Here is a 1,153,433-nt window from a genome sequence, read left to right as displayed (position 1 = left end):
TACCTATTTATTTAACATTGGCAACTAATTTTGGGTTTAGTAACCAATGCTTAGGTGGGTTACACCTTCACCCCTCTCCATCGACTTTGTTTGTGCATGCACATAAAAATGTCAAAGCAAAATAAGATTTAGGTGCATAGACAATTGACTCTTAACCTAATGTTACATCTAAAAGGCGAGGCTCGAATTAACAATGTTTGGTCTCCTCATTGCCAATGCACAGGCTGCAGAGGGCAGCATGGTGGTACTCCTCACATCTGGTGTAGAGTAGAGTTACAGGCATAAAAAAAAGATCAGTCAGAGACTTTGAAATGAGGAGACAGCACTCAAAAAATCCTCCATAGAAATGCATGGGGTTAGTTTGTAACGCCAATAAGGCTGTTGTCTACACATATCCCACCCCTTCCTCGCCAAAATGTCGACATGTGTATACATTGAGCCAATCATGTGGTGTGATGTGACTACATTGAGCCAATTATGTGCTGTGTTGTGCAGACATCGTGCCAATCATGTGTTGTGAACTCGCCACTGGAGCACACTGGTGTCGTGAAGCCTTGTGCACGCGTATTTCTGCCAAATAGGATGCCCGATGAGTACCCAAAAAGCGTTGCAATATGACTGCCGAGTGGAGGGACTTGCCTAAAAGGACTTTGGAGCAGTCAAACTCAGCTAGCTAGACACAATTGTTCTTGTATAGCTGTCTTTGCACACTTTTTCATTTCGCTTGATATTTTATTAAACTGTGAGTGTGTGAACAGAAAGTATTAAGACATTCTTACCTTTTTTTTCTTTTCCAGGGACCGAACTGAAGAGGGATCGATCCACCATTTTGGAGACAACCGGAGGCAACATTGATAACCCTGACTCAGTTGCGACAGCAGAACCAGCATCTCTACGGCTTAAGGACAACTTCAGCTTGATAGAAAACTTGCAACACTTTAATTGACATATGAACTGATGTTGGATTGGCACCACTTAGCCTACTTGCTGATCGAATAATTTGGTGAATACAATAATAATTGAATTATAATTAAGCTGGTGTTGTAATGTAGAATTATTTTCTCATGCTATGATTTCATACAACATTTGGGTTCTATGGAATTATTTGTTTTCTTATTGGACAGGAGACAGCTATTCCCAAAAGTGGGAATATCCCAGGTCAATAGAATAATCTGGTGTTTTAAGGTTAATTAGTCGGCGGCAGAATTAATGTATTGAATCAACACAGCATTTGTGATCGCAGGGTTGTTACCTTCGCCACTCGGCCTCAGAACCTCGAGGTTACAGCCAAACAAAACACCTGTGATTATATCATTACCCAACACTCCTACTCACACAATTTCAAATTGCTTAACCTCTTTTCAACCTTGGTAACTGAATACTAAAATTAAACTCAGGTTGATTGTTAGTTATCAGTCTTATCCTGTGGGTCATGTGCACTGCTGTTATTTTCTTATAACTTAAATTTGGACTATAAAGCATAGTTTGGATTGGATTCTGATTAGCAGTCAGTGGTTTAGCTACTCTCCACCTCAGCCTCTCCAAGGTCTTTATGCTCTCTCCTGGTTGACAATGCCTAACCTGCAACGTGGTTTGTTTGTACACATCACTTGAATTCATGAAACACATGAATTTTACTTCAAATGTTGATAGAAAGAATTGTCAGTGTGATTTATTAATGTGTTCCCTACATGCATTTAAAATAAACGATTCATCAATTCAGTATCTGAATATATTTGATTGCTATTTTTCAACTGGGTCAGAGTTTGTGGAAATTAGAAAATTGTAGTTCTGGATGGTCAACATTAATCTCAGTTTAGCATTATTTTTGTGGGGATGAGTCATCAGGTAGTAAATAAACAGTACAAACCAGTGGTCCATTTTTCTGGCTGGAAGATAGTTTGACTAAAGTTTAAAAAAAAAATAATATCTCTGATTATTATTGCATTTGATATAACCTCAGCTAACAATTGGTGTTGGGAAACGGCAACATTGCTAAATGACCATAGGGCCACGTTATGGCCACGTTGCTCAAGTCACCAAATGGCAACGTTACCAAATGACCATAGCGCCACGTTGCGGCCACGTTATTTAGACCACTAAATGGCAACGTTGCCAAATGACCATAGGGCCACGTTATGGCCACGTTGCTCAAGTCACCAAATGGCAACGTTACCAAATGACCAAAGCGCCACGTTGCGGCCACGTTATTTACACCACCAAATGGCAACGTTACCAAATTACCATAGGGCCACGTTAAGGCCACGTTGCTCAAGTCACCAAATGGCAACGTTACCAAATGACCATAGGGCCACGTTATGGCCACGTTATTTACACCACCAAACGGCAACATTACCAAATGACCTTAGCGCCACGTTGTGGCAACGTTGCTCAAGTCACCAAATGGCCACTTCATAGTGGCAACGTTGTGGCCACGTTGCAGGAAGGTTGCCAGAATGTTAGTTGGCCGTGACCAACTGGCAACTTATAGGCAACGTGGCTGTTTAGTTGTGTGTTAGCTGGGTGACAAGCTGAAAATAATGAGCGTAGGCTTATGTCATCCCGCAAATAGAGTCCGCCTGCGAGTCTGCTGCAGCCACAGTCATATTCAACCAGTATCAGGAGATAACGTTCTACTATTATATTTTGCGCGGATTTTTTCTCCTCTGTTGTTCTCGCGTGGTGTTTGCGAATATGTATCAAAACAAAACAAGCGCTTAATTTTGGGTTAAACTGCATTGTAACGCGCGTTACTGAAGTTTGTACCGAGTAAATATTACCCGATTTTTTTTTGTAATGCCTTACATTACCGCGTTACCGCAAACAGCAATATATTACAGTAATTACATTACTTTTGTAACGCATTACTCCCAACACTGCTCAGCAGCATACAACTATAACTATGCATTTAATTTAACGTTATTGCTATCTCCTTAGGGCCGTTTGCACAAAGCACCTTAAGTTTTGTCCCTTTAGTATCAACCACGGAGATCGTTTGCTAATTTGTGCTTGCTTTTCTGAGGATGCAGATGTTGGTCAATACGGGACTGTCCAAAAAATAGCAAGCTGTGTGCACATATTGTTGATAAAATCAGATAGTGAATGACGCATTACAAATCTGAGTAGCTAGGCCTATAACTAACTAATTAATTTTACGATGTTAGCTATAGTTATTAATGCACCTACTGTAGGCCTATCAATAGCTAATGTTAGCAATGAATAACTCAACTGGTAGGCTATACGTTCAACGGACATAGTTGTAACTAGCTTGCTAAAGTTATGCCGTAGTCTGCAACCCAAGCTTATGATCTTATCTTACCTTAATAATTTTCGGTGACATTTATCCATTCATCAGTAAAGCCATATATAGACATGAATTGAACAATACTAGCTAGTTAGATATTATCCTGACTGTCATCAGGGCACCAAAATAAACATTTTTTTTTTTTTACGTTTTGCCTGGCGAACCGAACCTCGTGTGGTTATATAGGCTGCTAAGGTCGTTTGTGCAACGGAATTTCTTATAAGATAAGAAAATGAGAAAACCTTAAATACTTGAGGGAAAATGATAAGGAAACCGAAGTAGAATACTTAAATGTGTTTGTGCAGCCGATTTTATTTTAAGGGGGCCTTAAATCAGATTTTAAGGGAACCTGAACAAGGTGTTTTGTGCAACCGGCCAGTCTCTCATGTTATAACTATGTCTGAATATCCACCACGTCTGTTTTTGAATTAACTTAGCCTACCTGTTGAAATGTATTAGGCCTAGGCTACGGCCGACGGCAGGTTCCCCAAGCAATTTACCTCACGTAGCATTTTCATCATTCGCCTTTGATTTCGACTGGCACTTCACTTCGTTCAAACTACGGGGTAGAGTGGACGCAGCATGGCTAGAGACACGTATGACTCATTGCATATTAATGAGACTTCCCATAACCGTATGAATATGAATGAGAAGTCCCGTAGCATCCCGCAAGACGAAAATCATTCATTCAAGCCATTTACTCTGTTTTCTTGATCGCTCTGCCCTGGTCAAATGACATGGAAGGGTTTGTTTACTAGTAGTGCCAATGGAGAATGCTTCAGCTTTTGCCACCCAGAAGAATGTATATTGGTATTGTGACGTCATGGTAAATTCTCGTATACAATTCTATATCACACACTCACCATTCTCTTAGAAGAGCTCGCTCTTCTTTAGGTCCATGCTCCAATGCATCCATATGTTCAGGTGGTCTTCATCTTGTAATGTAGCGTATGATACCCATACAATATGGTGTGTTTACTATAGCAAGTTAAATGGACCGGCTGCTGGGAGAGGTTTGTTTAGATGACTTGTTATACAACTATTATTACAATGATTATCAATTAAATGTTTCTGGAATGTATTAGTTGGGCTAAATGTTAGTCTAAACGGTTCTCATTTCAACTTAGCCTGCTCTTGCAATTGAGAGGACCTACTTGCTATCTGCTGCATATCTATACATCAGGGGTCTCAAACTATCGGCCCGCGACCTAATGTCAAAATAATAATGTAATTCGGCCCTTGAGGGTATTTTTTTTAATTGCGACAAACAACAACATTGATTAAAATAGACGATAGATCCAAGTACAGTGACAAATCCGATTCTCATCCACTGCTAGACATCCAGAGCTCCGATTCAAGCCTAAATTCGCTGTACAAAGTTTTCAGGAAATACTTATTACACGCGAGAAAGACAAGACGTGCATTTGTTTGTAATGACGCCGAAGCGATGCAGGTCATAGTTTTGCATAAATTGAAGCAGAAATAGGCCTACACCAAATGTTGAAAAAACGTTCACGTTTGATAAAGTCTTGGGTAGGCTATGTTATTCACCTATTCATTCTGATTCTGAAGGAGAATATCTGCATTTTGGAGATTTATGATCGATCGTCTATTGACGGTGGTAGTCACGGTGCGTAAGTGATGGAGGTGCGTCTTTGCGTGTAGCCTATACGACGGTGTCCAGGCATAGGCTACCATGCTTATTTCGACCCTCTGCCCAATATACCTGGAGTTGGCAGTGGTAATCATGATGATAGTGTCCGTAATGGACGTGATACAGACAGCAGGGGTAGTAAAAATAGGCTCTGAAGAACTACAAAGTCACCCACGATAGGAACTGATTTGACCAGGCTACTTTATTGTAGGCCTATAATAGCGGTTTGTGGTTATACTAATAGTTTACTATTGTTGGTTTACATCTTAGGCCTACTGTTTTCCTGTTAATTAGTTATGTGGATACCTAATATGACAAACAAGAAAGTAAACCTGCTCAAATATGTGCAACATCCAGTATACTGAAAGGTGTATAATTTGAGGTGCTTGCCATCCAGTGGCAAATTAGATGGGTAAATTTTCCTCCTTCATAAACTTTTGTTTATACTCAAAGATTTTTACATTTACAGTAGGACTTTATCTCTGACCACTTTCAAGCCTTTTGAAATTTTGATGTCAAAATCCAATGGTGTTGTTTTCTTAACCCTGCCACCTAAAGTTTGTTTAAACTAGATGTACCGCAGAGCGGTACAAAATATGACCGCCGCCCAGTCCAGCACATTTTTTCCACAAAAAGAAATCACGCTGAAAGGCCTATATGATTCTAACTGTCTCACTAAATTGCATTATCCACACTCAATTCTCACTGGTATCTGCTAGACAACAAGTACCAAAACATGATTAGTTCATAGATTTCACATGTAAAATTCATTTTATACAACCCCACCTCCATCTTGCCTGTTCATAATTATGAGAAATTCTTGATTGTTTGTGTTATGTTTATGTTATGTGTGTGGGTGTGTGTGTGTGTGTGTGTGTGTGTGTGTGTGTGTGTGTGTGTGTGTGCGTGCCTGCGTATGTGCCTGTGCATGGAAGCGTACATATGTCTACTGTGTGAGTATGTGTCATACGCAGTGCCGGCCCAAGCCTTTTGGGGGCCCTAAGCAGAATTTGATTTGGGGGCCCCCTCCCACAACGCAGTCACCTGTGCTTGGCGATAATTGACAACTTCACACTATAATGTCATATTATAAATTAATTCAGTGAGGTTATGTATTAATACAGCGACTGATTATGAACTACTGTCCCCCTGGACACAGATGCATAAGGACCCTCTCCCCCTACCCTGTTTGTGCAAATGTGGGTACAAACGGGTGTGTGTGTGTGTGTGTGTGTGTGTGGGGGGGGGGGGTTAGATGTGATTTCCTGTATTCTGGTGCATTTTTGGGATGGTCAGCTGGAGAAGGGCAGTACCTAAATTTGTTCAGATTCATAGCCTTTTGCTTTTTGACTTATTGGTAGTGAATTCACACAACTACTTGGGGTTCAGGGTCCCTTGACCTCTTGGGCTCGGTAGGCTCATTCAGTAATCCATCCTTGCTCACATGCCAAAAATGTTTTGGGGCTCCAATCTAGACTTCTGGCCCCATGTGCTTGGTAAACCAATGTATTAATATAGTTGTTATTTACACCAACCCTGTCACCTTTTAATCTTAGAGGGTACTAAAATCACAGATTTATTTGAAACATTCATATTTAAAGTGAAGCACTAAGGGTGGTTTACTGAAGTTGAATTGACAAATAACAAAATACAACAGCATTTGTATTTGTTGTAAACAAGTACATCAGTTTAATGACTTGTTTTTCAACAGATTTGCTGAACAAATCCGCAAATGTGCATTAAATGAGCATTTTTCAACTACAAAATAAAAACAAAATAGACAAACATTAATAATCAAAAATAAAATGTCCCAAAAAATAGATAATTATTCCTACTTCGTTCCTGGTTTATAGGCATCTGCAACTCTGCAGTGGACGAACCTGCAATGATTAAATAAATACATAAATAAAAAAATAAAAAAATGATGTTAAATGTGTCGTGTCATATTAACAGGCTATGTAACCATTTGCCATCAAGAAAACCTCACCTTCTGGTAGGTAGAGTTAGGTAGAGGTAGAGATGTGCTCCAAAGGACTTCAACAGTGTCTCTGAAAAAAAAAAAATATTGCATAAGTGCATAGTTGATCGAGCAGAATGAGTTTATTTTGCTATCATTACTTACACTCAAATAACAAGCAATTCCACATGTAACAATTCATATTCTATTGGCAAATGAGGCATAATCAAAAGAGTATACTTAATTGCAGTATGGTGAACGCTTAACATGGTGATCTACTGCAGCCTAAATATTAGGGTAGCACCGCTACATCACTTGCCACTATCTTAATCAAATGTAAGTTTATTTTCATCACAGAAGTCTCCCCACCCAACATGGTATATTTTCTCAAACAGTATCATCTCTCTCCAAAGATCTTAGAGCAGAGCGCACTGCTGTTCCATCTTTGCCTATGAAGCTGGAACGTTACCGATGCCCAGAGTCGCGCTAGTCAGTGGGTTGGGTTGGGACTGGGAGCCTGGGCTTAGTCTGTTGTTGCTATCAGACTTACCACTATGTCACATATTATAGAGCAGTAATAAACTATCAACACTTTCAGGTACGAAATCAGAAACAATCCCTCTGTGGTAAATTTGCCTTCAGCTACGTTTTCATGTAGCTACTGTAGTGCTAATGTCCACTTCAGTCAGCTAGCTAACTTTAATTTACGACATAATAAGCCCACCTAGAGCAAGGGTACATGCTTGATTGAACATCCAAAACAATCCCAATATCCTTGACATCTGAAATACATCTAGATAAATATATATTAATGGGAGACATTTCTCTGTTGATGGCGGAGATTTAGCTCTGGTGATGGCTTATATTAGATCATGACAGCTAGCTAGCTACCTCAAGCACAAAACATACTGTAAATAATCATGCAAAACATACCTGTATCTTGCTCGTTTTTCTCCTCCTCTGTCATTTTCTTCGTTCTGTTTTCGGCACCAGAGAGATACGTCCTTTTTTGTGACTTGTCTTAACATTACCGTCTCTTCCGATTGTTGAACTTGATGCAGTGTCTGCACGAATTGTATATGCACCCGAGGTGTCTACTTTATGCGCGTGACTCAAAGACTGGCAGACACAGTAGCAGTAGGCAGGCATATTGATCATGAAATCATAATTTTCTTGATTTGAATGATAATTGTTTCATTTATTCATTCATTGATGTCACTTGTTTACGTTATTTATTATGTAAAAAAAAAAAAAAAAACTCGATTGGGGGCCCCCTGGTGGCCAGGAGGCCCCAAGCAGCCGCTTAGTTCGCTTATGCCTCGGGCCGGCCCTGGTCATACGTATGATTACTGTGAATGTGTGTGTGTGTGTGTATCTGTTTGTGCACATGTGTGCACATGAACTGGGTTAACATGACCCCTGGAGGCAAATATACGGAAAAAATGGTCATCCTAGGCCCTACAGTTCTCAAGATATTCACAGAGAACTGTGTCTGGCCTACCCTCCTTTCGGGGGGTCCAGTCCAGCGGGGGGGCTACAGATCAAAACGAAAAATGACAGTTCCATGCTATCCATGTGGGGGTACATGCCCACCAAGTTTTGTGTACCCCGGTCTTTCAGTGTCCCGGGAATCCTTGTTGGTGTACGTCACTAAATGTACACATAAATTGTTTTATTGTAAGGCCCCCCATGAACGAAAGTACACAAAACTTGGCATGCATTCGGAGGGTGTCATAATGATCCTACAATTTCAATTTCGTGCAGTTTTGACCATGTCAGCCAGAGATATTGTGATGAAAACACCTAATTTTTTGCTTTTTAATTTTTAACTAGGTGGCGCTATACATGAAATAAGTGGTAATGGGATGGGTTGACATGGCCCCTTGAGATCAACATACAAAAAAAAGGTGGACCTCCTAGGCCCTACGGTTCTCGAGATATTCACAGAAAACTGTCTCCGGCCACCTACAGGCCAGTTGGTGTATAGTAACATAAATTAATTTATTGTGTGGCCCCCCATGAACGGAATTCCACGAAACTTGGCGTGCATTCAGAGGGTGTCATAATGATCCTACACTTCCAATTTCGTGCAGTTTTGACTATGTTAGGTCACAGATACCTGCGATTACAACACCTCATTTTTACTTTTTTGTGTTTAACTAGGTGGCGCTATACATGAAATGAGTGGTTATGGAATGGGTTGACATGGCCCCTTGAGATCAACATACAAAAAAAAAATGGTCCTCCTAAACCTTACGGTTCTCGAGATATTCACAGAAAACTGTGTCTGCCCTACCCTCCTTTTGGGGGGTGCAGTCCAGCGGGGGGGCTACAGATCAAAACGAAAAACGATGGTTCCATGCTATCCATATGGGGTTACATGCCCACCAAGTTTCGTCTACCCCGGTCTTTCAGTGTCCCGGGAATCATTGACAGAAATTTGGACATGCGAAAAAGAAAAAAAAAAAAAAAAAAAAAAAATCTGACTAAACCTATATGACCGCCGCTTCGCTGCGCGGCGGTCATAATAAGTTATGAGAGGAAAATATTTTTATCTGGTGTGAAACACACACATACCTGTTTTTATGCTTTTTGTTTGTTTTTATCATTTGTATTAATATTTATTTTATCATTATTTTATCTATAAGCTAAGGTTGCTAGCACAGGTGTCTAAAAAGATTTAAAAAAAAGTTTTGTGTACTATTAGAAATAGCCATTCTTTTTTTGGACGTGGCCCTCCAATCAGATGACGTTGGCAGAAGTGGCCCCCCAGCTCATTTGAGACCCCTGCTTTACATAGTATAACAATTGTATTTGTGTTGACGTTGTTCATTAAGCATGACCATAGACCAACATTACATATGCAAACTTAAACTTGAATAGGCTTTACCAACCTTACCCCAAATTTTAAGATTTTGATATGGTCTGTTGTTAAATTGCATTTAGATACAACACAACAGACAAACTGAATCTTCCGGTCGTTGTGTTCCTTAAACGTCTGTATATAAATTCATGTAATCACAACAAATACTAAGAACATACTAAGGCTGATGCTTAGAGTCCACATCAAGGCCTAAGCATTTGTTAGCAAAGCCGTTACTACTCTATCACAAGTCATACATGTTTCTGATATGTTGCTGATTGGATTATAAACAGCCACAGCAATGAAGAGGAATGGTTGAAGGACGAAGGAAATTGTATTTTTATTATTATTCTTATTTAATTATTTATATAATTGTGTTAAATGTTCCAAATCACTTTGAGCTGCATTCCGTGTATGGAAGGTGCTATACAAATAAAACTAATCATTATTATTATTATTATATGTTATTGTACGTTGGGCATACGTTGTATGGGTCAGCCAAACACAGCCAACTCCACCAACGTTGGCCCAACGTTGGGCATACGTTGCATAGGTCAGCCAAACACAGCCAACTCCACCAACGTTGGCCCAACGTTGGGCATACGTTGCATAGGTCAGCCAAACACAGCCAACTCCACCAACGTTGGCCCAACGTTGGGCATACGTTGCATAGGTCAGCCCAACCTAGCCAACCAAATTTAACGTTGGGCCAACGTCAGAATGCCAACTAGTATCATTCATTTCTTGTGTGGCTAGCTATAGGGAGGAGATGTATGTTGCTAATTGGGATTTATGTTGTTTAGGTAATGCCATGGTCATTTGATATGAGATGCTTGCACTCGTAACTTCGTCACGTGTAACTTTAGGACTGCTATTTTTTTTACTAACAGTAATTCACGAAGCACTTTAGCCCTAAAAGTAGCACCTACGTCTGTGACAGCTTAAAAGAAGTGGCAAGGACTCCTAACGCGATGTTTTGAAATGCGTCTACTATTGTCTACAGGAGCTTCCAATCGCGAGGGAACTTGCATTGTAGGCATAACTAAGGGATGCAATAACACCACCAACAACCAAAACTAGCCTACTCATTGTCAACATGTACATATAATGTAACGTTTCATGTGAATCAAATTAAAATGTTTTCTTTGCAAACGTAGGCATAGGCGTATGGTGACAGATTAATTTAATAATGCTGCTGTGTGAATCGCGGTAATCACGGTGAATGAAGTGGCCACTTCTTAATGGGACCCACTGTATGGAAGTGGGCTAAGTAAAATAGAGATGTTTTCAATAAGATAAGGTTAATCAGAATTCTACGATATGCCCGCTTGACAACGGCTTGACAACAGCAGAGAGATAGAACTGGCCTTTGGCCATAGCAACCATCCATTTAGAACAACTGGCCTTCATAGCAACCAAAGATCTGAGCTGTGTTGCAATGTGAGGCAAAGTATAGAAAGGTGATGAAACATACAGAGACAGGTCAAGAAATATAGTGCAGTGTAGACAGTAGTATACAGTTGATTTACAGAACGTGGTTTAGAGTAATATGAATTAAATATAAATATGTACAGTGTATTAGCAGTTATCTCATACAATAAGTAGAATAATGTAGGCTATGTAGATGTAGCAGTAACATTATAATAGTAGAAATAATAATATAGATATATGCAGTGTATTAACAGAATATAATAAAACAGAATAAATATGGATATTCAATATGACAAATATATAACAGATATGTACATAACATACAGCTATGTGCCGTGTGGAAACAGTGTCATTGTAGTGCAGAAACAACATTATAAGAGTAGTAAGAATAAGTTAATGTGCAGGATGAATAGTATAAAGATCAGTAGAATAACTGTATTGTAATTACAGTAGGCCTATGTATATTTGTAAATAAATAGAAAACTATGGGTGAGAGGGATAAATTAATTTTATTTAATCGTAAAAGTAAATTGCATTCAATTAAATTGCCATTAAAAATCTTTCCAGTAGGCTTTAATGTCACACAAAAAGTACAACCAAAGCTGAGCTTGATCAACTAGAACGTCTAAAGAACCAGAACTTGAGTGTAGTTTTTTGCTGGGTCCCAGGCCATGTTGGTCTGAGGGGAAATGAGAAAGCGGACAGTGCTGCTAAGCAAGCCCTCAATGAAGAAGTCACAGAATGTCAAATCCCTGCCCCAGACCTTAAACCTATACTGAAGCAAGGAATGTGAATTTTGGCACATTTTCATGATCCACTGGGTCGTTATGGGCCACTCAAAATACGGTGTTGTAAAATTACTCCTATTGTGGCTATTAGAGACATGCGTTCATGAGTATCCAGCTACATTCAATGAGTTAAGTAAAATACATTCACACACAAAAAAAAACCCATCACTAATGTTGTGGACATTCCTTTATTCTGAGATACATCAATAGGCTCTCAAAACAATCCCAAACAGACATAAGGTCTTTATAGAGCAAATCCATATAGATTATTTGTCAAATAAACCAGTAAAACAGAATTAGGGGATGGAATATATAACATTCAAACTCATAGCTCATATTTCTAAAATAAATCAGTGAAAAAGTATCCTGACAAACAAGCAGCATTTTAATGCCTTAGTCATATTTCATAATTTCTAATTTTTCTAGATAGCCCAGTTTGAGAGGTGCAAGACGCGTGACATTATTTATTTTTGCAGCCAATCACTGCTGTTGTTTTATTTTATTGATTTGATTTTAGTCATAGAAGCTAAATTCGAAGGCAGGCCACAGAGGTAAAAGCCAACGAACCGCATTCACCCCGCAAGGCAATAGTTGAATAGAGCTTTTGAGGTATTGCCACTGCTCCAACACTAAAAGGCACTGTTAGAATGCTTGGATCAAGCCAGGTTCAGCATAGCGTATGTCACTGTCTGCTCACGTTGGTGACCGGACCAGGGCAAGCACACTTTCGCAGTTCCCGCCGGAAATGCAGTCTAGTTATTAAGTGTGCTTGCAAAGCAGCACACTTATTGTTCTTCTTAAGTTTTCTTATTAAGTGTGCTTGCAAAGCAGCACACTTATTGTTCTTCTTAAGTTTTCTTATTAAGTGTGCTTGCAAAGCAGCACACTTATTAAGTGTGCTTGCAAAGCAGCACACTTATTGTTCTTCTTAAGTTTTATTAGGGGTCCGAGCAGCGTAGCTGCAGGAACCCTATTGTTTCTGTACCGTTCATTTTTTGGCCAAAATTCTGTAAAAGTCATACTGCAGCCTAAACCGTAACTCCAAAACTCTTGAAATTTTCAGGTATGGTTACCAGTACCCCCCTCTACCCATAACCCAACATTTGGGGTACTGCACCCAAAGGTGGCGCTATTGAAAAAAAAAGTTAATTATGCTTATTTCTCCTTACCAGATTCACCTAGACTCAAAATTATTTCAGAATATTAATCTCTAAACTCAGATGCATCTTTTTGGCCCTGGTCTTATGGTCTACAAATGTTTACTTTTTCCACAATTTCATGGAAAAGCCAAACATTATAAAAAGTTTCACACTCTTCAAAAATAATCGAATCTTCACCAAAATTCTCACAGACAATGTTTAGACCAAGCCTCACAAAAGTTATCGCTCAGAATTTTGATATTTTGTTCCATTTCAGAGATATAGGCCAATAAAGTTAGACCACTTAGGCCTTTTTTCCCAGATCACCTATATTCCTATAAACCGTAAGTCCTAGAAACTTGACATTTTCAAGTATTGTTACCAGTACCCCCCACTACCCATAACCCAAATTTGGGGTACTGCACCCAAAGGTGGCGCTCTTGTCAAAAACGCTTATTTCTCCTTACCAGATTCACCTAGACTCAAAATTCTTTCATCATATTAATCTCTACATTCAGATGCATCTTTTTCACCCTGGTCTTATGCTCTAAAAATGTTTACTTTTGCCACAATTTCAGAGAAAAGCCAAACATCATAAAAAGTTTCACAGGCTTCAAAAATTATCAAAATTCTCACAGACAATGTTTAGACAAAGCCTCACAAAAGTTATCAAAAGAATTTGGATACGTTGTTCCATTTCAGAGATATAGGCCAATAAAGTTCGACCACTCAGCCCATTTCTCCTATATCACCTATATTCCTATATGAGTAATTTTTTTTTCTTGGATAACAACCATACAACCATCATAATTCTATTGTCAAATGTATGCTAGGAATTTTCTTGATGTTGTGTGTTTGCCAACACACATTTTCACCATTTGAATGTGACTGCTCAATGTGTATGATTGTCAGTGGCTGAGTGGGATAATGCCTAGTGCTGGTGTTTGTTAGGTTGAGAGTTCGAATCCTGCTAGAGCTTTAGGCTCAAGATGCACATGCTATTGGTTATTGAAGATTCACACTATTGAACAGCACTTGAATGACATCAGACAATTAACATTCACACTCATTAGTTGCCAAGAATCAGAATGCCGACACACTCTATGACATATAGGGGAACTTCTTTGTTTACTATTTTTCCTTCATCATTAAGTCTATCATATTTATATTTCATCCATTACTGTTCTTCTCTATACATGTCTAATTGCCCCAGAATATCCAAAAGTTTTCAGGTGTATTTTTTCAGGAAAGCCCTTCATTTTATTGTCAGATATATACTTGGAGTTTTTCTTGTGTGTTTACCAACACACATTTTCACCATGTGAATGTGACTACCCAATATGTAGGATTGTCAGTGGCTCAGTGGGATAATGCCTAGTGCTGGTGTTTGTTAGGTTGAGGGTTCGAATCCCCGGTAGTGCTTTAGGCTCTAGCTCGAATACTATTGGTTATTGAAGATTCACACCATTGAACAGCACCTGAATGACATCAGGCAATCAACATTCACACTCATCAGTTGCCAAGAATCAGAATGCCGAGACACTCTATGACATTCAGGGGAACTTCTTTGTTTACTATTTTTCCTTCATCATTAAGTCTATCATATTTATATTTAATCTATTAGTGTTCATCTCTATAAATGTCTAATCACCCCTCCATGCTTGGAGTTTTTCTTGTGTGTTTACCAATACACATTTTCACCATGTGAATGTGACTGGCCAACATGTAGGATTGACAGTGGCTCAGTGGGATAATGCCTTGTACTGGTGATCCTTAGGTTGAGAGTTCAAATCCCACTTGAAGCATTAGTGGGTTGTGGATGTTAGCATACTACAATAGAATGCTGTTGGGTTGTGGAGGATAACACACTATAACATTACAGCTACTTGTCAATATGGACTTGTAGTGCAAGGCAAGTATTACTGTATAATTATAAGCTGTAGCCTATAATTATTTGTTATTCTTATAATATTTGTCATTTCTTATACATATTTAGTCGGCTCTTCCACTTGACAGAACAACTCTATATCGGTTAAGGATGTCACGCATGAAACAATGCTGCAGAAACATGAAAATACGACTTTGAGTTTAGTAGGCTATAATTTTCAGTTCCTGTTTATCTATTGCACAATGGGTAATAATTTAAAGGAATCATGTTGCAGTCTTGTAAATAGTGACCCTGCAAGATCCCTAGTCATTGCAAAATCATAGTCTGTGACTTAAAACTCTACTACTTGTCTTTAGATGTGAGAGGGTCTGAGACTGTAGTCTTTCAAAAATCTTTTCCAAATCTTTGCAAATCTTTCCAAAGTTTACCCGCTGGGAAACCCTGTAGCTCCGGAGCAGGGGCTCAGACCAGGATAAATTGTTTGCTCGCCCTCAGTTCGCTCTTTTGTTCATCTCAACCCAGCACTCCAGTGTGTCCTGCTCTGTGTGCGTCTTTAAGTTAACGTAAGTCATCACTTTAATCACCCTCACTATGACTTTTGTGATGTTTATCAGTTTGTAGAGTAGCTCTGCCATCATGTGTAAAGTTAAGGTCTTTGTTTGTTGGTTTGGTGTGTTGGAGTCCCATGTGAGAGATGATTAGGTGATGTTGGTTGACTTGGGATGTCAAGTATTGTTTAGTTGTACCTTATATAGCCATATGATTTCAGTTTATTGTTCAAATGTCAATTGGTTTGTTTGTGAGTTGGGATCTGTACTGATTTACCCCATTTCACTGATTACTCCATTTTCTGTTTGTTTCCTCTTTGATGCAGCACACATACAAGTAAAGAACAAAAGAACAGATGAATTGAAACTCAAATAAAGTTAACTTGTGTTGCACCGAAACCTGCCATCTCTGTGTCATCACTCCATACCATTGAGCCTTCTGAGTCACACCATTGAACAGCACCTGAATGACATCAGGCAATTAACATTCACACTCATTACACACTGCTAGTGTTTGTTAGGTTGAGAGTTCGAATCCTGCTAGAGCTTGAAGCTCAAGATGCACATGCTATTGGTTATTGAAGATTGACACCATTGAACAGCACCTGAATGACATCAGGCAATTAACATTCACACTCATTAGTTGCCAAGAATCAGAATGCCGACACACTCTATGACATATAGGGGAACTTCTTTGTTTACTATTTTTCCTTCATCATTAAGTCTATCATATTTATATTTCATCCATTACTGTTCTTCTCTATAAATGTCTAATTGCCCCAGAATATCCAAAAGTTTTCAGGTATACTCTTTCAGGAAAGCCCTTCATTTTATTGTCAAATGTATACTTGGAGTTTTTCTTGTGTGTTTACCAACACACATTTTCACCATGTGAATGTGACTGCCTAATATGTCGGATTGTTAGTGGCTCAGAGGGATAATGCCTAGTGCTGGTGTTTGTTAGGTTGAGAGTTCGAATCCTGCTAGAGCTTTAGGCTCAAGATGCACATGCTATTGGTTATTGAAGAGTCACACCATTGAACAGCACCTGAATGACATCAGGCAATCAACATTCACACTCATTAGTTGCCAAGAATCAGAATGCCGACACACTCGAAGACATATAGGGGAACTTCTTTGTTTACTATTTTTCCTTCATCATTAAGTCTATCATATTTATATTTCATCCATTACTGTTCTTCTCTACAAATGTCTAATTGTCCCAGAATTTCCAAATGTTTTCAGGTGTTCTCTTTCAGGAAAGCCCTTCATTTTATTGTCAAATGTATACTTTTTTTTCTTTTCTTTTCTTTTTCTTGTGTGTTTACCAATACACATTTTCACCATGTGAATGTGACTGGCAAAGATGTAGGATTGACAGTGGCTTAGTGGGATAATGCCTTGTACTGGTCATCCTTATGTTGAGTGTTCAAATCCCACCTGAAGCATTAGTGTTAAAATACTGTTGGGTTATGGAGGTTAGCATACTAGAATAGAATGCTGTTGGGTTGTGGAGGTTAGCACACTATAACATTACAGCATTACAGCTACTTGTCAATATGGACTTGTAGTGCAAGGCAAGTATAACTGTATAATTATACGCTGTTTATCTTATTGACTCCGACACAGAACCCACCACCACAAATACAATTCAATTCAGTGGGAAACACTGCCTTCCATTATCAAACCCTTCATCTTATCCACAACAAATAAATAGTCCTGTAGAATCAAGTATTGTTAGAATACTGTTGGGTTGTGGAGGTTAGCACACTATAATGTTACAGCACAGGGTAATCCTAATTTTATGCATCAAATTTATTCCAATCCAACTCAAAAGTTTTGAACGACACAAAGTGAAGGTTTTATCCAGATCAAAACCAAGAATAGATTATGTGATCTAATCCAATTTCAGGATCCTTGTTTCCCTTTGAACAACCCATTTTCAAGATTTGATCCAATCCGATAGCTGAAATCCGGTAACTGAAATCCGATAACCGAAATCCGATCACGTTTCTTTTGAACAATTGTGCCCAAACAATCAAAGCATATGTAAAACTAAAAAGCTATGCCATCATGTTCGTTTTGCTCGGACCCCGTAAATCACCGCTTGCGGTTATATTTATTATTAAGTGTGCTTGCAAAGCAGCACACTTATTGTTCTTCTTAAGTTTTCTTCTTCTTATTATTATTATTAATATTATTATTATTCCCGTCTCCCTTAAATTTTTTCTCCCTGTGCCTAGGCCCTTTGAGACAGAGACACCGTTCCAACTCTAAAACGTCCGGGCAGTACCGGTGTAACTTGCTCGAGAAGATGACGTCAAGTGGGCGTGTCGTTCGTCCGCCATATTGGATTGAATAGAAAGCGAAACTAAATTTTCACAGGTCACAAATTTGGTCCGAACACCACGAAACTTGACGTACATCATCATTGGACCAAGCCTCACAAAAGTTACTAGAAGGATTTTTGATTTTCGAAAGCGTTTGCCCGTCACAGCCAAACGAAATCGGCGGCGAAGCTCCGAAACAGGAAGTCGTCCATATCACAGGAACACTGTCACATATCGATACCAAATTTTGTATATGAACTGGGGACTCCAGTGTGAGGGTGCATAAGCTAAAAAAAAAAAAGAAATATTCCAAAAGTTTCCATCATTTGGCAAACCACCCACAGGTATTTGGTAACTCTCCCCATTCACCTTTACACCATTCACCTTCTATCACAACGCCTTCCGAGTATGCTCAATCAATGCCTCTGGGTATCCACAATGTCTCCGGGCAACCTTGCCCAACCATGAAATTCTTGCTCTGCCATGGGATAGTATGGACTTACGAACTGAAATAGCAAGGAGAACGGTAGCTATATATAGCTTACATAATAGAGTTGTTTTCACATTGACGGTATTCAAATTAAATTTTTCATTATTGTTACATATCATGATGGGAGAGTATTATTAAAAATGTTACAAGTATGCAAATGCATATGTTTACGGGCATTTAGGTTTTACTGTGTTGTTTTGTTGTAAAGACATGCAAGGCATTCTGGGCCATGTAATAGACAAACAGTGGTCGGCAGCGTTAACTTGATTTCCATACGTATTAATATGAATAGGTGTTTCTGTAAACCTAGGGACAATAAACAGCTATCTCTGTTACAAAAACGAGCTGGTAATCGCTCATTGAAGAGGGAACTATGATAAAAATAATTTTTTCCTCAAAGCATGGATTTGACGACAGTACAAGCAGGAAATACCTTGAAAAGACTCTCCGTTTATTTGATGTTGCCATAGCAACGCAGCCTTCAGAGCAAAGATTCTAGAAGAGCTTCAGGGAGACACGTTTTGAGTTCGTGGCCATTGGCTAAGTACCTAAAATATCGGTTTCCATGTGTATGTGCTGGATGGCGTGCTTCCTTTATGAAAGAAAGTGTTTTATAGAGTTACAGACATAATGAGTCATGTTGTAGTGGTCAACATAAATGTGCCCCTTCTGTTATTAGAATGCTAAGCGGAGATTTAAAATCATTCATTTCTTGTGTGGCTAGAAGCTAGCTAGCTATGTCAGGGAGGAGATGTTGCTGTAACGTTAACGTTATGAGATGTATGTTGCTTGATATGCTTGTACTCGTAACTTCGTCACTTGTAACTTTAGGACTCCTATTTTTTTTTACTAAGAGTAATTCAGGAAGCATTTTAGCCCTAAGTAGCGCCTGAGTCTGTGACAGCTTAAGCGAGGACTAATAAGACCGATTCACAAACAATGTTTTGTGGTGGCATTTCACGTCGCGATGTTTTGAAATGCGTCTAACAATCACGAGGGAACAATTTTGCATTGTAGGCATTATAACTAAGGGATGCAGTAACACCACCAACAACAACCAAAACTAGCCTACTCATTGTTTACATGTACATTAAATGTAACGTTTCATTGTGAATCAAATTAAAAGATTCTCCTCTTTGCAAACGTTGGCATAGGCATATGGTGACAGATTAATTTAATAATGCTGCTGTATGAATCACGGTAAGCACGAATGAAGTGGCCACTTCTTAATGGGACTCACTGTATGGAAGTAGGCTAAGTAAAATAGAGATGTTTAAAATAAGATAAAGTTAGGATATGCCCGCTTGACAACGGCAGAGATAACTGTGGCCTTTGGCCATAGCAACCATCCATTTAGAACGACTGGCCTTCATAGCAACCAAGGATCTTAGCTGTGATTCATGTAGCTACAGTATGCATGCAATGTGATGCAAAGTATAGAAAGGTGATGAAATATACAGAGACAGGTCAAGAAATATAGTGCAATGTAGACAGTAGTATACAGTTGATTTACAGAAGGTGGTTTAGAGTAATATGAATTAAATATAAATATGTGCAGTGTATTAGCAGTTATCTCATACAATAAGTAGAATAATGCATGTAGATGTAGCAGTAACAGTATAATAGTAGAAATAATAATATAGATATAGGCAGTGTATTAACAGAATATAATAAAACAGAATAATTATGGATATTCAATTTGACAAATATATAACAGAAATGTACATAACATACAGCTATGCGCAGTGTGGAAACAGTGTCATTTTAGTGCAGAAACAACAACTTAAGAGTAGTAAGAATAAGTCTATGTGCAGGATGAATAGTATGAAGATCAGTAGAATAACTATGTATAAATGTAATTACAGTAGGCCTATGTACATTTGTAAATAAATAGAAAACTATGGGTGAGAGGGATAAATTAATTTTATTTAATCGTAAAAGTAAATTGCATTCAATTAAATTGCAATTAAAAATCTTTCCAGTAGGCTTTAATGTAACGCAAAAAGTACAACCAAAGCTGAGCTTGATCAACTACAACGTCTAAAGAACCAGAACTTCAGTGTAGTTTTTTGCTGGGTCCCAGGCCATGTTGGTCTGAGGGGAAATGAGAAAGCGGACAGTGCTGCTAAGCAAGTTCATCTCAATGAAGAAGTCACAGATGTCAAATCCGTGCCCCAGACCTTAAACCTATACTGAACTCTTACATCACAGATAAGTGGCAATCTGAATGGGATTAATGTACCAACATCAAGCAAGGAATGGGAATTTTGGCACATTAGAGACATGCGTTCATGAGTATTCAGCTACATTTAATGAGTTAAGTAAAATACATTCACACACAAAAAAAAAACATCACTAATGTTGTGGACATTACTTTATTCTGAGATACATCAATAGGCTCAGAAAAACAATCCTAAACAGACATAAGGTCTTTATAGAGCAAATCCATATAGATTATTTGTCAAATAAACCAGTAAAACAGAATTAGGGGATGGAATATATAACATTCACACTCATAGCTCATATTTTTAAAATAAATCAGTGAAAAAGTATCCTGACAAACAAGCAGCATTTGAATTCCTTAGTCATATTTCATCATTTCAATTCTTCTAGGTTACCTGATAGCCCAGTTTGAGAGGTGCAAGACACGTGACATTATTTATTTTTGCAGCCAATCACTGCTGTTGTTTTATTTTATTGATTTGATCTTAGTCATAGAAGCTAAATTCAAAGGCAGGCCACAGGTAAAATCCAACGAGCCGCATTCACCCCGCAAGTCAATAGTTGAATAGCCCTCTCCTAGAGCTTTTGCGGTATTGCCACTGCTCCAACACTGAAAGGCACTGTTAGAATGCTTGGATCAAGCCAGGTTCAGCATAGCGTATGCCACTGTCTGCTCATGTTGGTGACCGGACCAGGGCAAGCACACTTTCGCAGTTCCCGCCGGAAATGCAGTCTAGTTATTATTCCCGTCTCCCTAATTTTTTTCCAGCTCCTGTGCCTAGGCCCTTTGAGACAGAGACACCGTTCCAACTTTAAAACGTCCGGGCAGTACCGGTGTAACTTGCTCGAGAAGATGACGTCAAGTGGGCGTGTCGTTCGTCCGCCATATTGGATTGAATAGAAAGCGAAACTAAATTTTCACAGGTCACAAATTTGGTCCGAACGCCACGAAACTTGACGTACATTATCATTGGACCAAGCCTCACAAAAGTTACTAGAAGGATTTTTGATTTTCGAAAGCGTTTGCCCGTCACAGCCAAATGAAATTGGCGGCGAAGCTCCGAAACAGGAAGTCGTCCATATCTCAGGAACACTGTCACATATCGATACCAAATTTTGTATATGAACTGGGGACTCCAGTGTGAGGGTGCATAAGCTAAAAAAAAAAAAGAAATATTCCAAAAGTTTCCATCATTTGGCATACCACCCACAGGTATTTGGTAAATCTCACCATTCACCTTTGCACCATTCACCTTCTATCACAATGCCTTCCAAATATGCTCAATGTCTCTGAGTAGCCACAATGTCTCCGGGCAACCTTGCCCAATCATGAAATCCTTGCTCTGCCATGGGATAGTATGGACTTACGAACTGAAATAGCAAGGAGAACAGTAGCTATATATAGCCTACATAATAGAGTTGTTTTCACATTGACGGTATTCAAATTAAAATTTTCCTTATTGTTAAATATCATGATGGGAGAGTATTACTAAAAATGTTACAAGTATGCAAATTCATATGTTTACGGGAAATTAGGTTTTACTGGGTTGTTTTGTTGTAAAGACATGCAAGGCATTCTGGGCCATGTAATAGACAAACAGTGGTCGGCAGCGTTAACTTGATTTCCATACGTATTAATATGAATAGGTGTTTCTGTAAACCTAGGGACAATAAACAGCCATCTCTGTTACAAAAACGACCAGGTAATCGCTCACTGAAGAGGAAACTATGATAAAAACATTGTTTTCCTCAAAGCATGGATTTGACGACAGTACAAACCGGACATGTCACGTTAATGTTAAATAGGCTACATCTGCACTAGGTGGCAACGTTGTATTACATTTCACATACATACGGTGACATCATTAGAATTATGTGAGCTTCACAAGTAAGGAAGGTGCAAATATTATGTAATTTATAATGGGAAATTATTGGAAATGTTATCTCTTGTTTATTCTAATTGCAAACCACACACATCCATTCGTAATCACACGTACACATTGAATACTGAAAGACCAGGGCTCCAGAGTGCGACCAATTTGGTCGCATATGCGACCTAATTTTTCAAAAGTGCGACTAAAAAGGTCGCACCGGTGCGCCTTATTCCAGAGAGGAAAAAGTGTCCGCATTGAAACTCTACCTTTGGTTCAATAACAGACACATATTTGGCCAATATCGTGGTTTAAACAAATCACAGATAATGAAGGGCGGGACCTCCCCTCTGATTGGCCGTGGCCCAGTGCCTGTGAGTAAATTTGAAAATGCGTGTGCTGCAGAGAGAGAGAGAGAGAGAGAGAGAGAGAGCGCGCGAGGGAGGTCAGAGACCTGTCATATAAACAGAGTGGATGTAGTTGCATTACAGTGTGGTCACATAGGCCGAGATAAATGTCCCCTCTCCCCACTGCCTTTCAGCGGCTAGCAGCAGCAAACCGATCAGACGAGCCCGAGATGATGATCAAGTTTATCGTTGCCTACCGATAGGCCTAGTGAAACTTCCCTTCACCAAGTTCAGTCCGAAATAATTATTCACCAGAAAAATAGTTTGAACGTAGGCTAAACCCGACGTACAGGAATGCCACTTGCGCCAAATTTTTGCAGTCATTGCAGATGAAAAGACGTCTTAAAATTGCGAACAATGCATACAACGACAGAGATACAGATATCGCCGAAAAGGAGTGCGTCATTGACCGCAGTTACATGCAGGGAGTAACCCGGTTTTCAACAGCAATATTCGTTTTGCGCGTGAGTTGTGTAAACTCATTCTGATGGCATCAATCAATTTAATCCGGTATTTGGCGCAAACCGAATATCGCTGCTACATTTAAAGCCCGAATATTCCCTGCATGTATACAGTGGTCATTGTGTACGGTGAATTGAATGGACACATTTAGATTGAGCATGGCAAGTCATTGCAGTAGCCTATAATAATAGGCCTACCATTTCGTTACTGCATTAACCATGTTATTATTGAAAATTTTAAAATACTAAAATTAAAAAGTAAATTGCATTGTGGGGCTGTCAAATGATTATTGCAATCATCATTGCAAAATCACATAAAAATCCCCCAGGCTACTTGGAACATCTCTTTAAATTGTGCTCAAATACATTTCTATGGAAGATGCTAGCATGGCGAGCTGGTTTAGCCAAGGCCTAAAGATCATGAAGGATAGTATGTAAAACATTGAGCCATGAGATGTACAGTTTGAAGCCCTTAAAAGACGTGCACTGTTAATTTACTCACTGTTATTTTTATTTAATACATCTTGAGATGTTTTAAGTTTAAATTTCAGCTCAGTGAAGCACTTAAAGCACCAACACTTCATTAAGTTACTTTTCTTGTAGAATTGTAAATCATAAGTCATAGGACAACCTATATAGGACAGTAATTAAGGGAAAAAAAGTGAACCTGCTGCGGTGTTAAATGCGATGTGGTTGAAAATTTGGGTGCACCTAACTTTTGTGCTGGTGCACCTAAGAAAAAAAGTTAGGCGCACCAGTGCAACCAGTGCAAAAAGTTAGTCTGGAGCCCTGAAGACTCTAATTTCGTTTATTTGATGTTGCCCCTAGCAACCCTGGTGGGTGCAGCCACAGTAGTCCAGTTTCAGAGTGACGAGTTCGTGGCCAAACAAGTGCCCAAAATATCGGTTTCCATGTGTAGAACTGTGCTGGATGGTGTGCGTCCTTTATGAAAGTAAGTGTTTTATAGAGTTACAGACATCAGTCATGTTGTAGTGGTCAACATAAATGTGCCCCTTCTGTTATTAGAATGCTAAGCGGAGAAGCATGCTAAGCAGAGATTAACTATCATTCCTTTCTTGTGTGGCTAGATAGGGAGGAGATGTATGTTGCTAATTGGGATTTATGTTGCTTAGCGTAATGCCATGTTCATTTGATATCAGATGCTTGTACTCGTAACTTCGTCACTCGTAACTTTAGGACTCCTATTTTTTTTTTACTAAGAGTAATTCAGGAAGCATTTTAGCCCTAAAAGTAGCGCCTGAGTCTGTGACAGCTTAAGCGAGGACTCCTAATAAGACCGATTCACAAACAATATTTTGTGGTGGCATTTCACGTCGCGATGTTTTGAAATGCGTCTAACAATCACGAGGGAACAATTTTGCATTGTAGGCATAACTAAGGGATGCAATAACACCACCAACAACAACCAAAACTAGCCTACTCATTGTTTACATGTACATTAAATGTAACGTTTCATTGTGAATCAACTTAAAAGATTATCCTCTTTGCAAACGTTGGCATAGGCATATGGTGACAGATTCATTTAATAATGTTGCTGCGTGAATCACGGTAAACGCGAATGAAGTGGCCACTTCTTAATAGGAGTCACTGTATGGAAGTAGGCTAAGTAAAATAGAGATGTTTAAAATAAGATAAAGTTAGGATATGCCCGCTTGACAACGGCAGAGATAACTGGCCTTTGGCCATAGCAACCATCCATTTAGAAAGACTGGCCTTCATAGCAACCAAGGATCTTAGCTGTGATTCATGTAGCTACAGTATGCATACAATGTGATGCAAAGTATAGAAAGGTGATAAAATATACAGAGACAGGTCAAGAAATATAGTGCAATGTAGACAGTAGTATACAGTTGATTTACAGAAGGTGGTTTAGAGTAATATGAATTAAATATAAATATGTGCTGTGTAGGGATCGACCGATATATCGGCCGGCCGATATATCGGGCCGATATTTACGTTTTTTACGTGTATCGGCATCGGCCGATAAGCGGCTGCGTTCGCCGATAGTTTTCCCCCCGCATTATTTACATACAGGCGTCCACAGGCAGCTCTGTGTTGCTGGAGAAGCTGCAATTCACGTGCAGACTGCCCCTCCCCCACAAGTGCTGAAAGCCTGCTCTTCAAGACAACAGTAAAATGTAAACTTTCAAAGCATCTTTTAACTGTTTGACTTAGCTAAATATTGCCATACACTTTGAAGGTGGAAGCAAGTTTGTGGGTCCAAATGGAAAACACGAATGATAGATAGATAGGTACTTTATTTAATGCTTAATGCCTCATTTATAGAACTGCTTGCCATTGTATTTAGGGAGCTGCAAATAGCTAAGTTGTAGGCTAGGCTAGCGGTAGCTGTTACAAACACTGGTCATTAAGTAATGCCAACGTTGTTTCGTGGTATTTGTGGGAGTTTTATTCAGCGACCACCTGGCTGAGTTTTGGACGCGTGTGGTGTGTGTGTGTGTGTGTGTCTCCCTCCCTGAATGCCTCTTCTATAAAACTGCTTGCCATTGTATTTAGGGAGCTGTAAATAGCTAAGTTGTAGGCTATCCGTATGGTAGCGGTAGCTGTTACGAACACTGGTCAATCATATGATTAAGTTGTTCCGTGATATTTGTGGTAGTTTTATTCAGCGACCACCTGGCTGAGTTTTGGACGCGTGTGGTGTGTGCGTCTCCCTTCGAGCTGGGCGGAGTTGCCATCACAGTGATAAAAGCTTTAAGACGTGTTATATGTAGTTAACTATTAATTCGTGTTAACGTTTACCATGTACCAGACATACCGTGTATGCCTTACTTGTTTAGAGCCGTTTGCTAACGTTATCATTATCAATCCAGTTCAATAGTTGTTCGTCAGCTACCAAACAGACGTTTGTGTGTGCATCTGTGAGACACACGCATCACAGCAATATGAGAGTGCTGCGCTACCGGAAGAAGAGATTTTAAAACTTTGAGAGATATGTTTTATACCTTTTGACGTTGATGCCGTTTAGAACAGAAACATCTGACACCACGTTATTTTCTTCGGCTGATTTATGTTCTGTGATTGACAAATCTTGCAGCTTTTTTTTGAAAAATATAGACATAGAAAAAATGAAACCATGCAGTCTTAAATTACAAATCAAGCACTTTATTTCAATAGCTTTTCAGGCTTATTGTTTTCTTAAAGTATTTAAATGTGTTGACAAAGGACATTTTGTGATGACCTGAATTATGTCTTATAGTCAGCAAGCAATGCATCATCAAGGCTGTAAGATGTTGATGAAAGCATTTTGCACAGTTAACCATATCCAGTGCACCAATCCATAAGTTCAATAAATGTTCCTTTTTTAAATTGAGACTTATAACATTGGTTATCATAATTTGTGTAATTATGTGTCATTTTTATGATGTAAATTGAGGGAGCAAAATAAAAGCAGTATCGGCTCAAGAAAATCGGCAGCCTGTATCGGTCATCGGCTAAGGCTGAGGGAAAAAAATCGGTATCGGTATCGGCACTAAAAAATCCATATCGGTCGAACCCTAGTGCTGTGTATTAGCAGTTATCTCAAACAATAAGTAGAATAATGTATGTAGTAGTAACATTATAATAGTAGAAATAATAATATAGATATATGCAGTGTATTAACAGAATATAATAAAACAGAATAAATATGGATATTCAATATGACAAATATATAACAGATATGTACATAACATACAGCTATGTGCAGTGTGGAAACACTGTCATTGTAGTGCAGAAACAACATTATAAGAGTAGTAAGAATAAGTCTATGTGCAGGATGAATAGTATAAAGATCAGTAGAATAACTATGTATAAATGTAATTACAGTAGGCCTATGTACATTTGTAAATAAATAGAAAACTATGGGTGAGAGGGATACATTAATTTTATTTAATCGTAAAAGTAAATTGCATTCAATTAAATTGCAATTAAAAATCTTTCCAGTAGGCTTTAATGTCACGCAAAAAGTACAACCAAAGCTGAGCTTGATCAACTAGAACGTCTAAAGAACCAGAACTTGAGTGTAGTTTTTTGCTGGGTCCCAGGCCATGTTGGTCTGAGGGGAAATGAGAAAGCGGACAGTGCTGCTAAGCAAGCCCTCAATGAAGAAGTCACAGAATGTCAAATCCCTGCCCCAGACCTTAAAACCAATACTGAACTCTTACATCTCAGATAAGTGGCAATCTGAATGGGATTAATGTATCAACAACAAGCAAGGAATGTGAATTTTGGCACATTTTCATGATCCACTGGGTCGTTATGGGCCACACAAAATACGGTGTTGCTGAAATTACTCCTATTTTGGCTATTAGAGACATGCGTTCATGAGTATCCAGCTACATTCAATGAGTTAAGTAAAATACATTCACACACAAAAAAAAACCCATCACTAATGTTGTGGACATTTCTTTATTCTGAGATACATCAATAGGCTCTCAAAACAATCCCAAACAGACATAAGGTCTTTTATAGAGCAAATCCATATAGATTATTTGTCAAATATACCAGTAAAACAGAATTAGGGGATGGAATATATAACATTCACACTCATAGCTCATATTTCTAAAATAAATCTGTGAAAAAGTATCCTGACAAACAAGCAGCATTTTAATGCCTTAGTCATATTTCATAATTTCAAATTTTTCTCTAGGTTACCTGATAGCCCAGTTTGAGAGGTGCAAGACGCGTGACATTTATTTTTGCAGCCAATCACTGCTGTTGTTTTATTTTATTGATTTGATTTTAGTCATAGAAGCTAAATTCGAAGGCAGGCCACAGGTAAAAGCCAACGAACCGCATTCAAGGCAATAGTTGAATAGAGCTTTTGAGGTATTGCCACTGCTCCAACACTGAAAGGCACTGTTAGAATGCTTGGATCAAGCCAGGTTCAGCATAGCGTATGTCACTGTCTGCTCACGTTGGTGACCGGACCAGGGCAAGCACACTTTCGCAGTTCCCGCCGGAAATGCAGTCTAGTTACTATTATTCCCGTCTCCCTAATTTTTTGTCAGCTCTAGCGCCTAGGCCCTTTGAGACAGAGACACCGTTCCAACTTTAAAACGTCCGGTCAGTACCGGTGTAAGTTGGTCGCGAAGATGACGTCAGGTGGGCGTGTCGTTCGTCCGCCACATTGGATTGAACAGAAAGCGAAACTAAATTTTCACAGGTCACAAATTTGGTCCGAACGCCACAAAACTTGACGTACATTATCCTTGGACCAAGCCTCACAAAAGTTACCGGAAGGATTTTTGATTTTCGAAAGCGTTTGCCCGTCACAGCCAAACAAAATCGGCGGCGAAGCTCCGAAACAGGAAGTCGTCCATATCTCAGGAACACTGTCACATATCGATACCAAATTTTGTATATGAACTGGGGACTCCAATGTGAGGGTGCATAAGCTAAAAAAAAAAGAAATATTCCAAAAGATTCCATCATTTTGCAAACCACCCACAGGTATTTGGTAACTCTCACCATTAGTGCTGCCACTAACACTTTTTAAAATCAAGTGTTTGTTATTTTGTTGTGTACGTTTTATTTTGAACTCAACTAAAGGGAAAACGTAAAATATATATCACCCTACTTTTGTTAGAAGCTGTTCAAAAACATTATGTATTAAAAAAAAAACACCCATTTAAAATGCTACCTTCAGATCTACAGTAATGTCAGACCTTTGATAGACTTTATTTGTATGCCAGTGTTGCCATCGACATAGACAACTTCTTTGACCTGAGTCCCGGTCATGGCATACTTTGGGGTCATATGGCCCACCTACATGAACCCACCCCCCATCAAATTATCATTATATCACATCACAATTATTATTGTTATGCTATATTGTTATACATGCACTTCAAAGCAGCCAGTGTTTAAAGTGCTAACATTGTTCACAAAAAGTTTGAAAACATGCACATCAGAGGCCTGCTTTACTAATGTAAAATATAATTAGAATAGTTCCATTGCTTTTGCATGGTTGCATGATAAATACTTCTCAAAACAACAGCAATTATATGGGTGTCATCGTTTTGGGATGTTTCCCTCATGCAAGCATCATATACTGGTAGGCAAATGGAAAGAATATTTACATATTTAATTATGCCACAAGCTTTTGGCCATGTTATTCAAATTTGACTATACAATACTCTAGATAGTGTATTATAGTCTGTGCTCTGTTTTTATGGAAGTTGCATAAATCCACATTGTTCTATTAAATGTAGTTTCATAATTAAATAGCTTTCCAATAGGTTGAATTGGAGATTTGCTACCAACGTTATCAAGTGGTTTCAGTTTCTCTCGCGCATTGAATGAACGCTCATACCATTTAATTGTATGCCTCTATGTTTGATGACACCAAATTAGCAAGTAATTCATACTGATTGCAGAAAAGTTTGTTTTCTTTTTCTGTCGGTCCGCGGTTCCTTGATCAATTGCGCAGCAAATTATCAGACGAAGCCCCGGGAATAATTTCACTCCGCGGCTCCGGACCAGCAATGTCCGCGCGGCCCATAGTTTGAGAAACGCTGGACTTTGAAAGGCGACAGGAGTTGAGGACTTTGCAAATGAGCCTAACATCAGCATGTTCAAAACAAGTAGGCTACAGGCACTTTGCGCGTCTTACCACATAGGTTACTTACTTCACTTTATCAGTTGTCTTGAACGCTAAAAAAATATGCGTCGTGACTTATTGACCATGGGAAATGACGCGCACCTTGATTGTTGATATCACGGGAGGCGGCATGTTCGGTTTAACGTTTTTTTGTATGAATGAATTACAGTAATGACACGCCGTTGCGTTGTCAACGTGAGACACTTTACTTCATTTATTTCAATTTCCACAATAGGCTACTATATTAGTCAGACTTTGGACTAGCGTAACCTACTAGCTTAGCTCCCCCCACTTAGCTCTGCCTAATAATTAATTGCGCTGAAAGCAGGCAGGCACGCAGCTTTGCTGCTGGCGTTAACACTTGCGTGCATAGTGGGGTTTAGAACATGCCAAAGTCTTAGTAGCCTGTTTAACATCCAAAGACAGTCATTGTACTTTTCAAGAGTTAATAACATAGAGGTAATATAATAGAGTATATATAATATTACAGCCGTGTGAGACCAAAAATAAATAGGCGGTCAATAGTAAAACGACTCTTCGACTAAAAAAATTGCCGTCGACTAATTTTCATGGTCGATTAGGTCGACTAAGTCGACTAATCGCGGCAGCACTACTCACCATTCACCTTCTATCACAATGCCTTCCAAGTATGCTCAATGCCTCTGGGCAGCCACTATGTCTCCGGGCAACCTTGCCCACTCATGAAATCCTTGCTCTGCCATGGGATAGTATGGACTTACGAACTGAAATAGCAAGGAGAACAGTAGCTATATATAGCTTACATAATAGAGTTGTTTTCACATTGACGGTATTCAAATTACATTTTTCCTTATTGTTAAATATCATGATGGGAGAGTATTATTAAAAATGTTACAAGTATGCAAATTCATATGTTTACAGGAAATTAGGTTTTACTGGGTTGTTTTGTTGTAAAGACATGCAAGGCATTCTGGGCCATGTAATAGACAGTGTTTTAGACATGTAATAAACAGTGGTCGGCAGTGTTAACTTGATTTCCTTACGTATTAATATGAATAGGTGTTTCTGTAAACCTAGGGACAATAAACAGCCATCTCTGTTACAAAAACGACCAGGTAATCGCTCACTGAAGAGGAAACTATGATAAAAACATTGTTTTCCTCAAAGCATGGATTTGACGACAGTACAAGCCGGACATGTCACGTTAATGTTAAATACATCCAAACGCTAGGTGGCAACGTTGTATTACATTTCACATACATACGGTGACATCATTAGAATTATGTGAGCTTGCAAATATTATGTAATTTATAATGGGAAATTATTGGAAATGTTATTTCTTGTTTATTCTAATTGCAAACCACACACATCCATTCGTAATCACACGTACACATTTAATACTGAAAGACCCTAATTTCGTTTATTTGATGTTGCCCCTAGCAACCCTGGTGGGTGCAGCCTACAGTAGTCCAGTTTCAGAGTGACGAGTTCGTGGCCAAACAAGTGCCCAAAATATCGGTTTCCATGTGTAGAACTGTGCTGGATGGTGTGCGTCCTTTATGAAAGTAAGTGTTTTATAGAGTTACAGACATGAGTCATGTTATAGTGGTCAACATAAATGTGCCCCTTCTGTTATTAGAATGCTAAGCGGAGAAGCATGCTAAGCAGAGATTAAGTATCATTAATTTCTTGTGTGGCTAGCTATAGGGAGGAGATGTACAGTGGGTCCCCGTTAAAAATTGACACTTCATTCACGATCATGGTGAATGGTGAAATGTAAGTACAACTGCAGCCGCTTGGGGGCAGCATAGTCCGCTGTAGCGTTTCACGGTCGAACCAGACGGCACATTCGATAGCAAGGGCTGTGATTGGCCGAGTTTTCAGTGCGTTTCTCTGTGTTTTTAGCAGCCCCTGCAACATGCTAGTCCACTGTAGCCTAAGCCTTTTACATAATGTTTAACATTGTTTTGGATTCAGTGGCAAGATTTCTTGATTGTACAGTGTCTGTCTCTCAGTAATGTTTTAAAATGAGAGCTTCGTCAGCTGGCAGTATAGGCTACTTTGTTGAATTTGTTGATACTTTGTTACCAGAACATAAAAATGCTGCCCAGAAACCTTGTGAATAGTTCTGACACTAACGAGGTTGAAATATAGCCTTTGCCTACAGCATCTCCTTAACAGTAATGTTAACAAAATGACAGCATTCATATGACAAAGGAAAACGAATCCGGTCACTCAAGACTGTGCCGCAGCCGTGGGGCAGAAGACGCTTGGTGGCCGTCCACAACGTTATAAACTTAACCTAAATAGTCGGCTGCTGTAAGCTACAATCGGATTTTATTGTATACCCCTGTTGTCTCAATGATAATAACATCTCATTTCAGACTATATTTCAAAGTGTGCCGTTCATTTGCATTAATAACATAACATCGTATTTTGTCATTTTTGGCGAAGACATGCATTCCGTTAGGGATATTGAACATTGGTGCAGTTGTCAGTTGGCAGTTATTCTTTTGCTCTTTTGCATTGCTCTATGCTGTTCTATGGTGCTTTCTGCCTCTTGGTTGCGCATGCATGTTTTCGTGACGTTTCATAGAAATCCATGTATAATGAGCGCATAAAACGACTTGTTTTGGGACATTAATCTAGGCTACGTTAAGCTTTAAGGATTGTATGGCCTTAATTTATTTATATAGGCCTATTTAGGCTAGGCTACTTGCGCAAACCCTGGATAGACTTTTATTGCCACACAACAATATTGGTGGTATTTGTTACATTAGCTTCAAAAGGCACTGCTTGTGAAATAAGGGGGTGGGGGAGGGGAGCTTGCAGCCAAGTGTCGGAAAAATGCATAGCCTACAACACAGAACCCGCTTCTCGCATTAGTCACTGACAGTAGACACTCTTCCAGCCTAATGACTTAAACACATTTTGAATGATTTACAGTATGCCTAGACACATTAGCGCTCCATGTGTAGAAACTGTGCAGAATACAATGTGTGAATGATGCTCAATGATTTGCCAATAGCCTATAATAGTCTTCTGCTAGGTTGCATGTAGCCTAGGCTATAGCCTACAGTTTTACCGTAGGCTACATGTTTTCAGCCTTTATTGGTTAAATGACCATTTCTATTACGAAAATATTTCTTAACTTCAAAAACTCAGTGTCTAAAACTCGGTGTCATTCAGACTCAACCCTCTTGACGTTTGGTGATTAATTGACAGCTGTTTTGGGACACGTTAAACTTTCTTTATAATGAGCGCATAAAACGACTTGTTGTTTTGGGACATTAAGCTACGTTAAGCTTTTTCACGTTAAGGATTGTATGTCCTTAATTTATTTATATATTTAGGCTACTTGCGCAAACCCTGGATACTTTTATTGCCACACAACAATATTGGTGGTATTTGTTACATTAGCTTCTAAAGGCACCGCTTCAGAAAGCTGCACTGCTTGTGAAAGAAGGGGGTGGGGGAGGGGAGAAAGCTCGAGTAGCCGAGAGAGACGCCGAGAATGATCGGTTGAAAGCGTGAACTGAAGGACTGCATCAATAAGATCAGCGAATTCCTCCGCACAACACGCAGATCTTCCCAGGGATTCAACGTGCTTTTAATTTAGACTGTAGAATGTTGAATGTAGACTGTTCATTATTTCAATAAATACGTTTTCTCCGAAGCACTTTCCCGACTTCGTCTTTCTATAGGCTAAGCATATCATGAAGATAGAGTAGAAAACTGGATTTAACTAAACAAATGTAACTAAGTAAACTGATTGTTTACTCTACAGTAGGCTATGTTCCCCCTCTCAGGCTGTACAGTAGGCCTATTGAAAGTAGACTAATGAGCTTAGACACATTAGCGCTTCCAGCCTAATGACTTTCACACATGAATGATTTACAGTTGACACATTAGCGCTCCACGCAGTGGCGTAAATATAGTTGGTGCAGCAAGTGCAGTCGCACCAGGGCCTGTGACCTCCGTCGCTACCCCCGCAATGCAATTGCTGGAAAATTCTATACCGGTCCTTTCTGACTACCTGCATGCCTTTGACCAGGCCAAGGCTACAGCGCAGACACTCGCAAATAAATGGGGGTTCAGAGTACATTTGAAAATGTTAGAGCACGGAGAGTGAAGCGTCACTTTGACGAACTATCGGAAGATGAACGCTTAAACAAAGGCGAACACTTTAACAGGGGGAATTAATTGGGCATGAATCATTGTGCTGAACGGTATTTGTCAATGAGCTGAAACACACACGACATTCAAACTATTGATAAGATGTACTGGTCTGTATCTATAGGCTAACATTGGACAAATAAATGACACTGACTCGCCAAATCCTGACTCAGGAAAAAAAAAACATTTTCTTGCTTTGCCGCAAACTCAGCAATGAAATCATAGGCCAGTTTGCAGGTAGCCTAACGTCTTTTTCATAGAAGGGAGAGCCTAGTCTCTCCTGTGACATGGAGGTGCGCAAATAGTTTTTAATAGCCTGTTCAACTTCGAAAAGCTTCGTTCACCCGATGCCAGTCACTGATCGCAATTTCAAAGTTCGGAAAGCTTCATCTTTTTAAGTTTTAAGTGCAGTGGCCCCTATCTGCCCCCTTTGGAATTATATCTCGAGCCTATTATAAGGTCCAGTGCGTTATGTCCTGGGATTCGGATGTGCTCAAAAAGAAAAGAAAAAACACTTTTTTATAGATGGTTATGAGGAGCAATATGAGAGAGAAATTTGATGATCATTGATCGTTGTTTTGGGACGTTAAGCCTTTTCCATAGGCGTCAGTGAAGGAGATTGAAGAATGACAATTTTTTTAAACGAAAATATTTCTTAACTACAAAAACTCAGTGTCTAAAAACTCAGTGTCATTCAGACTCAACCCTCTTGTTGTTTTATTATCTTTTTCGTTGTCGTTTGAACGTTGGCAAGCAGGCATGTTGCGGTTGCAATTTAAGTGAAATTTCTACAGTAGGCCTACAACATGCTGTTAGGCTGGGCTACTGTCAATGTACTTGTACAGGTAAATGTTCAACAATTGCTGGTGTACAGGTTATATAATCAATTAGCTAAATCATTTGTCCAGCTGTTTAAACATTTTTTTCGTGCTACATTCAAACGCAAAAGGTGCTTTGATATATTTTTCGTTTGAACGTCGGCAACCAGGCATGCTTTGGTTGCAATGAATGAGGATAATTGCTTTTTTTTGCATTATTTTGAATATGACTCTCTCCAGTCTCAACAGCACATACTTTTTCCACACGCTAAGTTCTAACACACATATCCCCTCTCGCTTTCTCTCTCTCCATCCCTGCACACGGTGCTTTCTTAAAGGAGCTGCACCATTTTACAACAATTGCAGCTAATTCTAATTCTAAATTCAAATTTAATATTAGAATGTTTTGTCAAGTGTAAGCTTAAACTACCGTGATCAATTTAAGTTCCCCTGCCCCCGCTGCGTCATGGAAGCAGTAAGTCAGTCGCATCAAAAATAGTAGTGGCACCCAAGTGACACCTTGTGGTTGTTTGTGTCAACTGCAGTTTGTGCCATTTCTGCCGAGAAAATGGGGATCGTGATTCCTGAAGGAACCCGTCCAAACTTAACAGGGACCCACTGTATATTGCTAATTGGGATTTATGTTGTTTAGCGTAATTTCTTGGTCATTTATGATATGCTTGCACTCGTAACTTCGTCACTTGTAACTTTAGGACTGCTATTTTTTTTACTAACAGTAATTCACGAAGCACTTTAGCCCTAAAAGTAGCACCTAAGTCTGTGACAGCTTAAAAGAAGTGGCGAGGACTCCTAACGCGATGTTTTGAAATGCATCTATATTGTCTACAGGAGCTAACAATCGCGAGGGAACTTGCATTGTAGGCATAACTAAGGGATGCAATAACACCACCAACAACCAAAACTAGCCTACTCATTGTCAACATGTACATTAAATGTAACATTTCATGTGAATCAAATTAAAATGTTTTCTTTGCAAACGTAGGCATATGGTGACAGATTAATTTAATAATGCTGCTGTGTGAATCACGGTAAACACGAATGAAGTGGCCACTTCTTAATGGGACCCACTGTATGGAAGTGGGCAGCCTGATTTACAGACGGTGGTTTTGAGTAATATTTAGTATTCCTTTATTCTGAGATACATCTGAGATAGGCTACATCAATAGGCTCTCAAAACAACCCCAGGCTCACAAAACAATCCCAAACAGACATAAGGTCTTTATAGAGCAAATCCATATAGATTATTTGTCAAATAAACCAGTAAAACATAATTTGTCGGATGGAATATATAACATTCACACTCATAGCTCATATTTTTTTAAATAAATCAGTGAAAAAGTATCCTGACAAACAAGCAGCTTTTTAATGCCTTGGCCATATTTCATAATTTCAATTCCTCTGTAGGTTACCTGATAGCCCAGTTTGAGAGGCGCAAGACGCGTGACATTTATTTTTGCAGCCAATCACTGCTGTTGTTTTATTTTATTGATTTGATTTTAGTCATAGAAGCTAAATTCGAAGGCAGGCCACAGGTAAAAGCCAACGAACCGCATTCAAGGCAATAGTTGAATAGAGCTTTTGAGGTATTGCCACTGCTCCAACACTGAAAGGCACTGTTAGAATGCTTGGATCAAGCCAGGTTCAGCATAGCGTATGTCACTGTCTGCTCACGTTGGTGACCGGACCAGGGCAAGCACACTTTCGCAGTTCCCACCGGAAATGCAGTCTAGTTATAACACAACTTTTACTGACTTTTAATGTGGACCCTCTTTTGCCCAGCTTACCTGCAGCAGTTAACTTCTCTTCTGCTGCAGGACACCCACAATGTAACTACTGTACAGAATAATTACAAAATAAAAGTCTTGACCCATTTATGCAGGATGTAACATTAATTATATGGAGTACTTTTAACACTAATGGCTAGTTTGATTTGCATTGAGAGATGATCTTATGGAAAGTACCCCAACTATATATAGTCTAAATCATGCCTCTCCCGACAGTGTGATCTACTAGACTACTTGTGCTGACTACTTGCCTTAATAAAGTTCATGTTCACAGTATAGCTTAATGCGAAATTCATTGGAATTAATGCAAATTATTTTATTTTGACTTCTGCTGACATTGACACCCACGGATGTGTAAAGAGATATTGCTTTCGTGAACAAAATATAGGCCTAAGCGCCTATAAGTAAAAAAAAGCCATAAACCTTTTCCCTACAGTAAAGTCTCCTAAAAGTCTCCTAAAACATGTATTGTATTAAAATGCACACCGTTGAACATCAAAACACTAATAATAAATAATGCCCCACGCATTATTAGCCATTTGATTATTTGTTTCAGTACAAATATTAATGCTTCGCAGTTCACACCTTATGGTGTGCTGTATATGATGAGCCCAAACACATGGCAAAACATTGGATATGGTTATTAAATTATTTTAATACAGAACTTTGTCAGTCTGTTATTTTACATAGGTACACTTGCCAAATGTCAAACTTATCGCTGTCTGCTAACTTTGACTTCCTTCTCCAGATTGATGTGACGTCGCCATCATTTCAACGATAGCCAATAAAATGATCGGTATCGTTTTGTGTTGACCTTTTATGGGATATTGTGGGACGACAATGGGAGGAGTATGGCGCTCGTGCACCCACACACATTCACCGCATGTGGGCATTTATAAGCAGTCACCTGCATAAAGTTGTGCGCTGCGCGGTTTTATAAATCAGAATAACTTATGTACCGGTATATATATAATCTACGTACGTAATAGCGTACGTAGATTCTGAGTTTTGGGCGTACGCAATGTTTCAGGGAGGAATCTATGCATAGTTTTATAAATGAGGCCCTAGGTCTTGTGAAGCTTTGTGCAAAAGTAGATCAATATAGAATGAAAAATGAGTACTTTAGACTAGATCAATATATACTAAGGTATGCTCATGCGTTTTGTAAAATGCCCTGGAAACTCCCCATAGGACTTTTGGTTACCCAAAATACATACTGACAATAAAAGCCTTACTGTGTAGAAACCTCTTGGTGTATAATCTTGGTCTCAAATGAAAGGTAACACTAAGGTTTCTTGTAGACTATTTGGATTGTATGTCAGGTGTTCTGATAGAATGACTACACAAACTAGAAAAGCATTTCCTGAAGGAAATACAGTGCATGAAAATGCAAAAAATATGATGTAAAATATCATATAGAGTAAAAACAAACTATATTAGTTGCTAGGTAGATGAGGTTTAATATAGTTGGAATGACTTATCAGTTAAATAGGTGGATAGTTTATATAGTTAAATGATTTGCTTGGTAGATAAGGTTTAATATAGTTGGAATGATTGAACGGTTAAATAGGTGGATAATTTAAATGGTTAAATTATTTAGATAGATAATTGACGATAACTGACAGTTGGAATGGCTCTAACGTTTTCTAGCAGTTATGCTAACTATGTTATCAAAGATAATAATGTTAACCAAGTTACTTAACTTAGTGAACTTAGCTAATGTTTTCATTTTTAGTAGTTATGCTAACTAGCATGTTAGCAATGCTAACATGCTAACTATGTTAACCATGTGACTTAGCTAACCTAGCTAATCATTTTTAGCAGTTTTGCTAAAAATGTTAACTAGCATGCTAACATGCTAGCATGCTAACTATGCTAACCATGTTACTTTAAACTATCCACCTATTTAACTGCTCAGTCATTCCAACTATATTAAACCTCATCTACCTAGTTCAGTCATTCCAACTATATTAAACATCATCTACCTAGCAAATAATTTAAACTTTTTAAACCATCCACCTATTTAACTGTTCAGTCATTCCAACTATATTAAACCTCATCTACATAACAACCAATATAGTTTGTTTTTACTCTGTATGATATTTTACATCATAGTTTTTGCATTTTCATGCACTGTATTTCCTTCAGGAAATGCTTTTCTAGTTATTACAGTGCATGAAAATGCACTGTACTGTTCTTTCTAGGTTTCTTATTAGAGTGCATGAAAATGCACTCTACTGTTATCCGATTTATTAGAGTGCATGAAAATGCACTCTATTGTTATCCGAATTATTAGAGTGCATGAAAATGCACTACTGTTATCCGATTTATTACAGTGCATGAAAATGCACTGTTCTGTTCTTCCTAGGCATTTTTAGAGTGCATGAAAATGCACTCTACTGTTCTTCCTAGGCTTCTTCTTCTTATTATTATAGTGCATGAAAATGCACTATATTGTTCTTCCAAGTCTTCTTATTACAGTGCATGAAAATGCACTGTACTGTTCTTCCTAGGCTTCTTCTTCTTCTTCTTCTTCTTCTTCTTATTACAGTGCATGAAAATGCACTGTACTGTTCTTCCTAGGCTTCTTCTTCTTCTTCTTCTTCTTATTAGAGTGCATGAAAATGCACTCTACTGTTCTTCCTAGGCTTCTTCTTCTTATTAGAGTGCATGAAAATGCACTCTACTGTTCTTCCTAGGCTTCTTCTTCTTCTTCTTCTTCTTATTACAGTGCATGAAAATGCACTGTACTGTTCTTCCTAGGCTTCTTCTTCTTCTTCTTCTTCTTATTATTCTTATTATTTTTCTTCTTCTAACGCAGTTAATGCAGCTTCAACCGTTTAACGTAGAAACTTCATTCAAACTGCGTTGCGTAGGTCTTACTTATGACATGTGGGCTTTGTATTTTTCATCTTTGTAACTTTTATACTTTTTAAACTATTAATTAAAAACTGCTCAAAATTTCCCCATAGACTTAACATGGGCTGATGACATCACAATGGACTAATTAACTTGATTTGCACCTGGTATCATCTTCCAGCTGCTCATCTAGTCCCCATCAAAGAATCAGTTCAACTGATTGCACCTGTATCAACTGCTTTCTACTGAACTAGACCAACTCTCTCTGTCTCTCCATTCTACAAGGATATAAGACACATTTCCTCCAACTTTCTATCCATTCATCCTGTTCAAACCATTCACTCATCCACCCATTAAACTATCCATCAACATCCATTAAACAATCTGCCTATCAACATCCATTCAACTTTCTGTCTATCAACATCCATTACACTATCTACATTTAACTTTTAAACTATATACTCTGTCTCAGGCTTTAAGCATACAATATGGCTCTATTAAGACTGCCGTTAAGCAATTAGAATCCTATGGCAGGTGTTCGGGCCAGCTGCATCAACTGCCAGTCTCAGGCTTTAAGCATACAAACTGGCCCTATTAAGACTACACATCCTGTCCAACTGCTTCCTCTGCCAAAAACTGTTTCAAAATAAAAGTCCTCACTACAATATTTCACTGTTAAACAATTTAACCCTTTAAACTACTGAACTTTTTAACTGTTCAGCCATTGTAACTGATACTTGTCATCAACTATGACTCCTACCCACTGTAGCTAGTTAGCTAAGTAACTTGGTTAGCATAGTTAGCATGCTAGCATGTTAGCATGCTAGTTAGCATTTTTTGCAAAACTGCTAAAAATGATTAGATAAGTTAGCTAAGTCACATGGTTAGCATAGTTAACATGCTAGCATGTTAGCATGCTAGTTAGCATTTTTTGCAAAACTGTTAAAAATGATTAGCTAAGTTAGCTAAGTCACATAGTTAGCATAGTTAGCATGCTAGCATGTTAGCATGCTAGTTAGCATTTTTTGCAAAACTACTAAAAATGATTAGCTAAGTTAGCTAAGTCACATGGTTAGCATAGTTAGCATGCTAGCATGTTAGCATGCTAGTTAGCATTTTTTGCAAAACTACTAAAAATGATTAGCTAAGTTAGCTAAGTCACATGGTTAGCATAGTTAGCATGCTAGCATGTTAGCATGCTAGTTAGCATTTTTTGCAAAACTCCTAAAAATGATTAGCTAAGTTAGCTAAGTCACATAGTTAGCATGCTAGCATGTTAGCATGCTAGTTAGCATTTTTTGCAAAACTACTAAAAATGATTAGCTAGGTAAGCTAAGTCTCATGGTTAACATTGTTAGCATTTTAACATTATTAGCATGCTATTTTTGCATTTTCATGCACTGTATTTCCTTCAGGAAATGCTTTTCTAGTTATTATTCTTCTTCTTCTAACGCAGTTAATGCAGCTTCAACCGTTTAACGTAGAAACTTCATTCAAACTGCGTTGCGTAGGTCTTACTTATGACATGTGGGCTTTGTATTTTTCATCTTTGTAACTTTTATACTTTTTAAACTATTAATTAAAAACTGCTCAAAATTTCCCCATAGACTTAACATGGGCTGATGACATCACAATGGACTAATTAACTTGATTTGCACCTGGTATCATCTTCCAGCTGCTCATCTAGGCCCCATCAAAGAATCAGTTCAACTGATTGCACCTGTATCAACTGCTTTCTACTGAACTAGACCAACTCTCTCTGTCTCTCCATTCTACAAGGATATAAGACACATTTCCTCCAACTTTCTATCCATTCATCCTGTTCAAACCATTCACTCATCCACCCATTAAACTATCCATCAACATCCATTAAACAATCTGCCTATCAACATCCATTCAACTTTTTGTCTATCAACATCCATTACACTATCTACATTTAACTTTTAAACTATATACTCTGTCTCAGGCTTTAAGCATACAATATGGCTCTATTAAGACTGCCGTTAAGCAATTAGAATCCTATGGCAGGTGTTCGGGCCAGCTGCATCAACTGCCAGTCTCAGGCTTTAAGCATACAAACTGGCCCTATTAAGACTACACATCCTGTTCAACTGCTTCCTCTGCCAAAAACTGTTTCAAAATAAAAGTCCTCACTACAATATTTCACTGTTAAACAATTTAACCCTTTAAACTACTGAACTTTTCAACTGTTCAGCCATTGTAACTGTTACTTGTCATCAACTATGACTCCTACCCACTGTAGCTAGTTAGCTAAGTTAGCTAAGTAACATGGTTAACATAGTTAGCATGCTAGCATGTTAGCATGTTAGTTAGCATTTTTAACAAAACTGCTAAAAACGATTAGCTGAGTTAGCTAAGTAATATGGTTAGCATAATTAGCATGCTAGCATGTTAGCATGCTAGTTAGCATAGTTAGCATAACTATTAAAAATGATTAGCTAAGTTAGCTAAGTAACATGGTTAACATAGTTAGCATGCTAGCATGTAGAACATGCTAGTTAGCATTTTTAGCAAAACTGCTAAAAATGATTAGCTAAGTTAACTATGCTAACAATGTTACTTAGTTAGCATGCTAGCATGTTAGCATGCTAGTTAACATAACTACTAAATATGAAAACATTAGCTAAGTTAACAACTAAGTTAAGTAACTTGGTTAACATTATTATCTTTGATAACATAGTTAGCATAACTGCTAGCAAACATTAGAGCCATTCCAACTGTCAGTTATCGTCAATTATCTACCTAAATAATTTAACCATTTAAATTATCCATCTATTTAACCGTTCAATCATTCCAAGTATATTAAACCTTATCTACCAAGCAAATCATTTAACTATATAAACTATCCACCTATTTAACTGTTCAGTCATTCCAACTATATTAAACCTCATCTACCTAGCAACCAATATAGTTTGTTATTACTCTGTATGATATTTTACATCATATTTTTTGCATTTTCATGCACTGTATTTCCTTCAGGAAATGCTTTTCTAGTTCTTATTATTTTTCTTCTTCTAACGCAGTTAATGCAGCTTCAACCGTTTAACGTAGAAACTTCATTCAAACTGCGTTGCGTAGGTCTTACTTATGACATGTGGGCTTTGTATTTTTCATCTTTGTAACTTTTATACTTTTTAAACTATTAATTAAAAACTACTCAAAATTTCCCCATAGACTTAACATGGGCTGATGACATCACAATGGACTAATTAACTTGATTTGCACCTGGTATCATCTTCCAGCTGCTCATCTAGTCCCCATCAAAGAATCAGTTCAACTGATTGCACCTGTATCAACTGCTTTCTACTGAACTAGACCAACTCTCTCTGTCTCTCCATTCTACAAGGATATAAGACACATTTCCTCCAACTTTCTATCCATTCATCCTGTTCAAACCATTCACTCATCCACCCATTAAACTATCCATCAACATCCATTAAACAATCTGCCTATCAACATCCATTCAACTTTCTGTCTATCAACATCCATTACACTATCTACATTTAACTTTTAAACTATATACTCTGTCTCAGGCTTTAAGCATACAATATGGCTCTATTAAGACTGCCGTTAAGCAATTAGAATCCTATGGCAGGTGTTCGGGCCAGCTGCATCAACTGCCAGTCTCAGGCTTTAAGCATACAAACTGGCCCTATTAAGACTACACATCCTGTCCAACTGCTTCCTCTGCCAAAAACTGTTTCAAAATAAAAGTCCTCACTACAATATTTCACTGTTAAACAATTTAACCCTTTAAACTACTGAACTTTTTAACTGTTCAGCCATTGTAACTGATACTTGTCATCAACTATGACTCCTACCCACTGTAGCTAGTTAGCTAAGTAACTTGGTTAGCATAGTTAGCATGCTAGCATGTTAGCATGCTAGTTAGCATTTTTAGCAAAACTGCTAAAAACGATTAGCTAAGTTAGCTAAGTCACATGGTTAGCATAGTTAACATGCTAACATGTTAGCATGCTAGTTAGCATTTTTTATAAAACTGCTAAAAATGATTAGCTAAGTTAGCTAAGTCACATGGTTAGCATAGTTAGCATGCTAACATGTTAACATGCTAGTTAGCATTTTTTACAAAACTGCTAAAAATGGTTAGCTAAGTCACATGGTTAACATAGTTAGCATGCTAGCATGTTAGCATGCTAGTTAGCATTTTTAGCATAATTGCTAAAAATGATTAGTGAAGTTAGCTAAGTCACATAGTTAACAAATTAGCATGTTAGCATGCTAGTTAGCATAGTTAACATAACTAATAAAAATTATTAGCTAGGTTAGCTAAGTCATATGGTTAACATAGTTAACATTTTAACATTGTTAACATGCTACTTAGCATAGTAACTTGGTTAACATTATTATCTTTGTTCACATAGTTAGCATAACTACTAGCAAACATTGGAGCCATTCCAACTGTTAGTTATCGTCAACTATCTGCCTAAATAATTTAACCATTTCAATTATCAACCTATTTAACTGTTCAGTCATTCCAACTATATTAAACCTTATCTACCAAGCAAATAATTTAACCATATGAACGCATCATATTTTTGCATTTTCATGCACTGTATTTCCTTCAGGAAATGCTTTTCTAGTTCTTCTTCTAACGCAGTTAATGCAGCTTCAACCGTTTAACGTAGAAACTTAATTCAAACTTTGTCACGTAGATCTTACTTAGGACACCCGGGCAATGTATTTTTCAACTTTGTAACTTTTATACTTTTTAAACTATTAATTAAAAACTACTCAAAATTTCCCCATTGACTTAACATTAGGCCTTTATGACATCATAGCAATTAGAATCCTATGGCAGGTGTTCAGGCCACCTGGACCAACTGCCAGTCTCAGGCTTTAAGCATACAATATTTCACTGTTAAACAATTTAACCCTTTAAACTACTGAACTTTTTAACTGTTCAGCCATTGTAACTATTACTTGTCATCAACTATGACTCCTACCCACTGTAGCTAGTTAGCATGGTTAGCATAGTTAGCATTGCTAACATTGTTAGCATTTTTAACAAAACTACTAAAAACGATTAGCTAAGTTAGCTAAGTAACACGGTTAGCATAGTTAGCATGCTAGCATGTTAACATGCTAGTTAGCATTTTTAGCAAAACTACTAAAAATGATTAGCTAAGTTAGCTAAGTAACATGGTTAACATGCTAGCATGCTAGTTAACATTTTTAGCATACCTACTAAAAATGATTAGCTAGATTAGCTAAGTCACATGGTTAACATAGTTAACATAACTACTAAAAACATTAGCTAAGTTAACTAAGTTTAGTAACTTGGTTAACATTATTATCTTTGATAACATAGTTAGCATAACTACTAGTAAACATTAGAGCCATTCTAACTGTCAGTTATCGTCAATTAACCATTTAAATTATCCACCTATTTAACCGTTCACTTATTCCAACTACATTAAACCTTATCTACCAAGCAAATCATTGAACTATATAAACTATCCACCTATTTAACTGTTCAGTCATTCCAACTATATTAAACCTCATCTACCTAGCAACCAATATAGTTTGTTTTTACGCTGTATGATATTTTACATCATATTTTTTACATTTTCATGCACTGTATTTCCTTCAGGAAATGCTTTTCTAGTTCTTCTTATTCTTCTTCTAACGCAGTTAATGTAGATTCAACCGTTTAACGTAGAAACTTCATTCAAACATTGTCACGTAGGTCTTTATTAGGACATGGGTGCTTTGTATGTTTCATCTTTGTAACTTTTATACTTTTTAAACTATTAATTAAAAACCATTAAAATGTCCCTATTGACTTAACATTAGGCCTTTATGACATCATAGCAATTAGAATCCTATGGCAGGTGATCGGGCCTGCTGCATCAACTGCCAGTCTCAGGCTTTAAGCATACAAACTGGCCCTATTAAGACTACACATCCTGTACAACTGCTTCCTCTGCCAAAAACTGTTTCAAAATAAAATATTTCACTGTTAAACAATTTAACCCTTTAAACTACTGAACTTTTCAACTGTTCAGCCATTGTAACTGTTACTTGTCATCAACTATGACTCCTACCCACTGTAGCTAGTTAGCTAAGTTAGCTAAGTAACATGGTTAGCATAGTTAGCATGCTAGCATGTTAGTTAGCATTTTTAACAAAACTACTAAAAATGATTAGCTAAGTTAGCTAAGTAACATGGTTAGCATAGTTAGCATGCTAACATGTTAGTTAGCATAACTGTTAAAAATGATTAGCTAAGTTAGCTAAGTAACATGGTTAGCATAGTTAGCATGCTAGCATGTTAACATGCTAGTTAGCATTTTTAGCAAAACTATTAAAAATGATTTGCTAAGTTAGCTAAGTAACATGGTTAGCATAGTTAGCATGCTAATTAGCATTTTTAGCAAAACTGCTAAAAATGATTAGCTAAGTTAGCTAAATAATATGGTTAGCATAGTTAGCATGCTAACATGTTAACATGCTAGTTAGCATAAATGTTAAAAATGATTAGCTAAGTTAGCTAAGTAACATGGTTAACATAGTTAACATGCTAGTTAGCATTTTTAACAAAACTGCTAAAATGATTAGCTAAGTAACATGGTTAGCATAGTTAACATGCTAGTTAGCATAACTACTAAATATGAAAACATTAGCTAAGTTAAAGTAATTAACATGGGCATAATACTAGATTTTTTTTTTCACAGCCTATATCCTTGATCTATTGGCCAAGGAAGATTTCTGTGAACAATATGAATTCATTTACATGGTATAATGACATCCGCCCAATGAAAGTGCCCAAAATCGCCATTTTGGCAACCATTTTGTTTATGCTAATTCGATGGTCATAAACTCAAAATTCAGCTTGGGAACAGGGCTAGTTGGATTCAGCACACCTTAATTATGTTAAAAAGTCCTGTTCCCAACTTTTACTAAAAAATGCCTCTAGGAAGCACATATCTCAACTAGAAAAGCATTTCCTGAAGGAAATATAGTGCATGAAAATGCAAAAATATGATGAGTTCATATGGTTAAATTTTTTGCTTGATAGATAAGGTTTAATATAGTTGGAATGACTGAACAGTTAAATAGGTTGATAATTGAAATGGTTAAATTATTTAGGTAGATAATTGACGATAACTGACAGTTGGAATGGCTCTAATGTTTGCTAGCAGTTATGCTAACTATGTTATCAAAGATAATAATGTTAACCAAGTATTCTATTTATATTTATAAATGTACACACTTTATTACACTTAAACATAGCGATATTCTACTGATATTTCTACGGTTGTTCGTGATTAGTTCAAAGGAACTCCAATGATTTTAAACTCCAAACATGTGTCCACCCACCACGAAGAAGATGTTTACCAATGAAGTCAGGCCACACTCTTTGCCAAAGAGGACCGTAAACATAGTCAAGAGTATAATAAGGTGATAATAATGCTAATTAGCATAATAATAGTTTTTTTTTTGCATTTTTATATTTTTCATAGCCTTTACTTTTTATTTATTGCCCACAGGAGATTTCTGAGATGCACAGATGTGAACAATATTCATTTATTTTACATGGTATAATGATGCCCGTCTGAAGAAAGTGCCCAAAATCGCCATTTTGTTTATGCTAATTAGATGGTCAAAAACTCAAAATTCTGCTTGGGAACAGGGCTAGTTGGATTCAGCACATGTTAATTATGATAAAAAGTCCTGTTCCCAACTTTTACTAAGAAATGCCTCTAGACCCATATACAAGGACTTTTTCTTGAAATAGCACTTGTCTAGCACTGTAATAAGAAGCCTAGGAAGAACAGTACAGTGCATTTTCATGCACTGTAAATATGGAATCATTACACAAAGGTCTCTATTCTTGCATTTACTTTGTTGGTTCAATGGTTGTGTATAAGATAGACTTTATACTGTACATCTGCACAACTAATATTGGATAGAACAACATGAATATTCAATTTCTATGGATTCTTGTGAATATTTCAGTACCCAATATGTTGCATCTACTTATTGTACTGCAGCTACACTGCAGCCAGAGGTCAGGGTAGCACCAAAAGCGGAGGAGGGCATTTTTGATTAAATTTAATTAAGACATAGTATGATTAATCTGACAATGTAAAGCACTATACAGCACTTAAATTTGCCCTGATAATTACACTTGTGTTTATATTTTGAAAATGTAACTTTTTCTGCAACACCATTAATCAGTCCTGTAAAATATTTCCTGTGATAACGGTAATGTTTCTGTGAGATGCTCTTTACAAAAATGTCTAGGGATAATAGATCAGTATTATTTGTAAGGAGCATCTAGTAAAATAAATATTTAACATGATTGATCAATGCTTTCCTATTTTGCAACATGTATATGGTCCAAAACAGAATCTTACTTGCCAAAATAACATTATTGCAAATGTTCAATCCATGTCAAAAACTAAACACGTTTCAAAAGAAAAAAAAATCATTAACTACCTAACTTTTTATAATATAATTCTTAACCATCATTTCAGTGAAACAGCCTGTGATTTGTTTTCTCTAAAAACCCGATGGAACACACCTTTACTGGTAATGGCAGGCCCCAGTCATTTAAATAAAGCAGGTCCTAACAAAGCATATGGGAAAAAGCAAATAATAAACGTAATTTTGTTGGGAAATGTACCGCTGATTCTTTGGCAGAGTAAAAACTTAAATTGTATTCTACCAAGCTTATAGAAATCAGACTCCGTTTGAAAATCAATTGGTATAAACTGCTATGAGGACAAGAATGAAATTGCAATACTAAAGCCTAAATTAAATTGCAATACTTGCATAACATGTATAATATGCTAAAAATCACACTAAGATCCATCCATTTTCTTTTATTAAAAACCCCAATAATAAAGTAATCACTAGTGGTCACACAATACAAGAATAAAACAGCGAAGGGTATTTGACTTAAGACTAACATTGACATCAGAGAATCTATGCACCAACCAACCAATGTAGTTTTATAGAATATTTATTATTTCAGTAGACTGAAAAAACAATTGGGGCAATTAATCAGCATTTTATTTAAACACAGCCAATAGTAAAACAAATGCTTTTCCACATATGATGCCTTCAACCTTCCTCAAACTGTGATAAAATCAATACTGCAATGTCACTTGATTTTATCTTAAAACTTTTCTCTTTCTTTTTTTAAGGGCGGAGGCACATTTGCACATGCATAATAATATGCACACAAGAGTACACAAATGAAAGGTAAAAAGAATAGGACAACATGACAGACAAATAAAAAAGAACTACAAAATGGCTTCACAGTACAGAATGACACAGAAGAAACACTTAACAGATACAGTCCTGCTAAAAGTCAATTTACTCAGACATCAGCTGGTGCAATATTTTAAAACTGAAGGAGAAAAGCTATACATTTGCCTCCCTAACCTTGTGGGGTGGAAGAGATGAAAACAGACTATTTACATTTCTTTTTAACTGGTTAAGTTTCAACAATGCAGTCGGCATACATGACATTTAAAAATGAACCACAAGTCATGGAGAGCATGTATCAGCGTGTGTCTGTGTGCATCTTTGCATGTGGCAAAAGCATACAACGAATAAGACTGCAAAATACAGCTGAAGCAGATGCATGGCTCCATTAAGTCCAAAGTCCACAGAAACATGAATGTGTCCCTCCCTCTGTCAGACCCACTTGCTGTAGCTGCTCTTGGACCTCATCTGCGTTCTCTCCGGGGGTTTTTCCGTCTGACCTGGAATAACAAAGATGGGGGCTGCTGTCAGTCTCCTTTAGGTAAACATGAGATTTGAAAAAAACATCAGTCTACAACTCAGTAGTTTTACTTTAGGGGAGCTGTGCTGGTTCTCCTCCTCTTGCTCCTCCTCCTCCACATTCTCCTGTGACGTCTCCATGTCCTCGTCTGATTCGTTATCTTGGCTTACTGTACCTCTGGAGCGACCCCCACTGTCAATCAGCGAATCAAACATTTACAAAACACAAAAAGTAAATTCATTCAAAAAAGGAAGGATAGCTCAAGGGTAGGGATGTAACGATTGCGAATCGGCTAAAAATCGATGCAAATGTATGACTATTACAACCGCATTGCGATGCCATTTTAAAACGGAATAGGGCGTAATCTGCTTTTGATTTCACTTGTTTGACATCAGACATCAGTAGGCTACGCCTACAGTTGTTAGTTGGTTGTTGTGAAAAGGCAGCCTCTCCTTTCCACCAACACGCCTGACACCTCCTGCAACATTTGAACTGAAGATTCTCCTCCAGTTCCATTCCCAGAGTTCCCACAGAAATCCGAATTGTATCTGATCAGATTTCCAGCTAAGCATTTTAGCCTTCCCTTCAGTGGTTGGAGACAGTGGTTCTCAAACTGTGGCATAGCACACACTGGTGTTCTTGGGTAAAAGCTCGGTAATGTCCCTAGTATGAGAAAATGAAATTTCATGACTTCAAAAACTTTCAATTAATTAATGCAATGGTTTCTCTAGGCCTGGAAAATGGGATTTTACAATTCCATGACTTTTCCAGGTTTTCCATGACTATGGGAACCCAGCATTTTGTTAATCCATAGGCTACATTTTGCACCCATACACAAACATTACAATAATAGCTTTCACTTCCTGATTGGTGGTCCAGCAACAGTTTGTTCCCCAAGGAACATGAGCCCAATGGAATTGGGTGCTTTATTCCCTGATTGGGACAGGGGAAAGTGAAAGATTGGTATGAGGAGTTATTGTCACCATAGTGAAACTATTGGTCATACTGCAGTGCTATTATTATTAGTATTATTATATATAATTATGTTTATATAATAACATAATTATCATTAATGGTGACATGTATACTAATTGACGTTTCAATGTATGTTTGTGATAGATGGGTGATGCAATTGTGTGCCGACCAATTGTAGATAGAAATTTACCCCATCATATTACATATTTAGATAATTGGTGTTGACCTACACAGGTAGCACAACCAACATGTTGCAGCATGTCATAGTTTGTCTGCAGGTAATTCTGTTAATTTAAAATGAATCGTACCGAATCGTGAAATGAGTATCGTTACATCCCTACTCAAGGGTATGGGTCAAGGGGAGTTTCTCTAGACATACACAGGTTTCCTGGAAGCTTGTTGGTTTTTGGGCGGCCGTCCTCGTCTCTTCTGAGGAGTAGACTCGACCGACTCTTCTGTGGTGTCAGAAGCTTCAGCTCTAAGACAAACATCAAAGGGTGAGCTCATGCAAAGTGACCTCTAATGCAGATGGTTGAGTATGGAGTATTACTTACACAGAACATTTACCCACAAACATTGCATCACCACATAGGGCTTACACCATGTGTTAATTCAACCGTCTCATTGAGAAGATTACCAATACCATCCTCTACCAGACCTGATTATTTTACATTATACAGTGTTAACCAACAAAACAAACAAATCTCTTGTGGATTATTTTAAATCTTGTGAATTATTTTAATAGTTGATCATGGAAAACACTCATTGGTCAATTCAGTGTCAAATCAGACTGAATCTAAGACTATGGTTGTCAAACCGTCTCAGATTTAGGGAGTCACGAATATGAATTTTTGAACAGTTGATTTAATTATAGAATATTCAATAGCTAATGCAATTATCGCTTGTCTCCAAAAATAATAAATAAATAAATAAATGTTCCAACAGAAGAATGCATTGTAGGGCTTTGACTCCGAACTTCGTTATTCAAATATAATTCGATTATTTTAAAAATTAAAGATATTCGAACAAATTTTAGGGATCTCTTAATATTCGAACCTGTAGCCTATGGAGATAATTTTTTGTAAATGTATTTGGTTGTAAACGTTGTTTTCAATTCAGATTCCGAGGTTTTTTCCACGCCTGGTGAAGTAAAATCGCGAGCTCATTAGCAAGGCTATTAGTGGTCATCTGGGCTCCTTCTGTAGGTGACGTTAGCATCCTGGCTGGTTCGCGCTTAGTGAGCTTCCACATAGACACTTTTACTTTAAACTTAACCTTCCTCTGATTTTAATCACCTCAGTTATCAATCAAAGCAAACAGGGAAAATAAATGGCAACACAATCATGAAAAACACTCAAATAAATAAATGTGCAGATAAGTCTGAATGAAAAGCAGCACTGGTTGAAGCCTGGAAATATCGTAAACAAAGTAACGTTAGCTTAATTTGCTAGTTTATCATAGTCTACTCGTTAGACTGTTCAGTTTCCCCACGTGTGTTTAAGTTTCAAATGAATACTTTTTCTGCTTGGGACAGGCCCGTTTGAGTCTTGGAAAATACTTTTCCATTTGCATCGGGATTGAGATGATTAGAACTTAGCAGTCAATTTGAATGCAACAGTTTTGAACAAATTCGTGCAGCGTGCTAATGATGCTAGCCGGATTTAATAGCAATTTAGCCAGTCTTGCACGATTAATGTTTGGATTACATGTGCATGCTGAGGAGGGATGCGCCGAGAGAGAGAGAGAGAGAGAGAGTGCACGGGGCAAGGATAGTCTGTGTTGAGGTAGGCCTACTTCTATCGCCTACTCTGGTAGAGTTTGACATAATACAATGCAAGATATATTTAGCCTATTTATTTATGGACAACGTAAGGCAGGAGGTGTGTGTTGCTTTTAATTATGAATGTTCTATCGAACGTATTTTTAATGATATTGATTACATGTCTATTGCGATACATATCGCTATCGTTTTATCGCCCAGCCCTATGCTCAATAATAACAATTTTAACACACGCATAAATACTCAGCCTTTCGTGCACGTAGTCTATTGACATTGACTGATACACTGCCCTCTGGTGGACAGAACATATAAAACTTAAGTTTGATACCAATATTGGTCTTACTGAAGACATTTAATGGTTAAAATATTTTTAATACATATTTTTCAAATATATTCAAATTTTAATATTAATAAACAAACGAACTTCGAATATCAGGGTTTCCCACAGAACTTTGCAGTCAAGGCGGCCGCCTTGGCAAAACAAGCCTGCCGCCTTAACTACGTCGTCAAAAAAAAGAAAACGTGTTACTTTGTCCTGTTTTCTCCCTTTCATTCCAAACCGTGACCAACGCCAATCTCCCTTCTCCGCAGAACGCTTTAAAAAATAAGAAACGTGTCATGAATCGAAAAATAATCAGATTTTATAATATACATATTTGATATGCCTGCAAATCAGAGCTAGTGAGCGGAGCTGAGCGGTGCAAATATCTCACTTCTCGTTTTCAAGAATCAGTCAAATCGCGAACAGCCACAGCTCTGTTTAATTGTCAGGTGTGATGAAATGCGTTCATATTTCACTTTTTATGTCATAAACGTTGCAGGCCTATGGAAAGGTTTAGTGGTAGGGTTGTCCAATGATCAAGTTGTTGCTTCAATTTGTGTTTTAATTGATGCAACGCACCGATGCTGGGTTCATCCGTTTGGCGCAAGTTTAAAATATTTAGCCGACTGCGTGATTTGTCATTTTCGTTCTTTTGGCAATTAATCCCGACTGATCCCTTTAGTTAACGTTGCCAAGCTTGTTTGTTGTTGCAGTATCAGTGTTGGAGTCTTTTAAAATAAATGTTCTGAGTGAAATATATTGCCGTTGCTCTTAGTTCTTTGGTACTGGGGAGCTAAATTGACCTGAAGCGAATTTGGCTGGAGAAGCGGCCGAGTAAACAGCCACCTGCTCTCAGCACAGTGTCGACTTGCGCGTCTAATCGGACGCGCAAGACTGACAATAGACGGGCCTAGGCCCGTCCAGGCCCACCCGTGCCTACGCGTATGCTTTCTAAATTATTTAGCTAACTCCATCCCCATCAACGAACTTAGGCTATATGGCCAATATCTTTGAAATTTAACGGTCTTGGTTTTATTAGTTGGCATGCCTCAGACTTGTTGTGTGAGCGGTATGGGAGTGGAACAGAGCGGCCACTCCGGCCTCTAAATTAAAAAGCGCTCCGCGCTCAAATTCCATCCATATTACACAAAACTATAAAATGATCTAAACTTCATTCACTCTCGGTGTATAGATACAGCCTGCATGAAGATAAGCATTAATAGTCCAATAGTAAAACAGTGCAATTACCAAAGGGCCCTTGAAATTATCTTTTTAAAGCCAAGGAGGATGGCTTGTAACAATGCTAGTTGTCAGCTCTGCCATTAGTAGTGACTGATCACATTTGCACATTGTTGTTGTTTTGCACTTCTTTTGCACTTGTTCTATAGTTTGTAATAGTCTTTGTTAAAATTGCACAAATTACACAAATATTTTGAAATATTTGTATACTGTTGTATAGTTTGTTTGGTGTTGTTACTTTGTTCTCTGTTAACTGTTATTTTGAGAAGCTGGTTATTAATTTATAATGTAGTGTTTAATAAATAATTGTTAAATATACAGAGTCTGTAGTGTATCGCACAAACAAGACGCCAACACCCACCACCCACACCGACGGCAACCGATACAAGAACCCCCCCCCCCCGCTCGGATGGCAACCGATACCAGACCCCCCCCCCCCCCGGGACCTACAACCTACCACCTTGACTAACACATTTCCTGCGGGAAACTCTTAATGGAGGAAAAGGCAAAGCCCTAATGCATTGTCTCTTGCGACTGTTCAAAGTGCGTGGCATAGGCTACAGGATGATACAGAATCAACCGAGTAAAGTTACTTTGTCATTATTAGCATTTGTAATTATATGAAACATTAAACATTTGGCCCACTGGCCAATTTTCAAAACCCAATGTGGCCCTTGAGCCAAAAAGTTAACCCATCCCTGCTGTAGTGTGTGGCGCAACAGTTCCATGGGGTAATCTCTTCTACCACCTCAAAACAAAACATGTCACTGAACACCAGCATTGCCAAGCTTTTTCTTTGTTAAAGTCTCTGCAGCTAGTGTACTTGAATTTGAGTTATCTGCAACATTGTGTCATGTACCCTGGCACTACAGACATTAATGACACATTGTTGAGTTAAATTAAACATTATTAAACTGAGAAATTTTACAAATACAGAAATGAATACTGATTTCTGTGTTAGAAGATTTCTGTGCAAAACCAAAGTCCTTATAGACCAGGGGTGGGCAACTAATTTCCCCAAGGGGCCACATGACAAACTGGGACTGTTGAGGAGGGCCGGACCCAAAATACCGAACTCAAGTCTGAACTCAATTCTGTTCAATTCTATTCTGTTCTTGTATAACATTAAGTAAATCATATGGTTTTGTTTACTAGTCGTAAGAACAGATGAAAATGTGAGGGAGACAAAGGAAAAACAGCAATATTTAGTCTATGTCCAGTATTTAATCCTCATTCTCGAAAATTACACTTTTTTCATTACATTTTTTTCAGTTTTCAAAGACTGATATAAAAAAGTACTACAATATCTATATAATTAGGCTAGGTCATGAAAATGTGAAGGAGTCAGTACAACCGATAGGCCTGTGAAACCATTGCATCAACACAACAATATTTCATCATTACCATCATTAAATTAACTCTATGCAGAATTAGACTACGAAAATGTTATTTAGTTAATCAACATGCACAAAGAAAACTATTTTAAAAATGTAGGCTATGTTTTTGCTTTAACTTTATGCACATAACTGTGATTGGTCAACTCGCTCTGTGTGTTGAGCCGGCTGCTTCAAGCAACCTGTGGGTAGTAGCATCATACTAGTTCGCTAACATAAGCTTTGCAAATAAACTCAGCACATCAGTGAGAGTGTTTACGTCGTATGCATCCACGCACAAATGTATGGGCGTACAAATAGCAGTCGCTTTCAAAATAAAAACAACGATATTGATTTGCATGCATTATCTCTATGCTAGGCTCTTGACTATTGTTCTTTCACGGACCTTACGCGGGCCGGTCAGGGAAAGCCCACGGGCCGGATGTGGCCCGCGGGCCGTATGTTGCCCATGTATGTTATAGACCCTTTCAACAATAAAAACAAAAACAATGCTTGAACGTTCTATTTGGGTCCCAATCTACTTCCTCTGCATTAAGATAACATATGGAATGTTAAAAAGGAAGTCTTGTGTGGCCAACTATTATGCTGATAATGGAACTCTCTTGAAAGGGTCTTAGGCAAGACCCCCCCACTTGGCAGCCATCTTGGTAATGCATTTCAGTTATTTTGGGAAGCTATTTTCCTATTCAAATGACCTAATATTGACAAAGTACATCAGGCGAAATCTGTGTTTAAATAATAGTGTCTGCTAAATAAGTAAATGTAAATATAAAAAAGACAAAATTGTGGTTGGTTACTTACATTTAAGGAAGGGGCGGGATGTGTGCAGACAACTGCTGATATAGCTGACATATGTAAGTCACTTTGGTCAAGAAGTGTCTGCTAAATGTAATGTAATGTAAACTGCCATATTTGTGTTATGCACCAACCCCAAACATTTCTATGGTGGATTCTTTGAGTGCTGTCTCTCCTCATAAGAAAGTTTTTGTTTAAACAGAACCCCGTTTTAGAAGTGACATGATTACAGAACAAGTGTGTTTTAGTGACCAACCTTGTTACGGTTCGGCGGCCTCCTCTGCCTCGTCCTACTTTAGGCTTCACCTCCATGTTCTCACTGCCTGCGTCTTCATCCTCCTCCTCCTCCTCTTCCTGCTCCTCCTCTGCTTCCTCCTCAGGGGGTGGGGCAGATTTCTTGCGCCCCTTCCGATTCTTGGTGGGAGCCTCCTCTTTGGGGATGGTGGATTTGGGTGGCCGTCCCCTGCGCCCTCTCTTGGGTGGGCTGTTCTGCTCATCCTCCATCTCCATGGTAGTGTCGGCAAGGCTGCTGTCCTCTGCCCAGGCCTCATCTGGTTCCTCACTGACAGTAGGGGCCTTCTTACGGCCTCGCTTAGGCTTGGAATCTTGAACTTTGTCGTCTGGAGTGGTGGCAATCCCACGCTTACGCCCTCTGGGTTTTTCACTTTCAGCCAGACTCTTCATGGTAATGTCCTCATTCTCACTGTGATCTACATCTGTGGTGTCCAATCTGGCAACATTTTACATGGCAAGATCATTGTTAGTTTATCTCATTTTTCACTTACAAAAATGTGTACACCATTCATCATGATGATTATAAAAGAATGACGACATTTGTGCATCATGATGACTGTAAAAAACATCTTTCACTAGAATTACAAGAGGTCCTGTCGTGTAGGATAATTTGTCCATTGAGTCTTACTTAGCATTAAACTAGACATACCACAAAGCTGTAGGTAATAAATTACTCAGGATACCATCAGAGCTCCTCAAAGCAGATCAAATGGTCATCTGTAAGTTCTGAATTATGTTCAGGATCATTCTTAATTGGCTGCCATCAATTATTTTGTTGTGGCAATGCTATGAACACATCCGTAAGTCACATCACTCAGTAGCACAAGCAGGTAGGATAAAACAACTGAAGTGGCCTCATACATTTTTTTAAATACGTACCAAAAAAAAAAAAACTATAAAATATGGTCCAGATAATATGGTAGTCTATGAATAGACCGTTTGTTTTTTATTTTATTGTTTACCATCTCATCCAGTAGCAGGTGCTCTAAACGTATTGTAGCGTAGGCCCATGACCAAATCCAACCAATAATGGCCAATATCCACCCTGTTTCGAAAATGGAAGGTAAAACGCACAGAACTCTGGAGATACTCTGGAAATATTTTGGATTCTACACCGTAGATGGTAAAGTAACTGTTAAAGATAGGGTAGTTTGCCGACTTTGCAAAAAACAGTTTACTTAGTTAACTTCAACATCCAATCTTTGTGCTCACCTGTCGAGTTAACATCCAAATGAGTTGAAAATGTATTAAATATGGTTATGTAAATGCAAGTTCTACACACTTTCAGTCACAAAAAATGGCCTGCACTATGCCTAAAATACGCGTGCATAGTCCATTGTTTGTCTCCTAAATATTCTTCACCCATTATCCAGACATGCATGAAAACATTTATAGTTAAGAACAAAATTATTTATACCCCTAGCAAATATTGATGCAATGTTGATTTTCTCTTGACCAATATGTTTGTTCTGACTGAAAATGACACTGCCACATGCCAAAAGGTTGTAAGACAATGTGGTAAAAACATGGAATCAAAAAAATTATCATTTTTATATTTTTTAACATTTTTATGAAAAATGGCATGTCCAAAATTATTCATACCCTTTTTTACAGGGGGGGGGCGGGACGACAGAGTGACTACTGCGTAGCATGCAAGAATACCCCTAAGAAAAGTTTGAGAACCTGTGGCCTAAAACAATATGATTGCATGCAGGTTGCATATTAGATCTGAAGTGAGATGGGTCGCGATGGTCTGTCATTTTTAAAAAGTGGGTCCCCAGAAAAAAGTTTGGGAAACACTGGTCTAGCCAGTTACATTAGTTGAGTTTCCCAAGAGAAAGTCTAAAGCTGAAGTACCTTTCAAACCTATGCTGTAAATCTAAGCAGACCAAGAGGACATATCAGCTATTATCTTTGATGTTTAAAGGAGATTTTTCGGTGTGATTTTGACCTAAAGTGTTTTGAAACATGATACCGAGTGTGAACGTATGTCTCATAGCCCATCTCGGCTTGTCCCCTGCACTCCGAAATCTGGCGCTAGTTAGCCGATGCTACCAACAATGGTGGTGCCTCGGCATCGGCATAGCCATGCAAATAAATCACTGTTTTACACCATTTACGAGGCTCAATGTATCTCTACACTTCATTGGTAGACTTCCGAGGGCCCTGACATTTAAAACGAGACATTGAGAACTTTGAAAAAGCACTGGTACTTTACTTACAAGACTATTTATACAGGCAGTATCTTCTCGAAGTTTAGCGTTTGCAAAAAAGATTCCAAAAATAATTCCGTGGAAATGCATGGATGCCAGTTGCTGCTACTGGAAGAAACTGTAATCCATGCATTTCCACAGAATTATTTTTGGAATCTGATCCCTTATCATACCTGTTCATTCTTACTTGTCGCTCGACTTATCGTGACTAAATTCAAGATGGCTGCAAACGCTAAACTTCGTGAAGATACTGTCTGTATAAATCGTCTTGTAAGTAAACTACCAGTGCTTTTTCAAAGTTCTCAATGTCTCGTTTTAAATGTCAGGGCCCTCGGAAGTCTACCAATGAAGTGTGGAGGTACATTGAGCCTCATAAATGGTGTAAAACAGTGATTTATTTGCATGGCTATGCCGATGCCGAGGCACCACCATTGACCGCCTTGTTGGTAGCATCGGCTAACTAGCGCCAGATTTCGGAGTGCAGGGGACAAGCCGAGATGGGCTATGAGACATACGTTCACACTCGGTATCATGTTTCAAAACACTTCTGTGTTTTGAAACTTCAGCCGTCAAAATCACACCGGAATTCTCCTTTAAGAGCTAACATTAAAGGTTACAGAATAGAAACAAATGCGTTAGCTTATGGCTAATATATATGAGAAATTCCATAGAGATGCTGACTGTTAGCATATTCAATAAAAGATACTTTATTGATCCCCTAGGGTAGGGCTATTGAATTAGTTTGTAATGGGGGCCAGTTCATGAAAAGCATCACAACTGAGGGGCCGGAGAAATGCGGCTTGAAATATGAGTAATCACATTACAGCTGTAGATACAATGAAGTACAACAGCAGCAATATGGGTGTTCAAATGTTGTATTTTGTACATGCATAACAACATCTTTAACTGGTATAATATACACTGCTCAAAATAAATAAGGGAACACTTTTTCATAGGAGTATAGCATCAAGTCTATCAAACTGGTAAGCTATTGGTCTGGCCAGTTACGTAACAGAGGAGGTTGTGAATCAGTTTCACCTGCTTTGGGGCCAATCTCAATTCTCTATTTTACCCCTTCCCCCTTAGTTTTGCACGTGCACGTGAGACGAAGGGCTATCTCAATTCTCATTTCGATCGAGGGGTAGGGATAAGGGCAAGGGGTAGATACCCCTTAAAACCAAGCAAGATCGGGAGCTTACTTGAAACCGAGGGGTAAGAGAAATACCCAACATACCCCGCTCACACCGGAAAAACAAGCACACCGATAGATTCATTGACATGAAATGTTGGCAATAAGGATTATAAAATTAAAATGGTAACTGTTTTATGTTACATTCAATCTTGTGACCATTGAAGGTCCTGTTCTTCATGAGGAAGTTTTCAAAAATCGCTGATCTGTGAATGTTAACAGCACATCATTATTTGCGGGATTGTCTCACATTTTACATATTTCCATGTCTGATATACCCCGCAAATTGGCAGCATACCATGTCAGAAATGTAAAGTCCAACAGCAGCTAAATTCGCTGAACTTTTTTACCGCTCGTCTGATATGAATGCTGCATAGGCCTACTGCTGCCGACTCCTCGCATAGGCCAAGGCTATTACAGCTATCGATTGCTTCTGATGTCAAGTAACGACCATTTGGATATTATTGTAAAATATCGAAGGCGTTGTGGGATGTTTACATAGCGAACTACATGTTTATTTTGTCCGCCATCCCTGTTTCATTCACCTGGACGAGGAGATAGGCTACGAACGAACATAGGCACGTTCTGCTGTTGTTGAAATGAATAAACCGGTTTTATTCCGAGCTGAAAATGCAATAGCCTATTTAACAGAAGACAGGTAGCTAGTGACAAAATAGCTTTCAGTGTGGTACAATCTCTGTAAATTACGTTAATTCAAGTGTTTAAATCATCCCACTCTCCCTTATGGTTGGCTAGTGGTATCTCATTTCCAAGGGGAATATTTTTCACCCCTATGTCTTGCCACTCGGTTTCGAGGGACAAGGGCTAGGGGTAAGATGAAGGGATAGGGGAAGGGGTAAAACAGAGAATTGAGATTGGCCCTTGGTGTCATCAAAGTTAACAACAGGTGCACTAGAGGGGCAATGATGAAACGACCCCCAAAACAGGAATGGTTTTACAGGTGGTGGCAACTGATAATTTTTCCATCTTTATCCTTCTTGAGTGATTTTTCACAAGTTTTGCATTTGGGTAGGGTCAGTGTCACTACTGGTAGCATAAGCCAGTACCTGGAGCCTACAAAGGTTGCACAGGTAGTCCAACTCCTCCAGAATGGCACACCAATACGTTCCATTGCCAAGACTTCTGTGTCTCCCAGCGCAGTCTCAAAAGGAGATTCCTGGAGACAGGCAGTTGCTCTAAGAGAGCTGGGCAGTGTGGTAGAAGATCCTGTACCCAGCAGCAGGACCATAATCTGCTCCTTTGTGCAAGGAGGAACAGTAGGAGCCCTGCCAAAGCCCTACAAAATGACCTCCAGAAGGCCGTTGGTGTGAATATCTCTGACCACACTGTCAGAAACAGACTTCATGAGGGTGGCCTGAGGGCCCGATGGCCTCTAGAGGGACCTGTGCTCACTGCCCAGCACTGTGGATAGGGCTGCACGATTATGGCCAAAATGATAATCATGATTATTTTGATCAATATTGAGATCACGATTATTTATCACTAGGGGTGGGCGATATGGACAAAAAATAATATCTCGATATGTTTTGTGATTTTGACGATAACGATAATTAGTCGATATCCTTTAAAAATTGTTTTTGTTAAAGTCTGAGTTACTTTACAGCTCATTATTTATGAATAGCATCATTACAATAATAACCAATAACCTAACCTGTGACTTTTTTACCAAAACCAACGCATTGTCACTCTGACACATTTCCAATTCTGCCCCCACTTGTGTGTGTGACAATGACATGGTCTAGCCAGCTACATTAGAGAAGATGAACAGGGCTGACAGTTTCCCAAGAGAAAGTCTGAAGCTGAAGTTCCTTTCAAACCTTTACATAGGATTCACTGTAGCCTAAAACTAAGAGCAGACCAACAGAGTAGCCTACATCTCAGCTATTTCCTTCTATGTTTTGTTTTAGAGCAATCACGTAGGCTAGCATTCCAAGTTACAGAATATAAACTAATGCGTTAGCTTATGGCTGATGTACATGAGAAATCCCATAGAGATGCTAACGGTTAGCATAATCGGTAAACGTAGATATTTAGAGCGAACTTCAGTCCATTTACAAAAGAGTTACATGAGAATAGTTATTTGTTTACAACTGACTATTAAAATACTCAAAGGCTAATGTTTTCTCTCCATATAATACCGTGTAGGAAAAAACGTGACTGGCTCATCAATGCTACTTGAACAGAAGTAGCGCATAAAATCCAAAGTAGGCTACTCTCGCTGCACAAAATAAACATTAGGCTGCGTGGGATGTTGTGACCCACTAGTGATCACGTGACACTTGCTCTGCTGCACTTCTCCCGCATAGCCTACCTCCTGGGAATGTATGAGTCTTCAGTGTGTGATTTCGAGTGTTTTTTCCCCATAAGTAATTTAAATACTCGATAATGTAAATTTGCACATCGTTAAAACAACAATCACAATATTATCGCAGACGATATATATCGCCCACCCCTATTTATCACGATTATTAATTAATTTTAGTGACAAAAATATTTTTTCCCTAAACATATTGGATTGGCTATCTGGCTCATCCAAATTCTTCCCTTCACATTTACTCCCCTAAATTACTGCAAATATAGACTTGACTGCGACTTTCAAACTTCCAAACAAATTTTTTGTGCATGCTACTTTGTTAATATTTGGGGAAACGTTAACGGCCCACCGGGAATCCTCCCAACGCTCCCCATTAGCCAGTTAAGCTCAGTTAAGCTAAGCTTCCTGAGTTTAATCGCTTAGTCCAGGGGTTTCCAAACTTTTTGACTCAAGGACCACATTGGGTTTTGAAAATTGGCCGGCGGGCCACACACCAATAATAATAATAATAATAATAATAATAATAACATTTTGTATTATTTAAATGACAACTTAATTTCTTAAGAAATACTGTTAATTTGATGCTGTTTAATTAATTTATAAATGGTGCACTGTCACTTTAAGACTCTTTGCTATGGCTAGTGCTGTGCCCTCTTACAGTTTATAATGGTCAGTAGTGGGAACTACTGTTGCCATCGCACTCTCTCCCTCTCGTGCACTCAAATACGTTCCCAAATGGAGTAGCATAACATAGATAGTATCTCCATAGCAGCAGATCTAACTATCTCGATGTAACAAGCTGTTTTTAATTTTACATTGTAAACGTTGTCTAAGAAGAGTGTAAAGCAGTTTGCAGTAGCCTAAAGTTGACCACAACGTCGTCTATCGCTGGAAAGAAATAGCGAGCAGCCTATGATAAACTAATAAATGCTCGGCGGGCCGGATTAAAGTGCGTGGCAGGCCGCAGTTTGGACACCCTTGGTTTAGTCATTCGTTGATATGTAAACCACTGACGTGTAGGCTACATTTTCAATATTGTTCACTAGTTTTGCGTAGGCTGTCTTGAAACGCATATGCATTGTAGGTTACATGTAGCTTATAAAATACATGAATAAATTCACGGATCCCGTCGTTAGCTCAACTCTTATTATAGGCTATATCGGAGGAAGCAAACAAGGACTAAAAGTTAACGTGATAAAAAAGGCATGTGTGGTTTACGTCATGTGATGTGTTTCACGGTATGAGTTGAGAGCCCTGCTTTGCTTATGTTTTTGGTTAACTTCACTTGCCTGAAATACGAAATATTTTTGAACAACGGATGATCCGTTTCGGGGGACAAGCTCTTGGCCTTCTGCTGCGCCACACATAACACACATTTGATTTTTGATCCTCGTTTTTTTGTATAATCTAACTAGCCTACTAATAGTTAACATAATGCTATTAGTCCACAGTGCATCCAAACTGAGCAATGCATCAGGCTGAGCAGTGCAGGGAACAGCTGTCATTGGTAGGCTGCATGCAGGCACATGGTCAGACAAGTTTAAGGAGCGCTTGATTTGTTTTGTAGCGGAGCGTTCTATGGGTTGCCAGGTAGGTTCTATGGATAGAGCACGCATTTTTAATATCGCTCGATCACGCAAATTTGATCGTGGGAAGCCAAAATCGTAATCGTGATTAAAATTCGATTAATTGTGCAGCCCTAACTGTGGACCTCAATTGCCATTTGCCATAGAATACAAAATTAGCAGGTCCGCCATTGGCACCCTGTGCTTTTCACAGATGAGAGCAGGTTCACCCTGAGCACGTGACAGACGTGAAAGGGTCTGGACATGTTGGGGAGAACGTTATGCTGCCTGCAACATCATTCAGCATGACCGATTTGGTGGTGGGTCAGTGATGGGCTGGGGAGGCATACCCTTGGAGGGACGCACAGATCTCTATGGGCAAGACAATGGCACCCTCACTGCTCTTAGATATCGGGATAAATCTTCAGACACATTGTCTGACCCTGTACTGGTGCAGAGGCCCCTGGGTTCCCCCTGGTGCACAACAATGGCCTGCCACATGTGGCGAGAGTGTGCAGGCAGTTCCGGGAGGATGAAAGAATTGATACCATTCACTGTCCCCCACACTCCCCTGACTTAAATCCAGTAGAACTAGAGATGCACCGATATGGAATTTTAGGGCCGATAACGATAACCGATATTTATTGGTTTGTTGTGGCCGATACCGATACAATACCCGATAATATTACTCTTGAAAAAAAATTGTGAAAAGTGATTTGGGGAAAGCATTTAATAAGCATAATTTTATTGCAGTAATTTTACCTACCACCAAATGATGGACAGAACTCATAATAGTCCTCAATAGTACAGCAGTCAACAACATAAGAGTAGCCTAGCCCTACAGTATGTGTGGCTCCTTTAAGTGAACCTGACGTCAGTGAATTGCGAGTGAGTGGCTAGAGAGTTTGAATCATTTTCATTTAGGACTAAACGCTCATAAACGGCTCAGCTTGGAATAAGCTACAGTATAGCGACCAAATCAGAGTTTGTGAGGGAAACTTAGGTTTAGTTTCAACTGCGGGTAACTGAATAAAGCTGCAACTCCTCTTATGTCCGTCTACTCTGTGTGGAACAATTGCCATGGCAATGTATGATCAAAAAAGGGGTGTGGCAGGTGATGCCATTTTAAAGAAAATGCTCAAGGGTGCCGGAGTGCTCAAGGGTGCCCTTACCTATCAATTTATGCAAAAAAATTACATTAGTACCTTATGTTACACTTATGCCCAAATTCCACAAAGTTCTACCTGACTAATGGAATTAAATCTGTGATAAGATAACAGTAATGGAATCTGTGCTTTGCACAGTAACTGCTAGGTCCAAGATTTCCAGTGAGTACAAACAGGATTCAAACACTGTTCAGGTGAATTAAATGTGTAATCAGTCGCATATGTAGCTCTTCTGACGTATAGGCCTACTTGTTACATTTGACGTTCCCACCATTTAAATGAGATGACCGTAACCTCTAGATCAGTGGTCCCCAAACGTTTTCTTCCGAGGGCCAGCTTACTATGCCTGGCTCTAAGAGAGGGCCAGAGACTTGGAGTATATCAGTAACCATAAATAGCTTAGTGCTGTGAACAACAGCAGTCTACCTTAGTCGAATATTCCATTACATTTAATCTATAGGCTATTGCAATTTAATACCATTGTTAGCTGTGTTTATATTGCCATCATGCCATATCAGTGTAAAACGTAACTCAAATTAAATAATACTAATAAAAAGACTTTTGCATTCCCAAAAGTATATTTTATTAAAAATGGGTGAAGTCTGAAAAAATGTAAAGTTCTCAAACTATGAGAATTTTATGAAGCGCTGAAGTGGTCTGAAATGACCACCATTCTAACTTTCACTCACCTGAACTTGTGACCTCTTTGTAGGCCTATGAACATTTGAACGAGTGAATACAAAATAGAAATAATTATCCCAGAAAGTTCCAGAAATATGACTTGAATAGAAGTTAGTTAGTTATTAACAATTAATTGATAAACTTTTACAATACTTTGAGCACTGATGCAGTCAGCATAGGCCTCTTACATCGTTTGCAGGTAGGCCTACATTTCATTCCGTTTTTGATGGCAAACGCGAAACAGCGCCAAAATAACCACCAGTGGACAAAAAGAGTATGGGGGAAATTGCGGAGGTTATAGTTTGACGATGTCGTACTCCCGTGAGGGCCGGTTGCTATATACCACGGGGGGGCCACGTTTTGGGGGGCCACCCAAAATGAGGTGGCGGGCCGTATCCGGCCCGTGGGCCTTAGTTTGGGGACCACTGCTCTAGATTTTTTTTAGCACTGGGGGCAGTCCAGTCATAATAGCGTGGGGGTCCAGGGGTGTCTCCCCCGGGATTTTTTTTCTTTTCTGGTTGCTAATCACACTATTTTAACATGTTTTGAGAGGGACAGGGCCATCTTTTTTCTGACGCACGTCACGTTACCCCATGCATTATACCAAATGTCACTGCTTGAATAAATGAAAAACATAGCCTACTGAACATGGGCATAGTTCACGATGACAATGAAAACGTTTAGCCTACTTGAAAGGCAAAAGTTTTTACTCCATATAATACCGTGTAGGAAAAAACGTGTTTTACTCATCAATGCCACTTGAACTAAGTAGGCTAGATGCACAAAATAAACATTAGGCTACATCAGGCGTGTGTCTGATCAGGGGCCAGTTTCACAAAAATAGACTTTGACTAAAGCTTACACAGTGTTCCAAATTATTATACAAATTGGATTTAAGTGTCATAAACATTTATTTTTTTTGTTTTTCAATTAAACTCATGGAAAGTATTGTGTCTCAGGGCTCTATGGATCATTGAAATCAATCTCAGACACCTGTGATAATTAGTTTGCCAGGTGAGCCCAATCAAAGGAAAACTGCTTAAGAAGGATGTTCCACATTATTAAGCATGCAACAGGTTTCAAGCAATATGGGAAAGAAAAAGGATCTCTCTGCTGCTGAAAAGCGTGAAATTGTGCACTACCTTGGACAAGGTATGAAAACATTGGATGTTTCCCAAAAACGTATACAAATTCATAGGATTAAGAGAGCAACTGCTAAAATGCCATTGCAAAGCAGCAAACAGGTATTTGAAGCCGCTGGAGCCTTTGGAGTCCCGCAAACCTCAAGGTGTAGGATCCTCAAGAAGTTTGCGTAAACCTACTATTCGGCCACCCCTAAACAATGCTCACAAGCAGAAACGGTTGCAGTGGGCTCAGGAATACATGAAGACTTAGGGTCCAGCCCAATACCTCCCCAACCTCTAGATTTTTGTCCTAACCCTTGTTTTTGCGCGTGCACGTGTAGGGTGTCCCATTACTTTAGGGAGCATGGGGAAGTGCTATTTTCCCCATAAAATCAACCCTCAAAATATACCCAGGACCGATGCAGGTTTAAAACGAAGTCGGAGATGAAATTACCCAGGATACCGTGCAAGCTCAGCAAGCCGGCCAAATTTTTCATATATTTTCGCAAATAAGCATATTCAAATTTCGAAATATGTTGGAATATGTTACAGGGTTCCTACACATTTTCCATTTCAAAATTTCATACTTTTTCCATACTCAAATTTTCAAACTTCTCGGTAGATTTTTCTGACCATATTCTAGACATTGTCAACGGAGCGTTCTATTAGCATTTGAAGAGCTGTATAATAATGTTTATTATTAACTTGTTAGCCCTCAGAAAACACTGCATTGTTGGATACTTTTCGTTGGGGAAGAGCTGTGTTGGAAGGTGCACTCACATTTTTAGTTCTTTGTAGATACAGCATAGCCTACATGTTGGAGACTAGCACACTGCTGGCAGAGGCCTCACCGTAAACAGTATTATTTGTTTGCAATAACAGTTTATCAGATAATGCAGTATCCATGTCTTGGTAACTTTTACAAAATCAAAAAAGTCTACCAGTTTTTTAGCCGAAAATAGCAAAGCTACGCAAACATACCAGTGCACAATGGTATAGGGCACGTGCATTTGGTTTTAGTACCAGAGTCCCCTTGTGGGAGAGATTTTTTTCTGAGGACCCCCATTCAATTGTATCTTGATGAGGACTGACAGTTAAGCTACACAATACTTAGTTCCTACTCAATAGGAATGGTTCGTTATGACCTGAGTGAAGTGATTAGTACTATAGATGCAATAGTCTGGAAACACAAATATTTCTCCATACCCTTGTTTCTTTTTTCCATACTTATCCAGACCTGAAAATTACTAAAGTCAAATTCCATACTTTTCTAGGTTTTCCATACTGCGTAGGAACCCTGATGTTAGTTCGATACACATTCAATGGACTGTTGAGTTTTGAACACTAATGTTAGAAAATATCTCACGAAGCTATCTGACTATGTTCATGATATCTGCTGAGTGCTTTGAGAGAGTCTGCTCATCAAATAACATGAACACGAATATCTTTGCTGATTAACCAGACGTAGATAAACCAGCACAGCCCACACAACAATGACCGCTGGAACCGGCATGTTCCTGAATGAAAATAGTAGCAGGCTACTACAGGTAGACACGTCGGCGCTGCGTGTGACGTAGGTGAGCACGTCCGTACGCTAATTTGCATATAGTGGTGTCCCAATTCATTGGGAAAGATCTTAACCCCCACTTCCCTTGTCGAGGGGACTTTAATGTTGAGGGAAATCAAAACCAAGTGGAAGTTTTAAGGGGGGAGAAATGGGACGGGCCCTAATTTTTAAACAGTTTTGTTTACGGGATGAGTGCTGTGCAACCCTAGATGGTCCAGATGGATGGACTAATGGATGGTTGGTGAATGAACACCTTGTCCCAAAAAGGCTGAGATGTCAGCAAGGAGGTGGCTGAGTCATGTTTTGGGCCGGAATCATGGGGAGAGCGCTGGTAGACCCCTTTAGGTTCCCTGAAGGGGACCCTTTTTTTTTAAACCCGGGCGCCTAAAGGGTTAAGGCACCTTCATCCAACCACCTCTCCAGAAGGATATGTGTACTTTAAAGAGCTTGCATATTTTACTGAGGAGACGGACAGATATCTTCCATCATAAAGGGAACTCAACTGATATACCATGTTTGAACAGATGAACATAGCATGTCTGTGACTTACCTTCCTTTCCCTCGCCCTGGGGAGCTGGGGTTAGAGTTACTGCTGGCATTGCTGTTGGTCTCCATACGAGAGAGTTTGGTCTGGAGCTTCCCAGTGGCTGAGAGGGGTTTGTTGACAGCTCCAAGGACATTTGCAGCTTTGGGCTGTGAAGATGAGTAACAGAGTCAAAGAATATTATGAATCATTTGTTAGTTTTCAACATACAAAACAAAAACATAACAACCTTAGGAACATACCTTTCCAGGGGTGAAAAATGACTTCATTTCAGGCGGGAGATAATTCTTTGTGTTGCTAAAGTTCTGCAAAACAAAACAAAGCACAGAAAGAAAATGTTGACATCTTCCAGGATTAGAATGTATTAGAATAATCTAAGAGTCTTCAAGTTGATTCTGAGTCTTCAAGTTGCTACCTTGTCAGGCTGTGTGAAGTAGCGTGCTGGGAGGACAGGATCTTTAGGTGACTCCAGGCTGTACGTGGTACTTTTGGAAATGACAATGTTCATGGCCACATCACATACGGTATAGAGTTTCTGGGGAGGAATGGTTAAATTCCTATTATCATTATGGGTTTTTAAACATAATTGTTTATTTGCATCGTAACGTAACATGCATTTGGACTCTTTATTCATGCTGAGGTCTGAGAGTGCCACACCCAGGGATTAAAGTGAAAAAAAATCGTTTGACTGAACTTTTTTCAGGCCATAAGTGATACGTTGTTCATATCTACCTATAGAGATAGCACCCCTTTTGCGGTCGCGACCTATTGGTTTTTAATGTACAAAAAGATGCAAACAGCAAAGTAAAGGGAGTATTCGCCTTATTCACACGGCGGCCATTGTTTAAACCAAAACGAGGCTACAGGGTACACTTACTATATAATTAATGCCACCTACAGGTGAATGCATAGAACATAACAATCCTATGGTTTGTGTACCCTGTAGCCTCGTTTTAGCCGCCAATGGCCGCCATGTGAATAAGGCGAATTGAGTGTTCTTGATTGAGATTGAGTTTTCCTGATGAACAAAAATATATTTTAGTACCATCCCTGACCATTGCTGATTAGCCATTGCTGTTCTTTTCTTCTGCAGCAATATTGTAGAAAGGCTTTAACACACTTATTTAATTACTTCAGGCCAAAAGTGTTTAAAGGGGAGATTTTTTTCTTGTTAATATGCAATTCAACACCAAGTAAAATCTATAAAATCAAGTTTGCAAGACTTCCCATTTCCTCATCAAAGTAACGAATCAGAACATTCTAGATATTGTTCATATTTCCATTTGTTGCCTCATCCGCATTTAATGAAAACATGGTAATTTTGAGTTTTACAGACAACTCAGTTTTCCAATGAGCAGTCTCTCAGTCTGTGTGTGCTCATGCAGGAGGTCTGTGCATTTGATAACGACAATCTGGAGACGGTGCTTTTGTCTTCAGCAACAGATTGTATAAGGTTGACAAGAGGTTGCGATATGGTGAGGGACAGGTCGTGTTGCGCTATGAAAGAACATGCGTAGCCTACTTTCTAAACGTAAAAACGGTCAGCCATAGATAAACGTAGCCTACCTCTGTCGTGGTGGCTAGTTGCACCAGGTAGGGAAGATGTCCTGAAGTGCACGAACGTTAACCTTATGGCGGTCTTCTGATTGGTGGCGTGCTAAAACGTTTTCCTATTCTATCCATAAACAATTGTCTTGCAGCGAACCGCGCAAAAGCAAACCCCTGGCACTTTAATTTCTTTACACCATGGCTTGTTAGTTCTCCCCCGTTTCCAACAGCTGCCCATCTCCATTTATTTTTTAACTTTTGACACCTGCCTTGCCTTCCTTAAGCAACAACGCATCCATGACAGCTAGTGGCCTTGCCAAATAGACGCACACAAATCATGACGCTAATATGCGAGGTTCTGGTAGGCCTACTGGTTATGGTTTTGTGCTATAAATAAATAATATTTTATAGCAAAGTTTTAAGTTGACTATTTTAATTGTATGGTTATTTTTTGTCAACATACACTCACAACCTACTGTCGTTAAAAGTGAGGCCTAAGCAAAATAGGCTACAAGGCTGTCTGTGCGTCACAAACAGACTGACCCCCTTACTCAACAGTTCGCGATGATTACAGTGATATTATTATTTTTTTTATGCTAACACGCTCAGTCAAAACCTTCCGTCGCAAATTGTGAAAAACATTGTTGTACATGTCATAACAGACGGGATAATAAATTGCATAGGCTACGGTTTATATTGCGTCGCTTTACACATAATGTTAGTTGCATTGATTAAAAACTGTAACAATAATAGTAGCCTACATCGGGTGGCATAGCAGGCTATCTGTTCAAGTCATAGGTGACCCCCAAAATGAATGACCTCCCCTGACAAGAGTTCGCGATAGTAAGAAATTGTCTACATTGATGCACGGAAAGAACACAGCCTACGCTTCTTCTCCGAATTCGCACAGAGCTCACAATATCATATCCAAAAAAGTTAAACGGATTGGCCAACCTCATCAGCTTTCTCTAATGTGTCACCATAACCAACTTTTAGACCGTTATAGTCCTCCATACGTGTTCTTTTTTTTTTAAGCAAACGCCCGAGACAAGTGTGTAGCTACAACATAAACAAAGCGAAACTCATGGCTGACGTAGGCTATCTTCTTGAGCGGTCACTGATTGAGACACAGAAAGTTCTCAAGAACACTATTAGGTCTTTACCATCACACACATTAATTCATCGGACCTAATATTTGTAGTTGCCTTAAAAAAGGAAAAGCAAAGGTGATAGCCCCCCCCCCCCCTCCAATTTTTTTCTCATCGGATCTGCATCGATCTCAAATATGACATTTCTAAAATCAAATTGACGGAAATCCGTCCTACGACGGAGAACTTTAATCCTTGCACACCTCATTAATCTTGGCATCGTCTGGCGCCTGGCCATCTTTTGTCTGTTTGATATTCTCCACCATTTTCCTAATGAATGCATGGCTGTTGTTCTCATTTTTTGCCATGAGAATTTCCAAGACAAACCATAAAGCCCTGTGAAAGAGCAGACAAGTGAGAAGGAGAGAAAAGAGTGTGAAAGAGGCAGAAACAGAGAGAAGGAAACAAGAATTTATTTTCACAGCTGTAGCAGATGTGTGATGTGAACTTTCAGGCTGGCAACCAACAGCAGACACTCACTCTTTAATATCTTTGAGCTGCTCGATGTCCTGCACTTTCACATAGTCTGGGTCATGCACCAGCAGGTGGATGGCATATGGTACTACATACTCCGGCAGGAGAGAGATGAGCTTCTCTGTGGAAACAGTAAAAACATGAACCTCCACCTCCTCTTTGTTGAAAGGCAAGAAACAAGACTGAAACCAGGGAGTAAGAATTAATGTTAGCTCTCTCACATCTTCTTTCACATGCTCTATCTATTTCACATGCATTCTCTGTAGGCTAATTTCGCAAGCATTAATATCCAAATACTGCATAAGGTTAACTGTCCACTTATTACCTTTCTAGCTTCACGGTATCATCCAAGTGGTCAGGATTTAACGAGTTAGCTTCAGCCAGTTACCATCATGGTTAGCCGCCATCATCTTCAAAAATGGCGTCCGGCGTGCTCAATTCCAACCCAATTTTCACAAACAAGCCAATTAGCTGCCATATTTCAGGTGGACACGAGTATTTTGTCTATGTGGATTGGCAGTTTCCAATCTGGGAGGATCATTCAATCCACATGGATGACATAATTCGTGGCCACGTGTCAGGTGGTACCTGAGTTGTTTGTGAAAATGTGGCTGAAATGTGGCTGCCACATGTGGCTGCCACAGACGCAGTATTGAGGATATTTTGGGCTGAAGTAGCTAGCCTAGCATTGGCCATTGAAATAGACCTCTGAAGCTTGCCATATAATACATATCCAGTTCCAGATTCTTGCCATTTTTCCTATGGGAAAATAACATTGGGTTGCAAGGATGAAGAAGTCTGAAATACAGAGGTTTTGCCCCACATACTTTTGTCGTCTGCCTTCGAGAGGCTCTGTGAACTTGGGTACATTAAGATGGTGAAGTTTGATTTTTTCTACTCTGGAGCTAACTTGCAATGGTAGTTAGCTTCTATTAGCACCCGGATCTCCTTATATGGGCAATGATGGCAGCTTTGGGGTCTTTTTGTAGGCGAACTTCAGAGGTCTGTAAATTGAAGCAGTACTTTCACTCTCTCCAGGTCTATATAATACCTCTATGATCTTATCTAAATAAGGAGCAAATGGCGAAAATGAAACTTAAAAGTCCTGTATCAGCTGACTCAATAATGAACAAACAGGCCTGTCTTACCTCACTATATTAGTTCTAGAATATCTGTGCACAAGTAAATATGTCTCACCACTGACTGCAGCATGCTGCTTTAGGTACTCCCTCCGCAGATTGATGTTTTTCACCAAGCACTGGCGTGCATGAGCCCGCCGCTCCTTCACTGGGTCTTTGGCACACAGGGCAAACACTGCCAGGTACTCAAGAGGAAGCCGCAGTCGACACAGGCCTTTATGAAGCTTCTGAGCAAATGCTTGGCGAACCTGGTAGCATTCATCCTACCAAGGAAAGCACAGAAGCAAATCAGCACAAAAACAAATGTGAAAGACAAAACACCTAGACAAAACACCAACTCAGGAGCTGAGCTTTCCAGAAAGCCATAGGCTTGCATGTGAGCCAACATCAGCGACTATTAACCACCTGCATCCATGCTCATGAGATGGGGAAGTAGGGCTGCACGATTATGACCAAAATGATAATCACGATTATTTTGATCAATATTGAGATCACGATTATTTATCACGATTATTAATTAATTTTAGTGACAAAAATATTTTTTTCCCTAAACATATTGGACTTGCTAATCTGGCTCACCCAAATTCTTCCCCTCACATTTACTCCCCTAAATTACTGCAAATATAGATTTGACTGTGACTTCCAAACTTCCAAACAAATGTTTTGTGCGTGCTACTTTGTTAATATTTGGGAAAACGCCCACCGGGAATCCTCCCAACGCTCCCCATTAGCCACTTAAGCTCTGTTTCGTGTTCATGAGTTTACTGTAATCGTTAGTCCAGGGGTGTCCAAACCTTTTGACTGAAGGGCCACATTGGGTTTTAAAAATTGGCCAGCGGGCCACACACAAATAATAATAATAATAATAATAATATTTTGTATTATTTAAATGACAAAATAATTTTGTTGTAGAAAATTAATTTCTTAAGAAATACTGTTAATTTGATGCAGTTTAATTAATTTATAAATGGTGCACTGTCACTTTAAGACTCTTTGCCAGCTCCACTCAAATATAGCCTATGGCTAGTGCTGTGCCTATGGCTGTGCCCTCTCAGTTTATAAATGGTCAGTAATGGGAACTACTGTTGCCATCGCCCGCTCTCCCACGCTCAAATGCGTCCCCAATTAAATGGACTAGCATAACGTAGTTAGATCTGCTGCAATGGAGGTTCTATGTATCTCGATGTGACAAGCTGTTTTGACATTGACATTGTAAACGTTCTCTAAGAAAAGTGTAAAGCAGTTTGCAGTAGCCTAAAGTTAACCACAACGTCGTCTATCGCTGGAAAAAAATAGCGAGCGGCCTATGATAAACTAATAAATGCTCGGCGGGCCGGATTAAAGTGCATGGCTGGCCGCAGTTTGGACACCCCTGGTTTAGTCATTCGTTGATATGTAACACTGACTAGGCTACATTTTCATTATTGTTCACTCGTTTTGAGTAGGCTGTGTCTTGAAACGCATATGCATTGTAGGTTGCACATGTAGCTTATAAAATACATGAATAAAATTCACAGATCCCGTCGTTAGCTCAACTCTACAGTATAGGCTATCAGAGGAAGCAAACAAGGACTAAAAGTTAACGTGATAAAAAAGGCATGTGTGGTTTACGTCATGTGATGTGTTTCACGGTATGAGTTGAGAGCCCTGCTTTGCTTATATTTTTGGTTAACTTAACTTGCCTGAAATCCGAAATATTTTCGAACAATGGATGATCCGCTTCGAGGGACAAGCTCTTGGCCTTCTGCTGTGCCACACATTTGATTTTTGATCGTCGTTTATTGTATAGTCTAACTAGCCTACTAATAGTTAACATAATGTCACTAGTCCACAGTGCATCAGGCTGAGCAGTGCAGGGAACAGCTGTCATTGGTAGGCTGCATGCAGGCACATGGTCAGACAGGTTTAAGGAGCGCTTGATTTGTTTTGTAGCGGAGCGTTCTATGGGTTGCCAGGTTGGTTCTATGGGTAGAGCACGCATTTGAAATATCGTTCGATCACGCAAATTTGATCGTGGGAAGCCAAAATCGTGATCGTGATTAAAATTCGATTAATTGTGCAGCCCTATGGGGAAGGGTGAGTAAGGAGCATTACATTTATGACGAGCGCGCAGAGCTGGTACTGCTCCAGGGTGATGATCTCATGGTAGCATGGCTCCTGGGCCAGGCGCAGTAGTGCACAACCTGCAGCTAGTCGCATGCGAGACATGTCAGGCTTCCTGTAGAAGGGCAATGTGCAGACACACACACAGTTTATTCAGCAAAATGGTTTCAGTATTTAACACAGACTGATGAGCACAAAGAACATGTATCCAAAGACTGATTTGACATTCACCCCATCTTGCCCTGTTCAGTGAGGTCACCATCGCTGTTGAGGATGGCTGTGAGCATTCTCAAAGTGGAGGTGCCAGACTTGCTCTGATTGTTCTTTACCCCCAGCAGCCAGCGCACCATCAGTTTAATGCCCTGGATCTGGAGAGAGAGATTTTATTTGTTTGTTTAATTTAAGGCCATTTCAGCAGCTAAGGTGAATAACATTGTATGTAAGAGAAGTTTTTATTTTTTATTTTGTTTATTTATGCTAGCAAGAAATTCTAAAACATTCAGAAGGTAGGACCTTACTAAAACATTATCCACAGACATTTGGACAGAGAGAGAAAGAGGGAAGGGAGACCAAGAGGCAAGGGAAGAGAGAGATTACTTTTTATGCTGAATGGCTGTTCATTCAATTCTGAGCAAGCTGTGAGAAGGATGTTTGTAGGTCCTACCTTAGCCAGTGTTTCAGGAGAAACCTCATCATCTGGCACCCATAGTTTGGTTGTTTTCTTGCCAGGAATCTGTTTAACACATTTAACACAACATAAATTTAATCAAACTATTGAAAGTCAATAGGCCTCTTTCAGGGTTCCCACTGTAAGTCAGATGTAAAATTCCCTGACGCAAAACCTGAATTTCCATAAGCTACTATAGAATGAATTGTACAATATGCCAACCAAAGATTTCAGAGTAGCTGCATAGCTTTCAAGAATCTTTTTTAGAGTGGGAGATGAATAAAAGGGCATTGGATAAGCAAAGTTGGACTAACCACAACCACTCATGCAAGCAGTAATGCTAATTACCAGATATATATCAGTTCTGCGTCGACATATATTTGCGTATTTTGGCAAGTACATTTTAAACCGCTTTAACAAAATTCCCTGATATTCCACCACTTTGTCCCACAAATGATGCAATTCCCTGAATCTCCATGTCTGGAATAGACTATATCAAATTTCCAAGATATTCCAGAAATTCCATGACCCATGGGAACCCTGCTCTTTGAAAGTAATGGACAGCAATGGATAGCCACAAAACTGCATATTTGTGACAAAACCAGGTATTTTCTGACAAAAGTAGGCTCCATGACTTACCCGGTCATTCATTAGCAGGTCCTTGACAATGAAATTAGCTACCAAGGACTTGAGTGGCCCAGCAAACTGCTCTGGCGCCAACATAGCCAGGTGGCCCAGCGTGGTAAGAGGTGTAATGAGCTGTTCAAAGTTTTCTGTGTCCACACTTTTGTGTAGAGGCTGCAACAAGAACACATGCCAGTAGAAAACGGTCAACAGCAGTTTCTATGTGCTCATTCAAAGGCCATCAAACCCACTTTTAGTCTTCCAAGGCTTAAAGCAAAGAACATTTCTGAGCCTCAAAGTTCTCAAACATTTTTGAAGATGTCATAGTCCTACAGGCATATTGACTATTTTCAAATCTTCATCAGCCCAGCCCATGCCTGAATTCAGGCACAGTGCCTGAACACTGTAAGCCCTGGTTTTCTAACTTAAATTCAACAGCTGACATCCACTGAATTACATCTACACACATCAATTTGTATGCAAGGCACATGAAATGTCTCCAGAAATAAAGCAAAACTGGTGCAAAATGTGTGTCCTGGTAATTCTTGCAAAGGTAATTTGAATCCTCAACTGATATTGTTCCTATTCAATAGGACAACCACTAGGCTGTCAAAATGTGTCTCATTAGTCTCAGTCTCCGAGCAAATGACACAAGCAGACATTGTTTAACACAGTTTGTAAGAAACACCTCATTCACAAAATTGGCTGTTTGCATTTTCATTAATAATCAATTTAATGATATACCTGCATCCTAACTTGGTGAGTACATCATAATGGATGGGGCCAAGCCCATACTCCCTATCCAACACACCACCTCACCAGAAATCAGACTTCTGACGATAGTGAGTTATTTACCAGCTATAAGACATTGCCAGAATCAATGTTTTGTCTAAATCAAAGGCTCCCCAAAAACAGGTCATAGTGCCAGTTAAGATTTTTAGGATCGACCCACCCCCATTTCATACCGCAATGCGAACGTACATAACACTGAATGAACACAGGCAACAGGGGGCCGTATTTTAAATCACATATCATACACCATCGTCTTAAAGAGCAAATGTCAGGTGAACACAATTTTTTCCATTAACGTTAACTAATGTGTAGATAAATCAGATGTGTACACATTTTAAAATGATTGAAGAAGAAGAAGAAGAAGAAGAAGAAGAAGAAGAAGAAGAAGAAACGACTTCAGCACTTTTGTAAACTTTATACTTTTTGAGATATTAATAAAAATCAAGCTTATTTTTCCCCATAGACTTTGCATTAGCACTATGACATCACAATGGATTAATTAACTTGATTAGCACCTGTATCAACTTCCAGCTGCTCACTACTAGGACCCATCAAAGGGCCAGTTAAACTGATTGCACCTGTATCAACTGCTTTCTGCTTAACTAGGCCAACTCTCTCTGTGTCTCTCCATTCTACAAGGCACATTCCATCCAACTTTCTATTCACTCATCCACCCATTAAACTATCCATCAACATCCATTAAACAATCTGCCTATCAACATCCATTCAACTTTCTGTCTATCAACATCCATTACACTATCTACATTCAACTTTTAAACTATATAGTCTGTCTCAGGCTTTAAGCATACAATCTGGCTCTCTTAAGACCACTATTTCCTCTGCCCACAACTGTTTCAAAATAAATGTCCTCACTACAATAATTCACTATTAAATAATTTAACTATTTAAAACGACTCAACTATGACTCCTGCCAACTGTTTTCAAATAAAAGTTTGTTTGGCATTTTATGTTAATATACATTATGTTTATACTTTCATGCACTGGTAATTTCGTCGAAATTACATTTTCTAGTTTTTTTTTGTTAACCTGACATTTGCCCTAAATCGAATTGTGCCAGCACATTATAACCCAAATGTTCAAAGATTTCTATTCATATTCAACTTCTATACCTTTGTTGATGAAAACCCACCTCAAAGATCTGTGCAAAATGTGTGTCTCTGTTGGAAAACATAGCGTGGATGCAGTGGATGGCGTACTTGGCCTGGCGAGGAGGGCCTTTCTTGGCTTTATGCTGCAGTACAGGCAGCAGGACCCTAGATGACAGAGGATAAATTTAAAGCCTCTTTCACAGATATTACTCAACCGGCCTGTGCTTCACCCCTCTGTATTAATTGTGGACAGACTTGCTGCTGGGAGTGCAGACTCACGATTTGATATGTGGGAAGCTTTCCTCCAGCTTGCCACCGGTGTTCTTGAAGATCTGCAGAGCAGCCTCCGCTACCTTTTCATCGTCCATCTTCAAGCAGCCCAGCAAGGACTCAAATGTTTCCGCCGAGTGGAAGGACACAGGGTGAGTGAAGGACAGGACCTAAGGATAGAGCAGAAATACTACATTCACTCCACCCATATATAATCTACACACACTTATTCTGCTACAGTCTCAGAAATGAATACCGATAGTTTGGCCAGATACTACACGGCTCCATGAAGATGCATTGCCTGTAACGTTAACCTACGTTGTTCGGTAGCTTCACCCTTTTCGTCACGGTCACTATTTTCCACATCACTTTCAACTGCACAAAAGTCAGAGTTAGAGTAAAATCCATAAAAGTATGATTCAGACTCACAGCTATTTAAGAAGAAATTCCGCTCTTCACAGCTTCTAAATCGTGCCGCCACCTTACTATTACTAACGTGTGTATGGTGTTTGTTTAATACTTTTTTCCGGTGGCTTCAAACGTCACCACTTCGCTAAAACCCAGCGAAAATGTATTATTTAATCCTATTGGTTGGACTAATATGGGTTGTGGTCGGCTCCACCTATCACAGCCTCTGTTACATTTGAAAAACCGGAACCTGTTCTAATGGTTGTCAAATCACGTCTTTATGGTAATGCCGGAGGTGTCAAAACTCGTCATTATGGGTACAGGGGGTGTCGTCAAAAGTCGTCTTTATGAGGAAATGAGTTAAAGCAGCCGATAACTATGTTAAAATGAATTAAAAGAAAAGCAAATATGCTTGTTTGTTGCTGTTGTGTTGTTGTTTGTCCACTAAATGGCACATTGGAACTTTGCCAAGCCTCTCACTGCAACATGTACTTGAATAGGCTTGGTTCCTAGACTACGAATCTCAGCTAGCTGCTACACTGTTTAACGGAGTCTGATCTGTCCGTCTATGTAGGGTTTAGGGATCATTGACAAATAATAGGGAATATTCAGCATTGTTTAAGTCTAAACAAATCCTGAGAACATTCATGTCACACGCCTGGTGCAGTAATAGTCTAGTACTATGCTAATAACTAGTATCAGGTGGGTAGGTGGGTGGGTGGGTGTGGGTGTGGGTGGACCTTCTAACTCCAAAGTCTGGAGTAGTAGTCAGTAGAACTCTGTAGAGTACTGGTATCAGGAGAAAAAGAGGGTTAGAGTGATCTATCAAAAATGTTTTTAAACAGATGGTTGTTGTACCTTCAAAAGCTCCAGGCCTGCACGGATGGCCTGTTCAGTTGGCACTCCCTCATCCTCATCATCTGCTGTGCCTTCTATGGATTTATTCACCTGTTTGATAAGGGCACTGCAACACAGAAAGTGGGATTACAAACCCAGCATAGCAGAAAAACCTACAGTGACGGACTGAAGCTTAGGAAACGCTACCTGATGGATTCTGTGTCAATATGAACGGGGGCAATCCTTTCCAATAGGAATTTCACCATCTCTAGGAAAGGATTGCTTGGCTGTTTTGGGCTTCCTAGTTTCTTAGTGATGTCTCTCTGTGGGAAGAGAGAACATAACCATACAATGTAGTGTGAAGTTAGATGTAAAAACACAGTAAAACATCAAACTGACATTTGGGCTTTGGGGGGAAACTAACTAACTCCTTCTGTTAGATGGGGAAGCTACATATGAATTCTAAGCTACGACTGATTACACAATTCCCTCACTTTTTACAGACTTCAGATTTCATATTACACAGCAAAAGTATAGCAAGGCAGAAAGGTAGTCCAGTCAGTGGTCTGTAAAGGCCCTGACACACCTACCCGAAGGCCGACCGTGTCAGAAAAGGCTGTCAGACTGATCAGTCGGCCCTCGGGACGGTCCAAAAAGTGTGTCGGAACACACCGAAACGACTACCGACTTGAGCGTTGTTTCTGCGCTTGCGCGAAACGTAATAAATGTCCATAACAGCAGGTGCCACTAATCTGTATTGCTTCCTAGCAGGTAAAACGTGTTCAAACGGCTATAGCCTACATTTAGTAACAATTGGCGAGGTAGAAATGATACTACATGTCTACATGCAATTCTATCTGCCATTGATAATCTGTTGAGATCCAGTGAAACTGCCGTCATGGAGACAGTACGTCACACTTTGGTACTTTGGTATTTGAACTTTGCCAGTCATTTTGATTATGGTGTTTTCGTAATCATTGGAAGTCATAATTGACAATTCATCTGTTAATTTGATTAACTGCACAGCCCACAACTCCTCACGCCAAGTAACAACAATCCTATCAATGTGACATTATGTCATTAACACCCGCCATCCCAGAAAAAGTGGAAAGGAAAAGATGATAGGACAGAAAATAGTAATCCTGAGGAGTTAAATTGGTTTTCATACCACGCAACCCTCTGCCTGTTTGCAGGAGCAGGCTGGGCTGACCAGGGTCTCCAGCTGCTTCCTGATCTTCTCATCCTCCTCCAGAACCTGGGCCAATTTCTTCACAAAGTCCTGGGCTTTTCCTGGATCTGGTAGATTCCCTGTTGAAGAGAGAATAAAGAAAGCAAATCTACAATGCAGCCAGACTTCAGATAAGAAATCCAGAGCAACTGAGTAGTGAAAAGAATTGAATACATACTGGTGATAACCATAACCTTCGAGAACACTGCTTTGTTGTAGGACTCCGACTGAAACACAAAGAAAACCCATCATAACTTAAACGTAATTCATTATTTTCTAGGGCCCAATGATTTCCACATGGCAGAAAACATGGATGGAATTGAAAGATAGTAAAAATTGAAACCTTGGTAATTTAAGGGAAAATACAACAGAAAAAAACCCCTGAATTTTGTAAACAAAACATATCATATGGTTCTAATTTTCTGAAATTAGTGTATCAACTAATGTTTCAACATTTTTAATTATAGTACTTACTTTTGGCTGCTTCACAAGATCCAGGAGATCCTTCACATGGTGTCTTAGCATGTTTTGACATTTCCACATCTCATTCAGAGCTCTTGACAAATGAAACCCCCCCAAATATGTTACATCACATTGTTTCTCTCCACCTTGTAATCAGAAGAATGGCATGTTTGTGTGTATATGTGTCTATGAACTTACTTGACTGCATTCTGGTCCAATGTAGCATACAAGTAATAGAGACACTTCATCCTCTCAGTCGTCTCTAGGTTGTGAGGGACCATGTACTGAGCAAAGATGCGCTCAACAAGCAGCCTGTGAATGGAGGAGAGGTTTCAGGAGAATCCTAAGCACTGTCTCAATACAATACTTGGAGGACAGGTATTGATGGGATAGATTGCAACTTCAGAGGAAAATGGTATAATATTGTTCAATCTGTTCAGTTCCATTGCAGTGCACTCTGCTAATGACATGTTTCCACTGTTTTCTACACAAAAAAAGATGTGAAGTGCTGGTGAAAGTCTTCATAATAATGAAAACAAAATAATTGAATGTCGGTTTGTAGACTGCAGTCGCAGTCGGTTTGACACAAACATCTTTATCAACATTATTAACTATTAATTTTGCTATTTAGTATTGTACAATTAAAATATACAAAAACAAATAATTTCAATTGATTGCATTATGATAACTCACCGGTCATCTATGCTATTCTGGTAGTATATGTGAAGCAGCTTGTCCTTGATCCAGGAGATCTGCTTGGCAGCTTCCTTTCCTCCTTCACCCTGCAGGGAGTACTTCTTGTAGATCTGAGCCAGACCCATCATTGCCTCTTTACGAACCCTCCACTGGAAGAAATTAAACAAACAGTTATTATGGCCAAGTTGCAGTCACATTTAATTTGGTGTCCTTCAGAGAATGGACCCTTAGACCCTGCATTCTCTCATAGGTGTGAACACACGATAAACTTCTACTCGTCACAAATGTAACACATTTTAAAATTAAGAGCCAAGGTGCATCACAGTTGCACTGGTAGGCTAATGGAGAAAATTAGGGATCGACCGATATGGATTTTTTAGTGCCGATACCGATTTTTTCCCATCAGCCTAAGCCGATGACCGATACAGGCCGCCAATTTTCGAGCCGATATTTGGAGCCGATACTGTTTTTTTTTTGCTCCCTCAATTTACATCATACAAATGACACATAATCACACAAATGATGATAACAAATGTTGTAAGTCTCAATTTAAAAAAGGAACATTAAACTTATGGATGGGTGCACTGAATATGGTTAACTGTGCAAAATGCTTTCATCAACATCTTACAACACAGCCTTGACGATGCATTGCTTGCTGACATATTATAAGACATAATTCAGGTCATCACAAAATGTCCTTTGTCAACACATTTAAATAATTTAAGAAAACAATAAGCCTGAAAATTAGCTATTGAAATAAAGTGCTTGATTTGTAATTTAAGATTGCATGGTTTAAATTTTTCTATGTCTATATTTTTCTAAAAAAAGCTGCCAGATGTGTCAACCACAGAACATAAATCAGCAGAGGAAAATAACGTGGTGTCAAATGTTTCTGTTCTTAACAGCATCAACGTCAAAAGGTATAAAAACATATCTCTCAGTTTTAAAATCTCTCCTTCAGGTAGCCAGGTAGCGCAGCACTCCTGTGATGCGTGTGTCCCACTGAGTGAGACAGACCAGACGCACAAACAAACTTCTGTTTGGTACTGTAGCTGACAAACCACCATTGAACTTGATTGATAATGATAACGTTAGCAAACGGCTCTAAGCAAGTAAGGCATACACGGTATGTCTGGTACATGATAAACGTTAACACGAATTAATATTCAACTACATATAACACGTCTCATTATTAAAGCTCTGATATCACTGCGATAGCAACTCCGCCCGCTCGAAGGGAGAGGGGGAGGGAGACGCACACACCACACGCGTCCAAAACTCAGCCAGGTGGTCGCTGAATAAAACTCCCACAAATATCTCGGAACAACGTCGGCATTACTTAATCATATGATTGACCAGTGTTCGCAACAGCTACCGCTACCCCATGCATACGGCTATTGCTATTTGCAGCTCCCTTGCCCCATGCTATTTACAGCTCCCCAAATACAATGGCAAGCAGTTTTATAGAAGAGGGGCATTCAGGGAGGGAGACACACACACACACACCACACACGCCCAACACTCAGCCAGGTGGTCGCCTAATAAAACTCCCACAAATACCATGGAACAACGTTGGCATTACTTAATCATATGATCAGTGTTTGTAACTGCTAGCTACCGCATGCATATGGATAGCCTAGCCTACAACTTAGCTATTTGCTCCTCTACCTAAATACAATGGCAAGCAGTTTTATAAACGAGGCATTAAGCATTAAATAAAGTAGGCTACGTATCATTCCACCTTCAAAGTGTATGGCAATATTTCAGCTAAGTCAAACAGTTAAAAGATGCTTTGAACGTTTAAAGTTTACTGTTGTCTTGAAGAGCAGGCTTTCAGCTCTCTGCTCGTGGGGGAGGGGCAGTCTGCACGTGAATTGCAGCATCTCCAGCAACACAGAGCTGCCTGTGGACGCCTGTATGTAAATAATGCGGGGGGAAAACTATCGACGAAGGCAGCCGCTTATCGGCCGATGCGATACATGTAAAAAACGATATATCGGTCGATCCCTAGAGAAAATATCTACTTGCTTTTAATCCCATTTCATTTGAATGTTTGAATGTCAGAAACACTAAAGGCCTGCCAATTTCTGTGTATGGTAAACAGAGGAGCAGATGAGCATAAATCATTAATCTGGGGGGTATTTCAGAAAGTATTTTTAACAAACTCCCAGCCTAACCCTGATCATCAAATTGATTTACCCTGAGTTCTACCCTGAGTTTTGTGGATTTCTAACTTAGTTACTGTCAGTATAGTCAGAAAATTTATGGAATTACAGTTGAAAGAGAAACATATACAGTCATTTCCTGTGTATACAACACAAAACAGTGTTTTAAATGCAAATAAAAAAAAAACACAACACACCCGAGTATTGACCCCAGTGCCCAATAGTCCAAATGAATCAGAATCAGATGGAGCTTTCATCATAAAGAAGAATAAAGAGAAGAAATACATTCTCGTGTATAGCCTGACCCCGTGAATTAACCTCATAGCTGAATACATTTTGCAAAATCAATGTATAAAACATTGGTTAATAGTCAGGAACGTACGGTAGTGCTGTTAATAAATTACTCAATAAAACAGTGTTTATGCTCCACATATACACAAACAATCAAGTTAGCCTCCGTCATTCAACCAATGCTAATGCAATGTCACACTAACTCAAGATTGCCGTATAGGCCTCAGATATCCACAAGTTAGCAATTTAATACATACCCTTTTATCCAGGGTTCTCTCCCTCACAAAGTTCAAGAGATGGTCATTGACCAAAGCCAGATCCTTTTTGGCAGCAGTTACGATGGATACAATGACATCATGCCGTATAGCCTCCTCGGGGTCATGGGATCTCACCTTCAGGTACTCTAGGATTCAGATGTAGCAACATGTAGAGATGCTCTATGAAGCCAAGGCTAAGGGTATGGTTTCATACTTCTATGTATGAACAGATGCTTTGTCCAATATAGACATACCTGTGAGATCCTTTGCGAGGTCAGGGTGGTTCATAAGGCAGTGACTGGCAAACTTCACACACTCTAAGCGAATGGGAACATGAATGTCATTAAACCTGCAAAATCAAGGAGAAGGCCACGGTCACAATCCACCAATGACATGGGCAAACTTACATTGTACATTCCACAAATAGGACTCACAAAACACATTCCTAGATAAGCAGAGAAGGATTTCTCATGGTAACCATACCTTCCAAGGTAGCACTGCCAAAGGGGTTTGTTTTGTGTGGCTAGCTCAGAGTCTTTTGCCCCAAACATCTTTGCCAAAAGCTTCACAACTTGAAGACGTTCATCATTATCATTACTCTAAAAGAAAAAAACAGATTCATATGTGTGTGTATATATATATATATATATATATATATATATATATATATATATATATGTATGTATGTATGTATGTATGTATATACATGTATGTATATACATACACAAGATATACACACACACATACACGTTAGGCATCCAACAACCAATCAACTTGTCCAAAGTAGGCTATAACAATAGTCACCAATGAATGCATGAGTGCATGATTACTTGGTTACATCATTATGTATAATAGACTAAAGGACTCATGCCATAATTTATTCTTTATATTTGACATTTTAATTCTATTGGTTCCACTAATACTTCCACTAGTCTAACATACCTAGTCCATTTAGACCAAATCCTAGAGAATTTCTCTTTCTAGATTCTAAGAGAGAAACTTGACAGCACAATAGCTTTACAAACACGAACAGAAAACAGCATTAAGGCATTTGTTGAGAAGAAGGAGGTTTTGGATGTTCTCTCTACAGGATTCACAGTAAGCTATTTTGTTGCTCTTATTGGTTAGGTCTATCCAATTGTGTGCAGAGACATTTTCCCTCTTTTTTCAGCTGAAACACACCCCATAATCACATTCCAATCTTGCAGTACTAGACTCAAATTATAGCAGATTTGAGTTCTGCCTACACCAGGCTACAATTTTCCCATACATTTATATAATAGATTATCTATTGTAGGAGATTCTTGTTTTAACCACCTTCTTGAGAAGCAGTTCTTTACTTACCATACCATAACTATCAGTATCAATTGCCTATCATTGTGGTCAAATCAAACCTTGTCAAATTAAATATTCCTGTAGTATAGGTTGTCAGACCTGAAAGGGATGCTCATCCCAAAGACAACTCCCCCCCCCCCCCCCCCCCCCCCCCAAAAAAAAAGAAAAAACCTCCTCGGATCTGCACTATTCACACAAGTCCCCCAAACTGACGTGAAAAAAGCGAGAGGTGCCGAAAATTGCGCTGTTTGCATCTCTGACCTGCTTGCTTTGTTTATTTTAATGTCCATTAACTTTGTTGTATTCTTCATGCAGCAGCAGCATCTTAAGCTGATCTAGTCCACCAAGACCAAGCACACCACCACAGCTGTACCCATATCAATACAAATCTCAGACTTATTCTGAGAGTTTTCTGCCTGAAATAATATAACTATGCTGTGGTTGAGTGAAAGATCACCTTAAGTTTGAACTCCAACTGAGGCAGGACGGACAGAAGGAGGTGGCTGTCAATGTTGTACAGCTCCAGGATCAGGTCAAAGACATGCTCCGACAGATCACTCACTGATGTCTTTCCCAGCATCAGGACCTGATTAAAAAACTGTGGGGAGAAAAACACCATGAAGACCAAAAATTGGTTTTAATATCCCAAAAGCTATGAATTTCCATATCATAGCTGAAACAGCAGCTGTGACAATACAATAGATAGCCAAAAAGCTAAAGGCCCAATCATGCAAAAAATGAATGACAATAAAATACCTGGATGAAATGTGAAACCACCTTAATAATAGTGAAAAAATATTGTGTGAAATAATAGTGAAAAAACTTTTTCCTTTCCCTCAAGACAGTATCGGTGCATGGCCCCAATGCTCACTGTACTCCCATACTTATTACAGGGTATCTGCACATTTTCCAAGTGCAAATTTAAAGACTTTTAAGACCTTTTCAAGACATCTAAAGGCAAAAATTAAGACTATACCACGGCAAAAAGATATATACGACAACTTAAAACTGTTTTATGCAATTTTTCTACTAATTTTAACCCCCAACCCATTTTGGATGTCTACAGAAGTTACCAAATATATTTTGGCGAAAGAAAAATAATTGTGTGTAAATTACCTTCACAGCTATAAATGCACAATTTTAGGGTCTGGGCTGCTTGCTTTTGAAGCTGGCTGTACATATTTGGTTGTGCTTACTGTCTGAGGCTGACTGTTCTTCACCTGTGTCTGTAGTAGCCTAGGCTACTTGCCAAAGACATGTGCACTGGACTGGATTCCCTTCAATATTTCTTTCAAAGTTAGACTAAGCTATTTAAATATTTTAATAGGCCTACTTTATATAATTTACTATGTGCATCTATTGTCCCATATGCAGCACAGCAAAGTTAATCCACTACTTTACATTTTGCATGTATCTAAACCAACCAAAGCTTGACTAAAACATTATAAAACCATTCACTTGTTTTAAATAATTAAGAGACAGGTCCTCCTCGCATGATCCTGCTAAAAACTGCTGGTTTAATCTCAAGCACGCATGTATTATGAAAGCACGTTTTTTTATGTAGCCAGTCGCCAACATTCCAAAAATATGTGGTTATATTTCACAACTTTTGCGAAGCTGCTGACAGATATTACAGGTATTATAACTTTTCTTCCCTATAGGCTAGGCCAGCAACACATGCTGGAAAGATGCAAACAGATCAACTTAACATGTACAGTATTTCCTCCTGATTGCGAAAACGTTTGTTTTCTTTTTCTGTCAGTCCGTGGTTCCTTCATAAATTGCGCAGCAAATTATCAGACGAGAAGCACTGCGCATAATTTGACCAGCAGTCTTCGCGTCCATAGTTTGTGAAACGATGCTGCGTCCGAGCAAAAATTCTAGATGCCGAGCGCAACTCCAAAAAGGAGGACAAATGAGTGTCTGGCTTGAGGCTGAGCCGGACGTCGGACAGGGCTTTTAAAATCCGGCCTAAATTCGAACGTATGGCCAACCTATAGCTAACTGGCTTACCAACTCTTTCTCCCGCTCATTCCACCCATAGACAGTAAAAGAAATTCTACCGCTCACGTAGGCTACCTGCGTATCTCTCAGGCCTCGGCTACACCACGAAAACGTCAGGCATATTTGTACAAACTGTATTATTACCGTTTTCACACCTTTCCACACTCGTGAAAAACATCTTCACTCTGCAACCATTACACTTCCTCCCGTATCTTTATAGTCACTTATGCAATTGCATTTTAAATACACGAAACCGGATGGAGACATTTCGCTTGCTCTCTTGCTGGCAGTCCCATACGCAAATTTAATACATCCCTTTCGAAAATTCAAGACATCCCAGACAATTTAGGACTTTTTTAGGCCTTAAAAAACGAAAATTGTATTTAAGACTTTTTAAGGATCCGCAGGAACCCTGTTATTACTCTATTTATCATTTATCTAATTGACACTAATAAGTTGTGACAGGGAAAAGACTGCTACCTGGACAGAATTAACAACTCACATTGGTGATGTAGGGCTCTATTGCCTGAGCAGTCCTCTTCAGCAAAGCCTTGGCCAGATCATAGGCTTGCTTGTTCAGATTCTGTGTGGAAAATGATATTGGGGGTATGTAATAAAATGTTTTCCCTGAACACTATTGTGTGACATGCTGCTGAATGCTGTGTTTCTCACCTTGTGCGCAGGCACCAGGTTAACCAACACCGTGTCCAGCAATTCCTGTGAAACAGAGTCCCCCTCACAGATGATGGAGCTCATTAGGTCCACCATATGCATGTGTACCTTCTGGTTATGGCCATTGCTGGTGAAACAACATAAATAGCAGCCAACAATATCAACAACAAATTTGCACCTGCTGTAATGATTACTTCCAAAAGGCACAACAATGAATTGTATTGTTCAGTGAGTTATATGAGTTCAGTATATAAATACTGAATCAGGTAGGTTACACAGAGTTTGCTTTCTTTTTTCACATAAAACATCCCGTCACTAGCTAGATCAGAGACTTTCTAATGAGGAGACACAGAATCCTCCATTGAAATGCATGGGGCTAGTTTGTAACGCCAATATGGCCGTGGTCTACGCATATCCCACCCCTTCCGCGCACATGTGAATACATTGAGACAATCATATGGTGTGTTGTGAAGACATCATGCCAATCATGTGTTGTGAACTCGCTGCTGGAGCAAGATTGGTGTCTGCCGAACAGGATGCCCGATGAGTGCCCAAAAAGCGTTGCAATATGGCCGCCGAGTGGAGGGACTTGCCTAAAAGGACTTTGGCTAGATGCTTTAGAATTTAACATGGTTTAAACTCCTAGGTTGCAGCAGAAGTGACATTTCCGTCACTGTGAAAGGAAACTAGCCTATTTGGAATATTCTGTAAGTCTAGTCTACTGTTCCTTTTATGAGAACACAGTCGACTGATCGAACTTTCTTTAGGCTATTGAATGCTTTAAATGTGAATACTATATGCTTAATTCACTATTAACTAGATTAGCTTGGTTCTACGTGCAGTTGTAGAGCTTTCCTATCGTTTCAATAAACGACACACATACTTGTGTGGTTAAAGTAAGGAATTGTTTTGGGTCATTCCACGTCAGTTCAACCAGGGCCCACGCACTTAGGTCTCAAAAAATTCTGAAAAAATTACCAGGTGTACCTATGTTACCCAGGAGACACACTGTAAAATTAGTCTTATGTAAGATCAATACTTTCCAAGATACAGCCAGTTTTACAGGGGGAGGGGGGTGTCGATTTTGTTCGGCCTCTTTTTTTTGTCAAAGTTCACAAGCCCACAGCGCAAGAACTAAACCATGTAGGAGGCTCAAATTTAGCATGCTGGTACATAAATAGGAATAGTATGTAGCAAAATCGTCACGTTTGGTCTGGATAATCCTGCATGGTCATAGCTGTCCCTCAAAGTTGATACAAATTTTATTGGAGTCTTTGGCTGGGCTCTGTTTAAGCCTTCAGAAGACATATTTGTACTCAACATAGGCTCTTGATTTATTTTCCTTACTGAGATTTACTATTACTAGAAACACTCTCACAAAAAGCAATGAACAGAAAACAAATCCCTTCAGGGTCTGAACAGCAGACTTCACAAGTCTGAAAAATCATTTTGGTTATCATTTTCAGAGCACCCAAACACCTTGTGGGAATATACAAAGATGTTTTAAATATGTTTCTCTTTATTCTCCATGATCCCTTCTTTTTGAAAACACCAATTTGACTTGTCTTATGCAAATCTTTCTTTTTTATTTTCCACCCTGAACATGGGCAAAATGCCCCATTGACATCAATAAGTTTTGTATAGAGTCACCACACTGCCACCTGTGGTTGTATAGAGTAACCTGTGGTTTTAAAAATATTTAAAAAATCTTTGTATATTCCCACAAGGTGTTTAGGTGCTCTGAAAATGAGAACCAAAATGATTTTTTAGACTTGTAAGGTCTGCTGTTCAGACCCTGAAGGAATTTATTTTCTGTTCATTGTTTTTTGTGAGAGTGTTTCTAGTTATCTCAGTAAGTAAAATAAATCAAGAGCCTATGTTGAGTACAAATATGTCTTCTGAAGGCTTAAACAGAGCCCAGCCAAAGACTCCAAAAAAATTTGTATCAACTTTGAGGGACAGCTATGACCATGCAGGATTATCCAGACCAAACGTGACCTATTTATGTACCAGCATGCTAAATTTGAGCCTCCTACATGGTTTAGTTCTTGCGCTGTGGGCTTGTGAACTTTGACAAAAAAAAGAGCACGAACAAAATCGACACCCCCTCCCCCTATAAAACTGGCTGTATCTTGGAAAGTATTGATCTTACATAAGAGTAATTTTACAGTGTGTCTCCTGGGTAACATAGGTACACCTGGTAATTTTTTCAGAATTTTCTGAGACCTAAGTGCGTGGGCCCTGGTTGAATTGACGTGGAATGACCCATGTGTGTAAATTCTTTAGGAGGGTAAACACACACAAAGCTCCAGGATCTGACATCCCAGGCCGTGTTCTCAAGGCTTGTGTATTAGAACTGGCAGAAGTCTTCATGCACATCTTTAACCTCTCCCTGCTCTTGTCTGTTGTCCCCACATGTTTCAAGAGGACCGCCATCATTCCAGTCACCAAGAAACTCTGCTTGGAATTTCTCTAGGAATACTGAAGGTAGGGGTGAGATACCACTCTGTTTCGTTTGGTCCTTGGTTAAAATATAATGGAAGCAGCCATCAGTATGCTGAACGGTCACTTCATTCATTCATAATGTGTTCAGCGGACACCTCCTCAATGTTTGTTTGCACTTAACACTTTATTCCATTTTTATTCTATTTGCTTTTTTTTCTTTTTATCTTTCTAATACTCACCCACTTTTCAGTCTTGTTTATTTGAAATGAATATACCTTCTCTTAATTCTACTATTTAATTGGGCTCTTGAGCACAATCATTTTCATTACGGATAAATGTCTATTTATGAGTACATAACAATCAGTGTTGTAGTCAAGTCACTATGCCTCGAGTCCGAGTCCAGGTTCGAGTCCTCAGTGTTCAAGTCCGAGTCGAGTCCACTACTCATCCGAGTCAAGTCCGAGTCGAGTCACTATTGATCCACGTCGAGTCCGAGTCGAGTCCCTATTGATCAAGTCGAGTCCAAGTCCAGCACTAAAGTAAGCATAGCCTACATGTCGTTCCATTTTTTTCCATTGCAGATGAAATCCTTAAAAGCAAAACGGACAATCTTCTGTCTCCAAGCAGGGGTGCCATCACTTGTGTGAAAGTAGTATTGCCAAATTTCCTGCCAAACCCAATGTGTTGTATTTATTATATCGGAGAGAATACCATACCATAGCTATACCATAGCCTATAGGCCTACTCATAATAAATGAGCAATCCAAATCCCAATCACACAGGCCATTAAGTCACATTATGATGTTACTGACTGCTGACAATTGTATAGGCAGTGTTGTAGAAGTTCATACTTCACAAGAGCTAGATGAACGTTGGAGTAGGCCTATTTTGAAAGAGGTAGTGTGGATCATAAAAGGGCATTTTTTTAAATTCTGGCTGTTAAATAGCCTACACAATTTTAGCGCAGTTTGGGAGGGACAGAAACAGAGCAGGGCCCGTCTTGGTAGCTTCTTTCTGACTCCCGTGACGTGAACACTGGCTACAGGCAACTGCATAATTATGTTATCACTTCACTGACACTATGGAGACATATTTCACGTCAACAATAGAGATGAAAACTAGCTTTAGGTTAACGAAAATGTAGATCATCTGCCTAATTAATTTATTTGTGCAACAGGCCACGTTCATTTCAGCGAGATGAGTGAAATAAATGTTTTTTAAGCTGCCATCGCCATACTATTTGCTACGATATTCACCTGTTAGAAATAGAACACGTTGCTATTTCCTTTTTTTTTGTGCAGTGGATTAGGCTATCAAATCGCTTGTTTGAACAGTAACAGTAGTCCATTTCATTCGTGGTTTTAAATATAGTTGTTTCTGGCCTACCCACGAGAGGTTCAGTTTGTCAGTTTCACTTGCGCAGACATGTAGGCCTACATTGACACTACATGGACACTCTACTAGGCAATTTAATGTTATGCTTCTATAAGAAGTATGCTTCTATAAGATAATAGCCTGCTGCAAATTAACAGATAGAAGCACGGCAGGGCACGCCCCGAATGAAAATGAATGAATGGAACCTCGCTTCTCGCGTCAGTCAGGGAAAACACTGTTCACCAAGTCACGATGATCCGCTATCCAGCAGCAGTGTGTGTTGTTTAGCCTAGGCTGAGTGTAATCTTAGGTAATGTTATGTCATGTATGAGAACTAATATTGCCTGGCAATAGCCTACTACATTGAAATAGCGGCGGCCATATCTCCAGGCATTTTGGTGTTAAAGTTAACGTTAGTTTGCTTTGCATGTAAACATGATGTGATTTGCGATGTAGCCTACCACACAAAGCAGTAGCCTAACATTCCCTTGAACTAAAATTAGTATTACGAATAATTTAGATATTAAAATCATATAGCAAATTATAGCCTAATGACATACTACAATTATAGCCTTATGATATATTACAAAAAAAACTAGAGTCCTCGACGAGTCATCGCGAGTGCACGAGTCCGAGTCCAAGTTCGAGTCATCAGCGCTCAAGTCCAAGTCAAGTCACGAGTCTCTAAATTTAGCTAATGACTCGGACTCGAGTTCGAGTCTCGGACTCGAGTACTACAACACTGATAACAATACAACTTGTTGATCTTTATAGACAGAAACGCACATATGTGTTATTAGGTTACTTTACTTTTTCTCAGATTAAGCTATGTGATGCACAGAAATGTTTTCATTTGAGGTTATTTGGAATACAATTCTCCCTTTGCCTGCATGTTCAAAATAAAACTTTTTTTGCTTACCATGAATTTTAATGACACTCTCAAGGTTACAGCACGAGTCTACGTTCAAGCCTTTCCCAATTGCTAAACAATGTTCTCAATGTGACTCAGTTTACCCCTATGGCCTAAGACGCCATATGCATAACTGAAATGTGTAAAATGGGACTTTGGAGAATACCCGTACAGCCCTTGAATTGAATGTTTATGTTTATGTCATAACATGTGGAATGCCAACACTATAAATAATTGAATCCACTCACTTGATGACTTGAAAGAGTGTCCTGTAAAGCTGTGTGAAGATTTCATTACTGTCCTCCAATTCAAAGCAGATGTTGTAAGATTTCACCCAAGCAATATTCTGCAGAGAGGAATACAGGTAAATGCCCAGCACTACAAAAGCTGCACGTTCACAAAAAAAAAAAAAAAACACCAACCTCAAGAAGGTAAAAATATCGATTGAACTGGGCACTTTTGGTATCCTCCAGTCCTTTGAGTTGCCTTGTGATGAACATGAAAATATCCTGAAATGCACATAAAAAAAATGAATTTTTTGACGTTTTTATTAATTATAAGACAAAATAAAATACAGTTGTGGAAACTACAATTGCAACGGAAAATCCTTTAAACCTTTAGTTTATCAGGTGATGTGTATGGTGCCTCTGGAGCATAGATGCGAAAAATGTCCGCCAAACAACATGCTACAAGTAGCCGCACATCCTTGTCTGGATGTTTGAGAAAAAAGTCTGAGGCTAGGTGCAGGGCTAGATTGAGATACAGCTCCTTTTCTTCTTCTGAATCCTGATCCATGTCCATGAAGGTTTTTACCACCATCTACAAAACATTAGTGTCAATAAACATTCACAAACAAATACTTATCTTCACAACAGTGGCACGAGCCTGAATGAGAGACCAAGAGATCTGAAATAATATGGTTTAAAAGAAGCCCTAGGTCAAGTTAACCAACAATTGAGAAGGAGATATGGTGGCTATTTAAAATCATATAGTGATTAACGCGACGGCGATAGCAGAAAGACCATCTTAAAAATGCATAGTCATTATCAAAATCTGTGGTGCTAAAATCGGGTGTTTCCAACAGATTGATAGGAGATGGTGTAAATATGTGACTGAAAAACGTAATCACGGAATGCCCATCACTAGAGCCATCATAGAGCTGAATGCTTTGGAGATCGCTAAAGAAAACTTAAACACAATTCAAAACTAGACTTAATGATGCGGTGCAATGGACTGTCATTGCGTCAGCGCTTGCCCTCAAACTTCAAGGAGAAACTACTGTCTTTTCAGCAGTAAGTGAACAACTTAAGGAAAACTCACTCACACCCCCTGGATCAGATGGGAAATGCTGATCAAATGCCAGTGTTTTTTTTGACACGCCAACATCTATCAGTGTTAAAACTGCTTGTTTGAGTACAGTTAGACGTATAGCCTATTAGGGTTAATGCATGGTTAATGCAGTTATTGAGGATATGGTTCTTTTCTTTCATAATCGGTAGAACTACCACAGTCTATGTTTTGCACTTTTATGGCATTATAAAAATACCTAGTTATTCATTAACGTATTACAAGTTAAATTTGATAAATGCATTCGAAAGACATATCATAATTTCATTTAAATAATGTTAAATGGCCTATAAATTAATTCATCCAATGTGTCATCACCAGCAGAAAAAAAAAACTATATAAAAAATATATTTTACTTTATTTCAAAAATTAGTCCTGAAAACTCTTATATTCTGGCCAATACGGCAATATAGAAATTACATTTTTAACCAATGGAGTTACAAATAATCAGGTTAGTGTCTGCCTGCATAAAAACTGTTTATGTAATTCTCTGTGACTCAAACCTATGACATTCAGATTGACAGTATCTTGCATTACCATTTGAGGTACAGGTAAATTATTTTACTTTTACTGGTAAAATAAAATGAATTGCCTTTAGTTAGTGCCAACTGGACAGTTCCATGTAAGGCTCACTAGTGATAACAAAAGTGCCATTTGTTGTGTAAACTGACCAAATCTAGTACTTCCACCAACCTTAAGCCTCCGAACCATCTCCTCCTTTGAGATTTTATCCGAGATCTCCTTTACCCCTGGTGGGTAGGTGATCTTGCCATCTGTGGCTCGATTCTTGGAGTGAGCCATACTCTCCGTTCAGCGCTGACTGTAGAGTACATATCACAGTTAAAATATGTCAATTTGCTCTTGAAAAACACTTACACAGGAAAACAGTAGCACCACTTACAGATGAACTCATGTTTCTAAATAAAGGAGAACCGGACACAAATGGGAAAAGCATTCATTATTAGTTAGGCTATGTCTATCTAAAATGTCAAACACCGTTACAGTGTCACTCCCTTAGGGCATGTAGCATCAAACAAAGCATCACAGCAATTTTTCAATGTTAATATTAAACCTGGGAAACAAGCCTGTTCTGCCATTTGCTGGAGATTTCAGGTTCAACAAAAAGTGCAAGAGAGAAAGACAGCATAATTACGTTACCCTCTCCTTAAAGTTAAATGTTAGCTAACGTAACCAAAAGAATAGCTAAGTTATTTTATTTTTTTCTTGCATTGACCATAGCACGCAGCACAGTGTTGGATGACATGTTCAAGATTGTATTGATTATCACCTTCAATATGCAAAAGTAAATTATCAATGGTAACCACTTATTAACAAGTGATCACTTAAATTATGTACAAACATAAACGTTGCTGTTGCACAGCTTGCTGCACATAGCCCGTCGTAGATAACGTTAACGTTAGCTGTTGCTCTGCATTGACAGCAGTCTATGGATGACAAAGTTAACGTTAACTTACTTATATTAAACAGCGAAAAACTTTATCTTTAACACTAACATTAATTGTTGCCTTGATGCATGTTTTGGTAGCTGCAGATAGCTGGCTACGCCACAGCTTGCTAACGCAGTCTTCCAGCGAGCTTCTAACTAACGACATGTTGGTAACGATAACGTTAGGCGAGCTTACCGTGCACCCAACGTTTTCTAGCTTAATGAGCCCTTGCAAGCAGTAATGTAAGCGGGAAAGGTCAAATTTGACCCAACGTCAATGTAACGTTAACGAACAACAAACTATATGTAAAAGGACCAATGCTATTCACGATGCTCATACAACATACTGGAGCTATGGGCTAGTTCTAACGTTATTGTGAAACGAATGGCAGTAGAACTGTACCAGCATCAATAACGTTAGCAGTCTAGCTATGTCTTAGCGCTACCGAAATTGTGAAAACTGTCTTTGATGGACTGCATACTGTTATAGAAACAACATTTAACTGAATTAACTTGCATAGCTTGTCAAACATTATATACAACGTCAGTGTTACCTATGTCTTGGTAACACCACGCATTTGTTTTCTACCAAGCTGATGGGTTTCGGGGTAACACAACAGATTCCGCGGGGAAAGCAACAAACATTAGCAGCTAACTTCACGTACCCACATGCTAGGTAGCGATATAGTGAAGTGTAAGTTGGCGTTCCAAAATGCAAAAGGACGTGTACGGAGATCTAACAAAATAACACCAATATCGTCTTTCCGTTAGAAAACACCATATTTGATGGCCATAACACTGGCTTGCTAAAAGCCATTCTGGGAAAATAATAAACAGGGATAAATGACGCTAGCCAGCTAGGTAATGTTAACATATTATGCTAGCTCAATGTTGGCTAGCTAGAACGCAACGGCAAATTAACGTTACCCTCATCAAACAGCGACACATGGCCAAATTATCACGTATTATAACAAGCAAATATGATTAACATTGTGATACGATATTTAATAATCTCGACCATTTCATTCCAAATCTACGATACCTTACTTGATGAGATGTAACCAATATTCTGTTCTACCACATATGATCCTCCTTTCGGCTTCAAAATGGCGCCAATTTGGCCCTAGCAGCACCAGCAAGCAAAATTTGCTAAAATAATGAAAGTGGTACAATGGTGACTCCTGTAGGACAGGTTGTTCCCCGTTCGCCTTTACCGCACCGGTGCTAATGAGGGCACAGTAATGTCTGCATTCACACTCTGAACAAACAAAACTTGAAAATAAACTATTTATTCAATGTATTTCATTATGGTGGCAAAATCTTACAAATTACAAAGTAAAAAATAAAGATTCACTGAATGACGATCATTCCCTGAGTTGTAGCCAAATGTTCACAGCCAATTTGGCATCTAGAATTATTATTATTAGTGATAAACTCCAAAGTTCATCTACTGAAAACAGTCATACTGCCTCTTCCTTCTCTGTTGTTTAAAAGCATGTTCAGTGTACTGACGAAGAGGTTCCTGAGAGTTTAGCACAATATCCACAGTCATGGGCCGTTCAAATCGTTCCAGTATCTTTTCTATTTTATGTTTTGGGACACCATGCTTGTTCCTCCTAAAATAAATAACAAATATATACAGCATAAATTTCAATTGATCAGTTGTAAACATTGGGCCAGTTTCCTGTAACATGGATTAACTCTAGTCCTAAAAGCATTCAATGAAGATTCTCATAAAAAAAAAATAGTCTAGGACTAATTTCAATCCATGTCTGTGGAAACTGTTCCATTATGTTTAAGATAAGAAAGGTATAGCTTACCTCTCTAATTCAGACGGCTCATATTTCCAACTAGTGTTAGGCTCACAGAAACACACAATATATCCTCTCTCTACAGCCTGTATGAATGAAAGGGGGGAAAATATGTGCAAGATATTTAAAAGGTAATTTACATAGTGTATTAATGAACGAAAAACAGCTACTAGACCATTAACAAATTGATTTGCTTTTGCAATGAAGAAAACCATAACCTATCCTGCAAATGTACAGCTAGGAGAACAGCTCTAAGCGTACAGTAAGTTATTCATGAGCAGACTTCTAGATCATATTCACCATTTGCACGTATGGCTTCATTTCCCAGGCTTGCATGTTTGTATTATCAATAATAATTGGTGAGCAGTAATCACGTAATGCCTCTCGAGCTGAAGGATGAAGACAGGTGAGAAATGTGAAATATCTTGAAATTTTCACATTATAACAAAATACAGTATAACATACCCAAACATTTTTCTATAAAACAAAAAAAGTTCCATTTGAAACAGATAAATGACAGGAAGCAATACTTCGACTTTGGTTCCAATGATGTGCATCTCCCAGTAGGCGTGCGTCATAAACATAACGGTCTTCTTGAAGAAAGTAGTCATCAGTACTTAGGATCAGTCCGTTGGGACAAGACGACAATAGGTCCCTAGAGATATTCAGATGCACTTTTCAATTAGTCAATCTTTGACTTACTGTGTCATTCTTTACCATAAACTTTATTACAACAAATTATTTAATGTCAAATTCAAAATACATAAAGTGTAACATAATTCACTAGAAAGGTGCTCAGAGAGAGACCTCTTGATGGGGATCCGTGCCAAACTATCCATGGGCCATGCCCTACCCCCCTACATAACTGTTTGTGTAACCTGCCACATAAGACAAATCAAACTGAAAAAAATAACCTCTTTGATGAAGACAATAATAAGTGCCAGATCTGGATAACCAGTGCTCTAAATGGGATGCACCTGAGCCTGTTTCTCATCAGGAATTACTTGCTAATTTGATGTCATCAAACATAGCTTGGCAAAAAATTAGGTAGTACTAGTATGAGTGTTCATTCAGTTTGTGTGTGTGTGTGTGCATCTGCGCAAGAGAAACTGAGTCGCCTTATTATTATTCTTCCTATTTAATAAGCCTGATCTCTAAATCAGACGTATGCCTGTCTGCTCAGTTGTTTACCATACACAACAGCAGATGATGTGTTTTCTGACATTCAAATCCAATTTTATAAAACAACATGTAAGCTATATAATTTCTCCATTTGTCTACGAGTGTGATGCCTGCATGAGGTAAACTTCATGCTGAAGTCCATACCCATCTAATTGCTGCTGTTTTGTCTTTCTCATGCAAGCATAATGCAACCATGTGGGTAGGGCCTATGACATGAGCGGGCCTCAGGTCAAAGAACTTTGAGAAGTTTGGCTTTTATAGACAAACCACCTTCCAGCTTTCTCTGAGAATGAGGCACAGACTGGACATGAAATTCATCATTGTTCATCAGTGTTCACTGTTCATCTGAGAATTATGTCATCATACAGTGATAAATAATAGCTAAAATTAAATGTATGATATATGTTTGATATTAACAACTGTTTGTTTTATTTTTATTTTATGGGAACACAATTTGGTTAAACTTTACATTTATTCATTTGGCAGACGCGTTTATCCTAAACTACTTACAGCAATACAATAACATTTAAGCTACATAACTACAGCAATAGAATAACATTTCAACTGTTAACATTTAAGCTACAGAGCTACAGCTATACAATAACATTTAAGCTACAATGCAGAGGAGACTATAGCTAGGAACAGATCTGTAATCGTGATTTACTAAATATTTGTAAGTGAATATTTGATCTATTTCACAAAGACTACAAAACAAAGACTAGATCTATCTAGTGCAATTTCAGAATTTTTTTCTTTCTTCTGAAAGACCCATTTTCATGATTTGATCCAATCCCATATCTGAAATCTGAACTGGGCCCTGCAGGTCAAAGACGGAATTTCAGTTGTTAGGCGGGTCAATATATGAAAAAAAAAAACACCTAACCTCAAAAAAATTGATACAAAAGGTTTTCAACTGATTATGATACCTTTATATGTACTTAATAACATATTAAAAATCTAGTAAAATCTGACCCCAGTAAAGGGGTCATTTTCAAGATGGCGTCCAAGATGGCCACCAGAAGCTGATTTGAGATATCTGAAGCATTAATTAGCCTAGGAAAGTGTTTTTCGTGTTTAATCAGATTTAGAGGTCACTGATTCATATACGTCAGACTAAAGTATCAGTTCATCATTTTCAAAGACTTGTCATTTTCAAGATGGCATCCAAGATGGCCACCAGAAGCTAATTTTGGCTATAAGCATTATTCAGCCTAGGAAAGTGTTTGTCGTGTTTAATCAGATTTAGCGGTCACTGAATCATATATGTCACACTAAAGTATCAGATCATCATTTTCAAAGACTTAGAAATTTCAAGATGGATTCCAAGATGGCCACCAGAGGCTAATTTTGGCTATATCTGAAGCATTATTCAGCCTAGGAAAGTGTTTTTCATGTTTTATCAGATTAAGAGGTCACTGATGACTCTTAATCTCCACATTTTTTTGTGTTCTTATAGTAGGACCTGAGGATGCATGATGTTTTCTCTCTGTGTCACCATGCCTTCAAAACATTTCCCTTCTGTGAAACACATGTCATTCCCGTACCACTCCCTCAGTTTAGCTTTCAGGTACTGATTACCGAATGGAATGGAATCAACCTCAATCAAATACTCTTTCATGTTAGATCCAAGTACAGAGACAGTCAACTGTTCTTAATTGTGTTAATTTCTGCAAGACACTCCGCTGTTCGTGTAGAAGATATGAGTTACCTTGCACTGCTGCCTGTGGAACGTGTCAAAATGAACAATGTGACAATCCACACAAGTTCCTTTCAGAGGAGTCAGAGGATGATAAATAATGACATAATAATTATTTCTGATCTACTTATGCATATAGTTTAAGATTCAGTTTAATTAGCTCCCCCCTAATGATGGATGCCAACAATTATTGATCTACACAAATATACAATGCATGCCTATACAGTACATGGGTCATGGTTTATTAAAGTCATAAAACAGCCACTTACTCGCAAACATTAATCAACAAAATAACATTTCCATCTTCCTCCACACCAAGCATAATACATACTCTATTCTGTATAGGCAAATATAGTGTAAAGCCGATACATTTTGGCATATACAGTCCAGGGAAAACCAATGAAACACCCTAAAATATATATTTTCTGAAAGCATATAATCTAGATAAGATATAGCACCATTTAAAACATGTCCCATCTTCCTCCATGCCATGAACAATGCATTGCCCTCTATTCTGTATAGGTGAATCTAGTGTAAAGGGGATACATTTTAGCCTATATTGTCCTGGCAAAACAGATTAAACACCCAAAACCATATATTTTCTAAAAGCATATAACCTCTAGATGAGATATAACACCAGTTAAGACATGTCTTATCTTCCTCCATGCCATGGAGATGGTTAATAATCCTGTATTGCATTTGCTCTGTATTAAAACGCATTGATTTTAATTTATGGCTGAAAAAGGTAGAGCATTGAAACATTTTAAATTTTAACATTTAAAATCCTATTCTTGTTTAATTTGACCATCATTTGATATCAATTTCACCCCTGTAGGCTGAATAGTAATTGAGATATAGCCATTCTAACCTGTTGACAGCCATTTTGGCGGCCATTTTGAAAATGACCCCTTTCCCAAGGTCAGATTTTACTAGATTTTTAGTATGTTATTTAGCATGTCCAACAGTACCAGTATCCATAAAAAAGCCTTTTGTATCAATTTTTTTGACGTTGAACCCTATATTGACCCGCCTATGTACACATGAAAATAAGTTAAATATCTTGTTCTAATGGTTGGGGATTTCCCACCGTGGTCAATCAACAACCTGCCATCCAGCTGCAACACGCTCCACAGGCTGTTCTCAGAATTTGTAAAGGCAATACTTCGCAATGCACATTTTTGATTAATGGTAGAACAGTAGAAATAAAACCTAATAGAGTTATGTGGGCAGAGTTTGGTAGAGTTCACACACCATATGGTCAGGAGTACAGATTAATTTAAAGTCTTCTGAGACCAGTTGTTCAAAAAACTTCTGAATGATCCAGATTTGGAAATTCCATGTTTTGTTATCCAGGATCATGTAATCAAAACTATTACTTACAGTTAAGAACAAAATTATTCATATCCTGACAAATATTGATTTAATGTTGATTTTCTCTTGACAAATATGTTTGTTCTGACTGAAAATGACACTGACACTGTCTTTTTTAAACATTGTTATGAAAAATGGCGTGTCCAAAATTATTCATAACCTTTTTAAACAATCACTGGAAACATCTTTATTTGCCATCACAGCTCTCAAAATGGTTCATATAATACCTACCAAGCCTCTTCATGTTTCCACAATGATTCTAGACTGCACCTTTTTAGCAACAATCTGGGTTTTTTAGGCAGAAATAATTATTTGCCATCACTTTGGCCTTGTGCTCACTGTTTTGATGGATTGAGGTCTAAAACGTTGATATTGTTCTGGCAGTATGTTTTGGATCATTGTTTAATGGTCAAATGCTGCCTATTGGGGCAGTTCTCCCTGCACACTTCCTGATCTGTTCCTCCAGAATCTTAACGTAGCCTCTTGTTTTAGTGTTACTGTTTACTTAAAGAAATCATCACTACAACTCGATTTACACAGAGGTTTGACTTGAAAGCTGTGATATTTGGCCAGAAAGGAGTCATACTCCATGAAAGTTGAAAGAGATAAAAAAATATGTTCTAGTAAATGCGCATTGGTGAAATCATATATTGCGCAGTGTAATCACAGTAATTACAGTTAGAAAATTGCATTGGATCATTTTGCAATATTATCACAAATGCAATTTATCATTCAGCCCTAGCACCTATAGGTTAACTCTGTAGTTTAAAAGCTTCAATGTTAAAACACTTCAATGTTAATAGCTTAAATGTTATTGCAGTAGTCATAGCTCTGTAACTAAAATGTTAAAATATTAAAGTATGACAGCTTGGATGGGAAACACATACCTTTGCGATACAACATAGTTATTACAACTACAAACTAGGCTACCTGTACTGTAGTTACTAACCCTAACTCTAAAGAAGTGAGACAGCAGTTGAATTTGGGTGGAATTTATAACTACAGAGATATGTCAATTAAATATAATTTGTTTTACAGTCTGGTAAAGTAAAATAACACTAATAGGACAGTATATAGAATTTTAGGTTTCTGTCTGGACATTAAAGTACTAGGCCTATAACTTGTGCAGCATTGCACTGTCTCACACTACAAGCTAAGATAGGGATACTGATTGATAGAGGTTTTGGGCTACTATGTTATGTTTCCAAGCTGATATATTAACATTAAAACCTGTTTTTCTTTATTTTCTTTTACACTGAACAATTAACAGCGGGTTAACATCTAGGGGTGCACTGATCCTATATTCGCATACCAATTACCACCATTCAAACTCTGTGTGAACTGTGTGAAGTTTATCGCGGGGTAAACGAGGGACCGCAGCATTATGGTTAAATAGTTTGGCAGGGGTGTTTTAATGTATATCACTAATATGGGATTTTTATCTGCACAAAACTGGTTGTGGTGGCATGATGGTGTTTTAAGCCCCCAACGTCGTCTTCCAGGCAGCGCTGCATGGAAGGCACTAGGGTTAGGGTAGGTTAGGTGCCTTGAAGTCGATGGTCACAGCGCTGCCTTGAAGTCGACGGTGGGGGCTTAAAACACCATTGATCGTTTTGGTGGGAGAAAGTTGTATTTTGTGTGTTTTATGTTTGCTTGTTACATTTATTATTTAGTAACAACTGTGAACTTCAGTTTCAATGATGTTCCAAGTTGCTGCTGGTGCACAATTGTTTATTTTTGAATACTAATAGTAATAATAATAATAATAATAATAGTAATAATACATTACATTTACAGCGGGGAAAATAAGTATTGAACACGTCAACATTTTTTTCAGTAAGTATACTTCCGGTGAGGCTATTTGCATGAAATTTTCACCAGACATTAGTATTAACTTAGGTAATCCACACATATTAAAAAATCCAAACATTAATGTCCATAAGTAGAGTTATGAGTAAAAAAGTGGAATGACAGGAAAAAAGTATTGAACACGCCTACTGAAATTTCTTAAATGCTGTGTGGAAAACCCTTTATTTGTAATAAGAGCTTCAAGGCATTTCCTCTATGACAAAACTACAGTAATCAGTTGAAGTATTCAGGTGTGATTTTGGCCCATTCTTTTAAACAGATAGTCTTTTAATATTGAAGATTCCAGGGGTCCCTCTTGTAAATCCTGATTTTTAGTTAACTTCCAAAACTGTTCAATTGGATTTAAGTCAGGGCCTTGATTTTCTTTCTCTGAAACCAATTGAGAGTTTCCTTTGCTGAATGTGTTGGATCACTGTCCTGCTGGAGGGTCTAGCCATGTCTCATCCTCATTGTCCTGGTGGATGGCAAGATTCTCCCTGAACAAAATGACTCCATTCATCATTCCTTCAACTGTATGAAATCTGCCAGTACCATGAGATGAAAAACAGCCCCGCACCGTGATGCCTCCACCTCCAAACTTCACTGTTGGTATGGTATTTTTACGGTGATGCACAGTGCCATTTCTCCTCCAAATATGGTGTGTAGTATGACATTCAAAGAGTTAAATTTTGCTCTCACCTGACCAGAATACATTTTCTCAGTATTTCATAGGCTTGTCCAAATGTTGTGTAGCAAACTTTCAATGAGCTTCGACATGTTTTTCTTCGGTAATAGAGTCAAGCGGGGTGAGCGTGTATAGAGGCCATGGCGGTGGAGTGCATTACCTATGATTTTCTCTGTAACAATTGAACCTGCTGCCTCCAAGTCTTTCTGGAGCTTTCTCCGAGTGGTCCTTGGCTCTTAGGCTACACTTCTGACTATCCTTCTGACTTCCTGGTCAGAAATCTTGTGAGCAGATCCTGTGCATGGCCGATTAATGATGCAGTGATGTTCCTTCCACTTGCAGATAATGGCTCCAATACTGCTTACTGGATGATTCTGAAGTTTTGAAATGCATCTGTAACCAGTTCCATTGATATGTTTTGCAACAATAATGTTGCAAAGGTCTTGGAAGAGCTCTTTGCTTTTACCCATCATGAAATGTTTCTTGTGTGACAACTTGGTAACGAAAAACCTTTTTATAGCTCATCAATATGTACTAACCCAGCTTATATTCATTTGCACAGATAGGAGGGATAATTACTCTATAACTACGTATAGATTCCAGCTCGTTCCTTGCCATTCCTTGCCTTTGTGTACTGCTTTTTCTTAGCGTGTTAAATACTTTTTCCCTGTGCCATTCCACTTTTCTACTCATAACTCTACTTAGGGACATTAATGTTTGGATTTTTTAATATGTGTGGATTACCTTAGTTAATACTAATGTCTGTAGAAAATTTCATGCGAATAGCCTCACTGGAAGTATACTTACTGAAAAAAATGTTGATGTGTTCAATACTTATTTTCCCCGCTGTATATCTAAGTGTTATTTTGTTAGTCCAGGTTCAAGAATGAGAATAAATTCTCTGACTAAGGCACTCAAACTTAAAATGTCTTTATTAATTTGACAAGTCCTACATGGACATATTAAAAACAAGGCCCACACGTAGCGGCATGAGTGCCTTCTTCAGGGCAGTAACACAAAAGAACAGAGTAGTGTATTTGTTAAGGATGTGGGTAAGGACAGGTGCAGACAACTAGACAATTAGTGCTGAGCTTCTCCCCACTGCTGAGCCCGCCTCTCACACAGCTCTCAGCAGTAGAGAGCTGTCAATCAAAATAGCAAAACAAACTTTGTGCCGCCTCTCACACGGGTCCCTGCATAAGATGGTAAACATTCACAAAATCAAGAAAACATACATATTTTACTTGTTGTGAGACTACACAATCTACATACATACATAGAGTAGCCTATAAATAGATCCTATATTTTCTTACAAGACCATGAAAAGCTAAAAACAGTTACAAAAACGGTGCATAATCTATTACGGTGCATAACGGTGCATAATCTATTTCCTCATTCAAGCCTGGAAATTCCATTGCTTTTAGTTTCTATTTATAGGCTACTCTATGTATGTATCAGATAATTTATTCTCATTCTTGAACCTGGATGTACAATACCTTGGACTAAAGAGCACCCAAACCCAAGAAACCAACAAACTATCTGTTATTTTGTTAGATTTTGTTCTAGGAAAGTAATGTTTAGTTAGGGAAAGTCTTTTAGTCTTTTCCACATGACGGTTTATTAATTTAACTATCGGATCGGTATCGGGTATCCACCGATACACAAAGCCCAGGCCTCGATATCGAGACTGAAAAAGTCGGATCAGTGCATCCCTAGTAACATGTGCCCTTTTTGGTTGACTGAAGACAAGACGGGCTGCAGTATTCTGGATGGTAATTACATAGCCAAGTGTAAGTACAGTTGGATTCTTCTAACAACACAGTTGTCTTTTCCTAAGTCCATGGAGAAAGTGGTCTTCAAGCAAGTATGTGACTGTGACTGAAGCATTGAGAGTAGCTAAGTCCTCTGCTCAGTCATCAGTATTAATTCTACTAGATTTATCTGCAGCCTTTGACTGTTAACCATGACATTCTCCTTTCTATACTATCTGAACTGGGAATTTCTGGAAAAGCTCTTGACTGGTTTGAATCTTACCTTAAAGGGCGTTCTTTCAACTTGTCTTGGCAAGGCAGGTATCTAAGTCTCATGACCTCACCACAGGTGTGCCTCAGGGATCTGTATTAGGACCCTTGCTTTTCTCCATTTACACCACTTCCTTAGGTGAGACCATTCGCTCCCATGGATTTGACTATCACTGTTATGCAGACGACACTCAGCTGTACCTGTCTTTCCCACCTGATGACTCTAGCGTTTCCCATCGGATTTCTGCATGCCTTAAGGATATTTCAGCCTGGATGAAAGATCGGCACCTTCAGCTTAATCTCTCAAAAACTGAGTTTTTGGTGTTTCCAGCTAAAACAGCTATTCCCCAACAGATTAACATCCAGCTTGACTCAAATTCACTGACCCCAACTAGATCGGCACGTAACTTGGGCATTGTAATTGATGACCAACTGATGACCAGCTTCTATTGCAAAATCATGTCGGTTTATGCTTTACAACAGGGATTCCCAAACTGTGGTACGCGTACCCCCAGTGGTACGCGAGCTGCCACTAGGGGGTACGCGAGATGAAAAGGGCAATGGCAGAAAGGAGTTAAAAATGATTAATTAATTAATACTATAATTAATTCATAAATAATACATAATTTCGAATCAGGTTATAATGATATGGAAACGTGAAATTAAAGGAAATAATTTGTAAACTCTATAATAGGGTATGTTTTCATTAAAAAATAAGCTACACACAATAGGCTACACGTGATTTCCTGCGGGCAGCCAGAATATCTGGCGCGTTAGTTTCGTTGAAGTATAGGCTAGGTAGAAGGCTGTGTAAACATGGAAAACTGGCTAAAAACAGGGACACTGTCCAAAAGGCCTAATTAAAGTGATCGAAGTGGAGAAGCGAGAGAAACAGAGCAGGACACAGGTAACGATGGAATGGGATGGGGGGCAGACTAATGAAGGTGGAGATGGAGCGCAGGGGGATAAAAGAAAGAACGAGACAGAAAAGACTGCGCGAAGAAAACGAAAGTATGATGAGGCATATAGCCCTAGGCTTCACGTGGATTGGGAGACAGACTGCCCAAAGCCACAGTGCGTGGTCTGCAGTGAGATGCTACCTAACCATTCTAATGTGGTTCTCCACACTGTTTTTTTTAACGTGAGAGCTCATAGACCAGTTGCACATTTTGATTATGTTATCATGTAGGGCGGCTAATTAAACAACAATGCCTGGAATGCGTCAATAGAATGAGTTACTTTTTTATGTGTTGGATGGTGGGGGTACGCGAGCCGAGTCAGGATGTAGAAGGTGGTCCGCGGGGAAAAAAGTTTGGGAATCGCTGCTTTACAACATTAGGAAGATCAGACCTTATCTGACACAAGATTCCACACAACTTCTTGTTCAAACCATGGTCATCTCCAAGCTGGACTATTGTAATTCACTATTAGCTGGCTTACCCGCTTGTGTAATAAGATCATTACAGCTGATTCAGAATGCTGGAGCATGTGTAATGTGCATGTAAATCTCTCACTTTGGCCTATAGGACACTGACTGGATCTGCTCCTAGTTATTTTAATTCAATAATCAAGGCGTACATCCCCAACCGCCCACTGCGGTCTTCTGATGAGCGTCTGTTATGTCGACCAGTCATAAACACTAGGTCTAATTCAAGACTCTTTTCCTCAGTGGTTCCATGTTGGTGGAATGAGTTGCCCAGTGCTCTCCGTTCCTGTGGTAGTTTTGGGTAATTTAAGAGGGGTCTAAAGACATTCCTGTTCAACATGCACTTAGTTCTTTAAGCGCTTCTTATGCGTTATGGTTTGTATAATGTTTTTTATTTCCATTAGGCTGTTGATTAATTTGGCATTATTGTTCATTATTGATATTCTCCTTAATATAGTCTTACCATGTCATTGTTTTTTTTATTATTGATTGAATGGACATTATTGTTTATTATTGCTTTTTCCCTCATTTTCATTGCTTATTTTATAAGGCTATTGATTGAATTGATATTGTTGTTTATTATTGCTACTCTCCTTATTATAGTTTGACCAACATTCTAATCTGTTCCCTGTTAAATTTTAAATATTATGTTGTTTTTGTATTTGTGTGTCGCTTTGGACAAAGGCGTCTGCAAAATCCCATAACCATAACCATATAAATTCATCTTCATATATTTCCTTGACCTCATGTGATCAAGGTCAAGTAGATAGAAAAGGACGATAGGACAAATAATCCAAATGCAACCAGATTCTCATTCTTGGTGAACTTTGCAATTGACACGCCTAATGGAAAATCTAATCTTTATAATTATTTGCGGTGAATACCATTGACACCCAATTTCCTTTTCATTAAAATAATGACTGACAAAATATATTAGAGTCAACATTGCAGCAAATAAAGTCAGAGCGGAAGGTTTCCTGCACATTTGTGTCATCATCCATCTAGCATAAAATAATTTGCTGCAGATGTCACATATCAGAACCAGGTATTCCTTACATATAACATAACACATTCTAGCTTAAGGGTACACATTTTGTGTACGCATTTTTTCGTCATGGGAGATTCCATCCAATGAGTTTGATGCTTTTGTCACTCGGTGAGTTGCAGTTTTGAAAAATAACTTTAAGGGTTGTTTTAAGGACATGTTTGTGCATGCCTGTAGCCAGCCACTCTGAAGCAGTCAAAGGCGATTCTAAACGAGTCAAAAAGTCGAGACAGGACCCATCGTCAACATTTCTGTGTCCACCACTCTAGTTCATCCAAAACAAACCAGAAAAGGGACTCAAAGTACTAACATGATTTTGGTTTGATATTGACAGTTCAGTGGGAGATCATTAGGCCTGTAAATAAAATATTTAAATATACCATAATATACATTTATGATATTTTGTCCACCTGAATCTACCATTCTGCAGGGATCAGTATAATCCTGCTTTTTTGGATTAAATGTATCCCAATCCTACAAAAATGTTTTGTAACAAATCCACAAACTGAAGATTTGTCACTTTTAAAATGAACTAGAAGCTGAAACCATGAGCAATGAATTGTTATTGACTTTGCTTTCAATGTTGCTTTGTATTTAAATATGTTATGCTGCCCCTTTATGAAACACACAAGTTGTAGGCTGGGAGGGGGGTTGGTCTGATAGACGGACCAATGAAGAGAGACTGACAAGATTTTGAATGAAAGAGCGCCGCAGGTAGAAAAGACAGGTGGGAGTAAATGGGGACAGGTTACCTGGGAAGAAGCTGTTACTTTTTTCCAATCATATTTTTTGGGATTACTATTTTTTGGTGGACAACGTGGACTGTTTTTGGAGCGCAATCAAAACCGCAATCGTCTTTTTCACTTTATGGATTAAACGCGTCGGACTGGGCATTTTCCTGAATATCGTAAACTTCTCAAACAAGGCTGCGGTGAGGCAAAGACTTTCTTTTTTCTTTATTTCTGAAGCAGGCGGAAGCCGCACATGGACTGAGATTGTAAGAGACTGATTATTTGTCCTCGTTGAACTGGGGCCTATTGCACAAAACTAGGATAAGGGATTAAGCCGGGATATCTTGGTTATCCTGGCTCAATTTATCCGTGATCCAGTTGCACAAAAGCGGGATAGGGGGCAGCAGGATATGTTATGGTATAAGTTACCATGGCGATTTATTCTTTGGAGCTAGCCTGCTCCAGACCAGGCTAAGTTCCAGGATCTATTTAATCTCATCCCTTATCTCAGTCAGCAGTCACCACAAACGGAAACCAATAATTATTCCACTGCCCACTACACATTGTTATCACATATACCTAGACCCATTGTCATTATTTAAACGTTTGTGATCATTAATTAACTTTTACATACTCGCCGCGGAACTAGTTGCAATATTCTCCTAAACAGAGGTGTTGCTGTTTGTTGCTGTTGTGAAAAGGCTATCGCTACCTACTTCACACCGTAGAAGAAGCAATGAAGCCGCTAGTTGCCATGGTGAATCAGTGAATCTGTGATCGGTGGCGGGGTCTATTTGAGGGAGCCGTGAGCGCGCACTATCCAGGATAGGTTTCACCTGGCTTGATGAATCCGTGTCTGCTCATCCTGGCTTGGTCTTTGTGCAACCAATTAAGCCTGGGGGATATTCCATCAACCTCGCTAATAAAGGCGGCGCTTAACAGAAATAGCCTTGCTTGAACTAGCGTAGACTTCCACTTGGGGCTGAAGCCGTTCCATTAACTCAAGTTAGCGGCATCTTGGTCTCGTTTATTCAAGCGAGGTTAAAGTCAGCTTCATCTCTGCTCGTGCACGAGGTAGAACAGTAGACCAAAACAGTAGATTGACGAAAAGAGGATATATGTCGTAAAATGAAGACAATACTAGACGATTTCTGTTCGATTTGGCAAGCGCCATCTACAGGATTTTCATCGAAAGTCATCAAATTTAACATCGAGAGAAAAAAATAGATTGCCTACAGAAATGGGAGAATAATGAAAGCATACATTTAAAACAACAATGCTAATGGTTTTGAAATCAATTGCAAGTTTGATTGGCTTCACTCTTGAACACATGGGTCTACAGTCTATGCTTGAACAAAACGAGTGCATGAATAAATAGTATAAACTCAAAAACAACTTATGGATATGCATATAGATATTCAAAACTATCTATAACCTAGCTTACGTTCTTAGATTAAAAGAGTTCATTCACTCCAAATTATTGTCTAGGTATAGGTGGTCATAAAATAAATTAGTATCAACATAATAGGCTATTGTCTCCCATAAGTCCCAAAGTGTTTTGAAATAAAATTATCTGAAATGCAATGGCTTTCAATTTAAATGCCTAATATTTAATCTGTGTAGCACACAGTTGATTTGACATTCATGAACAATCGTAGACACATGAAGCAGTTTTAATTATTAGCTGCCTAGGCTACAGAATAATTATCCTTTGGCTTGCATCAGATATAATAGGCTATAGCCCACTGGCAAAGCTGTCACTGAATAGCCTACCAAATGTTCATGACCCTTTATCAGCAGTAGACATATGTTTTTCATCAAAGATTATAACTAAAAATGCCATTATCAAGGTGATAAACAATGTAGCCTTAATACTTCGTATGGGAAGCGAACCTGCGAACACGCAAGAATGTAAATCCTATCCTATGCCGTCTCGCTGCACGTTACACCACCACCGAAAGTAAATGACGCAGAGTAGCACGATTCCTAGAACCACACGCATGTGAAGTTAAAACATTTTTAATCATATAATCTTCATACATTCTTTGGAGCTAGTGAATGTGTAAATCCATGCTTGGTGCACTGTCGGAAAAAAACATTTCTATAGGCCTACTTCTATTTTTGAAGTAGTATGCTACAGGTGACGAGAGCACAGGTTGACGGAACCATCTTTTTGGACTAGTTTTCCGACTGATTGGTTTTTTTTGCAACACAGCTTAATTTAGCTTGAAAGTTAACCTGCTACGGAGCAGGTTAGTTCTGTGGCATAAATTCCCATGGTTACCAAGCTGGGATTCACGTTAACCTCATTAATGGAACGGAATTCTCACTAAAATTAGCGAGACTTATCGAAATAAGCCAGGTTTGGCCTTTAGCGAGGTTGATGGAATACCCCCCTGTACGCTCTTGTTTTGGATTCATTGAGCGCAGCTCAGTAACTTATCCCGGATGTCTTAATTCTGCTTTTGTGCAACGGACCCCTGTTGTGAAATTGTGTAAATTGTTTGTTGTGATTGTTTGTCGGGGTGCAGGGACCAAGCCGGCTGTGGGAGGGGAGGGTGGTTTAAAAGCTGTTTTTGACTGAAAGGGGGAGATTATTTGTTAAATGTTTATGGTGTTAATACACAGTGAACGAACATATTGAGTTTTTGTTTTTGTATTCATTCAATCATTGATCAAGAAGTGCTGGGTGTTTGTGCGCCGCCGTGCGCAACATATGTTGATAAAGGAACCACGAATCCGATTGAGCGTTATGTAATAAAACCTTATCATAAAGGACGAGGGGAACATTACAGTTTGACTACCACAGATCAGTCCAATCCTACATTAAGGATAAAACGGTATGAAATTTGAACCTCACGGTTATAGTGACCAAAATGATCACAAGATTCGGTATTATTGCAATATTTTTAAAAGTGTGTTCAATATGTTCAGAAAGCACTGATACGCATACACAAGCTGAATTTTCAAACTTTCAAAAAGTTTAACAGTGTTTACTATGTTACAAAAATATGGACAAAACCTTAGCAAAAGTTAACCGGGGATGCTGGAACTCATTTTCACCTGGGGGTGCTCATAGTGGTTACTGACTAGATGTGATCGCTTTATGGTGCATTTTAAGGTGGCCTATTGCTAACTACTGGAGAAGGACATATTTTCATTCACATTCAAAGGCCTACATCCTGACTGTCGAAACAAACTTTGTGGCTACATGATACAGGGCACGTTTTCCGCCTTTTAAAAGCAGGTGTAGCCTAATCTGAATCTCAGTTAAATCCATCAATTAGACATCAGAATCAATAGGGTACCAGTTTTGTTTCATTGTACCAGGCCTACTGTACCGTATGTCAAAAGCAGGCTCGGATGAAGGTGGGAAGGATTAAACACACAGTTTCCACACCGTGGTAATCAACCGTGATAATTATGATATTTGAAATGAAAACGGTAATTGTTATCGTTAACATTTTTATCGCGGTTTACCATTATACTGGTAATCGTTACATCCCTACATGTGATTAAAGCTTTTTCGAATACTCACCTGGCCAGTGTGGATTTCCCAGATCCTGGAGCTCCCCTCATCAATATTAACTTCAAAGAGCCTGGATCAATTGTTCGACCAGGATGGGTGTGAGCCTGTTGATAAAACTTAAATTCTTCTGAATTTGTCTGTAAAAAAGAGCTTGACTGTTTATAGGGTTGGGAGCAATCCGGTTTACTGCTGTGGGGTTCATTACAACCAAAGTCATTTGGAATGAACTTGTAATGGTCTTGATGATAAGCGGTGTGGTTGATACAGTCACCCTGATATGTATGACCTGATTTCAGTGGCATATTTCCCCACTGAAAAGTTTCTTGGTTTGAACCCCAGATGTTGTCCCTTGATCCATCTCCAAGAGGATATGGTGGTATTCTTGGTGGTGGTGGTGGTAAGAGTGGTGAGGGAAATTGATACAGGGGTCTCTGAGACCTTGTTTCTATTCCAAAACCGAGGAATGGGCTATTAGACCCTTGCAAGGCAGGTGGGTATGAAACATCCCAACACTGATAGTAAGGCGGCAAGTGTCTGAAGTTTTGTGTAAGATTTTGAGGCAACTGGCCTGAATGAGGTCCAAGGTGCCTCGGCTGGCTGGGGTCAGACTGGATTTCATGTTGTGGAACAGGGTATTGCTTTTTTTTTGCAAGGGTGCTTCTGTCTGCATTACAGTCATCAGGTTTGTCTACATCTTTTGGTTCAATCTGTTCAAGCTCTTTGTAGAAATGATCCAGTTCATCATCAATATTCGTTTTTGGTTTAATAATCCCTTGATGACAAAGAGGGCCAATGAAGGAGGTGCTGGTAAAGCCAACACCTTTAAGGAGTAGGCCTATCTCTTTGTTAGGGATGGGTTGTCCATTTCTATCGGTTGTGCCATCACTGGCAGCGCTGACAGGCAGTTGAGTCGGAATATCGGCCACCTCACTTTCAGATAGCCTAACTGGGGGAGTCTGGCTGTTCGGAAAACCACGCAACTCATCGATGTTTACATTAAAGATCCGCTCAGTCACATTTAAACAAGAGCTCAGGTTTCCAGCTACATCTAAAGACTTACGCTTTTTCGCGGACGTTTTATCTACATCGCCACCATAGGGCGGTTCAGTATACTGATTAATATTATCATTTGACATTTGAAGTGAAAGTGATACAAAACCATTAGTGGCAGCTCTGCGTTTTGTACGGCCGGTTGAGAACACGTTCAGCTTGCCAGTCCTGCCGCCAACGGTCTCAATTTTAAGTCAGAAATCATGTCGCACTCGTCTGATGAAGTTATTCTATGATATGTATTTCACTAACACAAACTATGCTAAAAACACACGGGTGACAAACAGTCTGCAACACTTGTGCGGCAAGGAAAATGTCTGGACAAGGATATGTCTGGCTTGCCAAGCGGAAGCGTAGCAATGTCCGTGTCCGGTTCATCCGAAATCTATCCATGATGTCGCCAAAATAAAAGTAGGCTACTAAAGGAAAGTGAAAACTTGCGCCTCTAGTGGTTTCGTTCTTATCAGAGAGTATGTAAAATCATAGGTAATGAAGCCATATCAGCAAGCAAAAATATGATATGGTTATGTAACTTAGCAGGCACTTTTGTCCAAAGCAACTAACAAAATAAAAAAAACACAAAAGTTAAAAATGAACAGTAACAGGAGAGGTGGGAGAAAGTCATTGTTTGGCAGGTCACAAGTAAGTCTCAAGTCTTAACGTTGAAGTCTGAATCAAGTCCAAAGTCAAGACAGATATGTCTCAAGCAAGTGCAAGTCTTACCAAGGCCAATTTGAGTCCAAGTGCTTATTTTTTTTCGAGCCCTAAACAAGTCACTGTAGTATTATTCAACCGCATAGGTCATCGATTTAGCTGGGAGGACCAGCAGTTAAGTTGAGAGGTTTAGCTCAAGGTGGTATGCCTTCATCCATGTAGATAATGTCTTAGAGGCAATCCGAGATCCGTGCAGAGACCAAGGAGTCATCAGGTGGAGATGACGGATAGAGTTAAGTGTTGTCTGCATAGCAGTGGTATGAGAAGCCGTGCGAACGGATAATCAGACCCAGAGAGGTGGTGTAGATAGTAAAGAGAAAGGGCCCCAGCACCACCGAGCCCTGGAGGAGCCCTGTGGTGAGATAGTGAGGTACAGACAACTCTGTCTAAACCATGATCTGTTCAACGAGCACTCTGTGAGTTAGGATTCAAACCAGAGCAGAGCCAATTGAAAAGAGAGCAGAGCCCATGTTTGAGAGTATAGATAAAAGGATGCAGTGGGATGTTTGAGGATGGCCCCTTCCTGTTCCCCCATACTGTGCACCAGTGCACAAAGCAAGATCCATAAAGACATGGATGGCAGAGTTTGGCGTGGTCACAATTTAAGGGCTTATAAATCAAAATATTCTTTCAAGAGGGCATGCCTGGACCCGCCTAGCATTTCTGGGGGCACAAAATTATTTTCTTTCATTCGGCCCAATATTTCTAGCGGTGCTCCTGCCCTGAACAAAGTCTTATTTTGTGAGAACAGCTGGGTTTATCGGTTAGACTACCACTGTGATTTAACATCGTTCCCAAATCCTAGTACAACACACATCCTCTACATCTACACATCCAATACACAGCACATTGTCTCATGAGGAAGCTTCTCCAACACACATATTGCACACTGCCCTCTCCCCACATACACAGCACACTATCCCATCCCCCCTGTCATCCCCCCAACACACACACCAAGACCCCTGGCAGTTTGGTTAGCCCCTTGAGCCGTGGATCTGCCCAAGGTTTCTTCCTTGGTAAGGGAGTTTTTCCTTGCCCCTGTTGCTCTTGGGTGCTCCTTGTTGGTGCCCCCCGCCCAATCCCAATCCTCCCCCACCTTTCTTATACAGGCCTTGCCACTTAATTTACTAAACCCCTTCTACTGCACTTTTTACCTCCCCCCCATAAATGCACAAATAGGCTGACACCAGACATAATTTCACTGCATTTCTTACTTCCAGTAACTATGCATGTGACAAACTTCCTTGTATCCTTGTAAATTATGACGATATATGCTAAAATATAAAATGAATCAAAGGATCTTTTTTGAGTGACAGTTCTACCCCATATAAGTAAATAATGACAATCATTTATGCCAGTGTTTCTCAAACTTTTTTTCTGGGGACCCACTTTTTAAAAATGATAGACTATCGCGACCCAACTCGTGACTGTGGTAGTTAAAGCAACACCAAAGAGTTTTTTATACCTTAAAATAATGTTTCCAAAATCGTTTCAGTCGTTCATCAACTTGTAACAGGGTGAACGGCACTTCTGCATTTGCTTCGCGGCCCTCTATCGGCTATAACCGCACTATATAAGTTTCCCAGATCGGGTAGCGGATCTGTAGTTCAATGGAATGAGACATAAGAAACTACAAATTTGACTTGCATCTGATGTCGCAATACATCGTAGGCTACTTTTTTTTATAAATCGTGCAACATATTCTACCTTGTCTGTGGACATCGTTATTTGCAAAGCCGGTGCTGGATAAACAAATAGCATGCGTGCGACAGAGGGAAAGTTATTTGGTGTTGCTTTAACAAACTAGATCAGTGATTCTCAAACTTTTTTTTTCATTCCCCACTTTGATCAAGGGGGCATTCTCGAGCCCCACCTATCCCTCATCACTCTAAGAAAGTGGTAGGTCAAGCTTAAAATTGTCAAATTTATTGAAATAATGACAAGTTCTAAATATATCCTCTTCAACAGAGTTAAAATCAGCTGGTGCTGCAGATATAATAATAAATAAATACATAACACACATATTTCTGTTTTCCAGCAACATATTAGGAAGCATAGGCCATTTTACAGCATTGTACAATATACTCAATAAAATACCAACATGCTGCATTAAATGGATCTATAATCCAGTCATACTGAGCACTGCTGGTTGGGAAATATTTTTGAAACTTTGCAGGGATGTGATGTAGGCCTACTGTTTAATTCATGGGATCACAAGAGTGCCTCCCAATCAGACGTTTCAGCGATTTCGCTCAGAAATCTCAAAAGCATATGCTATACTGTCGCGATCGAGGCGCCTGTGCCATACTCAAGTTTTTTTGGTGAATGCAGTAATCTTATTTGCTAGGTGAGGTAGGTGTTTGTCTTTGCCTTGTAACTGGACATTTAACTCAAATGTATCGCTAAGATAGGCCTATATCAAATATATCGCCAGAGGCGTATCAAGCTTTTTAAAAGTGTGGGGGTTGTGGGATAGGGAAGTGAAACAATCCGGCCAAATTATAAATAACTCCCTACAGGGACGTTGTAAGTATTTTCTGAGAGGGGTGCGGACAATATTGGCATGTATCCGGGAGTTTCTCCCCCGAAACTTTTTTGAAATTCTGATTGCTAAATAAATACACCATTTTAATGCAGTTTGGCAGGGACAAAACAAGCAGCGCCCCTCATATGTGTGGCTCATGTGACATGTAGGCCTACATGATCTACCTGCTATCACTTCACTATTTGACACTACCCTACATGGAGACATATCTCATGTTATAAATGAAGAAATCATTTCAGAAATTATGTTTTGTGCATATGGTTAGCAGGCTACAATAAATTGCCTAACAGCCAACAGCCTAATTTCGAGGTATCACTGGACTATTAATATAATACCTATGTATAAATGTAAAGGACACAAAATAATGACAGAACTGTAAGCTCAAATTCAAAAACGTTTTAAGTCTACCCAAACATATGCAAAGGGAATATAAATAAATTGTGTTGCATATAGCCAGCTTAATTAATGTCAGTTTAAAGATTATGATTAGCAGTTTCTATGCTGTTTTCAATAATAGTTACAGGAAGCCACGTTGTTGATTAAAAGAGTGTTGTAGCCCACGTTACCTTTCACTTGCTGCAGGGACGCACACTTTGCATGAGCGCTCATTCGCGTTCTTTGAGTTCTACATGCTGGAAATCCTAGTTCTCAGATGTAGAACTCAAATGTGTCTTGACGCCGCTGTTTGTAAAATCTAAATAAGATGTTCTAAATGGAACGCGATCGTATTTAAGACATTGAGATCTGTAGTACATGTAGAACGACACACATTGACAGTGAAATGCCGCCGACGTTTGTAAGATCAATAAGATCAAATAAGATGTTCTAAATGGAACGCGATGTAAGCTGTTCAGATCTTTTCCAAGCGTCTTGGAGACGTATATGTGCTGGCCTGGATGTCTATATAGTTGACGACGCCAAATTAATAAGAAGGCTATTTCTGATTTGGGAAACTTTTAGCCAATCTTCCTGCAAATTATCAGACGTGAAGCACCAGGCATAACTTCATTTCGCGGCTACGTGGACCAGTAAGCTAATTGTTGAGGAGGCCCATAGTTTGAGAAAAGCTGCAGATCATAGACAGAGAATAATGAGAACAGTAGCCAAGGCCCTTGGTGCGCGCACCCCCGCTTTCACTTTGACTCGTGCATTTCTACATTGTGACAAAAACTGTCAGAGAGACAGTGAATTTTGGTTTACTAATAATGTGGTAACAATTATCATTTCAATTATACCTCATATCTGATCACTGCAGACTTTATAATGCAGACTCAAGCAGCCTTGAAAGACGCACACTTTGAATTTGATCAGAGCGGCTCGGGTTATTCACTGACGCCAACTTGATGTGATTGACTGGATGACCGTTCAATCAAATCAACAGACTTATTTGTGTCTCTCTGTGTGTGCGTTATCAGAGCCCACCCTTATTAGACATACGGTTCCAACTCTTTACGTGAGCGTTTATTTCCATATTTTACTTTCGTTTTAATCTGACAAAAAGTGTGGGGGATAGAATCGTGTTCCAGGAAAAGTGTGTACGTTATAACACCCACATCCCCCACGCTTGCTACGCGCCTGTATATCGCTAAGATAGGCCAGCTTCGTCAAGAAATGTTCATTAGTGAACGTGCTTGCAGATTCAAACATGCGCCCTTCTTCCAAGAAGAGGCGACTCGGAGCTCAAACACGCGCGACAGCACTTTACCTCGGGAAAGCCACCTTGCCTCGCTGTGAAACAGTACAGCCTTTTGTTCAGCTACCATCTCTTCGCAAAGTGCGGAGAATAGACGCGCTTTTAAGGGCCGGGTTTTGATGAAATTCACCACTCTCACAACGTTCAAAATCTCATGTAGGTCGGGACTAACTAAGCTGCCTTGACACAAGCGCTTCCCTGTGAATAACACAGTGCGTCCATTGCGCATCGGGTGCTACCTGGGCCCAGATAAAAAATAAAAAAAAACTCCTGTTTTTCACGTCAGTTCGCGCCCCACCTGGCATGTCTCCGCGACCCAGTAGTGGGTCGCGACCCACAGTTTGAGAAACGCTGATTTATGCTAAGCTTGAGTTAGGAAAATGGTGACATCTGTGATGTCAGAGAACTGTTATGATTGGCAGTCATACACGGAACACAAGACAGCCGTGCAACACATCTCTCTGTGAAGGTGTTGAAGTAATGGATATATGAACAAAAGTACACATACATTTAAATAACTTCTGAGGGGCTCAGTTTGCATCATGGCCAATATCAACCAACCAGTAGGATGATGAGATGCAGTTGCAGACCACTCAAAACCAGTCAAAAACCACTCGATACAGTGCTATGCTATATATTTGAAACCTTTTTGATCAAAGGATATTTCTACCAATGGCCATGAAACTTAATCTATAACAGATTGATGTAACTATCTTTTTGTTTTCCTTTACTTATTTTTACTTTTTTTTGCCTGTACATAGTGGACAGTGCCTTTGTGTCACTCAAACTTCCATTCAGGATCAATCATTAACTTAACTTTAAAAATGTGGTAGACAGGGAACATGATGAAGACAAAATTATGAGTCACATTCCTCAGTCTATTCAATTAGGGTTTATTTACAGAAGTTACATTAGGCCTGTCCAATGCTACTGTCCTTGCGTCAAGTCATGCATTCAAATGGAAATTCTGTTTGGTTTATTTAACCAATCAATCCAGCAAATTCTGAGTGTTTATCAAGGCTAACTCCTCATCCTTCACCCATTCGTCTTCTGATCGAGGAAAGTTAGGCACTTGTGGTGATAGAATAGAGGTGTTGCTCTTAGTACACAGTATATCAGACCTCCGAGGAGGATTGAACGTTTTCTTCACATGAGGTGATATTGCAGCAACCAGGGGGCTAAGAGAAGGGGGAGAGGGGATACGCGATAGGTACTCAAAACCCCTTCGTCTCTTCAGGCTTTTTGGGTGGTTTCCCTCTGAGGTCCCGGTTGCCAGAGTCCCCTTGCCCACAGGGGTAATGGGCAGTTGTGGCAGCTGTGATGAATGAATGAATGAATGAATGAATAAATAAGTGAATCTGGCATGATGTAGTGAATGTAATCATATAATGGCATCAGCTCACGGTCCTCTCACCTTATTCCATGCATTCTGACATGGATCAGATGTCAAACTTGAACATGACTGGGTCAATAAGCTTTGCATGGGGATTAAGTTAGACAGTTTCTCCTCTGCACTCTTAAAAAATTGGTCTAGGTTCTAAATGACACAAAACAGAACATCCCAGGTTAAGGAAATAGTAGTTAGTGTAATAATATAGTAGGGAAATAAACCAGCCAAGACATTTTGTAATGCAGGTGCTTTCCTCTATTAGAAAAACTTGCATAAAAGAATAATACCTGCACTAGACTTTTTAGCTGTCTCGTTCGCTCCTGGGTATGAGGCTCTGAAGAGCTTGTTCTGAACGCTGTAAAGTCACCTGCATACAAGGCTGGAATGGGTGCTGAGGCCTGACGGATGAGGGCGTTGCTCACAATTAAAAGGGTCTGGGGCTTCACAAGCTCCTCCACAGCCAGCTGCCTCAGAGTATTGGAGCAGCGGACAGACACAAAGTCCACCCTCTCATCAACTAGGTACAACACTGGAGAGAGACCTGCAATCATAAGCAAATGAAAGAGCATACCATCTTTAAAAATAGTCTCTACAAAATTCCATTTATTGTATACTAAAATTACATTTATTATCCTTGTATTATTCTTCTGAGCTTCACTCTGGCTACAATAATTAAGAGTTTTCCAGCCAGTTGCTGTGCTACAGCAGAACCAGAATTGGGTGTACAAAACAGCTAGAAACAAGCCAGAAACAAACAAATCAATATCTCAAGAGTCAAATTTAAATTATAAAGAGAATGAGGGTACCATTTTTGACACTGATGTAGATGACATATCCTACAACATCCACCTCCCCATAGGTAGAGTAGAATAAATGTCTCTGAAGAGAGTTGAAGCTTGGGCACTGACGTGGCTCAAATACTTCTTGTAACAGCTCCGGCACAACCTTAAGTACAAATACAAACAAAATCAATTCAAGATTGCCTGTATATTTTACCTAGCCTGTTCAAATCATGTATTATTTTCATACAGTAGTCATTGTAGCAGTAATGGTAGAAGCAGCAGCAGTAGTAATAGAAGCAGTAACCTTCATATGCTCAAAATGTGTTTTCTTGGTGGCAGTGAGTGAGATAGCAGCGCTGCTGGCCTTCCTCTTGTCCTCTGATGTGGACAAGTGATAGGCTCGGTATCTACCCCCCTCCTTCAACAGTGAGACCAACTCCATCGAAGGGCGCCAGATGTTAAGCAGGAAAACTGTAAATCAAGAATCAAAGACTTAAGTGTTCACTGTGGTTATATTTCCTTCCTTATTACAGCTTTGATGGATGAATAAATAATTCATGTGATCTATCCGGCTCTAGTGCCGAGAAATCTCAGTGTTTCCAGAAGTGCTTTACAGCTTACCCCAACCTCCTGCCTTACTACATTTTCCAAAAGAAAAGGGAAAAAAAAAGATAATTTCATAGCTCTTATTGTAGAGCTATGTGCACTAGCAGACTGTCCTTGCCCCGCTCTCTCTCAGGCTCTGTTTGTAACAGAGACTGAAAAACTTCTGCCTTTTAAGATTTAAGATAGGTAAAAAAGGTAAGGTAAAAAACTGCTGCCTTTTAAAGGTGCTTTAAGTGATACCACGCATTTTTTAGGCTAAAACATTTTATGACACTTACTGCAAACATTACCTAACCAACCGCTAGCTGTCTGTGTCCTGAATACACTGTAAAAAGACGCGATCTCTGTGGACAGCCCAGGCTCCAAGAACGGCAACAAAAACCACCTGGGCAAACCTAGCCCATGAAAACATAACAAACTGTTCCAGCAAATCACAGACGAGATGCGCGTTTAGGAGAGTTTCAATTGCACAGGAGCAGCACGGGAGGGAGGGGGAGGAAGTAGCGAGCTAGCTCTCTTTTGTTTGAAAGTCAACAGAAGTGACGTTGCCCAGCATCGCTTAGAGCAGTGTTTTTCAACCAGTGTGCCATGAGAGATAATCAGGTGTGCCGCAGAAAATTACCCAAATGTCACTCACTGGTCCAGAAAAACAACTGTTGCATCAAAGAATTGATTGTATGATTGCACTATTTGTGGTATGCAGGCATTGTACAACGGGGGCCCCATATCCAGTATTAACAGAATCATCACATATCCAGTTCATAACAACAATTAAATTAGATATAGTCACCTACAAATGAAACAGAGGGCACTTGTTTTATTGAGCAGGTCTTGCATAGAAGCCATAATAAGCTTAATAAGCTGTGTATTATTTGAAATTTTAGGCTATGGTATGTTTATTTTTTCTTCACACAGGATGTTAGTGTGCCGTGGGACATTTTAAGTATCAAAAGTGTGCCGTGGCACAAAAAAGGTTGAAAAACACTGGCTTAGAGCACCTTTAAGATTTATGATATCTCACTTGGGAGCGAGGCACCAAGTGCGGTTCGAAACCATAAAAACTAAGTTTTGCTAACCCTTTCTACGACATCTTAGAATTACCCAAATAACGACCGTTTTTGAAGGCTGCATCGATGCATACTCCATGCTCCCTACTACCCATAATCCTTTGCAGTCTGAAACCACTGTGAAAAGTAAACAAAGATGGAGGATGACACTGTTGCATTCAAGTTGACTCTGACTACGTTGTGATAAGAACTTAGCAATTGCGGAGATCAAACATGCTGTAACTTTACAGCTCCTTGTCAATATCAACTACTCATGCAGGGCTTACTATATATAGGCTATATATTTTTTTTTTACTTTCTTTTTACATAACAACCCCTCAGACATTCACCACCTTTACTAGCAAATGTCCTGCTGGAAACACTGTAAATTAGATCTATTCAACAAAATATTCCAAACAAAAACAACCCTAGTCTCTCCTGTAGATTTAAAAGATGTAGATTTATGGTCTGATTTCAAACACTCAATGCCTGGGTTTGTTCCCCGAGATGCATCCACATCAGCGGCAGAAAGAACATAGCGGTAATATACTTTTAACAAGACACCAAAGCACACAACTGTGTATTGTGTGGGTACACATTTGATACAGTACTTGAGCCTTTACTGCTGCTGCTCTGCTGGCGGTTGGCGTCGCAGACTGCAAGTTTCCACACTGGGGTGACATCCCTACTGGCGCAACTGGCACTCCCCTGCTCTGCCTCCTGCAAAGCCCGTCGGAAACGGTCCTGCAGCTGCGCCTGCCTCCTCTCCTCCAATGAGCGTCTGAAGCTGCAAAGACTGGCCAACTGCTCCTCACGCAGGTCAGCCTAACATCACCACAACAATAATGTTAACACTGTTAGACTGCATTCTCTAAATATGACAAAATTTTACCTGATTGAGGAGATCAATGGCTTCAACACAAAGGTGAACATATGGTACAGCAAAGTAGACTGGCTTTGGGCGCTCCAGGAGTGCATGGTGACAGACAGAGGTTTTGACCATTGTGGTATGACGCAACAGGTAGACGATCACATGGAGAATGCTTATCATACATCACCACTGTGCTGAGTAAATGTAATTATTTTTTACACTGACTGTCCAATGTATTTTTATACATAACATTTTCACTTGTAACTTATATCACTTTTAAATTATTTCCAAAATTTCAATATAAAAGGTACACAGCATAGCATTGTCCAAAAGGGTTGATCATGTTTAACATGAACAAAATGTACTTAAAACAAAAACTACAGATTTATCCAAACACATTACTAAGTGTAAAATAAAATTAAAAGTTAAGTAATGTTTAACTTGTGTTTCCTCATGGCAGTTTACAACCCAAATTCAGAAAAAGTGGGACACACGTAAAATGTGAATAAAAAAGAATGCTATGATTTACAAATCATGTCAGCCCTATACTTAATAGTCAAGAATTTTGATACTTTTTTTAAAAATTTGATTTAATTTGGGGGCCCCCACCACCTAGACGCCATCAGTAATATGTGTGCTCATTCGCACCCTAGACTCTGTGCGACCCTCCACACACACACAGAAAATAATGGCTTATTAGTTGGGTCATCTATAGCAGTTCTGTGACCGTGGAGAGCGAAGGTTCGTTTCTCACTAGATTTGTCATCTATAAAGGTTAAAGAAAAAAAATTAGCCGGGGTGCCCCTTACAAAAATGTGGGGAAATTTTGTGAGAGCCCTATATCCAAAATGGCTGCCGTAAGCCAAGCTGGATATTAACTTTTGAATGGTTTTGCCCACAGTGCTGCATAACACATGGTTTCTGAGACTATTTGGGTCAAGAAATTCATAAATGATGTAAATTTATTGATTTGACCTACTTCTGACCTTCAAATTCAAGATGGCCGCCAATTTTTGGCTCTTTAAATGTTGATGTTTCAAAATCGTCATAGAGTTGTAATATTAGGCTCAAATGGAAGCTCTGCTCAAACCGAGTTCAGTTATGGGCAGCAAAATTACAACATACACATAGGTCATCAGATGTCTGTCATTTCTTTTATTATTTATTTATTATGATTTATTTATTGAATTAACTAAAAACACTCTCCATCTGAATCTGTTGAATCTCCACACTGACTCCTCTCATAATCACTGCTACTCTCATCTGAGCTTTCATGAGGTGTGAGCTGCTGGGGCAAGGGGGTGTGACGCACTGGTCGACACTTTCCGTTCACTAGATCCCAGCCGTGACCAATGGGAGGAGGATGCTCTTGCAGGTTGTAATGGAGCTGGAAATGTAAGGTAGTTTGTCCTTTTCATATGAAGATTCAAAGAGTCATCATCAGATGGGACATGGATTGTACACTTATTCAGCAGGCCAGAGTTTCCAAATGGCCCAAACTGAAGAATAAGAGTACAATCCGTCTCCCACCTGATGATGACTCTGAGTCACACCTCATGACTGCTCAGATGAGAGTAGCAGTGATGATAAGAGGAGTCTCTCCGAGAGTGAGGTAGATTCCTGACAGGTAGCCGTCCAACCACATGCTCATTGGACCCCTACCTATGAGCCTACTTCAGTCCATCAGCCCGACTATCACACCAGCTATCACACGTGATCAATGCTTCGCTAACCTCTGGCACGTTTCCAACAGCATTCAAAACGGCCCGGGTAACACTGTTACTTAAGAAAACTTCTCTCAACCCTGCTCAAGTTGAGAACTACCGTCCTGCTTTACTCCTACCTTTCCTATCCAAAGGTATCGAACGAGTAGTCTCCAAACAGGTCTCTGAATTCCTCTCACAGAACAACCTTCTGGATCTAAATCAATCTGGGTTCAAGAGGGGCCACTCAACCGAAACGGCTCTGCTGTCTGTAATAGAAGCATTAAAGGAAGCCAAGGCGACCGCTCGGTCATCAGAACTCATTCTGCTTGACTTAACGGCTGCCTTTGACACTGTTAATCACTGCATCCTTTCTATACTCTCTAACATGGAAATCTCCAGTTCTGCTCTGTCCTGGTTTGAAACCTACCTCACAGAATGCTTGTTTAACGTATCATGGCTTGGACAGCTGTCCGCACCTCACTATCTCACCACAGTGGTCCCCCAGGGCTCAGTGATGGGCCCTCTTCTCTTTGCTATCTACACCACCTCTTTGGGACAGATTATCCGTTCGCATGGCTTCTCATACCACTGCTATGCAGATGACACACAGCTTTATCTGTTCTTTCCACCTGATGACCCCTTGGTCTCGGCACGGACCTCGGATTGCCTCCCAGACATATCTACATGGATGAAGGCACACCACCTCCAGCTAAACCTCTCAAAAACCAAACTGCTGGTCCTCCCAGCTAAACCTACTGCTCCCACCTACTCAAATGCCCTCATACAGGCATATGCTACCCCCCGACCGTTGCGCTCTTCAGACAAACATCGTCTAGCTCTGCCACCGGTACGCTCAGGTCAATCCAAACTTTTCATCTGTTGTTCCTCGTTGGTAGAACGCACTACCAGTTCCTACTAGAGCAGAGATATCCCTCTCCATCTTCCAAAAACTCCTGAAGACCCAGCTCTTCAGAGAATATCTCCTCTCGTAGCACTACTTACAACTAGCTAATTCTAGCACTTACCACCTGACTTGACTGTATAAAAACAGCACTCACTGGTGCACTTTTCCCTATTGTACTCTACCTTTTTGAATTGTTTTAAATTGTTCTAGAATTGTTGAGAGAATTGTTTTAAAAGCGTTAAACTGTTTCCCAGGTAGTAAGTCGCTTTGGCTAAAAATGCGTCAGCCAAATGTAATATAATGTAGATATCCAGCATGATGTTTTTTCCCCATTGAGATCTGATGTTATTTATTTTTTAAAGTGTATAATTTTTTGAGCAGTGTATAGTAAGAGTTAAGGTTTGCTCAGAAAGAGAAGGTAGAATAAGAATTTATTGATGATGTAGGTAGTTACTTCAATTAACCAAGATATAGAATAATTGGCTTATTTTCTTACACATAGTGGCCATATTGGAATCTTACCAGATTATACTTGATGCCTCGTGTATTATTGAGGTTGTCATGTTATAAAATGACTGTTCAAACTTAAATAGTTTTTGAATGATATTTCTATCATGAATAACAATAGAGATGGTCTATATTTTGGTATCCGCCATATTGGATTTCAAAATGGCCAACATCAAGTTTGTTTGGAAATCATGTCAATAGCTTCCTTGACCCTAAAACTTGAGTGTTAGAACTTAAGACTTTTTTATCTGGTTTAATTTTGAAGTTGCATCAACAATTCTATTAAGAATGGTAGCCATATTTTAATTCAAGATGGCGGCCACTAGGGGGCGCTATGTGTTGGGGTCCATTTCCATTTTTGATCACTAGGGCTAGTAGTATAACTGTGCCAAATTTCATGCTTTCTGCAAAAACTGAACGATTCCGGTGCTTAGCCGCTGTACTAAATAGGTTTCCAAGTGGTCTGCTTCCCCCGAAAAAGGGGCGGGGACGTAACACATTCAAAGATTATGTCTGTGTAATAATCTCTCTCAATATCTCTGTTCCCTGATTGGTTGGTGGCTCTCGGTAGATTTTCTACATAAGAAATCCAAAGAAATCTCATCTGTGCCAGCTTCAGTACTTAATTGAAACAAAATTGACGTCTTGAAAAGCACCATGAATTGCTGAAGAATTTAGGCATTGGTGAACTCAGAGGAAACAATCAATTCTTCAGAAATATTTGTCTGCACAATTGTAAACTTTACATTTCATCTTAACCCTCAAAAAAATTCTCATTTGTCAAATATGCCTGCTCAGTTATAAAGTTTCAGCAATTTGTTTTTTTCAAAGGTTTTTTCAGGTAATTAGCATAGGCATAATAGATTTTTTTCCCTTTTTTTTCCACAGCCTGTGCCCTTGATTTATTGACCAAGGGAGATTTCTGAGAAGCACACATGTGACCAATATGAATTTATTTACATGGTATAATGCGATCCGCCCAAAGAAAGTGCCCAAAATCGTCATTTTGGCAACCATTTTGTTTATGCTAATTAGATGGTCAAAAACACAAAATTCAGCTTGGGAACAGGGCTAGTTGGATTCAGCACACCTTAATTATGATAAAAACTCCTGTTCCCAACTTTTACTAAGAGATGCCTCTAGGATGCACATATCTCAAAAATAGCACTTGTCTACGATGCTTGCAATTGAGCTCTGGTGCATCCTACTTCTATCAATGGTCTTTGAGATGCTTTTACAACTTAATTGGAGTCCACCTGTGCCTAAATGAATTCACTGGACATTATTAGGGGAGGCACACATATATAAGGTCTCACAGTTGATGGTGTAAGTCAGAGTGAAAACCAAGCTGCCAAGTCGAGAGAATTGTCTGTAGACCCGCAAGACAGGTTTGTATGAAGACACAGATATGGGGAAAGATGCAAGCTTTCCCCAACATTTCTGCAGCATTGAAAGTGCCCAAGACCACTGTAGCCTCAATCATTCGCAAATGGAAAAGTTTGGAACAACCAACAGTCGAAGACGAAGGGCCTTGGTCAGACAGGTAACCACGGACCCAATGGTCACTATGAATGAGCTCCAGAGTTCCTTTGAGAAGATGAGAGAAGCGTAGGAAAGAAGGACAACAATCAGTGCAGCTCAGTGACTGGTTTCTTCCACATGTCGTTGGGAATTGTGGCCAAATAGTTCAGTCTTTGTTTCATCAGACCAGACTTTTCATGGTCTGAGAGTCGTTCAGGTGCTTTTTGGCAAACTCCCGGCAGAAAATGACTTCCATCTGGCCATTTTACTTTCTTATCTTTTTTTTTTTTTTATAAATGTACAAAACACTCCAAACACCTGCTTTTTGTGGAGGATTGTGTGTAGATTGATGAGAAAAAAATATTGAATCCATTTTAAGATAAGTCTGAAACATAACAATGTGGAAAACTTCAAAGGGTCTGAAAACTTTCTGGTTGCACTGTATCTGTAATGTCATTACATTGGTGGTGTGTAGGTGCTATTCGCCTTATTAACCCGCGGCCAAAACGAGGCTACAGGGTACACTTGCCATTGCTCTGTTTGCAAACTGCCAAAAAACACTCACTGAAAAAGAAGAACAGGCAAGAAGAACCCTTCTTTTTCGGTGAGCTATTTTTTTTTGGCAGTTTGCAAACGGAGTGCATTACTGCCATATTCTGGACCGAGGTGTAATGGCAATTGTACCCTGTAGCCTCATTCTGGCCGCGGGGTGAATAAGGTGAATTCAGCGACAAGACCGTAAATAAAGAAGGGGTAAGCGCCAGTGTTGTGCGAAAGTTCATGAACTCGTTCATATTTTGGGCGAACGTGAACTGAACATACTGTATTACTGCCTGATGAACGTTACTGTGAACACGTTCATTCTGGTGTCTGTGAACGGCACGCTCTCTCAGTTTAACTTTCTTCAATAGGGTGCCAGATTTCTATGGAGCCTTCCAGGCGAAAACCCGGCACACCGTAAAAACACCGCAAACCGTAAACACTGTAAACAGGCCTTAATAGGTAGCGGAAAAAACACCCGATCTGGTAAGGCCAGCCACCAGTGTCGCACCACCGCATGAGTCATCAAAACAAAAGCATCATGTAGGCCAGCATTTCTCTATGGGCCGCAGTCCACAACGTGGACACTGCTGGTCTGCGGAGTGAAATTATTCCCGGGGCTTCATCTGATAATTTGCTGCGCAATTGATCAAGGAGCGGCGGACCGACAGAAAAAGAAAACAAATGTTTCTGCAATCAGTAGGAAATACTTGCTAATTTGGTGTCATCAAACATAGAGGCGAGCGTCTGTTGTGTCGACCAGTCATGAAAACTGGGTCTAATTCCAGACTCTTTTCTTCAGTGGTTCCATGTTGGTGGAATGAATTGCCCAGTGCTCTCCGTTCCTGTGGTAATTTTGGGTCGTTTAAGAGGGGTCTAAAGACATTCCTATTCAACATATACTTAGTTGTTTAAGCGCTTATGTGTTATAGTTTGTATAATGTTGTTTTATTTCAATTGGGCTGTTAATTAATTTGACATTATTGTTTATTATTGATATTCTCCTTAATGTAGTCTTAGCATGTCATTGTTTTTATATTATTGATTGAATGGAAATTATTGTTTTATTATTGCCTTTCCCCTTTTTTTCCATTGCTTTTTATTAGGCTATTGATTGAATTGATATTGTTGTGTATTATAACTATTCTCCTTATTATATTTGACCTACATTCTAATCTGTTCCCTGTTCAATTTTAAATATTATTATGTTGTTTTTATTGTGTAATGTGTCGCTTTGGACAAAGGCGTCTGCTAAATCCATAACCATAACCATAACCATAGAGGCATACAATTAAGCTCCGCTTCAACCTATTGGAAGGCTATTTAATTATGAAATGACATTTAATAGAATGTGGATTTATGCAACTTCCTTAAAAACAGAGCACAGACTATATAAAACACAGTCTAGCATTAAGTATTAAAGTCAAATTTGAATATAACGTGGCCAAAAGCTATTAATTAGTCTAAATTACTAAGATCTCCAGATCAGTGATTTAGGCCTATCTGATCCATTTACAATTCACAAAAGCTGGTATTGGGTTTCCTGAATCCTTACATTCAGGCATTCAAATGAAATGTAATTATATAGTATATTCTTTCTGCCTCCCAGTGTATGATGCTTGTCAAGGGAAACATCCCAAAACAATGGTACCCATATAATTGCTGACATTGTTTTGAGAAGTATTTCTCATGCAAGCATCATGCAACCATGCAAAAACAATGAAACTAAAGTAATTAAATGTCTCAGGTCAAAGAAGTTTGAGAAAGGCAGAATTGTAGGCGACAAAGCAGCAAGGAGGCGTCGTATGATCATTTAAATGAGTTTCATGAGAAGGTCGGTGAGGTTGGGGGAAATCTTATATTTCTGTGCAAACTTTGCCCGCCGGCTTTGAAAAAGAAAATCCGCACTTCAGTCACATCCACAACAAACCTGAAACGGCACATTGAACTGAAGCATGATGTATCACTGTCATACTCTAGACCAGTGGTTCTCAACCTATTTGGGGCTAAGGCAAATCAAACATTAAAACAAAGTTCAGTCTATCACACACATTATTATAGACTATAACAGCCAGATGTTCATTCTCATATGCCACATTTCTTCACTACTCAGGTTGATCACTAGAAAATTCCGGATTCCCATTCCTATTCTAGAATGGCTCAAATCCCTCTGGTCACCGTGCTCTTGTCATTCTCAAGAACAACTGATGCTGTACTGGCTCCTGTACGGCATACTAATAATTTGTGGCCTAAAACCATGTGTTCTAGTTTCACTGTCCAACCCCTGTATGTCCGCCGGTCTGTCTGTGACTGACCTGTAGGTACGTTGGGTCAGACTCCATGGCCTCATGAAGTTCCTCCCCATCTTGTAAAGTTTCCATCTCTCGACGACTAAGTGTCTGTTTCTGTACCCTCCTATTTTTCCTTTCTGCGAGACAAAAGAAAAAGGTTCAGTCAAGCTATGCTGAGAATATATAAGATGATTGACATATTTAGGTATGCAAAATACTTTGCTCCTCCTCCTTCTCCAGCTGAGTCTGAATGCGGCTGAAGAGTGACTCCATGGCCTTCTGCTTCTGTTCCTCATGACTCCTGGCTTCCCTTTCCTCAGCACGCTCACTGCGGAAGATGAACACCCCTCCAGCTGTTTTCTCCATCCACTGTTGGGGCGGAAGTCTCACACATCAAATACCAACAGTCTCACACACTGAATTCCTTTAGGGTGCCATGTGTCATGAGGTGACTCGTCCTACCTGCATGGGGTAGCTCCTGAGCACCAGTAAATTCACACAGCCCACCACACCTCCATTACTGAACAAGGTGTCTAGCTGGAGCTGGAAAGGGCGTGGGTCACAGTGGTATCCCAGCCTGGTATCCCACCGTGCTGGTCTGGTGCTGTTAGCTGAAATCTACAGTCACCCAGGAGCAAGAGTCAACAGTCAGTAAATGAGGGAGAGGGAGCTAATGTTTTAGCTAACTTAGGCGGATAGGCATAAGGCTGTTAGCAAGAATCAAGTTCACTCCATGCAAAACTCAGTGACCGAGACCATGTTATCTATCTATTTTGTCCAACCTCTGTAAATCATCCCTGAATCGTATTGGGTCTAGGGCTGTTAATGAATAATCGATGATCTATTATTTGTCATTAAAGGAACATGCCAACATTTTGGAAAATGAGCTTATTCACCATCTCCCCTAGCCTAGAATCTAGACGCACCCTAATGTAATTTGCAGCCAGGGTTGTCTAGCAACTCTCCGTTGGCTTGCGAGCTGGAAAAATGAAACTTCTATCAGGCCAATTACATTGTGTATAGAGTCGGCAAAACTCATGAGTCCCATGCTTTTTCCCACCAGCAGAGCTAGTTAGCTAGTTGATCAAACTTTTGCCAACATATAAATGAGAAAATGTTGGTGTTTTTATCTCACTATTTGGGTGCTATAGGCTAGTTGGAACTGCCCACCTCAATAAACTATGCTAAGCTATGCTAACGGTGGGTGCTTCAGGCATGCACAGACAAGAAGTGTATGCATCGTCTTATCTAACTATGGGGGGAGACTGTGAATAAGCCAATTTCCCAAAATGTTGGAGAGTTCCTTTAAGAAATTAGTCGACTGATTTTGAAAGTAAATGAATATCCGTGAAGGTCTCGCGCATTTTTGAAACAGCACAAATTTTGTGTGCAGAAGTGGAGAGTTACCTTGAAGATAGCCTGTCTCCCCTGGATACAAATTCCACAGATTGGTGGAAAATCAACATAACAAAATTCCCGATGTTTGCTAAATTGGCACGGCGCTATCTATAAGTGTAGGCTATATGTGTAGGCCTACCCACAAACTGCGTCCCATCTGAGCTAGTATTTTCAGCAGCCAGATTGCCAGTAAACAGATTGCCACACGCCTCACCCCAGAACATGTAGATATGTTATTTTTTCTGAGTGAGAACATATAGACTAATGACAGGTGTCCAGCTCCAGCCCTTTTTTTTTTAGCCTTCATGTGTCATGTCATGTTGCATAGCCAACCACTTGCTAATAAAGAAATTGCCATGATTATCCAATAGTTTAAAAATTTGAATGAGACATGGCATTAGTTTTTACATTTTTCCCAACGTTTGTTTTCATTTAGATGTCCAGCCTAAAGTACCCTATATTCAAAAGTACCTTATATTGATATTATTGATATTATTTTTGCTTTGGTTTCCTACAAGTGTCCTGCCTATTTCTTTTTCAAGCCTTTATGTTGCCGCAGCGATCATATATACATTTAAAAGTTGAATGTAAAATGGCCTTTTTCAATAGTCATTTATTGAGGAAGGTATCAGGTCAGCTGTGTGTGTGTTATCGTAATGCGGGTTGTGATGGGGGCAGACGGGTGACGTCCGAGTTTAGTGAATAATTGATTATAGTTCATTAACATTAGTAAAAGTCTATTGAGAAAATTCCTGTAAATTTGCAACCAAGGCAGCGATGCACATCTCTCGCAAAACTCTGAACAGTAAAACATGTGAGGAACCTCTCAGTCTTACCCCTTGCATTTCTCAGACACCCATTTCACAATTTGTCGTGGAGAACTATGATCATGTGACTGTGACGGATGTGGCCAATCCGATCTGTTAATGATGCTCTCTCACCTTCAACATCAAAGATTTAGGAGCCTCCAGAGGAGGGCAGGCATCCTGAGAGCCCACCAGCTCAGCTCCATGAGTCACCAGCTTGTCTCCCACACTCAAGCGCCCTCTCTGCAGCAAAGTAGCAAGGGGAGGGTCTAGTGCAGCCCTGATCATGTACCAGCCATCAGTTAGCCAGATGGTGGATATTGGTCCTTCAGTTTTGCCGGTTGTTCCAGAGGTCTCCACATCACATACACACAAGACCAATGTCTTGGCTGGGGAGTCATCTCTCTCCATGATCTTCCTCAGGGCTGATCTCTGGCTCCTGTCAACCTCCACATCATACCTGATTAACCAAGTACAGTCAGCAGACCATATCTGAGCCAGGTTCTCTATGTGTAGAAACAGGAGGGAGCTGTACCTGTACTTTAGTTGCAGTAGCACCTGCTCTGGGGTAAGGCAAAGGCCTCCCAGCTCCTGGGGAAAGGCCCTCTCCATGGAAGCCCTCTTCCACACTATCCAGCGGTAGTGGTTATACACCCATTCCTCGCTGATCAGCTGCGGGTCCACACCAGGAGTATCACACAGTGCTCTGGTTAGGAAGGAATTTCACAAAAATAACATACCTGCGCACATTCTGCCACTGGCTTAAGCACCTTTTCAGCTAAGCGCTACCGAGGGCTGTATTAAGAATGTTACAAATTAACATTGCAGTATCAAATTTGGTGCTTAACCCTCTATTGCATGCTATATGAAATAATGGATTAAAAAAATATTTGCCCACACTTATTTACAAAATGAAGCACAATAAGCAATTAAAAAATATTTTGAAAAAATATTTTTGGAACAGATACATTTCAGTATATACATTTCAGTATGTTACTTTGGAGCAACAACATGCAACAGCGGTAATAAATAGTATGAAAGTATTCATTATCTATTTATTTTGACTTAGTTTTGTATCTGCCATGATGGTTTTTACTCTGTTCAGCATCTTTTTTTATTATACTAATACCTTTTGTATATCTGTATCCATGCTTCTTGTTTTAAGCACCGTTGTCACTGTCATGTCACTTTCTCTATTGTTGTCCTACTGTAAGTGTTGTCTGTGTGTGTGGAAGCAGCCTACTCACTCTACTGCAAACCAAATCTACCCTCGGGTATAAATAAAGTTACCTTACCTTTATATATTAGTATATATTACTTTATTCAAACTCAAAGGGAAATAATGGTGCAACAGCATCCATTAACTAGAAATGCCTTTCCAAGGAATTGCCAGTGCATGAAAATGCAAAATGTAAGATGTTGAATAGCATATGTAGTTAAAACAGACAATGCAAAGATAGTTACTATGGTGTAAGTAGGGTAATTGAGATGGGCGCATTTCTGCTGAATAGGATGCCCGATGAGTGCCCAAAAAGCGTTGCAATATGGCCGCCGAGTGGAGGGACTTGCCTAAAAGGACTTTGTTGCAGCGCAGTTGGTGCGAAACACATTTGCAAATCCGTGTTTCATAATCTGAGAACATGCACAACATTCGTGCATTTGTAAACCCAAATGTGAACTAATGCATCCGAAGTTGTGCATCTGTGAAAAAATTTCTCATTAATAAAATTCTACAGATCGCTTTGATTTTCTTGCACGACTACAAGTCAATTGATACAAGTGCTCGAATCTGCTTCTACAAGTGATGATACTTTTGCTCCTGGCTAGGTGACATTATAATAGGAGCAAAAAGATTTGTATGTGTGCACGTCGAGCGAATCGATCGAGAAAACAAGGCGGCCGGATCTGGATCCTGGATCGCGCTCAGACTACCATTGCCTGCTCATAAAGTAAGTAACCTCAGCATGTTTCCTTATCAATGAAGGACACACGATTTATAGTTTGTAGTGTGCACATGCAAAATCTGCAGTTAAATGTGCTCGCCACTTTTGCACCCAATATACCTTCATAGTTGCAAGGTTAACTGAGATGGTTGCAAGGTTAACTGAGATGGTTGCTAGGGTGTTGCTTGGGTAGATATGGTGGTTGCTTTGGTAAATAAGTGGTTGCTAGAGTAATCATGTTGGTTGACAATATCAAAGTGGTTGCTAGGTTGTTACTGGGGTACTTGAGATGGTTGCTAGAGAATTGCTAGGGTAGATATGGTGGTTGCAATAATAAAGTGGTTACTATAATGATGGTTGCTAGGGTAATCATGTTGGTTACTATGGTGGTTGCTAGGTTGACATAGTGGTGGTAGTTGGTAGATTGTTGCTAGGTTAATTGAGATGGTTGCTAAGGTAGATATGGTGGTTGCTATGCAAAATAAGTAGTTGCTATGCAGGATGATTGGGTAATCATGGTGGTTGCTATGTTGACATAATGTGATAGTTATTAGGTTGTTGCTAGGGTAATTGAGATCATGCTAAGGTGTTGCTAGGGTAGATATGGTGGTTGATATGCTAAATAAGTGGTTGCTAGGGTCATGTTGGTTGCTATGGCGGTTGCTAGGTTGATATGACCGGAGTAATCGTGTAAATCGTTTGTTTTTATGTAATGTTCGTAATTGGGGGCCAAGCAGCGAAGCTGCGAGGCAACCCATAGTGATTCTACCTTTTCTTATTATTATTATTACACACTCTTTCTGCTGCCATTGAAGTCTATGGCAGCCCATAGAACCGTACAGTAAAAAGTTGTGAAATTTGGCACATTGATTCGGGACAGTATAAAAATTAATTTGAGCAAGTTTTATGCCTGAACCACAGACAGTCTAGCGCCGCCAATGGGTCAAAGTTGACATTGCATCCATGCAATTAACTTTTGAACCATATGCCCGATTTCGAATATCGCAATATCTTTGGAAGTCTTGGATGAGGCCGCAACTCAACGCACCCCATGACATCAATTTCCGCCATGTTGGATCTTCCGCCATATTGTATTTAATCAAAAACACTTAAAAGGCATCAAAGGTCACAAAGTTTCTCCGATTTTCACGAAACTTGACGCAGACGATCTTCAGACCATGACTCATAAATGCATTGCTTTTAGGAGCCATATTCAAAACCCGTCGCCCGTCACGACCAATCAAGTTTGGCCGTGAAGCCGCCAAACAGGAAGTGAAGTGATATTTCAGCAAGGCTTTCGCGTATCAAAACCAAACTAGGTATATGGGCTCAGGACCCAATCAGGAGGACGCTCAAGAAATGTGGTAAATTTTGACCACTATGTGGCGCTATAATCATAGGAAGTGGGCTCATATTTCAGCAATGCTTTCACGTATCGAAACCAAACTTGGCTCATTGACTCGGGACCACATCCTGAGGACGTACAATAATTTTAGCGACGTTTGACCACTAGGGGTGCTATAATTTGCAACACTTTCTCGTATCGACACCAAACTTGGTACCGGGACTCGGGACTACATCTTGAATAAGGACAATAAATTTAGTGACCTTTGACCACTAGGGGCGCTATAACTAGCAAAACTTTCTCGTATCGACACCAAACTTGGTACATGGACTCGGGAACACATCCTGAAGACGCACAATATATTTAGTGAGCTTTGACCATTAGGGGTGCTATAATTATCAACACTTTCTTGTATCGACACCAAACTTGACATGTGGACTCGTGACTACATCCTAATGGGGTGCGTTGAGTTCGGCCTCATCCAAGTCTTCCAAAGATGTCACGATATTCAAAATCGGGCATACAGTTCAAAAGTTAATTGCATGGATGCAATGTCAACTTTGACCCATTGGTGGCGCTAGACTGTCTGTGGTTCAGGCATAAAACTTGCTCAAATTAATTTTTATACTGTCCCGAATCAATGTGTCAAATTTCACAACTTTTTACTGTACGGTTCTATGGGCTGCCATAGACTCCAATGACAGCGGAAAGATGTGTAATAATAAATATAGCTGCAAGCAGCAATGAGGGGGCCAAGCAGTTGAGCAGGAGTTGTCATGGCAACCCAATGTTGCTACATTATACACACACCCAATTAACCCCCCGTCCCACACGCACACATATACACAGATAAACTTCCTTGCCCACACACCCCAATAGCTCCCCACACATACGCACACCTAAAACATCACCAAAAATATTATGATGGGAGAGTATTATTACAAATGTTACAAGTATGCAAATGCATATGTTTACGGGCATTTAGGTTTTACTGTGTTGTTTTGTTGTAAAGACATGCAAGGCATTCTGGGCCATGTAATGAACAGTGGTCGACAGTGGACGTTCCATACATATTAATATGAATAGGTGTTTCTGTAAACCTAGGGACAATAAACAGCTATCTCTGTTACAAAAACGAGCTGGTAATCGCTCATTGAAGAGGGAACTATGATAAAAAGATTGTTTTCCTCAAAGCATGGAGTTCACGACAGAACGAGCAAGAAAATGTCACGTTAATGTTAATTACATCTGAACGCTAGGTGGCAACCTTGTATTACATTTCACATCTACATAGGGTGAGATCATTAGAATTATGTGAGCATCACAAGTAAGGAAGGTGCAAATATTATGTAATTTATAATGGGAAATTATTGGAAATGTTATTTCTTGTTTATTCTAATTGCAAACCACACACATCCATTCGTAATCACGTACACATTTAATACTGAAACACTCTCATTTCGTTTATTTGATGTTGCCTAGCAACTGCAGCCAGAGAACGTCTAAGCCTAGCCTAGTTCATTTTCAGAAGGGATGAGTTTGTGGCCAAACAAGTGCCCAAAATATCGGTTTCCATGTGTATGTGCTGGATGGCGTGCGTCCTTTATGAAAGTACGTTTTTTTTTAGAGTTACAGACATAATGAGTCATGTTGTAGTGGTCAACATAAATGTGCCCCTTTTGTTATTAGAATGTTAAGCGGAGATTTAGCTTGTTAAGCAGAGATTTAGTAGCATTAGTTTCTTGTGTGGCTAGCTATGTAACTTAATTCATGGGTTTCATCAGGTCCCTTTCCACAGGTGTATAAAATCAAGCACCTTGATTATCAATGCAGACTGCATGGTGCTTGATTAATACACCTGTGGAAAGGGACCTGATGAAACCCATCAATAGGGAGGAGATGTAGGCTATGTTGCTACAGTGTTTCCCATACATTGACTTATTTGTGGCGGCCCACCACAATATCAACATTGACCACCACACAATGATTTTCCTGGTTGTACTAAAATGTGCTTAAATCTGGTTAGAATCATAACCGCACTGCACTAATTTGTTAAAAACTGTTACATTCGAGTTTATTCTGCACACCTACCACCACAAATAGAATTCAATTCTGTGGGAAACACTGTGCTATGTATGGGAATTATGTTGCTTAGCGTAATGCCATGGTCATTTGATATGAGAGGCTTGCACTTCGTCACTAGTAACTTTAGGACTCCTATTTTTTTTTTTTACTAAGAGTAATTCACAAAGCATTAGCCCTAAAAGTAGCATCTACGTCGGTGACAAGCTTAAAAGAAGTCGCGAGGACTCCTAACTCACTATTCCTATTCAGACCTATTCAGAAACAGTTTTTTTTGTGTCATTTCATGTTAGGCTAAGTGACAAATGGTCAGAAAGAGCTTTAGTTTTTTAGATACCCCTACCGGAGGTAGAACTAAACCCAACAATGTTTTTCCTCATCTCTAAGGTCTCCCATATATGAAATGGATTCTTAGCTAAAAATATTTTACTGCTAAGATTGTTAAATTAACAGATATTGTTATACACCCCAAAACCAAAAAAGAACTAAAAATATAGCCTGTCCGTATTGGAGTTAAGGCATATAAATTAGTGCAGATCAATCACACAAGCTCTGAGAGCTTTGAAACTTGGCATGTTTATAGTCAGGAAGTTGCTCTACCTACTAGAAGACTGGATGTGAATATCTTGATGTATGGAATGAATAGAGACATGTAAACATACACCTAAAATAAGCGGACATGCAAAAAATGAATATCTATGCAGAATGTTTTCATTTACTTTGTAGATGCTTTACCAGGGATTATCATAGCAACACATATGGCTTATGGGAAAGATGGGGTTGTACTGAATCCAACAATACCAAATATGTAAATATAGTATGACGAATCAGGGTGTTCTGTCACTCAATGTATGAGGTGTCCAAAATGAAAGAAAACAGAACACTGGCAAAATACAGTCTCCAAGTCCAAATCACATTATCAGTGGTGAGGAGAATGTTGACATTCATTGTTACTGCAAAGTAAGTTACATAAGGTAAGTGCTGCTTTATATTTACATTTAATAATGATACATTTCATATGTCCCAGTATTAAACAATTCATATGAAACACAGATCCAATTGAATCAGGTTAACATTGGAATGGAACACCTTTATTAAAATATTTATATTCACTTGAATTTTGTTTTGGTCAAGTCATTACTGAATAATGGAAAATAATATTGTTAGCTTTTGTCTGTCCAGACCAGCAGTGGACAGTAGAGCATACACTGCTTACTTCACCCCTAAGTAGCTAAACAGTTAGTTGTAGAAATTACTTTCCCTAGCTAAGAAAGTACTTAGGGCCAATCTAAATTCTCTGTTTTACCCCTTCCCCTATCCCTTCATCTTACCCCTAGCCCTTGTCCCTCGAAACCGAGTGGCAAGACATAGGGGTGAAGAATATTCCCCTTGGAAATGAGATACCACTAGCCAACCATAAGGGAGAGCTAAATGATTGAAACACTTGAATTAACGTAATTTACAGAGATCGTACCACACTGAAAGCTAATATTTTGTCACTAGCAACCTGTCTTCTGTCAAATAGGCTATCATTGCATTTTCAGCTCGGAATAAAACCGTTCAGGAATTATTTCAACAACAGCAGAACGTGTTCGTTCGCAGCCTACCTTCTGGTCCGGGTGAATGAAACAGGGATGGGGGACAAAATAAACATGCAGTTTGCTATGTAAACATCCCACAACTCCTTCGATATTTAACAATAATATCCAAATGGTCGTTACTTGACATCAGAAGCAATCGCTACCTGTAATAGCCTATGCGAGGAGTCGGCAGCAGTAGGCCTATGCAGCATTCATATCAGACGAGCGGTAAAAAAGTTCAGCGAATTTAGCTGCTGTTGGACTTTTCTGACATGGTATGCTGCCAATTCGCGGGGTAGACATGGAAATATGTAAAATACGAGACATTCGCGCAAATAATGATGTGCTGTTAACGTTCACAAAACAGCGATTTTTGAAAACTTCCTCGTGAAGAACAGGACCTTCAATATATGGTCACAAGATTGAATGCAACATAAATCAATTACCATTTTAATTTTATAATCCTTATTAATGCCAACACTTCATGACAATGAATCTCTCGTGTGCTTATTTTTCAGGTGTGAGCGTTGTATGTTGGGTATTTCTCTTACCCCTCGGTTTCAAGTAAGCTCCCGATCTTACTTGGTTTTAAGGGGTATCTAGCCCTTATCCCTACTAGGGATGTAACGATTACCGGTATAATGATAAACCGTGATAAAAATGTTGACGATAACAATTACCGTTTTCTTTTGAAATATCATAATTATCACGGTTGATTATCACGGTGTTGAAACCGTGTGTTTAATCCTTCCCAGCTTCATCCGAGCCTGCTTTTGACATACAGTAGGCCTGGTACAATGAAGCAAAATTGGTACCCTACTGATTCTGTTGTGTAGCCTAATTGATGGTTTTAACTGCGAATTGGATTAGGCTACACCTGATTTTAAAAGGCGGAACATTTTCACCGCAAAACTTGCACTCTAACATTTGCACTCTGCGTCTTTTTATGTTCGCGTGCACATTAAATCCATTCCACTCACGTTATCAGAAGAACACAGTAGCCTAAAGTTTTATTTCGAACACTTACTTTGGTCTCACTCAGGGTAGGAATTTCACGGCGGCCACGTTTTTGCCCCTTGTGTTGGCCGTGATGTCCCTTTGAAAATCAGAGGTTTACAGGCCACGGTGCCCTTGGTGCCCTTCTTTCAATATTCTGCTTTGCATCCTACTAATAGCGAATTTTATTTAGCCTATGGCCTGTCAAAATAATCTTAGCATTCACAGCGCAAATTAATTTATTTTACGCAGTGGAGAAAGTGACAGCGCAAGAAAGAAAGTGCGTCTAAATTCACCTATTCTTCTCAGTTGAACTACTCGCGAAGTAGCCTACTCATCACACAGACATCACATGAAAGAGCTTTTTCTCAGCTTTTAAACGATGTTAGCCGCGAATTGCTGTGGTGAACGGTTCGCGAGAAACGTAAATAATATAATTAAATTTAATCATAAATTCTACTGAAGGTTTTCGTCCATCTCCCTACCCATTCCTCTCGGTGCAATACTTCACGAACCTTTCGTTTAACACATGACAAACCATATATCAGAATAAACAGCAGACCTTACCGAACATAAAGGTGTAAAGCAGTCCCCTGTACAGTTAGCCGTTCCAGAGTAATCCACTTTTGAATTTGCAGTACATTTCGACATGCATGGATGTCTCCAAATTTGGGCTTTAAGTTTTACAATGTGTTTAAATTGTTCCACATGATTTCATAATGGGCCAAATACAAAATAAATGTTACGAATATCGCCTATATATCGGTAAATCAGAGGACAGCTGACTAAGAGTTTGTGAAAGTAGATCACAAAATGCTAAGCATGCATCTAGGCTATTTGAGTTTCTTAAAGCTGAACTGTGCTTAAATTGTTCAATACATGATTTCATAACAGGCCAAATATAAAATAAATGTTAAATATAGCCTAGATATCTGTAAATATTAGATGTTCAGATGATTTGCAGTTCTATATAAAACTATTTCAGCTTGTGTAGGCCTATCAGTGCTTTCTGAACATATTGAACACACTTTTAAAAATACCGTGATAATACCGAAAACCGTGATAATTTTGGTCACTATAACCGTGAGGTTAAATTTTCATACCGTTACATCCCTAATCCCTACCCCTCGATCGAAATAAGAATTGAGATAGCCCTTCGTCTCACGTGCACGCGCAAAATGAAGGGGAAGAGGTAAAATAGAGAATTGAGATTGGCTCTTAGCCCTCTGACCAATGTTTCATGTGTAATTCAACTTGATTTGCATTTCGATGAAAATTCTGAAATGTATATAATTTTTCTTTTGAATTATGGAGAATGTCTTACAGGCATTGGATCCAAAGCTTTGTATCATTTGTGGGAAACATTTTGAAAAGGGCAAGAAAAAAGATCCCCATGTCCAAAACCCCACAGTAGAAGGCCTCCAACGCATACTTACCCTTGCTCAGCAGAGAGAGAGATTGTGATGTCCATAAAACTCTGGCTCCATATACAGATGATATTTCCTCCAAAATCAAAGTTGCATATCATGTAGAGTGAACTACTGCAGTAAGACAAAAATCAGTGAGCAGCAGCAAGTTGCAAATGTTGAGAGTGAGAGCACATCTGCACCAATAAGGCCGAGTATCAAATACTGAGAGTTTCAAATACTGAGAGATTGTTTCATTTGTGGGAAGGCTAGATCAGAACCTCTGACAGCCATTTCGACTGGTACAGGGGCAATGTAAATTATAGGCCAAGTATACTTGCGTATACAAGGAATTTGGTCTCTGCATTTATCCCATCCGTGAATTAGTGAACACACAGTGAACACAATTAGGTGAAGCACACACTAACCCGGAGCAGTGAGCTGCCTTATTACAGTGGCGCTCGGGGAGCAGTGAGGGGTTAGGTGCCTTGCTCAAGGGCACCATGGATGTGGGCATGGGAGAGCAGTGCTCAACCACTTCCCCCGCCTTTTTTTCCTTCTGGGTCGGGGATCGAAACGGTAACTCTTCGGTTACAAGCCCAAACCCCTAACCAGTAGGCCACGGCTGTCCCCAGTACCAGAGACAAGGTCCTTCGAGCAGCTTCTGAAAGGCTTGATGAAGATGTACATTCAAATTCTTTCATGCACAGATCTCTTTGCATATGATGCCAAATACCATAAAATGTGCCTTGCACACTACATCTCTAAACGAAATATAACAGCAGCCATAGAAAAGAATCAAAAAAGCAGACCAATGTCTATAACAAAGCGTTTATTAAGCTCACTGAAGAAAGAAAAAAAAAAAAAAAAAAAAAGCTCACTGAAGACATTGATAAAACAGTATTGTCCAAAGATATAAAAGTGAGATCTCAATTCTTTGACTGATAGCTATGACAACATACTAATGACCATTGCTGAGCAAGAAGGTGTGTCTATAGTTCAACACAAGAAATATAGATCCTGGAAACTAAAGGAAAAGCTGATACTGCATTACAAAGACAGGCTTGCATTTGTTCCACGTCCAAGACAGTCAGATCTGATCTGCTCAGATAGTATGACCATATTGTGCAGGGAAGCTGCTAAACTCACAGAAATAACAGTAGACTGAGACTACGCTTCCACAGACAAGTCAGAGTCTTTCCGAAATCCAAATATTACACAGGGCTGCAGACATATTGAGGAAAAGCATGGATCAGGTAGAGCATGACAGTGAGTAATATGTCAGCAGTGACTGTCTATTATGTTTCCAATGCAGCAAGTATGTACCCAACATCCTGTATGACTTTGTGAACTGGTGTGTTGATTAACATGCCCACAGAAATGACCAAACATGTGGTGATGACCCAGCTTCAAAGGAGAATCTGTGTGTTAATTTGTCATGAACTCACTGAACAGAGCTGTCACATCCATACGCCAATCACACTGGGACTTCCCATTTTGATACATCATGAGTTTGGTAGTAAGACAGTCATCAATGAGCTCAGTGCAATGGGACACTGTTTCCTATACAGAAGTTAGGCACTTCTCACATCTGTTGCAGCAGACCAGATATCAAGGACAGAGAGTGGTGTCTACATCCCAACTGGCCCCACTGGAGTTGCTGAACATGGAATTTGTGATGCAGCCATCAGCAACTTTGACCAAAATGAAGACACCCTGGATGTGAAGCGTAAAAGAATGGACAAAATGTACCTGTAAAGTTTATCTCCATCCATTCATATCAATCGTGTTTAAGGTGGTGAGGGACCTCTGAACCTGAGGGAACCTGTGCTAGGCATTTATCTGGTGTGGAGACTTGGCCTCTTCGGAACACAACAGACGTCAAAGCATGAGTTGTACACTTCCCATCCAAGGTGTCTTCATTTTGGTAAAAGTTGTCGATGGCTGCATCAACAATTCCATGTTCAGCAACTCCAGTGGGGCCAGTTGGGATGTAGACACCACTGTCCTTGATCTATATTTCTTGTGTTGACACACCTTCTTGCTCAGCAATGGTATTTAGTATGTTCTCACAGCTATCAGTCAAGGAGTTGAGTCCTCACTTTCATACCTTTGGACAATACTGTTTTATCAATGTCTTCAGTGAGCTTAATAAAGGCTTTGTTATAGACATTGGTCTGCTTTTTTCATTCTTTTCTATGGCTTCTGCTATATTTCATTTAGAGATGTAGCGTGCAAGGCATTTTATGGTATTTGGTATCATGCAAAAAGATCTGGGCAGGAAAGAATTCGAAGATGTATATCTACAAGCCTTTCAGAAGCTGCCCGAAGGACCTTGTCTCTGGTACTTGCGACTGTTCCAGTTGAAATTGCTGTTAGAGGTTCTGGTTTAGAGCTGGCCTTTCCACAAATGAAACAATCTCTCCGCATTTGAAATTATGTTGCATCAGCCCTACTCAGCCTTCTTGGTGCAGATGTGCTTGCTGCTGCTCACTGATTTTTGTCTTACTGCAGTAGTTCGCTATACATGATATGAAACTTTGATTTTGGAGAAAATATCATCTGTATATGGAGCCAGAGTTTTATGGACATCACAATCTCTCTCTCTGCTGAGCAAGGGTAAGTATGCGTTGGAGGCCTTCTACTGTGGGGTTTTGGACATAAGGATCTTTTTTTCTCGCCCTTTTCAAAATGTTTCCCACACGCTTTGGATTTAATGTCTGTAAGACATTCTCAGTAGGCCTTTTCACACTGCCAAAATCGCCGCGATTTTATGTACCAGAATCGCGGAACGACTGTCCCCTTCACATAGACCGAGGCGGAACGGCGGGACAAAGTGTCTCGCCAAATTTACTACCAAGCCCCCTAGACATTTTTCCGAGTTTTTTCGTTCCGGCACCAGTGTGAATGGGTCATAAGCAACAACAAAGCAACTTCACTTGCATTTGTAGGGTACTACAAATGCAAGCTAACCAAAGTGCAGTCGGTTCTCCCACCATGGTTTTGGAAATCACACACCTGCTGCATCTGAAGGCCCACGCATAATAAGGCCTACCACTATCACTCTACACGCCCCCTATTGCACGTCACATTTTAATTTGCTAGCTGATCCTGCAAATTTTCACCTCATTTTCAGACACACGTTGCGGCAAAAAGACGTCTCCTCTTCCCGCAAATTTAGCGTAATCTCTGTGTGAAAAGGCCTTATAATTCAAGAGACTAGTGAAAAGGAAACATTTCAGAATTTTCATTGAAAGGCAAATCAAGTTGAATTACACATGCAACATTAGTCAGAGGTAGGGGTGGGCGATATATATCGTCTGCGATAATATCGTGATTGTTATTTTAACAATGTGCAAATTTACATTATCAAGTATTTAAATTACTTATGGGGAAAAAACACTCAAAATCACGCATTGAAACCCCATACATTCACTAAATCCAGGAGGTGTATGCAAGAGAAGCCCCGTTGCAGCAGAGCAAGTGTCACATGATCGCTAGTGGGTCCACGTTGTCACACGCAGGCCTAATGTTTATTTTGTGTAGCGAGATCCAGACGTAGCCTACTTGGGATTTTGTGCAGCTACTTCTGTTCACGTAGCATTAATGAGACAGTCACATTTTTTCCTACATGGTATTATATGGAGAGAAAACATTTGCCTTTGAGTATTTTAATAGTCAGTTGTAAACAAAGAACTCTTCTCATGTAACCCTTTTGTAAATGGACTGAAGTTCGCTCTAAATATCTACGTGTATCGATTATGCTAACCGTTAGCATCTCTATGGGATTTCTCATATACATTAGCCTACATAAGCTAACGCATTAGTTTCTATTCTGTAACTTGGAATGCTAGCCTACATGATTTCTCTTAAACATAACATCGAAGGAAATAACTAAATATACTCTGTTGGTCTGCTTAGTTTTACAGTGAATCCTAAGTAAAGGTTTTTGAAAGGAACTTCAGCTTCAGACTTTCTCTTGGGAAACTGTTAGGCCTAGTCATCTTCTTTAATGTAGCTGGCTAGACCATGTCATTGCCACACACACAAGTGGGCAAAATTGGAAATGTGTCATAGAGTTATAATGCATTGGTTAATTTGGTTAAAAAGTCACAGGATAGGTTATTGGTTATTATTGTATTGATGCTATTCATAAATAATGAGCTGTAAAGTAATTCAGACTTCTAACATTTTTTTTTAAAGGATATCGACTAATTATCGTTATCGTCAAAATCACAAAAAATATCGAGATTATTTTTTGTCCATATCGCCCACCCCTAGTCAGAGGGCTAAGTACTTTCTTAGCTAGGGAAAGTAGTTTCTACAACTAACTGTTTAGCTACTTAGGGGTGAAGTAAGCAGTGTAGGCTCTACTGTCCACTGCTGGTCTGGACAGACAAAAGCTACCAATATTATTTTCCATTATTCAGTAATGACTTGACCAAAACAAAATTCAAGTGAATGTATATTTTAATAAAGGTGTTCCATTCCAGTGTTAACCTGATTTAATTGGATCTGTGTTTCATATGAAATGTATCATTATTGAATGTAAATATAGATCAGCACTTGCCTTGCAGTAACAATGAATTTATCAACATTCTTCTCACCACTGATAATGTGATTTGGACTTGAGACTGTACTTTGCTAGTGTTCTGTTTTCTTTCATTTTAGACACCTCATACATTGAGTGACAGAACACCCTAACTTGTCATACTATATTTACATATTTGGTATTGTTGGATTCAGTACAACCCCACCTTTCCCATAAGCCATCATATGTGTTTCTATGATAATCCCTGGTAAAGCAGCGACAAAGTAAATAAAAACATTCTGCATAGATATTCATGTCCATGTTCATGTCATGTTGCATGTCTGCTTATTTTAGTTGTATGTTTACATGTCTCTATTCATTCCATACATCAAGATATTCCCATCTAGTCTTTTCTAGTAGGTAAAGCAACTTCCTGACTATAAACATGCCAAGTTTCAAAGCTCTCAGAGCCTGTGTGATTGATCTGCACTAGTTTATATGCCTTAACTCCCATACGGACAGGCTATATTTTAGTCGGTTAGTAGGTTTTGGGGTGTATAACAATATCTGTTAATTTAACAATCTTAGCAGTAAAATATTTTTAGCTAAGAATCCATTTCATATATGGGAGACCTTAGAGATAAGGAAAAACATTGGTGCGTTTAGTTCTACCTCCGGTAGGGGTATCTCAAAAATGTGGGGCCATTGTCACTAGCCTATGTCACGATGTTTTGAAATGCGTCTACAGGAGCTTCCAATAGCGAGGGAACAATTTTGCATTGCATAACTAAGAGATGCAGTAACACCACCAACAACAAGCAAAACTAACCTATTGTCAACGTCTACATTAAATGTAACGTTTCATTGTGAATCAAATTAAAATGTTCTCCTCTTTGCAAACGTAGGCATAGGCATATGGTGACAGATTAATTAGAGTGCATGAAAATGCACTCTATTGTTATCCGATTTATTACAGTGCATGAAAATGCACTGTACTGTTCTTCCTAGGCAACTTCTTCTTATTATTATTATTATTCCGCTTACCACTTTTTCTAGATGCAATTTCTCTTGAACAGTTTAACTTAGAAACTTCATTCAAACTTTGTAACGTAGGTCTTCAAACGGATCGGGTTGCTATATCTTTTCAACTTTGAAACTTTTATACTTTTTAAACTATTAAAGAAAAACGTTTTAAAAATCCCCATAGACTTAACATTGCCGATTATGACATCATAATACGGCCATTAAGCAATTAGAATCCTATGGCAGGTGTTCAGGCCACCTGGATCTCAACTGCCAGTCTCAGGCTTTAAGCATACAAACTGGCCCTATTAAGACTACACATCCTGTTCAACTGCTTCCTCTGCCAAAAACTGTTTCAAAATAAAAGTCCTCACTACAATATTTCACTGTTAAACAATTTAACCCTTTAAACTACTGAACTTTTTAACTGTTTAGCCATTGTAACTGTTACTTGTCATCAACTATGACTCCTACCCACTGTAGCTAGTTAGCATGGTTAGCATGCTAGCAAGTTAGCATGCTAGCATGTTAGCATGCTAGTTAGCATTTTTGGCAAAATTACTAAAAATGATTAGCTAAGTTAGGTAAGTCACATGGTTAACATAGTTAGCATGCTAGCATGTTAGCATGCTAGTTAGCATTTTTAGCAAAACTGCTAAAAATAATTAGCTAAGTCACATGGTTAACATAGTTAGCATGCTAGCAAGTTAGCATGCTAGTTAACATTTTTAACACAATTATTAAAAATGATTAGCTAAGTTAGCTAAGTCACATGGTTAGCGTAGTTAGCATGCTAACATGTTAACATGTTAGTTAGCATTTTTAGCAAAACTGCTAAAAATGATTAGCTAAGTAATATGGTTAGCATAGTTAGCATGCTAACATGTTAGCATGCTAGTTAGCATTTTTAGCAAAACTGCTAAAAATGATTAGCTAGGTTAACTAAGTAATATGGTTAGCGTAGTTAGCATGTTAGCATAGCTAACATGCTAGTTAGCATTTTTAGCAAAACTGTTAAAATGATTAGCTAGGTTAGCTAAGTAACATGGTTAGCATAGTTAGCATGCTAGTTAGCATAGTTAGCATAACTGCTAGAATTATTAGCTAAGTTAACTAAGTAACATGGTTAACATAGTTAGCATGCTAACATTGTTAGCATGTTTAGTAAAACTGCTAGAAAATGTTAGTTAAGTTAGCTAAGTAACATGGTTAGCATGCTAGCACTGCTATAAAACATTAGCTAAGTAGCATGGTTAACAGAATTAAAAATCTTAGCATAACTGCTAGCAAACATTAGAGCCGTTCAAACTTTCAGTTATCGTCAAATATCTACCTATGCACAGCCATTAAACTATTTGAATATCAACATTCATTAAACTGCTAGAAAACGTTAGCTAAGTAGCATGGTTAGCATTGCTAGCACTGCTATAAAACATTAGCTAAGTAGCATGGTTAGCATAGTTACAAATCTTAGCATAACTGCTAGCGAACATTAGAGCCATTCCAACTTTCAGTTATCGTCAAATATCTACCTATGCACAGCCATTAAACTATTTGAATATCAACATTCATTCAACTTCCAGTCTGTCAACAACTTTTAAACTATTTACCTTCAACTTTTAAACGGTCTACTTTTAAACTATCATTAAACTATCTATTAAACTAGCTGTCTATCAACAACTTTTAAACTATCTACTGTCTATCAACAACTTTTAAACTATATACATTCAACTTTTAAACAGTCTACTTTTAAACTATCAACTTTTATTAAGCTATGCAACCACCATGTCTATCCTAGCATCACCGTAGTAACCATCTCTTTATTATCTGTTTTAACTATACATGATATTTTACATCACAACTTTAGCATTTTCATGCACTGGTAATTCCTTGGAATTGCATTTCTAGTTCTTATTCTTAAACGCTTTTTGTGCGTTTAATACAGCTTCAACCGTTTAACTTAGAAACTTCATTCAAACTGCGTTGCGTAGGTCTTACTTATGTGACTTCAGCTATGTATTTTGTAACTTTTATACTTTTTAAACTATTAATTAAAAACTACTAAAATTTCCCCATTGACTTAACATTAGATTATGACATCACAATAGAGCAATTAGAATCCTATGCCAGGTGTTCAGGCCACCTGGATCACCATATATGGCTCTGGCCAGGCCACCTGGATCAACTGAGTTTCTCAGGCTTTATGACATCATAGCAATTAGAATATTGTGCCAGGTGGCCAGGCCACTTAGATCAACTGTCAGTTTCTCAAGCTTTAAGCATACAGGCTCATTCTATGCTATAAGCCTGAGAAACTGTTCAGTCATTCCAACTATATTAAACCTCATCTATCTAGCAAATAGTTTAACCTTTTAAACTATCCACCTATTTAACTGTTCAGTCATTCCAACTATATTAAACCTCATCTACCTAGCAAATAGTTTAACCTTTTAAGCTATCCACCTATTTAACTGTTCAGTCATTCCAACTATATTAAAACTCATCTACCTAGTTCAGTCATTCCAACTATATTAAACATCATCTACCTAGCAAATAATTTAACCTTTTAAACCATCCACCTATTTAACTGTTCAGTCATTCCAACTATATTAAACCTCATCTACCTAGTTCAGTCATTCCAACTATATTAAACATCATCTACCTAGCAAATAATTTAACCTTTTAAACCATCCACCTATTTAACTGTTCAGTCATTCCAACTATATTAAACCTCGTCTACCTAGTTCAGTCATTCCAACTATATTAAAACTCATCTACCTAGCAAATAATTTAACCATTTAAACTATCCACCTATTTAACTGTTCAGTCATTCAAACTATATTAAACCTCATCTACCTAGCAAATAATTTAACCTTTTAAACTATCCACCTATTTAACTGTTCAGTCATTCCAACTATATTAAACCTCATCTACCTAGTTCAGTCATTCCAACTACATTAAACCTCATCTACCTAGTAAATAATTTAACCTTTTAATCCATCCACCTATTTAACTGTTCAGTCATTCCAACTATATTAAACCTCATCTATCTAGCAAATAATTTAACCTTTTAAAACCTCATCTACCTCATAACTGCTAAAATGATTAGCTAAGTTAGCTAAGTCACATGGTTAGCATAGTTAGCATGTTAGCATTGTTAACATTTTTTCCAAAACTGCTAGAAAACATGAGCTAAGTTAACTAAGTAACTTGGTCAAAATAATTAGCTTTGTTAGCATAACTGCTAGCAAACATTAGAGCCATTCCAACTGTCAGTTATCGTCAACTATCTACCTATATAGAGCCCTTAAACTATTGGTCTAAACGTCTAACGTATACGTCTAAACTATCAACTTTTTATCAAGCTATGCTATGTCTGTCCTAGTTTCATTTTCATGCACTCGTAATTCCCTGGAATTAAATTCTCTAGTTTAATAATGTTGCTGCGTGAATCACGGTAAGTGCGTGGCCACTTCTTAATGGGACCCACTGTATGGAAGAAGTCTAAGTAAAATAGAGATGTTTCAAATAAGATAAGGTTAATCAGAATTCTAGGATATTCCCGCTTGAAAATGGCAGAGATAGAACTGAACTTTGGCCATAGCAACCATCCATTTAGAACGACTGGCCTTCATAGCAACCAAAGATCTTAGCTGTGATGCATGTATGTTATGTGATACAATGTATAGAAAGGGGATGCAATAGACACAGGTCAAGAAATATAGTGCAGTGTAGACAGTAGTATAAGGTTACAGTTGATTTACAGAAGGTGGTTTAGAGTAATATGAAGTATTCCTTTATTCTGATATACATCTGAGATACATAGGCTCTCAAAACAATCCCAAACAGACATAAGGTCTTTTTAGAGCAAATCCATATAGATTATGTCAAATAAACCAGTAAAACATAATTAGGGGATGGAATATATAACATTCACAGCTCATATTTTTAAAAAATAAATCAGTGAAAAAGTATCCTGACAAACAAGCAGCATTTTAATGCCTTGGTCATATTTCATAATTTCAATTCTTCTGTAGGTTACCTGATAGCCCAGTTTGAGAGGCGCTAGACGCGTGACATTATTTATTTTTGCAGCCAATCACTGCTGTCGATTTATTTTATTGATTTGATCTTAGTCATAGAAGCTAAATTCGAAGGCAGGCCACAGGTAAAATCCAATGAACTGCATTCACCCCGCAAGCCAATAGTTGAATAGCCCTCTCCTAGAGCTTTTGAGATATTGCCACTGCTCCAACACTGAAAGGCACTGTTAGAATGCTTGGATCAAGCCAGGTTCAGTTGTGATATTTATTCAACATTATTGTAACTGATTAATTAATTGTAATTGTAATGAATTAATTCCTTCATTCATTAATTCCTCCCTTCATTCATTGAGACTGCTAATTAAAGGAGAATTCCGGTGTGATATTGACCTTGTCAATCAGATTCCAAAAATAATTCAGTGGAAATGCATGGATACAGTTGCTTCCAGTAGCAGCAAAAATTCCTTAAGGTACTGTCTGTATAAATCGTCTTGTAAATAAACTACCAGTGCTTTTTCAATGTTCTCTATGTCTCGTTTTAAATGTCAAGGCCTTCGGAAGTCTACCAATGAAGTATGGAGCTACTTTGAGCCTCGTAAATGGTGTAAAACAGTGATTTATTTGCATGGCTAGGCCGATGCCCGAGGCACCACAATGAAACACTGTGTTGGTAGCATTGGCTAACTAGCACCAGATTTCTGAGTGCAGGGGACAAGCCGAGGTGAGCTATGAAACATACGTTCACACTCGGTATCATGTTTCAACACACTTTAGGTCAAAATCACACCGGAATTATCCTTTAAGTAATTGCCTGCACCTGGCATTTCACCCATGTTGCCTCAACCTGGGACTATGCAAAACCAGTGCATGTTACTTGTTCATATAACGGCTGTGTGCCGAAACGTTGGTTAAATAAATATACGAAAAAAGAGATCAGAATGTGCCGCTACCCTATATTCTTCGATTAATTAAAGGAACTAGAAATGTAATTCCAAGGAATTACCAGTGAAAATGCTAATATTGTGATGTACAGTGGGCAGTGCTTCGACTTGGCCAGCTTCACTCGCGGTCCGCGCGTGGGATCACGCGGTGTCACGCGACTTTAATTTGTATTTTCCCAGTGAGACGCTGCAACAACCCAAACAACCGGTAGATGGCTCAAGTGAGTAGGGTGTCTCGTAAAAAGAAATGGAGCCTGGAAAACCCTACACAGACTTCACTACAGACTTTAGCAGACTGGTTTAGAAATAATTTAATAGCCAGAAATATGCCTGCCCTGCCCTAATAAAGAAATATTTGGTTAACTGCGAGTGAATCCCGTTTGCAGCTGTAGAAGAAACGCAGGACAAATTAAACATTCTGGTTTTCTCCGAGTGCAACAATGATAGACAGACATCATTTGGACAAAATATAGAGCATATTAACCTCCGTTGCTCAGCCAAATGCCTTCCTGTTACGTCCTGTTATCACTGAGTTACAGGCGATAAACGATTTTTGATGGTCACAAGTTTACTTCATTAGCGGTTTATTTTTTTGATTATTAAAGTGTTTCATTTAAAGGTTTGACTTCGTGCTTATTCAGAGCATTTAGTGCTCTTCCCAATCCCAGACGTTCACATTGCATGTTTGTTTGTAATGGATGCAACCGCGAGATACGCTTGTCATAGGCGCCGATACGTGGGTGCTCCGTCTCTCGGGCACCCACTGAAAACATCGAGCACCCACGTGTGCCAGCTTACAGTCCCGGCTAAATTTATATTAATTTAAAATCAAACATCGCAGTTTATGTTAAATTCAGCATCTCTCATAATGTGATTGGATATGTTGCTGTCAATTCCCTATACTAACCACCAATGAGAACGTCTCTCGTATGAAAATTCCTGACACTTCCCATCTGAAGAATTAACGCAAGGCTTTGTCGGGTCTTCAGCCCAGAATGTTTAAAATGTATATAGCCCTGAATATCATTTTAAAAGTAATAAGTAAGTCTGACAAAGCTTATTGTTTTGTGACACAGCTAAACACTGGTACCTCATAGAACGTCTATAACATAGCCTAGGTGGTCGCAACTCACAAAAGTAAAGCAGATAGAAAGAACTCACGCAAATCTAGCCTACAACACGCAGACAGCTTCATGCGCAGGGGAGAGAGCGTGCGCGCGTGCACAGGTGCTTTATGATTTTTGGCTTCTGATGGTATCTTGCTAATTCACTGAACTGCATTAGGTGACACAAATGGCATTGCCTTTATCTTATAACTCCTTGTCTGAGCGACTACCAGGCCTATGGTTTTTAAAAGTCAGATGTTCCCTGACAAATACATTCAAAAAATTAAGAATGTTTATTGACTTGAAAAATACACTATTTTTTGCAAACTCCCTTCATTCAACCCTTGAAGACATCGCGGTCTGGTGCAATGTTGCGCGGGTTTGGTCACAAGCGGCCCGCGGTCGCCCGATATTTTAATCAACCCGACCGCAACTCGCGAATATTAATTAGGACAAAATTATACCCGACCCGCGAATTTACAAAATGTGTGCTTTTGGTTATAGCCTGCATGCAGTGTGACAGTAGGCCATTTCTGTAAAACAAACTAATTTATTTGCGAAACTTTATGCAGTAGAACTACACGCAGTAGGCATGCAGGACATAATGTTTGCGCAGGAGAGAGTCTGAGAATAAGAGCGCAGGCACGCACGCAACCACCAAGGATTAGAACACTAGGATAAGATTTGAAGGCCATGGACATACATCTTTCTTTCGAAAACAGAAATGGTGAGGCAAGGTATAGGCAAGACTGAGATACATTGCTGGTCAAAACGTTAGCGTAAGAACTGGTTTATAATGCTGAATGAAGCACAAAGCACATTTACTAAAGCACATCCACTGTTTAAAGTCACAAACACAACGAACTAAGGTAACTTTTATGCATGCGCGAACCTATACATACCGGTAGATTTATTCCTGCAGGCTGCCCGTTTTGGCTGTCATACTTAAATGGCTTCGCAAGAAGTAGGCCTACATAGACCATAACTTGTACTACTGTTCTTTAAGAACTTTTCCCAATATTTCCCATAGCCTATATCGCTTTTCCTGAAGGGGTGTCTTTATTATTTTAACTCGCGTCTTCAGCTTCTTTACTGTTGACTTTACTGTATTGATGCTTTACTGTATTGATCTAATTTCGGGCAGACCGCGCAACACTGTGCGCTATGTAGATCGTTTCTCATTTCTCAAAATGTAGGTCTACTAGGCCCACAATAACGTCATCACCTACATCTTTTATTTTTAGTTGATCAACCACAAAGAGCATAGGCCTACTGTGCACAGTGCACTGACGACTGTAGCAGCCCAAGGTAACCAGTTGTTGTAGATGAGAGGCAACGCCTGGGTGTTGCCTACATTATTAATTAATGGTAGCCTACAATAGTTAATTGATTCGCGTAACATATTAGTTGGCTCAAAGAGTAGGGAATCAGGATGGAGAGAGTCACGCGTGTGTTGCTTTTGCGGGATCGAATCCAGTTTAATGCTAGTTTTCAAAACATATATTTTTTTACATGTCTTTTGTCCGAGTGGCTGTAATGTAGCCGAGCACTCATGGCGTATGAAAAGCGACTTCAAACCGCCTAAAACAACTTGTTTGTGAATGTCTGACAACTGCTGCAGCGCATGCACGCACAAGGAAACCAGTAGGTGGAGAAACCAGAAGGCACACAACACCGGAACGATTTTAAGGCTATTTCGCATAGGCTACTCAATGGTGCTATTTCACACGCATTATAGCGACCCCCACTCACCGGGGTTAGGTGGAAGGTGTTAATAGGCGATTGGCGTAGCCTACAGTGGACTAGGGCTGTCAAAATTGCTCAAAAATGACGTTCGAATATCCCCTCTAAAATAAACACATGTATTCGAATATATTGGAATATCTAGGCTATATTATTTGCGCATTATGTCAGTGACGCGCATCATGTCATCTGTTTTTAACTTTTTGTATGGTTATTGCTTGACAGGGGGGGATCCCAAGCAGCTTTCAGCCATAAGGCATTTCCTAATTCACCCGACACTGATATTCAAAATGTTGAAACTATTTCGGCATAGCATAAGCAGTTTAATTAAATGTAATGTTAGTTGTAAACAAACGGGCTATTTGGTGAGCCTTGGCCTTACAGATAGGCCTATTAACTGACCGCCAGATTCACGTTGGCTGGGGGGCAGGGGGGGCCCAAGGGTCTATGATATGTTAATTCGGCCCTGCCCCCAACGAACGCAACTTTCCACCTCTGAGACAGCTTAAAAGAAGTCTAGAGGACTCCTAACTCACTGACCTACTTACTGTAGGCTGCGCAAACCACAGGCCTTTTTTTGGGCAAGCCTGCATTCGAGGCAGGCCTTCTGTTTTTATATAATTTTATATAAATCCTGCGCTAACAGTAATCCTCCTACCCCCGCTACCACAGCTGTGGATAGTGTGGCATGCTCACGCTTTATGTTTCCTTCTTGCAAACTAGGCCTATAGCCCAACCATTTACAGTACGTCTTCAAAAAATAACAACTTGCCAGATATGCCTTCATATCTTTGGGCTTCATTCAGCATTTTGTTCTTCCACTGGAAATGACTCTTCTAAATTTGGCACTTCACTGTATACAGTACATTCTATAGAGCTTAATTTCTATCATTTCAGGCGGGCTCGGGCTTGCACGGTAGGCTAAATGAGCGGTCAGGTGATGCGTTTCGGTTAGCTGCGAGAAAGATGCAGAAATGGATGCTTAGGAGGTGAAACAGAGGCTGGCCTCTTGTGACAGGCGTTTTAGTTGCACCGGCAAAGAAAGCAAAGTCTGAGGTGTGGAAAAGTTTTGATCATGTGCATAATGAGAATAATGAGCCAGTGGTTATGTAAAATCCAAAGGATGCAACATTCTGTAGAACGGCAGGGAATTCGTCGCTGATAAGGCATGTTGATCAAAGCTGTCAGTGCCCATCAGGATCAAATCGTTTGTTAGGCTACAGCAACAAAATCAAACCCTGCAAAGGTGAAACAAATGATTACGGAGAAGAAGTGTGTCAGCTTTCGCTGTAAAGACATTAGGCCTTTTAATATCGTAAATGGCGAGGGGTTTGAAAAGCTGGAGCAAGAACTATTTAATGTCGGGGCTGCGTATGGGAGGGTTCCCGCAAACTTCAGAATGCTGAGAGGACTTGCTATTTTATTTCTTTGTTCCAACTTCCAAGTGGCCTAGGCTACGTTAGTCATGAATAAATGATGTCAAATGTTACTCATTCTTGACAAAAGGCAAAAGAGCTGCGTGCGTGCGGACATTTGAATAATGTCGGGCTGTAAACGGGTTCGGGCTTTTAAAAAGCTGTCAGTCTCGGGCTCGGTCAGGGCTCGGGCTGATTTCTGTGGGGGTCGGGTCTTGTCGGGCCTAAATTTAAAGGCCGATTATAGCTCTACTTCACTGAGCAACAGTGGGTGGAGACCTTTAGATTCACAAGTCAGGGTTTGAAGAATTATGACGAATGATAGACCTGGCTGTTGCCCCGAGTACTCGTTGTCGGATGCCTATCCCAACAAACAAGCCATCGCATCTATCTATCCATAAATTGCAGGAATGTCTGTCTGTCTGTCTGCGTGTCGTTGGTCCGTTCGATTTCAAACTTGGCAGGTGTCTTGCTACTGGCATGAGTAGTGTCTTGCTACTGGCATGAGTAAGTGCAGTGCATAGTTTGACATTGTTTGGATAAGAAAAGCTAAATATATCGTTATATATCGGTAAAAGAAACGTTGGCTTTCTCCGCTCTACCATAGCCACCCTCTCACACAGAACTGCGCGCAGGACCAGAGAGAGGATAAGCGGAGATTTGGCAGCACCAAATCACGGTTAAAATGCAAGATATTTGATTATCATCTCTGATCTCAACAATAAAGACTTCCTGTATGTTTACTTGCATAAAATGATTACGCGGATTTTGCAACAACAGGCCAACAAACACGAGTAGTTCTATTCAAAATTACATGAAAAGTATGTGCAATAAACTGATGCTTTGAATAGCCCAGGCTACATTGGACTTTGAATAAACAAACTACATTTCCGACTGCAAGGTCCCAAATTGAAACAAGCCATGGGCTAATGGTCCCGAATTTAACGTTTCAGAAGACGTGCCACACAGCTAGACAACAAGTGGCAGACAGAGAAACGTCACTTATGCTACCAAACACTGCTTTTGAGTCACATCGTTGCAAATGTCAAACGATCAAAAAATGGCTTGTCTTCACTATCAGGAAAGTTATGCAATAAGCTAGGCCTATAGCCTTAACTCAAAACATTTGTTATTCCATTCCGATCTGTAGAAATCACATGCAGTCATGCCTAAATTCTTCTTAGGCTACTGCACATTAATTATAGGCTAATATATTATGATATTCAGTATACATTATTGAATGCTTAGCTGGAATGATGTTTTTCCCTATCATCCTATTGTTAAAGCAGGCATACCTGCGGGCATGTATCGGGCTACAGGTTTTCTACAGGAATGGCATGTTTAAACGGGCACTGCACTAGTTGTATAAACTTGCGATGTGTGCCAATCGAGTTGTTGGCGAAAACTTTAGCGTCAGCAAAACAGCTGTGCACCGATGCGTGTATTCAGTTTTATTCCACGGAAACAAGCAAGAGAACACACCAAGTTGCCTAATGTTATAGGGAAGAGCCAGAGATTGCTGAGATTCTCTGAAGGTTACGTCACACGATGCGAATAAACCGTTTCCATCAACTTTATTCGCATTATACCTTATGCGCATCGAGAGTTAATCCACCCCCCTCTAGCGAATCAAATATAGATGCGCATTAGGATTTTTGATGCGCATTTCACGCGTTTCCAACCGGGATCTCTTATTCGAATAGATTAAATGCGCATTAGGAAGTTGGATGGAAACACGCTAATAGTTGTCTAAGCCTCTATAGCGTAGCCTGTTAAAAACGTCGCAGAAGCCTACCCAAGGCTACAGATTAATTCTGAACAGTTATTTCTCTACTGGCTCAATTATCACACCACTGTTTTGATTTGCGTAGTTGCGAGGTAATGTTTAATTATGCATGATTTATTTTGTTATTGAATTCGTAGGCTGGGATTACTCTCGGCAAGTCTCCTGCTTTTTCAGAAGGGGGGCGGCAGGCAGAGCGATGTACAGTGGCAGAGCGACGCACAGTGGCTGAAAGTGGTACTAAAGCTTCACGCAGCTTCACGGCCTCGTAATGCGCGAATGAAGTGGTCATTTGAAAGCGATGCCCACTGTAAAATATAACGTAGTTAAAACAGATAATACAGAGGGGAGTTGTTGTAAATTATTATAGCAGTGGGCAGGTACTTTCTATAACAGTCCTTATACCACTGCTTGGTTGAATTTCCCATTGTTATGCGTTCTTTAGAACGTGCAATAACCATAGGTTATTTGCACACATATGAAGTAGCCGAGTGTTTTGGGCGCATCACACTTGTATATTAATTCACGGAACTCGTGAATTTTAAATGAACCGTCACGTTACATCAGAACTATCAAATAGCGATCTGACAGACGCGGTTCAGGAGCGACTTGACAAGAGGAATACGAGATTTGAAGCCCATGTCCAGGATCCGTCTGTGTGTGGTGACTCTCGATGCAGTAACTCCAGCCTCAGTCCACTCCTTGTGAAGCTTCTCCACACTTTTGAATGGGCTTTTCCAGACAATCCTCTCCAGGCTGCGATCATCCCTGCTGCTTGTGCACCTTTTTCTTCCACACTTTTCCCTTCCACTTAACTTTCTATTAATGTGCTTTGATACAGCTCTTTGAGAACATCCAACTTCTTTTGCAAATATCTTTTGAGGCTTTCCCTCCTTGTGGAGGGTGTCAATGATGATTTTCTGCACAACTGTCAGGTCAGCAGTCTTCCTCATTATTGTAAATTCTACTGGACCAGACTGAGAGACCATTTAAAGGCTCAGGAACCCTTTGCAGGTGTTTTGGATGAATTAGCTGATTAATGTGACACTTTGAGCCTACAATATTTGAAGCTGTAAGCCATAATCATCAAAATCATAACAAATAAAGTAGTTTGCGTTACTGACATAAATGAACTTTTACACAATATTCTAATTTTTCGAGTTTCACCTGTATAGTCTGCTCCGTCCCTTCTTGTATATAGCCTCGGTGTTGCACTTCCAGTCCAGTTTGGAATCAAGGGGTACACCCAGGAATTTGTAGCTTGATGTAGCCCCATGATGGAAACTGTGTTTGTCTTGGCCTTCTCAAAGTCCACTACCATCTCCTTTGTGGTTGTCTAGACTATACATGTATCAAATACTATGAAGATCTGACATTTCGAACCTATTAGAGACTTCATGGAAAATCAATAAATCACTTAACCCATGTGAAAATTAAACATCTAATGTAGCACATACTTTGACCGATCTGAAAAATCTGCACTGATTTGTGTTGTTCTCAGCTAGAACTTTAAGTGCTGACTGGTGTTAGCGAATTGTTCAAATTCCACTGTGGACATCGCTGGGTTAAAAGGTGGTATGCAGATGGGGATGTTTTATGAAATACTGATACCACACTGACAGCATTTCTCAGTCCTACCTGTAAAATTGCTCTTTTCCCAGCATTCCTCTGTGGTCTGGGATGAGCCAGCCTCCATCAGCCAGCTGAACTCCACCAGCTTGACTGAGTGCCTCCCACTTGAAGAAGTGCTTCCATGGAAACTTGAAATACTTTGCACTACCACTACTGACCTGGCACACCTCAGAGGGCACTCCATACATATACAACTGATGGAAGAAAATGCCAGAAGTCACCAGAAAGTAAATATACATACCAGATGCACAGAGCTCATGTACAGCAATAATGCTCTTAAAGTAGAATCCAAATCTGACTCATACCCTTTCCTCTGAGTGCTGTCTTGGACACTTGTATCCCACAGCGGCTCGGAGTGAGACTCTGGCTACGCCAGATGTCTTTGCAAGGAAGAGGCTTCCTGGAAGAGGTCTGACTGTCTGCCGTTTCTTTCTGATCCTCATGTCCTGCATCTCTCTAGCAAGTTGTATACAATGTAAGGCTTCCTCTAAAGGGGGGAAAACATAAAACAGCATTCATAAAGTCTCTCTCTGTTCCAATTCTACATACACAGTTCCAACAGAAACCTACTTATCTAGTCTGGGGACCACACAAATCTGAGGGCACATGGATTTGCTCTGGCAGATCCTGTCTGGCCACTCTCCCATTGGTAGTGGTTTCCAAAATCACAACCACTTACTCAGCTTGGTGTGGGCATCACACACAGATGAGGACAGAGGAGAAAGACAGTTGACACCACATTTGAGCACAACAATAAAACGACACAGACAAGTATTTTCTTTGTAACTAAGTAAATAACTGCATTTAAACCATACATTTACAAGAAAGATGTGTTCGCTGTACTTCTGAAAGGATTTGGTAAGAGTATAATGTACCAACTTAAGCTTAATTTCACTGCTGGTTATGCCCCCACAAAAACTGACAGGGTCCAGACCAATTCTAAATTGAGAATTGGCTTGGTGTCAGACAGGATGCCATTTATCACTTAGGTATACAGTAGAATAGAAGTTTGAGTTTAGATTCAGCATGACTAAGGTTACCTGAGGGGCTAGGTGATTTATAACCTTCTGTGTGTACATCTGTGTTTGGTGCCTCATGATTAAGGCCATGCTCAACCTTGTGATTGAGATCATCCCGATCTCTGCAAGGAAGAATCCTGCCGTGACTTAAGTCTGAAAGGGCAGAGCAGTCCTGAATGCAAGCCTCAGCATGCGGGCAAATCTTTTTCATCACAGGAACAAAACCATTGCATTTTTCATGCATCTCAGTATGGTCTTCAGATCCAGCAACAGAGTCAAAGGGACGTTTGCAGTCATTTACTTTCGTTTTGAACGGTGGCACAAAACCCCTCGGTGTTCTATGGGCCAGAGACCTCTCCCCTTTCTGATGTTCAGGATTTGTTTGTTTAATAAAAGGGGGCACAAACACTGGCAACTTTTCCTGCTGTTTGGCATAGGACAGAGGAGTAGTCAACTCTGGCTCTTCATTTATCCTCTTTGGTGTCATAGTAGTCCTAAGCCAAACCAGATGACAATATGTTAAGGGAAAAGTTAAGTTTCAAGTATTTGGCAGACAATTTTCTTAAAGGCAAATAGAAAACATTTGAGAAAAAATACTAACAGTAGGCATAGATAACAACTTTCAAATAAATCCTACCTATGTGGTTGAGTAATATTTGGCTTTAGTGACACGTTGCATGTTACTGTCCGATCATTCAAAACACCTGGAAAAAGTTATATGTAATTATGGATGAAGCTAGAGAAACAAGAAGCCCTACAATAACAACCAATTACTAAATAATGCATTATACCATTTGGGGAGCTTTTCAAAGGCACAAGGGGTCTCTTTGACTTGTTAAACTCTGTTAGAAGGCGTCTTTTCAGAGGTGGCTGATCTGAAGGAGGGGCATGATAAAAAAATAATAAAAAAATGAAGCAATCATGACCATGCAATTTCTTTTTTACTAACACTGTGTCCTAACTGCATGCGATGCGAGTAAGTGTTAGCGACATCAGTTCAATTCCAATGTTCTCAATTGAAATGTGATACATTGTTTTGCAGCGTGATGCAGTGCATCGTTCAAACAAAACAGAGCCTGCTACTCCCTCCCCCTTCCTCCCGTGCAATTGAAACTCTCCTAAACGTGCATATCGTCGGTGATTGGCTGGAACATTTTTATAATGTTTTTATGGTCTAGGTTTGACCAAGTTGTTTTTGGAGCCCGGACTGTCCACAAAAGCATTTACAGTGTAGTGTACAGTGTATTCAGGTCACAGGCAGCTAGTGGACGGCAAGGTGATGTTTGCAGTATGTGACAAAACATGTTTTAGTTTAGAAAGCGCATAACATCGCTTAGAGCAGCGGTTCCCAAACTTTTTTCCCCGCGGACGACCTTCTACATCTTGACTCGGCTCGCGTACCCCCACCATCCAACACATAACAAAGTAACTCATTCTATTGACGCATTCCAGGCATCGTTGTTTAATTAGCCGCCCTACATGATAACATAATCAAAATGTGCAACTGGTCTATGAGCTCTCACACTAAAAAAAAAAAAACAGTGTGGAGAACCACATTAGATTGGTTAGATAGCATCTCACTGCAGACCACGCACTGTGGCTTTGGGCAGTCTGTCTCCCAATCCACGTGAAGCCTAGGGCTATATGCCTCATCATACTTTCGTTTTCTTCGCGCAGTCTTTTCTGTCTCATTCTTTCTTTTATCCCCCTGCGCTCCATCTCCACCTTCATTAGTCTGCCCAGACATCCCATTCCATCGTTACCTGTGTCCTGCTCTGTTTCTCTCGCTTCTCCTCTTCGATCGCTTTAATTAGGCCTTTTGGACAGTGTCCCTGTTTTTAGCCAGTTTTCCATGTTTACACAGCCTTTTACCTAGCCTATACTTCAACGAAACTAACGCGCCAGATATTCTGGCTGCCCGCAGGAAATCACGTGTAGCCTATTGTGTGTAGCTTATTTTGTAAGTTTACAAATGATTTCCTTTAATTTCACGTTTCCATATCATTATAACCTGATTCGAAATTATGTATTATTTATGAATTAATTAGAGTATTAATTAATTAATCATTTTTAACTCCTTTCTGCCATTGCCCTTTTCATCTCGCGTACCCCCTAGTGGCAGCTCGCGTACCACAGTTTGGGAATCCCTGGCTTAGAGCACCTTAATGGATTTAGTGTGGATAAAGACTACACAAGTCAGATTCTCGCATGCGGTTAGGACACGTTTGCCGTATGTCATGTCAAATGTTGTCTGTTATGGAGAACTTGAAACAGCTTTGATAGTAAAATTCAATTACAATGATCTTTACATTTTTAAATCTTCAAAAACGTTTCGTACCTTTGGAATCATCATATTCCCAATCCCGTTTTCCACTCCATCTTTTTTCCACATGTGGATTTACTGGACTTGCACCTGATGTCCCATGGAGAGTATCATGAAGATCTTCATCCTCCAGTAAGGCCTTGGTGCAAGCGTCAGCTTCCTGTTCAAAGTATCTTTGCTGGGTAGTGGTGCAATTACTCAGACCATCAGACTGAAAGCTCAACCCAGAGGAGTGCCTTTTAGGTGGTCTTGACAAATAGGAAATGTTGCACTGGTTCCTCTCAGAGTCTGGGGGTACTGCAGGCTTCAGGTGTTTTTCTGGTGCAATGTCAAAATTCCTTTTAGGTAGCGTTTCAACACCACATTTCTCCAACTGCTTATATGCCTCCTTCAAAGCTTTCTTTGATACAGCAACATCTTTACCACTTGCTGTGCTAAATCCAAAAGATATGGTTGAATGTTCTCCACATTTTGTGCCTTCATTTTGGGTCTCTGGTGTGATGTTAGGACTACTCAAAATATTGTTTGCCTCGGGATCAGTATGATAGGAATTCTTTGTGTTTTTTCCACAACTGACAGCAGGAACATGACCACAATCATCAAATATAGCATGAACAGATTTAAGTGTCTTGGCAGACATGGACACAGATTTACCACTTGTTTTGTAAATATTCACACATCTGTCCTGCAGATCCTTTTGTTCATCATGCTGCAATGCAACACCTATTAAGGGCTTCGAATCTTCTGGTCTTAGGCTTTCATCAAACAGGTGCCTGGCATGTTCGACAGCAATACTGGATACGGACACAAGTTTGCCACTTGCAGTGCTGAACCCACAATGGGTGACTCCTGGATTATGGATTGAATGTTCACTTATACTAATGTCCCCACTTGTTACTAGAGCAGATCCAGTTATCATGTCCTCAGAGGTATTACCAAGGAGACTGCCAGCATCTTTATCCAGTCCATTTTTGGGAGCATGTTTAATTTTGATACAGTTTATTTTTGATAATGAATCGCAATCAGTTAATATCGCTTTCACAGCTTGAACTGACTCTGCTGAAACATATATTCCTTTACCACTTGCTGTGCTGAAACCCAAACAATCTTGCTCACTGTTTCTTTGCACTGGTGGAGGTTCTACTGTAGAACCATTAACCTGTTCTAAGCCTTGTGGCTGTACACATTCATTTAAAAGTTTTTGTGCTTTCTGAAGTGCAGTACTAGACACAGATATACGTTTCCCATTTGCTGTACTAAATCCAAAGCTTTTTCCGGAATCACTGTGACCTGTGTCTGTTTCGTGTTCCCTTTTTTCTGACACATCACTATCCATCAACAAATCCACATCCTCCCCAATAGGTTTTCCAGAAATTAAGACTTCAGGATTTTTGGTAACTGGCAGCGTTTTCATTGAAGAGTTTGTAAAATCATTTACAGAGCCTTTTGTCTCACTCAAAATACTCCTTGCTTTTAACAACACTTTTTCAGACACAAGCACAGATTTCCCCCTTGCAGTTCTGAAACCAGAGTCTCTTTTGACTGGATTACAACCCATCAAATTGGACTTCAATTGAGTGCCTTGCATTGTTTCTATGTAGGTTGAATTCACTGCACATCCAACACGGTCTGTTAAAGTCGATGCATCCTGGTGGGCTTTTGTAGAAACACATGCAACTTTCTGACTTACTGTCCTGTATCCTTTCCTAGACTTTATATCAACAACTTGAGTTACTGAATTTGCATTCTGTTGATTAGATTCACACTCATATGACTGATGTACCTTATCCAGATGATTCCTGACATTTGGTAATGCCTCTACAGATACACAATCCATCTTGTTGCCTTCTGTGCTGGGTCCACATGACTGTCCACCAATACCAGCTTTGAGTGTAATCCCTGTAATGGTTGTTTTCAGACTGTGAGGGGCACACACTGTAGACTCTTCTTGTGCTGTCAGAGCACCACTTAACATTTTTCCATGTTTATGTATTGTGGCATTTACATCATCACCAAGTTCCTCCTCAAATTCTTTGTGGTCACAATCAATACAGTGACTCAAAAGTCCCTTCGCCTGAAGGAGTGCAGTTTCAGACACAAGCACCTTCCTGCCTCCCACGGTTCTGAATCCACAGAGGTTTTCCCCTGAGCAAGAAATGGCTGAATTGAGTGCTACACTGGAGTTCATCTTCAATATAGTTTTACCAAAAATACTTTCATCCCCAGACATACTAGTTCTACTGAGGGCAGCTTTGGGTTCTTCCTTAATGCAAGAATCATTGTCAAAACTACAGTTGTCCAATGACTTACTCCTAGAGGTGTCTATGAACTCTGGATTCCTGACCATGGATTTTTGATTGTTTATCATTCCGGCACAGCTGTTCTGACTTCTACCTAAATCATTGCCCTGCACATTTACTACATTTTCCACTGAAGTGTTTAAATCAGTCTTAAAGTCTGACTGTGATATTTTACCTACTGAGATATTTTCAACATTGATATGTAAAACATTGTTTAATTTAACACCATCTCTTTGCACTGACTTATGATGTTCTATGTCATTGCTAAAACTATCATCGAAGTTGATGCCTGTCAGAATATCTGGGTCCCACTCTCTCTCCCCTGCCTGCGGAGCAGATTCCTGGGGTTTGCTACAGTTCACCTTGGCTGGTTTGACTTGTGTGAACTCACACTGGCTGTTTGCATCCTCTAGCAGGCTGCAGAGCTCAGACACGTCTGCTTTTTGTGATGCCGTTAAGGCTGAGCAAGCATCAGCTGAACTGAGAGGAAGTACCAGCAGAGGTGATATGCTATTCACATCAAAGTCTGACTCGAGGACCTGTGGTTTTCCACTAACCTCTTTTAACTGGACTCCAATGAGGTTATCTATTGAGGATTCATCTTCTAATTCCTTGAACATTTTCTTGGCTTTCCAGAGACTCGATGAAGAAACATTTATTCTTCTATCTGTGGCAGTTTTGAAACCACACACATCCAAAGGGTAATGAGGAGTACTGCTCTTCTGAGTTGCTATTCTTCTGTCGGGTGGGAGTCTAGTGTTCTTCTGCCCTGGGCAGAGCACATGGTTACTCTTTCTACAATCCTGAGTGCCTTCAGTGTTGTCTGACCCGTCTCTGTTGTGTAGGGCAGTAGAGTCTGTGAGATCAGTTCCAGCAAATGCATCCAGTAAGTCTTTTGCCACATTTACAGCTTCCTGTGAAATACATATAGTCTTACCATTGGCCGTTTTGAAACCAGAAAAAGCTTGGCTTTGAGACGCTGTGAAACACCTGGATGCTTCATATCCTGTAGTGGAATGACCATCACTGGAGGTTGTGTTGTTGTTGTGGTTGTTACTTATATCAAGCTGTGACAGAAAGGCATTCTGTCCAGTGATGGAAGAGCCATTTTGCTCATCAAATGTGTCAGTCTGGCGTTCACCAAGTGGCTGAGCTCCAGCATCCATGTTCATCACTGGAGCAGGATTGGGGGAGCTTTGGCCCTGCACTACTTCCTCATGCTTCACAAATGATGTGCTTGGGCAGACCTCTTGACTAAAATCTACTGCAAATGCCTTGCACAGCTGCGACATGTCAACATCTTTTTCAAAATTTGTAGAGTTACAAACTTGGCTTCTGCTTCTGTGTGTATTTGGTGTTTGCTGTTGTGTTGGCACAGTTTGATACTGATGAAGAGGTTTGTTAAACCGCTGCCTGACATCTTGACTTGAGTTTCCTGCAGGGTAAATAAACTTCTTGGGTTTCCTACATGAGGGAGGTGCACATGAGACAGGTGCACATGAGGCATCCAGTGTGGAAACAAACACTTGAGGTGCATTCAGCTGCATGTCTGACAGGGATTCCTGCCCATCTATAACCTGCAATAAAGATGTCTGCAGATTATGCTGAGAGGCATCATCATGCTTTTGATGCTGCATATGCTGTGGAGTTTGCTGGTCAGTAGATGAATCACCTGCGCGAACCTGCTCTATATTTGAACCTGAAATCTCAGACAAGCTTAATGGAGTCCACTGCGTAATTTCATAGTCTCTCTTCTTCAGGGGATAGCTGATCTCTCCTGGCTTGGCGAGATCACTGAAAGGAAAGTCTGGCTTTGTACCTCCAGCCAGCTTTCTGTGAGCCACTGTAGCGTCTAGAGCCTGAGGATCTTCTTGTAATGCAGAGGTTAACCTCCTCTCCACCTGATCTCTGGTCCTCACTTTTTGCAGGGATGACTTCCTGCTCGTGAAGAGGAAGGAAAGGACATCTTCAGTGCCATCAAGAACACTTTCCACCGTTGTTCGCAGTTCTCCATCATCTATGCCATCCGGAACCCTCTGTTTCCACCAACAGCTGACATAATTATCTTCCTCTGGAGAGCAGTCAATCTTCTTTTCTACAAACAGATAATGAGTTATACAGGAAATTTGCAGCTACACCTATGTACCTACACATTTACAATTTAGCAAATTACCAACTAGTTAAAAACGGTGTGGGGTGGGAGGTGGGGGATTAGTCAACCCCTTAACACTAAGTTAGTCACCTTTAGCCTCCTCAATGAATGGCCTGCCCGCTTCTGATGTTTCCAAGATATCATCTTTGAAGACGGGAGGAAAAAGCTGCCGCACAAACTAGAAGAGAAAAAAAGATTAATCCTCACATCTATCGAGTACTTAAAAACGGCTTGCATTTTTTTTGGTTACAACTAGTGTCATGTGTGGCGCAAAATGTGGACCTGTCGGGCCGTGTGTGCTTTACAAGTCTACAGTTCTATGCAAAGTGTCTATCATAATGCTATCCTGTACTGCATTTTGTCTTTAAACCGAATGATTAAAGGATTTCATATTGAGGCATATAGTGTAACTTATGTAATGCAAACTTACTTAAATAAGAAACAGAAACCAATTTTATAAGAATTAGACCTGAATTCATGATGTATCCTGTGTGTAGATTGAATCTAATGTATGTATGTAATTATATCTTGTTTTATATATTTTTTGTATTCATTGTATCCAGCACTCCGTAAAATGTCTTGGACTTGACTCCATTGTATCTGGAATACTGCAAACGGGAATAATCACTTAAAGTTAACCAAATATTTCTTTATTAGGGCAGGGCAGGCATATTTCTCTTTTAAACGCATACAAGTTCAACTAAATTAAAGAAAATGACCCATAGACAGGACCATAGGCCTATGTAAAACTGAACTGAAAAAAAAAATTGCCTAAACACTCTGCTGCAATATCAGCAGTCCAAATAGTCTTGATCAGATTTCCCGGGAATCCCGTCCCGACACCCTAACATGTGCCTGACTCTTTTCATACTTCTCTTTACTCTTTCGTTTCGCCTCATCCAATCCTCATCGTACCACCTGCAAGCGACGTCCGCGGAAACTCTGGGTTCAGGAGAAGCCAAGGATCCTCGCAAGATCGTACAGCGTGACATGAACTTATTATTTTCTATCCCTTATTTTCCTTAAACTCCTTTTCCAATGTTGTTTTACTACTTAGGTCAATTTAGGTTAGCTTATTGTGCCTCCTAGCCTGGCGGGCCATCCTATATCCAAAGATTGTTAAGGCGGAGCAAGATATTTCATCAGGAGCCACTTCCGCCTTCACAATCCCCCTTTATGCAGAGCAGAGGCAGCGACTGCTCCATTGAAGTCTATGGGCATAGCTCAGAATTTCACCACATATGCTAAGGTCTTGGTTCTATAGAGTTAGGAATGTGAATTTCGGGCACGTTTTCATGATCCTCAAACCCTTATGAACATTTCAGGTACATTTTTAGCATTTTTGAGCATTCCAGTCTGGAGAAAATCGACTTTATATCAGGTGTGCACCAGTTATTTATGCCACTGCTGTTGGCCGGTTGCAACGTACGCTCATCAATACGTCATCGACACGCCTCTTTATGCAGACAGGATTCGATCCCCATTTCGCGCCCATAGACATGAACTACGACGAAGTATCTTGCTCCGCCTTAACAATCTTTGCTATATCATTGAAATGTATAGGGAGGGAAAGTAATCTCATCGCCATCTAGTGGTTGCGTTCCTAGAGTTTAGCGGAGTGGATGAGATTTTTTTTATAGAAAAAATATATCTCGGTGCACATTGGGATCTTAATTTAATGCCTTCCATTTGTTAGGCACTGGGGTCACCTCTATTGCTTCAAGTGGCCATACCTTATTTTTAGGATCAGTTGAATTGTTTTGAGTTTTTGTCGTATATGGTGATGATGAACTACAGTTACATGTGACGTCACAGGTTTGGGCGCTTAATAACTGGCTTAACATATTTTTGTAATAACGGAACGTGATGTAAACCGCGTGGTGATAACCTTTATGTCTGGATAACTGGTGTTGTGCTTCTACTTACATGAAGAGCTGGCAGTAAGTGTTAAGTGTCAATGCTAACCAGGCTAATAAACAAACCATGCTACCGTGAGTAACGTCGAAGGGTAAAGTCACGTGACTTCTTTTGTAGTTCGTTTATGAAACAAAAGGAGCAATTTCGATTTTTTAAAATAAGGCAAAATAGGGTCTGACATTTTCACAGTTAGAAGATTATTACTGTATAGACACTGAAAAATATTTTTGGTGGATAACATCGCTGATTTGGCTTCACAATATTTAAAAAAAAAAAGGTCTATGGGACTTAACATTGGAGCTGCTCTTCGATAGGAACGCAACCACTTGGGGCGCTGGTTTTCACTTTCCCTCCCTATAGTCTGGAATCGAACCATTCACCTCGCTTAATCCAAGGGGCGGGCAGAGAATTGTCTTTCAAACTGCCTAGGCATGCAATAGGCCAGCGCTACGACCATATCCGTATCCGGTCGGCAAAACGGCAAATACATCGTTCTTCGAAAGGAATGACTTAAGTGCATTGTGTTGCTCAACTTTCAAAGAAAAGCACAAGTCCAACTCCTCCAAAGTTGACGCCAACGCCGATTCAAACAACCGCTCTTCGTTCGCCATAGCCACCTTCCTTGTTGTTCACCGTCGCAGGACTGTAGATATCCTGTTAAGCCCGCCTTAAGACTCTCTAACAAAATAGAGCGCTGTGATTGGATGACGTCCACGCGTCAGCCAATAGAAATCCCTATGGTTTGATACTAGACGTACAGGCTGAGCAAATTAATTTGCCGCAGCTAGGTTGCGTCTAGATTTCTAGGCTATGTGCCTCCTCCTTTTATTCCGAAATCAATATTATCCTATATAAACTTTTCACTATATACAATAACCATATGATCTGGTGTTCTGATTCCCATTAATATGGGACAAGGGTTTTTCTATGATTAAAATCTAGTGTTTGGTTGTGGTGATTCTGCAGATCATCAAAATGAAACCAATGATTGTGCCAACTTTTAAAACCCGTGTCCTCAGACAATCTGAGATCAAACATCTCTGAGCCTAAGCTACCTGTTGAGACCTACAGTGCCACTTGAGACTGAGCTGCTAGTGGTTGGCTCCAAATCAGCTCGTGCTAAGATCCTTTCACCCTTTGTGTAGATGGCAGCACCATCCCTTGCTCCAACCAGGTCAAGAGCCTTGGGGCCAGATGTACGTACATTTGCGAACGTAGCGTTATCAGAGTCATGGACAAACCGCTGTCAGACCCAAGTTTAACGTCGTATTTATCAATCTTTCAATCCATAGTGTAAACTGCGCCTTTCTCTGCCTTTCTCCGCCCATAAACGCCATTTACGAATGTCCACAACTGAACGGCAGAGCCTACATACAACGCAGTTAAATGAAGTTAACTGATGACAACATTAAAAAGAATCAAACGTTTAGCGATCATGAAATAATACCATACATGATAAGATGTCAACAAGCAGGGAGATAATGAAGTTCAGTAGTTCTACTCAAACTACTTGTGCACGTAAGCTATGGAAAATTGGTCAAATCTAGCAAGTAGGAAAGTTTAAGTCAGTGGTCCCTAAACTACGGCCCGCCACCTCATTTTGGGTGGCCCCCCAAAACATGTCCGTGGTATATAGCATCTGGCCCGCACGGGAGTACGACATCGTCAAACTAAAACCTCCGTAATTTCCCCCATTCATTCTCTATGGCGAGTCTTAACAGTGCACATGGCAAGGAAAGGCAAGGCAGATTTATTTATATAGCACATTTTCGTACCAGGGCAATTCAAAGTGCTTCACACGCAAAAATAAAAAATGGGAAAGTGCATTTATACTCTAAAAATGTACATAAAAAAAAAATTGTACAAAAATAGAGTTTTAAATGTATATTGTAATACTCTTTTTGTCCACTGGTTGTTTTGGCGCTGTTTCTGCTACTATACAGTACCTGCAATCAATATAAGAGGCCTATGCTGACTGCATCAGTGCTCAAAGTATTCTAAAAGTTTATCAATTAGGTTAATAACTGACTAACTTCTATTCAAGTCATATTTCTGGGACTTTCTGGGATAATTATTTCTATTTTTATTCACTCGTTCAAAAGAGTTCAAAGTTCTCATCAGGTGAGTGAAAGTAAGAAAGGTGGTCATTTCAGATGTTTTTGCCAGCACTTCATAAAACTCTCATAGTTTGAGAACTTGAAATTATTTTTAGGATACTGTATTGCTTGTTCACAACTTGAGCTCAGAGTTCAGAGTTCACACATTTTTGAATAAAATACTTTTGGGACTCCCTGCTAATACTTTTGGGAATGCTAAAGTCTTTTTATTAATATTATTTTATTTGAGCAACATTTTACACTGATATGGCATGATGGCAACATAAACACAGCTAGCAATAGTATTAAATTGCAGTAGCCTACTGTATGATTAAATGTAATGGAATATTCAACTAAGGTAGACTGCTGTTGTTCACAGCACTAAGCTATTTATGGTTACTGATATACTTCGAGTCTCTGGCCCTCTCTTAGAGCAAGGCATAGTGAGCTGGCCCTCGGAAGAAAACGTTTGAGGACCACTGGTTTAAGTGAATGACGTGAAAGTGAAAGTAAGACATTCGAAAGGCCAACGACAGTAAAGGTTGCTTTTGATGGAACAAATACTTACAAAACTGGTGCTCTAAATAGCGATTCTGTTGTCTTTGAAAGGTTCTCTTATTGACGCATTGAACTGCAATTTGGATTAACACCTGCTTTTACAAGGTGGAAGTATTTAGGCGCAGAATAGACTTGCGCTTTCAGGAGCAGTCTTTGTACATACCGCGGAATACATAATTAGGCGCTCTTTACGCTTCCCCTCCCATCTTTTTACGCTAAACTCCCACTTTCCCCTGGACCCTCCCATGAATGCATATGCATGACACGAAAAAGGCAATTAGCCATTTTCAGCTCCCGCGACAGGCAGTTTGCGCATTTACATCATTGCGGCCTGTTTGTACATACCTCGCAATGATTTTACACGCATATTGCGAAACAAATAAGCCTGAAGTGAGGCCCTTGGAGTCATACTGGACAATACACTTTCATTTAGTGCACACATAAACATATGTCTCGAAGTGCCTTTTTCCTCTAAGGTACATTGCATGGCTTCGCCCAGAGTGTAGAAGTCCTTGTAAATACGTATGTGACATCCCGCCTTGACTACTGTAATTCCATCTTGTCTGGAATCCCTAATAAGCTACTCCATCGGCTCCAACTGATTCAGAAGTCTGCAGCAAGGACTATAATAGGCTCCAAATCCACTAGCCATGTAACACCATTGCTTATGCAACTGCACTGGCTTCCAGTTGCCTACAGAATATGTTTCAAAGTCCTGCTCCTGGGCATACAAGGCCCTACACAATTATACCCCCACCTACCTCACTGATCTCCTGGAAGTTTATACCCCTGCCCGCTCACTGAGATTTTCCTCAGCAGGCCTACTGCATGTCCCTAGTGTGAACCTCAGCACCCTGGGAGAGTGGGCTTTCAGCTACATCGCCCCCCAGCTGTGGAATACACTGCCAGACTAAACTGCGACTCAATTACCGACTTTAAAAACAGACTTAAAATCTCTTTAAGATGGCTTATGGAATGGACTGACTGACTTTTACTTTTTATTTTTCATGTTATGAGATGACTATAATTTTAACAACCTTTTTGTTTGTGAAGTGATCTTGGGTGTCATGAAAGGCGCTTTAAAGGAACCTTATGTAAGACTGTGGCCAAAACTGGTACTGCAATCACTTTCAAAATACTGTAGAGCGGTGTATCCCCCTCCACCTCCTCCCTGACTGGCAGAGCTGGCAACCCGGATGCCGAAACACTACTGACTTCGTGATTAGTAGATAGGTGGAGGGTGGCGCATCAGGCCAAAACACAACATGACATCCAACATCAGTTGAGGGCTGCAACTTCACTTTTTAAATGACAATATCCTGGCCTTACTACTGTTGTCAGTGAAGTATTTGAAATGAACATGATTTCTTAATGTCTAGTGACATATCAGGGCCATTTTATGATTCATTGAAATACATTTCTTACATACGGTTCCTTTAAATAAAATGTATTATTATTAGTAGTATTATTATTATTATGAAAAAGTATGTGAACCCATGCTAAAGTTGACTAAAAAGAGCAATAAAAAAAAAAAACATCTTTTGGAAATTTATCTTAACTCATTGGAGTGCCAAAAACGTAATATTACATTTTTCCTTCCCATGCATTGAGTGCCAAAAACTTAATATTAAGTTTTTAGCTTTTTTTTTTAATTACTAAACTAGACACTCTAACACACCTTATATGTGATTTTGGGAACTCTGTGATGAATGGAAATGAAATATATGACGGTCGAAAACTCATGAAAACGCACAATCTGGACATTTTATCTGGACATTTAATCTTAAAACTCTGCTTTTGATGGTTGCCGCTTTGGGTTGAATCAGTGACACATGCACGTCAGGTCAAAACCAGGCCATTTTCGTGGGTTTCGTGGGTAGGTGGCAGTCTCGCCAGGTCTCGCTAGGTCACTTCCCGGAAACTTTACAGGCAACACTTCATATTTCATCAAAGACGCTACATCTCCATTTCTAGAAATAAAACAGGGATTTTGATGAAAACTAGCCACTGTTTAGCTTGGGATTTCTTAGGAACAGAGGCATGTAGAAATAAACGGTTTGTACCCACTGAGAGCTTAAAGTCTCACCTTTCAAACAAGCCATAGTATGTGTCCATAGCTATAACATAGAATATGCTGTGGCTCTACAAAAATCGTCAACAATGATCAAGATTGCTGGCACTATGGGCCAAAGCTTCCGAAAACAGCGCGGCATTCAATGAGTTAATGCCTTAAAGAAGCCCTATGCAGGTCTGGTTATTCCTTCGCTGTTTCTGGGTTTTCGCCTGATTTGGGCTCGCATTATTCACGACATAGCTCCCCCTGCAGCTTCGGTAGCAAGTGACTGCTACACTAAACCCCCACTAGCTAGCATCAATAAACCAAGATAAACACATAGGGCATAAAATTCCTGTTGGTTGTCCTGTTGGTTGTCAGTTGAGGCCAGGCTTGGAATTTCACCATTCTGGGGGCAAGGCCACTTGGCCTTCAGTTGGGCATATTTGGTGGGGGGCACAAAGGCCACATGTCAGGGCACCAAGGCCAAAGTTAACTATACAGTAGTAGGCTATAAAAATGATCAAAAAATGATCAAAGTTGCCTATTCACTGCAGTAGACCTGCATCACTGTATGAAACATTACAAAAACATGAAACATGACATATTACATGTAACTGTAAATCATCTGATCATCTAATAAAAACAGATATCTAGGCTATATATAAAATGTATTTTATATTTGGCCTGCTATGAAATCATGTATTGAACAATTTAAATGTAGCACAGCTCAGCTTTAAGAAACTCAAATAGCCTAGATGCATGCTTAGCATTTTGTGATCGATCATTAAGGCTACTTTCACAAACTCTTAGTCAGCTGTCCTCTGATTTACCAATATCTAGGCGATATTTGTAACATTTATTTTGTATTTGGCCCGTTATGAAATCATGTGGAACAATTTAAACACATTGTAAAACTTAAAGCCCAAATTTGGAGACATCCATGCATGTCGAAATTTACTGCAAATTCAAAACTGGATTACTCTGGAACGGCTAACTGTACAGGGGACTGCTTTACACCTTTGTGTTCGGTAAGGTCTGCTGTTTATTCTGATATGTGGTTTGTCATGTGTTAAAAGAAGGGTTCGTGAAGTATTCCACCGAGATAAATGGGTAGGGAGATCATGGACGCAAAACCTTCAGTAGAATGTATGATTAAATTGAATTATATTATTTACTTTTCTCGCGAACCGTTTAACACAGCAATTATCGGCTAACATCGTTTAAAAGCTGAGAAAAAGCTCTTTCATGTGATACTTGTGATGTCTGTGTGATGAATAGCTACTTCGCGAGTAGTTCAACTGAGAAGAATGGGTGAATTTGGACGCACTTTCTTGCGCTGTCACTTTCTCCACTGCGTAAAAGACTAAATTAATTTGCGCTGTGAATGCTAAGATTATTTTGACAGGCCACAGGCTAAATAAAAATCGCTATTAGTAGGACAAAGCAGAATATTGAAAGAAGGGGGCACCAAGGCCACCGTGGCCTGTAAACCTATGATTTTCAAAGGGGCTTCACGGCCAACGCAAGGGGCTACGACGGCCATGGCCGTCGTGGCCGCCGTGAAATTCCTACCCTGGTTGAGGCCATGGGTCGGTAGGGAATTTTTTTTTTTTTTTTTTTTTTTTTCAGTGGCAGTAAGGGATAGGTAGAAAATCAATCCCACCAGGATTTCGCGAGGTTTTTTGAGACTGTTGCGACCTAAAATGCCTGGATGGAAGTTGCGGTGATTTTAGCTGTTTCTTGTGGAGAAATTGCGGGAGGAAGTGAAAATTGCAAAAATAGTTTAAATTTAGGGCAATTAAGGTTAGTAAGACCAAAATCACACTGATAATCTTGATGCTTATTAAAAAGGATAATCAAAGGTAAACAGTAAGGATTACAGAAAATCAAAGTAGGCCTACTTTATTTGTGAAAATGCTTTGACTGAGGTCATTCACAAAGCATTATAGTAGAACTGTCCAAAAAAGACAGTCACCTAAAGAGATGGCATCATGTCATATGTTTCAATACATTCATATATTTTGTAATTCATATTAAGTTCATATCTTTTTAATAATTCATAGTCTGTGGCCTGCATAATTACTAATAGCCAAGTAAGTATCTAGTAATTTCATTTTGATTTAAACTATTTGACTACACTTCTGTTTAATGTCATTACATTGGTGGTGTACGTCTAATTGACTGCCTGCCCCTTTAAGGACGTGAGAGTAGCCTAAGTACATTTCTGAGTGGATTGGAAGGCTTGCATCTCACTGTGTTCGGCTACGAGTGTAAATCACTTTTTGCATAGTGCATTACGATATGTGGATGCAATTGGGAATGTCTTCTATGTCATTAGTTAAAATAAATGTTAAAAAAACAACTCGAATGAAATTATTATTGGATCATAGAAGAGGTAAATGTCTTGCAATTTTATTAATTTCTATGATTTTGGTAGCACTACTCAAACTAAGCCCACAAGCTAGCAAACATGACATAAGCTAAAAGGACATATCCAGGTAAACATTTGCCAATGGGTTGCATAGCCTACTCAAAAATCAGTAAACCAAGTAGGCCTTAATTAACTTACTTTCATAGCCTAGGTAGGTTAGCAACACCAGGTTGATAGATGCAAGTAAGCAGATCATTAACGTTAGCCTTCTATTTATTGTCATCAAAACTGTAGAGGAACGAACACGTTAGGGCAGTCTTTGGTGTCATATGCAAAAGGTGCAGAAGTAAGTGTGCCATCTGGCTCAATATTCTGCGCGAGGGACTGTTGTGGTAGGTGAAATTTCACGGTGAAACTACGATGATTGGTCAAATTTGCGAAAAAGTTGCGGTGTTTGGACAAAATTGCGAGTGCCTTGATAAGTGACGAAAACAATCGTCTTAGTGAACAGCTGTGCACAGGCTACTTTGTAAAAGAGAGAATACGCTCATCCCTATACATAACGCAAGGGGTAATTAATGTAATTATAGTTCGCCTTTTATTTGTGGATTTATTTAATATATTTAGTGTTATTTCTTCCCCAAGCTCATAAAATAAATTTGGGTCGCACATAAATTGACAGGGTCGGTCGGAAACCGGAACCCAAGAATTTTTTTTTTTATGCCTAGGGCTCACAATAAAATGGTCGAGCAAACACAGTCACACAGTCTTCTTAGAAACTACAATCTGACTACATTTTCGAGTATTTCCGCCGAGTTACATCCGGATGTGTTCGGACAGTGACCAGAAAGTTGCATATTCGAGAAGCACTAGGGGGAGACGAAGCACCCACCAAACGACCCAAAAAGTGTTGTAGAACCATCAGAACGACTCTCAACCTGCATAATTAAGGTCATTTTTGCTAAAATTGTTGCATAGGGCCTCTTTAATTAAAAAAAGAGGAAAATCCAACCTTTAAACCTTCATCTCTCGTTGCAAATCAAACCAGCTATTAGGCTAACTGAAATAAAACCCATGCCAATCTCTAGGTATGGTGATGGGTATGTGATGATGTGGGGCAAGAATACTTTTCAAGAAAGTAATGGCCAGAAATGGCCTCCAAGATTAGGCATTTTTAAGAGTGTAAAAATTTTACAAAATGAAAGGTGACAAAATGTATGAAAACAGGTCTTAGTTTTGGGACGTAAATATTAGGTAAACAAACTGAGCAAAATTTTAGACATTGCAGCAATCATTTTCCTGGATTTTGTCTGATTTGACACGGAATGACCCAAAGAGTTCACTAAAAAGTTTAATGACTTCCTGTCCTTACTCTCCTCATTTAATATCACACGTGTCCACAGTCCTCCTACTCACAAGGCTGGTAAAGATCTTGATTTAATTCTGGTACGTAACTGTAATACAGACAACGTTTTGGTTAATTCATTACATGTATCGGATCATCACTTTATCAGATTCTCTGTGCGTCTCCTGGATAACCCAGCAGCTCCTCCTCCGATAATTTCGTTCCGGCGTAATCTCAGAAGCCTCTCAAGCGACCATTTTGCAACATTAGTAACATCTGCTTTACCTACTCCTAGCTCATTCTTGGCACTTGAGGTTAATGACGCTACAGAGACTCTCTGCTCTACACTGGCATCTTGTCTGAATGCAGCATGTCCTCTTTCCTCAAGACCTACTCGTTCTAAACCTCGCCATCCATGGCTGACGAACAGTATAGTCTCAGTATGAAAGGAACTTAGAGCTGCTGAGAGGAAATGGCGTAAATCCAGAGATGGAAATGATCTTAGTAACTACCTGTCTTTGCGGTCATCCTTTTCATCCACTGTTACACTTGCAAAAAAGGCATTCTATCAAAGCAAGATTGAGAGCGCCACTGACAGTAGAAAACTTTTTTCTACTTTCAAATCTCTTCTCAATCCTCCACCACCACCATCAACTACTTCACTGTCAGCAAATGACTTTGCAACATTTTTCACTGAAAAAGTTGCTAAAATAAGTGCTCAGTTTGATGCTCCTATAAGGAGGGCTTTGCCTTGTGTTAGTATGACCGCATCATTTGACTCTTTCTCTCCTCTTGATGAGGAAGCAGTCTCTCAATTGCTTCAGCGATGTCGTCCAACAACATGCCCATTAGATCCTGTCCCGTCCACTCTTCTACAGTCTCTCACCCGCTGTTCTACCAGCAGTCACACATGTATTTAATGCTTCACTCAGTTCTGGAATAGTTCCTTATTCTTTTAAACAGGCTAGGGTTACACCTCTGCTAAAGAAAAGTACACTTAATCCAACTGAGGTGAAGAACTACAGACCTGTCTCCCTTCTTCCTTTCCTGTCAAAGGTTTTGGAGAAAGTGGTCTTCAAGCAAGTTTGTGACTTTCTTCATCAGAATAATCTACTAGACCCTATGCAGTCTGGTTTCAAGAGTGGCCATTCTACTGAAACTGCTCTTCTGTCTGTGACAAGCATTGAGAGTAGCTAAGTCCTCTGCTCAGTCATCAGTATTAATTCTACTAGATTTATCTGCAGCCTTTGATACTGTTAACCATGACATTCTCCTATCTATACTATCTGAACTGGGAATTTCTGGAAAAGCTCTTGACTGGTTTGAATCTTACCTTAAAGGGCGTTCTTTCAACGTGTCTTGGCAGGGACAGGTATCTAAGTCTCATGACCTCACATCAGGTGTGCCTCAGGGATCAGTATTAGGACCCTTGCTTTTCTCTATTTACACCACTTCCTTAGGTGATACCATTCGCTCCCATGGATTTGACTATCACTGTTATGCAGACGACACTCAACTTTACCTGTCTTTCCCACCTGATGACTCTAGTGTTTCCCACCGGATTTCTGCATGCCTTAAGGATATTTCAGCCTGGATGAAAGATCGGCACCTTCAGCTTAATCTCTCAAAAACAGAGTTTTTGGTGTTTCCAGCTAAAACAGCTATTCCCCAACAGATTAACATCCAGCTTGACTCAACTTCACTGACCCCAACTAGATCGGCACGAAACTTGGGCGTTGTAATTGATGACCGACTTAACTTCTCTGAGCATATAGCTTCTATTGCAAAATCATGTCGGTTTATGCTTTACAACATTAGGAAGATCAGACCTTATCTGACACAAGATTCCACACAACTTCTTGTTCAGACCATGGTCATCTCTAAGCTGGACTATTGTAATTCACTATTAGCTGACTTACCCGCTTGTGTAACAAGATCATTACAGCTGATTCAAAATGCTGGAGCATGCCTGGTCTTCAATCAGCCAAAGAGGACACATGTAACTCCTCTCTTAGTTACTCTCCATTGGCTCCCTATAGTAGCCAGAATTAAATTTAAATCTCTCACTTTGGCCTATAGGACACTAACTAGATCTGCTCCTAGTTATTTTAATTCAATAATCAAGCCTTACATCCCCAACCGCCCACTGCGGTCTTCTGGTGAGTGTATGTTGTGTCGACCAGTCATGAAAACTGGGTCTAATTCCAGACTCTTTTCTTCAGTGGTTCCATGTTGGTGGAATGAACTGCCCAGTGCTCTCCGTTCCTGTGGTAGTTTTGGGTCGTTTAAGAGGGGTCTAAAGACATTCCTATTCAACATATACTTAGTTGTTTAAGCGCTTATGTGTTATGGTTTATATAATGTTGTTTTATTTTAATTGGGCTGTTAATTAATTTGACATTATTGTTTATTATTGATATTCTCCTTAATGTAGTCTTAGCATGTCATTGTTTTTATATTATTGATTGAATTGACATTATTGTTTTATTATTGCCTTTCCCCTTTTTTACATTGCTTTTAAGTGCTTTTTTATTAGGCTATTGATTGAATTGATATTATTGTGTACTACAACTATTCTCCTTACTATATTTGACCTACATTTTAATCTGTTCCCTGTTCAATTTTAAATATTACTATGTTGTTTTGTATTTATGTGTCGCTTTGGACAAAGGCGTCTGCTAAATCCATAACCATAACCATAACCTGTTGGCCACACCCCCTTACAAATGTCTCAATTAAGAATTGGTCTGGTGTTTGTAAGGCTAGTTTCATGCAGCTTATAGATAAACTCATGTAATAGACATTAGGTATATTACACGCCAAAGTATTGCTGGTCACTAGTGAAGACAGACTAGGGGCTGCACAATTATTGCAATCGCAATATGAACCAGCGTAATTACCAATTCGCAAAAGCTACAAATAATCGTACACAGTTCATTTTGTCACATTTCTGACTTTTATATTAATTTCATCCTCCTTGACTATGCCACTTCAGGTTGGTGGGTGTGTGTAGTGTGTGAGGGGCACAGAAATTCTGATTGGTGAGCTTCATAGTCGGTCGGGGATGCTGTGCTTTTTGTGCATCAGGCGTGCTCACCATTCAGGGGTGGCACAAATTAAACAGATATTTTGAATATTGAACGGAATCAATTCATTGACATTCAAAAATCATATCGCAAATCACGATCACAATATCCGTCTGAAAAATTGCAATTATAAGATATTACTAAGATATTTTCCCCAAATCATGTAACCCTAAGACAGACAGTGAATTATCAACACTATTAAACCGTAGTGCACCACTCATAAATCACCAATTAAATTTTAGGATACTTACAACTATCCTTTCTGCAGAAGTCTTGACAGCTGAGCTTGGTTCTTGTCTCTTAGCTGCACCAAAGTGAAGAAGAGATGAGAAATGCAGCAAATATAAATAAATATATTAATAAAACTTAAAAATTGTTTATACACTCTTACATAAAATGAGGGTTGGTGTCAGAGATGATGGGGTGTTAAAAGAACTGCTCCAGGACAGGTCGGGATTGATCTGGGCACCAAGGCTTTCTGAAATTCGCTGTGCAACTTCAGACTTAAATACAAAACACAAAAACAGGGCTGTTGGTATTTCAAGAGAGCAATGCAACATGATATATAGTATTATACATGGGAAAACAGATGTCTTCTTTACCGAAAATCTTTTAGGCGTTTCCACTTGTTCTGCAACATACAAAATAGGATCAAAACCAAACTACAAAATGTTGTATTTTGTATATTTGACAAAAGTAAACACAGCTCTGCACACCTCACTAACTGAAGGAAGACATCAAAGCTTACCATGGACTATTTTTAGTTCAGTACTTCTTTGGTGATTGAAAGGCCCACTACATGACAAGCAGAGAAACAGAAATGATCTTTGAATTTTGAAGAATGTTACAATGATTTCTTTAGTGATCCATTCACATACATACCTCTCTTTTTCTGATCCAAATGGGCACAGGCTAGACTCCTTCAATAACAAGACCTGTGCAGATGCAGGTGTTCCTGATATAACACAGAAGATAAAAGTTGTTGATCAAAGTTGAATTGTTGGTTGAAGTTGTCCATAAACAACCAAACAAAGTGTTTACAGCTAGGGCTGCACGATATCCAGAAAGTTTGGTCTTTGGCTTTGGATTTGATATCATATAGATTTCATTACGCTAAAAATAAAAATCTTCACATCTGAGCCCCTTCGTTTTTCTTCTATGTTCTACCCTTCTACTCGTAGACCTGATACTGACTGATATTATGATTACCCATAACTGTCAAATACTTTTCTTTTAGAAGATAGCGGACTATCAGTAATCTGTGGAAGCCACAGGGCTATAAAAAGACAAATTCAATCATTTTGAGCGGCCGTGAAAATGTATTAGTTACCTTTCGTCAAGAATTCTGGAGAAGCTAGTGGTGGCTTGTGGAGGAGCTTGGGTGTAGATGTCTGACTAGCCAAAAACATTTCTGCTTTAATCCCTGGAGGTTTAAAGGCGATGTCATGGCTTGATGGTCCAGTTGCCATGGATTCTCCCACATCTGTTTCATCCTTTCTTGATGCTTTCACAGTCAATTCCTCAAACCAATTAGGGGCCAGGGGCCCCAAATCTGACATTAAAATAAGAATCACTTTAAGCAAGAAACGGCAATAACTGTGTTATCTTAATAATTGCACAGAGCAGACAAGATCTTACCTATTTTGGTGTTCCATATACATGCTTCAAACATGCTTATGGCCTGCTTTTGACTGCAGGTCAATGTCTCTATTATAACAATTGATCTGTGGAATATAAGGTTAGATGTCTGTCAAAACATTGTTTTTCAGTTAACATCAACAATGCTGTATTTATTTCCAATATCTCCAGACTTCAACCAGTTCTGCTGACAGCTGAAGCAGCAAGAGACAGAAAGAGGTAAAGCTGTTGGAAAGGAGGAGGACAGCAACTAACATGTTGTTGGAGAGTGTAAGAGAGAGGTGTGTGTGAGTGAGTGAGTGAGTGAGTGTGTGTCTGTGTACGTGTGAGAGATGTGTGTGTGTACGTGTGAGAGATGTGTGCGTGTGTGTGTGTGAGAGAGAGAGAGGTGTGTGTGAGTGAGTGAGTGAGTTGTGTGTGTACATGTGAGCGAGATGTGTGTGTGTGTGTACGTGTGAGAGAGATGTGTGTGAGTGAGTGAGTGAGTGAGTGAGTGAGTCCTGTCTGACTTTCTGATTCTTTTACCCTTTCTTCTCTTAACACTCACATATGGAAGGCTTACAGACTTCAGCTGATGCTGGCTATGCAAGAGTCTATCAAACCTGATTTAACAGAGATCTTTGCACTTTGTGCTCTGAAATTCCTTTCAAATGGCTGTAGTCTAGAGCAGCTGGCTGAGCAGGCTAAGCACACTAATAAGCATGAATTGATGTGTATTTGACAATTTTGAGCATTTAAGGGCATGCTTTCTTGCTAAAGAGATCACTCATTGCCCTAATAATTGTTTTATAATGTTATATTGTGTATGTGCACCACTTTGGCACACTACCTTGTAGAATACATCTGCTTTTTATCTATGCTACAATACCAGAAATGTAAGGTTTATGGACAAAACACTAAATTTGACCTTTTCTGAATTTGACCTTTGATTAGGGTCACTAAAACTTTCAAGAAAAAATGGAGACATGTTTTGTTTTTACTCTTAAGAACCCCTAGAACCAATATATAATATTCTCTAAAAATTAACAAGCGAAACCCACAAGCCCCCAAATTAGACGCATAGGCTCCCCTACTAGGGTGACTCAGGAAGGGTTATCATTATCATACCAAATTGTTATACAGGCATGGATCTTTTCAAAAATGATAACCTTTGCCACCTTGAGTGGTATCGACATCTGGTCTGACTAATAGATTTCCATTCAATGCGTGTACATGTAGCAAATTCAAAGTTCCCGGATGTGCCGGTTGAGCTTATGAGATAGATGATAGCTTAGCTGCTACACTCAGACATACACTCAAAACACCCTTTGGCGATATCATAACAATGTGACAGATATTCTGGTTGGCCACCCTCTAAAATGTAAAACAAGTTTTTACTGACCGACATAGTCTATTAAATTGGCTGTGCTGACCTAGCATGTTACCACACGTCTGTCATCCATGCATGCCAACAACTGGTGTTTGTATTTATTTTTACACGTTGACGTTACAACTTTTCTTTCCCATTCACGCACGCGGTCGTCCCCAGTCCTCCATTTCCAGCCTTCGATTTCTTACACAAATGCGATGTAACGTAACGTAGAATAAGTTGACTTGTTAAACTGACTGTTCGATTTGCTGTTGCCAGCAGCTGGGTGGCTGGCTAGCAAAACCAACAGCGGAGCTACTAATGTACTGTCGGCTCAAGTTATAGTCAAACACTTATTCTTACCTCAATCACTTTTCCAACAATCGGCCTACTTGTCGTTTTTGGGACACCAGTCAGTTCAGTGCCTCAACCAACAATTCAAATTAGTCTACTCCACCGACAAGAGTCCACACACTCACTAATTAATAAAGTCTCTGGACTAGTCTGGTAGCCTAATTCAACAAAACCCGCCAATGTATGGTCTGGAGGGAGAGGGAGTGTCTGGAGGGCTGGTCTGATGACGTCAGAGTGGAGTAGCATTCGAGACAACTCGGAACACAAATATAATAGCAGCAATGCAACATTTTGGATGCAGGCAGAATAACTCCCCCCCCCCCCACGGACTATCCTGATTTACTGAGCCGGGGAAAGGCCATGTGAGCGGCCTATTTTCTGGATGTTTTGACTTGCGAGCATGTTTTCCGTGGTCGTGACAGCCTGACAGGCATGCGTACTCAAAAGGGACTAAATCTAAATCAGTATAGTCCAGGGATTCCCAAACTGTGGTACGCGTACCCATACGCGTAGATTACGGTGGGGACGGGTGGGATATGTCCCCACCACTATTTATAATTTGATAGATTACGGTGGGGACGGGTGGGATATGTCCCCACCACTATTTATAATTTGAATTTTGTCCCCACCACTTCTAAAAAAGTGCAAACCAATTGCGACCGAAAAAATCCCCACATATGAAATCATCGAGTCTAAACCATGCGATAGGCGCGCACAACGACATCCTCACAGCATGCAAACCTGCCTGGATATGTGTGGATCGAGTGTTGCGTGGTTAAGGTTTTTTAACATCCGCACCCACCCGACCCTCCAGTCATGTAATGCCTGCTAGAGTTGACTGTAGCTCGGAATGCAATCGGTTGCCATAGGCTAGTAGGCTATCCTAAAATCCAGCGATAAAACAAAGCATGAACTCGAGGGTCGGTCTGGCCTATATATGTATATTGTAATGTTTACAGATAGGCTATCTAGGCGATATTTGTAACATTTATTTTGTATTTGGCCTGCTATAAAATCATGTAGGCCTATTGAACAATTTAAACACATTGTGAACCCCAAAGTTGGAGACATGCATATAGACATTGCTGCAAATGTAAAACCGGATTACTCTGGAATGGCTAACTGTACAGGGGAGTGCTTTAAACTTTAATTAAAACTTTAAACTTTAATTACACCTTTGTGTTCGGTAAGGTCTTGGGTTCGGAAAGTTCGCGAAGCCAAGATGAATGGGTAGGGAGACGGGCGCAGGAAATATGATTAAATTAAGCTACTTTTCTCGCGAACCGTTTACCACAACAACTAACCACCAACATCGTTTAAAAGCTGAGCAAAAGCTCTTTCGTGTGATACATGTGATGTCTGTGATGAATAGGCTATTTCGCAAGTAGTTCAGCAAATTTGGGTGGGACAGAAATACCTTTACAGAGCAGCATATCAGGGCTGGCCATATCGGCTCTGATGTAGCCTACATTGATTTAAATGCATTATCGCTTTACTACCCAACACGCTAACAAGAAAGAAAAGAAAAAAGAAACCAACGAGCTTATGTCACGATTTCCGATATGCCTAGTCCTAGAGAAAAGACAGCTATTGGTAACCTAACAAGTAGTTAGTTGTCCCAAAGTTGTCCCAAACTTTGAGACGACCCATACTCGCATTAACTGAATCTTATCAACCCGAACTGCGATGTTCCAAACAGAGTGACAGGATGCAATGTCTAATAATCTCACTGCCTATGGCATAACTGATACAGTGCGCCTAGGCCTACTGTTAAACACCTGAAAAATATTAAGCTGCTGTTTTCTTTGACGAGCACTAGGCCTACTTTTGAATGATTTATGACTGAATGGAACGTTGCGTTTTTATGCGCCCGAACTGCTTATCACGTCGTGTGACAAAGTTTACACCAATCATCATCTTCTAATGCAGTGTTTCTCAAACTTTTTCAGACCAAGAACCACTTAATCAATAAAAAAAGCTTCACGGACCACCTAGCTAAAAATAAATAAATAAATTAGACCTACTTCAATAGTAAATTACACAATAGGCCTACTCACTGAACCACTTTGATTGTATTATTGTGTCAGAGAATTCATATGATTTAAACTGCCATGGCTTACATAGGCAGTGTTGCAGAAATGTTTGGATTTACATACAAGTTGGTTCAATATTGCAAACAACTCATCTATATTATATTTTACCACGTCTGCTCGCGGACCACTTGGGCTAGCTTGCGGACCACCAGTGGTCCCCGGACCACACTTTGAGAAACACTGTTCTAATGTATCCTTATGTTGAGATGTCCATTCTCTTTGCCCTAGGTTATAATTTGTGCGTGAAACATGTTTCAATTAAGACAGTACACAAGCTATTTTTATTGTTGTATTGAATGATTTCATGAATGAATTGTACGCACATAGGCTACAGGATTACGGCTGGCGGCGCCACTGACCAAGGCCACAGTAGCCTGTGAAACTCTGATTTTCAAAGGGGAATCACGGCCAACGCAGGGGGCAACTCTTCGCTTCAATTTCCCTTCCAAATTACTTTTTATTGTCTGAAGACATATATCGCAAGAATCTAATATTCTAAGCAACAGCAAAGCAAATGCAACCAAAGTGCAGTCGGTTTCACCTCGTTTTCAGACACACGTTGCGGCAAAAAGACTTCTCATTTTTTTTTTTTTTGTCGGGTCGGGTCAGGTTCGGGTAGTTAATCAGTGCATATTGAGGGTCGAGTGGGTGCGGATGTTAAAAAACCTTAACCGGCGCAACACTACTGTTGAGCATATTGTAATGCAGCGTTGAATGGATGAATAGCTTACATAAGGGTACCCTGCACTTTTCAAACCACACTCAAGCTTATGGTTATTGTCCCCACCACTATTAAAAACAAACTGACGCCCTTGCGCGTACCCCCGGTGGTTTCTTTTACTGTCTATGGCTGCTTCTAGGGCATACATGGGCAACATACGGCCCGCGGGCCACATCCGGCCCGTGGGCTTTCCCTGACCGGCCCGCGTAAGGTCCGTGAAAGAACAATAGTCAAGAGCCTAGCATAGAGATAATGCATGCAAATCAATATCGTTGTTTTTATTTTGAAAGCGACTGCTATTTGTACGCCCATACATTTGTGCGTGGATGCATACGACGTAAACACTCTCACTGATGTGCTGGTGAATAGAATGCTTCTGCGTCGACACAATGCAGTTGCCTTTACGTCGGCGTAAAGCTTTCAAAGTTTTGTGTCTCTTATGTCTGCGTCGCTCACCACCGCAAAGGTTGTTAGAACGAACTCCTACTGCTGCTCGTTGGCGATACGAAGTGTTCATTTCAAAACGTTACTGGCAGATAGACAGTTTACAATCGGATAACCCCGTAATTGTAACCAAAATATGTCTGAGTTTATTTGCAAAGCTTATGTTAGCGAACTAGTATGATGCTACTACCCACAGGTTGCTTGAAGCAGCCGGCTCAACACACAGAGCGAGTTGACCAATCACAGTTATGTGCATAAAGTTAAAGCAAAAACATAGCCTACATTTTTAAAATAGTTTTCTTTGTGCATGTTGATTAACTAATGACAGCCTACTATTGTCTGCTCCACATTTTCGTAGTCTAATTCTGCATAGAGTTAATTTAATGATGGTAATGATTTAATGATGAAATATTGCTGAGTGTTGATGAAATGGTGTCACAGGCCTATCGGTTGTACTGACTCCTTCACATTTTCATGACCTATCCTAATTATATAGATATTGTAGTACTTTTTTAGATCAGTCTTTGAAAACTGAAAAAAATGTAATGAAAAAAATGTAATTTTCGAGAATGAGGATTAAATACTGGACATAGACTAAATATTGCTGTTTTTCCTTTGTCTCCCTCACATTTTCATCTGTTCTTACGACTAGTAAACAAAACCATATGATTTACTTAATGTTATACAAGAACAGAATAGAATTGAACAGAATTGAGTTCAGACTTGAGTTCGGTATTTTGGGTCCGGCCCTCCTCAACAGTCCCAGTTTGTCATGTGGCCCCTTGGGGAAATTAGTTGCCCACCCCTGTTCTAGGGGGTACGCGAGATGAAAAGGGCTATTAGTCAGGGGGCCTATGTGGTTTCTGTGGGATTGAAATGTTAATTTTTGGAGAGTGGTTGGACTGTCTTTAGAGGTCATTGAACATGGAGAAAAAGTATGTCTCCATTTTATTTAACCTGTTTTAACCCTATTTTTGTGAAATTGTATATTTCACTATAATTAACACCATAAATTTCGCCTAAATCACTGGCTATGTTGAATAAAGTTCACAAAAAAGTTATTTTCTTATTTTCAACAGTATGATTGTATGTCAGTATTATGATTGTATGTCAAACAATTAGAGATAAGATCAATAACCAATCAGTTTCACCAAATACACATACTCCATTGCTGAAAGATAGCAAAATCACAGATTCACAGATGAGACCTCAAACAACATTTTATTCATTTACATATACACAACATATTAGATCTCACTTCCACTCCACAATTTCCTCATCAAAATCTACAACTAGTCTACTAAACCCTATTTGTACTCACCTTCTTAAGACTGGTCTCCCCTTCCTGGATAATGTTTTGCTCTAGATTATAAATAATTCTATCAGGGCATGTACCATAGTCGTTTAAGACATCTGTTATTAAGCCCTCCCTCAAAAAACCTAGCCTTGTATCGATACTGGTCCTCCTGGACCTCAGCGCTGCCTTTGACACCATAGACTATGACATACTACTTAGGCTTGAAAATTTGATAGGCATCAAAGACTCAGCACTCGCTTGGTTTAGATCATGCCTTCCTAACCGTCAACAATTTGTACAGGTCCATAATAAACCATCTACCCAGATTATGGTAAAATATGGAGTGCCTCAAGGCTCAGTACTGGGGCCCCTGTTGTTTAGTAGATGATACATAACTATACCTCTCTATAAAACCTGATGAATTAACCCCGTTAGCCAAACTTGACACATGTATAAGAGATATAAAGACATGGATGACGAATAATTTCCTGCTTTTGAACTCAGATAAAACAGAAGTCATGGTTTTAGGTTTTAAAAAGATGAGGGATATCCTATCCACATCACAGGCTTCATATAGTGATCTTCCACTGACCTCATCCACAAGTGTTAAAAACCTGGGATTTATAATTGACCAGGACCTAGCACTAAGTAATCACATAAAACAGATCACCAAAACTTAATTTTACCATTTAAGGAACATTTCAAAGATAAGGAAGTCCTTATCCTTACCAGATGCCGAGAAATTAATGTTTTGTCATCTCAAGGATAGACTATTGCAATGTTATTGCAATGCTATTATGCTGGCTGTAATAATACCTGTCTAAAGAGCTTACAGCTTATTTAAAAGGCAGCTGCTCACACACAAAAAAAATATGAACATATTTCCCCCATCCTAGCATCTTTACACTGGCTACCTGTTAAAAGTCACTGACTTCAAAATATTACTTATAGTTCTTGGTTGGTTGCCTGCATTGATAGAGGACACCTCATGAAGACAGTCTTTTGTCTGCTTCTGACAGAAGAAGCACTTATCTATGCTGGCAGCAGCTGCTGCTGAACAAGTGTTAGATGGACTTGATGCAGTTGCAGGTGTTGCTGCAGGTTCAGAAGATGGTCTACCACGTCTTTTCTGAAGACACTGAGTCCTGCCTGCTTCACATGATTTCTAGTAGCGAATCTTAGCATGCTGCAGATGCTCACTGTTACAGGTGGATTTGTAGCAGTTCCTGTGCCAAACTGCTTTGTTCTGTTGTAAAATAACTGCACTGTAACAATGTAATCGTTGGCTGATCTGTGATCCCCATCTCCATACTCTCTCATGGACAAAAACAAGAAATTTGGCATATGTCTCTAGTGATGGGTCATTCACCAGTCCACACATATCTGCCACTGGATACATAGCCCAAAATCTGTTTCTTTTAGAATATGTGTGCCATCACCTGACAAACAGAAAGACACACCTCAGAATATAACCTAACTAGACTGTGCCACCATGAACTATGAAAATGTGCTTGCTCAAATGTAGAAGGCTAGAAGGTCACTAATATCACCAACCATGAAGAACAGAGCACTATGTGCTTCAGGTTATTCGATATTCTAAATTCTATCACTGCCAGCTATCATCAGCCAACTGTCACTGGTAGTCAGGGATGGATTACTGCACGGGCCTACCGGGCCCAAGCCCAGGGGCCCAAGGAGTCAGGGGGCCCAAGCCATTGCATGGAATCATTGCCTCAATATCAACACATCATTTCAACACATAGGCTATGAATCTGATTGAATAAAAGTATTGGCCATCCCCAAAATGCACCAGAATACAGGAAATCACATCAAATAAATGTAAAAAAATGTCCCCCGCAACAATTAGACCCTTAATACATCTGGGCCCAGGGGCCTGAAAGTTCATAATCCGTCCATGCTGGTAGTGTCTCTCTTTCTCTTTCTCTCTCTTACACACACACACACACACACACACACCTGTCTGTCTATCTGATCCTTTACCCTTTTTTTTCTTCACACTTACATAGGCTACGGAAGGCCTTACAGACTTCAGCTGGTACTATGTAAAAGTCTATTAAACTTGATTTAACAGAGATCTCTGCACTTTGTGCTCTGAATGGGTGTAGACAAGAACTGACAGAGCAGGCTAGGCCTACACTCAAGCACACTAATAGGCATGAATTGATAGTATTGATATTGAAGTATTCTTTTTTTAAGCAGACAATTTCTAGAATTTTAGGCACAATTTCTTGTTAAATAGATCAATCATCAGCCTAAAAATGTTTTATAATGTTGTATTGTTTATGTGGCCCACTTTTGCACACTACCTTGTAGAATATCTTTGCTTTTTGGCACCAAACCCTATGCTATAATACCAGCAATGTGAGGTTTATGGACAAAACACCAAATTTGATGTTTTCTGAATTTGACCTTTGATTTGGGTCCTTCAAAACCATCAAAAAAAATGGAGACATGTTTTTTTTTACTCTCAAGAACCCCTAGAACAAAGATATAACACTCTCCAAAAATTAACATGCGAATCCCACAGGCCCCCAAATTAGACACATAGGCCCCCCTACTATATGGCGGACAGGTGTAAAATTAAAAATTTAAATCTTTTGTAATTAATTCATGAATAAATACATAATTTCGAATCAGGTCATAATGATATGGAAACATGAAATTAAAGGATATCATTTATAAACTCTGTATGTGTTCATCAAAAAAAGGGCAGCTTATTAAAAAGTGGGTCCCCAGAAAAAAAGTTTGAGAAACACTGTTAAATCTAGCCGAGTCTGCATGGCTTCAGTCCCAAGCTTGTCATTGTCTTTGCACTTGGCATGTCATTGTTGATTCTTACTGTACAAGAGGGAGGTGATCTTTGGTTGAGCTGTCGGAAGAATGGGATTAATTTTAATGGAACAAAGAGATATCAAACTATACTGGGCTGTAGACCCAAAGGGACATTTTTGGATTATTGACGAGTCAGACCAAAGGGGCTTCGGAGCAACGCGCAGTCCCCCCTGCAGCGTGCCAGCGAACGGAAAAACGAACAAAACAAACCAATTAAATATCAACTTAAAAAGGCATGTAGTTGTAGCGCGTTTCTTCTGTGAGAGGTGCAGCTCGTGTAGCCTACGTTGCTGTCCTCAATTTAGTGCTGAAGCGGACAATGCGAAGTTACCTAGAATGTTAACTTTGAACTCGTTATATTCAGTAAAAAAGCACAAGTAAAACCATTGTAGGCCTATGTTATAAAAAATGTTCTTCATCTATTCTTTTACTCCGCTATACTCAACGTGGAAGTTAGGAAAATCGCCCTTCTGGCTTGTGTCAATATTGCACCGTGCGCGTATGTGTGGTCTACCTGGTGTGCTACGGCAATTACCCACACAGCAGTAGACTCCTAGGCGGATCCGCCTTCAAGTCGCCAAACCCGTGTGACTGTCGCATTCGTTTTGGTGCCGCACAGAGGATCAGCTCCGCCTCCAGGCGGCCCCGTAAATTCTACTGTCAAACAGCGGATCCTGAGTGGACCCATGTCGGATCCGCGGGCGCGGACGCGCCTTTACTGTAACGGTTGAACATGACTGTACACCAAGAGCCAAGAAGAGTCATACTAGTGGATATTTTCTTTGCTGGGACACGGTTGCGCTGAACCCTCTCGAGTAAGTGATATTTATTAATATATTGCGACATTCACAATAGCTAAACATTGGCCTTTGTGGTTTTATAATCATCATGTTTATTGATTGTAATGACATTGTTTGATATTAGGACTAACGTTAACGTTAGTGCAACCAGAGACATTTGTCATTTTGTGCAACAGGCTAAGTTAACGTTATTGTTAGCTGTGATGCTCATATGAGTCTGTAGCCTATCTGATTTAAAATGGGATAGCAATTTCGGCAGAATATGTTATGGTAGTGTGATTTAAAAAACACACATTGTTATTTAACATTAGTCTGGTCTTGTCTGTTTTAATGTGTCGCTGTTGTCCATATAGTGCTACTATGTTAGCGGCATATAGCTGCTAGCTAGCATGCTGCTAGGTGCAATTGCATAAGTTATTGCTAATGTCTATTAGTGCTATACATATATTGAAATCACGTTTGCGATGCAAACCTTGATTAAGGTGATACTGGCACTGGTATTTCAGTCAATGAAGTCAGTGAAGCACTCGTCTGCTATGATAGCTACCTACAACTTTAGCATGTTGACTCACTGATAATGGTTTAGCCCAGCGTTTCTCAAACTGTGGGTCGCGGAGGCATGCCATGCGAACTGACGTGAAAAACAGGAGTTTTTTTATTTTTTATTTTATCTGTAGCCTGGGCCCAGGTAGCACCCGATGCGCAATGGACGCACTGTGTTATTCATAGGGAAGCGCTCGTGTCAAGGCAGCTTAAGCAGAGACTTTCTAATATGGAGACACAGCACTCAGAAAATACTCCAAAGAAATGCATGGGGCTAGTTTGTCACACCAATATGGCCGTTGTCTACACATATCCCACCCCTTCCTCGGCAAAATGTCGACATGTGAATACATTGAGCCAATCATGTGCTATGTTGTGAATACATTGAGCCAATCATGTCGCCGCTGGAGCAAGATTGGTGTCGTGAAGCCTTGCGCACGGGCAGTTCGACCCAAAGACTGTGCCCGATGAGTGCCCATAAAACGTTGGTATATGGCCGCCGAGTGGAGGGACTTGCCTAAAAGGACTTTGGCTTAAGTTAGTCCCGACCTACATGAGATTTTGAACGTTGTTGTGAGAGTGGTGAATTTCATCAAAACCCGGCCCTTAAAAGCGCGTCTATTCTCCGCACTTTGCGAAGAGATGGTAGCTAACCAAAAGGCTGTACTGTTTCACAGCGAGGCAAGGTGGCTTTCCCGAGGTAAAGTGCTGTCGCGTGTGTTTGAGCTCCGAGTCGCCTCTTCTTGGAGGAAGAGCGCATGTTTGAATCTGCAAGCACGTTCACTAATGAACATTTCTTGACGAAGCTGGCCTATCTTAGCGATATATTTGATATATCTTAGCGATACATTTGAGTTAAATGTCCAGTTACAAGGCAAAGACAAGCACCTACCTCACCTAGCAAATAATTAATTCACCAAAAAAACTTCTGAGCGAAATCGCTGAAACGTCTGATTGGGAGGCACTCTTGTGATCCCATGTATTAAACAGTAGGCCTACACATCACATCCCTGCAAAGTTTATTTAAAAAATATTTCCCAACCAGCAGTGCTCAGTATGACTGGATTATGGATCCATTTAATGCAGCATGTTGGTATTTCATTGAATATATTTGAATATATTTTACAATGCTGTAAAATGGCCTATACTTCCTAATATGTGTGTTATGTATTTATTTATTATTATATCTGCAGCACCAGCTGATTTTAACTCTGTTGAAGAGGATATATTTAGAACTTGTCATTATTTCAATAAATTTGACAATTTTAAGCTTGACCTACCACTTTCTTAGAGCGATGAGGGACAGGTGGGGCTCGAGAATGCCCCCTTGATCAAAGTGGGGAATGAAAGAAAAAGTTTAAGAACAACTGATCTAGTTTGTTAACTACCACAGTCACGAGTTGGGTCGCGATAGTCTGTCATTTTTAAAAAGTGGGTCCCCAGAAAAAAAGTTTGAGAAACACTGGTTTAGCCCTAGCCTCTAGCTAGCTGTGCATTAACGTTTGCATTTTGCCAAGTTTGGTCTCATACGTAACTTTAGTGTCTATCTGCCATCTTTGTAATGAAAGCCTCGGCATTTTAATCACTGTTTAAGTCGGTTCAGACAATCTGGCATCTGTTTGTGATTTATTATGCTAACGTAACTTAACTGTATGGAACTTGGTCCCCATCTTCTATTTTGTTTGTTCTGCAGCATCAACTTTTATCGGCTGGATTCTAGCATCTAACGTTACGGATGCCTCTGTTGGGTTTGCTTGATCAAGTAAGATACTTTGTGGGTTGTTAAAATGTAATGTGAACACATTCCCGTAGCATTCCAAAATAGACCAGAGATAGTTGTACTATATGCATATTTGGAAATTTTGGGATTGCAATAACCATAATGATATCGTTATGTAACAGCCATCGTTTCGGGGACTCGGGATGACAGTGAAGAGCCAGAAAATGGTGACTTTGCATCTCTGAGGTACCTTCCAACTCGCCTGGTATATCAGTTGAAGCCTCAAGCCCAAGCCAATTGCACTGGCAAAGTAAGTAATAATCTCTTAACATTGAAATAACTAAATCATAATATTAATATTAGAGATATGGTTAACATTCTTAGTGCTAAAGACATTCCCCTCTCTTTGTATCTATTCCTCCAGCTCCACCATCTCGCCGAGTGCCAGGCAGCCGAGTCACTACCCCTCAACCTGGAGAAAACTGTTAAGGTAAAGACTGATCTCTGAAATAATATTGAATACAGTGGCCCCATCTATATTAACACAGCAGTAGTCACTCCATTTCAGATCAACAGATTGCATCTGCATTACCATCTCAGATTTTCTGCATACTTTATCAAGTTCATTCATTATTATCAGATTGTATTGAAACACATTGATTTCAATGTCAATCCATTCATGGAGTTGATATAGATAGTGCATACCAAAATATTGAAACATACAAATTCATGTCCAGAGATTTGTTTTTGTTTGCCATTGTTTGGCCCTGTAGCTCTCAGCCTACCATGGTTAACAGATCACAACCATTTATCTCCCTTAGCACCTCATCATGGGGCAGGATAGGAACACTCTTCACCACCTCAACTCCCTGCACCTGCATTTAACATACGGAGAGTTACTCAAGGTAGGGACTGATCTCTGAAATATTAGTAAATAGAAAGGCCCCATGTGTATTATCAGTCATGGTTAACAGATAACTACCATTTAATACAATTTTTTTCCCCCTCTCGCACACCGCCCACCTCACTATGGGCCAGGAACGGCAGTCCCTCTCCAACTCCCTCCACCCCCACACCAGCCCTCAACGTGCAGTGAACAGAGGAGCTTTGTAAGTCATGTTTCTTTTTAAATTTAATCTCCTTAATACCTATCTCATATATTGTATTGTGTAAGCATACTTGGCTTTGGATGCTACATACCATAAACATAAACATATCTGTCTGTTTGATTACAGGTGCTGTGAGGAAAAACATGGTGACACGGTCTGCCACGGACACTGAGGTCACCAAACACGCAATCAGGTGTTTCAATCGGCGGTGGATCGGGCAACGAGGAGATGTGTTCCGCCTCCATCCACACAAATGGAGTAATAGGAGAAATAAGCATTAAACAATCTTTTTATTGAACTTCTTGTCATTCACCAGCTATTCATTTTCTGATATTTTAGCTGTGCATAGCGCAGTATTTCATTGAAGTTGTAGCCTATTAGATAAAATATTTCATGTCTGCACTGACCTAGGCCTATAAAGCACTAAATTAGGTTTTGACCACAAAATGAATGTAAAGTAGCCTAGGCAATGTAGGCTACTTAACAAAAACTTTCCATAAATGTCCATTTTATATTTCCATCGAGTAGTGATCACATTTGTACAGTAAATTGATGTCTTGACTTAAACCGTTTATTGACAGTATTGTTAAGTTAAAAATACGAGGCAATGCAGATTAATCGTAGGCTTATATTGCTGTAGTAGCCTAGGCTAGGCCTAGTGATAGTTTTACTTTTATCCTATAGTTGCCTAGTTTTATCCTACAGCCAGAACAGCAGGAATTTTGAAAATGAGATAAACGGGTCCAAAACGGACCCGGGCCAGATGAGCCTTTGAGTCCGTTGTGGGTCCGCGGCGGATGTATGTATCAATTTGCGGATCCCAAACGGACCCGCCGCGGAGGTAAGGTTTTAATCGCGGATGCGGAGTGGATGCAGTGCGGAGCCACGGCGGGTCCGCGATCCGCCTTCGTAGCGGATCCGTTCCTGAGAGCATCTGGACTCCGATATGGGTCCGTTCCGGAAGCCGTCATAACTCCTTTTGAGTCCTTTTGCTGTGTGGGGAAGTACTTATCCAAGAGATCGCGAATAAAATGCATTTATCTCAAAACAAGGTTAGTGCCCCACGAACTCTTGGTGTCTATAGGAGCATATACAATCGCTTAGTACAACCGTAGCTGGTTTTAAGTCTACCACGTGCAGTTAAGTTTTTATGGCTTACACCGCAATTGTCAATGGAGAAATTGCATTGACTTTTTACATCTGGCATCGGCTGTGGGCGGGACTGTGCAGCTCTATAGATTTAGGTGGCGTGTAGGGTGGTGTAGACTGCCACTAAAACACTGTGAAATAGACTTGTTATGTTGTTGTCCCAGGCATGTGGTTTTACCAACCGGAACGGGTGGGAGGTTGTGCTTAGTAGGCCGTCGAATGTAAACACACAGTGCAGGGGCATGGGACGAAGAGACCCCAGAAGAGTTTCACAGTTTTCTGGGATTGATCATTGACATGGGACTTCACTTCCCTCCCTAATATCCATTGCTACTGGGGAACCAAGTCTCTGAAGGGATCAGGGAGCGCTGACCAAATGAGAAATACATATTGTGTAGGCTTTTTCTCCATTGACATTGCTGTTTCAGTAGTTTCTTATTATTTCAAGTTTGGCAATGCAGAATCTGGTGTTGAACCTAGGTTTGGTAGCTACAGCCAGAAAGACTTTGGCGAAAATCAGCTGGCAGGCATTTCCGTCAAAATTTCAGCCTCGCCTTCAGCTGCTCCAACTACTACTCTGTCGTCTTTTCATCAAGTACATATTCCTGTACAGCAGGATGTTGGCTTTGTTATAAAAACAATACATAATAACACTAAAGTAGCTTGTATGGCCTGGAGTTTAGCGGTAGGTGACTGCTTTTTTGGTAAACAAAATTGCTGTCAGATTTGGCATTCTACAGAAGGGGATGCGTTTCGTTATGAGTCATAGGTCTTCTGTCCCAGTAAACAAAATAAAGTCCTGGCGACGTCCCCTAAAGGTCCCCTGGCGAACGTCACCTCCTCGACATTGTGTAGGGTTCCCTTTACGTCCCGCGGACCTCTTTTCGGGAGGTCTAAAAGACTTCCACGAGACTTTGAGAGGACGTCCTGTTATGGTCACCGCGACGTTATGCGCGCGACGTTTATATTTCCGCGATGGTAAAAAAAAAAAAAAAAACATGAAGCGCGATTTAGTACGGTAGGCTATTACATCCTGTAAGTCTCAGCGTTGCTGGGAGAGAGGTAGACGGAACATGAACACGCATTAATGACTTGTTCTACAACTACACAATCAACTTTACTCACCTCATATTTTCACGCATGTATGAAATCACGTCCTCCGAATGCATTACAATAATGATGAGTAGACTTGGATATTTATACCGGGCTAGGATGTCCTGCTTTGACATCTACGGTGTCATTTTCTTAATAAACTAATACGACGTTTTAATGGGCATATCCCGTAGCATATTGCTCAAAACATCATCAGAGTAGGTCAAGTAGATAAATTGTTCAAACCATATTGTTTCAAAATATTAAAAACGAATAATAGCCAAAAATACTAAATGAATCGCAATGCATGCTGGGAAGCAAAACTCAACATGAAATAAGTACATGGAACATAGAATGCATTGACGTTATATCCACTCGTTTTCTTGGACCTGTGAGGGACAAAGAGGGACAGCCTATAAATGTAAGCCTATCTTCCTGGAACATTGCAGATAAAGCTATGAATGCTCTTTGTAGCCAACTTTAAGATGAAATAAATAGATTCCAGATGTTTCTATTCTATATCATTGTTTTATTAATAAACAGTAAGGCTCTGGTGAGGCAGAGAGCTTCTGCTCCCCGTCAGAAATCTCATCGGATACGTGCACTCTTTGCTGTTTCCACAAGGAGCTGCTGTAACATCGGGGACAGCTATGCGTGACACTTTGAAACGCGAGCATGCGTCAAATAAATTACAATGACATTTAAACAAGTCATGAAGAAGCAGTAGCCTATCCTTAATTCTTCTGCAATGTAGCATTACATCTAGATCGTTTTGCTTTACAAATTAAGTAGTCACTTCTGTTGCTAGACAACCCTAAACAAATGCTACGTGGTCTGTTTTTAACATTTCTCTAGTTTTATTGCATCGTATTCAGCTCCAAAAGTCGGTTCAGTCCCAATTTGGCCGTGTGTGTGTTTCTGAAAATAAAACAGATAATAAGTAGGCTACGTGACTACGTTAAATAAACCACTGTCTATTTAGAGCATGTTACATGAATCACGTAATGACAGTTATCTGAAGAAATGCGCATTGTAGGCTAAGCTAGAAGCTAAGAACAGCGACTTTGCTAACGTTACACCAAGCATCACATCAGCTAACATGAATTTGATAAAATCCCTTCCCTAGTTTGTAACGTTATACATTAACGTTAAACTCAAAATGTATGTGCTACATACATTTTGTATGTGCTACATACATTTTGAGTTTAACGTTAACAACCCTTTCCCAGTTTATGAAGTTGTGCATCTATGAGCAAAGTAGACATAGGCTACTTTGCTCATAGACGCACAACTTCATAAACTGTATGATATGTTGCCTTAGACTACGGTAGGCTAATGCAGCTACTGCTAGAGAGACTAGATAGATACTTTAGTCATCCCGACGTGTAACGTGAAGTCGTGCATGGATGTGATGTCTTCGTCCTGCAGGCGGTAGCCAGAGCGCTCTCAACTCCGCTGCCATGTGTGAATAAACAAACGTCCCCCCCATGTCCCCGATATAACGTTATTGTCGGGTCCTTAGGAGGTATTTGAAATGACCAAATGCAAATGTCATCCGAGGGACCTGACAGTGACGTCCCCAGAAAGTCCTGCACCGGACGTCATGCAATATCCAAACGATAACTTGCTCCGGACGTCAATAAGGTCACTGGAACGTCCGCTAGAGAACATGACGTTCGGGACCAATCGGGGACGTCGTGAATGTCGGCATAAGGTCCGGGGGACGTCCCGTGTTTGTCGGGGTGTTTAACCTTCAGGTTCCCCACCCCACCTTTCCCTATCCTCCTCTGTGTGTGTGTGTGTGTGTGTGAGTTTGTGTGTATATGTGTGTATGTGTGTATGTGTTTATTCTCAACAGGCTTGTTCTATGTAATCCACTTTCAAATGTTTAGACGCATTGATTTTTGAGTGATGTTGAAGTTGATTGTATTCCTAGCTTTTCATAAATAATACATTTTATAGATGTATATCATTTTCATATTACACTAATTTATATAAGGAAGTTGTATCTGTGAATCAAATGTATTCCATGTCTCTATTCAGAATTGATCTTCAATAAATATACAGTATACTTACTTCCTGTATTACTGGTAAGGTACATGTTTTTCTTTTATATATCATTATTGTTGACTGTAGCATTTGCTTATATACAAATAAATGGTTTATTCTTATGGACCAAATAAATCTAAACCATTGTGTCTGACTTCATTATTAGTTTTTATGCATACTTTTATATTTTTGGTGAGAAAGAGAATGTGAATTCTGTCAACATTCTAAATCCCGTTTCCTGCATTTTTTTACACTTATCACTTAATTTATCATAACTTTTGAAAGGTTAATGATATTCCAATTCAGTCTTTTTTGTTAAATAGCCCACAACTTGCTGAACATGTCATACACTCTATATTTTTCTCTATCTCGTATAGAAATATGATGAAAATTCATTTTTATGCGAATGAAATTCAATTTTAACGAATTTCGGTATACATTTGGAGAGGATTTTCAAAGACTGTTCATTACTACTGTATATCAACATTACCATATGTATTTTACATCATTTGATAGAACTGACCCTTCTGATTACAATGGTATGTATATCCCATTGATGGTATGTATTATACTCAAGAAATAAGGTTTTTTGTGTAAGGAGGTCATCCAGCACCAAAAATGGAATGTTCGGCACGGGCACGAAAGGTCGTTCTAAATTACGTAGGACAATGGGAAATTAAACCAAGCAGTGGAATAACAATATATATTGGTCTCAGAAATGACCAATGGCCGCTTAAAACAGTGTGAATTGTGACATTATATGACCTGTGTGAAGGGAGAGGGTAATGGTGCATTCAGGACACTTCAGAATGACAAGGACCGCCCCCATGGCTACTTTGTTTTTCCGACAGCAAGTGTTCATGTGCTTTGCCATCGGAATGTGTGACAAACACGGATGCCAAAGGTTAAAACAACAAAGGTTAAAACATACACTCACTAATCCTAAACAAACAACTGTATTTGCTTAAAATATAGTGTAAGACGCTCATGAAAGAAAGATATGCAGCTTTCAAGTGACGGAAACAGCAAATTCCCAAGTTCACATTAAAACTGTTGGACATGAAAGGCCACATGGACTACAAACGAACTACAACGTGACGACAAAAGTGATGACGAGCCCCTAACTGGGCAACTCTGTTAGCAAAATCTAGCCCCAGTTTCCGACCTCTGACTCACACATTACGTGACGTGAATGACGCGGAATGATGATGTTTTCACTCGGAGAAAGGTTTTTCCAAAGCTGATGAACGCTAGGTAATTAGGAAACATGATTTTTCGGACCATGCCAAACTCGTACAGTTTTGGCACAAGTGCCTCTGCCACCTCAGTGCTGGAGCCAAACTGCAAAGACTCAGCGATGACCCACTTGGTGAACAGGTCTGTCACCGTGAGGACGTACTGGTGGCCTTTTGCGGTTTTCTTCAGTGGACCAATGAGGTCCATTCCGACCACCTCCCATGGCTCTTTCACCTGTGGAGATATGTAATATTACCATATCACCGTATATTTGTTTTTGCTTAAAATGGTTCACTAAGGTAAGGAAGGACAGGAGAGACAGTTTTTATGGGGTCATTCTTCTGACATCTGTGACAGCTTTTGACCTGATGGATACATTTATTATTTAGACCAGATAATAAAACTGAAGTCAAACACAGCCACTAATGCAATTTATTGCCTGAGAGCCATTGTTTCATTACTTGAGAGTAAAAAAAAAAATACCCAATCTGCCACATCTGCCTTTATGCTGCCCCAGTAATAGCTGGCAACAACCCTGTCTCTGGTCGCCCTCACGCCCCCGTGGTTCCCAGTGCCAGGGTTGTTGTGGCACTCCTCTAAGACAGCCCGCCTCTGCTCATCAGATAAAACCACCAGCCTCATGTATTGCACACTGGGGCCAGTATAGAATAACTGACTTTCTGTGGAAGACAAACAAATGTTTTTGCTGCTTTGTTTGGTATTACAATACAATATAGTGTGTGCACATATGTCTGTGTTCAGGGATGCAAACACTGACTGATCAGGCTTTCAATTCAAGCTATTGAATGGACAGACGGCGCCGTCTTTCCTTTAGAATTTTTATAAACGGCACGCGTTTTAAAGCGCACTGTTTGCATCCTTGTTTGTTCCAGTTTGACGTCTGGGGGCTAGCTTCTAGCTACAACACAGCTGAGCTCACTCACAATTACTTTCTTTCAACTTAGCTGAAATGTGCGAAAAGATCTCTTGTCCCACAAACATTGACGTTAGTAGCATAATAACGTTACTAATATTATTTCACAAACCCAAACTAACTTACCTTAACTTGCCATCTGTTTCACCTTCTTCTGAATCGCTGGATCCACCAACCCTTCAATTAATATTGCCTAAGGGCAACGTAAAGGGCGAATTTCTGATTCATTTTTGTTCAAATTGTAAACTTGGCTTCTCTTCGCAACTTCTTCACTGCTGACCATCCGTCTTCAAAAGAAACACTATACCAGAGCGCCAATGAAACTCCCGCGGTGCGGTGCGCGAGCGTGGAATAGATCGGGCAGTGTCGTAAATCATCGTAACAAAGAATTATGCGCATGCGCAGACTGGATCGTGCAGGCAGCATTAATCGGGTACCTACACACCCCATGACGTCAATTTCCGCCATGTTGGATCTTCAGCCATATTGTATTTCATCAAAAACACTTAAAAGTAATCAAAGGTCACAAAGTTTGTCCGATTTGCACGAAACTTGACACAGATGATTTTCAGACCATGTCTCACAAATGCATTGCTTTTTGGAGCCATATTCAAAACCTGTCGCCTGTCACGACCAATCAAGTTTGGCGGCGAAGTAAGTGAAGTAATATTTCAGTAAAGCTTTAACGTATCAAAACCAGGCTCAATAAATTTGATGACTTTTGACCTATAGGTGCCACTATAATGAGCAAAATTACATTTTAGCCTGTAACGGGTGATGTGTTTGGAATTAAAACTTACTATTGGTGTCTGTTAATGTTCATGTTAATGTACTAGTGGTGTCTGTGGGAGGTCCTAAGGCTGACAGATGTGATTTTGTGACGTCAACATAATTGATCCGGCCGCCATATTGGATTTAATCAAAATCACATAAAAGTTTTCACAGGTCACAAAGTTCATCCGATTTTCATGAAACTTGGCGCAGATGATCTTCAGACCATGACTCACAAACGCATTGCTTTTTGGAGCCATATTGATAACCCGTTGCCTGTGGTGACCAATTAAGTAACAGAAAGTGAAGTGATATCTCAGCAAGGCTTTTGCGTATCAACACCAAACTCAGTACATGGTCTCAGGACCCAATTAGGAAGAAGCTCAATAAATTTGATGACCTTTGACCACTATGTGGCGCTAATATCACAGGAAGTGGGCTCATATTTCAGCAATGCTTTCATGTATTGAAACCAAACTTAGTATATGGACTTGGGACCTTATCCTGAGGACACAAAATAAATTTGGTGACCTTCAACCACTAGAGCGGCGCTAGAGTAACACAAGATTAGGCCATATCTCAGCAATGCTTTGACGTATCAAAACCAAACTTGGTTCATGACCACATCCTGAGGATGCACAATCAATTTCACCATTTCCTTTCACCACTAGGGGTGTTATAATTTGCGACACTTTCTCGTATCGACACCAAACTTGGTACATGGACTCGGGACCACATCCTGAAGACGCTCAATATATTTAGTGACATTTGACCACTAGAGGCACTATAATTATCAACACTTTCTCGTATCGACACCAAACTTGGTATGTGGACTCGTGACTACAACCTGACTACGCACAAAAAATGTGATGATGTTTGAGGTATGCATATGTGTGGGGGGTTTTTGGGGTGTGTGGGAGAGGAGGTTTATCTGTGTATATGTGTGTGTATGGGACAGGGGGTTAATTGGGTGTGTGTATAATGTAACAACATTGGGTTGCCATGACAACTCCTGCTCAACTGCTTGGCCCCCTTATTGCTGCTTGCAGCTATATTTACTATTTTAATTGTTTCATATCAAAATTCACTACTTATCTACTAAGTATGTGTTTTATGTAGTTTGTGGAGGACTGGTTCAGACAGGTCACATCCATAACGTGAACACATCACATCCACGGCAGTTTTCCTTACATAATGCATTACTAAAATGACGCATTGTTTCAAAAATACACTTTTTGTGTTCATTCAAGTCTCCTTCATGCTACATATTATGATTTCGGCAGTTTCCTTCAAAATTCACAGTGGGTAGAAAACCTGTAATCTCATAAAAGTGTGTCTATTTCATGTCTCATTCATGACAGTATTCAGAGGACAGAGGTACATTAAAAGTCATGCAAATTAATTCACTGGTACTAATTTTGTCCATGCTTTTGTTTACCAATATGAGTCCAATTGTCACATCCATAATGCTGGAACTGCCCATATAGCACCTTTAACAGGCTAGCGAACAACTGAGAAAATATAACAAACTCCATTTGTAATTATTTTAATTTTGTTACAGGTGTTTAGAGAGCACACAAAAAACAACCTTTACAGTTGTGCACCATTTATTTGCACACAGTTATTTGACAGCAACAAACATAAAAATAACAACTTACAAATATCAGCAGTGCTCCAATACTACATATGCATCTTTCCGTTTAAGCACTTTTTGTCTTTCATACCAATAAATAATTAGATTTATTTTTTGTGCTTCAACAAGTGCAGTTCAACAAACATAATATTTTCTTTTCTTTTCTTTTCCATAGCAGGTCCAATTAAGGTTAACCCTATGTGAAGATAATAAATATCTTACAATCAGAAAGTGGATATCTGCATTAAACAATATAAAATATGTAAGTAAAGGACAAACCTTAGTGTCACCTAAATTTCAGATAGTAGATTTGTACCCTGTATCAGTAGTCACATATTTTGCCAAAGCATAGCTGTGCTTTAAAGTTAATAACTGTGTATGCACAAAGTTTCATAAGAGCAATGGAAAAATAAATAAATCAGTCTGATTTCAAGTTGCCAAAAGCACTTCAGCTCAGAAACACAAAGTTATTTCACATTGCACATTTCCCCTTGATATCAGTCATCTGGTTGACTGATGATGAAGATTTACTTTGTGTAGCTTGAGGTCCCTATATTCAGTGCTCAACACAGAAATATTAGTGCAATAAAAACCAAGGCTCCTAAAAGGAGTTTCATGGTGCTTTTCCTCTGATATCCTAATTATCATTAGAATGACTACATTCTGACACCTCCTTCCCACTGCATCCTGAGTAATTCAAAGACTAATTCCGGAGACACTGGAGTCTGGCAGGAAGGCAGTGATGGCCCGGTAGCCTTGGGCCTGACGGATAATGCCCCGGATCTCGCTATTGAGCTCCATCAGCTTCATACAGATCTGTGATAGGTCCTGTCTGGAACCCACCAGGCAGAATATTCCTGTCTGACCAAGCGTCTGGTGCCGAAAGTAAATGTGGAGCAGGGTCTGGATCTCATCCTCAGAGAAACTGCCAAAGATATCACTGGGCCACAACCTCCTGCAGCACATAAACACAATTGAGATTTACCATAGCAGTATCAAATTGATAAAAAATTATAATATAATATAATATAATATAATATAATATAATATAATTAATTTTTTGGGGTAATCAAAATCAAGGTAAACATGAAAGTATATTATTGGGCATCATTTCCAAATGGCTCATCTTTCATGTGAATGTAAGAGCAGCTGGACAAATGTCCTTTCATATTGGCCATTTTTGTTGTATATTTATTATACTTACAGTATTATTTATTTGTATATTTTTGTTATGCTAACTCTAACAACTGAAGGGAATATTTTGTATTCATATTTTATGTGAATGGTTTAATGATTCAAGTCTTTATGACTTGAAGACTGTATAGTTCTTATGGTCATTTGTGATTGTGTACCCATGTGTACCCTGTGTGTGTGTCTTTGGTCTGTATGCAGTGTATCCATTGTTTATGCCTTTTGCCCATCACCAAGGTGTGAATGTTTGTAGAACAGCATGTGTCCAAGCCTCTGAAGGACTTCCCAGGAAAGGGGGTAGTTTTAATTAAAAGATAATAGAAGCTGACCAGACCTGATGAAGGCCTAATCCTCATCCTCCCTTTCTATTGCATATTCAAACTGGGTTGGACCTAGGTGTCACTCCTTCTTTGTGTGTAACTTTAAATATGGTCTCTGTTAGTCAGAGAAGTTAGAAGAGAATATTGAGAATCTGGTGAAACCCATGATGGGGTGACACAAACATGTACTTTTCTCCCTTGAGGGGCACTAGGCCCCTCATTGAAAAGAATAAAGCCTGGATTCTGACCTGCATCGTCCTGATTAAGTCTCAAGAGAAATATGGTAGTAAAAATATACTATCAGTTATGGAGGTTCCAACCGTGAGATAAAAACTTTGGATTTAAATTGGATTCAACGTTTTGCTGAAAGAGATCTTCATCATCGTGTTTGAAGGCACACTCTTAAGGTAAGGTAATTTATATTTTCTGGTGGTGAGATCTAGGGAGCTCCTAAACAGTTCTAGTCAGACTGGTCGGGCGTTAGAAACAGTCTTTGTTTCTGGAAATGGCTCTAGGTATTGAAATAAATATCATATCGGTTCCATGAATCTAAGCTTTCGGCGTTAGAAACAGTTGTGTTTCTGGAAATAGCCTATGCATTTAAGACTAAAATGCAGTCGGTCCTATGGACACTATTGAGAATTTTGGGGTCAAAATTCTGGGGTAGTTAGGAGAAATGACCAATCTTCTGTAAAAGTCTACCAAAAAGGGGGACTGCTCGCCTGAGGATCTCTCACCTGAAAATGAAATTGCATAAGAGTGTTGCTGGTCATAACAGATGTATGAAACCATCTCTAGATTGTGTAACTAAGATCACAGTTTGAAATAGCCTATAAAGATGTTGCACTGAAAGCGTAAGTTAATAGTTGGGGCGTCGAATGACGCTTTCCACCGTTTAAAGTAAAAACATTAGAGTGGATATGATACTGTGTTCTTCAAATTGATAAAATACAACTAATTTGAAATTGGATTGATAATAATAACTTTTTAAATTATGGAGACTTATTATGGATGATGAAACCAGGATTCATGTCGTAGGCTAATAACCTTTTTCAAGTGTGCAAACATAGCATAACCTCAAGAGAGCATGGTTAGGCCTCTTTTAAGTACGCCTGAGCTAACTAGCTGCCGCTAGAGGCGCCTCGATGTCTTTGTCAGAGCTAACATGAGAGCACATAACGAAAATGCCTTCTTTTGTTCCGTTTTTTAAGCAGGAAAATATTCTTGCAGCCCGTTTAAAGTTGTCCTCCAGCTCCATGGAGCTGTGTGTGTCTGTGTGTGTCCAGTATGAATGAAGGCGCGTGTGGGCCGGCCCTGTGTGTGTGAATTTTTTTTATTTCTTTGTATGTGTCTGTTTCCATTTTTGTTTCAAGTCCTTCTGTTTTGAAATGTATGGGTGAGGAATTGTTGCAAGTTTATAATCTTAGCAGGATCAAGGACTTAGTATCAAGTACCTTTTCTTTTCCTGTAACTTTTATTTCCCAGCTGAAATTGATTGCTGTTTATGATGTTTTAGGCCTACTTTATTTTAAGTCTTGAACTGTTGAAATTATGTTCTTTCTTTTGTCTGTTTTCTTGGGTCAAAAGTTTTCACACCTTTTGCTATCTTATCTCACTGCCTTTGTTTTAGCACCACTGTATTCTATAACCACCCCCCCCAGCTTCTTCCCCATGGACACAAAGGAACTTCACTGGGGAGATATAAACCATTGTTGATTTCAACCATTTGTCTTTCTTTATTTTGTCTTTTGGGGTTTAACATGTTAAGACAGATTTTTATTTTTGCTTGTATGCCAATGGGAAATGTTTGCTACATGTTTACGCCTTGTTTGATGTGGGCAAATGTTCAATTGAATGGATTCATACCCACAACTTGAGTTTCTTTATGTTTGAAATGACTTTTATTTGGTTATAGTTAAGAAACTATAAAAAGGGGGAGATAGATGGTATTGACTTGAAATACTTTTGTCTCTAAAGTTTACTGGTTTTATTCCTTAAATTGTCATTTTTAAATGCTTAATGTTTTGTTTTACTGACCTTCACTTCTAATGCAAAATCTCTTTAAAAGCTGTTTGGAGGTAAATAGCCCTGAAAACATTTGCATACTTTTGTTGACGTGTGAAACTGCAAGGCACTGCTTGACTCTGTAAGATTCTGTTGCTTTAAAGCACCTAGGCTGTACAGATGCTGGTAGTAACTAATATCATTTCTATACTTTCCTTGATTTGATTCTCTTTGACTTTGAATTTTATTTTTGTTATTCTGTTGCACCTTTTATTTCTTTATGCTACGGTTTATTTCATTTGATTTCCTTTTCAGTTTGTCCTGACTAGGAATACTTGTTGCTCAGATGATATGGTTACAGATTTCCCAAATCCATTATAGGTGCTAAGATAACAGGAGGATAATTTTATATGATCCTCATTTGAGCCTTTTCTGGCTGTGTTGCTATTTTATTTTAATTTTATTTTTTTCCTTGTTCTCATTGGTTTAATTTCTGATGGTCTGTTTGCTTGCCTTAACGGCTGATATATTTTAATTTCATTAGAAAACATATGGGTTGAAGTTTCATTTTTATGTTGTTTGTTTGTCGTTGTGTAATGATTTAATTCATACATTTACAAGCTTTGCTCCTAGCCACCCATCACCGGATGATAGTTGATGTCTACAAACAGACCCTTACCATGTTGATGGTTTTTAACAATGGTGATGTGTGTAAATAGCCTGTTACATTACAGGTTGAGGACTTGAACCTTGTACTTCTCAAGAACACTGTTTATTAGATTTGGACGAGATGTTTTGTTACCCGTCATAAGAAATGTTTACATTATTACTAGGAATTCTGTTCTGAGGCATCACAAGCCTCAAAGTTCATGTACTGTATTGTTTGCGTGTTTGGAGGTATAACTGAGAGGTCAAGACAGACCTGACTGCAGCTGACGTCATCTTTGAAAAATGTTGAACTCCACTGAATAATAATTTCCTTATTAGTACTGGAATGAAAGCTTAAACCTTTTGCTCCAAAGCTACATGTATTTGCAAGATCTGTTTACAGACTCAGACAGTCGCAGACCCAGAAACATCCTAACGACGCATATCTCACTTCCCCCGCTGGCTTCAGAAGTGTGACGAGACACAACTTATCGAAAGGGGGAAAGCAACCAACACCTCCCCTGGAGACCCCAGCAGACTTCAGTTTTCCTGGGAGAGCAGCATTTGGAAGTCCTGTGTAACATCCCACAAAAGGACCTTAGTCAGAACATCACGAGAAAGATTGGTAGAATAGTGGACCTGCTGTGGGCAGAATAACCCCCAAAAACAGCAAGGATCCGAAGGTTCCAGGTAGTCGACCCTGACCTTCAGACTAGAGAATTTTTATTTTGTTGGTATACTTTAACTGGAGAAGGAAACATTGAAGAAAAAGAAGAGGAACACAGGGTGTGGGGGAACGCCCCCTATTAATAGAGCCAAGCGCCGCCCTAAGCACATTTTGCACACACATACACATACTAAACATTGTGCACCACACGAAGAATGGAAACTGGCTTTGGTTGCATTTTCTTAGCTGTTTCTATGATAGACGATGTCAGTCTTTCTACTGTTGTTATTTTTATCTGTAACCTCCTTCCACACCCTAAAAGTCCTCTGTTGTTAATAAGCTGATTCATAATTTATGTAAGCAAGTTTAGATGTTCAAGTCTTTAAGGACTTGAAAAGGGGGAATTGAAGGGAATATTTTGTATTCATATTTTATGTGAATGGTTTAATGATTCAAGTCTTTATGACTTGAAGACTGTATAGTTCTTATGGTCATTTGTGATTGTGTACCCATGTGTACCCTGTGTGTGTGTCTTTGGTCTGTATGCAGTGTATCCATTGTTTATGCCTTTTGCCCATCACCAAGGTGTGAATGTTTGTAGAACAGCATGTGTCCAAGCCTCTGAAGGACTTCCCAGGAAAGGGGGTAGTTTTAATTAAAAGATAATAGAAGCTGACCAGACCTGATGAAGGCCTAATCCTCATCCTCCCTTTCTATTGCATATTCAAACTGGGTTGGACCTAGGTGTCACTCCTTCTTTGTGTGTAACTTTAAATATGGTCTCTGTTAGTCAGAGAAGTTAGAAGAGAATATTGAGAATCTGGTGAAACCCATGATGGGGTGACACAAACATGTACTTTTCTCCCTTGAGGGGCACTAGGCCCCTCATTGAAAAGAATAAAGCCTGGATTCTGACCTGCATCGTCCTGATTAAGTCTCAAGAGAAATATGGTAGTAAAAAATATACTATCACAACTACCATTAACAGGCTAAGGCAGGGGTCTCAAACACCCGGCCCGGCCAAATCCGGCCCGCGTCCGGCCCAATTCCGGCCCGCGACACATGTCAAAATAATAATGTAATCCGGCCCTTGATACTTTTTAATTGCGACAAACAACGATAGTGATTAACGATAGTTCCAAGTAGGGTGACAAATCTCATTTGTACTCTGCTCCACTATGTGCTAGACATCCAGAGCTTCATTCAAACCCAAAATCGCTGCGCAAAGTTTTCAGGAAATACTTGTATTACACGCGAAAAACACAAAGACGTGCATTTGTAATGACGCGGAAGCCATGCAGGCCATGTTGCACAAATTAAAGCAGAAATTAAGCAGAAATAGGCCTACACCAAATGTTGAAAAACGTTTACGTGTGATGAAGTCTTAGGTAGACTATGTTATTCACTTATTCTAAATCTGAAGGAGAATATTCTTTTAGAGATTATGATCGATCGTCTATTGAATGGAGGTGCGTCTGCGTGTAGCCTATACGACGGTGTCCACTAAGCATACCATGCTTATTTCGACCCTCTGCTCAACATAGATTGGAGGTTGCAGTGGTAATCGTAACGATAGTGTCCGTAATGGACGTGGTACAGACAGCAGGGCTAGTAGAAATAGGGCTCTAAACTACAAAGTCACCCGCAATATGATGCGAACTTCTGGGTACTCAGATTACCCGCGATAGGAACTGATTTGACCAGAATACTTTATTGTAGGCCTTGTGGTTTAGAAACCATATACATCTTAGGTGTTGGTATACATCTTAGGTGTTTTCCTGTTAATTTGTTATATGGGTAATATGAAAAAAGGAAAGTAAACCTGCTCAAATATGTTCATCCAGTATTTACTGAAAGGTGCATAATTTGAGGTGCTTGGCATCCAGTGGCAAATTAGATGGGTAAATTTACCCCCTTCATAAACTTTTGTTTTACTCAAAGATTGTTACATTTACAGTAGGACTTGATCTTTGACCACTTTCAAGCCATGGCCTTTTGACATTTTGATATAAAAATCCAATGGTGTTGCTTTCTTAACCCTGACGCCTATAGTTTGCCAGGTTTAAAAAAGTTATGAGAGGAAATATTTTTATTTGGTGTGAAACACACACATACCTGTTTTTATGCTTTTCATTTGTTTTATAATTTGTATTAATATTTATTTTATCATTATTTTATTTATAAGCTAAGGTTGCTAGCACAGGTGTATAAAACTATATAAAAACACTTGCACTTTCTGTTTGCAGTTTTGTGTGGTATTTGAAAAAAAGAACATTGCATTTTCAGAAATAGCCGGCCCTCCAATCAGATGACGTTGGCAGAATTGGCCCCCAGCTCATTTGAGTTTGAGACCCCTGGGCTAAGGGCTTTAGTATTGCAACACAATGATCCATTATTTCAGTAAGCACACAAATAGACAAGTTGTCAAATGAACTTTGCGCACCCACAGGCTTATCAGTGAATCAACTTATCAGTGCAGCAACAATTTTTACAGTTGTCAATATAGCATATTTCGATTCAGACACACCCTAAACATTCATGCACATTGCGCTTCAGACTTTGCACTTAAACCGTTAAAATAGGGCCCTAAGATATCAAGAGATTTTAGAGAAAAAAGGGCAAAATGTCATATCCATTGTTGACATGGAAATGACATTGCCCACATTAAAAAGACATGTTTGGAAAGTACCATAGTGGGAGAATTACCCATTTCTGCTACCGTTTCCTATTTGTATTTATCTACATTTTACTTGTACTAATTACCCAATAAAGAGGAAGTGGTAGTGTAGTGGGGATGTGGTAGCGTAGTGGCAAAAGAGCTGACCTTGCATTCAGCAAGTTGTGGGTTTAAGTCCCGGCTGCCACCATTGTGCCCTTGAGCAAACACCAAGTTGCTCTGGGGAGACCTTGTAAAAACTGTATTTAAGTTGCTTTGGATAAAAGTGTCAGCCAAATGAATAAGTGTAAGTGTATAATTTATTGGTAATAGTTGAAGAGTTTCTTAGTATGTCATGTGTAGTTTCTCTGTATTTACCAACATGTTACTTGCGGTAAGTAAGGGATAACGGCCGCCGAGGTGTCCTGTTATACAGAATTAATGGACGAGTGCGGAAGGCAAAGAACTCCTCGATGCGCACCGTTGCCTCCGCCCAAGTCCATTAATTCCGTATAACAGTATACCTTGAAGGCCGTTATTCCACTTATCACCCGGTTGCCACTATAGGCATGCCTTTATAGCACGCAAAGGAAACACGCAGTTCTGTTTAAAAAGACCTATAACAACGATAGCATGGACAGTTAGCTTGTTTACAGTTGATTTCATTGTTGCGAAGTCTGCTTCCAGGCTCAACCGTCGTCCTACTATGGTTGTCATAGTTACCATTCGAAAGCATTAATATGGAACAGTGATTAAACTTTTTATTTTACCAGATCTACTTTATAGGTGTCCTGTTATTCAGAATTAATAGCCACCCCACCAGCCAATCAGAAAATAGTATTTCTTCTCTCCGGGTGATAATTACACAATAATATACTCTAATTTACCATGTATTTACCATGTACATACTAAGGGGCAAATTCTCTCATGTGCGTAAGGGAGCATATAAGTCCAAAAAAGCTCTTAACTAAGCGCTTTTTAGCCTGTACGAATTATCCCCTTCACTTAATTCTGTCATTTACGTGCAATAGAGGGAGTTACGCGTTGTGGAAGGAAAAACCCCAATGGAGTAATCTTAGGTACATTTTGCACAGCAATCATTACTAGTAATGTTAATCTAATCTGTGTTAAATAAACAGTACATTCAGATTGGATAGTTAAAAGCCAACCTGCACTCGCGAATGTAACTGATGGCTTTGGACAACTCTTTGGTTTTCAAACTATCCAAAACGGCCTGTATAGCATCCTCTGAGGAGCAGAAGGTGGGTATAAAACAGGGCATCTCTAAGGCAGGGAGGTCTGCTGAGGCGGCTCTTAAGTTCATCTTCAGGTCACTCAGCTCCTTGGACATGTTGGAAAGCTGCTTGGACAACACAGACAGTCCACCTCAGTTTAAAACACAAAATGGCCACAAAGAAGTACAGGGCATATGGCTACAGGCAGCAGATAGATACATAACTAGCATGTGTATCTCTTCCATAATGCAGTGTTGCAAGGAGTGTAAAAAACATGTTAAGAATAAAAAAATCTCCCATATTTGGAAAGCTAAATGTTGGCAGGTATGGTAAAGGGCACTGCTCTTGAATGTCAAATAGTAACTGATATTTGTTCCAGCAAAACCAATGGATACAGGTACAATAAAATGTACAAAATCTGTAGATTTACAACAATGTTAAATAGATTAAACATTCACATACCTCAGGCCCAGTGCTTATTGTATGCACCTGGCCAATAAGCTTACAATAAGACTGAAATAGCAGCAGCAACTGAAAGTGGAGTTTGTATAGTCGTTGACACAGTTCGAGCAGCTAAAAAAGTTAGAAAAAAAGAAAGGAAAAGTCAAATGTCAAAGTGTTTCTATCTAATCTATTGAATGCTTTACAAAAAAGAGGAAATTAATGTTCAGCTGAAACCACCCAATATTATGGCTTACAAGCAAGAGACGTAAACACACTGATTTATAATATGAGAAACAATGGTATGTATAATTGAAAATCAAAACCTTTTTTTTTATTTTTTTTTTTATATTTTTTTGGGCTTTTTATGCCTTTAATTGGATAGGAATGTGGAGATTGACAGGAAGTGAGTGGGAGAGAGAGTCAGGGTGGGATCCGGAAAGGACCACAGGGCGGGAATCGAACCCGGGTCGCCGGCGTACGGTGCAGGTGCCCCAGCCAGTTGCGCCACGGCTGGGGCCGAAAATCAAAACCTTTTTGTACACTTAATTAATTAATTATATGTATTATGTTCATCATTCCAAAACTATCCTGGTAATACCTAAAACTACATAAACACAAAATAGTATTGGCAGATCAGTGATTTTGTTCTGTCACCTTTAACTCCATTACAACCTAAATTGTAAATCTATGTATTTGGGTACATGATGATTATCTGTGAAAGATTTAACATTGTTAACTTACTGCCAGAGATTCCATTTGCTACAAAGTAGGCAAATTACAAGGTAAGAGAGAAATCAGGTAAAGAGAATGATGAAAATCACTCACCCACTGGCCATGTAATACATACATATTGGAAAAGAAGCAAGGGGGGGTGGTTGGGGGGGTTATAGGCAGCCAGCACTCCTTGCATCTTTCAAAGGCTTTTTACATTGCAGTATCACTAATAATTATGTTCACCCACTTCCAGAAAAAAAAACAAGCATGTGTGAAAATAAAATCCTGCAGATAATTTCCTAATTGCAGAGCAATATTATAACTCGGTGTGCCATGCACACACATATATTTTTATATGTCTCTCATTGAATGTTTAGTATATATATATATATATATATATATATATATATATATATATATATATATATATATATATATATATAGTGAAATCTGATTACCATCCTCTGACTCTGACCCCTGTGTCATCTGAAACTCCTCTGTAGGAATGTTTTGACTTAGGAGTGCTAAGGTAACCCCTGTGTCATCTACCTGATGGTGACCCTCAGGATGAGGGGTTGTAAACATTTCTTATCTCTGTTAAAAACCAGATGGTTAGATGTTAGATGATCACTGGTGGGTGACAACTTGTGATTGTGTTAAGGGTATAAGAACTGGTTTCACCCACAGATATGTGGGCTTGTTACTTTGACATTTCATGTGGGTAACATGCTCCCGGTATCGTGAATAAAGCTGCAGTCTCACACCAGTTGTCTTGGAGTAATGTTGACCACACAGACATACTGTAAGTCTACACCTGTTTTATTTAAGAATGAACATGACACCCCAAGCTCTCCTCAGGACTGGGGGACACACATGTGATCAAGAACTCCATTTGGGATAAAAACCTCTAATAAGAGCAAGGTACATGGGGCATACACACACCACATTAGACATGCAAAAGCAGTGCAACATCAAAGGAGTCAAGCAGAATTGTGTTCTTCATTTGAGCATTCAAGGGAAGTACCCTAGAGTAGTCTTTAATAAAATGTACCTTCAGTCTTTTTCCAAATACAGTAAATAAAGCTCCCATCTTTGTTGTTGCAAAACTATATTCTGAATGCATTCTCATAAATAGAGTACCCTATCGCCCAGAAGAGTTCAGGGGTCCCATTGCACAGAAGAATGTGAGAGTCAATGTAAAGGATAACAACAAAAGGTGGACAAGAAAATAGTACAAAGCTGAGGGGTATGGAAGAGGTACCACAGAGTAATCAGAAGAGGCAGAAAATGTGAAAGGTTGATATAAATTTAATCCAAAATAAGTTTACTTTGACTTTGTTTCTTGTATATTACCATGACATCACTCACACATATTGTTGTTATGCCACCATGAAATAATGATGATTAAGATAATTATTTCAAATAAATGAATATGCAGTGTCTCTGATACAATATAAATATGAATTGAGCTCACTTTCATGAAGCAGTTGGTTACCCAAGGATCTAAGCCTAGGATCCAACTCTCTGGCTACAAGTACATTCCTATAAGTAGTTTAATTAGTAGTGTACAAGTTGTACCTTCTCCTCATTGTCTCCTGTCTGGCATGTGATGGCTCCATCTCTTGAGTCTAGAGGGAAGCTGGCCTTACAGTTATGTAACCACTAGAAGGAAAAACATTTGGATGAATGGAAAGATAGATATCTTTTGTATATTAAGACAAATATGATTTTTAAAAGACATACTGATATTGCTGCTTCCTTTCTGATGTTATAAGTGTCAAGATACTCCTGTAGTTCCAGCACACAGAATTTAATCTTTTCTAGCAACCCAAAAGAAATAATCTGGAAAAGAACAAACAATGCAGTCAACAAAACCTGGTAAACATTCAGATGTTTTATATTTTACAGGAATTCTCTTTTCTGTTTTCAATATGGTACACAGTTCTAAATGAGCTATCTGAATGAAACGATGCTGTGTCAGACAAAACTACATACACAAAACAATCATATAAAAAAAATTGGCACACTTACAGTATCTGCATCTATAAACAGAGTAGGGCATTCCACACAGGATGTCAGTGTTTGTGAAGACTTAACAAACTTTGATCCTATTCCTCGCAAGCTGTCGCCAAGGTAACCAGCAGCATCATAGGTCAAGAAGCAGAAATTTGTCCGGATACTCTGTGCAGCACAAAAACATTTTTAAGCAGCAATGGCCAAAGTCATTTGAAAAATAGCTGCTGCAGCTCTGACATTTGAAGTCTGTAGGGTTGTAAACTTTGTGCACTGAATAAAAAGTGAATCGGGTTAATGATTCATTTGGGCCCAGCTGTTAAAAAAAATGGATCAGAATAATCCGGAATTGGAAATCCCATATTTTACTATCCAGAATCAGGTAATCCATCTCACTTTCATACTGTTATTTTCAGAGCAGCATTGGATTGGATCACCCTGATCTAGATACAAACTTTTCAAGATTAGAAAATTACTAGTGTTACAAGTTACAAGTTACTTCTTTCAATTGTAATGAGACGTTTTACACGTTACTCCTTTTGGAAAGTGACTTGTTACTCGTTACTTTACTTTTTAGTTGGTCCCTAACCAGGGTGCGAAATTCAAGAGAGTTAGGCTACGTTGTTAATATTCACATTTTATAGTTCGACATTGGTCATTGGCTAAAAGTAGCATATAGCCTTAGTTTACCATTGCGTATGACATAAAACCGCGTGTGTGCTTTAACATCAGTAAAGCATAGGGCTTCACTCAGCAAGATAATCCAGCTACTAAGGCTGATGTTTTGACAAGCATTATCTTGTTCTTCCATCTGAAATGACTCCTCTACCTTTGCTGCCTGCATCCTTTCTGTTGTTTTTGTTTTTTAAAAACATTTTATTCAATGGGCTTTAGCTAAACATTGCATGCTGGTAACCAGCCACAAACAGCCTTCGTGCATCATCATTCTCTTTCTCTTGAACAAACAAAATGTGTGCGTTCTGTAGCCAAGTGCTTAGCCTAGTTGTGCTGCAAAAAGTTGAACAAAGGGCAACTTAATTTACAAACCAGAACATAGGCCATAGCCTACAATTGACCAAGCCTCTTTCTTGTAGCCTACAGTGCCTATAAAAAGTCTTCAGCCCCATGCTAAAATTGACTAAAAAGAGGAATAAAAAAAATCATCTTTTGGAAATGGATCTTAATGCCTTAATTAAATAAATAAGGAAAATCCAAACCTTAAGGACATCAATTTTCTTTGTGAATGAAGTATCGTAAATAAATAAATGTTCTTCATTAAAATACAGGGTGCATTTTGCACGTCTCTTTTTTTGAGCAACGCGCCAAGGGGTATGGCAACTAACGACCTGAGGAGGGAACTGGCGTGTTGTCTAAGAATCGCGAATTACACGATTACAATGGGGAACATAATTAGAAAGATATTACGAAATACATCTCACAATGAGTAGTTATTTACCATCATTTGCAAATTGGTAATGACGGAGAGGCAAATATGAAGCACAGCTGAAGACGCACGTCACAAGATGTAAGCAACTCCTCTGCAGGATAAATGTTTTTTATCCAGTCATTCAAACATTATTGGGGTAAGTGTTGCTTTTTCCTTGGCTATGTTTTCGATTGTAACCCATTGTCTGTCAATAGTCAAAGTAATTAACTGTATTTACTGTTTTGTCGTTGACTGACACCATGGTGAAGTTAGTTTCACTTTGCCAATGAGTTCAAATAATAGACGAGTGCAAATGTGTGTAGGCTATACTATGCTAGGTTTTAGTAAAGCATGGTAAAGCATGGTTTACTTTAGTGGAATAACTGTTCCATACGGTCTCGCGTGCAAGCAGATTCCTTCAAATCCGCCACTGACTATAAAAATGACGATGAGCTGTTTAAAATTGCACTGCACGTTCTTAAAGGGAATGACAGATGTCATTCTCATTGGTTTAAATGATGTTACGCCCAAAACACACCCATGACTGATTAAAAAACCTAGGAATGCCTTATTGCGCCATCCGCCCGACATTTGATAACGAAAACAGTCCCAATGTGGACTGGACATCCCACTAAATTTAAATAAGCTTTTCGCCAGTGACCATGCGTTTTAGACTGTCATGATAGGGCCCTGTGAGTAACGCAGGAATGGATGTTTCAATAATTCAATAACTAACTAGTTACTAAAATTTGAACTGTAATGCGTTACCTTACTTCATTACCCAATAAAGTAATTAAATTACAGTAACTTGTTACTTTGTAACTTGTTACTCCCAATACTGGAAATTACCAGTGCCTGTGCCTCTAAATGAGACATATCACAGTGTAGCCTAGTGGCTATGTAAGGAACAACAAGTAGAATAGCCAGCTTGGGTTACTTCAAGTGCTTTTATCTGAAGAGAAAGAAAACAGCACAATAAAGCAATACAAACATCCCTTTCCATTTTCTTTTAAACAGTCATCTGATCCCAATCCTATCAAAAAGTTTTGAACAACACATACTGAAAGTTTGATCCATATGAAAACCAAAATTGGAATAATATTATGTGATGTAGGGCTCTATCTTGCACACCAGCGCAATTGACTTTGTATACTCGCGCTTTTGTCTTTCCTATTTTGCAGTCAGCGCATATTGGAATTTTCCCTCCACAGGTACATGTGCGCCCACGGGGGTGTTTCAGCGGAAAGAGGGGGGCGTGTTCCGGCGCAAACGGTCCCTGTTGATATTTTGCAGTTTCAGAAAACAATTCCGCCACAGACCAGGAACCTCCTGGTCTAAAGTCAGTGGTGCAAATTCAGATGCTATTTTAAGGCCACAGGCCTGCATGAATGAATGCTATGCACACCGATCTACAGACACACTGTGCACAGATGGAAACATTCAAAGCCTTGATAATATTTGTCCGTTTCCCGGTTTTGTTCGTGCATTGGTCAACTAAAAATTTAGTAGCCTATAGTACATCTACATGCAATATCTTTACAACAACAACACCTAATTTCAACCTATTAATTTGGACAACTTTATACAGCCCTATAAAGGCTAAACTTACCTTTAGTTTTGTTCCAATTTACCGTTGTGTATGGCTTTAAACATTGTGTGCGCTTTAACATCAGCCTATAAGCATTATTCCAGCTGCGCTAAGGTTTTGACAAGCACCACAATTTTGCCTACCTTGTTGTAGCCCATCTGAAATAACTCCAAACTTTGCTATGTTCCCTCCATCCTTTCGTTGTTTTCAAAAAACGTTTTATATCCATGATGGCCTTGAAGTCTTGAATTTGTGAATTAGCTTAAATAAGCTTATTATGTGCTGTTAACCAGCAACCATAGACAGTAAAAGAAAGAAGGGTCCATTCATTGTTATTCTCTCTCCTGCTCAAACAAAAGTTGTGCGTGCATTAAGTTGATGATAACGTGTTTACAAACTCTAATTTACATAAAATATTGTAAATAGCCTACTGTCATGCAGTTAATGGGATACTGTGCATAGTTCAGGGGTGGGCAACTAATTTCCCCAAGGGGCCACATGACAAACTGGGATTGTTGAGGAGGGCCGGACCCAAAATACCGAACTCAAGTCTGAACTCAATTCTATTCTGTTCTTGTATAACATTAAGTAAATCATATGGTTTTGTTTACTAGTCGTAAGAACAGATGAAAATGTGAGGGAGACAATATTTAATATATGTCCAGTATTTAATCCTCATTCTCGAAAATTATTTTTTGACATGACATTTTTTTTTCAGTTTTCAAAGACTGATATAAAAAAGTACTACAATATCTATATAATTAGGCTAGGTCATGAAAATTGGAAGGAGTCAGAACAACCGATAGGCCTGTGCCACCATTTCATCAACACTCAGCAATATTTCATCATTAAATCATTACCATCATTAAATTAACTCTATGTAGAATTAGACTACGAAAATGTGGAGCAGACAATAATAGGCTGTCATTAGTTAATCAACATGCACAAAGAAAACTATTTTAAAAATGTAGGCTATGTTTCTGCTTTAACTTTATGCCCATAACTGTGATTGGTCAACTCGCTCTGTGTGTTGAGCCGGCTGCTTCAAGCAACCTGTGGGTAGTAGCATCATACTAGTTCGCTAACATAAGCTTTGCAAATAAACTCAGACATTTGGTTACAATTACGGGGTTATCCGATTGTAAACTGTCTATCTGCCAGTAACGTTTTGAAATGAACACTTCGTATCGCCAACGAGCAGCAGTAGGAGTTCGTTCTAACAACCTTTGCGGTGGTGAGCGACGCAGACATAAGAGACACAAAACTTTGAAAGGTTTACGCCTACGTAAAGGCAACTGCATTGTGTCGACGCAGAAGCATAAATTCTATTCACCAGCACATCAGTAAGGGTGTTTACGTCGTATCCACGCACAAATGTATGGGCGTACAAATAGCAGTCGCTTTCAAAATAAAAACAACGATATTGATTTGCATGCATTGTCTCTATGCTAGGCTCTTGACTATTGTTCTTTCACGGACCTTACGCGGGCCGGTCAGGCAAAGCCCACGGGCCGGATGTGGCCCGCGGGCTGTATGTTGCCCATGTATGGCATAGTTGGAAAGTTAGGTCAACTTGGAAACGTAAAGTACAGCCGTAGCTTACACTTGCAGGAGCGCTTGCTTGGGCGCCTGTGTTGCGCAATGCACTTTGCTCCTCTCATCTATACGACGCAGTTCCCATTTCTCCAAACCATACATAATTACAAGGACAAATATTGCTACACGAGTGAAATCAGTGTGGTGTCCGATGTGAAAAAATAGGTATAAATCTAGCGAACACATTTCCACGAATCACGGATGTGTTGATGACATAAATTAGGAAATATTAGTGGACTTAATGAGACATGATGTTGAACTGCATGCCGATGCCATTTAACCCAAATGCCCCAGCAGCAGCACGGGAGAGGAGAGCTTATCTGACAGATCTGCATTGTCTATAGTGAGGTAATGTTAGATTAGGCTACATTGCAAAAATATCACCATGCATTCATAACCTCATGATTCAGTGAGAGTTATCCCAAAACATCTGAAAGTGACATTTCTGTATTACATTTTGTCAAGAGGAAAAATCAATAGCAAACTGTTCCCAACTGACTATAGCGCTGTGAACCGTTCCTGGCTGCGCCTTGCAAATCAGCCATCATAATAGCAATCCGCTATGGAACAAGCGTGCCTGTTGTTAAAGGGAATGTGAGATGACGCTCTGATTGGTTTATTGCACGTTACGCCCAAACCACACCCATGAATAATGTAGCTACTACAGTCCACCCCATTTTAGATTTGCGTCGGGCGCAACATTCATTATCCCGCCGGTAAAATAGAAACAGCGCCCAAGATCAGCCCACAAAGCGATTTGCGCAAAGTCAATTGTGCTAAAGTGCAAGATAGAGCCCGTAGTCTGATTTCACAATCCTTTTTTTGTCCTTTGATTTGATCCAATCCTATAGCCGAAATCCAATCAGGTTACTTCTGATCACTCACCTTATACACTCTCATTTAATCTGTACTGCAGTTGCATAGCTCAGCTTACCTGGAAAAGGGAGGCAAACATGTGGAATGTGTAGACAGCGGAGGAGCCATCATTGTCGGACATCAGCTGGTTGAAGTGGCTGCGCCAGGCCTCCTCAGCGTCATCACATACTGCGGGCTGGAATGCTGCCAGGATGGCAGAGAAGAAGGGAGAAGGAGGTGGGGAGGAGCGCGACTCCAGTACCTCCTCTCTCTCTTCAGCCTGGCTGTATTGCTCCACACTGCCCCTGCAGAGCAAAGAGCTGTGTCCAAATAAAAGTGACAAATAAATAAAACATGTCATGCCCTAAAGCCCAAACACCAGGGCCTTTCCGAAACTAGTCCCTACCCAAAGGGATGGGCAGTATTTCTAATACATATTTAAAATGTAATTTGTATTTGATTGGAGTGATGGAAATGTCTTCATAATTTGTATCAAAATAGTTGTTTTGTATTTTTAAAATATTGTAAAATACTTTCTGAGACATAGTGTGATGACATCATAAGAATGCAAAGCGATGGATGCAGCCTCGTATATGCCAACACGCTACAAAACTGTCATATCCTAGATCACACGCAACTCACAAAATCATTGTCAAAAGTCATGTCGATAAGGAACGGAGGGCATAGCCTAACATCAGAGGCTGATAGGCTAGAAATTAGCATGGCATAAAATTGCACGGCTGTAACAAGTGGTTAAAATTGTCATCTTGCAATGATCAACAGACAGCAGAACCTAACTATGATACCAGTTGCCTATCTTACCCTTTATAGGTCCACAGAAAGTTAGCCACATTACAGAGTTCCACATTACTTCAGTTATGAAGCATAAAGCAATGTTAAGTTAACCCATGCCAGCCTGCAGTCACACCAATCCAAGACTTCTCTTGCGCTAGGCATCCTGAGCCAATAGTACGTGTGAGAACCTTGGCTGTACCGTTGTCAGCAGCATAATAGCTATATAAATGTAGTATGATAGGCTATTATCATGCACTGCATCCAACTATTGGTTCAAATGCCTAAGCAATGGCCTATTCTGATGCACAACTTCCATTTCTGTTAATGAATGTAATTTCTTTTTCATGTACGATGCAACGAAAAGCTCTCTGTTCACTGTCAAAGTGAGATTACATTCTTTTTGGTTGAGTGTAACATGATGGGAAGACGGTAGAGGTGGGGAAAGTTGTCTGTGGTGGAGTTCTTACTCTTGAACACCTTTATAGGCTATAGACTACAGGGCACAAATCCACTCATTTATTTGGCCTTTGGTTTTTTGAATATAAGTTTGTTATTCTCCATTTAGTCATTGACTCTGTATTTGTGTATGGTCCCTCTATCATATAGGCTACAGGGCACAAATCCACTCATTCATTAATCATTATACTCCCTTAGTCACTGATTAAATAACAAGCGTTCAAAACCACATTTTACTTTGCCTTTTTTTAAACAAATCTTTGTTTATTATTCTCCATTTAGTCATTAGATGTGTAATACATGTTTTTTCTAGACTCTGTATTTGTGTATGGTCCCTAAATCCTCTCAATTAGTTTAGAGCTTGGTTCGGTTACCACTTTAGATTTCCTACATTATACCCTAATATAATACCCTAGTATGCGCTAATCTAGGGAACGTCATTTAGCTGTGAGAGTCGTGCCATTTCGCACTCTACAACATATGGAAAATCAGGACCACCTGTACACTCGGCAATCCAAACTTTTATCATCTGTTGTTCCCCATTGGTGGAATGCACTACCAGTTCCTCCCAGAGCAGGAGTGCCCCTCTCTACCTTCAAAAAACTCCTGAAGACCCAGCTGAGAGAACTGACAGTATATCCTCTCGTAGCACTACTAACTTGCTAATGCTAGCGCTTACCACCTGACTAGAACTGACACTTGACTGTATGGAAGTAGCACTTACTGCTGCACTATCTTGTCCTATCTTACTCTACCTTGATGTTTCCCTTGTTCGTCGCTCTGGTTAAAAAGCGTCAGCCAAATGTAATGATAGAACATTGATCATGCAATAATTGTTGCCTTCCCAATTGGTGTTCAATGTTTATAACTAAGTAGCCTAATTGATTATTACAAAATGACTGTATGGGACTTATTGGCATATTAAAAGGGATATTCCACCATTTGGGGAATTACACTCATTTTCCACCTCCCCTTGAGTTAAACAATTTATTTTTACCTTTCTCCAGTTCATCCAGCCATTATCTGAGTCTGGCGATACCACTTTTAGCTCCAGCCTAGCATAGATCATTGAATCGGATTAGACCATTGGCATCTCGTCTGCTAGCATCACGTTTAAAAGTGACTAAGATTTCCAGTAATTTTCCTATTTAAAACGCGTCTCCTCTAAAGTTAGAAAGTGTAATAAGACCAACGGAAAATGAAACGTGGCGATTTTCTAGGCTGATTTGACATGGAACTATACTCTCATTCAGGCGTAGTAATCCAGTCACTAACCAATTCGTCTGCTGCAGCTCAACCTTGTTGCTGGAAGTTAGCCTAAGGGGACTATTTTCAGGTGCTGCATGATATCATGTGCTGCTGCGCTCATGGTTATTACACTGGAATGAGCATATTTGATCTGTTGACTGTTTATGGAGTGTCTTGTCAGGCAGAGAAAAGCTGTTGCTGTCAGACATTGGGCCCTATTTTCATGACGCAAAACCTGGCAGAAAGCATATAATCATCAAAACGCAACATGTATTCCTATTGTACACTTGAGTTTTGCGCTATGCGCGTCTCTTTAATTGAACAACACGCCAAGCGGTGTGGCAATTAACAAACTAAGGAGGGGTCTGGCACATTATCTAAAAATCACCATCGTACATTACCTAAAATGCATTACGCCACTGACCAAGAGAAACCTGGTCAGAAATCCATGGCGAGTTGTTTATGTTATTTTAAGAGCACATTATCAACAGTGATATGGGAGGGTGCACAACTACACCCTGCTTCTCTCGTCCACAGGAACGTGCACCAGCGCACATCCATGAAAAACATTACAAATCACACGATTACAATGGGAAACATAATTAGAATAAATATATTACGAAATACATCTCACAATGAGTAGTTATTCACCATAATTTGCAAATTGGTAATAAAGGGACACAAGGCAAGCCTGAGGTTTTTTCTCTACGAAGCTCCTCCTAGCGTCTGTACGTGTCGATACGTGTGCGAGCCCTCGCTTGGTCTAAAGCTCTTTTCCTTTTCTTTGCATCTTCCGTCAAGGGTTTTCGCTGCTTCTTCGCCGGCTCTGCCATTATACACACGTTTGCAACAATCGCTAGCGTTTCGTTAGCCTGCCTCTGTGCTGGGGATGCAGAATGTAAACTGATCCTGCTTCTCATGATGTCTGAGACTTTGTGAGACTGAAGGTTGGCGGGTACGATACACCGAATTTGCAAGCGGGATATTCTTCCTAAAGGCAGTAGGGGCGGGCGAGAGAGTCTTCATTCGCCCTGTAATGAGTCATTTAACCATATACCGACTTACGAAGATGATTAATTAACATGAAAACGTTGCCTGGTGTCCCTTTAAAAATGATTAGGCGAGAGGCGAGAGGCACACATGGAGCAGCTGAAGACGCACTGTCACGAGATATAGGCTACTCCTCAGCAGAAATAATGTCCTTGGTCCTAGGTTTTTTACTCATTCGAACATTATTGGGTTTCAATAAGTGTTGCTTTTTTCAGGCTATGTTTTCGATGGTAACCTATTGTCAGTCAATAGTGAAAGTAACTGTGTATAACTGTTTTGTCATTGACTATATGTGAAGTTAGTTTCACTTTGCCAATGAGTTCAAATAATAGACGAGGGCAGATGCGTGTAGGCTAGGGGTGTAAAGATTAACCGATACGTATCGGTATCCGTTTTTAACATGTAAGATACGGCTACATCGATACGTGAAGCCCCGTATCTGAAAAAAACTGAAATGAACCGGTCGTTATATCGATTTACTTGTTATGAATCGGTGCACTTTTCTGCTCGCTCTGACTCATTTACGTTCCAAGAAGCGCGTTCATCCCACTTCCGGTTTTGAAACTATACGTGGCACGGAATTGTGGGTAATGCAGTTCGTTTTTGGTTACATTCATTGCCCAAAGTTGTCAAATTACCTCATTACCCATACATCTATTGCAACTTAACCATGTGACAACTTGCACTCTGTTAGCTTTTGTTTTTCGAAATCCAGCGCGAAATTAAGCACTTATAGGATTCCTAAACAGCAACGATAGTCTGTAGAGTAGCCTTACCTTTGATGAAGGGATTTCCTTAATGTTAAATAATAATTTGGCCCTTGCTGCTAAAACGATGCATAAATTATTAGCCAATGATTTTGTTCATATTCACTCAGACTTGTGGCATTTTAGGTTTCTGCATTAGGTCTACTGTTGGAACAAAATAAGCCCAGAGAGTTTATTGATTTGTAGGCCTATTTTATTCTTGTAGGGTAGGCTAGGCCTATATGAGAAAAGGCCAAGAGTGTCTTAACCCTTAGAACCCTAAGCTGTTTTTAGGGCATTTTCACTACCTTTATTCATAAGGATTTATTCTGGTCATTGTAAGTGCCACACACATATATTATATATTGTTTTTTTCAGGAGAGTCTAGGCTATTCAGATCTGCCATCATTTCATGTATTAATACTAGCATTGATTTTATTTTGATTTTTAAAGAATTAAAATATAAAAAGTGTATTATAAAAATTCTTATATTTCGACATGTATCTCACCACAGCAAGCTCACAGCTCTACATGCATTTCATGTGTGTGTAGGGCAGACTGTCCTGAATCGGGCAATATAATTGCCATGTTGGAGGGATACTCTGGGGCTGAGCAATTTACAGAAATATTTGCTGTGTGATTTACGGAAATAAATGCCATTTTTTATTTAGCGATGAAAAATGACCTTTCTGCGCTCCATATCTGTGACACGAACTGATCTGACCTGACTTGACCCGAGGTTGCGTGTTAGCCTGCGTGCCTGTGTGTATGCAGTCATTTTTACTGCATTGCCATGAACAAAGTAAAGGCAAAAAAGGTGTTTATTTGTTGAACAAATTGGGATGCAATGTGAGCCTTGAATTGGATGCCATGCAGGAATTTGCTAGGATCTCAAAACCGGAATATGAACATGCTTTGCCATAGAGAAACACATGATAGCATTGGATTATAAACATGCTTTGCCACAAGAACAGACAAAAACGTGGGGTAAGTCCAGCTATATGAAGTTATTATTTTGCTGTCACTTCGTCTGTTTTATAACCCAGAAGGATGTACTTGGTATCAAATGATAGCTCCGAGTCTCCTCTTTCATCTGACATGCGTGGCATATCTATGCGATCACGGGTCCGCGAGTAATTCAAACGAGAGTAATGAGTGTGCAGCGTTGGTTTGTGTACATGATGTTATTATTTTGCAGTCACTTCGTCTGGTTTTATAAGCCAGAAGGGTCGATAAACATGGTACCAATGGATAGCCCTGTGCCTCCTCTTTCATCTGATATGCTTACCATATCGATGCGATCACGGGTTCGCGAGTAATTCAAACTAGAGTAATGTGTGTGCAGGTGAACGCAGAGAAGTATAGACTGTAAATATGATGCAATTTGATTTAATTTCATGATTTTTTTTAATTTTCATACTTGATCGTACAGACAAGTGTGTAGTCTCGTTGGAAAGCCCCACTTCTGCTCTATCGTGCAATAAAGGTTTCATCTCGCTGCGATGAACCGTTCAGGAGCAATGTAACAGAGAAGAAAGGGTGTGTTTTTTGACGCACTTTGCGTCAATCGGGTTCTAAGGGTTAAGCACTGTTTTATTTTATTTCGGTATTGTCTTACCTCAACAAGGCTACAGCTCCATGAAAACAATCAGATATAACTCTATAAAATCTGTAAAGTCTATAAAAATGTATTTTTATGTTGTATTTGGCTGCTGTGCTTGACTGAAATGTAGACTATTCTTTTTTCATTTCAATACAGTATATGAAACAAACCTCAGTTTAGATAATCATATTCACACATTTTGTTGCCTAATTGACAACCATGACCATGATAATTGATAATATAAAATGAATGTGCACCTTGAGCAAATTATAAAAAATCTTTCAGAATGCTTTCCATTCTTGAACTGCATCGAATTGCATCGAATCGCATCGCATCGAATCGTACTGAATCGTTTTTTATAAACATGTATCTTTTCTTGTATCGAATCGTGCCCATGTATCTACAGTAGATGCGAATCGTATCGTCTTTTACATGAGAGATTCACACCCCTAGTGTAGGCTATATACTCTGCTGGAATACCTGTTCCATACAGTCTTGCGTGCATGCAGATTCCTTCAAATGCGCCGGTGACCATCAAACTACTGATGCTCTATTTGAAGTCGTGGTGCTTGCTGTTAAAGGGAATGACAGATGTCACTCTCATTAGTTTAAAGGATGTTACGCCCAAAACACACCCATGACTGATTAAGAAACATAGGAACCCCTTGTTGCGCCATCCGCCCGATGTTTGATAACGAAAACACTCCCAGTGATCATGCGTTTTAGACCACGAAAATAGGGCCCATTGTCTACTTAACCCAGTGTACTCAGGACAGATTTCATACTCCCTTTAAAGGAACACACCAACATTTTGGGAAATTAGCTAATTCACCATCTCCCCCGGAGTTAGATAAGATGAGACATACCCTTCTTGTCTCTGTGCGTGCAGTAACTCAGTCTGAAGCACCCCTTGTTACCAGAGCTTAGCACAGTAAGCTATGCTAAACTTAATAAGCTAATTTTACAAAATGTTGCTGTGTTCCTTTAAGGCAGAAACTTCAAAACCTTTAGTCTGACTTAGGAGTACTCTTAGTGGGAAGAAAAATGCTTTGTGAATGCAGGCCCTGATTTGCTTTTCTGATATCACATAGTAAGGCCTATGAGAAACAGTAAGACAGCAGAAACAGAGATAAATAATTGTCAACAACAACATTTCCATGAGGAAAGTTGACATCACTGGTGAGTGTAGATCAGTGAAAGTGGCCACCTGTGCATACAGTTGGCTTCCAATTCCTGCTCTGCCTTCTCTTCTCCCTCGATCATGTCCATCCTGTCAGCACAGGCAAAGGTTAGTGGTAGCTCATCCACAGAGAGTGGGCGCGGCAGGTCTCCTTCTTGAACAGGACCCTCCTCATTCTCTACTGGCAGCTCAGTCTGAGGCTGAAGAGGAGAATTAATAATAATAAAAAATAAAATTATCAAACCATAGTTTTGTTTGAATTGTACATCATACAAATGTAAATCGCACTACAGTCAATACACTGAACAGCATTGGTTTAAATGATTAAGTAGCTAGTCTAGTCTAGATTAGTTACAATATTGTAGCGTGAAATGGATGCACACTTCTTCTCCTCAGCTGCATTCTGACATGTCCAATTCGTGTAACTAATCAGAATTCAATTTTTGATATCTACATACAATATGTGTCTATATACGTAGCTGAAAAATCAATGGTCTGCAGATCACTAGTTCCACCCTATTGTACCTGTTTGTCATGCTTAGTATGTGGATACTGTAGTCTGGTTTGGCATTCTTGACAATGGAATAACAGACAACACCTTAAACAGATTTTTTAAAGTGTGAAATGTGCTTAATGGAAATGTGATTTAATCAGTACTCTTAATATGGTGGGAACACTAAGGGCTGTATTTTGGGTCACCAGCGCATGGCGTAAAGTTCGTTATTCACCTGCGGAAAGTTGAATTCGGTATTTTGCACGTTTATTTTTTAAGCATTGCGCCCAGGGGTGGGGCAATTAACAACCTAGGGAGGGGACTTGCGCATTGTCTAAAAATCGCTATCATACACCACCTAAACCTGGTCAGAAGTCAATGGCGAGTTGTTCATATGCTATTTTAAGAGCGCATGTCAACAGTCATATTGGCTCATGAACGCACACCAGCGCACGTCCATGCAAAGCATTAAATTGCACGATTACAGTGGGAAACATAATTAGAATAAAGATATTACGAAATACTGTACATCTCATGATGAGTAGTTATTCACCATCATTTGCAAATTGGTAATGACGGTTAAAAGTGATTAGGGGAGAGGCGAGAGACATGTATGGAGCACAGCTGAAGACGCACTGTCACGAGATATAAGCAACTCCTGCAGGATAAATGTTGTTTTATTCAGTCATTTGAGCAACATTAGGGTAAGTGTTGCTTTTTCTAGCCTATGTTTTCGATGGTAACCCATTGTCAGTCAATAGTGAAAGTAACTGCATATAACTGTCTTGTCGTTGACTGACTCCTTGGTGAAGTTAGTTTCACTTTGCCAATGAGTTCAAATAATAGACGAGTGCAAATGCGTGAAGGCTATGCTAGGTTTTAGTAAAGCATGGTTTAAGAATGACTATCCCATACGGTCTCGCAAGCAGCCTCCTTCAAATGCGCCGTTGAATGCCAAAATACCGATTTATTTATTTGACATATCGCGCGTTGCGCCGTTAAAGGGAATGACAGATGTCATTCTCATTGGTTTAAAATGATGTTACGCCCCAAACACACCCATAAGACCTAGGAACACCTTGTTACGCCATGCGCTCCACTTTTGAGAACGAAACCCCTCCCAATGTGAACTGGACATCCTACTAAATTTGAATAGACTTTTGACGAGTGACGACGCACTTTAGAATGTCATGATAGGGCCCTAAGTATCTCCCCAGAGGCCTGACTTCTGGAAGCCCTTACTCACCTGTCGGTTTGTGTCCCAAGGGAGAGAGATTGTCTCTGAGACAAAACTGGGTGTTCTGGTGTGCAAGAGAGGTGACTCTGTAGAGGCTGTGTCCAAGCAGGTTGACAGGCAATCCATGTTGTTCATCTCCTCAGTTGGAGAGAGGCTGACAATCTATAATGACACAGTCATTCTCATGGTTTACCTTGTTCACATTTGTGAATGCAAAATAACTAGCTAGACTGCCTAGAAATAACCTTATAAACAGCAGACATATAGTGACATGCTACCAAGATACTTGGCTAATTTTCTTAGTCAGAAAAATAGTGAGAACAGAAATAGAAACTTTTGGGACCATTATTAAACACAAGTAACAAACAATAAAATTACTGCTGAAAACCAATAGCCTGCAAAAAAGAAAACCAAAAACAGTTAAAAAACAAAATAAGGCCATATCCTGTAAAAGCATCATTATCAATTGCGGAACTTACGATCTGTGAGTGTGCAAGAATCTGGCTGGCCGTGAGAGAATCCTCCTCTGATGACTCGTCTGAGTCCTGGTGGACTGTCTGTTCCAGGTGTACTGTGTTGCCCAACAGCTCACTCTTCTTCAGAGTCTGCAATTCACCTTTATCCAGGCTGTCCATGGAGTGCCGCTGAGCACCCCAGTTAAAGTTATCTGCCGTCTCTCCCTGTGGAGGCCAAAGTCGTAAGCCCCTGCACTTCTACACAGCACACACGCACAAACACAACTCCAGACCAAACCAAGACCCATGCATGAGTTTTTATCTTTTTTCAAAGGTAAAATTGACAAAATCAGACTCAACATATCTGCTCAATTACTAATTCAACAACCGGAACTTCCAGCTACAAACAGAGGGAAACTTAACTTGATGTCAGAGTTCAGCTTGATAGACTACGAAACACTTGAAAAAACAGTACAGAATCTCAGCTCTTCCACATGTGTCTTAGACACTCTGCATACCAATTTCTTCAAAACTGTTTTTCACCTTATAGCGGCAGATGTCCTTCAAATTGTAAATGTATCACTGCTGTCTGGCACTTTTCCTAAGTCACTGAAAACAGCTGTTGTAAAGCCACTTCTCAAGTAGAATAACCTGGATGCCTCCATGCTAAACAATTACCAGCCCATATCCAATCTACCTTTTATTGACAAAATTACTGAAAAAGTAGTCTTTAATCAACTAACCACCTTCCTAACATCAAATGGGTATTTTAATTACTTTCAGTCTGGTTTTCGGGCAAATCACAGCACTGAAACAGCTCTCATTACATTTTTCAATGACATACGCCTCAACACAGATTCAGGTAAAACATTAGTCCTAGTGCTATTGGACCTTAGTGCAGCATTTGACACTGTTGATCACAATATTTTACTACACAGACTAGAACTCTGGGTTGGATTTACAGGCATAGTTATAAACTGGCTAAAATCATATCTACAAGAAACAAGCTTCTTTGTTGCCATCGGAAACTGTACCTCAACACCAACGTCCTTGACCTGTGGTGTTCCCCAGGGGTCGATCTTCCACTATTATTCAACCTCTCTATATGCTCCCACTTGGACAAATCATCCAAAATAATTTGATTTCATATCATAGCTATGCAGATGACACACAAATTTACTTAGCTTTGTCACCAAACGACTATGGTCCCCTTGAATCTATGTGTCAGCGTATAGAACAAATCAACACTTGGATGTTTCAAGCTTTTTCTTCAGCTGAACAAAGAAAAAACTGAAGTAATTGTGTTTGGTAAAGAGGAGGAAAGACTTAGGGTTGCCACTCTCCTTGACACAAAAGGGTTGAAGGCTAAGGATACTGTTACTTATTTAGGTGCTAGGTTACGGGGACGCTGGCGAGACACGCCGCTCCGTCTGGCATCATGTTTTTGTTTGTTTTTATGTAATGTTCGTAATTTTATGTAATGTCATGTTTATTTTTTGTATTGGTTTGTCTAGTTAAATGTTTTCCCTATTTATTTACGCTATTTTTGATAGTTTTCGTGTTATTCTTAGTCCTTTTTACTCATAAGTCAGCTGATGTCGTTGACATTTGTCCATCGGACATCCTTCCATCTATCCGTGAGCGGTGCAGCACTTCACTGTCTGGTCGAGGGGATCTCTCGGGACAGCTGGACCTAGGCTACTCTGCGAAAGATCTGTCGTGGCCGCCGAGCTGTTGCTGACCTGCGAGCTGCCATGCCAACTGCAGACTAACTGGGCCTCTGACATCCTTCCATCCATCCGTGAACAGTGCACTTCACTGTCTGGTCGAGTGGATCTCTCGGGACAGCCGGACCTAGGCTCTACTCTGCGAAAGATCTACCGTGCCCGCCGAGCTGTTGCTGACCTGCGAGCTGCCTTGCCAACTGTAAACTAACGTTAACGGTGAAGAGCTGCATTCTCACGGAGCAACAAAGTCGCTGTTAAGTCCAAGTTGTTATTTTTTAAATGTATTTGTCTTGTCTTGATGTCATGGGTACGCTGGCGACTACGCCGCTCCATCCGGCATCTTTTGTCTTGTTGTTATGTGTCTTGTTTGTGGAGCGCTTTGGATTGCACTATGTGCATGTTAAATGCGCTTTATAAATAAATCTGACTTGACTTGACTTAAAAATCTTGGTGTATTAATTGACAATGATCTAAATTTCAACAGCCACATGAAAGCGATAACTAAATCAGCTTTTTACCACCTCAAAATATTGCCAAACTTAGAGGGCTGATGTCAAAACATGACTTAGGAAAATTCATTCATGCATTTATCTCCAGCAGGGTTGATTACTGCAATAGACTGTTCACAGGCTTCCTAAAAAGACTATCAAACAGCTTCAGGTGATACAAAATGCAGCAGCTAGGATTCTAACAAAAACTAAAAGAACTGACCACATTACTCCTGCTCTTAAGTCTCTGCACTGGCTTCCAGTAAGTCACAGAACTGACTTTAAATCACTATTGCTTGTTTATTAATTAGTAAATGGTGCAGGACCTAAATACCTATCAGACATGCTTCAGCAGTACACACCTTCTCGTCCTCAGGTCCCAGGTGAAAAACCTGTTAGTAAAACCTACTGTTAGAACTAAACATGGTGAAGCAGCTTTTAGCTGCTATGCGGGTCAGCTCTGGAACCAACTTTCAGATGACATCAAAAAGGCCCCAACTGTAGCCAGTTTTAAAACTAGACTCTAGACTTAAAGCGATGGTTCGGAGTAATTTCACCCTAGGGTCCTTTGCACCATGACCCCGAGCCAAACACCCTCCCAGAACCTTTTTTCCCTTGGTCGAACCCTGGTCGAGTAGCGCTATCAAAAACGAATGACGTTCTGCAGTCGTGATGGAACCAACTTTTATCTCGTAAATTACCCCACTAATAATGCCCTGAATGGTACAAAACTTCTGCAGTAGTACAACTACGACCTTTTGTCCAATAACGAGGCATTAGAAAGTTTGTAAGTGCACCAGGAGTTTATTTAAATAAGACTTGCCTGATTATCTGCTACTATACCGCTGCATCGACGTTTCTTCCGTGATTTGGGAAAAGCCTGTAAAAGTCCTGGCAGGAAGCATGCATAAGGATGTAGATCCAGGAATGCACTAATATTTTGTTCGTAGTCCAGTTTGCAACAATTATTAGTTATTACTAAGTTGTAAACACTTCGGAAAAAAAATATTTAAAACTGGATATACCAAAAAACGTTGATGTAATCGCTCCCTGCAAGGACTTTTACAGGCTTTTCCCAAATCACGGAAGAAAAGTTGACGCAGCGGTATAGTAGCAGATAATCAGGCAAGTCTTATTTAAATAAACTCCTGGTGCACTTACAAACTTTCTAATGCCTCGTTATTGGACTAAATGTCGTAGTTGTACTACTGCAGAAGTTTTGTACCATTAAGGGCATTATTAGTGGGGTAATTTACGAGATAAAAGTTGGTTCCATTATGACTGCAGAACGTCATTCGTTTCTGACGGCGCTACTCGACCAGGGCTCGACCAAGGGAAAAAAGGTTCTGGGAGGGTGTTTGGCTCGGGGTCATGGTGCAAAGAACCCTAGGGTAAAATTACTCCGAACCATCGCTTTAAGACCAAACTGTTACAAATTCTGAATCTGCCTTGAAAATTATTCTACCATGTCTTTTATTACTTTTTTACTACTTTTGCCTTTGTTTTTTTCTGCTTATTAATTATTCTTTATTTTTAAATGATTTTACCTTGTGAGTTTTATGTTTTCATTTTATTATGATCTTTACCTTTTGAACTATTCTTTGACTACACTGTATATTGCCCTTCTATGCTTTTATTTGTTATTACTGTTTGCTCTTGTAAACAGTGTTGGGCAAGTTACTTCAAAATCGTAATGTATTATGTATTACTTATTACTGTCATTTCAAAGTAATTTGTTACATTATAACATTACTACCTCTGCATTGTAAGGCATTACACTACTATTGTATTACTTTTAAGTTACTTTTACCAAAATATCTAGAAATATGGAGTTTTGCAGTTTATTATGCTCAATGCAGCTCATTGCACTTCTAATGGAGGGCGATGTGGTATAACATAATGACTGAGCTATAGGCTTAAGGCAAACAACAGTAGAATGCAATCAGGGATGGATTACTGCACTGGCCTACCGACCTACCAAGAGGTCAGGGGGCCCTGAAGCCCAAGCCTTTGCATGGAATCATTACCTCAATATCAACAAATCAGGATGTAGGCTATGAATCTGATTGAATTTAGTATTGGCCATCCCCAAAATGCACCAGATTACAGAAAAATCACATCAAACAAATTAAAAAATTTCTGGGGGAGGACCCCCAAACCCCCCCCTCCCACATATACGACAATAAGTGGGAGGCCCTTAATACATCTGGGCCCAGGGGCGCGAAAGTTCATAATCCGCCCATGAATGCAATAGGCGCAGTGATGGCTCATGATGCAATACAAGGAACAATCATAGCCATAATTTTGTTAAAAGCAGACAAAAAGTCGAAGTCTGGTCAATTGTGCTAGAAATGCTGTAACTTTAGGCTTAGGCCTACTCATTAAAATCAACAGAGAGCCCACTACCTGTATATTGTAACCCAAAACTTAGACATGTCAAGATAGGCTACACAGTGCCGCTGCTGGCCATTTTGGTGCCCTAACTGATGACATACAATATTAACCTAAGTATGTCATCATATGGCCAACTATTAATATGTAATCTGCCTGTTCCCAGGGATGGGTAGTATTTCTGAAACATGTAATATGTATTTGTATTTGAAATACAAAATAGTATTTTGTCATTTGTATTTTATTGGGTTGAAGGAAATGGCTCTGTATTTTGTATCAAATACTTTATTGGTGTGTATTTTTGTATTTTAAAAATACTGCAAAATACTATATGTGAAAAACACTAAAAAAAGTAGATACTACACACAGGTGTAATGAATAATTGGTAATTAGGCAACAATGGTTTATTTTTATCGCAATCAGCTAATGTGAGAACAGCTGTGTTCAAAGACACTGACGGCTATTGTTGAAGCATCAGCTCTGGTCTGAAGCACTGGTGTGAAGTCATACGCAAGTAAAGATGAGCAAGTTTACCTGTGCAAGTTCAAATAAGGACACCGACAAAGGCAACCATGTCCTATTGTCTCCATGCCAATCTTTAACAGAAAAAATGTCCGATACCTCAATGAACCACAATAACCACATCAATAGATGGTAAGGTGTTGAGTGTGTTTGAATTCCCTTCCTTGTAGCATCCTTTTCTGCATTCCACAGTGGGGACAAGTTCACCTTGTTTAATTAAATAACAATTCTATTTCCTTATTAGCTGCATACTTGAGGTTGGAGATATTAAGGTATATCAAGTTTCTCACATACTGGAACTTCAAGATACATAGCCTTATTATTTTCTTATTCAGTTCTGCACTGGACTTGAATTACGAAATTTGGCACAGATGATTTTGGCCTATTGATTATAATGTGGTTAATTGAAAGCTCTGTCAGTCGTTTTGGATAAGCATCAGCTAGATGACTAAATGTAAATGTAAATTCTTGAATTATTCTTCTGATCACACTACATGAACTTGCATACGGTGTACTATTTGGTATGACGGGCCAAATTGTATTGTTTTTTACTGTTTTAATAGGCTAAATGCTTGGGATAAAAAAAAGCTTTTTTGCAGTGCTTCTATACTTCCTTAAAAAAAGTATTTTGAGTATTTTCTAAAATACAAAAATACAGTATTTAATTTTGCTACATAATATGGTTACTGTGTTTTGTAGTTTATTTTGATACATAAAAAATGAGGGTATTAGGTATTTTATTTTGAAATACATTCTAATGTATTTTTGCCCATCCCTGCCTATTCCCAGCATTAGCACAACACTTTGCGATGGTTAGCTTGCTTGTCACCTGTGACGATATATGCTAGGCCTAAGTGACTGACCTATCTGGGTGCGTTTGGAGATGCCTGATGAAATCAGACGTTGAATAGGCATAATTCATCTATTATCTATCTATCTATTATTTATTTCCTCTGTGCACGAAGTTTTTGTAACCGAAAGTAATGATAAAAGGCACAACTCCGGGTGGACTTTTTTGTCGCCATGGTCAATGTATTTATGTCTGTGAGTGTGCGCACATAGCATGCGTTACATTGCACATTATGGCAAAGGGGCCATGCCGCTCGTTATACGTTTCACAAAGTATATGTAGCAGTAAAATAAAATTGAAATGCATGAATAAATTTAGATTAAAAAGCAATAATTGCATGAAATAAAGCTTGTTCAGGAGTCTCGAAGCTCCGAGTCAAGTCTGAAGACTTTTGAGTGGAGTCGCAAGTCAAGTCTGAAGTCACTGTTTTTGCGACGTAAGTCCAAGTCCCCATCTTTTTTACATTTCTATCCCTTCATTCTCTTTAATTCAAGTTCACAGCACGAAGCTGACATGAAGAGCATTTATGCTTTATCAAGAATCAAAAAGATTAGCGTGGCACCGCTCTAGATGTGTCATTAAATTAATTGTGCTATTTAGCGAGGTATAGAGATCTTTCTGTTTCACACACAAAGTGCACTTAACTGTTCTTCATATCCTAGTTGTCTCTGACAAATTGAAAATAATGAGCGTATAGGCTTATGTTCATCGAGTCAGTTGCAGCCAGCCACAGCATCTTCAACCAGTAATGGCTCTGTATTTTGTATCAAATACTTTATTGGTGTGTATTTTTGTATTTTAAAAATACTGCAAAATACTATATGTAAAAAACACTAAAAAAAGTAGATACTACACACAGGTGTAATGAATAATTGGTAATTAGGCAACAATGGTTTATTTTTATCGCAATCAGCTAATGTGAGAACAGCTGTGTTCAAAGACACTGACGGCTATTGTTGAAGCATCAGCTCTGGTCTGAAGCACTGGTGTGAAGTCATACGCAAGTAAAGATGAGGAAGTTTACATGTAGTCTGAGCGAATTAGCCTAGAAAAGGGTCAAAGGTGGAAGTAAATACAGCAAAAGCATATTTGGTATCATTTGAATCATAATTTTCTGTAGATTAAGAATTTGTGGTGCCTACAGCGCAGATGTGTACCGAAAAAAATATATAGGGCTTTGAATGGAGCATGGCACAATGATTTTTGGGCCAAAAACGTATGTTAGTACATCTTGATATTAGCTGATATCTCTTAAGCCAATTGAAAGATATTCATCAAACTTGGTCTACTTACCCACCTCAAGTTGTCAAAGAGCTGGCAAGACAATTTAGGTCTTGAGGTCAAAGGTCAAGGTTACAAGGGGTCACACAAATAACTCACATGCAGTATTTGGTTAATATCTCCAAAGCAGACTGATGGATCTTCATTAACTCTAGTACATTTATTGTCTATACAAGTTAGATGAAGCTAGGGACTCAGGGCCATGGGGTCAAAGGTCAGCTTCATCCCCTGACATACATGGTTATAGACGGTGGAGACATGGTAATCAACATGCCATGTTCAATTCAATTACTGTAAATATAGTGAACTTTTTTTATGTTGCACAACATAGACTTGGTTGTTTTTGACATGGGGAGTCCTTATCTACAGCACAATGAGTGCTTACTGTATGCAAATGTGCTTATCAGTTACATAACAGTGGAATACTTCCACTAGCATAGTCATGACATGACCAATATCTCTTTCAATATTGCCCATGCAGTCCTTTCCACAGTACAAGCAGTGCTACTTCCAGCTGTAAATAGCTTTCTCTGCTGTTGTGACTTTCCATAAGTTAGTTTGACTGTTAACTGTGGCCCTTGCTATTTTTCCCTTCATGGACAAGGTGTTGTCCACTTTCTCCTGGCAATTTCTGTGACCCTGAAGACTAGCATTGTCTTCCAGTTTTGATGTTACTAATGTGGCATGTCCGTTGTTATCTGTTCAGTTGAAGTTAGGGGTGGGCAAAAAATAATATCTAAATATTTTGGAAGATTTTGACGGTAGATATCAATAATATAATTAAATATGAATTTGTTACAAGCCACCTTATAATTTCTTACAAAGCACATTAAGGGACACAAAGTATTAGGATAGCAGTTCATTTTCTAAGTTGTAAGAAGCAATATTTTCCACTTAGTAGAGCGGCTACAAGGCCAATTTGGCAAGAATCGTGCAAATTATGATACAAGCATGAAACTTGGTAGGTATGTGCTTATGACCAATACAATCAAATCTACCTGATTGGCCACTTGAAATAGTGGCCATTTTCCAAGATGGCCGCCAAAAAAGACTCCAGAAATGTATTTATTGCATAGAATTGACCTAGCAAATTATGATACAAGCATGAAATTTGACATGTATGTGCTTAAGACCAATACAATCAAATCTACCTGACTGGCCACTTGAAATGGCGGCCATTTTCCAAGATGGCCGCCAAAACAGACCCCAGAAATTGATTTATTGCATAGAATTGACCTAGCAAATTATGATACAAGCACGAAACTCAACATGTATGTGCTCAAGAGAAATACAATGAAACAAAGTAGCCAAGGTCGTTGAAGAACCTTTGTCATGAATTCGCTTTTTTCGCTCTGGATGTTTGATTTAGCTAATTACATAACGGCTCTGGCTTGTCAGCCTGGGACATTCGAAGATAAGAGCATTCCAATTGTTTTTTGCCGAACCGCTCATTACCATCATATTAGCTGACTTTTAATTGCTAAATCGCTTAATTGCTCTGGTCGTCCAGATTGGTTCGCTCCAGGCGAATTCACTTTGGTCGCTTTATTCGCCGACCCTCCATAGACAAATAATGACTTCCGTCTTTCCGGTCGCATAGGTCGCTTTTGGTTTTACATGCAAATAACAGCGGTAACAGTTATTAACGACAAATAAGCCCCTTATAACACACTGATAACATGGTGATAACATGCTAATAATGACAATTCTTGATGTCAATGGAGGGTGGTGCGTGATGCGATACCATTGTGGTAATAATATGCTAATAACGGTAATTTATGATTTTTTCGATATGGGCGTTTAAAAACACTAATAACGTGCTAATGGTACTAACGGTAATAATATGGTAATAATGTGCCGCTCACTATAATTTGTGCTCTCTGCGACTGTCCCCACAATTACCCCAGAGTTAGAGAACAAGGCGACCAGAGTGAATCAATCAGCAGTGGTCCAATGTCGCTGTAAGTGACTAAAATTAATTCCGAATAACCTCAGTGGCTGGTTTAATTCAGATAGTTTTGGTCTAAATATTGTAAGGATATGGATAGTGATACAGTGCATATACTCAAATGTAAAACGGCATATACAGTGTAATTTGTGGTAGGAGAGTAGGCTACAAAGTAGGGCAGTAAGAACAGACAGGAATATTATATATGAGGCATACTAGCATATAAGTGTTCTGTGTAACCACTCTGAAGGCCTGACTGACCGCAACGTCAAAAAAAAAAGTTTGGTTTGACTAACTGTAGCAACATTGCCCTTTTCCATCCTCAAGGTGAGGGTGGGTAAAGAAATATAACATCTTACTTGTGACATGGTCAGAATAATCAGCAATTGATATTGATATACTGCCACACCACTCATCAAAGGCATTTTCTTCTTCTCCACCTGCTGTATGTGTTTGCACAGCTTTGTTAAAACAGGCTTACATTGTTGAAAAACAAATAGCATTTTTATACACGTGCGTCTTTCTGTTAAAATACCTACACTAAATTCTGAATCACATTTTGCCAATCAGCCCAAAACGAATTGAAATTTAAATAACTGTTCCATGCATGGATTCAAAAGGTGATCAAAAGATCATACCTCAATCTGATTTTTTAGATTAACAATGGACAACGACTGACTGGTCAAAGTGCTGTCTGTGTCAGCAGGACACAAAAGAACAAGTCTCCTGATACGAATCCTGCAAAGACAGATAAAGATGGCTATACATTATTAGCAAAAAATATCCCACTCCCACTCTCTTAATGCATTGCCTATCAAACTTGATTGTGCAAGACTTGACACAGGAATGAATTGAATTTCCAATGACTTCATCATAGAAGGAAACAGAAATGTAGTGAATGTTAACATTGATTTGGGCCACATCTTCTAAATTAATTGCAATTAATGAAGTTCTAGTGTCTTATTTGGTGGCCATCTTTAAAAATGGCTGCCATATTACATTTTCAAGTTGCAAATGAGGTGGATTTCATTATATTGCTCTTTAGCACAAACACACAAAATTACATACTTGTATCATCATTTTCTTGCTCACTTCTGGGCTAAATTCAGTCTTTTGGTGGCCATATTGTAAAATGGCTTCCATTTCAAGTGGCGAGTCAGGTAGATTTGATTGTATTGTTTTTTTAGCACATTCATGCCAAAATTCATGCTTGTATAATAACTTGCTTGATCAATTCTGTGCAACAAATCCATTTCTATGGTATTTTTTGGCGGCCATCTTGGAAAATGGCCGTCATTTAAACTGGAAAATCAGTTAGAATGTATTGTGTTGGTCTTAAGCACATACCTGCCAAATTTCATGGCTGTATCATAATTTCCTTTGTCAATTCTGTACAACAAACCAATTTTTAGAGTTTTTCATGGGGGCCATTTTGGAAAATGGCCGCCATTAAAAATGGCAAATCAGGCAGATTTTATTGTATTGGTCTTGAGCACATACATGCCTAATTTCATGCTTGTATCATAATATCTTTGGTGAATTCTGAGCAATAAATCAATTTCTAGGGTCTTTTTTGGCGGCCATCTTGGAAAATGGCCGCCATTTCAAGTGGCCAATCAGGTAGATTTGATTGTATTGGTCTTGAGCACATACCTGCCGAATTTCACGCTTGTATCATAATTTGCACGATTTTTCCTGTAGCCGCTCTACTAACTGGGATGAATATCAGTATTTAGTTGTGCTCAGTACTGTCTTGATTCATTATTTTCAATTTCACTGCAATGGATGATGAGACTAACCTGACTCTCGCCAGATGAATTTCGTTCCGCCTAGCTCCACTAATCCATCTGGGATCGATCCATTGGAGTGGTGTTTCAGAAGGCTGGGCCTTATCAAAAATCCTTGCATATGATTAGATAAGCCACTTGTCCGTCCTCTATTAACATGCTACTTCAACCACTCACATTGAAGCCAACCCGTGACGCTGAGAACAGTCTCACAGTCGCTTCTACGCTACGTCACATCTATGAAACTCCGGCCCTGCGTCCTGATTGGCTCTACCATACAATCTGGTGCCGAAATCACTCAACGGAAGCGATCCCAGATGGATGTGAGTGGAGTAAATATTGGTCTAGTGTTATCCAATTGCGTGCAGTGAGATTTTCAAATGCATGCTTGGTGCCGCCCCTCGAGTTGGGCCATTACATTGTTCATGGCCAGACCCTTAATCTTTTTTAGATTACCAGGGTCTGGATTTTCCAGGCTAGAAAATGTCCATGTTCCAAATCCAATTGTCCAATTAACAATTACCACTTGACTATTTAGTAATTTAGCACTCTGGAACAAGGCGTCCGAAGGAGACAATGTAGATAGAAGATTTTCCGAAGACTGTTGATCTTTATTCACCGTATTGCAATGATGGTACAGCCCAACCAAAGTCCAGACCAACCATCAAAGCAATAGGGAGGAGATGTCATCAGCTGGGGCCCCCGACAAGAACTCCCCTACGGATGGCTATACTGTACACCAGCCATCACCAAATGGCGGACCGCGGTCCGAGTCCGGACCGTGACGTGATCCTATCCGGACCCAGACCATAATAGCCTAATTTAGATTTTCACGTAAGATTTCAAAGCTGCGCTAAATGTTTCGTTGGTTAGGATAACAGCATTTACTTCAGGAGCTTCAGGAACCATCATTTCGCTTGCTGCTACTCAGCCAGTGAAATCTGTGAATTCTGATAAAGTCGAGTCAGTGAGTAAAGTAGTAGCCTACTATGGAGAAGAGACTGATAGCCTGAAACGAACGAGGAGAGGAGACGGGACGAGAAACAATCAGATGGATATCTAAGTTAACGATAAGTAAGTTATTTTCAAATCATCGATTGCTCAAAGAGGAGAAAGCTAGAGAGCGAGAAGAGAGCTTTATATAACGATACGGGGGCAATACCACGCAAAACTGTCACGTCCGTAACGCCAACTAAATATGGATGTGACAGTTTTGCGCGGAATTGCCCTGGACCTCTTCTATATTCTGAGACAGGCAATTTTAAGCGCCAATTTGAAGCACCTCTACTAGACAAAGCATATATTTTGAGCAAGCATAGGGTAGGCTAGGCCCATTCAACAGTGAACTGAGACCACAGAATATTTTACGATTTAAGAAGGCAATATGATTGATCCACCACAATCTAGTTAAGCCTACATGCATTCACTGCCCAACAACGTAATATTCCTGGGTTTCATGGATTTCGGGTCAACATAAAAAAAACTAAAAAAAATAAATTAAACTTGCTGATTAATGGGTTCAAGGAACCAGCTGTGGAATATCCATCCTTGTCTCAGCTCAAATTTTATTTTAAGTTCACGTTAAGATCTTAAAAATAGCCAAGGCTACTCAAGTTTTTCTCCCCAATTAGGCTACTCTTATCTTGCCTTATTTCTCCTCATTTCGAATGTTGCCTTTTAGGCTACTTATTTTATTTCACATTAAACATTAGGCCTAGGCTTACACTCTTCTATTTCTTGAATTTCCCCTTGGGGATCAATAAAGTATCTATCTATCTATCTATCTATCTATCTATCTATCTACAACTAGGCTCCATCCATCCATCCTAATATTATACATACATACTGTACATATACATAGCCTAAACACGCACGTTAAACATTATGATGCTCCGGACCTTTGCTTGAGGAAATTTTCCGTAACTGGACCTCGCTGAAGATTAATTGAATACCCCTGCTGTACACTATATTTTATACTCCTCAGCCCTGGAGAAGTGCCACCCTCTCACGCCATCTCACGCCATCTCCATCAACACCCTTCACCAATCAGTACCAAGCAGGGTCGCTTACATTGGTGGAAACCATCTTCCCATCATGCATCCTATGTAATGCATAGATAACATATGTAAAATAGTGTAACCCTAAGTTCTGTTTCCTTCCAGTATGGTGAAATAAGGCCGTCTTATCTTATTGTCTAACCCTAAGGCCTTCTTATCTTATTCTCTTCCTAGCTGGACAGGCCCCAACTCATAAGGCACAGTGGCCTCCTCATCCCTGTCCTGCCCAGTCCTCACCAGCTTGATAACACCCCCTCTCCCTCAACACCCTTCACCAATCAGTACCAAGCAGGGTTGGTGGAAACCATCTTCCCATCATGCATAAAACTATATGCAAACCTATGTAATGCATAGGTAACATATGTAAAATAGTGTAACCCTAAGTTTTTCTGTTTCCTTCCAGTTTGGTGAAATAAGGCCTTCTTATCTTATTCTTTTCCTAGCTAGACAGGCCCTAACTCATAAGGCACAGTGGCCTCCTCATCCCTGTCCTGTCCAGTCCTTACCAGCTTGATAACACCCCCTCTCCCTTAACCATATAAGGAGGAGATCCTCTCATCCTGGTACCCCCAGTACTTTTCTACTCACCCGACTCCGCTGACAGTCGGTCTGGCCTACACAAGATACAATGACCTCACACTGCTCACAGCAAATGCAGTGGCATTAAGACTTATGACACTCATGACTACATTCTTCTAAAACATGAAAACCCATGCAATAGTATAAACCCTTATGAAACCCATGATTACATCCCTTCACATCCTAAAAACCCATAATACTTAGTAGAATCCTAGGTAATATCAGTCCGCTGCTGCCGTTGCTTATATGCCTACTACCAACTTCAGGGAAGAAAGTATAACTATTGCAATGCGATGCAAGGGTAGTTTTTATTTCTAACACTATTCTATCAAGATAGACATTTACATCGATTGTCTGGCGTTATAATTTAAAGGAATTATCCGGAGTAAAATGCACTTTAGATCGATTTCCGGATGATTGGGGGTACATACGTGGAAATTCACAATTTCGTCGCCGTTTAAAAAAAAAAAACATAGTCCAGTCCAACTTCATTTCAATTTCGAAAGAAATACTGGAATATGTTTTAAAAAAAAAAAAAAAAAAAACGGTGACGAAATTGTGAATTTCCAGAGCGTGTTACAACACACTCAGCAATAAGACTCCTACGGACTTTCCCCTGAAGGTGGCGGCAAAGATGGCAACATTTCCGGAAAGGTACTGGCTTGATGAAATTCATTCTGGACTCTCTATTCGACCACATAAAGACCTCGGGATACTTCGGTTTGGCTTTAGGGACCCTCTACTCACTACCACGTAAGTGTTATGTTGTTTGGAACTGTAGAAGAGGTATAAAAATAGCGTTTTGTAGCGGCGCAATTGAAATGCCCCGCTCACTTCCAGGCTACGAGTTGTGACTGAAAACGGTACAATCAAACTTTCTCAAAACACATCCGAATGACATAATTTTGATGTCAACTCAACGTATGTACCCCCAATCATCCGGAAATCGATAGTGCATTTTACTCCGGATAATTCCTTTAAGTTGAAGGAAATAGCTCAAGATGACGATGTTTATCAGAAGTTTGACAGAAATGGTTTGGATTTAATCTAAAACTTCTGCTATTCAGCTTGTCTAAATGAACTACAATGTTTTTATTGATGTACTGAATGTTATGTAATAGTACTTTGTTTTTACTCCAATATCATTTATGAACTAAAACAGTTATTTTAAAACAGGTATTCACACAGATGTTTGCATTTTTAAAACAGCAAATTATTTAGATTTCCCCTGATTTCAGAGAGGCTATTACTACAATACTAAAATAAGATGTGGAGGTTGAAACAACTGTTTACAGAAAATAAAGTTAGTTTTGCTTTAATAAATGTCTTAATCTTTTTTAATGTCAATTCAGATAGTTGATTCTATGCCTCAGCCAGCTATAGCCTCATGACCTTTAACCTCTACCTGTGAGCCCATGATCTTTAATGCCTTATCAGTTAATTTAGGCTTAATTAACTGTGTTGGGTTTAATGAGGATCCTTCAATCTGCTTGAGAGGTATAAAACAAACATTGCATGTCAAGTATTGCATGTCTATTTCCTTATTAGCTGCATACTTGAGGTTGGAGATATTAAGGTATATCAAGTTTCTCACATACTGGAACTTCAAGATACATAGCCTTATTATTTTCTTATTCAGTTCTGCACTGGACTTGAATTACGAAATTTGGCACAGATGATTTTGGCCTATTGATTATAATGTGGTTAATTGAAAGCTCTGTCAGTCATTTTGGATAAGCATCAGCTAGATGACTAAATGTAAATGTAAATTCTTGAATTATTCTTCTGATCACACTACAGCCAGCCACTGTCATCTTCAACCAGTAACAGGAGATACGTTCTGCTATTTGCGCAGTTGTTTGCGAATATGTATCAAAACAACACCACTTAATTTCAGGTTAAAATGCATTGTAATGCGCGTTACTGAAGTTTGTACCGAGTAAAATATTACCCAATTGTTTTTTGTAATGCCTTACATTACTGCGTTACAGCAAAAAGCAATACATTACAGTAATTACATTACTTTTGTAACTCGTTACTCCCAACACTGCTTGTAAAGCACATTGAATGAAATCTGTGTATGAAATGCGCTATATAAATAAACTTGACTTGACTTGACATAGAATATCTAGAATAATCACTACCCTTAATGGGAAGGTAATGGGAGCCAGGCAGAATGCCTGAGTAATAATACAGACAATACAAACTTTCCTGTTTCCTGATATCTGGCAGGATGATCTGGGTGCCTGTTCATCACTTCAAGCAAATGATTTCCAGTGGTATTTTTTACAGTATTTCAAAGAAGTGGCGTGTGTTGAGATAGCCTGGCCCTTACCGCCTGTGACTACGAATTCTCTTCGTCATACAGTCTGGAACAAAGTAATAATAATCTGTCTCCGTAATGGGCGGATGCTTATTTTGAGGTTTAAAATCATTGACCTCTCCAGAATAAGTCCCGCCTCCGTAACTTCCGTATCCATCCAACTTCCGGATCCATCCAACTTCCGGGCGTGGATTGTCTATGAGAAATAACATGGCGTTTCGAAATATCATACCGGTAAAACATCTGTAGGTAGCGAAGTTGAAAAAGCTGGTGAGCAGATTGGCCTACACACTTCTGCCATATAGTTTCCACTGGATTTTTTGATTGTCGGTGCCGTTTAAGTAGTATACTACTTAAACGGCACCGAAAATCATAAAATCCAGTGTAAACTAGATGGCAGAAGTGTGTAGGCCAATCTGCCCAGCAGCTTTTTCTACTTTGTCACCTACAGAGTTTGAGAGGTACGATCTTTCAAAACGCCATGTTATTTCCCATAGACAATCCACGCCCGGAAGTTGGATGGATACGGAAGTTAGGAGGCGGGATATATTCTGGAGAGGTCTATTGGAGTTCCCTTAACCAATCAGCAACGTTTGGTAATGATGTGTGCTGTGCGCCGGAGTTCAGGCTTTTACGCTTACCACTTCCGCTTCAGGCTCTTCTGCTCTCAGTAGTAAACAGACCGCTGGCTAGTATGCAGGCTACCTGACCGCTAGGGCAGTCTCTTCGTAGTGGATATATCTCTAACTTGCGCCAGCCACAGACCGAGAGTTGTATACCAAAAGCGTCACGTCGCCGAGATTATATCAGCTCTTGTCACACGCCAGTTTTCCCTGTTATCTCTTCTCACCGCTTATCAGACGATTGTTGCAGCCCGGTGACTTCGTCGGAGCTTACTTTGTTCTCCACGGGCTGTTCAGACTACACTCTCGGATAAATTGGATTGTACTGACGACCTACGTGTTATTTAACCTGGAGCTTGCCTCGGCATAAAACAACGCAGCCTACCTTGAGCCATGCTCGGTGACTGGCTAACGTTACTGTCCACAAGCACGGTAGCCTCGCCTGGAGCCCAGCTCAACACAAACACGGAGCGGTTTACCTTGAGCCCAGTTCAGTAACCGCTAGTCCCAGTCAAGCACAATCACAGCAGCCTTATCTTGAGCTCCGCTCGGTAACAGGCTAGCTCACGTCAAGACACACCGCCTCGCCTTGAGCCCCGCTCGGTAGGGTAGCTAACATTCCATTCCTTAAGTAGGCCTAGGCCTATGCCGCATTGATTTTGTTAAGGTAATTTGAGAGTAGGGGGGAGAATAACGAGCAGCAAACGTTTATTTGAAAACATGATAAGTAGTGATGCATGTAGTAGCCTACACTTGTCAGGGTTGCCAACTTTGGGTGTTTGGCTGGAGTGAGATTTTGTGAAGTCATAGTGCGTGTGCGTTAAATTTTTCCCTAAACCTAATTTTAAAAATGTCTGTCCCCAGACTTTTTTGCTATGTACAGTATAATCCATGATTTAAGTTTCTTCAAAATGTACAATTATTGATTGCACTTGAAAACAAGACCAGTGTTTTAACCCTGTGGCATGGAAGGATTATGAGCCACTGGGCCCCTGGGCACAGACATGAAAAGGGGCCCCCTGCCCACCTGAAAAAGGTAGTAGCTTAGTAGAAAAAAATTAAAAATAAACCCCTTAAATGATGACTTCTGGCGAGTTTTGTGGAAAGAAATTGACAGATTGAGACTTATGAATGTGTGTATGAGTGTACGTATGTATCAGGGATGCAAATAGCCTAAAATATTTTTTTCCACCTACCATTGTGGCTGGTGGATTCCAAAGTCTACCAGCCACTAGAGATACAGTATGAACATTTGATGAAAAATCATGACCAAAATGATCACGGTTATTGGTATTGCAATATGATTAAAATGTGGTGACTTTTCTTCTAAAACTACCATCAATGTTGGACAGAACTCATAATTGGCCTGCCCTTCATGCCCAGTAGCAACAAATCTAAAGGTCAACAGAACAGCTATAGTGTCATAAAAGCCGTGTGGCTCCTTTAAGACCCAATCCACTGGTGTGAGTTCTGGAGCCATCCAACTTTATCTAACTCTATACTATCCTACATCATCTGATTTTAATATTATGTTTAGGCTACAGTATATTTAACATTTAACATTTATTTTCTATTTGGCCTGTTATGAACTTATGCATTGACCAATATAAGCACACTTTTTAAGACACTTAAATACATGCATGCTTAGCATTTTGTGAAAACAAATCATTATGGCTACATCCACAAACTCTTAGCCATGAGCTATATATCCTCTGATTTTAATATTTACACATATGTAGGTATTTAAGCACAGCTCAGTTGTAAGACACTTAAAGCCCAAAATTGGAGACCATATAGAAATGTGCTACCATTTCAAAACCGGATTACTCTGGAACGGCTTATTGTACAGGGGATTGCATTACACCTTTGTGTTCGGTAAGGTCTGCTGTTTATGTTTACGGTTTGTCATGTGTGGAACGAAAAGTTTGTGAGATATTCCTCCTATAGGAATTGAAATGAGCGCAGAGCTATAGTAGCCTAATATGATTATTTCTTGAAAGTTAATTTATTTTTCTCGCGAACCGTTTATCCCAGCAAATAGCGGCTATAGCACCTTATAAAAGATGAGAAAAAGTTATTTCATGTGATGTCTGTGAGGCTACTTCGCGAGTAGTTCCTATAAGAATGGGCGGCCACAATTTATGTCGGTCTGCCTCATGTCTAAAGCAGCATGTTCCGTGAAGGTGCCGCGGACCGGATTAAAATAGCCTGGTCAGCGAATCAACAATCAGAGAAAACTGCGCTGAGAACGTTGTAGGCGGATATTAGACCTACCTGCTGTTGGTCTAGACATATCTATGCCTTAAACTCGTATCCTGTCATTTAGAAACAATGCTGTGGTCTAGTCTAGTCATCAACAAAAAATGAACGGATTGCAAAAAAAAAAGAATGGATTTGGCGTGACATTTCTTGAGTGTGCGTGAGAGCGTGAGATTGGTGCTGAAAGCGTGAGTGTCACGCCAGATGCGTGAGAGTTGGCAACCCTGACTTGTGCGTTTAGGTTTAGCTATCACCATCTGATAAATCAAACTTTTCCCAAAGCCAGTTGGAAGGAGAGTTATAAGACGTCCTTGCCATTTATAAAATTGACAAGACAAGCCTCTTGTTCCTGCTTTAATTGCGTAATGCCCTCGAGAGTTGAGACAACTTCGTGGATAGCTTCTAGCGTCTCTTCCTCCGTCGCCATTGTTGCTATGCTGTTGAACTACAAGCTTCGCTGGACTACAAGCAACTCGGCAGGCAAGTTCCGCGTCATCACTCAACTGTTCGCTGATTGGCGCGGTCGTACGCGAACCGCATACTGTTGGTTGGGCCAGACTACGTGCGAGGCTGAAATCAAATTTTGGCCGGAAGTACGTAGGATGGTAACACCAGGCTAGTGTTGAGAGGGAATTTAGAAGGAACCTCTGCTTACATTTAACATGACAGAATTTAGTTGATTTCGTGATCACATAGCATGGGCTATAGTGAAGTTTTCTGAGAGAAAAATAGGGGGGTTAGGGGTAATTTGATGCTGAGAGACTGCTTTAAAATGTGTATAATGACATTTGGCTGGGAAGTTAGGAACTGATACCTCTCCTATTTTTGACTCATAAATAAAAATGCCACAGGGAGACGTTATTATGAAGGTGATGTTTGTGTCCCTGCCAGAGCACCAGGTTTGGTATGTCACTTTCATCACCCCCTCCCACCCCTAATACCCCCCCCCCCACACACACACACACACAGGTACACACACCATTACTCCCCCCAACCCCCCCCCCCCATATTGTCATTTTCACTTAGCCATGCCCTTGTTATTTAAAGAATACAAACAAATACAAACTACAATCATACGCTGTAAATATGAATGTGAGCGTGCACATGTTTACCACACAGAGCCTTTCTCAAATGCCACAAATTGCAGTTTATCTTGGTCGTTTTGGCACATTTCTTGAAACATTTCAAAAATACATTTGTTGGAACAATACACAAAGACAATGTTTTGAGCCGGAATCATGGGGAGAGAGCTGGTAGGCCGTTTTAGGGTCCCTGACGGTGTGAAAATGACCTCGGCAAAGTATGTAGAGTTTCTGACTGACCACTTTCTTCCGTGGTGCAAAAAGAAGAACCGTGCCTTCCGTAGCAAAATCATCTTTATGCATGACAATGCACCATCTCATGCTGCAAAGAATACTTCTGGGTCATTGGCTGCTGTGGGCATAAAAGGAGAGAAACTCATGGTGTGCCCCCCAACTTCCCCTGACCTCAACCCTATTGAGAACCTTTGGAGCATCATCAAACAAAAGATCTATGAGGGTGGGAGGCAGTTCACATCCAAGCAGCAGCTCTGGAAGAGGCTATTCTGACATCCTGCAAAGACATTAAAGCAGAAACTCTCCAAGAACTCACAAGTTCAATGGATGCAATTCCCTTACAAAAATTAAAAGTTTGCGGCAGATTTGCAGCAAACTTGTGGGTGATTTGTGGGAAACAAATGAGTTCACTAGAAAATATTGCCAGAAGTTTTCTAGTGTTGGCTGCTAGAGGCAAACTTCCAGCAAAGTTCTGGCAACAATGAGAAGTTTTCCAATAGTGGCAAATGTGTTCAACAGTGATTTGCCACCACATTTAGCCAATGATGGCAAACTTCCAGTGAACTTCTGGTGACAAACCTAATTTGCATATGACATTGCTGCAAATTTGCTGCAACATTGCCACAAGTTTACCACAACTAGAACTATATATTTTTTTTCCGAAGTATTTACAACTTAGTGTTAACTAATAATTGTTGCAAACTGGTACTACGAACAAAATATTAGTGCATTCCTGGATCTACATTTACTAATTTTTAGTTCTTTACAACCTATAAAACGTCTTGAAACTCTGTTGTGCATAATAATTTGGAACAGTGCATTTTGCATTTTCAGCATCCTTTGCACCATGACCCCGAGCCAAACACCCTCCCAGAACCTGTTTTCCCTTGGTCGAACCCTGGTGTCCACGAGATCTGCCAGAGTCAGCTGGAAGGAGCTCGTGACTCACGCATAGGGAATCACGGTAGATATTGCGCGACATTTTGGTTTATGGCTATCGTTTAGGTGTCCTTCCTATTCATTAGCATGAACATGATGACTGACTAAATAAATTACTATGATGTTTAATAAACCATTGTAGGCATACAAGTTATCATTATATCACATCACATCAATTAAGTGTTTTCTGTAGGCTAGGCCACTGTGTGACATGCTTTACACTAGGCTACAGCATATAAATCAACAAGGCTATCAACACATTTGCAGTATCACTGTTGCAGAAATCACATACAAGAAGGCATCCTCTTGATTGTTTGTACATTTTTGCACATTCCAACATAAAGAAGCAGCATGAGGAAACTTGTCGTTTTTCTGCCTTATAGTTCTAACTACTTTTAAGAGTTTGCAGTATCACTGCATTGACACTCCAATTGAAAACAATGGAATTAAACAGATTTTATCACTAATGTTTGCTCGCATCGCATCCGGTTAGGACATGTTAGAGTGGAGGAGATGATGTTACCCAGCCGTACCGCCTGTGTCCTGTCAGTCAGGAAGTCAAGGATCCAATTGCACAAGGAGGAACTGATGTTCAGGTCTCTCAGTTCCATGATAAGCCTGGATGGAACTATGGTTTTAAAAACGGAGCTGTAGTCGTTGAAGAGCATCGGTGCATAGGTGTTTTTCTTATCCAGGTGAGCGAGAACAGTGTTCAAAGCAAATGCTATTGCATCGTCTGTGGACCTGCTGATGTAATATGATCTCTTGATTGTCAGTTCAGGCAAACTGTTTGTGTTGCACTTGCCACTGCCGCTGGCCAATGTGATCCCCAACAGACTGAGCAGGGAGAGATTAAACATGTCCATAAAGACTTCAGCCAGTTCAGATGCAAAGCCTTGAGAACACGACCTGGGATGTTGTGAGGTCCTGGAGCTTTATGTGTATTCACCCTCCTAAAGAATTTACACAAATCTTTTTCCAGTGTTTCCTCTACGTTTATTTCAGCCACGGTTTAATTAATACAGCCACGATATCAGAATCAGGGCAGATGCACAATGTAGTTGCAGTTGCTTTTTAAATAATCCTGCCGACGTATCCTCCCCTGCTGGCTGCCACTCACATTGCAATTTAACAATAAGTAGCCTAAAACTAGTCAGAGGCTATTATGGCCCGTCCAGTTTCACTTCACTTATGCCGCCGCCACTGTTAAAAAAAAATCTAGCGGAAACACTGCTTTCATATAACTGAAATTGGCAGCATTCTTGCTCTTGCTCACTTTTGTGTTATTTTTTGCAGTTCTGGTTAGACACAAACTGCATTTCGTTGTCTATGTACTTGTACTCTGCACAATGACAATAAAGTTGAATCTAATCGAATGTAATCTAATAAACAGGCATAGAAGGAGTTCCTCTGCAAGAGAAGCAGACACCTCAGCTCTGACGCTCTTTCCTCAGTAGATGTGGAAAATAATATTGTGTGTGCTGTAAAGCCCATTCTGATACAGTGTCAATGTACCAGACATCAGCCATCTGCCAGACACACATCTGGCACATCCGCTGATTTGGTGGCCTGTGACATTTCAACCACATTTTGTTCCTTTGACCAAGCTGAACCAACCATCACCATCCAATGTTCAAATTAAAATGCCTTTTCACTGAGACTGATGAACTACAATATAATATATATGCTTGATTAACAATGATAATTGGTCCAACAGTTTTGCATGTCATGCCTTTCACAATGAGTAAGTGCATAAATGTTATGGGGGTAAGACTATTTACTAATTGGTTCACAGACACCGGTTTAGTTTACCGCGGCCATATTGTTTACATGACATCTACTTGAAGTGCGTAGATTTGAGTTGAGCTGAGCAGAGCCCAGTAGCCTGATGGCTTTATCTGGTCGATATCAAGAGAAGATAAGCTTGCTCGGTGTGGACCCATATCTATTACATATCTATTAGACCCAATAGCATTAAGTAAAGATCCGTCATTGTCACCAGTAACTTATTTGGCTATTTATAGCCTAACTTTGTCATTCACACATCAGCATACATATCACAGGAGCTGAAGGCATTCAAGTTGCTTGAGTCAAGGTTGGCGAACTGCTTACATTTCTCCTTCCCTTTCCGTTTTCTGACAGTGGGTTGTTAGAACAGCCGTATTACGCAACATACAATGACGTTAAATTTTGTAAAAAAACAACAAAAAAAAACAGTTTGTTTGGAATTCTGGTCCCTATCAGACCAGATCAAATGACTGTTTGATGCTCAAGGTTCCTCGTATTCATTCTGAGTTGGGAAAGTCGGCCTTTTGTTATGGTGCCCCTACTTCCTGGAATAATCTTCAATGTAATATACATTGAAGTCTCTACCTTTCTATAATCAATTCAGATCTGTAATCACAAACTTTCCTATGTCAAATTGTACCTGTTAATGTTATTTTATCATTGTTATTATTATATTAATTATATATTTTATGTATTTTTATTTTTCCCTTCCTCCTCTATAATGTTATAATAATAATATATAAAATAAATAGACTGCATGTAAAGAATGTAATACTATACAAGGCATCATTATTCACACCAAGATTAGGGAATCACTGTCGCTGGTCACCTGTCTCCAACGTGAGATGTCTGGCAGGCTGCTGAGCTGTCATGCCTACAGAGATTCGCACTTGTTGTCACGGGTACGCTGGCGATTACACCGCTCCGTCTGGCATCTTTTGTCTTTGTTTGCTTTCACTTACCCCCACCCCCATTATTTGTTAATTTGTTTGTGTACAGTGTATTGAGATCATGTTGCATGGTGATACTGCACTTTTAACAATACATTCATTGATTGATTGATTGATTGATGAAAGATTATGTCCATGAGTTACCAGATGTTGTGGCCAGACACTCACCTCTCCATCCTCCAGCTCCACATCAAGGAAGGCAAAATCATTGACGACCCAGAACTGCTGCTCTGAGGTAGTGTCATCCATGTTGTCCTGGTCACGTGTCCCGTCGTCTGAGGACACCAGACTTGGCTGGTGGTCAATGAGGTCTAGTTCCCCACAGGAGGAGAAAATCACCTACAAACATATAAACTCATGTCAGACAGAACTGACCGACAGATAGAACTGCCCAGCTGACCAACCACAACATCTGTTTTTATCCTAAAAACTGAAAACTATTTAGCTTTTCATCTTAAATTTGCAGGAAAACACACTAAATAGCAATGCTTCAACACCAAATTAATATTAAGTTGTGCATACCGATGGGTTCTTTGTGAATCCGACCTCTTGTCCACACAGAGATAAGACATTCACCAGTTTATCTCTAGTTCTCTTCTGCAAGGAGAAATACCTTAATTTCAAATACTGTAATTAAAGTAAATTGAGCAAATTAGATTTTAGATTTTTTTCATTTATACCTGCTCACAGGGCTATGAGCAGAGACATACCAGAGCAACTATGGACCCTAATTTAATCCATTCTGTGACAGTGGTCATACAATATCTTCAGATTTTTAACTCACTGATGTGATGCAGATATCATTACTTTGTCGCCATGTTCCAAGTGAGAGTACAAGTGACTTGCCTGTGAGGACTGTGGCCTCTTCCAGCTAACAGGCACCAGCTCAGTGTTGGAGTTGGAGGTGGAGGAGGTGCTGTGTGTCACTGCAATGGCACTCCGAGAGCCGTGAAAGTCATCAAAGCGTCGGCCAATCACAGGAGTCTGCCAGGAAGGATATGTACAACAGAGGTGAGGTAGAGAGGAGGCAGTCTGATCACTTACACAACAGAGAGGAGGTTTCCTTAACATAATCCATCCATGTTCTGTCTTCTAGTACCTGAAGTCAGGTCATCTGGCAAACTAGTCTGACAGATTAGTACTTCAGAATATCATAGAAAGCTCTTGTGGAACTTGGAGCATTACAAACACCAGGATGACTGAGCCAGCTTTACTAAATTGTATTCACTTGTATCCTGCTGTCTCTGAACTCTCACTGGCTGAAACACAAAGGAGGCAGAGCAAAGACGTGGTTGGAATGACATCATTTCCTGGAATTCACAGAGCACACAAAAAACGTAGTGTTTGTTTCCCACACATTCTCCTCCCACAAGCCTTCACATCACTAGGAAGGGGAGCCAAAAATATCGAAAATTACAGGACAGTGTAACAACTCAAATGTCTCCTAAATCCACTATTTCTAGAATTTCCCCTGGGGATCAATAAAGTATCTATCTATCTACAGTATCTATCTATCTATGTAGAGAAGAAAATTCCATCAGATACACCACGTTTTTGTGAAAATGTATTTCTACAGACTAGAGATGCGCGGATGGGCTATTATTTCAACCGTAACCGCATAGCAAAACTTATCATCCATCCGCCATCCATCCGCACCAATGTTTTTTGACCAATTTTCAAAACCGCACCCGCCCGCCATCCGCTGGTTGTTTTAATGTATATGGGTGATGCGTTTGATTGGTTCAACCGCCACCCGCCCGAATTTAATTAAAATATCATATTTCTTCACGTCATCCGGCCGATCCGCGGTTTAACCGCGGAGTCCGCGGCTGTAACCGCGAACCGCGCATCTCTACTACAGACAGACAGCCTTACCCTCTCACTAGAGCAATGACAAACTACAGGACACTCTTGTACATGACAGGAAAAAGGAGGAAGTATCATCAGAGTGAGAGAGAAGGACCATGGCACATATACCTCATAAATATCAAAGTGGAAGTCCAGAGTTTTCCCTGGTAGGATCTTAGAGGAATTCTTCCACACACTGTTGCTCTCCAGTTGTGCGAGGCTGCTGGGCTGGGATGTCGGCTGAACCAGGCTGGCTGAGCGCGAAACAACCAACTTCAAAATGTTCAATGCTTCCTTCCAGTGCGAAGTCTGGAGCATGGACACACACACACACACACACACACACACACACACACACGTCAAGTTAAGCCGTAGTGGCTAGTGCTATGGGCAGAATATGGGCCACAGGTTGTAAAGAGAAGTTCATTCATGATAGAATGTATGGAATGTCTCAGCAATGTGGCTGGCAGCCAAAGCAACAGGAGAATTTATAGAACTTTGGGTGTGCCTTTGAATTTACAACTTACACACAAGGTCATGCTTTTTCAAGATTCAAGAAAAAGGCTTATTATATTATTATAGGTTAACTGGCTATGCCACACAGGCTGGATTCTTGGAAAGCATTTTGAGTCATGCATATGTGTATGTTAAAACTACCCAGTAACATTTTCATTACTAATATGGTACAAAATGTACTTAAGTCTTCATACAAGTTATACACATTGATAAAGAGAAGGTAGTAGAATATGTCTGGAAGTTCTATAGAATAGAAAATGTCAGAAAATCTCCATTAATATGCCTTAAAATGCAATTAAGATCTTAAGACTTAGATGATGATTGCATTTTTACGGCATAATAATGGAGATTTTCTGACTCTATGACTTAGATTCTAAGTCACTACAGCTGGACATTTCTTTGGATATTTATTCACAGGACCAGGATGTCACTTCACTTTTAAGAATCCTGCATTGTGTCAAGAACTTGTGCAACTGAGTGCCAGGACTAGAGTTAGGGTTAGGGTTAGAATTGTTTGTGAGTTGAGGCTCAACAGAGGGTGGAAAAGTCAATGACTTGAAAGACATAAGTTGGTCTACAAGACAATGGTTAAAGCCGCATCATGTAAAGTGTAACATCACTCAACAGAAATTCCTCTCAACTCTCCAAGACTGTGCTTGAAATCCTTGTTATCAGGATTAACACTAGTTATTAGGGAGACAGGTTCACACACACACACACACACACACACACACACACACACACACACACACACACACACAGTACATACACGCTAAGGACAATTAATTGATAGCATCTTACTTGAACAAATGTCTCTATTGTCTTGAGTACTTCTACATTAAAAGGCTTGGCTTGAATGTCACTGAGGTCCATGTGACTGAGGAGGCTGTATATTATCTGTAGGAGGGTCTGTTGCATACTGGGAATGCCTTTTTCCAACAGCTGCAAAAAAAGAAAAATGACATATGAAGAATGCAGACAGAGGACAGGAAAGTTGCCATGTAGGTCAATGGGCCACACACACCTCTGCCATGTAGGTAACTATGTTGAAGGTGATTTCAGCGAAGGCCTCATGGAGGTAGCGACATACAACGCTCACCCAGGAGGTGGAGTCACGTGTGTAGGTGTGAGTTTTGTACAGAGTCATGACGTGGGCCAGATTGGACAATTTGCCATTTTTATCCTCCAGACATACCTGTAAATCAGTAAAGAAATTACAAATCGGACAGCAACACTTCATTCCACTTCACCAACAATATCTATGACAATGCTGTGCCCGAACAAACCTGGGCTATTCTCTCAGCAGCATCTTTACAAAACTGTGTAGGACACTCAAAGTTCTGCACAAGATGGGGGAGTAGGCATAGCACATTCAGAGGGAAACCTACAAAATGAAAAAAATAAAGTTCTGTGGGAATACTGTTCCAAACATTCCCAAAACATTTGCGTGACATTCAAATACAAAACACTAAGAGTTCCGCATTACAGAACAGTAATGGAGTTATTGCACTCATCTGCATGTGTGATGCCATGTGTGTGTGCTCTTGCCGTGTGTGTGTGTGTGTGTTACCTATGGCCTGTGAGGTGTCCACTACAGATGCCCGTGAGATAGGTGTAAGCTGGCAGAGCAGCTGCAGCGTAAGCTCTGTGTTGGAGGTTGAGGTGAAGCCCTTGAGCAAAAGGTGTTGCAGCCCAGAGAAGCTACTCCACCTCAGTTGAGTTTGCAGCTTCTCCATTTTCTCCTGATTCTCCGGCCTGTCCAGAGACAGGTGGGCCAGCAGCTTGCTCAGAAGCCGCAGGGACATTTGGTATTCACATTCAAAATCTGACTCCATTAGGGACACAGCCACCCAGAAGATGGTGGTCAGCAGATTACTAGGGTGGTTAATACTGGTGGAGTTGCTGAAATAGTCCATGGAGGGGATGGGGTTCTGGCTCTGATGGGTACAGGAGTCCAGCGTGGCACTGCGTGGGACCTGGGAGGAGTACTCTGCCTCATCAAATTTCTTGGGGACAGAGTAACTTCTCTGGTGGCGGTTGTGCTCTAAGGAGGAAGGACCTGAGAACAAGTTCAGTTCGCCAGTGCTCTTCCTGCTGGATGTCAGCTTTCCATTACACAAGAGGTCGGGAGAGGTTGCTCTGCATAGCAAAATATCATAATATTAATGGACACAAAAACTGATATAAACATTCCCACAATGGCCAGGATGGTAAATTGGGGAAGTATACCTTGTCAGGATTGTCATCAGGTCATTGTTTTTGAGGCTTTCTGCCAAGTTGTCTACTACTGACTCCAGTGTGAGAAGAACTTCCATCACATAACCCTAGACAGATAAGAAATAATTTTTTATACATATTGTAAGCACAAACACACACACAGACCCATGACTTTGCTCTGTGAAATTTCTTTTTTTTTTTTTTCACTGTCTGCTATACTGCTATACTGAGATCACAATATTTTTCTGAATTTCTAACAGTCCTCAAGTTTGTGAAGGAGATTCATTACAACCTGCTTGAAGAAAGTTTCTTTGTTGTCTGTTTTTGGTTCCAGGAAAATTAGCCTGGCCGTGACATTCTTAGGTCAGGATTCTGTCAGCAGACTACAGTTCAACATTTAACACCCTAGCCCGTTAACGCTTTAGAATAACATGTGCTTATTAGGTATTAACAGTGCATAATAAGCAGTTAACTTCATTACTAACAGTTAGTTAACTGTTGTTATCCTTTAATAACATTAACTAACTGTTAACATGCAGCTTGTAAGTGTTAATAAGCTATGGAGTGAGGATTGTCTCAAAATGATTTAAATATATATAAAAGGATATATATACATATACATTTATAAATATCCAAATACAAAATACAAATATAAAAATGTGACATACAAATAAATAAACAAATTTATATAAATAAACGTGTCTTTGTAAATATATTTTCGAGATTTGAAAATAAATATGCTTGACTTTGTATGTGGAATCTGCATTTGTGAATCTCCTTTTTGCTTTTACGTCGATGATGTAATTTTGAGACATTCCTGCACACCAGATCCACAAATAAATACCACTAGATTTGAATGCGAAGACACCCTCCACTGAACAACCAGCAGATGGCAGTGTTGCACAACATGTCTGTTATCAACTGATAGCAACTGAATTTTTCCGACGCTGTTTTCCCTAGTTCAGTTCAGTCAAGTGGTCTATGACTAGCAGGATTAACGACATGGAAGACACTGGATTAAATGGATAGGTAAGTAATAACAACTAGCCAGGGGGTCGTTTCTAGAAAAGTTAGCAACGACGTTGCTCAACCACCATGGTACGACGCAACTTGTGACCAAACAACGACACTGTTACACCTGTTTCCAGAAAGCATCGTACCTGTGTTGCAATTCGCTACCTCCGACGTTCGAACACCGTAGTTCCAACAACGTTGTTGATGATGCAGCGATACATATCATTGGTGGAAACAGTGGCAACGTGTAATACCCCACCCCCTAGAAATGTTCTGTCACGGCCTATGTCGACATTTTTCTAATCTAAACTGAGTGATTAATGCTGGCATTGTCATTGCCATCAGCCAAAACCTAAACCTATTGCAAGCATATAACTTATAAACACCACTTTTCCATCAGAAACATATTTGTAAAAAGCATAGCTAGTATGATATACAGTAGAACATCGGAATATAGAATCAAAATGAACATTTTCGCCAGTGAATTACGAACAGTAGTATAGCTTAACAAGTAGCGATGCACTCTTTGACGTGGGAGACTGGGGTTCGATTCCTGCTCACTGCAACAATTTTGAAGGTGCATTTCTCACAGCTAAACCAGAGCCCGTCTACTACGGAGAGCCTGGCCACTCCGTATTAAGTCCCATTGTACCGAATTGTAGTTTGTATAACTTCAACATGGGTTATAGGTCAAAAGTTGAATGAACGAGTACTTATGTCCTTTTGATTTCTTACAGGTTGGGTGGTTGTTGCCTAGCCTGGCTAGCGCCACCATTTCTCAATGAGACGTGGTCTGGGAACCAAACGTTAATTTTCTCGTATTTGAAAAAAATGCCCAGATCCGTTTATTGGGTGCCACGGATGTCTATCAAATGCGTCTGTGCATAGCTCATCATCGTCTTGCTTTCCCCCTTGTTCTGTGATTGGTCGCCTATCTCAGGCGAAAATTTGCTCCATGGTCTCCAGGCTGCCTTAGCAGCGTGAATCAAATCACGCGCAAGGCAGCATGGGAACACCCAGGCTAGTTGTTGCCCATAACACGCTAGCATGGTGCTAATGAATGACGTCATCGACACGTTTGAAAGGCTTTTTAGAACAATTAAGTGACTTTAAAAAATATATTACTCAACCAAGTGTATTTTCTTTGCCTTCCCTTTTCGAATACAATATTCAAATTACTTGAAAAAAAATTATATCCCGAGAAAAGTGGATTTTGAGGGGTACAGCTCCATAGACCTCCATTCATTCTGCACTCGTGGACGAGCGCCCTCATGTGGAACCACAGAAAGAACTGCAACCAGTTCAGAAACCGGAAGTTTTCCGAGAGTGGCAGTTCTGCCCTTATTAGACATTCTCTGGCTAAACCAAGCTAGATAGAGAGATACAGTATATGGAGAGATAGAAGGTTGGGCTTGTGGAACTATAGGCTACATGGTCCTCGCTTTAGTTTGGGGGGGGCTGCAAAATTTACTACAAATAGGTAAGAAAGGTCTTATAAGCGTATTAGTTATCCACCTTTTTTATCTTATACACCATTAATAAGCATTAACAAGCTGCTTGTTAACACTTACAACTGTTAACAAATATGCTTGTAAGTAACTTAAAAGGCTGCTTATTAACACTTACAAGCTGCATGCTAACAGTTAGTTAATGTTATTAAAGGTTAACAACAGTTAACTAACTGTTAGTAATGAATTGTTAACTGCTTATTATGCACTGTTAATACCTAATAAGCACATGTTATTCTAAAGCGTTACCCATAGCCCCATCCAGACTTGACATGAAGCTTAGGGACCCCAGCCCAGACTCAACCCTATCATGTGCAGCAAGTTCCTAAGACTATCAAGTGCGCCAGTGACTTGAAATTGATAGGCATGATCACCAACAATGACGAGCTGGCCTGAAGCATCAGTCTCCCGGATGAAGCCCACTCACTGCCCCTCAGATGTCATTCCCTCTCAGCTCTTCAGAGATATCTTTTCAATTATCTGTCCTTTCATTCTGGCATTAGTAAACAGCTCACTTGCCACTGGTGTTGTCCCATCCACTTTTAAGCATGTTACTGTGCAACCTCTCCTAAAAAAGCCTTCCCTTGACTCAAGCGACTTGAAAAATTACACACCTATCTCCAAAATTTTAGAGAAAGTGGTTTTCCTGCAGCTCACAGCATATTTAATGAGTTTTAATTGATTAGATAAATTCCAATCAGGTCAGGTGCCTTTAAGTCGACGGTGGCAGTGCTGCCTGGAAGATGACGTTGGGGGCTTGAAAGATCATCAAGCTTCTCGTTTACACCACCTCGCTGGTCCAATTATCCGCTCGCATGGCTCCTCATCATATCACAACTAGGAGCTGATCATGGGATCAATTGGAATGTGCACACCAACCATGTGGTGAAAATGATGGCTAAAGAAGTTTGCCATGGGGTCCAAGATCCTACCAGCCTTTTACAGATTAAAGATCACAGAAAGTATTCTGACTGATCACTAAATTGTATGGGAACGGCAATGCCCAAAGCATTGCACAGGATGGTGTGGAAAGCCCAGACAATTGGTGGGTGTCAGCTTCCCCTCACCCAATACAACAGTCGTGTCAGTAAAGCCCAGAATCATGACACATAGCAATTAGGAATAGCTACTAAAAATGTCAAAAACATACATGCACAAACAAAATGAATTAATTGAAGGAAACACACACAAATAAATACATACAAACAATCTTACCAGCACCTCATCCCTATGTTTCCCCCACCCCCAACCTCCACCAGAAGAAGGAAAAGATAAAACATAACTTTTCCAATGAAAACAGGATAACACAAAACATCCTCACATACATCTATTCCTACTCAGCACAGCCCCCCACTGCCCACCTGTACCTGTTACATTCAACCATCTCCACCATGCAAGGCAGCAGGTCCTCAAAGGTTAACCCTGACCCTAAGCCCCAATCCTAAACCCCCCGCCTCACCTGCACCTCTTCTCCGTGTTCCCCTACCACCTCCACCAGGCGGGACAACAGGTCGGACACGGAATGAGCAGACAATGGCTGCTGCAGAGCCCGGAAGATCTGGAATGAGCGGCCAGCATAGTGACGTGATGAGCTGCACAGCGCAGTCTGCAGAGACACCTCACTGAGCTGCCATTCCAGGTTGCAGTCTGCACTCCACACATACAGCACACACAGCATATAAACAAGTACATTACTAGTTAGAGTTACTTAGATCTTGTGTGGTTATATTATGTGTTGGGCTATGTTGGACTAATTCTTGGGTTATGTGTTCTGGTGGACTAGGGAATTATGAATAAGTGATGAACTGATGTGCTAAGATGTGCATATGTAAGGCACAATGTATGAAAAAAAAAGAAGAAAAAAATAACAATGCATCTACATTACAATAATTTACAGGATATATTGCTGTAGACCAGAGGTTCTCAACCTTTTTGGGGCTAAGGCACAGCAAAAAGCAAACCAAAAGCCCACCAACTTATGGCTACTGGGATCCCGGCTTCCACCACTGTGCCATTGAGATTTGTGTGTGTGTGTTAATGCATGTGTGTGTGTTTATGTATCTGTGCGTGCATGCGTGCCAGACCTGCCAATCTTGAAGAATTGTTTTGAGTAGAACCTCGAGCCGAGAAAAAAAATGCTTATGGACATCTGCTGCTGCCAGTGTGTAGTCTATCCCTTTACTCACAATAACCTACATGTTTTGTTTATTTGTAAAAAAAAAAAAAAAAAAAAACTTTGTTCAATTATTACCTGCTGACTAATGCAAACTACTGAATTTCACTTGCCCGTGCACTCAAGTTTCTTTCAGATCGTGGTGTCTTTCTGCCATCTGTGAGGCTGCAATGATTAGGTCTACATTATCCCAACTACAGTGATAGGTGCGCGATCTCCGTCTGGAAGCCTATTATTTGTTCTCACTTGTTTTCACGCTAATAATCAAGAAGAAGGATCCATATGCTCCAAAGAAAAAAAAAATTGAACACTCAATCATGAGCAGCTCAAAATATTTAGCCTTGGTCCACTTTCAGACTCGTTGTTAATGGCTGCATTTTGCCTTGGAAAGGTCCGCGCTCCATAAGCGCCTTAGTTATGAAAACTTTAACCATCAGCGACACATTGAAAATATGCTAACTGAAACAACTCGTGAACAAGTAATAACTTTCCAAGACATAGTCAAACTATTAGGCCTAGGTGAATTTACAGTCGCACTCAGTGGAATATTTTTAGTTTCACAACAAAACAGCAGCTAGGGGAACGCGAATTTGCGAGTGAACACTTGTTAAACTCACCTCATCAAGTCTTTCATTTCACCCACCGTTGGCTGAAGAAAAAATAACATAAAGAGAGGCCACTATGCTTTGCCTGTCATTCTCACTTGTCACATTCTCTCTGTATCTCATCCTCGCATGAAATATATTAGCGGCAGATTCAATGAGCTTTCTGAAGATGTTGGATGTCTGCTCGTTTTGCGTAGTTTTAAGTAGGCTACAAAATCGTAGCGCCGTATTTTTTATGTGAAAATGCGTGGTTGCTACGCAAAATGCGTAGGCCTACAGGGTGGCAGGTCTGGCGTGCGTGTGAGCGCGCGTGTGTGTCTGTGTGTGTGTTTGTGTGTGTGTGGCGTATGTTCAGTGACTAAATGTACAAATATGTAGGAGATAACGGCTGCCGGGGTGTCCTGTTGTACGGAATTAATGGACGAGGGACAAAGAACTCCCCGACGTGCAGCGGAGTCCATTAATTCCCTATAACAGGACACCTCGAAAGCCGCTATCCCGCTAATCACCCGGTTGCTACTATAGGCAATAGTCATGCCTTTAGAGCACGCAAAGGAAACAAGTGGTTCTGTTTAAAAAGAAGCCGACTTGTTAAGTTTGTGGGCAGTTAGCTTGTTTACAGTTGATTCCACTGTGGCGAAGCCTGCTTCCAGGCTCAGTTGTCGTCCTACTATGGTTGTTATAGTTACCATTCATAAGCATTGATATGGAACGGTGATTAACCCTTTAATGCCGTGCGTATCAAATTTGAGACATGCATTTCTGAGACCCGTTGTGTCACCATGAGTTATAAACTTTGCATAAAACCCTGTTGTATACAATCTGCTACTTGTCTTCTGCCCTCTGGTGTATACCTTTTGCATTACAACAATTCTGGCATGTGGTTTGTTAGAATTCAAAATGGCGGAAACTCATTAGCACCCTGCTGATTATGTAAAGGTCAAGGATATTGGTCATTTGATGATTTTATGGTAAGATTTACCTTTACATATTTATCAATATTTTAACATGAAAAATTACTTTGTTCAAAAAACTTAAAATTACTTAAAATTTCAAAATGTAGTTTGGTGTAAAATCGAGCAGAAAATGTTTGTATCAAAATTGATACAGCAGGTATTTAGTGGTAAATCCTTCAATAGTCATGATTATTTTTTCTGGATGTTATATGTATATTATGTCTTCCATAGTCCATAATACAGTGTTTTAAGGAATCAATTACATAATTTACAGATTGAAATGTGATATTTACAACAAATAATTCATAATTCTTATTCATAATTCATAAATATCTATGCTATGGCTAATTTATAGATGGCTAAAAGGGAAAAAGCTAAAAGGAACAGGAATAAAAGGCAGTTCTCTACTGAAGATGTCCTGAATTTTCTTGAGTGACATACAGGGCCTTGTAGAGACAGATGATGAAGTGGAAGATAGGAATTGGACTCCTAATGCAGAGCATGATGATGAAAGTTCTAGTAGTAGCAGTGAGGAAGATGAAAGTATTGACCAGAGACCTGAAACTGGAGAGGGGGTTCCAACAGTTAGACAGGCAACAAAGAGGTGTGGAAGAGGCAAAGAAAAAAGTAAAGAGAAGAGGAGAAAGACACACACAGCTGAAAGTGTTGACAAGACGAGCTCAGAAGAAGAGAGTGCAACAGCAACACATGCCACAAGTACAAAGAAATCTGCAAAGAAAAAGACGAATAGGGAGTACAAATGGAGAAAGGCCGACTTTGAATCTCCAGATGTTCAATTTGATGACAGTGTAGATGAAGCAATTGAAGATAGGTCTGAGTTTACACCATATATGTACTTCAAGCAATTTGTGACAAATGAAATGTTACAGCTAGTTGCAGACCAAACAAACCTGTATAGTGTGCAGAAAGAAGGAAAATCAGTCAACACAATTGTCAAAGAAATTGAGCAAGTTCTTGGTATGTACATGTACATGGGTTTGGTACAGATGCCCAATGTTAGAGCCTATTGGGAATTGGATACAAGGTACCCTAAAGTTGCAGATGTAATGTCACGGGACCGATTTCAGAAATTGCTGACACTGCTCCACTTCGAAGACAATCTCTGTGTGACTGAAGATGTAATGAAGGATAAAATGTGGAAACTCAGACCATGGCTTGAAAAGCTACGACAGCAATGCCTTCAAATACATCCTGAAGAACATCATGCAGTCGATGAGATCATGGTTCCTTTCAAGGGGAAATCTCAGCTGAAAGTCTACATGCCAGGAAAACCCCATAAATGGGGGTTCAAAATGTGGGGACGTGCAGGACAAAGTGGGTTCCTGTATGACTTTGACGTCTGTCAAGGGCCAACAGATCCAAAAAAGGAAAGGTCTGATGTTGGTGTGAGTGGAGATGTGGTTCTCAAATTGACATCAACCCTTCCTGCAGGAAAGAACTATAAGGTGTTCGCAGACAACTATTTTACATCAGTCCCACTGCTGGAACACCTGCGGGAGAGAGGGATTCACTATGTTGGCACCATCAGAATGAACAGGGTACACAACTGCCAGATGATGGAGGAAAAAGACCTGAAGGAACAGGGAAGAGGGTCCATGGATCGATCATAGAGTGAACCAAAACGGCATGATAATTGTCCGGTGGTATGACAACAAATCTGTCCACCTGGTGTCCTCTTTTGTTGGCATCACTCCCCAAGGTCAGGTGAAACGCTGGGATCGGAAGACCAAGACATACGTTATGGTTCCCAGACCAGCCATTGTGGAGACCTACAACAAATTTATGGGTGGTGTAGATCTTTCCGATATGCTCTCTGCCCTGTACAAATACAACTTGAAAACCAGAAGATGGTACTTGTATATTTGGTGGCATAGTATCACAATGGCACTGATCAATGCCTGGATCCTGTACCGAAGAGACCTGCGGGCACAAGACCAGGAGAGAGACGCCATGCCCCTGAGAAGGTTTCAGGCCTCAGTTGGCTCTTGTCTGATAAGCGCAGGAAAAGGCAAAGTCAGGCTCGGTAGGCCACTGTCCTCTCCATCACATTCCCCTTCGCCACACTCCTCACCATCCCCACCACGGGGAAGGCCACTGTGCAGTGTTCCTCCAGATGTTAGGAGAGATGGGGTTGACCACTTCCCAACCTGGGCACAACGACAAAGGTGCAAGCACTGCAAAGAAACTCCTCACTTTTCCCATGTGTTTTGTGGAAAATGCAATGTCCACCTCTGCCTAAACAAGGACAGGAACTGTTTCCTTGCTTACCATTTGGCAAAGTAAAAGAAAGAAGAGACTGTTGTTTTCAACGTTCAAAGATGCAGATGTTATAAAAAGAAAGAGTTTTTGAAGTTATTATTGTTTCAAATTTCTTGTGCTGCCTGGTTATCTCCTTGCTAAATGAAAGAAAAGGATGGAAAAAGGCAGCTGTTTAAAGAAAGAAATATTTGGATGTTATGGATGTCCAAAGATCTTACAAATGGCAAAGTTCTTGTTATTGCCCAAATTGTGTGTAATGCCCAAAGTATCAAATATGATACAAACAAATATTGTATGTAATGCCCAAAGTATCAAATATGATACAAACAAAAAAACATACTTGCAAATTATTTTTCTTATTTTTTTTTTTACATTTTGTTAAAGGGCCTAATAAAGACTTCAGATTTTAAAAAATAGAATTTTCTGTCCATTATTTATTGGTTTAGGTATTAAAGGGTTAAACTTTTTTTTTTTTTACCAAAACTACTTCATAGGTGTCCAGTTATTCAGAATTAATAGCCATCCCACCAGCCAATCATAAAAGAGTATTTCTTCTCTCTTCTTTGTTGTATGGTCCCCCATGAACGGAATTCCATGAAACTTGGCATGCATTCAGAAGGTGTCATAATGATCCTACACTTCAAATTCCGTGCAGTTTTGAACCTATCAGCCAAAGATACCTGCGATTACAATGACTCGTTTTTGCCTTTTCATTTTTAACTAGGTGGCGCTATACATTAAATGAGTGGATATGGAATGGGTTGACATGGCCCCTGGAGGCCAACATAGAAAGAAATGGTCATCCTAGGCCCTACGTTTCTCAAGATATTCACAGAAAATGTGTCCACCCCACCTTCTTTGCTGTGCGGCGGTCATAAATAGCCATGTAGTGTGTGTATTTGAATGCCTATGTGTGTTGTCTGTGAGTAAAGTTTGACATGAAAGTGGTTGTACAAGTGGGAGCTTTGTTTTGAGAATTTGTGTGTAGCTTTGACAAAATGCATCTTCACAATTGGGGACGTAAGATGGAGCCCTAACCTGATTTTGACTCTTTGAACACAGACAGCACATGGTGGAGGAAGTTGGTGAGCTGCTGAGTACTCTTGGATTCCAGGTTTTTGGAAGTGATGTCTTCATGGCACCATAAGGGCCCATATGACCTGGGCACATGTCACACAACATCCAGTAGCATGCAATGTGTGATTATATTTGATCTGTTGGAAGACATTTGTTAGCAGACAATATGTTGAGAAGAACTATCATGTATTGACAGTGGCATAACATAAATATGTATAAAATGACAGAAAACCTCAGTGAACGACAGACCATGATGGTAACCTTTGATAGCAAGGTTTTGTAATGGGTTGTTTGTATGCATAATATAAGGGACATTCTACCAGAAACGTTTCCTGGGATTGTTTCAATGAATGAAACTTGTATAATCCAAAAATGTCGTAAACTGACTAGATGATTGATTTATAAGAGTTGTTCTGTAAAAGGATATGTAATTCATTGCTTTTTTTCTTTATTAAAAACACTGAGCCAAATCTCAGCTACATCTTTCACAGTTTGTAAACGGTATTTAAAAAGAAAACAACTTTAAACACAAATTTAAGTTGTTATCGTTCACATCAATTAAATATGAAATTAAACATCAGTTCTTAAAAATAAACAACTGTCCCTGAGCAAGGTAGCAGCTACTCTCAGTAGGGGGCTGGGACACTTTGGAAAGAGGCAGGGAACAGGCAAACCACAGTCAGATGGTTGGAGAGTTGGGTTGGAAGGAGGAGGACACAGACAGAGTTCAGCCAAGGTCACCACAAAGGGTGTATTTATTAAGTTGTCTTTTTTTCTTCTTGGCTGGTTATGTGGGTGTGCATGTATGTGTGCTGTAACAACAACAAAGTAACAATCAGCACACAACAATCAATAGCAGTTTGAATTAGAGGTCTGCGCAGGACTGATTTTTCAGTCCTGCGCCCGCCCGCTCCCGCAATACTCTGTCCCGCTCCCGCATTAATGTGTAATTTTTAGTCCTGCTCCCGCCCGCATCTGTAACATGATGTCCCGCTCCCGCCCGCTAAAGCCCGCATGCAGGAGGGATAGCCTATTCAGTTTTTCTTTCTGTTTCACGAAAGGAGCACACACACATGAGAAAGACTCCAGATGTCTGGTGCCCTCTTCCTCTGTCATGCTTTCGATTTCGAGTTTTGACAATGAGCAGCAGGAACAAATTAAACCGACGTAAACGACAATATATGCTATAGGCCTGCTATCCGTCAGTTTTTTAATGGTGCCTAACAGAACATCCAGCTGAACTATAGTAATGAACACTACTTTAATCATTTCCATATTTAATTTTTACGCAGATATTTCATTTGCGTGAGTGCAGTGAATCACCGTTTTGTCCCGCACCCGCACCTCTCTCATCCCACCCGCTCCTGCAAAGAGCTTTCAAAAATTGTCCCGCGCCGCACTCTTTTGCGTTGGGACCCGCGGGACTCGCGGGTCTACTACGGGAGTGCAGACCTCTAGTTTAAATCAAACTCGACTAAATTCAACTTTGGTCACTTGGCCCTAAAGGCCATCCACAATTACAACTCATATTTCCATTAACATAATATTAACATAAATAATCACAATATATGATATAATAATATATTATATAATTATAGAATATAATTGTGTTATATTAACACAGTTAACATAAATAATCAAACCAATGCTCAATTTTTACTACTATACTACTATTTACTACTATTCACCTTATTCAGCCCCGCCGATTTTATTAAATTCCACGTTGTCTTTAAACTTCCGGTCGGCTAGCTACGTCTAGTTAGCTTCATTGGGATAATACGGCAGAAGAAGATAGAGAGGCTAACTTGGGAGGAAAACGACAAATGCCATCAGGAGGTCAGACTGCAATATTGTACTTTGCTACCCAAGGCTATTCAGCCCTACAGAGTGGGTAGACGATGTGGCAGTGGCCGCTGTATCGTATGGAGAAACTCGCAAATCCTTATCTGTTTGGTAACTATGGTAACTAGTTTAGAAAGTCATTACAGAACAGCCGCTCCAAAGTCAGTGTTTTCCAAACTTCAGATTGGATAGGTGTATAACAGAAATGTCTTAAGTCACCAAAATCCTAAATAAACATTCCTAACTTTAGGATCACCCATAACATATGATGCCAGTCATCTCAACAGAGCTCTGTTATCTCAATGTATCGCAATGGATGTACTGCTCAATCGGAAGTTCGGAGACAATGTGGGCAAAGCTAGCACCCCCCATGTTTGCGCGCGGAATAAGGTGAATAGCAGTGGGATCATAACATCATTCAGTGTATGAAATACAAATAAACATTTACATAATTAATCACGTTCTACTTTCAGCGACATAGTACACGTGATACTGTGGCTTGGTAAACAAATACTCGCGGCCAACTCAATTGCACGTTGATCAACTGGCCCACAATGGATAGCAAAGGCAGCTCTCAAAGCATTATGGATTGGTATGGCAAACATAGTACCACCACAACCACATCCAAGTCAAACGTTCAAAGTGGAGAAAGGAAAGTAAAACTCACATTTTTTCACAAAACGCACACAGGATTAATCACACGGGGCTAGCAGGAGATCAGGAGATTGAAGATGTGAGTTCGGTCAGGTCACACCCAGATGCAAACAGGAGCACTGCTCAACCAGGTAAGTTATATCCCCTGATAATTGGTAACAGGTGTGTCTGTGCAACACATGAGGGAATCGTAGCAGCAGGCAATTCGGGCCAATCATGGGGAATGGAGCGAGCGAGTGAGGCTTTCATACAGCCGCCCCGGAATTCATCACAAATTCCATACCGTAGGAAGAATCACAAGCTTTTGCCTCACTCCTCCTCGTCTTCATCCTTCAACTCTGGTAAGGGGATGAGCCTTGCTACAGGTCTGATGTACCTCTTCTTCCCGACCCTCACCTCCACTGTCCGCAATTCCCCTGTCCACTCCGGAGATGACTTGGGTGATCCGCCCAACTGGCCAGAGAGCCCGAGGGAACTGAGGATCGACTATCAGGACGGGCTGTCCAACTGTCATGTTGCTGGTATCCCTCCTCCATTTCCTCCGCGGCTGCAAGGTGGGTAAGTAATCTCGAATGAATCTCGACCAGAAGTGGTTGGCAAGAAGTTGAATGTGACGCCACCTGCGTGTCCCGACAAAGATGGTTGCCAAAGGTGGCTTGCGGAAGTGAGGAGTCACGATGGCCCATGAGGAGCAGGTTAGGGGTGATCGGATCAGGATCTGAAGGGTCGGCTGAGATGTACCCCAGAGGCTTCGCATTCAAGATACCCTCCACCTCTATAAGTACTATACGGGGAACGGTTTCCGGAATGGGCTGACTGCCAAGGACCACTCGGAGGGAAGTTTTAACCGATTTGATCTCCCTCTCCCATACACCACCAAAATGAGGTGCATGGGGAGGATTGAAGTGGAAGGTGATCTGTTGCTCAGCCAGTTGTTGTCTCAGAGTGGGCTCCATAGCTTCAAACGCTTTGCGGAGTAACACATCACCTCCCCTGAAGTTGGTTCCTCTGTCAGCCAATATTTCGAATGGCTTCCCTCTACGAGATATAAAGCATAGGAGGGCCATAAGGAATGCTTCTGTATCCATACTCTCAAGAATATCCAGATGTATACATCGGTGTAGTGAGGCACTTGAAGAGTATCCCCCAGTGTTTTTCACACCGGCGGCCCACTTTGACCTGGAATGGTCCAAAGCAGTCGACCCTTGTTGACCAGAAGGGAGGCTTGAACAGGCGAAGATGGACAGTTGGTAAGTCTGGCATTTTTGGAATGTCTGGCTTGGCTTTCCATTTGCGGCATTCCTGGCAGGTGTTCTGGTGTCGCTTTATGGCACTCCGCCCTCTCAGCACCCAGTACTTCTGCCGTATCTCGCCATGAACTCGCTCTGGTCCAGGGTGCAGAAGCTGCTCATCATAGCTCTTTATAAGGAGTCTAGAAAGGGGATGATCACCGTCAAGGACAATCGGATCCGGCTCCAACTTAGCCCGGCGCAGTCTTCCGCCTACCCGGATCACGTTCAATGCAGGGTCCAGCTCAGGGGAGAGGGAGATGAGTTTGAAGCTCTTTTGGGAAACTCTCCGCCTGAGCGCTCTGGATCAGCAGTGTTTCAGCTGCAAGGTGGGAAGCAGCAGTAGCCGCCCCATCAGAGGGCATCTTGGATACCGCTGCGATCAGATCTTCTAATCTGCTGTATTGTGAAACATCAGCCAGCAGAGAGGCAGGTGTCTCGTGGGTCAGGTAACATGCAACAGACTTTCTGAGCTTATCCGTCTCACTCTAGGGGAGTGGAATGGATAATGGAGGGAAGACCGGCCACTGAGTTTCAGGTTTCCGTAAGAACGATGGTCCCTCACTCCATCTTTGATGTGCTAGCTCTTGCAGTGTCTTTCCTCTCGTAATGTCATCCGCAGGATTGCTCTGGCTATCCACATACCTACAGCTGTTCACATCAGTGAGGTCTTGTATCTCAGCGATGCTGTCCCTACAAAGACCTTATACCTGGACTCCGACTTCAGCCAGGAGAGCACGGTGGTAGAGTCACTCCAGTACACCACCTTGTGGATTGGCAAGGTCAGTTCAATTTGCACTGTAGATGAGAGCTGAGCTCTGAGGAGGGCAAACCTCACCATCTGCAGACTGTGCTCTGAGGTAAGCTACTGCTCCATAGACCCTCTCAGACGCATCACAATAGATGTGGAGATCCCATTCCGTCGCAGGGGAATCAGCTGATGCAGGCACATAACACCGGGGCATTTGCACTCGATGAAGATCCACCAATTCATGCTCCCTCTCAAGCTACCGATCCATCAGCTCAGCTGTGCGAATAGGATCATCCCAATCCTGCTTGGTCTTCCATAGGTCCTGAACAATCACCTTGGCCCTCGTAGTATAATGCAATATGTAGCCCAACGGGTCATATTGACTGGCTAAGGTGCAATAAACTACCATCAAGGTGGGTGAAGCTGAGGTCAGTACTGCACTGTGTTTGTATCCAAGGGTGTCTGGCATACAAGCCCAATGGAGACCCAAGGCTGGCTCCTGAGGGCCCAAACCCATCTCGGAAAGCCACAGCTCGGTGCTGGTCGACCTTGCTTCTGGAGGAATATGTTTTACCACCTCTCGCCCACTGCCTGATCTCAAATGCGCCTTAAGCCAGTTGGATATGCAATTTCTCGAGCAAGGTCTTAGCTGCTACGGAAGAAGGCAGACTCTGGAGGCATTTATCGACATCAAATGAGTTCTCCACTGAATCCACTACCTCTCTGTCACTGCCATCACAACTCCTGGCGTGGTGCTGCAGTGCATAGAAAGCACAGCATGGGCTGCAAGCTGCACCGAAGGGAAGCACTTGCCATTCATAAGTGGTTGGCTCCTTCTCTCTCTCTAGATTCCGGCAAAGAAAGTGAAGGAGAGCCTGGTCCTGTGGCAGCAGACGGACCTAATGGAACATGGCACGGATATCACCGCTGATGGCCACTGAATGCTGCGTGAATCGGAGCAATACTCCCAAGAGGGATGGACCCATTATCATTATGGTGTATTTTGGCGAGTTCAGGATCCCTGTCCAGGCGTCTTTCTGTTCCTTGCAACAAGGGCATGACAGAATGCTTGGAGACCGAAAGCAAAGGGCTATTTGGGGCACGCAGCAAGGGTGTGGCATATCGTTGAATGCCATCAACTGGCACGGTAACAGTCTTGGTCCGTAACAGCTCCAATGCATACTCATCATGCTTCGAGCGAGTCACATCCTTGATGCTTCGGTGGGGGTAAGCATCCAGCTTCCACTGCAACTCCACAGTCCTAAGGAGCTCCGCAGTGGCAAAAGATAAAGGATTGGCGGCAGAGGTCATGAAGAGGCAGGACTCGAGGTGCACATCCGGGCACGAGGTCACACTAACAGGTCCCTGCATGGCCCAGCCTAATGCTGTATGAACTGCCACTGGTCCACCCTTTGGATCCGTCCGGACAGGCTCAGTGGGAACAATTAGTTCAGGGAAATCTGAGCTAATAAGCTCAAGAGGTGCTATTTTGGAGAAGGACTGAAGTGGTAACTCTCTCAGGTGAGGATACTGCTTCTTAAGGGCCTCTATGGGGCAGGGGTGTTCAGCCAGGCTAAGACAGGAAGAGGTGAATACATTCAAGATTTTGGTCGTATCCAGACTGCTGATATCATGGAGAATGGTCAAATGCAGCTGATTACACAGGTTACAATGTTTCTTCAGTGTGCATTTGTCTGGTGAATGACCAAAATCTTGATGGTTCAATCTCCCCGTGACGAAGCGGTCTATCTTGACCTTGACCTGCCCAGAGGCTTTCGTACATGTCCCGTCACATTTACATAAAATACTTCATAAAAATATGTGCAGTATGCTTTCAAAGTTACGACTCAAAGGCTGTGACATCATTTGACCAAGGTGGTGTAGAAATTGATCAAGGATAAGTCTAATCAATTTTTTAATTTCAAACTGTTTTTGCATGCTTTATTTCAGGGTGACAAGCTAAAGGGTCAGGCCACGTCACACTAAAATATCTTAGAAAATAATGGAATTGTTGTATATCTAAAATATGTCTGAAAAGGTTACTAAAATCCCTGCTTACACGTGAACAGTGTTGATTCTAGCATGTTCACAGGCAGAGAAATGGCCATTAAAATGGCTGACCGTGAGGTGCGTGACGAGGCCTGACAAATAGCCTATTAGTTCCTATTAGTTATTTCACATTAGCATCTAAAAATGCATTTTCAAGGATAAAAACACCCTGAGATGGCACAATGGATGTTCCTCATAGTTTAAGATTGCCACCACATGACTCAATGTTCAGATTGAAAAATAAGATTTTTTTAACTGAAAATGTAAGTTGAAGAATGTAAAGAAATGTTTTGGTAGAATGTCCCAGAATGTCCCATAATGTTGGGTGAAACCTGATGTATTTGGTACCTGTTGGTGAGAAACTTTATAAGTTTTTTTGTTTTCTCCCCTATCTCTGTGGCTGGCTCTAGCTCATTCATCTGAAGGGGACTGGGGGGAAGGTGGCTGCTGCTGTCCTCCAGGTTGAAGCAGAAGTAGGTGGAGGAGGAGGTAAGGCCTGAGTCCAGCACTGGGGCCCGCAAGAAGTCAGGTCCTCCTACTGGCAAAAAACACACACAAGGGAGAGCAAAACCTTTGTGGAATTTGGGCATAAGTGTGACATAAGGTACTAATGCAATTTTTTTGCATAAATTGATAGGTAAGGGGGTGTCCTTTCAAAATCTGACGGGTGCCACTCCGGCACCCTTGAGCATTTTCTTTAAAATGGCATCACCTGCCACACCCCTTTTTTGATCATAGAAAATCATCTAAATAGACATTAACATATAAACCCATCATGTATGGTATGAAAATAAAGCTCTTTTCATACAGAAATCAGCTTTGACCATAATAAAGTAGAACAATTGTTTAGGTCCCTCCAGAGAACAAAATACCTTTTGCAAAGTGACCTTTAAGGTCAAATTAGGTTCCTTTTTGCTGCATAATAGCTTATACCTCGGAATTGTGTCATGTTTGGTATTAAATTAAATAAATTATGGAACTGCCATGTAGCTTAATACATACAGGAATACAATCATTCAATAGTAAATATAACCGCAAGCGGTGATTTACGGGGTCCGAGCAAAACGATCATGAGGTAGCATAGCTTTTTAGTTTTACATATGCTTTGATTGTTTGAGCACAATTGTTCAAAAGAAATGTGATCGGATTTCGGTTATCGGATATCAGTTACCGGATTTCGGCTATCGGATTGGATCAAATCTTGAAAATGGGTTGTTCAAAAGGCAACAAGGATCCTGAAATTGGATTAGATAACATAATCTATTCTTGGTTTTGATCTGGATAAAACCTTTGTGTTGTTCAAAACTTTTGAGTTAGATTGGAATAAATTTGATCCATAAAATTAGGATTACCCTGTGCTGTAATGTTATAGTGTGCTAACCTCCACAACCCAACAGTATTCTAACAATACTTGATTCTACAGGACTATTTATTTGTTGTGGATAAGATAAAGGGTTTGATAATGGAAGGCAGTGTTTCCCACAGAATTGAATTGCATTTGTGGTGGTGGGTTCTGTGTTGGAGTCAATAAGATAAACAGCCTATAATTATACAGTTATACTTGCCTTGCACTACAAGTCCATATTGACAAGTAGCTGTAATGCTGTAATGTTATAGTGTGCTAACCTCCACAACATTCTATTCTAGTATGCGAACCTCCACAACCCAACAGTATTTGAACACTAATGCTTCAGGTGGGATTTGAACTCTCAACCTAAGGATGACCAGTACAAGGCATTATCCCACTAAGCCACTGTCAATCCTACATCTTTGCCAGTCACATGGTGAAAATGTGTATTGGTAAACACACAAGAAAAACTCCAAGTATACATTTGACAATAAAATGAAGGGCTTTCCTGAAAGAGAACACCTGAAAACGTTTGGAAATTCTGGGGCAATTAGACATTTGTAGAGAAGAAGAGTAATGGATGAAATATAAATACGATAGACTTAATGATGAAGGAAAAATAGTAAACAAAGAAGTTCCCCTATATGCCATAGAGTGTGTCGGCATTGTGACTCTTGGCAACTAATGAGTGTGAATGTTGATTGCCTGATGTCATTCAGGTGCTGTTCAATGGTGTGAATCTTCAATAACCAATCTTGAGCCCAAAGCTCTAGCAGGATTTGAACTCTCAACCTAACAAACACCAGCACAAGGCATTATCCCACTGAGCCACTGACAATCATACACATTGAACAGTCACATTCACATGGTGAAAATGTGTGTTGGTAAACACACAAGAAAAACTCCAAGTATACATTTGACAATAAAATGAAGGGCTTTCCTGAAAGAGTACACCTGAAAACTTTTGGATATTCTGGGGCAATTAGACATTTAGAGAAGAACAGTAATGGATGAAATATAAATATGATAGACTTAATGATGAAGGAAAAATAGTAAACAAAGAAGTTCCCCTATATGCCATAGAGTGTGTCGGCATTGTGACTCTTGGCAACTAATGAGTGTGAATGTTGATTGCCTGATGTCATTCAGGTGCTGTTCAATGGTGTGAATCTTCAATAACCAATCTTGAGCCCAAAGCTCTAGCAGGATTCGAACTCTCAACCTAACAAACACCAGCACAAGGCATTATCCCACTGAGCCACTGACAATCATACACATTGAACAGTCACATTCACATGGTGAAAATGTGTGTTGGTAAACACACAAGAAAAACTCCAAGTATACATTTGACAATAAAATGAAGGGCTTTCCTGAAAGAGTACACCTGAAAACTTTTGGATATTCTGGGGCAATTAGACATTTAGAGAAGAACAGTAATGGATGAAATATAAATATGATAGACTTAATGATGAAGGAAAAATAGTAAACAAAGAAGTTCCCCTATATGTCATAGAGTGTGTCGGCATTCTGATTCTTGGCAACTAATGAGTGTGAATGTTAATTGTCTGATGTCATTCAGGTGCTGTTCAATGGTGTCAATCTTCAATAACCAATAGCATGTGCATCTTGAGCCTCAAGCTCTAGCAGGATTCGAACTCTCAACCTAACAAACACCAGCACTAGGCATTATCCCACTGAGCCACTGACAATCATACATATTAGGCAGTCACATTCACATGGTGAAAATGTGTGTTGGCAAACACACATCAAGAAAATTCCTAGCATACATTTGACAATAGAATTAAGGGCTTTATAAAAAAAGAGTACAGATCTGAAAATGTGCACTGTTAATGGTATCCACCTAATGATGGTTGTATGGTTGTTATTCAAGAAAAAAAAAATACTCATATAGGAATATAGGTGATCTAGGAAAAAAGGCCTAAGTGGTCTAACTTTATTGGCCTATATCTCTGAAATGGAACAAAATATCAAAATTCTGAGCTACGCTGCTCGGACCCCTAATAAAACTTAAGAACAATAGGTGTGCTTGCAAGCACACTTAATTATACAGTTATACTTGCCTTGCACGACAAGTCCTGACTAGTAGCTGTAACGTTATAGTGTGCCAACCTCCACAACCCAACAGTATTCTTAACAGTATTCTATTCTAGTATGCTAACCTCCACAACCCAACTGAAGGAACTGTAGGGGGCGATGTGGGTCGAGGTAGAGTGAGTGTGTGGCGAGCAGGCAGAGCCTCGGTCAGAAGGGTCAATGGTATGGAGTGATGACACGGAGATTGCAGGTTTCGGTGCAACACAAGTTAACTTTATTTGAGTTTCAATTCATCTGTTCTTTTGTTCTTTACTTGTATGTGTGCTGCATCAAAGAGGAAACAAACAGAAAATGGAGTAATCAGTGAAATGGGGTAAATCAGTACAGATGCCAACTCACAAACAAACCAATTGACATTTGAACAATAAACTGAAATCATATGGCTATATAAGGTACAACTAAACAATACTTGACATCCCAAGTCAACCAACATCACCTAATCATCTCTCACATGGGACTCCAACACACCAAACCAACAAACAAACACCTTAACTTTACACATGATGGCAGAGCTACTCTACAAACTGATAAACATCACAAAAGTCATAGTGAGGGTGATTAAAGTGATGACTTACGTTAACTCAAAGACGCACACAGAGCAGGACACACTGGAGTGCTGGGTTGAGATGAACAAAAGAGCGAACTGAGGGCGAGCAAACAATTTATCCTGGTCTGAGCCCCTGCTCCGGAGCTACAGGGTTTCCCAGCAGGTAAACTTTGGAAAGATTTGCAAAGATTTTGAAAAGATTTTTGAAAGACTACAGTCTCAGACCCTCTCACATCTAAAGACAAGTAGTAGAGTTTTAAGTCACAGACTATGATTTTGCAATGACTAGGGATCTTGCAGGGTCACTATTTACAAGACTGCAACACAATTCCTTTAAATTATTACCCATTGTGCAATAGATAAACAGGAACTGAAAATTATAGCCTACTAAACTCAAAGTAATATTTTCGTGTTTCTGCAGCATTGTTTCATGCGTGACATCCTTAACCGATATAGAGTTGTTCTGTCAAGTGGAAGAGCCGACTAAATATGTATAAGAAATGACAAATATTATAAGAATAACAAATAATTATAGGCTACAGCTTATAATTATACAGTAATACTTGCCTTGCACTACAAGTCCATATTGACAAGTAGCTGTAATGTTATAGTGTGTTAACCTCCACAACCCAACAGCATTCTATTGTAGTATGCTAACATCCACAACCCACTAATGCTTCAAGTGGGATTTGAACTCTCAACCTAAGGATCACCAGTACAAGGCATTATCCCACTGAGCCACTGTAAATCCTACATTTTGGCCACATTCACATGGTGAAAATGTGTATTGGTAAGCACACAAGAAAAACTCCAAGCATGGAGGGGCGATTAGACATTTGTAGAGATGAACACTAATAGATTAAATATAAATATGATAGACTTAATGATGAAGGAAAAATAGTAAACAAAGAAGTTCCCCTAAATGTCATAGAGTGTCTCGGCATTCTGATTCTTGGCAACTGATGAGTGTGAATGTTGATTGCCTGATGTCATTCAGGTGCTGTTCAATGGTGTGAATCTTCAATAACCAATAGTATTCGAGCTAGAGCCTAAAGCGCTACCGGGGATTCGAACCCTCAACCTAACAAACACCAGCACTAGGCATTAGCCCACTGAGCCACTGACAATCCTACATATTGGGTAGTCACATTCACATGGTGAAAATGTGTGTTGGTAAACACACAAGAAAAACTCCAAGTATATATTTGACAATAAAATGAAGGGCTTTCCTGAAAAAATACACCTGAAAACTTTTGGATATTCTGGGGCAATTAGACATTTATAGAGAAGAACAGTAATGGATGAAATATAAATATGATAGACTTAATGATGAAGGAAAAATAGTAAACAAAGAAGTTCCCCTATATGTCATAGAGTGTGTCGGCATTCTGATTCTTGGCAACTAATGAGTGTGAATGTTAATTGTCTGATGTCATTCAGGTGCTGTTCAATAGTGTGAATCTTCAATAACCAATAGCATGTGCATCTTGAGCCTAAAGCTCTAGCAGGATTCGAACTCTCAACCTAACAAACACCAGCACTAGACATTATCCCACTCTGCCACTGACAATCATACACATTCAGCAGTCACATTCAAATGGTGAAAATGTGTGTTGGTAAACACACAAGAAAAAACTCCAAGTATACATTTGACAATAAAATGAAGGGCTTTCCTGAAAGAGTACACCTGAAAACTTTTGGATATTCTGGGGCAATTAGACATTTATAGAGAAGAACAGAAATGGATGAAATATAAATATGATAGACTTAATGATGAAGGAAAAATAGTAAACAAAGAAGTTCCCCTATATGTCATAGAGTGTGTCGGCATTCTGATTCTTGGCAACTAATGAGTGTGAATGTTAATTGTCTGATGTCATTCAGGTGCTGTTCAATAGTGTGAATCTTCAATAACCAATAGCATGTGCATCTTGAGCCTAAAGCTCTAGCAGGATTTGAACTCTCAACCTAACAAACACCAGCACTAGGCATTATCCCACTCAGCCACTGACAATCATACACATTGAGCAGTCACATTCAAATGGTGAAAATGTGTGTTGGCAAACACACAACATCAAGAAAATTCCTAGCATACATTTGACAATAGAATTAAGGGCTTTATAAAAAAGAGTACATATCTGAAAATGTGCACTGTTAATGGTATCCACCTAATGATGGTTGTATGGTTGTTATCCAAGAAAAAAAAATTACTCATATAGGAATATAGGTGATATAGGAGAAATGGGCTGAGTGGTCGAACTTTATTGGCCTATATCTCTGAAATGGAACAACGTATCCAAATTCTTTTGATAACTTTTGTGAGGCTTTGTCTAAACATTGTCTGTGAGAATTTTGGTGAAGATTTGATAATTTTTGAAGCCTGTGAAACTTTTTATGATGTTTGGCTTTTCTCTGAAATTGTGGCAAAAGTAAACATTTTTAGAGTATAAGACCAGGGTGAAAAAGATGCATCTGAATGTAGAGATTAATATGATGAAAGAATTTTGAGTCTAGGTGAATCTGGTAAGGAGAAATAAGCGTTTTTGACAAGAGCGCCACCTTTGGGTGCAGTACCCCAAATTTGGGTTATGGGTAGTGGGGGGTACTGGTAACAATACTTGAAAATGTCAAGTTTCTAGGACTTACGGTTTATAGGAATATAGGTGATCTAGGAAAAAAGGCCTAAGTGGTCTAACTTTATTGGCCTATATCTCTGAAATGGAACAAAATATCAAAATTCTGAGCGATAACTTTTGTGAGGCTTGGTCTAAACATTGTCTGTGAGAATTTTGGTGAAGATTCGATTATTTTTGAAGAGTGTGAAACTTTTTATAATGTTTGGCTTTTCCAACACATTGTGGAAAAAGTAAACATTTGTAGACCATAAGACCAGGGCCAAAAAGATGCATCTGAGTTTAGAGATTAATATTCTGAAAGAATTTTGAGTCTAGGTGAATCTGGTAAGGAGAAATAAGCATAATTAACTTTTTTTTTCAATAGCGCCACCTTTGGGTGCAGTACCCCAAATTTTGGGTTATGGGTAGAGGGGGGTACTGGTAACCATACCTGAAAATTTCAAGAGTTTTGGAGTTACGGTTTAGGCTGCAGTATGACTTTTACAGAATTTTGGCCAAAAAATGAACGGTACAGAAACAATAGGGTTCCTGCAGCTACGCTGCTCGGACCCCTAATTAAGTGTGCTTGCAAAGCAGCACACTTATTGGTCTTCTTAAGTTTTCTTATTAGGGGTCCGAGCAGCGTAGCTGCAGGAACCCTATTGTTTCTGTACCGTTCATTTTTTGGCCAAAATTCTGTAAAAATCATACTGCAGCCTAAACCGTAACTCCAAAACTCTTGAAATTTTCAGGTATGGTTACCAGTACCCCCCTCTACCCATAACCCAAAATTTGGGGTACTGCACCCAAAGGTGGCGCTATTGAAAAAAAAAGTTAATTATGCTTATTTCTCCTTACCAGATTCACCTAGACTCAAAATTCTTTCAGAATATTAATCTCTAAACTCAGATGCATCTTTTTGGCCCTGGTCTTATGGTCTACAAATGTTTACTTTTTCCACAATTTCATGGAAAAGCCAAACATTATAAAAAGTTTCACACTCTTCAAAAATAATCGAATCTTCACCAAAATTCTCACAGACAATGTTTAGACCAAGCCTCACAAAAGTTATCGCTCAGAATTTTGATATTTTGTTCCATTTCAGAGATATAGGCCAATAAAGTTAGACCACTTAGGCCTTTTTTCCTAGATCACCTATATTCCTATAAACCGTAAGTCCTAGAAACTTGACATTTTCAAGTATTGTTACCAGTACCCCCCACTACCCATAACCCAAATTTGGGGTACTGCACCCAAAGGTGGCGCTCTTGTCAAAAACGCTTATTTCTCCTTACCAGATTCACCTAGACTCAAAATTCTTTCATCATATTAATCTCTACATTCAGATGCATCTTTTTCACCCTGGTCTTATGCTCTAAAAATGTTTACTTTTGCCACAATTTCAGAGAAAAGCCAAACATCATAACAAGTTTCACAGGCTTCAAAAATTATCAAATCTTCACCAAAATTCTCACAGACAATGTTTAGACAAAGCCTCACAAAAGCTATCAAAAGAATTTGGATACGTTGTTCCATTTCAGAGATATAGGCCAATAAAGTTCGACCACTCAGCCCATTTCTCCTATATCACCTATATTCCTATATGAGTAATTTTTTTTTCTTGGATAACAACCATACAACCATCATTAGGTGGATACCATTAACAGTGCACATTTTCAGATATGTACTCTTTTTTATAAAGCCCTTAATTCTATTGTCAAATGTATGCTAGGAATTTTCTTGATGTTGTGTGTTTGCCAACACACATTTTCACCATTTGAATGTGACTGCTCAATGTGTATGATTGTCAGTGGCTGAGTGGGATAATGCCTAGTGCTGGTGTTTGTTAGGTTGAGAGTTCGAATCCTGCTAGAGCTTTAGGCTCAAGATGCACATGCTATTGGTTATTGAAGATTCACACTATTGAACAGCACCTGAATGACATCAGACAATTAACATTCACACTCATTAGTTGCCAAGAATCAGAATGCCGACACACTCTATGACATATAGGGGAACTTCTTTGTTTACTATTTTTCCTTCATCATTAAGTCTATCATATTTATATTTCATCCATTACTGTTCTTCTCTATAAATGTCTAATTGCCCCAGAATATCCAAAAGTTTTCAGGTGTACTCTTTCAGGAAAGCCCTTCATTTTATTGTCAAATGTGTACTTGGAGTTTTTCTTGTGTGTTTACCAACACACATTTTCACCATTTGAATGTGACTGCTGAATGTGTATGATTGTCAGTGGCAGAGTGGGATAATGCCTAGTGCTGATGTTTGTTAGGTTGAGAGTTCGAATCCTGCTAGAGCTTTAGGCTCAAGATGCACATACTATTGGTTATTGAAGATTCACACTATTGAACAGCACCTGAATGACATCAGACAATTAACATTCACACTCATTAGTTGCCAAGAATCAGAATGCCGACACACTCTATGACATATAGGGGAACTTATTTGTTTACTATTTTTCCTTCATCATTAAGTCTATCATATTTATATTTCATCCATTACTGTTCTTCTCTATAAATGTCTATTTGCCCCAGAATATCCAAAAGTTTTCAGGTGTACTCTTTCAGGAAAGCCCTTCATTTTATTGTCAAATGTGTACTTGGAGTTTTTCTTGTGTGTTTACCAACACACATTTTCACCATTTGAATGTGACTGCTGAATGTGTATGATTGTCAGTGGCAGAGTGGGATAATGCCTAGTGCTGGTGTTTGTTAGGTTGAGAGTTCGAATCCTGCTAAAGCTTTAGGCTCAAGATGCACATGCTATTGGTTATTGAAGATTCACACTATTGAACAGCACCTGAATGACATCAGACAATTAACATTCACACTCATTAGTTGCCAAGAATCAGAATGCCGACACACTCTATGACATATAGGGGAACTTCTTTGTTTACTATTTTTCCTTCATCATTAAGTCTATCATATTTATATTTCATCCATTACTGTTCTTCTCTATAAATGTCTATTTGCCCCAGAATATCCAAAAGTTTTCAGGTGTATTTTTTCAGGAAAGCCCTTCATTTTATTGTCAAATATATACTTGGAGTTTTTCTTGTGTGTTTACCAACACACATTTTCACCATGTGAATGTGACTACCCAATATGTAGGATTGTCAGTGGCTCAGTGGGATAATGCCTAGTGCTGGTGTTTGTTAGGTTGAGGGTTCGAATCCCCGGTAGTGCTTTAGGCTCTAGCTCGAATACTATTGGTTATTGAAGATTCACACCATTGAACAGCACCTGAATGACATCAGGCAATCAACATTCACACTCATCAGTTGCCAAGAATCAGAATGCCGAGACACTCTATGACATTCAGTGGAACTTCTTTGTTTACTATTTTTCCTTCATCATTAAGTCTATCATATTTATATTTAATCTATTAGTGTTCATCTCTACAAATGTCTAATCGCCCCTCCATGCTTGGAGTTTTTCTTGTGTGTTTACCAATACACATTTTCACCATGTGAATGTGACTGGCCAACATGTAGGATTGACAGTGGCTCAGTGGGATAATGCCTTGTACTGGTGATCCTTAGGTTGAGAGTTCAAATCCCACTTGAAGCATTAGTGGGTTGTGGATGTTAGCATACTACAATAGAATGCTGTTGGGTTGTGGAGGATAACACACTATAACATTACAGCTACTTGTCAATATGGACTTGTAGTGCAAGGCAAGTATTACTGTATAATTATAAGCTGTAGCCTATAATTATTTGTTATTCTTATAATATTTGTCATTTCTTATACATATTTAGTCGGCTCTTCCACTTGACAGAACAAAACTATATCGGTTAAGGATGTCACGCATGAAACAATGCTGCAGAAACATGAAAATACGACTTTGAGTTTAGTAGGCTATAATTTTCAGTTCCTGTTTATCTATTGCACAATGGGTAATAATTTAAAGGAATCATGTTGCAGTCTTGTAAATAGTGACCCTGCAAGATCCCTAGTCATTGCAAAATCATAGTCTGTGACTTAAAACTCTACTACTTGTCTTTAGATGTGAGAGGGTCTGAGACTGTAGTCTTTCAAAAATCTTTTCCAAATCTTTGCAAATCTTTCCAAAGTTTACCCGCTGGGAAACCCTGTAGCTCCGGAGCAGGGGCTCAGACCAGGATAAATTGTTTGCTCGCCCTCAGTTCGCTCTTTTGTTCATCTCAACCCAGCACTCCAGTGTGTCCTGCTCTGTGTGCGTCTTTGAGTTAACGTAAGTCATCACTTTAATCACCCTCACTATGACTTTTGTGATGTTTATCAGTTTGTAGAGTAGCTCTGCCATCATGTGTAAAGTTAAGGTCTTTGTTTGTTGGTTTGGTGTGTTGGAGTCCCATGTGAGAGATGATTAGGTGATGTTGGTTGACTTGGGATGTCAAGTATTGTTTAGTTGTACCTTATATAGCCTTATGATTTCAGTTTATTGTTCAAATGTCAATTGGTTTGTTTGTGAGTTGGGATCTGTACTGATTTACCCCATTTCACTGATTACTCCATTTTCTGTTTGTTTCCTCTTTGATGCAGCACACATACAAGTAAAGAACAAAAGAACAGATGAATTGAAACTCAAATAAAGTTAACTTGTGTTGCACCGAAACCTGCCATTTTCGTGTCATCACTCCATACCATTGAGCCTTCTGAGTCACACCATTGAACAGCACCTGAATGACATCAGGCAATTAACATTCACACTCATTAGTTGCCAAGAATCAGAATGCCGACACACTCTAAGACATATAGGGGAACTTCTTTGTTTACTATTTTTCCTTCATCATTAAGTCTATCGTATTTATATTTCATCCATTACTGTTCTTCTCTATAAATGTCTAATTGCCCCAAAATGTCCAAAAGTTTTCAGGTGTACTCTTTCAGGAAAGCCCTTCATTTTATTGTCAAATGTATACTTGGAGTTTTTCTTGTGTGTTTACCAACACACATTTTCACCATGTGAATGTGACTGCCTAATATGTCGGATTGTTAGTGGCTCAGAGGGATAATGCCTAGTGCTGGTGTTTGTTAGGTTGAGAGTTCGAATCCTGCTAGAGCTTTAGGCTCAAAATGCACATGCTATTTGTTATTGAAGAGTCACACCATTGAACAGCACCTGAATGACATCAGGCAATCAACATTCACACTCATTAGTTGCCAAGAATCAGAATGCCAACACACTCGAAGACATATAGGGGAACTTCTTTGTTTACTATTTTTCCTTCATCATTAAGTCTATCATATTTATATTTCATCCATTACTGTTCTTCTCTACAAATGTCTAATTGTCCCAGAATTTCCAAACGTTTTCAGGTGTTCTCTTTCAGGAAAGCCCTTCATTTTATTGTCAAATGTATACTTGGAGTTTTTCTTGTGTGTTTACCAATACACATTTTCAGCATGTGAATGTGACTGGCAAAGATGTAGGATTGACAGTGGCTTAGTGGGATAATGCCTTGTACTGGTCATCCTTATGTTGAGTGTTCAAATCCCACCTGAAGCATTAGTGTTAAAATACTGTTGGGTTGTGGAGGTTAGCATACTAGAATAGAATGCTGTTGGGTTGTGGAGGTTAGCACACTATAACATTACAGCATTACAGCTACTTGTCAATATGGACTTGTAGTGCAAGGCAAGTATAACTGTATAATTATACGCTGTTTATCTTATTGACTCCGACAAAGAACCCACCACCACAAATACAATTCAATTCTGTGGGAAACACTGCCTTCCATTATCAAACCCTTCATCTTATCCACAACAAATAAATAGTCCTGTAGAATCAAGTATTGTTAGAATACTGTTGGGTTGTGGAGGTTAGCACACTATAATGTTACAGCACAGGGTAATCCTAATTTTATGCATCAAATTTATTCCAATCCAACTCAAAAGTGTTGAACGACACAAAGTGAAGGTTTTATCCAGATCAAAACCAAGAATAGATTATGTGATCTAATCCAATTTCAGGATCCTTGTTTCCCTTTGAACAACCCATTTTCAAGATTTGATCCAATCCGATAGCTGAAATCCGGTAACTGAAATCCGATAACCGAAATCCGATCACGTTTCTTTTGAACAATTGTGCCCAAACAATCAAAGCATATGTAAAACTAAAAAGCTATGCCATCATGTTCGTTTTGCTCGGACCCCGTAAATCACCGCTTGCGGTTATATTTATTAATATTATTATTATTCCCGTCTCCCTAATTTTTTTCCAGCTCCTGTGCGTAGGCCCTTTGAGACAGAGACACCGTTCCAACTTTAAAACTTCCGGGCAGTAGCGGTGTAACTTGCTCGAGAAGATGACGTCAAGTGGGCGTGTCGTTCGTCCGCCATATTGGATTGAATAGAAAGCGAAACAAAATTTTCACAGGTCACAAATTTGGTCCGAACGCCACGAAACTTGACGTACATTATCCTTGGACCAAGCCTCACAAATGTTAGCGGAAGGATTTTTGATTTTCGAAAGCGTTTGCCCGTCACAGCCAAACGAAATCGGCGGCGAAGCTCCGAAACAGGAAGTCGTCCATATCTCAGGAACACTGTCACATATCGATACCAAATTTTGTATATGAACTGGGGACTCCAGTGTGAGGGTGCATAAGCTAAAAAAAAAAAAGAAATATTCCAAAAGTTTCCATCATTTGGCAAACCACCCACAGGTATTTGGTAACTCTCACCATTCACCTTCTATCACAACGCCTTCCAAGTATGCTCAATGCCTCTGGGTATGCACAATGTCTCCAGGCAACCTTGCCCAATCATGAAATCCTTGCTCTGCCATGGGATAGTATGGACTTACGAACTGAAATAGCAAGGAGAACAGTAGCTATATATAGCTTACATAATAGAGTTGTTTTCACATTGACGGTATTCAAATTACATTTTTCATTATTGTTAAATATCATGATGGGAGAGTATTATTAAAAATGTTACAAGTATGCAAATGCATATGTTTACGGGCATTTAGGTTTTACTGTGTTGTTTTGTTGTAAAGACATGCAAGGCATTCTGGGCCATGTAATGAACAGTGGTCGGCAGCACTCCATAGGCTACGTATTAATATGAATAGGTGTTTCTGTAAACCTAGGGACAATAATCAGCTATCTCTGTTACAAAAACGAGCTGGTAATCGCTCATTGAAGAGGGAACTATGATAAAAAGATTGTTTTCCTAAAAGCATGGCAAAGCAAAAGAATAAGCAGGAAATGCCACGTTAATCTTAAGTAGCCTACCTATCTGAACGCTAGGTGGCAGCGTTGTATTACATTTCACTAGTGTAGCCTACTTGAAATACGGTGTGAGATTCACAAGTAAGGAAGGTGCAAATATTATGTAATTTATCATGGGAAATTATTGGAAATGTTATTTCTTGTTTATTCTAATTGCAAACCACACACATCCATTCGGAATCACACGTACACATTTAATACTGAAAGACTAGCATTTCGTTTATTTGATGTCGCCTAGCAACACAGCCTTCAGAGCAAAGATTCTAGAACAGGGCTTCAGAGAGACACGTTTTGAGTTTGTGGCCAAGAACCTAAAATATCGGTTTCCATGTGCTGGATGGTGTGCGTCCTTTATGAAAGTAAGTGTTTTATACAGTTAACGTTACAGACATAATGAGTCATGTTGTAGTCGTCAACATAAATGTGCCCCTTCTGTTATTAGAATGCTAAGCGGAGAAGCATGCTAAGCAGAGATTTAGTATCATTAATTTCTTGTGTGGCTAGCTATAGGGAGGAGATGTATGTTGCTAATTGGGATTTATGTTGTTTAGGTAATGCCATGGTCATTTGATATGAGATGCTTGCACTCGTAACTTCGTCACGTGTAACTTTAGGACTGCTATTTTTTTTTACTAACAGTAATTCACGAAGCACTTTAGCCCTAAAAGTAGCACCTACGTCTGTGACAGCTTAAAAGAAGTGGCAAGGACTTCTAACGCAATGTTTTGAAATGCATCTACTATTGTCTACAGGAGCTTCCAATCGCGAGGGAACTTGCATTGTAGGCATAACTAAGGGATGCAATAACACCACCAGCAACCAAAACTAGCCTACTCATTGTCAACATGTACATGAAATGTAACGTTTCATGTGAATCAAATTAAAATGTTTTCTTTGCAAACGTAGGCATAGGCGTATGGTGACAGATTAATTTAATAATGCTGCTGTGTGAATCACGGTAAGTGTGAATGAAGTGGCCACTTCTTAATGGGACTCGCTGTATGGAAGTAGGCTAAGTAAAATAGATAAGATCAAATAAGATAAGGTTAGGATATGCCCGCTTGACAACGGCAGAGATAGAACTGGCCTTTGGCCATAGCAACCATCCATTTAGAACGACTGGCCTTCATAGCAACCAAAGATCTTAGCTGTGATTCATGTACAGTATGCATTCAATGTGATGCAAAATATAGAAAGGTGATGTCAAATCCCTGCCCCAGACCTTAAACCTATACTAAATTCTTACATCTCAGATAAGTGGCAATCTGAATGGGATTAATGTACCAACAACAAGCAAGGTGTAGAATTCTGGGGGATTCTTACAGTATTTTGATGTGTTCATATGTTACTTCTGTTTGTAGTATACAACGCAAAACGATCGTGAATCCAACAAAGGAATGTGAATTTTGGCACATTTTCATGATCCACTGGGTCGTTATGGGCCACACAAAATACGGTGTTGCTAAAATCACTCCTATTGTGGCTATTAGAGACATGCGTTCATGAGTATCCAGCTACATTCAATGAGTTAAGTAAAATACATTCACACACACAAAAAAACATCACTAATGTTGTGGACATTCCTTTATTCTGAGATACATCAATAGGCTCTCAAAACAATCCCAAACAGACATAAGGTCTTTATAGAGCAAATCCATATAGATTATTTGTCAAATAAACCAGTAAAACAGAATTATGGGATGGAATATATAACATTCACACTCATAGCTCATATTTTAAAATAAATCAGGGAAAAGGTATCCTGACAAACAAGCAGCTTTTAATGCCTTGGTCATATTTCATAATTTCAATTCCTCTGTAGGTTACCTGATAGCCCAGTTTGAGAGGCGCAAGACGCGTGACATTATTTATTTTTGCAGCCAATCACTACTGTCGTTTTATTTTATTGATTTGATCTTAGTCATAGAAGCTAAATTCGAAGGCAGGCCAAAGGTAAAATCCAACGAATCACATTCAACCCGCAAGCCAATAGTTGAATAGCCCTCTCCTAGAGCTTTTGAGATATTGCCACTGCTCCAACACTGAAAGGCACTGTTACAATGCCTGGATCAAGCCAGGTTCAGCATAGCGTATGCCACTGTCTGCTCACGTTGCTGACCGGACTAGGGCAAGCACACTTTCGCAGTTCCCGTTGGAAATGCAGTCTAGTTCATTTTAATATGAATTATTCCACTGCTTGGTTGAATTTCCCATTGTCCTACGTAATGTAGAACGACCATTAAGCGTATGTTATTTGCACACCTATGAATTAGATCCATTTTTTTGGCCGTATCACACTTGTATATTAATTCGCCGAACTCGTTGTGAAGTTTAAATGAACTGTCACGTTGCATCCGAGCTGTAATATGCAGAAGTTCAGAACATTGCAAAATTGTAGCATATGACGGAGGTGGCTTTTAGCTAGATGGATGACAGCAGGCTAAGTAAAATAGCGATGTTTCAAAGCTAAAGTTCATCAGAATCTTTGGATAAGCCCGCTTGACAACGGGAGAGATAGAACTAACGACTGGCCTTTGGCCGTAGCAACCATCCATTTAGAACTAGTAACGGCAGTTTGTCAGTTGAGAAATTAGTTGATATGTGTCGGAAGAAATTAGTTCTACAAACAAGACAGTTTTAGCGATTAAAACGTTTAAATTGTAATAGGAAATGAACACAACGCAAGTGGCAACAGTGGAATAAGCGGGATAATGGACTCCACGGTGGTCTGTTCACAGAAATTAATGAACTTACGAGGTTTAAACGGCCCTCCGCTTCGCGTCGGGGCCGTTTTACAACCTCGACCGTGCATTAACTTCTGTAAACAGACCACCGTGTCATCCATTATCCCTTACATAAAGCAAGTCTGATGTACCCTAGTTCACCAACTTGCGGGTTAGCTAGCACGTTAGCTTTAATTTCGCTGAATTTCAGACAGCAATGTTGTGAGGTACTTCCCAGGTAGTTAGCACATTAATTATAACTGTCCGTGGATTTCCCCCCAGAATTAGAGACAACAATATTTCTCATCCTAACATTTTTTTAATGCTTTAAAAACAGACACCACAGTCCAGGATTGATACAAACTAGTTTGAGTTATGAGGTACTTGCCAGTTAGTCAGCACATTAACTATAATAGTCCTTGAATTTGCCCCTTTTAATTACAGAGAAAACGGCAAAGTTGATTACAGGAGGAGAGGACAGAATCAAGAAAATTATTTCTTCCAGTATTGCAAGGAATGACACGAATCAATTGGAATTACAACAACAACTAGAAATGCAATTCCAAGGAATTACCAGTGCATGAAAATGCTAAAGTTGTGATGTAAAATATCATGTATAGTTAAAATAGATAATACAGAGATGGTTACTACGGTGATGCTAGGATAGACATGGTGGCTGCTAGGGGTGTAACGGTTCATGTATTCGTATTGAACCGAAACGGTACGGGCGTCACGGTTCGGTGCATGAATTTACACGGAGAATACACGGTATAAAAATACATAAAACTCGTGTGCGGATTAATTAATGTCATGCGCAATTACTGTTAAGTAGCGAGAGTTACGGGAGTTCTTTAGCGACACCTAACGCTAATCTGTAGCCTCGCCTTAGCTCTGAAGCTCTGATTGGCGCCTATGTTTTTTTTTGTCAGGTCGTCGGTCGAGTCCGTCAGTCATTAGCAGCACTAAGATTAGACCTACAAGAGTTAGAGGATCCGCTGGTCTCTTTAAGATCGCAAGTTTGAGAACTTCAGTTACAGTAACGTTAGTACAGGCGGAAGAGTGGTGGATAAGATGAAATTGTGTGTCGGCGTTGTTCAGCATTGGGTATGTGAGTGGAAAAAATGCTACACATATTCGAAGCCATCACCCAGATGATGTAGGCTACCAATCACTGAAACGAGGGGAAATAAACTTCCCGTGCGCTTCAGCAGCCTTTGGATACACATACAAATAGGGCCAAAACCTATGGCTTAAATTAAATGATTTCGTAATGACAGAAAGCTATGTAAATCGCGTGGTAATTACCTTTATGTTGGGGTAACTTGTAACTTCTCACATGAGGAGCTGGTAGTGTTAAGTGCATAGACAGTAAAATAAAGTGACAACGCTAACCAGGCTAATAAACAAACCATGCTACGGTGAGTTAACGTCAAAGGGCAAAGTCACGTGACTTCTAGTTGTAGTCTGTTTATGAAATGAAAGGAGCAATTTCGTTTTTTAAAAAAAGGCAAAATAGTGTGATATTTTCACAGTTAGTAGGCTAGATTATTACTTTACACACAATGAAAAATATTGAGGCAAATTGTAGACCCTTCCATATACAACTAAACACAGATGTTGAAGGTCTTGCTTAAGTGGATTTTTAAAAATCATTTTCTATGTAATTTGCACTTTCAGAAATAAGAGATGCTGTAGGCCTATTTTCAGTTTTATAGCTGATTGTCTTATTTTGTTTACAAGTTACAGATTGAGTCTGGGCACTTATTGTACTGTTTAGCCTACATCTTACACACTTCAGGCTGTTGCAGATAGCTCAGGGAAGAGACTGTATGACACTAGGTGGTACAGCCTGAGACATGTAAAAAAAAAAATGCTTTCTGCATTTTTGTTTTGCTTTTCCCTCCATTGTACCGAACTCGTACCGAACCGTGATGTCCGAACCGAGGTATGAACCGAACCGTGACTTCTGTGTACCGTTACACCCCTAGTGGCTGCATAGCTTAATAAAAGTTGATAGTTTAAAAGTAGACTGTTTAAAAGCTGAATGTAGATAGTTTAAAAGTTGTTGATAGCCAGTAGATAGTTTAAAAGTTGTTGATAGACAGCTAGTTTAATAGATAGTTTAAAAGTAGACCGTTTAAAAGTTGAAGGTAAATAGTTTAAAAGTTGTTGACAGACTGGAAGTTTAATGAATGTTGATATTCAAATAGTTTAATGGCTGTGTATAGGTAGATATTTGACGATAATTGAAAGTTGGAATGGCTCTATAGTTTGCTAGCAGTTATGCTAAGATTTTTAACTATGCTAACCATGTTACTTAGCTAATGTTTTATAGCAGTGCTAGCAATGCTAACATGTTAACCATGCTACTTAGCTAACTTAGCTAACGTTTTCTAGCAGTTTAATGAATGTTGATATTCAAATAGTTTAATGGCTGTGTATAAGTAGATATTTGACGATAACTGTAAGTTGGAATGGCTCTAATGTTTGCTAGCAGTTATGCTACGATTTTTTACTATGCTAACCATGTTACTTAGCTAATATTTTATAGCAGTGCTAGCAATGCTAACTATGCTAACCATGTTACTTAGCTAACTTAGCTAAAATTTTCTAGCAGTTTTGCTAAACATGCTAATTATGTTAGCAATGTTAACATGCTAATTATGTTAACCATGTGACTTAGCTAACCTAGCTTATCATTTTTAGTAGTTATGCTAACTATGCTAACTAACATGTTAACAATGCTAACATGCTAACTATATTAACCATGTGATTAAGCTAACTTAGCTAATCATTTTTAGCAGTTTTGCTAAAAATGCTCAAATGTTAGCAATGCTAACATGCTAACTATGCTAACTAGCTACAGTGGGTAGGAGTCATAGTTGATGACAAGTAACAGTTACAATGGCTGAACAGTTAAAAAGTTCAGTAGTTTAAAGCAGTGTTTTTCAACCACTGTGCCGGGGCACACTAGTGTGCCGTGAGAGATCATCAGGTGTGCCGCAGAAAATTACCCAAATGTAACTCACTGGTCCAGAAAAGCAACTGTTGTGTCAAAGAATTTATAACCACATGCTCTCATTGATTGTATGATTGCACTATTTGTGGTATGCAAGCATTGTACAACGGGGGCCCCATATCCAGTATTCACAGAATCATCACATATCCAGTTCATAACAATTAAATTAGATATAGTCACCTACAAATGAAACAGAGGGCGCTTGTTTTATTGAGCAGGTCTTGCATAGAAGCCATAATAAGGTCATATCTGTGTATTATTTGAAATTTTAGGCTATGGTATGTTTATTTTTTCTTCACACAGGATGTTAGTGTGCCGTGGGACATTTTAAGTGTCAAAAGTGTGCCGTGGCACAAAAATGGTTGAAAAACACTGGTTTAAAGGGTTAAATTGTTTAACAGTGAAATGTTGTAGTGAGGACTTTTATTTTGAAACAGTTTTTGGCAGAGGAAGCAGTTGAACAGGATGTGTAGTCTTAATAGGGCCAGTTTGTATGCTTAAAGCCTGAGACTGGCAGTTGATCCAGGTGGCCTGAACACCTGCCATAGGATTCTAATTGCTTAACGGCCGTATTATGATGTCACAATCGGCAATGTTAAGTCTATGGGGATTTTTTAAAAGTTTTTCTTTAATAGTTTAAAAAGTATAAAAGTTTCAAAGTTGAAAAGACATAGCAGCTTTGTCCGTTTGAATACCTACGTTACAAAGTTTGAATGAAGTTTCTAAGTTAAACTGTTCAAGAGAAATAGCGTACGGAAAAAGTGGTAAGCGGAATAATAATAATAAGAAGTTGCCTAGGAAGAACAGTACAGTGCATTTTCATGCACTGTAATAAGAAGAAGAAGTTGCCTAGGAAGAACAGTACAGTGCATTTTCATGCACTGTAATAAGAAACATAAGTTGTTGCCTAGGAAGAACAGTACAGTGTATTTTCATGCACTGTAGTAAGAAGAAGTTGCCTAGGAAGAACAGTACATGCACTGTAATCAGGTTTATAGCCCAAGTCTATTTGCATATACAAGGAATTTGGTCTCTGCATTTATCCCATCCGTGAATTAGTGAACACACAGTGAGATGAAGCACACAACGATCACACATGAGGTGAAGCACACACTAACCCGGAGCAGTGAGTTGACTTGCTACAGTGGCGCTCGGGGAGCAGTGAGGGGTCAGGTGCCTTGCTCAAGGGCACTTCAACCGTGGTTGTGGGCATGGGAGAGCAGTGCTCTTCAACCCCCCCCCCCAACATTTCTCATACTGGTCGGGGATCGAACCGGCAGCCCGAAGCCCTAACCAGTAGGCCACGGCTGGCCAAGTATACTTACAGTGGGCATTACTTTGAAATGGCCACTTCAGTCGCGCATTACGCGGCGTGAAGCTGCGTGAAACTTTAGTACCACTTTCAGCCACTGTGCGTCGCTCTGTCAGTAGCCTGCCTGCCGCCCCTTCTGAAAAAGCAGGAGGCTAGGAATCCCAGCCTACGAATTCAATAACAAAATAAATCATGCATAATTAAAAATTACCTTGATTTAGGCTACTAGGTGGATTACCGAACGGGCCTACCGGGCCCAGGCCCAGGGGCCCAAGGGGTCAGGGGGCCCTGAAGCCCAACATCTACGTGAAGTTGCTACCATGTTCTCTACCCCTGAATGGCCCCCCTTAGTCAAATAACACAGGTTATATAATGTGATATGTCTTAAAAGGGCCCCCTCAGTCTTATAACACGGATTATGTTATTCGCCCCTTATATCTGAATGGGGCCCCTCAGTCAAATTACACAGTTTATACAATGTGATACGTCATAAATAGAGCCCCTCAATCATATAACACGGATTATGGTATTCACCCCTAATATCTAAATGGGGCCCCTGATCAGACAAATAACACAGTTTATACAATGTGATACTTTATAATATCAATCATATAACACAGGTTATGTTATTCACCCCTAAAATATGAATGGGGCCAGTCAAATAACCTTGAGTATGTTTCATGTCTGAATGAGCCCCCTCAGTATATATGTCTTAGGGACCCTCAATCATATAACACAGGTTTTCTGAATGAGGTTCTGTTGACCAATCGAGTTGAGCAGTTTTTCTATCTTTCTTTTCCTTACTTGATTAGATGGGATGTTTGAGCAACTGTGAGGAATGCCCTTTCAAATGTTATACTTGCCAGATAACCTCGTTGTTATTGTTATTAGCCTATTACTGACAGAGGGGGCATTTGTAATTTCCAGGACAGGGATGTGACTGAGCCCTACACCTACAGTACCAAAGATGCATCCACCTCCACTCAAAAGAATAGGTCCATAAAATAGATTCTAAATAAAATGTTGTTTGTGCATACAGTGAGAGAAGTATTCATTTTATGTTTCTAAGTTGTAAACAATTATTGAGAGTCTTGTTTCCAGAGCTCTCTTTGATCATCTCCGCTGCAGTTGCTGTACAACATTACATTTCTTGTGGTGAAAATATGTTTTTAGGGTTTACTGTAAAACATATCACTCCGCACAAAGTTTGTTGGTAGATGGGTCAGCGGCCAACATGCCTAATGCAACATTACAGAACTCAACTCATCCAAAATATTTAAAGTTAGAGTAGGTTATTTCTTGTTTATATTATATAATATCATCATGGCTAAAATGTCTCGGAGAAGTCTGAGAAACAAAGCCAGCAAGTCTCGTCTTTATTGTGACATGAAAGCCAGGCTGTGGCATGCTAACATAGCCTATATGCTAGGCCTACTCTATGGATTATATGTTGGATTAAGTCATCTTCACTTCCAAACCTAGAGGGTTTACAAGTATAAAGAACATAAGGTAGGTTATGTTATGATATTATTGTCCCGCTGTGGCATGGTTAATTGCAGTCTCTGTTAAGGCAGAAGACGACACAAGTTCAAAAGGACTGCTGAGAATTATCCTGGATTATGGCCTCCAATCAATGTTTCCCAATGTTTATGTTGCGCTCCGCATATTTCTCACTGCTAAGGGGAACGCTCATTCTCCTTATATTACTGAGTAGGATTAAAAATGAGTTACGAACCAAAATGACACAAACACGTCTAAAGGCACTTTCTCTCATGGCTATTGAGAGCGAACTGACACGCACATTGGACTTTGACGATATTGTGAACGATTTCGCGCAAAACAAAGCCAGGAAAAAATGTATTGGATAAAGTTGCCTTGCCTAATTTTGTGAATTTAGGCTGATATTCCTGTGCTAGTGATGCCGATTTGAACACGTTCTCTAAAATAGTGTTGGTTTTCTATTTTTCTCTTATAAATTAGCCGTAGGCTATAGCCGGCTATAAATTGTTACTTGGAGGTAGGGGATGTTTTTTCAACTGAGTGTAGCCTAACCTACCGGCTTAGCAAATCCATACAGTTGCTTAGGCTATATGATGATGATGTTGCATATGAATTTCTCCTCTTTGCTTAACGATTAATTTAGCCAATGTTTAGCCAACGAGTTTAAATTGATGATTTATTATTGCCTATCGGTTTGTTGAATAGCCTAGGCTAATGCATTTTTCATAAGCTGTCGGTTTTAATTCAGAGTAGGCCTAAACGTGCGTTTTAATTGAGCGGATAGAAAATCCTGCATTGAGAATGAGAGGCTACTATAATTTAGAGTTTATATAGTGTTCGAATTTATATGTCTCATATGTCTACTTCAAATGCTTGAAATTGTCCTTTCGAGATACACAAATAAAACATATGCTTTTAGCGCAAACGTGTAGCGCTTCCGATTTATGCGTGAGTGAAGGGGGCAGGCTGTGTGTGTTGGGGGGGGGCTTTTCGCGTCCTGTGCCCAGGGGCCCAGTGGCTCATAATCCGCCCATGGGCTACTTGGGTATGGCATAAGGCTTGGCTACACAGTGGTAACGAAAATCGAAATCTGCTTTTGATAGCCTACCGGTGCCGCTCCACAAAACAAAAAAATATCTTAATTTGCTGTCTACGTTATTGTCAGTGTTGGGGGTAACGCATTACAAAGTAAATTCAAATTTCAGTAATTCATTACAGTTACTGAATAACTGTAACGTCCCTTCCTGCGTTACTCTTGATATCTCTAATATATTGACTTATTGTTTCCATAGGCATGCAGTGATTGCTTATTGAAAATATAGATTAGCCTAGACACATTATTTCATTGTAGAGATATGAGCAGGACAGAGCACGCATTCTCTCCTTGCACCGTTCTCCCTCAAACAGGTTGGCTTCAGCCCGCACCTCCCCTACTATGCAAATCAAAAAAGTGTCTTGTGCAAGAACTGTTCATGCAGACTACAACTTGCGCGGTGTAGCCTACACAACTTTGTTCAAAACTGATGCATTCAAGTTAACTTTGCAAAGTTAGTGTTATAGCCTACTTATCACAACATTCACATCGCAAACGCTAATTTATTCTAACGTCTCTATACGGAACTACCTGCTTCATTTGCGGAGGACGAAGCACCTTTAATTGAGCCAGTAGAGAAATAACTACAGATAAATCAGAATTTATCTGTAGCCTAGGGTAGGCTTCTGCAGAAAACAATGTTGTTGGCGATTTAATACTGTCTAGCGACGTTTTTAACAGGCTATAGAGGCTTAGACAACTATTATGGAAGAATATTAGACTCAAAAGTTTTGTACGTGTGTATCACGTTTTGAAACTGTAGAAATTATTTGTAACTGTAAAAATGATCTGTACAAGTAATTGTCAATTTCACAAATATGCCCTACACTTACAAATCTATTCTACGGGTACGGATCGGTTTTACAGCTACAAATCATCCTACAGTTAAAAATATTTTACAATTGCAAATATATTCTACAATTACACATCAATATTCTACGCACAAAAAGCTGCTCTACAGTTACAAATCTTTTCTACAGGTGTACAGACTTTTGCACCACCTTAGGGATGAGAAGTGTCTCATATGTATTGTGTGTGTGTAACAGGATTTGTAACTGTAAAAATTATTTGTGATTTAACAAAAAAATAACACGAACAATTTTAAGCATTTCTCATATGTCGTTCACTTACAAATATATTCCAGAGTTGCTGTCTTTCAATTACGAAACTATTCTGCCATTACAAATCTCTGCTGCTCGCACAAGTATTTTCTACAAGTACACAAGTACTTTTTAGACTGTTCTGGCGCTTCCTGTTGAATAGCCAATGGCGATCCTCAGGTTTGGCTAGCCAACCATGAATCTCAGTTCACAAACCAATCACAGAGCAGGAGCAGCGCGTTGTCATGGCTAGTTGTGTGGGTGCAACCAAACTTGGAGTCTACGCTTGGAGCACGCTAACAGAGAATGTCTAAGGAACGGGCTCCGATGCTAGTTTCCTATATTCCTTGAGGTACATTGATAGTTAATACAGCCAGTGTACATGATACACGGGGCGAGTAGTTAACAAAATGTTTCCCTTCTCTATCGGCAGTTATCTTTCTGGCTGTTCCTAGGTAGTTAAGTTATCAATTTATTTACATTTCAAATGGGCGACTTAAGCTATGTTAATTACAGTCATCGTTTTACATTTCTGATGGTTCGTTAACTTTGATAATTTGCCAACTGTACCTGTGCAGATAAACTACTACAAATACAGTCATGCTTTTCCAGAATGCTCTCTTTCTACATAGTGTTTCAGTGTGCATGTAAATATGCATCGTTGTTTTTGTCTATTCATGTAGCCTAAGCCAGTGTTTCTCAAAGTGTGGTTCGCGAGCAGGCATGCTAAAATATAATAGGCCTATAGATGATTTGTTTGCGATGTTGAACAACTTTTATGTAAATCCAAACAGTTCTGTAACACTGCCTATGTAAGCTACTCCAGTTTAAATCATGAATCCTGACAATAAGCAAGGTGGTTCAATGAGTAGGCTTACTATTGTTTTGTTTAGCTAGGTGGTCTGTGAGTTTTTTTTTATTTATTGGTTAAGTGGTCTTTGTTCTGAAAAAGTTTGAGAAACACTGATGTAATATCTCTTATCAAGGGCCTTCAAGATCACTCCACTGGATCACTGGACCATTCTCTACATCAGCATCGAGGACATGTAGCCTACCACTGAATAGAAAATACATCTCCTCCCCTCCTATATTTGTTCTTTAAAATGTGTTTCTTAGGTCTATTGTATTCTAGTCTTTGAACACCATTATTGTAGACTTCTCCCCTGTCCTGTCTGATAAATTTAAAATTGCATTTTTAAATATTATTCCCTAATGCTGGGATATGTGAACTTTAATAAATAATTTTATTCATTAGGCTTACGTTTTTATCCAAAGCAACTTAGACATCAATTCTTACCAGAGCCAGTTTCTCAGAGCAAGTTGGGGATACACGTAGGTGCCTTGTGGCAGCTGAGAAACAAAATCACAACTTTTCTGGCTACTGCATATGGTGCACACATTGTAGTTAAATATACAACTAGGAAAAATAGCAACCGGCATACAGTTTCTCATTGCATAGTTTATTCATTGAACAACTGGAACTCTGGTCACCGTCTGAAACACTGAAATTGTTGACTATACTGCATTGAACTTGCCGAAAACAACACTAGATCAAGCCAAAACCATAATTGCTTTATTTCAGCGTTGCATCCATAGCTTCTTTGAAGGTGTCCCGTCCAGAAGACCACCAGGTCTTTCAATGTCTCTAAAGAACCTGTAAGAATTAAAAGACAATATCAGAAAATACTTTTAGTAGTAGTTCGTTTGTTACACAATGCTAGCCTGGTTAGCGCTTCGGACTTGTAACCGGAGGGTTGCCGGTTTGAATCCGGACCAGTAGGCACGGCTGAAGTGCCCTTGAGCAGGCACCTAACCCCTCACTGTTCCCCGAGCGCCGCTGTTGTTGCAGGCAGCTCACTGCCGGGATTAGTGAGTGCTTCACCTCACTGTGTGCTCAGTGTGTTTCACCAATTCACGGATTGGGATACTTTCACATATTTTTCAGTCTGCGAGTGGTTCAAGTACAGATCTCTCATCAAATCCAAATCACTCTGATCAGCCAGGTTTCAAAATCGGGGGGGGGGGGGGCGGAAATATCTTAGGAAATATTTGTCATACCACTTACAACGTATTGTCTGAAGTAGGCTGTGACACGTCATGAGTCTTCCATTTCATCTTCGTCAACCTCCGCCTCATCTGGTCAAACCACTCTTTTCAAAATCATCTGCAACAAAAACAGTGCGCAAATTTAGCCTAGTCTACTGTATGACTTCAACGAGGTGATCTTCAGTTTCGTTCTGCTTACAGTATCTCACTGTCACTGCAACGCCTTTGAATGCACTCCACTGCCCTGTTTACAAATGCTACAGTGGACTTAAACTGCCACCTTGTGGCGATAAGTTTTAATACATTTCACACAGCTGCATGAATCACAGAAAGTGCGAAAGAAGTGGCCACTTCTGAATGGGACCCACTGTATGTGGTAACAGTCAATATTTTTTTTCAAATGTGCTTCATAAACATACAATCCTGCACTGTGAAAACAAAAAACTTCTGAATTATACTTCTCCCTTCACCCAAATACAATAATGAAGGTGAAAGGAAGTTATTAAGCATTAATGGTGCTTCCTAAAGGGGGTATTGATAAATAGTCCAGAGGCTGCCTTTGAAGAGCCTGTTCCAGTCTGGTTTTCAGCCTCTCTAATAACCTGCCAGTGTAGGTCAATTTATCATAGATAATGATCTATCACTGACAGGAACCAACAAAAATGTTTGAAAATAAACTGACTTTTAAAGATAGAATAGTAGGGCTGGGCGATATATCGGTATTACGACTACGACCAATATATTTTTGAAAACGATATGTAGTTGAGACAATATCGTAATACCGGTATTATGTCAAATAATGGGCCATTTTATCAAAGCCACTTGCTCTTCTGTGTTCAGACCATTCAGATAGCCGCAGCTCTGCTCAACTGCGCCCCTTGCGTGTGCACGTTCTCCCTCGCAGCACTACAAACTTTCAAACATGACGGACACTGAGTCAGATTTTGTTTACCTTGATCAGAGAGGTTAGTGCTGATGCCTATTCCGTCGGCACATCAACGGCTAGACCGATAATTCTCGTTGTGAAATCAAAATTCCACTGGAGCTCCAAGCGGTTTTGTACACGCAGATTTAAGTTACAACACTGTTTAGCAGCTACAGCTCTTCGACTCACGGTAAAATGTCATTTTTGGTACATAGCCTAGCTAATTTAAATACACTGATGAATGCTTGCGTTTAGCGACAGTAACAGATCTAAAGTCCTCAGGGAGACAACCTAAACGCTGATTTTATTAAGAGGATATGCACGCGACTCGCGAGCAGTTAGGGCATCATTTTTTATGATTCCTGAAACCCCATTCAATCTTGCATAGGGATTTTTCTTACGAACCGGAACATGCAAAAATGAACGCATACAAAACGACGGTAGCGTCTATCACACTCTTGATGAGTGACTCAGTTACGTTGTTTAAGTAGCCTAATTGTTTAAAACTATTTTTGTTGTTGATAGCAACATGTCTAGACCATCATAGTCTACATTTGCTTGTCATCTAGGCCCTATCAAATCCTTACAGGTAAAAAACCTGCATTGTGTGACAAAACTGCAGTTTTTTTCAATATTGTTGTGCCCAAAATAGCTTATTGCATTGTGCAGTACAATGTAGGCCTGCGTTGTCAGTCAGGGTCAACTTTTGGTCTTTTGTTATTTGCACAGCTTTATCAGAGCAACTGTAGCCTATGCCTTTTGTAGGCCTATGTTATTGTTTACACTTTTTTGCACAGCTCTGTTAGAGCAGTCTGAAATTAATATAATTAAAACTGGCTGTTGTCATAATTGTTGTGTTGAGTGAATATATGAAGCACTTTGCTCTTTCTGTTTGAAATATCAATATCGTATCGATATCGTATATCGCCAATCAGCCCAAAAATATCGGGATATCAGTTTTGGTCCATATCGCCCAGCCCTATAGAATAGTAGTGATTTCTCTTTAACTTTTACAAAATATAAAACATACATATCCGAGGATGTTGTTTTAAGTAAGAATACTGCCGTCAACAAGTTCAAAAGGTATGCTTTTTGAAACTCACATCGGGCGGCGACCTATTTTCATAGACAGTAAAATATATTTTATGACCCACCTGTGCTTCAGAAGGAGGCAGCAACTGGGGATCCATAAGAACCTGCTTACACAGAAGAAATAGATACAGACAGATGAATGTGTCTACCAATGCCCAGCACAGTATTTCTGTATTATTTATTTTGTACCTTATGATCAGTCATGAAGAACCATCACAAAATGCCAACATAGCCTAGCTGATGTTGACACCAGTTGGTATGTTTTGTCACACATATCAATGGATACTTATTATTAACTTATAACTAACTCCAGAGCAATCTGTTGAGCATCAAACCTACAGTACTACGGTTTTTCTGCAGTAAGTTGTTTCTGTTGCCTACTATAAGAGTTCGTCCGAAGTAGCACCTCACAATCTGGAGGTAGACCTGGCATACGAGGCCTAATGGTTAGCACACCTCTTGATAATAATGCTGAGCCTACCTTATGACTGACAAACTCCCTTAAAACTTTGACCGCATTTGTTACAAACTTGAAACAAAATGTCTTCAAAAGTATGTTGAGTGTTGTTATTTATTTCCATCCATCCACACCCTACATTTCCGTTCGCACTTGTATGCTGCTTAAACTGAAAATTTAGCTACCATTGCTATTCTACATAGAGATTGAGTGGGATTTGGCTAACTAGCGGTAGCTTGCTATATATAATAGTTATTTGTCTGTTGCCCACATTAGTTGCCATTGATTGATCTCACCTCGTTGCCCCGTATATCAGGTACACTGGCTGTATTAACAAGGAATAGTGGACATAAAACAAGTCTGTGTGGTGTAGGCTACCAACATACCTCAAGGAATACAGGAAACTAGCGTGCTCCAAGCGTAGACTCCAAGTTTGGTTACACTCACAGACAACGACGGCGCTGCTCCTGCTCTGTGATTGGTTAGTGAACTGAGATTCATGGTTGGCTAGCCAAACCTGAGGATCGCCATTGGCTATTCAACAGGAAGCGCCAGAACAGTCTCAAAAGTATTTGTGTACTTGTAGAAAATACTTGTGCGAGCAGCAGAGATTTGTAATGGCAGAATAGTTTCGTAATTGAAAGACAGCAACTGTGGAATATTTAATACCTGTGGAATATATTTGTTAGTGAACGACATATGAGTAATACTTAAAATTGTTCGTGTTATTTTTTTGTTAAATCACAAATCATTTTTACAGTTACAAATCCTGTTACACACACACACAATACATATGAGACACTTCTCATCCCTAAGGTGATGCAAAAGTCTGTACACCTCTAGAAAAGATTTGTAACTGTAGAGCAGCTTTTTGTGCATAGAATATTGATGTGTAATTGTAGAATATATTTGTATTTGTAAAATATGTTTAACAGTAGGATGATTTGTAGCTGTAAAACCGATCCGTACCCGTAGAATAGATTTGTAAGTGTAGGGCATATTTGTGATATTGACAATTACTTGTACAGATCATTTTTACAGTTACAAATAATTTCTACAGTTTCAAAACGTGATACACACGTACAAAACTTTTGAGTCTAATATTCTTCCATAAACTATGACCCACGTTTTGGTTTCGTAAAAGAAATTTGCCCTACTTCTTGACTGCAATGTAGTCAATTGACTGCTTGACAGGTTATTTTTATTTTTCTGTACAATAAACAAATACATCTGCTTTATGCCGCAGAATTACGCACTTGGCCAGCCTATAAAACGGGCACATTTTTAGAGAGAATAGAGAATGTAAGAATGCAAGAATCTGTAGACTATTTGTGGCGGGTTACCATAAAACAATGTTTAATGCATTAACTCAAGACCTCAAACGTTTTCTAAACAATAAAAACAGAAAGGATGCAGCAGGCAGCAAATGTAGAAGAGTAATTTCCAGTGGAAGAACAAAATGCTGAATGAAGCCCAAAGCTATGAAGGCATATCTGGCAAGTTGTTATTTTATGAAGACGTAAATGGTTGCGCTATAGGTCAAGTTTGCAAGGAGACATAACGCGTGAGCACACAGCTGTGGTAGTGGGGGCAGGAAAATTACTGTCAGCGCATGGCTTTAATACAAAATTCTTGAACAGAAGCCTTATTAAATAAAGGTCTGCCTTGAATGCAGGCTTGCTCCAAAATAAAGGCCTGTGGTTTGCGCAGCCTACAGTAAGTAGGCTAAATAACAGATCCGCCACAATATCCGGTATGATGATTTTTTTTACGAGCAATGTGTCCATAGCTGGGCCATTCTACCGAATTCGTGCAAATTCAGAGGTTGAAAGATTTTGAAAAAAGTGTATTTTTTCCCCAAAACTTTTAATTCACATGCATTGTATAACATCTAAGGTACACATTTCTAATAATTGGACATTTTAATTTCATATTGTCTTTTTATACAGTTTTGGAATGTTTTCCTTCTCCCAAAATGTGTCACTACCGAAACACAATAACAATTAACAAAATAAGAAGTTTTATGATAATCTATTAGGAATTTCTTTACATATACCTTCTAAATATATTTTTTAGAATTTTCTTAAAGCATTTCCATGATTCAACTGTTAACAATAATATTTTTTAACACAAAATAAAAGGTCATTTATGAGATTAATTGCATTTAAAAAAATATATTTCTTCGTAAAACGCATAAAGTTGATCATACCGTTTTCAAATTTAAGGATGTATTACTATAAATATATATTTAACCAAACACCACCATGTTATCTTGTCAGATGATTAGATATACTCTTTGATACTACTACATCAGACTGCCAGTACTTTGTGTTGATAAAAATGACAAATAAGTCACAAATGTTGCACATAATGCAGCTAGCACATATATCAGACATATATATATGTATATTTTTAAAAAGAAATCTGTTTAATATTTCACTGAACAGCTGATGGATAGTTTGGGTGTTATAGGATGCAAGATAGAAAATGTATGCTTGGTTTTATAATCCTTCAAGAAAGATTTATTAAGTGTTCAAAAATGGTCACATTTAAAAGTATTAGTATCTAACATGTTGACAATTGCTCAAAGAACACATATAACCTCCAGATCTCATTTTAGTGTTCAATTTGTTAACTTCAGGGCCCTATTTTGACAATCTAAGACGGATGATCTCAAGCATATGGTTCAGATGTATGTAGGGAGTGTCTAGTTCACTTTTCCTAGTTTGACAGCGGAATAAGTGATCAGACGCCAGGTGCATTGTTCAAAAGGATTGTTCTAATGTCCCTCGCTCCTTAATTGAAGGGCTACCTCAAAGTAAAAACGACCTAGGGTTTAAGTTTACAATACTTCGGTTTATCTGTAGGATGCCCATGGACACTACCGGCGAAGTGTAAGGCTATTTTGTTTTGGTTGTTTTTACGCTGGAGTATCCCTTTAAGCATGAATGTTTGTTAGGTATAACGCATAACCCATAACTGCCAACCCTCCCGTTTTCCAGGGATTCTCCTGTATTTCAAGGTCATCTCCCGGGCGCCCACCCGTTTTGTTATTTCTCCCGGGGAAACTCCCAGAATATTGCATGACCATCAAACTTAATTTTAAAATCACAGATCTATTATTTTTTTTGTGTTAGTCTGACATTTCCCAGGTTGCCAAATTGGGTATGATATGCACCCTACACATTGCCAACACAATGACTTACTTTCAATTTCAATCCTGTTGTTATAAAACCTGGCAACCCAAAACCCGTTTTTTAAAAGCTAAATGTCGGCAGGTATGCCATAACCAATCAGAAGAAAAACAATAAGAGTGCCATCTCCCATTCCCTAAAAGCAAGTACTGCATGTACCATGACACAGTACCACCATACGGATGAGCAAACACATTTCTGCAGAAGGGATCTGCTGCAAGCTTACAGTTTTTTACTCTTTAAATCAACACTTACCCCTACTAGGTACTCACACAAATGTGAAAGTGTACAAAACAAAATGTGAAAGTATGTATTGAACTATTGTTGGAATGCTTGAAACCAACGCTGGTTTGCCTCGTCCATAGCCAGCCTAAACTTTGATCCACTCGGTCAGATAGCCCAAGTAGTTAAGCAAATCCGCAGTTCAGTTTTTGTTTTTTAGATGTAAGACAAGGTTCTTTCCCAAATTTCAGCAATGAAAACAAAACGAGGGTGGAGGGGTGGTCCACTGTGTAGGAATCCTGGACCATGACCAATCCTGGACCCATGACCCAGATCAGGAGTGAGGTTTAGGGGGCTGTATGTTGGTAAACCTCCCTGCAGACGCCTATAGAGTAGTGTTGCAGCCTGGGCTTTTGTTATTTGCTTTGCTTTTGCTTTGCTATTGCTAGCATGCTCGACTCCTGATCCGAGGTGCTGCTGTTTGCGGGTTTCCAGACGAGTGACAGGTTGAGCTACGTGGTTCAACACAACACAGATTACACAGGCAAACCAGCGTCCCCAGGTGTATGGAGTATGTATGTGTCTATGTACTGTCTACGCTCATGCACCTCGCTTCCTAACACCCCGATAACATTCCAATGAATGTTAAAAATGCTAAGGACATTCATCCAAGCACACCAGCACAGACTTTGAATTGCGTTGCCAGAGACTTGTTGTTTAGGTCAGTGGTTCTTAAACGTTTTGTCTGGCGACCCCCAAAAAACATTGGCCAAGTCTCGAGACCCCCTTCTCTCCAGCCAATGAAATTTGTTTTCATTTTGGAAAATGTTGCAAGACTGGCATTGGAGGCAGAGGCAGAAACGGTACGCAATGTCAACATCAAAACCAAGCCTTTGACAATCTGATTTATTGTTTTCCAAAGGATAACTAGCACTCACCCAATGTATAACTGGCAGTCCTGTGGCAAGAAAAGGCTGCATAATGTTCTGTCACTGGTAAGCTTACATACAGCATCTTTGAAGTTATCGTTGCAAGAGGCGCAGATAGAGATTTGAGTTTGCGTAAACAAAGCATTCACATTCGGAGGAACATTATGGAAACACTGTGAATTGTAACCCTATATCTAGGGCTACTGAATATCCCAGTTTTTAAAATGTTGGTCTGAAAACCTTCTGCAAATCATTTTGCGACCCCTCCCATATTTTTGTCAACCCCCCTGGGGGTCCCAACCCCCAGTTTAAGAAACACTGGCTTAGGTCTTACTACCAGGCTGTTAGATTCCTGACGGTGCACTCTCAAAATAACTGAAATAATACCCATTTAACTTTAGATCACATTCCTTGGTCAGTGGTGTTATCATTTTTTGTGGCGTCAAAGTAGCAATTTGTGATCATATGCCTGACCACACCTTTTTTTTTTATCGATACACCCGTGGGTGTGCAAGGATCACACAATATGGGTGTCTGGCGGAATAATGATAAAATGCGCTGACCTAAAACTAGGTAAACAATTGTGTCGCGCCTGGTTCCTCAATGCACTGAGTGTAAGATAGGGCCCTCAGTCTTCCTAACTAATGCTTCTGCAAAAATATGCCGTTGAACAATGATTTCTTTGGTACTTCACTGAGTCATCCCTCAATATTTGTCTATATTTTATCAGTCTTTCTGCTCCACATTTTCCTTTATGTTTAGACATGTTGGCAATTTGTTTCTATATTCATGGGTGTCATCAGGTCCCTTTCCACAGGTGTATACAATCAAGCACCTAGATTACGAATGCAGACTGCATGGTGCAGGAACCTGATGAAACCCATGAATAGCACTAGCTTAATCATTGAAATTAAAATGTTATTTTAGGTTGTAGGCCTAGTCTTAAATATCCTAAAATGCATTTCATTTATATAAATGTGCAACTGATTTACCAAAATATAGGACCTAGCGTTCCATTTAGTCACTACCGAAACAATCTCGTCACAACCGAAACTTGAATACATGTTTCGGTTGTGACTGTTTCGGTAGTGACGAAAAAATATATTTTTGAGCCTATCTCAAAGATGCTAGTCAGCACATGATTAGATAGCACAGTTCTGAACATTTATACACAAATAAAAACTACATTTTCAAAAAAACCAACCAAAACAACTTGATTAATTGAAATAAATATGTGTTCGGTAGTGACGTTCTTAAATGTTCCAGCCTGATTTTGAGACTTTTGAATGCATTTACTCAAAAATGATTGGGCTGATCTACTCACCATGTGGCCATGAGAGAGAGGGAGATGCACACACACTTCCTGGTCCAAAATGGAGAAGTGTGGCTAAAATCATTACCCTCCTATGGGCTAAACCTTACAGTGTTTCGGTTGTGACATAAAAATGCGGGACAACATTTTTTACATAATAATTTATGATTTACAGCTCTCATCAAGTTTTTCAATGACATACGCCTCAATACAGATTCAGGTAAAACCTGAACCTTAAAGTTGTGAAACCTTAGTGCAGCATTTGACACTGTTGATCACAATATTTTATTACACAGACTAGAACACTGGGTTGGATTTACAGGCATAGTTATCAACTGGCTGAAATCATATCTACAAGAAAGGAGTTTCTTTATTGCCATTGGAAACTGTACCTCAACACCAATGTCCTTGACCTGTGGTGTTCCCCAGGGGTCGATCTTGGGGCCACTATTATTCAACCTCTATATTCTCCCACTTGGACAAATCATCCAAAATAATTTGATTTCATATCATACTGTAGCTATGCAGATGACACACAAATTTACTTAGCTCTGTCACCAAACGACTATGGTCCCCTTGAATCTCTGTGTCAGTGTATAGAACAAATCAACACCTGGATGTCTCAAAATTTTCTTCAGCTGAACAAAGAAAAAAACTGTAATTTTTTAAAAGTAATTATATTTGGTAAAAAGAAGGAAAGAGCCACTGTCCTTGACACAAAAGGGTTGAAAGCAAAGGATACTGTTAAAAATCTTGGTGTATTAATTGACAGTGATCTAAATTTCAACAGCCACATGAAAGCGATAACTAAATCAGCTTTTTACCACCTCAAAAATATTGCCAAACTTAGAGGGCTGATTTAGAAAAACTCATTCATGCATTTATCTCCAGCAGGGTTGATTACGGCAATGGACTTTTCACAGGCCTTCCTAAAAAGACTATCAAACAGCTTCAGGTGATACAAAATGCAGCAACTAGGGTTCTCACAAAAACTAAAAGAACTTAACAATTGTTAAGTCCCTGCACTGGCTTCCAGTAAGTCACAGAATTGACTTTAAAGCACTACTGCTTGTTTATACATCACTAAATGGAGCAGGACCTAAATACCTCTCAGACATGCTTCAGTAGTATACACCCTCCAAACCTCTCAGGTCTCAGGAGAAAAACCTGTTAGCAAAACCTGCGGTTAGAACAAAACATGGTGAAGCAGCTTTTAGCTGCTATGCGGCTCAGCTCTGGAACCAACTTTCGGATGACATTAAAAAGACCCCAACTGTAGCCAGTTTTAAATCTAGACTTAAGACCAAACGGTAACACTTTCTATGAAGGTTGTATTTATAACGCCCTATGAATGCATTCATAATGTTTTATAAGGTGTCTATAAAGCATTGTAATGCTCATTATTACCATCTATATGTATTCACAAGTCGTCATAACCAATTTCATGATGCATTATGACAGCTAATTATGAATGATTATAATTTTAATCTGAATAATGCATTATAAATATGTCAAGATCTGCCTACTCACTTGTCAGTTTCATGATGCATCATAACTACTTCTCTCTGCTAAATGCATATAGTGATGCATAAAAAGTTTTGACTTCTACTGTAGTCCTATATATATCTATAACTATAAGTATATGTAATAAAGTTATCATAATTTATACATCTCCCTATAGCACACACTTATAAACAGCTATGCAATATCATAAGTGTTATTTGTCAGCTCTAAGTAAAGTGACAAGAATATGACCCTATTATTAACAGATATAAGTTCACTGAGTAATTAAAGGGTGCAATCAGGGATGGATTACTGCACGGGCCTACCGGGCCCAGGCCCAGGGGCCCAAGGGGTCAGGGGGCCCTGAAGCCCAAGCCTTTGCATGGAATCATTGCCTCAATATCAACAAATCAGGATGTAGGCTATGAATCTGATTGAATTTAGTATTGGCCATCCCCAAAATGCACCAGAATACAGGAAATCACATCAAAAATGTTTTTTAAATCTTCTGGGGGAGGACCCCCAACCCCCCCCCCCCCACATATACGACAATAAGTGGGGGGCCCTTAATACATCTGGGCCCAGGGGCCCGATAGTTCATAATCCGCCCATGGGTGCAATGAACTAAGTATCGAGTCTAGCATCTTTACCCCATATGCACAATATTATAAATCACTATGTTAATGTAATAGGTGTTATTTGTCAGCTTTAGGTAAAGTAGAGCAAATGAGGTGTTAGATATAAGGTTATTATAAACAAATATGAGGCACAATTAAATGAGAGCCTGGACAGTAAAGACAAAAGGAATGACAAATGAAAACAAAGTGAACTAAATGCATTCCTTTTGTCTTTACTGTCCAGACTCTCATTTCATTGTAGAATAATATGGTCATATTCTTGTCACTTTACTTAGAGCTGACAAATAACACTTATGATATTGCATAGCTGTTTATAATTGTGTGCTATAGGGAGATGTATAAATTATTATAACTTTATTAAATATACTTATAGTTATAGATATATATAGGACTACAGTAGAAGGCAAAGCAAAGTAGGTATGATGCATCATAAAACTGACAAGTGAGTAGGCAGATCTTGACATATTTATAATGCATTATTCAGATTAAAATTATAATCATTCATAATTAGCTGTCATAATGCATCATAAAGTTGGTTACGACGACTTGTGAATACCTATAGATGGTAATAATGAGCATTACAATGCTTTATAGACACCTTATAAAACATTATGAATGCATTCATAGGGCGTTATAAATACAACCTTCATAGAAAGTGTTACCGACCAAACTGTTCTCAAATGCTTTCTGTTAACTGAGTTATAAATTCTGAATCTGTCTTGAAATGTATTCTACCTTGTGTCTTTTATTTTGTCTTTTTAATCATTCTCTATTTTGCGTTTTATGATGTAAAAAAATATATATTATTACTATGATCTTTACGTTTTAAACTATTCTTTCACTATTGCCCTTTTATGCTTTTATTTGTTATTACTGTTTGATTTTGTTTATGTAAAGCACATTAAATTACCTCTGTGTATGAAATGCGCTATATAAATAAACTTGATTTGACTTTAATTAATTTTACCTTTACAAGCCTTCCAGGGCCTGCTGTCGAGAAGCATCCCCACATCATGATGCTACCACCACCATGCTTCAAATTAGGGATGGTGCGTTTGTGGTGAACCTTCTTCCATTTGACCTTGAAGTCTCCCACATGTCTTTGGGTTAACTTTAGTTGAGATTTAATAAGAGCTTTGTCACTCACAAGCTTTGACTGGTGAAGAACTCGGGCAATAGCTGTTGTATGCAGTTTCTCACATCTCAGCTGCTGAAGCTTTTAACAACGTCAGAGTTGTCATAATGTGCCTTGGTGGCCTCCTCCACCAGTTTTCTTCTTGAACGGTCACTCAATTTGTGGTGACGACCTGCTCTAGGCAAATTTACACGTCACATTCCTTACATTCCTTAATGATGGATTTCACTGAACTCCAGGGGATGTTCATTTCTTTTATCCATCCCCTCACTTATGCTTTTCAATAACATTTTCTCTGAGTTGTTTAGTGTTCTTTTGTCTTCATGGTGGAATCGTAGCCAGGAATACAGATTGACCAGAGACTGGAAATTCCAGACACAGGTGTCTTTATATTACCATACTATATAAATATTCACTGCACTCCGGCAATCTCCATTTTACTAATTGTGAGACTACTAGCATTAATTGGGTGGACCGCTGTTTTTTTACATCAGTCACTTTAGCTTTATTTATGCAATTGCTTATTTTGCATTATATTTTTTAATTATTAACATTACTTTGTAGAAATGTGCTTTCACTTTGACATTAGAGGGTATTTTTGTAAATTATAGTACAAAAAGGCACTGCATGGCTATCCCTTCCTCCCATTTCTATTCATTTCATCTTCTGTTTTCTCCCCTCAATGTTCCTGCGTCTAAATTGATCCTTCAATTCTTCATCACAGCCATTTTGGTGTGTTTTGTGAAGGTTACCTGTGTAGAGGCACTCAGGCTCATAGCTGGGTCTGATGGTCAAGTTCCTGGTGCAGTTGATCTCTTTAGATTGCAGGAGCATTGAGGCAATGACGTGAAAGTTGCTATTGCAGGAGAGGGTGATGAGGAGGTGGAGGAGCAGACGCTTGCTGTGTTCAAACACTTCAGGGCGGTAGTGGTCCATGCCTGTTTAGGATGAAACACCAAAACAGTAAACATGCAATATACCAAATCAGCTTTTTTTCTTAATATTTGCAATGATGTCGGAGCTTACTCTCACTCTCTCTCTCTGTGTATGGAAGTGAGTGTGTATGTATGTGTGTGTTAGGGCCCTATCTTACACCTGGCGCAACAAGGTGCCAAGTGCGACACAAGTTTTATTCCAATCTTACACCCAAGGCAGTGATGAGTTTTTCACCATGTACTCCAGTTTAATCGAATATTACGCCCACGGGCATATAAATTAATAAAATAGGTTTGGTCAGGCGCATGATTCAAAAATCGCTATCTTAAACCCACAAAAATCATTACGCCACTGACCAAGCCTCTGGTGGATCAAAAGATTCTACAACTTGTACCTGGTTGTATTATGGAAAGAGATTTTTTGTTCACATGAGGGGTATTGAACATTGGTCGTCTGCATGGAAGACCTGCGGCCATCCACTAAACCACCCTATTGTTGTAGTAAGGCATCCGTGCAGGGCATCTGTGGCCTACTGGTTAGGGAATCGACTTGTGACCGAAGGGTGGTCGGCTCGATCCCTGACTGGTAGTAAAAATGTGGGTGGGGGAGTGATTGAACAGCGCTCTCCCACATCCACATCCACAGATGAGATGCCCTTGAGCAAGGCACCTAACCTCCAACTGCTCCCCCGGCGCCAGGATTAAGGGCTGCCCACTGCTGCGGGTGTGTATGTGTGCTCTTAGTGTGCTCACTGCTCTGAATGTGTGTGTATGTGTGTGTGTGTGTGTTGTAATAATAATAATAATAATAATAATACCTTCGACTTATATAGCGACTTTTTATGGTACCCAAGGTCGCTTTACAACACATGGATGGGGGGACCTCACTAGTAACCACCACCAATGTGTAGCACCCACCTGGGTGATGCATGGCAGCCATTATGCGCCAGAACGCTCACCATACACCAGCTTGAGGTAGAGAGTGAGGGAGTGAATGAGCCAATTACAGTGGGGGATGATTAGGGGGCCAGATTGAATGAGCCAGGTTGGGAATTTAGCCAGGACACCGAGAAACCCCCTACTCTTTACGATAAGTGCCATGGGATCTTTAATGACCACAGTGAGTCAGGACCTCGGTTTAACGTCTCATCCGAAGGACGGCACCTCCTACAGTGCAGTGTCCCCGTCACAGCACTGGGGTATTGGGATCGATCTTTTTTGGCCAGAGGGAAGAATGCCACCTACTGGCCACCCACCAACACCACTTCCAGCAGCAACCTAGTTTTCCAAGGAGGTCTCCCATCCAAGTACTAACCAGGCCCACACCTGCTTAGCTTCATTAATTCAGCTAAGACAAGGTATCTATTGGTCTGGCTGCTGGCCAGTACACTACCCCTGGATGGGTAAAATGCAGAGAACAAAAAATCCCTTGTATATGCAAGTATACTTGGCCAATAAACCTGATTTACATTTTTATTGTGGGTTAGGGTTAGGGTAAGGGTTTAGGGTTATAACAGTGTCACAACAACTGTTATAATACAACTAATGTCACATACAACTAATATGAGGAGAAAGTAACAATAAATAAATGTGGTAACACTTATAATAACTACACACAATTCATAATTTATTAAGCATTTGTAAACTATTATTTCTCATCAGTAAAGCATTTGTACACAGTAATAAATGGTTCATTCATAGTAAGTAAGTAATAAGTAATTAGGTATACGACTGGAAAGTTTGGTGTATGTAAGTGCTTTTAAAGTGGAGATTTCGTTCTCAGAGTGGGAGAGGAAACTCATTTTGAGAAAACAGCCTTGAAACACAGCCAATAAGATTCCGTTGCCAGCCTAGACTCGTCTTTGAACTTTCGCCATTGGTTGCTGATACAAAGGAAGTGTCCATATTTGGACAGTGTCCAAATTGCACAGCGTTATATAGGAAGAACAGAGCTTTCCAACGGTACTACACATGATATGTTTTGGATCATACAGGCATGAGTAGACTAAATGTAATGAAACTAGATGTACCGCAGAGCGGTACAAAATATGACCGCCGCCCAGTCCAGCACATTTTTTCCACAAAAAGAAATCACGCTGAAAGGCCTATATGATTCTAACTGTCTCACTAAATTGCATTATCCACACTCAATTCTCACTGATATCTGCTAGACAACAAGTACCAAAACATGATTAGTTCATAGATTTCACATGTAAAATGAATTTTATACAACCCCACCTCCATCTTGCCTGTTCATAATTCTGAGAAATTCTTGAATTGTGTGCATGTACATGTTTATGTTATGCGTGTGTGTGTGTGTGTGTGTGCGTGCTTGTGTTTGTGCCTGCGTATGTGCATGTGCATGCATGCGTATATATGTCTACTGTGTGAGTATGTGTCATACGTAGGATTACTGTGAATGTATGTGTGTGCGTGTGTATCTGTTTATGCACATGTATGCATATGGAATGGGTTTACATGACCCCTGGAGGCAAACATACGCAAAAAATTGGTCATCCTAGGCCCTACGGTTCTCAAGAAAAGCGATGGTTCCATGCTATCCATGTGGGGGTACATGCCCACCAAGTTTTGTGTACCCCGGTCTTTCAGTGTCCCGGGAATCCTTGTTGGTGTACGTCACTAAATGTACACATAAATTATTTTATTGTAAGGCCCCCCATGAACAAAAAATTAGGTGTTTTCATCACAATATCTCTGGCTGACATAGTCAAAACTGCACGAAATTAAAAGTGTAGGATCATTATGACACCCTCCAAATGCATGCCAAGTTTTGTGTACTTTCGTTCATGGGGGGCCTTACAATAAAATAATTTATGTGTACATTTAGTGACGTACACCAACAAGGATTCCCGGGACACTGAAAGACCGGGGTACACAAAACTTGGTGGGCATGTACCCCCACATGGATAGCATGGAACCGTCATTTTTCGTTTTGATCTGTAGCCCCCCCGCTGGAGTGGACCCCCCGAAAGGAGGGTAGGGCAGACACAGTTCTCTGTGAATATCTTGAGAACTGTAGGGCCTAGGATGACCATTTTTTTCCGTATGTTTGCCTCCAGGGGTCATGTTAACCCATTTCATGTCCACACATGTGCACAAACAGATACACACACACACACATACATTCACAGTAATCATACGTATGACACATACTCACACAGTAGACATATGTACGCTTGCATGCACAGACACATACGCAGGCACACACACAAGCACGCACACACACACACACACACACACACACACACACACACACTCACACACACACACACCCACACACATAACACAAACAAAAAAGAATTTCTCAGAATTATGAACAGGCAAGATGGAGGTGGGGTTGTATAAAATGAATTTTACATGTGAAATCTATAAACTAATCATGTTTTGGTACTTGTTGTCTAGCAGATACCAGTGAGAATTGAGTGTGGATAATGCAATTTAGTGAGACAGTTAGAATCATATAGGCCTTTCAGCGTGATTTCTTTTTGTGGAAAAAATGTGCTGGACTGGGCGGCGGTCATATTTTGTACCGCTCTGCGGTACATCTAGTTTATTTATTATTTAACATATTTTAGATTTATTTAGGCTTTAGGCTTATTTACTATGAACAAACCATTTATAACTGTGTGTACAAATGCTTTACTAGTGAGAAACAATGTATGAGCAATACTTTACAAATGATGAACAAACCATTTACTAATAGTTTACAAATGCTTAACAAATGATGAATTGTGTGTAGTTATTATAAAGTGTTACCATACATTTGTGATCAAAAAGTTGTAGTAGTTCAAATTAAATTCATAACAACCTTAATTATGTAATGTTTTAATTATTGATAGATAATTTGAGTTCTCAGTAATTACAGATTAAAATAGCTGTGCATGCAAACAATGATAACATGACTATTTAGCAATACAATAAGCTACACTGGTCATTTTCAGCCACACATCATCAACACATTATTTGATAATTTAGACAATTAGAAACAGCAGACAATGACTAATTGCATTAACCCCTTTGACATGACTTAATCAAGTTATAAGGGATGAGACACTAACCCAGAAAGAGGGCATGTATGAGCAAGGGCAGATGAAGTGCCCAGTCCTCACTCACACTATGGTCCACCACCAACTCCGTCATCAAGATCACTGCAATGTTACACCTGCTCAAAAACACAACCGGTCATCATCACACCTGCATCCTCTGTGGTATAATAGTGTGCATTATGCAAAGCTAAAGTCTTTCAATTACATTGGTACAGATGTCTTGATTAAGTAACATGGTGCAAACTTAACAATGACCATAAAGAAATATACAAGTTGGTGCCCTGGTACAGTATAAACACGGAAAGGGTGCTTTATTTGCACACAGTCCTTACTACACCAAAGGACCATCTAAAGCTGATATACTACTTCTCTTTCATTATCACACACCAGAAGGATGCATTGTAAAATGCGATGTTTCCTTATAGTTTGTCCTTTTCATTTACACGGTTTCATGGTCCGTGTATGATTCGTTCATTAGTTTCTCCATTTAAAAATAAAATATTTTTTTTAACATCCGTTTAAACCAATAGGAAAAGATAACGTTTTTTCATTTTCCGATTGTGTAGTCAAATTCATGTTGGTAGTAACAGCGTTTAAGTATAACGTCACTTAACGGAGTTACTTTTTCAGTAACAAGTAATCTAATTGATTACACTTCCCATTTTAATAACGCTGTTACCGTTACTGTCAAAAATGCGGCGCGTTACTATAATTGAAGCTGTTTTTTCATCTGACCAACAGGTTTTGTTTTGAGAAATGAAAGTGTCGCTTAGATATGAGCTAAGTTCCTGTAACTCTAGCACCCCCCTAGTGGTTGAATGTCACCAAATATACTGTGTGTCCTCAGGATGGGTTCCCAAGTCCATGTACCAAGTTTGGTTTCTATACGTGAAAGTGTTGCTGAGGTATGAGCCTACTTCCTGTGATTATAACGCCTCCTAGTGGTCAAAATACGCCACATTTATTGTGCGTACTCAGGATGGGGTCCTGAGTCTATGCACCAAGTTTGGTATCGATACGTGAAAGCGTTCCTGAGATATGACCTACTTCCTGTTTTGTGGCTACAGATTTTGTTTGGCTGTAACGGCTGTGACGGGTGAACGCTTTTGAAAATCAAAAATCCTTCTGATAAGTTTTGTCAGGCTACAGAGGAATTGACCAATGGCAGCAGTTAACGATTCCCTGTGGTTTATTTACCAAATATGAAACATGACGGAGGCGTTCAAATGCTACTTGTTTATCAGGATACTGTTTCACTGATTTATTTTTAAAATATGAGCTATGACTGAAGTTGGGTGTGAATGTTCAGTGTCTCCCACAGAATTGGATTAAATGTGTGGCGGTGGCTGACTTGGACAACGGGCGAGGTGGGGGGGGGGTCTAATTGAGTGCCTGTCACTCTAAGGCGTTTGTTAGGGAACCATTGCAATAAAATTGAAAGTTAAATTAAAGGTTCATACTTCTTCTTGAGACAAACAGTTCTGAATCTTGGAAAAATTTTCCATTTACATCTGGATTTTGCAAACATTTAGTGTCAGAGTCAATAAAATTAATAGAGCATGCATGAGTAACCTAGTCGAATGAAAGTGATTGAATTATTTTTAAATTATTTAAATAGTGCAACATAGAACATTAATGTGTGGTGGCTGGTTTTGATTTACCATAAAGTACAGGGCCTTCAACCTTTTTCAGCTCAAGGGACCCTTGGCTGAGGCCATAAGGCCAAGGCCAAAATGTTACCAGCTTTCGTGAACATGAAACAGAATTCACAAATCCATTCAATGATTTAGATTAGCTTCAAAATGTAATGTCTTCACCCAAACTACACTTTACAACCAAGTTCATGAATATCTGCCCTGTAGCTTTTCATGTTGTTGTATCATACAATGAACAGACAAACCATAATGTAGAGTAGCCTATGTAATCTAGTCTAATCTCATTGACGCATAACATGTGGCATGGCTTCTTTCATTACCACACGTAGCCTACTGTAAATCATGGCAATAAGAATAGCAGGTTACACGTTCAATATGCTGTGGGCAGTGTAGCTCAATTTGAGGGGGCGTCATATCAATGGCATTGCTTAAGATTAAAAAGCAGAGGTGCAGAGTCAATAAAACAAAAATGAAAGAAATAAATACATTAGGCAGGCAAGTGCCAGTTATAGCTGTCTTTGAAAAGTTTTTGTTTGGATGAAAGTAGCGCACCAATCTAAGTTTTTCTTAAAGTTGTTTCGTGCGCAGGTTCACCATTGGTCATTGCTTATGGTTAAATAGCCTTAAATTTAATTTAATCCCTAAAATGTATCATATGAGGTGGCTCTCCATCGATAAAAATCACTCGTATTACTCGCACATCCTTATGTTTTCATGTCATTTTGACCACTAGCCTTCCTGCTTTCTGCAAAACACAATTGCAGTGGGCCATGAAGATGCTTGCTAGCTTCTGATACAATCTATTCTAGCCACGGGTAACGTGAAACGATGAGCTGCATATTTTTTTAATGCATGGTGGAGTGCTACAGCAGCATGCCGGTCAATCTTGTAACGAAGATAATGACAAAGGCAGGAACATTAAACTCTTCATTGAAGTACAACTGGTAGGCCTACTTAACAGGTTCACGGCTAACTTACTTTGTTCATCAACGCACACCTTCACAAACTGTATTCCCGTCGTAGGCTACTGATATTGCAGTCATAAACATCCACGATGCAAACTCATTACTCGAGAAATAAAACAATGTGCCTTCTCACGTTGGTCCTCTGTGAATTGCAATACAAAACAGTGCCACCTAGTGTCTAAAAGTGTGAGGTAAACCTCTTTTTTCGCCACTGCTGCCTACCCAGAATGCATTGCAAGTCTTTAAATACCACAAAACAATACAGTTATACATAATCTTCGTAAATATATGAATTAGCATACTTTTGTGCATGTAAAAATTAGAATAATACTCTCCTACTCTTAGAATAAATTTAGAATAATATTCTCATATCATGACAATTAAGCAAATTAGATTTGAACACCATGATAGTGTACTGCAGAGTACTGCTGGTATATATATCTCATGGTTCCTCACCAAGAATATCTGTCCATACTATCCCGTGGCATGATATTGAATTGATGTGCATGGCAAGGTTGGGATGAATCTGTGTAAAGTCAATCAACATGTAATTGAGGGTGAAGCAGACTCACTGGGCTCAAACATATAGGGCTGTATTTTGGGCACCAGCACATGGCGTAAAGTTAGTTTTCCACCCGCGCAAAGTTTAATTCGGTATTTTGCACGTTTATTTTTTAAACATTGCGCCCAGGGGTGTGGCAATTATCAACCTAGGGAGGGGCCTGGCGCGTTGTCTAAAAATCGCTATCGTACACCACCTAAACCTGGTCAGAAGTCAATGGCGAGTTGTTCATATGCTATTTTAAGAGCGCACCCAAACACACCCATATGACTGATTAAAAGACCTAGGAACACCTTGTTACACCATGCGCTCCACTTTTGATAACGAAACCCCTCCCAATGTGAACTGGACATCCTACTAAATTTGAATAGCCTAGACTTTTGACGAGTGACGATGCACTTTAGAATGTCATGATAGGGCCCATGAAGGCATAGATAAATGGGTTTGTCAAATGGCCTACCATTTTATACAATCTTTTTTTTTTAGATCTTGTGCATCCTCACATTGGAGTCCCTAGTTCATGTACAAAGTTTGGTTTCAATATGTGACAGCGTTCCTGTTTTGCGGCTACGCCGCTGATACGGCAAACGTATCAAAATCAAAAATCCTTTCTGTAACTTTTGTGAGGCTTGGTCCAAGGATCATGTACGTCAAGTTTCGTGAAGTTCGGACCAAATTTGTGACCTGTGAAACTTTAGTTTCGCTTTCTATTCAATCCAATATGGCGGAAGAATGAAAAGGGTCAGTGACGTCATTTTCAATTTCCACACTACACCGGTTCCGGCCGGACGTTCCAGAGTTGGATCGCTGGTGAAATCTCAAAAGGTCTAGGAGCAGGAGCTGGCCAAAAATCGGACTTACAGGAATAACTAGACTGCATTTCCGGCGGGAACTGCGAAAGTGTGCTTGCCCTGGTCCGGTCACCGACGTGAGCAGACAGTGGCATACGCTATGCTGAACCTGGCTTGATCCAAGCATTCTAACAGTGCCTTTCAGTGTTGGAGCAGTGGCAATATCTCAAAAGCTCTAGGAGAGGGCTATTCAACTATTGGCATGCGGGGTGAATGCAGTTCGTTGGATTTTACCTGTGGCCTGCCTTCGAATTTAGCTTCTATGACTAAGATCAAATCAATAAAATAAAACGACAGTAGTGATTGGCTGCAAAAATAAATAATGTCACACGTCTTGCGCCTCTCAAACTGGGCTATCAGGTAACCTACAGAAGAATTGAAATTATGAAATATGACCAAGGCATTAAAATGCTGCTTGTCTGTCAGGATACTTTTTCACTGATTTATTTTTAAAAAATATGAGCTATGAGTGTGAATGTTATATATTCCATCCCCTAATTCTGTTTTACTGGTTTATTTGACAAATAATCTATATGGATTTGCTCTATAAAGACCTTATGTCTGTTTGGGATTGTTTTGAGAGCCTGGGATTGTTTTGAGAGCCAATTGATGTATCTCAGATGTATCTCAGAATAAAGGAATAAAGGAATACTTCATATTACTCTAAACTACCTTCTGTAAATCAACTGTATACTACTGTCTACATTGCACTATATTTCTAGACCTGTCTCTGTATATTTCACCACCTTTCTATACTTTGCATCACATTGCATGCATGCATCACAGCTAAGATCTTTGGTTGCTATGAAGGCCAGTCGTTCTAAATGGATGGTTGCTATGGCCAAAGGCCAGTTCTATCTCTGCCGTTGTCAAGCAGGTATATCCTAGAATTCTTATTTGAAACATCTCTATTTTACTTAGCCTACTTCCATACAGTGGGTCCCATTAAGAAGTGGCCACTTCATTCGCGCTTACCGTGATTCACGCAGCAACATTTTAATTTGATTCACAATGAAACGTTACATTTAATGTACATGTTGACATTGAGTAGGCTAGTTTTGGTTGTTGTTGGTGGTGTTAGGCTACCTAGTTATGCCTACAATGCAAAATTGTTCCTTCGTGATTGGAAGCTCCTGTAGGCGCATTTCAAAACATCACGACGTGAAATGCCACAAAAAGCGGTTTGTGAATAGGTCTTAGTGAGTTAGGAGTCCTCGCGACTTCTTTTAAGCTGTCACAGACTTAGTTGCTACTTTTAGGGCTAAAATGCTTCGTGAATTAACGTTACTCTTAGTAAAAAAAATAGGAGTCCAAAAGTTACGAGTGACGAAGTGCAAGCATCTCATATCAAATGACCATGGCATTACGCTAAGCAACATAAATCCCATACATAGCAACATACATCTCCTCCCTATTACATAGCTGTGCACCACGCACAATCTGATATCACCAAGTAACTAACAGTCCAGAATCAATAACGAAGTTGTTTGCCCTGGATTAACATTACAACCAACCAATCAGTGGCACATTTTGATTGTGATGTCATTAATAGTGCGATGTGAAGGTAAAAAAAAAAAAACGGATGCCAGTTTTCAGATCTCACGCCAACTTAAGAGCAACTGGCAGACAAGGACTCTTCATTATCTAACAGGTAAGGCAGCCTACTTCCAAGAGTTTTTAGTACTAATTTGGGAGGCATGGGTTGTATTTGTAATAGGGAGAACTGTGATGTATAACATTACAATTGACGGCAAAAACGATTATTTGCCTATAAACGTCTTCAAAACCATTATGAAGTTAATGTGTAGGCTAAACAAGCTAATAACATAACTAGCATGACCAGGTAACGTGTAGGCTAAACAAGCTAACGATAACTAGCATGACCAGATAGTGTGCTGCTAGCAGTTATTAAATTGGAAAAGGTGGAGCTATCAAGTGTGATATTGATAAGAAATAAAATATCAGTGTCCAGTTATATCTCTTAACAAGATGAAATGTCTTGTCATTAGGCTATAAGCACTTTGATCCTATGAAAAACAGGCTACCTAGCATGACCAGCTAGTGCAATAGCAGACTTGTGGTGGTATGAACTAGCCTAAAGGTAGCTTACTACTAAAATGTTCAAGCTAAGTCTGTGTGAGTCTGTACACATTTGCATATAACTAACATTACAGACAAATATTCTTAGCAATGTGTGTTTTAATCCAAGTTGATAGCAATAGAAACTTACATATGCAATGCTACAATTAGCTGCAAGTCTCCCACCTCACATTAAAGTGGTGGTATTGGGGGGCAATTTATTTCTGACAGACAGAAATATCACACCTTCATTGATAGCAGTGGAGGTGATGAAAGTGAATTGAAAATATTGGGGATACAACTGATAAGCAATGAAAAATAAAGCATTAGTCCAGGAGCATCACATAATTACATTTATCCTGGACTATCGTTTAGTGTTAGTCCAGGGCCATTACAATGTCCAATTCATTCTGTGGTATCGCAAAATGTTAGCCCAGGACCATCACAGACTGACATTCATTCTGGACTGTTGAATATTGTCAGTCCAGGATCACTACCATGTCACATCCATCTTATTTATCTATATCTATAATTTGCTTAAAATTTGGTATAAGTGTTTGTATGGACTCAAAGATGAAGTGAGTTCATGTTGGAGGTTAAAGGTCAAAGGTCAAGTCCATGAATACTCTGAGCGTGATATCTCAAGAATGCCTTGACATACATTCCTGAAATTTGGTATGAGTGTTTGTATGGACTCAAAGATTAAGTGAATTAATGTTGGAGGTCAAAGGTCAAATGTCAAAGTCAAAAACACCTTGATTGCTATATCTCAAGAACGCCATGACACACAAGGTTTTTTGGTACGAGGGTTTGTATGAACTCAAAGATTAAGTGATTCAATGTGTTTTTTCCAGAAATCTCCCCACCAACATTAAGCCAGCAGCTTTCCATCCACTGCTGTAATTCCTCTGGCATTACATTTCTAGTTTATTGTTAGTCCTGGACAATCACAGCCACAGTTATTCTATGCTGTCATTAAATGTTGATCCAGGACCATCACAACATTACATTTATCCTGGACTGTTGTTTATTGTTAGTCCTGGACAATCACAGCCACAGTTATTCTATGCTGTCATTAAGTGTTGATCCAGGACCACCAGCATTATGTTTAGCCTGGGCCCACATAGAGTGACATTCATCCTTACTTTGTCCAGACCTTATTTTAATCATTCGAATCTATGTTTCAGAAAACAGTGGGAAACCTTCAAGGATGTCTGGTAAGTGTGAAAGGTTGCATAATAAAAAGTGTCATCATTAGTGTATTATGTCCTTAAAGATATCCTTTTCCTTTTTATTAGAATTACATTTCAGATGAGGTTCCAACTAATTTTCATTCATCTGCCATGTGTCTATATGTCAATGTAGATGCAATGAAATTCTGTCACATATGATTTTAAGTTAATGCATTTTAAAACCAGTTAAATTGCTACTTTTACTATTTTAAAGAATATGTAAATACAACATAAAAAGCTGGAGGGGGGCATGGTAGAATTTGCCTATTAACCTACTAGTGCTGTTCAGAAAACAATGTACAGCAAATTTTGGGTTCAAAGAGTAATCTTATGCTAAACACCACTTTTCCATCAGAGACATTTGTAAAAAGCATAGCTGGTATGATATAGAACATTATCGGAATATAGAATCAATATGAACATTTTCTTCAAAAACCCAGATAGGAAAGTAGCTCAGTGAGTGACAAGTCACTCTTCAACGCAGGACACTGGGGTTCGATTCTTGCTAACTGTAATAATTTTAAAGGTGCATTTCTCACAGCTAAACCAAGCTAGATAGATAGATACAGTAGATATATAGAGATAGAAGGTCGGGCTTGTGGAGCTATACATGGTCCTCGCTTTAGATTGGGGGGCTGCAAAATTTACTACAAATAGGTAAGCAAGGTCTTATAAGCGTATTAGTTGCAAGCTGCTTGTTAACACTTACAACTGTTAACAAATATGCTTGTAAGTAACTTAAAATGCTGCTTATTAACGCTTACAAGCTGCATGTTAACATTAGTTAATGTTATTAAAGGATAACAACAGTTAACTAACTGTTAGTAATGAATTGTTAACTGCTTATTATGCACTGTTAATACCTAATAAGCACATGTTATTCTAAAGCGTTACTCATTATTCTTGTGAATGCCAGAAAACCACAAGGGGGCGCATATATTATGGTCTCGTAAAATCTGAGCATTTTTTGACAGACCAAAGTTGCATACCTTCATACCTAATGTTAACATTAAAGAACAATATAAACTAGAAAATGTAATTTCGAGGAAATTACTAGTGCATGAAAATGCAAAACATATATTAACATAAAATGCAAAACAAATCTTTATTTGGAAACAGTTGTGGGCAGAGGAAACAGTTGGCGGGAGTGATAGTGGATGACAACTGACAGTTGAAATGGCTGAACAGTTAAATAGTTGAGTAGTTTAAACAGTTAAATTATTTAATAGTGAATTATTGTAGTGAGGACTTTTATTTTGAAACAGCTGTGGGCAGAGGAAACAGTTGGCGGGAGTTATAGTTGATGACAACTGATAGTTGAAATGGCTGAGCAGTTAAATAGTTGGACAGTTTAAGTAGTTAAATTATTTAATTGTGAATGAATGGATGTGTATAGGTAGATAGTTTAATGGATGTTAATACACAGATAGTTTAATGGATGAAATGAAGAAAAAGAAGGGAAAAAAGTGGGAAAGAGAAAAGTGAGCTATCCAGTTCAATGGAGAGAGACAGAGAAAAGGTTCCATTGAAGTTGCTGCAGTCAGTAAGAGAGCACAGGTGCAGTTGATTGTATTCTAAGTCGTTAACAGTCCTTGGAATGTGCCTTATATCCTTGTAGAATAGAGACACAGAGAGAGTTGAGCAGAAAGCAGTTCGTACAGGTACAATCAGTTTAATTGGCTCTGTGAGAGGGCCTAGTTGAGCAGCTGCTAGTTGCTAACTATGCTAACCATGTGACATAGTTGATGACAAGTTAAAAGTTGTTGATAGACAGCTAGTTTAATAGATAGATAGTTTAATGATAGTTTAAAAGTAGACCGTTTAAAAGTTGAATGTAAAAAGTTCAGTAGTTTAATGGGTTAAATTGTTTAACAGTGGATTATTGTAGTGAGGACTTTTATTTTGAAACAGTTTTGGGCAGAGGAAACAGTTGAATAGGATGTGTAGTCTTAATTGACCTAGATTGTATGCTTAAAGCCTGAGGCTGCAGGTGGCCTGAACACCTGGCATAGGATTATAATTGCTTAATGGCCATATTATGATGTCACAATCGGCAATGTTAAGTCTATGGGGATTTTTTAAAAGTTTTTCTTTAATAGTTTAAAAAGTATAAAAGTTTCAAAGTTGAAAAGACATAGCAGCTTGGTCCATTTGAAGACCTACGTTACAAAGTTTGAATGAAGTTTCTAAGTTAAACTGTTCAAGAGAAATTGCGTACGGAAAAAGTGGTAAGCAGAATAATAATAACTAGAAATGCAATTCCAAGGAATTACCAGTGCATGAAAATGCTAAAGTTGTGATGTAAAATATCATGTATAGTTTAAACAGATAATACAGAGATGGTTACTACGGTGATGCTAGGATAGACATGGTGGTTGCATAGCTTAATAAAAGTTGATAGTTTAAAAGTAGACTGTTTAAAAGCTGAATGTAGATAGTTTAAAAGTTGTTGACAGACTGGAAGTTGAATGAATGTTGATATTCAAATAGTTTAATGGCTGTGTATAGGTAGATATTTGACGACTACTGAAAGTTGGAATGGCTCTAATGTTTGCTAGCATGTATGCTAAGAATTTTAACTAGGCTAACCATGCTACTTAGCTAATGTTTTATAGCAGTGCTAGCAATGCTAACCTGCTAACCATGCTACTTAGCTAACGTTTTCTAGCAGTTTAATGAATGTTGATATTCAAATAGTTTAATGGCTGTGTATAGGTATATATTTGACGATAACTGAAAGTTGGAACGACTCTAATGTTTGCTAGCAGTTATGCTAAGATTTGTAATTCTGTTAACCATGTTACTTAGCTAATGTTTTATAGCAGTGCTAACAATGCTAACATGTTAACCATGTTACTTAGCTAACTTAACTAACATTTTCTAGCAGTTTTGCTAAACATGCTAAATATGCTAGCAATGTTAGCATGCTAACTATGTTAACCATGTTACTTAGCTAACTTAGCTAATCATTTTTAGCAGTAATGCTAACTATGCTAATTAGCATGCTTAACTATGTTAACCATATTACTTAGCTAACCCTTTCGTGCCCGTGCCGAACATTCCATTTTTGGTGCTGGATGACCTCCTCACACAAAAAACCTTATTTCTTGAGTATAATACATACCATCAATGGGATATAGTAATGAACAGTATTTGAAAATCCTCTCCAAATGTATATCCGGAGTTTGTCAAAATTTAATTTCATTCACATATAAATACATTTTCATCATATTTCTCTACAAGATAGAGAAAAATATAGAGTGTATTAAATGTTCAGCAAGTTGTGGGCTATTTAACAAAAAAAACTGTATTGGAATATCATTAACCTTTCAAAAGTTATGATAATTTTAGTGATCAGTGTAAAAAAATGCAGGAAACGGGATTTAGAATGTTGACAGAATTCACATTCACTTTCTCACCAACAACATAAAAGTATGCATAAAAACTAATAATCAAGTCAGAAACAATGGTTTAGATGTATTTGGTCTATAAGAATAAACCATTTATTTGTATATAAGCAAATGCTACAGTCAATAAGAATGACATAAAAAAAAAAAACATACTGTACCTTACCAGTAATACAGGAAGTAAGTACTGTATACTGTATTCATTGAAGACCATTTAGGAAAAGAGACATAAAATACATTTGATTCAACAAATACAACTTTCTTATATAAATCAGTATAATATGAAAATTATATATATATATATATATATATATATATATATATATATATATATATAATGTATTATTATTCATGAAAAGCTAGGAATACAATCAACATCACTCAAAACTCAATGTGTTCTAAACATTTGAAAGTAGATTACATACTTAGAACAAGCCTGTAGAGAATAAACACATACACACATATACACACAAACTCATACCCACACACACACAGGGTAAGGTGGGGTGGGGAACCTGAAGGTTGAACACAGAAGAGCTATGACTCATTACTAAACGCATCCCCTTTTGCAGAATGCCAAATCTGACAGCAATTTGTTTATCAATAAAACAAATTCGCCTACCAATAGACTCCAGGGCCATACAAGCTACTTTAGTTTTATTTACATGTACATATTTACATGTACATATTTACATGTAAGTTTATGTACATTTTTTATAACAAGCTCCTGCTGTACAGGAATATGTACTTGATGGAAAGACGACAGAGTAGTAGTTGGAGCAGCTGAAGGTGAGGCTGAAATTTCAACGGAAATGCCTACCAGCTGTTGTGATAGATTTCCTCTAAATTCTTTCTGGTTGTAGCTACCAAACCTAGGTTCAACATCAGATTCTGCATTGCATTGTCAAACTTGAAATAACAAGAAAGAATCTACTGACAACGGCAATGTCAATGGAAAAAAGTGCTTTCTGGTATTCTGCGTTTTTTGGAGTACACAATATGTATTCATCATTTGGTCAATGTCCCCTGATCCCTGCCAAGACTTGGTTCCCCAGTAGCAATGGATATTAGGGAGGGAAGTGAACCCCATGTAAATGATCAATCCCAGAAACCTGTGAAACTCTTCTGGGGTCTTTGTCCCATGCCCCTGCACTGTTTGCATACGACGGCCTACTAAGCACAAGCTCCCATTCCTTCCGGTTGGTAAAACCACATATGCCTGGGACAACAATGTGAGTAAAAAAGAACATAACAAGTCTATTTCACACAGTGTTTTAGTCTGCACCATCCTACGCACGGCACATAAATCTATACCTTCTTCCTCCATCCCCTAATGGTCTTCAGCATTGTGAGCGCAAGCTCATGAGCAGTCAGCTACCTCTTCAGGCTTGCGAGAAGGTCTGTGTAGGTCTTGTCATCCTCCATCTGAAACAAGAGCGAAATCATACAAATACCTTTATTAATGTAAAAAATAAAATCACAAAACTACAGATTTGTGCATGTATGCACACAAAAGAAGAGGTAGCCTAAACTATTGAAGCATCCTCAGAATATATTCGAAATATTTCTAAGTAGGCCTATGAAAAGTCATTGTATTACACATGGGTTTAGCTACCCTAAATCTGATTGCCTGGCTGGCATCAAGATAAAGACAGATTACATTTCACCTAGTAACAAACTGCTGAAATGCAATAATGACATTTCTGACAGAATATGTGATTTCACATCATGTTTTCTATAACTACATATTGAGAGGAGTTGTGCTTCATCTATTTCAAGTCATGCCATCTTAGAAAATGTTGAGACAAGCACGTCTGATGTTTGTCATTTAGAAACTAGCAAGCTAAAATAGTTCACTACAGACTGCACTACAGATAACAACCGGAGGAAAGGCAATAAGTTAATCGCATTTCTGACAGAATATGTGATTTCACATCTTATTTTCTACAACTACATACTGAGAGGAGTAAAAATATCGCTCAACTTATTTCATGTCCGAACGTAACGCAACTTGAAACACGGCGCCCAATGATTTATTCAGCTTTGGTTTGCTATACTGTCTTGCCAATATAATGCTTACCTAACAAGCAAATTGGTACTAGAAAACAAACTTATCTACAGGTTATATACTAACAGGTTTTTAAATGAAACTGTCAAATGAAAATAACTGACATCAAAAGCAAACGATAATATTGCAAGCAGTTCAGAATTATACAGTTAGCTAAAGTTACGTGACGATGCACTAGCCCCCCGCTAAGCCATAATGTTGACGCTGATGAGAAAACATATTACTGTCAAATAACATGATTTAAGGACTTCAAATTAAGATAAACCATAACTAGAACTGATGTAAAAACAATATTACCTCAGTTTATCCAGCTGTGTGGTTTCCAGTCGAGGTAAACTCCAACTTAAGTGCAGGTGGCATCCGGCTGTCCACGTCAAATGCACCGACTCAAGTGAAAATATTTTTTCAAGACTCATCTTCAAGTATCCAAAACATTTCGCGCCATAAACCCCTTAACCAATCATATCAAATTGAAGCTTATGTTGTCAGCATTACGGGGAAGATTTCAGAAATAAAATCAGTCATTGGACAGCTGAGATATTAGACGATTGGCCATCGTTACTTTTGTAACGAAATTAGAACGGTCGGGCTCGTAAGGGCTAACCTAGCTAATCATTTTTAGCATTTTTGCTAAAAATGTTAACTAGCATGGTAACATGCTAACTATGCTAACCATGTTACTTAGCTAACCTAGCTAATCATTTTTAGTAGTTTTGCTAAAAATGCTAACTAGAATGTTAACATGCTAACATGCTAACTATGTTAACCATGTTACTTAGCTAACTTAGCTAATCATTTTTAGCAGTTTTGCTAAAAATGCTAACTAGCATGCTAACTATGCTAACCATGTTACTTAGCTAATCATTTTTAGTAGTTATGCTAACTATGCTAGCTAGCATGCTAACATGCTAGCATGCTAACTATGTTAGCCATATTACTTAGCTAACCTAGCTAATAATTTTTAGCAGTTTTGCTAAAAATGCTAACTAGCATGCTAACATGCTAGCATGCTAACTATGCTAACCATGTGACTTAGCTAACCTAGCAATGTTAGCAATGCTAACATGCTAACTTTGTTAACCATGCTAACTAGCTACAGTGGGTAGGAGTCATAGTTGATGAAAAGTGTTGACATAGTTGATGACAAGTTAAAAGTTGTTGATAGACAGCTAGTGAATGTATATAGTTTAAACGTTTAAAAGTTGAATGTAGATAGTTTAAAAGTTGTTGATAGACAGCTAGTTTAATAGATAGATAGTTTAATGATAGTTTAAAAGTTGAATGTAAAGCTCATAGCTCTACATGCATTTCATGTGTGTGTAGGGCAGACTGTCCTGAAACGGGCAATATAATTGCCATGTTGGAGGGATACTCTGGGGCTGTGCAATTTACAGAAATATGTGGTGTGTGATTTACGGAAATAAATGCCATTTTTTATTTAGTGATGAAAAATGACCATTCTGCGCTCCATATCTGTGACACGAACTGATCTGACCTGACTTGACCCAAGTTTGCCCTTTAGCATGTGTGACTATGGTGTATGCACACATGATGATTCTCAGGTTTTTACTGCATTGCCATGAACAAAGTAAAGGCAAAAAAGGTGTTTCTTTGTTGAACAAATTGGGATGCAATGTGAGCCTTGAATTGGATGCCATGCAGGAATTTGCTAGGATCTCAAAACCGGATTATGAACATGTTTTGCCATAGAGAAACACACGATAGCGTTGGATTATAAACATGCTTTGCCACAAAAACAGACAAAAACGTGGGGTAAGTCCAGCTATATGAAGTTATTGTTTTGCTGTCACTTCGTCTGTTTTATAACCCAGAAGGATGTATTTGGTATCAAATGATAGCTCTGTGTCTCCTCTTTCATCTAACATCCGTGGCATATATATCCGATCACGGGTCCACGAGTAATTACTCCGAGAGTAATGGGTGTGCAGCTTGGTTTGTGTACATGACGTTAATATTTTGCAGTCACTTCGTCTGTTTTTATAAGCCAGAAAGATCGATATCCATGGTACCAATGGATAGCCCTGTTTCTCCTCTTTCATCTGATATGCTTGCCATATCTATGCGATCACGGGTTCGCGAGTAATTCAAACAAGAGTAATGGGTGCGCAGGTGAATGCAGAGAAGTATAGACTGTAAATATGATGCAATTTGTTTTAATTTCATGATTTTTTTAAATTTTCATACTTGATCGTACAGACACGTGCGTAGTCTCTTTGGAAAGCCCCACTTCTTCTCTGTCATGCAATAAAGGTTTTATCTCGTTGCAATGAACAGTCGCAGGGCAATGTAACAGAGAAGAAACGGTGTGTTTTTTGACGCACTTTGCGTCAATCGGGTTCTAAGGGTTAATGGGTTACATTGTTTAACAGTGGATAATTGTAGTGAGGACTTTTATTTTGAAACAGTTTTGGGCAGAGGAAACAGTTGAATAGGATGTGTAGTCTTAATTGACCCAGATTGTATGCTTAAAGCCTGAGGCTGCAGGTGGCCTGAACACCTGCCATAGGATTCTAATTGCTTAATGGCCGTATTATGATGTCATAATCGGCAATGTTAAGTCTATGGGGATTTTTAAAAAGTTTTTCTTTAATAGTTTAAAAAGTATAAAAGTTTCAAAGTTGAAAAGATATAGCAACCCGATCTGTTTGAAGACCTACGTTACAAAGTTTGAATGAAGTTTCTAAGTTAAACTGTTCAAGAGAAATTGCGTCTAGAAAAAGTGGTAAGCGGAATAATAAGAAGAAGAAGTTGCCTAGGAAGAACAGTACAGTGCATTTTCATGCACTGTAATAATAAGAAGAAGTTGCCTAGGAAGAACAGTACAGTGCATTTTCATGCACTGTAACTAGAAATGCAATTCCAAGGAATTACCAGTGCATGAAAATGAAGTTGTGATGTAAAATATCATGTATAGTTAAAACAGATAATACAGAGATGGTTACTACGGTGATGCTAGGATAGACATGGTGGTTGCATAGCTTAATAAAAGTTGATAGTTTAAAATTAGACTGTTTAAAAGCTGAATGTAGATAGTTTAAAAGTTGTTGATAGACACTAGATAGTTTAAAAGTTGTTGATAGACAGCTAGTTTAATAGATAGTTTAATGATAGTTTAAAAGTAGACCATTTAAAAGTTGAAGGTAAATAGTTTAAAAGTTGTTGACAGACTGGAAGTTGAATGAATGTTGATATTCAAATAGTTTAATGGCTGTGTATAGGTAGATATTTGACGATAACTGAAAGTTGGAATGGCTCTAATGTTTGCTAGCAGTTATGCTAAGATTTTTAACTATGCTAACCATGCTACGTAGCTAATGTTTTATAGCAGTGCTAGCAATGCTAACCTGCTAACCATGGTACTTAGCTAACGTTTCCTAGCAGTTTAATGAATGTTGATATTCAAATAGTTTAATGGCTGTGTATAGGTAGATATTTGACGATAACTGAAAGTTGGAATGGCTCTAATGTTTGCTAGCAGTTATGCTAAGATTTTTAACTATGCTAACATGCTACTTAGCTAATGTTTTATAGTAGTGCTAAGTAAGTTTCTAAGTTAAACTGTTCAAGAGAAATTGCGTACGGAAAAAGTGGTAAGCGGAATAATAATAAGAAGTTGTTGTTGTTGTTGTTGCCTTGGAAGAACAGTACAGTGCATTTTCATGCACTGTAATAAGAAGTTGTTGTTGCCTAGGAAGAACAGTACAGTGCATTTTCATGCACTGTAATAAGTTGCCTAGGAAGAACAGTATAAGAAGACTTCGGATAACAGAACAGTGCATTTTCATGCACTGTAATAAATCTGCCTAAGGAGACTGAGTGTCCAACTTCACGACCAACTTATCAGTTTGTTGAGCCGTCCTACTCCGCCCTTCGCCCTATAATAATAATAGTACTACTACTACGACTGGTACTACTACTACTACTTCTACTACTAATAATAATACCGGTACTTAATTACTTGTGGTATAGTGATAGCAGATTATTTGAACATGTACATGGTTAAAGGGAGTATGGAGGAGTGCTGGGATGTGTTCTGATCCACCTGTGCAGTGGTCCTTTGGGGGTGATGGTTTCAGGCAGATAGTCCACAAGCGGTGACCAGCACCCTCCATTTACAGGCATGGGCAAAGGCAGTGGATGATTGATCTCCAGGACACTCAGTAGCCAGTCAGTGAAGGGCAGCAAAGGTTCATCTGTGAGTGAGAAAAGCTAGGTCATACCACCTGTTATTAAATAGGCAACATGAATGTGTGACACATCCTCGCCAATTGGACCCTGAGCATCCCAACAGAGTAAATCTACGGATATGGATATCTATGGACAATCTATATGGACAATCTATAGAGAATCTATGGATGTGGACACACAGACATGTATGGATACTAATAAACACACATATTCTGATCCATATACAGGAGATGAATGCACACACATATCTTCTTGGAGGGGGACAGGAAAACACACTGAAAGACATCACTGCTCAGGCTTTGGACTGCAACAACTAGAGCAGGGGTGTCAAACTCATTTTGGTTCAGGGGCCACATACAGCCCATCTGATCTCAAGTGGGCCAGACCAGTGAAATAATTGCAAAACATCCTTTGACAACTCCAAATCTCCAGCTTAGTTTTTTTTCAGTAGGCTATGCTTTACAGCCTACATTTGTAGCCTACATAATCACAAGGGATAGGCTATATTAGATTATTACACATTTATTCAGAGAGGCCAATGAAATTCAAATAAAATGCATTTCACTCTCATAAACAACTGGTTTATTTTTATAGTTGAGTGGATAGGCCTACATTTTTACATCTGACCACCTGAACCAACTCACCACACTAAACTCAAGTGGGAGCTATAAAGAAAGTTAACATCCTGCCTTAAAAATGTAAATGTGCAAATGTATGAAAAATAAAATGAATTTAACAAACATAAGTTAGCAGTGCATGAGCAATACGATCAACTGATACGATTAGGTTACATCAGATCAAATAATTTTGTAGGCTAGGTGGCGGTGCTGTGTAATAGGCTATCCACCATAAAGGCCAGATCCTGCACCCATTCCGGGCATTTAAATTGCTACTGGTCTGCCTTTTTTCTCCAAGAACTGTCCAATTTCCTCTCGTAGTTCAAAGAAACGCTTGAGTACTGCACCTCGGCTTAACCACCGTACTACAGCGTGGTATGGTAAGCCAGACAGAATGCCATTATCACTAAGAAAACAGTCAAACTGACGGTGAGTCAGACCTCGCGACCTGATTAAATTTACAGTTTGCACAACCACACTTTAACATGATCCAAGTTTAGTGTTTTACAACACAACACTTCCTGGTGCAAAATACAATAAAATACCCAAACATCTTGTCCTCCGTTTGCAGGCTGCACTTTGTCTCTGAATTTTGTCGCAACGCCTGCTTTTCTCCCGACAATGTAGCCAAACTGACAGCACAGGACCAGTCAACTCCGAACTTTTTTTTTGTTTTTTGGCTGCGCCTAGCGGCTGAATTGAGCATTTCGGTTATTTCTTTGAAAATTCATAACTCCTCACAGGAATGGGCTAGAGATTTTTTGTTGTTGTTGACATCGTCAGAAATGTATTCTCTACAAGTCTGGGCCGGATTAAACCATCTAGCGGGCCGCATCCGGCCCGCGGGCCGTATGTTTGACACCCCTGAACTAGAGCCAGGCACAGAACGTTTGCTAGACTGTTTCTATGTCGTTCGTTCTGCTCTCAGTCAGAGGTTATGGTTATGGTTATGGGATTTGGCGGACACTTTTGTCCAAAGCAACATACATATACAAAACAATATAATATTTAAATTTAACAGGGAACAGATTAAAATGTTGGTCAGACTATAGTAAGGAGAATAGCAATAATAAACAACAATGTCAATTCAATCAATAGCCCAATGAAATAAACAATGAAAATGAGGGGAAAAAGCAATAATAAACAATCATAACAGAGGTAGCTGCTTAGATGTTTGTTGTTCCTCACTCAACTTATATGCGTAAAAGACAAATAATCTGTGGCTTTAGTAGACCAGAAAGAAAGAGGCAAAGAGAGGTCATCATGGAGGACTTACAGTAAGAGTATAGAGAAGCTCAAGAAAGGTGGTCAGGACAGCAGATCAGGAGAAGTTAGGAGAAGAGATCAAAAGAGAAGATCAGAGATAAGGAGATGTCTCTTTTCATCTGTGAGAAAATTCCTCTGGCACACTATCAATAGCTGCCAATTCTTGTACTGGTTCTGAGAACGCTAGAAGCCAGAGACTAAGCGTGACATACTCACTCTTCTCCTCATCATAGGAGCCACCTGAACTGTTGCTGTTGCGAAATTCCAGACGATTGTGGACTCGCATAGTTTTGGCGACTCTAAAGACGCATACAAACAGAAAAAACACATATCACACACTTTAGGGCATGTGTTCAGGGGCGGTCTTAACATAGAGGCATAGGTAGGCGGCTGCTTGGGGCCCCATACCAGTAGTCTTAGTAGGGGGGCCCCCAACCAACCTAAAAAAAATAAATAAAAACCCCTTGTCATCATGAACGCTTCAAAAGTATGGTAAATTCTAATAATATTCTTAAGAAATACGGTAAAACATTGACATAGTAGTTAAAATGTCCAGTTCATGTTACATGTATGTATATGAAATGGACTAGTCTGTAACGTGCGTTGCGCGAAAGATAAACACAAAGGACGTCTGGGAAAGTGTTGCCAATTTACTTTGTCGCTAGATTAAGTGACTTTTGGCCATCCCTGCAAGAGAAAATGCCATCTAGCGACTAGCGACAAATTTTCTTACTTCTTGCAACGATGGCAAACTCTGTTTCGTTGTTGAAACGTCAGAAAATATCCCCCTTCGTTAGTGAATTAGGCCTACATCGCGAATTCGCCCAAAGCGTTGCCCCACGAAAAGTTACGACTGGCTTATGTGTTATCAGCCCGTGTCATTACACGGAAGAAGATGTTCTATAAATCTAACAGCTCAGAAAACTTCACTGGAAGGTGCAGCATCAACGAGACGAGAGCAATGATATGATGACAGGGAAAACAGTGACACGCTTGCCAGCATCATTCAACAAGCACATAAAAGGAAAGTAGGCTACAACTTAATTCACAAAGTAGATAGTTTGAAATCGAGCATACAAGTAAAAAAAAGTAGAAAACCTAAAACCTATAACATTCGTTTAGGCTATGCAGCATGTTGTCAATGCAGGACAGACTGTCGGCTGGAGTAAAAAAACAATTCTCTCGGTCTGTCCGAGTGACATTTAAGCCTATAGCCTATATCCAAAATATAGCCATTGCCGGTTAAATTGTGTAGGCTACCCTATGGTGAAGTTATAATCAGATGTCAAGCTGTACAAAGCAGATGCAGCAGTTGGGAATGGGTTAGAAATGACTGCATTTCAGCCACCTGATGCTCGTTCTGGTGCTCGTTCTGGTGTAGGCTATGACAAGATAGTATACAGAAATGTAAAGTGTATTAATTAATACTGTATATAAGTATTAAAACAATTATATTTCAAGAAGTTGCCTATAATATGAGTAGGAGAAAAACAAACAGGCATAAAGGGGAATTAAAGGGCCATCACCGGGGTTTTTTAGGTGGTGGTGGTGGGGGGGGGCGGGGGTAGGGTTCTCTGGGCTATCGTGATTAGTTTGTGTAGTGCTACAGTGCTTGTGTGTTCTCTGCTTTCCATCTTCATTTTGTTCGTTCTCTTTTAAAGATTGGATGGGGGGGCCCCATACATACCTTCGCCTTGGGCCCCCAATTTGCTAAATCCGCCACTGCATGTGTTTTGACAGTAATAAACACTTGGCTATGTGATACTGTGGTGAATGCAGAATCCAGTGTTGAGAGAAGAGCCCACCTGTCCTCGTGCTCGTTGGCTGCTTTTGCCTCATCTGTATCGGGGAAGCTCTCCTGTCCTGCCAGCACTGTGTTACTACTAGATGTGGTGCCTAAACCATGGTCAAACATCACAATACAGTAGCACTGAATCAATAAGGTAAAACAAGCATCTCACATACACCACCATTCATGTCCTACATACTACTGAATCCTTATTTCAACAATGCCTGACATATGCAGGCAGTGAAACCACCATGTTTATGTGGGAGTGCTCACCTGAGGTGGCAGTGGGGATGTTGCTGGTTGCAGCAAACTGGTAGAAGGGAGGGTTGTCACAGTGGATTACCACAGGATTGACAGGGTCTGTCTGCTGAAGCTCAAACAGCAGGTCCTCCATCGTCTGAGTGGTGTTCCGACACAGGTAGATCACCACCTTCTTAATCTGTTTTTCAAAAACAATGAAAATACATAAAAAATAAAGGACTAAATTGATCCTTCATTTGTGTTCATGTAACTATGGGTCAAAATATGTAAGTCCAGTGGGAGAATGGTGGCCGCAGATACAGAGGTGGCAGCTGGTTCGACGGAACACTGGCACCCGGTTACCAAGACCATTTATCAAAAGAAACATCATCAAACATCGCCTCCCACCCTAACCACTGATTTTTTACCGTTCTCACATCTTTCAGGACTCTTTCACTACCAGACCAGAAGGCTCAGGAAGACTCGACGCCAACACTTTATCATTACGCTCACTTACATGGTACTTTGTTAACAGTACTTTAACATGCATCTATACCACTTTCACAATGTTACTGTGCACAAATAACCAACTGTATGTTATTGAGTCATGTCCACATCTCCTCTACATCTATCTAGAATGATAGAACAGTGAGGTGTCATGAAGTATCAATGACTGCCTTTATGGGTTGCACCGAGCAGAAATTGGACTGATTAGATCAAACTAGTTTCTGGCTACATAGGAGACTCACATAATGTAAGAGTGCGGTGTTGCTGCTGACACCACATAGGCTGATGAGGAACTGCAGAGTGGTTTTCAGATTGTTGGTCCATTTGTCATGGCAGATAAGGGCACTCCATACATTCTCCATCTCTGGGCCGGGCATATCGTCCCCATACTGGCAGAGAGGGTGAGGACAGGTTAAAGGTGCATTCTAGGAGGGCATTTTTTTTTATTTCTACTGGCCCTTAACACATACACTGTAACAATAACAATTGTTATTTCATACTGTGCATTCTAAAACAGATAGTTCCAGTCTTTGATTAACTGATCCATGCTTTAAACTGTTGTAAAACACAAAATACTGTATACCTGCAACCACATTCAATTAGTGTTACTGCGCAAAACAAAAATCAGTTGCTGCATCTGTGTCCAACATTGTTGCTGATGAACTACATTCCTATGTATTTACTTTATGAAACCTTGTCGGGTTAATCTAGTAGCTAGAACTGTTAGAAAAGTAATAAGCCCCGCAAAGCCGTAGGTTACAGTGAATTTTGAACAGCGAGAACATTGTACCTTATTGTTCAGATAAACCTTCTCATGAAGCACAGTAATAAGGGCAATTCTCCAACTATGGTAGTTGTTTATGTGGAAATTTTCAGAAAAAAAAAAAAAATAATAATAAAAAAAAATAGATGTACCGCGAAGCGGTACACAATATGACCGCTGCTCAGTCTTGAACATTCTCCCCGCAAAAATAAATCACACTTGTCAATTTGTCTCCATCCCCTACTCTTGCAACTTTTGTGTATGTAAATGAGTGTGTGTATATGTGCGTTTGCTTTTGTGTATATGTGTGCTTCTGTGTGTGTGTGCGTATTTGTGTGTGTGGGTGTGTTTGAGTGCGTGTGGGTGTGTTTGTGCATGCGTGCTTGTACATGTTTGTGTGTGTGCATGAGTGTGCTTGTGTGCGTGCTTGTGTGTGTGTGTGAGTCTGTGTGCTGCGCCTGCCTGTGTGTGTGCATGTGCGTGCATGCATACGTATGCCTACATGTCTGTTTGCGAGTGTTCATGAGTATGTGTGTGTGTGTGTGCATGCATAGTGTACAGTCACAAAATGTACACATATATTAATTTATTGTATGGTCCCCCATGAATGGAATTCCACATGCATTCAGAGGGTGTCATATGATCCCACACTTCAAAACAGATTGCGACAGATCAAAATGAAAACAATGGTTCGTGTCATCCTTGTGGGACTACATGCCCAATACGTTTTGTGCACCCTGGTGTTTCAGTGGCCCAGGAATCGCTGACACAAAATTACTGAAGAAAAAATCCGGAAGAAAAAAATAAAATAAAAAATGCTACAAAGCTCATAGTGGTGTCTTGTAAGGATCCTGCTCATGTTGCAAAGCACTTGCAATTAAATTTTTGAGCCTGTTAAGAGGCACAAACACAGTCTACAATCTGCCCCCATAGTATAGCTTTCTAGCCGCCCGGCTGAGCTAGCTACAACTGCTAACACTAGTTAGTTCAACTGAGCTTAAAATGTTTGATTTATAGTGTGTTTTTTTGTGATAAGTAAGTAGGTAAGTAAGTAACTTTTATTTATATAGCACATTTTCTACGCACAGAGTGCAACCCAAAGCACTCCAAATGACAAAAGATGCCGGACGGAGTGGCATAGTCGCCAGTGTATCCAGGCAGCTAAATTGTTATTTAGTGTGGGTAATGCCATTTCCATCACAAACTGTCTTTTCCATGAGGAAACAGTTGAATAGGATGTGTAGTCTTAATTGACCCATATTGTATGCTTAAAGCCTGAGGCTGCAGGTGGCCTGAACACCTGCCATAGGATTCTAATTGCTTAATGGCCGTATTATGATGTCATAATCGGCAATGTTAAGTTAAGAAAAGTTTCAAAGTTGAAAAGACATAGCAGCTTGGTCCGTTTGAAGACCTACGTTACAAAGTTTGAACAAAGTCTCTAAGTTAAACTGTTCAAGAGAAATTGCGTACGGAAAAAGTGGTAAGCGGAATAATAATAAGAAGTTGTTGATGTTGTTGCCTTGGAAGAAGTGTAAAAAGAAGAGATTATTTTGTAGTTTTTCTTATTTCTTCCAGGGACAAGAAAAGTACCATAGTTGTTGAATCACCCATACAATCAAAATAGTACATAGCAAGAAATATGATTGATCTGAGATGTTGAAATTAAGCATAAGCATAAGATATGCACGTTTCCTGGTTCATTACCTTGGCTGTCATGAACATTAGGTTGTTGAGCACCAGATTGGTAGCCAGTAGTGAGCCCCAGCCAGAGCCCTGCAGGTGGTCGGTGAGTGTGGGGCTGGGCTGGCTGCTGACCTCCACCTCTGGTGAACTGGGACTAAAGAGGGGGGGACGCAGGCTGCTGTCCATCAACTCAATGTTGCGCAGCCAGGGAAGGAGGTAGGTGAGCATCATCTGTCGCCCACTAGATTGGGTGGTGGGAAACCTCTGACATATCTCTGTGGGAGAGAGGCTTTTACTCACCACAGAGGATCTCAATTAAATTATGTGAGGGACAGAAAACATCCCAGTGAGGCGATATTTGGCAAAGACAGGCGTCTATGAGCAGCGGTGTTGCTAGAAAATTTGGGCTCTATGAAAGAAAATCATTTTGGGCCCCCCTAAATGCTACATGAGACAGTATATATGAAGTATATATGTTATCTATATATGCAATACTAAACCATATAGGGGTAAAATATAAAACCTAACATGATCATTTTGCCAACAATCAACCATGGATTTATTTGCTTTATAACACATTTTGTTAATAACATGCACAAAGTTATAATTTTGACTACATTATTTAGCCTACTTGATGATAACATCTAACTCTTCTCTGGGGGCTGCCTGTCAGTAGCCTCGTTGACACCAGGCCCTTCACAATTGAGAGTGGGTTTGGAGAAGGTTCATTGACTTACGACTTTCAGCAGGGGCGTACCTAGCTGTGAACTTAAACATAAATTGGTGCCTTAAACTCTTACCAAATCGTTTCCGAAGTGTAGCAATCTTGTAAACAAGGGTTTTAAAAGCAGTTGTTTTACTCAGTTCCAAAGAAATACACGTCCATGCCGGATTAGTGATTAAGTGTGCTTGCTGAAAGCAGCACACTAATTGTTCCTCTTAAGTTTTCTTATTATTCCCGTCTCCCTAATTTTTGGCCAGCTCCTGCGCCTAGGCCCTTTGAGACAGAGACATCGTTACATCTTTAAAGCGTCCGGTTAGTACCGGTGTAAGTTGCTCACGGAGATGATGTCACAGCTCCATGTCATTGTTCTGTCATATTGAATTGAACAGAAAGCGAAACTAAATTATCACAGGTCACAAATTTAGTCTGAACTTATCGAAACTGGACATACATGATCCTTGGACCAAGCCTCACAAAAGTTACTAAAAGGATTTTTGATTTTCGGAAGCGTTTGCCTGTCACAGCCAAACGAAATTGGCGACAGAGCCACCAAACAGGAAGTAGTTCATATTTCAGGAACGCTGTCACGTATCAAAAAAAATTTGTACATGAACTCGGGGGACTCCAACGTGAGGATGCACAAGATCTGAAAAAAAAATCTATACTGAAAAAAAAAATCTATATATAAAAAGACTATACTGATATTGCAGTATTCCTTCCCTCTCTTCAATTGTTATTGTATTTGTTATATTGTTTATTGTATCTTGCCTGTGCCTGTTGAGGTGTTCCTCCTGCACATACACTTATCCTTACTAATATTATAATGTTACTGTTTTTTATATATATTTCTATTACAGTATTTTCTATATTTCCTACTGACCTTACTTACTGTTTTTATTCTTTATATGTTAAGTGAGTGTTGTACTTTGAGAGCAAAGATTAACCCGAGTCAAATTCCTAGTTTATTTACGCAAACCTGGCCAATAAAGCTGATTCTGATTGTGATGGCCTCTCTGCCAGACGGACCTGCATAGGCAAATCCCACATTTGCTTAATGTTCATATGGATATTCCCAGGCTAGCCTGTCAGTGCTGGGCCCTTAGAATCATCCTTCTACTAAGTGTGTTACTGAGATGGTGACAGTTGCGCAGGTTACCTGAAAATATCGGCAATGTAAGCTCCGGGTACATCCTTGCCAGCTGGCCAGACAGCTGGGGAAGAGAGATGCTGTAGAGGGGGGGTAAGGGCCGATGGGTTTCATACAGGATACTGCTGGGCTTCTGCTCGGCTGACTTCTTTGAGTAGGACAGAAGTTTTCCTTCCACGCTCTGTTGAACAGGACAAGTGATCTTCAGTGTCACTAATACCTTATTTTGGTGGATGATCAGATTTGCTATTTCTCACCTGCATTAGTTGCATTGAAATCTCATACATTTCTCTATTGGTGTCAGAGGCTTTGAAAAGGACCAAATTCAGTAATGTCACTAAGTCACAAGGGTAGTTCCTGCATTGAAATAAGAACAAAACCCAGAGATCAGGGCCTGAGTATAGGCTTTGCAGGTTGAGATCAAGTACAAAACTTGTAAGTGACATACATAGATCCATTAAAAATAAAGGTTACCGCCCCCTTGAGGGGGAAGGCATGTTAACAGCACACCATTGAGTCAATGGGGGAAATCGCTAGCAGTAACACATTACACATTCGTTTTAAATTCAGATGGGGTTCAGTTTCAAAACACAATGGTTTCAATGAATTACGTTTACCTAACTGTCCAATGTATGCCATCAACCTCATTCCCCCTCAATTTCAATTCAAACAATTTCCAACTTTTCTTGTGCCGTTTATTGATCTGCTAAAATATTTTATCTTGTTAAGGTGTTTTCTGCACTCACACAGGTGCACCTCCATTAGGTTACATTCAATCGGATCGAACACTTTCCCCCATGTTGGGGTTTTATCCACCAATCTGTGGGCAGTAACCACGATTATGACTAGATGCTGAACATATATATTCTTAATCTAATGAGGGTGAATAAAAAAAAAAATCTGAACTGAACATAAGAAGCAAGGAGTCTTTTATCAGTGACTTTCTTTATGGAATTTAACTGTCAATTTTATTTCAATAAAATAATAAAAAGAGTGTCTTTTTCTCTGCATGCATTAATTATTATAATGTATTTACTGGATATATCAGTTAAAATAACAAAACTCTTCCGAACATTATTTAATTTTCATCAAACCCTGATGACTTTGGGTGACTGAGTGGGTACAAATAAGATACCTGCTGCCACAGACATTTGTGATGGCTCTGAAGCAACCTGAGGCTAGCTGGTAGGAGCCTGTGTAGCAGCGATCCACAGCCCAGTTAAACAGGTTCATATTTTCTGGGTTGAGCTCCAGCAGCAAGATGATCACCTCACACCCTAGTTGGTGAACCTTCAGCATGTGTAATAATAGGAGGAATAAGATTATGAATATGAATAATAATTCACAGCATCTATTACAAATATATAAATATGTTTAACTCTACCAGCCCTTATAGACAATTTGGGTCTTTTCTAAAGATGCAAAAGTGAACTTTGATGAATCTCTGGCAGCATACCTGCAGATCCTGGCAAACTAAGATGTTATCCAGCCACTTATAGAGGTAGCCATCTGGAGACAGGACCACATTGTCAAAGACAGGACCACAGCACAGCACCGCTGACATGGCCTGAGAAGAAAAATGCACATATTTCATTCTTATACTGTTCTTATGCTCCTCACTTTTCTTTAAGACAGTAAATAGAGGACATACATTCTAATTCCATCTGTTGTTTCAAACCATATGTAAATTATAAATATATAAATACCATATAAAAAGGTGAATAGATTTGTAGCACCAGCCACAAAATCTGTAGCATCGTTATAAAACGACTTTAAAATCTCTAAAAACAGGGCAGTTCATCAATTGCAACTGGACTTATAAAAGGTCATGCACACTTGTAGGCTACATTGCTGTTGTAGGATTGTTTGGATAGCCTATCCCACAACTTCCTCGGCAAAACGTCGACATATGAATACATTGAGCCAATCATATGGTGTGTTGTAAAGACATTGTGCCAATCATGTGTTGTGAACTCGTCGCTGGAGCAAGGTTGGTGTCGTGTAGCCTTGCGCACGTGCATTTCTGCCAAATAGGATGCCCGATGAGTGCCCAAAAAGTGTTGCAATACGGCCGCCGAGTGGAGGGACTTGCCTAAAAGGTCTTTGCTATAACTACCAAGTTGGAATCAAAGCACATCGATTCTCCTCTCACGTACCCTACACACGCACTTCAAACAAACAAACAAGCGTCTCATTCTCACGCATGTATAGCCATAGGCAAAACTGTATAGCACCGGTGTTACGTTGGTAGCGTAAATCATCTATCGCACAGAATGATTTTTTGTAGCACGTGCAACAAATATGTTTAGCTACAACCCTGGATACATCTCTCAAAGTGCGCTCTAGAATCTTTGGCTTAAATCGGGATGCAGGCTAGATCATCACAGGTTCATTAATAAATCTACGTTGCGAATAGTCGACGCAAATTATTCACGTTGATGAATTTATGTAATCGATTACGTTGACTATGTCGACTAATCGTCCCAGCTCTACTTCATATTGTGCTTATTAGAAGCTGAGGCATTTTGTTTTCTTTCATGTTGATTTAAGATTGTTTGTGTAGGCTATACGGGTTGAAAATTTATGGACACAAAGTTTAATTTCCCTATTTTGACAATCGGCTAGCATAGGCCTACTAACAAACGCATTTCATTTGAAAAAGCAACATGATCAATCGCTAACAACTAAGTGCAACTACAGCTCTATTAACACATCCAAAAGGACACTGCGGTTTTGCCTGTTTAAGCTATTTGCTTGTTTTTGTTCTCTCGTCGGTCGTGACTTTTTCATGCTGCATATCTGGTTTGAAAGAAGACTGTCCATGCATGCTAGGCTTTCTTTTAGTTATTTTCTACAAGATTTGGCAGTAACTCCGCTGACACTAACAGTGTTCGTGACAGAGGTAGGATATGTCCTGTCGACCTAGCCTATCTTCTTGTCTCTATTGAAGTTGTGTTTCGTGTGTTGCATAGGGTAGAGGCTTTTTTACCGTTTTATCTGTGCATCGGGGCAGCCTAGGCCTGCGACAATGCGAACTATAGTGATTGCTGTTGTCGCGGTTTCAATTTCAATTTAATTTCACTTATAGAGTGCCAAAACATTACACATGTCTCATGGCTCTTAACAGAATGTTAGACAATCAGAGAAAAGAAAAGAAGGCCCATGGGTAACAGGGGCGAGGAAAAACTCCCTATATTTGGAGATACATATAGGAAGAAACCTCGAGCAGATCCACGACACAAGGGCCTGACCCATCTGCCTAGGGTCAGTTACAGAACAGTAAGGTCTGTATACATGATAAATGCATAAGTTAGTCAGATGTAGAGAATAGAACATGGTTTAAAGCCACCTGAGGTGTATGTTACAAGAGGTTACATATCCGGTATGATAATGCATGAATCCTATTTAGTGTCAGAAAGTTCAAATAGGAAATGGAATTGTCCAGTGGGATTAGGAGTTGTCATAGGGCAAGTGGTGGGTCGCTAGACTGTACAGGCCAGGAATCCGGGCAGAGTTGTCATAGGACAAGTCATAGGGATGGGACTTCAGGTGAGATGAGGGCCAAACACACGGATGGCTGATGACTGGTGATGGTATACCTCACAAGCAGTGTTGGGAGTAACGTGTTACAAAGTAACGTGTTACTGTAATTCCGTTACTTTATTGGGTAACAAAATAAGGTAACGCATTACAATTCAAATTTCAGTAATTTGTTAATACTGAATAACTGTAACGTCCATGCCTGCGTTACTCACAATATCTCTAATATATTGACTTATTGTTGGCATGCAGTGATTGCTTATTGATAATATAGATTAGCCTAGATTACTTCATTGTAGTATCTAATATGCGCAGGATAGAGCACGCATTGTCTCTATGCACCACTCTCCTTCAAACAGGTCAGGTTGGCTTCAGCCCGCACCTCCCCTACGCAAATCAAAACAGTGGCCTGTGCAAGAACTGTTCGCGCAGACTACAACTGGCGCGGTGTAGTCTACACAACTTTGTTCAAAATGTATGCATTCAAGTTAACTTTGCAAAGTTAGTGTAATAGCCTACTTATGGAACTACCTGACTTTTTTAAAAGGCTACAAGCAATAGAGGCTTAGACTATGGCTCACGTTTTGGTTCGTAAATTAATTTGCACTTGGCTGCTTGACGGGTTATTTATATTTTTCTGTACAATAGTGTGACGTCTAGCTATGACCGCACATGACTGGTAACCTGTCGGCACTCGTCCTCTATGCATCAGCTGTTAATTGCATACACACACACACACACACACACACACACACAACACATACACTCATACATGGGCCATTGCTATGTGGCTAGGACTTGTAAATATGTAAAAAATGACACAAGACGGAGCTATTAGCTATGGTGGCATGTGTATTGTTTGAGTTAGACGCGTAAGCTTGGGTAAAGTACATAGCCGTGGGAAGTGGGGGTGCTGCCGCACCCCCTCCAGGAAAGCACGCGTATTTATGTGTCATACCACTCATGATCATCAGGAAAAAAAAGAAGCTCTCCGTCCCCCTGTGTATTATTCTATTATGCACTAAAAAATGTTACATTAGACCTGGGAAATCTAAACAAAAACTAAACAAATTAACAAAACAAACCTGAGGGAGATATCCTATGACGCTAGCTTTATGGTACGACAATGCCATATTAAGTAGCTGAATATTACCGTGAGTTTCCCAAGGAGCTGAACACGGGCCGCCTCAATCTTCAGCTTAAAATGATGCATAGTGTTATCGGGGAGTCTCGGTGCACCACGGTGAAAGGTGGCATGGATATTGAGTAAGCTCCATCCACAAACAAGAGCTCTCTTCAGCGAGGTAGATGAACTTATTCATCTGTGTCTTTGCGTGCCTGTTTTAGTGGCCTCCTCAGAGCGTTCTTTCTCTTCTTTTTGAAAGTGTAGTTTAAAGGCTACACTGCGTTTATGATGTTAGCATTTGTTGTAGGCTATATTTGTGATATGTGGATCAATTTAATGTAGGCTAGCCTGTGAATATTGCGTTGTGTAGGCCTATGTTATGCATATGTCAATGAATGTGTTCTGTCTAATATGCTGTGCGATAGGGTCTTTAGCCTGTTTTGACACCCATGTCAGAAGCGTCAATAATTATTACGTTTTATTAATGTTGGTGTTCAACAGTTTTATATTTTATATGTAACACGCTCTGGAAATTCACAATTTCGTCGCCGTTTTTTAAAAAAAAAGAAACATAGTCCAGTATTTCTTTCGAAATTGAAATGAAGTTGTATGGACTGGACTATGTTTTTTTTTTTTTTTTAAACGGCGACGAAATTGTGAATTTCCAGAGCGTGTTACAACACACTCAGCAATAAGACTCCTACGGACTTGATGAAATTCATTCTGGACTCTCTATTCGACCACATAAAGACCTTGGGATACTTCGGTTTGGCTTTAGGGACCCTCTACTCACTACCACGTAAGTGTTATGTTGTTTGGAACTGTGGAAGAGGTATAAAAATAGCGTTTTGTAGCGGCGCAATTGAAATGCCCCGCTCACTTCCAGGCTACGAGTTGTGACTGAAAACGGTACAATCGAACTTTCTCAAAACACATCCGAATGACATGATTTTGATGTCAACTCAACGTATGCACCCCCAATCATCGGTAAATCGATCTAAAGCAGGGGTGTCAAACATACGGCCCGCGGGCCGGATGCGGCCCGCTAGATGGTTTAATCCGGCCCAGACTTGTAGAGAATAAATTTCTGACGATGTCAACAAAAAAAAAATCTCTAGCCCATTCCTGTGAGGAGTTATGAATTTTCAAAGAAATAACCGAAATGCTCAATTCAGCCGCTAGGCGCTAGCCTGGGTGCCATTCCGAACTTAGTCCCGCCCACAACGTTTGAGGTCTGGAAGTTCGGTCTGGCATTGATCAATAGTGGCGCGAGTATGCTCGCCCAAATACTGGCGGGCCAATCAAATTGTCAGGGCGGGCTTTATACGATGATGGACAGATGCTCAACAGTAACGTAATCCACCACGTCACCAAAGAGCGCTTGGGTTGAATTCGTTTACAACAACGATGGCTGCCGCTTGAGAATTGAGATGTGTAGATTCTGCTATCAGGTCTGTTCTAGAAGATATCGACAGCGAATTAATTTTAAAAGAGGAACAGAGTAACGGGATCAAGGCATTTGTTGATAAGAAAGATGTTTTTTGCCGAAGCAACTGAAATGGGCATCACGGCGATGCAACTCGGCGTGCACGACGAGGTGGATATAGCCAGCGGTCGTTGCCAGATCCTTTTTTGAAGCCCGGAATCCTGGCTGCTGAACAACAAGTGGAGGGACATGCTAGGCTCCGATGTTTTTCAAGCCAACGTAATGGGTATCGTCGTGGACGAAGTTCATCTAACTTACAAATGGTAAGAGAGTCTAACTGTCTGACTTAGTAAATAACTCCCAATGTCGTGATATGAATCCCATGTTGTAAACATAGTAGCCTAGGTATCGTTGTACGTTCGCTAACTCAGACTTGGTACAATCATAACGTTAGTGTGATTGTAGCGAACTAGCTGTTAAAACATTCTAATGTAGGTTACTGTTTTATTTCTATCAGTGGTCAGGCTGCAAAAGGGCAGAAGGGCATTTGGGTGTTGCTTTATGTACTCAAGCACCATACCCATATTGGTAGGCTAGTCACTGTACCCCTCATAAGTGATGTATTCTGTTTTAGATGTCAGTACAGTCATTAAAAAGTACTAAATGATACTACTCATAATTTCTTATTTTTACTGTTACTTATTGGTTGCTTTTTGTACTGCTATATATTCCAGGTACACCTGTGCTGACATTGACCGCTTCTGCTGATCGGGAATCCAGAGCCAGGGTTATGAAACAGCTTCAGATGGACAATCCAATAAATTTGGCCCTGAGCCCAAACAGAACAAACATCAGAGTGGGTCTGATTAAAGTACCTGGCCATACACTGGAGTGCCTACACTGGATTGTGAGGGATGTTAGTACAAAGCTTGACCCAGCAGTTAAGACGGTACTTTAATGGAGTCACTAGTTGTCTGCGGAAAGCTTTGTACTGCCATTTTGAGGAACACACCACATCTGTTGATCTAGGACATCTGTGCTGCACTCACTGCCATTCTGTTTGTTCTTGTGAACCTGAAGGTTGTGGGGAGCTAATCCCCAAATATGAACACTTTCAAGGGGAGGTTTCATCACACCACAAACACAGAATAGTCACACCTAAGGGCACACTTTTGATCAGGGAACTGTTACAAACTTACAGGAGTAGTTTACTTCAGGACCATAAAAAAATACCACTTTACACAGTCGACACAGCCTGCACTGGTTTTGGAGATGAACTCATTGATCAGTTTTAGAACAGTGCACACAGATATTTGACCTGGACTTCATTATCCATAATCTTCCTACATACAAGCTGGAACATACAAAAGAGATACTATGAATTATGCATGAGGTTTTTGATGACATCAAACAGAGTCAAACTAATTTGTTTTATGACTGTGTTGTTCAGGATGACCGTGTTCAGGTTGACATGGATTACACTGGTTACTTTGATGACGAGGATGAGGATGATAAGATACAATCATCCCCAAGTAACTTGGAATCAGGCTTGTCAATGTTGAAGATCTCAGGCTAGCTTCAAATTCAGGCTCAAATTTGTAGCTTCAGGGTCCTGTTGTGCAAATGCCTTTTTTTTACCTCTGTTACATTAATATTTTTGAATAAAATTAAAATGGTTTATACTTCTCTACTGGTTGGTGATGTTTCTGCATTTAAAGACAAACAATAAGACATGTCAATAAAGATTTTTAATATCTACACATAATAGGTAATGTTTGAAGATATACGCTGAACTTTGAACATACAACCAATAAGAAAACACAAAAATGTTTTCAAGAATGTGGATACTACTAAACTATTATATGAAAACAATTATTTACATTGTCATTTACGAAAACAATATTTACAAATTACCATCACCATTTACATTTCACATTTACTTAATTATTTAAATAGGCACATTTTGCCAGTCCATTATTTTCTCCTGGTAATTCAGCTTTGCCAATAAGTTTCTCTTGAAATTCGGGAATGCATGAGACTGCCTGCCTGGGTGATTTTTGTTGAGAAAGTTGTGTCTCCCTGAAAACGTTTACCAGTGTTAAAACGTCCTGTTCTCGGGCCACATGATGAATGCCAGCCGGCCTTGTCAGCTCCAGCTCTGTGTCCGTTTTGTCCATTAGCTCTTTGACGATGCCAATGGACCTACTGATTCTGGCTGCTGACATTTCTGACATGTTTGGTCCCAATCCTCTCATAAATGATTTGAGAAAATTGTTTAGGTGTTCCAGGTGGAGGTCAAGTGGATGGAAAATGGGTGACAACCTGAAATATAAGTGAACACATCAGTGTGAAGAATTACAGTATAGCCTAATAAGTATAACGTGCATTGACAATACATTGGAAAATACAGACTGTTAAATATGGTGACACCAGATGCAATTGCTGAGCAGGTCAGAGAAACACTGCCCACCCCCCACAGAGGTGCAGAGCACAGAAGTGGGGGTTGGATAACATGCTAGTCCATTACAAAATTAAGTTTCTACATATTGACAAAGTGACAGAGGCCAACTTACACATCAGGTACAAGTTTATCCTGGTAACATTTGCTCACACTACACTGAAATTCGGGCTGGCTTCCAGAATACTAGGCATGTCAAAATATGACTAGATGATTTAATAATAGATAGATTTCACGGAAATGAGGAGTGTGGGAATGCACAGTGTTTATCACATTGGACAATAATCACGACTCATGTGAAACGTGGCAATCGAGGTTATTCTCATAGTCATATCATAAGAAGTAGAAATGTATTAACAAGCTTACCTCTGTAATGCTTCTTCGCGTTTTTGTACCGGTTGGAGTTGACGGATTGGGGCAGAACTTCTTCAGAGTCCGGGGCGTCTCTGATGCCTCAGATGAACACGGTTCTTCAGGCTGGTCTCCTTCGTCTTCTGTCCATTTTTTAAACACGGGCATGTCGCGTTCCAACCGTGTTATAAAGTTCTGACAGGACCGACAAATGCGATGCGATTTGTTTGCAGTGTTGTGGAGTTGTAATCCTAAACGGATAACTTGATCGTATATGCATTCACCTTTACTGTTTCTCTCAAAAATGAGGTTCGTGTGTTGAAGAACTCCGTGTATCCTTACATTATTTTTACACCTGCGAAAATCGCTCACATTTTCTTCTTCTAGCGTGCAGTTGAGTTCTGTTGACATCAACTATGCGTCGCTTAACATACGTCACACACTCCGTTGCTCTGATTGGTTGTAGGTCTATCCAATTGAGTGCAGAGGCATTTTTTTTCCTGGTTCGTTTGAAACACGCCCCATAATCACAGCTCTATGGAGCAGTATCAGACTCAAATTCTGACTAGAATTGAGTATGACTACGTCAGGCTAGCTAGGCGCAGCCAAAAAACAAAAAAAAAGTTCGGAGTTGACTGGTCCTGTGCTGTCAGTTTGGCTACATTGTCGGGAGAAAAGCAGGCGTTGCGACAAAATTTAGAGACAAAGTGCAGCCTGCAAACGGAGGACAAGATGTTTGGGCATTTTATTGTATTTTGCAACACAGGAAGTGTTGTGTTGTAAAACACTAAACTTGGATCATGTTAAAGTGTGGTTGTGCAAACTGTAAATTTAATCAGGTCGCGAGGTCTGACTCACCGTCAGTTTGACTGTTTTCTTAGTGATAATGGCATTCTGTCTGGCTTACCATACCACGCTGTAGTACGGTGGTTAAGCCGAGGTGCCGTACTCAAGCGTTTCTTTGAACTACGAGAGGAAATTGGACAGTTCTTGGAGAAAAAAGGCAGACCAGTAGCAATTTAAATGCCCGGAATGGGTGCAGGATCTGGCCTTTATGGTGGATAGCCTGCCACCTAGCCTACAAAATTATTTGATCTGATGTAACCTAATCGTATCAGTTGATCGTATTGCTCATGCACTGCTAACTTATGTTTGTTAAATTCATTTTATTTTTCATACATTTGCACATTTACATTTTTAAGGCAGGATGTTAACTTTCTTCATAGCTCCCACTTGAGTTTAGTGTGGTGAGTTGGTTCAGGTGGTCAGATGTAAAAATTTAGGCCTATCCACTCAACTATAAAAATAAACCAGTTGTTTATGAGAGTGAAATGCATTTTATTTCAATTTCATTGGCCTCTCTGAATAAATGTGTAATAATCTAATATATCCCTTGTGATTATGTAGGCTACAAATGTAGGCTGAAGGGTAAAGCATAGCCTACTGAAAAAAACTAAGCTGGAAATTTGGAGTTGTCAAAGGATGTTTTGCAATTATTTCACTGGTCCGGCCCACTTGAGATCAGATGGGCTGTATGTGGCCCCTGAACCAAAATGAGTTTGACACCCCTGGTGTAGGCAATAAATCTGTCTCATATGACATAGACCGGGGGTGTCAAACATAAGGCCCGGGGGCCAGATCAGGCCCACCAGCAGGTTTCATACGGCCCCCCAGATGTTTTAGGTTGGAAGGAAAAATGAGAAAAAAAGATCCAGTTGTCTGACAATGTGTAATAATGAGCAATATCTCTATGATATGATAAATTGATACTACAAACCATCCTCAGGAAGGAAGAAGCTGAAAAACTAATATGGAATAGGGCATTTCAAGAGAGAAAGAGCAGTGTGACAGCAGTACATTATTTGTACTTGTTTGCTCATAAGTGATATCATCAAATAACACTCTGATACCCATGCAGAAAAAGATAATGACCATGACGGCCCACCACGAGGTCTCATTCCAACAAATCCGGCCCACTACCCGATATGAGTTTGACACCCCTGATCTAAAGTGAATTTTACTCCGGATAATTCCTTTAAGTAGTATACTATAGACTATACTACTTAAACGGCACCGAAAATCAAAAAATCCAGTGGAAACTAGATGGCAGAAGTGTGTAGGCCAATCTGCCCAGCAGCTTTTTCTACTTTGTCACCTACAGAGTTTGACAGGTACGATCTTTCAAAACGCCATGTTATTTCCCATAGACAATCCACGCCCGGAAGTTGGATGGAAACGGAAGTTAGGAGGCGGGATATATTCTGGAGAGGTCTATGGCGTTGTCCTCTCATTCCGGCTTCTGAAGGTCTGGTGTCAAAGGAGGGCCGACTGGATGCTATTGACTGTTTATTGGTTCCGGGCGGTATTGGACCTTTCCATTAGGTTAATTTGTTGTGGGGGATTTCGAGACGGTCCTGATCAAGCCGCAACGATGTTCAGTCTTTGCACATGTAACCGAGTCTATTATTTAACAATGTATTTTGCTAAATCTGCTAGTGACGTAATATATTTATGCTCGTGGCTCATGGTCTGTCTTGTCTATTGTGTGTTAATTGGTTGTTTAGTGTTTACCTGTCTATGTTATATGGTGCTGGCCACCAGGTATATGTTCTGGATGAACTGGAGAAAGGTAAAAATCAATTGTTTAACTCTGCTGTGGCATTCCTGCTGCACCTCCTTCTACAAGATTATTCGCAGCCACGGTCTCAACTTCCACTGCTATGTAGATGACATCCAACATCTTACCACTCCCTCTCCCTCTGACCCCCCACCACGCTCCCTCACTGACTGCATCTCTGACTTAAAATTATGGATGCAAAGCAATTTTCTCAAGCTCAACACAGACAAAACCGAAATTCTGCTGATTGGCCCTAAAAGCATCCTCACCAAATCTCCCCGTCTCACTCTCAATATTGATGGCTCACCTGTCCACTCCACCCCTGTTGTTAAAAACCTTGGCATTCAGCTTGACTCCACCCTTAGCTTTGATCCTCATATCAAATCACTCACTAAGACTGCTTTTTTTCCACCTCTGTAACATTGCCTGCCTCCGACCCTTCCTCTCTGCTAGTGATGCACAGACTTTGGTTCACTCTTTCATTATGTCCCGTCTAGATTACGGCAACTCACTTTTCCTTGGTCTCCCCACTAAAACCCTTCAAAGACTACAATATATTCAAAACTCTGCAGCCAGGCTCCTCACCCATACCAGACGATCAGCACACATCACCCCCATTGGGGCAGCTGTGGCCTACTGGTTAGCACTTCGGACTTGTACCCGAAGGGCACGGCTGAAGTGCCCTTGAGCAAGGCACCTAACCCCTCACTGCTCCCCGAGCGCCGCTGTTGTAGCAGGCAGCTCACTGCGCCGGGATTAGTGTGTGCTTCACCTCACTGTGTGTTCACTGTGTGCTGAGTGTGTTTCACTAATTCACGGATTGGGATACATTCAGAACCAAATTTCCCTCACGGGATCAAAAGAGTATATATACTTATACTTATACTTATACATTCTCCCTCAACTCCATTGGCTACCAGTTCCGTCCCGGATCAAATACAAAGTACTACTTCTCACCTTCAAAGCCCTCCACAACCTTGCTCCCCCCTACATCTGCGACCTCCTGACCCCTTACACTCCTTCCCGCTCACTCAGATCCTCTGACCAAAACCTCCTGGCTATCCCCCGCTCCAGACTCTCCACCCTGGGTGGCAGGTCCTTCAGTGCCTTGGCCCCCAAACTCTGGAACTCCCTCCCCCAACCTCTTCGTGCCTGTCTTTCTTTTCCTTTCTTCAAAGCACATCTCAAGACCTTTCTGTTTAATGATCACTTCTCCTCCACACCCAACACATAGCTTCATACAGATAACTTGTCTTTGTTGTATTGTTTTGTTTGTTTGTTAGAAAGGCGCTATATAAAATAAACTTATTATTAATTATTACAACACCTGGATTCTCCAGGCACAACTGCCAGGATCCTATTTGCAGATTTTAGCTCTGCATTCAACACCATTCAGAGACACCTATTGATCCAGAAACTGCGTCACCTCAACGTCCCCTCCCGCCTGATCCATTTCCTCCACAACTTCCTCACCAACAGACAACAGTCTGTCCGGGTAAGCACAACAACCACACCTGCACTGACCTCCAACACAGGAGCCCTGCAGGGTTGTGTTCTAAGCCCCTTCCTATACACCCTCTACACAAATGACTGTACCAGCCCCTCATCCAACACCATATTCCTCAAGTACGCCGATAACACCTCAATCCTTGGCCTCCTCACAGACACTCATTCAACCCAAGAATATCTCAACGCAGTCTCTCACTTCACTCAGTGGTGTGGAAATAACTATCTCAAACTCAACATCAGCAAAACAAAAGAAATGGCTTTTGGATCCACACAATCCCACCACCCCATCATTATTTCCAACAAAACAGTAGACCTTTTCAAATACCTTGGACTCACAATTGACAATAACCTCACCTTTGAACATCACACATACAGAAAAAAGGAAACCAAAGACTGTCAGCAGTGCGCAAACTAAAAGGACTTCATGTTGCCCCCCATCTACTCCCACTACTGTATATCAGCATCGTCCAACTCATCCTATTATACTGTTCCACCTGCTTCTTCAACATGCTTACTGTAAAAAACCGTAACAAACTCACTCAGCTAACCAATACTGCCACCAAAATAATAGGTCTGCATACCCCAAACTTACAAGAACTAAACACTAAGGCCATCACACGTATTGCTCATGTAATATCCCTGGACATTACTCACCCACTTAACCGCTACTTCTCACCCCTACCCTCTGGCAGGAGGTTTAGAAGCATAAGGTGCAATAAAGCCCGCTTCAGCAGAAGCCTAATACCCTTAGCAATCCAAATACTCAACAAGACAAAGCTCCACAGATAAATATATGCAGTGCAATTACATGTTTTTCCCATGAACCCCCAATAATATATGTAAACGTCTGTGTCAAATGTCTATGGTATATGAAATGGATGAAAAGAGGTATGGAAAATGTGAAAAAGAATTTCCCTAAGGGGACAACTAAAAAACTTACTAACTAACTAACTAACTCAAGGGGAGGTGGAAAATCAGTGTAATTCCCCAAATGGTGGAATATCCCTTTAATGTTACATTTACATTATTCATTAAGCTAGTACTCTCAGAATTAGCTCAGGGTACATCCTGAAGCATGTGTAACTGTAGCCAGCAGTATGCATGTTAGGTAAACCTCCCTCCTGACGCCTTAAGAGACATGCTAGTGTGAGAAATAGCACCCTGGGGTTTGAGCTTGATTGCTAGCATGCTTGACTCCAGATCCGAGGCGCTGCAGTTTGCTGGTTCAAGTACCAGCAAATGCAGGGTTACACAACGCAGGTTACACATGCATTAAAAAACATTTCAGAGTGTTGAACATCCTGGAGGAGTTCCAGTAGCAGCAGAAGGAGTTTCAGGAGTTGAGTGGGCCGATACCCAAAAAAAGCACCAGTCCAATTGGTCCCAGAGGTGGGCTGGGGTGTCTGCCTAAGCTAATGACAAGCAGCTAGCTCCTCGGCCAGCTTCTCAAAAGAAGTTTGATTTTGTATTCAGTAAACACTTAAACACAATTTTGCACACTTCTGTCCCTCACTTTTCTTCACCACAGCTGAAAATAATTAATCCATGCCTTTATCACCTTTAAACTGTGTGTGTGTTAATTGCCTGAAACATCAAGGAAATTTCAGGAAAAATGCCTACTGTACTTGTACTAGCTTTTCGTGTGAATACACACTGGGTTTGTCAACCAGATATGGTGGGCAAATGAATCTCAGGCCACTTGCTAACGTCGTCTAGCCATTTTGTTATCAGCTCATGATCAGGCAAACAATCGCTATTAGCTAAGACTAATTTATTAACCCTTAGAACCCTAGACTGTTTTAAGTTAGAAGGATTTATCCTGGTCATTGTAAGTGCCATACACACATGCTATATATTGTTTTACCCAGGCTACCCAAAAATGTCATGTATTAATACTTGCATTGATTTAATTTAGATTTTTAAATAATAAAAATACAAAAAGTGTATTATAAAAATTCTTATATTTTGACATGTATCTCACCACTGTAAGTTGGCAGCTCTACTTGCCTTACATGTGTGGGTAGAGCAGACCGTCCTGAATCTGGCAGTATCATTGCCATGGTGGAGGGATTCTCTGGGGCTGAGCAATTTACAGACATATGTGGTGTGCGCCTTACAGAAATAAATGGCATTTTTTTTATTTAGTGATGAAAAACGACCTTTCTGCTCTCTGTGACACGAACTGATCTGACCTGACTTCATCCGAGTTTGCATGTTATCCTGTGTGTGCCTATGGCGTATGCACTCATAATGATTCTCTACAACAACTTTTTACTGCATTGCCATGAACAAAGTAAACGCAAGCCTTGAATTGCATGCCATGCAGGAATGTAAGGATCTCCAAACCGGATTATGAACATGCTTTGCCATAGAGAAACACACGATAGCGTTGGATTATAAACAGGCTTTGCCACAAAAATAGACAAAAACTTAAGCCCAGCTATATGAAGTTATTATTTTGCTGTCACTTCGTCTGTTTTATAACCCAGAAGGATGTACTTGGTATCAAATGATAGCTCTGTGTGTCCTCTTTCATCTGACATGCATGGTATATCTATCCAATCACGGGTCCGCGAGTAATTCAAACGAGAGTAATGGGTGTGCAGCGTTGGTTTGTGTACATGACGTTATTATTTTGCAGTCACTTCGTCTGTTTTTATAAGCCAGAAGGATCAATATACATGGTACCAATGGATAGCCCTGTGTCTCCTCTTTCATCTGATATGCTTGCCATATCTATGCGATCACGGGTTTGCGTGGGCCTCTGAATGGGATGAGTGGACCAGTGAGGATGAGTGGACCTTTGAATCAACTGACTTCCTTTTGTACCAACCCCCAGAAGTCCTCGTTCTTGGGGACTCGATTAGCCATCAGGCCATTTCCTAGATTTCCAGGATCAAAGTCACATTTTGTCCCTCATCAACCTACAGCCTGGGCCTTTCAGTCATCCTGTACTACAGGGATCCCACAGTGAAGTAGTCCGGTGAGAGACCTAGCAGCGTCAGGCCATGCCTGCCTGCCACAGAGGGGCCTCGTCAAGCTATAGCTGCCCCAAAGACTACACTGGAATCGGCAGTCTTGGCTCATTCCCAGCATTTCCCACATTCACCATGCCTGCTCCCAAGGAGTCTGTCAAATGAACTGCTGTAAAACCTTGCTTTCCAGGACCATTCATTGCCATGCCTCACCCGCCAGAACAATCCGAGGCCACATTCAGTGCTCAAGACACGCCCGGTCCAGAGATGGCTCAATATACTGTTGAGCCAGTGGAGCCTTCTGATCCCACTCCTGATCCGCCTGACCCACCCGACCCATCCGACCTGATTCACACCACAGCCATGACTAGTTAAGAGTTTAGCAGGGCCTCACTGGAACTTCCAAAGCCTGTTCCAGTCATGATCAAGCCAAGGCAAACCTCCCAGATCAGTCTTTTGCTTGTGCATTATCTGTTGCCCAGCCTGTCACAGATGTGATCCAGAGGGTTGACCCCTCACTGACAATCCAGTCAGCTGACAGCACATCGGTCCCACAGCAGACAGACACAGCACCAGCCCCTGACTCTGCTGTAGAGTTGCCCAACTCCACACCGGTGCCCGAGCCCACCAAGGCCCTATGTGCTGCTAAGCAAGAGGCCAAATTAGACTAGGCAGGATTTTGGAAAATGTGCTTATTTAAAGTCCCGAAGGCAAATCATGTTAATTTTTGGCATACAACATTTTTAGGGGTTTTGAAGGGTGCTGAATTCAAATCTTCTGTATGCCAGGCTCAAAAATGTCCCATAATGCCTCAAAATGGAGAAATCCAATATGGCCGCCGCCAGGTCAAAATCTAATTAATCACTTAAGACTTTTAGACTGTACAAGGTAAAAACCAGGGGCGTCACTAGACCTTATTCACTGGGGCACGTGCCTTAGTAAAAGTCTCCAGTGCCCCAGTAAAATTCTAGCGCGGCTCTAGCTGGAAACGGCATTCATGAGCGCATCTCCGTGCCTGCTTTACTCATGGCTCGAGCCTGTCATCTACCAGCCAATTAAAAAAAAAACAAGGAATAAAGAAAGGGGCCATAATAGCCAATCAGGAAATAGCATCTCTGTAGCTGGGTAAGATTGAACGCAACAACCAATGAAAATCGTTCACATGATTCTTCCGAGTGTTTCGTTGTACTGCACACACATACACTGTGGAATCCGCTGGAGCTCATTACATCACTTTGAGCACAGAGTAAGTCGTCCCCTAATGTTACAACAAATGCACAACTTGTTTGACAGAAAAAATGACAAGTTGATCGCTGTTAGAGAGTGTTGCCCACATAACTAGCATCTGTTTTTCAATGCTTAGCGTCATTGTAGCCTTCGCAACAGTTTACCAGCTTGTGCTCTCACTCACACACACACACACCATGCGTAGGCTGCATGCACACATGCGGACAATTAACAACGATTTATACTATACTGTAGAAAGAGTCCTGTAAAAGTAGCCTATACTGTTTGTGAAGCTGTCCTACTGTAAAACTAAACATAGCCTTCTGATAAACTATATAGAGATGGACATCAGAAAATTCTTCCTGAACAGAGGCAGAGGGAGAGGAACAGTGAGGAGAGAGGAGGATGAGGGAGGTATGATCATTTTGCCCACATTAACGGTAACATTAACATTTATGCTGGTAATAGCCAGTGCTGTGATTTTATCAATGATTTAATGGCAAACTCAAATAAGTTTGCTGCATTTGCAAATGTAGCCTATAATAATACACAGAATCAGATAGCCATCTGTGTAGATTATTAGGCTACATTTGCAAATTATCACCAAAAGTCAGTATGAAGGCTTTAGTAGGCTATTTAAGCTACAAATAACTGTAGTATTGCCAGGATGTCTATAGGACCCTTGCCTGGGAGGGAAGTATCTCAATTTTGACTAAAAATAAGCTTCCCTTGTGTTAGTAGAAAAGCCTATTAAATTAATGCAGTGAGTATAGGCCTACTTATGCCTATGTGTTTGGATGTTGCTGGATAGTGGCTGCTACAACAATTGAGGGAGAGAGTGCTGGAGGAGGAGAAGAAGGTCGAAGAGAGGGGAGAAAGAGCACAGGCTGGGCAGTCCAGTACCAGGCAGGAGGAGGAGGAGGAGGAGAGAGACAGGCAGGAAACAGATGAGAACATGATGGGGGCTAGACGTAAAACTATTCAGAGTATGGAGGAGGATGTCTGTTACCTAGGGGAGATATGTGATGGTCCAAATCAGGCTAGCCATTTATTTCATATTGCGCGCACAGTTATTTATTTAATTTTTTTTTATGTATTGGGAGTTGGGGGCCTGTGCCCCAGCAAAGCTCTAGGTCTAGAATCGCCCCTGGTAAAAACCTGAATGTAATGTGCTTTTATAGGTTTTCACATATAGGGAATTCAATGTCATGCTCAGATTTAAGATCAAGACTAGAGAAAATGCTTGAAATTAATGTACATGGTTAAAATTGTTGTCTCGGATAATGAATAATTCATGAAAAAAGAGGACCATGAAACAGGTTGATGGCTTTCTGAAGAATTTACTTGAAACGTGTTTAGAAGCAAGGTTGATTACCATATTTCAATTATATATTTATATTATTTATCTGTATTTATCTATTTATCTGTATTTTAACTATTTATTTAATAATGCATATTTACCTATTTATTTAGTAATTAATCCATTCTGTTCTAATCAATTCTTTAAACTTCTTGGTATGAAGAGATAGGCTACACACTTAGGCTATCCTAATCATCCTCATCCTCCTCCGCTCCAGCAGTGTTCTGACAGGTGCTGCTGCATAACATGCAACTTTTCCTGCAACTGTAGCGCTGGCTTAGACATCCCTTGACGCAACCACAGGAGGTGATCTCCTTACAAGCTTTTGGAATTGGTGAGAGATAGTAGCTGTGGCACTAACTGATCATTTGGATGGCCTGATAAGTGTGTGTTGTGTTTGGGCCACCAACATGCTTTCTTGGCAAGGGACGCCCCCCAGTCGTGCATGAATTGTTTAATTATGCCTACGCACACAAGGGAAGCCCGTTGTCCTTTTTTCTCTGGTAAACGTGCGGGTTCTCATGTTTCTGAGGGTCCGTCAAGGAAGATGGCAAGAGTAGCCAGGGCGCTTGGGGAGTCCTCAGCAGCCTTATAAGCCTCACTTTTTTCTCTTAGCACAAGGCCTGCAGTTACCCAACCTGCTCCTTCTACCAGTCCGCATGAGCTGGAGGAGGAAGATGAGGAGGCCATTGTGGACGTTGAGACTGTTCTTGCGTCTGAGGGAGAGGAGCTACCTTGTGCACTGCCCTGTGTAGCCAGCCCCGTGGGAGGCGAGCTGGCCCGTCTGTTTGAGGAGGTCGTTGGCAGGGCATCCAGGGCTCTTGATATTCCCCTTCCAGAAAAGCCCCTTGCCTCTGCATCTAGGTTCCACACAGACATGACTAAACGCCCAGTGGCGGCGCTCATTCCCCTCCTACCAGACTTTAGCGACTTGTTCTGTCACCAGTTTTCCTCCCCAACTACTTTTCACAGGTGGTCTGGCCAGGCTAAGGTGCTTTCCAACATGCACGGTGAAGGGCTGATAGGTTGTGGCTCACTCCCCCCAGTGGATCAAGCTTTGGAGCCCCTCTTCAACTCCCCCAACTCCCTCTTTGGTGGTCCCTCCTGCCTCAGTGCCAATGGCAGGACTATGGAGGCTCTGCTGGGTAAGCTGCATAGGCCCATAGTGATGCAAGCCCGCCTGGCTAACACAGCGGCCATTCCCTGTATGTTCGACACCTCTCTGGTCTCTTGCAAAGCAGTGCCGGTGATCCCACTCTTTTGATAGAGCTCCAGTCAGCCTCTGTGTACCTCACTGCAGTGTCTAAGGAGCAGGCAGTGGCATCGGGCCGCTCCTTGCCTCAGTTCTAAGTAGCTAGACGCCATCTCTGGCTGTCTTAATCTCAGCTCCAGCAGGCAGACAGAGAGCGTCTTTTGAGAGTGCCGGTGGAGCCTGGGTCCATGTTCGGCCCACAGCAGGCGCGTGACAGCTGGCCCTGTGCAGAAGAGGTGAAAGGGTCTCTTGGCAGGCGTACCAGGGGCGCTAAGCGCCCTAGAGCATTCACGCCTCAGCCAACACCTACCTTGGGGCATCCGTCTTGGGGGCCGACTGATCTCATGCAGCGGCTTCAGGCATCCCAGGGGCGGGGTACCTGCCCACAAGCTGGCCGGGGGGGCCAGCGTGCTAGTGGCCGTGGCCTCTCCAGGCGCCCTTGTCGTTCCTGACAATCTCCAAGCCAGCCAGCCTCACCTCTCAGCTCGATGCATTAAGGCTTGGCTGGAGCAGATCCATGGGTGCTCTCCATCATGACCCACGCTCAGACCTTATGTGCAGAGCTGTCCACCCTCCTGGACAAAAGGGCGATAAGGGAAGTGAGGAGTTCAGACCCCCAAGCGGGGTTCTTCTCCCGTTATTTTCCTGTACCCAAGCACACAGAGGACCTTCGTCCTATTTTAGACCTCAGGGCTCTCAACGTACACCGGTCTCTGAGGTGCAGGTTCATCACAGTTCCGAGGGTGCGGCAGGCCATCAATGCAGGGGACTGGTTTGCTACCATCGACCTACAGGATGCTTATTTTCAGATACCCATGGCCAGGGCATTGGCAGTTCCTGAGGTTTGCGTTCGAGGGTCAGGTCTTCGAGTTCCAAGTCCCCCCATTTGGAATCTCTCTGGCCCCCCGAACCTTCACCAGGTACATGGAGGCAGAGGGGGCTGAGGATATTAAACTATCTAGACGACTGGCTCATCTGTGCAACCTCAGAAGTGCAATGCCACCTACACGTGGCCTTGCTGTTAAAGCACATTCAGGACTTGGGCTTGCGCCCCAATCCCAAGTAAAGCAGGCTTCAGCCTTCCCAGGTCACCACCTTCCTGGGCATGGTCCTGGACTCCAGGAGGGCAACCATCTCAATGTCTCAGTTGCTTCACGTTGCACGCCCAGGTGGAGTGGAAACTCTGCCTTTGCCTCTTGACTCTTCACATGCGCCCAGTCCAGAGGTGCCTGTTGAGCCTTTGTCTGTGCCCCCAAGGGCCCTCCCAGGCCAAGGTGACTGTGTCCCGCAGGCTTCACAGGGCCCTATACTGGTGGAGAGATCCCGCCAACACCGAGAAGGAGAGTGCCATGGAACCAGAGATTCGTGACTGGGTCGTATTTACAGACGCATCCCCAGTAGGCTGGGGCGCCGTTCTCGATGGTCAGGGCATCAATGGTCTCTGGACGGACCCTTGGCTATCCCAGCACATCAATGTCCTGGAGCTGAGTGCTGCTCTCCTCGCCCTCCGACACTATCTACCGTGGCTAAGATGTGATGGTGAGGACCGACAGCACGGTGACTGCGGCCTACATCAACAGACAGGGGGGCTTGGGGTCTCCAGGTCTTTGCAGCCTGTCGACAGACCTGTGGCTCTGGGCTCATCCCCTGTTCAGCTCTCTCAGAGCAGTTCATGTGCCGGGGGCCTTGTATGCTGCGCCTAACATCTTGTCAAGAGGGGGCCAACATCCCAGAGAGTCGAGGCTCTAGTTAGCTTCTTCCTATTCACAAAGGCTAACTAGCTAACGTTTTTTAGTTTCTTACGATATATTAATTATTCAGTTAGCCTATACATACAGTGGGCAGTGCTTCGACTTGGCCAGCTTCACTCGCGGTCCGTGCGTGGGATCACGCGGTATCACGCGACTTTAATTTGTATTTTCCCAGTGAGATGCTGCAACAACCTAAACAACCGGTAGATGGCTCAAGTGAGCAGGGTGTCTCGTAAAAAGCCTACACAGACTTCACTACAGACTTTAGCAGATTGTTTTAGAAATAATTTAATAGCCAGAAATATGCCTGCCCTGCCCTAATAAAGAAATATTTGGTTAACTGCGAGTGAATCCCGTTTGCAGCCGTAGAAGAAACGCAGGACAAATTAAACATTCTGGTTTTCTCCGAGTGCAACGATGATAGACAGACATCATTTGGACAAAATATAGAGCATATTAACCTCCGTTGCTCAGCCAAATGCCTTCCAGTTATGTCCTGTTATCACGGAGTTACAGGCGATAAACGATTTTTTAAGGTCACAAGTTTACTTCATTAGCGTTTATTTTTTTGATTATTAAAGAGTGTTTTTCATTTAAAGGTTTGACTTCGTGCTTATTCAGTAGAGCATTTAGTGCTCTTCCATATCCCAGACGTTTACATTGCATGTTTGTTTGTAATGGATGCAACCGTGAGATAGGCTACGCGTTTGACGGCAATGAGTTGTGAACGGACAAGAACCAAGACATATAGCCCAGCAGCAATCTAGGTACTGTTCGTTATTTATTGAAGGGGCCACCGGAGGAATTTTGAGTGCTTCAGTCAAAAGTTGCATGACCCTCCCTTGCCTGCTAGAAATTGTTCAATGACCATCCGACAGAATTGTTAAAAAAGACATGACCCTCCTTGCCAATTGTCGCATGTCTTCCGCCCGCGCTGCTTTGCGCCACAGCCACACACTGTGATAACGTTCTTAAATCAATCTTTAGTGAGCTTGCATGCTACCAGTCCTTCCTTTTCAAATGTGTTGCGCCTGTTTGCACAATTTCACAAATAATCATATGTGATTAATAATATGACAAATAATCCCTGTGCATGGGGACCGAAACAATGCATGCCAACTTTTTCTGTGTTTATCACGTATTTTAACTTTCCCCCACTGTCTTGCCGTAGAATAGGCTATCCCAGATTTTAATACTCTCATAACAACCCTGCCATCGGGCCTGTCTCTGTGTTGCCCTGTTGCTACTCCTTGCCCTTCCAACGAAACAGATGTCTTCAAATCATCGTTTTCCTTAGGCCTACTTGAATGTCATAAACATACAACTTTATGCAGCAGAATTACGCATAGGCTACTTGGAACATAACACATTTGACAAAGGACAGATGTATCGTAAAACACCCCCAATTATCACCACTTTTGTTCAGAAATTCTAAAACAACGATGTTTTTTTAACACTTCAAAATAACATTTGCTAAATTAACCTTACATTTTTCAGTAGCCATAGGTGTGTAGATTTGAACAAAATCTGGTTTGGTTCTTAACGGCACATGGACGGTTAGACCGAGAATTCTTGTCGTGAAATTAAAATTCCACTGGAGCTCCAAGCGGTTGTGTACACGCCTTACAACACTGTTTACAGCTCTTTGAGTCACGGTAAAATGTCATTTTTGGTACATAGCTAATTTAGATACACCTATGGTGTGGGTGGTTGAGTCTCTTTAGGAGTCCGCTGTCTTGGTTTGTATAGAAATGGATATAAGTGACACGTATACGCAAGACGGTGGAAATAAGGGACCGACGGTAGGGGGTTCCGATATGTTGCTAGTGATAAAATATTAACTTTCAGTGTTTTACGATGTCTTTGTCATGGAGAAGTGTTTTTCCCCATGCATTTATTCTAGGCTACTGTCAGTGACTGCCGTGAGAGAAGCGGGTTCTGTGTTTCGTTCATGTCAGTGACTGACAAGAGAGAAGCGGTGTCTGTGTTGTGTTGCATTGCGTTGCGTTAATTTATTTTCATTGAGCATATGGTGCCGTGCCGTCCACAGCTCTTCAGTTCTGACAAAGCCAAAATTACTCCTTTTGAAACAATGAGTGCAGGAAGCGCGTTTGTATGGTTATATTGCTTGACGGGGGGGATCCCAAGCAGCTTTCAGCCATAAGGCTACTTTGAGAACATTTCAATTCACCCGACACTAATATTCAAAATGTTGAAAACTATTTCGGCATAGCCTGTAAAGCAGTTTAATTAAATGGAATGTTAGTTGTAAATAAACGAGCTACTTGGTGAGGCTTGGCCTCACAGATGCGCTCGTGCCTTAGATCTCGGGATATTCTGCTTTGGTTTTGATCCAAAAACCCGCCAGAGAGGTTTCCTCATACACACTTTTAAGACCAGCGTCATTTGCAATTTCGATCAACTGCTCTTCCTCCTGCGCTGACATGTTAGGACTATTCGGGATATTGACAAATGGGTTGCGGACCCACTCATTGGTTTGCCGTGGATCTTTGGAGGATGGGAAGAAGCCTAACGCTCAAACTCATTTGAAAGCGCAACAAGGTGATCGCGCACCAGCTGCAAGAGAAAGGGCGCTGCCTCAGTCTCTCCCAAAACCCCCACTACTGTTTGGAACATATCAAATACACCCCGTCCCCACAAATCAAGCTTGGCTTTAAATGCAGCGACTTTATCTGCTAGTTTAAAGACAGTCGTCATTCTCCCCTGGAGTGACAGGTTGAGGTCATTAAGCAACCCGAATATGCCACATAGGTAAGCGAGTTTTGACCCCCAGTCCTCATCACTAAAATGTGCAGCTAACGGTGACTTTTTTTCTGTAAGAAATCTCTGCAGCGGCTTTCGCAACTTAAACACCCTGGCCAGTGTCTGCTAAAGATGCTTGTTTTTTGTTGCTCATTCTAACAGTTTAGCTAACTTCGTGTGACACTACCGTTCGCCAAGAACTGATCAAGTGAAGTGAGCTGACCTGAGGCTGCGCAGCGCTGAAGGCAATATGTAAAGTGTTGAAGGTGGGACAGACGTAAGAAAATAGACCTTGCAAAATGCAAACATGCGTGCAATCAAACAACTGCATATAGGCCTATGCCATGTAAAAACGTGACATTATTGCGAATTAAATTGAGTTTAGTTTGCATGCATTTTTTTTAAAACTCATGTCGTAGGCTACGGCCTGGTTAGGAATGTACGGGCGCGGCCCGGTGGTTGGGGACCGCTGCCTTAGATGGCAGGAAAAATCTTCAGCCTATTAACTGACCACCCGATTCACGTTGGCTGGGGGGGAAGGGGGGCCATCAGACATTTGTGACAATCCGGCCCTGTCCCCCAACAAATCACACCTTCCCACCTCTGACAGCTTAAAAGAACTCACAGACCTATTCACAAACCTGCGGCATTTTGCCGTGTTTTGAAATCCTATGCAGCTTTCAATAGTGAGGAAGCAATTTTGCATTGTAGGCATAACTAACATGCAATAACGCCACCAACAACAACCAAAACTAGGCTAATCATTGTCAAAATGTAAATTAAATGTAACATTATTGTGCATCAAATTAAAATGTTCTCTTTTGCAAACGTAGGCATAGTAACAGAATAATTTAATAATGTTACAAAGATACTACATCAATCCGTATGTTTCATTAGGCTACTAGGCTATTTGTTTTGCCTTATTATTGATTCATTTAGGCTAGGCCTTTTTATTCAGGGGCCGTATTCACAAAGAATTTTAAGGCTAAAAGTAGCTCCTAACTGGCGAATTTAGGAGCCACTCCTAAAAATAATGGCCGTGTCCAGTGGCGTAACAAGCCAATGGTGGGCCCAGGTGCGAGAGCGCTACACGGGCCCCATACCAACGAATTTTGGCCCAAGATGAATTAGCTCTGATACATGCAATACACATTAAGGGTGACTTCAATTGTTTATGCAAAGGGCCTGAGGCACCGAAGTAGTTTAGTTACAGATTACAATTTCAAATAAAAAACACACGACTACATATCCATTACATGTCAAAACATTAAAAAAAATATTTTATTAACAGCCTGCAGGCCAGGGTAATCTAATATTACTGCATTAACATCAACTCGCATAGAATTATGGGAACACTCAATGCGCCTCTTCAACCCTCTGCTGAAACTGCAAGCGTAGATTGCTTGCTTATAAACTCGCACTGCGCAGAAACAAAACTTAATGTAGCCTAACTTATTTAACCGTCCAGAAACCAAATAAAATTATTCATATGCATACAATCCCCAATATGCGTGAATTAGGCCATTAGAAGAAGGCCATCTTACGAGCCTTTCGTTGTGCAGGACAGGATAGCTAACCCACGGAGCCTCTCCTGCCCCATGCTGCTCCTTAGGTATAGGTCTTAATAAATTTGAGTTTGGAAAAAGATCGCTTAGCTGTTGCCACAGTCACAGGCAATGTCAGAAACAACATGAGTAGGCTACACACTTCCCCGAATGTGGATGTTACACTGTCATAATCTACCACCAGCATTTTGGCAAGTTGAAAAATAGATGACATCTGTGAAATCTCTGCTTTAAAGCAAGACCTGAATGAGAGGAGTTGTGTTGGGAATGTCGGTGCAATGCCCCTGCTATAATGGTCTGACAAACGTCTTGCCTTTTCAAGCAGTTCATCATCACCTGCCAGTTGAAGGGTCGTACGTAAAGACTCAAACACATGACAAGTTTCCCGCATACTTGCAAATCTTTGGGAGAGCTGACTGATTATGATGTCCAGAGTTGCATAAAATACCTGCACTTTGACTCTCTGCATAGGTTAAGCGCTCATCTTCCGATAGATCGTCAAAGTGACGCTTCACTCTCCGTGCTCTAAAGTTCTAAAAAAAAAGGAGGCAGGGCGGGGGTACCGACGGGCCCCGGGAGGTCACGGGCCCTGGTGCGACTGCACTTGCTGCACCTACTATAGTTACGCCACTGGCCGTGTCACTCCTAACTTTAGGACTCCTAATTTGTTTCACAAAAAGTAATTCACGAAGCATTTTAGACCTAAAAGTAGCACCTAAAAGTCTGGGACAGCTTAAAAGAATTCGAGAGGACTCCTAACTCACTAAGACCTATTCATAAACAGCTTTTTGTGGCATTTTACGTTGCGATGTTTTGAAATGCGCTATGCGGCAACAGGAGCTTCCAATCGGGAGGGAACAATTTTGCATTCATAAAAGGAATGCAATAACGCACCAACAACAACCAAAACTACTCATTGTTAACATGTAAATTAAATGTAACATTTCATTGTGAATCAAATTAAAATGTTCTCTTTGCAAACGTAGCCTAGGCATTTGGTGACAGATTAATTTAATAATGTTGCAAAGGTACTGCATCAATCCATAGGCCTATGTTTCATTAGGCTACTAGGCTATTTGTTTTGCCTTACTCTTTATTCATTTAGGCTAGGCCTTTTTATTCAGTTATTAATCATCTTCCGTCCTTCGCACTACTTGTGTAGCGCACGCATTCTCCGACCTGTCACCTGTCACTCATCATCGGAAGGGAGGTGTTTGGAATCATTCCCGCGTTACAATCGTCAGCCAATCAAGGTGGTCACTTCAGTCAAGCTCGTGCATGAGTAATGACGTCATCTATAGCAACGAAGACTCACTCCTAGTTTAGGAGTTGTCTGAAAGGCTTTGTGAATAACTTTTAAGAGAAAACTCCAAGCTAAAATCTTTTAGTGCGATTTAGGAGTAGCCTACTCCTAGTGGATAAAAGATAAAAGCCTTTCTGAATAGCCTACGACCCCAGTTATTCATCATCTTCCGTCCTTGTGTAGCGCACGCATTCTGAGACCTGTCACCTGTCACTCATTATCGTAAGGGAGGTGTTTGGAATCATCAGCCAATCAAGGTGGTCACGCCTGCCCATTTACACAAATTAATGGTCGAATATTACTGATGATCATTGTTAAGAACATGCAGTGTGCGTAGGGCACCAAAAACATCTTGCTCGTAAAAAAGCATCATACCGCACATTGTGGCGGGTCTGTTATTTAGCCTACTGTAGGCTGCGCAAACCACAGAGCAAGCCTGCATTTGAGGCCTTCTGTTGAAGAATTGTATATAAAGCCTGCGCTAACAGTAATCCTCCTGCCCCTGATAGGCCTACCACAGCTGTGGATATGTGTGGAATGTTCAAGTAATAACACAATCCAATGTGTGTCTCAATTGTCCCCCGCTGACCACCTCACACATTTCTCTAGATTTTGCAACGAATTTACATGACACATTGCCATAAAAATTTTTAGGACACAGAATAATGTTTGTAATGATACCAGTTAGGCCTACGTTTAACAGTAACAAGTGTAATGAGCTACTCATTGTCGAAGGTGCATGGTCAAGTGAAATTCTTACTTTGGAAAACAAACATTTGCCGATATCATCGCCGATCATCAGAATATTGCTCTGGACTGCAGGTAACTTGTTAAGCCAGTGGTTCTCAAACTTTTATTTAATTCCCCACTTTGATCAAGGGGCATGACTGATGATAGTGGAGATAACGTGTTATCCCGAGGCCTTTGCCAGTCAGCATCTCCGACGGTAGTCTACCCTATTAAAAATATAAGTTTTCGATGTCCCAAACGGAGAGACATAGGCTACTTTATTGTTTTTAACGATCTCTATGCTACTCACAAAAATGTAGGCATGGGGACATGATGAAGTAGGCTATCCAACTGTCGTGTGTTAAATTATTGTGATTACGAGCCAGTGGTTTTCAAACATGCGTGACTCGGACATCTAACTAAATGCAACAGGCTCATATCGTCCTCGCATTCGCAAAATGGGGACCAGTGTTTTGTCAAATTGCAAATAGCTATTCGTTTTAACGATTTTTTATGATAGTATGCTTTTTGTATAGGCTACTATCTTAATCTTGGAATATCGGGAGGGAAGTGGCGCGTCTGCAGTCAGCCAAATATGAATGTAATTCTGCGGCATAAAGCAGATGTATTTGTTTATTGTACAGAAACATAAAAATGACATGTCAAGCAGTCAATTGACTACATTGCAGTCAAGAAGTAGGGCAAATTAAGACACTGTTTTGATTTGCGTAGTTGAATTGCCCCCAACACTGACAATAACATAGCAGATTTCGATTTTCGCTACCACCGTGTAGTCAAGCCTTAAGCCATACCCAAGTAGCCTTAATCGAGGTAATGTTTAATTATGCATGATTTATTTTGTTATTGAATTCGTTGGCTGGGATTCCTCTCGGTAACAATTATGTTTGTAGCCTCCTGCTTTTTCAGAGGGGGCGGCAGTCAGGCTACTGACAGAGCGATGTACAGTGGCAGAGCGACGCACAGTGGCTGAAAGTGGTACTAAAGCTTCACGCAGCTTCACGCCTCGTAATGCGCGAATGAAGTGGCCATTTGAAAGCGATGCCCACTGTAATCCTCACATAACAATATTCACATGCTATTATAGATGTATTACATGGTCCTAAACAAATTGTTGTGATATTATGTTATAGTTTACCTGTTACTGCTGAGCATCATGTGAGAGGAGCGACATAATTGCTAAAAAGTGCATATGTTACATATGGGTATTTGTGTGTGTAGGGGTACGGGTAGGGGTGGGATGGGCAAACATGTCATCATAGCACACTGACATCAAAACAATAGGCTCAGGTACAATATTTCAATAGTAGGCAAATCTAGTAGTAATAGCTTAAGAGTTTCAAGCATTTTCTTCAAATACTAAATAAATACTTAAAATACAGATAAATAATATAAATAGATAGTTAAAATATAAAAATATAAAAATAAAAAACATGTTTCAAGTAAATTCTTCAGAAAGCCATCAACCTGTTTCATGGTCCTCTTTTTTCATGAATTATTCGTTATCCGAGACAACAATTTTAACCATGTACATTCATTTCAAGCATTTTCTCTAATCTTGATCTTAAATCTGAGCATGGCATTGAATTCCCTATATGTGAAAACCTATAAAAGCACATTACATTCAGGTTTTTACCTTCAGTCCTACAGTCCGTACAGTCCTAAAGATAAGTGATTAATTAGATTTTGACCTGGCAGCGGCGGCCATATTGGATTTCTCCGTTTTGAGGCATTATGGGACATTTTTGAGCCTGGCATACAGAAGATTTGAATTCAGCACCCTTCAAAACCCCTAAAAATGTTGTATGCCAAAAATTAACATGATTTGCCTTCAGGGTTAATTTATTTTCAAAATTTACCTAGACTAAATTGGTCGATCCTCTGCCTGTGCCAGCAGACTCTCTCCCAGTGGCTGTCTGTACATCTGAGGATGTGAGTGTGTCTGTATCTATTCTCAAGCCTAAGTCTCAACCACAATCTGTTCACCTACCCAAACCCTCCAAGTCCCTGTCCCAGTCAGGGTCCAACACAGTCCCTGACCTGAACAGGTTTGTGCCCGTCACGGTTTCAGTCAGTGTACCTGTCTGTGTTCCTGTCACGTTTCCCTTTATTGTCCCACTCACCGTGCCGATCTCAGTCCTACTCACTGTGCCTGTCCATGTTCCTGTCTCTGTGTCTGGCCACATTAGCATCCCAGTTACCATTCCTCTCTCAGTCCCTATAACGATACCTGTAACTATTCCGATCACTGCTCCCATTACTGTATCTGTTAAGGTCCCTGCAGAGCGGTAGATAAAACAGAGTGGCGACACTCCCATAGACTTCCATAGGAAACAATGGCGCCGCTTTTTCCCGGCTACTTCCACGTTATGCTGAGCTCAAAAGTTCCTAACTTTGACATTCACGGCTTAAGCCCCATTCACTTCCATTGCTTTCTGCCTGATATTGTCAGTGGTAAGTAGACGAAGGTACGACGTTCTTTTAATTGGCATATGCATTTCCTATACCAACTGCACTAGTAGATACTGGTGTGAAACTGAGAAAAATGACTTTAAAGTTTTTTTGTTGTCCAGCCAATTGTATGATAGGTAGGACACTGAAAATTTGCCAAGTAATTGTCATAATGAATACATTTATCTACATTAAAAAATTCAGCTCAAACTTGACCTTTGACCCTTATTTGGAAGTTACTGTATTCTGCCTTTGCATTATCTGCAAAACAATAATGGGTCATACAAAGGCAAAATACCTTAACTTCTAATTTATTGACCATTTGGACTTTTATCACTCTATAGAAAAAATTCTATGATAACAATGATAGCCTTAAGATAACTGTAACGATCCTGTGTTCCCTGTCCCTCCTTTGTTTACCTCCTGTCCCCATGTGCTTTGTGTTTACCTGCCTGTCACCTGTCTTTGTCTCCACCCCATCTCCTTATTTGGTCTGTGCTTCCTGTCTTGTTAGTTTTCCCTCCGTTTCTGTTTCCACACCTGTTCCCCGTTATTGTCTTGTTTTACCTTGATCATTGTCCACCTGTGCCCTGTTACCTATTGTGTATGTAAACCCTCTGTCTCCTCTCAGTCCTTGTCGGTTAATAGTCTATGTGGTTGTGTTCTAGAATAAAGATTCCTGTATGTCAAAGATTCCTTTGCCTTGTGATACTTTGCCCGTGCAGCCGTGACAATAACATTTAGGCTTAATATTAGGCCTACATCAATAGAATATTACAAAATACAAAATAATGAGAAGGCTACACTGGAACATTTTAAAACGTTATCGTTGTACTTAATTTAAGTAAAATAACACTTTAAGAGGTTGTTGAAAACCAGCCACAACATGATCCAAGCCAATGCAATTGGAAACATAATAATTTACTGTCTGTGTCGTGCGGGCGGCTGAGGAGTCACACATTGATTGGTTTTCTTTCTTGACAAATTAAAGGGACATCGACTTAAGGACATGCTGTGTAGTTTTGTTCGTATGGGAGTCAAATATTTTGCAACCAACACTGTCCAGCTTTAGCTAATAGCTTACCCACAGCGACACTTAAAATTGAATGACAACATCCAGACAACTTTGCACTTTGATATATTTTAGACTAGCTAGCCTGCACATAATTATATTGCGAATGGGGTTGCTGAAAACTTGTGATGGATTTAAACAATGGATTTGTCTTCTCAGTTTATGTTGTTTTCCATCCGTAAGCTGCGATCTAAGTTTTATCTGCTGGGTTGGTTTGTGTGCGACATGTTGTAATGTTTTCTCCTCGCCGGGGAGGGACGGGGAGGTGTATTGTAAGGCGTGCCCAACCCTCTCGCTTTTTTTATGTCAGTGAGTGGACTTGCAGATTGGCAGGCAGCTAGCCACCCTGTATGGCACGAGAAAACATGTACATGAGACATTTATGGTGTCTTACAGTTGCCTGGCACAGCATCTATCATGTAGGCTATTTGTGGATCAGGAACAGTTGTGCATCGCTAGCTAACCAGGCTACATCCTAGCTGAATTTCACAAAATCTGAAGTAGTTAATGCTAGATAGTAAAACAACCACTGCAACATTTTCTTTTCACTTTATTGAAGTGTGGCTGAAGTGCTTCAATTAGGCCTACATACAATACATAGGCATAAGGCACTCTGCCTTTGTTTTACCCACCACCAACGTTAATATGCTTTGCTGCGTTGAAATTACGGTGCACTGTAACTTAATTCCAGTGTTCTATAGAGCCGCGAAACAAAGCTAAAGAACCGCAACTGATGTTACGGGCTTCTGCCTTGGCTTACCCTCTGCTTTTTGAAGTTACGGCAAAAACAGCATCTTATTTTGATAAGAAAACAACAAAATTAAGATATTTGTCCACATGATAAAACTGATGCCCATTGTTCCAAAAATGCTGCTTGTTTAACTGATATTTATAGCTTAAATGTTGATCGAAATTTCAAAGCTAAAAGTTATCCTGCAAACCTTGATGTGGAGATAGCTTAAAATTAATGTTCCTATGTTAATAATGAATTTCAGACAAAACACATTTGGTTAGCCTATTGTAGTAGGGCAACTTTAGATGATAGGTTGGTTGTCAACAGATTTTTATAATGCTAGAATTATATATTTCAAACTTGATTGCGTTAGCTTACGTTAGCTAGTCAGCTCATTCACATACATAGTGTTAACGATATATGCTATGAGGGGGAACACAAACTTTATCTTGATAAAATACATTTCATTCAGCATGGTAACTCTTGGTATTCAGATGTGCTGGTTATCAATGAGTTTGTGATTAACGCTTTTCAGGTGAAAAATGGGGCAAATGAATGTGATTATTGTCTTTAAACCTGATATAGATTAGCTCGCTAGATGGCGAGTTGTATGGCGTTATGAACTGAACCGTGCTGAACATGACATGAAGTAGGCTAGTGTCCACGACTCGTGAACGAGGGGATTTCAGTTATGACTTTCAGGGGAAGCAGTATGAGCAAAACCTAGACTATTATAAGTTATTGTTGTTACTGGTGCGTGGCTCTTCCCTTGCCAGCCCAGTCCCGTGCCACTATCACTGTAACAAACGGGACAGTGCAGTGGCACAAGCAGTAGGCGAGTGTGGCACGAGCGTTGACAGTGGCGTCATATAGTAGCCTGCAGTAGGAGTTTTTGCTCCAACTGATAATCGATTTCAGGTTTCAGTTAATTTAGTTTTCAGTAATTTTACATTTTGTGTTGGTGTTCTTGGTGTAATATTTTGATTGCTTTGTCTGCCAAGTAATTTGTCAAATACATAGCGAAGTTTGCATGGAAGAGACTGACGTGACAAGAGGGCATTGCCTTTCATTCGGTCAGTGATCTTTGTAAGTAGGACAAATGTCTTTTTTTGGATAACTGAAAAGTGTAGTCAGGTTAATAGGGCATAGGTCACTCTGAAAGTAATCCCCAACAAAATTATTCTTCATGTTGTTATTGTTATATTTTTTGTGTGGACTTGTGGCACCCCCAGCCTTGCAAATGGTTGGCTGTGTATGGGTAGCCTATGTAAAACTCTTGCTGGAGATGGCCTCTTGCTTAGGTTTCTGCTAATTACTTAATGTGTTGTCCCAAGTATACACTGAGTGTTACCTGCTCTGTTCTCTCCCTCCATTCTCCACTGTGCCTGTTCTGCTTATCCAGGACCAAGGATGCAGAGGACAAGAAGGGTGTGCGATATACGAGTGGAATGGTCAGATAAGATTATATGGAGTATATGGAGAGCTATCCATTCCTTCCACATTGTGTCTTTAACACTACACGCAAAGAGCTGTTTGGAACTGTTGAAGTGTACGTGAACCACGTGACCGCGTGTCGGTGACTTCAAAGAGTGTCTCAACTTCAAAGAGTGTCGCAACTCTCTTTTTCTATGGCTCTGGGTCCCTGTGACCATTCCCGTGCCTTTGTCTCCTGTTGTGCCTGTGTCTCCTGTCGTGCCCTTGTCTTCTGTTGTGCCTGTGCCTGCATCCGAGTCTCCTGTCATGCCTGAATCTCGGTCTGTCTCTGTAAGTCTGTCCCTGTGTCTAAGTCCATCTCTTCTGTGCATGTCTTGTCCGAGTCACCTGCCTTGGTGGAGCCTGTTTCCCCGTTGGCTGACCTTGAGTCTGCTGACTCTCTGAGTGTCTCGCCTGCCCTGCCGGAGCCATCCTTTGCAGTGGCCTCAGCTATTTGCCATATTGCCGGGTCGTCCTCTTTGCCAACCATGTCTACCTTCCAGGTCACTGCCCCAATCCCTTGAGCGTCTTGTCTACCTCCCCTGCCACTGGATCTCAGACATGGGTCCCTCAATCACCCACCCAGCTTGGATTTTTGGACTCTGGTGGGGGCTGTAGATCCAGGTTCATGTTTCTTGTGTATTATGTTCTTGCCCTGTAGTGATCTCTTTGTCTTCTGTTCCTTGTCACTTACTGCGTCCTGTACCATGTGTTCCTTTGTCATGTGCTTTTGTTACTTCCTTTGTCTTGAGGTTCAGGTTCAGTCGAGGTTATTTAGTTTTACTTTTGAGGTTCTTGTGTGCATTTTTTTGAGCAGAAGACCAATTTAGCGACAGACTTGAGAGACTATGGCAACAAAAGTATTTTAAGGGTAGGACAAGCCATTTTGGAGACATAAATCTGATTATTGCAGCACCACCATGAGGCTATTATGTGTCATTTCATGCACCTAAGTAGCAGGTGAGGTTTCCAACCCACCTACCAACTTCGGTGCATTTTGGCCTTTTTTGCTGCACAATCAGCAAAAAAGCTGCCCAATCACTTTTCACCCTTTCTAAAAACTGACAAGAACAAGAACAGTAGGGTTTTAGCAGCTTCCTTGGACCCCTAAAATAGATATTTGAGCTGTAATTACAGATAAAATTAGTGGAACGGATGAGCTTTGTAACTGAATAAACGTATAGTTTTAACTGGGTGATATACATACAGTATGCATGTGTGTCTGTGTGGTACCTTAAGGGCAAAGTATTGATATCTTGTAATCTGATGGTTGCGGTCACTATAGGGGTCCAGTGGGGTGAACATGATGCTGAAAGGTCCAGCCCACTGGCTGAAGAGAATGAAGAGGTGATGACGTAGACTCTGCTGGGGGAAGAGGAACCGTCGCTGATGCACTAGCACAAATAGGAAACAAGGACAATAACTGTCACATACATATAGTATATCAGTATCACTTAATAAAGCATACATACACATCTGTCAGTTAAACCCAAGAAAACACCAGTCAGTGAGAGAGACATATTTAACATGTTGAGCACTTTTCTTTGTATTAAAGACAGGAGATAATTGACAGGAAGACCTATGGGCAAGGTCTCGAGGTGGCATATATATTTGTAATTTACAAATTGATGACACAAAGAGAAACTAACAGTGTTGCAAATGGCCGAAATGGTATGTGTAGCAATGATTATGACATGCCATTATCACAGACGGCTTTTCTAGATCCTGAGCTTGGTTTTCTCTGTCCTGCTACCTGTAAGCACTGTGCGTGTGCCACACCCCCCTGCATCCACTCCGTGGTTTTCCTGAGCGCTCTGCTGTCAGCGCACCTGTAGCTGATGAGAGAATGGGCTGATTGAATCAGCCATGGTATATAAACTGTGCTCCGTGGAGCAGTCTCAGTGGAATTTTCTTGTCATCTTGTCTGAGCCACAAGTAATTTCATGTTTCTGCTCTCTGTTGCGAATTTGTAGCACCTTTCAAAATCATTGCCCGTCATAGTTTTTAAAGACTTATTGGATTGCGGATTCTCTCACTGCTCTACCTGTTAATGTGTTACGACGTCTGACTGTTTATTGGATTACAGATTCTCTCATCACCCGTCTCACCGGCTTAGGAAATTCACCAATTGCAACTTTTAACATTCAAAGATCACACTGTATTATCCAAATATGTGCACTCATCAACACTCTAGGAACTATTTAATACCTCTGGCATTGTTAGAAACATTCGACAATAACCTCAACCATCCTCTCTCTCTCTCTCTCTCTCTCAACTCTCCCTCCTACCTCTTCTCTCTGTCTTGCCATTCAAGTCCCGCTCCCCCCCCCCCTCTCAACTCTTCCTCTCTTGCCTTTTCTCTCTATAGTATAACACTATATAGTACCATTGATATACTTATGAATACTAGCCATCATTACTTATGGTAATACTAACCCACTTTATATATCCCTTTCTTCCCCCTTACCTCACTTGTGAGGTACACCATTACCAGTCATCAGCCATCCTTGTGTTTGGCCCTCATCGCACTCAAGTCCCATCCCTATGACTGCCCTACCATCGCCTGTTGCGGATTCCTCGTCCGCGCAGCCTAGCGACCCATTACTTGCCCTATGACAACTCCTAATCTCTATGGACAATTCATTCCCTACACTGGACTATGTGAACTTTCTGACACTAAATAGGATTCATGCATTATCATACTGGCTATGTAACCATGCTACCTTTTTGTAACATATACCTCAGGTGGCTTTAAACACCATGCTCTATTCTCTACACCTAACTGACCCTAGGCAGATGGGTCAGGCCCTTGAGTCGTGGATCTGCTCGAGGTTTCTTCCTATATGTATCTCCAAATCTAGGGAGTTTTTCCTCGCCCCTGTTACTCATGGGCTCTCTCTGAATGTTTAACACTCTGTAAAGCGCCATGAGACATGTGTAATGTTTTGGTGCTCTATAAGTGAAATTAAATTGAAATTGAATTGAAATGAATAGTTATTTAATAAATAAAATGTCAGAAAATGGTGAAACAAAATGATCAGTGTTTCCCATAGCTCAATATCTTGTCCTTAATGCTTTGTTTTGTCCACAAGCCAAACATATTTTGTTTACTGTCATAGAGGAGTATATTCCTTAAAAATGCATTTTCCTTAAAAATGACCTAAACAGATTATCTGATCACCAAAACAGTTGGCTATTAATATTGGGCAACTAATAGATTCCTCAATTAGTTGCTGTAGCCCTACAGTTTAGAGGTGTGGGGCTATTTATCTTCTCATGTGAAGTGAATCCACTGATATTCATCAGGATAATGAGGCTGAGACAAGGATAGACTTTCCATGACTTTTTTCATTTAAAAATGTCCATGACCTTTTACAACCTACTGTACTAGTACACAGTTGCATTCTTTTCACAGGCGGGGCTTATTTGAATGAAAATCTAACAGTCTTTTCCATGCCTTTGCTGATAAGCTAGTTTGGTTATGTCAATTTGGGAGGACACAATCACAACCCAAATGTCTTGTTGTAGAATGTTGTAGTACTCCTGCTTGAAGTTTGTGCCTACTTGTTACAAGACATTGGCCATTGAAGCCCTACATTTGTGCATTGACGTCATTCACTGGGTAGCACAATACAAAATACCATAAGACTTAGGCCATATCAGTATAACTGGGCCCTTTAATGGGCAGTCCTGGATTCTCCTTTTCACTTACCTGGGACATACTGGATGAGGTTGGCCACCATTGCACTGAAGTGAGCACGGATGTCTTTGAAGATCTCAATATCCTTATCGCTGTCGGCCTCCAACAGCATGCGGGTCAGGTCCACATACTCCAGGAAGAGAGCCCCAAGTGCCTGTGTATCTTGCTCCAGAGCCCCATTACTGCTGCATAGGAGAACATCACCAATTTACTCCGGATCACTGTGTGAGTTTGTGATACTTATGTATGCTTGTATTGGTGATCTTAAAAATGGAAAGGGTATTTCAATTGACCAGCATATTAGTGCATGGAAATGCACTGTACTGTTCTTCCTAAGCTTCTTCTTATTCTTCCTCCAACCACTTTTTCTGTGCTCTATTCAACTTCAACTCTTTAACGTAGAAACTTCGTTACATAGGTCTTCCAAAGGACATGGCTGCTCTGTATTTTTTAAATGAGTAAATTTGATACTTTAACCCTCAGAACTCCAGGGGCACGCCCCCGTGCTGCTGATGCAACCTTGGGACTAACTTTAGCAGACACACTCGTTGTCTGGAGGTGCCACTGGTGTCTTTTGAAAGGGGAGGGTTCAGGAATCACCCTAAGATAAGTGGTTTTGACTTGGCTTGCATTATAGAAAGTAGTGTCAACATGACTTTGAGGGGAGATATCTCTCTGACTATGATATTTGTAGAAAAAATTTCAACAGTATTTATTTCAGAATAAGTGTGTATGATTTCAATCTATAAAAACTAATAATAATAATAAATAAATAAATAAATACATATTTTGATGTTCTTTGCTCATGTTTGTGTATAGTAAAATGAAATGACAACACTTTAATCATATTGCTTAAGTTGTGCTGAAAAACAACACACAATGATCCAAAACACACAGCCAAACAAGGCAAGAAATGGTTAACTGAGAACAATATCAACATTTTAGAGTCCAGACCTCAATCCGTCAAAAAAGTGAGCACAAGGCCAGAGTGATGGCAAATAATCGTTCCTGACTGAAAACCCGGATTGCTGTTAAAAAGGTGTGGTCGGCCCCGGCAGTGGCGCGACTGGCTGGGGCACCTGCACCGTACGCCGGCGACCCGGGTTCGATTCCCGCCCTGTGGTCCTTTCCGGATTCCACCCCGACTCTCCCACTCACTTCCTGTCAATCTCCACTATCCTATCTAATTAAAGGCATAAAAAGCCCAAAAAATATACTTAAAAAAAAAAAAAAAGGTGTGGTCTAGAATCATTGTGGAGACATGGAGAGGCTTGGTAGATATTATAAGAACCATTTTGAGAGTTGTGAATGCAAATAAAGATGTTTCCATTGATTATTTAAAAAGGGTATGAATAATTTTGGACTTGCCATTTTTCATAAAAATGTTAAAAAATATGAAAATGTTTCTTTTTTTAATCCCATGTTTCTCCCACACTGTCTTACAAACTTTTGGCATGTGGCATTTGTTCTTAACTGTACATCTTTCAACATTAATTAAACCATCTATCTCACCGTCTATCAACAACCATTAAACTATCTGTCTATCAACATCCATTAAACGATCGATCAAGTAAGGGATAACGGCCGCGGAGGTGTCCTGTTATACGGAATTAATGGACAAGGGGGAGGCAAAGAACTCCCCGACGCTCAACGGAGCAGGGTTTCCTCTGCCCGAGTAACAGTACCCTAGCAACCAACATAGCAACCACTTAATTTAGCATGGCAACCATCTCTGCCCAAGAAACACCTTAGCAATCATCTCAATTAACCTAACAACCATCAATATATACAGGGCATATGGAAAGTTTTCAGACCCTTTCAAGTTTTCCACCTAAATGAATTCACTGGACATTATTAGAGGGTACAAGGTCAAGAGAATTGTCCGTTGAAGACACAGATCTGGGGAGGGTACAAAAACATTTCTGCAGCATTGAAAGTGCCCAAGAGCATGGTAGCCTCCATCATTCTCAAATGGAAAAGTTTGGAACAACCAACAGTCTTCCTAAATCTGGCCTGAGTAATCCGGGACCAAGGGCCTTGGTCAGACAGGTAACCAAGGACCTAATTGTCACTATGAATGAGATCCAGAGTTCCTTTGAGAAGATGAGAGAAGCGTAAAGAAGGACAATGGCAATGGTAAAGTATAAATACTCTGCAACTCTAGGGGAAGCCCATTAAAAAATACCTGAAACTGCATTGGATACAGTACATATCAGTTTTTTAGTGGCTGTGCTAGCCAGCTAACACAAAAAAGAATTCCCAAACAGTATATAATGAAATTCTCTGTGATGGCTTCACTTTAAACACAAGTTCTCTGGTTTATAGTGGTACACAAATTGGACTAGTCCTCCAAACACATCTGTGTTAGCTAACTAGCACCACAACCTTTAAAGCCTGTGTTGCAGGTTAACCACCACTGTTGATTAATGGGTACATAAAGCACTCAATATATATATATCATTTTTAAAAATGTCTCCAAATGGTGTTAAATGCCAGTTTTTGTTGTTTTTAGCATTAGCGGGGTTTTTTTACGCAATTCGGTGATGACGTCACTTTGGGGACTACATGATCTGCGCTTCATTCATTTCAATGCATTTCAATGGACATCGCGGTTACACTTTCAACATAAAGTTTGTATATTTACACTTCGAATTTCGTCACAGCATTTATATCACAGCGACCCTGTGATCTGACCCTGTGATCTACCAATGGTAATAACGGTGCCTGATATCAATTTAGTATTTTTTTCTGAATTTCGGGAGGTCTTGTTTTGGAGGGTATGTTTTACATTCATTCCTATGGGAAACGGTCGCGGTTACACTTTCAACATAAAGTTTGTATATTTACACTTTGAATTTCGTTACAGCATTTATATGACAACGACCCTATGGTCTAACAAAGATAACAATGTCTTCCGATTTTAGTTTAATGCAATTTTCTGAATTTGAGAGGCCTCGTTATGAGGCTACATGCACCTATTCAGTTCAATGCATTATGCTTATAACGTTACGACACTTTTTCTGTTACTGTCAGTGAACAGCACCGAGTGAAAGTCAACATTTTCTTTATATCTAGTGATAGTGATCATGTCGTTAGTTCAGATAAGTAGGCTACCGGGAAAACTTAGTCAGAAGATCAGAATATAAAGCATCATGATAGCTTAGCTATGGGCTAACTTTTCAGTCCCACCTGTGAGCCACCCCTGTTGTTGCAAACTTAGCTTCTAGCCGCCGCCGATTAGGCTGGTCGTGTCTTCAGCATGAATATTTTCGATAACTACTGCTCGTGATTGATTGCCATTGACATCGTCAGGGTACGGCTTACCAAAGAGGGAGATAATATGGGCAAGTCGCAGTTTTGCAGGTGCTTGTGTGGGCTGTGCCGTCCCGATGGAAACTGTGGTGGAGAGCTGCAGTAACTAGTGCATTTTGGCCGCTGGTCGAGGAGCTCCCCCGTGACCAGCATATGACATGATCTATCTAGCTATCTATCTACCTGTCTATATACATATCTAGGCTATCTATAGCCTATCTATTTATCTATAATCTGCGCTATCTACTGCTGAACAATCCCTTACTCGTCTCTCTTTACTCCTCTCTCGTTACTCTCAAGGTGGGCTTTGGTCTGTAGCCTCCCCAAGGTGACGTAATGCAATGCATTGTGGGGGAAAGGAGAATCACTTCAAACGCTGTGAAATAGTACCTGCTTTTTCGTATTATATTCCGTTTTTCTGATACCCAACAACATCAAATACAATGGATAACAGTTTAAATGTTTATTACCAACAAGCAAATTGTGCAAATTCGTTGGAAAATTAACCCTGCAACACGGCCTTTAAGTTCAGATGCTAGGAGGCCAGCTCTAAGTCCTTGGTGGTAGTGCATAATGTCATACCTTTAAGCATTGTTAGTTTTTGTTTGAAGTAAAAAAAATACAAGAACGCCCTCTTACACAATGCAAAGTGAATGGAGAAGAATGATTATTTTCCCCTCCAGTAGCCGTAGTTTTCAGAGTATTAGCAAAGTCCTTTTAGGCAAGTCCCTCCACTCGGCGGCATTGCAACGCTTTTTGGGCACTCATCGGGCATCCTCTTCGGCAGAAATGCGCGCGAGCAATGCTTCACGACACCAGTCTTGCTCCAGCGGCGAGTTCACAACACATGATTGGCACAATGTCTTCACAACACACCATATGATTGGCTCAATGTATTCACATCACACCACATGGTTGGCTCAATGTATTCACACGTTGGCGTTTTGCCGAGGAAGGGGTGTGATACTGTATGTGTAGACATCGGCCATATTGGAGTTACAAACTAGCCCCATGCATTTCTATGGAGGATTGTTTGAGTGCTTGCCTTTTAAAACACCTATGCTGTTAATATATTTGGATGCTGGAAAGGCTAATCCACAAGTGCACATTCCAAAGGTGCAAAGGTGGTTTGTTATTCCCATTAATTACTAAGATGCAAAAAGTCCATAAATAAGCAGGTCACTATGGCCAAAAATAAAATAACTATTTACATAAACCGTGATTGTATTCAACATGAAATAAAACAGCTCTATTACTGTACTGTGGAGTGATCTCTGGGCCTACACAGCCTGACTTGACCCCCAATGAGTTCATCACTTTTCTGTGGGCCAAATTGGCTAAAACCTGATTGTTTGCGTGTAGTTAGTTGCTAGGCTAAACGCTTAACTCGACTGCCATGACTACAGAATTTCAATGAGCAGAGACTGTTTAAAATCTTAGGAAGGAAAGTTAAAAGTGTTGCCGTTGTCAGTGATTGTGCTGCTGAAAGGTGTCATAGATGATGTTCTGTTCATATGAAATATGCTGCTCATGTTTTCCGTATGACATACTGTAGCATCTCTATTTATGTTGTGTCCTTCCAAGTGTAGTTTTGATAATATAGCTTTAAGCTGTATGGATCAGATCAGTGTAGTATGTAAATGTGTATGCTTTTACTTGGCTTATTCATTCATGTTGTCTAGAGATTTATTGGCTCGCTCAACAAAAAGGCCACACACACACAAACCCAAATATGGGCTCACACACAGAAACACACACACACACACACACACACACACACACAACAGGGATGTTACTGTGCCACTATCAGCACAAGAAGTACTTCCAACGTCTAACATTTTAGCACACACACCAGATGTGACACAGAACACATGAGTGCATTGTTGGATTACCAAATGTCACGGCACCATAGGTGCTCAGGTCTGTCATTGCCACTTGCACTTTATTTTTTATTATGTTCTTATTAAATGTTAGGGGAGATTCATCCACCTGTCACTGATGACTCCAGAATCAGCCAGCAGCTCAAAGATCCTCAGCAGCTGAAGTCTCAACAGGTCTCTTCTCTCACGTCGCTTCTTGTTCTGTGGTAGTCATCAGATTACAATCAACATAACATCACCAAAACCATGCAGCTCATTTTCTAATGCAGAACCAAATTCCTGCTTAGCTTTTCATGTAGTTAGAACTCACTTCAGGCCGCCTCTCCAGTGCTTCCTTCATAAGAGGGTGAAGCTCCTCAATAAGCTCTCTGTAGACAAACAGTAAGCATGATTGTTGGAGCTATAATTACACTGCATGCAAACGCACTGTACTGTTATCACTAGATCACTAGGCTTCTTATTAGTGCAAAGCAATGCACTGTATTATTATTCAGTGGCTTCTTCTTTTTATCATAGATTATTAGTGTGCATGCAAATCAATGCACTGTATTGTTATTCGGTGGCTTCTTCTTTTTGATATTATTATTATTATGTTAGGCTATAATTTGACTTGAACCACTTATCGTAGAAATTATCACTCTGGTCTGCAACGAGGCTGCTGGTCTGTGGAGCAGGCCGCGGAGTGAAATGACCGCAGACTGATTATTATTAAAATATATATTATAATTTGGTGTCATCAAACATACAGTAGAGGCATACAATTAAGTGGTAGTGCTATGAGAGTTAATTCAATGCATATGCATGTGCGTGTCTGCAAGAGAGAAACTGAAACCACTGATAATATTGGTAGCAAAGCTACCCCAGATAGTAAGCACACGCTGGCCCCACATTGTCCCAATGGCATAGCAGCCGTTGATATGACGCTGTTCACTGACTTTGGGCCAACGTCATTTTGGCCGGTGGGGTAACGTTGTTGCAACATTGAAATTTCAATAGAAAATTATTCAACAATCTGCAAAACATCAGCCTAGGCTACATATCGGACGCATGGCGGAGAGTTACCACTTGCAGATTACTGTATCTTTATCATTGAAACATGTCAACGTTATAACCTATATATATAGCTTATACATACATCAAACCAACAACATATACAGATAGATAGATAGATAGATAGATACTTTATTGATCCCCAAGGGGAAATTCAGGGGGTCTCAGTAGCATACAGACATCACACACATCATGCACTTACAGCAGAAATGGTAAATATAAGTATAAACATATAACCAAACTCCACTGTACAATAGAGACAGTAGGAGATAAGAAAAACTAACAAAACTAAATACTAAATATACTATATAAATTAAATGTAAAAAATAAAATGTAAAAAATCCAGTGTGCTTGAGGGTGATCAAGCATGAGACGCTTGTAGTGACAGGGCCTGTAGTTCTGTGTGCATGGTGAGGTGCTCAAGAGAATGAGTGTCATGGTGAAGGTGCAAAAGTCGTCCAACAGTAGTCCTGTAGTTCTGTGTGTATGATAAGGTGCTCAAGAGAGTGAGTGTCATGGTGAAGGTGCAAAAAGTAGTCCAACAGTGCAACAGTGCAATAATAATAAGGTCTAGAGACCAGCATAAATAATATGGACAAATAAGAGAGCAAAGTATAATGTAGACAAGGTAATATAAAAAACTATAAAAAACTATGTTAGTGCAAGAACAGGTTGAGGTAATAGGGTTACAGCCATTCAGTATTATTGTAGCAGACGCCATTGATCATGTGTTCTAATATAGCATGAAAAACAGTGTAGCAGGAAACAGTATTAAAAACATTAGGCTGTGGACATTAGTAAAACAGTAGTAAAAAGGTAGTAAAGCAGTAGTGGGCAGTCAGTACTCAAACATGGAGAGGGTGGAGAGGCAGACAGACTAATCAGAGAAGTCTATCTCTCCTCTTCCCTTTATTGAACAGTTCAATGGCCCTGGGGACAAATTACTTCCTCAGTCTGTCTGTTGTGCAAGTCAGTGAGCGAAGTCTCCAGCTGATCAAGCTCTTTTGCTTTTTAATAGTGCTGTAGAGTGGATGGCATTCATTGTCCAAGATGTTGATCAGTTTGTTCAGGGTCCTTTTGTCAGAATATGCACTCCAGTTCAGCTCCCACTACAGAGCCAGCCTTCCTTACCAGCCTGTCAAGTCGCCCAGCATCCTTCTTCTTTGTGCTTCCTCCCCAGCATACCACTGCATAGAAGAGGACGCTGGCCACAACAGACTGGTAGAACATCCTGAGGAGCTTGCTGCACACATTGAAGGACCGCAGCCTCCTCAGGAAGTACAGCCTGCTCTGCCCTTTCTTGTAGAGTGCGTCAGTGTTGGCTGACCAGTCCAGTTTATTGTCCAGGTGGAGACCCAGATACTTGTAGGTGCTTACCACCTCCACATTGACCCAATCAATGGAGACTGGTAGCAGAGCGGGCTTAGACCTGCGGAAATCCCCCACCATCTCCTCGGTCTTTGAAGTGTTGAGTTGAAGGTGATTGAGTTTGCACCATTGCACAAAGTCCTCCACCAGGCTCCTGCACTCCTCCTCTTGCTCGTCCCTGATGATATATCGTATATAACAGTCATGGTGACCATATAGTTCATATTTTCATCCTTGTTAGATGTTCCAAAATGAAATGTTGGTCAGAAATAATAATAAGCTGATAAAAAAAATGCAACTTATCTTATTTGTTGTTTGCCAGTCGATGGAGTGACGTTGGCGTGACAGCGTTGCAATGTTTTAAATCCTCTAAAGTGCAGTCTAAAGTCTATAATCATCATGACGCAAAGCTTATTCCTATCGTAGACTCAAGTTTTTCGCCATACCCGTCTCTTTTATTGAGCAACGTGCCAAAGGGTTTGGCGATTAACGATCTAAGGAGGGGTCTGGGGCTATATTGTTATCGCTATCGTATACTACCTAAAACGCATTGTGCTACAAGGGAAACCTGGTCAGAAATCTGTGGCAAGTTGTTTATATGTTATTTTAAAAGCGCATTATCAACAGTGATATGGACAGTCCTTGCACAAGCGGTGCGGGCTGAAGCCAACCTGTTGGGAGGGAGAGCGGTGCAGGGAGAGAATGCGTGCTCTACCCTATCTAGGATAATCTATATTTTAAATAAGCAATCACTGCATACTGCTATGGAAACAATAAGTTATAGAAATATTGTGAGTAATGCTGGAATGGACGTGTACAATTATTCAGTAACTGTAAGTAACTAGAATTGCGGTTCCGAGGAACTGCAAGAGTGGGTTTGATCAGTGGCACGGAACTCGGCCTCATCCAAGGATTCCAACGGTACCTCATTTATGAAAATCGGGCACACGGATCAAAAGTTGTCTGCATTAACGCAACATCCAATAAGCTAAAACGCATAAATAACATGGTTGCTATGCTGGTTGCTATGGTGGTCGCTAGGTTGACATTACAGGGGTGGTTTCTAGGTTGTTGCTAGGGTAATTAGTTAGTTGCTAGTAAGCCATCTTAAGCTGACTGCATAAAGTGATTATTTTAAGAGATACATTTTCAAACCAGAACTGTGTATAGGTCATGGTTAAAAACGTATCAGAATCTCAGAAATAATCACGTAATGCAGCCAGTTTAAGATTTTTTAAGAAGTCAGATTTTTTAAAGGCAATCAAATTTCTGCTGACTCTCTTCTGGCTGCGGTTAAAGGCCAGCGCCTCCTGAGAGGCCTGAAGGGTCAGTTCTGAGGTTGTTGGCTGCTGGAACCGAAAAAAGGACTGCATTTTCTTAAAAGACAATGTGACTGAAGTGCGGGCAAAGTTTGCACAGAAATGTACGATTTTTCCCACCCTCATCGACCTCGTCATAAAACTTGTTTAAATGATCACACGACGCCTCCTTGCTGCTTTGTTGTCTACATCAGCATTTCTCAAACTTCTTTGACCTGAGGCCCAGTCAAGGCATACTTTGGGGTCATAGGGCCCACCTACATGAACCCACCCCCTCCTCCCAACCCCTATCAAATTGTAATGATATCACAATTATTATTTTTATACTATATTGCCTACATGCACTTCAAAACAGTCAATGTTTAAAGTGCTAAGATTGTTTACAAAAGTTTGTGAAAGTATGCACATCAGAGTACTGCTTTACTAATGTAAAATATAATTAGGCCTACACTAGTTTCATTGTTTTTGCATTGTTGCATGATTGATATGCTATTTAATTACATTTCATTTGAATGCCTGAATGTAAGAATTCAGGAAACACAATACCAGCTTTTAACATTTCTGTTGTTAGTTTATGTAAATCACATAACACATGAACTGTTTACATACTACTGATAGCCCATTACTGTACACAATAATACTGTGCCCATTCATTAACATATATTAAACATCAGGCGTCTTGTTTACACATTTAAACCATATTTGCACTTCGAATTTCGCTTCCAAACTGTAATAACTACATCTACAAAGTCTAAAGAAGATAACCATGTAGTCTGTTCATAGATAAGATCAATTTTGACAGAACTACAGACTTCGTGAAAGTAGCCTAGTAGTCCTACATAAAAGGCTCCATATTCACTTCATTGCAAAATCGCGGTTGGTCTGTTTACACACTAAAACCATATTTACACTTCGAAATTCGCTTCCAAATTGTAGTAACTACATCTACGAAGTCTAAGGAAGATAATCATGTAGTATGTTCACAGATAAGATACATTTTGACAGAACTACAGACTTCGTGAAAGTAGCCTAGAAGCCCTACATAAAAGGCTCCATTCACTTCATTGCAAAATCGCGGTTGGTCTGTTTACACACTAAAACCATATTTACACTTCGAAATTCGCTTCCAAATTGTAGTAACTACATCTACGAAGTCTAAGGAAGATAATCATGTAGTCTGTTCATAGATAAGATACATTTTGACAGAACTACAGACTTCGTGAAAGTAGCCTAGAAGCCCTACATAAAAGGCTCCATTAACTTCATTGCAAAATCGCGGTTGGTCTGTTTACACACTAAAACCATATTTACACTTCGAAATTCGCTTCCAAATTGTAGTAACTACATCTACGAAGTCTAAGGAAGATAACCTTGTAGTCTGTTCAACGATAAGATACATTTTGACAGAACTACAGACCTCGTAAAAGTAGTACCTAAAATTAGTGTGATAAATGGCCATCACGTAGCCTAAAGCATATAGCACTAGCATATGACAACAGCAAATAGCTAACGTTTACGTTAGCCTAACTTACTTATCGTTGACGTTGACCCGACACGTTTATAAGTTAGACCATAGACTGATAAGGACGTCCATCAAAATTCCGTGTGTATCCTGTGTATCTTTCGTGCTGCTATCCTGTTGCCTTTTCCCTGTTGTTCCGGTGTTGTGTGCCTTCTGGTTTCTCCACCTACTGGTTTTCTTGCGCGTGCATGCGCTGCAGCAGTTGTCAGACATTCACAAACAAGTTGTTTTTAGGCGGTTTGAAGTCGCTTTTCATATACGCCATGAGCGCTCGGCTACATTACAGCCACTCGTACAAAAGACGTAAAAAAATATATGTTTTGAAAACTAGCATTAAACTGGATTCGATACCGCAAAAGCAATACATGCACGACTCTCTCCAGCCTGATTCTCTACTCCCTGAGCCAACTAATACCTGGCTGTTACGCGATACAATTAACTATTGTAGGCTACCATCAATTAAGAACGTAGGCAACACCCAGGTAACATGTTGTCCAGGCTATCTGAAACAAGTGGTTGCCCTTCATCTAAAACAACTGGTTACCTTAGGCTGCTACGGCCGTCAGTGCACTGTGCACAGTATGCTACTCTTTGTGGTTGATCAAATAAAAATAAATTGGTGATGACGTTATTGTAGGTCTAGTAGTAGTAGTCTAGTAGACCTAAATTCTTAGAAATTAAATGGTACGACAGAAGAAACGATCTACATTTTAGCGCACCAGACCGCGATGTCTTCAAGGGTTGAATGAAGGGAGTTTGCAAAAATTAGCGTATTTTTCAAGTCAATAAACATTCTTACGAATGTCTTTGTCAGGGAACATTTGACTTTTCAAAACCATAGGCCTGATAGTCGCTCAGACAAGGAGATAAAGGCAATACCATTTGTGTCACCTAATGCAAGACAAAATGTTGCTTGTGTGGTTAATTAATAGCTGATTGATGACGGTTTTCAGCGAATTGGAGTGGCTCAAAGAGATAATGCGCTGAATAGGTCGGTTTGGTTCATATGTGTGCGTATTTATTGCAGGTTCAAATCCATTTTAATGCTATAAAGTGCAAAATGATAGCCTTTATTTTACATGTATTTCGTACGAGTGATTGTAGTGTAATGATAATGGGATAGATATGAAATGCGACTTCAAATCCGCCGAAAACAGCTTGTTTGCGAATGTTTGACAACTCCTGCAGCTGTGGTGAGCAACGCGAGCACGCGCAAGGAAACCAGTAGGTGGGAAAAACCAGAAGGCACACAACACCGGTATTGTGCCCCTTCTGGTTTTTCCACCTACTGGTTTCCGAGCTGTTTCCGAGCCTGTCCAGATGTCATGTATACCTATCAACAGCAGCTGACGGCTACCACGTCGACAGATTCGCTACATATTCATAAACATTTTACTGGCCTTTGCATGTCGCACCTCAATAAAAACTGCACTGAACTGAACTGAATACCTGAGAACTACATTACTATAACATTTTCCAGCGAGGAAAATGCTTTTTTAAAGTAACCTAATTTCGATTCTCTGTGTCGCGCTGGATTCGAACCTTCATCAGCAAAAGTATCACCATACTAGACTGTCTCGCTCTCCACTAAACTATCAACATCTACATAACTTCTAGAACACAACGCTGTGTTCACTCAGTAGGCCTAGGCCATGATTCACCATTTATCTGATTATTTTGAAACAACTGGTTACCTTGATTTAGGCTTTAAAAACGTAACTGTATCATGCACTCTACCTTCTGTTACACCTCTGCGCTGTCCATGTGCAAGAATTTGTCATAAATTCTACCAGGCAACGCACGAGTTATGAAACAATGGGTCTAAAACAACTGGTTACCCTGGACTGAAAACGCATGATCTCGCTCTCAAACAGCTAGGCTGCAATAGCCTACGTTCCCTGGATGCATATGCCTACACATTTTACTGGCCTTTGCGTTTCGCACCTTAATATAATCCGTACACAGCTGAGCACTATAACATTCTCCAGCGAGAAAATTATTTTTTAGAAGTCGCCTAATAATGACCATGACCATGACCATGATCTAGATTCGAACTCTCTTCAGGAAAACAAATTACACGCGTGACCACACCGTTCCCCACTACACCATCAACACTGTGTCAATGATCGTTTAACTATTTTCTATCAAGTCATACATCACTGTTTGTCTGAATATTCCGAAACAACTGGTTACCTTAATTTAGGCTTAAAACATATCGCTCTGCTACACCGCTGCGCCATCTGTGTGCAATGATTTGTCAAAAATTCTACCAGGCAGCATATGGATTCTGAAACAATGGGTCTGAAACCACTGCATGGTTACCCTGGCCTGGAAACGCATGAATTCGAGACTGTGAAAAACAGCTACAATAGCCAGTTCCTTTGGTTTAGGACAAGCAGATTTCTATGGCCATGGCGTCTCGTTTCCAAAATTATAGCCTATGCTATCCTACAACGTTATGTTTACGACGGAATATAAATATTTGCAACCCCTACAATGCTTTTCATTTCAGGTTTTTAATTTTAAAAGGTTAACCTCATATCCCTGTTATCACAAGCAGCTTGTTCTAAATTGGGATGAAACTGGTTACCTTGCCTCAATTAGGCTACAGATGATCCCCACAAGCTGCTTGCGCATATACCAACATTATGTGCTAGTTAATTTGCACCAAAAGCTCTCCAGCTCCAGCTGTTGAGTGTTTGACAGCGAGATCATGCGTTTTCAGTCCAGGGTAACCAGTTGTTTTAGGCCCAATTGTTTCATCATCCGTGCGCTGCCTGGCAGAATTTATGACAAATCCTTGCACATGAATAGCGCAGAGGTGTAACAGAAGGTAGAGTGCATGATACAGTTATGTTTTTAAAGCCTAAATCAATTAAGGTAACCAGTTGTTTCAAAATATTCAGATGAACGGTAAATCATGGCCTACTGAGTGAAAACAACATCATGTCGAATGAGTTTTGTAGTTGTTAGTGGTGTAGTGGAGAGCGAGACAATCTAGCATGGTTTTACTTTTGCTGAGGAGGGTTCGAATCTAGCGCGACAGTTCATCGAAATTAGGTTACTTTTTAAAAAAAGCATTTTTCCCGCTGGAGAATGTTATAGTGATGTAGTGCTCAGATGTTCAGTTAAGTACAGTTTATATTGAGGTGCGACACGCAAAGGCCCGTGAACTGTGTATGAATCCAAGGAACGTAGGCTATGGCAACCTAGCTGTTTGAGAGCGAGATCATGCGTTTCCAGGGCAGGGTAACCAGTTGTTTTAGACCCAATGTTTCATGATCCGTGCGTTGCCTGGTAGAATTTATGACAAATCCTTGCACATGGACAGCGCAGAGGTGTAACAGAAGGTAGAGTGCATGATACAGTTATGTTTTTGAAGCCTAAATCAAGGTAACCAGTTGTTTAAAAATACTCAGATAAACGGTGAATCATGGCCTACTGAGTGAACACAGCGTTATGTTCTGGAAGTTATGTAGATGTTGATAGTTTAGTGGAGAGCGAGGCGGTCTCGCATGGTGATTCTTTTGCTGATGAAGGTTCGAATCCAGCGCGACACAGAGAATCGAAATTAGGTTACTTTAAAAAAGCATTTTTCCCGCTGGAAAATGTTAAAGTAATATAGTGCTCAGGTATTCAGTTCAGTTCAGTGCAGTTTTTATTGAGGTGCGACATGCAAAGGCCAGTTAAATGTTTATGAATATGTAGCGAATCTGTCAACGTGGGTAGTAGTCAGTTGCTGTTGATAGGTATACATGACATCTGGACAGGCTTGGAAACAGCTCGGAAACCAGTAGGTGGAAAAACCAGAAGGGGCACAACACCGGCAACAAGGTTTTTAAGCGATATTTGCCACATCCCAGAGAGTTGTTGTTTGGTGGGTCAGGTGACGAGCCGTCGAATCACAGCACAGCACCCAGAATGCATTGCAACACACCGTCTAGAAGGGACTCAGCGTTAGGTCGGCTTTAAATAGCATACAGAACCTATAGTAATATAACGTTGTCTGTAAGCTCCACAGATCGTGGCAAGACAATTGAATTGATTGTGGACTTATTGCTGGGCAACGATGAGTAACTTGATTAGTAATGCTGCGTGGATATGCATGATATCTGTATGAAAGTGTGTTTCTCAATGTAATAATCTATACAACTGTACACATGACTAAGTTCAAATGGAGCTAGCTGGGTATAGGACTGGGCTGAATGGATTGGTGAAATACTTTATTTATTTATTTTTTTAATGACCTATATGAACATGGTTTGGCTTTAAAAAAAAGAGGAGACAGCGCTTTTTTTACATGACCTTTACACTTAGTGCTGGCAAGGCATTGAACTGGGCTTCATTCAAGGATTCCAACGGTACCTCATTCATGAAAATCGGACATACTGGTCAAAAGTTACATGCACACACCTTCATATACACAGACAGCCCAGCCCAGCCCAGCCCAGCCCATTAGACATTGCCAGATGGCTTAGAACTCTGCCAGGTGCAAGTAATCAACTCTAGCAGCAGAGCTCTACCAGGTGCAAGTAATGAGGTGCTGTGATGTCATAAAGCCCCAGCATTCCGCCATTGATTTCAATGGGGCCCAAAAACGCCGAAAAACGGGAATACCGCGAAAACGACAAGGGCCAGCGACACGAAAGCAACAAGCAAGTTACACCGGTTCGGGCCTGAATTTTTGGAGTTCGAACCGCGTCGATAGCTCAAACGGTCTAGGAGCAGTAGTTCGGCCAAAAAGTGGGTGAACGGGAATAATAAATAAAGAAATAAAGAAATAAAGAAAACTTAAGAAGAACAATAGTGGTCTTGCTGGATCAAACCCACTAACTAGAATTGCGGTTCCGAGGAACTGCAAGAGTGGGTTTGATCAGTGGCACGGAACTCGGCCTCATCCAAGGATTCCAACGGTACCTCATTTATGAAAATCGGGCACACGGATCAAAAGTTGTCTGCATTAACGCAACATCCAATAAGCTAAAACGCATAAATAACATGGTTGCTATGCTGGTTGCTATGGTGGTCGCTAGGTTGACATTACAGGGGTGGTTTCTAGGTTGTTGCTAGGGTAATTAGTTAGTTGCTAGTAAGCCATCTTAAGCTGACTGCATAAAGTGATTATTTTAAGAGATACATTTTCAAACCAGAACTGTGTATAGGTCATGGTTAAAAACGTATCAGAATCTCAGAAATAATCACGTAATGCAGCCAGTTTAAGATTTTTTAAGAAGTCAGATTTTTTAAAGGCAATCAAATTTCTGCTGACTCTCTTCTGGCTGCGGTTAAAGGCCAGCGCCTCCTGAGAGGCCTGAGCCATGCTGTGGTCTTGCTGGATCAAACCCACTAATAACTAGAATTGCGGTTCCGAGGAACTGCAAGAGTGGGTTTGATCAGGGGCATGGAACTCGGCCTCATCCAAGGATTCCAACGGTACCTCATTTATGAAAATCGGACATACGGGTCAAAAGTTACATGCACACACCTTCATATACACAGACAGCCCAGCCCAGCCCATTAGAGCTCTGCCAGGTGGCTTAGAACTCTTCCAGGTGCAAGCTTAAGCAATTAGAGCTGTGATGTCACAATCGAAATTTGAATTCTGAACATTCCGCCATTCATTTCAATGGGCCCAAAAAACGCAGAAAAACGGGAATACCGCGAAAACGACAAGGGCCAGCGACACGAAATCAACAAGCAAGTTACACCGGTTCGGGCCTGAATTTTTGGAGTTCGAACCGCGTCGATAGCTCAAACGGTCTAGGAGCAGTAGTTCGGCCAAAAAGTGGGTGAATAGGAAGATATAATAATTAGGCTTATTCGATCTACGTAATAATCAGGTAATAACGTTCGCAGCGGCCATTTTGTTGATATAGAAAATGCATAGGTGGGTCTATTTAATGCAGCTGTCAATTGACAAGCGCGACAGCACCGGTATGATCGCTGTAGGCTATTTATTTATTTGTACAAAATTTAACGTGATGGTAGGCCTATGTTGTGCAATAGGCCTAGGCTACAGTGCAGGCCGTTCTAACAACAGCAATACAGGCCGTTCTAACAGCAAATAGCCCTAGATTCACCCACTGTCAGAAACATAGCCTACCTGTCAACTTTTTTCCAGGTGTCTTCCTGTTTTAATATTTTCCCGTAAAATATCCCATATTTTATTACTTTCATAACATTAGCCCCATCGGACTTGGCCGTCTCTTTACTGTTGTCCTGTACCCCCTGCCCTTGCAGCGAAAATATGTTTTTAAAGCATCGTTTTGCTTGAGAGTGATCAGAACAGTGTGGGAGAGAGCACGATTTGATGACAATCTCATTAGACCTAGCTTAGCTTCACACCTCGTTTAATTAGTGCAGCAGTTTTGTAGTCCTACGACTTCTTGCTCTCAGCAGAGGGATAGCAACAGAAAGACGAATGTTGAAATTCCCCTGTATTTTGGGTGAGTAACCCGGAAAATCTCCCTTATTTTCGTTGCTCAATGTTGACATGGTCAGAAAACGAGAAGAAAATGAGACTGAGAAGTAGTCAGCGCAGGAGAGACTTGTGGCTACATATGATAAATAGCCTAGGCTAAACTTACAGCCAACTCTTCACATCGCCATTATTATATTTGTATTATTAATACTATATTATATTGTCCTCTGTGGGCTTAAGTTAAATACGTTTTAGACAGCGCAGCAGCTGCCCCTATGCAATGCGGAGACATCAGCAGTAGCCTGATGTAGTCGCCTACCATAGATTACCTTTGGACATAATTGCATTTGCATAGCATTGCTAGGTAGGCAATGTTAGCCAACGTTTACAGTAGCCTAAAGGCTAATATATTTATTCATGATGCGCCCTTTTCAGCTTGTCTTAGTGGCACGGCAAGTGGCAAATAGTAGGAACAAACTCAGCGGAGAAAGATATCAGTAGATACTTCTGATTTGTATAGTGTTTTGTTCACTTGGATTTTGGAAATGTTACAGAGAATATGTTAGCCCTTTCTGCCAGACATGTAGTTGCATCATAGATCCTCCTGTAGAAGTTATCAGACAAAAACGATCACTGGCTAACCCACTTTAAACTACTTTAGCAAAGTCCTTGGCTGCAGGTTGTGAGCAACAGGCAAACGCAAGATACAATTGCAGTCCAATGAGATGCAACTTTATTCTCTGCGATCATGGCAATGTTAGACGATGTCGTTGGTGGAACAAATATAAGTTCGCCGACCTTGACTCAGGCGACTTGAACGCTTGTCCCCTTCAGCTGCGACGTGTGCCGATGTATGAACAAGACAGTTAGGCTAAAAATAAATATCGGGGTAATTTACAGTTGACAATAATGACGGATCTTTACTTAATGCTATTAGATATGGGTCCATACGTTTATTTACTTATATTGACGAGATGAAGCCGTTAGGCTACTGTGCTCTGCTCAGCTCAAATCTACGCGCTACAGGCGATTGTCACATAGAATATAGCCTATAGAACTGGAATGTCATATCAACAATATGGCCGCGGCGGTGTTTGCGAATAAGCCCTATAATAAGTAAACTTAAGAAGAACAATAGTGGGCTTGCTGGATCAAACCCACTAATAAATAAAGTAAACTTAAGAAGAACAATAGTGGGCTTGCTGGATCAAACCCACTAATAATAAGAAAACTTAAGAAGAACAATAGTGGGCTTGCTGGATCAAACCCACTAATAATAAGAAAACTTAAGAAGAACAATAGTGGGCTTGCTGGATCAAACCCACTAATTACTGAAATTTGAATTGTAATGTGTAATACTTAATATACTTTGTTACTCAATAAATTAACTAAATTACTGTAGCCTGTAACTTTGTAACCCCTAACACTGCTAGTAGGCTACCTGGGTTTTCATCAACATCATTTTGTTTATTTCCTGTCGCACTAGTTCGACGATGCTGCAGCCTCGAAGGCTACCACGCACACTCCACCAGTGAAACACATGACTAAAAGGCGCTTTATCATTGGCTGAGGGTGAAGCACTGAACTTCGTGAGAACCTAGAAGGGAGAGCATTGCAGTGCTTGGGAGCACTTTAAATCTCACAGAAGAAAGTAGTAGCGCTTGTGATGAAGTCTGCTCGTAAAATGAAATGAGAGTCATTTAAAAATAAATCGCGCACAGGGGTGAATCGAGATCGCGATTTTATAATGATCATCATCATTCAAGCCTAAAACATAATTATAACTAGATGTACCGCAGAGCGGTACAAAATATGACCGCTGCCCAGTCCAGCAAAATTTTTCCACAAAAATAAGTCACATTTGTCAAATTGTGTTAATTTCCTACTTTGTTCCTCTTTTTTGTGTTTGTAATTGAGTGTGTGCAGAGTGTGTGGTTGTTTTTGTGTATATGTGTGCTTCTGTGTGTGTTTATTGAGTGTGTGTGTGTGCCTGCATGTAAGTTAGTTTTTTTGTGTGTGTTTTTTTTTTTGTTTGTGTGTGTATGTGTGAGTGTGTGTGTGTGTGTCTGTGTGTATGTGTGTGTTTGTGTATGTAGGTGTGTTTGTATGTGTGGGTGCATGTGTGTGAGGGTGTGTGTGTGTGTGTATGTGTGTTTATGTGTTTGTGTGTGTGTGTGCGTGTCGTGTATGTGCATGTGTAGTGTGCTATTCAACTACTTTACCAATAACCTAGCCCATCCGTTACAATAATGCATACAGAACTGGTTCCTTCCTTCACAATACTGTAGAGACTAGTGAATCACCATCATTTATAACAAACATCAAATGTAAATATATATATACATATATATTTTTCAGGAGTAAAAAGGGGTAGGGTGGGGTGAGAAGGGTTAATGTAACAACAACATATTACAGTTATAGCACTTTTCTTGACACTCAAAGTGCTTCACAGGAGAGGCGGAATCTCACTAAGCACCACCAATGTGTAGCACCCATCTGATCTCAATTTAACATTCATGCAAAGGAGTGATGGCTTTTGGCCACAGGGAAGAGTGCCACCTACTGGCCAGCCACCAACACCACTTCCAGCAGGAACCTACTCTTCCAAGGAGGTCTCTTATCCAAGTACTAACTAAGCCTGCTTAGCTTCAGTAATTCAGCAAAGTCAGGGTATCTGCTGGTCTGGCTGCTGGCTAATAAAAAAAAAAGGTGAAAGGCATTTATGATTCTAACTGAATCAAGAAGAATAACCTGGATGCCTCCATGCTAAACAATTACAGGCCCATATCCAATCTATCTTTTATTGGCAAAATTATTGAAAAAGTAGTCTTTAATCAATTAACCACCTTCCTAACATCAAATGGGTATTTTGATTACTTTCAGTCTGGTTTTCGGGCAAATCACAGCACTGAAACAGCTGTCATTAAAGTTTCAATGACATACGCCTCAACACAGATTCAGGTAAAACATCAGTCCTAGTGCTACTGGACCTTAGTGCAGCATTTGACACTGTTGATCACAGTATTTTACTACACAGACTAGAACTCTGGGTTGGATTTACAGGCATAGTTATCAACTGGCTAAAAAAATATCTACAAGAAAAGAGCTTCTTTGTTGCCATCGGAAACTGTACCTCAACACCAACGTCCTTGACCTGTGGTGTTCCCTAGGGGTTGATCTTGGGGCCACTATTATTCAACCTCTATGCTCCCACTTGGACAAATCATCCAAAATAATTTGATTTCATATCATAGCTATGCAGATGACACAAATTTACTTAGCTCTGTCACCAAACGACTATGGTCCTCTTGAATCTATGTGTCAGTGTTTAGAACAAATCAACACTTGGATGTCTCAACATTTTCTTCAGCTGAACAAAGAAAAAACTGAAGTAATTACATTTGGTAAAAAGTAGGAAAGACGTAGGGTTGCCACTCTCCTTGACACAAAATGGTTGAAGGCAAAGGATACTGTTAAAAATCTTGGTGTTTTAATTGACAGTGATCTAAATTTCAACAGCTATGAAAGCGATAACTAAATCAGCTTTTTACCACCTCAAAAATATTGCAAAACTTAGAGGGCTAATGTCAAAACATGACTTAGAAAAACTCATTCATGCATTTATCTCCAGCAGGGTTGATTACTGCAATGGACTGTTCACAGGCCTTCCTAAAAAGACTATTAAACAGCTTCAGGTGATACAAAATGCAGCAGCTAAGATTCTAACAAAAACTAAAAGAACTGACCACATTACTCCAATTGTTAAGTTCCTGCACTGGCTTCCAGTAAGTCACAGAATTGACTTTAAAGCACTATTGCTTGTTTATAAATCAGTAAATGGAGCAGGGCCTAAATACCTATCAGACATGCTTCAGCAGTACACACCTTCTCATCCTCTCAGGTCCCAGGTGAAAAACCTGTTAAAAAAACCTACTGTTAGAACTAAACATGGTGAAGCAGCTTTTAGCTGCTATGCGGCTCAGCTCTGGAACCAACTTTCGGATGACATCAAAAAGGCCCCAACTGTTTTTAAACCTAGACTTAGACTAATTATTCTTTATTTTAAAATGATTTTACCTTGTGTGTTTTATGTTTTCTTTTTATTATGATCTTTACCTTTTGAACTATACTTTCACTATATTTCCCTTCTATGCTTTTATTTGTTATTATTGTTTGGTTTTGTTTATGTAAAGCACATTGAATGACCTCTGTGTATGAAATGCGCTATATAAATAAACGATATAAAAAAAGACTTGACTGACTTGAAATGCACCTGTGACCATCAAAATACTGATGCACTGTTTGAAGTTGTGTTGCTTGCTGTTAAAGGGAATGACAGATGTCACTCTCATTGGTTTAAAGGATGGTACGCCCAAAACACTCCCATGACTGACTAAGGGCATTTTCACTACCTTTATTTAGAAGGATTTATCCTGGTCATTGTAAGGGCCATACACACATGCTATATATAGTTTTTTTCAGCAGAGTCTAGGCTACCCAAATCTGCCACACTTTCATGTATTAATACCTGCATTGATTTAATGCAATATACTGCTGTTGGATGGGCCATTTGTCTTTTGTTTGTGACCATTTCTTGGCAGATTTGTGGGTAGCATGCTTTTTAAAGTTAATTTGAGTAGGGGCTTCTGAATGTGTTTTTACCTTGGATTTTGGCACAAGGGATTTTCCTTTGTCCTAATCCTGTGTATTAATGTAATCTGGCAATATCATTGCCATGGTGGAGGGATTCTCTGGGGCTGAGCAATTTACAGACATATGTGGTGTGTGCCTTACAGAAATAAATGGCATTTTTTTTATTTAGTGATGAAAAATGACCTTTCTGCGCTCCATATCTGTGACACGAACTGATCTGACCTGACTTAACCCGAGTTTGTGTGTTAGCCTGTGTGTGCCTACTTTTTAACAACTTTTTAATGCATTGCCATGAACAAAGCAAAGGCAAAAAATGTGTTTCTTTGTTGAACAAATTGCAATGTGTGCCTTGAATTGGATGCCATGCAGGAATTTGCTAGGATCTCAAAACCGGATTATGAACATGCTTTGCCATAGAGAAACACACGATAGCGTTGGATTATAAACATGCTTTGCCACAAAAACGTATTTTATTACGTTTATAATAGAATAGAATAGAATACAATGCAATACAATAATAGTATTTTGTATTTGAAATACGTATTTTAAATACATGTATTACAAATACATGTATATCCCTGGCAACATGGTAAAAAGATAAAAATTACTTGATTTGATTTTACTTTCAATTCCTTTTACATTCACAAGGTATTAACATTAACATTTTTCATAACTCCATGTAGGACCATTCTGTACATAAATGTAAGCACTGTGGCAGTAGTAATGCAATATTTAGAAAATGTAGGCTACTCTTGTACTCCTGATACTCAAGTACTTTTAAAAACAAGTACTTCAGTACTTTTACTTAAGTAGACATCTGACTGTTGTACTTTTACTTGTACTTGAGTAAAATTTAGCAAAGGGTATCTGTACTTTTACTCAAGTAATGAAGCTGTGTACTGTGTACGCCTCTGCTAACGAGAGAGCCAGCCATGCGACTTCAAGAATAGTGGCCCAAACACATCTCGCGAGAATCGTGAAACATTACCTTGTCAGTAGATATAGCTCTTTGGAGATAGTTTTTGGTCCTGATCTGGGCCGGTAGTCATTTGGGCAAGAAACAGTACTTTTCTTGGGTACTGGTACAATATAGTAGGCCTACATAATAAGGGCTTGCCTCCTGGTGCTGCATCTCTTTTGCAGATGGCAACATACAGCTCAAGTGCCGCTGCAGCAGAGGCGTCTAATGGAATGTAAACAGCTGTTAGCAGTACAGAAGGAAACTTTCTCGGCAGATAAAAAGGACGGCATTTGGTAGTCAGATACTCCAAAACTGGGGTAGGCCTACATGACTGTGAGATTATTTCCATGTTCATGCACCAAGATTTGTTAATAAAAAAACAGACACCACCTCCTTTTGTTTTTCCTGTAGTCTCTGACCGCTAGGTTGGATCTGTTGTATGGTGGAGTGTGGCTAAGCCAGGTCTAGGTGAAACAAAGTACACTGCATTCTTGCAAGTCACTGAATGAGCCAATGTGACAGTGGAGCTCACAAGTTTGTTTTCCGTGGACTGCAGATTAGCCAGCAGTAGCCTAAGGTAGGGATGGGAGGCCGTCACCATATGGCCAAGACGCCGTCTCGTCTCCCCCTACTCCGCCGATGAGCAGTCCTGTTCCTCTTCCGCTTGTGGAGTTACAAACAATATCCACAGGTAATCCCGTTAAAATTTTCTTGATCGTTACACCGTTTTTGATGTCCAGGAGAGTCATACGATCGTAGACAATACAACAGTAATGTACGTGTGGAACGAGACTGAAAATCAACAAAAGTGCACAAAGTAGGGAAAAAGCAACTTGCTTGTTGCCATTGCACGGTGCCATGTGCAGCAGTATCTTAGCAAGTTTCAAGCAAGTAGTTTCTCTCTTTAATTGTGAGTAACTGTTTCTATGAAATACATGTACACATACATATACAACATTGCAATTGACTAGTATTTAACTAGTCATGGTAGCATCACTCCAAATTTGTGTTCAATCATCTGTGCGACAAGCTCCATACCACCCCCCCTGCCCCCACATCCAAATTCATTTTGTTACTTCCTCAGTTTTTAGTGGGCTCTAAACAATTTTCAGAGTAATTATACTGCTTTTACTTTTAAGGTATATATTGGGGGTGTGCACAAATAGTAGAATAGGTTAACCGTTCGATATATACTATTTCAATATTAATATCCCTATTTGGTTATTCTAAAACACACAGAACCATGGACATTGTCACATTAGCATAGCATTGCATAGAAATTACGCCATCACAGTAGAAGTTCTGCTACCACATCACTGTAATAAGGTCGCTTTCATACCTATTTTGTTCCGAATCACGAGCTAAATTTATAGTTTTTCTCCATTGTCCCTGAGTTTGTTTGTGTTCACATGGCAGCATTTAGATCGGAACAAATGATGTAGGATATAACAAACCCACGTGATATTAAACTTTTGTCTACAAACAAACCCCCGCGCGATTTAAATTGTTTTCTGATTGGTCACATTTGACAGCTGAAGACATTATCCCGAAGTCACCTCACATTTAACCCCACATTTAACTTATTATATTAGCTCCATATGTGCATGCGTGTGCGTGTCCAAAGTCTCTAGGCTACTGTCCCACTCTCTCCCATTCTCGCTCGTAACACTGGCAACGTTAGCCTAAAATTAGACATTCACTTGAAATTTAAAAAACATAGGGTAGCTAGATATACTCTTGTAATAAACTTGTAGCCTAATGTGTAGGCCTACAAAAATGTAAGCACACATAGTTGTCCCGCTACACCAATTGGTTTCTCACTGCAAACAATGCTATGAAAAACTGCTATGAAGTTCGATTGCAAACGATCCGAGACCACCTCATCCACGCGGTCGCGGTCAGTTTGTTTTGTTCCGAAACAAAGTATGAGACATTTTATTCATTGTTGTGTGCTTTGTTCTGTTTTTGTTATGCATTTGAGTGTAGCCAACACAATGCAGAAAAATAAACAGGAAATAAAAGGGGGACCACTGAATTTACAGTGTAATGAAGGACTGTCATCATTTTGTTTGAACAATTTGATGTGGCAATTTTTAAAACCGGGCATGTTTCAGATTTTGACTGCTAAATAGCCTACGTCATTTTAGTGCAGTGTGCGGGTAATAGCGAGAAGTTTTAGAAAAGTCCTGGGCAGCCACAAATTCCAATGTTCCGCGACAGTACTCCGAGTCCACTGCGCCCACCCTAACCCCACAGAAGCGCACTTGACATCATTAGCCTATTTCAGTATAGCTAAGGAAAATTACTTTTCTGATCGTCAAAACCACACCAGAGATGTTAGGTAAGGGATAATGCCCGACGAGGTGTCCATTATCAGAAATAAATGGACGACGCGGAGGCGTGAACTGTCCGACACGAATAATGGACGCATCGAAGGGCATTATCCCGTTTGTACTACTACTAAATGAGTTTTAGAGTTAAAATCATTCATTTTTTCAGCTGTTTTTGCAATGCTGTGGAATGTTGATAAGTCACAGCTGAGCGGACTAACTCAGGCGTTGTTAAGCAACGTCATAATAATTTTATAGGTGTAGTATATCACTTTTTAAATGACACCCTTTTCAACCTAGACCATGGTATAAGCTTTAAATAAAGGCTAATCAGGCTGCAATGATCTCGCAAAAAAATTCTGAATAGCCTAAAGTGTGTCGTCTCCACAGCAAGTATGTGTCCTAATAATTTTTATCTTAGCGACTAGGATAGTGAAATGATTTCACTAGCTATAGGCCTACATTTATTAGTTTCTTTCAGCTTATCCATGTTTTTTTTGAATGTGTAAATCGCATAGAATATGTAGGCCTATATCAACCGTAGGCCTACACACTTGATCGCTATCACATAGCTGAAACCACGCTACGGCTCTTACAGTAACTGACTCACGTTCACGTTGATCTCTATAACTGTTAATTTTTAGTAGCCTATATTCGAACCTATCCATAACCCTTTTTTGCTATTTGACTCATCATTTCACATACAAAAATATAAATGTCAGACAGCGAATTAGTAATTATTTAAAAAAATATAAAATCATTTTTAAAAATCTATCTCCTGCCAGCAGGGGGTGCTGCAGCACCCTCAGCACCCCCCTTCCCGCGCCCTTGTGCCAAGCACATTGTAATGGAAAGAGCAGAAGCAATCCACCAATATGCTTTTGATAATGCACCCTCAAAATAGCAATCAGGAATGTGAATAACTGAATAAAACTGAATAATAACCGAATAACACTGTCTTTACCTGAACACCAGGCTGTTTGTACGTCCAAAGCCGAGAACCACAGACTCAGAGATTTCGATGCTTTCTGCTCTCATCAAAGGGACCAGCTGTTTCAGGAGCCAGGCTACAGATGGGCTCCTCATCACCTGATCAGAGAAACTTTCATCAATGTACAACTGAAACCCCCAACCATACTCAACTTAGGAAACATTTAAATTACATCTGATTATAATGAGCAATCTACAAGTCAGAGACATGACTGTGGACTAAATCTAAACGTACTGGCATTTAACATAGACAGCTAATTCAGGTACTTAAGTAGAAACCTTGTAGTCATTGCCGACACTGCCGTCTGTGGTAAGAGTCATGATCTCAGTGCTGGATCCCCTTAGGTGGCCTGGGCTCATGATGCTGGGCTTAGCAATGCCAAAACACAGGATGATGTAGTTTCTCCACAGGCCCATATAGTCTCCACAACTTGCTGTAGTTCTCTTGGTATACACAGGATTACTGTGACATTGAAGACAAACAAGATTCAATACGGTAAAAGACTTCAAGAGACTTCAAAAGCACCCTAAACAATGTAGCTTTTCCCCTCTGTCATTTTAGAAATTGAGAAATTTTAGAGGAGCTGATGTTGGAGAACTGGGGGGTATTCCTGAGAGCAGATTTTAATAATTGTAAGATATCGTATTGTAGTTTGTACTGGTTTCTGCCAATCAGACATAAAAATCATTGTTAGGATTTTTAGTCATTTTTAAAGTCAGTGGCCAGAAAATGTAGAGTCAGGGATAAAATGGGGACTCGGCTTTATTGGAACTAAATTCAGTAAATCAACCTAGAGATCAAGGTTTTGTTAAACCTTTGTCCTCCTTTAAAATATGCTAGTGACAAATAAATCTCTTGAATCAAAGGAGTTGGAGGCATATGTGTCACTCACGTAAGGTCTATTAGAGGTAGGAGGTGCTGCAGGCGAGTGAAAGCGTAGGGCCAGGCATAGCTTAGAGCTGTGGGACAGTGCTTGGGCAGGTGTTCCTGGTGCAGGAAGCTGTAGAGGCAGAGAACCCAGGGGTCCTTCACAGACTGGGCAAAAATCCACAGGTGAGATGGGCTCCACAAATCATAGTGACTGTTCACCAATACAGCACTCCACTCCACAAGCCACTGCAGGTCCACATGATGACCCACAGACAATGGTCCCTAAGGAAAAGGATACAACGCTTATCATATTTATACTCTTAAGAATTGTTGATGCAAGTCATGTTTAAATGTGCTATATAAATAAATCTGATTGATTGATTGATTGAAATAACTGAAATGGATGCATGAGCTAATGAATGAAGGACATATTGGTAATACTGAAAAATGTTAGTGTAAATTTGTCGTACAAATCAGTTTGCGTTAGCATAAATTTGTCGCACAAATCAGTTTTACAGTTATAAATCGTTACACACACACACACACACACACACACACAATACATATGAGACACCTTTGATCCCCAAAGTGGTGCAAAAGTCTGTACCTGCAGAAAAGATTTGTTACTGTAGGACAGCTTTGTGTACATCGATTTTAGACACATTGATTTGTAACTGCAGAATATATTTGTAATGGTAAAATATTAGAAACTGTAGGGTGCTTTGTAGCTGTAAAACCTTACCTTACCATACATATTGAATATATTTGTGTAGTGCATATTTGTAATACTAGTGCAGTGCCCGTTCAAACATGCTATTCCTGTAGCCCAATTACATGCCTGCAGGTAGGCCTGCTTTAAAAATAGGATGATAGAGAAAAACATAATTCCAGGTAAGCATTCAATAATGAATACAGATAATATTATAATAAATGTGAAGGGAGCAGAATTTAAGCATGGCAGCATGTGACATTTTTTACAAATCAAAATGACATAATCCTAACAGCTGTTTTGAGTCTAGGCTATATGCTTAGCCTATTGAATAACTTGATGATAGAGAAAACAAACCATTTTGTGGAATGATGCATCATCATATGAAATTTGCAACGGTGTGACTCAAAAACAGTTTCTGGTGGCCTATAAGTGACATCACACTCTGTTGCTTGTCGCTGGTTATGCTTTGCATGTGTGGCATTCTGAGACGTTCTTTAATTCGGGACTATTATCGCTCGTTTCAATTTAGGACCTTGCAGTTGGAATTGTCGTTTGCTTATTCAAAGTCTAAAGACAGTCCAAAGTAGCCTGGGCTATTCGAAGTGTCTGTTTATTGCACATAATTTTTTACGTCATTTTGAAGAGCCACTGCATACCTGTGTGTGTTGGCGTGTTGTTGCACTCATTTTATGCAAGCAAAGTGCATACAGGGGGTCTTTATTGTTGAGGTCAGACATGTTGCACTCGCTTAACACATCTTGCAATTAACCTTTTACCCGTGTAACCTACACTGATCCAGTACTGCCAAAGCCCTGCTTCTATCCTCACTGGTAGCTTACAGTACAGTGCTGTGTGGGAGGGGGAGGGGGAGTGGCTAGTGGCGAAAGCCAATGTGTGCTTCTTTTACCGATATATTTAACAATATCTTTTGCATTTCTTATTCAAACAACATCACTGCACTTACTCATGCCCATAGGAAGACACCTGCCAAGTTTGAAATCAGTCTGACAAACGGTCAGCGAGATATGCGTGCCACAGACATTAGGACACACACACAGACACACACACTTCTTGCTTTATAGATAGATTGACAATTACAACCCCAAAAAGTCGAAAAAGTTGGGACGTTGTGTAAAATGCAAATAAAAACAGAATGTGATAATATAAAGTCCCATGAACCCATATTTAGCAGCAAAAAGGACATATACAACTTATCAAATGTTGAAAATGAAAATTTGAAACATGTTGCTGGTATGAAATTCAAAATGAACATACATTTTCCATGAAATAGTCAAATTTGTCATTTTCAACATTTGATATGTTGTCTGTGTCCTTTTATGCAACTAAATATGAGTTTAAGAGATTTGCAGATTACATTCTGTTTTTATTCACATTTTACACAACGTCCCAACTTTTTCTGTTTTGTATTGGGGTTGTACTTATACAAAATCATTTTCGGTTACAAATAATTTCTACAGTTTCAAGTCATGATACACCAGTGTTGCCACAGTTACCTTGAAAAAGTAATCTGATTACTGATTACTCCTTTAAAAAGTAACTTAGTTACTTTACTGATTACTTGGTTTTAAAAGTAACTAAGTTAGATTACAAGTTACTTTATTAGTTACTTTCAGCAGCTGCCGACAACACCCCCAACGCCTCAACATAAAAATGATTTTTCCAATACTCACTATACTGGAAGTGCATTTTAACAGCATTGTATAGCAGACATCCCAACCTAACCTACTTAGATACTGAAATTCAGATGTTTGTTCAATAATGTCTACGTACACCAAATAAGCAAGGCCTATTGATAGAAATTGTTATGGTAAAATATGTAGATTTTTGTAGATTTTTTTTTCATGTAGCCTTGGCAACTAGCCATCTTGTATAGGCCTGAGTAATATGCAAATGAAATTACACTTGTTAAACTCACCTCAACAAGTCTTTTGCAATCATTTAACCCGCCATGAGCAATGCTAAAGTCGCTGTTACAAACAGTGCAGTGTGCAAGATTATCATTATGTTTTAATCTTTTGAGACAATTGGGTACACTTTTGTGTAGTCTGATGTGAAATGGGTCTTAAATCTTCCTTTTTGAGGGGCACTGACGCTGCCATGACGCTCCTGTTCCTAGATACAATGACTGAACTGATTAATTATGTTTGGGAGAAAAGAGATATAAGCACACTTACACTGAAAACTGATTGGTTGATTTAGCAAAACAGACCACGATGCTCTCTGTCTTGGATGCGCTTCAGGCACAAACGCACCACTCCTCTCTCTCTCCCTCTCCGTTGTGTGCGCGTTAAGCTCATATGCACACGCGATTTTAAGCAAGGATTCTAGAATCTTTGATTTGAAGTCCGGTCTGGCTTGCGTGCTCTTGTTCGCTCTAGGTTCCGGGAGATTTTATGTAATTTGCGGGCGTCAGGAAGCCGCTATCAATATGTGGGAGACTCCCAAAACTTCGGGAGACTTGGGATGTCTAGCTAGACAGCACTTTGTCGCCGGCACAGAATGTACAATGTACCTTAATGTTGCCATGTTTAGCTGACACAAACTCAAAGTAATGACTGATCAAATATGCATCTCTCTCTCTCCCTCCATTGTTGTTTACGTTTGTGTCGCTGCGTGGTTTTACACGTGAATTGTCCTCATGCTGAAAACGTGACCATAGCCTACATGACATTACTGTAATCCCCAAGACAAGAAGAAAGCAAAGAATATATATTTTTATTAAGGAAAATGACAAAAATAGTAACGCACAGTAACTTAGATAAGTAACTTTAATCTGATTACTGGTTTGTAAATAGTAGCGCGTTACCCAGTCAGCAAAAGAATGTCTGCAAGACGTCTTGGAGATGTGTTCTAAAGGTCTGCTGGACAGCTGTAAGACGTATTCTAGAGAGCGTTTGCTCATCTGGCAGACGTATCTGAGACGTCTTGTTAAGATCTTCAAACAGCGTTTAGCAGCCGTATTCCAGATGCTCATGAATACGTCATAATAGGACATCCATCTCCCTAACGTCTTACAAAGATCTTATAACGGTATTAAATATGCCGTTTTTACGTCTTGCAGACATCATTTTTATTCCTTTACCCGCTGTATATAAGATGTTATACTAATTTTGTCTTGCATAATCTTTGGCGACATTCAGCCGCCTTATTTAGCCTAGCCTAATTATCTTTAAGGCTACTATAAAGAAATACGACAAATGGGAGCTATTTAACATATAAAATATTTATTAAATATTAGAGGGATTTGCGCCCAGGCGCCAATCTCAAAAAATCCTGCAGGTGCTTCTCTGCCTCCGCATCCGTTGATTGGAGCATCGGATTTCTCACAGCTGCGCCTGGACAAGAGAGAGAAACAGAATCGGTGTGAGAACAAACAATTTCGTCATTTCCACAACTGGACAAAGTTAGTTAAGGAGCAACCTTTTACAATCTATGGGAGCAACACAGCAACAGTGTCTGGTGGACGAGAGCTTGGGTAAGTTAAGTTAAAATAGGCTACTCTTATTTTAGGGTAAGTGTAAGCTAGTGTTAGCTGCTACTTGCCTTTGGATCAAATTGTGTGATGAGTGTAAATGTACAGGTGCATGTGCATTTATGTATTTAATAATTATTTGAAAGACAGCTGCCGTTTAGGCTACAATCGCCCACGTGGCCGTGTACTTCTATATTGCCTGCATGTGCACTAGTTTACTGTATGTTTAACTGAGCGATTTACTGTAAACTGATTATTTTGTGTGTTAGACCAACTGCAATGCTTGATTAATTGATATTCCCACTTGTTTCTTAATACTTGCTTATTGTTTTGTAAATTGGTTGCGTGTTTCCTAAATAACAATCTTAAATTAGCATAGCCTACATTTCGCAACTAGGCCTACCTAGCACAATGTGAATTGTCATTATTTTTTTTTCGTTTACATGTTCAAATATTGGTTCTTGTTCTACTATTTGAGCTCTTCACATAAGATGGGCTTGAATATTTTAATATATATTTTCATAAGAGTGAAATGGTATGTGGGCTAGCTATAGGCATTGGAAATCTGTGTGAAAGTAGCTCAGTGTATGGGCAGTGAGTGTACAAAGTGCCAATTGTTGTAGCTACCCTAGATAAATAAATATAGTCAAAAGATGCATTCAGACACACAGGAACACCGTTCTGTGGACTCTGAGGACTTAAAGGAGAATTCCGGTGTGATATTGACCTAAAGTGTATTGAAACATGATACCGAGTGTGAACGTATGTCTCATAGCCCATCTCGGCTTGTCCCCTGCACTCCAAAATCTGGCACTAGTTAGCCGATGCTACCAACAGCTTTTTCAATTGTGGTGCTTCGGCATCGGGCTAGCTATGCAAATAAATCACTGTTTTACACCATTTACGAGGCTCAATGTATCTCCACACTTCTAAGTCTAAGTCGAGCGACGAGTAAGAATGAACAGGTATGATAAGGGATCAGATTCCAAAAATAATTCAGTGGAAATGCATGGATTCCAGTTTCTTCCAGTAGCAGCAACTGGAATCCATGCATTTCCACTGAATTATTTTTGGAATCTGATCCCTTATCATACCTGTTCATTCTTACTCGTCGCTCGACTTATCGTGACTAAATTCAAGATGGCTGCAAACGCTAAACTTCGTGAAGATACAGTCTGTATAAATCGTCTTGTAAGTAAACTACCAGTGCTTTTTAAAAGTTCTCAATGTCTCGTTTTAAATGTCAGGGCCTTCGGTAGTCTACCAATGAAGTGTGGAGATACATTGAGCCTCGTAAATGGTGTAAAACAGTGATTTATTTGCATAGCTAGCCCGATGCCGAAGCACCACAATTGAAAAAGCTGTTGGTAGCATCGGCTAACTAGCGCCAGATTTTGGAGTGCAGGGGACAAGCCGAGATGGGCTATGAGACATACGTTCACACTCGGTATCATGTTTCAACACACTTTAGGTCAATATCACACCGGAATTCTCCTTTAACACACTTTAGTTGCCTAATATTATATGAACATAAAGTATTGAAATAGACAGAATAATTTCGAATATCTAATGTAATGTCTCCTTTAATTATCAAGTGTAATTTCTTAATTATTCAAGTCTACTCAGTCTTACCATCTTTTTGTTGTCAGGGTTTTGGAGGTTGTCCTCAAGCTTGTCAAGGTCCTCCATCGTCTGAAGGGGAAGTGAAAAGGAGTCTCTCTCCACCATGTTTGTGAGATGGCGTATTTGGAGGTCCATCTCTCGGGACCGCTTGTAGAAGCACCCTTTCAAAGGCTGCATGAACAAGATGTGAGTATTAAAACACAGATTCATGGTTAAGAACAACAGTACATTCTAGTTAATAATATTGTAAATATATTGTTAATAATAAATATTATAGATGACTTAAAGTTTGTGATTGTCAAGCAATCAAATTGCACTGCTCCCAGACTGAATGACGAATGGCAATAACAGCAAACACTTACGTGTACATGGCATGTTCATGCTACGCCGCCACCCCTGCTGTGTATTTTCACATGCTGAAAGAACACAACAAAAGGGCCAGTTTACATATTTTTAGAATGTGTATTGGGTGGTCTGATCTCAAATGGTTGGCCGAGACACATTGGCACAATCGCATGTATCCAAGGCAGAAACATTGCTGACCATTTGTTTTTATGTTCTAGTTTTTGAGTCGTTTTACTGGTGCAGGCTTACCATTGTTAGTTGACGGCTGTTCCCATTCGCCAGGCTGAGGAAACTCTTGAAAAATGTAATGCAGAAAAAACGTTAACATCAATTTTGCTGTGCTGATCTACTAAGTTATCCTGATGAAAATGACCTATTTTTTAATGATATTTCAATAATGTACTGCTCAAAAAAAGGAGGGTTGCCGGTTCGAACTCCGACCAGTAGGCACGGCTGAAGTGGCCTTGAGCAAGGCACCTAACCCCTCACTGCTCCCCGAGCGCCGCTGTTGTTGCAGGCAGCTCACTGCGCCGGGATTAGTGTGTGCTTCATCTCACTGTGTACTGAGTGTGTTTCACTAATTCACGGATTGGGATAAATGCAAAGACCAAATTTCCCTCACGGGATCAAAAGAGTATATATACTTACTATACAGGCTGGTTGTCTGGATTCTCCTCTGGAGTGGAGGTCTTGATATGTTGCTGTGAAGAGCAAAAGGGAGGTAAATGTCTTTTTACAATATGACAACTCTAACTACCACCACTACCATTAATCTTTGTAACCCCCTCACTTAGCATAATTGATATACTTTAACAATGCAGTGTTTCTATTCCAGTTCCTATGTGGTTTGTTTCTCTTATAACTTACGCATGCTTTGATGTGGAAGTGACAAGTTGGGACGGTCAGGGGGTGTGACATCTAATGCTGTTACACAGAAAATTAGTTAAAAAAAAGTTAAACATTTGTTTTCTTTTAGTCAGAAGATGGATATTTACATTTATCACCCGGAGAGAAGAAACTCTTTTTGAAGTAGATCTGATAAAAAAAAAAAAAGTTTAATCACCGTTCCATATCAATGCTTATGAATGGTAACCATAACAATCATAGTAGGACAACAGTTAAGCCTGTAAGCAGGCTTTCACAACAATGGAATCAACTGTAAACAAGCTAACTGTCCGTGCTATCACTGTTAGGGCTAAAGAAAGTTGTACAACAAACTTTTTTTTAAATGGAACCGCTTGTTTCCTTTCTGTAGAACAGGACACCTCGGCGGTCGTTATCCCTTACATGTTGCGTGAGAACTACACAAAAAACTTGATTCAGTTACATATGAACTTACCTTGGGTATTGGTCTGCCACTCCTCCTGTGTGTTATGACCGTATGTGGCTGGTGGATTAGTTATGGAAGGAAAGACATACAATATCAATATAAGTCACAAATTTTAAATTGCAGAGATATTAACGGAGATACCGAGCGGGAATGTCCTAAGATGCCTGTTGTCCTATCAGAAATTATTGAGTAATATGAGGAAAGCTAACTGTTGTATAATTTATTGTCTACAATACAGTGTTTCTGTTCCAGTTCCATTTAATCTATTCCATCTTATGACTTACACATGCTTCGATTTGGGAAGTGGCCGGTTGGGATGTTCTGGGGGTCTTGCATCCAATGCTGTAATACAGAAAGTGAGATGTTTTCCCTTCATCCAGAACACAATAAGTTTCCGAGTTACACCCAAACAGTACATGTATTCAATGCATGTATTCGATTGGAAACTGTGTTACCATCAGGACAGTGCCAGTAAGGGATGTTTGACAAGACTCGCCTTCTTTTACTCCAATAAGATGCCATTTTTGTGTGTATTGGCCACTATTGAATAAGAAATTAGGCTGATACCTTTACTGTGAGCTTGAAATGGTCTTCAGTGTCCCATATACATGCAAATGGAAGGAAAAAAAACAAACACAAAATTAGTTTCAATGGCATAGTGTGGCAACGATTGACAATTACATTTAATTTGACACAGTGAAATTAGGATGAATTTAAGTGTTAACATTAAATAACGTGTTGTGTAATATATTAAAATGGTATTGCCCTAGTCCCTCCACGTCGAAAAAAGCCTATGCATTCTTATAAGGCCTATGCCAACAAAGTAATCAATGAACTGTGCTCAGGTTGGTTAAAAGCCAGAGGCTGCCTGTAATTCACTTCCGGTTTAATGCCTTTAAAACGGAGGGAGGGCGACACAGTGCCAGGGTTGCCAGATTGGGCGGTTTTGCAATCTATTTTGCGGGCAAAAATGGGTTTGGGCGGGTGTATAAAAATTGGGCTGGTTTCGGATCAGTTCGGCGGGTTTTTGTAGCCGAAACACATAAGCACTTCAGACCCTTCTTCCAGCGACCCTCAGCAGGCAGCAGTCTCTCACTCACTCACTCACTCACACACCCTCTGGCTGACGTGCCCCCTAAACTCACAACAGACACTCTCAGCTCACGTCACCTTATGTATCGAAACATGCATTCTAGCTATAAATGGCATAGTGCATGGTATTTCCATAACCGCGAGATATGCGCTTCACAATGACGGCAATAAGTTGTTAGATATTCATAGCAGACAGTAAAGCCCAGCAGTAATTTATCTAAAATAACACATATTAAGTACCATTCATGATGTTGTCAAATATTGAAGTTGTGGGAAGTTTAAGCTGTATGTTTCTTTCGTCCCTCATGTCGTTTCATTTATCCCGGCCAGGAGGGACGAATGAAACAAAACGCACGTTCGATTTCTCCTTAAATAACTACTGAATGGTTTTGTTCAGACCTGAAAATGCAACTGTATTTGACAGAGGACAGATGTAGGTTGCTTGTGACAAAATATTAGCTTTCAGTGTTTTACGATGTCTTTGTAAATTACGTTTAATTAAAAAGTGTTTCAGTCTGGTTCTCCCCTACTGCGGCGCAAACCGCCCTTCAAACACACAGCTCGCGGGGTTTTCAAATTTAGCTAGCTGACTGACAATATCAATATGCCAAAGTGGGCAAAGATCATTTTCTCATTACAGTCAATCTCTTTATGAGGGTGCACACTGCTGAAAGATTACCTACGAGACAGGATGGACTTTCCCCTTCTTTCAGGGTTGATGGATGTGCGCACAGGTCTTGCGCGAATGGCTTGACATAGGACTACGGCCCACGTTCCGTCCAGCCCGACAGTTGTTGAGGAAGTTTGACAAAGCCTACTAGAACTTTTTAATTATTTTTAGGCCTAATAACAATTGCTCAAAGCAATTTTCACGAAGGGCCTAGGCCATAGGCCTATGTTTTTTGTGTAGAGATGGCCCGCCATGCATGAACGTTCTGCTTCTGCAGCGCACTGACACCCCTGTTCGTTCAACTCGACTTTCATGAAAACTCTAGGTTTAACTGCCTGTCAGGTAGGCCTGATTGTTCTAAATTACAGGTGTCAAACTCAAGTTTGCCTTTAACCTATATCTGGCGTATGAAAATATTTTTTGCGTGTATAGAGTTGCCATGCATGAACGCACTGCTTCTGCAAAGAGCGCACTGACACTGTCCTAAATAGCCTATGTTCAGCGCGATTTTCATGAAAACTCTAGGCCTAACTGCCTGTCTCAAGGAATAGATATAGCCTATGTATTAATTAATTGTTCTAAATCACAGGTGTCAGACTCAAGTTTAACTCAAGCCTTTAGCCTACATTTGGCGTAGGCCTATGAAAATATTTTTTGTAGCCTAGAGCTGGCCCACCAGTTATGAACGCACTGCCTCTTCAAAGAGTCGACACCCCTGTTCTATAATCAATGCGATTTCATCTAATACATGAATATGCATGTCATGTTGCTATTATAAATAATTGAAATGTTGTGCGTTAGGCTATTTTGTATGTTCATATCCACTCAATGTTTGTATGTTAGGCTAGCCTACTGAATGCTTTTGTTCCAAGCGTCTATTGACACAAACAGACTCATTGATAGTCTACGTTTATTGCATTATTTTCCGTAACATAAGCTTATAGAAGAATAGTCTGACTGAGGTCCGTGTAGCCTACTTTTGCGTTCATTTCATTGAATATTGTTTCTGAAATTGGATAGTTTTAAAGCTTGTTAATGATTTCAATGTGTTTAAATGAGAAACAAGCAAAAGCAAATTTGGGCGGTTTTTTGTGCATTCTCGCGGTTTTTGGCGAGGCTTTGGGCTGGAAAACCTTGCTGGCATCTGGCAACACTGCACAGTGCTGCTCAGTTGCTGCGCCGCGGATTTGCCAGCTGGTGGATGCTGTTGGTGGTCGATGGATTTTCACGTGGCATAGCAAGGTTAGCAGAATTGTTTCCTAAGCGTAATGTAAAAAAATGAGTTGCAGTATTGGGTACAATATTATGTAGAATGGACCGACATGTCCACCGGTCGATTTCCCGTAGTAAATCGACCCTTTTAATGACTTAAATTTATTTTAGTATAGATGAGTTTAAGCACAACATTTACGTTATTCATGACATTTATCTACATGTCGTGTTATTGGATAACGTTAACGACAGGTGAAGTTGTTGACATTATCAATGGAGATCAAAGGCGCTCGCGTTCTAAAGGTTAACGTCACTGTTGCCGTTGGCTAATAACGTTAGCATGCTAGCGTTAACGTTAGCACACTAAAGTGACTTTAACTTTGTAGTCACTATCATTACACTTACCTTTTCAACAGCTCAAGGAGGGGAAAATTGGTTTAAACTATCTAACGCTATCTAATATTATCTTAATTAATCTAAAACGCTATCTATATATCTATCTATATACAACAAAGATTCTCTCTTGCCGTTATCACCACCAACGTCTGCGCAGATTGTTGGTAGTTGGGGCTGGTTGGCAAGCACGCGACTTTTAGATGTGCAGTATTCTGTTAAAAAATCTGATAAGTGAAGTGCTCGCATGGCACTGAACTCTTCAATTTATTCCCCCATCATTTCGCTGAATTGTAACGGGCTACACCTCTGCCTTTGCTAACTTAGTGGGTTAGGTTGACCTAGCACCTAAGCAATGGAAGGCAATACCATCAAATGCATTACAACCATTTGTTCAGTAAATATCTATCTTCGTCCAGAGGTGAGGAAAATGACTTGCCTTTTTCATGCATCTCCTTTGTCCATCTCCTGTGTTCGGGGAATGTCATTTGAAATCACTCTTCAGGTCGTGATGTGATTAGAAAATGCATAAATTAACCTTCATAGTTATTTTCAATTGACTCGTTCAGTTCATATTTTTTAAATGAAGAAAGACAGTGAGTGCTTCTGGTTTCTCTCTTCAAATAAACTAGGGCTGCAGCTCAGTCTTTTTGGAATCTATTATTCTAGTGATTATTTCATCGAGTAACAAAATATTTAATGTATTTAATTGGTAAAATATATTTTGCTTTAAGTGCAAATTGATTAATATGCACAATAAATGTTAAGCTGTAAACTAGCCCTAGTCACTAAAAAGTAACTTTTATTTATTTTATGTAGATTTGTGCATCTGCAGCATCTACCTTTCCTACCAAATAACCTAATGTACAAAAAAACTGCTGTTTTCACAGTGCAGTTATTCTACAATACAGTGCAGTACTTAAGTATTTTCATGTTTAAAATACAGAATTTTATTATTTTGAGTTACTCGAGTAATCAATTCAGCCCTAACTTAAACCTTTAACAAGTCCTTTAATAATCAGCTTTCCATCACTACCATCTCCAGTTGTTGTGGATATTGTGTTACCTATTTCAATCACAACTAAAACAATAATCATGTGTTACCAAGCTGGACCTAAATTGATTCCGAGTCTGAACTATCTGAGCTAGATGAAGTTATTATGTTAGGAATGTGTTAAGTTCAATTCACGGTTAATAGAAAATGAAATTGGTTCATGCATAACACTGCTTTTGAAATTGTATCCTTAAAATTATTATCTTTTATGATTCCTTTTAGGAGTATTTGTGATGCACACCACACTACTCTGTGAAGTGCTCCTGACCTTCAGGAGGAACAAGGATCAACTGGAGGTCAACCTGGGAAGAGGATACTTGAAGCTGTTGCTGCCACTGAATAGCGCAACCCTGTTGTAAGAATTTTGCTTTCAAACTCATCTTTCATATACCTTGTTCACTTTCAGCAGCTTAAACACGTTTTAGATTAAAACTTTTTATTCCACTGCTTGGCTGGATTTCCCATTGTCCTACGTAATTCAGAATGACCATTAAAATTGTTATTTGAACACGTATGAGGTAGATCCAATTTTTTATTTTTTGAACCGATCACACTTGTATATTAATCACTGGGGGGGGGGGGGGGGGGGGTATACCATGTCATTTTTTTTTTAGTGGTTAGGATGGCCAAATGTATATTTACTTTCCATTATTTTTTATTTATGCTCCATACAGAAAGGACTCGAGCTAGAAGTCAAGTGTGCCGATCTTGGCAGACCTGTGCCACTGTGAGGTGTTGAGTGCGTCTTGGGAGAGCTGACATCTCTTCACAGCAAGAACATTGATTGGTGCAGAGCTGAAGCATCACACATAAAGGAGCACACAATCACCTTTAGAGGTTTACCTCTGGTCACTCCATAGACTTCTGAAAATAACATGGGGACACTGGTCCTGGTGTTAAGATGTTATGTAAACTCCCATGATTTCATTTCGTCTTTGGAAATGTAGTCGCCGACTGCAATTGCTTGAAAATCGCATGGTGTAAGCTCACCATAAGGCTTTTAAGGATAAATCATGAAAAAATATTTTAGAAAGTGCTCTGTAGAAGGGCCCCAAGATGCATACTTGGAATACTGATTTTCTGTTATGCCCATCAGACAATGAATCTTAAATGTGGTAGTGCTCTATCCACCCTTTCATGTAGGTACCTAGATGGTGTAGTGCCAGTCCTCTATTTGTGTTCTCTACATGAGTGGCAATCCTCAGAAACATTATATGTGAGTTTGTGTTGCCTGGACAAACCTGACAAGCCTTAACCAGCCCTAAAAAGAGCTGTGTGTGGTAATCATCCAGGCTTAGAAAACACTGGCTAGAGCAGTGATCCTCACAATTTTTTTCACGAGCCACTTTGGCAGTGCAAAATCAAAAGGAGAGACACTTTTACGACAACATACTAAGTCACCTTTGCAAATGTGCATTTCTACATATAAATTGGACATCCCACAAAAAAGAAATAACACAGCCAATACATTTTCATTTAAGACCAGATTTACTTTAATACTGGGATGAGCGGAAGCTGGCATGCATGTCCTTGACTTTCTTCATGCTGTATTTTTAGTATTAGTAGTAGCATGTTTGACCATGCCCTCTTTAGGAGGCACCATTAAGGCTTAATAACTTCCTTTCACCTTCATTACTGTATTTGGGTGAAGGGGGAAGTATAATTTAGATGTTTGTGTTTTTGTAGTGCAGTATTCTATGTTTATTAATCACATTTCAAAAAATTTATTGACTGTTACCACATACAGTGGGTCCCATTTAGAAGTGGCCACTTCATTCGTGCTTTCCGTGAGTCATGCACCTGTGTGAAATTATTACAACTTATCGCCACAAGGTGGCAGTTTAAGTCTGCTGTAGCATTTGTAAACAGGGCAGCGGATTGCATTCAAAGGCGTTGCAGTGGCAGTGAGATACTGTAAGCAGAACGAAACTTAAGATCACCTTGTTGAAGTCATACAGTAGACTAGGCTAAATCAGAGCCTACTTTTGTTTTTATCAAGCTGGGGCCAGAGGTGATGGCCTTTGGCGAACAGTTTAGGCCTACTCAAAATGAGTAAAACCAAATTTGCCGAAATCTTGCCAAAGCTACCATGCGAGCCACCAATTATTGGTGGACGACCAACTGTACTGTAGATTGATTTACTGATTGTGTTTGTTAGATACATTGATCATGTATGTACATCTCTCCCCCCCCCTCCCCCATTTACTACTGCTATGAGAATGTTCACATGGCCATGCTGATCAAAATCATTGTCATTTTTAGGGATGCACCGAATCCAGGATTCGGTTTCGGATTCGGCCGAATATTGGATTTTTTGACGGGGTTCGGTTTCTGCCGAACCTTAGAATTTTCCCCCACCAAACCGAACCCTACGCTTACACTATGCGCGCTACGCTGGTCGACGTCATGACGCCGCCGTTGATTATAGGAAGGTGTTTACGTAGGTGGCCCGTTCGAATGCAGTAGCTCAGGCTGTGTGAGTGAGAAAGTGAAAATGGAACTCGTGAGCAGAAAAAGTGTTTGTTTGGCAGTACTTTCAGTCCAAAGAAGGTGATTCTAGTCGAGCTACATGTTCAATTTGCAATGCCGATTTGTCTCGTGGTGGTAAGGACCCTAAACAGTACACAACATCGCCGCTGTTAAAACATTTGCGTATGTGAAAGACTTTTCAGTACTGCTGGGGACATTCGTTCCCACACTCGCAACCGGCTGTCACCTCTTAATGCCGAGCGTCTTGTTTTCCTGAAAGGGAACGTTCATTTCATGTAAGAGGTTGAGGTTAGCCTACAGGTTAAGGTTATAGGTGTGTGATTAGGCCTACAATTTTGTGTTATATTTGGCTACTGTTAATCGTAGTTTAGCTGTTCCAACCAAAACAACAGCAGTTTTTTGAGTAATTGTTCAATAGCCAACCATTAGTCACCAAACATTTTGATTTAAAAAAAAAACTTTTATTTGCATTGTTGCACTTTGGTGAAAACTGAAAGATTTTGGTTTGTAGCCTACTTGGTTGCACTTTGGTTTGTACTTTGTACTTTATGGGATTAAGACTCATATTTTGTATAGGCTATTGGTTGGATCTTGAGATGGCCTAATTGTCAAAATAGTCATCCTGGCCTAATGTTGCCTTTTTTACAGTTAAAATTAAATTACATTAAATTAAATATACACTGCTGTGGATTTTATTTACTTCATAAATGTGTTTACTGTGTTAATGGACTGAGGATCAAGTAGGATTCGGTATTCGGTTTCGGATTCGGCAGAATCTTAACCAGTGGATTCAGTATTCGGCCGAACCCCAAAAATCTGGATTCGGTGCATCCCTAGTCATTTTACAAATTCGTAAGAATTTGTCCTGAAACTCCCCAGATTAATGTTGAGCTTGTTTAAATGGTCTGTTTATTTGTCTATTATTTTGTTTTCATAAATGAAACATATTGCTAGTTTTGGAATTACAGCATGTCTCAGTGGGGCAGCCATGGCCTACTGGTTAGCACTTCGGACCTGTAACCGGAGGGTTGTTTGAGCAAGTCACCTAACCCCTTACTGCTCCCCGAGCGCCGCTGTTGCAGGCAGCTCACTGCGCCGGGATGAGTGTGTGCTTCACCTCACTGTGTGTACACTGTGTGCTGTGTCTGTTTCACTAATTCACAGATTGGGATAAATGCAGAGACCAAATTTCCCTCATGGGATCAAAAGAGTATACTTATACTATACCATAAGGTGTCAAGCAGTGTTTAACAAATGTTTGATTAATGTGTAGTAATGTTTTTTTTGTAAAAACTGTAAAATAAAATGTGTTTGAGTTATTGGTTTGCTCTGTAAATATTGTCAAAAGCATCTATGAAAAACCATGACCTTTAGGCTACTTGCATACACTTACAAGCAACTATACAAAATGGTAGGAACCTCTAAAACTCTCGAAATTTAGATTGATTGTATGGTGATAATGGCTGTTTTGTAAGAATTAAAATCACTGGATACTTTGCTATAGCCTGCACAATTGAATTTGCCATGTTAAACTGGTATAGCATTCAGGATGTGTGCTTGCTTATATCCATTCAACTTGCTAGGATGTGTTACATCAAATCGTTAGCTATGTGCGAAGTGCTGCTGTGATGTCAAATGACAGCCTTTTGAAGGTAAGATGGTGATCAGCCAGCACATAATATTTCTACACCTAGCAGATGACGTAGGCTATACTGGAATAAAGCGTATTTTAGACATACAGATTTCCAGCCGATGTAGAACTAAAATGCATCTTGACGGTGAAATAGCGCCGACGTTTGTAAGATCAAAATAAGACGTTCTAAATGGAACGTGATCATATTTAAGACATTAAGATCTCCAGGAGATTTAGAACTATTACACACATTGACAGTGAGATCCGCCGCTGTTTGTAAGATCAAAATAAGACGTTCTAAATGGAACGCGATGTAATTAAGCTGTTCAGATCTTTTCCAGACGTCTTGGAGACGTATGTGTGCTGACTGGGTAGATTACTTGTTACTGAAAAAAGTGGTCAAAATAGACGCGTTACTGGTATCACTGTGATACACACATACAAAACATTTGGTAACACTTTACTTGACGGGTGAGTTCATAACACATTCATAGCAGCTGTCATAAACTGCACATAAAGCATTCATGACTGTTTCATGAGACATGACTCAACATTCATACCAAACCTTTCATGAATGTGGAAGACAGAACGACGACAGCTTGTCAAAATAAAAGTCCAACATCATATTTGTGTAACCTGGATACCATTAATTTAATCTCTCCAGCCTTTGTAAATATTTCATAAATATCTTATGAAGTCTACATCGAATGTCACTTTACTATACAAGTATACATTCAGCTGACCCGTATTTGTGTAACCTGGAACGGTTGGACATTCCCAGTAGCAAAAGATGAGAAATCATGTGCAAAGGTTAGGCCTACATCATAAAACAAATACATTTTTATGAAACAAAAATTATTTGCTTGACCATGTTCTGTCTTTTTGGCACTGGAGTAGGCCTAGCCCATTGACTCAGATGTGACGTGATCAGGTAAGAGGTTTGGACCAGAAACGGCAATGCTGCTTTGCGACTTTGGACTTTTATTTTGACAAGCTCTCGTTGTTCTGTTTCCCACATTCATGAAAGGTTTGGTATGAATGTTGAGTCATATCTCATGAAACAGTCATGAATGCTTTATGTGCAGTTTATGACAGCTGCTATGAATGTGTTATATAATCACCCGTCAAGTAAAGTGTTACCAAACATTTGAGTTCCATACTAACCCACCAGCTAAACCACTGACTACTTGAATTACTTGGCTTATGAACATAAATTGAGTAATCGGTAACTTTTCATGATCAGACATTTACTGTCATTGTTTGTAGGCTTACTCAAACTAACAACTACTCGAACTAACAGCTTCTTTTTTAAATGGAACCACTTGTTTCCTTTGTGTGCTATAAAGGCATGACTATTGCCTATAATGGCAACCAGGTGATAAGCGGGATAACGGCCTTTGAGGTGTTCTGTTATACAGAATGAATGGACTTGGGCGGAGGCAACTCTTTCCCTCTCGCCCTCGTCCATTAATTCTGTATGGGGGTAATTCCACGGAAAATTGACTTTTTGTCACATCCATAACGCCAGTAAAATGCCTTGGCATTTGTATGATGTGAATGATCATTCATTTTTTGGGCATTTTTTCTCAAGTACATTCTTCAGCCAAAATGAGTAAATGCTCAAATTTCATGTAATCATTCACATCATACCATACCATCACGTTTTATTGGCGTTATGGATGTTACAAAAAACATAATTTTCCATGGAATTGCCCATAACAGGACACCTCAAAGGCCGTTATCACTTACTTTAATATCCAATTATACAGGCAATGTGATAAAATGTAATAAAAACAAGATTTTGTATTTTGTCATGATTTACTGTGATATATATACAGTATATTACACCGTATATATTTCTTTTATATTTTTACATTTTTAAATAATATGTAAAGATATAGATATTATCTATACACATTCTGTGAACTGAACAATATGATATTGTCCCGTGATTCAAAACACTTCAACAAACTCAGTGAAACACCACATCCAACATGCTCACCATGTCTGGTACACTCCCCATGTCTGTCCCTGTCAAGTGGAGAAAGGACTCTAGTACCACTGGGCTCAGCTGGTCAAGCACTTCAATCATGGGCATCTCATCATTCTGGATAACAACAACAACAACAACAACAACACATTACATTTATATAGCGCTTTTCTGGACACTCAAAGCGCGTCACATGGAAGGGGGGACCTCACTAGTAACAACCACCAATGTGTAGCACCCACCTGGGTGATGCACGGCAGCCATTATGCGCCAGAACGCTCACCACACACCAGCTTGAGGTGGAGAGTGAGGGAGTGCATGAGCCAATTACAGTGGGGAATGATTAGGGGGCCAGATTGAATGAGCCAGGTTGGGAATTTAGCCAGGACACCGGGGAACCCCCTACTCTTTGCGATAAGTGCCATGGGATCTTTAATGACCACAGTGAGTCAGGACCCTCTACTCACTACCACGTAAGTGTAATGTTGTTTGGAACTGTAGAAGAGTATAAAAATAGCGTTTTGTAGAGGCGAAATTACTTGCCCTGGTCACTTCCAGGCTAACGAGTTTTGACTAAAAACTGTAAAATCGAACTTTCTCAAAACACATCCAAATGACATGATTTTGGTGTCAACTCAACGTATGTACTCCCAATCATCCGTAAATTGATCTAAAGTGCATTTTACTCCGGATAATTCCTTTAAGGCGAAGACAGACCAAGACAACTGCCGATCGTAAATAAAACTCAGACTTGTCAAATTCGGGACATTGGTTAAATGTTGAATATTTAGATAATGCAGCACAAGTCTAAATACATACGGTTGTTGGTGATTACTTGTGGCGTTGAGTTAAAACTAAACACTTTGCCCTTTTTGTTTAAAATACCAATAGGGTATACTGTATCGCCATTCAGTCCCAAAACACCAGAATATGAGTTTTGGTCCATATCACCCAGCCAGCCCTTATTGTCTCCTTTCACTGTTATACATATCAGGGTATTCAGGGGGGAAAAAACGATTTCCCCTTCCTTCGTTTGTGAAAATAATTCTGTTCACACCAATAATAAAAACAGCAGGGGAAGGGTGACATGAACACTTCGAGCAAACTGGTGGCCAATCAGAAATTCTAAACAAACGAGAGACCAACAATGCAAAAACGCTGGTTTCCATATTTACATGCAACTGCGAAACTGGAGTTGGACAAAACTGTGTTTTCGCGTAAATGAGAGGCCAAACCACGTTGAAATATCTGTGTTTTCCCTTTGTGTAAATGGGATCTTATTTTCCCACAGTTCTGTGGTACAGGGTGGGGCAATGGGTGTGGCCTGGGTGTGGTTTCAGAAGTTCCGGCACTTGGGAACCTAAAAGGTTGTGTGCTGCTCTCTCTCTCTCACTTTCTCCTTTGACTGTCCAACAGTACAGAGAGATAAACAGCAGACTCAGTTGTACAATTGCGCCACTGAATCTTTTCTTGAAGTCCATTTAAAAACCATTTGCTAACCTCAGCTAAAATTAATTTGCTAAACTTTCTTTCTTGGAGTGTTAGCTGTGTGTTAGGTGTGTGTGTGTGTGTGTGTGTGTGTGTGTGTCACATGTGTGTTAGGTGTGTGTGTGTGTGTGTTAGGGTTAGAGTGAATCTTTTCTTGAAGTCCATTTAAAAATAATTTGCAAACCTCAGCTAAAATTAATTTGCTAACCTTTCTTTCTTGGCGTGTTAGCTGTGTGTGTGTGTGTGTTACCTGTGTGCTAGGTGTGTGTGTGTTAGGTGGTGTGCTAGGGCTAGAGTAAATCTTTTTCTTTAAGTCCATTTGAAAATAATTCGGAACATCAGCTAAAAATCATTTGCTGACCTTTCTTTCTTGGAGTTTATAGCTATATGTTAGCTGTGTGTTAGACATATAGAGGATTCACAAAGCCTTAAGGGGTTATAAGTTAGTTGATACTACGAACGCAGATATGTGTATATTTGTCAAACTAGGCTCTCAGCTCAGATTTTGTGAGCGTTCTCGGTGTTCTGATGATGTTGGCCAATCGTGAAACGTGGAGACGCACAAGACCGCCTATAATAAAAACGATTACTTCCACATTTAAGGACGACAGCCTAATCTAGGGTGTTCATTTTTAGTGACTAACTTTCAACACCAAATAAATCAGTGGTAATGACATGTTTTATGGTATGAACGTTCATATTAATAGCACGCGCTAAATGCACCTGCGAGATCAAAAAAGTTTGGATAGGCGGAGCGTCCCCTGTAACACACATGACAGAATCTTACACGTGATATAACTTTGTTTTTTCCAAGATAATTGATTGGTCAGCAGCACGATTTGAGTTTTAACTTAGCACAAAACCTCCTCCCGACCAGGTTTGGTTGCCAGCCTGGCTTTATCACAGAATCTGATTTTGTGTGTATGCAAATTCGAGCATTTTTAATGAGATAGGGCATGAGATTTGCATATGTAAACATTAAAATATAAAAGAACATGCAATACATTTTTTTCTCATCTTAACATAAGTAACCAACTGAGAAAGTTTCATGGTGATATCTATTTATTACAGTGCATGAAAATGCACTGTACTGTTCTTCCTAGGCAACAACTTCTTCTTATTATTATTCCGCTTACCATTACCTTTTTAAAAATCCCCATAGACTTAACATTGCCGATTGTGACATCATAATCAACCGTTAAGCAATTAGAATCCTATGGCAGGTGTTCAGGCCACCTGCAGCCTCAGGCTTTAAGCATACAATCTGGGCCAATTAAGACTACACATCCTATTCAACTGTTTCCTCTGCCCAAAACTGTTTCAAAATAAAAGTCCTCACTACAATAATCCACTGTTAAACAATGTAACCCATTAAACTACTGAACTTTTTACATTCAACTTTTAAACGGTCTATTTTTAAACTATCATTAAACTATCTATCTATTAAACTAGCTGTCTATCAACAACTTTTAAACTATCTACATTCAACTTTTCAACTTTTAAACTATATATATTCAGTAGCTGTCTATCAACCACTTTTAACTTGTCATTAACTACGTCAACACTTTTCATCAACTTTGACTCCTACCCACTGTAGCTAAGTAACATGGTTAGCATAGTTAGCATGCTAGCATGTTAGCATGTTAGTTAGCATTTTTAACAAAACTGCTAAAAATGATTAGCTAAGTAACATGGTTACCATGCTAGTTAGCATTTTTAGCAAAACTGCTAAAAATGATTAGCTAGGTTAGCTAAGTAACATGGTTAGCATAGTTAGCATGCTAAAATGTTAGCATGCTAGTTAGCATAGTTAGCATAACTGCTAAAAATGATTAGCTAAGTTAGCTAAGTAACATGGTTAACATAGTTAGCATGTTAATATTGCTAGCATAGTTAGCATGTTTAGCAAAACTGCTAGAAAATGTTAGTTAAGTTAGCTAAGTAGCATGGTTAGCATTGCTAGCACTGCTATAAAACATTAGCTAAGTAGCATGGTTAGCAGAATTAAAAATCTTAGCATAACTGCTAGCAAACATTAGAGCCATTCCAACTTTCAGTTATCGTCAAATATCTACCTATACACAACCATTGAACTATTTGAATATCAACATTCATTAAACTGCTAGAAAACGTTAGCTAAGTAGCATGGTTAGCAAGCTAGCATTGCTAGCACTGCTATAAAACATTAGCTAAGTAGCATGGTTAGCATAGTTAAAAATCTTAGCATAACTGCTAGCAAACATTAGAGCCATTCCAACTTTCAGTTATCATCAAATATCTACCTATACACAGCCATTAAACTATTTGAATATCAACATTCATTAAACTTCCAGTCTGTCAACAACTTTTAAACTATTTACCTTCAACTTTTAAACGGTCTACTTTTAAACTATTAAACTATTTACATTCAACTTTTAAACGGTCTACTTGTAAACTATCATTAAACTATCTCTCTATTGAACTAGCTGTCTATCAACAACTTTTAAACTATCTACATTCAACTTTTAAACAGTCTACTTTTAAACTATCAACTTTTATTAAGCTATGCAACCACCATGTCTATCCTAGCATCACCGTAGTAACCATCTCTGTATTATCTATTTTAACTATACATGATATTTTACATCACAACTTTTGCATTTTCATGCACTGGTAATTCCTTGGAATTGCGTTTCTAGTTTATTTTTTTTTACCCTATTCACCTGTACTGTCTCGCCTTAATTGTCTATTTATGCTAATTATGCAAATTGCTCAAAGTGCAACTTTAGGCAACCAAGTTCAATTCCATCCATTAGGCCTACAGATGACATTTCTGCAATAAAACTTTAGGGTACAACATTTCTGGGTTCAAGAAATTACGACTAGACTATGGTGCTTAGTGAGATTCCGCCTCTCCTGTGAAGCACTTTGAGTGTCAAGAAAAGTGCTATAACTGTAATATGTTGTTGTTACATTAACCCTTCTCACCCCACCCTACCCCTTTTTACTCCTTAAAAATATATATGTATATATACTTTACATTTGATGTTTGTTATAAATGATGGTGATTCACTAGTCTCTACAGTATTGTGAAGGAAGGAACCAGTTCTGTATGCATTATTGTAACAGATGGGCTAGGTTATTGGTAAAGTAGTTGAATAGCACACTACACATGCACACACACACCCTCACACACATACAAACACACCTAGGGCCCTATTTTAATGGTCTAAAATGGAAGTGTCTTTGCGCAAAACGCAATTCACTTTATGGGCGGATCTCGGGCGCTGATGCTATTTTACCGGCGGGATATTTGACTGTTGCGCCCGACGCAAATCTAAAATGGGGTTGTCTGAAGTAGCTACATTAATCATGGGTGTGGTTTGGGCATAACGTGCAATAAACCAATCAGAGCGTCATCTCACATTCCCAGGCACGCTTGTTCCATAGCTGATTGCTATTATGGTGGCGTATTTGCCAGGCGCAGCCAGGAGCGTTCACAGCGCTATAATCACTGTTCAGCTGGGAACAGTTAGCTATTGATTTTTCATCTTGACAAAATGTAATACAGAATTGTCACAAAGACATACTTTCCGATGTTTTGGGATCATTCTCACTGAATCACGAGGTTATGAATGCATGGTGATATATTTGCAATGTACAATGTAATCTAACATTACCTCTCTATAGACAATGCATATCTTCTGTCAGTTAATCTCTTCTCTCCCGTGCTGCCGCTGGGGCATTTGGGTTAAATGGCATCGGCATGCAGTTCAACATCCCGTCTCCTTAAGTCCTCTAACATTTCCTAATTTATGTCATCAACACATCAGTGATTCGTGAAAATGTGTAGGCTACGCTAGATTTATGCCTATTTTTTCACATGGACACCACACTGATTTCCCTCGAGTGGTAATATTTTTCTTTGAAATGATGTATGGTTTACAGAAATGGGAACTATATGAGAGGAGCTAAGTGTGCGTTGCGCAGCACAGGCGGCCAAGCAAGGGCTTCGTTTAAGTTGACCTAACTTTCAACTCTGCACAGTATCCCATTAACTGCGTGACAGTAGACTATTAACAATATTTTCTGTAGCCTAAAGCAGAGTTTGTAAACACGTTATCATCAACTTAATTCACGCACAACATTTATTTGAGCAGGAGAGAGAATAACAATGAATGGATGCAGCAACTACAGAAATTGTACAGAAATTGTAACCATACTTGCTGCTTTCTTGTACTATCTGTTGCTGGTTAACAGCACATGAAAAGCTGATTTAAAGCAACACCAAAGAGTTTTTTGTACCTTAAAATAATGTTTCCAAAATTGTTTCCGTGGTTCATCAACTCTTAACAGGGTGAACGGCACTTCTACATTCGCTTCGCGGCCCTCTATCGGCTATAACCGCACTATGTAAGTTTGCCATATCAGGTAGCGGATCTGTAGTTCGATGGAATGAGACATAAGAAACTACAAATTTGACTTGCATGATGTCGCAATACATCGTAATTTCATAAAATCATGCAACATATTCTACCTTGTCTATGGACATCGTTATTTGCAAAGCCGTTGCTGAATAAACAAATAGCGTGCATGCGACAGAGGAAAAGTTCTTTGGTGTTGCTTTAAGCTAATTCACTAACTCAAGACTTCAAAGCCATCATGGATATAAAACGTTTTTTGAAAATAACGAAAGGATGGAGGGAACATAGCAAAGCTTGGAGTTATTTCAGATGGGCTACAACAAGGTAGGCAAAATTATGGTGCTTAAAACCTTACACAACGGTAAATTGGAACAAAACTAAAAATAACTTTAGCCTTTATAGGGCTGTAAAGTTGTCCAGATTAATAGGTCGTAATTAGGCGTTGTTGTAAAGATATTGCATGTAGATGTTGTACTATATAGGCTACTAAATATTTAGGTCACCAATGCACGAACAAAACTGGGAAATGGACAAATATTATCAAGGCTTTGAATGTTTCCGTCTGTGCACGGGGGTGTCTGTAGATTGGTGTGCAACGCATTCATTCATGCAGGCCTGTGGTCATGCATGCGCCCTTAAAATAGCATCTGCATTTTCGCCACAGACTTTAGACCAGGGAGTTCCTGGTCTGTGGCGGAATTGTTTTCTGAAACTGCAAAATATCAACAGTGAACATTTGCGCCGGAACACGCCCCGTCTTTTCGCTGAACCGCCCCCGTGGGCGCAATCGAATTCCCTAATTTACAGGCATGTACCTGTGGAGGGAAAATTCCAATATGCGCTGACTGCAAAATAGGAAAGACAAACGCGCGAGTATACAAAGTCAATTGCGCCGGGACGGAAGATAGAGCCCCTACAGTACATACACAAACACACACACACACACACACACACACACACACACAAAAAACACAAAAAAAGTAACTTACATGCAGGCACACACACTCAATAAACAAACACAGAAGCACACATATACACAAAAACAACCACACACTCAATTACAAACACAAAAAGGAACAAAGTAGGAAATTAACACAATTTGACAAACGTGACTTATTTTTGTGGAAAAAATGTGATGGACTGGGCGGCGGTCATATTCTGCTGTACATCTAGTTAATAATATAATTTATTTGTTCTATCATTTGCTGATGTTATTATTATTATGCCGGCCTGTCAGGCATGTCTTTCCTGAAAAGGCCATTGCTCTCACCTCATCCCTTCCAATTGTGAGGTGGAGGAGGTGGACCTCTTTGAGGATGGCCACACCCAGCTTGCGTGTGACTGTCTGTAAGGAGCAGAGTAGAAGCAGGGCCAGACCCTCCACTGCATGCATCACCAGGGAGTGGCCACTGTGGTCTGCTGGTAGTCTGGGGCTGGAGCCTGACTGCAAGAGCTGCCCAAAACACAAAAGGAGGAGAATCAATGCTTGTAAAGAAATCAGTTTTAAGATCATCTAAGACACTGGTTACAAAGTCATTTAAGTTGACATTATAACTGACAGATTAGTTAATGAGTGAGTGATACGTGAAATTACATGTAAATGTGTAATTACCTTTGAGGGGCAGATTTTGGCTGTGTCAAGGACATTGTTGCCAGCGAGTAAGGTGAATCTCCACTGGGTGAGAAGTTGCAGCAACAGCTTTAGGGAGCTTTCCAGTAGGTTCTGATGCATATCTTGCACATCACGCAGGAGGAAGTTGGTGAAACCAAACAGTAGATCCTCACGCCAGTCAGGGAAGTCCACCAACAGGCTCTGCATGGAGTTCTGGGCAATGAGCCGCAGCTCATCATCCATATGGATTGTTAGCCTTGTGGAAACCAAAGTCAAGAATGATACTAATGAAACTAATTTATTGTAGTTCAACAGTAGGTCTAATGCTATTAGTCCATGGGCCCAGACACAAAAAAAGTGACGGTAACAGTCAAGGTGACAAAGTGTAGTTGTGATTTTTAGTCCATGTATGAGGGATTATTCTGATAACCTCTGCAAAGTGGCAAAGTTGTATTTATCATGACTTAATACCCATACCTGACTGACATCTGGAACAGTGAAATAGGTATTATTACTGTTTGTTTAAATACACATTGTATACAGTACAGCTATAAGGGCTATCGGAGATCGCATGACTCCACCAAGGCTTGCAATATCATGCAACAGTAGTGAAAGTGAAACTAAATCTGTTCAGTCAGCCAATGAGTCAAATCAGCTCAGAAATGTACTGGTAATGTGTTCATCTTTGGCTCATCCTATATCTTTCCACAAAAGTTTACTTAACATCTGGCTGTTTTTTTTTCATAATCCTGTGCACAGACATATGAGTATTATACTGTAATCAATATTGACAATGGCTTACCACATTAGTGATGGGTTGTGAGGTTATCGCAGAGGTGTTACCAGGATGTCATGTTTTGGTGGGCATTTGGCTCATTTGGAAAGGGGGGTGGCAACAAAGAAACTGCTAAATGGGCTGAAGGGGTAGGCTATAAAACACATTCTGTTGTCCAGTTCCTATGTAGTAACACTTTAGTTTTGGGAACACATATAACCGTTATCACTCATATGCATATGTATTAGTGCTCAACAAGGTCTGTAGGCTATTAAAGGTGCCCTGCCACACAAAACTTTTTTTACTTGTATTTTTTTATGTGTTAGGTCCATATGTGTCTGTGCTATGTCGTGAATGTGAAAATGAACAGCTACCTCCTCTGTCAGCTCTAGCCACTGAAAAGAAATAAGCGGAGAAATCAGGCCAATTTATTTTATCATTATTTTATTTATTGGGATTGGGATAAATGCAGAGACCAAATTTCCCTCACAGGATCAAAAAAGTATATATACTTATACTTTATAATCTAAGTTGTTTGTGTTATTTGTTTGTTGTATGTATTGTCTATTTGTATGTATGTATTGTGTATTTATTGTGTCTGTATTTTAGACAAATTTCCACTCTTGTGGACAATAAAGCTATTATTATTATTTATCAACATCAACATCAGATGAAGCCTGACGAAGGAGAGAGGCAAGTGACATATCTGCTTTTTGAGCAGCGATTAACTCCGCACAAGACAAGCGCACAGACTCTTTTCTGACTGATTTTGACTTCACACCAGAATCAGTCAGAGAAGCAGAAAATGAAGACTCTTTTCTAACTAGTTTTGACTTCTCGCCAGAACCAGCCAGAGAAGCAGAGGACGAATCGTCAAGATTACGAAAGAAAGAATCTGACAAATCAAAATCTGAGAGGAGAGGAGCGTTCTTTTCCCTCCAGGGAAGTGGAGTCTTTTTGGGCCATAGCGCGAGTGATCGTGCAGGCGGGGAAAACTTTGGGGTGTTTGTGCACACACTCATGATTTGCTGGCTTACTTCGGAATTAATTTTTCCCCATACAGAATTTCCCCCAATGTCATTTCCTAGAATGAAGGAAACACCTGGAATAGGCAAAGATTGATGGACACCCACAGCAACTGTACCAGTAATCACGTTAGAATGTAACTGGATGTGATGAAGTGGTACGACAGTGAACCCCATTTCAAAGCCACAGACTAGCACTTTTCGTTACGTCAGACAAGGGTAGGATGCCCTGCAATATGAAAGACTGTGCTGTGCCGGTGTCTTCTTGAGCACGGCCAGTGAGAACAAACTGAATTAAGAGAGGTTTCAGTTAGTTTTTTTGTGTATGTGGGTTGCGGTGCAGCAGCGAATCATCCAGTTTTCATACTCTTTTTGGTTGTCTGGTTTGTTTGTTCGTCTAGTCTCCTATCGTCCTTTTAGTTAAGTGTTGTGGCATGGTTTTTGCCATACTCGAAAAGTTTAGTGCTCATCTTTTAGGGGAATTTTGTGGCCACTTCGTTTTGAAGTTATTATTGTAGCCATTCGATTTTTGTTTGTTTGTCTTGATTTGATCAATTAAAACCATGACTTCTGTGGCACAGGAGTTTGTTGATAATCCCTCGGTAGAGGCCTTTCATAGCCTCACCAAGGATCAACTCCTGGAGGTAGCGAGTACATTCCAGATTGAATTGCCCAGTGCTGAAAAGCGCTTAAAACACATGGTTAAGTCTGTTATGCTACCTTATTTAGTTGAAAAGGGAATCTTGCCACCTGTTGATTTGAGGAAATTCATTTAAAAGAACTTTCAGTTCAAGAAAAAGAGTTGGATAATGAAAGAGAAGAGTTGCGCCTTAGAGCTTCCCAAAATGAATTGGAATTGAGACGGCTTGAAGTGAAGACTATAGAAGAAAATATGGATCTTACTCATTCGGCTTCTTTCAATATCAGTAAGCACATCAGACTCGTTACACCATTTGTAGAGAAAGATGTCGAAAAGTATTTTCCACATTTTGAGAAAGTTGCATTAACTCAAGTGGCCTAATACGGTTTGGCCTCTCTTAATTAAGTGTGCTTGCAAAGCAGCACACTTATTGTTCTTCTTAAGTTTTATTATTTTTCCCGTCTCCCTAATTTTTTGTCAGCTCTAGCGCCTAGGCCCTTTGAGACAGAGACACCGTTCCAACTTTAAAACATCCGGTCAGTACCGGTGTAAGTTGGTCGCGAAGATGACGTCAGGTGGGCGTGTTGTTCGTCCGCCATATTGGTTTGAACAGAAAGCGAAACAAAATTTTCACAGGTCACAAAGGATTTTTGATTTTCGAAAGCGTTTGCCCGTCACAGCCAAACGAAATTGACGGCGAAGCTCCGAAACAGGAAGTCGTCCATATCTCAGGAACACTGTCACATATCGATACCAAATTTTGTATATGAACTGGGGACTCCAATGTGAGGGTGCATAAGCTAAAAAAAAAAAGAAATATTCCAAAAGTTTCCATCATTTGGCAAACCACCCACAGGTATTTGGTAACTCTCACCATTCACCTTTACACCATTCACCTTCTATCTCAATGCCTTCCAAGTATGTTCAATGCCTCTGGGCAGCCACAATGTCTCGGGGCAACCCTTGCCCAATCATGAAATCCTTGCTCTGCCATGGGATAGTATGGACTTAATAGAGTTGTTTTCACATTGACGGTATTCAAATTAAATTTTTCATTATTGTTAAATATCATGATGGGAGAGTATTATTAAAAATGTTACAAGTATGCAAATTCATATGTTTACGGGAAATTAGGTTTTACTCGGTTGTTTTGTTGTAAAGACATGCAAGGCATTCTGGGCCGTAATGAACAGTGGTCGGCAGCACTCCATAGGCTACGTATTAATATGAATAGGTGTTTCTGTAAACCTAGGGACAATAAACAGCTATCTCTGTTACAAAAACGAGCTGGTAATCGCTCATTGAAGAGGGAACTATGATAAAAAGATTGTTTTCCTAAAAGCATGGAGTTCACGAAAGAATAAGCAAGCAATGTCACGTTAATGTTAAATAGCCTACATCAGCGCCATAGAGATGGCTCTGGCCTACATCTGAACACTAGGTGGAAACGTATCATAGATATATACACTAGATGTCGCCTTGACTACTGCTGTTCATTGGAACGAATGCGTCAATCGAGACGCCATCTTGCTTCAGTGATCCACTCCTCTATAATGCATTAGCGTCAATCTGTGCAAAGATCTAGCGAAAATAAAATCACCATAAATTGTCAAAATCTCAAGCAATTATCTAGTTTTTTGGGTTGTTCCAACTGAGAGGCATGTATTTATGGTTGAGTCTAGAGAAAACTAAGCTTAAGACGATAATAAAGATACATTTTACCCGTCTAGCCCCATAGACTCCCATTCATTCTGCACTAGCTAGCGGCGGCCCCTAGAGGAACAATGAGTAAACTGCAACCAGGTTCGATACAATGAAAGTAAACAGGCTCTTCGTAGACAGGCTCTGGTTGAGGCCACATACCCCTCGTCTCGTTTACTCATGTAAGTTGTAATCTCACCAGAAGTTGCTGTAGATCTGTAGAACATTTACCTCTGCGAACTTAACACTTACTGCCAGCTCTTCATGTGAGTAGAAGCACAACACCAGTTATCCAGACATAAAGGTTATCACCACGCGGTTTACATCACCTACCGTTATTACAAAAATATGTAAGCCAGTTAAGCAAATTGCCGTATTGATCAGTTAGAGATTAAGCGCCCAAACCTGTGACGTCACACAACTGTAGTTTGTTATCACCATGTTACGACAAAAACTCAAAACAATTCAACTGACCCTAAAAATAAGGTATGACTATTTGAAGCAATAGAGGTGACCCCAGTGCCTAACATATGGAAGGCATTCAATTAAGATCCCAATGTGCACCGAAATATATTTTTTCTAAAAAAAAAAAATCCCATCCCCTCCGCTAAACTCTAGGAACGCAACCACTAGATGGCGATGAGATTACTTTCCCTCCCTATACTATATGCAGAGACGGTTGATAAAGCCAGGTTCAGCATAGTGTATGCCACTGTCTGCTCACGTTGGTGACCGGACCAGGGCAAGCACACTTTCGCAGTTCCCGCCGGAAATGCAGTCTAGTTCAGTCTGTTCTCACTGGCTGCGCTCAAGAAGTTTACACGCCACTCTCCCTAGAACAAAGTTCTAATTATAAATATAGCCGCAAGCGGCAATGGCGGGCCCGAGCACCTGCGGGCCGCAACCCGTGACATGTCGGAATCCAACAAAGCACCGACGTGGTGCGTTTGTGAAATGGACATATTTGATGCGTGTGCTATTTGTTTTTGTATTTTATTTTCTGCCACATGTACTTGCTTGGCCAGGTGGGGGCGTAATGCAAGGCAGGCCCATTGGGTGTCATCATAATCATAATATATATTAACCTGAGAAATTTCAGACCATTCATTTTAAGCAAAGAACATTACACATGTGAATATCATCACAATAATGATATCCAAAATGTTTGTAAACTTTCAGATCAATCACTTAAGGCATTGCCCATTTCTGGCACATTTACTGCTTGACCAGGTGGTGGCGCTATGCCAGGCAGGCCCATTGGGTGTCTGGATATCATCTAATCATAATATGAATTAACCTGAAAAGTTTCAGACCATTTATTCAAAGCATAGAGCATTTCTGGCACATTTCCTGCTTGGCCAGAAGGCGGCGCTATGCTAGGCCTGTGAATTACGCATGTGAATATCATCACAATAATGATATCCAATATTTTATAAAGTTTCAGATCAATTACTTAAGGCATTGTCCATTTCTGGCACATTTCCTGCTTGGCCAGGTGGTGGCGCTATGCCAGGCAGGCCCATTAGGTGTCTGGATATCACCATAATCATGATATCTATTAACCTGAGAAATTTCAGACCATTCATTCAATGCACTGTGATTTATGACACATTTCCTGTTTATGTGGTGAAATATTAAAATCATATCAAATATATTACAACATTCCAAAATCCATTCACAATTCAACATCAGCGACATCTTGGCATAATGTTTGCCAAATTTCAAATGAATCTGACAAACCGTCTAGGAGGAGTATGTTCAAATTGATCATGTGAAATCAGCATAATTGCCATTCTTTCTGTTGCCAGTTGGTGGCGCTATGCCAAACATGCATTATGGGCATGTGAATATTATCATTAACATGGTCTTTAATGACCTGTGAAATTTAAAACATTTCAAGCCATGCATGGTGAATTATGACACATTTATTGTTTGTGTGGAACGGTATTAAAATTAACAATTTCGCCATTTTGTCAAATTACAACATATCAAAAAAAGGCTTCACAATTTAGAATCAGGAACATCTCGGCGTCATGTAAACCAACTTTGACATGAATCGGATCAACCGTCTAGGAGGAGTACGTTAAAATTAATCATGTCCACAACGCCCAAATTCTCAATTACCTCACTTCCTGTGGGCGTGGCTAATGGGATGTTAATACAAAAGTTGTTTGTTATTGGGAGTTACATACACCCACCAAATTTGGTGTGTGTATCTAAAACTATATGCCAACCACAAGTCACAGTGACATAAGGGGGCGCTAGCGAGTCTGTGGGCCATACCCGGGGCCAAGCTTTTTTACCTAGCTGCTTTGTGTGACACCTGATGTGTGTGTCAAATTTCAAGACTTTTCAACCATGTTAACCACCTCAAAATATATGTCAACCACGGGATCAGTCACCTAAGGGGGCGCTAGCGAGTCCCTGGGCCACGCCCGGGGTCAAGCTCTTGTACCTAACTGCGTTGCTTGACACCTGACGTGTGTGCCAAATTTCAAGAATTTTCGACCATGTTAACTACCTCAAAAACAGGAAAGCAAAAAAGTAGAATAACAATAATAAATAATAAATATAGCCGCAAGCGGCAATGGCGGGCCCGAGCACCTGCGGGCCGCAACCCATGACATGTCGGAATCCAACAAAGAACCGACGTGGTGCATTTGTGAAATGTACATATTTGATGCGTGTGCTATTTGTTTTTGTATTTTATTTTCTGCCACATTTACTCGCTTGGCCAGGTGGGGGCATAATGCAAGGCAGGCCCATTGGGTGTCATCATAATCATAGTATATATTAACCTGAGAAATTTCAGACCATTCATTTTAAGCAAAGAACATTTCTGATACACTTTTTGGTTGGCCAGATGGTGGCGCTATGTTAGGCATGCAAATTACACATGTGAATATCATCACAATAATGATATCCAATTTTTTTGTAAACTTTCAGATCAATCACTTAAGGCATTGTCCATTTTCTGGCACATTTCCTGCTTGACCAGGTGGTGGCGCTATGCCAGGCCGGCCCATTGGGTGTCTGGATATCATCATAATTATAATATCTATTAACATTAGAAGTTTCAGACCATTTATTCAAAGCATAGAGCATTTCTGGCACATTTCCTGCTTGGCCAGAAGGTGGCGCTATGCTAGGCCTGTGAATTACGCATGTGAATATCATCACAATAATGATATCTGATATGTTATAAAGTTTCAGATCAATCACTTAAGGCATTGTCCATTTCTGGCACATTTCCTGCTTGGCCAGGTGGTGGCGCTATGCCAGGCAGGCCCATTGTTGTGTCTGGATATCATCATAATCATGATATCTATTAACCTGAGAAGTTTCAGACCATTCATTCAATGCACTGTGATTTATGACACATTTCCTGTTTATGTGGTGAGATATTAAAATCATATCAAATATATTACAACATTCAAAAATCCATTCACAATTTAACATCAGCGACATCTTGGCATAATGTTTGCCAAATTTCAAATGAATCTGACAAACCGTCTAGGAGGAGTATGTTCAAATTGATCATGTGACATCAGTATAATTGTCATTCTTTCTGTTGCCAGTTGGTGGCGCTATGCCAAACATGCATTATGGGCATGTGAATATTATCATTAACATGGTCTTCAATGACCTGTGAAATTTAAACATTTCAAGCCATGCATGGTGAATTATGACACATTTATTGTTTATGTGGAAGGGTATTAAAATTAATAATTTCGCCATTTCGTCAAATTACAACATATAAAAAAAAACCTTCACAATTTATAATCAGGAACATCTCGGCATCATGTATACCAACTTTGACATGAATCGGATCAACCGTCTAGGAGGAGTACGTTAAAATTGATCATGTCCACAATGCACAAAATCTCAATTACCTCACTTCCTGTGGGCGTGGCTAATGGCATGTTAATACAAAAGTTGTTTGTTTTTGGGAGTTACATACACCTACCAAATTTGGTGTGTGTATCTAAAACTATATGCCAACCACAAGTCACTGTGACGTAAGGGGGCGCTATGGAGTTCCTGGGCAACGCCCGGTGCCAAGCTTTTATCCCTGTCTATTCACTGTACCACTTGATGTGTGTGCTAAATTTCATGCGTTTTCGACTATGTTAACCACCTCAAAATATTTGCCAACCACGAGATCAGTCACCTAAGGAGGCGCTAGCGAGTCCCTGGGCCACGCCCGGGGTCAAGCTCTTGTACCTAACTGCGATGCATGACACCTGACGTGTGTGCCAAATTTCAAGAGGTTTCGACCATGTTAACCACCTCAAAAACAGGAAAGCAAAAAAGTGAAATAACAATAATAATAATAAATATAGCCGCAAGCGGCAATGGCGGGCCCGAGCACCTGCGGGCCGCAACCCGTGACATGTCGGAATCCAACAAAGCACCGACGTGGTGCGTTTGTGAAATGTACATATTTATAGCGTGTGCTAGTTGTTTTTGTATTTTATTTTCTGCCACATTTACTCGCTTGGCCAGGTGGGGGCGTAATGCAAGGCAGGCCCATTGGGTGTCATCATAATCATAATATATATTAACCTGAGAAATTTCAGACCATTCATTTTAAGCAAAGAACATTTCTGATACACTTTTTGGTTGGCCAGATGGTGGCGCTATGTTAGGCATGAAAATTACACATGTGAATATCATCACAATAATGATATCCAAAATGTTTGTAAACTTTCAGATCAATCACTTAAGGCATTGTCCATTTCTGGCACATTTACTGCTTGACCAGGTGGTGGCACTATGCCAGGCAGGCCCATTGGGTGTCTGGATATCATCATAATCATAATATCTATTAACCTGAAAAGTTTCAGACCATTTATTCAAAGCCTAGAGCATTTCTGGCACATTTCCTGCTTGGCCAGAAGGTGGTGCTATGCTAGGCCTGTGAATTACACATGTGAATATCATCACAATAATGATATCCAATATTTTATAAAGTTTCAGATCAATCACTTAAGGCATTGTCCATTTCTGGCACATTTCCTGCTTGGCCAGGTGGTGGCGCTATGCCAGGCAGGCCCATTGGGTGTCTGGATATCATCATAATCATGATATCTATTAACCTGAGAAGTTTCAGACCATTCATTCAATGCACTGTGATTTATGACACATTTCCTGTTTATGTGGTGAGATATTAAAATCATATCAAATATATTACAACATTCAAAAATTCATTCACAATTTAACATCAGCGACATCTTGGCATAATGTTTGCCAAATTTCAAATTAATCTGACAAACCGTCTAGGAGGAGTATGTTCAAATTGATCATGTGACATCAGTATAATTGTCATTCTTTCTGTTGCCAGTTGGTGGCGCTATGCCAAACATGCATTATGGGCATGTGAATATTATCATTAACATGGTCTTCAATGACCTGTGAAATTTAAAACATTTCAAACCATGCATGGTGAATTATGACACATTTATTGTTTATGTGGAAAGGTATTAAAATTAATAATTTCGCCATTTCGTCAAATTACAACATATCAAAAAAAAACTTCACAATTTATAATCAGGAACATCTCGGCATCATGTATACCAACTTTGACATGAATCGGATCAACCGTCTAGGAGGAGTACGTTAAAATTGATCATGTCCACAACGCACAAAATCTCAATTACCTCACTTCCTGTGGGCGTGGCTAATGGCATGTTAATACAAAAGTTGGTTGTTTTTGGGAGTTACATACACCCACCAAATTTGGTGTGTGTATCTAAAACTATATGCCAACCACAAGTCACTGTGACGTAAGGGGGCGCTATGGAGTTCCTGGGCAACGCCCGGTGCCAAGCTTTTATCCCTGTCTATTCACTGTACCACTTGATGTGTGTGCTAAATTTCATGCGTTTTCGACCATGTTAACCACCTCAAAATATATGCCAACCACGGGATCAGTCACCTAAGGGGGCGCTAGCGAGTCTCTGGGCCACACCCGAGGTCAAGCTCTTGTACCTAACTGCGTTGCGTGACACCTGACGTGTGTGCCAAATTTCAAGAATTTTCGACCATGTTAACCACCTCAAAAACAGGAAAGCAAAAAAGTGGAATAACAATAATAATAATAATAATAATAATAATCCTTACAAAAACAATAGGGCCTTGCGCCCTTCGGTGCTCGGGCCCTAATAATAATAATAATAATAATCCTTACAAAACAATGCTCGGGCCCTAATAATAATAATCCTTACAAAAACAATAGGGCCTTGCGCCCTTTCGGTGCTCGGGCCCTAATAATAATAATCCTTACAAAAACAATAGGGCCTTGCGCCCTTTCGGTGCTCGGGCCCTAATAATAATAATCCTTACAAAAACAATAGGGCCTTGCGCCCTTCGGTGCTCGGGCCCTAATAATAATCCTTACAAAAACAATAGGGCCTTGCGCCCTTCGGTGCTCGGGCCCTAATGAAGTTAAATCAGCTATCTTGAGGTGTTATCAACTTTAGGCGATAAAAAAAGGCGATAATAAGAAAACTGACTGTCAGACGTATTTCGAGTTTGCATGGGAAAAGAAGATGCTTTTTGACCGCTGGTGTTCTGCTAAAGAGGTAGATATCAGTGTTGCGCGGGTTTGGTCACAAGCGGCCCGCGGTCGCCCGATATTTTAATCAACCCGACCGCAACTCGGACCGCGAATATTAATTAGGACAAAATTATACCCGACCCGCGATCCGACCCGCTTATTTACAAAATGTGTGCTTTTGGTTATAGGCTGCATGCAGTGTGACAGTAGGCCATTTCTGTAAAAACAAACTAATTTATTTACGAAACTTGATGCAGTAGAACTACACGCAGTAAGCATGCAGGACATAATGTTTGCGCAGGAGAAAGAATGAGAATAAGAGCGCAAGCACGCACGCAACGCACAAAGGATAAGAACACTAGGATAAGATTTGAAGGCCATGGACATACATCTTTCTTTCGAAAACAGAAATGGTGAGGCGAGGTAGGCAAGAGAGATACATTGCTGGTCAAAACGTTAGCGTAAGAACTGGTTTATAATGCTGAATGAAACACAAAGCTTTACTAAAGCACATCCACTGTTTAAAGTCACAAACACAACGAACTAAGGTAACTTTTATGCATGCGCGAACCTATACATACCGGTAGATATGGCTGTGTAGTCTGTGCCATAACATTTATTCCTGCAGGCTGCCCGTTTTGGCTGTCATACTTTTAAATGGCTTCGCAAGAAGTAGGCCTAGCCCATAACCATAGCCTATATCGCTTTTCCTGAAGGGGTGTCTTTATTATTTTAACTCGCGTCTTGCTTCTTTACTGTTGACTTTACTGTATTGATGCTTTACTGTATTGATGCTAGCTTTCTCGTGATATTTTAAGTAGGCCTATTTGTAGAAAATATATATTTAATTAATTTTAACTGACCCGCCCGCAAATGACCCGAATATCATTAAAATATTTTGTTTATGACTCATAACCGCGGGTGACCGCGGTCATCCGCGGGCGACCGCTTAATTTCGGGCAGACCGCGCAACACTGGTAGATATAACCTGCACAGCTCGCGGCGATCAACAGGGGCAGGAAAGTTGCAAATCGCAGAGACTTTTGCATCCGAAGGACGCACCTGACCCCCCTCCCACAACTCTGAGGTATGTGACCGTCGCTTTTCCAAACTCGCACTTAGGCAAGTTAATTGTGAGTTTGGCAGCGAAAAGACGGCGGAAAAACTCACAGATCTGGTTGAGATGTTCAGGCCACGAAGCGCTATAAAGAACCACATCCTAACAGGCTTTACAGCCTGTCAAACCAGACAAAACAGTGTTAACTAACCTCTGGAAACAGGCTGGAGCGTTATGCATTCCAAAGGCCATAACGCGCTAGGACAAAAATCATCAGGCACATCAAATGCAGATATTTCCATAGCCCTACTCGTAAGCGGAATTTGCCAATAACCCTTAAAGGAACACGCCACCCAAAATCAGTAGTAATATATGTTCTTACCTTAACTTTCACGAGTTGAGTCATACCTCTCCCGCGCCGGTAGGTGCACTCAAACGCTCTGTCGCGCGGCTCGAATGTGTTAGCATGTTGCTATGCTAGCGGGCTCTGCCGTGGCAGTAGAGAGAGGCACATAGCAGTATTCAAACACCTCCACGTTTTACCTACTTAAATACAGTTGCACGAGTAGTTGATGAAAAATGTTAGGGCACACAACATGAAACGTGACGATTTTCCAAGCGAATAAACAGGAGAACTACAATGTGTGGCGCAATAGCACTTGAGAGTACTTCGACCTAGCGTGGTAATATTATTAACACCTAATTGTAGATCCTATCCACCACAGAGTTTAGAATCCATGCTGGATCGACCCTCAGCCTCTCCCTCCCCTCTGAGCGAGAGAGGCACACACACTAGAGATGCGCTGATGGGCTATTATTTCAACCATATCTGCATAGCAAAACTTATCATCCATCAGCCATCCATCAGCACCAAAGTTTGTTGACCAATTTTCAAAACTGCACCCACCCACCATCCGCTGGTTGTTTTAATGTAGGCCTAGGCTATATGGGTGATGCAGCGCTGCTGACGTGAGGCTAGAAAGCCCTTGCCTGTTCTAGAAAAGACTGATCTAATGCAGCAAATATATTAAAAGGCAAAAGTCGTACATTGGCTAGGCCTATCCCCAGAATATCAGCAGCAAACTCGCGCAAAACAGTCTCCAAATAAAACGCACATCGGCCTGTTGCCTATTCTGCCAGCTTGTGACAATATATCGTCCAAAATGCTTGATTGCATTGCATTCTCCACATTTTTAGCTAAATTTTCATGTACCACATCAGCATTTTTGTTCAGTGAATCTTTTGTAAATTGCTTTACAATTACCGTCGGGCCCTTGTCAGCAGACTTCGGCTTGCCTCTTGCCATATTCACTCCTTGTCTTCCGATGTCATTTCTGAGTCATCTACAGATGTTCACCTCCCTAAATAGAACCAACTTCAACCTGTGTTATATCCTAGATGAGACTGCCTGGGTTATTTTGTTTAGATATTAGCCTAGCCTATATATAAAACACATAATTGTAGGGAGAACTGGTACAATTGTAACAGCGGTACAAATGTAACAGTGTTTTATTCTCAAGATATGGTGTAGCTACGGAAACGTAAACAGACACATATCATGTAATTATGTATAATCTTACAGCCATCCAAATATGAATGGTCTACTATAAATACGACCAGAGATATTAAGCAAAAATGTGCAAAATTCAAGCATCGCGATTTTTTATTTATTTTTAACCGCAACTGTTTGTTTAAGTTTGCTTTGTGAAATTTGAGCGTGTGGACTTCAATCACATGTCATTCATATCTTCAGTCCCTCTGTTTCAAGTTAACATGAGTCCCATTTGATATAGTCACAGCACATGCAATTAAATGAAAATAAAAACATGACCTGTGCTGGTCAGTTGTAACACCAGTCTCACCTGCAAAATGAACTGATTTTATCGCGCATTCTATTGCGAGTTATGGATTATGATTTGTGTGCCGCCATCACCCAATTAAAGTTAACACAGCAACTTGAAATATCACTGTTGGACCAAATGCTTCAGACATGTAAGAAATAAGCAGTTTATCAACTATATTTACTGGTTTTATCAAGTGGATATGGCCAAAATAAGCATATTTAAAGGTTATTGTGAGCTAGCACCGTAATATGGTCTGCAATGGCTAATCAATAATGCAATAAATTAGCTTTAACAGTCATACATTTGGACTTTTTTTCTTGATTTTATATGAAAACAGATGCTCTTTGTTTAACCCAGCACTGTTTTGTGTTAAAATATGTTATAGGATTCACGATTTTAGCACTGTTACATTCATGACGCTACTGTTACAACTGTACCGCACTTTTTTATGGCTGTTAAGTTAAATTATTGACAAACTATAACATCTTTTTTAAATTCTGTTTCAACTTTCATGGAGTAGACATGTACGACTCTGTTCTGGTCAAATTTCACAACTCTCAAGTCTATCGTCTTTGTGTAAATCGAGTTTGAATTGGAAAAATAAAAAAGTGTTACAATTGTGCCGGTTCTCCCCTACCATTCAGGGAATAGGCATTTAAAAGAGAGACAGAGAGTGATATGACTAAGAAATGACATCGGGCGATGACAGTGCGAGATGTTCAGAACGTAAGAGCTAAAACTTCTACAAACTCACTAACATCCACAGCGGAAAAAGAAGGTAAGAAAAATAGTCGGAAAACTTAGATGTGTAAGGCAAGCAAGCAAGATTGGCGGTTGTTACTAAAAATGTGAACATGCACGTTGCATTGTTGTGCGGTGGACTTTCAGAATGAATGGAGTCGGAGTTTCTTTAATATCGAGGCGTCATATTTGTCCGATGGCCTGCTATAAAATGAATTGCGATGTCTGTCTGAAAAAGACGCGCTCGTGCAGTCAAAATGAATGGGAGTCTTCAGAACAGGCTTGTCAGTCAACCTGACATAACAGTGTGTAAAGTAGCCTATAATGTGAATGACTTGTTATTTTATCAAGGATTTCTTTCTTTTTGCAAAAAATAAAGTACAATAGGAATTAATTAGTAGGCCAGGAGCATGCTGAAATTATGTGGCAAATTGCGTTTTTTTATTACAGTGATAAAATTGTAAAAGGACGTGACCGAAGCTCAGGCAAGGCCTATAGGCCCGACGGTAATTGTAAAGCAATTTACAAAAGATTCACTGAACAAAAATGCTGATGTGGTACATGAAAATTTAGCTAAAAATGTGGAGAATGCAATGCAATCAAGCATTTTGGACGATATATTGTCACAAGCTGGCAGAATAGGCAACAGGCCGGATGTGCGTTTTATTTGGAGACTGTTTTGCGCGACAGAGACTGAGTTTGCTGCTGATATTCTGGGGATAGGCCTAGCCAATGTACGACTTTTGCCTTTTAATATATTTGCTGCATTAGATCAGTCTTTCTAGAACAGGCAAGGGCTTTCTAGCCTCACGTCAGCAGCGCTGCATCACCCATATAGCCTACATTAAAACAACCAGCAGATGGTGGGCGGGTGCAGTTTTGAAAATTGGTCAACAAACTTTGGTGCTGATGGATGGCTGATGGATGATAAGTTTTGCTATGCAGTTATGGTTGAAATAATAGCCCATCAGCGCATCTCTAGTGTGTGTGCCTCTCTCGCTCAGAGGGGAGGGAGAGGCTGAGGGTCGATCCAGCATGGATTCTAAACTCTGTGGTAGATAGGATCTACAATTAGGTGTTAATAATATTACCTCGCTAGGTCGAAGTACTCCCAAGTGCTATTGCGCCACACATTGTAGTTCTCCTGTTTATTCGCTTGGAAAATCGTTTCATGTTGTGTGCCCTAACATTTTTCATCAACTACTCGTGCAACAGTATTTAAGTAGGTAAAACGTGGAGGTCTTTGAATACTGCTATGTGCCTCTCTCTACGGCCACGGCAGAGCCCGCTAGCATAGCAACATGCTAACACATTCGCGCCGCGCGACAGAGCGTTTGAGTGCACCTACCGACGCGGGAGAGGTACGACTCAACTCGTTAAAGTTACGGTAAGAACATATATCACTACTGATTTTGGGTGGCGTGTTCCTTTAAGCAAGTCAAACTTACTGACAGATACAGCAGATCCAACGCGCACAATGCAGTCATCAAACGAAGGACGAAGACCCCATTATGTTACAGCCAGCCAGGCTAGATGCAACACAAAGGGGCTCAAGTCCAGGGGTATTTATTAACAAAAATATTAATACATAATTAGGAATTTTAACGACAACTAGAAAACGCAATTCCAGGGAATTACCAGTGCATGAAAATGCAAAACATATGGTGTGAAAAATATTGTTAAAACAGATGATACTAATTGGCAACGAACATGATGAGGTTTAATATAGTTGGAATGACTGAACTAGGTAGATGAGGTTTAATATAGTTGGAATGACTGAACAGTTAAATAGGTGGATAGTTTAAAAGGTTTAATATAGTTGGAATGACTGAACTAGGTAGATTAGGTTTAATATAGTTGGAATGACTGAACAGTTAAATAGGTGGATAGTTTAAAAGGTTTAATTATTTGCTAGGTAGATGAGGTTTAATGTAGTTGGAATGACTGAACTAGGTACTGTAGATGAGGTTTAATATAGTTGGAATGACTGAACAGTTAAATAGGTGGATAGTTTAAAAGGTTAAATCATTTGCTAGGTAGATGATGTTTAATATAGTTGGAATGACTGAACTAGGTAGATGAGCTTTAATATAGTTGGAATGACTGAACAGTTAAATAGGTGGATGGTTTAAAAGGTTGAATTATTTGCTAGGTAGATGAGGTTTAATATAGTTGGAATGACTGAACTAGGTAGATGAGGTTTAATATAGTTGGAATGACTGAACAGTTAAATAGGTGGATAGTTTAAAAGGTTAAACTATTTGCTAGATAGATGAGGTTTAATATAATTGGAATGACTGAACAGTTAAATAGGTGGATAGTTTAAAAGGTTCAATTATTTGCGAGGTAGGCCTAGATGAGGTTTAATGTAGTTGGAATGACTGAACAGTTAAATAGGTGGATAGTTTAAAAGGTTTAATTATTGGCTAGGTAGATGAGGTTTAATGTAGTTGGAATGACTGAACTAGGTAGATGATGTTTAATAAAGTTGGAATGACTGAACTAGGTAGATGAGGTTTAATATAGTTGGAATGACTGAACAGTTAAATAGGTGGATAGTTTAAATGGTTAAATGATTTGCTAGGTAAATGAGGTTTAATATAGTTGGAATGACTGAACAGTTAAATAGGTGGATAGTTTAAATATATTTAAATTATGTTGTGGACAGACAGTTGAACAAGATGTGTAGTCTTATTAAGAGAATGAGACTGTATGCTTAAAGCCTGAGAAACTGACAGTTGATGCAGGTGGCCGGAACACCTGGCCTAGGATTCTAATTGCTTAAGTGCTCTATTATGATGTCATCAGCCCATGTTAAGTCTATGGGGAAATTTTGAATAGTTATAGTGGATGGAATCCACTATCTTGAAATCAAAGATTCTAGAACAGAGCAAGATAGATTACTGGCAGGAGAATACGTTGGATATATTGAAGTCAAAGAGTATAGAAGTAACAAGAGGCGAAACTCTGTTGCAGTTTTGACAACAATCGCTAGTTGGCGCTGCTGTCGCGCTTTCGCCATTTTGGACTGATCATGCCACTATGGCCGTTGACTACAATCAGAACATGCCAACGTAAACCAGCAAGATTGGTCACTATATTGTGCTCAATTTCGAACCACTAGTTCACTTTTAAATACTACAGGTCATATGTATAAGAAAAAAAAATATTTGAATATCACACCGCTCAAATTAAACGGCAATAATATTAGCCTATGTAGGGCTACATACAATACATGGGCTACCTACAGATCATGTCCATTCACTGGGCAGATCTACAACAAGTTTGACAGAAAGACTTTACAATGGATTTTTAATCTACAACATAACAGAAAGTTTACTTTCCATCACTGTTTCCTCCGAACTGTAAGTCTACTTGAAAATACAGTAGGCCTATGTTTAAACTGGAAACAAAATAGATGGCCATCACTTAGCTCAAGCTACGTTAGCCAGCCTGTCAACTGAAATGACTAGAGAGGAAGCTAACTAACTAGCATACATGGCGATCAGCAAGCGGCAAAACGATAATTCAATAATTTCACGACGAGGGACATACAGTTGGATGAAAAGGTAAATAGGCTAATCTTACATAGCCTACCAACTTAATTTCTCTTAGAAATCGATCCATTTTCTTAACTGTTGGCTACTTTACAATCAGTGCCCCTGCTCAGCTTCATAAATCAAAGCACCAATTACCACCCCTTTCGTTCGAAAATTCTAAAACAACGATGTTTTTTAATACCTCAAAATAACATTTGATAAATGAACCTTACATTTTTCAGTAGCCATGGGTGTGTAGATTTAAACCAAATCTGGTTTGGTTCTTACCGGGGCTTTTACTGCCTGAAATATTTTAGTGCTGGGCTGGTGGGTGCCTATTTTCCATCTGTCAAATTTGTTGGAAGCTAAATTATTATGAATAAATGTATAGCCTTACTCATCATATTTTGCATTTCTCAACACGATTTATGACAGTTGGGGAATTCAGGGTATAAGAAAAGGTTAGATATATTTTTTTTTATACTGTAAGAAACTTTTAAATCTGGACCGATATCATTAAGTTATATGACAGTTGTGTTGCGTTCAGTCCAAGATGGCGGAGCTGCAGCTCGGTTATGGGTGTGTTTGTTGCAATGGGACGTTCTATTGAGTTTCGCCTCTTGTTACTTCTATCAGAGCCCGTCTACGGAGAGCCTTGCCACTCCGTATTAAGTCCCATTGTACCGAATTTTGGTTGCAGTTCCACCAGATTTCCACTGGGGGCGATCGCCATGAGTGCAAAATAAATGGGAGTCAATGGAGCTAGACGGCTAAATTTGTCTCTTTCACCTGATTGTCGTTGACAAATCTCAGATTTGATTGTAGTTTGTATAACTTCAACATGGGTTATAGGTCAAAAGTTGAATGAACGAGTACTTATGTCCTTTTGATTTCTTACAGTTTGGGTCGTTGTTGCCCATAACACGCTAGCATTGTGCTAATGAGTGACGTCATTGACACGTTTGAAAGGCTTTTTACAACAATTAAGTGACTTTAAAAAATATAATACTCCACCAAGTGTGTTTTCTTTGCCTCCCCTTTCGAATACAATATTCAAATTACTTGAAAAAAAATTATATCCCGAGAAAAGTGGATTTTGAGGGGTACAGCTCCATAGACCTCCATGCATTCTGCACTCGTGGACGAGTGCCCTCATGTGGAACCACAGAAGGAACTGCAACCAGTTCAGAAACCGGAAGTTTTCCGAGAGTGGCAGTTCTCCCCTTATTAGACATTCTCTGCTTCTATACTCTTTGTTGAAGTACGTTCTATGACTGTATGGGCGCCATTTTGGTAAGCTCAGGTGTAGTCATAGACGCTGGCTACCGTGGGAATCCTATGGCGCTGCTCCTAACATGTTAACAATATTTATTCTGTAAAGCTGTATGTTGAAATTACGTGAAACCCAATAGACCACACCATGTCTAGACCAGTTAAATATATTGTATAAAGACAATGTAGAATTATTTCCGAGGGTAGGCTAGACTCTGTCCATCATCCACCAAAGTTCAATAGGCCAGTGTTGGGGGTAACGTGTTACTGTAATTTCGTTACTTTATTGGGAAACGAAGTAGTCTAAAGGTAACACATTACAATTTAAATTTCAGTAATTCGTTATAGTTACTGAATAACTGTAACGTCCATTCCTGCATTAGGCTCATGGGCGTAGATTTAGGGTGGGACGCTCATGACTAGTCCTAACCAATATTTTAAGATGACAAAATTGACCCCACCAATATTTTAGCGAACTCATTTGTGCTGCTGATCATTCCGACAGCCAGCACGACAGTACAAGAAACGTCGTCGTTTGATTGGCTGAAAAACCGATGGGGAGGGGGAAGGGTTATCTGACACGCATGCTGCACACACATTGCTTTATTCTTGCACTGGTAGTCAAGCGAGCGGGTGTGTCAACGACAACGGTAAGTTACCAGGGCTGTCTGTCAATACATAGGCCTACCCCATAAAAGGCCAGAGTGAAACATTTTGATATTCCCTTTTCCCTTCAGCATACATACAAACCCATTTTTGTGGTGTGTAGATCAGCTATGCCACCCAAGAAGAAGAAAGGGGACATACGAAGCTTTTTCATAAAGCAGAGTGTAAGTAAGCAAAATAACTAGCCACACAAGTTAGCAGTGGTAGTGACCAGGCTTTCAAATTATGCAGATTCTATTATGTGGAAAAATAGTATTAACTGGTGATAGCACATCATATACAATATGGTAGGAGGGTTAAACTCGCTAGCCAAAGGATAGGCTACAAAATGAATGAACCACTTTGTATGCAGGAAAGACAGCATCAAACCACTACAGATGGATGGCAGGTTGAGGAAACAGCATCAGGGCTTCAGGTTCTAATTATTAGCCTATGTCAAATTGTCAATTCAGTTGGAGTCAGCAGCATTGCTGTACAATATAATGAGATGGAGTAGATTCACTTCTGTATTGTGATATTCTGTATTGCCAACAGTCTAAAATAACAAAGGAAATCGCCATTAAGGCACTGGTATCTTACAGCAAAAGAATTCCAATTACAGTTAAGCAAATACAAATATAATTTAGAGTCGCATAAATTCATAGACATATTCAATCCTAAACTATGGTGCATTTCTGTACTCAGTAACATAAATAAAATACTATATATTATATATATATGACTATATAATCTGGGCAAATTTAAGATATGCTTACACAGTAAATTCACCAGTGTCAAATATGCAGTGTAAAAGTAAATTTACTCTTTCCGAGCAATTACAACAACACATAGTGTAAGATGCTTTACAGTGTCAGTGAAAAATCACGTAGTTGAAAGACGTAGTGTCAGAAGTGCTCTGGAGAGCTCCGCCTACTTTTTTTCTCAGTTTTCAAATGAAGCAGAAGTTTTCCAGCGCCATTTTTTCCACCTGCAAGGATTTCGGTAAGTGTCTCCTAATCACATATTAAACGAAAAATTCACGTTATTTGAATAGAAGTCGCATGATATAATGACGTTGCATTAATGTTAATCTTATACTCCGGCTTTGTCTTTGGTCTTAAAATAACAGATTTTGAAGTGCTTAACGTTAACGTTTCCAATGCGACTTGATGGCTAACATTTGTTGAGGTGCAACAGTCCACCACAGGAAAATTATCTAGAAGAGCTAATGTAAGATTATATTTGTTATGTTACATCACATGTAACGACAAGTTAATGCAGCCTAATTTAATACTCCTTCAATAAATCCCCCATGTTGTAATGTAATGTTGTAATATGAGGCAAGCAAGCTAGTTGCTAACTAGACAGAACTAGCATTAACGGTAGAGATAACGTGTAACGTTAGAGGGGTGATCAGATCCTGTTTGTTAACATTCATGGTTTAGCAAAGGCTGCACATGAAGGGAGTTAGTTAAAATAGCAAACGTTAGCTGTATTTTAAACTAAAAGCTCGGGCTGTCACGTAAGTTTAATGTTGAAGTAGTTTGACATTAGGCAAACTACGTCTTATTAGACCAAGCCAGTCGAGGTAATCATAACCTTGTGATCCTACATTATGGAGGGATGGTGATTTTGAAAATAGCAACGCCTGCATGTGTGGGCAGTAGACTATAAATTAGCAGCTAGCTAAATTAATGTTAGTTTAAATAGCGACACGTGTGCTACCGTCTAACGTTAGCACAATATGGTTCAACACGTGCTGACAACTCGCATGTATTCGGCTTATTGATCGTTTATTGTCAATTTCTGTAACGTTTTAGACAGCTTTATAAGTTGGTAGCATTAAAGTTAAGTCAATTGAGCAAAGTAACCCCTCCTACTTAAAATATCTATGCTTGAATTGATTTACCACATACAAATTGCCTTTGCTACTGAGTTCTGTGCATGCATGAGCACATAGTTTAACATGTTTAATGTATGCGAACTTGTATGGACTAACCTTAATGCTGTTTTCTGCAGGAAGGATGCTACTTAAAGCAAAACTTGGAGGTGTCCAGAAGTTTGTAAGAATAACAGAGCTTGATCTTACAGTGTTTCTGAGTGCAGGTAAGAAATGTGAACCGGTAGTTAGTGTTCATTAGCTCATTGGATTAATCTGTCTGCTAACACAAGCTTTTGTGCTCATTTCTTAGCATTTGCTAAATTTGGTGTCCCACCTGTAATGGAAGGTGTGAAGGTTTTTGACAGTTCTGGGACCGAAGTGGATGAGGATGTTTTTGAGGATATAGTAAATGATCCCTCAACTGGGGTGCTAACCATCAAATATGATACAGGTTTGTTTCAGATAAAATGGCTATCTGTATTTAAATGGAAATACTTGTGTAGTGTAATGCAGTGTTTGCGTTGTTCATGAGATGAATGTATAAGGGAAATGTTTCCCCCCTTTTTTTTGTTCAATTTTTGACAGAGTCTGTCTCCAGTGTGGCTTCTGAGTATTCCCAACCATCATCCCTTAATTCATCCCTTAATTCGGACTCACAGGAGACGGTCATCATTTCAGATAGCCCTTCCAGAAAACGCCAGAGGCTGGATGCAGAAGCTAAGCAAGTAAGGGTTGACACACAGATATCACTGCTTGCTTGTGAAGTATCTGAATCTTTTCTTGTATCAGTTAATTTTGACATAAAACAGTGTTTCATATAACATCATAAACATATTGTTGAAGTCATATTGCTTTATTTCCTGCAGTTATATTATTTTTGAATTGCAATGGATATATCCCTAACAAGTTGAATTGTTTTGCATTGTGTTTGAAGTTGGTAGAATCCATTCTTTCTAAGAAACCTGGTGGAGAACGTATAGTAAATGAATACAACCGAACCAAGTCCTTGACGGAAACCAGAAGGAAAATGGTGAACATGCTGGCAGCTGATATGACAGAGAGGAATGGGTAATTTGCTAAATGTTTTTAGTTAGCTCTTGTGTTGTCATTGTAGCTTCAGTTCAGATTGATATCTAACAAATTCTTTCCTTCATTGTTGTAGTACATCACCACCCAGACAGGTGAAAGAAAAGTATGCCAGAGGAATTGTGACCGTATTCCCGTACTTCGGTGATCCATTCTCTAAGAATGGCTATGTAAGTTACATTCAGTTGGTTGTGGTAAATGCTCAACATTGAATGAAACAGTTACATGTTTTAAATTCAGTGTGTTAACCATTTTCCACTTTCAAAACCTACTAATGAGGAAATATGATTTATGGTATCCTTTTATCCTTCAAGGAGCACTATTATGATGGTGAGAGTGGCACTGGATACCTTGCTTGGAGGATTAAAACGATTCAGAGAGGCACTGCTAAAGACAGACGAGCATCTTTTGGAGGTAACTTTAAAAAGATAATATTGTAGAAATGTAATGACCAAACCTGTTGGACAATCACACATGTTATAGAAATTATATGTGTACACTTTCCCTAATTGCGTAGATTCAGCAGAAGGACCATCAGGTAAAGACATTTCTGGAGGACCAACTGTCAGACGAGAGCCCCAATACATACCGGAGACTAGCCTGAGTGAAGATCAGTGCAAGGAAGCAATCTCGCTGATGAAACACTTGACGGATGAGGACACCGTGATGAAAAAAATGAAGTTGACGTTTGCCTATCGCCACAACTTGGTCCTCAACCCCCAGCAGTCAAACAACTTACTGTCAGATTTCCCACATTTCAAAGACGTCAAAGGCTTGGTAATTATCTTGGCACAATATAAAATATTTTTGAGCAGTAGACTAGTATTGAAACTAGAATAACCTGCTGCTATTAACTTCTAAATACTTCTGAAATTGTCCCAAAATCCAGATTGAACAGGATTTTGTTCTGATGTTTGGAGAGGATGTATCAGGCAAGCTTCTGGAGAGGTGGCCAACCACATTTAAGAAAAAGATCATCAAAGAGTGCAGAAAGCTTCCGTCCATCAGTGAAGTTGAAGAACTCCTGCTGGCCGCTGATCCTCTTGAGGATGGCACTGAAGTGGATTTTGACTCTGGTAAGTTTCTTTTAAGGTGCTGTTGAATGGTAGCCTGGAAAATCCAGACCCTGGTAATCTAGAAAGATTAAGGGTCTGGCCACGAACAATGTAATGGCCCAACTTGAGGGGCGGCACCAAGCATGCATTTGAAAATCTCACTGCATGCAATTGGATAACACTAGACCAATGTTTACTCTGAATGATTTCGGACTTTGACGCAATTGGATAACACTAGACCAATGTTTACTGACCTCCAACGATGCAGTGCTGTCGTCATCAGTTTAGCTCGCCTCTGGCCAGCATATATCAGATACGCCGATTTGATTGGTTCCCCGGGATGCAAGGGGTAAAAGTAACATGCATCATTGCTCATCGCCAGAGTGTCTCGCAGAGGCAATTCCATTGTGCTCTCGCGAGAATTCTGGATTTCCAGGGTAGTTGTACGGCACAATAAATATTAATAGTACACACTCACAGTTATATTGCACAATCCCTCTTAGATGTCAATAGATGCATAGATGTTAATATTGCACCTTCCCCTAGAACTCTTAATTCACCTTAATTGAAACCTGTGCTATTTACAGGTTGGGACAGTGATCTGGCATCAATTTTACTGCTGCTACATCTAATTCCACCGACGGCGCAGGGTCGGAAGAGACCAGGGAAAGTGGCGGCCTCCCAAGCAGAAAAACATCTTGTTGTTTTCAAGAAGGTGTGTATACATTATTATTCATGACAAGAGGTTTATGATATTATTACAGACATAATATTCTAATTGCCACTCCATGTGTATTTGTCTTCTCAGAGTGGAACAAGTGTCCAAGAACATCTCGATGCCATCAGGACCAGCACTCAGCCCTATCTCCTGGCGGTCGGACCGAAGAAGAGTGAGCTCCACCAATTCGTCATAGTCCTCGACCAGAACGCCATACCATGCAGGTCCACCTCGTCCCTCGGTGCCTTCGATGAACTCTTCAAGGCACATTTTGTCTTTGGTACTTTGTACAACTCGATGCTGCACAACATGTTTGTTTTTATTCAGACTACAGTGTACAACATAGATGTTGGCAAAGTCAAAGAGAGTCCTCGTGTAGCTGAAATTAGGGCAAGACTGCTTCGATAGGGCAAGACTGCTTCGATAGAACTGAGTGCTGGTTGTGAATACTTCTTGTCTACTTCTTGTTCTATTTCTTCATAATGAAGTGGTTTTGTTTGTGATGCTGGCTTGGATGGTTCAAATATGCTTGTTAGGTGTTTATTTACTTGTTAGTGGTTATTTTTTGGAGAGGAAAACCTTTGTCTGAGGTGTGTTCTTCAGACTGGATGCATTGTTTGATACATTTTCTGGTTTTAGTAAACATTTAAACACCAAACACACAGACAGTATTGAGCAGCAAGTTGACACTGATGTCCGTATAAACAGTTATGCAAAGGCAGTGACGACTAATGTAGATGAGTCGTGTATTAGGAGATCTTCAGTAATGATAGAGGTGAAAGTTGCTGATCTTGAAAGTGGTCAAGAGATTGCTTCCAAATTTGGAAGGGGTGTGTGGATGTGTGCATGCGTTCGTGCATGTGCCTGCCTGTGTGTGAGTGTGCGTGCATGCATTCATTCATGCGTGTCTTTTTGTGCCTGCATGTGTGTATTTGTGTGTGTGTGTGTGTCTTTATCTTTATGTGTGTGTGTGTGTGTCTATGTGTTTGTGTGTGCGTGTTTGTCTTTATGTGTGTGTGCGTGCGTGTGTGCGTGTTTATGTGTTTGTGTGTCTGTGTGTGTGTGTGTGCGCGCATGCATGTGTGTATGTTTCTATGTGTGCGTGCGTGTGCTTCCGAATTTGGAACTTCTTTGTCAACCAGTGTTTTCATGGTACAGAATACTGTCCTGACTCAGTATTGCGTAACATTTGAGATGCTGTTTTTTTTTGTTTGTAAAATTGCTGTGTGATGTGTTACTTTGTGGACAACTGATGTAAATAATTTGTTTTGATCAACATTACCATGCATTCAAGGCTGCATCCAGAAAGAGTTTAAAAAAGAGTGACTTTTTATGTGATTATATGTTGAGAAGTCAGTTTAAAATAAAGCTGTAAATGTATTATGTGATTGTCATTTTTATCTATTTCATGTTATGTTTGTAACTTCGATTGTTTGGATAAATGTGTCTTTTAGTTAAAGGTGCTCTAAACGATGCTGGATAACGTCACTTCTGTTGACGTTCAAAGAAAACAGAAAGCTAGTTCGCTAATTCCTCCCCCTCCATCCCGTGCAATTGAAACTCCTAAACACGCATCTCGTTGGTGATTTGCTGTAACAGTTTGTTATGTTTTTTTATGGGCTAGGTTTGCCCAGGTTGTTTTGGTGCCGCGGCTGTCCACAGAGATGGCGTTTACAGTGTACAGTGTATTCAGGACACAGGCAGCTAGCGGATGGTGAGGTGATGTTTGCTGTAAGTGACAAAATGTTTTAGCCTAAAAAACGTGTGGCATCCCTTAAAGCACCTTTAAACACCACAGAGACCTATTTTAACAAATAGTGGTGATTTTCATTGACAGTGTTAAATGCACAACAATGCAGTGTTATTGAACATATAAATTAAACTCATATTAGAGCTGGTTTGACATTATAACAGAGTAAATTATCTTAAGAATTAAATTTACTCTCCATAGAGTTATTTAACATGTAGTGTTGACTTTAAATAACACTATATAGTGTACACCAGTGTTAATTCTTAACTCTAGTTATAGTAAATAATCAACACTCTTAAGAATTAAAGTTACTCTCCATAGAGTTATTTAACATGTAGTGTTGACTTTAAGTAACACTATATAGTGTACACCAGTGTTAATTCTTAACTCTCTTTAGAGTACATTTTACTCTACTCTAATATTTTAACACTTGAGTTTAACACCAGTTTGGAGTAGGACCAAATACACTCTGAAATAGTGTTAAATTCAACTCTCTAGGTGTTAATTTGACACAGCTAAATTTACTGTGTAGCTGAGATCTGTTATCTGAGAAACAAAATTGGCATCTAGTGGTCAAACATTTATTTACGTTTAAACAATTGTTTTCGTCTGCACATATTTCTCTCCAGTCGGAGATGCTAGTTTAACTTTAGAGTACTATAAATAATGAAAGAGGCTATTGTCTATTGACAGTCTGACTCTTGTCAGTAAAAGTTAACTTTTCAGCGGGGGGGATTGGATGTCCCCACCAAAGCTGAGACCAAACCTACGCCCTTGATTAGGCTTACTTACAATATCTGTCTAGCCTATTGACTTATTGTTTCCATGATTGCTTATTTAAAATATTTAAAATATGGATTAGGCTACATTATTTCATAGAGATGTGCGTAGTGTAGAGCACCCATTCTTTCCCTGCACCTCTCTCCCTCAAGCGGGTTCAGCCCGCATCTCCCCTATACGGAAATCAAAACGGTGGCTTGTGCAAGAACTTCATGCAGACTACAACTGGCGCGGTGTAGCCTACACAACTTTGTTCAAAATTGATGCATTCAAGTTGACTTTGCAAAAGTTAGAATGCCTATTTATCACAACGTTGTCAGTCGCGTTGTCAATCGCAAACGTATTCAAACGACTAGGGAATTAACTGTAGCTTAATTTGTGGAGGTCGAAGAGAAAGCACCTGTTTGACATAGGCTACGCGTAGCCACGGGCTGGCCTACTTGTCAGTCTTGCCCGTCCGATTAGAGGGCTTTCCTTCGTATACGCTCATCAAAGACGCGCAAGTCAGCACTGCGCTGAGAGCTCAATAAATCAGTCAAATCGCGGCCACAGCCCCGTTTATTTGTCAGGTGTGATGAAATGCGTTCATACTTTTTATGTCATAAACGTTGCATGCCTATAGAAAGGTTTTGTGGTAGGATTGTCCAATGGTCAAGCTGTGCGGCTTCAATTTGTGTTTTAATTTATGCGACGCACCGATGCTGGGTTCATCAGCTTTGCGCAAGTTTAAAACGTTTAGCCGACTGCGCAATTTCTCATTTTCGTTCTATAAGTTCCACTTTTCATGTCATGAATGTAACATGCCTATGATAAGGCTTTGCAGTTGTACAATATGGTCAATCTATTGTCTCAATTGTGTTTCATGTGACGCGCGCACCGATGCTGGGTTCATGCAATTGGCCAGCCTAGAACAGGAACATTTTGGAGAGGGAATGAGAGAATGACGCACGCAAGAAACACTTTTTAATTAAACGTAGCCTAATTTACAAAGCCATTTACAAAGACATGTTTTAATTTGGCTCCAGTCTGTATAGGCTAATGATTTTTGAAAACGAACTTCTGTGGTCATATGCATTTCACATAGGCCCAGACAGCACACATACATCTGCCCGATGTCGGTTTCAGATCAGCATGGAATCCTCCCATATAATAATGTCGCAGGGGTATCGGCCTGAAGTCGCTTCCATGTATGTTGGCTTTTGATCGTTCCTACTACCCAACGCAGATCCCGCTCTATCTGTTCTTTTTTTGCGTGTGTAGCAAGCAGCCAGGCACGTCAGATCAGCCTCCTGGAGCAGCAATTTTCAGGTTGGTAAATTCACTCATGTAAATTGTCAGAAAATAGGCATTGTGTCAATTGTATGACTGTTTATATATTTGCCTGCTAGGCTAAGCCATAACTTGGTGTACATTACTTTATAAAGAGCTGTTTTGGGGTAATTACAACTTTGTTGTGAACTAATTCACGTTAGCAGTTAGTTGAGCTAACACTGGAAACTAGAAAATGCAATTCCAGGGAATTACCATTGCATGTAAATGCAAAAAAGTTGCTGTGTATAACATTATATTACTTACAGTATGATCTTCAGTCTTACAGTATTGTTGAAAACCATTTGGTTAAGACTAGATGTTAGCTTAGAGTATATGACAGCCAGTAAAAATAAATGGTCAATTCAATATTGATCAACATTCTTTGTTTTAATACAGCAGAATGATACTCAGAATACACTAATGAACACTTACCAATGTAAGCTTGAAGTAAAAATCACAATTGTGTATATATATACAGTATATATACACACAGAACTTGATAATGCCAATCATATTATCCTAAAACAGATTTATTTATCAGTGGTAACTCTGAACTGGCAGCAACAGCTAGAGGCCTCAGTTAATGGTATTAGGTCAAATTGATGGTGATATATACTGTGCACTGAAGAATAAAAGAGTCAGCCCTTCAGATGATCAGTTTTAGACAGAACTTAGGTTAGAATCTTATTTTTCACACAGCACAGCTCAGGTCTAAAAAGAGAGGTCTAACAGCACAGCTATGTTTCACAGATGTTACAGCACAGGAATGATTCAAAGGTATTGGTTGACAAATATGATTCACAGGTATAGATGTTCCATATAGTTAGTGAGTATAGTCCTCACACAACAATATAGTTCTCAGAATGTCTCAGTGTAGATCTCAGATAAGTCTCAGTATGGTTAAATGGTATGTGCACAGATATGGTTACATGTTTGTAAGAATATATGTTAGTAGGTATGTTGCTAGCAACATTGTCAGAGATGTATGGTTGACAGGTGTGCACAGACAGTCACACACGTAATGTCATACATGGTCATCACCACTGGTCTGGTCTGGAACCTAAAAGACAAAAGCAAACAAGTTTAACAGTTATGCCAAAACAATACAAGGAATGTCTGCAATTGTCCTAATAGTAGCCTATTCATGGCTTTCATAAGGTCCCTTTCCACAGGAGTATAATCAAGCACCAAATGCATTCATAAGGTGCTTGATTGTATACACCAGTGGAAAGGGACCTAATGAAACCCATCAACTTTACTTAGGCTACGTAAGAATCAGGAGCATAGAATGAAAACGTAGCCATGGCCTATTTGATACACAAACAAGCGGTGAACAACGTTACAAATTTGGTAAAAATAAAAACAGGAGCATATTTGTTAGCTTTAACTAAAATGTGAACGGTGGAAGATATAACGTTATGACCATCAACAATGAGTCACGTTATTCATGCCCTTCATGACACCCATGATGGGTTTCATCAGGTTCCTTCACACAGTATAATCAAGCACCAGTCTGTATTCATAATCTATTCTAGGTGCTTGATTCTATACATCCGTGTAAAGTGACCTGATGTCGAATAAAATCAGAGCCATAGTAGGCCTATCTGTAGGCCTACTTCTCTGGTTTACGTTAACGTTCTAGTTAAAACGCTGCTGGTTAGTAGGCCTAATGAACAAATGTAACGTTAGTGCAGGCCTACGTTTGATTGTCGTTATCTATCGAAACCTACAGCTAACCGGTCAATGTAAAGTTGACGACATATTAACGTTGATTAACAGTGGGTTTCCTTACATAATCAACGTAGCAAGGTGCTAACGTCAAATAATTAACTAATGTTAAAACGTTACCTAACGTTATAACGTTAGTGAAGTTTATTTGTTTCATACGCTAACGTTACATCATGTTTGACGACATAATGACTCAAATACCAAAAACCGGAACACTTACCTTGTCTGTAATTAGAGAAATGTGCCTCTGAATGAGTTTCACGAGCAAATAAACCATGGCACAGCAGGCCAAGACGTTCAGCAGATTCACAGCTCCTGGTATAGCTCTGCTCAGCTGTTGATTGCTTTCAGCTGGAGATCACGTCATAATGCTAAAAGTTGCCGCCACGGCGGTCAATGTTAACTCTATGAGAATTTCTTGCTCTTTTATCATAAATATCTCAAAAAGTATAAAGTTCACAAATGTAAAAAGACATTGTACAATTGTCCGTTACAAGACCTTTGTAGGAGTGTTTGAATGACGTCAAACGGTTCAGTGGTTTTAGAGCCTTTGAACGTCAAATTTGGTCGGAAGCAGAATAATAATTATAAGAAGAACAGCGATAATAGACCATTGCATTTACATGCAATGCAAATATGTTAAACCAGCTAGCGGCTATGGCGAAATGTTAACACTACAGCATCCATGATTACTGGTACAAGGACAGCAATATGCTTGGGTGTAAGAATAGCAAGTTATTATTTGACCGTGAGACTTAACCCAGGAAAGGCTGTCGTTTTTGTATGGAGAGGAGTGGGAGCTAGTCTATTAGCTGTAGTCACTTCCAGAGTTCGTGTTTTGGCCGGCGTTAGCGCGCTAGCCAAGTAACGGCATAGCTCGCCTCTGCTTGATTGAAATATCAGCTGAGGTAATGCTAATGGGTTTGAAATCTATTTCTCTGAGCTCGGTAGTGGTTCTCTGCATCTATGAAAATTCATTAACAGCAGTCGGTAAGGGTAGACTTTAAAGATGAAAGTAGTTGCGGTGAATTAATTGTTGTTTTTGTCTCTTGCAGGAGAAGAACCTGATTTTTGGGGGAACATTTTCTGCATTTTTTTCATCATTCAGACTTTTTTAAACATTCAATAAAATGAATTGAAAATATTTCTGGCATCTTTCTTGTGTCTTAGATCTAATCATTTATAGCCTAGTGTAAAATGTGCAATCTCAAGTTCCGACCTAAATAAATAAAGGTCGTATGGGCATAGCTTTGATGAGTCGTTGAAACATTGGCTCATTGTCGTTTTCGATGATTTACCGACATCACGGCGATGTCTTGCCAATGAGCAAACGATGAGTCGTTGAAACATTGGCTCATTGTCGTTTTCGATGATTTGCCGACATCCCGGCGATGTCTTGCCAATGAGCAAACGCTTCCTATGCGATGTCTTCTAGACTGTAACGGCATGCATCGGCCCGACATAGGTAAGATTTATGTGTGCCGTCTGGGGGCATGCAGGACCATTTGGGAGTTTTTGACTGCATGGAAACGATAATAATTAGTATCAAGCACGGTTGTGTTTAGCCTAGGCCAACTATTTGCATTTATTTAAGTTACATCAGACGCTTGAATGAAATCTTGACCTTATTAGTGATTGATAATAATAGCCTAGGCCTATCCGCTGTGTTTAAGCAGGCCGTGAACAAAGTGTTAAGTATAGCCTACAGGTAGAAAAAAGAACAATGGTGATAATATAACGTTAGCTAAGTTAGTTTGCCTGCTAGCTAGCTTATCAGTAGGCTATACAGTCTCTCAATGGGAATTTATGTGATCTATTTACCAGTGCAATAGCTACTTCTGTCTAAATAATAGGCCTATTTACCTCTCCTTATTCAGTGTAAACTTGGAAAAAGAAAAATCAGGCCTTTCACACTGTCAGTTCTTGCAGTTCATTACCGAGTTAAAAAAAAAAAAAAAACAGCTGGCAACGTTAAAAACAGCTGTTCAGGTGGGCTCATAGAATTGGAACTGTATATGAAATGTTGCGCTGAGCTTACCAAAATGGCGCCCTGTAGGGCTCAGAGCGTACTTCATGCCTATGACGTAACTGATCTATCTTGCTCTGTTCTACAATCTTTGCTTGAAATCTCCTGGCTTCTTCATCTTCTTCTTCTTATTATAACCTTTTCTTTTTACCTTTTCAAGAATTAATGCGACTCTAACCGCTTAACGTACAGACATGTTGAAATAACCGTTCTGAAGGTCTGGAGTGATTTTTAAAAAAGTTTATACTTTTTGAGAAATAAGGGATTAAAAATGCAGGGTGTCCGCGAGGTAGTAAAAGGTAGTAAATAGAATCTACCAAAATTAAGGCCCTTGAAAGGTAGTAAAAGGTAATAAATGCAATTTGACTTGGTAGTAAATTTTTCATCACCACCTCAATATATGAGTTTACATTTTGCTTAATATTTGTGTCTACATGTTTTATCTTCATCTTGCCTAATTAAAAAATATATACGTGCTAACAGGACCTGAGTGAGTCGGAGTCGATAGCAATGACGTAGAAGTAAACTGTGTAGAGTTCCGTGGTTGACAGCCAACAAACAACATTTTCGCCTTTTTGCTTCAGTTGATATTACAGGGATACAAACAACACGCTTTTCGATGTCTCCTTCACGTTGCTTTGGGCGACTTATATGAATCGTGCAGATCCGAAGAGTTTTTTAGGGGCCAGGGATGCAGGGATGCTTTTCGGCGACTCTCTCGTTTTTCACGTCATCTAGGCCCTACCGCAGGCTACCAGAGCTGCGTTTATCATATGGGCCTGCTGGTCTGGTGTCCGGTGCTTCTGTCACTCATCTAATAATATTTGTTCATGTAGCAAAGGAGCGGTAGATGTAGGCCTAGGCTAGCCTATCACTCGGATAGCAGCTAAAAAATATATAGGCTACACTCACTCCGTTAGGAGGCAACTCTCTCAGTTTACTATAGGCTACTTCAGCTGGAAGTTTTAACAACTGTGGACTTGACTAGTGTAGGCCTAAGCTTTCGTTCAGCTGACGGTAGCGCTGCCATCTGACTGTGATCATCCAGAACCGTGCAATAAAATTCCACCTATCCCATCAGTAACAAAGTTCGAACTAGTCACTGTAACCGACAACATTTTTTAACCTAACCTAGACCTAGTATCTAATGTTACGGAATTGCAAGAAAACGAGTGAAAACAATTCCTTACTTTTAACCACGCAAGTGCGCGTGTCATTTATTAAAACGGTAGAAAACTGAATCAAAGACGGAACTGTCCATCAACAAAAACAGCATGCAGTTTAAAAGTCCCGTTATTTCAAGTCCCAGACATTTAAAGGGACAGCGGTCACTCAAGACAGACCTACACCACAACAGTGATGAACGTGAAATTCTTTGAATAGCCTACAAAACACTAACCTGGCCCTAGCCAGATGAATTTCGCTCCGCCTAGCTCCACTCATCCATCTGGAACCGATCCATTGAAGTGTTGCTTCAGAAGGCTGGACCTAATCAAAAAATGCTTGCATATGATTGAATAAGCCACTTGTCCGTCATCTATTGACGTGCTACTTCAACCACTCACATCGAAGCCAACCCGTGACGCTGATAACAGTCTCACAGTCGCTTCTACCCGCTTTGTCACATCTATGAAACTCCCGCCCTGCGTCCTGATTGGCTAAACCATAAAGTTGGTTGGAGAAATCACTCTCAATGGAAGAGGTTCCAGATGGATGTGAGTGAAGCTAGGCGGAGCTAAGCGGAACGACATTCATCTGGCTAGGGCCAGGTTAACAAAACACTGCATTTAGATGACAACTGCGTGAAGAACCACGCGAATCTAGTTAATGGCGAATTAAGTTTATGGCATTCACATTTAAATCATTCAATAGCCTATGAAAACTTGATCAGTTAAATTGTTCTCATAAAAGGAACAGCAAATTATACAAAATATTCCAAATAGGCTAGTTTTATTGCAGTGACAGAAAACTGCAACATATGAGTTTAAAACCATGTTAAATTTGAAAGCATCTAGCTAGTGACAGGAGGTTTTAGGGGGGGAAAGAAACTCTGTAACCTACTTGATTCCACAGTCAATGTTCAGTATTTGGCTTATAATTTAGCCTATAATATTGGCATTTGAATCCATGAAAACTAACCAAAATCTATCATTTCCTATCGACAACAGACCAGTAACGCATCGAATCGCATTGCTACACATTTTGAAGTATTGAAAATAATCCAATCATTGGCTTAAAGAATCTATATTTTATCAAATTGTGATTAAACTTGATTTACACTCCTAAATGGCATCCTTACCTACCTACCTAACTGTTGTTTTGGGAAGTATTTATCATGCAAGCATCGTGCATCCATGCTGAGTAATGCAATGAAATCATAGTTTTCAATTTTGCATTAAAGCAGTCCACTGATGTGCATGTTTTCACGGACTGCTTTGTGTCAAATGTGCAACAACAATACCATACCAATAATAATGGCTTTATATATCCATATAAATAGATTTCTGGGCCTATCCTAAGACTAGAGTTGTTTCGGTGGTGTTTGTTCTTCATTTTTCACCACACATGTTTGGTGTTTTAGCGTCATTTGTGCCAAGGTTATCATTCACCTTATTAGGGCTAAGGGCTGGTTAGGATAACTCAAGGGCTAGGGTTAAGGTAAGGACAACTGAAACTGAACTCCTCGACACTCCAAAAAAACATTGTCATTGACAATGACCATACTTAATGATCACAATTAGAAATTATTAGTGTACCTAATATTTATGATTTATACCTTATAGCAAGTATTAAGTGGTGCTTTGCATACCCCCCCCCCCCCCCCCCCCCCCCAAAAAAAAGGGCTGCTGCTTGATGTCGTGTTGGTAGTAAAAAATATTGTGGAGGTAGTAAAAAAGGTAGTAAAAAGTAGTAAATTCAACTCTATGATTCCTGCATATACCCTGAAATGGTAAAAAGCTCATTTTTCCCCCATAGACTTCAAAGGCTGTGATGTCATAATGGCCTAAAGGCAGCTGCGAAGTTCCCGGGCTAATTAGAACACTGGCACAGGTGTCACCTGTGAATTCAACGGTCTCAGCTTCTAATGCATACAATCTGGTGCTCCCTAAAACTACACATCCTGTTTAAGTGTTTCCCGTGTGTCAAAATAAAAGTCACAGCCATATCTCATGCTTTGCGCATTATATCTCCAGAACGGTTTGACGCATGTGCTTCAAATTTGGTACAAGTGTTTGTATGGACTCAAAGATGAAGTGAGTTGATGTTGTAGGTTGGAGCGCGTTGTCTAAAAATCGCTATCATACACCACCTAAACCTGGTCAGAAGTCAATGGCGAGTTGTTAATATGCTATTTTAAGAGCGCATGTCAACAGTCATATTGGCAGGTGCACGCACCATCCTTCTATCATTCATGAACGCGCACCAGCGCACGTCCATGCAAAGCATTACAAATTGCAGGATTACAATGGGAAACATAATTAGAACAAAGATATTACGAAATACTGTACATCTCATAATGAGTAGTTATTCACCATCATTTGCAAATTGGTAATGACGGTTAAAAGTGATTAGGGGAGAGGCGAGAGACACGTATGGAGCACAGCTGAAGACGCACTGTCACAAGATATAAGCAACTCCTCTGCAGGATAAATGTTGTTTTATTCAGTCATTTGAGCAATATTAGGGTAAGTGTTGCTTTTTCCAGCCTATGTTTTCGGTGGTAACCCATTGTCAGTCAATAGTGAAAGTAACTGCATATAACTGTCTTGTCGTTGACTGACTCCTTGGTGAAGTTAGTTTCACTTTGCCAATGAGTTCAAATAATAGACGAGTGCAAATGTGTGAAGACTATGCTAGGTTTTAGTAAAGCATGGTTTAAGAATGACTATTCCATACGGTCTCGCAAGCAGCCTCATTCAAATGCGTCGTTGAATGCCAAAATACCGATGCATTTATTTGACATATCGCGCGTTGCGCCGTTAAAGGGAATGACAGATGTCATTCTCATTGGTTTAAAATGATGTTACGCCCCAAACACACCCATATGACTGACCAAAGACCTAGGAACACCTTGTTACGCCATGTGCTCCACTTTTCATAACGAAACCCCTCCCAATGTGAACTGGACATCCTACTAAATTTGAATAGACTTTTGACGAGTGACGATGCACTTTAGAATGTCATGATAGGGCCCTTAATGTTTTTTTTTCAAGGAATTTCCCCACCAACATTAAGCCAGCAGCTTTCCATCCACTATTGTAATTCCTCTGGCATTACATTCTAGTTTTTAATTAATAGTTTAAAAAGTAGAAAAGTTACAAAGATGAAAAATACAAAGCCCCCATGTCCTAAGTAAGACCTACGTAACATAGTTTGAATGGAGTTTCTACGTTAAACGGTTGAATAAACGGAAGAATAAGAAGCCTAGGAAGAACAGTACAGTGCATTTTCATGCACTGTAATAAACAAAGTTGAAAAACGACAACACGGCCTAGTGAGCATGGAGGCCACCCGGTCTTGGCAAAAGGCCAACGCAAATGGCAAAAGGCCCCGAGCAGACCGTCAGGCACAGGTATAATGGGAGAAGCTAAACCCCCGCACACAGGTCACACCTGAAACTAATAAGCAAACAGAACACAGGCAGAGCAGCCAAAAAGGACATGATTGAAACTACACCACCTACAGTATAGGTAGAAGAGGGACTTAGCAAGGGCACAGGTAATAAACTAAATAGTATGTTTAGTAACTACGAACTAGTGCAAAGAATGATGTAGAAAATGTTCTAAATACACATTTACTTTACTTTGTTATACACGATTTGATTGTGCAGGATTCAATTACATCTTTACAGGGCCTTTTCTCAGTCTTTTTTTTCTCATATTTGGTGCCAAGAATTGCCACTGCAGTTGCACTTACGCACATCAAACTTCCCAGTTTGTGCATACAAAAATGCGCTTTATAAATAAATGTGATTTGACTTGACTTGAGTTTTATAGCCTTTATTTATATTTTCATGATTTCATATTTTTTGTTTCTGACTTACAATATTTTCTGATGTATGGAATGATGAAAATATATAATAATAGCTTTGTAAACATTTTTGTGTCTATTATGCCACATTGATTTTGAAAATTACCTTTCCAATGTTCTTATTTCTGATTTGGAAATATATGCACATTTGTGCATATATCTAGCCTGGCTAGCGCCACCACTTCTCAATGAGACGTGGTCTGGGAACCAAACGTTCATTTTCTCGTATTTGAAAAAAATGCCCAGATCCGTTTATTGGGTGCCACGGATGTCTATCAAATGCGTCTGTGCATAGCTCATCATCGTCTTGCTTTCCCCCTTGTTCTGTGATTGGTCTCCTATCTCAAGCGAAAATTTGCTCCATGGTCTCCATGCTGCCTTAGCAGCGTGAATCAAATCGCGCGCAAGGCAGCATGGGAACACCCAGGCTAGCATATTTCAGTAGATAATGACTCATTTGCATGTTTAAACATAACATTTAAAGGAACCGTATGTAAGAAATGTATTTCAATTAATCCTAAAATGGCCCTGATATGTCACTAGACATTAAGAAATCATGTTCATTTCAAATACTTATATCACTGACAACCAGGATATTGTCATTTAAAAAGTAAAGTTGCAGCCCTCAACTGATGTTGATGTTGTGTTTTGTCATATCATGTTGTATTTTGGCCTGATGCGCCACCCTCCACCTACAGTATTTACTAATCACAAAGTCAGTACTGTTTTGGCATCCAGGTTGGCAACCTCAAGTCAGGGGGAAGGGGGAGGGGATACATCGCTCTACAGTCATTTGAAAGTGATTGCAGTACCAGTTTTGGGCACAATCTTACATATGGTTCCTTTAAGAAAATGTGTAATACAAAAAGTATTTCTTCCAATATGAGTAAACAAGTGGGTAAGTTTTATGGTGATATATATATATATATTAGTTAACAATGTTACTCTATTCGCCTCTAGTGTCTTAGTAATAGGTTTTCTGTTAGAGAATGAAACAATCTTGAATTTCCCCTTGAGGATCAATAAAGTATCTATCTATCTATCTATCTATCTATCTATCTATCTAACTGTTCTTTTGGAAAGGTTATCATGTATTATTTAACTACTGTTCTAACAAATGAAATGCCACCATTCAAGTTTTGCCACCTTAACTGTTACCAACATCTGGTCTGGCCCATGGACTATATTATTGCATGGTCACATACAAAGATTGCATCCATTACAGTAAAAGTAGAAGACATAACACTGATTTAGGGCTTACACTTGAGGAATTACACCTCATAAAGTGAGACTAGAACACAATCTTTGTTCAAGGCAAGGCAAGGTAATGCAACTTTAACTATACAGCACCTTTCAAACATTCAGCCTTTTAAAGTGCTTTACAAATTATTAAAAGAAAAAAAGCACAGATCACAAAAAAAAAGGGTAAGGCTATTTGCACCCCTGGTACAATTAGCAGTGTATGCTATTCGTACCCTGGTGCAATAAGAAGTGAATTCTATTCGTACCCCGGTGCACACAGCAATGTGTCCTATTAGTACCCCGTCTGGTACAAATATCAATGTATGCTATTCGTACCCCGGTGCACACAGCAATGTGTTCTATTAGTACCTCGTCTGGTACAAATATCAATGTATGCTATTCGTACCCCGGTGCACACAGATATGTGTCCTATTAGTACCCCGTCTGATACAAATATCAACGTATGCTATTCGTACCCCGGTGAACACAGAGCAATGTGTTCTATTAGTACTTCGTCTGGTACAAATATCAGTGTATGCAATTTGCACCCCTGTGCATTTAATCTGCCATATTGATCACACAATGTAATAATATTTTTTATTTTTTTTAAAAACAAGCAACATGTCTTGTGAGTGTGAACAGCTCAGCTGTGTAATAGACACTCTGAATAAGGTATGCTGTTTGCATCAATGTACAGTTAGAAGTGGATGCTATTCGTACCCTGGTGTTTATAGAACTGCATGCTATTTACACCCTGGTGCATGAACAGCTAATTGTTGCAATCAACACTTCCGTTTGAGAACCGATTTCTTGTTCAAATTGCGCGCCTTCTCTCTCCAGAGACGTTGGTACACATGCACACTCACTCTTGCCAAAACGCATCACACGGGAATCGAACCCGAGTCTCCCGCGTGCCAGCCCTTACCTGTGACCACTGCACTATCTGCTTCCACAAGAAGTTGAGGTTTGCAGGTAAACTTATAGTTTATAGGCCTGAACGTCATATTCACGAAATTTCTGTTAGCTAACAAACTGACGGTTGTATGTGTTCACTGAACAAAGATTATGAAAATAAAACACAACTTTTCCATCTCAAATTTAATTTGAACAGATATTAGTGCTGAAACCGTTCAGAATTCTTCACTTTCTGCTGACGAAAAAACGAATGTCGGCCATGTTTTTTGGGCACGCGAGCAACATGTTTTTGTTTTTATGTACCAGGGTGTGAATAGCCCAGTTGTGTGGCCAAGGCTATTCGTACCAGGGGTACGAATAGACACTCCGAAAAAAAACCCATTAAGGATAATACAACATATACTGTATAAGACATTAAACATAGAAAACATCAAAAGCAAAATGTACACACACACACACACACCACGCACAAATATTCATAATTACCGAGCAAGTAGATCGATCTATCAATTCCGCCTTAGACATGCCATCAGGTAGGATGCGTGGAATGGCCGCCATACATGTCCTGAACAGGTCAATCTTTGGCTTCCTATCACCCCTGTCAAAGAACACAAAAGGTCAGGCTCATGTCTCACTTCAATCACTGTATGTAATGTATTGCAAAATTTCACAGAACACACCTCCACACACCTACAATTCAGCAATTAAATAACAACAGAGCTCATACACAACACTACAGAAAATAGACAAAACATAGACAAAACATTGACAAGAACACACAAAGAGAAACAAAGGCAAAACAGAGACAGAAATATAGGCATAAACACAGGCATACTCAATTGAAAAAATATAATGTCCGCAACACTATCAACAACACAATCCCAATTATTTAATGCACAACATTATTAAATGCCTGAAGAAGACCCAGCAGGGTCGAAACGTTGCCTGTTGTGCATTAAATAATTGGGAGTCAAAAGCAGTGTTGTGGACATTATATTTTTTCAGTTGAGTATAGTTTTCTTTTGTCCTGCACCTGCCAGAAGGTGGGATGTGCACACAATAACTGTTTGATAAACACAGACATACTGTAAACACTGACAAAAACAGACTGAATACAAACCAAGGACAAAAAAATAACCCTCCTACATCAGCTTTTGGCTTACACCTGCACAAAACTCGCAGTTTAATATTTAGTGCTAAAGTGGGCCACATACGTGATTATGTCCTCCGGCTCCTTATTGAACATCTGCAGAGTGGTCATCATCATGCAGCGACCAACATCCTTATCAAGATGTCTCAGGATGCTGTCAACAGCTTTCCTAACTTGGGGATAATAATGGCCCATTCCTAAAAGAATAAAATACATATAGACATAGTAGCGCTACTCACAAATTTGCTACTACAAATATGGTGTTTTTGCAGTCACAAAAAATAAGAGGGTGAAAAAGACCATGACTGAAAACAATGTAAATAGATGTGTGTGAGTGTGTGTGTGAGTGTGTTTGTGTGTGTGTGTGTGTGCTGACATGTTAGCATTCAGCTATGACGCTGGTCCCCCATGTCACCAGAAAATGTATTAAACTATTCCCGTTTGTGTCATAATATATAAAAGTATTCAGCAACAAAGTTACTTTGCTCTCTAATACAATACATTTATAGTAAAAAAAATTTCAAAAGTGCCTTGTGCTAATGCTTGAAAGACGTGATACAAATAAAGTTTTTTATAATCATTATTTTAATGCATGAGCATGGCCAAACTCCATAAAGTTTTGCTTGTTGGGAATTTACATCTCTGATATTGACTCATCTACGGAGTATGGAGGAGACTATATCCAGGAGTTGTCATTGCAAGATATTTTTGTGTATCGAGAGAATTTGCGCTCATTTTAGTAAATTGTGCACTCATTTTACTAAATTGTGGTCTCAATTTACTAGATTGTGTGCACAATTTAGTATATTGTGTGCTCATTTTACTAAATAGTGCCCACGTTTTACTAAATTGTGCGCTCATTTGACTAAATTGTGCTCTCATTTAGTAAATCGTGCACACATTTTACTAAATTGTATGCATGTTTTACTATATTGAGCGAACATTTTACTAAATAGTGTGCACGATTTACTAAATTGATAGCACAATTTAGTCAAATAAGTGCATTATTTAGTAAAATAAGTGCATTATTTAGTAAAACGTGTGCACGTTTTCTAGCTGGGACCAATTTGCTGATTTTGACAAAATCTGTTTTGGATTATAATCACAGACTGTACACTTAAATGAATAATCCAGAGTAAAAACAACGTAGGGTCTATTTATGGATGATAACGAGTTCAAACTTCCATTAATTGGAGGAGTTTTAGGCTACACCGTTTTTTTTGTACAAACAACAAAAAGGCTTATTGTGAAAGTGCAAGGGGTCAGTGCAGGTTAGACAAAGGAAGCAGGAAGTGTCTCTGGTCTACACTCACCAATAACCTTGGCCTCTTCCTCGGTCAGTGTCTTGCTCAGGTAGGTCTTTTTCACCCTAAGGGTATGGCCAGAGGGAAGGGTGGCACCCGTATTAGGCATGGGGGGCTCTCCATCCTTCTGCTGCAGCTTATCAGCAATCACTAGGAATGCTCTGAGTCCTATGTTCATTCTCTGGAGAGCAGACATATCAACACTCTGCAACTTTGACAATCATAAGCAGGGGACTATTATTTTAGTTGAGAACAATGCATCAGTCATCAGTGGTACTGTATATCTTGGTGTGTGTTTTTTAACCCTTTAAAGGTGTAAAACTAAACAGACATAACAAAGAAAACTCCTCCCTTAATACCTCTGGATTCAAATTAAAGGCTTTGGCTTGTTTTCCGACACAAAGCAGGTCAAAAATGATCTCTTTCATGGCAAAATCCAGCCTTTCCTGCGGAAATGGAAAGCCATACATCAATCATTATTACAACAATTACAAAACAACTGATCAGATTCAAAGTCCTAATAAGCAAGTCCCCCCACTCGTCTGCCATCTTGGTATCACACTTTGGGCAGTAAAAGAGGTCATATTGACATACAAATTACACCACGCGAATCTGTGTTTAAATCTGAATTGAACAATATATATATATATATATATATAGCAAATACCAAATGGTCCATTTTGGGGTGAAAATTAATTTCAACCACCAAAACACCTTAGCCACAGTGGAGAATAGCTATAGAAATGTATTAGTTTTGGGTGTTTTTCAGATAATGGGACCTGGTGACCTTCTCAAAGTAAGTGGTAACACTAAAACAAGGGGCTAAATTATGATTCTGGAGGAAAAGATCAGGCAGTGTTCCAATAGAACTACCCCAGTAGGCGGCATTGGACCATTAAACCACACAATGATCCAAAACATACAGCCAAACAAGGCAAGAAATAGTTAACAGAGAACAATATGTGTGATGGCAAATAATCGTTTCTGCCCAGATTGCTGCCTACAATCATTGTGGACCATTTTGAGAACTGTGAATGCAAATAAAGATGTTTCCACTGATTATTTAAAAAGGGTACGAATATTGTGGACATGCCATTTTTCATAAAAAAATTTAAAAGATGAAAACGCTTCTTTTTTTGATTCCATGTTTCTACCATATTGTCTTACAACCTTTAGCCATGAGGCAGTACCATTTTCAGTCAGAACAAACATATTGGTCAAGAGAAAATCAACATTAAATCAATATGTGTGAATAATTCTGTTCTTAACTGTATAGGTTTATATATATATATATATATATATTAATTTCATTTTAATTTCAAAATGGTAAACTTTGATTAGTCATGATAGTGGCACATCTAAGGTAAGTGAGTTGAGCCCAAAGCTGTGCAGTAGGAGGCTATAGATATGGAGAAACGTTGGGTTTGTCATAAGAGCTTTGTGTAGTTTTAATGTTAAAATTTTGGGAATTATAAATGTGATTGAAGTGATCAACAACTCAACTCGAATCTTACAGAATTATACATAACTAATTTATAGAACAAATGCTAGCAAGCAGGTAAAGTTAGGTTCACAGAGCCAGTTACTATGATAACCCAAAGTTTGAGTTAAGTCTTTTTCTAGAATTTTCCCCTGAAGACTGAAATGTAAACAATTGGACTAAACTATCCATAACCGTGCTGAAAAGAGTAGATGTTTACCTGAGCAATAAACTGAATGATCTTGACAAAGATAGTGAGTGGCATATCTTTTGGAACCACACTGCGAGATCCCTTGGGAAACAGCGTAGTGACAATCATGTTTAGGCGACTGCAGGAGGGAAAATACAACAATGCATTAATTTTAGTGTCACTAAAGTTGTGTTCTGCTAAAGGTACACAAAGAATGTGACTGTTCATGAATATTGATGTATAGCCGATATAATGTCAATTTAATTTTATATTACTTTATATATTGGTCTATCTGTGTGGAAAGCAGTGTCCCAGGATATCCTGAGCGTTTGGAACATAACAGCATTTTACATTAAATTCAGATATCAAGGATGGACGGCAAAGACCTCTGTGTGGTATTCTTGTGAATGCCTTTGGATCTGTGCCTCACAATCTGTTGTGAAAGGCATTCAGTTACTTTCAGGTCTTTGAGAGGATTTTGCCATTAGTCAGGGCATATATTGACGACATTCAGTTGTAGTTCAACGAGTAAGCTAGGGTAACTAGGATCAATATTCCTAGTTCAATGGAGAGAGACAGAGAGAGAAAGGGGGTCTTAGAAGCTGAAAGATTGGCAGGTTTAATGCAAAATCTACCCCCATTAGGAAACATTTCCCAATAGAGAGTACCCAGACTCTCTTCATGAAGTGAAATGAAAGAGTGAGTCTGGTGAAACCAGTGTGTGTGTGCAATCAGACACACAAGCTCACGTTCCTCCAAAAAATAAAGAGATTTGGGTAAATTAATGTTGTAGGCTATGCTTTCTATTTGAGAACAACGGCGACTTCCGAGTCATGGCAATTGCGTTCTGGCAAGTAAACAAAACGAATGAAGGAATGTGAGAGCTTGTCTTGTTATCCGATTTGTCCATTTTAATTTGACATACAATTTTGGAAAATGAAAAACCAACCCTTTATCCGTGTTTTTCATTTTGGTTTTAGAAATGGATATAGAATAAACGTTTTTGTTTTCTATTGTTGGTTTTAAATGGAAAGATGAATGAACAAATCATACACGAACCTCAAAGATACGGCCCGGCAGCAAGTTTCATTGCCCCCCAGATGTTTTGGGTAGGGAAATTGGCAATACTTCTATGATGTGATAAATTAATTAAACCTAGCTCTACAAATGATCCTCAGGAAGGAAAATGATGTAGAAAAGAAAAAAATGTGCTTTGCTGCACAGAATTAATAAGCGCTTTCAGACATACGTGTAAGACCGGAGGTTCTGCCGATGTTAAACGGTGGGGCCGTATATCTGAACGACATAACCGGTCATATGGAAGTCCGAATTCACCCGGTGTTTATACTACTCCCCCCCTAGTATTTCCTCCGGACATTATGTAAATGTGCTGTGTCTGAACGAGAAGTAGAACATGCGGTTAAAATCACACCTAGTGAGAGGGCGTGTTGGTGACGTTTCTTTCGTGCGTCCATGTGGTTAGATCTGACTTAAATGCCAGTGTTATGATGGAGTGGCATAGTGCTGTCCAGAAAATCTCCGACCTGGAAAGATGCAGACATCACGGAGCTACTGTCCATGAGGGCATACAACATTTTGATAGAACACATGAAGTGAATGGCACGTTGTAGCCTACAACTGCATGGCAAGGCCAAACGAATTCAAAAGACTGAATCATCATAAGCAGAAGGCGCTGAAAAGGCAGTAGCCTACAGCGACGTCGTTGACGACAATAACAGGAGTATTTAATAAATTGTTAGCCAACACGGTTTTCTGTTCATTGATAGCCTTAGGCAGAATAAGGCTACAGAAAAGAATACAGGATTTTTTTTCTCTCCCGGCAGTAAATTCGTGTTTAAAATCTAAATGAAAACTAAAGGTAGGCTATAGGCTATGCATATGACCATGACCAGAGGAGGCTGGTGATCTGTCAAGAATGATGAAGATCGTAAGATACAGATGGTTTTATTGTTGCTGTCATTATTACCACAAACACGAATTGACAACGAAACCATGGCGATCGTGGGTTATATCTTGCCTGCTTATTAGGCCATGCACAGCCCTGTCAGAACTCCGTGTAGCATGCATAGCCTACTGGCAGTTTTCATAGACCATCACCAACTAGTTCGCACTTTGGATATATCGTTGGATTGTGAAAAGCCCAATTTCGAATAACTACAGTACAACAGATGAGGTTGCATCTTTTGCAATTATAATTTCGTGTTGGTGAGACCTGTTGCCTATCAGTAGACATGTCATCTCGAGTTCCACGACAGCTTAGCTAGTGCCACCGAAATATGACACTGAAATCCTTTCACTATTGGAGTCGCTCAGATAGAAACAGCTGTAACGTATTTAGGACACTTTTGCTGTGGAGTGGAGACGCCATAAGTTAGGTGTGGTTTTGACAATCAGAAAAGCAATATACTGAAATAGTTTAATGATGTAAAGTCAAGTGGTCTGGTGTGTGTGCGCGCAGTTTTTATTGATGAGTCGGAGTGGCAAGGGCATTATAAAACTTCTCGCTCTTAGGCCTACTCATACACCGCGCTGAAATGGCGTAGCTGTCTAAATTCAAATCATATCATGCTAGGGGAGAAATAAACCATGAAAAAACTTCACTGTTATGTTAGTATTTTGTTTGTTGCTTAAAAACGTTGTATGATGGCCTTGAAGTCTTGAGTTAGCCTGAATTGGTTGGTAGCCTACCATAAAGTGTGTGCATGCTCTCTCTCTCCAACGCAAACCAGATTCTGGTATATAACGTTGAAAACAGATAAATGTGTTTATTCGAAGCACACATACAAATACTGTATGTGCGCACTTACGTGACTATCCTACTTCAAGTATTAGCCTACGCACAGTAGATTTCTCTTCTTTCGCCTATAATGCATAGGCTACACTTTTTAAACAAAAAGCAGCTGACAGGCAGCGGCCGCATATATTCTACGTCATATCTCGCAGCTTGTGAACTCTACAAGCCCCCACCCCTCACTCGACAACCACACGGAGATTCTGTAGGCTAATGTGCGTGTATGTCGTTCACACATACGTCCGTATAAGGTCAGTATTAGGTCCGCAGGTTAGCATCATATCTGAATCATCCGAAGGGTAGGACCTCCGTTTGACAAACCTCCGCATGTACTCCGGAGGTTATATCTGAAAGCGCTTAATGATGTTTTCTAAACAAAGTTCGGAAGGAGCCCATAGGGTTGATTGACAGCCATCACTCACCCCACTTCCATTCGTAGGCAATAGACTTCTGAAGTTCGCCTACAAAAAAGCTAACATCTTTGCTCATAAAAGGAGATCTGGTATCTTGCAATTTTTCCTATGGGAAAATAACATGGGGATTTTGAATTATCGCACCTGTGAAACTCCCGGGGGACGAAAAAATCTGAAATGCAGACGTTTTGCTCTACACACTTTTGTCCTCTGCCTTCAAGTGGATAATGACCATCGGTACGTTAAGACAAACTTTTTGCTTGATATCCACACCAGATAAAAAAAAATAACTGGTGCGGTCACTAACGTGAGCAGACAGTGGAATATGCTAAGTTGAACCTGGCATGATCAAAGAATTCTAACAGTAGCTCATTTTCCAAAATCGGGCATACAGGTCAAGTGCATTAACATACATCCGAAATGCCAAAACACATTTTTGCTAGTTGCAGCAACCCCTAGGTCAAAGGGCACCAAATTATATGTGTGGCCTCACAATGGATTCCCGAGTCCCTGTACCAAGTTTTGTTTTGAGAAATGAAACTGTTGCTTAGATATGAGCTAAGTTCCTGTAACCCTAGTGGTCAAATGTCACCAAATTTACTCTGTGTCCTCAGGATAGGTTCCCAAGTACATGTACCAAGTTTGGTTTCTATATGTGAAAGCGTTCCTGACATATGACCTACTTCCTGTTTTGGTGGCTACGCCACCGATTTCGAAAAAAATCCTTCTGATAAGTTTTGTCAGGCTTGGTCAGGGGATCATATACGTCAAGTTTCATGAAGATCTGAATAAATTTGTGACCTGTGAAAGTTTAGTTTTGCTTTCTATTAAATCCAATATGGCAAAAGAACGACAAGGGTCAGTGACGCCATCTTCTCGAGCAGGATACACCGGTACTGACCGGACGTTCCAGAGTTGGACCGGTGGTGATATCTCAAAAGGTCTAGGTGCAGGAGCTGACCAAAAAAGTGGGCTGACAGGAATAACTAGAGTGCAAGCATTTCCGGAGGAACTGCGAAAGTGTGTTTGCCCTGGTGCAGTCACCAACGTGAGCAGTGGAATATGCTACGCTGAACCTGGCACACCTACCCAACTCCCCCACCTCCCCCACCATTCTAAATAAATTTTATGCACCATATTGTTATGTAGCATAGTAATATTATACACCATTTGAAAGGTTGGACTTTTGGGAATACATATATGATATGACAACCTTTTTCATGTACAATTTGTATGGTGCTTTACAGTGTCAGATTAATCAAACTATGTCTCACTTAAATTTGATAAAAAATGCCCCCCTCCCCCTCCTCTGCTTTTGGTGCTTCCCTACTTTCTAGCTGCAGTGCAGCTGCAGTGCAATAAGTAGATGCCACATATTGGGTCTTGACATATTCACAGGAATCCCTAGAAATGGAATATTTATGTTGTTTTATCCAATATTAGTGGTGCAGATGTATAGTCCATCTTATACACACCCATTGAAACAACAAAGAAAATACAAAAAAAGAGACTTTTGTGTAATTATTCCATATTTTGTGTAGTCATTCTATATCAGAACCCCTGACATACAATCCAATCCATAGTCTACAAGAAACCTCAGAGTGTAACCTTTCATTTGAGACCAGGATTATGCTTCTACACCAAGAGGTTGCCTTTTATTGTCAGTATGCATTTTGGGAACCCAAAGGTCCTATGAGGAGTTTCCATAGGGCAAAATGCATGAGCATACCTTGGCAAATAAGAAACTACAAGGTCTCAGCTTTCTAAAGAGACCAAGCATTTGATGGTAGGCCAAACTAGGTGGGAACAGTGGCCTCTGAAGTAGGCACAGTGCAATTTCGAGGGGGAAAAGTCTAAAAATGCCCATCCCATATGAAGTTAATAGGCAGATTGTTTAATGGATGTTGATAGATAGTTTAATGTGTGGATGAGTGAATGGTTTGAAGAGGATGAATGGATAGAAAGTTTGATGGAATGTGCCTTATATCCTTGTAGAATGGAGAGACACAGGGCTTTTCTCAAAGTCAAGCATTCGTGCTTGGTAGAACGAGTCCTGCCGAGTCGAATCCTTCAAAGATGAGGCAAGGCCTCTTTTTAGCACACGGAGGTGCATTATTAAAAATCTTGTGCGCACAGGATTGTGGGTGTTCCAAGCACGCAGAGGATACACGCATACATCCTCGAAAATCTCAGAACAAAGGACTCAGTACTTGATAGAATTTTAAAGCACCCTTGACATTAGAATAGTGCTTGGCGAGATTCGATGACGTAACGTCCTTTAAAGAGCGGCTTTGAAGGACCCTTCCTTGACTTTGAGAAACGGTCACAGAGAGAGTTGGCCTAGTTGAGCAGAAAGCAGTTGATACAGGTGCAATCAGTTTAACTGGCCCATTGTTTTTTTGTTAATACTATACTTATATATATAAAAAAATACATTGCTCAAGTGTCCTTTTCAAGACCTACGTTACAAAGTTTGAACAAAGTTTCTACGTTAAACTGTTCAGGTGGTCAGGAGAATAAAGAAGAAAAATACTTTGAATAACAGAACAGAGCATTTTCATGCACTGTAATAAGAAGACTTCGGATAACAGAACAGAAATATTGTTATCTCTATGGGGAAAGTATTTACAATTAGAACAGAGGAGACCATTTTTTTTAATTTAGCCAGATTTAAACAATATGTTAGCTCTTACTGTGTGACAGAATGCCTTATGGCATATGATATGAAAAAAAAAACATTTTTGGGGGGGGGGGGGAGTCCAAGTCAATAGCATGGAAGTCGAGTTGCAAGTCATTTCTAATTTTATCAAGTCGAGTCTGAAGTCATAAAAACCGTGACTCGATTTTCGAAATATCGAAAACTGTCTTGTCTTGATGCCAATTGGAAGGTATGGCATAGGATGACAAACTACAGCATAGGAAAGAAAGGAGAAGACAACCTATGGAGTAAAACTTGTGCCACCTTAAACCGAATTTGAATATGTTGTATTTGCATTTGAATTGCTGAATTTGAACAATTGTATTGGAAAAACGAATTTGAATAGTATATGTTGAAACTGAATTCATTAGATTGTAACTGAATCTCAGGCAACTTGAAATTGAATATAATATTTTGAAATTGAACTCATTTGCTCTGATACATAAATTATCCTGACTGAAAATTTCGCTCTTGGAACTTTCACATTCAGTTCTCAAAATTCAGTTTCAAAACGTGAAATTCAATTTCAGTCTACCGAGACAAAAACAGCTGGTAGCTCAGGAAAAGCAATCGAGTGCAGAGCTATTGTGATCGCGTGACTAGTGCCGAGCGCGAAGCAGAGCATAGTGTGGGCACTTGGTTTGCACGGTTATTAGATCTGCACGCACGATTCATAAAACACATTCCGATTGTAGGCCTACTGTCTCACCTACCGTTTATGTAATTTTAAACAAATAAAACATTTGTTGCAGTATTATTTCAAACTTCTAGCTTGTCAATCCTTGAAATACAGAACAGTCTAGGCTACCCAGCCATCAAACATCGATGTAGCCTAGGCCTACTTACCTACCGTTTTTGTAATTTTAAACAAATAAAAATGTTTTTGCAGTATTACATCTAAAACTTCTAGCCTGTCAATCCTTGAAGTACAGAACTACCCAGCTAGCCATCAAACATCGATGTATGGTCTTACCTACCGTTTTTGTAATTTTAAATAGGCTAAAACATTTTTTACAGTATTACATTTCAAACTTCCAGCCTGTCAGTCCATACAGAACTACTCAGCTAGCCATCAAACATCAATGTACTGTCTACCAATTGCAAACTTCTAGCCTGTCATTCTTTAAAATGTCATGGGCATAACTTTCTCTCGTTTTCGTTTTTCCTACTCAACTACTGCTCTATTTCTTATCCTGGACTGCCACCTACTGGATAGAAAAGGCAACAACCTAGTAATTATGTGAATAAAAATCTACATGTTTGAATGACCAAAAAAGGACAAATCATTACCGTTTTCTTACGTTTAAAGCCACTCTTGTAATACTATGATGTGTAGGCTACCTTTATTTGCTTCCAATTACATATGGTTATGGTTACGCTTTTGTCCAAAGCAACATAAATACAAAACAATATAATACTTAAAATTGAACAGGGAACAAATGAAGATGTTGGTCAGACTATAATAAAGAGAATAGCAATAATAAACAACCATGTCAATTCAATCAATAGCCTAATGACATAAACAATGAGAAAAAAGGGAAAATAGTAATAATAAACAATAATGTACATTCAGTCAATAATATAATAAAAATAACAATAGCATGGTAAGACTACATTATGGAGAATATCAATAATAAACAACAATGTCAAATTAATCAACAGCCTAATGAAAATGAAACAATACTATACAAACCATAAGTGTTAATTCAAGTGCATGTTGAACAGATACGTCTTTAGACCCCTGTTAAAAGACCCAAAACTATCACAGGAACAGAGAGCACTGGGCAACTCATTCCACCAACATGGAACCACTGAGGAAAAGTCTTGAATTTGACCTATGTCTGGTCGACACAACAGACACTCTTCAGAAGACCGCAGTGGGCAGTTGGGGATGTACGTCTTGATCATTGAATTAAAATAACAAGGAGCAGATCCGGTCAGTGTCCTATAGGCCAAAGTGAGAGATTTAAATTTAATTCTGCCTAATAGGGAGCCAATGGAGAGTAACTAGGAGAGGAGGTACATATGTCTTTGGCTGATTAAAGACCAGGCGTGCGGCAGCATTCTGACTCAGCTGTAACAATCTTACTACACAAGCAGGTAAACCAGCTAATAGTAAATTACAATAGTCCAGCTTGGAGATGACCATGGCCTGAACAAGAAGTTGTGTGGAATCCTGTGTCAGATAAGGTCTGTTCTTCCTTATGTTGCAAAGGATAAACCTACATGATTTTGCAATTGCATCATATCTAATATCAGCTGATTACACACATAAACTAAAATTTAGATTGCCCATACATTTGGAAATCCATTTGGAAATCCATCACCACCAATGGCAAACAATTGGTGATGGTGAATTGGCAAACATCAATTCCAGAGAAAACAACAGTGGACATGTTTATTAGTGTGTAAAGTGTTTTACAATATGTGTTGCATCTTGCAAAGATATTTATTAAGAGAAATCAAGCTTCGGTGTCCATGTCTGATCGGTGCCAGTCCATTGTCCTCAGTCTATCTCACTGTCCACTGTTCATTGAGGCCTCTCAACCTATGAAAATAAAACCAACAAACAATCAGTGTTTAGCTTAAAGGTCTACTGTGAGTCTTTCTCGTTAATTGTTTATTCATCTCTGCGCAAAGAGGTCTCATAAGCATCAGGCAATCAGGATACACAAGTCTGTGCACCTAAGAGACAATCAGTTGTTTCTCACACACACATACCTTGGATCGTATACATCATAATAAATATCATTACACCTTCTCTGCACACACACGACTTGGTCAATACAATGAGTTAATTAAGAACCAAGGACATTTCTATCGTCATACAACACATTATTTGCAATCTACACACACATTACTGAAACAGAAGTATCAAGACAACACACAGTTAAAGTATAATAATTAGGTTATTGTAATATACTGTGTCTATTTCTCAATAACTTTTACAAAATCTGCATGGAGTCGATGAAGAAGCATAAATCAGCCTGTAGAAATACTGTTAAACTAGGGTCTCGAGTCTTGATCATATTATCGATATAGAACATATTCAGTTTGAAACTCTTAGAAGCTAGCTAGCTACCATTTGCTAGTTATCGCAATCCAGTTGTCTGGCAACATCACGGCACGAAAAAATTGCCCCACGTAGCATTAGCTAACAGACAACACAACGATGAAAAAAGCTTAACTAGGGGGACATATCCAGTTTTCCATGAATGATACTGTTTAACCTGAGATTGTAACGTGTTCTTACAGGCCTAAAAGGCACAATGATATGACAATGACCAATCATATTGTTCTATCAAAGAGTAACGTTATAGTAGTCTAACTGGTTCTGAACTATGGAAAAAACTTTAACTTAGTCGATGAAACTATGCTGGCTAGCCAGCCAGCGCTAGCATATAATGTACATTATATAAAGTAACGTTAACAGACATGGCATATGATATCAACTTACTTGGACGTTTTCTGATGTGCCAGTCGCTTCCATCTCTTCTTTCTCTGTTCGACACTGTAAGGAGGTTCAGGAGACAGCTTGCTAAGAGGGTGCTATGCTCTTTGCTTCGCGCTCGGCACTTGTCACGCGATCACAATAGCTCTGCACTCGATTGCTCTTCCTTAGCTACCAGCTGTTTTTGTCTCGGTAGACTGAAATTGAATTTCACGTTTTGAAACTGAATTTTGAGAACTGAATGTGAAAGTTCCAAGAGCGAAATTTTCAGTCAGGATAATTTATGTATCAGAGCAAATTAGTTCAATTTCAAAATATTATATTCAATTTCAAGTTGACTGAGATTCAGTTCCAATCTAATGAATTCAGTTTCAATATATACTATTCAAATTTGTTTTTCCAATACAATTGCTCAAATTCATATTCAAATTCATATTCAAATTCGGTTTAAGGTGACACAAGTTTTACTCCATAACAACCCCCTTTGTTCACAAGCAGGAAGAGGAGGACAATAGAGCCCGACTGATCTATCGGCGGGCCGATATTATCGCCGATATTAGCCATTTTCCAAACTATCGGTATCGGCATTTGTAATGGCCGATAAATGAATATTTTAAAAATAAAATAAAAACATACGAAACACCCTTCAACCATGTCATGAGTGTTGGCGTTGTATAGTTTGTCCTCCAGAGGGCACTCTACACCGTCCCCGCTGGCAACACTCGTGTATAACGCGCCACACATCCTGCAACCTGCTGATCCAGCCAGAGTCGGGCAGAGAGAACCAGTTATCTGCGAGTGAGATCATCAGTGAAGTGTGTTCATGGTGATTTGGTCACGAGACATACATTGCTTGAAATAACAATTAAAAGAACATCCCCATCAGTTCTCTTAACTCAAATAAGCATGACAAAATTCGTGAAAACAATGTCCAGTTTTGCTGCTGTTAAATAAGCCGAGAGTGAAGCGGAATTAGCTAGTAATTACATTACGTTGTTACAGTGTAGTTGACTGTCTGTCCTTTTAACTTTTGACAATGTGACTGAAGATGTATTTCTTTAATAGCGTGACAGTTATAGCAGTGAGACGTATCATCTCTCCCCGGCCTGTTATTTTGAAAGCGTATGTTTTACAATTTGCAGTATGACATTATTCATTGCTAAATTAGGGCTCATCATAGACTAGCTAACCACAAAGCTAGCTAATATCAGTGGAAGACCGCTAACGTTAACATTAATGAGCTTGGAAACCACAACGAACTTATTCTGCCTAAATAAAGTAATGATTTATTACTTATGTAGTTACAGTCCCTGCATTGTAAAATGTAAATTAGACGTTAGAGGAGTGAACATTTAGACATAGAGAAAAAGTATCAAACGTAGCTTGTGCAAAACGTAGCTTGTGCATAAAAGTTAGCTTTTCTTTTACACGTGTGTGAAATCTAATGATGCCAAGTGTGCGCTTCAGACTGTCGTTCAGCCGCAGCAGAGTTACATAATGGATTTAGATCACTAAATAGTAGGTTTTAGAAGGCAGGAAGCAACTGATGATTGAAAATGGTGTGATGTAGCTTGATGGAAATAATTTTAAAAGTGCAGGTAAAGGGATAAGCAAGCTGACATGGGACTAATTATTACACACGCACACTCAAACATTTAAGAGTGACCTTTATCTTGTTTAATGATAATACAAATGATGATGATAGTAATAATGTCATCATTATTTTTTGTAATTGTTAAGTCTTAGTTCAAAGTTATATTTATGAAACTTGTTGTTGTTATTGTGTTTTTGTTCAAAAAACTAAGTTTCATATCTTAAGTTTCTATTTTTATACATTTTATTTATCAGAACTTTAATATATTTCGATGTTCCTCTGTTCCACTGTGACAATATTATTTAAAAATAAACAAGTTTGTTTTTGAAATGCATTATCATATTATTTTAGTCAATACTCATAAATAACTACAAATAACTAATGTTAGGGAAATCTGTTAATGTTTTGTTGCCCGTTTCTGAAAAAATATATATATCAGCCGATATATCGAAATATCGGATTTTTAAATCAACAAATATTTGTATCGGTATCGGCCTTCAAAATCCTTTATCGGTCGGGCTCTAGAGGACAATTGGCAAAGGCAATGGATGAACTGGTGTGAAGAGAAAGAAGAGAACTGTGGGCCATGGATGATAGCTGTATTCAATTAATTGTTGAATATTCAATTAATTGTTTTTCCAATGGGTAAATGAAGAAAGAAGCTGAAAGTAACATGTGGATGTTGGCTCATGGAATTCTGTCTGGTTGCAAAGCAAGCCTGACCCATGGTCATTGTGTTTAGAGACACAATCAGGTTTTAAAATTGCTGAAAAAACAAGTTTAATTATTACCAGTTAATGACAGTGACAGTAAAAACAGTGGAAACTGCTAGTGGATGTCGGAAGGCAACTGCAAGTTCAACAGTGTGTTGTTGTGGCTGCTTTGAAAGACGCCGTTAAAGGTGTGCTTATTCAGACACTCCAAAGTTACCAAGAAAGACGGTATTCATGCCTAATTTGTTTTTAAACAAGTACACAAACTCCGAGCAAGTCTTGGCATATCAAGCTCCCGTGGGAGATGGGACTTTTCGAGATACTGTAACTTCAAGCATGTGGATTCAAACAGTTTCAATACAACCGCACAAGGGGACATACCTCTGAGTGGCTGTGTTGCTCTCACACTTGATCCTGATCATGTAAACCCACAGCAGGCGATACAGAGACTCCAAGGCAACCCGCGCCATTTTGGTATCCTTATTCTGCAAATTGACAAGATTTACCATTTGGACTACATTTTGGTTTGAGAAATCCCTTGACTGAGTTATGTGAGATGTCATCGATTCAACTTCGACTCTTACTATATCAAGCTAAATTTGAGGTTCCCAATCACAATGTCTGACAAAGTTTATTTATTACATACCACTATCAGAAAGTCACAAAAATAATTCCTTGGTGGAATACATAGGTGCTTTAGTGGAGTGCATTTTCACAGATTTACAGTCATCTAAAATTGCTGTGCAACCCCAAATCAGAAAAAGTTGGGACATGTAAAATGCAAATAAAAACAGAATGTGAACATTTACAAATTTTGAAAACCCATATTTAACTGCAAAAAGGACATAGACAGCATATCAGATGTTGAAAATTAAATATTTTACTATTTCATGGAAAATATATGTACATTTTGAAATTGATGGATGTTTAAAAAAAGTTGGGACAGAGGTATATTTACTACTGTGCGGCTTCACCTAGGCCTACGTATTTGGATGTGCAGTGGCCTTACCCAGGTAAAAACAGAATGAAATAACATTTTGTACTAAAAAACATTATATAATTGGAAACATATTATAATTGGAAATGTATTATTCTAGCAATATAAATGGCATAGTGCATGGTATTTCCATAACCGCGAGATAGCCTACTCGCTTCACAATGGCAATGAGTTGTTAACAGACATTCACCAAGACAGCACAGCAGCAATCTATCTAAAATAACACCTATTTGAAGTAGGCTACCATTCATATGCTGTCAATTATTGAAGTTGTGGGAAGTGTACATATTGTAGCTAAAACTGTAAGTTTGTTTTGTCTCCCATGCCTGTTTCATTTCATGTCCCGACCAGGAGGGACGATTGAAATAACGCACACTCGACTTCTGCTTCAATAACTCCTGAATAGTTTCGTTCAGAGCTGACAATGCGATTGTATTTGACAGAGGACAGATGTAGGTCTCTAGTGACAAAATATTAGCTGTCAGCGTTACGATGTCTTTGTAAATTACGTTAATTAAAAACGGTTTCATTCGTGCCCAGGGAGTGTTCGCACCTTGCAGACGGCTGTGCTTAGGCCGAGACAAGAGGGCAAAGAGGAGGGGTGGCAGGGGATCAATTCTCCCTGGCTGGAGCGGGGACACACAGCACATTAGTTAAAGGAAAATTCCGGTACTTAGCACTTTGAGTCCCTTTTCTGGTTTTGTTTTGGATGAACTCGAGTGGTGGACACCGAAATTTTGACGATTGGTCCTGTCTCGACTTTTCTGACTCGTTTTGAATCGCCTTTTACCGATCCGAGTGGCTGCCTATAGGCACACTCAAACATGTCATAAAACAACCCTTAACGTTCATTTTCAAAACAGTGCAACTCACCGAGTGGTCAGTGATGTTCGCAGACATCCCAACCTGCAAAAAGTAATTTCAGGGAGGTATCACAAAGCCCCCCCCCCCCCAAAAAAAAAAACAAAAAAACTTTAGCCTACTTAAATACAGATTAATATGTTAATGTCTAGTCAGTACACCAAATAAGGAAGGCCTAAATAGAAATTGTGAAAATAAAATATGTAGATTTTGGTAGTTTGGTCTTTTCATGTAGCCTTGGCAGCTAGCCATCTGCCTAATTTGGCAAACAAGTAGCCTAATGCTGGTAACGTTTTGCAAAATAGCAATTTTTTGAAAATGTCCATATGAAGAACAGAACCTTCGATATATATGGTCAGAAGATGAGTGTAACTGTAACATAAAACAATGGTCGTTTTAATTTTAGAATCCTTATTAACAGGGTGCGATTTTGTAAAAACCAGAGGGGGGGGGGGGGGGGGGTGATTTTGAATAAGTTTGTAACCCCCCCCCCCCCAAAAAAAAAAAAAAAAATGAACGAACGATTCATAGCCTAGTAATGTCATGGCTAATAATACCCTATATTATTTTTGCCACCTTTGTAACATTTTAGTTTTAGTTTACCGTGGTGTATGACTTTAAACAGCGAGTGTGCTTGGTATGATGATCAGCTCCTCTAATGCAGGGTAGGACTACGTTTTGACAAGCATACAAATTCACCTTGTTCTTGCCATCTGAAATGACTCCTCTACTTTTGCTGCCTCCATCCTTTTTGTATTTGTTGTGTAAAAAACGTTGTATATGATGGCACTGAAGTCTTAAGTTAGTGAATTGGCTAACATCGTTAGTTGGTAACCAAATAGCCTACACATTGCGCTACACGCTGCGTAGGCTACGTGCATTCTCTCTCCTGCTGATTTGCGTTCAGTAGCCAAGTGCGTAATATTGCAAAAGTTGAAAAAATAAATGTGTTTATTGAAGCCTACAGAAAATAAATAGCCTATCATACTGTCAGTTAATTGCCTACAGTGCAGTGAAGAGTTTGGAGAGTAAAGTTATAGGGCAACTTGAAGTTTTATGAAAATAATTTACGAACCAGAACATAAGCTTCTATTTCTTGCAGCTGTTAAAACACCCGCTAGATAGTTTAAATACCCACCAACATTCGTTTTTGCAGTACAGATTATTTATAAAAGTTATTTGTCTACTAGATCTAGCCTACTGGCTGATTTATCAAACGAGTGCTTTCTCGTTCGTCCTCCGCAAACTACAGGTGTTTCGGTAGAGAGCCATTGAATAAGCGATGCCAAGCAATTTCTGTAACACTTTTTGTGACATTCAGCAAATATCTCCTCATTTAATGTAAGTTCCTTCGGACAATAGGCCTACGTTCTACTCTACGTGCAGTTGTCCTCCATCTCAGTTGCATCAGTTTTCTAATTTTGAAGGTTCTAAAACATTATTATGGTTCACTGAATCCTTCTCGGTTTCTTTCATTTGTCCAGCTAACTTTTCCATTGAAACTAGCCATTTATGATGGATTACACACTCGACATTCTGAAATGTCCTGCACGATCAAGGCCAAATTAAGTTATCACGCAGCCACTGTGTCAGCAGCATGAGTGCTGACGGTGACGGTGCGTTTCTGATGTCAGATTATTATGTAGGCTAGCCTACTAGACTGTTCTCACGTTGCAGCGCTTTACGAAGTAGCATTAATCAATATGAGGGGCAGAGGGGGATAAATGTTGTCCCCACCGCGGATAAAAATAATTTAGCAGAGGTAGGGATAGGAAAACCAGAAGGGGGGAAATCCTCACCATCCCCCCCTACAAATCGCACCCTGCTTATTAATGCCAAAATGTTGCATTAATGAGTCCCTCTGTGTGCTTGTAGCCTAGGCTACTTCCTGTTGGAGTGGCTTGGTAGGGGAGCAAAGAGCAGTGAAAAGCAGGGAATTATGGGAGTTGTTGGCTTTCATCTACATGAGCCAAAAACACATTTTGGGCCTTTTCTCGATGAAGAAGGCACTGACTTCAATGATGACTACATTTCATCTACAATTTAAATACACATTCATCTTCCCAGCGGTGAAACGCTCCTTTAAGAAAGCATAATTCAAAGCAGTCAATACGTAATGTTCACTGAATTATTTAATATATTGTGCTTTTGACATTAATAGGCTATCCTAAACATTTACATGGTCAGTTAGGCTATTCTCTGCCAAGCAAGGTCTCCTTGGCAGACGCTCAAGTATTGCTCTTGTTACCCTTGTAAGCCTCAAGGAGAACTTGCTACTCTGCCTCTGAAAAATACGGTGCTCTTTGTTTTGCCGGTTTCACTCATGGTTTCGACTCTCAATAGATGATATCCAGTGTTGGGAGTAATGCGTTACAAAAGTAATGTAATTACTGTAATATATTGCTGTTTGCTGTAACGCGGTAATGTAAGGCATTACAAAAAAAAATGTGGGTAATATTTACTCGGTACAAACTTCAGTAACGCGCGTTACAATGCAGTTTAACCCAAAATTAAGCGCTTGTTTTGTTTTGATACATATTCGCAAACACCACGCGACAACAACAGAGGAGAAAAAATCCGCGCAAAATAGTAGAACGTTATCTCCTGATGGTTGAATATGACTGTGGCTGCAGCAGACTCGCAGGCGGACTCTATGCGGGATGGACATAAGCCTACGCTCATTATTTTCAGCTTGTCAGAGACAAGGCTATGAGAACATAATAGTTAGTGCACTTTGTGTGCGAAACCGAAAGATCTCTCAGCTCGCAAAAATAGCACAAGTAAATTAATGAAACATCTAAAGTAGTGCCACGCTAATCTTTTTGATTCTTGATAAAACACAAACTATGCTGTTGTGCATGTCAGCTTTGTGCTGTGAACTTAAATTGAAGAGAATAAAGGGATAGAAATGCAGAAAAAGATTGTGTAGCCTGGCAGTGCCACCGCTCCCACCACGCGCATCACGCACTTTGCGTTGGGCACCAAAGGACAGAGGGGGCACCCAAATGTAACCAATGAATAGTAGCTTTACTGCAAACTGCGTTTCACTCTTCATCAATAACGTTTACAATGTCAAAATGCACTAACACGATGTTACATGCAAGTTTGATACCTTTTGGGTTCTCTCAATCACCACGTAGTACTAGAATTGGTGGGTCTTCAATCATTCGTTTTCCAAGCATTTAGGCTACACGAAGCACATGATATGCTGAGTCGACTGAAACGCATTCCATTCAGATAGCTAGGTGGATACCAGGCTCATAATTCACTTGTATTCGCAAAACGAAATGTGAAGCAACATGTCATTGCATACTTCCATTTCCAAAGCAATGAAGGTTCCTTAAAACAACTTAACATTGTGCATATTATTGTTAATATTGTGCTATCAATGTAACTCAAACAAATAAGGCTTGTAAACAAGAGCTGGCAAAAGGGCATCATGACAACGTAAAGATCAATGCTCTTAAAGTGACAGTGCACCATTTATAAGTAAAACAGCATTTCTTCAGAAATTAATGTTTAAAAATACACAGTAATGGTCTGTAAATAATAGGCCTTTTATTTTACTTTAGGTGTTTGAGTTATCATTTAAATGTCACTCACTCAAAGCCACTCACTTAGGGCACCGAAATGGCCAGCAGGCCACCATCTTGACATGTCTTTATTAAAGGAACCGTATGTAAAAATTGTATTTCAATTAATCATAAAATTGCCCTGATATGTCACTAGACATTAAGAAATCATGTTCATTTCAAATACTTATATCACTGACAACAGTAGTCTGGCCAGGATATTGTCATTTAAAAAGTGAAGTTGCAGCCCTCAACTGATGTTGATGTTGTCATGTTGTGTTTTGGCCTAATGCGCCACCCTCCACCTATCTACTAATCACAAAGTCAGTAGTGTTTCGTCATCCGGTTGCCAACTCTGCCAGTCAGAGGGGAGGGGAAGGGGATACACCGCTCTACAGTCATTTGAAAGTCATTGTAGTACCCGTTTTGGCCACAATCTTACATATGGTTCCTTTAAGCTTTGATTTACAATATAGTAGGCTCTCTATATGATTTTAATGAGTAGGCCTAGGCCTTAAAGTTACAGTATTTCTATCACAATTTACCAGACTTTGACCTTTTGTCGGTTTTTAACAAAATTCTGACTATGATTGTTCCTTGTATTGCATTAAGAGCACTGCGCCTATTGCATTCTACTGTTGCCTTAAGCCTAGCTCAGTCATTATGCTACAGTATACCACATCTCCCTCCATTGGAAGAGCAAGCTGCATTGAGCGTAATAAACTGCATTTAGAATGGCAAATCCATATTTCTAGATATTTTGGTGAAAGTAACTTAAAAGTAATGCAATAGTAGTGTAATGCCTTACAATTCAGAGACAGTAATATTATAATGTAACAAATTACTTTGAAATGACAGTAATAAGTAATGCATAGTACATTACGATTTTGAAGTAACTTGCCCAACACTGATGATATCACCGTGAACACGCACAACTCTAGGTTAACTAACATGGGGTTGATGAACTAAATGGTAATGAGGGCCCAGTTGTTCAAAAGAAATGTTATCGGATTTCGGCTATCGGATTGGATCTTGAAAATGGGTTGTTCAAAGGGAAAAAAGGATCCTGAAATCGGATTGGATCACATAATCTAATCTTGGTTTTGATCTGGATAAAACCTTCACAATTAGGATTACCCTTAAAGGAACACGCCACCCAAAATCAGTAGTAATATATGTTCTTACCTTAACTTTCACGAGTTGAGTCGTACCTCTCCCGCGTCGGTATGTGCACTCAAACGCTCTGGCGAGTGGCGCGAATGTGTTAGCATGTTGCTATGCTAGCGGGCTCTGCCGTGGCCGTAGAGAGAGTAAGATGGCATTAATCAAACACATCCACGTTTTCCCTACTTAAATACAGTTGCACAAGTAGTTGATTAAAAATGTTAGGGCACACAACATGAAACGTGATGATTTTCCAAGCGAATAAACAGGAGAACTACAATGTCTGGCGCAATAGCACTTGGGAGTACTTCGACCTAGGTAGTAATATTAATTAACACCTAATTGTAGATCCTATCCACCACAGAGTTTAGAATCCATGCTTGATCGACCCCTCAGCCTCCCCCTCCCCTCTGAGCGAGAGAGAGGCACACACACTAGAGATGCGCTGATGGGCTATTATTTCAACCATAACTGCATAGCAAAACTTAATCCATCCATCAGCAAAGTTTTTTGACCAATTTTCAAAACCGCACCCGCCCGCCGTCTGCTGTGTTTATAATGTATATGGGATGTTTTTAATGTAGCCTATATGGGATGCGGCGCTGCTGACGTGAGGCTAGAAAGCTCTTGCCTGTTCTTTCTAGAAAGACTGATCCAATGCAGCAAATATATGAAAAGGCTAAAGTCCTACATTGGCTATGTTGTAGCCTATATCCCCAGAATATCAGCAGCAAACTCAGTCTCTGTCTCGCAAAACAGTCTCCAAATAAAACGCACATCGGCCTGTTGCCTAGCCTATTCTGTGTGCCAATATAGCCTATCGTCCAAAAATGCTTGATTGCATTGCATTCTCCACATTTTTAGCTAAATTTTCATGTACCACATCAGCGTTTTTGTTCAGTGAATCTTTTGTAAATTGCTTTACAATTACCGTCGGGCCCTTGTCAGCAGCCTTCGGCTTGACTCTTGCCACTATTCACTCCTTCGTCTTCAACATTCCCTGTAGAATTCTCAATATTTTTGGCCTCAATGTGTCCAGTTACATAGTCTGTCTGTTCTTAGGGACTGTACGATATTTACCGGGGGGGGAGGGCAGGTCGTCAGGGGGGGGAGGGCCTAAGATAATTTTTTAAGCCTTAGGGGAAGGCCCAGGAGAAATTTTTTGGCCTGGGGGGAGGGCCGAGGAAAATTATTTTTTCCTGATCCATGATATTTTTTTCCCCTGATCAATGATCCGTTTTCGATATTTTAAAAGGTTTGTAGGCCAAAACATGATTCACGTCTCTTTGACAGAGTGGGCGAGTCCAAAAAGTCGCAACCCTACCTGAATCTCCCACAACTCCCCTGGTAAGCTTGCAGGTCACCCGCGGTTATGAGTCATAAACCAAATATTTTAATGATATTCGGGTCATTTGCGGGCGGGTCAGTTAAAATTAATTAAATATATATTTTCTACAAATAGGCCTACTTAAAATATCACGAGAAGGCTAGCATCAATACAGTAAAGCATCAATACAGTAGTAAAGTCAACAGTAAAGAAGCTGAAGACGCGAGTTAAAAAAATAAAGACACCCCTTCAGGAAAAGCGATATAGGCCTAGGCTATGGGAAATATTGGGAAAAGTTCTTAAAGAAGATGACAGTAGTACAAGTTATGGTCTATGTAGGCCTACTTCTTGCGAAGCCATTTAAAAGTATGACAGCCGAAACGGGCAGCCTGCAGGAATAAATGTTATGGCACAGACTACACAGCCATATCTACCGGTATGTATAGGTTCGTGCATGCATAAAAGTTACCTTAGTTCGTTGTGTTTGTGACTTTAAACAGTGGATGTGCTTTAGTAAAGCTTTGTGCTTCATTCAGCATTTTAAACCAGTTCTTACGCTAACGTTTTGACCAGCAATGTATCTCTCTTGCCTACCTTGCCTCCCCATTTCTATTTTCGAAAGAAGTATGTCCATGGGCAAATCTTATCCTAGTGTTCTAATCCTTGGTGGTTGCGTGCGTGCTTGCGCTCTTATTCTCATTCTCTCTCCTGCGCAAACATTATGTCCTGCATGCCTGCGTGTAGTTCTACTGCATAAAGTTTTGCAAATAAATTAGTTTGTTTTACAGAAATGGACTACTGCATGCAGGCTATAACCAAAAGCACACATTTTGTAAATAAGTGGGTCGGGTATAATTTTGTCCTAATTAATATTCGCGGTCCGAGTTGCGGTCGGGTTGATTAAAATATCGGGCGACATCGGGCCGCTTGTGACCAAACCCGAGCAACACTGGTTTGTAGCCCCGTGTGTGTGTATGTGTGCTTATGACATTTGCTGGCCGTTTTAACCTTGTAAACGTCATTTTTCGACCAGTTTTATTTGATTCACGTAGGGGGGAGGGCCTAGGAGAATTTTTTTGAGCCGGGGGGAGGCCCCTGGAAAAAAAAATTGACCAGGGGGGAGGGCCAGGCAGAACATTTTTAACCCGATCGTCTGGCGACCGGCCCTCCCCACCCGCTAAATATCGTACAGTCCCTGAGTCTTGGATTTTGTGAAATAAATGTCTAAATATCACCTGTTTGCTGCAGCTTCGGTCTGCACGTCCTTTTAAAACAGCATATTTTTCTCTCTCGAGCATTTAATCTGCTGCCGGCTTGTCTCTCCACGTCGTCCAAAATGCTTGAATTCATTGCATTCTCCAATTTTTAGCTAAATTTTCATGTACCAAATTTTCATGTACCACAACTTGTCAGCAGCATTCGGCTTGCCTCTTGCCACTATTCACTCCTTCTTCTTCCGATGTAATTTCTGAGTCATCTACAAGATGTTTACACACACACACACACACACACACACACATTCACCTTATTAAATAGAACCAACTTGACGTTGACTTCAACCTGTGCTATATCCTAGATGAGACTGCCTGGGTTATTTTGTTTCGATATCAAACACATAGTAATTGTAGCTTCAGGGAATAGGCATTTAAAAGAGAGACAGAGAGTGATATGACTCGTATGACTTCTACAAGCTCAATAGCATCCACAGCGGAAAAAAGAAGGTAAGAAAAAAAGTCGGAAAACTTAGAAGGCAAGCAAGCAAGTTTGGCGGTTATAATGTGAACATGCACGTTGCACTGTTGTGCGGTGGACTTTCGGAATGAATGGAGTCGGCGTTTCTTTAATATCGAGGCGCTAGTTTGTCCGATTATCATGAATTGCGCTGTCTGTCTGAAAAAGACGCGCTCTCTTCCCATGCAGTCAAAATGAATGGGAGTCTTCAGAACAGGCTTGTCATAGTGTCACCCTGACATGCCAGTGCGTAAAGTAATGTGAATGACTTGTTATTTTATCAAGGATTTCTTTCTTTTTGCAAAAAATAAAGTACAATAGGCATTAATTAGTAGGCCAGCAGCATGTTGAAATTATGTGGCAAATTGCGTTTTTTATTACAATGATAAAATTGTAAAAGGACGTGACCGAAGCTGAGGCAAGCCTGGCAATAGGCCTAGGCCCGACGGTAATTGTAAAGCAATTTACAAAAGATTCACTGAACAAAAACGCTGATGTGGTACATGAAAATTTAGCTAAAAATGTGGAGAATGCAATGCAATCAAGCATTTTGGACGATAGGCTATATTGGCACACAGAATAGGCTAGGCAACAGGCCGATGTGCGTTTTATTTGGAGACTGTTTTGCGAGACAGAGACTGAGTTTGCTGCTGATATTCTGGGGATATAGGCTACAACATAGCCAATGTAGGACTTTAGCCTTTTAATATATTTGCTGCATTGGATCAGTCTTTCTAGAAAGAACAGGCAAGAGCTTTCTAGCCTCACGTCAGCAGCGCCGCATCCCATATAGGCTACATTAAAAACATCCCATATACATTATAAACACAGCAGATGGCGGGCGGGTGCGGTTTTGAAAATTGGTCAAAAAACTTTGCTGATGGATGGATTAAGTTTTGCTATGCAGTTATGGTTGAAATAATATCCCATCAGCGCATCTCTAGTGTGTGTGCCTCTCTCTCGCTCAGAGGGGAGGGGGAGGCTGAGGGGTCGATCAAGCATGGATTCTAAACTCTGTGGTGGATAGGATCTACAATTAGGTGTTAATTAATATTACTACCTAGGTCGAAGTACTCCCAAGTGCTATTGCGCCAGACATTGTAGTTCTCCTGTTTATTCGCTTGGAAAATCGTCAAGTTTCATGTTGTGTGCCCTAACATTTTTAATCAACTACTTGTGCAACTGTATTTAAGTAGGGAAAACGTGGATGTGTTTGATTAATGCCATCTTACTCTCTCTACGGCCACGGCAGAGCCCGCTAGCATAGCAACATGCTAACACATTCGCGCCGCGCGCACATACCGACATGGGAGAGGTATGACTCAACTCGTGAAAGTTAAGGTAAGAACATATATTACTACTGATTTTGGGTGGCGTGTTCCTTTAAGGTAGGTGGATTTCAGGCACAAAATATTACAGTAATAGGAGACGAACTATGATTGTTTGTATTTATTTATTTGTTGTGGATAAGATGAAGGGTCTGGAGGATATTCCATCAACCTCGCTAAAGGCCAAACCTCGCTTATTTCGATAAGTCTCGCTAATTTTAGTGAGAGTTCCGTTCCATTAGTGAGGTTAACATGAATCCCAGCTTGGTAACTATGGGAATTTATGCCACAAAACTAACCTGGTGTCAGGTTAGTTTTGTGGCATAAATTCCCATAAAGATTCCTGTGCCATTGGCCAACTACTCACTCAGTGGAAGTCAGTTCACCCAGGTCACCCATCGAACCGAGCCGGTGAGTCTGCTACTTTCTGGCAATCATTTTGAAGAGATTGTTTTGTATGTAATTGACTCTCCTCTGAACCCTTTGATTCTTGGCCATAGATGGCTGGCTAAACATAATCCTCATGTCAATTAGGACAAGAACACAATTTTGGGCTGGAGCCCATTCTGTCTGTCTCACTGTCTGAAGTCTGCCCCTTACCCTTTGTCTGCTCCTGAGGTACATGATGACTATCCAGATCTCTCCAAGGTCCCTGGGGAATACATCGACCTGAAGCCGGTGTTCAGCAAGTCTAGGGCCACAGCACTACCACCTCACCGCCCATATGACTGCCCCATCGAACTGCAGCCTGGAACTAGTCCGCCGCGGGGTGGTGTGTACTCTCTCTCTGCCCCTGAACGTCTGGCCATGGAAAGGTACATTGAGGACTCTTTAGCGGCAGGGATTATTCGTCCGTCCTCCTCCCCAGCAGGGGCGGGATTCTTCTTTGTCTCCAAGAAGGACGGTTCTTTGAGACCTTGCATTGACTACCGTGGTCTTAATAACATCACGGTCAAAAACAAGTACCCTCTGCCCCTAATCTCAAGGGCCTTTGAGTTGTTGCAGAGGGCGACTGTGTTTTCCAAATTAGACTTGCGCAATGCATATCACCTTGTGCGCATTAGGCATGGGGACGAGTGGAACACGGCCTTCAACACGCCTAGGGGCCACTATGAGTATTTGGTCATGCCTTTCGGTCTACTACTAACTAACGCCCCTGCTGTTTTTCAGTGCCTGGTCAACGATGTCCTTCGTGATATGGTCAACCAGTTTGTGTTTGTTTATTTGGACGATATTTTGATTTTTTCCAAATCCTTAACAGAACATGTCCAACACGTGAGATCAGTGCTTCAAAGGCTGCTGGAGAATCAGTTGTTTGTCAAAGCTGAGAAATGTGTTTTTCACCAGGACTCTACTTCTTTCCTAGGCTTTGTCATTTCTCAGAGAGGACTGGAGATGGACCCATCCAAAGTGAAAGCTGTGGTGGAATGGCCAACCCCACAGTCACGTAAGGACCTGCAGATTCCTGGGATTCGCCAATTTTTACAGAAGGTTTGTGCGTAATTACACACTGTGTGGCAGCACCTTTGACTTGTCTGACTTTATCATCGGTTAGGTTCATCTGGAATGAGGCCGCAGAGAGGGCTTTTCAAGACCTCAAGTCCCGCTTCACTTCTGCTCCAGTCCTGACCACCCCTGACCCCACTCGCCAGTTCATTCTTGAAGTGGACGCCTCTGATATCGGTGTTGGTGCGATTCTGTCCCAGAGATCCTCTACTGACGGTAAAGTCCATCCATGCGCTTACTACTCTCACAGACTCTCCTCCTCTGAACAGAATTATGATGTCGGTGATCGGGAACTCCTCGCGGTCAAGCTGGCACTCCAAGAATGGCGCCATTGGCTAGAGGGAGCTGAACAACCATTCCTAATCTGGACGGACCACAGAAATCTCGAGTACATGAAGTCTGCCAAACGCCTCAATGCCCGCCAAGCAAGGTGGTCTCTGTTTTTTAACCGTTTTAATTTTACTCTGTCCTATCGTCCAGGTGCCAAGAATGTGAAACCCGATGCCCTTTCCCGCCAGTTTTCTGGAGCCGAGAAGTCCAGAACTGTGGACACCATCTTGCCATCTCGATGTTTCGTAGGTGCTGTGTCCTGGGGAATCGAGAGAAGGGTTCAGGAGGCGTTGCAGAAGGAGCCTAGCCCAGAGGGTTGCCCTGCTAACTGTCTGTTTGTTCCCAGATCTGTCAGGTCAGAGGTCCTTTCATGGGGTCATGCTTCTAACCTGGCATGCCATGCTGGGGTCAGGAGGACCATGGCCTGCCTCCGACAGCGTTTTTGGTGGCCCAAGATGGTTGCTGATGTCCGAGCCTATATTGCTGCTTGTATTACCTGCGCTAGCAACAAGACCTCCAATCGACCACCTGCAGGCCTCCTTCAGCCCCTTCCTGTTCCCAAGGCCCTGGTCCCACATAGCTCTTGACTTTGTGACTGCTCTCCCACCTTCGGATGGTAACACTGTTGTGCTCACAATTGTTGATAGGTTCTCCAAGTCAGTGCATTTTGTTCCTCTGACCAAACTACCCTCTGCCAAGGAAACTGCTATTCTTGTTACTAACCATGTGTTCAAGATCCATGGCCTGCCTTGTGATGTGGTGTCAGACCGGGGCCCTCAGTTTGTCTCGGCTTTCTGGAGGGAGTTTTGCAAATGCCTAGGGGCTTCTGTTAGTCTCTCATCTGGTTTCCACCCGGAGTCCAATGGGCAGACGGAGCGTGCTAATCAAGATCTGGAGCGCGTCCTCCGGTGCCTCTCCTCACGCAACCCTTCCTCCTGGAGTCAACATCTGGCATGGGCAGAGTATGCCCATAACTCCCTCCCAGTAGCAGCTACTGGAATGTCGCCCTTTCAATGCTGTCTTGGTTACCAACCCCCTCTGTTTTCTTCTCAGGAGGCTGATGTTGCTGTGCCTTCTGTCCAGGTGTTCATCCAACGCTGTAGGTCAACCTGGAGAAGAGCTCGGGCAGCCCTCCTGCACTCCAGTGCCCAGATGAAACGGGTGGCAGATCGGCGGAGGGTCAAGGCACCACGTTATCGGAGGGGACAGCGGGTTTGGCTCTCGACTAAAGACCTGCCCCTGAAACTCCAGTCGCGCAAGCTTGCTCCTCGGTTCATCGGCCCTTACCAGACTGAACGGGTTTTCAGCCCGTCTGTGGTTCGACTGAAGCTGCCTTTGCCCCTTCCGCGGATACGCCCGACCTTCCACGTATCTCGAATCAAACCGGTCAGCCACTGCTCACTCTCTCCCCCTACTGAAACACCTCCTCGCATTATCGATGGAGCCCCAGCCTTCACTGTCAGAAGGTTATTGGATGCCCGGCGCCGGGGACGTGGCCTCCAGTTCCTGGTCGACTGGGAAGGTTATGGGCCAGAGGAACGGTCCTGGGAACCTTCGAGCCGGGTCCTGTTTAAGTCTCTGATCCAGGACTTCCGCCATCAGCACCCCAACCATCCCGCCTTTGCGCCAAGAGGCGCACGTTGAAGGGGGGGTACTGTCAGGACTGCCTCTGGACTCATTGTTTACGTTACCCCCCTGCTGGCCTGATCGTGCTTTACTCTGTGTTTGTTTTGAATGTGCCATGTGCTCTTGCCTTGACAGCTCTCCCTGCCCCATTCTTGCCACCTGTTCTGTTTGATTCAATTATTGTTTACCCTGCTGCTCATTGTATTCCTCTGATTACCTGCTCTACTTATATCTTACTCATTTTGTGTTTCTTCATTTGGTTGTCCTGAGCCTGCACTTTGTCTCTGTAAGTTTGATTCTGAGATTCTTGTTTTTTGGACATTTAACTGAACTCTGATTCTGGAACTCTTGATTTTGTTTTTTTTTGTGTCTGGACCTTTTTCTTTTTTGTTGGGGTTTTATTTAGTTTATGGACATTTACTGAGCCCTGATTTTGATAGCTCGTGATTATTGAATTTTTTCAGTTTTTGAACTTTCTTCTTGAATCTCAGTTTTTGATTACCTTTTATTTTTTGGATTACTCAACTGGACTGAACTCTGGTTTTTGACACTCTCTTTTGGATGTTTTTAATACTGCCTTATTTTGGGATTGACTTGAACTCGTGTGCTTGTGCTGGTTGCCACTCTAATAAATCTCTGGAACTTCAATTTTCTGCATTTGGGTCCTCCTTGTCCCAAGCTTGACACCTGGTCCGTAGCAGGTTAACTTTCAAACTTTCAATCTGTCAAGCTACTTCAAACATAGTAAATGTAGAATTTTTTTTTTCCAACAGTGTCACCAAGCATGGATTTACACATTCACTAGCTCCAAAGAATTTATGATAATTATGCAACTTAAAATGTTTTCTAAAACTGATAGTTCCGGTCCTTGATTGTGATTGGCTGAATCGCGTTTGATGCCGTTGTAAAATCCAGCATAAACATACACCTTGACCGCATTACTGCCCTACCACAACTCGACGTTGCTTGGCAACCATTCAGATAGAGGAAATATTTTCCTTGGCAGAACCTTTACTTTATGAAACTTTGCCAGGTATTTATAGTAACAGTTTTAGAAAAGCAATAAGCCACTCGAGTCCGTAGGTTACACTGATTCTACAACAGCTAAGGGGGGTTTTAGGCACTCCGCTAGCGCGTGGTGCCTAACAACACCCCTTAGCTGTTGTAGAATCAGTGTAACCTACGGCCTCTCTGGGTTTATTGCTTAATGAACTTGACACGTGTGGTTCTAGGAATCTTGCTACTCTGCATCATTTACGGTCTGTGATGGTGTAACGTGTAGCGAGACGGCATGGGAATGGAATTATATTCTTGCGTGTTCACAGGTTCGCTTCCCATACAAAGTATTTGGGATACATAGCTTATCACCTTGATAATGGCATTTTTAGTTATACTCTTTAATGAAAGACATGTCCTAATGTTGATAAAGGGTCATGCACATTTGGTAGGCTGTTCAGTGACAATAATGCTTTGCCAGTGGGCTATATTATATCTGATGCAAGCCAAATGATAATTATGTAGACTGTAGGCCTATAGGCAGCTAATAATTAAAACTGCTTCATGTGCCGACGATTGTTCATGAATGTCAAATCAGCTGTGCTACACAGATTAAATATTAGGCCTACATGACAAATTGAAAACCATTGCATTTCAGATCCTAATTATATTTCAAACACTTTGGGACTTATGGGAGACACTAGGCTATATTATGCTGATACTAATTTTATTTTATGACCACCTACACCTAGACAATAATTTGGAGTGAACCCTTTTAATCTAAGAATGTAGGCTATAGATAGTTGAATAGCCATATGCCAAAGTTGTTTTTGAGTTTATACTATTAATTCATTCACTCGTTTTGTTCAAGGGCTGTATTTTGCACCCTGGCGCATGGCGTTAAACTCGTTTTCCACCTAGCGCAAAGTTTAATTCCTTATTTTGCACACGTTTATTTTTTTAGCAATGCGCCCAGGGGTGTGGCAATTAACAACTTGTGCATTGTCTAAAAAACGCTATTGTACACCACCTAAAACGCATTACGCTACTGACCAAGAGAAACCTGGTCAGAAGTCTATGGCGAGTTGTTTACAGTACCCTCCAGAATTATTGCCACCTTTGGTAATGTTGACTAAAAACAGGCATAAAAAAAATCTTCTGATTCATTGTACTCTCACAATGAAAACAACAAGGAAAAATTCACCCTTGAAGGTAAGAAAATTTATTCTGAGAAAAAAGAAAATCTCATAAAGAAATAAATATTTTTAATGAAAACACGTTGCTCAAAATTATTGCCACCCCTAGAAAATCTTACATACAAAACAGACGCATTTCCCTAGCTAATTTCAACTTATTTAAGTTAATCAGAGTGTCTGTGAACTTTCAGAGGTAGTTCATTACTTTTTTTTTCATTAAGGTATGAAAATAAAGTGACACAGAGGCTAAATCCTCGTCATTTTTCAACATCAGAAAGACAAGAGAATACACTAAATTTAAATAAAAAGAAAGTGTGTTGACATTTGTAAGTCAGTGAATGTCTATAAAACTAGGTACTTTGTTGAAAATGCCTATATTTACAGTTAAACAATGGGTTAAAAGGTTCTACTCAACTGAAAATGTAACAAACATGCTTGGACAAAGACCCATGGTTATCTCGCCCCCACGTACAGTATGGAGGATGGTAAGATAGTAAAAAGGATCACTATTGGAGAGTTACAAACAAAGGTGTCATCTTGGGGTCACCAAGTCCCCCAAACAATCTTCAAAATTGACCTCACTGATAATAGCTTATTTAGAGGGCACGCCTGTCCAGTAATTTAATTACCATTGTAAACGGTAGGAGTTACTGAATGGTACAGTGACTTTGTCTGGAAGTGTGGTCTATTGTCAGATGACATGAAAATTGCCCTCTTTGGCTAGAAACACTTTAGGTGTGTTTGCCGTACATAGAAGAATGACTATACTGAAAAGAACCCCATACCTAATGAGAATTAAAGGAACCGTACATAAGAAATGTAATTCAATTAATCATAAAATTGCCCTGATTTGTCACTAGACATTAGGAAATCATGCTAATTTCAAATACTTATATCACTGACAACAGTAGTCCGGCCAGGATATCGTCATTTAAAAAAGTTGCAGCCCTCAACTGATGTTGATGTTTACATATTTGTGTTTTAGCCTGATCCGCCACCCTCCACCTATCTAGTAATCACAAAGTCAGTAGTGTTTCGGCATCTGGGTTGCCAGCTCTGCTCTAGTTACCACATCTGCGGTGTACACCACTCTACAGCATTTTTAAATTTTTGAAAGTGATTGTAGTACCAGTTTTGGCCAAAATCCTACATACGGTTCCTTTAAGGTGGAGAGGCTGTGCTATTGTGGGGCTGTTTTTATTCCCAAAGGCCTTGGGAATCTAACTAAGGTGCATGGTATCACGAACAACATAAAAAACCTGAACATTTTTAAAGGAAATCTGTCAGTCTCTGCCAATATACTAAACGTTGGTCATGATTGGATCATTCATTAGGTCAATGCACAATAAATGTCCAGATCAAAACAAATATGGTTTACTGAACACAAAATCAAGCTTCAGTCCCCTGATCTAAACTCCATAGAAAAACAGTGGGGTGAGTCAAAGAGGAGAATGCACAAGTGTGGACCTAGGAATCTGGACGATCTGGGGAGATTATGTAAAGACCAACAGTCTTAAATCTCTTGCTTTGTATTCTCCAACTCTATGGGATGTCATAGGTGAATATTACAAGCTGTTTTATTGGAAAAGGGAGGCTTAAGAAGGTATTATAAGCAGGGGTGCCAATAATTGTGAGCAACGTGTTTTTGTTAAAAAAAATGATTTCTTTATGATATTTTCCTTTTTCTCAAAACAAATTTGCTTCCCTTCAAGGTTGGATTTTTCTTATTTGTTTTCATTATGAGATTACAAATCACCAACAGATTATTTTTCATACCAGATTTGCGTGGGGTGCCAATAATTCTGGGGGGTACTGTATATGTTATTTTAAGAGTGCATTGTCAACAGTCACATTGGCGGGTGCACAACGCACCATCCTTCTATGATCTGTTGTATAGGACTTGGTGTTGATATCCCTTAATGATTACTTGAGGCACCGACGAGACTCCGTGGGATTGTTAATTGAGTGATGGCACCCTTTGGGTTGTCAAGTGGGCACCCTCCTTCTTGGGTGTTTCGCTGATAAGCCCACGACACCTCCAGAGGGTTCAGCAGTGAATCCCAGCGTCCCAGGTTCACTCCCTAGATGCCATCAACTCACTTGAAAGCCCAGGCTGAGTCTTTTCTCTTCGTCCACAGCCACTGGCTTCCCTTTTCAGCAGCCACAGAGAGTTCTTTGACTGCCTGCCGATGGGCCTTCCGTCGCACTCCCATCTCCCTGAGTAGCCTGGATGTTGAGGTGGCTACGAATCCTCTGCAGCCTTGTTGTTCCGCATCGGATGCAAGTTCAGCGTACCTCAGCCTTTTCCGTTCATAGGCCTCCTCCACTGCACCCTCCCAGGACACGGTGAGCTCGATGATGTAGACAAGCTTGAGAGAGGCTGACCACAGAACAAGGTCTGGTCGCAGGTTGGTGGCTGCGATTTCAGCTGGGAAGCAGAGTTTCTTGTCTAAATCTGCCAGCAGCTTCCAGTCCCATGCTCTGCCCAGCTGACCAGTGTCTGATCTTATGGGGATGAGGTTGGCTTGACCCTCGCCCTCCCGAACAAGTGGTGTTGGCTGCCACTGGGATGACGGGGGAGGAAGGGCACTCATGCTTGTCCGTCGACTTTCCAACACTGCTGCAAGACACTTTAGCACCTGGTTGTGCCGCCAGGTGTAACGGCCTTGGGTGAGGCTGGCCTTGCATCCCACTAAGATGTGCTTCAGTGTTGCTGGACTTAGTTGCTGGGCATAGAGGGCATGTGGGGTCTTCGGCATACGAAGGAGCGAAGGAGGGACATCATAGGCAGCCCTGATGGTAAAGCTCGTCCTGAATGCTTCCATCTCCCACAGCTCTTTCCAGGAGATCTTCCTCTTCCCCATGCTATCCACTGCCCTTGCTTTGCCTGCGCCACAGCTCTGGCGCACCTTCCTGCTTCCTCCTCCCGACGTACCTCCTGGACCACCAGCTTGCATCTCTGAGATGGAGAAGCCTTGCTCCACACTGGTGTACTGGCCCCAAGTCCAAGACCACTCCTCCCCTCCTGCACTCGGCCCACAATGTCATTATGTCTGAGTGCTGCCTTTGCCTGCTCAGTTGCAGCCAACGGGGCCCACTTCCTCCCAATGGCCAGGATGGGGGCAGCTTGGGCTACAACTGGATCGCTTGAATCCAGTAATATCATCTCCAGCCTGACTTTAGCGCACTTGTACTCCTCTGCTAGACTGGAAATGGGCAGGTGTAACATCCCTTTGCCGTAAAGTCCAATACTGCTGAGGCACCTGGGAAGGCCAAGCCACTTCCTTACATATGAGCTGACCAGTCTCTCCAGCTTTTCCACCTTTGAAAGCGGGACTTCATAAAGGGTTAGTGGCCACAGGAGATGTGGAAGTAGTCCATATTGCATGCACCAGAGCTTCAGGTTGCCAGGAAGCAAGGTTCTGTCGATGTTCTCCAGGCCGCTGGCTACCTCCTTCCTGAGCTGCTCTACTTGCTCTTTGTCCTAGGCTTTTCACTGGCTTCTCGGAGACAGTTGGGATGGGTTCCTCGCCAATGTGGAAGCGGTGGTCTGACAGCTTCCCCTTGATGATGGAGATGCTTCTGGACTTGCTCGGCTTGATCTTCATGCGAGCCCGCTCAATGTTTTCCTGGAGCTTTCTTAATAGCCGTACCTTGGTCGTGGTGAGAGTTGTGAGGTCATCCATGTAGGCTCTGACCGGTGGCAGCCTCAGCCCAGGTCTTATTCGCTTGTCCGCCAACTGTCCATCTAGAGGCCCGAATGATGACCTCCATGGCCAGGGTGAAGGTCAGCGGGGAGATGGTGCAGCCGGCCATGATTCCCACTTCCAGGTGTTGCCAAGCTGTTGTGTACTCTGCTGTGGTCACGCAGAGTTGGACGTCCTGGAAGTAGGCCTTGACAAGGGTTGTGATAGCTGCTGGGATTCTGAAGTAGTCAAAGGCTGTCCACAAGAGGTTGTGAGGGACTGAGCCAAAGGTGTTCGCGAGATCCAGGAACACCACGTGAAGATCTGTTCCCTCCTTTTTGGTGACCTGGATCTGATGCCGGATGACACTAGCATGTTCTACACACCCGGAGAAGCCTGAGATGCCTGCTTTCTGACGTGTCAATCAGGTTGTTTCTTTGCAGGTATCCTGCCAGCCTGTGAGCAACCACGCTGAAGATTTTTCCCTCCACGTTTAGAAGGCTGATCTGATGGAACTGCCCGATCTCTGATGAGTCCTTTATAAGGATCCCTCCGGCTCTCCGCCAGGATGTTGGTATCTCCTTCTTTTGCCAAACAACTCTCATCAGTCTCCAGACATCAGGACATCTGGTGCGTTTTTATAGAGCCTGTATGGAACTCCGTTGGGACCTGGAGATGATGCGGCCCTTGCTCTACGCACGGTTTGTTTTACCTCACTCAACCTGGGTGGACTGATATCCAGCTCGTGCTCTGGTGGATTGACTGGTGGCATGTCAGGTGGGAGCGTAACTTTTTCCTGGTGTCGGTCATCTGTGCAGGAATTTTTCAGGTGTTCTTCCAGGTCGGCCTTTGACACAGACTTCCGCTCTTCTCCTTTGTGAAGAGACTCTTCACAAATTTGAAAGGATCTTTGTAGAAGCGTGATCTTGTTTGCTCCTTCCTTCTGCTCTTCCTCAGGAGGTTTTCAGCTCTCCTCAGTGTTGCAAGCCTGCTCCGAATCTCTTCCTGCAGCAGGTTTATACCCTCCTTCTCCCCCTCTGTGGCCTTCCTCCATTGCTTTTTCAGCTGCCTCCTCTCCCTGACTAGGCGGTCTATCTCTGTCTGCCTTCTGGACTTGGTCGGGATTGAAGGAGTAGCTCGTTTGCCTTCGACCACTCCGAATCGTTCCACCCCGTAGGCATAGATGAGATCGCCCATTCTTTCCAACTTCTTCATGGTTCATGCCTCTGATCCCTTCCAGTATGTTGCAAAGATCAGTGTTTGCCTCCTTCCACATCGTCTTGTTGCAGGCCTTTGGCCACTTGACTAAAGGCCTTCGCCCCTGGATCTTCTTCTCTGCTGTTGGTCGTGATGGGTTGGGTTTAGGTTGCCCTCTTGTGCCTTGTTCTTCCTCCTCTTGGGCAAGGATGTTGATGTCCTGCAGACTGTGGTGTGTGTCCTGCTGCTGAACTTCTGTCGACTGACTCGGCCTGCTTCTCAGAAAGTAGCTGTCGATGCGACTTCCCTGTTGACCCTCCTTTAGGCACCCTTTTTTCATCCATCTATCATCCATGAACGCACCAGCGCATGTCCATGCAAAACATTACAAATGGCACGATTACAATGGGAAACATAATTGGAAGATATTAAGAAGTACATCTCATGATGACCAGTTGTTCACCTAGCCTGGGTTTTCCCATGCTGCCTTACGCACGCGATTTTATTCACGCTGCTAGGCGGCCTGGATTCTGTGGACTTCGTTTTCACCTCAACGAAGGAACCAATCACAGAACGGAGGGGGGACAGCAAGACGATGACGACACACCCAAGCGGTTATGAGCTACTTACAGACGCATTTTATAGACATTTGTAGCGCCCAATAAATGGATCTGGGCATTAGTAAACCACGTTTTAAATATGAGAAAATGAACTTGTAGTTCCCAGACCCCATCTCAATGAGATGAGGTGAGGTCTGGCATTAGCCAGGCTAGAAATAAGTGGCCTTCAAAATCTGTCTGCCTCTATGGGAATTTACCATAGGGGTCAAATACTTATTGCCCCTGTAATTTAAGGAAGAACATGTATTTATTTATGATACATTGTTCATTCACTAAGAAAATTGGTGTTCTTAAAGGTTGGATTTTTACTCATTTTTTAAATTAAGGCATTAAGATCAATTTCGAACAGATACTTTTATATTCCTCTTTTTAGTCAACTTTAGCATGGGTTCAAATACTCATTCTCCCCACTGTATCAACTATACATTTGTATCTCATCTGGTTCAAAATACGCGGTCAAATCCCTTTTCAGGTGGCGGATTTGGCTGCCATCTTGGTCTCAGAGATCACTAGTGGGCACCCTGGCTAAATCGTTTCAGTATGCAGTCAGCTGCATCCGTGCCAAATTTGGTGCTTGTAGATAAATTGGTGCAAACAATGGTGTGTAACTACAGTCAAAACTGCTTTTTTGGACAGCGGCCATATTTGAATTGGAGGATTAAGTGGTCCAGATGTACTTGGTCATAAATATAAACATTCCTATGTGTTTCCCATGATCAATTAAGTTGAAAAAGATATCAAGTTTGTATTTGTAGCACATGTGGTTCAAAAGTTGTAGAACCCTTTTCGGGCAGCGGCCATATTGGATTTGGCCACCATCTTGGCCCTGAGGGTCGCTGGCTTCGGCGCCCTAGCTTAATCATTTCAGTATAACTTGAGCTACATCTGTGCCAAATTTGGCGCTTTTAGAAGAATTTGCTCGAAATGACCTATTTATGTGCTTAAGGCCCCCCACTAACTAGCATTTCTGAATTGAGTATCCAACTGTGCTCAAAGACAATAGTGCATGGTACAACATAATATCATAGGAATATGAATTTCCCATATATATGGGGTTTCCATTCATAATGACCCAGGGTGACCAATGGTGACAGATCTGCCAACCAATCATGAGTGATTTTTCTTAAAACGTAGTGGTTTCATCTAATACTGAGTAAGTAAATTCAAGCCAGGCGCGTTTTGCTGCGATTCATATGCTAATTTAGAGCCATTAGCACTCCGCCAGGTCTCCACATACGTCATAGTTCGTTTCCGCCCATATGTGGCACGGACAAACGCGACGTTCACAGGCTGTTAATTGTCATTAACTGCCGAAAATTAGGGAGATTTACGAGCGTTTACGAAAATTACACTTTTCATGCAGTGCATGTAGCTCTGTTCCTTCCCTAGCTGACCAAGGGAGCACGTACACCAGCCTATAGCTCTCTTACTCTCTTAACTGACCAAGGAAGAAAATAATCAATAATTTATTATAATTAAACTAGAACATATAGAAAGGCAAAAATTAACATCCAAAAACTAAATAGCAAGCAAAGGCCAGAAGGCCGCAAAAACGAGGCCAGAAGGCCAAAAACGAAGCCACCCAATTTCCAGGCCTCTCTCCCAGACTGTCACTCTGAGAGGGACTGTAGACCTTGAGGTAGAACACGAAGCGTGGCGTGGCAGCGGTAGCATTCAACAAGGAACCAAAAAAAAAAAACGAGCCGGCCTCAGGAGTGACGTCAGCCAGCACCTTTTATAGGGCTGGTCCAGCAAATGAAAAACACAATATGCATCATCCCGGGGCGTAAGGCCTGTATAATCAAAGCATGTCGTAAGCAACAGCCTACTACTAGCCTACTATGTCTCTATTGTGCTTTTGCTTTATAGGCTGACCAGTGAAGCACAAGTGCCGCAGCACAGATCTTCATGTGTTTATATATCCTTGTCATCTGTCTCTTAACCACTCCCCTCCAGCATAGGTGCTGTATTGACCCTGTGCTGAGCCACCTTCTTCTCTGGCGTAGTGACCGCATCGCTACATCTTCCCTTTCCCCATTATCTCCCCACGGCCTGAACCGTGTTCACGCCCATTTTCCCTCAAGGACCGTGTCCTTGGTTCCCCCTTCCCCTGGAGCCGTGCCACCACTTATGGGATCACCGCATCATTCTAACAACGTTTTTTTTTTCAGCCTAACAATGTTTTTTCCCAGGTCAATCCATGGACATTACTGAATCTTCAGTTTCTCTTTCTTTTTAAGGTGCCTTAGTTGCCGCATCCTTGGGGCTGCATTTACAGATCCTGCTTGACTCCTACCTATGCACTCCTGCGCAGTCCCCACAGAGCATTTGGCTGAGCCATAAACTCTGCAAAGCATGGTCGCTCTTAACATCCATTAATCAGTTTCAGCTTCGAGATGGCTCTTCATGCTCTTCACTTGTACTGGTCATGTCAATGCCCATCCTACTCCAGCCTAGACGCTGGCTGTCATTCTCTATCATTCTCTCTCTGTCATTCCCATTTTATCACTTTCAAATATTCAGACCATGTGTACATGCTAAGTAATGTCTAAATTTTCCCTTATAGCATATTTGATTCTTATCTGCAATGCACTTTTCTGTAACCCCATTGGTTTGTGCAACTCAAATATCTACCAACACATATTGGAATTGGCACAGAACTAGAGATGTCCGATAATATCGGCCCACCGATATTATCGGCCCGATATTAGCATAAAAATGTAATATCTGTTAATATCGTTATCGGATTTTTTTTGCCTTAAAACCGATAAAATAATGCTTGCGTTACACCCAAATAGTGCCTATGCGCTCCTGAAGCGTTTACCGGCGCACAGATGATGACCTCATCAAGCTGCGTCTTGAAGCATACAAACAAGCGTGGATGGCTGCAGTAACAAACTTGCTCGCTCTAATAGCGATATATATTTAGCCTATGGCCAAATTACGCAGTGGAGAAAGTGACAGCGCAAGAAAGTGCGTCCAAATTAACCCATTCTTCTCAGAAGAACTACTCGCGAAGTAGCCTACTCATCACACAGACATCACAAGTATCACATGAAAGAGCTTTTTCTCAGCTTTTAAACGATGTTAGCCGCTAATTGCTGTGGTGAACGGTTCGCGAGAAAAGTAAATATCATTCAATCATAAATTCTACTGAAGGTTTTGCGTCCATCTCCCTACCCATTCATCTCGGTGGAATACTTCAGAACCCTTCATTTAACATATGACAAACCATATATCAGAATAAACAGCAGACCTTACCGAACAGAAAGGTGTAAATCAGTCCCCTGTACAGTTAGCCGTTCCAGACTAATCCCGTTTTGAATTTGCAGTAAATTTCAACATACATGGATGTCTCCAAATTTGGGATTTAAGTTTTACACTGTGTTTAAATTGTTCCACGTTATTTCATAACGGGCCAAATACAAAACAAATATTACAAATGTCGCCTAGATATCGGTAAATCAGAGGACAGCTGACTGTAAGAGTTTGTGAAAGTAGCCTTAATGATCACAAAATGCTAAGCATGCATCTAGGCTATTTGAGTTTCTTAAAGCTGAGCTGTGCTTAAATTGTTAAATACATGATTTCATAACAGGCCAAATATAAAATAAATGTTAAATATAGCCTAGATATCTGAAAATATTAGATGATCAGATGATTTACAGTTATATGTAATATGTCATGTTTTATGTTTTTGTATGTGATGCAGGTCTACTGCAGTGAATACAACGTTGATCATTTTTATAGCCTACTACTGTATAGTTAACTTTGGCCTTGGTGCCCTGACATGTGGCCTTTGTGCCCCCCACCAAATATGCCCAACTGAAGGCCAAGTGGCCTTGCCCCTAAAATGGTGAAATTCCAAGCCTGATTGTGGGTATTGCCCGTTATGTACTTCACCTCAAGCCTGAAGTATTTTTTGTAGCTCAAACAAATGTTTTCAAAATTGTGCAGTATAGTTGCTTGCCACATTGTAATTGACTCATATTTGTGCATTCATTCAATTAAGGTGATTGAGTTTTAGTTAAAGATACAGTTCATGAAGCATCCTACAAATGCAGGCTCATTTAACACAGAAAAAGGGTAGCCTGTCATACACTATGCCTGTAGTTGGCTTTACATTCTGCTATGTTGCACATAGTTGTTCAGGTACAATGTTTTATCATTTGTGAAGAAGTCAAATTTGCCCTATTTGTTGTGGGCATTGTCAAGATTATCTCAGGGAGAGTGTAATCCAAACTGTTGTTTGAGACAATTAAAAAATAAAAAATAAACATGGCACTTTTTCCCTAAATTAAGTTGAAGTATTTTTCTTATTTTGCACAGACAATGTTAACATTTGGAAAGCCTTGTTGCATTCAAGAATGCATCCAGTGGGGCATCACAATAACATTAAGCATGTTGTGTTAATTCCACAACAGGAGATATGTGATGTTACCTAAATTAGTTTTGAGGAAAAATAACCCACATATCGACATCGGTATCGGCTGATATCGGAATCGAAATTTGAGAGTTGGACAATATCGGCATATCGGATATCGGCAAAAAAGCCAATATCGGACATCCCTACACAGAACGTTACTCATTTTGGGTTATTGCAGCAAATAATGGTCTACCAGAGCACTCGCTCAAATACTCTGCCAGGGTCCTTAGGTACCTTTCACATCACCTTATCTATAGCTACATGGTCCTAGCCAGGGTCTCTTCAATTTGGTTGTATTCTTTGGGGTGTCACATGGATCCTGCTCACGATCCCCGCAAAGCACTTCGTGACCCTGGCTAGGGATCTTGCCAAACAAGCAGAACTGTAGATTGTAAATTTGGAATGCGACTCATGGATCACTCATAAATCTTTGAATCACGTGCCATCTGCAACTGCACCAGTCCTCTATTCCAACTGCACTGACCTCGAGCTCTGCAACGGCAAGTTGTACTCCCCTACTTGACCCGAGCTCTGCAACTGCAAGCTGTATTCCCCTGCACTGACACCCGAGCTCTGCAACCGCAAGCTGTATTCCCCTGCTGACCCCCGAGCTCTGCAACTGCAAGCTGTATTCCCCTGCACTGACCCCGAGCTCTGCAACCGCAAGCTGTATTCCCCAGCACTGACCCCGAGCTCTGCAACTGCAAGCGTATTGCCCTGCTCGTCACATTAGTTAACCATCAAGCCTACCCATTCTGTCTGAACTTTCATGAATATCTTATGAAGTCTACATGAAATGTCACTTTACAAGTTGTGAAGTATTCATAATCACTGAATTTAACACTGGGAGGTAAACTAGCCTACATTCAGCTACATTCCCAGTAGCAAAAGATGAGAAATAATCTGCAAAGGTTAAAAATACATTTTTATGAAACAAAAAATATTTGCTTGACCATGTTCTGTCTTTTTGGCACTGAGTAGCCCATTGACTCAGATGTGATGTGATCAGGTAAGAGGTTTGGAACAAAAACGGCAATGCTGCTTTGCGATTGTTGGACTTTTATAGGGCGGTGGTAGTGTAGTGGTAAAGGAGCTGGGCTAGCGTGCAGTAGCCTGAAAGTTGTCGGTTCAATTCCCGGCTTCCACCGTTGTGCCCTTGAGCAAGGCACTTAACCCCAAGTTGCTCCGGGGACAATGTGATCCCTTGTTTGGTATGAATGTTGAGTCATGTCTCATGAAACAGTCATGAATGCTTTATGTGCGATTTATGACAGCTGCTATGAATGTGTTATGAACTCACCCGTCAAGTAAAGTGTTACCATATGAGTTAACGAGATTCGCAGATTACATTGTTTTTATTTGCATTTTACACAACGTCCCAACTTTTTTCTGATTTGGGGTTGTACTTGAGTGACAAATAAAACAGCCGATTGCTATGCACCTTGAGATTGGAGAGGCAGCTGCTGAGGAAGACATGCCACCTGTTCAGGAAGAGTTGCTTTTGGCTCACACACAGCAGACAGGTCACCAAGGGATATAAGGCCTAAACACCAGAAGGAAGAGGAAGTGTGATACAATACAATACACTCTACACAGACAAAGTAAATTAGTCCTCATTTTATGTTGTTACATCATTTACTGCATTGACTAGTATTCTCTAACAACTCCATAGAGCTGAGGGGGAAATGTTGTTTTTGAATATTTATTTGTTATCTTAGTATGAAGAGAGAAGAGTTGCGTGGCAGATATAGATGAAGAAACGGCTAATAGGTCATCATCAATATAGCTAGTTGACAAACCAGAGAGTGCTTCTTCCTGGTAGACAGGTCCAAGGTTGTGTCATGCAAGCTCTCCACAAAGTTCCTTAGGCAAGGAACATTCACCTCATTTTTCACAGCCTATATGGTTTAAACACACAATCAAAAGCTATTATTTCATAAATTAGGCTACAAATGAAATCATCAAACAGAATGGCAAAGACCTATACATACTAATGACAGATAATTATATCTAATTGTAACTGTATTCCCACTTACACCAGCAACAGGAACTAAAATCTCAACAAACAGCCCAGCCAAGGCATGTTTTATATCTTTGTCCTTCACCTCCAGGAAATACTGGGCACACTCCTGCAATGCAGATATGAATACTTGGATTGTAATCAACAATGATCACAACAATGGTCTGGAATGACCAATAGATGATTCATGTACCTGCATGAAGTGGAAAGAGGCCTCAAATTCCTCCACAGGATACATTTTAATCCTGAAGAATTTGACACCCATGATAAGGCTAACAGTGTTCTGGATCACATAAGGACTCTGCTCCTTCTTTCTCAGCTCCTTCAGCTCCATCAGAAATGTCTTCTTCACTGCTGGAAATCTGATGCACAAAACCCAGAGGTGCTTCACTACATGAATACCAAAACATGTGGATTAACAGTAGCACACACCAGCCCACCTCTGCATTAACTTACTGACTCTCGTCTCTTTGGAAGAGTGACATGTAGTGACATTACATTACATTATTTATGATTAAGCACTCTATTCTGGTGCGACTTACAACTAGAGGGACTATTCCTCACAGGAACCTTTTTAGATTAATGAGATTAATAGACTTCTGTTTGCTGGGTTGGATAGTTTACTGGTTTAGCCAAGTGAATAATCTGACCATGTATGATAGATCAAAACAGAATTCACATAACACAACACAAAAACTAGATGTACCGCAGAGCGGTACAAAATATGACCGCCGCCCAGTCCAGCACATTTTTTCCCCAAAAATAAATCACGCTGAAAGGCCTATATGATTCTAACTGTCTCACTAAATTGCATTATCCACACTCAATTCTCACTGATATCTGCTAGACAACAAGTACCAAAACATGATTAGTTCATAGATTTCACATGTAAAATTCATTTTATACAACCCCACCTCCATCTTGCCTGTTCATAATTCTGAGAAATTCTTGAATTGTGTGCATGTGTGCATGTACATGTCACTAAATGTACACATACATTATTTTATTGTAAGGCCCCCCATGAACGAAAGTACACAAAACTTGGCATGCATACGGAGGGTGTCATAATGATCCTACACATTTAATTTCGTGCAGTTTTGACCTTGTCAGCCAGAGATATTGTGATGAAAACACCTAATTTTTTGCATTTTAATTTTTAACTAGGTGGCGCTATACATGAAATAAGTGGTAATGGGATGGGTTGACATGCCCCCTTAAGACCAACATACATAAAAAAGGTGGACCTCCTAGGCCCTACGGTTCTCGAGATATTCACAGAAAACTGTCTCTGGCCACCTACAGGCCAGTTGGTGTATAGTAACATAAATTAATTTATTGTGTGGCCCCCCATGAACGGAATTCCACGAAACTTGGCGTGCATACAGAGGGTGTCATAATGATCCTACACTTTCAATTTCGTGCAGTTTTGACTATGTTAGGTCACAGATACCTGCGATTACAACACCTAATTTTTACTTTTTTGTGTTTAACTAGGTGGCGCTATACATGAAATGAGTGGTTATGGAATGGGTTGACATGGCCCCTTGAGATCAATATACAAAAAAAAAAAGGTCCTCCTAAACCCTACGGTTCTCGAGATATTCACAGAAAACTGTGTCTGCCGTACCCTCCTTTCGGGGGGTCCAGTCCAGCGGGGGGGGCTACAGATCAAAACGAAAAACGATGGTTCCATGCTATCCATGTGGGGTTACATGCCCACCAAGTTTCGTGTACCCCGGTCTTTCAGTGTCCCGGAAAGACCGGGACACTGAATTGACGGAAATTTGGGCATGCGAAAAAGAAAAAAAAAAAAAAAAAAAAAAAAATCTAACTAAACCTATATGACCGCCGCTTCGCTGCACGGCGGTCATAATAACACAACAGAGACCAGGGGCCACAGATACAGAAACAGTGTTTACGCACTAAAATTAAGCCAAGCACTTACGTATGAAAGATATTAGGAAAATGTGCGTACCTCTTATCCATAGTATATGTATTTTGCAGATCAAGAGGAACTAATGTTAATGTGAGATAAATGGTCTGCATATGAATCATATTTTTCTGCCTTCATGATTTATTGCATGGGCCTATTGCTGCCATATATTTATTGTATCTGAACAAGGAATTAGAAATGGTTCAAAGAACGAAAATGAAACGAACACATGTTTTGGATGAACGTAACATAATTTTAGATAACTGGTTGTATCATTCTGATTAACCTTCGTTTGAATATTATTCAAAAGTCCATGGGCTTGGAGAGTCACCTGCCCACATAGTGTTCCCCAGACCCCTTATAGGATGAATTTGGTCAGATTTTATGAATCAGTGTCTCCCCTGTATAACAGGCTTGAACTACTAGTTGATATAAAGGATTTTCATATCCAACACTATTGTAACAAATCATCCATGATGTAGGATGAAGGGTTTTTTTTATTCTGAGGTCACACCAGTCGACCAGCAAATTTGCAGCAGTATTAAAGCCAAGAGTATACAAGAATGAAAATAAAACTACAGTCCAAACTGGTTAGATAACAGAACAAAGGACTGGTCTTAGCACTGTGTAGCATTACAAATGCTGCTCAAAGAAGGAATTAAAGTACAAAAACATGTGATGACTACAACCAATAGGGAGTCCCAGAATCCAGGTGCTGCTTGTTAGGGTGACAAGGAAATCATTCAATCAGTAAGTGGGTGATGAGGACCTTACTGGGACTACAGCTGTTTGAGTAGGCTCAGGAGTCGTCACAACTACCTAACTGCCTTTTCCAAGTATGTAGCCTAAATGCTGGCCATTTTGGTGCCCTAAGTGGAATTTTTAGTTGTACATACTTTAGTTGTACATACACCATCAACTGTGAGACCTTATATAAAGAGATGAGTACCTTTCCTAATAATGTTCAGTGAATTAATTTAGGCACAGATGGACTCCAATCAAGTTGTAGAAGCATCTCAAGGACCATTGATAGAAGTAGGATGTACCAGAGCTCAATTACAAGCATCATAACAAAGGGTCTAAATACTTATGTAAATTTCAGTCTTTTATTTTTTATAAATTTACAAAACACTCCAAGGGCCCTATCATGACATTCTAAAGTGCATCGTCACTCGTCAAAAGTCTATTCAAATTTAGTAGGATGTCCAGTTGACATTTGGAGGGGTTTCGTTATCGAAAGTGGAGCGCATGGCGCAACAAGGTGTTCCTAGGTTTTTTAATCAGTCATATGGGTGTGTTTGGGGCGTAATATCATTTCAAACCAATGAGAATGACATCTGTCATTCCCTTTAACGGCGCAAAGCGCGATATGTCAAATAAATGCATCGGTATTTTGGCATTCAACAGCACATTTGAAGGAGGCTGCTTGCGAGACCGTATGGAATAGTCATTCTTAAACCATGCTTTACTAAAACCTATTATTTGAACTCATTGACAAAGTGAAACTAACTTCACCAAGGAGTCAGTCAACGACAAGACAGTTATATGTTACTTTCACTATTGACTGACAATGGGTTACCACCGAAAACATAGGCTGGAAAAAGCAACACTTACCCTAATGTTGCTCAAATGACTGAATAAAACAACATTTATCCTGCAGAGGAGTTGCTTATATCTTGTGACAGTGCGTCTTCAGCTGTGCTCCATACGTGTCTCTCGCCTCTCCCCTAATCACTTTTAACCGTCATTACCAATTTGCAAATGATGGTGAATAACTACTCATCATGAGATGTACAGTATTTCATAATATCTTTATTCTAATTATGTTTCCCATTGTAATCGTGCAATTTGTAATGCTTTGCATGGACTTGCACTGGTGTGCGTTCATGAATGATAGAAGGATGGTGCGTGCACCTGCCAATATGACTGTTGAACAACTCGCCATTGACTTCTGACCAGGTTTAGGTGGTGTATGATAGCGATTTTTAGACAACGCGCCAGGCCCCTCCCTAGGTTGTTAATTGCCACATCCCTGGGCGCGATGTTTAAAAATTAAACATGCAAAATACCGAATTCAACTTTGCGCGGGTGAAAAACGAACTTTACGCCATATGCAGGTGCCCAAAATACAGCCCAAAACATCTGTTTTTGTGGAGTGTTGGAGTATTGTGTGTAGATTGATGAGATTTTTTTTTTTTAAGATGAGTCTGAAACATAACAAAATGTGGAAAATGAAGCGCTGTGAGTACTTTCCTTATGCACTGTATAGTGGCTGCTACGGAGCCCGGGAGAGCTCACTTTTTAAGTTATATTTTTTCTGGTCGTGATAATTTGTGAGCACGTTTTCCTTTAATTGAGCCCTCGAAAAAATAAAACGTGAGCACGTTTTACTTTAATTGAGCCCTCGAATTAATAAAACGTGACCCCGTTGTAGGCCTAATTTGAGCTCTAGAAATATGTATTTCGTGCTCACATTTAGTAATTCCCGACATTTTCTCACCGCTCGCTGTGCTGTGGTGGCAACTTCGTGTTACCTTGGCATGGACTAGGCCTACAGCTGTCTGTGACAGTTCATATTGGTAATGTGATGATAACCGCAGCTAATTAAAGCCTTTAGGTGGTCAGGATGGTTTATAGCGGAATTCTACTCTTTGTAGCAGGGGCACCTGTGGTGTCAACCGCAAGCTATGGAGACCCATAATGGGGGAATTCTACTAGGCTACATAGGCTACTCGGGCTCTGTTGTAATGACCGGTTTCCACTACCTCTTGGATTGTTGACTAAAGCCTACGTTAACTGTGAGGTCTAGAAGGCAATCGAAGCACACACAGCGACAAGCTCCCAAACAATTACAACACGTAGACCTACTGCTGTTGGTACAAAGGCTACTGCGTATTAGTAGTAGCCTATACCCACCCAATACAACAAGGTTCCCTCTAGCGCCCGATGGGCCTCACCATATAACCCACCCGCACACCGATATGATGCACACAACAAGGTAAGCTTTGACTATGAAACGGGAGACATAAACAGTGGCGTAAACGATGCTCAGCTTCTCACTCGCTATAGCTCACACCGTTCGCGATAAACACCACAGCTCTGCATAAACTTGGACCTCAACAAACACTCAAAACTTCGGAAAACATTCAGCTGGACGAAGATGGCAAGGGGCTTGTGCAAACACACACAATCATCTGCTCTCCCACCTAGCCTACCTAACAGGGCTATATCCAGGTGCACTGCAATCAATGAGATTCCCCCTACGTCACTACAAGCGACACACCTCCCGATGTCATTCCTGGGGATACCCCTTGACACCACACTACATTTTTGTGCACACAATTTAATTTCTTCGAGCCCACGTTTTAATTATTCGTGGGTGCGTTTTAGTAGATCGAGATCTCGAATATACTATAACGTGCTCATGTTTACATGTGTCAAGACAATATTGAGTGCACGTTTTACAAATTGTGGCCTCGTTTTAGTAAATGGTGCACTCGTTTAATAAATTGTGCCTTCGTTTTACTATGCTTAAAACGAGAGCTCAATTTAGTAAAATGAGCGCACACTATAGTAAAACGAGAGCACAATATAATAAATTGTGCACACGATTTAGTAAACTGAGCGCACAATTTAGTAAAACGAGCGTACGATTTAGTAAAACGAGTGCACAATATAGTTAAACGTGAGCACAATTTAGTAAAACGAGCGCACATTCTCTCAACATGCAAAACATTTTGCGATGACACCTCTAGGGCTCCGTAGGCTGCCCTGTATGACGGAGGTAAAAAAATTTACAAACACTGTAAGCATAACAATAATTATAACATTAGACCTGGCTGGAATGAGCATAGCTATGTATCATACTGAGGCTCGTTAAGCCTATAAACTTTGGGTCATGGCTGGAAAACCTAAGCAAGACCCAGAGTTTGAGCATAAACAACTTGCCAAAGCCAGATTAAGGTATGCTGTTCGCTTCATATCCAAAAATGAGCAAATTATGAGGGCTGATTCTATGGCCAACAAAAGGATGTGTAACAATGTCACTGAATTTTAGAAAGAGGTGAGCGCTCTTAATAATTGTAAACCATCTCTCCCATGCACTGTTGAGGGCATTTCTGGTGCAGAGAGTATTGTAGCAGTATGGAGATAGTATTACAGTTCCCTGTTGAACTGCATAAAAAGTGATCCATATGTGGAATGGATGACTCTGATATGAGTAATGAAACAATTAAGGTTTTGCACCTCCATTCTAATGTTACGTCACAGTTTGTTTATAACTAGAGTGGTAGGCAGAATGGTAGGCAAGGGACTGCAGAGACAGTCAGTCGGGTTGCATAGGCTACACATAGTTATAAATAGCTTCAAAATCTAAATTTTTATATCAAATATTGACATCGTATGCCGACCACTTGTGTAGGCCCTAACCAGGCACGTGCAGAGAAGGGGGGCTACAGGGGCTAGCACCTGCCCTTTTGCCCCTTTGATGTCCAAGTGCCCTTTTGACAAGACCCGTTTTTTACTTTTTAAAATTTTTAAATACTTCCGCTAGTTCCAATGTGAATATTCGCTAAAATGTCTCATTAATAGTTTGTGAAATTAGACATTTACAAAAATAACAATTTTCTGTGTTAATTGAAATGCCTTGTGGCCACCAATCCGTGACGTTATACATTCAGTGAACTCTCAGAAGGTGCACGCACATAGACATAATATACTATAGACGCTGCATCGACCGCTACTCCTTACTAGTGCTGACGAGACGTGGAGCCCCCATCTTGGACCGGTCATCCACTCCACTCAGTGTAATCTGTTTGGCCAGTGCGATGAGCTGTCAGCGCACTTAATTAATCATATCTCACTGAATACCAAACAGATTTTCATGCGGTTTTTTTTGCTGCAAAGGTCATAGATGTAGCTATGATACAGGCCACATTGTTCGAAAACACAAAATACAACCAATAGTACGGTAATGTTAAATCTTACTTGTGAAAAGTAAATCCCCCGAGTATGGTCCGCCGATTTGAGCAGGAACATGCTGCACAGTGCTGTCATCTTGTGTTTTCTGCTGCAACGCAACGAGGAGTATGACCGGTCCAAGATGGCGGCCGCATTTCTTGTTTCCAGCAGCCAATGCGGCGTCTATGTATATTATGTCTATGTGCACGCAGGCACAGTGCTGCAGGAGACGTTTGGGAGCACGGTAAGGTCACTTGGCAGTTAGCCTATCTGAACATGCAATAGTATTCAGCTTAGAGATAGAGAATAAAATGTTTAAAGTTGTTTCATGTTTAATGAAGTAGAACCCGTTTTAACTGTCATGGTCCATCCATTTCAATAACCTGGCAGCTTCGAAAATCTAAGGCTGAACGTTCATAACATATTCTGTTTAGGTTACTATGTTATAGTAGCTTAGGTTAGGTTAGTAGACCTAGTTCATAAAACAGAGTAGGCAAACCTTTTCTAAATCGTCATAAGCCGACGACATAGGCTACTGTTGTTTAACTAACCCAACTCCACACGTCGTTCTCTGTTTACAGTAGGCTACATTACGCGTCATTTCACTCAGTGGCCACACGCACATCACGTGAATCTGCAAGACACCAGCTTGCTAATGGTGATAGTTCACTGTGTAAATTATAGCCTGACGAGCCAGACTAGGCAATAACATATTTGCTGCCGCTATGGTGCGTCTAGATTTCTAGGCTATTAAAAGCTTTGAATTTAATCAATAAGATGTAGCCTTATAGCCTATGATCTCTGTGTAGACAATAGCCTAATGAAAACTGAAAAGACCTATCTGTCTGTTCCCTGGCTAAAGTAGGCCTACAGTACATGCACTCCTATTGAATTTTCAGAACCAAGGAGAGAAATGAGAAAAATGTGTTACAGCTCTGTCTGCTATTTACACCCATTCTTCTTGATAGGCCTACATAATGAATAAATATGAAAATGCATAAAATGTTTATCAGTACATTAGACTACTTTGCAAATTGCTAAACCATATAATAGCCTGTCCCACCATCATCATTGAAATAGCATAATGCTAGAATTTAAATGCAAAAAAAAAAAAAAATGTCCAGCTCAGGTTCAGATAATTAAAGCTTTATAGGCTAGGGAATGTTTTATTTTGATATAATTTGCATGTAGCCTATGTATTCTCTATTGGATTGTAATCAAATTTTTTTTTTATAAAGTTAACACATTTTCTGAAAATTTTGTTCCATGTGCCCTTTTTTAAAATTTGAGCCCCTGCCCCTTCAAAGGTCTCTGCACGCCCCTGGCCCTAACAGTTGGTTTAAAATAAGAAGCAAAAAGGCGACGAACGACCGTTTACCATTAGATCCTCATGGTTGTGGAGGATGATTGTTAGCAGCTGTGAAGTGGTTTATTCTATGGCCTAATAATCTAGCCTACTATCTACGATCTATCTACTAAGACATAAGGTAGACTAAATAACTATATCTACTATATAGAAGTCTATAACGTGTCTATATTTTACACAAAATTTGCGCACAGGGAGAGTCAAAACTCTTAGGCTTAAGAGACCTGCATGTAACTTCACAGCATGCGGTTAAAATCCTGGTGGTTCAGGATTTTGGACATAGGACCTCATTTCCAAGTAAGCAAGTGTGATATTTATCAGTTGAGACCGTTTTTAACACGTTTCATCCAGTCCTTCTAATTGCAGAGTTCGCAGGTGCTAGGCTAGCGCAAGTCAACGGTATGTGTAAGCCTGCCACTAAAAACAGTCTTACCCACTCCAAAGTCTCAGGCTTTAAAGGAATTACCCGGAGTAAAATGCACTTTAGATCGATTTCCGGATGATTGGGGGTACATACGTTGAGTTGACATCAAAATTAAGTCATTCGGATGTGTTTTGAGAAAGTTTGATTGTACCGTTTTCAGTCACAACTCGTAGCCTGGAAGTGAGCGGGGCATTTCAATTGCGCCGCTACAAAACGCTATTTCTATACCTCTTCTACAGTTCCAAACAACATAACACTTACGTGGTAGTGAGTAGAGGGTCCCTAAAGCCAAACCGAAGTATCCCGAGGTCTTTATGTGGTCGAATAGAGAGTCCAGAATGAATTTCATCAAGCCAGTACCTTTCCGGGAATGTTGCCATCTTTGCCGCCACCTTGAGGGGAAAGTCCGTAGGAGTCTTATTGCTGTGTAACACGCTCTGGAAATTCACAATTTCGTCGCCGTTTAAAAAAAAAAAAACATAGTCCAGTCCATACAACTTCATTTCAATTTCGAAAGAAATACTGGACTGTTTTTTTTTTTTTTTTTTTAAAAACGGCGACGAAATTGTGAATTTCCACAGCGTGTTACAACACACTCAGCAATAAGACTCCTACGGACTTTCCCCTCAAAGTGGCGGCAAAGATGGCAACATTTCTGTAAAGGTACTGGCTTGATGAAATTCATTCTGGACTCTATTCGACCACATAAAGACCTCGGGATACTTCGGTTTGGCTTTAGGGAGTGAGTTAATAGAAAGGCCTACAGATGCAACACAATTCAGAGGTGGGCATATAGCCTAGATAGCCCAGTAATAAGGATAAATGAATGTTTAAGTAGCCCCCATTGACTGATTTTGTGTATGCCTAATCCTGTTAACATTTCAGATGCAACACCATTGCCAAACGCACATGGCAGCAGGTGAAAATGAAACAGAAAAACATTATTCAGAATAGTAGGTTTATATAGTTATAGCTTGCATTAATATTTCTTAATTATGAAAACATGCAGGCCTAGTATGCTTATAGCCTTCACTTGGCCTCTGTTTTACAGCTAACAAGAAAAAAGTGTCTTTGAACACTACAAGGAGTGTTTTACAGTAGCAGAGGAGTTGGCCATCGCAAATAATAGTGGAAGGCCGATTGTGGAAGGGGTTGAGATGTTCAGCATACAGTAGGCCTATGTCCAATTTATTTTCGGACATAAAGTATTCTTGCTCAGATGTTCAGCATACAGTAGGCCTATGTCCGATTTATTTTCGGACATAGGCCTACAGTATTCTTGCTCAGATGTTCAGCATCACCGATCGAATACATGAATGTCCACGTAAGGGCATTGCTATGACGGGTGACATTAGAGACGTCTGCCTAGATCATCTGACAAAGATAACAAATTCCCTCGGCTGACAATCTATATCTTCATAGAGAATATCGTCCGGGTAGGCTACTATATATATTTTCTGGCGGTCTCTAAAACCCCTCGCCCTGTGAAGAGAGCCCCTCACAATTTGCGCTCCAATGTCGTATCCATCCATCCAGGTACGTCGACATTGTCTCGGGAGAAATTGTTAGTGGAGGGGTGGTACTTATAAAGGGTGTGGTTAACGGAAACCTCGGGTTAACCAAGAACATAACCTGCTCAGAGCAGGGGCCTGTACCAGGAAGCGGGGTTACTGGCTTATCTGGGTAACTTCGAGAGTAACTTGATCACGTGTGGCGTAACTTCTCGATAAGCCCGTAGGCTACTACGAAAGGTGGATAGGTTTTAACCAAGGTATGCTGCCATGGCAATTTACGCTGCATCTCAAACCTGGTCCGAGCAGTGGGGTATACTATGAAGCACGTTAGACATATCTAGGCTATGTAGACATATCGAGGCTTGACAAAGCCTTGACTCAGGGGTATACGTTAAGTGATACTACGATAGCAGTTATGTGATATATTTGTCAAACTAGGCTTTCAGCTCAGATCTGTGCGCGTTTTCGGTGTTGGGATGACGTTGGCCAATCGTGAAACATGCAGACGCACAAGACCGCCTCTATTTAAAAACAATTACTTCCGCATTCATGAGCGATAGCTTAATCTACATTGCGGTCATTTTTTGTGTCTAACCTATAACATCAAATAAATCAATTGTCATCAGTTGTTGTATGGTATGCACGTCCATAGTGGGATATTTGCACGCACAGCACTATTAAAGCGCATTCGACATCCAAAATGTTAGTAGAGGCGGAGCTCCACCTGTAAGATATATGACAGAATCCTAGACTTGAGATAACTTTGTTTTTAAGACAATTGATTGGTCAGTGGGGGGAAGATTACACGATTTGAGCTATAACTTAGCACATAACCTCCCCCCGACCAGGTTTGGTTGACAGCATAAGATACCATGGTGATATAGCGACACTGAAACAGATCCACTTTCGTGTCACAGCATACCCTGGCTTTGAGCGCAACATACCTCGCTAATCCACTAATCGAGATTCGTAGTATAGGCCTACCCCACAGGTTATGTTCTTGGTTAACCCGAGGTTTCCATTTAACCACACCCTTTATAAGTAGGCTACCACCCCTCCACGTACAACTTGTCTGCGTAGGCCTACCTGGATGATTCATACGACATTGGAGCAGAAATCGTGAGGGACTCTCTTCGCAGGGCGAGGGTTTTTAGAGACCGCCAGAATCCGCTGATATACCCGGAAGATATTCTCTATGAAGATATCATTGTTAGCCGAGGGAATTCGTTATCTTTGTCAGCTGATTTAGGCAGACGTCTCTAAATGTCACCTGCCGTAGCAAAGCCCTTACGTGGACAATTCATGTATTCCATCGGTGATGCTGAACATCTGAGCAAGAATACTGTATGTCCAAAAATGAATCGGACATAGGCCTACAGTATGCTGAACATCTGAACAAGAATAGCTTTTCGGACATAGGCCTAATAAATTAAAATCACCATTTTAACATAAACTTCATGTTACATTAGGCCTACCCTGCACATAAAGGCTGCACAATTCCACAGCACCAGAATCCGACCGAATGCCTCCCTCAACCCCCTCCAATCGGCCTTCCACTATTATTTGCGATGGCCAACTCCTCTGCTACTGTAAAACACTCTGGTGCCTTTCCTCCTACAGTAGTGTTCAAAGATACCTTTTTCTTGTTAGCTGTAAAACAGAGGCCAAGTGAAGGCTATATATATTATATAATATATAATAAGCATACAACATGTTTTCATAATTAAGAAATATTAATGTAAGCTAGAACTGTATAATGAATAATGTTTTTGTGTTTCATTTTCACCTGCTGCCATGTGCGTTTGGCAATGGTGTTGCATCTAATGTTCACAGGATTAGGCATACACTAAATCGGTCAATGGGAGCTACTTAAACATTCAATTATCCTTATTAATCTATATGCCCACTTCTGAATTGTGTTGCATCTGTAGGCCTTTTTCTGAACCTTAAAATAGGCAATTTAATTATTTCAACTGATTTCAGACATTCCGCAAGCTATTAATCCTCCGTAAATAAAACTTTACTTTTAGGCATTTAGGTTACCCGATCTGCAATATGTTGCCAACAGCCTTTCCTTGCTTTGTTCACTGCCGACGTTTTTTATTTTTGTCGTAGAGTGGGTTTTACATTTACTTGAGTACTGTACTTGAGTACAATTCTGAGGAATCTGTACTTTACTCGAGTATCATTTTTGGGGAGTACTCATGACTTTACTCAAGTACATTTGAGAGGCAAATATTGTACTCTTTACTCCACTACATTTCTATCCATAACCGTGAGTACCCATTACTTCATCTAAAAAAAAAGGAAAAAATAAAAATCTCGGAAACCCTCTATTTGTTGTTTCCCTCTCAAACGTGATTGGATTGTGCAGGCGCCACTGATTGGAACAGCCTATCATCAATCACCTTCAGCTTTCCGCCAAAGTCAACTCCATGGTCAGATTTAGACAGAGACTTTCTAATGAGGAGACACGGCACTCAAAAAATCCTCCATAGAAATGCATGGGGTTAGTTTGTAATGCCAATATGGCCGTTGTCTACACATATCCCACCCCTTCCTCGGCAAACATCGACATATGAATATGTGGAGCAAGGTTGGTGTTGTGAAGCCTTGCGCACGCATATTTCTGCCGAATAGGATGCCCGATGAGTGCCCAAAAAGCATTGCAATATGGCCGCAGAGTTTAGGGACTTGCCTAAAAGGACTTTGATTTAGATAAGAGACGAAACCATGGACGAAACAATGGATGAAGACACAGCAGGTCCATTCCGGGAATGTGCCAACCTGTGGCCCCACCTCGCCAGACTATTTCAATTTTCTGAACAAGTTAATGATAGTTTTCGCTTCAAGTGTTTCAATTACAAAATAGTATTTTGTATTTGAAATACGTATTTTAAATACATGTATTAGAAATACTGCCCATCCCTGGCAACATGGTAAAAAGATGAAAATGACTTGATTTTACTTTCAATTCCTTTTACATTCTCCAAGGTATTAACATAAACAAAAATCATAACTCCATGTAGGACCATTCTGTACATAAATGTAAGCACTGTGGCAGTAGTAATACAATATTTAGAAAATGTAGGCTACTCTTGTACTCTTGATACTCAAGTACTTTTAAAAACAAGTACTTCAGTACTTTTACTTAAGTAGACATCTGACTGTTGTACTTTTACTTGTACTTGAGTAAAATTTAGCAAAGGGTATCTGTACTTTTACTCAAGTAATGAAGCTGTGTACTCTGTCCGCATCTGCTCTCGAAGTTACCCAGATAAGACAGTAACCCCGCTTCGTAGTGCAGGACCAGTAGTCAGTGAAATGTTTGAAAACTTAACCATGACAGGCTACTTTGTAGACCTACTGGCTTGGGCAACTGCTGTAGCAAGATAACACCATATAGGCCTACCATGATCAGCCGTGTTAATTTGCTACAATCATAATGACATCAGCTGACTTTTTTTAATTGTGTAATTCAAGTAAATTTCACTGTGATTTGTTAGCTTGTTTGTGGCGCAAGTACGTAGATGAATGGTTATCATGTAAGCAGTTTCATTTAGGAGACAGGGTCGATACCCACGTGGAGTTATTATTTAGGTATTTATTTTTGTTGGTGCCATATTCATGGTCCAGTGCATATAGCTTACTACAGACATTTAAATATGTCATGCATATTTGTATTTGTTCGTCTCCAGTTTCCATCAAAAATTGACAAATCTGCAAGCGGCCAAATCTGTCGAAGAAACGTCATCACTCATGAAACGTCACCAACGCAGCCAGTTAACATGGGTGCCAGTTGCCATGTAACACCGAGACTAACTAAAGCTAAATTACGAAGTGTTGCAACCTCAACATGAAAGACGCTTTGCAAATCAGCACAGCTCCAGGCTGTTTAGCCTATTGAATCTATGGTCGAACCAGACAATGAACTAATGCTAGCCTATCTTTGGTTGAAACTTGGGTGAAAAGTTTAGCGTTGTCAGGGCAACCCGCACAACGTCTCTCTCTCAATTCAATTCGATTCAATTCAAGGTAGCTTTATTGGCATGACAAATATTTCTTTGCATTGCCAAAGCAGGACATCAAACAATACAATAAAACAATACAGAACATACGATAGATAAGACATTTATACATATAAACGTGTGTGTGTGTGTGTGTGTGTGTGTGTGTGTGTTTGTGCTGAAAATGGTAGGTATTTCATGTGTATAGTGTGTATAGTGTCTAATCACTGTCCCTCGCTCTATGGCATTCAGTGACATATTTAGCAGCAAGAGCTGCTGTCTGTCCTTGCTGTCCAAGTAAAATAGGCAGTACTTCCTGTTCTCCCAGGTTTCGGAACTCCGGGATTAGGTTGGTAAATTTTTCGAAGTAGGTATCTCTAATAGGTTCATATTTCTTACATTGAACAAGAAAGTGCACCTCCGTCTCAACCTCACCTGTCGTACAGTGACCACAGACTCTTTGCTCTCTTGGCAACCATGACATTCTTAATCTGCCTTTTTCTATGGCTAGGCTGTGGTCACTGAGTCTGTATTTGGTTAGGATCTGTCTCTGCTTTATATCTCTGACAGTAGAGAGATATTCTTCTAATTAAGTGTGCTTGCAAGCACACTTATTGTTCTTCTTAAGTTTTATTATTATTATTATTTTTATTATTATTTTTCCCGTCTCCCTAATTTTTTGTCAGCTCTAGCGCCTAGGCCCTTTGAGACAGAGACACCGTTCCAACTTCCAACATCCGGTCAGTACCGGTGTAAGTTGGTCGCGAAGATGACGTCAGGTGGGCGTGTCGTTCTTCCGCCATATTGGATTGAACAGAAAGCGAAACTAAATTTACACAGGTCACAAATTTGGTCCGAACGCCACGAAACTTGACGTACATTATCCTTGGACCAAGCCTCACAAATGTTAGCGGAAGGATTTTTGATTTTCGAAAGCGTTTGCCCGTCACAGCCAAACGAAATCGGCGGCGAAGCTCCGAAACAGGAAGTCGTCCATATCTCAGGAACACTGTCACATATCGATACCAAATTTTGTATATGAACTGGGGACTCCAATGTGAGAGTGCATAAGCTAAAAAAAAAAAAAAATATTCCAAAAGTTTCCATCATTTGGCAAACCACCCACAGGTATTTGGTAACTCACACCATTCACCTTTTCACCATTCACCTTCTATCACAATCTTTCACTACCTTTATTCATAAGGATTTATTCTGGTCATTGTAAGTGCCACACACATATATTATATATTGTTTTATTCAGGAGAGTTTAGGCTATTCAGATCTGCCATCATTTCATGTATTAATACTAGCATTGATTTTATTTTGATTTTTAAAGAATTAAAATATAAAAAGTGTATTATAAAAATTCTTATATTTCGACATGTATCTCACCACAGCAAGCTCACAGCTCTACATGCATTTCATGTGTGTGTAGGGCAGACTGTCCTGAATCGGGCAATATAATTGCCATGTTGGAGGGATACTCTGGGGCTGAGCAATTTACAGAAATATTTGCTGTGTAATTTATGGAAATAAATGCCATTTTTTATTTAGTGATGAAAAATGACATTTCTGCGCTCCATATCTGTGACATGAACTGATCTGACCTGACTTGACCCAAGGTTTCATCTCGCTGCGATGAACAGTTCCGGAGCAATGTAACAGAGAAGAAAGGGTGTGTTTTTTGACGCACTTTGCGTCAATCGGGTTCTAAGGGTTAAAAATGTTACAAGTATGCAAATGCATATGTTTACGGGCATTTAGGTTTTACTGTGTTGTTTTGTTGTAAAGACATGCAAGGCATTCTGGGCCATGTAATGAACAGTGGTCGGCAGCACTCCATAGGCTACGTATTAATATGAATAGGTGTTTCTGTAAACCTAGGGACAATAAACAGCTATCTCTGTTACAAAAACGAGCTGGTAATCGCTCATTGAAGAGGGAACTATGTTAAAAAGATTGTTTTCCTAAAAGCATGGAGTTGACGAAAGAATAAGCAAGCAATGTCACGTTGTTAAATAGCCTAACGCTAGGTGGCAACATTTCACTGAATACGTGTGAGCTTCACAAGTAAGGAAGGTGCTATTATGAGCAGAACAAAGATTCTAGAACAGAGCTTCAGAGAGACACGTTTTGAGTTCGTGGCCAAGTACCTAAAATATCGGTTTCCATGTGTATGTGCTGGATGGCGTGCTTCCTTTATGAAAGTAAGTGTTTTATAGAGTTACAGACATAATGAGTCATGTTGTAGTGGTCAACATAAATGTGCCCCTTCTGTTATTAGAATGCTAAGCGGAGATTTAAAATCATTCATTTCTTGTGTGGCTAGAAGCTAGCTAGCTATGTCAGGGAGGAGATGTTGCTGTAACGTTAACGTTATGAGATTTATGTTGCTTGATATGCTTGTACTCGTAACTTCGTCACTCGTAACTTTAGGACTCCTATTTTTTTTTACTAAGAGTAATTCAGGAAGCATTTTAGCCCTAAGTAGCGCCTGAGTCTGTGACAGCTTAAGCGAGGACTAATAAGACCGATTCACAAACAATGTTTTGTGGTGGCATTTCACGTCGCGATTTTGAAATGCGTCTAACAATCACGAGGGAACAATTTGCATTGTAGGCATTATAACTAAGGGATGCAGTAACACCACCAACAACCAAAACTAGCCTACTCATTGTTTACATGTACATTAAATGTAACGTTTCATTGTGAATCAAATTAAAAGATTCTCCTCTTTGCAAACATTGGCATAGGCATATGGTGACAGATTAATTTAATAATGCTGCTGTATGAATCACGGTAAGCACGAATGAAGTGGCCACTTCTTAATGGGACTCACTGTATGGAAGTAGGCTAAGTAAAATAGAGATGTTTAAAATAAGATAAAGTTAGGATATGCCCGCTTGACAACGGCAGAGATAACTGTGGCCTTTGGCCATAGCAACCATCCATTTAGAACGACTGGCCTTCATAGCAACCAAGGATCTTAGCTGTGATTCATGTAGCTACAGTATGCATGCAATGTGATGCAAAGTATAGAAAGGTGATGAAATATACAGAGACAGGTCAAGAAATATAGTGCAATGTAGACAGTAGTATACAGTTGATTTACAGAAGGTGGTTTAGAGTAATATGAATTAAATATAAATATGTGCAGTGTATTAGCAGTTATCTCATACAATAAGTAGAATAATGCATGTAGATGTAGCAGTAACAGTATAATAGTAGAAATAATAATAATATAGATATAGGCAGTGTATTAACAGAATATAATAAAACAGAATAATTATGGATATTCAATTTGACAAATATATAACAGAAATGTGCATAACATACAGCTATGTGCAGTGTGGAAACAGTGTCATTGTAGTGCAGAAACAACATCATAAGAGTAGTAAGAACTAGAATTGCGGTTCCGAGGAACTGCAAGAGTGGGTTTGATCAGTGGCACGGAACTTGGCCTCATCCAAGGATTCCAACGGTACCTCATTTATGAAAATCGGGCACACGGATCAAAAGTTGTCTGCATTAACGCAACATCCAATAAGCTAAAACGCATAAATAACATAGTCGCTATGCTGGTTGCTATGGTGGTCGCTAGGTTGACATTACAGGGGTGGTTTCTAGGTTGTTGCTAGGGTAATTAGTTAGTTGCTAGTAAGCCATCTTAAGCTGACTGCATAAAGTGATTATTTTAAGAGATACATTTTGAAACCAGAACTGTGTATAGGTCATGGTTAAAAACGTATCAGAATCTCAGAAATAATCACGTAATGCAGCCAGTTTAAGATTTTTTAAGAAGTCAGATTTTTTAAAGGCAATCAAATTTCTGCTGACTCTCTTCTGGCTGCGGTTAAAGGCCAGCGCCTGCTGAGAGGCCTGAAGGGTCAGTTCTGAGGTTGTTGGCTGCTGGAACCGAAAAAAGGACTGCATTTTCTTAAAAGACAATGTGACTGAAGTGCGGGCAAAGTTTGCACAGAAATGTACGATTTTTCCCACCCTCATCGACCTTGTCATAAAACTTGTTTAAATGATCACACGACGCCTCCTTGCTGCTTTGTTGTCTACATCAGCATTTCTCAAACTTCTTTGACCTGAGGCCCAGTCAAGGCATACTTTGGGGTCATAGGGCCCACCTACATGAACCCACCCCCTCCTCCCAACCCCTATCAAATTGTAATGATATCACAATTATTATTTTTATACTATATTGCCTACATGCACTTCAAAACAGTCAATGTTTAAAGTGCTAAGATTGTTTACAAAAGTTTGTGAAAGCATGCACATCAGAGTACTGCTTTACTAATGTAAAATATAATTAGGCCTACACTAGTTTCATTGTTTTTGCATTGTTGCATGATTGATATGCTATTTAATTACATTTCATTTGAATGCCTGAATGTAAGAATTCAGGAAACACAATACCAGCTTTTAACATTTCTGTTGTTAGTTTATGTAAATCACATAACACATGAACTGTTTACATACTACTGATAGCCCATTACTGTACACAATAATACTGTGCCCATTCATTAACATATATTAAACATCAGGCGTCTTGTTTACACATTTAAACCATATTTGCACTTCGAATTTCGCTTCCAAACTGTAATAACTACATCTACAAAGTCTAAAGAAGATAACCATGTAGTCTGTTCATAGATAAGATCAATTTTGACAGAACTACAGACTTCGTGAAAGTAGCCTAGTAGTCCTACATAAAAGGCTCCATATTCACTTCATTGCAAAATCGCGGTTGGTCTGTTTACACACTAAAACCATATTTACACTTCGAAATTCGCTTCCAAATTGTAGTAACTACATCTACGAAGTCTAAGGAAGATAATCATGTAGTCTGTTCATAGATAAGATACATTTTGACAGAACTACAGACTTCGTGAAAGTAGCCTAGTAGTCCTACATAAAAGGCTCCATATTCACTTCATTGCAAAATCGCGGTTGGTCTGTTTACACACTAAAACCATATTTACACTTCGAAATTCGCTTCCAAATTGTAGTAACTACATCTACGAAGTCTAAGGAAGATAATCATGTAGTCTGTTCATAGATAAGATACATTTTGACAGAACTACAGACTTCGTGAAAGTAGCCTAGAAGCCCTACATAAAAGGCTCCATTAACTTCATTGCAAAATCGCGGTTGGTCTGTTTACACACTAAAACCATATTTACACTTCGAAATTCGCTTCCAAATTGTAGTAACTACATCTACGAAGTCTAAGGAAGATAATCATGTAGTCTGTTCATAGATAAGATACATTTTGACAGAACTACAGACCTCGTAAAAGTAGTACCTAAAATGAGTGTGATAAATGGCCATCACGTAGCCTAAAGCATATAGCACTAGCATATGACAACAGCAAATAGCTAGAAGCTAACGTTTACGTTAGCCTAACTTACTTATCGTTGACGTTGACCCGTTGACGTTGACGTTCTTTTTAATAAACTGCCTGTAGACTTACACAGTTCTGAATGCTTCGGTTTACATGTAAATACCCTCATTATGCTACGGTGTGAGTGTGTTGCTATTTGGAGCCTTGGTAGCTATTTATTTTTACTACGTTTAGTTCAAGTGCTCTGGTTCAAGCATCGTTGTGTTTGGTGGGTCAGGTGACGAGCCGTCGGATCACAGCACAGCACCCAGAATGCATTGCAACACACTGTCTTAAAGGGACTCATCGTTAGGTCGGCTTTAAATAGCATACAGAACCTATAGTAATATAACGTTGTCTGTAAGCTCCACAGATCGTGGCAAGACAATTGAATTGAGTGTGGACTTCTTGCCGGGCAATAATGAGTAACTTAACTTGAATAGTGATGCGTGGATGTGCATAATATCTGTATGAATGCGTGTTTCTCAATGTAATAATCTATACAACTGTACACATGACTGTGTTTGAATGGAGCTAGCTGGGCATAGAACTGGGCTGAATGGATTGGGAAAATACTTTATTTATTTATTTTTTTAATGACCTATATGAACATGGTTTCGCTTGACCTTTACACTTAGTGCTGGCAAGGCATTGAACTGGGCTGAATGGATTTGGAAAATATATATATATTTTTTTTAATGACCTGTATCAACATGGTTTGGCTTTAAAAAAAAGATGAGACAGCGCTTTGCGCTGTCTCAACTTTTTTTACATTACCTTTACACTTAGTGCTGGCAAGGCATTGAACTGGGCTTCATTCAAGGATTCCAACGGTACCTCATTCATGAAAATCGGACATACTGGTCAAAAGTTACATGCACACACCTTCATATACACAGACAGCCCAGCCCAGCCCATTATAGCTCTGCCAGGTGGCTTAGAACTCTTCCAGGTGCAAGCTTAAGCAATTAGAGCTGTGATGTCACAATCGAAATTTGAATTCTGAACATTCCGCCATTCATTTCAATGGGCCCAAAAAACGCAGAAAAACGGGAATACCGCGAAAACGACAAGGGCCAGCGACACGAAATCATCAAGCAAGTTACACCGGTTCGGGCCTGAATTTTTGGAGTTCGAACCGCGTCAATAGCTCAAACGGTCTAGGAGCAGTAGTTCGGCCAAAAAGTGGGTGAACGGGAATAATAAATAAAGAAAGAAACTAGAATTGCGGTTCCGAGGAACTGCAAGAGTGGGTTTGATCAGGGGCATGGAACTCGGCCTCATCCAAGGATTCCAACGGTACCTCATTTATGAAAATCGGACATACGGGTCAAAAGTTACATGCACACACCTTCATATACACAGACAGCCCAGCCCAGCCCATTAGAGCTCTGCCAGGTGGCTTAGAACTCTTCCAGGTGCAAGCTTAAGCAATTAGAGCTGTGATGTCACAATCGAAATTTGAATTCTGAACATTCCGCCATTCATTTCAATGGGCCCAAAAAACGCAGAAAAACGGGAATACCGCGAAAACGACAAGGGCCAGCGACACGAAATTAACAAGCAAGTTACACCGGTTCGGGCCTGAATTTTTGGAGTTCGAACCGCGTTGATAGCTCAAACGGTCTAGGAGCAGTAGTTCGGCCAAAAAGTGGGTGAACGGGAATAATAAATAAAGAAAGAAACTAGAATTGCGGTTCCGAGGAACTGCAAGAGTGGGTTTGATCAGGGGCATGGAACTCGGCCTCATCCAAGGATTCCAACGGTACCTCATTTATGAAAATCGGACATACGGGTCAAAAGTTACATGCACACACCTTCATATACACAGACAGCCCAGCCCAGCCCATTAGAGCTCTGCCAGGTGGCTTAGAACTCTTCCAGGTGCAAGCTTAAGCAATTAGAGCTGTGATGTCACAATCGAAATTTGAATTCTGAACATTCCGCCATTCATTTCAATGGGCCCAAAAAACGCAGAAAAACGGGAATACCGCGAAAACGACAAGGGCCAGCGACACGAAATTAACAAGCAAGTTACACCGGTTCGGGCCTGAATTTTTGGAGTTCGAACCGCGTTGATAGCTCAAACGGTCTAGGAGCAGTAGTTCGGCCAAAAAGTGGGTGAAAAGGAATAATAAATAAATAAATAAAGTAAACTTAAGAAGAACAATAGTGGTCTTGCTGGATCAAACCCACTAATAAAGAAAACTTAAGAAGAAATATAGCTGCAAGCAGCAATGAGGGGGCCAAGCAGAATAGGCCGGAGTAGCCACGGTTACAAGATAGAACTCAGCAGACACCCGGGATCAACAGGGCTGAAACAGGGCTGAGTGTTGCCACCGCACCGCCAGCCAGCCCCCCCCCCACCTAATCACCCCAGCCCGTCCCACCCCGTCATGCCCTGCCCTGCCCTTGCACGCACGCATTAGAATTAACTGGATGGAACATGCTGTCATCAGTTTCACATCAAAAAATAAAAAATTGATATAACACATCAGCAACTACACATCAAAATGCAATATTGCTAAGTGCAGCACCCCCTACAGGTCAAAGGTCACCAAATTTTTTGAGCGTCCTCCTAATGGGGTCATGAATATATGTAGTAAGTTTGGTTATAATACATGGCAGGGTTGCTGAGATATGAGCTCACTTCCTGTTTGGCGGCTTCGCCACCAATTTCGATTGGCTGTTACGGGCGAATGCTTTTGTCAATTGTTCCAGAGAGCAATCTATTGATAGGTTATGGTCTAAAAATGGTCTGTGCCAATTTTGGTGAAGATCAGATGAAATTTGCGACCCGCGAAAACTTTTTGATGTTTTTGATTAAATCCAACATGATGGCCGAATCAATTACGATGACATCACAAGTTGTGCTGGGTCAGCCTAAGGACCTCCAACAGTATTACCTGAAACCACTAGTGCATTTTAATTCTAAGGACAACAGCAGCTACAGCCCAAAAGGCATGTTTCTTAATTATAGCGCCCCCTAGAGGTCAAAGGTCACTAGATTCCTTGAGCGTCCCCCTGATTGGGTCCTGAGTCCATGTACTAAGTTTGGTTATTATAGATGAATGGGTTGCTGAGATATGAGCTCACTTCCTGTTTGGCGGCTTCGCCGCAAGTTTCGATTGGCTGTTACAGCCGAATGCTACTGTCAATTGTTCCAAAAAGCAAAGCACTGATAAGGCATGGTCTGAAGATGTTCTCTGCCAATTTTGGTGAGGATCCGCTGAAATTTGTGACCTGCGAAAATTTGTACGTGTTTTTGATTAAATCCAATATGGCGGCCGAATCAATTACGATGACATCACAAGTTGACTTGGGTCGGCCTAAGGACCTCCAACAGTATTACCAGACACCACTAGTGCGTTTTAATTCTAAGCACAACTGCAGCTACAGGCCAAAAGGCATGTTTCTTAATTACAGCGCCCCCTACAGGTCAAAGGTCACCAGATTTCTTGAGCGTCTCCCTGATTGGGTCCTGAGTCCATGTACTAAGTTTGGTTATGATAGGTGAATGGGTTGCTGAGATATGAGCTCACTTCCTGTTTGGCGGCTTCGCCGCATATTTCGATTGGCTGTTACGGGCAAACGGTTTGAGTTCCGAAGACGAAAAGGAATAACTTTTGTGCGGCTTCATCGGAAGATCAAGTGTGTCAGGTTTGGTGTCGACCAGACAAAATTTGTGACCTGTGAAGACTTTTAAGTGTTTTTGATAAAATCCAAAATGGCGGAAAATCCATCATGGCGGAAAATGACGTCATAGGGTGCGTTGAACTCGGCTTGGTCCAAGGATTCCAACGATACCTCATTTTTGACAATCGGCCATACGGGTCAAAAGTTACGTGCGTGAACGCAAGTCCAACTTTGGCCTGTTGGTGGCGCTAGAGTGCTTGAGGTGCCATCATGAAACTTGGTGACATTAATCATGGGACTGTCCCTAATCAGTGTGCCAAATTTCACAACTTTTCACCAGACGGTTCTATGGGCTGCCATTGACTTTAATGGCGGAATAATAATAAATATAGCTGCAAGCAGCAATGAGGGGGCCAAGCAGAATAGGCCGGAGTAGCCACGGTGACAAGTTAGAACTCAGCAGACACCCGGGATCAACAGGGCTGAAACAGGGCTGAGTATTGCCACCGCCACCGCCTCCGCCAGCCATCCCCCCCCACCTAATCACCCCAGCCCGTCCCACCCCGTCCTGCCCTGCCCTGCTCTTGTACGCACGCATTAGAATTAACTCGATGGAACATGTTGTCATCAGTTTCACATCAAAAAATAAAAGATTGATAAAACACATCAGCAACTACACATCTAAATGCAATATTGCTAATTGCAGCACCCCCTACAGGTCAAAGGTCACCAGATTTCTTGAGCGTCCCCCTGATTGGGTCCTGAGTCCATGTACTAAGTTTGGTTATGATAGGTGAATGGGTTGCTGAGATATGAGCTCACTTCCTGTTTGGCGGCTTCGCCGCATATTTCGATTGGCTGTTACAGCCGAATGCTTTTGTCAATTGTTCCAGAGAGCAATATATTAATAGGTTATGGTCTGAAGATGGTCTGTGCCAATTTTGGTGAGGATCTGCTGAAATTTGTGACCTGCGAAAATTTGTACGTGTTTTTGATTAAATCCAATATGGCGGCCGAATCAATTACGATGACATCACAAGTTGACTTGGGTCGGCCTAAGGACCTCCAACAGTATTACCAGACACCACTAGTGCGTTTTAATTCTAAGCACAACTGCAGCTACAGGCCAAAAGGCATGTTTCTTAATTACAGCGCCCCCTAGAGGTCAAAGGTCACCAGATTTCTTGAGCGTCCCCCTGATTGGGTCCTGAGTCCATGTACTAAGTTTGGTTATGATAGGTGAATGGGTTGCTGAGATATGAGCTCACTTCCTGTTTGGCGGCTTCGCCGCATATTTCGATTGGCTGTTACGGGCAAACGGTTTGAGTTCCGAAGACGAAAAGGAATAACTTTTGTGCGGCTTCATCTGAAGATCAAGTGTGTCAGTTTTGGTCTCGATCAGACAAAATTTGTGACCTGTGAAGACTTTTAAGTGTTTTTGATGAAATCCAAAATGGCGGAAAATCCATCATGGCGGAAAATGACGTCATAGGGTGCGTTGAACTCGGCTTGGTCCAAGGATTCCAACGATACCTCATTTTTGACAATCGGCCATACGGGTCAAAAGTTACGTGCGTGAACGCAAGTCCAACTTTGGCCTGTTGTTGGCGCTAGAGTGCTTGAGGTGCCATCATGAAACTTGGTGACATTAATCATGGGACTGTCCCTAATCAGTGTGCCAAATTTCACAACTTTTCACCAGACGGTTCTATGGGCTGCCATTGACTTCAATGGCGGAATAATAATAATAATAATAATAAATATAGCTGCAAGCAGCAATGAGGGGGCCAAGCAGTTGAGCAGGAGTTGTCATGGCAACCCAATGTTGCTACATTATACACACACCCAATTAACCCCCCCTGTCCCACACACACACATATACACAGATAAACTTCTTCCCCCACACACCCCAATAACCCCCCACACATATGCATACCTCAAACATCACCAAATTTATTGTGCGTAGTCAGGTTGTAGTCACAAGTCCACATACCAAGTTTGGTGTCGATACAAGAAAGTGTTGATAATTGTACCACCCCTAGTGGTCAAAGCTCACTAAATATATTGTGCGTCTTCAGGATGTGTTCCCGAGTCCATGTACCAAGTTTGGTGTCGATACGATAAAGTTTTTCTAATTATAGCGCCCCTAGTGGTCAAAGGTCACTAAATGTATTGTCCTTATTCAGGATGTGGTCCCGAGTCCAGGTACCAAGTTTGGTGTCGATACGAGAAAGTGTTGCAAATTATAGCACCCCTAGTGGTCAAACGTTGCTAAAATTATTGTCTGTCCTCAGGATGAGGTCCCAAGTCCATATACTAAGTTTGGTTTCAATATGTGAAAGCATTGCTGAAATATGAGCCCACTTCTTGTGATTATAGCGCCACCTATAGGTCAAAAGTCATCAAATTTATTGAGCCTCCTCCTAATTGGGTCCTGAGACCCTGTACTGAGTTTGGTGTTGATACGCAAAAGCCTTGCTGAGATCACTTCACTTCCTGTTTGGCGGCTTCGCCGCCAAACTTGATTGGTCAAGACGGGCGATGGGTTTTGAATATGGGTCCAAAAAGCAATGCGTTTGTGAGTCATGGTCTGAAGATCATCTGAACCAAGTTTCATGAAAATCGGATGAACTTTGTGACCTTTGATGCCTTTTAAGTGATTTTGATTAAATCCAATATGGCGGCCAGATCAATTATGTTGACATCACAAAATCACATCTGTCAGCCTTAGGACCTCCCAGAGACATCACTAGTATATTAACATTAACATTAACAGACACCAATAGTAAGTTTTAATTCCAAACACATCACCCGTTACAGGCCAAAATGTAATTTTGCTTATTATAGCGCCACCTATAGGTCAAAAGTCATCAAATTTATTGAGCCTTCTCCTTATTGGGTCCTGACCCCATGTACTGAGTTTGGTTTTGATACGTTAAAGCTTTACTGAGATATTACTTCGCTTCCTGTTTGGCGGCTTCGCCGCCAAACTTGATTGGTCGTCTCAGGCAACCGGTTTTGAATATGTCTCCAAAAAGCAATGCGTTTATGAGTCATGGTCTGACGATCATCTGCGTCAAGTTTCGTGAAAATCGGAGAAACTTTCTGACCTTTGATGCCTTTTAAGTGTTTTTGATGACATCCAATATGGCGGTCGAATAAATTATGTTGACGTCACATGTTGGCATGTTTCGGCCTAAGGACCTCTCAAGGTATTAACAGATATCACTAATATGCTTTAATTCTAAACACATGACCCGTTACAGGCTAAAACATAATTTTGCTAATTATAGCGCCACCTATAGGTCAAAAGTCATCAAATTTATTGAGCCTCCTCCTAATTGGGTACTGAGACCCTGTACTGAGTTTGGTGTTGATACGCGAAAGCCTTGCTGAGATATCACTTCACTTCCTGTTTGGCGGCTTCGCCGCCAAACTTGATTGGTCGTCACAGGCAACCGGTTTTGAATATGTCTCCAAAAAGCAATGCGTTTATGAGTCATGGTCTGACGATCATCTGTGTCAAGTTTCGTGAAAATCGGACAAACTTTGCGAACTTTGATGCCTTTTAAGTGTTTTTGATGAAATACAATATGGCGGAAGATCCAACATGGCGGAAATTGACGTCATGGGGTGCGTTGAGTTCGGCCTCATCCAAGACTTCCAAAGATATTGCGATATTCAAAATCGGGCATACGGTTCAAAAGTTAATTGCATGGATGCAATGTCAACTTTGACCCATTGGTGGCGCTAGACTCTCTGTGGTTCAGGCATAAAACTTGCTCAAATTAATTTTTATACTGTCCCGAATCAATGTGCCAAATTTCACAACTTTTTACTGTACGGTTCTATGGGCTGCCATAGACTTCAATGGCAGCGGAAAGATGTGTAATAATAATAATAATAAGAAAAGGTAGAATCACTATGGGTTGCCGCGCAGCTTCGCTGCTTGGCCCCCAATAATAATAATAATAATAAGAACAAATAGAAAAACAATGGGTGCCTTCGCAGCTTCGCTGCTTGGCCCCCAAATATAGCTGCAAGCAGCAATGAGGGGGCCAAGCAGTATAGGCCGGAGTAGCCACGGTGACAAGATAGAACTCAGCAGACACCCGGGATCAACAGGGCTGAAACAGGGATGAGTATTGCCACCGCCTCCGCCAGCCAGCCCCCCCCACCTAATCACCCCAGCCCGTCCCACCCCGTCCTGCCCTGCCCTGCTCTTGCACGCACGCATTAGAATTAACTAGATGGAACATGTTGTCATCAGTTTCACATCAAAAAATAAAAGATTGATAAAACACATCAGCAACTACACATCAAAATGCAATATTGCTTATTGCAGCAGTCCCTACAGGTCAAAGGTCACCACATTTTTTGAGCGTCCTGCTAATGGGGTCATGAATATATGTAGTAAGTTTGGTTATGATACATGGCAGGGTTGCTGAGATATGAGCTCACTTCCTGTTTGGCGGCTTCGCCACCAATTTCGATTGGCTGTTACAGGCGAATGCTTTTCTTGGCCTGGGTCGGCCTAAGGACCTCCAACAGTATTACCAGACACCACTAGTACATTTTAATTCCAAACAGAACAGCAGCTACAGGCCAAAAGGCATGTTTCTTAATTACAGCGCCCCCTAGAGGTCAAAGGTCACCAGATTTATTTAGTGTCCTTCTGATTGGGTCCTGAGTCCATGCACCCAGTTTGGCTTTGATACATGCAAAGGTTGCTGAGATATGAGCTCACTTCCTGTTTGGCGGCTTCGCCGCAAATTTCGATTGGCTGTTACAGCCGGATGCTTCTGTCAATTGTTCCAGAAAGCATGGCACTGATAAGGCATGGTCTGAAGATGGTCTCTGCCAATTTTGGTGAGGATCCGCTGAAATGTGTGACCTGCGAAAACTTGTACGTGTTTTTGATTAAATCCAATATGGCGGCCGAATCAATTACGATGACATCACAAATTGGCTTGGGTCGGCCTAAGGACCTCCAACAGTATTACCAGACACCAGTAGTGCATTTGAATTCTAAGCACAACAGCAGCTACAGGCCAAAAGGCATGTTTCTCAATTACAGCGCCCCCTAGAGGTCAAAGGTCACCAGATTTCTTCAGCATCCTCCTGATTGGGTCCTGAGTCCATGTCCTAAGTTTGGTTATGATAGATGAATGGGTTGCTGAGATATGAGCTCACTTCCTGTTTGGCGGCTTCGCCGCAAATTTTGATTGGCGGTTACTCGCAAACGGTTTTAGTTCCGAAGACAAAAAGCAATGCATTAATGAGTCGTGGTCTGTAGATGATATCTGTGAAGTTTGGTGTCGATCGGACAAAATTTGTGACCTTTGAAGACTTTTTAGTGTTTTTGATGAAATCCAATATGGCGGAAAATCCATCATGGCGGAAATTGACGTCATAGGGTGCGTTGAACTCGGCTTGGTCCAAGGATTCCAATGATATCTCATTTTTGACAATCGGCAATACGGGTCAAAAGTTACGTACGTGAACGCACGTCCAACTTTGGCCTGTTGGTGGCGCTAGAGTGCACTAGGTGCCATCATGAAACTTGGTGACATTAATCATGGGACTGTCCCTAATTAGTGTGCCAAATTTCACAACTTTTCACCAGACGGTTCTATGGGCTGCCATTGACTTCAATGACGGAAGCGTAATAATAATAAATATAGCTGCAAGCAGCAATGAGGGGGCCAAGCAGTTGAGCAGGAGTTGTCATGGCAACCCAATGTTGCTACATTATACACACACCCAATTAACCCCCCCTGTCCCACACACACACATATACACAGATAAACTTCTTCCCCCACACACCCCAATAACCCCCCACACATATGCATACCTCAAACATCACCAAATTTATTGTGCGTAGTCAGGTTGTAGTCACAAGTCCACATACCAAGTTTGGTGTCGATACAAGAAAGTGTTGATAATTGTACCACCCCTAGTGGTCAAAGCTCACTAAATATATTGTGCGTCTTCAGGATGTGTTCCCGAGTCCATGTACCAAGTTTGGTGTCGATACGATAAAGTTTTTCTAATTATAGCGCCCCTAGTGGTCAAAGGTCACTAAATGTATTGTCCTTATTCAGGATGTGGTCCCGAGTCCAGGTACCAAGTTTGGTGTCGATACGAGAAAGTGTTGCAAATTATAGCACCCCTAGTGGTCAAACGTTGCTAAAATTATTGTCTGTCCTCAGGATGAGGTCCCAAGTCCATATACTAAGTTTGGTTTCAATATGTGAAAGCATTGCTGAAATATGAGCCCACTTCTTGTGATTATAGCGCCACCTATAGGTCAAAAGTCATCAAATTTATTGAGCCTCCTCCTAATTGGGTCCTGAGACCCTGTACTGAGTTTGGTGTTGATACGCAAAAGCCTTGCTGAGATCACTTCACTTCCTGTTTGGCGGCTTCGCCGCCAAACTTGATTGGTCAAGACGGGCGATGGGTTTTGAATATGGGTCCAAAAAGCAATGCGTTTGTGAGTCATGGTCTGAAGATCATCTGAACCAAGTTTCATGAAAATCGGATGAACTTTGTGACCTTTGATGCCTTTTAAGTGATTTTGATTAAATCCAATATGGCGGCCAGATCAATTATGTTGACATCACAAAATCACATCTGTCAGCCTTAGGACCTCCCAGAGACATCACTAGTATATTAACATTAACATTAACAGACACCAATAGTAAGTTTTAATTCCAAACACATCACCCGTTACAGGCCAAAATGTAATTTTGCTTATTATAGCGCCACCTATAGGTCAAAAGTCATCAAATTTATTGAGCCTTCTCCTTATTGGGTCCTGACCCCATGTACTGAGTTTGGTTTTGATACGTTAAAGCTTTACTGAGATATTACTTCGCTTCCTGTTTGGCGGCTTCGCCGCCAAACTTGATTGGTCGTCTCAGGCAACCGGTTTTGAATATGTCTCCAAAAAGCAATGCGTTTATGAGTCATGGTCTGACGATCATCTGCGTCAAGTTTCGTGAAAATCGGAGAAACTTTCTGACCTTTGATGCCTTTTAAGTGTTTTTGATGACATCCAATATGGCGGTCGAATAAATTATGTTGACGTCACATGTTGGCATGTTTCGGCCTAAGGACCTCTCAAGGTATTAACAGATATCACTAATATGCTTTAATTCTAAACACATGACCCGTTACAGGCTAAAACATAATTTTGCTAATTATAGCGCCACCTATAGGTCAAAAGTCATCAAATTTATTGAGCCTCCTCCTAATTGGGTACTGAGACCCTGTACTGAGTTTGGTGTTGATACGCGAAAGCCTTGCTGAGATATCACTTCACTTCCTGTTTGGCGGCTTCGCCGCCAAACTTGATTGGTCGTCACAGGCAACCGGTTTTGAATATGTCTCCAAAAAGCAATGCGTTTATGAGTCATGGTCTGACGATCATCTGTGTCAAGTTTCGTGAAAATCGGACAAACTTTGCGAACTTTGATGCCTTTTAAGTGTTTTTGATGAAATACAATATGGCGGAAGATCCAACATGGCGGAAATTGACGTCATGGGGTGCGTTGAGTTCGGCCTCATCCAAGACTTCCAAAGATATTGCGATATTCAAAATCGGGCATACGGTTCAAAAGTTAATTGCATGGATGCAATGTCAACTTTGACCCATTGGTGGCGCTAGACTCTCTGTGGTTCAGGCATAAAACTTGCTCAAATTAATTTTTATACTGTCCCGAATCAATGTGCCAAATTTCACAACTTTTTACTGTACGGTTCTATGGGCTGCCATAGACTTCAATGGCAGCGGAAAGATGTGTAATAATAATAAATATAACCGCAAGCGGTGATTTACGGGGTCCGAGCAAAACGAACATGATGGCATAGCTTTTTAGTTTTACATATGCTTTGATTGTTTGGGCACAATTGTTCAAAAGAAACGTGATCGGATTTCGGTTATCGGATTTCAGTTACCGGATTGGATCAAATCTTGAAAATGGGTTGTTCAAAGGGAAACAAGGATCCTGAAATTGGATTAGATCACATAATCTATTCTTGGTTTTGATCTGGATAAAACCTTCACTTTGTGTCGTTTAAAACTTTTGAGTTGGATTGGAATAAATTTGATGAATAAAATTAGGATTACCCTGTGCTGTAACATTATAGTGTGCTAACCTCCACAACCCAACAGTATTCTAACAATACTTGATTCTACAGGACTATTTATTTGTTGTGGATAAGATGAAGGGTTTGATAATGGAAGGCAGTGTTTCCCACAGAATTGAATTGTATTTGTGGTGGTGGGTTCTGTGTCGGAGTCAATAAGATAAACAGCGTATAATTATACAGTTATACTTGCCTTGCACTACAAGTCCATATTGACAAGTAGCTGTAATGCTGTAATGTTATAGTGTGCTAACCTCCACAACCCAACAGCATTCTATTCTAGTATGCTAACCTCCACAACCCAACAGTATTTTAACACTAATGCTTCAGGTGGGATTTGAACACTCAACATAAGGATGACCAGTACAAGGCATTATCCCACTAAGCCACTGTCAATCCTACATCTTTGCCAGTCACATTCACATGGTGAAAATGTGTATTGGTAAACACACAAGAAAAACTCCAAGTATACATTTGACAATAAAATGAAGGGCTTTCCTGAAAGAGAACACCTGAAAACGTTTGGAAATTCTGGGACAATTAGACATTTGTAGAGAAGAACAGTAATGGATGAAATATAAATATGATAGACTTAATGATGAAGGAAAAATAGTAAACAAAGAAGTTCCCCTATATGTCATAGAGTGTGTCGGCATTCTGATTCTTGGCAACTAATGAGTGTGAATGTTAATTGCCTGATGTCATTCAGGTGCTGTTCAATGGTGTCAATCTTCAATAACCAATAGCATGTGCATCTTGAGCTTCAAGCTCTAGCAGGATTCGAACTCTCAACCTAACAAACACCAGCAGTGTGTAATGAGTGTGAATGTTAATTGCCTGATGTCATTCAGGTGCTGTTCAATGGTGTGACTCAGAAGGCTCAATGGTATGGAGTGATGACACGGAGATGGCAGGTTTCGGTGCAACACAAGTTAGCTTTATTTGAGTTTCAATTCATCTGTTCTTTTGTTCTTTACTTGTATGTGTGCTGCATCAAAGAGGAAACAAACAGAAAATGGAGTAATCAGTGAAATGGGGTAAATCAGTACAGATCCCAACTCACAAACAAACCAATTGACATTTGAACAATAAACTGAAATCATATGGCTATATAAGGTACAACTAAACAATACTTGACATCCCAAGTCAACCAACATCACCTAATAATCTCTCACATGGGACTCCAACACACCAAACCAACAAACAAAGACCTTAACTTTACACATGATGGCAGAGCTACTCTACAAACTGATAAACATCACAAAAGTCATAGTGAGGGTGATTAAAGTGATGACTTACGTTAACTCAAAGACGCACACAGAGCAGGACACACTGGAGTGCTGGGTTGAGATGAACAAAAGAGCGAACTGAGGGCGAGCAAACAATTTATCCTGGTCTGAGCCCCTGCTCCGGAGCTACAGGGTTTCCCAGCGGGTAAACTTTGGAAAGATTTGCAAAGATTTGGAAAAGATTTTTGAAAGACTACAGTCTCAGACCCTCTCACATCTAAAGACAAGTAGTAGAGTTTTAAGTCACAGACTTTGATTTTGCAATGACTAGGGATCTTGCAGGGTCACTATTTACAAGACTGCAACATGATTCCTTCAAATTATTACCCATTGTGCAATAGATAAACAGGAACTGAAAATTATAGCCTACTAAACTCAAAGTCGTATTTTCATGTTTCTGCAGCATTGTTTCATGCGTGACATCCTTAACCGATATAGAGTTGTTCTGTCAAGTGGAAGAGCCGACTAAATATGTATAAGAAATGACAAATATTATAAGAATAACAAATAATTATAGGCTACAGCTTATAATTATACAGTAATACTTGCCTTGCACTACAAGTCCATATTGACAAGTAGCTGTAATGTTATAGTGTGTTATCCTCCACAACCCAACAGCATTCTATTGTAGTATGCTAACATCCACAACCCACTAATGCTTCAAGTGGGATTTGAACTCTCAACCTAAGGATCACCAGTACAAGGCATTATCCCACTGAGCCACTGTCAATCCTACATGTTGGCCAGTCACATTCACATGGTGAAAATGTGTATTGGTAAACACACAAGAAAAACTCCAAGCATGGAGGGGCGATTAGACATTTGTAGAGATGAACACTAATAGATTAAATATAAATATGATAGACTTAATGATGAAGGAAAAATAGTAAACAAAGAAGTTCCCCTGAATGTCATAGAGTGTCTCGGCATTCTGATTCTTGGCAACTGATGAGTGTGAATGTTGATTGCCTGATGTCATTCAGGTGCTGTTCAATGGTGTGAATCTTCAATAACCAATAGTATTCGAGCTAGAGCCTAAAGCACTACCGGGGATTCGAACCCTCAACCTAACAAACACCAGCACTAGGCATTATCCCACTGAGCCACTGACAATCCTACATATTGGGTAGTCACATTCACATGGTGAAAATGTGTGTTGGTAAACACACAAGAAAAACTCCAAGTATATATTTGACAATAAAATGAAGGGCTTTCCTGAAAAAATACACCTGAAAACTTTTGGATATTCTGGGGCAATTAGACATTTATAGAGAAGAACAGTAATGGATGAAATATAAATATGATAGACTTAATGATGAAGGAAAAATAGTAAACAAAGAAGTTCCCCTATATGTCATAGAGTGTGTCGGCATTCTGATTCTTGGCAACTAATGAGTGTGAATGTTAATTGTCTGATGTCATTCAGGTGCTGTTCAATAGTGTGAATCTTCAATAACCAATAGCATGTGCATCTTGAGCCTAAAGCTCTAGCAGGATTCGAACTCTCAACCTAACAAACTCCGGCACTAGGCATTATCCCACTCTGCCACTGACAATCATACACATTCAGCAGTCACATTCAAATGGTGAAAATGTGTGTTGGTAAACACACAAGAAAAACTCCAAGTATACATTTGACAATAAAATGAAGGGCTTTCCTGAAAGAGTACACCTGAAAACTTTTGGATATTCTGGGGCAATTAGACATTTATAGAGAAGAACAGTAATGGATGAAATATAAATATGATAGACTTAATGATGAAGGAAAAATAGTAAACAAAGAAGTTCCCCTATATGTCATAGAGTGTGTCGGCATTCTGATTCTTGGCAACTAATGAGTGTGAATGTTGATTGCCTGATGTCATTCAGGTGCTGTTCAATGGTGTGAATCTTCAATAACCAATAGTATTCGAGCTAGAGCTTAAAGCACTACCGGGGATTCGAACCCTCAACCTAACAAACACCAGCACTAGGCATTATACCACTGAGCCACTGACAATCCTACATATTGGCTAGTCACATTCACATGGTGAAAATGTGTGTTGGTAAATACACAAGAAAAACTCCAAGCATGGAGGGGCGATTAGACATTTGTAGAGATGAACACTAATAGATTAAATATAAATATGATAGACTTAATGATGAAGGAAAAATAGTAAACAAAGAAGTTCCCCTGAATGTCATAGAGTGTCTCGGCATTCTGATTCTTGGCAACTGATGAGTGTGAATGTTGATTGCCTGATGTCATTCAGGTGCTGTTCAATGGTGTGAATCTTCAATAACCAATAGTATTCGAGCTAGAGCTTAAAGCACTACCGGGGATTCGAACCCTCAACCCTAACAAACACCAGCACTAGGCATTATCCCACTGAGCCACTGACAATCCTACATATTGGGTAGTCACATTCACATGGTGAAAATGTGTGTTGGTAAACACACAAGAAAAACTCCAAGTATATATTTGACAATAAAATGAAGGGCTTTCCTGAAAAAATACACCTGAAAACTTTTGGATATTCTGGGGCAATTAGACATTTATAGAGAAGAACAGTAATGGATGAAATATAAATATGATAGACTTAATGATGAAGGAAAAATAGTAAACAAAGAAGTTCCCCTATATGTCATAGAGTGTGTCGGCATTCTGATTCTTGGCAACTAATGAGTGTGAATGTTAATTGTCTGATGTCATTCAGGTGCTGTTCAATAGTGTGAATCTTCAATAACCAATAGCATGTGCATCTTGAGCCTAAAGCTCTAGCAGGATTCGAACTCTCAACCTAACAAACTCCGGCACTAGGCATTATCCCACTCTGCCACTGACAATCATACACATTCAGCAGTCACATTCAAATGGTGAAAATGTGTGTTGGTAAACACACAAGAAAAACTCCAAGTATACATTTGACAATAAAATGAAGGGCTTTCCTGAAAGAGTACACCTGAAAACTTTTGGATATTCTGGGGCAATTAGACATTTATAGAGAAGAACAGTAATGGATGAAATATAAATATGATAGACTTAATGATGAAGGAAAAATAGTAAACAAAGAAGTTCCCCTATATGTCATAGAGTGTGTCGGCATTCTGATTCTTGGCAACTAATGAGTGTGAATGTTGATTGCCTGATGTCATTCAGGTGCTGTTCAATGGTGTGAATCTTCAATAACCAATAGTATTCGAGCTAGAGCTTAAAGCACTACCGGGGATTCGAACCCTCAACCTAACAAACACCAGCACTAGGCATTATACCACTGAGCCACTGACAATCCTACATATTGAGTAGTCACATTCACATGGTGAAAATGTGTGTTGGTAAACACACAAGAAAAACTCCAAGTATATATTTGACAATAAAATGAAGGGCTTTCCTGAAAAAATACACCTGAAAACTTTTGGATATTCTGGGGCAATTAGACATTTATAGAGAAGAACAGTAATGGATGAAATATAAATATGATAGACTTAATGATGAAGGAAAAATAGTAAACAAAGAAGTTCCCCTATATGTCATAGAGTGTGTCGGCATTCTGATTCTTGGCAACTAATGAGTGTGAATGTTAATTGTCTGATGTCATTCAGGTGCTGTTCAATAGTGTGAATCTTCAATAACCAATAGCATGTGCATCTTGAGCCTAAAGCTCTAGCAGGATTCGAACTCTCAACCTAACAAACACCAGCACTAGGCATTATCCCACTCAGCCACTGACAATCATACACATTGAGCAGTCACATTCAAATGGTGAAAATGTGTGTTGGCAAACACACAACATCAAGAAAATTCCTAGCATACATTTGACAATAGAATTAAGGGCTTTATAAAAAAGAGTACATATCTGAAAATGTGCACTGTTAATGGTATCCACCTAATGATGGTTGTATGGTTGTTATCCAAGAAAAAAAATTACTCATATAGGAATATAGGTGATATAGGAGAAATGGGCTGAGTGGTCGAACTTTATTAGCCTATATCTCTGAAATGGAACAACATATCCAAATTCTTTTGATAACTTTTGTGAGGCTTTGTCTAAACATTGTCTGTGAGAATTTTGGTGAAGATTTGATAATTTTTGAAGCCTGTGAAACTTTTTATGATGTTTGGCTTTTCTCTGAAATTGTGGCAAAAGTAAACATTTTTAGAGCATAAGACCAGGGTGAAAAAGATGCATCTGAATGTAGAGATTAATATGATGAAAGAATTTTGAGTCTAGGTGAATCTGGTAAGGAGAAATAAGCGTTTTTGACAAGAGCGCCACCTTTGGGTGCAGTACCCCAAATTTGGGTTATGGGTAGTGGGGGGTACTGGTAACAATACTTGAAAATGTCAAGTTTCTAGGACTTACGGTTTATAGGAATATAGGTGATCTAGGAAAAAAGGCCTAAGTGGTCTAACTTTATTGGCCTATATCTCTGAAATGGAACAAAATATCAAAATTCTGAGCGATAACTTTTGTGAGGCTTGGTCTAAACATTGTCTGTGAGAATTTTGGTGAAGATTCGATTATTTTTGAAGAGTGTGAAACTTTTTATAATGTTTGGCTTTTCCATGAAATTGTGGAAAAAGTAAACATTTGTAGACCATAAGACCAGGGCCAAAAAGATGCATCTGAGTTTAGAGATTCATATTCTGAAAGAATTTTGAGTCTAGGTGAATCTGGTAAGGAGAAATAAGCATAATTACCTTTTTTTTTCAATAGCGCCACCTTTGGGTGCAGTACCCCAAATTTTGGGTTATGGGTAGAGGGGGGTACTGGTAACCATACCTGAAAATTTCAAGAGTTTTGGAGTTACGGTTTAGGCTGCAGTATGACTTTTACAGAATTTTGGCCAAAAAATGAACGGTACAGAAACAATAGGGTTCCTGCAGCTACGCTGCTCGGACCCCTAATAATAAGAAAAGGTAGAATCACTATGGGTTGCCGCGCAGCTTCGCTGCTTGGCCCCCAAATATAACCGCAAGCGGTGATTTACGGGGTCCGAGCAAAACGAACATGATGGCATAGCTTTTTAGTTTTACATATGCTTTGATTGTTTGGGCACAATTGTTCAAAAGAAACGTGATCGGATTTCGGTTATCGGATTTCAGTTACCGGATTTCAGCTATCGGATTGGATCAAATCTTGAAAATGGGTTGTTCAAAGGGAAACAAGGATCCTGAAATTGGATTAGATCACATAATCTATTCTTGGTTTTGATCTGGATAAAACCTTCACTTTGTGTCGTTCAACACTTTTGAGTTGGATTGGAATAAATTTGATGCATAAAATTAGGATTACCCTGTGCTGTAACATTATAGTGTGCTAACCTCCACAACCCAACAGTATTCTAACAATACTTGATTCTACAGGACTATTTATTTGTTGTGGATAAGATGAAGGGTTTGATAATGGAAGGCAGTGTTTCCCACAGAATTGAATTGTATTTGTGGTGGTGGGTTCTGTGTCGGAGTCAATAAGATAAACAGCGTATAATTATACAGTTATACTTGCCTTGCACTACAAGTCCATATTGACAAGTAGCTGTAATGCTGTAATGTTATAGTGTGCTAACCTCCACAACCCAACAGCATTCTATTCTAGTATGCTAACCTCCACAACCCAACAGTATTTTAACACTAATGCTTCAGGTGGGATTTGAACACTCAACATAAGGATGACCAGTACAAGGCATTATCCCACTAAGCCACTGTCAATCCTACATCTTTGCTAGTCACATTCACATGCTGAAAATGTGTATTGGTAAACACACAAGAAAAACTCCAAGTATACATTTGACAATAAAATGAAGGGCTTTCCTGAAAGAGAACACCTGAAAACGTTTGGAAATTCTGGGACAATTAGACATTTGTAGAGAAGAACAGTAATGGATGAAATATAAATATGATAGACTTAATGATGAAGGAAAAATAGTAAACAAAGAAGTTCCCCTATATGTCTTCGAGTGTGTTGGCATTCTGATTCTTGGCAACTAATGAGTGTGAATGTTGATTGCCTGATGTCATTCAGGTGCTGTTCAATGGTGTGACTCTTCAATAACAAATAGCATGTGCATTTTGAGCCTAAAGCTCTAGCAGGATTCGAACTCTCAACCTAACAAACACCAGCACTAGGCATTATCCCTCTGAGCCACTAACAATCCGACATATTAGGCAGTCACATTCACATGGTGAAAATGTGTGTTGGTAAACACACAAGAAAAACTCCAAGTATACATTTGACAATAAAATGAAGGGCTTTCCTGAAAGAGTACACCTGAAAACTTTTGGACATTTTGGGGCAATTAGACATTTATAGAGAAGAACAGTAATGGATGAAATATAAATACGATAGACTTAATGATGAAGGAAAAATAGTAAACAAAGAAGTTCCCCTATATGTCTTAGAGTGTGTCGGCATTCTGATTCTTGGCAACTAATGAGTGTGAATGTTAATTGCCTGATGTCATTCAGGTGCTGTTCAATGGTGTGACTCAGAAGGCTCAATGGTATGGAGTGATGACACGAAAATGGCAGGTTTCGGTGCAACACAAGTTAACTTTATTTGAGTTTCAATTCATCTGTTCTTTTGTTCTTTACTTGTATGTGTGCTGCATCAAAGAGGAAACAAACAGAAAATGGAGTAATCAGTGAAATGGGGTAAATCAGTACAGATCCCAACTCACAAACAAACCAATTGACATTTGAACAATAAACTGAAATCATAAGGCTATATAAGGTACAACTAAACAATACTTGACATCCCAAGTCAACCAACATCACCTAATCATCTCTCACATGGGACTCCAACACACCAAACCAACAAACAAAGACCTTAACTTTACACATGATGGCAGAGCTACTCTACAAACTGATAAACATCACAAAAGTCATAGTGAGGGTGATTAAAGTGATGACTTACGTTAACTCAAAGACGCACACAGAGCAGGACACACTGGAGTGCTGGGTTGAGATGAACAAAAGAGCGAACTGAGGGCGAGCAAACAATTTATCCTGGTCTGAGCCCCTGCTCCGGAGCTACAGGGTTTCCCAGCGGGTAAACTTTGGAAAGATTTGCAAAGATTTGGAAAAGATTTTTGAAAGACTACAGTCTCAGACCCTCTCACATCTAAAGACAAGTAGTAGAGTTTTAAGTCACAGACTATGATTTTGCAATGACTAGGGATCTTGCAGGGTCACTATTTACAAGACTGCAACATGATTCCTTTAAATTATTACCCATTGTGCAATAGATAAACAGGAACTGAAAATTATAGCCTACTAAACTCAAAGTCGTATTTTCATGTTTCTGCAGCATTGTTTCATGCGTGACATCCTTAACCGATATAGTTTTGTTCTGTCAAGTGGAAGAGCCGACTAAATATGTATAAGAAATGACAAATATTATAAGAATAACAAATAATTATAGGCTACAGCTTATAATTATACAGTAATACTTGCCTTGCACTACAAGTCCATATTGACAAGTAGCTGTAATGTTATAGTGTGTTATCCTCCACAACCCAACAGCATTCTATTGTAGTATGCTAACATCCACAACCCACTAATGCTTCAAGTGGGATTTGAACTCTCAACCTAAGGATCACCAGTACAAGGCATTATCCCACTGAGCCACTGTCAATCCTACATGTTGGCCAGTCACATTCACATGGTGAAAATGTGTATTGGTAAACACACAAGAAAAACTCCAAGCATGGAGGGGCGATTAGACATTTGTAGAGATGAACACTAATAGATTAAATATAAATATGATAGACTTAATGATGAAGGAAAAATAGTAAACAAAGAAGTTCCACTGAATGTCATAGAGTGTCTCGGCATTCTGATTCTTGGCAACTGATGAGTGTGAATGTTGATTGCCTGATGTCATTCAGGTGCTGTTCAATGGTGTGAATCTTCAATAACCAATAGTATTCGAGCTAGAGCCTAAAGCACTACCGGGGATTCGAACCCTCAACCTAACAAACACCAGCACTAGGCATTATCCCACTGAGCCACTGACAATCCTACATATTGGGTAGTCACATTCACATGGTGAAAATGTGTGTTGGTAAACACACAAGAAAAACTCCAAGTATATATTTGACAATAAAATGAAGGGCTTTCCTGAAAAAATACACCTGAAAACTTTTGGATATTCTGGGGCAAATAGACATTTATAGAGAAGAACAGTAATGGATGAAATATAAATATGATAGACTTAATGATGAAGGAAAAATAGTAAACAAAGAAGTTCCCCTATATGTCATAGAGTGTGTCGGCATTCTGATTCTTGGCAACTAATGAGTGTGAATGTTAATTGTCTGATGTCATTCAGGTGCTGTTCAATAGTGTGAATCTTCAATAACCAATAGCATGTGCATCTTGAGCCTAAAGCTCTAGCAGGATTCGAACTCTCAACCTAACAAACACCAGCACTAGGCATTATCCCACTCTGCCACTGACAATCATACACATTTAGCAGTCACATTCAAATGGTGAAAATGTGTGTTGGTAAACACACAAGAAAAACTCCAAGTACACATTTGACAATAAAATGAAGGGCTTTCCTGAAAGAGTACACCTGAAAACTTTTGGATATTCTGGGGCAAATAGACATTTATAGAGAAGAACAGTAATGGATGAAATATAAATATGATAGACTTAATGATGAAGGAAAAATAGTAAACAAATAAGTTCCCCTATATGTCATAGAGTGTGTCGGCATTCTGATTCTTGGCAACTAATGAGTGTGAATGTTAATTGTCTGATGTCATTCAGGTGCTGTTCAATAGTGTGAATCTTCAATAACCAATAGTATGTGCATCTTGAGCCTAAAGCTCTAGCAGGATTCGAACTCTCAACCTAACAAACACCAGCACTAGGCATTATCCCACTCTGCCACTGACAATCATACACATTCAGCAGTCACATTCAAATGGTGAAAATGTGTGTTGGTAAACACACAAGAAAAACTCCAAGTACACATTTGACAATAAAATGAAGGGCTTTCCTGAAAGAGTACACCTGAAAACTTTTGGATATTCTGGGGCAATTAGACATTTATAGAGAAGAACAGTAATGGATGAAATATAAATATGATAGACTTAATGATGAAGGAAAAATAGTAAACAAAGAAGTTCCCCTATATGTCATAGAGTGTGTCGGCATTCTGATTCTTGGCAACTAATGAGTGTGAATGTTAATTGTCTGATGTCATTCAGGTGCTGTTCAATAACCAATAGCATGTGCATCTTGAGCCTAAAGCTCTAGCAGGATTCGAACTCTCAACCTAACAAACACCAGCACTAGGCATTATCCCACTCAGCCACTGACAATCATACACATTGAGCAGTCACATTCAAATGGTGAAAATGTGTGTTGGCAAACACACAACATCAAGAAAATTCCTAGCATACATTTGACAATAGAATTAAGGGCTTTATAAAAAAGAGTACATATCTGAAAATGTGCACTGTTAATGGTATCCACCTAATGATGGTTGTATGGTTGTTATCCAAGAAAAAAAAATTACTCATATAGGAATATAGGTGATATAGGAGAAATGGGCTGAGTGGTCGAACTTTATTGGCCTATATCTCTGAAATGGAACAACGTATCCAAATTCTTTTGATAGCTTTTGTGAGGCTTTGTCTAAACATTGTCTGTGAGAATTTTGGTGAAGATTTGATAATTTTTGAAGCCTGTGAAACTTTTTATGATGTTTGGCTTTTCTCTGAAATTGTGGCAAAAGTAAACATTTTTAGAGCATAAGACCAGGGTGAAAAAGATGCATCTGAATGTAGAGATTAATATGATGAAAGAATTTTGAGTCTAGGTGAATCTGGTAAGGAGAAATAAGCGTTTTTGACAAGAGCGCCACCTTTGGGTGCAGTACCCCAAATTTGGGTTATGGGTAGTGGGGGGTACTGGTAACAATACTTGAAAATGTCAAGTTTCTAGGACTTACGGTTTATAGGAATATAGGTGATCTAGGAAAAAAGGCCTAAGTGGTCTAACTTTATTGGCCTATATCTCTGAAATGGAACAAAATATCAAAATTCTGAGCGATAACTTTTGTGAGGCTTGGTCTAAACATTGTCTGTGAGAATTTTGGTGAAGATTCGATTATTTTTGAAGAGTGTGAAACTTTTTATAATGTTTGGCTTTTCCATGAAATTGTGGAAAAAGTAAACATTTGTAGACCATAAGTTTTTTTGAGTCTAGGTGAATCTGGTAAGGAGAAATAAGCATAATTAACTTTTTTTTTCAATAGCGCCACCTTTGGGTGCAGTACCCCAAATTTTGGGTTATGGGTAGAGGGGGGTACTGGTAACCATACCTGAAAATTTCAAGAGTTTTGGAGTTACGGTTTAGGCTGCAGTATGATTTTTACAGAATTTTGGCCAAAAAATGAACGGTACAGAAACAATAGGGTTCCTGCAGCTACGCTGCTCGGACCCCTAATAATAAGAACAAATAGAAACACAATGGGTGCCTTCGCAGCTTCGCTGCTTGGCCCCCAAATATAGCTGCAAGCAGCAATGAGGGGGCCAAGCAGAATAGGCCGGAGTAGCTACGGCGACAAGATAGAACTCAGCAGACACCCGCGATCAACACTTTCAACAACTTTCACATCAAAACATATTCTTTCTGGGCTGAAACAGGGCTGAGTATTGCCGCTGCCGCCTCCGCCAGCCAGCCCCCCCACCTAATCACCCCTATCCCCCCCCCACCACGTCCCGCCCCGCCGTTGCACGCACGCATTAGAATTAACTGGATGGAACATGTTGTCATCAGTTTCACATCAAAAAATAAAAGATTGCTAAAACACAAGCAACTACAGATCAAAATACAATATTGCTAATTGCAGAACTGCCTACAGGTCAAAGGTCACCAAATGTTTTGTGCGTCCTCCTAATGGGGTCATGAATCTATGTAGTAAGTTTGGTTATGATACATGGCAGGGTTGCTGAGATATGACCTCACTTCCTGTTTGGCGGCTTCGCCACCAATTTTGATTGGCTGTTACGGGCGAATGCTTCTGTCAATTGTTCCAGAAAGGAATACACTGATAGGGCATGGTCTGAAGATAGTCTCTGCCAATTTTGGTGAGGATCCGCTGAAATTTGTGACCTGCGAAAACTTGTACGTGTTTTTGATTAAATCCAATATGGCGGCCGAATCAATTACGATGACATCACAAGTTGGCTTGGGTCGGCCTAAGGACCTCCAACAGTATTACCAGACACCACTAGTACATTTTAATTCCAAACACAACAGCAGCTACAGGCCAAAAGGCATGTTTCTTAATTACAGCGCCCCCTAGAGGTCAAAGGTCACCAGATTTATTGAGTGTCCCCCTAATTGGGTCCTGAGTCCATGCACCCAGTTTGGCTTTGATACATGCAAGGGTTGCTGAGATATGAGCTCACTTCCTGTTTGGCGGCTTCGCCGCAAATTTCGATTGGCTGTTACAGCCGAATGCTTCTGTCAATTGTTCCAGAAAGCAATGCACTGATAAGGCATGGTCTGAAGATGGTCTCTGCCAATTTTGGTGAGGATCCGCTGAAATTTGTGACCTGCGAAAACTTGTACGTGTTTTTGATTAAATCCAATATGGCGGCCGAATCAATTATGATGACATCACAAGTTGGCTTGGGTCGGTCTAAGGACCTTCAACAGTAGTACCAGACACCACTAGTGCGTTTTAATTCTAAGCACAACTGCTGCTACAGGCCAAAAGGCATGTTTCTTAATTACAGCGCCCCCTAGAGGTCAAAGGTCACCAGATTTCTTCAGCGTCCCCCTGATTGGGTCCTTAGTCCATTTACTAAGTTTGGTTATGATAGGTGAATGGGTTGCTGAGATATGAGATCACTTCCTGTTTGGCGGCTTCGCCGCCAACTTCGATTGGCTGTTACGCGCGAGCGGTTTTAGTTCCGAAGACAAAAAGCAATGCATTAATGAGGCATGGTCTGTAGATGATATCCATGAAGTTTGGTGTCGATCGAACAAAATTTGTGACCTGTGAAGACTTTTTAGTGTTTTTGATGAAATCCAATATGGCGGAAAATCCATCATGGCGGAAAATGACGTCATAGGGTGCGTTGAACTCGGCATGGTCCAAGGATTCCAGCGATACCTCATTTTTGAAAATCGGACTGACGGGTCAAAAGTTACGTGCGTGAACGCACGTCCAACTTTGGCCTGTTGGTGGCGCTAGAGTGCTTGAGGTGCCATCATGAAACTTGGTGACATTAATCATGGGACTGTCCCTAATCAGTGTGCCAAATTTCACAACTTTTCACCAGACGGTTCTATGGGCTGCCATTGACTTCAATGGCGGAAGCGTAATAATAATAAATATAACCGCAAGCGGTGATTTACGGGGTCCGAGCAAAACGAACATGATGGCATAGCTTTTTAGTTTTACATATGCTTTGATTGTTTGGGCACAATTGTTCAAAAGAAACGTGATCGGATTTCGGTTATCGGATTTCAGTTACCGGTTTTCAGCTATCGGATTGGATCAAATCTTGAAAATGGGTTGTTCAAAGGGAAACAAGGATTCTGAAATTGGATTAGATCACATAATCTATTCTTGGTTTTGATCTGGATAAAACCTTCACTTTGTGTCGTTCAAAACTTTTGAGTTGGATTGGAATAAATTTGATGCATAAAATTAGGATTACCCTGTGCTATAACATTATAGTGTGCTAACCTCCACAACCCAACAGTATTCTAACAATACTTGATTCTACAGGACTATTTATTTGTTGTGGATAAGATGAAGGGTTTGATAATGGAAGGCAGTGTTTCCCACAGAATTGAATTGTATTTGTGGTGGTGGGTTCTGTGTCGGAGTCAATAAGATAAACAGCGTATAATTATACAGTTATACTTGCCTTGCACTACAAGTCCATATTGACAAGTAGCTGTAATGCTGTAATGTTATAGTGTGCTAACCTCCACAACCCAACAGCATTCTATTCTAGTATGCTAACCTCCACAACCCAACAGTATTTTAACACTAATGCTTCAGGTGGGATTTGAACACTCAACATAAGGATGACCAGTACAAGGCATTATCCCACTAAGCCACTGTCAATCCTACATCTTTGCCAGTCACATTCACATGGTGAAAATGTGTATTGGTAAACACACAAGAAAAACTCCAAGTATACATTTGACAATAAAATGAAGGGCTTTCCTGAAAGAGAACACCTGAAAACGTTTGGAAATTCTGGGACAATTAGACATTTGTAGAGAAGAACCGTAATGGATGAAATATAAATATGATAGACTTAATGATGAAGGAAAAATAGTAAACAAAGATGTTCCCCTATATGTCTTCGAGTGTGTCGGCATTCTGATTCTTGGCAACTAATGAGTGTGAATGTTGATTGCCTGATGTCATTCAGGTGCTGTTCAATGGTGTGACTCTTCAATAACTAATAGCATGTGCATATTGAGCCTAAAGCTCTAGCAGGATTCGAACTCTCAACCTAACAAACACCAGCACTAGACATTATCCCACTCTGCCACTGACAATCATACACATTCAGCAGTCACATTCAAATGGTGAAAATGTGTGTTGGTAAACACACAAGAAAAACTCCAAGTATACATTTGACAATAAAATGAAGGGCTTTCCTGAAAGAGTACACCTGAAAACTTTTGGATATTCTGGGGCAATTAGACATTTATAGAGAAGAACAGTAATGGATGAAATATAAATATGATAGACTTAATGATGAAGGAAAAATAGTAAACAAAGAAGTTCCCCTATGTCATAGAGTGTGTCGGCATTCTGATTCTTGGCAACTAATGAGTGTGAATGTTAATTGCCTGATGTCATTCAGGTGCTGTTCAATGGTGTAAATCTTCAATAACCAATAGCATGTGCATCTTGAGCTTCAAGCTCTAACAGGATTCGAACTCTCAACCTAACAAACACCAGCAGTGTGTAATGAGTGTGAATGTTAATTGCCTGATGTCATTCAGGTGCTGTTCAATGGTGTGACTCAGAAGGCTCAATGGTATGGAGTGATGACACGGAGATGGCAGGTTTCGGTGCAACACAAGTTAACTTTATTTGAGTTTCAATTCATCTGTTCTTTTGTTCTTTACTTGTATGTGTGCTGCATCAAAGAGGAAACAAACAGAAAATGGAGTAATCAGTGAAATGGGGTAAATCAGTACAGATCCCAACTCACAAACAAACCAATTGACATTTGAACAATAAACTGAAATCATATGGCTATATAAGGTACAACTAAACAATACTTGACATCCCAAGTCAACCAACATCACCTAATCATCTCTCACATGGGACTCCAACACACCAAACCAACAAACAAAGACCTTAACTTTACACATGATGGCAGAGCTACTCTACAAACTGATAAACATCACAAAAGTCATAGTGAGGGTGATTAAAGTGATGACTTACGTTAACTCAAAGACGCACACAGAGCAGGACACACTGGAGTGCTGGGTTGAGATGAACAAAAGAGCGAACTGAGGGCGAGCAAACAATTTATCCTGGTCTGAGCCCCTGCTCCGGAGCTACAGGGTTTCCCAGCGGGTAAACTTTGGAAAGATTTGCAAAGATTTGGAAAAGATTTTTGAAAGACTACAGTCTCAGACCCTCTCACATCTAAAGACAAGTAGTAGAGTTTTAAGTCACAGACTATGATTTTGCAATGACTAGGGATCTTGCAGGGTCACTATTTACAAGACTGCAACATGATTCCTTTAAATTATTACCCATTGTGCAATAGATAAACAGGAACTGAAAATTATAGCCTACTAAACTCAAAGTCATATTTTCATGTTTCTGCAGCATTGTTTCATGCGTGACATCCTTAACCGATATAGAGTTGTTCTGTCAAGTGGAAGAGCCGACTAAATATGTATAAGAAATGACAAATATTATAAGAATAACAAATAATTATAGGCTACAGCTTATAATTATACAGTAATACTTGCCTTGCACTACAAGTCCATATTGACAAGTAGCTGTAATGTTATAGTGCGTTATCCTCCACAACCCAACAGCATTCTATTGTAGTATGCTAACATCCACAACTCACTAATGCTTCAAGTGGGATTTGAACTCTCAACCTAAGGTTCACCAGTACAAGGCATTATCCCACTGAGCCACTGTCAATCCTACATGTTGGCCAGTCACATTCACATGGTGAAAATGTGTATTGGTAAACACACAAGAAAAACTCCAAGCATGGAGGGGCGATTAGACATTTGTAGAGATGAACACTAATAGATTAAATATAAATATGATAGACTTAATGATGAAGGAAAAATAGTAAACAAAGAAGTTCCCCTGAATGTCATAGAGTGTCTCGGCATTCTGATTCTTGGCAACTGATGAGTGTGAATGTTGATTGCCTGATGTCATTCAGGTGCTGTTCAATGGTGTGAATCTTCAATAACCAATAGTATTCGAGCTAGAGCCTAAAGCACTACCGAGGATTCGAACCCTCAACCTAACAAACACCAGCACTAGGCATTATCCCACTGAGCCACTGACAATCCTACATATTGGGTAGTCACATTCACATGGTGAAAATGTGTGTTGGTAAACACACAAGAAAAACTCCAAGTATATATTTGACAATAAAATGAAGGGCTTTCCTGAAAAAATACACCTAAAAACTTTTGGATATTCTGGGGCAATTAGACATTTATAGAGAAGAACAGTAATGGATGAAATATAAATATGATAGACTTAAGGATGAAGGAAAAATAGTAAACAAAGAAGTTCCCCTATATGTCACAGAGTGTGTCGGCATTCTGATTCTTGGCAACTAATGAGTGTGAATGTTAATTGTCTGATGTCATTCAGGTGCTGTTCAATAGTGTGAATCTTCAATAACCAATAGCATGTGCATCTTGAGCCTAAAGCTCTAGCAGGATTCGAACTGTCAACCTAACAAACTCCGGCACTAGGCATTTTCCCACTCTGCCACTGACAATCATACACATTCAGCAGTCACATTCAAATGGTGAAAATGTGTGTTGGTAAACACACAAGAAAAACTCCAAGTATACATTTGACAATAAAATGAAGGGCTTTCCTGAAAGAGTACACCTGAAAACTTTTGGATATTCTGGGGCAATTAGACATTTATAGAGAAGAACAGTAATGGATGAAATATAAATATGATAGACTTAATGATGAAGGAAAAATAGTAAACAAAGAAGTTCCCCTATATGTCATAGAGTGTGTCGGCATTCTGATTCTTGGCAACTAATGAGTGTGAATGTTGATTGCCTGATGTCATTCAGGTGCTGTTCAATGGTGTGAATCTTCAATAACCAATAGTATTCGAGCTAGAGCTTAAAGCACTACCGGGGATTCGAACCCTCAACCTAACAAACACCAGCACTAGGCATTATACCACTGAGCCACTGACAATCCTACATATTGGTTAGTCACATTCACATGGTGAAAATGTGTGTTGGTAAACACACAAGAAAAACTCCAAGCATGGAGGGGCGATTAGACATTTGTAGAGATGAACACTAATAGATTAAATATAAATATGATAGACTTAATGATGAAGGAAAAATAGTAAACAAAGAAGTTCCCCTGAATGTCATAGAGTGTCTCGGCATTCTGATTCTTGGCAACTGATGAGTGTGAATGTTGATTGCCTGATGTCATTCAGGTGCTGTTCAATGGTGTGAATCTTCAATAACCAATAGTATTCGAGCTAGAGCCTAAAGCACTACCGGGGATTCAAACCCTCAACCTAACAAACACCAGCACTAGGCATTATCCCACTGAGCCACTGACAATCCTACATATTGGGTAGTCACATTCACATGGTGAAAATGTGTGTTGGTAAACACACAAGAAAAACTCCAAGTATATATTTGACAATAAAATGAAGGGCTTTCCTGAAAAAATACACCTGAAAACTTTTGGATATTCTGGGGCAATTAGACATTTATAGAGAAGAACAGTAATGGATGAAATATAAATATGATAGACTTAATGATGAAGGAAAAATAGTAAACAAAGAAGTTCCCCTATATGTCACAGAGTGTGTCGGCATTCTGATTCTTGGCAACTAATGAGTGTGAATGTTAATTGTCTGATGTCATTCAGGTGCTGTTCAATAGTGTGAATCTTCAATAACCAATAGCATGTGCATCTTGAGCCTAAAGCTCTAGCAGGATTCGAACTCTCAACCTAACAAACTCCGGCACTAGGCATTATCCCACTCTGCCACTGACAATCATACACATTCAGCAGTCACATTCAAATGGTGAAAATGTGTGTTGGTAAACACACAAGAAAAACTCCAAGTATACATTTGACAATAAAATGAAGGGCTTTCCTGAAAGAGTACACCTGAAAACTTTTGGATATTCTGGGGCAATTAGACATTTATAGAGAAGAACAGTAATGGATGAAATATAAATATGATAGACTTAATGATGAAGGAAAAATAGTAAACAAAGAAGTTCCCCTATATGTCATAGAGTGTGTCGGCATTCTGATTCTTGGCAACTAATGAGTGTGAATGTTGATTGCCTGATGTCATTCAGGTGCTGTTCAATGGTGTGAATCTTCAATAACCAATAGTATTCGAGCTAGAGCTTAAAGCACTACCCGGGATTCGAACCCTCAACCTAACAAACACCAGCACTAGGCATTATACCACTGAGCCACTGACAATCCTACATATTGGGTAGTCACATTCACATGGTGAAAATGTGTGTTGGTAAACACACAAGAAAAACTCCAAGTATATATTTGACAATAAAATGAAGGGCTTTCCTGAAAAAATACACCTGAAAACTTTTGGATATTCTGGGGCAATTAGACATTTATAGAGAAGAACAGTAATGGATGAAATATAAATATGATAGACTTAATGATGAAGGAAAAATAGTAAACAAAGAAGTTCCCCTATATGTCACAGAGTGTGTCGGCATTCTGATTCTTGGCAACTAATGAGTGTGAATGTTAATTGTCTGATGTCATTCAGGTGCTGTTCAATAGTGTGAATCTTCAATAACCAATAGCATGTGCATCTTGAGCCTAAAGCTCTAGCAGGATTCGAACTCTCAACCTAACAAACACCAGCACTAGGCATTATCCCACTCAGCCACTGACAATCATACACATTGAGCAGTCACATTCAAATGGTGAAAATGTGTGTTGGCAAACACACAACATCAAGAAAATTCCTAGCATACATTTGACAATAGAATTAAGGGCTTTATAAAAAAGAGTACATATCTGAAAATGTGCACTGTTAATGGTATCCACCTAATGATGGTTGTATGGTTGTTATCCAAGAAAAAAAATTACTCATATAGGAATATAGGTGATATAGGAGAAATGGGCTGAGTGGTCGAACTTTATTAGCCTATATCTCTGAAATGGAACAACATATCCAAATTCTTTTGGTAACTTTTGTGAGGCTTTGTCTAAACATTGTCTGTGAGAATTTTGGTGAAGATTTGATAATTTTTGAAGCCTGTGAAACTTTTTATGATGTTTGGCTTTTCTCTGAAATTGTGGCAAAAGTAAACATTTTTAGAGCATAAGACCAGGGTGAAAAAGATGCATCTGAATGTAGAGATTAATATGATGAAAGAATTTTGAGTCTAGGTGAATCTGGTAAGGAGAAATAAGCGTTTTTGACAAGAGCGCCACCTTTGGGTGCAGTACCCCAAATTTGGGTTATGGGTAGTGGGGGGTACTGGTAACAATACTTGAAAATGTCAAGTTTCTAGGACTTACGGTTTATAGGAATATAGGTGATCTAGGAAAAAAGGCCTAAGTGGTCTAACTTTATTGGCCTATATCTCTGAAATGGAACAAAATATCAAAATTCTAAGCGATAACTTTTGTGAGGCTTGGTCTAAACATTGTCTGTGAGAATTTTGGTGAAGATTCGATTATTTTTGAAGAGTGTGAAACTTTTTATAATGTTTGGCTTTTCCATGAAATTGTGGAAAAAGTAAACATTTGTAGACCATAAGACCAGGGCCAAAAAGATGCATCTGAGTTTAGAGATTAATATTCTGAAAGAATTTTGAGTCTAGGTGAATCTGGTAAGGAGAAATAAGCATAATTAACTTTTTTTTTCAATAGCGCCACCTTTGGGTGCAGTACCCCAAATTTTGGGTTATGGGTAGACGGGGGTACTGGTAACCATACCTGAAAATTTCAAGAGTTTTGGAGTTACGGTTTAGGCTGCAGTATGACTTTTACAGAATTTTGGCCAAAAAATGAACGGTACAGAAACAATAGGGTTCCTGCAGCTACGCTGCTCGGACCCCTAATAAGAAAACTAACAAACACAATGGGTGCCTTCGCAGCTTCGCTGCTTGGCCCCCAATAAATATAGCTGCAAGCAGCAATGAGGGGGCCAAGCAGAATAGGCCGGAGTAGCCACGGTGACAAGATAGAACTCAGCAGACACCCGGGATCAACAGGGCTGAAACAGGGATGAGTATTGCCACCGCCTCCGCCAGCCAGCCCCCCCCACCTAATCACCCCAGCCCGTCCCACCCCATCCTGCCCTGCCCTGCTCTTGCACGCACGCATTAGAATTAACTGGATGGAACATGTTGTCATCAGTTTCACATCAAAAAATAAAAGATTGATAAAACACATCAGCAACTACACATCAAAATGCAATATTGCTAATTGCAGCACCCCCTACAGGTCAAAGGTCACCGAATTTTTTGAGCGTCCTCCTAATGGGGTCACAAATATATGTAGTAAGTTTGGTTATGATACATGGCAGGGTTGCTGAGATATGAGCTCACTTCCTGTTTGGCGGCTTCGCCACCAATTTCGATTGGCTGTTACGGGCGAATGCTTTTGTCAATTGTTCCAGAGAGCAATATATTGAAAGGTTATGGTCTGAAGATGGTCTCTGCCAATTTTGGTGAGGATCCGCTGAAATTTGTGACCTGCGAACACTTATATGTTTTTTTGATTAAATCCAATATGGCGGCCGAATCAATTACGATGACATCACAAGTTAGCTTGGGTGAGCCTAAGGACCTCCAACAGTATTACCAGACACCACTAGTGCGTTTTAATTCTAAGCACAACTTCAGCTACAGGCCAAAAGGCATGTTTCTTAATTACAGCGCCCCCTAGAGGTCAAAGGTCACCAGATTTCTTGAGTGTCTCCCTGATTGGGTCCTGAGGCCATGCACCAAGTTTGGCTTTGATACATGCAAGGGTTGCTGAGATATGAGCTCACTTCCTGTTTGGCGGCTTCGCCGCAAGATTCGATTGGCTGTTACAGCCGAATGCTTCTGTCAATTGTTCCAGAAAGCAAAGCAATGATAATGCATGGTCTGAAGATGATGTCTGCCAATTTTAGTGAGGATCCACTGAAATTTGTGACCTGCGAAAATTTTTACGTGTTTTTGATTAAATCCAATATGGCGGCCGAATCAATTACGATGACATCACAAATTGGCTTGGGTCGGCCTAAGGACCTCCAACAGTATTACCTGACACCACTAGTGCATTTTAATTCTAAGCACAACTGCAGCTACAGGCCAAAAGGCATGTTTCTTAATTACAGCGCCCCCTAGAGGTCAAAGGTCACCAGATTTCTTGAGCGTCCCCCTGATTGGGTCCTGAGTCCATGTACCAAGTTTGGCTTTGATACATGCAAGGGTTGTTGAGATATGAGCTCACTTCCTGTTTGGCGGCTTCGCCGCAAACTTTGATTGGCTGTTACGGGAGAACGGGTTTAGTTCCGAAGACAAAAATGAATAACTTTTGTGAGGCTTGGTCTGAAGATTATGTGTGTCAGGTTTGGTTTTGATCGGAGAAAATTTGTGACCTCTGAAGACTTTTAAGTGTTTTTGATGAAATCCAAAATGGCGGAAAATCCATCATGGCGGAAAATGACGTCACAGGGTGCGTTGAACTCGGCTTGGTCCAAGGATTCTAACAATACCTAATTTTTGACAATCGGATCAACGGGTCAAAAGTTACGTGCGTGAACGCACATCCAACTTTGGCCTGTTGGTGGCGCTAGAGCGCTCAAGGTGCCGGTATGAAACTTGGTGAAATTAATCATGAGACTGTCCTTAATCAGTGTGCCAAATTTCAGAACTTTTCACCAGACGGTTCTATGGGCTGCCATTGACTTCAATGACGGAAGCGTAATAATAATAATAAATATAGCTGCAAGCAGCAATGAGGGGGCCAAGCAGAATAGGCCGGAGTAGCCATGGCGACAAGATAGAACTCAGCAGACATCCGCGATCAACACTTTCAACTAGTGTCACATCAAAACATAACTGATTTTGTAGGGCTGAAACAGGGCTGAGAATTGCTACCGCCTCCGCCAGCCAGCCCCCCACCTAATCACCCCTGCCCGTCCCACACCGTCCTGCCCCTCCCCGCCCTTGCACGCACGCATTAGAATGAACTGGATGGAACATGTTGTCATCAGTTTCACATCAAAAAATAAAGGATCGATGAAACACATCAGCAACTACAGATCAAAATGCAATATTGCAAATTGCAGCAACCTCTACAGGTCAAAGGTCACCAAATGTTTTGTGCGTCCTCCTAATGGGGTCATGAATCTATGTAGTAAGTTTGGTTATGATACATGGCAGGGTTGCTGAGATATGAGCTCACTTCCTGTTTGGCGGCTTCGCCATCATTTTTGATTGGCTGTTACGGAAGAATTAGCCTGGCAATTTGCCATCCCCTTGGTAAGCTTCGCTTCTACAAGGGTCTGGGATCTCGGCTATTGACGAACGTTTGCAAGCTGGATGCGTGGACTCTGTAGAAGTTTGAAACGATTGGATCTGATTTCACCCAATCGCTAAAGTTTGGCCGTGACGTATGTTATGCGCCAGCTCGATCGTGAAGTAAGCTACACTACAACACTCAGAAATTGCCCACAACAATTATCATTCCCCACCAAAGCGAACAAGATGGATGTAAATGACCATGCCAGCTTTGCGATACAAATGTAAGAGTTAGTGGAAGAATAGCAAATAACTATTCAACAGTAAGGTTGAAGATAACATATTGTAACGCCGATGAGAAGTTAGGAGACGGGGAGGCTGACATATCGTTCCAAAACTCCGGTAGTTTATTTCCTATAGATGTACAGGCTAGTGCACGGGCAACAGGAGGTGTCCACTACAAAACAACAAAATGATCGCTGATAAATCACGGTCTCAATCACTCGTCATTCACACTCATCGGCCAACAACACAACGGAACACAACTCAGTCGCACGTAATCCACTTCTACTCTGACTAAACTTAGATGTCTTAGAACCCCCTATTCTATTCCCTCCCCTTAGCAATCGCTAACCTATCCATACACCTAAATATTCCCTCCCGGACACCTCCCCCCAATCAAAACACATCAGAACTCATTGACACATTCCATGACACAGGAGGGAGAGGGAGACACAAACACTCGCGCACACACACACGCACACACCGGGAACACAGAAAGCCCAACACTGGGGCAAATAGCCTCAGCAATACAATATCATCACAATTGTCAAAGCTAGATGTGATCATTGAAAACACGCCGCTTCATTCATACCGGGTCTGCCGCACATGCTGTAATTTAATATCGAGGCTACTGCGCGATACAAATCAAACGTTTCCCAAATCCCATAGGGAGTAGGGCCACGACATCTTTGCCCGAAATAAAATGTGTTAAACACTCTTTTTGTTCGGAGTTCAGTTCCTGAATATTTGGAAGCGTAGCCAGCACGGACTGAATTGCTTCATTAACTTATGCCATTGCCAAACTCCTCGAGGACTACAATTCAAACACAGCGCAGAATCTCGACGTCGTCTCTCACAACTCCCGCCTCCTGCTCGCTGATTGGCGCGGAGTCGAATCTACCGCTGCGAACGCGGCCAATGGCCGGAATCCCAGACGGAGTGGTGGAGGGAGATGAAAATCGAGCGGAAGTACGTAGGAAGGCAATTAAGCCAGGCTACGGAAGAATGCTTTTGTCAATTGTTCCAGAAAGCAAGATATTGATAGGTTATGGTCTGAAGATGGTCTTTGCCAATTTTGGTGAAGATCAGATGAAATTTGCGACCTGTGAAAACTTTTTGATGTTTTTGATTAAATCTAACATGGCGGCCGAATCAATTACAATGACAACACAAGTTGGCCTGGGTCGGCCTAAGGATCTCCAACAGTATTACCAGACACCACTAATACATTTTAATTTCAAATAGAACAGTAGCTACAGGCCAAAAGGCATGTTTCTTAATTACAGCGCCCCCTAGAGGTCAAAGGTCACCAGATTTATTGAGTGTCCTCCTGATTGGGTCCTGAGTCCATGCACCCAGTTTGGCTTTGATACATGCAAGGGTTGCTGAGATATGAGCTCACTTCCTGTTTGGCGGCTTCGCCACAAATTTCGATTGGCTGTTACAGCCAAATGCTTTTGTCAATTATTCCAGAAAGCAATGAACTGATAAGGCATGGTCTGAAGATGGTCTCTGCCAATTTTGGTAAGGATCCGCTGAAATTCGTGACCTGCGAAAACTTGTACGTGTTTTTGATTAAATCCAATATGGCGGCCGAATCAATTACGATGACATCACAAGTTGTCTTCTGTTGACCTAAGGACCTTCCACAGTATTGTCAGACACCACTAGTGCATTTTAATTCTAAGCACAACAGCAGCTACAGGCCAAAAGGCATGTTTCTTAATTACAGCGCCCCCTAGAGGTCAAAGGTCACCAAATTTCTTGAGCTTCCCCCTGATGGGGTCATGAGTCCATATACTAAGGTTGGTTATGATAGATGAATGGGTTGCTGAGATACGAGTTCACTTCCTGTTTGGCGGCTTCGCCGTAAATTTTGATTGGATATTACGGGTGAACGGTTTAAGTTCCGAAGACAAAACACCACAACTTTTGTGAGGCTTAGTCTGAAGATCATGTATGTCAAATTTGGTGACAATCGGACAAAATTTGTGACCTGTGAAAAATTAGTTTCACTTTCACTAAAATCCAATATGGCGGAAAATCCATCATGGCGGAAAATGACGTCATAGGGTGCGTTGAACTCGGCCTGGTCCAAGGATTCCAATGGTACCTCATTTTTCAAAATCGGATCAACAGGTCAAAAGTTACGTGCATGAACGCACGTCCAACTTTGGCCTGTTGGTGGCGCTAGAGCCTTGGAGGTGCTGACATGAAACTTGGTGAAATTAATTATGGGACTGTCCCTAATCAGTGTGCCAAATTTCACAACTTTTCACCAGACGGTTCTATGGGCTGCCATAGACTCCAATGGCGGAAGAAAGATGTTAAATAATAATAATAAGAAATCATAGAAACACAATGGGTGCCTTCGCAGCTTCGCTGCTTGGCCCCCAATAAATATAGCTGCAAGCAGCAATGCGGGGGCCTAGCAGAGCGCTATAGCAGGAATGGCGTTGCCATGGCATGAGCAAGCACTTACAGCAAGAGGCCAAATTACACCAATGTCTGTGCGTTCTCACAATCAGCTACCATGTCCCTCTACCAAGTTTGGACTTCATACACCAAAGTGTTGCTGAGATGTGAGCTCACTTTCTTTATTACAGCACCCCTAGAGGCCAAATGAGACAACTTTCCTTCATGTCCTCACAATCAGCTAATATGTCCCTATACCAAGTTTGGACTTCATACACCGAAGTGTTGCTGAGATACGAGCTCACTTCCTGTATTACAGCGCCCCCTATAGAGGCCAAATGATTCCAATTTCCTAGTGCATCATCATAATCAGGTAACAGGTCCTTATACTAAGTTTGGACTTTGTACACCAAAGCGTTGCTGAGATACAAGCTCACTTCCTGTATTACAGCGCCCCCTATAGAGGCCAAATGATGCCAATTTCTTACCGTGTCCTCACAATCAGATACAAAGTCCCTGTACCAAGTTTGGACTTCATACATTAAAGCATAGCCGAGATGTTAGCCCACTTCCTGTTTGGTGGCTTCATCGCCATATTTGATTGTCTGTCACGGGCAAACAAAAATGAAATTAAAAAATCTGACAAGTATCGTTTGTGCGGCTCGGTCTGAAGATCATCTCTGCCAAGTTCTGTGAAAATCAAATGAAATTTGGGACCGCTGAAACTTTTCGTAGAGTTTAGACCAATTCCAATATGGCGGAGGTCCAATATGGCGGAAAGTGATGGGGTAGGAGTCGATGAACTCGGGATGGTCCAAGGATTCAGATGCTACCTCAATTGTGAAAATCAGACAAAAGAGTCACGCGCATGAACGCATGTGCACCATTAAACTGGTGGTGGCGCTAGTGTGTTCAATGTATATGCATGAAAATTGGTGTGAGTGATTGGGACAGTGTCCTGACTAATGGTCTCGAGTTTTGTTATGTTAACTCAAAGCGTCACCTAGATGTTTGTCCACTTCCTGTTTGGCGTCCTCGTCACCATATTTGATTGGCTGTCACGGGCAAACAAAAATGAAATTGAAAAATCTGACCAGTATCGTTTGTGCGGCTCGGGCAGAAGATCATCTCCAACAAGTTTCGTGAAAATCGAAGGAAATTTGTAACCGCTGAAACTTTTCGTAGAGTTTGGACTAAATCCAATATGGCGGAGGTCCAGTATGGCCAAAAGTGATGTAATAGGGGTCAATCAACTCAAGTCAGTCCAGGGATTCCAACGGTGCTTAATTTGTGAAAATCGAACACACCGTTCAATTGTTAAATGCGTAAATGTGAGTCCAGATTCGACCTATTGGTGGCGCTAGAGTGTTCGGCATAGAGCTTTGTAAATTCGTGAGAGTGATCATGGGACGGTCCTGAATCAGGGCGCTAAATTTCATAATAATAATGACTTGCAAATACCTTTCAACCCAGCTTTTCAACTTTCAGCCAAATTTTGACCTGTTGGTGGCGCTAGACGGCTGGGTTTAGAGGTCCGTAAATGAGTGTGAGTGGTCAGTGGAGTGTCCCGGAACTTTCGACGAAAAAATCTGAACTTTTTAGCCAGGCGTTCTATGGGCTGCCATAGACTCCAATGGCAGAAGTGTAATAATAAATATAGCTGCAAGCAGCAATGCGGGGGCCAAGCAGTGCGCTATAGCAGGAATGGCATTGCCATGCCATGAGCAAGCACTCACAGCAAGTTTGATTGCAATTGGATAAAGAATGACTAAGAAATAAGCTCATTTACTTTGTTACAGCGCCCCTAGAGGCCAAATTACACCAATGTCCTTGTGCGTTCTCACAATAAGCTACCATGTCCCTCTACCAAGTTTGGACTTCATACACCAAAGTGTTGCTGAGATGTGATCTCACTTTCTTTATTACAGCACCCCTAGAGGTCAAATGAGACCACTTTCCTTGCATGTCCTCACAATCAGCTAATATGTCCATGTATCAAGTTTGGACTTCATACAACGAAGCGTTGCTGAGATATGAGCCCACTTCTTGTATTACAGCGCCCCCTGTAGAGGCCAAATGATGCCAATTTCCTACTGTGTCCTCACAATGAGGTACCAAGTCCCTGTACCAAGTTTGGACTTCATACATCAAAGCGTTGCTAAGATAGGAGCTCACTTCCTCTATTGCAGCGCCCCCTATAGAGGCCAAATTATTCCAATTTCCTAGTGCGTCATCATAATCAGGTAACAGGTCCTTATACCAAGTTTGGACTTCATACATTAAAGCATAGCCGAGATGTTAGCCCACTTCCTGTTAGGCGGCATCGTCGCCATGTGTGATTGGCTGTCACGGGCAAATAAACTTGAAATTAAAAAATCTGACAAGTATCGTTTTTGAGGCTCGGTCTGAAAATCATCTCCGCCAAGTTCTGTGAAAATCGGATGAAATTTGTAACCGCTGAAACTTTTCGTAGTGTTTGGACCAAATGCAATATGGCGGAGGTCCAATATGGCGGAAAGTGACGGGATAGGGGTCGATGAACTCGGGATGGTCCAAGGATTCAGACGTTACCTCAATTTTGAAAATCAGACAAAAGAGTCAAGGATCACGCGCATGAACGCATGTCCAGCATTAAACTGGTGGTGGCGCTAGTGTGTTCAATGTATATGCATGAAAATTGGTGTGAGTGATTGGGACAGTGTCCTGACTAATGGTATCGAGTTTTGTTATGTTAACTCAAAGCGTCACCTAGATGTTTGTCCACTTCCTGTTTGGCGGCTTCGTCACCATATTTGATTGGCTGTCATGGGCAAATAAAAATGAAATTGAAAAATCTGACTAGTATCGTTTGTGCGGCTCGGGCAGAAGATCATCTCTATCAAGTTTCGTGAAAATCAGAAGAAATTTGTAACCGCTGAAACTTTTCGTAGAGTTTGGACTAAATCCAATATGGCGGAGGTCCAATATGGCGGAAAGTGACGTAATAGGAGTCATTGAATTCAGGTCGGTCCAGGGATTACAGCAGTGCCTGATTTGTTAAAATCGGACCCACCGTTCAATGGTCACATGCGTGAATGCAATCCAGGTTCGACCCATTGGTGGCGCTAGAGTGTTGGCCATAGAGTTCTGTAAATTGGTGAGAGTGATCATGGGATGGTTCTGAATCAGTGCGCCGAATTTCATAACTTTAGACCCAGCGGTTCTATTTTCGGCCAAATTTTGACCCGTTGGTGGCGCTAGACGGCTGGGTTTAGAGATCCGTAAATGAGCGTGAGTGGTCAGTGGAGTGTCCCGAAACTTTCTGCCAAAAAATCTGCACTTTTTAGCCAGGCGTTCTATGGGCTGCCATAGACTCCAATGGCAGAAGTATAATAGGAAAAGCTAGTAACTCAATGGGTGCCTTCGCAGCTTCGCTGCTTGGCCCCCAAATATAGCTGCAAGCAGCAATGTGGGGGCCAAGCAGGCAGTTCAGCAGTCCAGATTTGGCATGAAACTCAATGCCGTGGCATCAGGCATATAGCATCAAGCAGTCACAGCAAGTTCCATGTCAAACAACCCAAGAATGGCTGAGTTACAAGGTCAAGTTTCACATCAAAACATCACTGATTTTGTGGGGCTGAAACAGGGCTGAGTGTCGCCGCCCCCTCACCCAGCCAACCCACCGCCACTGCCCGTCCCACCCCGCCCCACCCTTGCACGCACGCATTAGAATGAACCTTATGGAACTCGCTGTCATCAGTTTCACATCAAAAATAAAAGATCGATTGAGATATGATCATGCTTGCTGTAATTTCAATGCCCCCATAGAGGTCAAAGGTCACCAGCTTATTTGTGCATCATCAGGATGAACCAGACGGTTCTATGGGCTGCCATTGACCTCCATTGCAGAATAATGCAGCAACTACAGGCCAAAATACATTTTTGCCAATTACAGAGCCCCCTAGAGGTCAAAGGTCACCAAATTTCTTGAGCGTCCTCCTGGTGGGTCCTGAGGACCATGTACTAAGTATGGTTTTGATACATGAAAGCGTTGCTGAGATATGAGCTCACTTCCTGTTTGGCGGCTTCGCCGCAAATTTCGATTGGCTGTTACAGGCAAACGCTTCTATCAATTGTTCCAGAAAAAAATACACTGATAAGGCATGGTCTGAAGATGGTCTCTGCCAATTTTGGTGAGGATCAGCTGAAATCTGTGACTTGCGAATACTTATTCATGTTTTTGATTAAATTCAATATGGCGACCAAATCAATTACGATGACATCACAAGTTGGCTTGGGTCGGCCTAAGGACCTTCCACAGTATTGTCAGACACCACTAGTGCGTTTTAATTCTAAGCACAATAGCAGCTACAGGCCAATAGGCATATTTCTTAATTACAGCGCCCCCTAGAGGTCAAAGGTCACCAGATTTTTTGAGTGCCCTACTGATGGGGCTATAAGTCCATGTACTAAGTTTGGTTATGACAGATGAAAGGGTTGCTGAGATATGAGCTCACTTCCTGTTTGGCGGCTTCGCCACATATTTCGTTTGGCTGTTACGGGAAAACGGTTTTAGTTCCGAAGATGAAAATCGATAACTTTTGTGCGGCTTGGTCTGAAGATGTTATGTGCTAAGTTTCGTGAAAATCGGACAAACTATGTGAGGCGTGAAACTTTTTAAAGGTTTTTGACAAAATCCAAAATGGCGGAAAATCCATCATGGCGGAAATTGACGTCATAGGGTGCGTTGAACTCGGCTTGGTCCAAGGATTCCAACGATACCACATTTTTGACAATCGGACAAACGGGTCAAAAGTTACGTGCGTGAACGCACGTCCAACTTTGGCCTGTTGGTGGCGCTAGAGGGTTCGACAGGGAGGCATGAAACTTGGTGAAATAAAATATTGGCGTGTCCCCAATCAGTGTGCCAAATTTCACAACTTTTTACCAGACGGTTCTATGGGCTGCCATAGACTCCCATGGCGGAGGAAAGATGTTAAATAATAATAATAAATATAACCGCAAGCGGTGATTTACGGGGTCCGAGCAAAACGAACATGATAGCATAGCTTTTTAGTTTTACATATGCTTTGATTGTTTGGGCACAATTGTTCAAAAGAAACGTGATCGGATTTCGGTTATCGGATTTCAGTTACCGGATTTCAGCTATCGGATTGGATCAAATCTTGAAAATGGGTTGTTCAAAGGGAAACAAGGATACTGAAATTGGATTAGATCACATAATCTATTCTTGGTTTTGATCTGGATAAAACCTTCACTTTGTGTCGTTCAAAACTTTTGAGTTGGATTGGAATAAATTTGATGCATAAAATTAGGATTACCCTGTGCTGTAACATTATAGTGTGCTAACCTCCACAACCCAACAGTATTCTAACAATACTTGATTCTACAGGACTATTTATTTGTTGTGGATAAGATGAAGGGTTTGATAATGGAAGGCAGTGTTTCCCACAGAATTGAATTGTATTTGTGGTGGTGGGTTCTGTGTCGGAGTCAATAAGATAAACAGCGTATAATTATACAGTTATACTTGCCTTGCACTACAAGTCCATATTGACAAGTAGCTGTAATGCTGTAATGTTATAGTGTGCTAACCTCCACAACCCAACAGCATTCTATTCTAGTATGCTAACCTCCACAACCCAACAGTATTTTAACACTAATGCTTCAGGTGGGATTTGAACACTCAACATAAGGATGACCAGTACAAGGCATTATCCCACTAAGCCACTGTCAATACTACATCTTTGCCAGTCACATTCACATGGTGAAAATGTGTATTGGTAAACACACAAGAAAAACTCCAAGTATACATTTGACAATAAAATGAAGGGCTTTCCTGAAAGAGAACACCTGAAAACGTTTGGAAATTCTGGGACAATTGACCGATCCCAAGCCCCTCCTCCCATTGTCAGTCCCATAGTTACTGTAGCTAAGTCGGACAAGTTTGCAGGAAAGTGTGGGAGAACGAGTGTTCAACATGGGGACGCAGCACCCCCATTTAGCCCAGTGCAACAGTATGCTGGATTTCTGGGCGTCAAGTAATATTGATATATTCAAAAAACAGAGGTCAGAAAAGCCTTCAGTATGCAGATGGACACATTCACAATGTCCGCTGTCATCAACGTGGTGGAACACCACAAATTGAGGACAAACCAATCCGGTGTCGTGGATCTTATGGGATGCATGTTAACTGGGGATAAACAATTAGCACGTTATCACGAGCAGGTAGTTTACCGTATTTGCTGCAGATGTGACTCTGATTCAATAAACAGGTCTGTGCAAAAATATGGTGTCGACGTGTCCATAACAAAATCTAACCATATTTCGAGGATTAATAAGACGGGACCAAGTGCTGCAGATCCAAGTTCCCACGCAATTTAGGAGAGTGACTAGCCTGTTAAGCAGCTCATGTTGGGGTGGAGAGATAGCTTCTCTTCGGTATGCCGATAGCCTACTTATGGCTGCTTTAGAAGGAAGAGTTCAAATAAACATGATACAAGTGTATTGAAAAGAAACCACTCCGAGTTCAAACCCATATCACGCATGACATATGTTTGCAGACGTGATTTGTCTTGCACTAGACTTCATCAGTGCCCGCTTATGCTATAATTAATTTAAACATAGGCAATGTAGTAGCCTAGGTCTAATATTGGCGATTTCGAGACTGCATAGCCTATATAGCAAGGCATAGTTTTGAATTTGCACGATTCGATCTTTAGAAGACATTGGCTATCTCTCGTTCAGCCATGCAGTAGGCTATTATTGCGTTTGTTGAAAAAATGATCATTAGCTTATTTCTGTGAACAGTCTTCTATCCCAAGTTAAACATGGCAAGGTAGCAAAGCTGAAAGTAGGCTTATTCTTGTTGTGTGTAAGGCGATACGTGATTGAAGGTGTACTGTAGCCTTTTGCGCGTCTTTCGTATGATGCGAGTTCAGTTCCTGCAAGGTAGGTATAATTTTTTGCGTAGGCTTATGTTGTCGTTTCATCAGTGGAAACCAGATTTAGTTATGTTTTTGTGTGTAGTTATGAACACAAATAAAGGCAACATTTTCGTACACACTCAAGATTTCTTTACTGAAAAGTAGCTATCCAAAGTTATGCAAAGTTAGGCCTATGCTATGTGTGTTAACGTTTCACACGGTCAGGATATCGGATGTCACTTCTACAAGTATCCCAGGCTTATCTTTGAACCTTTTTGAGCTCTTTAGTTATTTAGTTACTTAGGCTACTCGCAAAAGAAGCATTATAGCATTCGCATAACCGGCGTATTGTCATACAGAATGGACACTAGAAAATTCAAAATTGACCGAGGTTGACCGAGGTCCTCCGAAGTCCTCATTGTGACATATTAAAAAGGGGCGTGGCTTGGGATCGGTCAATTAGACATTTGTAGAGAACAACAGTAATGGATGAAATATAAATATGATAGACTTAATGATGAAGGAAAAATAGTAAACAAAGAAGTTCCCCTATATGTCTTCGAGTGTGTCGGCATTCTGATTCTTGGCAACTAATGAGTGTGAATGTTGATTGCCTGATGTCATTCAGGTGCTGTTCAATGGTGTGACTCTTCAATAACCAATAGCATGTGCATCTTGAGCCTAAAGCTTTAGCAGGATTCGAACTCTCAACCTAACAAACACCAGCACTAGGCATTATCCCTCTGAGCCACTAACAATCCGACATATTAGGCAGTCACATTCACATGGTGAAAATGTGTGTTGGTAAACACACAAGAAAAACTCCAAGTATACATTTGACAATAAAATGAAGGGCTTTCCTGAAAGAGTACACCTGAAAACTTTTGGATATTCTGGGGCAATTAGAAATTTATAGAGAAGAATAGTAATGGATGAAATATAAATATGATAGACTTAATGATGAAGGAAAAATAGTAAACAAAGTAGTTCCCCTATATGTCATAGAGTGTCGGCATTCTGATTCTTGGCAACTAATGAGTGTGAATGTTAATTGCCTGATGTCATTCAGGTGCTGTTCAATGGTGTCAATCTTCAATAACCAATAGCATGTGCATCTTGAGCTTCAAGCTCTAGCAGGATTCGAACAAACACCAGCAGTGTGTAATGAGTGTGAATGTTAATTGCCTGATGTCATTCAGGTGCTGTTCAATGGTGTGACTCAGAAGGCTCAATTGTATGGAGTGATGACACGGAGATGGCAGGTTTCGGTGCAACACAAGTTAACTTTATTTGAGTTTCAATTCATCTGTTCTTTTGTTCTTTACTTGTATGTGTGCTGCATCAAAGAGGAAACAAACAGAAAATGGAGTAATCAGTGAAATGGGGTAAATCAGTACAGATCCCAACTCACAAACAAACCAATTGACATTTGAACAATAAACTGAAATCATATGGCTATATAAGGTACAACTAAACAATACTTGACATCCCAAGTCAACCAACATCACCTAATCATCTCTCACATGGGACTCCAACACACCAAACCAACAAACAAAGACCTTAACTTTACACATGATGGCAGAGCTACTCTACAAACTGATAAACATCACAAAAGTCATAGTGAGGGTGATTAAAGTGATGACTTACGTTAACTCAAAGACGCACACAGAGCAGGACACACTGGAGTGCTGGGTTGAGATGAACAAAAGAGCGAAACTGAGGGCGAGCAAACAATTTATCCTGGTCTGAGCCCCTGCTCCGGAGCTACAGGGTTTCCCAGCGGGTAAACTTTGGAAAGATTTGCAAAGATTTGGAAAAGATTTTTGAAAGACTACAGTCTCAGACCCTCTCACATCTAAAGACAAGTAGTAGAGTTTAAAGTCACAGACTATGATTTTGCAATGACTAGGGATCTTGCAGGGTCACTATTTACAAGACTGCAACATGATTCCTTTAAATTATTACCCATTGTGCAATAGATAAACAGGAACTGAAAATTATAGCCTACTAAACTCAAAGTCGTATTTTCATGTTTCTGCAGCATTGTTTCATGCGTGACATCCTTAACCGATATAGAGTTGTTCTGTCAAGTGGAAGAGCCGACTAAATATGTATAAGAAATGACAAATATTGTAAGAATAACAAATAATTTTAGGCTACAGCTTATAATTATACAGTAATACTTGCCTTGCACTACAAGTCCATATTGACAAGTAGCTGTAATGTTATAGTGTGTTATCCTCCACAACCCAACAGCATTCTATTGTAGTATGCTAACATCCACAACCCACTAATGCTTCAAGTGGGATTTGAACTCTCAACCTAAGGATCACCAGTACAAGGCATTATCCCACTGAGCCACTGTCAGTCCTACATGTTGGCCAGTCACATTCACATGGTGAAAATGTGTATTGGTAAACACACAAGAAAAACTCCAAGCATGGAGGGGCGATTAGACATTTGTAGAGATGAACACTAATAGATTAAATATAAATATGATAGACTTAATGATGAAGGAAAAATAGTAAACAAAGAAGTTCCCCTGAATGTCATAGAGTGTCTCGGCATTCTGATTCTTGGCAACTGATGAGTGTGAATGTTGAATGCCTGATGTCATTCAGGTGCTGTTCAATGGTGTGAATCTTCAATAACCAATAGTATTCGAGCTAGAGCCTAAAGCACTACCGGGGATTCGAACCCTCAACCTAACAAACATCAGCACTAGGCATTATCCCACTGAGCCACTGACAATCCTACATATTGGGTAGTCACATTCACATGGTGAAAATGTGTGTTGGTAAACACACAAGAAAAACTCCAAGTATATATTTGACAATAAAATGAAGGGGTTTCCTGAAAAAATACACCTGAAAACTTTTGGATATTCTGGGGCAATTAGACATTTATAGAGAAGAACAGTAATGGATGAAATATAAATATGATAGACTTAATGATGAAGAAAAAATAGTAAACAAAGAAGTTCCCCTATATGTCATAGAGTGTGTCGGCATTCTGATTCTTGGCAACTAATGAGTGTGAATGTTAATTGTCTGATGCCATTCAGGTGCTGTTCAATAGTGTGAATCTTCAATAACCAATAGCATGTGCATCTTGAGCCTAAAGCTCTAGCAGGATTCGAACTCTCAACCTAACAAACACCAGCACTAGACATTATCCCACTCTGCCACTGACAATCATACACGTTCAGCAGTCACATTCAAATGGTGAAAATGTGTGTTGGTAAACACACAAGAAAAACTCCAAGTATACATTTGACAATAAAATGAAGGGCTTTCCTGAAAGAGTACACCTGAAAACTTTTGGATATTCTGGGGCAATTAGACATTTATAGAGAAGAACAGTAATGGATGAAATATAAATATGATAGACTTAATGATGAAGGAAAAATAGTGAACAAAGAAGTTCCCCTATATGTCATAGAGTGTGTCGGCATTCTGATTCTTGGCAACTAATGAGTGTGAATGTTAATTGTCTGATGTCATTCAGGTGCTGTTCAATAGTGTGAATCTTCAATAACCAATAGCATGTGCATCTTGAGCCTAAAGCTCTAGCAGGATTCGAACTCTCAACCTAACAAACACCAGCACTAGGCATTATCCCACTCTGCCACTGACAATCATACATATTCAGCAGTCACATTCAAATGGTGAAAATGTGTGTTGGTAAACACACAAGAAAAACTCCAAGTATACATTTGACAATAAAATGAAGGGCTTTCCTGAAAGAGTACACCTGAAAACTTTTGGATATTCTGGGGCAATTAGACATTTATAGAGAAGAACAGTAATGGATGAAATATAAATATGATAGACTTAATGATGAAGGAAAAATAGTGAACAAAGAAGTTCCCCTATATGTCATAGAGTGTGTCGGCATTCTGATTCTTGGCAACTAATGAGTGTGAATGTTAATTGTCTGATGTCATTCAGGTGCTGTTCAATAGTGTGAATCTTCAATAACCAATAGCATGTGCATCTTGAGCCTAAAGCTCTAGCAGGATTCGAACTCTCAACCTAACAAACACCAGCACTAGGCATTATCCCACTCTGCCACTGACAATCATACATATTCAGCAGTCACATTCAAATGGTGAAAATGTGTGTTGGTAAACACACAAGAAAAACTCCAAGTATACATTTGACAATAAAATGAAGGGCTTTCCTGAAAGAGTACACCTGAAAACTTTTGGATATTCTGGGGCAATTAGACATTTATAGAGAAGAACAGTAATGGATGAAATATAAATATGATAGACTTAATGATGAAGGAAAAATAGTAAACAAAGAAGTTCCCCTATATGTCATAGAGTGTGTCGGCATTCTGATTCTTGGCAACTAATGAGTGTGAATGTTAATTGTCTGATGTCATTCAGGTGCTGTTCAATAGTGTGAATCTTCAATAACCAATAGCATGTGCATCTTGAGCCTAAAGCTCTAGCAGGATTCGAACTCTCAACCTAACAAACACCAGCACTAGGCATTATCCCACTCAGCCACTGACAATCATACACATTGAGCAGTCACATTCAAATGGTGAAAATGTGTGTTGGCAAACACACAACATCAAGAAAATTCCTAGCATACATTTGACAATAGAATTAAGGGCTTTATAAAAAAGAGTACATATCTGAAAATGTGCACTGTTAATGGTATCCACCTAATGATGGTTGTATGGTTGTTATCCAAGAAAAAAAAAATTACTCATATAGGAATATAGGTGATATAGGAGAAATGGGCTGAGTGGTCGAACTTTATTGGCCTATATCTCTGAAATGGAACAACGTATCCAAATTCTTTTGATAACTTTTGTGAGGCTTAGTCTAAACATTGTCTGTGAGAATTTTGGTGAAGATTTGATAATTTTTTAAGCCTGTGAAACTTTTTATGATGTTTGGCTTTTCTCTGAAATTGTGGCAAAAGTAAACATTTTTAGAGCATAAGACCAGGGTGAAAAAGATGCATCTGAATGTAGAGATTAATATGATGAAAGAATTTTGAGTCTAGGTGAATCTGGTAAGGAGAAATAAGCGTTTTTGACAAGAGCGCCACCTTTGGGTGCAGTACCCCAAATTTGGGTTATGGGTAGTGGGGGGTACTGGTAACAATACTTGAAAATGTCAAGTTTCTAGGACTTACGGTTTATAGGAATATAGGTGATCTAGGAAAAAAGGCCTAAGTGGTCTAACTTTATTGGCCTATATCTCTGAAATGGAACAAAATATCAAAATTCTGAGCGATAACTTTTGTGAGGCTTGGTCTAAACATTGTCTGTGAGAATTTTGGTGAAGATTCGATTATTTTTGAAGAGTGTGAAACTTTTTATAATGTTTGGCTTTTCCATGAAATTGTGGAAAAAGTAAACATTTGTAGACCATAAGACCAGGGCCAAAAAGATGCATCTGAGTTTAGAGATTAATATTCTGAAAGAATTTTGAGTCTAGGTGAATCTGGTAAGGAGAAATAAGCATAATTAACTTTTTTTTTAAATAGCGCCACCTTTGGGTGCAGTACCCCAAATTTTGGGTTATGGGTAGAGGGGGGTACTGGTAACCATACCTGAAAATTTCAAGAGTTTTGGAGTTACGGTTTAGGCTGCAGTATGACTTTTACAGAATTTTGGCCAAAAAATGAACGGTACAGAAACAATAGGGTTCCTGCAGCTACGCTGCTCGGACCCCTAATAAGAATTCATAGAATCACTAAGGGTTGCCCTGCAGCTTCGCTGCTTGGCCCCCAATAATAAGAATTCATAGAATCACTAAGGGTTGCCTCGCAGCTTCGCTGCTTGGCCCCCAAATATAGCTGCAAGCAGCAATGCGGGGGCCTAGCAGAGCGCTATAGCAGAAATGGCGTTGCCACGGCATCAGCAAGCACTTACAGCAAGAGGCCAAATTACACCAATGTCTTTGTGCGGTCTCACAATCAGCTACCATGTCCCTCTACCAAGTTTGGACTTCATACACCAAAGTGTTGCTGAGATGTGAGCTCACTTTCATTATTACAGCACCCCTAGAGGCCAAATGAGAACACTTTCCTTCATGTCCTCACAATCAGCTAATATGTCCCTGTACCAAGTTTGGACTTCATACACCAAAGTGTTGCTGAGATACGAGCTCACTTCCTGTATTACAGCGCCCCCTATGGAGGCCAAATGATTCCAATTTCCTAGTGCATCATCATAATCAGGTAACAGGTCCTTATACTAAGTTTGGACTTTGTACACCAAAGCGTTGCTGAGATACAAGCTCACTTCCTGTATTACAGCGCCCCCTATAGAGGCCAAATGATGCCAATTTCTTACCGTGTCCTCACAATCAGATACAAAGTCCCTGTACCAAGTTTGGACTTCATACATTAAAGCATAGCCGAGATGTTAGCCCACTTCCTGTTTGGTGGCTTCATCGCCATATTTGATTGTCTGTCACGGGCAAACAAAAATGAAATAAAAAAATCTGACAAGTATCGTTTGTGCGGCTCGGTCTGAAGGTCATCTCTGCCAAGTTCTGTGAAAATCAAATGAAATTTGGGACCGCTGAAACTTTTCGTAGAGTTTAGACCAATTCCAATATGGCGGAGGTCCAATATGGCGGAAAGTGATGGGATAGGAGTCGATGAACTCGGGATGGTCCAAGGATTCAGATGCTACCTCAATTGTGAAAATCAGACAAAAGAGTCAAGGATCACGCGCATGAACGCATGTGCAGCATTAAACTGGTGGTGGCGCTACTGTGTTCAATGTATATGCATGAAAATTGGTGTGAGTGATTGGGACAGTGTCCCGACTAATGGTCTCGAGTTTTGTTATGTTAACTCAAAGCATCACCTAGATGTTTGTCCACTTCCTGTTTGGCGTCCTCGTCACCATATTTGATTGGCTGTCACGGGCAAACAAAAATGAAATTGAAAAATCTGACCAGTATCGTTTGTGCGGCTCGGGCAGAAGATCATCTCCAACAAGTTTCGTGAAAATCTGAGGAAATTTGTAACCGCTGAAACTTTTCGTAGAGTTTGGACTAAATCCAATATGGCGGAGGTCCAGTATGGCCAAAAGTGACGTAATAGGGGTCAATCAACTCAAGTCAGTCCAGGGATTCCAACGGTGCTTAATTTGTGAAAATCGAACACACCGTTCAATTGTTACATGCGTAAATGTGAGTCCAGATTCGACCTATTGGTGGCGCTAGAGTGTTCGGCATAGAGCTTTGTAAATTCGTGAGAGTGATCATGGGACGGTCCTGAATCAGGGCGCTAAATTTCATAATAATAATGACTTGCAAATACCTTTCAACCCAGCTTTTCAACTTTCAGCCAAACTTTGACCTGTTGGTGGCGCTAGACGGCTGGGTTTAGAGGTCCGTAAATGAGTGTGAGTGGTCAGTGGAGTGTCCCGAAACTTTCGACGAAAAAATCTGAACTTTTTAGCCAGGCGTTCTATGGGCTGCCATAGACTCCAATGGCAGAAGTGTAATAATAGGAAAAGCTAGTAACTCAATGGGTGCCTTCGCAGCTTCGCTGCTTGGCCCCCAAATATAGCTGCAAGCAGCAATGTGGGGGCCAAGCAGTGCGCTATAGCAGGAATGGCGTTGCCATGGCATGAGCAAGCACTCACAGCAAGAAGCCAAATTACACCAATGTCCTTGTGCATTCTCACAATCAGCTACCATGTCCCTCTACCAAGTTTGGACTTCATACACCAAAGTGTTGCTGAGATGTGAGCTCACTTTCTTTATTACAGCACCCCTAGAGGCCAAATGAAACCACTTTCCTTGCATGTCTTCACAATCAGCTACCATGTCCCTCTACCAAGTTTGGACTTCATACACCAAAGTGTTGCTGAGATGTGAGCTCACTTTCTTTATTACAGCACCCCTAGAGGCCAAATGAGACCACTTTCCTTCATGTCCTCACAATCAGCTAATATGTCCCTGTACCAAGTTTGGACTTCATACACCGAAGTGTTGCTGAGATACAAGCTCACTTCCTGTATTACAGCGCCCCCTATGGAGGCCAAATGATGCCAATTTCTTCCTCACAAGAAATGTGTCTTGCAGGGTCCTCACAATCAGATACAAAGTCCCTGTACCAAGTTTGGACTTCATACATGAAAGCGTCTCCGAGATGTTAGCCCACTTCCTGTTTTGCGGCTTTATCGCCATATTTGATTGGCTGTCATGGGCCAATAAAGTGGAATTTGAAAAATCTGACAAGTATGGTTTGTGCGGCTCGGTCTAAAGATCATCTCCGCCAAGTTCCGTGAAAATCAGATGAAATTTGTAACCGCTGAAACTTTTCGTAGAGTTTGGACTAAATCCAATATGGCGGAGGTCCAATATGATGGAAAGTGACGGGATAGGGGTCGATGAACTCGGGATCGTCCAAGGATTCAGACGCTACCTCAATTGTGAAAATCAGACAAAAGAGTCAAGAATCATGTGCATGAACGCATGTCCAACATTGAACTGCAGGTGGCGCTAGAGCGTTCAATGTATATGCATAAGAATTGCTGTGAGTGATTGGGACAGTGTCCTGACTAATAGTATCGAGTTTTGTTATATTAACTCAAAGCGTCTTCGATATGTTAGTCCACTTCCTGTTTGGCGGCTTCGTCACCATATTTGATTGGCTGTCACGGGCAAACAAACTTGAAATTGAAAAATCTGGCAAGTATCGTTTGTGTGGCTCGGTCAGAAAATCATCTCCGCCAAGTTCCTTGAAAATCGGATGAAATTTGTAACCGCTGAATATTTTCATAGAGTTTGTATTAAATCCAATATGGCGGAGGTCCAATATGGCGGAAAGTGATGGGATAGGGGTCGATGAACTCGGGATGGTCCAAGGATTCAGATGCTACCTCAATTGTGAAAATCAGACAAAAGAGTCAAGGATCACACGCATGATTGCATGTCCAACATTGAACTGGTGGTGGCGCTATAGCGTTCAATGTATATACATAAAAATTGCTGTGAGTGATTGAGAAAGTGTCCTGACTAATGTTATCGAGTTTTGCTGTGTTAACTCAAAGTGTCACCTAGATGTTTGTCCACTTCCTGTTTGGCGGCTTCATCACCATATTTGATTGGCTGTCACGGGCAAACAAAAATGAAATTGAAAAATCTGACAAGTATCGTTTGTGCGGCTCGGGGAGAAGAATATCTCCGCCAAGTTCCATGAAAATCGGATGAAATTTCTGACCGCTGAAACTTTTCGTAGAGTTTGGACTAAATCCAATATGGCGGAGGTCCAATATGGCAGAAAGTGACGTAATAGGGGTCATTGAACTTAAGTCGGTCCAGGGATTCCAACGGTGCCTGATATGTGAAAATCGGACGCACCATTCAATGGTCACATGCGTGAATGCAATCCAGGTTCGACCCATTGGTGGCGCTAGAGTGTTGGGCATAGAGTTCTGGAAATTGTTGAGAGTGATCATGGGACAGTGCTGAATCAGTGTGCCAAATTTCATAACTTTAGACCCAGCGGTTCAATTTTCGGCCAGATTTTGACCTGTTGGTGGCGCTAGATGGCTGGGTTTAGAGGTCCGTAAATGAGTGTGAATGGTCAGTGGAGTGTCCCGAAACTTTCTGCCAAAAAATCTGCACTTTTTAGCCAGGCGTTCTATGGGCTGCCATAGACTCCAATGGCAGAAGTGTAATAATAGGAAAAGCTAGTAACTCAATGGGTGCCTTCGCAGCTTCGCTGCTTGGCCCCCAATAATAAATATAGCTGCAAGCAGCAATGCGGGGGCCTAGCAGAGCGCTATAGCAGGAATGGCGTTGCCATGGCATGAGCAAGCACTCATAGCAAGAGGCCAAATTACACCTATGTCCTTGTGCGTTCTCACAATCAGCTACCATGTCCCTCTACCAAGTTTGGACTTCATACACCAAAGTGTTGCTGAGATGTGAGCTCAATTTCTTTATTACAGCACCCCTAGAGGCCAAATGAGACCACTTTCCTTGCATGTCCTCACAATCAGCTAATATGTCCCTGTACCAAGTTTGGACTTTGTACACCAAAGCGTTGCTGAGATACAAGCTCACTTCCTGTATTACAGCGCCCCCTATAGAGGCCACATGATGCCAATTTCCTAGTGCGTCCTCACAATCAGATACCAAGTCCCTGTACCAAGTTTGGACTTCATACATTAAAGCATAGCCGAGATGTTAGCCCACTTCCTGTTTGGTGGCTTCATCGCCATATTTGATTGGCTGTCACGGGCAAACAAAAATGAAATTAAAAGATCTGACAAGTATCGTTTGTGCGGCTCGGTCTGAAGATCATCTCCGACAAGTTCTGTGAAAATCAGATGAAATTTGTAACCGCTGAAACTTTTCGTAGAGTTTGGACTAAATCCATAATGGCGGAGGTCCAATATGGCGGAAAGTGATAGGATAGGGGTCGATGAACTCTGTATGGTCAAAGGATTCAGACACTACCTCAATTGTGAAAATCAGACAAAAGAGTCAAGGATCACGCGCATGAACACATGTCCAGCATTGAACTGGTGGTGGCGCTAGAGTGTTCAATGTATATGCATATAAATTGCTGTGAGTGATTGAGACAGTGTCCTGACTAATGGTATCGAGTTTTGTTATGTTAACTCAAAGTGCCACAGAGATGTTAGTCCACTTCCTGTTTGGCGCTTCATCACCATATTTGATTGGCTGTCACGGGCAAACAAAAATGAAATTGAAAAATCTGACAAGTATTGTTTGTGCGGCTCGAGCAGAAGATCATCTCCGCAAAGTTCCATGAAAATCGGATTAAATTTCTGACCGCTGAAACTTTTCGTAGAGTTTGGACTAAATCCAATATGGCGGAGGTCCAATATGGCGGAAAGTGACGTAATAGGGGTCATTGAACTTAGGTCGGTCCAGGGATTCCAACGGTGCCTGATATGTGAAAATCGGACGCACCGTTCAATGGTCACATACGTGAATGCAATCCAGGTTCGACCCATTGGTGGCGCTAGAGTGTTGGGCATAGAGTTCTGTAAATTGGTGAGAGTGATCATGGGACAGTGCTGAATCAGTGTGCCAAATTTTATAACTTTAGACCCAGCGGTTCAATTTTCGGCCAGATTTTGACCTGTTGGTGGCGCTAGATGGCTGGGTTTAGAGGTCCGTAAATGAGTGTGAGTGGTCAGTGGAGTGTCCTGAAACTTTCTGCCAAAAAATCTGAACTTTTTAGCCAGGCGTTCTATGGGCTGCCATAGACTCCAATGGCAGAAGTGTAATAATAGGAAAAGCTAGTAACTCAATGGGTGCCTTCGCAGCTTCGCTGCTTGGCCCCCAAATATAGCTGCAAGCAGCAATGCGGGGGCCAAGCAGTGCGCTATAGCAGGAATGGCGTTGCCATGGCAGGAGCAAGCACTCACAGCAAGTTTGATTGCAATTGGATAAAGAACGGCTGAGAAATAAGCTCATTTACTTTGTTAGAGCGCCCCTAGATGCCAAATTACACCAATGTCCTTGTGTGTTCTCACAATCAGCTACCATGTCCCTCTACCAAGTTTGGACTTCATACACCAAAGTGTTGCTGAGATGTGAGCTCACATTCTTTATTACAGCACCCCTAGAGGTCAAATGAGACCACTTTCCTTACATGTCCTCACAATCAGCTAATATGTCTATGTATCAAGTTTGGACTTCATACAACGAAGCGTTGCTGAGATTTGAGCCCACTTCCTGTATTACAGCGCCCCCTATAGAGGCCAAATGATGCCAATTTCCTACTGTGTCCTCACAATCAGATACCAAGTCCCTGTACCAAGTTTGGACTTCATACATCAAAGAATTGCTGAGATACAAGCTCACATCCTGTATTGCAGCGCCCCCTGTAGAGGCCAATTGACGCCAGTTTCCTAGTGCATCCCCACAATCAGGTACCAAGTCTCTATACCAAGTTTGGACTTCGTACATCAAAGCGTTGCTGAGATACAAGCTCACTTCCTGTATTGCAGCGCCCCCTATAGAGGCCAAATGATGCCAATTTCCTAGGGCGTCCTCACAATCAGATACCAAGTCCCTGTACTAAGTTTGGACTTCATACATTAAAGCGTAGCCGAGATGTTAGCCCACTTCCTGTTTGGCGGCATCGTCGCCATGTGTGATTGACTGTCACGGGCAAATAAACTTGAAATTAAAAAATCTGACAAGTATTGTTTGTGTGGCTCGGTCTGAAGATCATTTCCGCCAAGTTCTGTGAAAATCGGATGAAATTTGTAACCGCTGAAACTTTTCATAGAGTTTGGACTAAATCCAATATGGCGGAGGTCCAATATGGCGGAAAGTGACGGGATAGGGGTCGATGAACTCAAGATTGTTCAAGGATTCAGACGCTACCTCAATTGTGAAAATTAGACAAAAGAGTCAAGGATCACGAGCATGAACGCATGTCCAGCTTTGAACTGGTGGTGGCGCTAGAGTGTTCAATGTATATGCATGAAAATTGGTGCGAGTGATTGGGACAGTGTCCTGACTAATGGTATCAAGTCTTGTTATGTTAACTCAAAGCGTCACCTAGATGTTTGTCCACTTCCTGTTTGGTGGCTTCATTGCCATATTGGATTGGCTGTCACGAGCAAACAAAAATGAAATTAAAAAATCTGACCAGTATCGTTTGTGCGGCTCGGTCTGAAGATCATCTCCTCCAAGTTCTGTGAAAATCGGATGAAATTTGTAACCGCTGAAACTTTTCGTAGAGTTTGGACTAAATCCAATATGGCGGAGGTCCAATATGGCGGAAAGTGATGGGATAGGGGTCATTTAACTTAGGTCGGTCCATGGATTCCAACGGTGCCTGATATGTGAAAATCGGACGCACCATTCAATGGTCACATGCATGAATGCAATCCAGGTTCGACCCATTGGTGGCGCTAGAGTGTTGGGCATAGAGTTTTGGAAATTGGTGAGAGTGATCATGGGACAGTGCTGAATCAGTGTGCCTAATTTCATAACTTTAGACCCAGCGGTTCAATTTTCGGCCAGATTTTGACCTGTTGGTGGCGCTAGATGGCTGGGTTTAGAGGTCCGTAAATGAGTGTGAATGGTCAGTGGAGTGTCCCGAAACTTTCTGCCAAAAAATCTGCACTTTTTAGCCAGGCGTTCTATGGGCTGCCATAGACTCCAATGGCAGAAGTTTTATAATAATAATAATAATAGGAAAAGCTAGTAACTCAATGGGTGCCTTCGCAGCTTCGCTGCTTGGCCCCCAAATATAGCTGCAAGCAGCAATGCGGGGGCCAAGCAGTGCGCTATAGCAGGAATGGCGTTGCCATGGGATGAGCAAGCACTCACAGCAAGTTTGATGGCAATTGGATAAAGAACGGCTGAGAAATAAGCTAATTTACTTTGTTAAAGCACAACTAGAGGCCAAATTACACCAATGTCCTTGTGCGTTCTTACAATCAGCTCCCATATCCGTCTACCAAGTTTGGACTTCATACACCAAAGTGTTGCTGAGATGTGAGCTCACTTTCTTTATTGCAACACCCCTAGAGGCCAAATGAGACCACTTTCCTTGCATATCCTCACAATCAGCTAATATGTCCATGTATCAAGTTTGGACTTCATACAACGAAGCGTTGCTGAGATATGAGCCCACTTCCTGTATTACAGCGCCCCCTATAGAGGCCAAATGATGCCAATTTCCTACTGTGTCCTCACAATCAGATACCAAGTCCCTGTACCAAGTTTGGACTTCATACATCAAAGCGTTGCTGAGATACAAGCTCACTTCCTGTATTGCAGCGCCCCCTGTAGAGGCCAAATGACGCCAATTTCCTAGTGCATCCCCACAATCAGGTACCAAGTCTCTATACCAAGTTTGGACTTCGTACATCAAAGCATTGCTGAGATACAAGCTCACTTCCTGTATTGCAGCGCCCCCTATAGAGGCCAAATGATGCCAATTTCCTAGTGCGTCCTCACAATCAGATACCAAGTCCCTGTACCAAGTTTGGACTTCATACATTAAAGCGTAGCCGAGATGTTAGCCCACTTCCTGTTAGGCGGCATCGTCGCCATGTGTGATTTGCTGTCACGGGCAAATAAACTTAAAATTAAAAAATCTGACAAGTATCGTTTGTGCGGCTCGGTCTGAAGATCATCTCCGCCAAGTTCTGAGAAAATCGGAAGAAATTTGTAACCGCTGAAACTTTTCGTAGAGTTTGGACTAAATCCAACATGGCGGAGGTCCAATATGGCGGAAAGTGACGGGATAGGGGTCGATGAACTTGGGATGTTCCAAGGATTAAGACGCTACCTCAATTGTGAAAATCAGACAAAAGAGTCAAGGATCACGCGCATGAACGCATGTCCAGCATTGAACTGGTGGTGGCGCTAGAGTGTTCAATGTATATGCATAAAAATTGCTGTGAGTGATTGGGACAGTGTCCTGACTAATGGTATCGAGTTTTGTTATGTTAACTCAAAGCGTCACGGAGATGTTAGTCCACTTCCTGTTTGGCGGCTTCATCACCATATTTGATTGGCTGTTACAGGCAAACAAAAATGAAATTGAAAAATCTGACAAATATCGTTTTTGCGGCTCGGGCAGAAGATCATCTCCGCCAAGTTCTGTGAAAATCGGATGAAATTTGTAACCGCTGAAACTTTTCGTAGAGTTTGGACTAAATCCAATATGTCGGAGGTCCAATATTGCAGAAAGTGACGGGATAGGAGTCGATGAACTCGGGATGGTCCAGGGATTCAGACGCTACCTCAATTGTGAAAATCAGACAAAAGAGTCAAGGAATACGCGCATGAACGCATGTCCAGCATTAAACTGGTGGTGGCGCTAGAGTATTCAATGTATGCATAAAAATTGCTGTGAGAGATTGGGACAGTGTCCTGACTAATGGTACCGAGTTTTGTTATGTTAGCTCAAAATGCCACAGAGATGTTAGTCCACTTCCTGTTTGGCAGCTTCATCGCCATATTTGATTGGCTGTCACGGGCAAACAAAAATGAAATTGAAAAATCTGACAAGTATCTTTTGTGCGGCTCGGGAAGAAGATCATCTCCGCCAAGTTCCATGAAAATCGGATGAAATTTCTGACCGCTGAAACTTTTTGTAGAGTTTGGACTAAATCCAATATGACGGAGGTCCAATATGGCGGAAAGTGACGTAATAGGGTTCATTGAAATTAGGTCGGTCCAGGGATTCCAACGGTGCCTGATATGTGAAAATCGGACGCACCGTTCAATGGTCACATGCGTGAATGCAATCCAGGTTCGACCCATTGGTGGCGCTAGAGTGTTGGGCATAGAGTTCTGTAAATTGGTGAGAGTCATCATGGGACAGTGCTGAATCAGTGTGCCAAATGTCATAACTTTAGACCCAGCGGTTCAATTTTCGGCCAGATTTTGACCTGTTGGTGGCGCTAGATGGCTGGGTTTAGAGGTCCGTAAATGAGTGTGAGTGGTCAGTGGAGTGTCCCGAAACTTTCTGCCAAAAAATCTGAACTTTTTAGCCAGGCGTTCTATGGGCTGCCATAGACTCCAATGGCAGAAGTGTAATAATAGGAAAAGCTAGTAACTCAATGGGTGCCTTCGCAGCTTCGCTGCTTGGCCCCCAAATATAGCTGCAAGCAGCAATGCGGGGGCCTAGCAGAGCGCTATAGCAGAAATGGCGTTGCCACGGCATGAGCAAGCACTTACAGCAAGAGGCCAAATTACACCAATGTCTTTGTGCGGTCTCACAATCAGCTACCATGTCCCTCTACCAAGTTTGGACTTCATACACCAAAGTGTTGCTGAGATGTGAGCTCACTTTCATTATTACAGCACCCCTAGAGGCCAAATGAGACCACTTTCCTTCATGTCCTCACAATCAGCTAATATGTCCCTGTACCATGTTTGGACTTCATACACCGAAGTGTTGCTGAGATACGAGCTCACTTCCTGTATTACAGCGCCCCCTATAGAGGCCAAATGATTCCAATTTCCTAGTGCATCATCATAATCAGGTAACAGGTCCTTATACTAAGTTTGGAGTTTGTACACCAAAGCGTTGCTGAGATACAAGCTCACTTCCTGTATTACAGCGCCCCCTATAGAGGCCACATGATGCCAATTTCCTAGTGCGTCCTCACAATCAGATACCAAGTCCCTGTACCAAGTTTGGACTTCATACATTAAAGCATAGCCGAGATGTTAGCCCACTTCCTGTTTGGTGGCTTCATCGCCATATTTGATTGGCTGTCACGGGCAAACAAAAATGAAATTAAAAGATCTGACAAGTATCGTTTGTGCGGCTCGGTCTGAAGATCATCTCCGACAAGTTCTGTGAAAATCAGATGAAATTTGTAACCGCTGAAACTTTTCGTAGAGTTTGGACTAAATCCATAATGGCGGAGGTCCAATATGGCGGAAAGTGATAGGATAGGGGTCGATGAACTCTGTATGGTCAAAGGATTCAGACACTACCTCAATTGTGAAAATCAGACAAAAGAGTCAAGGATCACGCGCATGAACACATGTCCAGCATTGAACTGGTGGTGGCGCTAGAGTGTTCAATGTATATGCATATAAATTGCTGTGAGTGATTGAGACAGTGTCCTGACTAATGGTATCGAGTTTTGTTATGTTAACTCAAAGTGCCACAGAGATGTTAGTCCACTTCCTGTTTGGCGCTTCATCACCATATTTGATTGGCTGTCACGGGCAAACAAAAATGAAATTGAAAAATCTGACAAGTATTGTTTGTGCGGCTCGAGCAGAAGATCATCTCCGCAAAGTTCCATGAAAATCGGATTAAATTTCTGACCGCTGAAACTTTTCGTAGAGTTTGGACTAAATCCAATATGGCGGAGGTCCAATATGGCGGAAAGTGACGTAATAGGGGTCATTGAACTTAGGTCGGTCCAGGGATTCCAACGGTGCCTGATATGTGAAAATCGGACGCACCGTTCAATGGTCACATACGTGAATGCAATCCAGGTTCGACCCATTGGTGGCGCTAGAGTGTTGGGCATAGAGTTCTGTAAATTGGTGAGAGTGATCATGGGACAGTGCTGAATCAGTGTGCCAAATTTTATAACTTTAGACCCAGCGGTTCAATTTTCGGCCAGATTTTGACCTGTTGGTGGCGCTAGATGGCTGGGTTTAGAGGTCCGTAAATGAGTGTGAGTGGTCAGTGGAGTGTCCTGAAACTTTCTGCCAAAAAATCTGAACTTTTTAGCCAGGCGTTCTATGGGCTGCCATAGACTCCAATGGCAGAAGTGTAATAATAGGAAAAGCTAGTAACTCAATGGGTGCCTTCGCAGCTTCGCTGCTTGGCCCCCAAATATAGCTGCAAGCAGCAATGTGGGGGCCAAGCATTGCGCTACAGCAGGAATGGCATTGTCATGCCATGAGCAAGCACTCACAGCAAGTTTGATTGCAATTGGATAAAGAATGGCTGAGAAATAAGCTCATTTACGCCCCTAGAGGCCAAATTACACCAATGTCCTTGTGTGTTCTCACAATCAGCTACCATGTCCCTCTACCAAGTTTGGACTTCATACAACGAAGCATTGCTGAGATTTGAGCCCACTTCATGTATTACAGCGCCCCCTATAGAGGCCAAATGATGCCAATTTCCTACTGTGTCCTCACAATCAGATACCAAGTCCCTGTACCAAGTTTGGACTTCATACATCAAAGCGTTGCTGAGATACAAGCTCACTTCCTGTATTGCAGCGCCCCCTGTAGAAGCCAAATGACGCCAGTTTCCTAGTGCATCCCCACAATCAGGTACCAAGTCTCTATACCAAATTTGGACTTCGTACATCAAAGCGTTGCTGAGATACAAGCTCACTTCCTGTATTGCAGCGCCCCCTATAGAGGCCAAATGATGCCAATTTCCTAGGGCGTCCTCACAATCAGATACCAAGTCCCTATACCAAGTTTGGACTTCATACATTAAAGAGTAGCTGAGATGTTAGCCCACTTCCTGTTAGGCGGCATCGTCGCCATGTGTAATTGGCTGTCACGGGCAAACAAACTTGAAAAAAAAAAATCTGACGTTTGTGCGGCTCGGTCTGAAGATCATCTCCGCCAAGTTCTGTGAAAATCGGATGAAATTTGTAACCGCTGAAACTTTTCGTAGAGTTTGGACTAAATCCAATATGGCGGAGGTCCAATATGGCGGAAAGTAACGGGATAGGAGTCGATGAACTCGGGATGGTCCAAGGATTCAGACGCTACCTGAATTGTGAAAATCAGACAAAAGAGTCAAGGATCACGCGCATGAACGCATGTCCAGCATTGAACTTGTGGTGGCGCTAGAGTGTTCAATGTATATTCATAAAAATTGCTGTGAGTGATTGGGACAGTGTCATGACTAATGGTATCGAGTTTTGTTATGTTAACTCAAAGTACCACAGAGATGTTAGTCCACTTCCTGTTTGTCGGCTTCATCACCATATTTGATTGGCTGTCACGGGCAAACAAAAATGAAATTTAAAAATCTGACAAGTATCGTTTGTGCGGCTCGGACAGAAGATCATCTCCATCAAGTTCCATGAAAATCGGATGAAATTTCTGACCACTGAAACTTTTCGTAGAGTTTGGACTAAATCCAATATGGCGGAGTTCCAATATGACGGAAAGTGACGTAATAGGGGTCATTGAACTTAGGTCGGTCCAGGGATTCCAACGGTGCCTGATATGTGAAAATCGGACGCACCGTTCAATGGTCACATGCGTGAATGCAATCCAGGTTCGACCCATTGGTGGCGCTAGAGTGTTGGGCATAGAGTTCTGGAATTTGGTGAGAGTGATCATGGGACAGTGCTGAATCAGTGTGCCAAATTTCATAACTTTAGACCCAGCGGTTCAATTTTCGGCCAGATTTTGACCTGTTGGTGGCGCTAGATGGCTGGGTTTAGAGGTCCGTAAATGAGTGTGAATGGTCAGTGGAGTGTCCCGAAACTTTCTGCCAAAAATCTGCACTTTTTAGCCAGGCGTTCTATGGGCTGCCATAGACTCCAATGGCGGAAGTGTAATAATAGGAAAAGCTAGTAACTCAATGGGTGCCTTCGCAGCTTCGCTGCTTGGCCCCCAATAAATATAACCGCAAGCGGTGATTTACGGGGTCCGAGCAAAACGAACATGATGGCATAGCTTTTTAGTTTTACATATGCTTTGATTGTTTGGGCACAATTGTTCAAAAGAAACGTGATCGGATTTCGGTTATCGGATTTCAGTTACCGGATTTCAGCTATCGGATTGGATCAAATCTTGAAAATGGGTTGTTCAAAGGGAAACAAGGATCCTGAAATTGGATTAGATCACATAATCTATTCTTGGTTTTGATCTGGATAAAACCTTCACTTTGTGTCGTTCCAAACTTTTGAGTTGGATTGGAATAAATTTGATGCATAAAATTAGGATTACCCTGTGCTGTAACATTATAGTGTGCTAACCTCCACAACCCAACAGTATTCTAACAATACTTGATTCTACAGGACTATTTATTTGTTGTGGATAAGATGAAGGGTTTGATAATGGAAGGCAGTGTTTCCCACAGAATTGAATTGTATTTGTGGCGGTGGGTTCTGTGTCGGAGTCAATAAGATAAACAGCGTATAATTATACAGTTATACTTGCCTTGCACTACAAGTCCATATTGACAAGTAGCTGTAATGCTGTAATGTTATAGTGTGCTAACCTCCACAACCCAACAGCATTCTATTCTAGTATGCTAACCTCCACAACCCAACAGTATTTTAACACTAATGCTTCAGGTGGGATTTGAACACTCAACATAAGGATGACCAGTACAAGGCATTATCCCACTAAGCCACTGTCAATCCTACATCTTTGCCAGTCACATTCACATGGTGAAAATGTGTATTGGTAAACACACAAGAAAAACTCCAAGTATACATTTGACAATAAAATGAAGGGCTTTCCTGAAAGGGAACACCTGAAAACGTTTGGAAATTCTGGGACAATTAGACATTTGTAGAGAAGAACAGTAATGGATGAAATATAAATATGATAGACTTAATGATGAAGGAAAAATAGTAAACAAAGAAGTTCCCCTATATGTCTTCGAGTGTGTCGGCATTCTGATTCTTGGCAACTAATGACTGTGAATGTTGATTGCCTGATGTCATTCAGGTGCTGTTCAATGGTGTGAGTCTTCAATAACCAATAGCATGTGCATCTTGAGCCTAAAGCTCTAGCAGGATTCAAACTCTCAACCTAACAAACACCAGCACTAGGCATTATCCCTCTGAGCCACTAACAATCCGACATATTAGGCAGTCACATTCACATGGTGAAAATGTGTGTTGGTAAACACACAAGAAAAACTCCAAGTATACATTTGACAATAAAATGAAGGGCTTTCCTGAAAGAGTACACCTGAAAACTTTTGGATATTCTGGGGCAATTAGACATTTATAGAGAAGAACAGTAATGGATGAAATATAAATATGATAGACTTAATGATGAAGGAAAAATAGTAAACAAAGAAGTTCCCCTATATGTCAGAGTGTGTCGGCATTCTGATTCTAGGCAACTAATGAGTGTGAATGTTAATTGCCTGATGTCATTCAGGTGCTGTTCAATGGTGTGACTCAGAAGGCTCAATGGTATGGAGTGATGACACGGAGATAGCAGGTTTCGGTGCAACACAAGTTAACTTTATTTGAGTTTCAATTCATCTGTTCTTTTGTTCTTTACTTGTATGTGTGCTGCATCAAAGAGGAAACAAACAGAAAATGGAGTAATCAGTGAAATGGGGTAAATCAGTACAGATCCCAACTCACAAACAAACCAATTGACATTTGAACAATAAACTGAAATCATATGGCTATATAAGGTACAACTAAACAATACTTGACATCCCAAGTCAACCAACATCACCTAATCATCTCTCACATGGGACTCCAACACACCAAACCAACAAACAAAGACCTTAACTTTACACATGATGGCAGAGCTACTCTACAAACTGATAAACATCACAAAAGTCATAGTGAGGGTGATTAAAGTGATGACTTACGTTAACTCAAAGACGCACACAGAGCAGGACACACTGGAGTGCTGGGTTGAGATGAACAAAAGAGCGAACTGAGGGCGAGCAAACAATTTATCCTGGTCTGAGCCCCTGCTCCGGAGCTACAGGGTTTCCCAGCGGGTAAACTTTGGAAAGATTTGCAAAGATTTGGAAAAGATTTTTGAAAGACTACAGTCTCAGACCCTCTCACATCTAAAGACAAGTAGTAGAGTTTTAAGTCACAGACTATGATTTTGCAATGACTAGGGATCTTGCAGGGTCACTATTTACAAGACTGCAACATGATTCCTTTAAATTATTACCCATTGTGCAATAGATAAACAGGAACTGAAAATTATAGCCTACTAAACTCAAAGTCGTATTTTCATGTTTCTGCAGCATTGTTTCATGCGTGACATCCTTAACCGATATAGAGTTGTTCTGTCAAGTGGAAGAGCCGACTAAATATGTATAAGAAATGACAAATATTATAAGAATAACAAATAATTATAGGCTACAGCTTGTAATTATACAGTAATACTTGCCTTGCACTACAAGTCCATATTGACATGTAGCTGTAATGTTATAGTGTGTTATCCTCCACAACCCAACAGCATTCTATTGTAGTATGCTAACATCCACAACCCACTGATGCTTCAAGTGGGATTTGAACTCTCAACCTAAGGATCACCAGTACAAGGCATTATCCCACTGAGCCACTGTCAATCCTACATGTTGGCCAGTCACATTCACATGGTGAAAATGTGTATTGGTAAACACACAAGAAAAACTCCAAGCATGGAGGGGCGATTAGACATTTGTAGAGATGAACACTAATAGATTAAATATAAATATGATAGACTTAATGATGAAGGAAAAATAGTAAACAAAGAAGTTCCCCTGAATGTCATAGAGTGTCTCGGCATTCTGATTCTTGGCAACTGATGAGTGTGAATGTTGATTGCCTGATGTCATTCAGGTGCTGTTCAATGGTGTGAATCTTCAATAACCAATAGTATTCGAGCTAGAGCCTAAAGCACTACCGGGGATTCGAACCCTCAACCTAAAAAACACCAGCACTAGGCATTATCCCACTGAGCCATTGACAATCCTACATATTGGGTAGTCACATTCACATGGTGAAAATGTGTGTTGGTAAAGACACAAGAAAAACTCCAAGTATATATTTGACAATAAAATGAAGGGCTTTCCTGAAAAAATACACCTGAAAACTTTTGGATATTCTGGGGCAATTAGACATTTATAGAGAAGAACAGTAATGGATGAAATATAAATATGATAGACTTAATGATGAAGGAAAAATAGTAAACAAAGAAGTTCCCCTATATGTCATAGAGTGTGTCAGCATTCTGATTCTTGGCAACTAATGAGTGTGAATGTTAATTGTCTGATGTCATTCAGGTTCTGTTCAATAGTGTGAATCTTCAATAACCAATAGCATGTGCATCTTGAGCCTAAAGCTCTAGCAGGATTCGAACTCTCAACCTAACAAACATCAGCACTAGACATTATCCCACTCTGCCACTGACAATCATACACATTCAGCAGTCACATTCAAATGGTGAAAATGTGTGTTGGTAAACACACAAGAAAAACTCCAAGTATACATTTGACAATAAAATGAAGGGCTTTCCTGAAAGAGTACACCTGAAAACTTTTGGATATTCTGGGGCAATTAGACATTTATAGAGAAGAACAGTAATGGATGAAATATAAATATGATAGACTTAATGATGAAGGAAAAATAGTAAACAAAGAAGTTCCCCTATATGTCATAGAGTGTGTCGGCATTCTGATTCTTGGCAACTAATGAGTGTGAATGTTAATTGCCTGATGTCATTCAGGTGCTGTTCAATGGTGTCAATCTTCAATAACCAATAGCATGTGCATCTTGAGCTTCAAGCTCTAGCAGGATTCGAACTCTCAACCTAACAAACACCAGCAGTGTGTAATGAGTGTGAATGTTAATTGCCTGATGTCATTCAGGTGCTGTTCAATGGTGTGACTCAGAAGGCTCAATGGTATGGAGTGATGACACGGAGATGGCAGGTTTCGGTGCAACACAAGTTAACTTTATTTGAGTTTCAATTCATCTGTTCTTTTGTTCTTTACTTGTATGTGTGCTGCATCAAAGAGGAAACAAACAGAAAATGGAGTAATCAGTGAAATGGGGTAAATCAGTACAGATCCCAACTCACAAACAAACCAATTGACATTTGAACAATAAACTGAAATCATATGGCTATATAAGGTACAACTAAACAATACTTGACATCCCAAGTCAACCAACATCACCTAATCATCTCTCACATGGGACTCCAACACACCAAACCAACAAACAAAGACCTTAACTTTACACATGATGGCAGAGCTACTCTACAAACTGATAAACATCACAAAAGTCATAGTGAGGGTGATTAAAGTGATGACTTACGTTAACTCAAAGACGCACACAGAGCAGGACACACTGGAGTGCTGGGTTGAGATGAACAAAAGAGCGAACTGAGGGCGAGCAAACAATTTATCCTGGTCTGAGCCCCTGCTCCGGAGCTACAGGGTTTCCCAGCGGGTAAACTTTGGAAAGATTTGCAAAGATTTGGAAAAGATTTTTGAAAGACTACAGTCTCAGACCCTCTCACATCTAAAGACAAGTAGTAGAGTTTTAAGTCACAGACTATGATTTTGCAATGACTAGGGATCTTGCAGGGTCACTATTTACAAGACTGCAACATGATTCCTTTAAATTATTACCCATTGTGCAATAGATAAACAGGAACTGAAAATTATAGCCTACTAAACTCAAAGTCGTATTTTCATGTTTCTGCAGCATTGTTTCATGCGTGACATCCTTAACCGATATAGAGTTGTTCTGTCAAGTGGAAGAGCCGACTAAATATGTATAAGAAATGACAAATATTATAAGAATAACAAATAATTATAGGCTACAGCTTGTAATTATACAGTAATACTTGCCTTGCACTACAAGTCCATATTGACATGTAGCTGTAATGTTATAGTGTGTTATCCTCCACAACCCAACAGCATTCTATTGTAGTATGCTAACATCCACAACCCACTGATGCTTCAAGTGGGATTTGAACTCTCAACCTAAGGATCACCAGTACAAGGCATTATCCCACTGAGCCACTGTCAATCCTACATGTTGGCCAGTCACATTCACATGGTGAAAATGTGTATTGGTAAACACACAAGAAAAACTCCAAGCATGGAGGGGCGATTAGACATTTGTAGAGATGAACACTAATAGATTAAATATAAATATGATAGACTTAATGATGAAGGAAAAATAGTAAACAAAGAAGTTCCCCTGAATGTCATAGAGTGTCTCGGCATTCTGATTCTTGGCAACTGATGAGTGTGAATGTTGATTGCCTGATGTCATTCAGGTGCTGTTCAATGGTGTGAATCTTCAATAACCAATAGTATTCGAGCTAGAGCCTAAAGCACTACCGGGGATTCGAACCCTCAACCTAAAAAACACCAGCACTAGGCATTATCCCACTGAGCCATTGACAATCCTACATATTGGGTAGTCACATTCACATGGTGAAAATGTGTGTTGGTAAAGACACAAGAAAAACTCCAAGTATATATTTGACAATAAAATGAAGGGCTTTCCTGAAAAAATACACCTGAAAACTTTTGGATATTCTGGGGCAATTAGACATTTATAGAGAAGAACAGTAATGGATGAAATATAAATATGATAGACTTAATGATGAAGGAAAAATAGTAAACAAAGAAGTTCCCCTATATGTCATAGAGTGTGTCGGCATTCTGATTCTTGGCAACTAATGAGTGTGAATGTTAATTGTCTGATGTCATTCAGGTTCTGTTCAATAGTGTGAATCTTCAATAACCAATAGCATGTGCATCTTGAGCCTAAAGCTCTAGCAGGATTCGAACTCTCAACCTAACAAACATCAGCACTAGACATTATCCCACTCTGCCACTGACAATCATACACATTCAGCAGTCACATTCAAATGGTGAAAATGTGTGTTGGTAAACACACAAGAAAAACTCCAAGTATACATTTGACAATAAAATGAAGGGCTTTCCTGAAAGAGTACACCTGAAAACTTTTGGATATTCTGGGGCAATTAGACATTTATAGAGAAGAACAGTAATGGATGAAATATAAATATGATAGACTTAATGATGAAGGAAAAATAGTAAACAAAGAAGTTCCCCTATATGTCATAGAGTGTGTCGGCATTCTGATTCTTGGCAACTAATGAGTGTGAATGTTAATTGCCTGATGTCATTCAGGTGCTTTTCAATAGTGTGAATCTTCAATAACCAATAGCATGTGCATCTTGAGCCTAAAGCTCTAGCAGGATTCGAACTCTCAACCTAACAAACACCAGCACTAGGCATTATCCCACTCAGCCACTGACAATCATACACATTGAGCAGTCACATTCAAATGGTGAAAATGTGTGTTGGCAAACACACAACATCAAGAAAATTCCTAGCATACATTTGAAAATAGAATTAAGGGCTTTATAAAAAAGAGTACATATCTGAAAATGTGCACTGTTAATGGTATCCACCTAATGATGGTTGTATGGTTGTTATCCAAGAAAAAAAAATTACTCATTATAGGAATATAGGTGATATAGGAGAAATGGGCTGAGTGGTCGAACTTTATTGGCCTATATCTCTGAAATGGAACAACGTATCCAAATTCTTTTGATAACTTTTGTGAGGCTTTGTCTAAACATTGTCTGTGAGAATTTTGGTGAAGATTTGATAATTTTTGAAGCCTGTGAAACTTTTTATGATGTTTGTCTTTTCTCTGAAATTGTGGCAAAAGTAAACATTTTTAGAGCATAAGACCAGGGTGAAAAAGATGCATCTGAATGTAGAGATTAATATGATGAAAGAATTTTGAGTCTAGGTGAATCTGGTAAGGAGAAATAAGCGTTTTTGACAAGAGCGCCACCTTTGGGTGCAGTACCCCAAATTTGGGTTATGGGTAGTGGGGGGTACTGGTAACAATACTTGAAAATGTCAAGTTTCTAGGACTTACGGTTTATAGGAATATAAGTGATCTAGGAAAAAAGGCCTAAGTAGTCTAACTTTATTGGCCTATATCTCTGAAATGGAACAAAATATCAAAATTCTGAGCGATAACTTTTGTGAGGCTTGGTCTAAACATTGTCTGTGAGAATTTTGGTGAAGATTCGATTATTTTTGAAGAGTGTGAAACTTTTTATAATGTTTGGCTTTTCCATGAAATTGTGGAAAAAGTAAACATTTGGAGACCATAAGACCAGGGCCAAAAAGATGCATCTGAGTTTAGAGATTAATATTCTGAAAGAATTTTGAGTCTAGGTGAATCTGGTAAGGAGAAATAAGCATAATTAACTTTTTTTTTCAATAGCGCCACCTTTGGGTGCAGTACCCCAAATTTTGGGTTATGGGTAGAGGGGGGTACTGGTAACCATACCTGAAAATTTCAAGAGTTTTGGAGTTACGGTTTAGGCTGCAGTATGACTTTTACAGAATTTTGGCCAAAAAATGAACGGTACAGAAACAATAGGGTTCCTGCAGCTACGCTGCTCGGACCCCTAATAATAAGAACAAATAGAAACACAATGGGTGCCTTCGCAGCTTCGCTGCTTGGCCCCCAAATATAACCGCAAGCGGTGATTTACGGGGTCCGAGCAAAACGAACATGAGGTAGCATAGCTTTTTAGTTTTACATATGCTTTGATTGTTTGGGCACAATTGTTCAAAAGAAATGTGATCGGATTTCGGTTATCGGATTTCAGTTACCGGATTTCGGCTATCGGATTGGATCAAATCTTGAAAATGGGTTGTTCAAAAGGAAACAAGGATCCTGAAATTGGATTAGATCACATAATCTATTCTTGGTTTTGATCTGGATATAACCTTTGTGTTGTTCAAAACTTTTGAGTTAGATTGGAATAAATTTGATCCATAAAATTAGGATTACCCTGTGCTGTAACGTTATAGTGTGCTAACCTCCACAACCCAACAGTATTCTAACAATACTTGATTCTACAGGACTATTTATTTGTTGTGGATAAGATGAAGGGTTTGATAATGGAAGGCAGTGTTTCCCACAGAATTGAATTGCATTTGTGGTGGTGGGTTCTGTGTCGGAGTCAATAAGATAAACAGCCTATAATTATACAGTTATACTTGACTTGCACTACAAGTCCATATTGACAAGTAGCTGTAATGCTGTAATGTTATAGTGTGCTAACCTCCACAACATTATATTCTAGTATGCTAACCTCCACAACCCAACAGTATTTGAACACTAATGCTTCAGGTGGGATTTGAACTCTCAACCTTAGGATGACCAGTACAAGGCATTATCCCACTAAGCCACTGTCAATCCTACATCTTTGCCAGTCACATTCACATGGTGAAAATGTGTATTGGTAAACACACAAGAAAAACTCCAAGTATACATTTGACAATAAAATGAAGGGCTTTCCTGAAAGAGAACACCTGAAAACGTTTGGAAATTCTGGGACAATTAGAAATTTGTAGAGAAGAACAGTAATGGATGAAATATAAATATGATAGACTTAATGATGAAGGAAAAATAGTAAACAAAGAAGTTCCCCTATATGTCTTCGAGTGTGTCGGCATTCTGATTCTTGGCAACTAATGAGTGTGAATGTTGATTGCCTGATGTCATTCAGGTGCTGTTCAGTGGTGTGAATCTTCAATAACCAATAGCATGTGCATCTTGAGCCTAAAGCTCTAGCAGGATTCGAACTCTCAACCTAACAAACACCAGCACTAGGCATTATCCCTCTGAGCCACTAACAATCCGACATATTAGGCAGTCACATTCACATGGTGAAAATGTGTGTTGGTAAACACACAAGAAAAACTCCAAGTATACATTTGACAATAAAATGAAGGGCTTTCCTGAAAGAGTACACCTGAAAACTTTTGGATATTCTGGGGCAATTAGACATTTATAGAGAAGAACAGTAATGGATGAAATATAAATATGATAGACTTAATGATGAAGGAAAAATAGTAAACAAAGAAGTTCCCCTATATGTCATAGAGTGTGTCGGCATTCTGATTCTTGGCAACTAATGAGTGTGAATTTTAATTGCCTGATGTCATTCAGGTGCTGTTCAATGGTGTGACTCAGAAGGCTCAATGGTATGGAGTGATGACACGGAGATGGCAGGTTTCGGTGCAACACAAGTTAACTTTATTTGAGTTTCAATTCATCTGTTCTTTTGTTCTTTACTTGTATGTGTGCTGCATCAAAGAGGAAACAAACAGAAAATGGAGTAATCAGTGAAATGGGGTAAATCAGTACAGATCCCAACTCACAAACAAACCAATTGATATTTGAACAATAAACTGAAATCATATGGCTATATAAAGGTACAACTAAACAATACTTGACATCCCAAGTCAACCAACATCACCTAATCATCTCTCACATGGGACTCCAACACACCAAACCAACAAACAAAGACCTTAACTTTACACATGATGGCAGAGCTACTCTACAAACTGATAAACATCACAAAAGTCATAGTGAGGGTGATTAAAGTGATGACTTACGTTAACTCAAAGACGCACACAGAGCAGGACACACTGGAGTGCTAGGTTGAGATGAACAAAAGAGCGAACTGAGGGCGAGCAAACAATTTATCCTGGTCTGAGCCCCTGCTCCGGAGCTACAGGGTTTCCCAGCGGGTAAACTTTGGAAAGATTTGCAAAGATTTGGAAAAGATTTTTGAAAGACTACAGTATCAGACCCTCTCACATCTAAAGACAAGTAGTAGAGTTTTAAGTCACAGACTATGATTTTGCAATGACTAGGGATCTTGCAGGGTCACTATTTACAAGACTGCAACATGATTCCTTTAAAATATTACCCATTGTGCAATAGATAAACAGGAACTGAAAATTATAGCCTACTAAACTCAAAGTCGTATTTTCGTGTTTCTGCAGCATTGTTTCATGCGTGACATCCTTAACCGATATAGAGTTGTTCTGTCAAGTGGAAGAGCCGACTAAATATGTATAAGAAATGACAAATATTATAAGAATAACAAATAATTATAGGCTACAGCTTATAATTACACAGTAACACTTGCCTTGCACTACAAGTCCATATTGACAAGTAGCTGTAATGTTATAGTGTGTTATCCTCCACAACCCAACAGCATTCTATTGTAGTATGTTAACATCCACAACCCACTAATGCTTCAAGTGGGATTTGAACTCTCAACCTAAGGATCACCAGTACAAGGTATTATCCCACTGACCCACTGTCAATCCTACATGTTGGCCAGCCACATTCACATGGTGAAAATGTGTATTGGTAAACACACAAGAAAAACTCCAAGCATGGAGGGGCGATTAGACATTTGTAGAGATGAACACTAATAGATTAAATATAAATATGATAGACTTAATGATGAAGGAAAAATAGTAAACAAAGAAGTTCCCCTGAATGTCATAGAGTGTCTCGGCATTCTGATTCTTGGCAACTGATGAGTGTGAATGTTGATTGCCTGATGTCATTCAGGTGCTGTTCAATGGTGTGAATCTTCAATAACCAATAGTATTCGAGCTAGAGCCTAAAGCACTACCGGGGATTCGAACCCTCAACCTAACAAACACCAGCACTAGGCATTATCCCACTGAGCCACTGACAATCCTACATATTGGGTAGTCACATTCACATGGTGAAAATGTGTGTTGGTAAACACACAAGAAAAACTCCAAGTATATATTTGACAATAAAATGAAGGGCTTTCCTGAAAAAATACACCTGAAAACTTTTGGATATTCTGGGGCAAATAGACATTTATAGAGAAGAACAGTAATGGATGAAATATAAATATGATAGACTTAATGATGAAGGAAAAATAGTAAACAAAGAAGTTCCCCTATATGTCATAGAGTGTGTCGGCATTCTGATTCTTGGCAACTAATGAGTGTGAATGTTAATTGTCTGATGTCATTCAGGTGCTGTTCAATAGTGTGAATCTTCAATAACCAATAGCATGTGCATCTTGAGCCTAAAGCTCTAGCAGGATTCGAACTCTCAACCTAACAAACACCAGCACTAGGCATTATCCCACTCTGCCACTGACAATCATACACATTCAGCAGTCACATTCAAATGGTGAAAATGTGTGTTGGTAAACACACAAGAAAAACTCCAAGTACACATTTGACAATAAAATGAAGGGCTTTCCTGAAAGAGTACACCTGAAAACTTTTGGATATTCTGGGGCAAATAGACATTTATAGAGAAGAACAGTAATGGATGAAATATAAATATGATAGACTTAATGATGAAGGAAAAATAGTAAACAAAGAAGTTCCCCTATATGTCATAGAGTGTGTCGGCATTCTGATTCTTGGCAACTAATGAGTGTGAATGTTAATTGTCTGATGTCATTCAGGTGCTGTTCAATAGTGTGAATCTTCAATAACCAATAGCATGTGCATCTTGAGCCTAAAGCTCTAGCAGGATTCGAACTCTCAACCTAACAAACAGCAGCACTAGGCATTATCCCACTCTGCCACTGACAATCATACACATTCAGCAGTCACATTCAAATGGTGAAAATATGTGTTAGTAAACACACAAGAAAAACTCCAAGTATACATTTGACAATAAAATGAAGGGCTTTCCTGAAAGAGTACACCTGAAAACTTTTGGATATTCTGGGGCAATTAGACATTTATAGAGAAGAACAGTAATGGATGAAATATAAATATGATAGACTTAATGATGAAGGAAAAATAGTAAACAAAGAAGTTCCCCTATATGTCATAGAGTGTGTCGGCATTCTGATTCTTGGCAACTAATGAGTGTGAATGTTAATTGTCTGATGTCATTCAGGTGCTGTTCAATAGTGTGAATCTTCAATAACCAATAGCATGTGCATCTTGAGCCTAAAGCTCTAGCAGGATTCGAACTCTCAACCTAACAAACAGCAGCACTAGGCATTATCCCACTCTGCCACTGACAATCATACACATTCAGCAGTCACATTCAAATGGTGAAAATATGTGTTAGTAAACACACAAGAAAAACTCCAAGTATACATTTGACAATAAAATGAAGGGCTTTCCTGAAAGAGTACACCTGAAAACTTTTGGATATTCTGGGGCAATTAGACATTTATAGAGAAGAACAGTAATGGATGAAATATAAATATGATAGACTTAATGATGAAGGAAAAATAGTAAACAAAGAAGTTCCCCTATATGTCATAGAGTGTGTCGGCATTCTGATTCTTGGCAACTAATGAGTGTGAATGTTAATTGTCTGATGTCATTCAGGTGCTGTTCAATAGTGTGAATCTTCAATAACCAATAGCATGTGCATCTTGAGCCTAAAGCTCTAGCAGGATTCGAACTCTCAACCTAACAAACACCAGCACTAGGCATTATCCCACTCAGCCACTGACAATCATACACATTGAGCAGTCACATTCAAATGGTGAAAATGTGTGTTGGCAAACACACAACATCAAGAAAATTCCTAGCATACATTTGACAATAGAATTAGGGGCTTTATAAAAAAGAGTACATATCTGAAAATGTGCACTGTTAATGGTATCCACCTAATGATGGTTGTATGGTTGTTATCCAAGAAAAAAAAATTACTCATATAGGAATATAGGTGATATAGGAGAAATGGGCTGAGTGGTCGAACTTTATTGGCCTATATCTCTGAAATGGAACAACGTATCCAAATTCTTTTGATAACTTTTGTGAGGCTTTGTCTATACATTGTCTGTGAGAATTTTGGTGAAGATTTGATAATTTTTGAAGCCTGTGAAACTTTTTATGATGTTTGGCTTTTCTCTGAAATTGTGGCAAAAGTAAACATTTTTAGAGCATAAGACCAGGGTGAAAAAGATGCATCTGAATGTAGAGATTAATATGATTAAAGAATTTTGAGTCTAGGTGAATCTGGTAAGGAGAAATAAGCGTTTTTGACAAGAGCGCCACCTTTGGGTGCAGTACCCCAAATTTGGGTTATGGGTAGTGGGGGGTACTGGTAACAATACTTGAAAATGTCAAGTTTCTAGGACTTACGGTTTCTAGGAATATAGGTGATCTAGGAAAAAAGGCCTAAGTGGTCTAACTTTATTGGCCTATATCTCTGAAATGGAACAAAATATCAAAATTCTGAGCGATAACTTTTGTGAGGCTTGGTCTAAACATTGTCTGTGAGAATTTTGGTGAAGATTCGATTATTTTTGAAGAGTGTGAAACTTTTTATAATGTTTGGCTTTTCCATGAAATTGTGGAAAAAGTAAACATTTGTAGACCATAAGACCAGGGCCAAAAAGATGCATCTGAGTTTAGAGATTAATATTCTGAAAGAATTTTGAGTCTAGGTGAATCTGGTAAGGAGAAATAAGCATAATTAACTTTTTTTTTCAATAGCGCCACCTTTGGGTGCAGTACCCCAAATTTTGGGTTATGGGTAGAGGGGGGTACTGGTAACCATACCTGAAAATTTCAAGAGTTTTGGAGTTACGGTTTAGGCTGCAGTATGACTTTTACAGAATTTTGGCCAAAAAATGAACGGTACAGAAACAATAGGGTTCCTGCAGCTACGCTGCTCGGACCCCTAATAATAGGAAAAACTACTAACTCAATGGGTGCCTTCGCAGCTTCGCTGCTAGGCCCCCAATAATAATAATAATAGGAAAAACTACTAACTCAATGGGTGCCTTCGCAGCTTCGCTGCTAGGCCCCCAATAATAATAATAATAATAGGAAAAACTACTAACTCAATGGGTGCCTTCGCAGCTTCGCTGCTAGGCCCCCAATAATAATAATAAATATAACCGCAAGCGGTGATTTACGGGGTCCGAGCAAAACGAACATGATAGCATAGCTTTTTAGTTTTACATATGCTTTGATTGTTTGGGCACAATTGTTCAAAAGAAACGTAATCGGATTTCGGTTATCGGATTTCAGTTACCGGATTTCAGCTATCGGATTGGATCAAATCTTGAAAATGGGTTGTTCAAAGGGAAACAAGGATCCTGAAATTGGATTAGATCACATAATCTATTCTTGGTTTTGATCTGGATAAAACCTTCACTTTGTGTCGTTCAAAACTTTTGAGTTGGATTGGAATACATTTGATGCATAAAATTAGGATTACCCTGTGCTGTAACATTATAGTGTGCTAACCTCCACAACCCAACAGTATTCTAACAATACTTGATTCTACAGGACTATTTATTTGTTGTGGATAAGATGAAGGGTTTGATAATGGAAGGCAGTGTTTCCCACAGAATTGAATTGTATTTGTGGTGGTGGGTTCTGTGTCGGAGTCAATAAGATAAACAGCGTATAATTATACAGTTATACTTGCCTTGCACTACAAGTCCATATTGACAAGTAGCTGTAATGCTGTAATGTTATAGTGTGCTAACCTCCACAACCCAACAGCATTCTATTCTAGTATGCTAACCTCCACAACCCAACAGTATTTTAACACTAATGCTTCAGGTGGGATTTGAACTCTCAACATAAGGATGACCAGTACAAGGCATTATCCCACTAAGCCACTGTCAATCCTACATCTTTGCCAGTCACATTCACATGGTGAAAATGTGTATTGGTAAACACACAAGAAAAACTCCAAGTATACATTTGACAATAAAATGAAGGGCTTTCCTGAAAGAGAACACCTGAAAACGTTTGGAAATTCTGGGACAATTAGACATTTGTAGAGAAGAACAGTAATGGATGAAATATAAATATGATAGACTTAATGATGAAGGAAAAATAGTAAACAAAGAAGTTCCCCTATATGTCTTCGAGTGTGTCGGCATTCTGATTCTTGGCAACTAATGAGTGTGAATGTTGATTGCCTGATGTCATTCAGGTGCTGTTCAATGGTGTGACTCTTCAATAACCAATAGCATGTGCATCTTGAGCCTAAAGCTCTAGCAGGATTCGAACTCTCAACCTAACAAACACCAGCACTAGGCATTATCCCTCTGAGCCACTAACAATCCGACATATTAGGCAGTCACATTCACATGGTGAAAATGTGTGTTGGCAAACACACATCATCAAGAAAATTCCTAGCATACATTTGACAATAGACTTAAGGGCTTTATAAAAAAGAGTACAGATCTGAAAATGTGCACTGTTAATGGTATCCACCTAATGATGGTTGTATGGTTGTTATTCAAGAAAAAAAAAATACTCATATAGGAATATAGGTGATATAGGAGAAATGGGCTGAGTGGTCGAACTTTATTGGCCTATATCTCTGAAATGGAACAACGTATCCAAATTATTTTGATAACTTTTGTGAGGCTTTGTCTAAACATTGTCTGTGAGAATTTTGGTGAAGATTTGATAATTTTTGAAGCCTGTGAAACTTATGATGTTTGGCTTTTCTCTGAAATTGTGGCAAAAGTAAACATTTTTAGACCATAAGACCAGGGCCAAAAAGATGCATCTGAGTTTAGAGATTAATATTATGAAAGAATTTTGAGTTTAGGTCAATCTGGTAAGGAGAAATTAGCATAATTACTTTTTTTTCCAATAGCGCCACTTTTGGGTGCAGTACCCCAAATGTTGGGTTATGGGTAGAGGGGGGACTGGTAACCATACCTGAAAATTGCAAGAGTTTTGAAGTTACGGTTTAGGCTGCAGTATGACTTTTACAGAATTTTGGCCAAAAATGAACGGTACAGAAACAATAGGGGTCCTGCAGCTACGCTGCTCGGACCCCTAATAAAACTTAAGAACAATAAGTGTGCTTGCAAGCACACTTAATTATACAGTTATACTTGCCTTGCACGACAAGTCCTGACTGGTAGCTGTAACGTTATAGTGTGCCAACCTCCACAACCCAACAGTATTCTTAACAGTATTCTATTCTAGTATGCTAACCTCCACAACCCAACTGAAGGAACTGTTGGGGGCGATGTGGGTCGAGGTAGAGTGAGTGTGTGGCGAGCAGGCAGAGCCTCGGTCAGAAGGCTCAATGGTATGGAGTGATGACACGGAGATGGCAGGTTTCGGTACAACACAAGTTAACTTTATTTGAGTTTCAATTCATCTGTTCTTTTGTTCTTTACTTGTATGTGTGCTGCATCAAAGAGGAAACAAACAGAAAATGGAGTAATAAGTGAAATGGCGTAAATCAGTACAGATCCCAACTCACAAACAAACCAATTGACATTTGAACAATAAACTGAAATCATATGGCTATATAAGGTACAACTAAACAATACTTGACATCCCAAGTCAACCAACATCACCTAATCATCTCTCACATGGGACTCCAACACACCAAACCAACAAACAAAGACCTTAACTTTACACATGATGGCAGAGCTACTCTACATCACAAAAGTCATAGTGAGGGTGATTAAAGTGATGTCTTACGTTAACTCAAAGACGCACACAGAGCAGGATACTCTGGAGTGCTGGGTTGAGATGAACAAAAGAGTGAACTGAGGGCGAGCAAACAATTTATCCTGGTCTGAGCCCCTGCTCCGGAGCTACAGGGTTTCCCAGCAGGTAAACTTTGGAAAGATTTGCAAAGATTTGGAAAAGATTTTTGAAAGACTACAGTCTCAGACCCTCTCACATCTAAAGACAAGTAGTAGAGTTTTAAGTCACAGACTATGATTTTGCAATGACTAGGGATCTTGCAGGGTCACTATTTACAAGACTGCAACACGATTCCTTTAAATTATTACCCATTGTGCAATAGATAAACAGGAACTGAAAATTATAGCCTACTAAACTCAAAGTCGTATTTTCGTGTTTCTGCAGCATTGTTTCATGCGTGACATCCTTAACCGATATAGAGTTGTTCTGTCAAGTGGAAGAGCCGACTAAATATGTATAAGAAATGACAAATATTATAAGAATAACAAATAATTATAGGCTACAGCTTATAATTATACAGTAATACTTGCCTTGCACTACAAGTCCATATTGACAAGTAGCTGTAATGTTATAGTGTGTTAACCTCCACAACCCAACAGCATTCTATTGCAGTATGCCAACATCCACAACCCACTAATGCTTCAAGTGGGATTTGAACTCTCAACCTAAGGATCACCAGTACAAGGCATTATCCCACTGAGCCACTGTCAATCCTACATTTTGGCCAGTCACATTCACATGGTGAAAATGTGTATTGGTAAACACACAAGAAAAACTCCAAGCATGGAGGGGCAATTAGACATTTGTAGAGATGAACACTAATAGATGAAATATACATATGATAGACTTAATGATGAAGGGAAAATAGTAAACAAAGAAGTTCCCCTGAATGTCATAGAGTGTCTCGGCATTCTGATTCTTGGCAACTGATGAGTGTGAATGTTGATTGGCTGATGTCATTCAGGTGCTGTTCAACGGTGTGAATCTTAAATGACCAATAGCATGTGCAGCTTGATCCTAAAGTTCTAACGGGGATTCGAACACTCAACCTAAGAAACACCAGTACAAAGCATTATACCACTGAGCCACTAACAATCATACACATTCGACAGTCACATTCACATGGTGAAAATGTGTGTTGGTAAACACACAAGAAAAACTCCAAGCATACATTTGACAATAAAATGAAGGGCTTTCCTGAAAGAGTACACCTGAAATCTTTTTGAAATTCTGGGGCAATTAGACATTTGTAGAGAAGAACACTAATGGATGAAATATAAATATGATAGACTTAATGATGAAGGAAAAATAGTAAACAAAGAAATTCCCCTAAATGTCAGAGTGTCTCGGCATTCTGATTCTTGGCAACTAATGACTGTGTATGTTGATTGCCTGATGTCATTCAGGTGCTGTTCAATGGTGTGAATCTTCAATAACCAATAGTATTCGAGCTAGAGCCTAAAGCACTACCGGGGATTTGAACTCTCAACCTAACAAACACCAGCACTAGGCATTACACCACTGAGCCACTGACAATCCTAAATAATAAGCAGTCACATTCACATGGTGAAAATGTGTGTTGGTAAACACACAAGAAAAACTCCAAGCATACATTTGACAATAAAATGAAGGGCTTTCTTGAAAGTACACCTGAAAACTTTTTGAAATTCTGGGGCAATTAGACATTTGTAAAGAAGAACACTAATGGATGACATATAAATATGATAGACTTAATGATGAAGGAAAAATCGCAAACAAAGAAGTTCCCCTAAATGTCAGAGTGTCTTAGCATTCTGATTCTTGGCAACTAATGACTGTGTATGTTGATTGCCTGATGTCATTCAGGTGCTGTTCAATGGTGTGACTCTTCAATAACCAATAGTATTCGAGCTAGAGCCTAAAGCACTACCAGGGATTCGAACTCTCAACCTAACAAACATCAGCACTAGGCATTATCCCACTGAGCCACTGCCAATCATAAAAAATGGGTAGTCACATTCACATGGTGAAAATGTGTGTTGGCAAACACACATCATCAAGTAAATTCCTAGCATACATTTGACAATAGAATTAAGGGCTTTATAAAAAAGAGTAAAGATCTGAAAATGTGCACTGTTAATGGTATCCACCTAATGATGGTTGTATGTTTGTTATCCAAGAAAAAAAAATACTCATATAGGAATATAAGTGATATAGGAAAAATGGGCTGAGTGGTCGAACTTTATTGGCCTATATCTCTGAAATGGAACAACATATCAAAATTATTTTGATAACTTGTGTGAGGCTTTGTCTAAACATTGTCTGTGAGAATTTTGGTGAAGATTTGATAATTTTTGAAGACTGTGAAACTTTTTATGATGTTTGGCTTTTCTCTGAAATTGTGGCAAAACTAAACATTTTTAGAGCATAAGACCAGGGTGAAAAAGATGCATCTGAATGTAGAGATTAATATGATGAAAGAATTTTGAGTCTAGGTGAATCTGGTAAGGAGAAATAAGCGTTTTTGACAAGAGCGCCACCTTTGGGTGCAGTACCCCAAATTTGGGTTATGGGTAGTTGGGGGTACTGGTAACAATACTTGAAAATGTCAAGTTTCTAGGACTTACGGTTTATAGGAATATAGGTGATCTAGGAAAAAAGGCCTAAGTGGTCTAACTTTATTGGCCTATATCTCTGAAATGGAACAAAATATCAAAATTCTGAGCGATAACTTTTGTGAGGCTTGGTCTAAACATTGTCCGTGATAATTTTGGTGAAGATTTGATTATTTTTGAAGAGTGTGAAACTTTTTATAATGTTTGGCTTTTCCATGAAATTGTGGAAAAAGTAAACATTTGTAGACCATAAGACCAGGGCCAAAAATATGCATCTGAGTTTAGAGATTAATATTCTGAAAGAATTTTGAGTCTAGGTGAATCTGGTAAGGAGAAATAAGCATAATTAACTTTTTTTTTCAATAGCGCCACCTTTGGGTGCAGTACCCCAAATTTTGGGTTATGGGTAGAGGGGGGTACTGGTAACCATACCTGAAAATTTCAAGAGTTTTGGAGTTACGGTTTAGGCTGCAGTATGACTTTTACAGAATTTTGGCAAAAAAATGAACGGTACAGAAACAATAGGGTTCCTGCAGCTACGCTGCTCGGACCCCTAATAAGAAAACATAGAAACACAATGGGTGCCTTCGCAGCTTCGCTGCTTGGCCCCCAATAATAATAATAATAATAATAATAAATATAGCTGCAAGCAGCAATGTGGGGGCCAAGCAGTCAGTTCAGCAGGCCAGATTTGCCATGTAAGTCAAAGCCGTTGCATCAGACATATAGCCATAAGCAGTCACAGCAAGTTCCATGCCATACAACCCAAGATTGGCTGAGTTACAAGGTCAAGTTTCACATCAAAACATAACTGATTTTGTGGAGCTGAACCAGGGCTGAGTGTCGCCACCCCCTTCCCCAGCCAGCCCACCGCCACAATCGCCCCTGCCCGTCCCACCCCGTCCCACCCTTGCACGCACACATTAGAATGAACTAGATGGAACTTGCTGTCATCAGTTTCACATCAAAAATAAAAGATTGACTGAGATATGATCACACTTGCTGTGATTTAAACATAGAGGTCAAGAATTGACGTCATAGGGTGTGTTGAACTCGGCTTGGCCCAAGGATTCCAATGATACCACATTTTGCCATTCGGGTCAACAGGTCAAAAGTTACGTGCGTGAACACAAGTCCAACTTTGGCCTGTTGGTGGCGCTAGAGCGCTTGAGGTGCCGGCATGAAACTTGGTGAAATGAATTATTGGACTGTCCCCAATTAGTGTGCAAAATTGTATAACTTTTTACCAGACGGTTCTATGGGCTGCCATTGACTTCCATTGCAAAATAATGTGCATCAGCAACTACTGGCCAAAATGCATTTTTGTCAATTACGGAGCCCCCTAGAGGTCAAATGTCACCAAATTTCTTGAGCTTCCTCCCGATGGGGTCGGAGGTACATGTACTAAGTTTGGTTTTGATACATGAAAGCGTTGCTGAGATATGAAATCACTTCCTGTTTGGTGGCTTCGCCGCAAATTTCGATTGGCTGTTACAGGCGAACGCTTCTGTCAATTGTTCCAGAAAAAAATACACTGATAAGGCACGGTCTGAAGATGGTCTCTGCCAATTTTGGTGAGGATCAGCTGAAATTTGTGACCTGCGAAAATTCGTACGTGTTTTTGATTAAATCCAATATGGCGGCCGAATCAATTATGATGACATCACAAGTTGGCTTGGGTCGGCCTAAGGACCTCCAACAGTATTATCAGACACCACTAGTGAGTTATAATTCTAAGCACAACTGCAGCTACAGGTCAAAAGGCATGTTTCTTAATTACAGCGCCCCCTAGAGGTCAAAGGTCACCAAATTTCTTGAGCGTCCCCCTGATTGGCTCCTGAGTCCATGTACTTAGTTTGGTTATGATAGATGAATGGGTTGCTGAGATATGAGCTCACTTCCTGTTTGGCGGCTTTGCCTCAAGTTTCAATTGGATATTACGGGTGAACGGTTTAAGTTCCGAAGACAAAACACCACAACTTTTTTTAGGCTTGGTCTGAAGATCATGTATGTCAAGTTTGGTGACGATCGGACAAAATTTGTGACCTGTGAAAAATTAGTTTCACTTTCACTAAAATCCAATATGGCGGAAAATCCATCATGGCGGAAAATGACGTCATAGGGTGCGTTGAACTCGGCCTGGTCCAAGGATTCCAATGGTACCTCATTTTTCAAAATCGGGCCAACGGGTCAGAAGTTACATGCATGAACGCATGTCCAAATTTGGCCTGTTGGTGGCGCTAGAGCGCTCGTGGTGCGGACTCGAAACTTGGTGAAATTAATTCTGGGACGCAGCCTAATTAGTGTGCCAAATTTCACAACTTTTCACCAGACGGTTCTATGGGCTGCCATAGACTTCAATGGCAGAGGAAAGATGTGTAATAATAATAGGAAAAGCTAGAAACACAATGGGTGCCTTCGCAGCTTCGCTGCTTGGCCCCCAACAAGCCGTGGTCTTGCTGGATCAAACCCACTAATAAAGAAAGAAATAAAGAAAACTTAAGAAGAACAATAGTGGGCTTGCTGTGGTGTGCCATGCTGTGGTCTTGCTGGATCAAACCCACTAATAAGTCTATGTGCAGGATGAATAGTATGAAGATCAGTAGAATAACTATGTATAAATGTAATTACAGTAGGCCTATGTACATTTGTAAATAAATAGAAAACTATGGGTGAGAGGGATAAATTAATTTTATTTAATCGTAAAAGTAAATTGCATTCAATTAAATTGCAATTAAAAATCTTTCCAGTAGGCTTTAATGTCACACAAAAAGTACAACCAAAGCTGAGCTTGATCAACTACAACGTCTAAAGAACCAGAACTTTAGTGTAGTTTTTTGCTGGGTCCCAGGCCATGTTGGTCTGAGGGGAAATGAGAAAGCGGACAGTGCTGCTAAGCAAGTCCTCAATGAAGAAGTCACAGATGTCAAATCCGTGCTCCAGACCTTAAACCTATACTGAACTCTTACATCACAGATAAGTGGCAATCTGAATGGGATTAATGTACCAACATCAAGCAAAGAATGTGAATTTTGGCACGTTTTCATGATCCACTGGGTCGTTATGGGCCACACAAAATACGGTGTTGCTAAAATTACTCCTATTGTGGCTATTAGAGACATGCGTTCATGAGTATTCAGCTACATTTAATGAGTTAAGTAAAATACATTCACACACAAAAAAAAAACATCACTAATGTTGTGGACATTACTTTATTCTGAGATACATCAATAGGCTCAGAAAAACAATCCTAAACAGACATAAGGTCTTGATAGAGCAAATCCATATAGATTATTTGTCAAATAAACCAGTAAAACAGAATTAGGGGATGGAATATATAACATTCACACTCATAGCTCATATTTTTAAAATAAATCAGTGAAAAAGTATCCTGACAAACAAGCAGCATTTGAATTCCTTAGTCATATTTCATCATTTCAATTCTTCTAGGTTACCTGATAGCCCAGTTTGAGAGGTGCAAGACACGTGACATTATTTATTTTTGCAGCCAATCACTGCTGTTGTTTTATTTTATTGATTTGATCTTAGTCATAGAAGCTAAATTCAAAGGCAGGCCACAGGTAAAATCCAACGAGCCGCATTCACCCCGCAAGTCAATAGTTGAATAGCCCTCTCCTAGAGCTTTTGCGGTATTGCCACTGCTCCAACACTGAAAGGCACTGTTAGAATGCTTGGATCAAGCCAGGTTCAGCATAGCGTATGCCACTGTCTGCTCATGTTGGTGACCGGACCAGGGCAAGCACACTTTTGCAGTTCCCGCCGGAAATGCAGTCTAGTTCATATTTACATTTTATAGACCGATAACATTCTAGTTTGTTTTGTTTTTTTGTTTCATTATGCCAATGTTCCAAATATTTTTCTTTAGATTTCTGGATAATATGGTTGAGATTTAGTCTAAAAGCAGAGCTTGGCTGAGAGAATGTATTAGTATTTGTTAGCGGGGGATTACTTAGTCTCAGTACAAGCTGACTCAGAGGACTCTTGTCGGGGTTCAGATCTTGAGTTTTTGCTGCGATGAAATGCAGTGTGGGACTTGTTTGGAGATGCATCCAGAATTTAAGTGCTCTCTTTTGTATGTTGATGGCCAATGGGAATCTGCCTAATTCTGCCCTACATGCATTGGTTGGTGTTTTCTTTTGGATTTTTAAAATTAATCGACAGAATTCTGCATGTAGGGATTCTACAGGATGCTTGTCCCATCTAGTGTAGCTGTGCACACTGAGTGGACCCCATACCTCACTTCCATATAGCGCAATAGGCTGGATAACACAATCGAATATTTTGCACCAAACTTTAATTGGTATGTTTATGTTCCAGAAGTTTCTTTTTATTGCATATAGCGCTCTGCGAGCCTTTTCTTTTAGAGCATTCACTGCCATGCTAAAGCTCCCCGATGCAGTTATGATCAAGCCGAGGTAAGTGTACTGCATCGTGTGATCGAGGGCGGTGCTGCCTAGATTGAAAGGGTATCTGTGTTCCTGACATCTGGGCTTCTTTTGGAATATCATAATGTTTGTCTTTTTTAGATTTACTGTCAGGGCCCAGTGCTGACAGTATTTCTCTAGCAGGTCCAGGTGCTGCTGTAGTCCCTGTGCAGTGGGAGATATCAGAACCAGGTCGTCTGCATAGAGGAGGAATTTAATTTCTTTTTCTTTTAGGGTAAGGCCAGGAGCTGTAGACTGTTCCAACTGCACCGCTAACTCATTGATGTAAATATTGAACAGTGTTGGACTGAGGCTACAGCACTGCCTCATCCCTCTTTTTTAAGTGAAGTATTCTGTAATTTTGTCGCCAATTTTCACAGCATTTCTGTTTTCAGAGTACATTTCCTTAACTAATTGGTAAACTTTACCCCCTACACCGCTTTGTAAAAGTTTATAAAATAGTCCTTCTCTCTCCCTCTCTCTCGCACACACACACACACACACACATCATGACATGACAGATCTAATCCACTGATTATACAAAAAGTCAACCTTAATTAATCTTTCAGGATTAAGGATACATTTTTTATCCATTAAGGAACGTTCCCAGAATGTTCCCTAAAGGTGTAGTTTTGTGCAACTATTAAGGAACCTTTAGGGAACGTTCCCTGATGGTCATATTAAGGATACATTTTTTTTCTCCATTAAGGAACGTTCCCAGAACGTTGCACTATTAGGGAACCTTTATGGAACTCCGATTCGCGTCGGGGCCGTTTTACAACCTCGACCGTGCATTAATTTCGGTGAACAGAACACCGTGTCGTCCATTATCCCTTACGTGTGATACAGCCAAAAAAATGGATTCATACAGTAGGTGTGCAAATAACATACGGTTAATGGTCGTTCTAAATTACGTAGGACAATGGGAAATTCAACCAAGCAGTGGAATAAAGAAACTTAATGTTTATGCAACGTCTGTAGGGATCTATAAATGGTATCACTGTGGCACACTCGAATCCCATTTTGAGCTGCTCCCGCTACTATTCCAGTCTGAGGGTGCACTGTCTGAAATGTACAGTATGTAAACTGATTTTTTAATATTCTGTGTATTTTATCTGTCTTGTTTTATGTGTGTATTTATGGACTTGAGTCTGCTAAATAAAGCTTCATTCATTCATTTATTCATATTGCAGCTCACCAACATTCGTGTTATAAGCCCAGCAACACAAAAATGGAAAGAATTTGTTTCGGTTGCAGCTAAATCAATTCTTTGTTGAAGGGGTAGGTCTATGCTTCTGGAGTTAGCATTTCCCTTTACTTTTAAAAAAAATATTTATCTTTATGAAAATATCAGACTTAATCCTCCTAATAAATCATAAATGTATTTCTTGTTGCTGTGCCTTTATTTTATTAAAGCAACACCAAAGAGTTTTTTATACCTTAAAATAATGTTTCCAAAATCGTTTCAGTGGTTCATCAACTCGTAACAGGGTGAACGGCAATTCTGCATTCGCTTTGCGGCCCTCTATCGACTACAATCGCACTATATAAGTTTGCCAGATTGGGTAGCGGATGGAATGAGACATAAGAAACTACAAATTTGACTTGCATCTGATGTCGCAATACATCGTACTTTTAGAAATCATGCAAAATATTCTACCTTGTCTGTGGACATCGTTATTTGCAAAGCTGGTGCTGGATAAACAAATAGCGTGCGTGCGACAGAGGGAAAGTTCTTTGGTGTTGCTTTAAATCTTGCCAGGTATATGTACTGAAATAACCTGCAGGAAAAAAACACAGACCATCCTCAGAGACACCATGCTCATCCTCTGCTCAGACAACTTACTTGGTCTGGGCACAGACTCCTATGACTTCTGCATAAAGATCTGCTACAGTGAGCATATTGCCAGTGTTGGGACCATTGCATCTGAGGAGACGAGATAGAGCAATAAAATGAAGTGCAATGAAAGACTAATAGAAACATGCAAACAATCAAAAAAAAGAAGAATACTCAGACAGAGGCAGAAGGACAGTCAACTGACTTAGCCTATGTGAAGAGATCCTCCTTTTCTATCTTACCCCTCTTTGTATTTAAAGTGCTTAAATGCCAAGTTAAGGACTTCATTGACCAAGTCATCAAGGACTGGATGGAGTGTCATCTAGTTATAAAAGAAGACTATGATTAGAACATTTACAAATGCTACTGTCACCATCACAAAACAACAGCAACAATTCCATTACTGCTATTACTATTATGGGTAAGGCTATTTGCACCCCTGGTACAATTAGCAGTGTATGCTATTCGTACCCTGGTGCAATAAGAAGTGAATTCTATTCGTACCCCGGTGCACACAGCAATGTGTTCTATTAGTACCTCGTCTGGTACAAATATCAATGTATGCTATTTGCACCCCTGTGCATTTAATCTGGCATATTGATCACACAATCTAATAACATTTTTTTTTTAAAAACAAGCAACATGTTTTTTGTTGTTGTTACATAACAGAGTGTGAATAGCTCAGCTGTGTAATAGACACTTTGAATAAGGTATGCTGTTTGCATCAATGTACAGTTAGAAGTGGATGCTATTCGTACGCTGTTGTTTATAGTACTGCATGCTATTTACACCCTGGTGCATGAAGTAGCTAATTGTTGCAATCAAAACTTCCGTTTGAGAACCGATTTCTTGTTCAAATTGCGCGCCTTCTCTCCAGAGACGTTGGTACACATGCACACTCACTCTGCCAAAACGCATCACACGGGAATTCAACCCAGGTCTATGGAGGGGGATAGCTGTCAAAATATTCGTGTCCATAGATTTGATACACGTGCGTATTTGTCTGTAGTTGTGCATAAAATAAATATTTGTGAATTCTCGAATGAGTCCAGTCGTGCATAAAATATATTGTGCGTATTTTATCCATCAGAATACGGATGAAAAAAAAATATGAATTCAAAAATTACAAGTACGAAATCAAACTTTACAGTTGGCTTTCTTTGGTATGAGTACGACTTCGCACAAGTGACTCAACTGTCAAAATACGTCATCGCCGCATTCACAGGCATTACTTGTTGAGAAAAGAAACATAGATCGAGATCAAGACTGCGCATGCGCTGAGACGAATCCGGCGGGGGCAGTGCCATTACTGCGGGTTAGGCGCGTCGGCGCTAACATTTGTGATAGCTAATAGCTACCTGTGGAGTTGAACAAATCGTCTTTTTCCCCCTTCGTTTATTGGCTTACGATGTCGGGAAGAACCTGTTGTGTGTTCGGCTGTTACAACAGCAGTGGGAAAATACAGATATGGAACAAAAATATATAAGTTCCCCCGCCGGTATTACACAGCCTGCCCCTGTGTAACACCATACATAAGCACTACACAGATTCCCAGGGCGAGCCGAAGACCAAGCTGTTCGTCAGAAGTGGATTGTGAACATCAACCGAAAGGATTTTGTTCCGAACAAACATATCACGGTAAGTTTTGTTTAACAGTATTAATCTTAAATCTTGCCAGTTGCCACAATGACTAGCATGCTGTTGTTTAGTCTTGCATGGCGATACTTTAACGCTATCTATGTTGGTGTGTTAAGACATGGCACCAAATATTTGACGTAGAAGCAAAACTGTAAAGTAAGTGTGTGCTAGGAACTTCGGTAGTCGCCAGAATAATTATCTCCATCAACTAAGTGGCACTATTGAAAAATTATTCGCTTTAACTACTAACGTTAGGGCAGCCATGGTGGCCATCAAATCAACATGATTTGGCATTACAAACAGAAAACGTATGATGGAGTTCGGGGGCAGGCGACACTATGCTAGTTGCAAGATTGCTTTCCTTCTTTGGTAACGTTAACCATGAAAACATCAGTCACTTGGAAAGATCTTAGTGCGTTTTCCTCCGATTCGTAATAAACAGTTTTTGGGTAGCACTCACATTTAAAACTCACTTGGATGTTTGATGTAGATGTTGTGCAAAATGTCCATGATTGTTTTTGGGTTAAATTTGTTGCTGTGCTGAGTTATAGTCTACATGTAAGTCAATGTCCTTTTCTATTTGTATTTTATCAGGGGTCAATGTCATCTGGAAGAGCACCTCCCAAAAGAAGATGGCATCCAGTGTCCAGATACTGCAGACCACAACTACAGTTTTAAGTCAACAAAAGACTGTGACACAAACTGATCAGTGTAGGCCTATGATTTGGATGACAAAGACTCAAAATTTACACAGGCTTGGGCATGGACAGTTTTTGGCAATTTTTGTACACCATTATGGCTTTTCACTCACAACTAAGGACCATCAAGTTAGCTGTCCCTGAACAACTGTTGCTTGTTCTAATGAGGCTCCGTCCATACTTCCACACAGGGATTTGTTGATAAATCTATACTTACCTTTTGAATTACTACTGTTTAGTGTATCTTTTTACCCATATTTCCACACAGGGATTTATTCATTAATCTATTCTTACCTTTTGAATAACTACTGTTTAGTGTGTCTTTTTTGCACATACTTCCACACAGGGATTTATTGATTAATCTATGCCTACCTTTTGAACCACTACTTTTTAGTGTACCTTTTTGGCCCTTATATCCACACAGAGAATTATATTTGAATCATTACTTTAAATTTGAGCCATTACTGTTGATATCCTGTCTAAATATTTTCCACAGACTGACCTGGTCCAGTCTATTTGACCTCGGCCTAGTAGCATATTTGAACCTTTTTGTACATATGGCCGATACAAACTTTTCTCATCTGTCGTCCCTCGTTGGTGGAACGCACTACATGTTCCTACTAGAGCAGGGACATCCCTCAACATCTTCAAAAATGTCTGAAAACCCAGGTCTTCAGAGATCATCTCCTCTCATAGCACTACTACAGACAATTGCACTCATTGATGCACTTATTGTGGGTTTTTTTTATTGTTAGAATTGCTCTTAAAAGCTTTAAATGTTTTTACCATGTTGCAAGTTGCTTTGGCTAAAAAGCGTCAGCCAAATGTAATGTAATTGTAGTAATAATAATATAACAACAATTTGTATGTGTGATACATGTATTGTATAAATTAAATGAAGTGTCAAGTTCAAATAAACTGTAATTAATACATCAACAACTGTTCTTTATTCCATTGTGCACAAGTTCCAAGCACATGATGTGTCCTCTTGTGAGGGCTGAAGACATTTTTTGGGAGGTGCTCTTCCAGATGACATTGACCCCTGATAAAACACAAATATAGAGAAAAGGACATTGACTTACATGTAGACTATAACTCAGCACAACAACAAATTTAACCCAAAAACAAACATCTACATCAAATATCCAAGTGAGTTTTAAATGTGAGTGCTACCCAAAAACTGTTTATTACGAATCGGAGGAAAACGCACTAAGATCTTTCCAAGTGACTGATGTTTTCATGGTTAACGTTACCAAAGAAGGAAAGCAATCTTGCAACTAGCATAGTGTCGCCTGCCCCCGAACTCCATCATACGTTTTCTGTTTGTAATGCCAAATCATGTTGATTTGATGGCCACCATGGCTGCCCTAACGTTAGTAGTTAAAGCGAATAATTTTTCAATAGTGCCACTTAGTTGATGGAGATAATTATTCTGGCGACTACCGAAGTTCCTAGCACACACTTACTTTACAGTTTTGCTTCTACGTCAAATATTTGGTGCCATGTCTTAACACACCAACATAGATAGCGTTAAAGTATCGCCATGCAAGACTAAACAACAGCATGCTAGTCATTGTGGCAACTGGCAAGATTTAAGATTAATACTGTTAAACAAAACTTACCGTGATATGTTTGTTCGGAACAAAATCCTTTCGGTTGATGTTCACAATCCACTTCTGACGAACAGCTTGGTCTTCGGCTCGCCCTGGGAATCTGTGTAGTGCTTATGTATGGTGTTACACAGGGGCAGGCTGTGTAATACCGGCGGGGGAACTTATATATTTTTGTTCCATATCTGTATTTTCCCACTGCTGTTGTAACAGCCGAACACACAACAGGTTCTTCCCGACATCGTAAGCCAATAAACGAAGGGGGAAAAAGACGATTTGTTCAACTCCACAGGTAGCTATTAGCTATCACAAATGTTAGCGCCGACGCGCCTAACCCGCAGTAATGGCACTGCCCCCGCCGGATTCGTCTCAGCGCATGCGCAGTCTTGATCTCGATCTATGTTTCTTTTCTCAACAAGTAATGCCTGTGAATGCGGCGATGACGTATTTTGACAGTTGAGTCACTTGTGCGAAGTCGTACTCATACCAAAGAAAGCCAACTGTAAAGTTTGATTTCGTAGGGGAGCGCGGGGCACAAAGTAACACTTTTTGGTTATGGCTAAATAATTCTAAAATCATTTGAGTTTCGCTAGTTATACTTTTTAACAAGCAACATACATATCTCTGTTACACATATGCACTGGAAGTTTGTTTGTAGGAGCTACTGTTCTTTTACAATTCCACCGAGAGTGGCGATAGGTGAAATGTTACAACCTGCCCCATATGCGGGGTTAGTTGTAACACTCATCCCAAAGGCTGTTTTTAATTAAATTAATTCAATAAATTTATCTGAATGTGTATGATAGAATAGGATCTGACTATTTATGATACATAAGTCATGAACTAACAACAGACGTGTGTCGAAAATTGACTTTATTTTCTATACGGAGAAATAACATGAGAAATATGCGCCAATGGAAGCAAATGAGTCTAACCAAGGTCAATCCTGCCAAGAAAAGCCCTCAAACCTGAAAACACATGAGGCAAAATGCAAAATATCACAAAAACTAACACTAATACGTGCATATTTTTGTATTGCAACATCATTGTACAGTATGAGTGGCTTAGTTGTAACAGCGCGTTACAACTAACCCCGCTGGGTCACGTTTGTTATAAGATAAGCTAGCTCCTGCTATGAGTTGGCTACATGTTTCAAAACGGTGTTCATTTTTAGCCTACAAGACGGTTATTAAGATGATAGAAGATTGGAGTCAAAGAGCTGCACCCACAACTCAGTAATGGAAAAACAAGTACCACCTAGACATTTAAGTTGATGTCTTCAAAAGGCGTTTTGCTGCAGATCTACGTGGAAACACGTCCATACTGACTGAAAATTTGTGGAACACCGTCTCATAGTAATGTGATTAACTGACCAATAGCATGCCTCGATCAACCCCCTGCAAATAGGGAAAAAGTCCGTGTTACATTTAACCCCGCATTACTTTGTGCCCCGCGCTCCCCTACTTGTAATTTTTGAATTCATATTTTTTTTTCATCCGTATTCTGATGGATAAAATACGCACAATATATTTTATGCACGACTGGACTCATTCGAGAATTCACAAATATTTATTTTATGCACAACTACAGACAAATACGCACGTGTATCAAATCTATGGACAGGAATATTTTGACAGCTATCCCCCTCCATACAGGTCTCCCGCGTGCCAGCCCTTGTCTGTAACCACTGCACTATCTGCTTCCACAAGGAAATGAGGTTTGGAGGTAAACTTATAGTTTATAGGCCTGAACGTCATATTCACGAAATGTCTGTTAGCTATCAAACTGGCGGTTGTATGTGTTAACTGAACAAAGATTATGAAAATAAAACACAAGTTTTCCATCTCAAATTTAATTTGAACAGATATTAGTGCTGAAACCGTTCAGAATTCTTCACTTTCTGCTGACGAAAAAACGAATGTCGGCCATATTTTTGGGCACGCAAGCAACATGTTTTTGTTGGGTGTACGAATAGACACTCCGTACTATTATTATTGGCAGTTGTAGCAGTAATCATCATCACCATCATCATCATCAACATCATCATCAACAACAACAACAACATAATCATCATCATCCAGAGGGGTATTTCACAAAACCTAGATAAGGGATTAAGCTGGGATTTTTAGGTTATCCTGGATGAATTTAGCCTTGACTTGGTTTCACTAAAGAGATGGCACATAAGTTACCATGGGGATTTATTCTCTGCACCAAGCCTGGTCCCAACCAGGATAACAGCCAAGCTAAGTTCATTCTAATGGTAATTATGTGGTCTTATTGGTTCAGCTAGCTGTCATTCACATCAGACCTCCGTGCTAATTTTAAGGAGCTTTATTCCATTTATAAACTATTTGCTAAATGTATTTGCTCGCAAAACAAAAAAGATTGTCTGCCTACTACCATATGGTTATTATTTTAATTGTGATAGCCTTATAATTATTAACATAGGCCTAGGTACTCATTGTTTGCTTATTTTATTGATAGACGTTTGATGAATAGCTTACTGTAGTTGATTGGAAGTGGAGGGGCAAGTTTTCGAAGGTATTTTCAACTATAATATTAAGGTATATCATACTATGTGCATCTTTGCAGTGGCAAGCGCTTTCTTAATGATGTTGCGTGCCGAGACAAGGAAGCACTCACACGTGGGTGCACACGTAAATTTGCATTCAGTTGGTCTACCACGCCTACTGCTGTTTTACAGAAATAGCCATGATTCACCATTCCAAAAAGGATAACTTTACTTCATTGTTAGTCTATACCAAAAGCGGTTGTTCACTTTGTGTGAATGACGCTATTTTCCGCGTCTTTTTTATTCCAACCGTGGGCACTTTGGAGCAGAGACAAGAACGCGCACACATCCTGAATTACTTACACCTGGCTTGACATAGTTGCTCCTACTCATCCTGGATTGGCATTAGTGAAACGGGTTGAGCTAGGATGACCAGACAACGCTATGTCAAACCTCGCTTTATCACTTATCTTGGATGTCTTAATTCTGCCTTTGTGAAATACCCCTCAGGTTGCTTGTGTGGCCATAGTAATAATTTGAATTGGAGGAAATGGTAATAAGGATAAAATACCTGCTTTAAAACCTCTATTAGCACCAGAGAGAATATGAAGTCAATTGCCAGATCTCTCCTCTCCAGCAAATAATCCTTCTGATGGTCATCGCTGAGAGGGAGACCATAATACAGTAGACATCACTCAAAAAGACAGCAGAACAGCTTTAATCAGTGTTTCTTAACTGGTGGGCCGGGACCCTAAAGTGGGTCGCGGAGCCGTTCTGGGTGGGTCATGGAGCTTGTGGTTAAAAATAAAAAAATAAATAAATAAATCACCCATTTAAAATGCTACCTTATCAGATTGGACCTTTATTTGATAGACTTTATTTGTATGTCAGTCATTTCTATGGACAGAACCAATGTTTATGTGACAGATCATGTTAGACATCATTTTAGCGGTAAAAGCAAGTAGGCTACGACCCTGAATATTTGAAGTAGGATATGGATTCACTAAAATTGAGACAAAATGGGACAGAAACCCCAGTGTGCGGTGTTCACTGAATTGCTGACACATGAGAGAAAAGGCCTCATGGAAACAAAGCACCCGTCAAAGACAAACCTGTCAAGTACTTTGAAAGGTGACATCAGGAGTTGAAGACTTCACAAATGTAATGCCAAACATCAGCATGTTCCAAACAAGTAGGCACTTTGTGTGTCTTACTATGTAGCTCACCGTAACCGTTGGCTTGATCGCTAAAAAAATATATGGGTTGTGACTTAATGAACATAGGAAATTGCGGACCCCAAAGCCAGACCAGTTAAGAACCACTGTCTTAAATGATACACATTATTTCTTGTTCCTAGATTTTATCATTACTTCTGAAAAGTGAAATCCATGAGTGTAAAAAGGGACCTCTGTGATGGACTTTGTTTATTCTCACTTTTTGGACTTTGTGCTGGGTCTTGGTATGGAATCATCCTCCATGCCATTCTGCCTTTTGTACCAGTCAAAGAGTGTGCGCAGGATAGAAGGCAGGCAGTATTCAGCCAGAGAGCTCATGGTACTAATCAGCTGTAATGAGACATATTCAACTCAGGGAGCAAATGTCTAACAGTCTATATATCCAGAGAGGTATGAAAAAACAAGATCAGTTCAGTAAAATCTATGATCTGTGTTGAAAAGGCTTCAGGTAAATCAGCAACTCGCGATATTTGTACAGGAGGACAGCAGTGAGCAGTCTAGAAATAGCAAGCAACGCAGAATGCAGTCTGTTTAGTCTTTAGTAGCTCAGACTAACTTCACTACAACACCTGAAGGAGGAACTGGGGGACGGACAAAAAATACACAAGTACCTGTGAAGCAGAACAGTAACAGAGAGAGGTGAAGAAAGGTTGTGGGGAGGAGAGAAAAGACAAGGGGGGGGGCATTTCTACAGTGGGACATGGGGCAGGCTGGATCTCAAGGAACACAGCTTCCCCTTTATTAAGCTTCACACAAACACAGCTCTGTCCCCTCAGCCTCACCCACCCACACAACTCCATCTATCCCTCTCCTATCACCTGTCTGATTTATAGTCTACTTGCCAGTAAAATTAACACAGAAACATTGTATACACATGCTGACATGCATGTTGGACAATTTACATAATTATCAAAATTAGCATAAATTCGAAATACACTGAAGTGATTTCGGCTTTCTTTTTGTTATTGAGGATGCTGAATCAATTTCTGACAAACCAAAAGTGATCCAGACTGGACAGCATCAGTATACACAGAGCACGCTTTTTTAATCGTTTTTATCCAGCCAAGCAATAAGCCCCAAAAGGCCATACACTGAAAAGTGGGATTTTCGTCCCCGTAAACGCCAGTAAATCTCCCTAATTTTCAGCAGTTAATGACAATTTACAGCCTGCGAACATCGTGTTTGTCTGTGCTACATATTGTCGGAAACAAACTATGACGTATGTGGAGAGCTTGTGGAGTGTACTAATGGCTCTAATTAGCATATGAATGCAGCGAAACCGCGCACCTGGCCTGAATTTCCTTGCTCAGTATTGGATGAAACCACTTCTTTCAAACAAGAAAAATCACTTGTGATATGTCCAGTCTGGATCACTTTTGGTTTGTCAGAAATTGATTCAGCATCCTCAATAACAAAAAGAAAGCCGAAATCACTTCAGTGTATTTCGAATTTATGCTAATTTTGATAATTATGTAAATTGTCCAACATGCATGTCAGCATGTATATATATATATGATATGCCACTACACTAGTATTACCATCAAAGACATGAATGAATTTATTGAGGAAAGGAAAATTTGCCAGGAACCTGTTTAAATGCAAAGAAAGGGCTTTATTAAAACACACAACTATGTACAAAGCGAGATCTGCCCACACAACATATGGGTAGCTCACAAGAAGCCCAAAATCCTAGCTACAGCTCTGTGAACTGGCTGTTTGCCGCCTTGGAGCTGTAACTGGCGGTGTTCTATCTGAGGTAGGCCCCTTTTGCAGACGCTTAGGCGGGGATCACATTAGCCAGCGGCAAGCGGCAGATTTCCTATTGTTCTCTATGGTTCAGCAGTGGAACGGTGGCAACGCTGATGTAACGCTAGCGTTGAACAAACTGAGCGTTGAACTTGGTTCAACTTTCAAAGCACAACACGAGCGTATTTAATTGACAAACCGTTTGTGTTGTTTAGGAACGAGATCAAACTTTTTATTTAAGTGAAATTTCTACAATATCCCAACCTATCCCACTCTGGTATTTAGAGTTGTTTCGTTAAGATAAAATTCTTATTTAAATTTTGGGTTCGGCAAAGGACGTTTTTTGCCTTTTTTATTCATGCCCTTTACAATCTGGAGAGTGAGGGAGTGAATGAACCAATTACAGTGGGGGATGATTAGGGAGCCAGATTGAATGAGCCAGGTTGGAAATTTAGCCAGGACACTGGGGAATCCCCTACCTTTGCGATAAGTGCCATGGGATCTTTAATGACCACAGTGAGTCAGGACCTCGGTTTGACGTCTCATCCGAAGGACGGCATCTCCTACAGTACAGTGTCCCCGTCACTGCACTGGGGCATTTGGGATTGATATTTTTGGCCAGAGGGAAGAGTGCCACCTACTGACCACCCACCAACACCACTTCCAGCATACTGACGAAAATCCCACTTTTCATGCAGTGATAGGTTCCAGTGATTTTAGAACATCTAAGGTGTCTAACATCATGTTGTGCCTAACAATGCACCTTAGCTGTTCTAAATGCACTAGATCCTATGGCCTCGTGGGGCTTATTACTTAAGTAAATGATGGTTGAACTAGGAAGCAAGCTCCACTACAGTGGAATCAACTGTAACCAAGCTAAATACCCACCGTTGTCACTGTCATTAACCAAAGGAAGTAGTACAAAAAACTGAACGAGTTGGATCCTTTTTAAACTGTTCCGCATGTTTCCTTTGTGTGCTATAAATGCATGACAATAGCCTACATACATAAGTGCCAAATGAAGAATAAGCAGTACAACAGCCTTCGAGTTAGGATATACAGAATTAATTGTCTTGGCGGAGTTTGGTTTCCAAATCACCAACAACCTAGGATAGTGTATGGTACGACTTGTTAGAGTATAATGCATCAATTTAAGTTTAATTTACTGGTGGTTATGCCCCTAGAAGTCGTAAAATGGAAAGTTTGGAATTACATGCGTCAATGGGATCCTTAACAGATGGACCTGCAGCGCAAATTCAAATTTGCTAAAAGGTTCGTCTGGGTTCACCCAGGCTACATAGAAGGGGAAAAATGTAAAAATCCAGTCCTATTGTACATTTGCACCAATAGCTGTTGTGTCAAGAACCTTTATTGTCGTTTCAACATCACCATGCGTTCTTACTTCTCTCTCTCTACCATCTTCAAGACCTGCTTATCCTCACCCCTCCCCCACCCAACTATTCCTTTCACTTCTCAAAGCATGGTTTTTGTGCTCCTCTGTGCTGTGCTTTATCCACATTTCATCAGTCACCACTATTTAACAATTTAGACCATTCCAGGAGATGATGTAAAATCATAAATAGTATATGGGCCATTCTACCGAACTTGTGCATATTCAGAGTTTGAAACATCTTGGAAAAAGCTCTCCATTTTGCTCTCCATAGCACACTCTCATGTTTCCGTGAAATGTGTCTTCTTAGATTCCAAAATGAATCTTTACTCACCAGGGGCGGAGCCAGACATTGTAAACATTCGGGGCTTAGCCAATTTAATTTTTTTTTTTAAATAACCCCTTAAATAATGACTTCTAGTGAATTTTGTGTAAACTAATGGACACATTGAGACTTAAAAAATGTGAAACTAACATTCAACAGATTCAAGGTATCTGACTGGCACACTGTGTAAAATTATAGTTTTGGGTCTTTCAAGAGGCAATATCTGTACTTAGTTAATTAAGCGTTTCTTATGGTTTGTATATTATAGTATTTGTTTATTGCATTGCATGTAAATGCAATGGACTATTATCACTGTTCTTCTTATCTGTTTTTATTATTATTCTTCTTCCGACCAAATTCGACGTTTAATGACCGTAAAACCACTGAACCGTCTGACGTCATTCAAACACTCCTACAAAGGTCTTGTAACGGACAATTGTACAATATAATTTTTACATTTGTAAACTTTATACTTTTTGAGATATTTACGATAAAAGAGCAATAAATTCCCATTGACTTAACATTGATTGCCTTGGCGGCAACTTTTAGCATTATGACGTGACTTACAGCTGAAAGAAATAAGCAATCAACAGCTGAACGCGAGCTACCACTGGAGCTGTGAATCTGCTGAACGTCTTCGCCTGCTGTGCCGTGGTCACTTTGTAAAACTCTCCTTCAGAGGCACATTTCTCTAATTACAGACAAGGTAAGTGTTCCGGTTTTTGGTATTTGAGTAATTTATGTCGTCAAACATTATGTAACGTTAGCGTTATATGTATTAAATGATGGGTCACACATAACTAAACTAACGTTATAACGTTAGGTAGCGTTAACGTTAGTGAAATAGTTGACGTTAGCACCTTGCTACGTTGATATGTATTATGTAAGGAAACCCACTGTTAATCAACGTTAATATGTCGTCAACTTTACAGTGACCTATTAGCTGTAGGTTTCGATAGCTAACGACAATCAAACGTAACATTACATTTGTTCATTAGGCCTACTACCAGCTAAGCAGCGTTTTAACTAGAACGTTAACGTAAACCAGAGAAGTAATGTTAGGCCTACAGATACTAGGCTCTGGTTCTATTCAACATCAGGTCACTTTCCACAGGTGTATAGAATCAAGCACCTATGAATGCAGATTGCGTGGTGCTTGATTATAGCCTAGGGCTAGGCTGTGTGAAGGGTCCTGATGAAACCCACCCAAGTTAGCTACTTGTTTATGGTCATAACGTTATAGCTTCTACCGTTCACATTTTAGTTAAAGTTAACAAATATATGCTCCTGTTTTTATTTTAAGAAATATATAACGTTGTACACCGCTTGTTTGTGTATCAAATAGACCAGGCTACGTGTCATTCTACGCTCCTAATTCTTAGGTTGAAGCTAGCCTAAGTAAACACTTATCACGGTATACTATAGTTCGTCTATTGATGGGTTTCATCAGGTCCCTTTCCACAGGTGTATACAATCAAGCACCTAGATTATGAATGCATTGGTGCTTTATTAATACTCCTGTGAAAAGGGACCTTATGAAAGCCATGAATAGGCTACTGTTAGGAAATGGACAATACAACTAAAGTCTTGTTAAAACACACAACAGAAGTTGAGCTAATTTATAATGTTTGTGTTGTCAACACAGGCTACAATGTTTACTTGGCCTACTCATTTCTGCATTGTTCTGGTCTATAAATTAAAGTGTAGCCTGGCACGTGAATCAAACTTTTCAGTTGTAGTACATTGTAATCTGTAGGAAAAAATGTGGCTGACAGACCTAGCAAGCTGTTTAAGTTATAGCAGTTGGTTATCAAGATACTTAGTATCAGAATGATCTGTCCTTACTCATATGATTATCAACAGCAACAACAGACCCTTTGCCTGCAAAGTTTTCTAAGCTGTTTACGTTTTATATTTAAAAAAATATGATTAGCTATCACCTATACTAAAACTGAAAACAATAAAACACAGAATTCTGCTTTGTTTGCAATTTAATATTATAGGCTAGTATTTAACTACCAGTAGCTTGATGGTGCAACAATTGTATTGTAGGCCTACTCTACCTTTTTTTAATTGTCCTAGAATTGTTGAGAGAATTATTTAAAAAGCTTAAACTGTTTACCATGTTAGTCGTTATAATGTGTCAGCCTAATGTAATGTAACAACTTCACAAATGTGCAAATGCAATGGACTATTATCACTGTTCTTATTATCTGTTTTTCTTATTATTCTTCTTCTGACCAAATTCGACGTTTAATGACATTAAAACCACTGAACCGTTTGACGTCATTCAAACACTCCTACAAAGGTCTTGTAACGGACAATTGTACAATGTCATTTTTACATTTGTGAACTTTATACTTTATGAGATATTTACGATAAAAGAGCAATAAATTCCCATAGAGTTAACATTGACCGCTGTGGCGGCAACTTTTAGCATTATGACGTGACCTGCAGCTGAAAGCAATGAAAGCAATCAACCGCGCTGCAATCTTTCTACCGCTGGAGCTATGCACTGGAGCTGTGAGTCTTCTGAACGTTTTGAACGTCTTCGCCTGCCGTGATACTTTACTTGCTCGTAAAACTCTCCTTCAGAGGCACATTTCTCTAATTACAGACAAGGTAAGTGGTCCGACTTTTGGTATTTGACTCATTTATGTCGTCAAACATTATGTTATGTAGCAGTTTATATGTAGGGCTATGTATGAAATGATGGGTCACAAATAGCCAAACTAACGTTAACGTTATAACGTTAAGGTAGTTCTAACGTTAGGGGAATAGTTAACGATAGCACTTACCCTATCCGTTGATATTTATTATGTAAGGAAACCCACCTAATCAACGTTAATATGTCGTCAACTATAAAGTGACCGGTTAGCTGTAGGTTTCGATAACGTTAGCTAACGACATCAAACCTAACGTTGCTCCCAGCTAAGCACTGACGTTAACGTTACATTTGCTCACTAACCAGCAGTGTTTTAATTAACGTTAACGTTTACCAGACAGCTTCTAAAGTACGGATAATATTGTACGGATACTATCTGGCTCTTAATTAAATACACCTGGGGAAAGGGACCTGGTGAAAGCCATACTGTTTGATATGACCAAAGTATTGTTAAAACACACTACAGAAGTTGAGGTATACCGTTTGTGTTGTCAACATAGGCTACAAAGTATGTTTACTTGGCCTAGGCTAACGTTACTCATTTCTGCATTATTCTGGCCTATAAATTAAAGGGTAGCCTGGCACAAGAATCAAGCTTCCCAGTTGTAGTACATCCTAGAGTAGGCCTACATCATAATCTGTAGAAAAATGTGGATGACAGACCTCGCAAGTGTGTAGTTGGTTATCAAGATACTTAATATCAGAATGGTCCATCCTTAAGACTCAGTTTATAATTATCAACAGCGACAACACACCCTTTTCCTATAAAGTGTTCTAAGCTGTTTACTTTAAACTGTTTGGCTATCAACTATCCTTAAACTGAAATGAATGAAACACAAAATGTTGCATTGTTTGTAATGAAATACTATAGGCTAGTATATTTAACTACCATTACAGATTTATGGTGCAACAACCTCACTTAAATATCTAAGTTGTATTGAACAATTGTACACATTCCTTGTTTTTGGTATAACTCTTAACTTGTTTGCTTTTGTCTTTTAGGTTCCAGACCAGACCAGTGTGGTGATGACCGTGTATTACATTGCGTGTGTGCCTGCCTGTGCACAACCTGCCAACCATACGTCGCTGACATTAACACTTACATTCATTCCCAAAAACATGTGACCATATCTAAACATATCTGCTCATACCTTTGAACTATACTGAGACGTAGATCTGATATCTACACTGAGACATTCTGAGTATTATATTGTTACAGGAGGACTATGCCGACAACTATACGAAGCATGCATACATTTGAATCATACCTGTGCTGTGACATCTGTGAAACTTAGATGTGCTGTTAGACATTACATGTGTGCCTGTCTGTGTGCACACCTGTCAACCAATCTCTGACAATGTTGCTAGCAACATACCTACTAACATACATTCTTACAAACATGTGACCATGTCTCAACATATCTGTGCACATACCATTTAACCATACTGAGACTTATCCGAGATCTACACTGAGACATTCTGAACTATATTGTTGTGTGAGGACTACTAACTATATGGAACTTGTATACTTGTGAATCATTCATACCTTTGAATCATACCTGTGCTGTAACATCTGTGAAACTTAGCTGTGCTGTTAGACCTCTGTTTTTAGACCTGAGCTGTGCTGTGTGAAAAATAAGATTCTAACCTAAGTTCTGTCTAAAACTGATCATCTGAAGGGCTGAATCTTGTTCTTCAGTCTATATCACCATCAAAAGTGACCTATTTATTACAATTAACTGAGACCTCTAGCTCTTGCTGCCATTTCAGAAATACCACTGATAAATAGATCTGTCTTAGGATAATATGATTGGCATTATCGGCATATATATATATATTTTTTTTTTATTTCAAGCTTACATTGGTTGTTAAGTGTTTATTAGTGTATTCTGAGTATCATTCTGCTGTATTAAAACAAAGAATGTTGATCAATATTGAATTAAGAATTTATTTTTACTGACTGTCATATACTCTAAGCCAGTGGTTTCCAAAGTGGGGGCTGGGGTCGCGAGGGGGTGCCAGGGGGGCCTCAGCAAGTTGGAAGGAAAAATAAAAGCTACAAATAAACACATTTGAAAAGGTAAAATATACCTATTACTATGAGGGTTGTTATACAATGCCATTATAATATTGTGTCGCATATCTGGACATTATATTTTCCATGATAATGACTGTGAACTAGAAAACGCAATTCCAGGGAATTACCAGTGCATGAAAATGCAAAACATATGGTGTGAAATATATTGTGAAAACAGATGATGTGCTAATTGGCAACCAACATGATGAGGTTTAATATAGTTCAAATGACTGAACTAGGTAGATGAGGTTTAATATAGTTGGAATGACTGAACTAGGTAGATGAGGTTTAATATAGTTGGAATGACTAAACAGTTAAATAGGTGGATAGTTTATATAGTTAAATGATTTGCTTGGTAGATAAGGTTTAATATAGTTGGAATGATTGAACGTTTAAATAGGTGGATAATTTAAATAGTTAAATTATTTAGGTAGATAATTGACGATAACTGACAGTTGGAATGGCTCTAATGTTTGCTAGTAGTTATGCTAACTATGTTATCAAAGATAATAATGTTAACCAAGTTTTTTGCTAAAAATGTTAATTAGCATGCTAACATGCTAGCATGCTAACTATGTTAGCATGCTAACTATGTTACTTAGCTTACTTAGCTAATGATTTTTAACAGTTTTGCTAACTATGCTAACTAGCATGTTAACTATGTTAACCATGTTACTTAGCTAACCTAGCTAATAATTTTTAGCAGTTATGCTAACTATGATAACTACTACCTATGGTGGCATACTAAATATGCTAACCATGTTACTTAGCTAACTTAGCTAATCATTTTTAGCAATTTTGTTAAAAATGCTAATTAACATGCTAACTATGCTAACCATGTTACTTAGCTAACTTAGCTAATCATTTTTAACAGTTTTGCTAACTATGCTAACTAACATGTTAGCATGCTAACTATACTAACTATGTTACTTAGCTAACTTAGCTAATCATTTTTAACAGTTTTGCTAAAAATGCTAATTAGCATGTTAACATGCTAGCATGCTAACTATGATAACCATGTTACTTAGCTAACTTAGCTAATAATTTTTAATAGTTTTGTTAAAAATGCTAACTAGCATGCTAGCATGCTAACATGCTAGCATGCTAACCATGCTAACTAGCTACAGTGGGTAGGAGTCATAGTTGATGACAAGTAACAGTTACAATGGCTGAACAGTTAAAATGTTCAGTAGTTTAAAGGGTTAAATTGTTTAACAGTGAAATATTGTAGTGAGGACTTTTATTTTGAAACAGTTTTTGGCAGAGGAAGCAGTTGAACAGGATGTGTAGTCTTAATAGGGCCAGTTTGTATGCTTAAAGCCTGAGACTGGCAGTTGATGCAGCTGGCCCGAACACCTGCCATAGGATTCTAATTGCTTAACGGCCGTATTGTGATGTCATAATCATAATGTTAAGTCAATGGGGAAATTTTGATTAGTTTTTAATTAATAGTTTAAAAAGTATAAAAGTTATAAAGTTGAAAAATACAAAGCTCACATGTCCTAAGTAAGACCTACGTAACATAGTTTGAATGAAGTTTCTACGTTAAACGGTTGAAGCTGCATTAGCTGTGTTAGAAGAAAAATAATAATAACTAGAAAAGCATTTCCTGAAGGAAATACAGTGCATGAAAATGCAAAAATATGATGAGTTCATATGGTTAAATTATTTGCTTGGTAGATAAGGTTTACTATAGTTGGAATGACTGAACAGTTAAATAGGTTGATAATTTAAATGGTTAAATTATTTAGGCAGATAGTTGATGATAACTAACAGTTGGAATGGCTCCAATGTTTGCTAGTAGTTATGCTAACTATGTTAAAGATAATAATGCTAACCAAGTAACTACGCTAACTAGCATGCTAACAATATTAAAATGTTAACTATGCTAACCATATGACTTAGCTAACCTAGCTAATAATTTGTATTAGTTATGATAACTATGCTAATTAACATGCTAACATGCTAATTATGTTAACCATGTGACTTAGCTAATCATTTTTAACAGTTTTGCAAAAAATGCTAACTAGCATGCTAACATGTTAGCATGCTAACTATGCTAACCATGTGACTTAGCTAACTTAGCTAATCATTTTTAGCAGTTTTGTAAAAAATGCTAACTAGCATGCTAACATGCTAGCATGCTAACTATGCTAACCATGTGACTTAGCTAACTTAGCTAATCATTTTTAGCAGTTTTATAAAAAATGCTAACTAGCATGCTAACATGTTAGCATGCTAACTATGCTAACCATGTGACTTAGCTAACTTAGCTAATCATTTTTAGCAGTTTTGCTAAAAATGCTAACTAGCATGCTAACATGCTAGCATGCTAACATGCTAACTATGCTAACCATGCTAACTAGCTACAGTGGGTAAGAGTCATAGTTGATGACAAGTAACAGTTACAATGGCTGAACAGTTAAAAAGTTCAGTAGTTTAAAGGGTTAAATTGTTTAACAGTGAAATATTGTAGTGAGGACTTTTATTTTGAAACAGTTTTCGGCAGAGGAAGCAGTTGAACAGGATGTGTAGTCTTAATAGGGCCAGTTTGTATGCTTAAAGCCTGAGAATGGCAGTTGATGCAGGTGGCCCGAACACCTGCCATAGGATTCTAATTGCTTAACGGCCGTATTGTGATGTCATAATCTAATGTTAAGTCAATGGGGAAATTTTGATAGTTTTTAATTAATAGTTTAAAAAGTATAAAAGTTACAAAGATGAAAAATACAAAGCCCACATGTCCTAATTAAGACCTACGCGGCAATGTTTGAATGAAGTTTCTACGTTAAACGGTTGAAGCTGCATTAACTGCGTTAGAAGAAGAAGAATAATCAGAAGAATAAGAAGAAAAAGCCTTGGAATAACAGTACAGTGCATTTTCATGCACTGTAATAATAATAAAATGCCTTGGAATAACAGTACAGTGCATTTTCATGCACTGTAACTAGAAAAGCATTTCCTGAAGGAAATACAGTGCATGAAAATGCAAAAAATATGATGTAAAATATCATACAGAGTAAAAACAAACTATTGGTTGCTAGGTAGATGAGGTTTAATATAGTTGGAGTGACTGAACAGTTAAATAGGTGGATAGTTTATATGGTTAAATTATTTGCTTGGTAGATAAGGTTTAATATAGTTGGAATGATTGAACGGTTAAATAGGTGGATAATACTTAACTTAGTTAACTTAGCTAATGTTTTCATTTTTAGTAGTTATGCTAACTATGTTAACCATGTTACTTAGCTAACTTAGCTAATCATTTGTAACAGTTTTGCTAAAAATGCTAACTAGCATGTTAACTATGCTAACCATGTGACTTAGCTAACTTAGCTAATCATTTTTAGCAGTTTTGCTAAAAATGCTAACTAACATGTTAGCATGCTAACTATGCTAACCATGTGACTTAGCGAACTTAGCTGATCATTTTTAGCAGTTTTGCTAAAAATGCTAATTAGCATGCTAACATGCTAACTACGCTAACCAAGTTACTTAGCTAACTAGCTACAGTAGGTAGGAGTCATAGTTGATGACAAGTAACAGTTACAATGGCTGAACAGTTAAAAAGTTCAGTAGTTTAAAGGGTTAAATTGTTTAACAGTGAAATATTGTAGTGAGGACTTTTATTTTGAAACAGTTTTTGGCAGAGGAAGCAGTTGAACAGGATGTGTAGTCTTAATAGGTCCAGTTTGTATGCTTAAAGCCTGAGACTGGCAGTTGATGCAGCTGGCCCGAACACCTGCCATAGGATTCTAATTGCTTAACGGCTCTATTGTGATGTCATCAGCCCATGTTAAGTCTATGGGGAAATTTTGAACAGTTTTTAATTAATAGTTTAAAAAGTATAAAAGTTACAAAGCTGAAAAATACATAGCAGGCATGTCCTAAGTAAGACCTACGTAACATAGTTTGAATGAAGTTTCTACGTTAAACGGTTGAAGCTGCATTAAGTGCGTTAGAAGAAGAATAAGAACTAGAAAAGCATTTCCTGAAGGAAATACAGTGCATGAAAATGCAAAAAATATGATGTAAAATATCATACAGAATAAAAACAAACTATATTGGTTGCTAGGTAGATGAGGTTTAATATAGTTGGAATGACTGAACAGTTAAATAGGTGGATAGTTTATATAGTTAAATGATTTGCTTGGTAGATAAGGTTTAATATAGTTGGAATGATTGAACGGTTAAATAGATGGATAATTTAAATGGTTAAATTATTTAGGTAGATAATTGACGATAACTGACAGTTGGAATGGCTCTAATCTTTGCTAGTAGTTATGCTAACTATGTTATCAAAGATAATAATGTTAACCAAGTTACTTAACTTAGTTGTTAACTTAGCTAATGTTTTCATATTTAGTAGTTATGTTAACTAGCATGCTAGCATGCTAATTATGCTAACCATGTGACTTAGCTAACTTAGCTAATCGTTTTTAGCAGTTTTGCTAAAAATGCTAACAAGCATGCTAACTAGCATGCTAACATGCTAGCATGCTAACTATGCTAACCAAGTTACTTAGCTAACTTAGCTAACTAGCTACAGTGGGTAGGAGTCATAGTTGATGACAAGTAACAGTTACAATGGCTGAACAGTTAAAAAGTTCAGTAGTTTAAAGGGTTAAATTGTTTAACAGTGAAATATTGTAGTGAGGACTTTTATTTTGAAACAGTTTTTGGCAGAGGAAGCAGTTGAACAGGATGTGTAGTCTTAATAGGGCCAGTTTGTATGCTTAAAGCCTGAGACTGGCAGTTGATGCAGCTGGCCCGAACACCTGCCATAAGATTCTAATTGCTGTGATGTCATAAAGGGCAATGTTAAGTCAATGGGAAAATTTTGATAGTTTTTAATTAATAGTTTAAAAAGTATAAAAGTTACAAAGTTGAAAAATACAAAGCCCACATGTCCTAATTAAGACCTACGCGTCAATGTTTGAATGAAGTTTCTACGTTAAACGGTTGAAGCTGCATTAACTGCGTTAGAAGAAGAGGAATAATAAGAACTAGAAAAGCATTTCCTGAAGGAAATACAGTGCATGAAAATGCAAAAATATGATGAGTTCATATGGTTAAATTATTTGCTTGGTAGATAAGGTTTACTATAGTTGGAATGACTGAACAGTTAAATAGGTTGATAATTGAAATGGTTAAATTATTTAGGCAGATAGTTGACGATAACTAACAGTTGGAATGGCTCCAATGTTTGCTAGCAGTTATGCTAACTATGTTAAAGAGAATAATGTTAACCAAGTAACTATGCTAACTAGCATGCTAACAATGTTAAAATGTTAACTATGCTAACCATATGACTTAGCTAACCTAGCTAATCATTTTTATTAGTTATGATAACTATGCTAATTAGCATGCTAACATGCTAATTATGTTAACCATGTGACTTAGCTAACTTCGCTAATTATTTTTAACAGTTAAGCTAACTATGCTAACCAGCATGCTAACATGCTAGCATGTTAACTATGCTAACCATGTGACTTAGCTAACTTAGCTAATCATTTTTAGTAGTTTTACAAAAAATGCTAACTAGCATGCTAACATGTTAGCATGCTAACTATATTAACCATGAGACTTAGCTAACTTAGCAAATCATTTTTAGCAGTTTTGAAAAAAATGCTAACTAGCATGCTAACATGTTAGCATGCTAACTATGCTAACCATGTGACTTAGCTAACTTAGCTAATCATTTTTAGCAGTTTTGTTAAAAATGCTAACTAGCATGCTAACATGCTAGCATGCTAACTATGCTAACCATGTGACTTAGCTAACTTAGCTAATCCTTTTTAGCAGTTTTGCTAAAAATGCTAACTAGCATGCTAACTAGCATGCTAACATGCTAGCATGCTAACTATGCTAAACAAGTTACTTAGCTAACTTAGCTAACTAGCTACAGTGAGTATGAGTCATAGTTAATGACAAGTAACAGTTACAATGGCTGAACAGTTAAAAAGTTCAGTAGTTTAAAGGGTTAAATTGTTTAACAGTGAAATATTGTAGTGAGGACTTTTATTTTGAAACAGTTTTTGGCAGAGGAAGCAGTTGAACAGGATGTGTAGTCTTAATAGGGCCAGTTTGTATGCTTAAAGCCTGAGAATGGCAGTTGGTCCAGGTGGCCCGAACACCTGCCATAGGATTCTAATTGCTGTGATGTCATAAAGGGCAATGTTAAGTCAATGGGGAAATTTTGATAGTTTTTAATTAATAGTTTAAAAAGTATAAAAGTTACAAAAATGAAAAATACATAGCCATGTCATAAGTAAGACCTACGTAACATAGTTTGAATGAAGTTTCTACGTTAAACGGTTGAAGCTGCATTAAACGCGTTAGAAGAAGAATAAGAATAAGAAGAAGCCTAGGAAGAACAGTACAGTGCATTTTCATGCACTGTAATAAGAAGCCTAGGAAGAACAGTACAGTGCATTTTCATGCACTGTAAAAAGCCTTGGAATAACAGTACAGTGCATTTTCATGCACTGTAATAATAATAAAATGCCTTGGAATAACAGTACAGTGCATTTTCATGCACTGTAACTAGAAAAGCATTTCCTGAAGGAAATACAGTGCATGAAAATGCAAAAAATATGATGTAAAATATCATACAGAGTAAAAACAAACTATTGGTTGCTAGGTAGATGAGGTTTAATATAGTTGGAGTGACTGAACAGTTAAATAGGTGGATAGTTTATATGGTTAAATTATTTGCTTGGTAGATAAGGTTTAATATAGTTGGAATGATTGAACGGTTAAATAGGTGGATAATACTTAACTTAGTTAACTTAGCTAATGTTTTCATTTTTAGTAGTTATGCTAACTAGCATGTTAGCAATGCTAACATGCTAACTATGTTAACCATGTTACTTAGCTAACTTAGCTAATCATTTTTAACAGTTTTGCTAAAAATGCTAACTAGCATGTTAACTATGCTAACCATGTGACTTAGCTAACTTAGCTAATCATTTTTAGCAGTTTTGCTAAAAATGCTAACTAACATGTTAGCATGCTAACTATGCTAACCATGTGACTTAGCAAACTTAGCTGATCATTTTTAGCAGTTTTGCTAAAAATGCTAATTAGCATGCTAACATGCTAACTACGCTAACCAAGTTACTTAGCTAACTAGCTACAGTAGGTAGGAGTCATAGTTGATGACAAGTAACAGTTACAATGGCTGAACAGTTAAAAAGTTCAGTAGTTTAAAGGGTTAAATTGTTTAACAGTGAAATATTGTAGTGAGGACTTTTATTTTGAAACAGTTTTTGGCAGAGGAAGCAGTTGAACAGGATGTGTAGTCTTAATAGGGCCAGTTTGTATGCTTAAAGCCTGAGACTGGCAGTTGATGCAGCTGGCCCGAACACCTGCCATAGGATTCTAATTGCTTAACGGCCGTATTGTGATGTCATAATCATAATGTTAAGTCAATGGGGAAATTTTGATTAGTTTTTAATTAATAGTTTAAAAAGTATAAAAGTTACAAAGTTGAAAAATACAAAGCTCACATGTCCTAAGTAAGACCTACGTAACATAGTTTGAATGAAGTTTCTACGTTAAACGGTTGAAGCTGCATTAGCTGCGTTAGAAGAAGAATAATAATAACTAGAAAAGCATTTCCTGAAGGAAATACAGTGCATGAAAATGCAAAAAATATATACTATATAAACTATATTGGTTGCTAGGTAGATGAGGTTTAATATAGTTGGAATGACTGAACAGTTAAATAGGTGGATAGTTTATACAGTTAAATGATTTGCTTGGTAGATAAGGTTTAATATAGTTGGAATGATTGAACGGTTAAATAGGTGGATAATACTTAACTTAGTTAACTTAGCTAATGTTTTCATTTTTAGTAGTTATGCTAACTAGCATGTTAGCAATGCTAGCATGTTATCTATGCTAACCATGTGACTTAGCTAACTTAGCTAATCATTTTTAGCAGTTTTGTAAAAAATGCTAACTAGCATGCTAACATGCTAGCATGCTAACTATGCTAACCATGTGACTTAGCTAACTTAGCTAATCATTTTTAGCAGTTTTGCTAAAAATGCTAACTAGCATGCTAACATGTTAGCATGCTAACTATGCTAACCATGTGACTTAGCTAACTTAGCTAATCATTTTTAGCAGTTTTGCTAAAAATGCTAACTAGCATGCTAACATGCTAGCATGCTAACTATGCTAACCATGTGACTTAGCTAACTTAGCTAATCGTTTTTAGCAGTTTTGCTAAAAATGCTAACTAGCATGCTAACATGCTAGCATGCTAACTATGCTAACCAAGTTACTTAGCTAACTTAGCTAACTAGCTACAGTGGGTAGGAGTCATAGTTGATGACAAGTAACAGTTACAATGGCTGAACAGTTAAAAAGTTCAGTAGTTTAAAGGGTTAAATTGTTTAACAGTGAAATATTGTAGTGAGGACTTTTATTTTGAAACAGTTTTTGGCAGAGGAAGCAGTTGAACAGGATGTGTAGTCTTAATAGGGCCAGTTTGTATGCTTAAAGCCTGAGAATGGCAGTTGGGCCAGCTGGCCTGAACACCTGCCATAAGATTCTAATTGCTGTGATGTCATAAAGGGCAATGTTAAGTCAATGGGAAAATGTTGATAGTTTTTAATTAATAGTTTAAAAAGTATAAAAGTTACAAAGTTGAAAAATACAAAGCCCACATGTCCTAATTAAGACCTACGCGTCAATGTTTGAATGAAGTTTCTACGTTAAACGGTTGAAGCTGCATTAACTGCGTTAGAAGAAGAGGAATAATAAGAATAAGAAGCCTAGGAAGAATAGTACAGTGCATTTTCATGCACTGTAACTAGAAAAGCATTTCCTGAAGGAAATACAGTGCATGAAAATGCAAAAAATATGATGTAAAATATCATACAGAGTAAAAACAAACTATATTGGTTGCTAGGTAGATGAGGTTTAATATAGTTGGAGTGACTGAACAGTTAAATAGGTGGATAGTTTATATGGTTAAATGATTTGCTTGGTAGATAAGGTTTAATATAGTTGGAATGATAGAACGGTTAAATAGGTGGATAATACTTAACTTAGTTAACTTAGCTAATGTTTTCATTTTTAGAAGTTATGCTAACTAGCATGTTAGCAATGCTAACATGCTAACTATGTTAACCATGTTACTTAGCTAACTTAGCTAATAATTTTCAGTAGTTTTGCTAAAAATGCTAACTAGCATGCTAACATGTTAGCATGCTAACTATGCTAACCATGTGACTTAGCTAACTTAGCTAATCATTTTTAACAGTTTTGCTAAAAATGCTAACTAGCATGCTAACATGTTAGCATGCTAACATGCTAACTATGCTAACCATGTGACTTAGCTAACTTTGCTAATCATTTTTAGTAGTTTTGCAAAAAATGCTAACTAGCATGTTAACATGTTAGCATGCTAACTATGCTAACCATGTGACTTAGCTAACTTAGCTAATCATTTTTAGCAGTTTTGCAAAAAATGCTAATTAGCATGCTAACATGCTAGCATGCTAACTATGTTAACCATGCTAACTAGCTACAGTGGGTAGGAGTCATAGTTGATGGCAAGTAACAGTTACAATGGCTGAACAGTTAAAAAGTTCAGTAGTTTAAAGGGTTAAATTGTGTAACAGTGAAATATTGTAGTGAGGACTTTTATTTTGAAACAGTTTTTGGCAGAGGAAGCAGTTGAACAGGATGTGTAGTCTTAATAGGGCCAGTTTGTATGCTTAAAGCCTGAGACTGGCAGTTGAGGCAGGTGGCCCGAACACCTGCCATAGGATTCTAATTGCTTAACGGCCGTATTGTGATGTCATAATCATAATGTTAAGTCAATGGGGAAATTTTGATAGTTTTTAATTAATAGTTTAAAAAGTATAAAAGTTACAAAGTTGAAAAATACATAGCCCAAATGTCCTAAGTAAGACCTACGTAACAAAGTTTGAATGAAGTTTCTACGTTTAACGGTTGAAGCTGCATTAAACGCGTTAGAAGAAGAAAAATAAGAATAAGAAATTTTGGAAGAACAGTATAGTGCATTTTCATGCACTATAACTAGAAAAGCATTTCCTGAAGGAAATACAGTGCATGAAAATGCAAAAATATGATGAGTTCATATGGTTAAATTATTTGCTTGGTAGATAAGGTTTACTATAGTTGGAATGACTGAACAGTTAAATAGGTTGATAATTGAAATGGTTAAATTATTTAGGCAGATAGTTGACGATAACTAACAATTGGAATGGCTCCAATGTTTGCTAGTAGTTATGCTAACTATGTTAAAGATAATAATGTTAACCAAGTAACTACGCTAACTAGCATGCTAACAATATTAAAATGTTAACTATGCTAACCATATGACTTAGCTAACCTAGCTAATCATTTGTATTAGTTATGATAACTATGCCAATTAGCATGCTAACATGCTAATTATGTTAACCATGTGACTTAGTTAACTTCGCTAATAATTTTTAACAGTAATGCTAACTAGCATGCTAGCATGCTAACTATGCTAACCATGTGACTTAGCTAACTTAGCTAATCATTTTTAGCAGTTTTATAAAAAATGCTAACTAGCATGCTAACATGTTAGCATGCTAACTATGCTAACCATGTGACTTAGCTAACTTAGCTAATCATTTTTAGCAGTTTTACTAAAAATGCTAACTAGCATGCTAACTAGCATGCTAACATGCTAGCATGCTAACTATGCTAACCAAGTTACTTAGCTAACTTAGCTAACTAGCTACAGTGGGTAGGAGTCATAGTTGATGACAAGTAACAGTTACAATGGCTGAACAGTTAAAAAGTTCAGTAGTTTAAAGGGTTAAATTGTTTAACAGTGACATATTGTAGTGAGGACTTTTATTTTGAAACAGTTTTTGGCAGAGGAAGCAGTTGAACAGGATGTGTAGTCTTAATAGGTCCAGTTTGTATGCTTAAAGCCTGAGACTGGCAGTTGATGCAGCTGGCCCGAACACCTGCCATAGGATTCTAATTGCTTAACGGCTCTATTGTGATGTCATCAGCCCATGTTAAGTCTATGGGGAAATTTTGAACAGTTTTTAATTAATAGTTTAAAAAGTATAAAAGTTACAAAGCTGAAAAATACATAGCAGGCATGTCCTAAGTAAGACCTACGTAACATAGTTTGAATGAAGTTTCTACGTTAAACGGTTGAAGCTGCATTAAGTGCGTTAGAAGAAGAATAAGAATAAGAATCAGAAGAAGCCTAGGAAGAACAGTACAGTGCATTTTCATGCACTGTAATAATAATAAAATGCCTTGGAATAACAGTACAGTGCATTTTCATGCACTGTAACTAGAAAAGCATTTCCTGAAGGAAATACAGTGCATGAAAATGCAAAAAATATGATGAAAAATATCATACAGAGTAAAAACAAACTATATTGGTTGTTAGGTAGATGAGGTTTAATATAGTTGGAATGACTGAACAGTTAAATAGGTGGATAGTTTATATGGTTAAATGATTTGCTTGGTAGATAAGGTTTAATATAGTTGGAATGATTGAACGGTTAAATAGGTGGATAATACTTAACTTAGTTAACTTAGCTAATGTTTTCATTTTTAGTAGTTATGCTAACTAGCATGTTAGCAATGCTAACTATGTTAACCATGTGACTTAGCTAACCTAGCTAATCATTTTTAGCAGTTTTGCTAACTATGTTAACTAGCATGCTAACTATGTTAACCATGTTACTTAGCTAACTTAGCTAATCATTTTCAGCAGTTTTGAAAAAAATGCTAACTAGCATGTTAACATGCTAGCATGCTAACTGTGCTAACTATGCTAACCATGTGACTTAGCTAACTTAGCTAATCATTTTTAGCAGTTTTGCAAAAAATGCTAACTAGCATGTTAACATGCTAGCATGCTAACTATGTTAACCATGTTACTTAGCTAACTTAGCTAATCATTTTTAGCAGTTTTGTAAAAAATGCTAGTTAGCATGCTAACTATATTAACCATGTTACTTAGCTAACTTAGCTAATAATTTTTAGCAGTTTTGAAAAAAATGCTAACTAGCATGCTAACATGCTAACTGTGCTAACCATGTTACTTAGCTAACTTAGCTAATCATTTTTAGCAGTTTTATAAAAAATGCTAACTAGCATGCTAGCATGCTAACTATGCTAACCATGTGACTTAGCTAACTTAGCTAATCATTTCTAGCAGTTTTGCTAAAAATGCTAACTAGCATGTTAACATGCTAGCATGCTAACTATGCTAACCATGTGACTTAGCTAACTTAGCTAATCATTTTTAGCAGTTTTGCTAAAAATGCTAACTAGCATGCTAACATGTTAGTATGCTAACATGTTAACCATGCTAACTAGCTACAGTGGGTAGGAGTCATAGTTAATGACAAGTAACAGTTACAATGGCTGAACAGTTAAAAAGTTCAGTAGTTTAAAGGGTTAAATTGTTTAACAGTGAAATATTGTAGTGAGGACTTTTATTTTGAAACAGTTTTTGGCAGAGGAAGCAGTTGAACAGGATGTGTAGTCTTAATAGGGCCAGTTTGTATGCTTAAAGCCTGAGACTGGCAGTTGATGCAGCTGGCCCGAACACCTGCCATAGGATTCTAATTGCTTAACGGCCGTATTGTGATGTCATAATCATAATGTTAAGTCAATGGGGAAATTTTGATAGTTTTTAATTAATAGTTTAAAAAGTATAAAAGTTACAAAGTTGAAAAATACATTGCCCGGGTGTCCTAAGTAAGACCTACGTAACATAGTTTGAATGAAGTTTCTACGTTAAACGGTTGAAGCTGCATTAAGTGCGTTAGAAGAAGAAGAAGAATAAGAAGCCTAGGAAGAACAGTACAGTGCATTTTCATGCACTGTAATAAAATGCCTTGGAATAACAGTACAGTGCATTTTCATGCACTGTAATAAGAAGCCTAGGAAGAACAGTACAGTGCATTTTCATGCACTGTAATAAGAAGATGACTTGGAAGAACAGTACAGTGCATTTTCATGCACTGTAATAAGAAGAATAAGAAGCCTAGGAAGAACAGTACAGTGCATTTTCATGCACTGTAATAATAGTAGAGTGATAGCTCTCATATAGCAGAAAGCCCCAAATACAATTTTTACACACTGTATGCTCTATCGCAAAGTGCTTGTGGCTAAAATAATTATTAGGATTAGCTTAATGTATTTTTACATTTGCCGTAGTATTGTCGATGGGTTTAATAACACATCAAGGGGGTCCTTGGCCAGAACCTAATGGTATTTGGGGGGCCTTGTCGTGGAAAAGTTTGGGAACCCCTGCTCTAAGCTAACATTTGATCAAGTAAGTGGTTTTCAAGAATACTGGACATGTCTATGTAATCTGAATAATCATACTGTAAGTAATTTAATGTTTTACACAGCAGCTTTTTTGCATTTACATGCAATGGTAATTCCCTGGAATTGCATTTTCTAGTTCTTCTTCCGACCAAATTCAACGTTTAATGCGACTGAAACCGCTGAACCGTCTGACCTCATTCAAAGACTCCTACAAAGCTCTTGTAACGGACAATCGTAGAATGTATTTTTCATATTTGTGAACTTTATACTTTTTGAGATATTTACGATAAAAGAGCAATAAAATCCCATAGACTTAACATTGACCGCCGTGGCGGCAACATTTAGCATTATGACGTGACCTGCACCTGAAACAAAGATCCTTGATTACTAGCTCCGCTTTAACCCTCTGCCTGAAAGCAATCAACAGCTGGTGCCCTGCAGTCTTTCTATCACTGGAGCTGTGAATCTTCTGAACGTTTTGACCTGCCATGATACTTTACTTGGTCGTAAAACTCTCCTCCAGAGGCACATTTCTCTAACTACAGACAAGGTAAGTGGTCCGATTTTTGGGTATTTGACTCATTTATGTCGTCAAACATTATTTTATGTAGCATTCTACTATAGGCCTAGGCTATGTATGAAATGATAGGTCACAAGTAGCCAAACTCGGTAGATCTAACGTTAGGGGAATAGTTAACGTTAGCACTTATCCTATCCGTTGATATTTATTATGTAAGGAAAGTTATGAAACCCACCTAATCAACGTTAATAAGTCGTCACTTTAAATTGACCGGTTAGCTGTAGGTTTCGAAAACGTTAGCTAACGACATTCAAACCTAACGTCGCTCCCAGCTGAGCACTGACGTTAACGTTACATTTGCTTACTAACCAGTAGCGTTTTAACTAGCGTTATACTATCTGGCTCTTGATAACCTGTGGAAAGGGACCTGATGAAAACCTTACTGTTTGGAAACGGACCATATGACCAAAGTATTGTTAAAACACACTACAGAAGTTGAGGTATAACGTTTGTGCTGTCAACATAGCTACAGAGTATGTTTACTTGGTATAGGCTACTCATTTCTGCATTATTCTGGCCTATAAATTAAAGCTTCCCAGTTGTTGTAGGCTACATCCTAAAGTAGGCCTATGATGCTATATGAAGCATGCATACATTTGAATCATGTGCTGTGACATCTGTGAAACTTACCTGTGCTGTTAGACCTCTGTTTTTAGACCTGAGCTGTGCTGTGTGAAAATTAAGATTCTAACCTAAGTTCTGTCTAAAACTGATCATCTGAAGGGCTGAATCTTGTTCTTCAGTCTATATCACCATCAAAAGTGACCTATTTATTACAATTAACTGAGACCTCTAGCTCTTGCTGCCATTTCAGAATTACCACTGATAAATAGATCTGTCTTAGGACAATATGATTGGCATTATCAAGTTCTGTATACACACACACAACTGTGATTTGTTTTTTACTTCAAGCTTACATTGGTTGTTAAGTGTTCATTAGTGTATTCTGAGTATCATTCTGCTGTATTAAAAAAAAGAATGTTGATCAATATTGAATTAACAATTTATTTTTACTGACTGTCATACTCTAAGCTAACATCTAATCAAGTAAGTGGTTTTCAAGAATACTGGACACGTCTATGTAATCTGAATAATCATACTGTAAGTAATTTAATATTATACACAGCAGCTTTTTTGCATTTACATGCAATGGTAATTCCCTGGAATTGTATTTTCTAGTTACAGTGCATGAAAATGCACTGTACTGTTCTTTCTAGGCTTCTTCTTCTTATTACAGTGCATGAAAATGCACTGTACTGTTCTTCCTAGGCTTCTTCTTATTACAGTGCATGCAAATGCACTGTATTGTTATTCCTCGGGCTTCTTCCGACTTATTACAGTGCATGCAAATGCACTGTATTGTTATTCCTAGGCAACAACTTCTTCTTATTATTATTCCGCTTACCACTTTTTCCGTACGCTATTTCTCTTGAACAGTTTAACTTAGAAACTTCATTCAAACTTTGTAACGTAGGTATTCAAACGGACAAAGCTGCTATGTCTTTTCAACTTTGAAACTTTTATACTTTTTAAACTATTAAAGAAAAACTTTTAAAAAATCCCCATAGACATTGCCGATTGTGACATCATAATACGGCCGTTAAGCAATTAGAATCCTATGGCAGGTGTTCAGGCCACCTGCAGCCTCAGGCTTTAAGCATACAATCTAGGTCAATTAAGACTACACATCCTATTCAACTGTTTCCTCTGCCCAAAACTGTTTAAAAAAAAAAGTCCTCACTACAATAATCCACTGTTAAACAATGTAACCCATTAAACTACTGAACTTTTTACATTCAACTTTTAAACGGTCTACTTTTAAACTATCTATCTATTAAACTAGCTGTCTATCAACAACTTTTAAACTATCTACATCAGGGGTGGGCAAACTGCGGCCCGCGGGCCGGATCCGGCCCGCCAAGCACTTTCATCCGGCCCGCGCTTTCATTTGGTTATCAGGCTGCTCGCTATTTTTTTCCTGCGATAGAGACGACGTTGGTTAGCTTTACTGCAAACTGCTTTTCACTCTCCTTAGAGAACGTTTACAATGTCAATGTCAAAACATCATGTTAAATAGAGATAGCATCATGTTAAACTAAGTTAACTCTTAGTTATCTCCTTTGCAGCAGATCTAACGTGAACATTATGCGATCCATTTGGGAACGCGTCTGCACTCACGAGAGGGAGAGAGCCGCAGGTTCCAGCTGGCTTGTCAATGTTGATAATTGATATCTCCTTCTTATAAGAAACTTTTAAAAGGAAATCATGAAGGCAACAGTAGTTCCCACTACTGACCATTTAAAAACTGTGATGGCCCAGCCATAGGTACAGCACTAGCCATAGCGAAGCAGGCAGAAGATCATTGAGAAATAAACATGAATTAAAGCGACTGTCTTAAAGCGACAGTGCACAATTTATACATTGTTAAACAGCATAAAATTAGCAGTATGTTTAAGTAATTAACATTTTAAAAGAAATACTTTTCATACTAAATTATAGGCTATAAAAAATGTATTTTTTTATGTGTGTGTGTGTGGGGGGGGGGGGGGGGGGGGGTTGTTGTGCGGCCCGCCGCCCAATTTTCAAAACCCAATGTGGCCCTTGGACCAAAAAGTTTGCCCACCCCTGATCTACATTCAACTTTTAAACTATATACATTCACTAGCTGTCTATCAACAACTTTTAACTTGTCATCAACTATGTCAACATTTTTCATCAACTATGACTCCTACCCACTGTAGCTAGTTAGCAAAGTTAGCATGTTAACATTGTTAGCATTTTTAACAAAACTGCTAAAAATGATTAGCTAGGTTAGCTAAGTCACATGGTTAACATAGTTAGCATGTTAGCATGCTAGTTAGCATTTGTAACAAAACTGCTAAAAATGATTAGCTAGGTTAGCTAAGTAACATGGTTAGCATAGTTAGCATGCTAACATATTAGTTAGCATAGTTAACATAACTGCTAAAAATGATTAGCTAAGTTAGTTAAGTAACATGGTTAACATAGTTAGCATGCTAACATTGTTAGCATGTTAATTAGCATAGTTAGCATAACTACTAAAATGATAAGCTAAGTTAGCTAAGTAACATGGTTAACATAGTTAGCATGCTAACATTGTTAGCATAGTTAGCATGTTTAGCAAAACTGCTAGAAAATGTTAGTTAAGTTAGCTAAGTAACATGGTTAGCATGCTAGCATTGCTAGCACTGCTATAAAACATTAGCTAAGTAGCATGGTTAGCATAGTTAAAAATGTGATATTCAACATTCATTCAACTTCCATTCAACTTCCAGTCTGTCAACAACTTTTAAACTATTTACCTTCAACTTTTAAACGGTCTACTTTTAAACTATCATTAAACTATCTATTAAACTAGCTGTCTATCAACAACTTTTAAACTATCTACTGTCTATCAACAACTTTTAAACTATCTACATTCAACTTTTAAACAGTCTACTTTTAAACTATCAACTTTTATTAAGCTATGCAACCACCATGTCTATCCTAGCATCACCGTAGTAACCATCTCTGTATTATCCGTTTTAACTATATATGATATTTTACATCACAACTTTAGCATTTTCATGCACTGGTAATTCCTTGGAATTGCATTTCTAGTTATTATTTTTATTATTATTATTCTTCCAGGCCCTAATTTGACTCTAACCGCTTATCGTAGAAACTTGGTTCAAACTTTGACACGTAGCTCTTGAACCAAATTTTCGTTCTATGACTTTTCATATTTCTACGACTTTTACTTTTTGAGATATTAAATAAAAACTAAACTTAAAATTCTCCATAGACTTAACATGGCTTTATGACATCATAATAGGCTATTAAGGAAATAGAATGCAATCAACTGCACCTGTGCTCTCTCACTGACTGCCTGCAGCAACTTGAATGGAACCTCTTCCTCTCCATTCAACTGAATAGCTCACTTCTCATCCCAACTTTCTTTCACTTCTTTTTTTTCACTTTCTCTCACTTTCTCTATCTATCTCTCTATTTCTCCCAATTTCAATAACTTTTAACTATTCTTACTTTTTTTCACTATTTACACATTTTAAAGCATGGTAACCACTATAATGACCCTAGCAACAAATTAGCAACCACTTTTATAGCATAGCAACCATTATCATTATCCTAGCAACAGCCTAGCAACCACCTTAAATACCTTAGCAACAACCTAGCAACCACTTTTATAGCATAGCAACCACTAAAATTACCCTAGCAACAGCCTAGCAACCACCTTAAGTACCCTAGCAACAACCTAGCAACCACTTTTATAGCATAGCAACCACTATAATTACCCTAGCAACAGCATAGCAACCACTTAAGTACCCTAACAACAACCTAGCAACCACCTTAAGTACCCTAGCAACAACCTAGCAACCACTTTTATAGCATAGCAACAACTATTATTATCCTAGCAACAGCCTAGCAACCACCTTAAATATCCTAGCAACAACCTAGTAACCACTTTTATAGCATAGCAACCACTAAAATTACCCTAGCAACAGCCAAGCAACCACCTTAAGTACCCTAGCAACAACCTAGCAACCACTTTCATAGCATAGCAACCACTATCATTATCCTAGCAACAGCCTAGCAACCACCTTAAGTACCCTAGCAACAACCTAGCAACCACCTAGCAACCACTTTTATAGCATAGCAACCACTATAATGACCCTAGCAACAGCCTAGCAACCACTTTTATAACATAGCAACCACCATCATTATCCTAGCAACAGCCTAGCAACCACCTTAAATATCCTAGAAACAACCTAGCAACCACTTTTATAGCATAGCAACCACTATAAACACCTTAGCAACAGCCTAGCAACCACCTTTATAGCATAGCAACCACTATAATTACCCTAGCAACAGCATAGCAACCACTTAAGTACCCAAGCAACAACCTAGCAACCACCTTAAGTACCCTAGTAACAACCTAGCAACCACTTTTATAGCATAGCAACCACTATAATATCCTAGCAACAGCCTAGCAACCACTTTATAGAATAGCAACCACTATAATTACCCTAGCAACCAACCCAGCAACAACTTTGCATGCACTGTATTTCCTTCAGGAAATGCTTTTCTAGTTATTATTATTATTCTTCCAGGCCCTAATTTGGCTTGAACCGCTTATCGTAGAAACTTGGTTCAAATTTCGTCACGTAGATCTTGCTCTAAATTTTCGTTCTATGACTTTTCATATTTCTACGACTTTTACTTTTTGAGATATTAAAGAAACTAAACTTAAAATTCGATCCGATTTTTGGGTATTTGACTCATTTATGTCGTCAAACATTATTTTATGTAGCATTCTACTATAGGCCTAGGCTATGTATGAAATGATAGGTCACAAGTAGCCAAACTCGGTAGATCTAACATTAGGGGAATAGTTAACGTTAGCACTTATCCTATCCGTTGATATTTATTATGTAAGGAAAGTTATGAAACCCACCTAATCAACGTTAATAAGTCGTCACTTTAAATTGACCGGTTAGCTGTAGGTTTCGAAAACGTTAGCTAACGACATTCAAACCTAACGTCGCTCCCAGCTGAGCACTGACGTTAACGTTACATTTGCTTACTAACCAGTAGCGTTTTAACTAGCGTTATACTATCTGGCTCTTGATAACCTGTGGAAAGGGACCTGATGAAAACCTTACTGTTTGGAAACGGACCATATGACCAAAGTATTGTTAAAACACACTACAGAAGTTGAGGTATAACGTTTGTGCTGTCAACATAGCTACAGAGTATGTTTACTTGGTATAGGCTACTCATTTCTGCATTATTCTGGCCTATAAATTAAAGCTTCCCAGTTGTTGTAGGCTACATCCTAAAGTAGGCCTACAGTGTACATCGTAATCTGTAGAAAAAATGTGGATAACAGACTTAGCAAGCTGTAAGATATAGTGTAGTTGGTTATCAAGATGCTTAATATCAGAATGATTATCAACAGCAACAACACACCTTTGCCTACAAAGTGTTCTAAGCTGTTTACTTTAAACTGTTTGGCTGTCAACTATCCTTAAACAGAAATTAATAAAACACAATGTTGCTTTGTTTGCAGTGAAATACTATAGGCTAGTATATTTAACTACCATTACAGATTTATGGTGCAACAACTTCACTTAAATATATAAGTTGTATTGAACAATTGTACATATTCCATGTTTTTGGTATAACTCTAACTTGTTTGCTTTTGTCTTTTAGGGACCAGACCAGTGTGGTGATGACCGTGTATTACATTATGTGTGTGCCTGTCTGTGTGCACATCCTGCCAACCATACATCGCTGACATTAACACTAACATTAATTCCTAAAAAAAACATGTGACCATATCTCAACATATCTGCACATACCTTTGAACTACAGACGTAGATCTGAGATCTACACTGAGACATTCTGAGTATTATATTGTTGCAGGAGGACTATGCCGACAACTATATGAAGCATGCATACATTTGAATCATGTGCTGTGACATCTGTGAAACTTACCTGTGCTGTTAGACCTCTGTTTTTAGACCTGAGCTGTGCTGTGTGAAAATTAAGATTCTAACCTAAGTTCTGTCTAAAACTGATCATCTGAAGGGCTGAATCTTGTTCTTCAGTCTATATCACCATCAAAAGTGACCTATTTATTACAATTAACTGAGACCTCTAGCTCTTGCTGCCATTTCAGAATTACCATTGATAAATAGATCTGTCTTAGGACAATATGATTGGCATTATCAAGTTCTGTATACACACACACAACTGTGATTTGTTTTTTACTTCAAGCTTACATTGGTTGTTAAGTGTTCATTAGTGTATTCTGAGTATCATTCTGCTGTATTAAAAAAAAGAATGTTGATCAATATTGAATTAACAATTTATTTTTACTGACTGTCATACTCTAAGCTAACATCTAATCAAGTAAGTGGTTTTCAAGAATACTGGACACGTCTATGTAATCTGAATAATCATACTGTAAGTAATTTAATATTATACACAGCAGCTTTTTTGCATTTACATGCAATGGTAATTCCCTGGAATTGTATTTTCTAGTTACAGTGCATGAAAATGCACTGCACTGTTCTTTCTAGGCTTCTTCTTCTTATTACAGTGCATGAAAATGCACTGTACTGTTCTTCCTAGGCTTCTTCTTATTACAGTGCATGAAAATGCACTGTACTGTTCTTCCTAGGCTTCTTCTTATTACAGTGCATGCAAATGCACTGTATTGTTATTCCACGGGCTTCTTCTGACTTATTACAGTGCATGAAATGCACTGTACTGTTCTTCCTAGGCAACAACTTCTTCTTATTATTATTCCGCTTACCACTTTTTCCGTACGCTATTTCTCTTGAACAGTTTAACTTAGAAACTTCATTCAAACTTTGTAACGTAGGTATTCAAACGGACAAAGCTGCTATGTCTTTTCAACTTTGAAACTTTTATACTTTTTAAACTATTAAAGAAAAACTTTTTAAAAATCCCCATAGACTTAACATTGCCGATTGTGACATCATAATACGGCCGTTAAGCAATTAGAATCCTATGGCAGGTGTTCAGGCCACCTGCAGCCTCAGGCTTTAAGCATACAATCTGGGTCAATTAAGACTACACATCCTATTCAACTGTTTCCTCTGCCCAAAACTGTTTAAAAAAAAAAGTCCTCACTACAATAATCCACTGTTAAACAATGTAACCCATTAAACTACTGAACTTTTTACATTCAACTTTTAAACGGTCTACTTTTAAACTATCTATCTATTAAACTAGCTGTCTATCAACAACTTTTAAACTATCTACATCAGGGGTGGGCAAACTGCGGCCCGCGGGCCGGATCCGGCCCGCCAAGCACTTTCATCCGGCCCGCGCTTTCATTTGGTTATCAGGCTGCTCGCTATTTTTTTCCTGCGATAGAGACGACGTTGGTTAGCTTTACTGCAAACTGCTTTTCACTCTCCTTAGAGAACGTTTACAATGTCAATGTCAAAACATCATGTTAAATAGAGATAGCATCATGTTAAACTAAGTTAACTCTTAGTTATCTCCTTTGCAGCAGATCTAACGTGAACATTATGCGATCCATTTGGGAACGCGTCTGCACTCACGAGAGGGAGAGAGCCGCAGGTTCCAGCTGGCTTGTCAATGTTGATAATTGATATCTCCTTCTTATAAGAAACTTTTAAAAGGAAATCATGAAGGCAACAGTAGTTCCCACTACTGACCATTTAAAAACTGTGATGGCCCAGCCATAGGTACAGCACTAGCCATAGCGGAGCAGGCAGAAGATCATTGAGAAATAAACGTGAATTAAAGCGACTGTCTTAAAGCGACAGTGCACAATTTATACATTGTTAAACAGCATAAAATTAGCAGTATGTTTAAGTAATTAACATTTTAAAAGAAATACTTTTCATACTAAATTATAGGCTATAAAAAATGTATTTTTTTATGTGTGTGTGTGTGGGGGGGGGGGGGGGGGGGGGTTGTTGTGCGGCCCGCCGCCCAATTTTCAAAACCCAATGTGGCCCTTGGACCAAAAAGTTTGCCCACCCCTGATCTACATTCAACTTTTAAACTATATACATTCACTAGCTGTCTATCAACAACTTTTAACTTGTCATCAACTATGTCAACATTTTTCATCAACTATGACTCCTACCCACTGTAGCTAGTTAGCAAAGTTAGCATGTTAACATTGTTAGCATTTTTAACAAAACTGCTAAAAATGATTAGCTAGGTTAGCTAAGTCACATGGTTAGCATAGTTAGCATGTTAGCATGCTAGTTAGCATTTTTAACAAAACTGCTAAAAATGATTAGCTAGGTTAGCTAAGTAACATGGTTAGCATAGTTAGCATGCTAACATGTTAGTTAGTATAGTTAACATAACTGCTAAAAATGATTAGCTAAGTTAGTTAAGTAACATGGTTAACATAGTTAGCATGCTAACATTGTTAGCATGTTAATTAGCATAGTTAGCATAACTACTAAAATGATAAGCTAAGTTAGCTAAGTAACATGGTTAACATAGTTAGCATGCTAACATTGTTAGCATAGTTAGCATGTTTAGCAAAACTGCTAGAAAATGTTAGTTAAGTTAGCTAAGTAACATGGTTAGCATGCTAGCATTGCTAGCACTGCTATAAAACATTAGCTAAGTAGCATGGTTAGCATAGTTAAAAATGTGATATTCAACATTCATTCAACTTCCATTCAACTTCCAGTCTGTCAACAACTTTTAAACTATTTACCTTCAACTTTTAAACGGTCTACTTTTAAACTATCATTAAACTATCTATTAAACTAGCTGTCTATCAACAACTTTTAAACTATCTACTGTCTATCAACAACTTTTAAACTATCTACATTCAACTTTTAAACAGTCTACTTTTAAACTATCAACTTTTATTAAGCTATGCAACCACCATGTCTATCCTAGCATCACCGTAGTAACCATCTCTGTATTATCCGTTTTAACTATATATGATATTTTACATCACAACTTTAGCATTTTCATGCACTGGTAATTCCTTGGAATTGCATTTCTAGTTATTATTTTTATTATTATTATTCTTCCAGGCCCTAATTTGACTCTAACCGCTTATCGTAGAAACTTGGTTCAAACTTTGACACGTAGCTCTTGAACCAAATTTTCGTTCTATGACTTTTCATATTTCTACGACTTTTACTTTTTGAGATATTAAATAAAAACTAAACTTAAAATTCTCCATAGACTTAACATGGCTTTATGACATCATAATAGGCTATTAAGGAAATAGAATGCAATCAACTGCACCTGTGCTCTCTCACTGACTGCCTGCAGCAACTTGAATGGAACCTCTTCCTCTCCATTCAACTGAATAGCTCACTTCTCATCCCAACTTTCTTTCACTTCTTTTTTTTCACTTTCTCTCACTTTCTCTATCTATCTCTCTATTTCTCCCAATTTCAATAACTTTTAACTATTCTTACTTTTTTTCACTATTTACACATTTTAAAGCATGGTAACCACTATAATGACCCTAGCAACAAATTAGCAACCACTTTTATAGCATAGCAACCATTATCATTATCCTAGCAACAGCCTAGCAACCACCTTAAATACCTTAGCAACAACCTAGCAACCACTTTTATAGCATAGCAACCACTAAAATTACCCTATCAACAGCCTAGCAACCACCTTAAGTACCCTAGCAACAACCTAGCAACCACTTTTATAGCATAGCAACCACTATAATTACCCTAGCAACAGCATAGCAACCACTTAAGTACCCTAACAACAACCTAGCAACCACCTTAAGTACCCTAGCAACAACCTAGCAACCACTTTTATAGCATAGCAACAACTATTATTATCCTAGCAACAGCCTAGCAACCACCTTAAATATCCTAGCAACAACCTAGTAACCACTTTTATAGCATAGCAACCACTAAAATTACCCTAGCAACAGCCAAGCAACCACCTTAAGTAACCTAGCAACAACCTAGCAACCACTTTCATAGCATAGCAACCACTATCATTATCCTAGCAACAGCCTAGCAACCGCCTTAAGTACCCTAGCAACAACCTAGCAACCACCTAGCAACCACTTTTATAGCATAGCAACCACTATAATGACCCTAGCAACAGCCTAGCAACCACTTTTATAACATAGCAACCACCATCATTATCCTAGCAACAGCCTAGCAACCACCTTAAATATCCTAGAAACAACCTAGCAACCACTTTTATAGCATAGCAACCACTATAAACACCTTAGCAACAGCCTAGCAACCACCTTTATAGCATAGCAACCACTATAATTACCCTAGCAACAGCATAGCAACCACTTAAGTACCCAAGCAACAACCTAGCAACCACCTTAAGTACCCTAGTAACAACCTAGCAACCACTTTTATAGCATAGCAACCACTATAATATCCTAGCAACAGCCTAGCAACCACTTTATAGAATAGCAACCACTATAATTACCCTAGCAACCAACCCAGCAACAACTTTGCATGCACTGTATTTCCTTCAGGAAATGCTTTTCTAGTTATTATTATTATTCTTCCAGGCCCTAATTTGGCTTGAACCGCTTATCGTAGAAACTTGGTTCAAATTTCGTCACGTAGATCTTGCTCTAAATTTTCGTTCTATGACTTTTCATATTTCTACGACTTTTACTTTTTGAGATATTAAAGAAACTAAACTTAAAATTCGATCTGATTTTTGGGTATTTGACTCATTTATGTCGTCAAACATTATTTTATGTAGCATTCTACTATAGGCCTAGGCTATGTATGAAATGATAGGTCACAAGTAGCCAAACTCGGTAGATCTAACATTAGGGGAATAGTTAACGTTAGCACTTATCCTATCCGTTGATATTTATTATGTAAGGAAAGTTATGAAACCCACCTAATCAACGTTAATAAGTCGTCACTTTAAATTGACCGGTTAGCTGTAGGTTTCGAAAACGTTAGCTAACGACATTCAAACCTAACGTCGCTCCCAGCTGAGCACTGACGTTAACGTTACATTTGCTTACTAACCAGTAGCGTTTTAACTAGCGTTATACTATCTGGCTCTTGATAACCTGTGGAAAGGGACCTGATGAAAACCTTACTGTTTGGAAACGGACCATATGACCAAAGTATTGTTAAAACACACTACAGAAGTTGAGGTATAACGTTTGTGCTGTCAACATAGCTACAGAGTATGTTTACTTGGTATAGGCTACTCATTTCTGCATTATTCTGGCCTATAAATTAAAGCTTCCCAGTTGTTGTAGGCTACATCCTAAAGTAGGCCTACAGTGTACATCGTAATCTGTAGAAAAAATGTGGATAACAGACCTAGCAAGCTGTAAGATATAGTGTAGTTGGTTATCAAGATGCTTAATATCAGAATGATTATCAACAGCAACAACACACCTTTGCCTACAAAGTGTTCTAAGCTGTTTACTTTAAACTGTTTGGCTGTCAACTATCCTTAAACAGAAATTAATAAAACACAATGTTGCTTTGTTTGCAGTGAAATACTATAGGCTAGTATATTTAACTACCATTACAGATTTATGGTGCAACAACTTCACTTAAATATATAAGTTGTATTGAACAATTGTACATATTCCATGTTTTTGGTATAACTCTAACTTGTTTGCTTTTGTCTTTTAGGGACCAGACCAGTGTGGTGATGACCGTGTATTACATTATGTGTGTGCCTGTCTGTGTGCACATCCTGCCAACCATACATCGCTGACATTAACACTAACATTAATTCCTAAAAAAAACATGTGACCATATCTCAACATATCTGCACATACCTTTGAACTACAGACGTAGATCTGAGATCTACACTGAGACATTCTGAGTATTATATTGTTGCAGGAGGACTATGCCGACAACTATATGAAGCATGCATACATTTGAATCATGTGCTGTGACATCTGTGAAACTTACCTGTGCTGTTAGACCTCTGTTTTTAGACCTGAGCTGTGCTGTGTGAAAATTAAGATTCTAACCTAAGTTCTGTCTAAAACTGATCATCTGAAGGGCTGAATCTTGTTCTTCAGTCTATATCACCATCAAAAGTGACCTATTTATTACAATTAACTGAGACCTCTAGCTCTTGCTGCCATTTCAGAATTACCATTGATAAATAGATCTGTCTTAGGACAATATGATTGGCATTATCAAGTTCTGTATACACACACACAACTGTGATTTGTTTTTTACTTCAAGCTTACATTGGTTGTTAAGTGTTCATTAGTGTATTCTGAGTATCATTCTGCTGTATTAAAAAAAAGAATGTTGATCAATATTGAATTAACAATTTATTTTTACTGACTGTCATACTCTAAGCTAACATCTAATCAAGTAAGTGGTTTTCAAGAATACTGGACACGTCTATGTAATCTGAATAATCATACTGTAAGTAATTTAATATTATACACAGCAGCTTTTTTGCATTTACATGCAATGGTAATTCCCTGGAATTGTATTTTCTAGTTACAGTGCATGCAAATGCACTGCACTGTTCTTTCTAGGCTTCTTCTTCTTATTACAGTGCATGAAAATGCACTGTACTGTTCTTCCTAGGCTTCTTCTTATTACAGTGCATGAAAATGCACTGTACTGTTCTTCCTAGGCTTCTTCTTATTACAGTGCATGCAAATGCACTGTATTGTTATTCCACGGGCTTCTTCTGACTTATTACAGTGCATGAAATGCACTGTACTGTTCTTCCTAGGCAACAACTTCTTCTTATTATTATTCCGCTTACCACTTTTTCCGTACGCTATTTCTCTTGAACAGTTTAACTTAGAAACTTCATTCAAACTTTGTAACGTAGGTATTCAAACGGACAAAGCTGCTATGTCTTTTCAACTTTGAAACTTTTATACTTTTTAAACTATTAAAGAAAAACTTTTTAAAAATCCCCATAGACTTAACATTGCCGATTGTGACATCATAATACGGCCGTTAAGCAATTAGAATCCTATGGCAGGTGTTCAGGCCACCTGCAGCCTCAGGCTTTAAGCATACAATCTGGGTCAATTAAGACTACACATCCTATTCAACTGTTTCCTCTGCCCAAAACTGTTTAAAAAAAAAAGTCCTCACTACAATAATCCACTGTTAAACAATGTAACCCATTAAACTACTGAACTTTTTACATTCAACTTTTAAACGGTCTACTTTTAAACTATCTATCTATTAAACTAGCTGTCTATCAACAACTTTTAAACTATCTACATCAGGGGTGGGCAAACTGCGGCCCGCGGGCCGGATCCGGCCCGCCAAGCACTTTCATCCGGCCCGCGCTTTCATTTGGTTATCAGGCTGCTCGCTATTTTTTTCCTGCGATAGAGACGACGTTGGTTAGCTTTACTGCAAACTGCTTTTCACTCTCCTTAGAGAACGTTTACAATGTCAATGTCAAAACATCATGTTAAATAGAGATAGCATCATGTTAAACTAAGTTAACTCTTAGTTATCTCCTTTGCAGCAGATCTAACGTGAACATTATGCGATCCATTTGGGAACGCGTCTGCACTCACGAGAGGGAGAGAGCCGCAGGTTCCAGCTGGCTTGTCAATGTTGATAATTGATATCTCCTTCTTATAAGAAACTTTTAAAAGGAAATCATGAAGGCAACAGTAGTTCCCACTACTGACCATTTAAAAACTGTGATGGCCCAGCCATAGGTACAGCACTAGCCATAGCGGAGCAGGCAGAAGATCATTGAGAAATAAACGTGAATTAAAGCGACTGTCTTAAAGCGACAGTGCACAATTTATACATTGTTAAACAGCATAAAATTAGCAGTATGTTTAAGTAATTAACATTTTAAAAGAAATACTTTTCATACTAAATTATAGGCTATAAAAAATGTATTTTTTTATGTGTGTGTGTGTGGGGGGGGGGGGGGGGGGGTTGTTGTGCGGCCCGCCGCCCAATTTTCAAAACCCAATGTGGCCCTTGGACCAAAAAGTTTGCCCACCCCTGATCTACATTCAACTTTTAAACTATATACATTCACTAGCTGTCTATCAACAACTTTTAACTTGTCATCAACTATGTCAACATTTTTCATCAACTATGACTCCTACCCACTGTAGCTAGTTAGCAAAGTTAGCATGTTAACATTGTTAGCATTTTTAACAAAACTGCTAAAAATGATTAGCTAGGTTAGCTAAGTCACATGGTTAGCATAGTTAGCATGTTAGCATGTTAGCATGCTAGTTAGCATTTTTAACAAAACTGCTAAAAATGATTAGCTAGGTTAGCTAAGTAACATGGTTAGCATAGTTAGCATGCTAACATGTTAGTTAGTATAGTTAACATAACTGCTAAAAATGATTAGCTAAGTTAGTTAAGTAACATGGTTAACATAGTTAGCATGCTAGCATTGTTAGCATGTTAATTAGCATAGTTAGCATAACTACTAAAATGATAAGCTAAGTTAGCTAAGTAACATGGTTAACATAGTTAGCATGCTAACATTGTTAGCATAGTTAGCATGTTTAGCAAAACTGCTAGAAAATGTTAGTTAAGTTAGCTAAGTAACATGGTTAGCATGCTAGCATTGCTAGCACTGCTATAAAACATTAGCTAAGTAACATGGTTAACAGAATTAAAAATCTTAGCATAACTGCTAACAAACATTAGAGCCGTTCAAACTTTCAGTTATTGTCAAATATCTACCTATACACAGCCATTAAACTATTTGAATATCAACATTCATTAAACTGCTAGAAAACGTTAGCTAAGTAACATGGTTAGCAGGTTAGCATTACTAGCACTACTATAAAACATTAGCTAAGTAGCATGGTTAGCATAGTTAAAAATTTGATATTCAACATTCATTCAACTTCCATTCAACTTCCAGTCTGTCAACAACTTTTAAACTATTTACCTTCAACTTTTAAACGGTCTACTTTTAAACTATCATTAAACTATCTATTAAACTAGCTGTCTATCAACAACTTTTAAACTATCTACTGTCTATCAACAACTTTTAAACTATCTACATTCAACTTTTAAACAGTCTACTTTTAAACTATCAACTTTTATTAAGCTATGCAACCACCATGTCTATCCTAGCATCACCGTAGTAACCATCTCTGTATTATCCGTTTTAACTATATATGATATTTTACATCACAACTTTAGCATTTTCATGCACTGGTAATTCCTTGGAATTGCATTTCTAGTTATTATTGTTATTATTATTATTCTTCCAGGCCCTAATTTGACTCTAACCGCTTATCGTAGAAACTTGGTTCAAACTTTGACACGTAGCTCTTGAACCAAATTTTCGTTCTATGACTTTTCATATTTCTACGACTTTTACTTTTTGAGATATTAAATAAAAACTAAACTTAAAATTCTCCATAGACTTAACATGGCTTTATGACATCATAATAGGCTATTAACCCTTAGAACCCGATTGACGCAAAGTGCGTCAAAAAACACACCCTTTCTTCTCTGTTACATTGCTCCGGAACGGTTCATCGCAGCGAGATGAAACCTTTATTGCACGACAGAGCAGAAGTGGGGCTTTCCAACGAGACTAAACACTTGTCTGTACGATCAAGTATGAAAATTAAAAAAAATCATGAAATTAAATCAAATTGCATCATATTTACAGTCTATACTTCTCTGCATTCACCTGCACAAACATTACTCTAGTTTGAATTACTCGCGAACCCATGATCGCATCGATATGGCAAGCATATCAGATGAAAGAGGGGGCACAGGGCTATCCATTGGTACCATGTTTATCGATCCTTCTGGCTTATAAAACCAGACGAAGTGACTGCAAAATAATAACGTCATGTACACAAACCAACGCTGCACACTCATTACTCTCGTTTGAATTACTCGAGCACCCATGATCGCATAGATATGCCACGCATGTCAGATGAAAGAGGAGACTCAGAGCTATCATTTGATACCAAGTACATCCTTCTGGGTTATAAAACAGACGAAGTGCGAGCAAAATAATAACTTCACATAGCTGAACTTACCCCACGTTTTTGTCTGTTCTTGTGGCAAAGCATGTTTATAATCCAATGCTATCATGTGTTTCTCTATGGCAAAGCATGTTCATATTCCGGTTTTGAGATCCTAGCAAATTCCTGCATGGCATCCAATTCAAGGCTCACATTGCATCCTAATTTGTTCAACAAATAAACACCTTTTTTGCCTTTACTTTGTTCATGGCAATACAGTAAAGAGTTGAGAATTATTATGACTGCATAGACACAGGCACGCAGGCTAACACGCAACCTCGGGTCAAGTCAGGTCAGATCAGTTCGTGTCACAGATATGGAGCGCAGAAAGGTCATTTTTCATCACTAAATAAAAAATGGCATTTATTTCCGTAAATCACACAGCAAATATTTCTGTAAATTGCTCAGCCCCAGAGTATCCCTCCAACATGGCAATTATATTGCCCGATTCAGGACAGTCTGCCCTACACACACATAATATGCATGTAGAGCTGTGAGCTTGCTGTGGTGAGATACATGTCGAAATATAAGAATTTTTATAATACACTTTTTATATTTTAATTCTTTAAAAATCTAAATAAAATCAATGCTAGTATTAATACATGAAATGATGGCAGATCTGAATAGCCTAACCTCTCCTGAAAAAAACAATATATAATATATGTGTGTGGCACTTACAATGACCAGAATAAATCCTTATGAATAAAGGTAGTGAAAATGCCCTAAAAACAGCTTAGGGTTCTAAGGGTTAAGGAAATAGAATGCAATCAACTGCACCTGTGCTCTCTCACTGACTGCCTGCAGCAACTTGAATGGAACCTCTTCCTCTCCATTCAACTGAATAGCTCACTTCTCATCCCAACTTTCTTTCACTTCTTTTTTTTCACTTTCTCTCACTTTCTCTATCTATCTCTCTATTTCTCCCAATTTCAATAACTTTTAACTATTCTTACTTTTTTTCACTATTTACACATTTTAAAGCATGGTAACCACTATAATGACCCTAGCAACAAATTAGCAACCACTTTTATAGCATAGCAACCATTATCATTATCCTAGCAACAGCCTAGCAACCACCTTAAATACCTTAGCAACAACCTAGCAACCACTTTTATAGCATAGCAACCACTAAAATTACCCTAGCAACAGCCTAGCAACCACCTTAAGTACCCTAGCAACAACCTAGCAACCACTTTTATAGCATAGCAACCACTATAATTACCCTAGCAACAGCATAGCAACCACCTTAAGTACCCTAGCAACAACCTAGCAACCACTTTTATAGCATAGCAACAACTATTATTATCCAAGCAACAGCCTAGCAACCACCTTAAATATCCTAGCAACAACCTAGTAACCACTTTTATAGCATAGCAACAACTATTATTATCCTAGCAACAGCCTAGCAACCACCTTAAATATCCTAGCAACAACCTAGTAACCACTTTTATAGCATAGCAACCACTAAAATTACCCTAGCAACAGCCAAGCAACCACCTTAAGTACCCTAGCAACAACCTAGCAACCACTTTCATAGCATAGCAACCACTATCATTATCCTAGCAACAGCCTAGCAACCACCTTGAGTACCCTAGCAACAACCTAGCAACCACCTAGCAACCACTTTTATAGCATAGCAACCACTATAATGACCCTAGCAACAGCCTAGCAACCACTTTTATAACATAGCAACCACCATCATTATCCTAGCAACAGCCTAGCAACCACCTTAAATATCCTAGAAACAACCTAGCAACCACTTTTATAGCATAGCAACCACTATAATTACCTTAGCAACAGCCTAGCAACCACCTTTATAGCATAGCAACCACTATAATTACCCTAGCAACAGCATAGCAACCACTTAAGTACCCAAGCAACAACCTAGTAACCACTTTTATAGCATAGCAACAACTATTATTATCCTAGCAACAGCCTAGCAACCACCTTAAATATCCTAGCAACAACCTAGTAACCACTTTTATAGCATAGCAACCACTAAAATTACCCTAGCAACAGCCAAGCAACCACCTTAAGTACCCTAGCAACAACCTAGCAACCACTTTCATAGCATAGCAACCACTATCATTATCCTAGCAACAGCCTAGCAACCGCCTTAAGTACCCTAGCAACAACCTAGCAACCACCTAGCAACCACTTTTATAGCATAGCAACCACTATAATGACCCTAGCAACAGCCTAGCAACCACTTTTATAACATAGCAACCACCATCATTATCCTAGCAACAGCCTAGCAACCACCTTAAATATCCTAGAAACAACCTAGCAACCACTTTTATAGCATAGCAACCACTATAATTACCTTAGCAACAGCCTAGCAACCACCTTTATAGCATAGCAACCACTATAATTACCCTAGCAACAGCATAGCAACCACTTAAGTACCCAAGCAACAACCTAGCAACCACCTTAAGTACCCTAGTAACAACCTAGCAACCACTTTTATAGCATAGCAACCACTATAATATCCTAGCAACAGCCTAGCAACCACTTTATAGAATAGCAACCACTATAATTACCCTAGCAACCAACCCAGCAACAACTTTGCATGCACTGTATTTCCTTCAGGAAATGCTTTTCTAGTTATTATTATTATTCTTCCAGGCCCTAATTTGGCTTGAACCGCTTATCGTAGAAACTTGGTTCAAATTTCGTCACGTAGATCTTGCTCTAAATTTTCGTTCTATGACTTTTCATATTTCTACGACTTTTACTTTTTGAGATATTAAAGAAACTAAACTTAAAATTCTCCATAGACTTAACATTGCCTTTATGACATCATAAAAGGCTATTAAGGAAATAGAATGCAATCAACTGCACCTGTGCTCTCTCACTGATATCTCTTTTCCACCAAGGCAGTTCTGGTGCTGGTTCGGAGTCAGTGCCAAATATCGAACCGGTTCTTTGCTTTTCCACACAAATAAACCTGGTTCTGGGCCAACAAAACAGGTTCCAGCTCAGCACCAACTCTGAACTGGTCTAGAGATAAGAACCGCTTACGTCAGGTGCTGGGGGAGATCGTGACGTACCTAAAACAAAAACTTTGCGACGCCATTTTTTTTAAACACCGGTCAGCTGTTAACGTTTGATCAGCTGTTAACGTAATTTGGGTAGAACTAATGGACGGAAAACAGAAACAACCGTGGTCTGTGGAGGAAACAAACTGTCTGCTGACTTTGTGGTCCTCCACAGAAATTCAAAGTAAATTGGAAGGAGCTGTGCGGACAAAACCAATCTTTGAAAAGCTAGAAAATGAAATGTCTATAGCGGGTTACCAGAGGAGTGTAGACCAGTTGATAAACAAAATTAAAAAATTTAAAAAAGATTATCGGGACCAAAAAAGGGAGCTTGGGCGAAGTGGTAGCGGTCGTCAACGAAAATCCCCACATTTCGACGTCCTGGACTCCATACTTGGTGACCGGCCGGCATGCCAAACCACCGGGGCACTGAACTCTGCCACAGCCACAGCCTTGTTAGAGGCTATGGTGAATGGAGAGGCAGAAAATTCCAATGCTTCAGGTGGGTCTTATATTTCATATGTTTCAATGTCACTCATGTTTTTTTTAAAACTGTGTAGCCAGCTATGTATTGTTACAATGTTATAGTTAGGTGACGACAACAAGCAAAATGTAGCAAGCTACCGCTAGCAAACTTAGCCTAGAAGCTACCAAGGTTACCTTGGTTACAGTTGCTAAACATTAACGTTTTCATAAGGCATTTACTAACGTTATGACTGCATTACAAAAAGCAGAAATTTGAATAAGTGTGTTGGACTTATTTCAGTCTGTGCTTTCAAACTCTGTTCCCTGTTTTGGTTGTTTAGAGTTGTCTGTCACTGGTGAGGAAGGGGATGTTGACGACACGGAGCTACCACCACCACCACCACAGGACTGCAGCTCACCGCGTCCGGTACCATCTGCCTCCGTGTCATCACGGCAAGCCAAACGAGGTAAAATATTTTGTGCTATGTATTCCGTGTTTCCTTAATGTTTAGACCTACATTTTATACATTACCTCATTGCGTATATTGTCCAACAAGCATTTAACCTTTACTTACTTACTTAGGCCTACTGCCCTTTATGCCTCCTGCCTCCAAGCATTTAACCTAGTTTCTTAAAATGAAGGGTCAGTATGTCCTACTGAAACGGTAGATTATGGTCAACATGCAGGTGCATTGTTTGCAGATTTTGTTAGAAATTGTTCAATTATGGTGGCAGGCAATGTAAAACAAACTGTAGCTTATCTGCAGTAATGTGTGGACTTGTACTAGTAGTGCACAGTACAGTACAAGATGTATTTATATTACAGCAACTATGCTCTGGTGGTAGATAGTTTGACATTGTCATCTAATCACACATTTTGGTTTGGTCTGTTTGTTTTCTAAACAGCAAAAAGAAAGCGTGACAATGAGGAGCTGTTGGACTACATGGAGAAGGCTGACGATAAATTCTTGCAGCTCAACAAGGACATGGCAGCAAAGATGGAGGCAGACACAAGCGCTCTGCTTGGGCTCATGGGGCGCATGGTGGCAGTGATGGAGGCGCAAGCAAACAAATAGAGAATACTGTTTTTAATTTAATAAATATGTTATGTTATTTATTTATTTGATTGTTAATGCCAATAAACACATGTTTATATATTTACCAACATTCTCACCCTTCCCTATTCCAAAAAACAGTTTTGAATATGTGAATGTGCCGTGCAAACAAACCTCATTTGGCACACAAAAATTGTACAGTATAGTACAGTAACGTTATTACATCCACGACACGACCCCCCCCCCCCCACACACACACCCAAAACACTCATACGCATACATTTCATTATTTATAATTCCCTTTATGAGTACATGACAATACACTTGCAACAACCTAGCAACCACCTTAAGTACCCTAGCAACAACCTAGCAACCACTTTTATAGCATAGCAACCACTATAATTTCCCTAGCAACAGCCTAGCAACCACCTTAAGTACCCTAGCAACAACCTAGCAACCACTTTTATAGCATAGCAACCACTAAAATTACCCTAGCAACAGCCTAGCAACCACTTTTATAGCATAGCAACCACTATCATTATCCTAGCAACCACCTTAAATACCCTAGCAACAACCTAGCAACCACTTTTATAGCATAGCAACCACTACAATTACCCTAGCAACAGCCTAGCAACCACTTTTATAGCATAGCAACCACTATTATTATCCTAGCAACAGCCTAGCAACCACCTTAAATACCCTAGCAACAACCTAGCAACCACTTTTATAGCATAGCAACCACTATAATTACCCTAGCAACAGTGTAGCAACCACTTAAGTACCCTAGCAACAACCTAGCAACCACCTTAAGTACCCTAGCAACAACCTAGCAACCACTTTTATAGCATAGCAACCACTATAATTACCCTAGCAACAGCCTAGCAACCACCTTAAGTACCCTAGCAACAACCTAGCAACCACTTTTATAGCATAGCAACCACTATCATTATCCTAGCAACAGCCTAGCAACCACCTTAAATACCCTAGCAACAACCTAGCAACCACCTTAAATACCCTAGCAACAACCTAGCAACCACTTTTATAGCATAGCAACCACTATAATTACCCTAGCAACAGTGTAGCAACCACTTAAGTACCCAAGCAACAACCTAGCAACCACCTTAAGTACCCTAGCAACAACCTAGCAACCACTTTTATAGCATAGCAACCACTTAACTACCCTAGCAACAACCTAGCAACCACCTTAAGTACCCTAGCAACAACCTAGCAACCACTTAAGTACCCTAGCAACAACCTAGCAACCGCCTTAAGTACCCTAGCAACAACCTAGCAACCACTTTTATAGCATAGCAACCACTATAATATCCTAGCAACCGCCTAGCAACCACTTTATAGCATAGCAACCACTATAATTACCCTAGCAACCAACCCAGCAACAACTTTGCATGCACTATATTTCCTTCAGGAAATGCTTTTCTAGTTATTATTCTATATTATTACAGTGCATGCAAATGCACTGTATTGTTATTCCACGGGCTTCTTCTGACTTATTATTACAGTGCATGCAAATGAACTGTATTGTTATTCCACGGGCTTCTTCTGACTTATTATTACAGTGCATGCAAATGCACTGTATTGTTATTCCACGGGCTTCTTCCGACTTTTTATTATTATTATTCTTCCAGGCCCTAATTTGGCTTGATTCAAATTTCGTCACGTAGGTCTTGCTCTAAATTTTCGTTCTATGAGTTTTCATATTTCTACGACTTTTACTTTTTGAGATATTAAATAAAAACTAAACTTTAAAATTCTCCATAGACTTAACATGGCTTTATGACATCATAATAGGCTATTAAGGAAATAGAATGCAATCAACTGCACCTGTGCTCTCTCACTGACTGCCTGCAGCAACTTGAATGGAACCTCTTCCTGTGTGTCCCTCTCCATTCAACTGAATAGCTCACTTCTCATCCCAACTTTCTTTCACTTCCTTTTCTTCACTTTCTCTCACTTCTCTATCTATCTCTCTATTTCTCCCAATTTCATTAAGTTTTAACTATTCTTACTTTTTTCACTATTTACACATTTTATAGCATGGTAACCACTATAATGACCCTAGCAACAGCCTAGCAACCACTTTTATAGCATAGCAACCACTATCATTATCCTAGCAACAGCCTAGCAACCACCTTAAATATCCTAGCAACAGCCTAGCAACCACTTTTATAGCATAGCAACCACTATCATTATCCTAGCAACAGCCTAGCAACCACCTTAAATACCCTAGCAACAACCTAGCAACCACTTTTATAGCATAGCAACCACTAAAATTACCCTAGCAACAGCCTAGCAACCACTTTTATAGCATAGCAACCACTTTCATTATCCTAGCAACAGCCTAGCAACCACCTTAAATACCCTAGCAACAACCTAGCAACCACTATTATAGCATAGCAACCACTAAAATTACCCTAGCAACAGCATAGCAACCACTTAAGTACCCTAGCAACAACCTAGCAACAACTTTTATAGCATAGTAACCACTACAATTACCCTAGCAACAGCCTAGCAACCACCTTAAGTACCCTAGCAACAACCTAGCAACCACTTTTATAGCATAGCAACCACTATAATTACCCTAGCAACAGCATAGCAACCACTTAAGTACCCTAGCAACAACCTAGCAACCACCTAGCAACTACTTTTATAGCATAGCAACCACTATAATTACCCTAGCAACAGCCTAGCAACCACTTTATAGCATAGCAACCACTATAATTACCCTAGCAACCAACCCAGCAACAACTTTGCATGCACTGTATTTCCTTCAGGAAATGCTTTTCTAGTTATTATTATTCTTCCAGGCCCTAATTTGGCTTGAACCGCTTATCGTAGAAACTTGGTTCAAATTTCGGCACGTAGATCTTGCTCTAAATTTTCGTTCTATGACTTTTCATATTTCTATGACTTTTACTTTTTGAGATATTAAATAAAAACTAAACTTTAAAATTCTCCATAGACTTAACATGGCTTTATGACATCATAATAGGCTATTAAGGAAATAGAATGCAATCAACTGCACCTGTGCTCTCTCACTGACTGCCTGCAGCAACTTGAATGGAACCTCTTCCTGTGTGTCCCTCTCCATTCAACTGAATAGCTCACTTCTCATCCCAACTTTCTTTCACTTCCTTTTCTTCACTTTCCCTCATTTTCTCTATCCCTCTCTCTATTGCTCCCAATTTCAATAACTTTTAACTATTCTTACTTTTTTTCACTATTTACACATTTTATAGCATATTAACCACTATAATGACCCTAGCAACAGCCTAGCAACCACTTTTATAGCATAGCAACCACTATCATTATCCTAACAACAGCCTAGGAACCACCTTAAATACCCTAGCAACAACCTAGCAACCACTTTTATAGCATATCAACCACTATAATTACCCTAGCAACAGCATAGCAACCACTTAAGTACCCTAGCAACAACCTAGCAACCACGTTTATAGCATACAACCACTATAATTACCCTAGCAACAGCATAGCAACCACTTAAGTACCCTAGCAACAACCTAGCAACCACCTTAAGTACCCTAGCAAAAACCTAGCAACCACTTTTACAGCATAGCAACCACTATAATTACCCTAGCAACCAACCCAGCAACAACTTTGCATGCACTGTATTTCCTTCAGGAAATACTTTCCTAGTTATTATTATTATTCTTCCAGGCCCTAATTTGGCTTGAACCGCTTATCGTAGAAATTTGTCTTCTTACTTTTTTTTACTATTTACACATTATAAAGCATGGTAACCACTATAATGACCCTAGCAACAACCTAGCAACCACTTTTATAGCATAGCAACCACTATCATTATCCTAGCAACAGCCTAGCAACCACCTTAAGTACCCTAGCAACAACCTAGCAACCACTTTTATAGCATAGCAACCACTACAATTACCCTAGCAACAGCCTAGCAACCACTTTTATAGCATAGCAACCACTATTATTATCCTAGCAACAGCCTAGCAACCACCTTAAATACCCTAGCAACAACCTAGCAACCACTTTTATAGCATAGCAACCACTATAATTACCCTAGCAACAGTGTAGCAACCACTTAAGTACCCTAGCAACAACCTAGCAACCACCTTAAGTACCCTAGCAACAACCTAGCAACCACTTTTATAGCATAGCAACCACTATAATTTCCCTAGCAACAGCCTAGCAACCACCTTAAGTACCCTAGCAACAACCTAGCAACCACTTTTATAGCATAGCAACCACTATCATTATCCTAGCAACAGCCTAGCAACCACCTTAAATACCCTAGCAACAACCTAGCAACCACCTTAAATACCCTAGCAACAACCTAGCAACCACTTTTATAGCATAGCAACCACTATAATTACCCTAGCAACAGTGTAGCAACCACTTAAGTACCCAAGCAACAACCTAGCAACCACCTTAAGTACCCTAGCAACAACCTAGCAACCACTTTTATAGCATAGCAACCACTTAACTACCCTAGCAACAACCTAGCAACCACCTTAAGTACCCTAGCAACAACCTAGCAACCACTTAAGTACCCTAGCAACAACCTAGCAACCGCCTTAAGTACCCTAGCAACAACCTAGCAACCACTTTTATAGCATAGCAACCACTATAATATCCTAGCAACCGCCTAGCAACCACTTTATAGCATAGCAACCACTATAATTACCCTAGCAACCAACCCAGCAACAACTTTGCATGCACTATATTTCCTTCAGGAAATGCTTTTCTAGTTATTATTCTATATTATTACAGTGCATGCAAATGCACTGTATTGTTATTCCACGGGCTTCTTCTGACTTATTATTACAGTGCATGCAAATGAACTGTATTGTTATTCCACGGGCTTCTTCTGACTTATTATTACAGTGCATGCAAATGCACTGTATTGTTATTCCACGGGCTTCTTCCGACTTTTTATTATTATTCTTCCAGGCCCTAATTTGGCTTGATTCAAATTTCGTCACGTAGGTCTTGCTCTAAATTTTCGTTCTATGAGTTTTCATATTTCTACGACTTTTACTTTTTGAGATATTAAATAAAAACTAAACTTTAAAATTCTCCATAGACTTAACATGGCTTTATGACATCATAATAGGCTATTAAGGAAATAGAATGCAATCAACTGCACCTGTGCTCTCTCACTGACTGCCTGCAGCAACTTGAATGGAACCTCTTCCTGTGTGTCCCTCTCCATTCAACTGAATAGCTCACTTCTCATCCCAACTTTCTTTCACTTCCTTTTCTTCACTTTCTCTCACTTTCTCTATCTATCTCTCTATTTCTCCCAATTTCATTAAGTTTTAACTATTCTTACTTTTTTCACTATTTACACATTTTATAGCATGGTAACCACTATAATGACCCTAGCAACAGCCTAGCAACCACTTTTATAGCATAGCAACCACTATCATTATCCTAGCAACAGCCTAGCAACCACCTTAAATATCCTAGCAACAGCCTAGCAACCACTTTTATAGCATAGCAACCACTATCATTATCCTAGCAACAGCCTAGCAACCACCTTAAATACCCTAGCAACAACCTAGCAACCACTTTTATAGCATAGCAACCACTAAAATTACCCTAGCAACAGCCTAGCAACCACTTTTATAGCATAGCAACCACTTTCATTATCCTAGCAACAGCCTAGCAACCACCTTAAATACCCTAGCAACAACCTAGCAACCACTATTATAGCATAGCAACCACTAAAATTACCCTAGCAACAGCATAGCAACCACTTAAGTACCCTAGCAACAACCTAGCAACAACTTTTATAGCATAGTAACCACTACAATTACCCTAGCAACAGCCTAGCAACCACCTTAAGTACCCTAGCAACAACCTAGCAACCACTTTTATAGCATAGCAACCACTATAATTACCCTAGCAACAGCATAGCAACCACTTAAGTACCCTAGCAACAACCTAGCAACCACCTAGCAACTACTTTTATAGCATAGCAACCACTATAATTACCCTAGCAACAGCCTAGCAACCACTTTATAGCATAGCAACCACTATAATTACCCTAGCAACAGCATAGCAACCACTTAAGTACCCTAGCAACAACCTAGCAACCACCTAGCAACTACTTTTATAGCATAGCAACCACTATAATTACCCTAGCAACAGCCTAGCAACCACTTTATAGCATAGCAACCACTATAATTACCCTAGCAACCAACCCAGCAACAACTTTGCATGCACTGTATTTCCTTCAGGAAATGCTTTTCTAGTTATTATTATTCTTCCAGGCCCTAATTTGGCTTGAACCGCTTATCGTAGAAACTTGGTTCAAATTTCGGCACGTAGATCTTGCTCTAAATTTTCGTTCTATGACTTTTCATATTTCTATGACTTTTACTTTTTGAGATATTAAATAAAAACTAAACTTTAAAATTCTCCATAGACTTAACATGGCTTTATGACATCATAATAGGCTATTAAGGAAATAGAATGCAATCAACTGCACCTGTGCTCTCTCACTGACTGCCTGCAGCAACTTGAATGGAACCTCTTCCTGTGTGTCCCTCTCCATTCAACTGAATAGCTCACTTCTCATCCCAACTTTCTTTCACTTCCTTTTCTTCACTTTCCCTCATTTTCTCTATCCCTCTCTCTATTGCTCCCAATTTCAATAACTTTTAACTATTCTTACTTTTTTTCACTATTTACACATTTTATAGCATATTAACCACTATAATGACCCTAGCAACAGCCTAGCAACCACTTTTATAGCATAGCAACCACTATCATTATCCTAACAACAGCCTAGGAACCACCTTAAATACCCTAGCAACAACCTAGCAACCACTTTTATAGCATATCAACCACTATAATTACCCTAGCAACAGCATAGCAACCACTTAAGTACCCTAGCAACAACCTAGCAACCACGTTTATAGCATACAACCACTATAATTACCCTAGCAACAGCATAGCAACCACTTAAGTACCCTAGCAACAACCTAGCAACCACCTTAAGTACCCTAGCAAAAACCTAGCAACCACTTTTAAAGCATAGCAACCACTATAATTACCTTAGCAACAGCCTAGCAACCACCTTAAGTACCCTAGCAACAACCTAGCAACCACTTTTACAGCATAGCAACCACTATAATTACCCTAGCAACCAACCCAGCAACAACTTTGCATGCACTGTATTTCCTTCAGGAAATACTTTCCTAGTTATTATTATTATTCTTCCAGGCCCTAATTTGGCTTGAACCGCTTATCGTAGAAATTTGTCTTCTTACTTTTTTTTACTATTTACACATTATAAAGCATGGTAACCACTATAATGACCCTAGCAACAACCTAGCAACCACTTTTATAGCATAGCAACCACTATCATTATCCTAGCAACAGCCTAGCAACCACCTTAAGTACCCTAGCAACAACCTAGCAACCACTTTTATAGCATAGCAACCACTACAATTACCCTAGCAACAGCCTAGCAACCACTTTTATAGCATAGCAACCACTATTATTATCCTAGCAACAGCCTAGCAACCACCTTAAATACCCTAGCAACAACCTAGCAACCACTTTTATAGCATAGCAACCACTATAATTACCCTAGCAACAGTGTAGCAACCACTTAAGTACCCAAGCAACAACGTAGCAACCACCTTAAGTACCCTAGCAACAACCTAGCAACCACTTTTATAGCATAGCAACCACTATAATTTCCCTAGCAACAGCCTAGCAACCACCTTAAGTACCCTAGCAACAACCTAGCAACCACTTTTATAGCATAGCAACCACTATCATTATCCTAGCAACAGCCTAGCAACCACCTTAAATACCCTAGCAACAACCTAGCAACCACCTTAAATACCCTAGCAACAACCTAGCAACCACTTTTATAGCATAGCAACCACTATAATTACCCTAGCAACAGCATAGCAACCACTTAAGTACCCTAGCAACAACCTAGCAACCACCTTAAGTACCCTAGCAAAAACCTAGCAACCACTTTTATAGCATAGCAACCACTATAATTACCTTAGCAACAGCCTAGCAACCACCTTAAGTACCATAGCAACAACCTAGCAACCACTTTTACAGCATAGCAACCACTATAATTACCCTAGCAACCAACCCAGCAACAACTTTGCATGCACTGTATTTCCTTCAGGAAATACTTTTCTAGTTATTATTATTATTCTTCCAGGCCCTAATTTGGCTTGAACCGCTTATCGTAGAAATTTGTCTTCTTACTTTTTTTTACTATTTACACATTATAAAGCATGGTAACCACTATAATGACCCTAGCAACAACCTAGCAACCACTTTTATAGCATAGCAACCACTATCATTATCCTAGCAACAGCCTAGCAACCACCTTAAATATCCTAGCAACAACCTAGCAAGCACTTTTATAGCATAGCAACCACTATAATTACCCTAGCAACAGCCTAGCAACCACTTTTATAGCATAGCAACCACTATCATTATCCTAGCAACAGCCTAGCAACCACCTTAAATACCCTAGCAACAACCTAGCAACCACTTTTATAGCATAGCAACCACTAAAATTACCCTAGCAACAGCCTAGCAACCACCTTAAGTACCCTAGCAACAACCTAGCAACCACTTTTATAGCATAGCAACCACTATAATTACCCTAGCAACAGCATAGCAACCACTTAAGTACCATAGCAACAACCTAGCAACCACCTTAAGTACCCTAGCAACAACCTAGCAACCACTTTTATAGCATAGCAACCACTAAAATTACCCTAGCAACAGCCTAGCAACCACCTTAAGTACCCTAGCAACAACCTAGCAACCACTTTTATAGCATAGCAACCACTATCATTATCCTAGCAACAGCATAGCAACCACTTTATAGCATAGAAACCACAATAATTACCCTAGCAACCAACCCAGCAACAACTTTGCATGCACTAGATTTCCTTCAGGAAATGCTTTTCTAGTTATTATTCTCTATTATTACAGTGCATGCACGGGCTTCTTCCGACTTTTTATTATTATTATTCTTCCAGGCCCTAATTTGGCTTGATTCAAATTTCGTCACGTAGGTCTTGCTCTAAATTTTCGTTCTATGAGTTTTCATATTTCTACGACTTTTACTTTTTGAGATATTAAATAAAAACTAAACTTTAAAATTCTCCATAGCAACAGCCTAGCAACCACCTTAAATACCCTAGCAACAACCTAGCAACCACTATTATAGCATAGCAACCACTAAAATTACCCTAGCAACAGCATAGCAACCACTTAAGTACCCTAGCAACAACCTAGCAACCACTTTTATAGCATAGTAACCACTACAATTACCCTAGCAACAGCATAGCAACCACTTAAGTACCCTAGCAACAACCTAGCAACCACCTTAAGTACCCTAGCAACAACCTAGCAACCACTTTTATAGCATAGCAACCACTAAAATTACCCTAGCAACAGCCTAGCAACCACCTTAAGTACACTAGCAACAACCTAGCAACCACTTTTATAGCATAGCAACCACTATAATTACCCTAGCAATCAACCCAGCAACAACTTTGCATGCACTATATTTCCTTCAGGAAATGCTTTTCTAGTTCTTATTCTTCCTTCTAACGCACTTAATGCAGCTTCAACTGTTTAACGTAGAAACTTAATTCAAACTGCGTTGCGTAGGTCTTACTTAGGACATGGGTGCTATGTATTTTTCAGCTTTGTAACTTTTATACTTTTTAAACTATTAATTAAAAACTATCAAAATTTCCCCATTGACTTAACATTGCCCTTTATGACATCACAGCAATTAGAATCTTCTGGCAGGTGGCCAGGCCACCTGGATCAACTGCCATTCTCAGGCTTTAAGCATACAAACTGGCCCTATTAAGACTACACACCCTATTCAACTGCTTCCTCTGCCAAAAACGGTTTCAAAATAAAAGTCCTCACTACAATATTTCACTGTTAAAAAATGTAACCCTTTAAACTACTGAACTTTTAAACTGTTCAGCCATTGTAACTGTTACTTGTCATCAACTATGACTCCTACCCACTGTAGCTAGTTAGCATGGTTAACATAGTTAGCATGTTAGCATTGTTAACATTGTTAATATTGTTAGCATTTTTAGCAAACTGCTAAAAATGATTAGCTAAGTAACATGGTTAGCATAGTTAACATGCTAATTAGCATTTTTAGCAAAACTGCTAAAAATTATTAGCTAAGTTAGCTAAGTCACATGGTTAGCATAGTTAGCATAACTATTAAAAATGAAAACATTAGCTAAGTTAACTAAGTTAAGTAACTTGGTTAACATTATTATCTTTGATAACATAGTTAGCATAACTGCTAGCAAACATTAGAGCCATTCCAACTGTCAGTTATCGTCAATTATCTACCTAAATAATTTAACAATTTAAATTATCCACCTATTAAACCGTTCAATCATTCCAACTATATTAAACCTTATCTACCAAGCAAATCATTTAACTATATAAACTATCCACCTATTTAACTGTTCAGTCATTCCAACTATATTAAACCTCATCTACCTAGCAACCAATAAAGTTTGTTTTTACTCTGTATGATATTTTACATCATATTTTTTGCATTTTCATGCACTGTATTTCCTTCAGGAAATGCTTTTCTAGTTCTTATTTTTCTTCTTCTAACGCGTTTAATGCAGCTTCAACCGTTAGACGTAGAAACTTCATTCAAACTTTGTTACGTAGGTCTTACTTAGGACATTTGGGCTATGTATTTTTCAACTTTGTAACTTTTATACTTTTTAAACCATTAATTAAAAACTATCAAAATTTCCCCATTGACTTAACATTATGATTATGACATCACAATACGGCCGTTAAGCAATTAGAATCCTATGGCAGGTGTTCGGGCCACCTGTTTCAACTGCCAGTCTCAGGCTTTAAGCATACAAACTGGCCCTATTAAGACTACACATCCTGTTCAACTGCTTCCTCTGCCAAAAACTGTTTCAAAATAAAAGTCCTCACTACAATATTTCACTGTTAAACAATTTAACCCTTTAAACTACTGAACTTTTTAACTGTTCAGCCATTGTAACTGTTACTTGTCATCAACTATGACTCCTACCCACTGTAGCTAGTTAGCTAAGTTAGCTAAGTAACATGGTTAGCATAGTTAGCATGCTAGCATGTTAGCATGCTAGTTAGCATGCTAGTTAGCATTTTTAGCAAAACTGCTAAAAATGATTAGCTAAGTTAGCTAAGTCACATGGTTAGCATAGTTAGCATGCTAACATGTTAGCATGCTAGTTAGCATTTTTTTCAAAACTGCTAAAAATGATTAGCTAAGTTAGCTAAGTCACATGGTTAGCATAGTTAGCATGCTAACATTTTAGCATGCTAGTTAGCATTTTTTGCAAAACTGCTAAAAATAATTAGCTAAGTTAGCTAAGTCACATGGTTAGCATAGTTAGCATGTTAGCATGCTAGTTAGCATAACTGTTAAAAATGTTTAGTGAAGTTAGCTAAGTCACATGGTTAATATAATTAGCATGTTAGCATGCTAATTAACATAGTTATCATAACTAATAACAATGATTAGCTAGGTTAGCTAAGTCATATGGTTAGCATAGTTAACATTTTAACATTGTTAGCATGCTAGTTAGCATGGTTACTTGGTTAACATTATTATCTTTGTTAACATAGTTAGCATAACTGCTAGCAAACATTGGAGCCATTCCAACTGTTAGTTATCGTCAACTATCTGCCTAAATAATTTAACCATTTCAATTATCAACCTATTTAACTGTTCAGTCATTCCAACTATAGTAAACCTTATCTACCAAGCAAATAATTTAACCATATGAACTCATCATATTTTTGCATTTTCATGCACTGTATTTCCTTCAGGAAATGCTTTTCTAGTTATTATTATTCTTCTTCTAACGCACTTAATGCAGCTTCAACCGTTTAACGTAGAAACTTCATTCAAACTATGTTACGTAGGTCTTACTTAGGACATGTGAGCTTTGTATTTTTCAACTTTGTAACTTTTATACTTTTTAAACTATTAATTAAAAACTAATCAAAATTTCCCCATTGACTTAACATTATGATTATGACATCACAATACGGCCGTTAAGCAATTAGAATCCTATGGCAGGTGTTCGGGCCACCTGTTTCAACTGCCAGTCTCAGGCTTTAAGCATACAAACTGGCCCTATTAAGACTACACATCCTGTTCAACTGCTTCCTCTGTCAAAAACTGTTTCAAAATAAAAGTCCTCACTACAATATTTCACTGTTAAACAATTTAACCCTTTAAACTACTGAACTTTTTAACTGTTCAGCCATTGTAACTGTTACTTGTCATCAACTATGACTCCTACCCACTGTAGCTAGTTAGCTAAGTTAGCTAAGTAACATGGTTAGCATAGTTAGCATGCTAGCATGTTAGCATGCTAGTTAGCATGCTAGTTAGCATTTTTAGCAAAACTGCTAAAAATGATTAGCTAAGTTAGCTAAGTCACATGGTTAGCATAGTTAGCATGCTAACATTTTAGCATGCTAGTTAGCATTTTTTGCAAAACTGCTAAAAATAATTAGCTAAGTTAGCTAAGTCACATGGTTAGCATAGTTAGCATGTTAGCATGCTAGTTAGCATAACTGTTAAAAATGTTTAGTGAAGTTAGCTAAGTCACATGGTTAATATAATTAGCATGTTAGCATGCTAATTAACATAGTTATCATAACTAATAACAATGATTAGCTAGGTTAGCTAAGTCATATGGTTAGCATAGTTAACATTTTAACATTGTTAGCATGCTAGTTAGCATGGTTACTTGGTTAACATTATTATCTTTGTTAACATAGTTAGCATAACTACTAGCAAACATTGGAGCCATTCCAACTGTTAGTTATCGTCAACTATCTGCCTAAATAATTTAACCATTTCAATTATCAACCTATTTAACTGTTCAGTCATTCCAACTATAGTAAACCTTATCTACCAAGCAAATAATTTAACCATATGAACTCATCATATTTTTGCGTTTTCATGCACTGTATTTCCTTCAGGAAATGCTTTTCTAGTTATTATAGTGCATGAAAATGCACTGTACTGTTCTTCCTAGGCTTCTTATTCTTCTTCTTCTAACGCACTTAATGCAGCTTCAACCGTTTAACGTAGAAACTTCATTCAAACTATGTTACGTAGGTCTTACTTAGGACATGGGTGCTTTGTATTTTTCAGCTTTGTAACTTTTATACTTTTTAAACTATTAATTAAAAACTGTTCAAAATTTCCCCATAGACTTAACATGGACTGATGACATCACAATAGAGCCGTTAAGCAATTAGAATCCTATGGCAGGTGTTCGGGCCAGCTGCATCAACTGCCAGTCTCAGGCTTTAAGCATACAAACTGGCCCTATTAAGACTACACATCCTGTTCAACTGCTTCCTCTGTCAAAAACTGTTTCAAAATAAAAGTCCTCACTACAATATTTCACTGTTAAACAATTTAACCCTTTAAACTACTGAACTTTTTAACTGTTTAGCCATTGTAACTGTTACTTGTCATCAACTATGACTCCTACCCACTGTAGCTAGTTAGCATGGTTAACATAGTTAGCATGCTAGCATGTTAGCATGTTAGCATGCTAGTTAGCATTTTTAGCAAAACTGCTAAAAATGATTAGCTAAGTTAGCTAAGTCACATGGTTAGCATAGTTAGCATGCTAACATGTTAGCATGCTAGTTAGCATTTTTTGCAAAACTGCTAAAAATGATTAGCTAAGTTAGCTAAGTCACATGGTTAACATAGTTAGCATGCTAACATTTTAGCATGCTAGTTAGCATTTTTTGCAAAACTGCTAAAAATAATTAGCTAAGTTAGCTAAGTCACATGGTTAGCATAGTTAGCATGTTAGCATGCTAGTTAGCATAACTGTTAAAAATGTTTAGTGAAGTTAGCTAAGTCACATGGTTAATATAATTAGCATGTTAGCATGCTAATTAACATAGTTATCATAACTAATAACAATGATTAGCTAGGTTAGCTAAGTCATATGGCTAGCATAGTTAACATTTTAACATTGTTAGCATGCTAGTTAGCATGGTTACTTGGTTAACATTATTATCTTTGTTAACATAGTTAGCATAACTGCTAGCAAACATTGGAGCCATTCCAACTGTTAGTTATCGTCAACTATCTGCCTAAATAATTTAACCATTTCAATTATCAACCTATTTAACTGTTCAGTCATTCCAACTATAGTAAACCTTATCTACCAAGCAAATAATTTAACCATATGAACTCATCATATTTTTGCATTTTCATGCACTGTATTTCCTTCAGGAAATGCTTTTCTAGTTATTATTATTCTTCTTCTAACGCACTTAATGCAGCTTCAACCGTTTAACGTAGAAACTTCATTCAAACTATGTTACGTAGGTCTTACTTAGGACATGTGAGCTTTGTATTTTTCAACTTTGTAACTTTTATACTTTTTAAACTATTAATTAAAAACTAATCAAAATTTCCCCATTGACTTAACATTATGATTATGACATCACAATACGGCCGTTAAGCAATTAGAATCCTATGGCAGGTGTTCGGGCCACCTGTTTCAACTGCCAGTCTCAGGCTTTAAGCATACAAACTGGCCCTATTAAGACTACACATCCTGTTCAACTGCTTCCTCTGTCAAAAACTGTTTCAAAATAAAAGTCCTCACTACAATATTTCACTGTTAAACAATTTAACCCTTTAAACTACTGAACTTTTTAACTGTTCAGCCATTGTAACTGTTACTTGTCATCAACTATGACTCCTACCCACTGTAGCTAGTTAGCATGGTTAGCATAGTTAGCATGCTAACATGTTAGCATGCTAGCATGTTAGCATGCTAGTTAGCATTTTTAGCAAAACTGCTAAAAATGATTAGCTAAGTTAGCCAGGTCACATGGTTAGCATAGTTAGCATGCTAGCATGTTAACATGCTAGTTAGCATTTTTTACAAAACTGCTAAAAATGATTAGCTAAGTTAGCTAAGTCACATGGTTAGCATAGTTAGCATGCTAACACGTTAGCATGCTAGTTAGCATTTTTAGCAAAACTATTAAAAATGATTAGCTAAGTTAAGTAAGTTAAATAAGTTAAGTAAAAATGATTAGCTAAGTAACATGGTTAACATAGTTAGCATGTTAACATTGCTAACATGCTAGTTAGCATAACTACTAAAAATGAAAACATTAGCTAAGTTAACTAAGTTAAGTATTATCCACCTATTTAACTGTTCAGTCACTCCAACTATATTAAACCTCATCTACCTAGCAACCAATATAGTTTGTTTTTACTCTGTATGATATTTTACATCATATTTTTTGCATTTTCATGCACTATATTTCCTTCAGGAAATGCTTTTCTAGTTATTATAGTGCATGAAAATGCACTATACTGTTCTTCCAAGTCTTCTTATTCTTACGATTATTATTATTCTTCTTCTAACGCAGTTAATGCAGCTTCAACCGTTTAACGTAGAAACTTCATTCAAACTATGTTGCGTAGGTCTTACTTAGGACATGGGGGCTTTGTATATTTCATCTTTGTAACTTTTATACTTTTTAAACTATTAATAAAAAACTATTCAAAATTTCCCCATAGACTTAACATGGGCTGATGACATCACAATGGACTAATTAACTTGATTTGCACCTGGTATCATCTTCCAGCTGCTCATCTAGGCCCCATCAAAGAATCAGTTCAACTGATTGCACCTGTATCAACTGCGTTCTACTGAACTAGACCAACTCTCTCTGTCTCTCCATTCTACAAGGATATAAGACACATTTCCTCCAACTTTCTATCCATTCATCCTCTTCAAACCATTCACTCATCCACCCATTAAACTATCCATCAACATCCATTAAACAATCTGCCTATCAACATCCATTCAACTTTCTGTCTATCAACATCAATTACACTATCTACATTTAACTTTTAAACTATATACTCTGTCTCAGGCTTTAAGCATACAATATGGCTCTATTAAGACTGCCGTTAAGCAATTAGAATCCTATGGCAGGTGTTCGGGCCAGCTGCATCAACTGCCAGTCTCAGGCTTTAAGCATACAAACTGGCCCTATTAAGACTACACATCCTGTCCAACTGCTTCCTCTGCCAAAAACGGTTTCAAAATAAAAGTCCTCACTACAATATTTCACTGTTAAACAATTTAACCCTTTAAACTACTGAACTTTTTAACTGTTCAGCCATTATAACTGTTACTTGTCATCAACTATGACTCCTACCCACTGTAGCTAGTTAGCATGGTTAACATAGTTAGCATGTTAGCTTACTAGCATGTTAGCATGCTAGTTAGCATTTTTAGCAAAACTGCTAAAAATGGTTAGCTAAGTCACATGGTTAGCATAGTTAGCATGCTAACATGTTAGCATGCTAGTTAGCATTTTTTGTAAAACTGCTAAAAATGATCAGCTAAGTTCACTCAGAGTCTGTCTCAAATGGTGTACTTACGCGAGTACACTTTCGTGTAGTACACTATGTGCACTGTGTGCTTACTGGCGGAGTGCGCAAATTTTAACAAAATAGTATTGTCTCATATCAAACACTAACTCCGTGCACTTCACGGAAATGACGATCGCAAACATTTTAACATAACTTTATTGGCGTCCTCAACTCGACAGTGACATGGTCATACTGTGTCAAAACATGAACCGTTTATGTTATAACTTGCTTGTACCTCCTTAAAGTCTGTTTTCCACTGCTGCTGCTTCAGCTTTCTCAACCGCGATTTCCACGAGTTTGAAAACGCTCCCTCCCCTTCCGCTATCTGGCCAAGATGGCGTCCGTTAAGGGCGAAAAGTGTCCAGCGTTGCACACTCAGCTTTTTGACCGTTATGAGTGCACCATCCGGGAACTTGCAGCGCCCTTCGTGTCGTTGGAATTGTCAGTGTGAACACCCTCATGCACTCAAATTAGGTATTGTAAGTGCAGAAGTACGCGATTTGAGACAGGCTCTAAGTCACATGGTTAGCATAGTTAGCATGCTAACATGTTAGCATGCTAGTTAGCATTTTTTTGCAAAACTTCTAAAAATGATTAGCTAAGTTAGCTAAGTCACATGGTTAGCATAGTTAGCATGCTAATTAGCATAGTTATCATAACTAATAAAAATGATTAGCTAGGTTAGCTAAGTCATATGGTTAGCATAGTTAACATTTTAACATTGTTAGCATGCTAGTTAGCATAGTAACTTGGTTAACATTATTATCTTTGTTAACATAGTTAGCATAACTGCTAGCAAAAATTGGAGCCATTCCAACTGTTAGTTATCGTCAACTATCTGCCTAAATAATTTAACCATTTCAATTATCAACCTATTTAACTGTTCAGTCATTCCAACTATATTAAACCTTATCTACCAAGCAAATAATTTAACCATATGAACTCATCATATTTTTGCATTTTCATGCACTGTATTTCCTTCAGGAAATGCTTTTCTAGTTCTGCTTCTAATGCACTTAATGCAGCTTCAACCATTTAACGTAGAAACTTCATTCAAACTATGTTACGTAGGTCTTACTTAGGACATGTGGGCTTTGTATTTTTCATCTTTGTAACTTATATACTTTTTAAACTATTAATTAAAAACTAATCAAAATTTCCCCATTGACTTAACATTGCCCTTTATGACATCACAGCAATTAGAATCCTGTGGCAGGTGTTCAGGCCACCTGGATCAACTGCCAGTCTCAGGCTTTAAGCATACAAACTGGCCCTATTAAGACTACACATCCTGTTCAACTGCTTCCTCTGCCAAAAACTGTTTCAAAATAAAAGTCCTCACTACAATATTTCACTGTTAAACAATTTAACCCTTTAAACTACTGAACTTTTCAACTGTTCAGCCATTGTAACTGTTACTTGTCATCAACTATGACTCCTACCCACTGTAGCTAGTTAGCTAAGTTAGCTAAGTAACATGGTTAGCATAGTTAGCATGCTAACATTCTAGTTAGCATAGTTAGCATAACTGTTAAAAATGATTAGCTAAGTTAGCTAAGTAACATGGTTAAGATAGTTAGCATGTTAGTTAGCATTTTTAGCAAAACTACAAAAAACAATTAGCTAAGTTAGCTAAGTAACATGGTTAGCATGCTAGCATGTTAGCATGCTAGTTAGCATAGTTAACATAACTGTTAAAAATGATTAGCCAAGTTAGCTAAGTAACATGGTTAACATAGTTAACATGTTAACATGTTAGTTAGCATTTTTAGCAAAACTGCTAAAAATGATTAGCTAAGTAACATTGTTAGCATGCTAACATGTTAGCATGCTAGTTAGCATAACTAGTAAATATGAAAACGTTAACTAAGTTAAGTAACTTGGTTAACATTATTATCTTTGATAATATAGTTAGCATAACTACTAGCAAACATTAGAGCCATTCCAACTGTCAGTTATCGTCAATTATCTACCTAAATAATTTAACCATTTAAATTAAACATCTATTTAACCGTTCAATCATTCCAACTATATTAAACCTTATCTACCAAGCAAATCATTTAACTATATAAACTATCCACCTATTTAACTGTTCAGTCATTCCAACCATGTTAAACCTCATCTACCTAGCAACCAATATAGTTTGTTTTTACTCTGTATGATATTTTACATCTTATTTTTTGCATTTTCATGCACTATATTTCCTTCAGGAAATGCTTTTCTAGTTCTTATTATTCCATGTCTTCTAACGCAGTTAATGCAGCTTCAACCGTTTAACGTAGAAACTTCATTCAAACTATGTTGCGTAGGTCTTACTTAGGACATGTGGGCTTTGTATTTTTCAACTTTGTAACTTTTATACTTTTTAAACTATTAATTAAAAACTATCAAAATGTCCCCATTGACTTAACATTGCCCTTTATGACATCACAGCAATTAGAATCTTATGGCAGGTGTTCAGGCCACCTGGCCCAACTGCCATTCTCAGGCTTTAAGCATACAAACTGGCCCTATTAAGACTACACATCCTGTTCAACTGCTTCCTCTGCCAAAAACTGTTTCAAAATAAAAGTCCTCACTACAATATTTCACTGTTAAACAATTTATCCCTTTAAACTACTGAACTTTTTAACTGTTCAGCCATTGTAACTCTTACTTGTCATCAACTAATCACTCCTACCCACTGTAGCTAGTTAGCATGGTTAGCATGCTAGCATGTTAACATGTTAGTTAGCATAGTTAGCATAACTGCTAAATATGATTAGCTAAGTTAGGTAAGTAACGTGGTTAGCATAATAATTCATAGTCTGTGGCCTGCATAATTACTAATAGCCAAGTAAGTATCTAGTAATTATAGTGGATGGAATCCACTATCTTGAAATCTCCTGGCTTCTTATTATTATTATAGTGCATGAAAATGCACTATACTGTTCTTCCTATGCTTCTTATTATAGTGCATGAAAATGCACTATACTGTTCTTCCAAAGTTTCTTATTAGAGTGCATGAAAATGTTCTTCCTAGGCTTCTTCTTATTATTATTAGAGTGCATGAAAATGCACTCTACTGTTCTTCCTAGGCTTCTTCTTATTCTTATTATTTTTCTTCTTCTAACGCAGTTAATGCAGCTTCAACCGTTTAACGTAGAAACTTCATTCAAACTGCGTTGCGTAGGTCTTACTTAGGACATGTGGGCTTTGTATTTTTCATCTTTGTAACTTTTATACTTTTTAAAATATTAATTAAAAACTACTCAAAATTTCCCCATAGACTTAACATGGGCTGATGACATCACAATGGACTAATTAACTTGATTTGCACCTGGTATTATCTTCCAGCTGCTCATCTAGGCCCCATCAAAGAATCAGTTAAACTGATTGCACCTGTATCAACTGCTTTCTACTGAACTAGACCAACTCTCTCTGTCTCTCCATTCTACAAGGATATAGGACACATTTCATCCAACTTTCTATCCATTCATCCTCTTCAAACCATTCACTCATCCACCCATTAAACTATCCATCAACATCCATTAAACAATCTGCCTATCAACATCCATTCAACTTTCTGTCTATCAACATCCATTATACTATCTACATTTAACTTTTAAACTATATACTCTGTCTCAGGCTTTAAGCATACAATATGGCTCTATTAAGACTGCCGTTAAGCAATTAGAATCCTAGGCCAGGTGGCCAGGCCACCAGCATCAACTGCCAGTCTCAGGCTTTAAGCATACAAACTGGCCCTATTAAGACTACACATCCTGTTCAACTGCTTCCTCTGCCAAAAACTGTTTCAAAATAAAAGTCCTCACTACAATATTTCACTGTTAAACAATTTAACCCTTTAAACTACTGAACTTTTTAACTGTTCAGCCATTCTAACTGTTACTTGTCATCAACTATGACTCCTACCCACTTTAGCTAGTTAGCATGGTTAGCATAGTTAGCATGCTAGCATGTTAGCATACTAACATGTTAGCATGCTAGTTAGCATTTTTAGCAAAACTGCTAAACATGATTAGCTAAGTCAGCTAAGTCACAGGGTTAGCATAGTTAGCATGCTAACATGTTAGTTAGCATAGTTAGCATAACTGTTAAAAATGTTTAGCGAAGTTAGCTAAGTCACATGGTTAACATAATTAGCATGTTAACATGCTAATTAACATAGTTATCATAACTAATAACAATGATTAGCTAGGTTAACTAAGTAATATGGTTAGCATAGTTAACATTTTAACATTGTTAGCATGCTAGTTAGCATGGTTACTTGGTTAACATTATTATCTTTGTTAACATAGTTAGCATAACTACTAGCAAACATTGGAGCCATTCCAACTGTTAGTTATCGTCAACTATCTGCCTAAATAATTTAACCATTTCAATTATCAACCTATTTAACTGTTCAGTCATTCCAACTATAGTAAACCTTATCTACCAAGCAAATAATTTAACCATATGAACTCATCATATTTTTGCGTTTTCATGCACTGTATTTCCTTCAGGAAATGCTTTTCTAGTTATTCTTCTTCTTCTTCTAACGCAGTTAATGCAGCTTCAACCGTTTAACGTAGAAACTTCATTCAAACTGCGTTGCGTAGGTCTTACTTATGACATGTGGGCTTTGTATTTTTCATCCATTCAACTTTCTGTCTATCAACATCCATTACACTATCTACATTTAACTTTTAAACTATATACTCTGTCTCAGGCTTTAAGCATACAATATGGCTCTATTAAGACTGCCGTTAAGCAATTAGAATCCTATGGCAGGTGTTCGGGCCAGCTGCATCAACTGCCAGTCTCAGGCTTTAAGCATACAAACTGGCCCTATTAAGACTACACATCCTGTCCAACTGCTTCCTCTGCCAAAAACTGTTTCAAAATAAAAGTCCTCACTACAATATTTCACTGTTAAACAATTTAACCCTTTAAACTACTGAACTTTTTAACTGTTCAGCCATTGTAACTGTTACTTGTCATCAACTATGACTCCTACCCACTGTAGCTAGTTAGCATGGTTAACATAGTTAGCATGTTAGCATACTAGCATGTTAGCATGCTAGTTAGAATTTTTAGCAAAATTGCTAAAAATAATTAGCTAAGTTAGTTAAGTCACATGGTTAGCATAGTTAGCATGCTAGCATGTTAGCATGCTAGTTAGCATAGTTAGCATAACTATTAAAAATGTTTAGCAAAGTTAGCTAAGTCACATGGTTAACATAATTAACATGTTAGCATGCTAATTAGCATAGTTATTATCACTAATAACAATGATTAGATAGGTTAGCTAAGTCATATGGTTAGCATAGTTAATCATGCTAGTTAGCATAGTTACTTGGTTAGCATTATTATCTTTGTTAACATAGTTAGCATAACTGCTAGCAAACATTGGAGCCATTCCAACTGTTAGTTATCGTCAACTATCTGCCTAAATAATTTAACCATTTTAATTATCAACCTATTTAACTGTTCAGTCATTCCAACTATAGTAAACCTTATCTACCAAGCAAATAATTTAACCATATGAACTCATCATATTTTTCATGCACTGTATTTCCTTAAGGAAATGCTTTTCTAGTTCTTATTCTTCTTCTTCTTCTAACGCGTTTAATGCAGCTTCAACCGTTTAACGTAGAAACTTCATTCAAACTTTGTTACGTAGGTCTTACTTAGGACAAGAGTGCTATGTATTTTTCAACTTTGTAACTTTTATACTTTTTAAACTATTAATTAAAAACTATCAAAATTTCCCCATTGACTTAACATTAGATTATGACATCACAATACGGCCGTTAAGCAATTAGAATCCTATGGCAGGTGTTCGGGCCACCTGCATCAACTGCCATTCTCAGGCTTTAAGCATACAAACTGGCCCGAATCTTTACAAAAGATTCACTGAACAAAAATGCTGATGTGGTACATGAAAATGTAGCTAAAAATGTGGAGAATGCAATGCAATCAAGCATTTTGGACGATATATTTTCACAAGCTGGCAGAAAAGGCAACAGGCCGATGTGCGTTTTATTTGGAGACTGTTTTGCGAGACAGAGACTGAGTTTGCTGCTGATATTCTGGGGATAGGCTACAACATAGCCAATGTACGACTTTAGCCTTTTAATATATTTGCTGCATTGGATCAGTCTTCCTAGAACAGGCAAGGGCTTTCTAGCCTCACGTCAGCAGCGCTGCATCACCCATATAGCCTACATTAAAACAACCAGCGGATGGTGGGCGGGTGCCGTTTCGAAAATTGGTCAAAAAACTTTGGTGTTGATGGATGGCTGATGGATGATAAGTTTTGCTATGCAGTTATGGTTGAAATAATAGCCCATCAGCGCATCTCTAGTGTGTGTGCCTCTCTCTCGCTCAGAGGGGAGGGAGAGGCTGAGGGTCGATCCAGCATGGATTCTAAACTCTGTGGTGGATAGGATCTACAATTAGGTGTTAACAATACCACTACGCTAGGTCGAAGTACTCCCAAGTGCTATTGCGCCACACATTGTAGTTCTCCAGTTTATTCGCTTGGAAAATCGCCACGTTTCACGTTGCGTGGCCGTAGCATTTCTATCAACTACTCGTGCAACTGTATTTAAGTCGGTAAAACGTGGATGTTTTTGATTACTTCTACGCTTAGTTGCCGTCAAAGCCCGCTAGCATAGCAACATGCTAACACAGTCCAGCCGCGCACCAGAGCGTTTGAGTGCACGTACGGACACGGGAGAGGTATGACTCAACTCGTGAAAGTTAAGGTAAGAACATATATTACTACTGACATTGGGTGGCGTGTTCCTTTAAGACTACACATCCTGTTCAACTGCTTCCTCTGCCGAAAACTGTTTCAAAATAAAAGTCCTCACTACAATATTTCACTGTTAAACAATTTAACCCTTTAAACTACTGAACTTTTTAACTGTTCAGCCATTGTAACTGTTACTTGTCATCAACTATGACTCCTACCCACTGTAGCTAGTTAGCATGGTTAACATAGTTAGCATGCTAACATGTTAATTAACATTTTTAGCAAAACTGCTAAAAATGATTAGCTAAGTTAACTAAGTAACATGGTTAACATAGTTAGCATGCTAGCATGTTAGCATGCTAGTTAGCATTTTTAGCAAAACCACTAAAAATGATTAGCTAAGTTAGCTAAGTAACATGGTTAGCATAGTTAGCATGCTAGCATGTTAACATGCTAGTTAGCATTTTTAGCAAAACCACTAAAAATGATTAGCTAAGTTAGCTAAGTAACATGGTTAGCATAGTTAGCATGTTAGCATGCTAACATGCTAGTTAGCATTTTTAGCAAAACTACTAAAAATGATTAGCTAAGTTAGCTAAGTCACATGGTTAGCATAGTTAGCATTTTAACATTGTTAGCATGCTAGTTAGCATAGTAACTTGGTTAACATTATTATCTTTGTTAACATAGTTAGCATAACTACTAGCAAACATTAGAGCCAATCCAACTGTCAGTTATCGTCAACTATCTACCTAAATAATTTAACCATTTAAACTATCCACCTATTGAACTGTTCAGTCATTCCAACTATATTAAACCTCATCTACTTAGCAACCAATATAGTTTGTTTTTACTCTGTATGATATTTTACATCATATTTTTGCATTTTCATGCACTATATTTCCTTCAGGAAATGCTTTTCTAGTTCTTATTCTTATTCTTCTTCTAACGCACTTAATGCAGCTTCAACCGTTTAACGTAGAAACTTCATTCAAACTATGTTACGTAGGTCTTACTTAGGACATGGGTGCTATGTATTTTTCAGCTTTGTAACTTTTATACTTTTTAAACTATTAATTAAAAACTAATCAAAATTTCCCCATTGACTTCGCATTATGATTATGACATCACAATACGGCCGTTAAGCAATTAGAATCCTATGGCAGGTGTTCGGGCCACCTGTTTCAACTGCCATTCTCAGGCTTTAAGCATACAAACTGGCCCTATTAAGACTACACATCCTGTTCAACTGCTTCCTCTGCCAGAAACTGTTTCAAAATAAAAGTCCTCACTACAATATTTCACTGTTAAACAATTTAAACTACTGAACTTTTTAACTGTTCAGCCATTGTAACTGTTACTTGTCATCAACTATGACTCCTACCCACTGTAGCTAGTTAGCATGGTTAGCATAGTTAGCATGTTAGCATTGCTAACATTGTTAGCATTTTTAGCAAAACTGCTAAAAATGATTAGCTAAGTTAGCTAAGTAACATGGTTAGCATAGTTAGCATGCTAGCATGTTAGTTAGCATTTTTAGCAAAACTGCTAAAAACAATTAGCTAAGTTAGCTAAGTCACATGGTTAGCATAGTTAGCATGCTAACATGCTAGTTAGCATTTTTAGCAAAACTGCTAAAAATGATTAGCTAAGTCAGCTAAGTCACGTGGTTACCATAGTTAGCATGTTAGCATGCTAGTTAGCATTTTTAACAAAACTGCTAAACATGATTAGCTAAGTTAGCTAAGTAACGTGGTTAGCATAGTTAACATGCTAATGTGTTAGCATGCTAGTTAGCATTTTTAACAAAACTGCTGAAAATGATTAGCTAAGTCACATGGTTAGCATAGTTAGCATGCTAACATGCTAGTTAGCATAACTACTAAAACTGAAAACATTAGCTAAGTTAAGTAACTTGGTTAACATTATTATCTTTGATAACATAGTTAGCATAACTGCTAGCAAACATTAGAGCCATTCCAACTGTCAGTTATCGTCAATTATCTACATAAATAATTTAACCATTTAAATTATCCACCTATTTAACCGTTCAATCATTCCAACAATATTAAACCTTATCTACCAAGCAAATCATTTAACTATATAAACTATCCACCTGTTTAACTGTTCAGTCATTCCAACTATATTAAACCTCATCTACCTAGTTCAGTCATTCCAACTACATTAAACCTCATCTACCTAGCAAATAATTTAACCATATGAACTCATCATATTTTTGCATTTTCATGCACTGTATTTCCTTCAGGAAATGCTTTTCTAGTTATTATTATAACCTTTTCTTTTTACCTTTTCAAGAATTAATGCGACTCTAACCGCTTAACGTACAGACATGTTGAAATAACCGTTCTGAAGGTCTGGAGTGGGGCAAGAGAGTTATTATTTCAGATTTTTTATAAAGTTTATACTTTTTGAGAAATAGGGGATTAAAAATGTTAAAAAGCTCAATTTTCCCCCTTAGACTTCAAAGGCTGTGATGTCACAATGGCCTAAAGGCAGCTGCGCTTGTTAAGCTCCCAGCAAAGATCCTTGATTACTAGCAAGATAGAGCAACGTAATTTGTTACTATGGGAGCAAAATGGGACAGTTCCGGTCTGCATAAGTGGGAGTGTCACCTTACGTCACTAAATAAACTTTCTCTCTTAATAAGCAATAAGAACAGATAAACATAATTGTGTTCACAGTATTATTGTCTATAATCATGTATGATACCAATGAATCATTCTTTAGGACATGATATGAATAATTTAATTAGTCATGTGAACCGAGCTAGCTAGCTAGCTAACGCTAGCTTAAAATGCTATACAAGTGGATGGGAGTTGCTATAGCAATACAGCTATGCACTAACAAGTGACTAGTAGTTGAAGGACTTCGCTTAAACTTAATATACTGTTGCAAATTCACTTGAGTATAAACTATCCACTTTAACTAATGTCAGTAATGTTATTCAGCTAGTTGTCATTTCAAAGAAATTACACTTCTCCGTTTAAAATGTTACCTTAGCTAAGAGGCTAGCTAGCATGCTAACAACCTGACAGTAACTGGCAGCAGCATGGTCTGATATTAAGTTATTTTATTACAAATCCGAACGCTAAAAAATTACACTTTTAGGCTTGAAATGATCCCAAACACTTACAGATTATGACAAAATTTTCCAAAAAACCCTCAACAAATCCAGAAAGACATAATGACCAATTTATTGGTAAAATTCCACAAGTCTCCATTGACATTAGTGCAGCGAGGGTTTACTCTGGTCTGCATAAAGGGGGATTTTCCCCCCTCCCCCTTGCAATAATTGAACGAACGTTTGCGCCTCTCGCTCCGCTTTAACCCTCTCTTCTCCCAGAGTAGTTCCCGGGCTAATTAGAACACTGACACAGGTGTCACCTGTGAAATCAACTGTCTCAGCTTCTAATGCATACAATCTGGTGCTCCCTAAAACTACACATCCTGTTTAAGTGTTTCCCGTGTGTCAAAATAAAAGTCACAGCCATATCTCATGCTTTGCGCATTATATCTCCAGAACGGTTTGACGCATGTGCTTCAAATTTGGTACAAGTGTTTGTATGGACTCAAAGATGAAGTGAGTTGATGTTGGAGGTCAAAGGTCAAGTCAATGAACACTCTGAGTGCGATATCTCAAGAATGCCTTGACATACATGCCTGAAATTTGGTATGAGTATTTGTATGGATTCAAAGATGAAGTGAATTGATGTTGGAGGTCAAATGTCAAGGTGAAAAACACCTTGAGTGTTATATCTCAAGAATGCCTTGACACACAAGGTCTTTTGGTACGAGGGTTTGTATGAACTCAAAGATTAAGTGATTTAATGTTGTTTTTTTTAGGAATTTCCCTACCAACTTTAGCAGCTTTCCATCCACTATTGTAATTCCTTTGGCATTACATTCTAGTTTATTATTGCTATTCTCCTTCTTCCTCTTCCCTGATCTCATCTGTGTGACAAATATATAGAATATCTTATACTATAATATACATAATATTATGATATAATTACAGTATGGCCAGTCATCATGATACAAGGGTATTTTAGAAGGAATGCATTATCATCTTGACATAGGCGTTTCTAAATTATATTAATTTTGTAATTTAGCAAGATTATTCATAGGTTTCATCAGGTCCCTTTACACAGGTGCATAAAATCAAGCACCTAGATTATGAACGCAGACTGCATGGTGCTTGATTAACACACTTGTGGAAAGGGCCCTTTCCTCTCAATATATCATTGTAATGTTTTTTTTTTAGTTAATAATTAGTTAGGCAGCCAAAACAACATAACATGACTTTTATATTTATGTGGACTCTTGGATTATAAGATCTGTGGTGGTGGATAGGATATCAACAAGGTTTTAAGGTAGGCTAACAGTTAACATTCTTTTGTGCAACATATGACACTGAAAAGTTGACATGGGCAGATAACTGTTAATGGGTTTTTCTCACATTTCAAAACAGTGTAGCCTAATTTATTACAAGACGAGGATCACTTTGTTTTGGGAGCTGGAATTTCTTATTCTGCAGTAGGCTTAGCTAGCCTATGAGAGTACTGAATTTGCCTTTTCCGCCGACGAACGAGGACATTTAACGTTAACGTTAAGCATTTAGCTTCTAGGGAGCTAGCCAAGTAGCCTAACGTTAGCCTGCTTAACTGACTGAAAGCTCTTAACGTGAAATCACCAACCTGAAAAAACACCATCCGTCAGTTCACTGGGCGATGCTGTTGCTTGAACGGAGCTGGGTGGTGTTTTGAAAAACTTTCTAATATCCGTTTCAACAACATGTACACAAAGTGTTTTATCACAGACTGTAAAAGTTACAGACTTCTGACAGAGGCTTTTTGGAACACCGAAGCCATGACGTAGCGTTGTCAAGGCAGCATTTTCACTGGATCTAAACAAATCAATCTAACCATTGAAATCACCATAGCCCAGAGACCTGGCATAGATCGTGTAGCAAGTCAAATTATTTTTCAATATTGGGCTTTGAAAATAAGGGATATATTTCCTCAGTAATAGAGCATTTTGTGACATTTATAGAGAAACCGAGAGGAAGTTATATTGGAAATAAGAGTTGTCGGGAATTTAAGGGAACTTTTTAAAAAAAGATTCGGGGCTTTTGAAAAAAGATTCGGGGCTTAAGCCCCCTAAGCCACCCCCTAGCTCCGCCACTGTTACTCACTGAAACAGTGTCACCACATTGTTCTTGCTCTACATTGTTAGGCTACTATATACTATAGTATCTTTCTCTACATTGGTTTTGCTCTACATTGTTACTATATACTATAGTATCTAGTTGTTTTGTCAGTTTCCTTTCTAAATATTTAGCGAACTCCATCCCCATCAACCAGGGGCGTAGCCAGGATTATTTTATAGGGGGGGCCAGCTGGGTCCAGACTTTTTATTGGGGTGGCACTTGGGAATCAAAACTACAATATGAAAACTACTCAAAAGTTTTGAAGATTAGGATACCCTGTTTTAATAATGGCAATAAATTGTGTAAAGCCAACACTGATACACAGGTCCATTCACAGACAACCTGAACAGTTTGTTGTCCACTCCAACACATTTTCCATAAATAGGCCAATGCTATAAAAAGTACATTATGATAATGCACCTTACTTAATCAGTCATATTCAAATGATGTTAACTCAAAGAACAATAATAAATACTACAAATATGGTATGCAGATATTTAATCTTATACTGATGGCAAAACTATATTTCTTTTACTCCAAGTACTTGGCTGTAAGTAACATGGCTCTGAATTAAGACATTAACCCTTAGAACCCTAGACTGTTTTAAGGGCTTTTTCACTACCTTTAGTTAGAAGCATTTATCCTGGTCATTGTAAGTGCCATACACAAACAAGAACAATGAGCCATGAACAAAGTGAAGGGAAAAAGGTGTTTCTTTGTCGAATAAATTGGGATGCAATGTGAGTCTTGAATTGGATGCCATGTAGGAATTTGCTAGGATCTCAAAACCGGATTATGAACATGCTATGCCATAGAGAAACACATTATAGCGTTGGATTATTAACATGCTTTGCCACCACAACAACACACAAAAACGTGGGGTAAGTAAGTCGAGCTATATGAAGTTATTATTTTGATGTCACTTCGTCTGTTTTATAACCCAGAAGGATGTACTTGGTATCAAATGATAGCTCTGTGTCTCCTCTTTCATCTGACATGCGTGGCATATCTATCCGATCACGGGTTCGTGAGTAGGGCCTAATTCAAACGAGAGTAATGGCTGTGCAGCGTTGGTTTTTGTACATGATGTTATTTTTCAGTCACGTTGTCTGTTTTTAAAGCCCAGAAGGATTGATATACTTGGTACCAATGGATAGCCCTGTGCCTCCTCTTTCTTCTGATATGCCATATCTATGCGATCACGGGTTCGCGAGTAGCCTAATTCAAACGAGAGTGTGGGTGCGCAGGTGAACTAAATATGATGCAATTTGATTTAATTTCATGATTTTTTGTATTTTCATACTTGATCGCACAGACAAGTGTTTAGTCTCGTTGGAAAGCCCCACTTCTGCTCTGTCACGCAGTTAAGGTTTCATCTCGTTGCAATTACCGGAGCAATGTAGGCTAACAAAGAACTCAGGCAACGCAGCAGCCTGCTCTGCCTGACCAGCTATGGCAAGAACCACACGCAGTCAGCAAATTATGTTTTTATAAAGTAGCCTAGGCTAGACACTATTAGCCTACTTATATTGGAGCCATCCGGAGATATGTGCCTAATATGCTTGCATTTCACCCGAATATTATCAAAATATGTTTGTAACAGCGTTACCGCGGGCATCCGCTTATTTTTGATCAGCCTCACACGTCAATGTCAGAGCCTACCTAACAAGAACAGCCCAACGCAGCTCACTTTGCTATGATTCGTGTCACATTTTAACATTTTATTAACATTAATGTTCCAAGTCATCATCAACTCACCTGTTGTCACTGAGGTTAAGTAAGTAGTAGTCTACTGTCAAGTGTTTTTAACAGATGACTTGAATTGTCCCCTGCTGCTGCTGCACTAGGCCTACTCACGATTTGATTAGAACCGTAGGCTACACTTCCTTTCAAAGTACCGTTGAAAACGGCAGCAATCTTTTTTTTTTACTTTTCACTGAACGGAGCTGGGGGGGCCAGCAGGGTGGCCAAGCTTTGACCAGTGGTGGCCGTGGCCCCCCCTGGCCACCACGTAGCTCCGCCCCTGCCATCAACGATTTGGGCATGCCTCAGACTCGTGGTGTGAGCGGTATCAGAGCGAAATTGGAGAGGAACAGAGCAGCTGCTCCGGCTTCTAAATTAAAAAGCACTCCGCGCTCCAACGAAACTCCAGTCGCTCCGCTCCGTGGGGAGAGAGGGTCGATGGAATCGCCCTTTAGCGAGCACAACACAGCTTGGATCTCAACCTGCTTTATCCAGAGGAAGAAATTTTTGGATGCAGTGACAAAAAGCCTATCATGAACCTGGCTGGGAAATGTGACAGTTGTGGAGTCAGCATTCACAGCCTGTCGTTGCAAAACAGTAGCCTACATCTTCAAACTCAAAAACAGTAGACTAAAAGTCAATAAAAGTGGACTGTCAGAGCAGCACAAAATACTAAAAGCCAGGCCGAGTGTCCTGTTCGCTCTTAAACTTTTCATCACATTTGGTGAATACCTAGCCACTTAAATGTAAATGTGTTAGAATTCGTTCTGTACTTTTCGTACATTTTGAGCGATCACATAGCCTACATGCAATGTTGCGATATTATCAGTAGACCTATGTGCAATTTGCTTTTGAGCAGGATCTTACAAGAACATTTAGAAATGAATGGAAAGACACAGTGATGATGAGATTTTGCACTCAGCTGTAGCCTAGGCCTGTTAGTGGTGAGTCTGTTATAGCCTATTTACTTGTATTGTAGCCTATGCAACGCTATTCTATTAAACGCTGTGTTCTAGTCTATTAAACGCTGGCTATGACAGCTATGTTCTTGCACTATTTTCCCCTATGATCATATTGTTTTAGTTATCCAAAGAAGGATGCTCTTTATTATATGGCAATTGTCAGTGATCATAGCCCCCCCACCCGTTGCTCTCTGGCGCCGACCCTGGACCTACGTCTTAAAGTTAATAAAGTAACTTGCTTTGCTTTCATTTGAATCCCAATCAAGATACACTGGTAATAATTGCTTTATATTGTTAATATGGACTTCTGGAAAGTTCAGAAATGCAAAATAATAGAATTTTAGTCATGTGATAAAATATGCGATTAATCGTGATTAACTATATAAATTCAGCGATTAATCGCAATTAAAAAATGACAGCCCTAATATATATTATATTGCCAAGTGCCATTATTGCCCGTTTCTTATGCGTTATGGTTAGTGTTGGGGTCGTTACTCAAAAAAAGTAATGCGTTACAAGTTACCTGCAAACAATGTAAGAGGCCTATGCTGACTGCATCAGTGCTCAAAGTATTCTAAAAGTTTATCAATTAATTGCTAATAACTAACTAACTTCTATTCAAGTCATATTTCTGGGACTTTCTGGGATAATTATTTCCATTTTTTATTCACTCGTTCAAATGTTCATCCAAATTCACAATTCACAAAGTTCTCATCAGGTGAGTGAAAGTAGTCATTTCAGATGTTTTTGCCAGCACTTCATAAAACTCTCATAGTTTGAGAACTTTAAATCAGTGTTTCCCAAACTTTTTTTCTGGCGACCCACTTTTTAAAAATGACAGACCATCGCGACCCATTTCACTTCAAATCTACCCTACAACCACCAATATTGTTTTAGGCCACAGGTTCTCCAACTTTTCTATGCCTCCCCCAACCATACATTGCTATAGGATCCCTGCTTTGAACACGGGTGTGTTGTATTTTGAGCACCATCAGCGTGAAAAGTTGGAAATGAATACTGAAAAGATACGTTTTAATGCGCATCCGAGAGTAGGGGAAATTTTCGCATGTTGTGCAGTCGTCATTCGTCAGCATAGTAAGCTGTTCCTGTATTTCTACAAAAAATTTTGTAGGCTACGTTGCGTTGCAGACAAATGGGTCCATAACACTGACGTCAATTCCAATGTAAACAACAAATAACTCAAGCTGTTATATTGTATTGTTGTATTATATTATATTGTATAGTCGTTATATCAGAACAAGAGGCGTTTGCGCAATAGCCGGAAGAATGCGCCTTTACTTTGGAGTTAGCGAGGTAGAAAACGAGAGGAATAGTGTTTAAAATGCCCATTTAAATTGTAGACTATAAAGAAAATACAGAAATAAGAATGTGAGGAGGTTGCTATTAACTTTAAAGATTGCATCTGCATTCGAAACTGTATGCAAATTGAATGGCCTTATGTCCGGTCTATGGAGGTCTGCTTTAGTTGACAGCGTGGTCACTAGATTTGAATCGGTAAAGTTGAGGAGCTGGTATCTATTAATGTTCGTGCAAATAGGCGGATTCATGTCCCTTGCAGTTTGCAACTGCGAGGAACATGGCGGGCGCCCCACAGAACGGTTTCATTTTGAGAGGTAGATGTCCATGCTGGCACCCCCTCTGCGATGCGTTCGTCCCCCAGTTTCATGCGCCAGTTTCATGAGCTTTTATGACCGTGACTGTGGTAGTTAACAATACATCCTAATAGAAAACTGTTAGCTTTCCTGGTATCAAATGACATCAGTTAGGCCTATAACACAACATAAATTGTGCTGGCGACCCAAATAAAATCTCCTGCGACCCACCCGTGGGTTGCGACCCAGACTTTGGGAAACACTGCTTTAAATTATTTGTAGGATATTGCTTGCTCACAACTTGAGCTGTGTATGCAAAGACAGAGTTCACACATTTTGAATATTTCATTTGAGCTACATTTTACACTGATATGGCATGATGGCAATATAAACACAGCTAACAATGGTATTAAATTGCAGTAGCCTATGATTAAATGTAATGGACTATTCAACTAAGGTAGACTGCTGCTGTTCACAGCACTAAGCTATTGGTTACTGATATACTCCGAGTCTCTGGCCCTCTCTTAGAGCCCGGCATAGTAAGCTGGCCCTCAGAAGAAAAAGTCTGGGGACCACTGGTTTAGAGCATCATATTCACACATATTTTTGCCTAATTGGCAACCATGACCATGATAATTGATAATGTAAAATTAACGTGCACCTTGAGCAAATTATAAAAATTCTTTTAGAATGCTTTCAATCTTTTGAACTGCATTGAATTGCATCAAATCAATCGTACTGAATCGTTTTTCATGAACATGTATCTTTTCTTGTATCGAATCGTGCCCATGTATGCCGGATCGTCTTACATGAGAGATTCACACCCCTACTGCCTGCATCCTTTCTGTTTTTGTTGTTTAGAAAATGTGCCCATTCTGTAGGCTGAACAAGTGCGTAGTTCTGCTGCATAAAGTTAAACGAACAAATTGGTTTATTGCACAGAAAAATATAAATAACCTACTGTCAAGCCGTCAATTGGCTACAGTGCAGTCAAGAGTTGGAAGTAGGGCAAATTAATTTATGAACCAGAACGTGGGCCATACAGTCGTCTAAACCTCTATTGCTTGTAGCTTATTAAAAACATCCGCTAGATAGTTTAAATCGCCAACAACATTGTTTTTTGCAGAAGCCTACCCTAGGCTACAGATTAGTTCTTAAAAGTAATTTCTATACTACTGGCTCATTTATCAAACAGGTGCTTTCTATTTGTCCTCCGCAAATTAAGCTACAGGTAGCTCCATAGAGAGACGTTTGAATGAATTAGTGGTTGCTATTGACAACACAATTTACAACGCTGTGATAAGTAGGCTACAATAACTTTGCAAAGTTAACTTGAATGCATCAATTTTGAACAAAGTTGTGTAGGCTACACCGCACCAGTTGTAGTCTGCATGAACAGTTCTTGCACAAGACACTGTTTTGATTTACGTAGGGGAGGTGCGGGCTGAAGCCAACCTGTTTGAGGGAGAGCGGTGCAAGGAGAGAATGCGTGCTCTGTCCTGCGCATATCTCTACCATAAAATAATATGTCTAGGCTAATCTATATTTTCAATAAGCAATCACTGCATGCCTAATGGAAACAATAAGTCAATATATTAGAGATATCAAGAGTAACGCAGGAATGGACGTTACAGTTATTCAGTAACTGTAACGAATTACTGAAATTTGAATTGTAGGCTACTTTGTAACACATTACCCCCAACACTGACAATAACGTAGACAGAATTTACTTGAAACATGTTTAGAAGCAAGGTTGATTACTGTATTTTAACTATCTATTTATATTATTTATCTGTATTTTAACTATCTATTTAGTATTTGAATAAAATGCTTGAAACTCTTAAGCTAAATGCCGAACTGTTACTACTAGATTTGCCTACTAATGAAATATTGTACCTGAGGCTATTGTTTTGATGTCCAGTGTGCTTTGATGCACTGTATTCCCCAACAGTGTTGTAAACTCAATAAAATTGCAGAGCTGTACTCAAAGCTGCCATATTGTTCAGGCACCACAAACGTTTTAAGTTCACTCAACTAGTTTCCCAGTTATTGATTATTTTGACAAGGTTAGCTCTTAGTATATGAGTAGAACTGACCCCCAAACTCATTTATTTCAAGAGTGGATTGAAATTACGTCTGACGTAATAAAGACGTGCAACTTCATTGGTTAGGTTCATATCAACATGGCAAATAACCTAATAACCTACACAAACCAACATAAACCAATAAAAAAATCGGAAATCCCAATGAATGGTGAATTAACTAGTCTACGATCGATTGTGGCAGTTTTAAATTGATACACTTTGACATCGTAGGCCTAAGACTAATTGTTTGCAAGGACTGCTGCGCACCCGGATGTAGGCAGGCAAGCTGCAAGCAATCAGTGAGATGATCCATCAATCATCATCAGACTGCTACTACACAAAGGTAAGAACGTGCCTTAATGAAGGTGTACTTTGTTTATTTATTTGTGTACCGTCTTCCAGCGGGCAGACCGCTAAAGTGTAGGCTATGTAAGAGAGACCTTTTGCGGGCTAGCTGCATGTTTTAGCGAGTTACAGTAACTAAAGTTTGTTGTCTGAGCTGTCAGCCAGCCTGTTGTTGCACTACTTTAGTGGAAACTGGACAGACAAACAGTATGGTTTAGCATTACCAAAGATCATTTTATCAACCGTTTCTGGTGTGGTCTACTTTGGCCGCGCAGGTTAGACACCAAAGCAACTTTTCATAAGTTGGAAATCAAACACATGACACGCACAAACAGGCAGCGCACTTTTAAACATTTTATTAGTAGCCTACCATAAGCTGCCATAAGCTATATGGTTCGCATTAGCTGCTAGATCAGGGGTGGGCAACTAATTTCCCCAAGGGGCCACATGACAAACTGGGACTGTTGAGGAGGGCCGGACCCAAAATACCGAACTCAAGTCTGAACTCAATTCTGTCCAATTCTATTCTGTTCTTGTATAACATTAAGTAAATCATATGGTTTTGTTTACTACTCGTAAGAACAGATGAAAATGTGAGGGAGACCAAGGAAAAACAGCAATAGGCTATTTAATCTATGTCCAGTATTTAATCCTCATTCTCAAATGATTTTTTGACATTGACATTTTTTTTCAGTTTTCAAAGGCTGATATAAAAAAGTACTACAATATCTATAGAATTAGGCTAGGCCATGAAAATGTGAAGGAGTTAGTACAACCATAGGCCTGTGCCACCATTTCATCAACACTCAGCAATATTTCATCATTAAATCATTACAATCATTAAATTAACTCTATGCAGAATTAGACTATGAAAATGTGAAGCAGACAATAGTAGGCTGTCATTAGTTAATCAACATGCACAAAGAAAATTATTTAAAAAATGTAGGCTATGTTTTTGCTTTAACTTTATGCACAAAACTGTGATTGGTCAACTCGCCCTGTGTGTTGAGCCGGCTGCTTCAAGCAACCTGTGGGTAGTAGCATCATACTAGTTCGCTAACATAAGCTTTGCAAATAAACTCAGACATATTTTGGTTACAGTGACGGGGTTATCCGAATGTAAACTGTCTATCTGCCAGTAACATTTTGAAATAAACTCTTCGTATCTCCAACAAACAGCAGGAGTTCGTTCTGACAACCTTTGCGGTGGTGCACGCAGACATAAGAGACACAAAACTTTGAAAGGTTTATGCCGACTTAAAGTCAACTGCATTGTGTCGACGCAGAAGCATAAATTCTATTCACCAGCACATCAGTGAGGGTGTTTACATCGTATGCATCCACGCACAAACGTATGGGCGTACAAATAGCAGTCGCTTTCAAAATAAAAGCAACGATATTGATTTGCGTGCATTATCTCTATGCTAGGCTCTTGACTATTGTTCTTTCACGGACCTTACGCGGGCCGGTCAGGGAAAGCCCATGGGCCGGATGTGGCCCGCGGGCCGTATGTTGCCCATGTATGTGCTAGATGTAATGCAAGGTAACACTGCAGGGTAATTATTCAACTATACTTTTCTTGTCCTTGGAAGAAATAAGAAAAACTAAAAAATATTTAGGCTACTTTTGTTTTTGGTGGTGGAAATGACATGGTGACGTGGTGGAAATGGCATTGCCCTAAAAACACAGTTTATTTGCTTCATAGTAGGCCTACTAAAGAATCTAGTAGGGAAAAAAAACATCATAATTGCATAACATGTGGCAGGGACGCATTTTTTTGTTTTAAATCTTAATGCTTTTAAATCTTAAATTTGTCTATGTATGTCATGTCATCTCCACCACACTTTGTCATTTCCATCACAACACATATTTTAAGTTAAACATGTAAAAATAATACAACATACAACATTTCTGGAAAATTAATAAATTGAATATTTTGGCTGATATGTGTAATATTTAATAAAATACATTTGGAACAGTAGATGTTATTTTTGCTTGAAAACACACGTTTTGTTGTGTTTTGGAAACATGTGATTGGGCAGTCGTGGCCTACTGGTTAGGGCTTCGGACTTGTAACCGGAGGGTTGCTGGTTCGAACCTCGACCAGGAACGGCTGAAGTGCCCTTGAGCAAGGCACCTAACCCCTCACTGCTCCCCGAGCGTGGCTGTAGCAGGCAGCTCACTGCGTTGGGATTAGTGTGTGCTTCACCTCACTGTGTGTTCACTGTGTACTGAGTGTGTTTCACTAATTCACGGATTGGGATAAATGCAGAGACCAATTTTCACCACAATGTAGCCAACGTGTAGCCTATATTATTATAAGTTATAGGGATATTTTGTAAGCATTTATTTACCAATGAGAATAGCCTAGCCTAATGTTATCCCTTTGCATCTCTCCACAGGGATACAAAGGCTAGGGTTGAGTGATGTTTTGTATCAAAGAAGGGATGACACCTTAGACTTATTTTATGTGGCATTTTCAAAATGTGTTGGCTATGCAGGTCATGTGACGCCTCTTCCAAGACACAGGCTCAGTTACTTTGCCATTATTAGTTAAATCACAGTCAGTTTTCAAAGGTCAGCCCATTACCATGCATACACCACTCATACATTTGCTCATTCCAGTCTATTAATGCACTGAACATTCATCTCTCACGATTTCATAGAAAGACAGAGCAGGAGGTTGCATCAGGAGCGTGAAGGAGTTAATCTTGTATTTACATGTCACCTGTACTATAGTCTTATTTAATATATGCATATAGGATTAATATTCTGCTGATTTGTCTTCCCATTACCCCACAATCCCTCTGTCTTTCTAGGAAGACGTCAATGTCAACAGCAGAAGGAAAATTACTCTGCAGGCCCTTCCCATCTTCCTGTGGGAAGATGGATTTTTTAAGACCTGGAATGTAAGTTTTTGATTAAATTGTGTGTCCTCTTTCACTCTTTCTTCTTTTTTTACTTTGTCTTCCCTATATATCTCTATTTCTATTCAGCCCTCTCTGATACTACCTTGCAGCCAAAAGACAACAACCACAACCATCTTCCTAGCCACCAGAATAGCAATTAAATCATACTACAGTAATTCACCAAGAATGTCATATTTGGGAATTTTACCTTAACTTTTCATTCACTGGTATTTCATATTATATTAAATACACATGTAGTGTTTTTCATTGACTACTCTACTCATTAACTAATTACTGTCATGTTCTTTAGGCAGAAGAAATTGACCTGCCAGACTTCTCCGATGCAGCTGTAGCTATTCTCACTGTCTCGGGTGATACAGACTCCCTTGTGAAGTTTGGTCCTGCTATCCATTCTATAGTTCTTGACGGAGATATTGTTGTGTGTGATATAGCAGAGTTGACAGAGACGTTAATTTGGCTATTTGGCTTAATTTATGCACTTCATCTCGATTATCCAAAGCAATTGTCCTACACATTTAATTTCATTCAAAAAATTATAATGGGTTTGGAAGACCTGAAGCGGTTACCTCCTAGACTGCTGCTTAGCCTTAAAAATAAATTGCTGATGATGGATGAGCAAGCATTCTGTTTTCCAAATCTCATCGTTGGTACTGCCAGCATGTTAATACTCAAGCAAGCAATGGAGCTTTTCGCTTTTATTTATGTTGGCCTATTATTTTGTTATTTGAGTATTATTACCTTTGTTGAAGTGGTAAAAGGTTGTTATTTCTTTGATGTTCTGTATTAACCGCATTGCTGGGGATGTTGTTCTGTTAGAATTCTAATGGAATTCTTAAATAAATGGAATTGAAATTGTCTTTTGAGTAGTTTTTTATTTGAATCATACAAATAAAATATCTTTGATTTTGAGGTAAATAGTAAACCTAAACAGTCAAAAAATTGTTTCAATAGAGTGAAGTCAACTTAAAAATATAAGAGACTGAAGTGACAATGTTTAGGTTTGAGAAACTGAATGAGTCATGGTGATAACATGAATATATTATTAAAATATAACTTATCAACGATTTAAGTAGCGATTACTTAAAATGTTTGTTTGTCAAATTATTATGTTTCAGTTCATCAACTTCCTAAAAAATGAGTGTGAATAACTTCTAGTTTAGAGTAGTAATTACTTAAAATGTTTGTTTGTTGAAATTATTTGTTTTAATGTTGTTCATTTTCTCAAAGATTTGGAGTCTTAAGAGCTTGTCTGACTAATGTAACAATAACTTAAAACATCTATTTCTCACATTATTCTTTTTAATTTTATCCTTGTCCTTAAAGATTTCGAGCATTAAAAAAAGTCTCATTTTAAGTAGAAATTACTTAAAATATTTTTTAACATAGCATAGCTTAATATTTTGAGGTAATCCGTTTCATCAAATATTTTGAGTTCATTGAACCTGTTGGGGTTTACAGTGTGACATGTTTGCCCATCCCACCCCTACCCTTACCCCTACACACACAAATACCCATATGTAACCCTGAATGAGGCCACACCCTCTACCTATACACTGAGGAGGCGCTTGTGAATTATGTCGCCCCCACTCACATGATGCTCAGCAGTAACAGGTAAACTATAACATAATATCATAACAATTTGTTTAGGACCATGTAATACGTCTGTAATAGCATGTGAAGATTGTTATGTGAGGATTATGTATAGGCTAACTGAATAATTAATATATTATAAGAAACTAAAAACACGTTAGCTAGTTAGCCTTTGTGAATAGGAAGAAGCTAACTAGAGCCTCCACTCTCCAGGATGTGGGCCCCCTCTTGACAAGATGTTGCCCACAGCATTCAAGGCCCACGGCACATGAACTGCTCTGAAAGAGCTGAACAGGGGATGAGCCCAGAGCCACAGGTCTGTCGGCAGGCTGCAAAGACCTGGAGACCCCAAGCCCCCCTGTCTGTTGTAGGCCGCAGTCACAGTGCTGTCGGTCCTCACCATCACATGTTGGCCTCTTAGCCACGGTAGAAAATGCTGGAGGGTGAGGAGAGCGGCCCTCAGCTCCAGGATATTGATGTGCTGGGATAGCCAAGGTTCTGTCCAGAGACCATTGATGCCCTGACCATCGAGAACGGCACCCCAGCCTACTGGGGATGCGTCTGTAAATACAACCCGGCGACGAATCACCGGTCCCATGGCACTCCCCCTCTCTGTGTTGGCGGGATCTCTCCAACAGTGTAGGGCCCTGTGAAGCCTGCGGGACACAGTCACCTTGAGTCACCACAGTCACCCAAGAGGCGAAGGCAGAGTTTCCACTCCACCTGGACGTGCAACGCGAAGCGACTGAGACATGCGGCGAAAGACTGCTGTCTCGCCGGTGAGAGAGTCAAGGATTCCCTTCTGGAGTCCAGGACCATGACCTGGGAAGGCTGGAGCCTGCTTTACTTGGGATTGAGGCGCAAGCTCAAGTCCTGAATGTGCTTTAACAGCAAGGCCACGTGTAGTCGGCATTGCACTTCTGAGGTTGCACAGATGAGCCAGTCGTCTAGATAGTTTAATATCCTGAGCCCCCGCTGCCTCATGGGTGCAAGAACTGCAACCATGCACCTGGTGAAGGTTAGGGGGGGGCAGAGAGATTCCAAATGGGAGGACTTTGACCCGACCCTCAAACGCAAACCTCAGGAACCGCCAATGCCCCGGCCAGATGGGTATCTGAAAATAAGCATCCTGCAGGTTGATGGTAGCAAACCAGTCCCCTGCATTGATGGCCTGCCGCACCCTCGGAACTGTGAAGAATCTGCACCTCAGGGACCGGAGGTACCCCTGAGGTCTAAAATAGGACGAAGGTCCCCTGTGCGCTTGGATACAAGAAAATAACGGGAGAAGAACCCCGCTTGGGGGTCTGAACACCTGATTTCCCTTATCACCCTCTTATCCAGGAGGGTGGATAGCTCTGCACGTAAGGTCTGAGCGTGCAAGGCACTGCTCACCAAGGTAATCGTAGGTGCCCTCGTCACACGGGGTCTGGTCCTGAACTGCAGGTGGTACCCATGGGTCATGGTGGAGAGCACCCATGGATCCGCTCCTAAGGCCAGCCAAGCCTTCCTGCATCGAGCTCAGAGGCGAGGCTGGCTGGCCCGCAGATTGTCAGGAACGACGAGGGCACCTGGAGGGGCCACGGGCAATGTGATCCTCGCCTAGTGTAGCCAACCTCTTCATACCAAGAAGTTTAAAGAATTAAATAGAATAGAATGGATTAATTACTAAATAAATAGGTAAATATGCATTATTAAATACATAGTTCAAATACAGATAAATACAGATAAATAATATAAATAGATAGTTAAAATAGGCATTTAAACTTTTTCTTCAAATACTAAATAAATAGTTAAAATACAGATAAATAATATAAATAGATAGTTAAAATAATCAACCTTGCTTCTAAACATGTTTCAAGTAAATTCTTCAGAAAGCCATCAACCTGTTTCATGGTCATCTTTTTTCATGAATTATTCATTATCCGAGACAACAATTTAACCATGTACATTAATTTCAAGCATTTTCTCTAGTCTTGAACTTAAATCTGAGCATGGCATTGAATTCCCTATATGTGAAAACCTATAAAAGCACATTACATTCAGGTTTTTACCTTGTACAGTCCAAAAGATAAGTGATTAATTAGATTTTGACCTGGCGGCAGCGGCCATATTGGATTTCTCCATTTTGAGGCATTATGGGACATTTTTGAGCCTGGCATACAGAAGATTTGAATTCAGCACCCTTCAAAACCCCTAAAAATGTTGTATGCCAAAAATTAACATGATTTGCCTTCAGGGTTCATTTCTTTTAAAAATTGACCTAGACTATTTGCTTTTACTTATGGTTTTGGGATGTACTTACTTGCATTGAGATGATAATCAATTTATAAAAAGCTGTGTTTTATCTGTCTTTCCATTTGGCTGTTATTGCTCCCACAGTGAGCGGTACTGGCAAAGGTGAATGACACAATCTTGTGAGCACTAATGATGCTCATTAATGTGTTCTCTTGAATCTGAAATGTAGGCCCAATATACTAAGCACGGTTTGTCTCTATAGGCAACTTTAGGTCTCCCAAATTCATCTCTCCCCTATGGTGTCCCCCTGGGCTCTGTCCTAGGACCTCTGCTCTTTATTATACTTCTGTGCTGATGACACTCAAATCTATATCCACAGACCATAGAGCTTAGATCGGGCCCAAAACATCAAGCCCGACCCAACCTGAGCCCGTGCACGTTGTGTCCGAGCCCGGCCCGGCACATTAACTGTAATGAAACCTGACACATTTTTAATACGTGGGCCGTTATAACTGACGTTCTCAACTACAGTTCTGAGTTTTTTGAACTACAGAAATCTGGTTAGAATTATCTTAAAGAATAATGCAACAATGACAAAGCATGTAAACTGCATTGTTTGTTTAGTCAGAATGGAATGGATCGCAAACTTTCCTCGAAAACTTGCTCAAAGTTCATTTGACTTTAAACTTATTTTTATATTTTTTCTTTACATCTCAAGCTCCATGTTGCATTTAAGCTACACAACACAGCATAGCAGGCCCGGTGTGATGCGTGCAAGTGGAGGAGACACTGCGCATGTGTTGCATTTTGTAACTTTGTAGCTTAACTTGTGCAACTTTGTACACATTTGTTACTTAGGCCTACTTAAAAACATATATATATATATATATATATATATATATATATATATATAATATTTCTCCCCACCCAATTAGGCTAATAAAGAATTGATACAAAACTCCAAATAATAGCCCGGGCTTTTATTTTCCCAAATCGCCAAACTGCACCGGCTAGTATTAGAGACAGGCGTCTATATGAGACAGGCCTTTAATTCCCTTTACACAAAACTTATTATTGAATTAATTATTTCAAACACACTGAATGTCTACCTATATGACTAGGCTAGCTGATGACAATTACAGATCATCATTCATTTAGTGTTGAGATGTTGTTCATTGAGTGAGATACAGTAAGATCCAAATAGCGGGGATAGCCAGAACAGATGAAACACGTTTTAATTAAACGTAATCTACAAAGAGATCGTATCACACTGAAAGCTCATATTTTGTCAAATACAGTTGCATTATCAGCCCTGACCAAAACCGTTCAGGAATTATTTATGCAAAAGTGGAACGTGCTTAATGTTTCATTCTCTCTCCTTTTCGGCAGGAATGAAACAGCATGAGAGAGCATGAACCATACTGTTTGTCCCGTTTTGTATTTGCCAAATTTGACAACAGTCTACATTCAAATCATAGCCTACTTCCAGGCGCACGGGAACATATTTTTGACCAGGGGTGCTGAATAAGAAAATAATCATGGATGTCCGACGATTTCTCCCCCAGCATATGATTCGAATTTAGACAGCTAAATACGCCATTTCACTGCCGTGTATGAGTAGGTCTAAGAGTGAGAAGTTTTATAATGCCCTGCGGCAGCCACATTCCACTGCAACTATGCGCAGCACTTGCCACTCCGACTCATCAATAAAAACTGTGCGCGCACACACCAGTCCCATAGAAGCGCACTTGACTTTACATCATTAACCTATTTCAGTAGGTTATATAGGGCACGGGAAGGGGGGTGCTGAGGGTGCTGCAGCACCCCCTGCTGGCAGGAGATAGATTTTTAAAAAATATTATATATATTTTTAAATAATTAGCCTACTAATTCGCTGTCTGACATTATTTATATTTTTGTATGTGAAATGATGAGTCAAATAGCAAAAAAGGGTTATGGATAGGTTCGAATATAGGCTACTAAAAATTAACAGTTATAGAGATCAACGTGAACGTGAGTCAGTTACTGTAAGAACCGTAGCGTGTTTTCATCTATGTGATAGCGATCAAGTGTGTAGGCCTACGGTTGATATAGGCCTACATATTCTATGCGATTTACACGTTCAAAAAAATCATGGATAAGCTGAAAGAAACTTTAATTGTGTTTTACAGTTTTGCAAAAATAATAAATGCATAGCTAGTGAAATAATTTCACTATCCTAGTCGCTAAGATAGAAATTATTAGGACACATACTTGCTGTGGAGACGACACACTTTAGGCTATTCAGAAATTATTTGCGAGATCATTGCAGCCTGATTATTAGCCTAGATATTTAAAGCCTAACATCCAGAGGTGGGCGAAGTACTCAATTTCAGTACTTAAGTCAAAGTACAGATACTACTGGTCAAATGTTACTCCGATACAAGTAAAAGTTGCATATTCAAAATTGTACTTAAGTGAAAGTACTGAAGTACTTGATTTTAAAAATACTTAAGTATTAAAGTACAATTTGAAATTACATGTGTAAGGTTTAACACTTAAATGCATGCCCCTGACTAGCTTGTATAATCTGCAGAATAAGGGATTATAGAATGTTACAGAATGAAGAAACCCAACTGACAGAAAGAAAATGTTTATTTTCTATCAAACTAGCTTGACATGAAAGCAACATTCAAGCAACTTTACATCACAGGTCCAACAGTGGCTCATGGTTTCTGAGGGCAAGTAAGGTAGGTGTGTGTGTAGCACAGCCTACTTCATGCTTAAATCTAACCAACCATTTCAAGGAAACAAAAGAGACTACATGGGTGCACAAATTCCCTTTCCACTTTGTGTTTACAGTATAGACAGCCAACCATTTTAAGTAAAATAAACAAGTCTACATGGGTGAACAAATTCACTTCCCATCACTTAAAATGGTTGCCTGTCTATACTGTAAACAAAACAAGACTACATGGGTCCACAAATTCACACCCCATCACTGTGTATGGACAGCCAACCATTTCAAGTAAACAAAACAAGACTACATGGGTGCACACATTCCCTTTCCACTTTGTGTTTACAGTATAGACAGCCAACCATTTCAAGTAAACAAAACAAGACTACATGGGTGCACAAATTCTCTTTCCACTTTGTGTTTACAGTATAGACAGCCAACCATTTTAAGTAGGCCTAAACAAAACTGAACTACATGGGTGCACAAATTCACTCCCCATCACTTAAAATGGTTGCCTGTCTATAAAGTTAAAACAGTTCGACTACATACCAGAATATGCTTCCGCAGGTTGGACGGCGAATTTTTGTATGCAGTGATGTGGTTTACTTTCGGCAAACAAAGCACGCATTTAAACCGATCGTTCATCCGTTCAGTAAACTTAAACATTTTGTCGAGATACGGCCATGGGTGCGAGTACTCGACAGGGCATCCGCCTTCATCTCCGTCTCCGTCTACCTCCATCTTGCTGTCGATTTAGGAATAGAAAACGGTTAGACGTTGAACTTGGTTTTATAGCCTAGCGCACAGATGTGACGCAACCCTGATTAGTGATAGGCTGTCACCTGCGAACAAACCATCACATAGGCTAGACCTAGTTTATTGAAAGTTAAAAGTAACGAGAGCCTTAACAGAAATGTAGTGAAGTTAAAAGTACGATTTTTGTCATTCAGATGTAGTGAAGTGAAAGTGAAAGTATTTTTTTTTTAAATTAACTCAAGTGAAGTACAAATACTCAAAATCTGTACTTAAGTATGTGGGGTTAGGGTGGGCGCAGTGGACTCGGAGTGCTGTCGCGGAACATTGGAATTTGTGGCTGCCCAGGACTTTTCTAAAACTTCTCGCTATCACCCGCACACCGCACTAAAATGACGTATTTAGCAGTCAAAATCCTAAACATGTCCAGGGGAGAGGGAGGGGGGGGGGGGGGGGGGATCATCGGACATCCATTATTTTTGCTATTCAGCACCCCAGGTCAAAAATAGGTTCCCGCGTGCCTGGCCAGAGAATGTCCGTAGACGGGCTCTGATATAGCCTAGTGTAAGGTAAATTCCTTTTCTGACTTCTTTCTCTTTATCGCCATGGCATTTAGAATAAAGAATAACGTTTGCGAACCGTTCTGGTTTTGTTGCCAGCATAAAAACAAGCTTACCATCGGCCTATCCGCAAATTAACACAAGGGATGAATTGAACGATGACGAAGTCGGACATATAGGCATAGTTCATATTAAAAAAAAAGTTATACAATTTGGAACTCTAGCTTCTCCCCACCGCAGTCTTTTAATGTCATCTAATCATAACGTGCGCAGTCTTCGCCTTAAGCCCAAATCACACCCAAGATTCGCAACGAGATGAGCAGCAACTTGATGCAACATTCTAAAACCTTGCAACTGTGACCAGACATGTGAATGCTTTGCGACGGCTTGTAACGACGTGCAACATCTAATTCACACTGCTGTAACCTCCTTTCTGTAACGGTTTCGTGTCATTGCGAATCTTTAAACAGACGATCTGACGGGTTTTAGAACATTAAATACAACCCGAAACTAAAAAACATACCAGGCCTCTACTGAAGACCTAGCCTGGCGGGCCATCCTATATCATTGACATGTATAGTCTGGCATCGAATCATTCACCTCGCTTAATCCAAGGGGCGGGCAGAGAATTGTCTTTCAAACTGCCTAGGCATGCAATAGGCCAGCGCTACGACCATATCCGTATCCGGTCGGCAAAACGGCAAATACATCCTTCTTCGAAAGGAATGACTTAAGTGCATTGTGTTGATCTACTTTCAAAGAAAAGCACAAGTCCAACTCCTCCAAAGTTGACGCCAACGCCGATTCAAACAACCGCTCTTCGTTTGCCATAGCCACCTTCCTTGTTGTTCACCGTCGCAGGATGTCGTTATCCTGTTAAGCCCGCCTTAAGACTCTCTAACGAAATAGAGCGCTGTGATTGGCCGTCATCCACGGTGTTAAGCCAATAGAAATTCCTATGGTTCGATACTAGACGTACAAGCTGAGCAAATTAATTTGCCGCCGCTAGGGTGCGTCTAGATTTCTAGGCTACTGAAGACCGGCCTTTAACCCAAACCTGTAGCCACGCCAGGCGTTTAAAAGAGACAGACGTCTCTTAGGGACTCGGCGATTATTTGAAGTTTTACGGTAATAATAAAATGCTTGATCAAGGGCCCGGCCCTTAGAGGATAGTGGCGAGAAGTATCGGCCCAACCAGACCCGCGGGCTCGGGCAGAGAATCTAAACTCTACTTCACCATCACCTCTGCTGACCTAAGAAAAAAACTTTACGTCGACTCTATTCTCTCTTTTGATTCACACATCCAGAATATCATCAAAACAGCTTTCTTCCACCTGAAACTCACACCCATCGTCTTCTTTTCACGAAGCTCTGTGTCTGACTATCCTTGATCTCTGGTGTGCAGTGTCCTCTGTGTCTGTGCTTGTTTGTATAGTGTATAGTGTCCTCAAACTTTTAATTGTACAGTGTCCTCTGTGTTTGTGCTTCTGTCTGTACAGTATGTAATGTATAACATCCTTCAACTTTTTAATTGTACAGTGTCCTTGGGTGACATGAAAGGTGCTTATAAAAAGCATTTATTGTTATCATCATAAGCATAAAAATAACCTGAAAATCTACTCAGAATTAACCAGACAAGACTAGTATGCAAGTCCAGTGCGTGTGATGGTATCATTGTAGACAACAACATAAATGGCATATATAACATAGTGCACAATTCATTGATGTTATCAATGGTGTAATATTTAAATGTGAAGTTGAGTTAAAGTAAGAAAATAACCGGTGTGACACACAAAAAACATACAGAATATGCCCTGACAATGGCACAGGGTCATTTTTTCGAGAATAGGGAGGTAAATCATATCATAGCGGCAGACCTCTACTCACTTGGTCAAACTGGGGGTCTTCACCTCTCTGGAGAGACTTGGATAATGGCTTCTCCTGTTTAAAAAGGTGCCCACCACAGATAGTGAGCATCTCTGTACTGGGAACCACACAATCAAGAAGACATTATGTGGGTACATCTGGCCTCTTCGTATGGTTATGCCTCTATTCGTTGCACTTTCTTGGACTGGACTGTAACTGCAATTATGTAAAAGCCAATCACATTTTCACAACACAATTACAACCACTGGGTGAGTTGCACAGTTTTAAAAATTAACGTTAAGGGTTGTTTTAAGGACATGTTTGTGCATGCCCATAGCCAGCCACTCTGAAACAGTCAAAGGCTATTCAAAACGAGTCAGAAAGTCGAGACAGGACCCATCGTCAAAATTTCGGTGTCCACCACTCTTGTTCATCCAAAACAAACCAGAAAAGGGACTCAAAAGTGCTAAATACCGGAATTCTCCTTTAAATGTTGCGATCGTCATTTCCGTGAAGTGCACGGAGTTAGTGTTTGATATGAGACAACACTATTCTGTTAAAATTTGCGTACTCCGCCAGTAAGCACACAGTGCACATAGGGTGCTGCACGAAAGTCTACTCACGAAAGTCCGCCAATTGAGACACAATCATAATTATGGCAATGTGACGAACTATTCAACTGATTAGCTGAGTTTAGCGAACTGCCGTTCTAAACGGGCATCAGTAAAATTATATGTTGCGAGTAGGCTACTTGAGAGTAGACCAAGTAACCAAATTATGGCTATAGTCATGGCTATAGCTCATTATCTTTATAGGTTGTTTCCACCGACTGGCACAGCTCAGTTCGGTACAGCATGGCACATAATTATTTCTGTCAAAATTGCCAGGCCAATTACACTCCCAATGTGGACTGGACATTCCACTAAATTTAAATAAGCTTTTCGCCAGTGACCATGTGTTTTAGACTATGATAATAGGGGCCCTTCATGTGCAAGAGAAATAGCCTATTTGACCAGGTCAGTCAGTTAACAATGAGAAGATGGTGTCCATTATACTATATCAGATATATTATAGTGGTATAACAGATATGCTTATTTGCACCCAAACTAAGCTACAAACAAACAAATTCTGTTTTTAAAATAATATTGCGAATGATTAAAACTATCCAGCAAGAAATTCATGTGGAATAGCATTTATTGTGAATAGTAACGTTATACTGGAATAGTATACTTGAAATAGTAGTCTTATATTGTGAGTAAATGTATCTGTGATTTACTTATAATAAAAAAACACCTCCCAAGCCAAGATCAGCTCTCAATAAATTCAAAGGAGAAATGAAGGGACTACACTCACTCCAGAGTTGGTTATGGGTTTGTTGGACTGTTCAGGATGATTGGTTGGGGGATTTTACAGTCCTGCCTGTTTCACAGATGACTGACATTTTTTGTTTTGATGTCAGAGCATCTAATTAATTGACTGCGATCGGGGTGTGAAGATTTCAAATAATTCAGCAAATAAGGCTTCAGAAAACATCTAAGACCCCTCCTTTAAATGACCTAATCTGAGCATCAATGGTACCAAGATTGAATTGAAGTTAAGGTTGGATGATTGTTCTGAGGTAGACATTGAATATCATAAAATTGCTCACCAGCGGTTCAGCCATGATGATGCTAATCTTGTGTTCAGACAGCATGGTGAAGTTGGCAAAGAGGCTCTTGAGGACGTATTCGCCTGGCTTGCTCTCTGGGTCGATGCAGATGGGCATCATGGTTGGAAGAACTCTGTCTCTAGGTGGGAAGCACACTGGAGGGATGGGTGGCTTAGGATGGGCCAGGGGATGCTGAGGACACACCCAAATACAGACATACACAGGTTAACACATTATCCTTTTAAATGTCTGAAGATATGTCAGCAGTTTTTGGTAGGCTTAGACTCAGTGCAGTGTTGTTATCTTCACAACACCAAACAAGGAAGTGCAAAAAAAGTTATTTTTGCAGAAGGTACTGCAGTGGTTTGTGAAATTTTTCAGGAAACTATGATTATCAAATTTGCTGAAAAGTTGCTGTGGTTGGAAGAAACTGCAAGGACGCCCAGCATTCACAGGGATTGGTTGAATTTGCATTAATTGTTGTGATCACGACATTACAGAATCCTGGAGAGATGTATTTTGTTTCTGAGATATGCCTTTTTAATTATGGATAGTCACAGCCTATAAAACTGCACCTAATGGCAGCATTTTAAAATTGAACCATTTTATACATATTTCTCAACTAAACCATATTTTTTGCTGAAAATATACACATTGTGGTAGGTAGTATCATCAGGGTTCTAAATTAACACCCGCCAACCCGCCAAATGCGGGATAAAATTCATAAAAAGTTACTAGCCAGTTTGGCCGGTGATGCATGAGGCATGCTCGGTCATATATCCCCCTGGCAGTACTTCCTACATTTCCCATGACCACATGTACATAACACAAATACATAACGCCCCAGATAGCAAAATCAGATTGGCAGATAGCGGACCGCTGGTGGTATGCTGCCGGTGGCGTGCCACTTGTGGTCCGCCGTTGGACCACCATATCTTTAAATTGAACTTGTCATGAATATTAAGAAAAGTTAATAAAATGATATATGGAGTATAACTGAACAAATGAAAAAGATTTTAGACCAATAGTGACAAAATATTGGGCAATTTGTCTGCAACCCGCCAGCGGACCGCCAGAGAACCGATGAGCAAAATGACAGCGGACCGCCAGCTATGCCCCCAATGGACCGACAGTGGTCCGCCAGCCTCTTGCTATCTGGGGCGTTACGAAATATTAACGCATTGTGTTTACCTGTTTCCTTTGTGGGGGGCTGATGTCATGTAACGGAGGCCGCAAAACCTGAAGCAGCAAGATCATTTATTTTATTGTCTATGGAGTTAGCTGAAGATGGAACGTGAGGAGCTTGTAGGCGAAAATTTTCAGTTTTAAAAAGTTGCCTGATCAGTCTGATCACCACCATCAGACACATCACGCACTGCGTAGGGCACCGAGAGACAGAGGAGGGACCAACATTTAGCCAATAAATAGTAGCTGAACTGCAAAACTGTTTTTCACTCTTGTTAGAGAAAGTATACAATGTCAACATGCACCAACAGCATGTTACATAAATATGATACTTTTCGGGTCCTCTCTATAAAGATCCAACTTGAACATAGGCCCTATGCTACTCCATTTAATCACACAGGGAGGAATGAAGCAGGGGATGAGAATATCGACAGAGAAATAGATAGATAGATAGATAGATATAGATCGATCGATAGATAGATAGAGATCCCAAACATGAAATGAAGTGTTTACACTTTCTGTGTAGGCCTATATTTTGTGGTATGTATTCATGCCAACAATGTTAATAAAATGATCAAATGCATTCAGTGACACTCATCTCATAAACTCATAATTATCTTATTTTCACCAGAAAAAAAATTGGCTATAGTAGAAATTCTGATTGGCTAGTAACTTTAGAAAGTTACCAGCCACATTGGCTGGTGATCAAAAAAGTTACTTTAGAACCCTGAGTATTATGGGTAAATTCATAATCTCACACCATTCTCACCCAAACTACAGATTGTTCACCCCACTCCCCTCTGGTAGGCTTTACAGGTCTCTCCGCACCCGGACCAGCAGGTTCATAGGAAGCTTGTTCCCTGCGGCAGTCACACTGAACTCTAAGGGCCCGGTTATACTCGCCGCACCGGACCGGTAGCGCGACAATGTGACGTCAAAATGACGTAGATCTCTCTGGTGCGCCAGGGTTTTGGCCGTGTAGCACACGGTAGCGCACCACTCATTTTTTTTCAGACGAGCGCGACCAGGCGGAAACAGGAAGATGGACTAGTTCGAGGGCAAGCCAGTTGCAGTGTTTTGTTACAGTCGTGAATTTTTAATAGTTTGCTGGATAAGTTAACAAAGTTACCAGTGAGAGTTGCAACACATGGAATTAAGAGGAAAGAATAGAAACTATTTATTTTCAAATAAAGGATATCTATTAAGGCCTGAACAAAATCTCTTTCCACTTCAGGAAATTACACAAACTCAGCCAGCTGCTAGCTAGCTAGCCAGCTAACTAAACTGTTTAAATTATTAAAATTTCCCTCGGGAGGATAAAGTACCTATCTATATATCCATCTATCTATCTATTTATCTACCTGTGCACACACCTTGGAAACTACATGATAATGATGATGGTAGTTGTGAATAGTAGCAACCAAAGTCTGAAGTACCATCACAGAGGCTAGCTACTGGTGTTTCTTACTGCAGCTTCTTCTGCTGTGTAAGTAGTTAACGTTAGTCTTTTCACAACAGCGACACCTCTGTTCAGGAGAATATTGCAACTAGTGTCGTGACCACGACGCGCAAGTATAAATGGTTACGGCGCTTCTGTGACGTCACATTGTCGCGCTACAGGTCGGGTGCGTCGAGTATAACCGGGCTTTAACTCTGCACCTTGGTGACCACCAATCACCTAAGCCCCCCCACCCCCCTCCCCCAACCTACTAACACCACCATCCCTACCACCAACGCCTCCTTGCCTGTGCCTGATGAGCTGAACCACGTCCATGGGGCCACTTTGATAGGGACAAAAAGGAGGTAGACATCAAGGCTGTGGTCTTCGCAGAATACCAGCCCCCCTCACACTCCCCCCATGACCGCCCCCCAAGGACAATTGCACTACCTTATCCCACCCATAGTATTCTATTTCTATTTATAAAATGCACATACTGTAACTACATCTATACATACCCATATTCTACTGCTCTTTATACTATTCATACTGCACATACACATTTTACTACTCTTACAATGTTACTGTTACTAAACTGCACATATCTGGTGGATCAACTCCCTGTTATTTTAATTCAATGATTAAGATGACATCCCCAACCGCCCACTGCGGTCTTCTGATGAGCGTCTGTTGTGTCGACTAGTCATAAACGCTAGGTCAAATTCAAGACTCTTTTCCTCTGTGATTCCATGTTGGTGGAATGAGTTGCCCAATGCTCTCCGTTCCTGTGATAGTTTTGGGTCTTTCAAGAGGGGTCTAAAGGCATATCTGTTCAACATGTACTTAGTTCTTTAAGTGCTTCTTATGCGCTATGGTTTGTATAGTATTGTTTATTTTAATTAGGCTGTTGATTGACATTGTTGTTTTTTTCATTGATATTCATTGATATTCTCCTTATCAGAGTCTTACCATGCTATTGTTATTTTATTATTGATTGAATGGACATTATTGTTTATTACTGCTATTTTCCTTCATTTTCATTGTTTATTTCATTGGGCTATTGATTGAATTGATATTGTTGTTTATTATTGCTATTCTTCTTAATGTAGTCTGACCAACATTTTTAATTGTTCCCTGTTCAATTTAAGTATTATATTGTTTTGTATTTGTGTGTCGCTTTGGACAAAGTTGTCTGCCAAATCCCATAATCTAACCATATCTGTCTACATTTGTTCATACTACATATCCATATTTATTCTGCTCTTATAATTTTACTGTTAATACAATGCACATATCCTTACTGTAAACCATACCACTGTTTACTACGGTTTATACAGCATTATGTCATATGTTTATACTGCACTACCTGTCTATATTGTTCATATTGTACATTTATGCATTTTTGATATTTAATATTTTTAGGCAACTAATAAATAATATATTTTTTATTCTCCAGTGATTTTGAATGCACAGCACTTACAATGTTTAGACTTTTCACAAGTGCAGTCCATGGTTGAGGGTATATATTAAAGGAATTTTGGAGATGGTTTGTTATCTTATTCAAATACAAATTTGAATTAGGCTTAAATAGCTATTTTTTCCTATAAGAAAAAGAAATTAGGCTTGCATTTCATGCTGTCCTTCCAAAAGGGTAATAAAATGAGTGATTTTACAGGAGTAGCTGCTATGCCACATTCTGTAGTGGGATGGCTTAGTGCACATATTCAACAATACTGTTACTAGGTGAATAAAAGCAGCAAATTGTACATGTGGCTTCTTTGGGACCCACTGAATGATTTAAGCCTAGGAGCCAAACAGAGATTTTTTAACATTTCCACACAAAGTACAAAAATATTTTTGATTAAAAGGCGACCACTACAGGTGAATATAGTAAAAATGTTCACTAGTAGATATCACCATGAAACTTGCCCAGGTGTTTTCCTCACATAAAGACACATATGTTTTGTATTGCAAGTTTTCAGAAATCTTATGTTTAAATATTCAAAACAGATATTATGCATTATCTGTAGAACAATATGGTAATTTGCATATAGTTCCAAAAACAGAAATATGAATATTGGATAAAATCAGGTTAAAAGTATTTGCATTTCGTTAACATAAGCTATTACAAAGTTTGGTAACACTTTACAACAACAACAACACATTACATTTATAAATGCACTCAAAGCGCTTCATTGAAGGAGGAACCTCACTAACCACCACCAATGTGTAGCACTGAAAGGAGGGAAAAATCCACGGCATGAAATTACTTCGTCGGCTTCCTCACTTGAAAGGAGAGAGCAGGCTATTAGGGGTTCTCACGGATAAGAAGTGCGTTGGCCCGTTCTCTAGATCACGTGTGTGAACAATGGACTGATAGGCTGAGGAGTTAGATGGTAATGTTACGAGAAACCAGGGGTGGGTAGAGTACTGAAAATCTATACTCAAGTAAAAGTACAGTATTACTCCATTCAAAAATTACTTGAGTAAAAGTAAATATTACCATCTGAGAAATCTACTCAAGTAAAAAAAGTACTTTGTTAAATTACTCAAGTAACAAGTAACTTTTTTATATATATTTTTTTATATTTTTGATGGCCCTTTAAAAGTAGGCCTATCCTTTACGCCAGGGGTCTCAAACACCCGGCCCGCGGGCCAAATCCGGCCCGCGTCCGGCCCAATTATGGCCCGCGACGTATGTCAAAATAATAATGTAATCCGGCCCTTGAGACTATTTTTAATTGCGACAAACAACGATACTGATTAAAATAGACGATAGTTCCAAGTACGGTGACAAATCTCATTTGTACTCTGCTCCACTATGTGCTAGACATCCAGAGCTTCATTCAAATCCAAAATCGTTGCGCAACGTTTTCAGGAAGTACTTGTATTACACGCGAGAAACACAAAGACGTGCATTTGTAATGACACGGAAGCGATGCAGACCATAGTGTTGCATAAATTGAAGCAGAAATTAAGCAGAAATATAGGCCTACACCAAATGTTGAAAAACGTTTACGTGTGATGAAGTCTTAGTTAGGCTATGTTATTCACCTATTCTGAAGGAGAATATCCTTTTGGAGATTATGATCGATCGTCTATTGAATGGAGGTGCCTCTGCGTGTATACGACGGTGTCCACTAAGCATACCATGCTTATTTCGACCCTCTGCAACATAGCTTGGAAGTTGCAGTGGTAATCGTGATGATAGTGTCCGTAATGGACGTGGTACAGACAGCAGGGCTAGTAGAAATAGGGCTCTAAACTACAAAGTCACCCGCAATATGATGCCAACTTCTGGGTACTCAGATTACCCGCGATAGGAACTGATTTGACCAGAATACTTTATTGTAGGCCTTGTGGTTTAGAAACCATATACATCTTAGGTGTTGGTATACATCTTAGGTGTTTTCCTGTTAATTTGTTATGTGGGTAATATGAAAAAAGGAAAGTAAACCTGCTCAAATATGTTCATCCAGTATTTACTGAAAGGTGCATAATTTGAGGTGCTTGCCATCCAGTGGCAAATTAGATGGGTAAATTTACCCCCTTCATAAACTTTTGTTTTACTCAAAGATTTACAGTAGGACTTTATCTCTGACCACTTTCAAGCCATGGCCTTGAAATTTTGATATAAAAATCCAATGGTGTTGCTTTCTTAACCCTGACGCCTATAGTTTGCCAGGTTTAAAAAAGTTATGAGAGGAAAATATTTTTATTTGGTGTGAAACACACACATACCTGTTTTTATGCTTTTCATTTGTTTTATAATTTGTATTAATATTTATTTTATCATTATTTTATTTATAAGCTAAGGTTGCTAGCAGAGGTGTCTAAAACTAGATAAAAACACTTGCACTTTCTGTTTGCAGTTTTGCGTGGTATTTGAAAAAAAGAACATTGTCAGAAATAGCCGGCCCTCCAATCAGATGACGTTGGCAGAATTGGCCCCCAGCTCATTTGAGTTTGAGACCCCTGCTTTACGCCTATTTGCTTTTCTCCTTCTTTGTAGGCTAATCAGGCAAACATATTTTAACAGCCCATTTGAAATATATTTAATTGAATATACTTTAATATTATCTGACACACTTGTGTAGGCTATCTTGTCATAGCCAGAATAAGCATTAAGTGGCTACGGGTTAAAAAGCAGTCACTTCAAATCCACTGCCAGCTGACACTTCTGCTTTGCATTGATAAAAGTCTGGTTATAACTTCACCATAAAGAACATACATATGTAACCTAAAAACAATGGCTATATTATGGGTAGACATTTAGGCTACAAATATTATCTAGGCAAAAACCAAGTGCATCAAATAGCACCTGGCCCTTTATTCTGCCTGTGCAATGGAGTACAAACTACAACCACACCAGTGGGGGAAGGGAGGGACAGAAGAGAACCTCCTTTCCTACGACACAATCAGCTAATATATCCAGTTACAGGGGGTTATTATGTTCTTTCGCAGTGTGCACCTATACAGATAACAGGCCCTCATTGTCTTTCCATTCTAGTGAGGACAAGGCAAAGGGCAGCTGGGTAACCACAGCCCCCTAGCTTGGTGTCCCTTAGATCAGTTGACACAGTTGGCACACTAGCCTATGTCTGACCATTGAATTGCCACACCTCACCTCTAGGTACAACAGCCTTTCCGCTAATGATGTGACAACTCAGTTATCTCAAGGAATATGTGAGAAGTGGTGGTGCATCAAACTAAATGAGGCAAAATGGCACATCAGTGTAACATACAAGCTCACAGCACTAAATATACACTGATTCTTCCATCCATCCACTCTGCACACAGGAGCAGGGACCCAGAATGACTGTCAACACACACCACTGTTTACACTTGCACTGTATCAGCCCAGCTAACCAAAGCTCTCAAACGTATCCTGCGAAACCTCCAAATATTAAGCCATTTTCAATTCACCCAAAACCACATGGACTTCTGGATTCAGTTTTCAGGTTAGATCTACTTAATTTATTTTACTTCAATATTCTAGTTTATCTCTCCCCTTAAAATGATTAAAAATTAATTTTGCATGACACATATGGGAGTCATGTGCATTTAGTTGGCCTATTCCTATTGCATCCTATTGCTTATTGCTCTAACAAACAGACCAAGAAGCTAGCAATTATTGTCCAAAAAGTATTGCTACTCAATATGGTGTCCAACAGTGAGTCATTTTCCCCAGTTGCACCGATGGACTTTAGGGTTCCCCCACCTGCCAAATCCCACTTTAACCACAGCACAAATACGCACACACACACACACACACACACACACACACACACACACTTTTAACTTATCTTAATAAAAGTTTCATGATTGACTTTCCACTCAGCACCGTTTTTTCTCTTTCATTAAGTAAAGAAAGCCATATAGTTTCAATGCCATATAGCCCACATACCTAAGTTTTTGGCTTCGGTTTCACATTCAGCTGATAGTGGATGGAAAACACTGGATGCTCCAAGCATGCTATTTTTTTAAACCAACGCGACCAAAATAGTGAACATATTCTCATGCAGTTAACAAGTAGCCTAAATCGTTAAAACGACACCTGCATATCATACTCCATAAACTATAAAAGCATACAATGATAGACACCTATTTCAACAACTGCCTGTGGTTCTTGTCTTAAGTCTAGGCTATTCAGTGACCTATGCAATAAATATTTTAGTTAGTGTAGGCTAAAACCATATACCCACAATGGAATATAGCTGATAAATTGCGTAGAAAAATGAGGATAATGACTATCTTACCGTAGCCTAAGTCACCAGTTCTTTGATTGCTCCATGTTGTCGCGGAGTAGATTCCAATCCTTTCGAATTTTCCTCCCTTACCCTTTGCCTCGGGTGATGCACTTTTCTCACTGCGCTCTCCACTTCAGAAGCGTTCCGATGTCAATTGAAGAAGCAGCTCCATAGGTGTTAATTAGCTAAAAAAAAATATGCGAGCGCATAATGAATGAAAACGAGCGCAGATACAGGAATCGAGATCATAAAAACAGAAAATGAGGGGTGAAAAATCTCGTGGTGAATAAAACTGTAACAACTATGAATGACAGCACAGAATTGATGTTCGCATTTGGCCGTGCTCCGGCTGTCTTCTCTCTTTCACTCTAGCTTTGAAACTTCTCCTCACTCTTGGGCTGCATCTCAAAGCTCTATTTGCATACGGCCTCTCTCCTCGGTCCTCCAGCTCATGCCACAGAAATCGTTCAATGCTCGACGTCATCGAGGATGTCTCATTTATCTAATTGCAACCAGAGGAGGTGAGCACGAGGAGAAAGAATAGAGGCAAAAGGTATGACGCGCCCCTAGCGGCAGCAGCTGCCAGGGCTAGTCTAGCAACTCTCTGTTGGCTTGTGAGCTCCAGAAATCGAAACTCAATCAGGCCAATGAAATCGTGTATAGAGTCGTTAGGTGGGCTTAACATAATGATTGATGGCAGAGTTGCAACAGTTTGGCTTGAATTCCCTGCTACTTGAAAACAAATAAGATGAATGTTGCTGTTGACGAACAGTGTGACACGAGTTAAGCTTTTATTAAGTTGGCAAACGTTTGAACTAGCCAGCTCCGCTGGTGGGAAACGCATGGGGCTCATAGCGCTGCCGCTGTCCTATTGCGTGCAGAGGGAATTTGAAAGACAACTGATTATCCCGCCCCTCAGACTGAGCACTGCGAACGGTGAGTGCCCAGACCCTACATTTTAATGTGGGTCTGGCTCGTCAGGCTAGCAAAAGGGCCCATATGCGAGGAAACACGAGAGCATCCTGCGGTTCGTTTTGTGCGATTATTGGTCCAAGTTGTCATGGTGAAATGTTCCCTCCTACGTCTATCAACGTTTCCAACAAGTTCGTCGGGATTTTTTAGGTAATTCACTGATAATTCACTGATATTTTAAGTTAACATGACGATTTTGACAGGTTTCTCATGCTGCTTCCTTATGTTGGAATATGCGAAAATGAACAGAAATCGAAGGGACACTTTCTTATATGTGATTTCCAGTGTTGGGCAAGTTACTTCAAAATCGTAATGTACTATGCATTACTTATTACTGTCATTTCAAAGTAATTTGTTACATTATAATATTACTGTCTCTGAATTGTAAGGCATTACACTACTATTGCATTACTTTTAAGTTACTTTCACCAAAATATCTAGAAATATGGATTTGCCATTCTAAATGCAGTTTATTACGCTCAATGCAGCTTGCTCTTCCAATGGAGGGAGATGTGGTATACTGTAGCATAATGACTGAGCTAGGCTTAAGGCAACAGTAGAATGCAATAGGCGCAGTGCTCTTAATGCAATACAAGGAACAATCATAGTCAGAATTTTGTTAAAAACCGACAAAAGGTCAAAGTCTGGTAAATTGTGATAGAAATACTGTAACTTTAAGGCCTAGGCCTACTCATTAAAATCAATAGAGAGCCTACTATATTGTAAATCAAAGCTTAAAGGAACCATATGTAAGATTGTGGCCAAAACGGGTACTACAATGACTTTCAAATTACTGTAGAGCGGTGTATCCCCTTCCCCTCCCCTCTGACTGGCAGAGTTGGCAACCGGATGACGAAACACTACTGACTTTGTGATTAGTAGATAGGTGGAGGGTGGTGCATTAGGCCAAAACACAACATGACAACATCAACATCAGTTGAGGGCTGCAACTTCACTTTTTAAATGACAATATCCTGGCCAGACTACTGTTGTCAGTGATATAAGTATTTGAAATGAACATGATTTCTTAATGTCTAGTGACATATCAGGGCAATTTTATGATTAATTGAAATACAATTTTTACATACGGTTCCTTTAATAAAGACATGTCAAGATGGTGGCCTGCTGGCCATTTCGGTGCCCTAAGTGAGTGGCTTTGAGTGAGTGACATTTAAATGATAACTCAAACACCTAAAGTAAAATAAAAGGCCTATTATTTACAGACCATTACTGTGTATTTTTAAACATTAATTTCTGAAGAAATGCTGTTTTACTTATAAATGGTGCACTGTCACTTTAAGAGCATTGATCTTTACGTTGTCATAATGCCCTTTTGCCAGCTCTTGTTTACAAGCCTTATTTGTTTGAGTTACATTGATAGCACAATATTAACAATAATATGCACAATGTTAAGTTGTTTTAAGGAACCTTCATTGCTTTGGAAATGGAAGTATGCAATGACATGTTGCTTCACATTTCGTTTTGCGAATACAAGTGAATTATGAGCCTGGTATCCACCTAGCTATCTGAATGGAATGCGTTTCAGTCGACTCAGCATATCATGTGCTTCGTGTAGCCTAAATGCTTGGAAAACGAATGATTGAAGACCCACCAATTCTAGTACTACGTGGTGATTGAGAGAACCCAAAAGGTATCAAACTTGCATGTAACATCGTGTTAGTGCATTTTGACATTGTAAACGTTATTGATGAAGAGTGAAACGCAGTTTGCAGTAAAGCTACTATTCATTGGTTACATTTGGGTGCCCCCCTCTGTCCTTTGGTGCCCAACGCAAAGTGCGTGATGCGCGTGGTGGGAGCGGTGGCACTGCCAGGCTACACAATCTTTTTCTGCATTTCTATCCCTTTATTCTCTTCAATTTAAGTTCACAGCACAAAGCTGACATGCACAACAGCATAGTTTGTGTTTTATCAAGAATCAAAAAGATTAGCGTGGCACTACTTTAGATGTTTCATTAATTTACTTGTGCTATTTTGCGAGCTGAGAGATCTTTCGGTTTCGCACACAAAGTGCACTAACTACACTCTAAAAACAGATTAGTTGTATTAACCATGAAATCAATCAATTTTAACCAATGTCATCGTGTAATATGTGTCCGAATAACAAATTAGTTAGATTGACAAATTGGACTTTAGTTAAGTTTTTAACCAATTTTCGTCAGTTGACAAATTAATCTATCTCACTAGGTTGCACTAACCAATGAGATTGTGTATTAAGTGTCCGACTAACTATTAGTCAAATTGACAAATCTGACTTAGTTAAATGTTAACCAATTTTCATTAGTTGACAAATTAACCAATCTAACTAGGTTGTTTTAACCATTAGATCGTGTAATATGTGTCCGACTAACATATTAGTCAAGTAGATTGGTTAAATTTTCAACCAATTTTCATTAGTTGACAAATTAACCAATCTAACTAGGTTGTTTTAACCATTAGATCGTGTAATATGTGTCCGACTAACATATTAGTCAAGTAGATTGGTTAAATTTTCAACCAATTTTCATTAGGTGACAAATTAACCAATCTAACTAGGTTGTTTTAACCATTAGATCGTGTAATATGTGTCCGACTAACATATTAGTCAAGTAGATTGGTTGAATTTTCAACCAATTTTCATTAGTTGACAAATTAACCAATCTAACTAGGTTGTTTTAACCATTAGATCGTGTAATATGTGTCCGACTAACATATTAGTCAAGCAGATTGGTTAAATTTTTAACCAATTTTTCTCAGTTGAAAAATTAACCAATATAACTATGCTGTATTAACCAACTAACTGATAACTAAATAGTTTCTTGACAAATAACCAATGACTTAAGGTATTTTAAACAAGTTTACTGTTTAAAGACAACCAGCAACATAACAACCCACCCATACACATATTCACCCACCTAAAACGAAACAAAAAGCATACAGGCTAATATACATAAGCATACATACAGGTGTAGTCACATACATTTAAACGCATAACCATGATCAAACTGGCATGGTGTTGCCCTCATCTGATATGAACTCAACGGATTTACACACAAACATATACATTACAGCACACACCCATACATACTGTATATAAATATTCACCCACCTAAAACAAAACAAAAAGTGTACAGGCTAACACATAACCATGAGCAAATTGGTGCACAATCAGAGCACAAGTTGTACACACACACACACCCACCACTCATACACTCCCACACACATACATACTCACACGTATACCCTCACATACACACACAGGTAAACACGGTCACATACACTGCCGAGTTGTTCCTTGTTTCAGGCATTCCTCATTCTTGGATTTTAGAAGGCCGGCTATATCTGTTGCAGGCTGGAGCGACAGAAAAAAACAAAAAAACAAAACATGAATATGAAAGAAAGTAAGCATATATTACAATTGACCGTGTCCATGAATATAATTAAGGTGCTCTAAGCGATGTTTATAAGCGAAAACATTTTTTGTCACATAAAACAAATATCACCTGACCATCCACTAGCTACCTGTCCCCTGAATACACTGTAAAAAAAGCACGGTCTCTGGACAGCCCAGGCTCCAAACACGGCCAACAAAAACAGCCTGGTCCAGCCTGGACCATAAAACATAACATATTGTTCCAGCCAACCACGGATGAGATGCAAGTTCAGGAGAGTTTCAGTTGCATTGGAGGGAGGGGGAGCGAGGGGTGAGCTAGCTCTCTGTTTCCTTTGAATGTCAACAGAAGTGACGTTACCCAAAATCGCTTAGAGCACCTTTAATGCAAACTACTCAGCTTGTGTGACAAATAAAAGCAACCCCACACTAGCAGCGTAGAAGTCAGGTGCGATAGTTAGAAGTAATGCAGATGTGCACTATATACACACCACGAATATGTGACCCTGCAAGGGGAAACCAGTCGCTTTAGTAAAATTTACAAAATTAAGTTATTGTGCTTACATGAACAATCATAAACTAAGCTTTCCAACGATATGTATATCGATGGTATTGCAAAAAGTATCACTAAGATAACCGCATCCAAAGATGGCGTGGTTCTCCTGTCACGATACGCCAGAAGAGGAGAAAATCACCTTTTTAAGTAAATTGTCACGAGCGATAGTGTGAGGGCACAGCTAGTATTAGCCTTACGGTAGCGTGACTTTGAAGCGGATGACTGACTATGTGCAGTTTCATCAACCGAGTGAGTGTCTTTTTCTGCCCCCTAGTTAATACCTGAGACGGTCATAAGGTGTCACTATATAATATAATTAATGTAAAATGACGCCAGGATATTTCTAAAAGTTCGTGCTTTTGACCGTTCGTGCCCTGAAAGGCAAGTCTTTCACATTCATATTCGGTTACATCTGCCAAGAATGATGGAGAGAGCTCACACATTGAGTAATGAGTAATGAGTAAATTTTAGCTATACCGTAAAACCTTATAGCGGCGTGGACAAAGAGAATAAGCTAATGTGTTGAATCTTCACCTAAATAAAGTCAGGGTTTAACAGTAAATGTATGTTCATCCGTGAAATTTGTTAACAATATGAAAATGTAGACTGTATACTGTCGAATTATGTGAAAATGGGAAATTCAACATTTTAACCCGTACGTCTGTTTATCGTGGATTTTTTCAAAATAGCAAAGTGCGCAAGACGACTGGTTTCGCCTTGCCGGGTCACAAATATCCTCTTCATCAAAAGAAAAGCACCGGACATTTCTAAGTGTACCCCAAACTTTATATGTGACCCTGCAAGGCGAAACCAGTCACTTTGCGCACATTGCTATTTTGAGAAAATCCACGACAAACAAACGTACGGGTTAAAATGTTGAATTTCACGTTTTCGCATAATTTGACAGTATACAGTCTACACTTTCATATTGTGAACAAATTTCACGGATAAACATACGTTTTGACTGTTAAACCCTGACTTTATTTAGGTGAAGATTCAACACAGTTAGCAGCCATTCCATTTGTTCACACCGCTATAAGGTTTTACAGTAGAGCTAAAATTTACTCATTAGGCTACTCGTTACTCAATGTGTAAGCTCTCTATCGTTCTTGGCAGATGTAACCGAATATGAATGTGAAAGACTTGCCTTTCAGGGCACTAACGGTCAAAAGCACAAACTTTTAGAAATATCCTGGCGTCATTTTACGGACCAGGAAAAGTTTCCCATTAACGTAGCACATTTTAAAAGTGGGCCTATAGCCTACACAATCTGTGTACACAGAACTTCTTCTCCCCTTACTTCCCCCAAAATACATTAATTCTATTCTATAGTGACACCGTATGACCGTCCCAGGTATTAACTAGGGGGCAGAAAAAGACACTCACTCGGTTGATAAAACTGGACATAGTCAGTCATCCGCTTCAAAGTCACGCTACCGTAAGGCTAATAATTGCTGTGTCCTCACACTATCGCACGTGACAATTTACTTAAAAAGGTGATTTTCTCTTCTTCTGGCGTATTGTGACAGGAGAACCATGCCAACTTTGGATGTGGTTATGTTAGCGATACTTTTTGCCATACCCTTGATATACATATCGTTGGAAAGCTTAGTCAATGGCCGTTCATGTGAGCACATTAACTTAATTTTGTAAATTTTACCAAAACGACTGGTTTTGCCTTGCAGGGTCACATTTCACAGTGACCCTACACTTCTGAGCAGTAGTATGTCTGTGTGATATCATACCTTATCGCAACATTGCCTGCAGCAGCACTTGCCTTCTTGCTTACAGGACCTTAACATAGATCATCCCCCATCGGACTTGCAAAAGCAGGCTGGGACTGCTGGGTGGCACCTAAAAAAAAATAAAACACCATTTGTCATACATCTGGTTATTGTTGATTAAGATAAAAATCATAGCATTAAAAAAAAAGGAAAGGTAAGTCAATCTGGTGTACAAAAATAAATTATAAATACCTTCTGAAGGCACACTTGCCACCATCACCATCTATGTTAATTCTTGATATCAGTTTATTTGTGAGGACTCTGTCAATAAAAGATAGGATTATGCAAATTATGCATGCTGTACAATAAATTGAGTTGCTGTACAATTTTTGAAATAATGATTATGATCAGTTTGGCAGATATTCACTGCTCACATTACCACCAACACAATGGTAAACGTGACTAAATTGCAAAATTCAAGATCATTTTAAGTAGCTGCAATAATCATGATTAGTTTCTGTATTAAAGGTTGTATCAGCGATAGCTAGCTCGCTACTCCCTTCCCCTCACTCCCTTTCAATTAAAACTCTCCTAAACGTGCATCTTGTCGGTTATTGGTTGAAATACTTTATTTTGCCTGAGAGTTTGCCAACCCTTGTTGGTAGCAATTGTTTTTGTGTACAGATCTCAGAGCCTAGGCTGCCTACAGAGACGCGTTTTTTTTGACGGCCTGCTTATGGGGCAGACAGCTAGCGGATCATTAGGAAAGATTAGATGAATGTGATAATTTATGTTTGGGCCTTTTTTGGGCCTGAAATCGCTGATACAACCTTTAATGCATTACATAGCACATATGTCAAACAAATTAGAGCATGCACAATAACATACCCCATAGCCCTCACCATGGAAAAAAAATATATTCAAAACACAAACACTTACACCGCGTTGAAGGCAGCAGCGATGGCTACTAGACATCATCAAGTAGTAGGTAGTGCCATCAGGACAGACCAACTTTGACCTAGACAGTTGATGGAGCACACATAGCAACAGACACATAAACAGGGGATAAACTAAACACAGTTACAGACACAAATACATCCTCAAATATTATAATGTTATATGCGATTTAGGGCTGTAACGATACACCAACCACACGATTCGGTTTGCATTACGATTTTTGACCCACAGTTCGATCGAACCTCGACTTTTTTTTTTTTTTGAAGGGGGGGTGCAATAGCCTACCTTGGAACACCAGAGGATTATAATATAATATACTATAATATAACATATCTGTATATATATATCCTGATATCTGTAAATGTATCCTGATATAAAAAGCGAGAATACTAAATTTGTCTAAATTTGTTTATGACAGTACACTTTATGCAGATTAGCCTATAGCCTTAGGCCTACTTTTTCTATTACAACTCTACCTCTTTAATTCAGCTGTCTGGTTGAAGCCTGGAAATATTGTAAACAAAGTAGCATAGTTGGCTAGCTTATCATAGTCTACTGATTGGACTGTTCAGTTTCCCCATGTGTGTTTAAGTTTCAAGGTAATACTTGTTCTCCTTGGGACAGGCACTTTTGGGAAACATTGGTATTGGGATGCTCAGTCAACTTGAATGCAAGAGTTTCAAACAAATATGTGTAGCATAATGATGCTAAGCAGAGCATAAATTTAATAGTAATTACCTAGTCGTCAGTTAGTCTTTACAGTATGCATCCATGCTTTCACGATTGTGAATGCTTTATTTGGATTGTGCAGGCTGAGTCGCGCGTGTCCATTGAGAGAGAGCGGGGCAAGGAGAGGGGGAAGTTGCAAGCATAGTCTACAATAAAAGTAATGAGCGGTGCGAAATTATGATTTATTTATGTATTTTTGGACAAGGTAGGCTACCGGTAAGTAAAGCGGGAGATGTGTGTTGCTTATAAGCTGCAAAGCGCTGTGTGAAACACTAGAAAGGGTTTGTCGCGGTTCTGCCTTTTCACACCACGACACAAGTTTGTGGATATGAGTATCGCGATTTCGGTTTCAAATCGCATATCGTTACAGCCCTAATGCGATTCTACGTGTATGTGTGTGTGTGTCTCTACCTGATGAGTGAACTCTCTTGCGGCGTCCGTATGGAGGTGGCACACATTTGGAATATTCCAGAATGCACTCAGCATTCTCAGGGAAGCAGTCCTCATAACACACAGTCTGTAAACAGAGGGAACAGAAGGAGACTAAGATTAACTAGAATTGCGGTTCCGAGGAACTGCAAGAGTGGGTTTGATCAGGGGCATGGAACTCGGCCTCATCCAAGGATTCCAACGGTACCTCATTTATGAAAATCGGACATACGGGTCAAAAGTTACATGCACACACCTTCATATACACAGACAGCCCAGCCCAGCCCATTATAGCTCTGCCAGGTTGCTTAGAACTCTTCCAGGTGCAAGCTTAAGCAATTAGAGCTGTGATGTCACAATCGAAATTTGAATTCTGAACATTCCGCCATTCATTTCAATGGGCCCAAAAAACGCAGAAAAACGGGAATACCGCGAAAACGACAAGGGCCAGCGACACGAAATCAACAAGCAAGTTACACCGGTTCGGGCCTGAATTTTTGGAGTTCGAACCGCGTCGATAGCTCAAACGGTCTAGGAGCAGTAGTTCGGCCAAAAAGTGGGTGAACAGGAATAATAAATAACTAGAATTGCGGTTCCGAGGAACTGCAAGAGTGGGTTTGATCAGGGGCATGGAACTCGGCCTCATCCAAGGATTCCAACGGTACCTCATTTATGAAAATCGGACATACGGGTCAAAAGTTACATGCACACACCTTCATATACACAGACAGCCCAGCCCAGCCCATTAGAGCTCTGCCAGGTGGCTTAGAACTCTTCCAGGTGCAAGCTTAAGCAATTAGAGCTGTGATGTCACAATCGAAATTTGAATTCTGAACATTCCGCCATTCATTTCAATGGGCCCAAAAAACGCAGAAAAACGGGAATACCGCGAAAACGACAAGGGCCAGCGACACGAAAGCAACAAGCAAGTTACACCGGTTCGGGCCTGAATTTTTGGAGTTCGAACTGCGTCGATAGCTCAAACGGTCTAGGAGCAGTAGTTCGGCCAAAAAGTGGGTGAATAGGAAGATATAATAATAAGAAAACTTAAGAAGAACAATAGTGGGCTTGCTGGATCAAACCCACTAACTAGAATTGCGGTTCCGAGGAACTGCAAGAGTGGGTTTGATCAGGGGCATGGAACTCGGCCTCATCCAAGGATTCCAACGGTACCTCATTTATGAAAATCGGACATACGGGTCAAAAGTTACATGCACACACCTTCATATACACAGACAGGCCAGCCCAGCCCATTAGAGCTCTGCCAGGTGGCTTAGAACTCTTCCAGGTGCAAGCTTAAGCAATTAGAGCTGTGATGTCACAATCGAAATTTGAATTCTGAACATTCCGCCATTCATTTCAATGGGCCCAAAAAACGCAGAAAAACGGGAATACCGCGAAAACGACAAGGGCCAGCGACACGAAATCAACAAGCAAGTTACACCGGTTCGGGCCTGAATTTTTGGAGTTCGAACCGCGTCGATAGCTCAAACGGTCTAGGAGCAGTAGTTCGGCCAAAAAGTGGGTGAATAGGAAGATATAATAATAATAAGAAAACTTAAGAAGAACAATAGTGGGCTTGCTGGATCAAACCCACTAACTAGAATTGCGGTTCCGAGGAACTGCAAGAGTGGGTTTGATCAGGGGCATGGAATTCGGCCTCGTCCAAGGATTCCAACGGTACCTCATTTATGAAAATCGGACATACGGGTCAAAAGTTACATGCACACACCTTCATATACACAGACAGCCCAGCCCAGCCCATTAGAGCTCTGCCAGGTGGCTTAGAACTCTTCCAGGTGCAAGTTTAAGCAATTAGAGCTGTGATATCACAATCGAAATTTGAATTCTGAACATTCCGCCATTCATTTCAATGGGCCCAAAAAACGCAGAAAAACGTGAATACCGCGAAAACGACAAGGGCCAGCGACACGAAATCAACAAGCAAGTTACACCGGTTCGGGCCTGAATTTTTGGAGTTCGAACCGCATCGATAGCTCAAACGGTCTAGGAGCAGTAGTTCGGCCAAAAAGTGGGTGAATAGGAAGATATAACTAGAATTGCGGTTCCGAGGAACTGCAAGAGTGGGTTTGATCAGGGGCATGGAACTCGGCCTCATCCAAGGATTCCAACGGTACCTCATTTATGAAAATCGGACATACGGGTCAAAAGTTACATGCACACACCTTCATATACACAGACAGCCCAGCCCAGCCCATTAGAGCTCTGCCAGGTGGCTTAGAACTCTTCCAGGTGCAAGCTTAAGCAATTAGAGCTGTGATGTCACAATCGAAATTTGAATTCTGAACATTCCGCCATTCATTTCAATGGGCCCAAAAAACGCAGAAAAACGGGAATACCGCGAAAACGACAAGGGCCAGCGACACGAAATCAACAACCAAGTTACACCGGTTCGGGCCTGAATTTTTGGAGTTCGAACCGCGTCGATAGCTCAAACGGTCTAGGAGCAGTAGTTCGGCCAAAAAGTGGGCTTATAGGAAGATATAATAATAATAATAATAAGAAAACTTAAGAAGAACAATAGTGGTCTTGCTGGATCAAACCCACTAATAATAATAAGTAAACTTAAGAAGAACAATAGCCCACAGCATGGCAAAGCCATGCTGTGGTCTTGCTGGATCAAACCCACTAACTAGAATTGCGGTTCCGAGGAACTGCAAGAGTGGGTTTGATCAGTGGCACGGAACTCGGCCTCATCCAAGGATTCCAACGGTACCTCATTTATGAAAATCGGGCACACGGATCAAAAGTTGTCTGCATTAACGCAACATCCAATAAGCTAAAACGCATAAATAACATGGTTGCTATGCTGGTTGCTATGGTGGTCGCTAGGTTGACATTACAGGGGTGGTTTCTAGGTTGTTGCTAGGGTAATTAGTTAGTTGCTAGTAAGCCATCTTAAGCTGACTGCATAAAGTGATTATTTTAAGAGATACATTTTCAAACCAGAACTGTGTATAGGTCATGGTTAAAAACGTATCAGAATCTCAGAAATAATCACGTAATGCAGCCAGTTTAAGATTTTTTAAGAAGTCAGATTTTTTAAAGGCAATCAAATTTCTGCTGACTCTCTTCTGGCTGCGGTTAAAGGCCAGCGCCTCCTGAGAGGCCTGAAGGGTCAGTTCTGAGGTTGTTGGCTGCTGGAACCGAAAAAAGGACTGCATTTTCTTAAAAGACAATGTGACTGAAGTGCGGGCAAAGTTTGCACAGAAATGTACGATTTTTCCCACCCTCATCGACCTCGTCATAAAACTTGTTTAAATGATCACACGACGCCTCCTTGCTGCTTTGTTGTCTACATCAGCATTTCTCAAACTTCTTTGACCTGAGGCCCAGTCAAGGCATACTTTGGGGTCATAGGGCCCACCTACATGAACCCACCCCCTCCTCCCAACCCCTATCAAATTGTAATGATATCACAATTATTATTTTTATACTATATTGCCTACATGCACTTCAAAACAGTCAATGTTTAAAGTGCTAAGATTGTTTACAAAAGTTTGTGAAAGCATGCACATCAGAGTACTGCTTTACTAATGTAAAATATTACCTTACTATGCACAGAGAATCACAGGCTTAGTCCCTGCCTCAGTCATTGCAAGCGCCTCTGATTTATTAATCACCACTATGTGGATACTGTTTTTAGAATTGATTTAGATTAAGTGTTAGTATAATTTGTATTTTTGTAATTTGTATTTTAGTATATTTTTATATATTGTATTAAGTGTTAGTATAATTTGTATTTTAGTATATTTAGCATATTCTTATCTTCTACTGTCCTTACTGCTTAGTTGTGTTTTTATATTATACACTTTAATTACTCTTTCTGCTGTTAAAGAATGTGTTGTGTTGTATGTATGCTGCTGAGACCTTGAATTTCCCCTGGGGATCAATAAAGTATCTATCTATCTATCTAAATATAATTAGGCCTACACTAGTTTCATTGTTTTTGCATTGTTGCATGATTGATATGCTATTTAATTACATTTCATTTGAATGCCTGAATGTAAGAATTCAGGAAACACAATACCAGCTTTTAACATTTCTGTTGTTAGTTTATGTAAATCACATAACACATGAACTGTTTACATACTACTGATAGCCCATTACTGTACACAATAGATTAGTATCTTCAAATAGTCAAGGTTGTTGACTGCTGAAACCGAAAAATGGACTGCATTTTCTTAAAAGACAATGTGACTGAAGTTTGGGCAAAGTTTGCACAGAAATGTACGATTTTTCCCACCCTCATCGACCTTGTCATAAAACTTGTTTAAATGATCACACGACGCCTCCTTGCTGCTTTGTCGTCTACATCAGCCTTTCTCAAACTTCTTTGACCTGAGGCCCAGTCAAGGCATACTTTGGGGTCATAGGGCCCACCTACATGAACCCACCCCCTCCTCCCACCCCCCATCAAATTGTAATATCATCACAATTATTATTATTTTTATACTATATTGCTATACATGCACTTCAAAACAGTCAATGTTTAAAGTGCTAAGATTGTTCACAAAAGTTTGTGAAAGCATGCACATCAGAGTACTGCTTTACTAATGTAAAATATAATTAGGCCTACACTAGTTTCATTGTTTTTGCATTGTTGCATGATTGATATGCTATTTAATTACATTTCATTTGAATGCCTGAATGTAAGAATTCAGGAAACACAATACCAGCTTTTAACATTTATGTTGTTTACTAGTTTATGTAAATCACATAACACATGAACTGTTTACATACTACTGATAGCCCATTACTGTACACAATAATACTGTGCCCATTCATTAACATTAAACATCAGGCGTCTTGTTTACACATTTAAACCATATTTGCACTTCGAAATTCGCTTCCAAATTGTAGTAACTACATCTACGAAGTCTAAGGAAGATATCTATAAACATACTACATGGTTAAGATACATTTTGACAGAACTACAGACTTCGTGAAAGTAGCCTAGTAGCCCTACATAAAAGGCTCCATTAACTTCATTGCAAAATCGCGGTTGGTCTGTTTACACACTAAAACCATATTTACACTTCGAAATTCGCTTCCAAATTGTAGTAACTACATCTACGAAGTCTAAGGAAGATAATCATGTAGTCTGTTCATAGATAAGATACATTTTGACAGAACTACAGACTTCGTGAAAGTAGCCTAGTAGCCCTACATAAAAGGCTCCATTAACTTCATTGCAAAATCGCGGTTGGTCTGTTTACACACTAAAACCATATTTACACTTCGAAATTCGCTTCCAAATTGTAGTAACTACATCTACGAAGTCTAAGGAAGATAACCTTGTAGTCTGTTCAACGATAAGATACATTTTGACAGAACTACAGACCTCGTAAAAGTAGTACCTAAAATTAGTGTGATAAATGGCCATCACGTAGCCTAAAGCATATAGCACTAGCATATGACAACAGCAAATAGCTAACGTTTACGTTAGCCTAACTTACTTATCGTTGACGTTGACCCGACACGTTTATAAGTTAGACCTTAGACTGATAAGGACGTCCATCAAAATTCCGTGTGTATCCTGTGTATCTTTCGTGCTGCTATCCTGTTGCCTTTTCCCTGTTGTTCCGGCAACAAGGTTTTTACGCGATATTTGCCACATCCCAGAGAGTTGTTGTTTGGTGGGTCAGGTGACGAGCCGTCGAATCACAGCACAGCACCCAGAATGCATTGCAACACACCGTCTAGAAGGGACTCAGCGTTAGGTCGGCTTTAAATAGCATACAGAACCTATAGTAATATAACGTTGTCTGTAAGCTCCACAGATCGTGGCAAGACAATTGACCGATCCCAAGCCCCGCTCCATTTTACTATGTCACAATGAGGACTTCGGAGGACCTCGGTCAACCTCGGTCAATTTTGAATTTTCTAGTGTCCGTTCTGTATGACAATACGCCAGTTATGCGAATGCTATAATGCTTCTTTTGCGAGTAGCCTAAGTAGCTAAATAACTAAAGAGCTTAAAAAGGTTCAAAGATAAGCCTGAGATACTTGTAGAAGTGACATCCGATATCCTGACCGTGTGAAACGTTAACACATAGGCCTAACTTTGCATAACTTTGGATAGGCTGCTACTTTTCAGTAAAGAAATCTGAGTGTGTACGAAAATGTTCCCTTTATTTGTGTTCATAACTACACACAAAAACATAACTAAATCTGGTTTCCACTGATGAAACGACAACATAAGCCTACGCAAAAAAATATACCTACCTTGCAGGAACTGACCCAGATAGCAGAAGATGTTATTTCAACATGGAATTTTGGTTGAAATGGTTGATTTATGGTTATGGTTGAAAATGTGTTGGTGAATCAACCACTGAAGAATTGAAAGTTGAAAAAATGTCATTGAATCAACGTTGAATTATGGTTGAATTTAATGGTTGAATTGCAAACATTAGATCAATGTTTAATCAATGTTAAACAGATTAGGCGGGAGGCACGAGGAGTGGCGGTTACTGCTAGGTGAGACCATTAAGATGAGGGGGTTTATATATTTGTAATTATTATATTTTTAATTTAACACAATGCTTGGACGAATGATTGTGATGTTTTTTTTTAAACATGTATCTTAGGTTATGTGTGTAACCTGTAAGAGAACAAATAAAAAACAAGTAAGAAACAAAAAACATTTGTTTGGAACGGTCCATATCAGTTTCTAGCTGCTACCGTTAGACCTGCAGTTAGCCAGCGCCATTTCCAGTGACTGCTCATACCCACTCCTGCTTGTGGTAAGTTTTAACTGACTTATGTTTTAAAAAAAAATATATAAACATGTTGTTTGTTTTGGCACTTTGTCGTTAAATGGAAACGTTATCACTCAATAAGGGAATGACCATGATTGATTTATGTGAATAGTGCTAGAGCTAGTTAGCTAGCAGGTAACGCTAGCTACAATTTAAACAGTTGCTGTAGTGACAACAAGTCAACGATATTGTTGCAAAAGTGCGAGCCGAGTGTCTCACTAGCGAGGAGGGGATCAGATCCGTAACGTTTCAAAGTTCACAGAAAACTTGTAAAATGTATGCGTCCATAAACTACAGCAACCGTTCAAATTGTACCTAGCGTTAGCTGCTAGTCTAACTGCTGTTCGATGAGCACATCCATTCCAAGCAAGCACGGCAGCGAAATGAGATCTGGCTGCAGCCTGTGACGCTATCACGCTATGACGCCACTTGCCTCGCCCGCTGGCGAATCACGGGAGAGTTTCCTCGACTACTTCGCTATGATGACCACGCAATTCATTTGCAATGTTTGTTTATGTTCATGTATTGTTACTTTACTGTACACATTTAATAATTTAAACTGTTTTATACCATTTTGCAATAAAAAACCCCGCTATGTCAAGTTAATGCATCGTTAATGTCGCTGTCCGATTTGAGTCTACCATAAACATGAGTCGCTCATCCGCGGACAATTGTTGATCGATCTACCATGGTGGCTTTGTGCCGGTGTATCCCACAAGTACTTCCGGGTCAAATCGATGTTTGGGTTATTTATTTGTACGAAATATACCAAATAGTATACTAGATATGTATGAATATAGACCAGTGTTACTCATTTGGCGGCTCGTCAAGCTATAATTGGTGGCTCGCATGGTAAATTTGGTTTTACTCATTTTGAGTAGGCCTAAACTGTTCGCCAAAGGCCATCATCTCTGGCCCCAGCTTGATAAAAATAAAAGTAGGCTCTGATTTAGCCTAGTCTACTGTATGACTTCAACGAGGTGATCTTAAGTTTCGTTCTGCTTACAGTAACGTTATCTCACTGCCACTGCAACGCTTTTGAATGCAATCCGCTGCCCTGTTTATAAATGCTACAGCGGACTTAAACTGCCACCTTGTGGCGATAAGTTGTAATAGCCTACATTTCACGCAGCTGCATGTATCACTGAAAGCGCGAATGAAGTGGCCACTTCTAAATGGGACCCACTGTATGTGGTAACTACCAGTCAATAAATTTTTTCAAATGTGCTTCATAAACATACAATATTGCACTACAAAAACGCAAACATCTGAATTATACTTCACCCAAATACAGTAATGAAGGTGAAAGGAAGTTATTAAGCCTTGGTGCTTCCTAAAGGGGGTATTGTCAAATACTAGCCTACTATTAATACCCCTTACCACTTCAAAAGGTTGTTAACTCAGCTTAGTTAGAGTGGTCTGGGGGCATGTTCCCCCAGAATTTTTTTTTTAAAATAACCCCTTAAATAATGACTTCAGGTGAGTTTTTGGAAAGAAGCATTAACCCTTTGAGACCTTGAATTTGTCATTGTATCTATACATCCTATATCTTGTTTTTGTTTATTTTTCAGAACAGTCTGGGATTTGTACCCATCTTGCATAGCTTATGTCTCTTATGTCAGCCTTTATATCAACGGGAAACCATTTGTGTTTTTATGGCACCAGGAAGCATATCAGTAGAAATAACTTTTCATATTTAGGTGGGATAGATTGGAATCTTGAAATATAATAATCTTGATGGTGGGATATTCTATGGCTCACCAATTTACGAGATATATGTACTGAGACAAATATTTTATTTATTAGACTAATTGCTTTATTCACTTGAGTAGCCTATTGTCACTTGGACCAAGAATATATATATATATATAAGGACAGCAAGTTCATTATTTTGGGTTGCTATTACATTATGGTGGTTGGCAGCTCATTGTCTGCAGCAGTCCTGTATCTTTAGAAAAAATGTATGTGTAGCATACTCGCTCAAATTGATAACACTCATTGATAATAAGCTAATTTTCATTCATTGTTGACAATGTCCATGGAGGCTCAGACGGGTGTCCCGGGACCTGATGAACACGCTGCTAAAAAGCACAAACGAGTGCGAAAGTTGCAGCCGTGACGACAGGGAAAGTGCGGGCAGCCACGAGAGTGATTGGTCGTATAAAATGAACGTTGCTGATGTCTGGGTTACACAAAGCTACAACAACACAATCATTATGTTTTCTTAATGACCAATAGTTTAGTTTATAAGTAGGCTGATTTACAAAATGACAGTTGAATGGAAACCATAAACATGAGTCGTGCATGCGCGGACAATTGTTGATCTACTCTGGTGGCTATGCTCTGTTCCGCACCGGTGTGCCCCACAAGTACTTCCGGGTCAAATCCATGTTTGGGTTATTTAACTTACGAAATATACCAAATAGTAGGGCTATACTAGAATGAATATATATAAACAGAAATAGAAGCGGCTAATGCTACTGCAAAATTATTGTCTTTTCCAACAATAATCAGTAAACTAAAATGATTGCAGGTTGATAGGAAATTAAATTCTTCCGGGTCATGACAAGGCTACAAGTTTCAACATAGCAAATTTGATTGGCTGTAAACAACAGCTATCAGCTGCTGAGTAACAGGCACTCCCACAGACCTCAAACTCAACTCGTCTTCCCCAGAGTGAAAAAAATAGGCCAATAATAATAATGATAATGATAATATACACTAGTTACTATCATTAATAATAATGTTATCAATTTTATTAGTAGTAGGCCTATCATAATCATACAATTTATATACTAGTATCTTATTATGATGATGATTATCATTAGCCGTAGTATTAGTATTATTAATATTAGATATCTATCCATCTATCTATATATCTAATATGAATACTATACAGCTAATGATAATGAGCTAATTTTCATTCATAGTTGACATGGTCCATGGAGGCTCAGACGGGTGTCCCGGGACCTGATGAACACGCTGCTAAAAAGCACAAACGAGTGCGAAAGTTGCAGCCGTGACGGCAGGGAAAGTGCGGGCAGCCACGAGAGTGATTGGTCGTATAAAATGAACGTTGCTGATGTCTGGGTTACACAAAGCTACAACAACACAATCATTATGTTTTCTTAATGACCAACAGTTTAGTTTAGTTTATAAGTAGGCTGGTTTACCAAATGACAGTTGAATGGAAACCATAAACATGAGTCGCGCATGCGCGGACAGCAATTGTTGATCTACTCTGGTGGCTATGCTCTGTTTACTGTCTATGTGTTCGCACGCGATTTTTTTTTGGTAGGTGTGCCCCACAAGTACTTCCGGGTCAAATCGATGTTTGGGTTATTTAACTCACGAAATATACCAAATAGTAGGCCTATACTAGAATGAATATATAAACGGAAATAGAAGCGGCTAATGCTACTGCAAAATTATTGTATTTTCCAACAATAATCAGTAAACTAAAATGATTGTAGGTCGATAGGAAATTAAATTCTTCTGGGTCATGACAAGGCTTCAAAGTTTCAACATAGCAAATTTGATTGGCTGTAAACAACAGCTATCAGCTGCTGAGTAACAGGCACTCCCACAGACCTCAAACTCAACTCGTCTTCCCCAGAGTGACAAAAATAGGCCAATAATAATAATAATAATAATAACAACAATAACAATAATAATGATAATTGATAATGTTATCAATTTTATTAGTAGTAGGCCTATCATAATCATACAATTTACTAGTATTAGTAGTATTTATACTAGTATCTGATTATTATGATTATGATTATCATTAGCCGTAGTATTAGTATTATTAATAATAGATATCTATCTATCTATGTATCTATCTATCTATCTATCTATCTATCTAATATTAATAATATTAATACTACAGCTAATGATAATCATCATCATAATAAGATACCACCTAAGCCATATCTTTTCTGAAAGCATATACCCTCAGGATGAGATCCAACATGGTCTGACATATCCCACCCTTACCATTATTAATATTAGACCTGCATCCATCCATCCAGACATTAATGAGGCATTGGGAAAAGGAGCAGTAGCCCCAGGCCCTTGCCACTAGGGGGCCCTGGAGCGGTAGCGAATTGAAATGCTTGCTTTTGTCCTATAAACCCTTATTGAGTGGTAATGTTTAAGTTTGTGGGGTGTGTGTGTGTGTGTGTGTGTGTGGGGAGGGGGTTATGAAATTAGACGTGAAAATGACGGGTCTAAACAGTGTGGGTTTAGTGATATTTACCTGATACTAACAAAGTTATGAAGTCCATTAAGTCCATTACTGCTGTCATATAGTCTATCCCTGTGTTCCAATACCCATACTTCCCGTACTTACTATTTAGGCTGCATCCGAAGTGAATGGAGCTTATAAGTACTGGAAGTATAGGTATTGCCTGCTTGATTCAAATCTGTATGACAATATGGCCGCACATACTTCTAGAAGGCTTTGTGCTTCATCAGTGCCTCAAATTTTTACTTAATCTACTTAGCAGAAACAGCTTTAATGCAACAGTTGTTTGCAGCACATTGATTTTCTCTCTTCTCCTTTTCAGGATCCAAGAAAAGCAGAGTCACATTTATTGCTACCAATTAAATACAAAGGTTTGTACTCTGGTGACAGCATCTGCATAATGTCTTCTTATAGGGCATCTTGTAAAGCTAAAAGACGCAAAGTCAAAAAATTAGTGAGGGACACAGAGCAGGATATTCTGTTTGAATATAATTTATCAGCTGCTAATTCCAGTTTTGAAACCACAAATCCTATCACAATCTCTTCTGAGTGCCAGTTAGATGGTTTCCCAACAACTTCTGACTTCTCACTAAACAGACCACTAGTCAACAGTGATCTGCAGGAACATATCGACTTGTGCACTGCACAGATAGATTCAGATTTAGATTGTGAACCAGTGGCTGACGAAATTGAACCTGAAAGTGACAGTGACAGTGGCCCTGGCAGTGATGATGATGAGCCTAATGAAGACTTCTTAAAAACAAGCTTAAAATATTGGGCCACATCCTATTCTGTGTCTCTTGTTGCACTGTCCTCTTTGCTCTCCATCTTAAGGGTGTTTCACCCCACCCTTCCCAAAGATGCAAGAACATTACTTGGAACACAAGCAAATGTGCCTACCACTAAAATAGAAGGCGGAGAATACTATCATTTTGGGATAGTACAGGGAGTACTTTCACGGTTGCAATGTTTGAGTTTACCAGCAACTCTGACTACTCTTGTTTTACAATTCAATGTGGATGGTCTACCTTTATTCAAAAGTTCAAAGCTTCAGTTCTGGCCCATACTTGGGTGTCTGAAATGTGACTACACTAAGTCCCCTTTTCTTGTTGGTATCTTTTGTGGTGAAGGCAAGCCAAAGAGTCTTTCTCAGTACCTTGAACAATTTGTTGGAGATCTTAAGAATGTTCTGAGTAATGGCATTATCTATCTTGACAAGCAGTTTGAAGTTCTGGTTTCCTCTTTTATTTGTGATGCTCCAGCCAGAGCCTTCGTTAAACAGATTAAGTCACATAATGGATATGCAGGATGTGACAAGTGTTTTCAAGAGGGAGTATGGCGAAACAAAATGACATATCCAGAAACCAAAGTGAGGCTAAGGACAGACGACAGTTTCAAGGATAGGGTTGATGAGGAGCACCACATTGGAACCAGTCCTTTATCTGAGGTGGTTAATATGGTGTCAATGTTTCCAATAGACTACATGCATCTCAGCTGTCTCGGGGTAACTCGAAAACTTTTGAATATGTGGTTAAAGGGGAAGAAGACAACAAGGCTTCCGTCACACACTGTAGGGACAATTTCTGAGAAACTCCTCAAGCTGCGCTCCCACATGCCCTGTGAATTTAATAGAAAACCAAGGGCACTAGCTGAACTGGATCGGTGGAAAGCCACTGAGTTCCGTTCATTTATGCTTTATTGGGGCCCAATTGTTTTGAAGGACTGTGTTCCAAGTGACATATATGACAACTTTATGTTGTTTTCCGTTGCCATGTATTTGCTGCTTTCCCCAGGTATTTCTGAGGAAATGCTATCTTTTGCAGAGAGGTTAATGGTGTCTTTTGTTCAGCACTATGGGCAGTTATACGGAACAGATGAAATTGTTTACAATGTACACCAGCACATTCATTTGGCTGAGGAATACAAGCACTTTGGCTCTCTTGATAGCATTTCAGGATTCCCCTTTGAAAACTATCTGGGACAAATTAAGCGACTTGTGCGCAAACCACACCAGCCTCTACAGCAAATAGTTAAAAGGTTATCGGAAATTCCATATATTGAAGCACCAAATCCCAAAAATGAACAAATATTACACAAAATCCACACTGATGGTCCTTTGCCCCACCAGTTCACATCCTCTCAACAGTACAAGAAGGTTTCCACTAATCAGTTCACTTTATCAACAAAGGTGGGAGACAATTGTATTGAAGTGGCAGATTGCTTTGCGTTAGTGGTGAATATTCTGAAGTCAGATAAAGATGTATATGTCATGTACAGAAGATTCAGAAACAAACAGCCATACTATATGTACCCCTGTGATTCAACGTACATTGGAACACACAAGGTCAGTAGACTTGAAGAAAACGCAGGGATAGGCAAACTAAGCTGTATCAAGCGAAAATGTCTTTTTTTCCCAGATGGAGATGGTGGCATAGCAATACCACTGCTTCATCATGGGATGATGTATTAGTAGGGGTTCTCAAGGCCGGGGGAGGGGGGGGGGGTTGGGATAACTAGTTCCATTTAGTTTAGTTAATTTAGTTCCTTTTCAGTTGTTAGGACATGGAGTAGGGTATTTATTATTTTTTCTTTAAAGATGGATCAGGTGCTGTACTCAGTAGTACAATTCCCTAATGGTGGGACGGCCATAGTTCTGCAGAGCTGGCTGAGAGGTAACACACTGCTATGGCCACCCAAAAAAATTCCACTTGCAAAGGCTTTGCAACAAAGGATGGAGCCAGATAGTACATGGATCACCTACAGCGATGTCCGCCAACTAATTACATGTCGTGAGTATGATCTGTGCAACCCATATGCAAATTAATGGGAAAACTACACACTAAATATACACACTACAATTTACTCTTGAAAGTTGCCCATTTTTCATTTCTCTCATACATAATATACATACATTTAGGTATGGTATAAGATGTATAGGTTTTGCTACAGCCAAAATGTATCTATATGATGTTTGCTAGATATATGACAGATGTATAAGTAAGTATAAGTATAAGTATATATACTCTTTTGATCCAGTGAGGGAAATTTGGTCTCTGCATTTATCCCAATCCGTGAATTAGTGAAACTCACTCAGCACACAGTGAACACACAGTGAGGTGAAGCACACACTAACCCCGGCGCAGTGAGCTGCCTGCAACAACAGCGGCGCTTGGGGAGCAGTGAGGGGTTAAGTGCCTTGTGACAGAAATGAAAAATGGGCTTGCTGACCGGAAACTTCTCAAGTACTAGTGACTTGAGTTTTAAGGAAAACTGTGGGAAAATGGTGTTGCTTTCCTCTGCATTCTCCAGAAACATATGAAGAAGCCAGGCGAGGAGAACACAAGTACAACACCACATTGTGTGCAACCACTGAGATTGAGTCAGAGGAGGAAAAAGAAGAACGGGAGAAAAGGAAATCAAAGTAAGTGATGTTCACTGGAAGTTACTTCTGTCCCCTCACAATTGAACTAGTTATCTATTATTATTTATAATAATTAATAGTAAGGAGGTCACAGCAGCATTATTTTATCTTGACTTTGGCTTGATATAAAATGGACTGATGTGTTTATTTTTATTCAGGCCAAATCCACTGTATATGGATTCCGACTCTGATGAGCCATCTGGCGAGGTGAAGAAACCACGGGTTTTACGCCCGCCTAATGTCAGAGTTCCAGAATCCTGGTCACAACTGGCAAGAAATGGTAGGTCACATGTATTTATGCCCTGTAACTGACCCTACCTCTTTGTATCATACAACACCATGTTCTATTCTCTACACCTAACTAACCTATTCATTTATCATGTATACAAACCTTGCTGCCCTGTAACTGACCCTACCTCTTTGTAACATACAACCCAGGTGGCTCTAAACAGCATTGAATTGAATGTATTGTAGAATTAGATCATGCTTTTAGGTTGAGAGTTGTGCAAAAACTAATCATGTTTCACACAACTGTTTTGTCCCTTTTGCAGATATGTTTGCAGGTGCCAGTGCATCAAATGCATCAGCACAATTTCACCATGGTAAGCTCTCAAATAATGGCCAGTAGTCACATAAGCCTCTTTTGTAAAATAATTTAATTCACTGACTTTTGCATTCCTTATTGTGTGTGTCAGAAATGATGGCAGCATCCGCCGGCGGCGCTGGGCCGTACCACCAGCTGCAGGTCCCACAGAAGGAGGGTGGCGCTGGGCCGTACCACCAGCTGCAGGTCCCACAGAAAGAGGGTATGATGCCATACTTCCAGCAACACTTTTTGTACAGCCGTGGACACAGAATTCCACAATGAAATTGACATAGCATGACAGATGAGATTGGCTGAAATTCGGGACGCTTTTTTTTTTTCGCGGGGGGGGGGGGGGGGGGGGGTGGTGTAGGCCTACAGCGAATTTTCAAACCTGTACCAAAACACGTTTTTATTCAAACATCAAGTCTGCCTCAAAATAGACAGAACAGAGTTGACAAAACAGAGAAATCATGAACTCAAAATGTCATTGTGGGAAAAAAAAAAAAAAACAATGACTGCGTAAGAGTGCAAATCAGACCTTTCAGAATAAGGATAATAGCCTATAACGCTAATAACAAGCCTTGCCAACATTATGGGTCATTAAGTAAGAATACAAAATAATTGTTAGATTAAGTATATTTGTGTAACGTCGGCGCACAAGACTGTTAGCGTTCGCGCAGGGCATCCTGGGACACGAGAGCGAACATTTGGGGGGTTTATGTCTGTATTTCTCCTTAGTTTTGAGTGTAATGTTAGCGTCTTTATTGTGACATGTTTCCCTTTTAGTTCTCCCTCGTGTGTGATCCTTTTTGTGTGGGGGGCTGCGACCTCCCCTGTATGTGTGTAGTGTGTGTCTGCTTGACTTGCCCCGTGTGTATTGTGTTCTGTGTTTGGTCGGTATCCCTGCTCTCGTTCTCAGTTAATAATCCTTTTGATTGGCCAACTGTGTGCTTCGCTATCAAATCGTTACGTAATGTTAAAACGACATTGACATTAGGCCGAACTTCCGACGTATTTTTTATTGCACACACGCTGGCTCTGCCTGCTGCGCTGCCTGCACATGCAATGTCCTCGGCTTCGCGAAATCAATGCATATTCGCGCCTAATTATAGAACGTCAAAAAGAAACAAAGTAGCCGGACTGCATCCAGACACTTAGCTGCCATAGGGGGCTGCATGCAGTCGACTCATCCTCTCTACGGACAGTTTTTAATGTTTTTCAGAAAATAACTACTCAGTATTCTGATTGAGTATAATTTTTTTTAGGGCAGGATTCGGGATTCGGGACAACTGCTTGGATATCGGGACTGTCCCGAATTTTTCGGGACGTCTGGTCACCCTACCTCCTTTGGTAGCTGACAACACAATCTGCCCTCTCAAAGTTGATGCTTCCCAATATATAAATTAATATCTTTGTTTTGCAGGAGCCAGTATATCACCGTATGGGACCATGCACACCCCATTTCGTGTCCCACAAGGTGAAAATGGGCAGCTTTTGAAAGGCAAGTCTATTAGAAAATGTTGTGCTATGTAACCACAGAAGTATTTTGCACATTTTTATCTCATGACAATTTGTTTTTACCCTTGTTTAAGACCTCGCCATCCAAAAGATGACAGGGATGCTTGCCGAAGTGCTAGTGGTGGTGAAGGAACTTTCACGAGATGTGCAGTTCATCATGGGGGAAATGGCTGAGGATAGAACCCCAGCTAGTGGACCAGCCACAAGCCGAGAGCCGTTCCCCGTCCAGCTGCCCATCACAAACGAGGAGGACTTTAATGAGGCCGAAGCCCTCTTAAAAACAGAGGCAGTCCGACAAAAGATGGTAATTTGTTTGATAAACTGAGCTGCATAATGAGACATTCTGCATATTAGGCGGGGCCTTACCAGGTGCTACTGGGCCTTACTGCGCACCCTACCCCATAATCCAACAAAACCAATTGTTTTTGAAAGGTCTGACCATGCTGAACATTGATCAGAATGTTAAGTAAGGGATAATGTATAGAACGCCGGTCATTATCGGGATTCGCCTTGTGAATCAAGTAGAAAGACTTTACATTTTGGTCTCTACTATTTAGGGAAAGCCAATATACCACTCAAACCTTACATTTTCTGAAAGCTTATGTCCTCTAGATCAGTGTTTTTCAATCTTTTTTGTGCCACGGCACACTTTTGACACTTAAAATGTCCCACGGCACACTAACATCCTGTGTGAAGAAAAAATAAACATACCATAGCCTAAAATTTCAAACAATACACAGATATGGCCTTATTATGGCTTCTATGCAAGACCTGGTCAATAAAACAAGCGCCCTCTGTTTCATTTCTAGGTGACTATATCTAATTTAATTGTTGTTATGAACTGGATATGTGATGATTCTGTGAATACTAGATATGGGGCCCCCGTTGTACAATGCCTGCATACCACAAATAGTGCAATCATACAATCAATGAGAGCATGTGGTTATAAATTCTTTGATGCAACAGTTGCTTTTCTGGACCAGTGAGTGACATTTGGGTAATTTTCTGCGGCACACCTGATGATCTCTCACGGCACTCTAGTGTGCCCCGGCACAGTGGTTGAAAAACACTGCTCTAGATGTTATTAAACATGCAAAGACAGATGTTACACCTTCCCCTAGCTCATGGAGAGTCATGTTCCTGTAAAGGATTTCCCAACATTTCTACATTTCAACATTTTAACATTTCACTGTTTTTTATCCATGTTCCGCATGGTCGGACCTTTAACACCAGTGTTCCAATTGAGTTACATCAACAGGCAAACTGGAATTGTACTTAAATCCATTTTTCCTCACATCTCAATAGATTGTCCGCTTGGCCATGGTGGGAGGCACCAGCTCGACCTGCATGATAAGGAGGATGCTGGCAGCAGCCTTAACAAACGGCCTGGCCTGTAAATTTAGTTGGGCAGGGAAAGCATACAAACACAGTGAGGCCAAGCTGCCATTTAGGGACACTTGCCTGCAAGACTGCATGTTTGGTGAGTTTAACTTAATATTCCTTGTGCTGTTTTCAGCTGGCAACAAGTTATTTCAACCCAACTATTGCAATGAGTATCTTATCATTCCTTAAACAACCATTTTGGATTCATGTCTTTCAGTTGCTTCTCGGCAGTGTGACAGGAAGCTCACACAGCAGGCCTTCAGTGACATCGTGAAGAACTGGCTACGTTACGCCCCTTGGCGTGCAGGAGGCTTAAAGAAAAATTAAATGTAAGTAAATTTGATATTCCTAATATTACTAAATAGCTGTTGCATAAGTTGCTCTGCAAAATGTTTCATCGTGAGTGCTGACATGTTGTCTCTGCTTCTCTCCCACAGTGTCCTCTTCATATGTGCTATGGCCCTGCACACATACAAGCCCACTCACACACACACATAGCATCACCCCCTTGTTCTTCATGTTTTGTTTGTTGCATTAAAAAAAAAAGAAAAAAAATATCTTAAAAATATCTAATAAATGTTTTTATCCATATAACTAAATGAATCCAAAATGTGTCTGTTGTTATTATACGGTTAGTCCTATTGTTGGTGGCAGTCTTAGGCCTACTGCTAAATAGAGTGTATTTTCAATGGAGGTTGATGTTGATTGTTCTGCAAGATACAATGCCCATCACTCATTTTAATATATATATATATATATTATATTAATGCATATAAATTAATTTTATACCTTTTAGATAATGGTTGAACCAATATTGATTCAGTAACATTATTTCAACATAAAATCAACATAAAATCAACTGAAATTGAAATGTAGATTCTCATTAGATGATGGTTGATTCACCATTGATTAAGTAACATTATTTCAACATAAAATCAACTGAAATTTAAATGTAGATTCTCATTTAGATGATGGTTGAATCACCATTGATTCAATGTCAGTATAGTTGAAAATCCGATGTTGATTCAACACAAAAGTAGAGGGGACACTTTCAACATCGGATCAATGTTAGGCTTCAACGTAGTTTCAACATTTCTGCCAAACCATATTTCAACGTTGATTCAACTGAATTTTGCTATGTGGGGAACTTGCACATTCATACGATTGGAAGACGCGCAAAAGGCTACACCTTCAATCACGTATCGCCTTAAACACATCAAGAACATACTTTCAGCTTTGCTACATTGCCATACTTGGGATAGAAGACTGTTGACAGAAATAGGCTAATGATCATTTTTTCAACAAACGCAATAATAGCCTACTGCGATGCATTATTGATGGCTGAACGAGAGATAGGCTACTGTCTTCTAAAGATCGAATCATGTGCTGATTCAAAACTATGCCTTGCTATAGGCTATGCAGTCTCGACATCGCCAATATTAGACCTAGCCTACTACATTGCCCACGTTTAAATTAATTATAGCTTAATGATGAAGTCTAGTGCAAGACAAACCACGTCTGCAAACTGCAGATAGCCTATGTCATGCGTGGTAGGCCTATGGGTTTGAACTCGGAGTGGTTTCTTTTCAATACACTTGTATCATGTTTATTTGAACTCTTCCTTCTAAAGCAGCCATTCAAAATAATAAGTAGACTCTCGGCCTACCGAAGAGAAGCTATCTCTCCACCTCCCCAACATGAGCTGCTTAACAGGCTAGTCACTCTCCCAAGTTGCGTGAACTTGGATCTGCAGCACTTGGTCCCGTCTTACTAATCCTCGAAATATGGTTAGATTTTGTTATGGACACGTCAACACCATATGTTCGCACAGACCTGTTTATTGAATCAGAGTCACATCTGCAGCAAATAAGGTAAACTACCTGCTCGGGATAACGTGCTAATTGTTTATCCAGTTAACATGCATCACATTAAGATCCACGACACCGGATTTTTTTGTCCTCAATTTGTGGTGTTCGTTGATGACAGCGGACATTGTGAATGTGTCCTTCTGCATACTGAAGGCCTTTCTGACCTCTGTTTTTTGAATATATCAATATTACTTGACGCCCAGAAATCCAGCATACACTGTTGCACTAGGCTAAATGTGCTGCGTCCCCATGTTGAACACGCGTTCTCGCACACTTTCCTGCAAAGTTGTCCGACTTAGCAACCGTAACTATGGGACTGACAATGGGAGGAGGGGCTTGGGATCGGTCAATTGAATTGATTGCGGACTTCTTGCTGGGCAACGATGAGTAACTTGATTAGTAATGCTGCGTGGATATGTATGATATCTGTATGAAAGTGTGTTTCTCAATGTAAGAATCTATACAACTGTACACATGACTATGTTCAAATGGAGCTAGCTGGGTATAGGACTGGGCTGAATGGATTGGTGAAATACTTTATTTTTATTTTTTTTTAATGACCTATATGAACATGGTTTGGCCAGAGAATGTCTAATAAGGGGAGAACTGCCACTCTCGGAAAACTTCCGGTTTCTGAACTGGTTGCAGTTCCTTCTGTGGTTCCACATGAGGGCGCTCGTCCACGAGTGCAGAATGCATGGAGGTCTATGGAGCTGTACCCCTCAAAATCCACTTTTCTCGGGATATAATTTTTTTTCAAGTAATTTGAATATTGTATTCGAAAGGGGAGGCAAAGAAAATACACTTGGTGGAGTATTATATTTTTTAAAGTCACTTAATTGTTCTAAAAAGCCTTTCAAACGTGTCAATGACGTCACTCATTAGCACAATGCTAGCGTGTTATGGGCAACAACGACCCAAACTGTAAGAAATCAAAAGGACATAAGTACTCGTTCATTCAACTTTTGACCTATAACCCATGTTGAAGTTATACAAACTACAGTCAAATCTGAGATTTGTCAACGACAATCAGGTGAAAGAGACAAATTTAGCCGTCTAGCTCCATTGACTCCCATTCATTCTGCACTCATGGCGATCGCCCCCAGTGGAAATATGGTGGAACTGCAACCAAAATTCGGTACAATGGGACTTAATACGGAGTGGCAAGGCTCTCCGTAGACGGGCTCTGGTTTGGCTTTAAAAAAAGAGGAGACAGCGCGACATGACCTTTACACTTAGTGCTGGCAAGGCATTGAACTGGGCTGAATGGATTTGGAAAATATATATATATTTTTTTTTTAATGACCTGTATCAACATGGTTTGGCTTTAAAAAAAAGATGAGACAGCGCTTTGCGCTGTCTCATCTTTTTTTACATTACCTTTACACTTAGTGCTGGCAAGGCATTGAACTGGGCTTCATTCAAGGATTCCAACGGTACCTCATTCATGAAAATCGGACATACTGGTCAAAAGTTACATGCACACACCTTCATATACACAGACAGCCCAGCCCAGCCCATTAGACATTGCCAGATGGCTTAGAACTCTGCCAGGTGCAAGTAATCAACTCTAGCAGCAGAGCTCTACCAGGTGCAAGTAATGAGGTGCTGTGATGTCATAAAGCCCCAGCATTCCGCCATTGATTTCAATGGGGCCCAAAAACGCCGAAAAACGGGAATACCGCGAAAACGACAAGGGCCAGCGACACGAAAGCAACAAGCAAGTTACACCGGTTCGGGCCTGAATTTTTGGAGTTCGAACCGCGTCGATAGCTCAAACGGTCTAGGAGCAGTAGTTCGGCCAAAAAGTGGGTGAATAGGAAGATATAATAATAACTAGAATTGCGGTTCCGAGGAACTGCAAGAGTGGGTTTGATCTGGGGCACGGAACTCGGCCTCATCCAAGGATTCCAACGGTACCTCATTTATGAAAATCGGGCACACGGATCAAAAGTTATCTGCATCAACGCAACATCCAATAAGCTAAAACGCATAAATAACATGGTTGCTATGCTGGTTGCTATGGTGGTCGCTAGGTTGACATTACAGGGGTGGTTTCTAGGTTGTTGCTAGGGTAATTAGTTAGTTGCTAGTAAGCCATCTTAAGCTGACTGCATAAAGTGATTATTTTAAGAGATACATTTTCAAACCAGAACTGTGTATAGGTCATGGTTAAAAACGTATCAGAATCTCAGAAATAATCACGTAATGCAGCCAGTTTAAGATTTTTTAAGAAGTCAGATTTTTTAAAGGCAATCAAATTTCTGCTGACTCTCTTCTGGCTGCGGTTAAAGGCCAGCGCCTCCTGAGAGGCCTGAAGGGTCAGTTCTGAGGTTGTTGGCTGCTGGAACCGAAAAAAGGACTGCATTTTGGAGTTCGAACCGCGTCGATAGCTCAAACGGTCTAGGAGCAGTAGTTCGGCCAAAAAGTGGGTGAATAGGAAGATATAATAACTAGAATTGCGGTTCCGAGGAACTGCAAGAGTGGGTTTGATCAGGGGCATGGAACTCGGCCTCATCCAAGGATTCCAACGGTACCTCATTTATGAAAATCGGACATACGGGTCAAAAGTTACATGCACACACCTTCATATACACAGACAGCCCAGCCCAGCCCATTATAGCTCTGCCAGGTGGCTTAGAACTCTTCCAGGTGCAAGCTTAACCCTTAAAGGAGTACCGTCACACTGGTGTGACGGGAATGTTGGGAAATTAACATTCTAAAGAATATCTGGGTTCATTGAATTCAACATAGAATTTTAGAACCTTCAATTGTTGCAGAACTTAGAATGTTCAAAAACCTACACCTTTAAGGGTTAAGCAATTAGAGCTGTGATGTCACAATCGAAATTTGAATTCTGAACATTCCGCCATTCATTTCAATGGGCCCAAAAAACGCAGAAAAACGGGAATACCGCGAAAACGACAAGGGCCAGCGACACGAAATCAACAAGCAAGTTACACCGGTTCGGGCCTGAATTTTTGGAGTTCGAACCGCGTCGATAGCTCAAACGGTCTAGGAGCAGTAGTTCGGCCAAAAAGTGGGTGAACAGGAATAATAAATAATAATAAGAAAACTTAAGAAGAACAATAGTGGGCTTGCTGGATCAAACCCACTAATAATAAGTAAACTTAAGAAGAACAACAGTGGGCTTGCTGGATCAAACCCACTAATAAGAAAACTTAAGAAGAACACAGCATGGCTTCGCCATGCTGTGGTCTTGCTGGATCAAACCCACTAATAAATGGAAAAACACACAGAACATGAAAAGACCATCACTGAAGCACTACTACACTCACATGCATGTTAAATAAACACATGCCTCAGAGCAAGTACCCCCCCACACACACACACACACACACACCCCAAGTTAGCAAGGTAACGTTAACAACTTTCATCTGTGTCTGGTGTCTGTAATGTTAGCCTTCATGGTAACAGACACTTTAAATGTAGCAGCTAGCTAAGTTAGCTAGAGCTAACCTACTTGTGCCAGATATTTCATTCAAACTAAAACTCTACATTCATAACGACATCTCAGACAGAATTATTGCTAGATATGATATTAACTATCATTCCAGATATTCCACATAATGGTGAAGTTAGTTACTGGAAAAGCTAACATTCACAGCTAACATCGCTAACGTTAGCGATGTTAGCTCGCTAGCTAATTGCTAGCTAATTCTAACATATTTGGTTAACATTCCATTATGAAAACAATAAAAGCTATATTTCTAATAAATTCCCGTTTTCAATTGACATAAAAAGTACTGTAATTCTTACCTTGAATGATAAGGACAGGCAGAGTTTGTACAGCTTACACATGTAGTCAGCTGCATGACAGAAAAGTGACGGTTGAAGTCACTGGTGGCTGGAGTTGAAATGTCAATCAGAGGTGGGGGATGGGAATTACTGTGTGTGCGGTGCTTATCAAGAACGTTAAAAACAATCGTAGCCTATGTGAAAATGATTAACTGTTGCCATTTTAGACTGTTACATTGAAATGGCTACTAAACGGATTGATAGAAGTGTACAAACAATAGTAACATTAGCCTAGTGGGCTATTATTACTACTATTGTGATTATTATGATTCTCATATTATGGTGTGACGTCAATTTCAGATCAATTTGACTGATTTAACATTAATCATATTGACCCAAGTTTTATAGTGACTAGGCTACATGTCCCTGTTGGACCTCTTTACAATCACAAGCAAGCCAGCTTGTAAAGCTAAAATAGTATGAAATTATGCTCAACATGGTGGTCAAAGCCTTGACTAATTCTTGACATCAAATTGACATCAAGGAGCCCGCTGGGTAGGGTATAGCCTACACTTTTTTAGGACTAGCCTATACAGGCTGCAACTTCACATGAAAAAAAGTTCACTTCCCCTCAAATAGAAGACACAATTCAAGCAAGTGGCATGGTCCGCACAAAATGCACCGCACTGGTGCATCTGCCAATTTAAGACCTAAATTAATATAGGCTATTTAATATAGGCTAGGCCTATTTGGTTTGTGAACCACTCCGCTTCAGTCAAGGGCTTGATGGGAGCACGACACAGTCCAAACTGCAGGGTCCCCCTGGGGAAGGGCTGAAGGCATTGAGCGCCTTTAAGAAAACTATGTATAAGTCTATGTGAATCAACAGTCAAATCATCCACTTTAACCTGCTATGCAGAAATGGCAGCCATGTACACAGGACCTATAGGCCTATACTTTCACAGAGGGGGCATTACCCTAATCAAGAAAATTCTGTAATAATTTCAATATAGCCTAACAAAGGTAAAGTGTAGACAAAACTCCTGAAGCTTCACAAATATAGGCTAGGCCTATTTTATATTTTAAATGACTTCAAAGACCCCACGGAAACCCTGGATATGGTACATTCAATGTAAACCGATAACTCTTGGTTAAATTAACAGATAGCTGGTTAAACAATAATATTAGTTATTTCATTTTCTTAAAGTGAGTGCTGACCAATTTAATTGGTTGTTGAGAAAAAAAATCCATGAACAAATGAGATTGGTCAATGGATAGCCTATGTCTTAGTTAAATTAACCAATATTTGCTTAACTAATGATGTTGGTTAATGAATAACTAATGTATTGGTTTAATAATTACCAATATGTTTGTTAAATTAACTAATATATGCTTAACCAACGATATTAGTCGTTTTTTTAACCAATCTGTTTTTAGAGTGTATTATGTTCTCATAGCCTTGTCTCTGACAAGCTGAAAATAATGAGCAGAGCCTGCTAGTCTGCTGCAGCCACAGTCATATTCAACCATCAGGAGATAACGTTCTACTATTTTGCGCGGATTTTTTCTCCTCTGTTGTTCTCGCGTGGTGTTTGCGAATATGTATCAAAACAAAACAAGCGCTTAATTTTGGGTGAAACTGCATTGTAACGCGCGTTACTGAAGTTTGTACCGAGTAAATATTACCCACATTTTTTTTTGTAATGCCTTACATTACCGCGTTACAGCAAACAGCAATATATTACAGTAATTACATTACTTTTGTAACGCATTACTCCCAACACTGGTGATTTCTGCAACAATGGTAGGCTAGCCTCCTGAAAACATTTGGATATTCTGTTATTTTCTACTGTTGGTTAAATAGATAGACACACATATAGGGAAAACACTTGATATTGAATTTATGTGCTACAATGCAGGCCTGTTACCTGTATGACAACAGTGGTTTAATTAAACTACATCATAAGAATTTATTTTGTCAGTCATCATGCTTATTTTAATGAGTAGGCCTAAGAATGAAAGTTGTGCTGTATTTATTACAGTGCATAAAAATGCACTGTACTGTTCTTCCTAGGCAACAACAACTTTTTCTTCTTATCACAGTGCATGAAAATTAACTTAGAAACTTTGTTCAAACTTTGTAACGTAGGTCTCTTCAAACATATCGGGTTGCTATGTCTTTTCAACTTTCAAACTTTTATACTTTTTAAACTATTAAAGAAAAACTTTTTAAAAATCCCCATAGACTTAAAATTTCCGATATATCATAATACGGCCATTAAGCAATTAGAATCCTATGGCAGGTGTTCAGGCCACCTGCAGCCTCAGGCTTTAAAGGTGCGATTTGTAGGATTGTTAACGAACGTTCTGTAGGCCAAAATCAAAACACTGGTGAACGTTCTCAAAACTACCAGACGCGAGCCTCTTCTGGGTTGCCAGATGTAATGAAGACTTAGCTAACGTTAGTTGACCTGCAGCTGCTTTAACGTTTCTCCAACCATGACCCAGCCAACATATTTAGCTGAAGTTAGCGATGCAGATGAAGTTTAGCATAGGCTACCTGTTGTGGAGAAATATGGCCAGCTCTGCGTCAGACTTGATATTCTTAGTTTGACGAAGACGTCACCATCTCAGGAAGCTCCGATGTCCACTTAATTTGTTTCTTGTTTTAATTTTGGAAATTTGCCTGCCTCTTGTAGGCGTTCATGACTACAACTGACAGCTGTTGACAGTTGGCCTTTGCTAATTTGGCAACCCAAATAGGAGGACGCGCTAGCCCATTATTAATACGCTATTCTAGAATTAATCGTTCAAAACATAAACGAAAATTCCAACACTGCAAATTATTTGATTCTTATCAAGATAAAAAAACTTAGATTTAGAAGTGTTAGATAATTTATCTTGTTTTAAGAGTGAATTTCTTATTTTAAGTGTTCAACTTTACACTATAATCTTAAATCAAGCACAACCTTATCTTTTTTGTCTCAAATAGGCATGAAATCTTAAAATGAGGTAAATAACTGTTAAAATAAGATCTTTTACATCTCTCCCCCAATTTCTCATCAAAATTAAGCTTGTTTTAAGATTCAGTAACAAACTCAAGTTGCTTGATTCAAGAGTCACACAAAAAGCACCTGAAAGAAACAGAATGTAGGGGAGAGCCGGGACAGTTGAAACACTTTTAAATTAAACGTAATTTACAAAGCGATCGTACCACACTGAGAGCTAATATTTGGTCACTAGTAAGCTACATCTGTCCTCTGTCAAATACAAATGCATTTTCAGCTTTGAACAAAACCGTTCAGGAATTATTACAGCAAAAGTGGGACGTGCGTTTTGTTTCATTCGTCCCTCCTGGTCGGGACAGTTGAAACAACATAAGAGGACGAATGAAACATACAGTTTAAGCTTGTCCCACAACTTCAAAATGTTACTACATATCATGAATAGTACTCCCAAAAGGTGTTATTTTAGATAGATTGTTGCAGGGCTATACGTCTTCGTGCATGTCTGTTTACAATTCATTGCCATCATCGTGAAGCGTGTATGAAGGGTTTTTTGAAATATCATGTCCTGTGGATGATTCTGCCATGTTTATAGCTAGAATGGTAAGCTTTCCCATTTATATCATGTTTATATTGTTGAAAATGTCGTTTCACTAGGTTTTTACGTGGGTTAGACCACTGCACATCCAAATAAGTAGGCTTAACGACCCATCGGCCGTCAGTCTCCATAGGATAACATGGGAAAACTCAACCCCCTACCTGGTGGGCCCAAATGTATTTTCATCTTCCTAAAACTGTTTTTCCATGTCTCACCTCCGTAGATGATTGTTTAAACACAGATATTTGTGCATTTAATTAAAATACATGGAGGTACAGCCTGTTCGGGACGATTGAAACACTTGTTTCAATCGTCCCGACACAGACATATGACACTTTAGCTTGTTTTGCTTTCCATGTAAACAAGCATGCGATATGAAAGTCTGGGATTGTGGAGAACACTAAATGGTGTACTGAATAAGCATTAAGTCGAAACTTTAAATGAAAAACACTGATTAATAATCGAAAAAATGTAACCGCTAATGAAGTTTACTTTTGTGCATTAAAACTCGTTTATCGCCTGTAACTCCGTGATAAAATGACATAGCAGGAAGATATTTGGCTGATAGAAGGAGGTTAACATGCTCTATGTTTTGACCAAAGGACGTCTGTCTATCATCATTACACTCGGAGAAAACTGGATTGTTTCATTCGTCCCGTGTTTCAATCGTCCTGGCTCTCCCCTATTATTGCTCTGACTTCAAGTATGTTCAGACAATGTTACCTCATCTTAAAATGAGTTAACTGTTAAAATAAGATCTTTTACATAGCTCCCCCAAATTCTCATCAAAATAAAGCTTGTTTTAAGATTCTGTAACAAACTCAAGTTGCTTATTCAAGAGTCACACAAAAAGCATCTGAAAGAAATAGAGTTTATTATTGCTCTGACTTCAAGTACGTTCAGACAATATCAAGATAAATTATACAGCCTTCACCACAACTCACCATACAGTGCATGGAATTGTTACATACCGGTATTTCAATTTCATCGGTGTACAATAGTATTTGCAATGCATTTAACCTTTGAGAATATAATAGAGATTTAAAAAGGGCTCCATCAGTAAAATCATACAAGAATCCCTCATTTCTTTGTGGTACAGTGGTTAACATGGTGAAGATTCTTGGATTGGTCAGTAAGTAACTGCTTAAGACTTTGAATGAGTGGTACATAGTAAAAATGTTTGCCTCTTAAGGCCATGACTCTTGAAAGACCACCCTTTACCCAACAAATCTTCTGGGATACTACAACTTCCTCTGGGTTGACTGGATTGATTAGTTCCCGGATGGTTTTATTCTGTCCATGCTGTGGTTGAGAAAGGATCCATGAACGCATCAAACGTAGCCAAAGGCCCCGTTTACACGAAGGGAAGACGCAGATATTTCCCTGCGGTTTGGCCTCTCATTTACACGAAAACCCCGTTTTTATCACAGAAAACGATTATTTCTAAAAACTCCGGCCAAAGTGGAGATTTATGATAACGCCGGTTATGTGTTGTCGTGTCAACTGGGAGAAACGGGGTTTTACGTTCTCAAACGTCACATTACGCGCCAGAAAATGCTTAACGTCATGCCCTATGTTTACAGTTTGTTTGGCTACTGATTATAATAATAATAATAATAATAATAAGCTTTATTTGTATAGCACCTTTCATACACAGAATGCAGCTCAAAGTGCTTTACATTTGAAGCATGTAACAAAATAATAGTCAGTCAGTCATTATCAATCACATTTCTTCATTGCCGGGGCCGTTTATGATCCACTCAGCAACATATCAAAAATATAGAAAATGACATGTCATAAGACTGGCAGCCTTAACCCTCTTACCCCCCACAAGCACGCCATATGGCAACTGTGGCAAGGAAAAACTCCCATATTCCAGGAAGAAACCTTGAGCAGAACCTGACTTAATAGGGGGAGCCCATCTGCTTCTGGCTGGCTGCGCCCTCCAATAGCAGCAGATGTAGAATAATCTGAAAAAGTAGTCTAAGACGAGTTAACTAAAAGCTTTCCTGTACAGGTATGTTTTCAGATCTTTTTTAAAAATATTTACTGAACTCGCCTGCTTGATGTACAGAGGCAGGGTGTTCCATAGTTTGGGGGCATAATGGATAAAAGCAGCTTCTCCACTTTGTTTGTGGAGCACTTTGGGTACGATTAAAAGATTAGAATTGGATGATCTAAGTTTCCTTTGTGGTTGATAAGATATTAAAAGCTCAGAGATATATGAAGGTGCTGTGCCATTCAGAGCTTTGTAAGTAATTAACATAACCTTAAAATCAATTCTATAGGAAGTAGGGAGCCAGTGCAGTTCAGCCAACACAGGGGTGATGTGTTCTCTCTTCTTAGTCTTAGTTAAAAGTCTAGCCGCAGAGTTCTGTATGAGTGCCAATTTCTTTAGATGTTTTTTGGGAAGACCAGTGAAAAGTGCATTGCAGTAGTCTAACCTGCTAGTGATAAAGGCGTGAATTAGTTTTTCTGCATCTTGTTGAGTTAAAAAGGGCCGCACTTTGGCAATGTTTCTCAAGTGGAAATAGGCTGTTTGAGTAACTTTACTGATATGGGGCTTAAAACTTAACTCTGCATCTAAGATGACACCGAGGCTTGTTACTTTTGGTTTGACCTGGTGTGCCAAGTTCCCCAGATTACTAAGAACAATATCTCGCTTTAGTTTTGGTCCCACCAAAAGTACCTCTGTTTTTTCATCATTTAGTTTCAGAAAATGTTTGCTCATCCACTGATTAATGGAGGTTAGGCATGCAGTGAGGGAGCAAAGGTCATCTGGGTTAGTTGGCTCCACAGAAATATACAATTGGGTATCATCTGCGTAGCTATGGAAGTTTACATTATGCTGACTTATGACATTTCCCAATGGAAGCATATATAGGGAAAATAGCAGGGGACCAAGGCAGCTCCCCTGGGCTACATCAAAAGGCAAGTCATGTTTTTCAGATACATGATCTCCTAGACTGATATAAAAATCTCTGCCAGTAATGTAGGTTTGAAACCAGTTTAGAGCATTATCAGAGAGACCCACCCACTTCGCAAGGCGGTGAATTAGGATGCTATGATCAATGGTGTCAAATGCCGCACTCAAATCCAGAAGAATAAGGATTGAGACTGTTTGAGTCAGTAGCCAGTCTGAGATCATTGACTATTTTTACTAGAGCCGTTTCTGTGCTGTGATTTGATCTAAAACCTGATTGGAATTTTTCAAGGATACTGTTTTCGTTGAGGAAGGTATTTAACTGATTACAAACAACTTTTTCAAGTACTTTGCTCAGGAACGGTAGATTTGATATAGGCCTGTAGTTGCTCAGATTGGTATGGTCGAGATTTGACTTTTTAAGTAAAGGTTTCACAACAGCGGTTTTAAAAGCAGTTGGAAATATACCTGTTTCTAATGAGGTATTTATTACCTTGAGAATAAAGGGAGCTAAGCTATCATATACTTTTTTGAGGAATCTAGTAGGGATTGGATCTAAAACACATGTTGAGGAGCCGGTTTGAGTTATAATTTTATCAAGATTATGGATGCTATTAAGGTGGTACACATTTTTACGTTTGTGCAAACGCTTTAGGCCTGTTTGCATTGGCAAATATCATTCAAAAGAGAAATAGGAAGTGATTTGTTGTTGCTAATTTCGGGATTCTGATTGGCTAACGTGGGATTGAGCTTCTCCTTACACTGCCACCGACAGGTTTGGCATGCTCTTGACGGCATATATACATGGAGAAACTTCTCTGAAAACTGACAGGTGTGCATGATGTTATTTTTGAAAACGGAGAGGGTGAAATGTCCGTTTATGAAAATAGCCGGCCATGTATAAATGTAGCCAAAGCCTCACCTTGGAGCTGAGCAGTTGTGTCTGGATTCTCTTCAAACACCCTTCTGATCATCTCCCTTAGCGTGTCAATGAGAACAGCTTGGTACTGTTTTACCTGAGATGACACTCTGCGTCTCTCGGAAAATATTTAATTATATAAATATAAAAATATTGAAATAAATTATTATTTATAAATACACAAATATGATATTAATAGTATCATTAAAGCATTTGCCCATCAAGACAAATTTACCTGTGACAAGTGGCCCTGTTCCTGGACACTGATGGCGAATGCTGCTGGTTCTGGATGTCACAGCAACAGCTTCTTCCTTTAGAAAATGAGTAGTACATTTTTAAGAGTGAGTAGATGGACACAGTCAAAGTTGTTATTGATTTTAAATGGATTTTTTGAGAAGACACACGAGAGGAGAAAACTTTTTAATCCCACATTCGCTTCACTGGTCTGAGACCTGCAGCTCTATCGTCTAAGGTAAGGAAATGTTATTTATTTATTTATTTATTCATTTTTTAATGTATATTCCTGTGTGCAAAGAGCACATAATTAATTTCTCGGATTGTATTGCAATTATTGTTGCCTGCTTTAACTTGTATAGCATTCACAGGAGACAATAATATGAAAGAGAAAGTGTGCATCATATAGGCCTACTCAAATCATGCATGATTGACGTGCACACTCGCAGTGTGGACATAAGGCCACCCTTTAAATATATCGTTATATGTAGGACAAAAATATTAAAATAGGGTCATTCCGTGTGAAATCACCCAATTTCAGCACAATTTGGCAGGTGACCCTCTCCGAAAAAATCTGAAAAAAATCACAGGTGTTTGTAGACCAAATACATGCATAGATCTAAAATAGTATATCTGTATAACTAATCGTTGCAAAACTACAGCCCTTTGAAACTTCAAGTCATTTTAAGCATTGTGGTGAACAATCCTTTTTGTTCAACTTCCAACCTTATTGGCTCTTTTGGTATTTCACACACATTAGTGAAACTATGTGAATAGAAGTACATTTTCCTGTTGAATTAAAAAATTGTCGTATCTTGTGTACTTTCCCCTCTGCAAAGCTCTGAAAATGGCTATAAATTCATAATGTGAAAAGACATCATCATCTTTGAGGGCTTCTCATTCAATAAGTATGTGACACAAATTCATCAGATTTTTTTCCTACTCATGTATGTATTATAAGGTCCTGTCCATGCATTAACTTTGGTTGTTATCATTATCATATTTTCAGAGCATTTCTTTAAAATTGGGCTTGATTTTCAAAAAGCCTGTTTTCATCTTCTCATTTCACCACGTGGACAGTTAACATGATTTTTTTAAATTTTCCCATATATCATTCTGAATGTGAGGATCATCTGCCCAAAATTTGGGCTTGTTGCTGAGTTTCTTCATTGAGATAAGATTTTTTACAAATATTGTCTATAAATCCACTGAATTTGTACTTTATCTGCAGTACCACTTTGCACCACACGTGGTGCTCTTTTAATACAATGGAAGTCAATGGAAGAGTAAGAGAGTCACTTGTTTGCTGCACATATCCAATCTAAACACACAGTTTATGGTTCATAGTTAAATTGCTCCAAATAATTATTGCAACATGAACAACATACTACTCATACATCTATTTTATTTAGAGAAAATAAATTGATCAAGTAAATTATACACTCAAAAGACTGACTGGTCATCATGCAGCAAGAGGATTTAGCATAATTACTATCTTTGTAACGGGTCACACAGTGCCTATGTGAGTACTTTAATAATTACTGGCCAGCTGGTTAGGCAAAGTCTATATCCATCGTCATATGCATGGGATGCAGTCCTCTGTGATACACAGACAAAGAGCATTAAGATGGAGATCAGTGCTTTGTCTCCATGTGATCTGGGAAAGAAGTTGGAAAATGAATGTCATAAAGGAACATATTCAAGAAACAATGGTTTTCTGAAATTCATTTCATCAAGGTATTTCACTTGATGAAGATGACCATGTGTGTTTCCATCACAAGTATTCATAACAAGGTTTGAGGACTCGTGGATCCAAGAGGCATTCGTAAAAAGATGATAACTATTTAGTATTGATTTTTCTGCATCTGACAATGCACTGAATTTTAGAAACCCCTTTTTACTTGAATATGTTCCTTTATTATATTCATTCTCCAACTTCTTTCCTAGATCACATGGAGACAAAGCACTGATCTCTATCTTGATGCTCTTTGTCTGTGTATCACAGAGGACTGCATCCCATGCATATGACGATGGATATAGACTTTGCCTAACCAGCTGGCTAGTAATTATTAAAGTGCTCACATAGGCACTGATAGGTTGAAGCTGGTGTAGAAAACTCATTACAAAGATGGTAATTATGCTAAATCCTCTTGCTGCATGTATGATGACCAGTCAGTCTTATGTGTGTATAATTTACTTGATCAGTTTATTTTCTCTAGATAAGATTTATGTATGAGTAGTATGTTGTTAATGTTGCAATAATTATTTGGAGAAATTCAACTATGAACCATAAACTGTGTGTTTAGATTGGATATATGCAGCAAACAAGTGACTCTCTTACTCTTCCATTGACTTCCATTGTATTAAAAGAGCACCACGTGTGGTGCAAAGTGGTACTGCAGATAAAGTACAAATTCAGTGGATTTATAGACAATATTTGTAAAAAATCTTATCTCAATGAAGAAACTCAGCAACAAGCCCAAATTTTGGGCAGATGATCGTCACATACAGAATGATATATGGTAAAATTAAAAAAAAATCCTGTTAACTGTCCACGTGGTGAAATGAGAATATGAAAACGGGCTTTTTGAAAATCAAGCCCAATTTAATAAAAATGCTCTGACAATATTATAATGTTAACAACCAAAGTTAATGCATGGACATGACCTTATAATCCATACATGAGTGGGGAAAAAATCTGATGAATTTGTATCACATACTTTTTGAATGAGAAGCCCTCAAAGGTGGTGATGTTTTTTCACATTATGAATTTATAGCCATTTTCAGAGCTTTGCAGAGGGGGAATTACACAAGATAGACCTGATTTGATTGGATTTTTTAATTCAACAGGAAAATGTACTTCTATTCACATAGTTTCACTAATGTGTGTGAAATACCAAAAGAGCCAATAATGTTGGAAGTTGAACAAAAAGGATTGTTTACCACGATGCTTAAAATGACTTGAAACTTGAAAGGGCTGTAGTTTTGGAACCATTAGTGATACAGATATACTATTTAAGATTTATGCATAGGTTTGGTCTACAAACACCTGTGAATTTTTTCAGATTTTTTGGGAGAGGGTCACCTGCCAGCCACTGGGTGATTTGACACGGAATGACCCAATACTTAACACAAGTCAGCATCACACAGAGAGAAACCTACTTGGCATGATAAGCTCTCAAAGGTAAAAATAAATTGAATTGTGGAAACTTACGGACTCAAGGCGGCCGTCAGCGTCAGGCTGCGGTGACAGTTCAGTTAGAGAGGCATCAGGTGGGACAGCCACAGTGCTGGCCGCTGCAGGAGTGCTACAGCTGGCAAATACTGAAACACCAAATGTTTCCTGTCCCAAAGACCGAGAAGAAGGCGTACTCCATCCACTTGTTCTTCTTCTTCTTCTTTCCTTTTAAATGGCGGTTGGCAAACATCTTTTGGAAGCATTACCGCCACCTACCAAAATGGAGTGTGAGTCTGGATATATTTAAATCTTAATAATAGCTCATTTAAAAAAAAAAAAAAAAAAAAAAGGAATTAGGTTACTCTATATTCTTCCAATCAGACCAGTTTCTTCCAAGAAGTGAAACAAAGCTCTAAAACAAACTTCACCTGAGTTTTTCTGCAGAATTGTTTCTACTCTTAAAGGCTCACTCTCTTTCTCCAACTCTTGAATGAGTTGCTGTTTCTCCTGGTTAAACTTATTACATTTTTCTACAACATGCTCTACAGTCTCAGCGGCATCACATACGCTACACTTTCCATCAGCATGCTTTTTTAAAAGAAATAAAGTACTAGCTAAACCAGTATGCCCAAACCTCATTCTTGAGATAATGTTTTCTTCATGAGTAGATCTAGTGGTTGGTCTTGCACTGCCCACAAACCTCTGGATACTGTAGTATTTCCTACCAGTGCTAGCATTATCCCAATCACTTTGCCATTTTCCCTTAGACTTTGATTTGACTATGGTTTTAATTTCAGATTTACTATGATTTATATCCATGGTGACCTCAAGAGTTTTGCATGCCTCCTTAGCGTTCTTATCAGCTAATTCATTTCCCTGCACTCCTAAATGCACTGGTACCCATAAAAAACCTACATTTATATCAGAATTTAACAGTCTACTTATCATCTGTACAATTTCTAAAACAATATCCTGCCTGGACTGAGACATAGCGCTTTGGATGCTCATCAATGCAGATACAGAATCTGAAGCAACTAACACCCCATTTCTAGGTCTATTACTCTCAACCCAGGACAAAGCAATAAGAATGGCTACTAGCTCAGCTGTATAAACTGCAAGATCATTACTCAGTCTTTCTTTTTTACAGATATTGAGACTAGGAATTACAAATGCAACACCAACTTTACCTTCTATTGACTTTGATGCATCTGTAAATACCACTACTTTGTCTCTATATACATCTCTAATGTGGTATTCTACTATACCGCTGTTAATTTCTTCACTCAGTTTTAATTCCAAAAGGTCTAAGTCAATTACAGGGTTTCTCAGTATCCACAATGGAACTGTTGGATAAGACACTGATGGACACACATTAAGCAGATGAAGACCCAATTCACTTGTCTTCTGAGATATAATCCACCCAAAGCTTTGATTTTGAGACTTATCTCTCTCTTGACAGTGGATTAAAGAGGCTTGACTTATATGATCCTCCTTTTGCCCTCTAAGATTAGCCCAATAAACCAGTGTTAACTGATCCCTCCTAATATGCAGAGGCATTTCACCCATCTCAACCTGAATTGCATTAACTGGGGTAGTCTTTATAGCACCACAGCATAACCTCAAAGCTTTATGTTGGATTACATCTAACTTCATTAAGTGGGACTTTGCTGCAGATCTGTAAGCTACACACCCATAGTCGAATACAGACCTAATGAGGCTGATGTAAATAGTTCTCAAGGCTGGCCTATTTGCACCCCAATCCACTCCACGCAAGCATCGCATCACATTTAACACTTTATTACATTTCTCTATCATCTTCTGTATATGCACAGACCAGGTTAGCCTCTTGTCAAACCATAGGCCTAAATATTTGAAACACTCAACTCTTTCTAGATCTGTACCAGATATCTTCAGTTTTAAATCTTGGGGAATACATCTCCTAGTAAAAAATACTGTCTTAGTTTTATCTATGGAAATTCTAAAACCCCATTCAAGTGCCCATCTTTGGACAGCGTCCACTGACTGTTGCATCTTATTCACAATAAAGTTAACATTTCTACCTCTCTTCCACATAGCCCCATCATCTGCAAACAATGCAACATTAACTGATCTCTCTATACTTTTAAAAACACCATTAATCATAATCAAAAACAATACTGGACTGATAATACTACCTTGAGGTACACCATTCTCAACTACATATTCGTTACTATATTCTTCATTAATTTTAACTATAATTTGCCTACCAGATAAAAAGTTACTAATCCACTGGAACATTCTTCCCCTGATTCCCATTTGCCTCAGCTTAATAAGAAGACCTTCCCTCCATACCATGTCATAGGCCTTTTCAACATCAAAAAATATTGCCAAAACTGTCTCCTTATTAACCTGGGCTTTCCTTATTGAATCTTCCAAAGCAACTATTGGATCCATAGTCCCCCTTCCTTTCCTAAAACCACTCGGATAGCTATGTAAAAGGTTTCTTGTTTCTAACCAATAAACCAGTCTGTCATTCACCATTCTTTCCATTATTTTACCCATTTGCGAAGTTAATGCTATAGGTCTGTAATTACTTGGGCACTTTGCATCTTTTCCAGGCTTCCGAATAGGAATGATAACAGACTGCTTCCATTCTGCTGGGATGACTCCCTCTGACCACACCCTATTAAATAAACTCAACACCACCTCCTTCCCCTTATCAGTCAAATTCTATAACATGACATAACAGATCATATCCCTCCCTGGGGTAGACCTTCCAACTTTCTTTAATGCCCTATTAAGTTCTTGTTGGTTAAAAGGAACATTTAAACTTTCCTCATCTCCTATCTCCTCAAATAAGACACATCTGTATTTTTTAACTGTCATATCCCTTCCCTTTTTCTCCTCATAATTAAGGTTCTCTGAGCTATGCACCTTTACCAATGTCTTCGCTATGGCCTCTGCTTTATCTTTACTGTTTGTGATAACTCTTTGATCATTTGTCATTATAGGATACTCAAATTCCCTCCCATTCCCTCTCATCCTCTTGATCATGTTCCATACACTTTGAATTGGAGTTGTTCTTTCAATTGAATCGCAGAACTTTTTCCAACACTCTCTTTTTGCACTTTTAACTGTGCGCCTCACTACAGCTTGACTCTGTTTGTACTTAATCAAATTTCCAAAATTTAGAGTTTGTTTTAAAGTTCTAAAAGCTTTATTACGGTCCCTGACAGCCTTACTACATTCCTCAGACCACCAGGGTACAATCTTTCCTTTACTACCTGATTTTGACTTGGGAATGGATATCTCAGCAGCCCTAATTATGCTGTTTGTAACTAAATAACACATAGATTCAACACTGACATTATCTCCAATATCCACTAAACTACTCTCACTGTTGCCTGAAAAGGTTTCCCAATCTGCTTCTCTTAAAATCCATCTCCCACTTCTTATCACCTGCTCTCTTAATAGCTCAATCTCAAACTGAACAACTACAGGATAATGGTCACTACCCAAAGTACTCTCATTTAACACCTCCCAACTACATCTGCCTGCTATAGTTTGAGACACTATTGTGAGGTCTATAGCAGACTCATTTCCTCTTGCTACATCCACTCTCGTACATGAACCATCATTCAAACACACAAGTTCTTTTTCATCTAAAAACTCTTCTACTACACTGCCATTTATGTCATTTCTATCTCCCCAAAGTGAACTGTGGGCATTAAAATCCCCACAGCAAATGACCTTTTCACCCAAACCCTCCCAAATCTCTTCTAAATGCTCTAACTCAATTTGGTTACATGGATTATAAAAATTTACAACACTCACATTCCCTTCTTTAGTCCATACCTCAATACCTATATATTCCAGATAAACTCCTCTCTTTATCTCTCTATATTGTAGTCCCCTCTTAACAAAAGTAACACACCCTCCACCATTACCCCCCACCCTATCTCTCCTGATACTAATGTAACCCTTAATAACAAAATCTAGTGAACTCTTTAGCCAGGATTCCTGAACACAAATCACATCTGGTTTATCATTTAAATCTTGAAGGAAACCTTTAAATTCCTGACCATTAGCTATAAGACTTCTAGCATTCCATTGTAGGATCACTAAGGTTGACTTATCAATGGTGATGCAACTACTATCTCTGGGGGTTCGCCCAACCTATTCAGATCAGCATAGATCTTTTCCCAAGATAAGTTAGTGAGGTTTAAGAATTTTGCTGCAGCTTTCACTATAATTCTAATTTTCTCAGTTCTGTTTTTAGCCTGCTCAGTACAATTTATTACATATGCTATAAAAAGCACTAAACTCTCTGAATTAATCATGGTTTCACTTTGCCTTTTCTCCTTATCCACTTCTTTAACAGCTTCAGCATAAGAGAGGCTATTATTTGCTTTAACCTGCTGTACAGCCACAGCCTTTTTTCTCACTGGACAACCACCATACGCGGCTGTATGGTCCCCACCACAATTACAACACTTCCTCATCACCCCATCCCCGCACTGGCCATACTCATGATTACCTCCACACTTACCACATCTCAGACTACCCTTGCAAATTGCAGCTACATGACCATACCGCTGGCACTTAAAGCATCTGATTGGAGGGGGTACATATTCACGCACATAAAAACTCATAAATCCTACCATAACCCTTTCCGGCAGCCTTTGCTCTCTAAACTCCAGAAGCAGCGACGTACTCTCAACTTTACTCCCATCTCGCTTTGCCATCAATCTTTTAATTCCCAAAACTGTTCCTCCTTTAATGTTCTTTTTAATATCCTCCAAATTTTCGCCAAGTGCTACTCCTGAAATGACTCCTCTTGCTCCACGCTCACCAAACTTTCTCACTTCCGCTATTTCTTTCTGACAGATAGACTGCGCTTTCATCACTCTATCCCTCTGCCCGTTGTCCTTACATTTAACCAGCAAACTTCCATCCCTCAATACCTTCGCCATTTCAATCTCCCCACAAGCTTTCTTCAACCCCGTAGTCAAAGCAACTAAACCAATATCCCTAACATCATTACCTTCCTTAAATTTAACGATCAATTTTAAATCAGAGTCAGGATCTTGGACAACTCTCCTTCTCACATCTCTCCTCTCCCCCAAATCATCCTCACGGTCTTTCCTCTTGTTTTCCTCATTAGAACTACCAGCAGCACCTAACCGCATACTACCTCCGCTCCCTCTACCTCTTCCTCTCCCCCCACTTCGCTGATTACTGGGTGATTCTCCAACTATGGTACTTTTTGGACCTGAACATTTTCAGAAAATGAAACATTTTAAATTAAAATATTACTGGCATAATTTGTTTCCCCAGTATGCCTAGATACCTACCCTGAAGTTGGCTGTGCTGATTTTTATGGAATAATATGTATTTTTTGACATTTTTCCAGACAATGGCAAAAGCAATGGTCATTTCCACAACCGAACAAAAACAAGCCAACCTGTCTACCTATCACTACCATGGAGACAGATGTGGAAAAGACGGTCGTGGAAATGACATTTTCCCACTTTCCCTCTAATATCTCATGTTTGACTAGCCTGTTAGTGTTAGTTTTAGAGTTAGCATTAAATAATCTCAAATTACACCTAATGAAATTGTAAAAATCCAGAATTTTTCCCATCGGAATGAATTATGAGCGGTTCAGAAATGACGTACAATAAACATACTCGCGGTATTTCTCATATTTACCTTGATATATCTCCTATGTATTAACCTCTGCTGGGATCATTCTTTCATTCAGCCATGTGGATCCCTCTGGAGTGTCAGTTGCTATGGTTACTGAGTATACAAATCTAGAATACTGAGCCTGGGATTGCATTTTATGCAGAGGTGTGGAAATGACGGTGAACCCAAGGGACAAGTGTTTAACATGTTTAAAATATGCCAAATCGAAAAGAAATATAAAAACAAATAGTAGATTTGAATGAATTGGGTTATAATGCATACTTTCTGTTTGAATTTAAAATTATATCAGTATTAGATTTTAAGTGAGATAAGGTCGAAGACCCAAAGTCTGGCCTAGGGACAGAGGCAAAATAGTAAAAAACGCATATAAAATGTCTTATATTTTATAAAAAACAACATAATTGAACAATGATTTTTTATATATAGGTTCCCCTAAATATGTAGTAAAGGGGAAAAAAATAAAAAAGTGGAAATGTTTTTTATTTTTTTAAATATATGTCAAGGACAGAAAAAGTACCATAGTTGGAGAATCACCCATTACTACACAACTGCCATCCTTCAGAGGACAAACTATCCTCTTCCATACCATCATCACTCATACCCTAAAACTAATCCAGACCCAGTCACAAATCGGTTTATGCCAACAATCCGCCGTGTCAGTATAGAGCCGTAGTGATTCGTGCATCCCACGTCCACTGTTGCTGTTTAACCGCACAAAACTCCATCCACTTGTTGGGCATCCAGTCCTCAAATAGCCTAGGCTACTGAAGGTGCGTCCGCGATTAATGTGATTAATGATTAATGTTAGAGTTGAAAACTCTAAAGTCCTGTTCACAGTAAACCCAAAAAGTCCGGGCTGCGACTGTGACTTACATTAATGTGGCTAAGGACTACTTTAAGACTTAAAGCAACAAAGACGAAACATATAGTAAAAGTAAAGTAAAAGACAGAAACATATGCACGTCTCGTTGTCGCGGGCTAATGACCTTGAGGTGGATGGCGAAGGGGGGCACTCATGCAATCATTTGTTATTATTTTAACAATACATTTCTCCAATTATAAATGTGACTTAATTAATTTTATGATGGGAAATGTTTGGTTTTACTAATATTTTACTAACAAGTTCATGTTTACATCCGATAATTTCAGCGCATCCTCCAACGGTCCCACCTCAATGACGTCAGTGATCTCGGTTCTCCGCTTGAGTAGCAGCTAACCATTAAGAGTTGGGTGCGATACATTTGAAGAAGTGCAAGAACAGCGGCTCAAGGTCAGTAAACTTTATTGAATTGGTAAATATTACTTGTCAAAATCATATTGGTTGTTGTGGCAGTATTACAAAATCTGCCAAGAAGCAGAAGAAGAACATGCGTTGTCCTTATGTCGGTATGCTTAGCAAGCTAGCTATATAGCTTATGTGCACTTTTACGCTAGCCGCTAGCTAACGAGCTCTGTTTGCTATTGGTTTTCCTAGGTAGTTAATGCTTCAGGGAGCTGATGAATCTAGGATGGATACTTTTGACGATGCCACTCTATCGCTGTTGGAGGGTAAGACATGAATAAAGTTTATATCTGATGTATTGATGTTATTTATAGCGTGTACATTATTCATAACTGAATACCTCATTTGAAATCCAAAATGTTTCTGCTTGCTGGGGTTTTCCTCAACCTTCATTTGCTAAACGAATTTAAAATATGCTTAGGATGAAACATTTTAAGTAAGAGTCAGAATTCTAAAGCAAAATATATGATTGCGAAATAGAAATCCTACACTTTAAAAGCACGCGGTCCGCAGTGTCCCGCAGGCGGGAAGGTTACCCTTCCCCCCAACCCCCCAACATTGTAAATCATCCGCCATTCATCAGATTGTTATGTAGCATAGTGATTATACCTCATTTGAAAGCTTGGACTCTTGGGAATCAATACATGACAATGTAAAATATGTGGAGTGTTTTTACAATGTCAGGTTAATCTAACTATGCCTCAATTAAATTTAACCAAAAATGCCCTCTGTCTCTGGTGCTTCACTACCTTCTAGCTGCAGTGTATAGCCTTACAACATAAATTGATTGGTTCTGTAGCTTACTACTGCTTTATCTAAAGACAGATATTTGTCATATCTCACAGCTGCCAGTGTTGATGAGGAGGCTTTGAAAGGCCTTAGCCGGGATGACCTGAGGGATCTTTTTCCTGGCCCAGAGAATTTCCTCAAAAGAAAGAAACTTTGGAATTTCATCAGTGAAAATGTAAACGCAAATTGGAATGAGTTAAAATTAGTAAAGTATGAATTGTACCATATTTTAATGGTTCTAATGCATTTTGTTTTCATCCTACACGATCCTAATAGTGTGAAAATACAACGGACCAAGATGCCAACAGTTGTGCCATGCCACCATGCCAGCCTCAAACCTCAACCCCCATATCTTTTGAGAAAAAAAATGAAAATGCCAGACCCTCCAGAGCAGAGTCCTGCACGGGTCCAATTTTTTAAATCCGCACCCACCCGTACCCGTCATGTTTAAAACCGCATCCGACCCGTTTTCCGACACCAGAGCTAGTTAAAATCCGTACCCGACCCGACCCGCATTAAATAAAACTGACACCCGACCCGTACCCGAGTTAAACAGACACGTTTAAGGAACTAATTACACAACCATTAACATTGCAGATCCAACTTCAGCTGAAGTTGACAGGCATATCCTACATGATGTATTGTGGTAGCCTGGCTACTTTTCAACACCCAAGTGATAACATTTTACCACTTTTCAAGCAGATGCGTCTACAAGGCTATCGCCACGCAAATGCCTAATTTAGAATTCAAACACGGCCTTGCACACACAACTTATTAACAGCAGTAGTAGGCTAGCCTACATTAAATGAAGGAATGATTCAGTCATAACCTACACCGGATTATGCATTAGCCTGTGAAACTATATGGAAATAGGCATAAGACGTGTGACACTATCCCGTTTATTTGAGTGCAAGATTGAATGGGGAAAATGTGCCTATACCTTTTCCCACGCATAGGAGAAATCTCGCTCGCTTGCAGGGATGTCAATAGATCTCACAATCTAGGCAATATTGGGAATTAAACGAGCATGCTCTCTCCACCATGACAACATGTCAAAAGAGTCATCTTTAGGCGTTTTTTTATCAATGTGCAGCCACTTTTGTTCTGAAAGACTGCAGGCAGATCCCGCGCATGTGATTTTTAAAAGTGAAATAGCCTATAGGCGCCTGTTTTGGAAAGGCACGTACGAAACGTGCATTTCAAATGCTTTTATCAACTTGAATTGCAGGCATATTATTTATTTATATATTTATTTATTATTTATTATCCAGAGTATGTGGTGTACACAGATTCAGAGTTTGACATGGTCCGTAGTCAATACTTTGCACTGCTCTGCAATGGAAAGGAAAAAAATTACAAAATGTCCAAGGAGCTATGTTGCAGACTTGTAAGGAACACAATAACCAGTATGGTTGCTATCCTGCGTGCTAGTCCCATGGGGAAAGAAGTCAGATACCCGTCAAAATTGGAAATGAGAGCCATGTCACAGAAGATTATAGACTATTACCCAATGTTACGGGATGATGATCCAAACATGCCATATGTGTTATTTTTTATCTAAATCAAAACTGTGGGCAGGTCAGCAACAAGACAAACAATGTATCTAACATTCTTTCACCACAGCTGATCATCTACACCAAAATGTACAAGCGACTCCAAAATATGAGATCCCCACGGAAGAGGCAGGGCTCTGTACCACAAAGAGGATTGGCAAAGACAGCTCTCTTCAGTGCAGACAACCAAGACATAGAGACGGATTGGACAGACACAAGCAACTCGAGTGATAATACCGTACTACTTGAGAGCAATGATGACCTTAGCGAGGACAACTCCAGTGCAGGTGTGCAAATTTGGGCAAAAAACGAAGGGGTGCTGTCATGCAACTTGTTTTTTGTCTAAAAATTGTCTAATCATGTAATGAAACTATAGTTGTCCGTATTTGTCGAGCCAGAGTTCATGGCTAGGCATGCACTGTGTTTATCTGCCTGTTTTGCTTGTTATCATGCTTTTAATTGTGTTGAGATTTTTTTCAATATTTCCCAAAAAAGCATAGCCTGGTCCTTACCGCCTGTGACTACGTTTCTCTTCGTCATACAGTCTGGAACAAAGTAATAATAATCTGTCTCCGTAGTGGGCGGATGCTTATTTTGAGGTTTAAAATCATTGGAGTTCCCTTAACCAATCAGCAATGTTGATGCTGTGCGCCGGAGTTCAGGCTTCTACGCTTACCACTTCCGCTTCAGGCTCTTACGCTTCCCACTTCTGCTCTCAGTAGTAAACAGACCGCTGGCTAGTATGCAGGCTACCTGACCGCCAGGGCAGTCTCTTCGTAGTGGATATATCTTTAACTTGCGCCAGCCACAGACCGTGAGTTGTATACCAAAAGCGTCACGTCGCCGAGATTATATCAGCTCTTGTCACACGCCAGTTTTCCCTCTTATCTCTTCTCACCGCTTATCAGACGATTGTTGTTCTACGCAGCCCGGTGACTTCGTCGGAGCTTACTTTGTTCTCCACGGGCTGTTCAGACTACACTCTCGGATAAGTTGGATTGTACTGACGACCTACGTGTTATTTAACCTGGAGCTTGCTCAGTTAAACTAACAGTTGTTCGGCATAAAACAACGCAGCCTACCTTGAGCCACGCTCGGTGACTGGCTAACGTTACTGTCCACAAGCACGGTAGCCTCGCCTGGAGCCCAGCTCGGCCACAGGCTAGCCTCTGTCAAACACAAACACGGAGCGGTTTACCTTGAGCCCAGTTCAGTAACCGCTAGTCCCAGTCAAGCACAATCACAGCAGCCTAGCCTTGAGCTCCGCTCGGTAACCGGCTAGCTCACGTCAAGACACACCGCCTCTCCATAAGCCCCACTCGGTAGGGTAGCTAGTAGCTAACATTCCATTTCTTAAGTAGGCCTATGCCGCATTGATTTTGTTAAGGGAGAGTAGGGGGGAGAATAACGAGCAGCAAACGTTTATTTGAAAACATGATAAGTAGTGATGCATGTAGTACACTTGTGCATTTAGGTTTAGCTATCACCATCTGATAAATCAAACTTTTCCCAAAGCCAGTTGGAAGGAGAGTTATAAGACTTCCTTGCCATTTATAAAATTGACTAGACAAGCCTCTTGTTCCTGCTTTAATTGCGTGATGCCCTCGAGAGTTGAGACAACTTCGCAGATAGCTTCTAGCGTCTCTTCCTCCGTCGCCATTGTTGCTATGCTGTTGAACTACAAGCTTCGCTGGACTACAAGCAACTCGGCAGGCAAGTTCCGCGTCATCACTCAACTGTTCGCTGATTGGCGCGGTCGTACGCGAACCGCGTACTGTGGGTTGGGCCAGACTACGTGCGAGGTTGAAATCAAATTTTGGCCGGAAGTACGTAGGATGGTAACACCAGGCTAAAAAAAAGCATCCCCAGCACAACGACCCCCCTCTGTGCCAAGGCAGCCAAAGACCAAAACCTCGCTGCTGCCATCCGCATCATCCTCAGGCTCCTCACTCGGGACTGTGATCGCTTCACCAACCACGCCTGCAAAGGATGATGTTGGTAAGCCCACCTCAGCACACCTCTCAGCCTGTTATCCATGATAATGGCTTTCAGAGTGGCAAATCGGAGTCTAAACTGTTGGAGCTTCAATTTAAATTTCCTTAGATTGTGGATGTTACACTTTTTTCAGACAACTCCCATTGTTTATATATAACAACATAAAATGATTGTATTGACCTTATTTCAATTAAGTTCATTGATTTGGGTGTTACAAGGGAAGTAGACCGACCTGCATAATAATGCAATAAAGTTGTGTTTACATTGAAATGTCTGCACTGTTTTTTGCCATTTCAGTCGGCCAGGACAGTCTGAAGATGCAGGCTAGGCACTACAAAACCTTGAGCAACATGTACAATAAGCCAAATGCAAAACCCAATCAAAGCGATGTTGCTCAAGTTTTGGACCTTGAGTTTGAGGCCAGACGGGCTTTCATTGATGCAGATGTTACAAGGGAAGAAGACCGACCTGCAAAAATCTTTGAGGCATATCCATCCTTTAGAGATGTTCGAAATGTATGATTTTTTTTTTTTCAATACTTGCACTTGAATTACTGTCTATCCATCTGTGCTCTAAATGGCCGATGGTTTAATAACTGTGCACAATGTTTTAGGCAATGGATGAGCTGCGGCGCATAGTAGGTGGCACCAACAGCAGATACATCGAGGAAGTGAAAGGAAGATGGGCAGACTTTTGTGCCAAGGTGCAGTTCTATGGTGTGTGGAAGAAAGCCCTGAAACCCCCTTTTCCATTGGATGTCCGTGGAGGTAAGTTGCTGTTCCATATGCAAATGTATTGTGATTTATACCATATTCAGACCATTCAGACCAATCTTTCTATTCTTTAGTGGAGTTCACGCTCGCCCTCTTCAATGCACTCCCATCCCTTTTCCCCTCACCAACTTCACCACCAAAGAAGCCTGGGAATAGCTGTGAGGCACTTCTTCATTTCCTGAAGGTAAGAACATTTTTGTCTTGATTCCTTACTGTCTCTTATTTTTCTCACATTGTTGTGCATGTTCAAATAACAATACACCCTAAGTTCACAATCACAGATATGACCTACTTTTTCCAAAAAGGGGAAAACATAAGTGCCTCTTGTGTCCCTCAAATGGTATTCACAGAAAGGAATACCAAGAAATGTTTAAAGGTCTCATCTCATCGTTTTTTCATTAATTTTGCAGTGGTCTGTAGTATTGATGAATGCCCTGTGAGCTGGTTTTGGTGAAAAAAATGCTGTCCTGCCTCTGTTTCATGCTGTTCTAGTTTGGTGGGGAAGGTGGGCGGGGAGGAACGACTGGATTTCGCCTCTAGTCATGAATATTAATGACATACTAATGAATTCACCTCTGATTGGCTAACAGTACTGTGACGCTTCCTCCAGTGCGTCCTCATCCGATTCTGCCTGTGCTATGCTCCATATTCAACTTTACAGTGCTAAAACCTGGCTAAAACTCGAGTCAAAACTGTTGCACAAAATGTCTTCGGAGATACAACTTCATGTGTTTGATCCTAGTATCGAGTAGGAAGAAGAACCGCTTCCGATCGTTTGTCGGTGAACGTTGGTTTAATAGAATGGTAGCAATTGCCTGTCAGCTTAAAATCTCTCCTAAAAGAGGTAAACGTTTGTGACAATCGTCATCTTGCTTTCAAGTAATAAACAGTTGGAAACGTTTTAAAATAAAGACCTATTTCTTTACACAGTCAAAAGGCTTTGCAATCTTCCTAGTAGATATTTTACTTCACAACACAGGTATGCACCCTAAATGCAGTTCAGCCACTGACCTAGCCTGCTAATGCTATCGGAATAGATAGTTATGGTTTGAATTCCATTATACTATCATTGAAAGACCACTTGGTCATAGCCCAATATATATATAGATTTAAATGCAAACACACCTACCTAGCTATATTTTGCTGGAATTGTACCAGAATGCCTACAGAAGCAGAGAATGTGTGCTGCAAGACTTCTTAATGAGAATGGCTTTGATAGCCTGACATTGGCAGAGGTTAGCCTACTCAAGTTGTTTTCACGTATGACAGAAAAAGTAGCCTACTATAGGAATCTTATAGGCTACTATAGTATTTTGGGACTAAATATTACAGTAATCTTATAGGAATACTATAGTATTTGGACATACTATAGGTACTATAAGACTACTATAGAAAAACTATAGCGGTTACAGGATATTATAGTTATTAGTAGTACTTCTACAGTATGTCCCAATTATTCCTATAAGATTACTATAATATTTTGTCCCAAATACTATAAGATTCCTATACTACTTTTTCGTAAGGGGATTGCTCATGTGGTTAGAAAAATGGGCAACACCAGTACCCCTGTTGTCTGTATGACCCTGTACCCAGGATTAGAACCAGTATGCCTTAGCACGTTATACTCCCTTCAAAATACACTAAACATTCGACTATGACTACTATGGCCCTCTGTGAGACAGAAGATATGAAAGGTAAAATAAATCTTTAGCTTAAAAGGGACAAAAAACTGATGAAACTCCTAAAACAAATATACAAAACAGGTCAATTTTCAATAAATAACTTGATTATATTTACATACAGCAGTGGTACTCAAAGTGTGGTCCGCAAGCTATCTCCAGTGTTCCACAAGTAGATGTGGTAAAACATAATAGATGAGTTGTTTGCAATATTGAACCAACTTGTATGTAAATCCAAACAGTTCTGCAACACTGATGTAACCTATGCCAGTTTAAATCATATGAATCCTCTGACACCATAAGCAAGGTGCAAAGACAATAAGCAAGGTGGTTCAGTGAGAAGGCCTATTGTGTAATATACTGTTGAAGTAGGTCTACTGTTTTTTTCTTTTTGCTAGGTGGTCTGTGACACACTGACATAGTAATAATGCATTCTATTAAAATAATGCAAACACAAAACAAGAACATCCAAACTATGCACAGAATTAACAATGTCCTCTTTTTGCCAGACGATGCAGACATCTGGCCTACAGATCCTTTGTAAGATGGTGCTGGGATTTTTTAGGGGAAAAGGTCTGAGTTGTTGTTTCGGCTTGTATTGTCCTGGGGATCCGAGGGACAACACACAAAACACATTCATTGGCTGTGATGATTCTATTACATTGCTCTTTGATTGCGCTGGGCCATAGGTGGAGCCATCAGGTGTTATTGTGGAGATGTCGCTTTCATCCTCCTCCTCACCTTGATCAACCCGAGGTCTTCTAGCTGGCCTTGGATGAACAGGCTTGATGGCAGTAGAGGTAGCAGGCCCCCATGCCCATGGTGTATCCGAAGTGCTTGTATCAATACTCATACTTTTCATGAAGTATTCTGTTTGGGTACCTAAAGTAAATAAATGTGTATTACTGTCAAGTTACAAGATACTAATAGTACACAGGACATTCACTATCTCACACAAAACTGTACTGGCACAATGGAAACAAAAATATTTTAGTGACTGCGGTAAGGTGTATGATGTACTAAGTAGCACACCCACAAGAAGACATTCGGTAATATCAATTTTATCTGTTATGCAATTCATGGGTTTCATCAGGTCCATTGACACAGGTCAAGCACCATGGTCCATTGACACACTCAAGCACCATGCAGTCTGCATTCATAATCGAGGTGCTTGATTTTATACACCTGTGGAAAGTGACCTAGATTAGCCTACTAGAAAAAGACTTCTAGAAACTAACTAGCACAACAAAAAAAGTTCGATCAAAAAGCTTCTAACGTGATGACCTAATGTAGGCTAGAAAGCTGTGTAGCCTGACATGAGGATGTGCTCTGGAAGACATACAAAACACTAAGTAAACAGCAAGTAATCAAACAAAACATCATTGTAGGCCTACAAAGGTCAATGTAACAATGGCAAGAAGACATCAATTAGACTGTAGTGTAAATACCTGAGCTTTAGTGATAGCAACTAATAGTGCACGGGTATTGTGTTTTTGATTTTCCCTGTTTGGACTAGAACAATATCCGTACTTAGTTGAGCATAAGATATTGTTGCTAATATTATTATTTGTGGTTTAACGCTTAGGTTAGAAGATTATAGGTTCAACAAGCTAAATCTCTGGGTAGTGTGGTCAGTTTCTTATGAGTGTAACGCTACACCAGGCACGTAACTGAAGCATTCCGTTCGCGTTATGTAGGCTACTGCAACAATAGCTTCCAATAGGCCTAATCAATGGAAGTAGCTACACCTGGCCTGTAGGCTACGTTCGGGAAAATAGACCATTCCTCAAATGGATTTTACCAGAGCCCTTCCTATTAGACATTCTCTGATTTTACACGTCAACAGAACACTTCAGTTACGTGCCTGGTGTAGCTTCCTGTAATATAGGCTAGCCTAAGCCTAGCTTGTACCCTTTTCATGCATGCTAACGTGAAGAATATGAACATGCTATTTTGTAACAGACGTTAGGTGGAAAAGTTTGTTTGTACTTACAGCCTGTGAGCTAGTGGTCGATCGTCATGACGGTACAGAACCAGGTTTTCAGAACATCGATGCAAAACCACTTTCTAACTGTAGGCAGTGAGTCTGGTCTAAATGATTGGAACATAGAACTAATGTTGCACTACTTCGGTGGTGGTGTTCCAACGATAAATCCGAACCATTTCTTCCTCAACTCTCGTTTCTAAGGCAAGACATGCAACATTGATGTGTTATTGCCACAACCCAGACAAACAAATTAGGTCTTGCCGACGTCGGGGCGTGTGTGCCTGCCCGACATAAAGTGCGTCGGTAAGATGTCTTATGGAGATCGGTAGCTAATCGGCAAGATGTCGGGAAGATGTCGGCATTAGAATTATCGCCGACCGTGAGCCAACGTAAACCAAATGATCGCCGACCGTGAGCCAACGTAAACCCGATTATTATTATGACCTGCGGCGCGATCCCACTAGAGCGAGGAAAGCATTCGGTCGCCTCGCTCTCCCATTGACTTAACACTGGAACAGCTGATTTTCGGCTGCAACGCTGGAAACGCCACAGCATGCTTGAAAATCAGCCCTTCCAAAGTTAAGTCAAAGGGACCGAGGTGTTTGAATGCTTTTCGCCGCTCTAGTAAGACCCCACCGTTATATTAGGTCTTATTGATTTGTTTAGGCTAGCTGCTATCAGACCATTTCATACACAATCTGACAACCTGGGAAATGTCAGTCTAACAGAAAAAAAGAATAGATCAGTGATTTTAAAATTAAGTTTGATGGTCATGCAAATTAGGCTACAGATTTCCGGGAGAAATAACAAAACAGGTGGGCACAGAGATGACCGTTAACATTTATTTTTACTTCGTTTTTACAAAAGTAGTATCAAAACATTTATTTTAACACACAAAACTACAACACAAATTAGAAATTCCCTCCAAAATAGTTAGTCAGTCTAAAAGAAAATAGTCAGTCAGTTCAAAAGAAAAATAGTCAGTCAGTTAGTCAGATAGATAGATAGATACTTTATTGATCCCCAGGGGAAATTCAAGGAAGATTTAGTCAGTTCAGTCCAGTCAATTAGTTCATTTAAGATGCTTGCTTGCCCCGCCTTTGCCGCCCCCCATTCCTATCACTGCTCAGCCGCAGTCAGTTTCTCACTGTCATTTCTACATCAGCCTCAGTGGAGTTTTGTTGGGCAGGATTTTTTAACACAGCACCTAAACAAAAAAATAAAATAAAACAGGGGGAAAAAATAAGACAGTAGCACAAAAGTCTATCTTCGTTTGATTGTTTCTATAAAGACAATTCAGAAAAGTCAAAGCATTTTACAAAAAACTAAAAAAAAAAACATACACAAAAAAAACAAACAATTAACAAGCAATGCTCATAATACAGTAGTGTACTGACAACATTAGAGAGAACTCGTCCAAAATACCTGTGCATCCAGCAGGAGCTGATCTGGGAAATCTTTGACCTGTGGAAAACAGAAAAAATATAGGTGTTAACAAAAATACAATGTATGAAATGCGTCTTGTATTTTTTTTTATAAAACTGTGTGAGAGAGAAAGACTTCCCCACATTAAAACCGAAACAGGCAGCCAGCTACTCTAGTGACTACTCTCTCTCAGCCTCTAGCCAATCATAACACAGAGTAAAAAGTATAGAAATATGTCTTACTTTGAGGGATCCTGTGTGGAAGGTCTGGATGGGATAGATGGGACACTTGAAACACAAAGATTCAAAAGGTCAAAACAAAGATGAATGATTCTTTTAGGTAACCAGTTTCAGATCATATCGGATTCAGTCAGAATGACGTATGAATGAGGGCAGCCTTTTTGCACTCTGCACAGCCTAGCCTACACGAGAGAGAGAGAGAGAGAGACTTTTCTTCCTACCCAAATTAAAACCGAAACAGGCAGCCAGCTACTCTAGTGACTACCAAGTGCAATCTCCATCAGCCTAGTAGTAGAAACATTGTCTTTAGACAGTCTGATTGCAGGAGAACAGACTAGATGACTAGACTGTACAGGTCATGTAACCACACTGAGTGTTTGTGAGTGACACAGCTTTAATTGCTTACAAAGTTGCTTTACAGACTCTGTTCTGTGTCTGCGTGTTAATTAACTTACATTCAGGAGAGCTCATCATTGGGTGTCTCTTGCTGCCAATCATCTTGTGCCACTAGGAAATGCAGAAAAGGGGCCGTTACACAAATAACAGCATCACCCAGGTCCAACTAACAGAGCTAAACGAGTGACCCCACACCAGTGGTTCTCAAACTTTTTCTGTAATTTTTATCATTCTCCATTTTGAATAGTGTATTGTATGTGTGTGTCAGTGTGTTCTCCATCTGCATGCTAAATAGTTTACGTTCAGGAGAGCCCAGCCCTTCATATTTAGCTTCCTTCTGCCAATTAACAGTTGTCACTATGAAAAGATAACATACATTACATGTAAAATATCTTACTAAATATCGTTAGTCCTCTGAAGGAGCTCTGGAAGAGGGTGGCGTGGAGGCCTCTGTAACAGTCCTTCGTTATTATCCGGTGTCACTAGAAAATAAAGAAAAACTAAATTATTGGAGTGAACAGTAAGTCAAGTTTATCACAATTAGATAAACTAACGTCAGTGGGCTGAGTAATTGCCACACATTTCTATCAGCAGCAACTCATCTTAACCCAGGTCAATATAAGAGGCTAACATTCACATACAGTATGTTAACAATAGGCTATTTACCGGGCCCTGTTTTGTTACAAGTATTTCTAGGTGGGCCATGGGAAAGAAAATGTTGAGAACCCCTGGTTTAGGCAAAATAATTGTGATTTCAATTTTGACCTAAATTATGGCTATTATTCCATTATTGAGAAGCTCAGCAACGAAAACGGCAACAGCACAGCTGAGCTGTACAATACATCCAGTAAAAAACAATTGTTGTTGGGAGTAACTGTACATTGCAATGAAACAGACACACATAGTAAATGTAGGGAACAAACAGGGATATACATTTTGATTAAATAAGGGATTGATGGAGCACTGGATTTCAGTATGTAAGACAATGTTTGAGTAGTAGGCTAGTTAGATCCATCTGCTCATATCCTGATGACAAACTTCACATGACTGAGACCAAAGTGAACTTCAGCTAAGAACCACATTATAGATTACATGTTAGGGTGATGATGGTCAAGGTTTTACTGTGTACCTGTGTTGCAGCTGTAAACTGGGCAGGATCTGGAATATGAGTGGGGATTAACATTGCCTGTGGAACAGATAATCATGAGGGAGCATTAGTTTATAGACAATTTGAAGACCTTGCAATCAATACATAATATGACATGTTTTAGACCAGGTTGTGATCTAGGCTACTGTGCAATGTGAATGTAGAGGGTGTTTTTGTGAATGTACCGAGTCAAACATTCGTTTAAAAGCAAAATTACGTCCGAAGCGCCACTTTTAAGCTTGCGTTGTCGTTTTCAGGTGAAATGGCCTTTTGATACATGATCGCATCAAATCGCTATTTTAAAAACACTAAGAAGGCTGGGCACAACATGAAACTTTGATCGAAGTCCAACCCCTTTCTTTTTAGTAAACTATGTGTACACGAACAATGTTCTCAATGCTCGAGTTCATGTGTAGAGACACTGATGATACTTCGATCAAAGTTTTTAAGTTGTGTCGAGCCTTCTTAGTGTTTTAAAAATAGCGATTTTGACACGATCATGCATCAAAATAGTAGTGCATTCAAAAGGCCACCTCACCCGAAAACGACAACTCAGAGAAGCTTAAAAGTGGCGCGTCGTACGTAATTATGGTTTTCAACGAAAGTTTGATTCAGGTACAATCCCAAAAACACCCTAAGATGCATTTTGGCGCGACTTACGCTTCAAGTTCTGCTTCAGTTTAAATTGAACGTAAATTACAAATATGTAACCTCTGGTCACTCAGATTCAAAAGAAGTGCCGAACTTCACCTCTGCTATGACTCCTTGCTATGGCCAGCGAAGTGGCAAGCTAACGTTAACGCTAGCTAGCTTCTACCTACCTAACGTTTGCTGAAAACACATTCCGTTAAAGCACTTTCTAACCACAACAAACGTCATAGAATACAATATCTGATTAAAAACACTTCTACAATGAGTTTACATGTGTTATCCTAAGTTAACCATAGATATATAGGCCTACAGTATGTAAGTTAGCAGCTAGCAGCTAACGTAACCAGATAGCTTGAGAAACACCTTGTGTAGCAACGTTAACTACCGTTAATGTTAACCTTAACGTTAAACGTACTATCCAAAAAGTTGGCCGACACCGGATTAGTCTATGCATTCTACCAAATATCATATCATATCATATATCATCATCATATAAATTGTGCCATACGGATTTTACACAAGCTCAACATACCTTCGCGCTTACACTGTCCGGCTTGTCACTTGATGTGGCGGACCAACGGTTGCGTAGATTTAGGCAGCCACCAGCAGCACTTTTGGGAAAGAAAAAAAAAAGCGGGATCGGCAAAATGGTTCCTCACGGTTCCTCCGCCGATCTACGGAGTGCGCATGCATGTTGGAGCGCTGTAGACTCATCCCGCCGATGGTTTACCCACCTAAACTGACAAGTTTTATTTGGCGTGCAGGGGGAAAAAACCTTTCCGACACTTTGCCGCTGGTGCCCTCCAATTGCCGACGTCGGTAAGACCGAACGTGCTGTCTGGGAAATAACACAGGCACGATTTTTTTCCACCATATTAGCAACTTGCTGTTAGCTCCTACTAGCTGCAGAGAGACAATCCCCTAGCCGTAAAATCTTCCAGTCTTCCTGTAGGCGGTCACAAGCCAAGATGGGCGAGGCCATGAATAATCAGTTTCCCTTCGGTGTCATTGGGAAGGGCTCTTTCTGATTCGCTTGTTTTTCCGTGTATTTTCTTTCATTGGCTAATGCGGGCAATGGGGGTAGAAGATCATTTTCACGTGCAGCATGCATATGCAACTTGGAGTGAGCTATAGTATTTCGAAAGTAACAAGTATTAAACGGTTTCTCAGTGAATGAGACCTTTAAAAACCTTTGATTAATTAATTAATCAATTCATTCATTCCAGAAACATTAAAAATATACCACCTTGCATCAGCTTGTATCAGTTTTTAATCCATCCTAAATTCCTACACCTTGATCTGTCAAACAAATGTTTTTTAAACACGTCCCCCCGTCCCATTTTGAAGTAATTCATGCTTATTTCTTCCAGGGTGCAAATAAGTCAGTGTTTTTAATAATGACTATTTTAAGACAGGGTGCTTGCGCAAGTCTTGAAAGTCTTAATAAGTATGGAATTTTGAAACACTGTTTTCCAGACCTTGAAAAGTCTTGAATTTTGTGTGAAAGTCTTTATAAAGTATGGAAAAAATGTATGGTAGAATCTTACAGTATGCTCAAAGGCATTGTGAAATGAGAAATAGGAAGGTAGGCTATAAAACTATAATTTTACTAACTGGTCACGTAGCCTACTGTATTAGCCTAATGGAATGATATCCAATCAACGCTTGGTTAGCCTAGTCTGGCACCTTTTCGTCACTGCTGAGGTCTATTGACACATACTAGCCTGGTCAACAGAAATGGGTCGTTGCGTGTTTTTGAATTTATGGCTGGATTTGAAGTTAAATGAAATTAAAAATTTGAGTCTTTGCCATACTGTGCATTTATTTTTTGTTCTAACCAAGTGCGCTAGGTCAAATGTATGCACTTTTGTGAGTGTTGTGATACAGCTTGTTCAGAAGTTAAAATGAGATAACATAAAGATAAGTTCAGTCATGTCAAGGACAGAAAAAATGAGATGTGAGTGAGACTGAATTCTACATACATTCATCCATCCATTCATGTTTTTTTATAGATAGTTTGGTAACACTTTACTTGACGGGTGAGTTCTTAACACATTCATAGCAGCTGTCATTAACTTCACATAAAGCATTCATGACTGTTTCATGCATATGGTTTCATGAGACATGACTCAACATTCATACCAAACCTTTCATGAATGTGGAAGACAGAACGACGACAACTCGTCAAAATAAAAGTCCATCAATCGCAAAGCAGCATTGCCGTTTTTGTTCCAAACCTCTTACCTGACCATGTCACATCTGAGTCAATGGGCTAGTCCAGTGCCAAAAACACAGAACATGGTCAAGCAAATAATTTTTGTTTCATAAAAATGTATTTGTTTTATGATGTAACCTTTGCAGATAATTTCTCATCTTTTGCTACTGGGAATGTCCAACCATTCCAGGTTACACAAATACAAGTCGAATGTAGGCTAGTTTGCCTCCCAGTGTTAAACTCAGTGATTACAAATACTTCACAACTTGTATAGTAAAGTGACATTCAATGTAGACTTCATAAGATATTCATGAAATATTTACAAAAACGGCAATGCTGCTTTGCGATTGATGGACTTTTATTTTGACAAGGTTTCGTCGTTCTGTCTTCCACATTCATGAAAGGTTTGGTATGAATGTTGAGTCATGTCTCATGAAACAGTCATGAATGCTTTATGTGCAGTTTATGACAGCTGCTATGAATGTGTTTTGAACTCACCCGTCAAGTAAAGTGTTACCGATAGTTTTTGTGACACTTGTTTGATGTGAAATTCATGTACTTGTGATTTTCATGTTTTGAAACATTTTCATCAGTAAAAGCATAATTTACTGTGAATAATGCATTTGTTCATTGAATTCTAGCCTATAAAAATTTAATTTCTAATAAACACAGTTGGTAGCCTACAATCTCAACCAATGAAGTAGGAAGTAGGCACACAAGTATACAAGTAGGCTACATAAAGTTAAGGTCTTGAGAAAAAAAAATCCAGTTTTAAAAAAGTCTGGAAAAAGTCTGGAATTTTAATTTGGAAAAAGAGCAAGCACCCTGTAAGAGTCATTGGTTGAAACCTGATCATTTAATCTAAAATGATTTTTATATTGAACATACACCTGACTTTCAATAGATTTTTATGTCTTCTCACTCTCTACACATTGTTCTTTTTATTCTGTTCCAGTCAGGCGAAGACCCTACCCTGTACCTGGAGAAGCGTCCTCTCTCCTCCCCAGTTCTGCTTTCTGATGGATCAACCATCATCGTGGCTGTGGGTAACGTACCTGTGACCACCCTCCCTCAGGAAGATTTCTCAGACGGGATGTTGGTGTTAATGGCATATTACTACACTTTGCACTTAAGATATCCGAAATGTGTTGCTACTCTCCTGTCAGTTATTCAAACAGAGGTAATTGGTGACACAATCCACGATCAAGATGCCACTAGTTCTTACAAGAAAGCAATGGCTGATTGGAAGTCTTTCATTGAGAAGTAGCTGAGTATTTTGTCATGTCAGTTCTTTTTATTGTTAGCTGTGCCAACAATAGTTTTGTGTGTGTTGCGCAAGCTTATACAGTGTCACTGAGGTATTACTTCATTGAGGCCTGTATTTCAAAGGATATGTTCAATAAAAAAAAAAACATAACGGAGAGGGCTGAGAATTATTATTATTTTTTTTTTTTTTGCTCTTTTGCTTTTAGATTTTTTTTTTTATGGAAAAGTATTCAAATGTCTATAGCAACCTTGACTTGCTGACGTTAAATAAATGTTGTCTTATAAGCCATTCTGGTTATTTCTGTACCATTATTCTAACAATAAGGACAGGCTTTAGATTTTAAGGTTTAAAGATGCAGTAAACCTTGTTTCAAGATAAACCAGCTTGCATTAAGACAGAGCTTAGTCATTCTTCACTAATACTGAGTATTTTCTTCTAAATTTGATATATTTATTTTACTAATCTTAAGCTTAATTTGCTAAAAGTAAGTAAACAAAATATGTAATTGCTTATATTTAGTATGTTTCACTTATTTTGAGGCTGTAAAAAGTTTAAATTTAAGTAATCTAATCTTAAAAACAGCATTTTATGCTTATATTTAGTATATTTAACTCATTCTGAGGCTGTAAAAAGTTTACATTTAAGTAATCTAGACTTAAAACCAGCATTTTATGCTTATATTTTTTGTATATTTCACTTATTTTGAGGCTGTAAAAAGATTAAATTTAAGTAATCTCATTTTACAACCAGCATTTTATGCTTATATTTAGTATATTTCACTTAATTTGGGGCTGTATAAAGTACAATTATAAATAATCTGATTTTAGATCCAGCATTTTCATCTTATGTTAAGCCTTCCAAATACCTCTGTAGACATGCTTATTTCTAGATTTAATTATCTTAATTCAAGAAATCTTGTCAAGTGAAATTATCTTGCTGCATGGACAGATAATTTCACTTGTTTTGGGTACATTTTACCTCAAATCTAGTGTTTTTATCTTGTTTTCAGACACCCCTTTTTTGCAGTGAAGAGATTTCGCCCCGTAACTGATTTTTTTTCATGGGTTTTACGGGGTTTCACGGGTTAGAGCATACATGGGCAACATACGGCCCGCGGGCCACATCCGGCCCGTGGGCTTTCCCTGACCGGCCCGCGTGAAAGAACAATAGTCAAGAGCCTAGCATAGAGATAATGCACGCAAATCAATATCGTTGCTTTTATTTTGAAAGCGACTGCTATTTGTACGCCCATACATTTGTGCGTGGATGCATACGATGTAAACACCCTTACTGATGTGCTGATGAATAGAATTTATGCTTCTGCATCGACACAATGCAGTTGCCTTTAAGTCGGCGTAAACCTTTCAAAGTTTTGTGTCTCTTATGTCTGCGTCGCTCACCACCGCAAAGGTTGTCAGAACGAACTCCTGCTGTTTGTTGGCGATACGAAGTGTTAATTTCAAAACGTTACTGGCAGATAGATAGTTTACATTCGGAATCCCGTCATTGTAACCAAAATATGTCTGAGTTTATTTGCAAAGCTTATGTTAGCGAACTAGTATGATGCTACTACCCACAGGTTGCTTGAAGCAGCCGGCTCAACACACAGGGCGAGTTGACCAATCACAGTTTTGTGCATAAAGTTAAAGCAAAAACATAGCCTACATTTTTAAAATTGTTTTCTTTGTGCATGTTGATTAACTAATGACAGCCTACTATTGTCTGCTCCACATTTTCATAGTCTAATTCTGCATAGAGTTAATTTAATGATGGTAATGATTTAATGATGAAATATTGCTGAGTGTTGATGAAATAGTGGCACAGGCCTATGGTTGTACTGACTTCACATTTTCATGGCCTAGCCTAATTATATAGATATTGTAGTACTTTTTTATATCAGTCTTTGAAAACTGAAAAAAAATGTCTGTTAAATTAAATTAAATACTGGACATAGATTAAATAGCCTACTGCTGTTTTTCCTTTGTCTCCCTCGCATTTTCATCTGTTCTTACGAGTAGTAAACAAAGCCATATGATTTACTTAATGTTATACAAGAACAGAATAGAATTGGACAGAATTAAGTTCAGACTTGAGTTCGGTATTTTGGGTCCGGCCCTCCTCAACAGTCCCAGTTTGTCATGTGGCCCCTTGGGGAAATTAGTTGCCCACCCCTGGGTTAGAGTAATGTTGTCAAATAAGCCATTACTTCAATTCATCGTGTTTCCTCACTCTCTGACAACATATGGTGATCATTTTTGGAATGGTTACAGTTTATTTTCCATTATTTCCTACATACTGGACCTTTAAGCATACAATCTGGGTCAATTAAGACTACACATCCTATTCAACTGTTTCCTCTGCCCAAAACTGTTTCAAAATAAAAGTCCTGTATTTCCTTCAGGAAATGCTTTTCTAGTTGCAAATAAAATTCTGCTATGTCTCCCGCGAGTCACGTGAGGCAGACTGTAGCCTGTCTGTCCGGGATGAGCTGCCCTCTGTTGTAGCTCCTCCCGGCTAGCCTCTGAAGTTCACGTTGATGTAGAAAGTCAGCCAAAGTCAGACGCAGTTCATCTCGAACAAGCCTATTTGAAACGTGGTTTACGAATGCCCAGAGCCGTTTATTGGGCACTACGAATGTCTATCAAATGTGTTTGTACGTAGCTCATAATCGATTTGGTGTGTCATCATCGTCTTGCTTTCCCCTCTCCGTTCTGTGATTGGTTCCTTCTTTGAGGTGAAAACGAAGTCCAGGGAATCCAGGCTGCCGTGAATAAAAGTATAAGTATATATAAGTATATATACTCTTTTGATCCCGTGAGGGAAATTTGGTCTCTGCATTTATCCCAATCCGTGAATTAGTGAAACACACACAGCACACACTAATCCCGGCGCAGTGAGCTGCCTGCATCAACAGTGGCGCTCGGGGAGCAGTGAGGGGTTAGGTGCCTTGCTTCACATATTGTACAAGAAGTATTCATTCATGTCTCGAGAACTATCAAACCTAACCTCATTATCAGGATCAATAAGTGGGAAGAGTCCATGTTCATATGATATTTGTAGGTTTTGGTAAAGGCCTAACTTCATATTCTCTGCTATTTGCACATCTGTTTCTTCTAATATATCCAAAGAGGTGATTCATCATAGGCCTAATTGACGTCTCCTAAAAGTGATGCGTGAGTGAGCAGGACATCTCATTTCTCATATCTGTCTCTCCTTCATTCCTTCATCCTCATATCATTCCTTCCTCGTTTCCTTCATTAAGATAATTAGAAGGAGTGGTTAGAACAGGAAGAAAGAATGAAAGGAGGATGGACAAAAAGACAAATGATCTGCAGCCTCGGTGTATTTCTAACTGAAACAGGTCTGACTGCAAATTATATTATTATATTTATTTATAAATGTACAAAATATGACCGCCGCTCACTACTGTATATCCTCTCCGCGAAAATAAATCACGCTCGCTTACTTGAAACACAAGAAATTGACGGCTGAAACTAGGGAGTTGTCTAGTGGGTGTTTGAGAATGAACGTTAGCTCAGATGCTCACATTTATTTTGTGTAGATTTTTTGTTTTTTAATGCAATGTTTTACAAAGCACTGATAGGGCTATCAATTACTGTGAGTGAGTCAGCAAGCAGAAGTGTCCCAGCCCAGTGTTTAGGATGCATTATAGACAGGTAGCCTATCTATGCCCTATTGTATATCTTCCATCAGCAAACCATCGCATTAGCGAACATTAGCGTTGTGGCTAACTAACTTAGCTCCTGCAGAGAATGTCTAATAAGGGGAGAACCGCCACTCTCGGGAAACTTCCGGTTTCTGAACTGGTTGCAGTTCCTTTTCTGGTTCCACATGAGGGCGCTCAAGAATAAGTGCAGAATTAATGGAGGTCTATGGAGCTGTACCCCTCAAATCCATTTTTCTCGGGATATAATTTTTTACCCAGAAATTTGAATGTTGCATGCGAAAGAGGGGACAGAGAAAATACACACCGCTGAGTATTATATTTTTTGAGTCACTTATTTGTTCTAAAAAGCATTTCAAATGCGTCAATGACGTCATTCATTAGCAGAAAGCTAGTGTGTTGTGGGCAACAACGACCCAACCTGTAAGAAATCGAAAGGACGTAAGTACTCGTTTATTCAATGTTTTACCTATAATCCATAGTGAGCTTGCAGAAACCACAATCAAATCTTCGATTTTTCAACAACAACCAGGTGAAAGAGACAAATTTAGCCGTCTAGCTCCATAGACCCCCATTGTTTTTGCACTTATTCGTGATCGCCCCTAGCGGAACTGCAACAGATTGCAGGTACAATGGACTTAATAGGGAGTGATCCGGCTCTCCGTAAACGGGCTCTGGCTCCTGTCAGTATGCCCAGCAAACAATTTTCCGTTTGGGGAAAGTTCCGCGGACGTTCGAGGAAGGATGCAGAAACGTCCACTGCTACGTTCCCTCACGGTTGTCCAGGGAAGTTTTCTTGACAGCGGCAGAACGCTCCTTCATGGTTAAATCTTTGGTTCCAGGAATGTTCGAGGAACGTTCTTTGAACCATGTTTAACGCTCGTGCAGAGTAAAACCATAGCCTACTAAGAGAGCACTGAGTATGATTTAATTTGGGAGATATATCAGCTCACAATAGGAGAGAGTTTAAGTGCGTGTATCACATCTCATTGTCATTCATTCATTATTATGACTGCCGCTTCGCTGCGCGTATAGATTTAGTCAGATTTTTCTTTTTCGCATGGCCAATTTTTTGTCTTTACCCTGGCAGGTGTAATAGAAAGAAACAAAATTCCAGTGGATATTTCACGTCTCCTCAAAGACTGGGGGTTGTTAAGAGTGATGTTTTTTGCTAAAAAAATAAGCCAAAATATGTCCGTGAATTTAAGGATTTTAACTGCATGATGTGAAGTTACATGCAGGTCTCTTTTACGGAGGAAACCATGCTAAAATAAAACTCTGTAGTCACCAATTTGATCGTGTTGGTACGAATATATGTTGTGTATGTGATTCCTACAGTGTAAAAAAATATACTAACGTCTTAGAAACATTATAAAATTATTGAAATAGATTAAGAGAGCCACCGCTATGGTGATTTCAATGGTTAGATTGATTTGTGTGAATTGATCCAGTGAAATTGCTGTCATGGCTTCGGTACTCGTATTGGCCGGTTTCTACATTTTTTATGTTGTCTGAGTTAATTTTTGTAAGTAATGGGTTTACATGATCACATTCTGTTTTTATTTACATAAACACAGATTCACAATTTTTTTGGAAACGGCAGAAAAGAAGTGGGGACAAAGACACACAAACAAAAGCACATATGTGTATGTCTGCTTATTAGTTTTATTTTCATATCACACACATACATATGAGAATCAGTCCAAATGATAAGGTGATCTCTGGGCTGAGACAACATAATGCATTAGGACTGCTGCGGCTCCTCCAGCAAAAAGTTTGATATAAATGGATCAGTTCCAGCGAGTGAAAGATCAGGTCGCTCGCACATGGCTGAAGTCGGTGCAATATCAAAGTACTTAAGTGTATGATATGCCTTGGGTCCTCCATGGTTAGGAAACTGGCTAGCATTTTTTAAAATTTCATGACGAAGCCTGTTGATACAGCAAACCCAATTAATATTGAGAGATCTCTGGCTGCAGAAAGAATCCCATATTGTTCTATAGAAACAAGACTTTTCTGAGAAAAACCCACCGTTTCCCAAGTTGCTCTGGACAAAGGGGGCTCTTCACCTCCGTCTCAATGTCTGCATCACTGATGAATGGTGGGGGGGATTTCAGCTTACTTTGGGATTCAAACTGTGAATATGTCTCAAAAAGATTAATGGAGAGTGGAGAATATATAAAAAATATCATCCCCCTGAGGCCACAATGGTCAGTACTTTGACTGTTACCTTGTTTTGATCCTGTTTGTGAATAATGTCTTTAGTGCTGGTTTCTGTGTCCAAACTGCAGTGACTGGGCATACTTAACGGGTCTATAAGAATGTCATAGGGCACGGCAGGGTGTTTCCAGGATGATGGAATATGTAAACTCCAGGCCTCTGGCTGCCCAAATGTTCCTGAAAGCAAAGGGCTGATGTTAATTAAATATTTATTTTCTTAAAAGCTAACAGTAGTTTCTCAGCTGAGTTAAAATATAATAAGGATAAGGACAGAAGTACAGACGATTGCACACCAACCTATAAATTCTCCACAGACTGTCCATAGCCGTACAGTGCAGTCAGTAGAGGAAGTGAGTACTAAACTATTATCCAAAATCTCTAATCTGGAAACAAAAGTTTTAAAATTGAGATATAAATGACATCACACAAACATGCTGTACACCGTGTTCCAAATTATTATGCAAATTGGATTTAAGTGTCATCAGGGCTTGAAAACGAAATAATTTTTCAAACGTTCCGTTCCGAACGGTTCAGGTAGGCCTATGTTTAACGTTTTCGTTCTTGCATGCGTTCCGCCACCAACATATCGGTCCTGAACCGGTTCGGAACGCAAAATATTGTTCGTTCTTAAAGTTCCGGCAGTGTTTGGCGGGCCTATCAAGTCTATTTTTGTGGACTTTACCTTAGAATAGACGCACTCATTATTTCCCCTTGATTTAGCCTATACCGTAGCTATGCCCAAAAATAATAAATCACAGGCGGCATCCAAAAACATTCAGACGGGCTATCCATCCAATAGCCTACAGACTTACTGTAGGCCTAACCTATGCCTATAAATAATTTCTTATCAAAAATATTTCTGGATACGTGCTAAACTCCTTAACTGGTTGTAGCCTAAGTTTTATCCATATGGAGATCTTCAAAGGCTTGCGCTATACTGTAATTCCAACCCTGTTTATAAACGAACCTGTCTGTTGCTGACAAGGCCCATCTCAAATTTCCCGTTTAACTCTTCTACATAGAATAGGCTATAATTGCGCAAACATTTCAAATCCCGACTTTAAAACGACAAGGCGTGGACAGGCAAAATAGGCTATTACGCATAGGCTACAAACAATTTCCAAATCAGTTTCAGTAGCCTAGGCTACGAGCTGGCCTAAGATCCGAAGTGGCAGACGGATAGGTTACATTACAACAGCAAGACAAAATATACACATTTGGACCAAAGGTCCATTTATTCGTTTTTTTTTTTTTCAAACTGCAGAAATCTAATTATTAGGCTGTTCGCCTACAATCAAACGAGTAGAACACTTAGGATATGCTTTTGTGAAATTTTATAAAATATATAGAGAACGAAAAAAAAACGTTATTAACCGGTTTTGTGGATTTCAGAATAACGTTTCTGTTCCGGAACAGTTGAAGACCATTTTGTTTTCGTTTCCGTTTCCGCTCCTCGTAAAATTCCGTAGAATTCCGTTCGTTTTCGTTTTTCGTTTTCGTTCCTTGAACCGGTTCGGAGCCCTGAGTGTGATAAATATTTATTATTTTGTTTTTCAATTTTTTTGTGTCTCTGGAGCATTGAAATCAATCTCAGACACCTGTGATAATTTGTTTGCCAGGTGAGCCCAATCAAAGGAAAACTACTTAAGAAGGATGTTCCACATTATTAAACATGTCACAGGTTTCAAGCAACATGGGAATAGAAAGAAAAAGGATCTCTCTGCTGCTGAAAAGCGTGAAATTGTGCACTACCTTGGACAAGGTATGAAAACATTGGATAGTTCCCGAAAATCGTACTGTGAAGAAATTTGTGACTGATTCAAAGCACAGGCAGCTTCGTGCAGACAAAGGCATAATAGTGAAGGTTTCTGCCAGACAAATTCATAGGTTTAAGAGAGCAGCTGCTAAAATGCCATTGCAAAGCAGCAAACAGGTATTTGAAGCTGCTGGTGCCTCTGGAGTCCTGCGAACCTCAAGGTGTAGGATCCTCAAGAAGTTTGAAAGTGTGCATAAACCTACTATTCGGCCACCCCTAAACAATGCTCACAAGCAGAAACGGTTGCAGTGGGCTCAGGAATACTGTACATGAAGACTAATTTTCAAACACTTTTGTTTACGGATGAGTGCCGTGCAACCCTAGATGGTCCAAATGGATGGAGTAATGGATGGTAGGTGAATGGCCTCCATGTCCCAACAAGGCTGAGACGTCAGCAAGGAGGTGGCAGAGTCATGTTTTGGGCCAGAATCATGGGGAGAGAGCTGGTAGGCCCCTTTAGGGTCCCTGAGGGTGTGGAAATGACCTCGGCAAAGTATGTAGAGTTTCTGACGGACCACTTTCTTCCGTGGTACAAAAAGAAGAACCGTGCCTTCCGTAGCAAACTCATCTTTATGTATGACAATGCACCATCTCATGCTGCAAAGAATGAGAATGAGAGAAACTCATGGTGTGGCCCCCATCTTCCCCTGACCTCAACCCTATTGAGAACCTTTGGAGCATCATCAAGCAAAAGATCTATGAGGGTGGGAGGCAGTTCACATCCAAGCAGCAGCTCTGGGAGGCTATTCTGACATCCTGCAAAGACATTAAAGCAAAAACTCTCCAAGGAACTCACATGTAACTTGGCCTGTTAAGATGTTTTTGATTTAATTTATATGACCTCCTAATGCTGCAAATTCAACAATTGACCGTTTTTTAGTTCTTTACAACCTATAAAATGAAACTCTGTTGTGCATAATAATTTAGAACAGTGCATTTTGAGTTTTTTATTTTGGAAAAAAATACTGTTATCATTGGGAGGTTTGTTCGAATTATACTCTAACGGTTGATGACTGGAAAATTATACTGACTGTCATTTGCATCAACTATTTAGGAAAATCTGAGAAAAATGTAATTTGCATAATAATTTGGAACGCAGTGTATTCGTAACTAGAATAATAAATAACCCCATAGATGGCCGACATGTCATTTGTTTAGCTTTTTTTGTAATATGTTTTTAATAAGTTTCAGATAAAGACATTGTACAGTCTAAAAATAATTTTATTGTAACCAAAAAGTATGTCTGTCTACCCACACTCAACTACCCTGGTGACATTAGGTGGCGGTGGTATCATAGTGGTTAAGGAGCTAGGCTAGCATGCAGTAGCCAGACAAAGTTGTGGGTACAGGGAGACTGGCCCTTGTAATAAACAGCCAAATAAATACAAATGCTTAGACATTTAATGTGTACAAGGCTCCAACAAATACATACCCTGTTATGCCATTGATATGTGCTCGCCAGTAGTTTTCAACTGAAACATTAAAACAGTTCAAATAAAATTCCACAAGGAATTACTTTATGTCCAATGTCAAATCCATAAGATGGAAACTGCACTTACTCTTTGGTTTTTTGTGTTCTGGATGAATAGCATATGTTTTTATGTCATATATATAAACATAGCCCACTTCATCTCCAGAATACAACTTGCTGTCATCATTGGTCACTGTCACTTTTGTAATCTGCAGTTTGAATTTAGACTAACATACCAGTTAACAATGAATTAATTAACTCTGCTCCATCATTGCAAGAGGAATGTGAAATGTGCTTGTAAAATTCACATACTGCCTCAAACTTGGCAAAGACTCTTCCTCCAATCAAGACATTCCAGAAAAAAACGTAGCCTATAGGGAAAGAAATGTAAGTGTGATGCCTTCCCATGCATGTTATTTGTCAGCAACTGACAAAATGAAATGTGTGGTGTGTAAAAATGAATAGAGGAAACACCATGGGGTCCAGATGAAATAAGACAGGCTGCAGAGGGATAGTCGACGTGCAGGGTTCGAGTCCTCAAGAAAGCAAGGCATCTCACACTTCTATCCAAACCTAAAAGTGATGGAAATGGACAAATCAGTTTATCCTTCCTTATCTGAGAATGTTTTAACTCAATCTTTTCTGTACAACTGTTTCAAAGAGCTGTTTCTCATCCATCCATCTACCTATATCCATCCATCTATTTCAGAGGCGGAGCTATGTGTGGCATGAGGGCCCCACAACCCCACAATCTATTGCCAATATTAAAATAGGCCGTCATAATCTTCGAAAGATTTTAAGTAGTTTTGATATGGTAGTTTTAATTCCCTAGTGTCACCCTAATAAGAAGTCTGGTCCCAACAGCACTCCCTCTCCCAATAAAATATTTCTGGCTATGGCCCTGATCCATCCACATTAGCGTTGTAACTGTACCAGTGGCGGCTGGTGGTTAAAAAAATAACGGAGGAAGGAATGTCTGCTTGATTGGCGTAAATGTGAGGTTGTGATGGTGTTGGTGGCATATGTGAACAATAGAGTATGTAGGCCGCCTACCCAGACACATTTATAGCAGCAGTATGTGCTATGTAGCATTTTAACTGGCAATGTTGTGCAATAAATGCTGTTCTGACATTCTCGGGGGGGTCTGACCTAAGGAGCTAGGCAAGCATGCAGCAGCCAGAAAAGTTGTGGGTTCAATTCTTGGCTTCCACCATTGTGCATTTGAGCAAGGCACTTAACCCCAAATTCGTCCAGGGACAATGGACTTTGTAATATAATTTAAATATATAAGTCACTTTGGATAATAGTGCTAAATTAATAAATGTAAATGTAAATAAATGTAAATGTAGGTCTGGGAAGTCAGGGAACATATGTAGGTCTAGTTATGAAATACTGTTTTCCAGATGTGCAAAATTACGGAAAGTCTGGAGGTTTTGCTCAGTGTAATAGGCCTATATTGGCACAAAAGTCTATAATAATAAAAATAGACACTTGTTTTATAAAACCATGTAACTATTTACCAATAAAAATAGACCTTAAATGTGGTAATTTGTAACATGCTATTGTTTTTAAAGCCAAATCGCTATAATTTAAAGACTGGTTGTAATAGCTAAGTGGGAATTTATTAAAGCATACTCGAAAGGCAAATGTTTTTGAAGACGTCATTAAAGAATGCATTATGGTCTGAAACATTCATTAACAATGTTACCATCCAAAGATACATTTAGAACGGTGAAAACAAGAACATAACAACAAGAACCTTATTTAACAATTGTTTAGTTAAGGCATAACTTGGATGATTATAACAACGCATAACTATCCAAAAATGTTTTATCACCAAGTGAACTGTCCACGTATGTGACAGGCCAGCAGTAGGCTATGGCTGATTGTTTTCTGTGCTACCAGTGTTACCAGTTAGCCATGAGTAGCCTATTTGTCTGACTATGTAGCATTCAGTAGCCTACACTAGCCTTACCGTCTTGTTTTGGAATATGAATTTTTGGAGCTGGTCTTCCTGCTTTGATAAACATTCATCATACATCAGTGTATTCGCAGTGTATTTGAATGTATAAAAGATTTGAGATTGTCCACTGATTCCATTGTACTGTTTATTTCACGAGCAAAAAACAAGCTTTCCGTTCAACATAAGATTCATAGACTGCATATAACGTTCTTGAACCGTTGCCGCTAAAAACAGCACCCCCTATCGCAATTGAAAATTACTGTACGGAGGAGCTTCCTCCCTTGGCCATTGAAAACAACGTGATTCACGAGCCGCTGGGGTCCGAGACGTTTATAATGGACTTCAATGAGGGGCTTGAGGAGGAAGCTCCTCCATACAGTAATTTTCAATAGCGATAGGGGGTGCTGTTGGCATTTTGACCTAGGGGAACGATTTTGTTCATTCAAAGTGTTAAAAATAGTAATATTAACAGTAATTTATCAGATTAGTAATTCAGTTTATATATTTTTTATTTTTCTCTGAAATTTTAAGGAGGGTGTTCCTCCCTTTCCTCAATGAAGGAGCCTCCTCTGAACTGTACACATAGTCATACCGAACTGTTTCAGTACAGGACTTTTGATTAAACACTTAAGTGAACTCTCACCAGTGTCTGTGTGTGCACCAGTTACAGGAGAGAGGAAACGGCTCTGGATGTGTCCTGATGCCAGACTCCAGACAATGATCTCCCCGTCACAGCTTCCAGTGGCTAGCAGAGATGGTGGACACTGAGCAATGCACAAGATGTCATCTTTGTGACCTCTGCTCTGTTAATGGGACATTAGAGTCAATTAAATTATAAAGACAAATAATGTATTATGCCCATATTAATGTGAGCCTACTGTATGTAAGGGTAGCCAGCTGGTATGATAGCTGCACTGTACGTTAAGTAAACCTCCCTCCAAATGCCTTAAGAAATATGCTACTAAGAGATGCTAGCACCCATGGTTTTAGCTTTAGCAGGGCTGAACTGCATAGTTGGTCAAACACAACACAATTATGTATCTGCACATGAGTATGTTTATGTACTGTATGCAAGTGTGTTTGTGAGAGTGAGTTCATCTCACCAGATCATCCTGCCAGTATGGTTGAGGCTTCTGGATATAGGGTGTGCCATCTGGAGTATCCTGGAGGTGAGTTATCAATAACAACAGTACTCAGTTTAATGCTAAGTCAGCATTCTCAGCTGTGAAATACTTGAGATCGTCTATCATTATGGACAGAAATGGAGCTACCTCAAACCGGGGTCTGGGAGGTATTGGAAGTAGAATACATGGTGAAATATGTGTTGAATTCCTACATTTGTCTTGTTTGTATATCACTGTATTCAATTGTGTTGCATTGGGCTATGACACATCTGTTATGAGTCTGTTACGGACTGATTGCAGTGGGTGGTTGTTACCCTGGAATTCCAGAGTTCTCGTGGGAGCACAATTTGAATTTGCTCAGCGAGTCACTCTGGCAATGAGTAATGATGCTCATTACTTATGTCCCTTGTATTGTGGGGTACCAATCACATCGGTGTATCTGATATAGGCAGGCCAGAGGCAAGCTAAACAGATTATAAGTATAAGTGTATATATATATATATATATATATAAGTATAAGTATACTCTTTTGATCCTGTGAGGGAAATTTGGCCTGCATTTATTCCAATCTGTGAATTAGTGAAACACATTCAGCACCAGTGTTGGGAGTAATGCGTTACAAAAGTAATGTAATTACTGTAATATATTGCTGTTTGCGGTAACGCGGTAATGTAAGGCATTACAAAAAACAAAAAAAACAAACAAACTTCAGTAACGCGCGTTACAATGCATTTTAACCCAAAATTAAGCGCTTGTTTTGTTTTGATACATATTCGCAAAATCTCCTGATACTGGTTGAAGATGACTGTGGCTGCAGCAGACTCAAAGTCGGATCTATTTGCGGGATGGACATAAGCCTACGCTCATTATTTTTAGCTTGTCAGAGACAAGGATATGAAGAACATAATAGTTAGTGCACTTTGTGTGCGAAACCGAAAGATCTCACTATGCCTCGCGAAATAGCTCAAGTCATTTAATGAAACATCTAAAGTGGTGCCACGCTAATCTTTTTTATTCTTGATAAAACGCAAACTATGTTCTTCTAGTGCATGACAGCTTTGAGCTGTGAACTTGAATTAAAGAGAATAAAGGGATAGAAATGCAGAAAAAGATTGTGTAGCCTGGCAGTGCCACCGCTCCCACCACGCGCATCACACACTTTGCGTAGGCCACCAAGGACAGAGGGGGCACCCAAATGTAACCAATGAATAGTAGCTTTACTGCAAACTGCGTTTCACTCTTCATCAATAACGTTTACAATGTCAGAATGCACTAACACCATGGTACATTAGCCTGGCGGAAGTACGTAGGAAGGCAATTAAGGCCAGGCTAATGGTACATGGAAGTTTGATACTTTTTGGGTTCTCTCAATCTCCACCACATAGTACTAGTAGAATGGAATTGGTGGGTCTTCAATAATTCGTTTCCCAAGCATTTAGGCTACATGAAGCACATGATATGCCAAGTCGACAAAAAAATCCATTCAGATAGCTAGGTGGATACCAGGCTCATAATTCACTTTTATTTGCAAAACGAAATGTGAAGCAACATGTCATTGCATACTTTCCAAAGCAATGAAGGCTGCTTAAAACAACTTAACATTGTGCATATTATTGTTAATATTGTGCTATCAATGTAACTCAACAAACAAGGCTTGTAAACAAGAGCTGGCAAAAGGGCATTATGAGAACGTAAAGATCAATGCTCTTAAAGTGACCGTGCACCATTTATAAGAAAACAGCATTTCTTCAGAAATTAATGTTAAAAAAACACACAGTAATGGTCTGTATAATAGGCCTTTTATTTTACTTTAGGTGTTTGAGTTATCATTTAAATGTCACTCACTCAAAGCCACTCACTTAGGGCACCGAAATGGCCAGTAGGCCACCATCTTGACATGTCTTTATTAAGCTTTGATTTACAATAGGCTCTCTATTGAGCAGGCCTAGGCCTTAAAGTTACAGTATTTATATCACAATTTACCAGACTTTGACCTTTTGTCGGTTTTTAACAAAATTCTGACTATGATTGATCCTTGTTTTGCATCATGAGCACTGCGCCTATTGCATTCTTACTGTATGTTGTAAGCATTAAGCCTAGCTCAGTCATTATGCTATACCACATCTCCCTCCATTGGAAGAGCAATGAGCTGCATTGAGCGTAATAAACTGCATTTAGAATGGCAAATCCATATTTCTAGATATTTTGGTGAAAGTAACTTAAAAGTAATGCAATAGTAGTGTAATGCCTTACAATTCAGAGACAGTAATATTATAATGTAACAAATTACTTTGAAATCACAGTAATAAGTAATGCATAGTACATTACGATTTTGAAGTAACTTGCCCAACACTGTTCAGCACACAGTGAACACACAGTGAGGTGAAGCTCACACTAATCCCGACGTAGTGAGCTGCCTGCTACAACAGCGGCGCTCAGGGAGCAATTAGGGGTTAGGTGCCTTGCTCAAGGGCACTTCAGCCGCTTCCTACTGGTCGGGGTTCCAACCGGCAACCCTCCGGTTACAAATCTGAAGCGCTAACCAGTAGGCCACGGCTGCCCCTATGACAGCGCTGCAACATGAAGTCCGGAATAAGTCAGTAAACATTGGTCATAGTGTTATCCAATTGCATCGAAGTCCGGAATCAGTCAGTAAACGTTGGTCGTAGTGTTATCCAATTGCGTGCAGTGAGATTTTCAAATGCATGCTTGGTGCCGCCCCTCAAGTTGGGCCATTACATTAGTCATGACCAGACCCTTAATCTTTCTAGATTTCCAGGGTCTGGATTTCCAGGCTACATTAGGTGGTTGTGGAAACGGACCACAATACAGTATTTGGCAAAAGGACTGATGGACACCCAGTTAATTGCTTAATGGAAGCTATAGTCATTGTATTTTTTATAGAGCAACGGAGGTTGGAAGGGGGTTATAACAGTGGATTGTGTGCACTATAATGTATACTCTTTATGTCTCTGTACTGTTATTAGCGGGTTTGATCCAGCAAGCCCACTATTGTTCTTCTTAAGTTTACTTTATTAGTGGGTTTGATCCAGCAAGCCCACTATTGTTCTTCTTAAAGTAAAATGCACTTCGATTTACGGATGATTGGGGGTACATACGTTGAGTTGACATCAAAATCATGTCATTCGGATGTGTTTTGAGAAAGTTCGATTGTACCGTTTTCAGTCAAAACTCGTAGCCTGGAAGTGAGCAGGGCATATCAATTTTGCCGCTACAAAACGCTATTTTTATACCTCTTCTACAGTTCCAAACAACATTAACACTTACGTGGTAGTGAGTAGAGGGTCCCTAAAGCCAAACCGAAGTATCCCAAGGTTTATGTGGTCGGATAAAGAGTCCAGAATGAATTTCATCAAGCCAGTACCTTTCCGGAAATGTTGCCATCTTTGCTGCCAACTTCAGGGGAAAGTCCGTAGGAGTCGATTGCTGAGTGTGTTGTAACACGCTCTGGAAATTCACAATTTCGTCGCCGTTTAAAAAAAAAAAAAAAAAAAAACATAGTCCAGTCCATACAACTTCATTTCAATTTCAATTTCAAAAGAAATACTGGACTATGTTTAAAAAAAAAAAAAAAAAAAACGGCGACGAAATTGTGAATTTCCAGAGCTTCGCGCTCTGCCATCTTTTTTAAAAGTGAATCCATGTTCATACAGGTCATTTAAAAAATAAAAAAAACTTTTTCCCAGTCCATTCAGCCCAGCCCAGCTAGCTCGAACTTAGTCATGTATATAGTTGTATAGATTATAACGTTGAGAAACACACATTCATACAGATATTATGCACATCCACGCACCACTACTATTCAAGTTAAGTTACTCATCATTGCCCGGCAAGAAGTCCACAATCAATTCAATTGTCTTGCCACGATCTGTGGAGCTTACAGACAACGTTAAATTACTATAGATTCTGTATGCTATTTAAAGCCGACCTAACGATGAGTCCCTTCATGACGGTGTGTTGCAATGCATTCTGGGTGCTGTGCTGTGAATCGACGGCTCGTCACCTGACCCACCAAACAACGATGCTTGAACTGAACGTAGAGTAAAAATGAATCGCTACCAAGGCTCCAAATAGCAACACACTTACACCGTAGCATAATGAGGGTATCTACATGTAAACCGAAGCATTGAGAACTGTGTAAGTCTACAGGCAGTTTATTAAAAAGAAAAACAGTACCGCTCACGAGTAAAAATAAATCGCTACCAAGGCTCCAAATAGCAACACACTTACACCGTAGCATAATGAGGGTATCTACATGTAAACCGAAGCATTGAGAACTACACGGAATTTGAACGAATTTGAAGACATCGAAGAACGAACCCTTTTAGTTTGATGGACGTCCTTATCAGTCTATGGTCTAACTTATGAACGTGTCGGGTCAACGTCAACGATAAGTAAGTTAGGCTAACGTAAACGTTAGCTATTTGCTGTTGTCATATGCTTTACGTGATGGCCATTCATCACACTGTTTGGATGTTACTTACTTGCATAGCTGTCAACCCTCCCGTTTTTTCCGGGTTTCTCACGTATTTTAACTTTTTTCCCGCTGTCTTCCCGTTTTAATATTTTCCCGTAAATATCCCGTATTTTAACAATCTCATAACATTAGCTCTACTATCGGACTTGTCAGTCTCTGTACTGTTGTCCTGTTGCTACACCCTTGCCCTTCCAACGAAACAGATGTTTTCAAAGCATCGTTTTGCTTGCTTGAAGGCGACCGTGAGACTATTTAAGATGACGGCGTGGTTGACGTGAGAGCACGATTCAGTGGCACCTGCATAGTGTACGGCCGCACGCACTGTGTGTATCGGCCTACCAGGCTACTCAGCTACGACTAGAGTTTGTATATTCACTCCAAGTTGGCCTACCATAACTTCCCAACTCTGCACTGTAGCCCATAAACTGCATGACAGGCTATTTATATTTTCTCTCTAAAATCTCTAAAATAACCAAATGCAGGCCCGTCCCACGCTGATTCAAGCTTGGGCGACCGTCCTTTTTTCCGTTTTGGCCCATACACCCAGACCAACTCACCCACAGTAAAGTCACGTCCTGCACTATGGTGGTCATATGCTATCTTCTGCCGAATTCCAGCTTGAATGGCTTGATGGCGTGCAAAGTCATGAGCTAGCTGGAGTCGGTCCTGCAGTTGGTGTGCATACTCAAGCCCTGCAGGGGCATCTGGAGCATCTGGGGGTAGGCCCATGAGGAGTGAGGGTGGGGTCCGCAGCTCTCTACCAAGCATCAACAGCGCTGGAGTACAACCTGTGGACTCTTGGACTGCAGTGCGGCTTGCCATAAGGACCAGAGGAATCTGCAGGTCCCAATCTCTCTGATCCTGCTGCACACACAAGGCTAGCTGTTCGGCAAGGGTGCGGTTGTACCTCTCGACAAGGCCGTCACTTTGAGGGTGGAGAGCAGTGGTTCGAGTCTTCCTAATGCCCATCCGCTGACAAAAATCTGCAAAGGTGCGGGACTCAAAGTTCCGCCCTTGATCCGTATGAAGTTCTGCAGGCACTCCGAACCGAGCAAACATGCCTCCAAGGAGCACCTCAGCTGTAGTACACGCGTCTTGATTGGACACAGCGTACGCCTCGGGCCACTTGGTGGAATAATCCACAGCCACGATGATGTAACGGTTTCCCCGGGGTGTCAACGGTAAGGGCCCCATCACATCCACAGCTATACGGTCCATCGGATAGCCTACCCTCCTCTGCTGAAGTGGAGCATGGGAACGGCCCACGGGTCCCTTACGGGCAGTGCATGCGTCACACCGGTGGCAGTAGGACTCTACATCCCTCCTGCACGTGCTCCAATAGAACTGTTGCCGCACACGCTTCAGTGTCTTTTTCACCCCAAAGTGACCCACTCCAGGTTGCCCATGCATGGCTGCGAGGACCAATCCGCAGCTAAACATCGGGACAACAGTCTGCCATTTAGGTAAACCTGTTGCAGGCTCCACCCAGCGTCTCTTCAGCACCCCGTCATGTAGGGCCAACCCATCCCGCATGGACCACAGGCCCCTAACTGTGAGTCCATGAGCAGCTACATCTTCCCAGGATGGGCGCTGTCCAGCCTCCACCCAGCTGATCACAACCTGGAGCTCTGGATCTTTACGTTGTTCGGTAGCCCAGGACATGTTGGAGGCCGGTAGTATGGCTCGGCACTGAATGGCTAGCAGTTCATCCTCTAACACGTCAGGCAACGTGCCCTCAGCGCTACCAGGTAGACGACTGCACTGTGGACACGCAGCTGAACAGCTCCTCCTGGACAGCCCATCAGCATTCTGGTGGTTTTCTCCCTTCCGGTGCTGAATCTCAAACTGAAACTCCTGTAGCTGTTCTATCCAACGGGCGACCTGACCCTCTGGCTCACGGAAAGAGAGGAGCCAACGCAGGGAGGCATGGTCAGTCCGGACCACGAAAGGAAGGCCACACAGGTAATGCTTGAAATGACGAACAGCATCGACAACGGCTAACAGTTCTCTCCGGGTCACACAGTAGTTGCGTTCAGCTCTGTTGAAGGACCGACTGTAATACTCAATGACCCTCTCTCCATCTGCTGTCACCTGGGATAGGACGGCCCCGAGGCCTACATTGCTGGCATCCGTGTCCAGGATGAAAGGGAGCTTCGGGTCTGGCGCCACAAGGATTGGTGCACTACAAAGAGCCAGCTTCAGATTGTCAAAAGCACGTTGTTGCTCAGGCCCCCAATGAAATTTCTGTTCCCTCCGAGACAACTGGTGGAGTGGGGCAGCCACAGTGGCAAAGCTTGGAACGAAGCGGCGGTAGTATGAAGCCAGACCCAAGAAAGACCTTAACTGTCGTAGGTTGCAGGGGGCTGGCCAGTCACGAACAGCTTCGGTCTTCCGGTGTTCAGTAGCAACCCCCTCTCCAGTCACGTGGTGTCCAAGGAAGGTGACAGCGCGTTGCATCAGTCTGCATTTCTCTGGGTGTAGCTTCAGGCCGGCTTGGGCTATTCTCGTGATGACTGCATCTAGATGACGCAGCGCAGACTCAAAGTCCTTGCCATGTACAAGCAGGTCATCAAGATACACAAGACACCTTTCTTTGGGAATTGCAGCACACGCTCCATCAGCCGCTCTAATGTTGCGGGCGCATTACAAAGCCCAAATGGCATGGTGTTAAACTGCCACAACCCTGTCCCCGTAGTGAACGCTGTCTTTGGTCTGGCATCAGCAGCGAGGGGCACCTGCCAGTAACCAGACCGGAGGTCCAACGACGAGAACCACTTAGACCCACCCACCTGATCCAGGGACTCGTCAATCCGGGGTAGTGGATATGAGTCCTTAACAGTCACCTCGTTGAGCCGCCCAAAGTCGATACAAAACCGCCAGCTGCCATCCTTTTTTGGGACCAATACAACCGGAGAAGCCCAGGGGCTGTCAGAGGGCTCGATGACTCCAGCAGCCTTCATTTCCTCCAGACACTATTCTGCAGCCAGCTGTCGAGAATGGGGCAAGCGACGTGCACGTTGACGGATAGGGGTTGCAGGAAAGGGGCGTAGGGGAATTGGAGTCTCGGACCCAGAGCAGGCTGCTGAAGACGGCACAGGAAGGTCTGGGGTAGTGGGTATGGTCTCAGGTGCTGGCGGGTCAGGATTCTCAGCCGCATGAATCACGCCAACACAGTTAAACAGTGGTCAAAGGGGTGAGGGGCCGAAACAGATGGGCGCAGTGTTTGACTCTCCAAGTCTGAGGCATGCTGCCCCTAGGTCAATGACAGCCGTTGCAGCATGAAGGAAGTCAATTCCAAGGATACAGTGCTCAGGAAGTTCAGCAACCCAGACGCGTATGAAAAAGCATTGGGGGGTTGTAGTGCATGGTTCACTAACAAGCTGGGGTGGACTAGAGTGACGGTGGAACCGTCTAGTAACTGGATGACTATTTACAACAGCAGATACATGACAGCACTCGACTAGGCCACAATCAGATGAAACAACACTGACGGGAGACTCTACACTGCACACAGGACCAGGAGACACTCCCATTACTCCGGTCCCTTCCCGTTTCCCTGCTGTAAAGAGCCAACAGCTGAGTCCAGTGTGGTGCAGTCCCGGCGCAGGTGGCCTCTCTTGCCACAGCGCCAGCAGACAGCAGAGTCATGGTCAAAAGAGGTAGGCCTACGAGCAGATGGAGGATGGCTACCATCACCTGGATAAAAGGCCCTAGGACGGCTACCCCAGCTGTTCGCGGTTCTTGCTGGCTGTTCGTCAAAAATCCCTTCAATGGCATGGGCCTGCTGAAGCGCCTCTTCGAGAGTGGTGGGTTGCTGCAGCCGCAGTTGTTGCCTAAGCCTCTCGGGTGTCAGACCACGAATAAATGCATCCAAGGTGAGGGCATCTCTCACTTCCACATTAAAAGATGGATAGCTGCACTGAGCTAAGTGCTGTAGGTCAGCCATGAAAACACCCAGTGTCTCCTTGTCCTGCCGCACACGTTCCTGGAACTGCTGACGGCGTGACACAGTGGGAGTGGTGTCACCAAACCGACGAGACAATGCCCTGTGTAGCACATCTGCCTGGGTCACCTGGCGGCCGCGGACGTCAAGAAAAACCTGCAGCGCATCCCCCTCCAATGCAGCTGCCAACTGCCCCACTCTATCCTCTTCACTCCAGCCATTAGAGTTAGCCATTAGCTCAAACTTTTCACGAAAGGCTTCATAAGAGGTACGGCCATCGTATCTCCCCAACTTCAGGAAACTTCTATTACGCACAGGTTCAGGTGCAACCAGCGGGGTCAGGGGGACAGACGGCCCAGTCTCTGTGGCTGTAGCATGCCCGCCGGTAGAATGACTGACCCCCCATTGAGGCCCAGTCACTGGGGAGTTAGCACACTGATGGGGTGAAGGTCGAGTGTCTGGCAACTGTGTGGTGTTATCTCTATGTGTATAAAATAGACGGGTTGCCTCGTCGGAGCCTTTTTGCAGAGTGTTTGCCGCAATGCTAGTGTGTTCGGATGGGAAATTAGCATGCATGCTAAGGGGCTCAATATCAAGGAGCTGGTGGGAGTTGCAGGCGTTTGGTATTGGACACATAAAACTGGGTGGTGTGGGAAGTGAAGGAGCAAAAAGGGCTTCTGTAGAAGAGGACTCGACTTTATTTAGAAGGCAATTGGGATGTGAATCAAGCATAAGCAAACAGTATTGCTGCTACCGGAGTAGCGACTAGCTTCTCCGGCTAGCCAGTTAGCTTCCGACAGCGCAGGGCAGCCACCACTAGCGCCGCTAGCGACTATTGGCGTACTAGCGAACCGGATGTTTTTATTGAATACTTTCCAGTTGATCTCCTCGCCGTTGCCAGTAGCAACAGGAAAACAAACGTGAGTGTCACTGTCAGGGGCACGAGCGTTAGAGTCAGGGCTTAATGAACATTCGGTTCGTAGTAATGGCAGAAAGGGGTTATTGTGAGACCATCTAGCAATAGCTCTCTGTCCCTCCGGACCTCGGTGGTCCTGCCCATGTCGGGGCACATCCTTATCAGGGTCCCTAGTCTGTCCAAGTAAAGGGAACGACCTTACCAGCCCAGCAATGTCATCCATTTTCGGCAGAGGTAACGATCCCACTTCCAGACACCAGTGTAATGCCGAAAAGTAGTTAGGAGACGGGGAGGCTGAGATACCGTTCCAAACTCCGGTAATTTATTTGTATAAAGGATGTACAGGCTAAGGTACGGGTAGCAGGAGGTGTCCACTACAAAACAACAAACTGATCTTGATAAATTAGGTCTCAATCACTCGTCATTCACTCTCATCGGCAGACAACACAACGCAACACAACCCACTCGCACGTAATTTACTTCTACTCTGACTAAACTTACTAGACGTCTTAGAACCCCCTATTCTATTCCCTCCCCTTATCAATCGCTAACCTATCCGAACCCCTAAATATTCCCTCCCGGACACCTCCCCCCAATCAAAACACATCAGAACTTATTGACACATTCTATGACACAGAAGGGAGAGGGAGACACAGACACTCTCGCACGCACACACACACACACACACGCGCACACGCCGGGAAAACAGAAGACACAGGGGAACACAGGGGAAAGTCCAACACGGGGCAAATAGCCTCGGCGCTACAATATGTTAATGAATGGGCACAGTATTATTGTGTACAGTAATGGGCTATCAGTAGTATGTAAACAGTTCATGTTTTATGTGATTTACATAAACTTGTAAACAACAGAAATGTTAAAAGCTGATATTGTGTTTCCCGAATTCTTACATTCAGGCATTCAAATGAAAGGTAATTATACTCTATCAGTGTATGATGCTTGCATGAGGGAAACATCCCAAAACAACGGCACCCATATAATTGCTGTTGTTTTGAGAAGTATTTCTCATGCAAGCATCATGCAACAATGCAAAAACAATGAAACTATTGTAGCCCTAATTATATTTTACATTAGTAAAGCAGTACTCTGATATGCATGCTTTCACAAACTTTTGTGAACAATCTTGGCACTTTAAACATTGACTGTTTTGAAGTGCATGTATAGCAATATAGTATAAAAATAATAATAATTGTGATATCATTACAATTTGATGAGGGGGGGGTGGGTTCATGTAGGTGGGCCCTATGACCCCAAAGTATGCCTTGACTGGGCCTCAGGTCAAAGAAGTTTGAGAAAGGCTGATGTAGACGACAAAGCAGCAAGGAGGCGTCGTGTGATCATTTAAACAAGTTTTATGACAAGGTCGATGAGGGTGGGAAAAATCGTACATTTCTGTGCAAACTTTGCCCGCACTTCAGTCACATTGTCTTTTAAGAAAATGCATTTTTCGGTTCCAGCAGCCAACAACCTCAGAACTGACCCTTCAGGCCTCTCAGGAGGCGCTGGCCTTCAAACCTAGTGACCACCATAGCAACCAGCATGATTGCCCTAGCAACCAGCATAGCAACCACGATATTTATGCGTTTTAGCTTATTGGATGTTGCGTTAATGCGGATAACTTTTGATCCGTGTGCCCGATTTTCATAAATGAGGTACCGTTGGAATCCTTGGATGAGGCCGAGTTCCATGCCCCTGATCAAACCCACTCTTGCAGTTCCTCGGAACCGCAATTCTAGTTGTTAATAGTTATTCTGATATAAGTTGATTTGGATAACAAGTGTCTGCTAAAAACTAACCCTAACAGTGACAGTTTTAGTGATAGTCTTGCGCTCTCGAGGTCACCGAATACTGTCGGTACGGGGAAAAAATGAAATCGGGCTCATTAACATGCCCTTAGAGTATAGCGCTGTAGCTGCCTCGAACTACGTTTTTTCCCCGTAAAGACAGTACTCGGTGACCTCGAGAAATGAATTTTATTCTGAATAATGACAATATTCTGATTACGAGTCATATAAACACTTTATTCCAGATGCCATAACCCGAATAAGGTAATATTCGGAATACCATAAACCGGAATAACACCCCTAGCATATGCCTCTTTTAACCGGAATATTAGTCAGAAAATGCCCCTTTCGTAATATTAAATTCCATCTGTGCATGTTCGTACAAGGAATTTTGGTAGCTTGCTTTGACCCTGACACTTTGCAAACATACTGTAGCGAAAGTGTGACAAGTGAATTTATGTATTAAAACCTGAATGTTTAAATGTCAAGATGGGATTTATCGATGGGTGAAAGTATCGTAGTTTTGCACACACTGCTGACAGATCAGTAAAAACCACTTAATCAAAGCGGCCTATTATAAGGCTAAAATGCGAAACAATAGCGGCTCTAATCGGTCCAAATGCACTTTTGTGGTCATGAATGAAATTCGTCCCCTTAGAATTATAGGGTTCTATCTACATTCTGAGTAGTTCTGAGATATTGAGCTTCAAAGTTTTAGAATACCATACAGTTATACTGATAAGTGGAACAAACCTCTTCAGATATAATGTCCAAAAATGCATACAACTACAAGAAACACCTCACCTTATCTTCTTAAGGTGTCACAGAATAAGAATATGTCAATAACTCAATTTTGACAAAAATGTCAGATAGAACCTTATAATTCTAAGAGGACGAATTCAGGGACAAAGACAGTAAACATATGACCCAGCAGACTCAGATACGTCCTTTCCCCCAATGACACTCACAGCATACATGTCAAGCCTTTGACTCCAGCCAGCACACATCACAAACCTGTCAAGAGAAAATGTGAACTGACAGAGTGCATTTTAAGGGAATTGTTTAATGTGAAACGTGTATGTAATGTGTAACACTGATAGATAAATGAACCTACATGTTCCTGTGGACTTTAAGGTAGGTGCAGTCACATATTTCATCACAGGCACCATCTGGTGGTGGATCATAGTCAAATTAACAATACTATATTAAAGGAAAAAAGAGTAAAGAAAAGACAAATGTTTGCTAAAAAGATTAATTGAGAAACACCTACACGTCCCTAACACAAACAAAACATAGTTACCTCTTTTGAGTATCTGAAGGCAATGACCATTATTGAAGTTCCAGATTTTAAGACAACCATCTCTGCCTCCTGTCACCAATCTGTCAGATTTAACAAGAGTAACAAGTCTTTTTCAGAGAAAGGGAAGAAAATAATGCTGACAATGTTGAAGAACAAAATGCTGACACACCGTCTTCCTTGAGGGTCAAAAGTCATACAAGTGATGGCAGAGAGGCCATGAGCTCCTCCAAATTCAAACACCTGGCTTCCTGTGTCTAAGTCCCACACCTTAACGACCTGGAATAGAGAAGATTTCATGAAGGGAAATATTGGGAGTTCAGTGTGATGTTTCAGAGACAGAGAATAGGCGACTCACAGATCCTTCAGTGCAGCTGACCACCTGCCTGAACTCTTCACTGTACCCACAGCACAACACTGGCTCGCTATGGGACACCACCACACGAGGCTGGGGCTTGGGTCTGAAAGTGTGTGTGTGTGTGAAAACGTGTTGTGACAGAGAGAGTAGAAGATAGGAGGGAGTGAGGAAGCCAGTAGAGTAGGATCTTGAGTATTGAGAGCAATTCAGAAATAATACTACATACAACCCTGTTTCCAAAAAAGTTGTGAAACGGTGTGAAATGTATAAACAGAATGTGATTATCTTCAGATCTTGTAAACCCATATTTCGTTGCTGACCAATTTGACTATTTCATGAAAAAAATACATGATCATTTTGAATTTGATGGAAGCAATATGTCTCAAAAAAGCCAAGTTTCACAAGACCTGGTTCCAGGCCTCAATTGTGTTTCAAGGGTACCTAGGTGACCTAGAGGGCCCTAATGTGGGAACAGTGCCCTTCTAAGTAGATGTGCAATGTCGGGCAAAACAAATAAAATGGGGTGCGGGTTAAAGAGCAACTTGCAGGTTGGAAACCACTATAAAGCATAGTGTAGATAAATGATGAAGGAACTAGATTCTCAGAAAGAAAAATAAAATAGTAACTACGCCAGAAACAACCTATTGTAATAAAATTGTGAAAATAACTTCCGCATCTATAGAACACTATCCGGAAGTGAGGTAAAAGAGGGCAAACAGGTCAAGTTCAATAAATGGTGTAATGGATCTTGACACAGACTCAGAGGAGATTATAAACAATGAAAACGCCTGTGACAGGCCACGGCCCTATAATTGACCTGTCGCTAAGCCCCGCCCCCCATTGTTACCGTGTGAAAACTCGGACAAACAAACCAGACTTGATTAGAAATACATTGTGGACAATGACAGCTGACACTATGAAAGCAGGCTTTGAGGACGTTTTGATCGATAAAAAGATTTGCTTTCCTCCAGAAACTATTAAAAGGGACTTAATTATGCTATGGAGGGGTGTATTGAAAACTTTAGAATACATACAAGGTGACAAGCAGTTGTGGCGAGTAGCCGTGCTCACCGTGCAAAAACCACTGAAGTTAATGCTAGCTAGTGGAAGATTGATACTAAGATATGTTAGGTTACGTTAATATTTGATGTATTAAGAATATAGTAGTTGGTTAATGAGCATTTTCATCTTGGGATTTAACAGGGAATAGCCTCTCGGGGTACCGGCTATCAGTATTACACGTCCCCCATGCAAAACGTTTGACCATGGTTATCCGTCAGGGTTTTTTGAGTTAATAAACTCCATAAATAACCATTAATTTGTCATTTTATGCCTGCACCCTGTTTTTCCTATGGAGTTGTCCGAGCTGATGTCCGAGTCCCGTTGAGGCTGGACTGTCATTGGCTCATCAGCGTTCTAAGGGTGGCGCTTAGCGACAGGTCAATTATGAGCCACCTAGGCCAGATAGGGGGCAGGGAGAGAACAATGGAAGGAATGATGGGCAGAAGAAAGAGCTAGAGTGACATATTATACTTCTTACTGGTGAGTGACATATTATACTTTTTACTGGTAAGTGACATATTATACTTCTTTTTCAACAAGTCAAAATAGGCCTTTGGGTTGCATAAAACATGTCCCTGAAACTGTTTGCGCAAAATTCCCCTCAGGTAACACATTATCACCAGTTCCATTCTCACCAATTTCAGTCCCTTTCAGAATAGGCTGTTCCTGGGGCCTGTTGCCATGCAAATGAGCTGTTGCCACACCCCACTCCGGAACTGATTGCATATTTACATCAACGGGCAGCATGGTTGAAAGCCAGGGAATACAAGGCGGTGACACGGCGATGGAGGACTCTCCACCAGAGAGCCTCCGACTGCCAGTGATAAAATGCAATGTGTTATGGACAGGGCCGGAGTGGGGCCACTTTTCAGCCCGGGAGTTTCAGGCCCAAGTACGGCCCACATTTTCCATAGTGGTGGAAATTGGATAAATGAAGCAACATTTCAGCTCTTACTATCCTGTAGTTTTTATTAGTACCATGGTTCAACAAATGTGTAAAGGTTGTATTAATTCACTTCAACTGAGAAAAAATATTCCACTATGCCTAGGGATGTAACGATTACCGGTATAATGGTAAACCGCGATAAAAATGTTGACGATAATAATTACCGTTTTCATTTCAAACATCATGATTATCACTGTTGATTACCGCGGTGTGGAAACCGTATGTTTAATCCTTCCCAGCTTCATCCGAGCCTGCTTTTGACATACAGTAGGCCTGGTACAATGGGGCATAAAAAAAATTATTCTTGGGTTCCGGTTTCCGACCGACCCTGTCAATTTATGTGCGACCCAAATTTATTTTATGAGCTTGGGGAAGAAATAACACTAAATAGTCTAGGCTACATTAAATAAATCTACAAATAAAAGGCGAACTATAATCACATTAATTACCCCTTGCGTTATGTATAGGGATGAGCGTATTCTCTCTTTTACAAAGTAGCCTATGCACAGCTGTTCACGAAGACGATTGTTTTCGTCACTTACCAAGGCACTCGCAATTTTGTCCAAACACCGCAACTTTTTCGCAAATTTGACCAATCATCGTAGTTTCACCGTGAAATTTCACCTACCACAACAGTCCCTCGTGCAGAATATTTAGCCAGATGGCACACTTAATTCTGCACCTTCTGCATATGACACCAAAGACTGCCCTAACATGTTCGTTCCTCTGCAGTTTTTATGACAATAAATAGAAGGCTAACATTAATGATCTGCTTACTTGCATCTCTCAACCTGGTGTTGCTAACCTACCTAGGCTATGAAAGTAAGTTAATTAAGGCCTACTTGGTTTACTGACATTTGAGTACCCATTGGCAAACGTTAACCTGGATATGTCCTTTTAGCTTATGTCATGTTTGCTAGCTTGTGGGCTTAGTTTGAGTAGTTCTACCAAAATCATAGAAATTAATAAAATTGCAAGACATTTACCTCTTCTATGATCCAAGAATGATTTCATTCGAGTTGTTTTTTTAACATTTATTTTAACTAATGACATAGAAGACATTCCCAATTGCACCCACATATCGTAATGCACTATGCAAAAAGTGATTTACACTCGTAGCCGAACACAGTGAGATGCAAGCCTTCCAATCCACTCAGAAATGTAATTAGGCTACTCACGTCCTTAAAGGGGAAGGCAGTCAATTAGATGTACACCACCAATGTAATGACATTAAACAGAAGTGTAGTCAAATAGTTCAAATCAATATGGCTTGGCTATTAGTAATTATGCAGGCCACAGACTATGAATTACTAAAAAGATATGAACTTAATATGAATGACAAAATATATGAATGTATTAAAACATACAACATGATGCCATCTCTTTAGGTGACTGTCTTTTGGACAGTTCTACGAAAGGTTATACTGCTTTGTGAATTACCTCAGTCAAAGCATTTTCACAAATAAAGTAGGCCTACTTTGATTTTCTGTAATCCTTTTTTAATAAGCATCAAGATGATCAGTGTGATTTTGGTCTTACTTACCTTAATTGCCCTAAATGGAAAAAAAAGAAAAATCGCAACTATTTTTGCAATTTTCACTTCCTCCCGCAATTTCTCCACAAGAAACAGCTAAAAACACCGCAACTTCCATCCAGGCATTTTAGGTCGCAACAGTCTCAAAAAACCTCGCGAAATCCTGGAGGGACTGATTTTCTACCTATCCCTTACTGCCAATGGGAAGAAAAAAAAAATCCCTACCGACCCATGGCCTCAACTGACAACCAACAGGAACCAAACCTTTTTTTTTATGCCTGGAACAAAACTGGTACCCTACTGATTCTGTTCTCTAATTGATGGTTTTAACTACGATTCGGATAAGGCTACACCTGATTTTTAAAGGCGGAACTTTTTCACCACAAAATGTGCACTGTATCATGTAGCCACTGTGCGTCTTTTTATGTTCACGTCCACATTAAATCCATTCCACTCACGTTATCAGGAGAATACAGTAGCCTTAAGTTTTATTTTGAACGCTTACTTTGGTCTCACTCATTGCATCCAAATAACAGAAATAGCAAACTCCAAGTTATGGTAGGGTAAGTTAAGCTATAAGCACATAGCCAATTAAACATGAAGAAAAAAGTGAACGGGACACTTTTTGAAACTATTTCAGCTTGTGTAGGCCTATCAGTGCTTTCTGAACATATTGAACACACTTTTAGAAATACCGTGATAATACCGAAAACCGTGATAATTTTGGTCACTATAACCGTGAGGTTAAATTTTCATACCGTTACATCCCTAACTATGCCACAAGTTAACAAAAACAGAAAGAAAGAAAGACAGAAAGAAAGAAAGCCTTTGAAATGTAGCCTATTCCACGCTTCCACAAAGAGGCATATTGAACTAATGTTTAGGCTACATGTTTTTTGCATGCAGGCTATATTGTTGTTTGGAGATTTAGCCTACTCCTTTACTACACCCTCTTCTAAGCAAAGGCATATAGGTTCATCATGTAGCATAAATATTTTGCTCTTTCTTACTACCCAGGGGGCAAAGGGGGTTTAGATGACATGGGCTGCTGTAAAAGGTTGTCATATAAAAATGAAATCTATGATGTCTGAGGATCACAACCTGGGTGGACAACCCGGTCAACAAGCTGTACCGACTGATATCTTATTCATGGACTGTTTTACAAGATCACCTTTTCGGTAAGTAGTATACGTTTTTTCAATCTACTAAAACTATTTGATCAATCAAAACTATTTTCTTTGCAGCAGGCTAAGCTAGAACTAGTGCTAGTGGAGAAACATGGATAGCCTAATTAGCAACAGAAGTTCAAAGTCTTTCAATGTAACGTTGATCACAACTATATTTCATACTGCTTGTACAATCAAGATATCGTTTGAAAGCTGTATTCCCGTTGTGTTGGTAGGGCTGTAGATTTCACAACTAAAATTATATATAGCAGAGATATGAAAGCAGTTATGGATGATGGCATTTGATCGCGACTGCTAGCTGCCTGATAGGGAACTGCAAAGAGCTTCAAAAGCGCATTTTTTTGCGGGGGGACATGCATACTTTGAACACATCCTACAAGTTTCCAGCAGCTTGTTGACCGGGTTGTCCACCCAGGTTGTGATCCTCAGACATCATAGATTTCATTTTTATATGACAACCTTTTACAGCAGCCCATGTCTGATTTAGTAAAAAACGGGTGTTTTGCCCCCTGGGTATACATTAAATAACTTTAATTTATCCTCTACTTGTCCCTAGTCATGGCCTCCTCATCACTAATTTCGGGCTCATCATTTTCAGTGATCGACTGGTTGATCTGCTGCTCAGATGCTACAATTTTTACTGCATAGGCCTACACAGATCAAACTTCAGTTTTGTTATTAATATTTGCATACTGCAAAGTCTATGCATCGGATATACAAAAGGCTAATATTTTAAGAAATGTAATATGTTGCTTGCAAATAGCTTGACAACGCTACAAACGCCCAATATTAGCCCTAACTGCTAATAATCATTGCCAATAGGCTATCTCTCTTTACCAGTTGCCACTTTTGTCTGTAGGCCTAATCTAGAAGCTTGGCACATTTAGCAGCATCTACCTGGCCGTTTCAGTCCCTCTGGCCTCTTTCTACCATCCACCTTCCTGACGCTTATGGCTACTGTAGGGCCGGCCCGGCTATCCGTATCTGAGAAAACTTTTTGGAAAAGACGGGCTATATGGACCCAAACAACTCTTTATAGGAGGGGAGAACTCCCTCACACGGTAGGCTACAACCCATGCAGAGGCAACGGTGCCATGCATTAATGCGGAACGTGTAGCCTACTTTAAGAGAAGTTAGACTAACGTGACAAATGCCAATATTTTTTTCCTCGACCGGCCCAAAAGTGAAGCGGCCCACCGGGAATTCTCCCGATTACCCACCTGGCCTGGTTATGGAGGAATAATAAAGAATGTGTGACAAACTTGGTTCTGTTTAAATGTCCGTAGTAAAGTAGCCTAATAGTCAAGTTATTGGAGTTATTGGTAATTACCGGACATTGGCTGGAAAAAAAATGAAATGTCCGACAAAATTAAATCTCTCCGGTCAAATTGTCTGATTGCAATTGGCTAATAATCCCGTCCCCTAACGCAATCTGAATTTGAGAATAAGCCTTAATATGTAAGCCTATATTATACGTCCTCTGGCTATATGTTTTTAAATGAATAGGCTCTACCGTTTGAAAAGTAATCTATTAAACAACACGCATATAGCCAACGAACAAATGAGTGAGGCGGTTCAAACATGGCCAGGCCCAGGCAGACTAGCCTTAAAAGTTTTTTTCAGAGGCCAGACGCGATGGATGATGATAAATTGGTAACGTCTGAAGCCTCAGATGTCCGGTCAACTCCACCACCAGATAAAAAGCAGGGGGGGGGGCACTACGCCAGCCTACGAAATTAATAAAAAGTAAATCATGCATAATTTAAAAATAACTCAATATATAGGCTACTTGGCTACGCAATAAGGTTTCCATTACAGATCCGCGGACGTTCAATGAACGCATGAAAGCGGATAAAGTAAATTAAATATCCAACTAAAGCGAAAATGTCATGCTTTTGAAGGCCTACCATTGTGCAGTCTAGCTGTGGTTAGTGACGTGATGCTGTTAATGGGGAGTTTTACATAAACCTATAGGTTATTATTTATTTGGCGTACCTATAAGGCTTTTTACCTTATCAAAAGTGAGGGGGACGAGTGATCTCTTCAACACTGCGGGGGATTTGGCGCTTGTCACTGTGTGTGTGACAGAAGCGGAATGGGAGAATGTGTGTAACAAAAAAAAGCTTACGAGTGATTTACACGCAAATAGGAGAATCCAATGAAAATGACAATGAAGCACTAAACAGATGCTGAAAACAGCACTGGTATTTCGCACGGCAAAAGTGTGGGGGGGGGGGGGGTCCAAACTAACAATTTTAAAAAGTGGGTGGGTGTTTTGTAAGAATATAAGAAATGTTTGTATTTTAACTTTTAAATGCATCAATCTGGTGCACTTTTAAAAATAAATTCAGAGGTCAGACCTGCTTATTTGTATGGAAATATTTGTGCTGTAGCCTAAGCTTTTTTGCACTTCAGAATTATAACCATGCATACACAGGTGGAATAGTTATGGTGATATTGCAATAAGTTCACAACCACAAAAACATATGGTACATTTCACAGTTCAGAAATGTTAAAAAATGTGTGTACATTTCAGCACTCCATGAAATTATGCAGAAGTGGTCACCTGTGTTATTCAGCTAGTTCATTTAAGATAATATATTGGTCATTGTAATGGCCATAGCCTATAGATAGGCTATTCCTTTTTCAGGATGTACCCATATCTGCATGATGTGAATGTTTGCATATGGCTTTATATCAATATTTGTGTCTCCTTATTTGATTTTCTTCATATTTTTGCACTAATGTCACTAGGAAGCATGCCAATATAAATATATTAATTTATCTGTGTAAGTGGGATTGGCTGGAACCTGACAATATAAGAACCATGATAGTGGGATAATATATGGCTGAGCAATTTACAAAAATGTATGTAGGCCTACTGACAAATAGTTTACATTAGAATACATTATAATTTCGCCCCAATGAGGCTATGTAGAAATGTGTTGCAATTTCAAAAACAGAGGCATGCTTTATATCCTCGTATATTCGGTACAGGTTTGCTGTTTATTGTGATATTAGGTTTGCCACGTGTTGTGTGAAGGGTTAGTGAGATATTAAACTGAGAGTAATGGGTGTGCACTGTGTGCAAAATGCGATTAGCCTAAATTGACCGTCGGTTCAATGATAATTTTCTCGCGAACCATTTATCACAGCAACTTGGCGCTAATATCATTGGAAAGCTTACATTCCGCTCGTTCGCATGATGTGTGATATCATGTATAGGTTTAGTTTAGTTGAACCTCATCTGCCAGGTATTTGACCTACCACGTTGACACTTCAGCGTGAAAAATACTCAAAGCATAGGCCTACCTGAAGCCGGGGAAATGCGGGGGAATGCGCCTGGGATGGCTTCTGAAGTAGCATCGCAAATAAGAAAACATTTAGAAAATTCCACAGACAGGGGGTGCTCTTGAACCCTCTCACCGTCACGTCTCTGAAAGCATAACCGTGGCTCAACAGGTAGATCTATAGATAGGCTAAACTCATTTTTCAGGCATCTGACCGACCGGGTTGACACTTCAGCGTGAGAAATCGTGGGTGTGGCGTGTGAGTGTGTGAAACTAATCAAATGCGTGTGTCTCACGGCCAATGCGTGAGAGTTGGCAGCTATGTGTCGGAATCAGTGAGATTGGAAGTGGAGTTGCGGGGGGTGCGGCCGCTCCAAGATCATTCTCCGTGTACACTGGACATGCAAAGTGTTCTTTACCCAAAGCATACAGTATAGGCCTATGCGTTCTCTGTCTATGATCTGCAGGGTTAGTATAGGGCCTCCTCGACGAGGAGATTACCGGTCCGCGGATAATTTCTGGAACAATTAAACGGTATCATGGAACCGCGGCCGAAAGAAAAAGAAACGAAACGTTTCCCAGAATAGGAAACATTTCTTAATTTATTGTTATCAAATAAAGAGGCATAGTATTAGGGGGTAGTGGTGTGAGCTCATTCTTGTGTGTGCGCATCTGTGTTAAACAGTCAAAAGTTAAACAGTCTGGAGATAACGTGGGTAGCAGCAACAAACAACTAGCCTTTTTAAAACAACGAATGAAGCGGACTCTTGCTGTCCATGAAAAGATACTGGCTAGATCTTGTTAGGCATGTTTAAGTTAGGCTAATGAACATGTTGCATTCTATACAGCCTGATTGTGTCATTCTTTTCTCAATTTGACTAATTAAGAAGCGATAATAGGATATTTGACCGGCATCAAAATGTCCGGAAAACGAAACCTCTGCCGGTCACTCTCAGAATCAATTCATGTACACACCTGTATGTATGATGTAACATAGCCTAACAATGTTAAATGGTAATGGGTAAAACTTTGTTTGGGCCGCTATATAAGCCCAGTAGAGGTGATATGTAGCTATTCCAAAGTTTAAAAGCATTTGTGAAATTGCCTGTCTACAGTACTACCGGATAGCTTGAGTCGATTCCAGTGAAGGCTAGCCCTACGCTATATGGCCTTCAGCCTCATACCTACGGCCTAATTACAGCCGTGGGGATATCCTTTACCAAACCTGCTCCCACTCACGCTCCTGGCTGCGCCTGGCAAATACGCCACCATAATAGCAATCAGCTATGATTAATGTAGCTACTTCAGACCACCCCATTTTAGATTTGCGTCTGGCACAACAGTCATTTATGCGCTGGTAAAATAGCAACAGCGCCCAAGATCCGCCCACAATACAAAGCGACTTGAGTTTTGCGCAAAGACACTTCCGTTTTAGACCATTAAAATAGAGCCCTGGGTGTATCATGGAACGAAAAACACAATTAAGAAGACCCCAGACTGTTGAGCAGCTGAAGACCTACATCAGGCAACAATGAGACAAGATTATTGTCAAACTCAGTTAATTTACAGACAAAAAGTGAAGCAAACCAGTGGTACATGCCCCTGCCCTGTCCCAACTTTTTTTGAGATGCTTGGAGCAATTACATCTAAGGGGTTTACATTGTGTTCTTACAGTTTTCTCTTTGTTTATGGTTTCTCTCTGTTTGGTTTTGTTGCACTCTGTGGTTTGAGATTATGATTTGATTTGATTGTGTATATTTGTGAGTCTAAAGTGATTGGGTGACAGTTTGTGTTAGGGATTTTTTGGAGGGGGTGAAAAGTATGGGGGGGGGGGTAGAAGCCATTGTTGCTCTGTTGCATTGATGTCTATTTATTCAAACCCTTCTATTGGGGTCATAAAAACTGCTCTTAACTTCCTGGTTGAACTAACATTCGTTTGACGAATCCTGCATCTCTGTTTCATTTATTTGATTTGAATGGCCTGCTCTGGGGTAACAATTTGTAGCACATAGGTGGGGTCATTCTGAGTTTTGGGATAAGTGGTTGGTCTGCCACTATAGCATTCTGTTTTTAATTACATTTAACACAGCGTTCCAAGTTTTTTGGAACTAGGGTTGTATAATGGTTAATGTAAAAAAGGTTCATGCAGAAAAGGTTGAGAACTGTAAACTACACTTTCCAAATGAAACAGATCACGAGACAACAAATGTGGCGTGGGAAGGAGAAAGGTTTTTTCACCTTGTCCTAAGGGACAACATGGCCACTGAGTCTGTAGCAATGTATAGTGTATTCACCGCTGGGGAATATAGGGCTGCAGATATATCCCCACTGATCAGGCTGGCTCTAGGGTGTGCAGTGAACAAGCATGTCTGGTCTATGGCATGCCAGATCTGAAACACATTTAAGAAGCAGAGTCTAAACAATCCCATCATGTGACATTGGCTTGCATTACAACCATCCTTTTAAATCTACATTTTTTTTTCATGTTATTGTTGTTTTAAAATGGCATCTGCCTTTCACTATGAATTGAGTCCTCTAGAGAGATTATAGCCTGCCCCACTAGAGGTTACTACCTAAAGTTTGAAATGTTGTGACCAAACCTTAACAGTGTTGTCCATGGACACTGAGAAGAAATGGTTTTCCTCTGTGTCAATGTAGAGATAGCAAATGGGTGCATAGTGTCCTTTGAGTACAGCCGTAGGTTTTCTAACAGTGACATGTTACCACATGGAAGATGAAGGTTAATCAGAAGGGGAAAATGTATAACAATGTTTTAAAACTCTGGTAGAATATTGTAAGGTACCAGTAAAATATTATAAAGATGTTTATAGTTTATACAAATTGGTATGAGAAATATTGAAAGCAGATTCCTACCCTGGAACATATGGATTCCAAATACGCACAAGTCTATCCATCCCACCAGTAAGTAGGAGGTTATGTTTTTTACAAAGATCAAAAGTTGTCACCCCTTTCGGGACTGTGAAAATTGTTTGGTCCCATAAAGCCCGAGGCTGAGCCCTCCTGGGCTTCCCCTCACAGCAGGGCTCTTTCACCTCCCTAAGATGGTGCTCAACATTAGTGGAGGGCTGCACACAACCTTTGGAACAAAACAGTACAGTACACAAATATCAAGACTTCATCTCACAAGATTTCAAGTTGAAAGAGATTATTTAGGGGGTTTCTTTGCTGTCAGTGTTAAACATAATTCGTTATAGGGTCTGGGAGCATTCCATTGGGGAATATTTTGAGTCGTAGCATCCTGGGCATAGACTTTCCATTAACCTTAATGTTTGGACCAGCCTAGCCAATTGCATTTATCACGGAATCCTAACATTACTTTCTATTTGCCATTAACCTTTGCAAACTGATAATAAACCACATTGGCAGTAGGGAAACAATGAATTTAGATAGATATTGTAATTTAGATAGATATGGTATTTACCTAGCCTGGCGGGCCATCCTATATCATTGAAATGTATAGTCTGGAATCGACCCATTCACCTCGCTTAATCCAAGGGGCGGGCAGAGAATTGTCTTTCAAACTGCCTAGACATGCAATAGGCCAGCGCTACGACCAATCAGAACAAAGAGCAGGATGACGTGGCCAGAGCGATGAAAACAGTGAACGGGGAAGTAAACTTTTACTGTATCCGGTCGGCAAAACGGCAAATACATCCTTCTTCGAAAGGAATGACTTAAGTGCATTGTGTTGCTCAACTCAAGTCCAACTCCTCCAAAGTTGACGCCAACGCCGATTCCAACGCTACTAGACGTACAGTCTGAGCAAATTAATTTGCCGCCGCTAGGGTGCGTCTAGATTTCTAGGCTAGTATTTACCTCTACCGGCTGCAATTGTTTAAAGCAATTCAATGTAGTTTCGGGTATTTTGACCACAGCTCTGATTTTGACGACTCTAGAGCTCCCCCTAGTCACAAAATATTTATATCTACAATGCATGAAAATGCACTGTACTGTTATTCGTGGGCTTCTCTTTATTTTTACAGTGTATGAAAATGCACTGTACTGTTTTTTGTAGGCCTTTTATTGTCTATATTATTCTTCTAACTATGGCTGGGCAATATGGCTGAAAACTGTATCACGATATAAGTATTTCATATCAGTCGATATTGATAATTATTGATTTTTTTTAATCTATTTCAGATAAGGACCAGAAGAATTTTAATCACCTCAGTTATCAATCAAAGCAAACAGGGAAAAGAAATAGCAACACAATCATGAAAAACACTCAAATAAATAAATGTGCACATAAGTCTGAATGAAAAGCAGCACTGCTTGAAGCCTGGAAATATTGTAAACAAAGTAGCTTAATTTGCTAGTTTATCATCTACTGGTTACACTGTTAAGTTTCCCCACGTGTGTTTTTAAGTTTCAAATGAATACTTTTTCTCATTGGGACAGGCCCGTTTGAGTCTTGGTTCATACTTTTCCATTTGCATCGGGATTGAGATGATTAGAACTTAGCAGTCAATTTGAATGCAACAGTTTTGAACAAATTCGTGCAGCGTGCTAATGATGCTAACCGGATTTAATAGCAATTTAGCCAGTCGTCTTGCACAATTGTGAATGTTTGGATTACATTGTGCATGCTGAGGAGGGATTCGCCTGTTGAGAGGGAGAGAGAGAGAGAGTACACGGGGCAAGGACTCATTGAGAGTCTGTGTTGAGGTAGGCCTACTTGGTAGAGTTGCACATACTAGCTACAATGCGAGATATATTTAGCCTATGTATTTATGGACAACGTAAGGCGGGAGGTGTGTGTTGCTTTTAATTATAGAATGTTCTATCGAACATATTTTTTATTGATATCGATATCGATTAAACCATTTAATGTACAAACATGGTTTCAAATTTTATAATGTAGGTTTTATTTTTGTGAACCTTATACTTCTTGAGATATTAACAACAAACAACCTTATTTTTCCCATAGACTTTTTATTGGCCATTAAACTATCTGTCTATCAACATCAATCAACATCCATGTCAAATTAAGTTACTACCTAGCAAACTCCATAGCAACCAACATGATTACCCTAGCAACCAGCATAGCAACCACTTTATATAGCATAGTAAGCACTATGATTACCACCATAGCATAGCAACCATCTTAATAATTACCCTAGCAACAACCTAACAACCACTAACACAATGCCAACCTAGCAACTGCCATAACAAACAACATGATTACCCTAAGAACCAGCATAGCAACCACTTTATTTAGCATAGTAACCACAGTGGTTGCTATGCTGGTTGCGAGAAAAATCTAGCCTAGAAATCTAGACGCACCCTAAATTAAATTTGCTGCCAGGGCTAGTCTAGCAACTCTCCGTTGGCTTGTGAGCTCGAAAAATTAAACTTCTATCAGGCCAATCAAATCGTGTATAGAGGCGGGCTTAACATAATGATTGATGGCAGAGTTGCAACGGTTTGGCTTGAATTCCCTGCTACTTGAAAACAAATAAGGTAATGTTGCTGTTGGCGAACAGTGTGACACGAGTTAAGCTTTTATTAAGTTGGTAAAAGTTTGAACTAGCCAACTAGCTCCGCTGGTGGGAAACATGGGACTCATAGCGCTGTCCTATTGCGTGCAGAGGGAATTTGAAAGACAACCGATTATCCCGCCCCTCGGACTGAGCACTGCGAACGGTGAGTGCCCAGACCCTACATTTTAATGTGGGTCTGGCTCGTCAGGCTAAGAAAAATCATGTTGGTTGCTAGGTTGACATTATGCTAGGGGTTGTTAGGTTGTTGGTAGGGTTAGTAGGGTGTTGCTAGGGTAATCATAGTGGCTACTATGCTAAATAAAGAAGTTGATATGTTGGTTGCTAAGGTAATAATGTTAGTTGCTATGGAGGTTGCTAGGTAGTAATTGAATCAGACATGGATGTTGAGGGATGTTGATAGTTAAATGGATAAATGAATGGTTTGAAGTAGATGGATGGAGAGAAAGTAGGATGGAAGGTGTCTTGTACCAATATTACCTGAGTAATTGAGATGGTTGCTAGGGTATTGCTAGGGTAATCATGTTTCTTGCTATGAGGGTTGCTAGGTTGACATTATGGTAGTGGTTGCTAGGTTGTTGCTAGGGTATTTCAGATGGTTGCTAGGGTAATCATAGTGGTTGCTATGGAGGTTGCTAGGTAGTAATTGAAGTGGACATGCATGCATGCTGACGGATGTTGATAGACAGATCATTTAATGTATGTTGATACAGAAGGCCAGCTTTATTAACGCTTTTGCGCCCACTTCAGGCATATTTGTTTCGCAACATGCGTGTAAAAAATGGTGAGGTATGTACTAACAGGCCACACTGAGATAAAAGTGCAGACTGCCTGTCAGGAGAGCTGAGAATGTCAAATTGCACTTTTCCGTCTCATGCATACAGTTGTGCTCATAAGTTTACATACCCTGTACATACACATGCTAAAGTTAACTAAAAAGAGGAATAAAAAAACCTTTTTTTGGAAATTGATCTAATGCCTTAATTAAAACAAATAGGAAATAGCCAACCTTTAATGACACCAATTTTCTTTGTGAATGAATAATGTATTGTAAATAGATAAATGTTCTTCCATAAAATATAGGGGCCCATAAGTATACATACCCCTATGTTAAATTCCCATAGAGGCAGGCAGATTTTTATTTTTAAAAGCCAGTTATTTCATGGATCCAGGATACTATGCATCCTGATAAATTTCCCTTGGCCTTTGGATTTAAAATAGCCCCACATCATCACATACTCTTCACCATACCTAGAGATTGGCATGGTTTTATTTCAGTTAGCCTAATAGCTGGTTTGATTTGCATTGAGAGATCTTATGGAAAGTACCCCATGCCAATCGTGAGCAGTGATGCCAGTAACGCGTTACTTAGTAACGCGTTAGTCTATTTTGACCACTTTATTCGGTAACAAGTAATCTAACGCGCTACTATTTACAAACCAGTAATCAGATTAAAGTTACTTATGTAACTCATTGTGCGTTACTAATTTTTGTCATTTTCCTTAGTAAAAAGATATATTCTTTGCTTTCTTCTTGGATTAACGTCATGTAGGCCTAGGCTATGCCAACCTTTTCAGCATGAGGACAACTCACGTGTAAAACCACGCAGCGAACAAACGTAAACAACAATGGAGGGAGGAGAGAGATGCACGTTTTATCTATACAGTCATTATTTTGAGTTTGTGTTAGCTAAACATGACAACATTAAGGTACAGTGTACATTCTGTGCTGGCGACAAAGTGCTGTCTAGCTAGATATCCCAAGTCTCCCGAAGTTTTGGGAGTCTCCCACATTGATATCCTGACGCCCGCAAATTACATAAAATCTCCCGGAACCTAGAGCGAACAAGAACACGCAAGCCAGACCGGACTTAAAATCTGAGTTTAACCAGGGGGTCAGGATTTGAAGGGTTAGCTTCAGCCACTTAGCATGGCATTTGGCCGCCGACATTTTTGAAAACATGGCGTTACATGGTTGCAACTTCCGGCACCAGTTTTTACATGGGTAAAAAAAGAGTTGGTTGGGTCCATTTAGCCCGTCTTTACGGGCCGGCCCTACAGTACAGTAGCCATAAGCGTCAGGGATGGTAGAAAGAGGCCAGGAGGGACTGAAACGGCCAGGTAGATGCTGCTAAATGTGCCAAGCTTCTAGATTAGGCCTACAGAGAAAAGGTAAAGAGAGATAGCTATAGGCAATGATTATTAGCAGTTATTGGGCTAATATTGGACATTTGTAACGTTGTCAAGCTATTTGCAAGCAACATATTACATTTCTTAAAATATTAGCCTTTTGTATCCGATTCATAGACTTTGCAGTATGCAAATATTAATAACAAAACTGAAGTTTGATCTGTGTAGGCCTATGCGGTAAAAATTGTAGCCTCTGAGCAGCAGATCAACCAGTCGACCACTGAAAATGATGAGCCCGAAATTAGTGATAAGGAGGCCATGACTACAGGGACAAGTAGAGAGGATAAATTAAATTTATTTAATGTAAGAAAGAGCCAAATATGTATGCTACATGATGAACCTATATGCCTTGTTTGCTTAAAAGAGGGTGTAGTAAAGGAGTAGGCTAAATCACCAAACAACAGTATAGCCTACCCATGCAAAAAACATGTAGCCTAAACATTAGTTCAATATGCGTCTTTGTGGAAGCGTGGGATAGGCTACATTTCAAAGGCTTTCTTTCTTTCTGTCTTTCTTTCTGTTTTTGTTAACTTGTGGAATAGTGGAATATTTTTGTTAACTTCTCAGTTGAAGTGAATTAATATAACCTTTACACATTTGTTGAACCATGGTACTAATAAAAACTACAGGATAGTAAGAGCTGAAATGTTGCTTCATTTATCCAATTTCCACCACTATGGAAAACGTGGGCTGGTCTTGGGCCTGAAACTCCCGGGCTGAAAAGTGGCCCCACTCCGGCCCTGTACTTGACTTAATGCCTACATGGTTTAGGCTGTATTACCGGACTTTGTGGTAAATGAAAGAAAAATGTTAATGTTGTCATATTAGGCTATTATTTGCCGTATATGCGGGGTGCCAAGTAATTACCTTAAAGTAACTGACTATGACCATACACTTTGGCAGATGCATAGCAATGACCTATATCCAATTATTAGCCTACTCATTGCGTTGTGTATGAAGACTATTTTGAAACGCACAGGCTGTAGTTCTGTAGAACGCAACGTCTGGATCATATAACCTGTCTCCCCAAGTGATTTAAAACGAAACGTCAATGACTTATTTCGTTTGCTTTCTTGCAACATTGACATGATTAGGCTATGCATTTGATTTAAATGTTCAGGCTGCCAGTCGAGGCAAAAGCCAAATGTCCAACAACAGTTGCAGACTATGCCTGCTCGAACCACAATACCCGAGGGATGTGCGCTTCTATTGGAAGTTTAACTTGCGTTGGCTTCTTTTCGTCTGCCTGCAAATGTAGCCTAGGCTTAACAAGCTGCAAATTCACACTGGGTGCAGCAAAAATCCCAGCTATCCACACGTTTCTTACATACCATGTCTACTTAATTAATAGTCATTTTCGTTGGATAGCCTATTGCGTAATAGGCCTACAACCTGTCCAAATAGTATTTAGGGATCATTATTTGTGAAGCCTAAAGTGACACAATATTGATTCGCATCGTTTATTATCACATATGAACATCACATTAAATAACCTAGGACTTCAGAGACAGGGCAAACTTTACCACCATTCCCAAAATGTTATCCCAACCAATTAAATGAAATTGCGCTTATAACGAGGTGAAGCGCGTTCCCGAACAACTTCTTTTCCTCTGAGGGAATGTCCAATCTTCATCAACGACATACCGTTGTACCTTACGTTGTCTCCGTCTGTAACGTGGAATCTAATAGGCTAATTCTAGCTGGTGCCGGAAACGAACACCCATGAAACGCCATTTTCGTAAAGATGGCTGCGGTCAATTTCATGTTTTTTTGGCTGAAGTAGCTAGCCTAGCATGGGCCATTGAAATGAATGGGGGCGGGACTTAGTCACTCTCTCCAGTTATATATAATACCTCCATGAGTTTAACACGCACACAACGGAGAGGGAGAGAGAGGGGAGTGGTGTGTGTGTGCCTGCAAGCGCATCCAAGACAGAGAGCATCCTGGTCTGTTTTGCTAAATCAACCAATCAGTTTTCAGTGCACGTGGGCTTATATCTCTTTTCTCCCGAACTTAATTAATCAGTTCAGTTAGTGTATCTAGGAACAGGAGCGTCATGGCAGAGTCAGTGCCCCTCAAAAAGGAACATTAAGACCCATTTCACATCAGACTACACAAAAGTGTACCCAATTGTCTCATAAGAGTAAAACATAATAGTCTTGCACACTGCACTGTTTGTAACAGTGACTTTAGCATTGCTCACGACGGGTTAAATTATTGCAAAAGACTTGTTGAGGTGAGTTTAACAAGTGTAATTTAATTTGCATATTACTCAGGCCTATACTAGATGGCTAGTTGCCAAGGCTACATGAAAAGGCCAAACTACCAAAATCTACATATTTTACTATCACAATTTCTATCAATAGGCCTTCCTTATTTGGTGTACTGACTAGACATTATTGAACAAACATCTGCATTTCAGTATCTAAGTAGGTTAGGTTGGGATGTCTGCTATACATTGTTGGCATTACTGTTAAAATGCACTTCCAGTGTAGTGAGTATTGGCAAAACCGGTTATCATTTTTATGTTGAGGCGGTGGGGGTGTTGTCGGCAGCTGCTGAAAGTAACTAATAAAGTAACTTGTAATCTAACTTAGTTACTTTTAAAATCAAGTAATCAGTAAAGTAAGTTACTTTTTAAAGGAGTAATCAGTAATCAGATTACTTTTTCAAGGTAACTGTGGCAACACTGATCGTGAGATACGGTGAAGGGTATGCGATTGTCCCAAGGAGAAGTATGAACCTTTATTTTAACTAACTACATAAAAAACATTATCAATTGCATCCACACATATCAGTAGCCTTTTAACTGTGTTTAAACTGCAAGTCTTCCTCTCTCACGAATGTCTTAAAGTGACAGGAACTCAATTAGAACTACACACCTACAATATATTGACATCAAAGAAACCTGTAATAGTTTAGCTCACAGGCGGGATGTGACCTATGCTATTAAGTTTTATTGCCAAAGCTACCACCACAAAGGAATCCAATGCTGTGGGAAACACTGTAAAAGCAGGTGTTAATTCAAGTTGCAGATAAATGCGTCAATAAGAGAACCTTTCAAAGACCACAGAATCGCTATTTAGAGCAGCGGTCCCCAACCACCGGGCCGCGACATTCCTAACCGGACCGTAGCCTACGACATGAGTTTAAATGCATGCAAACTAAACTCAATTTAATTCACAATAATGTCACATTTTTACATGGCATAGGCCTATATGCAGTTGTTTGATTGCGCACATGTTTGCATTTTGAAAGGTCTATTTTCTTACGTCTGCCTTCAACACTTATATTGCCTTTAGCGCTGCGCAGCCTCAGGTCAGATCACTTCACTTGATCAGTTCTTGGCGAACGGTAGTGTCACACGAAGTTAGCTAAACTGCTAGAATGAGCAACAAAAAACAAGCATCTTTAGCAGGTCACTGGCCAGAGTGTTGGAGCTGCGAGAGTGTTGAACTGCGAGAGTGCCAGAGTGTTTGAGCCGCTGCAGAGATTTCTTACAGAAAAAAAGTCACCGTTAGCTGCACATTTTAGTGATGAGGACTGGGTGTCAAAACTCGCTTACCTGTGTGACATATTCGGGTTGCTTAAAGGCACAATGTGTCTTTTTTGTGAACTTTTGAAGTGTAATGCATTCAAAAATCAACTATACATATCAATAGAATGTGAAGAAATAACACTACTGACATTTTCTAATCGAAGAATATGCATAGCATTGCAGAGATCTCCTCCAGAATTAGCGTGCTAACCGACTAGCCCCGGGTCGTCCAGTCTTGCAATACCAGTTTATGTCTGAGGTGGCGACAGGGAGTAACATACCGGCCAAACCGTCTTCAGTGCAGCCCAGAGCAGTCGAGAAAGAGACAACGCAATTACGCACACTCTGCTCCCACCCCCTCCTGCTCCTCCCCTCCCCCACGGAGTTCAAGTTCTACAGTGAAGTGTACTGCGAGAATGGCCGAAAGTTCTAGGAAGAGACCTCCATCGCCTCCAGCTAAAAAAAACTCGATCTGAGGCGAAAAGAATATCAGATGGGAAGCAAGCAAATACACGTTAATCTAGGGAGTGCTTTCCACCGATGGAGACAGCTTGGATAGCAAGGAGATGCAGTTCGATTCTGAACTTGCGACATTTCTTCTTGACTGGTAAGTAAACATCTGTTAAACATAATTCATAATTTTGATTAAGCAAAGGAGATATTGTAGAATTATCTCTCGAGCCACTAGGTAATGTTTGTCAGCTGTAGATTGCGGTAAATTGACTTTGTTCGACCGCCATTGCTAACGTTACCAACCTAGCGATAGCGTCCTTGCTGCATATGCTAAGCAGTTTGCCAAATACTATTATTTGTACGTGACAAGTTTTGTGTCCTACACAAGTGTAATGTTCCAATATGCAATAAATACATTTTGATTTTGGTGAATGTTCACTGGCTTGTGGTCTCGCTAACGAATGATGTTGGCAGCATAAGATACTAAAATTACAACTAATGCTAGCTCTACACGATTAGGATAACTTTCAGATACGTTAGAATACTATCCTCTATCTCCGGTAACGTTAGTTGCTTAGATTGTGTCGGGCCTGTTGCAAAATAGCATCACCATTTTCCTTTGAAGCTCTTCAAACATGTCTTTATCACAATACACCCATGTGTGTGTTTGTCTGTTTTCACAGGATCAGAATTCCAGTCCAGTCCTCCCCTATGAAGGTGTAACGATTACATTGCTGTTGCCCAACAGGTAGGAAAATGTAATATCATCTAATTTCAGTAATGCGGCAAAATGCTTAGCTAATGCCCAGGTAGTAATTATGACCGCCGCTAGCGAAGCGGTCATATAGGGATTGTCAAAGTTTTTTTTTTTTTTTTTTCCCCGTCATCTACTTCCTGAATTTTTGGTCAACGATACCCGGGACACCAAACCACCGGGACACATGAAATTTGGTGGGTATGTAGCCCCACTAGACTTTTACGGAAAAATTTCGCTTCGTCCCCGGGGTCCACTCCCCCCCCCGTGCTGGGCCCAACGAACCGCAAAAAAAGCAGTTTTTCCTAAATAACTACCTGAACCGTGGCACCGAGGATGAAGAATCTTTTATGGTATGTTGGTCTCAAGGGCCCACATCAATCTGGCCCATAATCACTCATTTGTGATTTGCACCCCCCCGGTAAAAAATGAAAATGCAATATTATTCTGCTTTAATCGCCCCTATCTTCAGTTAAGATGTTCAGAACTGCACCAAATTTTATTTGTATGATTGACCTGGCATTCTCTGGGGGTATGCCAAGTTTCGTAGAATTTCATCCATGGGGGGGTCTTAAAAAAAATAGATTATGTGTACATTTAGTGACTGTACACTCATTGGCCTGTAGATGGCGGTGCACACATATACACATGCACACACACACAGGCACCCACATACTATCGGTATTAGAACGGCCGATACATAATTACAAATTCAGTAGGATTAAAAGAAAGCCAAAATATATATTCATCATCATCATCATGGCTGCATTTCCAGTATTGGCGATAAGTAGTCGTTTGTCCACTAGATGGCGCATCGTTGCAGTGAGACGTAATTTTGTTGGAAGTTAAACATGGGTTGGAATAACAATGGACGCTTCCTACAAGTTTACCGCAGAGAACGTCTAATAAGGATAGGATGATGTTCACATGAAATGTAATTCCCATTTCTTCTTGAAGCCGAAATAAATCTGAGGATGTTTATCGGACATGCTTGGTTTTTACGTTAGGTACGTTAATCTTATAATATCAATAAGGACCTAGGTAATGTTACCGTTAGCGTTGGTTGAGTGATGGAGGCCAATTTGATTGATTGCATTTGTAGAAAACTATATGCGGTTATACCAAGCAAATTGATAGCAGCACTGTAATTGTATCTTTCGACTGTCATTTGTTGCATGTGCTACAAAAATCATTCTGTGCAATGGAAGATTTACCAACGTTACACCGGTCTGATACAGTTTTGCCTATAGCCTACATGCGTGAGACTGAGACGCCTGTTTATTTTGTTTTAAGTGCGTGCAGGGTGTGAGAGGGGAATCGATGTGCTTTGATTCCAGCTTGGTAGTTGTAGTCTGTGAAATTAAAAAGCACGTGTGTGTGAAGTATCCAAACAATGACACCTTCATTTCATTATGGCTGCTTTAGCAACACACCTTAAGCTACTGTGTAGTGGGTCCCATTTAGAAGTGGCTACTTCATTCGCGCTTTCCTTGACTCATGGAGCTGCGTGAATTTTATTACAACTTTTCGCCACGATATGGCAGTTTAAGTCCGCTTGATAGGCTACTGTAAGGCGTAAGCCATTGGTTTCCAAAGGAGATTTTATTTGTGTCGCCAGCATAGCCTATTGACAATTTATGTTGTAAATAGGCCTACCTTATAAACCTACCTGTAGCTTAGGGAAGCTAACAGCTTTCTATTAGGATCTAGTTTGTTAGTTACAGTTTTGTCATAACTCCCTGATGCATTTTTGCATTTAGAATAGAGCGTGAACAATATTGGGTGCCTATGGACTAGGCTTGGTGAACCCAGCCTGATCTGCCCGCTATTTATTTTTTGATTTCTTAAAAGATTGAGGTTGGTCTGGTGAAAGCCAGACTAGCCATGGACCTCAGTTACACAATGCAAGGGAACATGAATCAGCCTATATTTGCACGAACAATAACGGACAACAGCTCTTCAACTTTGGCCCGTTAAAATGAACAGTCTAGCGACGCATTATATCAAGGCCCATTTGGACATGTCAGTTATTTGCACCACTAGATGTAAAACAGCATTTCGTTTCAGACTACTGTTACTTAATTTGTGCATTAACAATAACGTTTCAGACTACTGTTACTTAATTTGTGCATTGACAATAAAGTATTACATGAACTAAAGATGACTAAAATCTTATGTAGAAGAAGAAACATTCACAAAAAATCCATCCATCCAAAAATGACCTTTGTTTTTGATAGCTGTTGAAAACGGCATGGAACTGACAGAGATGTTTTTGTTTATAAATAAATAAATAAATAACATTATGCTGATACCTTTTGCTTTTCCCAAATACAATGTAGCCTACAGGTGTAAGTGACCTTTCATCAATCCAGTTGCAATGGATGAACTGTGATGAACTGCCCTACTTGTGATTGTTTAGAGATGTTAAAGGTTTTATAACAATGCTACATCTTCTTTGGCTATTCTACAATCTATTCACCTTTTCAGCACCAGTAGGCTACTCTCTGTGCAGCCGCACACACACACTCAGGCATGCCAAACAAGCATACACAAAAGTTTCAAGAGTGGGGGATGGAGTAAAATATGGAGACAAATTGAAGTGTGATTTATTTTCGCGGAACGGATGTACAGGACTGAGCGGCGGTCATATTTTGTACCGCTATGCGGTACATCTAGTTTGTTTCCTGCTGCAGAGGTTCCTAAAAAGTTGGTCAAGCAAACCCTGCTCCCCATACAGATGCCAGTCTTGCTGTTTCATAAGCTGTTTGTAATATTTAGAGGAATCTAGTTATCTTTGTAAGTAGGCTTTAAAAAACAGTAGAAACAGTGACTAGTGACACAGTAGCTTTATGTTTAAGAACTAATTCCAGCAGTTTTCAATCACAATGGGGTCCCAACCCCCAGATTAAGAGGTCCTGTCCTGCTCTGATTTGTTCATGTTCTTTCATTCAGATTGGTGTGTCAACAGGTTAAATTTCCTGCTGCAGATCACCTCTTCATTTCCTGTGGCTCATCAACATGAAGCCTGACTCGTTAGCCCAACTTCTTGCTGTTGAAGACTGCTAAGGACTATCCATGTGCCCAGCTGCTTCCCTCCTGCCTCATATAATCCAAAAGTTACATTTCTTTTCATGTTGTTGCACTTGGTAAAGTTTATTCCTGTCTTGTAGTTTTATAATAAATCCAAGAATCCAAAAACCAAGAATCAGGATTGGTGAAACATTGGTTGTGCCTGAAAGTGTTCTTTGATCAAGATTGGTATACTAACATCATGCTTTTATCTCCTGTTCCTGACTTCTTAGAATCTATTTGTTGTTAAAGAGTTGTTTAAACTAATGTAATTTCAAGTGGTAGCTTTGGCTCTTGACATTTGTGCCCATAGTTTTAAATATGAACTCATAGCCTAAAGGTGCAAAGGAAAAGATGAACATACCATTTTAGTCATAATTCAGGTATTCTTTATGTTACATGAAATGTAGCCATGTGCTCCAAGGCCGTAGCCATGATGTCAACATTGGGGGGGACCAAATCTGTGGTGCGGTGTGAATTTCAATAACAGAATTTCAATACATTTCCTGCCATGCAAAAATATTATTAAAATCACAAACACAGACATCCCAACCTGCAAAAAGCTATGGTAACGCTTTAGAATAACATGTGCTTATTAGGTATTAACAGTGCATAATAAGCAGTTAACAATTCATTACTAACAGTTAGTTAACTGTTGTTATCCTTTAATAACATTAACTAACTGTTAACATGCAGCTTTTAAGTGTTAATAAGCAGCCTTTTAGGTTACTTACAAGCATATTTGTTAACAGTTGTAAGTGTTAACAAGCAGCTTGTTAATGCTTGTTAATGGTGTATAAGACAAAAAGGTGGATAACTATTACGCTTATAAGACCTTTCTTACCTATTTGTAGTAAATTTTGCAGCCCCCCAATCTAAAGCGAGGACCATGTAGCCTAAAGTTCCACAAGCCCAACCTTCTATCTCTCTATACTGTATCTCTCTATCTAGCTTGGTTTAGCTGTGAGAAATAGCCTACACCTTCAAAATTGTTGCAGTGAGCAGGAATCGAACCCTGGTCTCCCGCATCAAAGAGTGCATCACTACTTGTTGAGCTACACTATTGTTCCTAATTGGCTAATGGAAAATATTCTGATGTTCTATATCATACTAGCTATGCTTTTTACAAATATGTTTCTGATGGAAAAGTGGTGTTTAATTTCCATAATCTTTCTTCAGTGAACGCATAAAACAGTTTGTCAGTTTGTCAGCAGTCTAAAGATATGCCAGCTTTGTATATAGTTTGGTTACCTAGCAACCGAGGCTTAAAGACGATGTGGGTGCGTTCAAAGCTCTGGTTTAAAGTTGCAAACATAGGCGAACGTTCGTGATAGATTTAAAACATGTTTCAGTTTGCCTTGAACAGAGGCGAACATTCGTGGTCTGTTTCTGCATTAATTAAACACCACTTTTCCATCAGAAACATATTTGTAAAAAGCATAGCTAGTGTGATAAAGCACTTCGGAATATAGAATCAAAATAAACAATTTCATCAGCTCTATGAGAAAAGTAGTGTAGCTCAATAAGTAGCGATGCACTCTTTGATGCAGGAGACCGGGGTTCAATTCCTGCTCACTGCAACAATTTTAAAGGTGCATTTCTCACAGCTAAACCAAGCTAGATAGAGAGATATAGTATAGAGAGATAGAAGGTTGGGCTTGTGGAACTATAGGCTACATGGTCCTCGCTTTAGATTGGGGGGCTGCAAAATTTACTACAAATAGGTAAGAAAGGTCTTATAAGCGTAATAGTTATCCACCTTTTTGTCTTATACACCATTAACAAGCATTAACAAGCTGCTTGTTAACACTTACAACTGTTAACAAATATGCTTGTAAGTAACCTAAAAGGCTGCTTATTAACACTTACAAGCTGCATGTTAACAGTTAGTTAATGTTATTAAAGGATAACAACAGTTAACTAACTGTTAGTAATGAATTGTTAACTGCTTATTATGCACTGTTAATACCTAATAAGCACATGTTATTCTAAAGCGTTACCAAAGCGATTTCAGGGAGGTACCCCCCCCCCAAAAAAAATAAATAAATAAATAAATAAGAATACCTTCTTAGATACTGAAATAGTGATGAATAGCCTGTGTTTGTAAATTAATTGTCTCTACTCAGCACACCAAATAAGGCCTATTAGAAATTGTGGTAGTTTGGTCTTTATGTAGCCTTGGCAAATAGCCATCTGGTAGGCTAGTCCTGAATAATATGCACATGAAATGACACTTGTTCACCTCAACATGTCTTTTGTAATCATTTAACCTGCCATGGGCAATGCTAAAGTCACTGTTACAAACAGTGCAGCATGCAAGACTCGTTATTTTGAACTCTTATGAGACACGGGTACACTTTCGTGTAGTCTGATGTGAAATGGGTGTTAAATGTTCCTTTTTGCTCCTGTTCCTACTGAACTGAACTGAAACAGGCCAATCAGGATGCTCTCTGTTTTGAACAGGCACACATACACTACCCCTCTCCATCCCCGTCGTGTGCGCGCTACACTCAGATGCACACACGATTTGAAGTTTCGGTCTCGTGTGCGCACTCTTGCTCACTCGCACTAGATTCCGGGAGATTTTATCTAATTTGCGGGCATCAGGGAGCCGTTATCAATATGCGGGAGACTCCCGGAACTTCCGGGAGACTTGGGATGTCTGCAAACAAGTCATTAGTTAAGTCAGTCAATTAGGATATACCAGGGACATTCCAGAATTAGAGGACATTTGGTGTCCCCCCCCCCCTGATATTTCAAATAGTCAAGTCCAAAATAACAAAAATGTTCACATACCTGCAAGTGAAACTGTCATAAAGCAAAACATAATAATCTGCTGGGGAAAAGTGGTTCCTTTACACGATTAAAAATACCGATTAGTTCTGGAACACCCCTTAAAATGGGTTTTTTATCCTGTCCCCGGTTCCTGATGACAAACTTTTAAACCAAATTGAACAGCTAAAATAAGTCTTTAATATATTATCTAGTATTTTGTGGATACGCATCTATTGTATCTGTAAAAAAGAATTTCTTTGATTATAACATATTTTGAATACTATTTATTGTGCCATGAAGTTGTGTCCCCGAATGTGCACGCAACCCTGTTACCAATACCATTTTTGCCTGGCTGATAAAGGGTTAAAATATTATGTCATATTACAAACAAGAAATTACATCATCCAATCATTTTCAAAAAACATGGGTAGACAAAAGGTTATGGAATGTTTTTTGTGCCAAAATTAAATAAATAAATGAAATATGAAATAAATAAATGAAATATGAAATAAATAAATGAAATATGAAATAAATAATTAAAAGTTGAAATAAATAAATGAAATATGAAATAAATATTTCATAAATCCAACGCCGACACATCGTGTTGTAAACCTTTATTAAACAACAAACAGACGAATCTGCAACTAGATATCAGAGGCTGAACCATCAGCTGAACACATGCAAAGAAGGGGGCAGTTACGGTAACTGGAAGTAAACAGTCTGGCCTGATAGCCAGATACCGTATATTGGCACCCTACCATAAACAGACAGCAAAGTCGTTTGCCGTAGGTAGTAGAAGTTTGCTTTTTAGCCTAACTGTTTGTGCCTACTAAATGTGCACACAGCAAGTCTATCAACCCTTGCAAATTCGTGTACAACAAACATACCTATCAAACAACAACATATTCACGCCTAATATCTTCCTAAAAGTATGAATTTAGAATGAAATCCTTGTTATTGTATGTTTTGTGAGTTATGACTAGCCTTGATAAGTCCGAGCTGAGCTGTGTCCTTACGTGTGGTTCACATGTAACGTTAGCTAGTCGGCGCCGGATCATTTCCAGAGCTATCTTGTTTTTCAGGCAGCAACCAATCAGCGGCTAGGTCCCGCCTTGATGGGTGACTGACGTATTTATTTATTTCATGGCGCATTGCAAGACCGTGCACATGGAATGTAAATGTAAATGTCAATGTATATATGTTTTTTACATTTAATCTTTTATTTATTTATTTCAAATTTTATTTATTTATTTAACTTTTTATTTCACATTTTATTTATTTATTTCATATTTCATTTATTTATTTCAACTTTTAATTATTTATTTCATATTTCATTTATTTATTTAATTTTGGCACAAAAAACATTCCATAAAAGGTGAGTGTCCTCTTCCAATTTTAATATATTTTCAAACTTTTCTGAGATCATTGAGTATGTAAAGCTTAACCACACAACCCTGTTACTCATGTTTTAAGATTAATGTTGAATAATTTAAATTTTTATTTTCTGTATTTGTATAACCACATTGGTCCTTGACCTTGGTAAAATAGCTACATTTTACAGCTAGCTTCTGTTCATAAGGTAGATGCTATATTAGCATTAATTCGCAACCCTGTTACTCGCAACCCTGTTACTCTAATTAAAGTAACATGGTTATTATCATAGTTATCAGGGTATTTTTTGTTAACTATGATATATTTATGATTAAATATGCTGAGTTAAATGATAAAAATGAATTTATTTTTATAATTAAACATTATTTACATATTTTAAATAAATTGCCAGATTTTCTTCTGTTAGTACAGCGTCATTGCAGCATAGTGTGCTACAATACATGTTGAGATTCAATTATAGCTGAAAATAAACACATTTTGGTTAGATATTTGTGATTATTTGCAATAGATAGGCCTAATATCAGAATTTCTAATGGATTTCTACAGATTTATGATGTTATGACTCAATTTGCAACCCTGTTACAAAAACATTTTTATTAAAATAAGGATAAATAATGGTAAGTAATTTTGCTATCACACAAAAAATGACATCTATAGTCCTTAGAACAGCTTATATGATTATATGCACAATGTATCTGAGCATATTTGAGAATAGATACTGGAATTATTAAAAAAACTGTATGTCACTGTTCAAATGGAAGATAATTAAGCCTTTGATAGTTAGTCTAATTAACATATATAATATATATTAACAATCTCACCTGAAATCATATGACTATTCAGTGTAAAATGACTTCCTTTATTGAATGAAAAAGGATTTACTGAAAAATATTTGTAAAATATACTTTTTTCATGCTATTTTGTATTTGTAACAGGGTTGCATAACTACATGTACACAGCAAATAAAACATATGAGGTGGAAAAAGTACCGTTGATGCCTGAGCTTGACAAATCATATAATTTAGTAGTTTATGACCTATATTTCTTAAATATTCAACATAAAATGGTAAAATAGAAAATAATTATTTATGAAGTGTAAATGCCAAAATGTCCTCTAATTCTGGAATGTCCCACCAAACGTTTGACGGACATAGGCACGGATGGATTATGAACCTCTGGGCATACAGTAGATGCAAAAAAAAAACCCTACCCTGTTAAGATAAGTATGCCCCCGGGCGCCCCTTCCCGGAAGACTTAAAAAAAATGACCCTTTATATTATGACGACTTGTGAGTTTTGTGGAAATAGAAGAGAAGGGCGGAGAAGCAACTTCACACAGTCTTAGGCTTCAGGGCCCCCTGAGCTCTTGGGCCCAGTAGGTCCATTGAATAATCCATCCCTGGATATAGACCTGTGGTATGACTCCATTTGTCTCCAAAATGTATATTTTAAAAGAAAATACAAACTAGAGTATCTTTGATAACCTCTATATTACACTGAATGCTTACTCATAGGTTTGGACCTATAGCCCAATAATATTTTGTATTTTGATTTTATTATTCTGGCAGCTAATCACACAATTTTAAGGTAGTTTGAAAGGGATGGGATTCAAGATAGGCTAGCCTACTAAGTCAGGTCCCTCTTCTGTCTGACTCACCTCAAGTTACCCTAGGCATTATAGGCTGGTTTCTGACAGAAATTACGTTTTGTGTGAAACACAGCCTTTATTTGGTGACTGGAGGTGGAAATTCCTTTCTTTGGTTATTGTCCGCGATTCACATTAACTGTAGGCTATCACCGCCATTGTAAACGTTTTTTCAACTTTTGTGCCGTCGCCACATTTGAGTGCTACATTTTGCCTGCGTGGATACGCGATTGAGCGCGAATCTAAATGTAACATGCAAGATGCAACAACCATTTCTAAGAGGCTTATAAACCGGTTCATTTCTGACATTACTACTAGCATATGAATGCATTATTTATGTTGTAAGACATGTGAAAGAAATGAATGACACAGGCACGCACAAATTCAAATAAAAGGACACTTTCGCTTTTTCACTTTCGCTACCATTGCGAGAAAATAGGCTACAATATGGAATTGCTTCAAAGTTCCCTTTGAGTCTGATCAGCTTCAAAAATGAATGGGGTTTCCTTAGACAGTGCTACACCTTTCCAACAAGTTTTGTGAGAATTGTACCGGTATCTTTTGCGATATTGTTGACAGCCCGCACCGCAGCCGGGTGCAGGAAGCTTTTGATAGCGCACGCCTCAAACGATAAACGCAAAACCTCCAGGACAAACCACTCACAGTGTAGGCTACTCTCTGAAACCATCAACAGGTCACTAATTTGTACGTTATTTACGTTTGATTGCATTTCAGATGGCGGGACTTGTTGGTTTCCTGTAATAGATAGCGTTTTTTTCTTTATTTATTTTTCTATGTCCGAATATTGGGGGGGGACATTTTGGTCACGTCTGAATATTGGGGGGGACACGTCCCCCCCGAAGTCTATGGTGACTACGGCCCTGATGTGCTCTTAGAATGGGAAGTTTTATTGTTAGTTGTAGAGGATGATTGGTCAGAATTTCCCCTGGGGATCAATAAAGTATCTATCTATCTATCTATCTATGATTGTGTAAAGAATAACGTTCTGTAAGGCGGTCATTATCGTGGCATATCTCCCGACAGTGATGCAGAGCTGGCCGTGGCCTGCCGAGTTTCACTTTCCTTGACATTCTCTGGTTATACTTACTTGACTCGATGCAGGGGGGATTTAATCTTCGTCGTCAGTCTCCACCCGAAAAAAATACCTTATTACTATTTTCAGTTTTATCCATCCATACAATCGCTACTACACGCAGGCTAGGCCTAGCCTTTGCTAAGACTATCTTGCCATATGCCGCTAGCAAATTTGTATTTATTTCTCAAATGTCTCATTACCAACAATACCAGTGTGAAAAGCAAAACGTTAATAAAAACTGTTATATGTAGTGATCGGGTAAGGGTGAGCCGCTTGAAGAAGACATTTTCCGGATTTAGGAGCTTTTTTTCTAGGCGGCGACCATAGACACAGAGACATTCTCTGATAGACACATAGGGATAGACAGTAGCGAAAACGGAGACGGGGGAGGGAGGAGGAGAGGAGGGCATGGGCAATGTGCGTTTCGTCGTTTCTACCACTAGCAAATCATTGTGACAAATCATTGTTTTCCTACATGCTGCCCCCAACTGGATTGGCGTGTGGAGTGTGAATTAAATAAAACGAAATCCTGACGGATTGTGCCTTTAATGACCTCAACCTGTCACTCCAGGGGAGAATGACGACTGTCTTTAAACTGGCAGATAAAGTCGCTGCATTTAAAGCCAAGCTTGATTTGTGGGGACGACGAGTGGACCGGGGTGTATTTGATATGTTCCAAACAGTAGTGGGGGGTTTGGGAGAGATTGAGGTAGGGCCCTTTCTCTCGCAGCTGGTGCGCGATCACCTTGTTGCGCTTTCAAATGAGTTTGAGCGTTAGGCTACTTCCCATCCTCCAAAGATCCACGGCAAACCAATGAGTGGGTCCGCAACCCATTTGTCAATATCCCGAATAGTCCTAACTTGTCAGCGCAGGAGGAAGAGCAGTTGATCGAAATTGCAAATGACGGTGGTCTTAAGAGTGTGTATGAGGAAACCTCTCTGGCGGGTTTTTGGATCAAAACCAAAGCAGAATATCCCGAGATAGCCGTAAAAGCGCTGAAAACGTTGCTACCATTTCCCACCACGTATCTATGCGAGGCCGGGTTTTCTGCAATGACTGCAACTAAGACCAAATTGCGCAATCGACTGGACATTTCAAACACACTGAGGGTGTCACTGTTCCATCACCCCCAGATTGAACCTTCTTGTTGCAGGGGAACAAGCACAGGGCTCCCACTGATTATATTCGTAATGCACGTTTAGTTCCCATGCTTTGTTATATTTTGTTAAGCATGTTCACACTTGATATATGTAGCTTCAAGTTGTTAAATTTTCATAGTTCATATTGTTCAATTTTCACTTCTTCAAGTTCAAGTGGAGCTAGTTCTTTTCAAGTAATGCATGCACAACACATATGGAACATGGAACCCTCGAATATTACATTTGCTGCCAGGGCTAGTCTAGCAACTCTCTGTTGGCTTGTGAGCTCCAGAAATCGAAACTTAATCAGGACATTGAAATCGTGTATAGAGTCGTTTGGTGGGCTTAACATAATGATTGATGGCAGAGTTGCAACGGTTTGGCTTGAATTCCCTGCTACTTGAAAACAAATATCCTATTGTGTCCTATTGCGTGCAGAGGGAATTTGAAAGACAACTGATTATCCCACCCCTCGGACTGAGCACTGCGAACGGTGAGTGCCCAGACCCTACAATTTAATGTGGGTCTGGCTCGCCAGGCTATACATAAGATGCATTTTATGTTTGTTGGTGTTGCAATGACTGTTGTATTGCTTCATCTAGCTCTACCACTGCCACAAGATACACATTAAATATGAAGTTTTTCCTTAGGCTACTATCCTCTGGCAGAGGTCCCTACACAACCAGCAGCCTATTTCAGTTATTAATTTCTTAAGGTTGAAAAACTCTCTATGATTCTATTTCTGAGTCATTGTTGGGCTGAAGTCAGACAATCCACAAACATTTTTCTTTATAATGTTTCATCCTCAACTGTATTGAGACAGTAATGAGCCTACAAAGCATGAGTTAAAATAGGACATTACCAATGACCAGTGCAGATGCATCATGGTTGGATGTAGAAATGACAGCTTCCATATTTTTTAAATATTTCACCTGAAAAAATGACCACCTCATTAATTAATAAATGTCTCATTAAAAAATAATGCAGTTCAAATTGAAAATGATAAAATGATATTCAGGTAATAATAGTCTTGGCTGAAGTTGTTGGCACAAGAAAAAAAACCTTAACGTTTATATAAAAATAAATTGAAACTGTAGTAATCGTCATTCATCATCATTTGTGCCATGTTTAATGCAAACTAGACTTCAATTGTGACTTAATTCAACAGAATATTTAAAAAACAAATATAGATGAAAATAGCTCTGACAAAGATTATGGTACCCTTCACCTAACCTTTAGCAGCAATGACTTCCAACTAGCCTTCTGCAGCTCTGAATCTGTCAACATTTGTAAACTTTGCAAACTGCTCCAGCCATCTTAAGTTTTAAGGGTGCCTCCCATAGACTGCATGTTCCAACTATTTCCAGAAATGTTCAATGGGATTTAAGTCTTGACTCATAATCATTTAGCACCCAGAATGAAATTCTATCCCTCTCTCTAGCCTACAGGACATACTGGGTCTGCACCTTGCTATTTGAATTCCATGATCCAGCTCTACATCCCCTCTCACCCACTGTGGTCATCTGATGAGCGTCTGCTGTATCGACCATGCATTAACGCTAACAGTGGGGCTACACCGGGCACGTAATTGAAGTCCTTCGTTCGCGTTGCGTACATTAAAAAAAATAGACCAGTCTTCTAAGATTGGTTTTACACGTTGCGGAACGTTACGTGCCCTGTGTAGGCACCCTGTAACAGTGGCTCTGTAACCAGGAACATGTAGAGTGCAGACATAAGAGCTGCAGAGCAGAGGTCTGCTTTTCTTGCAGAGTAGCTGCTTGACTGCTAGGCAGTACGGCTGGGTAACATCATCTCCTCCAATAAGCCATTCCTGAGTAATCCAGTCTTGAAATGTGGGCTGAAATTCTATGGCAATAGCACCCCAAAATTATAAATTTGCTCTCCATATCAAAGTATCACAAGTTGATCATAGCATGCACAGATCAACTGTGCCTTGGGTTACATGACATTTGCATATATGCAAGCACAGGTTACTTCAGGTCACAAATGCATAAGTATAAGGAATAAGTTCAATTTTTGATACTTACGATGGAAAGCAAATTAATAATTGTCCACATGTGGATACCATGTAGATATTTGCCACAATTTCAAGACTGGATTACTCGGGAATGACTAATTGTTCAGAGGATGAGTCATCATGAGACATGACACTGGGCTGTATGTTTCGCTCCAGGATCCCTTTCTGGTCTTGAGATTTCATTGTGCCCTACACAGATTCAAGGCACCCTGGGCCAGTTGTACCAAAAGCACATGGTGGAAACATTCATTTTTTTCTTCTGTAAAAGACCTGATATGACTTGCCAAAAAGCTTCAGTTTTGTCTCATCAGTCCAAAAGACATTTCTCCAGAAGGATTGTGACAAGTGCATTTTAGCCAATTCCAGTCAGACTTTTGTATATTTTTCTTTCAGCAGTGCAACACCTCCAAGGAGCCAACTGTTGTCCAAAAAGTCAATGATGGTGTGATCAGACACTGATATACCTTGACCGTGGAATTAATTTTCTTCAGCTCTTCCAATTTGCACTACCCTCTGTACAGTCTGGAGTCAATTTTCTTCTAGCAGCCACATTCAGCGAGGTTGGCTACAGTTCTATGCATTTTAAATATGCAACTGTAGTCACTGGAACATCAAGCTGTTTGGAAATCTACTGATAGCTTTCATATTTGACATGTTTGTCTATAATTTTCATTCTGATACCCTCAGGCAACCCTTCTCTGGCATGTGCATTTAGGTGTGCACAATGATACCAAACTGCACTATGACTATTTTCTCCATTAAGATACACTGAATGACCTGAATAAAAGATTGAATACATCTGTACTACTAATTGTGGTGAAACAGTTTATTTTAAACATCAATATAATCCAATAATTCATCATATTTTTAGGGGTACCAAAAAATCAGTTCGAGCCATTTTAGAATATCTATGTAAAATATACAAATAGATATCTCTTTTCAAACTTTCTTTGCTAAAGCATGCAGCTGTAAATGAGAAAGTTGCTTTGAATTTCATTGCATCACTTATAAACAGTGTTGGGAGTAATGCGTTACAAAAGTAATGTAATTACTGTAATGTATTGCTGTTTGCGGTAACGCGGTAATGTAAGGCATTACAAAAAAAAATTTGGGTAATATTTACTCGGTACAAACTTCAGTAACGCGCGTTACAATGCATTTAACCCAAAATTAAGCGCTTGTTTTGTTTTGATACATATTAGCAAACACCACCGCGAGAACAGACGAGAAAAAATCCGTGCAAAATAGTAGAACGTATCTCCTGATACTGGTTGAAGATGACTGTGGCTGCAGCAGACTCAAAGTCGGACTCTATTTGCGGGATGGACATAAGCCTACGCTCATTATTTTTAGCTTGTCAGAGACAAGGATATGAAGAACATAATAGTTAGTGCACTTTGTGTGCGAAACCAAAAGATCTCACTATGCCTCGCGAAATAGTACAAGTCATTTAATGAAACATCTAAAGTGGTGCCACGCTAATCTTTTTTATTCTTGATAAAACACAAACTATGTTCTTCTAGTGCATGACAGCTTTGAGCTGTGAACTTGAATTAAAGAGAATAAAGGGATAGAAATGCAGAAAAAGATTGTGTAGCCTGGCAGTGCCACCGCTCCCACCACGCGCATCACGCATTGCGTAGGGCACCAAAGGACAGAGGGGGCACCCAAATGTAACCAATGAATAGTAGCTTTACTGCAAACTGCGTTTCATTCTTCATCAATAACGTTTACAATGTCAGAGTGCACTAACACCATGGTACATGGAAGTTTGATACTTTTTGGGTTCTCTCAATCTCCACCACGTACTAGTAGAATGGAATTGGTGGGTCTTCAATAATTCGTTTCCCAAGCATTTAGGCTACATGAAGCACATGCCAAGTCGACAAAAAATCCATTCAGATAGCTAGGTGGATACCAGGCTCATAATTCACTTTTATTTGCAAAACGAAATGTGAAGCAACATGTCATTGCATACTTTCCAAAGCAATGAAGGCTGCTTAAAACAACTTAACATTGTGCATATTATTGTTAATATTGTGCTATCAATGTAACTCAACAAACAAGGCTTGTAAACAAGAGCTGGCAAAAGGGCATTATGAGAACGTAAAGATCAATGCTCTTAAAGTGACCGTGCAGCATTTATAAGAAAACAGCATTTCTTCAGAAATTAATGTTAAAAAACACACATTAATGGTCTGTATAATAGGCCTTTTATTTTACTTTAGGTGTTTGAGTTACCATTTAAATGTCACTCACTCAAAGCCACTCACTTAGGGCACCGAAATGGCCAGTAGGCCACCATCTTGACATGTCTTTATTAAGCTTTGATTTACAATAGGCTCTCTATTGAGCAGGCCTAGGCCTTAAAGTTACAGTATTTATATCACAATTTACCAGACTTTGACCTTTTGTCGGTTTTTAACAAAATTCTGACTATGATTGTTCCTTGTTTTGCATCATGAGCACTGCGCCTATTGCATTCTTACTGTATGTTGTTAGCCTTAAGCCTAGCTCAGTCATTATGCTATACCACATCTCCCTCCATTGGAAGAGCAATGAGCTGCATTGAGCGTAATAAACTCCATTTAGAATGGCAAATCCATATTTCTAGATATTTTGGTGAAAGTAACTTAAAAGTAATGCAATAGTAGTGTAATGCCTTACAATTCAGAGACAGTAATATTATAATGTAACAAATTACTTTGAAATGAGAGTAATAAGTAATGCATAGTACATTACGATTTTGAAGTAACTTGCCCAACACTGCTTATAAAGCATTCTTCCAATAATCTGTAAGGGTACCAACAAATTCAGCCACAACTATATATTTTAATGTTAAAGCAAACTTGATTACCTGCGTTACCCAGTCCTGGTGAACCTTCCATCTAATGTAAGACACATTTGTACAAAGGGCTGCAGTGTCAATTGCAATATTGGGCACATTTTCGATTTTAGGAAACTTCTTCCATGTCCTATGAACAAATAAAGAGTAAAAAACACAATTCATATATAAACTTAACGCAAAAAGTAAGGACATTTGTGCTTGGTAGATTATTTCTCTGTGGTAACAATGCTGAGTATGTGGGTTGCACTCATGAAAAATTTGCCAAATCTTCTCTACCATTCCCAAACAGCTTATTCTACCATTGACTCGTTTGGTGTTTGGAATGATTGAAGATTGAAGAAACATGACATATTGGCAATTTAACAATTTATTCATTTCACAAACAGGAGCCTCAGTAGTGTGTGGAAGAACCATACACAGCCACACAACAGCCTGGCATCTCCTCCTCATGCTGGTCACCAGCCTGGTCACACTCTGCTGTGGGATGGCATCCCAACCCATGAGTCCAGAATTTGGACTCATCACTGAGCATAACGTTCCTCCACATGTTCAGGTTGCAGTGCATGTGTTGCTGACACCAGTGCAAACGGGCCTGACGGTGAAAGGCAGTCATGACAGGACTCCTGGCAGCCCTATGAGACTGGAGATTGGCTGCGTGCAGTCTGTTCCCGATTGTCTGGGCAGAGAGCCGTCGGCCATATCGTCCTGCAAACTTTGACTGCAGATCTGTAGAAGACAGATTTGGCCTTCAGTTTGGAGATGGTACTAGGGCTCACTCCAAATAATGCCACAACTTGGTTTTGCGGAACACCAGCTTGCAGCACCTGGGGGTACACCAGAAGCTCAAAACAAGTGTCAATAGCGACAGCAATAACCTGTTTGGCAATGGCAGAGAAGATTTGGCAAATCTTTCATGGGCACAACCCACATACTCAGCTCTACTGCTCATCCCACAAGTGCCTGTTCCTTACAAATGGGGCACCATTAGAAAGGAAACTAAACAGGCTTTCCAACGGTATAAGATTTATTGCCAAAAAACATTGTAACAACAGAGAAATAATCTACCAAACACACATTTCCTTACTTTTTGTGCTAAGTTTATAACAGGAATATTTCACATGCAGCAGCTTCGTAATATAATTTCCATCAATGACCATATAAAAGACCCATTTACATAAGCCTTGGGTGTGGGTCAAAGCTGGGGCATAAACTTACTTCCTGCCCCAGGAGCATTTACAATGGGCTAGGTTTAAACAGGACTACACCTAGAACTTAAGCTCAGCTCAACAGATAGGGTCACAGGTCCAAGCCCCAGTGCTTAGATGTCAAGATGAACGGTTACAACAGGTACTGTTTTGTTTATACTAATAAAATTGACTAGGCTCACACTGTTTACATAATTTACATAGCCTAATTTACTAAGTTACTGTGTTTTTTTGTGATTTTAATTACCACACATTGCTAATGTATATTTTTGTCTTGAATGCAGTCCCAATTTTTAAATCTCCTGTCCCGATTCGCAACTTTTGTCTAAACAAATTACTGTAATTTTCAGACTATTAACTGAGGTTTATACATTGATTTTGTTCAATTTCTTCATGGGGGTGGGCTATACATGGGAATGTGTTTATTTTCTTCATTCTGATTCATTGGGCTATTGAGCACTGAGGTTAATACACAGGTGCAGTTAATACATGTTTTTATTATTATTATTATTAGTAGTAGTAGTAGTAGTATTTGCTTAAAACACTGTCCTGCGGTTTATACACAATGCGGCTAATACAAGGGACATTACTGTATACAAAGTTTTCCACGCTCATTCCAGCTCCCTTTTATTTACAATGGAAAGCACGGAACAACACCAAAAATTCCTCCAGAGGCCAAAGATATATCACATATTTTGTGTAGCCTGACTGTAATATGGCTAAAAAGAGAAGGATTTCTGTTTTATTTGTAGTGTGTTTTGATTATCTGGTCATGGGATTTTTGGCAGTGTCTCTATGGCTTCAATTTTGGACGTTGGTTATCTGGCCCATGTGATGTAAATACAATAGGAACTCTTGTCGTGGTGCCTGTAGCCTACATAGGTAAAAGTTCTTGGGCTGATAGCCCACAGTATAAACAGGGCTATAGATTTGGTTTATGGTTCAAAGACAGCAAAATAGCATCAGTCATCTGTAACACCCTAAAACATAGTAATTTCTCACAAGTAATAAGCCACAAACGTAATAAAAATCTACACTTTTTAAAGTAATAATCCCACAAATGTAATAACTCATCTCCCACAAACAAAATGATTATTAGATTTTGGAATATTATTACATTCTCTTCCAACATAATTCATTTAGTGATTTTCTATCTGTTTTATCAGTTGTAAGAGTTTGTCGGTCAAATGTTTCTACCTTTACTTATTATTCATCATTTACCAGAGGCCAAGCAGTAAAGCTGCGTATATGGCCCCAATCATAACTAGAAATACATCTCCGAGGAACTGCAAGAGTGGGCTTGATCAGGTACAGTTCACCAAAAGGATTGCAACAGTACCTCATTTTTGAAAATCAGGCGCACGGATCAAAAGTTATCTGCATTAACAAAACATCCAATAAGCCAAAATGCATAAATAAGGCAGTTGCTATACTGGTTGCTAGGGTAATCATGCTGGTTGCTTCGGTGGTTGGTAGGGTCACATTATAGTGGTGGTTACTAGGTTGTTGCTAAGGTAATTAAAATGGTTGCTAGGGTAATTGGTATGGTTGCTAGGGTATTGCTAGGGTACATATGGTGGTTGCTATGCAAAATAATACAGTTGCTAGGGTAATCATGTTGGTTGCTATGGTGGTTGCTAAGTTGACATTATAGAGGTGGTTTCTAGGTTAATAAGATGGTTGCTAGGGTGTTGCTAGGGTAATTAAGATGGTTGCTAGGGCATTGAGTTAACGCTGTGCGTGCACAATATAAAACTTGAATTCAGTTAAACTCTATCATTAGACTATATCTGCCCTACAAGATTTTCGGCCAAGGAGCCGCTACTGATGACCTGTATGAATTGACATGGATTGGCTGCGCTATCACATCTTTTACATGACCTGTATAACTGGTACTGGCTATCAAATGTCCCTGTGGGAAAGCCTATGTAGGAAAAACACGCCGAGTTCTGAAGACAAGGATAAGTGAACACAGAAGCAACAACAGGAACAAAAATGAAAAGAGTCCCTTGGCTGTTCATTTGAACAAATTAGGATACCCAATCTCAGCTATGAAATCTCTACTTTAATTGCGTGTTTCCAAGGGCATGGAACTAGGCTTCATCCAAGTATTCCAACGGTACCTCATTTTTGAAAATCAGACATAGGCCTACGGGTCAAAAGTTACACACACACACCTTCATAGACACAGACAGCCCAGCCCAGCCCAGCTTCATAATTATGCAGCTGCCAGATGGCTTACAACTCTGCCACAAAGATCCTTGATTACTAACAAGATAGAGCAACGTAATTTGTTACTATGGGAGCAAAACGGGACAGTTCCGGTCTGCATAACAGTGGGAGTGTCACCTTACGTCACTAAATACACTTTCTCTCTTAACAAGCAATTCGGTTGCAAGTCCGACGTCACGGACCCAACAGCTTTTTGGGCAAAAAAACGTTTACCAACGCATGACAGCCAGTTTTTACAACTTATAAACCTTGTCACCATCACCTACATTTTATTGAGGGTAAAACAAAACCGGTTAACTTTAACAGAGCAATTACTATAGCTGTGCAGCCAGATAATACAATCAAGATTATGTGCAGGCTTTTGGAAAGCTTGGATTTCACCCGTCCGGAGCAGTGGCCAGAGTGGCGACAAAGGTTTCAACGATACCGGCTAGTGACGAAGCTGAATTGCGAAAGTGGTGCCGTGCAGGTGAGCACTTTGCTATACGCCCTGGGAAGAGAGGCAGAACAAGTGTTTTCGATGAAGATGAGGATGAGGACGATTATGAGACTGTGTTGGGAAAACTAAACTCATATTTCGTGCCGAAAGTTAATGTAATTCACGAGCGAGCCCGTTTCTACTTAAGGGGGCAGAAACAAGGGGAATTGGCTGAAGAATACATAAGGACTTTGTACGAATTAGCGGAAACTTGTCAGTTTGGGACTGTAAGAACCGAAAACATCCGTGACACGCTAGTCATCGGCATCCTAGACAAAGAGCTATCCGAAAAATTACAGCTGACCTAACTCTTGATATGGCTGTTGAGATGGTGCGGCAATCGGAGCAAATTAAGGGACAAGTCAGCCAGCAGGCTAAAGTTAGCTCCACCGAGGCTAGCTACCACAGCGAAATAGCTAGAAACAGAAGGCAGTCTCGAGCACCGAACTCTCAGTCCGGCTCGAGAGGGAGGCAGCAGACCAACCGCTCCCAACCGCCGAAAAAGTGTTTTAGATGTGGGAAAGAACAGCATTCACTGACCCAGTGCAAAGCGGTAAATGCTAAGTGCCGTAATTGTCAAAAAGTGGGGCATTTCGCTGCAGTGTGCCGGTCAGCCAAAGTCAACGAGCTGGTTAACATCGGGGCAGAGTACGAGACAAGCTGGGGCAGTGGGCACTTTCTGGGGGAAATAAAAGCCGCATGTACCGTTGCCGACTCCACCACCCCATGGACTGTAAAGCTGAAAATTAACCATACACAAGTCGTGTTTAAAATCGACACAGGGGCCGACACTACCGTAATATCAGAGGACACTTACCATCGACTAAAACACCCACCAGCGTTAGCTAACAACAACGCAAACCTCCAGAGCCCGGGAGGCAGGCTGGATTGCCTGGGGATGTTCGACGCCACCGTTAAGTACTCCGGGCAGCTGTACAAGTTCACCATCCACGTCATTAGAAGTCAGGGCAGTGACTTGCTGGGGCGCAATGTGGCAGTGGCAATGGGGTTGGTGAAAAGGCTTAATGAGGTGCAGACTGCAGAGCACATACGACACAGAGCTGGGTTTACTCAAACCAGTTAAAATCCACCTAAAAGAGGATGCTACTCCTTACAGTGTGTCGGGTGTCTGCTCCTCTTTTCCCCAAAGTCAGGGCTGAGCTGGAGAGAATGGTGCAGTGTGGCATCATCGAGGAGGTCAAGGAGCCGATGGAGTGGTGTGCACCCATGGTCCCGGTTCCAAAGAAGAACGGCGAGGTGAGAATCTGCGTCGACCTCAAGCGCCTGAACACCGCAATAAAGAGGGAGAGGTATGTCCTGCCCACCATCGATGACATCCTGCCGAGGCTGGCAGACTCTCGCGCGTTCTCCCTGCTAGATGCTGCCAGTGGGTTTTGGCAGATCCCACTGGACCGAGACACGGCAATGCTCACCACCTTCATCACACCTATGGGAAGATACTTCTTCAAGCGGCTCCCCTTTGGAATCTCCAGTGCCTCCTAGATATTCCAGAGGGAGATGTCGGTGCTGCAGGCAGCCCTACGCATCCTGAGGGAAGTGTCGCCTGCGCCAGAGACGGCTGACGTACCTGGGGCACTGCATCGATCAGGAGGGCATCCGACCTGATCCATCGAAGGTCAGTGCCATCATGGAGATGCCGGCACGGAGCGACGTGCCCGAGCTGCGGAGGTTCTTGGGTATGGTGCAGTACCTGGGGAGGTACCTTCCGAGCCTGTCAGCGACCGTCAAACCCCTCAACGACCTGCTGAAGAGCGACGCTGCGTGGTCCTGGGACACACCCCAAGCCGAGGCCTTCAGCAAGGTAAAACAACTTGTTTGCACAACACCCACACTGTCATTCTACGACATTAGCAAGCCAACAATAGTCAGCGCAGATGCCAGCAACTATGGGCTAGGCGCCGTACTGCTACAGAGACATGATGATGGACTAAAGCCAGTAGCATTCTGTTCTCGAACACTGACTGACTCTGAGAGCGCTGTGCGCAAATAGAGAAAGAGTGTCTGGCAGCCGTTTGGGCATGTGAGAAGTTTTCACAGTACCTCTATGGCTTAGAGAGTTTCACGACAACCCCACAGCAGAATACGTACCTGGTAAAAAACTGACTGTAGCAGACACACTTTCCAGACAACCGTTACCAGCAGTACAAAGTGAAGAGCAGTGTTGGGAGTAATGCGTTACAAAAGTAATGTAATTACTGTAATACAAGGATACAAGGATACAAGGATACAAGGAAGTTTATTGTCACATGCATATAGTTACTGGAAGTAACTATATGCATACTATGTATACAATACTATGTAATGTATTGCTGTTTGCGGTAACACGGTAATGTAAGGCATTACAAAAAAAAAATTGGGTAATATTTACTCGGTACAAACTTCAGTAACGCGCGTTACAATGCATTTAACCCAAAATTAAGCGCTTGTTTTGTTTTGATACATATTAGCAAACACCACCGCGAGAACAACAGACGAGAAAAAATCCGCGCAAAATAGTAGAACGTATCTCCTGATACTGGTTGAAGATGACTGTGGCTGCAGCAGACTCAAAGTCGGACTCTATTTGCGGGATGGACATAAGCCTACGCTCATTATTTTTAGCTTGTCAGAGACAAGGATATGAAGAACATAATAGTTAGTGCACTTTGTGTGCGAAACCAAAAGATCGATCTCACTATGCCTCGCGAAATAGCACAAGTCATTTAATGAAACATCTAAAGTGGTGCCACGCTAATCTTTTTTATTCTTGATAAAACACAAACTATGTTCTTCTAGTGCATGACAGCTTTGAGCTGTGAACTTGAATTAAAGAGAATAAAGGGATAGAAATGCAGAAAAAGATTGTGTAGCCTGGCAGTGCCACCGCTCCCACCAAGCGCATCACGCACTTTGCGTAGGGCACCAAAGGACAGAGGGGGCACCCAAATGTAACCAATGAATAGTAGCTTTACTGCAAACTGCGTTTCACTCTTCATCAATAACGTTTACAATGTCAGAATGCACTAACACCATGGTACATGGAAGTTTGATACTTTTTGGGTTCTCTGAATCTCCACCACGTACTAGTAGAATGGAATTGGTGGGTCTTCAATAATTTGTTTCCCAAGCATTTAGGCTACATGAAGCACATGCCAAGTCGACAAAAAATCCATTCAGATAGCTAGGTGGATACCAGGCTCATAATTCACTTTTATTTGCAAAACGAAATGTGAAGCAACATGTCATTGCATACTTTCCAAAGCAATGAAGGCTGCTTAAAACAACTTAACATTGTGCATATTATTGTTAATATTGTGCTATCAATGTAACTCAACAAACAAGGCTTTTGTAAACAAGAGCTGACAAAAGGGCATTATGAGAATGTAAAGATCAATGCTCTTAAAGTGACCGTGCAGCATTTATAAGAAAACAGCATTTCTTCAGAAATTAATGTTAAAAAACACACATTAATGGTCTGTATAATAGGCCTTTTATTTTACTTTAGGTGTTTGAGTTACCATTTAAATGTCACTCACTCAAAGCCACTCACTTAGGGCACCGAAATGGCCAGTAGGCCACCATCTTGACATGTCTTTATTAAGCTTTGATTTACAATAGGCTCTCTATTGAGCAGGCTTAGGCCTTAAAGTTACAGTATTTATATCACAATTTACCAGACTTTGACCTTTTGTCGGTTTTTAACAAAATTCTGACTATGATTGATCCTTGATTTGCATCATGAGCACTGCGCCTATTGCATTCTTACTGTATGTTGTTAGCCTTAAGCCTAGCTCAGTCATTATGCTATACCACATCTCCCTCCATTGGAAGAGCAATGAGCTGCATTGAGCGTAATAAACTGCATTTAGAATGGCAAATCCATATTTCTAGATATTTTGGTGAAAGTAACTTAAAAGTAATGCAATAGTAGTGTAATGCCTTACAATTCAGAGACAGTAATATTATAATGTAACAAATTACTTTGAAATGACAGTAATAAGTAATGCATAGTACATTACGATTTTGAAGTAACTTGCCCAACACTGGTGAAGAGTCAGAGCTAATCTGGGATGTGACAGTTTTTGAAAATGCAGCACACAACGCCTGGCCAGTATCCCCATCGAAGCTGGAGAGGATCAAGCAGGAGACGAGCACGAACTACGAACTCCAGGTGGTCAGCAGCCTGGTGGCACAAGGCTGGACAGCCCACGTGGGGAAAGTGGGGAAACAGCCTGTCTGTCTCAAAAGAACTGGTGCTGTACGGTGACCGCATAGTCATCCCGCACAGCATGAGACAGGACATCCTCAACCGTCTGCACGATGGGCACCAGGGCATCACCAAGTGCAAAGAGAGAGCGCGCATGAGCGTGTGGTGGCCCGGTCTGGAGAGAGCGCTCCAGGACCTTGTGACAAAATGCCCAGAATGCCAGCAGACCAGACCAACACAGAGGAAGGAGCCTCTGATCACCACCGAGCTGCCATCCAGGCCGTGGCAGAAGATCGCTGCAGACATATGTGAGTACAGAATTATTTAGTTGTCATTGACTATTTTTCTCGTTACCTGGAGATCGCCCACCTGCCAGACCTGAGCAGCCAGACCACCTGTGCCAAGGGCGCAGGTTTGGTCTGAGCTTTGGTGTGGACACTACCCACTAACCCCCCCCCCCCCCCCTCCCCCCATTAAAATGTGCTACTGTCCAACTTGATCTAACTATACTGTGTAGCCTACATAATCTGATTTTAATATGTACAGATATGTAGGCTATATTTAACATTTATTTTCTATTTGGTCTGTTATGCAATCATGCATTGACCCATTTAAGCACAGCTCATTTTTAAGAAACTTAAATGCATGCTTAGCATTTTGTGAAAAAAAAATCATTAAGGCTACATTGACAAACTCTTAACCGTGAGCTGCCTGTATATTCTCTGATTCTAATATTTACAGATATCTAGGCGATGTAAGCACAGCTCAGTTTTAAGAAATGCTTACAGCCGAAAGACCATGTTGAATTTTGCTACAACTTATTTAAAAACCGGATTACTCTGGAACAGCTAACTATACACGGGAATGCATTACACCTTTGTGTTTGGTAAGGTCTGCTGTTTATTCTGATATATGGTTTGTCATGTGTTGCGTGAAGAGTGTGTAGGCTTACGATATTCCACCGAGACAAATGGATGTGGAGATGGGCGCAGAGAATAATTATTAAATCTCTTAAAATTATTTTTCTCGCGAACTGTTTATCACAGCAAATTGTGGCTAGCTAGCACCGTTTAAAAGCTGAGAAAAGCCGCAGAAAAGCTACTGCACATTACACGATCTGTACGAGATGATCCGCAGCACTGAAGTGAGAAATGATTTAACTCTTTGTGTAGCGAATGTGAGCGCTTTTTTCTCCATTTCAACCTGAATATTGGTGGGGACATTTCAGTCGTAATTTGACATTGGTGTGGTCACGTCCTTCGGTCCCCACGCAAATCTACGCCCCTGACCTGTGCCCGTCTGAAGAACATCTTCGCGCGGTGGGGGTGTCCAGATGAGCTCTACACAGACAACGGAGGGCAATTCGTGAGTAGAGAATTCAAAACCTTTTCTGACACATATGACTTTGCACACCACACTTCCAGTCCCCACTACCCTCAGTCCAACGGTGAGGCTGAGAGAGCTGTACAGACAGCCAAAAAGATCCTGCGGCAGGCCGACCCATTCCTGGCTCTCATGAGCTACAGAGCAACACCCCTGCAAGCCACTGGTGCCATCCCCGCACAACTGATGCTAGGCCGCCAGATCAAAACGACTGTGCCCACTCTCGACACAGTCCTCTCCTCCAAGTGGCCTGACTTGGAAGCGGTCAGGCAAGCTGACGCCAGAGCCAAGGAGGGCTACCGGCGTGCATTCGACAGGCGTCACGGCGCCCGTGCACTTCCACCTCTCGCCCCAGGGGCGTGGTGGCCAACCCGAGTGACTTCCCGAGGCACAGTCATTCGGACACCTGCAAGGCTGAAAGACTTTATATTAGATTGACTATAGTTCGCCACATGGAGAAAAATAACCTCCGGTTACTGGGTAGTCCACCCCATGACCTTAGTGAAAAAAAAAATAAAAAATTCACACACACGAAACATGCACACACAAACACACATGTTGATTGTATGACATCAAAAAAAAAAAAAGAAAGATATTGATGTTCATTGTTCAAAAAAAAAGGAGAGAGATTGATATTTATTGTATGTTGTAATGTCAAGGAAAAGAAAAAAAGAGAAGAGTCTATGTGTATCCACAGTAATGTTATGAAAATCTTAAGCATATAGCAGGGCCCGAATTATCTTTTTGTCTTTAAGGGGCATAGCCTAACAAGGCGATACAATTAAATAGCCTAGGCGCGAGTGGCACTTTTGCGCAGTAGCCTATATGCGCACGATAGGCCTAGACACACGCACACAATAGACAGAGATTTTTCATAGAAATTGATTCCTTTTAACTCATTTGAACCAGACCACCGTCTCAGATAGGCTATCCTCAGTGTCAAACACAATAATGCATGTAGTATAACTTATACACAGGGAAAATGCACTAACTGGCAGAAAATAATAAAGCCATTGCAGCCAAACTATGTTCTAGTATTATAGGCTAATGTGCACATAGTAACAACACCTGGGCGTTCAGTCGTCTCGTGTGTTGAACCGTGGGAATAAATAGACGAACAATTTTGGAATTTGCACTGAGATGTTGTCGGTTAGCTATTGAATAGGCTATTCCGCCATCAGAGATTGCTAACAGCTGTTTCAAAATATCTGGGAACTTTCCGGAGAATGACAGAGGATAACTACAGATCAGTTCACAGAATCATTGAAGTAAGCTGCATTATGGGCCATCATTTATGGCTTTGTTAATCAACATAGAAGAGGTAAGGTGCAAGTTCAACAGCAAACAGGACTTTTCCGCACGTATCAACCCATGTAGGCTAGCCCAAGGAACGCCTATGTAAATAGACAAAACATTCTCATCAAAGCAGGGTAACTTCTTCAGACTTGCGAGTGCTGTCAACTCGATCGTAGGCCTATGCGGTTTGCTCATATAGTCTAGTGGTGTGGTGGTGAAGTGTCATCATGCTGCGTTCAAGAGCGTAGGGTAGGTCTACGTCCCGTAGTAGCCTATATTTTAATGTAATGTGAGCTGTTGTTTAAGATTAAATTACAATGCCAGACACCTTCAGATATCAGAGACCCCCTCAGATATTTGACTTTGTTGCTTTCATGGGAGCCAATCCTCACTCTATGGGAGCTCGGCTCCCACTGGCTCCCACGTAATTCGAGCACTGGCATATAGTATGTCCAGTTTGTCTTACGAAAGAACAACAATATTTAAAAACAATGAAATGCTGAGCTTGTAAACACACAAAGATATATGTGTGTGTTTAAAGTATGAAATATGAATGCTTGAAAGTGACCTGTCAGCATGCCTGGCCATAGTAATTAATAGTCCACAGTTAAATTATTTTGTTCTGTTTCTGTGTTGAGCCCAGCCATAGCCTTCGTCTCAAAAAGGGGAAGATGTCATGATCCAGTCATGTAATGTGATTGTGCGCATGCGAAGTAGTGCGCATGCGAAGAATGTTACTTTGAATCATAGGTGCATGCAAGGGAATGTTTTGACAGTTGTTAATCAGTTACAGTGTCAGTCAGTTGTGTTAAAGGAGAATTCCGGTGTGATATTGACCTAAAGTGTGTTGAAACATGATACCGAGTATGAACATATGTCTAATAGCCCATCTCGGCTTGTCCCCTGCACTCCAAAATCTGGTGCTAGTTAGCCGATGCTACCAACAGCTTTTTCAATGGTGGTGCTTCGGCATCGGGCTAGCCATGCAAATAAATCACTGTTTTACACCATTTACAAGGCTCAATGTATCTCCACACTTCATTGGTAGACTTCCGAGGGCCATGACATTTAAAACGAGACATTGAGAACTTTGAAAAAGCACTGGTAGTTTACTTACAAGACGATTTTTACAGACAGTATCTTCACAAAGTTTAGCGTTTGCAGCCATCTTAAATTTAGTCACGATAAGTTGAGCGACGAGTAAGAATGAACAGGTATGATAAGGGATCAGATTCCAAAAATAATTCAGTGGAAATGCATGGATTCCAGTTGCTGCTACTGGAAGAAACTGGAATCCATGCATTTGCTCGGGGAGCAGTGAGGGGTTAGGTGCCTTGCTCAAGGGCACTTCAGCCGCGGCCCACTGGTCGGGGCTCGAACCGGCAACCCTCCGGCTACAAGTCCAGAGTGCTAACCAGTGGGCCACGGCTGCCCAAATTAGCAGACCACCGAACATTGGGAAGGCTCATTCAAGTGAATGGAGCATTCTGCAGCATTATGAAGAGCCATGTAGGCCTAATAAATTAAAATATTTATTACATTTGTGGTTTATTATGTTTGTGAGAAGTTATTACAAAGTCAAAGTCAAAGTCAAAGTCAAAGTCAGCTTTATTGTCAATTTCTTCACATGTTCCAGACATACAAAGAGATCGAAATTACGTTTCTCACTATCCCACGGTGGAGACAAGACATATTTTACCAATTTTAAGTCCACAGACAAACATAACATTCAAGTAAACAAAAAAGTAAGTAAATAAGTAAATAAGAGGGCACATATAATGAAAAAATAAGAGCAGCAAAATTTGGTTGAAATTGTGCATAGACAGTCAATAAAATAAAATACTAGTGCAAAGTCAGGCCAATAAGAGGCTGAGGTAGTTCTGTTTGACCTAAGTAAGAAATAAAGTGGCATAGTGGTGCAAGTTATGTAAGAGCAGCAGAAGTGTTGTGTTTTCAGGACAACAGCAACAAGTTGCAAAGTGTACAAGTGTGCAAGTGGAGTGGTGCAGGCGGCCATTGTGGGTCCAATGTCCAGGATGTTATGTAGCTGAGGGTGGAGGGGGGAGAGGAGGGAGAGAGTTCAGCATCCTAACAGCTTGGTGTATGAAGCTGTTGGTGAGTCTGGTAGTGCGGGAGCGCAGGCTTCTGTACCTCTTCCCAGAGGGCAGTAGATCAAACAGATTGTGAGCGGGGTGACTTGCATCACTCACAATTTTGGTCGCCTTGCGGGTGAGGTGGGTGGTGTAAATGTCCTTCAGGGAGGGGAGTGAAGCACCAATAATCCTTCCAGCTGTGTTCACTATGCGCTGCAGGGCTTTCCTGTTGTATTCAGTGCAGCTTCCGCCCCACACAGCGATACAGCTGGAGAGGATGCTCTCAATGGTGCCTCGGTAGAATGTGGTCATGATGGCTGGTGGAGCACTTGCTCGCCTGAGTTTCCGCAGGAAGTACAGGCGGCGCTGAGCTCTCTTCACCAGTGATGCTGTGTTGGTGGTCCAGGAGAGGTCTTCACTGATGTGCACCCCCAGGAATTTGGTGCTGCTCGCTCTCTCCACCACAGCACCGTCGATGGTCAGTGGCAGGTGTTGGGTGTGACCTCTCCGGAAGTCAACAACAATCTCTTTGGTCTTGCTGACGTTCAGCAGGAGGTTGTTGTCCCTGCACCACGTGGTCAGATGGTCGACCTCCAACCTGTATTGAGTCTCGTCGCCCTTGGTGATGAGACCCACCAGAGTTGTGTCGTCAGCAAATTTCACTATGTGATTGTTGCTGTAGGTTGCAGTGCAGTCATGCGTCAGCAGGGTGAAGAGCAGCGGACTGAGCACGCAGCCTTGGGGGGCCCCTGTGCTCAGTGTGATGCTGCTTGAGGTATTGTTGCCAACACGTACTACTTGAGGCCTCTGACAGAGGAAGTCCAGTAGCCAGTTGCAGAGGTAGGTACTGAGTCCCAGTTTGTCAAGTTTGCAGATGAGTTGTTGTGGTATTATGGTGTTGAATGCAGAACTGAAGTCTATAAACAGCAATCTCACATATGAGTCTCTTTTTTCCAGGTGGGTGAGGGCTGGGTGGAGGGCAGAGCAGATTGGATCCTCTGTAGACCGTTTGGCTCGGTATGCAAACTGGAAGGGGTCCAGGGTGGGGGGGAGAATGGATTTGATATGTGACATGACAAGCCGCTCAAAGCACTTCATGATGATGGGTGTCAGTGCCACAGGGCGGTAGTCATTGAAGCAGGATGGAGCAGTTACCATTGTTGGTGATACTCCATTGTCTTCTTATTGTTTGTTTTGAACCTTTTTTTTTTGAGTGAATGAAATATACTCCAGGGAGAATGCTTATCTAATATTCCAAATTATTTTTTAGCATTTCTTTGATGACAGAGGATAATCAGAACCTTGTTTACCTAAGCATCTCTCCAACTGATGTCATAAGTATTATGTTTACGCATCCCTGAAAAATCAAAGTGACATAATTATTCAGGCAAAATGGCATTTGATTAAATTTTGCAACATTCACAACATTTAGTTGGGTTGTCACCAAGCATATATTTAAAGTAGCCTACCTGTGCATCCCCATATAGAATTGCGCATTCATCCGGAGAGGTATAGCTGTGGAGGGAAGGGACATATGCCATAAAATCTTGAGGTAAAATACAAACTCTACCAGGCATGAACATACTTATGCCTAGAGCTCACCAGTAGTCCAGCTGCAGAGGCACCGTCTCCAGAGAACTGATTTGGCAATACGGCTCAAGCGAGGACATCTCAAAAAATTGAATTTCTCTTTCCCTGTATGAAATGAACAAGTTACCGGTAATTTGCAAAAACAGATATTTCTACTTTTATCAATTATCATAAACAATGTTTTTTTAATTGTGCATTCCAAGTAATATTAATCAAACTGCAATTTGGTTGTTTTGGTCAGGCCATCTCAACATGTTGCCAAATATCAGCCCCAACAACTCTCGTCAAGCTAATCTACAAGTCATCGGCCCCTATTTTGCACCCTGGTGCATGGTGTAAAACTCGTTTTCCACCTGGGGCACAGTTTATTTTCTTATTTTGCACGTACATTTTTTAAACAAAGCGCCCAGGGGTGTGATAATTAACAACCTAGGGAGTGGCCTAACACATTGTCTAAAAATCGTTATCGTACACTACCTAATATGCATTATGCCACTGACCAAGAGAAACCTGGTCAGAAGTCTATGGTGAGTTGTTCATATGTCATTTTAAGAGCGCATTGTCAACAGTCATATTGGCGGGTGCACAATGCACCATCCTTCTTATCATCCACGAACGCGCACAAGCGTACGTCCATGCAAAACATTACAAATGACATGTTTACAATGGGAGACATAATTAGAATAAAGATATTACGAAATACATCTCACGATGAGTAGGCTAGTTATTCACCATTATTTGCAAATTGGTAATGACGGTTAAAAGTGATTAGGGGAGAGGCGAGAGACACATATGGAGCACAGCTGAAGATGCACTGTCACGAGATAAAGCAACTCCTCTGCAGGATAAACGTTGTTTTATTCAGTCATTTGAACAATATTAGGGTAAGTGTTCCTTATTCCAGCCTATGTTTTCGATGGTAACCCATTGTCAGTCAATAGTGAAAGTAACTTACTGTGTATAACTGTTTTATCTTTGACTGACTCCACAGTGAAGTTAGTTTCACTTTGCCAATGAGTTAAAATAATAGACGAGTGCAAATGCGTGAAGGCTATACTATGCTAGGTTTTAGTAAAGCATGGTTTAGTGGAATGACTGTTCCATACGGTCTCGCAAGCAGACTCCTTCAAATGTGCCGCTGACTGTCAAAATACTGATGCATTCTTTGACGACGCGCTGTGCGCCGTTAAAGGGAATGACAGATGTCATTCTCATTGGTTTAAATGATGTTACGCCCTGAGAGAAAGTGGAACAGAAACATTATGTCCAATATTCCAATATGTGGTTTAATGTTCCACATTTCTCATTAGTGGGTCACTTTGATACCAAAAGTATGATTCTATGTAATGACTGTATGATATCTGCACTGTCCCTGTGTATATCTGTGTGTGACTATGTATTTAGATAAGCGGGAATATTATGACTTTGCAGTGTTTCACTGTTCTGCATGGCTGCATCAGTAGCTATCTGATCCGGATTGCCAGGTTGCCACGAATCTGATTCAGTGGAGTACATGTGAGATGGGATGACCAACGCCATCTCCCGTCAGCCTGGAAGGATACTTAAAAGCAACACCAAAGAACTTTTCCTCTGTCGCACGCACTATTTGTTTATCCAGCGCCGGCTTTGCAAATAACAATGTCCACAGACAAGGTAGAATATGTTGCATGATTTTATGAAAGTACGATGTATTGCAACATCAGATGCAAGTCAAATGTCTCATTCCATCGAACTACAGATCTGCTACCCGATCCGGCAAACTTACATAGTGCGGTTATAGCCGATAGAGGGCTGTAAAGCGAATGCAGAAAGTGCCGTTCACCCTGTTACGAGTTGACAGGGCCGGCCCGAGGCATAAGCGAACTAAGCGGCTGCTTGGGGCCACCAGGGGGCCCCCAATCGAGTTTCTTTTTTTTTTTTTACATAATAAATAACGTAAACAAGTGACATCAATGAATGAATAAATGAAACAATTAATAATTCAAAACAAGAAAATTCTGATTTCATGATCAATATGTCTGCCTACCTCTACTGTGTCTGCCAGCCTTTGAGTCACGCGCATAAACTAGACACCTCGGGTGCATAGACAATTCGTGCAGACACTGCATCAAGTTCAAAAATCGGAAGAGACTGTCACATACACGTCAGGCCTTGTACAGGGCAGGAATGAATCAACTTTATTTCCGGTTCAACACTATAGGTCAAGTATGCATGGCAACGGTATACTTTAGATCAACACGTGACATCTCCCTTTTTAAAAGACATGCCCACAAATTATAAAGTTTTCAACATATTTAACAACAAGTATTATTTGTCATCATTACTAAGTTGCATATACTTAGTCGCAGTTACACTCTCACTGTACTTAGTAACTTATAGTGCATACTATTTATCAAACCCATTCAATAAACATAATGAACCAAAATATGTCTTGGCAAAACTTGCGTGAAATCATAACATCTTTTAAGTCAACAGTTAAATATATGTGTAGATTAACTGGTCTAAAATCACTGACTTGAATATTAATCACAGTGCTAAGACTTGAACATACATCTACTAACACATGTACAATATTTCAGCTTCACTTGTGCATAACATAGTCATCAAATCTCTTTGGTAAACATCTTGTCCTGGCTGGGCGCTCACAGACTGACACTGGCAACTGTGATGATGCCCTGGTGGTCTCAGTATTTGTAGGGGGCACTGGTGTCTCCATCTGCTCTGTAGGTGTGCAGTCTGGGTCACCAATGTCCGGTGTCACATGAAGTGCTGATTTGTCAGGATCAACAGACAGGTAAATTCTGTTGCGTCGGTAGGTGGTTCCATTTTCTGTCATGACTGTGTATGATCGAGGGGTGGTATGAGGTTGTACCACAACTGCTCGGTTCCACACACGGCCTTGTCTGATACGGCAGCCTTCACCAGGTTGCAGGGAAAGCAGTTCTCTCTTTCCCCGGTTGTAGTAGTGTGCCATCTGTTGTTGTCGAGCCACCAACTCATCTCTACCTTGGACTGTGGCTTGAGGCATCAGCTTACGTGAGGTTACAGGCAAGATAGTCTTGAAACGGCGTCCCATAAGCAATTGTGCTGGAGTGACTTGGAGTCCGCTAATAGGACTGTCTCGGAGATCAAGCAGGCACTTGTAGATGTCCTTGCCATCCTCTGCTGCTTTTCTCATTAGCTGTTTTATTGTTTGCACAAACCTCTCACTCTGTCCATTAGACTGAGGATATGTAGGACTTGACGTCACCAGGTTAAAGTTCCAATCTGCGGCAAACTGGCGCAAAGCATGACTGGCATATGGCATATTGTCACTCACCAGCATGTCTGGCACACCATGCCTGGCAAAGAGAGACTTCAGCTTGTTGATGACCTCTTGTGCTGTCTTGGTTCTCAGACTCACCACTTCGGGGTACTTAGAGAAGTAATCAACGACGAGTAGGTGATCTGTTCCATTAAAGGTGAATATGTCAGAGCCCAGCTTAGCCCATGGACGGTCTGGTACTTCATGTGGCAACATTGGCTCCTGGGTGTTGCTCCTGTGAAATTTTGCACACACACTACAACGAGCAATTGCATCTTGAATGTCTCTAGACATCCCAGGCCAATACATAATAGCTCTGGCTCTGGTTTTGCACTTCTCAATGCCTATATGAGTGTCATGTAGGGCGGAAATAATTTCCTGTCGCAGAGACTCGACTTGTGAGTCGGCCATCCTCTCTGACTTACTGCTCTTACCGCCTGGAGAGTCAGGTCACTGGCCGATGCTTGCTGGATCTTTTCAATTCTTTGGCTACTCATAGGTAGTACTTCAGTAACACTGTGTACCCGTAGCTGCTGTGTATCCTCTGTGTTGGAAGACGTAGCATCACTGGTCAGATACGCTCGGCTTAAGGTATCCGCAATGTACATATGTTTTCCAGGATGGTACTTCACATCGATGTTGTATTTTAGCAGGCGTAACAACATTTGCTGGAGCCTTGGCGAAGCCTTGTGCAGTGGCTTTCTGGTGATCATCTCGAGCGGGCGGTGGTCTGACTGTACTGTCACTGGTCTGCCATAAACGTACTGGTTGAACTTTTCAGTTGAGAAACAGATTGCCAGCAGCTCCTTTTCAATTTGTGAGTAATTTTGTTCCGATGTTGTCAATGAACGAGATGCATATGCAATGGGATCACCATCCTGCAGCAAACAGGCTCCTAGACCGGTTGATGACGCGTCACACTGGATCACAGTGTCTTTGGTTATGTCAAAGAATTTGAGCACTGGCTTGCTGCTGATAAGTGTCTTCAACATCTTGAGAGCTGCTGCATGCTGCGGTTCCCATGTCCATGCTGTATCTTTCTTGAGTAGACTACGCAGTGGCGTTGTAATTGTTGACAGATTAGGTATGAACTGTGACAAGTAATTGATCATGCCTATGATCCTTAGAAGATCCTCTTTTGAAGTTGGGTCAGGCATGTCAGTTATGGCTGTCACTTTTGACTCGTCAGGCTTCAGACCTTCCTTGCTGATCACATGGCCCATGTACACGAGTTCAGACCTCTTGAATTTGATCTTTTCTTTGTTGAACTTGCAGCCCATGGATTTAGCTCGCTGCATCACATCATGTAATGTCTTGTCATGTTGTTTCTCATCTAGTGAGGCGACAATCAAATCATCTGCTATAATGTGCACATCTGGAATGTCCCCAAAAACCATCTGGTTTCTTCGTTGTAGGACTTCACTGGCACTTGATATTCCGAATGGCATTCGCTGGAAGGAATAACGTCCAAAGGGAGTGTTGAATGTGCACAGGTCTGCGCTGGCTTCAGTAAGTGGAACTTGCCAGTATGAGCTTGTCTGATCAAGCACAGTGAACATTATTTTCCTTGACATCTGGCTGATCACATCAGCGCTGGTTGGGATCATGAAATGTTCCCTTCTAATGGCGCGATTCAGGTCTTTAGGGTCAAGGCATAGACGAAGTGAGCCATCTTTCTTTTCTACTACCACAAGACTGTTGACCCAGTCTGTGGGTTTTGATGTTTTTCGGATGACGCCGGTTGCTTCCATATCATCAAGCTTGTCTTTGAGACGTTTATGAAGACTCAGAGGCACTCTGCGCGGTGGGTGAATTACAGGTGACGCATTGGGCTTCAACTTAATGTCATATGGTTCTGTGAATTTTCCAAGACCACTAAACACATCAGGGTACTGTGCAATCAGATCTTCTTGAGTTAGTGATTTTGCAATGTTGTCCACTCTTTGAATGAGTTGAAGACCAGAGCATGCTTGACGACCTAAGATAGTTGGTCCATTTTCAGTAGTGAGGAAAAAGTCATAGCTTGCTTGAGCACCCTTGCGTGTTGTGCATTTCAGATGAACTTTTCCTATGTGCTCTATGCTGTGCTTTCCATATCCTGACAGTCTAGCTGTAGACTTGTAAACAGGGATGCTGGTGTATCCTGTTAGCTGTTTGAACTGTGGGAGTGGCATACAGTTTGTATCTGCTCCTGTATCTAGCTTCATTTTAATCTTGTCCTCATTAACAATTACCTCTTCATACCAGCACGGGTCACTGTGATCTTGTGTAATTGAATCAATGAAGAAATGTTCGAAATCAGTCTCCACTGTGTGTACAGTTGATGCTCCACAACCACGACCTCTGCCACGATAGCTAGGCATTCTGGCTTGACACAGATCTGCAAAGTGGTTTAACTTCTTACAGCGACGACACTCCTTACCAAATGCAGGGCAGTTGCGAGGTTGATGCGTTGTACCACATCTGCTGCATGCGTTGGACAAGTGCTGCGTTGCTTGATAAGACAAGTCACAAAAAAGGACGTATCCCTCTGGTGCCGAAAACAGAAAGAAGAAAATGACAGAGGAGAAAAACGAGCAAGATACAGGTATGTTTGCATGATTATTATAGTGGATGGAATCCACTATCTTGAAATCTCCTGGCTTCTTATTATTATTACAGTGCATGCAAATGCACTGTATTGTTATTCCACTTGCTTCTTCCGACTTATTACAGTGCATGCAAATGCACTGTATTGTTATTCCACGGGCTTCTTCTGACTTATTATTATTGCATTGCATGTAAATGCAATGGACTATTATCACTGTTCTTCTTATTATTATCGTCTATTTTTATTCATCTTCCGACCAAGTTTGACGTTTAATAACACTAAAACCACTGAACCGTTTGACGTCATTCAAACACTCCTACAAAGGTCTTGTAACGGACAATTGTAAAATGTATTTTTTACATTTGTGAACTTTATGCTTTTTGAGATATTTACGATAAAAGAGCAACAAATTCCCATTGAGTTAACATTGACCGCCGTGGCGGCAACTTTTAGCATTATGACGTGACCTCCAGCTGAAAGCAATCAGCCTCTGCAATTTCTACCACTGGAGCTGTGAGTCTTCTGAACGTTCGTCTTATCGCCTGCCGTGATCCTACTTTACTTGCTCGTAACTGTCCTTCAGAGGCACATTTCTCTAATTACAGACAAGGTAAGTGGTCCGATTTTTGGCCTTTGACTCATTTATGTCGTCAAACATGTATGAAATGATAGGTCACAAATAGCCAAACTAACATTATAACGTTAAGGGAATAGTTAACGTTAGCACTTGATCTGTTGATGTTTATTAAGTCTCTTATGTAAGGAATCCCACCTAATCAACGTTAATATGTCGTCAACTTTAAAGTGACCGGTAAGCTGTAGGTTTTGATAACGTTAGCTAACGACAGTCAAACCTAACGTTGCTCGCAGCTAATCACTGACGTTAACATTACATGTAACCAGCATTAACGTTAACAGATAAAGTAGCCTAATGATATTGTACGGATGCTATCTGGCTCTTGATTAAATACACCTGTGGAAAGGGACCTGATGAAAGCCATACTGTTTGGAAACGAACCATATGACCAAAGTATTGTTAAAACACACTACAGAAGTTGAGGTCTGTGTTGTTAACATAGGCTACAGAGTATGTTTACTTGGCCTAGGCTAACGTTACTCATTTCTGCATTATTCTGGCCTAAAAATTCAAGCGTAGCCTGGCACACGAATCAAGCTTCCTAGTTGTAGGCTAGTACATCCTAGAGTAGGCATACATCGTAATCTGTAGGAAAAATGTGGATGACAGACCTAGCAAGCTGTATAAGCTATAGTTGGTTATCAAAATACATAATATCAGAATGGTCCATCCTTAAGACTCAGTGTCTGATCATCAGCAACAACACATCCTTTGCCTACAAAGTGTTCTAAGCTGTTTACTTTAAACTGTTTGGCTATCAACTATCCTTAAACTGAAATGAATAAAACACAAAATGTTGCTTTGTTTGCAACGAAATACTAGGCTAGTATATTTAACTACCATTACAGATTTATGGTGCAACAACCTCACTTAAATATCTAAGTTGTATTGAACAATTGTACACATTCTTTGTTTTTGGTATAACTCTAACTTGTTTGCTTTTGTCTTTTAGGTTCCAGACCAGACCAGTGTGGTGATGACCGTGTATTACATTACGTGTGTGCCTGTTTGTGTGCACATCCTGCCAACCATATGTCGCTGACATTAACAACATTCATTCCTAAAAACATGTGACCATATATACCTTTGAACTGTACTGAGACGTAGATCTGAGATCTACACTGAGACATTCTGAGTATTATATTGTTACAGGAGGACTATAGTGACAACTATATGAAGCATGCACACATTTGAATCATACCTGTGCTGTGACATCTGTGAAACTTAGCTGTGCTGTCTGTCTAAAACTGATCATCTGAAGGGCTGAATCTTATTCTTCAGTCTATATCACCACCAAATGTGATTACTATTAACTGAGACATCTAGCTCTTGCTGCCAGTTCAGAATTACCACTGATAAATAGATCTGTCTTAGGATAATATGATTGGCATTATCAAGCTCTGTAAGAATGCAAATTCAGTAGACATCTGGTTTCTCCCTAATCATTATTGGGTAACTTTAAAATTGGTTTCAACAACTGTGATTTTTTTTACTTCAAGCTTACATTGTTGATAAGTGTTCATACTGCTGTATTCTGCTGTATTAAAACAATGTTGTGGTTTTCAAGAATACTGTAAGTCTATGTAATCTGAATAATTATACTGTAAGTAATATGATGTTATAAACAGCAGCTTTTCTGCATTTACATGCAATGGTAATTCCCTGGAATTACATTTTCTAGTTACAGTGCATGAAAATGCACTGTACTGTTCTTCCTAGGCTTCTTATTCTTCTTCTTCTAACGCAATTAATGCAGCTTCAACCGCTTAACGTAGAAACTTCATTCAAACTATGTTACGTAGGTCTTACTTAGGACATGGGTGCTTTGTATTTTTCAGCTTTGTAACTTTTATACTTTTTAAACTATTAATTAAAAACTGTTCAAAATTTCCCCATAGACTTAACATGGGCTGATGACATCACAATAGAGCCGTTAAGCAATTAGAATCCTATGGCAGGTGTTCGGGCCAGCTGCATCAACTGCCAGTCTCAGGCTTTAAGCATACAAACTGGCCCTATTAAGACTACACATCCTGTTCAACTGCTTCCTCTGCCAAAAACTGTTTCAAAATAAAAGTCCTCACTACAATATTTCACTGTTAAACAATTTAACCCTTTAAACTACTGAACTTTTATCTGTTCAGCCATTGTAACTGTTACTTGTCATCAACTATGACTCCTACCCACTGTAGCTAGTTAGCTAAGATAGCTAAGTAACTTGGTTAGCATAGTTAGCATGCTAGCATGTTAGCATGCTAGTTAGCATGCTAGTTAGCATTTTTAGCAAAACTGTTAAAAACGATTAGCTAAGTTAGCTAAGTCACATGGTTAGCATAGTTAGCATGCTAACATGTTAGCATGCTAGTTAGCATTTTTTGCAAAACTGCTAAAAATGATTAGCTAAGTTAGCTAAGTCACATGGTTAGCATAGTTAGCATGCTAACATGTTAGCATGCTAGTTAGCATTTTTTGCAAAACTGCTAAAAATGATTAGCTAAGTTAGCTAAGTCATATGGTTAGCATAGTTAGCATGCTAGCATGTTAGCATGCTAGTTAGCATTTTTTAGCAAAACTGCTAAAAATGATTAGCTAAGTTAGCTAAGTCACATGGTTAGCATGTTAGCATGCTAGCATGTTAGCATGCTAGTTAGCATTACTGTTAAAAATGATAAGCGAAGTTAGCTAAGTCACATGGTTAACATAATTAGCATGTTAGCATGTTAATTAGCATAGTTATCATAACTAATAAAAATTATTAGCTAGGTTAGCTAAGTCATATGGTTAGCATAGTTAACATTTTAATATTGTTAGCATGCTAGTTAGCATAGTTACTTGGTTACCATTATTATCTTTAACATAGTTAGCATAACTACTAGCAAACATTGGAGCCATTCCAACTGTTAGTTATCGTCAACTATCTGCCTAAATAATTTAACCATTTCAATTATCAACCTATTTAACTGTTCAGTCATTCCAACTATAGTAAACCTTATCTACCAAGCAAATAATTTAACCATATGAACTCATCATATTTTTGCATTTTCATGCACTGTATTTCCTTCAGGAAATGCTTTTCTAGTTATTATTATTATTCTTCCAGGCCCTAATTTGGCTTGAACCGCTTATCATAGAAACTTGGTTCAAATTTCGTCACGTAGCTCTTGCTCTAAATTTTCGTTCTATGACTTTTCATATTTCTACGACTTTTACTTTTTGAGATATTAAATAAAAACTAAACTTAAAATCCCCATAGACTTAACATTGCCTTTATGACATCATAATAGGCTATTAAGGAAATAGAATGCAATCAACTGCACATGTGCTCTCTCACTGACTGCCTGCAGCAACTTGAATGGAACCTCTTCCTGTGTGTCCCTCTCCATTCAACTCACTTCTAATCCCAACTTTCTTTCACTTCCTTTTCTTCACTTTCCCTCATTTTCTCTATCCCTCTCTATTTCTCCCAATTTCAATAACTTTTAACTATTCTTACTTTTTTTTACTATTTACACATTATAAAGCATGGTAACCACTATAATGACCCTAGCAACAACCTAGCAACCACTTTTATAGCATAGCAACCACTATCATTATCCTAGCAACAGCCTAGCAACCACCTTAAATATCCTAGCAACAACCTAGCAACCACTGTTATAGCATAGCAACCACTATAATTACCCTAGCAACAGCCTAGCAACCACTTTTATAGCATAGCAACCACTATCATTATCCTAGCAACAGCCTAGCAACCACCTTAAATACCCTAGCAACAACCTAGCAACCACTTTTATAGCATAGCAACCACTAAAATTACCCTAGCAACAGCCTAGCAACCACCTTAAGTACCCTAGCAACAACCTAGCAACCACTTTTATAGCATAGCAACCACTATAATTACCCTAGCAACAGCATAGCAACCACTTAAGTACCCTAGCAACAACCTAGCAACCACTTTAATAGCATAGCAACCACTAGCATTATCCTAGCAACAGCCTAGCAACCACCTTAAATATCCTAGCAACCACCTAGCAACCACTTTTATAGCATAGCAACCACTATAATTACCCTAGCAACAACCTAGCAACCACTTCTATAGCATAGCAACCACTACAATTACCCTAGCAACAACCTAGCAACCACCTTAAGTACCCTAGCAACAACCTAGCAACCACTTTTATAGCATAGCAACCACTACAATTACCCTAGCAACAGCATAGCAACAACTTAAGTACCCTAGCAACAACCTAGCAACCACTTTTATAGCATAGCAACCACTACAATTACCCTAGCAACAGCCTAGCAACCACCTTAAATATCCTAGCAACAACCTAGCAACCACTTTAATAGCATAGCAACCACTATCATTATCCTAGCAACAGCCTAGCAACCACCTTAAATATCCTAGCAACCACCTAGCAACCACTTGTATAGCATAGCAACCACTATAATTACCCTAGGAACAACCTAGCAACCACTTCTATAGCATAGCAACCACTACAATTACCCTAGCAACAGCCTAGCAACCACCTTAAATACCCTAGCAACAACCTAGCAACCACTTTTATAGCATAGCAACCACTACAATTACCCTAGCAACAGCCTAGCAACCACCTTAAATACCCTAGCAACAACCTAGCAACCACTTTTATAGCATAGCAACCACTACAATTACCCTAGCAACAGCCTAGCAACCACCTTAAATATCCTAGCAACAACCTAGCAACCACTTTTATAGCATAGCAACCACTATAATTACCTTAGCAACAGCCTAGCAACCACCTTTAACATCCTAGAAACCACCTAGCAACCACTTTATAGCATAGCAACCACTATAATTACCCTAGCAACCAACCCAGCAACAACTTTGCATGCACTGTATTTCCTTCAGGAAATGCTTTTCTAGTTATTATTATAACCATTTATTTTTACCTTTTCAAGAATTAATGCGACTCTAACCGCTTAACGTACAGACATGTTGAAATAACCGTTCTGAAGGTCTGGAGTGGGGCAAGAGAGTTATTATTTCAGATTTTTAAAAAAGTTTATAATTTTTGAGAAATAGGGGATTAAAAATGGTAAAAAGCTCATTTTTCCCCCTTAAACTTCAAAGGCTGTGATGTCATAATGGACTTGTTAAGCTCCCAGAGAGTTAAATTCCCGGGCTAATTAGAACACTGACACAGGTGTCACCTGTGAAATCAACCGTCTCAGCTTCTAAAGAGAACGCTACTGCGCATGCGCACAAGTTAATTACGGGATGTGTAGTTTTAGGGAGCACCAGGTGCTCCCTAAAACTACACATCCCGTAATTAACTTGTGCGCATGCGCAGTAGCGTTCTCTTTGCCTCATTTATTCCTACCGATTCTACAGGCACTGCTGCTGTCAAGCATCCTCTTGAAGGAAGTTTACGTTCTTGTTGTCTGGTTCGTCCAACAAACGACGACGAAACGGACGTTTTCCTACCACACCCAATGTAAGTTACTATTATTTGTGTTTTGTATTTGAATGGAGTGTGTGAAGTCTGTTTAAAACGACTCGGTTAATCAAGTAAGAAAGCAAGCTGGCGTTAGCTTTAAACTTGTAGCTTAGCAACATAGTAAGTTCATGTTTCTAGGTTCGCGGTTGTGAGCAGTGGAGGCGGTAGCAGCTAGCTAAGCACTCAATTTGCCAGCCAGCCGCCTTTCGTATCGATAGCTGGCCTGATGAGGGAAATGGCAAACAATCACTGGCTGAAACTTAGCCTTCGTTTTGAACTACGTTTGTATGAGTGGCTCAATGAGTTAAATCTCCAGTTACAAGGCTAAGACAAGCACCTACCTCACCTAGCAGATCTAAGATTACTGCATTCACCAAAAAACTTGAGGTATGGGACAGGCGCCTCGATCGCGACAGTATTATGCCTTTGAGAATTTGAGTGAAATCGCTGAAACGTCTGATTTAGAGCGATGAGGAACAGGTGGGGTTTAAAAATGCCCCCTTGATCTAAGTGGGGAATAAAAGAAAAAGTTTGAGAACCACTGGCGTAAAATAACTTGATTGTAGGCTTAGCTGTTAGTTTGTTGCTCAGTTGAACATATTTATCTAACAGCTGTCCCCCCCCCTCTTCTATTTCTGTTAGGTGCCGCTTCACTCTGCCACTGAAGGATCAGGCTGACTGCAACTGCTATGGATGGCAGGAAAACACAGTACACACGAATTTCTAGATGAAGAGTGAATAAATGCACTTGCTTAACTGATAACAAGTTGTCAATGGTTATTTATGCAAGCTTGTGTAGCCTAAACAAGACATACCTAGGCCTAGCCAAGAATGCCTGACGCACAAGGTTTTTTGGTACAAGGGTTTGTATAAACTCAAAGATTAAGTGCTTCAATGTTTTTTTTTCAGGAATCTCCCCACCAACATTAACCCAGCAGCTTTCCATCCACTATTGTAATTCCTCTGACATTACATTCTAGTTTACAGTATGTTTTGTGCTTGAGGTATAGCTAGCTGTCATGATCGAATATAAGCCATCACCAGAACTAAATCCCCGCCATCAACAGAGAAATGTCTCCCATTAATATATATTTAACTAGGTGTATTTCAGATGTCAAGGATATTGGGATTGTTTTGGATGTTCAATCAAGCATGTACCCTAGCTCTAGGTGGGCTTATGTTGTAAATTAAAGTTAGCTAGCTGACTGAAGTGGACATTAGCACTACAGTAGCTACATGAAAACGTAGCTGAAGGCAAATTTACCACAGAGGGATTGTTTCTGATTTCGCACCTGAAAGTGTTGATAGTTTATTACTGTTCAATAATATGTAACATAGTGGTAAGTCTGCAACAGCAGGCTAAGCCCAGGCTCCCAGTCCCAACCCCAACCCACTGACTAGCGCGACTCTGGGCATCGGTAACGTTCCAGCTTCATAGGCAAAGATGGAACAGTACGTGCGCTCTGCTCTAAGATCTTTGGAGAGACATGGTAGTGTTCTTCTGTGATGAAAATAGACTTAAATTTGATTAAGATAGTGGCAAGTGATGTAGCGGTGTTACCCTAATATTTAGGCTGCAGTAGATCACCATGTTAAGCGTTCACCATACTGCATACCATACTTTTGATTATGCCTCATTTGCCAATAGAATATGAATTGTTACATGTGGAATTGCTTGTTGATGAGTGTAAGTAATGATAGCAAAATAAACTCATTCTGCTCGATCAAATATGCACTTTTTTTTTCAGAGACACTGTTGAAGTACTTTGAAGCACATCTTTACCTCTACCTAACTCTACCTCATCAAGTGTCTGCCTCCATGGCTGATGACACAGAAGGTGAGGTTTTCTTGGTGGCAAATGGTTACATAGCCTGTTAATATGACATGACACATTTAACATAGTTTTTTTATTTTTTTATTTATGTATGTATTTAATCATTGCAGGTTCGTCCACTGCAGAGTTGCAGATGCCTGAAAGCCAGGAACGAAGTAGGAATAAGTATATATTTTTTGGGACATTTTATTTTTGATTATTAATGTTTGTCTATTTTGGTTTTATTTTGTAGTTGAAGATTGCTCATTTAATGCACATTTGCGGATTTGTTCTGCAAATCTGTTGAAAAACAAGTCATTAAACTGATGTACTTGTTTACAATAAATATAAATGCAGTTGTATTTTGTTATTTGTCAATTCAACTTCAGTAAACCACCCTTAGTGCTTCACTTTGAATATGAATGTTTCAAATAAATCTGTGATTTTAGTACCCTCTAAGATTAAAAGGTGACAGGGTTGGTGTAAATAACAACTATATTAATACATTGGTTTACCAAGCACATGGGGCCAGAAGTCTAGAGCGGAGCCCCAAAACATTTTTGCCATGTGAGCAAGGATGGATTACTGAATGAGCCTACCGAGCCCAAGAGGTCAAGGGACCCTGAACCCCAAGTAGTTGTGTGAAGTCACTACCTATAAATCAAAAAGTAAAAGGCTATGAATCTGAACAAATTTAGGTACTGCCCTTCTCCAGCTGACCATCCCAAAAATGCACCAGAATACAGGATATCACATCTACCAAATTCAGAATTTTCTGGATTCCCCACCCACACACACACATTTGTACCCACATTTGCACAACTAGGGTAGGGGGAGAGGGTCCTTATGCATCTGTGTCCAGGGGGACAGTAGTTCATAATCAGTCACTGTATTAATACATAACCTCACTGTATTAATTTATAATATGACATTATAGTGTGAAGTTGTCAATTATCGCCAAGCACAGGTTTGATCACAAAAGCACTCCCAATATGGACTGGACATCCTACTAAATTTGAATAAGCTTTTGACTAGTGACCATGCTCTTTAGACTGTCATAATAGGGCCCATAATTTCTTGCACAGCCTATATTTCTTAACTAAAATAGAGATGAATTTCCTGAAAGATATACCAGTGCATGCAAAGTTACATTGCCTCCCTATTCGTTTGAATGAGGAGCCTTATCTTGTTGGTGCGAAATAACTGCCCAGAAGGTGGCTGCCAAGTGACAAGTGACTTAAAGGATTTTGGTAGTAGTAAATTGCATTTCTGTTGTCTTTTTCTTCCCAAATGCATGGAAAAAGTGAATTGAATGAAATTAAATAAAAGTACATGAATGACCATGCAGCAAACTCACAATTTTAAACTCAAAGCCATTATATGATTAATTTTCAGTTATTAAACCTAGCCCATGCCTGTGTTCCAACACTTGCCTGTGCCTGCCTGCTACAATTTTGCATCATTAGCAAGAGAGTAAGAAAAAAAGAGATTAATTTCCTCTACCCTGTTCCAACGAGCAGTTTGTTATACTGTGGCATCAGGATGAAATCAGTGGCCCACTTTGGTTTCCTGTTCATTGGTCTCTCATGCTAAAAAAAACATTGGACAGATACATATGTATAAATATTAAAACCCAGGAACTTCCTGGCATTATGGAAATAATTAAAAACTGAAGAAATAATAAATAATACAATTACATAAATGACACCTTGTAATACTCTAGATAAGATCATTTAGGGATAGGTGGTTGTTTTAAGTTTGTAAAACTGTTAGCAAACTGCTGCTTACAAACACACGCTTGCTCTTCTTGAGCTGAAGCTTTGAGCTCCAGTAGCACACCGTGCCATCCTCCCGCAGGCTGACCACTGTCCTGTCCGGGGTGCTGTGGAGTTTTAGGATTGGCTCGCCGTGGCCTAAGGGCTTAATGGTGGCAGGGACAGTAAATGCCACTTGCTTGCAGAACTGTGTGCACTTCTCTTTCTCTATGGACTCCATTTGCATATAGGTACACACTTCATCCTGGGGAAGGCAGATGCTTTTACTTTTAGGTCATAACTAATGTAATAAAAGTATCTACTTCGAAAAAAGTAAATTACAGGAAAGGCTTGTCTCGTAGAATGCATGTATCCATAACTATCTACATATAATAATACCTGTATCTACCTGATACAGGTATTATTATATGTAGATAGTTATGGATACATGCATTTTGTGTACCTGGTATGACCCACACACTGAAACTAAGTAGTCAGCAATACTTCAGTAAAACATATTTTCTATAGGAAATGTCTTTTAATTCATACCCACTGAATCCTGCCTTGGCCAGAGTAGTCAATCTTCATGAAGAGCTCCTGAATTTGTGAATCTTTCTGTGAAGGAAACACTGTTATCTACCAAGTTTAAAATATAAATGTAAAGGGTCTTAAAATGTAAATAAAAACAGAATGGAATGATCTGCAAATCATGTAAAGATTGTGGAGAGAGAGGTGAGGTAGGATTGGGAAATGACCCAAGTCGGACGGACTCAAACCCCCGGTCCTTGTGGGTACATGGACTCAAATGTGGCATGGTTCCACCCAGCCTGTAGTCGGAGCTGTGCACCCTACTGCAGGGAATGCTGTATATTATTTGGCCCGTTACCCGACCCATGCCCGCAATAAATCACACACGAGCTAAAATCATTCCAATTAAAGTGCTTTATTTTTATCTCACACCTCTCAACATCACAATATAGGCTCTCTATGAAACAGGAGTGCTTTTTTTCGCGCTATTGGAGAACGTAGGGCTACAAACATAACCTAAAACAAATATTTAAAGGAGAAGTTCGGTGTGATATTGACCTAAAGTGTGTTGAAACATGATACCGAGTGTGAACTTTTGTCTCATAGCTCATCTCGGCTTGTCCCCTGCACTCCGAAATCTGGCGCTAGTTAGCTGATGCTACCAACAGGTTTTCAATGGGGGGTTTTCAATTCTGGGGTATTGTTACCAATGCCACTGGCTACAAGCCCTTACCCACCTTACCCACCTGTCAACTCTTTCCCTACCCCACCACCACCACCCCCGCCCCCACCTGTCAACTCCTTACCTCAACCACCCCCACCTCCCCAACCCCCACCCACACCAGTAAATGACGGGGCATCTACATCCGATGCTGCCCAGGGAGCGACTGCTCCGGTAACAAGGCCGGAAGACAAACCAGGCCAGCGATGGAGGACTGGGATGCCTGGGATGAGTCAGCTGACGAGGCACTCATATGCCCTGTGTGCACAGTAGCCACCGCCAACGGCGTGTCTGTGCTTTACCAACCAGAGAGAACCGACAACACCCTCTATGCTACTGCCTTGCTTGAAGAACACATTATTGAAACTGGTGCTGAACTTACAGTCTTTTCATCCAGCCTGTTGAAGAAACACAAAATACCTCTGTCAGGCGTCATCAAGACAGCTGGTGGACCAACCGGAGAAAAATGCAGTCTGAAGCAGACAGCCCCAGTCACCATAGCCATTGGAGGAGGAGATGGAGAAGTCTTGTGGAACCTGAGAAGGCTAAAAAGAGAGGATCTCCTGGAACATCCTGCATGGGCTAAGGGAAAGTGACTGTGGACTGTTGGAAATGGAACCTGTCAGACTGACTGGAAAACCACCTCCGTGTGTGAAACAAAGTCCCATCAAGAATGGACAGCTTGTGACAGAATTGTTGGATGCAATGCAGCTGCCAGAGGAACTGGCGGTGATCAAAGTAAAGGCACATACAAGGCAAGACAACATTGAAGCAAGAGGCAATGCAATGGCGGATACGGCGTCAAGAACAGCCGCAAGAAAAAGAGAGGGAGGGGATAACGGAACGACTAACGAGAACGGACACGGAAATGAAAACACGGACGGATCTAACGGTAACAGGAAAATTTTTGAAAATGACGATGAGAAAAGCATGATGAGAGTGACAAAGAAGGTCAAGGAAACATCTGTCAAGGAAACATCGGAAGAGGGAAAACGGGAAAGTTTGGCCAACATCATGGACATGCAGAACAGCTCGAGCCGAGAGGAAAAGTGGACTTGGATTGAAAATGCGGCGAAGCTCCATGATAATAATAATAATAATAATAATAATAATAAGCTTTATTTGTATAGCACCTTTCATACACAGAATGCAGCTCAAAGTGCTTTACATTTGAAGCATGTAACAAAATAATAGTCAGTCAGTCATTATCAATCACATGATGACAACTTGTGGAGGTTTGGAACACGAACAGTGGCTCCAGAAAGTCTTCTGCCATATCTGGCGGCGCAAATTCATTCGCTTGGACACGTGGGAGTGGAGAAGATGAGGAACAGATTCATACAGGTCTGGTGGTCTCCGAAGTTCACAGCAAACGGCCAAAGACGTCGTCAAGCGGTGTGTCACCTGTCGGCAAAACAATCACGACAAGAAGGTTAAGTTGCCCATGCTGAAGACACCAGCTCCACCAGGACCATTCAGAGTTCTAAAAATAGATTACATCACTCTTCCCAAATGCAAAGGCTACCGAGATGTTCTGATCGTCCTGTGCAAGTTCTCCAGGTGGATTGAGGCATTCCCTGCACGATCTGGAACTGCACTACACACTGCCAAAGTCCTCGTGAAAGACATCATTCCCCGATACGGATTGCCGGAACAGATCTGCTCGGACAACGGAACACACTTCACTGGAGCAGTCTGCGCCGAGGTGGCCCGCATGCTGAATGTGCACTGGTCCCTGAACTGCCCTTACCATCCAAAATCGTCGGGACAGGTGGAGAGAGCAAACCGGACCTTAAAGGAACGGCTGGCCAAGAAACATCAAGAAGGCATTCCCTGGGTTGACGCCTTAACAGCGGTCTTGTGTAACATGCGAGCTACAAGCAACAGAGACACTGGACTCAGCCCATTCGAGATCGTGACTGGTAGGCCTTTCTCGGCACCAGGAACGATTGATTTGAGGAAAGCCGACATCCACCTGACATCCGATGCGATGCTGACTTACTGTGTGCAACTGACGAAGGCGGTCCAGACAGTGGCTAACCGAGTGAAGGAAGCCTGGGGAGACCCCCCGGAAGGTAGGCACTCTCTAGTGCCAGGACAATGGGTGATGATTCACAAGCCCCAAAGGTTAGCGCTAGAGGCGAAGTACGACGGGCCGTATCAGATTTTGTTGATAACACAGTCGGCAGTGAAGGTCCAGGGCAAAGAAAAGTGGATACATGCGAGCCATTGCAAGCTAGTAGACCTGCCGATAACATGATGGACTTGGGGAGGGTACGAGTTCTATCTGATTTTCCGCCGATCTTCATTTTGGGGTAAGGTGTGAACTAGAGGGGGGAAGATTCATGGGATACTTTCATTTTGACGGGGAATTTATGAAGTCAGAGGGAAAATGAAAGGTTAGGGATCCGAGAGTAGAATCTTTCTTTGAGAACCCGAGCATGCCCGAGTGTTGTGGTAGTGGACTCTTCTTGACACAAACTCATGTTATGAAAAGTGATAGACTTGGACAGGTCTTATAATTGTTTTTATGATTAAATATGTGAAATGTTTAATCTGAGGATACAATTACAATTGCCGATTTTTGAGAATGATTAAGCTAGATCAAGAAGGGGGGAGTAATTCTGTAGTCCTGGTTCTACATGTGGGTTTCTGGGGACACCCGTAAGGGAGCTGAACACGCAGCAACGGGTTAACCTGGGACTCACTGGGGGACCAGGGTTGGGAGGATGCTACACCCCTATAATAGATGATTATATACTCATGACTATCCTTCAACTGATACTGCTCTTTCTTTTCACTCCACATGTGCCTATGATGTTGCCGGGAGCCACAGACAACATCTGGGACAGAGACTTTGCCTTTGAACTGAACTGTTGCCGGCCGGTTTCCTGAACTTCCAAAATACTTTGTTTTACTTTTCTTTTGACTCTTAGAATGTGAGATAATCAGCAACAAAATCAGTTTTTAAGTTTTCTTTCAAGGTGCCTGCACTTCTTTTCTTTTCCTTAAAGTGCCTGAGAAGTAATGCTTGGTTTTATTATTTTTCTTATTTTTGTTAGGACACATCAGACTCTGTTTACGATTGTTTGATCTATAAAAAATCTGTGTTTTTTTGATTGATCAAGAGGGGGGACTGTAGAATTCTGGGGTATTCTTACTGTATTCTGATGTGTTCATATGTTACTTCTGTGTGTAGTATACAACGGGGAGAGGTCCATACTATTGTACATGACATAACTGTGCCTTAGGCCTGTGCACCAGCAGGAAGGTCAGACAGGCCGATGTTTGGGAACATCCAAGGAACATCAGACATAACATGGGCCATTCAGGGCTGGTATCCATCCAGCCAGAGTCGGGTTTTGGCACCTGCCACGTTGGCATGATTTTCGTTTGTATGTTTTAGTATAACAGGCTTTGTCTTAGGTTTTGACTCTGAGACGGATCGAGGAAGCGACCAAGGAGCATCTTCTGTCGGAAGGCTCAGCCGCCGCTTCTAACAACAACCACAACTGTTAGACTCTGCACAGTTTTACTGTTCGAGCCTGTGTTCTGTTATTCACTATTGTACCATCTACAACAAATCATCATCTAATCGCCGATCCTGATCCCGCCGTCAAGCTTCATTGACCATCTTCAATACAACCATTAGAACTAAAACACAACGCAACAACCAGAGAATCCTACAGGGGTGCCTCGGGCATCGGACTAGCCATGCAAATAAATCACTGTTTTACACCATTTACGAGGCTCAAAGTAGCTCCACACTTCATTGGTAGACTTCCGAGGGCCCTGACATTTAAAACGAGACATTGAGAACTTGAAAAGCACTGGTAGTTTATTTACAAGACGATTTATACAGACAGTACCTTTTACCGTTCGCCGCCATCTTGAATTTAGTCACGATAAGTCGAGCGACGAGTACGAATGAACAGGTATGAATGTTCACACTCATGTTTCAACACACTTTAGGTAAATATTACACAAACTTCTCCTTTAACACGCTCCTGTCAACTTTCATATTTCGTATTTCACATTCAATCTAAATATTAAGCTAATGAATAATATAGCCTAAAGTGTGCTTTCTTTTGCGCGATTCAAGTAGCCTACCATCGGCACCTTTAAATAGGCCATGGAACCTGATAACTCGTGCATTTTCCTTTAACATTTTGCATTAGGGCTAAATCTTACAATAATGAACCATATCCCAAAGCTTGCTGCATCAGAACATTACACAAATAGATCTATTAATATCACAAGAAAAAATAGAACCTGAGTATCACAAACAATAGCTATATGTAGGCCTATGCCTATGCTGGCAATGCTCCAACTACGAGATGCATCGAAGAAATCAAAGTCACAGTAGTGACGTGATGGTCAAAGGTCGTAGGCTATCATTGACTAAAACACATATTTGTGATGTGGTAATGGTCATTTAGACATACAAATATTGCACATATTTTCCATTTACGTTTTATTTCAGCAAACTAAAATACTGTTTTGGTTGTCATCCGCTACCAGCCCGCAAGGAGTTCCTTATCCGCCCGCACCCCCACCTGTGAATTTTAGGATTGTCATAATCCACCCGTTTGAGCAACTTTTATGCGGGTACCCAACCCGTTGCAGGATTCTGACTTGGGATGACCTAGTGCTGTTGTGTGGGGTGGTAAGAAAATTCAGTTTTCAATTCAACTGTAAAACTAATAAAGATCCTTTTCAGGGTTTGTGACTGCTATATGAAATGCTTTTACGTTTTGCATTATGTCTGGTATAGAGCAAGTAACACTGAGGAAATTAATATGCGTTCAGGCCTGGAATTTCAGCCACTTGGCCTTCAGTTGGGCATATTTGGCAGGGGGCACAAAGGCCACACGTCAGGGCACCAAGCCCAAAGTTAACTATACAGTAAGTCAAGTCACTTTTATTTATATAGCATATTTTTGTATGCACAGAGTGCAACCCAAAGCGCTCCACATACAAGACTGACACTCAAGACAAAAGATGCCAGACGGAGTGGCGTTGTCGCCAGCGTACCTGTGACACCAAGACATGACAGTAGGCTGCATAAAAATTATCAAAGTTGTATTTAGCCTATTCACAGCAGTAGACCTGCATCACTGTATAAAACATTAAAGGTGACATATTATATAGAACTGTTATTTACAGTTATTACACGGCTCTTCATAGTGCTGCAGAATGCTCCATTCACTTGAATGGGCCTTCCCAACGTTCGGCAGTCTGCTAATTCTGAATAACAGACCGTTGCTAAGTATAACAGACCGCTGTCAAGGAAAATGGGCTTTGTGCTTCTAAGTCAATTCTTTCATATCACTACGCAAGGATTGGAACTTCATTCAAAAGTGAAAGCAGACGGTTGATCAGCTGTGTTCTAAAGAATGTTTGATTCAAGTTCAGCGTGTGTTGTTGCGAACTATTTGTTTCTCAGCAAAAGCCATGATGAAACGGTAACAAATAGGCTATAGCCTAGGCTATGTAGGCTAAAGAGTCATATCGTGGGGAGTTTATTGTGTAGTTTTGGTAAGTAGCCGTGTAATAAGCGGGATAATGTATAGAACGCCGGTCATTGTCGGGAGATAGGTCCCTTCAGGGCGGAACAAGTCCGGTTCGCCCTGTCGGGACCTATCTCCCGACAATGACCGGCGTTCTATACATTATCCCTTACATATCTAGGCTATATTTAACGTTTCTTTTCTTTTTGGCCTGTTAACTCAAATAGCCTACATACATGATTAGCATTTTGTGTGTACTTATCGGGCATCTATTTCGGGCAGACCTGCGTGTGCGCAAGGCTTCAGGACACCAGTTGCAAGATCACAACACATGATTGGCATGACATATTCATATTAGGGGTGTAAAGATTAACCGATACGTATCGGTATCCGTTTTTAACGTGTAAGATACGGCTACATCGATACGTGAAGCCCCCTATCGGGAAAAAAATGAACCGGTCGTTATATCGATTTACTTGTTATGAATCGGTGCACAACCTTTTCTGCTCGCTCAGACTCATTTTACGTTCCAAGCAGCGCGTTCATCCCACTTCCTGTTTTGAAACTATACGTGGCACGGAATTGTGGGTAATGCAGTTCGTTTTTGGTTACATTCATTGCCCAAAGTTGTCAAATGACCTCATTACCCATACATCTATAGGGAGGGAAAGTGAAAACCAGCGCCCCAAGTGGTTGCGTTCCTATCGAAGAGCAGCTCCAATGTTAAGTCCCATAGACCTATTTTTAAAAAAAATACTGTGAAGCCAAATCAGCGATCTTATCCACCAAAAATATTTTTCAGTGTCTATACAGTAATAATCTTCTAACTGTGAAAATGTCAGACCCTATTTTGCCTTATTAAAAAAATCGAAATTGCTCCTTTTGTTTCATAAACGAACTACAAAAAAGCCACGTGACTTTACCCTTCGACGTTACTCACGGTAGCATGGTTTGTTTATTAGCATGGTTAGCATTGCCAATTAACACTTACTGCCAGCTCTTCATGTGAGTAGAAGCACAACACCAGTTATCCAGACATAAAGGTTATCACCACGCGGTTTACATCACCTTCCGTTATTACAAAAATATGTAAGCCAGTTAAGCAAATTGCCGTATTGATCAGTTAGAGATTAAGCGCCCAAACCTGTGACGTCACATGCAACTGTAGTTTGTTATCACCATGTTACGACAAAAACTCAAAACAATTCAACTGATCCTAAAAATAAGGTATGACCACTTGAAGCAATAGAGGTGACCCCAGTGCCTAACATATGGAAGGCATTAAATTAAAATCCCAATGTGCACCGAGATATATTTTTTCTAAAAAAAAATCCCATCCCCTCCGCTAAACTCTAGGAACGCAACCACTAGATGGCGATGAGATTACTTTCCCTCCCTATTGCAACTTAACCATGTGACAACTTGCACTCGGTCGGCTTTTGTTTTTCGAAATCCAGCGCGAAATTAAGCACTTATAGCATTCCTAAACAGCAATGATAGTCTGTAGAGTAGCCTTACCTTTGATGAAGGGATTTCCTTAATGTTAAATAATAATTTGGCCCTTGCTGCTAAAACGGTGCATAAATTATTAGCCAATTATTAGCCGATTTTGTTCATATTCACTCAGACTGGTGGCATTTTAGGTTTCTGCAGGACGCAGGGCGGGAGTTTCATAGATGTGACATAGCGAAGAAGCGACTGTGAGACTGTTATCAGCGTCACGGGTTGGCTTCGATGTGAGTGGTTGAAGTAGCACGTCAATAGATGACGGACAAGTGGCTTATTCAATCATATGCAAGCATTTTTTGATTAGGCCCAGCCTTCTGAAGCAACACTTCAATGGGTCGGTTCCAGATGGATGAGTGGAGCTAGGCGGAGCGAAATTCATCTGGCTATTGTCAGGTTAGGGTAGGCTAGGCCTATATGAGAAAAGGCCAAGAGTGTCTTAAGCACTGTTTTATTTTATTTCGGTATTGTCTTACCTCAACAAGGCTACAGCTCCATGAAAACAATCAGATATAACTCTATAAAATCTGTAAAGTCTATAAAAATGTATTTTTATGTTGTATTTGGCTGCTGTGCTTGACTGAAATTTAGACTATTCTTTTTTCATTTCAATACAGTATATGAAACAAACCTCAGTTTAGATAATCATATTCACACATTTTGTTGCCTAATTGACAACCATGACCATGATAATTGATAATATAAAATAAATGTGCACCTTGAGCAAATTATATATCTTTCAGAATGCTTTCCATTCTTGAACTGCATCGAATCGCATTGCATCGAATCGTACTGAATCGTTTTTTATAAACATGTATCTTTTCTTGTATCGAATCGTGCCCATGTATCTAGATGCGAATCGTATCGTCTTTTACATGAGAGATTCACACCCCTAATTCATATGTCAACTTCTGGCGGCGGAAGGGCCGGAATATGTGACGTTGCATTACGAACTAACCCCATACATTTCTATGGGAGATTCTTTGAGTGCTGTGTCTCCTCATTAGAAAGTCTCTGTCACTAAGGCTACTTTAAGAAACTCTTAGTCATGAGCTGTATATCCTCTGATTTTAATATTTACAGATACGTAGGCGACATTTATTTTGTATTTGGCCTGTTATATGTATTGAACAATTTAAACACATTGCGAAACGTAAAGCCCAAAGTTGGAGACATGCATGTAGAAATTTGCTGCAAATTCAAAACCGGATTACTCTGGAACGGGTAATTGTACAGAGCAATGCTAAACACCTTTGCTTTTGATAAGGTCTGTTGTTTATTCTGATATATGGTTTGTTGTTTGTTGAGTGAAGAGTTTGTGATATATTCCACCGAGATGAATGGGTGGGAAGATAGGCGCAGCACTATGTAGAATAATAAATTCAGGTTACTTTTCTCACAAACTGTTTACCACAGCAACTAGCTTCTAACATTGTTTAAAGAAAAGTAGTTTAACAGAGAAGAATAGGTGAATTTGGATGCACTTTGTGTTTATCTGCCCTATAGGGCTAAAAAGCAGCATCATAGTGTTCGGTGAAGATGTCAATGTAGATGAATTTGTATGCACCTATCTGCCCTATAGGGCTAAATAGCAGTATCATAGTGTTCATGCATGTGAAGATGTCACAGCGTATTAAAATAATATAGTATGTGGCTGGGTCCCAATCTGTTGGCAAATTAATCATCCCATAGGCCTATGTAAACTATGGCAAACTAATTAGGTTTTAATTAGGCTATCTCGTCATAACATTTACACTGCCAGGGTTCCACCTCGGATTAATGTGAGAGAATTGGATAAATTAACGTTAACGTTATCAACAACACATTATCAAGTCACAACAAATCAAACATTTCTTCACTACAGCAACATAAGGGAATGGGTCCATATCAGCTGACATAACACTATTGCTTCCCAAAGCTACCTAATATCTACATTTGTTGCCTTGTCTTCTGGCTGCTGAATGTTGGACTTTTCTTGCCATGCGCTGTCACTTTCTCCACCGCATCAAAGACTAAATTAATTTGTGCTGTGAATGCTAGGATTATTTTGACAGGCAATAGGCTATACAAATTAATTTATCTATTTGTCGGACACAAAGCAGAATATTGAAAGAAGGGGGCACCAAGGCCACAGTGGCCTGTTAAACTCTAATTTTCAAAGGGGCATCAGGGCCAAAACAAGGGGCATCGACGTCCATGGCCGCCGTGAAATTCCAGCCCTGTTTGTAGTCATAAGTTGTAGTAATAATAATAATAATAATAATAAAATAATAATAATAATAATAATAAAATGTATTTATATAGCACTTTTCAAGCACAAAGCACAAAGTGCTTAAGCTAACATTAATGTTAACATTAATGTAGCCTAACCAGTGTGCTTCTAAGTTAGCCATAAAGGGCTGATACTGCATGCACAGCACTGCTTGGGATGTCCTGTCATGTAGGTAAGGGGGGAGCGGTCTGTTTGCTGTCCACACAGCGTTTAAAAACAACAAAAAACACTCTGGAACCCATTTTGGAAATAAATCGTTTTTGGGCGCCTAAAACGCCATTTACATTGCTCTTGTGTGAACTGTAATCTCTTACTATATTTTCCAGGCTTAAACACATCTTCATAGTCCGCTTAAAGTGTTTAAGATCCATTGATGTTCCAGCCATTTCCATGTCCTAGAGGATTATAGAGTTTTCTGTTATGTAAATTCTTTGATTTCACATTGTAATCTGAGTGCAAGACATTTTGTAAAAACATACCTCAAAAGCCATTTGAAGTTTTTTGAGATTTTCTAAAGACACTCTCTGCTCAGTCTAAAGGGAAAAAAAGGTGTTGAAACACAATGTAACAACCATGTTTGATAAATTCACCTCATTCCAGATAACACTGTGATATGTCACAAAATACATATTGGCCATTTTTCGATCAACAGAGAACAAGTTTTTGGGTGCTATTTGAGTCCAGCCTGCATTTCCACCAGCTTTGAATGGAACCAAGGATGTTTCATCATCAGAAGCTGTTGCATGCATAAACAGGAGATAATTATATGACAGTGGTCCCATCAAAACAGTAAAATTAAGCAGCTGTGAAATGTTAATGTCAGCGGTGTAGCTGCTTGTTAATCCGTGGCAACCTTTGTTAAGGAGAGAAAAGTCATGCCTTTAGCCTACAGTACTAGTTGCATTCTGCTTATTCTCTACACTGTAGAATGGCATACCTACCTACAGGTTCTGAACGGATTTATTTTTTGGTCAAAATGCCCTGAGCAGTTCAACATCTGGATCTTTAACCAGAGCGGATACGGTTCTCTGTTGGTGGAAAAGGGCAGTCTCCTTTAGGAACGGAAAGACACTTCATGTATGTGCACGAAAGGCTCTCTGTATGCTCATTTGTTTCTGGTGGAGCCCGGTTGGGTGTTGCACTAGGGAATCAGTATGTTATGATAAAGAAGGATTTATGTGCGTGTTTAATTTTTTATTATTGGGCAAACACGATATTCTGGGCCAGATGTACGTATATTTGCGAGCGTAGCGTTATCAGCACCATGGCCAACCCGCAGAAAGCGCACACAGTGAATCTTCAGTTTACATGGACTACCCCATATTTTGTTGCCTCTTTATTTGATAACTCTAAATTAAGAAATATTTCCTAGTCTGGAAAATGTTTACTTTCTTTTTTTTCGGTACGCGGTTCAATTGTGCCGCAAATGATCTGCTATCCTCATTGAGGAGGCCCTAACGCTGCAGAATGTAGACAGAAAAAACATGCTCTGGAAACAGAACACAGTTGTATGTCCAGTGTATTCATGCGTCTGTCTTCACAGAAAATGACAAGTGTGTCTTGGTGCGGTTAATTATTTTTAAATTAGATATAAACCATTATTTTCTTGGGGGTGCTATGGCTAATCCAGGGGGAGCTATAGCACCCCCTAGCGTCCCCCTGGCCACTGGTTAACGCTCAATGGGAAATAAATGAGCATACAGGAAGAGCCTGTCGTGCGCATAGCCTATTGAGATTGAGAGTGGGTCTGGGAAGGGTTCATTGACTTACAACTTCCAGCAGGGGCATAACTAGCAGTGAAATTAAACTTAAATTGGTGCATTAAACTCTTACCAAATCGTTTCAGAAGTGCAGCAATCTTGTAAATGAAGGTTTTAAATGCAGTTGTTTACTCAATTCCAAAGAAAATATTTATTATATAGATTAGCGATTTTAATTGCATGCATGGGTGTCAATGGCCTCTTGGCCAGACAGACCTGCAGAGCAAATCACAAATCCTGGGCTGAGTGAGAGGACACAAACAATTCATTTGACTCATGCAAGCTTTCACTTACCAACCAGTTTATGAGCTCTGAGCACTTCAAATAGTTAAAAAAGGAAAGTAGTAGGTAGTCACCAGAAAAGCACATCCACAGGAACTCTTCACATGTATTCACACAATTATAGCAACACAAGCTATACAACAGATACACCTCCATTCAAACATAGAGTCAATAGTTGTGACAAAGAACAATTTTGTGTTCCAGAAGTTCTGAGACTTGAATTGGTGCTGTTTGTTATATTGTAAGTATGCTGATTTGTAGCATTGACCAGTAATGGCTTTTTTCTGGCAACCCAACCTCATGGCCCCTTGTTTCTTCAAGTGCCTACTTAACAGGCTAATATGTAGAAGTAAGGAATAAGGAGCGCGCTCGAGTGTGTCCATGAGAGGACCAGGCGGGGGTGACACATGCTACGTCACCGATTTTGATGAAACTTGGACAGTTTGAAGGGTCCACCTAAAAACTCAAAAAGCCAAAATAGTACAACATTTGAAACAACCCAGGGGGAGTTAGGCACCCGTCCTTGTTTTAGGCCAAAAAACCTAAAAAAAAGGCCCAAAATTGCATAAAATGTTGACATCCCTCCTGCTGTCAGATTTAAACACAGCAAAGTAACAATCCATGCCATCAAAGGTCCATCCAAGGTTAGTTTAAAACTGGAGTTACAAGGCGTAAGGTGTGACTGGTGTCAGTCCAGGACTGCACGTATCCACTATGTCACATGCCTTTTGGCGAATACCCAAAAAATAGCAATATTCAGACCTGAATATCTCCGATGAGCAACCTCCTTTTTTCAAAATTATTTCTGCACATGAAAGGGCCATATGTGGACTTCATAAATCAAAAGAAAAATGCTCGGCCTTTTTATTATTTTTGTCGTTGTAACCACCTAAATAGTTTGATCCAGCCAGTGATTTCAAATAAATATCTATTTCAATGATTGGTTGAAACATAATGTTTAGGTCATTTATGGTGGACAAATGGAGATATATTATCATCAATCATGTCTACTGATCAAATCCAAGCTAGATTTAATGTCCTAAGTGCAATATATTCCTTAAGGTAGCTCAAAATGACATCATTGGGTGACATACACCAGTATACCCGTAGGTCCAATATTTGCAAATATTGAGATAAATCTCAAAAAATCCCTGACATAATTTCATATGTGATACAAATATTCACTTTCTCACAGATAACAAATATTTGAATCTGGTGGTCAAAGGTCCAGGTCAAGGACCTTGCATTCTTAAGAAAATTGTATATCATAAATGCCGGTAGGGATGTTTTTACAAATATTCACTTGCTTTTGTCTTCGTCATTCATCTGTGACCTCCAGAAGGCTCAACAGTGGTATCTGGCATCTCAGACCCAGCTCCCTCCACACTCATGATAGGTTGTCTACCAACCAATACCAACACATTTTTTTGTAATTTGTCTTCTTTTCTGTGGCCGTTTATGATCCGATCAGCAACACAGCCAAGCAAACTGCAGTCCCTTGATGTGGGCACCCACAAATACCAACAAATTCTTCAGTTAATCATCTTTTTTGCTGTGGCCATTTATGATCCCATCAGCAACTATACAACAAACAAAACACCAACCCTTAATGAGGGCACCAAGAAGTACCACCAAAGTCTTTGGTCATTCCTCTTCTTTGCTCCCACAGCTTCTGATCCAATCAGCAACATAACCAGACCAACTGTAAGCCCTTGATGCGGGCACCCACAAATACCTACACATTCTTCAGTCAATCCTCTTCATTGCTGTGGTGGTTTATTATCTGATCATTAACATACCCAGTCAAACCGCAAGCCTTTGATGCAGACACCAACAAATACCAACAAATATTTAGATACCAACTACCAACCATTGTCACAAATTCTTCAGTCATTCCTGTTTGTTGCTATGGCCATTTATGATCCGATCAGCAACACACCAACATACCAAGCAATATCATAAATTCTCCAGTCATTCCTCTTCATTACTGTGGACACTTATGATCTGATCAACAACATACACAGCCGACATGCAAGCCCTTGATGTAGGCACCAACAACTACCACTCCAGAAACACAGCAGCAGCGTCTCAGAGTCAATTCAGGTTACAACATGACCCCAAATAGCATGTGAGTGCCATAGCCATTGGCTTGCCTTTTCAGCAGCCTCCGATATTTGTTACAGCTCCTTTCAGTGACCATCCTCAAAAAAAGTCTAACAGAAGTTTTGTGGCTGATTATATTTGTGAACTATTTCACTATTCACTAAAAATATTTTTACAACTTGAACATGATATCCTGGAAACACAGAGTATTGTTATTATTGTTATTATCACATGATAATAACATTGTTATTTTTCATGTGATAAATGGTTTTAACATTGGAAAATGTTAATCTAGCTTGGCATTACTCCATTAGCACTGTTCCATTAGCCCAACACAGCAGACAGCGGTCATATGCAGGAATTAAAGTGGGAGGAACGCAGTTCCGCCACCTCGGATAATTTAATAATAAATATATTCTTTCATACCCTAATATGAAGCTAGGTGGTTATACCATATCAGAGTCTCTGCTTTAAAACAACTTGTACTAATAAGCAGGGTCTACAGACATGTTTTTACGATGGATGGACATCGAGGTACAGTAGGCTGCAAAACAAGTAAAGCCCAGGAGAGTACTGACTGACTTGCTATATACGAACACCCATCCATAGTAATCATCATGTCCTTGTCCACGGGGTAACCATCATGTCCTTGTCCACGGGGGCAGCCGTGGCCTACTGGTTAGTGCTTCGGCCGAAGGGTTGCCGGTTCGAACCCCGACCAGTAGGAACGGCTGAAGTGCCCTTGAGCAAGACACCTAACCCCTCACTGCTCCCCGAGCGCCGCTGTAGCAGGCAGCTCACTGCGTCGGGATTAGTGTGTGCTTCACCTCACTGTTATGTGTGTTCACTGTGTGCTGTGTGTGTGTTTCAGTAATTCATGGATTGGGATAAATGCAGAGACCAAATTTCCCTCACGGGATCAAAAGAGTATATATATGTATATACTTGTTTGTAAAAATCTCCATTTTGGATGTCCACATATCCAAGTAAACCAGCATTCTCTTTAGAAGGTTTTTAAAAAAATATCTGTGTGGGCTAAAACACTGTTTATGTGTGGACGAAAGACCCAAACATAAAATATCTGGTTATGTGTGTACAGGGCCTAAGTTGTGCTAAATTTGAAATAACTCCCTCAAGGTGTTTCCAGGATATTGTAAAAATACAGTAGGCCCATGTTGTTTTTTTGAGAGGTCACAGTAACATTGACCACTCAAATCTAATCAGTTCATCTTTGAGTGTAAGTGACTGTGTGTGCCGAATTTGAAAGAAAAAAAAACTTCCTATAGGCATTCCTCACAAGAATGTGAGGTCACAATGACCCTGACCTATGACCTTTGACCATCAAATTCAAATTAATTTGTTATCTGTGAGTGAAAGGCCCTTTCCGAAACTAGCTACACTCTCTCCCTAGCCACTTGCACTCCTAACCAAGTGTTAAAGGAACCCTCCAACATTTTGGGAAATTATCTTATTGTCTCTGCCAGAGTTAGATAAGATGATACATACCCTTCTCATCTGTGTGTGTACAGTACCTCAGTCTGAAGCACCCACTGTTAGCATAGCTTATCATAGTTCATTGAGGTGAGCAGTTCCAACTAGCCTATAGCGCCCAAAAGTGATAAAAGAACTCCAACATTTTCCCATTTACATGGAGAACTCGATTTAGCTGTAAGGTTGATTCCCACCTGAGTGCACACCGTAACTTAGGGGAGTTGTTAGGGATTGGTTTCAGAAAGGGTCAGTGTGAATGTTTGTATCACATTTGCAATTATGTCAGGGATTTTTAGAGGTTTATTCACCACAATGGGATGTACATAAGGTCACAGTGACCTTGACCTTTGACCTTTGACTATCAAAATCTTACAAGTTATTATTTGAGTCCAAGTGACTGTTTCTAGCCCAGAGATATGTTGAAGATATCACATTTGCAAAAATTAGACCTACGGGTATACTGGTGTATGTCACCCGATGATATCATTTTGAGCTACCTTAAGGAATATATTACACTCAGGACATTAAATGTAGCTTGGATTTGATCAGCAGACATGATTGATGATAATATATCTCCATTTGTCCACCATAAATGACCTAAGCATTATTTTCAACCAATCATTGAAGTAGATATGTATTTGAAATCATTGGCTGGATCACACTATTCAGGCGGTTACCACGAAAAAAATAATAAAAAGGCCGAGCATTTTTCTTTTGATTTATGAAGTTCACTGCCCTTTCATGTGCAGAAAGAATTTTGAAAAAGGAGGTCATCGGAGATATTCAGGTCTGAATATTGCTATTTTTTGGGTATTTGCCAAAAGGCATGTGACATAGTGGATACGTGCAGTCCTGGACTGACACCAGTCACACCTTACGCCTTGTAACTCCAGTTTTAAACTAACCTTGGATGGACCTTTGATGGCATGGATTGTTACTTTGCTGTGTTTAAATCTGACAGCAGGAGGGATGTCAATATTTTATGCAATTTTGGGCCTTTTTTTGAGGTTTTTTGCCCTAAAACAAGGAGGCGGTCCTAACTCCCCCTGGGTTGTTTCAAATTTTGTACTATTTTGGCTTTTTGAGTTTTTAGGTGGACCCTTCAAACTGTCCAAGTTTCATCAAAATCGGTGACGTAGCATGTGTCACCCCCGCCTGGTCCTCATGGACACACTCTTAATACTTCAACTGGGTGCTTAAACTTTCTTGATAGTAATGTAGTGAAGTGAATAGTATTATACATTTCACCAAACGTGTTCCAGGAATCTGGGAAGAAGGATTTACCATCCTGATTATGAAAGGGGTGTTAGAATACATACAGGGGTTATACAAAGAATGCACACACAAACAATTAGTCTTGGTTTCATTTTTCATGTTTTGTTTTTATTGTTATGGCAATTGAGATATCTCTTATTACTTATTATCTCATTATTAATCCTGTAAGGTTTATTGCAAGAATATGTTAGTATCTTGTTCAAAAGTCAATTGCTTGCTTATGTTTAAAACGGTAGGCTAGGTTTCTATTATCTAGATCTAGGTATTTCTAGGTTGAAATGTGCAGTTTTTACTAGAAAATATGGTCATTTCCATGGACGTTGTGTTTAAGAAATGAAACATGTTCTAAACGCTGACGTCGATGTGCGTCACATGCTGCCAAGAACCCTTTGGTTATGCCAGTTTTCAGAGGGCTTACCGAAAACAATAGCAGTAAGCTAAAATTAGCAATAAATGGTAACCTTTCGTCATTCTACGAAAACGTGCCATTTTATGTCCCTCAAACAAAAGTGTCTTGCAAAGCTGAATTAACAATATTTTTTTCATAATTATTTTATATTTTAAGAAAATATAATAATGGTAAAAATAAATTATTTACTTTTTAAGAATACATCTTTTTTTTAAAGGATTTTAAGCACTTTTCGTATTAGGAATATTGCAAAAGCAATGGCTTGAAAAAAAAATGGCTTGTCCCTCGGTATGACTTGTCTAGTATCACTGTCTTTTTAGGATTAAAAAAGTCAAATTATCATAAAAATAAATACATGTACAAAAAGCCTCAAGTGTTTGTTCGTGGATCATTAAACAATTTTATTTGGAATGTTTTTAAAATTATGAAAAAATCAACATTTTACATCTGTCCCCATGTTGTCGTCAACCCTGTTACTTTTGGATAAAACCCTTTTGGAGAAAATGAACTGTGCCAAAAGTTACATCATTTTCAAGAAGTGATATCCCCTGCCTTCCAGGAAGTTAATGGTGAAAAGACCAGAAAAGTGTTGTTCTCTTTTAATGACTTTTATTACGGTTTTGCTCCGTCTGACAGAAGGGGACAAGCTAGTTTTGTCAACCCTGTTACCACAAAATCATGCATTAAAAAATAATTTGATTGAAAATTTAAATGTAAATATTTAACAGCATTTTAACCTCTCTTGAATGCACACCATGTGGTGTCCTGGTATCCACCACATGGCTAGTAATGGCTGCCGATAACAATATTTCATCAACCCTGTTACTGTCAATCCTAAAATCTAATAATTCATGTGTTCAACTCCAGAATTATTTATGTAACACATAATTATTTGTATAATATTCATGAATAGTTACAAGAGCACTCATTATTTTATAATAATATATGTTTTTTTTTGGTAACAGGGTTGACATAGCACACATACCTCCATTGACTATTTGTTAAAGTAAATAAATAAGATAGCCTGAGATGGCACCGCATGTTTTTCTGAGAGGTAAGAATCTACTTCATTTAAATAGGTGCTTTAAGATTTTAAAAACAGTACTTTGAAAATTAGATATTTTGAACGCAAAATGGCACGTTTTCGTAGAATGACCTGAAGTACACATAATAAAGGCTGATATTTCAAACGAGCTGTCTAAAACGGTTAAATGTGTTTATATGAATGACTTTAAGAGGCTCAACTTACACACTAACATTTTAAGACAGGTGCAGGGTTGTCTTAAAGTTACGAGGAAAATTGAGAAGAAATGTAAGAACTTTGTTTTCAAGAATCTCATTTGTTCTTAAGTGTTTTTCTTAGGAAACATCTTAAGAAAAAAGTTAAGAAAAATCATAAGAGATAAGAAGAAAGCACGACTTAAGAAGTATTTTTGTCTTAAGAAAGCTTTGTGAATACGGCCCTTTGAATGTATAACAGATGTAATTTTATTTTTACTTTCATTTGTATTAAGTTGAATAATTTGAATTATTTTATAAACTAATTTAGATTTTACAACTAGTGTATATTTCCTTCAAATACTTAAGTTGAATAATTGATATTATTTGTGGATGGTCTTCATATGTATTTCAGATGTAATGTAAATGTAAAATACGAGAAGCATCTGTTGAAGATTGTGAAGAATCCTGATTTTGATATGTCCCTCTCACTTTAAATCTTCACAGTAAACCATCTGAAGGCAAGCCACGGTGTTGCTTAGTTATTTCCTGTGCGTGTAGACAACCGCTACAGTAAATCAAAGGCTTTGAAAAATAAATAAAGCAAGCACTCAACAGTTTCGTTTACTTTTTAATTGCCTCACAAACGTTTCGGGCTGACACCCTTCTTCAGTGTGAAAAATGGCAATTTCGAAAAATGGCAATTTCTACCTAACAGGCTAAAATCTTTGTTGGTCTGCCTGACTGCGGCTTGGTATCACCCAAACCACTAATTCTCCACTTTTTTTGTCATCAGACTTTGAACATTAATGACCAACATTTTCAAAACTTTTGATGGATGTTTTAATTTACATACATGTATTAGTGTGCTTGCTAAAGCAGCTGTGCCAGTTTGGCTGGTGATCATGTTAACTGGTAGCCTGGCTAGCGCCACCACTTCTCAATGAGACGTGGTCTGGGAACCAAGCGTTAATTTTCTCGTATTTGAAAAAAATGCCCAGATCCGTTTATTGGGTGCCACGGATGTCTATCAAATGCGTCTGTGCATAGCTCATCATCGTCTTGCTTTCCCCCTTGTTCTGTGATTGGTCCCCTATCTCAGGCGAAAATTTGCTCCATGGTCTCCAGGCTGCCTTAGCAGCGTGAATCAAATCGCGCGCAAGGCAGCATGGGAACACCCAGCCTAGTTAACTGGTGATATTTGCATAAAATCAGTGAATATTCAACAAGGCCTAGGGTTTACTTCAGGCCTACTTCAGCCTACTTCAGAACACTCTGCTCTGCTTCCGCCCCACGAGTGCTGAGGTTTTCACATTTCATATTTTCACGGTTTATGTCTAATGCATGTCCACTTAAGCATTTTCCATACAAAATGCTGTGTGACCAGGAAAGTCTCAAAGTAAATCTACAAAGCTTTTGCTGGGTTTCGAACATGAGTCTTGTGGAGGCAAAATATTCTATTAATTCAGCACTGATACCATTACACCATGGATAGCTGACATCATCAAATACATATAGTCTATCATAGTATCTTGCTAGGCTACTGATATCATGATGTCCAAGTTAACTAGTGATAGCCCATGACATGAGCAAACACATCGAATGCAAGCCTTGAACAATGTAGTCTAGATTTATCTTTGCCTCACATACCAAAACAGTTAGCCTACAAAAAACTGGCATGACCCAACCTCAGACATTGTTCATTTTTGGGGGCAGAAACACACATTGTGATTATAATGCGTAGAAATTATGAAGGTCACTTGTGGGCCTCAAACCACTCACTAAAACTGCAAACATTGAACACACGCAGCATTTACCAGTAGTGTCACCAATTCAACGAAACAGTAATATCTCTTTCTCTCTGTAGGCTATAGTCCTCACATTAAATTAATGCGTATGTTGTCTTGAATCTAATGAAATTGAACACAACTATAATCATTTGTGGCACAGGTTGAAAGACTGTTTGTGCTGAAATAGGCATACACATTCTTTGTGTGAGATGGCCCACAATAACAATGTTTGCACATGACTGACATATTTTATTTTTACCCCCAAAACAGAATAAAGTGTTAAGAGGGGTCATGACAATTTGTTGTACATCACTTAGGTTTTGGTATGTGAGGCAAAGATGAACCTACTTTATTGTTTCAAGGCTTACATTTGCCCATGTTAAATTGTGATATCACCAGTCAACATTGGCGTATATTTCTCACATATGTTAACCTGTGGACTAAAAGTCCAATATATAGATGGAAATTGCAAAGTCATGTTGGCAATGCGTAGTGTAGTGGTGTAGGCTATGTATAAGCAAGTCAGTTACATTTTCTGTCCATGCAACCCAAGGTTTGAATCCTAACTACATCTCTAGCAGAGTTTCCGCTAGAAAAAAATGGTGCCGGTCAAAGTGCCCGGCAGAGGTTTCGTTTTCTGGACATTTTGATGATATGCCGGTCAAATATCCTATTATCCCTTCTTAATTAGTCAAACTGAGAAAAACTGGAGACAGGCTATGTAGCTTAAAGAATTACATAATCTGTATAGAATGCAACATGTTCATTAGCCTAACTTAAACTTGCCTAACAAGCTCTAGCCAGTATCTTTTCATGGACAGCAAAGTCCGCTTCGTTCGTTGTTTTAAAAAGGCTACGTTGTTTGTTGCTGCTACCCACATTATCTCAGTGGTGACTGTTTAACTTGCACAGATGTGCACAAGAATGAGCGCTCACACCACTACCCCCTAATGCTATGCTTCTTTATTTGATAACAATAAATTAAGAAATGTTTCCTATTCTGGGAAATGTTTAGTTTCTTTTTCTTTCGGCCGCGGTTCAATGATATCGTTTAATTGTGCCAGAAATTATCCGCGGACCAGTAATCGCCTCGTCGAGGAGGCCCTAACCCTGCAGATCATAGACAGAGAACGCATAAACCTACTGTATGCTTTGGGTAAAGAACACTTTGCATGTCCAATGTACACGGAGAATGACAGTGTCTTGGAGCGGCCGCACCCCCCGCAACTCCACTTCCAATGTCACTGATTCCGACAGATACGCCCGATGCTTTTTATCTGGTGGTGGTGGAGTTGACCGGACATCTGAGGCTTCAGACATTACCAATTTATCATCATCCATCGTGTCTGGCCTCTGAAAAAAGTTTAACCCTTAGAACCCTAAGCTGTTTTTAGGGCATTTTCACTACCTTTATCATAAGGATTTATTCTGGTCATTGTAAGTGCTACACACACATATTATATATTGTTTTTTTTTCAGCAGAGTCTATGCTATACAGATCTGCCATCATTTCATGTATTAGTACTAGCATTGATTTTATTTTGATTTTTAAAGAATTAAAACATAAAAAGCGTATTATAAAAATTCTTATGATTATTATAATTTCGACATGTATCTCACCACAGCAAGCTCATAGCTCTACATGCATTTCATGTGTGTGTAGGGCAGACTGTCCTGAAACGGGCAATATAATTGCCATGTTGGATGGATACTCTGGGGCTGAGCAATTTACAGAAATATGTGGTGTGTGATTTACGGAAATAAATGCCATTTTTTTATTTAGTGATTTAAATGACCTTTCTGCGCTCCATATCTGTGACACAACTGATCTGACCTGATTTGACCCGAGGTTGCTTGTTAGCCAGCGTGTCTATGGTGTATGCACTCATAATGATTCTCAACTTTTTACTGGATTGCCATGAACAAAGTAAAGGCAAAAAAGCTGTTTCTTTGTTGAACAAATTGGGATGCAATGTGAGCCTTGAATTGGATGCCATGCAGGAATTTGCTAGGATCTCAAAACCGGATTATGAACATGCTTTGCCATAGAGAAACACACGATAGCGTTGGATTATGCTTTGCCACAAAAACAGACAAAAACGTGGGGTAAGTCCAGCAATATGAAGTTATTATTTTGCTGTCACTTCGTTTGTTTTATAACCCAGAAGGATGTACTTGGTATCAAATGATAGCTCTGAGTCTCCTCTTTCATCTGACATGCGTGGCATATCTATCCGATCACAGGTCCGCGAGTAATTCAAACGAGAGTAATGGGTGTGCAGCGTTGGTTTGTGTACATGACGTTATTATTTTGCAGTCACTTCGTCTGTTTTTATAAGCCAGAAGGATCAATATACATGGTACCAATGGATAGCCCTGTGTCTCCTCTTTCATCTGATATGCTTGCCATATCTATGCGATCACGGGTTCGCGAGTAATTCAAACGAGAGTAATGGGTGCACAGGTGAACGCAGAGAAGTATAGACTGTAAATATGATGCAATTTGATTTAATTTCATGATTTTTTTTTATTTTTATACTTGATCGTACAGACAAGTGTGTAGTCTCTTTGGAAAGCCCCACTTCTGCTCTGTCATGCAATAAAGGTTTCATCTCGCTGTGATGAAAAGATCCGGAGCAATTTAACAGAGAAGAAAGGCTGTGTTTTTTGATGCACTTTGCGTCAATCGGGTTCTAAGGGTTAAGGCTAGTCTGCCTGGGCCTGGCCATGTTTGAACCGCCTCTCATTTGTTCGTTGTGCGCTTATTTGAAATGCAGCATAGGTTGCATGTTGTTTAATAACTTTCAAACGGTATAGCCTGTTCATTTAAAAACATAGCCAGAGGACGTAATATAGGCTTAGGCCTACATATTAAGGCTTATTCTCAAATTCAGATTGCGTTAGGGGACGGGATTATTAGCCAATTTTAATCGGACAATTTGACCGGAGAGATTTAATTTTGTCGGACATTTAAATGGACATGTATTAGACATAAACTGGTGATGTTTGTTCAGTCGGCCTTGCAATATATTAGCTACTAACTGGGAGACACAAGAAGACGTGACTGTATCGTACTGTGTAACTTTATTGAACTCCCCCTACCTGGTTACATACAAAGGTTCCTACCCAAGTATTTCAACTAACACTACATCCCCCTTTCTGACTAAAGGATGCTTTCACTGGGAATGTATGAAAAACAATACAACTCATAGTGATGTTTTGAAAACTAACAAAAGGTTGTTCACTTCCTTTGAGTGTTTACATAACAGCCTTAACCAAGTTTTAAACTAAGACATGTGGCTTCCTATTAATCTCATTTCTTAAATAGTCTTTTAACAATTGCACTCCTAACATACTGTCAGTCACTGAAAATATCAAATCATTTCAAGTGTTAACACCAGTCAACAACAACTAGGCTATTACTGCCAACAACTCAGAACTCATTTTGTTAAGACCATTAAGCAATAGAATATTTTCAAAGTTGACATCTTTTAACAACATTCAACACATTTCGCTTCACATATTGCCTGTCCTTGGTTTTTTTTTTCAATGTCAATATCTATGAGCAAACAAAGTCTTTCAAGTACACTGGAGATACTCTCACTCTGGTAGAGACACGGCTTTCCTGCAGTGAAGCCTGCTGACCGGGGTCACATGGGATTTCAGGTGTGACAGGTGTACTCTCTGCCATTGGATCAGCACCATCGGGTGTTACCTCAGGTAAGGCAGTGGTTGTTGCTGGTGCTTTAGGGGTGGATGAGAGGTGGTACCGGTTTCTTCTCAGGGTCCCCCTTGGTGTGTCGATGATGTAGGACCTGCATTAGACACCACTGTGCCTCTCTCAAGCATATCCTTGACCCACACGTGGTCACCTTGTTGCAGGAGTGGCATGTTGCGTGCTTTGTGTCGACGGTCATAGTTTTGTTTCTGCTTTTGTCTGTATTTGTTCAATTCTTTTTAGATTTTCCATGTCTGTCCATCTGGGATTGAGCTGAGATGGAATTACAGGAACTGGTGTTCTAATTTTTCTGCCCATGAGAAGCTCGGCTGGACTGTGTCCATTCGCTAGAGGAGCGGCACGGTAGGCCATTAGGGCAAGGTAAGGATCACTTGATTTCTTCAGGAGACCTTTGATTGTCCTGATGGCCCGCTCTGCCTCCCCGTTGCTCTGTGGGAAGTGAGGACTGGACGTCACATGACTGAAACTCCACTCTTGTGCGAACTTTCTGAAGTGCTCAGATGCAAATTGTGGCCCGTTGTCTGAGCGCACCACATCCGGTATTCCATGACGCGCGAAGATGGATTTGCAGTGTTCTATCACAGCTTCAGATGTTGTATGAGTGAGTTTGGCCACTTCGAAGAATCTTGAAAAGTAGTCTACTAAGACCAGGTAATGCCTGTTGTTTTCTGTCTGAAACAGGTCTGCACCGATGATAGACCATGGTCTTGCTGGGAACTCAGTGGGTTGCAGCGTTTCTTTGAAGTTGGTTCTTTCACGACTGCACACATCACATTTCTCTATCAGTTGTGTCAAGTCTTTGCTAAGGCCTGGCCACCATACAGATTGTTTGGCCCTCTCTCTGCATTTAGTCATTCCCAGATGGCCCTCGTGCAGTTTATTCAGCATGTCTGCTCTAAGTGATGCAGGGATTACTATTCTACAGCCATAAAGTAGCAAACCCTCATGAACTGTTAGCTCACCTGAGAATGGCAGACAGGGCCGAAATGCTCTTTGTATGGTGAATTTATCCGGCCAGCCCTCCTTGCAGTATGTCTTGAGTGTGTGGAGTAGAGTGTCTATGTCCTGATGTGCTTGTATTTCTTTAAGTCTTTTTTCTGTAGCTGGCAAGCTTGCTATAACTGTGTCCACATACAGGTTCACCTCTTCCTCCTGTAAGCCTTCTGCTGTGTTAGTTACCGGTGCTCTGGAGAGCACATCTGCAGTCGCGATGTCTTTGCCTGGCACGTGTGAGATATTGTAAGAGAACCTCATGAGTCGCATGCGTAGGCGCTGTATACGTGGTGGCAGTTCATCCAGGCTCTTTGAGCCTAGCAGAGGAACTAAAGGTTTGTGGTCTCTATGTCGAAAGTCTTTCCAATGAGGAGTTCAGCAAACCTCTCACAGGCCCATGTTGTGGCTAGAGCTTCCTTTTCAATTTGAGCGTACCGTTGTTCAGTGTTGCTAAGGGCTCTGGAAGCGTATGCCACCGGCTTCCAGTTTTTCTCACCTTGTCGCTGGAGAAGGACGGCCCCCATGCCGTAAGAAGATGAATCAGCTGAGACGAGTGTTTCTGCATTCGGGTCATACAGAGCAAGACCTGGCGGTGTAGTTAACTCTTCCTTAATCTTCTCAAAGGCATGCTGCTGTTGTGGACCCCAGGCCCACATATTCGATTTCTTCAAAAGTTCTCTGAGTGGACGTGTTTTCTCAGCCAGGTGAGGCAGAAATTTGCCCAGGTGGTTTGTCATTCCCAGGAAACGTCTCACCTCGCTGACGTTAGTGGGCTCTGTCATGGCCTTCACGGCGCTCACCTTGTCGGGGTCTGCACTGACGCCTGAGGCCTCGATGACCTGTCCCAGGAACTTTATCCTACTCTTTGAGAACTCACAGTTGTCGTTGAGTGTCACACCCGCCTCCTGCAGACGTGACAATGCCATCTTCAGTCTCTCATCATGCTCTCTCTGCGTTGCTCCCCAGATGAGCACATCGTCCATCTGGCACACAACACCTTCAAGGCCTTCTAGTATGACGACGAGATCCCAAAACAAAGACGGTTATAGCAGTACCGCCCAAATGGGGTTATAAAGGTGGTGAGGAGAGAGGACTCTTTGGATAACGGGATCTGCCAGAATCCAGCGTTGGCGTCAAGTTTAGAAAAAACTTTGGCTCCAGCGAGCTGTCCTAATGTGTGTTCGACTGAAGGCAGAGGATGCTTCTCTCTCGTCACTGACTTGTTCAGCTCTGTGAGGTCTGTGCAGATTCTGACTCTGCCGTTGCGCTTGGGCACCACCACCTGGGTGCACACCATGCAGTGGGCTCCTCCACCTTTGAAACGACTCCCTGCTGCTCCATACGACTCAACTCTTCTTTTACTTGCGGCATGAGTGGGAGAGATATCCATCGGGGAGTGGAGAGGGAAAAAGGTTTTGCCCCTGGCTTTAGGACAATGGTGTACTCCCCCTCCATTTTCCCTAGTCCTGAGAAAAGCATTGGGAATTGTCTTTTTACAGTCTCTTTGGTATCCAGGCTGAGGTCATTCAGTCTGGCGACAAGCTGGAGTGTCATGGCAGCTAGTCCACCAAGAAGTGGCGTACGTAGCCCATCCACAACGTAAACTTCCTCTTGTGTGCTTTTATTGTCCTTACTGAGAGTGGCTGCAAATTTCCCTTTTACCTTCAAAGCTGTTCCTCCTGGCCCATAGAGAATCTTTGTTGCTCTCAACAGCTTGTTGAACTGGCCCTGTGTGTACAGTTTTGCTGGGACTGCAGTGACGTCTGCTCCAGTGTCAATTTTAAACACTGCCTTGTGGTTGTCCACTTTATTTCTGTCATCCATTGACTCCTCTGACATAGAGCCCAAGAAAGCAACGTCCTCATCGCTGTCTGACTCCTCAGTCACTGCAGCTACATTCACTTCCATTTTCTTTCTAGTTTTGCAGACTCTAGCATAATGTCCTTTTTTTCTGCATTGATTACACACAGCCTCTCTCACTGGACACTGCTGCGGATGATGCCCTCGTGTGTCTCCGCATCTATTGCATTGCAGTTGTCTTTCCTGTGTCATTTTCTTAAAAGTCGGTCCACTGTGCTGCTTGTTTTGTTTTGAACTTGAGCTGCTGCGCTGACGTGTGTGCACATTATCTAGCTGAGTATTGCAGGCTTCTGCTTTAAAGTTTGTCTTAAGCATTTCAAGCTGCTTTTTTACCTGCTCACTTTGTCGGGCCTCGTTGATGGATTTCCCCAACGTCAGTTCGGAATCCAGCTGTAATTGTTCTGATAAGCGTTTATCTCTCAGGCCCACAACCAGTCGATCTCTCACCATTTCGTCGTGCAGAGCACCGTATCCGCAGTGCTCCGCGAGGCAATGCAGCGCCGTGTGAAAGCTGTCTGCTGACTCGCCAACTTCTTGTTGTCGTTGATTAAAATTAGCCCTCTCGAATATGACGTTCCTGCGAGTTATGAAGTGAGCATCCAGTTTCGCTTTAACTTTTGCATATTCACCCGCCTCTTCGGGGGTTAAGTGCAGGGAAACTACAATGTCTTCAGCCTCTTCTCCCATTGAGTAAATAAGTGCATTCACCTGGTTTTCGTCATCTTGCGCGTCTAATCCCGACGCGATGCGAAACCTTTCAAATCGTTTTATCCACTTTGTCCATTCGTCCGCCTTGAAAGTAAATTTCTCCGGAGGAGTGACTTGAAACTGAGCCATGTTGCTGCCGTTCCGTAGATGCTAACGCTAACTCTCTGACTAGCCTGACACAATTTCACTTGATAGGCACGCAAACAATCCGCTCCAAAACTGGTGCACTATGTAGCCCTCTACACATTAATACTGTCTAGTTCAGTGTTTCCCAAACTTTTTTTCTGGGGACCCACTTTTTAAAAATGACAGACCATCGTGACCCATTTCACTTCAGATCTAACATGCAACATGCATGCAACCACCATTATTTAATTTATTAGACAACATAAATTGTGCTGGCGACCCAAATAAAATCTCCTGACACCATGTTCAGTCGGCCTTGCAATATATTAGCTACTAACTGGGAGACACAAGAAGACGTGACTGTATCGTCAGTACTGTGTAACTTTATTGAACTCCCCCTACCTGGTTACATACAAAGGTTCCTACCCAAGTATTTCAACTAACACTACAATGTTTTCAGCGATATCCATTATTTTGTCTCACTTGCAAACAGTTTGTGAAAATGTGAACCTCTGGCACTCCAGGAGTGGAGGCAGAGCAGAGCGCTCTTAAGCAAGTGGTGTTGGTGGGTGGCCAGTAGGTGGCACTCTTCCTTCTGGCCAAAAAGATCAATCCCAATGCCCCAGTGGAGTGACGGGGACCCTTTACTGTAGGAGATGCCGTCCTTTGGATGAGACGTTAAAACGAGGTCCTGACTCACTGTGGTCATTAAGGATCCCATGGCACTTATTGCAAAGAGTAGGGGGTTCTCCGGTGTCCTGGTTAAATCCCAACCTGGCTCATTCAATCTGGCCCCCTTATTATCCCTCACTGTAAGTGGCTCATTCACTCCCTCACTCTCCACCTCAAGCTGGTGTGTGGTGAGCGTTCTGGCGCATACTGGCTGCCGTGCATCACCCGGGTGGGTGCTACACATTGGTGGTGGTTAGTGAGGTCCCCCCTTCCATGAGAAGCGCTTTGAGTGTCAAGAAAAGCTCTATTTGTGATTGAATCTATTTGTGATTGTTTTTAGTATAAAGAGACTTACCTAGCACTCTCTCGAAAGATTATTTTCACTTAATGTAGGAAGACTTTGACTTATTTTAAGGAGTCTTATCAAGACAAATTTACTTAATGCACTGGCAGACAAATTTGCTTGTTTTCAGGATGAGACTTCTTAAAAGGAGTCAAACTCTTATTAAAGGTCCCCTGTGATCTGTCACTGTCTTACTTGATCTCTAGTCTCTAGACCCAGAGACAATATGATAAACGAACCTAACAGTTTTGCTAGAACTAGTAGACTACCACAAAGTTGCTGAACGTGTGTTATTTCAACAATAGTTGAATATAGTTAGCAACAATATACAAGTTTAACCAAAGTCCTTAGCTACGGTGGCCTGGAAATGCAAAAAAAAATAACAATGGTAAATGAATTAATTACAAGATTAAAAACAAATGTACAAGTTTAAAAACAAATGTACAAGTTTTTAAACAAATGTACAATGTTTTAAACAAATTTACAATGAGTGAACATAAAAAAAATTGTTTTTAATCTTGTAAATAAATAATTTACCATAAGTGTATCTGAATTAGCTATGTACCAAAAATGAAATTTTACCGTGACTCAAAGAGCTGTAAACAGTGTTGTAAGGCGTGTACAAATCCGCTTGGAGCTCCAGTGGATCTTAATATAAGATTAACTAGATGTACCGCAGAGCGGTACAAAATATGACCGCCGCCCAGTAGAGTTGGATGTCTCGAGACCGGTCTTGGTCTCGAGACCACTTTTACGTGGTCTCGGTCTTGTCACAGTCTCGACCGTCTTTGGTCTTGGTCTTGTCTTGGTCTCGGATCCCTCGGTCTTGTCTTGGTCTCATTGTCTTGGTCTTGCGGTCTCGGGTCGACATAGTGGTCGGGAGATTTGCAACAAATATGTCCATGATACAAAACATAACATTCGATAATGCAACATTAAATTATTTCGCCTTTCACGCCCTTCAAATGCAACCTTTCAAATGCAACCAATCAATGACATACATGTATTTTGTTGTGATTAAGAAACTGGCGCTCATCCAATCAAAAGACGCAAGTGTAGCCAGCGCGAAACGTTAGGTTTACGTCGTAGCTGTCAGTCTCAGTCAGACCTAGTAATAATAATGTCAGCGAATTCCGCCATCATTAAATTTGCATTCACGGAACATAGCTCACAGTCACACACATTCATGACATGCTCTGTCTCTGCATTGTTCTGTCTGTAGTTGAAATAATACCTTCTTAAATTTAATTTAAACTGGGACTGAACCTCTTACCCCAGCAGGGTTCTCAAGTCTCATGCAATGGGCGTGAGACACACGCAATTCAACAAGTTCACACGCTCACACACCACACCTTGCATTTCTCACGCAGAAATATTACTAGGGATGTCAAGGTATCTGCATAATTATTAGAGGAGGCGCAGGGATACGAGAGGATTTCTCGCAGGGTTCAGAACTAGCGCACCACTCACCAGCAAAATCAAAAAAATAAATAGCCACCGACATCCAATCAAAAAATAGTAGGCTATTCGTTGTATCCGGGTAAAATTCCAAAATAGCACATCCCCTCCCTACAACCACGTTATGCTTGTGTGGGGTTTGGGGACCACTGCTTTACAACATTAGGAAGATCAGACCTTATCTGACACAAGATTCCACACAACTTCTTGTTCAGACCATGGTCATCTCTAAGCTGGACTATTGTTATTCACTATTAGCTGGCTTACCCGCTTGTGTAATAAGATCTTTACAGCTGATTCAGAATGCTGGAGCATGCCTGGTCTTCAATCAGCCAAAGAGGACACATGTAACTCCTCTCCTAGTTACTCTCCATTGGCTCCCTATAGTAGCCAGAATTAAATTTAAATCTCTCACTTTGGCCTATAGGACACTGACTGGATCTGCTCCTAGTTATTTTAATTCAATAATCAAGCCTTACATCCCCAACTGCCCACTGTGGTCTTCTAATAAGCATCTGTTATGTCGACCAGTCATAAAAACTAGGTCTAATTCAAGACTATTCCTCAGTGGATCCATGTTGGTGGAATGAGTTGCTCAGTGCTCTCCGTTCCTGTGGTAGTTTTGGGTCGTTTAAGAGGGGTCTAAAGACATTCCTGTTTAACATGTACTTAGTTGTTTAAGCGCTTCTTATGTGTTATGGTTGGTATAATCTTGAATTTCCCCTGGGGATCAATAAAGTATCTATCTATCTATCTATCTATCATAATATTGTTTTATTTTCATTAGGCTGTTGATTAATTTGGCATTATTGTTTATTATTGATATTCTCCTTAATGTAGTCTTACCATGTCATTGCCATGGAATTGCTCCTACATACTTTGGCCTATAATCAAATGCCTGACCTCTTTGGAAAGCTTAGACACTGCAATTTTTTGTGTGTGATGTACTGACAGAGTTACAGAAGCTAGAATATTGTTTTCTCTTTCTGCCGGATAACAAGCATCTCTGAACTGACCACATTTCAGACCTCTAGGTCACTTGATATGTAGAAACAGAACTCAGAAAAGAATAAGGTTTTGTGAAGCTGTGTGCATAAGTAGATCAATATAGAATGAACAAATGAGTTTAGACCATTATTTGCCAAAGTATGTGTTTGTTGGCTATGCTACATAACAATCTGATGTATACAAATTATTTACAATATTGGGGAGGGGGGGGGGGCGGCGACATGGGGCTGGAACATCTGAAGGCATTGGGGGGGTGGGGGGGATCGACAGGGAATGTCACTCTTGCCTGTCCTCAAAATTTGAGAGCCCTGCTGCCAGTGTGAATTGTCAGTCTCGGTAAGGTATCGCTAGAGTAACGATAGGCTACACAATAAATGGTGGTGGGAAAAACAGTGGCTACAGGTCGTTCCTCTTTAAAATCCCCCGCAACTGCATGCATTTAGTTGGCTGATCTCTTATTTAGACCCAACGAATCCGAGCAAACTGCAGGTAATGTTGCACAATAGCCCAGGGAAGCAGACGGGCAGGATGACCGTCTGTTAAATCACCGCCGGCCAAAAATCCACACGCAAAACAGTGCTCTCACCACTGTGTTTGCCGCGCCATCTAATTTAAAACAAAGAGCCTGCAACCCGGTAGCTATCTACCTGTTACAACAGGTCACGTGAATGACATGTCAGGTGAATGAATCAGGTGACCCTCTAGCCTTACCCTTAGGGGATGGAGAAAAGTTGAGAAGCACGTTTATTTTCTTTTGTATAGTACACAGCATCATCAATGGGCAGTCATATTATTTATCACAATGCATTATCACAACTATATGATTTTTATGATTTACAATTGGTTACACAGGATCAATGCCATCTCATACCTTCAGCTTGCAGAGGCCATTAGTGGAGTCAGCTGTGAAGTGTGCATCTACGCTCGATTTTGTGCTGCCAGCCAGAGCCAGGGAATGTCTGCGCTTCTCCTGCCTCAGCAGATCTCTCTCAAGCCTCTCAGGCCTTAGGTGAGCAGAAAAACCTAAAGGGGCAACTCGAGGAGGTATACCATCTACTTCTGTTCTGGTTCCTATGCCCTTCGCCATACACACTTCAGCAAGCCCATCGACATCAGAGAAAATGCTGAAAAGAAATGTATGACATTACATTTACACACATTCACTATGTGAAAGACTGCATTCATTTCTCACAAATAGTGGTAATAATAAGGGATAAATGAAAATGATGAAAATAAAATATGACAAAAGGCTGTCTTACATACTTTAACACTTTCAAATTCATAGCTATGTTTGAGCTTTGTGGTAGGAAGAACTTGCTGTGCCAGCCTAACCCTTCACTATATGTTATTATCCCCCAGAGAGAAGAAATACTCTTTTCTGATTGGCTGGTGGGGTGGCTATTAAGTAAGGGATAACGGCCACCGAGGTGTCCATTAATTCCGTATAACTGGACACACCTCGAAGGCCGTTATCCCGCTTATCACCCGGTTGCCATTTGTAAAGCCATGCCTTTATAGCACGCAAAGGAAACATGCGGTTCCGTTTTTTTTACAGTTGATTCCATTGTTGCGAAGCCTGCCTCCAGGCTCAACCGTTGTCCTACTATGGTTGTTATAGTTACCATTCATAAGCATTGATATGGAACGGTGATTACACTTTTAAATGAAGTTCCATAGAGTGCAACAGTCCCGCCCCTCCTCCGAGGGAGCTTAGTTTCCGGAAGTAAGTTTCCCATTCATGTCTCCAATCTACGTCTGGAAAATCTGTATAGTTTTAGACCATGCCTTAGAGCTACGACGTGACTCATACTCATACAACATATCATTTAGAGCAAAAAAACGAACAAAAAACCGGAAAAAAGGCAAAGGTACAAGACTGTGTACATATTTTAATTTCCGAGTGAAGGAATTACTCATCCTATGAGCCTTTTCAAACTTACACATTTCAAACATTTGCAGCCTAACGATAATTTAGCTTCTATTTTAATCTCACACAAGAAGATGACTAACATTCTACCGTTTCCAACAGTTTTTATCTGACGGCCACACATTGGCCTTGGTGTCCATCTTGATTCCAGCGACTAATGACATGGCAGGCGCGGGAAAAATGGCATAAATGTTGCCATGGCAACGACAATCTCTACTAATCAAAGGCTCTGCTTTTACTGGCTTTTACACGTTAGAATTAGTACTTTTCCGTTAAATCACAAATACATTTTTTCCCCTCAAAACAAGGTTGATGCCCCATTAACTTTTGGCGTCTATATGAGCATGTACAATCGCTTAGTCATGTCGTAGCTGGTTTTAAGTCTACCATGGACAGTTAAGATTTTATGGCTTATACTCCAGAAATTGTATTGAATTCTTACTTCGGAATCGGCAGTGGGCGGGACTCTCTATAGTGGCAGTGGGCGGGACTGCCTATCAGCAACCCGGTGCAGCAATCCGGGGAGTTCTTTGCCTCCGACTCGTCCATTAATTGCGTATAACGGCACACCTCGGCGGCTGCTGTCCCTTACTTTAAATTGTTCAAGGACATCAAGAGGCAGGAGTAATATTGGAATCCAAGATATGTTGTTTATCAGAACACAGATTAATTGCCTGTGGGCAATACACTGGACCTTGGAACCTTCTCTAAATTGCTGCCAGAGTATTGATGCTTTCCCATAACCCTAGCAACTGTAAACAGACAAAAATTAAATAAATCCAATTGCCCTGTGATCACTACAAAGACTATGCTACATTAGATGTATGGCCCTTATCATTTGTGGAGAAGCTGATGTAAACTCATCTGGGGTGTTTATTCCTCATAGAGAATGTGAAGTTGACAACACGCCATGTTGAATTTTTGTTCACGTGCAGCCATGTAATGAGGGTTCCCACCAATAGAAATGAAAAGTATTCAAATAGTTGACAGGGTAAACAGAATATTCCTCACAAGATAAGTGCCCCTGGCCCCCATATAAACATTAAATCACATTCTCTATAGTATCTCTTCACAAAACCAATGATCCAATTTCTTAACTTGATCCTGGGTAAATTACTGAGAGCAACACACTATTTTTTACCACATACTGTATGCTAGACTATGAAGAGTTAAGAACCATGCATACTTTTATAGAATACCTGGATATTTTTTTAGTCTCCATTTTCGCTGCAGCTGAGGAAGGCCGGCATTTCTTGTCCAGTGGCATTTTGTTTGTCCTAGTAAGTGGAGTGTTCCAATCCAGAAAATGTTCCCCTCAAGTAGACAGCATTACCCCAGGCAGGCGTCATATTACCTGCCACGTCGTATTACCCCTGCTGCAGGTAGGCTTCCTAGCAACAACAAACATGATTGGCATTGAAAGTACTGACTCTTTCAGTAGTGTGTGTTTCTAAAGCATGTACAGCAATCTCCACAGTTTGCCTACTCTGATAAGGATGGATAAAAAAATGCCAAAGGAAATATACCTTTTGGTGAATTAGATTAAGCTCACCCTGAAAAATAAGAAAATAAATCCAACCTTTAATTTAAGTTATTTTTCTTTAAAAAAAGAAAATCCACAATTACTGGCACTGCTAGAAAATATTCAACAATATATAACTGGAGTTTTTTCCCATTCATATGTAGCCTACATTTGATTTAATCATATTGAAATGGGGAGACAACCTTCCTCAACATCAATAGATCTCTATAAAATATTGTCCAAAAGGGACACTGTCTTGCAGTTAGGTACATATAAACAGCACAAAGATACACAAAGACACAAGATGGGGGGAAAAGACACAGGTTAATTTAAGTTAAGAAACTGTCTTATCTATCTATGTTTCTGACAGATGGTCATCAGAATCATTTATATGCAATAAAGCAAAATTGTGCAAATTGAGCAGGCGTATTGCACTAGGAATAAAATAGTTTTTTTTGTCCTATTGGATAAAAGGGGACTCTAGTCTACAGCCTGAGGGAAGAGCTTCAAATGAACAATGAAGGGGATGTTTTTTACAGAATTTTCCTGAATTTTTGGTCAACGATTCTGGGACGCGAAACACCAGGGCTCATGACACTTGGTGGGCATGTAGCCCCACTAGCTTTTTATGGAAGATTTTGGTCTGACCTGGGCTCCCCGAATGCCGAAAAACACAGTTTCCGCTAAATAACTACCCGAACCGTTGTGCCAAAGATGTCGAAATTGTTGTGGTTTGTTGGTCTCAAGGGCCCACATAAACCTAGCCCATAACCATAACCTCATTTGTGATTTGCATGGACACATGCACACACACACACACATATGCTGCATGCACACACTAACACACATACAACCACACGCACACACACACACACATGCATAAAGACCAGTGGTGGACATTACTTGAGTACATTTACTCAATTACTGTACTTAAGTCGCTTTTTCATGTATCTGTACTTTACTTAAGTATGTCAATTTTGTTAAACTTTTTACTTTTACTCCAGTACATTTCGAGGCCAAATATCTTACTTTTTACTCCACTACATTTTGTGAAAGCTGAAGTACAGCTGAAGTTCCTTTTGGAAAAAAAGACTGTACAAATACATGTGTACTTACATGTACTGTATATTTTCTATTAAGCAAGCTACAGTAGGCTTTAAATAATGGTGTTGCCTAACCTATGTTATTGTCCACTGTTTACTGTACCTTGTTGACCTTGTTGTACTTATTCTTATGTTTTTTAAATTGTCCTAAAATTGTTGTGAATTGCTCTAAAACTTAAACTGTTTACCATGTTGTTAGTCGCTTTGGTTAAAAATGCGTCAGCCAAATGTAATGTAATGTAATGTAATGTAATGTAATGTTGACCCCTTTTCACAATATTGATGTTAACTAGCCTCTTGACGCCATCGAGCAAATGATTGACAATGATAGACAATCTGACACTGTCAAACACAAAAGGGAACATCTTGATTTGGTCTGAAAGTGTAAAGCATTCAACAAAGAAAAATGTGGTTACTTTGAAGTATCTAAGATATTACATTAGTTCGTTTTTAGTTTCTTTCTACATACAACAATTATTAGCTGATTTTGTCCTTGAATGGAGGAGAAAGGCTCAATGAATGCCTATGTCTGTGCCGAATCATTTCAACAATAGTAAATGCAACTAGTCATAATACATTTCAGGACTTTTACTTTCGATACTTAAGTACATTTGAAGGCAAGTACTTTTGTACTTCCACTCAAGTGGAAATGTAAAAGGAGGACTTTTACTTTTACTGGAGTAACATTTGACCATGTGTATCTCTACTTTCACTCAAGTACAGGATTTGTGTACTTCGTCCACCACTGATAAAGACAAACAGACAAGCACACAAATACATACTGTACACACAGGCATGCACGCACACACACATGCATAATCACACACACACACACACACACACCCTCACAGACACATAGACACACACACACACACACACACACACACACATACATGTAGATAAACACACATGCACACACACACACACAAACACAATCATTACCCCCCCCCCACACCAGTCCACATTCACTAATTTAATGGCGTGATTTTGTGATCAAACACTGGACACTGGGGGCTGTATTTTGGGCACCAGTGCATGGCGTAAAACTCGTTATTCACCCGCGGAAAGTTTAATTCGGTATTTTGCACGTTTATTTTTTAAACATTGCGCCCAGGGGTGTGGCAATTAACAACCTAGGGAGGGACCTGGCGCGTTGTCTAAAAATCACTATCGTACACCACCTAAACCTGGTCAGAAGTCACTGGCGAATTGTTCATATGCTATTTTAAGAGCGCATGTCAACAGTCATATTGGCAGGTGCACGCACCATCCTTCTATCATTCATGAACGCACACCAGCGCACGTCCATGCAAAGCATTACAAATTGCACGATTACAATGGGAAACATAATTAGAATAAATATATTACGAAATACTGTACATCTCATAATGAGTAGTTATTCACCATCATTTGCAAATTGGTAATGACGGTTAAAAGTGATTAGGGGAGAGGCGAGAGACACGTATGGAGCACAGCTGAAGACGCACTGTCACGAGATATAAGCAACTCCTCTGCAGGATAAATGTTGTTTTATTCAGTCATTTGAGCAATATTAGGGTAAGTGTTGCTTTTTCCAGCCTATGTTTTCGGTGGTAACCCATTGTCAGTCAATAGTGAATGTAACTGCATATAACTCACTTGTCGTTGACTGACTCCTTGGTGAAGTTAGTTTCACTTTGCCAATGAGTTCAAATAATAGACGAGTGCAAATGTGTGAAGGCTATGCTAGGTTTTAGTAAAGCAAGAATGACTACTCCATACGGTCTCGCAAGCAGCCCCCTTCAAATGCGCTGTTGAATGCCAAAATACCGATGCATTTATTTGACATCGCGCGTTGCGCCGTTAAAGGTAATGACAGATGTCATTCTCATTGGTTTAAAATGATGTTACGCCCCAAACACACCCATATGACTGATTAAAAAGCCTAGGAACACCTTGTTGCGCCATGCACTCCACGTTTGATAACGAAACCCCTCCCAATGTGAACTGGACATCCTACTAAATTTGAATAGACTTTTGACGAGTGACGATGCACTTTAGAATGTCATGATAGGGCCCTGGGTGCAAAAGGGTTGTTCTTATGTTTCTTAATCAGTCATGGGTGTGTTTTTGGGTGTAACATCCTTTAAACCAATGAGAATGGCATCTGTCATTCCCTTTAACAGCAAGCAGCGCAACTTCAAACAGCGCATCAGAATTTTGATAATATTTGAAGGAATCTGCTTGCATGCGAGGCCGTATGGCACAGGGATTTGACTAAACCTTCCTTTCTAAAACCTGTTTGTGAATAGCAGAGTATAGCCTACATCAGGGGTCTCCAACCTTTTTGGGAATGAGGGCTACCTGAAGGACCCGAAATCATATGGAGGGCTACTCATTTGAAACAAACAAACCCTCGCCCCTTTTTTGCAAGGGTAATCCTCCTAAATAATAGGCCTATGTGATTTTTACATTTCAATTATCAATATTATGTAGGCCTATACGCCTTTTTATATATTAAGCAACTGTATTTTCATGTGATTCTTGAATAAAGCATTCAATATGAATTCAATATGCACTACCAACATGTTTCTCCATTTCAATTTAATTTCATTTCCATGGGGGAATCTAATCTAATTTTTTAAACTTTAACTTTTTGAGCAATTAATAATTTCGGTTACAATTTTTAGCATTACCCACCATTAAGAATTCAGAAGCTGTATAAGTTCTGACTTCAGTGGACAATTTGGTCGTAAAATTTCAATAGCAATCACCAACACCACCCTAAGACGCCTTTTATAGTTATCACACATCTGAAATCTCTCCATGATTAAGATAAAAATGATTTTGTTTTTTGCCAGGTAATGCACAGTCCTATTGCATGGCATGCATGCCACAAGATTTTCAGCGCTATTGCTACACCAGTAGGCTATGAGAGAATTGAGGAGGGAGATACGACAGGGGAAGAACAGCTATAGGAAGAAGATAGAGGAGCAGCTCCTACAGGAGAACATCAGTGGAGTTTGGAAGGGCCTCAAAACCATGTCAGGGCACAGCAGGGCAGTCTCCTTGGACATGGGGGGGCAGAAGGGGGCAAATTACTTAAATATGTTTTTTAACAGATTTGAGCAGCTTCCCACGTCCTCTGCTACTTCATCTTCCTCCCCCTCCCACATACGGACAGTTATTTCTCAGTCACTCCCCAGGGGGCCCCCTGCATTGCCCACCTCCCCCTTACCAATAGCCCCCAATATGCAACTTTCCAGCTCCACTTGGTCTTGCACAGCAGGACAGGTAGCGAAGGAGCTTAGCAGGATTAAGGTGCAGAAAGCCATTGGCCCGGATGGCATTAGCCTCAGGCTCCTAAAGACATGTGCAGATCAACTGGGTAGGATAGTGGGGCACCTATTCAACATGAGCTTGGAACTGGGGAAGGTGCCGCGGCTCTGGAAGACATCATGTGTGGTTCCAGTGCCAAAAATCCCACATCCCAAAGAACTGAACCACTACAGACCAGTTGTACTGACATCTCACCTCATGAAGACCCTTGAGAGGCTGGTTCTTGCCCAGCTCCGCCCCATGGTGACAGCAACTTTAGACCCACTGCAGTTTGCTTATCATCCTGGCATTGGAGTCGAGGATGCTCTCATCTATCTTCTGCATCGATCTTTTTCTCACCTGGACAAGCCTGGGAGCACTGTGAGAATCATGTTTTTTGACTTCTCCAGTGCTTTCAATACCATAAGGCCTACACTCTTGGGGGAAAAGCTAGAGAACATGGGGGTGGACCAGCACCTGACACACTGGATTTTGGACTACCTCACAGGGAGACCACAATATGTGAGGACAAAGGACTGTGTGTCAGACACTGTTGTCTCTAGCACTGGGGCGCCACAGGGAACGGTCTTGGCTCCGTTTCTTTTTACTGTTTACACCGCGGACTTCAAATACAACTCCCCACAGTGTTACCTGCAGAAGTTCTCTGATGACTCTGTGATCGTGGGCCTCATCAGGGAGGATGATGAGAATGAGTACAGAGATCTTATACAGGATTTTACGGACTGGTGCCTGAGGAATCATCTCCAACTTAATGCGGCCAAGACCAAAGAACTGTTGGTGGACTTCCGTAGGAAGGGACATCCCCCATCAGCACCAGTGATCATTCAGGGAAATGAGATTAAGAGGGTGGCATCTTATAAGTACCTGGGTGTTCACCTGAACAATAAGCTGGACTGGTCTAACAACACGGCTGCACTCTATAAAAAGGGCATGAGTAGGCTGTATCTGCTGAGGCGACTCAGATCTTTTGGGGTTCAGGGGGAGCTTTTGAGAGCATTTTACAATTCAGTGGTGGCATCAGCCATTTTTTATGCAGTAGTATGTTGGGGGAGTGGCATCTCAGCTGCCGACAGGAGGAAGTTGAATAAACTCATTAAGGGGGCTAGTGCTGTTCTGGGATGCAAGCTGGACTCAATAGAGATAGTGGGAGAGAGCAGGATGGTAGCGAAACTGACATCTATGCTGGGTCACGAGCGTCACCCAATGCATGTCACTCTGTCAACACTGAGCAGCTGTTTCAGTGACAGGCTGCTACACCCTGTGTGTAGAAAGGAGAGACATCACCGGTCCTTCCTACCCACGGCAGTTAGATTGTATAATAAACACCACCCCAATAGAGCACAAGGCACTTTAGAACTACTGGAGATGTTTTACTGACTACTTTTTTATACAGTTTTATACATTACACAAGGACAATGTAACTATTCTTAAGAACTGTGGGTTCCCATTAGAAAAGGTTATCCTTGTTGTTGTTGTATTTATTTATTTTTATTTAGCATTAGTGCGTAGTAGGATGATAAGGACTGTCTGTTACTGTGATAAATGGCTGTACATGGTGGTTGTGCTTTCCCCACATGAGCTCAAACAGGTATGGTGCTGGGAAGCATGCCCAAGGAATGTGTATTTGTGTATGTGTATTTGCTGCATGTCCTACTGAAGATGTATGGGGGGGGGGTTGTCTGTAAGTCTCTTTTCCTTCATTGTCTTGGACGCTGTAACAATGCAAATTTCTCCCTTGGGAGACAATTAAAGGATTATCTTATCTTTAGGGCTGTCAAAATAACTGATTCATTTCGATTAATTAATTTGAGAAAAAATAACTGATTAAAAAAATTTGTGCAGATTAATCGATTCTGTATGACCTTTGACCCCGAGCCGTTCTAGTCAGTAAAAATTAGACTGTAAAATGAAGGAGAGAGAAGAAAACGTGCTGCCTGGATCATTGATTGGAACATTTACTTTTAAAAAATGGCCTGATGGTGTTGATAAAAAATAAAGTGTTGAAAATAAAGTCCTCTGCAATGTCTGCAGCAAGGAATTTGCATATCACCGGAGTTCATCAACTCTATAGTCGCACATCAATGCAAAGAAATAAGTGTTGACATTGAGGGGAGTGTTAATTAATTTTCATTGTGTCCCCTAGGTCAGTGTTTTTCAACCACTCTGCCGGGGCACACTAGTGTGCCGTGAGAGATCATCAGGTGTGCCGCAGAAAATTACCCAAATGTCACTCACTGGTCCAGAAAAGCAACTGTTGTATCAAAGAATTTATAACCACATGCTCTCATTGATTGTATGATTGCACTATTTGTGGTATGCAAGCATTGTACAACGGGGGCCCCATATCCAGTATTCACAGAATCATCACATATCCAGTTCATAACAACAATTAAATTAGATATAGTCACCTACAAATGAAACAGAGGGCGCTTGTTTTATTGAGCAGGTCTTGCATAGAAGCCATAATAAGGTCATATCTGTGTATTATTTGAAATTTTAGGCTATGGTATGTTTATTTTTTCTTCACACAGGATGTTAGTGTGCCGTGGGACATTTTAAGTGTCAAAAGTGTGCCGTGGCACAAAAATGGTTGAAAAACACTGCCCTAGGTTATATCTGTGGCCTGAAATGCCTTGGAAAATAATAGTTGATAGTGAGCAAAGCAATGATCCTTGATTAACGTTACTGCCCGGACTTCTGCATGGCAAGAATATTGGGTTGTCTCAAGCACTGTTAGATCTGACACAAACAACAATTGACTATGGGAACATAGTGCACCCCCATGGTTTCTAAATTTGTGCCATTCCAAAATACCTTTTTTTCTTTAGCAGTCAATTTAGCAGAATCAGCATATTAATTAATGTCAGTATTACCACCTAGGTCTGCTGTGAAAAAATGGTCCTTCGGCTCATATCCGTATCACAGGTTTGGGCCAAATCAGTGTTTTGTATTTTAAACGCATCTTCTGACTTCCGGTTGAGTTGCGGAAATCGGACCTGGGACAAATCTGTAAACCCGTGATAAAACAGCATTGCTAGCAGAGCAGAAACCTCTATCAGGTGCAGATCTGGCCCACAGTCAGATACCCTATGTGCGCTACTATGTACGGGTCCGTACCACACACAATAAGCGGACCCGTATTGCATATGATAAGCAGATCTGGAACAGGTCAGTAACACAGACTCTATACGGAACTGGGCCAGTCTTAGCCCTTATTGGAACCAGATCCGTCAAACGGATCCAGACCAGATTTGGACCGATGTGCGTTTGGACGCCGGATCAGGTCCATTATGCAGATCCGTGCCGGACGCTGTGGTAGGTGTGGCCCAGTTCCGTCCCAGTGTATGTTTGCTATCTGGGGGATCTAAAGGCTTTTATGCGGATCCGGCCCAAATCTGGGTTTATCTGGGTTCTCAGCATATTCGTCGGCTAACTTTTCAACCTTTTTTGAAAAAGCTGGTGATGGAGTTAGCTTCGCGAGCAGCCACTATAGCTTGGCGCTTACCTTTGGCATGGCTAGTCAAAGCTGCCTTGCCCATGTTTGATAGGCTATGTCAAATGTTTTACTGCACAAGATACATTTAGCTTTCCCTGTGTCCTGTACCTTTTCCAACCACGATTTGTATTTTTCTAGGTGAAGCCAGATATTGTTAAATGAACATCTTCCAGGCATTGTGTAGGTTTGTAGGACATTCCCAGCTAACACACAACTAAACAGCCACGTTGCCTATAAGTTGCCAGTTGGTCACGGCCAACTAACATTCTGGCAACCTTCCTGCAACGTGGCCACAACGTTGCCACTATGAAGTGGCCATTTGGTGACTTGAGCAACGTTGCCACACTGACACAGGAGTGTTGGGTAATGATATAATCACAGGTGTTTTGTTTGGTTGTAACCTCGAGGTTCTGAGGCCGAGTGGCGAAGGTAACAACCCTGCGATCACAAATGCTGTGTTGATTCAATACATTAATTCTGCCACCGACTAATTAACCTTAAAACACCAGATTATTCTATTGACCTGGGATATTCCCACTTTTGGGAATAGCTGTCTCCTGTCCAATAAGAAAACAAATAATTCCATAGAACCCAAATGTTGTATGAAATCATAGCATGAGAAAATAATACCAGCTTAATTATAATTCAATTATTATTGTATTCACCAAATTATTCGATCAGCAAGTAGGCTAAGTGGTGCCAATCCAACATCAGTTCATATGTCAATTAAGTGTTGCAAGTTTTCTATCAAGCTGTTGTCCTTAAGCCGTAGAGATGCTGGTTCTGCTGTCGCAACTGATTCAGGGTTATCAATGTTGCCTCCGGTTGTCTCCAAAATGGTGGATCGATCCCTCTTCAGTTCGTTCCCTGGAAAAGAAAAAAAGGTAAGAATGTCTTAATACTTTCTGTTCACACACTCACAGTTTAATAAAATATCAAGCGAAATGAAAAAGTGTGCATAGACAGCTATACAAGAACAATTGTGTCTAGCTAGCTGAGTTTGACTGCTCCAAAGTCCTTTTAGGCAAGTCCCTCCACTCGGCAGTCATATTGCAACGCTTTTTGGGTACTCATCGGGCATCCTATTCGGCAGAAATACGCATGCACAAGGCTTCACGACACCGGTGTGCTCCAGTGGCGAGTTCACAACACACGATTGGCATGATGTCTGCACAACACAGCACATAATTGGCTCAATGTAGTCACATCACACCACATGATTGGCTCAATGTATACACATGTCGACATTTTGGCGAAGAAGGGGTGGGATATGTGTAGACAACGCCATTGGCGTTACAAACTAACCCCATGCATTTCTATGGAGGATTTTTTGAGTGCTGTCTCCTCATTTGAAAGTCTCTGACTGATCTTGTTTTTATGCCTGTAACTCTACTCTACACCAGATGTGAGGAGTACCACCATGCTGCCCTCTGCAGCCTGTGCATTGGTAATGAGGAGACCAAACATTGTTAATTCGAGCTTGCCTTTTAGATGTAACATTAGGTTGAGTCAATTGTCTATGCTTACCTAAATCTTATTTTGCTTTGACATTTTTATTTGCATGCACAAACAAAGTCGATGGAGAGGGGTGAAGGTGTAACCCACCTAAGCATTGGTTACTAAACCCAAAATTAGTTGCCAATGTTAAATAAATAGGTACATGAATTGAATAAATAACAAAATAATTAAAAATCCAGAAGGACATACGATTTTCTAGTCAACGGGAAATGCTTTTATTTTGACAAGCGTGTTGCTTGGATACCAGAATTCGTTTATTTTACGTTCTACTCGATAACGTTACACTTGAATAAATAGGCTTTGAATCAAAACCTTTTACTCCTTGACACCTTTCTATCGTGAATCATTTTTAATACCTCTTAAGTCGTTTTACTATTTCTACTTTGTCCTTAATCTTCCCTCATTGTTTTCACGTCTTTATCCACTTCTTTTGAACGCCGGTGAGTAATTTATCTGCTAGCAAAGATTGTTAAGGCTAGCGAGTGATTAGCATCGCGTAGCAGCAATTACATTAGAATGGGGCTAGCATGTAGCATGCTAGGATAACTTTGAGCTAATTGAGATTTACGTTTACTGTACTGCTTTGTTACTGTACTTTACTGTACTGTAATGTTAGTGTTTTAATATTAATATGATATGTGAATGTTATTGAATATGACAAGTGTAATTAGTAGATGGTGTGCTATGATTTTATATGAGATATATACAGTAACGGACTCCCCAGAGAAGACGTTAGTTTGGCATGTTCTAAGACACGAGCTAGTAGCCTGTGTGTGTGAGATGAAAGTGGAACCCTTTCTCTCATGGTTGGTGACCGAAAACGTTGGCATGTTGTGCCTCTCTTAATGGAAATGTTGTTTTCTGTAGCCCACACTACTAAATTTGGAGGCAGCAACCTGAAGGGGAAGGAGAAGCTGCCACTGCTCGGAACCCGGAGTATGCAGCACAATAAAACGTAAGTAAAACTTCGGGACAGTCTGCACAAATTCAAAAAAAGTGCAGCTCTTACCTGAAAGCTAAAGGTTTTCTTCTTTGCTTGCAGGCCCGGCAGCAGCAGTAGGAGGAGGGGAGGAGGAGGAGGAGGAGCAGCAGCAGCAGCACATCAAGTCATCGGCAGGAACTCCCAAATTAAATGAATTTAAATAAATGGTGTAATCAAATGTGAAATGTCGCTCTGTTCTTCTTAAACCAAGTGAGTGGGCAAATGAGGACTGCATCTGCAGATCCGCCCAGAGCTGTTTTTTTAACATCCTGACAACATTCTGGCGACCTCCAACATGGGTTTCAATGTTGCTATAAAGTTGCGGTTACGTGGCCATTAAGTTGCAGGAAGGTTGCCTGCATGTCGCCGATATGTCGCGGTAATGTTGTCAAATAACGTGGCGGCAACATCAAGGCGTCTTTCACTTTTCCGGTTGCCGCCACGTTGGAAATTAACGTGGCGGCAACGTAAACATTGGTTGGAAAATCACGTTGCGGCCACGTGATGGCCACGTTAGTGTGTTTGCTGGGTTGTCACTCCATCTGACCTAAAAGCGAAAGTAATACCGTGAAACACACGTAGTCCATGAGCCAGGGCCCCAAATTTGGGCCATCGGTATCATCTGGGGGGACAAATGCTATCATTGTTTTTTGGCAAGGTATACACCCCTAGTACTAGAAAAATCACGATAGCAGTGCAGGGGTGGTAGCGAAATCACTTTTTTCAGCTCATGAACCTACCCACCCCCAAAGATAAATTCCGTTTTTAAAATCTGGTGTATATCTTGTTTGTGCTCATGGTAGGGATATTGTCAATATTCCATAATATGGTGCTTGGTATCATTGGAAAGGGGACCTTTTAGGCTTTCATTTAAGCCCAGTGCTGAATCTGTCTGACAAACACAGACGTCACATGACTTCTTTAAACCAGAAATAACACACATTTTCTCACAATTTCCGCCTAAACTGTATGCTTTCTTTTATCCCTGTGGCTTGAAAGAACACCAGGGACACAAAACTCAACAACTTCAATACTCAAGGCACTCCGATGATTCAGAAAATGTACAATATATACAATATAGCCATACTATTTATTTGTGAGAGCCTTAAATTAGACTTGTGTGGCCAGCACAAGTCTTCAAAATAGAATGGAGCCAATAGAATGGACAAATAGAATACCCTATTAGTCCAGGGCCAAATGTTCTAGTTTTTGAGATACCTCCACCCAATCATGTTTATATTTTTGGTATGTCTAGTTTATGAAATGGATTGTTGTATAAAAATATTTTACTGGACAACTAGTTTTTTGGATGTTATTTGAATTTGTCACATATATCTTTGAAAGTAATGATCAGAAACACCAAATTTGGACTGTATGTTCCCAGGTCGTTGGCCCATACAGTGAATTGTTAAATTAACAAAAAACAAAAAAACACATTTTTAACACACACACACAAATCACAAAGAGGGTCTGATCAGATTTAGAATCGTAGAGGCCTCAGATTTACCATTTATAAAAAAAAATCTGACAAATATGGGTTTTGTTAGGTGAAAAGAGATTGAAATCAGAAACTAACAGAGGCAGGCAGAGTACACAGCTTCATTACTTGAGTAAAAGTACAGATACCCTTTGCTAAATTTTACTCAAGTACAAGTAAAAGTACAACAGTCAGATGTCTACTTAAGTAAAAGTACTGAAGTACTTGTTTTTTAAAAAGTACTTGAGTATCAAGAGTACAAAAGTAGCCTACATTTTCTAAATATTGCATTACTACTGCCACAGTGCTTACATTTATGTACAGAAACGTCCTACATGGAGTTATGAAAAATGTTAATGTTAATACCTTGGAGAATGTAAAAGGAATTGAAAGTAAAATCAAGTCATTTTCATCTTTTTACCATGTTGCCAGGGATGGACAGTATTTCTAATACATGTATTTAAAATACGTATTTCAAATACAAAATACTATTTTGTAATTGAAACACTTGAAGCGAAAACTATCATTACTGTAACTTGTTCAGAAAATTGAAATAGTCTGGCGAGGTGGGGCCACGGGTTGGCACATTCCCGGGATGGACCTGCTGCGTCTCCATCCATTGTTTCGTCCATGGTTTCGTCTCTTATCTAATTCTGACCATGGAAAGCTGAAGGTGATTGCTGATAGGCTGTCCCAGTCAGTGGTGCCTGCACAATCCGATCATGTTTGAGAGGGAAACAACAAATTGAGGGTTTCCGAGATTTCTCTTTTTTCCTTTTTTTTTTGGAAGAAGTAACGGGTACTCACGGTTATGGATAGAAATGTAGTGGAGTAAAGAGTACAATATTTGCCTCTCAAATGTACTTGAGTAAAGTCATGAGTACTCCCCAAAAATGATACTCGAGTAAAGTACAGATCCCTCAAAATTGTACTCAAGTACTGTACTCAAGTAAATGTACTCCGTTACTGTCCAGCTCTGGAAACTAACAACTATACAGTTAAATATTATACCATAAATCAATGTAATTTTTTACATGAACATATCCCTTAAATATATAAATAATTTAAAAAATATAAATTTTGGCTCCTGCAATACCAAATTGTATCATATGCAAGGTCATGTAGTGTGATATTTTTATCCAAAGCGACAAAAAAGGGAACAATAAAGGTACAGTGCGACTAGGACATGTTAGTGTAGCAATAAGCACTACTCGCATAGAATGGGATGACCGTTCAATGCTAGATTAAGCATGCCCAATTGTTTGTAGTGCTAGCAGAGGAGGTACCCTCGAAAGAGTTGGGTCTTCAGGAGGTTATTGAAGATAGTGTAGCACCCACCTGGGTGATGCACGGCAGCCATTATGCGCCAGAACGCTCACCACACACCAGCTTGAGGTGGAGAGTGAGGGAGTGAATGAGCCAATTACAGTGGGGGATGATTAGGGGGCCAGATTGAATGAGCCAGGTTGGTAATTTAGCCAGGACACCGGGGAATCCCCTACTCTTTGGGATAAGTGCCATGGGAACTTTAATGACCACAGTGAGTCAGGACCTTGGTTTAATGTCTCAATCGAAGGACAGCATCTCTAACAGTACAGTGTCCCCATCACTGCACTGGGGCATTGGGATCGATCTTTTTGGCCAGAAGGAAGAGTGCCACCTACTGACCACCCACCAACACCACTTCCAGCAGCAACCTAGTTTTCCAAGGAGGTCTACCATCCAAGTACTAACCAGGTCCACACCTGCTTAGCTTCAGTAATTCAGCTAAAACAAGGTATCCGTTGGTCTGGCTGCTGGCACATTTAAAGAGGCCCTATGCAACAATTTTAGCAAAAATGACCTTAATTATGCAGGTTGAGAGTCGTTCTGATGGTTCTACAACACTTTTTGGGTCGTTTGGTGGGTGCTTCGTCTCCCCCTAGTGCTTCTCCGCGGAAAAACCGAATATGCAACTTTCTGGACCGGTCCGAACACATCCGGATGTAACTCGGCGGAAATACTCGAAAATTTAGTCAGATTGTAGTTTCTAAGAAGACTGCAAAACGGACTCCGACTTGGCTTTGTTGCTGTTGAAATTGTAAGTGATTTGATAGTCTCTTGAACAATGTGTTTGCTCGACCGTTTCATTGTGAGCCCTACGTGTTTAGCTTGGTTTATTGATGGCTAGCTCGCTAGTTAGTGGGGGTTTAGCGAAGCAGTCACTTGCTACCGAAGCTGCAGGGGGAGCTATGTCGTGAAAAATGCGAGCCCAAATCAGGCAAAAACCCAGAAACAGCGAAGGAATAACCAGACCTGCATAGGGCTTCTTTAACAAGTGTCCTGTGAGGTAGGATTCAAACCAGTAAAGTGCTGAGCCAGAGATGCCCATGTTTGAGAGTATGGAGAGAAGGAATACAGTGGCTAACCATACCAAAGGCTGCTGATAAGTCAAGCAGGATGAGGACCGAGCACTGATCTGTTGCTCTGGCTTCTTTTAAGGCTTCTGCCACAGACAACAGAGCTGTGGAAAGCTGATACAGTATGTATACACAATGGCTAGCAGAACTACAGCAACACAGCTACCTTCCTGAAGACCCAGTGGCAGACATCCAAGAAAGGGTCTCATGCATGAAGAACTGGACAGGACCTGGACTAGACATGGTCCATAGCTACTAGAGACCAACCTCCCTACATGAGCGTCTGGTAGTGCTGCCGCGATTAGTCGACTTAGTCGACCTAATCGACCATGAAAATTAGTCGACGGCAATTTTTTTAGTCGAAGAGTCGTTTTACTATTGACCGCCTATTTATTTTTGGTCTCACACGGCTGTAATGTTATATTAACTCTATGTTATTAACTCTTGAAAAGTACAATGACTGTCTTTGGATGTTAAACAGGCTACTAAGACTTTGGTATGTTTTAAACCAGTGTTTCCCAAACTTTTTTTCTGGCGACCCACTTTTTAAAAATGACAGACCATCGCGACCCATTTCACTTCAAATCTACCCTACAACCACCAATATTGTTTTAGGCCACAGGTTCTCCAACTTTTCTATGCCTCCCCCAACCATACATTGCTATAGGATCCCTGCTTTGAACACGGGTGTGTTGTATTTTGAGCACCATCAGCGTGAAAAGTTGGAAATGAATACTGAAAAGATACGTTTTAATGCGCATCCGAGAGTAGGGGAAATTTTCGCATGTTGTGCAGTCGTCATTCGTCAGCATAGTAAGCTGTTCCTGTATTTCTACAAAAAATGTTGTAGGCTACGTTGCGTTGCAGACAAATGGGTCCATAACACTGACGTCAATTCCAATGTAAACAACAAATAACTCAAGTTGTTATATTGTATTGTTGTATTATATTATATTGTATAGTCGTTATATCAGAACAAGAGGCGTTTGCGCAATAGCCGGAAGAATGCGCCTTTACTTTGGAGTTAGCGAGGTAGAAAACGAGAGGAATAGTGTTTAAAATGCCCATTTAAATTGTAGACTATAAAGAAAATACAGAAATAAGAATGTGAGGAGGTTGCTATTAACTTTAAAGATTGCATCTGCAATCGAAACTGTATGCAAATTGAATGGCCTTATGTCCGGTCTATGGAGGTCTGCTTTAGTTGACAGCGTGGTCACTAGATTTGAATCGGTAAAGTTGAGGAGCTGGTATCTATTAATGTTCGTGCAAATAGGCGGATTCATGTCCCTTGCAGTTTGCAACTGCGAGGAACATGGCGGGCGCCCCACAGAACGGTTTCATTTTGAGAGGTAGATGTCCATGCTGGCACCCCCTCTGCGATGCGTTCGTCCCCCAGTTTCATGCGCCAGTTTCATGAGCTTTTATGACCGTGACTGTGGTAGTTAACAATACATCCTAATAGAAAACTGTTAGCTTTCCTGGTATCAAATGACATCAGTTAGGCCTATAACACAACATAAATTGTGCTGGCGACCCAAATAAAATCTCCTGCGACCCACCCGTGGGTCGCGACCCAGACTTTGGGAAACACTGTTTTAAACCCCACTATGCACGCAAGTGTTAACTTCAGCGCAATTAATTATTAGGCAGAGCTAAGTGGGGGGAGCTAAGCTAGTAGGTTACGCTAGTCCAGACTCTGACTAATATAGTAGCCTATTGTGGAAATTGAAATAAATGAAGTGAAGTGTCTCACGTTGACAACGCAACGGCGTGTCATTACTGTAATTCATTCATACAAAAAAACGTTAAACCGAACATGCCGCCGCCCGTGATATCAACAATCAAGGTGCGCGTCATTTCCCATGGTCAATAAGTCACGACGCATATTTTTTAGCGTTCAAGCCAACTGATAAAGTGAAGTAACCTATGTGGTAAGACGCGCAAAGTGCTGTAGCCTACTTGTTTTGAACATGCTGATGTTAGGCTCATTTGCAAAGTCCTCAACTCCTGTCGCCTTTCAAAGTCCAGCGTTTCTCAAACTATGGGCCGCGCGGACCAGCACCGGCCGTAACGTGGACATTGCTGGTCCGGAGCCGCGGAGTGAAATTATTCCCGGGGCTTCGTCTGATAATTTGCTGCGCAATTGATCAAGGAACCGTGGACCGACAGAAAAAGAAAACAAACTTTTCTGCAATCAGAATGAATTACTTGCTAATTTGGTGTCATCAAACATAGAGGCATACAATTAAATGGTGGTATGAGCGTTCATTCAATGCACGAGAGAAACTGAAACCACTTGATAACGTTACATGCACTATTTTGGATTAGCTAAAGGTGTATTGGCGAGGATGCAGGACAGTCCCACCCTAACAATCGCTCAAACACTCCACCTGCAAATCAATATTGATGGCATGCCACTTTTTAAAAGTAGCAATAACCAATTCTGGCCAATATTGGCATTAATTGAAGAAGACCCAGACCAAATTCCCTTCGTTGTGGCATTATACTCTGGGTTTAAAAAACCATCAAATTTGGCAGAGTATCTCTCCGATTTTGTGGAGGAGATGTCAGTCATCTCCTCAAGTGGTGTTATGTACCAACAAAATCACAAAATAGTCATTTCGGCCTTTGTATGCGATGCACCAGCAAGAGCATTCCTCAAAAACATAAAATATCATAATTCGTATTACGGCTGCGAGAGGTGTGTTCAGGAGGGTGTTTGGTGCAATAACAGATTAAACTTCCCTGAGACAATGGCGGCACCACGTACAGACGAGAGCTTTAAGGCCAAATTACAAAGTGATCACCACAAGGATGGTGAAAGTCCCCTCACTGACATCAACATTGGCATGGTCTCCCAATTTGTGCTCGATTACATGCACTTAGTGTGTTTGGGAGTAGTGAGAAAGCTCATTTGGTTGTGGATGCGAGGCCCACTACCCACAAGAATTGGCAACCGAACAATAACATCAATATCACAAAAAATAGTGGAACTTGGAAAAAGCTTGCCAAAAGAGTTCAATAGAAGAGGGAGATCCCTAACAGAGGTGGACCGTTGGAAAGCAACTGAATTTCGGACATTTCTTTTGTATACGGGTCCCATTGCTCTCAAAAACGAACTGCCTGATGTTATGTACGATCGATCACTTCCTCCTTCTGCATGTGGGCATAACCATTCTATGCAGCCCACAGCTGTCAAAAACATACTGTGATTACGCCGAGAAGGTGATCAGAGTCTTTGTCCAAAACTTCTCTGTGATTTATGGCGATTTCATTGTGTACAATGTCCATAGCTTAATCCACCTGGCAGACGATGTCAGAAAATTTGGCCCCTTGCAGAGAATTTCTGCCTTTCCTTTCGAAAACTTTCTGCATCAACTGAAAAGAAAGATCAGGAAGCCAAACCAACCTTTGCAGCAAATTGTAAAACGCATCGCTGAACAAAAACTAAACAGCAGTGTCAGTCAGTCAGTCAATGTCAGTCCAGTGTTGCACAGTCTACTCTCTTACTACACCTGTCCCAAATTTTCTTTATCAGTCCATGCGCCTAACAACATAGTTTTGAGTGGGCACAGCATATTCAGAATTGAAAAAATGTTCAATGCTGATGGCTGCACACAGTTTTTGGGACGGAAATTTTTAAACAGACAGTCATTTTTCACATCCCCAGTTGACTCCATCAATTTGAATATTGCTTTTGTTCAAGGACTGTCTGTAGAGGTGCTGGCTTTGTCAGAGAAAACCATTGATGCCAAAATGGTTGCAATGCCTGTCAAACATGGCTTTGCAATATACCGACTGAACCATACATAATAAATAAATAAATAAATAAATAAATAAATAAATAAATGAGTTAGTTAGTAATAAATAAATAAATGAATGAATGAATGAATGAATGAATGAATAAATAAATAAATTAGTTAGTTAGTAATAAATAAATAAATGAATAAATAAGTTAGTTAGTTATTTAGTTAGTAATAAATAAATAAATAAATAAATAAATAAATAAATAAGTTAGTTAGTTAAAGCTAAGTTCATCTGTTCATCATTTCAGTTTACAGATCATGTTCGCAATTGTACTGTTTACGGAAAAGAATGAGGTTGAAGTGGTGCCCACAAGCTGGCTGAGTGTTGACCAAAAAGTGTCATTCTGGCCACCATACAAAAGTATGCAACGGGGTAAGGTGGCTGTCCAGAATCAGGAGGATCCTGATGAGACATGGGGGGAGTTCTTTGTCAGGGTACTGAAAAAATATGGTGAGACCCTCCTGTAAACAAACACAGAGAGAAAGAAAGAGAGAAAGAGAGAGAGAGAGAGAGAGAGAGAGAGAGAGAGAGAGAGAGAGATAACATGATTCATCATAATGCAACTTCATTTCATTTCTATACATGCTGCAATATGGTTCATTGTTTAACAAATGTTTCCCTCAAATACAGATTCTTATGAAGCGGCCAGGAAGAAACTGGTGAGGGCCACCAAGAAAGACTCCCTCACTTCTGAGGATGAAAGTTTCAGAAGGCCTAGAATGTAAGAACCGTACAGTACACAAATTAACAAAAGTCTAAGATTCACTGATGTTTTAATACCTGTGGTGTTGTCCTGTTGTCATACTGCAGGCCCTCTGCCAAAGTGGTGGAGCAGTCTGAAGCTCTACCTCAGCCACGCCATTCCATTGCCAACCAGCAACCATCAAAACAACCAGCGAAACAACCAGTGAAACCACCTGCGAAACCACCTGCGAAACCAGCTACCTGTACTCCAGCCTGTACTCCAGCCACCACCGGTGTTTTCATCGGTCTTGAGTGCTCCCACTACCTCCTACTCACAGCCTGTGACAAACACATTCGGTACAAAACACTTTGCTGGTCTACAACATGACTGATGATATCATTTGTGTAACATAATCATTGAAGTCACAACACTTTCTAAAGCAATGTGAAATGTTTCTGTTTTTCTATTAAACCTTTCTTACCTATAGAGCGTGACCAGCTAATTTTCAGGGCCTTGGAGGAGATAAAGGCGCAAGTGCGCCAGAACACCCTCCTTCTCCAGGCCCTGGCTAAGAAGCAGCCAGCACAAGCAGCGCCCTCTCTACCAGAGGAATTCACATTCCCAATTCAGACACAAGAACATCTGAGGAGAGTGGAGAATGTGTTATTAGAGAAAACACAGGAGAAAGCTATGGTATGTATTTGACTACATTGATGACCACAACATGGTGAAAAATTTCACGATGGTTGAATACTTTGGAACCAACTGCATTATGTTTTGTCAACAGTACACATTCTATACAGTTAAGAACAAAAGTATTCATACCCCTGGCAAATATTGATTTAATGTTAATTTTCTCTTGACCAATATGTTTGAAAATGACACTTCTACATGGCTAAAGGTTGTAAGATAATGTGGTAGAATCAGTTTTCATATTTTTTGAACATTTTTATGAAAAATGGCATGTCCAAAATTATTCATACCCTTTTTAAATAATCACTGGAAGCATGTTTATTTGTCATCACAGCTCTCAAAATGGTTCTCATAATACATACCAAGCCTCTCAATGTCTTCACAATGATTCTAGACAGCTAGCCTAGCCCCGCCCACCTAGATCTTATTTCAGGGAGATCTAGTCTGGAAACCTAGTTCATAACCATTTAAAAATCAAGCAAAAGCTATATTCTTTGTTCAGGTGTGTCCTTATAAAAGGTTAAGCAGAGTTGTGCATGTTTTGAGAAGAGTGATCCATGATCAGCATCCATGATGACCAAGTGGTCCATTTTGGGATGTGCTGCAAATGTCAACCATCAAAACACCATATCCACAGTGCAGAATAGCTATTATAGAAATTTATTAGCTTGGGGTGTTTTTTTCCAGACAATGGGACCTGGTGACCTTCTCAAAGTAAATGGTAACACTAAAACAAGGGGCTACAGTAAGATTTTTGAGGAAAAAAAATCAGGCAGTCTGCCGAGAAACCTGTCCCAATAGGCGGCATCGGGCCATTAAACCACACAATGATCCAAAACATACAGCCAAACAAGGCTTTCCAGTCATTATCTAAAAAAGGTATGAATAATTTTGGACACAAAATTCATACATATGTAAAAAAAAAGATGAAAATGCTTCTATTTCTGATTCCATGTTTCTACCACATTGTCAAGCAACCTTTTGACATGTGGCAGTTTCATTTTCAGTCAGAACAAACATATTGGTCGAGAGAAAATCAACATTAAATTAATATTTGCCAGGGGTATGAATAATTTTGTTCTTAACTGTATAAAATCTATATACATCTGAACATTTCTGTTCTTATCTGTAGACAACACACCTTACAGCACTTGGTGGGATGAATGCTGGGGACGCGGTCAGGAGAATAATGCGTCACCTCATCACAGACACACTGGCAACCCAATACAATTGGCTTGGCCGAGGAGGCCAAAAGAAGGCTTTTGCAGCTTTAAAAATCACTGCAGCTATAAGAGGTGTCTGAATGCCACTGCATTGCTGTCATTGTAAAAGAAAAATTAAATACAGTGTGCTTAATAGACACTTTTTGATTATCCTGGAAATAGTGCAATGATCAAGAACTGTTACCTGTTCAGGTGCTGCGGCAGCGCAAAATATCACTGCCAGCGAGTGCGACAGCCACATTAAGAACTGGCTTAAGTATAGCAGTGACCGCAGTGGAGGGAGGAAGAGGAGAGCTGAAGAACCGCAGAGCCCTGTAATCGGTATGTTACAGACCTGAATAAGAAGAGGGAAATCCAAAGACATAGTGGCAGACATTTAAGTATATGCAATGGGTCATTCCAGGTTAAATCATCTAAGGTTCTTGCTGCACCATCTCATATTTTGTTAAAACATTGTCTTAATCAAGAATGGGTCCCAAAACCAAAAGCCTGTAAAATATTTCTGTTCAAATCCTGTCTTTATCACATTCATATAATTGTCAGTCCTTAGAATTACTTCAGTTTTGTAGCTTGGAATTCACATTATCTAGGAAGCAATGTTTGAGCATTTATGATAAGTATTATTCATGGGCACTACTATTTCGATATATGATGGCGTCAAAATAGCTATTTAGAAGTATCATCAGTGTCTCTACACATGAACTCGAGCATTGAGAACATTGTTCGTGTACACATAGTTTACTAAAAAGAAAGGTTTTGGACATCTCACTCCTTGGCTGGCATGATGGTGGCGAGCAGAAAAACCAAGTTTTTAAAAACCTTTCTTTTAGTAAACTCTGTGTACACAAACAATGCGCAAGTTCATGTGTAGAGACACTGATGACTTCGATCAAAGTTTGATGTTGTGTCGAGCCTTCTTGGTGTTTTAAAAATAGCTATTTTGATGCCATCATGTATCAAAATAGTAGTGCCCCTACGATTTCCATTAAAAAAGCCATTTGACCCGAAAACGACGACAAGCTAAAAGTGGCGCTTCGGACGTAGGCTATAATTATGCTTTTAAACTAAAGTTTGACTAGGGTACATTCACAAAAACACCCTAGGATGCATTCTGGCCAGTTACGCTTTAACAGCCCCACTGATTTTTGTGTTCCTAGCCTAGGCTACTCCACCAATTACCAAAAAATGCAACCTCGTTTAATCTTCATGCGCATTTGTTGCAGAGACACCGTGATTTTATATCATCCAAAGCCCAGCTACATTTCTTTGAAAGACAATGATCTTTAAACAAAGCAGGCTACCTACAGTACATAGATGGCAATATCAGTTGTGCTTTAGACTGACAGAAAATACTGAGGCAAAAAGTCCTCCCCAAAATAGAAATCTCTCCGATTTTCTATTAGCCTATACATGGCGGTACTCGGGACTTTCAACAACAGTTGCTTATATTTCTGTATTATACCAAAAACATAAATGTATCTATGTATTTTAATTATTCCAAAGTAGCATAGGCTACAAAATATGTCGAGCTATGTGCTACATTTGAAGAGTTTCAAAACGCCACCATTTTAATGAATTTTCATAAATATTTTTTTTTACATTTTGTTTTCCAAATAATTTCAGTTGAACTGTAACTGGGTGTTGTTATTTGATATATCTTTACTCACTCAAAACAACACAATACACATTAAATAACCTGACTTTAATGTTTTAAAAAATGGAGATAGCGTTTTGGAACCAAACTCTTCATTTCTTCACACAAAAGTAACCAAGTTTAGCTTAGTCTTCTAACCTTATTTTAAGACAATAATTAAAAATCTTACCTTATCACATGTCAAACAGTCACCAAGTGTCCAGTGCCCTAGCTATGGCTAATCCTAGGCCAAACTGACCTAATGTCGCGTGGTTCATGCAAACATCACGTGCATTCATTCTCAGGTAACATTTTGTCGCGTGGCTTTAGTAGGCCTGTGCATGCTGTGCATTTCACGATTGATTGCAATATGAAAATGCTATTTGCAAATGGAGATGCATTTTCAACTAAAAATATAGCCTAGCATGCCTCAATACAACGCAATTCAGATCGTTACAACGTTAAGCGCATTTTCATATAATAGATGGGGACAGTAAACATTTTTTTTTAAATAATTTAAAAAAAACATTCTTACCTCCTAGGCCTAGTTTCAGTGATAACCTCCTAAATGGGCAATCTGTCACTGATGGTTGTCTCCTTTTCTCCACAGCTACTCAGCGCCAGCGTCTGCGTCAATTGGAATTCAGTGATTCGGATTCCAGCGATTCTGACTCCGAGTAAGTAAAGAAGCACATATGGCAAACCCCACATACTTTGCATTGTTTTGATAAATGGATCGATGAGCAAACTCTTTTGTTTTTCCAGAATAGTTCCATGATCTGGAGGAACCGGAGCAGCTCACCCCCCAATTCCTTGTTGGTGTTTTTTTTTTTATTATTTATTAATTTATTTCTTTGTTATTTTTGTTATTGTCAATAAATATTATAAATAATATTAACATTTATAACATATTGCCTGCCTGTCTTGAATTAAGCAACAAGCCCCGAGAGGCCACTGGTTTTTAGAACAGCTGTTAGGCATGATGCGCAATTGCGGAAGCAATCATTTCCATACAGGTTTGTAGGCTACTGGAGAACAAGTCATTGCTCATGATAATAAAAGTATAATGTTCATTCATTTTCACGGTATGGACTAGCAATGGAAAATAAAAACAAAATGTTGGCAATTGGTTATAAGCCAACGTTTTGCAATAAACGGATTTTTGTAGGCCTATTGTGACGCACGACGATTTTCTCCGTGCCAACGTCAAAACAACGTTACCCCACCGGACAAAATGAAGTTGGCACAACGTCAGTAAACAACGTCATGCCAACGGATGATATGCCGTTGTGCCAACGTTGTGCCAACGTATGCTTGCTATCTGGGTTGGTAGCAAATCTCCAATTCAACCTATTGGAAAGCTATTTAATTATGAAACTACATTTAATAGAACAATGTGGATTTATGCAACTTCCATAAAAACAGAGCACAGACTATAATACACTATCTAGAGTACTGTATAGTCAAATTTGAATAACGTGGCCAAAAGCTTGTGGCATAATTAAATATGTAAATATTATTTCCATTTGCCTACCAGTATATGATGCTTGCATGAGGGAAACATCCCAAAACGATGACACCCATATAATTGCTGTTGTTTTGAGAAGTATTTATCATGCAACCATGCAAAAGCAATGGAATTATTCTAATTATATTTTACATTAGTAAAGCAGTCCTCTGATGTGCATGTTTTCAAACTTTTTGTGAACAATGTTAGCACTTTAAACACTGGCTGCTTTGTAGTGCATGTATAACAATATAGCATAACAATAATAATTGTGATGTGATATAATGATAATTTGATGGGGGGTGGGTTCATGTAGGTGGGCCCTATGACCCCAAAGTATGCCATGACCGGGCCTCAGGTCAAAGAAGTTGTCTATGTCGGTGGCAACACTGGCATACAAATAAAGTCTATCAAAGGTCTGACATTACTGTAGATCTGAAGGTAACATTTTAAATGGGTGGTTTTTTTTTAATACATAATGTTTTTGAACAGTTTACTTACAGTAATACAGCTTCTAACAAAAGTAGGGTGATATATATTTTACGTTTTCCCTTTAGTTGAGTTCAAAATAAAACATACAACAAAATAACAAACACTTGATTTAAAAAAAAATTGTCGTTTAGATTAGTCGACTAATCGAAAAATTAGTCGAAAGATTAGTCGTTAGAAAATTAGTCGTTAGTGGCAGCACTAGCGTCTGGCCACACATATGAACCAAATACTGAGTGATAGAACCCACCCTGGATGGCTGACTGAAGGGTAAACAGTCCTGATCCTAAATGACCCCCAGAAGTGGGCAACCCCATCCAACTACAGGCCAATAACATGTCTCTGTACAATGTGGAGGCTCCTCTCAGGCATCATAGTGGATATGTGGTAGAGTACCCGAGTGGTGAAGGAGAAATCAGGCAGACAGCAGGTTAAAGGTCTCTTATGGCTAGGCTACATACCACTATATAAAGCAGACCTGACCGCAGGACTCACACCAGTCCCTTACCGTGCATCACAAAACTTTGAACCCCTGCATAGAGAAAAGCCAGCGTTCAAATGGCCAATTAACTAATTACTTCCGCCGACACCGGTGAAGTCTAAACACCCAAAACGGGCACACCGCCCCTACCTGGCGGACATCTAAAGCAAACGTCATGACATCAAAAATTACCATAGCACACCCCCAAAAACACACATGATCAAATATTAAGCAATGCTCCTTGCATGCAAAGGAATGCACCCAACACACTGAACACGCATAAATAATAAATTCATGAAATTGACATAACATAGATCATTAATTAAATAATAATCAAATAACCATAGTGCGATGTGCTGCTGAGGCGGCACATCAGACAATACATATACAAATACAGTAGAGCACAGAAAGGGATTGGCAATAACACCAGAGGAGCCAAGCAACAGCTACTGGTGGATAAAGCGGTCTCCAGAGACTGCCAGGCTAGACAGACCAACCTGTGCACTGCCTGGATTGACTACAAGAAAGCCTATGACTCAATACCGCACACATGGATCCTGGAATGCTTGGAACTCTACAACATCAAAATGACAAGAGCCTTCATCAAGAACTCCATGGTGCTGTGGAAGACAACCCAAGGCCAACTCTGAGTCCATTGCCAAGGTCACCATCAAGTGTGATATATACCAAGGGGATGCTCTGTCACCACTACTGTTCTGCATAGGCCTAAACCCACCTGAGCCAGATCATTGACAAGAGTGGCTATGGCTACAAACTGCGAAATGGAACCACAGGATCTACAGCAGTGCCATCAGAATGACATTCAGGCTAGACAAGTGTGGTAGGATGGTAACAAAGAGAGGTGGTCAGAGGGGATAACACTACCAGAGGGCAACCTAGCAAATGTGGGGGACAGCTACAAATACCTTGGAATGCCAACCAAGAGGACGTAGCAAAAAAAGGTGCTTCTGCCAAGTATGTACAGAGGGTGAGACAGGTCCTGAAAGCCAGCTGAATGGGAAGAACAAGATGCAGGCCATCAACAGAAACACCTTACCTGTCATCAGGTACCCTGCAGGCATAATAACCTGGACAAAGGAAGAGATAGATGCCATTGACATCAAGACAAGAAAGCACTTTACAATGCATGGAGGGTTTCACCCCAAGTCCAGCGTCCTGAGGCTGTACACTAAGAGGACTAATGGGGGCCGAGGACTAGTGAGTGTCCAGGATGAAACAACTAAGATCCACCAATACATCCAGAAGATGGCCCCATGTGATTGGATACTTAGTGAATACTTCAGGCAGCAAACACCTGAAAAAAAGGAGTGTGAGGAGGAACCCTGTACGATATGTACCACCGACAGATAGAGGAGGTAGCTGACATTGAGAAATCCTACCAGTGGCTCCATACAGCTGGACTGACAGACAGCAAAGAGGCACTGATCATGGCAGCGCTAGAGCATGCCCTGAGTACAAGAAAAATAGAGTCTGGGGTCTACCATGCAAGGCAAGATCAAAGGTGCACGCTGTGTAAGGAAGCCCCTGAGACAGTCCAACACATAACAGCATGATGCAAGATGCTGGCATACATACATACATGGAGCGCCATAATCAGGTGGCTGGGATAGTATATAGGAACATCTGTGCTAAGTATGGGCTGCAGTCAAAATGGGATACACCTCCAAAGGTGGTCAAGAATGACCAAGCCAAGATACTGTGGGACTTGGAAGATATACATTGCTTATATATATATATATATATATCTTCATAAAACCACTACATTTGAATTCAATCTAATAGCAAAGTATCTTCAAGAAAGCATTTTGAATGAAATCTATAGTATCTCCTTCCCATTTTGAATTTGCACTTTTCTTATCCTGTCCTGTATTGTCTTATGTATTTTGCCATTGTTCTTCGATGTTACATTAGAAATGAACAAGTTGTTTTATTGCTCAATTTTGTTTTGTTTTGTTTTGAAAGCAATTTAAAATAAACATGGTTAAGTCACATTTCGCATTACCTTTTCAATGTCCGCCTACATTCCATGTATGTTGAAGGGTACGTTTTTGCTACATACAACACATGCTTTTTAACATAAAAAATGGTTAATTTATCACTTCATTGTATGGGCCAACGACCTGGGAACATACAGTCCAAATTTGGTGAGTTTCTGATCATTACTTTCAAAGATATATGTGACACAGCAAATAATGTACTTTTTGCAGAATCCGGAATTTTCACAATTTCCGGTTTTGGGAAAGATTCAAATACCATCCAAAAAACTAGTTGTGGAGTAAAATATTTTTATACAACAATCCATTTCATAAACTAGACATATCAAAAATATAAAAAACACGATTGGGTGGAGGTATCTCAAAAATTAGGCCATTTGGCCCTGGACTAATAGGGTATTCTATTTGTCCATTCTATTGGCTCCATTCTATTTTGAAGACTTGTGCTGGCCACACAAGTCTAATTTAAGGCTCTCACAAATAAATAGTATGGCTATATTGTATATATTATACATTTTCTGAATCATCAGAGTGCCTTGAGTATTGAAGTTGTTGAGTTTTGTGTCCCTGGTGTTCTTTCAAGCCACAGGGATAAAAGAAAGCATACAGTTTAGGCGGAAATTGTGAGAAAATGTGTGTTATTTCTGGTTTAAAGAAGTCATGTGACGTCTGTGTTTGTCAGACAGATTCAGCACTGAGCTTAAATGAAAGCCTAAAAGGCCCCCTTTCCAATGATACCAAGCACCATATTATAACATATTGACAATATCCCTACCATGAGCACAAACAAGATATACACCAGATTTTAAAAACGGAATTTATCTTTGGGGGTGGGTAGGTTCATGAGCTGAAAAAAGTGATTTCGCTACCACCCCTGCACTGCTATCGTGATTTTTCTAGTACTAGGGGTGTATACCTTGCCAAAAAACAATGATAGCATTTGTCCCCCCAGATGATACCGATGGCCCAAATTTGGGGCCCTGGCTCATGGACTACGTGTGTTTCACGGTATTACTTTCGCTTTTAGGTCAGATGGAGTGACAACCCAGCAAACACACTAACGTGGCCATCACGTGGCCGCAACGTGATTTTCCAACCAATGTTTACGTTGCCGCCACGTTAATTTCCAACGTGGCGGCAACCGGAAAAGTGAAAGACGCCTTGATGTTGCCGCCACGTTATTTGACAACATTACCGCGACATATCGGCGACATGCAGGCAACCTTCCTGCAACTTAATGGCCACGTAACCGCAACTTTATAGCAACATTGAAACCCATGTTGGAGGTCGCCAGAATGTTGTCAGGATGTTAAAAAAACAGCTCTGGGCGGATCTGCAGATGCAGTCCTCATTTGCCCACTCACTTGGTTTAAGAAGAACAGAGCGACATTTCACATTTGATTACACCATTTATTTAAATTCATTTAATTTGGGAGTTCCTGCCGATGACTTGATGTGCTGCTGCTGCTGCTCCTCCTCCTCCTCCTCCCCTCCTCCTACTGCTGCTGCCGGGCCTGCAAGCAAAGAAGAAAACCTTTAGCTTTCAGGTAAGAGCTGCACTTTTTTTGAATTTGTGCAGACTGTCCCGAAGTTTTACTTACGTTTTATTGTGCTGCATACTCCGGGTTCCGAGCAGTGGCAGCTTCTCCTTCCCCTTCAGGTTGCTGCCTCCAAATTTAGTAGTGTGGGCTACAGAAAACAACATTTCCATTAAGAGAGGCACAACATGCCAACGTTTTCGGTCACCAACCATGAGAGAAAGGGTTCCACTTTCATCTCACACACACAGGCTACTAGCTCGTGTCTTAGAACATGCCAAACTAACGTCTTCTCTGGGGAGTCCGTTACTGTATATATCTCATATAAAATCATAGCACACCATCTACTAATTACACTTGTCATATTCAATAACATTCACATATCATATTAATATTAAAACACTAACATTACAGTACAGTAAAGTACAGTAACAAAGCAGTACAGTAAACGTAAATCTCAATTAGCTCAAAGTTATCCTAGCATGCTACATGCTAGCCCCATTCTAATGTAATTGCTGCTACGCGATGCTAATCACTCGCTAGCCTTAACAATCTTTGCTAGCAGATAAATTACTCACCGGCGTTCAAAAGAAGTGGATAAAGACGTGAAAACAATGAGGGAAGATTAAGGACAAAGTAGAAATAGTAAAACGACTTAAGAGGTATTAAAAATGATTCACGATAGAAAGGTGTCAAGGAGTAAAAGGTTTTGATTCAAAGCCTATTTATTCAAGTGTAACGTTATCGAGTAGAACGTAAAATAAACGAATTCTGGTATCCAAGCAACACGCTTGTCAAAATAAAAGCATTTCCCGTTGACTAGAAAATCGTATGTCCTTCTGGATTTTTAATTATTTTGTTATTTATTCAATTCATGTACCTATTTATTTAACATTGGCAACTAATTTTGGGTTTAGTAACCAATGCTTAGGTGGGTTACACCTTCACCCCTCTCCATCGACTTTGTTTGTGCATGCAAATAAAAATGTCAAAGCAAAATAAGATTTAGGTAAGCATAGACAATTGACTCAACCTAATGTTACATCTAAAAGGCAAGCTCGAATTAACAATGTTTGGTCTCCTCATTACCAATGCACAGGCTGCAGAGGGCAGCATGGTGGTACTCCTCACATCTGGTGTAGAGTAGAGTTACAGGCATAAAAACAAGATCAGTCAGAGACTTTCAAATGAGGAGACAGCACTCAAAAAATCCTCCATAGAAATGCATGGGGTTAGTTTGTAACGCCAATGGCGTTGTCTACACATATCCCACCCCTTCTTCGCCAAAATGTCGACATGTGTATACATTGAGCCAATCATGTGGTGTGATGTGACTACATTGAGCCAATTATGTGCTGTGTTGTGCAGACATCATGCCAATCGTGTGTTGTGAACTCGCCACTGGAGCACACCGGTGTCGTGAAGCCTTGTGCATGCGTATTTCTGCCGAATAGGATGCCCGATGAGTACCCAAAAAGCGTTGCAATATGACTGCCGAGTGGAGGGACTTGCCTAAAAGGACTTTGGAGCAGTCAAACTCAGCTAGCTAGACACAATTGTTCTTGTATAGCTGTCTATGCACACTTTTTCATTTCGCTTGATATTTTATTAAACTGTGAGTGTGTGAACAGAAAGTATTAAGACATTCTTACCTTTTTTTCTTTTCCAGGGAACGAACTGAAGAGGGATCGATCCACCATTTTGGAGACAACCGGAGGCAACATTGATAACCCTGAATCAGTTGCGACAGCAGAACCAGCATCTCTACGGCTTAAGGACAACAGCTTGATAGAAAACTTGCAACACTTAATTGACATATGAACTGATGTTGGATTGGCACCACTTAGCCTACTTGCTGATTGAATAATTTGGTGAATACAATAATAATTGAATTATAATTAAGCTGGTATTATTTTCTCATGCTATGATTTCATACAACATTTGGGTTCTATGGAATTATTTGTTTTCTTATTGGACAGGAGACAGCTATTCCCAAAAGTGGGAATATCCCAGGTCAATAGAATAATCTGGTGTTTTAAGGTTAATTAGTCGGTGGCAGAATTAATGTATTGAATCAACACAGCATTTGTGATCGCAGGGTTGTTACCTTCGCCACTCGGCCTCAGAACCTCGAGGTTACAACCAAACAAAACACCTGTGATTATATCATTACCCAACACTCCTGTGTCAGTGTGGCAACGTTGCTCAAGTCACCAAATGGCCACTTCATAGTGGCAACGTTGTGGCCACGTTGCAGGAAGGTTGCCAGAATGTTAGTTGGCCGTGACCAACTGGCAACTTATAGGCAACGTGGCTGTTTAGTTGTGTGTTAGCTGGGAATGTCCTACAAACCTACACAATGCCTGGAAGATGTTCATTTAACAATATCTGGCTTCACCTAGAAAAATACAAATCGTGGTTGGAAAAGGTACAGGACACAGGGAAAGCTAAATGTATCTTGTGCAGTAAAACATTTGACATAGCCTATCAAACATGGGCAAGGCAGCTTTGACTAGCCATGCCAAAGGTAAGCGCCAAGCTATAGTGGCTGCTCGCGAAGCTAACTCCATCACCAGCTTTTTCAAAAAAGGTTGAAAAGTTAGCCGACGAATATGCTGAGAACCCAGATAAACCCAGATTTGGGCCGGATCCGCATAAAAGCCTTTAGATCCCCCAGATAGCAAACATACACTGGGACGGAACTGGGCCACACCTACCACAGCGTCCGGCACGGATCTGCATAATGGACCTGATCCGGCGTCCAAACGCACATCGGTCCAAATCTGGTCTGGATCCGTTTGACGGATCTGGTTCCAATAAGGGCTAAGACTGGCCCAGTTCCGTATAGAGTCTGTGTTACTGACCTGTTCCAGATCTGCTTATCATATGCAATACGGGTCCGCTTATTGTGTGTGGTACGGACCCGTACATAGTAGCGCACATAGGGTATCTGACTGTGGGCCAGATCTGCACCTGATAGAGGTTTCTGCTCTGCTAGCAATGCTGTTTTATCACGGGTTTACAGATTTGTCCCAGGTCCGATATGGAGCTAAATTTGTCTCAATAATATTTGTATATGCGCAGAGGGGGATCCACAAATATTTCTTGATTTGCATGTGTGTTTTGATATCTACAAATAAAAAAATCATATTTGTAACTCGTATATTGATTTTTACAAATATAGATGTGCATTTGTAAATAAAATGCCATTTGTATAACCGAAAATTTTATTTGTGAAATGTGATTCTGCATTTGTGGATCACCAGCACACACAGTTTTCGTTTTCGCATTTGTGGATCAGCATTTGTGGATCACGTATTTTTGAGACAAACTTCACGGCAGAGAGCAGCCACCCAGATCCACAAGTAGCCTGCTGACACTTTCTAATCCAGTAGATGGCAGTGTTGTTCTATGGGACTCATAACTCACAGAGCTAGCGAAATTATTTCTTAAATCTAACAAGTTATGCCTTTTACAACAAGCTTTTTGATGGAAAAGTGGTGTTTAATTTCCATAATCTTTGTTTAGTAAACGCATAAAACCGTCAGTTTGCAAGCGAAAATCAAGAATTACGATCTTTGAGTTTGTTTAGTTACCTAGCAACCTTTCACACTGTCAGTTCTTGCAGTTCATTCGCCTTGAACGTTCCACCGAGCCTGAGGGGTACACTTACCATTTTCGGGATTTCTCACACTGCTATGTTTCCCGATGCACTTCAACACACAGGAAAAAATCAAACAGAGGACAAACGTTTCCAAAAAGATCAGGGACTACGTCGACAATGGATAATAAACATCAAAAGGGATCCTGGTCGTAATTTTAAGGTAAGTTTTATTATATGTCTGGTGCTGTAAGGCTGAGCCGTCTCCATAACTAGCTTGTATCGCTAGCAGCTAACTAGAACTAGCTAGTTTTAATAGATAGAGAGACAGGTTGTTGAAATATACAGCCTAGTCCAAAATTAGTAGTAGCCTATGTTATTAAAATCTACCACCACAGATGCACTAGTATAAGCATATTCTGAGTGACCTTGTTAGCTTCTAGGCACAAGCTAACCTAGGGAACACGTCATATCAGTTTTCCTAGCTAGGAGGAGGATGTACAGGAGTCACATTGAGTCTGATCAATAAAATTATACATCTATAAATGCTTATATGATTACATTTTATTTGCTGATGCAGATAAACACATACACAAGTGTGCTCTGAGCATTTCCTCCCAGACTGCCTTGTGAAAAGCAAGACTGGCATGACCAAGTTGAAACAGGGAGCCGTGCCAACTGTGTTTGCATGGAGTTCTGTCAGACCAGAGAGGAGTGTTGTTTAGATGAATTAAGTTACTAGTTTGTAATGCATTTATTAACTGTGTAGAGACAGTATTTCTCTGTTGATGATTTCCAGTAATGTTTCCACGGATCTCGATGATCGACATGGTGTAATTGGTTACATGAATTGAACATGAATATCCTTGTAAAAGACCTAATGGGACACATCAATATGTTTCTCTTATACTTCCAGTAAAGACACCCCCTCCGCACCCAGACCATGAATATGCTGCACTGCCTCCCTCACTTCAAGATCAACTTGAGGAAGCCCGCAAGATCATCAGTGATCAAGAACTTTTCATTTTAGAGCTTCAACAAAAACAGTTTTTGATTTCAAATTTTTAAGGTGACGATAAACAGATTTCATTTTATGATACATTTAAAGCTGTGTTTATGGCCCAGAAACCTACTGCAAAAAATATGGTGAGATCATTATGAATCTATACAAAACCTTTACCATCATTATTGTTCATCTTCACGAATCTATACAAATACTTTATCATCATTATTGTTCATCTTTATGAATCTATACAATATGCGAACTTGTATTGTTACCATAGCACCTTATCATGGTCAATGCATCACAGGATCAGTCCCTGTCAGACCTTATAATCACTTCTCATGCTCTTTACTTTTACATACCTGTGAGTGATTTGATTTTGTACGTGTATGTGTGTGTATGTATAAGCTACTGGATGTCTATCTATCTAAAGAATAAAGTACAATTGTATTACACATGGATGATGTCCTTCATAACTATAATTTAATATACCGGAACCAGAACAGGCCGGAACATCAGAAAACATAAAAAAAAAAAAAACATTGATAGGCACACTGGTCTAGGTTTGTAAAGGTAACTTTGTACATAGAAGTTGGTATGGGGAATAATGTAAAAAGGCCTGCCTGTATACTGTAAACATGGAAAAGGAACCAGATCAGAAAACAGGCTGTTCAAAAAACATTGATAGGCACAATGGTCTAGGTTTGTAAAGGTAACTTTGTACATAGAAGTAGTTGCACTGCGTCTTCCTTATCAATGGCTGCTCAAGTGACGGCTCCACCTGAAAAGATAATCAAACTTTAGACACTTGACACTTCAGAGTTGATATTAACAAATATATGGCATATACATATGTGTGTGTGCGTGTGTATATATACACACGCACATACACTGAGTGTGCAGTGAATTAGGTACATCTGGCATTGAAATGATCTGCCATGAAAATATTACAGCTACATGCTGGTAGTGGTAGGTTGTTTACAGCTGTGATACTTGCGAACACAACTTGAAAGATAGAGGTAATATCTTGGACACTCATTGTACAAAAAAGTCAGGGTTGTGGAAAAGCTCATATTAAGATTGAACAGTATGGATCCAATGTCAATTTTAAACAGACAAGTGATTTGTAAACTAATTACATTTTGAAGAACCTTCCTCAACCCTGGCTACACTGCTCCAAAAACTGAGCAACTCTTATCTTAACATGAATGTTAATACTTACCTTACCTTATGACTTACCTGATAGTTATACTGTCATTATACTATCATTGTCAACAAGCAATAGCAACATGTTCATGCATTGTTACTTTACTGTACACATTTAATTAACTGTATTTTATACCATTTGTACCACTTTGTATTATACCATTTTGCAATAAAAATCCCCCCCAAATAAAATAATAGTTTGACCAAAATTTAAAAAAAAAAAAAAATAGCAACATGCACCTAGCCCTGTCTGGCTTTGCTAATTAGAAACAAAATCATATTTGAGTAGATATCAATGAGGCTTATGTGATACTACAGATAACATGTTAATAAGATAAAATACACATGTTATTTTCAGTCAGACAGGGAAAGGTACATTGTTGATATAAACTCATAATGAACATTTAGCAAGCTGGTTTAACTGTGGCACTGCTATGCGAACTGAGCAGTTTGTCCACTTAGCACTATGCTACCTGTAAGCTATGTTGTAAGGTGCCTCATTTTCCGCACCGAGGGAAAATACCTAGCCCTCACAAATATGTGTGATGGGCTCCTATTAACTGTCGATTAAAGGCATGTTAAGTGTTACATAAAATCTAACATAGTACAGACAGTCAACAACTCCATGTCACAGCTAAGCTTACTACCCCTAGCTGCTACAAGCTAGCAGAAATTGAGGCAAATTGGCGTCCATTCTTACCTTCAATGCCGTGGATAAAACCTTCGATCCAGTTACTGTATCAGCCCGGGGGATGTTGCAGTTGGTACTGGCCCACTGCTCCACATTTTGTATCGTTAATTCGGGCAGACAGGAAAGATTGGTGGTCCATCAAAAAGCTTGTTGTAAAAGGCATAACTTGTTAGATTTAAGAAATAATTTCGCTAGCTCTGTGAGTTATGAGTCCCATAGAACAACACTGCCATCTACTGGATTAGAAAGTGTCAGCAGGCTACTTGTGGATCTGGGTGGCTGCTCTCTGCCGTGAAGTTTGTCTCAAAAATACGTGATCCACAAATGCTGATCCACAAATGCGAAAACGAAAACTGTGTGTGCTGGTGATCCACAAATGCAGAATCACATTTCACAAATAAAATTTTCGGTTTTACAAATGGCATTTTATTTACAAATGCACATCTATATTTGTAAAAATCAATATACGAGTTACAAATATGATTTTTTTATTTGTAGATATCAAAACACACATGGAAATCAAGAAATATTTGTGGATCCCCCTCTGCGCATATACAAATATTATTGAGACAAATTTAGCTCCATAGTCCGATTTCCGCAACTCAACCGGAAGTCAGAAGATGCGTTTAAAATACAAAACACTGATTTGGCCCAAACCTGTGATACGGATATGAGCCGAAGGACCATTTTTTCACAGCAGACCTAGGTGGTAATACTGACATTAATTAATATGCTGATTCTGCTAAATTGACTGCTAAAGAAAAAAAGGTATTTTGGAATGGCACAAATTTAGAAACCATGGGGGTGCACTATGTTCCCATAGTCAATTGTTGTTTGTGTCAGATCTAACAGTGCTTGAGACAACCCAATATTCTTGCCATGCAGAAGTCCGGGCAGTAACGTTAATCAAGGATCATTGCTTTGCTCACTATCAACTATTATTTTCCAAGGCATTTCAGGCCACAGATATAACCTAGGGCAGTGTTTTTCAACCATTTTTGTGCCACGGCACACTTTTGACACTTAAAATGTCCCACGGCACACTAACATCCTGTGTGAAGAAAAAATAAACATACCATAGCCTAAAATTTCAAATAATACACAGATATGACCTTATTATGGCTTCTATGCAAGACCTGCTCAATAAAACAAGCGCCCTCTGTTTCATTTGTAGGTGACTATATCTAATTTAATTGTTGTTATGAACTGGATTATGTGATGATTCTGTGAATACTGGATATGGGGCCCCCGTTGTACAATGCTTGCATACCACAAATAGTGCAATCATACAATCAATGAGAGCATGTGGTTATAAATTCTTTGATACAACAGTTGCTTTTCTGGACCAGTGAGTGACATTTGGGTAATTTTCTGCGGCACACCTGATGATCTCTCACGGCACACTAGTGTGCCCCGGCAGAGTGGTTGAAAAACACTGACCTAGGGGACACAATGAAAATTAATTAACACTCCCCTCAATGTCAACACTTATTTCTTTGCATTGATGTGCGACTATAGAGTTGATGAACTCCGGTGATATGCAAATTCCTTGCTGCAGACATTGCAGAGGACTTTATTTTCAACACTTTATTTTTTATCAACACCATCAGGCCATTTTTTAAAAGTAAATGTTCCAATCAATGATCCAGGCAGCACGTTTTCTTCTCTCTCCTTCATTTTACAGTCTAATTTTTACTGACTAGAACGGCTCGGGGTCAAAGGTCATACAGAATCGATTAATCTGCACAAATTTTTTTAATCAGTTATTTTTTCTCAAATTAATTAATCGAAATGAATCAGTTATTTTGACAGCCCTAAAGATAAGATAATCCTTTAATTGTCTCCCAAGGGAGAAATTTGCATTGTTACAGCGTCCAAGACAATGAAGGAAAAGAGACTTACAGACAACCCCCCCCCCCATACATCTTCAGTAGGACATGCAGCAAATACACATACACAAATACACATTCCTTGGGCATGCTTCCCAGCACCATACCTGTTTGAGCTCATGTGGGGAAAGCACAACCACCATGTACAGCCATTTATCACAGTAACAGACAGTCCTTATCATCCTACTACACACTAATGCTAAATAAAAATAAATAAATACAACAACAACAAGGATAACCTTTTCTAATGGGAACCCACAGTTCTTAAGAATAGTTACATTGTCCTTGTGTAATGTATAAAACTGTATAAAAAAGTAGTCAGTAAAACATCTCCAGTAGTTCTAAAGTGCCTTGTGCTCTATTGGGGTGGTGTTTATTATACAATCTAACTGCCGTGGGTAGGAAGGACCGGTGATGTCTCTCCTTTCTACACACAGGGTGTAGCAGCCTGTCACTGAAACAGCTGCTCAGTGTTGACAGAGTGACATGCATTGGGTGACGCTCGTGACCCAGCATAGATGTCAGTTTCGCTACCATCCTGCTCTCTCCCACTATCTCTATTGAGTCCAGCTTGCATCCCAGAACAGCACTAGCCCCCTTAATGAGTTTATTCAACTTCCTCCTGTCGGCAGCTGAGATGCCACTCCCCCAACATACTACTGCATAAAAAATGGCTGATGCCACCACTGAATTGTAAAATGCTCTCAAAAGCTCCCCCTGAACCCCAAAAGATCTGAGTCGCCTCAGCAGATACAGCCTACTCATGCCCTTTTTATAGAGTGCAGCCGTGTTGTTAGACCAGTCCAGCTTATTGTTCAGGTGAACACCCAGGTACTTATAAGATGCCACCCTCTTAATCTCATTTCCCTGAATGATCACTGGTGCTGATGGGGGATGTCCCTTCCTACGGAAGTCCACCAACAGTTCTTTGGTCTTGGCCGCATTAAGTTGGAGATGATTCCTCAGGCACCAGTCCGTAAAATCCTGTATAAGATCTCTGTACTCATTCTCATCATCCTCCCTGATGAGGCCCACGATCACAGAGTCATCAGAGAACTTCTGCAGGTAACACTGTGGGGAGTTGTATTTGAAGTCCGCGGTGTAAACAGTAAAAAGAAACGGAGCCAAGACCGTTCCCTGTGGCGCCCCAGTGCTAGAGACAACAGTGTCTGACACACAGTATAGCCATAGGCAAAACTGTATCAGACCGGTGTACCGTTGGTAAATCTTCCATTGCACAGAATGATTTTTGTAGCACGTGCAACAAATAATATTACGATTATGTGTACAGCCCTGCCTTGGATACATCTCTCAAAATGCGCTCTAAAATATTTGGTTTAGATGTAGATCATCACGGGTGCGTTAATTTTGAAAATAGAGTATTGAAGTAGCCTAGTGGGTGTTTGGGAATGAACAGAGCCGGACAGTAACGGAGTACATTTACTTGAGTACAGTACTTGAGTACAATTCTGAGGGATCTGTACTTTACTCGAGTATCATTTTTGGGGAGTACTCATGGCTTTACTCAAGTACATTTGAGAGGCAAATATTGTACTCTTTACTCCACTACAGTTAGCAAGGAGCTCTCTCCAGATGTATAAGTTTGCCATGGTTTCGTAGTAGATTTGCGTAAGCGCAAAGTGGTTCACTGTGTGTGTGTGTCTGCGTGAGGCTATGTTCAATTAAACTCGGTAGCTTATCCGTCTGGTCAATAGCCTCGCATTCAGGCCACTTCAATCGGAGCATCACTACTTTTTTACATCAAATTATGGTGCCAGTTAACCTCCATACTCCATGGGAACATGAAAGTAAGACTTGTATAGTTGAAAGCCCACTCACCACATCAAGGTGCAGGCCACGAGTGGGGTGTTAGTAGGACAAGACACCTGTCTCTGCCGGGAGTAATGCGGAGTGAATGCTGAAGGTGGTCTTTTTCGTTGAGGCCTGACAGACAACAAAGAACAAACAAAGAACAACAAAGGACAAACAAATTTAGGACAATCATTGACCCTTGTACAAACTTCACAAGGACATACATAGAAAAGCATGACCACTGCTGTGTATAACATACATCGAACTAGAACAAGAAAATTTCATGTGTTATCATGTTTATGATTAAAATGTATTCGCTGACGCTTTTAGTCCTTGGTTAAAACATAATTCTCATAAATCTGTTTCAGTTGGTTTCACCTAGCTCGAGTTACCAGGCAGCCACAGCGCTACAGTCTTGGGGCATGAACATGGGCAGTAAGTGTAACGGCTGTAGCTGCCTGGTAAAGAGGTCTATGCGAAAATCGCAGGAATTCCGCTTTACTATTTCGGAAAATCATAGAGTGTTAATAGGGAAAAAATAAAAACAATATGCAGGTTACAAGGCAGCCACAGCACTACAGTCTTGGGGGCATGAACATGGGGGCTCATGAGCATGCCCCCAAGAGTGTGGTGCTGTGGCTGCCTGGTACAGAGGTCTATGCGAAAATCGAGTGGACAATGGAGAAAACGCTTAGCTTACTCCGTTTATGACAGAAATTAACTTGGTGCCAACATGTTGTAGAAACACAACCCACAGCACTGCCTTTGGTGCAAATCTCCTTTACTTTTGTTGGTTAGGCTATAGTCCGCTATTCACTAGGCTCACCGCAAGTGCATACACAATGTTTTTGGCCAAGTTTTGCTTTAATCCAGTTTACCTTCGTTTCTACCAGTCGTTGCTTTTTTTTTCCTGCGTCGAATTGCGATTGAGTGCGCATCTAATGTAACAGTGGTGTCTCTGCGGAGACATCCACTCTCCATGTTTCATTTTTGCTGTTGTTGCGAGCGAACTAGTAGGCTACGATATGGGAAATGCTTTCAATACGATCTGTATTTCCTCTCCCGATACACGTGAAAAAACAACGATTTCATAGGTCTACAACTGTAAGATTGACTCTATCGAGTGATAGCCACAGGAAAACCCACTCATAAGTCCTAATAGCTCGTCGCTTTACGAGCAAATGGTTGACCACAAACCAGAGGCTGAACCGTGGCGCTTAGCTATAAACTGAGGAAAAGGTTAATAAACACACATGTATTTACTCTACCGATACACGTAAAAAAACAAGGTTCCATAGGTCTACAACTGTAAGATTGACTCTGACCGAGAGTTGGAAAACCCATTCACAAATTAGACTGTTAGCCACTGTTAGACTTACATTTCTTCTCCCGAAATAACTATGCTAGGGTAACATTACTTATAAGACCAAAGGACTGATTAACGTTGTTTTCATGAGAGAAAGTGATAGTTGTGTAACTTCAAAAATGTTATCAAGCAATTGTTATGGTAAATTCAAGTAATTCATGTACTTACCTTGATCGGTGGAGAGTTGTTGTTAGCTGGAGGGTGGTGATCTGCTGTTTCCCACGACAAGGTGATATCCAAGAGTCGTTTTTCAGAAAATATAGCTTTTGGCTGAGGATTGCTTTTGACAATGGAAGTGCTACTCTGAGAGCGGCAGGAATAATAAACTTCTGCTGCAGTTATACTTATATGATGTTTCCACTAGCATATGAGCTAGTTTACGGTTGATTTCACTACTGTCAAACAGCAATACAATAGCATTAGCTAAATAACTCGCAAATATGAGCTAGTTTACAGTTGATTTCACTACTGTCAAACAGCAATACAATAGCATTAGCTAAATAACTCGCAAATATGAGCTAGTTTACGGTTGATTTCACTACTGTCAAACAGCAATGCAATAGCGTTACACTTAAGAAACATAAAAATAGATCAAAGTATAACCTAAAGTTAGCTTATTTTCCCGCAATTACAGCAGGGTTAATCAGACAGCGTTGTATGCAGTCGTAGGTGACGTCACACAAACCAGCCAATCACACCACTGTTGCTGTGAAAGGGTCCACTTTAAATATTAAAACTTTTACCTCAGGCATCGCTTGAGTATGGAAGCCCGTTTGCGCCACATAAAAAAAAAATCTGATCTATTATATCTCATTATTGTGAGATACTATGTCATTATTGTGAGATAGTATCTCGTTATTGTGAGATAGTATCTCGTTATTGTGAGATACTATCTCACAATAATGAGATACTATCTCACAATAACGAGATACTATCTACCTATCTCACAATAATGAGATACTATCTCACAATAATGAGATACTATGTCAGAATAACGAGATAGTATCTCACAATAACGTATTGTGAGATAGTATCTCATTATTCTGAGATAGTATCTCGTTATTGTGAGATAGTATCTCGTTATTGTGAGATACTATCTCACAATAACGAGATACTATCTCACAATAATGACATAGTATCTCACAATAATGAGATATAATAGATCAGAATATTTATTTTTATGTGGCGCAAACGGGCTTCCATACTTGAGCAACTACGCTTCAAACCCAGCCGAATTCTACTCTCGACTTTGGACGAATGAGGTGGCGACACATCATCTATTATGACGTAATCATGCAGATCTGGTAACCCGTGCAGATCAGGTACCCACAATAGCATTTGTCCCCCCGATGATACCGATCAACCCCCCTGGCTCATGGACTAACGTCACACGTGACCTATAGAGAACAGTGGCTAATCAGATCAATGCGCAAGATTTTTCTTAATACAATACAAAAACTAATTTTAAATAAACCACATTAGCGGGGAGGGAGGGAAAAGGGGCTTTTCCAAAACTTAGGGGCTGTGCTCATGTTCCCAAGACATTTCCAGACCTGGAAAATTACATTTTCAAATTCCATAAACTTTTTTCAAGATAAGTTATTGGCAGTATTAGCCTATTTGCTGGCTTTCAATATATTTCCCGGCTAACTAGCCAAACCAAAGTGCCCGAGTTATCATCTGGAGGTTGCATTCAGTTCAGTCGCTGTGGGTAGGCCTACTAGTTGCTATCTAAAGCTGAATAGTGTTGGTTGCAAAATATTTCACTCCGATACAAACAATTAGCTGCACTATTTCCTTAGGTCGATGTCATTGATCTCATTGGCCGAATCCACCATACTCCTCCTTGGCTTGGCTCCCGTTTGACGTGTTCATATTGGATGTGTTGAATCCAGGGCTTGAAAACAAAATTATTTTTCAAACGTTCTGTTCCGAACGGTTCAGGTAGGCCTATGTTTAACGTTTTCGTTCTTGCATGCGTTCCGCCACCAACATATCGGTCCTGAACCGGTTCGGAACGCAAAATATTGTTCGTTCTTAAAGTTCCGGCAGTGTTTGGTGGGCCTATCAAGTCTGTTTTTGTGGACTTTACCTTAGAATAGATGCACTCATTATTTCCCCTTGATTTAGCCTATACCAAAGCTATGCCCAAAAATAATAAATCACAGGCGGCATCCAAAAACATTCAGATGGGCTATCCATCCCATAGCCTACAGACTTAGGCTACTGTAGGCCTAACCTATGCCTATAAATAATTTCTTATCAAAAATATTTCTGGATACGTGCTAAACTCCTTACCTGGTTGTAGCCTGAGTTTTATCCATATGGAGATCTTCAAAGGCTTGCGCTATACCGTAATTCCAACCCTGTTTATAAACGAACCTGTCTGTTGCTGACAAGGCCTATCTCAAAGGTATCCCAAGGTCCATTTATTCGTTTTTTTTTTTTTCAAACTGCAGAAATCAAATTATTAGGCTGTTCGCCTACAATCAAACGAGTAGAACACTTAGGATATGCTTTTGTGAAATTTTATAAAATATATAGAGAACGAAAAAAAACGTTATTAACCGGTTTTGTGGATTTCAGAATAACGTTTCTGTTCCGGAACAGTTGAAGACCATTTTGTTTTCGTTTCCGTTTCCGATCCTCGTAAAATTCCGTAAAATTCCGTTCATTTTCGGTTTTCGTTTTCGTTCCTTGAACCGGTTCGGAGCCCTGGTTGAATCACTAAATTTTTCTGAGAGCTATGCATAAGGAGTATGATTTTGCATGATAGCAAACTGAGATTTTAGCTATTAATAGTCTGGGCATTTTAGCAGAACTTTTACCAATGCCCTATGATTTGAAGTGGGTAGCCTGGAAATTCAGACCCACATCTATATTTCAAATTTGCTCGTGCTCTCTCTGGATTGGGGGGCCTTACCAAACACCAATGTGTTTGTGAAGGTGTGTATAACACACAAAATGTTCAAATTCAACTTCTGTGGGAAACTTTTTTTTTTAAATGCTCAATGTAGGCCCTAAGTAACTTCGAGGTGTCAAACTAGGTATTTTTTCATAATTCTGAGTTGATTGCAAGCATTTGTCACCAACATTTTTCACCAAAAGTAGCCTATTCCTTGATGGAAAAAATGGCCACACCCTCTTTCCCCGCTCATCACATTTAAATGCCAGAATATTGTAGGCAATGGGGGTTGCTCTTGAAAATATATTATGTAGAGACAGTTTTCTAAATTATACATTGAATATGTTGCCTTTACAGTACAGTGCAGGTCAAAAGGTATCGGCCATTTCCTTCTCCCAAATTACCCATACCCGATGTATAACAAATTAAAAAGGAAGGTGGGGCATTTCTCACATGTCTCATCACATGGTATATCACATCTGGAGGATATACACTCTCAGAAAATATATGGTTTAGACCAGGGGTGGGCAACTAATTTCCCCAAGGGGCCACATGACAAACTGGGACTGTTGAGGAGGGCCGGACCCAAAATACCGAACTCAAGTCTGAACTCAATTCTGTTCAATTCTATTCTGTTCTTGTATAACATTAAGTAAATCATATGGTTTTGTTTACTAGTCGTAAGAACAGATGAAAATGTGAGGGAGACAAAGGAAAAACAGCAATATTTAGTCTATGTCCAGTATTTAACTGGCTTACATATTTTTGTAATAACGGAAGGTGATGTAAACCGCGTGGTGATAACCTTTATGTCTGGATAACTGGTGTTGTGCTTCTACTCACATGAGGAGCTGGCAGTAAGTGTTAAGTGGCAATGCTAACTAGGCTAATAAACAAACCATGCTACCGTGAGTAACGTCGAAGGGTAAAGTCACATGGCTTTTTTGTAATTCGTTTATGAAACAAAAGGAGCAATTTAGATTTTTTTAAATAAGGCAAAATAGGGTCTGACATTTTCACAGTTAGAAGATTATTACTGTATAGACACTGAAAAATATTTTTGGTGGATAAGATCGCTGATTTGGCTTCACAGTATTTTTTTTTATAATAGGTCTATGGGACTTAACATTGGAGCTGCTCTTCGATAGGAACGCAATCACTTGGGGCGCAGGTTTTCACTTTCCCTCCCTATACGGCAATTTGCTTAACTGGCTTAACATATTTTTGTAATAACGGAGCGTGATGCTAACCGCGTGGTGATTACCTTTATGTCTGGATAACTGGTGTTGTGCTTCTATTCACATGAAGAGCTGGCAGTAAGTGTTAAGTGTCAATGCTAACCAGGCTAATAAACAAACCATGCTACCGTGAGTAACGTCGAAGGGTAAAGCCACGTGACGTCTATTGTAGTCCATTTATGAAACAAAAGGAGCAATTTCGATTTTTTTTAAATAAGGCAAAATAGGGCCTGACATTTTAACAGTTTGAAGATTATTACTGTATACACACTGAAAAATATTTTTGGTGGATAACTTCGCTGATTTGGCTTCACAATATTTTTTTAAAAATAGGTCTATGGGACTACATTGGAGCTGCTCTTCGATAGGAACGCAACCACTTGGGGTGCTGGTGTTCACTTTCCCTTCCTATGCTGGCAATGCTGAGAACAATTAGTGTAGTATAGTGGATGTTAGTAGGTTATCGCGAGAGCACCTGGGGGGTATTCCATCAACCTCGCTTAAGGCCAAACCTGACTTATTTCGATAAGTCTCGCTAATTTTAGTGAGAATTCTGTTCCATTAATGAGGTTAACGTGAATCCCAGCTTGGTAACCATGGGAATTTATGCCACAGAACTAACCTGCTCCGTAGCAGGTTAACTTTCAAGCTAAATTAAGCTGTGTTGCAAAAAAAAACAATCAGTCGGAAAACGAGTCCAAAAAGATGGTTCCGTCAACCTGTGCTCTCGTCACCTGTAGCCTACAACTTCAAAAATAGAAGTAGGCCTATAGAAATATTTTTTCCGACAGTGCACCAAGCATGGATTTACACATTCACTACCTCCAAAAAATGTATGAAGATTATACGATTAAACATGTTTTAACTTCACATGCATGTGGTTCTAGGAATCGTGCTACTCTGCATCACTTACGTTCGGTGGTGGTGTAACGTGCAGCGAGACGGCATAGGAAAGGATTTACATTCTTACGTGTTCGCAGGTTCGCTTCCCATAAGAAGTATTAAGGCTACAATGTTTATCACCTTGACAATGGCATTTTTAGTTATAATCTTTGACGAAAGACATATGTCCACTGCTGATAAAGGGTCATGCACATTTGGTAGGCTGTTCAGTGACAGCTTTGCCAGTGGGCTATATTATATATGATGCAACCCAAAGGATAATTATTCTGTAGCCTAGGCAGCTAATAATTAAAACTGTTTCATGTGTCGACGATTGTTCATGAATGTCAAATCAACTGTGTGCTACACAGATTAAATTCTAGGCATAAATTGAATTGAAAGCCATTGCCTTTCAGATACTTTTATTTCAAACACTTTGGGACTTATGGGAGACAATAGGCTATTATGTTGATACTAATTTATTTTATGACCACCTACACAATTTGGAGTGAACTCTTTTAATATAAGAACGTAGGCTATAGATAGTTTTGAATATATGGCAACGTTGTTTTTGAGTTTATACTATTTATTCATTCACTCGTTTTGTTCAAGCATAGACTGTAGGCTATGTGTTCAAGAGTGAAGCCAATCAAACTCGCAATTGATTTCAAACCATTAGCATTGTTGTTTTAAATGTATGCTTTCATTATTCTCCAATTTCTGTAGGCAATCTATTTTTTTCTCTCGATGTTAAATTTGATGAGTTTCGATGAAAATCCTGTAGATGGCGCTTGCCTATCGAACAGAAATCATCTAGTATTGTCTTAATTTTACGACATATATCGTCTTTTCGTCAATCTACTGTTTTGGTCTACTTTTCTACCTCGTGCACGAGCAGAGATGAAGCTGAACTAAACCTCGCTTGAATAAACGAGGCCAAGATGCCGCTAACCAGGCCCGTCGCTAGAAGGCAAGCAAACCAAGCAATTGCTTGGGGCCCCGAGCTGGCCAGGGGCCCCAAGACAACGACTGGTTAAGAATAAAATGCAACGACAAACTGTGAGCGCCCGTTTGATAGTCAATGCAGTAAAGTGCAACGACACTGTTACCGGCAATACCGGGATCCCCCTCAAGGGGGCCCCTCTCAGTAGTCGCTGACAGCAGCCAGCCAGCCAGGTTTGTGGTCTCTGCTGCTGCCGCGAAAATATAGGATTCTACGTGCCGTGCAAAGGCAAAATGCTGTAACTTAATTTTGTCAAAAATGAGTTTTTGTCATTTTTGGAACAATGGGCATCAGTTTTATCATGTGGACAAATATCTTAATTTCGTTGTTTTCTTATCAAAATAAGATGCTGTTTTTGCCGTAACTTCAAAAAGCAGAGGGTAAGCCAAGGCAGAAGCCCGTAACATCAGTTGCGGTTCTTTAGCTTTGTTTCGGCTCTATAGAACACTGGAATTAAGTTACAGAGCACCGTAATTTCAACGCAGCAAAGCATATTAACGTTGGTGGTGGGTAAAACAAAGGCAGAGTGCCTTATGCCTATGTATTGTATGTAGGCCTAATTGAAGCACTTCAGCCACACTTCAATAAAGTGAAAAGAAAATGTTGCAGTGGTTGTTTTACTATCTAGCATTAACTACAACTGCATCGCTAGCTAACTAGACTACATCCACGGAATTATTTTTGGAATCTGATCCCTTATCATACCTGTTCATTCTTACTCGTCGCTCGACTTATCGTGACTAAATTCAAGATGGCTGCAAACGCTAAACTTCGAGAAGATACTGTCTGTATAAATCGCATACTGTCTGTATAAATTCTGCAAAGGCAGAATACAGTAACTTCCAAATAAGGGTCAAAGGTCAAGTTTGAGCTGATTTTTTTATGTAGATAAATGTATTCATTATGACAATTACTTGGCAAATTTTCAGTGTCCTACCTATCATACAATTGACCTGTCGCTAAGCCCCTCCCCCCATTGTTACCGTGTGAAAACTCGGACAAACAAACCAGACTTGATTAGAAATACATTGTGGACAATGGCAGCTGACAGTATATGAAAGCAGGCTTTGAGGACGTTTTGGTCGATAAATGGATTTACTTTCCTCCAGAAGCTATCAAAAGGGACTTAGTTATGCTATGGAGGGGTGTATTCAAAACTTTAGAATACATACAAGGTGACAAGCAGTTGTGGCGAGTAGCCGTGAAAATCCCACTGACGTTAATGCTAGCTAGCTAGCTAGTGGAAGATTGATGCTAAGATATGTTAGGTTAGGTTAATATTTGATGGAGTAAGAATATAGTAGTTGGTTAATGAGCATTTTCATATTGGGATTTAACAGGGAACCTGTGCCCACGTTGTTGGCTTAGTTGCCTACATTACGTCGAGCTGTTGCAAACGAGAGAGACGTCCTGTAGGCTACTTTTGATGAAAATATACCCCGTTTTCTAGCCTCTCAGGGTACCGGCTATCAGTATTACACGTTCCCAATGCAAAACGTTTGACCATGGTTATCCGTCGGGGTTTTTTGAGTTAATAAACTCCATAAATAACCATTCATTTGTCATTTTATGCCTGCCCCCTGTTGTTTCCTATGGAGTTGTCCGAGCTGATGTCCGAGTCCCGTTGAGGCTGGACTGTCATTGGCTCATCAGCGTTCTAAGGGTGGCGCTTAGCAACAGGTCAATTGGCTGGACAACAAAAAAACTTTAAAGTAATTTTTCTCAGTTTCACACTCTGGCGAGTTAAGGTCTTTTGCCTTTGTAGGGCAGATACTGGAGCGTAGAACTGAGAGAAATGAGTTTAAAGTTATTTTGTTGTCCTGCCAAATCAGTTGTAGGTAGATTATTGGAAATGTGGCATGTTATTGTATGAAAAGGAAGTGATTTATCCCCCAAAAACTCTAAAGTTTAAGCTTGACCTTTGACCCTTATTTGGAAGTTACTGTACTCTGCCTTTGTATTACCTGCAAAACAATAATGGATCATACAAAGGCAAAAGACCTTAACTTCTATTCTATTGACAATTTGTATTTGTATCACTGTATCTCAACATTTCCTGTGATAACAATAGCCTTAAAATAACATTTAACCAGTTTTGTCTAGTTAGGCTTAATACTACATAAATTGAATATTAAAAAAATAAAAAATAGTGAGAATTTTAAGGCTAAAATAGTTTTAAAAACTTATGGCTGTACTAATTTGAGATAAAATAACACTTTAAAGTAACCTTTCACCTATATGTCTTACATTGGAAAGGTCAGTAAAATGCCCTCTCATATATATATGGTTGTGTTTAATGACATTATGTGCAAATTTTCTAGAGTCGATGAAAAAACACTGTAAAAGTAAATTTTGGATGGAAAGGAAAATTTATTTAGAGCCGAGAGAGAGAGTCCAGATATCAGGTACCATTCTTCCCTCAACTACTCTTCATCCTCATTGAGGCCTCTGACAGCCAAAGAGCTCCAGAATAATCTCCTGGTAGGTGGCATGAGTGGAACCAGATTCCTTAGGATCTCCATCTTCTTGGCCTCCTCTACACCCCAGTCTTGCGGCCTCAAGGTGGCTGGAACACAGGAAGTAAACTTCTTCTGGAGGAAGTCCATGGGATTTCTTGACAAACATGGACATTGACCCATGACGCAGTTGAACCACTTTAATTTGAGCCAGTGTAAGTATTTTACCTTGGCTGCAAAATGGCCATCAATCCATGCCCTGATCATCTCATTTTTCAATTCTACTACCTCCACTTTCCTAGAATTTGAATTAGCGACCACTGACAAAAAATCTTCAAAATCAAAGACCACCCCTCCTGGTCTGCGCCGCATCTCCTGTTCCACACCATGATGGAAGCTGTCTGCGCTCATAAATGTGTGCCGAGGCTCGAAGAACTTCAGTGTCACATCTTCGGCTGATATAGTATCCGAATTTACTAAAGTTGCCAGTGAAGTCAGCAACAACCAGTTTTTGTTTTGGGTGCTACAATTGTCCACCCAGTATATAAAATGTTTTGTGTCCCGCTCCTTTTCAAGAGCTGGCGCGTAAGCTGAGGTGACCTCTTTGGCACTCTGCCCTGCAATACCCTCATGCCAGACAACAGAGATGGTGTTCTTTTTGTTGGTCTTCTTGGCTCCAACTGTGGCGAAGGTCTCGTGGTATGCCGAGATGCGTCGGGTGAAGACTGCTGCCTTCACATCTGGCATACGCGGAAGCATTATGACCTTTTGAAGGTCAACACTTTGGACAGCCGTGTTCTCAGGCCAGTCCCTGTCTGCATCTGCCCTGTAATGCAGTCTGGTCTCAGTGGTTGCAGATGTGTGAGTACGCCAGCTCTCGCACTGGAGGCAATCTTCTGCAGCCTCCCCCTGGTGATCAGCCCTCACATGCTGGTCCTGGAGCAGACAGCTCTCACACTCCTCCTCTCCAAGCTTGACAAAGCGTGTTTGCCGACTTCACTGCCTTACGATACGTCTCGTAAGAGCAGTGGTTCTCCTTGTCAATGAAGTCGGCAAACGTTAGCTTCACTATGATGTCACTTGGGAGATAGAGGCGGAGTGGTGCATGCTCCCTCCGGTAGTGGCTGACTGATGGATTGTATGATTGTATGGTCTCTCAATGGCTTCAAGTCCAGCTTGTTGACAGGCTCGTGTCTCCCTCTTTGGTCATTAGGTGGAGCTAGAGCAGTCGATGTTTCTTTGCCCATCACAGAGAGAACCAGGCTATTAATTTGGTTGGATGGTAGCCTAGCGTGGAGAGAGAAAACAGCTTACACACTTGCTGCGGGGTCTTGTGTGTATCCTGCAGCCTGTAGACAAAAGACCTGCTCCACCGACTGGGATTGGCACAGACCTTTGTCTTTGGAACCTGACTAACTGTATGGAAGATAAAGGCCCGTTTCTCTCCATACGACATGTTGCAATACGCCCTCCAAATTTCTTGCCGCCTGTGTTCAGAAAATTTTCCTGAGCATTGCCTTCGGCACTTGATTCCACACTGTCCCCTCATTGGTGGTCAATTGGTGGGCTCTGATCTAGAAGCAGGAGTAATCTCTGGGGCAGAGGCTGGTGTGGCTGGTCCAAGAACCGGAAAATGTGGAAATGTGACATGGGCACAATGTGACTGGCTCAAGTGCTGTCAGTGTGGGCTCTGAGATCACTGAAAGAAGGACCTGTTTAAGTGCAGTGAGTGAAGCAAGGGCAGGCTTTGGTGTCATACGTGGCAAAGGAGTGGGGTCTGGTGTGCTCGTGGTGAACAGGTCATCTGCTCCACAAAACAGATCATCACTGATGTCCAGATAGCTATGGAGAACTGTCTACTCGTTTGCCTCCAGTTTTGCAGGGGGCATGCAGGCTGCTCCATTTTGCTGACTTTCTCCAGGAATTGAAGAAACTGAAAAGTATAAAAGAAAATAAATTAGACACCAAGAAATTCCCAATTAAAAAAATTTACCAATGTGATGGTAAAGGTAATAGTATTACAATCGCTATGCTGGCCATATATAACACATAGGATATAGGTAAATTGGGCATGTGGATAACACCTTTGGGCCTGTGACATAAAGGGAAATCCGATTCAAACTTGTAAACCATTTTCTGAAAGCATATAGCCTCAAGATGTGATATAACATCTTTAGACATGTCCCACCTTCCTCATTATTTTGTTGACCATGCGTAATACATTAGGTCAGGGAAAATTGAGTGTATCACTGATGAGTTTCGACCTGTGCCAATTCAACCGTCTAAACCATACATGGGCAACATACGGCCCGCGGGCCACATCCGGCCCGTGGGCTTTCCCTGACCGGCCCGCGTAAGGTCCGTGAAAGAACAATAGTCAAGAGCCTAGCATAGAGATAATGCATGCAAATCAATATCGTTGTTTTTATTTTGAAAGCGACTGCTATTTGTACGCCCATACATTTGTGCGTGGATGCATACGACGTAAACACTCTCACTGATGTGCTGGTGAATAGAATTTAAGGCCCGGTTATACTCGCCGCACCGGACCGGTAGCGCGACAACGTGACGTCAAAATGACGTAGATCTCTCTGGCGCGCCAGGGTTTTGGCCGTGTAGCCCATGGTAGCGCACCACTCATTTTTTTTCAGACGAGCGCGACAAGGCGGAAACAGGAAGATGGACTAGTTCGAGGGCAAGCGAGTTGCAGTGTTTTGTTACAGTCGTGAATGCTTCTGCGTCGACACAGTTGCCTTTACGTCGGCGTAAAGCTTTCAAAGTTTTGTGTCTCTTATGTCTGCGTCGCTCACCACCGCAAAGGTTGTTAGAACGAACTCCTACTGCTGCTCGTTGGCGATACGAAGTGTTCATTTCAAAACGTTACTGGCAGATAGACAGTTTACAATCGGATAACCCCGTAATTGTAACCAAAATATGTCTGAGTTTATTTGCAAAGCTTATGTTAGCGAACTAGTATGATGCTACTACCCACAGGTTGCTTGAAGCAGCCGGCTCAACACACAGAGCGAGTTGACCAATCACAGTTATGTGCATAAAGTTAAAGCAAAAACATAGCCTACATTTTTAAAATAGTTTTCTTTGTGCATGTTGATTAACTAATGACAGCCTACTATTGTCTGCTCCACATTTTCGTAGTCTAATTCTGCATAGAGTTAATTTAATGATGGTAATGATTTAAGCAAATTGCCGTATTGATCAGTTAGAGATTAAGCGCCCAAACCTGTGACGTCACATGCAACTGTAGTTTGTTATCACCATGTTACGACAAAAACTCAAAACAATTCAACTGATCCTAAAAATAAGGTATGACCACTTGAAGCAATAGAGGTGACCCCAGTGCCTAACATATGTAAGGCATTAAATTAAGATCCCAATGTGCACCGAGATATATTTTTTATAAAAAAAAATCCCATCCCCTCCGCTAAACTCTAGGAACGCAACCACTAGATGGCGATGAGATTACTTTCCCTCCCTATTGATCAGTTAGAGATTAAGCGCCCAAACCTGTGACGTCACATGCAACTGTAGTTCGTTATCACCATGTTAAGACAAAAACTCAAAACAATTCAACTGATCCTAAAAATAAGGTATGACCACTAGAAGCCATAGAGGTGACCCCAGTGCCTAACATATGGAAAGCATTAAATTAAGATCCCAATGTGCACCAAGATATATTTTATCTAAAAAAAATCCCATCCACTCTGCTAAACTCTAGGAACGCAACTAGTAGGTGGCGATGTGATTACTTTCCCTCCCTATTGTGTATAATATGATTGTCACTTGGAGGAGACGTGTAGTTCTAAAACTGATAGTTCTGGTCCTTGATTGTGATTGGCTGAATCGGCTGAACAGATAGAGGAAATATATTTCTTGGTGGAAGAATGATTATCTAGGAATAACTCGTTATATTTCTAGTTGCTGTGCCTTTACTTTATGAACATTTGCCAGGTATTTAGTAACAGTTTTAGAAAAGCAACAAGCCACTCGAGTCCGTGTTACACACTCCGCTAGCACGTCGTGCCTAACAACGTGCCTAACAGGTAACATACATAATATTTTTTTTTTTTTAAAGCATAAATAACCTTTTATGTAAACAACAAAGGAGATTGTAAAAAAAATACATTCAACTGCTCAAAAAGTATAGCATTTCTAAAGTGCTTCAGTCTTTTGGGGACTTCAGTGTCTTTATCTGTATTGTGTGTGTGTGTGTGTGTGTGTGTGCAGCTGTCCACCTGTATATAAGCAAACTCCACATTCACACTCTGTGCAGCGCAGGAGACAACAGCACCTCTGTCATCATGGCTTCCAAGCCCCCACTGCCTCTGGGCCTGTTTACAGTATAACCTGCAGGGACTGGTACAAATAACAACATAACAACAATACTGTTATCAGCCTTAAAAATCTGTATTGTTTTCAACCCAATAAATATAAATATTTCATGTAGCCCATCAGTGAAATCCTAAGACTAGTGTACTCACCAAAATAGTTGATTGTCTATCTGCAATACTTCTGTTCTTTCCTGGCTGTATCCAAGAGTTTTTTGTTTCCAGTGAACTTCTTGTTCAGCACAATTGATGTGGCTACTTGGCCGATGAGGCACTGAGCCAGGCAGTCGATGGCCTGGACTTTTCCAGAACGCACAGATTGCCAGTCCGCCCCTGTGTGTTCTTTAACCCAGGGCCGTAGTCACCATAGACATTGAGGGGGACGTGTACCCCCCAATATTCAAATATGACCAAAATGTCCCCCCCAATATTCGGACATAGAAAAATAAAGAAAGAATAAAGCGCTAAACTAGGCCTACAGGAATGCACAAATTAGTGACCTATGGTTCCAGAGTAGCCTACACCCCTGAGTGGTTTGTCCTGGTGATTTTCCGTTTTTCGTTAATGGAGTGCGCTATCAAAAGCTTCCATTTACTGCACCCTACTGCGGTGAGGTAGGGCTGTTAACAATATCGCAAAAGCTACTGGTACAATTTTCACAAAACTTCTTGAAAAGGTGTAGCACATGCTAAGGAAATCCCATACATGTTTGGAGCCGATCAGACTGAAAGGGAACATTTTCCATAGTGTAGCCTATTCTCGCAATTATAGCGAAAGTGAAAAGTTTTATTTTAAATTATGAATTTGTGCAAGCCTGTGTCATTTCTTTCACGTCTTTCAACATAAATAATGCATTCATATGCTAGTAGTAATGCCAGAAATTACCGTTTACAGGCCTCTTAGAAATGATTGTTGCATCTTGCATATTATTTAGATGCGCACTCAATCGCGCATCCATGCAGGCAAAACGATCAAATGTGGCGACGTTTACAATAGGCCTACGTGATAGCCTACAGTTAATGTGAATTGCGGACAATAACCAAAGAAAGGAATTTGCACCTCCATTCACCAATTAAAGGCTGTAGTAGGCCTAGTGTTTCTACATGTTGGCACAAAACATCATTTCTGTCAGAAGCCAGTCTATAATGCATACAGGGGTAACATGAGGTGGGTCAGACAGAAGAGGGGCCTGTCTTAGTAGCCTATTCCTGAATCCTGTCCCTTTCAAACTATGTTAAAATTGTGTGATAGCCGCCAGCATAATAAAATCTAAATTAAAAGACAAAATCTTATTAGGCTCCAAACCTATGAGTCTAAGCCTTAGTTTAAAAAAATCTTCAGGTGTAAGTAATAAGTCAAAGAACCACATTCTGTGTAATATAGGTTATCATAAGATACTCTAGTTTGTAATTTCTTTTAAAGTATACTTTTTAAAACACAAATGGAGTCACGGGTCCAGGGATGAACCAGTGAAGTTGCTTCTTCTCCACCCTTCTCTTTTCACAAAACTCACCAGAAGGGGGGGGGGGGGGGGCATCTGTGTCCAGGGGTTCATAATCCATCCATGCCATGCCTATGTCCGTCAAAAGTTTGGAATAACCTAATTGACTGACCTAACGACTTCTTTGTGATTTTTAATAATATTTTTGCATGGTAGGAAATGTATTGAAATTCTGTTTGGGGGTCCCTCAGACCCCACCACAGATTTGGTCCCCCCCAATGTTGACATCATGACTACGGCCTTGCTTTAACCAATGATATCTGCCCAGATATATATCTGACACCGCTCTTAGCAATCATTTGTTAGACTAGATATGTTACGGCATTGGACGTTGTGCTGCGTCCCAGCAAAGATTCAAGAATTCCGCTTTTCAAGCCTGTCTCAAAAAGGAGGACAAAAGCGTCCTGCTTGATGTTGCGCAGGACGCAGGACAGGGCATTGAAAATCATCCTCCCTAAAGCCGGACGTCTGGCCACCCTAGTTGAGGGTGCATTTGACAGCAAAAAGGCAGCAATCACCAGAATCTTTTTTTTTGCCAGTTTCCCCTATGGATATACCATGCAAAAATGTAGGGTTATATGACCATTTATGTAGGCTACCTATATTCACAATTACATAATTCCGCCAAAAGCTTTTCCCAAAAAGGTTTTTTTTTTTGCACCTGAGACGCCGAGTTGGGGGTGGTCATTGTCAACTTTTGATGGCCCAGGTATAGATAATACGAAATAATAGTGAAAAAAGGTAGGTCTAGCAAAAAACATCCTGAGGAGTGGACCTGGCTCCCGGCCTGATAGCGCACCTACGTGCGTTTCTCCGTTGTCTCATTGCAATCAATTGCGATCAATTTTTCCTAAACTAACGCAGGTAGAATTGCAACATATGCGAACAAACTGTATGAACTCATCCCGTTATATTCAAGTCAAGTCAGTTTTATTTTTATAGCGCATTAACATGCAGAGTGCAACCCAAATTCTATTCTATTCGAGAGACCTCAAACAAATCGAATTGCGGTGCTCATTAGAATATTGAATGCTAATTTCAAGTGTGTCCTGTCAGGGTTTAATAAAAAGCCCGCATTGAAATCTTAGCCATCAACTGAACAACAATGAATTGCCTTACCAAAACAAGGCAACGATTAGCTGGGGTAACATCCAACTTTCTTATCATTGCCAGTTGGATGTAACCCCAGCTAATCGTTGCCTTGTTTTGTTAAGGCAATTCATTGTTGTTCAGTTGATGGCGATTTCAGTCCTTTTTGATGCGAATGAAGAAACGCAAATCATATAAACGCGCCACTGACAAATACATGACGCCGCTTCAAAACAAGCCAACCAACTGTCGTCGATATTTCGGGCTATTGAGGATTGACGTCGAATCAAATGAAACCATGAGTTGGCGGTAGCCAATCGGATTCGTCATCTTGCAGTATTTCGCTGAGGCAGGTCTAGCTACAGGCACCTTCAAGACCGCGTAATAACGTTTTGTTGGACCCCATTATCTAGCCGGAGAAAGAACGCCTGCTACGGGTATGTACATTTCACTGTGATTAAATGTAAAAAAAGATTCTGATGTTGTCAAGAAACCAAAACAGCGAATGCAGCGAGAGTTTAATGGTTGAATTTATTGCCACTGTGTCTATTATTCTTGCCATTTCGCCAGTAACGTTAAGCTAAACAACATCTCCGTTAGAAAAGGCATGCCTTTGTTGGATTATCATTATGAGTGTTAGCCTGTTAGCGACATAGACAGGGCCATTTGTCCCTCTCTTGAATTAAACAATGACGTTTTCTCAGGAACTGCTCTTTGTTTTTTGCTAACTATGTGCGTGGTATAGCAATAATTTGTATGTTTGTCTTACATTGGCATTGCACGAACGTTACCAGGATTGTGATTACGTTCATGTTAGTAATTTTGCTAGGGTTAGAATGACAAACGTCTGTTGGGAAGCGAGTGATCTTACGTTAGCACATAGTCCATGTTGAATACTTATTTTCAGTGTGTTTTCGGTGCACATGGCATAATTCTGTTATGTATTTAGTTTCATATTTTATTTCTATGTAGTTTACCTTGTATCTCTGTTTTCTCTTACAATGCCAGCTAGCTTCGCTAGCTTCTAACGTTAGTAACATGGCTGGCTGCTGCGTGGTAAGAGCACAGCACTGCCTGACTATGAAGGAGGGGGTGGGGGCGAAACGGGCGCAAATTTATCTGACAGAACTTTTTAGATAAATATTTTTCTTCGTTGTCAGCTACATGCAGTGGTTGGACCATCACAGAATCTACGTCGTTTTTGTAGTGTTTTGCCTTATTTTAACCATCAATAGGCGTGCGTTGAATGATGGATGTTTTCTCCTGACCAACCCGACTCCAGTGCTTGCTGGAAGGCTGCAGCACACATAAAGAAAGGAAGCCATATTGGCTAGAAGAGCTATGCTAATATGCTAGTTTAGTTAGCTTTGTTCGACGGAGACGACCATTCGCAGGTTTCAGCTACAGAATAGTAAAAGGGAACACCATTGCGAGTTGGTCTCATAGCAAGCTAGCTTACTGCTAATAGACATATTATTGAAGTCCATTCAGTAGTTGTGCACTATTTGCTGAAATAGCTGGAAAACTAATATTAGATTTTATTTCCAGCCTCAAACTTATCTAGGAATGTGGGTGGAGACAAATGATGGGGACTTTCTCTCATGAAGATGGCTTTTTCAAAATGGATGAAGAAATGTTATTGTTAAAACGTTTGCGTTTTTGTCTTTGACTCGGAACGAACATTTACTGTTGGTGCACAGTAAGCTATATTGGAGCAATGAAATGTACATAAATTACAATGTTCTTTTATCAAATTAACGTTTACTCTTTACTCTGGTTGAGGACCTGTGTTTATTATGCATGATCACGGGCAGATGTGTGAAGTGATTTTTTTTTTTTTTTGGGGGGGGTTCACCATTTGCTCAGTCTCGAAAGATTTGTTGTTGTTGACATTGAAAACAAGTGATGGAAATGGTGTGAATTTGTATTATTGTTTTATTTTTTTTGAAGGACAAGGTTGATAAGATGGGTAAAGATCCAAGGAAGCCGCGAGGGAAAATGTCCTCATATGCCTACTTTGTGCAGACGTGCAGGGAGGAGCACAAGAAGAAACACCCTGATGCCTCTGTCAATTTCTCTGAGTTCTCCAAGAAATGCTCTGAGCGGTGGAAGGTGAGGCAGGAGGAAATGTGTTTGTTAAAAGTAGACATTCTTATCCTCACCATGTTTTCAACAGTATTCCTGTGAGGGATTAAAAAATGTGATGGGTACCATCTACATGATGTATATTGTTTTTTCTTTTTTTGTTCTTAGACCATGTCTGCCAAAGAGAAGGGTAAGTTTGAGGACATGGCTAAACAAGATAAGGTCCGCTATGAGAGAGAAATGAAAAATTACATCCCACCTAAGGGTGAAAAGAAGAGACGGTTTAAGGACCCCAACGCTCCAAAAAGACCACCGTAAGAGATCTCAAATTCTATTGGATTTACAGTGAATCTGTGTTGCTGTACTCTGAAGTAAATCCTGTCCTTGTTTGCCTTGCAGGTCTGCATTTTTCATTTTCTGCTCAGACTTCCGCCCGAAGATCAAGGGGGAAAATCCAGGTCTGACTATTGGAGACATTGCAAAGAAACTAGGGGAGATGTGGAACAGCTCCGCTGCTGAGGTTAAGCAGCCTTATGAAAAGAAGGCTGCAAAACTGAAGGAAAAATATGACAAGGTAAACTCAGAATGTCATTTGAGAAATGTATGGTTAGAATTCTTAAGTGTCCAAGCTTATGTAATGTGTGTTTGCTTCCAATAGGATATTGCTGCATATCGTACAAAAGGAATAGCAGGTTTGTCCAAAAAGGGTGATGGAGATGATGATGATGATGATGACGACGATGACGATGATGACGATGAGGAAGACGACGACGATGAATAGATTAGCTACTGATATAGCCTGAATTCCTGTTGATGCCATTAAACCCAATTGTACACACTTTCACCTCTCAAAGTACAACAGGAACAAGACATGTTAGGCTGTGTATATGAAAGGTTTTTAAGATGTACAGTGTTATTCTCCTTTTGTAAAGTTAACACTATGTGTCTTCAGTCCTATTTTTATTTCTTAGTGGTAGTTCTTGCCTGGAGCAGTTTTAGGGAGAGGATTTAAACTATGGAAGTAGCTAACTGTTTTCCCAAAGGTGCACAGCACAATATCTTGTGTATGTAGGTTGGTAGGTACATCTATCATATTTTAGTTTTTTTGTTTTGCTTTGTTTTTTTTGTATTTGCCATCATAAGGTCCTTATAACTGTACTTTGAATACCACTCTAATTGCAAGAATGCAGCTCTTTTGTTGACATTCAAGAATGTGTCTGAAATAAATTTTCTTTTTTAAAAAAAAAAATGTTTTAGGACTACTTGTATTTTGCTTGTATTTTACGTTTTGGATTTGCAGAAATGTTTGGGGAAACTCATGCAGGGACAGGATAGCATATTAGCATTTACACCAACATGAACTATATAAGAAAATAACTGATCGTTCCCTTTTGTTCCCCTAAGGTAGTCTGCTAGTGTCATTACTACATTTGTGTAATAAATCAACTTGTGGGTCATGTCAGTTTTTTCCTTGTAGATTAAAAATCACACAATGTGCACTAAAGACCACAGGGTGGAGCCAAATGACAAACAAAATACAGTGGCCAACTGGGTTTCACCCAAAGTGAACAAAATTGAGGTATAGCCACATATAGACTAGCTTATTCATGAAATGTAGAATTGTCAACCATTAACAATCATGCATTTGGATTAAAAATGTGCAGCACTAGAAGAATGGTGGAATGAATTGCTTTGGTCATGAAGTTTTACCTGGTTAATTACCTAGCAGATGCTTTTATCCAAAGTGACTCAAAACCATGTTATCATAAACCATAGACTTAAATAATGATAGTAATAGCATGTTTTCTTCACAACAAACCATGACAGTCTTGGTTAGCCTATGAGCTTTTAACGCTTCCTGAAAATCCCAAAATGGCAAGAACAGACCATTGACGATAAATCCTTACACAATGAGAAACAATTAAAGTTGGTAATAATTTATACAGCAAACGTTCTATAGCAAGTACACTACTGGTCAAAAGTTTGGGGTCACTTATACATTTCCATTCCACTCCATTATAAACAGAATTTTTTAATCAGGGCAGCAGTTTTCAGATTACATTATGTGCTTACATAATTGCAAAAGGGTACTCTGAGGCCTCTGCCAGCAGTGAACTAGTCTCTATCATATGAAGGGCAAGCTGTATACAGAAAAACTAAAAATGTGAGTGCACCTTCCAACACAGCACTTCCTCAATGAAAATGATCCAACAATGGGCAAATGTGAGTTTTCTGAAGACTAACAAATTAATAATAATAATAATAATAATAATAATAATAATAATAAAGCCTGGTTATAAATCTACAGTAAAATGGCAAAATGTGTACAACTCTAGGTCTTATGGCGCCCATGCAAGGGTATAGGTTTGGTCTGAGCTTTGGTGGGGACACTACCCACTACCCCGCCCCCCCCCCCCCCGAATATATAAAATGATTAAAATGTGCTACTGTCCAACTACTATCCATGATTAAAATGTGATCTGATTTTAATATGTAGGCTATATTTAACATTTATTTTCTATTTGGTCTGTTATGAAATCATGCCCATTTAAGCACAGCTCAGTTTTAAGAAACTTAAATACATGCATGCTTAGCATTTTGTGAAAAGAAATCAAACATGAGCTGCCTGTATATTCTCTGATTCTAATATTTACAGATATCTAGGCGATGTAAGCATAGCTCAGTTTTAAGAAATGCAGCCGAAAGACCATGTTGAATTTTGCTATAATTTATTTCAAAACCGGATTACTCTGGAACAGCTAACTATACACGGGAATGCATTACACCTTTGTGTTCGGTAAGGTCTGCTGTTTATTATGATATATGGTTTGTCATGTGTTGCGTGAAGAGTGTGTAGGATTACGATATTCCACCGAGACGAATGGATGTGGAGATGGGCGCAGAGAATAATTATTATGACTGCCGCGCAGCGAAGCGGCGGTCATATAGGTTTAGTCAGATTTGTTTTTTTTTTTTTTCTTTTTCGCATGTCCAAATTTCCGTCAATGATTCCCGGGACACTGAAAGACCGGGGTAGACGAAACTTGGTGGGCATGTAACCCCATATGGATAGCATGGAACCATTGTTTTTCGTTTTGATCTGTAGCCCCCCCGCTGGACTGCACCCCCGAAAGGAGGGTATGGCAGACACAGTTTTCTGTGAATATCTTGAGAACCGTAGGGCCTAGGATGACCAATTTTTTCTGTATGTTTGCCTCCAGGGGTCATGTTAACCCATTTCATGTGCACACATGTGCATAAACAGATACACACGCACACACATACATTCACAGTAATCATACGTATGACACATACTCACACAGTAGACATATGTATGCATGCATGCACTTGCACAAACACACATACGCAGGCAAACACACAAGCACGCACACACACACACACACCCCCACACACATAAACATAAACGTGTACACGCACACATGCACACAATTCAAGAATTTCTCAGAATTATGAACAGGCAAGATGGGGGTGGGGTTGTATAAAATGAATTTTACATGTGGAATCTATGAACTAATTATGTTTTGGTACTTGTTGTCTAGCAGATACCAGTGAGAATTGAGTGTGGCTAATGCAATTTATTGAGACAGTTAGAATCATATAGGCCTTTCAGCGTGATTTATTTTTGTGGAAAAAATGTGCTGGACTGGGCGGCGGTAATATTTTGTACCGCTCTGCGGTACATCTAGTTACATCTCTTGAAGTTATTTTTCTCGCGAACTGTTTATTACAGCAAACAGTGGCTAGCTAGCACCGTTTAAAAGCTGAGAAAATGCTCTTTCATGTGACACATGTGTGATGAGTAGCCTACTTCTCGAGGAGTTCAACAGAGAAGAATAGGTGAATTTGGACGCACTTCATGCTTGTAGTGAAGTAAAGATGAAGCGCTGCATGCTGCGCAGGAGACTGCGGCTCACTGGTAGTTATTAGGTAACTTCAAATCAGCGCGATTTACCCTTATAGGCTACTGCACATTACAAGATCTGTACGAGATGATCCGCAGCACTGAAGTGAGACATGATTTAACTCTTTGTGTAGCGCATGTGAGCGCTTTTTCCCCATTTCAACCTGAATATTGGTGGGGACATTTCAGTTGTAATTTCACATTGGTGGGGACACGTCCTTCGGTCTCCACGCAAATCTACGCCCAGTCTTCTGCACATTAGGGTATTAGCATACAACAGTGGCATCCCAGATAGCAAAATCAGATTGGCAGATAGCGGACCGCTGGTAGCCTATATGCCGCTGGTGGCGTGCCACTTGTGGTCTGCCGTTGGACCACCATCTCTTTAAATTTAACTTGTCATGAATATTAAGAAAAGTTAATAAAATTATATATGGATATAACTGAACAAATGAAAAAGATTTTAGACCAATAGTGGCAAATATTGGGCAATTTGTCTGCAACCCGCCAGCGGACCGATGAGCAAAATGCCAGTGGACCGCCAGATCTGCCCCCAATGGACCGACAGTGGTCCGCCAGTCTCTATCTGGGATAATATATTATATTAACATAACTTTAAAATAATTTACTTAAATTATAAACATTGACTTTGTAGCCTAGCCTACTTTCCCCATTGCTGAAATTAGGGCTCTCAGTCAATGAGCAAAATGTCTCATGCATTAAAGCAACACCAAAGAGTTTTTTATACCTTAAAATAATGTTTCCAAAATCGTTTCAGTGGTTCATCAACTTGTAACAGGGTGAACGGCACATGATCTTCCTAATGTTGTAAAGCATAAACCGACATGATTTTGCAATCGAAGCTATATGCTCAGAGAAGAAGTCGGTCATCAATTACAACGCCCAAGTTTCGTGCCGATCTAGTTGGGGTCAGTGAAGTTGAGTCAAGCTGGATGTTAATCTGTTGGGGAATAGCTGTTTTAGCTGGAAACACCAAGCTGAAGGTGCCGATCTTTCATCCAGGCTGAAATATCCTTAAGGCATGCAGAAATGCGGTGGGAAACACTAGAGTCATCAGGTGGGAAAGACAGGTAAAGTTGAGTGTCGTCTGCATAACAGTGATAGTCAAATCCATGGGAGCGAATGGTATCACCTATAAGGAAGTGGTGTAAAAAGAGAAAAGCAAGGGTCCTGATCCCTGAGGCACACCTGTGGTAAGGTCATGAGACTTAGATACCTGTCCCTGCCAAGACACGTTGAAAGAACGCCCTTTAAGGTAAGATTCAAACCAGTCAAGAGCTTTTCCAGAAATTCCCAGTTCAGATAGTATAGATAGGAGAATGTCATGGTTAACAGTATCAAAGGCTGCAGATAAATCTAGTAGAATTAATACTGATGACTGAGCAGAGGACTTAGCTACTCTCAATGCTTCAGTCACAGACAGAAGAGCAGTTTCAGTAGAATGACCACTCTTGAAACCAGACTGCATAGGGTCTAGTAGATTATTCTGATGAAGAAAGTCACAAACTTGCTTGAAGACCACTTTCTCCAAAACCTTTGACAAGAAAGGAAGAAGGGAGACAGGCCTGTAGTTCTTCACCTCAGTTGGATTAAGTGTACTTTTCTTTAGCAGAGGTGTAACCCTAGCCTGTTTAAAAGAATAAGGAACTATTCCAGAACTGAGTGAAGCATTAAATACATGTGTGATTGCTGGTAGAACAGCGGGTGAGATAGACTGTAGAAGAGTGGACGGGACAGGATCCAATGGGCATGTTGTTGGACGACTTCGTTGAAGCAATTAAGAGACTGCTTCCTCATCAAGAGGAGAGAAAGAGTCCAATGATGCTGTCATACTAACACAAGGCAAAGCCCTCCTTACAGGAGCATCAAACTGAGCACTTATTTTAGCAACTTTTTCAGTGAAAAATGTTGCAGTCATCTGCTGACAGTGAAGTAGTTGATGGTGGTGGTGGAGGATTGAGAAGAGATTTAAAGGTAGAAAAAAGTTTTCTACTGTCAGTGGCGCTCTCAATTTTGCTTTGATAGAATGCCTTTTTTGCAAGTGTAACAGTGGATGAAAAGGATGACAGCAAAGACTGGTAGTTACTAAGATCATTTCCATCTCTGGATTTACGCCATTTCCTCTCAGCAGCTCTAAGTTCCTTTCTTACTGAGACTATACTGTTCGTCAGTCATGGATGACGAGGTTTAGAACGAGTAGGTCTTGAGGAAAGAGGACATGCTGCATTCAGACAAGATGCCAGTGTAGAGCAGAGAGTCTCTGTAGCGTCATTAACCTCAAGTGCCAAAAATGAGCTAGGAGTAGGTACAGTTGTCCATAATATGTTTGTTTAACGAGTTATCCCAATTCAGAAGTGGCCACAATGTTGAGAATATAATCAGAAAAATCTACCGAGAGTTTGGAAATTTCCGTATGGAAAAAGTATGACATTTTGAAATGGAACATGTGTAGGAACCCTGTGTCCCGTACAGACCTCCACTTCAAAGGCTCTCTTCCCCCCCCCCCCCCTCTCTCTAGGAACTAGGAATATTGATACACTAATTTACATTTCCTGTCCTGAAGTAGACAACTCACACTGTTTCAAAATAAAAGTCCTTGCACTTTTAACTGCTTACAGGCTATCTTACTTTTCGTCTCCCTCCATCATTTGACTCTCACCAGTTTGCTTAGGGCAAACCGCTCCAGGTTGCCATTGCCATCACCCTCCACTCAACGCTTGAGCCACCTCGATCGCCCTGGCAACTATGCAAGACTACTCTTCATAGATTTCAGCTCAGCCTTCAACACAATAATCCCAGACATTTTGATTAAAAAACTCCTGGAACTACACCTCCCTCCCTCCAACTGCGCTTGGATTAAAGACTTCCTCTCCAACAGACCACAACAAGTGAGACTCGGCCACCATCTTTCCCCCACTCACACTCAGCACTGGCTCCCCCCCAAGGCTGTGTTGAGCCCACTCCTGTATACACTATACACATCGGACTGCTCTCCTTTCCACCCCTCCAACCTCATCATAAAATTTGCCGACGACACCACTGTGGTCGGTCTCATTTCAGGCGGCGATGAGTCTGAGTACAGAGCTGAGGTCCAGAAACTCTCAGCTTGGTGCTCAGCCAACAAGTTACTTCTCAACACTTCAAAAACAAAGGAGATCATCATAGACTTCAGACGCAACAGCACTGCACTTGCCCCTCTCCACCTGAACGGCGACTGTGTGGAAAGGGTGTCATCATTCAAATTCCTAGGGGTACACATCTCCGAAGATCTCACCTGGTCCATCAACACCAAAGCAATAACTTAGAAGGCCCAACAGCGACTACACTTCCTGAGAATTCTCAGGATAAACCATCTCGAACAGAAGTTGCTGGTGTCCTTCTACCGGTCTATCATTGAAAGCATACTCACCTTTTGCATCACATCTTGGTATGTGGGTTGCTCGGCAGCAGACAGGAAGGCTCTGCAGAGGATCATAGGCACAGCCCAAAAGATCATAGGCTGCCCTCTGCCCTCCCTGGAAGAGCTCGACGACTCCCGCTGCCTCAACAGGTCCAGATCCATTTTCAAGGACTCTGCCCACCCTGCCCACCACCTGTTCAACCTGCTTCCCTCCGGCAGGCGTTTCAGGTCAATAAATGCATGCACTGCCAGACTAACCAACAGTTTCTTCCCCTGGGCCATACGTTCACTAAACCAAAAAAAGAACCCTCTGCAACTGTGGCCACCCCCCAATCTCCCCCTCCCCTGCCATGATCAACCTCAAACACCTCTGGAGAATAATGCATTCTGTGCACCTATGCACTAGGCACTTTTCTTGCTATTAGGCTGCGGCTATTTTACTCATGTGTGCTGGAGGGTGTTCTGTCTGGGAGGGTTTGGAGGGTATTTTTGTGTGTAAATGTGCTGCGTTTGGGGCTGGGTGGATGAGAGTGTGTGAGAGTAAGAGAGAGGGTGGAGCATATGGGATGTTTTTCTGTATGTTTACCTATATGAATTATGTATTGCTCTTTTAAAAAAGCACTGACCAAGAGTGGCAACTTGAATTTCGTTGTGTTGATACTCTGTATTTTATGCAATGACAAATAAAGCTTCTATCTATCTATCTCCATCGAACTTGAGGAGATATTGCAGAATTTGGTTTGCATTAAATACAGTTTACATTTCCTTCATATTTATTAAAATGAACATGATGACTGACAAAATAAATGCCCGTGATGTTTTAAAAATACCAGAATATCAAAACGTTTTCAGTACCACTGTGGCAGAAATCACATATAAGGTGGTGCGTTCAGGCCATCTTGGAATATCAGAGACTATCCCCATGATGGCGTTGTTTTTCACACAGCAAGTGTTCATGTGCTTTGCCGTCAAAATGTTTGAAAAACATGGATGCCACAACAAAGGTTAAAACATACGCTCACTAATCTTAAATAAACAAACTTATTTGCTAAAAGATATGGTGAAAGAAGGATATGCAGCTTTCAAGTGACAAAAACGGCAAAGTCCCAAGTTCACATTAAAATGGTTGGACATGAAAGTCCACATGACTACATTAACTACAAAAGTGACGATGAGCCCACAACTGGGTAACGGTGTTAGCAAAATCTTCCCTCAGTTTCCCACTTCTTAGATAGATAGATATAGACAAATAGATAGATACTTTATTCAACCTGAGGGAAATTTTATAAAATCTTATTTCCACAGGGTGACGTGAACGATGATGTTTTTCCCACGCGCATGAATGCACTGTTTCTCCCGCGAGGTCTTAAAGTCATGTGACATGGTGACATCATGGTGACTTCCTGCCCCGCAGGAGTTGGTTGGACAGCATTTCTAATCAGCATCAGAGCCCGTCTACGGAGAGCCTTGGCACTTCCTATTAAGCCCCATTGTATCGAAATTGGTTGCAGTTCCATTAGAATTCCACTGGGGGTGATCGCGGGCGAGCGCAGATTGAATGGGGGTCTATGGAGCTAGACGGCTAAATTTATCTCTTTCACCTGCTTGTCGTGGAAGAATCGCAGATTTTATTGTAGTTTATGCAAGTTCAATATAGACTTTAGGTCTAAAGTTGAATGAACGAGTACTTATGCCCTTTTCATTTCTTACAGGTTGGGTCGTTGTTGCCCATAACACGCTAGCATTTATTGCTAATGAATGACGTCATTGACATATTTCAAAGGCTTTTTAGAAGAATTACGTGACTTCAAAAAATGTAATCAAGTGTGTATTTTCTTTGCCTCTCCTACCGAATGCAACATTCAAATTACTACTCAAACAATTATATCCAGAGAAAAGTGGATATTGAGGGGTAAAGACCTCCATAGACCTCCATGCATTCTGCGCTCGCCTGCGAGCGCCCTCAAGTGGAATCTGAGGAGGAACTGCAACCAGTCCAGAAACTGGAAGTAACCAGACAGTGCCAATTCTCTTCCTATTAGACATTCTCTGTCAGCATGCACTGTTTAAACCCAGCATGCATCACGTCATGTCAGATCTACGCAGTGCTGCATCAGAGATGCGCGTCGGGGAGTTCTTTCTTCTTTGCCCCTCGCCCTCGTCCATTAATTTCATATAACAGGACACCTCGGCAGCCGTTACCCTTACATAATATTGTGTTATTTTATGTTATTTTATTGTGGGGCAATTCCATGGAAAATTATGTTTTTTGTAACATCCATAACGCCAATAAAATGTGATGGTATGGTATGATGTGAATGATTACATGAAATTTGAGCATTTGCTATTTTTGGCTGAAGAATGTACATGAGACAAAATGCACAAAAAATGAATGTTCATTCACATCATACAAATGCCAAGGCATTTCACTGGCGTTATGGATGTGACAAAAAGTCAATTTTCTGTGGAATTGCCCTGTGTTATTCTGAATACGGTCAATACTCGGAATAGTAATGTCCGTGTAACATTTTGTGACGGATGAGGCAGTCCCCTCTATTTAGGCTACCTGCACAAAACACACCCAAGCATGAAAACCCTTACTTTCCTTGTTAGGAAAATGGTGGATGTGATGTGATGTCCTGACAGGCTGAAATTAGTGCAACCAGCACAAACACAAGGATTAACCATTACAACTTTCCAAAAAAATCGACAAACTCAAACTCTCATCCCTGCTCAGACCACTATCTACATCCACAATGACAGCATAGCTCAAGCACCAATTTAAGAAGTTTACCTTCTCCTACGTAATATGACACGTTTGTGGGTGGGAGAGGCATATTTAGGAGCCTGCTTAAAATGGGTACACTTTCTTCTGAATTACTGTCCGTAGGTTTTGTAAAATATATTAATTCGTATACATTTTTAATTCATACAATTAATTCATATACATTTTTAAAAAGACATTTTCAGACAAGATGAAGTATAAATTCAGTTTTGAAATCAACCTGCAAGTTGCTCTTTAACTGTTCAACTTTTAAGGCTCTATCTGTGTCTCTCCATTGAACTGGGAATATTGATCCTAGGCACCCTAGTAACACCTTAGCAACCACTTCAATTATCCTAGCTACAGCTTTGCATGAACTGGTATATTCCTTCAAGAAATTTATCTCTAGTTTGCAAATGACCTATTTGGCTAGGCTACAGCTCAGCAAAAATCTGGAACAGTATTTTACAATGGTTTCGCTCTTCACAGCATGCAACCTGGCAGTTGTGAAATGTTACACCTGTATAAATAATGAAAGATAAGTTAAAGAAATGTATAATTTCAATGACAAAGGAGATAACCAGAAGACACTTTATTGACATAAAATTAAGACACCCAAAGTGGCATCTATAAAGAGAGAAAACAGCACAGACAGGATGACCATAACGGACTAATGTCAGCTTCGATGGTAAGGGTAAAACAACTTGCATCTCATACTTTGGACAATCTGTACTATAGTAAGTACAAATGATGTATGTAATGAAGTACAACAAAAGATTTTACACACTTTTGCAGGAAGTATAAACTAAGGATAGGACTTGCAATCATCATTACTGAATCAAACTTCCAGCTTGCCAAGAAAGCGAAGGTTGAGAATCTTCAGCTGTTCGTCAAGCTCCATTCTGACAATGCCGTCCTCTCCATCAATGCTGAGCAGGACACCACTGGCCTCTCGATCCTCTCCCAGAATCACCTTCACCTGAAACAATACACCACATGAGCTGGATCAATGACAGGATATGCCATCATCTGGACAAAATCTGACATTTACAAATAACAATGTACCAATATTAAATTTGACTTAGTGGACTAACAAATGAAAATGATGACTTAATTCCACATAGCCCTTTTTTAAGTAGGATATGAGTTTTCTTGAATGCAGCCACACTGCACTTCATTGACTTGTATTCCATTTAATACACAGAACACATGGTACAACGTTGTAGCTGGACTGGCGCTTGCTGGTTTGTATACTAACTTAAGTGGATATTCTTGCAGAGCATAGGCATTTATGATATTACATCAAGAAAGTTGTTTCTTCACATTCTGTTTTAAATGTTTTAAACAAACAAAAAAAACCTCCATATTGTCTCCTAACCACATCAAAAAATTGGGGTGTTCTAAAACTTTGACCGGTAGTGTACTTTGATTTCTTCCTTTCAAAGGCTTCCTCAGTCACATCTTCAAATGAAATAGTTAGCTTGATAATACAACACCATATCTGGTCTCAAAGCAGTCACAACAATACAACGTGTTGAACTCCAACATCCACAAGAAGTTTCCAGTCCTGTGCTTTGCCCCATTTTCATGTATTGCTTGTATCTACCCTATGGGCACTTTCTGTCCCTCTCGCACAAACTACCGTATTTTCCGGACTATAAATCGCTCCTGAGTATAAGTCGCATCAGTCAAAAAATTAAAGGACGTTAAAAGGACGTGACCGAAGCAAGCCAGGGATAGGCCTATAGGCCCGACGGTAATTGTAAAGCAATTTACAAAAGATTCACTGAACAAAAATGCTGATATGGTACATGAAACTTTAGCTAAAAATGTGGAGAATGCAATGCAATCAAGCATTTTGGGAGATGTGGAGTCACAAGCTGGCAGCAGATTAAATGCTCACGATAGAGAAAAAGACGGTTTTAAAAGGACGTGACCGAACTGGGTCTCAAGCAAGCCCGCCAGTAATTTTAAAACCTGATTATGTCTTCAGGTGTAGCGACCTTGGGTCAGGCTAGTTTTACAACCAGAACGATTATGTTACAGCTTGCATCTTCCCCCACCCATTGACTGAGGTTCTGTGGAGTTGGAAGGACATCATAAGTGACTTCCACAAGAAATTTAATGTGGTTAGCATTCATGGCCCATAGCTCCTTCCAGGTGATTTTCCTCATCTCAACACCACGCCAGGTCATCCATTGCCCTTGCTTCACTTGAGGTACCGCTGTTGAACGTCTAGTTTGCTCTTCATGTTTGTGAACAAAGTAAGTTTAAGTTTATAAATACGTTTGTAATTCATTTGTACAAACTGAATGTATGTGTTCAAATAAGAATATAGTTGTTATCATATTTCAAAAGATTTGTATGATAATTGTTCTGAAACCCAAATAGGTTGTGTCAATTATAGTCTTGGCAATTTATCTGCCAGCAGTATCTATAAGTATATTTGTTAGCCTTTTTTGCCTTTATTTTGAAAGTGAAGAAAGTGACAGGAAGCAAGTGGGAGAGATGACGTAGGATCGGGAAATGACCCAGGACTGGAACCCAATGGGGTACGGGCATTGCAGCACCGCCCCAATTCTGTTTTTCTTTTGATACATCATAGTACATATTCAATCAATTCAGTCAAGGAGGCTGGGGTGATTTGTCGTGTCCATCAGTTGAACTATTTTTATGTATTTTATGTTGAACCACATTATATGGTCAAACTTCACAACTAATCCGTATGCATTCTGAAACATGGGGGGTAGCCAATATGGATCAGGAGTCACAATGGTTCGTTATACCAGTACTACAGATGATCTCCCTCACCTTGTTGTTCTTGGTGGGAGTGATGGGTTCCAGGTGTTCACTAGAAATGCTGACCACTTTTTCAGTGTCCTGCAGGAACACAGAACACATGCCTCCCTGCAAGGAAACATCACAAGCACAACTTACTCCTCCATCATAGAGTCCCAAAGTGCTTTTACTATGGTTAAGATATATTGCTGCACTTTTACAATAAACATCACATGATCTTTTTAATTTAAATAACTCCCCCCCCCCCCCCCCAGTTGTAGTCAATCTGTTAATTAAATAAATAAAGTCTTCGGCTATTTTGGCATTTTTATCATTATTCGCTTTGATGATACTGGAGTATAGTACTGATACAAATTAGATATCTAAGAAGCTCACCGTGACACTTCGGATAACGCCAGTCTGACTGACCACAGCTCCATCCAGGAATGTGTCCTTGACCCGTACCAGAATGTCTGTGGTGACCCAGTCACAAGAGGTCTGGTCAATATTGGAGCCAGGAGTATGGGGGTTATAGCCGCCTGGAGAGGGAGCCCCTGGGGTCATAGGACTATAGCCTACAGGGCTGGGGCTTGGACTGGCCTGCAAAGCCGTGCACAGACACACGCACACACACACCACAAGACAATGCCAACCGACCAGAAAAGTGTGGTTATGTTGCATGATAATGTAGCACAATCTCAAATGGTTTCAAAAGGGACTTATGGTCTAGCTTTACCTGATAGGCCATTGGAGAAGGTGTGGGATGGTAACTGGCTGGTGAGTGAGTATTCTGGTATCCCACAGGACTGGGGGCCACCTGGTGGTAACTCTGAGGGCTTGGGCTGGGCTGGTAGGAGCCCTGAGGGGACGGTGCAGCATATGGAGAATACTGGTCTGTGTTGTACCTGAAACACAGCATCACCAATCACTGTGAGGTCAAACAAACCCATTAATTGATTCAAATACATTGAAATGCACCCCTCATTGTGGAAACACAGACAGAAGGTGTTCTGAGAACTTGTGGCAACAACAATACTAGCAGTACTAACATAGCCATTCCAATGATGCAGAGTTGTTAACATTGTTCTTGGCTTCCTAACAATATAGGCAAACACAAACGGATATTAGAGCTGCTTGTAGTCATAGTCCAGAGACGATTTTGGTACCAGTCTTAACAATCTGTCTTATCAAGAGGCAGTCTTAGTTTCAATGACACTTTGTTAGATACTAATACATTTTGTTAAAAAGCTAATTCCAAAACCCTTTGTGCTTTAGTTCGCATGCCAAAAAAGTGTATTGTTGTCTAAGGAAGCAAGGGGGGGAAAAAGCCATATTTGTGATACTTGTCTAATTGGAGCGTCTAAAAAAAAAAACTGGTTACACTTTACTTGACAGTATCGACATAAGAGTGGCATGACACTGTCATGAACGTATCATAAACAAGTCATAAACGTTTATGACATAACGCTTCTGTTATTAAGTGTCATTCGTATTTTGTCATAAAAAGTTAGGGTTAGGATTAGGGTTAGGTTTAGAGTTAGAGGTTATGATTAGGGTTAGGGTTCATGTGTCATGACGGTGTCATGTCACTCTTATGGCCATACTGTCAAGTAAAGTATTACCAAAAAACTTTTCTGAAAAGCCCCCTCAAAGAGGTTTAAAAAAAAAAAAAAAAATGTTTTACCTATTAACATTTAATAGGGCAAATGGCATTTCTACCACACTCTGAGCAGGTCTTATTGTTACTTGTGCTAGTGCTGCTTTAACCTTATGATATTTTCAACTGAGATAAAAGAAAAGTATCCGATGATGGGGAAGAAAATCTGATAAAGTCACACATTTGAGCCAAATACTTGATCCCAGCTATAGACATCATGGCATGGAACTCCTTAAAAATGAAGTAGAAGTAGTTGTGACTCACATTGCAGGGGTTCCTGGCGTCTGGGGGTTGTACTGAGGGTTGACCTGTGGTGAGGGCACCTCTGGGTAGCCTGGTGTTTGAGGGTTGGGGGTGCTCCCATAGCCCTGAGGGGATGGTGATGGCTCATCATCATAGCCAAACTCATAATCATCATCCGCACTACTGAGGAAAAGCAAAAGGTTAGGCTACTCTGAAAGTATAGTTTTTATGAAGTATAGCTTTGCATAGCTCAGGGTCACAATATGGTTTAATTAACTTTTTTTTGTCAGTTTGTCAGTGTCTGATGGATTTAAAAAAGTTAATCATTTACCCATTACCCTCAGTTACCAATACACTCAAACTAATTTTGTTTACTGGAAATAGCTAATATTTAAACTTGCCGTTTAACCATGTGTTCACATTATGGGTTAGACTGGGAAAAGGATAATTATCTTTAAGGGTTGTATCAGCGACTTTGCTATTTTGGCATATTTGGTTTTTTTTTGCACATTTTGGGGACTTATGTTAATTAAATTTCTCTTGTTTGCTGGTGCTTTTTTTCTGGGCCTTGCTTTGGCTACATTCCTACACTGTCAATCACACAGTGGGCAAGTCATAAATGAGTGAGGGGGAATGATCCTGACACATAAAAGAGGTTAACAACCCTTATAACAAGTTTTGAAAGGATTAAAGAAGTCTGTATTCCGCAGTTAAGTACCAACCAAGAAAACCCAGATGAACTTTCGGCAAATTTGGGATTTGCTCTGCAGGTCCATCCGGCCAAGAGCCCATTCAAGCCCATTTCCAATGTCCCTAAAATCCAGGAACCAATCACAACCGTTGAGGCGGGCTTTACACGATGACGATATAGCACCAATGTTGAAGCAGTTTTTTAAATAACAAAAGCTGCTGCCGTGGAAGAGCGCTCGTTTGAAGCTTCTATCGTGTCGGTTTTAGACAGGGAGTTAGAAAATTACACTGAAAACAACAAGTTTCCCAGACTGCTTCCTAACTCTATGTTAGAATGTACAAAACTTAAGGAAAAATGTCTGCCACGGCCGCCATATTGAAAATTCTGGATGGCTAAATATCCTATTTTGGACTGCCTTTGGCTATAAGTGTACCAGATGTCATGCTTTTAGCACATAGTGCACAATTTCTCAGGTTATCTGCCTCACTATTAACACATTTCAAACAGGCAAAAGACTTCCAATGCATGTCATCCCCCAGACTCTACTTTATCTCCAAATTTGACCTGGACCAATAAACCCAATAAGGTCCAGGATCAGACCATTTGACATTTTGCAGTCATAACTGAATTGAGGATCTGGTTATGGAGCTGTGGTTAAATGTAGTGTTTAGTGTGTGGCCCAATACGAGAGCATGCTTAGTGTTTGATCAGTACTCACAACGAAGGCCAAAGCTCTGTCTGTGATGAGATATTGAGTGGTGTGAGAAATGTGACTAACCGTGATGGTGTGTTGGGGTTGTTGGGGTCCCATGCTCCACTTTGGCCCGGTGTTCTGCTTCCATCATGCAGTGGGGTCTGAGAACCATAATGTGGCGTTCTGCTGCCTGAGAACAGAGGGGTAAAACTGCCGTTAGCTACTCCTTGAAAATGTAAACATGACTTGCGCAAAGCCTGATTTGTGCTCCCTTTTTGCTCAGAAAATAGAGATGTTTGTTTAACATTTTGCTCTGTTTAAATGTTGCTCAAATGCAGGGGTGGGTAGTAACGCGCTACAAGTAACGCACAAGTAAAAAAGTATTTTTTTCGTGGAACGCCAACTTTCCATATTCCTTTTTCAAAATGGTACTTCTACTTTTACTCAAGTACATTTTTGAGCCAGTAATCTAGCCTTTACTTCGCTACATTTTCAATTGCCTTTTGTTACAAGTACAAGTTTATTATCGAAGGAGAAAGTATCTTGAGAGTATCTCGCACCTCTCCCTCGGTGTACAACGGCATGGGAGAAAAGAAACAGGGCTTCAGAATGCATTGCTACGTTTCCCCGCATTTATAAAAGTAATGACTTGCCTACCGGTATGTAGAATCAATAAGATCACGTTGTAGCCTACCACACGGAAGTAGATGTTCTATATATCAAACAGCTCAGTTAACGCAATGACGTACGGCTTTTCAACCCGTAACCACATAATGTGTTTATTCTGGCTATGACAAGATATAGGATAATATTAGAGTATATTAAATAAAATATATTTGAAATGGGCTGTTAAAATATGTTTGCCTATATGATTAGCCTATAAAGAAGGAGAAAAGCAAATAGGCATAAAGTAGGGCTGGGATAAACGATTATTTTTTAAACAATTAATCTAGCGATTATTTTTTTGATGCATCGATTAATCTAACGATTCATTTTTTCAGTCCGATTCGATTTCGATTCGATTCTCGATTATCTCCTCATTAATTGACTAATAGCAACTTATACATGTTTATTTACATATCTGAATGAATTAAACATGAATTCTTTAACATTGCAATATATGTTTATTGCTCTTAAGATTCCAAAATAAAAGACTATACAAGTGCAAAGTAATGCATTCTTAGTCAGAGGTAGCATTCAATAAAGTTCAGTAGTGTAGGTCTAATTGAGTGCCTGTCACTTTAAGACGTTGTGAGGGAATCCTTGCCATTAACATTAACACAGTTAAAAGGCTGCTGATGTGTGGATGCAATTCATAACGTAGTAAGTTCAAATAACGGTTCGTACTTCTCCTTGGGACAAGCACGTTTGAGTCTTGGAAAACACCTTTCCATTTACATCGGGATTTTGCAAACATTCAGTCAATAAAATGAGCCCTGCATGAGTAACGAAAAACAAGCAGCTGTAAGTAAGCATGCTAAACTTGACATCCAAACAGTATTCTAACGTTAGCTTTGAGATACTGCTTGATTGCATACTGTAACTTAACTTAGTACATTAAGGAGACTAAACTATGTTGTGATAAGACCTTAGCAGAGTTTACTTTAACTTTAATGCAGCAGTTTTGAACAAATTTGCACAGCATGGTCACAATGCTAAACGGATTTAATAGCAATTTAGCCCACTGTGTTCTATGCAGTGCTTCTATGTGGCAACAACAATCCTTCAACAATCGTGAATATTTTGTTAAATGCACATGCAGAGGAGGAGCAGCGGGCTTGTTACGAGAGAGAGCGGGCGGGGCGAGGAAAGGCTGCCTGAGTAAAAAGTGCAGCTCAATGAAATTATTTGATCTTATCTTTAATTTAAATAGTAGGCCTACAACATAGAACATAAATGTGTGCTGGAAGGTTTTGATTTTGTGGCGCCCAGCCACAGATTAGTCAACGTATGGAAAACACTGAAGGTGTAAAATTAAAAATATTAAGCACACGTTATGCTTGACGAATCGACGCGCATATTTTGCGGACATATTTTTTGCGTCGACGTCATCGATTGCGTCAACGCTTTGTCCCAGCCCTAGCGTAAAGGATAGGCCTACTTTTAAAGGGCCATCAAAAATATATATATATAAAAAGTTACTTGTTATTTGAGTAATTTATTAACAAAATGATAAACAATTTATTTTTTACTTTTACTGAAGTAATTTTTGAAGGGAGTAATTGTACTTTTACTTGAGTATAGATTTTCAGTACTCTACCCAAGTCTGCTCAAATGTTCTCAAGACAAAATATTTTTCAACGGCCAAGTCAGTAACCTGGCCTAAACCCAATTGAGTTTTGTGCTGAAGACAAATCTGAATGTTGAACAGACATGGACAAGTAGCAACCGGACAAGGCTGCAGTAAATGCCTGGGGTATCTGAAAAGAGGAAATTCAGCATTTATTGTTTATTTATTGGATTATAGACTTCAGGCAAAGGATTTTCCTCCAAGTATTAAATATAATCCTTATAATTACAGGTATGTTTGTTTGTTACTTTCAAATATCAAGTGGTGGACAATGTATAAAATGGCTGTAATTCTTAAATTATATATTTTGTTCAATCATTTTAATTAATACTGAAAGTCTGTTTAAAATCTGTTGTTGTGGTATACCGAGGCAAAATAACAAAATAGCTGTGTCCAAATGCTTATGGCACTGACTGTATACAACTTCTGGTGCAACATATGCTGCCACCCAATTGTCTTTATAAAGGACTGTCTTGCTTTTTCAACAAGACAATGGCAAACTGCTTTGGATTTTTTTCAGGTGCTAAAATGGCCTGCTCACACTCCTAATTGTGATTAAACAGTTAGGAATTATCAGGATTTGGTACAAAGCTGAGGGCAGTAAATGCCATGGAAAGGTACTCAGATGCCACTCCTCCTGGCACATGGTCACTCTGCTGTACCATTTTTAGGCTGAGATAAGAAAAGACAAATGGAATGTTTTCAAGATGTTCCCACTCTTACCGTCATGCAGTGGCGTTTGGCTGCCATACATGGGTGTGCGAGATCCAGTGCCGTACATGGGGGTCTGAGAGCCATACATAGGGGTACGGCCATGGGTAGAAGTCATGCCGCCGTGCCTCTTTGCACCACTGTAGGAGGAAACGAAACTCATTACAGACTAGCCTAATAATGATGTGTAAGAATTAATGTCAGAATATGTTTTTTTTTTCAGAAGCAAATGCAAGTATTGAACGAACACAGTGGTGAGACGCTGACGATCAACAGAGATGGTCTGGCATGTGGAATGCAGCTCAACACGAGCTGTAGACTCCGTGGCATCTTTGACAACCCCAATGTAACCTGAGGGCCAGGGACAACACGCAGTCAGACTTGCATCTCAAACCTCCATACTCTTAAGACAGGAAATACAAAAACTCAAGACACCTTTATAGGGTCCCTGAGAAATCCTGACAGTTTGACCAATTAGATCATTGTCACGTCTTCCTCGACCACGCCCCATTCCTCCGCCGCCTCCTCCACCTCCACCCCTTTGCATGCCTGTTAACAACAAAGACACACACACACAACAATGCATGAAAACATTTAAAGACCTACTGACAAACCTGAACCATCTGAATAGATGATAAAAAAATGCTCTGAATGCACAACATAGGTCGTCATCTATGTTATGCTGGTCACACTCATAAAACACATCCTATGAACAACCTCATTATCAATGACAAACCACTCACACAGCAGAGCTAGCTGACTTCAAAGCACTACCTAAGGTGCCAACAAATTTTAGACCCCTTTCCCTGGCGAACAAAAGTTTCACTGCACACACATCATAAAGACTACCCACCAACAACAAGAATGTAGGCTACATTCTGCTGCTAGTCAGATATGCGGACATAACATTTCAATGTCAACAAAGCAGTGCTAGCTTACCTTTTTTACACTAGGCTACTCTTGTCCACCAAGGACATCTATAACTGTTTGTCATGTTAAGTTCATAGTGATCATATCATATCCTCCTATTACAGAAGCAATTTTTTAAACTCATGGCTGTGTCCCATCTTATCTCAGACCTCCTATGTTAACTTAAGAATCCTTAAATATAACAGTACATTTGATTTTTCATTCATGTCTGACTGTGTCTGCTTAGAATACAAGACTGCCTGTATCTATGATTAGAATGTACGGCTGCATTATTAATGAGACACAGCATTTACAGAATACTCGAAATGTATGGGGACAGTTCATAACACCAAGGTGGGAGCTGTCTACACATATCCCACCCTTTTCTGTAATGGAAGTAACCAACCGCATTGTTGGAAATGGCATGATTGATACTTCGCCTTCTGTTCACTTCCCCGTCACCATGGTAATAGCTATGCTGCAAAGCGGTGTCAGTCCTCCAACTGTCAGCTAGGTCTGTGTGCGCCCAAAGAGTTTTGCCCCAAACCAACCTACCCGGCACTCTCTCCTTTGCCGTAGAGCCTGCTCTGAGGGGTTCAAGCTGTGGACTATGGCACCTCAAGCCAATTTCAATGTTTAATGGCAGTAAATAAATAAGCAGAATTTAACTGAATTTTTGTTAAGGTGAGACACTATAGGGTAACATTTAATATATGATTCTTTCTTAGTTGATTACTTACACAAGTATGAAAAAAGTTTAAAGCTGCAGTTGGCAAGTCTGACAGATTGAGGGGACTTTTGTACATTTTGAATGTTTACAACTCTCATGCCCCTCCCCCACTACCACCGAGCACCCTCTCATCAAGTTTGTGCTCGTCAGTGTGCCCCAGACTACACCAGACTGTGATTGACAGTCAGATCTCACACAGCCCTGCTCTGATTGGACCAGAAGAACTGGGAGCTGTGGATTTTTGCAAAACAAATAACAGGCTCTAGGAGCTCCAGAAGTCCTGATGTTTTATGTTGTTATGTTTATGTTTATGTTGTTCTGGCGGAGCATAGTGTCGGTTTCAGTGAATATGGTCAAAAAAATCTTGCCAACTGCAGCTTTAAGAAAACAAGTTATTGAATTGTGTATGTTTAATTATGCAAATTACAGTGCAACCGGAAAGTTCAGACCCTTTCAAGGTTTCCACATTTTGTTATTTTTCAGACTGATCTTAAAATGGATTAAATTCATTTTTTTTTCTCATCAATCTACACACAATACTCCAACACTCCACAAAAAAGCAGTTGCTTGGAGTGTTTCGTAAATTTATAAAAAATATAAGACTGAAAGTGTTGACGCCGCAGTTCGTGTGTGTTTGTGCGTCTTGGCATTGGCATACATGCTGGACGTGACATTGGGGGGTGTGGCTGCATTGTCGATTCTACTTTTGATTTCCAAGTTCGAGATTGAGATGTAATTCCGATCGATTTCGATATACATGTAAAATCGAAATCGTGACACCCCTACTGGAGAATGACAAAACTAATTTTGTGTTGAAATTACACACGCCTACACGCACGGACACGGTCTATTCACACACACATTCACACACACACACACACACACACACACACACACACACACACACACACACCACACACACACACCACACACACACACACACACACCACACACACACACCACACACACACACCTCCTTTTTTGTGCTCACATGCTCTGTCTATAATTTCAATAATCTCAAATAGCCTTTGTATACTGTACTTTTCATATCTTTTACACTTAGTTGGTTTTGTAAGGTTTGTGGGGTCTTGTTAATATTTGTAACACCTTTGGATTTTTTTTTTTTTTGGAAAACAGCCTTGAAACACAGCCAATGAGATTCCCTTCTCAGCCTAGACACGCCTTTGAATTTTCGCAATTGGTTGCTGATACAAAGGAAGTGTCCATATTTGGATTGCACAACGTCATGCAGGAAAGAGAACTTTACAACGGTGGTACTAAACATATGTTTCAGATCATGGTCACGGTAGCGCATGAAACATTAGAATGCTAACTTCTGGTGAATTTAGGAGAAATATACAGGCACGAGTAGACAAAATGTAATGAAATAAACACCTAAATGTGTAAATCAGACTTTGTTGTTGTAGTAGTGTGAAAGAATAAATCTTGAAATGGGCCAGTGCATGAAAAAACAATGTTTTCACCTGCCGTGTCTCGCCTTAAATGAGGTTAAAACAGTGACGTCTCAGCACTGACTAGCACTCAATGGCATTTCAAGCGTGATGGTTTTAACGTTATAACATGCATTAAGGAAGGAATCCCTGGAGACTCACCGCCTCCACCACCAGGATGCATGGGGCTGCTGATGCGCGGACTCATGGGTGCAAAACCACCAACCGTGAAATTAGTCACGTCTCGGGGCTGTGAACACAAAGACAGATATTCTTGAAAACAATAACAAAAAAAAACGCAAGTGGTTATTATAAGCAGGAAAACAGTGAAGGTCACCAAAAATATGGGATGAAGTATAAGCACATACATTTTCACATGTCTATATGAATCTATCTTAAGATTGACATAGGGCAGTTTTAGCACCCCAATGTATAGAATTTCTCAAAATGTGGTGTTTATCCATGGGGTGTGGTGGTGATCGTGTGTACCAAGTTTGGTTGTAATTGGACCTTTTCCTAAAGAAAAATGACTAAAATTTCCCTTGGGATGATTAAAGTATCTATCTATCTATCTATCTATCTATTAGGGGTGGGCGATATGGACAAAAAATAATATCTCGATATTTTTTGTGATTTTGACGATAACGATAATTAGTCGATATCCTTTAAAAAAAAAAAAAAAAACTCTGAGTTACTTTACAGCTCATTATTTATGAATAGCATCAATACAATAATAACCAATAGCCTAACCTGTGACTTTTTAACCAAATCAGCCAATGCATAAATTGTCACTCTATGACACATTTCCAATTTTGCCCCCACTTGTGTGTGACATCTAGCCAGCTACATTAGAGAAGATGAATAGGCCTAACAGTTTCCCAAGAGAAAGTGAAGCTGAAGTTCCTTTCAAAAACCTTTACTTAGGATTTACTGTAAAACTACGCAAACCAACAGAGTACATCTCAGTTATTTCCTTCGATGTTTTGTTTAAGAGAAATCATAGGCTAGCATTCCAAGTTACAGAATAGAAACTAATGCGTTAGCTTATGGCTAATGTATATGAAAATCCCATAGAGATGCTAACGGTTAGCATAATTGATACACGTAGATATTTAGAGCGAACTTCAGTCCATTTACAAAAAGGTTACATGAGAAGAGTTCTTTGTTTACAACTGACTATTAAAATACTCAAATGCTAATGTTTTCTCTCCATATAATAACATGTAGGAACAAATGTGACTGTCTCATCAATGCTACGTGAACAGAAGTAGCTGCACAAAATCCCAAGTACATCTCGGTCTCGCTACACAAAATAAACATTAGGCCTGCGTGTGACAAGGTGGACCCACTAGCGATCATGTGACATTTGCTCTGCTGCAACCAGGGGCTTCTCTCGCATACACCTCCTGTATTTAGTGAATGTATGGGGTTTCAATGCGTGATTTTGAGTGTTTTTCCCCATAAGTAATTTAAATACTCGATAATATAAATTTGCACAGTTAAAACAACAATCACGTTATTATCGCAGACGATATATATCGCCCACCCCTACTATCTATCTATCTCTCAGAGAAGAAAATGTAAATAAAATCATTATGGGCCGCACCTCAAAATTTGATTGATGCCCAACTTTAAAAAAGGTGTGACAACTCAAATATCAGTGATTGGGATAAACAAATTTAAAATATCTAAAAGATATAATAGCTTAGTTTGACTTTTTTTTTTTTTTAGAATGGCAGGAAAGTGTTGAGGTGGAAGTGGAAATGGAAAAACAATGGGTGCTAGATTCAGAAGTTTACAGGGAAAACATTTTTCTGTGCAAACTCCTGCAGTTCCTGAAATATGAGGATGGCAATTTACAATGGCATACTGTATATTAACAACTGAAATTTGATTGGCTGCCATTTAGAAGAGTGAGTCAATTGGCACATTATGAAATGTGTTGAAATGAGGCAGGTATAAGTGTACCAAATTTCAAATTTTTATGTAAAGCGGTTCTTGAGATATTGACATGTGGCAGCAGTAGCGCCCCTATATGTGCCAAGTATGGTTATGATTGAAGAAATTAGAAGAAATTAGCATCAGAAAAAAATAGCAATAGAAGTATTATATGCCACCCTGTGAAATTTGATTTATGTGTAACTTTGAATGGAGTGACAAATCAAAAATTGGCCAATTTTGATTGGTCTGTAGATAATGTGTACCAAATTTCATTCAATTCAGATTAACAACATTGGTGGAGAAATATTAGCTTCATTTTCATGTCTCCATTTTTTTAAAGGTTTTAGTGACCCAAATCAGAGGTCAAATTCAGATTAGGTCAAATTTGGTGTTTTGTCCATAAACCTCACATTGCTGGAATTATAGCATAAGGTTTGGTTTGGTAAACAATACAACATTATAAAACATTTTTAGGCTGATTGATCTCTTTAGCAAGAAATTGTGCCTAAAATACTAACAATTGTCCGATTAAAAAAAGAATACTTCAATATCAATACTATCAATTCATGCCTATAAGTGTGCTTAAGTGTAGGCCTAGCCTGCTCTGCCAGTTCTTGTCTACACCCATTCAGAGCACAAAGTGCAGAGATCTCTGTTAAATCAAGTTTAATAGACTTTTACATAGCTAGTAACAGCTGAAGTCTGTAAGGCCTTCCGTAGCCTATGTAAGTGTGAAGAAAAGAAAGGGTAAAAGGATCAGATAGACAAACACACAGGTGAGCGTGTGTGTGTGTGTGTGTGTGTGTGTGTGTGTAAGAGAGAGAAAGAGAAAGAGAGACACTAGCAGTGACAGTTGGCTGTGGATAGCTGGCAGTTATAGAATGTAGAATATCGAATAACCTGAAGACTCCAATCAGTTTACGTAAATGCCATAACTGCCATTGATGATAGCTGTTTTCAGTTTTGCTTTCTTAGACATAGTTCATAGACATGCTCTGTTCTTCATGGTTGGTGATATTAGTGACCTTCTAGCCTTCTACATTTGAGCAAGCACACTTTCATAGTTCATGGTGGCACAGTCTATTAAGGTTATATTCAGATGTGTGTCTTTCTGGTAGTCAGGTGATGGCACACATCCTCTGCAGCAAAAGAAACAGATTTTGGGTTATGTATCCAGTGTCAGAAGGCAGATATGTGTGGACTGGTAAATGACCCATCACTAGAGACATATGCCAAATTTCTCGTTCTTGTCCATGAGAGAGGAGAGTATGGAGATGGTAATCACAGATCAGCCAACGATGTTACAGTGCAGTTGATTTACAACAGAACAAAGCAGTTTGTCACAGGAACTGCTACAAAACCACCTGTAACAGTGAGCATCTGCAGTGTGCTAAGATTCACTACCAAAAATCATGTCAAGCAGACAGGACTCAGTGTCTTCTGAAAAGACGCAGTAGACCATCTTCTGAACCTGCAGCAACACCTGCAACTGCATCAAGTCCATCCAGAGGGACTTTGTACACTTGTTCAGCAGCAGATGCTGCTAGCATAGATAAGTGCTTTAGATGGGGGTCACTTGCGCTTCAGCCTGGTTGGTGCTAACGGAACAGGACGCAGAAGTCAAAAGAGGAGACACAAGGTCTAACAAGAACCAAGGAGCAGGACCGGAAGACACAACGCTTTAAGTGATTTTTATTAGCCTAGTGCAAACCGACTAACGTTTCGATGCACATGCGTCTTCTTCAGAGTCCTCTGAAGAAGACGCATGGGCGTTGAAACGTTAGTCGGTTTGCACTAGGCTCATAGATAAGTGCTTCTTCTGTCAGAAGCAAACAAAAGAGCGTCTTCATGAGGTGTCCTCTTTCAATGCAGGTAAGCAACCAAGAGACATAAGTAATATTTTGAAGCCAATGCAACTTTTAACAGGTAGCCAGTGTAAAGATGTTAGGATGGGGGAAACATGTTCATATTGTGTTATGTTCATATTTTTTGGTCCTAGTGAGTGTGCAAGCAGGTGCATTTTGTATAAGCTGTAAGCTATTTAGACAGGTATTATTACACCCAGTGTATAGAGCATTGCAATAGTCTATCCTTGATGTGACAAAAGCATGGATTAATTTCTCAGCATTTGGTAAGGATAAGGACTTCTTTATCTTTGAAATGTTCCTTAAAGGTCCAGTATGTAGGAAGTAATGGAAAATAAACTGTAACCATTCCAAAAATGATCACCATATGTTGTCAGAGAGTAAGGAAACACGATGAATTGAAGTAATGGCTTATTTGACAACATTACTCTACCCCGTAAAACCCCTGAAAAAAAATGAGTTACGGGGCGGAATCTCTTTCTTTCGTCTTTTCGTTTATGTTTTGAACGATTAATTCTAGAATAGCGTATTAATAATGGGCTAGCGTGTCCTCCTATTTGGGTTGCCAAATTAGCTAAGGCCAACTGTCAACAGCTGTCAGTTGTAGGCTAGTCATGAACGCCTACGAGAGGCAGACAAATTTCCAAAATTAAAACAAGAAACAAATTAAGTGGACATCGGAGGAGCTTCCTGAGATGGTGACGTCTTCGTCAAACGAAGAATATCAAGTCTGACGCAGAGCTGGCCATATTTCTCCACAACAGGTAGCCTAGGCTAAACTTCATCTGCATCGCTAACTTCAGCTAAATATGTTACGTTGGTTAGAGAGGTATTTTTTGTTTTCACTGTTTCCGTAATGTGTAGCTGGGTCATGGTTGGAGAAACGTTAAAGCAGCTGCAGGTCAACTAACGTTAGCTAAGTCTTCATTACATCTGGCAACCCAGAAGAGGCTCGCGTCTGGTAGTCTTGAGAACGTTCACCAGTATTTTGATTTTGGCCTGCAGAACGTTCGGTAACAATCCTACAAATCGCACCATTAAATGGTAAAATGAAGTTTTGGTGATCTGTTTTATGTGATTATTTAGTGATAGGTCCTGGTCAATTATAACTCCTAGGTTTTTAACACTTGTGGATGAGGTCAGTGGAAGATCACTATATGTAGCCTGTGATGAGGATAGGATATCCCTAAGGGGTGGCACATGAAAAAAAATCCGAACCGTTCGGTTCGCTGCATGTGTGAATCGTACAGTTTTGACGGTTCATGGCTTGCGTAATGTAGCCTCATGCCCATATGTGACCTCAGACAGTTTTTTTCCCTTTCGTGTGAAAGCAGAGGTGTGGAGTGCTGCGGGTCACGTGTAGAAATGGAAAGTGGGAGAGATAACAAAGGCAGCACGGAGTTGGAGGATGCACTAGCACCGCATAAGTCTGGTGTGTGAGAACATTTTGGATTTGATTTGACCTATGATGACAGCGGAAAGAAAACGGTAGATAGAACTGCGATTGTGTGCAAGCATTGTGCAACATTCATTATGCTGTAGGCCTACAGGCCCGGTGCGGCTAATCGGGAGCTTGGGCAGGTCTGAATATCGTGAGCTTAAATATTGTCTCTGAAGTTAATTTGCGCCGCCCTCACGGCACTTCAGCAGCTTAGGCTGTGCGGTCGCAGCCCCTTACTCGCAGTTTCCCGAAGTAACATTAACAAAGTAGCCCTCACAAAATCTGTTCGGAAATCGCAACCAAGTCTATATTTGCAATAGTTAAGGGGAGTAGGAGGCAGGGGACAAGCCGAGATGAGCTATGAAACATAAGTTAACACTCTGTATCATGTTTCAACACACTTTAGGTCAATATCACGGCGAGACACTACAGGTGAATAGTGTAAAATGTTTAACTAGCAGATATCACTATGAAACTTCCCCAGTTGATTACTTAGATTAATATGAGAAAAAAATGTATTACATGTTTTCTGTAATTTAATGTTTACATATGCAAATTAGGCATTATCTAATTGTATATGCGCTTATATGCATACATCTTCAAACACGAAATCTCAGCATTGGATACAGCCAAGTTTAAACTTATGTCTTCATTGTGTTCGTATATTAGATGGGGAGAAATTACAGAGGGATATCTACTTTTGTTATCCTGTAAATCAGAATATGCTGTCAATAGCCTTAAAAAATCGATTTTTGCCATGTTTTTAGGCATAAAATGTCATATAAATCAGGCTTGGAATAATAGACCAACAAACCCCTCTATATAAATCTTCTATATATAGTTAAGCATAAAACTAGAAAGTTTGGTGTACGTAAGTGCTTCTGAAGTGGAGATTTCGTGCTCAGAGTGGGAGAGGAAACTCATTTTGAGAAAACAGCCTTGAAACACAGCCAATGAGATTCCGTTCTCAGCCTAGACTCACTTTTGAACTTTCGCAATTGGTTGCTGATACAAAGGAAGTGTCCATATATGGATCACATAGCGTGATAAAGGAAAAACAGAGCTTTCTAACGGTACTACACATGATATGTTTTGGATCACGGTCGCAGTAGGACATGCAAGGTTATAATGCTAACTTTTGGTGAATTTAAGAGAAATATACAGGCCTGAGTAAACATAATGTAATGAAATAAACACTTAAATGTGTAAATCGGACTTTTTGTTGTAGTAGTGTGACAGAATACATGCTAAGGTAGCAAACTAGCACAAAATCTCGAAATTGACCAGTGCATGAAAAAAATGATCTTTTCACCTGCCATGACTCGCCTTAAAGTCAAGTCAAATTCTTTCAGTTTGTGCATGATTACATGATATAACTATACTAATACTGTAGCCTAAATGATGGATAATTAAGCTATACATCAAATGCTGAAGTATGGTATTTCTGAAGTGTTAAAGATTAAAAGAAAAAATAACAACAAGAACCGTACAGAACCGAGAACTGTGATACGAACTGAACCGTGGGTTTTGTGAACCGTGCCACCCCTGGATATCCCTAATCTTTTTAGAACCTAAAACCATGACTTCTGTTTTATCTGAGTTCAAAAGCAGGAAATTGTTTGTCATCCATGTCTTTATATCTCTACATGTGTCAAGTTAACGGGGTTCAAACATCAGGTTTTATGGAGAGGTGTAGTTGTGTATCATCTGCATAAGAATGGAAATTAATGCCATGTTTCCTAATTGCAGAGCCTAGGGGAAGCATATAAAGAGAAAATAACAGGGGCCCCAGTACTGAGCCTTGAGGCAGTCCATATTTTAAAATAGTCTGGGTAGATGCTTTATTATGGACCTGTACAAATTGTCGACGGTTAGAAAGTTATGATCTAAACCAAGCGAGTGTGGAGTCTTTGATGCCTATCAAATTTTAAAAGCCTATGAAGTAGTATGTCATAGTCTATGGTGTCAAAGGCTGTGCTGAGGTCCAGGAGGACCAGTATTGATACATATCCATTATCAGCAGCAATGAGGAGGTCCTTAAAAACATTAACTAATGCTGATTCAGTACTGTGGTGAGCTCTGAAGCCAGACTGATATAATTCCTGGATTTTGTTCATGTAAGGCACCAATTTGTTTGGACACTTTTTTCTCGTATTTTTGACATGAAAGGGAGATTAGATATAGGTCTATAGTTGTCCAGGTTGTTAGGGTCAAGGCTAAGTTTTTTGAGGGATGGCTTAATAACAGATGTCTTAAACGACTGCGGCCATGCCCTGAATTTAATTATTTATAATCTAGAGCAAAACATTATCCAGGAAGGGGAGAGCAGTCTTAAAAAGGTGAATAGGAATAGGGTCTAGTAGACTAGTTGTAGATTTTGATGAGGAAATTATGGAGGTGAGGTCTAATATGTCGATAGGTGTAAATTAATTAAATGTTGTTCAAGGTCTTATTTTTCGGCATTGGAGTATGTTGGTGAAACTGATTGGTTATGGATCTTATCACTAAATGTTTGACATACAATCATAATACTGACATAAAATCATACTGTTGAAAATAACTGTTTTGTGAACTTTATTCAACATAGCCAGTGATTTAGGCAAAATGTATGGTGTTAATTACAGTGAAATATACAATTTCAGACAAATAGGGTTGAAACAGGTAAAAAAAAAAATGGAGACATAATTTTTCTCCATGTTCAATGACCCCTAAGGACAGTCCAACCACTCTCCAAAAATTAACATTTCAAACTCACAGAAACCACATAGGCTGGATAGGAATGTTGTCCCATTTTTGTCTAATGTAGGATTTTTGCTCAACTGTCTTAGGTCTTCTTTGTCATATGTTCCGTTTTATGATGTGCCAAATGTTTTCTATGGGTGAAAGATCTGGACTGCAGGCTGGCCAGTTCAGTACCCGGATCCTTCTTCTACGCAGCCATGATGTTGTAATTGATGCAGTATGCGGTTTGGCATTGTCATGTTGGAAAATGCAAGGTCTTCCCTGAAAGATACGTCGTCTGGATGGGAGCATTATGTTGCTCAAGAACCTGGATATACCTTTCAGCATTGATGGTGTCTTTCCAGATGTGTAAGCTGCCCATATCACAAGCACTAATGCAACGCCATACCATCAGAGACGCAGGCTTCTGAACTGAGCGCTGATAACAACTTGGGTCGTCCTCCTCTTTAGTCCGGATGACACGGCGTCCCTGATTTCCAAAAAGAACTTCAAATTTTGATACGTCTGACCACAGAACAGTTTTCCCACTTTGCCACAGTCCATTTTAAATGAGCCTTGGCCCAGAGAAGACTTCTGCGCTTCTGGATCATGTTGAGATACAGCTTCTTCTTTGAACTATAGAGTTTTAGCTGGCAATGGCGGATGGCACAGTGAATTGTGTCCACAGACAATGTTTTCTGGAAATATTCCTGAGCCCATTTTGTGATTTCCAATACAGAAGCATGCCTGTATTTGATGCAGTGCCGTCTAAGGGCCCGAAGATCACGGGCATCCAGTATGGTTTTCCGGCCTTTACCCTTACGCACAGAGATTTTCCCAGATTCTCGGAATCTTTGGATGATATTATGCACTGTAGATGATGATATGTTCAAACTGTTTGCAATTGTACACTGTGGAACTCCTTTCTGATATTGCTCCACTATTTGTCGGTGCAGCATTAGGGGGATTGATCCTCTGCCCATCTTTACTTCTGAGAGCTGCTGCCACTCCAAGATGGTCTTTTTATACCCAATCATGTTAATGAACTATTGCCAATTGACCTAACTAGATGTACCGCAGAGCGGTACAAAATATGACCGCCGCCCAGTCCAGCACATGTTTTCCACAAAAATAAGTCACGCTGAAAGGCATATATGATTCTAACTGTCTCACTGAATTGCATTATGCACACTCAATTCTCACTGGTATCTGCTAGACAACAAGTACCAGAACATGATTAGTTCATAGATTTCACATGTAATATACATTTTATACAACCCCACCCCCATCTTGCCTGTTCATAATTCTGAGAAATTCTTGAATTGTGTGCATGTGTGCGTGTACATGTTTATGTTTATGTGTGTGTGGGTGTGTGTGTGTGCGTGCATGTGCATGTGCATGTGCTTGTGTGTTTGCCTGTTTATGTGCCTGTGTGTGTGCATGTGCATGCATGCGTATATATGTCTACTGTCTGAGTATGTGTCATACGTAGGATTACTGTGAATGTATGTGTGTGTGTGTGTATCTGTTTATGCACATGTGTGCATATGGAATGGGTTTACATGACCCCTGGAGGCAAACATCTGCAAAAAATTGGTCATCCTAGGCCCTACGGTTCTCAAGATATTCACAGAAAACTATGTCTGCCCTACCCTCCTTTCGGGGGGTCCAGTCCAGCGGGGGTGCTACAGATCAAAACGAAAAGCGATGGTTCCATGCTATCCATGTGGGGTTACATGCTCACCAAGTTTCGTGTACCCCGGTCTTTCAGTGTCCCGGGAATCCTTGTTGGTGTACGGTCACTAAATGTACACATAAATTATTTTATTGTAAGGCCCCCCATGAACGAAAGTCCACGAAACTTGCATGCATTCGGAGGGTGTCATAATGATCCTACACTTTCAATTTCGTGCAGTTTTGACCATGTCAGCCAGAGATATTGTGATGAAAACACCTAATGTTTTGCTTTTTAATTTTTAACTAGGTGGCGCTATACATGAAATAAGTGGTAATGGGATAGGTTGACATGCCCCCTTAAGACCAACATAAAAAAAAAAGGTGGACCTCCAAGGCCCTACGGTTCTCGAGATATTCACAGAAAGCTGTCTCCGGCCACCTACAGGCCAGTTGGTGTATAGTAACATAAATTAATTTATTGTGTGGCCCCTCGTGAACGGAATTCCACGAAACTTGGCGTGCATTCAGAGGGTGTCATAATGATCCTACACTTCCAATTTCGTGCAGTTATGTTAGGTCACAGATACCTGCGATTACAACACCTCATTTTTACTTTTTTGTGTATAACTAGGTGGCGCTATACATGAAATGAGTGGTTATGGAATGGGTTGACATGGCCCTTTGAGATCAACATACAAAAAAAAATGGTCCTCCTAAACCCTACGGTTCTCGAGATATTCACAGAAAACTGTGTCTGCCCTACCCTCCTTTCGGGGGGTCCAGTCCAGCGGGGGGGGCTACAGATCAAAACGAAAACAGGAGGTTCCATGCTATCCATGTGGGGTTACATGCCCACCAAGTTTCGTGTACCCCGGTCTTACAGTGTCCCGGGAATCCTTGATGGAAATTTGGACATGCGAAAAAGAAAAAAAGAAAAAAAAAAAATCTGACTAAACCTATATGACCACCGCTTCGCTGCGCGGCGGTCATAATAAGTTGCAATTTGGTCCTTCAACTGTTTCTTTTTTGTACCTTAACTTTTCCAGAGTTGTCTCACTTTCAACATTTGATATGTTGTCTATGTTCTATTGTGAATACAACATAGGTTTTTGAGATTTGTAAATTATTGCATTCCGTTTTTATTTACAATTTGTACCTTGTCCCAACTTTTTTGAAATCGTGGTTGTATTAGGAAAAGTAGTGAGAGTGTAAAAAGGAAGAAAGATGAATGTGTAAAGCGTGGAACTAACCTTGGAACCACCGGCGAGGACCAGGTGACGCGTCTTACAAACAAACATGCCACCATTTTCAACCAGTTTCTTACAATGAAGGAAGGCAAATCCTCGGAAAAGGTGACGGATCTCTCCTTCACGCCCCTGCATCAAAAAACACAACCATTGATTAGACAGATATACTAAGCAGTTGTCATGTTCAGTCATACTGAGAACATGACAAAGTTTGGGCTGCCTTTGAATAATACTTTCCATTACATTAATGCCCAAACATTGCTTACCAGACAATGTGATTTTCACATGGGTTTTGGGACCCATTCTTGATATAGACAAGGTTTGTAAGTTTGAACAAATCTGAGACGGTACAGCAACACCCTTATTTGATTTGACATAAATTGTGTGTGTGTGTGTGTGTTGGGGTGGGGATGGGGGGGGGGGGGGGGTGCTACAGAATTTACAGAACTTATTCTTTATTCATAACAGCAACAATTGCAGATTCCCTACAGTACATTGAGATTAGGCCTACATACTGTGGTGTGTGGCATATTCAAGCATTGTGGAGGATTACATCCAGTGACCTGATAAAAAAAATGCTCCTTTCTTTACTTCTGTCTATGTTTGTAGGCTTGCCCACATCTCTGTTTGCATCTGCACTGGTTGGCTCTCCGTAGCAGCATATTAGCAGCTTTTCTTTTTCCTCTCCTACATCTTTTCTTGCACAGGCTCTGTTGTCCTGTTGGATACTGTAGGTACTGAAGCTTTCCCCAAAAATATGGGAAGTAATGGCCATAAAATTAGCTTACAACCTTATACAGACAAGGCTTACATGCTATGAATATAAGACTTTTTGACCAGAGACGAAGCTAAAGGTGAATAAATATATCTCCTGTTGCTGGATCAGCAGGTAAGATGGGACGCGAGTGCCACTCGCCTCGCCTAGACTCACTAATCCCAAAGTACAAACAGTACAACAGCTTTGAGAACTACCAAAGTTGATAGGTTACGGGTACACAGATGAGACATGCCTCTCCGGCTTCGTGTTTTTGTTTGTTTTTATGTAATGTTTGTCATTTCCATCCGACTTGTGTGTCATGTTATTTTGTACATACTTGTATGTTGAGCGCTTTGGGTTGCACTCTGTGCATAAAAATGCGGTATATAAATAAAAGCGACTTGATTGACTTGACCGATGGGCTACCAAAGTTGAGACTGTTGTACAGTAGTTTCTAGATGGCCTACACACAAAATTAATTTCTGTCAATTAAAGCTGTAGTTGGCAAGTCTGACAGATTGAGGGGACTTAACCAAAATTTTGAATGTTTACAACTCTTATAGCTCTCCCCCACTACCACTGAGCACCCTCTCATGAAGTTTGTGCTCATCAGTGCGCACCAGACTGCACCAGACTGTGATTGACAGTCAGATATCACACAGCCCTGCTCTGATTGGACCAGAAGAACCGGGAGCTGTGGATTTTTGGAAAACAAATAACAGGCTCTAGGTGGAGGTAGAAGTGCGGGTTTTTTTCTAAAACCGGCTGATTTATGTTGTTCTGTCGAACTATGGAGTGTCGGTTTCAGTGAATATGATCAAACAAATCTTGCAAACTGCAACTTTAAACCTCGCTACTATTCTCTCTTATCACGCAGCTTGCCTGTCTTAATGTTTCTGTCCAAAATTGTGTGAAAATCGTCTAATTAACTGCCAGAATTCAAAAAAAATATTTTTAGAGGCCCTTTCGTGCTCCATTGCAATATGTTTCGCGTTTCCTCGCAATAACTTTTGCGTTCCCTGGCAAAGTCAAAAGTATTGTGAGGGAATGCAAAATGGGCACTAAAAATAAATTCCCACTTTCAAAGATCATTCCCACCATGGTCCTTCAGGGGCTCTGTATGAATCTATGTATGTCTCAGTTGAAAAACAAAACAGGATTTGCATCCACACACACATTTTTTTACCTAATGTTTTAAGAAACCAGTGTCCTCTATTCACACAAATGTACTAAACGGAATGCTATGGTACATGAACCTCTGTCAGAGGAGTACACATGCAAGCTCTATATCTTCTTAGTAGGGCTGTCAAAATAACTGTTTAATTTCGATTAATTAATTTGAGAAAAAATAACTGATTAAAAAATCAGTGCAGATTAATCGATTCCGTATGACCTTTGACCCCGAGCCGTTAGTCAGTAACAATTAGACTGTAAAATGAAGGAGAGAGAAGAAAATGTGCTGACTGGATCATTGATTGGAACATTTACTTTTAAAAAACGGCCTGATGGTTTTGCATATCACCGGAGTTCATCAACTCTGTAGTCGCACATCAATGCAAAGAAATAAGTGTTGACATTGAGGGGAGTGTTAATTTATTTTCATTGTGTCCCCTAGGTTATATCTGTGGCCTGAAATGCCTTGTATGTGAAAAAAAACTTCTTCCCTAAGCACTTTTGAATTTTTTTAACTTTTTTGGTCGTTTGGTGGGTGCTTCGTCTCCCCCTAGTGCTTCTCCGCGGAAAAAACAAATATGCAGCTTTCTGGTCGCGGACCAAACACATCCGGATGTAACTCAGCGGAAGTATCCAAACGCGCCTCGAAAATGTAGTCAGATTGTAGTTTCTAAGAAGACTGCAAAACGGACTCCGACTTGGCTTTGTTGCTGTTGAAATTGTAAGTAGCCTACCCTTGGGTGAACTTCGTTTTTGTAGTGTGATTTGATAGTCTATTGAACAATGTGTTTGCTCGACCGTTTTATTGCGAGTCCTGTATGTGTTTAGCTTGGTTTCTTGATAGCTAGCTCGCTAGCTAGTGGGGGTTTAGCGTAGCAGTCACTTGCTACAGAAGACTTGGCCAGCTTCACTCGCGGTCCGCACGCGGAATCACGCGACTTTAATTTGTATTTTTCCAGTGACGCTGCAACGACGCTGCAACAACCCAAACAACCGGTAGATGTCTCAAGTGAGCAGGGTGTCTCGTAAAAAGAAATGGAGCCTGGAAAACCCTACACAGACTTCACTACAGACTTTAGCAGACTGGTTTAGAAATAATTTAATAGCCAGAAATATGCCTGCCCTGCCCTAATAAAGAAATATTTGGTTAACTGCGAGTGAATCCCGTTTGCAGCCGTAGAAAAAACGCAGGACAAATTAAACATTCTGGTTTTCTCAGAGGGCAACGATGATAGACAGACATAATTTGGACCAAATATAGAGCATATTAACCTCAGTTGCTCACCCAAATGCCTTCCTGTTACGTCCTGTTACAGGCGATAAACGATTTTTGATGGTCACAAGTTTACTTCATTAGCGGTTTATTTTTTGATTATTAAAGATTTTCATTTAAAGGTTTGACTTTGTGCTTATTCATAGAGCATTTAGTGCTCTCCCCAATCCCAGACGTTCACATTGCATGTTTGTTTGTAATGGATACAACCGCGAGATACGCGTTTGACGGCAATGAGTTGTTAACAGACATGAACCAAGACATATAGCCCAGCAGCAAATCTAGGGACGGTTCATTATTTATTGAAGGGGCCACCGGAGGAATTTTGAATGCTTCAGTCAAAAGTTGCATGACCCTCCCTTGCCTGTTAGAAATTGTTCAATGACCGTCGGACAGAATTGTTAAAAAAGACATGACCCTCCCCTGCCAATTGTCGCTGTCTTCTGCCCGCGCTGCTTTGCGCCAAAGCCACACACTGTGATAACGTTCTTAAATCAATCTTTCCTGTGAGCTTGCATGCTACCAGTCCTTCCTTTTCAAATGTGTTGCACCTGTTGGCACAATTTCACAAATAATCATATGTGATTAATAATATGACAAATAATCCCTGTGCACGGGGACCGAAACAATGCATGCCAACTTTTTCCGTGTTTATCACGTATTTTAACTTTCCCCCGCTGTCTTGCCGTTTTAATGTTTTCCCGTAGAATATCCCATATTTTAATACTCTCATAACAGCCCTGCCATCGGGCTGTCTCTGTGTTGCCCTGTTGCTACCTCCTTGCCCTTCCAACAAAACAGATGTCTTCAAATCACCGTTTTCTTTGCTTAAAGGCGAACTTGTGATGTTAGTGATGTTAACCTATTTAGGTTAAACGCCGTGATTGTCGTGAGAGCACGATTCATTGGCGCTTGCATGTTCGGCATTATACGTGCGCACCTGCCTACCATCAGGCTACTCAGCTACTAGAGAAAGAATTTCCCCTGTTTGTATGTTCACTCCAAGTTGGCCTACCATAACTTACCAAATCTGCACTGTAGACCCTAACTGGCTATTTATATTTTTCTGTGAAATAAGCAAATGTATTTGTTCAACTTTATGAAGCAGAATTACGCACTAGGCTACTTGGAACATAACACATTTGACAAAGGACAGATGTATGTTGCTAGTGACAAAATATTAACTTTCAGTGTTTTACGATGTCTTTGTCATGGGGAAGTGTTTTTCCCCATGCATTTATTCTAGGCTACTGTCAGTGACTGACGCGAGAGAAGCGGGGTCTGTGTTGTGTTGCGTTAATTTATTTTCTTTGGGCATGCCGTGCCGTCCACAACTCTTCAGTTCTGACAAAGCCGAAATTACTCCTTTTGAAACAATGAGTGCAGGAAGCGCGTTTGTATGGTTATATTGCTTGACGGGGGGATCCCAAGCAGCTTTCAGCCATAAGGCTACTTTGAGAACATTTCCTAATTCACCCTATTCGGCAAAGCCTATAAAGCAGTTTAATTAAATGGAATGTTAGTTGTAAACAAACAAGCTACTTGGTGAGGCTTGGCCTCACAGATGCGCTCGTGACTTAGATGGCAAGAAAAATCTTCACGATATAGGCCTATTAACTGACCACCCAATTCACGTTGGCTCTCTTGTTGGCAACAAATCACACCTTCCCGCCTCTGTGACCGCTTAAAAGAAGTCGAGAGGACTCCTAACTCACAGACCTATTCACAAACCTGCAGCATTTTGCAGGAGCTTCCAATCGTGAGGAAGCAATTTTGCATTGTAGGCATAACTAAAATGCAATAACGCCACCAACAAGAACCAAAACTACTCATTGTTAACATGTAAATTAAATGTAATGTTTCAATGTGAATCAAATTACAATGTTCTCCTCTTTGCAAACGTAGCCTATATGGTGACAGATTAATTTAATAATGTTGCAAAGGTAGGCTACTGCATCAATCCATACTGTAGGCCTATGTTTCATTAGGCTACTAGGCTATTTGTTTTGCCTTACTCTTTATTCATTTAGGCTAGGCCTTTTTATTCAGTTATTAATAATTTTCCGTCCTTCGCACTACTTGTGTAGGGCACGCATTCTCCGACCTGTCACCTGTCACTCATCATCGGAAGGGAGGTGTTTGGAATCATTCCCGCGTTACAATCGTCAGCCAATCAAGGTGGTCACTTCAGTCAAGCTCGTGCATGAGTAATGACGTCATCCATAGCAATGAAGACTCACTCCTAGTTTAGGAGTTGTCATTTTTCTTTACCAAGAGTAGGTCTGAAAGGCTTTGTGAATAACTTTTAAGAGAAAACTCAAAGCTAAAATCTTTTAGTGCGATTTAGGAGTAGCCTACTCCTAGTGGTAAGATAAAAGCCTTTGTGAATAGCCTACGGCCCCAGTTATTCATCATCTTCCGTCCTTGTGTAGCGCACGCATTCTGAGACCTGTCACCTGTCACCCATCATCGTAAGGGAGGTGTTTGGAATCATGCCCGCGTTACAATCAGCAGCCAATCAGCCAATCAAGGTGGTCACGCTTGCCCATTTACACAAATTAATGGTAGAATATTACTGATGATCATTGTTATTTAAGAACATGCAGTGTGCGTAGGGCACCAAAAACATCTTGCTCGTAAAAAAGCACAGGCCTTTATTTTGGGCAAGCCTGCATTCGAGGCCTTCTGTTGAAGAATTTTATATAAAGCCTGCACTAACAGTAATCCTCCTGCCCCTGATACCACAGCTGTGGATAGTGTGGAATGTTCAAGTAATAACACAATCCAATGTGTGTCTCAATTGTCCCCTGCTGACCACCTCACACATTTCTCTAGATTTTGCAACGAACTTACATGACACAATGCCATAAAATATGCCAGTTTTAGGACACAGAATAATGTTTGTAATGATACCAGTTAGGCCTACGTTTAACAGTAACAAGTGTAATGAGCTATTCATTGTCGAAGGTGCATGGTGAAGTGAAGTTCTTACTTTGGAAAACAAACATTTGCCGATATCATCGCCGATATCATCAGAATATTGCAACAGATTCTGTGTGATCTGGACTGCAGGTAACTTGTTAAGCCAGTGGTTCTCAAACTTTTATTTCATTCCCCACTTTGAACTGATCATCCAGAACCATAAAATAATAAAATTATTCCACCTGTATCAGTAACGAAATTCGATCTGCGGAAATATTAAGTAGCCCATATGCTAGAAACGGATGAAGGTAGATCCCGAGGCACTCTGCTGATTAAAAAGTCCTTTATTGAGCGGACACTGACGCACTGACGCATTCGACTCACAGAGTCTTTATCAAGGTGGTCATCCTTTGTCCGTTTCAATCTTATCTGCCCATTTCCCTTGAAGAGCACCTGAAACATTTTCATTCACTAGTGACTCACTGCAGCGCTCTCCCATCTTTTTCTCTAGCCTATATGCTATTTCAACATAATTAACATAGCAACCAATAACATCACAGGAAAACAAGTTTTCATCACGTAATTTCATCACGCAAGTGAGTGTGTCATGTATTAAAACGGATGGAAAGCTCTAAATCAAAAACGGCGCTGTCCATCAACAAAAACAGCATTGAGTTCAAACGTAACTTAAAGTCCCAGCCATTTAAAGGGACAGCGATCACTCAAGACAGGCTTATACCACAACTGTGAGTGATGAACGTGAAATGCTTTGAATAGCTAATAAAACACTGCATTTAGAAGACAACTGCATGTAGAACCACACTAATCTAGTGAAATATGCATATAGCATTCACAGTTAAAGGAGATTTCCGGTGTGATTTTGACCCAAAGTGTGTTTAAATATGATACCGAGTGTGAACGTATGTCTCATAGCTCATCTCGGCTTGTCACCTGCACCCCTGGCGCTAGTTAGCCGATGCTACCAACAGTTTTTCGATGGGGGTGCCTCGGGCATCGGCCTAGCCATGCATATAAATCACTGTTTTACACCATTTACGAGGCTCAAAGTAGCTCCATACTTCATTGGTAGACTTCCGAGGGCCTTGACATTTAAAACGAGACATTGAGAACTTTGAAAAAGCACTGGTAGTTTATTTACAAGACGATTTATACAGACAGTACCTTCAGGAAGTTTACTGTTCGCCGCCATCTTGAATTTAGTCACGGAAAGTCGAGCGACGAGTACGAATGAACAGGTATGATAAGCGATCAGATTCCAAAAATAATTCTGTGGAAATGCATGGATTCCAGTTGCTGCTAATGGAAGCAACTGGAATCCATGCATTTCCACAGAATTATTTTTGGCTGCGTCAGGCTCACATGTAATACCAAAATTACAAAACCCTGCCTTTGTTTATGAGCTGCCAAGTGCCAAGGTCTGGAAACATGTAATTTAGTGAGACAAGAATGAGCCATTCAGAACCCTTCATGACATGAGAAGCGTGTTGAACCACCTCAAATTTCCCTTAGAAAACTGAAGCAATACTACAATGTCATACAAATCTGACATAAAAAACATGATTTCTCTCTGGAATGAATAATTTATATTGCATATGAAATCACAATATATTGGTTAAAAAAAAAAAACCACACATTTATATAACTTTCCCAAATTGTTCAGCCCTACTTACAGGACATGTTACATACCGAATGAGGTCCATCTATGACTTTCACAATGTCCTTCACATGGATGTTGTTCTGCTCAGAGTCCAGGGCCACAGCAAAGCGGTTATCCTTGCGTCGGTTCACTGCCTGATGGCGCACTGTCTGCACCTTACCATGCATATTCAGCACCTAAAAGAAAACAGATGGGTGATAAGCACAGAACCTCTGATGAGACATGCACTCTGAACTCAAGAGTCTTTGTATACCTGGAAGGTCTCTCGCTCCAGCCTGACAATTACTCCCACAGTCTGGGGCTCCAGCTGCACCAGCTCTCCCCATTCATGCTGCCCCCCCGCATCCACACCAGAGGCCGTTTCTGAGCATAGCTGGAGATCTCGTGGCAAAACTTTCAACTGTAGATAGAAGAAAATAGTTATGAAAAACAAGTGCCAAAGGGTTATGGTATCAACAGCCACAGAATTTCAACGTCCAGACAGCATCCTAGTAACAGTAGTTTACCTCATGCATGGTGAGGTCAGAGAAGAGGATGACAAAATTCTCTTCGACTCGCACAATGAGTCCCGTGTCACCTTCATAGCGCCCAGCAATCACCTTAACATGATCACCCATACGGAAGTATTTCCTCAACTCACGTGCAGGAAACTCCAGTGGGTCCTGTGCAGAAACAATCAGTATACAATAACAGCTGCAAGCAACACTGATTTTTTTAAAAATACATGATGTAATTGTTATCATTATGACAACCCTGTCTTGTTATCCTCATATGGTTATTCTTCCTGTATAAAGCATAAGTATTCAGAATTATGTGCATCAATAAGTGCTTCGACTATAACGTGACATTGTTCTGCATTCCATGCAGGACATAAGAAGATAGATGCTGTGGGTAAATGTAGCACCTTGAGGTCCTCATGTTTGGGCATGATTGTGATCTTGTTCCCATCCACACTGAGGATTTTTCCTTGGAGGTTGATCAGTTCACCCTCACACACCTCCACGTTGTCCCCAGCCTGTAGATTATGCTCCTTTTCCTTACCTGCAGAAAGAGAAAAAAACAAAAAACTCTGGACAAAAAAATCTGGATTTCCATGACCTATAATGAGAAGATTTCTGAGCAGCCGCATAGCGTTCAAGAATCTTTGACTCTTTTTAGAGCGGAATATGAATAAATGGGTATTGAAGAAACAAAGTTGGGCTAACCCATCACCACTCAAACATTCAGTAAAGCTAATAAACAGATATACACCAATTCTGTGTGGAAATACATTTGTATTAATGCGTTTTGGCAAGTATATTCTAAACTGCTACAACAACATTCCCTGATATTCCATGACTTTGCCCCAGATATGATAAAGTTCCCTGATTTTCCATGTCTGGAATAGACTTAGCAAAATTCCATGATATTCCAGAAATTCTATGACCCGTGGGAACCCTGTACAGTAGAACAGTTATCAACTTGAAAACAGTACCTGTGGTTTCTGTGACCACCTCCAAATCAATGCCCTCAGGCTGATCCTCAAACTTTTCCAGTTCAGACAGAGTGGGCTTCACACCCTCAGTAATCTGATGGAAAGTGGCAGAACCAGGAAAAAGACATAGAATTCAGAATAGCATTACACTTGGGCACATTAGTTCGGTTTGAGAAGTGCTTTGGACATAGATATGGGTACACAGTTTTGTGGGGACATGCAGTTGTGGGGTCATGGTATACGTGCAGTTTAGTCAGTATATATATCTATGCAGTTCAGTTTCCCAAATCCCCCACGCAAGATTCTACATGCAGTTCAATGGGCTATACCATACCAATGATGCTCATTGAGCTCAATGCAAATCAAACCAGCTAATAGGCGAACTGAAATAAAACCATGCCAATCTCTAGGTATGGTGAAGGGTATGTGATGTGGGGCTATTTTAATTCTAAAGGCCAAGGGAACTTTATCAGGATGCATAGTATCCTGGATCCATGAAATAACTGGCCTTTAAAAATAAAAATTTGCCTGCCTCTATGGGAATTTAACATAGGGGTACCAATACTTATGACCCCTGTATTTTAAGGAAGAACATTTATTTATTTAGGATACATTATTCATTCACAAAGAAATTGGGGTCCTTAAAGGTTGGATATTTCCTCATTTTTGTACTTAAGGCATTAAGATCAATTTCCAAAAGATGATTTTATATTCCTCTTTTTAGTCAAGTTTAGCAGAGGTGCCAATAATTCAGGAGGGTACTGTAGCTGTACAAAATATGACCGCCGCTCAGTCCTACCCATTCTCTCAAAAATAAATCATGCTTATCAATTTGTGTCCATCTCTTACTCCACCCCCTACTCTTGCAACTTTGGTGTATGTTTGTGTGCATGTGTGCGTTTACTTTTGATTATTTTGATGTGTGCTTCTCTGTGTGTGCGTGTGCTTGTGTTCGCTTGTGGGTGTGTATGTGTGTGTGTGTGTGTGTGTGTGTGTGTGTGTGTGTGTGTGTGTGTGGGGGGGGGTAATGGTGTGTGTGTGTGTGTGTGTGTGTGTGTGTGTTTGTATGTGTGTGTTCGCTTGTGAGTGTGTGTGGGGCGATAATGGTGTGTGTGTGTGTGTGTGTCTTTATGTGTATGGGTGTGTGTGTGTTTGTATGCGTGTGTATGTGTGTGTACATACCTGTGTGTATGGGGAGGAGGGTAGGGAGAGGTGTAAGAGGGAGAGGTGCAATTTGACACCATTTTGAACTGAAATATCAACAACCTTTAAACTGCATCCTCTTCAATCAGCATCAATATCAGAAGGCTAAACATGATTCCTTATTTCGCACATTGGCCGAGGGGACTGCAGAGGGGGCAGGCTATACAGCGGGGAAAATAAGTATTGAACACGTCAACATTTTTTTCAGTAAGTATACTTCCAATGAGGCTACTTGCATGAAATTTTCACCAGACATTAGTATTAACTCAGATAATCCACCCATATAAAAAAATCCATAGGTAGAGTTATGTGTAATAAAGTGGAATGACACAGGAAAAAAGTATTGAACACGCCTGCTGAAATTTCTTGTGGAAAAGCCTTTATTCGTAATGACAGCTTCAAGGCATTTCCCGTATGACGAAACTAACCAGTTACAGTATTCTGGTGTGATTTTGGCCCATTCTTTTCAACAGATAGTCCTTTAATATTGAAGATTCCAGGGGTCCCTCTTGTTAATCCTGATCTTTAGTTAACTTCCAAAACTGTTCAATTGGATTGAAGTCAGGGCCTTGATTTCCTTTCTCTGAAACCAATTGAGAGTTTCCTTTGCTGAATGGTTTGGATCATTGTCCTGCTGGAAGGTCTAGCCATGTCTCATCCTCATCATCCTGGTGGATGGTCAAGATTCTCCCAGACCAAAATGACTCAATTCATCATTCCTTCAACTGTATGAAGTCTGCTAGTATCATGAGATGAAAAACAACCCCACACCATGATGCCACCACCTCCAAACCTCACTGTTGGTAGGGTATTTTTAGGGTGATGCACAGTGCCATTTCTCCCCCAAATATGGTGTGTAGTATGACATCCAAAAAGTTCAATTTTGCTCTCGCCTGACCAGAATACATTCTCTCAGTATTTCATAGGATTGTCCAAATGTTGTGTAGCAAACTTTTAACGAGCTTTGACATGTTTTTCTTCAGCAATAGAGTCATGCGGGATGAGCGTGCATAGAGGCCATGGCAGTGGAGTGCATTACCTATGATTTTCTCTGTACCAACTGTACCAAGTCTTTCTGGAGCTTTCTCCGAGTGGTCCTTGGCTCTTGGGCTACTCTTCTGACTATCCTTCTGACTTCCTGGTCAGAAATCTTGCAAGGAGAGCCTGTGCATGGCCAGTGATGATGCAGTGATGTTCCTTCCACTTGCAGATAATGGCTCCAATACTGCTTGCTGGATGCTTCGGAGGTTTTGATGTGCATCTGTAACCAGTTCCATTGATATGTTTTGCAACAATAAGGTTGCAAAGGTCTTGGGAGAGCTCTTTGCTTTTACCCATTATGAAATGTTTCTTGTTTGACACCTTGGTAACAAAAAACCTTTTTATAGCCCACCAGTATGTCCTAACCTAGCTTATATCAATTTGCACAGATAGGAGGGATAATTTCTCTAACTACTTATAGATTCCAGTTTGTTCCTTGCCATTTCTTGCCTTTGAGTACTGCTTTTTCTTAGCGTGTTCAATACTTTTTCCCTGTGCCATTCCACTTTTTTACTCATAACTCTACTTTTAGACATTAATGTTTGGGTTTTTATATATGTGTGGATTACCTAAGTTAATACTAATGTCCAGTGAAAATTTCATGCGAATAGCCTCACTGGAAGTATACTTACTGAAAAAAATATTGACGTGTTCAATACTTATTTTCCCCGCTGTATATAATCATCAAGTAGGCCTATTAAATGATGTAGTCAAAGTCATAACTTTATGTTGGCCATCCTTATGAGTGGACTATACTTAATTTGTTGTGTCTTTTCTTTTAAATTGTATGTCTACTGCAATCATATGAGAAAAATAACTATATACTGCAAATAGTTTTTTGAATCGAATCTTGAGCCTAAAAATCAATAATGAACCAAATTGTGACATTTCTGTATCGTGCACCCCTATTAAGCGTGTTGTTTGGGTGACATTGGGTGATTGGGGCATGCCCTACTCTTTTTGCAAGCAGCCTCAGGATAACTGACGCCCATGTTATTACACTATACAGTCTCAATGTTAGATATGTAGCAAACAGCATGGAGGCTTACCACAGCAGACATGGCAAACGTTTTGAAGAGGAAGCCTTTACGGCTGTAGCGGTTTCCTTCGAAAATCATGAACTCCACATCATGAGTCACTTCCCCTCCAAGAGACCTGCATAGTTCAATTACACAAGACAACATTAAGCCAAAGCAAGTACAAGTTTATTATCTTAAAGTTGATCTCCTCTATCTTGCTATACATGTACATCCAGGTCTCTAGCCCATCATCTCTGTCTTTAAAAAAACTCTTGAAGACTCTAGTAGTAGTAGTAGTAGTAGTAGTTGCAGTAGTAGTAGTAGTAGTACTAATAATTCCTAGATATTCCTAGATTTTGAGTGCCTTTTCACACTCTTAGAAAACAAGAAAAAAAGAGTTGAGGAAAGCCCAGGCAGAGCAGCATCTTCCCTTTCATTGGCTCATCACAGAAACACCAACAAGGTGGGGTTCATGCCAGATTATGATCCAGAGGGTGCTTGAACAAGAGAAGGCCCCATCACAGCACAGGTACTGAAAGCAAACAGGAAAACCAGACACCTGGTACCCACTTGGCAAGATACAGATGGATAAGGCCTCCTTGGTCGACCCACGGTCTAACGATACATATATAGCTGATGACCGCCAGGAGTTCAAGACCAGAGCGGTAGCAGAAATTCCGTCACAGTTGGCAAGACTGGCCCAGAAATATCTCTGCATCCCGGCCACAAGTGCTCCTTCAGGGCATTTAGCATTGGTGGCAACATTGTTACATGCCACCGGTCTCTGTTGAAGCCAGAAACTGTGGACAAGCTTGTGTTCCTGGCTAACAATCTGTAGGGCCTATCAAATGACAAATGGAGTGTCCAATTTTAAGATTTGTTGTTGTGTTGCTTTTTTCAACTGAGAAGACACCAGTTTTTCTGTTCTTTGCATCTTTTGTGTCCTTTAAGAAAATAACTAAAACTACATTTGGTGCATCATTAAGAGAACAAAATGTTTAAAACCAAATGGTTACATTAGGCTGCAGGTTAGTATCTCTGCATTACACAGAAGAATTTTCTTTGCCAAATACTGAAAGTATTTTCAGTACAGTGTCTGTTCCTTAACAAAAAAAGACACCAGTTTTTCTTGTTGTCTGCATCTTGGGTAGCATTTAAGAACAAAGGACTTAAAGTAACTAAGTGTAGTGCCTTTTAGAATGGTAGAAATGCACTAAAGGAAATAAACCCAATACTTTAAGCTTTTTCTTTGTTAAAGTCTCTGCATCTAGTGTACTTGTTTTTTTAATATGCAACATCATGTTGTATAATTACAGTTTTGCACAATAAATGTTCTAAAAACTACATACAACGTTTCTTTCTTTCTTTTATAAAAAAATTCATTTAGCAGTTTGGCTTTCCTTAGGGTCTATGTAACCTGTTCTGAAATGGTTCTATTATCGTGATATATATCGTCATCACAATTTCCAATACATATATGGTGGAGAAAAAAAAGCTTCACATCACATGTACAGTAGAAAATGCACATATTAATAATGAAGTTCAGACACTACATTAACATTACAGATTTTCATGACAGTGGTGTTACACGTTCTGATGGCAGATGGAATAAAAGACCTGCGAAAGCGTTCCTTCTTACATGATTTACATTTTATATTTACATTTAGTCATTAATCTGAAACTTTTATCCAAAGTGACAATTTTTCTGCCAATTCATTCAATCTTGACTGAAACAATGTGGGTGTTAGACATTACAAAATGTTGATTAAATGTTGATAATGACAACCCTAGACCAAACACTAAGTTGAAAATAAATTGACACATTACTAAAGTGCCCACTCGTTGTACCATAAGGCCTTTTCACACAGAGATCACGCTAAATTTGCGGGAAGAGGGGACGTCTTTTTGCCGTCTTTTTGTGTCTGAAAGTGAGGTGAAAATTTGCCGGCCTGCTGATCTGTTCACATGATGTTGCATTTTTGGGAGCCAAGAGGCAGGATCAGCTATAGTAAATTAAATTGTGACGTGCAACAGGGGGCGTGAAGAGTGATAGTCGTAGGCCTAATGTGCGTGGGCTTTTAGATACAGCAGGTGTGTGATTTCAAAAACCATGGCGGGAGAACCGACTGCACTTTGGTTAGCTTGCATTTGCTTTGCTGTTGCTGTTAGAATGTTAAATTCTTGCGATAGATGTCTTCAGACAATAAAACGTAATTTGGAAGGGAAATTGAAGAGAAGAGTTGCCCCTTGCCTTGGCGATAGAATTTATTCATGAAATCGTTCAATATTACAACAATAAAAATAGCTTGTGTACTGTCTTAATTGAAACATGCTTTGCGAACAAATGATAGCCTAGGGCAAGAGAATGGACATCTCAACATACAGTAAGGATACATTAGAAGAAGATGATTAGTGTAAACTTTGTCACACGACGTGATGAGCATGCTACGAGTCACTCTCAGCATAATAAGTTGTTCCTCAATTTCTAAACAGAGATGTTAGTCTACGTTGTGTTGCAGACATTTGGATCCATAACACCGTGGACGTCGATTCCGATGTAAACATATGCAAATAACTTACACATTGTAGCCTAATTGTGGAGGTTTCTTTATTTGGAATTTAAATCCGCATTTTTAAAATTGTGATTGTTTGTGCTAAGGCTGTATTGGTGTTGTGATAGGCTATGTTGTAAGACTGTGAAATGAATCAATATCAGAACAAGAGGCTTTTGCGCAATAGAAGAATACAGAAAGGTCAACGATAATGCACCTTACTGTAGTGGAGTTCGTGAGACGGAAAACGACAGGAAAACAGCGTTTAAAATGTCCATTTAAAAGGTACCCTAATCTGATGCACTGTTGTGCATTTTAAATCAGAACTAAGGAGGAATGTGAGGAGGCTGCTAAAGAGTGCATCTACAATCAAAAATATCAATAACATAATCCGGTCTATGGATGTTTGCTTCGTTGTTCACAGCGCGGTCTTTGAGATTTTAAATTACACATTTTAGTTTTTATTCGGCCATGCTGAAGAGCTGGTAACTGCTATTGTTTGTGCAACTATACTACATGCAAAAATGCACAGATTGAGTTATAACAAAAAACATGACACCACTAGACTGTGGTAGTAAACAAACTAGATCCTAAAAGAAAGGTGCTAGCTTCCCTGGCTGAATGGTAGGCTATAAGCTATTAGCCTACACAACATAAATTGTGACTATGCTGGCGACCCAAATAAAATCTCCTGCGACCCACCTGTGGGTCGCGACCCAGTCTTTGGGAACCAATGCTATAGAGTACATTTTGTACAGGATGCATGCAAGATTACCTTTAATCTCAACCATCATCAGTTTAAACTCAAACTGCTGTCTTAACAGTTTTACAACAGTAGTGAAAAGAAACTTCTTGGACAATCAAAAAGACACAAGGAGTATCATACCTAATCTTTTCAGCATCAAACAACCTCTGAGGGGGCCTCTTAGACTTCTTCCTTTTGGCGAACCAATCTTTCTGTGAAGGGAAGACAAACTTAGAGTAGAACAAATGCAGAGTGTACACATCCATCAACTCAACCTACTACATAAGCTTAAAGCCTCACCATGCTCATGCGAGCTTTAATACGGTCCAGATCTATTCGTGGGATCAGCTTCAGTGATATGGTGTTCTGACTAGGTTCAACATAGTCAACCTAAGACAAAAAAGAAATGAAAAGAATAATTAAAAATCTGCCTTTAACACCATTGATCCACTCATCCTCTTCTCTAGGTTACAAGCCATGAACATCAACTCAGCTCTGTGTCACTGGATACTGGACTTCCTGAGGAATAAAATTCAATCAGTCAAGGTTAACAATACAACATCATGCCCTCTGACCCTGGAGCGCCACAAGGCTGTGTGTTATCTCCTCTTCTGTTCTCCATCTACACTAATGACATGAGAATCTCACCATCACTCAGTCAAAGTATTTAAGTATGCAGATGACACCACCATCATCGGCCTCATTAGTGACAATGATGAGTCCCAGTACCGCAAGGAGGTGAAATGGGCTACGCACTGGTGTACGGAAATGCGTAACCCTAACCCTAATCTTAATGCTTCAAAAAACCAAAGAAATGGTTATGGACATGAGAAGGTGGCCTAACACCAAACGTCTATTATATGTGAACAGCGTATAACCTTGACTAACTCCTTTACATTTCTTGGCTCACATATCAGCCATAATTGGAAATGGGACATGAACACCACCCACCTTATCAAAAAGGCAAATCAGAGACTTTATTTCCTAAGACAACTGAAAAAGTTTCATGTCAACAAAACCCTTTTGGTGCTCTTCTACAAAGCCATCATTGAAAGCATCATTTCATCTTCAATCACCATCTGGTATGGGAGCTCTGACAGTCGCACCAAGAGGAAATTAGAGAGTTGTCAACAAAGCCTCCAACATCACTGGTTGTGACCTTCCATCAGTCCACTCTCTGTATGCTGAACGCAGCTTGAACCGAGCAACCAAGATCATCAGGGACGCCTCACATCCGAGCCATGACCTCTTCCTGCCCTCTTGAAGACGCTATAGATCTCTGAAGACAGTAACGATGCGCTTCAACAACAGCTTCTACCCTTCAGCAATTAGACTCCTGAACTCCTGAAGATTTGCAACTCTACTTATTTATTTATATTTATTGAATTTATCCCCTCCCGCTAATAACCTGAGAACAAGCAAGGATGACTTCTTTGATGTACTGTTGTGCTATTTATTGCACGACCATGCAATGCAGATAACAACATCAACGTGTCAAGGTTACTAGAACCACATCCATGTTAAGTTAATAATTTTTTAAGTTGTATATTTTTCAGAAATGTTGTAGAACTGGACGATTCTAAGGGCCCAGCACAAACAGAGGGCCCCCAGAGAGCCCCCCTAATAATACTATATATTATCGAGGGGCCCAGAATTATTGTCTATTATACAACAATTGGGTTCTATGGAACTATTTATTTGTTTCTGATTGGCCGAGAGACATTCCATGAGTTGGAATATCCCTGGACATTTCAACTCAGACTTTGCACAGCTAATAATAAATCACTCCGCTATACAATGCGAAGATTTGACACAATGTTCTCATCCCAGCTCTCCACTATTTCAAGCAATGGGTTACTCCTTAGCAAACCATAACGAAAAAGTGCTTCACCACATCTGTGGATTATGCCACACAGTCAACTTAATGTAAGTAAGATAAACGAGGATGCTAATTGTTCTCAGCATTGCCAGCATTGTGTATAATATGATTGTCACTTGGAGGAGATGTGTAGATAACTAACGTTAGCATAGTTAGCTAACCGCTGCTAACGTGGTAGCATCGTCACGTCAGGCTGTGCACAGTGGTGTAACATTTATTCACCATAAATTCATAAAGTTGAGTGGTTCTGCAATGTAGGCTATGTTTCCGTTTTTTTTGCAGTACCATGTCCCTTACATGACATGGCCCAGTGTCCTTGTAACATGCATGCAGCAAACCTAGATATGAATGTGATTTCAGCCCGACTTTCAAATTTTCTTTCAAGACACGTAAACCACAAAGACCCGTAACGAGGGATCTGGAATGTTGGTTACCTAGCAACCAAGACGCTGTCTATTGAAAAGGGAACTATTTTTTGATGCATAAGAACGATGTCGAAATTAACATTTTTAAACAATATTGGGGTGTTTTCAGATGATTTAGTTTGTGGTAGAATTGTTGTATAAAAGCAATATAGCACGAGTGAGAGTGGGGTTGGTCATGGATATTCCCACGGCTGTTGTTGCCTGCGCCACTCGGCCTCCGGCCGAACAAAACCCGTGGGAATATCCATGACCAACCCCACTCTCACTCGTGCTATATTGCTTAATCATAGGGCCCAAATTATCGAGCAGTGACCCTGGCATCAAACATGATTACCCTAGCATCCACGATAGCAACCATGTTATTTAGCATAGCAACCACCATATATACCCTAGCAACACCCTAGTAACCATCCTAATTAACCTAGCAACAACCTAGCAACCACCACTATAGACCTCTGAAGTTTGCCTATAACTTCTTGCTTTTTTTTCCTATGGGAAAATAACATGGGGATTTTGAATTATCGGACCTGTTAAACTCTCACGGGGATGAAGAAATCGGAAATGTAAACATTTTGCTCTACACAGTTTTGTCCTCAGACTTTGAGTGGATTCTGTGATCTTCAGTAAGTGAAGACGGCACACTTTTGTCTTTGCCACCCCAGAGCTAACTTACAATACAACTTGCCATAGGTAGTTAGCTTCAATTAACACCCATATCTCCTTATATGGGCAAAGATGGCAGCTTTGGTTCCTTTTTGTAGGCGAACTTCAGAGGTCTATAATGTAACCCTAGCAACCACCATAGCCAGGGCTGTACAGTGCGACATATATGTCGCACATGCTACAAAAAAATGAGTTTGTGTGATGTGCGTTGTGTGATGATTTACCAACGTAGCACTGGTGCTACAGTAGGCCTATACAGTTTTGCTTATGGCAATACAATGCATGCGTGTGAGACTGACAGGGAGGCTACAGCAATTACCTTCTATGTGATCAGTGCAACTGGCTACACCAGATGTGATAGCGGCGCGTAGGCTACGTAAAAAAAAAAATAGACCCGTCTTCTGTTTTTGCGCGTCGCGAACGGAACTCTTCGTTACGCGCCCGGTGTAGGCTCCCGGTGAAACGCTTGTTTGTTTGTTTGAAGTGCGCATGTATAGACTACTTCTGTGAGAGGGGAATCGATGTAGGCTACTTTGATTTCAACTTAGTTGCAGTCTACGCGATTAAAAACGATGTCTACTTGTTTGTAGGCATAGTATCCAAACAATCCAACTCCAAATCAAACAACACCTTGCAAATTATCCTCACGAATCAAACAAGTGATGGCTATGTTTAGCCTAAAGGCCCGGCTCGACGCACCCGACCTGTAGCGCGACAATGTGACGTCACAGAAGCGCCGTAACCATTTATACTCGCGCGTCGTGGTCACGACACTAGTTGCAATATTCTCCTGAACAGAGGTGTCGCTGTTGTGAAAAGATTAACGCTAACTACGTTAGGCTACACAGCAGAAGAAGCTGCATTAAGAAACACTAGTAGCAGAGAATGTAAACGGGTTCTGCTATTACCTAGCCTCTGTGATGGTACTTCAGACTTTGGTTGCTACTATTCACAACTACCACCATCATTATCATCTAGTTTCCAAGGTGTGCGCACAGGTAGATAGATAGATAGATAGATAGATACTTTAGTCATCCCGAGGGAAATTTAATCATTTAAACAGTTTAGTTAGCTGGCTAGCTAGCTAGCAGCTGGCTGAGTTTGTGTAATTTCCTGAAGTGGAAAGAGATTTTGTTCAGGCCTTAATAGATATCCTTTGTTTGAAAATAAATCGTTTCTATTCTTTCCTCTTAATTCCATGTGTTGCAACTCTGACTGGTAACTTTGTTAACTTATCCAGCAAACTATTAAAAATTCACGACTGTAACAAAACACTGCAACTCGCTTGCCCTCGAACTAGTCCATCTTCCTGTTTCCGCCTGGTCGCGCTCGTCTGAAAAAAAATGAGTGGTGCGCTACCGTGGGCTACACGGCCAAAACCCTGGCGCGCCAGAGAGATCTACGTCATTTTGACGTCACGTTGTCGCGCTACCGGTCCGGTGCGGCGAGTATAACCGGGCCTTAAAGCGAAAGTATCTTCCGACCGGGCCGGGCTGAGGTGATTAGATTAGGCAAGCAGAGGTAGAAGTTTGTGGCAATCGCCTTGTTGCTTTGCATTTTTAGTTCAGTTTAAAACTAACAACTTATCCAAACAACACCATTCAGATCTAAAACTTAGAAGAAAAAAGTCCACCGGGACGTTCGCTTCTATCTGTCAAATATGAGCCCACTTCATGCGCAACAGTCTCACTTAGTGCTTAATAACCTTTACAAGATCGGTTCCGAAAAAACCTTCACGACACTTTAATTAGCCTACGACTGCGTTAGCCACAGACCTTCAGCTATCTTTAGTAGGCTACCTATTGTAGCCTATGTGTATGGAACAGTCTAGGGATGCATTTGACATGTCAGTTAGCCTACTCATTTGCACCACTGGTTAGATGTAATTAGGGTATTTCACTCGTGCAATGACAATAAGGTTGAATGTAGGGTTACACTAATCTAAAAACTTAGAAATATGAACTAAACGTGAATTAAATCTTAGTGGAATAAAATCTTCAGCATATCTTCTACTTATTCAAAAATAAATGAACTGACTTCCAATGCATGAATAAGAAAAATTAACAAAAAATCAATGGCATGACCTGTCTTCCTGATACCCATTGAAAAGTCTAACTGCATGGAACTGTCATGGATTGTTTTTTTGTTTTTACAAAAACACAACAACCAAATAACATATCATGCTGATAGCTTTTGTTCATCTCAAACACAATGTAGCCAGGTGAGATGTTTACAACTATAGTCCAGTCATTTTAAGTCAAAATAGGGGTCAAGGTTGAACAAATTGCAACACAAGCAAACTTAACTGATTTTGAATCCTCAATATGTCCTGAGTAAGGGAAAAAAAGCCCCGAAGAATCCCGATAGGGGAAAGTTTCGAAAAAGACCCAAATATACCCTATTCATGCGCCTATACAGTATTTCTCTCACGCAAATAGGGGAAAAAAATTAACCTTCACATATCACCATGAAAATTACTGAGTTGATTACTTACATCAAGACAAACAAAAAATTTATTATAAGTTTTTTGAAAATGTTTGTTAACATGGGCAAACTGGGCATAATGTAATTACGTATAGTTAATTTGTAAATACCACAACGGAGCTAATAGTCCAGGCAAAGGTCTGACCCAAAACTAATTGCAACAGAATTTATTTTCACATTTTTATATTTCAATCACCATAGTAAAAGACCATGAAAATCCAGTTGGTGGAAATATGTTAAAATGAGGGTTGTTTTATGCATTATTCTTCAGCAAATACTGACAAAACTGTAATTAGAATGTTGTAGAATACACATTCTAAAGAATATCTGACCCCATCTAACTTAACATGGAATTTTACAATCTTGCATTGTTGAGGAACATTCTTTTATTTTCAAAGAGTTCCTTTGGCTTATTTTAGACTGGTTTGTTGAAAAATTGGTGTCTATTTTTACATTGTGGCCCTTTGAATCAATGGAAATGGTTGTTGAATCTTTAAATAGAGCCAAGTGGGTTTTTGCATGTAAGTGTTCCACAATGTGTAATCTGTACAAACACATAGTTAGGCATTATTCAGCCTAGGAAAGTGGTTTTGGTGTTTACGTAATCTGATTTAGAGGTCACTGAAACATACAGTATATCACACTAAAGTATCAGTCCATCATTTTGCAAGTCTTATAGTAATTGACCTCTTGCCCAGGGGTTGACTGATATACTGTACTGTCTGTCCAATCAGAGGGGCCTGTATGATGCCCCTTTACTTTGCACAATTTTTGTCTAAAACAATAATCGGACAGCACAGTATGTTTATGTTAGTGAATGCAGGAAAATTGTGAAGGCAAAGTTGAAGATGGACATGATCATGTCCTAATTCGACAGAAGGGTGCAGATGGGATAACTGCAGTTAGCCTCCAAGTGACTTTATTGTTGTGACATCTGGCAAAAATGCCATACTAATAAATATAGTTTAAGATGAATAATTAACAATGCATGCCTATGCATGGGTCATGGTTTTACCAAAGTCATAGAACAGTCAAAACTATACATATTCTAAAAGCATATGCACTGTACATGAAATATAGCATCAATCAACTTATGTCCCATCTTCCTCCATACCATGCATAACACATACTCCTCTATTCTGTATAGGCGAATCAAGTGAACAGCTGATACATTTTGGCCTGCACTATTAAGAGAAACAAATTAAACACCATAAACTATATTTTCTATAAGCATATACCCTCTAGAGGAGATATAACACCATTTAAGACATTTCCCATCTTCCTCTATGCCATGCACAATACATTTCCCTCTATTCTGTAAAGGCGAATCTAGTGTAAAGTGGATACATTTTGGCCTATACTGTCCAGGGAAAACTAATTAAACACCATAAACTATATATTTTATATAAGCATATACCCTCTAGATGAGATATAATACCAGTTAAGACATGTATTATCTTCCTCCATGCCTTGGACAATTTCTTTGTCAAATGTTGCAATTAGTTTTGGGTCACTATACATTAGCTATACATAATTACATTATGCCCTGTTTGCCCATGTTAACAAACAATTTCAAAAAACTTATAATACATTTTTTGTTTGTCTTGATGTAAGTAATCAACTCAGTAATTTTCATGGTGATATGTGAAGGTTAATTTTTTTCCCCTATTTGCGTGAGAGAAATACTGAATAGGCGCATGAATAGGGTATATTTAGGTCTTTTTCTAAACTTTCCCCTATTGGGATTCTTCGGGGCTTTTTTTCCCTTACTCAGGACATATTGAGGATACAAAATCAGTTAATTTTGCTTGTGTTGCAATTTGTTCAACCCTTTCTCCTAAAATGACTGGACTACTACATGACCTTTTATCAATCCAGTTGCAGTAGGCCTAGATCCCAACCACAATTGATGAACTGTGATGAACTGATTGTTTTTAGAGATTTTAGAGGTTTTATATCGATGCTACAGAATTTGTGGTTGGTGCTACAAAACTTTTATCCTCTGTAGCACCAGTGCTACTTGCAAAAAAAGTTAACGTACAGCCCTGACCATAGCAACCAACATAACTACTCTAGCAACCGCATTATTTTGCATAGCAACCACCATATGCACCCTAGCAACACCCTAGCAACCAACACCTAAGCAACCACCATAGCAACCAGCATGATTACCATAGCAACCAGCATAGCAACCGCTTTATTTATGTGTTTTATTTATTGAATGTTGAGTTTATGCAGATAACTTTTGATCCTTGTGCCCGATTTTCAAAAATGAGGTACTGTTGCGATCCTTTTGGGGGACTGCACCTTATCAAGCCCACTCTTGCAGTTCCTCGGAGATGCAATTCTAGTTGTTATTACTAACTTGGCATTTAAGAAGAAATGAAACAGTCAGTTAATGGCTGTTAAAACATCTTGCCAAAGGATTGCAGCTGAAAATTAGCCGGCTGGCTAGCACTGACGCATTCACTGAAATGTTGATAATGCGATAATGCGTCCTTATAAATAAATACATGAAATGAAACCCAATTATTTTCAACTTTGTAAGTGTATAGAAAAGGTATAAAAAAGGACTGTTTATGCTTGACCCAAGGCTTTCTTCTATGCCTTTTCCTTGAAAATGCACATTCCGGTCTTACTCTGGACTCTAAGTAGTTCTTAGACCAAACTACTCCTTTAAGGATTGGTTCAGCAAGCATGTAATTCCAAAAACATGTTACTGCAAAACAGAGTGTATATTTTGTTCAGTAAAAATGTCAACTATACAAATGTTCTTTAACCTGTAAGAATTCCATTAATATAGCCTGTGTATGTTTGATGTTTTAGCCTGTGTATGTTTCATGTTAGATGATTTGGATAGCTAATTCCAATATCGACCACTGCCATGCTTACGTTAACTTGGAATGCAGTCCAAAGTGGCAAGAAAAATATTCAATCAAGAGAATGACGTTAACTAGAGTGCATATTCGAGAAAATGTCAAATGTGGCGGAAGCTGGCAAGTGAATAATTGTTAATACTGGTGTCAGTCAGTGTCATATAGAAAAGTTCATTTTGTTTTTTGATTTTTAGTTTTATATTAAAAAATGAACAAATGACAGACGGATTTTGAATGCTTAGCTGGAATTATGTTTTTTCCTACCATCGTCCTATCTTTAACAAAGGCCTACCTGCAGGCATGTAATGGGGCTATGGGTTTTCTAGAGGGATAGGCATGTTATGAATGGGCACTGAAAATAACTGCAAAAAATGCATTGCACTACATAGTACTATACAGAAATGCAATATTTTGGAACATGAAAATATTATTATACTGCAATGTACTTTGAAAAAAAAAGTATAACTGCAGTTATTTTTTTTGTAAGGGACTTGATACTTACTTGAGCAATGTCGTCTTTATAGAGACCCCTCTTCAGGCGGACCCAGGATTTGGCCTTAAGATTAGTCACCTCTTTCACTACCTTCAGCACATCAGTCATTTCTTTGATGGGGACCATCTGCTGGTTCCAGAAGCCCATGCGCAAGTTTCCGACTCCCTCTATAGCAGCCTTTACATGGGTCTGCTTATAAGACTCCACATAAATGTAGCCTTTCACATGCTCAGGAGCAACTACTGACTTGATTTGGAGGGGCTGCGTAGATGAGACAAATACCTCAGTCAATAGTACAAAGGAAAGACACCCATGAGTCAGTACTAGGGTAAGATTGTCACCCTAGTCACCCTTGGCCCTGCAACACACTCACCGTGTCAGTAAACTGATAAGCAATGAACTTCCTCATCAGAGCAATGGCAGTGGCCCTCTCCTCCCCAATCTGATATGGGATAGAATTTAACATTTACATTTTACATCAAATTAAACTGCTTATATCTGGAAATTTGATAATAGACTGAGCCCATACCTTACATTTGACGGTCCATAAATTAGGATCTCTTTAAAAAAAAAAAAAAGAGGGAGAAAAAAAGTCATCACATATTCCATTGCCATTTACTGATCTGGCACACACAGTTCATACTACACATGAATATCCATGAATATCTTCACAAACACAGCCCTCTAAATAAACAACAAATGACAATTATCTGACAGTGAATCAAGTCCAAACAGCTGTGGCACTGTCTCTACATACTTGACACCAGGAAGAAGCTGTTGCTGGGTGATGTCATCAGACAGATCCTCTGAACCTCCATAAAAACTAGAAAGAAATTATGAACACATATTGCTTTAGTACACTCATCAGCAGGTCAAGGGCAGCACAGATATTTTCATTATTTGGAAAAAATATATGCAGTGTTTCCCATACATTGACTTATTTATGGCGGCCCACCACAATATCAACATTGACCACCACACAATGATTTTTCCAGGTTGTACTAAATTGTACTTAAATCTGGTTAGCATCATAACCACGCTGCGCTAATTTGTTAAAAACTGTTGCATTCAAGTTAATTCTGCAAACCTACCACCACAAATAGAATTTGATTTTGTGGGAAACACTGATATGTTCAAATCACGTTTTCAGTGAATACATGTGATCCAGGAAGCATAATCCACAAATACCTCACAGTTCCAAAATTCAAATCAAGTCAACTTACTTCTATCATTTTACTAATTTAGGAGCAATATTAGATGGAAATGAAATTCTTCAAACCTAACTGAAACTAGGCCATAATGAAATTCCCAGAATATCTGCCAGATGTCACCGAGACTTGTACTGTGTGAGGATTGTGCTCCCCACAACAGGTAGCATCTTTCTCAGTCTATTTGGACACAACAGCACAAGTAATGAGGCAAGATGTAATAGGCCACAACCTGATGAGATATTTTCATACTCACTGTTCTCCTCCTGAAGACTTAGCATATTTTCTCATGTAGTACTCTCCTAAGGCCTCTTCTCTTGAGTCTCTGGAGAAAAAAAACAGTTATATTACACAGCGAGCAACACAGGGCATATCCTTCAGACATGGAATATAAAATGCATTGCTCAAAGCCTGTCGAGGAACAGTCACCAATTTACATCAAGAGGCAACATCACACGGCATATTTCTCTGATTTGATTAACAGTAATAAAAAGAATCCAAGGTTTTTGTTTGAAACCGTTAAAAAACTCACTCAATATACCCCTGCACCTAGCTCGTCATTTACTGCTGATGATTTTCTGACTTTTTTCAGTAATAAGATTGACTTAAATTCTGACTGAGCTAAATTCTGTATTTCTTGGATTCATTCTTGGGGAAATTTCTCCCATCTAGTGGTGAGATGGTATATTGGAACAGACTCCTCCTGTTCCTCACGCCCCACCTGTCATGTCTCCATTCCCCACTACTGGGGCCCGGCCCACACTTTGAGAACCACTGCGCTACAAGAGGTCATTATCAAATGTCATTATCATAATGAGGTTATTTTAGAAAAATAATTGTAAATTGCATTTAGTGATTTAGTCTGTGAAACAATAGGTCATATAGTCCATGAAAGATGAATGTCATTATGGTGTTGTTATTTTGGCTTATATTCAGCAAGCAACTTAGTAAACAAGTGTAAAGGTACCAAATTATCAGCTCTAACGTTATTTGACAATACTGTACAAGATATGCAGTTCACAGTGTTTCCTCTACGTTTATTCGTTAAACTACGTTTAATCCTGCCGACGTATCCTCCCCTGCTGGCTGCCGCTCACATTGCAGTTTAACAATAAGTAGCCTAAAAATAGTCCAGTCCATAGTTATGGCCCTTCCAGTTTCACTTCACATATTATATATTGTATTGATGTAGCACTTTTGACACTGTTAATCACAGGTTACTTCTTGAAAAACTAAGCTCTTTTGGTCTAGATAAAGTTTCCTTTAAATGGTTTCAAAACTACCTCTCTAATAGAACACAGTGGGTAGATGTGACAGGATCAACCTCAGAGCCATTGAGATGAAATAATGGTGTTCCACAGGGCTCAATTTTGGGGCCACTGTTGTTTACATTGTATATCAATGACATATGTGCTTCAATAGAAAATGTAAAGTGCATTTCTATGCAGATGACACAATCCTTTATGCCTATGCACCATCTGTAAAGCAAGCAGTGTCATATCTTTAATGTGCATTTGATTATGTGCAGAAGTCCTCGAAAGATTTTAAACTAAACTTAAAAGAGATCTGCAGCTGCCACGACCACCGAGCTGCAGCTGACATGCGAGCTGCCATGCTAGCATCTACCAGTGCCTGGAGTCTGGATTGAGTGCTAAGAAACTCTGATGACCGCATCAACCATGAACAACAAACGGTCACTGTCTAGGACCACCGAGCTGATAATCAGCAGGGTCGCCCATCACAAATTCGGACTGTCTTGTTCTTCCAGTGCTCTCCAGACTACCACTGAATTCTCCGGGTTGGTCAGTTATAAAGAACTTTGTTGGTGTTGCATCGGTTGTGAAGACACAGCTGTGCGCAGTTTTCACGCGGGTCATCTTTGCCCTTGGACATTTTCAGCCGGTTGGAAATTGGACTAATTTTATTTTTAATTTTTATTTATTTTATTAATTAATTTGTTTGTTGTAGGTCTTGTATGTATTAGTGTCACGGGTACGCTGACGACTACGCCGCTCCGTCAGGCATCTTTTGTGTTTGTTATTTCTTAAATGTATGTCTTGGTGTCACGGGTACGCTGGCGACTACGCCGCTCCATCCGGCATCTATTGTCTTTGTTAGTCTGTGTCAATGACAATGTCTTATATGTGGAGCGCTTTGGGTTGCACTATGTGCATGTTAAATGCGCTATACAAATAAATCTGACTTGACTTGACTAAACTGGTTCTAAATGAAGCAAAAACAAAATGTATGATCTTTACTAGATCGAGAAAGTGTGACCTTGATGCCTTTAACATCTGTTCCCTAAATGGGACACAAATTGAGCAAGTTTCTCAATACAAATATCTAGGCATTTGGCTAGACAACAAACTATCATTTAGTTTAACACATGTGCTTGATCTCACAAAAAAGGTAAAAATTAAATTAGGTGCACTTTATAGGATTAGGTCTTGCTTCTCTTTAGAAAGCAGAATGACCATTATTCAAGCAACTACAATGTCAGTCCTAGACTATGGTGATATTGTGTAACATGCAGCCCCTTCCACTCTGAAATCACTTGATGCAGTTTACCACAATTTCTGCTAACTGTGCCGAGTTACAAATTCTGAATCTGCCTTGATAATTATTCTACCTTGTCTTTTATTAATTTTTTACTACTTTTGCCTTTGTTTTTGCTTACTAATTATTCTTTATTTTTAAATGATTTTACCTTGTGTTTTATGTTTTCTTTTTATTATGATCTTAACCTTTTAACTATTCTTTGACTATATTGCCCTTCTATGCTTTTACTTGTTATTATTGTTTGGTTTTGTTTATGTAAAGCACATTGAATGACCTCTGTGTATGAAATGCGCTATATAAATAAACTTGACTTGACAGTTCACTACGTTTTATAACTGGAGATGGGTTTAAAACTCATCACTGTAAATTATACCAAAATGTAGGATGGTCTTCCCTCTATGATAGGAGGGAAAGGCATTGCCTCCTTTTTGTTTATAAGGCATTACTGGGAAAGTTACCTTGTTACCTAACTTCTCTTCTGAACATGAAATCAATCTGCCACAATACACGCTCACAGGGTTTTATATCTCTTCAAACTCCTCAAATTAAATCTGAATTTGGTAAATTAGCTTTTACATTTTTTGTATATAATAAATGGAACAAATTGCAAGAGTTATTGAAATTAGATAGGTTTGTGTCACTAGACCAATTCAAGGCTATGATTGATGATATGGCTGTTGCACAATGTTCTTGCTTTGACTAATATCTAGACATTTTATATCATTATTATTATTTATAAATTCCCCTTCTTTTCTTTTTATTTATTATTATTATTATTTTTGTATTTATTATTATTATTATTATTATTATTTGCCTTTTGTATATTTTTATTGTTCTTGTTTTGTTATTTTGATTATTGTTGTGTTTTTTTTTTTAAATCACCCTCATTGCCACGATTCAGGTAGTTATTTAATAAAAGTTCAAGGAATCGTTGACCGAAAATTCAGAAGGTTGATGATGGGGAAAAAAACAATCCCTATATGATCGCTACACTAGCTACGCTAGCAAAACCATGATTATGGTGTTTGCCATAAACAGCCCTAGATTTGAACGATCATTCAATTACGCCATGATAAACACAGTTTTATAAACAGTCTATAACCCCTTTAAAAATTACTTCCGAAACTCATTAAGTGGCTACCTCAAGGATTGAAGTCAAACTTCCAAGCTAGTTAACACTTAAAGGAACACGCCAGTGTCCAGTGTCCAGTGTCCTACATGTCAGTAGTAATATATGTTCTTACCTTAACTTTCACGAGTTGAGTCATACCTCTCCCGTGTCGGTACGTGCACTCAAACGCTCTGGTGCGCGGCTGGACTGTGTTAGCATGTTGCTATGCTAGCGGGCTTTGACGGGGACTAAGCGTAGAAGTAATCAAAAACATCCACGTTTTCCCGACTTAAATACAGTTGCACGAGTAGTTGATAGAAATGCTACGGCCACGCAACATGAAACGATTTTCCAAGCGAATAAACCGGAGAACTACAATGTGTGGCGCAATAGCACTTGGGAGTACTTCGACCTAGCGTAGTAGTATTGGTAATACCTAATTGTAGATCCTATCCACCACAGAGTTTAGAATCCATGCTGGATCGACCCTCAGCCTCTCCCTCCCCTCTGAGCGAGAGAGAGGCACACACACTAGAGATGCGCTGATGGGCTATTATTTCAACCATAACTGCATAGCAAAACTTATCATCCATCAGCCATCCATCAGCACCAAAGTTTTTTGACCAATTTTCAAAACCGCACCCGCCCACCATCCGCTGGTTGTTTTAATGTAGGCCTAGGCTATATGGGTGATGCAGCGCTGCTGACGTGAGGCTAGAAAGCCCTTGCCTGTTCTAGAAAGACTGATCTAATGCAGCAAATATATTAAAAGGCTGAAGTCATACATTGGCTATGTTGTAGCCTATCCCCAGAATATCAGCAGCAAACTCAGTCTCTGTCTCGCAAAACAGTCTCTAAATAAAACGCACATCAGCCTGTTGCCTATTCTGCCAGCTTGTTACAATATATCGTCCAAAATGCTTGATTGCAATGCATTCTCCACATTTTTAGCAAAATTTTCATGTACCACATCAGCATTTTTGTTCAGTGAATCTATTGTAAATGCTTTACAATAGCGTCGGGCCCTTGTCAGCAGCCTTCGGCTTGCCTCTTGCCACTATTAGTGCTGCCGCGATTAGTCGACTTAGTCGACCTAATCGACCATGAAAATTAGTCGACGGCAATTTTTTTAGTCGAAGAGTCGTTTTACTATTGACCGCCTATTTATTTTTGGTCTCACACGGCTGTAATGTTATATTAACTCTATGTTATTAACTCTTGAAAAGTACAATGACTGTCTTTGGATGTTAAACAGGCTACTAAGACTTTGGCATGTTTTAAACCCCACTATGCACGCAAGTGTTAATGCCAGCAGCAAAGCTGCGTGCCTGCCTGCTTTCAGCACAATTAATTATTAGGCAGAGCTAAGTGGGGGGAAATTGAAATAAATTAAGTGAAGTGTCTCACGTTGACAACGCAACGGCGTGTCATTACTGTAATTCATTCATACAAAAAAACGTTAAACCGAACATGCCGCCGCCCGTGATATCAACAATCAAAGTGCGCGTCATTTCCCAAGGTCAATAAGTCACGACGCATATTGTTTTAGCGTTCAAGCCAACTGATAAAGTGAAGTAAACTATGTGGTAAGACGCGCAAAGTGCCTGTAGCCTACTTGTTTTGAACATGCTGATGTTAGGCTCATTTGCAAAGTCCTCAAGCTGTCGCCTTTCAAAGTCCAGCGTTTCTCAAACTATGGGCCGCGCGGACCAGCACCGGCCGTAACGTGGACACTGCTGGTCCGGAGCCGCGGAGTGAAATTATTCCCGGGGCTTCGTCTGATAATTTGCTGCGCAATTGATCAAGGAACCGCGGACCGACAGAAAAAGAAAACAAACTTTTCTGCAATCAGTAGGAATTACTTGCTAATTTGGTGTCATCAAACATAGAGGCATACAATTAAATGGTGGTATGAGCGTTCATTCAATGCGCGAGAGAAACTGAAACCACTTGATAACGTTGGTAGTAAATCTCCAATTCAACCTATTGGAAAGCTATTTAATTATGAAACTACATTTAATAGAACAATGTGGATTTATGCAACTTCCATAAAAACAGAGCACAGACTACACTATCTAGAGTATTGTATAGTCAAATTTGAATAACGTGTCCAAAAGGTTGTGGCATAATTAAATATGTAAATATTCTTTCCATTTGCCTACCATTATATGATGCTTGCATGAGGGAAACATCCCAAAACGATGACACCCATATAATTGCTGTTGTTTTGAGAAGTATTTATCATGCAACCATGCAAAAGCAATGGAACTATTCTAATTATATTTTACATTAGTAAAGCAGTCCTCTGATGTGCATGTTTTCAAACTTTTTGTGAACAATGTTAGCACCTTAAACACTGGCTGCTTTGAAGTGCATGTATAACAATATAGCATAACAATAATAATTGTGATGTGATATAATGATAATTTGATGGGGGGTGGGTTCATGTAGGTGGGCCCTATGACCCCAAAGTATGCCATGACCGGGCCTCAGGTCAAAGAAGTTGTCTATGTCGATGGCAACACTGGCATACAAATAAAGTCTATCAAAGGTCTGACATTACTGTAGATCTGAAGGTAGCATTTTAAATGGGTGTTTTTTTTTTAATACATAATGTTTTTGAACAGTTTACTTACAGTAATACAGCTTCTAACAAAAGTAGGGTGATATATATTTTACGTTTTCCCTTTAGTTGAGTTCAAAATAAAACGTACACAACAAAATAACAAACACTTGATTTAAAAAAAAAATAGTCGTTTAGATTAGTCGACTAATCGAAAAATTAGTCGAAAGATTAGTCGTTAGAAAATTAGTCGTTAGTGGCAGCACTAGCCACTATTCACTCCTTGTCTTCCGATGTCATTTTCTGAGTCATCTACAGATGTTTACACACATTCACCTCCCTAAATAGAACCAACTTGACATTGACTTCAAACTGTGTTATATCCTAGATGAGACTGCCTGGGTTATTTTGTTTCGATATTAGCCTATATATAAAACACATAATTGTAGCCTAATATTCAGGGAATAGGCATTTAAAAGAGAGACAGAGAGTATGACATCGGGCGATGGCAGTGCGAGATGTTCAGAACGTAAGAGCTAAAACTTCTACAAACTCAATAACATCCACAGCGGAAAAAGAAGGTAAGAAAAATAGTCGGAAAACTTAGATGTGTAGATGTGTCTAAAAATGTGAACATGCACGTTGCACTGTTGTGCGGTGGACTTTCAGAATGAATGGAGTCGGAGTTTCTTTAATATCGAGGCGTCATATTTGTCCGATGGCCTGCTATAAAATGAATTGCGCTGTCTGTCTGAAAAAGACGCGCTCCTGTAGTCAAAATGAATGGGAGTCTTCAGAACAGGCTTGTCAGTCAACCTGACATCACAGTGTGTAAAGTAGCCTATAATGTGAATGACTTGTTATTTTATCAAGGATTTCTTTCTTTTTGCAAAAAATAAAGTACAATAGGCATTAATTAGTAGGCCAGGAGCATGCTGAAATTATGTGGCAAATTGCATTTTTTATTACAATGATAAAATTGTAAAAGGACGTGACCGAAGCTGAGGCAAGCCAGGCAATAGGCCTATAGGCCCGACGGTAATTGTAAAGCAATTTACAAAAGATTCACTGGACAAAAATGCTAATGTGGTACATGAAAATGTAGCTAAAAATGTGGAGAATACAATGCAATCAAGCATTTTGGACTATATATTGTCACAAGCTGGCAGAATAGGCAACAGGCCGATGTGCGTTTTATTTGGAGACTGTTTTGCGAGACAGAGACTGAGTTTGCTGCTGATATTCTGGGGATAGGCTACAACATAGCCAATGTACGACTTTAGCCTTTTAATATATTTGCTGCATTAGATCAGTCTTTCTAGAACAGGCAAGGGCTTTCTAGCCTCACGTCAGCAGCGCTGCATCACCAATATAGCCTAGGCCTACATTAAAACAACCAGCGGATGGTGGGCGGGTGCGGTTTTGAAAATTGGTCAAAAAACTTTGGTGCTGATGGATGGCTGATGGATGATAAGTTTTGCTATGCAGTTATGGTTGAAATAATAGCCCATCAGCGCATCTCTAGTGTGTGTGCCTCTCTCTCGCTCAGAGGGGAGGGAGAGGCTGAGGGTCGATCCAGCATGGATTCTAAACTCTGTGGTGGATAGGATCTACAATTAGGTGTTAACAATACCACTACGCTAGGTCGAAGTACTCCCAAGTGCTATTGCGCCACACATTGTAGTTCTCCGGTTTATTCGCTTGGAAAATCATTTCATGTTGCGTGGCCGTAGCATTTCTATCAACTACTCGTGCAACTGTATTTAAGTCGGGAAAACGTGGATGTTTTTGATTACTTCTACGCTTAGTCCCCGTCAAAGCCCGCTAGCATAGCAACATGCTAACACAGTCCAGCCGCGCACCAGAGCGTTTGAGTGCACGTACAGACACGGGAGAGGTATGACTCAACTCGTGAAAGTTAAGGTAAGAACATATATTACTACTGACATTGGGTGGCGTGTTCCTTTAAAGGGATGGTCCGGTGTGCGCACAACCTAGGGCCTATTTATGGATAACAATGTGTCCAGCAAGGCAATGCACTGCCTTCAGAAACAGTCCTTGTTATAACCTCTCTCTACACAAATGAACAAATGAAATGTTCTGCAATGCCGGCAGCCAATCTGAATGCATGTACAGGGAATCATTCTGCCAACTCCTTTTTGACAAAGGAATGCGGGTTAATGATTATGTCCTCGTCATGAATATTGGTGGATCTGTGTGAAAAGTGGTTTAGGCTACTAAATACTGTATTTATGTGGATGAAGACCATGCCATCTACTGCCAACTGGCTGCACTGACTGGCTCATTCTAGCTGTCCTACCTCCATAGGTTCTGAAGTCTGCGAGACCCAGAGTGATCCTCATCCAGTACCACATGGTCCAGGTTAGAAGCTGGAGGAATAAAATCAGGCAGAATAAGTATTACATCCAAAGCACCAAGACATTGAAGAGACAGCTCATTTTAAAGACTCCCATTACCTGCACATAAAAATCCTACATGAAACTCCTGTAAATGACCACATATAACATTGCTATATACAATCCAAACGTCCAGGCCTTGACAATAAAACTTGTCTCTAGGACACCTTTGGGCTTTCTAATCTATGAATCAGCACGTCTGGCAGCTACAACCCAATGGAAACTACAGAGGTGAGAAATACTTGTGGCTTCCTGTTATTCTGCATTTGCACCAAGCACAAAAGGTATAGATTTTAACAAACCCTGCTTATATTTCCAGGAAACTAACATGCCAGAAATTGCAAATGCATTGTGGGTAGCTTATTTTTTTTAATGAAAACATAGCCTACTATAGAGTTTACAAATGATTTCCTTTAATTTCACGTTTCCATATCATTCTAACCCGATTTCAAATTATTTATTATTCATGAATTAATTACATTAATTAATTAATCATTTTTAACACCTTTCCGACATTGCCCTTTTCATCTTGCGTACCCCCTAGTGGCAGCTCGTACCACAGTTTGGGAATCCCTGTACTAAACAAAACCGACAAACTAAACAAAATCAGATCCTTAGTTCTCCAAAAGTACCTTGAATGTTAATTTTTACAGACATGCTGTCACCTGCAATTGCAGTTCTAGTCAACCCGGGTAATGTTTGACCAGGTTAGTAAGGGGGCGAGGCTTAGTTACAGGTCAGTTCTCAGAGCATTTAAAATCTTCAATTACCACCCAGATGCTAACTCTGAAATTCCGATGACCATTACAGAGACAGATTTTATATAAGAGAGCACTCACCCTCTGCCTCCTCTGTCCATTGTCCAGGAGAGTTGCAGTTCAGAAAACAAACACACACAATAAAGGGCAGCCACAAGTAGCACAAAACAACCAGGTGGAAGGGGGAAGAAAAGTCAATTAAAGAGCAGTTGTGACCCAATGTAAACATCAAGTGATACAATTATCACAATGTAATCAACACATGACAATCAACAGAAACAATGTTCAGCAAATACAACAATCACTGGATCTCGTCCACTAATGTACACAAACAAGACTGCACACTTGGTGCTGAAAATGGTGCATGCAAAATCATTTCCCATTATCTCTGACATTGCGTTCCCAAAAGACTTGGATGAGTGTATGAAGTACGGAAAGCACAACGGCCAAGAGAGAATGCTGCAGCACTCTAACGTCATGTGGAAATGCCAAAAGATGTGGAGCCCAAGCTATTTATCACAAAATCAAGACCATGAGATATTTCTTCTTTTATCTTTACCAGTTCATGGCAAATACTGAGTGAAATGGGTCAGTACCATATCCTCTTTATGAATGAAATAGGAAACACAGGAAGCCAAGTGTGGAGCAGACCTGAACAAGGACTTAACCCTGTCTCACTAAAAGTTGCCAGTTGTTTCTGTGTAAAGATTCTTAACGAATTAAGTCAAAACATAATGAACCTCAATGAATCAAAAGATGCTAACTCAAAGGATTCATTGAGGTTCTAATAAATTCTAAGTCACCATAGATGGAATGGAGTCCTTGATTATACAGTAAACTTTTAATCAAATTCGTTCTATTCGTCACAATTTCGTCAAATTCTCCTTACAATTCTTTATCTGTCCATTATGAAAAGAGCAGCCTATTTGATTGGCTGTTCCAGACCTGCCAACCTTGAAGAAAAGGTTGGAAAAAGAAAAGATATGCCTAGCCAACATTTTGGATAGCAGACCGGTTTTTAATGTCCGATATCTATCCAAATTCTATCCAGTGTTTTCCTGAAAAGGCAAGCTGAATCTTTTACAGTCGCTCAATATAATTTTTGGCAATCTGTTAGAGCTAAATCTATGACCTATGTAAAACACTTGTGTTGATATGGACTACATTCAATGTCCATTTTGTCCAATTATTACCTGCTGAATGATGAATATTACTAATTGCTTTCAACAAACTTTACTTGCATATAAACTCAGTATCTTTCAGATGGGGGTGTCTTTCTGCTCTTCTCATAGTTAGGCTGCAATGATTGGAGTATCCCAACTAAATGAGTCTATTAGGCCAAAGTAAATTCACAATCGCACCCAGCGCAGATCTTTTTATCTTCGCAAAAGAATTAAAAACTGCCAGCTGGGGAATGTGAATTTGCAAGTGACACTTGTTAAGCTCACCTCAGCAACTCTTTCATTTATCCCACTAGGGGCAGAATAAAAGTAAGCGAGAAACACTGTGGTGTTTTATCTCAAGTTTATAGGCAGAGATACACTTTAGTGTAGCCTGGGGTGTGTGTATTACAGTTCCTTTTTCTGAGCCTACCGTCAGTTATATCGCTGCAGTAGGTTGCGCATAATGAAACAGAGAAATTACTAAAGCCCGCCCTTAGAGACGACTGATAGGTAGGTCTGCAAAAATAGGACAGAGGCGTTAATCATGTGCTTTGCCTGTTACTTTCTCCAACTATCTCACTCTCACGTGAAAACGACTTGCGAGATTGTAATTCATACCTTCTAGGGAGCTTTCTGGAATAGTGGGATGTATGCTCGCGTTTGTGTACATTTTAAGTAACAAATCGTACCGGTTTACTTTGACGTTAAAGTGTGTGTACGGTATGCAAAATGCGTACAGGTTGGCAGGTCTGCTATCAACAATCATTTGCCAGGATCGGTTCAATGATTGTGCCTTTAAGGTCATATGTTATTCAAGTAACGAACATTTACAGGAAAATTATCACACTTGGCTCCTGCCCAGCTCTAAGCTTCATTAAAGGAGAATTCAGGGGATTTTTTCACATAGATCTCTGTTTCTCAAGGTCATCAAGTACTGTTGGTACAAAAAAAAACAAAAAAAAAAACAATCGGTTCTACTTAGCTCGAGTTGCTGCAGCCAACAACTAGAGCTACAGAGGCAGCTACAGAGCTACACTCTGGGGGCATGTTCATGAGCCCCCATGTTCATGTCCTATGTGAAAAATCATCAGAATTCTCCTGTAAGTCGAAAGTCTCGTCTAACAGACTACTTCATCCATTTCACCAACAGCCAACTGAACAGCCCAATAGTGTTGGCCACACAGTGCTCCCCATCTTCTGTGCAAAAGTATACCAACACATTAGAATGCCACTGCCACATCAGGTTAAACAGTGTGCATATGGATATGGACTTGAACACTATGTGAGAATGAGATTAATTAACTGTTTGATAAGTTAGATAGTGTGCGTAACAAAGAGCAGGAAAAGTCTGGTAGTTTTTACCGTTAACTGAAGGAAGCATGCATGAGAAATAAAAAATTGTGAGCACAGCAGACATTTTACAAAAGACTAGCATTTCAAATACACTCCCTCAGAATTTAATAATAGACTATTATCTATACATAATATTATAGTGCGGACATTTCTAAGAAAACATGAACATGTCTGCACAATCCTAAAATGTGGTAACAACTCAATTTAATATTTTGCTTAAACCAGTTACCATCTTAATACGTTGCTTTCAGTCTATCAACTACTGTTACAGTAAGTATCTCAGAAAGCCACCACATTATACACTTCCAATTTATGGACGAAAGGTTCTCTGGATTGAAATGGATGGATGGACAGAGAACCCACTAGAACTAAATTATTAAAAACATTAAACTAAATATATAGTTCATACCTTTCTCCAAAATGTCTTCCGCTCCTTCCTCCCAGGGGTCCTCTTCGTCTTCGTACTCATCATCCACATCTGAAACCATTTGTTAAATATGTCAATGGGTTGGAGATGAGTGACCGCGAGATGGTATGCATTAGGTATTACAATAGCCTGAGTCAATGTCCATACCAGCTTCATCCAAGATGAAGCCACCATGACGTGGTTTTTTCCTGGGTCGGTCATCATCTTCTTCTTCCTCTTCTTCATCATAATCCTCCTCCTCATCCAGGTCCTCCCCTTCCTCTTCTCCTTTATCACTGCCAGCTACACTTCCTGCCCCCTCATCTTCCTAATAAGAGCACAGTATAGACAAGCTGCTCAAAGAGAAATGTTATTTCCTTCTACAATAAAAACCTCAAATAGCCTAATTATTAAATTCAGAATGAAAAGTTTACAACATGCATGTCACCAAAAAGTAACAAATCAAGCCAAAACTGACATTACCTCATTTTCCTCTACCTCCTCTGCTTCACTGCTATGTCCACTGTGGTTGTCAGAGAAATCACTGTCGTCGCTATCAGACATTTTCAAGTCACACAGCTTTGGGGACGACGACGGGTGGACTGTTTCCTGTAATAACCAAAGAAGAGGTTCATGTACATGCAGTAGGCAAAAAACAGTTTATAAAGTTAGCCAACAATGCTCTATCGCGTCAGCATTGGGTTTAAAGATTGAGCGGAAATCAAAGTTGGCAACATCATTACAACTTATTGAGCCACCATGTCATAATCTATGTCTTGTGGCCAGGGCTCGAAATTAACGATGTCCCGACGTCCCGGGGACCATAAAAATGCTTCCGGGACACAATAGAATGGTGTCTGGGACAACTCTGGGACAGTAGAAAAAATGGCAAAGCAAATTTCAAAATAGGTGTTTTTTTTCCTAAACTGTTAACATGGAAATCTAAACGTATCTTTCTCGTCTGAATAAAATTATACAAAATTTGATCTGGCATAACAGGCAGCTGGCAAAAGCAGCGTTAGCCAGTTGATCTGTAAAGAAGCGGTTTTGTACACACAGCCTCACAACACTGTTTTGGCTACTGCTCTTTAAATCACTAGGCTACAGTGTTATTTTTGGTACAAATATAGTAATGAGCCAAATGAGCTGGGTGCTTGCATTTCCTTAGGAATCCGTATTGGTTAAATGAATATTAAGTGACTCCTAGGCCGACACAAAAATAGGGCACGGGCGGTATCCTAATGGGTCACTTTCCGATATAGTGGTTAACTTACCTAACTAGCAGGCAGTTAAATGGCATTTGTTTTCATGACATTGTGAACCTGATAGTGTAGGCCTAAGGTTAGACTACACTGGTGTTCTAAAAAACATGAGAGGACATGACAGTCCTCTCTGACTAAAACGCTGCGTGTTTTCTGTAATGACAGACAAACGTCACCAATATCATGCTGAGCTAAATAGCCTACTGTAACTGCAAAAACGATAGTGTTGTAAAGTAGCCTATAACAATGAAAACAGTTATTTAAGTTCTATATGGCAGTTCTAAGGCTAGGGGTGTCCAAACTGCGGCCCGCCACGCACTTTAATCCGGCCCTCCGAGCATTTATTAGTTTATCATAGATCCGGCCCGCCACGCACTTTAATGCGGCCTGCCGAGCATTTGATTATCATAGGCCGCTATTTTTTCCAGCAATAGACGACGTTGTGGTTAACTTTAGGCTACTGCAAACTGCTTTACACTCTTCTTAGATAACGTTTACAATGTCAAAACAGCTTGTTACATCGAGATACATAGTTGCAGCAGCTCTAACTACGTTTTGCTACTTGATTTAATTGGGAACGCATTTCAGTGTGCATAAGAGGGTGAGAGCGCTGCAGGAGAGTAGCCTATCTGACAGCTTTGTGGTAATTTCCCACGATACTTATTGTTTTACAACCCTGTCCGTCAAAACGATGGACAATGAACGTCTAGTGCAACCTCAAAAAAGAGCCAAAAGCGCAATCTCTGAAAATGAGCGCTGAAAATGAGTGTTGTGTGAAACAGCAGATGATTAATGTTAATAAAATGGTGTTTAATAAATTGTTCAGAACTGACATGGTTGACCAGAACGAGTTAAGTGAGTTACTGATTATTATGCTGTTTATTATATAGAATGGGAAAAAACAAAAACTTGAATTTTTGACAGTGTCAAGTAGAATTCGGGACAGCTGCGGGACACTGAGAAAAAAAGTTAATTTCGAGCCCTGCTTGTGGCCTTAGTTGCACATTCCAAATAGACAGTTGTTAAGAGTAAGACTTAATGCGAGCGTATGCAACTATTCATTATCGTTGCCTGTCACTTAGCCTGTTTAACCTCCATGCGGTTTTTTAGAGATGTAACAGTTGACACTCGTGCTACAGATGTTGACCTGTGCTACAAAACCATCTCTCTCTATAAAACCAGTAATAAGCAAAAAATTTACTGTAATCTACAGCCCTGATGTCATCAACTGAATCTATAGAACGTCTACACTTTTAGATGAAAAACAGAGAAAACTTGTACTTGAAGTAACCAGGCTATTGATGAATGTCACATGGTTAAGCCTAAAGTCGCGTATGCCGATTGTTTATGCAACCGGGCAAAAACCACGAAATACGAACATTATGATACACATTTCATAATCAACATGGGACCGCCAACATGGTATCCGTGTCTGTTGTTATCACCAGGGGTGTAGTGGTAAAAAAAAGAGGTGGGTAAACTATCAATTCTGTGATCAGGCGGACCACGACGCTGTCACTGGTAAGGCAGACCACGATATACCGGTGTATCCTGACCACATTGCTATAGGCTACCATTTGATGGTATCAGGCCTATCACTGGGTGTTCTCTCATACACCACACAATCACTATTCATTTCCTACATTAATTGAAGTTCATTGTTAACTCCAGAATGAATAAATATGGTTGAAGTCTATGAAGTTTATTAAATCACAATAAAGAGAGAACTGAAATGTCAGGATGTAGTCAGTAGACTATATCAGAATGGTCTAAAACCAATATAAAAGTAAGAAATATAAAATCTTAAAGACAAAGTACCTATAATGATATAACCATTTATTTAGCATGCATTAAGTGTGTAGGAGTCCAGACTGAATGCTAGCCTAAACCTTTATATTAATTGACCTAAGTCTCTGTGCCAGTAGCATTTCGAAAAGGGCAAAGAGGGACTTCACCTCTATGGTAGCCTGTCAGAGAAAACTTTCCCAGTTATTTCTCTAAGGACTTTATTATGTCTGAGATGTGAAGCCATGTAGTATCATAAACACTAAGTATGATTACTTTGTACCCAAGATTGTATTATATTGTTGGGTTAATTATGATAAATTAAACTTTATTTCAGGTTACATAGCAAACGTGGTTTCCCGTGAATAATTTTATAGCCTAACATTAACTAGCTGACAAGATGGTTGTGCTAGTAGCCTACTGGCTGAGGCTGACTGTTCTTCACCTGTGTGTCTATAGTAGGCTACTTGCCAAAGACCTAGCTACTGAACTGGCTCTCCTGATTCCCTTCATTATTTTTTCAAACGTATTTAAAACTATAATTTAAAACAATAATTTGAATACTTCATTACTAATTTACTCTATGCATCTAGGCCTATTACCCATGCAGCACAGCGAATCAAAGTTAATACATTAGGCTACTTCCCATTTTCAATACGTTCAGTTGTAGGCTAAACCAACTAAAGCTTGACTGAAATATTGTAAAATTTACTTATTTTATAAATGTATGGGAAGAGTTACATCACTGATTAGTTTCGACGGGTTCTCGGAAAAACTGCTAGGTTCATTCCAAGCTGCACATTATCATGAGCGCATAAGATCAGGTTATTTATTTTTTTTATTTTCCAATAATGTAGCCAGTCGCCCGCATTCAAAAAACGGAACATGCGATTATTTTTCACAACTTTGCGAAGTACCGTGACTGGGAAAGGCTGGCAAGCAAGCTGCGGACAGATCAGGGGATTCACTTCCCTGTTAGGTAGGCCTAGGCTAGGCCATCACCACGCGCTGGAGAGATGCGTGTAGACATCAAACCATGGAACGAACACAAGTTTACCCGACTCCTGTTCCCGCTGTTCATTCTCGTGAAGTTTCTTCTGTTTTTCAAGCCCTGAACGCTAATTCGTTTTCATGTTCATCTTCCTAATGTACTGTATGAGGCACTGTCGCTATAACTGTATGTCTGTCAATAGCTTGACTCAAGGGGAGACAGGGGAGGGGCCTTCATTAACTTGTGGGGCCCTACGCAACTTGCATAGTGTGCGTATAGAGAGAACGGGCCCTGATCCACCAAGTAAAGGCTGTAGTGGTGTTTCTACATGTTGGCACAAAACGTCATTTCTGTCAGAAAGCAGCCTATAATGCATGGGGTAACGTGAGGCGAGTCAGACAGAAGAGGGGCCTGTCTTAGTAGCCTATTCCTAAATCCTGTCCCTTTCAAACTATGTTAAGATTTTGTGATTAGCCGCCAGCATAATATAATCAAAATCAAAATACAAAATGTTATTAGGCTTTAGGTCCAAACCTATGAGTCTAAGCCTTAGTTTAAAAAATATATATTAATCTATATATATACAGATTGGAAATATATATCTTCAGATGTAAGTAATTAGTCAAAGAGCCATTCTATTCTGTGTAATATAGAGGTTAATAAAGATACTATAGCTTGTAATTTCTTTTAAAATATACATTTTGGAGACAAATGGAGTCATACCACAAGTCTATGTCCAGGGATGGATTACTGAATGGGCCTACTGGGCCCATGAGCTCAGGGGGCCCTGAAGCCCAAGGCTCTGCGTTAAGTTGCTTCTTCTCCACCCTTCTCTTCTCTTTCCACAAAACTCACCAGAAGACATAATTTAAAGGGTCATTTAAAAAAAATCTTCCAGGGAGCACGCCCCCAAACCCCCATATCTTAATTGGATTCATCCATGCCTATGTCTGTCAACAGTTCAGAATGCCCTAATTGACTAACTTAACTAATAACTTGTTTGTGATTTGTAATATATTTTTGAATGGCAGGAAATATATTGAAATTCTTTTTGGGGATCCCCCAAACCCCGCCAGAGATTTCCCGCCACAGATTTGGGGGATCCCCCCAATGTTGACATCATGACTACGGCCTTGATGTAGCTAGACTATAATTGTAAAATGGCATAAGCTTAATTTAGAATTGTTTAATAACGGTATGCTATTTCAAGGTGGCGGAAAAACGCAATTTAGAGATGGATAAACGCAATTTAGAGGTGCGTAAACGCTTCCGAAATTCAGGAGGTGCATAAACGGCGTTTACGTGCGTTTAGCCTCCACTACGTCCCTGGTTGTCACGTGATTGCAGTCGATGCACTACAACATATCCCAGGTAACAACTCAGTTCCGCACAATGGGGTTTTGAAAATATCAATGCTAACACAAGACAGATACCCTAGCTGTCTGGTTTCCCAACGTTACCAGCTCCTCCACGAATCTCGTTCATTCTACTGATGAATCGTTATAATGTCATATCGTATAAATGCAAGCAAGTGAGCTAACAAATCAATAACCTCGCAAACATTAGGCTAAATATTAGGCTAGGAACGGATATAGTTAGCTAATGTTAAGTTAGCTAACAGCAACTTGGCTATCGTAAACTGTTTGGATTTGCCACAGATAAGGTACCTACTACCTAGGTAACCTTAAATTATATGTTAAAGTCATATTAACAACTTAAAATTGTTGTATAGGGTCTTACCTCTTAAGCTAGACAGCACTTCGTTAGTAATAAAATAAGTCAATGTCGATTCTACAGCTTATCGTAATCGCACACCATTTACTCGAGAGCTGCATACGTTCTTCTTCTTCTTTAGTTTATTATTGGCAGATTGGATCGTTCAATGGTTGCATACCGCCACCTATTGTACAGGAGTGTGTACTGTCTGGTTACTTCCGGTTTCTGGACTGGTTGCAGTTCCTCCTCAGATTCCACTTGAGGGCGCTAGCGGAGCCCACCCTGTCTACTCAGAGTTAGGGTTAGGGTTAGTAATTCGCCTGCTATTTTCAGAGACGGGAGAACATGTGCTTTCACTAAACGGGCGCTAGCAGGCGAGCGCAGAATGCATGGAGGTCTAATAGTCCAGTCATTTTAAGCCAAAATAGGAGTCAACGTTGAACAAATTGCAACAGAAGAAAACTTAACTGATTTTGTATCCTCAATATGTCCTGAGTAAGGGAAAAAAAGCCCCGAAGAATCCCAATAGGGGAAAGGGTCCGTGTAACGCTTTGCAGTGCTTTGTTCTATTTGCTTCATCCATCTGATCCAAATAAAAAATGTGTTCAATAATCCAATTTTCTATTTTTTTAACTGGTCAACAAATATATAATTGCTGCTATTTTCTAAATGTGTCATTAGTCACACAAGATAAAGAAAACAGAAACTGGATTGGAAACAAAAGTAAAATTCAGTTAATATTTAATAACTTTTTTTTTTACTGTTTTTGTTGGGCTGAACCACGCGGGGGGGGGGGACCTGATACATATTGGCGCGCGGTGTTGGTGATCACATTTTATCAGCGGATGTAGAGATGGAGGGCTATCAAACACAGTTCAGCTTACATCAAGGTGCCAAGCGATTGATAATGTCAGCTCGAGATCAGAACTTCAGATGCAGAGGGAGACATTGCTGCGTCCTGACACTTATGAGTAGGCCTACGTGTTCTAGCCTACTCATGTTCTGGGAGGCTTTGAAGACCTACTGTACATGAGCATTACCAATGGACTTGAGCCCTAGTAGCCTCCAGGCCAATGTAGGCTATATGCTGTTAAAATTATTAAATGGATAAACGGATAAATTAGGCTCACTGTTGTGTCTTCGTTTAGCCTAATGAAACCTAGTCTAGCGTAAAGCGCTAAATAAGCAAATATGCCATGTCAAACAGTGCTTGGGGTAGCCTGTATAGCCCGGTATAGCCAAGACTGACGTCGATGGGGAATTATTTGCTATGGTATGGCATGGCCATATTCAAATATAGGCTACTGTAGATATGTTCAACATAGGCTGAAACTTATGTTTAACGTGCCTTCTCCCAAAAAGTTTTAGTTATTAATCTCTAAAGTAATGAGTCAAAATAAAACAACTTCAGGCGGCGGCGGCGCTCTCTTCCACCATCTAGCCTGGCCCAGCTATGGTGTTCTCCCCCCGGTGCTCGTGGTTCAGTCCAACCACTAGGGCAAAAAAGAAAATTAGAAAATTGACGCATCATTTCAATTTTTAACTTCTGAACAGAAAACCCTAACTGTGCTCAATTGAAAATCAAAATAAGCAACAATAACCCATTTACTGTGCCGTCCTAAAGAATGGATAACGGATTTTTAAGCCTATTTTTATATTTTTTCGTGTGAATTCTGCAAATAGAACATAGCACTGCAAAGCGTTACACGGACCGGAAAGTTTAGAAAAAGTATTTTTCTCACGCAAATAGGGGAAAAAATGAACCTTCACATATCACCATGAAAATTACTGAGTTGATTACTTACATCAAGACAAACAAAAAATGTATTATAAGTTTTTTGAAATTGTTTGTTAACATGGGCAAACAGGACGTATAGCTAATGTATGACCCAAAACTAATTGCAACATTTGACAAACAAATTGTCCAAGGCATGGAGGAAGATAATACATGTCTTATAGTCCATGAGCCACAGGGGGTCGTCACTACCACTTGGGGGGGCAAATTCTCACTATATTTTTCTGAAAGCTACATATCTCTGGAGTATAAAATGGTATGATAGCAAGTTGGATCTTGTAGCTTTGTGGCTGTACAGGCCTTCAAAGTTGACCTCTGATTTGAAAAAAAAGGAAATTCCGCCTATTGGCTTTTTTTGTTAAAACACTCATAAGAGCCTAGAAAATAATCCAAATCTTATTATTACTGATGCATATGTGGTGTTTGATGTTGGCATACATATTTTGACTCATTATGTGATTTTGCTCTTCATTTTGGTTGATTAAATTCAAGATTTATGTGCTAAAAAAAGCTAATTTGAGTTTTCAGAGCAACATGTTATGGCAATACCTGAATGCAGACCTTATTGATCATTACTATTCTACCCTCCTTACTTTCAATTGCGAGTTGAAATGAATGTTAAATTATGACATACATAGGTCTGCAGTACAAATGTTCTTTAAATTGTAGCTGAAACGAGTACAAAGGATCTTTAATCTATTCATTGAATTCATCGTCAGAACAGGAGCACAGAGGATGCCATCTCTATGGCACTTCACTCTGCCCTGTCCCACCTTGACAATAGCAACACCTATGTAAGAATGCTGTTCATTGACTTCAGCTCAGCGTTCAACACCATCATCCCCTCCAAACTGATCACCAAACTCAGTGAACTGGGCATCAATACCTCCCTCTGTAACTGGATTCTGGACTACTTGTATTGCATTCATTGTGTCTACACTTGAGATAAATAAGTTTGGTTTTTCTTTTATCACATATACATATTGGTAGATGTTTTTTCTTTACCTTGACATGTTTCGACGTATACTTCCATCTTCATCAGAAGGTCACACGGTGGAGTAGTGTGACGCATTTTTATCAGCTGATGTTGTTACGGAGGTGTGATCCACCTGTCAGTTTTTTGCTGCTGTCAGTCAGCCGCCCCCCAGGACGGCACTCCAGGTATGGGAGAGCATATATGCTCTCTCATCTCTGTTCATCGTCTTTGGGCTCCGCTTTCTTATTTCAATCGCCTCCTTTATCCAGCGGTGGTATCGGTTGTTCTCCTGCTTAATGACTCTGGCATGCAGGAGGTGTGGTCCACCTGTCAAAAAACTGACAGGTGGATCACACCTCCGTAACATCAGCTGATAAAAATGCGTCACACTACTCCACCGTGTGACCTTCTGATGAAGACGGAAGTATACGTCGAAACATGTCAAGGTAAAGAAAAAACATCTACCAATAAATGTGTATGTGATAAAAGAAAAACCAAACGTATGGATTCTGGACTTCCTAACCAACAGACCTCAGTCTGTTAGGTTAGATAATCGCACCTTCTCAGCCACCGAACACCAGTGTACCACAGGGATGTGTGCTGAGCCCTCTCCTCTACTCCCTCTTCACCTACGACTGCACATCTGTACATGGCTCTAACACCATTGTCAAGTTTAAAGATGACACTACGGTGATTGGTCTCATCAGCAACAACGATGAGATGGCCTACAGGGAGGAGGTCCAGCACCTAACATCGTGGTGCACTGATAACAACCTGGCTCTCAACACCAAGAAGACCAAAGAGCTCATTGTGGACTTCAGGAAGTCTAAAGCTAGCACACACACACCCATTCTCATCAACAGGACTGAGGTGGAGCATGTCACCAGCTTCAAGTTTCTGGGTGTCCACATCTCTGAGGACCTCTCTTGGACCCTCAACACCTCTACCCTGATCAAAAAGGCTCACCAGCGTCTCTTCTTCTTTCTGAGGTCCATCTGTCTCCTCAGATCCTGGTGAACGTCTACCGCTGCAACATCGAGAGCATCCTCACCAACTGTATCATAGTTTGGTATGGCAACTGCTCTGCCCACGACTGGAAAGCACTGCAGAGGGTGGTGAAAACTGCCCAACACATCACCGGTTCCTCACTCCCCTCCATCGAGGCCATCCAGAGCAAGCGATGCTTGCGTAAGGCACACATCATCAAAGACTGTTCTCTCCCCAACCACAGACCGTTCACTCCACTCCCCTCCGGGAGGCGTTACAGGTCTCTCCACATCCGAACCAGCAGGTTCAGAGGAAGCTTCTTTCCTGCGGCTGTCACCCTACTGAACTCTAGCTCTGCATCCCGGTGACATCCAACCAACTAAGCCCCCATCACCCCCTGCCCCGCCTGATTCCTCCTTGCCTGTGCCTGTTGAGGTGTCCACGACCATGGCAACCTTGACAGGGACAACAAGGAGGCGGACATCCCCTAGCCCCCCCCCCCCCCCCCCCCCCAACTGCACTACCCTATCCCACCCATCTATTTATTTACAAATGTACATACTGTAATTACACTTATACTGTACATAGCCATATTCCACTGCTTTTCATCCTGCACATACACTTAATACTGTTGTAATGTTACTGTTTCTGCACTACAATGGTACTGTTACCACACTGCATAGTTGTACATACTAGGGGTGTAACGGTTCATGTATTCGTATTGAACCGAAACGGTACAGGCGTCACGGTTCGGTGCATGAATTTACACGGAGAATACAGAGTATAAAAATACATAAAACTCGTGTGCGGATTAATTAATGTCATGCGCAATTACTGTTAAGTATCGAGAGTTACGGGAGTTCTTTAGCGACACCTAACGCTAATCTGTAGCCTCGCCTTAGCTCTGAAGCTCTGATTGGCGCCTATGTTTTTTTTTGTCAGGTCGTCAGTCGAGTCCGTCAGTCATTAGCAGCACTAAGGTTAGACCCACAAGAGTTAGAGGATCCGCTGGTCTATTTAAGATCGCAAGTTTGAGAACTTCAGTTACAGTAACGTTAGTACAGGCGAAAGAGTGGTGGATAAGATGAAACTGTGTGTCAGCGTTGTTCAGCAGTTATTGGGTATGTGAGTGGAATAAATGCTACACAAATTCGAAGCCATCACCCAGATGATGTAGGCTACCAATCACTGAAACGATGGGGAAAAAAACTTCCCCTGCGCTTCAGCAGCCTTTGGATACACATACAAATAGGGCCAAAACCTATGGCTTAAATTAAATGATTTCGTAATGACAGAAAGCTATGTAAATCGCGTGGTAATTACCTTTATGTTGGGGTAACTTGTAACTTCTCACATGAGGAGCTGGTAGTGTTAAGTGCATAGACAGTAAAATAAAGTGACAACGCTAACCAGGCTAATAAACAAACCATGCTAGTATGGTGAGTTAACGTCAAAGGGCAAAGTCACGTGACTTCTAGTTGTAGTCTGTTTATGAAATGAAAGGAGCAATTTCGTTTTTTTTAAAAAAAAGGCAAAATAGTGTGATATTTTCACAGTTAGTAGGCTAGATTATTACTTTACACAAAATGAAAAATATTGAGGCAAATTGTAGACCCTTCCATATACAACTAAACACAGATGTTGAAGGTCTTGCTTAAGTGGATTTTTAAAAATCATTTTTCTATGTAATTTGCACTTTCAGAAATAAGAGATGCTGTAGGCCTATTTTCAGTTTTATAGCTGATTGTCTTATTTTGTTTACAAGTTACAGATGGAGTCTGGGTACTTATTGTACTGTTTAGCCTACATCTTACACACTTCAGGCTGTTGCAGATAGCTCAGGGAAGAGACTGTATGACACTAGGTGGTACAGCCTGAGACATGCACAATAAAAAAAATGCTTTCTGCATTTTTGTTTTGCTTTTCCCTCCATTGTACCGAACTCGTACCGAACCGTGATGTCCAAACCGAGGTATGAACCGAACCGTGACTTCTGTGTACCATTACACCCCTAATTTCCACCAACTGGATTTTCGTGGTCTTTTACTATGGTGTCTAGATCACCAATTGAAATATAAAAATGTGAAAATAAATTTTGTTGCAATTAGTTTTGGGTCAGACCTTTGCCTGGACTCTTAGCTGTGTTGTGGTATTTATACAAATTAGCTACGTAATTACATTATGCCCTGTTTGCCCATGTTAACAAACAATTTAAAAAAAACGTATAATACATTTTTTGTTTGTCTTGATGTAATCAACTCAGTAATTTTCATGGTGATATGTGAAGGTTAATTTTTTTCCCCTATTTGCGTGAGAAAAATACTTTCCCCTATTGGGATTCTTCGGGGCTTTTTTCCCTTACTCAGGACATATTGAGGATACAAAATCAGTTAAGTTTCCTTCTGTTGCAATTTGTTCAACCTTTTTTCATAAAATTACTGGACTATATGGAGCTTTACCCCTCAATATCCACTTTTCTCTGGATATAATTTTTTGAGTAGTAATTTGAATGTTGCATTCGATAGGAGAGGCAAAGAAAATACACACTGATTGCTATATTTTTTTAAGTCACGTAAGTCTTCTAAAAAGCCTTTCAAATATGTCAATGACGTCATTCATTAGCACAATGCTATGATATGGGCAACAACGACCCAACCTGTAAGAAATGAAAAGGGCATAAGTGCTCGTTCATTCAACTTTAGATCTAAAATCTATATTGAACTTGCATAAACTACAATAAAATCTACAATTCTTCCACGACAAGCAGGTGAAAGAGATAAATTTAGCCATCTAGCTCCATAGACCCCCATTCAACCTGCGCTCGCCCGCGATCACCCCCAGTGGAATTCTAATGGAACTGCAACCAATTTCGATTCCAAGGCGGGCTCTGGTAACCTGACATTCGTTGAGCTCAGCCCACCTTCAGCACGTTTTCCCACGCTGACCAGCAGCTGAGAGGAGTGTGGCCACAGCGAAGCACATCCTGCGCCAACCGGATCCCCACCTAGCCCTCATGAGTTACAGGGCAACCCCAATCACTGCGACAGGTCTGAGCCCGGCCCAACTCGCGACAGGCCGCCAGATCAGGACAACTGTCCCCATCCTGACTAATCAACTGTTCCACCCTGTTGATCAGGACACTTTGAGACGGAAAGACAAGCCAAGAATGCTTATCGCTTCTTCTACGACAGACATCACTCAGCACGACCTCTGCCTGCATTACAGCCAGGCCAGCACGTCAACTTGAAGCTGGACAGTGAGAAAGGCTGGGATACTCCTGCAAAGGTCCTGCATCTGAGCCCAGGTCCTACTATGTACAGTCTAAGCAAGGAGTTGTCACCCGCTGGAACCGGAGACACATCCAGGAAATGCCAGGTCATCAGGACAGGAGACAACACCAGAAACTGGTGACCTGAGTCACAACTGAAGTCCCTCATCAATCCGTGACGCTGCACATCCAATGTCTGGACGGAGGGATTGCTCAGCAAGGGTGCCTCAATCTGCAAGAGATCTGCAGCTGCCACGACCACCGAGCTGCGACTGACATGCGAGCTGCTATGCTAGCATCTACCGGTGCCTGGAGTCTGGATTGAGTGCTAAGAAACTCTGATGACCGCATCAACCATGAAACAACAAATGGTCACTATCTAGGACCACCGAGCTGATAATCAGCAGGGTCGCCCATCACAAATTCAGACTGTCTTGTCCTTCCAGTGCTCTCCAGACTGCCAGTGGATTCTCCGGGTTGGTCAGTTATTAAGAACTTTTGGTGTTGCATCGTGAAGACACAGCTGTGCGCAGTTGTCACGCGGGTCATGTTTGCCCCTTGGACATTTTCAGCCGTTTGGAAATTGAACTAATTTTATTTTTAATTTGTATTTATTTTATTTATTAATTTGTTTCTTGTATGTCTTGGTACGCTGGCGACTACGCCGCTCCGTCCGGCATCTTTTGTATTTGTTATTTCTTAAATGTATGTCTTGGTGTCATGGGTACGCTGGCGACTACGCCGCTCCGTCCGGCATCTATTGTCTTTGTTAGTCTGTGTCAATGACAATGTCTTATATGTGAAGCGCTTTGGGTTGCACTCTGTGCATGTTAAATGCGCTATACAAATAAATCTGACTTGACTTGACTTGACAACCTTCCAGGCGACAACCTTCCAATGCCCCTGCCACTCCTTCTCCCTCAGTGCCTCTAAGCCCACAGGCCGCTCCTCCTAAATCATCATCTGGGAGAACCATTAAGCCCCCAAACAAGTTCAAGGACTATGTTAGAACTTTGAACTTCCCTCATCATGTTAACTGAAAAAAAAGAGACATGTAAAGATGTTTGTGTATTGAGTTTATTTGTTAAAATACCACAGGTTAAATAGGAAGAATGTGTTTATCTGAAAGTGTATGCATTTGTAACCCACATGGATAGCCAACTTATCACTACTAAATAGCTTTTAGACGCATGCAGAGACTGATGCGGTTTAGAGGGGGAGAATGTAACCCACATGGATAGCCAACTTGCCCATTGTGATGTACCAATAATTCTTTGGTGACCCCTAGAGGGCACACGAGACAGGTTCAAATAATAATAAACAACTGCTACTACAAATAAGAGACAGACGTCGGATTGTTACAGATAAACCACTTCCTGAACAAAGACCTCGTTGGACCATTGTAACAGATAGAAACGTATTAATCACTTGAATCCTGGTGAGCTAGTATTTTTTTAATGTTTATCTTGTAATCGTATTTTTTCTATGTTAAGCTATGTTAACCTAAGCTAAGCCACCTACACTGGAGACTAATGACCCTAAATACGCCCTAATGTATTTTTCGTGAGTGATATACTTTTTAAAAACCAGTCAGGACAACCTCTTAATGAGATCGATTTTATAATGTATTACGTTACAAACAATTTAGGATTTAAAACAAAAAAAAGGTATCCTGTGTTTGTTATTCTGGGAAGCCAAAGTGCTGGTTAGCTGTCTTAGATAGCCTTCAAGCTAACCGCTATGCGGCTACCATGTGAACCCATAGCAACCAAACAAACTGGTAACGTAAATGGATTCATGGAAATAATATTCTGAACTTTTATTATTTTATGAACTTGGTCGACCTCAGTACTACGGTTATGATATGCCTATGATAGTTTTATTATAGAAATGATTAAGAAGGAGATCCATTGCATTAATTAGTATTCTGTACAATTTTGTACAGACTGGTTTTTTGATTACCCCTTCAACCACTCCTTGACCTACGCCTTGGATACCTCGAATTCCCTGTTGTGATACCCTTCCCTGGACCATTTGTGTCTACGCCTTGGATACCTCGAATTCCCTGCTGTGATACCCTTCCCTGGACCATCCTCATCGCCATTCTTCCTTGCAATATTCCCAGAAATTGAACCCCCGCCTTCATCCACTTTCCACGCAGTGACTGTGGTAGGACCTGGGCAAATACACCCACACCCACGGACTGTGACATTAAGGAATTACATCCACCACTATTTTTTATTTAATTATTTATTTTGAGTGCATTCTCTTTTATTTTTGGGGTTTATGTTTATTTTGTTATTTTAAGTTCAGAGATCTCAAAGGAATTATTTATTGAAAAGTTACCTAAGTGCTGGCACTTCTCATAAACTGATATTATAGTTATATGTTAAGAATTGTTTTTTTTATTGTATAAGGAAAAGTGATTTAACACCATAAGTATATAAATCAAATAAGTAGCAATAGTAATGAATTGAATATAGAGTCAAATAAAATAGTATAACATATAACGATTAAAATAGATCAATAAATAAAGGGTACATCAAATAGGGTTTAAATAGACTATAAATAGATTTTAAATAGAATATCAATAATATATACAGTCAAATGAAATAGTTAATATATATATATATATATCACAATAGTTTTTTATATTTCCACTGATACCTTAGAATAGAATAATACATAATTGCATAGAGTGAATTGAATGATATTTGAATGTTAAAATAAATATATTTTGTCACTTAAAGATATGGCTAAACTCAACAACAGTAGTGACTATGGTTGAAGTCTTGCCAAAGATTCCAAAGGCACACTGCTTGATACAATTAAAAAGGCTTTAATATAATGGGCTAACGCGTTGCGACTAGTGTCTTCTTCAGAGCCTAAACACTGACTAATTCCCAAGTCCCTATAACAAAGAGAAGGTGCAGGCAATTAAGTAGGACTAAGTGGCAGGTGCTTAGACTCCACCTATCAGTCAATTATTGGTGCACCATGTCACACATAAAAACATCATACATACATCAAGTTAAAAAACAATTATACTACTTTTGAGGACTACAATAATTATTTCATACGGGCTACAAAAAACGGTTCACCTTGAAATAGCTAAAAGAGCTAAAATTAAAGAAATATAAAAGAGATGAAAAGGACTATGAAGATGGAATGGTCTACACCTGGAACCCCAGACTGAAACAAAGAAGACAGAGAACAGTGTCATTTAACTTCACCAGTGAAGAGGACGAAGATAATCAAACTTATGGAGCCGCGGGTACAAGCCAGTCTTTTTTGGATTATACAACAGAACCACAAGCACCCCCCAAAAAAGGAAAAGGAAAACAAGGAGGGGCAAAAGGAAACCAAGGTTACACTCCCAGATCGAACCTCAGGAGCAACAGGAACCCCAGGTAGTAATCAACATTTCTGACACCCCATTGACTGATGATTGTGTTGCAGTATTGTCAAAAGGCTTAACATTTGCACCTACCAACTATGCCAACTGCTTCAATACCAAAGTAGACCTCTTTAGATTTTATCGCAGCTTACACTTGAGACTTTGGTATAATCAGAACCCAGGCACTTCAACTGTTGCCAATACCAGTGACTGTAAAACTGGTTTCCGCCCCAAGTCATATTTCTGTCCTCTTAGCAACAACCACTGATGTGGATATTGAAAGACTGTTTAGCAACAAAGAGGACTCGATCAAACACAACCTAACAAAGAAGGAAAGAATAGCACTAGATACTTTGGCAAAGAATGAAAACATAGTCATCAAGCGTGCTGATAAAGGAGGCTCTGTAGTAGTGTGGCAAAAAACAAAATACTTGCAAGAAGCCCACCGCCAACTATACTGCATTCTATAAAAGTTTGAAGACTAACCCTATGGAACAAATGAAAAATGACTTGAAGCAAATTTTGAGAGGTGCTATGGATAATGCCTGGATAAGCAAAGCAGAGCATGATTATCTATTTTGTCCTAACCCAGCTAACACATGACGTTGCAGCAATGTCGCCATAAAGTTGTCATTTGGTCACAGCGACATTACCTTCTGGCTACGTTGTTGCAACGTCACAGCTACTTTGCAAGACAATGTTGTCACTTGGTACCATTAGTGACATTGCAGCGACGTTGTGACCTGGTCAGCTGATGATGTTGCAATTTGGTACCGTTAAGAACGGTGCCACAACATTGTGATTAGGTCAGCTGGTGACATTGCCATTTGGTGCCGTGGGAAACGTTTCCGCGATGTCTGCCAATGACGTTGCCATGTAGTATTGTGAGTGATATTGCCACAACATCATGGTCAGGTCAGCTGATGACGTTGCCATTTAGTATCAGGAAATGTCCCCGCGACGTCAGCCAATGACGTTGACATGTAGTATTTGGAGTGATGTTTCCCCAACGTTGTAAACGGGTCAGCTGATGACGTTGCCATTTGGTGCTGTGGGAAATGTACCGGCGACGTCAGCCGATGATGTTGCCATGTAGTATTTGGAGTGATGTTGCCACAACATCGTGATTAGGTCAGCCGATGACGTTGCCATTTGATGCTGTGGGAAATGTACCAGCGACGTCAGCCGATGATGTTGCCATGTAGTATTTGGAGTGATGTTACCACAACATCTTGATTAGGTCAGCCGATGACGTTGCCATTTGGTGCTGTGGGAAATGTACCGGCGACGTCAGCCGATGATGTTGCCATGTAGTATTTGGAGTGATGTTGCCACAACATCGTGATTAGGTCAGCCGATGACGTTGCCATTTGGTGCTGTGGGAAATGTACCGGCGACGTCAGCCGATGATGTTGCCATGTAGTATTTGGAGTGATGTTGCCACAACGTTGTAAACGGGTCAGCTGATGACGTTGCCATTTGGTGCCATTGGAACCGTCCCCGTGACGTCAGCCGATGACATTGCCATGTAGTATTGTGAGTGATGTTGCCACAACATTGTGAACTGGTCAGCTGATGATGTTGCCATTTGCTACCATGAAGAATGGTGCCACAACATCATGATCAGGTCAGCATTTTACCTATTGGTCGGGGATCGAACCAGCAACCCTTCGGTTTCAAGTCCTGACCAGTAGGCCATGACTGCCCCAAATTAGTTAGAAATATCCACCATAATGTATTCAGATGTATATGGGGAAATGTATTGGTAATATTTGTAAAGATATATGTATATGCACAATATATGTACATGCACATACAATGTATGCACAATACATATGTGGTGATACAGTATATACAGTATATGTACAGTACATGTAACATCTAAAATATATTACTTACAGTTTTTCTCAGTTGCTAAAACACTAAAACCCATTGGCTGAAGAAAGTTCTCAGTTGCTTGAACTCATTAAGCTAATTATTCAGTCTGTTGTCAATACCTTAAACCATTTCACATGGTAAAACACAATTTTTAGAAAAACTTTAAACACTCATTCTCAAAACACATTCTGCACTAATGCTTATGTACTGTATCCATACTGGTAAACACAAGTGGCAAAAATAAAATACAAATAGACATACACATGTCATCGATTAAACACAACCACTCAAAATTGATTTCACTTGTTTCAAATGATGTGACAAAACCAATATACGCCAGTTCAGAGAGCAAACAGGTTGTTGAAGGTGGGAATGAAAATGGACAGAAGAAACTATGTAAGAAGACGAGTGCATATGCAAAGTGGGGGATGAGGAGGAAGGGGAGCATGGCAAGAAAGAGGATTTTTATTGGACACTGTACTACAGTGCATTGTAGGCTGTATATACTGTACAATACTGTAAACAAATCGTATGGCCCTGAACATTGTGCTTTCCATTTGTTTGCAGTACTGACTGCTCAATAGATTTTGACTGGTGCAAGTTCATATCAACAAAGAACAAGAATCAAAGGACAAGTTTGTGAGATGCAGGATACTGTAAAAATAGAGGTACAAGGAGGAGGAAGAACAAAAAAATGCAAAGAGCAAAGCAAAGTAGTAATTTCCACTTGATGTTTCCTGTTTTGAGGCGAAAGTTTGATTTTGCAAGAGGAGTCAGAGTTTTTGTAAATAGTGCTTGTAAATAGGGTTTTGTGTTTAATGCTTTAAGAAAATGGAGCAAGGTTTCAGAAATTGTGTTTTAGCGATTGAAAAAAACTGTAATTGTTGTCACTTGTGTTTACCAGTATGGATGACATGTGCATTAGAGTTCAGAATGTGTTTTGAGAATGTGAATGTGTTTAGAGTTTTGCTGAAAAGTGTAAGTGGGATCTGAAAATTGTGTTTTACCATGTGAAATGGTTTAAGGTATTGACAACAGACTAAACAATTAGCTAAATGAGTTCAGGCAACTGAGAACCTTCTTCAGCCAATGGGTTTTAGTGTTTTAGCAAAACAGTGAAAAACTGTAAAAAGTAGGCTATTTCATAATGAGGGGGGAACTAATGTAGCCTAAGGTGTCTCTTATTTCATGTTGAGGTTTGCTTCCCAGCATGCATTTCAAGTCAGTTGTCTCGTTTATAGGCTATTATTGTTATTGATTTTGAAACAATATGGTTGAAACAGTTTAGCTTAGGCTCAACTCTTACTGATGTTTTGAACAATAAATTGAATAGTTTATATTTAAAAAAAAAGAAACCGTGGACGTGAAACTACTAGTTCTAACCCAGTATAAAAGTCCAGCTGACAATTCCATCGTGTATCTTGTTGGAGGACATAAGCCTGAATGGTTGAAAATCAGCTACACACATAAGGTAAGTTCATACATAGACTGTATGTAATTAATAGCAAAATGGATAACCATGATGATGTGATCTGATGTTACATAAGTTGTCTCTCTCCCACAGTAACAGTAATATCACCCGGATCAAAGCATTCGCTGTGCCTACAGGTATTAATTGGCCTATGTACAAGTGCTGTAAGAAGGGTAGTTGTCATGTAAGGCACATACTATAATTTTATTATTGTTGCGGTTACGGATTGGCAAGTTACGTTGCGGTTACGTAATGAAACCTTCCACTTGCGACGTTGCCGCAATGTTGCCTGAAGTTGTTAAGGACTGGCGACGTCGGTAACTTACGTTACGGTTACGAAACGGCACCTTTCAATTCCATGTTGCTACAACGTAACCTGATGTTGCAGATACGGATTGGCAACGTTGGGGAGTTACGTTGCGGTTACGAATTGTCACCTTTCACTTTGCATGTTGTGGCAACGTTGCTAAACAGGACTGGTGGCGTCGGTAAGTTACGTTACGGTTACGGAACGGCAACTTTCAACTCCATGTTGCTGCAACGTCACCTGATGTTGCGGTTACGGAGTGGCGACGTTGGGGAGTTACATTGCAGTTACGAATTGTCACCTTTCACTTTGCATGTTGTGGCAACGTTGCTGAACAGGACTGGTGGCGTCGGTAACTTACGTTACGGTTACGAAACGGCACCTTTCAATTCTACGTTACTGCAACGTAACTTAATGTTGCAGTTACGGATTGGCAACGTTGGGGAGTGACGTTGCGGTTACGAATTCTCACCTTTCACTTTGCATGTTGTGGCAACGTTGGATACGACGTTGTGGCAATGTATTTTGGGTCATTCAGTTACATTGCAGCAACGTACCGGCAACGTAACTGTGCTAGCTGGGAATCCTGTACTACCCTGCTTCTATATGCTACCAAAAGTGCACAAAGATCTGCATAATCCTCCAGGGAGACCCATAATATCTGGCAATGGATCTCTGACAGAACCCATATCAAAATTCATAGACCACTTCATTCAACCTTATGTCTCCAATCTATCATCATTTGTCCAGGATACAACACACGTACTTAATAAGTTGGCCCTTCTGATGAACATTGGACATTGCTACCTCGTCACAATGGATGTGGAGGCTTTATATACGAACATAGACCATGAAGAAGGCCTCAATGCTCTGTCTCATTATTTGAACACACGCCCAGCTTCTAGTACACCACCCACAGACTTTCTGCTCACACTAACTAAATGGACACTTGAAAACAATGTCTTTCTATTTCAAAATGATTTGTACCAACAAATAAAAGGAACAGCAATGGGAGCATGTTATGCACCAAGCCTAGCCAATTTATTCATGGGCCTATTGGAAGAACACTTTGTTTATTCATGCAACAACCCTTACAGGAACATGATCACTTTTTATGGACGCTATATTGATGACCTAGTGTTCCTCTTCTCTGGTACTGAACAAGAACTAACTTCATTTCATAGATACCTCAACAACACCAATAAAAACCTAAAATTGTGTATGCAATATGACCTGACTCAAATTGACTTCTTAGATCTCACCATACAGAAGGACAAGGAAGGACGTATTAACACCACAGTCTTCCGAAAACCAACTGACCGCAACACACTGCTCCGGGCAGACAGCTTCCATCCTCCATCACTGAAGAAAAATATACCGTATGGGCAGTTCCAACGGCTAAAAAGAATATGTGACCAGGAGTCAGATTTTGAGACAAAGGCAGAGGAAATGAAGTTACGTTTCAAAAACAGAGGGTACAAATCGTCCCCTTAGAATTATAGGGTTCTATCTGCGTTCTGAGATATTGAGCTTCAAAGTCTTAGAATTCCATAGAGTTATACTCCCAGTAAACAAAATAAAGTCCTGGCGACGTCCCCTAAAGGTCCCCTGGCGAACGTCACCTCCTCGACATTGTGTAGGGTTCCCTTTACGTCCCGCGGACCTCTTTTCGGGAGGTCTAAAAGACTTCCACGAGACTTTGAGAGGACGTCCTGTTATGGTCACCGCGACGTTATGCGCGCGACGTTTATATTTCCGCGATGGTAAAAAAAAAAAAAAAACATGAAGCGCGATTTCGTACGGTAGGCTATTACATCCTGTAAGTCTCAGCGTTGCTGGGAGAGAGGTAGACGGAACATGAACACGCATTAATGACTTGTTCTACAACTACACAATCAACTTTACTCACCTCATATTTTCACGCATGTATGAAATCACGTCCTCCGAATGCATTACAATAATGATGAGTAGACTTGGATATTTATACCGGGCTAGGATGTCCTGCTTTGACATCTACGGTGTCATTTTCTTAATAAACTAATACGACGTTTTAATGGGCATATCCCGTAGCATATTGTTCAAAACATCATCAGAGTAGGTCAAGTAGATAAATTGTTCAAACCATATTGTTTCAAAATATTAAAAACTAATAATAGCCAAAAATACTAAATGAATCGCAATGCATGCTGGGAAGCAAAACTCAACATGAAATAAGTACATGGAACATAGAATGCATTGACGTTATATCCACTCGTTTTCTTGGACCTGTGAGGGACAAAGAGGGACAGCCTATAAATGTAAGCCTATCTTCCTGGAACATTGCAGATAAAGAAAAATGTATCGTTTTCTCTAGGCTATGAATGCTCTTTGTAGCCAACTTTAAGATGAAATAAATAGATTCCAGATGTTTCTATTCTATATCATTGTTTTATTAATAAACAGTAAGGCTCTGGTGAGGCAGAGAGCTTCTGCTCCCCGTCAGAAATCTCATCGGATACGTGCACTCTTTGCTGTTTCCACAAGGAGCTGCTGTAACATCGGGGACAGCTATGCGTGACACTTTGAAACGCGAGCATGCGTCAAATAAATTACAATGACATTTAAACAAGTCATGAAGAAGCAGTAGCCTATCCTTAATTCTTCTGCAATGTAGCATTACATCTAGATCGTTTTGCTTTACAAATTAAGTAGTCACTTCTGTTGCTAGACAACCCTAAACAAATGCTACGTGGTCTGTTTTTAACATTTCTCTAGTTTTATTGCAACGTATTCAGCTCCAAAAGTCGGTTCAGTCCCAATTCGGCCGTGTGTGTGTTTCTGAAAATAAAACAGATAATAAGTAGGCTACGTGACTACGTTAAATAAACCACTGTCTATTTAGAGCATGTTACATGAATCACGTAATGACAGTTATCTGAAGAAATGCGCATTGTAGGCTAAGCTAGAAGCTAAGAACAGCGACTTTGCTAACGTTACACCAAGCATCACATCAGCTAACATGAATTTGATAAAATCCCTTCCCTACCCACACAGCAGTAGACTCCTAGGCGGATCCGCCTTCAAGTCGCCAAACCCGCGTGACTGTCGCATTCGTTTTGGTGCCGCACAGAGGATCAGCTCCGCCTCCAGGCGGCTCCGTAAATTCTACTGTCAAACAGCGGGTCCTGAGTGGACCCATGTCGGATCCGCGGGCGCGGACGCGCCTGTACTGTAACGGTTGAACATGACTGTACACCAAGAGCCGAGAAGAGTCATACTAGTGGATATTTTCTTTGCTGGGACACGGTTGCGCTGAACCCTCTCGAGTAAGTGATATTTATTAATATATTGCGACATTCACAATAGCTAAACATTGGCCTTTGTGGTTTTATACTTAAAACTTACTTATCATGTTTATTGATTATAATGACGTTGTTTGATATTAGGACTAATGTTAACGTTAGTGCAGACGTTTGTAATTTTGAGCAACAGGCTAAGTTAATGTTATTGTTAGCTGTGATGCTCATATGAGTCTGTAGCCTATTTGATTTAAAATGGGTTAGCAATTTCGGCAGAATATGTTATGGTAGTGTGATTTAAAAAACACACATTGTTATTTAACGTTAGTCTGGTCTTGTCTGTTTTAATGTGTTGCTGTTGTCCATAGTCCATAGTGCTACTATGCTAGCGGCATACAGCTGCTAGCTAGCATGCTGCTAGGCGCAATTGCATAAGTTATTGCTAATGTCTATTATACATATATATGTTTGAGATCACGTTTGCGATGCAATCCTTGATTAAGCTGATACATTGGCACTGGTATTTCAGTCAATGAAGTCAGTGAAGCACTCGTCTGCTATGAAAGCTACCTAGCTACAACTTTAGCATGTTGACTCACTGATAATGGTTTAGCCCTAACGTTAGCTTCTAGCTAGCTGTGCATTAACGTTTGCATTTTGCCAAGTTTGGTCTCATACGTAACTTAACTTTAGTGTCCTTCTGCCATCTTCGTAATGAAAGCCTCGGCATTTTAATCACTGTTTAAGTCGGTTCAGACAACTATTGGGTATTGGCGTCTGTTTGTGATTTATTATGCTAACGTAACTTAACTGTATGGAACTTGGTCCCCATGTTCTATTCTGTTTGTTCTGCAGCGTCAACTTTTATCGGCTGGATTCTACCATCTAACGTTACGATTGCCTCTGTTGGGTTCGCTTGATGAAGATACTTTCTGGGTTGTTAAAATGTAATGTGAACACATTCCCGTAGCATTCCAAAATAGACCAGAGATGCTTGTACTATATGTATATTTGGAAATTTTGGGATTGCAATAACCATAATGATATGGTTATTTAACAGCCATCGTTTCGAGGACTCTGATGAGAGTGAAGAAGAGCCAGTAAATGGTGACTTTGCATCTCTGAGGTACCTTCCAACTCGCCTGGTATATCAGTTGAAGCCTCAAACCTAAGCCAATTGCACTGGCAAAGTAAGTAATAATCTCTTAACATTGAAATAACTAAATCATAATATTAATATTAGAGATATGGTTAACATTCTTAGTGCTAAAGACATTCCCCTCTCCTTGTATCTATTCCTCCAGCTCCACCATCTTGCCGAGTGCCAGGCAGCAGAGTCACTACCCCTCAACCTGGAGAAAACTGTTAAGGTAAAGACTGATCTCTGAAATAAAATTGAATACAGTGGCCCCATCTATATTAACACAGCAGTAGTCACTCTATTTCAAATCAACAGATTGCATCTGCATTACCATCTCAGATTTTCTGCATACTTCATACATTACATAAATCTCAGCCAAATATTTTGTCAGTTAAAACATCTGCATTCATGCAATATTGCCTGAAAAGTTCATTCATTATTATCAGATTGTATTGAAACACATTGATTTCAATGTCAATCCATTCATGGAGTTGATATAGATAGTGCATACCAAAATGTTGAAACATACAAATTCATGTCCAGTATGACCAGAGATTTGTTTTTGTTTGCCATTGTTTGGCCCTGTAGCTCTCAGCCTACCATGGTTAACAGATCACAACCATTTCTCTCCCTTAGCACCTCACCATTAGGCAGGACCGCAACACTCTTCACCACCTCAACTCCCTGCACCTGCACCCGCATTTAACATACGGAGAGTTACTCAAGGTAGGGACTGATCTCTGAAATATTAGTGAATAGAAAGGCCCCATGTGTATTATCAATGATGACTACCATTTAATACATTTTTTCCCCCTCTCGCACACCGCCCACCTCACTATGGGCCAGGAATGGCAGTCCCTCCTCAACTCCCTCCACCCCCACACCAGCCCTCAACGTGCAGCGAACAGAGGAGCTTTGTAAGTCATGTTTCTTTTTAAATTTAATCTCCTTAATGCCTATCTCATATATTGTATTGTGTAAGCATACTTGGCTTTGGATGCTACATACCATAAACATAAACATATCTGTCTGTTTGATTACAGGTGCTGTGAGGAAAAACATGGTGACACGGTCAGCCACGGACGCTGAGGTCACCAAGCACGCAATTAGGTGTTTCAACTGGCGGTGGATCGGGCAACGAGGAGACGTGTTCCGCCTCCATCCACACAAATGGAGTAATAGGAGAAATAAGCATTAAACAATCTTTTTATTGAACTTCTTGTCATTCACCAGTTATTCATTTTCTGATATTTTAGATGTGCATAGCACAGCATTTCATTGAAGTTGTAGCCTATTAGATAAAATATTTCATGTCTGCACTGACCTAGGCTGATAAAGCACTAAATTAGGTTTTGACCTCAAAATTCATGTAGAGTAGCCTAGGCAACGTAGGCTACTTAACAAAAACAGAATAGCTTATAACCTGTAACTTTCCATAAATGTCCATTTTATATTTCCATTGAGTAGTGATCACGTTTGTACAGTAAATTGATGTCTTGACTTAAACCTTTTCTGTTAGGTTTATTGACAGTATTGTTAAGTTAAAAATACGAGGCGATGCTAATCGTAGGCCTATCTTGCTGTAGTAGCCTAGGCTAGGCCTAGTGATAGTTTTACTTTTATCCTATAGTTTATCCTATTTAATCCTACAGCAAGAACAGAAGGAATTTTGAAAATGAGATAAACGGGTCCGAAACGGACCCGGGCCAGATGAGTCTTTATGAGTCCGTTGCGGGTCCGCGGCGGATGTATGTATCAATTTGCGGGTCCCAAACGGACCCGCCGCGGAGGTAAGGTTTTAATCGCGGATGCGGGGCGGATGCAGCGCGGAGCCACGGCGGGTCCGCGATCCGCCTTCGTAGCGGATCCGTTCCTGAGAGCATCTGGACTCCGATACGGGTCCGTTTCCGCGGGTCCGTTCCGGAGGCCGTCATACATCCGCGGCGGATCCGCCGCGGAGTCCTTTTGCTGTGTGGGTAGTTTGTAACGTTATACATTAACGTTAAACTCAAAATGTATGTGCTACATACATTTTGTATGTGCTACATACATTTTGAGTTTAACGTTAACAACCCTTTCCCAGTTTATGAAGTTGTGCATCTATGAGCAAAGTAGACATAGGCTACTTTGCTCATAGACGCACAACTTCATAAACTGTATGATATGTTGCCTTAGACTACGGTAGGCTAATGCAGCTACTGCTAGAGAGACTAGATAGATACTTTAGTCATCCCGACGTGTAACGTGAAGTCGTGCATGGATGTGATGTCTTCGTCCTGCAGGCGGTAGCCAGAGCGCTCTCAACTCCGACTGCCATTTGTGAATAAACAAACGTCCCCCCCATGTCCCCGATATAACGTTATTGTCGCGTCCTTAGGAGGTATTTGAAATGACCAAATGCAAATGTCATCCGAGGGACCTGACAGTGACGTCCCCAGAAAGTCCTGCACCGGACGTCATGCAATATCCAAACGATAACTTGCTCCGGACGTCAATAAGGTCACCGGAACGTCCGCTAGAGAACATGACGTTCGGGACCAATCGGGGACGTCGTGAATGTCGGCATAAGGTCCGGGGGACGTCCCGTGTTTGTCGGGCTGCTAAGTGGAACAAACCTCTTCAGATATAATGTCCAAAAATGCATACAATTACAAGAAACACTTCACCTCATCTTCTTAAGGTGTAACAGAATAAGAATATGTAAATAACTCAATTTTGACAAAAATGTCAGATAGAACCTTATAATTCTAAGGGGACGAAATGTAAAATCATAAATGAAGCATATAACAAAACAAAATCTCTGAAAAGACAAGACCTCCTACAACACAAACAAAAACCACCCGGAGAACAACAAGTGTACCTTGTGACACAGTATAATACCAGAGCAAATGAACTAAAGAAAATCGTAAATAATAACTGGAAAATGATTGAATGTGATCCTACACTAAAATAAATATTCCCCAATGCACCAGTCATAAGCTTCAAAAGAGCACCGACCATCGGAGATAAACTTGTCCAGAGCTATCTCCCCGGGGACAAAAAGGACACATGGCTCGATCGGAGACCGCAAGGGTTCTTTAAATGTGGGAGATGTAACCACTGCACGACTATGCAGCAAACTAAGAAATGTATAGATGTGCATGCTCAGAAAACCCAGTATATCAAAGGATACATCAACTGCAATACCACTTATGTGGTGTACTACCCTATATTGCCCATGTGGACATTTCTACATCGGAAGGACAAAAAGAAAACTACAACAGAGGATAGCAGAGCACAAATATGCAATTCGTACAGGAAATGAGGATTACCCAATGGCGAAGCATTACAAGCAACACCATGGATGCAACCCAGAGTCACTAAGGGCAATGGGAATAGAAACAATTGAGCTATCCAAAAGAGGAGGGGACAAACTTAAAAAAATATTACAGAGGGAGACCTACTGGATTTATACTCTAAAAGCCCTCATAAACCCAGGACTTAATGAAGACTTGGACTATACCCCCTTTCTATAAAGACATTCTAATATTTGCTAATTGTATCTGTAAGACTGTATGTCTTCTTCAGAGCACTTAATATAGGTAACTCAATGTTTACAATGTTAACTATCTTTTAAAAAATATTTGGGTAGAATAAGAAATATGTACAAAATGGCCACAAGAGGGAGACATAGTTCGTCCTATATGCAATGCTTATTTTTCCATTCTCTTTAAGCTTATCTGAATATTTCAAGGTGAACCGTTTTTTGTAGCCCGTATGAAATAATTATTGTAGTCCTCAAAAGTAGTATAATTGTTTTTAACTTGATGTATGTATGATGTTTTTATGTGTGACATGGTGCACCAATAATTGACTGATAGGTGGAGTCTAAGCACCTGCCACTTAGTCCTACTTAATTGCCTGCACCTTCTCTTTGTTATAGGGACTTGTTTAGGCTCTGAAGAAGACACTAGTCGCAACGCGTTAGCCCATTATATTAAAGGCTTTTTAATTGTATCAAGCAGTGTGCCTTTGGAATCTTTGCCAAGACTTCAACCATAGTCACTACTGTTGTTGAGTTTAGCCATATCTTTAAGTGACTTTTTCCTTGAGCCGAAGTGCACCTACTTGGCAGAAAAAGTGAAGTAGCACTCCTTGACGACCAGCACTCCTAAGTGAAGAGTTGGTTATTGAGTATCTAAATATATTTTGTATTTAAAAAAGAATCTTTGAGAGTGGTGTGTTGTCTTGGGGTGAGTCATTGAACTGTGGTCTAGTAATAACCTAAACCAGTCTCCTCTTGAACCTAGAGTTTAGAATTAGACTGGTCCCGCACAAGCACAGGTAGCCGTACCGAAGATTTCTTTTTGATTAATCAAGCATATGTAATGATTTAAACTATTAGTAATCCCTATACTGCATTGAAGTTTTGTATGCAGTCTCTACTACAAAGATTTTTAGTTATAAAGATGTTAATGCTTTAGCTAAGGGGGGAGGTGTGATGTGATGTACAGTACAGTATACATATCCGTTCAGATAGTTACCACCTGGGGTCGCTGTGTTATTTGACTGTTACATGGATTTGCGTGTGTGGAGTGAACACTAAGTAGTAGATTAAGTAGGAGCTGTCTAGTAAAAGGCCAGGAGCTCTGCACGAGTGTAACCGAGTAGTTAATAAACTGTTAACTGAATTAAGTCTGGGCACCTTTCATGACAAAGACTATTTATATAGGATTAATAAGATCAGTGTTTGATTATGGATGTTTAGTATATGGGTCTGCTTCTGCAACTCAGTTAAATAAGCTGGATCTGATACAGTATCAGGCATTGAGATTATGTAGTGAGGCATATAAGACCACTCCTGTGGCTGCAATCCAAGTAGAGATGGGAGAGATGCCAAGTTAAGAAGAGAGCAGTTGGCCCTAGTTTATTGGGCAAACTTGAAGGGTCATAAAGAGGACCATCCTAGTCAGAAGGTTCTAGTGCCCTGTCAACAAAAAGAGAAAAAAACAGAGCTCAAGTTTTGGCAGGGTAATAGAGAATATTGCGAAAGAAATGGAAGTTAATGTGTGTAAGTCCAACTGTAGCATACTCAAGTGTCCCGCCTTGGATGCTTGAAGAGGTAGCAATAGATCTAACATTGCTTGAAGAAAGAGAGAATGGGGTTACCATTGATAACTGTACATTTCAAAGGTATGTGGGAGAAAAATATGGACAGTATTTACAGATGCATCAAGAATAAATAATAGAGTAGGAGTGGCATATGCAATCCCTGAGTTAAAACTGATTAAGGCCAATAGGATTACTGATGAGCTCGCTATACAGCAGAGTTAATTGCAATATGGTTGGCTTTATTATGGGTGGAAGATATGGATCAAAAGGTGTAATGTTATGGTCTGATTCAAGCTCAGCTTTGTTGTTTGATGTCAGGAGTCAACATTGTGTTGGGTTGGGTCCCAGCCCATGTAGAGGTAATGGGGAATGAAATTGCATATAAATATGCTAAACAGGCATCAAAGCAAGACAGCATTAATATCCAAGTACAATGTAAGGCAGAAATTAAAAGCATGATTAAAGCTTAAACCAAGGGTACATGGCAATATTTATGGGACAATGAACTCACAGGCAGACATCTATATGAATTCAAAATGTTGGATGGAGCAGGAGTACCAGCAGAAACAAGCAGGAGGTGGATATTGTGTCAAGAATGAGGTATGGACATACAGGACTGTACAGCACATTAGTTCTAATGGGAAAACATGCTGATGGTAACTGTGAATGTGGTAGTCAAGAAACCAGAACATGTTATAGAACATTGTCCTAAGTACAGTCAGAAACGAAAAAGACTTATAAAACAGCTAGCGGAAGTAAAGATAAATCTGAAGATTTCTGATATAGGCCTACTGCAAATAAATTCTGGGGAACAAGGTTTTAGATGTAGCCTATTTTTTGTTATTTGAAAGCAACAGAGTGATTTCATAGAATTTAGAAATATAGAGTTCAGACCAAAGATGCTCTGTTCTAGAATCTTTGGTTCAGACCCACACTCCAATTCAGAAGGTGGCGGTAATGCACCTAAAAACTGTTTGCCAACCGCCAAAAAAGAAGAAGAAGAAGACACTTTTATTTTGAAGACTGGCGGCCATATTGAAATTTGCTTAGTTGTCGCTAATTACTCTTAGTAACAAATACCTTTGATTTCACGTGGTTTGTTTGACTATAGAGTGTTTATTTTCAAATACATTGTACAGTATGGCAGTTCCAGATGTCTTCCAGACGGAAATTAGTGTTGTTATTAAAGAGTTAGTGAATGTGGCCCTGTTAGAAATCGCCAGAGTTGTAACGTCAGGCGGGGATGGTGAAGTGACGATGTCAACAGTAAATGAGAACGGCAATGCCCTGTCACATACAGTGGCGTTAAGGAAGGGACACATGGTGAGTTCAGTTAACTTTGCGTTTGCTTTATTAACAAATGTCTTCAAGTTTAAACTTGTTAACGTTAAAACAGTTAGTTACAACAAAGATTCTAGAGCGTAGCGCTCTAGAATCTTTGGTTACAACATTCATTTTGTAAGAGAGCACACGTGGTTGTCCGCAGAGTTTTGTCACGACTAAGACGCGCGAAATAGATAGGCTAGTTTGTCTGGAAAAAAGATCATAGGCAGTAAAAGAAAGGACAGAGCCACTCTCGGTGTCTCGCTGTCCGGAGAAATATTCTTTGTCACCGCTATTTACCGATTTGCGGCTCCCATTGACTTCCATTGAACACATGTAAACAAAACGTCAATTATGTGCTCAAACTAACAGGTCTGTGGCTCTCCAAAAGAGCCTCTTGGGATGTAACTTTTACAGACAGACTTACAGCAGAATCTACCCATCATTGACGTTCTAATTAACTCCGGCCGAGGTTGTCGGACTAGCAACAGTAACACCAAAGATTGTTGAGGCGGAGCAAGATATTTAATCAGGAGCCACTTCCGGGAACCCGGATCGCACGGGGGGGGGTTGGGGTCAAAATCCCCCTTTATGCAGAGCAGAGTGCTCCATTGAAGTCTATGGGCATAGCTCAGAATTTCACCACATATGCTAAGGTCTTGGTTCTAAAGAATTAGGAATGTAAATTTCGGGCACGTTTTCATGATTCTCAAACCCTTCTGAACATTTCAGGTACATTTTTAGCATTTTTCAGCATTCCATTATTCACCTTATTCAGCCCCGTCCATTTTTTTAAATTCCACGTTGTCTTTAAACTTCCGGTCGGCTAGCTACGTCTAATTAGCTTCATTGGGATAACACGGCAGAAGAGGATAGAGAGGCTAACTTACAGAACAGCCGCTCCAAAGTCAGTTTTTTCCTAACTTCAGATAGGAAAGCTGTATAACAGAAATGCCTTAAGTCACCAAAATCCTAAATAAATAGGATGACCCATAATATATGATGCCAGTCATCTCGACAGAGCTCTGCTATCTCAATGTATCGCAATGGATGTACTGCTCAATCGGAAGTTCGGAGACAATGTGGGCAAAGCTAGCGCCCCCATGTTTGCGCGCGGAATAAGGTGAATATCAGGTGTGCGCCGGTTATTTATGCCGCCGCTGTTGGCCGGTTGCAACGTACGCTCGTTAATACGTCATCGACACGCCTCTTTATGCAGACAGGATTCGATCCCCATTTCACGCACATAGACATGAACTACGACGAAGTATCTTGCTCCGCCTTAACAATCTTTGGTAACACTACGTGTCCATAGACCTCTGAAGTTCGCCTACAAAAAAGCTGCCATCTTTGACATCCGGTATCTGGCGATTTTTCCTATGGGAAAATAACATGGGGATTTTGAATTATCGCACCTGTTAAACTCTCGCTGGGATGAAAAAGTCTAAAATGCAGAACACGCTGTTGTCCTCTGCCTTTGAGTGGATACTGTGATCTCCGGTATGTGAAGGCGGCACACTTTTTTGCTACCCCAGAGCTAACTTGCAATGCAACTTGCCATAGGTAGTTAGCTTCAATTAACAAACGGATCTCCTTATATGGGCAAAGATGGCCGTTTTGGTTCTTTTTTGTAGGCGAACTTCAGAGGTCTATTATTGCGGCGCGTAGACGCTTGCAGACACGCCCTCTCCCCCTTCGCCGCTTGTGGCCGTGTATAGGCTAAAGTGTATGGTGTAATGTTTTATTTAATCTAATTACACAATGCCAGCTAATGTAGGCTACTAAAGTGGAGGTAGCTTAAGACGTAATACTGTTAACATCTTTTATTGAAACATTCACAAATATCACTGACATGTTCCTCCAAAGCACTTTCTGTCTTGGTTCAAGTCGCCAACAAGGTCTTTTTGATAGGGTGCAGTGGCGAACTTGTTGTAAACTTAATGGCTTCGCCACTATAGCTTATATTTTAATGAAACCAACACGATTATCAGGCGGAAAAAATATTTCTGGCAGGCTATTGTTCCGGACCGGGAGACTAGAGCAAAGGAGAACTTGTTTACCGAAGATGTACTTTCATTGGCTAACCGCCTCGTGTTAACCGCTCTCATTTGCATAAAGTTCAGCAGAGCCCAACTTGTTGACGCGCCGCCTTCCCAAGGTGCATTGCGGAAGCGTAAACCACGCCTTGCCGCTCTCCTCAGGGTCCCTACACATAAAACGAAGCACCAACAACGTAGTTAGCAAACCCAGAGTTTATTACAGAAGACTGTTAAGAATATTTACCAACTGTCCCCCTACCATTTTTTCAACCAATTATTTACTTCTATTTGTGGACAATACACTGAGCACTGTTCTTTACTTATAAATAAATGGTTTGTCCTCAATGCACACTGGCCAGAGGATGTGCTCTGTGGATGTTGTGGTGAGGCACCACATTACCACAATAAACCTCTTAATTTTAACTACATACTGTACTGAATTGTCTTTGGTTTTTCATGTACACACAACTGATTCATATTTCTGTACTACTTTACAGACACTTATTTCTTCCATACTGGGGATGTTGGGACAAGAGGCTGTACGCAAGCTCAGCAGAGTTTTCACAGAATGCTGTGCAGTTTTGCAAAAGCAGTGTCAGCAAAGTGTACAGGAGAATAAAAACCTAAAGAAGACACTAGGAAACATGGAGAGGAAGCATAGGGAAGTTGATGTGAAGGACACAGCACATCTTAAAGTCCCTCCTGAGACTGAGCACACCAGAACAACAGGAGCAGGTACTTTCCCTAAAAACTTTCAAGCTAACTGCACTCCACTTAGGTTCCAATTTTTCTAAAGCCGTTTTCGGACTAAAAAGTTCTTTGAACTATTGACTGGAGAGTCTACCCCTAGAACTGCACATGGGGGGCATGACCCCCCTCATAATATACAATCAGAACACTTGTGAGTTCATTTACACCAAACGTGAAGTGAATCTGATGAAACATCAGATTTTTTCTGTTGCCAGATGGTGGCACTATGCCAAATCAAACAATGCGTTTGGTGAGATTTTGACACATTACAACATATGCACAACACAGCCCTCAGCCCAAATTGCTCTCAGGGTCCCCCTACAGTTGAGAAGCGCAGTTTGTCCACTTGGAATTATAAATATCTCATTAGGGGGTTTGGAAATTTGGAAATTGAGGTTTAAAATTTTGGCATTCTAAATACAAAACTGATATGTGGATAAAGTGTCTTTTATACATCAGAGTGAAATACACCCTAAATGTATTCTACTGTAAATATGCAATATCAAAATCTTGAAAGGAACACCGGCAACTTACTAATTAATTAATATGAAATTAGTGTTGTAAAATTGTTTTTACATGATCAGAATACATCATGAATCACAAATTTAAATGAAACGCTTTGACATTTTATGGTTTAGCCTATTTATTATAGTACAGGGCGTCCTCTTTCTCTTAAGTGTTGCATGTCAAGTATAAAGGGCAAAGCAATAGTGTTAATTTCGTCAGACGAGACGAGAGGAAATATCTTCGTCAACGATCTTTTTTTTAAGCAAGCTAACTAAGCTTTATGCCACAATTTTGTTGAAGCTTCTCTCATACATATACAAATTAACATCCCCCAGAATGTCCATACGAAAATGTTCAGCAAGTAATGTCAAGCTTGCTTGCTCAGTGTCCAAATGCAATGTTCCATAGCGATTTCATTGTTTCCCTGAGGATCACACAAAACTACAAGCCTGATTTTCATGAAAGCTGGCAAAATGTAGCAAGGGAAAAGTTCTGAATCGCCGGGCAACTTTAACTTCCACAATGTTGCATGGCATGGTATTTGGTCTGCCTTGATATCTGCACTGTCAGATAATTCTAAAAATTATTATTTACAATTAATGAATGAATGAATTAATTAATTAATCAATCTCACCTGTGAGCTATATAGAATGTTTAAACTACTGTAGGCCTATATAGACTTAGATATATATATATATATATATATATAGATAGATAGATAGATAGATAGATAGATAGATAGATATACTAACACACATTTTGAAGTGCCTTGTCATAGACTATGCAAGCAAGGGCATAGGTTACAAATGCTCCACAACAGCTGCTCGATGGTGTTTTATGCCCCCAACGTCGCCTTCCAGGCAGCGCTGCCACCGCTGACTTAAAGGCACCTAACCCCAACCCTTCCCCTAACCTAACCCTAATCTTAACCCATGCCTAACCATAGTGCCTTCCAGGCAGCGCTGCCTTGAAGACAACGTTGGGGGCATAAAACACCAAGAAACACAACAGCTCAGTGAGATCTTTTGGACATTGCTTTGTTAGCCTCGAAAACACCCCTTAGATGTTCTAAAGACACTGCAATCTACAACCTCCTTGAGCTTATTATACACCTAATGGATATTTGATTTAACTCATTGATAATATTAATATTACGTAATATTACGTTTTTCCTTCCCATGCGTTGAGTGCCAAAAACGTAATATTACGTTTTTAGCTTTTTTTTTTAATTACTAGACACTCTAACACACCTTATATGTGCTTTTGGGAACTCTGTGATGAATGGAAATTAAATATATGACGATCGTGAAACTCATGAAAACGCACAATCTGGACATTTTATCTGGACATTTTATCATAACTCGGTTGCCGCTTTGGGTCGAATCAGTGACGCATGCACGTCAGGTCAAAACCAGGCCATTTTCGTGGGTCTATCACTAGGTGGCAGTCTCACCAGGTCTCTCTGATCACTTCCCGGAACGTTTACACAAGTAAGTAACAGGCAACACTTCATATTTCATGAAAGACGTTATATCTCCATTTCTAGGAAAAAAACAGCGATTTTGATGAAAACTAGCCACTGTTTAGCTTGGGATTTCTCAGGAACAGAGGCGTGTAGAAATACAGGACCTTGCACCCACCGAGAGCTTAAAGCCTCACCTTTTAATCAAGCTATTGTATGTGTTCATAGCTATAACACAGAATATGCTGTGGCTGTACAAAAATCATCAACAATGGTCTAGATTGCTGGCACTCTAGGACAAAGCTCCCGAAAACAGCTTGGCATTCAATGAGTTAATTGACTGACACTTGTCCCATGGCATTTTCTAACTTCATTAGTTTATAATTATTTTTTGTGGTTGTTATACATTACACATAGAGTTTTTGGGAGCACTTTACTCCATCAGCTTAAACGTCACAAGTAAATCACATTTTTCATCACTAAATAAAAAATGCCATTTATTTCCATCATTTTAGTGATGAAAAATGTGATTTATTTGAAACAAACATGCAATATTTATATAAATCAAGTATAATGTACCTGTAAGAGGGGAAAAAGAAGGAACTATACAACAATAAAAACTGTTGGTTTTATAGCATGGTCATCTCTTCGTTTTGGACAAAGGCGTCTGCTAAATCCATAACCATAACCATAACATCTGATGATGTAGAAGGCAGTTCATCAGGCTGGCTGATGTGTATGCAAAACTTTTCATTAAACTAAACACAGACGCATGGACACACACAGTAAGCTTATTGTTATCTATTAGGGGTGTAACGGTACACAGAAGTCACGGTTCGGTTCATACCTCGGTTCGGACATCACGGTTCGGTACGAGTTCGGTACAATGGAGGGAAAAGCAAAACAAAAATGCAGAAAGCATTTTTTTTATTGTGCATGTCTCAGGCTGTACCACCTAGTGTCATACAGTCTCTTCCCTGAGCTATCTGCAACAGCCTGAAGTGTGTAAGATATAGGCTAAACAGTACAATAAGTACCCAGACTCCATCTGTAACTTGTAAACAAAATAAGACAATCAGCTATAAAACTGAAAATAGGCCTACAGCATCTCTTATTTCTGAAAGTGCAAATTACATAGAAAAATGATTTTTAAAAATCCACTTAAGCAAGACCTTCAACATCTGTGTTTAGTTGTATATGGAAGGGTCTACAATTTGCCTCAATATTTTTCATTGTGTGTAAAGTAATAATCTAGCCTACTAACTGTGAAAATATCACACTATTTTGCCTTTTTTTTAAAAACGAAATTGCTCCTTTCATTTCATAAACAGACTACAACTAGAAGTCACGTGACTTTGCCCTTTGACGTTAACTCACCGTACTAGCATGGTTTGTTTATTAGCCTGGTTAGCGTTGTCACTTTATTTTACTGTCTATGCACTTAACACTACCAGCTCCTCATGTGAGAAGTTACAAGTTACCCCAACATAAAGGTAATTACCATGCGATTTACATAGCTTTCTGTCATTACGAAATCATTTAATTTAAGCCATAGGTTTTGGCCCTATTTGTATGTGTATCCAAAGGCTGCTGAAGCGCAGGGGAAGTTTTTTTCCCCTCGTTTCAGTGATTGGTAGCCTACATCATCTGGGTGATGGCTTCGAATATGTGTAGCATTTATTCCACTCACATACCCAATAACTGCTGAACAACGCTGACACACAGTTTCATCTTATCCACCACTCTTTCGCCTGTACTAACGTTACTGTAACTGAAGTTCTCAAACTTGCGATCTTAAATAGACCAGCGGATCCTCTAACTCTTGTGGGTCTAACCTTAGTGCTGCTAATGACTGACGGACTCGACTGACGACCTGACAAAAAAAAACATAGGCGCCAATCAGAGCTTCAGAGCTAAGGCGAGGCTACAGATTAGCGTTAGGTGTCGCTAAAGAACTCCCGTAACTCTCGCTACTTAACAGTAATTGCGCATGACATTAATTAATCCGCACACGAGTTTTATGTATTTTTATACCGTGTATTCTCCGTGTAAATTCATGCACCGAACCGTGACGCCCGTACCGTTTCGGTTCAATACGAATACATGAACCGTTACACCCCTATTATCTATGTATATCTTGTTTGTGCTCATTGTATGGATATTGTCAATATGTTACATTATGGTGTTTGGTATCGTTGGAAAGGGGACCTTTTAGGCTTTCATTTAAGCCCAGTGCTGTCTGACTAACACAGACGTCACATGACTTCTTTAAACCAGAAATAACACACATTTTCTCACAATTTCCACCTAATCTGTATGCTTTCTTTTATCCCTGTGGCTTGAAAGAACACCAGGGACACAAAACTCCACAACTTCAATGAGCACAAACAAGATACACACCAGATTTTAAAAACGGAATTTATCTTAGGGGGTTAGTAACTTCATGAGCTGAAAAAAGTGATTTCGCTACCACCCCTGCACTGCTATCGTGATTTTTCTAGTACTAGGGGTGTGAATACCTTGCCAAAAAACAATGATAGCATTTGTCCCCCAGATGATACCGATGGCCCAAATTTGGGGCCCTGGCTCATGGACTATATGCACTGCATTTTGGTTGTTATCTTACCGCAAGTGGAATGCTGCATACCAGTTTATGTCCAATCTACCTCCTGTCTGGTACCTCCAACACTTGAGCAGTCAGTTTAAGTTCCGAAGACAAAGTAGCCTATTGTGTATTAACAACACTCAATAACAATTATAATTGTTAATATTATGTTAATAATAATTGTTAATAATAATTAAGTATATGCAGACACTCAGATGTGAAATCATCTATCACCATATTTCCTTCATAACAATTTGACAACAGCTAGCTGGCCAGTTCATGAATATTCAACTAGCTAGCCAGCTTGCTTGCAAGAGTAGGAAACAATTTTGAGTTGCCAGGTTTTATGACAAATGGGTTGAAATTGTATGAAGTGAGTGATTTGTATGTATAGGATGTATTTCATACACAATCTGGCAACTTGGGAAAACAATCACACAAAACTAATGGATCTGTGATATTTATAAGAAAGTTTGATGGTCATGCAAATTATGGGAGTTTTACAGGAGAAATAACAAAACGTGAGGGTGCCGAGAAATGATTTTGAAATTCGAGAGAAACCCAGGATAAAAAGGAGTGTTGGGAGGTATGACCCTGGTATTGCCATATAGACAACTTTTTTAAAATGCTGAGGTCACAGTCCTACAGATCTCACGATGGAAACATTGACAAAACAGCCCTACTCCTTACCTACATGGCAGGACGTCCCAAACAGTTCATGTCTGTCAATCAGTTTGTCACAGTAAAATGCTTTTCTGCATCCAGTCTTGATTTCTGTGCCAGCAGCACTCAGTAGCACACCGGTAATGTTAACATTACTGCAAGGCCAAGGTTGCATTTTCACTTGGTTTTGATTTCTGTGTGGACGATGATAATTCTGGAAACAATATAATGTGGATGCTAAACCATTTAAATATACAAAGGAAAAGTGTTGTTTCCAAAACATTTAGTTTTCGTGTGGATGAGGCCAGTGATGTTCATAAGCAGTGATGGGCAGTAACGCGTTACTGTAATCCAATTACTTTTTTCAAGTAACGAGTAAAGTAAGGGATTACAATTGCAAAAACAGTAATTAGATTACTTTACTTTCCTGCAAGCAGCCTGCGTTACTGCCTTACCAAACCGTGATTTTGCCATAGACAGTAAAAGAATTTGGGATTTTGCCATATGGATTTTGTGATACTAACTCGTGACAATGATGTAGGCTATAGCTGCGTGATATAGATGTAAACAACAGACACACGTGTGCAAGACATGGAGTGGGAGAGAGCGCGAACATGGAGCATTTAATTCATTGCCGTTCAGACATTACGAAAAAAACATTAACGCTGTACACTCTTCATGGGAAGAAACATGTTGTCTACAGCGAAAAATTCCACCTCAAATCTGAGCAAGCACCTAGCAAGCCGGCACAGAAATGTGAAACTCATTGAGACACCCCCAGATCCCGACATGAAGGCTGCAGCAACAGGTGAAAATAGAGGACGTCGCGGGTTCCCTGTAGCCTACTGGCCCGTTATAACAGGAGCCAGGGCATTATAATATTCTGGCTGCATTCACTGTGATTTGGAAAATGGGCAAAAATATAATGTGGTCTTTGCCTTTTTGTAATGGGGCTGGTGAGTGTTGAAGTCTTCAATAATTCGTTTCCCTTAAACCAGCGTTTCTCTACTGGTTCGCGGAGACATGCCAGGTGGGGCGCGAAAAACAGGAGGTTTTTTTAATTTATTTTTTTATCTGTAGCCTAGGCCCAGGTAGCACCCGATGCGCAATGGACGCATGTGTTATTCATAGGGAAGCGCTCGTGTCAAGGCAGCGTGAGCGCATGTTTGAATCTGCAAGCACGTTCACTAATGAACATTTCTTGAAGCTGGCCTATCTTTGCGATATATTTGGAAAGCTCAATGAGTTAAATATCCAGTTACAAGGCAAAGACAAGCACCTACCTCACCTAGCAGATAAGATTACTGCATTCACCAAAAAACTTGAGGTATGGGACAGGCGCCTCGATCGCAACAGTATGCCTTTGAGAATCTGAGTGAAATCGCTGAAACGTCTGCTTCGCGAGCCACTCTTGTGATCCCATGTATTAAACAGTAGGCCTACATCACATCCCTGCAAAGTTTATTTCAAAAATATTTCCCAACCAGCAGTGCTCAGTATGACTGGATTATGGATCCATTTAATGCAGCATGTTGGTATTTCATTGAATATATTGTACAATGCTGTAAAATATTGGCTTATGCTTCCTAATATGTTGCTGGAAAACAGAAATATGTGTGTTTAATTTACAATGGCACATTATGTATTTATTTATTATTATATCTGCAGCACCAGCTGATTTTAACTCTGCTGAAGAGGATATATTTAGAACTTGTCATTATTTCAATACATTTGACAATTTTAAAGCTTGACCTACCACTTTCTTAGAGCAATGAGGGACAGGTGGGGCTCGAAAAGGCCCCCTTGATCAAAGTGGGGAATGAAAGAATAAGTTTGAGAACCACTGCCTTAAACTAAGCATTTACATGAAGCACAGTAGCCTATACGGATTGAAACACATTCCACTCAGATAGGTGCTACCAGGCTCATATAGGCTATCACTTTTAATTGCAAACAGAAAATGTCTAGCTAGCTGTTTATACCAACTTAATATCATGACTATTGCTAATATAGTGCCAAATGTGGAGTTTGTGGACTAGCCATAGGCTTATATTTGAATGGAGCTGATCATTATCACATAAGTAACTAATTACTTTTGAAAATAAGTAATCAGTAAAGTAACTAGATTACTTTTTTTTGGATAAGTAATCAGTAACTAATTACTTTTTCCAAGTAACTTGACCAACACTGTTCATAAGTGATGTATGTTGAAGGTGAAGGTTTTACGCTTTAATTATGTCCTCAGGGTTGCGGTTTCTCCCCTCTTCTCAGACCATCCCAGAATCTAGTCTGGTGCAGACAAGCACCTCTAAGAGGGAAGTAAGTTCACCAACATGATCTAGTTTTGGCTAGTACACATGTCAGTTCTTACACACTTTTCAATGTTAAGATGAGATGCTGTTGATTAATGATGGGTAAACTTTGTGTTTCATGTAGTTTCTTGAAAGAAAGATTGGCTTCAATGCAGTGCTCATAAACGAGGATATTGAAGATGAGACGAGTGAAGTGGCCATTATTAACAGAGATGGTAATTGTATTGGACTTTTATGGTTAATTTTTGTTTGCACTTATGCACTTCACTTATGTTTCCTTCATGTTTTTTTTTCTGTATTTGTCTGCAGAGAGAGAAGAGGTATTTGCTAAGCAACCTGATGCCCAGAACAGGGATGCTGCAGCTTTGTGCAAAACCCCATCCTGCAGTGTAAGTGCCCAGAAGCCAGGAGAGGGTGCAGCTGTACTTACTCTGCTAGAAAAGGACAAATTATCCAAAAGAAAGGCTTTTGTAGTAAATATCAGTCTCACTCCACCAGACCTCTCCCCTCAAACTAAATCTAATGCAGTTTTGAACCACAGAAAATTTCCTGAAAAACCACATAGCTGTGCCCTGTGTGGCAAAAAGTACTGGCATATGAAAGCTCTTAACAGACACAAATTGCAACATGATCAAAAATACAACTGTGAGACCTGCGGTAGAATGTTCAACAAAGAAGGTTCTCTGCGATCACATGAACTTGTGCATGCCAAAGTGAAGCCTTTCATCTGCACAATATGCGGCCAGGGTTTCACAGTCCAGCAGAGTCTGGTGAGCCACCGGCGAATTCACACAGGGGAGAGACCCTACATGTGTGAGACCTGTGGGAAGGGTTTCTCTCAGTCAGGCCAGCTTAAGATGCATGAGAGAGTTCATTCAGAGGAGAAGGCCTTTAAGTGTGACAAGTGTCAAAAGGCCTTCAGGAACCCAGGCACACTAAAGTTACACCAGGTTGTTCATACAGGTGATAAGCCATACAAGTGCAACATATGTGAACGAAGGTTTGGGCTGGCTGTAAACCTTAAAAGACATCACCTGATTCACACAGGTATGAAACCATATGTTTGTGTGGTGTGTGGCAAAGGCTTCAACCAGAGGAGTATCTTGAAAGGTCACATGCAGGTACATACTGGTGAAAAGCCTTTCATGTGTGACATTTGTGGCAAAACCTTTGTTTATAATTATGCCCTGAAAAATCACATGCTAACACATGATGGAGTCTACAAGCAAAGACTAAAAACAAGTTTAGAACATCCAAGAAACCCTCAAAGGTGTGATGTGTGTGGCAAATGCTATAGTTCTGTAGCCTCCCTGAAACTCCATAAGCAACTCCATACAGGAGAGAAACCATTTACATGTGAAGTGTGTGGCAAAGCCTTTGCTCAGAAAAGTGCATGTACGACTCATCAAAAAGTTCATACAGGAGAGAAGTCTTTCAAATGCGCCTGGTGCTCAAAGGCCTTCAGTCTGGCTAATTCACTGAGAGTGCATGAACGCATTCATACTGGGGAGAAACCATACAAATGTGACTCATGTGGAATGGCTTTCCGTATGTCTGGGAATTTGAAGAGACATAAGCGTGTACACACTGGAGAGAAGCCTTTCAGCTGTGCTGTTTGTGGGAAGAGATTTGGCCAGGCTAATAATGTGAAGGCACACATGCAAGTCCATACGGGAGTGAAGCCATATTTTTGCCAGAAATGTGGAAAGAGGTTTGCCTATGTTAGAAATTTTAAAGACCATAAATGTGTTCCATGTTAAATTCCTAGTTGTCTGTTACAGACAGAAATGTGTTTATAGAATTGTACTATTCATGTAAACCACAGAATAATTTATGACCGAACTTAAAAATATTGCTGGCGGCACTGTTTGACATTTGGGATGGATTTTTTGTTCTCATCAAAAAGCCACACATTAGAATATTTGGTTCTCATGTAGTTTTTAGATAACATTTTAAATAAAATGTCATTCTACATGTATCGTCAAGTCCTACCAATTATTACATTTCACTTCCACCCACATATGAAAAATGTCTAATTGTCCCTGAAGTTGTTGATTTTAAGTGTCAAAAAAATCGAAGAAATGTAAATAAAGCAAACAAATTTGATTATTTCATGGTAAATATAGGCTAAGCTCCTTTTGAATTTGATGCCAGCAATTTGTCTCCAAAAGGCTGGAAAACTTTTGTAATGATGACAAAAGGAGGAACATTTCACAACTAATTAGGTTAACTGCCACCATGATTGGGTACAAAAAGTGCTTCAAAGTTTGCCCTTTTCCACCTACCGAATTGGTTCCATTCCCATTCGGTAATCAACATTAGAACCGTTTAGAGCATTTCCACCAAACAAAACTGGTTCAGAACGGAACACTTTGAATTTCCCCTTTTTCTTGAATTTCCCCTTGGGGATCAATAAAGTATCTATCTATCTACTTTGGTTTGGAGCTAGAACCAAAAAATAGTTGTTGCAAACTGGAGTGGGTGTGTCACTCTACCATTCAGAGAAGAGAAGACCAAAAACATGAGTTTTCTTTCCGTATTAACTGTTGCTATTAGTTAACAAAACTAGGGTCAACTAGCATTACACTGCAGGCTTTAAATGACAAGTTCAGTCAGGAAACTCTGAGTGACGCAGTTTATTGTTTGCTTCTAGATTGCTTGGGAACTACTGGGGTGAGGCAGTATAGGATATGCGTTCTTGTTGTTTGTTTTGAGACATGAAATTTGCGGAAGTTTTGTTATTATGGATTGCAATTGTGGCATTTCTAGTACCCTTTGGGCTAGAGCCTAAGAAGGAACAGTACAGTGCATTTGCACGCACTGACATTAGGGTTGTATTGGGCCGATCATGACCGGCATCACGGTGGGAAGCCACCATCGTGATGCCACTGCCAGACACGCACTAATTCTATAGACCCTGCTTTAACATAAAACATAATGGGGCAATTGCTCTGTCAGTTAACATTGCGCTAGCTGAGCTGTGCTTTAGAACCATACTCCTAAACAGAAGTTTTGGACTTTATCAGGCAGCTGAGTACTAGGTTGAACGTGATTGCTGTGTAATGAGTCACACAGGATCAGCTGGTTCATATAGTTAAACTGCCTGGAAACCGGAACTATGGTATCCTGACCAGGCCATAATGATGCATAGCAGGAATGTGAGTAAATCCTGCCAAATATTTGCTTTCTAAATCCCTACACAAACTAATTATGCAATCAACATTATATCTGCCAAAAATTAAAGGTTTTCATAGGTAAAGAATAGGCTATGTTACACGGCCAATGCCATACTGTACTGGTTGATTAAAATCCTATGAATCAACTCTAGAAAATTATATTCAAAATATTAGGCTAAATTTACCCATGATGATGCAGCTGATTTTATGATCCAGATTGAATGTACTGTATGTAATGTGACACTGAGTGACGCATGCAGTCAAGCTGCATTATGAGAATAGCTTAATGCTAGCCTATAGCCTACAGTGGGGATATTGCTTATTTGCAACCTGCATGCCTTTTTTTATGACAGGAAAATAGGCACTTCACCTTCTTTAGCCTAAAGAGCAGGAACAGCAGAACAGTTGTCCATTTTTGTATATAACATAATTTTAGCATTTAATTCACACATTCAAATAAATTATAGGAAATCAATTGCATACAGTACAAGCTTTCCAATTGTGTAGAGGGGATAATATTGGTGTATTTCTGGGGTAAAACCGCTCTGATCTTTCCTTACACTTCATCTGTGTCAAGACTAAGCTAATACTGACATTCAAGTGCCCTCTAGTGGCTTTTGAAGACACAGCAACTGAAATCAATGTAAAACGCAGGAGGACCAGAGAATTGTGACACGGTTATTGTGTGTTTATATGTCTCGCACTGTACACTGAACTTAAAATATGAATTTTTTTAATAGAAAATAGTCCTAATTAATTATTTGTATTGTAATGACTAGAGAAAATTCTTCCTGATTGCCACAAAGCTGTAATATTTTTCCAAGGTTACAGCACTGAAGCGCCAAATGTGTTCTCCATCGTGTTAAAAGAAACCATTTCACCATTTCTTGCGCTGGAGTCAGAGGTGGATTAAGGTGGTCATGGGCCCCTAGGCTACCTTTTCAGTATGCAATTATGTTTATGCAATTGTGTCACATAATCCTTACAGAGCAACATTGAACACTACACTAAATACCCACGGCAACATATGTAGACTTAAGATAGCAGAAAAACTGCTTTCTTTTTACGTTTTTAAGACTGAATCAATCTTGTTTGGTACAAAAAGGAAGTTGGCAAATTCAAATACTTTAAAGGTGATGTGTAATGGGTGTGAAATTGTATCTACCACAAGTAGATAGAGATAGATAGATAGATAGATAGATAGATAGATAGATAGATACTTTATTGATCCTCAAGGGGAAATTTAAGAAACAAGTGTCCCATATTTAGGTCTAGCGTTGGATTAATCACTCACAGGTGAATCCATTGCCGCCAAGTTGTAGCCAAATGTGCCTGTAAGCTGAAGTTTTCATATCGCAAGACAAAGCTTTTAGATTTTTCTGTAAATAAATTATTGGTTTTAACTCTGATCCAATGTCGTGGATTTCGCTTGCTCTGCTTGGTTTTCTGGGTTGACTGTGAAACTTAAAAACAAATTCCAGGTGCTACAAAACAATGTCATTTGGTACCTGTTAAATGCACCCCCTGTACTCCTATTGGTAGGGAGGAGTTTACTAGAGCTGGTCTACTACCTGTACATCTAAGAGTAGAACAACTTAAGCTAAATCATATGTTTAACATTGTTAATGGTCATGCCCCCAAATATTTGTGCTCTAATGTAACCATGGTCCACATGCAGTATAGTTATAACACTAGAGTCAGCATCCGCTTCTGCATAGTTCCTAGAGCCAATAATGCAGTTAATCCTATCATCACGAGAGATTTTTAAAAGACAGGTCAAGCAGTTTTTATGGACTAAGGAAAATATACATTGATAAATTGGATAGATTATACATGCATTTTTGTTTTCTTTTATTTGGTATCATGTGATGTTTTGTTTTTTGTTTGTTTGTCTTTTTCCCTCCAAATACAGTTTGTGTCTTGTCTATCTGTTTTCCTGTCTGTAACGTCTATGTGTAATACCTAGGACCATGCTGGAAATAAGTGTGTTACTTTAGCATGTCATCCTTTGGACTACTGTTTTATCGTCTTTGATCCAGAAATAAATCAATCAAACAAAGATTGATTTATTGCATGTCACACCCAAAATACACCTCTGGTTAATTAAAAGAATTAGTACAACCTTTTTGAACAATGTGCCCAACAAAATCAAAATGAATGTGGCTTGGTCACCCCCAAAAACATCTTTCAGCTTCGCGCCACTGGCGTTTCTGATCGCCAAAATAGAGCCCAACGTCTTAAAATAAAATATGCTGAATGTTGTGCCACAAAGCATGATTCATCTCAAAGCATAACATAAGATACAACAAATATGGTCTCTAAACATAACCCTCTTTAAGAAAACTCATGTAAACATTTTTGCCAACACTGTTTGCGGCGTTATTATCTCAGTGTTCTTCATGGAAAGGCTCATGGGTGACACCAAGGCATCCCATGTGTTCATTTGCCTTAATGGTTCAGTAGTTAGATGCTTCACATTGAATATGATTCTGGTGGATGAATTCATGCTGTGGCAAAATAGGTCAGTTCAACTAATAACGCTGTGTTTGAAAGAAAAAACATTAGTCCATGGGCCAGACAAGATGTCGGTACCACTCAAGGTGGCAAAGGTTACTTAGGATTTTTGAAAATATCCATGTCTGTATAACATTTTGGTGTGATAGCCCTTCCTGAGTCAGAGCTAAATTTGTGTTATCAGTTGTTAAAATTACCCTTCCTCCATCGAAAAATTGCATTTTAGACCCTGGTGCATATCTTGGTATTGGCTCATGTTAAGGACATATTTCATTGTTTTATATTATTGTGTTCATTTTTAAGGGCCTTTTGTGGCATCTAGAAACATCAGAGACTCAAAACACAAAAACTGGAATACTGACATGACTCCAAGGATTCAGAACATTTATAATTTATCCATATTATTTCATTTTGAAGGGGGAGATTTTCAGCCTTAAATTAGACGGACAGTTTTTTACTTATACTAATACTTATAACAGACCAAATATAATCAGAAACCATAAATCAAAATGTCAAATATGTTTCTAGTTAAACCAAGGGCGTAGGTTTGGTCTCAGCTTTGGTGGGGACACATCCACAACTCCTGTTGTCACGATACCAACATTATTGTTTCAATACCAATAGCAAGTGAAGAATCACGATTTCGATACTATTGCGATTTTTAAAAAAATTTGATTTGGTTTGTGTGATTTGTGAGATCATTCACATCAGTGGCAATCATAGAATTTGATTGACCCTCCACACACACACCAGAAAGTGATGGTTGTCATAGGTTTCTTTTTCATATTTTGGAATTCATATAAACTATACATTTATATTGATAATTATTTATAGTATTTTATGATCTGCATGATTACTAATAGCTAAACATATTTAGTAATTTGATTGATCATATTGATATTTAAAGTATTAGGCTACACTTGTCTAAATCACATTTGGTGTGTAAATCTAATTGAGTGCCTGTCACTTTAAGAAGAACGTGAATGCTGAAAAATAGTTTCGCAAGTGCAAGGATATGTCGATTAAATTCATCATGTTTGCTATGTCATTAGATAAAATAAATGTTCAAAAAACTAACAAGTCAAAGAAAATATTTCTGGGATGAGATCATAGAAGAGATAAGTGTCTCGCAATGTTCATTTCTATGAGTATGGAAATGCACCAGTTTATCTTTTATTTCTTTGTATTGTGCAGGCTACATTCACAAATTAGCCTACATAAACAGAATATAGGAACAAGAAAATGTCTCGGATCCATTGTTTATTGCGACTGCAAGATTGGTAGCCCAATTAGCCTAAGAGTCAGTGATGGTGACATAGCCTATGTGACTGTCCGTGCGGCACACCCTTATTCAACATGACAGTTGAAAGATTACAGAAGCTTACAGAAGATTACAGAAGCTAGGTTAGCTGTGACAATATCCTGGGTAATATCCTAACAGCTAATGCTATTTTACACAGTAAAATCCGCATTTGAAAGCCTGGTCACCAGTTGCCAGTTTGTATGGCTAATTATTTTGCCTAGATTGCAATGAAAAAGCTTTGTATTTTTGGGTGGCATAGCTGAACTACAAACCACAAAAAGGGGCAAACATGTGCTGAAGGGCAGAGGGAATATCACAATGTTTTACTCTGGCCTTTTTTGTGATAGGCTATGTATTGGCAGACAGCCCAAACTTACCGTTGTCGTTGACACACCCGCTCGCTTGACTGCCGGTGCAAACAAGTACAGTAGCCTGTGCTTTGTCACTCTCCGTGCGTGTAGGCCTACTGTAGCGTGCATGTCAGATAACCCTTTCCCCTCCCCCTCTGTTTTTCAGCAAATCATATGATGACGTTTCTTGTACTGTTGTGCTGGCGGTCGGAATGATCAGCAGCACAAATAAGTTCGCTAAAATATTGGTGGGGACAATTTTGTCATCTTAAAATATTGATTAGGACTAGTCCTTAGCGTCCCACCCTAAATCTACGCCCATGAGTTAAACTGAATGATCAAAACCACCAGTGAGCAGGTAAATGACAGTCTACAATCGGAGCAACCAAAAATGGAATGCATTATCCACTGCTCTGATGATAGAGATAAGCTGGTTTCACTTCAAGGTGTTGACTCCTGGAAAACTCTGTTGATGGCCGCTCAGATACAGAATCATGCACCAATTTTAGAAATGGCAAATGATATTCCTGAGGGACAGATTCCACCAATCTACTACCACAGGAAGTGTCACAGTATCTTCACTATGAAGAAACTTCTTGATGGCATCCTTGAAAAAGAAAAGCAAAGTGTAAGTGGCTCAGCTGAAGAGAAAGTATCTAAGACAGCAGCTAAACGTGTCTCAGGAACATCTAGGACTTATGGCAGAGAATGCGTATTTTGTCAGAGAACTGACAAATATGTAAAGGGACAAAATAAGCGAGAGAAAGTGGTATAGTGTAGAGAACTGCGAGCTGATGAAAAGATCCGGAGTGCAGCCACAAAGAAAATGGACAGCAGAATCCTGGCTATTGTGAGTAGAGACATTGTAGCAGCTGAGGGACACTACCATAGATCTTGCTATAGATTGTACACAAAAGAGGACATTCCTAAAGATGTGTTAGTCTGCGATGAACATGAAGTCCAGTATGAAGCCGCTGTAAAACAATCATTCAATGAGCTATACCAGTTCATCAGGGTGGAGCTTTTTACCAATCCTAACTTCTAGACTGGTTGCTTCATTGAACTCCAAAGGAATTATCCAAGTCAAGGAATCAACCAAAAACGAAACCTGCAGAGTGAGTTTGGTGGAGCCCTACACATCTTCCCTGGTGATGATGGAAAACTCCTCCTCTATCCAGATAACCTGTCCATGAGGGAACTTGTCAAAGAAAACCACAACCTGAAAAGTATTGGCATTCAAGATGCTGTAGCCAGAGCAGCCATTAAATTGAGAGCCGACATCAAGAGTCAGGATGTTCCTCAAGCCTGGCCACCTGATGTTAAACCAGAAGTAGAATGTCCTACCATTCCAGAGTCGCTCAGTATCTTTCTTTGCTATGTACTCACAGGCTGTCATGATCTTCATCATGCAATTCAGAGAGATTAGCGGCTTGTGCAATCAGTTGGTCAAGACATGGTACAGTGACATGTGGAAGAATCAAACCTCCCAAGCATGTCATTCTCCCATTTAGTGTCAAGTCGTTGACAGGGAATGTAGAGCTGATAAACATCCTAAACCAACTTGGTCACTGCGTGTCTTATTCACAGATGGAGGAGATTGACACAGCCCTGTGTCTTTAAAAACTTTCATCAACAGAAAGTGACATAGCTTTGCCAGCTGTTACGATGTGCTGCCTGTGATTTGCACTTTGTGAGACAGCACACTTTCACAAACACATCTCATCCACAAGGGGGCACCAGTTTGCTTCTTTGACCTGGTAGCTGTGAGCTAGCTATAAAAGCCATGAAGCGGCTTTAATGGAGGGAACTCAGTTTGGCATGAGGAAAGGCCTGTTTGGGGCCTACCAGCACCTCATGGTTTCCGCCCTGGACCCTTTTGATGAATATTCCCTTTCTCCCATTGGATATATATATTTTGTGTTTGGACACATTTTCGTTGTTTTGGTTTTTGTGTTGGGGTTTTCCCCCACATTTTTCTATGAACATTCTTGAAAGTAGGAATTACGTATGGGCTGGTCGCCTAGAGAAGGCAATGCGCGGGCTGGTCCAGGACTTGGAGGTAAGCTGGTGTCCTCTTGCATTTCATCTCCTATTAGTTTATACACACTGACTGCCCCACCATTGCACACACTTAGGTTAGGGACTCTGGTCTGGGCAGCACATCTAATTTCCCTAGAGTTCGAGCTTGTTGCCAGGCCACCTCTTCCTAACACAGCTAACATCCATCCTGGCATATTCACTACCGTAGCTTGGGACAATCTGTCAGTGGCAAGGGAACATCTCACAGCGTTAATGGGATTGCTGTGAAATCAAATAAATTCGACCAAGTTCCTGTTCAACCCATGTCCACTGTTGCCAAAACAAAGCAACGGAGCATCAGTGCACCTGCACCAATGTTGCCTACTTACAATGCTGGACAACGAGTGGGGCCACCACAAAGCAAATGTGCAGACGTAAATGCTGCAGCACATACTTAGGTTGCCAGAAAAAAGAACATTATTTGGATTCCTGCACGCTTATCACTCCAAGAAGGACAGTCAGTCAGCAGAAGCTGAATGCCCTCAAAATGTTAAGAAAGGACCCCTCCTGCTAGGTGACTTTCAGTGAACTGGGAAAGTCATGGAATGTAACTGACAATCTATTCCAGAAAATTGAGCAGTTTACCTGTTGCATATACGTAGCTAATAGCAGCACAGGTGAATTAAATTAACTGACCATCAGCTGTTCTGCACCAAAAGGGGAGAAATTGAGTCTAGCCAGCTGTCACCATGTAGAGACTGTCTTTACATGCATGTTGAACGGGCAAACTATCAGGCAGCAAACTGGAACTGCTGTCTACAAGCTTCTCCTGTGGTGCCAAGCCCTACTCTACATGGATGGACTGACAATGATGGCAAGCTGGCCATTCACTGGATGCGTTCTCCACCTACACCAGATGTGGTCTTAGAGATGCTATCATGCAAGTGTGTGCGTTCGTGCAAACTGCCAGATTGCACATGCCTGTCAAATAGACTGTTCTGCATGTGTACCTACATGTGTAGGTTGCAGACCTGGGGCCTATTGCACAAAACTAGAATAAGGGATTAAGCCGGGATATCTTGGTTATCCTGGCTCAATTTATCCGTGATCCAGTTGCACAAAAGCGGGATAGGGGGCAACAGAATATGTTATGGTATAAATCACCATGGCGATTTATTCTGTGGAGCTAGCCTGCTCCAGACCAGGCTACAGTAAGTTCCAGGATCTTATCTCAGTCAGCAGTCACCACAAACGGAAACCTATAGTTATTCCACACATGCTCACTACACATTGTTATCACATATAACTAGACCCACTGTCATTATTTAAACGTTTGTGATCATTAATTAACTTTTACATATCGCCATTCCCGACCTGTCATGCGACAATGTGACGTCACGGGAGTGCCTAACCATTTCACGCGTGGTGGTCGCGGCACTAGTTGCAATATTCTCCTAAACAGGTGTTGCTGTTGTGAAAAGGCTATCGCTACCTACTTCACACCGTAGAAGAAGCAATGAAGCCGCTCTAGTTGTCTAGTTGCCATGGTGAATCAGTGAATCTGTGATCGGTGGCGGGGTCTATTTGAGGGAGCCGTGAGCGCGCACTTATCCAGGGTAGGTTTCACCTGGCTTGATGAATCTGTGTCTGCTCATCCTGGCTTGCTCGTTGTGCAACCAATTAAGCCTGTACGCTCTTGTTTTGGATTCATTGAGCGCAGGGGCCAATTGCACAAAACTAGGATAAGGGATTAAGCCGGGATATCTTGGTTATTCTGGCTCAATTTATCCGTGATCCAGTTGCACAAAAGCGGGATAGGGGGCAGCAGGATATGTTATGGTATAAGTTACCATGGCGATTTATTCTTTGGAGCTAGCAGACATCCCAAGTCTCCCGGAAGTTCCGGGAGTCTCCCGTATATTGATAGCGGCTCCCTGACGCCCGCAAATTAGATAAAATCTCCCGGAATCTAGAGTGAGCGATCAAGAGCGAGCATTCGAGACCGCGTGTGCATCTGAGTGTAGCGCGCACACGACGGGAGAGAGAGAGAGAGAGGGGGGAGGGGGGGGTGGTGCGTGTGTGCCTGAGCGCATCCAAGAGAGAGAGAGCATCCTGATTGGCCTGTTTCGCTAAATCAACCAATCAGTTTTCAGTGTAGGCGGGCTTTAATTGATCTCTTTTCTCCCGAACTTAATTAATCAGTTCAGTGTATGAATAAGAGCGTCATAGCAGAGTCAGTGCCTCAAAAAAACCGAAAATGTAGGCTACCCTTGTCTCATAAGAGTAAAAAATAATGATAGGCCTAGTCTTGCACGCTGCCCTGTTTGTAACAGTGACTTTAGCATTGCCCATGCCAGGTGAAATGATTGCAAAAGACATGTTGAGGTGAGTTTAAGTGCCAATTAATGTGCATATTATTCAGGCCTATAGCCTAGATGGCTAGTTGCCAAGGCTACATGAAAACACCAAACTACCAAAATCTAAATATTTTCTATCTATAGGCCTTCCTTATGTGGTGTAGGCCGACTGACTAGGCTACATTTTTTTTTTTTTTTTTTTACCTCCCTGAAATGACTTTTTGCAGGTTGGGATGTCTGAGCTAGCCTGCTCCAGACCAGGCTAAGTTCCAGGATCTATAGACCTTTATCTCGACACAATCCCTTATCTCAGTCAGCAGTCACCACAAACGGAAACCAATAATTATTACACTGCCCACTACACATTGTTATCACATATACCTAGACCCATTGTCATTATTTAAATGTTTGTGATCATTAATTAACTTTTACATACTCGCCATTCCCGACCTGTCATGCGACAATGTGACGTCACGGGGGTGCCTAACCATTTCACACGTGGTGGTCGCGGAACTAGTTGCAATATTCTCCTAAACAGAGGTGTTGCTGTTTGTTGCTGTTGTGAAAAGGCTATCGCTACCTACTTAACACCGTAGAGGAAGCAATGAAGCCGCTCTAGTTGCCATGGTGAATCAGTGAATCTGTGATCGGTGGCGGGGTCTATTTGAGGGAGCCTTGAGCGCGCACTTATCCAGGATAGGTTTCACCTGGCTTGATGAATCCGTGTCTGCTCATCCTGGCTTGCTCGTTGTGCAACCAATTAAGCCTGTACGCTCTTGTTTTGGATTCATTGAGCGCAGCCAGAGACTTTCTAATGAGGAGACACAGCACTCAAAAAATACTCCATAGAAATGCATGGGGCTAGTTTGTCACGCCAATATGGCCGTTGTCTACACATATCCCACCCCTTCCTCGGTAAAACGTCGACATGTGAATACATTGAGCCAATCATTTGGTGTGATGTGAATACATTGAGCCAATCATATGGTGTGTTGTGAAGACATCGTGCCAATCATGTGTTGTGAACTCGCCGCTGGAGCAAGATTGGTGTCGTGAAGCCTTGCGCACGCGCAGTTCGACCCAAAGACTGTGACCGATGAGTGCCCATAAAACGTTGGTATATGGCCGCCGAGTGGAGGGACTTGCCTAAAAGGACTTTGGCGCAGCTCAGCAACTTATCCCGGATGTCTTAATTATGCTTTTGTGCAACAGGCCCAAGCTCAGTAACTTATCCCGGATGTCTTAATTCTGCTTTTGTGCAATAGGCCCCAATTTGAGTGATGAGTCATGTTGATGTGGTGAAGGCTTATTATTGCATTGCATGTAAATGCAATGGACTATTATCACTGTTCTTCTTATTACACTGTTCTTCCTAGGCTTCTTATTCTTCCGCTAATGCATTTAATGCAGCTTCAACAGTTTAACGTAGAAACTTCATTCAAACTATGTTACGTAGGTCTTACTTAGGACATGGGGGGCTTTGTATTTTTCATATTTGTAACTTTTATACTTTTTAAACTATTAATTAAAAACTATTCAAAATTTCCCCATAGACTTAACATGGGCTAATGACATCATAATAGAGGACTTAAGCAATTAGAATCCTAGGCCAGGTGTTCCGGCCACCTGGATCAACTGCCAGTCTCAGGCTTTAACCCTTAAAGGTGTAGGTTTTTGAACGTTCTAAGTTCCGCAACAATTGAAGGTTCTAAAATTCTATGTTGAATTCAATGAACCCAGATATTCTTTAGAACGTTCATTTCTCAACATTCCCGTCACACTGGTGTGACGGTACTCCTTTAAGGGTTAAGCATACAAACTGGCTCTATTAAAGGAACACGCCACCCAAAATCAGTAGTAATATATGTTCTTACCTTAACTTTCACGAGTTGAGTCATACCTCTCCCGCGCCGGTAGGTGCACTCAAACGCTCTGTCGCGCGGCGCGAATGTGTTAGCATGTTGCTATGCTAGCGGGCTCTGCCGTGGCCGTAGAGAGAGGAACATAGCAGTAATCAAACACCTCCATTTTTTCCCTACTTAAATACAGTTGCACGAGTAGTTGATAAAAATGTGTACGTCACACAACATGAAACGTGGCGATTTTCCAAGCGAATAAACAGGAGAACTACAATGTGTGGCGCAAAAGCACTTGGGAGTACTTCGACCTAGCATGGTAATATTATTAACACCTAATTGTAGATCCTATCCACCACAGAGTTTAGAATCCATGCTGGATCGACCCTCAGCCTCTCCCTCCCCTCTGAGCGAGAGAGAGGCACACACACTAGAGATGCGCTGATGGGCTATTATTTCAACCATAACTGCATAGCAAAACTTATCATCCATCAGCCATCCATCAGCACCAAAGTTTGTTGACCAATTTTCAAAACTGCACCCGCCCACCATCCGTTGGTTGTTTTAATGTAGCCTAGGCTATATGGGTGATGCAGCGCTGCTGACGTGAGGCTAGAAAGCCCTTGCCTGTTCTAGAAAGACTGGTCTAATGCAGCAAATATATTAAAAGGCTGAAGTCGTACATTGGCTAGGCCTATCCCCAGAATATCAGCAGCAAACTCAGTCTCTGTCGCGCAAAACAGTCTCCAAATAAAACGCACATCGGCCTGTTGCCTATTCTGCCAGCTTGTGACAATATATCGTCCAAAATGCTTGATTGCATTGCATTCTCCAAATTTTAAACTAAATTTTCATGTACCACATCAGCATTTTTGTTCAGTGAATCTTTTGTAAATTACTTTACAATTACCGTCGGGCCCTTGTCAGCAGACTTCGGCTTGCCTCTTGCCACTATCACTCCTTGTCTTCCGATGCCATTTCTGAGTCATCTACAGATGTTTACACACATTCACCTCCCTAAATAGAACCAACTTGACGTTGACTTCAACCTGTGTTATATCCTAGATGAGACTGCCTGGGTTATTTTGTTTAGATATTAGCTTATATATAAAACACATAATTGTAGCCTACCATTCAGGGAATAGGCATTTAAAAGAGAGACAGAGAGTGATATGACTCAGAAATGACATCGGGCGATGGCAGTGCGAGATGTTCAGAACGTAAGGGCTAAAACTTCTACAAACTCCATAACATCCACAGCGGAAAAAGAAGGCAAGAAAAATAGTCGGAAAACTTAGATGTGTAAGGCAAGCAAGCAAGTTTGGCGGTTGTTACTAAAAATGTGAACATGCACGTTGCACTGTTGTGCGGTGGACTCTCAGAATGAATGGAGTCGGGGTTTCTTTAATATCGAGGCGTCATATTTGTCCAATGGCCTGCTATAAAATGAATTGCGATGTCTGTCTGAAAAAGACGCGCTCGTGCAGTCAAAATGAATGGGAGTCTTCAGAACAGGCTTGTCGGTCAACCTGACATAATGTGTAAAGTAGCCTATAATGTGAATGACTTGTTATTTTATCAAGGATTTCTTTCTTTTTGCAAAAAATAAAGTACAATAGGCATTAATTAATAGGCCAGGAGCATGCTGAAATTATGTGGCAAATTGCGTTTTTTATTACAATGATAAAATTGTAAAAGGACGTGACCGAAGCTGAGGCAAGCCAGGCAATAGGCCTATAGGCCCGACGGTAATTGTAAAGCAATTTACAAAAGATTCACTGAACAAAAATGCTGATATGGTACATGAAAATTTAGCTAAAAATTTGGAGAATGCAATGCAATCAAGCATTTTGGACGATATATTGTCACAAGCTGCATGGCAGAATAGGCAACAGGCCGATGTGCGCTTTATTTGGAGACTGTTTTGCGTGACAGAGACTGAGTTTGCTGCTGATATTCTGGGGATAGGCCTAGCCAATGTACGACTTCAGCCTTTTAATATATTTGCTGCATTAGATCAGTCTTTCTAGAACAGGCAAGGGCTTTCTAGCCTCACGTCAGCAGCGCTGCATCACCCATATAGCCTACATTAAAACAACCAACGGATGGTGGGCGGGTGCAGTTTTGAAAATTGGTCAACAAACTTTGGTGCTGATGGATGGCTGATGGATGATAAGTTTTGCTATGCAGTTATGGTTGAAATAATAGCCCATCAGCGCATCTCTAGTGTGTGTGCCTCTCTCGCTCAGAGGGGAGGGAGAGGCTAAGGGGTTGATCCAGCATGGATTCTAAACTCTGTGGTGGATAGGATCTACAATTAGGTGTTAATAATATTACCACGCTAGGTCGAAGTACTCCCAAGTGCTATTGCGCCACACATTAGTTAGCATGTTAGCATTGCTAACATTGTTAGCATTGTTAGCAAAACTGCTAAAAATGATTAGCTAAGTAACATAGTTAGCATGTTAGTATGCTAGTTAGCATAGTTAGCATAACTACTAAAATGATTAGCTAAGTTAGCTAAGTCACATGGTTAACATAGTTAACATGTTAGCATGTTAGTTAGCATAGTTAGCATAACTACTAAAATGATTAGCTAGGTTAGCTAAGTCACATGGTTAGCATAGTTAGCATTTTAACATTGTTAGCATGTTAGTTAGCATAGTAACTTGGTTAACATTATTATCTTTGTTAACATAGTTAGCATAACTGCTAGCAAACATAAGAGCCATTCCAACTGTCAGTTATCGTCAACTATCTACCTAAACAATTTAACCATTTAAACTATCCACCTATTTAACTGTTCAGCCATTCCAACTATATTAAACCTCATCTACCTAGCAACCAATATATTTTACATCATATTTTTGCATTTTCATGCACTGTATTTCCTTCAGGAAATGCTTTTGTAGTTATTCTTCTTCTTCCGACCAAATTTGACATTCAAAGGCTCTAAAACCACTGAACCGTTTGACGTCATTCAAACACTCCTACAAAGGTCTTGTAACGAACAATTGTACATTGTCTTTTTACATGTGTAAACTTTATACTTTTTGAGATATTTACGATAAAAGAGCAATACATTCCCATAGAGTTAACATTGACCGCAGTGGCGGTAACTTTTAGCATTATGACGTGACCTGCACCTGGAGCTGTGAATCTTCTGAACATCTTCATCTGCTGTGCGGTGGTCACTTTATTTGCTCGTAAAACTCTCCTTCAGAGGCACATTTCTCTAATTACAGACAAGGTAAGTGTTTTGGTATTTGAGCCATTTATGTCGTCAAACATTATGTAACATTAGCGTTGTATGAAATGATGGGTCACAAATAAGCTAAACTAACGTTATAACATTAGGTAACGTTTTAACGTTAGTGAAATAGTTGATGTTAGCACATTGCTACGTTTATATTTATTATGTAAGGAAACTGTTAATTAATGTTAATATGTCGTCAACTTTACAGTGACCGGTTAGCTGTAGGTTTCGATTACGACAATCAAACGTAATGCACTAACGTTACATTTGTTCATTAGGCCTACCAGCAGCGTTTTAACTCGAATGTTAACGTAAACAAGAGAAGTAGGCCTACAGCTCTGGTTCTATTCAACATCAGGTCACTTTCCACGGGTGTAGCCTATGGAATCAAGCACCTAGAATAGATTATGAATGCAGACTGGTGCTTGATTATACTGTGTGAAGGAACCTGATAAAACCCATTATGGGTTTCATTCATGGCATGAATAACGTTACTCATTGTTGATGGTCATAACGTTATAGCTTCTACGTTCACATTTTAGTTAAAGCTAACCATTATGCTCCTGTTTTTATTTTACCAAATTTGTAACGCTGTAGGCTACACCGCTTGTTTGTGTATCAAATAGGCCATGGCTACGTTTTCATTCTATGCTCCTGATTCTTACGTAGCCTAAGTAAACTCTTATCACGGTATGCAATCATAGTTCGTCTATTGATGGGTTTCATCAGGTCCCTTTCGACAGGTGTATACCATCAAGCATCTAGATTATGAATGCATTGGTGCTTGATTAATACTCCTGTGGAAAGGGACCTTATGAAAGCCATGAATAGGGTACTGTTAGGACAATTGCAGACATTCATTGTATTGTTTTGGTATAACTGTTAAACTTATTTGCTTTTGTCTTTTAGGTTCCAGACCAGTGGTGACGATCGTGTATGACATTACGTGTGTGCACACCTGTCAACCATACATCTCTGACAATGTTGCTATTAACATACCTACTAACATACATTCTTACAAACATGTGACCATATCTCAACATATCTGTGCACATACAGTACCATTTAACCATACTGAGACTTATCCGAGATCTACACTGATACATTCTGAGAACTATATTGTGTGAGGACTATACTAACTATATGGAACTTGTATACTTGTGAATCATATTTGTCAACCATTCATACTTTTGAATTATACCTGTGCTGTAACATCTGTGAAACCTAGCTGTGCTGTTAGACCTCTGTTTTTAGACCTGAGCTGTGCTGTGTGAAAATTAAGATTCTAACCTAAGTTCTGTCTAAAACCTGATCATCTGAAGGGCTGACTCTTTTATTCTTCAGTGTATATATCACCATCAAATTTGACCTATGATCATTAGGCCTCTAGCTGTTGCTGCCAGTTCAGAATTAAAACTGATAAATAGATTTGTCTTAGGATAATATGATTGGCATCATCAAGTTCTGTAAGAATGCAAATTCAGTAGACATCTGGTTTCTCCCTTATTATTATTGGTTAACTTTAAAATTGATTTCAACAACATTGATTTTTTGTCTTCAAGCTTGCATTGGTTGTTAAGTGTTCATTAGTGTGTTCTGAGTATCATTCTGCTGTTTCTGCAGTACTGTATTAAAACAAAGAATGTTGATCAATATTGAATTGACAATTTATTTGTACTGACTGTCATATACTCTAACATCTAAGTAGATAGATAGATACTTTATTGATCCCCAGGGGAAATTCAAGTAAGTGGTTTTCAAGAATACTGTAAATCTATGTAATCTGAATAATCATACTGTAAGCAATGTTATACACAGCAGTTTTTTTGCATTTACATGCAATGGTAATTCCCTGGAATTACATTTTCTAATTATGTTTATTATGACCGCCGCGCAGCGAAGCGGCGGTCATATAGGTTTAGTCAGATTTTTTTTTTTTTCTTTTTCGCATGCCCAAATTTCTGTCAATGATTCCCGGGACACTGAAAGACCGGGGTACACGAAACTTGGTGGGCATGTAACCCCACATGGATAGCATGGAACCATCGTTTTTCGTTTTGATCTGTAGCCCCCCCGCTGGACTGGACCCCCCGAAAGGAGGGTAGGGCAGACACAGTTTTCTGTGAATATCTCGAAAACCGTAGGGTTTAGGAGGACCATTTTTTTTTTGTATGTTGATCTCAAGGGGCCATGTCAACCCATTCCATAACCACTCATTTCATGTATAGCGCCACCTAGTTAAACACAAAAAAGTAAAAATGAGGTGTTGTAATTGAAGGTATCTGTGACCTAACAAAGTCAAAACTGTACAAAATTGGAAGTGTAGGATCATTATGACACCCTCTGTATGCACGCCAAGTTTCGTGGAATTCCGTTCATGGGGGGCCACACAATAAATTCATTTATGTTACTATACACCAACTGGCCTGTAGGTGGCCGGAGACAGTTTTCTGTGAATATCTCGATAACCGTAGGGCCTAGGAGGTCCACCTTTTTTATGTATGTTGGTCTTAAGGAGGCATGTCAACCCATCCCATTACCACTTATTGTATGTATAGCGCCACCTAGTTAAAAATGAAAAAGCAAAAAATTAGGTGTTTTCATCACAATATCTCTGGCTGACAAGGTCAAAACTGCACGAAATTAAAAGTGTAGGATCATTATGACACCCTCCGAATGCATGCCAAGTTTTGTGTACTTTCGTTCATGGGGGGCCTTACAATAAAATAATTTATGTGTACATTTAGTGACGTACACCAACAAGGATTCCCGGGACACTGAAAGACCGGGGTACACAAAACTTGGTGGGCATGTACCCCCACATGGATAGCATGGAACCGTCATTTTTCGTTTTGATCTGTAGCCCCCCCGCTGGACTGGACCCCCCGAAAGGAGGGTAGGGCAGACACAGTTCTCTGTGAATATCTTGAGAACTGTAGGGCCTAGGATGACCATTTTTTTCTGTATGTTTGCCTCCAGGGGTCATGTTAACCCATTTCATGTGCACACATGTGCACAGATACACACACACACACACACATACATTCACAGTAATCATACGTATGACACATACTCACACAGTAGACATATGTACGCTTGCATGCACAGGCACATACGCAGGCACAAACACAAGCACGCACGCACACACACTCACACACACACACACACACATAACATAAACATAACACAAACAATCAAGAATTTCTCAGAATTATAAACAGGCAAGATGGAGGTGGGGTTGTATAAAATGAATTTTACATGTGAAATCTATGAACTAATCATGTTTTGGTACTTGTTGTCTAGCAGATACCAGTGAGAATTGAGTGTGGATAATGCAATTTAGTGAGACAGTTAGAATCATATAGGCCTTTCAGCGTGATTTCTTTTTGTGGAAAAAATGTGCTGGACTGGGCGGCGGTCATATTTTGTACCGCTCTGCGGTACATCTAGTTATTTGTTATCTTAGTTTGTATTATTACCATTATATGTTGTTGGTGGCACAATAAGTGACAAATAAACCTTCTTGATTCTTGATAGTGTTATATCATTCATGATGTGTTTATACTTGTTACCTCACTGTGATATAAATGATTTTCCTGTATTTTCATTGATTTGTATAAAATAACTTGATAACTTGATCTTACTGACTTTGGTTTGATTAGTGTCTTAGTACAGCTGTCTGCCTAATGTACTGTAAGGCTGAAAATCCCCCCTTCAAAATGAAATAATATGGATAAATTATACATTTTCTGAATTCTTAGTCTTGTCAGTATTCCAGTTTTTGTATTTTGAGTCTCTGATATTTCTTGATTCCACAGGACTAAAAGAAAATATATGATATAGGCTAAAATTAGGAAAATGGTGTGTGATTAAAAGTTTGAAGAGCTCCAGTGTCCACTGTACTCGTCATAAATATTCACAAAAGGGCTTGAATGAAAGCCCAGAGTGTCCCCTTAAAAATTATACCAAACACAATAATATAAAACAATGAAGTATCCTTAACATGAGCCAATACCAAGATATGCACCAGTGTCTAAAATGCAAATTTTCGATGGGGGAGGGTAACTTTAACAGCTGATAACACTAATTTAGCTGTGACTCAGGAAGGGTTATCATACCAAAATGTTATCTACAGACATGGATATTTTCAAAAATCATAAGTAACCTTTGCCACCTTGAGTGGTACCGACATCTGGTCTGGCCCATGGACTTGCTTAATTTCATGATTTAGTAACTGTGATAAACCTTCTTTTCGTTCTTTCCCCAGCATATACACTTACCTTATATGATTCAATTAGAAAAATTGATTACTCAATTGAAATTACTATTTGAACACAATAAGGTTGTGTTTCATTCAAAACTAGACTGTTTTATGTTTTTGTAATGTAATATGGCTTGATAAATCAGACAGTCCCGACTTTTCATTTTTTAACAGTACATCAGAAAGTTATATCTCAGAGAGTATTTTAAAAATACACAACACTGAAGTATTCTGGGTTACACTTTACTTGAAGGTATCTACATAAGAGTGACATGACACTGTCGTGAATGTGTCATAAACATTATAAACAAGTCATAAACGGTTATGACATAACGCTTCTGTCACTTGCTTCTGTCAAGTCATTTGTTTTTTGTCATGACAGGTTAGGGTTATGACAGTGTCATGTCACTCTTATGTAGATACCTTCAAGTAAAGTGTTACAGTATTCTGATACAAAATATGAAGGCATTTCCATCATCACAATCAAATACAAATGACAAAATAATATTTAGTATTTTGTATTCGTATTTTAAATACATGTATCAGAAATACTGCCCATCCCTGATCTAAGCCTATTTCAAAAGTCATCAAAGTCTATTTTTGTGAAACTGAAACAATACAGTGCATTGCCTTGTATGGACTTTAATTAAATTAGTATTTGTGTGACGGTATTAACACTTTCCTGAGGACTCATCTATACATTTAGCTTTACAAGTTCAACAAGCTAATGTCTCAGAGTTAGTTGTCTTACATTAGCATAACTTTGCCATTTGATAAAAAACAGAGTTAATGTGATAATAGACAGGGATGGATTATTGCACGGGCCTACCGGGCCCAGGGGCCCAAGGGGTGAGGGGGCCTTGAAGCCCAATCCATTGCATGGAATCATTGCCTCAATATCAATACATCAGGATGTAGGCTATGAATCTGATTGAATTAAAGGATTGGCCATCCCCAAAATGCACCAGAATACAGGAAATCACATCCCCAGGAATCCCCCCCACACACACACATATGTGACAATTAGTGGGGGGCCCTTAATACATCTGGGCCCAGGGGCCCGAAAGTTCATAATCCGTCCATGATAATAGAGTTCATCTATTATCCTACAATTGATTACCATTGAGTCAAAGATCCGACCCAGGGACCAGATCTGCCCTGCCAGCAGGTTTCATATGTTCAATTGTTGTGGGCAGGAGTGGGAAATTAAAAAATAAATAAAATAGATATTCACATCTAGTTGTCAACTATGTGTAATAATACGCAATATTGCCATGATATGACAAAAATAATTAAGCACTACAAATAAACCACACTAAAAAAGGAAGATGCAGAAAAGGAAGAATGTGGTTTACGGCACCAACAATTACATGGTGTAGTCATATACAGCGGGGAAAATAAGTATTGGACACGTCAACATTTTTTTCCAGTAAGTATACTTCCAATGAAGCTATTTGCATGACATTTTCACCAGACATTAGTATTAACTAAGATAATCCACTCATATAAAAAAATCCAAACATTAATGTCCATAGTTATGTGTAATAAAGTGGAATGACACAGGAAAAAAGTATTGAACACGCCTGCTGAAATTTCTTAAATACTTTGTGGAAAAGCCTTTATTCGTAATGACAGCTTCAAGGCATTTCCTGTATGACGAAACTAATCAGTCACAGTATTCTGGTGTGAGTTTGGCCCATTCTTTTAAACAGATAGTCCTTTAATATTGAATATTTCAGGGGTCCCTCTTGTGAATTCTGATCTTTACCTAACTTCCAAAACTGTTCAATTGAATTGAAGTCAGGGCCTTGATTTCCTTTCTCTGAAACCAATTGAGAGCTTCCTTTGAGAAATGGTTTGGATCATTGTCCTGCTGGAAGGTCTAGCCATGTCTCATCCTCATCATCCTGGTAGAAGTAAAGATTCTCCCAGAACAAAATGACTCCATTCATCATTCCTTCAACTGTATGAAGTCTGCTAATGCCATGAGATGCAAAACAGCCCACACCATGATGCCACCACCTCCAAACCTCACTGTTGGTATGGTATTTTTAGGGTGATGCACAGTGCCATTTCTCCTTCAAATATGGTGTGTAGTATGACATCTGAAAAGTTCCATTTTGCTCTTGCCTGACCAGAATACATTCTCTCAGTATTTCATAGGATTGTTCAAATGTTGTGTAGCAAACTTTCAACAAGCTTTGACATGTTTTTCTTCAGCAATAGAGTCATGCGGGATGAGCTTGCATAGAGGCCATGGCGGTGGAGTGCATTACCTATGATTTTCTCTGTAACGATTGTACCTGCTGCCTCCAAATCTTTCTGGAGCTTTCTCAGAGTGGTCCTTGGCTCTTCTGACTATCCTTCTGACTTCCTGGTCCGAAATCTTGCAAGGAGATCCTGTGCATGGCCAGTTGATGATGCACTAATGTTTCTTCCACTTGCAGATAATGGCTCCAATACTGCTTGCTGGATGATTCTGAAGTTTTACAATAAGATTGCAAAGGTCTTGGGAGAGCTCTTTGCCTTTACCCATCATGAAATGTTTCTTGTGTGACACCTAGGTAATAAAAAAACTTTTTATAGCCCACCAGTATGTACTAACCCATCTTATATCAATTTGCACAGACAGGAGGGACAATTTCTCTAACTACTTATAGATTCCAGTTTGTTCCTTGTCATTCCTCGCCTTTGTGTACTGCTTTTTCTTAGCGTGTTCAATACTTTTTCCCTGTGCCATTCTACTTTTTTACTCATAACACTACTTTTAGACATTAATGTTTGGATTTTTATATATGTGTGGATTACCTAAGTTAATACTAATGTCCGGTGAAAATTTCATGCGAATAGCCTCACTGGAAGTATACTTACTGAAATAAATGTTGACGTGTTCAATACTTATTTCCCCCGCTGTACTGTCTATGCTAGTGATAGGGAAAAAGAGAAAGACTGACAGGGTATTTCAAGAAAGAGCAGTAGGCCTATATGACAGACCTACAGTATATGATTAACCTATATGTCTTGGTTGCTCAAAAGTGGGTGTAGTAAAGGAGTAAATCACCAAACAACAATCTCATACCCATAAATAAATTAAAAAAATAACCATGCCACTGATGACCCCCACGAGGTCTCATTCCATCAAATATGCCCAATATGGGTCTGACTTCCCTGAGTTAAAGACTCATATGGGAGCTCCATGCTGCAAATAGGAGTTATCAATAGTGACAGGTGCTGAGTCAAGTAGCTTGTAGTATGTAAACAACCATATGAACATGTACCTTTGAGGAACTAAGATGAATTCGTAGGGGTTAATGGCTGAAGTGTGTCAATAAGTCTGAGAGAGGCGGATTCTGGCAGGAATATCTTTATTTTGTAAATTATTGTATATGTCTAATGTTATTTTGGTATGGTCAAGAAAAAAGAGAGTGAAGAAGAGAAGAAAATGACAGATCTTAGGGCTGTGTTGGTGGCCTCTTAGTCTTTCTTATTCTTGGGCAGACTGGCAAACAGAAGCCAGTATAGGGAGAAACAAGTGCCTGAAACAGTAGACCAGGACATTTACAATAAAATCATTAGTAATAGAATCACTATACAATAAGACGGTTGCTGAACATAGAAAATAACTGTCTAGGTGATTAAACTATATTAGATACTACTATACAACTATATACTACTACTATACTAGAAATAGTCATATCTTATAATGGATTTCACCACTATTATTTAACATATTTACAGTTACTTATCTATTGACAAAATTTACCACTATAATGATCAAATATCACAGTGCAATGTTACAACCAGGCTTCTTTCTCTTTGTATAAAAAGTATCACTCTCAAACACACATTCACACTATTCTACAAAAGAATGTAATAGATTGACTATTTTATTATGTGCTATACAATGCATTAGTCACTGAATATGCCAAAAGACAATGTCTGTTACCTGCAATAGTTAAGGTCATGGTAAGACGGTACAGCAGGACGTCTGTAGTTCCACCCTTGATGTGAATAGGCAGACCATTGTCCTCCTGTGACACAGTAATCACATTCAAATCACATTTCAAAAATACAAAATTATTAAATATTTCCACTTATACAGGAATTGACAGAGTAGAATTACTGACAGAGTTCACAGTGACAGTTGTCTGTTGTGGATTTCCATTCATGTATATTAGGAAGATACCATTTCTGAGATTAGAGTTTATCTGAGGAGATATTGGGCCCCACACTGTAGCATGAGCTAATGAAGATGATGGGCCCTATCTTACACCCGGTGGAAAGCGCAACGCAAGACTTATTCTTATCTTACACTGAATAAAGTGATGAATTTCCTTTGTTCAAACTTTGTAAAGTATGTCCTGAAAAGGACACTTGAGCAATGTATTTTTCATCTTTGTAAACTTTATACTTTTTGAGATATTCACAAAAAACAAGCTTATTTTCCCCCACAGACTTTGCATTATGACATCAAGGGCCAATTACACTGATTTGCACCTGTATCAACTGCCAGCTGCTCAACTAGGCCCCCTAAAAGAGACAATTAAACTGATTTGCACCTGTATCAACTGCTTGCACCTGTATGCAACTAGGCCATCTCTCTTTGGGATATAAGCCACATTCCATCCAACTTTCAATCCATGTATCTTCTTCAAACCATTCACTCATCCACCCATTAAACTATCAACATCCATTAAACAATCTTCCTATCAACATCCATTAAACGTTCTGTCTATCAACATCCATTACACTATCTGCCTAACAAAATCGATTAACCCTTAGAACCCTAGACTGTTTTAAGGGCTTTTAAATACTAAAGCATTACTACCTTTTGTTAGAAGGATTTATCCTGGTCATTGGAAGTGCCATACACACATGCGAGTCTAGGCTACCCAAATCTGCCACAATTTCATGTATTAATACTTGCATTGATTTCATTTTGATTTTTAAATAATAAAAATACAAAAAGCGTATTATATATCTATATCTATATCTATGTATCTAACCACTGCAAGCTGGCAGCTCGACTGGCCTTACATGTGTGTGTAGAGCAGACTGTCCTGAATCTGGCAATATCATTGCCATGGTGGAGGAATTCTCTGGGGCTGAGCAATTTACAGACATATGTGGTGTGCGCCGTACAGAAATAAATGCCATTTTTTTATTTAGTGATGAAAAATGACCTTTCTGCGCTCCATATCTGTGACATGAACTGATCTGACCTAACTTGACCCGAGTTTGCGTGTTAGCCTGTGGCCTACATGTGCCTATGGTGTATGCACTCATAAATTATTCTCTACAACAACTTTTTACTGCATTGCTATGAACAAAGTAAAGGGAAAAAAGGTGTTTCTTTGTTTGAACAAATTGGGATGCAATGCAGGAATTTGCTAGGATCTCAAAACCGGATTATGAACATGCTTTGCCATAGCGTTGGATTCTAAACATGCTTTGCTACAAAAACACAAAAACATGGGGTAAGTCAAGGTATATGAAGTTATTATTTTGCTGTCACTTTGTCTGTTTTATAACCCAGAAGGATGTACTTGGTATCAAATGATAGCTCTGTATCTCCTCTTTCGTACGACATGAGTGGCATATCTAGCCGAAGTAGAAATCCAGCGTTTGTACAGGCAGTCACATACTTCTGTTTCCCTCGGTTGTTTTCTGTAGCCTAAAAGTCCATACCAAAATCGAACTCATGCCTTATTAATGTCTGCACTCACCTGGAAAAGCTTCTGATGCTCTGGAACTCTGTTTTTCAGCTGTTTTGTGGTTGTACTGAACGCTCTGTGAGCCACCCGGGGAAGATTCTGGAATAAATCCACATATGAGACAGGGATGCAGGTAACTCTAGAGCATGAATACAATACATAATATGTCACCCTTAAAGTGTAACTCTGGAGTAAAAACAACCTAGGGTCTATTTACCGTAGTTAAAAACGTCAAACTTTTGATTGAGAGCAAAGTTGCGTTCATTGGTGGCGTTTTGAGCAAGATTGTTTAATTGCATTATCACTGAATGGGCTTACAGTGATGCTAACCGGGCAGGGTGCCACATTGCTATTTTATACCCCTAACAATGCTCAAAATATAATTACACTTCTGTGGAGAGGGTTTCTACAGACAATTGTTGTGTTTTTTTGCTCCTCAACAAATAAATAATAAATAAATAGTGAAATGTCTGAAACAGCCCATGACTAGGATGGCTGGGGTCCATATTGATTCTATTGGGCTATCTGATGCATCTCCTTTTTATTAAGTCCTGGATGGAGGGCAGATCACATCCACAGATGCCTTGTGCTGTACACACAACTCTTTGTAGTGATTTTCGTTTGGTTGCAGAGCAGCTTCCAAACCATGCATTGATGCCTCCAGTTAGGACACTCTCTGTAGTGCCTCTGTAAAAGGCCTTCAGGATCTTGGATCACATACCAAACTTCCTTATGGGCTCCTTACACCAAACAACTTTGACAAGATTGGAAAGATTCTTGAAAAACTGGAGTCTTTTGAGGAAAGCTTGAAAGGGGGGCATTAGTTAAAAGACTACAATCTTTCAAGAATCTTTCCCAAATCTTGTCAAAGTTGTTCGGTGTAAGGTGGCCATTAGTCGCCTGAGGTTGAAGAGACGCTGTTGGGCTTTTTTTTACAATCTGGTCAGTGTGACCATCCCAGGTAAGGTCTTCTGTGATATTAAAACCAAGGAACTTGAAGTTTTTTCCACAGCATCGCCGTTGATGGTAATGGTGTCAAACTGATCTTCTTTCCTCCTGAAGTTTACAATTAGGTCTATGGTCTTTGGTTGAATATGTCCGTAAACCAAAGTCCTTTTAGGCAAGTCCCTCCACTCGGCGGCCATATTGCAACGCTTTTTGGGCACTCATAGGGCATCCTTTTCAGCAGAAATGCGTGTGCGCAAGGCTTCACGACACCAACCTTGCTCCAGTGGCGAGTTCACAACACATGATTGGCACGATGTCTTCACAACAAACTACATGATTGGCTTAATGTATTCACATCACACCACATGATTGGCTCAATGTATTCACATGTCGACGTTTTGCCTAGGAAGGGGTGGGATATGTGTTACAAACTAACCCCATGCATTTCTATGGAGGGTTTTTTGAGTGCTGTGTCTCCTCATTAGAAAGTCTCTGCGTAAACACACCAGCCAACAGCTCTGAACATACTCTTACACGACCTGGTATCCCGTCAGACCCTGCTGTACACAACCTGGTATCCCGTCAGACCCTGCTGCTTTGCGGATGTTGACTTGCCTGAAGGATTTCCGCACATCAGCCTCTGTGACCATTAGGCCTGGATCAACAAAGAGATCAGTGATGGAGGGGGTTCATCTGGAGGGTCAGTGGTAACCTCAAAGCGGAAATAGAAGTGATTTAGCTCATCTGGGAGTGAAGGATGAGAAACTTGGATCTTGCATTTCTGTTCTTTAAGATCTGAGATCATGTGTAGCCCCTGCCAAATGCTTCTTGAATCTTTACCTTCCAGTTGTTCTTCAATGTTATGCCTATAGCCCCATTTTGCTGCTTTGTTTGTTTTTCGCAGGTCATATCTGGCTTTTTTTCTCCAGCTCCTTGTTTCCTTTTTTCTCCAGCTCCTTTGTTCTTGTTTGTAAATTTTGAAAGTGTGAGAGGTTATAACAAGACCTGTATCTGTAGGAAGAAAATTCCATGGCTTCCTGGTCTAGTATCGTCAAATCAACAGGAGCGTTTCATCGAACGTGTTAGGGCTGTAACGATTTACGATTCGAAACCGAAATCGCGACATTCATATCCACGATACTGTGTCGCGCTGTGAAAAGGCAGAATCGCGACACACCCTTTCTAGTGTTTCACGCAGTGCTTTGCAGCTTATGCGGCCGCAAAAGCAACCCACAACTCCCGCTTTACTTATAGGTAGCCTACGTTGTCCAAAAACAAATAAATAAATAAATAATAATTTCATACCTCTCCTTGCTTTCATTGTAGACTATGTGTGCAACTTTACCAAACAGTATAGAAGTAAACCCCCTCTCCTTGCCCCGCTCTCTCTCGCGCTCCCTCCCTCTCACTCTCCCTCCCTCTCCTGCTCAATGAACACGCGCGACTTAAATAAAACATTCACAATCGTGAAAGCAAGGACGCATAGACGACTAGCTAAATTACTATTAAATCCGCTTAGCATCATTAGCATGCTGCACATATTTGTTTAAAACTCTTGCATTGAAGTAGCATTGAAGTTGACTGATCATCTCAATACCAACGTTTCCCAAAAGGGCCTGTCCCAAGGAGAACAAGTATTACCTTGAAACTTAAACACACATGGGGAAACTGAACAGTCCAATCAGTAGACTATGATAGGCTAAGCTATATGCTACTTTGTTTACAATATTTCCAGGCTTCAACCAGACAGCTGAATAAAAGAGGTAAAAAATAGTAGGCCTAGGCTATAGGCTAATCTGCATAAAGTGTGCTGTCATAAATATCAGTCATTCAGAAAAATATTTTTATATCAGGATATAAAATAATACATATATTAGGCTATATTGTAATCCTCTGGTGTTCTAAGGGAGGCTATTAAAATGTTATTTAATAAAATGTCTAGCCCCCCCCCCCCCCAAAAAAAAAAAAATCGAGATTCGTATCGAACCGTGGGTCAAAAATCGTGATACAAACCGAATCGTGAGGTTGGTGTATCGTTACAGCCCTAGAACGTGTGCATGCCAGGGAAAAACCCTGTAAAACTTTCCTCTGCTTCAGGTTTGGTGAAAGGTAGCCAAATGTACTGTGGGCCTGACAGCTATGGCCTTACAAACCTGCCTAACAATCTTTGACACACCCTGTTAAGACCCTGTCTTTGCAGTCCCCTCATCACTTAGGTAGTACAGTGTACAGGCTACCTTTTTCAAAACACGTACTGGAGATTTCATCACCATCAATTCCCCTTCGATGTAAGGACATAGGTCAACAAATGACATGAGTGATGAGTTCTGGACATCTTGAAAGTTTACTTCCATTCATCATTGATAATCCCTGTCTCAAAATTGTCCTGTCATGACAATGTCCTATCCTGTCTTGTGTGTGGAGCGCTTTGGGTTACTTACTTACTATCATCTGCTGGTTTGACCAGATATGATTCAAATGTGTCATCTCTGACTAACTTTAAACAGCAGCAGAGGTGGAGGCGAACTAAGCAACATTGAACGCAGATGCATGTTGCCGGTGACATGGTACAGCAATACCAAATTAAAGCAACACCAAAGAACTTTTCCTCTGTCGCACGCACGCTATTTGTTTATCCAGCACCGGCTTTGCAAATAACGATGTAATAACGAATATTTTGGTAGAATATTTTGCATGACTTATAAAAGTACGATGTATTGCGACATCAGATTCAAATCAAATTTGTAATTTCTTGTCTCATTCCATCGAACTACCGATCTGGCAAACTTACATAGTGCGGTTATAGCCGATAGAGGGCCGCGAAGCGAATGCAGAATTGCCGTTCACCCTGTTATGAGTTGATGAACCACTGAAACGATTTTGGAAACATTATTTTAAGGTATGAAAAACTCTTTGGTGTTGCTTTAAGTAAACCGTACATGCTAATGCAAGCCAAACATACAGAAATGGGCATAGGCCTACACCCGCCATTGTGCTGTATCTGTGAAATATGCCTTTCTATTGCATCACATGTCTCATTATAGCAGACCCAGATAGCAAGCATACGTTGGCACAACGTTGGCACAACGGCATATCATCCGTTGGCATGACGTTGTTTACTGACGTTGTGCCAACTTCATTTTGTCCGGTGGGGTAACGTTGTTTTGACGTTGGCACGGAGAAAATCGTCGTGCGTCACAATAGGCCTACAAAAATCCGTTTATTGCAAAACGTTGGCTTATAACCAATTGCCAACATTTTGTTTTTATTTTCCATTGCTAGTCCATACCGTGAAAATGAATGAACATTATACTTTTATTATCATGAGCAATGACTTGTTCTCCAGTAGCCTACAAGCCTATATGGAAATGATTGCTTCCGCAATTGCGCATCATGCCTAACAGCTGTTCTAAAACCAGTGGCCTCTCGGGGCTTGTTGCTTAATTCAAGACAGGCAGGCAATATGTTATAAATGTTAATATTATTTATAATATTTATTGACAATAACAAAAATAACAAAGAAATAAATTAATAAAAAATGTTTAAAAAAAACACCAACAAGGAATTGGGGGGTGGGCTGCTCCGGTTCCTCCAGATCATGGAACTATTCTGGAAAAACAAAAGAGTTTGCTCATCGATCCATTTATCAAAACAATGCAAAGTATGTGGGGTTTGCCATATGTGCTACTTACTCGGAGTCAGAATCGCTGGAATCCGAATCACTGAATTCCAATTGACGCAGACGCTGGCGCTGAGTAGCTGTGGAGAAAAGGAGACAACCATCAGTGACAGATTGCCCATTTAGGAGGTTATCACTGAAACTAGGCCTAGGAGGTAAGAATGTTTTTTTTTAATTATTTTTTAAAAAAATGTTTACTGTCCCCATCTATTATATGAAAATGCGCTTAACGTTGTAACGATCTGAATTGCGTTGTATTGAGGCATGCTAGGCTATATTTTTAGTTGAAAATGCATCTCCATTTGCAAATAGCATTTTCATATTGCAATCAATCGTGAAATGCACAGCATGCACAGGCCTACTAAAGCCACGCGACAAAATGTTACCTGAGAATGAATGCACGTGATGTTTGCATGAACCACGCGACATTAGGTCAGTTTGGCCTAGGATTAGCCATAGCTAGGGCACTGGACACTTGGTGACTGTTTGACATGTGATAAGGTAAGATTTTTAATTATTGTCTTAAAATAAGGTTAGAAGACTAAGCTAAACTTGGTTACTTTTGTGTGAAGAAATGAAGAGTTTGGTTCCAAAACGCTATCTCCTTTTTTTAAAACATTCAGGTTATTTAATGTGTATTGTGTTGTTTTGATTGAGTAAAGATATATAAAATAACAACACCCAGTTACAGTTCAACTGAAATTATTTGGAAAACAAAATGTAAAAAAAAATATTTATGAAAATTCATTAAAATGGTGGCGTTTTGAAACTCTTCAAATGTAGCACATAGCTCGACATATTTTGTAGCCTATGCTACTTTGGAATAATTAAAATACATAGATATTTATGTTTTTGGTATAATACAGAAATATAAGCAACTGTTGTTGAAAGTCCCGAGTACCGCCATGTATAGGCTAATAGAAAATCGGAGAGATTTCTATTTTGGGTAGGACTTTTTGCCTCAGTATTTTCTGTCAGTCTAAAGCACAACTGATATTGCCATCTATGTACTGTAGGTAGCCTGCTTTGTTTAAAGATCGTTGTCTTTCAAAGAAATGTAGCTGGGCTTTGGATGATATAAAATCACGGTGTCTCTGCAACAAATGCGCATTAAGATTAAACGAGGTTGCATTTTTTGGTAATTGGTGGAGTAGCCTAGGCTAGGAACACGAAAATCAGTGGGGCTGTTAAAGCGTAACTGGCCAGAATGCATCCTAGGGTGTTTTTGTGAATGTACCCTAGTCAAACTTTAGTTTAAAAGCATAATTATAGCCTACGTCCGAAGCGCCACTTTTAGCTTGTCGTCGTTTTCGGGTCAAATGGCTTTTTTAATGGAAATCGTAGGGGCACTACTATTTTGATACATGATGGCATCAAAATAGCTATTTTTAAAACACCAAGAAGGCTCGACACAACATGAAACTTTGATCGAAGTCATCTGTGTCTCTACACATGAACTTGAGCATTGTTTGTGTACACAGAGTTTACTAAAAGAAAGGTTTTTAAAAACTTAGTTTTTCTGCTCGCCGCCATCATGCCAGCCAAGGAGTGAGTTGTCCAAAACCTTTCTTTTTAGTAAACTGTGTACACGAACAATGTTCTCAATGCTCGAGTTCATGTGTAGAGACACTGATGATTCTAAATAGCTATTTTGACGCCATCATATATCGAAATAGTAGTGCCCATGAATAATACTTATCATAAATGCTCAAACATTGCTTCCTAGATAATGTGAATTCCAAGCTACAAAACTGAAGTAATTCTAAGGACTGACAATTATATGAATGTGATAAAGACAGGATTTGAACAGAAATATTTTACAGGCTTTTGGTTTTGGGACCCATTCTTGATTAAGACAATGTTTTAACAAAATATGAGATGGTGCAGCAAGAACCTTAGATGATTTAACCTGGAATGACCCATTGCATATACTTAAATGTCTGCCACTATGTCTTTGGATTTCCCTCTTCTTATTCAGGTCTGTAACATACCGATTACAGGGCTCTGCGGTTCTTCAGCTCTCCTCTTCCTTCCTCCACTGCGGTCACTGCTATACTTAAGCCAGTTCTTAATGTGGCTGTCGCACTCGCTGGCAGTGATATTTTGCGCTGCCGCAGCACCTGAACAGGTAACAGTTCTTGATCATTGAAAATACAATGCACTATTTCCAGGAGAATCAAAAAGTGTCTATTAAGCACACTGTATTTAATTTTTCTTTTACAATGACAGCAATGCAGTGGCATTCAGACACCTCTTATAGCTGCAGTGATTTTTAAAGCTGCAAAAGCCTTCTTTTGGCCTCCTCGGCCAAGCCAATTGTATTGGGTTGCCAGTGTGTCTGTGATGAGGTGACGCATTATTCTCCTGACCGCGTCCCCAGCATTCATCCCACCAAGTGCTGTAAGGTGTGTTGTCTACAGATAAGAACAGAAATGTACAGATGTATATAGATTTTATACAGTTAAGAACAAAATTATTCATACCCCTGGCAAATATTAATTTAATGTTGATTTTCTCTCGACCAATATGTTTGTTCTGACTGAAAATGAAACTGCCACATGTCAAAAGGTTGCTTGACAATGTGGTAGAAACATGGAAATAGAAGCATTTTCATCTTTTTTTTTACATATGTATGAATTTTGTGTCCAAAATTATTCATACCTTTTTTTTTTTTTTTTTTTTTTTTTAAATATTTTTTTGGGCTTTTTTATGCCTTTAATTGGATAGGACAGTGGAGATTGACAGGAAGTGAGTGGGAGAGAGAGTCAGGGTGGGATCCGGAAAGGACCACGGGGCGGGAATCGAACCCGGGTCGCCGGCGTACGGTGCAGGTGCCCCAGCCAGTTGCGCCACGGCTGGAGCCTTCATACCTTTTTTTAGATAATGACTGGAAAGCCTTGTTTGGCTGTATGTTTTGGATCATTGTGTGGTTTAATGGCCCGATGCCGCCTATTGGGACGGGTTTCTCGGCAGACTGCCTGATTTTTTTTCCTCCAAAAATCTTACTGTAGCCCCTTGTTTTAGTGTTACCATTTACTTTGAGAAGGTCACCAGGTCCCATTGTCTGGAAAAAAACACCCCAAGCTAATACATTTCTATAATAGCTATTCTGCACTGTGGATATGGTGTTTTGATGGTTGACATTTGCAGCACATCCCAAAATGGACCACTTGGTCATCATGGATGCTGATCATGGATCACTCTTCTTAAAATGCACAACTCTGCTTAACCTTTTATAAGGACACACCTGAACAAAGAATATAGCTTTTGCTTGATTTTTAAATGGTTATGAACTAGGTTTCCAGACTAGATCTCCCTGAAATAAGATCTAGGTGGGCGGGGCTAGGCTAGCTGTCTAGAATCATTGTGAAGACATTGAGAGGCTTGGTATGTATTATGAGAACCATTTTGAGAGCTGTGATGACAAATAAACATGCTTCCAGTGATTATTTAAAAAGGGTATGAATAATTTTGGACATGCCATTTTTCATAAAAATGTTCAAAAAATATGAAAACTGATTCTACCACATTATCTTACAACATTTAGCCATGTAGAAGTGTCATTTTCAAACATATTGGTCAAGAGAAAATTAACATTAAATCAATATTTGCCAGGGGTATGAATACTTTTGTTCTTAACTGTATAGAATGTGTACTGTTGACAAAACATAATGCAGTTGGTTCCAAAGTATTCAACCAACGTGAAATTTTTCACCATGTTGTGGTCATCAATGTAGTCAAATACATACCATAGCTTTCTCCTGTGCTTTCTCTAATAACACATTCTCCACTCTCCTCAGATGTTCTTGTGTCTGAATTGGGAATGTGAATTCCTCTGGTAGAGAGGGCGCTGCTTGTGCTGGCTGCTTCTTAGCCAGGGCCTGGAGAAGGAGGGTGTTCTGGCGCACTTGCGCCTTTATCTCCTCCAAGGCCCTGAAAATTAGCTGGTCACGCTCTATAGGTAAGAAAGGTTTAATAGAAAAACAGAAACATTTCACATTGCTTTAGAAAGTGTTGTGACTTAAATGATTATGTTACACAAATGATATCATCAGTCATGTTGCAGACCAGCAAAATGTTTTGTACCGAATGTGTTTGTCACAGGCTGTGAGTAGGAGGTAGTGGGAGCACTCAAGACCGATGAAAACACCGGTGGTGGCTGGAGTACAGGCTGGAGTACAGGTAGCTGTTTGGAGGAGCCTGGTTTCGCAGGTGGTTTCACTGGTTGTTTCGCTGGTTGTTTTGCTGGTTGCTGGTTGGCGATGGAATGGCGTGGCTGAGGTAGAGCTTCAAACTGCTCCACCACTTTGGCAGAGGGCCTGCAGTATGACAACAGGACAACACCACAGGTATTAAAACATCAGTGAATCTTAGACTTTTGTTAATTTGTGTACTGTACGGTTCTTACATTCTAGGCCTTCTGAAACTTTCATCCTCAGAAGTGAGGGAGTCTTTCTTGGTGGCCCTCACCAGTTTCTTCCTGGCCGCTTCATAAGAATCTGTATTTGAGGGAAACATTTGTTAAACAAGGAACCATATTGCAGCATGTATAGAAATGAAATGAAGTTGCATTATGATGAATCATGTTATCTCTCTCTCTCTCTCTCTCTCTCTCTCTCTCTCTCTCTCTCTTTCTTTCTCTCTGTGTTTGTTTACAGGAGGGTCTCACCATATTTCTTCAGTACCCTGACAAAGAACTCCCCCCATGTCTCATCAGGATCCTCCTGATTCTGGACAGCCACCTTACCCCGTTGCATACTTTTGTATGGTGGCCAGAACGACACTTTTTGGTCGACACTCAGCCAGCTTGTGGGCACCACTTCAACCTCATTCTTTTCCGTAAATAGTACAATTGCGAACATGATCTGTAAACTGAAATGATGAACAGATGAACTTAGCTTTAACTAACTAACTAACTTATTTATTTATTTATTTATTTATTTATTTATTTATTTATTACTAACTAACTAACTTATTTATTCATTTATTTATTTATTACTAACTAAATTATTTATTTATTTATTTATTTATTTATTTATTACTAACTAACTCATTTATTTATTTATTTATTTATTTATTATGTATGGTTCAGTCGGTATATTGCAAAGCCATGTTTGACAGGCATTGCAACCATTTTGGCATCAATGGTTTTCTCTGACAAAGCCACCACCTCTACAGACAGTCCTTGAACAAAAGCAATATTCAAATTGAGGGAGTCAACTGGGGATGTGAAAAACGACTGTCTGTTTAAAAATTTCCGTCCCAAAAACTGTGTGCAGCCATCAGCATTGAACATTTTTTCAATTCTGAATATGCTGTGCCCACTCAAAACTATGTTGTTAGGCGCATGGACTGATAAAAAGAATTTGGGACAGGTGTAGTGAGAGAGTAGACTGTGCAACACTGGACTGACATTGACTGACTGACTGACACTGCTGTTTAGTTTTTGTTCAGCGATGCGTTTTACAATTTGCTGCAAAGGTTGGTTTGGCTTTCTGATCTTTCTTTTCAGTTGATGCAGAAAGTTTTCGAAAGGAAAGGCAGAAATTCTCTGCAAGGGGCCAAATTTTCTGACATCGTCTGCCAGGTGGATTAAGCTATGGACATTGTACACAATGAAATCGCCATAAATCACAGAGAAGTTTTGGACAAAGACTCTGATCACCTTCTCGGCGTAATCACAGTATGTTTTTGACAGCTGTGGGCTGCATAGAATGGTTATGCCCACATGCAGAAGGAGGAAGTGATCGTACATAACATCAGGCAGTTCGTTTTTGAGAGCAATGGGACCCGTATACAAAAGAAATGTCCGAAATTCAGTTGCTTTCCAACGGTCCACCTCTGTTAGGGATCTCCCTCTTCTATTGAACTCTTTTGGCAAGCTTTTTCCAAGTTCCACTATTTTTTGTGATATTGATGTTATTGTTCGGTTGCCAATTCTTGTGGGTAGTGGGCCTCGCATCCACAACCAAATGAGCTTTCTCACTACTCCCAAACACACTAAGTGCATGTAATCGAGCACAAATTGGGAGACCATGCCAATGTTGATGTCAGTGAGGGGACTTTCACCATCCTTGTGGTGATCACTTTGTAATTTGGCCTTAAAGCTCTCGTCTGTACGTGGTGCCGCCATTGTCTCAGGGAAGTTTAATCTGTTATTGCACCAAACACCCTCCTGAACACACCTCTCGCAGCCGTAATACGAATTATGATATTTTATGTTTTTGAGGAATGCTCTTGCTGGTGCATCGCATACAAAGGCCGAAATGATTATTTTGTGATTTTGTTGGTACATAACACCACTTGAGGAGATGACTGACATCTCCTCCACAAAATCGGAGAGATACTCTGCCAAATTTGATGGTTTTTTAAACCCAGAGTATAATGCCACAACGAAGGGAATTTGGTCTGGGTCTTCTTCAATTAATGCCAATATTGGCCAGAATTGGTTATTGCTACTTTTAAAAAGTGGCATGCCATCAATATTGATTTGCAGGTGGAGTGTTTGAGCGATTGTTAGGGTGGGACTGTCCTGCATCCTCACCAATACACCTTTAGCTAATCCAAAATAGTGCATGGAGCCCCCTGCTTTTTCTTCCACCTCTATGCTTTTAGGAGTTGACAAAAGTGTCCGACCATCTTTTGGGAGATCTGCATCGGGCAGGTGTTTGTTAAGGACAGCAAGAAGACTTGAAAGATGGCTGATTGGTGTGTTTGTTTCCACTGCCCACGCCTTTAAATCGTCACGTAATTTAATGTTGTCATATTCCTCATCAGGACTGTCAATGTCAATGTCAAAGTCCTCGTCTTGCATACAGTAATCGATATTTTGGATTTCCTCCAGACCACAGGTGGCGCTTATGTCCTCTAAACTAGAGCTAGTACTAACGTTACACCAGTCTCCTCCATCACAGCTGTCTAACGTTTCCGTCCCTGACATGTAGGAGTCGGAGCCATGGTCGGAGCAGTCGGAGTCGTGAGTAACGCTAACTTTTTCCACATTAAGTGATTGTAGCATAGAGACAATGGCCTCTGTATTTTTTTTTGTATGCCGTCTTAAAGACCTTTTTGATAGCAATTTGTTGCTCTCTGCCATTATTGTGACAGACAATAGCGTAAAGTTTACTAGATAACTGTTAGCATCAAGCAAGCTATAGCAGCTAGCGATATAGCTAACGTTAACGTAACCGTTTTCAGCTAACTTTAGCGAGCGAATCCGACTAACGCTAATTTACACAGTTATCGTTCTTGGTTTATGGTGTTGCGGTCTTGAAAGTGACCTTATAACCACTACTTTACCTGAATGTTGACCAAAACACCACAGTGTCTAATGTTAGACCAAAGTCTGTCGTTGGCGATCCCAGGTGAATTGAAAATCAGTTGATTTCAGTTAACTTTTATTCATACGCGCGCAGGTGTGTGTGTTACATCATAAGCACGAGAGCAACCTATATGTTCTATATTGTTGATGAACACAGTGGACCTTTTAACCTGTAATGTGTAGTGTAGCCTACAGTTTTTTTCTCCTACTCTCTCTGTGTGTGTGTGTGTGTGTGCTTTCAGACTCTGGAAAAATGTACTTATGAGGGCTTTATTTCCTTGAAGGTAACTATATTACACCCCCAGACACACACACATCAGTAGTCCTATGAGCTATGAGATGTCAGATTGTGTGTGTTGACACTGGAGGCACACTCACCTGTCTTATGTTCTTCAATGGAGGCTGAGGGTGATGAAGACACTGTCTGTATGCTTGGAGTTGTGAGGGGAATTCTTGTAAACATGCACTACCAAAGTTTTAGCCTGATGAGCCAGACCTCACATCTTGATGTAGGACCATTCGCAGTGCTCAGTCCAAGGGGCGGGATAAACGGTTGTCTTTCAAATTCCCTCTGCACGCAATAGGATAGTGCTACAACCATGCATTTTCCCACCAGCGGAGCTAGTTGTTCAAACTTTTGCCAATTTAAACAAAGCTTAACTCGTGTCACGCTGTTCGCCAGCAGCAGCATCCATCTTCTTTGTTTTCAAGTAGCAGGGAATTCACGCAGAACAGTCGCAACTATGCCATCATTATGTTAAGTCCGCTTACTGATTCTATACACGATGTGATTGGCCTGACTGAAGTTGAATTTTTCCAACTCGCAAGCCAACGGAGAGTTGCTAGACTACCCTGGCAGCAAATTACATCACCTTGGCCGCTAGGGTGCGTCTAGATTTCTAGGCTACCAAAGTTTGGGATCACTTAGAAATTTCCATTCCACTCCATTATAGACAAAATACCAGCTGAGATCAATTACATTGTTTTTTTGTTTTTTTAATCAGTGCAACAGTTTTCAGGTTACACAGTATGCGCTTACATAATTGCAAAAGTGTTCTCTACTATTGTAGAAAGAAATGTCTTATCTCTAATGCAATATTTACATTGCCCATTATCAGCAACCATTCATCCAATGTTCCAAAGGCACATTCTGTTTACTAATATATAATTTCTCTGTTTCAGTAGCATCTGTTTCCTGTTACCAGCGTAACACAACACAGACTGTTTTTCTGCCGTGTATTCAGGGCACAGGCAGCTAGCGGATAGTGAGGCGATGTTTTAGCTTAGAAACTGCGTGACATGTCAACAACGTTTGTATTTACTTGTCACAGCCTGGCATACTGTGTTCATTATTCCATACATCTGATGTGTAGGCTAACTGCTGAACTATGAGGTCCGACAAGGGACCAGGGCTATAGGCTACAGTCAGGGCTACCCTGCTGAAAAAAAACAGCCTGACCAGCTTAAGGTGGTTTGCTGGTTGACCAGCTTGTTTGACCACCCTATGATGGTTGACCTGCTAGACCAGCAAAACTCATGCGACAACATAGCTTCGGCTGGTTTACCCAGCTTGCGATGGTAATTCAGCTGGTTTTGCTTGTCGTATCATCTCAAGTCATTTTAGCTGGTGTTGCCGGTCTACATTGCTGATTTATCTGGCCATGCCAGGTTATGTTGGTCATTCTAGTAAACCAGTATGACCGCCTTACACACACAGTATGCACTTACATAATTGCAAAACTGTTCTCTACTGTTGTAGAAAGAAATGGCTTATTTTTAATGCAATATCTACATTGCCCATTATCAGCAACCATTTATCCAATGTTCTAAAAGCACACTCTGTTTACTAATCTAATATCATTTCTCTGTTTCAGAAGCATCCATTTCCTGTTGTTACCAGCACCATGCCATGTATGTCGCTCTGCATTATCCACATGTACACTGACCAATCACTGACTTGTTTCTTGCTGGGCATTTTTTATAACAGTGATAAACATTAAAAACATGAAAAGCATGAATATTTCTTTCAAACAACACAACTTGTGGTGAAGTCAGAGTATGCTTCCAATCAATCATTACACAACAGTGAAAAAAGTTCAAAATATAGTTTTCAATATAGATCGACAGATAGATACTTTATTGATCCCCAAGGGGAAATTCAATTCAATAAGAACCTAGACAAGATAAATTCATATATTGAAATTGGTCAATTGTTATTTCCATTGAATATTTTTATTTAAGTACACCAAGTAAGTACAGAAACCACTGTAAATGTGCCTTTGGCCTATTTGATCCATGCTTGCAAATACACACACCTTCATCTGTGTTGCTGTGTGTGTGTGTTAGAGGGTGATTGACTAAATAGCACCACTGTACATTGTAAAATGAGTGTGACAAACATGTAATGCAACTTTTTTGTTTGTTTTTAAAATCCATGCTATCTATTTCTCTGTCTAATGTATATTTTTTTGTTTCTATCTGGTCCATTCAGGTGCTCTCTGCAGCTCAGAATGAGATTGGCTGGGACTTAATGGCACGCTACTGGGAAAGTGATTACTCACTCATGAGTGAAATAGTGATCTCGTATACTGTGAAATGCCAGTATTAAATAAATGATGGGCTTGTAAACATTGGGTTTGTGTCATGGTTTTCAGCAACAAACATACTTTACATGAAACTGTAAGATGACATTCACTTAAATTGTGAGTTATTAGGGGGAAGGCTGAAATCATTTGACAAATTAACTTTGTCTAATACAAAGATTTACTTGTTTGTATTAGGTGTAATTGCAGTGGCACATTATGATACACATTTAAATAATGCCCAGTCAGACATAAGGAATTTTCTATCAGAAAAACTTTATTGGACCATGGCAGTCATATTTTATGGTGAGGTCACGGGCAACTCCAACTGAAATATCTGATGTTACATGATTAGTGCTTGGATCTCATCTAGCCTATAACCAGAAAGTTGGACATCAGTTCCACCATGAATAGCCTAACTGCTTAACAGTTATACCCATTAGAGTGGAACTTCTAATGGGTGAGCTATAGTATACTTTTTGTTGGAGTTGCGATAGCTTGACCTATTTGGGAAATGCACTCTTTTTCAGTGACTTCTGTGGGTATACTTAGTTACTTATTGGTCATAGGAATAAGTTGGCTACTGCTTTTCTTGATTGCATGTGGGAAAACAAATATCCTAGTCTTACAAACAGAAGCAGGTATGTATAATCTACACACCTATGGCTGAAAAAGTTAAGGTTCATTTAGCAAATGTTATTTTGTAGTATTAAAAAAGATTGTTTTATAATTTATCACGTAATTAGCACGTTTAAGATAATCACTGCAGTTGCAAACAGCCGGTCGGTGGACTGCCGTTGGCGTGACTGTGTTTCAACGTTGTAAATCCTCTTGTTTTAAGAGGCCTTTAAGAGGTCTTACAAACTTCTAAAATTATCTCACAAATGCAATAAATAATAATAATAAAACCCGAAATCTTGCGTTGTTGACATTCGCTGCAGTTGCAGCCAGTCGGTGGACTGCCGTTGGCGTGACTGTGTTTCAACGTTGTAGATCCTCTAAATATTTTTGTTTGACGCAGCTTGTCGCAGAACAATCCAACATTCTATAAACCAACATTCTATATACAATTGCTTGAGGCGCTGCGGTTGTTGTGAAATTGTTTCAACGTTGAAATTCCACCTCCGACACTGCCAACCAATGGCAACGTTGTGACAACGTGTGCTTGCTATCTGGGGAGCAATGTGGGCGACAGAAAGGAAATAGAGACAGGGCGTCCAAAGTTCTGCTCAGAACGTTGTGTCGCGCCGCGTACAGGACATTCCAATTGAAAACAAGCACATGCTCAATACACAAAGTATCAATCATGTCATTGTTTATAAAAATCTCCTTTGGGTGTCTACATGAACCCAAGAAAACAGGCATTTCAAAAAATCTTCACTAGAAGGCATTTATACAAATATCTGTTTGAGTGAGCTAAAACGCTATATGCTAAAGGCCAATCTATAACAAAGATTCACAACAAGATGAGCTGCAACATTCTAAACCAACAACTTGCTGCAACACATGCTGTAAAAAACTGGGGATTCACAACTCGCAACAGCACCAACATTTCCATAACAACGCCTTTGTTACACCACTTGTTGTAGCCAGATATGAACTAGCTAGCTGGCTAGTTAGCCAGCAAAGTTACCCAACTAACTGATAAGCCCAAAGTCTGTAAATTGAGAGGCAGTTAGAACATAAACTGTACTGTATAGACCTCAACAGTCCCGCCCCTCCACTGAGAGAACTTAGTTTCCGGAAGTAAGTTTCCCATTCATTACTTTCATGTAATGCTTGGTGGTTTTGTATTGTTTGTTGACATAAGAGAAACAAATGCACTGATTGGGCACTGGCCAGGTTTGGTCAAGTTCTCAATGACAGCGATGTAGCCTGCCCTATTTGTCATTTGCACCAATTGAGCTATGTAAAAAGTATAATGGGTAGGTGTTCAGTTGTTTGCCAATAAACGACATGGCAGAAATTTTCCTTGTCTTAATTCATGTACTGTATAATACTGAAAAAATGAAGGCATGTCAGAATTACAGTTATGCCGCTTGCATACAGTAATGTAGCCTATAGTGCTTTTTTAATGTTTGATGACAGGACAAAGACTTAAGGAAAATTATGTAGACTAACAATATAATTTTAAAGTCCTAATGATCAGCCTACTTATTTGTATGTCCCGCAGCTGACATGGAACGTTATTAACCGGTTCGGGAACTTTATTTTTTTGTTCTAACCAGTTCAGGAACGTCAATTTTAGGGTTGAACCGAAAACCGGAAACGTTAAAATACTGTTTCTGTTCGGAACGAACCAATTGGGAAATAATTCTGGTTCAAAGCCCTGACTATTATATTTATCAACCATCTGTTTGCACTTACTATTCAATACTTATTATTTTATTACCAACTATTTACCGTGCAAATACTGTCTCAACAGCACTTTATTACCTATTTGTATTTAGTGATGTAAAACTGCATTTTGTAAATCTAAGCATGTTTGCCATAGACTTAGCCAGGACTACGGTGAATGTAGTCCCAATAGAGAAACAGGTGGGAGTGAGATCATATGGGGATGTGAGGAGTGCAAAATGTGTTGGGGAGAGTTATAGATGACACAATGCCTGTGGATATAGTGGCTGACAAGATGGCTCAGTCTACAGAAGCTTGGCAGATGAATATTCCAGCATGATAACAATTCAAAGCACACTGCCAAAATCACAGAAGAGTTTCAAAGGCAAAGGTTAAGACTATGACCTCTGTAGAATTCTGGGGTATTCTTACTGTATTCTGATGTGTTCATATGTTACGTCTGTGTGTAGTATACAACAGGGAGAGGTTCATATTATTGTACATAACTGTGCCTTAGGCCTGTGTACCAGCAGGAAGGTCATACAGCCTGATGTTTAGGAACATCCGAGGAACATCAGTGATAACATGGGCCGAGGGAGACAGCATGTCTGCCTATTCGGGCTAGTATCTCCATCTGGCCAGGGCCGGGTTTTGTACACTGGTTGGCACCTGCCACGTTGGCATGATTGACGTTTGTATGTTTTAGCATAACAGGCTTTGTCTTAGGTTTTGACTTGGAGACGGATCGAGGAAGCGACCCGAGGAGCATCTTCTGTCGGAAGGCTCAGCAGCCGCTTCTAATAACAACCACAACTGTTAGACTCTGCACAGTTTTACTGTTCGAGACTTAACCTGTGTTCTGTTATTCATTGTTGTACCATCTACAATAAATCATCATCTAATCGCCGATCCTGATCCAGCCGTCAAGCTTTACTGACCATCTTCAATACAGACATCAGAACTAAAACACAACGCAAAACGATCGTGAATCCAACATTTGGTGCCGTGACCCTTCTTGCAAAAGGAGAAGAAAGACGACAACATTTGGTTATCGTGACCCGACCGCAAGAGGAGAGGGAAGACGAGAACATCCAACGGGTTCAAAGAGACTTCGGGGGCAGATTTTGGATTTTGAACATCTGTAAGAAGAGTCCATCTTGGCAGCCTGATTGACTTGACTGAATCCCAGCTGGAAGCCTGCCAAGAGGGGAAACACTGCTGCACTGCGCACCCTGCATGCAGTGAAGACTTTCTGACCAGGTGAAAGCAAAAAGTCTTTACTCCTTTATGCGGGAAAAAGAACCAAAGTAAAGCTAATTTATTAGATAAATTAGAAATTAAAAGCTGCACATTAATGAGAGTATTGAAGTTTGTGTCATTAAGTGTTTTGACAAGTAATGTACCTATATCAATGATTGATGAGCTCTAGATGTCATTTGATATAAGAAGTTTTCTGGAAAAAAGTAAAAGGTCAAAGTGTACACATATTTTGGGTAATTGGATAGATTCGTGAACGAATTAAAAGAAGTAATCGATTAACTACGGACAAGCTTGGGGGATTAAATCTTTTCTTTTTCTGTACTGCCATTACATGTTAAGCTGTGTGAGTTTTATGAGATAAATGCTGTGCGTGTGCCAATGAGAAAATAGGAGGAGTTGCTGCAGTTATTATTTAATAATAATGAGTGAACTGTGTGGTTGTTTCTCAACGGTCTTTGTTTAGTTTAATGGCCTAGGACTAAACTTAGTGCTACAGTGATACGGAAAGGAGACGAAATTACCAGAGTGGGGTGTTTTGGTTGTGCAGTATTTGAAAAGTGGGATAGGGTTTACACCTATGTTTTTTTGTTGACTTGGTCAACTGTGAATTTAACGAAAGATCGTTAAAGGTGTGAGTGAGACATTAATTTGTATCATTGTCCAGCCGTTTTGGGAGAAAAGAAACATTCTGAGTTAAGTGGAACTGACACTGGTGAAATTTATTGTTGTGGCTTCATGCTGTGAGTAAAATAACTTACCAAGTGTCAGGTTACGGAGCGAGAGAGATAGAGAGAGAGTGTTTCCTCTTCCCTAGCGGAAGCAGCGAGCGTGTGTGTGAGTGTGGGAAAAAATAAAAATAAAATAAGAGATAGACAACTTGTGAACAATTGAGAGGCGAAAAAATTACTAACCAAATTTTCAAAGTGCAAAGTTGTCACTATATCACTACCACATCACGGAAAAATATAAATAAATATATTTAAAAGGGTCACTGCACGAAACACATAGTACAATTTAATATTTAATGATTTGATATTAGCACAATCCAGATATGGTTCTTGGTAGGAAAACTAAGTTGCAGGCCTTAGCTGAGATACAAGACTATGTTTCAGATTGGATGGCAGTGAAATTACAATTGGGCAAATTTGAGAAAAAATTACAATGGAAAATAGAGAAGTTGGAATTAGAGATCCGAGACAGGATTTGGAGAACAGAGATGGACAGACGTGATTTGGAGGAACAACTCATGGAAGCGGATGTGTTGCCAGAACAGAGTGAAATGAGGCGAAGAGGAGTAGTCTCAGAGGCCCACTCAATGGGGAGGAGCCAACTCCTCCCATACACCCCGGCACCTATTGTGGGCGGGGGTCGCAACAGGCAACCAAGCACCCGCCTCAAACCGACTCTGCCTGACTTGGACTCAACAGCGCCATATGCCATGGTGGAGACATCTAGAAGTGCAGTGGACATTGATAAAGACAGCTTCATTGGACAGAATGCTGCTGTTATGGGAACCCCACATGGGCCAAGAAACAGCACCCCACCTGACCAACAGCCAGCAGGTGACACGAAACAAATCATTCTGGCCCCATCAGCAGCCACTGTTTTCTACAATCCACAAAGACAAGGAAGAACGTCTGCAACCAACCATCATCAAACTGCTCCACTCCAGTATGGCTATCCACAGCCACTAGCCATAGCTTCAGTACCTCCTCCTCCCCCATTGTTGTTACCAATGCCACTGGCTATGGCAATGCCACCCCCACCTCCCTCACCCCCACCTGCACCAGTGAATGATGGGGCATCTACATCTAATGCTGCCCAGGGAGCGACTGCTCCGGTAACAAGGCCAAAGACAAAGGAAACCAGGCCATCGATGGAGGACTGGGATGCCTGGGATGAGTCAGCTGACGAGGCACTCATATGCCCTGTGCGCACAGTAGCCACCACTGACGGCGTGTCTGTGCTTTACCAACTAGCGAGAACTGACAACACCCTCTATGCTACTGCCTTGCTTGAAGAACACATCAAAATTGAATTCTTGATTGATACTGGTGCTGAACTTAAAGTCTTTTCATCCGACCTATTGAAGAAACACAAAATACCTCTGTCAGGCGTCATCAAGACAGCTGGTGGACCAACCGGAGAAAAATGCAGTCTGAAGCAGACAGCCCTAATCACCATAGCCATTGGAGAAGGAGATGGAGAAGTCTTGTGGAACCTGAGAAGGCTAAAAAGAGAGGATCTCCTGGAACATCCTGCATGGGCTAAGGGAAAGAATGACTGTGGACTGTTGGAAATGGAACCTGTCAGACTGACTGGAAAACCACCTCCGTGTGTGAAACAATGTCCCATCAAGAATGGACAGCTTGTGGCAGAATTGTTGGATGCAATGCAGCTGCCAAAGGAACTGACGGTGATCAAAGTAAAGGCACATACAAGGCAAGACACCATTGAAGCAAGAGGCAATGCAATGGCGGATGCGGTGTCAAGAACAGCCGCAAGAAAAAGAGAGGGGATAACGAAACGACTAACGAGAATGGACACGGAAATGGAAACACGGACGGATCTAACGGTAACAGGAACATTTTTGAAAATGACGACGAGAAATGCATGATGAAAGTGACAAAGAAGGTCAAGGAAACATCTGAAGAGGGAAAACGGGAAAGTTTGGCCAACATCATAGACATGCAGAACAGCTCAAGCCGAGAAGAGAAGTGGATTTGGATTGAAAATGCGGCGAAGCTCCATGATGACAACTTGTGGAGGTTTGGAACACGAACAGTGGCTCCAGAAAGTCTTCTGCCATATCTGGCGGCGCAAATTCATTCGCTTGGACACGTGGGAGTGGAGAAGATAAGGAACAGATTCATACAGGTCTGGTGGTCATCGAAGTTCACAGCAACGGCCAAAGACATCGTCAAGCGGTGTGTCACCTGTCGGCAAAACAATCACGACAAGAAGGTTAAGTTGCCAATGCTGAAGACACCAGCTCCACCAGGACCATTCAGAGTTCTCCAGATAGATTACATCACTCTTCCCAAATGCAAAGGCTACCGAGATGTTCTGGTTGTCCTGTGCAAGTTCTCCAGGTGGATCGAGGCATTCCCTGCACGATCTGGAACTGCACTACACACTGCCAAAGTCCTCGTAAAAGACATCATTCCCCGATACGGATTGCCGGAACAGATCTGCTCAGACAACGGAACACACTTCACTGGAGCAGTCTGCGCCGAGGTGGCCCACATGCTGAATGTGCACTGGTCCCTGAACTGCCCATACCATCCAGAATCGTCGGGGCAGGTGGAGAGAGCCAACCGGACGTTGAAGGAACGACTGGCCAAAAAACATCAAGAAGGCATTCCCTGGGTTGAAGCCTTACCAGCGGTCTTGTGTAGCATGCGAGCTACAAGCAACAGAGACACTGGACTCAGCCCATTCGAGATTGTGACTGGCAGGCCTTTCTCGGCACCAGGAACGATTGATATGAGGAAAGCCGACATCCACCTGACATCAGATGCGATGCTGACTTACTGTGTGCAATTGACGAAGGCAGTCCAAACAGCGGCTAACCAGGAAGAGGCCTGGGGAGACCCTCAGGAAGGTGGCCACTCTCTAGTGCCAGGACAATGGGTGATGATTCACAAGCCCCAAAGGTTAGCGCTAGGGGCAAAGTACGATGGGCCATATCAGATTTTGTTGACACAGTCGGCAGTGAAGGTCCAGGGTGAGAGAAAAGTGGATATGCGAGCCATTGGAAACTAATAGAAGCGCCTGAAACATGACGCACTTGGGTAGGGTACGAATTCTATCTGAGTTTCCGCCAATCTTCTTTTAGGGGTGAGGTATTAACTAGAGGGGGGAAGATTCACGGGAGACTTTCATTTTGATAGGGAATTTATGACGTCAGGAGAAATTAAAGGTTAGGGATCCGAGCGTAGAATCTTCCTTTGAGAATCCGAACATGCTCAGAGTGTTGTGGTAGTGGACTCTTCTTGACACAAACTCATGTTATGAAAAATTATAGACTTAGATAAGTCTTATAATTGATTTTGATGATTAAATATGGGTGATTACTGATATATGAAATCTTTAATCTGAGGATACAATTACAATTGCCGAGTTTTGAGAATGATTACAGTTAAGCTAGATCAAGAGGGGGGAGTAATCCTGTAGTCCTGGTTCTAGAGGTGGGTTTCTGGGGACACCCGTAAGGGAGCTGAACACGAAGCAACGGGTTAACCGGGGACTCACTGGGGGACCAGGGTTGGGAGGATGCTACACCCCTATAATAGATAATTATATATGTTGTTGTTTTCATGACTATCCTTCAACTGATACTGCTCTTTCTTTTCACTCCACATGTGCCTATGAGGTTGCCGGGAGCCACAGACAACATCTGGGACAGAGACTTTGCCTTTGAACTGAACTGTTGCCGGCCGGTTTCCTGAACTTCCAAAAGACTTTGTTTTCCTTTTCTTTTGACCCTTAGAATGTGAGATAATCATCAGCAACATAATCAGTTTTTAAGTTTTCTTTCAAGGTGCCTGCACTTCTTTTCTTTTCCTTAAAGTGCCTGAGATGTAATGCTTGGTTTTATTATTTTTCTATTTTTTTTGTTTGACACATCAGACTCTGTTTACGATTGTTTGATCTATACAAAATCTGTGTTTTTGATTGATCAAGAGGGGGGACTGTAGAATTCTGGGGTATTCTTACTGTATTCTGATGTGTTCATATGTTACGTCTGTGTGTAGTATACAACAGGGAGAGGTTCATATTATTGTACATAACTGTGCCTTAGGCCTGTGTACCAGCAGGAAGGTCATACAGCCTGATGTTTAGGAACATCCGAGGAACATCAGTGATAACATGGGCCGAGGGAGACAGCATGTCTGCCTATTCGGGCTAGTATCTCCATCTGGCCAGTGCCGGGTTTTGTACACTGGTTGGCACCTGCCACGTTGGCATGATTGACGTTTGTATGTTTTAGCATAACAGGCTTTGTCTTAGGTTTTGACTTGGAGACGGATCGAGGAAGCGACCCGAGGAGCATCTTCTGTCGGAAGGCTCAGCAGCCGCTTCTAATAACAACCACAACTGTTAGACTCTGCACAGTTTTACTGTTCGAGACTTAGCCTGTGTTCTGTTATTCATTGTTGTACCATCTACAATAAATCATCATCTAATCGCCGATCCTGATCCAGCCGTCAAGCTTTACTGACCATCTTCAATACAGACATCAGAACTAAAACAACGCAAAACGATCGTGAATCCAACACCTCATAATCTTAACATAGGCCTATTTGAACCCAATTTTGAAAGGAAACTTTAAGTAACACAATCCCTCCTGTAAAAAACATGTGGAAAAAGCAGGCAAAACAAATTGGCATCTCTCCAGAAATCCACATTGTACACTAAAACTATTACACAGCAGAATTATTTCCCCATTCCACCACCATCATAAACAGTTGACCTAAATAATCTGTCATAACACATTATCTAAGTGTCCCTTGTACTCTTGTCTGCACTACCACACTGCACTTTTTATTCAGTGTTTGTCATTATGTGATTATTTCTTATATTGTAGTGTCCTGTCTGTAAATAATATGTTCATTGTCTGTTGATTAAGCACTTTCTGTATTGTCCATGCTGTAATGTATATTGCATATATTTTATCATTGCCTATATTGTTTGCTGTTTTTGTATTGTGTACTTTATTTCTTGTTAACATGACTTTTCTCAGACTTTGGGACCAAGGCTACAAGAAAATATCATTAAGTTCAGTAGTGAGGTGGTACAGGTTGACCCTTACTAGCCCATGGACTATACCCATCGACTACATATGACTAGTTCAGGCCTAATACGATATACAAAATAAGGCTTAACACATAATTGGACTTTAGATTATGATATAACATGTCAAATACTGTGTCGATACCCAACTTGCTCAATATTCATCTCTCATATGTCTTAAAATTGGTATTTTTCCACCACTGGGTACCGGTCTGAAAGTGGTCTACCAGGTACAGTGGGAATGAGTTAATTTCTTGTTAACATGATTTTTCTTAAACTTTGGGACCAGGGCTACAAGAATATACCAATAGTGGGGGGGGGGGGGGGCATGTGGTCCCCTTCTAGCCCATAGACTATTGTCTTGCCTGCCTATATATATATATATATATATATAGTATGAATCCTGTCGTTTTACTTACATTTACATTTATTAATTTATCATACACTATTATCCAAAGTGACTTACATATGTCAGTTATATTACAAAGTCCATTGTCCCTGGAGCAATTTGGGGTTAAGTACCTTGCTCAAATGCACAATGGTGGAAGCCAAAAATTGAACCCACAACTTTTCTGGCTACTACATGCTAGCCTAGCTCCAGTCAGACCACCCCTGAGAATGTCAGAACAGCTTTTATAGCACAACATTGCCAGTTAAAATGCTACATAGCTACATAGTACGTACTGCTGCTTTAAATGTGTCTGGGTAGGCGGCATACATACTCTATTGTTCACATAAGCCACCAACACCATCACAACCTCACATTTGCCACCAACACCAACATCAAGCGCACCTTCCTTCCTCCGTTATTTTTATAACCACCAGCCACATCATCCATAACATTATGACCTCTGACAGGTGAAGTGAATAACACTGATTATCTCGATATCATGGCACCTGTCAGTGGGTGTGATATATTAGGCAGCAAGTGTTACTGTGAGGTCTGTGATTTAAATAAGATGATTCTAAATAAAATGTTTACTAAAGGTTTTAACAAAGCATTGTAGCATATTTGCAGTATTTAACGTGTCACTCCTTTTCGAGAAGGGTCAAAGCAGATCATTTCTATACCACCACCACACTGTGTTTCTACATGCTGGGACTCATGTCATGAGTTTGGCTACCCATGCCCCTTTGGCTTAACGCATGCGTGTGTGAGCTAAATTTGGAACAGACCCGTGTGATGGGGATAGAGAGATGACCTGGTTTGACTCTTCTGGAGGAAGATTAGTAACTATGGTTAAATACTACAAAGTGTGCCATTGGTTTACAAATACAGTACCACAAAAATATTTTTAAACAAAATATATAAATATATAAAAACAAGGAAATGACGGGTAAAGAAACAATGACCTTAAGGACATTGACCCATTCTAATATAAATAAATAAACAAATAAATATTACAGATTCATTTACCCACATATTTCAAAATGTCCTGAAAATGGTTACTGAAGGCACAACGACATTGGTGTATTACTCCCAGGCACAAGTAAAAAGAAAAAGTATTCACCATAAGGATCCTCATGTTCACCACTTGTCTGAGATAGCTCCTGCTGCACGTCTGGCCTTAGCTTTCAGAAGGGCACACAAACATATCTCTGTGACTCTGAACCTCAGCCAAGTATGGTCAGCAGCAGAGACCAAACTTTCTAATGGCACAGGCATTACTTGGAGTTGAGCCCTACTCCAGAGTCTTCCCAGTTTCAACTGTTCTATCAGTGATCATTACTACTACATGTCTAATTGTTGAATGTAAGCTACAGAGAGTTTAACACCTACTGTACCGAAGTCAAATTCTTTGTATATGTAAGAATACTTGGCCAATAAAAACTAATTCTGATTCTGATTCTGATTACCATGAGTTACAACAGAAAATCAATCATTAAATTATGATAGTTAAATCGTTTACACTTTTAAAAACACAATGATTTCTGTCAAAAACATGAATGAAAACACAAATCTGTGAATACATAAAAGGCAAGTATCCATGAATGTAAAAACAATTTCTCTGACTTAAACAGTCCCTCCAGAAATTCACAATGTAACAATTAACGCAAATTCAACAAATTCTGGGCGACCTCGCAAATTGGACCAATCATCGTAGTTTCCCCAGAATATTGAGCCAGATGCCACACTCATATCTGCAGACACCAGAGACCGTCCTATATATTGTTCGTTCCTCTGCACTTTTGATGACAATAAATAGAAAGGTACGTTAATGATCTGCTTACTTATTAATACAAAACTTATTGATGTCAATGGGGCATTTTGCCCATGTTCAGGTTGGAAAATAAAAAAGAAAGATTTGCATAAGACAAGTCAAATTGGTGTTTTCAAAAAGAAGGGATCATGGAGAATAAAGAAACATATTTAAAAAATCTTTGTATATTCCCACAAGGTGTTTGGGTGCTCTGAAAATGATAACCAAAATGATTTTTCAGACTTGTGAGGTCTGCTGTTCAGACCCTGAAGGGATTTATTTTCTGTTCATTGCTTTTTGTGAGAGTGTTTCTACTTATCTCAGTAAGGAAAATAAATCAAGAGCCTATGTTGAGTACAAATATGTCTTCTGCAGGCTTAAACAGAGCCCAGCCAAAAACTCCAATAAAATTTGTATCAACTTTGAGGGACAGCTATGACCATGCAGGATTATCCAGACCA

At 40.0% G+C, this 1,153,433-nt stretch overlaps 10 protein-coding genes and 14 long non-coding RNA genes across 34 annotated transcripts; 9 read left to right on the top strand and 15 right to left on the bottom strand.

Annotated features, from left to right (window-relative positions):
- Positions 1-48,474: 48,474 nt before the first annotated feature.
- pds5b (PDS5 cohesin associated factor B) lies at positions 48,475-97,492 on the bottom strand. 3 transcript variants are annotated; one of them, XM_076281831.1, is made up of 34 exons: positions 97,375-97,492; positions 95,579-95,705; positions 94,154-94,357; positions 93,961-94,047; positions 93,787-93,884; positions 88,810-88,936; positions 88,640-88,720; positions 86,591-86,731; positions 85,282-85,397; positions 85,053-85,147; positions 84,799-84,944; positions 82,083-82,234; positions 81,588-81,701; positions 81,402-81,483; positions 81,106-81,154; positions 80,868-81,007; positions 79,907-80,022; positions 79,721-79,826; positions 78,464-78,624; positions 78,226-78,349; positions 76,299-76,457; positions 75,657-75,725; positions 75,224-75,360; positions 74,984-75,107; positions 72,948-73,152; positions 71,757-71,871; positions 71,480-71,612; positions 68,996-69,115; positions 68,823-68,885; positions 68,587-68,729; positions 56,159-56,632; positions 50,752-50,850; positions 49,469-49,589; positions 48,475-49,377 (listed from the first exon to the last, which is right to left on the bottom strand). In XM_076281831.1, exons 2-34 carry the CDS (start codon positions 95,684-95,686, stop codon positions 49,342-49,344), a joined length of 4,245 nt encoding a protein of 1,414 aa, XP_076137946.1. In that variant the 5' UTR covers positions 95,687-95,705; positions 97,375-97,492; the 3' UTR covers positions 48,475-49,341. The 3 variants fall into 3 exon arrangements, with proteins under 3 accessions (XP_076137946.1, XP_076137947.1, XP_076137948.1); XM_076281832.1 differs by having other exon boundaries at positions 97,380-97,492; XM_076281833.1 differs by lacking the exon at positions 97,375-97,492 and adding an exon at positions 96,400-96,567.
- Positions 97,493-97,605: 113 nt separating this feature from the next.
- n4bp2l2 (NEDD4 binding protein 2-like 2) lies at positions 97,606-115,072 on the bottom strand. The gene is made up of 5 exons (XM_076281834.1): positions 113,687-115,072; positions 98,674-98,798; positions 98,444-98,532; positions 98,153-98,229; positions 97,606-97,948 (listed from the first exon to the last, which is right to left on the bottom strand). The coding sequence occupies exons 1-5, from the start codon at positions 114,811-114,813 to the stop codon at positions 97,780-97,782; spliced, it is 1,587 nt and encodes a 528-aa protein (XP_076137949.1). The 5' UTR covers positions 114,814-115,072; the 3' UTR covers positions 97,606-97,779.
- Positions 115,073-120,551: 5,479 nt separating this feature from the next.
- On the bottom strand, positions 120,552-186,359 carry brca2 (BRCA2 DNA repair associated). 3 transcript variants are annotated; one of them, XM_076281828.1, is made up of 26 exons: positions 186,189-186,359; positions 184,478-184,563; positions 184,170-184,391; positions 183,722-183,794; positions 183,588-183,634; positions 183,442-183,470; positions 183,231-183,342; positions 183,091-183,143; positions 169,501-169,588; positions 164,974-169,353; positions 163,427-163,510; positions 163,273-163,339; positions 162,657-163,129; positions 161,922-162,103; positions 161,623-161,810; positions 134,583-134,753; positions 134,183-134,507; positions 132,306-132,461; positions 132,062-132,212; positions 131,868-131,980; positions 124,115-124,328; positions 122,156-122,322; positions 121,876-122,014; positions 121,357-121,610; positions 121,094-121,216; positions 120,552-120,994 (listed from the first exon to the last, which is right to left on the bottom strand). In XM_076281828.1, exons 2-26 carry the CDS (start codon positions 184,509-184,511, stop codon positions 120,668-120,670), a joined length of 8,172 nt encoding a protein of 2,723 aa, XP_076137943.1. In that variant the 5' UTR covers positions 184,512-184,563; positions 186,189-186,359; the 3' UTR covers positions 120,552-120,667. The 3 variants fall into 3 exon arrangements, 2 of the variants coding, with proteins under 2 accessions (XP_076137943.1, XP_076137944.1); XR_012986490.1 differs by having other exon boundaries at positions 120,859-120,994; positions 121,437-121,610; XM_076281829.1 differs by lacking the exon at positions 163,427-163,510.
- LOC143122193 (putative RNA-directed DNA polymerase from transposon X-element) lies at positions 179,505-182,279 on the top strand. The gene is given in 4 exon segments (XM_076283051.1): positions 179,505-179,508; positions 179,745-180,633; positions 180,635-180,931; positions 180,933-182,279. Coding segments are annotated over 4 exon segments (2,346 nt in total). The 3' UTR covers positions 182,089-182,279.
- A 20,154-nt stretch (positions 186,360-206,513) lies between the features above and the next one.
- Positions 206,514-728,880, bottom strand: LOC143121459 (protein furry homolog). Its single transcript, XM_076281827.1, has 62 exons — positions 728,764-728,880; positions 727,137-727,190; positions 636,262-636,392; positions 635,399-635,489; positions 628,612-628,691; positions 628,379-628,459; positions 520,207-520,375; positions 520,030-520,122; positions 519,793-519,891; positions 519,435-519,536; positions 491,812-491,915; positions 479,780-479,888; positions 478,439-478,525; positions 478,089-478,260; positions 476,840-476,972; positions 476,126-476,223; positions 436,337-436,569; positions 435,962-436,135; positions 428,825-428,917; positions 410,786-411,045; positions 410,172-410,355; positions 409,867-409,991; positions 389,589-389,646; positions 389,388-389,479; positions 384,099-384,271; positions 381,620-381,780; positions 348,144-348,254; positions 347,823-347,977; positions 346,945-347,044; positions 346,697-346,868; positions 344,838-345,091; positions 342,610-342,756; positions 341,894-342,059; positions 341,637-341,727; positions 340,048-340,130; positions 337,803-337,953; positions 320,933-321,036; positions 316,671-316,856; positions 278,199-278,385; positions 275,773-275,802; positions 271,227-271,348; positions 265,634-265,821; positions 261,665-261,759; positions 261,006-261,574; positions 260,722-260,819; positions 260,460-260,630; positions 260,237-260,377; positions 259,049-259,228; positions 257,918-258,055; positions 257,594-257,668; positions 257,240-257,410; positions 233,268-233,468; positions 232,798-232,950; positions 231,086-231,258; positions 224,060-224,300; positions 218,534-218,683; positions 218,246-218,344; positions 218,081-218,164; positions 216,530-216,547; positions 215,807-215,917; positions 215,279-215,469; positions 206,514-207,578 (listed from the first exon to the last, which is right to left on the bottom strand). The coding sequence occupies exons 1-62, from the start codon at positions 728,878-728,880 to the stop codon at positions 207,320-207,322; spliced, it is 8,838 nt and encodes a 2,945-aa protein (XP_076137942.1). The 3' UTR covers positions 206,514-207,319.
- LOC143121465 (uncharacterized) lies at positions 304,017-304,436 on the bottom strand. Its single transcript, XR_012986489.1, has 2 exons — positions 304,348-304,436; positions 304,017-304,119 (listed from the first exon to the last, which is right to left on the bottom strand). It is a non-coding gene; the product is annotated as an uncharacterized LOC143121465 (long non-coding RNA).
- On the bottom strand, positions 304,588-307,428 carry LOC143121463 (uncharacterized). The gene is made up of 3 exons (XR_012986487.1): positions 307,372-307,428; positions 306,591-306,632; positions 304,588-304,629 (listed from the first exon to the last, which is right to left on the bottom strand). It is a non-coding gene; the product is annotated as an uncharacterized LOC143121463 (long non-coding RNA).
- LOC143121029 (uncharacterized) lies at positions 352,564-354,464 on the top strand. Its single transcript, XR_012986367.1, has 2 exons — positions 352,564-353,102; positions 353,514-354,464. It is a non-coding gene; the product is annotated as an uncharacterized LOC143121029 (long non-coding RNA).
- Positions 354,510-356,174, bottom strand: LOC143121030 (uncharacterized). Its single transcript, XR_012986368.1, has 2 exons — positions 355,604-356,174; positions 354,510-355,101 (listed from the first exon to the last, which is right to left on the bottom strand). It is a non-coding gene; the product is annotated as an uncharacterized LOC143121030 (long non-coding RNA).
- Positions 416,508-418,416, bottom strand: LOC143121461 (uncharacterized). Its single transcript, XR_012986485.1, has 6 exons — positions 418,276-418,416; positions 417,804-417,860; positions 417,585-417,637; positions 417,186-417,230; positions 416,954-417,007; positions 416,508-416,762 (listed from the first exon to the last, which is right to left on the bottom strand). It is a non-coding gene; the product is annotated as an uncharacterized LOC143121461 (long non-coding RNA).
- Positions 421,240-424,383, top strand: LOC143121460 (uncharacterized). The gene is made up of 3 exons (XR_012986484.1): positions 421,240-421,270; positions 422,910-423,042; positions 423,362-424,383. It is a non-coding gene; the product is annotated as an uncharacterized LOC143121460 (long non-coding RNA).
- Positions 459,212-459,814, top strand: LOC143121464 (uncharacterized). The gene is made up of 3 exons (XR_012986488.1): positions 459,212-459,239; positions 459,384-459,483; positions 459,587-459,814. It is a non-coding gene; the product is annotated as an uncharacterized LOC143121464 (long non-coding RNA).
- Positions 460,031-461,020, top strand: LOC143121462 (uncharacterized). Its single transcript, XR_012986486.1, has 3 exons — positions 460,031-460,145; positions 460,712-460,839; positions 460,933-461,020. It is a non-coding gene; the product is annotated as an uncharacterized LOC143121462 (long non-coding RNA).
- On the bottom strand, positions 488,057-489,487 carry LOC143121028 (uncharacterized). Its single transcript, XR_012986366.1, has 2 exons — positions 489,130-489,487; positions 488,057-488,220 (listed from the first exon to the last, which is right to left on the bottom strand). It is a non-coding gene; the product is annotated as an uncharacterized LOC143121028 (long non-coding RNA).
- Positions 728,881-740,895: 12,015 nt separating the features above from the next.
- LOC143121027 (uncharacterized) lies at positions 740,896-746,090 on the bottom strand. The gene is made up of 5 exons (XR_012986365.1): positions 745,876-746,090; positions 744,718-744,796; positions 744,031-744,099; positions 743,800-743,908; positions 740,896-741,459 (listed from the first exon to the last, which is right to left on the bottom strand). It is a non-coding gene; the product is annotated as an uncharacterized LOC143121027 (long non-coding RNA).
- A 50,797-nt stretch (positions 746,091-796,887) lies between these two features.
- LOC143121026 (uncharacterized) lies at positions 796,888-800,476 on the bottom strand. Of its 2 annotated transcripts, XR_012986364.1 has the most exons (7): positions 800,450-800,476; positions 799,249-799,305; positions 798,517-798,601; positions 798,179-798,230; positions 797,727-797,771; positions 797,485-797,523; positions 796,888-797,266 (listed from the first exon to the last, which is right to left on the bottom strand). It is a non-coding gene; the product is annotated as an uncharacterized LOC143121026 (long non-coding RNA). The 2 variants fall into 2 exon arrangements; XR_012986363.1 differs by lacking the exon at positions 800,450-800,476 and having other exon boundaries at positions 799,249-800,309.
- Positions 800,477-808,828: 8,352 nt separating this feature from the next.
- Positions 808,829-895,924, bottom strand: wdr95 (WD40 repeat domain 95). The gene is made up of 26 exons (XM_076283100.1): positions 895,916-895,924; positions 895,579-895,665; positions 895,064-895,294; positions 894,779-894,864; positions 879,466-879,558; positions 879,333-879,378; positions 879,174-879,220; positions 864,979-865,096; positions 860,946-861,015; positions 839,389-839,611; positions 839,115-839,220; positions 838,753-838,904; positions 828,496-828,598; positions 828,310-828,416; positions 828,141-828,220; positions 827,955-828,009; positions 827,809-827,854; positions 815,658-815,717; positions 815,198-815,357; positions 812,904-812,962; positions 812,680-812,818; positions 812,553-812,592; positions 809,602-809,687; positions 809,315-809,481; positions 809,116-809,219; positions 808,829-809,015 (listed from the first exon to the last, which is right to left on the bottom strand). The coding sequence occupies exons 1-26, from the start codon at positions 895,922-895,924 to the stop codon at positions 808,829-808,831; spliced, it is 2,661 nt and encodes an 886-aa protein (XP_076139215.1).
- A 44,065-nt stretch (positions 895,925-939,989) lies between these two features.
- LOC143121025 (uncharacterized) lies at positions 939,990-940,762 on the top strand. The gene is made up of 3 exons (XR_012986362.1): positions 939,990-940,125; positions 940,553-940,640; positions 940,728-940,762. It is a non-coding gene; the product is annotated as an uncharacterized LOC143121025 (long non-coding RNA).
- A 17,361-nt stretch (positions 940,763-958,123) lies between these two features.
- Positions 958,124-959,331, bottom strand: LOC143121024 (uncharacterized). Its single transcript, XR_012986361.1, has 3 exons — positions 959,196-959,331; positions 958,681-958,768; positions 958,124-958,593 (listed from the first exon to the last, which is right to left on the bottom strand). It is a non-coding gene; the product is annotated as an uncharacterized LOC143121024 (long non-coding RNA).
- Positions 959,332-985,889: 26,558 nt separating this feature from the next.
- hmgb1b (high mobility group box 1b) lies at positions 985,890-989,147 on the top strand. Of its 2 annotated transcripts, none has more exons than XM_076281824.1 (5): positions 985,890-986,042; positions 987,556-987,717; positions 987,859-988,004; positions 988,090-988,264; positions 988,349-989,147. In XM_076281824.1, exons 2-5 carry the CDS (start codon positions 987,571-987,573, stop codon positions 988,469-988,471), a joined length of 591 nt encoding a protein of 196 aa, XP_076137939.1. In that variant the 5' UTR covers positions 985,890-986,042; positions 987,556-987,570; the 3' UTR covers positions 988,472-989,147. The 2 variants fall into 2 exon arrangements, with proteins under 2 accessions (XP_076137939.1, XP_076137940.1); XM_076281825.1 differs by lacking the exon at positions 985,890-986,042 and adding an exon at positions 987,306-987,329.
- Positions 989,148-998,374: 9,227 nt separating this feature from the next.
- On the bottom strand, positions 998,375-1,064,920 carry supt5h (SPT5 homolog, DSIF elongation factor subunit). Of its 3 annotated transcripts, none has more exons than XM_076281821.1 (30): positions 1,064,817-1,064,920; positions 1,059,522-1,059,647; positions 1,059,207-1,059,366; positions 1,059,042-1,059,110; positions 1,056,198-1,056,209; positions 1,055,262-1,055,331; positions 1,046,965-1,047,033; positions 1,046,258-1,046,323; positions 1,046,030-1,046,060; positions 1,045,874-1,045,942; positions 1,045,510-1,045,761; positions 1,036,981-1,037,070; positions 1,036,822-1,036,892; positions 1,033,414-1,033,519; positions 1,030,121-1,030,214; positions 1,029,551-1,029,687; positions 1,029,153-1,029,308; positions 1,028,900-1,029,046; positions 1,028,676-1,028,822; positions 1,020,847-1,020,972; positions 1,010,114-1,010,201; positions 1,007,297-1,007,410; positions 1,007,110-1,007,212; positions 1,006,874-1,007,001; positions 1,003,945-1,004,050; positions 1,002,497-1,002,658; positions 1,001,312-1,001,480; positions 1,000,972-1,001,175; positions 1,000,609-1,000,704; positions 998,375-998,776 (listed from the first exon to the last, which is right to left on the bottom strand). In XM_076281821.1, the coding sequence occupies exons 2-30, from the start codon at positions 1,059,600-1,059,602 to the stop codon at positions 998,636-998,638; spliced, it is 3,264 nt and encodes a 1,087-aa protein (XP_076137936.1). In that variant the 5' UTR covers positions 1,059,603-1,059,647; positions 1,064,817-1,064,920; the 3' UTR covers positions 998,375-998,635. The 3 variants fall into 3 exon arrangements, with proteins under 3 accessions (XP_076137936.1, XP_076137937.1, XP_076137938.1); XM_076281822.1 differs by having other exon boundaries at positions 1,002,497-1,002,655; XM_076281823.1 differs by lacking the exons at positions 1,046,965-1,047,033; positions 1,055,262-1,055,331; positions 1,056,198-1,056,209; ... (2 more) ...; positions 1,059,522-1,059,647; positions 1,064,817-1,064,920 and adding an exon at positions 1,046,785-1,046,921.
- A 17,008-nt stretch (positions 1,064,921-1,081,928) lies between these two features.
- LOC143121455 (uncharacterized) lies at positions 1,081,929-1,084,505 on the top strand. 3 transcript variants are annotated; one of them, XR_012986481.1, is made up of 7 exons: positions 1,081,929-1,082,176; positions 1,083,005-1,083,096; positions 1,083,210-1,083,339; positions 1,083,454-1,083,519; positions 1,083,927-1,084,016; positions 1,084,137-1,084,207; positions 1,084,334-1,084,505. It is a non-coding gene; the product is annotated as an uncharacterized LOC143121455 (long non-coding RNA). The 3 variants fall into 3 exon arrangements; XR_012986482.1 differs by lacking the exon at positions 1,081,929-1,082,176 and adding an exon at positions 1,082,365-1,082,686; XR_012986483.1 differs by lacking the exon at positions 1,081,929-1,082,176 and adding an exon at positions 1,082,419-1,082,436.
- A 4,891-nt stretch (positions 1,084,506-1,089,396) lies between these two features.
- LOC143121454 (uncharacterized) lies at positions 1,089,397-1,105,525 on the top strand. Its single transcript, XM_076281820.1, has 5 exons — positions 1,089,397-1,089,704; positions 1,092,241-1,092,478; positions 1,099,976-1,100,049; positions 1,100,167-1,100,257; positions 1,100,352-1,105,525. The coding sequence occupies exons 1-5, from the start codon at positions 1,089,522-1,089,524 to the stop codon at positions 1,101,800-1,101,802; spliced, it is 2,037 nt and encodes a 678-aa protein (XP_076137935.1). The 5' UTR covers positions 1,089,397-1,089,521; the 3' UTR covers positions 1,101,803-1,105,525.
- An 18,957-nt stretch (positions 1,105,526-1,124,482) lies between these two features.
- On the bottom strand, positions 1,124,483-1,152,363 carry cox7a1 (cytochrome c oxidase subunit 7A1). Its single transcript, XM_076281427.1, has 4 exons — positions 1,152,283-1,152,363; positions 1,126,861-1,126,947; positions 1,125,081-1,125,165; positions 1,124,483-1,124,670 (listed from the first exon to the last, which is right to left on the bottom strand). The coding sequence occupies exons 1-4, from the start codon at positions 1,152,295-1,152,297 to the stop codon at positions 1,124,609-1,124,611; spliced, it is 249 nt and encodes an 82-aa protein (XP_076137542.1). The 5' UTR covers positions 1,152,298-1,152,363; the 3' UTR covers positions 1,124,483-1,124,608.
- Positions 1,152,364-1,153,433: the final 1,070 nt, after the last annotated feature.

The sequence above is a fragment of the Alosa pseudoharengus genome, unplaced genomic scaffold, assembly GCF_046254945.1.
Source record: "Alosa pseudoharengus isolate Yale_2024_CS ecotype anadromous, Long Island Sound unplaced genomic scaffold, YU_APseudo_1.1 YU_APseudo_1.1_scf_13, whole genome shotgun sequence".
In the NCBI taxonomy this organism is placed as follows: domain Eukaryota; kingdom Metazoa; phylum Chordata; class Actinopteri; order Clupeiformes; family Clupeidae; genus Alosa; species Alosa pseudoharengus.
Note: the sequence above shows the minus strand (reverse complement) of the source record. Positions and strands in the feature narration are given on the sequence as shown.

What these genes read in the sequence shown, in the direction of transcription:
- pds5b (XM_076281831.1), bottom strand. Translation starts at nt 95,686, where the DNA reads ATGGCTCACTCCAAGAATCGAGCCACAGATGGCAAGATCACCTACCCA. An exon ending in CTCCTGAAACACTGGCTAAG is followed by an intron (nt 75,361 to 75,656) that starts GTAGGACCTACA and finishes CTCTCTCTCCAG; the next exon opens with ATCCAGGGCATTAAACTGAT. An exon ending in GCAGCATGCTGCAGTCAGTG is followed by an intron (nt 71,872 to 72,947) that starts GTGAGACATATT and finishes CTGTTTCCACAG; the next exon opens with AGAAGCTCATCTCTCTCCTG.
- n4bp2l2 (XM_076281834.1), bottom strand. Translation starts at nt 114,813, where the DNA reads ATGTCAAATGATAATATTAATCAGTATACTGAACCGCCCTATGGTGGC. An exon ending in TGAAGCCATACGTGCAAATG is followed by an intron (nt 98,230 to 98,443) that starts GTGAATATGATC and finishes TCATTCATACAG; the next exon opens with GCTGTAGAGAGAGGATATAT. An exon ending in GAGCCGTCTGAATTAGAGAG is followed by an intron (nt 97,949 to 98,152) that starts GTAAGCTATACC and finishes TATTTATTTTAG; the next exon opens with GAGGAACAAGCATGGTGTCC.
- brca2 (XM_076281828.1), bottom strand. Translation starts at nt 184,511, where the DNA reads ATGTTTGAAGCATGTATATGGAACACCAAAATAG. An exon ending in GGAATATGATGATTCCAAAG is followed by an intron (nt 163,511 to 164,973) that starts GTACGAAACGTT and finishes CCCCTCCTTCAG; the next exon opens with ATCAGCCACCTCTGAAAAGA. An exon ending in GTCAGAATGCATGGAATAAG is followed by an intron (nt 120,995 to 121,093) that starts GTGAGAGGACCG and finishes CATTCATCACAG; the next exon opens with CTGCCACAACTGCCCATTAC.
- LOC143121459 (XM_076281827.1), bottom strand. Translation starts at nt 728,880, where the DNA reads ATGCCCATCTGCATCGACCCAGAGAGCAAGCCAGGCGAATACGTCCTC. An exon ending in AGCAACACAGCCACTCAGAG is followed by an intron (nt 479,889 to 491,811) that starts GTATGTCCCCTT and finishes TCCCTCCTGCAG; the next exon opens with TCGCCTAAACATGATTGTCA. An exon ending in CAGGGACAGACATGGGGAGT is followed by an intron (nt 411,046 to 428,824) that starts GTACCAGACATG and finishes CCTTTTCCTTAG; the next exon opens with GGACCATTGTCTGTGGGTCA.
- wdr95 (XM_076283100.1), bottom strand. An exon ending in AAAGGCTTGACATGTATGCT is followed by an intron (nt 815,718 to 827,808) that starts GTGAGTGTCATT and finishes ACTCACCTCCAG; the next exon opens with GATACTCCAGATGGCACACC. An exon ending in CCAGAGCAACTTGGGAAACG is followed by an intron (nt 809,016 to 809,115) that starts GTGGGTTTTTCT and finishes CTGTATCAACAG; the next exon opens with GCTTCGTCATGAAATTTTAA.
- hmgb1b (XM_076281824.1), top strand. Translation starts at nt 987,571, where the DNA reads ATGGGTAAAGATCCAAGGAAGCCGCGAGGGAAAATGTCCTCATATGCC. An exon ending in AACGCTCCAAAAAGACCACC is followed by an intron (nt 988,005 to 988,089) that starts GTAAGAGATCTC and finishes TTTGCCTTGCAG; the next exon opens with GTCTGCATTTTTCATTTTCT. An exon ending in TGAAGGAAAAATATGACAAG is followed by an intron (nt 988,265 to 988,348) that starts GTAAACTCAGAA and finishes TGCTTCCAATAG; the next exon opens with GATATTGCTGCATATCGTAC.
- supt5h (XM_076281821.1), bottom strand. Translation starts at nt 1,059,602, where the DNA reads ATGTCTGATAGCGACGACAGTGATTTCTCTGACAACCACAGTGGACAT. An exon ending in CTTCATCTTGGATGAAGCTG is followed by an intron (nt 1,059,111 to 1,059,206) that starts GTATGGACATTG and finishes AAATGGTTTCAG; the next exon opens with ATGTGGATGATGAGTACGAA. An exon ending in GCATCCTGGTGGTGGAGGCG is followed by an intron (nt 1,007,411 to 1,010,113) that starts GTGAGTCTCCAG and finishes TGTTGTTAACAG; the next exon opens with GCATGCAAAGGGGTGGAGGT.
- LOC143121454 (XM_076281820.1), top strand. Translation starts at nt 1,089,522, where the DNA reads ATGGCAGTTCCAGATGTCTTCCAGACGGAAATTAGTGTTGTTATTAAA. An exon ending in CGTTAAGGAAGGGACACATG is followed by an intron (nt 1,089,705 to 1,092,240) that starts GTGAGTTCAGTT and finishes ACTACTTTACAG; the next exon opens with ACACTTATTTCTTCCATACT. An exon ending in CAAGCACCTCTAAGAGGGAA is followed by an intron (nt 1,100,050 to 1,100,166) that starts GTAAGTTCACCA and finishes TGTTTCATGTAG; the next exon opens with TTTCTTGAAAGAAAGATTGG.
- cox7a1 (XM_076281427.1), bottom strand. An exon ending in AGCATCAGAAGCTTTTCCAG is followed by an intron (nt 1,125,166 to 1,126,860) that starts GTGAGTGCAGAC and finishes ACTGTGTCACAG; the next exon opens with GAGGACAATGGTCTGCCTAT. An exon ending in CATGACCTTAACTATTGCAG is followed by an intron (nt 1,124,671 to 1,125,080) that starts GTAACAGACATT and finishes CTACTGTTTCAG; the next exon opens with GCACTTGTTTCTCCCTATAC.